General features: G+C 51.8%; 8 protein-coding genes, 1 long non-coding RNA gene, 2 other non-coding genes and 1 pseudogene across 17 annotated transcripts; 7 read left to right on the forward strand and 5 right to left on the reverse strand.

Annotated features, from left to right (window-relative positions):
• Positions 1-559: 559 nt before the first annotated feature.
• On the forward strand, positions 560-30,716 carry BRI3BP (BRI3 binding protein). Its single transcript, XM_066260821.1, has 3 exons — positions 560-887; positions 16,981-17,083; positions 25,660-30,716. Exons 1-3 carry the CDS (start codon positions 681-683, stop codon positions 26,079-26,081), a joined length of 732 nt encoding a protein of 243 aa, XP_066116918.1. The 5' UTR covers positions 560-680; the 3' UTR covers positions 26,082-30,716.
• A 962-nt stretch (positions 30,717-31,678) lies between these two features.
• Positions 31,679-38,599, reverse strand: LOC136322511 (ER membrane protein complex subunit 2 pseudogene; annotated as a pseudogene).
• A 2,851-nt stretch (positions 38,600-41,450) lies between these two features.
• Positions 41,451-82,820, forward strand: AACS (acetoacetyl-CoA synthetase). 2 transcript variants are annotated; one of them, XM_066260822.1, is made up of 18 exons: positions 41,463-41,788; positions 47,742-47,845; positions 48,977-49,097; positions 53,415-53,528; positions 56,915-57,012; positions 59,561-59,675; positions 59,771-59,852; positions 62,851-62,998; positions 66,277-66,357; positions 67,650-67,774; positions 69,966-70,030; positions 70,161-70,283; positions 70,711-70,824; positions 72,736-72,861; positions 73,906-73,975; positions 74,424-74,482; positions 75,234-75,436; positions 78,202-82,820. In XM_066260822.1, the coding sequence occupies exons 1-18, from the start codon at positions 41,656-41,658 to the stop codon at positions 78,337-78,339; spliced, it is 2,019 nt and encodes a 672-aa protein (XP_066116919.1). In that variant the 5' UTR covers positions 41,463-41,655; the 3' UTR covers positions 78,340-82,820. The 2 variants fall into 2 exon arrangements, with proteins under 2 accessions (XP_066116921.1, XP_066116919.1); XM_066260824.1 differs by lacking the exons at positions 67,650-67,774; positions 69,966-70,030; positions 70,161-70,283; positions 75,234-75,436 and having other exon boundaries at positions 41,451-41,788.
• A 22,186-nt stretch (positions 82,821-105,006) lies between these two features.
• TMEM132B (transmembrane protein 132B) lies at positions 105,007-713,034 on the forward strand. 2 transcript variants are annotated; one of them, XR_010729317.1, is made up of 10 exons: positions 105,007-105,400; positions 217,187-218,078; positions 243,642-243,788; positions 298,887-299,073; positions 317,702-317,845; positions 329,839-330,044; positions 331,424-331,694; positions 333,856-334,047; positions 334,869-337,396; positions 713,024-713,034. XR_010729317.1 is itself a non-coding variant. In XM_066260825.1 (9 exons), exons 1-9 carry the CDS (start codon positions 105,334-105,336, stop codon positions 336,021-336,023), a joined length of 3,261 nt encoding a protein of 1,086 aa, XP_066116922.1. In that variant the 5' UTR covers positions 105,007-105,333; the 3' UTR covers positions 336,024-340,123. The 2 variants fall into 2 exon arrangements, 1 of the variants encoding a protein (XP_066116922.1); XM_066260825.1 differs by lacking the exon at positions 713,024-713,034 and having other exon boundaries at positions 334,869-340,123.
• TRNAV-GAC (transfer RNA valine (anticodon GAC)) lies at positions 483,812-483,887 on the reverse strand. The gene has a single exon. It is a non-coding gene; the product is annotated as a tRNA-Val (tRNA).
• On the reverse strand, positions 502,296-548,534 carry LOC136323253 (uncharacterized). 2 transcript variants are annotated; one of them, XR_010728951.1, is made up of 4 exons: positions 548,447-548,534; positions 548,001-548,050; positions 521,447-521,559; positions 502,296-503,739 (listed from the first exon to the last, which is right to left on the reverse strand). It is a non-coding gene; the product is annotated as an uncharacterized lncRNA (long non-coding RNA). The 2 variants fall into 2 exon arrangements; XR_010728950.1 differs by lacking the exon at positions 548,001-548,050.
• LOC136322512 (uncharacterized) lies at positions 626,355-765,085 on the forward strand. Its single transcript, XM_066254476.1, is given in 7 exon segments — positions 626,355-626,427; positions 656,225-656,399; positions 668,827-669,596; positions 669,599-669,670; positions 708,154-708,293; positions 745,849-746,070; positions 764,921-765,085. Coding segments are annotated over 7 exon segments (1,617 nt in total).
• A 28,803-nt stretch (positions 765,086-793,888) lies between these two features.
• Positions 793,889-794,022, forward strand: LOC136327473 (small nucleolar RNA SNORA36 family). Its single transcript, XR_010729683.1, has one exon. It is a non-coding gene; the product is annotated as a small nucleolar RNA SNORA36 family (small nucleolar RNA).
• Positions 794,023-800,644: 6,622 nt separating this feature from the next.
• On the forward strand, positions 800,645-1,014,931 carry TMEM132C (transmembrane protein 132C). Its single transcript, XM_066260826.1, has 9 exons — positions 800,645-800,917; positions 884,322-885,216; positions 938,867-939,013; positions 965,650-965,833; positions 995,785-995,928; positions 1,003,902-1,004,107; positions 1,005,879-1,006,152; positions 1,007,280-1,007,471; positions 1,012,186-1,014,931. The coding sequence occupies exons 1-9, from the start codon at positions 800,833-800,835 to the stop codon at positions 1,013,380-1,013,382; spliced, it is 3,324 nt and encodes a 1,107-aa protein (XP_066116923.1). The 5' UTR covers positions 800,645-800,832; the 3' UTR covers positions 1,013,383-1,014,931.
• Positions 1,014,932-1,027,482: 12,551 nt separating this feature from the next.
• SLC15A4 (solute carrier family 15 member 4) lies at positions 1,027,483-1,044,613 on the reverse strand. 2 transcript variants are annotated; one of them, XM_066260828.1, is made up of 8 exons: positions 1,043,942-1,044,613; positions 1,040,019-1,040,314; positions 1,035,564-1,035,732; positions 1,035,098-1,035,175; positions 1,034,576-1,034,744; positions 1,030,611-1,030,766; positions 1,029,645-1,029,803; positions 1,027,483-1,028,474 (listed from the first exon to the last, which is right to left on the reverse strand). In XM_066260828.1, exons 1-8 carry the CDS (start codon positions 1,044,479-1,044,481, stop codon positions 1,028,320-1,028,322), a joined length of 1,722 nt encoding a protein of 573 aa, XP_066116925.1. In that variant the 5' UTR covers positions 1,044,482-1,044,613; the 3' UTR covers positions 1,027,483-1,028,319. The 2 variants fall into 2 exon arrangements, with proteins under 2 accessions (XP_066116925.1, XP_066116924.1); XM_066260827.1 differs by having other exon boundaries at positions 1,034,576-1,034,780.
• Positions 1,044,614-1,052,526: 7,913 nt separating this feature from the next.
• GLT1D1 (glycosyltransferase 1 domain containing 1) lies at positions 1,052,527-1,099,282 on the forward strand. 3 transcript variants are annotated; one of them, XM_066260829.1, is made up of 12 exons: positions 1,052,583-1,053,449; positions 1,060,365-1,060,513; positions 1,063,624-1,063,729; positions 1,066,475-1,066,526; positions 1,070,601-1,070,637; positions 1,072,494-1,072,550; positions 1,078,715-1,078,810; positions 1,079,453-1,079,505; positions 1,088,484-1,088,527; positions 1,089,894-1,090,014; positions 1,092,227-1,092,331; positions 1,098,718-1,099,282. In XM_066260829.1, exons 1-12 carry the CDS (start codon positions 1,053,382-1,053,384, stop codon positions 1,098,904-1,098,906), a joined length of 1,077 nt encoding a protein of 358 aa, XP_066116926.1. In that variant the 5' UTR covers positions 1,052,583-1,053,381; the 3' UTR covers positions 1,098,907-1,099,282. The 3 variants fall into 3 exon arrangements, with proteins under 3 accessions (XP_066116929.1, XP_066116926.1, XP_066116927.1); XM_066260830.1 differs by having other exon boundaries at positions 1,052,592-1,053,449; positions 1,092,227-1,092,325; XM_066260832.1 differs by lacking the exons at positions 1,070,601-1,070,637; positions 1,078,715-1,078,810; positions 1,079,453-1,079,505 and having other exon boundaries at positions 1,052,527-1,053,449.
• A 20,208-nt stretch (positions 1,099,283-1,119,490) lies between these two features.
• LOC136322513 (transmembrane protein 132D-like) lies at positions 1,119,491-1,143,784 on the reverse strand. Its single transcript, XM_066254477.1, has 4 exons — positions 1,143,612-1,143,784; positions 1,141,950-1,142,223; positions 1,123,644-1,123,835; positions 1,119,491-1,122,204 (listed from the first exon to the last, which is right to left on the reverse strand). The coding sequence occupies exons 1-4, from the start codon at positions 1,143,773-1,143,775 to the stop codon at positions 1,120,993-1,120,995; spliced, it is 1,842 nt and encodes a 613-aa protein (XP_066110574.1). The 5' UTR covers positions 1,143,776-1,143,784; the 3' UTR covers positions 1,119,491-1,120,992.
• Between the last annotated feature and the right edge of the window lie 2,854 nt (positions 1,143,785-1,146,638).

The following is a 1,146,638-nucleotide window of genomic DNA, read 5'->3' on the forward strand; positions in this document are numbered from 1 at the left end:
CGTCTGGATCGATCTTTTCCTGACGGGCTGCACAGTGATATTCTAATTCTCTTACTCCTTCCTCATTTACTAGCTGGACTTTCCTGAAAAGAACTTTCCCGCAGCTATTTTGTGACTCGGCAACCCAGTTTATTCAAGAAAAAACTAGAGGGATGCCAGACGCTTTCCCTTTATTTAAACATTTCAGAATGAATGAATGAGCTGGTGCCCTTGGCATCGGCAAGGGTGGCCAATTATTGGGTAACATTATTAAGTTCAGTGATATAAAATATATGTATGTTTTCCAATAAACTACAGTCGTTTATCCTTGGGGAGGCTATTGCAAGTTTTCCAGGTGTGGGTTTGCTTTACAGAAAAGTTAAAAAAAAAAAAAAAAGAATTAGAAGAAGGTTGAAATCCCACTAAGTCTGGGAGGGCTTCCGGAAGGAGGGGGCAAGAAGATTAAGCGACTTCAGGCCCTTCCCGCCGACTTCTACGGGGTGGGAGGCGGACTCCCGCGCCTCGGGGCGGGGACGGGCGTGGGCACGTGGGCAGGGCCGTCGCGCCTTTGCGCGCGGGGCGGGGCGGGTGGCGTAGCGGCGGCAGCAGTCACAGACGCTGCGCGCGGTCCCTGCGGGAGTCGCGGCGTCTCCGTGCGGCCCTCAGTCCTCTCCCCGACCCCGCGTCCCTCCGGCCCCAGGATGGGCGCGCGCGCCTCGGGCTGGCCCCGGGCCCGCGCTGGGCTCCTGCTGCTGCTGCCGCTGCTGCTCGGGCTGCTGGCCCCGGGCGCGCAGGGGGCGCGGGGCCGCGGCGGCACGGAGAAGAACAGCTACCGTCGCACGGTCAACACCTTCTCGCAGAGCGTCAGCAGCCTGTTCGGCGAGGACAACGTGCGCGCTGCTCAGAAGGTGGGCGCCGGGCTCGCGCCAGCGCTCGCGGTCACCTTGCCCCGGCCGTCGCGCACCTGGCGGCGGGGCCGACCTGGGCCGTGGGCGGCCTCCGGGCGTGGGGAGAGAGAGATGTGGGGACGTGGGTGCCCGGGATGGGGGTGCCCAGTTTGCGTCCTGCGGCTTGCCCGGCCTGTGCCGGTTCTGGCGGCGGGTTCCAACGCGAGGCGAAGGCGCAGGGCCTCGGGGCGCCCTGAACTCGAACGCCCCACTTCTCCTTGGACCTTGCCCCTTAGGGCGCCGGGGCCTCGGCCGAGCTGCGCTGACGCGGGCCGCGCCTCTCATTCATTCATTCTACACGTTTGAATGAGCACCTACTGTGAGCCAGGCACCCTGCGGACTGACTGCCCAGGGGGCGTCCTGCCGGCTTGAACCCTCTCCTCCCACGCTGCTGCGCTCTCCCCAGCGACCCCGGATTTCTTCTAGCCTCGCACCCGAACCACTTCCCGGGGCCCCTAGCGGCCTTCCCCTTTCTGATGCGAAGATAGCTATGCTTATTTATTTAATTATTTACTTACAAGGAAAGAGAAGGAGCGATGCATGCTTGTTCTGTTGCGTTGGCAACCAGGCACTGAACGCCTACTGTGTGTCGGGCCTTTCAATTTGGAGCATTTTGTTCACTTGAGCTGTTTAGGAGCTTCCAGTCCTCCTGGCATGGTGTCTAGGGCTCAGGAGGAGCTCAGGGAGTCTCCCTGACCCCCGCTGGGCCCGCAAAGCTAGGTGGAATGGGGCCACTTTTGAGGTGAAAGTTCACCAGTAGCTCCCCAGGAAGGGGAAGTGAAAAGACCGGCTCGTGGTAATGTGGTTCCTTGAGTAAATAACCTTACCGTCCTCCTGTAAATTCCTTGTTTGCGCTAGCCACGGGCACGGGATGTTGGAAGAGAGAGAAAGTTTGGGTTCAAGTTCGGGCCTGACCCCTTACAGACTGGATGACTTTCGGCAAGTTGCCTCACTTCTTTGCGTCTCAGTGTCTTTATCCTGTCCTGGGGGAGAATAATACCCCCTTCGTTGTCAGTGTGTGATTGTGAATGGCTGGTACTTTCCTGGCCCAGAGTCATGGCTGAATTAGTATGTGCTGCTAGTAGTTTTGTCCTCGCCAGGGCACAAGTCAGCGTTGCTTAGCTGGGATGGAAGGACGTTTTTCTGGTACTTGAGATGGATGGGGGGGGGGGGGGAGAACATTGAGTCCCACATCAGATTGACTGGATCTTCTTATTGGGTGGAATGAAAGGCAGGTTACTGTGTTAGGAAAACTAACCTCTGACCATCCTCTCCAGAGGATGTGTGCAGTCACCTCTTGTGGAGGCTGGGGATCCTGGGGAGACATAACTCCATGTAGGGGGTCAGAAAGGGAGAAAGCATGACCAAACACCTGAATGCAGAAAGGGGGCCTGGGCTTGGAGGATGAGCACATTGAATCTGTGTGCCCCAAGCGATTTGAAAGCGGGACACTTGTTTTGGAGCAAACAGAAGTCTAACTTCTTGGCACAGGATGGGTAGAAAGAAGCAACCCACATCTCAGCAGATGCTTGTGTGTGACTGTAAGGTCCACAGCTGTGAAACACAAAATAGTTAATTAAGGGCTGTTAACCTCTGGGTTGGTATCAGTAGGACAAGCTGTATTCTGGCAAGGAATCTGAGACTCTCGAGGTCAGAACTCTTTCTTGAGTCAGCTGGGGATTGTGCCTCCAATAGAAGTGGTGGCTAGTCTACGGCCATACCACCCTGAACGCGCCAGATCTCGTCTGATCTTAGAAGCTAAGCAGGGTCAGGCCTGGTTAGTACTTGGATGGGAGAAGGGGTGGCCATACTAACTTCTGTTATCTGCTTAAAATGCACTTAGTGCTTTTATCAATACAGTAACTCATTTAATCCTTAGACCAATCCTATGAGGTAGGCACTGCTACTGTTTCCATCTTACAGATGGACAGATGGGGTAACTGAGGCACAACGGTGATTTAGTGACTGGCATCAGGTGAGGCCGAGTGGCAGAACTGGGATTTGAACCCAGGCAGTGTGGGCCTGGAGCCCATGGTCTTCGTGCCTCATAACCCTTCCTGTTGTTTTTCCCATCTATGCAGTTTATAGGGTGACCTGACATTTGATTTCCTGCTGAGCGTAGCCCAGACTGCTAGGCTTGGGGGAGATCGTTTTGTTCATCTTAAGGAAAGGAAACGGGATTTGGCTAGCAATGGTCATTTTCAGGGTGCCTGGGTTTACGAATTAGAGTCATACCTGCTTGGTGGGTTGTGGAGTTTGAGGGTATTTAAAAGGACACACTATTTTCTTCATCTAGGGCTTGTCTAAAATAAACCCGTGACCTTCTGGTTTGGAGCATGGGCCTCGCTGACCAACCGACAAGGGGTTGAACTCCAGCTCTGCTTTTTCATGAGCTCTGTGACCTTGGGCCTGTTGCCTGACCTCTCTGTGTCTCATTTGTGCACAGGAGATACATTGAGGGTTGCATGTGATTGGCTGGTGTGTACAGCGAATACCAGGCACTGAATATGCATGAGTGGTATAAGTTTGTTTGTTTGTTTGTTTTTATTAAGAGAGAGGCCAAATTGTTTGAGCCATGGCTGCAGGAGGTGAGGGGAGAGAGAAAAGGGGGAAGGATGGTCACTTCTCCTGTGTGCCCCAACCGGGAATCAAACCCGGGACTTCCACACACCGGGCCAATGCTCTACCACCGAGCCAACCAGCCAAGGCCTTAAAATGTTTCTATAAGAAGAGATTCAGCTGGTAGGACAGTGGTGGATTCATTAATTCACTTAAAAATTATTAAGTCACTTTTACACAAGTGTTCCCAGAGGCACTATTCACATTTAGCCAAAAAATGGGAACCAGCCACATGTGTATCAGCTGGTGAATGGATCAACTGTGATCTGTTCAGGCAATGGAGTATGCTTCAGCCGTAAGCAGGAATGAAGTTCTGATGACATGCTACAAGTGTGTAGGGAGGAAGCACTGATACTCAGATGAACCTTGAAAATAAAGACACAAAAGGTCACATGCTACCTGATTCTATTTCTATGGAATGTCCAGAGCACAGACACAGAAAGCAGATTACTGGTCACTAAGGGGAGGGGACATAAGGGAGTTACTGCTAAATTGATAGGGAAGTTCTTTTTTGGTTGATAAACTAGGCAGAGGTGATGGTTGCACATTTCAAACAAACTTACTGTCACTAGATTGTACACTTTAAAATGGTTAAAATAGTCAATTTTATGGTATGTGTACAATTTTAAAATTTTTTCTGAAGCACCCACTTTATGGAGCACAAGACAGATAAAATGTCCCCTGTCGGGGACCTTTCACAGGACAGGAGTAAGAACGTAAAATGTAAATGCGACGAGGTTGGTTATTTCAGAGCGATGAGTGTTGTTCAAGAGATAAAACTGGGTGATGCAATACTAACGGTGGATAACCCTTGTTTAAGATTAGCACGTGTCTGGCACTGTTCTGACAGAGGTTCTGTTACTGTGTCACCCCTATTTTACAGATGAGGAAAGCAGGGCACAGAAAGGTTGGGTCTCTTGCCCACAGTTCTGCTTATCAGTGGTAGGAAGCTTGGTGTGTCCACAACACTCATATTCCCTGCTGAGCTGGAAGTAACTGGAGTCGAGTGGCCATGGGAGGGAGCTGAATGACAAGGAGCCAGAGGGGCAGAGGAGACAGCAGGAGCAATGTCCTGTTCCCACCAATCAGCTGGACTTTTGCCTGTGCAGGAAGGGGAGGGTGGGCTTGGTGTAGTGAGGGTCTGGGAGGCTTCAACATTGACCCAGGAGAGGAAACAGTGCATCACACAGGACCTAGGGGTTAACAAAGGACAGTCTATTGTGATGCAAGAAAGGCATTGTAGAGAGTGGGGAGCAGGGGGCATCTGGGGTCCTGCCTGGAGGAGGAGGCAGGAGTTGGGTCTGGGAAGATGGGTTGGCAGGCAAAGGGAAGGTCAGGGACAAGGTTGGGGGCTAGGTTTCCAGGTGGCCGCATGGAGGTCTGGATCTTGGGGTGCACAGGGAAGAATCCAGCTTGACCCTTTGGTGGAATATTGAAGCTGAGAACTGTTTGTTTTATTTCTTTTTTTATTTTCCCTTGCTCTTTTGCTTTTGTTTCAGTTTAGGTTTTTGTTGTTGTTGTTGGTTGTTCTTTTTTTAAGCTTAACATTTATTGGCCTTAAAAAAGAGTAATGCCATAGTTGCATGGAATACCATTTCAAATAGTTCAAAAAAATTCTTCCCACCTCCGACTTCATCTCTTGTCCTTCCTAGAAGCAGCCAGATGTTCTGAGCTGGCATAAACGTAGAGGTGTCTAGGTTCCACCCCCTTGGTGGTTTGCAGTGTGTTTGACACTATGTACGCTGTTCTGCACCTTTTTAAATTAAAAGTTGGAGGTCAAACATTATCAGTACATGCACTCTCGCATCCTTCTTTTTAGAGGGCTGTAAAAAGAGCAAATTATTTTAAGAATATACCGTAGTTTCAGCCACCCCTAATGGTGGATGTTTTATTAGTTTCCTATTTGCCATTCAAACAAGGCTGCCCGAAAAGCCTTTATCAATTCTGTGTGTGTGTGGTGTGTGTACGTGCTTGCACGTAGACAGATTAATCTGTAAGTTAGAAATAGAATGGCTGAGCCAAAGGGTCTGTGCATTAAACAAAATTAAAAACAATTAAAAAAAATTCAGTGCAAGGAAGGGAGGCAGAGACAGACTCCTGCATGTGTCCCAACCGGGATCCACCTGGCAAGCCCACTAGGGCGCGATGCTCTGCCCATCTGGGGCTTTGTTCAATTGCTCAGCATCCAAGCTCTTCTTAATGCCTAAGGAAGAGGCCAGGGAGCCATCCTCATCACCCAGGGACAACTTATTCCAATTGAGCCATGGCTGCAGTAGGGGAAGAGAGAGAGAGAGAGAGAAGGGGAGGGGAAGGGGTGGAGAAACAGATGGGTGCTTCTCCTGTGTGCCCTGACCAGGAATCAAATTCAGGACATCCACATGCCAGGCTGACACTCTACCACTGAGCCAACTGGCCAGGCTCTTAAAACTTTTATTAATTGATTTTAGAGAGAGAAACATTGACCTGTTGTTCCACTTATGTATGCCTTCATTGGTTGATTTATTATTTTTTTAGATTTTTTTTTTTGGTCTTCATTGATTTTAGAGAGAGGAGGGAGAGAGAGAGAAAGAGTGAAAGGGGGAGGAGTGGGAAGCATCAACTTGTAATAGTTGCTTCTCTTGTGTACCTTGACTGGCGACCTCAGCTTTCCAGGTCATTGCTTTATCCATTGCACCACCACAGATCCGGCCGTTGGTTGATTCTTATATGTGCCCTGGCTGGGGATCAAACCCAGAACCTTGGTGTATTTGGACGATGCTCTAACCCCCTGGTTGGCAAACTGCGGCTCTTTGGCCCCTTGAGTGTGGCTCTTCCACAAAATACCACGTGCGGGTACTACCTCGATAAGAAATGCACCTACCAGTATAGTTTAAGTTTAAAACATTTGGCTCTCAAAAGAATTGTCAATCATTGTACTGTTGATATTTGGCTCTGTTGACTAATGAGTTTGCTGACCACTGCTCTAATCCACTGAGCACCCAGCTAGGGCTTAAAATGTTTAATTGAAATATAATTGGTACCTATTCCTGTGGGATAAACATCCTAAGTTGTCATGCACTGAGCACACCCATGAGACTAGCTTGGGGCTCTAGAAATGGATTGTTCAGCCCTCTCTGCCCCAAAATAACCACTCTCCTGACTTCTGACAACATGAATCAGTTCTGTCTGCTTGTATCCTCTATACCAGGGGTTGGGAACCTTTTTTGCTGAGAGAGCTATGAATGCCACATATTTTAAAATGTATTTCCATGAGAGCCATACAATGACCCATGTACGTTAAGCATAATCCAATAAAAATTTGGTGTTGTCCCGGAGGACAGCTGTGATTGGCTTCAGCCACTGCAACCATGAACATGAGTGGTAGGAAATGAATGGATTGTAATACATGAGAATGTTTTATATTTTTAACATTTTTATTTATTTTTTTATTAAAGATTTGTCTGCGGGCCAGATGCAGCCATCAAAAGAGCTACATCTGGCTCGCGAGCCATAGGTCCCTGACCCCTGCTCTATACACAGTTTCACATACATGTTTACTACTGAGAGATAGTACGAAATTGTTTCCAAAGAGCTACTCTGCTTGTACCAAATAGATGTGAGGTGTGTGGTTCCCAAACCTGCTTCAACGAAGAATGTCATTAAATTTTCTGGTTTTATTATATTTGAGATAGATGGTCTTTTTGTTTACTCAGAATCTTACTGGCATTTTGTTTTCTGAGAACTGCCTCTTTTTTTGCCATTATTTTCTGTTGAACTGTTGGTCTTTTTTGTTTTGTTTGTTCTTAAGAGGCTTGCTTTTTTGGCTGTTTGCAAGAAAGTGTTTTGAGCAAAATAACTTTGACACTTTCTAGTCTTTTTTCCCCCCAACAACATTGTAGCAGCTTTACTGGGGTAAAATTGACATCACAGGTCAGGACAGCCAGTATTTAAAGTGGGACAAAAGTACAGTGTGTCCGTAAAGTCATGATGCACTTTTGACCGGTCACAGGAAAGCAACAAAAGATGATAGAAATGTAAAATCTGCACCAAATAAAAGGAAAATCCTCCCAGTTTCTGTAGGATGATGTGGCAGCATGTGCGCATGCACAGATGATGACGTAACACCATGTATAGCAGAGCAGCCCACGGCCATGCCAGTCGAGATGTGGACGGTACAGAGGAAAGTTCAGTGTGTTCTGTGGCTCGCTAAATTTGAATCCATGACCAAAGTGCAACGTGAATATCGATGCGTTTATAACGAAACTCCACCACATAGGAATAACATTACTCGGTGGGATAAGCAGTTGAAGGAAACCAGCAGTTTGGTGGGAAAACCCTGTTCTGGTAGGTCATCCGTCAGTGACGACACAGGCTGCTGAACATCCTCATGCCTACGTTGAGTACGAACATAACACCCCTAAAGTGAACGTGTGGTGTGGCCTGATGCACGATAAGGTGATAGGACCATTTTTTTTCGCGGAGCAGTCTGTGACGGCAAAGTCCTGTCTTGACATATTGAAATTGTATGCAGTGCCACAATTTCCAGAAGGTGTCATCTTTCAACAGGACGGTGCTCCTCCACACTACGCCACCATTGTTTGTGAGTTTCTGGATAGAACATTCCCCCAGCAGTGGATAGGCAGGGGTTCTGTCAAATCATGGCCACCACGATCCCCGGATCTGACGCCCTTAGACTTTTACTTTTGGGGTTATGTGAAGCAACATGTGTACATTGAACGTAACAACGACATTAATCACTTAAAACAGAGAATCACAGACGTTATTCACTCTGTTACACCAGACATCCTTACTCGTGTGTGGCAAGAACTTCACTATCGATTGCATGTACGTAGGGCAACAAATGGAGCCCACATAGTACTGCACTGAATAGGTATGAAACTAGGAGAGTTTTCCTTTATTTGGTGCAGATTTCACATTTCTATTGTCTTTTGTTGCTTTCCTGTGACCGGTCAAAAGTGCACCATGACTTTACGGACACACTGTATACTTTTTGCTAAAATTTTTTTGATATATGTATTCACCCAGAGAGAGAGAGAGAGAAGCATCAACTCATTGTTCTACTTAGTTGTGCCCTCATTGTTTGCTTCTCTATGTGCCCTGACGGGGATCGAACCTGCAACCTCAGCACACCAGGACGACTCTCTATCCTGGCGTTATTGTCTATCTTTTTGATGATAGCCCTCCTAGTGGGCTGAGTGGTACCTCGTTGTGGCTTTGACTGGCCAGTGACCATTTGTATTGTCCCAGAGTGTGTATTATCTGATTGCTTCCTCAAGGCTCAAGGGAGGGCGTGTAATTCCAGCAAGAAGTCTACCCCAGGGTCTTGGGTCCTTGCCGTGGCGGCATCTCAGGCCACACCGTGGCTACTTGTCCCTTTCCTTTGATCCTTGGTTGAAGCTCAGCTGGCCCTTCACGCTCCTCCCCCTGTATAATTCATTCATGGACCACACTGTTCTGTTCCAGCACGGTGCATTTGGGTGCCTCCTTGCATTTCCCTGTGTCCTCAGAGGCTTGGACACCTGACTGGCAGGAACCTTGCCCCTTCTCTGACTCTCTCAAGATGTCTTTGCCTCTTGAGCCCCAATTCTCCTTGGGCAAGTGAGGTGTCCTGGCCTGTCTTCTGCCAGAGGAGAGAGGTGATGAAACCCGAGTTTGAGTAACCCTGTCCCCTCAGCCCTGGCCACACGCGGGTGCTGCCAGTCTGTTCATCTTGAGTCTCCCTGGTTTTAATTTTTCATCCTGAGAATGGTCCATTGTGCTCAGAGGGAGGAAGAATCAGATAATGAACCTGGGGACCATTAGCCGGCGCTTCCACTAATCAACTTTCTGCCACTTTTATTTTATTATTATTTTTTTTGCATTTTATTTTTTATTTATTTATTTATTTTTTTATAAATAAATTTTTATTTTAATGGGGTGACATCAATAAATCAGGGTACATACATTCAAAGAAAACATTTCCAGGTTATCTTGTTATTTAGTTATGTTGCATACCCATCACCCGAAGAGAGATCGTCCTCCACCACCCTCCATCCAGTTTTCTCTGTACCCCTCCCCCTCCCCCCTCCCTCCTTCCCTCCCCCACCCCCCATAGCCAGCACACTCCTGTTCATGCCTCTTAGTCTCGCTTTTATGTCCCACCAATGTATGGAATCCTGCAGTTCCTTTTTTTTTCTGATTCACCCATTTCACCCCGCACAATGCTACCAAGACTCCACCATTCCGCTATAAGTGATCCGATGTCACCCTTTCTCCTAGCTGAATAATATACCATGGTGTATATGTGCCCCATCTTCTTCATCCAGTCCTCTATTTTTTTTACAGTGATTAACAGCCTTTAAGCAAACACTTTTATTTTTATTACAAAAAATTTTTCAATTGCTGTTTACATTCAGTGTATGTTATTTTCAGGCGTGCAGCAGCACAGTGGTTAGACAATCATATACTTTACAGTGTTGCCCCAAGAAGTCTAGCACCCACCTGGCACCATATATGTTGTTATTACAGTAGTATTGATGATACTCCCTACACTGTTTTTATTTTTTATTTTTATTTATTTACTTTTTTACAGAGACAGAGAGAGTCAGAGAGAGGGATAGACAGGGACAGATAGACAGGAATGGAGAGATGAGAAGTATCAATCATTAGTTTTTTGTTGTGCGTTGCAACACTTTAGTTGTTCATTGATTGCTTTCTCATAGGTGCCTTGACTGTGGGCCTTCATCAGACAGAGTAACCCCTTGCTTGAGCCAGCAACCTTGGGCTCAAGCTGGTGAGCTTTTGCTCAACCAGATGAGCCCGCGCTCAAGCTGGTGACCTTGGGGTCTCGAACCTGGGTCTTCCGCATCCCAGTCTGTTGCTCTATCCACTGCACCGCCGCCTGGTCAGGTGCTACGCTGTGTTTTATGTCCTGTGATTCTTTTCTAACTACCAGCAATACGTTACAATCTTTTCATCCAGCCCCCCAATACTCCCTATGCTATTATTACATCTAGCTCCCTCCACCCCCATCAAAACATCTTTAACCTGGAAATCTAATTTTCAGCTAACCTCAGACATGTTAGCTGGGAACTGAATCCTCGCTTCCTCCCATTTCACAGCCCAGAAAACTGAGGCGCAGGGAGGTGCAGCAGTGTGAGCAGTATGGTCTCTTTCTTTTTTTCTTTTTCTTTTTTTTTTTTTTTTTGTATTTTTCTGAAGCTGGAAACGGGGAGACAGACAGACTCCCGCATGCGCCCTACCGGGATCCACCCGGCACGCCCACCAGGGGTGAAGCTCTGCCCACCAGGGGGTGATGCTCTGCCCCTCTGGGGCGTCACTCTGCCGAGACCAGAGCCACTCTAGCGCCTGGGGCAGAGGCCAAGGAGCCATCCCCAGCGCCCGGGCCATCTTTGCTCCAATGGAGCCTTGGCTGCGGGAGGGGAAGAGAGAGACAGAGAGGAAGGAGGGGGGGTGGAGAAGCAAATGGGCGCTTCTCCTATGTGCCCTGGCCGGGAATCGAACCCGGGTCCCCCGCACACCAGGCCGACGCTCTACCGCTGAGCCAACTGGCCAGGGCTAGTATGGTCTCTTTCTTCCCAAACACCTGCCTCCTCCCTCTTTCTGGAGGCATTGGTAGGTGTCAGTTTAAAGGCCCAATACCCCTTTCTCACAAAAGCCTGGTGAGTACCCCTTCCCTTTTTTTTCCCTTTGAACAAATGATCCAAACTGCTGTCTGCTGACATGTGTACACATCCTATGTGCTGTGCATAACCATGACGGGAGAAACAAAAGGTGGAATGCTGTTTGGCAGTGAAGGAGAGTTGAGGAGTGGTTCGTGCAATGACACGGGTGAACCTGGAAGATGTTATTGTGAGGCAGAGGAGCCAGGAACAAAAGGTTGTGTTGTGTGTGATTCTTTTTCTATGCAATAAATGTCCAGAACGGGTAGATCCGTGGAGGGGCAAAGCAGACGAGTGGCGGCCTGGGTTAGGGGGAGGAGGGATGGAACGTTCTAGAGTTAGATTAAGGTGATGGTTGGTTGCCAGTTATGCTGAGTTGTATATTTTAAAGACATGACCTTTATGGTGCGTGCATGATCTGTCCATAAAGCTCTTTAACAGAATAGAATCCTCACCAAACCAGCACCAGTGTGCTTTCTGGCTGGGTGAGATATGTCCCCCCCCACACACACAGTGGGACAGTCACCCTCTCTGCCATCCGACATGGATACATTTTTTTTTCTGGCATTGCCCTTAAGGTGTTTGGTGGTGGTGGTGTTTTTTGTTTGTTTGCATTTATTTAAAAACAGATCTCCCATTATTTTTTTATCTTTCCATTTTTATTTATTTATTTATTTTTACAGAGTCAGAGAGAGGGATAGACAGGGACAGACAGGAACGGAGAGATGAGAAGCATCAATCATTAGTTTTTCATTGTGCATTGCGACACCTTAGTTGTTCATTGATTGCTCTCCCATATGTGCCCTGACCGCCAGCCTTCAGCAGACCGAGTAACCCCTTGCTCGAGCCAGCGACCTTGGGACCTTGGGTCCAAGCTAGTGAGCTTTTTGCTCAAACCAGATGAGCCTATGCTCAAGCTGGCGACCCTGGGGTCTCGAACCTGGGTCCTCAGCATCCCAGTCCAACGCTCCATCCACTGTGCTACCGCCTGGCCAGGCTCCTTCCATTTTTTTTGTAATAGCAGCTTGTCAAGGTCTAATTCACTTGGCACACAATCCCCCACTGGACATGTGCCATTCAGTGCATGTCAGCGCGTGCCGAGAGCTGTGCAGCCTTCGCCGCAGCCAACGTGGGAACGTTTGCATCACCCCAAAAAGAAATTACCTGCCCTTTCTAGCTGTCACCCTTCTCTCCAGCCCCTGGCAACCACCATTCTGCTTTCTGCCTGATGGGTTCCCCTCCTCTGGACATTGCACACAGAGGGGATCATGCACCATGTGTCCTTGGTGACCCCGTGGCTTTTCCTCTGCCTGGTGTTTTCAAGCCCATGCATGTTGAAGCAGGAGTGGGTGCCTCATTCTTCTTCGTGGCTGAGTGACGTCCCACTGGGGTGGTTCTCCCCCGTTTTGTTTATTCTTCATTAGCTAGTAGGCATGTGGCCTTTTTTAGAGAGAGACAGAGATAAGGATAGAGAGACAAATGGAGACAGACAGGAAGGGAGAGAGATGAGAAGCATCAATTCTTTGCTGCGGCACCTTAGTTCATTGATTGTTTTCTTATATGTGCCTTGACCGGGGAATATAGCAGAGCCAGTGACCTCTTGCCCAAGCCAGCAACCCTTGGCTCAAAGCCAGCGACCTGGGTCCTCTGCATCCCAGTTGGACACTCTATCCGCTGCACCACTGCTTGGTCAGGCTTTTTTTTGTGTGTATTTTTCTTAAGTTGGAAACGGGGAGGCAGTCAGACAGACTCCCGCATGCGCCCGACCGGGATCCACCCGGCATGCCCACCAGGGGGCGATGCTCTGCCCATCTAGGGCATCTGTTGCAACCAGAGCCATTCTAGTGCCTGAGGCAGAGGCCACAGAGCCATCCTCAGCGCCCGGGCCAACTTTGCTCCAATGGAGCCTCGGCTGCGGGAGGGGAAGAGAGAGACAGAGAGGAAGGAGAGGGGTAGGGGGGTGGAGAAGCAGATGGGTGCTTCTCCTGTGTGCCCTGGCTGGGAATCAAACCTGGGACTCCCGCACGCCAGGCCGATGCTCTACCACTGATGTTTAATTTTAATTTCTATTTATTCATTTTAGAGAAGAGAGGAAGAGACAGAGAGGAGAGGAGAGACAGAAGGGGGGGAGGAGCTGGAAGCTTCAACTCCCATATGTGCCTTGACCAGGCAAGCCCAGGGTTTCGAACCGGTGACCTCAGCATTTCCAGGTCAACGCTTTATCCACTGCGCCACCACAGGTCAGGCTCTACCACTGATTTTTTTTTTTTTTTTCTTTTCATTTTTCTGAAGCTGGAAACAGGGAGAGACAGTCAGACTCCCGCATGCGCCCGACCGGGATCCACCCGGCACGCCCACCAGGGGCGACGCTCTGCCCACCAGGGGGCGATGCTCTGCCCATCCTGGGCGTCACCATGTTGCGACCAGAGCCACTCTAGCGCCTGGGGCAGAGGCCACAGAGCCATCCCCAGCGCCCGGGCCATCTTTGCTCCAATGGAGCCTTGGCTGCGGGAGGGGAAGAGAGAGACAGAGAGGGAAAGCGCGGCGGAGGGGTGGAGAAGCAAATGGGCGCTTCTCCTGAGTGCCCTGGCCGGGAATCGAACCCGGGTCCTCCGCACGCTAGGCCGACGCTCTACCGCTGAGCCAACGGACCAGGGCTCTACCACTGATTTTTAAAGATTTTATTTATTCATTTTTTTGAGAGAGGAGAGATAGAAAAGTGGGGGGTGGGAGGAGAGGCAAGAAGCATCAACTCATAGTTGCTTCCTATGTGTGCCTTGATCAGGCAAGGCCAGGGTTTCCCGCCAGCGATTTCAGCATTCCAGGTCAGTGCTTTTATCCACTGTGCCACCACAGGTCAGGTAGCTTGCTCTTTAACTAGGTAGATTTTTTGAGTGCTGTTACCAAAGGCTAAACCGATGATGTCCTTTCACTGGGGATACTGGGGTCCATGTTCTGTGACAACACTGGCATGTGGACCGTTTATACCAAGTGCTTGGAGCATTTCACACGACTATCCCCTTGACTGTTCAAATAAGCAGACTGGGCAGGCGTTATTGCCTTCCTTTTTGTCTGGGACGTAGAGGACTTAAGTTGATAGCACACTTGTGCCCAGCTTACCAAGCAAAGAGGCAGAGCTGAGGTTTGAACCCTGGCAGGTAAGCTCCTGGCTCAAGGCACTCTAAACTAAGCCACAGTACCGGCACACAGGCTGCTGCTCTCCTGGTCTCTGATTCGACCCTGTCCCTCCTTTTTCCATTTGTGTACTAGAGGAGGGATCCAACCAGGATATCCTATTTTAAATTCTGTAGCAAAAAAAAAAAAAAAATCAGTAAATGAAATCTAAAATGATGTAGCCAATTCACTCCAAGGCCTGTATCCTCCACACGTGAGCCAAAGTGCACATGTACAGGGTCCTGTTGTCCTGTTGCTGGAATAGCGACATGGGGACAACCCAGGTGCCCATCAAGAGGGGGTTGGTAAAACGGCGGGTATACACACCAGCTTTACAGAGATACAGAGAGAGAGAGAGTCAGAGAGAGATGAAAAGCATCAATCATTAGTTTTTCGTTGCACATTGCAACACCTTAGTTGTTCATCGATTGCTTTCTCATATGTGCCTTGACCGCGGGCCTTCAGCAGACCAAGTAACCCCTTGCTCGAGCCATCAACCTTGGTTCCAAGCTGGCGAGCTTTTGCTCAAACCAGATGAGCCCGCGCTCAAGCTGGCGACCTCAGGGTCTCAAACCTGGGTCTTCCGCATCCCAGTCCAACGCTCTATCCACTTCGCCACCGCCTGGTCAGGCTGCCTCGTTCTTTTTAAAGCTGGTGTGTATGGCCTGAGGTGTTGCAATGCGCAATGAAAAACTAATGATTGATGCTTCTCATCTCTCCGTTCCTGTCTGTCTGTCCGTCCCTGTCTATCCTAATCTCTTACTCTCTCTCTCTGTCTCTTAAAAAAAAAAAAAAAAAGAATGAGGCAGCTCTTTGGGGGCTAAGGCTAATCGTTCAGATACGAGAGAAACTTCAGAGCTGCACGCACTTGCCGCTGTTCGTGGAGAAAAGCTGGTCAATGCCGTTGTTCATGTGGCACATCCAAGAGTGCTGATGATGGTGCTCTAGAGAGGACTTGGGGCACGAGGTGGTGATATTTATAATATTGGGTTTTATGCCATGTGTATAGAATATCACTTATTCAAAAACAAAACAAGCCTGACTAGGTGGTGGCACAGTGGAAAGAACGTCGGACTGGGATGTGGAGGACCCAGGTTCGAGACATCTGGTTTGAGCAAAGCTCACCAGCTTGGACACAAGGTCACTGGCTCAAGCAAGGGGTTACTTGGTCTGTTGAAGGCCCACGGTCAAGGCACGTATGAAAAAGCAATCAATGAACAACTATGGTGTCACAACAAAAAACTGATGATTGATGCTTCTCATCTCTTTCCGTTCCTGTCTATCCCTATCTATTCCTCTCTCTGACTCTCTCTCTGTCTCTGTTAAAAAAAAACAACAAAAAACCAAAGTGTCATCGTTTCTTAAAACTCTTTTTTTTGTTTCTATTTTTTTGAAGTTAGAAGCGGGGAGGCAGTCAGATAGACTCCCGCATGTGCCCGACCGGATCTACCCAGCATGCCCACCAGGGGGCGATGCTCCATTGCAACCGGAACCATTCTAGCATCTGAGGCAGAGGCCATGGAGCCATCCTCAGTTCCCCGGGCCAACTTTGCTCCAATGGAGCCTTGGCTGCAGGAGGGGAAGAGAGAGAGAGAGAGAGAGAGAAAGGAGAGGGTGGAGAAGCAGTTGGGCACCTCTCCTGTGTGCCCTGGCCAAGAATCGAACCCAGGACTTCCACACACGGGGCCAACACTCTACCACTGAGTCAACCGGCCAAGGCCCTCTCATGTTTTTTTAACAACAAAAAAGGGAAATAAGCCATGCAAAAAAATAAATAAATAAAAAGGTGAAATACGGCTGCACCTCTTTCCTTTTACTCTAGCCCAGCAGTTCTTCCCAAATCACCTGGAGAGATAATCAAGACCTTCCAGGCTCTGGGTCCCTAGGCAAGGGGCACTGTTGTTTCCATGGAAATGGCTCAAGCACAGAGCATCACAGTTCTCGACCTTCAGAGCTGCTCCCTTGTAGCCTTGCCCAACCTCCAGGTGATGAGGTAGGGAGGGGGCCGAAATACACACATTAACAGAGGAGACATGAGACGCACAAACTGCCGGTGATGGCAACAGTCCCGGCGATGTCGTGCACGGCACAGGGAAGGTCATCACCAATCTTGTCGGAATGATGCATGGTGCCAGGTGGGTGCCAGGCTTATCCGGGCAATCACCTCGTAAGGTACATAGAGGTCTCTGTGTGCTATCTGTCTGGAACTAACATAACATTTTACGCTGACTGGAATTTGAAAATAAAGGTGAAAGTTGAGAATAAGTAAGGGAAAACAAAAGAGAAATTGGAGGGGAAGGCAGGGCCCTGACAAAGGGTGAGCAGAGGGTTCCGGGAGCAATGGGACTACAACGAGTGAGGCGGCTCTTCCGAGCGGGGGCTCTCGCCTCCTGTGGATGCCTCACTGGGTCTGCAGAGGAGACTGTATGTTATTGGCCCACTGTCGGTCCCCTCGGGCTGCTCAGCCTCATCTAGCGGCTGTCCCATCATCATTGGTGGCTCTGTTTTCTCGCTGGCTGGCGTGCAGACAGTGAGCCCCACGGGACCGGGAGGGAGGCAGCACTGGCCAACTCCGTGACCACCCTCCTTTTTTTCCGTAGTTCTTGACGAGGCTGACCGAGAGGTTCGTGCTGGGCGTGGACATGTTTGTGGAAACACTGTGGAAAGTCTGGACGGAGGTCTTGGAAGTTCTCGGGCTGGACGGTAGGTGTGCGGGTTGTTTCGTGCAGGGTGCCGTTTTATCCTGGTGGTCCTGGTAGTGTGACCGGTGCCCGGGGTGGTGGTATCAGGATGTGCCTGGTGGGAGTGGGATAAACACCTAATATAAACGGTTGCTGACGTTCGTGGCCCATCAGAGCCAGGAATCACAGACGCCACGTAGGATAAGGTGCTGGTAGGTAGGGCCAGCGTGCCTCCTGGGCTGACTGCGCAGAGCTGAGGTGGGTTCCCTGGGATCTGTGTTGAACTCCTGCAGTGACTTTAGCAGAAAGGCAGTGAGGGGCTCACGGAATCATCGGCAGGTCGGCTGCATGAGTGACGCGTGGCCCCCGAACACGGCTGACCTGTCCTGCAGGGGTTGCTGCTCTGCTTCCGGAACCGGGAGGCTGCTGCTAGGACCATTGACCTCTCAAGGACACAGTCCGGGTCCAGGCTGCCGCCTCTCTCTGCAGAGAGTCTGTGGCAGCCTCCTGTGTCGGGGTCCCAGAGACCATTGTTGGGCTTGGGGACTCTCTGTGAAGACTCACAGGACCCAGCAGGGGGTCGTGCTCACAGCTGGTACTGATTCCAGCGAAAGGACCAGAGCCGGAATCAGCACAGGGACAAGGAGCATGAGGCAAAGTCCAGAGGCGATGAGGCTCCAGCTTCCAGAGTCTTCTCCCAGCAGAGTCACTCAGGACGCACCTAGTTTTTCCAGTCATGAACTGAGACAACATGTGTGACGTGTGTCACCAGGGAAGCTCCTTAGAGACTCAGGGACTGGTCACCTAGGCACCACCTGCCTGGCAGGTGCCCAAATTCCAGACTCCCAAAGGAAGGCTGCTGTCAGCATAAACCACACTGTGTGTGCAAACCGTTCAGTCCCAGAGAGTCCCGCTTCTCAGGGACCAGAGGGAACCTTTTCTCCAGAACTGCACCACCAGGCCTCAGACCTCGATTCTCCTCGGATGCTGTCCTGCAAATGTAGCTCAGTTCTGACACCATCCACCTGGAGATGCATCAGATCCCACAGGTCAAGTGCTCCGTCCTACAAGACTTGTCCCCGCCTCAGGTGCGGACTGCAAGTCCAGGTTGTCACCTGGGCTTCTGACCGATCGGCTATAAAGTCCGAGGTTCTCTCGATCCCCCTCCTTGGGTTCGATTACTTTGCTAGAGAGGCTCACAGAACTCAGGAAACCAGTTGACTTTCTGGATGACTGGTTTGTGACACGATAATAAACTCAGGAACTGCCTGGATGGAAGAGCTGCAGATATCCCCCCCTGGATGGGGAAAGGTCTGGGGGATGGGCTCAGAGCCTCCACGTTCTCTGGGGTCACCCACCCAGAAGCCCTCCGAACGCCCTGCTTCAGGAGGTTGTGGAGCCTCCATTACATCGGCATGATTGATTAACCTCCACCTTGACTGATTCAACCTCCAGCCCCTCTCCCTCTCTCCCCTCCCCGGATGTCAGAGGGGTGGGCTGAATGTTCCAACCCTCCAATCACAGGGTTCGTTCCCCTGGCAACCAGCCCCCATCCTTAGGGCCTTCCAAAAGTCACCTCCTTAACAAACTCAGAACCGAAAGGAACTTGTGATGAATGATCAAAACACTTGGATTGCTTGTTATCACTGAGGAAATTCCCAGGGTTTCAGCTGCTCTGGACCAGAAGTGGGGACAGAGCCCAAATATCTATGTCTTGTAATGAATCATAGCATCACACTCCAGAAATCCAAGTCCTCAGACACCCGCCGAGGCCGATCTTGCCAGCTGCCCTTCCCAGGGAGGGCAGCCCCGGCCGACCAGGTTAACTCTTTCCTCCGTACCTCCCAACTCGGTTCCTTCTGGCTGCCTGTGGTCCCTTCACCAATCAGCGAGAGTTATTTTTTTTTAATTACTACTTTTATTGCATAGAGTGATTTCTTTTAAAAAAGCATAAATTAGGTCAAGTCACACTCCTTAAAACTGCCTGTTGCACTTGGAACTAACACAAGGTTTATCTGAGGACCGTGAGCTCTGAGGATCTTCCCAGCTTCCGCCTCTGTCCTCTTCTTGGACACGTCTTGGCCTTCACACCTTCCAACAGTCCCTTGAGGTCTTTCCTGCCAGTAGTGATTTCCCAGCCCTTTGCCTTTCCGTCTTGTCCATCTTTGGGTCTCTGGTCCATGCTACCTCTTCCAGGGGGTCCATCCTGATTACTCAGTCTAAAAGATAATTACTCCATGTCTGTTCTCACACCACTCCTTCTTTCCCTGTCTGGCACTTGTCGCTGTAACTTACCACGTGTGAGGGGAGGTGGCCTGTCCCCCCTCTGGCATCTCAGCTCCCGTGAGGGAGGTCTTGCCCAACTCCAGGCCACACTCTTGGTCCCGACTCTGCCTCAGCATAGAAGGGCCCAGCGTTAATAAGAGCTGGAGGACTGTTGCCTCACTACTTTGCTGATGGTGTGTTTCAGTTGTATCTTAGAAACCCCAGCACCTGTGCACGTGACCTTATTTGGGAGTAAAGTCTTTGCAGAGGCGATCAAGTTAAGATGAAGTCATCCCTGATTGGGGTGGGTCCTAAATCCAATGTTTGGTGTCTCTATAAGAAGAAGGACATTTGGACGCAGAGATACAAAGAAATACCCAGGGAGAAGATGGCCATGGGATGATGGAGGCAGAGACTGGAGGGGTGTGGCCACAAGCCAAGGGATGCTGGGAGCCATCACAGCCTGGACAAGACAAGGCAGGGTCCCTAGAGCCTTCAGTGTGAGCACAGCCCTGCCTGCACCCTGATGTCAGACGTCTGGCCTCCAGGGCTGTGAATGGATACCCTGTTTGAAACCACCAGGTCTGGCCATCTGTCACGGCAGCCCTGGGAGCCCAGTACAGCTCTGTCACCTGCAGAGTCTCGGGATCCTCCCATTGGCCCTTGACACTCCTGCCTTACAGGTTGGTGACTTGGGCCGGAGGCAGAGAGCCCAAAGCCGCACAGGTGGTTGCTGTGGTTCACATCTGCTGTTGTCCCTCTCGGCCACTCAGGAACGTCCCTTAGCCTTGAACCAATGAGTTCAACCTTCTCCGAGGGGCCTTAGGTGGCTGTGGGGCACCTTGCTGCCCAGGCAGAGAAGCTGAGGCAGCAGCGTGGCCTTTGGGAGGGTGCTGTGCAGCTCTCAGCTACACGGGGCTGCTAGTGTGGTTCCCCCGGGACTCGGGCTGAGCCGACGCTGAACCCAGACCCAGCAGCTGTGTGCAGTCCCGCTCAGAACCTGCGGTCGCCACCTGTCCTGACCGTCAGACTCCCAGTGAGAGCGACACCTGATGACAAGACATCGCGGCAGCTTGGAATGAGCACACAGAGGGGAGACGGCTTTCTGAGGAGATGGAGAGGAGAGGATCAGACTCGGAAGTCAGCACTCACGGTGGCGCACGTGCAGGAGGCGAGAGAACTCCCTTCCATGTCATGCTCTCCCCCCTTCTGTTTGCTGCACATGCTTTTTATAGCACAATACGATTTGTTGAAGTCCAAACTCCTGGGTCCTCAGAATGGGACCCAGTTTGGAAATAGGCTCATTGCAGATGTCGTTAGTTAAAGTGAGGTCATGTGGGAATTGGGTGGGCCCCCAATGCCGTATGACTGGTAACCTCGTAAGAAGGGGGAATTTGGACCCACAGGGAGAAACCATGTGAGGATGAAGATAGAGGTCAGGGTGATGCTTCTAGGCATCAAGATAACCGAAGATTGCCAGCACACCCCCAGGAACGGGGGGGGGGGCAGGGGAGACCTGGAACGGGGTCTCCCTCAGAGCCTTGGAAGGAGCTAGCCAGCCCTGGTGACACTGACCTCAGACTTCTGGCCTCCAGACCGTGACAGGGTCCGTTCCTGCTGTTGAAACCGCTCAGCAGGTGGCAGTCATGCAGCCCCTAGAAGTGCACCAGGACCCGGTTGCTGTGTGGCAGGACCTCAGAGCTGCCCACGTTCACGTTAGGACATTTAGGGCCCTTGGGCTGGGAAGGGGGTTGCTCCTTCCCACCTCCTCTGATTCATGGGGCCATTTTTACTTAGCCTTTGTTAGTGGTGTACGGGTTAGTGAGCTCACCCCAGGCCAGGAATTTCCCCAGGTGTCCCTGGACCTGCCTGTTGCCTATTGTAGCCTCTTGATAACGAGATGGCATGTGTTACGTGACTTTGGACAGATAGTGGCCCAGAGGTTTTCCATGTGTGCTCTGAGGGACCCTGGGACGCTGGGTGGGGGTGGGGGTGTCCCCTTTTCAGCAACTTGTCTGTGTGAGGCCAGAGGTTCAATACGTGCTTCCATAACTTTTTTATATCAATTACATGCGGATGATATTTTGAATGTTACTGGTTAAATAACTTAACACTAAGTTTACCCCTTTCTTTTTGTACTTTTTAAAATGTGGCCGCTAGAAAGTTTAAAACCACATGTGGCTCGCATTTGTGGCCGGCATTCTATTTCTGTGAATTCAAAAGCAGAACTGAGAACCCAGTGCTCTCTTAACAAGCCAGGGGTTAAAGTGATTTGTAAAAATGTAAAACCATGCCACTGTTCTCACTGTTTTGTTTATTTTTTTTATGTTATTTTTCATGAAAAATGTTTTTTGTGCAAACCTATAATCGGTTCATTATTTGTAAATGAATTAAGAATCACAGGGTTTAAAGAGTAACTCAATACCTTTTGCTTAGTTTTGCTATGAACCTAAAACTCCTTTGAAAAATGGTGTATTTGAAGGAAAAGTTTAAGGGGAATTGTCCTGAAATTATGAGGCATATTGAAGTATTACAGTATAAAACCACAACTTTTTCAAGTTAAGGATTTATTAAAAATTAGGCTTAGTTTCTAATAAGGTAAATATCAAGAGACAGAACCCATATAAAGAAAAGCTTGTGCGGCCCTGGCCGGTTGGCTCAGTGGTAGAGCATCAACCTGACGTGCAGAAGCCCCAGGTTCAATTCCCGGCCAGGGCACACAGGAGAAGCGCCCATCTGCTTCTCCACCCCTCCCCCTCTCTTTCCTCTCTGTCTCTCTCTTCCCCTCCCGCAGCCGAGGCTCCATTGGAACAAAGATGGCCCGGGTGCTGGGGATGGCTCCTTGGCCTCTGCCCCAGGCGCTAGAGTGGCTCTGGTCGCGACAGAGCCATGCCCCGGAGGGGCAGAGCATCGCCCCCTGGTGGGCAGAGCGTCGCCCCCTGGTGGGCGTGCCGGGTGGATCCTGGTCGGGCGCATGCAGAGTCTGTCTATCCCTGTTTCCGGCTTCAGAAAAATACAAAAAATAAAATAAAATAAAAAGAAAAAAAAGAAAAAAAAAAGCTTGTGGCCCTGGCTGGTCGGCTCAGTGGTAGAGCGTCGGCCTGGCGTGTGGAAGTCCCAGGTTCAATTCCCGGCCAGGGCACACAGGAGAAGCGCCCATTTGCTTCTCCACCCCTCCCCCTCTCCTTCCTCTTTGTCTCTCTCTTCCCCTCTGGCAGCCAAGGCTCCATTGGAGCAAAGATGGCCCGGGCGCTGAGGATGGGTCTGTGGCCTCTGCCTCAGGCTCTAGAATGGCTCTGATTGCGGCAGAGATCGCCCCTGGTGGACATGCTGGGTGGATCCCGGTTGGGCGTATGCGGGAGTCTGTCTGACTGCTTCCCCGTTTCCAACTTCAGAAAAATACAAAAAAAATAAAAAGAAAAGCTTGTGGAGTCCTGAGACCAAAAGGCTTGCTTTAGTCTCATCTTCTGCGCGAGTTCAGTGTGAAACTCAGCTCCAAAGTCAAAACCTCTTTAGTCAAAGTGCTCCGGACGCCTCTGGCAGGCACCATGAAGGAGTCTTTGTCACCATGGCTCTTGGAGAGTCCTGGATGGACCCCTCACCATTGGCCCAAGAGGAGGTTGCTGTGTTCACGAGCTTGTGCGTGACCCTCTGGCCACATGTGGGGTTGCTGGGAGGGTACAAGATGTTCATGTTCTAGCTGCATTTACATATTTAGAGACTTGAAAAACCTCAGGTTTAAGACTTCCAGTCTTGTGCTGCCCTGGGTCTACACGTAGCCACTCCCAGTTGTCATGTCCCGTGTCACCCCAGGCTCTGTCCTTCCCCCGCATGCAGAGAGTGGACCGTGCACCCCCGTCCGATCTCAAAGTGAGACCCGGGAACTCGTTGACTCGGTATGTACAGTCAACTGTTTGACAAGGGAGCTAAGACTCACCCCACGGAGAAAAGACAGTCTCTTCAGTAAGTGGTGTGGGGAAAACGGGATAGTTAGTCCCACATAGAAGAATGAAGCTAGACCCCTCTCTGACACCACTCACAAATACTAACTCACAGTAGGTTGCAGGCTTAGATATGAGACCGGAAACCTTAAACTCCTAGAAGAAAACGTTACGTGGTACGCTTAGTCATGGTGATTAGTTTTTGGATTTGACACCAAATGCAAAAATAAACAAATGGGACGACATCAAACTAAAAAAGCTTCTGTTTGGCCAGAGACACAATCAACAGAACGAAAAGAACGTACAACATGGGCAAAAGAAGTATTTGCAAACCATGTATCTGTTAAGGGGTTCATATCCAAAATGTATAAAGAACTCATGCGACTCCATAGGAAAAAACAAAACAATAATTCTATCAAAAACGGGCAAAGGAACTGAACAGACATTTTTCCAGAGAGGGTCATGAACGGCTGACAGGTACACAAAAAGGCGCCGATTAGTGTCACTAACCATCAGGGGAAGTGCAAAACCAAGCCTCTGTGAGCGGCCCCCTCACACCTGTCAGAGTGGCTATTACAGAAAAGACAGGTGGTCATGGAGGAAAGGGAACACCCGCGTGTCCTGTCGTTGGGAATGTAAATTGGGGCAGCTGCTGTAGAACCTAGTATGGGATTTCCTTGAAAAACTTAACACGTGACTCGGCAGTTCCCCTTTGGGGACTTTTGTTTCCAAAGGAAACAGAAGCGGTATGTCTAAGAGACATCTGTACCTCCATGTTCAGGAAAGTAGCATGAATAGCCAAGATGTGGAAACAACCTGAATGTCCATCCGTGGGTGAATGCATAAAGAAGATGCGGTAGTTATACAACGGGATATTATTTGACCATGAGAAGGAAGTTCTGCCTTGTTTTTTTGTTTGTTTTTTGACAACATGGCTGGACCTGGAGGGCATTATGCTAAGTGAGATGAGCGAGGGGGAGGAAGACACATACCTACTCTAGGACCTCACTTATATGGGGATACGAAATACCCAGCCGCACAGGATAAGAGACCCCGTCTGTGATTGCCAGAGGCAGGCAGGGAGGAGGGTCATTGGATGAAGGTGGCAAACAGGTACAACGTCCAGCTACAGATTGATAAGGACTAGGGGTGTCACGTACAACATGATGGCTTTAGCGGACTCTGCTACAGCAGGATACATAGGAGAGTTGTTATGAGACTACTAGGTCCTAAGAATTCTCAGGACAAGAAAAAATATTTTCCACCAGCCCCCCTTTTTTTTTGTATCTATGTGAGATGATGGATGTTAACCGGGCTTACTGTGGTGAGCATGTCCCAGTATATGGAAGTCATTATTACACTGTGCCCCCTTACACTTATATGATGCTGCCTGTCAGTTATATCTCAATAAAACTTGGGGGAGGGAGGGAAGATATGTGTTGAAGTATGATGTGTGTGTCTTTCACGTGGTTCGGTACAAAAAGAGATTGTGACTAGAGGGATGAAGCCAAATATGGCAGAATGTGAACAGTTGTTAAATCTGGCAGGTTTCCATTAGAGATAGTATTTATTTGACTGTCCTGTTAACTTTTCTGTTTGAAAATTTTCTTAAGTCGGGCAATCAGAAGATGCAACCTCCTTCATATCACTCCCTGCTTGAGCTGGAACTTCGAGTGTGGGTACCAGTTTACGATTAGGTTTGGCTGTGAGTAAGCAACCCCACCCCAAAGAAAAAAATAACAGCAGCTTAAGCAAGATGCAAGCTTATTTCTCTAATGTACACAGGTAGGTGGTTAGGCAGGTAGGTGGCTTATGCAGCCCTTTGTCCTCAGGACCGAGGCACCTCCCCATCTTATCGCTTCCCCAATAGGTGACTTTTCTTCCCTCATGGCCCAAGACAGCTGCTTTCTCTCCTACCATCGCATCCACATTCCAGCAGGGAAAAGAAGAGGTAAAGGTCACATTCCTGCTACTTTTAGGGAAAAAAAGCACTTGAAACTATTACAGAATATTTCTGCTTCCCTCTCTTCTTGACCAAAGCTTAGCCACATAGCTATAAGGGAGATATGCCTTTCTGCTAGGCAGCCACGTGTCCAGCCTGAAATGCATTTGTTTCAGAGGCAAGAAGGGAGTCAGTGGAGGGGCAGTTTGCAGGCCCTGCCCTGCTGTGACGGGTGTTTTAGACCCACAGCAGGGCAGGCATTCTGCAAAGCCGGCCCAGTCTCCTCTCTAAGGGCTTAGTATGAAGGTTAATGAGGCAGTTTAGTTCCTTGGGTTGTTGCAAAGGCCCAGCAAGTGCGCTGAGCTGCCCAAGCCCAGCCCAGTTTGTGTAGAAAACCCCCCTCCCTGATTTCCTGTCACTGGCCAACTGTCCCTCTTTTCTGTCCTGCAGTCTTGAACCTGTCTCAGAATCTCAGCGCTGCCTCGGTGGCCAGCAGCCCGGCCCGCGCCCTCGTGCTGGTCGGCGTCATCCTGCTGGCCTACTGGTTCCTGTCCCTGACCTTGGGCTTCACCTTCGGCGTCCTGCACGTGGTGTTCGGGCGCTTCTTCTGGGTCGTCCGGGTCATCCTGTTCTCCATGTCCTGCGTGTACATCCTGCACAAGTACGAGGGGGAGCCGGAGAACGCACTGCTGCCTCTCTGCTTCGTGGTGGCCGTCTACTTCATGACGGGGCCTATGGGTTTCTACTGGCGGGGCGGCCCCGGCGGCCCCAGCGTGGAGGAGAAGTTGGAACACCTGGAGAACCAGGTCAGACTCCTCAACATCCGCCTCAACCGGGTGCTCGAGAGCCTTGACCGCGCCAACGGCAAGTGACAATCAGCCAGCCGGCCGGGTCCCCTCGCGCCAGCGCCCTCCATCAGAAAACAGAAAAAGAAGAAGAGGAAAAGGACGGCCACCCCGAAACAATCTTAATAAAATGTTCCTGAGCAAGAGGGAGGCGCTCTGGTGAGGGTGTGTCCGTCCACCTGGACGCTCTTGGGACGCATTTTATTCCGGGAGGAGGGACCAGCTCGGTGACGTAGAACGACCCCACCGGGTGTCATTAGCGGAAGACCTATTTTTTAAACAAAGGATATAACCATATTAGCTGTATAGTCAGAGGAGTTTATCTGCATAGAGCATCAAGTTAATTTTTTCAAGCATTTAAATACATCTTTTGTAAGGTTGTTTTTTTTTTTAATAAAGGCAGATCTGAGTCAAGTTTCTTAAAACTTTTACTTGGACAGGGGGAAGATGATGCTAATTGGACATTTTGGAAAAGTGCAGCATCTGTTGTTGTTGCCGCGTAGGAATGGGTGGGTGAGGTCTGTGTGTGCCATTTTTGTGTCTCTAAAAGGCGAGCTTTGTTCTAGGTTGTTCTGGATTGACATTGACCAGATTGGTGAACATTGTCCTTTCTGAATACAGGCAGTTGGGTTTTGTGGAGGAAACCAAACATGGTTCCTGGGGACCCCAGCCAAGCCCCCCCATCAGTTATATTTCTAAGTGAGGAAATCATTATTTGTAGAGCAACCTGAGATTTCTTTTTGTTTTTCCTTTCCCCTTCTGTACTTGGAGGAATGTTGCTCAGCTCAACATTTTGTAACGGAAAAACTAGGAAAAGAAATGTCTTCGGGGTTCGATGCCAAGAGCGACCTGGGTAGGTGCCCAGGCTCGCTGGGGAGTGTCTTGGATGTCCTGCTCTTGCGTTTGGCAGCTGGGCCTCTCTAGCAAAGCTGTGCTCTCAAGGGGCTTTTTGTTTAGATGTTGCGTTTTGGTCTGGGTTGACTCAGGGCCTCAGAGGGAAAACATACTGTCGCAGCTAACACCATTCTCAAGTCCACCGCTGCTTATAGAGCGTCTCGGGGGCGAGGGCAGCATACCCAAGGCTTGGAGAAGATCGGAATTGTTTTCCCTGGAATTTTTACAATCCACGGGTTAGGTGCTTTCTGTCTGAAGTGTGTGGTGCCTTCATTTTAGGTGGTGTCTAAGGGCAGAGAGAGGTGCCAGCAGGGCAGACCACGGTGGGGGTCCTGGACAGGCTTAGACCCAGGGCTGGAGAGAGCGCCCGTCCTAGACCCCCAAGCATGTTGGTGTGCACCAGAAACCAGGACCTGGAAGGGAAGTCCCCACTTTTGGAGAAAGTCATTTTGAAGACTGCTAGGGGTCTCCAGTGTTTCCATGGTACCCCCCTCCTTGCCCACTTCTGTGCCCTGTGGTCCAGGTATCACACTTGCAATCTCAGTTCTCTGCTGGCTCTTGTGCCAGCTCTTGTGCTCTGTGAAGTTGTGTGTCTGTGGTTACAAGTGTCTGGATAACAGAAGCAGATGTTTCTGCAGGTATTGATGAAACCTCTCTTTTGAAGGTATATGTCGAGGGACCCAGACACTCCAGCCTTCATCTCAGTTGCTGGAGTGCATACCTGTTCCCTATGATTTGCTTGGGCAAATCTTCACCCATGGGCATTTGAAACCTATAGTTTTAGCTGGAAACCCATCCAGTTTCCAGTAATTTAGATATTTACTTGTAGGTGGAACTGCTTTAGCACTGGGTACAAATAACTCCAGGGGAAGCGGTCCTCCTTGTCCTCATATTTAAATTTGTTTTTTTTTTTTATGTTTATTGCTGAGAGAGAGAAAGAGAGAGAGAGAGAGAGAGAGAGAGACATCAGTCTGTTCCTGTACATGCCCTGACCGGGGATTGAACTGGCAACCTTTGTATTTCTAGATGCTGCTCTAACCAACTGAGCTATCTGGCCAGGACCTCATATTTTTTTAAAAAAGATTTTATTTATTGATTTTATGGCGAGGGGGAGGTGACTGGTGGAGCGAGAAACATCAACTCATAGTTGCTTCGCTTGAGTTGTTCATTGATTGCTTGTTGTAGGTGCCTTGACCGGGTAAGCCCGTTTCAAGCCAGTCGCCTCAGCGTTCCAGGTTGACACTCAGTTCACTGCGCCACCTCAGGTCAGGCTGTCCTCCCTTTTTCTGTGTGCATTCGGCATGCCTCAGCGCTAAAACATGGCTTGGCTTCTGTAGACCCGGGAGAAATTGGTGTATTCTGCACAAAACTTCTCAGACTTAAACTCTCACTATTCTGGGTATAAATCACTCCATTCCCCATCCTGCTCCTTGCACAGGAAACCTTGAAGGTGCTGGCTTGAGATCTCAGTAGGAAAACCATTTGAACTTTCAGTAAACCCAAGGGAGGCCTCAGACACTGCAAGCAGAACTGAAAATTGCCTTGAGAACTTGCACCATCCCCACCCCTATCTCCCATCTCTTTTTTTTCTCTCTTTTGTAGGTGGAAAAGTGTATTTTTGTATCCTATCTCATACCTTGAAGAGAAACCTTTTTTATATCTTCAGGGCTGTAGACTATCTTAGTGCCACCCTTCATTACATTGTGACGTAAGAACGTCCTGTTGAGGACTGCTGTGGACCTGTTATAAATGAAACTCAAGTCTTTTAAATGTCTCAATCCGTGTTTATTTCCCAATACTTCAGTGTCCCCGTAAATACGAAGGACAGAAAATCATCCAGAAAATGAAGAGGACTGAATGATCTCTCAAATGGCTGCATTTGTGTGGTTGTTTCGGGATCGATGTGTAGAAGGACCTTTTATTTCATTCAAAGATGCTTTCGGGAGCACGAAGCCTTCCCTACACAGAAGCCTTCCCTACACAGAATTTTCTGATACCAATCAGCATTCCCTGCCTTCTGGGGTGTTTTCGCTTCATGTTTCTGTGATACCCCCATATTATTTCCAGGAACAAAGTTGCCGCAACAGAATGTCTTGAAAGCTTGCCCTGTGAATTGTGCCTGGGGCTTATTTATAAAGGGGACGATGTGATGACACAGAAGTGTTAATGCTATCAAAAGAAAGTTTTTAATTCTCAGGTCTCTGAAGGTTAGAGGCACAGCACACTCAGTGTAAGCAGAGAGAAGAGGGAGACCTGAGGACTATGCTGACATCCCCTATTGGGTAAGCATGCAGGTCAGTCAGGGTCGGTGGTTTGGAGGGTCTTGACTTGGCATGCTCACAGGGGCCCACTGGTGGGACCGTAGAAACCACTTTGCTTGTTAGTCTGTCTCTGATTCAGCAGCCTTACGGAGAGGTTAGTAATAACATGTCAAATAGCCACCACAGACTTAAAAATCCTACAGCACCTGACCTGGGGTGGCACAGTGGATAAAGCATAAAGACTCGAATGAAAAAAAAAAAAAAGCCTCGAATGAGGTTGCTGGTTCAAAACTCTGGGCTTGCCTGGTCAAGGCACGTATGGGAGTTGATGCATCCTGCTCTTCCCCTTTTCTCTCTCTCTAAAAATGAATAAATAAATTAAAAAAATTAAAAATCCTACATTGCTTAATTTCCATGCTTCCCACTACATAAGATGCTTTTGATGAAGGACATCTTCCTTTTGTGTTTGATGCCTATTACCTTCTCCCTGCTGGGTTTTGAATTGGCTGACTTAACCAAAAGCCCAGCTTTCTGCCACCCAACCTAGCTCATATTAAAAGGAATTCCTGAGACCCTAAGATGTCAAATTGTCCCCCCACCTCAAATATTATTTTTTTAATAATAGATCACTATTCTGCAAAGTTTTCGTTTATGGCTATTTAAGTGCTTGGACTTTTACATCTCACTTGTAAATAATAGAATGATATATTTTTTGCAGGATCTAACGCAGTACCCTTAAAATTAGTGTCAGTGTTAGACAGCCATCAATGTGACGTACGGTATCGGGGACCAACAGACTCTGGTCAGTGTAGTGAGTGAGGTCTGTGCTCCTCTCCCTGGTTGCCTGACACGGAGCAGATACACCAGGACCAGCTTTCCCCTTGTGGTGCATCCAAAGCTGATTGTCACCTTCATCATCAGCTGAACACCTGTGGCAGCTAGTGGCGTTTTTGGCCATATGTTCCAATGTCTTTTTGCAGATATAAAGGTTTTCGTATCCATTTAATATCTGCATGTGTGTTCAATCTCTTGAGTATTGTGTAATTACATTGATTTCTTGTGATGGTGGCGGTGATTAACGTTCACTCAAATTCAGCTAAGCCATTTCCCCTTTTCCCTCTTCTTTACTGGAAATCATATCCATGAGGTGTGGTACGCATAGTCAGCAGCGCATTCATGATTCAGTTCATATTTTGTGTACCTGGTTATGAATTTGATAGAGCATTTAATTTGACACTTAATATAAATCTGTCTGATTTGAATATAGTGATGTGTGTGTGTATGTGTGTTGTACAGTTTAGTCCCTTGAGCCTTGGGAAACTGATTCTACAAATATCATATATAGACATAAATGTATACGCTTGTGTTTTCTTTCTTTGCAAAGTGATACATTCCTGTTATTTATTAAATAACTGGCTTTGGTGTTATGTAGAGATATTTGTAGACTGATTTCAGAACAGAATTAAAATATTGTGAAAAATTACAGCTTAATAAATGTTTATTGTAATTTTGTTGTATGGACTTCCTAAATATATTTCAACACTTCCAGCCAAGTGTATGTGGAATTTTCCCAATTTTGACATGCAGTGGTTGATCCTGTGGCTCTGTCCCCCAACCGAGCAGGTCATACCATCTTGAATTTGAAGTATGCAGTTGGAAGTGGGTTGTCAGATAAAAATACACGATGCCTGGTTACATCTGAATTTCAGATAAACAGCAAATACATTTTTAGTGTAAATATATCCCATGTACTATTTTGGGACATACTTACGCTAAAAAAGTATTTTTAGTCCATTTGGGTTGCTATAACAAAAGACCATAGATTGGGTGGCTTAAACATTTATTCATCACAGTTCTGGAGGCTGGAAGTCCAACATCAAGGTATTCAATACAAGAGATTTGGTGTCCAGTGAGCAGCTGCTTCCTGGATCAGCCACTCTATTCTTGTTACTTCTCATTACCTTGAGTTATCTGATGAATCTATCCACTTCCTTCCTTCTGCACTTCATGGGGGTCCCTTCCCATCTCCATCCCAAGTGCTTTGGGCCCTCACATACTAGGAGCCGAATAAGCATATCTGAGTATGTAAATGTTAAGAGTAATGGTGTCCTAAATGTAAACCTCTCCTTTCGTCCCACTGGAGTCAATCAAGCTCCAGGCTGTGACTCAGCGATGTCAAGGGCGAATATTTCCGGACTGGGGTTAAGGGTGGGGGGAGACGAGCACGTGGGACAGGGCTGACTCGCCCCGCCCCCGTCAGGTTGTCAAGGTGACAACGCGCGGAGTCCTCACCGCCCACGGCGGACTCCGCCCCGCTTCCCAGCTCCGATTGGGCACGCCTTTTTCCGCCTCTCCTTTCGGATTGGCTGAGAGGTGCAGCCCATTGACCGGAGCGACTAGCGATTGGTTGGCACTCGGGCCGCGGCGCGGCGGCCTGGGCTGATGTGGTACCAGCTCTTCACCAGCCAATCAGCGCGCATGCTGAGTGTGGTGCGTGTGTGTGGAAGGGATCCTTCCGCGGCGGTGCCGGGAGCGGGAGCTGCAGGCCAAGGGCGGTTCGGGGCAGGTGGGGACCTGCGGGGCCTCGTGGGGCCTGGCGAGGTGGACCTGAGAGAGGCCCAAGAGGAAGCCGTTATGCCAAGTGGAGAAGAAATGGTCTGAGCTGGGTAACTTTAGGAGAGCGGGCTTTGCCTACTTCTAAAGACCCACCCAGCACATTCAAACTCGCGCTTGACCTCCAAAGAAATTAAAAAAACAAAAACAAAAGAATCACGAATACAAATAAATGCAATAAATAAAAGGACACTAATAAAAATAAAAGGAAGGTTTCAGTTGCCCCCCCCCCTAAGAAATGCCCAATATAGACTTACAACATAGACAAAGAGAGACAAACACATTTTGAATCTACAGTATCTTTCATCTTGACATAAATATTTATTGGGCGGCAACCGTGTGCCAGACCTCGCGGGAGGGGCAGGCGGAACGAGCTCGGAACCAGATGGGCAAGAATTCAGTGCCGTCCAGCAGCTTACTGGGTAATTTCAAATGGTGATAAGCGTTGTCGGTTAAAACAGGGCCCTGGGTGGAGAGGATCCGGGTGCTGGTTTCAGTTGCACCCCACGTGCAATAAAATAGGGTGGGGGAAGGTTTCCAGACGAGGAGCAGCCTCCCGGAGGCCCTTTGTTATTTGCACAGGAGGGAGTATTGCATGCCAGAGGGAAGTGTGTGCGCGTGAGATTTCCTTGCGTGGTAGGTACTACACCATCTAGCCCCTTACGTTACCGTATAGGCCCGCTGAACACACTAGAGGCTTTTTACTTTTTGTGATTTCTGCCCCCTCTCTGGAAGCCTGGCTTCTGCAGAAAGAGAGAAGAAAGCCAAAGCGAGGCAGAGGGTGGGTGGATCACCTCATCTTGTCACCTTTATTTCTAGAGCAAGCTGTGGATGGTTTGTTTGGGTGCTCTCTGTCTCTGGGATTAAATGAGGACTCCGCTGGGTGGGGGGGGGGGGGCGAAGGGTGCGCGGGGGGGGGGTACCCAGTTCACCTGCAGCGCTAGGCTGATAAGGATTAGGGCCGAATAAAATCCTGTTCCTAAGAGATCACCGAATTGTAGGTGACTTTGAGTGGCTGACTATCACAGAGAAAACGGAAAGAAGGGGGCAGGAGCCCTCTGAGTGTTTGTCCAGAGCCCACAGTGGTAGCTATCAGTGAGATGGCAGGGGGAACACATTCATGTAACAACTACGTATCTATTGTGTGCCTGCCATGTGCCAACACAAGGAGAAAGGTCCCTGCTTCCATGGAACTTCACTGTCAAGGGTGGAGACAGAAGATTAAATAAAGTAAATGATTTAATAGTCGGGATGATTCATTCTTGCACTGTGAAGGAAGCAAAATGAAATAATGTGTGGATTGCCAGGGCAGAGGGTGGGAAGAATGTGTAACTTGTTGTTGGCTAGCCGGGGGAAGCTGGGTTAGAGGGTAATTTTTGAACTAATGACACATGTCTGTGTCAGGTGATTCAAACAGAAGTCCCAAACATGGAAAATCAATTTGCTGAAAGCCAATTTGTCAGATAATTCACTGGATTTGCAGAATTGGCCAGATTGACCAATTTACCAAAAACCAATGTTTGATGGCTTCATCTTCTTGAATTAGATTTTTAAAAACTGGCCCTGGCCAGGTAATTCAGTTGGTTCAAGCATCCTCCCAATACAGCAAGATTGTGGTTTGATCCCTGGTCAGGGCACCTACAAGAATCAACCAGTGAATGCACAGATAAATGAAACAAATCCATGTCTCTCTCTCCCTTCTTCTCTCTCTAAAATAAATCAAGAAGAAAAAATAAAAAAATAAAAAACAACATTGTGCAATGTATGAAGCATACAAAAAGACTGAATATATACAGTGTGTCCGTAAAGTCATGGTGCACTTTTGACCGGTCACAGGAAAGCAACAAAAGATGATAGAAATGTGAAATCTGCACCAAATAAAAGGAAAACCGTCCCAGTTTCTGTAGGATGATGTGGCAGCATGTGCGCATTCACAGATGATGACATAACACCGTGTATACAGCGGAGCAGCCCATGGCCATGCCAGTCGAGATGTGGACGGTACAGAGGAAAGTTCAGTGTGTTCTGTGGCTCGCTAAATTCGAATCCGTGACCAAAGTGCAACGTGAATTTTGGACACACTGTATGTTCATTCCCGTTAGTTCTCTTAGAAGAAACCATTACCCTGAAAGTTAAGTATGTATTTGCTTCTCTTTGTTTTTATAACATGTATGTGTTCATAAATAAGGTAGTGTGGGTTTTGCCTGCTTCTGACCTTTCTGTAAAAGGAAACATACAGTTGGCATGCTTCCGTGGCTTGGGTTTTTTTGTTTGTTTTTGCTCAACATTATGGTTTTATGATTCATCACGCTAACTCATTGTTAGAGCATCCCTTGTCACTGCTGTCTAGTATTCCGTCAGGGGTTTCTCACCATTTACTCATCCATATTCCTGTTGCAAATGCTGGGTTATGTGGCCTCATTCTCTCCTCTGCTTTTTCACTGGGACTGGAGAGGTGGGGAGGTTGAACTTTGAGACGTCACTCTGGGCAATTCTTGTCCTCGGTTACTGGCATTCACCCCCTTGCCACAGCCCTGTGGGTGGTGAGGGTTGAAGCAACGAAATCCTCAGAAAACCCTTGGCCTGAAAAACTCCGGGAACTTGGCTGGGTGTCCGATTGGGATCACACCTTCTTCTCCCTCTGGACAGGCCTGTGAGAACCTGCTACGCTAGTGGCTGTTGGAATGAGGATATGACAGCTTCTTGCCCATTGTGGTCTTCTCTTCTTTCCTGGTAGTCCTGCTTCATTACTCCTTTAGTTACGGCTTGGGGGGAAATCAATTTTATGCTAGAATTTGTTCTTATCTCGTCAGGACTCCAAGGCTGCTATCTACTATCTAAACCAGCAGCAACTCCTCTTGGGTCCACCTCCCAAAGTGTCTCTATGTATACATAGATATTTAAATAGTATATATATATATATATATATATATATATATATATATCATCTATCTATCTATCTATCCCCCTTCTCACCATCCCCACATTTCCACCCTAGTCCAAGCTACTGTGATACCACAGGTGGACTTCTGCAGAACTCCCTTCACAGGTCTCCCTGATTGTGCCCTGCTCACCCCAAACCCCACCCCACTTGGTTACCTTAGGACATCTAGAACAATCTTTTCGAAATGTAAGTCACTGCACTTCCCCACTGGACACTTTCCAAATGGCTTCTAGTCAAACTTTAAATAAAACCCAGTCTTTACCCCTACCTCTCAAAGCCCTGTGCAGCCACTACCAATTAACTGTGCCAAGTATGCTCCCGGGCCTTTGCACTTGCTACACCTTCTGTCTGGAAGGTTCTTCCCACAGATCAGCACTGGGCTGGACTGGATGCTTCAGTTCATTTAGGGGGAGAGTCTTGCAGTCTTGTGCTCCCTGGACTGTGGGACCCCTGAGATGCAGGAGCTGTGATAACAGGGGTCCTGGTTTGGGGATCTGACCCTCTCTTAGTTATTACTGATAGCTGATAGCTTCACATCTTCAGATCCGGTAGGGTAGGCCATCTGGTGTGGGGCCATGAATGTACCAAAGGGAAGAGAAGCCTGTGTGTGTTGGGGGAGGGGGGGTGAAATGACCTTGGGTGATTGTTTCAGTTAGAATGCTTCTTAGCAGAAGTTATGACCACTCCATAGCCAGTGGCTTGAGGCATGATGACAGTTACTGTTCATTCAACCAGAAGTGAGAGGGCCCAGACTCCCCCCCCACACACACACACACACTTCTGCACCGACATCCTCTGTATGTGGGATTTCTTTAACGTTGTTTCTCGGGGTCAGGAGATGTCTATCACAGCTCCCTACAAAAGGACCTCAACTCATCACAGGGAAAATTGTTTCCCAGCTCTCCCCTCCCCATTACACCCCCCTTTGGTCTCATTGGCTGGAATTCGGTCTCATGAGGACCCCGGGCCAATCATTGGCCAAGAAGAAAAAAGAAGTGCTGTCATCGGCCTAGACTAGTGGGTCTTTAAATTGGGGCATGTTGATCCCTGAGGGGCCACCCAAAGAATTTCCAAGGTGGGGGGAGGTGGGTGCCTAGATTCTTATAAGGCACTTAACTTACAGTTCTGACAGTGCTTTGCTTTGGGGGTTGGGGTGGGGGATAAACAAACAGCAGCAACCTTGCCCCCAAACCTCCTTTAGTAACTACCTGCCGTACTCTGGTTTGGACGTTTCTCCTGAGGGTTTGGCAATGGTTTGGCTTGGATTGGAAATGTTCTGATTTTGGAAGGAGCAAAGGCAGTGAAATTTACTTTCACTGCTTTTCATATAAAATGTAGCATTTTCCAATACTTCTACATTCCCTCCCCCCCAGATACATTAAGGGGGAACATCAGAGCATACATTTAAAAATGCAATTGCTTTCCGATTTGGTGTGCATTCATCAACCAGACAAATAAAAACGTTTTTTATTGAATCACAGCAGGGCATAGGCATTCCAATGACTGCAAAGCCTCGTGTCATTTTATAGAGAATGCTCAGTTAAGAAGAAAACAACAACATGGTCATGTAAGCATGCGATGAAACTTTCTGGAAGCCAGCTGAAGATACCATCCCCGGGGAAAGGCACTATCCTCCCAGGAGATACTCCGAAGGTGGCATGCTGTCCATTCCACAGGGGTTAGAGCGTGCCAGGGGGTCTGCCTTGCTATTTTCTGTTCCAGCTTTCTCCACTTTTTTCCAGTGTCTTAGCATTGTGATCGCTATTTCTCTGTGCACAAAGAAGCTTTGAGGAGAGGAGGCACGTGAGAATCACACTATCAAAAGCGGCTGGAGTCTCCTGAGGCACTCCTGGTTTCGACCCCTCCACCAAGGCCGGGATGCCTTTGCCAGACCTTCAATTGGGGCCTCTCTTGGGAACATTTGCTGTTTCCAAATACTCGTGCCCCTCCCGTGAAACGGCTTTCAGCATATTCCAGAGGACTCAGTATGTTTGCATACTTTACTGTACTGGTTAATGGTCAACTGAATAGTCGCGAGGACTTTCAAAGGTGGAAAATGTCACTTAACACACACCACACTGGGAGAAAGAAAAAGCAATATAGGTGGTGTTGGCCCACGAAGGGGCGAGCAGGGCAAATTTCAAGAAATGACCCAGAGGTCATTTCTCAGACCTGTGCTCTGAGGAAAGGGTGCGTGTCCTCGGTCGGCCTGGAAAATTTCTATGCTCTTTTTAAAAAGTTTCAAAGCACCTGGAATATGGCGGGGAAGCACAAGTCAGACAGGTGTTATAAACGTGGTGTCCCTCTGAATCCTTTAATCAAAGATGAGCAACAGCTACAAGAGGGAGACGGGCATTGCAGATAGCCAAGGGAGTTACACATAGACAACACTTAACATTTTGGGGGAAAGAAGGGTCCTTCCAGCTCTGTCCCTATTTTATTTTTTGTTTGCACGTTTAATAAGTCATCATGATTTATTTTAAAATTAAATTTTTTTTTAAAGTTTATTTTAGAGAGAGAGAGGAAGGGGGAGACACAGAAACATCCATCTGTTCCTGTGTGTGCCCTGACACAGGTCAAACCCAAACCTCCGCATATCAGGACAATGGTGTCACCAACTGAGCTATCTGGCCAGGGTGCATCATGGTTTATTTAACAAGGTAATTTCTACATCAGAGTATGGTTTAAAAGCCAGGTGATATTAAGAGAATGACAAACGATTCAGTAAGACCCTTCTTTAATCTTTCTCCCATGGACCTTCCTCATCTTTCTCCTTCACAATAAAAGGCATTTTTAGGTTTATATAAACACATTCTTTACAACTGTCTTCACAGAAAGTTAGTATATAAATAGCACCGGGCATTTAGTAAATAAGTCACAGGTCAATGAGTTCAGTGGTGCAGTTGTGCGTGTCAGATGAAGGAGTTCTGAAAGCCTTAGGACTGGGGAGTTTGTGCTGTTTTCCATTAAGTGTTCGACCGCCTTGAGATGGTTTTTGGTTTCCTTCTTCCTTCGACCTGCAAACAGAAAAGGTCTATTTGTTTGACTAGCTGCCCAATTGGCATATTTCATGTTGTCCTTTGTTTGTTTGTGCATTTGCTTTTGGGTTGAAGCAATCTGACTTGCGGACATGTCAAGTCCAAACAAAGCTCTCATGTTTCTGATGTGCAGTTTCAGTGCCTGTGCAAAAGACTTTCTTCAGAGTTTGGGGTTTTTGAGTCCACCTCGGTATACTGAGCTTCAGCGTATGGCCGATGGTATATGGTGGTGGTGTAGATTAGTCACCAGAAGCTCCTCCAAACAAAAGGCTGCTTTAGCCAAGCACGTTTGTTGACACAAAGTTCTGCAAGGTCATGCGAGGCTCCTTGGTCTCCAACAAGTTGTTCCAGGCATTCCTTCAGTTCCCCAAGTGGACTCCATGTTTATGCCCTGGGCTTTTCGAGGGGCACTCCTATGCTTCCTTGCAGCTGTGCTGGTTGGAACTTCATGTAGAATTTGATCACATAGCTGTATTGCATCATCGTATCTTTCCACGCTTCAAATCTCATGCCAGTTGCTTGGTTGACTCCGTGACTGCCAGGGAATTGTCTTCCCGACTCCTGAAGACGAAACAATGCCAAGTCACCCCAGCCACAGTCCAGGGCTGCAAAAATCACCTGTTCATATACAGGAACCAAATACCATGTCTAAGCTTTGAAGCAGGTTTCTAATTGATTTCTCTCCAACTTCCACAGCATGCTCACTGTTTCTTGAGTCGTCTTCTCTCCGTTTTTTTCCATTTAATCTCGCGTTTCTTCCCAAGTGACATCATAAGGCTCTGAGGCCTTTGCCATCTTCTCAGAACCTACAGGGAGCTGGGTGAGAGGCTGGGGAGATTGCCTCTGTTCCTATTTTAAATGGAAAGAACTTTCTTGAATGCCTTCCTCTTTCCCCTCTCTGTGATCATGTTAACATAGGGGCAGCAAGGTGGGTCCTGGAAAAGCACCTTCAAAAGCTCTTGTGTGTCTCAAAGTGTCAAAGAGGTGAGTACAAAGTACCCAGTTATTTTGGTTGTAGCTTACCTCTCTCCATTGAGTCCCCCTGTGCCTGGTTGGGTGGGCTGAAGGAATTAAGAATAAACCAAGTGGCCGTCAGGTGTATAAATCCAACCTGTCCCGTGAGAACTGATCAACCCATTGGTCAAACTCTGGATTTCCATGCCTCCTGAGGGCTGGGTCCATGCTTTACACAGGGGAAACCCATGTAAACCTAGCCATAGCAGGTATTCACGAGGTATTTCTGAATGAATGAATCAATGAATGAATGTTTCTTGAGCTCCTATTCTGAGGACCCTGCAGGAAACCAGTTTAACAAGGATTCTGCTCCTGTGGAATTTGCATTCTTGTGTAAAGGGAGTAAACATGAATATACGAATCCTTCAAGACTGAACTTTCTTTCTGGGTTGTTTTGAGATGAACTTGAGCCTTTACAAAGGTGTTAACTTGGAGACAAAGAGCTATGGCTGGCCCTAGGGCTTGGAGGTTACTAGGGGATGGGCCTATTCTGAAAGTCATGCTTATATGAACTGTTCACAAAAATTAGGGGATCAGGGGACATGCAGATACTCCAGTACTTTCAGCCTTTTTGTACAGTACATTTTCACCTATGAAATAAAAGTTGGTTTTGCATCTCATTTGCATAATCAAACAACTTTCTTTGACTTGTCGTTTGCTTTTCTGATGTTCTTGTTGAATAAAAAACCCAAATGCTTCTTTTTTTTTATCGCTTCATGTTTCTTTTGAAATATCCCCTAATTTTTGTGACTGGAAGATGGAAACTGTTTAAGTGGTAGAGGCGAGAGGTTGCTTCATAGAACTTCAATGCTGCAAAATACTGTACTTGGGGGGAAGCTGGTTGAGCTGCTGTGAGAACAAATTATGACAAGGAATATAGGACAGTCCCTAGCATGGCTCCAATGTACCAGTGGAGTACCATAAATAAACCCTGAAAATATATCCCAAATCCCATTTTCTCTCCATTCCTACAGCTACCCCCTGGGTCCAGCCACCATAATCTATGGCAACGTCAACGTAACTAGGAGGCATTCCTGTTAGAGTGACAAGTCAGAACACATTCTGGTCCAGCCACTGTCAACTCTTGCAACATCATATATTTGGGAGGTATTCCTGTTAAAGCTATAGTCAGAGCACAGTCTGGTCTGGTCCAGCCACTGTCATCATCTCTTGCAACATCCTCATAACCCGTCTGTCTGCTCCTGGAACACTATCTCTACTCTGCTCATCCCACCAGGAGATGAGCCAGCGTCTTCAATGCTACGACCTCTTCCTTCATTCACTACCCTTATCTTCTACCCCTCAAGTCAAACACAGAAGTTTCCTAGTTCTCTAACCACATCCAAGACTCTCCGGCCTCAGGGCCTTAGCAGCTTCTGTTCCCTCTGTCTGGGAACATTTTCCCCAGATACAGAAGAGCTCACCCCTGTCACCTTCTTTGTCATTGGTAGAAGTCACCTTTTCTTTCTTTGTTTTTATTGATATTGTTTTTAGAGAGAGAAAACCATCGATTTGTTGGTTCATTTATTTATCCACTTATTGGTTGATTCTCAGATGTGCCCTGATGGGGGAGGAACCTGCAACCTTGGTGTATCTGGAAGATGCTCTAAGCCACCGAGTTACCGGGCCAGGGCTAGAAGTCACCTTTTCAATGGGACCTTCCCTGACAACCCTAGTGAAATGGAAACACTGCTCCTCCCACATTATCTACCTCTCCTCCGGGCTTTGTTTCTTTCCATACGAATTCTATTCTATGTTATTAGTCTACTATGAATATGATGATTCTCCTCATGGGTACTCTGTGGACATCACCACCGTATGCATTCATTACCCTGTGGACGCCACATATAGGATGTATTTATTTGTTCATTGTCCATCTCCCTGTTAGAATTGCAATTAAACAAGACTCCTGCAGACGAAATACATAGGCAAGGCAATTCTCAATACCTTCTGCAGAAGGGCGTGCTGCTGCCAGTGAGCCCACAGGCAGGGATTTGGGTTGTTTTTGTCTCTAACACAAGCCCTGGGCTAGGTCTTGCCCCACTGGCTAGGGTGTTGACCCTACAACTTACTCTTCCCCAACTGGCAGGGGTGTGTGTGAAGGAGGGGTGGTGACAGCGTTAACTTCATGAAACTGGATGAAGGTGTTTGGGGCACCCTTGGAGAAACCCATGAAGGGGGCTGGGGAAATGCCCATTGAAGGAAAGACCATAAGGTAAACTAGTTGTTTTTCCTGCATCCCCTCCTTCCCACACCTGCCCCTCTCTCCTTAACGCCCTGCTGACAGAGCAGGACTTTTGCTTGGTTCACCGCGCAAACCAAGTGTCTGGTACCCCGCAGGCGCTCAGCAAATACCTGCCATTAGAGGGAAAAAAACAAAACAAAACCATCCAGAGTGAATGGATGAACATCTGATTGAGCCAGCGGCTTCTGGGTCCTGGCTTGGGGGGGGGAGGGGGCGGTTTAACTCCCTCCAGCCCCAGGCAGACGCGGGGAACTGGGGCGCAGCGCGCCTGCGCCGCCCCAACCGCCGTCCTCAACCGCCGCAGCCAGAGAGGGTCCCAGTCCCCGAGGAGCGGGCGCGGCGACTTGCACTCCTTTGCGAGGCGCCGCTCCCGCGGAGGGTTACACGCGGCGAAGGGCGGCGCCTCCGTGGGCGGGACTCGCCGGTGTCTTCTGCGGGGCGGCCACCGCCGGTTCATTCGCGCAGCCAGTTGCTCGCGCCGCCGCCAGCCCGCGCCCTGGGTCCCCGCCGCGCCCCCGGTCCCCTGTCCCCGGTCCCCGCCACGCGCCTGGCCCCCGCCGCGTTCCGGATCGCCGCCGCGCCCGCCGCAGCCATGTCCAAGGAGCTGCCGGCTAGGCGGGACGAGATCCTGGAGTGCCAGGTGATGTGGGAGCCGGACGGCAAGAGGAACACCCACATGGACCGCTTCCGGGCGGCCGTGGGCGCCTCCTGCGGCCTGGCGCTGGGTGAGTGCGCGCCACGGCCCCGGGGCTCCCGGACACCTCCCTCGGGGGTGAGGGGAGAGCGACGGACCAACTGGCGGAGGGGCTTGCCTCCTGGGGATCGGGGCGCCCCCCTTTTCCTGGGCGTTGCTCTCAGGGTCTCTCCTAGTCGTTGGAAGGGCCTCCCGATGTCCAGGTTCCCCTTCTCCAGGGGGTAGGGCGCCTCGGACTCCGGGGGTTTGTCGCCTTGTCTGTGCGGGGCGTCACCTGGGCGCTTTCAGGGCACTGGACTCCTCCTGCCTGCAGCATCTCCCTGCGTGTGGGGCGCCCTCTCCCGGGGAAGGTCCCTCTCTGGCCTGGGAACCCCTGTGCACCGAGAAGTCCCTTGCCCGCGAGGTTTCTACTTGTGAGATGAGGTGCTCGCTGGGCTTTGTACTGCAGCCTGGGGCTTCCTCCGGGATACGGGTCTTTCAGCCTCGCAGCGCTTCTTCTCTGTTTGTGGGGGTCTCTTGCTAGCTAGTAGTACCTTGGGCTGGCCCCCTGTTAACCGCTCCCCGCTCTCCAGGCTGACCCTGGTAGAAGGCGAGTGTGGAATTTCAGGGCACCCAGGAGGATGGTCTGTTGGGAGCCTGCCTTTGGAGTTGGGGGGAACGCCTTCCCCATTCCTGCCCCAAGAGATCTAGAAGGGGACTCCTTCCAGCCACCACCCGGTCCCAGGAAATACCTGGCGGGGTGGGGGGTGGGGGTTGGGGGTTGGGTGCAGGTTAGCTCCTTTTCTGAGAAGCGCTTGCACGTGCTCCGCCCACAGCTCTTGCTGGCCTGTCCGACTACCCACTGGACCTCTCGTCTCTGGTATCATCAACTCATCTTGGCTTTTCCTTCCCTCTCCCCTCTCTCAGCTGGCTTCAGTGACTCCTTTGGTTCCCTTGGTGGCATCACTGTCCTCAGATAGCTTCACAGAATTGGGGATCTGTCATCTGACTTGCCCAGGGTGTCCAGCTCACCTGCTCGGCCTTTCTCCATTACCCCCCCCCCCCAACCCCCACCCCCTGCCCGCACCACTCCTGGGGCCCTGTTTTTCTCCCTTCCTGGAACACTGCTTGGTCTTCCTGCTTTCCCTCTGAAGTTCACCCTGTTTGCTTGGCCAGAGCAATCCTGAAGCCCAGGTCTGACTGTCACCCCTTGGCCCAGAGGCGCACAGTGGCTCCCTGTAGACCGTGGGATTGCAAACGGTGCACCTGGGAGCTTCTGGGCTCTCCAGAGCATGTTGCTGTTATGACTCCCGCTTGTGGCCTCTGACATGGCCTCTGTGTCACTGAGCCCCTCTATGGGCTCGCCCAGCTCTGTCCCTCCCTCTGGAGACAGATGGGTCTTATTACTCCTGGGCCCTCCCTTCAGGTGGTAGCTGATAAGTGCATGGGTGCTGGATTCAGCAGAACAGGCTTGCTTTTCCAGAAGAGCCAGGAGCAGGCCCATATTCTGCTTCTGTGTTACCTTCCCAGAGTTCTGTCTCTCTTTCCCCTGCCGGCTACAATGTAACACTGTTCTCCAGGTGCCAGCCTACCCCGACTCTTTTTTTTTTTTTTAAAGATTTTATTTATTTTTAGAGAGAGAAGACAGAGAGTGAGAAAATGGGGGAGGAGTAGGAAGCATCAACTCCTAGTTGTTTTTGGTATGTGCCTTGACCAGGCAAGCCCGGGGTCCCGAACCAGAGACCTCAGCATTCCAGGTCGAGGCTCTATCCACCGCGCCACCACAGGTCAGGCCTAGCCTTGACTCTTTTTTTTTTTTTTTTTTTTTTTTATTTTTTTTTTTTTTAAATTTTTTTTTTTATTTATTTATTCATTTTTAGAGAGGAGAGAGATAGAGAGGGAGAGAGAGGAGAGAGAGACAGAGAGAAGGGGGGAGGAGCTGGAAGCATCAACTCCCATATGTGCCTTGACCAGGCAAGCCCAGGGTTTTGAACCGGCGACCTCAGCATTTCCAGGTCGACGCTTTATCCACTGCGCCACCACAGGTCAGGCCCCTAGCCTTGACTCTTAACGAAATTATCTCACATAAAACCAGCCCCCTCAGGTGGGTGACACCAAGCTGCAATCTGACTGCCTGGGTTTTGAACTGGCTCCTCCACTCTCTAGTTGTGCAATTGAGTGGAAATGTCTTCTGGATTGCTCCTGTTCTCAGTTTTCTCATCTGTCAAATGGGCTGCATGTGTCACTGAGTGGGTGTGAGGGTGACAGGAGGTGATCAGCCCCGCATGCACCTGCACCTGGCCCGTTGGGGCTGGCTGAGTAAGCACCATCAAGCAGCAGTCACTCCCCGTCTGCCTGCTGAACTCCTCTCCCTCCTTCAGCGCTTGTGGACTAGTGCTGTGGCCCACATGGGACCTGCAGACTCAGTGCAGGTGGCTCCCTTGCTGGGAGATGGCATATGAAAAGCAAGATTTCCAACTTCTTTGGGAAACCCAGAGGCTTGTGGTACTGAGTCTGTCTGCCCATGTGGTAGCCACCAGCCAAGTTTGGTTCCTTCCAAAGCATGGGGGTGCTTAGAGCTTGGTTTTGGCTCTTTCTGCTCTTCCAGTGCTGACGGCTGACCCCACCTGCTTCCCTCTTCCCCACAGGCCGGACCCTGGGGGCTGCGGGCTTCACTTTGAGACCCCGCTCAGTGACTACCCTCTGCCCGGTTTCTCTTCTCTTCTACTCTCCGAGTGCGTGTGGGTTGGACTTGCACCCCGCCTTGCCTTCTCACTGACTTGTGACTGTTCTTACTATGTAAAGCCAGCACCCTTGAATTTGTACCCTCTGTGCCCCCAACAGTGGCTGTGTGGCGCAGGTGTACAGTGCTGACCGGTGCTGTTGACAGATGTGCAGAGAGTGAGAGGTGCACATACTCAGCCTTACTCCTGTCCTGAGGATGGATGGGGGGGGGGGTATGATTCCCCAGCCTGGCTGCCTCGCTACCTGTCCAGCTTCCCAGACTGAGGTTGGCATGGTGTTTCTACCCCTGCCATTCAGAAGGGGCAGACCACTGGTGGAGTTACACCAGGGCCACCCATTAGTTGGTTCTTTTCATTGCTTCTGGCAGCGCTCACGTGGGGACTCCCTGCACACCCAGGCAGACCCCCTCAGGAACAGCCTGCAGCCTGGTTAGCATGGGGCGTGCGATGCTAGCCTCTTTTGCAAGGGCCCACGGGATATGTTGCATGTACCGCCCTCTAATTAGGGTGGTGACACTGCTTTAGAAGACATGCTCTTTTGAAGGAACCTACCAAGTACCTTTTTGAATACTACCAGCTGCTGGCAGGCACCTGGGGTAGTGCCAACCCAGAGAAGGCTGGGTCCCCATTCTCAAACAGCCTCAGTGTAGTTGGGGTTGGGGCAGGTAACAGGTATGAATGATAGTTAATATCAGGTGAGTGCTTTCTATATGCCTGCTTGTTCAGGCGCTGTACATGTGTTAACTAACCTTCAGCCATTGGCCCCACTGGGTAGGCTTTATGCCATTCCTAGGTGAGGAAATGGAAGCTCTGTCTCGGTTGAGATCTCGCAGCTCTGAGTGTTGGGGCTGTGGCCTGTTTCCAGAACCGGTGCTCTCAGCAGCTGTGTTGGGGTGCCTCCCCCAGGTGGGGCAGCTGGTCGCCACTCTGCGGCGTGACAGTGCATCAGTTACCTGTGGCATGTAACAAATCACCCCACGATCTTAGAGCCTCAGTAAACATTTAGTTTCCCTCAGTTCCTGTGGCTCCAACTCCCAGGACAGGCTCTGCTAGGGGTCTCCGGCTCTGGGTCTCAGGAGGCTGCCGTCATCTGAAGGCTCAATGGAAGCTGGGGGCATGAGGTGGCAGTGGCTCAGTGCCAGTTGTGGGCAAGAGTGCCACCTAGGACTGCCCGCGTGTTCCTGCGACATGGCTACTGGCTCCTCGCAGAGCAGGTGATCTAAGGGCGAGGTGGAGGCTGCCACGTCGGTTATGACCCAGCCTCACGGTCCCGTCCGCTCACTTCCTGACCATCCTGTCGGTTACCCAGATCAGCCCTGCTCCATGTGGGGAGATGAGAGGCACTGGCTGGCCACCCAGCCAGGTAGTCGGTTTTCTCATGAGAAGCCAGACAGCCTGAGTTTCATTTGCAAACCACGATTTCCACGTTGGCAGCAGTTTAGGATATTTATGAACGGGTGGGCACTGAACCCGACATGCGTGAGGCTGGTCACCTGGCTCCCGGGGTGCAGCCTCTAAGGGGAGGCGATGCGTGTGCGAGCAGAAGCCTGAAGAGCCGTAGTGGATGACTCGACCGGGTTGTCACCGGTGGAAACGGGCTGCACAGAGCCTGCTCGCTGTCCTGCAGGCCCCTCGGGGCCCCGTGATGTTACAATGCTGTGTGTTCCTCGGGTGGGCAGGCTGGTGGTGTCCCACTTTTTGATGGGCTGTTGAGGCTGTCACTGGAGGCCTGGATTTCCAGTGACCCCTCTAGTCCCTCTCTCACATCAGTTAGGAGGGCTTTCTGGAGCTGGACCTCTGGAGTGTCTGAGGACCAAGGTGACAACAGGCATGGGGGAGAGAGGAGGACGGGATCTGTTTGTTTAGTGCAGTTTCCCGGAGACACCTGGGCCTGGCTCACCGCCGCCTTCACCGAGATCTGGCTCTTTCCTGTCCTCTACACCCGTGTTGAGGTCTGAGCTTATCACACACTGTCCCACGGCCTGTCATGTGTCCCCCTCCTGCAACATGACCAGGAGTGATGGTAGTGGCCGACGCGTTCTCTCTGCCAAGCACCATCCTCGGTGACTTATGTGTTTTGACTCATTCAGTCCTTGCAGTGACCCTGTGATAAGTACCATTATCTTCCTTTTATGGAGGAAAAGAATGAGGCCCAGAGAAAGTTACTTACTCTTTGGAGGCTGTCCAGTTAGAGGGGCAGGACCTGAGCCCCGACTGTTGGGCTCGGCGCCTGTGTTCCCTTGGCGCATGTGGTTCATCCTTACCGTAGTCCTTTAGAGGAGTTGCTTGTCTCCCTGTTTTACACACAAGAGTGCTGAGGCTCAGAGAGGGGAAACCCTTGCCCGAGGCCATTGGCTAGTAAGTGGCAGAGCTGAGGTTCTAACACTGGTCACCCAGCCCGGTCCTGAAGTGCAGGGTTGAGTTGGTACAGTTTCAGAAGGATCCATGGTCTTCTCCTGCCAATTTCAAGGTGACCCACGAGGGGAACGGAGCCCCAGAGGTGGAAAACGGCCTGCCTGAGGCCCCCAGCCCAATGTCTAGTCAGGACTGAGCCCCGTGCGCCCAGCTGACCTGGTCTCTGATCCCTGGACGAGGTGGACAGGGAAGTGCTGGGTGAAGTTCTCTTGTGGGGCTTGGAGGATGTACGGCCATCATTTTTTATGAACCAGATTCCCTTTCCTGGGCTCCGAGCCCTGAAGACCCTGTCCCCTGATCTCAGCAGTGTGACCTGTGGGCTGACCCTCCTCTGTCCCTGTGGCAGACCCGCTCACTCCAGTGTTCTTTCCCTGGGCTCTGCGCCCCCACCATGTCCTGGTGCTGCCCTCTCCCTCCGCCCTGCCTCCCTCCACCCCGCCCTCTCTGTGCCCCTGCTGACAGCAGTCAGCATCTAGCTGATCTCTTCTCCTCCTGCTCCTGCGTCTGGCATGACCAAGGACAATTGCTGGTGCCGCAGTGGGAAGGGACAGTGTCACGGGGCAGGGTAAATGTGTCACTTCCTCTGTGTGTGCCCCTCTGTCCCCTAGGGGTGGGAATAGCAGGATGGTTAAATCCATAGTCACCTGAAGGTGGCAAGAGGACCCAGCTCAGTCTTGGCATTAGGCTCCTGACACCCTGCTGCTGTCACTTGCCCAGAGTGTCAGTGGAGGCCCGTGAGCTGCCTGTGGCTCTCGGGTGACCATCCTACCCCTCCTGTTACTGAGCAGCTGAGACTCTCCTTCCGAGACGCTGTCTGAGCCGTGTGCCATTTTGTTTTATTTCTAGGAAATTACGATGAACTGTACCAGTGGTCAGTTGAGTCATACTCAGACTTTTGGGCAGAATTCTGGAAATTCAGTGGCCTCATCTCTTCACGCATGTATGATGAGGTAAGCTGAGATCCTATTATGCCTTATCTCTTCTGTGGTTATGTTTCGAAGTGAAGTGGTTGCTTTCCTGGAATACCACCTCAGTTCTTCCCTTAAAAAGCTCATATCAGTGAGGGGGGCCACTGCTCTAGAGAGCGGGAGGAAAACTGTGTTGGTTAAGGGATCCCGCAGAGACTCTGGCCCTCTGATGCGTCTGGACGCCCGGCCCTGTCCTGGAAGCTAGGCGATGATCTTATTTTTATTTCATTTAAATGTTGTGAAATTGTGGTATGATACACATGGCATGGAATTTACCATCTTAACACGTTAAAACGTATACAGTTCAGGGCAGTGAATACAGTTGCCTTATTGTTTTTCTAAACGATCAGCAGTTTCATCATTATTTTTTTAACCTTGGTTTTAGATAATTTTTTCAGCTTCTTATGCTTAAATCAGTAAGTACCTGGGAAGAGGAAGTCCTGCCATTCACAGTATAATTCCCTGTGTCTTTGGTTTGACTGTAGGATGAACCATTCTGAAAGGTTCACCCATGGACACCTGGAGCAGAAGCTCAGGATCCCAGCCCCCCCCAGCAGTCGTGGTTGGGGGCGGAGTGGAGGGGGGGTGGCCTCGCCTCCTGGTTTGCCGTGTCTGCTCCAAGCCCAGGACGCTTGCCAAGCGCCTAGTCTGTCCTACTGACTTTCTAACTTCAGCATCGCTCCTAAATCCAGTGTTTAATCAATAGTTGTTGGAAAAGCAGACTAGTGGGGATGGTGTGGTCCCCGGGCGTTCAGCTTTAAAACCTTGTTGAGGAGCAGTTGACACATAGAGCTGTGTCTGTCTCAAGTGTACAGCCCGACAATTTGCTACCATGCGGGCTTTGCGGAATTAACATTCCCGCCGCCTCAGGTTGACAACTCCTGTTTTCTCTGTGGGGAGGTGGCTTGCTCTCTGCCCCCCTAGCTCTCACACGTGCAGTGTTGTATCGTTAGTCAGAGGGCCTGTGTTCTATTCTGGGCCAGGGCACTGTTCGTTCTGATAGGAGGGAGGGGTGTTTCTGGCTCCCGGTAAAGCACGCTCACGGCTATTCACTTGTGGGGTGGTTCTCACGTGTGTGTGAGCCCAGGCTTGCTGTGCTGTCACCCTCTGTAGGTGGTGGACCCCTCCAAAGGGGTCGCGGACGTCCCCGAGTGGTTCAAAGGCAGCCGTCTGAACTACGCAGAGAACCTCTTGCAGCACAAGGACAATGACAGAGCTGCTCTTTACGTGGCAAGTGAGTCCTGACAGCCGCGCGGCCTCCCTATGCCCTGCTCCCCGGGCGTGGGCGCAGTGCGGTCAGAGATCGCGGTGTGTGACTCGTAGTCCCCCCCCCCCCCCCGTTAGGGTAGAAAACATGCAATACCTTATCTGTGTTCAAGCGCACAGGTGAGTAGTGTCAGGTGTCGGTAGCCTATTGTGGGAGATCCCTAGAACCTTTTCTCCTCACAGCATTGAAACTCTGTGCCCACTGAAGGAAGACCCATTCCCTGCCTCCTCCCAGCTCCGGGGAACCATCTGTTGACTTTCTTTTCTTTTTTTCTCTCTCTGTCTCTCTACCTTCTGTTTCTATAATTTCGACTACTTTAGAGACTTTGCAGGAGTGGACTCATATTGTATTTGTCCTTTCGTGACTGGTCTGTCTCAGTCAGCATCATGTCCTTAAAGGCCATCTGTGTTGTCACCTGTGTCAGAAATCCCTCCCTTTTTCAATGCCTTATAATATTTCACTGTGTATATCTACCACATTTTCCGTATGCATCACCTGTCAGTGGACACTTGGGTTGCATCCACCTCTTGGCTATTATAAACGACGCTGCTATGAATAGGGGTGCGCAGTCTCTGCAGGTAGATGGCGGACTGATTTAGGAGGCTCTTTCTCTCTTTGCTTGGAATATGGTTCACGTAACATAAAATTACCCCTGAGTAGTGTGCACTGCGGTGGATTGTGGCATATTCACAAGGTTGTGTGTGCAACCATGACCTCCATCTAATTTCAGAACATTTCTAGCCCCCCCCAAAGGAAACTCTGTCCCATCAGTCACCCTCACCCTCCCAACCCCTGGCCACCGCCTGTCTGCTCTCCTTCTCTATGCCTTTGCCTGTCACAGGCATTACATATAAGCAGGATGACACTATGTGGCCTTTGTGTCTGGCTTCTTTTAGTCGGCAACCTGTTTCCCAGGTCTGCCCCCATCGTAGCGTGGGTTCCTTTCCATGCCTGAGTAGTACTCCATCATGTGGCTAGACCACCCTTTCTTTGTCTGTAAGAGGCTCTTGAAGGGCTGCCCTGCCCCCAGCATGGTGACACTGTTGCAAACCCGCTGGCAGAGCTGGCCGCCTGGCACCGTCTTCATCCTGCAGAACTCAAATGCAGGGTCTCCCTCTTCTCTTCTCTCCCTTTAAATGGGTGTGCACTTTCACCCACTGCCTCAGGCTCCACATGGGGCCCGCTTTCTCCTGCTGGAACATGGGGAAAGTCAGATGTGACACACCTGGAACCCCGCAATGTGTCCAACGGCTACTCAGTCTTCTGGTGGCAGCATGCTCATGACTGCGGGTCTGCTGTGTCGAGGTCAGCTTCTCCTCCTGTGCCCTCTCTCTGCCCCACCTTGCTGTCCACTCCCTTTTACATATGTATTTGAGTCCTTTTTATTTTTTTTTATTATTTTTTTTGTATTTTTTTTTCTGAAGGTGGAAACGGGGAGAGACAGTCAGACTCCCGCATGCGCCCGACCGGGATCCACCCGGCACGCCCACCAGGGGCGACGCTCTGCCCACCAGGGGGCGATGCTCTGCCCCTCCGGGGCATCACTCTGCCGCGACCAGAGCCACTCTAGCGCCTGGGGCAGAGGCCAAGGAGCCATCCCCAGCGCCCGGGCCATCTTTGCTCCAATGGAGTCTTGGCTGCAGGAGGGAAGAGAGAGACAGAGAGGAAGGAGGGGGAGGAGGGGGTGGAGAAGCAAATGGGCGCTTCTCCTATGTGCCCTGGCCAGGAATCGAACCCTGGTCCCCCGCACACCAGGCCGACGCTCTACCGCTGAGCCAACTGGCCAGGGCCTTGAGTCCTTTTTATAAAGTAGTTTCCTCCCCCCCTCATATTTGCAGTGAGAATGGGTACCCTCAAACCAGGGTTGAGATAGCATTTACAGTGGACATTTTTCTTTAGCAGGGCCCTACACTGACTGGCCTGTCATTGGCCTGGGGATGTCCATTGCTTCATTTTCTGCATGGTTCTCCAGTTGGGTCCTCATTCTCCCTGCCGGCTGTGAGCAGGGGCTTGCAAGTTCTGCTGCAGCTCAGGCCTTCCCAGCAGGGCTTGCCCTTCCTGCCGTGACACGGGTGGGGTCAGGAGATGCCCGCTGACAGGGTGTGCCCCGTAGCCTTGGCGCAGCAAGGGGAGTGAACGCGAAGGACGTGCCCATTCGTGTTTCTGCTCTTAGAACAGCTGCCCACTCAGCACGTTTTGTCTTTGAACAGCAGATTTCAGGCTACTGAGTATTTTTTATTTTAATTTATTTTTCTGAAGTGAGAAACAGGGAGGCAGAGAGACAGACTCCCGCATGTGCCCAACCGAGATCCACTCGGCCTGCTCACCAGGGGGTGATGCTCTGCCCATCTGGGGCGTTGCTCTGTTGCAGCCAGAACCATTTTAGCGCCTGAGGCAGAGGCCATAGAGACATCCTCAGTGCCCGGGCCAGCTTTGCTCCCATGGAGCCTTGGCTGTGGGAGGGGAAGAGAGAGACAGAGAGAAAGGAGAAGGGGAAGGGTGGAGAAGCAGATGGGTGCTTCTCCTGTGTGCCCTGGCCAGGAATAAAACCTGGGACTTTCACATGCTGGGCCGATGCTCTACCCACTGGCGAGGGCCTGAGTATTTTTATAGGACAAAAAATTACCTGGGTGGCACTGTAGGGATGGTGATGGCCCAATGAGGCAAGAGAAGAATGGGCAAGCCTTACAGCTGAGCAGGTAGGAGGGGCCACATCTGCATCAGGGGACAACATGTATGCTCACATGGAAAAGAGATGTTTCCATGTTGTAGAGCTGAAGGGCAGTTAGCCACCAGGAATGAAACATTTGCATCAAAGATAATGTGCGAACGATGGCCACCTTCCCTGTGGAGAGGCCTTCACTTCAGATAGTGATTTTCCTGCACCTTTGCCACATGAGGTCTTTGTCATGTTGGCTCTCGTTGCTGTGGAACAGGTCACCCGAGAACCAGGGCTTAACACAGTGAGCTTGTCGTCCCACATTGTCTGTGGGCTTCACAGTCAGAAGTGGCTCAGCTGGGTGGTTCTGGCTCAGGCGGGTCAGGAGGCCGCAGTGGGGACGGAGGCAGGGGCTGGTCTGGCTGCACGGATTCACGTCCAAGGCAGCACACTCCCATAGCTGTTCACAGGCCTCAGTTTCTCACCCTGTGACTTCTCTGGGGGCTTCCCGAGTGTCCTCACAGCACGGCAGCTGGTCCCCCCGAGTGACCAAGGGGAGCTGCAGTGTCGTGTTTGTCCAAGGCTCAGACGTCATCGTCATCTCCGTGATACCCTGTTGATCAGGCAGGTCGGGTACCTTTAGGGTCAGAGGACCCCCCACGAGAGCACAGATACCAGGGGCCGGGGTCACTGGGGCCCCCTGGGAAGGTTGTCTACACCCCCCATCTTCCTCATCTTCTCCATCTCTTAGGAGAGAATTAGCATCTCACTGCACGCTTCTTTGAGGCTGATGGGGTCGTTTTATTTTCTCACGCTTTTTATTATGATGTCAAAGTGTTCTATAGTGAGCTCGCATTGCCTTCCTAACCTGAAAAAAGGTACCACACAAGCAAACCACTGAGGTGGCATCCTGCTCAGTGACAGGAAGGACAGACAATTGATGCTGCAACCTCTCAGCGGCTCCTGACGGGGTAGTGCTGAGTGGAAACGCCAGTCTCAGAGGCCCCTACTATGTGCTTGCCCTTGGCGACCTTTTTTGAAATGAGTTTACAGAGATTGGGACAGATTGGTGGTGGCAGGATAGGGTTGGTGGAGGGGGTGACCAGAAGAGGTGGCGGGAGGGGGGTCTTGGTTGGGGAGGGTGGTTGTGGAGAATGCTGTTCAATGACAGAGAGAAAACACACACACACACACACACACACACACACACACACACACACTGTATGTAGTCAGTTTCCCAGCCCCTGGGACCTCTCTGTCCTATCTTTGCAACTTCCTGGGACTCTGTCATTATGTCAACATGAAAAGCTAAAAAAAAAAACCACAACAAGAAAGCAAAACCAAAATCACAGGATTCCTCCGTAAATAAACACATCCTCACCCGTAAAAAATATCTTCCAATGGCCGATCCTGTGATGTATTTTGCTGGCCGATTTCACATGGCTTCCCTCTTCTGTGAAGCCGAGAGCACCACGCCTCATTTGGGGTCCCCCGCGTCAGGGCAGCGTTCCCGGGCTTGTGTTCCTAACCTGCAGGTCACCAGCTGAGTCTCTGCCGGTGCCTGGGACTTGCAGAGCATTACCTCCAGGGGTGGTCTCACATGTGGCATCCTTTGTCTCCTCCAGGGGAGGGCCAGGAGGAGATCAGGAAGGTGACTTTTGAAGAGTTGCGGCAACAAGTGGCCCTGTTCGCGGCAGCAATGAGGAAAACGGGTGTGAAAAAAGGGGACCGCATCATCGGTGAGGATTGTGGGTCGTGGTTCAGGGAGGGAGCATGGCAGAGGGCGTGGCTTGGGAGGCTGGACAACTTTGGAACAAGGTGGGTTCACGTCGTTTCACCCAGCTGTGCACGCGCAGCAAAACATAGACAAGTAAAGAAGGTCACTGAGAGAGAGGCCGCCAGGCCTCCGTGGGGCCCGTGGGCAGCACCTGAGGGCACTGGGCCTCCTGGGGGCATGGGACCCGTGTTGGTTCCTGGAGCCAACGTTGACCAGGTGTGTGGGTTTGGACCAGACCTTGTCTGGAAGAGAGAGGCTGAGCCAGCTGGTTGTCGAGTGTCTTTCCTGGCCGGAGTTCTGTGCCTCCTCGGCCTGGTGTCCAGAGTGGGGCCAGTGGTGGGTTCCAGTCCAGCTTGGGCCGAGGCCCTGCAGGCTGTGTGCTGAGCCACCGAGGTCAGAGTCAAGGCATCTGTTCCCAGGACCAGAGTCAGGTGTTGCTGTTACACCAGAGAGGAGGGCTCTTCTGTCCTTGGACCCCATGCCTTCAGGGGCATAGGGTCTGTCCCCTGCTGGAAACCCGCGACCCTCAGGGTGGAGGGGAGGACCTGGGGCCAGGCTGGCTGGCCCTGCTCGGGCTCCCTTGCGCACCTTTCCTGCCTCCCTCACACCCTCCCTGCCCTGTTGATGGAAGGACGTCCTGACCTGCGCAGCCTTTTATAAACATTTATTTGAGCCAAACAGAGGATATACTGAGAAGCAAGATCTCAGCAGGCTGAGGTCAGTGCTCAGGAGGGTAACAGTTAGCAGTTTCTTCTTACACATTTTTTTTTGTATGTTTTTGAAGTGAGAAGCAGGGAGGCAGAGAGACAGACTCCCACATGTGCCCAACCAGGATCCACCAGGGGGCGATGCTCTGCCCATCTGGGCTGTTGTTCCATTGCAACTGGAGCTGTTCTAGTGCCTGAAACAGAGGCCATGGAGCCATCCTCAGCGCCCAGTCCAACTTTGCTCAATGGAGCCTTGGCTGGGGGAGGGGAAGAGAGAGACAAAGAGAGAAAGGAGAAGGGGAAGGGGGAGAAGCAAATGGGTGCTTCTCCTGTGAGCCCTGGCAAGGAATCAAACCCGGGACTTCCCCATGCCAGGCTGATGCTCTACCGCTGAGCCAACCAGCCAGGGCCACTTACACATTTGAGATGAAGGAGGAACCAGGAAGGTTACATGGAGTGGGAGGGGGTCAGGTGGGGACCTGACTACAGGACAGTTGAGGTCACATGCTCTTTGTTTTAGAAGGGCGTCTGAAAGAAGGTGTTGCAAAGGGGTGTTAACCCAGATATACAGGGCTTTCCCATGGCACAGGTGAGCTTTTTAGTAGAGAAGTATTATGCATCAGATGTGACCACTCCCCCTGACCTGCCCTGTTAGGAACTTATGGTCAGACCAGTTTAAAGGCCCGTATATGGACCCGTTCTCTGCTCCAAGGAGTTTGAGCTGATTGAGAGGGGACTCCTTTGTTTACAAGGGTGAGCAGGTGAAGCTACGAAGACTCATCTCCCTTGTGGTCTTGGTGGTCAGGGTGCTAGACTGCTGCCCCCCCCCCCCATGGTAATGGGACTAGGACTGCAGGAACCAGTGTGGCATCTGGAGCAGCAGCTGTGCAGGGCTCTAGCCTTGGGACCCGAGTTTGGTGTGAGTGTGCCTCTCCCCAGGAAGCTCATGCAAGTGGGCATTCAACTTTATCTGCCAAGCGGGCAGGAAGGCTGGGTAGCCTTATGGTACATGAATCAAGTGGATGGCTGGGCCTCGTCAGCCCATTCTAGTGACAGAGGTGCCTAGAAAGGAATCGGATAGTAAGGGGCTCAGAGACACACCCAGTTGCTCTTGTCTCAACTGTTAATGGGATGCTCTGCGTGTCTGTGGGCTCACCCGGCCCCTCAGGTCCCTGCTCAGCCATTTCCCGCTCAGAGGCTGCACCTGGGGAAACTCTGGGAGAGGCGTCCACACTCTCCCTGCTCCTGCTCTCTTTTCCTCTGTTGTCCTTGCCGCCTCCCTAACTCACGGGAGTGTGTGTGTCCAGTACCGAAGCTTGTCTTTGCATCGCTGTGTCCCAGCCTGTGCCGAGTGCTTGGCACTTGGCATGCGCATAAGTAACATGTGTTGGCCTGACCAAGTGGTGGCGCAGTGAATAGAGCATCGGACTGAGATGCAGAGGACTGAGGTCAAAACCCCAAGGTCACTGGCTTGAGCGTGAGCCCATCCAGCTTGAGCGCAGGCTCACCAGCTTGAGTGCGGAGTCGTTGGCTTGAGCGTGGGCTCGTATACATGACCCCATGGTCGCTGGCTTGAGCCCAAAGGTCGCTGGCTTGAAGCCCAATGTCGCTGGCTTGAGAAGGGAGCACTCGCTCTGCTGTAGCCCCCTGGTCAAGGTACATCTGAGAAAGCAATCAATGAAGAACTGATGCTTCTTGTCTCCCTTCCTTCCTGCCTGTCTGTCCCCCCCCCCCTCCGTCATACACACACACACACACACACACACACACACACACACACACATGTTGAATGAATGAGCAAGAGCTGGGTGATGATCAGAGTAGGCATTTTGTGTTTGAAGCCTCAGTATCTGGGGTTCTTCTGAGTCCAATTTAACCTGGACCCTTGTAAGGTCTAGAAAAGGAATTTAAAGGTTCTTCTCCAATTTTTTTAGTTCCCTCCAATTTTCATTTTCAAAAAGAGAAACAGAGAGCAAGGTGTGTTGGGGGAGACCGTTGAGCCCCCCCCCCTTGGCCATGCTGTCTTTGGGGGATACCTGGCTTCAGTGCTCAGGACACTTGGAGATCAGCTAATACCTGGTGACTTGCCCTTTCTGATCGTCTCGGCTCAGACACTGATTTGCCCTGACCGCAGTCAGTCATACTGGATGGGGTGTTTCTCAGGAGGGAGCCCCCGGGAGCTAGTCTGGAGAGGAGTGAACTGGGAGGAGCTGGAAGGATCCTCAGAGGTGGAGGCGGGGCCGTTCCTGGCTCCGTTCCTCATTTCTCGGGTCCGTGAAGTGGTCATGTCCTGGCTGGTGGTCAGTCCCCACCATATTGCTGGGTCACAACTTCCCTGGGCTGAATCTGCCCTGCCCTGGGGCCGGGGTACCGGTGAGAAGCTTGTTTGTATTCATCTCCAAAGCAGATGTCCAGGACCTGCTATGTGCCCAGTGCTGGGTGGAGCCCCTGCCTCTTAGGACTCTGGGCAGGACAGATGCAGGGAACCCAACTGCTTTGGTCGGGTGGCGTTCAGAGCGGTAGGAGGTTGGGCAAGGGAGTGTCTGGAGGTTCTAGGTGCTGGAGTCCAGTGGGTTTGGGGAGCCCTGGGGAGCCCTGCTCAGGTGAGTCAGCACCCACCACGCCTGTGTCCCGTTTGCAGGTTATTTGCCTAATGGTGTGCATGCCGTGGAGGCTATGCTGGCCGCAGCGAGCATTGGTGCCGTGTGGAGCGCCACGTCTCCAGACTTCGGTGTGAATGTGAGTCGGGGACCTCTCGGGGTGTGAGCCACCTGTCCTCTCGGGTGGGGTGTGTGTGTGTGTATGTGTGTGTGTGGCATCAGATTCCTGGTGGTGTTCTGGGGCCAGCAAGGCTGGAAGGAGATGATGTCACTGTGGCCTCCTGTGCCCTGGCCTGGGACATGAGAATAACAAGAGAGAAGGAGCCAGAAGGAACAAAATCTTGCTTTTAACTCCGAAGGCATGAATTTGGATTTAGTGCTGCCCTACTGTGTGTATGGCCATACCAGAATGTTGTACTGTCACTATGTGTATGGCCACACTAGCATGTTGTACGAGACAGGTTGTGTTGTGTTCTACCTGGTCAGCTATCCTGCGACTTTGTGCCCACCTGAGATTTCCCAAATGTCTGTCCTGTGCAGAGTTTTCCTGCTTTGCTCACAGATGCCTCCCAACCTTGTGCCCATTGTTGCACTTGCTGACCGTTTACTTGGGACCTGGGCTCTGTGCTCTGTGCGGGCGGGCAAGGGGCCCAGGGGCCCAAGGTGGAGTGGCCCAGGCAGGGGCAGGAAGTGCGCACTGAGCCCCCCCCCCCCCTTGCAGTGCTGCTGGCCCAGCAGCCCCCTGTGGGGCAAATGAAGCAGAAGCAGCCCCAGAGCAGGACACAGCAGGACGCCCCCAGCCCTGAGCTGTCCTGACTGCTCCTGGGGCAGGCACCAGGCTTGTCTGAGGCGCTTCAGCCTGTCACCCCTGGGATGGCGCTCAGGCTGTAGCGAGTGTGTTAGACGCTATGCCTGCCTGTTTGTGTCAGCTGCAGAAATGAGTTCCACACCTGCATAGGAGGGACGCTGCACTCGGGAAAAGACGTGTGCTTGGTGGGATGTTGGGTCCCACGCGTGGCACGGACAGGCACCTGGGTGTGGTCAGCCTGCTTTTTATTATTTTATTATTATTATTATTATTTATTTATTATTATTTTTTTGCATTTTTCTGAAGCTGGAAACAGGAGAGACAGTCAGACAGACTCCCGCATGCGCCCGACCGGGATCCACCCGGCACGCCCACCAGGGGCGACACTTTGCCCACCAGGGGGCGATGCTCTGCCCATCCTGGGCGTCACCATGTTGCGACCAGAGCCACTCTAGCGCCTGAGGCAGAGACCACAGAGCCATCCCCAGCGCCCGGGCCATCTTTGCTCCAATGGAGCCTTGGCTGTGGGAGGGGAAGAGATAGACAGAGAGGAAGGAGAGGGGGAGGGGTAGAGAAGCAGATGGGCGCTTCTCCTGTGTGCCCTGGCCGGGAATCGAACCCGGGTCCTCCGCACGCTAGGCCGACGCTCTACCGCTGAGCCAACCAGCCAGGGCTATTATTATTTTTTGACTGAGCTCCTTGGTCAAGCCATTCTTTTTTTTTTCTTTTTTTTTTTTTTTTCCATTTTTCTGAAGCTGGAAACAGGGAGAGACAGTCAGACAGACTCCCGCATGCGCCCGACAGGGATCCACCCGGCACACCCACCAGGGGCGACGCTCTGCCCACCAGGGGGCGATGCTCTGCCCATCCTGGGCGTCGCCATGTTGTGACCAGAGCCACTCTAGTGCCTGAGGCAGAGGCCACAGAGCCATCCCCAGCGCCCGGGCTATCTTTGCTCCAATGGAGCCTTGGCTGCGGGAGGGGAAGAGAGAGACAGAGAGGAAAGCGCGGCGGAGGGGTGGAGAAGCAAATGGGCGCTTCTCCTGTGTGCCCTGGCCGGGAATCGAACCCGGGTCCTCCGCACGCTAGGCCGACGCTCTACCGCTGAGCCAACCGGCCAGGGCTCAAGCCATTCTTTTTTTAAAAATTTTATTTATTTATTTTTTACAGAGACAGTGAGTTAGAGAGAGAAATAGACAGGGACAGACAGACAGGAACCGAGAGAGATGAGAAGCATCAATTATTAGTTTTTCGTTGCGCGTTGCAACACCTTAGTTGTTCATTGATTGCTTTCTCATATGTGCCTTGACCGTGGGCCTTCAGCAGACCGAGTAACCTCTTGCTGGAGCCAGCGACCTTGGGTCCAAGTTGGTGAGCTTTGCTCAAACCAGATGAGCCCACACTCAAGCTGGCGACCTCGGGGTCTCAAACCTGGGTCCTCTGCATCCCAATCTGACGCTCTGTCCACTGTGCCACCGTCTGGTCAGGCTCAGCTACTCGGATGACTCGGGAGCCTTTTTGTTGAAAATTAAGAGAGAATCAGGGTGTGGAAACGCTCCATGGTGTTCTAGTGGCCTGTTTGAATGGCGGTCTTCTATTGTTTGAGTTAAAAGGCTCTTTCTGTAAAGCGGGGAATCTTTCAATGGTGCAAATGCCCTGTAGCTTTCCCTGCTGATAAACTTGGACGTGGCTATTTGGGTGTCTGTAAGTCCTTCGTTATTTCTTCATATTGATGCTTTCCTTGAAGTGACAGTCATCTCAGGTACATCTCAGGTGTGTTTTTCGCTTGGCTGTATCTACTGGCCGCTGGGTGACTTGCCCTTGACATGTGGTGGTCCTTTTGGAGGACCCCTGACAGCTCCTTCTTCCCGCTCCTCAGGGTGTCCTGGACCGGATTTCCCAGATCCAGCCGAAGCTCGTCTTCTCCGTGGAGGCTGTCGTGTATAACGGCAAGGAGCACAACCACCTGGACAAGCTGCAGCAGGTCGTGAAAGGTATGTGGCTCTTGGGTGGCGCTGGTGGGGGGGGGGCGAGGAACGGGCGCCAACAGCGTCCTGAACTTCACGTTTCCTCCTCTCCTCTCCGTCAGGACTGCCCGACCTGGAAAAGGTGGTGGTGATCCCGTACATCACCTCCAGAGAGAAGATAGACATTTCGAAGATCCCAAATAGGTAGGTTAGCCCTGTGCTGGCCGCTGGGTCCGTGTGGCCTGCATTGCAGGGCCATCCGTTCTGGGACTCCTCCTGCTTGGCGGTATAGCGATTTGGGGGTGCAGGGAGTTTTAGTAAGACTGTCATTTTGTAGGTGGGCATCTGAGGCCCTACAGTGAGTCCCCTGAAGCCACGTGGCGGGTTAGTGGTGGGAGGGAGATGGTCCCAGGGGTCCTCCCTTCCGGTCTGCGCCCCTTCAAGTGGTGGGCCGGGCCCTGCTCCTCGCATTGGCCACGGCAACTGTGAGCTCTAGGTAATGCAGGTATGTATGTGCACGCATAGACATGTGTATCTGTATATGCTTGGATATCCACATGCATGTATGTACACATGTACACACATGTGCATGTTCCTTTTAGAACCTATTTTCGTCCTCATTGCTGATAGTGTCTTACTTTGCTTTTCTGACATTCATAAGCTGATAATTCATCTGCCCTGAGTACCAAATACAATGAGCATCTTCACTTTTCATAGAAATTAAGGGATGGACTGTGGTTTGCTCAAAGTTGAATTCATCCTGAAATCCTTAGAGTTATTCTCCTTTCCTCTTTCTTGAAGCAGTTCTGGGGAGAGTTCCAGGACCAGGCCTATTGACCTTTGCAGGTGAACGTCCCCTTTGGCCTCCTGCTTGGGCTGCGGGATCGGCCCCTCGAGGCCCCCGGGGGCAGTGGCCGCGCAGATGGAGCAGGAGTCCTGTGTCCACAGTGGAGGAGGGGGGTGCGCACAGCCCTTTGTTCAGGCAGAGTCTGGGCGGGGTGGCCCTGTGCAGGCCGCTCTGGGCACGGAGAGACCGAGCCTCCGTGCCGGCTCCAGGGCCTGCGAGGCAGCGGGAGGGAGAGGACCTGCCCTGCGGAAGGGCTGAGCCGTAGCCATGAGCCACTGGGCACAGCCGGGCGTGGAGGGGGTGCAGGCAGTGCCAGGGAGTCGAGAGGAGGCGTCATTGGTTACTGGTAGGCTCTGGGAGATGAGCGGGGCTTGGGGACAGCTGCGGTGCTGGGATTACCGAGGCCAGAGGGTGCAGCAAGCCAAGTGACTGCTGTCGCAGGGCTGTGGCTCCGAGCCAGACTGCTCAGCTTCAGAGTCAGCCATGTGACCCTGTGCCGGTGGGCAGCTCTCTGAGCCTTGGTCTGTGCGTCTGTGAAGTGGGGGTGGTGGCAGCCAGCACGTCCCTCACAGCTGGGGGAGGGTGGTGTGCGTGAGCCAGCTCTCAGCACTAGTGAGAGAAGGTGGCGTCACAGGCAGCAGGGGTCATGACCTGAGAGCGTTGGGTCAGTGTGTGCTGGCCCAGGGCCAGGACCTGTCCCTTAGCCGGTGGGAGCCCTGACGACCTTGACACGTGACAACCAGAGGACTAAGCCCCGGTCTCAGTTCACACTGCCGTGAACAGCACCCTCCCTGTGGATGCTGCCGTGAGGCACGGAACGGGGGAAAGGTGGACGGGCATGCTGGTCCTGGTGCTGGCTTTGTTTCTTCCCGATGTGTTTGTCACTCATTCATATAAAACAAGATGTCCCGTCCAGGAGAATGACATCAGACCATTCATTTGGTTGCATATGATACGAAAAGCTCCCTCGTAAACCATGGGAGTGAGACCGCTCACCATTCCCCTTGTGAATCCTGGCTGTGTGGACAAACTCTACATGTGTGTGCCCATGCACGGGGCCTCGGCAGGGCCAGGCCCTGGGGCTGTTTGTTTTTAGAAATGCAGCCAAAGCAGTTGCTGTTTACTGGGACTGGTAGACCATCGGAAAGCAAAGTTTTCTCTCCAGACATGTCAATGAGGTGGGCGCCCTCATCAGTAATCCTTCACACAGTACTGTTCACACTAGTACTGTCAGTGGAGTTCGTGTGGGCGGTGGGGTGGACGGGCTTCTGCTGGCGGGAATGCGTCAGGGCGGATCATCTTCCTGGCGCTCTGGAGCAGGGGTCTTGAGGTGCTGCGTGGAGATGAGTTATTCAGTGCCTTTCTTAGACCCCCTTCCTCCTCCCAGAGAAACCGTGTCTTTCAGAAGGCCTTCTCCTGCTCCATGGCGACCACACGGTTCTTTATTTTTAGCGCGGCCTCGGACGAGAGAAAGCTTCATTTGCTGATGGTGGCTTTTGTGTTCTCCTCTCTTCTCTTTGTGAGCCAGTGGAGGAGCAGGGTTCGGGGTCCATGTTTCTGCTGATGCCAGTGGAGAGCCTGCCTCTCCTCCTTGGTGGCTCGTGGCCTCTGTTGCCTCGTTCCTACTCAGAAAATGTGTCTGTGGCCCCTTTGCTGGTTCCTGGCCACATGCACCAATGCTTTGCCAGCTTTGGGGACAAGGCAGGAAGTTGTTCTAGGTGACAAGTGGCTAATCTCGCTTGTTCCTGGGCAGACACTTGTGGCCAGCCGTTGGGCACCTCAGGATGGGGTAAACCAGTGAGATGGCACATGATGGCCATGGGCAGTTTCATCATAGACACTATAGTTTTGGGGTCCTGGCCCCACCTTCTTGCTGTGACCTTCACGCATAGGAGAAGCACTTGAATCTCACACCTCCTTCCCTCCCTTCTCCTGGGGCAGGGGGAGGGTCGTGATTCAGACCACTGGGCCACGGCTTCACTTTGGGCAACTAGAAACCTGGGTCTGCTATGGGGACGGGTGGTCGCAAACAGGTGGTGTCCCTGGGCTCTGCACGTGGCGCCTGGTCCTCCTTCAGCCGAGGCCCCTCCCTGGCAGCAGCGTGCTGGCCCGGGGCGCTTGTCCACAGTGTTTGCTCAGTAAAGCGCTTGGGAGACTCCCTGAGCTTGTGGCCTGGCCCGTGTGCAGCACCGGAAAAGCAGCTCGAAATTTTCTCTCGTTCCCCGGGTTTTCCCACAGGTCATGTGAACTTGGGAGACCAGACGTCTCCCATCGCAGGAGCCTAGGGCCAGGGCCAGCTGGATTGCGCCCGGGCCGGTGGGAGTGCACATGTGACCCCCTGTGTTTTGCCCACAGTATGTTTCTGGATGAGTTTCTGGCGACAGGGCCAGGGGAGCCGGCACCCCAGCTGGAGTTCGAGCAGCTGCCCTTCAGCCACCCGCTCTTCATCCTGTTCTCGTCGGGCACGACCGGAGCGCCCAAGTGCATGGTGCATTCCGCTGGGGTAGGTCTCCCCTCCATGGGCAGCCTGTCCCCGGGGCCAGCGTGCGGCCTCCCTCAGGTGGAACGAGCGGTGGACAGCTGCTGTGCCCGGGGCTGTGCGGTGTCGTCACCATTGCTTGAGGCAGGGACAGGGCCCAGGCCTGTGGTGCTGCAGCTCCGATTGCCTGGGCCTGCTGGCACCCAGCCTGGCTGCTCCCTCCATGTCCAGCCTCCCAGCTTCTCCCGGCGGGGAGAGAAAACCCGCAGCATCTTGGTAAAACCTTGTCACAGCCTTTTTTCCTGCACTCCCCACCAGCCGCCCCAGAAGAAGACATTGTCCAAGGGGAAGCCTCATGTTCTAGTCGCTCTCTGGCCCTTGCTCACTAAGACGTGCTTGCTAAGATGGTGGTATTTGGCAATGAAATGTGGAATGTCTTATTCTACCTCGTGTGGCTTTAGGGGCTCTCTGTCCTGTGAAGCACTCTGAGTCCCTTCCACGAGAAGGAGCCATCCCCTCTGTGGCAGGTTAGAGCCCCACACAGCTGTTTACCATGCTCCCCTCAGGCGGGCTGGACTGAGCACGCTTCATCACACCTGGTTCGGGCTCACTGAGGTCCAATCGCAGGTTAGGAAATAAAACTGCTGGGCTCAGCGTCCATCCCTGCATCATGGTGGCTTCTCAGGAAACTGGGGGCAGGAGGGAGGGGGCACATCTGGGCCAAAGGCTTGGTTTCTGGAGGTGGCACTGGCCAAGCTGAGGTGCTTCCTTATGGAACTGAGTTGTCCTTGTAGCTGAAACCATCCTGTGTTGACGTCACGCCAGGCGCGTGCAGCAGGATGTCAGATGCCATTCGGCGTGGCTGCTGGACTCATGTGCTCCCCGGAGAGGGGAATCCTGGTCCGCCTGTTAACAAGCCGTGGAGGTGACCATTTTTAGAAGCTTTGCAGATGAGGGGAATGCGTGTGGCAGAACAACAGACGTTTCAGGAGAAACTAAAATGTCTACCTGTCCTTTTACTTTAAGTGTGTTTTGCATAGTAAATGTCACTGTTTTTCAAGAGAAGAACATGAAAATGTATTAGGTATAATATAGTCGGCTCATAAAACCATTGTGCCTGGAATAGTTCAAGTGCAGGAAGATCTGGAGACACTGGGTTCACTTTGTCTTCCCTGGGCTCTTGAGTCTTAAGAGAGGCGGCCCAGCCGCCTGCCCGTTTCGCAGACTTATCTTGGCAGGAGACTCGGAAATAGCCAGGTGAGGGGATGGTTGCAGTGCCCCCCGCAGTGCCTCCCACCTCGCCTCGCTGGGGTGGGGGCCTTGTTCCTGGTTTGCTGTTTTGTTCTCCAAGTCCACGAAAGGCCTCAAAACAGCTCCCCTCATCCTTCTTTTACACTAAATCACTATTCTTGCTGGAGACCCATGAAACCAATGCTGCCGGGGCTCAGCCGGGACTCGGCCAGGACGGTGTAAAAATGGGGGGGGGGAGTTTGCTGCTGCGGGGTTTGTAGGGAGGAAGTCTCGTGAGGGAAGCAGAGCTGCTCGTTCTGTGCCCTCGGGTGGAGGAGTACAGTGGACAGGTGAACAGGTGTGGGTGGCAAGGCCAGGCCCAAGCAGATTGCACGGGGGCAGGGACAGAGTTGAATCAAACACTGACTCAGTAGAAGTGAGCATGGGAGGGGATTTGTGGCAGGTCCATGGTCGGGGAGCCCAGCCTTGCGGTGGGCTCACTGTGTGAGAGGTTACTGTTCATTGGAATCCTGAAGCCTCTGCCTTGCTCCTGTGAGAACAGTGTGTGCTGGGGACTTCCCAGGGAAGGTGTGCCCACTGGGTGGGGGAGCTGTCCCAGCCCCCCACATGCACGGCTCCCTAAATCCGCTGGAGGCCCAGCTCTTGGGGACTGCAGGTGGCCTTGCAGATCCTGGGACTGGGCCATCCCTCCCAGCAGGCTCTGTGCTGCCCTCCACAGGCCACATGTGGAATGACTCAAGGAGGAGCTCGGCTCTTGCATAGAGATTTTGTGGGGCAGGGTTGTTTCTGCTGAGCTTTTGAAGGGACTGTCTCCTCCAGGGACTTGCTATTTCATTTCTTTTGGGGCTGACCAGGGTCGTAAAGCCCGGTTTTAATCGTGGGTTCTGGCTTCAGTCTGGTAGTTTCTAACCCTTCTTCAACCCCGGGGCTCTGGTGCTGTCAGCTGGGTGCTGCTGCTGCCTGTTGACCTGATCAGAGGGAGTGATCTGGCCCTTACTGGGGGCCTCACAGGGCATCCCCAGCCTAGCCTCAGGACTGTATGAGATCTATTGTAAAGGTGGGAAAACTGAGGCCAAGACTGGCTAAGTGGCGAGTGCGGGCCCCCTGCTCCACCATCTGGATAGTGCTTGGTGACGGACTGCTTCTGTCCTCCCTGCCAGCCACACAGAGACACAAGTGGTCTGAGCGAGTAAGGTCTGGGCGTAGACTGCTGCACAGCTGGGGGACCGGGAGGCCGCCCCGCGTGCTGACAGCTCCTGGCTGGGTCCAGCGGCAGAGGCAGTGCAGGACGATGCGTCCAAGCAGAAAGCCAGTGTGAGGCAACCATGCTGACAGGCTGGGAATGTACCAAAATAGACAGAGACATGGGCTCCCGCCGCCTTGGGTGGGCCGACACAAGACGGAGCGCAGAGACTTCTCACGTGGATGCTTTAGTTTTGGGACATGTGACTGTACTGCCTATTAAATGCTAAAACACAAAATAACAGATTGTGTGTGGCGGTGGGAGGGAGAGGTCCGACTGTGTTTCAGTTTGAGCTGAGGGCAGGGTTCACGCTGTCCCCTTGGCCAAGGCATCCCTAGGCTCCAACCCGAGGCCCACAGAGCGCTGTAGATGCAGCAGCTGCTGCGTGTCAGGTGACGGTCTCACTCTGCCACCTGCCCTTGCCTGTCCTCTGTGAGGGGATGAGGCTCATGGCGCCCTGTTCTAGATAGAGGTGCGTGGTAGTGCACCGAGCTCCAGCCTTACCCTCACCTTTAACCGCGATTCTCTAACCCCCACTCTCCTCTGCCCAAGATGGATGAGTCCCTGGTGCTGCTGGGGCCCCGGTGCCCAGAGCAGGCCAGCCGGCCGGAGCCCATCAGAGGTTCCTCTCGTCCTCTGGGACTCTCAGCGTCAGGAGGCAGTGTGACGCAGGAGCATGGCTCCTCGGGGCGAGGATGCCAATGTTGGCTCCCTCCAGGACAGACTGGCTTCCCGCTCCCCAGGCAGCGTGTCTGACGGGTGCACCTGGGAGGACGCAGCCTCTCACGCTGGTCTCTCCTCCCCGCAGGGCACCCTCATCCAGCACCTGAAGGAGCACATTCTTCACAGCGACATGACCAGCAGTGACGTCATCTTCTATTACACCACGGTGAGTGGGCTCCGGGGACGCCGTGGGGGTGCCCCTTCGCGAAGGCTTTGGTTCCTGCGGGGCCGCCAGGCTTTGGGCCTTGTGTGGTCTCTCCCTATCACTGGGCCCCTCCTGGTCACACGTGTTAATAGCAGGCAGCGCCCACCACCACCCATGGGTCCTTCTCCCTGGTCCCCGCGGCTCTGCCCTGTCCTCCCTGCCTCCCACTCGAATCTCGGCACCTCCTCGTTGCTGTTCGCTCCGGCCTGTCCTCCCAGGCTGACCCCGCCACCTCTGGAGCCCTAGTGCTCAGGGGTTCTAGAGAAACCGAGGACACTGAGCTCTAGAGGTGAGAGGCAGGTCACGTGACTGAAATCTGCTGTGAGCCGGCCGGACAGTGACTTACTAAGGATGTCCTGAGGAGAGTAAGGGACGTTGGGAATTTACTGGAAGGCAGCTGGGTGGTGTGAGAGGGAGACTGATGACCCAAGACATCCCTGGACTGTGTGGCCGATGTCCACTGAGTCCCCTGGGTGTCAGACATCCCTGGGATTACGTGCCGGGAGACAAGGGCAGGGTCCTGCCTCAGGCACATGTACATAGTTCAGTGTGGAATAATCACCACAGAGCCAAGCCGGGTTCAGGGGCTGGGAGACACTCCTGACCTTGCTGGACGTTCAACGATGGGAGCTCAGGATCAGTTACAGGAAGTGAAGTTTGACCCCAAGGGAGGAAAACGCAGACTTGGCCTTTTCCCAGATGGCAAATATCAGGAGGTTCTAGAGGGTCTCGCTGTTTTCTGGATGATGACGTGTGCTGAGTTTTTAAAGATCCAGCATGCTGGAGGCGAGTCCCCAACCTTTAGGGTTGATCTCCAGGACTCTGCTGTGCCCTGGGGGACCGTGGGCAGGCGACCTCACCTCTCTGTGTAAATCAAGGAACTTGGGCCAAATGATTCCGGCTTCTCTCAGCTACGGGACTAAACGTAGACCCCTGCCCGTCCCCTCCACACACACAGGGCAGTGGAAGGACTGCAAAACCTGGGGCATTTTTCTCAAGAGCACTTCACTTCCGGGGAGCCTCCTGCGTGTGAAGGACTGGGCAGCTAGATTTTCCCATGCAGCCGGCTGGGCACCACCCAGCCGAGCCTGGTCCACCTGTGTCCCTCACTGACTCTCCTGATGTGGAACTTCTGGGGCCGTTTGGAGCCTTCGGCTCAGTTTTAGGCGGTTTTCTAGGGACGTGAGCAGTTGAGGGACTGGTGTGGGAGCTGCCTGGCGTTCAGTTGGCACCGTGCTCCTCTGTTGTTCCAGGTTGGCTGGATGATGTGGAACTGGCTGGTGTCTGCTCTGGCCACAGGTGCAGCCGTGGTCTTGTACGACGGCTCCCCCCTGATGCCCACACCCAACGTGCTCTGGGACCTGGTCGACAGGATCGGGTAGGTACCAGTGTTTGGACTTCTGACTCGCCTTTCGTCTGAGCCCGATGGTGAGGGGAGTCCCCCCGTCATCAGCTGCCCCCCAATGCCGGCCGGCGGGCTCCACCGTGTTCCAGAACCCTCACAGTTGTGCTCCAGGATGCACCTGGCCCTGCACTGCCCCCCTTCAGGCAGGGATTGGGTGGGTGACAGGTGGGAACTTCCAGGGAGCCCAGAATTGTGGAAACGGGGAGGGAGGAAGTGCCCCTCCCGCCCCAATGCCCTTCCTCCAGAAATGGTCAGAGGACCTGTTTCATTAGTGATTCCTCTGTTGATGAAGTAGTCAAGCCTGGTGGACGGTTCTGGTCACTGCTGACCTAAGGTCACATGTTCAGGAACGAGAACATGAAAGTCAGCATGCTCTCAAATGTTCTAAGACGTTTGAGTCCGTGCATGGTGGCAAGCAGAGGAGCTGCTCACGGTTTTAAACCCTTGCCATTAATATTTTAACTATAACTTTGCCCTGCCTGGAAAGTATATATTCAAATCCTGACATTTGGCTCCCAGTATTAGCCATCCTAATGAGATCGTTTCCAGCGAAAGGTCAGTCAAATCCCTGGGAACTCAGAGGTCTCCAAGATCATCCCCCTAGCACCTGCGAACCCGGCTCCAGGTGCAGACGCTCTGGGGTGCATGAGTGTGCCTGTGTGGGGAGGGTGGGGGGGATACGTCTCAGTCCCCTGCTCGCCGAGGCCAGGGTGCGTAGAGGCACACCTGTGACTGCACACTTGTGAGATCCACAGAGATCATTGGTTTGGGGAGTGAAAGAGTAAAATCTGAGTGTTGTGCTGATGTGGCTGGTGACTGGAGACCTTTGAGCCCGTGGCTGGGTGGCCATTGCTCTCCAGGGCCATGCACTCGACCTGCAGAGGACCATGGGGTCCCTGGTCTTCTGGGAAAATACAGGTATTCCTGAAGGGGCGACACCTTAATCTTTGGAAGTGCTCTTGAATTAGTTCATCAGACTGAGTTTAGGAAGTAAACACAGGGGCAGCGGTGGTGTGCGGGCGTGTCTATTTCCTGCTCCCCTCACCCTCCCCACTCCAGACATAGCCGTCTCTGGGCACACCGACCTGGGAGGTGCTGAGGTTTTACTGTGGCTTTATTGGTGGCAGGGTGGTCCTGGGGAAGTGGAGAGGTGAGAGGGGCAGTAACTTTGAGGGGCTCCACCCCATTGCCGGCTCTGCAGCCAGGTGTGCAGGTGACAGGTCTCATTGCCCCGTGGGACGAGGAGGGCCGGGTTCCCCAGCCTCCTGTGAGCCCCCAGGAGGAAACCTCCTCTCGTTAGGAAGACATAATTTCCATGTAAGGCTGTTCCAAGCAGCCAAGGAAGGAAACAGAATATTAAGTGATTCCCCTTGAGAGAACATGATCTATACTCCGCATACCGCAGCATTCTCTGGGTGCCAACATGGGGTGACAGGCTGTGGGCTCTCAGTGTTCGACGGTTTTCTGAGTTTCACAAAAACATGAGCTAGCCTGACCTGTGGTGGCGCAGTGGATAAAGCGTCGACCTGGAATGCTGAGGTCGCCGGTTCGAAACCCTGGGCTTGCCTGGTCAAGGCACATATGGGAGTTGATGCTTCCTGCTCCAACCCCCTTCTCTCTCTCTCTCTCTTTTCTAAAATGAATAAAAAAAAATTAAAAAAAAACAAAAACACCGTGGGCTTGCCCGGTCAAGGCACATATGGGAGTTGATGCTTCCTGTAAAAAACAAACAAACATGAGCTAATTTGAGAAACAGGGACGGGCCCTCTGCGTCACCAAAGGCCCTCAGCCCTCCCCACTTCACTGGAAAAGGAACCTGTGGGGTCAGAATCTGAGGGCTCTTGGTTTTATAGCCTCTGTTGGTCCCCCAAGAGGAAGTAGCTGGCAGTTGGGGAGCTAGTGGGGCCACGTGGTAACGGTCATTTAAGATAGAGCCCACTGTTCAGGGAGCCGCTGTCTGCATGCTGGCGTCGCTGTGAGGACCTGTCACTGCAGCATGTCAGTAACGGAGGGCGGTGGGTTCGCTCTCAGCCCAGGATTAAGTATTAATTCAACCCAGAAAAATGACGTGTCTCGGGTTTTGCATCCTTATCAGAAGTGAACCACTTGTTTGGAAAGAACCTTGAAGAGTTTCTAGTGATTTCTCTCCCTCCTGTGCCCTCAGCATCACCATCTTTGGAACAGGTGCCAAGTGGCTGTCCGTGCTTGAGGAGAGAAAAATGAAGCCAGGTGAGTGTGCCCCTCAATGTCTGTCCCTGACGTCTAGGCAGGAGACCAGGCCCCGGGTCATGCATCGCCTGCACGCAGGCCAGCCCGAAGGGGCTGGGTGCATTCGACCTCTCCGTGGTTCTGGCCCTAGCGGAGACCCACAACCTGCAGACGCTTCGCATGATCCTGTCCACCGGCTCCCCGCTGAAGGCCCAGAGCTATGAGTACGTGTACCAGTGCATCAAGACCAGTGTCCTCCTGGGCTCCCTGTCAGGTACGGCTGCTGTGTGTCCGCGCCGACTGGCGAAGAGAGTCCTGCGGGGCCCAGAGGGTTGGGGGCATGACCAGGCTGCTACTGTATGCATGAGCACCATCCGACCCCGCAGGCCCGAGGCTGGGTCTGATGGGCGAAGCGTCCGGTTCCCAGGAACCTGAGTCTTCACTTCCGATGTGACCATGAGAGGTTATTTACTCGGTCAGAAATAAGTCACCCGGACCTGGGAGGCTCACTCCAGTGTCTGAGTCACCTCCCCCATTTCTCCTGAGGAGAAGCCCGGCCTGGGTGGCCTTTCCCGTGTGTATCTGGAAGGGTAGAAGGTGCCTGTCCTCTGGGCGTTGCTCCTTCGTTGCTCACTAAGGGGAAATGTAAGCAATTAGTCTCGGTGTTCAGAATTCTGATCCTCCCCTTGTCACTGTCACAGGCGGCACCGACATCATCTCCTGCTTCATTGGCCAGAACCCTTGTCTCCCCGTGTACAGAGGGGAGATTCAGTCCCGGAACCTGGGCATGGCCGTGGAGGCGTGGGACGAAGAAGGTGCGGCCCCACCAGCCGTTTTCTCCCCACGTTGGGCATCTCCCTGTGACGGGCATCTCCCCGTGATGGGCGTCTCCCTGTGATGGGTGTGCGTGGTGACTGGAAGCCCGTGCACACACGTGTGCCTTTGCTTGGTGTCACTTCCCCTGTCACTGCAGTCCCTCCCCGTCCCCCGTGCCCTGCGACCCACCCACCTGAGGAGTAGTGCTGGGCCAGAGCGCAGGTGGAGAGCGGGTGCTTAGGGACGGCAGGTGGGCAGGTGTTCCCCCAGCAGGCCTGCTGCCTCACGGACCCGATGCCCTGGCCTTGGCCGAGGGCTGCCGGATGGCCAGGGGTGAAGCCTCTGCTGTCTCAGGACAAGCTTTGGCTTCATAGTCAGTCGTGGCCGTTGACTGTTAAGTCAGCAAAGCCAGTGTGTGTCTCCAGTGACAGACTGGGCCTGGCATGTAGTGTGCACGTGGTGCAAGTTCACAGACTGGCCCCGTCTGCACCCCTGGCTCTGTTAGCTCAGCCTGACCTCATGAACGGGGAGGTGATGTTGTCCCCGTGGGCGTGAGGGAGAGGGAAGACCACAGCGATGGGGGGAGCACAGCAGGCTGGGGCTGGAAGCCTGGAGCCTGTAGAGCCTGTCTGCCTCCTTTCATTTGCGGAAATGCTGCCAGGACCGCTGTGACAAGGGCTTTCCCTTTGCTGCACAGAGTGACTTGCTCTGTCCTTGTGTCGTTTTCTTCCTGTCCTCTCCATTCCTCCTGGTGCATGGATGCATTCTCTGGGCCGGCCACCAGGGGGATGCTCCCTCATTCTGTGGGGCGGCCACCAGGGACATGCTCTCCTAGAGAGAAACAGCCTCTGCCCACCTTCTGCCCAGGGTGTGGTGGGATGGAGAGCTAGCCAGGGGAAAGGATGTGGAATCTCAGAAGCCTCTGCACGTTCATGGCGGCAACGGTTTCTCTGACCCAGTCCTGTTGTGCTGGCCCGTAGGAGGGCTGGGCCGACGGCATAGCTGGTTGCTCACCTTCCAAGGTTGGAAGGGATGCTGCTGTTACCCTGTCTGTTGGGCTCTGTGACCTGAGTGCCCGACGCGAAACGGCCTCGGTGCCACATTTTTGTTGTTTGTTTTTTCAAATTATAAAGTTTATTTAGAAAGTTACAGAGGTAGCAGAAGTGAGCCAGCCAGCTGCATGGGCTCAGGGAACAAGTTACTGGGCGGAAGAAGGGCCCTTGGAGTACAGGAGAGGGGCAGGCAAAGGGTGCGCCTGGGACAGAACGGGGGAGGGAGTGGCGTGGCGTGCTCCCGGGAGAGCCTGCCGTGCCACGCTGTTACCCAGCAGTTGGGTGAAGGCCTGCAGGCCCCCGGGATCTAGGAATCCCAGCGCTGGGGAAGCCTTGCACACACGAGCCAGGTGACATGTGCGGGGAGTTCCTGGCAGCATGGTTTGTGGTGGAGAGCAGGGTGGGAACTTAGAGGGAGCGCACAGCTGTGACTATGTGGAGACGGTGGTGATGGCGTGACACCAGGGTGGGTGTGTGTGTGGCCGTGCAAACGAGTGGGCAGCCGGTGCTGGTGGGGAAGCATGGCGACGTGGGGTGACTACAGAGTTTAGGAGCAGGTGGTGAGATGGTGCGTGTGACTCAGGGATGCATGTTGACGGACTAACAGTGCTGACGCGCAGGAGTGATTAAACGTTATGTTAAGGGGAGAACGGGGGAGGGGGCCGGGACAGAAAGTCACGGGGGACAAATAAGCACGCTGTCAGGGGTGGGATGCAGTCGGCTCTGTACCTGTGCACATGTCCAGAATGCTGCGTAGTAGGAGATGGATAGAGAGAGAGAAAGAGAGAGGAGAGAGAGAGATGGAGGGAGGCGTGGCTGTGGCGGGCTCCCAGCTGACTCTCACTCCTCCCAAACCAGGCCGGGCGGTGTGGGGGCAAAGTGGAGAGCTGGTGTGCACCAAGCCATTCCCCTGCCAGCCCACGCACTTCTGGAATGACGAGAACGGCAGCAAGTATAGGAAGGCCTACTTCTCCAAGTTCCCAGGTAGGTGGGGGCGCGGGCAGAGCTGCCCCACGCCTGTGGGGCTGAGCCTTCTGGGCCCAAGTCTGATCACCTCCCACCCACCCTGAAGCCTAGGGGGGCCGCTCACAGCTTGTCCTGCCAGTGGGGTGACAATGATCTTTGGGTTGATCCTTGTCCCTTCAGCTTGAAGGTGTCCTAGGAAGTCACAGTGCGGGTCTGGTGTCATCGTATCCTCCATCTGTGCCCAGATCCCCTCAGCCCCACGGAGGCCCGGGCCTGCTTGCTTACCCAAGATTGCATCTGCCTGTCAGAGCGGGCGCCCACGAGAGGTGCCAGCTTGGGACCCTGCGTTTATCTCACGCCATTGCCCAGTCCCCACAGTGCAGTGGCTTCCAGCCAGGCTGTCACTCTTGCAGACTGACACCTCATGGTGCCTGGGTCTCTCTCCTCTCAGTCCCTGAGCAACCTCGAGTTACGGCTGCTGTGGAGCTCGTAACTCAGCACGCCTCTGTCCAGGGCTGCCCAGACTGAGTGCTGGCTTTTCTGCAGTCTCTAGAAAGGTAACTTGCTTTTGCATAAACTACATGTGGGAATCAGAATACGGCCGGAGACTGGGGTGGCAGCATTTGCCACGGTCCCTCCCGTTTTCTCTCAGCTCTGCGTGTTCTCACGTCCGGTGTGGAAGTGGTCATAGCCGGCATCACACCCCCACATGGGAGTTGCAGGAGCACCCTCCCGCAGGTGTGACTGGCTCCACTGGATGGACAACTGGGGGGTTTCAGCCCCGCCTCAGAGCCTGCCGGTCTGTGGCTGTCCAGACAAACTGAGGCACAGTGGAGTGTACCTATCTGTCCATCCATACATCTATGCACTGCCTGGTTCACTTCTGTCCCTGGTACCTCGCTCCATGCCATGCTGGTTTCCGCCGGCAATGTCTGCTGACGGGTCTCCTGTTGCCAACCCGATGAGCGTCCTGTTGCTGTCATGCCTGCGCGGGCATCTGTCTGGGCAGCCGTCAGCAACCCCCTTCTCCGTGGAGTGACTGACCACTCTGCCTCCCTGCAGGTGTCTGGGCGCACGGCGACTACTGCAGGATCAACCCCAAGACCGGCGGCATCGTCATGCTGGGCCGGAGGTGAGGGCCTGTGGTTGGCTCTGCTTCCCCGCGCTCTCTTCTCTAGGCACCGGGGAGGGGAGGGGTTCCTGTGTCAGTTTCCTGAAGGCCTGGTTCACATTTCTGTGCCCTGAACTGGTGGGCCAGGGGCATCAGGGGAGGTCTGTACCAAAGGCCCTGCCAGTGACCATCAGCGGTGGGACAGCTTTTCCGGGCTGGGGCCCCCACTACTGCTGGGAGGGGTGCGTGTACAGGTGGATGGTGCAAGGAGGTGACTGGTGTGTTCCCACAGTGGGGTTTAGGGAGAGAGGGGTGGCTGGTCAGGGGCCAAAGTGGTGACGTGAGCCTCTCATGACTGGTCCTGGTGTCGCCATGTGCAAAGGGTGTGACCACCACTCTGGGGCCCCCTGCGATGTGCCTCGCTCATGCTGCTGTGGCTGTGTGTTCATGACCTCCTCTCTCTTTCCAGTGACGGCACACTCAACCCCAATGGAGTGCGATTTGGCAGTTCAGAAATCTATAACATTGGTAGGTGGTTCCTCTTCCTCCCGAGCAATGGTCGGGTCCTCCGGGAGCCCAGGGTCTGCTCTCCAGAGACCTCACCTTTTGTGCCTCCTGGTGTGACTTAGTCATGGATGAGCATGTCCTCTCCACGGCACACCTCGTCCATGTTGCTTGTAGCTCATAAAACCTCAGGGGGGCAGCTCTTAAGGTTGCATGACCTGTTCCATTACTGTCCTGTTTCATGCTCATGGGGAGCTGTCAGGGGGGTTGTGTCTGCTCTTTATGAGTGAGGAAGCAAGCACAGAGAGGCTATATACTGCGTAAGGCCACACGGCACTGCGTGGGGCACCAACATGGAGTCGGCCCGGGGCCTCACGCGGCACCGCAAGCCACCTATGGGCCTCAGAAAGCCCAGCTCCGGCCACAGAATGGGCCGCAGAGTCTTGTCCGAGTGGTTGTGCTGCCGGGTGGAGGGTCCCGCCTTCTTCCAGCCTTTGTTACTCCCACCAGCCCCTAATGTGGGCTCTTGCTTCCTTTTTATTTTTAAATTGATTTGTAAAGTAAGGGCCTCGCATGGCCTATCTGCAGAATGTCCAGCTCGAGCTGGAGCTGTCTTTCCACCGAGGCATCTTCTACCTGCCCGCCCACCCTGGGGGTCTTTCCAGGGCGGGGCTGGGAGGAGGGGCGGCAGCAACCCCCCCCCCCCTCACTCTCCTCCGGGCGGGGCTGGCCGAGCCCAACAGCTGGCACAGGGCCTCTTCCCTCATCTCCGCAGTGGAAGCCTTCGAGGAGGTGATGGACAGCCTGTGCGTCCCCCAGTACAACCCGGATGGGGAGGAGAGGGTGGTCCTCTTCCTGAAGATGGCCTCGGGGCACAGCTTCCAGCCCGACTTGGTGAGGCGCATCCGAGACGCCATCCGCATTGGCCTGTCGGCCCGGCATGTGCCCAGCCTCATCCTGGAGACCAAGGGCATCCCGGTATGGCTGCTGGTGGGCTCCGTCACCTGCCACCTGGCAGCGCTACTGGCGCCGTCCTCTGCCCGGCCCACGTGCTCAGAATGCTCGTCTGGAGGCTGGCTCGTGCTTTATATTATATATAGTTGCCCCCGTTGCCTGGCAACGAGTCCCTTTCTGCCATCCCTTCTTATTAACCCTTCCTAAACTGCAGTATAAAGCAGCTCCTGCTCAGTATCGCTGTGCAGGAGGTGAGCAGGCAGCCCCGCGCATGCACCCCCCCCCCCCCCCCGGCTTTTCCCGCGCAGTTTCAGCGTGCTCTCGCAGTTGTTAATGGGAAATTAATTCTAGCTTCTTAAAGGGCCTCTGAGGTGCGGTCTTTCTCGCCTGCGGAGGGATTCTGGTTGGTTAGAGGTGCGACAGCGCACCCCCTCTGTGCGCTGCGCTGCCGTCCTGAGTCGGGTCACAGGGTCTAGGTCAGGCCGCAGCGCTCCCTTGCTGTGCTCGCAGGAGGAGCGCTGTCAGTGGAGACAAGGGAGCGCCGTGCCCGCGTGTGTGCACGCAGATGAGCCAGGCCGTCCCTTCAGCTTGCAGAATGGCTGTTCCCTGGGGCCAGCAGGCGCCGCCACCCTTGAAGCTGCCCCAGAGGGACAGGCACGTGCAGTGCAGAGAGAGGCAGGGCGGGCCAGAAGGACGGAAAGAGGCAGTGCCCTTGATTCTGAGATTCCTACAGCAGAGATTCCTACAGCAGAGATGGCTCTTTGCCTTCAAGGTCTAGCAACACCTTCAAAATAGCATTTCCAGGACGGGGGCTGGGGCGCATGCCTGGGGGCCCACTGGGTGCGCATGCTCACGGAGACCGTGCTTCCCGCGTCCAGCCCTGGCCACGCTTGCTCTGTGGGTTTACTGCTGCTTCTCTAATTTTTTTTTTAAAGATGTATTTATTGATTTTACAGAGAGGGAAGAGAGCTGGGGGGAATGAGAAAAACCAATTAATAGTTGCTTCACTTGAGTTGTTCGTTGCTTGCTTGTTGTATGTGCCTTGACTGGGGAAGCCCAGGGTCTTGAATCGGCAACTCTGTGTTCCAGGTCGGTGCTCTATCATCTGCACCACCACAGCCCAGGTCTGTTTCTTCTTTAAATAGCGTCCACACATGTCTTTTGTGTTTTGATTATACAGAGGAAGGGTCCCACAGTTTGGGCGTTTCCCCCCCAGCCCCCACTTGACTCTTGGTGAGTTTGTGGAGACGTTGGTCCTCAGGAACAGGAGTTGTCAGGGTCTGTACCATATTGCCTTTTACCGACGAGGGCCCAAGGTGTCCTTCAGTTGGCCAGGTACTGTCTGCACCTGGTGTGTCTTGGGGACGAGACTTTGGTTTTTTCCCCTGGTTTTTCTTTGATGTAAAAGAACCCATGTCCTCTTCTGCCAGCATGGTCATCCCCAGCCTGTCTGCTTGTGAGAATGTGGGACGACCTAGGAGAGGGAGACTGTGGGCGGGCTGCGTCCCTGTTCTCAGCCCGACTCCCATCAGCCAACTCTGAGCTGTCCCCTCTCCACTGCCTATCTCCTGGGCCGGCGGTTGTGCTGAGGGTTCCTGAGTCTTTTCAGGAATTGCTAGAGCCCGTGGTCTGAGTTAATGGCGTGCGTAGGACAGGGTTTGCTCCGTGCGTCACCGAGCTGGGGAGGGTCTGGCCCAGCCACGGGAACTTGAGGTTGGTCACAGCCAAGGGAGACAGGCTCTGGGTATCTGAGGCCTCATCAGGTTGGAATGACTGCTCTGAACCAGCATGTCGTTGTGCTGGGTCACAATTTAGACGCCTACCCCCACTCTCGGGTAGGGGTACCCCAGCAGAGCTGGGGCAGGTGGGGGGGAGCTCCTGCCTCTCCCAGCCTCTCCCACCAGAGGAGGCAGTAGTGGTCCTTCCTCTGAAGCATCCTCTTGTTCATTTTGTCGGCTGATGGAAGACAGGAGTTATTAGCTGCCACGAGCCATTCTTGGCACTTGTGTGTGAGGCTCAGACACACATAAAATGCGTGAGGCTCTCGCTGTCCAGGCAACGGACTAAGGACGCAGTGAGACTGGCAGGCCCTCGGAAGCCAGCTCTTAGATGCTTAATTAGTTCACATGTCGACTGAGTTTTTCAAATGAGTGAATTTTAATTATGCCATGAGTTAGAAAAAAAGTGTTACCGGTAAGGAGAGATCAGGGTCCCAGCGGCATTATTAAAGGGCTCTGTTGTTCTAGAAGCTTCCTGGCCCCCTAAACATGCCAGTGCTTTTGGGATTACAGACAAGCACACGTGTGACGACAGAAAGTCACTCCCCTGCCTCTCAGATAAACGCTTTGACTTCTTTGCAAGCTTCATGGGGCTCTTGGATGCAGCTCTATTTCCAGCTGCTGATTGGTGACAAAGTCATAGGAAGACTGAAATAACAGTCACAGCGAGCCTTTATAATATAATGAAGTATAATACAGTAAATATAGTGAAATTAGAATGAAACATTGTCACAAGGCGGTCCTGAGCTGGGCTCACTCCCTTCACATCACGGCCACCCCTACTCGGGTTAGGAACTGGCCTGCAGCCTCCAGATGTGCCGGCAACTGCGTGCTTTGGCAGAAGCTCTCTCTGTGCAGTGCGGCCGCGGGCTTGCTCGGAGCTGAGAGCTGTTCCCTTTCGGGCCTGGGCCGAGGCGGGCCGGTCTGGTTGGATGTGTGTGGGTGGCAGAGCCCAGGTCCCCCCTTTAGGCTGAAACACCATGTCTGTGTTTTGTCTCCCCTCCCTGGCAGTATACCCTCAACGGCAAGAAGGTGGAGGTGGCAGTGAAGCAGGTGATCGCGGGGAAGGCTGTGGAGCACCGCGGGGCCTTCTCGAACCCTGAGGCCCTGGACCTGTACCGGCACATCCCCGAGCTGCAGGGCTTCTGAGCTGCACACGCGGCCTCCCAGCCTGGCCGTCGGTGCTGCGACATTCATGTGTCCAGGGGGTGGCTCAGTCACCACCACTGTCCTGAGCAGGGTGGCGCTGTGTCTATGGGCTTGGGAGGACTCTGCGCTGCATCAGGGGTGCCTGGTGTGCCACACGCCAGCACGCGATCCTGACCCGGAGTCCGACAGTGCGTGGAGGGCCGTGTCTGTGCACGTGTGCTCTCCTGTGCACATGCAGGAGGAGCAGGGGCTGCCTCTGTGTGCAGTCACGGCTAACGCCTGGTCCCGTGTGTGGCGCTGGCTGGCATCCTTGCAACAGCACACCCCCAAGGAGCCGTCTCGTCCTCAGACCCCCAGGGGACCACTTAGCACTGTTAAGGTGCACGTCGGTTCCTCTCTGCTTTGGTCTCCGGTTTGGCCGTTGCCCCTCAGGGCCTGTCGGCTGCACATCAGCTGTCACCAGGGCGTGGCTCGCTGTGACACCCACCCCTCTTATAGCTGGTTGTCAGGACCCCGTGGTGACCGCAGTGTGCTGTCTCTGTGATGGACAGAGCACATGCTGTTCTGATGGGACCGTGTGTCACCTTAGCCGAGCAATGGACACTGCCCAGAGAACAGGTAGTCCGCTGGACAACCTCATTAAGGAGAGACAGATGGTAGGAAACAACAGCCACTCAAACATCCGCGGTGCTGGCTCCTCGGTGACGGTGACATGCCTTGGCCCCAGCATCACTTTGAGACCAGCCCCCCACCTGCTGGCCAGCTGCCTCCCTCCCCTCCGTGGTGGCCGCAGATGGCACTATGCCTTTCGTCTGCCTCCTGGTCCCGCCACGCACGACCCCCTGCAGCGTCAGGAAGCTTTACCTCTACAGTGCCGCCTGGCCAGGGGCTGCCTGGACTCCATGTCCTGCTCGTCCTGCTGGCCTGTTCCTCCTCAGGGCTGCCTTCCGACCTCTGCGAACTTGCCCTAGCTGGAGGGCTCCCGCCCACCTGCACCATGCCCACCCCACCTTCTTGCCATGCAGGCTCCTAAGGAACCCTGGGACACCGTGTCTGGTGACTTGATCCTGGTCCCCACTGACCCTTTGACCACACTGCTCTGCACTGGTTTCGAGTCCTCCACCGTCACTCTGGGCACCTGCTCCCGGCCCCTCCCTGTACCCTGAGACCTGGAGGACCCCCTGTTTGCTCATTCATCTGGATCCCAAGCCCCTGGCACAGGGCCCGAACCCCCACGTGTTGGGAAAGGCATCTCCTTCACCTTCTAACCCACCTCTGACTGTGGATGTACGTGGGTCACCCTTCCCTTGGGTCTTCAAATGCCCAGGGTGAGGGTCTCATAGGGAGCAAAGTTCGTCGAGGGCCCAGCCATACCCCCTGACGCTGGGCTCCAGCACAAAGTGGGGAAAGCACACCCAGATTTACAGGTGTAGTCATTAGGGTGCAGGCTGAGCACCCCGAGTCTGGCTTGGTGAGGCAAGTTTTTCTCCTGTAACAGCCCTGAGGTGACTCTGTGGACCAGGGTGGGTAGGTGGCTTTGTTTCGTGATTAAGCCCTAGTAAATCCTCAGGCAGTCGATGTGGAGGGCCCCTGAGCATCTGGTGTTGTCCTGGCCTGACCTGAGCCTTAGGCAGGGGTTGGCCAGCCAGTTGGTGACATAGGAAGGATGAGCCCAGCCCCGGGGGACAGTCAACAACCAAGGTTCTTCCTGCTTGGGACTCACACTTTCCCAACAACCCTGTTTTTGTGTTTGCATTTTGTGGTTGTTTTGGGGGGCAGTTCTTGAATGTCTAGATTGATTTAAAAAAAAGAAAAATCACATCGCAGCAAGGACCATCAATTGCCCTGTACGGTTCCAAGTCACTCTGAAGCCGTCACCAGCCCTGTCATGTGCTCCAGCCTCTAATTAGATCTGGAGGGGAATCAATTCATGTATCATGAAACTTTAAAAGACGGGGATCTGTGAATGGCGTGCCCCATTGTTCTGGCTTGATTGAAATTGTGGGTTTTGAAAAGGATGCTATTTATATTCTTAAGACAATGGCACTTTCAAAAGGATCCAGTTGCTGGGGTCTCGTATGTGATGTCTGGGGAAGTGGAAATTCTCAGATTTTTTTAGAATGAATGTGTTTTTTTTGGTTTTTTTTTTTTACCTTTAATTTCTTTCTCTCTTTCTTTTTCTCTTTCTCCCTCCCATCCTCCCTCCCTTCCTCCTTCCTTTCTTCCTTCCTTTTAAGTGAGAAGCAGGGAGGCAGAGACACAGACTCCTGCATGCGCCCCTACCGGGATCCACTTGGCAAGCCCCCTGCCCATCTGGGGCGGCTGCTCCATTGCTTGGCAACTGAGCTATTTTAGCACCTGAGGTGAGGCAATGAAGCCATCCTCAGTGCCCGGGGTCAAGTCACTTGAACCATTCGAGCCATGGCTGTGGGAGGGGAAGAGAGATCGAGAGGAAGGAGAGGGGGAGGGGTGGAGAAGCAGATGAGTGCTTCTCCTGTGTGCCCTGACTGGGAATCAAACCTGGAACTTCCACACGCTGGGCTGACGCTCTACTGCTGAGCCAACTGGCCAGGGCCATTTAGTTTATTTCTTGTATAAGGGAACTTTAGGGACAGACACCTTTTCTGCTACATATATGTTTTCTCTCATCACCACAATTGAGACTCCTTATACCCTTCTTAAGAAATGGAGGCACAGTTTCCAGTTCCTTCACTCGTGGACCTGTTGCTTGATGCATTTCTACTTGCCCCTATCTAGTGCTTGCTTGCGTTTTGCTTTTCCGTCCAATCCAATATGGAGAGGTCCCTAGATAGTTGATCAAAAAGTCCACTTCAGTCCTGGAGTTGAACATGAACAGAGACAGGCCACATACAGTTTGCCCGGCCAGCTCTCCCAAATTTTTTCTTGTTCAGGTCGGAAGAAGCAAGCACGTATTTCGTTCTGGCCTTATGGATACATAGCTGCATCCCAAGCACATCCATTTTCTTTAAGGATCCTTGGGTTTTCAATTTTTCTAGGCAGTTCTAATGTTGCCCAAATAAGAAAGGCCAGGCCTCCACATATCCCCCTTGACACGACTAGCGTTTTCTTTGTTGCTCTACCCAACCTCTCGGACTGCTGCCCCACAGCCTCCGCCCTGTCCAGAGTCTCAGCCCCTAGGGCCTAGACCCTTTGTCTCCAAAGCACCAACGGAGAAGTTCACCGGCAGTCACAGTTGCTGGGGTAATTTCATCCTGGGCATCCAGCAGTCACAGAGCTCTGAGATGGTCATGATGAACATGGTCATCCAGACAATAGGAGAGAGTTAAGTTGTTGTTCATGTAACTCACTCAACAAAATGTGTTACCGGAACAAGCCATGGCTTGTGTTGCCTGCCATCCACTTTTTTTTTTTTTTTGCCATGTTCACGAGAGACGGGGACCAAGTAGGTATAGAGTGTCTTTAATTCAGACGAGATCAGATGTGTTCAGGGTGGTATGGCTGTAGACGGGTCTTTAATTCAAACTGCGGCAACTTAGCCCTTGCTGGGTAGCTCGGTTTGTTGGAGCGCTGTCCCGGGGTGCAAAGGTTGCCAGTTCGATTCCTCGGCCAGGGCGCATACAGGAGCAGCTCGACATTCCTGTCTTTTTCTCTCTAAAAAAGAAAAAAATTGCAGCATCTTGAGAAGGCGAGGAGTCCTGTCCAAAAGAATTGTCTTCTCTTTCTTTGTTGCTTTTCTCTTTTTTTCCCAAAACAACCTGACTTCGGAGTGATCTCTCTCCACCGATGAGAATGTCAGGTTCTTGCCAAAGTGTATTTCGCATAATTGCTTTCATGTTTAGCGTCGGCAGGCGCGTGTTGATGGCTGCGAGGCAGATGTGACAATTCCATTAGCCCTGGGTTCTTGCATGGTTGACCTTGCAAATTGAATTCAGGGAGGTCAGACCTTCCACCTTGCTGCTTGATTTCACACTTGCCGTGTGGGGAGGGGGCCTTGGAGGTGGGGGCTGAGATTTCAGGGCCTGGGTGCAGATAGCAGATGGCCACTGCAGTGTGGCCCCCCCAACACCTCCCCATAGTGTCCTGGACCCTCTCTCCGCTCCCCAGACCGAAGGCGGCAGCCCTTGATCGATGGGCTGCTGCCCGCCATGGTGTGAGTAGCCACTCTGTCAAGGTGACAGTGTCATTTTTAATATTCCATCTTCAGAGCCGAGGTTTTATTTTTAGGTTAGGGCCCAGCTGGCCTTCCCAGACAGAGAACCTCAAAGAATTTTTAGGACATGGTTCTTGACCCTGGGCGGCTGGGATGGGGGGCTTTCCAACAATCCTCAGGCCCACAAGAAGTGCTCTCTGGGATGCAGGAAATGTTCCCACACGGTGCTTACTTGAACTTCTAGGCATGTACAAAAAAATCGAGCTCTGGTGAAGATGTGGAGAAATCAGGACCCTTTTGCATGGCTGGCAGGAATAGGAGATGGTGCAGCAGCTGTGGGAACAGCCTGGCGGGTCCTCAAAAAGCGGGAGCCCCCCCTGTGACCCAGCAGTTCCCCCCTTCAAACTGGACCCCAGAGGGTGGAAAGCAAGCGCTTGGATGTTTGTATGCCTGTGTTCGCTGCCGCACCACTCACAATGGTGGAAAGAGTCCGACAGATGAAAGGATAAACAAACATGGTCTAGCCATCCAATGGGATCTCATTCTTCCATAAGAGGGAATAAAATTCTGATAAATGCTACGACATGGATGAACACTGGAAACACACAGGGAAATCGCCAGTCACAGAAGGACGGGCACTGTTTGATTTCACTTACACGTGATACGAAAATAGGCTTTGCCCGTTTTTTGGCCTCCTTGTGGTCACAGTATGGCTGCTGTGGCATTGGCATCACATCCACACACGTATGTGCCAGTGGCAGGATGTGGGGTGTGGGGAGACCAGTGCAGCAAGAAATCTCCCATCCAAGTACTAACCAAGCCTGGCCCTGCTTAGCTTTGGAGATCAGACGAGATCGGGTGCGTTCAGGGTGGTATGGCCGTAGACAATGAGAAATCTCTGTGTTGCCCGCTCTGTGGGAAATATTTTCTCCAGAAATATCCCTGGAAACCTTCCCCTCTGATTTGCTAGGCTGAGCTGTTTCTCATTGCCACCCCCCCCCCCCAGCTACAAAAGAGGCTGGGATAAATCTGGATTCCTTTTTTCTTCTTTTTTTGTTTTGACATAATTCCAGACTAAAATAAAAGTTGCAAGAATAGCACAAAAATGTTTCCAATGTTCTTTATTTAAATTCCCCAAATGTGAACAATTGCTTTATTCTTTTTTCCCTCCCTCTCTCTCTCACACACACACATATACACATGTGTGCATACATATATATGTATATTTTTCTGATTTGAGTCAATTGCCGACATAATAGACATAATGTCCCTTTGTCCCTAAACACTTCATTGTGCATTTCCCCAAAAAAATCAAAACAAAGACATTTCATTACATAACCACAGCACAATGATGAAAATTGGGAAATTCACATGGAAATAGTACTCTCCTCCAATCCTCTGACTAGTTCCAGATTCGCCAATTGTCCCAATAATGTCCTTTGTAGCAGAACCAACCCCGGGTCACATGTCACACTCACCATGTTCCCCTTGGTCTCCATTAGTGGAAGGCACTGCTCTGCCTTCGGTGACAGGGACGGTGAAGGAGGGCAGGGCAGTGATTCGGCAACGTGTCCCTTGTGCTGGGTGTCTAATGGTTCCTCCATGTTCAGATTTTGATGTGACCCTCTGGCAGGACCGCACAGAGCTGATGCTGGAGGCTCCATGGGGCCACATGCTGTCGACGGATCCTGTTCCTGACAACGTGAACTTGGACCCCTTGGGTGATGGAGCCGTGCCAGGCTCTCCTCTGTCAAGTTCTGTTTTGCCTTTGGACGGGCCGCTGTGAGAGTGGGCTTGGCTGGCGGTCGTCAACCTGCTGGGACGACTCCAGTCTCACACATCTGAGTGTGAGAAGCTGCCCCTCTCTGGTCATGGCTAATCGAGTTGGTGGGGGTGGTGTGGGGAGGGGGACAGTCCCTAGGAAGAAGCAGATTTGATTCTTTTTAGCTATAATTTCTAAGGACCACACGTGTGCCAGGCCCAAGCACGGTCTCACAGAATACAGTCAGTCATACGTGACACTGTCTACCCTCACTGAGCACCCTGCCCAGCGGAGGGCAGGGACTGAGGCGTCCTGCACACCTACCAGGTGCCACGCCTGAGGCTGGGTTCCCACACCCACTGCCTCTTTCTAAGTGGCACATCAGCTCCAGGGGACTGCTGCGGGATAAGAACTTGGGGAACAGTTCATTTCCAACCAAAGACACCATTCACAGCTGTCTCTGAGTTCCAAATCAGCTTCATGTCACTTGAGGACTTTTTTTTTTCTTTTTAAAGCACCTGAGCTTCTGGTCAAGACAGCAGGTAGGTAAACACGGTACCTGCACCCTCCCATGACCACATCAAAATTACAGCCAGCCTGCAGAACAACAGCATTCAGAACTGCTTACACTCGAGCTGAACGGGAGTCCTACAACTAAGGGCATATAGGAGAAACCACACTGGGACTGGTGTGAGGGGCAGAGATGCAGAGTAGGCTGGTCTCACACTCTTGTGTAGCAGATAAAAGTTGTGAGGGAGATCCCAGCTCCTTGGGGATAGCCCCCTGGCAGCTGACCCGCCATGGTGGTTTTAGCCAGTCCTTGCAGCCGATCGGCCTGGGGTTAGTTCCTCCCACTGATGTGCCAACAGCAATCTGGGCTCAACTACTGGAGGAGGGTGAACACAGCCCATGTAGGAAGGGGGATACCCCTGGAGCACCCAGCTCGGATGACTGGGGAGGCTGTGCCACTGGACTGTACCTGTACACCTACTACATCAGACCACCCTACCAAGCCCGGGAGATGTAGCAGCTCCACCTAGTACATAGAAACAAACACAGGGGGGAAGCCAATATGAGGAGACAAAGAAACATGTCCCAAATGAAAGAACAGGGCAAAACTCCAGAGAAAGAACTAAGCAAATGGAGGCAAGCAATCTGTTAGATGCAGAGTTCAAAACACTGGTGTATAAGGATGCTCAGTGAACAGCTCAACAGTATAAGAAAGGACCAGTTGGGGCCCTGGCCAGTTGGCTCAGTGGTAGACCATTAGCCCGGTGTGTGGATGTCCCAGGTTCGATTCCCAGTCAGGGCACACAGGAGAAGCAACCATCTGCTTCTCCACCCCTCCCCTTCTTGCTTCTCTCTCTCTCTCTCTCTCTCTCTCTCTTTCTCTTCCTCTCCTGTAGCCATGGCTTGATTGGAGCGAGTTGGCCCCGGGCACTGAAGATGGCTCTATGGCCTCCGTCTTAGGTGCTAAGAAGAGGTTGGTTGTTGAGCAACAGAGCAATGCCCCACATGGGCAGAGCATCGCCCCTTAGTGGGCTTCTCAGGTGGATTCCAGTCAGGGTGTATGCGGGAGTCTGTCTCTTTGCCTTCCAACCTCTCACTGAATTAAAAAGAAGAGGAAAGAAAAAAAGAAAGGACCAGTCAGAAATGAAGGATACACTAGCTGAAATGAATAACTTAAAGGGAATCAACAGTAGCATAGATGAAGCCAAGTATCAAATCAGTGATTTGGAAGATAAGGAAGCAGAAAACACCCAATCAGGACAGCAGAAAGAAGAAAGATTAAAAAAAAAAAAAAAGGATAGTGCAAGGAGCCTCTGAGACAACTTCAAGTACACCAACATTCACATTGTGGGAGTGCTAGAAGGAGAAGAGAACAAGAAATTGAAAGCCTATTTGAAAAAATAAGGACAGAAATCTTCCTTAACCCTTTGAGTAGTGAGTTTTTTTCATGCTCGCTGAACCCCAGGAGTGAGTTTTTTTTCAAAAAATGAAATTAGGCCCTGGCCGGTTGGCTCAGCAGTAGAGTGTCGGCCTGGCGTGCAGGAGTCCCAGGTTCGATTCCCGGCCAGGGCACACAGAAGTGCCCATCTGCTTCTCCACCCCTCCCCCTCTCCTTCCTCTCTGTCTCTCTCTTCCCCTCCCGCAGCCGAGGCTCCATTGGAGCAAAGATGGCCCGGGCACTGGGGATGGCTCTGTGGCCTCTGCCTCAGGTGCTAGAATGGCTCTGGATGCAACAGAGTGACACCCCAGAGGGGCAGAACATTGCCCCCTGGTGGGCATGCCGGGTGGATCCCGGTCGGGCGCATGCGGGAGTCTGTCTGACTGCCTCCCCGTTTCCAGCTTCGAAAAAATGAAAAAAAAAAAGAAATTAGTCTGACCAGGCAGTGGCGCAGTGGATAGAGTGTTGGACTGGGATGTGGAGGACCCAGGTTCGAGACCCTGAGGTCGCCAGCTTAAGTGCGGGCTCATCTGGTTTGAGCAAAAGGCTCACCAGCTTGGACCCAAGGTTGCTGGCTCGAGCAAGGGGTTATTTGGTCTGCTGAGGGCCCACGGTCAAGGCACATATGAGAAAACAATCAATGAACAACTAAGGTGTCGCAGTGAAAAACTGAAGATTGATACGTCTTATCTCTCTCCATTCCTGTCTGTCTGTCCCTATCTATCCCTCTCTCTGACTCTCTCTCCGTCTCTGTTAAAAAAAATAAATAAATAAAATTAAATTTAAAAAAAGATGAAATTAGTTCCAGTTTTATTATCTTAAAATCATGTTTGTATGATAGCCAATTTATGGAAACAAGAACATTCATTTGCCTTTTTTAAATGTTGCCTTACATATTTTTAAAATACTGTAAATCGATCGTACTCTGGATGGTCAGGAGGCATGAGGACGTACATGAACGTTTGTACTACTCAAACGGTTAACCTGGTGAAGGAAACAGACACACAAGTCTAGGAAGCACAGAGTCCCAAACAAGATAAACCTAAGAGAGGCCCACACCAAGACACATCATGATTAAAATGCAAAAGGTTAAAGACAGAGAATCTTAATGGCAGCAAGAGGAAAGCCATTAGTTATCTACAAGGTAGCTCCCATAACACTGTCAGCTGATTTTTGAACAGAAACTTTGCAGGCAAGAAATATTCAAAGTGGTGAAGGGAGCGGCAAGAAATATTCAAAGTGGTGAAAAGCAAGGACCTACAACCAAGACTACTCTACCCAGCAAGGCTGTCATTTAGAATCCAAGGAAAGATGGAGAGCTTCCCGGACAAGAAAAAGCTAAAGGTGTTCACCACCACCAAACCAGTATTACATGAAATATTAAAGGGTCTCCTTTAAGAAGAAGAAGAAGGAAAGAAGATGAAAAATATGAACAACATATGGCAATAAAGATATACCTATCAACAATTGAATCTAAAAAAGAAAAGACAAAATAAGCAGAACAGAAACAGACTCATAGATTCAGCAAAAGTATTGACGGTTGTCAGATGGGAGGGGGGTTGGAGGGCTGGGTGTGAAAGGTGAAGAGAGTAAGAAGTACAAATTGGCAGCTACAGAATAATATGGAGATATAAAGTACAGCACAGGGAATATAGTCAATAATATTCTAATAACTACGTATGGTGTCCGCTGGGTGCGAGATGTATTGGGATGATCACCTAATAAGTTATGTAATGTCTAACCACTGGGGGAGGGTGGGTTTACACCTGAAACTAATATAATAATGCTTGTCAACTTTTAATTGAAAAATAAAAAAAAATAGTCAAAAAGAAATAAATAAAAGCATCTGAAATATTTTCCACATCAGGTGCTTCGAGGACCTAATTATGAACCTCATTAGGATTGTTCATTAGTTATATTTTGTCCAATTACTTTAACAAGTTGCCAAATGGAAAACAAAGCCAGCAATTAGCGTGATGTAATGCAGTGAGACACTCAAATCAGGTTACAGAGCACTGTCACCGCGTGCATGTTTTCCCCTCCGAGGAAGACAGGTGGAAGGTGGCGGCGGCTGGTGCTCCACGTGGCTGGCACTCCGTCTGCTCACGAGCTCCATCTGAGATGTGGTGGGGGTGGGGGGTGGGGTGGGGGTAGCAGGGCCACCTTTTCTCTTGCACACAGATCAGGGTCAGCAAAACAGAAAGAAACGTGTGAGGGCGGCACCGAAAATGTTTAGACGATGGCATGCAGTATTTATACGTGGTGGTCCCTGCTCTAGGCACATTCTCATGCAGCCATTCAGTCTTCCTTCCTGAGGTAAGCGGCTATCACTCCCCCTGTTTTACAGATGAAGAAATCGAGGCACAGAGTCTGGGTGATTTGCCCAAGGTCACCCAGCCAGGAGGGGCTTGGAACTGGGCTGGGCCCAGGGGGTCCACACTCTTTTTTTGTGTATGTATGACAGACAGAGAGAGATAGAGAGAGGGACAGATAGGGACAGACAAGAAGGGAGAGAGATGAGAAGCATCAATTCTTTGTTGCAGCTCCTTAGTTGTTCATTGATTGCTTTCTCATATGTGCCTTGACCAGGGGGCTACAGCAGAGCGAGTGACCCCTTGCTCAAGCTAGTGACCTTGGGCTCAAGCCAGCGACCTTGGGCTCAAGCCAGCGATCATGGAGTCATGTCTGTTTTCTCATGCTCAAGCCAGTGACCCTGTGCTCAAGCCAGCTACCTCCAGGATTTGAACCTGGGTCCTCCGAGTCCCAGTTCGACGCTCTATCCACTGTGCCACCACCTGGTCAGGGGGTCCACACTCTTGACCACTACTTTCTAATGATTATTGAGTCTCAGAGAAAAATGTGCCTTTTGCAAAATGCAGTGACTTACTTTATCCAAGAAGAGAACTATCAATGAGAAAAAATAACATTGCATTTTAGTTACTTAGTTGTTCATATCAGAATGTATTTTAGAGGTAGGAGTATGAACGCAACTTTCTCAGAATTTGTCATAGAACTAGATCTACTGTCTCGCGTGGCTGTTCTTGACCTATTCACTGTGGCTGAGGGACAGACAGGTTGACCCGACAGGCTACAGTCCCCTGCTCAGACAGTTTGTTCCATGGCGATGTTTTGACAGGATCCTGTTACCTACAACTCGCAAAGTAGAAGAAGCCTGCTTAATGAAATGTGACATTCTTTGGAGTGCCAGGGACAGAAACCTACCCCGTGTGGCTGAAGGAAAAGGAGAGCCTTCATTAATGCCAGTGGAAAGTCCAAGGATGGAGTTCAGGTATGGCTGGATCCAGGACCTCAAACAAGGCCCTCAGTGCTCCTCCTCAGCCATCATCCCCAAAAGAAAACCTGGGTCCTCCTCACAGAAGACAGGGGATGTGGCAGACCTCCGGCTCACACAGCACTTGCGCCTCGCAAAGCATGAGTTCGGGAGGCCTAGTCCTCAGCCAGCTTGTCGCATCACCTCTCTTGGGACTCAGTGTCCACATCTATGAAATGGGCATATGGCAAGTGGGTCCCACTCTGCTTCTTTTTCCCTCTCTGTCTCTGTCTCTCATTCTGTGTGTGTCTCTTTCTCTCTCTCTGTCCCTCTGTCTCTGTCTCTTGCTCTGTATGTCTTTTTCTCACTCTGTCTCTGTTTTGCTCCCTTTCTCTGCTCGTCTCTCCCTCTTAGCTGATCTCAGTGCTCAGCTGTCCTCACAGCATCCCTGGGCTCCATGCTGTTAGCAGGAGCTCTACCAGATGGCAGGATGGATTCGAGTTGATAGCTTGGTGTGCATCAGACACAAGAGATAATTCTTAATAATGATGAAAGGCAACAGGCACCCCCTCCGATCAGATCAAGATACCTGGTCAGATGCACACTATCTGCCGCGGTCCTGGCACTGCCACCAGGACAGGTACGATCGTTTCTGGAGCCTGGGGTTCATCTGCAGCCTCAGTCCCCTCCTGGTATGACCTCGGGGTGCAGAAAGCCAGGCTCGTCTGAATCCGGGTCAGGGGGCTGCAGAGAACAGTCCCCCTTGAAGAAGTCCAAGTCACAAGGGAGCGTCTTGCAGGTACAGCGGCCGCGGAGCCCTGCTCATGCATGCAAGGGTACGTGGGAACCGGCTCGGTTGGGATGCCCGGATGAGGGGCGAAGATGAGTCCAGCTGAGTCAAGCTGGGGAGGCTCTTATTATTGGAACGATGCCGGGGAAGTGTGGAGTTGTTGAGCATGAGGACGTCCATACAGCGGAGAACGTGCCACTGAATTAGTCTGATGAGGCCATCGCTGCCACTGCGGACCCCTCACACCCCTGGACCCTGCATACCACTTCTCTGTTTTCAGGGGCAGTTCAGAGCCTGGGTGGCCAAGCTCTGCCCCACACTCCTGCCCTTGTTGAAAGGGAGGAGAGGCCTTATGCACATGGACTTTGGAGCCAGATGGGGTGGGTTCAAATATAGGCTCTGCCACTTGACTCTGGGCGACGCATGTGCCTCAGTTTGTTCCTCTGCGAAATGGGGCTAACCATTGTGCCCATCCCAGTAGGGTTGTGTGAAATAAATGACAGGAGACACATGAAGCACATCCAAGAAGTCCTTGAGTAGCATTCTAAGTTTTAGCCTTCACTATTAGTCTTTTGAAATGACCAGTTGGAATTTCACTGTGTCAGGTTGATGGTGTGCGATTTCTTTTGAAGACTAGACAGTGGGGAACCACCTGTCCCCCACGTAGAAAGGGAGATTCCCATGACAAGTTCTACCGCAGTAATTCCCTTCCCTTTTCTACACAAATTGATTTATATTTTGAGGCCTGATTCCCGCCCCCCCCCCAGGTTTCCTGTAATCTCATGGATCTGGGGACATGCCTACCTGTTCCCCAGGATTGCTTCCTGCAAATGAAGTCAGAGCTTTGAAATAAAGCATGCATCTTTTGGTTTACTACAGTCCACACCGCTCCCTATTGCCCTGCACCTGCCCTGTTTCACTTCCTTATCTTACTTAGCTTGATTTCTGTGGACATTTGAGTTTAAGAGTGCAGACCCAAAGAGCTGGGGTGTTTGGAAGACAAAAAGACGGAACCTCAAAGGCTTCTGTAGCTACTTTCATGGGAGCCACATTCCACCCTGAGATAAAAAAACGATATAGGGTCTGTTTCTGCTACACGCTAGTGGGGAGGCTCAAACGCTTGCAAAGTGCTATCCAGCCTCATGTGGACATCGGGGCCTCTCGTGGGGCCCAGATGACTGGACGTGTGTTGGTCCCCTGGGACCAGGACAGTCATGGCAGCTGCTTTCTCTCCTGATATCCCTGGGCTTGAGTGCTGTCACTGGCCTGTCCCACTTGAGCAGGGGAGCCCACCTCAAGAGAGGTGCCCTCAGCAAGGGTTTCTCAACACCTCCGCAGAGGGTGCGTCTTCTGGGCTTTGTCCAGGGTAGAGTCTCAGGTGTCCACGTCGCCACAGTGAACTCACGCTGCAACCTCTGGCATGTTTGGTCCCCTCCTCTGCAGTGTGCCAGGACATCTGCTTCACGGTCTCACCTCACTAGACACAGCCCACCAGATAAGCTTCAGAGCCCACTCTGGCTGCATAAACTAACACGGTATCCTAGACCCCATTGTGGTCTCTATATAGCGACAAGATCTTGCAATTCTTTGTTGTATCTGTATGTTACCCTGGGCCACACTGTGTACCTGGCCCATGGAACATTCTAAGATTCTACTTAAGGGTCTGGAGCCAACAGGGGTAGCTCTAGTGGGTCCTAAGAGGGACATGCATCTTCCTGCAAAGCACCTGCCCCAGGTGAGTTTACCATATGGTTGTTGGGAAAAGGACGGCTAGTCTACTTAGACAGAGAGGCTTTTGCTTGCAGGGACCAGGATACCTCCCTATTGAGGCTTAATTAGGATTGATTCATCTCATCTATCAAGAATTTGAGAGGTGATTATCTCTGGGTGATGATCAATCTACTCAGTGATGGATGGGCCAGACATCTCTATGATTCTTTTGGCCTTCTCCTCATGGTCACAAGATAACTGCTGCAGCTCCAGTCATCTCAGCTACATTTAAAGCAGGAAGAAAGGGCTAGGGCTTGGTCAGGCTCCTCCATTCCCATTTCTGAGAGACAGAGGCCATCCCAGACTCTCTCTAGGCCTCTCCTATCACAGGTCTGCAGGAGAGTCTGGGAAGATGAGCATGTAGTTCTCCTATCTCTACAGAGCAAGGAGGCTGGGAGCAAAAAGCAGAGATGGGTGTTGGGTTAGGGAGCTAACGGTATTTGGACTAGCTGGCAGCTTCCAAATGGTGCAGACAGAAATGGCTCTGCCCTGGAGGGGAACCGACCATGGGAAGAGGTAGGGGGGAGACGTGATTTCCACCCAGGCGCGCTGTACACGGGGCTGCCTCAGAATCGCTCACATCTTACCTCGGAGGTGGAATTATATTAAATATCAGACGCCTGTCATTATGCAAATGGCTGTCTCACTATAGCTGAGGATTTCCATTTTCCTATGAATTATTCCTTTTTCGCCCCTCTTGGAAGAACATAAAAACAAGCGCTGATTGATCAGAGGAATTTTCCAATCATTCCATCAACGGATTTTTCCTGAGTGTCTTCCGTGTTTGGGAAGCTGTCTTTGGATCTGTCCTAGGAATTAGCGGAGAAGGAGGCGATCTTTGTGGTCTTGGAGCTTCTATCCCAGTGGGGCAGATAAGCAACAAATAAATTAATAAATCAAATAAGGGATGAAGATGGCACATGGTAGGAAAGGAATAAAACATGGTGAGTAAATAGATTTCTTTAGAAGGGGCGGTTGGCAAAAGTCTCTGGAGAGATGCTATTTCAGGAGCAACTTTGAAGATGAGAGGAGGCCAGTCACATGGTAAACTGGGGGAAAGATATTCCAGGCAGGGGGTGGGGGGATAATAGCACGTGCAAAGGCTCTGAGGTGGGAATGAGCTTAGAAAACCAAGTGGCTGCCTCACGAGGAGAGAGAAAGGAAGCAGTAGGAGACAAGGGTGGAGAGGGGCAGGTCAGGTCACAGAGGGCTTTGGAGAGGCAATTTGGCTATAGTTCTGCCTGTTGGGAGTTAGGTTCACTGGTACGGGCCTCCCTGGCTAGAAGTGGGCCATCAACACAGAGCCTATGTTCCTGGCCCCCAGGGTCTCAACTTTTAGGGATCAGCATTACCCCTTTGAACACGATCTATTTCCCACACGGGAATATTGACCCCATCTAGACATGAGCCTCATCTGTTTTGCCCATGGCTATGTCTCCAGCATCTAAAAGGGAGTGACACATAGTAGATACTCAAAAATATTTAGCAAATATATTGTAATCTATTGCTGCGTATTAAATTACCCCCAAAACGTACCAGCTTAAAACCACACCCTCTCATTAGCTTGTGGTCCTGTAGGTCAGGAGCCCAGGTGCAGGGTCTCAAAGGCTGAAAATTGAGGTGTCGGCAGGCTGTGTTCCCATCTGAGATGTCAGACCCTCCTCCCAGATGGTGGGGTTGTGGTGTAGCTCGCTCCTGTGGTGGGCAGTGTGAAGTCCCCGTTCTGGCTGACCGTTGGCTAGGGTGCTCTAGGCTTGTTGAGACCACCTACACTGCTTTTCAGGTGGGGACCCCTCCAGCTTCAAAGCCAGCAATGGAGAAGCTCTCTCACTTCACATATCTGACTTTGGGAAGGGCCCAGTTTCCTTTAAGGGGTCACCTAGATAACCTCTCTGTCTTAAAGTCAGAGTGCTGTGTAGTATAACCCAATCCCAGGAGTAAAGCCATTGTACTTTCGGGGTACTGTGGGACATCTCAGGCCATCTGAGAATTCTGCCTGCCAAAGGAGGTACAAGTGAATTTGCTCTTGCCACTTTCCCTGTCCCCAGAAGCCCAGCCACATCTGCTTGTGGGTAGTGGCAGGCTTTGTCTTCTGGTTGCTGGGCACTAGCTGTTTTTGGCCTTGGAGTCTGCAGAGCCCCCAAACTGGGCTATGTCTCTCCATTGCCATGCAACCCCAGGGCTTTTGCACTTTCTGTTCCCAGTGCCTGAAAGTCTCTCCCCCTCAGCATCTATCTGTGTGTTTCCTTTCCTCACGCTATAACTATTTGCTCCAAAGTCTCCTTTTCCGTGAAGCCTTTCCTGACTCTCTCCCCTTTCCCTTTAAAAACACCTGTGAACTTCTTTTATGTCCCTTCTCTGTGCTTACTTTCACCTGACCCACGGTATGTTTTGCCTGTGTGTTTGCTTTATGGTCTTTCTCCTCCACTGGAATGTCAGTTTCTTGCAAGCTTACTCTGAGTCCCTGTGACACCTTAGCACTGACAACGGTGCCTGGTGCAGAGTAGGGGCTAACACCACGTGTCTGTACAATGAACAAGTCAGATTTCAAGAGGGCAGTTTTCACTTATTTTCAACTGCGTTTCCTTTCTCTCTATTTGTCGGGGGAAAAAAACCCCAAACAGGCTGCGTCTCCCTTCCCTAGGCAGCCACCTTATATAATCGGGACCTTCCTTGTGCAAGGAGCTGTCGGCGCTGCCTTAAGCAGTTCTGCTTAGCGTTTGCAGCCTCTCCTTTCAGCCACGTGAACTCTTCTGAGGAGCCCTGGAGATTAGGCCTTGCTTCAACGGGGAGAGACAGCTCCTGGCACAGTCAAAGGTGGCCCTAGATTCTGATGGGGGCACTGACCTCAGCGTCAGCCCCTGGCCAGTGTGTGCATATCTGTTGACGGAAGGAGAGCTCTGCTCCATAAATCAGACAAGAGAAGCTGTGTGTCCTCGAATGCCACAATGTACCCGGCCTGTCTCTGGGATTCAGGCAACGCGGCGTCTCCAACTCAGAGATGGCTCTGGAGTTTCTAAAACCTGTAGGAGCTGGACAGCGTCCACAGGATTGGCTTGGCGGGCTCTTGCTCCCTGTCCTGGGGGGTACTCCCAGGGATGAGGGTCATTCCAGCCATCTGGATATCCAGTCCTCAGAACCCCAAGCAGTCACGTGTGTGAAGGTGCCTTCCATGCCCAGTTTATCTGAGGTCTGCAAACTCATCCTTGTTTGTGTTATTTGTTCATTTTGCATGCACACTCTATTTTACGCAATTAAATAAAAGATTTCCACTTCAGGTTAGTCTATCACACTGAAGAATTTGTAAATGTCAAGAAGATGATTGCAGTGCCCTGGGGGTGGCATAGTTCCAGGTATGCTACAGCATGGTGGGGGGGTGGGGGGAGAGGCTTTCACCATGGCATTTAATAAACTCAGAGGTGCCCCCTCCCACCCTGAGCAGGTGCCGCAGAGCTCAGCACATTGACATCCTCACATCCCATGATGTTTATGGAGGGAATCGAGTGGGTTTTATTTTAAGTCAGTCTCTGCTTTCCCAGATAGTCTCTGTGTGTGAGCGTCCATTACCGCCTTGAGAGCACAGGGGGTTATTCCAGTTCAGGTTCACCACTGAGAGAGCCGTTCAACAGTTCTCAGCAGTGAACGACTGTGGGATCCTGGAGGCCAGCAAGCCGCCAGAGCCCCTTCCCAGGGGCGGGTGGAGGCACGCTGTTCTGCGTGGCAGGCAGGCAGCTCTGCGTCTGGACTTCAGGAATGGCTTTCTGAAGGGACGGAGGGAAGCCCTGTGGTGGCTCAGGGAGGGCTCTGGGCGACAGCGAGGTCTTGGTTCAAACTCCAGCTCTGCTGTTTGAATGACTTGGAGCAAACTGATGAACCCACCCACCACCCTCCCCTCCCAGCCTCAGTTTCCTTATCTGTACAATGAGCACAACATGCCCCCATCTAGTTTTATCGGGAGGGTTAAATGATTTGTCACACGGGAAGTCTTACTAAACACTTAAGACCATGATGACGGCATTCATCTGATCAGACCGCAGCACTGGTCATGGCTGGTTCTTCCCCTGAGGCAGGGAAACCTCCTGCCAGGACCTGGACGGGCGGAGCAGTCGTTAACGCTGCTCTGCTTTCTGCTTCTCTCTGGGACCACGGCTTGTTTGCTTAATTAAGACCCCCCCCCCCATGTCCCTCGGAGTTCCATCGTCCCACTCAGGCTGCGTGATTTGGGCAAAGCTGATCCTTCCCCAGCTCCGTGTGACTCAGGCCTGGCTGATTAGCATATTCATTCCCTCAGACACTACGATTGGGCCAGGCGTGAGCATGTGACCTCACTGTGGCCAATGACATTTCTTTGCTGCTATTCCTCTGCCGACCTAGAATCCGGAAGTCGTGGGGATCCTGGAACCAGCCGAGCCTGAAGCCGTAAACACTTGAATTTTGGGAGCCAGTAAATCCCTTTGGACCTAGGGTTTCGTCGTGATAAAATACAACCCCGTTCCAAGCCCCCTCCCCTCCGTGTTTCCAGACCAGAAGAAATCTCTTGGCCCTTTGTGGATGAAATGCAATGATTGGACAGGCCAATCAGCCCCAAAGTGGGTCCTCCCACAGAGGACTGTGGCGGACCACAGCCAGGCAACACCGGTATTGGTTCTTCAGAGCCGTTTCCATAATTCCACCCCAGCCTGTCCCGTGTCGAGTCACTCCCTTTCTCTCTGTGGAGCTGTGGCGTTTTGCCAACCCTGAGAAGCTAATTAACATCAGTCCTGGCGTGGCACCGAACGTGCTCCATTCTCCTACAGGAAGCTTCCCTAAACAAAAAGTAGGGAATAGGTACAACTTGCAAGAGAGATGCAAAATACTTCCAAGTGTAGCAGGCATGCTGGTCATGAGAAAGAACTACCAGGGGTCTCCAAACTTTTTACACAGGGGGCCAGTTCACTGTCCCTCAGACCATTGGAGGGCTGCCAAATACAGTGGTCCTCTCACTGACCACCAGTGAAAGAGGTGCCCCTTCCAGAAGTGCAGTGGGGGCTGGATAAATGGCCTCAGGGGGCCGCATTGCGGCCTGCGGGCCGGGCCGTAGTTTGGGGACGCCTGAAACAGAAGGGAATAAGCCCTCCCATTTTTCCTGACGCAGAGTAGCCCGCCCCACCCAGATTTTTCCAGAGAGAGGTGGATGGAAACCATGATGACAGTAAGGAAGAATAAAGTCACAACCAGCATGGTTTCTCTCAGTTTCTAAATTTACTGCAACTGTCTCCTTGCTATTTACAAAGTCATCTTGTAGAAAGAACTAGCCTGAAGGGAACATCTTTTATTAATTGCATAAACTAGGGAGTGTATATTAAGAGTGAATAAATAAAACAAGCAAGGTTGAGTTTGTAGACCTCAAATCAAGATATGAGCGAGTAGACACCTGCCGTGCACTCAGAGGAGTTTGAACCGGTACCATGTTCCCGAGAAGCACTTGATGTGAAAACCCCGAGACCACACATGCTTTTGCCCTACAATTCGGTTTTTAGGGACAGACGCCAAAGAACTAACTTATTGTGTGCGTGTAGAAATGGGCAGGGACAGAAACCGCAAGCGACCTCAAATGTTCATTCAGCAACATGAAAATTGGTTAGACACGTCATGACATTTCGAACGATTGGATTGTTTACATCAAAATTGTCCTGTAGAAACACATTTAAATGGCACGGAAAGATTATCATCATGTATAATTAAAGGCAAAAAGCAAGTTAAAACAATACACTCTGTGAACTCACTTTTAATAAATTATATACAAAGTATGCATAGAGAAGAGACTAGAATATGTAATTTGTATTAAAAGTGGTTATTTCTGAGTGGTAGGGGCAATTAAAAAATTTTTATATCTTTCAGTTTCACACAATTTGAAAAATAATTTAACCCTTATAAAGTCCATATAAAGGAAGTATGCTTTTCTGTATTTTTCTCCCACTGTTTGACCTAAGTTATTTTGTCGAGTGGTAAATAGGTATCACGATCCATTTGGGCTCCTTCCTCGCACCTGCCTTTATCAATGAGACTGCTTTGGGCTGCAAGTAATGGATGTCCAAATAGCAGTGCTTAAACAATCCAGTTCCCATCTCAATGCACAGGAAGTCTGGAGGCAGCGCTTGTGGGGCTGACACCATGGCTCAAGGATGCGGTGCCTCATGGTTCAAAAGAGGCTGCCAGAGCCCTCCTGTCATAGCTTCACTCTGCAAGACGCCAAGAAGAAGGAAGGGGATTCTAGGGACAAAGGATCATCTGATTAAAGGGAGAAGTCTTCCCACAATTCCCTTTTACATTCTCATTGGTCAGAACTGGGTCCCACACCTCCTCCAGAACAGGCCCTGGCACAAGTCCCATTGGTCAGAACTGGGTCCCTTTACATTCTCATTGGTCAGAACTGGGTCCCACACCTCCTCCATAACAGTCCCATTCACAAGTGTGAATGGCTGAGACCTGCTATCAGGATTCATCTTCCTGCTCCCACAGCTGAGCACATTGCCTCTCAAACCAACTGCGGGGCCTGTTGGGAAGGAAAACGTGACCACATCGAGTTCCTGGGGACCTTGGGCATGCAGAGGCAGCGGTGGTGGGGAAGGGGTAACCCATCCATTTTGGTGGCTAACAACCCATGAAATCAGACTGTGTGGGGGTCAAACTCTATTCTGCTGCATGCTGGATGGCCGTTGGACCGAGGGGGAAATTGTCTCATCTCTCTGTGCCTCGGTTTCCAACCATAAAAACAAGTGGATGGTTGTGAAGAATAAATGAATTAAAACATGTAAGCCCCCAAAGAATGAAATCAGGTGTTCCAACATAAACTTACACACAAATGTCTACAGCAGTACTATTCATAATAGCCAAGAGGCGGGAATGACCCAGGTGTCCAATAACAGGTGAATGAATAAGCAAATGTGTCACACCCACTCAAGGGGATGTTATTCCACTTTAAAAAATAAATGAGCCTGACCTGGTGGTGGCACAGTGGATAGAGCATCGGACTGGGATGCGGAAGGACCCAGGTTCGAGTCCCCAAGGTCGCTTGAGTGCGGGCTTGAGCAAAAGCCCACCAGCTTGAACCTAAGGTCGCTGGCTCCAGCAAGGGGTTGCTCGATCTGCTGAAGGCCTGAGGTCAAGGCACATGTGAGAAAGCAATCAATGAACAACTAAGGTGTTGCAACACGCAATGAAAAACTAATGATTGATGCTTCTCATCTCTCTCCATTCCTGTCTGTCTGTCCCTGTCTATCCCTCTCTCTGACTCACTCTCTGTCTTTGTAAAAATAAATAAATAAATAAATAAATAAATAAATAAACAAACAATTAAAACAAACAAACAAAAAAAAATAATAAATGAGCCCCTGGCCAATTGACTCAGTGGTATATCGTAAGCAGGTGTGTGGATGTCCCGGTTTTGATTCTCGGTCAGGACACACAGGAGAAGTGCTCATCTGTTTCTCTAACCCTCCCTCTCTCACTTCTCTTTCTCTTCTCCTCCCCTCCAGCAGCCATGGATCTATTAGAGTGAGTTAGCCCCAGGTACTGAGGATGACTCCATGACCTCTGCCTCATGCATTAAAAAATGGCTCCCGTTACAACAGAGCAAGGGCCCCAGGTGGGCAGAGCATCTCCCCCTAGTGGGCTTGCCGGGTGGATCCTGGTGGGGCGCAAGTGGGAGTCTGTCTCTGCCTCCCCTCTTCTAACTAAAATAAATAAAAAAATACATGAATAAAATAAAATAAAAATGAATGAAGTGCTGATTCATTCTACAACATGGACAGACTTTGAAAACATTAAGTGCAAGAAGCCAGAGAAAAAGACCACTTATTTTACAATCCCATTGATCACAAAATGTCCATAATAGGCAAATTCATAGGAACAGGAAGTTTGGTGGGTGGGGGGAGGGGTGTGTGGATTGCGGGGAGCTGGGTATAAGGTTTCTGCTTGGGGTGTTGGAAATGTTGTGGGGCTGAATAGCTGTGACGGTTGCACAGTGTTGTGTGTGTACTAAACACCACTGACCTGTACACTCTGAAAGGATTAAGATGGCACATGGTATGTCATGTGTATTTTTACCACAGTAAACACAGGGGAGGCACTCAGAGTAGGCTGGCCTGGCATGCATCAAACGCCCTGTCATTCCTCATGACAAGTCTTTCTTTTGCTCTAACATGTTCTTTTCAGTTTTTTTTTTAATTAAGCATATCAGGGTGATATTGGTTAATAAGCTCATATAGGTTTCACGTGGACAACATCTGTCTATTGCATCGTGTGCTCACCGCCGGAAGTCACGCCTTCCTCTGGTATATTTTAACTACGGCCCCCACATGCGGCCCCCTGAGGCCATTTATCCGGCCCCCTGCCGCACTTCCGAAAGGGGCACCTCTTTCATTGGTGGTCAGTGAGAGGAGCACTGTATGTGGTGGCCCTCCAACGGTCTGAGGGACAGTGAACTGGCCCCCTGTGTAAAAAGTTTGGGGACCCCTGTTTTAGACCACCAAATCCCACCCTTCTGGGTCTCCTGCCCAGCCCTGAATTCTGCTCACTCCACCACCATTTGTTGGACCCTGCTAGTGTGCTCAGCAGCTGCTTGGTGAATGAGACTCAGGCCGGCATTCCTGTGGAGGGGATGGGCAGTGTAATGAAGTTTCTCTCCATGCACATTGATAGCAGGTATTCACAGCTGCTGTGCAGAAAAATAAAGTAGGGAGCAGGGACAGGGAGAGGGAGAGAGAGAGGTGGGATGCTTGAGGCTGGGGGTCCCCAGAATGCTTGCCCTAACAGAGCCCACTACCCCCCCATCACTGGTCCAGGCATCCAGGTACTCCAGGGAAGGTACCATTCTGGATTTCCTAGGCAGGTGAGCTCCACTGCTGTATTGAGAGGCTCCGCCCTCCACGGTTCTTGGGGTGGTGGGAAGGTAACACCAGTCTATTCCAGTCTCTGGTGAATATGCCAGCGGCCGATTCAGCGAAACATGAATATTTTGCGATGGAAAACGAAGACAGGTCGTTTTTTTTGCAGAGCATTTCAAATGGTGGGTCACATCAGGGGTCGCGGCCTGCGTGTCAGAAATGTTGGCGGTGCAAAGGCTAAAGGAGTCTTTTTTTTTTTTTTTTTTTCTTAAGCTGGAAACAGGGAGAGACAGCAGACAGACTCCCGCATGCGCCCGACCGGGATCCACCCGGCACGCCCACCAGGGGCGACGCTCTGCCCACCAGGGGGCGATGCTCTGCCCATCCTGGGCGTCGCCATGTTGCGACCAGAGCCACTCTGGCGCCTGAGGCAGAGGCCACAGAGCCATGCCCAGCGCCCGGGCCATCTTTGCTCCAATGGAGCCTTGGCTGTGGGAGGGGAAGAGAGAGACAGAGAGGAAGCGCGGCGGAGGGGTGGAGAAGCAAATGGGCGCTTCTCCTGTGTGCCCTGGCCGGGAATCGAACCCGGGTCCTCCGCACGCTAGGCCGAGGCTCTACCGCTGAGCCAACCGGCCAGGGCTCCTAAAGGAGTCTTTTAAAGGCTCTTAGAGTGAGTTGAGGGGAGGTGGGGAAATCTTTTTGCCTAGTCCCTCCATCCCCTCGCACGCCCACTCCCCAATCGCCGGTCAAGGGTCTTCCTCCTGCTGCTCAGGTCGGGTCTTGCAGTGCCAGAGGCCGCCACGAGAGAGCAGTGTCGCTCTACGCTTGTAGCCCCGCGCGTGGGTTGAGCTGCAGCAGAGGGGGCGGGGGAGGGCACTCATCCAAGGCAGCTGCCTGGTGGGTGGAGCCTAGCGCCCAGCCGAGGGCCTTTGGCCGGGGGCGTGGCTGGCTCTTATTCCGGTCTGCTTCCCAGTACTTACAGAACCCGGGGGCAGGATTATTTCTGGCCTCAGTTTCCTTATCTATACACAAGGGAAGAGTTTGGGCTGTGCAATTCTTATGATCCTACCCCAGCGTGGGACCAGCCCTGGGTCTCCTAGGTCATTGCTGCCAGCGCTATCCCCACTTCCACTGAGCCCTTCAAGATCAGGCAAGGCCTTCTCCTGCTCAGATTAAGGTCAGAAATAACTTCCTAGCTCCCATCCCCTTAAATAAAGACTCAGGGACCTGGTTAATATGCAGAAATCTTCATCCAGTCATGGGAGAGGCTGGGGCAGAACTGGAATTGTTATCTCTACTCACATAGGAGCCCAGAGAAGGCTAGGGGCTTATCCAAAGTCACAGAGCGGGAGACTTGGAAGAGCCACCGTCCCTCTCCTGAGCCTGTGGCTCAGCCGTTGTCAGCATCCTCAGTCTGGGAAGGCGGGCAGCCTGTCTGTCCACCTCAGGTGTCACAGCAACACTTAGGAGGATAGGGTGAACAGGGCTAGAGAGGGAGTGGATGGCATGGTCTGGGAAGGCCTCTCAGAGGAGGTGACATCTGAGCTGAGGTCTGAAGGGAGGAGGAGCCAGTCTGGGGGAGAGCTGAGAAGAGACTGTCAGTGCAGAGGTGCGGAGGTGTGGGCATGGTGTGCAGACTGCCCCGCAGGGCCACCAGTCAGAGAGGGGGCTGTTGCAGAGGCAGGCCGGTGGATGTGCCTACCGCCCCCCCCCCCCAGCCTCAGCTCTGCCCTGGAGAAACGAGGTGACACTGTGGGTTGTGACGGGATCGTCCTGAGTGGGGAGGAGGACAGTCACTGTGTTAGCGCACCTGATACTGTGCGACCCCTGTTTGGGGACACCGGCTGACCCCCTCCTCATGTACCCCTGCCAGAAAGCGACTTCTTATCTTTGCTCCCAGATGCCCAGCCCTCCCTGACCTGCTGTCTGGTCATACACGTGGGGCACTCTGGCAGGAGCAAGCCAGGCCACTGCAGCCTGCCATGTGCTCCCCTGCTGTGACATTCCCACGTGATTAGCTATGCATGCATTTGCCCCTCATGAGACAGAAGCACTCCCAAGGGGCACGCACTTGCAACCCATGCATTTTCCGCCTCACCTTTACCCTGCACAGGCCTGGCACATCGCAGGTGCCCAGCTCAGCAAATACTCAAGACTCAGAGTGGGAAAGAGAAGAAAGGATCGTGGCAGCTGTGAACAGAGGGTCCCAAGAAAAGCCTGACCGCTTCCAGGGGCTCATCTTCCCCGTTGGGGAGCCAGTCTCAGAGAGGGGACAGATGGGTCCTTCTCAAGGCCACCCCAGACCCAAGGAGACAGCTCACTGTCCAGACTGTTATGTGGCTCTTTGTGCACTCTAAGCCTTGCCAGACAGCCCAGTGGGGCTCGGCCAGGGCTGGGGTCCTTGAAAAACGAATGTGTTAGCGAGGCAATGGGAAAATCCCTTTCTGTTCGGCAATTAACCTGGGCTACTGTCCTTCCTTCTTTTATCTAAGAAGGGCTGAGTGCTGCTTCTGCTAATGAGCTTGTCTGTACTAATGAAGCAGGTGCCCTGTCCCCCGCCACCCCCCTTGCCAGCTGGGAGGGGTGGAGGATTGTTCCGATGTGAGCTCTGGGCCTGCTGAGGAAAATCAGATACATACTAATAATGACCATAATGATGGGAATAATAATGTCCTCAGTGGCTCCCTTGGAACGAGCTCTCACTTCAGAGGTCAGGGGTTTTCTCTGTGTTATCTGGGACATCAGGTGGGTGATGCAATGGCTTCCACTTCTCAGATAAAGAAGCTGAGGCTGGAGAGGTTAAATGACATGCTCCCGGATGCACAGCTAGAGAGTGGCAGGGCCCAGGTTCTCAGCCGAGACTCTATGATGCAGAAGTCCTCCCCAAACTGTCTGTGCATCACCCCATGCTGTCTTATTGACATTTTCCAAAGTGTTTGACCCACTTTTCCATGGAAAACGGAGACACTGGAGCCAGTACCTGGTGTGATGGGGGTTGGGACAGTGCAAAGACTGCAACCCAGGTTACCCCCCATGTCCCCACCAGGCCCTCTGCTTTTTTAGCTGCGTGGCAACTTTCAAGGCATCTGAGGATTGCTGGCGATGTTCCCAGGTGTGCCCAGCATGGTCCATCCATTTTGCCATGCCCAGGTTCCCTTGCCCTGGTTGGGGGAGGGGGCGCCCAGAAAGATCTAGGATTTCTGTGTAATAGCTACTGTGACGCCCTGAGGCCCTGCTCCTGTCTGGAAGAATGTGACCACCCAGTCCTCTCTGCCTCTTTTATCCTATCCCCACCCTCCACCGCGGTCACTGACTGGCTCTGGCCATCGCCCCCCTGAGCCTCAGTGCTTTTCCTGCCTGCGTAAGCGGGAAGGCGCGTCCAGTGGCTCTTGTAAATAAGGTCCTCCGGGGGTCCCTGCTTCTCATCTGGGGATACAGCCCCAAGACACCCTCAGTCTGTTTCAGGGCCCCTGACCGCGCCTTGCCCCAGTGCCCTGTGGAAACTCCTCAGGTACCCCCGACTTCCGGAGGCCACCATTGCCTTCCCCTTCCCCCCAAGGCACCCCAAGCTGTGCCAAATCTATCCCGGGACCTCTTGTCGAGCTTAGTCTCGCAGCCCCTGTCCCCTGCAAACACCTCCCTTCAAGACGTCGCCGCCCCATTCCAAGAACCCTCCCCTGTCTGCCTCAGCCCCTGACCTTGGGAACTCCTACCACGACGCCCGAGAACGCCCCGATCTATCTGCATTTTGCCCCGCAAGCCACCGGCCGGGGGTCCCCGTCTCCCCCCGTCCCTGACCACCCCCGCGGGTCTTCCGAGGCCTCTGCGGCCAAACGCCCTCCCCCGGGACCGCCAGGGAGTGGCAAGTCCCGCCGCCTATCACCGGGCGGCCGCCTGCTGCCCCGTCTCCGGCGGCGGCCACTCCCCCGGCCTTGCCGCCGCTCCTTCCCCGCCCCTCCCTCCTCCTCCCCGCACTCGCTTGCTCTCTCACTCTCTCGCTGGCTCGGGGGGCGGCCGGCAGCTGGCGCGGGCAGAGGCGGCGGCGGCGGCGGCGGCGGCGGCGGCGAGACCGCGATGGGACGGGCGCTGGGGCGCAGGAGCTGCGGCGGCGGCGGCGGCGGCGGCGGCGGTGGTGGCGGTGGTGGTGGCGGCGGCGGGGGCCGCGCAACTCGGGCCAAGTGCAGGGCCGCTTGCGAGGGCGCAGGGCGCTGAGCTCAGGCCCCCGCTCCCCTCCGCGCCGAGCTCCGGAGAGCGCGCACGGGCGCAGCCCAGGAAGCGCCGCCCGCGCCCGCCGCCTGCGTTCGGGGAAGAGCGGCGCCCGGGGAGCGAGCCATGCCCGCAGCCCGACCCTAGCCGCCCGGGCTGCTCCCGGGAGCCGCGGGCCGGGCCGGGCCGGGCGGGCCGGGCGCGCGACAGGAGCAGTCCCGCGCCGCGCCCACCGCGCGCTGAGGACCATGCCGCCCCCGGGCCGGGCGCCGCCGCTCGGGCTCCTGCTGGCGCTGACTGCGCTCCGGTGCCCAGGTAACGCGTCCTCGGGACCCTATCCCTGACCCCGGCCGCCGCGCACAAAGTTGGCTCCCGCACGGGGCGGCCACCTCCTTCTCAAGTCCCCGGCAGCTTCCCTCTCCCGGACTTGGAGACATCTGAGGAGACCCTAGAAACCCAGGGGTCCCCAGCACGTACCCCTTTACCCAGCGCAAACCCGCCTGCCTTCCTCTCCCAACCCTCAGCTTCCCTGCGGTTCCTTTCGGAGCGCCGAGCGTCTCGCAGCGAGTGCGGGCGCGCCTCCGGGAATCGAGCCCCCTCCCCGCCCCGCCTGGGGCGTCATGCCCCCAGGTCCTGGTTCTCGCGGGGTTTTGCTGTGGCAGGGCGTCGGTGCCTCCCCCACCCTCCCTTCTTGGTTTGCTGATGCCGTGGACGCAGGGCCATGAGTTCCCAGGACACCTGCGGGCCCCACACTTCAGGTCGCCTCTGTCGGCGCAGCTGGCACGTCCCCAGTTTCTCCCCAAACCGGGTAGCACCCTCCTGCTTTTATCGCCCCCCCCCCAGGGTCTCCTCCCCAAATGGCCTCCCCAGGGCAGAGGCCAGCTTGCTGCTCGCCTCCTGGAAACCGGGCTGCTCCAGTGCCCTGACCCGAAGGTGGCTAGGCAGCCCGGGGCGTGCAGGGCCGCTTGGAACGTGATGATGCCCAGAGCCATTGCCTTGGGCACCAGGGAGCTGGCTTCCTGCTGGCACCCGCGTAGCTGTCGGAAAACCTAGTGAGTGGGCAAAGCAAAAATGGTCAGGTGTTTTCTGTCTCCGCTGGAGTTTGGGAAGCTTTCTACGTGTTTGGTGCGGTTACGTGTTGGTTCTAGAGGCAGCTTATCCTAAAATGCCAGTTCCTCCCCTCCCCCCACCGCAAGCAGTGGAGAAAACCCTAAAGACCCCTGTGAACCCGGAGCGGTGGCCAGCGAGGTCCATGTGCCTTTGGAGAGCTCAGTTTTCCCTACTTTTAAAAATCAGGACTTGTGAATTATAAGCAGGCTTTAGAAAATTGTCTTCTCCCTTTCTTAACACACAAACCACACAGACGCTCAGAATGCAGTCGGAAAAAAAATATAACTTTAACTTTTCAGCTTTCACTGTCTGAGAAGGTTGTAGTTAGGAGCAAACCTCAAATGCCAACTTAATGTGCGATGTATTTGTATGAAAAAAGTAAGAATTTATCTTCCTTTGAGATGCCCTCAGGTGACCCAAAATATTTAATAAACCTCCGGGTTCAGAGAGAACCTTCTGCCAGAGATATCCGGCGGCATTCCGCTTTGGCTCAGTCTGGAGAGCAGTGTCGGGCTGAGCGTGCGGCTGAATCTTCAATCTGCTCAGCTAAGAAGAGCTCGCATAACCGTTTTCCTTTCAGCTTCTCTCTCTGGTACAGAAGAGAGGCTGTTGCTGGGATCCGGGTGGTTTCCTTTTAGCTGAAGCCCTGGGAGCTGTTTTAAAAAAAAAAAGGCACAGTCCTTCGGACTTGAAAATTGCAGTTTTGTGTCTATTTTGTTTCTCCACGGGGTCAGCTGTTTGCCTGGATGTGCTGATCATAAGCCAATGTTGGAAACGTCTTAGAGAAGCCGCCTGCTTAATGCTTTGTGAGAGAACACGGTGCAACCCACACCTCCCCCTCTGCCTCCTCCCCTAGCCCTGGGAGGGAGCTTGTGCCTGGCCCTGGGAGGCCTGGGTCCTGGGAGGGAAGGTGTGCCATCCCTGAAGTCTGCTGCCTGCCCTGCTCCTGGCCGTGCCACCCTGCTGGGCTGCTTGTGGTCAGGGTCCCGGTGCCATTGCCAGGACTTGGGAAGCACATGTCTGTCTTCCCCTGGTCCCCACCAGGGCCGTAAAGAGAGACAGTTTGATAACTCTATATTTAGCACCAGTTAGGAGAGCTAGGGGGAAAAAACCAAACCAAACCAAATAAAAACAAAAAAATAAGGTTGAAATTCCTGAAAGATACTTAGCTGCCTACCGATGGTTGAAGGGTTTGCAGGAAATGAACCAGAACCTCCTTCAGAGCTGGTGGGATTTGGGGGATAATTTCGGCCAGATTCTGCTGACCACGTTGGCCACGGCTCTGACAGAGGGCTGGACGGGATCAGAGGCAGGGAAGGACTCACGCTCTGCTGTCACACTGGGAGCCTGGCTGCCTGTGCCCCTCCCCCCTCCTGCGTGGGTAGCTGCCATGGCAAAGTGTGGTGGGTGTACTTCTTTCAGCTTTGCAAGCGCTTAAACATATGGAACTGTGCTGGGTAAGAGTCAGCGCAAATCCCCCAGCTTAGCGACTAGGGGGCCCCCATTATCCAAGCAAGCACTTCTGTGCATGCTATGGCTTTGCAGATGAGGGGAGCTGTTACAGTCCGGGCTGGAGGAAATGAACGCGCCTAGTACCATTGACCCATTCTGCTCGGGGGTCCATAAAATCAGGGTGGGTGGAGAGCCTTTGACAGAGGGGCCTTGTGAGTGGCTGAGCCTGCTGGGGGGGGGCGCATCGAGGCAGAGACACTGTCAGTCCTGCCTGGCACATTGGCATGGGGTATATTCCATTCTCATCACAATAGTGATGAGGGGCTGCCCGTGTGTGGTGCTGCTGTTCAGAGAGGTGGCATTGGGAGGTGGCAGGCAGTGACATGCAAATGCTGTCACCTCCCCCCTCCCTCCCAGTGATTTAATGGTGGGCCAGTGGAAGTTCCCAGAGTAAATCATTTCAGCCCCCCCATCCCCCCTCCACATGGGATGCAGGGAACTTGGGGGGCGTGGGACTTCTGCCGGAGCTTGTGGCCAACAATGCGCATGGCATTGATCCCGGGGAGCCAAAGAAACTCTTCACTAGTGGGTGTGAAGTCTGGGCGAGCGGTCTTTGGGCCAGCAAAGCCCTTCCAGGGACCTCGTTCTTGGATAAGCCCCTTCGCCCTGCCCCCACGTTGTATGCGGTTGGATGGTTCCTTTCTTCTGTGCTGGATCTAGAATTGAAGGATGGAAAGGTTCCGTTTCCCTTTGACGCTATGGGATTCAGCAAATTCATCGGGCCCCCTCACTGTGAGGAGACACCCTGGCACCCTAGGCAGTGATGCCACCAGCTCTTCCCCAGAGTGATTAAGTGGACTTCTAGAGCAAGGACGTGACTTAGAGCAAGGCTGATGTCCTCCATCAGCCCCTCCACACAAGGGACAAAGGCGACTTGGGCACGGGCAGTGACTTGCTCAGGGTCTCACAGTGAGCTGGTATCAGTTTAGGGCTCGTGGCTCACAAACAGTCTCTCTTTTTTTGAAAAAATTCCTTCCCCAAGACTGGCTTACCCTACACAGGGGACCCTTTCTGGGAAAGGAGGTCCACCGGATGGTCCTTCAGGGGACCAGGTTTCCATTTAGGCAGCCGAAGGTCACAAGAATGATGGCTACTTAGGAAGACAGGTGGCAAATGGTCACAATGAGGATGATGATGTTGATGGGGGGTGATGGTGGACGCTGGGGCTTCTGAAGTTGCTCCCGGTGTTGCGGGCACCATCCCATGAGCACCGTGGAGCCCTCACCTCTGGCAGGTGGACGGCCTCTCTTGTCACAGTTCACCGGTGAGGCTGTTGAGGTCCAGAGATGCCACAGAACTTGCCTGAGCTCGCGCTGTGTCCGGATTCCAGCCCGGGCACTGGTCTGCACACAGAATGGAGTGCACGGGCCGTGTATTCTAAGGTCCTGGGTGATTGAGTCCTATCCCTGTGCCAGCCTTTGCTGAAGTTGGTTCATCACTTCCTTTCTTTTTCTCGCTCTCTCTGCAACTGTACATATATTTATGCAAACTAAGGACTAGAGCCATAGAAGTCATATTAAAGTTAACTTTGGAGGTAACTAGGGATACTTTAAATTCTGTGCCCCTGGGCCCTGGCTGGTTGGCTCAGCGGTAGAGCGTCGGCCTGGAGTGCGGGGGACCCAGGTTCGATTCCCGGCCAGGGCACATAGGAGAAGGGCCCATTTGCTTCTCCACCCCCACCCCCTCCTTCCTCTCTGTCTCTCTCTTCCCCTCCCGCAGCCAAGGCTCCATTGGAGCAAAGATGGCCTGGGTGCTGGGGATGGCTCCTTGGCCTCTGCCCCAGGCGCTAGAGTGGCTCTGGTTGCGGCAGAGCGATGCCCCGGAGGGGCAGAGCATCGCCCCCTGGTGGGCAGAGGGTTGCCTCTGGTGGGCATGCCGGGTGGATCCCGGTCGGGCGCATGCGGGAGTCTGTCTGACTGTCTCTCCCTGTTTCCAGCTTCAGAAAAATACAAAAAAAAAAAAAAAAAATTCTGTGCCCCTGAGGGAGTAGATGTTTCCATCAAAGGGCAAGACTTGGGCAGACAGACTCCCCTCACCCCGTTCCCTTTGGCTTCCTGCCTGGTTCTTGCATTCCCAGTCACCCCAGAATCAGAGAAAACAACATAACCTGCCGTAGCCCAGCACCGATCTAGACCTAGCTGGGTGGTCTACTCCCTTCCCACCAAAATTTCACTCCGTTGAGTCCTCCATAGCCCCAGTGGGGTCAAGACTTGCATTTGCCCCATTTGGAAGATGAAGAAACAAGCCCAGAGAAGTGCCGTGACTTGTGCAAGGTCAGCAAGCTCACATGGCCACAGAGGGGCGGGCACGGCCTGGAGCACCCATCGTGTGCCAGCGACCCCAACTGCTTTCTTCTTGTTTCTAAGTGCCGAGATTTGTGGGCAACTTATTGGACTTGGAGACTAATTTGGGCCAAGGGAGTTCAGGGATGTGTCTCGAGTCAAGAGCAGAGTTGGATCTTTTTTGAGAAGCCCATTTGGGGCATTTTGGCCTCTCTAACATTAACCCCACACTCAGGCTTAGGTGCCTGTGATCTCAGGGGCTTGCATTCTTGGGCAGATTCAGTGTGACAGAGAGACAAGAAGCCAACGTATATAAACACAGGGATGTCCCTGGCAGTAACTTATGCTCCTCATATTCAATATAAGGCGATGTGATGGGTAGTGATTAGGTGATCCAGGAAGACTTCTTGGAGAAGGTGGCAATCAGTGGTCATGCCTGACACTTAAATGATCAGAAAGCTCCAACATGGAGAAGCATGTTCCGAGCAGGAGGAATGCACATTCTTGCCAAAATTCTCTGCACAGTGCCTGGCACATAGCATGTGCTCAAGAAATGCCAACCCATTCATTAATTCATTCACTCACTCACTCACTCATTGAACAGACACACTAATCAGTACTAAGCACTGGGGACCTGGCTTAGTCCCCACTGGAAACCCAAGAAATATTTCCCCATTCTGAGAAGTTGTCATTATCAGGTGGTGATAGGGGCCACGGGGAAATAAAGCCAGGTCACTTGTCACTTTTATTCTCCATCCAGGTGCTTGGTTTGTGTCTTCCTACTTAGTGCAGGGTGGATCCCTGGTGCCCAGGGTCTGCCAGGGCAGGAGAGAAAGAAGCCCCCAGTCCTTTGGAGTTGAATTTCAATGACTTCTCTCACCCACCCACCCACCCCCAAATCCCTCCCCGACACCTGACTCCTTACCTAATCAATACCCTCGCCTGACGCTTCGGCCCCAAAATTGTTACATAAAAAATCAATAAAGTCCAATTTGATTTGCTGTATTTTATTACTGAGGGTGATGGAGTGTCTGGAATCGCCTGGCGCTTTCTGAGCCGGCTGTTTTTGCGGGTATTAACCCAAATTAACCCTTTGGGGGTCCTCACCCGTCGTGGCTGTGCTTCAGGGTCCCGGAGTTGGTGCCTAGGAAGGGGGACTCAGTAAAGAACGCACCTCTGGTATCTGCCTTGTGCTCTGAACGCCTCCCACCGGGGCTCTTCGTGTGTCGGGGCAAATGGACACATAAAAATATCGCTGTGGCCGCAGCCAGCGCTTGGAGCTGACTCCGTGGGCGGGCCCTGGGGTCCCGGCCTTCCTTCCAGAGCTCTGGAGGGGTGGTGGGCTGTGCCTGGTCTCCCGATTCTCTCGGCATCTGGGTATCCGTCCGCCGCTGCCTTTGTCTGCCCGGTTCCCTCCGTGTTGAATGCTGTCGTCGTATTTATATCCTAGCCTTGGTATTTTTCCCTTCTGTGGTTGTGACATCTGCTGCCTCCGGCTGCTGGCTCTCCGAGGCGAGCTGCGGGGCCAGGTTTGTGGGGACCCCAGGGGCGCCTGCGTAGAGGACTGAGGCTGGAGGGGGCGGTTTGGTTTGTTGGAGAGGTCCCTGTACCCCTAGAGTCTGCTCCCAGCGGTATGATTAGGCAGAGGGAGTGGGGTGGGGGGGGAGGTATGATGTAGATGGAAAATGTCGTTTTGCCAAAAAAGTTGCTTCTAGGGGGTTGGAACGGTTCCAGACCAGTGGAGGGCGGCTGGCTGCCCTTGGGCCACATCTGGCCCGCGGGTGGCTCTTGTTAGCAGTGGGCATTTAAAGAGGAGGGATGTCTGTGTCTAGGTTTCTGGTTTCTCTAGATTGGGAGACCTGGGAGCGCTGGTCTAGCTCCTTGCTCTCTCTCTGGGACTCAGTTTCCCCACCTGTAAAACAGGCCCTGAGGCCCCCCCTCCGCGATCTTTCTTGAACCCTTGCCTCAGCCCCCTTCATCATTTCATGTCTGCTTCTGTTCTTTCTGACATCTTCCTGTGTGCCTACGCTGCGACAGGCACTGTTTTCAGAGCCGGTGACAGAGCAGGCACAACACAGGCAAAAGTCCCTGTCCTCATGGGTTCGCGTGAAGGTGGCGAGAGACAGACACTAAACTCAATCAATAACTAAAAAGTTTATTGAGTGCTAGTAAGTGCTGCGGGAAACCCTCAAGCAGGAAGTGGGGGCTGAGAGGGGGTAGTGCTGGGGAGGGATGTTTTGCCATTTTAAGGAGGAGGATCACGAAGGTGACATTTGAGCAAAGACCTAAGGAAGGGTCAGGGAGTGAGCCAGGTGGCTCTCTCTGGGGATGAGTATTCCAAAGCAGAGGGAATAGCCAGTGCAAAGGCCCTGTGGTAGAATGTGTGTGGCAGGTTCAAGGACAGAAAGGAAGCCAGTGAGGCTGGGCTGAGTGAGTGGAGGCACAGTAGAGTAGGTGATAGGGGCCAGAACCTGGTAAGGACTGTGGCTCTTATTCTGACTGACTGGAACAGAAGCAGGAAGACCCAGGAGGGGCTAATGCAGTCGTCCAGGGAGTGACGACGGTGGTTCAGACTGCCGTGCTGCCAGGTGGGGAGATGAGAAGTGCTGAGATCCAGGATGCAGTTTGCAAGTTGATCTGCAGGATCCACCAATCAGTGGATTCGTTCAGTCAGTACTTACTAGGTGCCAACTGTATGCCTGTCCCTGCCTGTCACTGTCCTTAGAATTGGGGCCAAATCACTATTTGTCAGTGATAAAATGAACAAACTTACATTCGGGATTTGGGGTTCACCTTTTCTGTGATCTTCCCCCGTGACGCTATTTGCTTCTGGAAGCTCAGTGGGTGGAGGTTGGATTTGAACCGGTTTTCATTTTTCCTGCTGGGAAAATACTCAATTCAAAAAAAATTCGAAGAAATTTTGAATTTCTAATATTCAAAGGGAAAATCTTTTTTTTGTGTGTGTGTGTGTTCACGATGGGATTTTTCTGGCAAAGTTTATTGTTTGTTTGCCAGTACAGGTGTCCTTGCTTTATTTGGTTGATGGGGAGGTGAAAAGTTCTCTCCATCAGATTCAATTTTCTCCATCTCCTTTCACAACATTATAGAGATGTGCAAACTCCATCTGACCCTGTGCTGGCCTGGGCTCCAGACACGTCGCTTGTTATTTTCTGTACGTCTTAAACCAGGTATCTCCAAACTACAGCCCTTGGACCAAATCTAGCCCTTGACTTATTGGTGTAAATAAAGTTTTTTTTTGTTTGTTTGTGTTTTTTTTGGTATTTTTCTGAAACTGGAAACGGGGAGAGACAGTCAGACAGACTCCCGCATGCGCCCGACCGGGATCCACCCGGCACGCCCACCAGGGGCGATGCTCTGCCCCTCCGGGGCGTCACTTTGCCTCGACCAGAGCCACTCTAGCGCCTGAGGCAGAGGCCAAGGAGCCATCCCCAGCGCCCTGGCCATCTTTGCTCCAATGGAGCCTTGGCTGCGGGGGTGGAGAAGCAAATGGGCGCTTCTCCTATGTGCCCTGGCCGGGAATCGAACCCGGGTCCCCCGCACGCCAGACCGACGCTCTACCGCTGAGCCAACCGGCCAGGGCCATAAATAAAGTTTTATTGCAACACAACTACACCTATTTGTTTGCATACTGTCTGTGGCTGTTTTCTCACAACAATGACAGAGGTGAGTAGTTGTGACAGAGATCCTACAGCCAGCAAAGCCTAAAGAAAAGACTTACCCTCTGGCCCTTTTAAAGAGGTTTGACTTAAACAGGCAAACAGAATGCTCTGTTATTGTGTGTTTCCAGCACTCTGTGGTCAAGAACAAGAACCCTGTTTTAATGTCGAAAATATTACCTGGCCTGTCTGAATGAGAAGAATTGTGGGTCTGGTCGGTCTTGGTCCAAGAAGAAAAAAAATTGATTGAAAGTTGCCATCAATTCTGTAACGCTTTTGAACGAGTGGGTTTTGGTAATTACTGTAGCATTTATGTAATGTTTTAAAAATAGTAGCACACGTGTGTGTATGTGTGTGTGTGTGTGATATTTTTTGCATGCTGCAGGCAAAGCTCAATGATGGCTCACAGCTCAGAAGACCCCTTGTAGGCATGCTGTTGGAGGGAACTAGAATTAAAGGCACCCACTGGTGAGTTATTTCACACTCAGAATGACTCTAATCAATGGGCCTCTTTTATGAGCTGGTGCTCCCCCCCCCCCAGTTGAGTTGTTTTAAAGATGAACATAGCCCTCTCTATTTTATGTGTGGCATCCTGGCCTGTTTTCAGCCCTAAGATTCTGGGTGCACTCGTGGAGATGATGTACTATATTGCAAGGGTATGTTGCTGTATTAATCTGGAGAGTCTCCTAGTTGCAAGGGGCAAAATGGGGAATTCACTGGTTCTTGGAGGTGGGAAATTTAAGGAGGGAACAGCTTCAGGCATGGCTAGATCCAGGGACTGAATACCCTCCCAATGAGAGCCTCTGCTCTTTCACTTTGTCTCTTGGTTCTCTTCCCCCCATGTGTTCACCTGATTATCAGACAGGGTTTCTCCACTCGATGGCCAGGTCAATTCCAGACTTTCCTCTGACCAACAGAAATCAAAGGTGTCTTTCCTAATTGTGGCCAGCAAGAATCCCACTGTTGTTTTAGTAAAGCCAAGAAAATGAGTTTTTTTGTGTGTGGTTGGTTCATCTCAAATGATGGGAGGCTCACCTCCTCTTATGGTAGCCTGCTGCACTGTTGGATGGTGTGTTTAGTCAGGATACGGACCCAAAGTCACTTTCCCTAAAGCCTTAACAAATAGGGCTGCTCTCTACCCTCCTTCTCTTACGTTATTTTAATCCGTCCACCCCCGCCCCTATCCACCCCCCCACCCACCCACCGCTGTTTAAGTGGTTTTCTCCTAAATTTATGGGCTGAGCTGTTAAGAGGCTCTGCCTATTTCAGGAGGCAAAGTGCTGGGGAGGAGGCCTCACCAGCCTCCCTTAGGCGGGCTCGGAAGGAGCCTCCGCTACCTACCTGAGCAATTTCCCTGTCATCCCCGATCATTTGTGTGTCAGGGCAGGTGTGTGCTGCTTCTCAGTCAGGGTGGCAAGAGAGGGATAGTCTGAGGGAGACGAGGGTTGTTATCCCTGTCTCAGCCTCTCCCAGCCTTCAGGGTTCCCTGACTCCTCTTCTTCCGTGACCTCCTATGCAAAAGTTTTCAGTAAGTGTGAGTGAGATATGAGCTCTCCTAGTATATACTTTCATTGACCTTCTCTCTCTCGCTGCTCAGTGAGATACTGTTTGCTCCTCCTCCATCGTCTTCCCCTCCTGCTGTTTCAAGCGCTTCATTGAGATCAAAGGCATGAACTCAGGCAGCGGAGGACCTGGGTTCGAATTTCAGCTCCCCACCACTTGCTTGCTCTGTGACCTTGTGTGAGCCCCTTGCCCTCTCTGGGCCATAGCATTCTTCTCTGGGACGTAGGGAGGGTGGGAAGCTCCTACTGCTTGGGATGTCATCAGAATTCAATGGGTCTTTCATCAGTGTCAGCGCTGCTTGAATCCTCTGCTCCCTTGAGTGTTGTTGGATCGAGCACCTACTGTGTGCTGTGGTGTTCATTTTGGTGGCTTTGCTCATCTCTCCTGTGACGTAACTTCAGACCCAAATCCTGTCCGTATGGTTGTGGTAGTCTGCCATGTTTGCCTTCCTGGGAGAATAACATCCTGATTTTCTTTTGAGGAATCCGGCTCACCTGCTTGGAGGCCATGTGGTCTTGGGATAGTGCTGACTTTCTTCCCCTCCCCCCTCCCCCCTCCCCCTCCCCCTCCCCTCCCCCCCCTCCTCCTCCGTGGGTGGACTCATGACTTGTGCCTGACCAATAAGAGCATTTTATCTCTTGAGGCCCCAAGGATTGAATCAGGCTTGGGCACATGATCCAGGCTTGGCCAATGAGGGCCAGCCCCCCTCTGGGGTATTTTGTTGCTAGCCCTGGGGAGGAATGCCCACCTTTTCTGTTGCAGTTGCTAAGCTGGTAGGATGTGAGCCTGGCTGTATCAGTTATTAATGCTGTGTAACAAATTGCCACAAACAAATGGCTTCAACCAGCACAGTAGTAATCGTCTCCTCCTTTCTGTGGGTCAGGAATCTGGGCACGGGGTAGCTTCTGCTTCCAGACTGTTCAAAAGGCTGCAAGCAAGGTGATTGCTGGGCTGGGGTCAATTCTGAGAGCCGGCCCTAGGAAGGACCTGCTTCTTTGCTCACATGACTGCTGGCAAGACTCAGAATTTGTGGGCTCTTGTTGGGGCGGGGCTTCCGATCCTTGCCACCGTGGCCCTTTCTGTATGGCAGCCACTAAGTGCCAATGTCTTGTAACCTCGTCACGGAAGTGACCCTTCTCCCAAAGAGAGGTGTTATATCGATCCGAAGGAATTCACTCAAAGGGAGAGGACCACGCAGAGCCGTGCATGCTGCCAGCTGGGCACTGCTGGAGTCATCTTAGAAGCTACTTACCATTCTGGAACTTTTGAGAATGAAGCAACATGGGGGAAAACAAAGCCAAGAGATGGAATTGGGGTGGGGGAGACTTTCCTGCTGCCCTTATCAGAGGGCTGTTTCTGCAGAAGCTTGATCTTGAACTTCCCCAGTTCGTGACCCAACCCACTTTTTTCCTCACGCCCCTTTGAGGAGGTGGGTTTCTGTCATTTGCAGCCAGAACAGTCCTGATGAAGTCCTGTGAAGGCGTCTAGTGACCACTCCTTGGAAAGAAAGCTTTTGGCATTCTTGACTGAAATCTGGAAAATGGGCGCATGCCCCCCCCTCCCTGCAGACCAAGCTCATGAAGGGCTGGGTTGTGTAAGTATTTTTTATCCCCAGCCCTTTTTGACTTGCAGCCCCTAGAATGCTGTCAGACGCAGCCCACGCCACCTGCCAGTCATTACCGGTAGGAGAGGGCCTTCCTTGTCCCTTCCCCCCTGCCAATCAAAAATGATTCAGGGATGATCTGTCTCCTGCACCTGGCATGTGTCGTTGGAACCCTGAAAGCCAAAGATGAAAACATCGTTGGTGCCCTGGCCCTAGAGACAGCACACAGCTGCATGCCCGAATCCCGGAGTGTGAATTTCACAGCCTCAGGTGGGTCATTCTAACAGAATTGACTAGTCCCCAGCGACAGGACAGATCAGAGGATAGCGCTTGGCTCATTCTCTTAACATTTCAGGGTTTTTTTTCTTTTCTTTATTTTTTTGTGAATTCCTCCTATCATGTCATGTGCAATCCTGTCATGTGCAAACATTTGCTGATACCCGCCCTCTTCTTAATCGTGGATAGGGTTTTGTAACTGTTCTAGAGTTCACATTTTATTGCACAAGCAGGATTTAAGCTCGCCTATGGAATGCCGGTCTGTAAAAATCTGGGTTTTCTCCGCAGAGTCACCTGAGCACGCTTTTCATTAATGCATTCAGTCCATTGCGATGGCCTAGCCTCAAAGCCACTCAGGGTCACTCCCACCGCATTTTATTCATGACAGATCGGCCCGTCATCAAGGGCAGGGAACCTGACTCTCCCTCTCGGATCACAGACGTGTCAGGAATTTACAGACATATTTTAGAGCCATAAGCATGCTTTGGAGCAAGATTGTTGCAGGCGAGGGCCTCAGCAAAGGTTCATCAGTGAATCACCCAGAGCCCTCTGGCCCTGATGCATCTGACCAGGAAGGAGGGACAGAGGGAGGGGCTTCTGGATGCATCCGGGAGGTTGTGAGTGGTGGGAATGGAGGTTGGACCTTCCCCAGCTGGGAGGCGGTGGTGGTCCCTGTGGGGACCCTTCTACTTTCCTCTTTGTTCTTTCTGCTGGAATAATGCCCCACTGGTCTTAGGTACCCCAGGGAATAACCTTGAGGGCCCATGATTTAAACTCAGTCCCCACTGTCCCTGGCCTGACTCCTGGACAGCAGACCTGGTATGGGTCCTCCACCCCGGGCCCACTAGCCACTATCCTCTAGGGCCTCTTGTCTTAGCCCGGTGGTGGCTTAGGTGCCCATGTCGCCCTCCTCCAAAATCACTTTCCTTCCTTCCATCTTTATTTATTCATCTTCTCCTCTTCTTCCCTCCTTTCAAAGGGATTCCAGGATGCTGCAGCTGATACCTTCCTCCATGTAAGAAACTTGAATTAGAATATTAATGTCGCCTGGGCCTTGGGCACATTGTTTCTGTGCTGAGCACATATTTAAAAGAGGGGGGGGGAATGTAGCTGGTTCCTTCCTATTCTGCTTTTCTCGAAGCTGCGGGGAGGGGAGTGGAAGGGAGGTTTTAACGGCTCTGGACCTGCTTGTTCCTTGTGTGAGGCCCCACAAGTCCCCTCCCCTAAAGCACGTGTGGAGGGGACCTTGGACACCTCCTGATGCAGTGGCTGTAAGCCGGCGTGTCATGGCCACTGACAGCCCAGGGGCATATCCGTGTGGCTAGTCCAGTGCTGTAACAAAGTTAACCTAATATCCGAAATTTAGCATTAAAAATCTGGGTTTTTGGCGTCTTTGAAGAGCAGCAGGAAATGGAGCAGGGGTTCACGTTGCCAGAGACTGACTTTGAGTGGAGGCCACCCCCTTCAGACGCATTCTAGAATTCATTCAACAGACATTTAGTTGAGCATCTGCTATGTGCCGGGCACTGTTGTAGGGGCTGGGGATGCAGGCCCCACTGTCAAGGGCTGTACGGTCTAGAACACACCCCTCGTTTGTGTGGCCTGCCTAAGCCCTCCAGACTGGTGCCACTCAGTGGACATTTATTTCTATGATGACAGGAATGTCCTTTATCTGTGCTGTCTAGGATGGTGGTCTGTGGACACGTGTCACTGTTGAGCACTTGCAATGTGGCCAGGGTGCCTAAGGAACCAAATTTGTGATTCTGTTGCATTTTAATTCACAGATATTTCCTTCTTTCTTTTTTTTTTTGTGTGTGACAGAGACAGAGAAAGGGATAGATAGGGACAGACAGACAGGAAGGGAGAGAGATGAGAAGAATCAAGTCTTTTTGTGGCACCTTAGTTGTTCATTGATTCCTTTCTCATATGTGCCTTGATGGGGGGGGCTACAGCAGAGTGGGCTACGCCAGCGACCTTGGGATTCAAGCCAGCGACCCTGCACTCAAGCTGGCAACCCTGCACTCAAGTTGATGAGCCTGCGCTCAAGCCAGCAACCTTGGGGTTTCGAATCTGGGTCCTCTGCATCCCAGTCTGATGCTCTGTCTACTGTGCCACCGCCTGGTCAGGCTTAATTCACAGATACTTAAATTGAAGTTTAAACAGCCACACGTGGCTAATGGCTAAAGTATTGGGTAGTATGGCTCTGGACACTTGAATCTGCACCTTCCACTTCATCCAGTTCCTTCACTTGACAGTTGGGGAAACTGGGTATGTGACTTGTGCGGGGCCAGGGTTGGAAGTCAGACCTCCTTGAGGGTTCATCTGGGATGCCCAGTGTAACCAGCGCCATAGAGGCAGTGAATGGGCAGAGAGAGGACATCAATGCAGCTAGAGAGGTGGACAGAGCTCAGGTTAGGAAGAGCCCTCGTGGAATAAGGGTCAGAGTTTGGAATAAAGAAATAAGGTAGTGAGGTGGAATTCACGTACAAATGAATCATTTTCAGAGTGAACGATTCAGTGGCATTTAGCGCATTCACGATGTTGCACAAGTGAAACTGCCATCTAGTTCCAGAACATGGTCATCACGCCCAAAGGAGACCTGTACCCATTGAGCAGCCCCTCCCTGGTCCCCGCCTTCCCCCAGTCCCCGGCCAGCCCCATCTCACTTTCTATCTCTATGGACTTGCCCCCTGTGGACGTTTCACATAAATGGAATCACTTTAGACGTGGCCTTTGTGCCTGGCTTCTCTCAGTGTCACGTTCTCGAGGTTTATTCATCCACGTTGTAGCAGGTGTCGGTGCCCCGTTCCTTTCCCTGGCTGAGTCATATTCCACTGCTTGCAGAAGGAATTTGGATTTTGTCTAAGAGCAGTGGGCAGCCATGCAGGGTCTGTGGCAGGGGGCTCCTTCCGAGCCTTGCTGGAGGGCCCTTGTCTCTGGCCCAGAGGTAAATAGCCTTTCTTCTGCATTCGATGAAGTCAGCTTTACAGTTTGTGTCTGGGGCCGGGGCGCGGAGCTGTCCCAGTTGCTGTCCCCAGTCCTTGCATGCTCCTTCGTGCCTTCACTGTGGTGAGCTCCTTCCTAGGAGCCCCGTCTGAGTTACTTTGGGGTGCAGGTCAGCGATTTACACAAAGCCAGCTGAGTTTGGAAAACCAATCTGGTGTGGGAAGGAAGCTTCTGTACCGAGGAGAAAGGTTTGTGCTCCATGTGGCCTTTTGCCCGAGAAGTAAGTGTTGTAAGATGCTTGGTGGTGAAAGAGAGGAAAGGGGACTTGAGACTCTGCACACAGGGCGGCCTGAGGGTGTGAGGACACCTGTCCACCAGTGGACGCTGGGCAGTGAGCGCAGTCGCAGGGGAATCTGGCCAGCCCAGTGCGGAGCCCTCTCTAAGCAGGGCATGGGCTCCTGACTGACTGTCCGCGAGGGTGATAGGCCAGTGGCCAGCTGGGCTCCTTTGTCCAGGCCACCAAGAGCAGGTGCTGGTGAGGGAAGAGAGTGCCCTGGTCACTGGGACAGCGCTGTCTTGGGGACAGGGGGCTGGCGTATTTCTGTTCCTTATTATTCCCTGCTCCGGGGAGCTTTGGAGACAGGACCTTTGCTGTTTTTTTTCTGTCCTAGGGACTGACAGGGCCAGGAGCAACGGCCACCCATCTCCCCTTGGGTGCCCCTCCTAGCCCACTCCTCCTGCCCCGGCCCCCTGGTTCTGGTTACGCCTGGGCGCATGGAGACACTCGTCCCTTGTCTTCCAAGTCCCGCTGGCCATTGGCCTGGACCCCAGGCCCTGCTGGCAGAGTTGTCTGTGACTCAGACAGGCCCCTTTTCAGTGTGGCGGCTCCTCTTGGCTCCGCAAGTTTTCATTTCTCTTTTACACTGTGGAGTAAGAGGGCTATTGATTTTATTTTTTAAAAAAAAAAAATGTAATGAGGCACGTTGTTCGCGCCTAGTCTCTTCCTGTAGAAAATGAGAACCGTTCCCTCACCCTCCACTCCCTTCTCCTTCCCTGGAGGCAGACTATGGGTAAGAATTGTGTGTGTGGCTTTCCGGGCTTTGTTCCGCGAGTCTCCTCTGTATCTGCTCACGGGTATGATCATGCATTCATTCAACAAACACCAAGTTCCTAAGTATTTACTCCGTGTCAGGCACTGGTCTCGACTCTGGGGGATGTGCAATGGTTCTTGGTGTGGGCACTGCCAGATTACAGTCTACTTTCTGAAAGTGGGAGAGGCTCATCTGCCTTTGATGATGTGCATTCCCCTGGGGCCAGGGAAGGGGTCAGACCATTCATTCCGCCTGGACCACTAGGACGGAGAGCAGAGGGGAGTCCTGCAAAGGAAAATGGGGGCCTAGGCAGGAGAAGGGGCGGAGGTTGCTGGTTGGGCCCGAACCACCGGAGCCCACGGTAGGAGTCAGGCTTCAGAGAGCTCACGAAGGCTTACTGTGCTTAAGAGGACAGGCCGGGTATCTCCAGCTGCCCTCCGCCCAGGTGCATTCTGGACCCTTCCTTGGTCTCCCCTGCCTGGGAAGCATCTTCTGGGCCTCTTGGTCCCCCAACTTCCACTTGGGTTTGGCCAATGGGAGCCCAGGCTGGAGATTTCAGAGCCGGGAAGGAGAGAGACTGGAGGTGCTTCCTCCCCACCCCTCCTGTTCCATAACCGCATTCCTGCCAAAGGCCTCATCTCCTGTCCCAGTCAGGACGCCTGTCCTTTCGGTCCCTGAGGCCTTGCCGTCCCCTGGTCCTCAGTGAAACTGTCCATTGGCACCATCCAGGAGAGTGAATTTTCTCTCCCGCCTGGGCCCTCGTGGACCTGGAGGTGGCGCCCGCTGCCGCGTTCAGTTCCTGTTGCCGCGATGGCTCGTCAGTGCGAACCCCTGGCTTAGAGTGATGTGGTTGTTGTCTTCCAGTTCCTGTTGCCGCGATGGCTCGTCAGTGCGAACCCCTGGCTTAGAGTGATGTGGTTGTTGTCTTCCAGTTCTGGAAGTGCGGGGTCCCCAGTGGGTCTCACTGGGCTCAGGAGAGCCGGGGATGGTGGGGAGGGAGTCAGGGTGCAGGCAGGCTGCCCCCGGGGAGGCCCCCTGCGTCCGTGCCTGCTTTGTTTCCAGTGGGCGCCCACATTCCTCGGCACGGGGCTCTTTTTCCTCCATCTTCCAAGCCAGCACCTAGCGTGTCCTAGCTTAGCTTCTCTGACCTCTAACCTCTGTCCTGACCTCTGCTTCCCTCCTCCCATCTCTTCTCTCTGACTCTGACCGTCCTTCTTTCCTCTTAGAAGGACCCTTGTTGATCAGCCCGGCCCACCTGGTTAACCCAGGACAATCTCCCCACCTCAAGACCCTGAACTTAATCTCCGCTGCGGGGTCCCTCTCGCCGTGTCTGGCCAAGTTCACAGGTCCCTTTGGGGGAGGCCCACCGTTCTGCTTACCACAGACTCCTTTGTCCGCTTCTGACGAACCTCTCTCTGACCTCTGACTTCTTGGACCTCTGAACTTGGGCTTCCCTGGAGGATGCTGTCGACCGTGCCCTGTGCGCCGGCGCGGGGTTTGGCGGCTGACACTTAGGTTCTCACTGTCCTGGAGACCAGAAGTCTGAGACAAAGGAGCCAGCAGACGGCAACCTTCTAGCTCTTCCTTGTGTGATTGTGGGGGGGGGGGGGGGGAGGGGAGCGAGAGAGACACAGAAAGAGATCTCATGTCCCTTGTAAGTTCACTAACCCTACTGTATCAGGGCCCCACGATTACAAACCCTATTTATTTAATTACCTCCATGAAGGCCCCATCTTCACATGTAGCCACTTTTAGGGACTTTGTGAATCTGGGGGTGGGGACACCAGCCTTCAGCCTGCCACCTCCCGCCCCCAGAGTCCTGCTGCACCGTCGGCCCTGGTGGCCCTCTTTGTGTCTTTGTGGAGAAACAGGAGCTGCGGCTTCCATCACGTCTCATCACCTCGGAATGACTCCATTGTCACGGCCTCATTCTCTCTGCTCTGCTGGCATGGGAGGTTTGACAGGACTCCAGAAGGTGTTCCGGGAAAGGTCACCCATCGCAGGCCTTTGGTGAGGTCCTGAGCAAAGAGGCGGTGACTCCTTCTCTGGCCCAGAATGAGGGTGCAACCTGAGGCTGCACAGATGCCCGGACCGAGGGGCCCGGCTGGGGCTGGGTCGCCCCTGGCCCTGAACTTGTGGGAAGTATTGCCCGCCTCTCCCCTCCTCCCTCTCCTGTCCTCGCAGTCCCTGCGCCTGCGCCGCCCACGCTGAGGTCGCTGGCTGTGTCTGTGGCCTTTCACAGCCCGGAGCCGTCGGGGTCCCCCTGAGCTGCTGAGCCGTGCAGATGCCTCCCTGTCCGTCCCAGTTTGTAATTAAAATGTGATTTGCCACTCTGATTGCATTGAGCGGCGAAGTTCATCTGGAAGAGGTTTCCAGCCGCATTGTGTCATCGGGAACATACGATGCTTGTATTAGTTCAATTAAAAGTTATGGTGATTAATAGGGTATCAAAGCAGAACCATAAATCAACAGATTTGGGCACTCAGAGTTCACGGGCTGGAGGGCAGAACGCCAGCCCGGGCCGGGCTGGGGGGAGTGTGACTCCGATGTAGCCAGGCTGGGGGTCGGGGACCCAGTGGCGGGGTCACTCATTGACATCTCTGAACTTCAGCCTCCCTGTCTTGAAAACAGGTGTGTGTGTGGGGGGACAGCTCTGTGGTTCGAAGCCTGCACGCACGTTGTCTACAGATCCTCTCCTATACCCAAACTCTCCACCTCCGTCCCTTGATTGTACAACATGCTGATTGATGGTCGCGTCCTCTCAGCGTTAACACTGGCCATGCCTTTGACCCAGCGATTACCCGCCAAAGCGTTCTCCGTGCCTGTACATGTCCATGTGTTCCTGCAGTGCCTGCAGCCATTGTCACAGTAGGAGCGATTTGGGAAGAGCTGACATTAGTTAAATAAATGATGACCGATCCAAGCAAGGGAAAACTTTGCAGTGGTTACAGAAGGAGGCAGGAGCAGGCCGGTGACATGCGCTGTTCCCGGCTAACGCGCGATGGGGAACGAGGCGTGGAGGGGGCTGTCCCGCGTGCGGACACGAGAACACATGTGTGTATGTTTGCGACTGTGGGGGGCAGCTTCCTGAGGGTGCCTGTGACACTGGCAGCCTGGCTCACCTCCTGGGTGACCAGGGAGAGGGCTGGCCCCGGGGGATGGGGCGGGAGGTGACTTAATTCTTACCGTGGACTCACTGGTACCTTTTCACGGATGGATATGTCTTTCAATGATTTAACTGAAAATATTTTAAAAGAAAACTGAGAGAGGTCACCGCCCAACCCACCTTCTCCCGCACAGTAAGAGAAAGGGGCCCCCGTCCACCACCTGCACACACACTTTCATTTACTCCTTACGGGAGACAAGCTTTTGGAGTGATTTTCTTTCTCCATAGAATCGTAACATTTTGTCTCTGGCTTCTCCATTTTTAGCACAGACGCTAGATCAGAAAATCTCAAACACCCACGCTGTGGTGTTCCCAGGTGGGAGGGAAGGAACCCTGTGTTCCCTTCAGCCCCTGTGGGGCCACCCGCCCCCACCCAGTCCAGCGCAGTGGCCCCGTGTGCTCCCCGACTTTTTAGAGAGAAACCTTGAGGTTGGATAGGAGAGAAGGGAAGCATATAATTCTTGTTGAAGCTTTTTTTAAAAAAAATTAGAATCTTCAACAATTCCACGACTGAACTTATACCCCAAAGAATCGAAAACAAGTGCTCAAATGAAACCTGTCGGTGAAAATGTTCATCGTAGCATTTCATGGCCCAAGGTGGAGACAACCCAAGTGTCCATCTACCGATGAATGAATGACCAAACAAAGTGCGGGCTATTCATACAATGAAATATTTATTGTTCAGTCTTAACCCCTGCTACTACATGGATGAAGCTTGGAAACATTTCCCACGTGAGAGGAGCCAGGCACAAAAGGCCCACATAAGTGTATGATTTCCTGTATATGGAATGTCCAGAACAGGCAAATCCACAGAGACAGATAGACAGACAGACAGACAGACAGCCAGGGGCTGGCGGAGGGCAGAGTGGGGAGTGACTGTTTAATGGGAGGGGGCTCTCCTTTTAAGGGTGATGAGAATGTTCTGGAACCAGACAGAGGCGGTGATCACACCACAGCGTGAATGTCTAGAATGCCACCGAACTTGTTCGCTTTAACACATTTAGTTTTACATTATGTGCATTTTACCTCCATTCAAAACATGAGAACCACCTGTCGTGAGAGGTCGTGACTCTCCAGGTTGTCTGTTCATTGCTCAAGTGATCAATATCTAGACTGTTGTGATAAATTGGACTTGAAAAAAAAAGAAAAAAAAGGAGTAGCCTGAATGGTGAAGTTCCTAGCCACGTCTCAGGGGTGCGTGGCGGAGATGGAGGGTGACACGCTCTGGAGTCTGGACCACACTGCTGGATGACCAGGGCAGCACATGACAGTCTCTGCTGTCTGTCTTGTTATGCGATGCTCGTTTCTTGTGTATCTTCTCAGAGTTTCTAGAGGCACATTCAAAGCGACTACTTAGGCATATTTTTATTTTCTACACTTTTTTTTTAATAGGAAAAGTCCCATACTTGACAAACGGCCCTGTGGTGTGCGTAGAGATATATTTTGGTGAATAGAGGCGTGTTTCATCAGGGTTTGGGAATGGGCTTCCTCCTTTCTCAACTGCCCCCCATCTGACCTGAGGTGGTTCTTGCTCTAACCCAGCTCCCTGAGGACCAGGGGTGACCCAGCCTCACTATCTGGAGACCTGTAAAGAGGCCTCCGGGAGTTTGTTTGGCTGCAAGTCTTTCTGCAGCCCCACGGGGTGAGGCTATTTCATGGAGGCTGGGTCATTGCTTACACAGGTGGAGAGTCGATCCCTGCGTATTCAGCACTGATTGGATCGGGGCGTCCTGCCAGTCTTGAGAAAGGCAAGATGGTGATGCAGGCCCTTCTCTCTGGGCACCTCCACGAGGTCTGGGCTGACAAGGCTGCCTGGCTTGAGTTCTCTGACAGTGAAGGGGGCCCCATGGGGCTGGTGGCTCTGATGTTTCCTTGGTTGTGTAGACAGTCAGCAAGCAGGTCCTGGAGGTTGCGGTAGCCTCCGCACAGGGCTCTCTGACTCCACGCTTGACGATGCTTGTCCTCCTGCGTCTGTTTTGCAGACTGGAGCCGCGGTGAGAGTTTGAAAATAATAAAGCCATTTGTGGTCCCTTCTCTGCTGCTAGCCCCCCCCCATGGCTCTAGGCTCACTCAGTGTAAAAATCCAACAGCCTATCTTTCACCGCGGCTGTACCAATCTGCATTCCCACCAACAGTGCACAAGTGTTCACTTTTCTCTACACCCTGTCCCCACACTTGTCGTTTGTTGCTTTATTGATGATAGCCATTCTGACAGGTGTGAGGTGATAGCTCATGGTGGTTTTAATTTGCCTTTCCCTGGTGGTGGGTGACCTTGAGCATCTTTTTGTGCATCTCTCGGCCATCTGCATGTCAGCAGGGCGGTTTTTGACCATCCTGGTTACCATAGCACCCAACACACTCTCCCTTTTCTTGCGTTGATTTCCCGCATAGGTTTACAGCTTCCTGATGTAGCATATATACTTACCGGTGTGTTTGTGTTTTGCACTAGAATGTCAGCTTCGGGAGGGCAGTGACCTTTGTCTACTTCATGGATGTATCCTCAGGACCTAGACCAGTGCCTGGCACATAGTAGTAGGTCCTCATTCAATACTAGTTGAACGACTGTTCAATGGGCACTTATTCTGTGTGTACTTGGGACATGAGGACTCAGAGAGAATAAGACCCGCCCCTTTTGTGACAACCAGAAATGTCTCTGGACATTGACAAGTGTTCCATGCAAGGGGCAGAACCCTCCCCATTTGAGAAGCATCGATCCCACCGATGCCATTATCCTAACATCTCTGTGGGATCGGTTAGGAACTGCGGCTTCCTTCTGTAACTTATAATGAACTGTAGATTCAGGGCAGATTGTAAAGTGAAACTGCAAGTCTTTCCAGAAACGTGGGGGGTTTCAGGAAGTCAGTGAACATGTTGCCGGTGAATTGTTGGAACCACAGCAAGGCCATTGACCAACGAACAAGGAATGCCCGGAGTTAGAGTAGTTAGCACTTGAAGAACAGGGAATTGGCCAAACTGCTTATTTAATGGGTGCTTTACAATAGAATGATTGAAATACCCACGGATTAAGTGTGACCTTGGGGAAATTGTTAGTGCCCTGAAATAGTCCAGCAAAAACATCTGTATGATTGCTGTCACGGAAGTCAAATAAGGAGTGAGGACCTCGCAGCCAACTCCTAACGATTTTTGTCAGATGAATTAAGACGGTTTCTCTCGACGTGGTGTTCATGCTTTCACCAAAGGACTGGCCTCTGATTGCAGTGATACTTCACTTAAAAAAAAAAAACATCAGAAAGCAGTCTTCTTTGCAAAGTTTTTATTTTTTCATTTTTCAAGCTAATGTCCTAGTCATGCCTTTTTTCCCCCTCTTCTTTTTGGTGGTAAAATTCACGTTACATCATATGCACCATTTAAACCAGTTCGTGTACAATTCACTCAGGGGCATGGAGCCTGTTTGCGATGTCGTGTGACCATCATCGCTATGTAGTTCAAGAACATTTCCATCGTCACCTTGAAATAAAACCGTTACCCCTTACCAGTTCCTCCTCACTCTCCTCTACTCACTGCCCCCCCCCCCCCCGCTCCCGCCCCCGGCAACCACTCATCTGCTTTCCGTCTGTGGATTTGCCTATTGTGGACATCTGCTAGGTGGAATCCCACACTATTGGTCTTTTGTGTCCGGCTTCTTTCCCTCAGCATAGTGTCTTCAGGGTCCATCCATGTAGCAGCAGGTGTCCGTAGGTCTTTTCTCTTCAGGGCTGAATGATATTCCGTTGTGTGGCCATGCCGCGTATTATTTATCCATGCCTCTGTTGATGGGACATCTGGGTTGTTGTACGTTTTGGCTGCTATGACTCATGCTGCTCTGAACGTTCACGGACAGGGTTTTGTTTGAACACCTGTGCTCACTTCTTTTGGGTGTATCCCTAGGAGTAGAATTGCTGGGGCATATGGTAACTGTGTTTATTACGTTGTATGTTGATTCTGTGTTCATCACCAACTCTGGTAATTACAATATCAAGGCATGCTCCTTTTTAATTGTGAAATTTCAGTGTCTGTGTTAAGTGGGCTCTTCTCTGACATTAAGGATATTTCTGGATGACGGTTGCCCAGGAGACGTGCCTTTCCCCGACCACTGAGTCACGGAGAAGCATCTGTCTTGTCTCCCTTGTGCTTCCTGAGGGACCCGAGACCCCCAGGCAGACGCCGTTCCCTGCCTGTGTTGGGGCAGCACTGTGGAGCACACCTGCTCCCAGGGCCGGCTCTGAGGAGGACCAGGACTAAAGCCAACTGGATACCTGATGTGATTTCTTTTAGAAAGGCTCCCACATCTTTCCTTGCTTCTTCTGGCCACTTAAAAATGTTTGTCTTCTTGTATTGAAAAGAAGGCATATGGTGTAAATATGCTAACTGGATAAAAGAGGTATTTGCCTAAAAGTAGGTTCTTCTTCCCGTCCCTGACCCCCTAGGTCACCCCCCAGAGCCATCTGCCTGTGCTGTGCCTTTTCCCTATTTTGGTTCTCTGTCATGTTTCTGGAAGAATTTATTGTATTAGGGCTGACTGACTGCTATAACAAATAACCCCCACATCTCCGCAGTTTAGTCCAACAGAAGTTTCTTTCTTTCCCATGGAACAGCTCAGTCAGGGTGCGAAGCAGGTGCAGGTGAGTCAGGGTACCCCAGGATTATCCCCTCTGTGGCTCATTTATGCCCCGGGACCTCCGACCTTGTGCTGAGTCTGCACCAGGGAAGAGAGAGCCATGTGAGGATCACGTGGGAGTTTTTATGAGCCAGGCCTGGGATTAGGGCACTTGCCTTCTGTTCACATTCCATTGGCTGGGATTCAGTCACATGGCTACTCCAATCTGCAAGGGAGGCTGGGAAATGTAGTCCAGCACAAGTGGCACATGAATTGGCAAGCAGCTAGCTTATGTAATAGCAAAATGTACTCCCGCCCATTCCCCTGGAGAATGACTAAAAAATACTGGTTTTAAACCTAACTGATGGTTAGTATAGCCAAATCCCCATCCAAGAGGAGAAAACAGACACCCAGTCTAGGTTTCTGGTATAATATTTCTGCTCTTAGCTTGCTCTCAGCCCCCAAATCGCATTTTACCTTGTGATGGACCCTGGGCTTTTTCCGGTCTGTGCCTTTTAATGCAGCGGCGAATGTCCTTGTGTCTGTACATTTGTGTGCAAGTTCAAAGCTTCCCATTTGGTTTTTCTTTTAATGCAGCAGAAAGAGATAACTCCCCAGCCATTTAGTAGCTTGCTCCCAGTCGAGGGTGTCAGGTGCCCGTGACGGCATCCCAAAGAGCTGTAGCTGTGTCGACCAGATGAGGAGCCCAGACCCAGGAAGTGGCATGTGTCTTTCAGACCCAGTTCTGCCTCGGGCCAGCGACTCGCCCACTTCACGTTTAGTGGGTGTCTGATGATATTAGCTGACATTTCTCAAGTGCTTGCTCTGTGCTCTTGGCTCCTCACACACATGCAAACATTTTATTTTCCTAACAGCCTTCTGAGGAAAGTACAGTTGTCTGTCCCCTTCTGCAAACGAGAGGAAACTGAGGCACGGAAAAGGTCTGCAAATTGGCTCAGTTTATGTACTTAGTAAATGTGCTCCCTAACCTGGTAGTGGGGATTGGGAAGGCCAAGCCTGTTTTCCCATCTGTAAAATGGGAATAAGATCTACCCTTCAGGGTTTATGGGATCAGTCTGTTCCTCCATGTATTCATTCAGCCAGCCCCACGCCAGCACCAGAGAATTGTTCCAACAAGGTTCTGGCTCTTACGGAGCCCACGGTCTCGAGGGAAGGTTCTCTCGAATTTGAGCGGATGCACGCTTCATGCCTGACTGTGCCCAGTGCCTCGGAGGCCCTTGGGGACCGGTAGTTATCATAATGGATCATCACATGGCTCATAAACTGTTAAGTGCGGTACCCATGTGAGGTAGAAATGGAATTCTGTTGTCTCTTAGAGGGGGTTTGCGCAGAGCAGTGACAAGAAAGGCACGATGGAGAGGCCCAGGTGCCTGGGGACTCAGTGTGCGCTATTATCTGTCACAGGCTGACTGTGTGTCACGTATGGAAGTACAGTACATGCATTAACTCATCCAACGCTCACGAATGTCCCACAAGGGAGGGATTGTCACCCCGACTTTATGGATGAAGAAACTGAGGCACAGAGAGGTTGAGTTCTCAAGACCATGCAGCTCCTGGGGGTGGCAGAGATGGGGTTCAGACCTAGGAGGTCTGGCTCCAGAACCTGAAATGTTAATCACTTTGCTCTGTAGGACTCTTGGGAGGGGTCTGGAGGACCAGGTGGGGTAGGGTCAAAGGTGCCTGCTGGGAACAAAGGGCAGACTCTTTCCAGGCCAGGAGGGGCGGGGTTGTGGGCACTGTAGGGACACATGGGGTAGTTTCCTCTTGATCCCAGGGCCTCTCCTCTCTCAGGATCACGCAGAAACAGTCGCTTGAGACCAAGGCAGATTCCGTGAATGTGGAAAACATTCTTGTCCCTGCCCATCCCTATCCTTGCCTCTCGCCATTCTTGTGATGGTCCATCATCTGTGAGTTTCCTCTGGCCACCAGAGCCACTTTGCTTGTGTGCAGGGCTGAACAAGAGTGCCCAGAATCAGTGCATTCCAGATGTCCAGCTCCTGGGGAAAGGATAACTCCTCGTTTTTCCCGCACAGCGCTGCGCGGCAGGGTGGCTGGAGCCAAGTTGCTCGCAGTGTTCTGTGCTGTGGCCGTGTTCTGGCTTGATAACACCCCTTTAATCCATCTCAGCTCTCTGGTCCTTGCCCGATGTTTCCTGGGGTCACTGCCTACATCCACCAGATGCACCCTGATTCTTGTCTCAGATCTGCTTCTGGGGATCCCAGACTAAGCGAGAGTAGCTGGAGTTGGCCCATTTCATCTGGACCCAGGGGCTGGGGAAGTCCACCTCCTCTCTCCTGCCCTTAGTTTCTGAGCCTCACGCTGTGGACTGTGAAGCTTCATGGAGGCTGGACTGGTCGGAGTTTGCATGGCCTCTCGTTCCCCAGCCTGCTGCTTCCATTAGCACGCCCGGGGCTGCTGGGACCTGAACACAGGTGTGTTAACAACTGCAGATGGTCTGTTGTGAGGAGGGATTTGTTTCCTGAATCTTGATTAATGGGGAGTTGTGGCGGTTGGCGCCTCTGGGATGGGAAGGCAGCAGCAACCCTCTCGGTTGCTGACCCTGAAATGATTTGGGGGGGCGGTAAAGGGGAATAGTCTGGGCCTTGATGAGCTCCCAACCTCAGCATTTTTTGACCTACTCCCGTGTGCACCAAGATGGACAAGAACTCAGAGAAAACGGAACTGAGGCTTTTGTAAAAAGGGCAGGCTCGGAAGGCTCCCTTCTGTGGCTGGAAATGTCCGTGGTGCAGGGAAGACTGGAAAGAAGGGGAATGGCTGCTACCTGAGCCACTAGGGTTCACCTGTCCTCACACCCACCGCCCTTCTTTGCTAGAACAACACGTGTTCTGGAGACAGTGGGCCCAGCTCCAGAGGCGAGTTCTGATTGGCTTTCGTTAGTGCGTCAATCAGCCCCCTTTTGTCAATGATTGGGTCAGATGGGACCACGTGATCAATGTTTAGCCAATGAGCTAGAAGACTAGGTGTGCTAGGGGCTTCTTGGAGAAATCTCTTTAAGAAGAGTACAGGAGGCGGAAGTTGTGCTGCCCCTACTTTACTGATGTAGATGCTGTCGTGTAGCCACAGTGCGGTGGTGGTGGCGGCGGGGAGGGGACAGTTTGCCAGCACACTGAGGAAAGCAGACCAAAGCGCTGGAAAGACGCCCAGGTTCTTCATGACGCCATCGAGCCTCGGAAGCAGGCCTGCAAGCCGCCCACCTCCGAGGTTCACGCTAAATAAATCACACATGTCCTTATGGCTGGAGCCACTTTTAGTTGGGTTTTTCTGTTCCTTTTAGCCAAATGCATCCTGCTGGAGAGGGTCACCCCACTCCAAGAAGTCTTTCTCGGGGGTGGGGGGTGGAATTTCTGAGTATTTCAGCACTCGATGTGGGACTTGGCTTTTTGAACTCTCTGCGTTTTGCTAAGTTGGAACTGACTTAGGAAGCTCTGCACCTGTAACACGGGAGAGCGTTGATAGATCCTGGCCAGAAAGGGGCCCTCGTGTGAGTTGGTCATCGCTCCTCAGGTCGCTGCCTCTTGGAAGATGGTATTGAGAACTGTATTCATCAGGAATCTGTGGTTGCTGTGAAAAGAAAGAGAAACCCAACTTAAACTGGTGGAATAAATCTATCTAACCTATCTATCTATCTATCATCTATCGAAAGGATTTATTGGCTTTGCAATGGAAAAATCCAGACACAGGTTTTCTGTGGGGGCAGCTTCAGGCACAGCTGCACCCAGGGGCTCGGACAATATCCTTGGAAGTGTCCTCTCCAGCTGCTGGCCCTGCTGTCCTCTGCTGGCCATGGGCAGGTTTTCCTCCTGAGGTGTCAGGGTAGTGGCTGATGTTCCCAGATCCTTCGGCTCCACATCCTCTGCAATCCCAGTGGAAAGGGAACTGGACTTTCTCCGTAGTTTCATTGTCTCTCCCAGAATTTCATCCAAGGAGAGCCCAGTGGTGAGGTTCCATCCTGAAATCTGGCACTCTACTCTCAGGGGATAGAAAACATGCCAGTTGGGCTGGGTCACATGCTGGGTGGCATCCATCTCCCCCAACCTCCTGGGCTAGGAGAAGGATGGCCCTTCCTCCCCAAGGAAAGCTAGGAGAGATGTGCAGAAGGAGGGCTGGAGTCTGGGCCGGCAAAAACAACAGATGTCTCCTACAGTGTAAGGTATTTTTGGAGGAGAGGAGACACTGTCGATTTCCTCTAGTTTCTTTTTATGATTGCTAGTTGTAGAGCCTTTTGTTAAAAAAAAAAACTTTCCACGTGAGGCCACTGTGGAAAGGAGAAGGAAGTGTCTCTTCTCAGCTTGCGGCCTCTGGGAGGGGCACAGTGGTCCTCATTTGTCAGAAAGATGCAGAGCAGTGCTTCTTAGACCCGCAGCCTCAGCACCTGGAAACCTGTTAGGAATGCAGATTCTCGAGCCCCTACTTCCAGACCCAGGCAACCAGAAACTGCAGGTGGGGTCCAGGAATCTGAGTTCTAACAAGACTTCGGTTAGAACCTGCGTGCAGTCTGCCGTGAGAATTATGGCAATGGAGAACAGAAAGGTGGAAACCTCTTCTGGTTTGGGGGTTGGTATGTGGCCTGTCTACACCGCTGTTTTCCCTGTCTTCTGTTTGTGGGTTGTGACAGTGTCCTAGGACTGCCACAAAGCTGGTGCCTTCAAAACAATAGTTCTGGAGGCCAGACATCTGAGATCAAGGTGTCAGTAGGGCCATGCTTTCTCCAAGGGCTTGAGAGCACTGTTCTTTCCTGGCGCCTCCAGCTTTGGGTGGTGGCCAGCAGTCCTTGGCTTGTGGCTGCATCTCCAACCTCAGCCTCTGTGATCACATGGCTTTCTCCCTGTGTGTGTCTCTGTGTTTTTCCTTCTTGCAAGGACACTGGTCTTTGGATTCAGGGTCCACCCTGATCCAATGTATCTCATTTTAACTATTGATAGTTACATTGGCAAAGATCCTGTTTCCAAATAAGGTCATATGCTGAGCTTTTGGGTATACATGAACTTCGCTGAGGGACATGGCTCAGCTTAGTAGTGGATCAACTTCAGTGATTCCAAAAATGTGGATTATTAGACCACATCAATCCCTGAAAGTTGAATACACAGAGCCTTACTTTTTAAGTCAGTGCAGGAACTCTTGGGCATGTTTTTTTTATTTTTTTATTTTATTTTATTTTTTTACAGAGGCAGAGATAGACAGGGACAGACAGACAGGAATGGAGAGAGATGAGAAGCATCAATCATTAGTTTCTCGTTGCGCGTTGCGACTTCTTAGTTGTTCATTGATTGCTTTCTCATATGTGCCTTGATCGTGGGCCTTCAGCAGACCGAGCAACCTCTTGCTGGAGCCAGCGACTTGGGTCCAAGCCAGTGAGCCTTTTGCTCAAACCAGATGAGCCCGTGCTCAAGCTGGCAACCTTGGGGTCTCGAACCTGGATCCTTCCGCATCCCAGTCCGACGCTCTATCCACTGCGCCACCGCCTGATCAGGCGGGCACGTTTTTTTTCCTCAATAAAAATACAATGTAAATAACGTTATACAGTTATATTGTCCTTGTCCTAGTGGTTTTAGAATGTATTTTTTTAGGGGTGGAACTTTTTTATTCCTGCAAGAAATATTGTGCAGGAACATAGACTATAAAACCCAGCTGCTCCAACTGGAGCCAGGGTAAAAGCCCTGTTCACTCCTTGCTCAGACGTATTTAAAAAATTTTAGGATTTTAGGACACACAGACTTTGAAAGCACTTACTTGTACATTTTTTTTTTTTTGCTCAAAAAAGGAAAAGGTTTATAGTTCTCATACCAATCCCTATAATACTTAAAAAAAAAATACATAAGTACACGTCCTTGGTAAAAATGGTTCAAAGAGTGCATAAAGTTACAAAGTGAAACTTCTTTTTGTTTCCCTACCAAAACTCAGTCTTTCGACAGCACTCATCTTTCATTCCAAAAAAATATTCTATGCACCTACCAGTTTGTGAGTACGTTCTTATCAATGTGAAGGAAGGCATAGTATATACTCTCTTGCACTTTGATTTTTTAAAAAAATTAGTCTATAATTCTAGAGCTCTTCCCAAAAATGCATATATGCCCTAACCTTTGTAATAGCTACATAATATTCCACTGTCTGCAATACTGTAATTGAAATATCATGCTACTGGTGGATATTTATGTTGTTTCCAGTATTTTTTCCATTGTAAACAATGCTGGTGTGAACATCTTTGTCTTTCTCATGCATTGTCACCATTTCATAGTCCTTTGCTGGATCCATGCTCAGTTCTTCATAGAGCATCTCCATTAGAATGTAGCCCACTGTAAGAAGATAAACATTTGAAAGTGAGGTGGTACCCGTACATTATAGGCACTTGATTTTTAAATTTCTTCTTCCAAGAATTTCTCCTCTTCCTCCTCCTCCTCCTCCTCCTTCTTAAAAAAATCAACTTTTTACTTTTGTAACTTTTAACCTACTTTTTTTTTTTCTAGACAGATGGCTGCACTAGACCATCCCAGATCATGGAATTTTCCTGATGAATTTCTAGCCAATAAACATCCGCTGATGAGTTGAATTATAACTTGGCTTTAGGAGAAAGTTTTAGGCACAAATATAGACTTGACACCTGCTTGCCAAGCCAGACAGGAACATGCTGTAAATATTGGGACAGCATTAAATGTGCAAAGTCACATTCTGCATTGATTTCCTTCTCATAAATACATAAATAGCTCCCATGTTGTTCCTAAGGACCCAGGCTTGACTTCTTTGGGTAATTAATTAATGGAGTGAGGTGTTTAGTGAGACTATTTTGTCTTATTTTCTGTTTTGAGATCTGGCAAAAGCATTATTATGGATTCCTTCAGTTAATGAGCAGATATTTCTTTTATTTTAAATTTTATTTTAATAATTTTTTAACGACTTTATTCATTTTTTTTTTTCAGAGAGAGAATGAATGAGAGAGGGAGGGGGAGCAGGAAGCATTCACTCCTATATGTGCCTTGACCAGGCAAGCCCAGGGTTTTGAACTGGCGACCTCAGTGTTCCAGGTCAACGCTTTATCCACTGCACCACCACAGGTCAGGCAATGAGCAGATATTTATGATGAAAGTTACTTTAAAAAATTCGAGCTTGGAGAAGTTGGGAAAATATATATTTTTGGAGAGTCTCAAATTCCTCATTTGTCAAATGGGTTGGTTGAATCAAAGGGTCTATAAGACTTTTCCAGTAGCTCTTTGAGGGTCATACTGGCTTGTAGGTATGTCTGTGATAACCCAGGCTTTGGGTGCTTTTTTGCTTTAGGTGGGTCAATGTATTAATTTCGGGAAAGGGGATTCACCCAGCCCAGGAGTAGGATTCTTAACTAACCCAAGCATCTGATAAAAAGTGGTTACGAGGGCCTGCGCTGTCATTGAGGATGATTTTGGGTTGTCTATAGCAGAGAAAACTAAAATCATCAGGGCTTACACAAGGAAGAAGTGAATTTTCATCTCTTACCCCTGGTGTGGCGGGTGGTTCCATGTATCAGAAGAGTCACAGGCCTCTCCTGCTTTCTTCTTTGCCATCCTCGCTTTGGGACTTAGCCTCCCGGTGGCCTCGTGGTCTAGGACGGCTGCCTGAGCTCCAGCTCTCCCCTCTGCCTTTCAGGCAGCAGTTAAGGATGTAGGTACACCAGCCAGCTGTTTCAACTATCTTGGATGCGTTTTCTCAGAAGCCCCACCTGAGCTAATAAAGTTCTGTGCCCAGGACCCACTTCCTGGAAACAGGAGCATGGACGTCCAGGCTAAGGAACGCTTCTTACATAGCGACTTCCCTGCAGAAGGTGTAGCAGCCACCCAGTAAACGCTTATAGCGTGATCATTGAATTTTCCGGCTCATTGTACAGTGGGTCGGAATTTCTTTTACTGACATGATTATAGAACTACATCTCAGGGTCTGTCTCTCCCGCTAGAGAGCAACGGACCTTTGAAGTCAGGAATCCCATCTTCAGTCCTTTGTAAAAATCGATTGCATTGGATCCTGTTCAGGGTGAGGGATTGTGACCAGGGACCGTGGTTGGGCCATGGAGGAGGTGGGTGGCGTCTGTCTCCTGCGCCCTCCTCTTTGATCTCAGCCTTTCCCCTCTAGCCCATCGTCGTTGCCTTTCCCCATCACACGATTCTTGTTATTCTGGTGGCAGTGCCCCATCATTACTGTGTCTTCACTTCAAATGACCCAACACTGTGTTTTCCCTGGTGCTCACTCACTGACCATTCTGATAAACTCATCCAAGTGCATGGAGGAGGTGTGGTCTCTTCCCACCACCGCCAACTCAGGGAGTGGTTCTCCAGCGCCAACGCCCCCTGGGAACTTATTAGAGATGCAAATTCTTGGCCCCACCTGTTGAATCAGAAGCTCTGGGGGTGGGCGATGGGGCATGGGTGGGACCCAGTGATCTGTGCTGTAACAAGCCCGCCAGGTGATCCTGGGGCTGGCTCAGGCTGAGAACTGCTCTGGTAGGTAGCAGACAGCACCTGCGATGGTGTCCAGGTCCAGCCTGCACCCTGGGAGGGAGCCTGAAGTGTGTGGAATGAGACAGGATAGCTGTGTAGGACACCGGTTAGCGGTGGAGACGTGGTCAGCAGGCTCCCCCTCCCTGTTCCCAGGGAGAGAACATTCTGTAACATCTGTGATTAGTCCACCAGTTCTCACACAATGTTCTGCTCAAGACCGAGGCCAGCCTGGTGGTGCCAAATGTTGGTTTAGGAACCTTCAACATATGTCTGCAAGGGTCCACTTCTCTCTCTTTCCCCTGGGGCCACCCTCGTCCCAGCTGCCACTGTCTCTGGACTGGAGAAACCTCCTAAGTCCTCTCCCTTTCTCTTCTCTTCCTTCTGACCTGGCCCTAGGGGTCACCCATCCCATCTCTGTTTCTATGAGTTGGCTTTTTTTTTTTAAGAGTCCACAGATTAGTGAGGTCATACAGTATTTGTCTTTCTCTGTCTGACTTACTTCACTTGGCATAATGCCCTCTAGGATGCATCCATGTTCTTGCAAATTATAGGATAGGAAATAAAAATACAAGGTAATTTTTCATGGCTGAATAATATATATATAGTTTATTCATCCACCCGTCGAGCACTTAGGCCGTTTGCGCCTTGGCTCTTGTAAAGAATGCTGCCGTGGACATGGGGTTACAGATCCTTTGACCACGGTTTGTTTATCCATCCATTCATTTGTTGATTCAGTCATTGGGGTCAACAGAGTCTTTGAAAGAGGATTGTCTTTCTCCCCTGCTTTTGACATGTGATGTGAGTGTTTCTCCTGCCTGGACCTGGTCCCTCACGCTGCCTGCAGAAGCCCTGCCCAGCCTGGCCCCAGCTGACCCATCTGCCTACCTCATGCCGTCTTCCCTGCCTTTCCTGCCCACTGGTCCCCAGGAAAACCGAGCTGTGTGCCCTGAGGGCCTTCAGTTAGGCTGTTGTCTTGCCCATAATCTTTCCATGCCCATCTGAGTATGGGTCCCCGCAAAAGCAGACCCCCGAGACAAAGATTTGCGTGCCGGTCATTGACTGGGGCAGTGATCACAGGTGGTGGGGAGTGGAGACAGGGAAGGCAGGAAGGGCCGTCACAGGTGTGTTCGTGAACAAGTCACGGGCCCACAGTGTTCACCTGGGGCTCACTATGCCCTCAGCGACTGGCTGGAGAACCCACCTTCCACCTGTCCTGCCGAGGGATATCTATGGACTCTCTCCACCCTTCTTGGGTGGCACTGACCTCTAGCACTGCCCCCATCAACCAGGCTGAGCATGCTGCAGTGGTCAGAGAGGTGCCTCGGGTAGAGAGAGATGAGGTGTCCCAGGTAGGTTACCAGCCTCCAGGAGCTGCGCTCGCCAGTGCCTCAGGTGACCTTGAGGGGGCGCCCAGGAGACTGTGGCTTTGCTCTGATGTCTCCTGATTCACCCAGGCTTTCTGCGACCACCCAAATGCTCTCTCTCCTGGGACCCTGTTCATCTCCTTCACAAGGAGAATTCCTCTCCCTTTGTTCGCATAAGTTAGCAAAGAAGTTTAAAGCTGAGTTCACCTCTTGGATGGCGAACTTCCCAGGGGCAGCCACCAGCCTCCAGTGCTCGGTCACAGTCCTGTGTAGAGTGGTTGCTTGGCGCATCTCGCCAGGCGAATGAATCAGTGCTCCGGGTGACCGCAAGCAGGTCTCCTCACCGGGTCTTCCAGAGGGGCGTGCCCCCTCGGGAGGGCAGCTTTTCCTTCCCCAACGACCGAATCTCATCCACGTTTCACCCAAGGATGCCACTGAAGCCCGAGACACAGGGGTCTCCGAACGTCTGCTCACGGTTCCTTTACAAAACCAGACTTGATTGTGTTTGGATTTTGTGTGGCTGCAACAACTTCTTTTTTTTTCCTAAAAGGAGGACGTGCTTCTACGAGTGAAGACATTGGGGACTCTCTGGGAGGTTATTACTGTTTTACTGTTTTCTGTCACGTGGTCGCCTCTGTTTGTCAGAAACAATCTCAGAGTCAACTTCGCTCTCCTCCGCACCGCCGAGCAAATTTGGTTTCTCTTCTTGTTCTTTCGGCTCTGAGCTCCGGGCTCTTCTGTTGACATTAAGTCTCGGGAGCGCGGGCTGTTGTTGGTCGTGTGTTTGTTCATTTATTGCACTGCATTCAAATGGCTCTTTTCGTGAGCCGGGTGTTTTCGTTTGCTGGGCTTGGCTTCTGAGAAAAATTTTGTTGAGAAAGCTCTGGGTGCTAGAGAAGTATAAGGAGGAAGCAGTGGAGACGAATTGGTTGAGATGGCTAAGATAAACAGAGGGAAGGTGTGCTGGTCACCTGCATGGGAATTTTACAGTTTCACAGACCAATATGGGTTCAGTTTTTCTCAGAACTCTGGCTGTCTGTGTTTACGAGTGTTGAGGATAATGAGAAGGCAGGAAATTGAAGAACTGATACAAGAAAGGGGAGGTCAAGCAGATGGTCAACCCCAGGGAGATGCAGTCATTTCTTTGTTAAGAAACGAGAAGTCTCTGATTCAGCTCTGGGAACAGAAGACGAAAGATATAGGTCATTGCTCTCAAAAGACTTACAACTTCTCTAGAAGGAGACTGAGTTTCTGTCCAGTGTGGCAGTATGGCAGCAACATGCCCAGAGAGAACATAGCGGGGCAGAGTGGAGGTGGCATAGAATGGGAAGGCCAGGGAGGGCTTCCTGGAGGGGACAATAAATGGACAATTCCGTTTTGGAGGCAGACAGCTAAAGTACTTGAGTGGGCTTCCTTCAGTGTTGTTGTTTTCATTTTTCATCTCATGTTACTGGTTTCTTTATGAAACCCTAGCATAAAAGAGCAATGTCATAAACCAGGGCGCTGGAAGGCAGACACGAGCCCTTCCTTGTTCTGGGAGCCCCCAGCTGGGCCACCAATGAAGTTTGTGGGGGCAAAGGGCTTGTTAGTCTTGCTGCACCCCCATTTCTGTTGGAGTAAAACCCCCACTGAGTGAGCCCTGGCTACCCCCTCCTACTCTCCCGTCGGCCAGCTGTTGCTCCCGGTCACAGGTGGCTGCGGTAAAAACTGCTGGTGTCCATCGGGGTCCTGACCCCCGAAAGCACGGCCAGGGCACAACCTGGGAAGAGCTGGCTCCTCTCTGACAGAGGCCAGTCTCATTTTGGGACAGGCAGGAGCCTGGAGGGGCGTCTCAGCTTGGAGCCGATACAGACAGACTGGGAGGGGCGGCACCCGTCCCCCGGAGGAAGAACAGGCGTTGTATCTGGCTGGTCCGAGCCCTGACATTCCTGATGGCTTCAAGCGCCCTGGCTCTCTGCTCACCCAGACCACGTGGGGGACAGGGCCCTGGGGACAGGCCTTGATGACAGCGGTTCTTCTGCTGTGTATGCAGACAGCCCGGCAGTGGGCGTGGGGACAGTTGTGCCTGCTCGCTCCCCATCCTGACCTTGCGGATGCCACACACCCATCCCACTGCCCTGATCCCCGACTGCCCCTCAGGGTCCAGGCTCTGAAGTGGGGTCGCCAGCTACTGAGCCAAGCCTGCCATGGGGTGTCTGAGTCAACTCACCCTGACATCCCGGCAGCCGGGTGCGGGCCGGGACAGCCTTCACAACAGTGGTTGGGAACTACGACATAGGATGCTTCTCTCAGGAGGCAGTGCAGACACGGCCTGTCCACCGACCACAGCAAGTGCGCCTGGGGCCCGGTGGGGAGCCCTGGCCCTGGCAGTGACCGGTGACACCTCTCCTGCAATTTTATCGGCTTTCCGCTTGATAGCTCGGTCTTGACAGGCAATCTCTCTGCACTCAACAGCACGTCAATCCGTCAGCTCCCGGAACCGCGTAGCTGTAGTGTGAGCTCGGGCGGCGCCCCTCCCGTCTCCCACCTTCCCCGCCATGGGGGATGAGAGTGGGTTTGGGGTCAGAGTCTTCGTACTCAACGCAGAGAGGGTATGCCCGTGTGACCTCCACCAGGAAGTCGGCTTCCCGGGGCTGCCACTCACCCCCTGTTCCTTGTCACGCCATCCTGACTCAGGTGCTGTGTCTCGAAGCAGCCTGCCAGTGTCATGATGGGATTACTATTATTATTTGTGCAGCAGCATCTGGAAGTCCTCATTACGTGATTCCCGTGCGCTCCGGCATGAATGCACAGTACAGGAAACTCCGGGACGGGTCTGGTGCCTCCTGTCACACACACATGGTGCATTGAAAAGGGCAGCCCCGGATTCCAGTGTTGGGCCTCTGTCTACAAACAAATACTGATATATTTTTCCCCCCCATTTTGGGCTCCTTCGGGAGACATCGGCTGTGCCGTGGTTCCCTGTCCCTGCCGGCTTTCTGGCGTGTCTCCCCTCGCCCTTTGTTCCCGAGGACAGAAATGATGGATTTCACAGTCTGGAGGAATCTATCATTTTGACTCCATCTGCTTGTTAGGCGTCTCCAGAGTCTGTGACGTGACACTGCTTGATGTGTTAACATTTCATCAGCTCTCCCACCCAGAAAGGCCAGGTAGATGGCAGAAGAGAGGGGACTGCGTTTCCCACGTCTTCCAAGTTCTTACTGTCCTCAGCTTGGGATGGATGTTTTTAGGAGATAATAAGTCAAGTGAAAGGAATCTAAGAGGTACCCTCCTCCCCCCTGTGTGTGCAGGGAGATGCCTTCTGTGTGCTGCTTGATTACTCCCAGCTATCAGACACTCACTACCTAAAAAAGCAACCCATTCCATCAAAAGCTTGGATTGGATTGCTATGGTTTGTTCTTCTTTTTCTTCTTTCTTTGTGTCCATAACCACCCCACGCCTTTGAGTTTCTAGGGCTGTTTGGAATGGGCCTAACTAACCCAGCCTACCCATTTGACAGATAAATATCACGTCCTGTGTTCAGGCTAACCAGTGGTCGGCAAACTCTAATGTCAACAGAGCCAAATATCAACAGTACAACGATTGAAATTTCTTTTGTGGTCTAAAATTTTTAAACTTAAATTATGTATGTAGGTACATTCCTTATCGAGGTAGCACCCGCACGTGGTATTTTGTGGAAGAGCCACACTCAAGGGGCCAAAGAGCCGCATGTGGCTTGTGAGCTGCGGTTTGCCGACCCCTGGGCTAACTTAACCATTCTCTGTTCTTTCTGCTTTTGGTTCGCTGATTGTTTACTTGTCTGGGACAATTTCATAGAGAAGGTTCTACCTAGTGCAGAACCTCTCACGAGATAAGTTCCAGGAGGTCCTTTGGGGATCCCGCAAGATTCTGCCTGTTCACAGAAGATGGGCTATGAGCTAGTCTCTGTGCCCGGGTCAACCCTCTCTTGTCTGCACTTTAATCCAGAGACATTTCTTGAAGACTTTGCTATGTGGCTGGTTCCCAGTCTGATATCCATTCCCCCTTCTCAATGATCATTTTTTGGTTTAGGGGCAATTGACACACCATGAGCTTCAGGGAGGCATGTGACAAATCAGGGATAATGTCCTGGCCAATCAGAGCTTAGCCTCCCCCTGGCCAGTCATAGGTGACATGCTGGCCAATCAGAGCATAGCATCATCCCCCAGCTGCTGTCATTGGCTTTGGCCTAGGTCCTGACCTATTGGTTCTGATGTCAAATTTTTGCAGGGTCAATACGGGGATGTGGTCCCCCATGTTCAAAGGGCCTGAGACAGGACCCTCCCCTTCCCTCTCTCTTCCTTTAGATGAGCACTTAAGCAAGGTTGAGTGGGTTTTCTGTGGTTTGCTACTCAGAAACACCCTGAGACACTTAGTGCTCCAGGGGACATTCTTCTGCCTTGGATTAGCACCTCGATTTCTGTGCAGTGAGGATACACAGCGCAGATGTTAAATATAAAGTCCCACCCCTCAAGAGTTTTATTCCCAGAAGCAAGCCTTGGAGATGGTGGCTGGGAAAGAATCTGGAGAGGGAATATCACCACCACCCACGGCTGCAACGCGACACCCATGGCAGGTCGCTTGAGCAAAGGGAGCGCACATCTGGGGTCCCCGGGAAAATAGGGAGCTAGAGGGAGACACGGCCAAGAACACAGAACCTCAGAAATACTGGAAGAAACATCTTTTTGAATGTAAACCACATTCATACAGTCTGGCGTTATGTAAATATCTGGGAGCTCAAAAACAGGTTTATCTTCAGAGGGCAAAAAAGAGAACAAAAGCTCCACGTGGAGACTTGAGTTATTGTCACATTTTAAGTAGGTGACCTGGGGGCATCAATTACTCTGTTGCTATTGTTCTCTGAGGACTGTAACTTTATTACCTTGATCTGGATTGATACAACGTCTGATACTTTATATTGCTGGCTATGTAAAAAAACAAACATTTGAATGTGCTCACAACTTTGTATCCAAGTATGCCTGTGGAAGGCTGATAAATTATAAAGCAATCTATCCATTCTACTTAACAGTTGCTGCTGGCTGCTTCCATTACATGTGGTCTTAGGCTTTAGGCTGGTGTTTTTGTGGGAAGGAATCTCAGGATGCCAGGGTGGGAGGGGGGGACGCTGCTGGAGGAAGGGCGTGCCTGCCCACAGGTGTTTGTTAAAGTCATAAGCTTGCACCACAATGCTGCTGCTTTCTCCGCCCACCCCGCCTCCCTCCTCCTTGTGTAGGTGCTGTCCCGAGGGTAGTGCAAATTAACGTCCTGCTCACTTACCTCCATTTGGTCTTCTTTCTGGGGAGCCCAACCTATGACACCTCCCTTTTATGACCACCACAGTGGTCAGCATTGGTTTAGGGCAATGGTGAGGTCTCGATGCCGCTGATTCCGTTATGAGCTGTGTGACACCTGTCCCACCCTCTCCTGTCCTCAGATGCCACAGCCTGGAAGCGTCTGAGAAACAAGTGACCGCTGTGAGGCTTAAGGTCGCCAGGGGTTTTCACACTTGAGTGTGCAACAGGGTCATCCGGGAGGCTTGTTAAACACACCCTTGGGGCCCTGTCTCAGAGTTTCTGCTTCAGAAGTTTCGAGGCCTGAGAACTTTAATTTCTGCCAAGTTCCCAGGTGCCCCAGATGCTACTGCTCTGAGGACCATGTTTGGAGAGCCACTGACTTCAAAGAGGGACACCTGTACCAGGGTAGGAGCCATCTGACCCTTCCTGGAGTTGTCTGGAAAGTTGATCTATTGAACATGGTTAGCCCTGGCTGGTTGGCTCAGTGGTAGAGTGTCAGCCTGGTGTATGGATGTCCTGGGTTTGATTCCCGGTTGGGACACACAGGAGAAGTGCCCATCTGCTTCTCCAACCCTCCCCCTCTTGCTTCTCTCTCCTTCTTCCCCTCCTGCAGCCATGGCTCAATTGGAGTGAGTTGGCCCTGGGTCCTGAGGATGGCTCTTTAGGCACTAGGAAGAGCTTGGTTGCTGAGCAACAGAGCATCACCCCAGATGGGCAGAGCATTACCACCTACTGGGCTTGCCGGGTGGATCCTGGTTGGAGTGCATGTGGGAGTCTGTCTCCATGCCTCCCTTCTTACTGAATTAAAAAAAAAAAAAAAAGAACACAGTTAGGCTGGAGGACGCAGAAGCCTCTCCCACATAACCATCACCGGAGGCCACAGTATATTAGTTTTGCTGTGAGGTGATGATCAAGATGAAGATGCTATAGTAATAATCACATTGTTCTGACTTGCCTTTGAAAACGCAGCTATCCCTGACATGTCGAGGCAATTTCACAACTGTCATCGAGTTTCAGGTGGCTGATTGAAATAGGGTTTGTCCCCACATCCTAGGTGGAAAAGCAAACCCAGGGAGGTTGCGTGTAGGTCACACAGCTCCTAAGGCAGTGGTCGGCAAACTCATTAGTCAAAAGAGCCAAATATCAACAGTACAACAATTGAAGTTTCTTTTGAGAGCCAAATGTTTTAAACTTAAGTTATATAGGTAGGTACATTCCTTATTGAGGTAGCGCCCGCACGTGGTAGTGTGGAAGAGCCACACTCAAAGAGCCACACGAGGCTCGCGAGCGAGCCACAGTTTGCTGACTAAGGTCCTAAGGGACTCAGTGGCCTCTCCTTTGCCCTGGGCCAGTGGGTACCAGTCAGGGGGCCAGGCAGCTGAGTAATAAGAGGGAGGTGGAGTCTTGATCATCCTGGGCTGCTCTGACAGAAGGCCATTGACTGGGCGGCGCAGACAACAGGCGTTCATTCGTTTCTCGCAGCTGTGGGAGCTGGGTGTCTGCGATCAGGGTGCCCGCAGTCAGGTCCTCGGTGAAGGCTCTCTTCCTGCTGCCAGACTGCCACCACCTGTGTCCTTGTGTCCTCGCTAATGCAGCACTAGGTGCAGCCGCAGCTTTCAGGAGCGCCTGGAGCCCTGCGGGATTTATTTCCAGACCGCCCGTCCTGGTGTGTTTCAGTGTGGGATCGGTGTTTTTCCGGGGTCGGCCTTGGAGTTTGAGGCTTGAATGGCATGGTGGTGTGGGAAGGGGGACTTGGGGCTTTAGATATGGTATGTTATGTTTGGCTTTGAAAAGATCAAAAACTGTCTTTAATTTGGGTTGAATCAGACTAGTTTTTAAATGCAACATTAATTACTATGAAAATGCATTTTGGAAAAAAAGGAACTAATTAGAAGTCTATTTTGTGACTGGAGATTTTTTTTCATCCAGGATGAGCCCTAACATGTAGTCTGTCATACCAGGGTTTCTGGCTGGAAGCAGATATATGAACCTTTAAACCAGGCATCACAGGCCTTGGCCAGGTAGCTCAGTTGGCTAGAGCATCATCCCAATACACCGAGGTTGTGAGTTCAATCCCTGGTTGGGACCCTTACAAGAAGCAACCACTGAATGCCTAAGTAAGTGGAACAGTAATTGGATGTTTCTCTCTCTCATGGGAGGGGATAAGGCTAAGAGAAGGTCACTGCTCTCGGCCTCTCTCTTTATTCTTCTTTTGATAGGGATTTGGGTACAGATAAGCGGGTCTCTGCTACAGGAGAAGCAACCATGTCTGCTCGTCAAAGCAGCCGAGGTGCAGACTCAGGGTTGGTGGGCAGTAGGGACTGTGGCAGACTGGGGGCCAGAGGAGGATGGTGTGGCCACTGAAATCCTGCTCACCGGGTCCCTTTGGGGGACCACAGTCCCAATGTTGCCTGAGCTCATTTTTTGTAGAAAACTTGTACATTCAGACTTTCACATAAAACCCCGTCCCTCACAATTTTGTAATCTTAACAATCAGTGAGAATTAAAAAAAAAAAAATAGTGGATGGACCTAACCAAACCAAAGAACAACAACAGCAGTGAGTGAGAGCAGCTCTGGGCAGCCCGTCTGGCTTTCTGGAATTTTGGGGCTGGAGGGATTTCTAGAGCCTCTGGCATCTCACCTGCTGCCTGATTTAGGAGGGTTACCCGTGCAGCCTTCTTACAGGGAGGCCTCTGGGATACTTCCCCTGCCAGTGTGCTCACTGCCTCGTGGATGGAATTCCTTGCTCTTGATGGGCCAGAGTTGTGGGAGGTCCTCTTGGGTGGGAAGGACAGAAACCAAGGCAAGCCAGAAGGGAGTCTTGTGAAACCTCAGGGCAGAAGGCAGGCAGCTGGGCCTTGGGCAGGGACTGCGTTGGGAGATGGGACATCCCCGCTGCCTTGCTCTGCACACTTGCTTTCCTCCTCTCTCTCCAGGGATGTGTTTGCCTTGTAGCTTCCGTTAGCTGTTTCTGTTCCAACCCCTGCATAGAGACCCACACTCGCTGTCTCTGGGTCTCTATTCTGCAGACCCGGGAGAGAGAATCTAATAGCCTTACCTGGTGTCAGGTATCTAGTCCTGGTCCAATCAGTGATGGCCAGGGGGCAAGGTGGTACAGAGAACAGTCATGGCTCTTGAACACACCTGGCCAAGCCCCGTGGGTGGGACTGTTCTCGTGACTTCCAGAATGGTCACGATGCTTTCAAGGCTCCGGTGACCGCTTTTCAGGATGGCCAGAGGCCCCAGAGGGGTCCATACGATTCTGTGGAGCTGACTTCTGTTTTATGGTGATCTTCTAGTCCCACCTCCCCCAGAAATCTGTGGGGATACTTGCCCCCCACTGAGGCTTCGTTGCTGGTGAATCGGCACCTTCTGGCATGACAGTCACAGTTTTTCCTACTGTTTCCCCAGTAATGAGTTCCTGAAGTTCCCCCCCCCCCCACTGTCCTGGGCACTCCTGTAGGAGGAGCTTTAATTGATCCACATTTTCTTGAAATGTGCTCCGTGATTTCATCCCAGGCCCCTGGGACCATTGTAAAAATGGTGACGTTCCGAAGAACTCAGAAGGGTTAACCAGAAGATGAACGTGTCTGGAGCCCTGTAGAGGTGGAAGTGGAGGTGGAGGGGCACCTCCCTGCGAGGGGCCAACGTGGGAACGTGAACTGTCGGATTCTGAAAACTCCACCTGTCATCGCCCAAGAGCTTTGGCTGAGGAAGGGACCCCTGGTGGAGGCCGCCTCTGATCTCCTTCCTGGGGCAGAACGGAACACCCCTCCCGGCTCTGAGTGTCCTCAGCACGGTGTCTTCTCAGGATCGCTGTGTCCTGTTGGAGAGTGGCCGTTCCTGGCAAAAATACCCGAGTGCCCCGCTATGGTGCGCCCGCCATGTGCCCGGTGGTGTGTTCCGTCCCCGGCGAGGAGCAGCCGTTAATGTGCCTGTCCGGAGTGTGCTAATGAAATAGGAATGAGGATGACTGTTTGCTGAGCCCGGCGCTTGGCATGGGCCGCCCATCACTTATTCTTTATCTTCACAACCTCCTGCGGTTCCGATTCTCTCCACTCGAGAGCCCCAGGAAGAGGGAATCATCTGCTTGAGGTCACCCGGCAAGGGTGTGGTGAGGCCGGGGTGTGAACTTGCGGCTGATGTTCGCATTCGCTTGTGGCATGGCTGTCTCAGATGTTTCTCCAGATCTTGGCCCACCCATGAAAATACACGGGTGAAGGGGAAAAGGAGAGAGAAAGCAAAATTAGCTTGGGCAAGAAGGGCAAAGTCAAGACTGGCAGGTGATACTTGGGGGCGTCTTGGGGGGGGATTTCAGAAGTGAGTTCGGACCCGGTTCCCTTTGCTCTGCACTGCTTGATCAACTTAGCCCGGAAGCGCAGGGACGCAGCGAAGACAAGTTTCTGGGAGGTTTTTGTTTGTAAGTGTGTTTGTTTTGTTGGCCAGCCATGTGGGCTGACAGGTCTCCTGGGGGTGGGGGGCCTCCTTCCCCATCCCCCCGTGAAGGACCTCAGAGATGGCCCCTTGTCCCCTTTGAGGCACACAGATTTGAGATGAAATGCATTTTGATTTAAGTGCCTGTCGTGCCCTGCTGGGGCTTGGGAATGAGCCTGGCAGCCTCTTCTTGCTTCTTTTTTTTTTTTTTTTTCCATTTTTCTGAAGCTGGAAATGGGGAGGCAGTCAGACAGACTCCTGCATGTGCCCGACCGGGATCCACCCGGCATGCCCACCAAGGGGTGATGCTCTGCCCCTCTGGGGCGTCACTCTGTTGCGACCAGAGTCATTCTAGCACCTGAGGCAGAGGCCACAGAGCCATCCTCAGCGCCTGGGCCATCTTTGCTCCAATGGAGCCTCGCTGCGGGAGGGGAAGAGAGAGACAGAGAGGAAGGAGAGGGGGAGGGGTGGAGAAGCAGATGGGCGCTTCTCCTGTGTGCCCTGGAATCGAACCCGGGACTCCTGCACACCAGGCCGATGCTCTACCGCTGAGCCAACCGGCCAGGGCTCTTCCTGCTTCTACATGCACGATGGGGACTGGGACAGGGAGCCCTCCTCGTCTTTGACTGGATAGAATGAGCAGGGGGTTGCAGAACACTCAGCGTGACACATCCGACCTCTGTCACCTCTTAGACCTATATGTATCTCTGGGCTGTGAGGTGAGGGCTGGGGGCTGAGGGGTAGCAGCCTGCAGAGCGAATGGCGTGTGAGTGTGTGGGTTGTCAAGGCCGAGCTACCCAAGGGCGGCGTCATGGCTGAGCTGTATGCTTTAGGCAATTACCAGTTCTCTCTCTAATTCCGCTCAAGGTGACTGTCAGAAATCCACAGAAGATTCTCCTAATGAAATGGAGAAGTGTGCAGATTTATCCTCCTGCATACCGACGCCTTGTCTTTTTATCTCTTACTAATTGCTCCGAGATTCAGTTTCACGATATTAAAGGGCCTCTCCTCCTGTGACAAGTCGTCAAACCAGTTCACCTCCTGCGCCGGCCTTCCGGGGTCTGGATTCTGGAGCTGACAGGCACGGGTTGGGGGGACTGGGGGGCCTGGAGAGTGGGGGGCCGAGCCATTTTCTTTCCTTTCCCTTTTTCATCTTATTTTAGTTACTTCTTTTTATTGAACAAGGGCGGTTCAAATGCAGGTGAAAGGAGATGTTCTTGAGAGCAGGTATGTGTGAGGGGGAAAAAAACATCTTTCAACGAGTCAGGATGAAAAGATGGGTCCGGAAAATCTTGTTCCGGTTGAAGTTGTCACGGTGACTGATGGTGGCCTCCATGAAAAATGCATCTCATGCCGGGGAACAATTAGGCGAGTCACCTGGGCTTGTTTTAGGTTCCTGTTGTGTGTGTGCGTGCGTGCGTGTGTGTTCTTTAAACTACATTTGAATTTCTCATCTCTCGGATTTCAAAGAAGCAATTCTGGGTCAGCTGGTTCATTCACGGCCTGACACCTGTCATCAAAGCCCAGAGATCTCACCGAAGCTGAAAAGTGATTATCCTCCGCTGCAGGGAGATGGAAGGCCAGCGTCAGGAGTCTGCTGCTCTCTTTTTCTCTGACAAGTCACGTGGGGAAATGGGGAGGTCCTTTGGAAATCACCATGGAGTCTCTAGACAAGGAGCCAGTCAATCCCCAGGACACATTTATTTATTTATTTATTTATTTTGTATTTTTTTTTTTTTTTCTGAAGCTGGAAACGGGGAGAGACAGACAGACTCCTGCATGTGCTCGACCGGGATCCACCCGGCACGCCCACCAGGGGCGACGCTCTGCCCACCAGGGGGCGATGCTCTGCCCCTCCGGGGGGTCGCTCTGCCGCGGCCAGAGTCACTCTAGCACCTGGGGCAGAGGCCAAGGAGCCATCCCCAGCGCCCGGGCCATCTTTGCTCCAATGGAGCCTTGGCTGCGAGAGGGGAAGAGAGAGACAGAGAGGAAGGAGGGGGGGTGGAGAAGCAAATGGGCGCTTCTCCTGTGTGCCCTGGTCGGGAATCGAACCCGGGTCTCCCGCACGCCAGGCCGATGCTCTACCGCTGAGCCAACCGGCCAGGGCCGGACACATTTATTTTTAATGCCACCTCACAGAAGGAAATGGAAAAGCATACGCTATGGAAGTGGGGAGTGTGCATGCGTGTGTGTGCCTACTGCAAAGCTTTCACAGGCCTTTAGGTTTTATGGCCACTTAGGTGGGAAGTCCCAAACCTCGATGTGCGCTGAGGTTGGCAAATGAAGACCCGTGGGCGGAATTTGGCCCCCGGCCTGTTTTTGTTAATAAAGTTTTATTGGAACACATCCGTGTCCATTCACAGACACTGTAGCTGCTTTCGGAGAAACCAAGGGGGTGTTGAGTAGATGCGACCTGTGAACCTTAAATACAGAAAATGTTTGCCTGTCTGCCCCTGTGTGGGGGGGTGGGCGGTACCTGCGACCCTTTTCCAAGTGTGAAAACAAAGAGGGAGCTGAGAGGTCTTGTTGCCGTCAGATCACCGCTGCTCATTAATCTTCCTCTCACCTCTTCTGTTTACCTCGGGGGTAGGTGAGAGGATGGGGCTTATTTTGTGGGGGGGGGATTTTTCCTTCTGGCAGCTGGTCTGACGAGAAGGCCTTGGGGGCAGATGTTGGAGGAGATTGTTAGGAAGTGCTGTGTTTGTGAGTAAAACGTAGGCCAAGTGGAAGTGGCTCCCACAGTTCGACCTCACACTTGTGCCTTTCGTACCCGGGGACTTCCGTCGTTGCCAAAGGACAGCGGGGGCTGGGGGGGTGGTGGAGAACATACAACCAGCTGGCTCTCCTTTGTGCTGGTTCATCTCCACCTTGCTCCTCGAACTGAGAGGGGATTCTGTGTGTCTGCGTTTGGTAGCCGCAGCCGTGGGGGGGGGGGGGGCGGGACCCTGTGGGTGGAGGTTATGGGTGGGGGAACTGCAGTGTTGCCAGAGGCTAGATCTGCTTTCTTTGGGAGGTATGGTTGGCTGAATAATCATGTTCCCAGGCTCTGCGGGTTAGATATTTGAATGGATTGTGGTGAGGGTGACTCTTCATGCCTCACGATGCCTGGCGCCTCAGCTGGGGAGGCTACAAGGTTGGGTGGTAGGACCGCCTTAATGGCCGGGGGACAGGAATCACTGAAGACTTTCTCTCTCCCGCATCTGGCTCCTGGGCTGGGGCAACGTGAAGGCTAAGACTGCTGCTGATGGTCTCTTCACATTGGCCCCCTGGGTGTGGTTGGGCTTCCTTACAACATGGTGGTCCCCGGGCTCCAAGCTGTGCAATCTTCTAGGACCCAGCCTCCAAAGTCACAGAGTGGTGCTGGTGCCACACTCATCTGGTCCGAGCAGACACAAGCCCATCCAGATCGAAGGGATGGGGACCCAGGTCTCCCCTCTCAGGGGAAGGAACAACACGCTCACATGGTTTCTCCCAGGCGGGATGGGGAAGTAGCGTGGCCACCATTTTTGGAAAAGTCTATGAAGTCGATGAAATGGGATAAAGGGAATGAGGGTGATCGCAATGTGGGGGCCACGTTACACGGGATGGTCTGCAAAGGCCTCACTAAAAGGTGACGTTTAATCTGAATTGAGAATGAGGAGACGGAGCCAGCCTTGGCAGTATGGGGTGGGGTGGGGAGGGGAGATATTTGTATCTGTAGCCAAAGTACAGTGTGATGTTGACCGGCGAGGAAGAACGCCTTGCCCAGTTGGAATGCACGCCCGCTGTGCGTTATGAACCTGACTGTGCGGATGACGAGGTCCCAGGAAGAAGGAAGGCCGAGGACAAAGTCCCTGGGGGCGGAATGAGCTTCGCTTCCCAGGTGGGTGTCACTCTCTCTGATCACCCCTCTCATCGACATTACTGCTTTCTTAGCGTTGATTCCCTTTCTGAAAGCCTCTCCTGTGTCCATTTGTTGATAACTTGTCTCTCCCACTAGATTAAAGCACCGTGGGCCTGGGGTCCTGGACTGTCTTTGGAAACCTGCTCTCTCCTGGGCACTGGAATGCACAGTGTGTGTGGTTAAGTTAGCTGGGTGGAGGATGCCTTTCAGAGAGGAGCTACCTCCCAGCCAAGGGGCTGTCCTGCATCGAAGCTTCTCCTTTGTTTGCGTGCATGTAGCTGCGAGTCATTGCCCTGAGATGAAGTAATTAGAGGGAGCCAGAGAAGAATGTCGTCAACCCTCCGGATACTGGGACTTTGTCACTGGGTTCCATGGAGACCCGGTAATGATGCTACTCCTATGGGCCATTGGTCTTTTAAGTGGAGTGCTCTTTCCATGGGTTGAAAAAAGGCTCTGAGAATCAGTGGTGGTGGTGGAGGTGGGGGGAGCCCAGTCCAAGGAACTCTTGTAAATGGTTTCTGCAATTAATCCCCCCTGGGACTTGTCAGTGGTGGCATCACGCCCATTACTTATGCACAGAGATAAAGATAAATGGGGCTGAGTGATGGTCCCGGGAAGGTTATCAATCTTACTTGTATATGGGGGAAGGCGGCATATGGGCACTTGTCCCTGCGATTCCGTGTGAGAACACACACGCGCTGATGAGGAGCTGAGATTTAGAGTCAGAGGTTATGGGAGGGGGCGCGGCTGGGCGTGCCTGGCTGTGCTTCCGGTGCCTTCACATTTCCTAGCCAGCAGCCATCGTCCTCATCCTTGGGAAGGGCTTCTCGTAACCCACAGACACGATGCTTGGCTTTTGAATGAGCCGTGGACGCAGGCGAACTCGGTAGATGCTGTGGATACCCTCAGAAGACCCCGTGCCGCCCACCAGGGCGGAGCTATGACAGATGACAGCGGACGCCAGTGTCTGGGGACGGGTCTGCTTTGGTCATTTTGCCATCCTATACAGTTCCACGTTTGCTATGTGTTTGCCGAGTTCCTGCTGTGTGCGCACCCCAGAAGTGCTGGGGGTTTCAGAGCGAGTCTCAGGTGCGTCCTTAGCTTGAATTAGTTCCAGTGGTTCCCAAGCTGCTGTCTCTTCCTTGCCACCTGCCACTGTGCGCTGACTCTGCTCGGGCATTCCCGTGTTTGTCTGGAAACGGACCCCCTTGTTTTTAAAACCCAAGGGCCACGTTGAGCCTTGTCCTGTTGTGAATCTTTCTGGCCTGTTCATTCTGGCTTGGTGTGCCAGTACAGTTATTTATAACCCCCACGGGAATAGATGTATGTGTACGAAAAGCCATTCCTTTTGTGGAGAACACACATTAGTGTTGAATCCCACCCGGTCATCTTCCCTTCCACCGTGGGTTTTGTTGTGTTACTCACTTCGAGAACCAAAAGGTTGGCTTTGGCTGAGTGTCTTTCTTGTTTTGGCTGCTCTGTGAACCTTGCCACTTCTACCCATTGTCTCCTGTGATGGTCAGTGTGTCATGTGTCAACTTGCCCGGGACTGGGGGGATGCCCAGGGAGCTGGTGAAATACTATTTCTGGGTGTGTCTGGGAGGGCGTTTTTGGAAGAGGCGGACATTTGAATCAGTGAACTCAGTAACGATCACCCTTGCCAGTGTGTGTGGGGGGCCTCATCCAATCTGGTGAGTCCCTGACAAGGATAAAAGGTGGAGGAGGGGCAAATTTGCTCCTTGCTGGAGCTGGGACATTCGTGTCCTCCTGCCCTTGGACAGGGGGTTCTGGGGCCTTCGGACTTGGACTGGCACTACACCACCAGCTTCCCTGGGCTCTCCAGCTTGCAGACGGCAGATCGTGGAGGGTTCCTTAGTCTCCAGAAACACGCTGCCTGTCCCTCAGAGTCAGCCTCTTTCTGTGTTTGTCTTCGGTCGGTTCTGTCCTTTGGGGAACCCTGACTGGCGTCCCTCTCAGACGGGAGGTTCCTGGCCCCTGGTGTCTTAGAGCCACAACAGCTCCGGTCTTCCATTCCGTGACTGTTTTATCGTCCATTTCCTTTCTTCTTCTTCCTGCAAAATGACATAAGGACCTATCCAAGAGAGACTTTCTCAGAATGCTGTTGACTAGCTTCCAGAAAATTCAGAGTGAGTCTCCCCAGAGTGACAGGTCACTTTTCATGGACCTGAGGTTGCTGTTGTATCCTGGGGCCCAAATGAGACCATGCACCAGGGAGTCTTATCAGTGTTGGATTTAAAGGACCGGTGGAGTGGACTTCAGTGGTCAGCTGAAAGACAGAGCAAAATGCTGCTCTTGGGTGATATTTGCTGGAGGGGCAAACTCTATCTGTCTGTCTATCTATCTGTCTATCTATCTCTACCATGACTGTATTTCCCAGACCCCAAACCAGGAGGTATTATCTGATTTTATTAATATGCAATGCCCTGTGAGTGCAGGGAGACCAAGTTGTCCTTAGCTCTGCGGTTAACCAGTGGATTTTACTGAAAGAATGACGTTAACATGAAGGTGTAATGGTTTCAGAATATCCGAAATGTATGCAGGTTGAAGGGGAGATTTCTCAGACCAGAGGAAGGCCAGAAAGAGGGTGGCACGTGTCTCTGGTCACTGGATGTTGCATCTATGATCTCTTGTGCCCTTATTTCTCCTAAGCAAAGGATGCCCCTTGGGCTGGATCAGGCCAACAGGTGTATCTTGTCTGGCTTTAAGGAGTGTCTGAGAAAGACAGGGGCCCACGTCAACATAAAATTCCAACACAAGCTGGACTCCTGGTCTGTCTTAAAATAGAGGGAACCCTGGCAACCTGGGCCCTGCAGTCCCCCTTGGAAACAGACCCCAGGAACGGAGCATGCTAAGTGCGTGCCCCCTTTAGACAAGGCATGGGCTCACTGCTTGGCCGCTGTCACCACCACCGCCTCCTGTCAACCTGGCACTGAGGCTGTCTGCCACCATTTATAATACTCCTTGAACTAAAGTTTTTCTTAATGTAGGCCAGTGTTTTCCTGGTTCCTCAGACTCTGTCAAAAAGGAGAGGTGATTTCTGAGGGCTGTGTGTTTCGAGAATAGCAGAGAACACATAAGTAGAGATGAAGATTACTGTTGCGTCCTTAATATGCAAGCAAAGTGCATTGGTCCCCTCTGTGCACGCAATTTCTGCAGTCTGATTCCTGCAGGCCTTTGACTTTCTGACCCCCGGATCCAGCTAAGAGGGAGGAGCTCTGTGAGGCAGACAGTCTATTGGAAAGCCCCTTGTCGAGTCTGGTAGCCCTCAGATGCAATAAACAGGACTCCTGGGCCCCTAGGAGATAGAGTGGATTGGAATCTGTTTCATCGTTAATGAATGAATTGAATAGCTCACAGCAGGGGAAGCTTTTACCCAGCAGTTTTCCACTTAGTACCACTCTTTCCTTCTCTCCTCAACTAAACAGCTGAGTGTGCTCCTCTAGTCTCATCCTGTGGCATCGAGGGTGGCGGGGTTACATTTGCCAGGGACACGGACTCCCCCAGTATGAGGCCAGACTCTCTCCTGTGTCTCCCCTCCACCCCCTGACTAACATGGAGCGTAGAGTGGCATGAACGCTCGATGTGAGCAAGTCCTGTCCTGTTTGGACAGCGCAGAGAGGTGAATACAGGCAGGCTATTTATGACACTGTGCGAGCTCTCTAACCTTCCGGGGCCTCAGTTCCCTCATTCATACAACAGGTATCCTCATCACAATGCTGTCCTGGTATGGTTGCTGGGATTGGCAAGAACGTTGTTTCTTTCTTTTTTTTTTTCTTCTCATTTTTCTGAAGCTGGAAACAGGGACAGACAGTCAGACAGACTCCCGCATGCGCCCCACCGGGATCCACCCGGCACGCCCACCATGGGGGGGCGCTCTGCCCACCAGGGGGCGAGGGGGCGATGCTCTGCCCACCCTGGGCGTCACCATGTTGCGACCAGAGCCACTCTAGCGCCGAGGCAAAGGCCACAGAGCCATCCCCAGCGCCCGGGCCATCTTTGCTCCAATGGAGCCTTGGCTGAGGGAGGGGAAGAGAGAGACAGAGAGGAGAGAGGAAAGCGCGGCGGAGGGGTGGAGAAGCAAATGGGCGCTTCTCCTGTGTGCCCTGGCCGGGAATCGAACCCGGGTCCTCCGCACGCTAGGCCGACGCTCTACCGCTGAGCCAACCGGCCAGGGCCAAGAACGTTGTTTCTTTAGGCAACTGGTTCCCCAGCTGTCAGAGTGGTTTTGTTCCCGAGAGTCGCGTCAGCACCTAGGAGAGTTCCCAGCCCTGCGTTGCTGCTCAATTTAAAAAAAGTTGCTGCAAGAATGAATGGTCTCCAGACGTTTTGGAAGCTGGTGTGTGTTGGAGATCGGAGTGAAAGACACACTCTCCACACTGGAAGTCAGATATGTGGTATGACCGAAGACTCTGGTGTCCCTCTCAGGTGCAAGAGGTGGCCTGGGACATGTAACCCTGATGAGAAGCATTGGTATTTATGGGTGTATGGCGCGATGGGACCCGGCGTGGAAAGTCACAGCCATCTCAAGGGAATTGAATTGTGGACTCGATTTGCTCCAGATGTCAGCCGGCTGTTTGGGAGAGCTCGGGGCTCCTGCCTTCGTCTCCCGTGGCCGTGGTAAGTGGTGACCATGAACGTGGTGGCATACCACAGCACATACTTGTTATCTTACAGCCTGGAGGCCAGGAGTGGGCAATCGCCTTATGGGGACCCAGTCAGGGTGTGGGCAAGGGTTGGTTCCTGTTGGACGCTCCCAGGAGAAGGCACCTCCTTGCCCCATCGAGCTCCTAGAGGCGCCTGCGTTTCCCTCGGCTCCTGGCCCCTCCCTCCTTCTTCACTGTGTGTCACGGGACCTCTGTTTCCACCCTCCCATCTCTCTGCCTCTGCCTCTCTCGCTTCCCTAGCAGAAGGACGCTTGTGATGACGTCGGGCCACCTGGACGATCCTGGACAGCCTCTCCATCTCCCTCCCAGCACTGTGTTCTGTTTCTCAAGCAGTCTCACCCCTCCCCCCCCCCCCCCCCCCCCACACACACACAGTGCTACTGGATTTTGCCTTCCGAGACTGTTCAGTAGAACTTTCATCTGATCAGCTCGCAGGCTGGGGATACATCTTACTGGCTGATAGAATTAACTTGGTTCTTTGAGGGAGCTGTTCTTTCCTCTGCCTTGAGAGTAACAGCCCTGAGGCGAGACCCTCTTCTGTGGGATCTGGGGCTGCAAGCTCCCCCCCCCATTACACCTACAGTTCCTAGGCAGTTCACCAAGTGCACACCGGGGCCAGTTTCCCTGCGTTGGCTCCTCACCTGAGTGCTTGAAACCTTGGCTTCCTCACTTGGGCGCTTGTGACCTTAGCAGCTGCCAAGGAGGGATGGGGGGGGGTGAGCAGGCGCCGTTGAGGGTAGTTGGAATTCCAGGAACGTGGAGGGGCTCCTTGCCACGCCAACCTTTCTTTCTCTGGCGGCGCCAGGAAAAATAATGATTTCTTGGCTGCAGAAAATGGGGTGACAAATGTGGCGCCCTTGTGGAGTGAGGCAGGCAGCTTTCTGGTTCCTGGCAGGGGTGCTGTTTAAATGACATTTTTTTTTACTTTCTTGATGTTGAGAGAGATGTTGAGAGCTGTGATGGAAGCCTGGTAATTAGCTCTTTACCTGTGTCCTGAGGATTCTCTGCACAGCCCGCCTGTCAAGGGAGCTGGGGAGAGAGGATGGGCCATGTTCTGACCCAAGGTGAATTAGAGCTTTCTCTTTGTTTAAACAAAACGAGAAACCCAGGTGTCTGGGGATTGTACTGTTGCCTTAAATTTCCCTTGTGTGGTAGGAGTCAGCATAGGGCACGCATCGATCGTTCATATTGGATGTGTGAGACACAATATAGGTTTGGCCACCGATAACCGAGGCTTTAAATAACAACAGTTTTGAGCAAGATAGAAGTGTGCTTAGTTAAAAGGGCGTAACTAAGCAGGCCCCCAAGGCTCAGGGTCTTCCCCACTCCCTGCTGTTCCCGAGGGGTGCTCTGCCTTCACAGTGCCAGACAGAGCCCCGGCCACCCACCCCACAGTCCAGGCAGAGGGAAATGGCCATGGGCAAGGGCAAGAAAGTATGTGTCCTTGCTCCTTAAAAAAAGATCACTTTTTTTTTTTTAAAGAAGTTGCTTGCCCTGGCCGGTTGGCTCAGCGGTAGAGCGTCGGCCTAGCGTGCGGAGGACCCGGGTTCGATTCCCGGCCAGGGCACACAGGAGAAGCGCCCATTTGCTTCTCCACCCCTCCGCCGCGCTTTCCTCTCTGTCTCTCTCTTCCCCTCCCGCAGCCAAGGCTCCATTGGAGCAGAGATGGCCCGGGCGCTGGGGATGGCTCTGTGGCCTCTGCCTCAGGCGCTAGAGTGGCTCTGGTCGCAACATGGCGACGCCCAGGATGGGCAGAGCATCGCCCCCTGGTGGGCAGAGCGTCGCCCCTGGTGGGCGTGCCGGGTGGATCCCGGTCGGGCGCATGCGGGAGTCTGTCTGACTGTCTCTCCCTGTTTCCAGCTTCAGAAAAATGAAAAAAAAAAAAAAAAGAAGTTGCTTGCGGGACCTCCCTCATGTTTCGTTTCCAGAACTTAGTTAACAAGTTCTGGAAGGAGGAGGTGGGGGGCTTCCAGAGTAGAACCTGATAGAAGGGCTTGTGTTCGGGTGGTTTATTCTGGGAATGGGTGCAGAGGAACTGTAATGGGGTTAACTGGGAAGAGGAGACTGGGAAGTACTAAAACCTGTCTATCCAAGGCTGTGCATCAAGCCGGTTACTGGGGTGGGCAGCGGGGGGGGGGGGGGGTTCAATTTGCAGAGATTGCTTCCGGGGATTGTTTGCCAGAGACGACACGGTGGAGGGGAGTGTTTGCACCCCACTGGTGGAGGGTTGCTCCCAGTGGGCTAATTCCCCTGCACTTGGAGTTTTGCACATGGGCAGAATGGCAGGAAAGATTATCTGTAGAGACTCTGTGGGTAGAGAGCGATGGATAGGCAGAGCAGCTGAGATGCTGTCAGTCCTGCCCCCCCCCACGCTGCATGCAAACCTGGGGTTGCAAGCAACAGCCAGAGCAAAAAGAGGGGCTTGCAAGGAGGCGAGATACGGCATTGGCTAGGATGCTTTCCCTGAGCTGCAAAGGAACCTGGGAAATGTAGTTTTTTTATTCCCAGTGCTCATGAGCCCAGCAAAAAACAACAGGGGGCTGTTTACTGGCAAAATGATGTTGGGGAACAAATGGTAGAATCTGGCATGCTGTCATCTTTATTTGTCCATATATTGGGGATGTGTTGATCTTGGTGATCTGGAACTCAGCAGAAAATAAATATATACAATGCCTTCCACAATCGCAGTTGTTACCGTTTGAAAAAGTCAATTAGATCATGTGTCCAATTTACCTTCTCAACTTCCAAGACTGGGGGGGTTTAGGGGGAGGTGTTAGGTAATTCTGACCGCCCTGCGAATGAGGCACTTTCTCTCCTTACTAAAGTGTTACACGCCACCTGTTTCCCACAGCAAACACTACCAAAAAATACAGCACAGCGGTTAAAAACGGCTATTGGTGCGTCACACTCTATTGAAACATTTTCACATGTTGGAGACATTCACCTCCCTTTTGCTGTTACAGGTGACCATGACTGGTATTGTGGGAAAGAGTTCCAATGGTCGATTGGCCGTTTCTGTGGAGAGGTGGGGTGGGGTGGATTTGTGTTGAGAGGCCACTGCTACCCCAGAACCCCTGGGGTTTGCAGACACAGTTCAACTTTGAGTGAAAAAAAGTTTAAAAAATTGGTCAGAGAGAAGTGGTAAAAGAACCTCCCCCCGCCCCCACCTCACCCGTCCCTGGAAATGGTTCAGCTTATCTGGAGCTACACCTTCCTTTTCTGCTGTCTCTGGTCTGCTTCCCTTTTACAGCAGTCTTGAACTGCAGACCCACTATGTGCACAGTTAGCACCTGGAGAGATGGGCCAAAGCAGAGGACTGTGTTTGTTGTATTACTTTCATATACATACACACACACACACACACACACATACATACATATGTACATATAGATTGCTCCATCTGGGGGTATGCCTGTGCTGTTTTAAATTTAATATATATAAATATAAACTTTAAAGCTGGCTCACTGATTTTACTTAAACATGTTTACTTTAAAAGCATCTCCTATTACTATCACAAATGGAAAGCCAGTATCGCTTGCCATAAATAGACGGGAACCTTTTGAAATTAAGACAATGAAGGCAAAACAGTGGTCTCAACAAGTTCCAACTTGGTACCATCACCTGCCAAAGGCTCTCAGACAGAGCCTGCCGCCTCCTGGTTAACATGGGGGTTGGGGAGGCAGGGGGCGGTTAGCCAAGCACGTGAGGCTCTCAGCATGGCCCCCCCGGAGGCTTCCTCTTTGTAGGAGAAGGGTTCCCAGGGAAGTAAGAAGGACATTTTGGGAGATCATTGAGTGCCAGGCCAGAAGAGACAGGTGCATTGGCGGGGAAGCTTCTGGACATGTTGGGGGGGGGGGTTGGGTGTGGCTTGGGGGCACGGTAGTCTGTTTCCATAGCAGAGCATACTGATGAACAGAAATTCCCTGTCCCTCAGTGGGATATTCCTGTTCAGGTGAATAACTGCCCCTCTGGTCCAGGGGTTGCTGGCCCGATGGACCCACATCTGCCTTTCAACAGGTGCTGAAGAACGTCGGTTCCTCCAGAGGCATCCTGTACTGCTTGAGCTCCCGTGAGTTCTGGGCACAGAAAATAAATAACGCCGAGCTGGGGCCCCACCCGAGCGAGTGGTGTGTGGTGCAGGCACGTGCGGCTGGATTATTTTTATTTATGATAGCTGATTCACAACCGTCTCCATGGCGATGGGGTTGCTGACGGTGGAGGGGAGGGAAGTGAGTCGAGGTATTATTAAATGACCCAACGAAAGGAAAAGAGTGCTCCCACACATTAAGGATTAATTTAACATGGTGTGGCCTCGCCTGGCAGGTCATGAACCATCTCCTTGCCACAGATGTTGGTGTTTCCATTTCCAGGGCATTGTGAACAGTGAGGCTCCTGTGTGGGCATGTGAGCGCCGGGCTTTGCTCAGATGCAGCCAGATGCTGAGGGTCGGGAGGGCCGCCGGTGACCTCATGGGGGGGCACGCTCTGCCATTGGACATTCAGGACGATGCCGTTTGCGATGTGAGTTTATATATATATATATATAATATAGTATATATATTATACATATAAATGTGTGTGTGTATTTAAAACACATTTTTGAAACAACTGGATACATACAAAATCATATATATAAATATATACACATATGTAGTTACTTTGGATGCATACAAATACATATGTATCTAATACGTATATTTTAATGGACTTGGATACATAGCTGTATACATTGTATGTTAAGAACTACACCATACAGGGCACACCCATATTTTATAGGACTTGGATACATATCTGTATACATTGTATGTTAAGAACTACAACCATATGGTGCACACCCATGTTCCTACCACACAGGGTAAAGCGTGACTGACACAGACCGGATGAGCCTCTGTCGTGATTTCCTCCCCAGACAGTCCCAGCCGTCTCTTGTTATCTTAGCAAGATCCTTCATGCGCATCCCTTTCCGCTCTCAAAAGCGAGTTTGGGTTCCCACTACCAGTTGTGTGTGTGCTCTGCTCTGAAGCGCCCCCCCCCCCGCCCCATGTCCTTCCCCTCAGAAAGACCCTCCCCCCGAATCTAGTGTCTCTTCCTATGGCTGCTCTGTTGGCGCCCCTCCACGAGGCACGACTTCAGTAGATGCAGCCTTTTTCCTCTTCAGCTGTATTCCGTTAGCTCCTTATCTGCGTTCTTCTTAAGGTTTCCTTGTCCTGCCACATCTCGCGGGGACTGCTAGCGCGGTGCCCCGCCTGGTGCTTTCTCCAGGCAGAGCCCATCGTGTGTGCTGGGCCTAGTGATAAGGCTGATGAGAACAGGAAATGACAGCCGAGATAAGGACAAGAAACTCTTCGTCCGGGGCGTGCGCTATCCAGGACAAGAGACAGAAAAGACAGAGAGGTGTGACGTCAGTTTGTGGAGAGGAGGCGTCTCCAGATAACTGAGAGGACTTTCTTTGCCTTGGAGACATTGGGTGAAATTTCCCAGATGGAAGCAGAGGTGGATTTAACGGCGGGCGCGTTGGGCACGCGCCCTGGGCCCCGACTTCTGAAGGGCCCTGCAAAACCCCAACTTGACACTTTTTTCTAATGTAAGGGTCTTGATATTTTCTTCTGTGCCCGGGCCCTCAACCGACCTTAATCTGCCTCTGGAAGGAAGGTCACTCTGAAGTGGGTTTTGAAGGATGGGTAGGAGTTGAGCAGCAAGGCCAGGAGCTTCAGGAATCTGCACAGGTAAGTAGAACATGTCCCGTCTGTCCAGCTTTGGAGAGTGTTGTAGTGCTGTTAATTTTGCATCCTGTGTCACCCGTAACTAGGACATTCTTTTAAAGGTGAATATCAATGAATATTGGAAGATGTTCCTTTCATATCCATGGGGTCTTGACTCTGGTCCTTCATGCATTAGAAATGAGTAAAGAAATCCGAAATCTGCATGGTGTGTGTGGGGTGACTTTATCTATTCCTTTTTTTATTTGAATGCATCATTTGCATCTATTGGTCATTCCCATTAAAAAAAAACAACAACAACATGGGAAATAAAACAAACCACATTCTCAGAAATGTGACTGCTCTGGGTTCTGTTCTGACCTTGTTAGGGTCAGGCGACTCCAGCTGGTGGCCCCAGCTGTCACCACCACGGTGGTTCTCTGTGTATTCTTCTGTCGTTTGGATCGGACTCTGGGTCTGAAAGCAGTGGCCAGACCTGCAGAGTCCTTTTGGGCACTTGGCTAATTAAACAAAGCCATCAGGTGAAATGGACGGTCTGGTCATCCCGGATCTCTGATTCTGAGCGGGCCTGGGCAAGTGCTGATTGCCAGGGCTGTTAGCAGGTATTAGTCAAGGCTGACCGGCTGGGTGGGAGGTGGGAACACCATGAGAAAGGATTTGTGTGGGTGTGAGGCCCTCAGGCCCTGGGGGCTGCCTGTCTGTTAAGCAAAGCAGTGCTGCTTTGTCCTTGACCTTGACCTGACCCTGGGTGGTGCTGTCAGTCAGATAAACAGAGGCGCTGGCATCTCCCCTGGCAGCTGGTGCGGTGAGGCCTGTCAGAGGGTTGGCCACCAGAATGCACGTGTGACGTGTTCATCTGGAAAGAGGGCTGACTGGGGGACTGGGCTGGTGAAGGCAGGTACGGGCGTGGGCTCTCCCGATGGTCCATTCTGGGCATGCCTTTGGAGTCTCACGAAGTGGTCTTTCATCACATTGCCGTACCACGTTCAATGTTCTTGTCGAGGTTGCAAAACGGAGGACCCTAAGCTGGATTTGTGGGTGTTGTGGCTTGAGTTGTGTCCCCCCCGCAAAAAAAATAGTTCCAAGTCATAAGCCCCAGTACCTGAGAAGGTGATTCCTTCCTGATCTGGTCATGTGGTACTTCTTTTAAAATTATTATTATTAAGTGAGAGGAAGAGAGGCAGAGAGACAGACTCCTGCATGTGCCCCAACCAGGATCCACCCGGAAAACCCCCTAGGGAGCGATGCTCTGCCCATTTGGGCCTTTGCCCCATTGCCGGGCAACTGAGCTATTTTAGCGCCTGAGGCAGAAGTCATGGAGCCATCCTCAGCGCCCGGGCCAACTTGCTTGAATGAGCCATGCTGCAGGAGGAGAAGAGAGAGATAGAAGTAGGGGAAGGATGGAGAAGCAGATGGGCACTTCTCCTGTGTGTCCTAATTAGGAATTGAACCTGGGACATCCACACGCCAGGCCGATGCTATATCGCTGAGCCAAACAGCCAAGTGTGCTTACGACTTCTTAGTTGTAAGCACAACTAGATATGGAGCTCCATGTGTCCTTTAGTGAATCACTAAACATAGGAGTTGTCTTGAAAATCGCCAAACAAAAAAGTTCATTGTAAACTGAGTTCTAGCGTTAAAAGAAAGAAAATTCAGAGAGTGCATGGTTTGATGATAGAGGTGATGATAAAAACTGTCCATGAGAATATTAATAACTAGTAGTTACATGATACCCACAGTACACCAGGTACAGTTCTCATCCTGCTACATAAGTGACCAAATTTAACATCTTCATAACCATTCTTAGGGGGTAGGTATTACTTTTCTCTCCATTTGACAGACAGAAAGACTGAGGCCCAGGGAGGTTCAGTGATCCGCCCTCCATCACCTCGCCCCTGCATAAGTGGCAGAGCTGAGCATGGAGCCCCCAGACTGTGACTGGCTCCTCCTAACGCACAGGGCTCTCCTTGGCCATGGTGACTGGGGCTTCCAGCCTCTTCTTGCGAACCAGCCGTGCTGTCCAAAGAGGCAGAATGGCATCTTTACCTTTTCTGACCGAGGTTGTGCTAGTGAGGATCAGCTGGGCTAGGTCATCTCAAAATCCCAGTGGTTTCAAATTTATTCCGTGCTCCGTCCAAACATCCCTCCTGGGCTGCTGGGTGTCCTGGCATGGGACGTTCCAGCGGTTGGCCAGAAGAGTCCCACAACCCCCCCCCCCCCAAGGCAGCCAGGAAGTGCATCCTGCCATGGACCCACACGCCAGAGAGTAAAACTATTTAGTGACCAGCGCATGGGATACCACAGAGGAGGGGGTGGGGGATGTTAAAGACTTATTTCCTTTGACTCCGGGCTCAGGGGAGGATCGCTCATGTAAGGGGGAGTGGGGAGTTGAGAGCTGAGGGGTTCGAGGGAGCTTGTTTTTGCGGAAGAGGCAGAAGTGAGAAAACTAGTGGGGTCGGGCGGGGGGGGGGGGTCAGATGGTTAAGTCCTTTACAAATGAAAGCAATTTCCATGACAACAATTCAGTTCAAGAGGTCCACAAGGTTCTACTATGTAAGAGGGAACACGGAGGAATCATGCCACAATGAACCCACAGCCTGATTGTCCTTGGGGGTGGAGAAGGGGACAAAAAGTGGCCCAGCAGGGCACCCCGGCAGTCCTGGGGTGCTGACATGCCCCATCCTCTGGTTGGGAGGCTCACCCTTTCACCCGGAGGCCAGCGGACACAGAGAAAACGGAAGGGTGGGTGCCAGTCTGAGCGAAAGCAGGGGTGGGGAGCACGTGGGAGCGCAGAGAGGAGGCGGTGATGGGGGCGTGGCTAAGGAGGGGCCTGTGCTTTGCTTTTTTGGGGAGTTGTATGTGTGTGGCTTGGGCACACGGGTTGGCTGGTTAGGGTAATAGAATACAGTAGGTATTGAACTCTTTCTCCACAGAATCAAAATTCAGATTTGGGGAAAAGAGAACGAAGTCCCACCTGAGGGGGGGAGAGAAGCTGGGCTTTGAAATCACACACTCAGGGCATGGAGGTAGGTTTCCCCTCTGCTCTCTGTGTTTGAACTCCCCTCCCTCAGCCTTCGTGGGCAAAATGGCGGTGAGTCACAGTGCAGCCTGCCGTCCGGCGCACAGTAGGCCCTCTCCATAATGTGCTCCCCTTCCCTCTCCTTGATTAGGGACCATGGCTCTATCTCAGAGGCAAACCGAGTGGCTCACTGGAGCCGGCATTAAGAAGGATTCTGAAGCCCAGTGACCAATGCTGCAGTTGCTGTTGACGTCGGTCCTGGACACGGGGTTGGTGGTGTGTGTGCCACGTGTTTGTCCCAGGTCTAGTCTCCTGCCAGCTGAGCTTTAGTTTATATCACCCCCTTCCCCTTCCATGCTTCCTTCACGCCACTCAGACCGGTCGGGGTCCCATGGCTGCCCACCGGGCCTGCTGGGTGCTGACCAGGAGCATGCCCCCATGCGCCCCCACCTCATCCAGATTTGGTTCTGTCCTTCAAAGACCTGTTCAGTCCCCTCCTCCAGGAGGTTCCTCCCACCCGTCCCCTCCCCTGGCCATTCCAGGACCAAAAGAGGCCATCTTCTCTGAATTCCCAAAGCACTCCCACCCTTCGCAAGGCCCTGGCACTCCCCAGTTGCCTCATGTAGGTGCCAGTGTACATTCAGTACACACGTCGCTGGCTTCTCTTGACTGTAAGATCCCCAAGGGCGTCCATCACCTGCGACCCCTCTGTGACCTGCACACCCGTTGAGCCCAACCGCGCCACCCCTTTCCTGGGGCGGGGAAGCGATTTGGACGCTGTAGTCAGCAGAGTGTGGAAGTGTACCACTTAGGGACATGGGTGTGGCAACCAGAGATTCTGGCCGGGAGTCCCAGCACTGCCACGTGAGGGCTGTGTGACTTTGGATGAGTTTCTTGACCTCTCTGAGCCTCAGATGCCTCTCCTACCAGTCCTCCCTCAAGAGAGCCACTGGGAGTATGCAGCGAGATAACGTGTCGGGGCACACAGTGGGCTCTTCCCACGGGCAGGGGTTGCTCGATGCTCTTGCTGTCTCTGCCCTCTCTCTTGCCTTCTGTGCGTTGCTCTTGCACAACCATTTCAGTGTGATGTTTTCATCCTTCACCGGACTGGTCAACGGGTCTTGATGGGACACCACAGGGCTGGAGCAGCTGATGTCCGGGGAGCTTGGTGCAGGAGAGGGAGGGTGTGCGTCCACTCGAGGAAAAACCCCCCAGTCTAGAGGCTCCCCACTTTAGGCAGCCACTGTGGATAATATCAGTTCAGTTTGCTTTCACCAGGACCTTGCTTTTCAAAGTCCCAGGGGGCTTGTCCAACGGAACACCTGTATGACAAATCCTCTGGTGAAATGCAGTCGCCGTGCCGTTCCGCTCTGTGGTTTTGTGGATTTGCCCGTATTAGGTTCTCTTCGAGCCGGTACTGTTTCCGCAGGACAGCCTCCTTATCGCACATGCCAGCCAAGTCTTGGAGCTCCAGGCCGGCAACATTGGTATTCATGTCAACCCGCTGAATATGTATTCCATTCTGGAAAGATGTTTCCACCTCATGAAAATTAAGTGAGAAAACTAGCGTTACCAGGGTTCGTCTTCTGTCCCCGCCACGTGCCGCCTCGTGCTGCGGCGTTGCTGGCAGACACTCGCCTGTCCTTGATCAGAGGAACAGGAGTGATAAGCATGAGGAAGAAGCCGCAAGTGAATCATCTGGCCAAGGAAACGCGTAATTACCACGAGTGGCAGTCTCCGTAATGAAGCGCCAATAGGGCCAAACCCAGAGCATGAATTACCGGGGGAAAGGGGCGAGGTGGTGTGTCGAGTATGATAATTTAAACTCCGAGCAGCTGGAAAGGGCCGTGCTGTGCTCCAGTGTGGAGGAGGTCTGGCGTGGAATGCCTGGGAGGGGAGGATACTGAGACCGCCCTTCTGGGGAGATGTTCGACATTTTAAGAAAGACCTTGAGATCACTGCCTAGCCCTCCCATTGTACAGGTGAGAAAACCTGAATGGGACCCCCAAAAGCCTCCCCTACGGTGAGCCTGTAGCCAGGGAGGGTCCCTGAATGTCCATCTCTTGCCTGAGGCTTGCCTGCTGTACTGTGCGGTCCCTGCCTCCATCCCCCACCCTCCACTCCCCACCCCACGGCTGTGGAACAGACAGACCAAGCTTGGCTAACAATCCCGTTTCCTAGGGGACGTCGATTTCTAGGCAGAGACGAGAGATTTCTCCTTCTACGAATAGATGGCATTTTGTCTTACTTATTTAGTGAGTTTTTCTGAACAGATGTGTGTGTTCAAAATCCGAAAGGGAAATGTTGAAAATTAGGTCTCCCTCTCCCTCCTCGCCTCCTGCCTCTTTCTTCCAAGGACCCTGTGATTCCCTTGCACCCCTGGGATAACCCAGCACCGTCTCCTCATCTCGAAAAAGGAAAAGCCCAATTTAGTTCAATCACATCAGCCGAGTCCCCTTTACCACAGAAGGTCACATATGCTCAGGTTCTGGGCACGGGGACAGGGACATCATTGGAGAGGCATCTGACTCTGTCCACCACATCGTTACCTGCAAGATAATTTTAATTATTTCGGTGCCCGCGAACTATGTACCTACTTTTAAATGTACCAGAAGAGATCGAAGTAGGGCCTTCATCTCCCGGCCTGGAGAAGCCCAAGGGATGATTTGTCTGGTTTTTGACATTTAAACAGAAAATACAAATACAAATACTCTTGGTAGAGAGATAAAGAATGTAAATGACAGAATGGTACGAGATGGAAAAGTTAACACTGCTCCCTCTACCCCCCCACCCCACCATACTCTGTCCCCAAAGGTTAAGGGCTCTGCAGGGTGAGAGGCTTCCTTCCCTGAAACCCAACCCGTAGGAGCAGAACAAATACCTCAGTTTAGCCCCGGGCAGTGTCTTGTTCACTTGCATCCGCTTTCCTCACGCCCTTGGCCCCCTCTGGACCCGGTGGCCGTAGCACACAGAGATCCCTCTCTCGGGAACCACTCCCTGCGTCCGTGGTTTTGCGCTACGTGGATGGGGTGTCACTTGTTTATTTTTGGAGCCAGTCCCCTCTGGTCGATCACTTTGTCCCCAGCGTGTTATCATCACAGACAGTGCTGCCTGGGTCTGCTTGAATCGTGCATTTAAGACCGCATCTGTGACTGTCTGTGTCGCACGTTGGGTTTCTCGCCCTTTGGAGCAGGGTTGTTCTCTGTGACGGGCCCGTCCCCGGCATTGTGGGATGTTTAACAGCAACCCTAGAGTGACCTACTGGTTATCACCTAGCTCAGTGGTCGGCAAACTCATTACTCAACAGAGCCAAATATCAACAGTACAACGATTGAAATTTCTTTTGAGAGCCTAATTTTTTAAACTTGAACTATATAGGTAGGTACATTCCTTATCGAGGTAGCATGTGGTATTTTGTGGAAGAGCCACACTCAAGGGGCCAAAGAGCTGCATGTGGCTCGCAAGCCGCAGTTTGCCGACTACTGACCTAGCTCAAAACTGGCAGAGCGGAGAATGAAGCCCCCCAGTCTACCCAATAGCCCCCTCTCCCCCCCTCTTCCCCGACCTGTGACAGACAAGAATGTCTCCTCCTGCCATGGCCGGTGTCCCCTGGGAGAGATTGGTCCCTTTGGGAACCGCACAGTTTTCATTTTAACCATTTTATTTATTTATTTTTTATTTTTTACAGAGACAGAGTGAGATTCAGAGATAGGGATAGATAGGGACAGATAGGCAGGAACGAAGAGAGATGAGAACCATCAATCATTCGTGGGTTTTTTTTGTTTTTTGTTTTCATTGCGACACCTTAGTTGTTCATTGATTGCTTTCTCATATGTGCCTTGACCGCGGGCCTTCAGCAGACCGAGTAACTCCTTGCTGGAGCCAGCGACCTTGGGTCCAAGCTGGTGAGCTTTGCTCAAACCAGATGAACCCGCACTCAAGCTCCAACTTCAGAGTCTCGAACCTGGGTCCTCTGCATCCCAGTCCGACACTCTATCCACTGCGCCACCACCTGGTCAGGCAGGGAACCGCACAGTTTTCAGCGTGCTCTTTGCAGTAGTGGGTTTGCTTTATAAACCTGCCCCCAGCGGCTGATGGCAGGCGGCCCAGCGGGCTCTGGCTCCGCTCGAAGGGCAGGGAGGCCACTCATCGCCGGCAGGGAGGTTTGAAAGGAGATGGTAGTTTGGAGTTGGCAGGTGGGAGACGTTGAGCATCTTAAACCTTGTTCTCAGGTTTTAAGCAGTTTCAGGCATAGCGCCTGTTCCTGGGAGGATTTGTCCAAGCTTTGTTGGCTTGGTCTGCAACGTTCTGTGGGCCCGATCCTCCCGGCTCCTCAATCTCTCCCTTCCTTGGCTTGGTTGAGTCCCTTCCTCTCTGCTCTCAGCCTGAAGTTATTTATATTATATTTTATACAATCAACACTCCCAAACGAACACATCACAACCTGGCCCGTAGAGAGCCTGTTTTCCTCTTCCTGGAGTAGAGACAGCTTAGGCCACCTAAAGGCAATGGCACCAGGTGCCCTTGTGTGGGCTCAGCTTATGCTAATTTAATTAACCCTCACAAGCCCACCCTGCTATTATCTTATCCCTGTTTTACAGGGGGGTAAACTGAGGCTCATGGAGGACATGTCGCTTGTTCCAGGCCATATAACCTGTGAAGCTGGGATTTGAATCCAGGGACGCTGCTACCTCTGGCAGCTGGTGCCCTCAATCATTGTATTAGGACCGTGTGATTTTACAATGATGCTCAGACGGACAATCACAATAGTTGACCTTTGTCGCATCGGCCACATGCCAGGCTCTGTTCCAGGTCCCGCACACATGTTAACACATTCAGTCCTCAGCGTATCATCCACACTTTGCAGGTAGAGTTCAGGACACAGAGAGGTCAAGTAACTTAATTGAGGTCACACAACAAAGGAGTAGCCAAGCGTGGGTTGAAACCCAAGTGGCTCCAGGTGGCCTGGGTGACACTATCATGCCACACCCTCTCTGGACAGAAGCAAGTCAGGTTTCTAAAACTGCAACCGCCTCGGCCGTCATCCCCTGGGGACTCTTCCCAAGGCTCGTGGAGGAGTTCATCCTCAAGTCAGGCTGTTGATTTACCGGGGCACGTTTTGATCACCCCATGATAATCCATCATGCTTTATGTACCCCTTATATCAAAGGTATACCTTGTTAGCAAGAGGCAGCCTGGGTAAGGCAGGGTGTTTTTCTCATAGGTGATTGTTTCTTCATTAGAATCTACGAAGTTGGTATATTTGGAAATCCCACAGCTGGAATGCAATGGACACCGCCCACGAATCCTGGCTGGTGTGGGGCCCTAATTCATTCTTGGAGCCTGTTACGCATTGGAATCACCAGTCGCCCCAGCTTCGGAGCAACAAGCAATTCTAAAGTTTGTTTTCAACTTTCTGTTCTTACTGATTGATGAAACCTTACTACCTTGGAAACGATGAAACTCCAGGCAGACCAGGAGACAGAGAGACTATGTTAACACCACACATCCCCTCCCCAGTTGCAGAAATGAAACGTGACAGTGACAGCCAGTGCGTCTGTAGCCTGCTCCCCAATCTCCTTTCTTTCTCTCTTTCCCCTGAGAAAGTTACTGCCAAAATTTACCTTTATTATTTTTTTAAAGTGTGCTATCCGAGTATGTAATCACGAATGACATAAAACGTTCTGCACGCTTGAAGATGACACAGAAAGCGTCTTGCTACACATGTCCTTCGGCAACGTGTGTGTGTCTTGCTACCTTCGTCAGAGTCGGCTGGGCTCACACACCGCCACAGTTCATTTTTCATGGCTGTGTAGTATCCCGCTGTGGGAGCAGATCACAGTATATTCATCTGTTCTCCTGTTGATGGACGGGTTGGCTGCTTGCCATGTTTCACAGTGACAAGCTGGGTTGAACAGCGGCTTGCCTAACTCCTCATGTGCCAGGGCAAGAATTTCTCTGGAGCATCTACATAGGTTTGGAATGGCCACCTTTAGGGCACGTGGTAGACAGAGTTGAAGATGGCCTTTGACGTCCCCTCTCTCTGATGTGGGATCTCTGGGACCGTGAATGTGAAGGATGTCACTCCTGAGATTGGGTTCTATTTTCTGGCACAGCCAGCTGGAAGGAAAGGAGGTTATCTGGGTGGGCGTGATCTAGTCGGTGAACCCTGTCGATCAAATGTGGATCAGAGACTGAGACGTTCGAATTGGAGTTTTAGAGAGACTATCCATGAGGGAAAGACTTCCTCGCTGGCTTTGAAGTCGGAGGGGGTCTGTGGCAAAGGGCACAGCTGGCCTCCTGATGTCCAGCAGGGAACCTGGGAACCTCAGTCTTATCACCACACAGCACTGGGTGCTGCCAGCAGCCTGAGCTCACTCACAGGAGACCCTGAGAGCTCCAGATAAGAACACCGTCAGCTGACACCTGATCCCATCCTTGTGAGAGCTGGGGACGCACAGCCCAGACACGCCAGGCCAGGACGTCTGACCCCACGGAAACTGTCAAAGAAATCGGCAGTCCATTCACACGGTTGTACAACCATCCCCGCTCCATCCATCTCCAGAACCTTTCCCTCTTCCTCAGCTGAAACTGCACCGGTTAAAAATGGGCATTGTTTTAAGTTGCCCTGTTTTCAGCAATTTTGTAAACGGCAGTGGAAAAATGAATACAATTTCCAAAGCTGTAATGCTTTTCACAGAAGTCATTTTGCCAGAGTCCTTTCACTGGTTTGCCGGGTGCTGCATTTGTTACTCTGTAGCAGAGAAGAACTAAAATAGCTCAACCTGTGTTTTCGTTCTCCTGTGGAGGTTTCACGCAGGTAGCAACTTCAGGAAGAATGGGGAAGTAGTTTCTAACCAGAATCAAACGTTCTCATTCCCTTCCCCCTCCCCCTTACATATATAATTTGTTGCTTAGAAACACTTTTACTCCCCCCTCCCGCCCCCATTTTACCTTTTAAATGGCTGTGACAGAACAGATGGGAGGGAGATGTTAGGTATTCACCTGAAAGGTTTTTATGAACCGGAACAAATGTGAAAATGTTTTCATTTCTCGCGTTTTGGAACTGGTGACCTGCAGCCAGGCAAGATTTGTTTCTTTTTTCTTTTCTTTTCTTTAAAAATTGATTTTCATTTTATTTGATTGGTTGCTGTAGTGTATAAGATCAAAATCAAGAAAATGACGGTAGTAAGACAGTGAAGTAGCTAGGCATCTTTTGTTTACACGGGATTGAAACTCTAACTCAAAAAAGATTGGCTCATGAAACTGGGATCTCTGGGAGGAACAGCTTCAGGCATGGCTGGATCCAGGAGCTCAGATGAAGGCATTAGGACTTGGTCCCTTTCCATCCCTTCGCTCTCTGTTCCCCTCTTTATTTCAGGCTGCCTCTTCAAGGAGTAGCCTGTGGCAATCGAGATTTACGTCATCCTTGTAGTTGGCGATGGAAAGAGAACTTCTCTTTTCCGTCATTTCAGTAGAAATGACAAGATTGAGTCTCGCTGGATTTTGGGGATGGGGGGTTTACGTACCTGCCTGTGAACTCATTACTGTGGCCAGAAGTTTGGATAGTGCTGATTGGCCAAGTCTGGGGCATGTGCCCAACCAAACCTAAGGAAAATTGAGGTGTTGTTAGTGGAACGTGTAGGGAATTGATCGCTGAGCACAAGGACAATGGATATTTAATTCAGCTGAGAGGCTGTCACCAAGGTTATGAGTTTGACTCTTCTGAGACCTGGAGAGCTCTGAGCAGTGGCTTTCAGCTGGACTCCTGACTGGGCCAGCCCATGCCACAGTGATAAAGATTTAGGATGTCTGTTTGTAGGGAGACTCAGGACGGTTTCTCCATTCATCAGCGAATGCTGCCAGACTCCCTGTTCACTCACGATTCCTCATTACAGGTGAGAGGGCGTTTCTCTGGTGTGCTGCTTGATTGAATCGATTCAGAGTAAAAGATGCGAGAGCAGTTCTAAAAACTGGCCGCAAATTTTTGACATCTGCCCATGGAAAGATGTGGGTCTGTGTCCTCTCCCCTCAAATCTGTGGCTGCTCTGACCTCTCCATGTGCTGGAGGTGGCCCTGGGACATCTGAGGCTAGGTGCCTAAAGGATATGCAGTCGGTGCTCTAGGAACGACCTCTGGCTTTGAGATACTCAGCCCAGTCGCCAAGCCATGGGAAGAACCACGTGGCAAGCACTCAGGTGCTGACAGCTGAGCCTTCTAGCCATCAAAGCCCCGGCACTCGACATGTGAGAGAAGGAGTGTCCAGGTGGGATAACCCCCAAGTGTTAGAGTCAACCCAGCCCTTCGTGTCTCCCAGCCTGAGCCCTCCAACTTCACGGGGATGGATGGCCCACCCGCGCTGCCCCTGCTCTGAATTCCCGATCCACAGGACCCTTGAGCTGTGACAAAGTGGTGTTGGCGCACGACAAGAGACGTGGGGGCCATTCCTTACACAGCGAAGAACCAGGACAGGTGTGCTGGCTGGTGTTGCTGGCTGTTATGTTGGCCGTATCGGTTGGGCAAAGCAAGCCAGGAACGGCAGCAATGAAGATACTCTACGTGTACCACTTGACCTGGTCATTCCACTACTGCAAATCTATCAGAACAAAAGAACCTCACACAAGAACAATGGGCCCAATGTTATACACAGACGTGTCCATTGCAGTGCGATTGGGGATAGTCAGAAATTGGAAACAACATAGCTTTCTAACAATGGGGATACGATTCCTTTGGAGAATAATTATGGCCACCATCGAGGGCTTGCTGTGTGCCAGGCACAGGGGGCAGGCTGCCCCTCTGTCATCTTTTACTACCTATTTCGATGGGCTCCTGGCAGCCTTGGGGGTAGTAGTGACGACCCCAGCTCCCCTGGCACACGCACGTGACCTTGAGCCTGAGAAAGCTTGTCCCCGGTCCGTGGATGTCAGTTGTCAGCCTCCTGATTCCAGAGCCGTGCTGTTCAGAATCAACACGAGACTGATCCAAGGTGGGAGAACGATCTAGAAAGCCTGGGTAGAGCCATTCAGTGGTGGGTTAGGCTGTCTTTACAGATAAGGTGCATGAGGAGTTTTTAATCGTTGGAGAAAGTGTCCGCGCTAGGTCAGGAGGGACAGGCCGAGTGAGTGCTGTAGGTACAATAAGATACCACTGATTAGAACTGTGCATAGAAAAGAAGTTAAGAAGAGTGCCGACCCGTGAGTGAGTGGTGGGAGTGTGCACACGTGAACCCCCCCCCCCAAACTAAGCCTCTCCACACTGTCAACTTTTCTGTCAGAAGCAAATGCCACAGAAGAAGAAAGAAAAAAGGACAGACAGGGAGGGAACAAAAGTCAGCAATAGTCAAGTAGAATTAAATGATGAAATGACAGAGCTAAAATTGCTTGTTAGTAAAAAAAAAATTTGAGATTTCAGTCTCTCAGTCATGGCAGTGTGGCTCGCGGTGACTGTATTGAACAGGGCAGGGTTGGAGGTGACCCCTCGGGGCTCCCACACATGTCTGCCTGGGTTCTGGTCTTTCTCCACTTTCTTGCTGTGTGACCGTGGGGAAGTTACTTAACCTCTCTGGGCCTCCCTGTGAGATGCGGTTATTGATGGCAACAATACTCCCTCAAGTTGTGAGAATGAAATGAAGAGCCCCAGGCATGGTGTCAGACACGTGATGCCATAGTGAGGTGACCTTGTGGCTGTGCCCCCTCAGTACTTTGCAAAGTGTGTGAAGTTGACTTGCAGCTGTGACTTAGCTGGTAAGTATCCTAAGGAGCCAGTCCTAATAGATGTGCAAACAGTGAACCACGTCTAGGAGGCAGTGTCGCTTAGTGGCTAGGAGCACGGACCCTAGACCTTGACTTGGTTCAGATCCCGGCTCTGCAACTTGATAGCTGTGTGACCTCGGGAAGGTGATGATCTTTGTGCCTTGATCTTCATTCGTAAAATGGGGTTGATTGGTCATGGTACATATAAGTGGCTATCCATATCAGTACCTGTTCCCTGGAAGGTTTTATATACGTGATTGCTTTATTTTTTAATTTATATACTGTTAACAAAAGCTATATCCCCCCTACCCCCAGCCCCATTAATACTGCTAATTCAGATGTAAAACCAACCCTTCAGCACCATGAACGTCATTGGAACTCTTAGGAACAGAAGTTGCAACGGGTAGAAATGTACCCAGTCCTGCCCGTGGATGTGTTTTGTTTGGCTTGCTTACTGTTTGGCCCACAGAGAATTGAAAAGAAAAATGGGGTTAGTTGCCAAAGTTTAAAAATAGAGAGGTTTCAAATAAAAATCCAGATTTTTAGCTTTTCTCGAAAAAAATTGTGCATGTACGCCACTCTGGGCTGATCTTTCCAGCTTGGCAACAGTGGGTTGGAACCAAAGAGCTGCTCCCACCCTGCCCCTCGCCCCTCACCCCTGCTATCCCTTTCACATGGGGTGAACTCTGCAGTTAACCATAGTTCCCACCACTCCCTTTTGCCTCACTGCTGACCTGCTTCTCTTATTTGGCTCACCAGCCTAGCCCCTGGTGGCATTTGAGTTTGGAAACCCTGGGGTTCTTATTTGTATCTGAAGGTAGATACAAGAGCCAGTGTAAACTCCATTGTGGAGGTGGCTTTTGTGGGAGAAACTCAGGGCCTTTGGGGTTGAAGCCGTGGGCCTGGGTCTGTGTCAGAGCCCACAGGCTTGTCCGTGAGGGTGTCGGCTTCCTGGCCCACATCCTTCTCGAGCATTCTCCCCTCAGCCATGCCAGGTTCATCCCACAGAACCCTGGCGCCATCCCTGACTCCTTCTCCTGACTTTTCACCCCTCATCCACTCGCCTGTGCCTTCTGAACACGTCCTGACTCAGTTTACTCCTCGCTCGCACCCCAACTGTCTGCTGCCTCCCTGCCCCCCCCCCCCCCCGTCACTGTTCTAGTCCCAGCGCTGCAGCCAGAGGGGCACATTGAAAAAACAAAAGAATTAACAGACTTTATTATTTTCTTTTAGAGCCGTTTTAAGTGTACAGGAAAATGAGCAGAAAGCACAGTGTTCCCATATTTGTACCCCCTCTTCCCCAGCCTTCCCTGTAATTAACAGCTTGCATTAGTAGGGAACATTTGTTACAGTCGGTGAGCCAATGGTGAGACATTATTACTAACAAAAGCCCACAGTTGATACATTAGAGTTCACTCTCTGGGTTGTACATTCTGTGGGTTCTGGCAAATGCAGGATGGCACGTATCCACTGTGCCACGGTGTCGTCGAGTCCTTTCATGAAAGGCCCTGAAGGTCCTCTGTACTCTGCCTGTTCATCGTCTCCCCACCAAAAAAACCCCACCCAAAACAAACCCCCCCCCACACACAACAAAAACCTGCCGCAGCCACTGATCTTTTTACTGTCTCCATTCAAAGTTTTGCATTTGTCAGACAGTCACACAGGGTGTGGCCTGTTCCGATGGGCCCCTTTCACCCTTTCACTTAGTGATGTGCGTGGAAGGTGCCTTCGTGTCTTTCCGTGGCCCAGTAGTTCATGTCCACTGATGCGTGGTATTCCTTCATGCGGGCGCGGCACGTGGTCCATCCGTTCCCCCTACGGAAGGGAGTCTTGGTTGCTTCCAAGTTTCAGCACCATCTACCACACTTGCTGCTGTTTTCTCTGTGTTGCTTTTTTGTCCCTGGCTTGCCTGTTTTGGCCCTCCGTTCTTTTTGCTGCTTCTCTGGTCTTAGTTAAACATTTTCTGTGATTTTGGTTTTTTTTTCTTCCTCGCTTAGAGGAGCCGTTATATTTCTTTTGCTCTTTATTTCGTGGCTGCTCTTGAGTCGGCAGTATCGTTTACAACTACTCCCAGTCAGAGAGAGCCCTGTCAAGCCCAAGTCAGGCCCCCTCCTTCTTCTGATTGGAACCCATGAGGACTCTTCACCTCATTTGGATAGGAGTCCTTGTGGTGTGGCCCTGGGCTCCCTCCTTGCTTGTGTTCAAAGCCACAGGGCACCTCCCACCTCTGAGCCTTTGTTCCCTCTGCTAAGAGTGCTCTTCTCAGATACTCGTGGGGCCAACACCCTCACCTCCTGGATCCCGCCACCCCAATGTTACAGGCAAGGACACTAAACACAGAGAGGTGATGCAACTTGCTTAAGGTCACACAGCTGCTGCCGAGGGCCAGTCTGGGATTTGAGCCCCAGTCGTGTGGATATAAAGCTGAGTCCTTATCACGACACTGATGAGCGTGGCTCTGAGTGTCCATCCTGGGGCCTGTGGGCCGTGGGCGGCGACATGCAGGGAAGTTCATGAAGGCCACCGGTATCACCCTGGGGTCCTGTTCCCTCACTTTTAAGTAATGTCCTCAACTACACGGTCCCAGATGGCCCACCTCCACTCCCACATTATACTCAATGGGAAAGCACAGAGAAAAATGTGGAGGACACGCCCCTCTCCTCTGTCATAACTTTTGCTCAACTCCCATTGGCCAGAATATAATCACATGACCAAACCTAGCTGCAAGGGAAGCAGCAATATGTAGTTTCCTCTGGGAGGCTAAATTTTAGGGTCTTTATGGAAGGAAGACAGAGGGGACTTGGAAGTTTCTGCCACAACCTTGTGATTATCTATTTTTCTAAGACATTAAAATAAATATCACTGAAAAACCTTTTCAAGTGCCTTCATGTACCACCTGTAATCATTTGGTGTGTATGCCACACCTGAGAAAACAATGTTATAAGTCATCATCCTATGGGATGGTCACCCTTGTTGGAACCCTCGTCTTGTTGGAGGAGAGACATACGCTTTCTGTTCCCAGATGTGGGACAGGCTGCATTTAATTAGTGCCTCTGGGGCAGAGTGGGCACTTCTCTTCACAGAGTGGAGAACTCCCTGTCTACCCCAAATATGTCGGCATGCTTCTGAAGACTGACAAGAACCAACTGCCTCCTCTCCACTTCATCCTCCCGAGTTTCTCCAGGATCTGCTGCCACAGTGGTCAGACGTGGGCAGGAGCTTAGACCATGGGGTTTCATTTCAGCTCCGACAGGCCCTTGTGAGCGGATTTGCTGATGTCTTTGAACTGCACGCCCTCAGCGTCTCCTGCTAAGGCTGGGGATTGTCTTAGCATGGATGCGTCAGCTGGAGCCCGTAACTGGAGTGCTGATGGGAAGCAGGAGGCCAATTTTAATGATTTATCAGTGCTGTGTGTGGTGGCAGCCACATGTCCCAAAGCCGGGGAAAGCCTGTCTGTTAAGAGCTAATGATCTAAGAAGTCCTGACATCAAGTAAAACCTTGAGTGAAATTCCATGGTGTTGCAGACTGTTAATTCTTTATTAGGTTTTTCTAAGACTGAGATAAAAAAAGCGTTTTATCTTTTTTGAGGTGTGCCTTAACATGTCGTTGCATTTTATGGATACATTGATCTTCATTTGGCTGATCTGGGGCAGGTGATGGAGATTTCTGTGCCTGGGTGTGGGGAACCACTTCCCGACACTGTGCCAACCGGTTATTTTTGTCTGGGTAGGGGATGTCAAGTTTGAAAGATGAGGCAATGTCAACGTGGGCAAATGAGGACCCATGTTTATGTTTATTTATGTTCCCTCCAAGCTGGCTGGTGTGGTGTTCCTGTCTTGCCATGCGTGTTTAAGAACTCCTTCCTCCACTGAGGTTAGCGACTGTGCTTGGAGGTTCTGTCTGAGACAGCCTCGTCACGGGCTTTATGGTTCGAGGAGTTCAAAGTTCCAGGCTTCGCTAGTTTTGTGCTAGGATTGTTGTCTAAGTGGCAATGCACTGTGTAGAGTCTGGTGCCGGGGATGTGAACTGAGATGCCCGCAAGGGCCAGGCACCGGAGGTGAGGCCGTGACTCAGGTGTGCCAGCTCGGGGCTGCGGTTCACTGCCTGGTCCTGTGGTGACGGATGCCGCTTGTCTCCACACAGGGATGGGGGGTGCGGTCCACTGTTGCCAAGTCCTCTTATTTTTGCAACCCAGGCTGGAAAGGGGGGCTGTGATGAGAAATACAGGAAATAAGTCTCAATGAAAAAGCACAATGCAAGCTTCACAAAGCACACAGGCCGTATTGAGCTCTTGGAACCTCAGGTTTTAGCAGATGGTACGTGAGGCTTATTCATTCCCTGTCTAGCCGGGACTCCTCCCCGGAGCTCTAGACATCTCTATCTGACTGGTCCACATGACGTCTCTCCCAGATGTCTCACGGGCATCTCCTGCCTCCCGGGTCTCTGTCCTGAGCCCTTCCCTCCCCCACGGCTTTCCTGTTTCTAGTCAGGCTGAAAAGACTGGACCCATCCCTGGTTCCTCCCCTTATATCTTACCATAGCCATCAGCAAATCTGGAGGCTCTACCTCCCAAATATATGCAGACAGTGGCCCCTTCCCCCCGCCTGTCTGCCTCATCCAGCCCCCCCCCATATACCCACCGCCATCACTGCTCGTCTGGACTGTTGCAATAGCCTCTGCTTTGGTCTCCTTGCTTCTCCCCAATCTGAGCAGCCCTGCTGACTGTGCATTGGACCACGTCTTTCCTTTGCTCAGAATGCTCCAATGGCTTCCTTCTCATTCCAAGTAAAAGCCAGTGTCCTTAAAATGCGCCTAAATAGTCAGGCTTCCCTGTGACTTCTATGCCTGGGTCTGCTCTGGTCCTACTGCTGTCTTCACTGTGCTTCTGCCACAGGACATTTGTACCTGCTGTTTCTACTTCCTGGAACCTCATCCTTTCTCTCAACTGCACCTCTTCAGAACTATGTCAGCAGCTCTTGCCCAGAGGAGGGTCCGGGCCAACCTGTGTAATGTAACCACTCCCCCACCCCCCATAGCTCCCACCAATTCTCTTTATCCTGTCTTTTCTTTATTTTCCTTTGCGGCCCTTGGTACTGTCTGACACTCCAAACATTTTACTTATTTATTCTGTGAACCATCTTTCAGCTCCTACGAGGCCAGGGACTTTTTTCTGGCACCTGGAGAGGGCCTGTGTTTAGACTCAGGAAGGTCTTATTATGACAAACCCATGGATTTATATGGGTTCCCATGTTCAATCTATTCCAGTGGGTACACTTTTTGGATTAGGGAAACTTTTTAACCTTTATGTGCCTTGAGGTCTTTCCCGGAAAGTCGGGATGAAGGCAGCATTGAGCTCACAGGGCCGTGGCTGGATTGCCTGGATTAATGTACAGAAAGCCCTAAGGACAGCATCTGGCGTGGCTGAGACCGCTGTCTCTGCAACCGTCATCTTCATCCGGGACAGCGGGAAGGTTGCTCCCTCACGAGCCTGGCGCTAGGTGTGGTGGCTGTCGGCGCGACCTGCCTCTAGGCTGGGGCAAGAACACCTCCAGGGGGGTGCCTGGCTTCCGCTAGCATGGCTGAGCACCCCAAGAGGACTGGGTGGGGAAGCCACTTCTGCTGCAGTCACAGGCCCATTCAGACTCAAGAAGAGGTCACTGACCCCTCCTGTCCACAAGTGTGTCAGTGTCCATTGTATGAAGGGCAACCAGGGTGACTATACTGGCACAACCACATTTGGAAAAGGCCACCGGCTGTGAGCTATGCAAAGCCACCCTTTGCCCTGTCTACGCGTTTAGCCAGATGGACCAGCGGGCAGGGATGTGGCTGGTGGGAGCCCCGGCTGGAGATGACCATGTGGAGTGTTGCAGAATCACGGAGGGCAGCTCACTGCTTCGAGATGCTGTCTCCCCAAGTCCCCACAACAACCACTGTCCCCCTTTTATAGATGAGAAAACAGGTTCCCAAGCAGGGATGGTTGGGCTGGAACCCAAGTGTTGGGGTTAGACTCCCTCCCTCTAGTTAGATCCCTGCCCTCCCCCTGGGAGCTGAGGCTGCTCTGTTTGCTCTGAAAGCTCCTGGATACAGGACTCCATGGGGCTGCCTCTCAGTGGCCACTTGGTCCAGTTACCATGACAACAGTGCCCAGACACTCAGAGAGACTCTTTGACCTTCTGTCTCCCCCCCCGCCCCAGGGGTTCAGGCGCTTAGTGAGCAGCGAGAGGCACCGTGCCCACGTGGGCTTCGGAAGGCACTCCACCCCACCATGCCGCCGTTGGGCTTGTCGATCTGAGGAAGGGTCTCACGATGGGTCCACGACTGGAGGCGTGGCCTGAGCAGGAATAAAAATAAAGCATGATGTCACGTCAGGTGGTGGCCCACATCCCGAGGTCTGGTGTCCGAGCCTGTTCAGTGATCCGCACCTATGTCCAGGGTGTCTTGACTCTTCAATAAAAGACCTGCTTGGGGTGGAAGTTTTCTGGGCTATTCTGGTATTCTGGGAGGGTGGGCTACGTCCCCATCACATCGTCTTAGGCATAACTGCGTGTGACAAATGTGTGTGTGTGTGTGTGTGTGTGTGTGGGGGGGGTGTTTCCAGAAGAATTCTCTAGCCAGAGGGAAATGCCCACGTCAGGATGTTCCTGGCTCTTTGGCGCTCACCCTGTGGGGCCTCCCTGTTTATTAGTCAGTCATAGGGGATCGGGCCAGTGTTATAAAAGTGGGACCTTTATAAACCTGGCTTGTGAGGGGTGGCAGCTGGCACTCGGGACTGGTTGGTCACAATCAAAGTGGATTGGGGTTTAAAGGGACTGAGATGGAGATGGAAAGCCTTCCGTTCACTAAGCCGATGCGGGAGTCGACTGCAGCTATGTGCTTTCCATTTGCGGAGCTGGCACGACTTGTGGCACCTCTAGCTGCCCACACCCAGGGTCCGGCCGCATCTTCTCTCTCCCTCCCCTGGGGCCAGGTGCCACCGGGTCTTGCCCAGAACCTGCTGCAGCCCCTGTTGCACCTGTTTTGTGCCCGTCTGTACCTTTGGCTGTCTTCACGGGACCTGAATGAGCCCTTGGACATGTAAACCACGTCACCACTCCTTGGCTCAAACCCCCATGCTGTGCATGGCAGTTCAGAGGGTAGGTGGCAAGGGCAGGGGTGGTACTAGGGGAGGATCTGATGTATATTTTTTTAGACACCTGAGATTTCCTGCCTGGCCAGGGGCCTCACGAGAAGCAGCCCAGAGAAGAGGGGGTAGTATCTCCCTTGGTGAGTCACGCCGGACTTGACTTCTGGGGACGGCTAGGTGAGGGTTGTGCCGGATCAGAAGTACATTCAGTCCGAAGTGACAGGAGCAAGGCCAGAATCAAAAAGTGTTCTTGGCCTTGCTCAGTAATAGGGAGTGGTGGGGACTGTGGCAAAGTGGAGTCCCTGTGCTCTGCTTGTAAGAGACTGCCCAGCCCCCACCGGCTGACTCATGACAATGTGCGTCTGCTGCGGCCCAATGTCCCAGTGTTTCTTTTAAAGAGAAGCCAGAAATCCAGCCTTGCGGGCTCTCCCTGGCTGCAGTTTTGAAGATTGCTATGGACGTCCGGGTGTTACCGTACCTGACGTGTGTCCACCATGGAGTCACTCGCTTGGACGCTCTGACTCATCTCGGCATTGGGCAGCGAGCCCTTCACGCTGGCTCATGTGTCCTCTGACGTGTCCCTGTCATTTTTGGAGTGCTTTCCTGTTTCCTGGCAGAAGCTATCCCAGGTTCATCTGCTGCGTTTCCTGTTCCAGACCTTGGAACCAATCACTTCTCCCAAGGAGACTGGATTTTGAGCTCTCATTTTTCAGGGTTGGCGCTAGACCCACGTTCGGAAGGAAGGCTCCTCTGCAACCCGACCAGTTCCTGGGGTGGTCCTTGGGGCCGACGTGTGGGCACCGTTAGGAGGGCACCAGGCTGAGAGCCACCATCCCTGGGGGAGGTTGGCCTCTGCTCCCGGGGCCTGTGGGGCTGATGAACAGCATGGCTAATGCGTGTGGACGGTTGCATTCCACGGGGGCGGCCACCCAGGAGGTGTCTGAAGTGCACTTTCTCAGAGAGCTGCTCCTATAGGTGTCACCTCACAGAAACCTGTCAAGACATGGGTGCGGATGTTGAGGGACATCAGAGGCTGTCTGTCTTGTGGCTTTCATCCCCATGGTCTTGTCTGTCACCGCAGAGCTACGGGGTGGACCCAGGATGGGGGGCTGTGTCTGCCCCCCCCTCCGCCTCAGTCATCCCCAGTCCATTGACTGTGACCGATGGCGAGATCTTCCGAGGAATCTTCTGCTTACGCTGGCAGCCACTGCCCATGCCCCTGCCATGCGGACCACGGGGCACTGCCCATGTGGAAGAGGGCTGCCCATGCTGAGGACACAGGTTCTGCTTTCTCTTCTCACCTGTGCGCTGGAAGTCGGAGGGTCTGGGCTTCTATCCTGGCTTGGCTTCAGACCCGCCCGGAACCGTGGGCCAGCTCCCCAACCTTACTATGCCTCAGTTTCCTCATTTGAAAAGTGGAGACAGTAGAAAGACCCACTTTGGGGGGTTCTCATAAGTGAATACATACAGATCCCTTAGAGCTGTGGTCCCCAACCCCCGGGCCGTGGACCGATACCGGTCCGTGGCCATTTGGTACCGGTCCGCAGAGAAAGAATAACTTACATTATTTCTGTTTTATTTATATTTAAGTCTGAATGATGTTTTATTTTTAAAAAATGACCAGATTCCCTCTGTTACATCCATCTAAGACTCACTCTTGATACTTGTCTCAGTCACGTGATACATTTATCCATCCCACCCTAAAGGCCAGTCTGTGAAAATATTTTCTGACATTAAACCAGTCCGTGGCCCAAAAAAGGTTGGGGATCACTGCCTTAGAGTGTGACTGAGACCCAGCGAGGCTCGTAAACATGGACATTGATGATTAGGGGAATCTGTGTTCTGGGCTGGCGTGAACATCCATGGATTTTTGTTGCATGGGATAGTGCGTTTGTTTTTTGCCCTCCCCCCATTTTATTAACTTTCCTCTCTTTCTTGACCTCCCTCCCTCCCTCCCTCCCTCCCTCCGGTAGGAACAATGGTGTCTATGCATGCCACTCCCAGAGGGGCCCTGCCCTTTGCTCCAAGCTTTGCTGTCTCTGTCTTGGCATTCTTAATAATTTTTGAGCAATCGAGCCCTGCCTTCTCATGTTGCACCAGATTTGTAAAGGGTGTGGTCCAGCATGTTAGTCCTCAGTCCCCAGCCCCAGCCCCAGCCCCAGCCCCAGTCCAGGCGGTTTGTGTGTGTGTGTGTGTGTGTGTGTGTATGTGTGCACACATGCGTGCGACCGTGCACAGAGAACTCTGGTTGGGCTCGTGGGGTGGACTCAATTTCGTTGTTTCCCAGAAAGTCTCGTTTCGATTTGGAGTCCAGCGGCCGTCCCAGTAGCTGTCCAGGCTATTGTGAACCTTGACATGCTGGGTGGGCATCTGAGCATATTAACAAGTCTCACTTTCTAGGGACGTGGATATTTTGGGACGTGGATATTTTGCCAAGGATGAGCAGCCACATGGCTCCTCTGGAGCTGTTGGTTTTACTGATATATGCGATCAGCTCTAGACAGTGGGGGCCCAGGCCCTGCCCTCCCCCCACCCCTTTCTCAGAAGCATGAACGGTGCCTTCTGCCCTGGGGGAGGGGTGGAGGAAGCTGGGGCTGGAGATAGCTGACCCTTCTGCCCCAGAGGTGGGCAGGGCTGCCCGGGCTTCCTGTGGCATCTTGCCCTGTACAGAGTAGGCTCCTCCTGCACACAGGCTGGGGTGTGTGTGTGTGTGTGTGTGGGGGGGATCAGCCACTTCTGCCAGCAAAACCAAACTAGCGAGGTCCTGAACCCCGCAGATCCTCTACAAGGAGAACAGCGTGAGGTCATGAACCCTTGTGAGAGAGGCACAAAGATCTTTTCTTCCTGCCCAAATCAGTGACGTTGCCCAGGAGGCTGCTGTCATTTTTTTTGGCTAAGTTCTAGGGTTTAAGAGTTGGGAGGGGCTACTCTTTCTTTGGCGCTAATGACGGGATGGGATGGCGGGGGGGGGGGGGGGTCGGCTGATCTCTCGCAGATTAGAACGGGCAGGAGCTGAGGAGGGACTTGTGTGTGCTGAGCGGCTCTCCCTGATCTCGTGGCTGTACCGCTGGACTGCCGGCTGGCTGGACCAGGAGACGCGCCCGGGCTGGCGAGGACGCGGTGGGCACTGGACTCGCAGGTGGGGTTGGGGCCGCTCTGTGGATGGGGCTGTTTGGCACCAGCTCGACTGGCTGCAGGGCCCAGGCAGGCGTGCACACAGGGACGCAGGGGTCTGGGAGGGCGGCACGCTCACACTTTGCAGGGGAGACACCGTGCCGGGTGACAGTGCCATGTCTACGTGTCTGGTGCAGAGAATGGGCAGCTGTCTTCTGCCCAGCCCTCTTCATTTCCTCCTGCTCACTTCACTCCGTGTCACCTGCCGGGCCAGCTTGTGTGTGGGTGCAGTTCCTATCCTCCAGTCGTGTTGGTGGTCTTTTCCTCCGTGGGTCTCAGAGGTGGCTTTCAGAGCACATCTCTCAGAGGCTGGTGAGGGTAACGAGCGTCCACCCACACGGCTGGGCTCAGAGTCTGGCTCTACCCTGTCTAGCTGTGTGGCCTTGAGCAGTGACTTCACCTCTCTGTGCCTCCATGGCCTCCTGCCATGGAGCTGACCTCAGTACCTGCCGTCGTAGGGAGAGATGTGAATGAGAATGGCTTCATTCACATCAAGTGCTTGGAAGGGCACCTGGACTGGAGTGGATGCCAGGTGAATACCAAATCCTCTTACTCAGATTCATCTGGGGCGTCCCGTCGCCTCCTGTGTGTGCCCCTAGAAGGAGGCGCTGTGCCTTCACCCGCCGTGGGTCGTTGATGTGTGGAAGCACCGGGCAGCGTGCTCACGGGGCCGCCGACTAGGCTTTCCGGCTCCTGTCTCGGCCTCATCCTGGATAGTGAGCAGAGTGCTGGGTCTCGGACACAGTCCTGCCATTTGCACGCTGCGTGGCCTCTGGCAAGATCAGCTCCGGGGCCACCAGGCAGGGTGGGTGGGCTTTCCAGTGAGGGGCTCTGCATCACCCCTGCGGCATCAGGGAAGCTCCAAGCGGGTCTCTATTGGCGTTCCCTGTTTGGTATTCCTGACTTGAACAACTCAGAACCCGCATTCCTCGGTCAGTGGAAGTGCCAACGTGAACCAGGAGACATGTGCGGTTCAGATGTTCCCTAAAACAGCGTGTCTCCAAGTGTAGGCTTGAAGCCCGCCTTGCATCCAGCAGAGGGTCCATATGGCATTTCCATACAATGCGCTGCTCAGTTGCCGCGGGGCATGCAGGCACCGATAGATAGGAATTTCACAATGAGGGTGTTGAGTGGAAGGTCAAACTGAGGAAGAATGGAGTAGAAGACTACTCGTACGACGTCTAAAAGTCTAGGAATGATGCCGGTTAAGGTAGCGCAGTGAGGTGGTGATCATAGATTGTAAGTTGCAGTAAACACAGATGCGACCTTGATGGACCTCAAGTTCAGGAAGGGAATGTGGTTGGAGAGGGAGCACAGGGGCCTTCAGCTGTCTTTGTGATAGCTTATTTCTTCACCTGGGGGGGGCACGGTAAGTGTCCATTTATTGTATCGCATATTGCATTCATTGTATCAAACAGCCTTTTGTAACAAATCTTAAAAGTATCACGTAATATATTTAAAATATTTTGTTTGAACAACATATTTGTATGGCTAAGGAAAATAAACCTGAAATGTTCCGGAACTAGATATCCTCCCCAGCACAGACCCTCTAGGACCCCCTGCCCCTGGAGTGTCCCCGGAGGCCATCAGTGTGACCTTGGTCTCTCCCAGGCAGGAAGGGTGGTGGTGGAGTGGTTAGAGAATCCGACAGAGGTTTGTCCTGGTGACCTTGGATAAGAGCCAGGCCCTCTCTGGGTGTCAGTTTCCTCACCTATAGCTGGGGGAGAATTTAGTTCCTGTAACTACAATTGACCCTCAAACAATATGGGAGGTTAGGGGTGCCAACCCTGAGCGCAGTTGAAAACCTACGTGTAACTTTTGATTCCCCCCAAAACTTAATTTTCTCTTTGTGTCCGTGGGGGATTTGTTCCAGAAACCCCCACAGATAACAAATGTGAATTGGTGTATACCATCGGCCATCTGCATCCGCGGGCTCCCAGCTGCAGATCAAAACAGCACAGGTACTTATGGGGATAAAGCCGAGGACACGTGCACTACGCAGTTCAAACTCACGCTGTTCCCGGGTCAGGTGTCTACCACCTCATGGGGCTCACGCGAGCTGAGGGTGCCGGAAGGTTGGTGGGGACAAGGCAGGACCTGGCAGATGCCATTCGTGATGACGATAGTGAACAGTGATTTCATCCCCGAAGTGAGAGGACGGGACGGGAAGGACACAGGGAACTGACAAGGCCATGGCCCCCTGTACACCTCCTCCTGAACGAGGCTACTGTCTCAAGTTCAAATCCCCACGAGGACCGGTCGGCTGTGAATCCCAGGGCTTCCGAGTCTTCTCTTATGGACACACACACTGCCCCTTTTCTCTTGGCCACAGGCTGACTGTGACCTGTCCCTGACGCCATGGCTAATGGTGACCTCACGCTAACGCCCCGTCCTTCCGGGACAGGCTCCGACTGTGGTTCCCCTCCCGTCCGGGGCGGCTGCCCCGTCTTGCATTGACACAGCGTGGTGGAGACAGCCTGTTCACTCTCTGCTTGGGGGTGGGCTTTTCTCTCTGAAGGTGGACAGGCTGGACACCAGAAGGACCCCAGAGGACCGGGACTGTGGTCAGACCGAGAGAGAACGAAAGGAAGAGTCTGGGTGTCCCAGAGCAAAGCCTTTTCAGACCATGAATGCTCCCCGTGTCATGCACGCTGGTCTGTCTGTCTGTCTGGCCTCCTGTTCTGCACCAGGGGTAGGATGAGCTCCACAGCATCACAGGGAATGCCTTTATTGGTAGTAGGGAGAAGGGGAAGGGAGAGGAAGACCAGGCCCCAAGTTCCCATCAGCCCTGTGGGGGGGACATGTGAGGCCCTGACCGTCATGTGATGTGGGTTATGCACGGCATGGAGGGACCCCCCAGGCTCTCCTACATTTCAGTAGAGCTACTCACACAAACTGTCCTGTTGACAGGAGAACTCTCAGACCCTTTGTACTGAGCAGTGTGGACCTCGAACCCCAGCTATGTATCAGAATCATCTGAGAATGCCTGCGGCCCACACCTGGGGAGCTTGGGCCCATGTCTGCTACAGAGACGTGCCCTGCGGGAAGCTGAACTTGTCATCCAGGTAGCTCTGTGTGTGCACCCACAGTTTGCACAGGACAGCTGCGCTCCTCGCGTGATCATCCTCCTGCTTTCTCATGTGCTCAGGACCTAGATCTGGGATATGATATTCTGGTCGATGAAGTCCTGTTTTCTCCAGCCCTCTGAGGACTCAGACACCCCCTTTGTTATGACAGAGAGCCCAGTTTAATGACGGGCTCATTGTTCTAGGAAATGCTGAGAAGTGGTTACATCGGCAAGGGAGTTTTTGGTTCTGAGAGTCAGAAAACATGAAATAGGAAAAATCAGCATCTCTTGGCTCATACAATTAGAAAGCAGAAAAATAAAGCTTCAGGTATGGCTTGATCCAGCAGTTCAAATAGCATTACTGGCACCTGCTCTCTCTTGTCTTAGAATTCCCCCGAGGATTGGTTTAATTCTATTCATTCACATGGGGGGGGGGGGTGTAAGATGGCCAAATAGTCAAGCCCAGAGAGAAGAAAGAGTTTTTGCCAAATATTTCAAACCTGCACCTTCTGCCTCATTCTCTTGTGTCTGCGCTGGGTGTCTGAGTAGCGAGGCCTGGGTCAAGTTCCCATTCCTGGAAATGAGAGTAGAATCACTGCTTGAAATATAGACGGCGGGGGGTTCCCAGCAGAAAACCAGAATGCAGTTACCGGAAGGGGGACGGTTGTCGAGCGGCTGAATAAACACAGGCTCACGGTGAGGTGATCGGAGGGAGCTGCTGGTCTCAGGGCACACACGTCATTGTTCCTGACCAGGACCTGGCCTCTCTGTGTAACATCTCTGAGCCCTGGACTCAGTGCCCGGACTGTGGGATCTTGCCTTGGCTCCTGGTCCTCCTCCCGGAACCCCTCCCTGGAGCCGTTGTCCACGGTGGCCCAGCCAGCGAAGGAATCTGACCTGAGGCCTCATTCATGCGGGCACTGCTGGCGAGGAGGGCGTTGGAGCGGGGGAAATTGCTGGCTGGCGTGAGATTTAGATTTATTCTGTTGGAGTTAATTGTAATCTTTATTTGCTCCCAAGTGATTCATTCTTATCGTTCTTATTATAGCTGAGAAAATTAATTTTTATTCCACCATAAAGGTGGCGGTAATAATCTGGGTTCAGGGAGGGGGGAACTGGCTTTAATAAGATTTGCCGGGAGGCTTTGGAGCAGTCGGCTTTTGTGAGTGTGTGGAGTCGGCCTCTTGCGCTGGAGAGGGCTCCAGCAGGGCCCGCGGGAGGGGCAGGCTTGCCTGCTGTGCGGTGACTTCAGGCATGCTTTCACCCCCATCCACCCGTGAGGACAGGGGAGGCTCCGAGTGGGGGACACTGAGTGAATCTCCGTGTCTTTGACTAACTACTGTGAAAACAAATCCATGGGAATGGGAATGAACCCTGAGCAGCCACGGTGGGGCCGGGGAAACGGCTCTGGGGTTAGGCTGGTTGTTTACAGGGGACCATTGGGATTTGGATCGCACGCACCATCATGAGAGGGACTGGATGTTCCAGCCCTGTAATCTCTCAGTCCAAGTGCGGGCTCTCTAGCTTGAGCGCAGGGTCGCTGGCATGAGTGTAGGATCATAGACATGACCCTGTGGTCACTGGCTTGAAGCCAAAAGGTCACTGGTTTGAGCAAGGGGTCACTTACTCTGCTGTAGCCTCCCAGTCAAAGCACATATGAGAAAGCAATCAATGAACAACTAAGGAGCCATAACAAAGAATTGATGCTTCTCATCTCTCTCCCTTCAGATCTGCCTGTCCCCCTCTCTCTCTGCTAAAAAAAAAAAAAATTTAGGAAGGAAGAAAATGTAGGTACACTTTTCTGCAGGCTGCTTTGGTGGCGGAACTTCACCTGAGTACGTTTACCACTTTGCTCTCCTTAGGATGCATGCACGTAGCTCTGACGTTAGGATCCCAGTGTGTCTGAGTACAGGACGCTGCTCCAGACCCCAGGAAAGGTATCACCGATAGTCAGTGTGTGCATGGCCCTGCCCTTCTGAGTCCGAACCATGAGAAACCAGGGATTCTGGGAACGCAGACCCCGTATTGTCAGATTCTCTGATTTTGGGGAGAAGAGAAACCAGAGGTCCCATATTTTAGGTGAAATCACTCGGTTTCTATCTGTCCGCTATGGATTCAACCTTGTCCTTCTAATATTTTGGAGCCAGAAAGGATTCCCCAAGCATCCTTAGTTATCAGGGAAATGCTAATTAAAGTGGTAGTGAGATACCACCATACAGCCCGTGGGGTAGGTAAAAATTGGAAAGGAGGATGCCACGCGGTGTTGGCGAGGACGTGGAGACCCCCGGAGCCTCTTGCATTGCTGGTGGGAGCCTGCAATGGCACAGTAGCTGTGGGAACCAGTTTGACGGGTTTCTTGAAAAGTTAATCATTCATCTTCCCCTCTGACTTGGCCTAGTTCTCTGTCTAAAAAGAAGGAAGGACTTCTTTGTAAATGTTGATAACAGCGTTATTCATCGTGCCCCCCACAATCGGAAACAGTGCAGCTGTCCATCATCTCGTGAGTGCACGGACACGCCGTGGCAGGTGCCCATCACGGGATAAAAGAGGAATGACAACAGACACTACACGCAACCACATGGGTGATGGTCCAGCAATTATGCTGAGTGAAAGACACCAGACACAGAGGCCTACATTCTGTATGACCACATGTGTATACAAAACTCCTAGAACAGGCAGAACGCTGGAGACAGACAGTGGATCAGTGGTTGCCTGGGGCCGCGGGTGGGTGTGGTGGGGAGTGGGGGTCACCTGCAGACAAGCCCAGGGGACGTCTTGCAGGGTGATGCCACGTTCTGAAGTTAGTTGGTGGTGATGGTGGCCTAGCTGGGTGGGTTTACATTCCCCCTGCACACCCAGAACGGGGCCCTTCGTGGTATGGGACGGGTACCTCTGTGAAGCCATTGCAGCATTTCAAGACAAGATACATTTGTAGAGTTCAAATTGCGAAGAGGATGAAAGTGATTATAATGAAAAAACAATGACAGTGATTATAATGAAAAAGTTTCATCCTGCCACAATCTGGTTTCCTTTTGCACGAACTCCCAATATCAACTTGTTCTCGGTGTGTTCGGAAGTACTTCGCGCGTGGAAGAGCACGTAGATACACTTTTCTGTGCACAGTGTTGTAAATGTGTTACGCTCTGTGCAGTTTGCTTTTCCCTCTTGGAGCTGGTGAACCATGCGTGCTGGTTTGCTGCTGCGTGTCTTTACTTACTGTACAACATGTCTTGGTGATCTTTCTCTCAAAAAAGAGCTGCATTTTTTCTTTTTTTTTAGTGAGAGAGACAGAGACACAGACAGAGACAGGGACAGACAGGGACAGACAGACAGGAAGGGAGAGAGATGCAGCACCTTAGTTGTCATTGATTACTTTCTCATATGTGCCTTGACTGGGGGCGGGGGAGGGGGCTACATCCGAGCGGGTGACCCCTTGCTCAAGCTAGCAGCGTTTGGGTTTCAAGCCAGCGACCTTTGGGCTCAAGCCAGTGACCATGGGGTCATGTCTGTGATCTCACACTCAAGCCGATGACCACGAAGTTTTGAACCTGGGTCCTCTGCATCCTAGGGTGATGCTCTGTCCACTGTACCCCTGGCTGGTCAGGCCATTTTTTTTTCATGTGCTGTCTGTTACTTTACCTTTATTGTATGGCTGGCCCATAACTGACATCTCCTTTCCTCTGTGGATGGACACTTGGCTTGTTTTCAGGCTTTGTCCACTACAGAAAATCTTGGTCAAGTCCCCTAAGCTCACAGAGATAGCCTCTCAGCCTCTTTGTCTTTTTTTAGAAAAACATCTGGGTGACGTTGGCTGGCCATATCCCATGGGACATCATCTGTGCACCCACTCCTCCCAAAGTCAAATCACCTTCCATCACCATCAGCGTGTGTTTGGCCCCCTTCACCCTCTTCCCCCTTCTCCCCCCCTTCCTGTTGTCTGGCCTGTGAGTTTGTTCATTGGTTGCTTTCTGTCCTCTGTCCCACGTCTGGGTGAAGTCGTGGCCCTTGTCCTTTTCCGTCTGGTTTCTCTCACGCAGCATGCCACTCTCAAGGTCCAGCCATGTTGTTGCGAATGGCAGTGCTCCATTTCACCTTTTTTCATGTTGGCCTCCGCGTCTTTTAATGGAGCTAATGGGAGCACCTCCCTCCCATGGTTGCTGTGGGTGTGAAATGAGCTCACACGTACGAAGTGCTAAGTGGTCCCAGCTCACAGATGCTCTGTGTGAAGTGTCAGCCGGCGTACCGATCTGTTCCGGGGAGCACCTCGTTCACACGTCCCCCACCCGCGTGCTGGTGTGGCACCTGGATGGACGCTGAGAGGTGCTGTTACTCAGCGAGATGGGGTGTGCAGTCATTTGGGGTGGATTTTTGCCCAAGGATCACTTTGACTTCCATCATGGGACAAAGGGGACGGTGTCTCCAGAGCTTCCCTACACTGCATGAGACTCGAAAAGTCTGGTCTTTTTGGATTTTCATCAACCAGAGGGGTGCGGTGTGGGATCTCCTGGTTTGGGGCAGAGGGGAGAAATTCCCTGACTTGAACCAGGTGCAAACAGATCTCCTTGGGGTCATTCCTGCCCTGGGTCCATTGGCATCGACCATTGTCTGCCAGAGATGCCAAGCAGAGAACAATTCTGGGGTCTTTTCTGCCCAGGTAGCTGGTGACATGGGACAATGTTGGAGCCTGAGGCCCCAACACCATCGTGGTTGTTGCAGATTTTGCCAAACGGGTAAGTCACACAAACGATGCTCAGGATGCAACTTCTGGGGCCTCACATGTGTCACATCCTGGGAACAGATGGGGGAGGTAGAAACACAAACACACAGAACCCCAAGGAGAGCCCCACACCCCAGCCAACAAAGAAGCCTTTTGAATCCTCCTCACGACCTCGACGTTCTGGGGAGCTGTCGAGTGCCTGGCCATGTCAGGGGCATTTTCAAACAGAGGCCGGAGGAAAATGATTGGAATGATTTTCTGGTATAGACCGGCTTGTTTTGGGATCAGACTGGTTTTTTTTTTTGGAAGAGGCAGCCAGCATTGGAGAAATGATTAGAAAGTAATCTGTTCGTCAATAGAGTTATTCATTAAGCATGCAAAGAGTTGTTGTTGGAATGCGTGGAGTGTGGCATTTGAAAAGTCATTGATCAGAGAGTTGACTTTTTTTTTTTGTAAAGAATCCCGGAAACGTGGGGCTTCCATGGTCTGATCTGAAGCTGGCTCATTTTGATGATGCAAAAACCCCCCCAAACCTTCCCCCGCAAAAAAAAGTGTTGACGTTTTCTATTCTTTGACCCTTTGTGGGGTTCTTTTCCCTGAGGACCTGCCCTGTTATTGTTTCCCACTTTGTCAGTGGGAGCTGTCATCTGGTGGGACTTTCTCTTTTGTACTGAAGTCAGGGGACCTCACAGGGGGCTGGGCCCTTGTCTTCCCTGTGCCGCGGGGAGTGAGTTGTGTGCACGCAAGAACAGTTCCCTGTTGAGCCGGTGACTGGACCCAGCAGCCCAGACTCATCTCAGAGATCCTGCTTCTGGTGGACTTCCGGTTCGCTGTCCATGGTGCTGACCCCTTGCAGCTCCGAGCTTCCCAGCGGGAGCTGGCCGCCACCCTCTGCTCTGTCTGGGCAGTTTCTTGGGACCAGCCAGGCGAGGTCTCTCCCAGGAGACTGTGCTCATGTTCAGAGATTTCCTCCCTTCCTTAGGTGTCCTGCACTGGGTCACGTGCCCGCTCACACGCATCACCAAGGTGTTTGTTCCCTGAAGGGAGAGAGGAGAGATGTAGATATTGGGGAGGCAACTCAACACACCCCTGCTAGTAAGAAAAAGACTCCAAATGACAGCCCACCGCTTGGCCGCTTGGCGGTGCTCTCCCTGTGCCTTTGAACTTCAGAAGCCTCGGTTTGCGACCTGCTTGCTCCTTGCTTTCAGGGAGAAGTCCTCTTTCCTTTCAATGCCTGGTCCGGAGGGGATCGGTCTCTATTTCAGTGTTTTGTATTCTGCTGAAAAATGCTGCCCGCCCGCCCTCACTGACCTGTTTTCCATAAAGACGAGGTGAGCTCAGAATGAAGCGTGCTCTGGCATCCCGTCGTCATAGCAACCCAGGTGGTAAACATCAGCTTAACGCTGTTGGGAGGAGAGGCAGGTATTAGGGATTCTGGGGGCGGGGGGAGGGAGATTTGAGTAAAGCTGAAGATTTGGTGCCTTCATCTCAGCTCTGCTCTGCAGGAAATTCTTGATGGAGTGTCCACAAAGGGTGTCACAAAATGGGTTGGAGGCACTAGGGTTTGGGACCAGACCTGGGGGCGGGGATGGAGGGTCCTCTAATTCCTATTCTCAAAAGAGCTGTCTGTTCTCAGTGCTCCCTGCACACTCCTCACCACTATCGCTATGCTTATAGTGGACACCCCTCCACGGCGGCTGCCCGCCGAGGTCATCCAAGCTGCCGTCAGATCCCGGGCGGTGTCTCCAGGCTTGGCCCCTTCTCGGGGATGGCTCCCTCCTTCCCAGACATCTCTCCAGCACTCCGCTGGCTTTTCTTATAACACCCTGGCTTTTCCTGCCCTGTCCTGGATGCCCCTCTAACCTTCTCTGCAGGCTCCTTGTCACCTCCCAGCCCCCTGCTTGATGGGACCTCTCTTTCCACTTTGCAGGTTTCTCTTTGGGCCACTTACTTCAGTGACGTCAGCTGCTGCTGCCCTTCTCATGGCACCCAGGCCTCTCTCGCACTTCGCGTTCTCTCCTGAACTTCAGCAGCTCGCTTGTGACTTGGGGTGTCCACCTGTACCTCAGACTCAACCTGCTCGGCGAGCAGAACTCATCGTCTTCCCCCAACAACGCCATTTCTTGTCTCGGTGACTGGCCCAACCCTCTGCCCATGCCCGAACCCAGCAAAACTCTCAGTTCTTTTCTCTCTCAACGCCCTTCCCCCTGCTCCCGTATCTAAATAGTTTCCACATCCTCTCGACATCTCTTGTGTCACCTCTCCATCCTGGGAACCCTTTTTGCATCCAGATTGTGGTGAGTTTGAGGATATCAGAGCTGATCAGACAAAAAGGATAGGACCGTGAGATGGCGGTCACCGTGAGCTCTGTTTGGGCATCTCTTTGCTGTGTGTGTGTGGGAAGTCCCTCAGAGCAGGTGACCATCCATAAACAGGGGCTCCCACCCAGGCTAGGAGGAGAGACAGAGAACTCCCAGGAGAGAAGAGAGGTGGGCAGGGGGCTCTCGTGTCCAGGTGACATCCCTCGGCAGCATGGTGGGAGTCTGTGTGTCAAGGAGCGCCGAGGGGCCGCAGCATCTCATGGTCTTATAGCCCAAGGGGCTTCTGACCCATGGTAGTGGGATGTTCGGTGCTGTCTTACGAGGTCTGCAAACCAACAGGCACTGAATGGCTAAAAGTATGCCTGTTTGGGCTGTTTTTAAAGCAATTGGATGGGTAAAAAGTTGAGTTTGGCACCAATGGTCTTTGAGCTAATGGCCCTAGCCCACTCCAAAGAATAAGCAACAGGGGGCTGGTGGACAGGGACTGTCTTTGGCCCCTTTGTATAACAGGGTCACCAGTCTCTGATGTGGACCACTGCGTCTGCCTCTGCCCTGCTCATGTCTGCTTCCTGCCCGTTCTCCGTCATCCTGGGGTGATGGGTTACTAAATTGCATAGATGGCGCCATGTTCCCGTGATGTAAGCTCCTTCCGTGACTTCCCACTCCCCCTGGGATGAATTCCCTCTGTCCAGCCAGCCTTGTCTGGTTCTCTTTTCCCCTCTCTCCCTACCCCTGCTCCTACCTCATGGCCCCTCCCAGCCCTCAGCAGGGCTCTGTGTCCCCCTGACATCGGGTCCCTCCACCCAGTTTCCTCCTCCTTCCCACCCCTTGACCTGATGGTTCATTCCGTTTGTGCTCTGGGCACGGTATTGGAGTCCTGGGGTTACCGTAACCCATGACCACACACTGTGTGGCTTAAACAACAGAAACTCGTTATCTCCCAGATCTGAAGGCCAGACGTCCAAAACTCTGGTGTTGGCAGGGTCGGCTCCTTCGGGAGGCTCTGAGAGAGAGCCCGTCCCTGCCTCTCCCAGCTCCTGTGGCCCAGCACTCCTTGTGGCTGCATCACTCCAATCCCTGCCTCTGTCTTCCCATGGTCTTCCTCTCCGTGTCTCCATGTGTGAAAGTCCTTTTCTGTTCTCTTATAAAGACACCAGTCCCTGGACTTAATCCCTGATGGCCTAATTACCCCTGCAAAGACCCTATTTCCGATGAGGATTCCATTCTGAGGTGCCATGGGTGTAAGGTTTTGATGGACTCCATTTAACCTGCAATAGGTCCTGTCCTTCTTGGCTGCATCAGATACATCCGTGCCTCTGTGCCCACTGTCACCGTACTTGCTTCTCCTGGCTGGAATGGCTTATTTATGTCCATGCCCCACACGGGACTGAGATCCACCAGGGTGGGGCTGCGTTGGTCTATCATCCACTGTGACCCCGGTGCTTGGCACGGGGCCATCTCCCGACAGGCATTCAGTGACTACCTGAAGGGTGAATGGTGTTTTGGGCTTAGTGTCTGTGTCCCCCCAGAATCCATATGCGAAGTCCTCCCCTGCAGCGCCATGGTGTTAGGAGGTGGGCTGTTGGGAGGTGATTGGTTAGATGAGGTCACAGGATGGGGTCCCCGTGATGGGATCAGTGCTTTCCTAGGGGCAGGAAGGGACGCCAGAGTGTCCTCTCTCTGCCATGTGGGCAATCTGCAAGAACCGGGCTTTCACCGGACACAGACTTGGCCAGCACCTTGATCTTGGACTCCTCAGTCCCCAGAACTAGGAGAAAACAACTTTTGGTTGTTGGAACCACTCGGTGTGTGGTGTTTGTTACAGACACCTGTGCTGACTGAGATGGATGGTGTGCCCGCCCCATCCCACCTGAGGTGTGCAGAAACGAAGGAGTGGAGCATCCTCCTGCCTCCCTCCTCAAAGCCCCGTGCTCCTCGGGCTGGGTGCTCTGCATGGGGCCCTGCTGGCTCAGAGGCGGCTGATTCCCCAGCCAGGTGCCTGCTCTGTAGCCTGGGCTGCTCTCACCTTCAGGTCTGGGGGCTTTGAGAATGCAGGGAGCCTGGCAGGGCCTAGTGACCCCCAGATGGTGGGAGAGCAGGTGATGGGCCGGTTACTTCCATGGGGACAGTTAATAAGACATCTCAGAGCTGGGCACCTCTCTCTGTCCCCAACTGGCTCTCTGTCACCACACAGGCTGCATTTGTCCCTGTTAGGATGGGCTTTTTTAAGTTTTCTGCCCCCCCCCCTCGTCTCTCAGCGCCCAGGTAGTCTCTGAGCAGGAAGAACGGGGCAGCTTTCCAGCAGAGACTGGGGAGATGTCTCCCTGGAGTGAATACAGCTGAGAGAAGGAGAGAAAAGTCCTTTTATAAATCCGCCAGAATTTGCTTGGAAGGGAGTGATTCAGGCAGAAATCCTCTCCTCCCTTTTAGCTGTATCAGGGTGGGGACTCGTGGACCAGGGGGAGAGGGGTAGCATTGGAGGATTGCAGGGGGAAGCCTGGAGCTCCCTGCTCAGGACCAGACATGCTCACCCTCTGGTCAGCTGTGTTGCAGCAACCTGGCCGTGTCTCTCTCCTGTCCTGGGGTGAGGAGGCTGTGGTGTTTCCTCCCTTCAGGGTTCACCGTTGTGTCCTTCTAGTTCTTCCAGCACATGGAGAACCCAGTGTGGTAGGCGTTTCCCCCACCGCCCTCTGCTGCCGGTGTTCTCTCTGCTTCGCCTGAGGTCTGGCGGGAGGTGACGCCCTTTCTAACACAGAAGGCCATCAGGCTGGGGTTCCTCTTACTTGCCAACAAGGACTCTGGTCACAAGGGGCCATTATGCTTGCTCTAAATGGTCTTCTGTCCAATGCAGCAATGGGTCTGGGTTCAAGTCCCCAAATCTCCATCTATTGCCCCCAACACAAACCACCTGCTTCTCATGCAGTGGTGACGACCTCGGCCACTAGGTGGCAGTGTTGCAGCGCATGAAGTCACTGTTCCTGCAGAGGCAACAGATGAGGGGGCCTGGGGTTCAGGGGGCGGCTGGGAGTGACCCAGGCTGGGTCCACGTGCTCACACGGCCATGTCCCCAGGGACCTTCCTGCGCTCCCAGACTGCTACCTGCCCTCCGTGTCCCTTTGTTCTCTGGCTGACTCTGCCCCACACAGAATAAGCTTGGAATTAGATTTGAGAAAAAAGGGACAGATTTCTCCTGGGCTGTTGTCGGAGGATATGATTTTACCTAGGACACAGGGTAGCGGTGTCCTAGCCCCGGGGCCAGTGTGGTGAGGAAGGTTCTGTTGCACGCCTAGTGTTCTTGATGGGTTTTATTCTGCAGGCTGCTGGGTCAGGGAATCAGTAACCAGCAGAGAATGGTGGTGGTGAGAGCCTGGACTCCAGAGCTCGATTCTGGCTCTAACCCCCAACATGCTGTGTGACCTTAGGCATGTGTCTTGACATCTCTGTGCCTTCAATTTTTCATCTATAGAATGGACTTCATAAAACTACTTATGTACTTCTAAAGTATTTATGTAATTATATAATACTATAAATAATGTAACTCACATGAGAATAATACCCTATCTCACAGGATTGTGTCAAGAATAAATGTATAATGAGCCAGTATAGAACAGTGTTTGGCATATAGTAGGCACAGGGCAAATGCTTGTTATTCCAGTGATTATTATTATTTTTTGACAGAGACAAAGAGAGAGTCAGAGGGACAGATAAGGACAGACAGGAAAGGAGAGAGATGAGAAGCATCAATTCTTTGTTGCAGCTCCTTAGTTGTAGCTCCTTAGTTGTTTGTTGATTGCTTGCTCGTATGTGCCTTGACCAGGGGGGCTACAGCAGAGTGAGTGACCCCTTGCTCAAGCCAGCGACCTTGGGCTTCAAGCCAGCGACCTTTGGGCTCAAGCCAGTGACCATGGAGTCATGTGTATGATCCTACGCTCAAGCCAGTGACCCCGCGCTCAAGCCGGATGAACCCGCACACAAGCCGGTGACCTCGGGTTTCAAACCTGGGTCCTCTGCATCCCAGTCCGATGCTCTATTCACTGCGCCACTGCCTGGTCAGGCATTCCTGTGATGACTGCTGATATTTCACTCACGTTAAACTTGTGATCATTCCTGACGAATATGGATCGCTTCTTTCTCTGAGATTTTACAACATGTGTAACTTGTGTCAGGTGCATGAACAGTTCACCTCTTTCTTTTACTGTAACCATGTTTTCAAAATGTAGATTTGTCTTCTTTTCTCATTTTTAAAACGTTTTAAGTTTCTCAAGAGCAGGCTGTGCCCTTGGCTTGTCTGTTCCGATCCAGCTCTGCTCTCCCTGCACCCCGGGCGCCTTCCCTCACTTGTCCCAAGAAGTTAATTCAGACAGAAAATACACTTCCGAGGCACAAGGTCAGAGACAGAACTCTTCAGCTCAGAGGCCACACACATGAGCACAGAGCATCAACCCATGTGTGGGCCCTCCTGTGACTGTGGCGCGGGTCTTCGCCCCATGAACCCTGCTCCGTGTTCTTCCGTGTGTCCCTGCCTGTGGAGGTCACATTTTTCTTATAGATTAAAAAAAATTTTTTTTAATCAATTTTTAATTTATTGTGTTTATATGGATTCAAGTGTCCCACTGAATATAACTCCCTCACCCCCACCCTATGTCCCTTTTTATGCCCCCTTTGCCTCCTCCCCCTAACTCCCTCCCCCCTTCTCTCTGGGATTTGCTGTCCTGTTATCTGTATCTCTGTGTTATGTATATATAATTTTACGAATCCCTTTACCTTCTCTGATCCTATCCCCTCCTCCCCCTTCCCTCTGACAGCTGTCCCTCTGGTCCCTGTGACCCCGCCTCTGTCTCTATTCCGTACCTCAGTTCACTTTGTTCATTAGACTACACATATAAGTGAGGTCATATGATATTTGTCTTTCTCTGCCTGGCTTATTCACTTAGCATAATAGTCTCCAGGTCCATCCATGCTGTTGCAAAAGGTAAGATTTCCTTCTTTTTCACAGCCATGTAGTATTCCATTGTATATATATGTACCACAGCTTTTTAATCCACTCATCCACTGACGGACACTTGGGCTATCTCCAGATCGTGGCTATTGTGAACAATGCTGCAATAAACATGGGGGTGCATTTCTTCTTTTGAATCAGTGATTTGGTGTTCTTAGGATATATTCCTAAAAGTGGGATAGCTGGGTCAAAAGGCAGTTCCATTTTTAATTTTTTGAGGAAACCCCATACAGTTCTCCACAGGGGCTACACCAGTCTGCATTCCCACCAGCAGTGCAGGAGAGTTCCCTTTTCTCCACATCCTCGCCAGCACTTGTTATGTATTGTTTTGTTGATGAGTGCCATTCTGACAGGTGTGAGGTGGTATCTCATTATGGTTTTAATTTGTATTTCTATGATAATTAGTGATGTTGAACATTTTTTTCATGTGCCTGTTGGCCATCTGTATGTCCTCTTTGGAGAAGTATCTATTCAGTTCTTTTGCGGAGGTCACCTTTTGAAGACACGATATCCTCAGGTAAACATATGAGCCCATTAGTGGATGTTGGTTTATTTTGAGCCCTGGGTTCAACTTCCCCCTACCTCGAGGGGACCCACGGCTGCAGGCTAGTTGCTGAGATACCTGGTTTGTCCAGGCGTATGCAATCCCAAGTTCTCTTTTTCAATGTGAGCAGTGCTGACAGGGTCCTGGCCGGGAAGAAGTCAGCCTCGACCTGACGTACACCATCCCCCATGAGTGACAGAGCAGAGTTTTGTGTTGCTCCCTACGAAGGACATCCTGTTCTTTTTGTCAAGAGTGGTACCTGGAGGGTGCTCTGGGGAACCCTCGCCACATTCATGCTTCAGTGAAAGCTGACCAATCTCCGGGCTCCCGGGAGGGTCCTGTGACTGTGGCTGAGTCAGTTGGAACGGGCCATTCCCCCAGCCCTGGTGATAGGTTCAGGGCTGGGTGTGGAACCAGCAAGGGAGGAGGTCGGGAGACTGGGACCTTCCCCTGCAGCTTTGGGAAAGAGATCCTCCGGGCTGGACTGGAAGGATGGGAAACGTGAGTCTTGGTGACCCCAGCCTGGCGGGGACTTGACGACAGAGAGTGAAGTCAGTTTCCTGGGGGGCTAAATGCTGGAGGAAAACTTAAAATTTGCTTCCACTGTGGTTCATGCTTTATGATGTATAGCTCTTTGAGTTTTTTTTTCCTTCTTTTTGAAGTGAGAAGTAGGGAGGCAGACAAATAGACTCCTGCATGCACCCAACCGGGATCCACATGGCATGCCCACTGGGGGTGATGCTCTGCCCATCGGGGGTGTTGCTCCACTGCAACCAGAGTCATTCTAGTGCCTGAGGCAGAGGCCATAGAGCCATCCTCAGCACCCAGGTCAACTTTGCTCCATTGGAGCTTTGGCTGCGGGAGGGGAAGAAAGAGACAGAGAGAAAGGAGAGGGGGAGGGGTGGAGAAGCAGATGGGCGCTTCTCCTGTGTGTCCTGGCCAGGAATTGAACCTGGAACTTCCACATGCTGGGCTGACGCTCTACCGCTGAGCCAACTGGCCAGGGCTAGCTCTTTGAATTTTGACGAACAGAGTCATGTAACCAACACAACAGTTGGGGATTCCATCACCCCCACCCTCAGAACTTTGTTTTGAATATTTGTGGTCAAACCCTCCGCTTCTCCTAGTCCCTGGTGGTCCCCACCTGTTCCCCATCCCTCTGATTAGGTTTTGCTAGAATGTCACATGCGTGGACCCCTTCCAAGTGGCCTGCTTCCATTCGGTGTGACGTCGTTGAGCTTTACCCACCATGTTGTGTGCATGTCCATCGTTTCTTCTTTATTGCTGAGTAGTATCCACTCCATGGATGTACCGCCACGTGCTTATCCACTCACCAGCGGGAGGACACTGGTGATGATGCCTGTTGGGGACGTTGTGTAAATGCTGCGAATCCAGCCAGACCGGATGCTAACCTGTGTCTTGATCATGTAGATGTGTGTGGTGTGGGTTCCCTGCAGATGGAAAGAATCACTGTTGTCTCAGCAATGACCGATGGAGGGAAGGCTGGTCTGAGTTAGCCGTGAAGTCCAGAAAAATGCTCTCCACATCTGATGTTCTGTTACTGGTTTTTTTTTTTGGGGGGGGTGTTACTTCCTGATGGGTGGCCAGAGCCGACCCCATGTGATCCAGATGGAAGTGGAAACTCGGGCGTGGGGGGATAGCGTGACTTGTCTTGGACCCTACATTGAGCCAGTGGCAGACCTGGGACTCCACCTCAGAGGGGGGCCCCCCTCTTGTGAGCCTCCTCTGCCCCCCACTGTCCGATGGAGAGAGAGCTGTCAAGGTTACTAAGTGAACTCCCATCTCTTATTTAAACAACCTCTGAGGTGTCCAATTTAGAATAAATATAAATGGAAATTAGAACAAGGTCATCAACGTTTCCTACTGTTCTCGCAGCTGACGGTGCCTATAGGAGGTCAAAATTACTGTCATGGAGATCTATCTAACCCATCTCATAAAGCTCTCTCTACATCTGCTGCCCCGTGGAAGCCACTCACGTTGGCTGAGCGGCTCTTCCACTCTCGTTCTGTCGAGCATCTCTGTCTCCTCCTTGCTCACAGGAGCGCGCATTACGTTCAGGAAGAGCTGTGTGATTGTTTCAACCTTCCAGTAGGATTGCAGCTGTCCGGAGCCAATTACCCTACGCAGTGTTGCGTTCTTTAGGCATCACCCGCTGCTATCTTGAGTAAACCCTGGTGTTGACTTACGTGCAGAGAGAGGATGTCTTGCTCCTGTCCAGCGTGGGTGTTCACGTTTGGCAGGATGCTCGCTTCCAGGGGGAGACTCGGGGGCCCAGGTGCCTTCCAGCATAGGACTCTGCCATGTCCCCAGTGTGGCGGGGTGGAGACTTCTCACTGGTGGGATGTAAGTGATATCAGTGCTGGCTTCCAAGCAATATGCAACACTTACGGTCACAGTGCACTGGCCGGACCTGGTCACGTGGCCACACCTGGGGCAGGGAAGGCTGGGACAACCCCCGGCAGGCAGCCACATGCAGTCCTATGGATGGGAAGGTCTTTGTTGTTGTGTGTTTGATGGATGGTCGTCTCTCCCCCAGACACGGCGCCTTCTAGTCTAGACTAAGGCTGCCATGTCCTTGTCCCCACACACCGACCCCGGACCCTGTGTTCAGGGCTGTCTTGCCCCCTTGCTTGGCTAGTTTTGAATTTGGGCAGACAGAAGCCTACTCAGCCTCGCCTTCATGCATGCGCACGGAGAAAATGACACGGGACACTGTGGCTGTCACCGGGAGGTGGTGTCAATGCCAGCCACGCCCAGCCGTCTCTGCCATTAGTTCTTCTGCTGCTGATTGCCAGAATTCTCTCTCCGTCCCTGTTTCTCTGCTTTCTGAGTTCAGACATTTAGGCAGCAGTGCCTTCTGTGTGAAAGTCGAGGACTGAGTTAATTTACATGCCCCCTCCTCTCCCTTCTCACCAGGTGACGTTGTATCTGCTGCAGGTAACAGACGCATCTGGCCACAGCAGCTCAGGCCAGGAGGGGCTTGTTTTATTTTATCTTTCCTGTAGTCACGTGGCTAGCTCCTCTGACTTCCCACCTTCCTTTCTCAGTGTGTGATGGGTCCTTGCGGTGGTTCCATGGTGGCAGTCCCATGCACACCCCCTCTCTCTCGGGATGTGAGTGGCAACACCCACATGTGGACACCTGGCGGTTCTCTCTAGGGTTCATTCAGGTTCCTTAAGGAAGGGTTGAGTCATGATAGGGCACACACATAACAAGCGTTCTGCCTTTTTCTCAGAGTGGGGGTGCAGGGAGGAGTCTGCCTGGAGGGGGTGTCCTATTTATAGAATTCCATCATCCCCCTGGCTTCCAGCCTTCCTTCCTTCCTTCCTTCCTTCCTTCCTTCCTTCCTTCCTTCCTTCCTTCCTTCCTTCCTCCCTCCCTCCCTCCCTCCCTCCCTCCCTCCCTCCCTCCCTCCCTCCCATCATTCTCTGGTCTTTCCAGAGACAGGGAGAGAGACAGAGAGAGGGACAGATAGGGACAGACAGACAGGAACGGAGAGAGATGAGAAGCATCAATTCTTCGTGTGACACCTTAGTTGTTCATTGATTTCTTTCTCATACGTGCCTTGACAGGGGGGGGGGCTACAGCAGAGCGAGTGACCCCTTGCTCAAACTAGTGACCTTTGGCTCAAGCCAGTGACCATGGGGTCACATCTATGATCCCACCCTCAAGCCAGCAACCCTCAACCTGGTGAGCCTGCACTCAAGCCAGATGAGCCCACGCCTGGTGACCTTGAGGTTTTGAACCTGGATCTTCCGCTTCCCAGTCCGACGCTCTTTCCACTGCGCCACTGCCTGGTCAGGCTCAGCTCTACTTTTAGCCTTGTTCTCACTCTATGTGTCAACAGTGAGTGGAGCCCGTCTGGGGTCCCGGCGGGCAGACCCACCCCAGATCCTCTCTGTCGGGCACACACGGAAGGTGCTACTCAAGGTCCCCCCCGCCCCCCGCCCTCTTGCCCATGGATCCACCTGGTCTCTTCCAGACGTGTGTTGCCATATTTGAGTCTCGGGAGGCTCCCCCCCCCCCAATGTCTCTGGATAATAGCTTTGTTCCTTTATGCACCTTTGATGCTTTTATTTCTGTGGGGTTTCTGTGGAGACGCGAGGCTGCGCCTGCCCTCCATCTGCCACTTAAAATCAAGTTCTGCATCTTTCTTTTGATGGGAAACATGTCAATGTTTCTCTTTCATGAAATAAGCAAGACATGTTTATCCTGGGAAAGTTGGAAGCACAGACAGAAACAGAGCGGCACACTGAACGGCAGCCATTCCCCTCTGTCCTCGGACCGTCATCTCCGGGCAGGGGTCCAGCTAGCTGTTGGGTTTTGAAGACGCGGGCAACTTGACAAAGGGATTCTACAGTTAACCCAAAGACAGGAAAAGGGCCAGGCAAACGGCTGGAATTTTGTTGAAGAAGGGTGATCCTTCCCTGTTAGTTCGCTAGGGCCGCCATAACAGAGTTCCACCAATGGGGTGACTGAACAACAGGAATGTATTTGCTCGCAATTCCAGAGGCTGGGGGTCCAAGGTCACGAGGTCCTCAGGGTTGATGTCTCCCGAGGTTGATCTCCTTGGCTTAAACGGCCACCTTCCTCCTATGTCTTCTTCACACAGTATCATCCCTGTGTGTGTCTGTGTCCTAATCTCTTCTTCTTATAGAGAATACCAGTCGTGTTTGGGCTTAGGGTTCATCTCAATAACCCCATTTTAACTTAATTACCTCTTTCAAGACTCTGTCCCTAAGTACAAGTTACATTTTTTTTCCAATTAAAAAAATTCCCTAAACTGTGAAGTCAAATAAATACTTTCACTGGCTAACTAAGTGTATCATATTATACACCAAAAGAAATCCCAGAATAATTTAAGAATTAAGTGTAATACTTGAAATTTGCTAAGAGGGTCTATCTTAAGTATTCTCACGACAAAAAGAAAAATCAAGTTATTTCACATTCAGTGAGCTTGATTTGGGTGATTATTTCACAATGTGTATATATATATATATCCCAATTCATCAAATTTGTATACCTTAAATATATACAAGTTTTATGGTAAAGGAGGATGGGTTTTTTTGTTTTGTTTTGTTTTATAATTAACACCCATAAACTCCATTCCTAATTTTTTTTTTTTTCATTTTGAGAGGAGAAAGAGAGAATGAGAGAGAGAGAGAGAAAGAGAGAGAGAGAGAGAGAAAGGGGGGAGGAGCAGGAAGCATCAACTCCCATATGTGCCTTAGACCAGGCAAGTGCAGGGTATTGAACCAGCGACCTCAGCATTCCAGGTCAATGCTTTATCCACTGCGCCACCACAGGTCAGGCAAATATATACAAGTTTTAATTGCCCTAGATACCTAGGTAAAAACGAATTAATATATTTGAGCCTGACCAGATAGTAATGCAGTGGATAGAGCGTCAGCCTGGAATGCTGAGGACCCAGGTTCGAAACTCCAAGGTTGCAGGCTTGAGCACAGGATCCTGGGGTAGCTGACCTGAGCGTGGGATCACAGGCATGACCCCATGGTCACTGGCTTGAGCCCAAAGGTCACTGGCTTGAAGCCAAAGGTCACTGATTTGAGCCCAAGGTTGCTGGCTTGAGCAAGGGGTCACTGGCTCTGCTGGAGCCCCCCAGTCAAGGCACATATGAGAAAGCAATCAATGAATAACTAAGGTGCCGCAATTATGAGCTGATGCTTCTCATCTCTCTCCTTTCCTGTCTGTCTGTCCCCTACCCTCTCTTTCTCTGTCTCTCAAAAAAGAATTAATGTATTTGATCTGAGGGTGTTGGGGGAGGACTTTCTCAGCAGAAAAACAGAGGGGATGCCACGGAAGATTGCTACTCCTCATTATGTTGTAAATCTTGTGCCTTGGCTTTGATTGTCTATGGAGGCCACTTGGAGCCCAAGATCTTGCCAGAGAAGATCGTCTCAAAGCTCTGCCAGTCACCACTTGCTCAGACCTTGGCCGGTCCAGTAAGAAAGTGTGTTCATGGAGGGGGCACGGAGGGCAGGTTCTCTAGGATCGTTGTCCCGAGTTTATTTTTCTACCCGACCAGACCTTCCAAGAGCTGCCACCTGTCTTGGCCCCCACTCCTTTGTCCTGGACAGAACGGATCTTTCTTGTTTTTTGTTTTGTCATTATGTCCAGCCTGGCAGGTAGAGGAACCACAGGAAGCATGCTGGGAAACTCATGATGGGCTGTAGGAAGGCTGTTGTATCCTCAGGGTCCCCTCAGGAGCACCCACCAGAGGAAGTCTCTTAGAGCCAGGAAAAGCTTTTGTCTCTTGCTTTCATCCCGTGGACGATGTCCAACAAGTGACCTCATCTTGTGCTTTGAGAGCTGGGCAGTTCAGAGGCACATGTGCCGCCCCGTGGTCATTGCCTGAGCCCTGATGATGGGAATGTTGCTGGCTGGGTTTCCCCCTGGCAACGGGTCACAGTGGCTTGGAGCTGGACTGCTTGGCTTGACATGTTCCCCCTGCCACTTACAAGCTGTGAGATCTTAGCCCTTCACGGAAGCCCCTTGTATCTCAGTTTACTCATCTGTGAATGGTGATAATAATCAAGTCCTCAATGAAGAATATTGTGATGATTAAGAGAGCTAATACTGGCCCTGGCCGGTTGGCTCAGTGGTAGAGCGTCGGCCTGGCGTGCAGAAGTCCTGGGTTCGATTCCCGGCCAGGGCACACAGGAGAAGCGCCCATCTGCTTCTCCATCCCTCCCCCTCTCCTTCCTCTCTGTCTCTCTCTTCCCCTCCCGCAGCGAGGCTCCATTGGAGCAAAGATGGCCCGGGCACTGGGGATGGCTCCTTGGCCTCTGCCCCAGGCACTGGAGTGGCTCTGGTCGCAGCAGAGCGACGCCCTGGAGGGGCAGAGCATCGCCCCCTGGTGGGCAGAGCGTCGCCCCCTGGTGGGCGTGCTGGGTGGATCCCGGTCAGGCGTATGCGGGAGTCTGACTGTCTCTCCCCGTTTCCAGCTTCAGAAAAATACAACCCCCCCAAAAAAAAAACAGAACAACAAGAGAGCTAATACCTATACCAGGGGTCCCCAAACTACGGCCCGTGGGCCACATGCGGCCCCCTGAGGTCATTTATCTGGCCCCACCACACTTCTGGAAGGGGCACCTCTTTCATTGGTGGTCAGCATCCATATCCTATGCTCCTGGAGTACTGTATGTAGCAGTGTCGCTCACGTACAGTACTACTTCCGGTGACGCGGGATGCACGCGTCATGGCTCCGGAAGCACGTCATATCACTTGTTATGGCTAGCAGTGACAAATATGGAACCGGACATTGACCATCTCATTAGCCAAAAGCAGGCCCATAGTTTCCATTGAAATACTGGTCAGTTTGTTGATTTAAATTTACTTGTTCTTTATTTGAAATATTGTATTTGTCCCCACTTTGTTTTTTTACTTTAAAATAAGATATATGCAGTGTGCATAGGGATTTGTTCATAGTTTTTTTTTTATAGTCTGGCCCTCCAACAGTCTTGAGGGACAGTGAACTGGCCCCCTGTGTAAAAAGTTTGGGGACCCCTAACCTATACAATGCTTAAAACAGTGCATAGTGTATCATAGGATTATAAGAATGATGACAACAATGATGGTGATGGGCTGATGGTGATGATGATGGTGGTGATGATGACAGTGATGATGGTGGTAATAATAATGATAATGGAGGTGGTGATGATGATGGTAGTGATGATGATGATGGTGGTGATGATAGTGATGATGGTGATGATGATGATGATGATGATAATGGTGATGATGATGATGGTGGTGATGGTGATGATGATGATAGTGATGATGATGATGATGATTTCAATGACCATGATGATCCTAGTCTTGTTTTTTCTTTGCCTTTCTTTTTCTATATTTTACCTTTTCTTATCACTGCAATTTTTATAGTCATATTTAATTCTTAATGGACTTGCTGACCTAAGACTTGCCTTTCACAGCAGTGAATGACTATTAATTTTTGAGTGTTATACAAAGCACTTACTCTGTATCCAGTAGAGTCCTTGGCACCTTGAGACTGGTGGTTCTTCCCACTGCTGTTTAACTGAACCATCTAGGGACATTAGAGAAGTCAAGCCCCACCTGAGCAAGTTTTAATCAGTTCTGTCGGGCAAGGCCAGGTAAACACAGACGTTCTCTACCCTGTGCGCTTACTGTGCAGCTGGGGTTGCAGACCCCTGTCCGAGAGAACACAGACATGGTTTCTGGTGTGGCATTGCGTTTAACAGGAGCTTACTTCTGTAGAGGAGAAGAAATAGGGTTCATCCCCCCTGAATCCCTCAGTCATGTTTTCCACAGTTTCCCACCATCTCCTCAGTACCTTAACCCACACGTGTCTGAACTGGATTCCTTATCTTTCTTTTCTTGAGACCAGATGTTACTCAAAAAGGGCTTAAGACGACTCGTCTTCACAACCACTATAACGACGAACAGAGGCGGCGGGGAAATGCACCCAGGTGTGTTGACGGTGGGCAGGTGCTCTGTCGGTGGCGTGTTTCTCCTTTAAGGGAATACTTCCTCCCCCCACTCCCCCATGTGAGAAATGCAGCTCTTGGCTTGGCCACCCTAGCAACCAGCCAGCGACCACTGTGCTGTGAAATTTGAGGAGGAAATGAATGAAGTGATAATGTGATGGGCACATGATTTGTTAATATTAATGGTATCTATTAACAACTCTGGCAAGGAGCCAAAGAGAGACCGAAAAGGAATAGAAGAGAGATTTATCCTCTCGGGCATGACACTGAGGCAACCTTAATGGACGGATCTTCATTCAGCAAATATTTACTTAGCTGCTTCTGCTGGGTACGGGAGAGTCAGCACGGAACTGGGCATCACACTCTCTGCTCTTGGGAGCTGGGACGTGAGTGGGTAGAGTGGGTAGTAAGTAAATAAACAAGGGAGGTTACCAAGGCCCGTTTCAGAGGGCACCGGCAGCTTTGAAAGGAGGTAGCAGGGATGAAGTGATGGACGAGTGGACGGATCGTGCCTCGGCCAATAAAATGGAAACCATTTTAGCTCTTCTGGCAGAGGAGATTTAGTAAGGGGAGAGAGTCACTGAGGGGGACGGGAGACCTGAGACACCGAGTTGGGCAGGGTGAAGTACCATCTGGGAGTGGCCAAGCAGTCCAGAAATTAATCAGAGCAGGGAGCTCTTACTGCCTCCTGGGCTGGAGGGACAAAGGAGGGAGATGGGATGATCAGGACCCCAGTGCTAGATCGACTGCCTACAGGGAGCGGTGTCCGGGGTGGGAGCCCAGTGGGGGACTAGGACCACAGAAGAGGCAGGGTCTCCACCGTGGTTTCTCCCTTCTTCCCGCCGTCTGGCTCCCACAAGAGCCTTCCGTTGGCTGACCCCACCCAGAACTCAGGGAGCTTGGGAAATGCAGTTCCCTGCGGTGCAGAGGGCAGAGGGCAGAGGGCAGGGCTGGAGGCACTGGCCCGGGAGGCCCTCCCCACGCTGAGAAGTCTTGACAAGAAGGGGTCTGCTCTCACACAGGGGTGGTGACTTCCCAAGGAGCAAGCGCAGAGCACAAGGAGAAAGTCACGAAGGTGGCACCGAGGGACGTCGTGAAGGCAGATGGCAATACTCCGGGAGGCAGAGAATAATGAATAATCTCCTAGTCCGTTCCTCTGCCCCACAGACAACACCCACCGCATCATCCTGAACAGATCTGAAAGCTTCCAAAGGGCTCCTGCTAGCTCCTGGCCACCATGACCATGAATGACATCAGTTGGGAGGGGGGTGGTCTTAATCAGTTAAGACCCAGGTGGTGGTGAATTATCAGCTAGTCGTCAGCATCACACTTGGACTGATCGGGGAGTAATTTCCCTTGCTGCTGGTTTTCAAAGACCTTAGCCACCTGGCCCAGCGGGCAAAGAGCCCCCTGGCTGTCCCAGCCCTGCCCTGACTTATGCAGACTAGCACAGGAGACTCTGCTGTTGAGATGTCACAAACCTTCACCATTGGTCTCCAGACTGGTAATTAATCAGCTTCCAGGTAGGGCTGGCGAGGTTCCTGAGAAGGTTTCTGACTCTCTGGGCTGCAGCAGGTTCACGTCGTACCACCATGGGGCTCGGGGCTGCCAGTCCCACCTGTCCTGACCCCGACACATGCCCAGGATATTTTTTGGGAACTGAGCACATCAGTGATGTCTATCTGTGAACTTCGGGTCACAGCGTCCCTGCCAGCACACCTAATGCCTGTGAGTTGCTTCATTCTGAGAGGTTGTCAGTCTCTGCCCCCGAGCTCTCTCAGGGGCTCCCTGGGAGCCACCTGCCGCTGGCGCTGTGAGTCAGTCTCCTTCAGCCGCAGAGCATCTGTCTGGAGTGCCCTGAGCTCTGAGTGCGCCTGGACGTGGGTTTCCTCTGGGCTCATGAGGAGGGCAGGATGGAGAAGCCTTCTTCAGCTCAGCCTCACTATGACTTCCTCACTTCCTGTCGCAGTACCCAGACCTCATTCCATCTGGGGCTAAAAAGCACTTTGAGACAGCCATAGACTCAGTGGAGTCTCACTTCACATCCAGAACTCCAGCCACCTGGTCTACCTGCTAGTGGGGCGGTGGGGTGGGGCGGGGAAGGAAGGAAGCACAGTGCCACCATATGAGACGTGGGGGTTAAAGGGAGGGATATGAGCTTTTCAGGTCATGGGTACAAGTTCTCAGGACACGATCTCACGGCTTCATAAAAGCGTTCCGAGATTCAGATATCATATCTTGCAAACTGGTTCAAGGGCACAAGCAAGGGTCTGGCAGCCGAGGCTGATGGCTTCCCATACAAGCTGGTAGACAAAATTTGTATTGCATTTTGCTCGAGTTGCGGTGGGGCGGGACTGTCACCCTCGCTCTGTTCTTTCAGATTAAAGGGAGAGGCTTTGGCCACCATCGGAGAGTAAGAAGGCACAGCTTTGAACAGCTTGTAAATCAATTTCTGAGAGGTATAAAATGGCACGCACGACGAGAAGAAAAATAAACCGATCCGTAATGAAAACGGAGCGCGTTAACACTCTGCATTTATTTTAATTTCCTTTCCACACGTCGGTAAATAAGTCAGAATGGAAACCTTGCCCTGGGGCTTCCCGCGGATTTCATGAGGAGGTAGAATCTGAGCTTCTCACTTCCCTGTCTGCTGGCTGCATGCCCACGCGGCTGTGCCCGGGGGGTGTTGTCATGCTGTCCTCCGCTGCTGTTCCTGTGTCGCCAATTAATTCGCAGGCAGACTCACCTGGCATTGAGCTTTCTGGTTTGGAGGAGGGAGGGGAGGAATATACCACCAACAACAACAGAAAGGAATTTATATTTGCTTCGGAAAGGGGGTTTCTTTCTGCGTGGCTTGACATTGTCCAAGTGCAGACTGCCCCTGGGTGGCGAGGTTCATCCTTCCAAGTCGTTACTTCCTCCTCCTCCTCCTCCTCCTCCTCCTCCTTGAAGGAAACCCTGCCCCATCTCAGGGATCCATTTGGAAAGAACCAGGTCTGTACTATGAAAGAGAATAGTTTGCATGTTTATGTATACATATATATAACATATATTATGTGCACATATACACATATATATTTTAAACAGATTTGGGATCATTTAAAGTCTTGCTGTCTGGAACACATGTTTTCTCGCCACACTGCCTCGTCGTGGAATTCTTGGTTTCGATGACCATTGCACACCCCACACACCGGATGGCTTTAATCATTTCCGTCACGGTGGGATTTGAGGTTGCTTCCAGTGGGCTACTGTAATAAATCACACTTGTGACGTGCGGGCCTGCACATTCATCTCCTTTCCGGTGTCTTGGATTATTTACTCAGCACGAATTCCTAGACTGAACAAGCCTTACTGGGACAGGCTGGGCTGGGCATTTTTAAGGGTCTTAATGCTCTGTGTTGTCATTGCTTGGTATGATCAGCTGTTTCATCCTTCAATGGTCGCGTGCTCCTTGGTGGGGGTGTGGGTGTGTGGAAGCAGAAGGCACGCCTGTCTTGTCCCTGTGATATCCCCTACCTCCCACAGGGCAAACATGACAAGTTGGTAGTGAATACAGTGAGATAAATCATCAGAGGAGTGAGGATGTAATGACTCTCCTCGTCTAGTAATTAATCCAGCACGGGGCTGGCTGTCTGGATGACCCTTCAGGAGAACTTGCTTTCTGGATTTTTTGTTTGTTTGTTTGTTTTGTTTTTACAGCTTTATTGAGAAATCACTGACACATGAGCAGTGCACGTATTTAAGGTATACAGTTCGATATTTGGAGATATCCACTTGGTGAAATAACCACCACAATCAAGCTAATGAACATATTCATCCCCTCTGCCAAGTTACCATTGTGTGTGTGTGGTGAGAAGATTTAATTTAAAAGCTATCTTCCTGGAAAATGGCAGTACATGATACAGGATCCTTAGCTAGGTCGCACTGCTGTGCACGAGAGCCCTGGAAATGACTGATCGTGCAGAACCAAAACTTTGTATCTTTTGACCAATGTCACATCATCTCCCAACTTCCAGGCCGCCCAGCGCCTGGGCTTATGCGGTATCTTCCGAATGCCTTCTAGGAGAAAGGACGCATTAGCCCCTTACGCGGTTGTATCTTTTTCACAATCTCCTAATTATAATTTTGTCATCCTCTGAGGAAGGAAAATGCACCAAGGACAAGCCCTGTAAAGGCCACAATATGTAAATCCACAGAAAACTGTATTTTTTGCAGAATTTGTCACAGTGGCAGGAAACCTCATCAGGAGGCCAGTCATTGGAGAGGTATCTGCCTTTCACTCTCTAGTGATGCGACATTTTTTTTAAATTTATTCATTTTAGAGAGGAGAGGGAGAGACAGAGGGAGAGAGAGAGAGAGGAGAGACAGAGAGAGAGAAGGGGGGAGGAGCTGGAAGCATCAACTCCCATATGTGCCTTGACCAGGGTTTTGAACTGGCGACCTCAGCATTCCAAGTCGACGCTTTATCCTCTGTACCACCACAGGTCAGGCTGATGCGACATTTTAAACCCTGTTTGTCAGGTGCTATTTCTTGCCCTAGTTGGAAGCTAGGCTTCAGCGATGGTGGCAGTGGTGGTGGGGTCACTGCAGGGCAGGGAATGTCCTCTGGCTGTCCTTTGCCTGACTTGCTGCCCTTGCTTCCTGGTGGACTGTCCCTGGGTTTGAAAAAGGTGTTGGCTTGTTGCTGTCTGTGTTTGCCTGTTTGAAAGAAATACATGTACATATATTCACATATCCACACATAGGCATGTTTATGGATATGTGTATATTTTTAATAACAAAGCAATACACGGTTGTGACACATTTAAAGTAAGTACAAACATGGATGGTTAAAAGTGACAGTCTTTCTCTTTTAGGCTCTGTAGACACACAAACATAAATATGCGTCTCTCTCTCTATATAGAACCTTTACAAAATTACATAATAGGACCGTATATGATACATTTACAATGCTGTATACTTAATGACACATTGTGGCCCTTTCCTCACACATAGCTCTGTCCCTGTACCTCATTTTTCTTTCCACTTCCTGTTGTTCCACTGTAACAATGTATAGTTTATCTGGTAACCTATGGGTAAACCTTGAGTAGGGGTTAAACTAATAGTATCAATAGCCGGTAAAGACTGATTGAACCTTTATAGGTGCATCTACATGTTCTAAACCCTTCATACTTATTAACTCTTCAGTCCTGACAAAACCACCCAGGAAGGTAGGTTTTGTATTTATATCCTACTTTCTAGGAGGACACTTGAGGCACAGAGAGGTTGAGTAACTTGTTGAAAGTTGCTCAGTTCTCTGGCTCTAGCAAATCTATACTTAAATTTAAAAAAATAGGCCCTGGCCGGTTGGCTCAGTGGTAGAGCGTCGGCCTGGCGTGCAGAAGTCCCGGGTTCGATTCCTGGCCAGGGCACACAGGAGAAGCACCCATCTGCTTCTCCACCCCTCCCCCTCTCCTTCCTCTCTGTCTCTCTCTTCCCCTCCCGCAGTGAGGCTCCATTGGAGCAAAGATGGCCCGGGCGCTGGGGATGGCTCCTTGGCCTCTGCCCCAGGCGCTAGAGTGGCTCTGGTCGCGACAGAGCGACTCCCCGGAGGGGCAGAGCATTGCCCCTGGTGGACGTGCCGGGTGGATCCCGGTCGGGTGCATGCGGGAGTCTGTCTGACTGTCTCTCCCCGTTTCCGGCTTCAGAAAAATACAGGAAAAAAAAATTTAAAAAAATAAATTTTTTTTTCAATTACACTTGCCACTCAGTGTTGCATTAGTTTCAGGTGTGCAGCCTTAGTGGGTAGGCATTTATATAACTTCTGAAGTGACCCCTCCCCCCCCCCCCGTTAAATCTTGCACCCACTTGATACCGTATATAGTTACTGTAATAGACTATATTTCCTAAGCTGTACTTTGCATCCTTGTGACTATTCTGTAACTGCCAACCTGTACCTTTTATTCCCTTTGTCCCTCTCATCCGGCCTCCCAACCCCCAACCCAGCTGGCAACCGTCAGTTTGTTCTCCATGACTGAGAGTTTGTTTTGTTTGTTGATTGAGTTTGCTTTTTAGAGTTGCATATAAGTGAAAGTATTTGGTACTTGTCTTTCCGCCTGACCTGTTTTTCACTTAGTGTAATACTTGCTAGGTCCATCCATTCTGCTGCAATTGGTAAGACTTCCTTCTTTGTTGTAACCGAGTAATGTTCCATAGTCTGTGTGCACCACCTCATCTTTGTCCATTTGTCTTTTGATTGGAGGATTTAACCCATTTACGTTTAAAGTAATTGTGGATAGGTCTGTAGTTGTTGCCACTTCACAAATTGTTTTCTGATTGTTTTTGTACTGTCTGCTTTTTTCTGATGATGCTCTTGCTCTCTCCTCAGGTATGGTGATGGCTTTCTGTGGTGTTGTGTTTGGGCTCCTTTTTCTTTCTTATCTCTCTGTCTTGCAGATTGTTGGTTTCTGGCAACCAGGTGCTTCATCCACACCAGGGTCTGTTACAGCAGTCTGTTTTGAGTGTCGCTTAAGTGTGAACACATTCTAAAGTCACGACCGTTTTTACTCATCGCCTCTACGTTTGTTTTTTGTCATTAGTGTTCATTTCTATTGTGTGCAGCGATCATACTTTTTAAGTGTGTGTGCAAGTCAGAGTTGCTGTGGTGAACCTCCATGTGGATAAATCTCTGTGCGTTCTCTCTCGTGTTTTGGAAGGAGAGATTTGTAGAAGTGGAAAGTGAGCCATAGTGTCCCCAGCCCCCTGTCATTTCAGTAAGAACTGTGGACAGGTCCAAATGTTCAAGTAGATATGACATAGAGGCATGATGGGAAGAATCACGTGTATCACAGTAATGAAGCACGGGCATGTCGCATACCATGGTTACCCCTGGTTGTCTGGTGGGCTGGGTGGGTGTGCCACCGACACTCTGGAGTGATTACAACAGACCTGACCTTTTCCTCCAAGGGAGCAACTGTTCAGCCACAGGACCTCTGGGTCAGTGGCACAGTGCTCTGTGCTGGTTATTTCGGGAGATCCTGTTGAACACCCTTTCTGCCCTTACAGGACTTCCGCTGGGCTGAGACCTGGGGTGGCGGGGGAGGCGGCATTGAGTGTGTGTCCTTCCCTCCCGATCAGGACACGGCTCTTATTCTCCTTCTGTTGTCCCTTGTGCAGTGACGGAGAGCCGCGGGATCGTGGACAGCCTGCAGAGGTTCTCCTCGCTGCCTGCCTACCTCCCCGCCAGCTTCCACGTCACAGACGCGGACGACTACTTCTTCCTTAAAGAAGCCAACCAGGACGTCACGAGGAACTCCAGCCTGCAGGCCCGGGTGGAGTCCTTCTTCATCTACCGGGCCAGGACGCCGCCGGCGGTCAACGCCAGCTACGGCCCGTTCTCCGCCGAGAAGGCTGTGCCCCTGGAGCTGCTGCTGACATCCGCCGCCTTCGCGCACACGGAGAGCTTGCCCTTCAACTGGAAGCTGAAGTCCCACATCCTCGACAGCTCCATCTACTCCAACAGGCCCAAAGTGCAGACCCTGTTCTATGTCAGCGGCATGGCCTGGGACGGCGGCGGCCCCGTGGACAATCTGCCCTGTGTCAGGATGTTCGCTTTCCCAGAGGCCAGGGAAGTGGCGGCCAGCTGCCGCCTGCGGGGGCGCCCGGGGCTGTGTGTGGCCGAGCTGGAGCTGCTGCCCGAGTGGTTCAGCTCGGGGCTGGACCTGGAGCCCGAGGAGGAGATCCCGGCCCTGCTGGGGGGCACGGCCATGGAGCTCTTCTTCACGCTTTACCCGGCAGACCGGGCCGGACAGTGTCCCCTGGAGGAGGACGGCAAGTGGGCCAACAACATCCACTCAGGCCAGGACGGGCCCCCGCCGGAGGCCCCGGCCCGGGAGCGCATAGGCAGCGTGGTGGTCTACCCGACTCAGGACGACCTCAAATGGTCCCTGCTGAGCCTGGACGAGAATGTCGTCATCTCCGTCCCTCTGAACCTCATCCGAGAGAAGGACACGGCCACCTTCCTGGTGTCTCTGGCCAGTGGCTCCATGGTGGACCACCTCACTCTTAGGTAAGAGCCTTGGCTGGGTTAGATGGGCTGGGAATCACCTGTTGGCCATCAGTGACCTGTCATCTACACAGTAGGTGTTGACCCTTTGCTGAGAGTGTCCACTGTAATGACTCACACAAGACAGTGGGCCAGACTGAGACAAGTGGAATATTTAGGGTGGGTTTTGGGAGACAATGTCTCAGACCTCTCCTGTTTTTATCAGAAAAGAACCCTTTGGTTGAGCAAAACAGCAGTCCCCATCTGCATGACGAAGACTCAGTTTAGGATGGCCAAGTGCGGAACTTCTCTAGGCTGGGGCGGGGGAAGGGGGCAGACTTGTCTTGAGCTAATTTTGCTCACAGAGTTTCCTGATGAGCAGTAGGATGAAGCGATGGCTCTATCCCATTTGAGCTGTGTGTCCTGGGGCAAGTCACCTAACCTCTCTGGGCCTCAGCCTCCTCACCTGGAAGATGGGGATAATGTTGGGCTGTACCTCCTGGGGTTGATGTGAGGATTAAACAAGTCAATCAAATTCTTGGGACAATGCCTGGCCTACACTGTGGATCCTCACGGAGCGCTGGCATCTCGTGGTTTTCCTGGAAATCGGACACCTAGGCGCTAGACACACAAATAATAACGTAGAGAGGCTTATTTTGCTGGGCACAGGCGAGAAGAGGAAGCCCAGTGTGGCCTCTCTGACTGTGACCGAGGCCGATGTCCCTGCTCAGCCCTGTTTGGAGGTGTGTGCGTGTTCAGGGCTTGCCAATAGGACCCTGTGCCCTGGTGGATCCTGCCGCATTCTCAGGCCCTGTGCACAGCATTACCCATGTCATGGGCATGGAAACTGAGACGCAGAGGTTGGGGTCCCCTGTGTGAAGTCGTGCAGCAGGGAAGTGATGGAACTCAGGGGTGGGCCTGCACCTGTCTGATGAGAGCTCCTGGGCTGTTCTGATGTCCCAGGTTGCATGGGTCTTTACCTGTTGGACCTTCCCTGGCCAGCATCTCTAGTTTCCGGTCTTCACGCCCTTCCTCGAGATGACTATTGTTTATTGTGCTCAATTTCCTGTCTGGAGAGAAATGCACAGACATTGTGGAAATCAGTGACAACCACCCACACGAGAGCAAACAGAGGCTGATTGTTCGGAAGGGCCAGCCCGCACCCCCTGGGTGTGGAAAGGCAGGTGGAGGGCTGGGAAGCTCATGGTGGAGACCAAGGCAGGCTCTGGACTGCTGGGGCCGGGGGTTGCTGACCTGGGGAGGCTGGTGAGCAGGAAGCGAGCGTCTCCCGTGATGGGTTTGGGTGTGGGTTAGGCTTTTCCCACTTGGCTCTGAGTTGGCAACAGAGGCACTCAGCAGGGAAGCTGGTGCCCTGGACGCATTCATACTTTTCCGGACCAGCGGCTGCAGACATTGTGGTTGGGTATTCAGCTGGGTCTCTGCGAGGTGATGGGTTAGGGTCCTCTTGTTGTTGATGCTGTCGTCTGTCTGTCTGTCCATTCAGTTTCTCAGAATAAAACGCTGTTTCTTTAGCCCTAGGGAAGTGTGCGATTTCCCAACATAACCGGTTGTCTGTTTTAATCCTGTCTTTTATGAACGAAACGTGACATCTTCATCCTGGCTCTGATGAGGCGCTGGACCAGAGCATGACTGTGCCCAAGCTTGGCTGACACCTAATTTCAGGGCTGAAGCCGTAGGGAAAGGGGACAGATAGGTGTGTGTGACTTTCATGTTGTGTTGCTTTTTCAGACCGCAAGTTGTAGAGGGACCAGTTTGAACGGAAGTTGAATTGGTTCTTCTCTAATATCGGAATAGAGTCTGTTCCACATTAACATGTAAATATGACCTATTTGGGTAGCCTTTTTTTTTTTTGGTATTTTTCTGAAGTGAGAAGCGTGGAGGCAGTCAGACAGACTCCCACATGCGCCCAACTGGGACCCACCCAGCATGCCCACCAGGGGGCGATGCTCTGCCCATCTGGGGCATTGCTCCTCTGTAACCGGAGCCATTCTTGTGCCTGAGGAGGAGGCCATGGAGCCATCCTCAGTGCCCGGGCCAACTTTGCTCCAATGGAGCCTTGGCTGCGAGAGGGGAAGAGAGAGACAGAGAGGAAGGAGAGGGGGAAGGGTGGAGAAGCAGATGGGCGCCTCTCCTGTGTGCCCTGGCCGGGAATTGAACCCGGGACTTCCACACACTGGGCCAATGCTCTACCATTCAGCCAGCCGGCCAGGGCCAGGAAGCCTTTTTGCAAAGGGTTGTACACTAGGATCAGAGGTCAGGTACAAGCCAGGGTGGGACCAGGCAGGATTAGGGGCAGGTCTTGGTTCAACACTTCCAAGAAAGTTTCTGAACTTTGAACTCTTTTCCAGTTCAAATGTGATTCTCTAAGTTTCAGATAGAGCCGACCACATTTCACCGCTGATTTGTTATAATAGCTCTGTCTGGGCTCACACAGAGAACCCCCCTGCGCTGACCGTCTGCTCTGTTACATAGCGGAGCCCAGCTGAGGTCCTTGAGAACAGGCACTTCTGTCTCCTTTGTTCTTTGATGTGTCCTAAAGATCTAGAACAGTGTCTGACACATAGTAGGTGCTCAATATGTACTTGTTGGATGAATGAATGAATGAATGAATGAATGAGGAAGCATTGTAAAACATTGTTCTGAGACGAAGGGTATGATGTGTCAATGCTGTATGAAGCCATGATGTAAAAGTAAGAGTTTCATGACTATTGAAGGTTGGGACCCTCAGGGGATTCAGTTTCAGCAGAATCCTTGTCCTGCCTGTAACGTGAGAACTGAGTCATCCTTTCTGATGAGTGGCGGGCTCTGCCAGCATCTCCTAAACCTCAGTGTCTCCCACTCCACCTCCGAGATATTGTTTTTGTCACATGGGATACAACCGTGCCCCGCCTTCACAAGCGAAGTCATTCCTGGGTAGACAAAGGACAGAACCAGGACCCCCACCCTTGCAGCCCCTTCCTGTCTCCTGGTCCCCCATTTCGAGTATTCATAATCCTGATGCTTACTTTAACATTAAAAAAAAAAAAAAAAAAAAAAAAAGCAACCTGTTGGATGAATGTTCCTCAGGTGTCACTCAAAATCCAGGCTTTATTACATTTTCTTTTCTACCCCAAATAAAGCTCAGATTTTCCTCGAGGAAGCCAGACGTTGACACAGATGCTCCGGAATCCTCCTCCTCGGAGCCTGGGTCCATCTGGTCCGCAGCTCAGAGCTAAGGTTTCAGTGGAGCTTGTAGAGGAAGGCAGGCGCTCCGTCCAACAAGCTGTCCCCGGCGCAGCATGTAAGGCTGGCTCTAAAGTTACCCCCTGTGTTTCATGAGTGCAGTTCCATCAATATTAGTACGGGGTGTGGGGCCCCAACTCCGCCTTGTTTTTCCTCCCAAGTGCACTAGAAGTCTGAGAGCTCGGCCTGAGGCCGGCAGGGAACAGGCTCAAGGATTCTTGCTACAAAAGGGATTATGCTTCTGCGTGGGGACCTTTATCCCAGGTCACAGTTTGGGAGAATTAGAATATACCTAGATTATGGTGCTGGATGAAAGCTTAGTGAACGCTGAGTTTCTGCCAAGCCACTCTTAGATGTGTTGTTGCTTTGACCCGGGCGGCGACTCCAGGGGGTTGGCAGGACTGTCTTCAGGGGCATCTCACCACTGAGAAGCCCAGCTGTGCCTGCCACCCTCTGCGTCTCAGGACACTCTACCTGGGGACAGAGTGCAGAGGGCAGCAAGTAGCAGCAGTAACAGTGGTCGTTTCCCACGGGCTAGGTATTTGCAGCCGGGCTGCCAGTCTGCAGGTGGCTAGAGCATGACCTTGGCTGACCTTGGCATCCAGCCTCTAAGACCCTTATTTTCTCTCCCGAGCACTGTCCCCCCAACTCCCCACCCCCCACCCTCGAATGAAATGCTCCCAGGGCCTGGCTCTGTCACGTCCAGTGGTGTCAGGAACATCACTACCAGTCTGGCAGCTCAGACCTCATCAGATAGTTGTTTCTCTGTGAGTGCATGCATGTGTCCCTCCGTGACCTCGCTTGGTTTGGCCAATGGCAGGCATTCATTGGCTAGAGCCCAGACAGAGGGAGAGAAGGACAGGGTTCTCTTTCCTGCACCTCCTGCTGAGCTGGGGTTCAGTGGCTCCTCTCAGTCTGTAGCAGCACCTGGTGGCGGCTCCTCTCCTGAGTTCTGGGTACAGCTCTGGCTTGTTGTAGGTTCCAGCAGTCCCTCCCTCTCTGGTTCCCTCAAACACACTTTAACTTTGTAACTTGAGCTTTTCCCAGCTGCACTTTCTTGCATTCGATTTTTAGCCCTTGGGCTCTAGGGGTTACAATGTACACACTTAGCTTCCCACTGCTGACTTTGAGTAAAATGTATCACTTTTTGTCAAGTGTAGAAAAGATGGTGGGCCCATTTAACCACCAGTGAGTGTCCTTTATGCGAAAGTTACTTTATGGAATTACACAGACATACGTTAAAAGGCCTAGAAGACAGCATTATAATTTTTTGCTTTAAAAAGTTCTTATGTATTATAAAGAAATGATGAAGAAAAAACAAACACAAAATAATGAAGATAAAAGGCTTTTTGCATTTATCCAGATGTTTGCTGTTTCCGGTGCTCTTCGTGCCTTCCTGGGGCTGGGTGTCCTCACACGGCGCCCCTTCTCATCGGCACACGGAGCTTTCTGGTGGGCTTTGTCATGTGGACCTGCCGGCAAGGATCCCCTCAGTTTCCTGTTATCAGAAAATGTCTTGATTTTCTTCCTATCCTCAAAGAGTGTTGTTGCTGTTGATAGAATTCTGGGTTGGCAGTTTTTTCTTTTTTTCTCTCTCCCAGAACTTTCTAGATGCAGTTCCATTCTTTTTCGGCCACCGTGGTTGCTAGCATGAAGGCCTCTTCTAACCAGAGTTGCTCCTTGATTGGGATGAGGCAGAGGGGGCAGTTAGACATGGGGCGGGGGCCGAGACTCAGAGCAGAAGTTTCTCCTGGAGGTCTGAGCGCAGGTGGCAGTTTGACCATCATAATCAAAGGCTTAGGAAGGATGATTTTTCTCAGCACCAATTGTGAGACGGCCAGAGGGCTTGTGATGGAGAGGCTGCGATATTTAATGGTTGATACACGGCCAAGGTGAGCCTTCCGGCCAGCCAGCAGCCCGCGGAGGAGCAGGGGGCCTAGGAGAGGATGACGTCACGTCAGCCAAGGGAAGAGGCTGAAGGCAAGGGGTGGGGGAGGCCCAGACTAGGATGCTACTGAGACATCAGGCAAGGAAGTGGAAATTATCCTTTGCATTTTCTACCGGGAGGCTGCTGGTGACTTTAATAAGATGTACCATATGGGAGGGGTTTGGGGGTGAGTGATCAGTAAGGAATATGAATTAGGGATTGAGTTCAATGGCATGAAATAGGAACCAAAGAACACTGCCCTCCCCCACACCCAGACGGGGTAGATTTAGGGAAAGTCAAGAGTATCCGCAGGTACGAATTGGTCTGGTGGTTCAAGGATGTCGGAGCATCAGGATGGTATCACTCATTGGCACAAGGTGGCTGCTGCCTTGGCGGTCATGACGTCAATGTTTCAGGCAGATGGAATAAAAGAGAGGCAAAAAGTCCTGTGCACTGAGTCTGCCCCTGTGTAAGGAGCCTTCCCAGAGCCTCAGTCAGCACCTTTGGACTGATGTTCAGTGGTCAGAGCTGTTCTCAGGATCAGGTTCATCTGCAGTGAGTAGGGAGTTATAGGTATTTAACGGGGTGCCTTTCTAGCCCCCTCACCCTAAATTGGGGTTTCCTGGATAAGGAAGAAATGGAGGCTGGGTGTTGTCTGCCACCCGTGGTCCGATGGCGGTAGGGAGGCTGATGGCTTTCACAGTTGTTCCCAGTGTTTGGCAGGAAGACAATGGGCAGATGGAGAGTCAGCCCAGACATGGGGTGTGGGGGGTTCTTTCCTCTGGAGCTGAGGGAGCCTGTGCGTGTTCAAATGCTAAAGCGAATCCAAGTCCTGGTGATCGCGTGTGGCTGGTTTCCTGGGGCCCGAAAAAAACTCCTCAATGCACCACGTGGCTCTCTAAGACACTCTCACTGTCACACTGCAGTGGTGGAGGGTTTTTTTGGTTGTTTTGTTTGTTTGTTTTTAGCGAGAGAGACAGAGAGAGGGATAGATAGGGACAGACAGGAAGGGAGAGAGATGAGAAGCATCAATTCTTCGTTACAGCATTTTAGTTGTTCACTGATTGCTTTTCCATATTTGCCTTGACTGGGGGGCTACAGCAGAGCAAGTGACCCCTTGCTTAAGCCAGCAACCTTGAGCTCAAGCTAACGACCTTTGGGCTCAAGCCAGTGACCATGAGGTCATGTCTCTGATCCCATGCTCAAGCCAGCAACCCCGTGCTCAAGTGAGTGAGCCCGTGCTCAAGCCAACAACTTTGGGCTTTCGAACCTGGGCCCTCAGCATCCCAGGTTGATGCTCTATCCACTGCGCCACCACCTGGTCAGGCATGGAGAATTTTATTTAAAAGAAAAATAAGTAGAGGCATGTGCATGGCTCTGCTCCGTGGAATTGGTGCAGGTGGGGCTAGCTCTGGCCGCTCTTTCCACATCGGTAGGTGCCTGCCGCGCACTCAGGCAGTGACACAGCTTTAGAGACATTTGCCGGGTCAGTCTTGATCAGAGATGCAGGCTACACTCTGTGGTCTTTTCATCCTGATCGGTGGGCTGTATTGTTTGATGCCAGTTTCATCAGGTTTTTAACCCCCCCCCAAAAAACCCCCCCCAAAACAGTGTACCACCCCGAGGGATAAAAGAGTCTCTGCCTCCTTCGTGTTCAGACCGACGATCGCTCACTGTCCTTTAGACGTGGTTCTGGAAAGGTAGAAGACAGTGCACCATGTAATGAGGGGTGTAACCTATCATTTTAAGGTCAGGTAGAATTTTTAATTGCATCTCCCTTCGAGGTGGTTTAAATTCACAAGACTTTTTTTTTTGGCAAGAAATTCAACATGCACCTCTCTTTCTTCTTGGGGTATTTTATTCAAAAACCTCTGGTGTCGTGGTTCCCCCAGCTCATTACTGGGAGCTGAAATTTGTATAATCTCTCAGATCTCGAGCCTCTGCCGACGGGGACTGCTGATTTGGCATCGTCCATGTCCCCAGTGGAACCGGCAGCCTGTTAGAGCCCATGGAGTCTCTCTTGAGTGGAAATTGATTTTGAAATCCAGGATAAGGAGACCTGCCACTTACCTCCGGGTCCCGCGTAATGAGTTTTCTTCAGGTGTGGTGACACAGTTGCACCTGCGACTTAATGAGTCCATGGGCACTTTAGCTCTCTCAGTGGGACGTCCGGACCTTCCCCAGGACGTGTGTCTGACGGGGGTAGCTGAAGGAACCTCCGCTTGCCCTTGGGGGCGGAACCCCAGAATCAACGTGTGGGGAGGTTTCTTTGCGGAAGGCCTGAGTGGAACTGAAGATGTCTGTTTTGCACAGGTTAGGGTCGAAGTTGGGGATATGCCTTAGACACAGTTTTTGAAATTCTGATTGGGTCAAAAGTGGAAAGGTCGGGCCCTGGCTGGTGGTTCAGTGGATAGAGCTTCAGCATGGTATATAAATATCCTGGATTCAATTTCCAGTCAGGGCACACAGGAGAAATGACCATCTGTTTCTCTATCCCTCCCTCTCCCCCTCCTCTCCCTCTTCTTTGCCTACAGCCAGTGTCTTGATTGGTTCAAGCTTGACCCAGATACAGAGGATAGCTTGGTTGGTTTGAGTGTCTGACAACCCCAGATGCTAAAAATAGCTCGGTACTTGAGCGTCGGCCCCAGATGGGGTTGCTGGGTGGATCCTGGTTGGGGTGCATGCGGGACTCTGCCTCGCTATCTTCCCTCCTCTCACCTAAAAAAAAAAAGTAGAAAAGGCAGGTGGAAGTAAAAGGGTCCCTTGGCTGTTGCAAGTTTGCTGGGATCTTGATTGTGACCTTGACCCAAGGGCACTGAGCACAACATGAGAATGCCAAGTCTGACTCTCAGATCCTGTCCCATCTGCTGCCCTTTGTTCCCATGTCCTGTGCACCCCCTTCTGCACCCAGAGATGAGGTGCCATCTCAGGCCTCTTCTCTGACCTTCAGGCTGGGATGCTCCCCCATGATGACAGGATTGGCTTCTGCTGCCTCGAATGTCCTCTTTCAGAGAGGCCTCCTGACCTTCCCTAAAGGGTCCCCTAGGCCAACCACACTTCCGTGACCCCAGTCGGCTCTTCCTGGCATGCATCTCTACCTGAAATAAGAGGAACTACTTAGGTGTCCATTGATTTTTGGTCTGTTCTCCCACACTGGAACATCTGCTCCGTGCCGGCAGGGATGTGTCCCCGTGCCAAGAACTGTGCTTGGCTTGTCATTGGGAACGGGTAAGTGGGGAGCAAAGACACCCACCCATCCTGGATGCAGCCCCTGACTCACAGGGGTGATGCTTGTTATGGGTCAAACTGTGCCCCCCCAAATCCACACGTTGACGTCTTAACCTCCCCCTAATACTTCAGGATATGACTGTATTTAGGTACAGGGTCTTGAAAAAAGGTTTGCATGGACCCTCGTCCAATATGACCTGTGTCTCCATGAGAAGAGGAGAGGTGGTCATGGGCCTGTTAGGGACACAGCGAGAAGGTAGCCACTGATAAGCTGAGCGGCCTCAGAAGAAACCAGCCCCGTGGTGACCTTGATCTTTGGCATGACCAGCCCGCCGGAGCTGTGAGAAGTGGATATTTCTGTCGTGTAAGCCCTGGTCTGGGATACTTCCCTAGGACGTCCCGAGCAAACAAATTCAGTGTTCTGCAGTGGAAAGGAATACGATAGCTTTTAACACACCTGGCTGGAAATTCAGATGTTGCTGACCTTCCTGAATCCCGTCCTCTCCCTCACATCTCTGGGTTTCCATCTTGTTTTGTTGGAGACTTCTGAGAGCACGAGTGTTGGTTTTGGAGATGGATTGATTTGTCAGGGCCCCTGCTTGGCACACAGGTGGTCCACCAGGCTCTCGCCCTGGGCTCTGGGTACAGAGAACATTGGTTATGCAGAAGGAGAGGTCTGGCTATGACTTTATTCCCCAAAGTCCTCACCACCTGGCCCCCTGTGCCTGCCTATGTATCTATTTCTTTCTCACGAGTCTTTTCTCCTGCTTGGCCATCTTATGTGGTGTTGGTCAGCTTGTCCTTCTTGGTGCTTGCTAGCTAATTGCAATTATGTGCCATTAAGAGAAAATGGAGAGAGAGAGAGAGAGAGAGAGAGAGAGAGAGAGGGAGGGAGGAAGGGATCATTGTGGTTCGAATGAGATGTGAGGAGGAGTGGATATTTCCAATACTGCCTACAGAAAGGAAATGCAATTTGGGTAAGTTTATGTTGCGGAAAAAAACGTCGACAGTCGAATCTCATTCTGCAGCAGGGCTGGGTTGCATGGCCCGAAACCCATCAGATCAGATGTAACATCTCCATCACTGAGCAGGTTAATAAAGCCCCCTAATAGGATTTGCTGACCATCAGAACCGCAGGACCAAGTGGCAGGAAGGTTTTATTTATTTGCCATCTGTATGTAAATTTTGCTATTATGGAAATTGTGCCAGATACGGAGCTGCAACGAGAGAGCACGCAATGTACTGTAATATTTGAGCTAAGATACAAAGGGGGGGAAAAGCCACTTCTGTGGGTGTATGTGCGTATAAATAATCCAGCTCATTGTGGCTTTCTGGAAGAAACTCAATCTTCAGGCTCTGGGATCTAACCAGCGATCACAGTGGACGGGCTCATTTAAATCTGCGGCAGTCAGTCACTCAAAGCCCGGAGCCGGGGCTGAGCTTTCCTGGGAAAAGAAGTGCCCATGCTTTGCCTTATTATTAGCTTTCCGAATCCAGTGCCAGCCCGCCCTTCAGTGACTCCTCGGGTGACTATAAAGAGACCGTTACGTTGCTAATGGGCAAATGTTTTTGGAGTTAATTATAGCTAGTCATGGACAAGAGGAACACCTCTGTGCTTTGGATCCCAATTGCGCCTCAGCGGAGAAGAAGAAATGATATGGGGACCCGGGAATGCGGATGTAGCTGCCCTGAGTGTCCTGGGGCAGCAGGTGAGCTGAGTGGCTTATTGTGGCTGCCTGTCCATAAGCAGTGTCTGTTGCACTCTGGGACACCTGGTTAGGAAGTCTGACTTGGTCACCGCTTCCTGTTCCCATGGTAACGTGCTTGGAGTCCAGAGAAAGTGGGGCACCTGCTTTGCTGAGACCTGCCCCACAAATTAGATCACCTCCTATGTGTGAGTTGGTTCTAGAATGACTTAGGCCTTTTAAATTCACTTTAGTTGTCACGCGACCCTCAGCCCGCACCTGACTCTTTGGGAACCACTTGTGCGGGGGAGGGGAGGGTAGCATGATTTCAGGAGACACCTGAGGTGAGTGTAGGTATTTGGAGACCAAACAGAGGGGCTCGGTCTCTCTTCCTACTGCCGCTGAGGGGCTGCTCGAGGGCCCCTGTTGGTGGAGGTGGTCAGCACACCTGGCATTCTTTTTAGATGGAGCCCTTTTTTCGTGTGTGACAGGAAACCAGGATGGGTATCTAGGTCACATGAGAACAGACGCTGATACAATTTGTGTTGTACACAGATCTAATGTAACTCTCGGGCTACAGTTTCCCCTGGAGGTGGGAGGGGGCAATGTGGCTTTATTACTCTGACTTCCCTGTGCTTTGTAGCAGCAGGTTTGGCAACTAAAAGAAATATTGATGTCAATTGATTTCCACGAGGTTCCAAGGAATGCCACCGTCTTCACAGTCATTTTTTTATTTTTATTTAAGCTACAGGAGGCAGGTAGATCAGTGTCCTATTAATTTTTTTTTTTTTTTTTGGTGGGAGATTTATTTATTTATTAATTCAACAAATAATAGTTGGGGGTTTCCCACCTGCTGGGTTGTGTTTCTGCACCGACCCACAGCACAGTGTGCACGCATGCGGTTCTGTGATCTTGTGAGGCCTATGTTCTGGTGGGTGGGGCGTGGGGAAGGCCTAGGCGTTTTCCGTTGTATGGTGGCCTTATCTTTGGAACCAGACAGGACCTGAGAGGGTGGGCTTGTTGATTTTGGATGGAGCGAAGTCCAGGTGGAGCCTCAGCAGAGGGAGGGCAGGTCCGATGGCCGGCAAAGGGAAGAGTGCCCGGCCGGGCGCAGTATGGGCGGGGGTCAGCGACGGGGCTGACCGTGTCCTCTGAACTGGGGAGCGACATGTAGAAAGCGATTTTTGTCTCCATGTCTTGACCGCCGTGAATAAGGCTGTAGTGAACTCAGGGGTACACATATCTTTGCAAATACATGTTTTTAAAACTTTCAGGTCGAAGAGGGGTTGCTGGGTCACGTGGTAGCTCTGTGTTTAATCTTGTGAGGAACCTCTGTCCTGTTTTCCGTCATGGCTGAACCAGTTTACATTCCTGGGGCCACCGAGGTGTCCCTCGATAGAGCACTGGATAAAGAAGATATGGCAGCTATGTACCGTGGAATACGACTCAGCCATGAGAAAAGATTACATTCCGTGACAACATGCGTGGTCCTTGAGAATCTCATGCTGGGCGAAATAAGTCAGGCGCAAAAGGACAAGGACCATATGATGTCACTCATACGAGGGATGTAAAATGGAAAGCCACATATGAACAAACAAGACAAACAAAACCTCATAGACTCAGACAACAGAATGGTGCTTACCAGACGGAAAGGGATCGAAGAGGGTAAAAGGGTCAAATGTATGGTGATGGAAGGGACTTGACTTGGGGAGGTGAGCCCTCGATGCGGTATACCACATGATGTGACATAGAGTTGTACACCGGAAATGTATACAATCTTAGTAACCAGTGCCACCCCCGTAAGCTTAATTTAAAAACTAACTAAATAAAAGGAAAGTGACTTTGTAGTATTTCCAGCTCATGAGAAAATGCCTGTCACAGGTGAGCTAACGAGTAGGTTCTACTTGATTTTTTTTTTTTTTTGAATTTTTATTCTCTTAAGGGTTTGTTTTTGCAATGGAAGCTTACTGCAAAGGCAAGACAGGGATGTGTGAACAGGGACCCGTGGAAGAGCTCTGGGGCAGCTGCTCATGGCGCAGTGGCCAGGGCAGAGCTCTGGGGCAGGTGGGAGTCAGCTTGGCTTCTAGGCGAACAGAGAGTTGGTGGCTTTTCTCAATCCAATAGCGTCCACCCGAGTTCCAGCCTGCGCAGTGACGGGGACAGCTCACCAAGTGCGTGCGGCTCGGTGAGGCTGTTTTGGTGCCAAGCGGTGTGATGATCTGGCCACTGTATCAGAGGAAACTGTTGGCCAAGTTTGAGATGAATCCCCAGCTAAGACTTAGCGCTTTTTTGGCTGGTGCTCCTCCAATGCGTGAGGTTTATCATTGGCCCCTGAAGGCTGGTTCTGAAGCAGAGACGCAGGGAAGTCGTCTGAGGTCCGGGCGAGCTGTGTCTAAGAAAGACGGTTTTGAACACTCCTGGCTGCCTTGGCCATGGCTTTGAATATTCCAGACAGAAATCCAGTCTCTTTAGAGTTCTTGCCTTTCTTTTTTCTTTTCTTTTTCTATGACCCATGGTGCAGGAAGTCTATCTGTTGAAAGGGTGATTAAAAATATTTTTGCTTTTCATTTTCCAAGTCTCTGCCTATAATGTTAGATCATATTTTACCAACACGGCTAGAGATACTAGACCCCAGAACACAGGCACCCACATGGGTTCCTGGGTGGCTCAGTTATTAACCCACAAAGAGATGGTCTCTGGTCCATGTGCGGAGGACAGATGTCCCCTTGCAGGAGGGCCAAACGAGGCCATGTCCCTGGAGCGTGGTCTCTCTTCCTGGGCATCTGTGCGTCCCTCACACTGTCACCTCCCTAGGTAACTGAGACATTATCCTTCCTTCTTTGCAATTGTAGGATCTGAGCTAATGAGTCATTGTTCTTTCACGGCAGATTTAAACCGGGATTTCTTGAAGAGTAGTGTGTGTGTGTGTGTGTGTGTGTGTGTGTGTGTGAGAGAGAGAGAGAGAGAGAGAGAGAGAGAGAGAGAGAGAGAGAGAGACAAGGGTCAGAGGAGATTGTGTCTCTGGGGAGACTGTGTTCCTGCACTGAGGAGATGGGGACCCCTTGGAAAAGGGCTCCCACCGGTGGCCCTGGGGTCAGAGGTCCCCTCCCATGAGGGGGTCTGTGACCCAAAGTCACGCTGCACACCAGGCAGAACTGCAGAGCTTGTTACCTGAGACTGCTTCTGGGAGCTGCTCACAGGGCTGTGCTGGTGCAAGTGACTAGGTCACTGTCACATTTACTGCCCAGTCACCTGACTCCTATCTGCCTGGTCCCTGGCAACACGTGAGTTTACATCCATGGGTCTGTAGATGGGACATGGGCAGCCTATAAGGTTTTCTAGCTCCTAGCTTGGCAGACAGATGCCAGAGACTCCCCCACCCCGACCCCCCACTAACCCATGACCGACCGCCACATGTGGACGAGTGACCCAAGTTCAAATGGCTTTCTCCTCCATCCCCACTTTGTCCACACACCACCCCAGAGTGATCCCACCCCTCTGTCCCCGACAGGGTGTAGAAGAACTCTGGAAGGATTGTTCTCAGCTTTTATTCATTTATTTATTTTTAAACCAGCTGGGCCAAATGGGGCCAGGCATTAAAATTAATTGGAATGTAAGAAAGTATGTAGAATTTCTCGAATTTGCGGATGAAGAGCCGTACTTATTATGTGCTTTCCCGCATTCCTGGGGCAGCGAGGGATGGAGCAGAGTGGGGTCAGACGTCCCCCTCAGCCAGAGGCTAGCAGCTAGTCTGGGGGGGACAATGCTGCTGGTCCGGCTAGGGGGACAGAAGAGGTGGTGCGGTGTTCAGTGCCCGTCGCCTGCCAGGCCCAATGTTGTGCTGTGTGATGTGAATGCGGTCACTCATTTGCTGCTCAAGGCAACCATTCCCAGTGGCCACCATTATGATCCCATTTCACAGCTGGGGAGGCTGAGGCCCACAGTGGCTCAAATGATCAGTGATGAGTGGCACGGGTTGGCTGTAAGCCCAGACGTCAGGGTCTGCAGACGCGTCCTTCCCCCTCCATGACGCTGCTTCCTCGGACGCTTTCCCGGCTGGGTCAAAGGGTCACTCGGGTAGGCCTGGCGCTCAGCACTGACCCACAGCCCAGCTGAGAGAGTGCGAAGCCCACGTGGGCACGAAGGCGGCCTCCTCCCGTGGGCGCCATGGGCGGGGGCTGTGACCACAGGGTCCAGTCTTGGTTCTGTGTCTCCCCCCTCCTGTGACTGTAGGTGTGTGAATATTTCTCTGTCGCAGTCTCACGGGTTTGCACGAGGGACGCATACGACCATCTCTGTGCATCCAGCAAGCGATCGGGGCTCTGGTGGTGACAGAAGGGGACTGCTGCTTTGAGCGACACCCGAGGGTGAGGGAGGCTCAGTCCTGGGCCCCAAGGTGCCACATGGGTGCCACGGAGTCCACCAGAGCGCCTTTATTGTGAGCAGCTATGTCAGCAGCAGGGAGATGTCCGTGTTGGTATCCTAGGACAGCGACTGCCTCTGACATCACTTTGCTCTGTTTCTTCCTGTGTTGGACAGAGCCCGGTCACTTCCATGTGCGGACCTGCTCTGGTTCTTTGTTTGGTTCATTCCACACGTGGGCACTGAGCACCGCACGCACACAAAAAATTTGGGGGTGCAGTGAACATCAGCAAGATGTGAGCTCTGCTGTTATGTGTGGGCCTCACAGTCTGGGGACCATAATGTGCAGAGCAATTCTAGGGAGTGCTGAGAAAGAGAAATCGAGGTGGAACAAAAGAAAAACTTACCTTGACCTGTGCACCTAGGAGGACTTCCCTGAGGAGGTGTCGGTGAAGTTAAGTGTTGAAGGATAGATAGGAGTGATCTAGATAATTGAGGTGGGATGGTGTGAGGAACCAGGCTTCAGGCAACATGGACAGAATATGCCAGGGCCTCACTGAACCAGTCGGGGTTCAGGTGGGGAAAAGCAGGCACTCACCCCAAAGAGAATCTAATGAAGGGTTGAGGGAGCCACCGGGCATGAGGAAGCATCCTGGCGAAGTGAGACACCCCGGCTCAGCAGGCGGGGGCGGGGAGGGGAACCCAGGAACCCAGAGAGAACAGAAGCTGGGCCAGACTGGCCCCCAGGTGCCGTGTTCACAGAGAGAGATGCGCAGCTGCTGTCACAAGTGGGGAGCAGCCAGGGGCATAAGTACCCCGCCTCTCTTCTCTCACCACCCAGTTTCTGGCTGTTGGATGGACCCCAACAGGAAGCCTAGGGCAGACCAGAGGGTCCCCAGAGGCACTGGACATGCAGAGAAGGAGAGAAAATGGACCTGCAGGAGAGACGCAGAATAACTGGAATGGCTGGGGTGGGGGGAAAAGGTTGCAGGGCTCTGAGGAATGGACAGGGACAGGGACTGGTGGGAAGGACAGGGCTCTGAGGGACAGGGACGGGGCTCTGAAAGACAGGGACAGGTGGGAGGGACGGGGCTCTGAGGGACAGGGACTGGTGGGAGGGATGGGGCTCTGTGGGACAGGGACCGGTGGGAGGGATGGGGCTCTGAGGGACAGGGACCGGTGGGAGGGATGGGGCTCTGTGGGACAGGGACCAGTGGGAGAGATGGGGCTCTGAGGGACAGGGACCGGTGGGAGGGATGGGGCTCTGTGGGACAGGGACCGGTGGGAGGGATGGGGCTCTGTGGGACAGGGACTGGTGGGAGGGATGGGGCTCTGAGGGACAGGGACTGGTGGGAGGGACGGGGCTCTGAAAGACAGGGACAGGTGGGAGGGACGGGGCTCTGAGGGACAGGGACCGGTGGGAGAGACGGGGCTCTGAAAGACAGGGACCGGTAGGAGGGACGGGGCTCTGAGGGACAGGGACCGGTGGGAGGGACGGGGCTCTGAGGGACAGGGACCAGTGTGAGGGATGGGGCTCTGAGGAATGGACAGGGACAGGAACAGGTGGAAGGACGGGGCTCTGAGGAATGGACAGGGACAGGGACAGGTGGGAGGGATGGGGCTCTGAGGAATGGACAGGGACAGGAACAGGTGGAAGGACGGGGCTCTGAGGAATGGACAGGGACAGGGACAGGTGGGAGGGATGGGGCTCTGAGGAATGGACAGGGACAGGAACAGGTGGAAGGATGGGGCTCTGAGGAATGGACAGGGACAGGGACAGGTGGGAGGGATGGGGCTCTGAGGAATGGACAGGGACAGGAACAGGTGGAAGGATGGGGCTCTGAGGAATGGACAGGGACAGGGACTGGTGGGAGAGCCCAGGGCCGGGAGCCAGAAGAGATAACCACAGCAGCACCTCCTGAGTGTTTGCATTCATGCATCATGTGACGCCTGTGGGATGGCTACAATGGCTCCATTCCACAGATGCGGGAACCGAGGCTCAGAGTGTGCAGAGTAGATACATAGTCGAGCCAGGATTTGCATCCAGGAAGGCTGGTTCCAGTGTCTCAGCTGCGGACCCAGTGTGAATCGGCTGAATCCCACCACTGGCTGTGCGTCTGGGATGTAGAAGAAAGTTGTGTCACAAAAATAACTCTGTGGGTCATCGTAGTCTAGATGGTGGATGAAATTGTGAAGACGAATTTGTGTGTGTGTGTTTTATGGTAGGTGTGAGTACCCAGGTCACTGACGAGTCTTCATGAACAGGACATATCCCGGGCGGGCCCTTGATTGTGTTGGACGCAAGAGGAAGTGATGAGAAAATTCCCATGTCTCACAGGAGGCTTTAGATGCCCATGATGAAATGATTCTTTATTAGACTTTTGGAAAATTTATGTCAGCAAACATTCTACATGTAGCAGGTTTGACGGAAAATGAGATTAATTCCATAAAAGGTCAGGTTACTTTTGAGTCATGAATTGAATTTTTATTCTTTAGCTTTGTTTCTTAACATTTATTATGGGAATATGACAAAGGGAGAGGATCTTTGATTATTTCCATATTTAATATTTGCTCTCTGTACTCACGAGGACAGTCAGAATATTGAACAACATTCAACTGTATGTTCTTTTGTCCTTGGATGGAGGGGGTTAACTTTATCTGTGTACTGTTTGAAGTTTGGGGGGATTTTATTTGGTCCTTCAAGTGGAAGGAATGCAAGGCCCATGTTTGTCAATAACCTTTCAACCGCAAGTAGGTTAAACCCAATGCAAAGTGGCTTAAAGGGAATTTACTGGCTCGTGTGACTGAAAAGTACAAGAGCAGCTTCAGGTCTGGCTGAATCCAGATGCTCAGACAGTGTGGTTGGGACACAATTTCTTTCCACCCACTGCTTCTGCTTTCCCCTGTTGATTTCACTCTCAGGCAGGCTGTGGTCTTTTGCAACACTTACTGCTTAGTGAAGAGAGATTTGGGCTGTTAAATTCTACATCACGTGTCTATTTGTGAGCCAGTCCAATGTGGCCAGGGGATAAGGTACTCTGATTGGCTTGTTAGGGTCACATGGTTCCTTCTTGGACCAATTGCTCTGTCCAGGAGGACACAATGCTTTGGTAGGAAACATCTCTGGTTCTTAATTACTCTATGGTTACCAGTTTGACGTTTGCATAAGACAGTGTTGCCTTCCTAATTGAATTATGAGAAGCCATTTATTGTGCTCTGGGAAAATCTCAACCTCTCTGTCCCCTGACAAATGCTGTTCATGGGGTGTGTGTGTGTGTATGTGTGTGAGAGAGATAGTTTTTGCTGTCACAGAGGCAGAAATTGTCATTAACTTCACGGTGTGGGGTGTGACAATCTGAGGTATGGCTGGGGGTCACAAGGGGGAGCTTTCTGTGTTGGGAAAGACTTTTGTCATGTTTGATGTTTACATGTGGTGGAAGGTAGACTGATTTTCATGGTGGGACCAATACTCGGGGACACGCAAAGCAGTGAAATGGGTGCACAGACTACATTCCTGATGGTGGGACCATAATGGACTTGAACTTGTGTCAGGTATTGGCTTTATGAATGTGAAGGAAGACCTAGAATTTGTGGGGAAGTCACACCCCGTTCTGTTCTCCAAACATTGAAGACTAAGTGTGTGCATCACACAAGGACAAGGGCAGAGCAGTTAGGGGGCGTCTGCATATCAGCCTAGGCTCCAGTTTGCTGGGGAAGAATGTCCCAGGCATTGTATCAGGGGGCGGATATGGGGGTATTATAGACAGAGGCTGCGTTGCCATTTGGAGACCAGACTGGGACAGAATCTGTGTCCAAGCTCACTCCTATGGTTGGCAGAGCCTGTGTCCTTTCAGTTGTAGGACTGAGAACCCTGGGTTTTTACTGGCTGTTGGCAGGAGGCTGCCCTGAGCCCCTAGAGGCCACATGGGTCTCCCAACATGGCTGTTAGCTCCTTCACAGACACCAGCGAGTGACGGTCTCTAAAGAAATTCTGCTCGCAAGGTGGAGCCTTCTCAGATACACTGTAACCACAGAGTGATGGTCCATCCTCACTGTCACCACCTTCTGTTGCACAGACTCAAGTCACAGCTTTTACTCACACTCAAGGGGAAGTTGTGATCCCCAGGAGTCGGGTGTCAGAGTGGGCCACCCAAGGGTGTGTCTGCCATGCACTGTGTGAACCCAGCACTGGACAAGTGGTAATAGATAAGACACTTCCAGGCAGAGGGAACAGCATGGTCAAAAGTTGAGAGGCAGGAAGTCTCGGGCTGTTCTTAGAACCATGAAGCAGCTGCTCCCCCACCCAACCAGACCGTGAGAGCGAGCGCTCCCACACGCGGACTGGGCCCGTCCATGAGCATCGCCTCAGACACCAGCCTCCAGATCTGTCCTGGGGGTGGGGGAGGTTCCCTGTCATCTGAGGATGTGTGGCTAATGAAAAGGAACACGACGGAAAATGAGAACGTAAAACCTCGCAGACAGCCGTGGAGGGAGGAGCACGTGGCTGGGAGTGGCGGCCTGCCCTGCGACATGAGACGCAGGCTTTACAGCACCATGCTTCTTTGATCCTACATTAAACAGGATATAGGTTCGGTCATTCCCGCTCGGTGCCACCCCGAACAGAGACGGCATTGCCCATGGGCAGTTTGTTATTGCCTCCAATTTTATGTAACTGTGCAAACGTGACATTTTTCATTTCACACCTGCCATTGCCGGCGGGAGCCCGGAGAGGAGCAATTTAGCAGAAATATTGGAGGCCGTCCTCAATTCCCCAAGAGCCTCGCTGTACTTGGCTGTTTAAACGCCTCTCTCCAAGCCCCTGGGTTCACATGGTAACTGTCAGTAAATACGATGGGGGGGGGCAGCCGGGGGACACCTGCCGAGTTCTCTGTCTCAGCGGCTTTCCTGGCATTTGTCAGTCCTCCCCGTGTGACCAGATCTGCAGTTCCTCTCTGCGGTAGATTGGTGCTACATTTGCCTGTGTCTGTAGCCCACCCTCAGCCCAGCCTTCCCAAAGGACAGAGATGCCGGTGTGGAGGGTAGATGGGTCCATGCGGCTGTCGTCCAAGGGCCAGGTGTGAGTGGGGACTCCTTCCCTAATGGTCAGTTTATCCACAAGTAGTTAAATCTTTATCCTGGTTATCTGCTAATGTATCTTTTTCTGTGTAACCCTGTGACTTTAAGAATTCAGGTAACTGATATTTGTGTAATAAAGACCCTATGGGAATAGAAATGTAAGGTTTCTTGTGAGTGTGTGTGTGTGTGTATGTGTATGTGAAAATATCACAAAGTGGTTACATAAATGAGCTAATGATGGCCCCTGTTTATGGGCCCCTGCGTTCTTCAGTGCAGACTGGTACCTGTTAGCTTGAAAGTTGGCCTGTGCCACCCCCCAAATGTTTACACATTTGATTGTTTTAATGATCCCCTAAAGGAGCTTATTCCTAGCTACTTCGGACTTGCCTTCTTTGCATACCCTGCACAACTGTGCCACTGGCTGTTAGCCATGTGAGATGGACCCTGGAGTTCCCTGACCCAGGGACGTCCCACTGTGACAGCTTCTAGACATGGAAGCCCCGACTCTGATCCACCTCTTCCCCCGGGCTCCTTGTCCTCTGTACCTTCTGAGTGGCCCCCCACCCCCTATTTCATTCATGAGGTAACTAACCCAACATGCAAACTGGTCACCTAGGTGAAGCTCGTTATCGGCCGCTGCCACCTTGTGGTCACATCTTTTCCCTTGATCAGCACCCCCCCCCCCCAATCCCTCAAGCTTGTTCCGGTGCTGAGACCATTAATCATTTCCACATAGTTTTAGATACTGTGGTTTTTAAATAACAAGCGTCAAGAATATCACCGAGCCTAAAAATATTTCTCTAAAACACATTTAATGAATATTCAAGGCTTGGATTTTTTTTTTCTTTCTGGGCTTAAATTGTTCTAACAAATAGGGTCTAAAATTGGGAAGAACTTGGGCCAGGAAGTGGAGTGTAGGCATAGTTTTTATGGGGCTGGGCCACGTGGACAGGGCTGACCGCTCAGCTGACCTCAGCCTCCAGTCCCTGCAGAGGTCAGGTTGATACCATATGGCCTAAGGCTCCTGGGTCAGCAGACACTCTCGTCAGCAAAGTCACTGTGGGGGCTCAGAGGTCAGTTCCCAAAAGCTGAGGGAAAAGACCAAAGTTCTCTGTGCAGGATGAACCCTTCCCTGCACCCCTGTGTGTCAACAACCAAACCAACCAAAAACCCTGCGGAGAGAGGCGAGTATTTAGTTCTAACATGGAGAGTCTAAGTATAAGGTACAAAGACTCAGGTGCACTCACCTGGTAAGTTTCTTGTACCCAGCAAGGTGGCAGATGCTGTGTCCTTAGAAGACAAAGTGGGGGCCCAGGTGTCTTTCTCATCGCTTAACTGTAGCAGCTGGAATGTCCCGTCACCTGCTCCAGCCAAGAGGAGTGCTCATCTGGACTCGAAGACTCTTCCCATCATAGACAAGGTCAACATTTCAGACGTCTCTGTGCCCCTCAGGACAAGGGTGTGGCCCTGGACACCTCAGGGGGTGATGGAGGTTTGGGAAGAGAAGCCCTCATGTGTGTCCAGGGAGGCAGTGGTCTGACTCATCTTGAGTCCCCACTGATCTTGGACAGTGGAGAAATCACATTTCAGGGGTGAGGTTCTCCCCTCCCCCAGCTGTGACTTGCATGAGGTCTTTATACTGAACTCTAACACATATACCGAAAAGTGTACATGTACAGAAAAGTGCACGGCCTGGTGAATTTTCATGTCCCACCACATACTCAGCATCCAGAAAAAGAAGCAGGAGCCCGCCCTGGGGACCCCACGCAGTTACTGCTCCAACATGGAGTCCACGATGCCGACTCCAACCTTAGAGAGCGGTTTGCCCATTTCCGACTTTCTGTAAATGGATTCACACAGGGTGCGTGTCTTGGGACTTGGCTTCTTCTGTGTTGTGGTTGGAGGCTCACCCATGTTTTGTGTGGTAGTTGACTGCTTATTCTTGTTACTGCCATGTCTTATGCCATCAGGAGACTCTGTCTACTTCAGTTCTGTTCTTGAAGACCAGTTCATGCTGTTTCCATTTTGGGCTTTCTAGGACAGTGCTACCATGAACTTCATTGTGTCTCTTGGTGAACGCATGAGTGCATTTCTGCCGGGCATGTGCCTAGGAAGGGGGCAGGAGCTGGGCTGTAGAATCTGCAGACACTCAGGTGCAGTAGACATCTCCACAGAGACAGTGCTCCACAGAGATTGGATCAATTACACTCATGCCAGCAATGCCTAAGAACTCCGTTATTCCATGTCTGTGTCAACACTTATTATTCTCTGACTTTCACTGTATCCATTGGACAGTTAAGTGTACGAGTTTAGTCCTGTCCTAGGAGATTTGTTAGAGTGAATCATTTATGATGGAACTTATAGTGGTGATTAATACTAACCATTGAAAAGTTAAGACAAATGAAGCCATGGAATTCATCTGCCCCGTGTGGCTTCAGCACTTCTTGGAGGTGGTTAACTTGTGACTTTCGTGCTCACCGTTGCTCTCCTTAGCAGATGTAAATGCCTGCCTGTCTTTATCGTAGTGTTTGAAGGACTTTTGCAGTTTGAAATTCGGTTTGGGGGGAAGGACTGAGCCCTAGAATGCCTGGAGGAGAGTGAGGTCAGGGATTCGGTTTATCAAGGTTTCCTCATTGCCTGGAAATTAACCACATGGAAGTTTCCGGATTCCCTTGTGTTCCAGATTGCCAATGTAGCAGGGTGACTGGCACCAGAGGTAAGTGGGTAGTTGGGGGGTCTGACTTTGTTGCAGCTCTGGGAAGCTTCTGGAACTCAAGGAGACCTGGACGGCAGGGGCACGGGAGCAGGAACATTCATTATGTGCCCAAAGTCAGCAAGGAGGGTGGGGATCCTGGAATAAGGTAGCCGTGTCTGGAGCCCTGGATGCCTAGTGTGACAGGGCTGGGGAGGGACGTGGGCGCTGAGAGCTAGTGACCTGGCGGGCCCGAACGTGGAGATGGCTAGCTGGCCAAGCCTGGAGGCGACGGTGGCGACCAGCTGGGAAGGGCGGCGGGTGGCGGCTCCTGGGGCTGGCTTTCATCCGGGTTCTGGGGAAGCTGGAGGGGTTAGATGCCACCTTAAGGGCTTAGAAATATGTAGAAAAAAGCATTTGTGGTGTCCTGGGGTTGGCAATCCCATCTGAAGGACACCCTGGGTGGCCACCTTGGTCTGTTCCTGCCTCCTTTCAAGTGCAGTCACGTCACTCAGGTGACGCCGACCTGAAGCACACAGCCCTCCATGCTGCTAGGACCACGCTGGTTGCTAGAGTATTAAAAAGGGCTGACCTCTGCTGGTGAACTGTCATTGTCCCAAGTGTGTCTCCCGCCCTCCCCCGGGACCCCCGGCTGTCCTTAGGAGCAGCGGATACAGTGAGAATGGCGAGCACAGTGGGTGACCGCCTGACCCGCTTGGGCTCTGTCCCTGCTGTTAAATACTGCGGCTGTCACTCCTGGTTGGACTCCAGCTTCTCAGACTCCGAGGAGGAGTTCACCTGCTGTGATCTCTGTCAGAGAAAACAAGAGAGCTGAGGAGGACAGTGGGGGAGGCAGTGCTCATCGAACCGAGAATCGATTCAGAGCTGCTGTGTGACGACCCTCAGGACAAGAGGGGCTGGGGGTCCTCCCCCCGCCATCAGAATGAAAGAAATAATAATAAAGGACTTGAGGGAAAACCCTCAGTGGACATGTCGTCTTGGTACCGGTACCTCCAAGACCGAAGGGGAGAGAGGGCCGGTAGGAGGGCTCAGTTAGGGAGCCAAACCTGCCAGACCTCGTCATCATGGGACTTAACTAGTGAGACGTTCGCCAGGCGGTCTGTGACGCCAGTGGGGGTCACGGAGGACACCCGCTGTGCAGGGGGAGGGGAGGGGCGTGGTTCTGGTTCCTAATCCTGGCTCTGCCGTGTGCCCAGCTCCATGACCTCCAGCTGGTCACTCGCTGAGGAGGTGGGTAGGTCACCGTTTGTACATCTGGATGTCCAGGACAATGGCAAATAATCCCGGCCAGGGGCCGCCTCGTGACAACTCTCTGTGAGCAGCCATGTGCGTGGGGCAGAATGTGACAAGCTGTTCAAACAGCAGGTGCCGGCCGCAATGAGGCCGCCGTGGTCCACGGTGGGAGGACTCTGCTCATTGAGACACAAGTTCTGGAACGTTCTCTCCAGTGGCCCCATTTGGCAGCAAGATGGGGTGGCCGAACATAGGGACAGAGAGGACGCCTCTTTTTCGTGGTTTGCATACATGAATTCCTGGAACGTCGAGTGTTGGCCAGAAAGAAAGCTTAGGGAAGAAGCAGACTTTGTCAATAGCAGAATTTAGCGGGAAGGGAGGCTGCGTCGGGGCATGGAAAGGCATCTGAGTCTCCGGCAGGGAACTGCCACAGAGGCAGGGGTTTCTCAGGAGGTGCCACCCCACCCAAGTGGGTGGGGGACTGTCTTAGTGTCCGTGTACAGTCCTGTGGGAAGAAGCAGAGACCTTTATTTGGTATTTAATAAGACAGTAAGTGTTTGAATTCCCTCAGGCAGCGAAATCTTTTTTTTTTTTTTTAATATTTTTTATTTATTCATTTTAGAGAGGAGAGGGAGAGACAGAGAAAGAGAGAGCGAGAGAAGAGACAGAGAGAAGGGGGGAAGGAGCTGGAAGCATCAACTCCCATATGTGCCTTGACCAGGCAAGCCCAGGGTTTTGAACCGGCGACCTCGGCATTTCCAGGTCAATGCTTTATCCGCTGCGCCACCACAGGTCAGGCCAGGCAGCGAAATCAAGACCTTAGGACTGCCCTTGGGTCCAGGGGTCCTCTGTCCTGAGGCTTGAGGTTGTGTCTTTACAGGTCTCCTTCTTTGGGTCTTAAAGATGTTTGGACTTTGATAAATCCTTTTTTTTTTTTTGAAAGTTTTAATCATTCCTTGGAAGGGCCACTCATCAGACCCCATTGAGGTAAAATCCATATAACATAACATGAGCCATTTCCAAATGAATCATCCATTGGTATTTAGTTTTTTTCTCAATATTGTGAAAATACCACTGTCACGTTCTTATTGTCCTCAGAAGGAAACCGCAGGCCTGTGACCTATGCAGCTTCTCTCTGTCCTCCTCCACCCTTCCTTGGCCCCTGGCGGCCACCAATCTGCTTTCTGTCACCATGGGTTGATCTTCTGGACACTTTGTATACATGGGATCACACATCATGTGGCCTTTGGCATCTGCTTCCCTGGCTCAGCATCATGTTGTCAGGGCTCATCCACGTTGTAGCAGGTGCCGGGTTCCTTTTCATGGCTGCATAATATTCCATGGTGTGGACGGACCACGTTTTCTTTATCCATTCACCCAGTGACGGGCACTTGGGTTGTTGAAAAAGTGCCGCTGTGAGCACGCGTGTTCAGATATCCGAGCGCCTGTTTTCAGTGCTTGGGGGTTGGTATCTGGGGGTGGAATCACTGAGCCTGTCATATGGTGACTCTGCGTTTTACACGTGAGCAGTTGTGAGGCTGTTTCCACAGTGGCCGCCCCATGATGCACCCCCACCAGCCGTGCACAAGGGTCCCTGCGTCCTTCCTCGGGGACCAGAGTTCTGCACATACCGGACCAGGCATGCCTGGCCGCATTTCCTGTCTGAGTGCCATGTTTCTTTTTTATGCTGAGGGTGGCATCTTCAACTGATCCTTTTCACGCCTCTTTCCTGTCCCCTGGATGGGGCAACCTCTTGGGCTTCCACAACCCCCACAAGGCCCTCCCCATGATGCTTTCTACCACCTGGGGGGACCTTGCCCACCTCCAGGTGAGGAGCAGGCTCTGCCGATTCCAACCACTGCTGCCCAGACCCGTGTCGCATTCCCATCACAGGGGGCACCCTGAGACAGCCTGCTTCCCCACGCACGATGAACAGAAAACTATTGCCTGGGGCAACACACCGGGCTCTTGCTTCGGGGCACTTGTGAAAATAACAGGACATTTAGTTTTCAAAGGAAAGCCACTGACTGCCAATGGAAAGGGGACCTCTGCTCTGGGGACACATGGTGACTACCTGCTTTGGACTAAAGTGGTTCTTTCTGTATCCCCCTCCCCCCCAGAATCAAGGCGGCAGCAGGTGTGAAAATCGTGGCTGTGAGGGTCAGCAGCGAAGACCAGTGGGCAGTCCAGGAAGACATAGATAATGATGGCATGCAGGCAACAGCCACGCTTACCTGCGTGGGCCATCCCGCGGACACGCAGAGCAGGTAAGCACTGAGGGGGTCTCCAGGTGCCTCGGCGGCGGTGGTTTGGGGCAGCCACCAAAGCTGACAGCAAATGAATGTGGGTGTGAGTCTGGTGATGCCTGCGCCTCTGATGACAAACGTGCCCTCCTGAGCTCCTCGGCAGCAGAGCTGGGCCACGTGGGGTCCCCGTGGCTGCGTTCCAGGGAGGTGCCACCGTACTGGGCGTTCATTCCTGACACTCCTTAGACTCCAATGACCTAATTAGCTTGGTCATTTCCGAAATGACCTGAACTCACATTTGTCATCATGCCGGGTAAGATAACCATATTTGAAGAATCCATTCTTCTTATTATTGTTATTGTTCGCGGTGCAGAGTTGGGGAACAAGATGGGGACAATAGAAATGATTTAAGAGGCAAGGGGGAACTGTCCCTTTTTAACGAGCGTGCCGACGGCGGCAATGGCTGCTGAGTAATTGTCTCTTAGTGCTTAAGCGCAGTCATTTTGCTGATGTCCCCCCCGGGGATTGGCATATGGCTTTGCACGTTAAGGTGAGTGAACTCATCATTGATGGCCGCATGTCTCTGGCTCAGACTCCAGCTCTGGGTTTTATGGGCTGAGCTGGCCTGCAGGGTCGGGTGGGGGGGGGGGGTCCGGGCAGAGGGAGGGTGTTGCTAATCGCTGTGTGCCAACAGGCAGAAAGATCTCTCAGCGCTATGGTCTCTTTGCCCCTTTTACTGATCTGATATGTATTGCCTGTTGTCATAACTGTTCTTTCTTCTTTCTTCTCTGGTATTTAAAACCCTTTGAGGTCCACAGTGGTAGGCACAGAGGGGGGATGAGTGAATGGATGAATGAATGAATGAATGAATGAGGGGCGGGGGGATGGATGGGAGCAAGGGAAAGGGAGAGATCGGGCAGAGCTTGCCTTTCCCAAACATGGAATTTCTGGCTTGCTGCGTGCTGTCTCTGCCCGAGTGACCCCAGCTAAGCTCAGCTAGAACTCTGTCCTGCCTGCTTTTGATGGTCTCTTTCCAAGGAAAAGAAGTGACTCAGGTTGAGTGGCCAAGAGTCTACTACTGGGAATATTGATCAAGTGACATGGGGGACCTTTCGCTCCAAACTCAACGTTCTTGATGGAGGTTTTCATCGGCACCCTTACGTGACCCACAGTTTCCCTGGAAGGCTGTATCTGCCTGCCATGCATTCCCATGTCCTGAGTTGTCAAAGGTGCAGAGAGCCTGGGCTATTGATATGTGCTCAGGGGCTTTCCGCTACAAGTAACAGAATGCCCACTAAAAGTGGCTGTGACAAGAGGGTTTTATCATCTCACCTGACACAAAACTTTAGAGGCGAGTGGTCGTGCGGCTGGTTAATCCAAAAGCACAATTGTGTCGTCTAAGTGTGTCCTGTCTTTCCACTGTACTGTGCCCCCCACCCCTCCCCACCCCACCCCACCCTCAGCTATCATTCTCCAGCTTCTTTCCTAATGGTGGCAAGATGGCTGCAGCAGATCCGACCATCACAGACTCACCCATTTATATACAGAGGCTGGAAGGGAGGGGGGCTTCTCCTCATGTACGTTTTTTTTTTTTTTTTTTTAACCAGGGAAGAAAACCTTTCCAATGATGCCCCTGGCATCTTCCTTTGGAATCCATCAGTAAGCAGAGGGTCTATGCCTTTGCCCATAAAAAAAACAGGGTGGGCTGGGAAAGTGGACATCTGGAGTCATTTCCAGGCTTTGTCGTGGGAGGACACTGCTTGGCTAGCAGTATTCGCTGTGCTCTTCAGAGGTGGTATCGCTCACAGGTTGAGGCCTGATCTCTGTGCTGCACGGGGCCCTGTGTATTAGTTAGTGTTCCCACGGAGAGACCTCCTTCTGGTGGCTGGGGTGCTCCTCAGGTGGATTTTGTCCAGTCGATGCTGTCAGGTGCCATACTAATGAAGGCCAAGCAGAAAAGGGGCTGAGGTTCCTCCTGTATATGGACAGGTTCAGGGGCCTCTGCATCCAGGTGTGCAAGCAGCTGTATCTTTAGCACCCTACCTTTGGTCTTTCCTCGGGGTTGGCATGACCCCTGGGGGGCTCTTCCTTCCTGGTGGCAGGTTGGCCACCAGCTTCCTGCAGTGCCCCTCACATCAGGGAGAAAGCTGCTTCCCCCTGCAGGTCCCAGCACAAGTCCTGGGGATACTGTCACTGTGTCCGGTGTAATTTGGGTCACGGACCCTCCGGAACCAATCTCTGTAGGCAGCCCTGGAAGTGGGTGCTAGAGGAGCCCACCAGAGTGACATGGCTTCGAGTGTGGGAGGGGCTTCTCAGCCAGGGTGGGGGATCCTGGAAGGGCAGAACAAGGGATTGAGGCAATCACCATGGCCCTCTGCTCTGCAGGAAAGATGCTCATATTGACTCCTTCAGACACCGAGTCCGGGTACCTAACGGTGGTACCGTAGTCTGTGCATAGGAAGTAAACTTTGTTGAAATATGGAACCGACCAATGGAATGCTTTAAAATCCCAGGAAAAACACAGGCTGTGCTTATCACTTTCGGTTTGTGAGGGAATCAGTTTTGCATTCTCTTTAGAAGAGAGGAGAAAGGTTATAAGGGAAGAGAAGCCGTTACATAAGCAGAGTTACATAATTACCAGCCAGCTCACATTCCAGAGGCGCCCTGTCTCCTTCCGATTCCAACCCACCCTGGGCTGTCAGGGGGACGCCCGCGAGCTCAGCTCAGCTCCTGTCCCCATAAAACCCACTCCTCCGTAATCTAAATAAATAATGGCTTCCTTTTAGATTCCTTTGTTGAATTGTGACAGCAAATGAGGTGTGAAATCTGGGCTCATGGACCATGTGCGTGCGTGCGGGTGGGCCGACAGGGCGGATAGGCGAATCTATCCCCAACAAAGCCTCCTGTGGAGAGCAGTAATCTCTGGATTGTGACAACCTTGGGTGGGATAGAGAGTTGTTTAATAGAATATAATGTACAAACTGCCTGAAATTCTGTGATAAGCATTAAAAAAATGTGTTGTATGGGGAAAGCCCCGACGTGCTCAGCTAGCAAGTGAGGCTGTTGAGGTCTTAATTGAAAATATTTTAATGAACGTTCATTGTGAGGAAATGGAAGGAAAGATGATGAGAACCACCAGATAGAGTCCGGTGTTGCCAGAGAGAAGAGATTAGGGGAAAAATAAGCAAGTTTGAAAGTGTTGGGGACAGATAACGTGGACCCAAAGGGACAAAAAAAAGCGAGGTGACAGAACATGATTTGCATGGAAACCACGTGTGGATGGCCGGGAGAGCTTGCAACAAGTTTGCTCCTTGAAGGGTTTCTGACTGGCTGGGCAGAGGGGTGACCCAAACCTTGGAGAAATAAGCTACAATGTATATATTTATTACGTTAGCAGAAACCACAATATGGAGCTCGTCCTCCCTCATCCGAAGGCTGGAATGGAGGCGGAGGGAAGCTCTGTGGTGCTCGTGGAGGGAGGGGCTTGTGCTTCCACCAATAGAAAGGCTATGTCTCTAAAAGAGATTTCTTCGCAGACACAGACTGCAGCCCACATCATTATAACCCAGCCTTGGCAGAGCGGGGGTGAGATTTAACAGCTGAACATTAAGCAACAGACAATGTTCATAGAAGAAAGTCTTTGTGTCACATGTCATTTCATGGATTTGTCAAACATGAGCCAGGTTAGATCTTTCATTGCAGTTAAGGATTCATATTTGAGTAAAAAAGAAAAATAAGAAAAGAAAAAGAATTTTATACACACACACACACATATGCAATGGAATATTATTGAGCAATAAAAAAAGGAATAAAATTTTGCCGTTTGCAACAACATGGATGAAACTAGAGGGTATTATGCTCAGTGAAATAAGTCCAACAGAGAAAGACAAATACCATATGTCTTCACTTATATGTGGAATCTAAAAAGAACCTCCCTCAAAAGAATAAACAAAAATTGGAAATTAACCCATTGATACAGAGAAGAAGCTGATGGTTGCCACAGGGGTGGGGGGTGTTGGTACTAAAAGGGGATGAGGGACACAACAAATAAAGAAAATGAAGACTTTTCTTGCCTGACCAGGCAGTGGCGCAGTGGATAGAGTGTCAGACTGGGACACAGAGGACCCAGGTTCGAGACACTGAGGTCGCCAGCTTGAGTGCAGGCTCATCCCGCTTGAGTGTGGGGTCACTGGCTTGAGCGTGGGGTCACTCACTGTGCTATAGCCCCCTGATCAAGGCACATATGAGAAAGCAATCAATGAACGACTAAGAATTGATGCTTCTCATCTCTCTCCCTTCCTGTCTGTCTGTCGCTATCTGTTCCTCTCTCTGACTCTCTCTTTGTCTCTGTCCAAAAAAAAAAAAAAAAAAAGAAGCCTTTTGTGATTTAAAGAAAAAGGAGAACAAAGACAGTTCAGTGGTGATAGCAGCTGTCTCTGCTTCTGAGAAGTCGGTTTTCCTACCAGATCCAGTTCGTGTTGGTTTCTTATCTTCTGTAAAAGGTTTTATTGAGAGGTACAGGAACACGTGGGACCTTTTTATATGACTTTGAGGACCGTTTTTTGTGATTCTGTTGTTTATCCCTTGTTTTTTTTAAAAACAAACCAAAAAAACAACAACACATAATACTCATTACGTGCCAGACACAGTGATAAATCTTTTCGGAACACAAACTTAAAAAAAAATCAGGAATATGCGAACCCTGTCAGCAGGTAACTATCTTTATACCCATTTAACAGATTTGTACATCCAGGCACAGTTCACATGACTTCCCCACAGCCCAGAACCAGAAGTAACCAAAGCAACTAGCCCTTGGGTCCAGGCTAAGCCAGGCAGTGCCCACAGCTCTAAGAGACCACCTGGCATGGGCAGGTCAGGCTGTAGTGGGGGGAAAGCGTGGCCCCTCCAAGGATGAGGGCCCACCCCAGTTCCCGGAACTTGTGAACTGGATCTTGTTTGGAAAAGTGTCTTTGCAGGTATAAGTAAGAGTCTTGGGTTGAGATCATTCTGGATGGGCCCTCCTTCCCACGACGTGTCCTTGCAGGACAGACACACCTAGAAGTGCAGGTGCTGCAGAGACAGGCTGAGACGGGAGGGAGGTACGCGGGAGCCCCTAGGAGCTGGAAGACACCATGAAGCACCCCCCCCCCCCCCCGAGCCTGGGGAGGAGGGAGCGCAGTCCAGCCCACGTTGATGGTGGAGCTCTGGCTTCCAGAAAGGCAAAGAATCAATCTCCACTTGTTTTAAGCCATTGAGTTTGTGGTCATTTTTCAGAGCAGCCTTGGCAAACCAACCCAGGGGCTTGAGGACTCCTGGTTGAGTGAGCAAGTCCAGGCTTCTCGGTACTGGGGGCATCTCAGAACAGCCTGGGAGGCTTAAAAGGCACCTATCCTGAGCCCCTGCCCTCAGGGGGGCACCGGCATGGGCTGTTTTAGAGAAAACCCACCCAGGTGATTTCAATGGGGAGCTGGGGTGCAGAATTACCCACGCAGGAAGGAATGGTACAGGAATGAATTCAAACAACCATAAGAAGACCAAGGTATTGTATTTTGGGGTTTGAACATAAGGGATTTGGAAAGGCACAGTTCCTGGATTTGCACTAGTTTTTGCCACTGAACACCCGGAGATGTCCACGGAGCAGCTACCACCGGGGTTCAGAACCGGGATCTGAGGTGGAGGAGACATCTATCTGTAGTTGGGGCTGGCAGGCGGCAGCAGAGTGTGCCTACAGGAAGTGGAGAACCCTCCCCGCACCGCACAAAGGGTGCGGGCCAGGTGAAGAAGAACAAGAGAGAAGAAAGAAAAAAGAAATATTTTAAAAACACTTCCACTCTTTTTCTAACCATTGGGAAACCCTTGGTGAATTGATGCTACTGGCCAGTGTGGAAGGCTTTTCACTTTGAAAGGAAGAGCTAGCTAGCTAGCTGTTCTGTTGTAGAAAATGTCAAAAATACAGTAAAATGGAGAAGAAAGAAGTCACCCCTGAATCTACATTATGATTCAAAGGCAGGCAGGGCTGACCTGTTGATGCGTGCAGGTGTGTGGATGAGGTCACACGTCTATATGTATGTATAGACGTGGGAAACTTTGTCAGGACTAGAATTTTTGTGTCGCTTTGAAAGCCGTTGTGTTTTGCAAAAGAGTGGCAAAAATATACGACATATTTAACTATAACAATAATACCCATCCCTTTGAAACACTGATAAAAGTGTGGTGGACTGCCTTCCTCCCTTAATACAAATATGCCCACAAAAGTAACTTTTTTTTCTGACAGTTGCAGCTCACATGGAGCTTTTCAATGAACCTGTCACTTTAGCTGTGATACTTAATAGCAGTGTAATATTCTATTGATATTACAGCAGTAGAATCTATTTATTCTCTGTGTTTCATCCCCCCCCCTCGTTTAACAATGGCTGCTGGCGATCAGTTATGATGTTTCATATTTCTCTCCCCCCTTTAAAGCATCCCCCCTTTTTTTGAAACATAAAACATCTGTTAAATATTCCTGTTGGTAATTGTTAAGAGAGAAGGCTAGAAGCAAAAGGGTAGGTCAGAAGATGTGAATAAGCTTTTAAGTTTTTTGATGCTTTTGTGAAATGTTCCTGCCAATTTCCTCTGCCAGCCAGCCCTGTGTGAGAGAGCCAGTGCTCCAACACGCATGCACGTGTGCGCACGCGCACGCACATGCACACCCCACCGATCTCTTCACTCTCTTTATATTCCGCCTTTTCCCAAATGTCGCAGAGTTGGAACCATACAGTGTATGGCCTTTTCAGACTGGCTGCTTTCACTGAGTAATTGCATTTATGTTTCCTCCATGTCTTTTCATGGCTTGGCAGCTCATTTTTATTTTCTTTTTTTTTAGCACTGAATAATATTCCATTGTCTGGAAGGACCACAGGTTACTTATCCATCACCTGCTGAAGGACATCTTGCTTGCTTCCAAGTGTTAATAATGAATAAAGCTGCTGTCAACATCCATGTGTAATTTCTTGTATGTGTGTGTGTGTGTGTGGGGGGGCCACAAGTTTTCAACTCTTTTGGGTAAAGACCAGAGAGTGTGATTGCTGGATCGTGTAGAAAGAGCAGGTTGAGGTTTGTACAAAAAGTGCCAAACTGTCTTCCCAAGTGGCTGCCGCACTTTGCGTTCCCACCGGCAACAGAGGAGGGTTCCTGTTGCTTCATCTCCTCACCTTTCCTTGCTCTTCAGTGGTTTGGATTTGAGCTCTTCTATCAGGTGTATTGTGGTAGCTCGTTGTTTTAGTTTACAGCTCCCTAATAACATTGTTTAGAGCATCTTCCTTCTGGGTATCTTCTTGAGTGAGGCATCTGTTCTGATCTTTTGCCCCCCTTTTTTATATTTGCGTGGCTTGTTTTCTTATCATCGTATATTTTAGATACCAGTCCTTTATTCGTTATGTGCTTTGCAAGTATCTTCTTGCCATCCATGGCTTGTCTTCTCCTTCACGCTATCAAATATATGCTTTTTAAAAAAGCATATACGCATGTGCACATGCGAGAGAGAGAGAGAGAGGAAGAGAGACAGGAAGGGAGAGAGATGAGTAGCATCAATTCTTTACTGAAGCTCCTTAGTTGTCCATTGATTGCTTTCTCATATGTGCCTTGACCAGGCGTTGCCAGCCAGGCCAGTGACCCATTGCTCAAGGCAGTGACCATGGGGTCACGCCTGTGATCCCACGCTCAAGCCAATGACCACGTGCTCAAGCTGGTGACCCCGCGCTCAAGCTGGATGAGCCCGCACTCAAGCCGGTGACTTTGGGGTTTTGAACCTGGGTCCTCAGTGTCCCAGACTGATATTCTACCCACTGTACTACTACCAGGCCAGGCTCAAATATACATTTTTTGAGTAGTGATACCCTGTCTGGAATGAATTCACAGGAGACATGCCAATGTGGAAGGGGTTATTCTCTAGGAAGGAGACCCTACTGAGTGCAACACTGATTGAGCACCTACTGCAGGGGTCGGGAAACTTTTTGGCTGAGAGAGCCATGAATGCCACATATTTTAAAATGTAATTCCGTGAGAGCCATACAACAACCTGTGTATGTTACGCATTATCCAATAAAAATTTGGTGTTGTCCCAGAGGACAGCTGTGATTGGCTCCAGCCACCTACAACCATGAACATGAGCAGTAGGAAATGAATGGATCGTAATACATGAGAATGTTTTATATTTTTAACATTTTTTTTTTTAATTAAAGATTTGTCTGCGAGCCAGATGCAGCCATCAAAAGAGCCACATCTGGCTTGTGAGCCATAGGTTCCTGACCCCTGACCTACTGTGTGCCAGGTCTCATGCTGTGTGTTACCTTCCTTAATCGTCAAACTATCTCCATGAAGAAGGCAGCTTCGTTAGCCCCACTGACAGATGGGACCGTGAGGCTCACAGAACTCTGACTAAGGGACCTGGGACCTGAACCCAGACTTTAGCGCTCTATAAATACATGTCAGGTAATCCTAAGCGCAGGACCTCTTTCTCAGCACCAGTGTGACCTCAAAAAGAGACGGGAATGTTGCCTAAGAGAAACTCTGCTGAAGGTCAACACTTTGTCAGGATTCTGGCGGCCTTCCCCTGGTCCCCCAATTAAGGCTCTGTTATTGTTCCCGTCTGTTGGAAGCTCAGCCTTCCTCTCCCCTTGGCCGGATTTCATGCCTTGCCGGAACTTTGTGGAATGGAAATAGAGAAATTTCTCTCCGAAACTGCAAGTGACATTGAGACCCCAAACTGCCTTTTCTTGCGGAGTATGGCTTTTATTTCTACCATGCGGTGTAACTTCTGCAGACCCCTTACGCCGGCAGAAGTTGAGTCCAGAGGAAATCAGATGCTCTCTCCAAAGATCGCCAGCACGGCAGTTTTAAGTCGGAGCCCTGGTGGCACATTTCTGACAGGTCGGTTGGCCAAACCGACCGAGGGTGACTTGCAGAGTGGACGCCAAGGGGAACGGTGCTGTCTTCGGCCTTTCATGTCGGTATTTTTATTTGTTAGAAATCCCAGCCACTCCTAAATCATTTTGATCTGTTTGTTTTGACATATTTATTAACTTTTTTGGGGTGGGGGACAATATATTTATTATTACAGCATATGTCATTGACCAAATTGGCCGTCGAAACCACAAAACCTGGTGGCGGCTCAAATGCCTCCCTCCATGTATCCCCCCATACTGCGCCATGGCATCTTAGAAGAAATTCCTTATGGTTTCAAAACATTCATGTGCTGCAGCCTGCCTTCAGGAAGGCACGGGACCTGGCCGCGCCCTCTGAGCCGACCTTTAAGGTGTTCTGCCCGGTCGGCTCTCCCTTTCTTCTTGAGAAGGAGCCTCTGTGTCTTTTGAAAGGACATTTTCATTTGGGGTTTATCTGGTTTTGTGGCCAGCGTCCTGTTTTGCTTTCCAGAGAGACCAGCTCCACGCAGCTGCAGGTGTTGTGGCCATGAGCAGTTTGCAGCCTGTGTCTGAATGCGGCTGTTTCTGGGGGTGGGACACGGTGCATAGTCTCCCACCCCCACGATATTCCTCTGTCTTACCCTATGATCAGATATTTATTTATATATTTATTTGTTTATTTATTTAAGTGAGGGGAGGGGTGTTAGAGAGATAGACTCCCACGTGCACCCTGATTAGGATCCACCTGGCAACCCCCCCATCTAGGGCTGATGCTCAGACCAACAGAGCTATTCTCAGTGCCTGGGACAGATACTCGAACCAATCAAGCCACTGGCTATAAGAGGGGAAGAGAGAGAGAAGGGGGAGAGGAAGGGGTGGAGACACAGATGGGCACTTCTCCTGTGTGCCCTGACTGGGAATCAAACCTGGGATGTCCACATGCCAGATTAATGCTCTATCCACCGAGCCAACTAGCTAGGGCCCAGATGATCTGATTAAAAAAATTAGTAGAGTTTATTATTCAGAACAGTGTTAGATTTATAGAAGAATTGAGCAGGTAATACAGAGATTCCCCATGAGAGCTGCCCACCCCTCCACACGCAGTTTCCCCTTGTCTTAACACCTAATACTAGTATGGTACACGTGTCACAATTAATGGGTCGATATGGATATTTTATTATTAGCTAAACTCTGTCATACTCTATTCAGATTTCTTTAGCTTTTACCTAACTCTGTCCCTGAATCCCATCCAGGACATGATGTTAAAATTTGTCATCATGTCCCCTTAGACTCCTCTTGGCTAGGACAGTGTCTCAGACTTCCCTTGTGCTTGACAAGCTGGTCCGTTTGGGGGAAGACTGGTCAGGGGTGGTGGGCATGTCCCCCTATTATAATTTGCCTGATTTTTTCCCCTGTTGATGAGATTGGGGTAATAGGTGTTATTTGGGGGAAAGACCCCAAAATGCCACTTCCATCACATCGTGTCAAGAATACGTGCTAGCAACATGACTTAAAATGTTGAGGCTACTGGCCCTGGCTGGTTAGCTCAGTGGTAGAGCATTGGCCCGGCATGTGGATGTCCCGGGTTTGATTCCCAGTCAGGGCACACAGGAGAAGTGCCCATCTGCTTCTCCCCCCCCTTCTCTTCCCCTCCAGCAGCCAGGGCTCGGTTAGAGCAAGTTGGCCCCAGGTGCTGAGGATGGCTCCATGGCCTCCACCTCAGGCGCTAGAATGGCTCTAGTTACAGTGGAGCAACACCCCAGATGGGCAGAGCATCGCCCCCTGGTGGGCACGTTGGGTGGATCCTGGTCGGGCGCATGCGAGAGTCTGTCTCTCTGCCTTGCCTCATTTCACTGAAATTTTAAAAAAGTGTTGAGGCTGGCTTTGATCATCTTTCTGAGTGACTAACCTGTGAGCCGTTCCCAGCATACTTGAAAACAGACTATATTGTTACAAACACCCATCTAACCTACCATATAACTGTGTCCCCGTGGCTGTTTCCCCAAGTTTGCCGCAAAGCTTAAAAAGACAAAAGCAAAACCAATAACCCTCTCCCTGTTGTGTCCTCCTCCTTCCCTCCTGAGGGTTAGCCACTCTCCTGAGTGTCACGTGTTTATCCCTCTTATGCGTGGTTGATTCAGTGTCACCACGCAGCAGGCTGCTGTGGCCGGAATGTCTGTGTCCGCTCTCCTCTCCCCAATTCATGTGCTAAAACCCTAACTCCCAAGGTGATGGTGCTTGGGGTGGAGGTGGGGTCTTTGGGAGGTGGTGAGGTTGTGAGAACAGTGTCCTCATGATGGGACTGGTACCCTGGTGATAGAGGCCCCAGAGGGCTTGCCCACCCCTCCCGCCACGTTAGGACAGATAGAAAGGACGGCCGTCTGTGAACCAGATACTGAATCTTGCCCGCACCTTGACCTTGGATGTGCAGCCTCCGGACTGGGAGAGACGGACGTCTGTTGTTTGTAAGCCTGACTCAGGCTGTGCCCCTGTTCCGGCGGCCCGAGCCGAGACCGACACTTTCCACCGACCCTGAGCTGACGTGTTGTCTCGCCATCTAGGTGCTGGGCTCTGAGATTCATACTGGAAACTGCAGTTTGGTTTAGTGCTGTGGTTCCTAAATTAAGCCCTGTCCCTCACCGGTCGTTCTAGTTTTTCATATCCGCCCCCCCCCCCCGGTGAATAGTATTTCATACTACAGATGCTTTGTAATTTATTTACCCATCCTTCTGTTGATGGATGAACGGTGTTGTACGATTTTGCTCTCCTGGACCAGAATCCCATTGCATGCAGGACCTGTTCGCACAAGTCCCCGGGGACAGTGGTGTTTCCACAGCGGTTGCAACCCATCTATGAGTCATGACCCACGTGTACAACAAATTAAAATAAATGGAACGAGAGCAGATTAACATAGACTAGAAAGGACCCTAGTCTGTAGTATAAAGCAAAACCATTTTGTTGAAACATTAGTGTCTTTTATGTGTATGTGTGGGTGTGTGTTTTTTTCCCTGAATCGTCACACAAAATCTACTTCTTGCCCAGGGCTAGAGCAACCCAGTGTGTTGTCCAGGCTCCGGGGTCTGTCCGTCTGTGGTGGGGTTAAGTCACCATGTTCTTGGGTATACTGTATCTTCAACTTTGCAACTGTTGCCAAATCACTCTCAGTTCAAAGTGCTTGGACCGATTGGCAAGTCTGGGTTTGAGGTTCCAAGGTTTTTAACCTCCTGACTTTTCCAGAAGCCTGTGCCCACCCGTGCACCTTGCTCATTCTGGGCTGAGGTTCTCCAGGCTCGATTTTGTAGATCTGCAGTTGGCGTTGTTTTGGGGGAGCCGCTCATCTTCTCACACCTGCGGTTTAATTTCTCTGCTGCCGGGAGGCAGAATTAAGTTATCCGTCCCTGTAGAAGAGTGACTTAAGCAGGAAATAATGAATGCGCAGGGCTGGTGTTAGACGGGTGCGGGTACGCTGATGGAGCGGCTGTCACTCGCGTCTTGCAATGAAGGGAAAGAAGATGATAGTTAATCACTTTCAAAAAATAAAAACAGTGGAGTGATGAATGGGGCGCATTGTGATGCTGAGCACTCCGGTTCCCAGGGAATACAGGGGCCTTGCGTCGTTCCCCTGATTAGACAGTTGAAGAAGTTTAGTTTTCTTCTTTTTCAAGTTGAGAGGGAGTGAGTTAGAGAGACAGACTCCTGCATGCACTCCAACTGGGATTTACCTGGTAACTCCCATCTGGGGCCAAGCTTGCAGCTGAGCTATTTTTAGCACCTGTGGTGGAGGCTCTATGGAGCCATCCTCAGCTCCTGGGGCCAAATGCTCAAACCAATCGAGCAATGACTATGGGAGGAGAAGAAAGAGAGAGAGAGAGAAGGGAGAGGGAAAGGGGTGGAGAAGCAGATGGGCGCTTCTCCTCTGTGCCCTGACTAGGAATCAAAGCCAGGACATCCACATATTGGACTCTCTACCACTGAGCCAACTGGCCAGGGCCAAAAAATTCTGTTCTTCAGGTCTGCTGAACTGTGGCATTCCAGAACCAGTGGCCACCTGGCTCTGGGGCAGTTGGAATCACCTACATGCCCGTGGCAAGTCGGCAGTTCACGAACCTGTTTTGTTTGACTTGTCAAGTGTCTTTTCCCCCCCCTTTCGCTTTGGGCCAATATTGAACACATTTGGGAAATCTGATTTATAAATACACATTTCAGACATCTCTGGAGAAACTGGAAGGTCTCTCTCTGGTCATGTGCACTCTGATGGCTTTGAATGGCATGCTGCTGGCGCCTGACTGTGGGAGTTCAGTTTAGAAGGGGCTCTACTCTCTTGTTTGCCACAGTCCCCTCCGCTCCCTACTGCCTCCCCTCCCCAGTGTGTCTGTGTGGAGGTTTCCCCTCTACTGACAAGCAAGGCTCTGATGCTACCGGGGTGTTCTACAATTCAGCTCCATCCTGATACTATCTACCTGGAGAGGCATCAGGTCCCCCAGGTGAAGGGCTCTGTCCTGCAAGACTGTCCTTCATTTCAGACACCAGCCAGAAGTCAGGTTGTCACCTGGGCTTCTGACCACCCAGCTATAGATCAAAGGTTCCCACAGCCCCCTCCTTGGGTTGGATTAACTCAGGAAATGAGTTGGTTGGCTTATTATGTGACCTGTTTAATATGAAAAGATATGACTCAGGAACGGCCCAAAGGAAGAGCTGCCCAGGACAGGTGTGCGGAAGGGCATGGAGTGTCCGTGACCTCTCTGGGCACCCCCTCCCCCCAAATCTCCATGTGTTTACCAACCTGGAAGCTCTCCAAACCCTGTCCTTTGTTGTTGTTTTTTTTAATGTCAGTTACACAGACATGATTGATTAAAAATCATTGGCCATTAGTGATTGATTCAACCTCCAGCCCATCTCCCCCCCCCCCGCCCCGTCTCTGGGGAGGGACGGAAAGTTCCCACCCTCTGATCACATGGTTGATTTCCCTGCTCTGCTCCCTTCCTCAGGGGCTTCCTCAAAGTCACCCCATTAATGTAAGAAGACACCTACCTGTACTGCTGCATCTCTTCCGAAATTCCAAGGTCCTAGGAGCTCTGTGTCAGAAATAGGGACCAGGACTGAATCTGTTTTATTATTATTATTATTATTATTATTCAGTCTCTCACTGGGGTTGGCTGTTAGTTGGCATTTCTCGTTAAGTACCCAGTAGGGTTTTTTTCTTATCAGAGAAAAGTATTTCTTGATATCATCATTGATTTGCTCTGTGACCTTAAACAAGTTCAACTCCTTGTGCCTCAGTTTCCTCAGCTTTACAGTAGGGAAACTTTTGTATCTACCCCTAAAGGCCCCTTGTGCACTAAAGCTAGCTTTAGATTTAAGTGGAGGTGCTTGCAGGAGTTTCTGGGCAGAGCCTGGTACGGAGTTCATGACCTGCAAGTGTTGTCTGAACTCGTGTCATGCGTATCCACTCTGTATCAAGATGAGCAAAGAGAGAGAAATGTGTTTGGAGATAAAGGAGGAAGCCAGTTTCTTTGTAACAAATGATATTCTTTTATGATTCACATGCCAACAACAGATGGAGGTATTGAAAGAAACAATGTAAACCACGCATTAGGAATATGCCTTCTATCTCTGGGATAAAGACACAGAAAAGATATGTGATGGAAAGCTGTCACAAACCGATGAGAGGGCTTAGGCGTCAGCGGGGTTTTCCACGTGCAGACGGGCTGAGCGCTGCTTCTGTGAGGCGCACCTGCGTCATGCCTACGGGGTCTCCCTGCCGGGCTGTCAGGCATCTGAGAACCCTCACGCCCCACCACCGGGCTGTGGCAGAAGCCCCCACTGTCACCCCAGAGTGCTCTGGAGAAATCCTGGGTTCAGGAAAAGGGGGCTTTCTGGAGGCAGGTGCAGCCTGGGGTGTGGAGGCAGAGACATGGGGCCCCTTGGGTCCCTCCACCTCTGACCAGCCATGTGAATTGAGTCAGGGGACAAAGTCTCTGAATGTCTGTAAAGTGGGGATTCCCTTGCCGGCCCACCAAGGGGATTAAATGAAATGAAATAGAAAAAGCAGCCCAGACTCTGTCAACGTTCTTCTGAACAGTTTCGGCCCTCTCCAGAAATCCACCTCAAGGAGTGAAGCCAAATAAACGCAGTGTATTTTGAAGATTTGTCTCCCCACTCTGAAACCGATTTTTTTCACCCAAAATACACCATTATGTGAAGGAGAATGGACCCCTTAAGGAGAATTTCGAGGCCCGTGGTGCTTTTCGCCACTGTCATTTGCTAGCTGTGGGACCTCATACCAGTGACTCAGTCCCTCTGTTGCTCTGTTTCTCATTTGTGACATGGGGAAGAGACTAATAACTACTCCAAGTTCTGCTGTGGGACCGACTGCATGAGGAATTCACCTAAAGTACAGTGCCAGGGACGGAGCCGGCCCTCAGTAAGCGATTCCCCTCACACAGATAGGAGGACGAGGATCTGGGGCCACACAGGGGGCTCCACCCATCTGAGCGGGAACCTGGGGAAGGGGTTTCCCTCGTCAGGCGTAGAACCACGATCTATCCTGTAAGTGGAGTTGTGTTCCGGGCATGTGGAAATGCCCATCTTTGAATGACATCTCCTGATACTAATTTAGTTTTTAATTTTTTATTTATTCATTTTAGAGAGGAGAGGGAGAGACAGAGAGAGAGAGAGAGAGAGAGAGAGAGAGAGGAGAGACAGAGAGAGAGAAGTAGGGGGAGGAGCTGGAAGCATCAACTCCCATATGTGCCTTGACCAGGCAAGCCCAGGGTTTCGAACCGGTGACCTCAGCATTTCCAGGTTGATGCTTTATCCACTGCGCCACCACAGGTCAGGCTCCTGATACTAATTTAAATTGAGTGTGCCAAATGAAGGTGATCTGAGGGTCAGAGTTGGCCCCCTGGTTTCCAATGGCTGACTCTTCCGACATAGGCCGATCCCTCTGAGTTGGGAGAGAGTAGACCAAGTGGAGGGTGTGGCTAACCAGGTCCTCCTTTTCCCGGGATGCCTTTGGATTTCCACGTATCCTTAAGATTCTCTGACATGGTGGTCAGCACCTCAGATCCTGGGGACATTTCCCGTTGAAAGGCCAGACGAAGAGCCGGGAGCGTCTGAGCAGCCCATCAGAGAGCCGCGTCTGCTTTGGGTTGGGTCACGCTACCCAAGGTGCGCCTGTAATATCTGACTTCTGTCGGTTTCCTGTTTACCTGTCCACACCTGGAGGCCCAGGTGTGCCAGGGAGGGTGTGCCTCGTGGTTCAGGGGAAGCCCGCCCTTGTCCGACTGTGGTGGGAAGAAGGGAGCCGGTGAGAGGGACATTTAGGAGGCTCCGTGGCTGTAAACATTGTTATTGTGTGCAGGGAGGGACTGTAGGTGACCCCTTTCTCTGCGAGCTTTTACGAGGATGGGGTGAGGTGGGGGCTGATTTGGTCTCCTTTGTGATGACCTGTGGGTTCCTACAAAGGCTTTAAAGTACTGGGATCCCTGCTGGGAAGAATTCACTAGATTTCTGTTTTAAGAGAGTTTCTAGGGAGCCGGGTAACAGTCATTCCCGTGGGCATTTACCCCACTGTATTTTCTTGCTAATGGGTCTTCTTCCTTAAGCTAGAAAGTGAAATTTACTTTCAATAGAAATAGAAACATTATAATTAAGCATTTTCCACCAAAGCAGATGCAACTGAAGCTAAAAAAAAAAACCCCACAAAACAAAACAACAGCAACAAAAAAACCCCACACAAAACAACCCGTTGAAACTGAGAAAAATGTTTGTTTCTTTGTTTTCTTAAAACATCTGTTAACAATGATAGTCTTTATTCAATTTGTTTTCTCTGGTGCTTTCGTGACAATAAAATAGAAGGCAGTTGCGCACCATGAAATTGAGCTGGATTAGGCTGGGCCAGGCTGCTGCAAGTGTCGTGTTTTTTGTTTTTTTTCCAGTGGGTAATGAATGTAGTAACATTACCTTCACCGGGGTTGGGAAATGTCCTATCTATTTGGGGTGTCTGCTGGGTAGAAGGGGGTGTGATCCCCCCCCCCATCCCTCCTCTTCTTCTTCTTAAAGGAGAGTAGAGGCCTTTGCCCTCATCTGCATACAAAAGGTTTGGGGTCTGTATTGTGACAAAGCACTCCTATCAGTAGGAGGACATCTCACTTTTCTGCAGGCTTCTCAGTGGGCGTGGAATATATATTTTTTTCTTGATGTCCCTCTGTGTACTTTAAGAAGAAATTCAAGGTCGTTGCGGAAACCGGCAGAGGCAGTACAAAGCAGCCCTGTTCAGGCTGTTTCCGGTTCCACTTAGTGTTCTCATTCTCGGCATGTGTGTTCTCTGCAAACAATTGTCTCTCCCGTTTCTTGGGGCTTAATGTTTGATCGCGGGCGAGAGCTTACAGAGGTAATTGCAAACTTTGGGTAAAGCCTTCCCATAGCTCCTCCCTATTTCTTCAGACAAAATGTTAGATCATTTACTTCATGGCCCTCATAGGTCCAGTTAAGGGTGTCTAAATATTTGGCTGTTCTCGGTAATACTTGAATTTTCGTCATTTAGGAATTATCTTCTTAGGTCCATTTCCAGAAATGATGGTGCCGGTTATAGATATTTTTAAAAAGGCTTACTGCATGCTTTGGAAAACTGCTTTTCCAAAAGTGTCAGCTAGTGCTTGTGGTGGCCAGTTTAATGCGTTACTCTGGGTGGGAGATAGCCCCCCAGCCATCCAGTCAGACGCTAACTGAGGTGTTGCTGTGAGGGATATCACCATGCTGATCAGTTGACTTTAAGTCAAGGAAATTCCAGACAAGCTGGTAGGCCTGGTGTAATCAATTGAAAGGCCTTAAGCCTAGAGCAACGGTTTCTCAGGGGAAGAACGAATTCTGTCTGGGAACAGGGGCTCAGCTCCTTCCTGGAAAGGTTTAGCCTGCCTTCCCGAGGGCCTGCCCCATAGGTTACAGGTTTTGAACTTGCCTCTGCGTCCCTGCAGTGGTGTAAGCAAGCCACCTTCTCACTATAAATCTCTTGCTATCTATAGCTCCTCTGGGTTCTGTTTCTGTGGTTGAACCAGCTGATAACACTCCTCCAACAAAAACCTCCTGGAGCGCTGAGCTCATCTCGCCCTCACAGTCTTGAGGATGCCCATACGAACGTTGTTACTCGCTGGGTAAATGTACGATGTATTCCGCTATTTCCTAAGTTGCTTTTTTGCTCTGTGTGGGGACCAGAGTACTTTCCGGTGGCGTGTGCTGCCCTTTGATGTTTCTCCCTTGGTAACACAGCTCTCTGTCTGTGTTCGTGTCCCAACGGTGTCCTTGACCAGTGACCTTGGCTGGCTCAGTTTCTCCATCTGTAAAATGGGGCAGTAATAAGGCCTGCCTTCGCCAGTTAGTTCTACATGTTTTGCTTCTCAGCCTCCCAGTTCACCCTTCAATTCCTGCCCTGAGACTGGACACATTTCCCCTTTGCGGCATGATGTCATGCTTTGTCAGTAGAGGGCTCTGGAGGGACAGTGCAGGAGGGAGGGTCTTCCCTCCTGCGTCCCCAATTTTGTCTTCTTTCTGCAACCCCCCTCCCCCACCGGCTGCTATTAATAATGATTTGTATTAACGCTTGCTTGTTCAAATGACTGATTGTGCCCTGAGTGGTCCCTGAACCTCACAGAATGGTCAGGATTTTTACGAGATGACTTTACACCACTGGCCCGTGAATGGTACGGGCTCTGTAAGTCTTACTGTTCCCAGTACTGCTTGGGTTTTTATCCATGGTCTTGCTGTGATTTCTCTGTATTGTTCCTGTTCTATTGTCCTTCCTTGCTTTCTTTTAGTTTGGCTAAGGGAAAGGATGGAAGAATTGGCAAGTTCTCAGCTGCGAAGCTGCCCACGCGTGGTGTCGGGGGCCACTCTAGAGAAGTCAGTGTTTCACTTCTCCTTCTTGGGGTCTGATACCATCTGGTAGCTACACCCTATTTCCAGATGGTTCCTTCACCTACTTGAATTCCATTGATCATGTGCCCTACGCGCCATTGTTCTTGTGTGGATTGATACTTTACCGTTGCTATTTCATGTGGCCCGTATTCACTTCATTCCCCAGGTACTTGCCTGATTTTTCTTTTCCTCTTTTATTCCTTCCTGTGTTTCTCTTCTTCCCCCTGGGATCATTTGTATTCTGGCTTCCTTCTTATTTTATATCTAGCAGTGTTGGCCATAGGTAAATGTTAACCAGTGTTCGCTGAAAATGCCTTTGCTTCATTTTTTTTTTTTGTCCTGTTTTGTTTTGGGAGAATACTTTTCCTGGTAGTAGAAATCTAAGTTGGCAATTGTTTTCTTGGCATTTGAATATATCATCGCACTGTCTTCTGGCTCATGTTGTTTCTGGTGAGCAGTTACCATCAGCCTATCTATTTTTACTTCTGAACTAATCTTTTTTTTTACCCCGTGGTTGTTTTTTTTAAAAAAATCAAAAGTTCTCAACCTATCATTTGAATGCAGTGAGACATGCCCACCTTTGATGGACGTCGGATGCGTTTCGACAAAGGTGTTCGCCAATTAGCACCGCTGGCAAGGGGCATCCTGTCGCCATGACAACTACAGGTTTTCTTGGGCTGTATCCCAGTCAGCCTCTCCATCCCTGTTCCCAGGCAACCAACTGACTGACCTACTTTCCATCTCTGTAGAGCAGCTCTGGGCTTATCTCTAGAACTGAACAGAGCTCAAGCAGCGCCAGGCATCTTTTGCTTGGCGTCCTGTTTGGGATTTATCCGTGATGCTGTGTGTGTCAGTGTGTCCTTCCTCCTTCCTGTCCCAGTAACATTTCATTGCATAGATAGAATCTGTTACCTGTGTACCTGTTCACAGGCATTTAGATTATTTCTAGCTTTGTGCTCTTATGAAGAAAGCTGCCGTAAACACTTACATATAAATTCTTGTGTGGACAACACATGTTAACATTTCCTGTGATTACATCTCCAAGAGTGGGCTCACTGGCTCACGAGGGAGCGCGTGCTTAATTTCATAAGAAACTTATCCATTGTGTCTCACAGTGATCACCTCATGATATACTGCCGTTAGCAACGTGCGAGGGTTTCAGTTGCTCCCTGTCCTTGCCAACATTTGACATCGTCAGTCTCTTAACTTTAACCACTTCTATGAACCATATAGGCTTTACCTCATTGTGGTGTTATCAACGTTTCCCTGACAACTAAATATTTTGAGTGTGTCTTCTGGTGCTTATTTGCTATTCAATATGCTGTCTTTGTGGAAATGTCCACTCAGATATTTTGTCCATTTAAAACAACCAGGTTGACTGTCTTCTAATGATTAAGTCGTAAGAGTTGTTTTTGTATTCCGAATACCAGACCCGGTTTTGGTAAATAAACACTTTGTAAACAGTTCCTTCTAGTCTGGCTTCCCTTTTCATTGTACTTCCCCTTTGATTCTCGGCCAGCTGAAGAACAGAAGTTTTACATTTTGATGAGAGGTACAGTCTATCAATTTTTAATTTTATGGTTCATGATCTTTTGAGTCCTGTTTTTTTTTTTCTTACCCAAACTGAAGTCACACACATTTTGTACTATTGTTCAAGTATTTTGAGTTCCAAAATAAGTTTTAGAATCAGTTTATCAATTTCTACTAAAAAAAAAAAAGCCTGCTGAGATTTTGATTGAGATTACCTTAAATCTGTAGATTCACTTGGGGGAGGGGGAGATATTAACATACATTTGAACAATATTGAGTGTTATGATCCGTGAATAGGTAATAGCTGTCAATTTATCTAGGTCTTGTACAATTTTGCCCAACAACGTTTCACAGTTTTCAGTGTATGGGTACGGCAAGGACTTGGTTGAATTTATTCCTGCTGTGTGTGTGTGTGTGTGTGTGTGTGTGTGTGTGTGTGTATTTTTTTAAGTGAGAAGTGGGGAGGCAGAGAGACAGATTCCCACATGCACCCGACTGAGATCCACCCAACAAGTCCACTAGGGGGCGATGTTCTGCCCACCTGGGACATTGCTCTGCTGCAACCGAAGCCATTCTAGCACCTGAGGGGAAGGCCATGGAGCCATCCTCAGCGCCCAGGCCAATTTTACTCCAATGAAGCCTTAGCTATGGGAGGGGAAAAGAGAGATAGAGAGGAAGGAGAAGGAGAAGAGTGGAGAAGCAGATAGGTGCTTCTCCTGTGTGCCCTGACTGGGAATCGAACCTGGGACTTTCACACGCCTGGCTGATGATGCTCTACCACTGAGCCAACTGGCCAGGGCCTCCCTGCATTTTGATGCTGTTCCAACAATATTCTCATTCAACATTTGGATATCCAGCTGTTGGTATAGAAAAATACAATTGACTCTGTTTATCGATGTTGTATTCCATAATGTTACTAATCTCACGTAGTAGTTCTAAAAACGTGTGTGTGTGTTTGGGGGGTGTTGGTGGGTGGATTGTGTGTGTGGACTTCTCAGAACTTTTTCTGCAGATGCCCCCTGGTTATGTTAACCTGATGATAAAGCCAGATGACTCCTTTCCCAATTTGGATCTCTGTTCTTTCTTTTTGTCTTACCTTGTTGTTGAGAACAGCACGGTGTTGGATAGAAGTGGTGATGCACAGCCATCTTGCCTTCTTCCTTCTCTGGCTGACTTAACATCACTGAATACAGTGCCTTTAAAGACCTACCCTGTTGTCACAAATGGCAAGATTTCCTTCTTTTTGATGGCTGAATAATATTCCACTGTACAGATGTATCACGTTATTTTTATCTGTTCATCGGTTGACGGACACAGAAGAAACCTTGATCAACACAGGGGTGCGGACATCTTCAGCTTGATTCTTTTAAGTGGTAATATAAAAATGTCAGTAGTACTGCTGCGTCATGGCTTATTTAACCGTTTTGGCGCCCAGGGTCATTTAGTTTACACATTTGTATCGGGTTCCAGATGGTGGGTTCATCGTATTTGCATGTGTCTCCCTGTGAACATGTATAAGTGCTTTTCTAGAAAGGTTTCCAGGCAATGGAAACACTAAGTCCTGGGGTTGGTGTATTTTGAATATTTTGAAGTGGTCAGTTGTTTTCAAAAATGGCTTTGCTAATCGAACCCTCTCCTCCGATGTGGGAAGAGATCTCCTTTCTCCTCACCCCCCTCGGTGCTCTCTGCCGTCCAGTGTTGTAAACGTCGGCAGCTTGATGAGGGACAGTAATATCTCCTTACTGCTCCTGTGTTCATCTCCACGACTGTTAGCAACTTCCAGCACCCATTCCTATGTTTATTAGCCACTTGTATTTTCTAGGAAAACCCTTTTCGTATCGTTGGGCTGCAAGAGGATACTCCTTGATGGCTTTGTGGATGCTCGTTATGTGTTTTGGATGTGAAATTTTCACTTCTGTAGCAAACGTTCTTTAGTTGGTCACTTTCCTGCACTTTCTGTGGAGTCCTTTGTCTTAATGTACGTGTAGAATTGTACAGTAGCCCTGTGATTGACCTTCTGTTCCCTTGACTTGCGTTTTATTTATCGCACCAACACTGTTTTTACACCGCATCACCTATAATTTCCCTGATATCCCTGTTTATTTATTTATTGTTTTTGCATTACGGTGACTTGCATGGATAGACTTATCCAACGGAGCCACTCATATTCTGTGAGTGTCTGCAGCCTGCATTTTACTTTCAAATTCCGTGGGATGCATTTTAAATGAACGCGTTCGGTGACCTTTTCAGTAGACTGCAGAAGGAGTTGCTTTTCTCCATCACCTCTCTCCTCCTCCTTTGTAATTTTTCCCCCCTCTCTAATGATGACAGGAAGAAGTCCCAAGCATGAAATGATGGCAGCACCCTGGGTCCAGCACCCGGGGACAGAGGATGGGCATCCCTGCCCCCCCCCCCCCCCCCCCCGGCTCACTGTGTGTCTGTCCACGCACGCACACAGACGTTTGTCTCCTCAGGCTCGAGATTGAGACTCTTCATTCACAGTCTCTAAGTTTTTTTTTTCCTCCCAGATCTCATCTTTTTGTAATACCATCATGATGAAATTTAATCTTTAAAAAGGCTCATATCAGTGATGCTGAAGACCTTTGGCCTGAAAGTAAATTATACATCAAGAACCAGGGGCAAAAAAAAAAAAAAAAAAAGAAGTAAACCCAAAAGTTATTGAAAACCTTCTCGGGCATAGTTATTTCCCAGAGGTCACATACAGTAGATTAGTCTGTTTGGAGTCCATCCATGGAGCAGCATAAAGGCTAGGGGGGGCCCAGATACGTGTGGGAAATACTTCCCGTTGTGGCCTCTGTTCCTAGCCTTCTGTCAGAGAGGCCCAGGGGCACATTAGCTTCTTATACTCTGCCAGTCTGTGGGGGCAGGTGACGGTCACCCTGCCCCGGAGAAGGCAGCCAACCCCAGCTTGTCTCTGTGCCATGGCCAATCACACTGCCCTCTGGGGTTGTCCCTGTCTTGTTAATTACTGTTTGGGCAGCTTGTCCTAATCCCCTGCCCTCGGAACGGGGCCAGGCCCGACAGAACACAGCACTTGTCCTTGCTGAATTTGCTATTGTCCGGCTTCCGCACATGGCCCCGCAGAGCTCAATGGGGCTTTCAAGTATAGGGCTCGTTGAGGACACGGAATTTGGGGGCCCTGGCTTTGGCCCACCTACGCCGCCGGGGTCCCTGCCACGGGTGCCAAATTTTTGTTCCCTAAAACAAGCGGCCAAAGCCAAGTGGTCGTTGTGGCGACGTTACCGTTGGAAACTACTGCAGCCTGGCCTGGATCCGGCTCCCGCCATAGACCAGCGGGTGCAAGACAAGGGTGTGGATGTGGAGGTTGTCGCCTCCCTTCTCCCTGACTCTGTTTGTTTGTGGAAAGAGGGCAGAAGGAGACACCTGCGTAATCCAGGTGTGAGCGTGTGTGTGTGCGTGTGTGTGCGTGGGGTGTCCCTGGTCATGCCCCCTGGACGGGAAGGTAGCAGCAGTCAGTGTGGTGTCTCCAGCAATTCCGGGCCTTTCCTATTTGTAAAGATAGCGCCGCCGTGATAGCAAACATCTAAAAGGGAAAGCGTCCTCCGGAAATCTGCTTATTTATCTCTTAGGAAAACATTTAGACATCTCGTTTCAGGAGGCGGGGGCCATTGCCTTCTGGGGGGATCTCGTGAGACTCCTCAGCTTGTGCCCAGATCCTGCCCCGGTTGCCTTCGCCTGGGTTTCTCCCTAACTAACGAGCGGACGTATAGTGTCCACCACGACTCTTCAATCACGACAGGGAGGGCCGGCTGTCTCGAGGCGAGGAGGCGAGCTTCTCCACGCTGGGGGCCGGCACGTTTCCCCCAAACTCCACGGAGGCGAGTGGGAGAATTCACCGTGTGGAACTTAAAATGTGTCTGCGCTGAATCGGGCTCATTAAAAACTTAAAATACACCTTGCCGTCCCGGGCCCTCCAGCCGTTGGAACAGAAGGCGCTCTGTGTTATTAACAGAAGAAATAAGCCGTTGGAGTGTAATAGAATGCAACAAACAGCCATTGATGAGTCTAGGGAATCTGGAGTGATTCCTAATTGGGAGCGGGGGTGGGGGGGGTGGGGGGGGTGGAGAGGCCAGGGCACATCTCAGGAGTGAGGACCAGGGTGTGGCGCAGGGTGGGGGCGTTGTCCGAGGAGATTGAAGGGGTAGAGGAGAGAGAATAAAGACCCTATGAGGGGGAGGGAGAAGGAAGGGGAAGAAAGTGAAGAAACCAGAAAAAAAAAATATAAGCGGCGAATGAACACTCTCTTGGGAACTGAGGGGCTTCCAGTTCAAAGCCAAGCAGAGTGCTGACAGGGAGGCATCACCCACGGAGGGACGTTGGTGGAGATCACAGCTTGTCCTTAGCCACTGAAATGAATCACAGTTGATAGGCTGCCTGGCCCGGGAAGGCGCAGAGGACTTCCCTGAAAGGGCTGACGGAAATGTGCGGGGTGATGTCCATGCTGGGAGGTTTGATTCAGACAGAAAAGACGCTAATCAAAGAAAGGGTATGTGTGTGTGTGTGTGTGTGTGTGTGTGTGTGTGTGTGTGGTTTTTCTGGGGAGAGGGCTGTTTTATTCTCTCTTGACTGTTTTCTGAGTTTCCTAAAAAGGCTGTTGGACTAAATCCCTACCATATGTAGTCCCCCTGGGATGTGCTGTTTTCAAGGATTTGTGGAATTCTATTAAAAAAACAAAAAGGACTAGGAAGGCGGGCACTCGTGGGGCTCATCGGTAATCTGAGTGGTTGGGGGGGAGCCCCGTGAGGTCCTGTGTGATATGTCCGCAACTTCAGGTCAGAGCCTTTTCTTACTGCTGTGGAACTTTCCGGAACTGTTCTCCGGGTCCCGATGGGCCATGGACCCTGGGGATCGATGACACTCTTTTTCTCTAAAGGGGTCAAATGGCCCATGTTTTTGACTTTTCAGGCCATCTGCCCGTAGCCCTTCCGTGACAGCTGACTTTGTTGTGTGGGCACACTTATGCCTACCCGTGTGGAGGAGAGAGCCCCTCCCCCCCCTTAGCCGATCCCTGCTGGACACGGGACGTGGTGAAGACACTCACTGTGTGAGCCGCTCTCGGGCTGGAGTGGCCGGTCACTCAGCAGACCCTAGCCGACGTGGCTGACAGACGGTGACATGGGGCCAAGGAGGCGGTTTTCCTGGGAGGCCCACTCCTTCAACCATGTCAGGTAAACCTGCGTTGACTGGTCGCCACCTGTGTGCTCCTTGAGGCACACTTTTCTAATGCTTCTAGAACCATCCGCAGGGAATGGTCTACACCATCTCCCCGCGAGAAGGGTCTGGGAACTTCAAGGGGGTTCTCGAAGGGTTGTGGGGGCAGACTTTGCCCTTTGGGAATCTTGCATGATACCACCACACCAGTGGCGCGACTTTACCCTTTGAAGTAGGGAAAAGTGGCCTTTTCCCTTCACCTGCAGAAGGTACTGTTGACTCCGTGGTGGAGTATTTTGTTTTGTTTTGTTTTTTTCTTTCCGGAACCTCAGACCTCACCCTGCCTCTGGCACGCGGGGCGTTTCCCTGCGACTGTGCTGTGCCCACCTCCTGTCACATCTCCCGTGCCCGCCGGGCTCCTCACCTTCCCTTCCCGTGTGCCCTGTGCCCGCAGTCCCCGCTGTGCCGGCCCACATGTGTCCAGGAGGCTCTCCCACGTGTGTCCAGATCCTCCCCGCCTCCCCTAACCCCCAAGACCCGGCCCGGCCCCATCCCTCCCGAGAAACCCTCTTCTGCTGAGTTTGGAGCTAATTCCGCTCTCGTGCGCGCGAGGGGGTTTGGCTGGGAACACGCCTGTCTCTCCAACCCTCGCTCCCTTGGCGTTTTAACTTAAGACTCTCTTCAAGCGGGCGGACACCCAACTCGCCTGGTGTAATCCTGTGAAGGAAACAAGTTGGCTCATGTGACGAGAAAATCCAAGGGGATCTCTGACCTCAGGGGGCAGCTGGATCTAGGTGTTCTCCTTAATCTCACCGGGAATTGGTTTCTTCATCTCTCTGCTTTTCTCGTGGGGTAAGAGGTTATCTCCCCCAATAGGGAGTACACAGAAAGCCATCGAACCACTTCTGAGCCAAATAAAGCTTCTGTTTGATAACCTTCCCCATTCTCTGCTGACCCAGACCACTTTATTCAGATCCTGCTTGTGGGGTCCGCGGGCTCTCCTTAGCGGCAGGCAGGGTAATATTTTGAAGGGGCAGGATCTGTTAGTGGGGCTGGGGTTGGAGAGCACCCCGTGGTCCCAGGGGTTCAGCCCTAAGGTCCACACAGAAAGACTGGGTGCTGGAGGGTGTGTTCAACACGTGACTGATGTGCCTTTCAGGGTTCCTAAGATAAACACTCGGGTAACTGTTTATTGACATTTTTTTCTCTTCTCTGTGCGGATGACGTCTCCCGTTCTTAATGAATAAAGATCAGTTTTATTGCTATCACGGTTTTCTCTTATTTATGATTATGACCGCCTGGACGGGTTGTCTTCGGAAACCCATGACTGTGCGCATCAGGGAAGTTATCAGGAGAGGCAGCTGGTCCAGTTTCCTGGCTCACCAGCTCGGTCCAGCTTGGTCCCGGTCTGCGAGGCGGCTCTGGGGTTCGTCTGAGCCTGGGCTTTGCTGGGAGGTGTAGGATCTGAGGGATGGTCCAAGAATGCCAGGGGTCATGTGCATCCATTTAGAAGGCTGACCCAAGATAATAGTTACTAATAAACTGAAACCCACAGAACTCCTCATCTGCTGAGGGGTAGCAGGACGTGAGTGAGCCTGGGAAGCTGTGAGATGAGACATGGCCGCTCGGACTCGATCCAGAGTGTCCAGGGTCCGCCTGGGGCCCGGTCACCTTCCTCTGTAGCTTTTGGATTGAGAGGTGGGCAGGAAGTAGCCAGGCACCCCCTTTCTGCTCTTTGTCGTTAAAGCTGGTCCAAACATACATCGGCCATCATCCGCGCTGTGTGGATGTGGGCACGCCCTGCAGCTCTGGTGTTTGCTGTAATTGCCGTGTGCACATGACTGGTTGTCCTAGAGCATGAGGTCCAGGATCGACGTCCAGAACCGGACCGCCAGAGCGTTAGCCCAATGCTGCCATTCGGCACAGTCTGCCCCATGGGCACAGGGTCGTTATTTATTTTGCTAAATGACACAAGGCATGCTCTGGCTTCATGACTGTGGTGATGCCGTGGAGAGGAGTTGTGGTATGGTTTGTGTTCCTGTATCTCGCCCAGGAGATTTTGCTTGATATTATTGGTTGGTTCCTATTGGTTTGACGAGACTTTCTGATTTGCTGATGTTATTACCTCTGAAGAGGAACATTTCTGAACCGCTTTTGGAGGCAAAACAGTTGTGTTTCGGAAGAGCTGTGATGTTAATCTCTTCTTGGGTTGCAAGACTTGACTGTGTAGAAATGGGCTGTCTTTGCCATCGCTGTGTGTCTCTAGGTCATTAATATTTGTTTATTCCCTGGGTTAAGAGTCCCAGGGTCTCGGCCCTGGCCAGGTGGCTCAGTGGATAAAGTGTCGTCCCTGTGCACCGAGGTCAGGAGTTCAACCCCTCGTCAAGGCATGCACAAGAAGCAACTGATGAGTGCACAACTAAGTGGAACAATGATGCTTCTCTCTCTTTCTCTCTCTCTCTCTCTCTCTTTCTCTCTCTCTCATCCCCCGCTCCCTTTCCATTAATGGAAAAATTTAAAAAAAGAAAAAAAAGAATCCCAAGATCTCTCCTGGAGCCTCAGGATTGACCCCTCCAACACTCAAGGGTCCTGTGTATGAGTCCCGCCTCTGCCTTGTGGGAGCCGGGTCGCCTTGGGCAATGTACGTAGCATTCTGGGCCTCCGTTCACTAATACATAAACCGAGTGTTTCATTCTTCTAGGCAGATATCCGCTGAGTGCCTCCTGTATACCAGGGACTGTTGTGGGCACTGAGGACGGAGCGAGAAGTAGAATTGGGCGAGATTCTGAAATGACCAGGGCTTTGTGTTCTGGTGGAAAAGGCGGACAGTAAATGCAGAAGTGAATACGTACGTGAGGTAATTTAAGGGAGCGCTCATTCTCTGACAACGTGAAATATCACTGAGACGGCCGGGCGTGGGACAGGCCTCCAGAGGGAGGGGCGTCCGGGAAGTCCTCTGGGAGAACAGTGACGTTGGGATAATGGTGACGTTGGAGAGCTGAGTGAAGGAGAGGAGTCAGAGCCTCAGATTTTGGATGATGAGTATCTCGGGCCAAGCGCCATCACCGTGCAGATGGGCCCCTCAAAGTGTCACCCGGTTCTCAAATTCAGAGATGGAGGTCCCAGGCACTTCAAAATTATGTCTCACCGTTCTTCCAGGGTAGCTGGCATCACCCCTGTCAACTTATTGTCCTGGGTCTCACATTGTCCTGAAGTGGGTTTCGCCCGCAGCCTGCCTCTCTGTTAAGTAGGGGTCCCCAAACTTTTTACACAAGGGGCCAGTTCACTGTCCCTCAGACCGATGGAGGGCCAGACTATAAAAAAAACTATGAACAAATCCCTATGCACACTGCACATATCTTATTTTAAAGTAAAAAAACAAAATGGGAACAAATTCAATATTTAAAATAAAGAACAAGTAAATTTAAATCAACAAACTGACCAGTATTTCAATGGGAACTATGCTCCTCTCACTGACCACCAATGAAAGAGGTGCCCCTTCCAGAAGTGCAGTGGGGGCCAGATAAATGGCCTTAGGGGGCCGCATGTGGCCCGTGGGGGGCATAGTTTGGGGACCCCTGCTGTTAAGTGTTCACCTCCACCACCCCACCACCCCCGCCCGTAGCTGCGTGGACTGTGTCTCCACCCAGTGAAATCCAATCTGGGAACTGCCCTTTGTCACCCCTGCTGGTCCTGGCCGGGTGACAGGGATGGAACCGATGAACCAGAGCATGCTTCTGACGGACCCGTCTTGTGAAGTTCCTGCTTCTCCCTCCTCCCCCAACGGTCAGAAACAGCTCGTCCACATTCTCCATGGTGCTGTGAGGAGAGATTAAAAACTGCTTAGGCACCCCTAGGAGGTGCTGTCCAGCCGCGGGCCAGAGCCAAGGCAGGGGGATGACGTTCCGCCCCGACGTTAAGACATGATTGATTTTGCTTTCCAGTGACCATTTTCTTTTCTTTTTTTTTTTTTTTGTATTTTTCTGAAGCTGGAAACAGGGAGGCAGTCAGACAGACTCCCGCATGCGCCCGACCAGGATCCACCTGGCATGCCCACCAGGGGGCGATGCTCTGCCCATCCGGGGCGTCACTCTGTCGTGACCAGAGCCACTCTAGTGCCTGAGGCAGAGGCCAAGGAGCCATCCCCAGCACCTGGGCCATCTTTTGCTCCAATGGAGCCTCGGCTGCGGGAGGGGAAGAGAGAGACAGAGAGGAAGGAGAGGGGGAGGGGTGGAGAAGCAGATGGGTGCCTCTCCTGTGTTCCCTGGCCAGGAATCGAACCCTGGGACTTCCGCACGCCAGGCCGATGCTCTACCACTGAGCCAACCGGCCAGGGCCTCCAGCGACCATTTTCAACAGGTGTGCGCGGGTTGAAAAATCCCATTTGCTGGTTATAGCTAGCTGGGGTCAGCCATGCAGGTCTGGACTCCTGTGGTCTGGGCTGTCCACCTGGGTCTGTGACAGCCCAGAGTGGCTACTCCGTACCCTCTGAGAGAGCAGTGTGTGACCGCCTCCAGCCCTGACCACCCTCAGGGTTCCCCGTGGCTGCCCAGCTGAGCCGAGGCCACTCTCTTTCCAGCCATCGACCGTGGACCACCCAGAGGCTGGTGCCTGGCCATCCCCACCCGAGGACGACTGGTCTCCAGGGCCCGGCACTGGGCTGGGCGAGGCTTCTCTAGGTCTGTATCATGGTCTGGGTCTGACGCTTGGAGCATCTGAAGACACGTGGTGGGAAGTGCCCTCTCTTTCCCCATCTCCCGGGTTTTCTGATACTGAGCCAGTGGGCCCAGGGCACCGCGTGGTCCAGTCCTGCCGGAGATACCTGCACGCAGCTGGTGGGCGGTAGACACGGGCTGACTCACGGAAGGCACGGCTTCCCAGACAGCCGAGCCTTGGGGTCCTGGGGGCAGCCGTTCCAGCAGTCTCCCTCGTGGGAACGCAATTGCAGCCGCACTTGGGTGCCGTCGGGGGTGGAGCCAGCCTCACCCCAACCTTATCGACAGAGTCCCCCCCAGGTCAGCGGATCCTGGCAGGAGACTCAGACCCGTGACCTGGGGGAGGGGTGGCAGGCAGCGGGGTGGATGTCACCTCCCCTCCATGAAGGTGTTTAGAGGAGAGTTTGAGTAAATGAAGATGTGTGTGTTATATTTTTAATACTGGGGCACTCTTGTTCTTCCAACCTGAGTTAAGGGGGATGAACGGTTGAGGTCTTAAGGGGCTAACATTCTAGCGTTTTTTTTAGTTGGGCGTTTTAGATTTTTAATTGGCTTCCTTTTCAAGTGTGGATAAAAGTATTTTGATTTTGTTAATTGGCTGAGTTCCTATTTTTTTTTCTTTCAAAGAGCGATACCGGCTGTTTTGGTATCTGTCTTCTTCCTGTCAGGTGAGGTCTGGGTGAATGTTCTGTCTTGCACTAGGCAGGAGCTGTTGTGTTGGGAAGATGAGAAACCCGGGTCTGAGCAACAGAGGGTGTTTGTTGGGAATTCAGGGGTCCACTGAATGACAGTGTCTTGGAAGGTCCAAACCAAAGAGATGCCCAAAGCCCTTCGAGGAAGAAATTCCCAGAAACTCATTCTGGGGTTTTGCCTTTTATTTCACCTCATTTGTCAGTCTTCCCGTCTGGGCCTTTAAACTCAGTTTACATACAGAGAGAAAATGATACTGTCTTTGCCAGCTCATGGACTGGCTTCCCACGGGTCAGCTGCTGCTTTGGGCCCTCCATTGTGGCCAGGTGGGCGTGGGGGGAAGGGTCACCTTGCCCAGACATAGTGCCAGAGTCCAAACCTAGAAAGAGTCTCAGGGAAGTGGGCTCTGAGCTGAGCAGACAAACCCGCTCCCCGCCACGACCGTCCTCCCAGGCCCTCCTCTTCTGTGGGGTGATAACTGCATCACCTGGTCTGGTCTACCCGCTGCACGCACACACTGCGTGTTGGGGACGTCGCTGGCTTTGGGCCACCCCACTGCCCTCTCTGCTTGTAATAGCAGCTCCTTGATTTCCTTCCGGAGACTTCCTTTGTCTTATCGGGAACATCGCAGGTGTGGCTCTGATTGAAGGTGAGCTACTTGCGCTGACCATGGAGTACGGATGGCCGATGTTCATCAGCCACATGCACCCCGGCAGGACGTCGAGTCGTGAGTTGACGGACATGATGTCGGGCAGCACAGCGTGGCCATTTTCCTTTACCTGTGTGGCCGATGATGAGACCCTCACTGCATCCTGCCGCCCAGACCCCCGGAGCCGCCCCAGTCCCTCTGCTGTTCCTAAGACCTAACTTTTCAGCTTTTCTTTGAAACTCGGGAGTGACCAGCCCACCAAGAGCGTCGTCACAGTCTGCCGAAGTCAGTCAGCGTCCTGACTCTGCTTACCCCCGAAAACTCCCCAACCAACGCGCGGTCGCAAGTCAGGATGATGGCTCTGGGAGCTAGGGCGGTCCTTTGTCAGAAAGGAAGGTGTGCGTGGTCTCTGCCAAGATCACTAGAACTGATTTCAGGACAGCCGGAAGTTAGCCTCAAGGCCGTGTCCAGAGGTCATTCATACAAGAAGACAGAAAGGCTTTAAAAGAAAAATCCCACTGAAATCAAGATGGCTTTGTCCTGGTTGCTCTGTCTGATGGTCTATGAAATTGCCTTCTTTTTTAACAGGACGTCCGTCTCTTTGTTGCAACGCAGGAGGGTGACATAGGCTGCCTTCACCTGTTTGTTTGTTTTTTCACCTTGGCAAAGTGCTGCTTGTCCCACTCTGTCATTTGGCCACCACAGTGCCGCGCCCCTCCCCGCTGGCAGCGTGGAAGCCCAGTTTTCTGTGCTGTCTGCGCGTCATTACCATGGTCAGAGCTCAGAGCACAGTGTGAGACACTCAGGGGGATGCATCTCGCACTTCCGGGCGGCCTCCATGAGGGCGAGAGCCAGGCACGGTCTCTCTTCTCCCCCACTCTGACAAGCCCGGCGCTTGGCATGTGGTGGCCCTTGATAGGTCCGCGTCAACTTGAGTTGTGTTATGATCCTTTCACTGAACACTGTACCTGAGATCCTGCCTCAGCATTCTTCAAAGTCACCGGTTCCCTCCGTTGCAAGAGGGGAGAGCCCTGGGTCTCTGCTCAGGGTGGGTTTTGGCATCTGAATTGTTAGCGGTGAGTACGGTGAGGTTAGGGAAGGTGGACTGGAAGAAAACACCCCCACCCTCCAACCCTGTCCACACCTGCCCTGTGGCCTCTTGACTCGGTCCACTCTCTGCAAAGGGAAGTCCTCTGAGCTGTTTTTCCCTGTCTTTGATTCAAAGAACAAACGACCATTCAGATTGGGACACCTTTTTTCTTTTCCTACTAGCTTTCAACTGAAGAATCAATGGTCATTCCGTTTGGCAGGTAATGACAAGAATGTTAGAATTGCTTGGGGCTAGGATAACAGTGTGTGTGTGTGGGGGGGGGCAGAGTCATGGTGGTCTGAAGAATCATAAAATTACCACTGGCAAAAACATATCATGTATGGCTAGCTTATGCTTCATTTCTCTAAGCTGTGGGACCTGTCTGATTATAAAAGTCTGTTTGAGCAACAGGAAGCCGGTGCAGAGATCACTGGAATGGTGTCTCAGTGAGGAAGGCACGGCTGTTAAACCAGGTGTGGTTCCCTTTCTTTATAGTGTATTGTTACATTGTATCACAGGACTAGCTTGTCATAGTGTCAGTGTGTATTATGCTATGTTACAATGTACTGGTTATGAAAGGGAATGACTTGTGTTAATCTGCTGGAGATCACATTTGACCCTCTCATATGCTGGCCCTGTAACTTCAGGTGCATCAGGATGATTTGACCCAGAAACCTAGTTTTGAGGCTTTATTAGAACTGGGTGGTGCGTCTTCTGTCAGTTCCGCCGTTGGATGTGAAAAGCTCTGGGCCGAAGGCTTGGGGGCTGAGAACGCAGTTTGGTTTTGTGTTTGAAGGCTTTGAAGATGGATGTCATAGGCCTGGCAGGCTGTGACAGTTAACTCTTGAAACTCCACTAAAACATTATTTTGCTAGGGAAGTAATATGGTCTTCTAAATCCAAAGCTCCCAGTGGCTAGAGCAACCCTTGGAGGGTGTGGTCCCCATGCAACCTCTATTTCCTGGTGTCAGACGACAAATGTGCATAATTGCTAAATGCCCTATATATTTTTTTTGATTGACTTAGTATCTTCATTGGCGTTCATGCCTGCCTCTCTTTGGGATGGGTCAGGGTTGATGGGTCTGCCTTGTGCTGCTGAACAACCGAAAGACCCCCAGGGAAGGAGCATGACCCCCAATGAACCTGTCTCTGTTTCTCCTCATGCAACTGTTGCTGTTGTTTCAAAATTTGTGTTTGGGACCGCGGGAAGCCTGCGCTCTGTTACCCAAGGTTGCTGGCTCTCTAGTTGGCCCGGGAACGGGAAGCCTCAGCCTGTTCTTGCCTTTAACTTTGAGACTTTGTGCGTCTTTCACGACCCCGTGATTCACCAGCCCCCGCAGAACGAAGTACGTTACAACAGGTGCATTGTGTTTTGCAGGGAATGCCGTGAGGCGCTTCCTTCCTGAGCTCCGTAACACGGGCTGTCCTTTGCAAATGGGACGTCGGGGCTGGAATGTGGCATGGAGCAGCTGGTCATTGAGGAAGCCACTCCTGTATTCCAGTTGTTGGCTTCTCTGAGTTCTGCTCATTAGAGCTCTTTGCATCAATTAGGATGAGTAATGTCAGCTGCCGCAACAAATAGCCTTCTCTCTCAGCAGCTCAACACACAGTCCAGCGAGGCCTGGATGAGGTTTCTGAGCTACAGCCAATCCAAGCAGTGGTCAGGGATGCTGGCTGCTTCTGCCCCTCTACTAACGCCATCTGGACGCTATGCTTGCGGTCGTGCCAGCCTTGAAGTTGCCATGGAAACCCTGGATGATCTCCTAGAACGTTTCCAAAGCCAAGCCTAGACAGGGTGACACGGCCTCTCCCCACATTTCTTTGGTCAGTGTGCAGAGACAGGACTTGGAGGGAGGTGGGCAGATGCGGCTGCTCGTGGGTGCCCAGGAGCAGGACACGGCGGCAGTGGGACGAACACCCTGTGTGGCTGGCATCCCTGCGCCAGCCGAGCGTGGTTTCCACCTTCCTGTCGTGTCTTCACCTCCTGCTAACGCTGTCATTGAAATGCTCTTGTTTCCCGTTTTTTTTTTTTTTTTTTAAAAGCTAAGCTCACCTTCTCCTCTGAACTCCTGTTGACCTTAAGCTCATTCCTCTTGAATTCATCACTGGGCCTGTGTGCTGTCTTGTCTCTTTGTTTAAGAGGTGTCCGTGTCTGGGTCTTGCCTCTTCTGTTGCAAGTTCCTCAGCATTGCGGGTGCCCCGTGGGAAGAAGCGGTCTGCCCGTCTGGGAAGGGCTGCTCTGTGCTTGCAGAAGGACCGCACTTTCTCGACTCGCTCCCCGTTCTATGCAAAAAGTCTTTGCAAAGTGGAAACGGAAGGGAACTTCCTGATCGTGATAGTCACTTTCAGAACTTGAAACCTTGTATCCTATAGGGCAGTGGTCCCCAACCATTTTTGGGCCACAGACTGGTTTAATGTCAGAAAATATTTTCACAGACCGGCTTTTAGGGTGGGACAGATAAATGTATCACATGACCGAGACAAGCGTCAAGAGTGAGTCTTAGATAGATGTAACAGAGGGAATCTGGTCATTAAAAAAAAAAAATAAAACATTGTTCAGACTTAAATATAAATAAAACGAAAATAATGTAAGTTATTTATTCTTTCTCTGCAGACCGGTACCAAATGGCCCATGGACCATACCGGTCCGCGGCCCGGGGGTTGGGAACCACTGCTCTAGGGTATCAAAGAAAGCAGTGTATTCTGAGCCCTACCCCGACCTTGTGCTGAATGTCTAGCCAAGACTGTAAGATGTGGAAAAGAAACAAGTTATCAAGGCCATGTATTGGCTGTTGCTCCAAAACAAATCAACTGGAAATGAAATTGTTGGGGGATAACAACTGTGTACTTGGTCTGTAATTATCTGTCTGCAGGGTTGGCTGGACCCAGCTGGGCGATTCATTTTTCGGACTTCGCTAGCGCCCATGGCCAGCTGCTGGCCGGTGCGTGTTGTTCTGGCTACAACGTCTGGGCTGCGCCATCTCACAGAAAAACCTGACGGGTACAGACTGGGAGAGAAGGAAGGGAACGCTCACGGCTCTTCAACTGTGCTCTGGTCTGCTGAGACGGTCTTGCGGTTAGAAACAGGACAGAATGGTGAAGTCTTATGGAACGCCTCCTTTGAGAAGTAGGACTTAATTTGGCCCTTCCCCTCCCTTGCATGTGGGCAAGACTTAGCAACTCACGTCTAAAGAGCTCAATACGGTAGGAGTGACACTGTGTGACTTCAGAGACCAGGTCGCAGAAGACCTTGGTCCCCTTCCTTCTTGCTGGCTTGGACCTTGTATCCTGGGAAAAGCCATGGGCCGTGTCATGAGGACACTCAGAAAGCTCTCGTGGTGGATAGCTGAGGTCTCCAGCCAACACCAGTGTGAGCAAACCAACCCCGGACAAGCTTCCCGGTGGCTGCTGCCCCTGGCCATCCTCACTGTGGTCTCACAAGACCCCCTGACTCAGAACCACCCAGCTCAGCGGCACCCCAGTTTCTGAGCCTTAGGAGCTATGAAATAATAAATGTCTCCTGGGGCCCTGGCCAGTTGGCTCAGTGGTAGAGCGTCGGCCTGGCGTACGGGGGACCCGGGTTCAATTCCCAGCCAGGGCACATAGGAGAAGCGCCCATTTGCTTCTCCACCCCCCTCCCTCCTTCCTCTCTGTCTCTCTCTTCCCCGCCCGCAGCCAAGGCTCCATTGGAGCAAAGATGGCCCGGGCGCTGGGGATGGCTCCTTGGCCTCTGCCCCAGGCGCTAGAGTGGCTCTGGTCGCAACAGAGGGAGCCCCGGAAGGGCAGAGCATCGCCCCCTGGTGGGCATGCTGGGTGGATCCCGGTCGGGTGCATGCGGGAGTCTGTCTGACTGTCTCTCCCCGTTTCCAGCTTCAGAAAAATACAAAAAAAAAAAAAAAATGTCCCCTAGGATGTCACCATGCTGTGGGGTGAGCACATTTGAAGGATGTTGGGGCCAGAAGGACACTCAAGCTTTTCCTTCGGTGGCTGTTCATGCATGTGTCTTGGTCTTTTTAATTTTTTTTAATATAAAGTCCTTTAAACATGTTAATGCCTGACTACAGCTGCTGAAGAGGTTTCTCCGACCGACCGTTTAAAGAGAAAGACCATTGAGAGGCCGCTAAAGGCACTTAATTTATTCCGATCGTTTTAAACTTGGAGCAACATGATCTCGTGTCCACCTGGAACCTCACATCACCTTCTGCTCGCACGGGGCTCCCCACCTGTTTGCACCGTGATGACAGCCTAGCCATTTCAGTTCCGACTTTTAAACAGAGAAGGACCGGGGAAAAAAAGCGTCCCTCCTGCCCCAGATTGCAAGATCAGCTTCTAGACCCGGGGCTGGGACACGTGGCATTGTAAATGTTTGTCATTTCGGCATTGCCGGGAGGCACGTCCTGGCGTTTGTGTCCATTTTCTGGAAGGATGAGGCTGCTCGTGGAAGAAGGAAGCACTAGACTTTAAGAAATGAGGTTTTTGTGTATTTTTCTTTTTCTTTTTTTTGTTTTTTCTTTTTTTCTTTTTTTTTGCCCGGCTCTTGGTCCTGATTTACTGCTCTGTTGGACTCACCTCACATATCAGTTGAAATATGGTTCCGTGGTGGTGGGAGTCACTGGCGTAGGAATGATGAGGCAGGGAAAATCATGCCCCACGTGCGCTGTAAAATACTGCAGCCCACGTCATTCTAGACTCTAGTGCGGTCGTATTATACCTTTTTTTTTTTTTAGTTGCAAGTAGAAGGAGCTTAAATCCGCTTAACTGACTATCAGGGAGATGCTTTGGCTCAGGTAGTGGGGCTACCGTGGGGGAAGCCAGGTGTTGGCGGAATGCAGGCTCTCCTGGGGTATGATCCTCGCCCTTGCTCCCCGCCTGCCCACCTGCCCGGGCCTCTCGGGTGTGTCCTGTGCTTAATTCTACCAGCTCTGAATCCCCTCTGTAAAGAGGCCGAGGGCCAAGCAACCCATTCTTTTCTGGGCCCCTTGAGACCCTTCTCTGTTCCTTAGTGGGGACCTTCTGGAAGGAGCGGCCGGGGGAACGGGTTAGGTCTCAGCTCTTTTCGTGACGAGCAAATTCTAGTTATGACTTCAGAGCTGAATACCAGTTTGAATCCCCCCGGTGGTCTGACTTCCTGATTGTGACACCGTGGGCAGGTCCCTTGGCGTTTCTGGGGCAGTCCCATGACGGGTCACCTGGTGATGATGAGAGCCTGTCTCGGAGGGCCATGGTGAGACCTAAGTGGGACTGGCCCCTGGCACCATGCTCGGTGAGAACCAGGAGCCCTAGGGCTCAGGAGAACGCCAGCCTGGCTGTGGAGGGAACCATACACCCTGTCCTCCTCTGGTGGTCACCCTGGTTGGAATTATAAAAACAATTTATGCTGGCCCTGGCCGGTTGGCTCAGCGGTAGAGCGTCGACCTGGCGTGCAGGGGACCCGGGTTTGATTCCTAGCAAGGGCACATAGGAGAAGCGCCCATTTGCTTCTCCACCCCCCCTCCTTCCTCTCTGTCTCTTTCTTCCCCTCCTGCAGCCAAGGCTCCATTGGAGCAAAGATGGCCCGGGCGCTGGGGATGGCTCCTTGGCCTCTGCCCCAGGCGCTAGAGTGGCTCTGGTCGCGGCAGAGCGACGCCCCGGAGGGGCAGAGCATCGCCCCCTGGTGGGCAGAGCGTCGCCCCTGGTGGGCGTGCTGGGTGGATCCCGGTCGGGCGCATGCGGGAGTCTGTCTGACTGTCTCTCCCCGTTTCCAGCTTCAGAAAAATACAAAAAACAAACAAACAAACAACAACAACAAAAAAACAATTTATGCTAATAGAGAACCGGTGGGGTTAGGTCTCCGTGGGGTTAGGTCTTCATGGGGTGTGGGAGGAAGGTCCATACTCACTACCCAGGGCTCTGGAGTGCTCTGCCCCTGCTGGGATGTGTGAGGTTTTATGAAAAGGGTCTGCGTGGTGATGGCCAGCTCTCGGGCTGGAGGCTGGACCAGGGAGGTAGGTGTCTGCAGGGGGACTAGGGGAAGCATCCTGCTCGCCACTCCTACTGGGGGTTTGTGTGTGTGTGCGTGCATGCATATGTGCGGACATCACCCCAGGGCCTTTGCCCCTGCTGTTCCCCTCGTCAGGGACACTAGCCCTTGTCCTCCATGACTGATGTATCTCAGCTGATGAGTATCTCTTTTCGAGAGACCTCCCTCCCCAGCTCCACCTGGACCCACTCCCCCTTGCGTCCTCGTGTGGGTCTTCCTGTCTGCACATCTGCCGGGAGGGGCTAGTTGATGCCCTGACACCCGACCGCACCCTGATCTCAGTGGCTGAAAACAGCAAAGGCTGACTCCTTGTTCACCCTGTGAGCCCGTGGGAGTCAGTGGGGGGCTCTGACCATCCTCAGCCCTCAGGAGGCCATAATAGTGCTTGGTCATGATGGTCACTGGCACTTGCAGCCGTGGGGGATACAGGCTTGTGCTGGGAGCTCAATATTCCTGTACAAACAGGGGAGGCAAAATGTGTTGTCAGCAATGGTCACTTGGCTGCAGCCACGCTCAGGTGGGCCAGAAGAGCGTCCTCCCTGGTGTCTAGTACGCAGGGCTTGAAGTATTTAGGGGGAGGTCACTCACAACTCCCAAGCTTCCTATTTGATAGAGGCCTTATTTATTTATTTTTTTCATTTCTTTGTTAATTGTTTCCTTCCGAGAGGGTGAGCAGAAATGTCATCGCCTCGCCTACCTCCAACCCCTGGCGGCTGAGAACGGCGCTTGGCACGCAGCTCAAATGTATCTCACTGACCGTGTGGATGGTTGAGTTATGACCCCGAACTTAGAGACCCCGCCAGAGAGCGGGAGTCTGTGAAATGGGCAGAATTAGAGACGGGGACGGACAGCGGCTTCTGACGTCTTCCCGGGCGGGCTGACCTCAGGGTTCGAGACCGTCCCGACTTCTTCCGTGTCTGGTTCTCGCTAGGGGCTCATGCGCCTCCACCCATTTGTCTCACCTGTGTCCTGAACGTGTGCTTCCCGGACTCCTAGCCTCTCTCCTGGGAAGACTCCATCGGCCAGCCGACATCAGGGAGAACAGAGCAGCTATTTGTTTTAAGACCAGCTTCGCAGGCTCTGACTTTGAAGGGCTTTCTTTTGGCTTGGATTTAAGGCTGAGACCAAAACCAGCCTGCCACGGCCCCCCGAGCGGTGCTATCTGTCTCCCAGCGTGCTCATACCCCTCCCCAGCAGTATGTGGGGGGGTGTCTGTGCGCGGGTACACACTCATGATGCCAAGGGTCAGCCAGCCGAGTGGCCGTCCCACCGCAGCCGAGCTCCTCATTATTGCCGCCTGAGAGGATGCCACATTTCATTCTGTCACTTTGGGCCAATTAGCGGTCTTTTTCCTCCCAGGGTCTGACCTGGTGCTGACTCACATGGGACCTCATCATTATCCAGAGCCATCTTCCTTCCTGAGAACAGGAGCAGGTGAGACCCGGTGGTGGTGATCATGAGATTGCGGTGTGGCGAGCACTGGACACCTTCAAGGTGCTGGTCCCTGGATCAAGTCCACGTCTGTGTCCCTGGAGCCCATGCACGAAAGTCTTGGATCATGTCCTGAACCATCTGATATTTTTGCATCTTGTAGTTGGGTATGGGAGCCACTTTGTGAGACAAAAATAAATAACTAAACAAATAAAATAAAAAATCCTACAGTCTTCCACTATTTCCTATTATTTCGTACACAATTCTGGTTCGTACTCGATCCTCCGGACCAAATTAGCCTCTCTTTAGCCAGAGTACAGCTCACCTCTGTGCCAAGCACATCAGAGTGAAATTCTATGCTATCTGCCGGATGGATGTCATCGGCAAAGGGGCAGTCAGAGGCGGCATGGGCACATGGCCTTTTCTTTTGTAATTGTGGTTGACTTAAGACCTAATTGCTATAGAGTGATTGGCACATCAGAACAGTTTCGAGGCTGTCCTAATGGACACATGACAAGATCGCTGGGCTTCAGTTCATCGGAGAGAGGATTCCTGCCCCATAAGGACAGTGCCTCGCCGAGGGAGGGAGATTTACACACTTCGGGATGACGGGGTAGCGTGGGGGGGTGGGAGTGGGGCGCGCAAATCACTTCCATCGGATTTCTGCCCAGCTGATGTCTGTTTGAAGAGCTGCCAGCTCAGTGGAAGGTGACGAGAATTCAAAGGTGATTTTCTAAAAAACCCAAATGGCGTTCAGAAATGTCAGTCTCTTTGTGGGCTTGTCTTAATTCCACTCAATGCCAAGGTTAATGAGGTTAGAGATTCTGCTGGTTGGGTTTGCTTTCGAATAACCCAGAGTCTCTCTCTCTCTCTCTCTCTCTCTCTCTCTGTCTTCTTGTCTTTAGTTTTTTTTCACTGGCTCCTGGTGGTATTGACGTGACTCCTGATGATTTGGAGATGCTTGGGAGTGGTCGGGTCAAGGTAGACATTTAGCTTCTTAGGGAGAGCTGGTAATGATCATTAGCACTGGTTACGCACCTTGGGAAAGTGGTCTTCTCGAGTTCATCGTAGCAGGTCCTGCCTCCAAGGCATTAGCATGGGACGTAAGACAAGCAAGTTCTAGAAACTGGCTGTCCAGTATTGGGCCTTTAGCAACACACTGTATTGCGCGCTTAAAATTTGTGAGGAGGGGAGATCCTATGGCAAGTGTTCTTACCACAGTTTCAAAAAAAATTAGCACTGGCATCCCATTTGTTTATTTTCTCTTTGTTTCTCTTGCCTGAGGGAATTGATCTGCAAAAAATATGGCTGCGAGAGGTGTCTGAGATTTTGCCGCCTGTGTCTTCTTCTAGGATTCTTATGGTTTTGCAATATGCGGTTAAATCTTTTATCTATTTTGGGTTTATTCCTGTGTATGGTGCACACTGGTGGTCTAGTTTTATTTGTGTGCAAGTACCTGTCCGATTTTCCCGGCACCATTTATTGAAGGAACTGTCTTTATATTTCATTGTATGCTCCTGTTTCCTTTGTCAAATATTAATTGACCTTATAATGGCGTGGGTTGGCTTTTGGGCTCTCTGTTCTGTTCCATTGATCAGTTCTTATGCCAGTGCCAAGCTGTTTGGATTACAGTGGCCTTGTAGTACCGTTTGTACAGTATCAGGTATTGTGGATGAGTGGATTAAAATGCTGTGGTCCATTTACCCAATGGAATACTACACAGCTACAAAAAAGAAGGAAATCTTACCTTTTGCACCAACATGGATGGACCCAGAGGTGTGATATTGAATGAAATAAGCCAGTCAGAGAAAGACATGTACTGTATGATTTTACTTATAGATGGAATCTAATGAATAAATTAAACTGATGAACAAAATAGAGACAGAGGCAGGGACACAGGGACCAGACGGCCAGCTGTCAGAGGTGGGGACCAGATACTAGAAGGTGAAGGGATTAAGGTCCCTCCCCGCCCAAAACGCCACATATATATAAAATCCATAGACACAGACAGTAGTGCAGTGATAGCTGAGGGAAAGGGGAGTGGGAGACAGGTGGAGGTTGACAAACTGGGGTGGCAGGATGGGAACAAAAGAGACTGCTTGGGGCACTGGGCACATGATGTTTCATTGCTTCACACCTGAACCTGTACCCCAACACGTTCAATAAGAAAAAATATATACAACACAATTAGCGTTGGTGGTCAGCAGCGTAGCGGGGGCTGAGGAGCCAGCCCCATGCTCACGCTCTCACGCTTGACAACCATACACACTAGAGGAGACGCAGAGGCCGTGACCTGAAAGGCGTCGTGATGACCAGAGTCAGCCGGCCTGGGAGCACGGGGTTGCATGAACTTCCCGCTTTCTGACTCGGGAGGGCCCAGGCAGGGAAGCTGACTACCCCTTCTTCCCTCCTCAAGGATCCAGTGTTGCCCTGGGGGTGTGTGTGGGGGTGATGAAGATGCCACAGGTGAACGTGTACCTTGGGAGAGGGACAGACTGTGTGATGCGTGTAGACCTAGTCCGGGACAGACAGCCGTGTGACCTCACATGTGAGGACCGGGATGATTCACTCTGAGCTGTGGTGGTGAGTTGGTGCTCTGAGCGTCACAGCTCACACATTCATGACATGTCCACAGAGCGCCTCCTGTGGGCTGTGGATGGTGTTGCAGGAAATGTGAAGAAAAACAACGCCCACCATTGTTGTGTTTCCAGTCTCGTGGACAGAACAGCCCCTAGAAAAGGCAGATCAATAAGATACAGAATGTTCGGTGGTGGCTGGCGCTCTCTGGGAAAAGCTGGGAGGGCGGCAGGTATGGCTGGAGTCGGAGACAGGTCTTTCCAAGAAGAAAGGAGACCTCGCTTGGAAGGCGGTGTCTCAGGCAAGTCCAGAAGGGGAGGTTGGACATCATGTGGAAGGTGGTCCAGGCGAAAGGGACAGCCGTGCAGGGAACTGAGGCCGAGGCGTGCCTGGTCCTGGGGGAACGGGGAGGGGCCTGTGCAGCTGGTGCAGAATGACAGGGCTCCGTGGTAGCAAAGCTGTTGAGGGGAGGAACGGGCATTTGGGCCCGGAGGCTGGTTTTGGGGGGTCCTCAGGGATCTTTGTGGGGACTCTGGCTTTTATGTGAAGGAGACGAGAAGTCCTCAGGGATTCTGAACAAGAGAGTGGGGACATCTGACTTCCGACCTCATAGGAGTGCTCGGGCTGCAGTGCAGAGAGAACAGGGTGAGGGGGACACAGGGGGAGGCAGGCAGTCATCAAGGGGTGACTCCATTAACCCGGGCCAGGGGGCTACTGGCATGGACCAGAGCACACGTCATGGACATGAGGCGGTTAAAGACATTTTAAAAATAACCTATTTTCTAGGTAGAACTGATGGGCTTTCTGGCCAGGTCGGATATGGGCTTCGAGGAAAGAGGAGAGTTTACGATGACCGAGGCTTTGACCTGAGCAAGAGTGGGCAGAGTTGCCTTTATGGCGACAGGGAGGGGGTGCAGGGTGGGTGGTGACCTTGGGGGAAAGCAGAAGTTCAATGTCACGTTTGAGAAACCTTTTCATACCTCCCCAGGGATGTTGAACAGAGGTTGGATAAGTCTGGGATTTGAGAGAAAATTCCAGGCTGTAAGTGTGTGAACATTATAGTTCTTGCACCTTCCGACTGTGCCCCTTGGAGAGAGCTGTGTGTGCCCCTGTGTTTCTCCTCAGACGTCTGAGGTCTTTATATTTTGTTCTGGGTGGAGGGGGCGTCCTTTGGGTCTGTGTTCTGCAGATGGGTCATCTGAGCCCTGACCTTGGTGGAGTCGGCCCCAAATGCAGCCCCAGCCGTCTCGGTGTGATCGTCCCCCTGACGGAGAGCCGGTGTGTTCTTCGGTGAGGCTGCGGCTCCTGTCTCAGCAGGAGACACAGGACTGGGGATACATTGGTGCTGATGGCCAGCATTACCTGGACCCTGGTGACCAGGGTGGCCTGCAGGGGGCCTGGACTCACAGGTGTCCTTGGCGGCCACCTGGAGGGAGCCAGCTGACCAGCCTGCACACAGGGCGTGACCCCGGGACCCTGGCTTCATTAGCAGCTGCTCTCACTGTCGGGAGCCAGGCCGCCCGCCAGGCAGTGGCCGGGTCCCCACTTAATGAGGCCCCTTCCCAGCACGGGGCAGAGGCCCCCTGCGTCCCACGACAGGAGGAAGTCAGAAGCGGGCTCTTGGGAGAGTGGTTCAAGTTTGCTGGGTGTGAGTCTGCTCCTCACTCCCCACTGTCTGCATCTCTGGGCTTCACCCAGAGCTGGGGACACGGCTCAAACAGATGTGCAGGTGCGAATGAGTGGGTGTGACATTTGGTCTCTCCACCCTCGGCCCTGGAGTCAGAGTGATGGTGACCCCTGGAGCTGTGTGGCCAGCGTCAGCCTGGGTTTTGCCGTGCTTCGGCATCCGTGTGGCTTACCTCTTCTCTGCTGGGCGTGTGGGGGGATGGGCCTTGCTGGCTGGTCCCCGTGGTCAGAGGGGACTCAGTGGCTGGTGCTGTTGTCCTCATCTCCTGGCCGTTCCATGTCAGGGAAGAGAAGGACCCGTGCTCCTCCGTCCCTTTGGGTCAGATATCGCATGTTCTCTGGACAGAACCGAGCATACAGTGTGCCCCGTGTGAGTCAAAACGAGGCAGAGAATGTCTCGTGTTCCCACTCGAAGACACACAGAATATCTCTGGGAAAGCAATAGAGAATGAATAACAACTTGGGTTGGCTGCAGGGTGGGGAGCAGGGGGTCTGGGGCCACAGCAGGAGGAAGATGTGTCCCTGTTCCCTTCGTCTGTACTCTTTGAGCGTTGAATCCTGGGAATGTGTGATGTGTTTGGAAGTTAACGTTGTAACACGAACATTGTACAGTGGTACCTTGAGATATGAATTTAATTCGTTCTGTAACCAAGCTCGTAAATCAGTCAACTCGTATATCAAACTGCTGATACTAGACCCATGCGCCAACGTGCCAACTAGCGGCAGCTTCCCGAATCATGACTCGTATCTCGGAATTTTGCCCGTACCTCAAACAAAAATACAGACCGAGTTGCAGCTCGTATCTTCAAAATTCATATGTTGGTCTGTTTGTATCTCAAGGTACCACTGTAAATCAAAATACAGATGCCCGGCTTCGTCACAGTGGCCCCCATGGATGCTGACCCCGTGACCTCCGAGGAGAGCTAACGGGACCGCATTCCAGAGCCCACGGCGGCGTTTTCTCTCATGTCAGGCGGTGGACCTTTCCCCCGTAGGGGCCCCGACATGGCAGTGGGTTCCACGACCACTTTGTATGCTGAGTTTTCCTCCAGGTTGGCGACAGGAAGAAGAGAGGGAGACCTCCCCAAGAATGATACCGAGGAAGTGGGTGCAGGATGATTCCTGGGTCGGTTCCTGGAAGGGTCTCTGGGACGTTGTCAGGAAGAGCGAGGTGGATGGGAAAGAATTAATCATGGCAATTGTCTTAACCGTGTCTGGGCTGGTCACGGCGATGCTGATGGAACCCAGTAAGTCGAGAGCTTGGCTGAACTGTTGGTGCGAGGTGTGGTAGCAGCCTCAGCTGTGGGGCCATGGAGGGGCCTGGTGTGTCCACTCATTATCAAGACATATTGTGTCCAGCTCTGGAAAGATGTTGGTAAGCAAAAATAAGGTCACCCTGTCCCTGTCTGCCGGGTACTTAAAAAACAGAAAGAGAGGAAGATGGTGTTGTTTTTCCGTGGTTGGGAAGAGAGTGGGCCAGTGGGTTGGCTGGCTCATTAGGGGCCGGTTTCAGAATCAGGTGGGGGGGAGTGTCTCAGAGCCCAGACAGCAGAAGAATGCACACGAGGCTTAAACAGGAGGAGGGTAAACTGATGAAGAAAGAGAGAGCGTGCAAGAGAGAGAGAGAGAGGAAGAGAGAGAGAGAACGAGAGAGAGAGGAAGAGAGAGCAAGAGAGAGAGAGAGAGAGGAAGAGAGAGCGAGAGAGAGAGAGAGAGGGAGGAAGAGAGAGCGGGAGAGAGAGGAAGAGAGAGAGAGTGAGAGAGAGAGGAAGAGAGAGAGAGGAAGCCTGACCTGTGGTGGCACAGTGCATAAAGCGTTGACCTGGAACCCTGAGGTCACCAGTTCAAAACTCTGGGCTTGCCTGGTCAAGGCGCATATGGGAGTTGATGCTTCCTGGTCCTCCCTCCCCCTTCTCTCTCTCTCTCTCTCTCTCTCATTCTCTCTCCTCTCTAAAAAAAAAAAATTAATAAAAAAAAGAAAAATTAAAAAAAAAAAAAAGAGGAAGAGAGAGAGCGAGAGGGAGAGAGAGGAAGAGAGAGAGAGCAAGAGAGAGGAAGAGAGAGCGAGAGAGAGAGGAAGAGAGAGAGAGGAAGAGAGAGAGAGCAAGAGAGAGGAAGAGAGAGCGAGAGAGAGAGGAAGAGAGAGAGAGGAAGAGAGAGAGCGAGAGGGAGAGAGGAAGAGAAAGAGAGAGGAAGAGAGAGCAAGAGAGAGAGGAAGAGAGAGAGCGAGAGAGAGGAAGAGAGAGCGAGAGAGAGAGGAAGAGAGCAAGAGAGAGAGGAAGAGAGAGAGCGAGAGAGAGAGAGAGAGAGAGAAATGGCGATGGCCACTTTCTATTTTTAAGGCAGTAGTTCTCAACCTGTGGGTCGCGACCCACAGGTTGAGAACCGCTGTTTTAAGGAAAATGTTCCTTGGTTAGGAAGAAGTCTGGGAGATAATAGAACACCCACATATTCATTGAACTAGCCCCCACCCCCCAATTGCACCTCTTTAATATTTGGCCGTGTTTTCATCAAATTAAAAATAGCAAAAGTCCAGATATCATCGAAGCCCTTCTGTGCCTTGCGTTGATCTCTCCCCTCTCCGAGGTCAACATCATCGTCGCCACGCCCATGTTTATGACTTTTACATCAGCTGTATGCAGAGCAGTTGCACGTGGGTCACCGTGTTCAGAGAAAGGACTCTGTTGGGTGTGCCCTTTGCTAACTCCCTCCGACTTCTGCTGGACTTGAGCCCGTGGGTGACGACGCCCCAGGAGAGGCGCAGGCACATGGAGGCCAGAGCACCGTGTTGTGTTCCCTCTGCGCCCTGTGGTTTGGCCGTGGCTGTGTCCTTCTCGCTGGTGCACATGCCCCACCCCGTGTGCCCTCCCTGGCCGCAGTTCTCACCAGGTCCCTGTAAACCCCACCACCACCACCACCACCACCTTGACCTTCAGGCTCCGGTTAATGGCAGCATCCCGCTGTGGCCGGTTCGCTGGGGTTTCGCACCCTTTGTTGGTTACCACTGCCCTGCCCCCGTGCTTGGAAATGGTCTCTTTTTACATTTTGTGGGTTGATCCCGTCCAGTTCCTGGTGGGCCCCAGCTGATGCGGTAACGCTGTCAGAAAGTCTCACAGACTGTTTTCTCCTGGGGCCCTTGCCGACCTCCTCCTCCTCGTCTCTGGTCCCATAGCCCCCTTGTCTGAACCCGTGTGACCACGCCGACGTGCTTGGTGATCTGTGAGCATGGCAGAACTCGACCGAACCCCCATCTCCCCATGAACAGATCTTTTTCTGTGGTTGCTGGACGGTGCATCGGGGAGCAGCATTGCGTGGGTGTAGATTAGAGGGACCTGGCACGGCTGGGTTCGCATTCATTGAGGAACACACAGGTGCAAGTGGACTCAAGTGGACACAGGAGAGACCTTTGCTCTGAGGACACAGCGGAGTCGCGTGGGACCCGGAAGGAGCACCATGGTGGGTCCTGGGGCTGGATGGGAAGTAGAGCCCCGCTGGAGAGAGTTACATTTTCATTCCCATCTCTTCTCCGCCCTTTCACGCCGGCATTTTCCCTTCGGGTCTGGGTCCTGTGCTGGAAGAAGCCACTGCCACTTGTTAACGATAAGTAGCTCTATTTGAAGAAACATCCCGGGCCAAGTCTGGGATGTTCCTTCCTCCCTCCCTCCCTCCCTCCCTCCCTCCCTCCCTTCCTCCCTTCCTCTTACTCATTATATATATACATATTTTTTTTGTGTGTTTATTTTAACTTTATTTAGAATATTAAAAGGAGACATTGCTCAATATCACATTTGAACCATTGATGGTGTTGTGTGCCCATCACCCGAGGTCAAATCATTTTTCATCACCACAGAAGGATTTCCTCATAGGATTTCCCATTCTTGGGAAGCATCCCTCGTCCAGCTGAAGTCGGGGCTCGCCGCTGTGTCCGGAGCTGGGACCGGGCCCTGGGTCTCCTGGGAAGGCCCAGGCAGGAGGGCACAGGCAGAACAAGGAGTCACCCGTGAGCCAGAGACCCTGCTCACAGGGCAGCGACGAGGAGGTCAAAACCAAGACGTGTTTTCTCCGGTGATCAGAAAAGGCTACAGAAAAGGCTACAGGGCCCAGGGGCAGTAGGGGGCATGTCACTCAGCAAAATGTCCCCAGCCTCACGGAGAGGTTCCATCTCATTCAAGAGGGTGTCCCTCTGCTTCCCCTGCTGGTGGCCACGTGGGGAGGAGGGAGAGCGTCTCCTGCTTTTCCAGTTTTTCCGAAGAAGCCAGAAGTGCCACGTTTGGGGTGCGGATGCCCCGGGCGGAAAGTATTGGCGGCTGACTCAGGTTCTGTGAGCCGCGGTGGTGTGGGTAGCCCGTAACGTCTGCTCTGGACCTGCAGCCCGCAGTGTAGCCGCGGGGGGTTCTGTGCACCTTCCTAACCAGACCGGGGGGTCACGAAGGAACCCCTCATCATGGGCCACTCCCGTGGGACGTCGTCCTAGGGTCTCCTTTTTTTTTTTTTTTTTTAAGTTCTGTATAAGGAATTTGTTGCTAGGATGTCGGGAAGCCAAACCAGGGAAGAGAGACGTTTTTGAGCCTGAGAGATGATATGTTTCTGCTCTAGACTGGGAGCTCTCCAGTATTTTTAGACCTTGGACTGCCAGTCACCGCCTGAATCTGCGACCTGAACCATGCCCTCTCCACGGGGAGCTCAGGGGCGGCAGCGCCACCTTTGATGAAGCAGAGACAAAGAGGCGGTGGCTGGATTTTGTGAAATTGTGGAAGGAGACGGTGTATTCTGAGTGCTGGGCCCCGAGTCTGTTGTAAAAAGAGCAGCCCGACAGGCAGAGAGACAGACCACAGGGCCTCTGCCTGCTGAGGGATTGGCTGGCGAGCAGGGTGGGGGTGGGGAGGGGGGAGAGAGTCACGAGGTAAAGGGAGGCATGGCCGGAGGTTGGAAGAGGCTCTGAAGAGGGATGTGAAGTTGTGGAGGTTGTAGCTGTTGGCTGTTTGTACAAGCCCGTTCTTCTAAGACCAGACTGAGTGAGTCCTGCTTCCTCCAGGAAGTCTTCCCTGATGCACCGATTTCTTTCCCCTCAACGCCTGTGCCACAGTCTCTCGTTTCACTGAACTCAGATTCATTTGGGATCCCGCTCAAACTGTTGTTTGATGGTCATTGATTCATTCAACAGACATTAATGAGGACTGCTATGTCCTAGGCAATGTTGTAAGTGCTGGGCCAATGGTAGTGAGCAAAACAGGCAGAAATTCCTTACGAGAGAGAGAGAGAGAGAGAGAGAGAGAGAATGGATCACCACAATCACTTAGTCACTTAGCCTGTTAGAGGCTGAGAGCTCTGGAAAACTTAGAGGAGAAGCCTGGGGTCAGAGTGGCAGGCGTGGGAGGTGGGATTCTCAGTGGGGTGGCCAGACGGCTCTCTGTTGAGCAGGTGCTATTTGCACAAAGATTGGTAGATGTTCTTTTCCATTTAGCACCTTGTGTCCATGCTAATGGTCTGCAATACATTTTTTCCCATGATTTTTAAAAAATACTTAAAATAGATTGACTCATTCAGTCAACAAACGTTGGCTGGGGAACTGAGGTCTCCTGCTCACCCCCCCCAGCCCCACCCCCTGAGCTCGGCCCAAATGTGAGCTCCTTCCAGAGGTGTGCCCCGAACGCCCTCACTCTGTCTCCTGTTGTGCTTTTTAGGTCCTATTTCAAAATTAAAATGATTGTCAAAATAAATCAGGTGTATTTTTTAATTTAAAGAAAAATGGAAAAAGTATATTTAGCTTTTTAAAAAGACGTGTGATTCTTCTGTTTTACTTTGAGGGTAGTATTCGTTTACTGTGACCAGGACCGACCTTCTTTATTTGCGTGACCAAGAAGACGGGGGTCTCCTCTCTTGTGTCTGCGAAGACATTCCCGGCGCCCAGCACGTGAGGAGCGCTCAGTCAGTGTCAGCGGGGGAAGCACTGTCCCCTGGGCCAGCGTGACCAGGGTGTGGTCACAGCTTCTGGCCTTTGAGGAACTCGCATCCGTATATTTAGCAGTCTTGCTCCTTGGTATTTACCCAGAGGATGTGGAGACTTGTTTCCCCCAACCAGGACGTCTTCCTGTCTGTGATGGATAAATGAACTGCGCTACGTCCATACCGTGGACTGACGTTCGGTGCTCAAGAGCAGTGAGCTGTCAGGGGGTGAGAAGGCACGGAGGCACCTTGGGTCCACGTTCCTGAGTGGGAGACGCCCACCGGGAATGCCTATGCACCGGGTGACTCCAGCTGTGTGACATCCTGGAAAAGGCAAAGCTAGGAAGACCGTGAAGAGGTCAGGGGTTGTCGGGGGCAGGGAGGAGAGGGAAGGATGGACAGACAGAGCGCAGAGGATGCTTGGGGCAGTGACACTGCTCTGTATGACGTTACAAGGGGGGACCCACGACATTATGCATTTGCTCAGACCCACAGAATGTACAACACAGGAGCGAGCCCTCGTGTCAACTCTGGACTCCGGGTGACGGCACCGTGGCCATGTCAGTTGTAGCAAATGGACCATTTGGTGGAGATGTTGATGGTGGGGAAAGGCTGTGTGTAGGGGGGCAGGAGGTCTATGGGACATCTCTGTACTCCCCCCTCGGTTTTGCTGCAAACCTAAAACTACTCTAAAAAAAGTCTTTTTAATGAAAAGAACAGTCTGACAGTGGAGAAAGACGCGTCTTCTCCAAGCAGAGACTGTGTAAGGGTCTTTCCCTGGCCAGGCAGAGGGGTGGGAGGCTGACTGGGGGCTCCTTGTGTCCCAGAAGGCCGAGGACGCCCCTGAAGTTTTTCAGGGTATCCCGCTGAGCCTTTGGGGTTGGTTGCACGAGTTTGCAGATATGTAAGGAGTTCCAGCGCGTTCCCAGGTGCCGAGCCTGCCGCTGCGTCGGAGCTGCAGTGGTCCACGGGGCCCACGGCTGCCCTCCGGGGCGCACTGTCCAGGGCGGGGTCGGAGGGCGGCCTCCCGGTCTGCCCTGTGAGCTGCCTGCGGTCCTTCTGTGGGCACCCGTGCAGAGCCCTCCTTGTTCCATATTCACCTTGCTCTTGGGTCTCTCTTAAAAAAACGCTCGGACGTAGGCTCGTAAGAAAGAAACTGAGGCCCTGAGACTCGAGATGGCCCCTCTCTCACTCCATTCCTAGATGAAGCCCATGTGGGGAGAGCCTTGGCCCCACAGCCTGGTGGCTCCGAACCATCTAGAAGTTTTTGGGGAGAAAAATAATGTGCGTAAGCGGCGCAGCCTCCTGGAGAGGCGTCCAAGCTTTCACACTCTCCATGTGACTCTGTATTTCTCCCTCCCTCTCCCTCTTCCTCCCACCATGCCTGCAGAACAACTGTTATTTTCATCAGGAGAGATCTGCTGAGGAATGGCTGGGGGTGGTTCCCCTGGAGTGAGCTGCTGGGCTGGGCCCCATCCTCCTCCCCACCCTCCTCCCCACCCTCTTCTCTTCTCCTCCCCACCCTCCTCCCCACCTTCCTCCCCACCCCTTCTCCGCCCCCGTCCCTGTCCTCCTCCCCATCCTCTTCTCTCCTCCTCCCCATCCTCTTCTCTCCTCCTCCCCATCCTCTTCTCTCCTCCTCCTCACTCCCCTCCCCCCTCTCTTCCTCCTCCTTGCTGACATGTCTAAGCTGTCTCAGCCTCACATCAAGGGTCCTGGGCGGAGGCTCAGCTTTTATTAAAGGACAGGTCTCTGTGGGAAACGGGGCTTTTGGGAAGCAGGTCCTTTTGGGAGGAGACTGTGTGCTCTAGTTTGAGTGGAGAAACAGTGAACGCCTCCTAATACACGCATGTGCATACACACACCTGTATGCAAACACATGCACATGTGTATATGCACACGTACTACACACACCTGCATGCAAACACATGCACACACGTACACATAACCACACATATGCAGATGCGCACACAATATACATAACTACATATATGCACATACACCTGCATGCAAACACATGCACGTGTGCACATGCACATGCAACTACACACATGCACACACACCTGCATGCAAACACATGCACACATAACTACACACATGCGTGCACATGCACGCATGCACACACACATTTCTCCACCCCAGGGGGAAAATGTCTGCTGACTATTTCGGGTTCCCTCACTCCTCAAAGGCAGCTGGTAATTACGGAGAGAACCAGGAAGCACTTTTCTGAAATTGAAAGGCTTATCAGGAACAGATCAGGAACAAGTGAAAGTAATGGTTATAAACTCATCTCCTTGGAAATGGACTCATTAGCAAGCACACCAGTGGCTGGACTCAGGCCAATTCCTGTGGCGGGTCCAGCTCACCACCTGGGAGGCCAGAGAGGAGCAGGAGGAGCCACGAGCCCATGTCTAGGAGGGTCCAGCCTCACACAGACCCATTCCCCCCTTTGCCCCAAGATGGGCCACTTCTGTGCCCTGAGACCAGAGTGCAGACTTCTTAGGATAAACGGCTGATGACAGAGAGAGCTGCCCTCCTTTTTCTCTCTCACTAGATCTCCCCGCAACGAGAAATTGAAGTTCTAATCTGACCTGATAGGCACATGCAGTTTGTCTAGGGGATTCAGCCGATGGGTATGTGGGAACTCCTGAGACCACCCAGGGGACTTTAGAAGGTGGCAGATGGGGAAAAGGCGATGTCTAAAGCCGAGAGCTAAATGCCCGAGTTCCTAAAATGCCTTTGGAACTTCAAAGTGCAGCACTGAACCTCTTCTTTGCCCTTTCACTAAAGATACCCAGGTGCATGGGGTCCCCTGGGAGGAGCTTCCCATGTGTGCCCGTTGGCCCTCCCATGAGGCCAGGACCCCTGTTCAACACACATGTTCTCTCCCACACAAAACGGCATTACAGACTGATACTGGAGCATTTGTAGCTCCCGTGTACCCATGCCCAGGTGGGCTCACTGGGAACACCTGACTGTGTTTGCTCATGGGAGTCCTGAGACCCTTCCCGAACTGTGTCTTGGGAGACTGTGGTATCATCCCGCTGTGTCCCTATGGTACTCTACTCGGTGAGTCATGAAGCAGGTTCACGTTCATCACTCATTTTATTCTTGTAACTCTCCTGAGCGCCTAGATAGATAGTTACTCACCCATTTCCTAGATGAGGAGACCGAGGCGGGAAAGGTGTAAATGACCTGCCCAGGGTCACAGCAGGTTGGTGGTTCTCTCTGCGCTATTCAGTGTGGCCATAGAACCCCTGAAATGAGGTTGATATGACTAGAGAAACGGAAATTTTAATTTGATTTATTTATGTATTTTAGGAAATTTCACCCCAGTGCAAATAGCCACTTGTGGCAAGGGTCTATCATGTTGGACCGAATGGTACCTACATTTCTTAAAAACCTCCGCTAAGCGGGAAAAGGTTGGATGTGGGCAATTCTACTTGGGGTCAGGGTGGTTCTGTTCTGCATAGGATTCCCTACCAGGGAGGGCCGTGTGCCTTGGTTCTGTCAGCACCTTTGCGGTAGCTGAGTGTTGTCCCTGGTACCTCTACGCCTGTGTGCAGGGCAGGCACCTGGGCGTGCTCTCCACCCAGCCTGGAGTCCTCTGCGGGAGGGAGCTGTCCATGGTACGGCACGCTGTTGGGCAAGCTGCTGGCAGCAGGTTCTTCCCTTAAGCTCTTTCCTCACCAGTGAGACGTGGGGGTCAGAACTCTAGACCCTGCTCAGACCCCAGAAGGCAGGGCAGGGGCTTCCCAGCTCATTTTGGGCCAGGCAGGCCCATTGGCAATTGGCAATAAAGGCATAAGTTGTTGGTGTGACTCGGACCAACTCGGGAGCTGTGACCTCATGATCATTCAGCTGTCGTCGTCCTTGGGTCTGGGTGAAGCTGGATTCAGAGTGACAGACATGGGGACTTTTGGGGGTCACGCTCCAGTCTCCTGAGGGTTGCTTTGTGTTGTACCTCTCTGTCCCATAACTTCCGTCAACGCGATAGCCAGCACTTTCCACGTCTGTGAGTGGTGAGGGGCTCCTGTATGTAAAAATACTGAGAACAACATGTGTCCTCTTCACTTATATGTGACCCGTCTGCTGTATTTCCCCTAAATACTTCAAGCTCTGTGTACTAGACACGAGGGAGGATGCTCTTCTGGCCCACCTGAGCATGTATTTCCCCTGTACACGCACGCACACACACAGTCATCACTCCATGGATTAGGGCAGGTGGGGGTCTCCTACCTCACACCTCTTCCCACTTCAGGCTGACAAATTGAAGACTCAACTGTTACCATGTCACTCACAGTTTGTGCAGTCCTTTCCCATTCTTGCTCTTAGGATGCCCAGGAGGTCACCGCTATCCTCTCCAAATCCTAAAGCTCAGAGAGTTTGACCCATGTGCCCATCAACACACAGCCCAAGTAGAATAGAAGTAGAAATAGAACTGGATGAGCCTCATAATTGGAGTAACAGCAAAAGTAAACAAAGGCTTAGGGACATTTCTGAGTGGTGCTTGGATGGTGGGTTTGGGGACAGCTCTGCATGGTGTCACTCAAAGAAGATGAGCTGCTTCCTGCCAGGCCCCGACAAAGGGTTGTCACCCGTTCTGCCATCGATGGGCAACCTGGGAATTGGGGTCTGTTGACCCTGCTGTGTGACTTGTTGAGGTTGGCTGTCCTTCTGGTTAGCAAAGAGGAACGTGGCAGTTTATTGCATTCTTGACATCCTGCGGAGTCTCGGGTTTTAAGTCACACTTTGACATGTGCTTGTTTTTTCCAGAGTGAACGGCTCCATCTCCGAGATCTTGCAAGTGGACTTCGGAGTGGACAACAGCAGCGACCTGGCTGGGGCCCAGCCAATTATGTGGCAAGTGGAGTACCCAGCGGAGGACTCCGTGAGTGAGCTGGTCGTCTCTGAGATCTTCGTCAGCCAGACCAGCTTTGTGGGCATCGTCCCTCTTGCAATGGTGAGAAGCTCCGCCTTTGGGAGAAGTGTCGCGGAGTTTTCTTTGAGTGCTTTTAAGATTGGACAAATGTGCTGCACTCTATAAGCTGTTACTTCCCGTGGTGTTTAAACAGGGAAGGCACACGTAAATTGTGTTGGATTCGCTCCTTTCCACATGCCTCCTTAGAAACTATTTAGGGTCTACTGTGTAAATTGATTTTTATTTGTGGATATTGTTGAACTGGTCCCCGGGGAGGTCCTGTCCTTATTGTCTTAATCTGTGTCTGTATCAGGACCAAGTATGGCACGGAGTGGGGAGGGTTTCACAGAAAAGCACTGGGGGTGCATGGTGGGGACAGATCCTCTCTGTGCTGAGCGACCAGCCCCTGGTCAACCGGCTTTGCCCTGAGGGTTTCCAGGTAGCTTGGGGATTGGTACATTTTAAAATGCAGAGAGACCAAAAGAGTCCTTTTTGGGAACTGACCTACTGAACCTGGAGAGCCTCCCAGGGTCCATACGTCCATCCTGTGTTTTTGTTTCATTGGCCTGGAGGGGACCAGATTTCTTGTCTGAGCTTGGGGCTGGTTCATGACCCAGCTCAGGGGCCACATCTGAGGACAGGGTCATAGAGAACATTTCAGGCCTTAGAAGGGATGGAGTTGACGGGTCAGGGGCTGGTGGGGGTGGCATCTTCCTAGTACCCTTTTCCACTCTGGAATGTGCAGACATACCTTTCTGTACTGTTTTGTCCTTCCTATCTGGGGCCCACCCTGATATTCCAGGACAATCTGGGGGCGCTGTCATCAGGCATGCTCAAGTGGGATACCAGGGTTGAGGTCCTTGCAAATGAAGCCTCAGGTCCTGTGATTAATTGTGCTGTGTGACCTCCTTGCTTCTCTGGAAGGTGGGTTATATGTGTTGTGCATATCGCATGTGTCTGACTACTAGTATGCCCCCAGCTGGCTGAGCTTTATGTGGGGGTGGTTTCTTCCATTTAGCTTTCATTCCCATTGGTTGGAAAGTCCTGGGATTGGATGGTTGAGTGGGGTTATTACAATGTAACTCCTGGGTTGGCTGAGGGGGGGCATGTGTTACAATGTAACTCTTGGGTTGGTTGAGTGGAGTTGTGTATTACAATGTAACTCCTGGGTTGGCTGAGGGGGGGCATGTGTTACAATGTAACTCTTGGGTTGGTTGAGTGGGGTTGTGTATTACAATGTAACTCCAGGGCTGGTTGAGGGGGAGGGTGTGTGTTACAATGTTACCCATGGATCACTGTGAAGAGTGGCTCCTCCATGGCTCCTAGGGACCTAAGCTGTTAGTCAAGTTTATCTTGATTTTCAGTTGTAGCTGCTTTCCAAACCCATAACTGCTAAAGAGTGGCCTTTCGGGGTGGTGGTGGTATCTACTATGATTAGAATGTAAGTACCTCATATGATCTCCTCCCCCCCTCCTCTTTCTCCTCTTCCTCCTCCTCCTGTTCCTCCTCCTCCTCTCTGCCTTCCCAGTGGCAACTGATCCTGGACAGCTTCTGCATGAGGGGAGGTGCTAGTGTCCTTGTCCACAGAATGCCCAGGCAAAAAATGGGTCCTGTGATCCTGGGCTTCATCCCAGACCTATGATTTAGACCCTGGGCTGGTTTGCATGCTGCTGATACCTTCTTGGCTGGCAAACCACCCTCTACTTTGTGAAGGTCAATATGCAGCTTTGGGGGAATGCTTGATTGTTCTGGGGATAGACCCCCCCAGGCATAGAAGCTGATGCCATAGTCTAGGTGGGGGGGCTTGCAAAGGGACATGGCCATGGTGATGTCCTCATCTGTTCATCCATTCATTCATTTGTCCATCCTTATGTCCACCACCCATCCATCCATTCCTTTGTCCATCCACCCAGTCAATTGCTGTACAACAGACACTCATCTATCTAGCATGCACTGTGTGCTAGAGTCATAACTTTTTTTTTTTTTTTCTGAAGCTGGAAACAGGGAGAGACAGTCAGACAGACTCCCGCATGCGCCTGACTGGGATCCACCCGGCACGCCCACCATGGGGCGACGCTCTGCCCACCAGGGGGCGATGCTCTGCCCATCCTGGGCGTCGCCATGTTGCGACCAGAGCCACTCTAGCGCCTGAGGCAGAGGCCACAGAGCCATCCCCAGCGCCTGGGCCATCTTTGCTCCAATGGAGCCTCGGCTGCGGGAGGGGAAGAGAGAGACAGAGAGGAAAGCGCGGCGGAGGGGTGGAGAAGCAAATGGGCGCTTCTCCTGTGTGCCCTGGCCGGGAATCGAACCCGGGTCCTCCGCACGCTAGGCTGACGCTCTACCGCTGAGCCAACCGGCCAGGGCTAGAGTCATAACTTTTTGGTGACTGGAAATGGTGAAAGTGGAATTGGTGAAAATTTTGGGAGTTGAATTTGCCAGGCCTTGGAAACCATTTGTGTCTGATACTTCCATTCCTAGCAGAGTAGCAGAGATGGTCCAAACTTGAAAAATTCCGCCTTAAAAACAGGGCAGCCTGCAAAGGAGAGCACCCCAACCTGTGAAGCACCCCACAGAAGACGCTGTGTTCTGCACTGTCTTTAAAATCTCAAAGTTTACGGTAGGCTTTGTCCCGCCCCTCCATGGCTGGGGCATGCTGACTGTGCCTGTTTCTTTTCTCTTCTTGTTTCTCTCCTTTTCCTGTGAAAGCACAGTTTTCTGTTTTTCTCCCCCCGCTGTGCCCCTTTATGCCTTTGTCGCTTCTCTTCAGTTTTCTGTGCAATTACCGAGCTTTGATCTTAGAGGTTTATTTCCATGGGTGGCTTGGAGTTCAGGGCGTCAGCCCCACTGTTCAACAGTTTTTTAAAACTAAAAGGCCCGTGCAGATTAAAAACACATTATCTTTCCGCAAGGTAGGAGTCAACAAATGAACCCGCGTGGTGAGTTTCTAGGCAACGGGCCCACGAGCTCGGCTGAGGGAAAGCAAGAGGTAATCAGATTCCCTTGTCACTGCTCCTGGCCACGAATGCTCCTTTATTTCCAACAGGATGCGTGTGCCCGCTCTGTTCTAGTGAGCGGTGTCGAGTGGGACCAGGTGTTGGCTGTCTGGGACGGAATAGTGCCGAACAGCAGAAACAAACACAGTTGACCAGTGCAGATGGTTGTGAGCGCTGTGGAGAGACTCACGTCGGGCCACAGACAGCGAGAAGGGGATGGGCATGGGCCATGCCAGTATCTTGTCAAGTTCCATCAGGTTGGGGTGGAAAGTGGGCTTTATGTCACATGCCATGTGGTCGCAGGCAGGAGCCTGCCGCCTGGAGGCAGCAGTGGGAATGGCCATCGTAAGTGGTCTGTTCAGGTGCTCTCTTCCTTTTCTGGGGCTGCCACCCTAACGACCACCGACTGGGTGGCCTGAGACCACAGGGCTGCATTCTCTCACTGCTCTGGAGTCTGGAATCGAGGTGTCAGCAGGGCCGAGCTCTGCTGAAGGCTCCAGGGGTTCAGGTCCTTCCTGCTTCTTGCGGCTCCTGGTGTTCCTTTGCTTGTAGTCCCGTCCCTCCGATCTGTGCCTATGTCATCCCCAGGCTGTGTGTGTGTGCCTGTCTCTGTGTCCTCTCTTTATGAGGACACCAGTCATTGGACTTAAAACCCACCCTCACTAAATATAACCTTGTGTTAACCATTTCCAGGTGCAAAGACTCTAGTTCCAGATGAGATCACATTCTGAAGTCCCCCCGAACATGAGTTTGGGCTGAGGGGGACGTGGGGCAGGGGGACAAGGGGACACTATTTAACCCACTATAGGTTCAGGATCAGGAGTTGGCAACACGTCTGACGTGCACTTGCCAGCTTGGATCCAGATGGTGTTTGGGGCAGCCCAGCCCCACATGCTCGATCCCCAGTGAGACTAGAGTTCTGGGTGATGACTCCACAGGGCTGTTAAGTCTTCAGTCAACTCAGCCGCAAAACACTCATGTTCTGTCCTGTCAACTGGGCTCTTCCAGGACAAAAAGAGGTTCCAGGGTCTCTGGAAGGTTTTGTAGTTGCAATCTGACTTTGCAAGTCCGTCCAGAAGGCCTGTGACCCTCTCTTTCCATCCACACACGTTTGTTGGTACACTGGCCTGGTGGGCATGGCACACAGCCTCTGCCAGCCAGCAGGTGCCCAGAATGACCCTAAGGCGGCTTATCTTTTAGGGTCCCTCGTGTACGAGAAAGAACTTGCTGTTACCTTGGTTACACAAGTACACACACACACACACACACACACACACACACACACGGTTTCAACCTGATTGATCCGATCTGCTCCCCGCTGCAAGGGGCAATTTGAAATTGTCAAGGAGAATGTGTGTCCAACGGGTACACGTTACAAATGACCAGAAAGAATGGTCTTTGTTGGATGAGATGAAAGCCGCCACTTTGCGAGGGCCGCCGGAGGAGGGGCCTGCTCAGGTGCAGGAAGCGGCCCCCGCCCCCGCCCTCTGCAGAGTGCTATCCCAGTGCGGGGTGCCCCACGGGTGTGTTCACTCACCCATCACCACCGTGGCCCCGGGGCTGGATTTAGCTGTTAGGTCATTTCCCAATTTCTATTAAAACAGTAACAACATACAAAGTATTGCTCTTGGAGAGGGAACTAAAGAAAGTCACTCAGCGCAAAAGGAAGAGGGAAAACCCATTGAGAGGTTCGGGTCTGTGGACCCGGTCTGCTCGGGAAGACCTTTGCTGATGTGTAACTTCTGAGGATGGACGGGCGGGGGAAACGAACCCAGCTGAGCAAGTTCCTGAGCGACCCTGGCGGCCGTGAGGCCGAGGCACAGAGGGGAGAGTTCCGGGTGTGTCTGTCGCAGCAGGGACGTGACAGGACACGTTTCTGAGGCTCCGTCAATACCATGAATATTTATGGCTCGCCCCACGGAGACGCCCGCCCAGCAGCACATCCATCAAAGGCTCCTGGTCGGGAGTCGCTCGGCTATACTGGGGGGCATGCCCTAGGTGACAGCCCCGAGTGAGAGCGGTCCTGCGAAGGTGTCACACTCCTGCTTGCACGCCCGTCACGTGCCAACCTCATCGGGAGCCTGCCTTCTGAGAGGCTGAGTTTCTCTCCGAAACGGAAGTCTGTCCCGCGTCAGGGGGACGGGATTGTGGGCGCTCACGTTGTCTGTGGACGCGGAGACCTCGGAGAGTCCTATCTGGCTGTGACAACCAGACTCCTTGCAGGTGCCGTGACTGGGCCGCCCCCTCTGTCCGGTCAGTAAAGGGACAGCCCCTCTGTCCGGTCAGTAAAGGGACAGCTCTTCCTGGAGCTGCAGGGACCCATGTGCTGCCTCAGATCACGTCTGACCTGCCACTCACTTAAGCTCTGTGCCCTTCCCACGGTCGGCCTCTGCAGCCTCAGCCATTCGGTCTGTAAAAGGGGTGCCATGCCTCCTACTGGGGTCACCTTGTCAGGGTCGTGGGGGGTGGAAGGAGCTCAGGAACGGATGCTGCTGGTCACATGGCATGGGTGACAAATGTGAGTGCCTTCTCCCGGTCGGCATGCCAGTGTGCTTCACGGGGAAACGGCTGAGAGTAGTGGTGAAATTCAAATGCTTCATTACAAGTGGCCCCTGAGCAGTCAGAATGGATGCAGCTTGTGAATCGGTTGGCCTCGCCATGGCCCCGTGTGCACCAGCTGTCCCCCAGCCCCGCGGGGACAGGGCGAGGAAGTGTCGCAGTGCACCTGTCCCTGCAGAGCTGAGCACAGCGCCCAGTGCGCCCCTCTCTGAGCAGCTGCAGTTCTGCAAATGGGCAAGGTGGCCACGTTTCTGGCTTGAACTTCCTTTTTCCTGAACTGGGGGGGGCTCCCGGGCACCTGTCCCTGGGGTGCCCACTAGGTGGTGCTCACAGACCAGCTTGTGGCCGCCCTTGCCCTGCGGTCCCCTCCCCCAGAAGGCTCCCTGGACACCCGCCCTTGGCCGGTCCTCTCTCCACTTAAGGACTGCCCATCACACTGCACCGAGCCTTTTATTCTCCTGGGATCCCCAGAAGTGGGGGCTCCTCCTGCAGCCCCGCCCAGGGCTCTGCTCAGCACCTGACACCTGGCAGCGTGCAAGATGTTGCCCCCCTCAGCCACTACTGCCTGCCCTGTGGCTGGGGGCACACCTACGTACAGCTTTCTTTCTTTCTTTCTTTCTTTCTTTCTTTCTTTCTTTCTTTCTTTCTCTCTCTCTCTCTCTCTCTCTCTCTCTCTTTTCTTTCTTTCTTTCTTTCTCTCTCTCTTTCTCTTTCTTTCTCTCTCTTTCTTTCGTTCTTTCTTTCTTTCTCTCTCTCTCTCTCTTTTCTTTCTCTCTTTCTCTTTCTTTCCCTCCCTCCCTCCCTCCCTTCCTTTCTTTCTTTTTTTTTTTTTTTTTTTTTCTTTTTTTCATTTTTCCGAAGCTGGAAACAGGGAGAGACAGTCAGACAGACTCCCGCATGCGCCCGACCGGGATCCACCCGCCACGCCCACCATGGGGCGACGCTCTGCCCACCAGGGAGCGATGCTCTGCCCATCCTGGGCGTCGCCATGTTGCGACCAGAGCCACTCTAGCACCTGGGGCAGCGGCCAAGGAGCCATCCCCAGTGCCCGGACCATCTTTGCTCCAATGGAGCCTTGGCTGCGGGAGGGGAAGAGAGAGACAGAGAGGAAAGCGCGGCGGAGGGGTGGAGAAGCAAATGGGCGCTTCTCCTGTGTGCCCTGGCCGGGAATCGAACCCGGGTCCTCCGCACGCTAGGCCGACGCTCTACCGCTGAGCCAACCGGCCAGGGCCCTTTCTTTCTTTTTGAAAGGCTTTATAGTTTTCATTTAAAAGGAGGCATGTTCCTGATATAATTTTAGACAACACAGAGGACAATAAACATCCTGCCCCACCATCGGACCTTTGTAGTATTTTGGAGCCACCATTCAACGTAACTATTCCAAGTCCACGACCGTGCGGAGAGCTGGCTGGACAGACAGGTAGCAGCAGGTGGACCTCAGACTTTACGACAATGAGGTTGTGCTCGGACTGCTGCTTTTTAACCCTTTGAGTCGTACAAATGGTCATGTATGTCCTCATGCCTCCTGACCATCCAGAGTACGATTGTACATGTACGTCTTTAAACTTTAAAAACACTTAAAGGAGGCAAATGTATGTTCTTGTTTCCATACATTGGTGATCAAACAAACATGATTTTCAGTTAATAAAACTGTAATCGGAACTAATTTCATTTTTTGAAAAAAATAAAACAAAAACCCTCATTCCCAGGGGTCAGCAAGCATGAAAAAAACTCAGTACTCAAAGGGCTAAGCATTAAATTCCCTCCCTGACGCTTTTACTCAGAGATGACCAAGTTCTAATGGGAAATTTTGGGACTTCGAAAAACCACGCATCACTGCAAGAGGTACTGGTTTTTCAGACGCCTTGCGCAGACTGGGGTGGGGGATGTGAACGGGAGAACAGAGCGGTGGCCGCAGCCCCGGGTTTATTCCCGTCATGGCTAATGTCACCACGTGACCACGGGTTTATTCCCGTCATGGCTAATGGCACCACGTGACCACGGGTTTATTCCCGTCATGGCTAATGGCACCACGTGACCACGGGTTTATTCCCGTCATGGCTAATGGCACCACGTGGCCACGGGTTTATTCCCGTCATGGCTAATGGCACCACGTGGCCACGGGTTTATTCCCATCATGGCTAATGGCACCACGTGGCCACGGGTTTATTCCCATCATGGCTAATGGCACCACATGGCCACGGGTTTATTCCCGTCATGGCTAATGTCACCACGTGGCCACGGCGGCCACGGGCTATCCTCGAGAGGCCGGTCTTTTATGTCAGTATAGCGTATTTTTATTTTTTTTAATTAAATTTTTATTTATCTATTGAAAAATATGTCCCAGCTTTATGAGGGTTATAATTGACAAATAGAAACAGTCTGTGTTTGGGGTGAACAATTTGATGTTTTTATAGACACAGACATTATAGCATGACGACCACAGCTAAGCAAGTTGATGTATCCACCACCTCACATATTGTCCTCATTTTTTTTTGGTGTTTGTGTGTGTGTGTGTGTGTGTGTGTGTGCATGCGTGCGTGCACGCACGAGTGTGTGTGTGTGTCTACCCTGTTAGTAGATGCCAAGTATATGATACTGTAGCTACCACGCTGTACGCTAGCTCTCCAGGGCTCATTTATCCTGTGGAACTTAAGCTTTGTACCTATGACAGACACCTGCCTGCACCCCTGCCCCCCGGCAGCCACCTTGTACCCTCTGCCTCTGTGAGTGTTTGACCCTTTCCAATTCTACTCCCTAAGTGAGAGCATGTGGTGCGTGTCCATCCTGTGTCTGGCTTATTTCAGTCATGTTGTGTCCCCCGAACTCACCACTGTCCTTGCAGACAGCAGCCTTTTCTTCTTATAAACCCCATTTCCTTCCTCCATTCCTCAGTGGGCTGGGTTTCGGGTATCGTGAATACCACGTCAGTGAGTGTGGGGGCACTAGTGCCACGTCTGAGCTGTGTGCTGCAGTAGCCACTAACGATGTAGGTCTATTTAACTTTAAATCAATCAACGTTAAATGCAATGAAAATTCGGCCCTAGTAGGGTGGCTCAGTGGTAGAGCATCAGCTTGGCATGTGGAAGTCCTGGGTTCAATTCCCAGCCAGGGCACACAGGAGAAGTGCCCATCTGCTTCTCCATTCTTCCCCCTCCCCTTCCTCTCTATCTCTCTCTTCCTTTCCCGCAGCCAAGGTTCCCTTGGAGCAAAGTTGACCCAGGTGCTGAGGATGGCTCCATGGCCTCCACCTCAGGTGCTAGAATGGCTCTGGCTGCAATGGAGCAACACCCAGATGGGCAGAGCATCGCCCCCTGGTGGGCATGCCAGGTGGATCCCGGTTGGGCACATGTGGGGGTCTGTCTGTCTGCCTCCCCGCTTCTCACTTCAAGAAATACAAAAACAAATGCAATGAAAACTCAGTTCCTCAGTGTCACTAGCCATATGTACTCTGCAGCCACAGGTGGCCAATGGGGGCCCTACTGGCACAGATGGACATGGTTCCGTCATGGAGGGAGGCAGTCCTGGACAGCACTGGTATTAGCTGACTCCTTTATTTGACTGACAAATTCACAGCACTTTTTGCGTGCTCTACCCTTCCCCTGTGCTTGGGGATGTTTTAGGTTCACGTGTAGTTTTACACCGTGTGTTTGCATTAGATTGTAGATTCTCCTGCCTTTACTTTAATACTAATCTATCTTTAGATTCTTCACTAAAGCATCTTGTCTTCCTCCCTCAGTTCCATCCTGGCTCCAGGAAGGATGATAATGGTGTCTTTGTCACCAAAGACCCCCTCTGGTTGAGAGCTGACTACCTTTTTATTCCTTTAGTCTCATTTTCCTGAAGTTCTTGAGGGAAAAAATGAGATTAACTGAGTGGTCAGTGCACTGTGTGGGTGTGTGGGACAGCAGGTACCCCCCACCCCCGCCCGTGTGAGCAAGCTGTGGAGTGCTGTTCCGGTTTTGAGGTCAGGCTGTCCACCTATCCTTCCACATCCCTGACCGAGGTCCCGCATGCCAGGTCACCAGTGGGAGCCGGGATGGATGGAGTGACCCGGCTCTTGGTATTGGTGACGTCAGAAACAGGACCCGCTGATTTTTTTAGGTGAGATTTCTTTAACGAAGAAGGAAGGACTCATCTCGAGACTAAAGACCAAGCTGCCCATGAACCTTGCTGGGGGCGTCATCCTGCTTTTGATTCCTTAGACTCAGCAGGAGACGCCGCCCGCCCGTTCTTTCCTGAGAAAGGGGTGGTGGCGTGCAGGGGAGACAAGGGATTGGGGGGGACGCGGGGGACCTCCTCACTGTAGTGATCTTGTCTGAATAAGATTTCCCGGGATCCTTTCCAGGCGACCTTTTCAGTGAGGGACAGTCATCTTCTTTACGCTTCTTGGAATGTCACGTGTACCAAAGGGTAATGACATCCTCCTCATCATCATTTTTATGATAATTTAGCTCACTTCCTTGTTAGCTTCAGAATCACAGGGGGAGGGGGGCTAGTTGAACATGTGGATGCTCAGTTGGGTGCCGAGTCGCTCTGGTTTAGTTCATAACCCTTACGACAGCCCTGCTCCATGCCCTGCCCTCCTGCTGCAGCTCCGCGGCTCGGACTCGTGTCTTGCAGGCAGGTGAGGGGCTGGGCCGACACCGAGACCAAGCCCCGGCCTTCGGTTCCAGATAGCATCCCCTCTCCACTCCATAGGGCTGCTGTCCTGGCGTCTCGGCGGGGGCCCTTCCCATCCGCCCTCTCCGTTACGAGGAAACTGATTCAGGTGAACAATTCCACTTTCCAAAACATTTGTTCTCAGTACAGAACACTGGTTAAACACAGACGTCGATAAAGAAGAACACAGAAAATGGTGTTTCCTTTCCTGCCCCGGGGACTTGCTTCGACACACGCACCGCCAGCGTCTCTGCGTCTTGTTTTTAACAAAACGACAGTCGTATTTTTACTTCTTAACCTTTTGCTCCCCCCCCCATCTCATAGTTGAATTGGTTTGCTACGGCAGTGTCATAACGCACTCAGAATTCAGCGTCTTAAACAATAGGCACTTACGGGTCCCTCAGATGGCTGGGGTGCCTCTGGGCCACCTGTCTCCCCTCCTTCTCCCGGGACTGGGGGTCCAGGCTGGCTGATTCTGCCTGTGGCCACAGTGGAAAGAGGAGACAGGCAGAGAGGTGAGCCTGTCCCACTCCGTGGCTGGGAACAGAAACACTGTTTCTTTCACCTACTTTGCACCGGAGGACACATGATTTCTTTTGCTGTGTCTCTCCCAGCCTCCTACATGCACAGAAGAACTAAACTCCCAATTTCTCCCCAGTTTCTCTCCGTAATAGCTCCTGTCACCGTGCATTATATATTGAACACTCAGACTCGTGGAAAACTCCGTCTGATAGAATGATCTGCATAATTTTGTCCGCAGACGACTATAGGGGGAAAAAAAAATAACGATGACATTATTAGATCAGGGCATGAGATTTGACGCTGGCTGAATGCTCCTGATGAAAAGGTTGAATAGCTTCTGCTTCCTGCAGACGTGGAAATGGGCGGGGGCTGGGGGCTGGGGAGAATCTGGCCCAGGCTGACACAGGTCACCGGGTCTCTGCATTGCTGTCCTGTGGGTGACTGGGTGGCTGGAAGTTTTCCCAGCAGAGGTGGAGAGAGGGGACCTCAGGGTTGCACCTGAATGTAACTTAGTAATATTGCTTTTTTTCCATCACAGGTACCCCTTGCGTGGTAGCGTGGGCCCGTAACAACTGTAACAATCTCAATAATCCACAGGAAAAATTGGGTTTGCTTGGTGAACTTTTAAAAAGTCTTTGTCAGAACATTAAAGCTCCCTTGCTATTGATTATAAATGTATCAGGAAATGAGAAAACTAACACAACTGTTTACCTCTTATACATCATTGTCTGAAACATTTACATGACTCAGTTTCCTCCGGAGATGGGGACAGCCCTCCCTGCCCTGTTATGTCAGGGAGTCCCAGTCTCTTGATGCCCGGGTGGCGTGATGGCGTGGTGTGTGCTGTGGCAGGGGAGCCACGGCTGCCTTCGGGGCGCGGAGGGCGTCGGGTGTGGTTGGGAGAGAACACCGAGTAGAGCCCACTGCACACACAGCCGTCGCAGCTCCGGGACTCTGCCGACGCAGGAGGGCTGGTTGTTTTCTAAGTGAGACTGGCGTCCTAAATGCCTGTTTCTCCCTCAAGTAGGCAGTCACTGCTTTTGACCCAGTGATTATTCAGTTGTGCCTGGGACTACCTGCACATCAGGGAAGAGACCCATGGGCGTGTGTCGTTGGCTCCGTTCACGAGGAGCCCCTGGAAACGACTTGGGACCCGCTGGTACTGAGCTCAGTTCCAGCCCAGCCAGCTTGTCAACCACAACACGAGCATGTGGTCCTGTGTCACAGGCACGTGGCAAGGAGGAGCGTGCGGTCTGCCCAGGGTGTTGCCCCAACCGGGAGGCTGCTGTTTGCAAGTCACGGAAGGCCCAACTTGATTGGACCAGCCGGGCCGTGTGCCAGTCCCCAAACCAATTACTGCGGCCAGAGAGAGGCGGGATGCTGGGTGGCTGTTGGCCAAGGTGGGGTCCCAGCGAGCGTTGCTGGAGCCGGAGGTGAGGGAGGGCTCCTGTCTGCAGAATAAGGCGTGAGACAGGTCAGGGGTCGAGTTCACTCATGCACCCCTACGCTCTCTCCTGTCGGCAGTGGAGATGAACTTGACTGCCCACCAGGCAACCCTTTTCTTTGTACCTGACACTTCCTTGTGCCTGTTTAAATAGCCTTTGCCCCTCATGCTCTGAGTGACCCGTGTTCACGAGCTGGCCCCATGCGCTGGTAATGGCCTATAGAAGCTGCCGTCGGGGGACGTCTGGACAGTGCTTCCACACTGCCTGATTTTACGAGCTCTCTGAACGCCATCCTACTTGAGATGACTTTCTTTGGTGTCCTTCAGGGATGCTTAAAGAGCCGAGGTTTGAAATCACTGCTTTGCGAATAATAAATGACTAGAAACCGAGAGTCACCATCGAGGGGGGGGAGCAAGATGGGCACGGAGTTGTGTAATGTGCAATGCTGGGGTCTCCAGCCACTGTCTCAGATGGGGCCGGCGTCCCTGCTCACCGCCAGGGGAGGCCAGCCCGTTGCCTGTGGGGCCAGGAAGCAGAAGTCCAAGGGTCTTAGAGCAAAGTTGGGTCAGAGTTGGATTCCTGTTCAGAGGCTGAGATCCCTGGGTCTCAGGCTTGGGGTTCAGGACCCCCCCCCCACTAACCTGGTTGGAATGGGACATATCTGCAGCCCATGTGGCCATGGCTTGGGGCTGCTTGGTCCTAAAGCTTAAAGACATAAGCTTCGCATTGGTAAACACATCTGTGTATGGGTTTCAGAATCAAAGCCTCTGTAAATCTAACATTTATCCTTAAAGCTTCTGAGTTAGGCAGAGAAATGGATTGTCAGTTGCATTTTATGGGTGAAGAACGTAGAGGAAGACTTGAGCCAGGACTGTGGGCTCCCGGGTCTCTGGGCTCTTATCCACGTCCTGGTGGGTTGTCAGAAGTGTGATTCTGCCCCCAATCTGGAATCCTTTTCAGCTTGGCTTCCCTCGCTTGTGCAATGAGGTGGAAAGCAGTCATCCTTCATCAGGGATGTTCGAGGGAGTGATAAGACCAGGTAACATTTATTAAGTACTTACGATGCACCAGACACTGTTCTTTAGTCCTGTCTTTGTGACTCGCTGTGAATACATATTATACGGTATGTTATTACAAACATGCATTATCACCAACAGAGAATGCATGTAGATCACTCAGCATGGCGCCCGACACTTACCTGCGTGTATAACGAGAAAGTTAGTAGTCATAAATGATGTTCGTTCAGGACTCACCACAGTCTCTATCTTTACAGACTTTAATTCATTGGTTTGCTTGTATTTTTTGTTCATGCTTTTGGTTCTTCATATTATTTTAAAATTTCCTATGACTCTGAGTAAATGCATTCCCTAAATTCTGGCATTGGCATTCCCCAGATGTTCACATTCTCTCTCTCGATGATCCTGCATCTGTAACAACGTCAGGGTGGATTTCCTCAAAACTCTTAACATAAGCAGGGTGAACTTATCAGAATCAGGAACTGAATATCATGAGAAAGAATAATCGTATCCTAAGACCTCAGTCAGATTGCATTCTAACACTAACAATTGTTAATAGCAAAAGAAAAATATTCTTTTTCCTTGAGTGAGGGTGCAGTTGACAATCACACATACATTTCTTTGCCCCTTAAGATGTCCTTCGATCTGGAAGTTTCTCAGTCTTTGTCTTTCAGACCGTGACGTGTTTGAAACGTGCCGGGCGGTTCTTTTGTAGAATGCCCCATAGTGTGGGCTTGCCCGGTGTTTTCCTCATGATTAGGTTCACATTTTAGGTGAGGGGGACACTTCAGAAGTGGTGATACGTCCCTTTGTCAGGATGGACGATGCCTCTTCATCCCATGGGTGATCTCGTGGTTAACGTGAGGTAAGTAGGGTTGGGGTGCCACTGAGTTATGGCTTTTCTTGATGAAGTGACCCCGTCTCTTATGCAGAGGTGCACCAACACTATCCAAATGTCCTGTTTCTTACCCGACTGCTAGTTACTGGCAGCTTCCGTGATGACTGTTGCCGGAAACAATTGTGGTGATAAATGGTGGCTGCCACGTGTTGGTATTCCAATCTCATCTTTCTTTTCCCATTCACTTGTTGACCTTCTACTCTAAGGATGGAATTTCCTTTCTCCTCTGTTTCTGTCAGTATTGACTCAGAAGCTAATTATGTATATAATATATATAATAGGCCCTGGCCAGTTGGCTCAGTGGTAGAGTGTCGGCCCGGCATGTGGAAGTCCTGGGTTTAATTCCTGGCCAGGGCACACAGGAAAAGTGCCCATCTGCTTCTCCACCACTCCCCCTCTCCTTCCTCTCTGTCTCTCTCTTCCCCTCTCGCAGCCAAGGCTCCATTGGAGCAAAGTTGGCCTGGGCACTGAGGATGGCTCCATGGCCTCCACCTGAGGTGCTAGAATGGCTCCGTTTGCAACGGAGCAACACTCCAGATGGGCAGAGCATTGCCCCCTGGTGGGCATGCCGTGTGGATCCTGGTAGGGCGCATGTGGGAGTCTCTCTGCCTCCCCACTTCTCACTTCAGAAAAATACAAAGAAAATGTATAATAAGAATGACGTCTGACACCTGCTACAACATGAGTGAACTTGGAAAACATGATACTATGTACATGTACTGTAGCTAGTAGATAAACTATCTATTGTCTCTATAAAATATGTTAGTGTAATAGGCTGCTACAGTTACTAAGGGTGCTGTGTAATTGTCCCAGGTTGGCTAGTGTGGGCTTCTTCAACCTGACCCCTGGGTCCTTGTGATATTTTTCCAAGCACTTTGTTCCCTTCTGGATTGCAGGACATTGCAGGCCCATTCCCGTGAGCTTCCCGTGCATGGGCCCTGTATCGGCCGTTTCTCCCAGACCGGTCTCCTTCCTGTGGAGACAGGTCTTCAGAAAGGAAGCCTGGCTCGGGCTGCGCTGAGTGCCGATGGTATCGTGTTTGTGTCTCGGCCCTGTGGGCGAGCAGGGCCAGGGACAACGCTGTCCTACCCACATCCACACTCGCATGCATGCAAACATGCTCACAGCACCTCCTCGCAAGCCCTGGGCGGTCCCTTCGGGCCCCACTCGTGAGCACGAAGCTCACAGGCCTCTCCATTTGGAAGCTCACTGCTCGAGCCGCGAGGAAGAAACGCTGGCCCTCTGCCTCAACATATGTTATTTGCTCAAACCTAGAATTCACTGAAGTATTTTTGGAATTGCTAACCCCATACTGCTTTGGAAAACAAACCTAACTAGAATTCAGTGTGTTTCCAGATATTTTTATCTTTAGCTCGAGGTATATAGTCAAAATAATAGGAGGGAAAGTTACACGCGGCTCCTCTTGAATAGTTCGTTTTCGAATAAATAGCTCTGAGTTGTTCCAAACAGGGGAGGCTTGTCCATTTGGGCTGGGGGCTCTGTGCCTGCCGTCGCCCGACTCGGAGACCCAAGATGATACAGCGGCCATGGTCAGTGTGGCCGTGGAAGAGAGAGCCCGGGGTCTTGTGCTCTGAGAGCTTCTTATTGGAGTGGAGGGGAGCACATCATTCCACTGACATTTCATTGGCTGAATCACGTCACATGGCCACACCCAATTTCAAGTGGACAATAAAATGCAACCGGACAAGGTACCCCCAAAGAGGACATGTCTTATCTGTCTAATGGCATCATTGGAAGTTTTTTCTATTTATAATTGATTTTAGAGAGAGATCGAGAGAGAGAGAAATATTGATGTGCTCTTCCACTCATTTATGCATTCATGGTTGATTCTCGCATGTGCCCTGCCAGCTATCAAACCCACACAACCCTTGGCCTACTGGGAATGAGGCTTGAAATTCTTTGGAAAAATTCCTATTTTACAGGGAAGGAACTTGAAGCACCCTTGCCTAGTAGCCAATATATGGATCCACCTCATAGCTTCACCGGCTGCCCTAGTATTTTATACCGTGTCCCGCTGCCCATTGCCCCCTATCTTCCCCTCCCCCTCTGGGGCCCTTACAACCACCTACTTACTTCCCGTCTCCATGGACATGCCCCTTCTGGACGTTTCATGGGAATGGAGCCCTACAGTGCACGCCCGCGTGAGACCGGATTCCTTCACTCCACGTATCATGTGTTCGAGGTTCACTCATGTGGCTGCCAGTGTCCGAATGCTATTCCTCTTCATGGGTGAATAATATTCCACCATAGAGAGGGGCCTGCATATCATTTATTCTTTCACCAGCCGATGGACGTGAAGGTTGTTTCTACTTTGGCTGTGATGCATAATGGTGCTGTACAGGTTTCTGTGGGGGACCGTATGCTTTCTCTTCTCTTGAAGATACACACAAATAAAACACACACACGCACAAATACTGGAGCAGATTTTAACAAACTCCTCTAGGTTAAAAGCTTCCCACACGGGCTGAGCTCAGAGCCAGGCTTAGTACTCACAGCCTTGACAGTGAGGTCATCCAGGGAATGATCAGACAAGTCAAACAATGGCAGTTCTTTGGGGGATGAGGTTTTCAGAGGTCTCTAAACCCACCCCGCCCCCTCCGGTGCCTTTTCCAATGGCTGGTGTTCGCGTGAATGTGGGCTGTTATTTTTCAGAGACCCGCAGAGCTCTGGAGAGTTGGGGAGGGGAGTGAGTCAGGTTAAAATGCCACAGAGTTCTCCACTTTTAGCTGAGATTCGGCCGTTTTTCTTTCCTAAACGCTGTTTTGGATGCACATGCCTTTGTTTTATTTCCAGAGCTCTGCAGGAGTTGATCTTGATTTTTTGTTGTTGTTGTTATTTTGGTGCTGGTTTTCTCCTTGCTCTCACGGGGCAGAGAATATCCGGGTGCCCTGACCCGGCCGTTCCCACTGGAGTTGCTCCAGCGTTCCGCTTTGGTGGGAACCTGTCCTCGTGAAGCAACAAGCACACCGGGAAGTGTATACGCCCACGCTGGGTTATTTCACGTGACTCGGGTTTTCGGCAACTGCCCGTCCACACGCCCATCGCAGCAACACGTGTCAGAGCCAGTTTCCAACCCAGGCGGTGCCATGTCCAAGCGAGAGAAGGCGTCCCTGTTGGAGGGCGGCGTGCAGCGATAGGTCGGAGATGAAGCAGGAAGCTAGTGTTATAAAGTACTGCAGTCCGCGGGTTACACAGAGACCCCAAGGCAGGTGACAGAAGACATTTGAGGAGTTTATTAATTAGCCGGCCAGCTAGCTACACGGGGCACGGTCCCAAATCATGTAGGCCCTCATACCGTTCTGAGCCTTCTTTTATACAAAATCAAGTACTGGTCGGGGTGGGTAAGGAGGGAGCATGGTACAATAGTTAGTTACTAACAAGCTTACAACATCTATCTATAGGATCTATTAAAAGGGAAAAGCATTCCCACACAGCAAGACCACAAGATAACACAGTAGTGATAAATGTTTTACATACCCAGCAAAGACATTCCTAGAGCTTCTAGGGTCTACCCCCATCCCTGTCGCCACAATGAAATGTTTAGCTTAGGCTAAGGAGAGAAGTTAAATGATGAAATTACCTTTGCTAAACGTGTTGGGGCTAGCTTATTAGGAAACCCAATAAGCTAGTCCCTGCTTGCTTTAGCTTACAAGTTTTATACATATAAAGAATTTCAAAACGGATGATTATTAGAAAGCATATAAAATGTTACAGAATGCAGGTTTTTCAAGCAAGGGGAGTGGGCTTGTGATCCCTTTGTCTAGAGGTATATGTCACTCTCAGGACTCCAGGAGGGGAGGAAGAGTTAGAATCAGTGTAGGAATTTTTAATTAAGATATGTAAACACTGTCTCCTAAAGGCTCTTAAGGATGGAGAAGAGGAAGTTTTTCAGATAAGTTTTACCTTCTTTCTGTCTAGCAAGTGGCCTCAGTCTTTCCAGAGAACTATAGTTAAATTATGATGAACTACTAATTAACTTTTGCCCCTTTAATCTCTTTCTCTTGGGTATTTTTCTCATCAGAAAGGAAGGGTAAAGGGGCATGACTCTGCCTTTTAAAATACTAATGTTAACATTTTTTGCAATTCCTTGGCACCTTATCACAACAGAACCTATGGACACGCTGAGGGATCCTCAGAGGAAGAGAGAAGCGAATATATTCCCAGCATCTCAGTCCCTGGGCTGAGAGGGACATCTTGGGGAACATGCCAAGGTTTCGGGCAGGGGGCGACAGGAGTGCAGGGGTTCATCGTCTGGGTCCCACTCTCTCCTTGTTTGTGCTGTTGTCTGTCTTTATCTGAAACTGAAATCCAGGCTCTGTCCACTCGGTTGATAAGCTCTGAAAACAGTGGCTGCGTCCCCAGGGAACCTTGACACATATCGGAAAGCACTGGGTGCTGTGTGTGACATGTCCCCGGAGGACACGCACACGGTTTGATGTTACAGAATGAGACCTCGGGTAGGAAGGGGTGTGGTCAGCCCCTCCTGCCCCCACGCCCCCACTGCTTGCTGCTGGTGCCTGTTTGCTGACGTGTGCCCCCTTCTCTCCTGTGCAGGACACGGAGATCCTGAACACGGCCATCGTCACTGGCAGGGCTGTGTCGGTTCCCGTCAAGGTCGTAGCTGTCCAGGAGGACGGCTCCGTGGTAGACGTGTCCGAGTCCGTGGATTGCAGGTCTGCGGATGAAGACATTGTGAAGGTACGGTGCACGTTGTTCCCGGGTCTCCCAGTGGTTGGATCTTCTTTGGGTCCCTTCTGCCCCATGTCTGGTTCTGACAGAGCTGCATCCTAGGCTCCAGAGGGCTGGAGTCATGGTGACCAGGCTGAGGATTGAGTGACCAAGAGTGCTCCCCCTGGAATGGGGGCCCCAGTCTTAATCTTGAGCAAAAATAATTTTCTTTCTCCTCTTTGCTCCCGGGACAGTATTTCCCTCACAAGAACCATCCACACTCCACATTCTTGCTTATTGCTGGGCTATATACATTCTTTACTCAGTATGTCTTCCTTAAATACCTCAAGTTTGCACACTTAAACTATCAGTCTGGCCTCATTCTAACATGGTACAACCCTTGAGCTTGGGTTTGTTAATATGCGTTTGTTAATATAGATGAAAATGAGTGAGGATTACATTTCTAAAAAGGTTCCTTCCTTCCTGTGCTTCCTGCCTTGGGTGTTACCAGGGGGACACGGCTCATGGCTGGGAATCTGGCCAGGGGACATGTCCGCAGGGCTGTCCGTGCTACTGAGCTGGATTTGTGACTCTGAGTTCAGCCAGGAGCCGTCCTGTTCGAGTCACCACATTTACTGTTTCTGACTGTTTTTATGTAGCTGATGGGCTGGCAGTTCTCTCTGGCGGCAGAGACGTCACCCGGAGCTGACCAAGGGTATCTGTGCGTCTTACCTCTGTCCTCCAGGTCACTCCCGTCTGCCACAGGCAGGCTGAGGGGCGTCTGCCTTGTCACCCCCCTCGTGCCGTTGGCTTTCCAGGAGCAGGTCTGCAGGAAACGGGGCTGTTTCTCGTATCCTGGTCTCTATACACATATGCAGCGCATGGTAGACCTCGCTCTGTTCCCCCGACCACGAGTCTGTGTCTTTCTGGGCACACGAGGACTGCCTGAAACTGGACTGTGTTCCATCACGGTGCCTGGGGGCTGGGGACCCTTAAAATCCAATCCCAGGAGAAACGAGTGAAGGGTGTGTGGGGTGGAGAGGGAGGCAGGGCGGCTCTTTTGAATTCTTTCACGGGCTCTCGAGAGGGAGATGGGAGACCTGTGCCTTTTAGGTTCCAAGAGTGAAAGCAGAGAGGGACCCAGCAGAGATCAGCACTGTGAGAGGGGACGCAGAGGTCACACCATCTCTGGTCTGGCTTTCAGACACGTGATGCTGGCCCAGGTCCTGAACCTGCTTCCCCGCGGTATGATTGTGGACCAATCACTTAATGTCCCTGAGCCCAGGGTCCGTCTCTGTCCAACCAGGGGACAGTGACACCATGGGGCAGGTGCCTGTCCTAGAGATTTGTTCTGAACTCAGCGTACGAATGAGAATAAGTGGGTGTTTAGGATCACCAAAATAACCTTTGGAAACCCTTTAGGGAACACTTGGGTTCAAAAAGTTCAAAAGACTGTTGATCTTTAAAAAAAAAGAAATATCTGCTTGCATTTCATTTGAGCTGCGGACAGATTTTTCTGGAGCATATTACAGGGTGAGGGCCAGTTTTAAAGGGACTGCGGGGGGGGGGGGCGTGTCTAGATGAGTTTGATTTGGGGAGAGCTGCAGATAAGACACACACTCCATTCTCTTTTATTTTTCTCATTCATGTTTCCTGATGACAGTGCTGTCAGAGGTTCGTCTAAAGTCATTCCAGGCACACGTAACTGAGTTACTGTTTGTAAACTCTGTGTGTGGCCTGACCCCGACATGGAGATTTGAGGACCATGAAAAAAGGGTGCCTATCTGAAGGAAGCCACGTGGTGCTTGACCTGTAGGCAGTCTGTCAGTAAATATTATATCCATTTGTATTTACTGATTGGTGTCCATAGTCATAGCTGTGTGTTTGAACCTCTGCTTGTCTATAAGGTCTGTCCACGGTGTCTGTGACCCTGCTGTCTCAGCCCTGAGACGTGGTGGTGCACAGCTGGGCTCCGTAAATGTTGGTTGACCATGATCACCGGTGCATGGGGTAAGCAGCTGCTAGAGCTTCTTGGAGATGGGACAGGTCACCGGGCAGGGGTGGCTGCCTGGTCTTTAGTGGAATACCTCCAGTGACTTTCCTGTGATTAGAAAGAGGGGTGGAGAGGCTGCAGGTGCCTCACCATCTGGGGGACTTGGACCCGATCCCACAACCCGAGTCGCCTCCTTTCTGTGCTCCTGGGTGGGTTTTTATCCTCCAAATACAGTGTGTCCGTGAAGTCACGGTGCACTTTTGACCGGTCACAGGAAAGCAACAAAAGATGATAGAAATGTGAAATCTGCACCAAATAAAAGGAAAACTCTCCCAGTTTCATACCTATTCAGTGCAGTTCGACGTGGGCTCACGCACAGATTTATTTATTTATTTATTCATTTTAGAGGAGAGAGAGATTGAGGGGGGGGGGGGGAGAGGGGGAGAGAGAGAAGGTGGGGAGGAGCTGGAAGCATCAACTCCCATATGTACCTTGACCAGGCAAGCCCAGAGTTTTGAACTGGCGACCTCAGCATTCCAGGTCAACGCTTTATCCACTGCACCACCACAAGTCAGGCCACGCACAGATTTTTTAGGGCTCCTTAGGTAGCTATCCCGTATAGCCTCTACAGACTTGTCACTGACTGATGGCCTACCAGAACGGGATTTCTCCACCAAACTGCCGGTTTCCTTTAACTGCTTATCCCACCGAGTAATGTTATTCCTATGTGGTGGTGCTTCGTTATAAACGCGCTGATATTCACGTTGTACTTTGGTCACAGATTCGAATTTAGCGAGCCACAGAACACACTGAACTTTCCTCCGTACCGTCCACATCTCGACTGGCATGGCCGTGGTCTGCTCCTCTGTATACACGGTGTAATGTCATCATCCGCGCATGCGCACATGCTGCCACATCATCCTACAGAAACTGGGAGGGTTTTCCTTTTATTTGGTGCAGATTTCACATTTCTATCGTCTTTTGTTGCTTTCCTGTGACCGGTCAGTAGTGCACCATGACTTTACGGACACACTGTACTTCACCATCGGCTACGTGTGGCGGGCGAGGCGTGAGGCGCTCCAGGCACAACAGAGGGGTGGTGCGTGTGCGTTTGGTTCCTGCTCGTCCCTAATAATAAAGACCTTTGTGACCACACTTGGCCACCTGGATGGCCCAGGATAATCCTTTCACCTCAAAGTGACGTCTGCACGGGCATTCGTGTCCTAGAGTTGCCTCCATAATAAGTTACCATGCGTGCGGTGGCTGAGAGCAACATCCATTTATTTTGCACCCCCACCCCCATTCTGGAGACCGGATGTCTGCACTCAGGGTATTGCCAGGCTTGAGGGGAGGGTCCTCCTGCCTCTTCCAGCTTCTGGTGGATCCGGGTGTCCTTGGCTTGTGGCGTCGTCTCTCCAGTTTCTACCTGTGTTGTCACATGGTCTCACCCATGTGCCTCGGTGTGTGGTCTTCTTTTATGAGACGCTTGTCATTGGGTATAGGCCCCCTGTTCCTTAATTCCGAGTTAAGGGTCCCTCAATGTCCTTAACTTAATTACACCTGGAAAGACTCTGTTTCCAAATACGATTGCACTCCCGGGTACCGGGGGCTAGAAGTTGGATGGACCACTTTGAGGCCACAATTGAAATCTACTACACCGGGTAGGGTCACATATTCGGAGGTTCTGGGGATTAGGAACCTGGATATCAGACAGCTCTGTGCTGTCTGACCCACACTTATTTTTCTTCACTTTGTGGAGTTCCTTTCAAGGTCTTCAACAGAAGGAAGAAAAATTGCAATTCTCAGGTTGTAATTATGATTTCAGCTCCGAACATCTCTCTTTTGGATTAAGTGACGGGTTTCATGATTTTTACGTGCCGGTCCTTGTACCGCTGGCCACCAAATTGTGGTCTTCAGAACCACAGACACTGGTCACACACTGTTAGTGGGGCAGGGACATGTTCATGCTCAGAGAGAAGCAAATGTGAGCTCATGCTGATCTGGATGATGGTGCCCACCAATGTCTGGCTGTGGTCATGGATTGCCTAATCTCCCAGAGTCAGCTGGACTAGCGCTAATGAGACGCTGATGGGTCTCTTGCAAGGATATTAGCATTTCAAAGTCTTCACTGTCCCCAGGAAGGGGCTTGCTTCCAAGCTCGGTCTGTGAGAGACAAGGGGAGGGGGTGGCTGTGAAGTCAGAAAACAATAATCATGTTTCTGGCCAGTGCGCAGGGAGCCGGTACCTAAACAGGGCTCCGTGCCACCTGTGGAGGGCATTGGTCGCTTTGATGGGGCAGCCGCGTTCCCCTGGGCAATTCCAAAGCACCTGTGAAACCTGGTGAGGTCTTGTTTTTCTCTAGGGATTGGATTTACAGTGAAGGTATCGAGGAAGGTGGGTGTGTCCTGTACATGGTTCTTAGAGAGGCACATCTGTGCTGACGGGTGGATGGGACTGGACTGGGGTGGCAGGTCATTGCATCCGGCAGGCTTGTGGTGACATCCTGTATTGGTGAGCTCCTGTTCCTCGCCACCTGTTCCCAGCAAACATGCATCTCTCTCTCTCTTTCTCTCTTTTATTGAAGATTAATTTACATTTTCTAGAGTTTTCTATAAATGGAACTACAGGAAGCGTGTTTGTGTCCGGCTTCTTCCACTGAGCATGATTAATTTGAGATTCACCTACACCTTTGGGTGTACTGGTGGTTTGTATTTTGTGTGTGTGTGTGACAGAGACAGAGAGAGACTGAGAGAGAGACAGAGACAGACAGACCGGAAGGGAGAGAGATGAGAAGCATCAGTTCTTCGTTGCAGCACCTTAGTTGTTCATTGATTTCTTTCTCATATGTGCCTTGACCCCGGGGGGCTACAGCAGAGCGAGTGACCCCTTGCTCAAGCCAGCGACCTTGGGCTCAAACTGTTGAGCCTTGCGCAAACCAGATGAGCCTGCGCTCAAGCCAGCAACTTCGGAGTTTGGAACCTAGTTCCTCTGCATCTGAGTCTGATGCTCTATCCATTGCGCCACCGCCTGGTCAGGCAGTGGTTTATTATTTTTAATGGCTGGGTAGTATTCTGCTGCACTGCAGCTTCTCCATCTGTGGGTGGACAGGTGGGTGGTCTCTTGACTTTGGCTACACGGGTTTTTGCCTGGACATAAGCTTACCTTTCTCTTGGAATAGACAAGTTGAATAGATGGATAGTACCTGTATGTGTAACTTTTTTTTTTTTTTTTTTTAATAAAGAAACTGCCACTTTCTGAAGTGGTTTCCCGGCAGATACAGACTTCTAGAAAGTAGCGCTGACTTCTACGGCGGGTGGAGCTAGAAACTCTTGTCTCGGCGAACGTGAGCACAGACAATGGTTTCTCAGAGGTTAGACGGTGCCAGTCACACAGCCTCCTGCTAAATGAAGGCTCTCATCTCTTCTGTTTCTCCCGTTTCAAGAGGGGCTCGCTGCACTACAGGGTCCTTTATACTCATGACTCATTCTTGATTGCATCTGCTGAACGACTCTTAGGTTAATCTGGCGTGGACTTGTGGACGGTTTAACTGTAATTGCTGGAAGAAAGTTCTCTGATTTCAAAGTGCTCTGACCTCTCTTCCCTGCAGTATGTGTGTGTGGGGGGCTTCTCACAGACTCCCTCCCCCATTCCCCCTCCCAAATGTGCCCTATATTGTCAACCACTTTGAAAACCCAGTTTAACAAGCTCCTTGTAAACATTCAAGGCCTCAGTCCCAAGCTTTCCTTTCCTGTTTTTTTCTCCTTTTCTTTCCTAATGAAGTCATCGCTGACTGCTCGGGACGACCGGGCCGTCTCCACTGCCAAGGGCTCCTGCGGTACCGCTGCCCGCGGTCTGTGCTCCCGAGAGTGGGGAGATGACTCCATCAGCGCGTTCCTGGCACCCTTCATGTTGAACGCTTTATAGATGTTTGGCTTATGCTTTGATTTTTCTTCACGTGAGCACGGTTGTATGAGGAGCAGTAGATGTCCCTGTGCTGAGATCGAGCGTGTGTCTGAAGGACACTCCAGGCAGGGGGCTAGTCCCTTGTCCCCTGCCCCATGCCTTTCTTGGCAGCATCCTTGGATGACAGATGGGTGGTGAGTACCTTGCAGGATGTTACCGCTCTGACCCAGGGCCTGTGCCATGGCTGTGGTTGGGGCAGAAGGGGGCTTGGTTCAAGCCCATGGGGCCAAAGAATTTTGCTTCTGTAAACATGATCTCAATGATACAGAGTCCAGCTGAGCCCCTGGGGGAGCTGGCAGCGGCTTAAGGAAGGACCGACGAGCTTGACACCAGCCAGGCGGCAATGTGGACCGCACGGCTATCAGACTGTCTGCGTCGGGGTGTCCTCGGGCCAGAGGTTGAACAGTGACGGCCCCTGAGACGGTCTCTGGTTGGCCAGACGAGTGCTTTAAAATATAGACACTTAGATGCTCACATTCAAAACGTAGTTTCACCAAAACCCTGGATTTCCCGTTTCTCTTACAAAGTCTCAAGAGCTCCGAACACAGTCCTGGCGTTCCCGCGTGGCTGTGTGTGTGTGGGTGGGGCAGGGACAGCTCAGGTGAGTAGCGGCCGTTCCCCCTTGAACGATGTTGTGGTGGCTGCCTCCAGGTTGCCATGGTCACTGGCTCTCCTATCAGTCCCAGCAGACAGACCCACCTTCTTTGTTTCTGGGACCTCCCCAGGTGGGAAGGGGTCTGGCTGCTACATCCGCCCCACCAGCACCTCCCGAAGCTGCACGTTGGGCCGTCATTCTGGAAAACACGCGCGTGAATCGCGTGCGTGGACTGGCTCCCGTGACCGTCTGTGAGATAAGTTGAGCGGGAGGAGGTGGGAAAAATTAGAACCCTGTATTGGATGCAATTATTTAAATTCATTGCTAATGTCATTCGAGATGTTTGAAGAGTGGAGTCACTTAACTGGCAGATCCACTGTCATTTTATTTCGCCGCGGGGGCTGCCGGTGAGGCTGCCCAGACCAGACTTGGGCCGTGGGATCCTCATTAGCCTGCGCCACACAGGCAAGGACTTGCCGTGCGTCGTGGAGGGGATGCACCTGGGGACCGCTGTGCGGCGCAGTCCTGGCTTGTCCGTCTCACTCCCCTCTGTGACGGGCTCAGCCTGGCCGGGCTCTGACCTGCTGGTGTCTCTCTGGAAATCACCACCGACAACAGGGCCTTGGACGGCCAGCTGTCTCCTGGCTGCGGCGAGCACATCTCGTCCCTGCCGGTCGCCTCAGCTCGGTCCTCTCATTGTCGGTCTTGTCCCCGTTCAGATCCTGGAGCAGTGGGCGTGGGGCCATCCGCTGTGTTCCTTTCTGTCCTCCTTAGCCTGGCGCCTCGGAGATAAAGCCACCAGCCGCTGGTCCGTGCAGCTCGAGCTCACAGATCTCAGACCTTCTTCCCCAGAGAAGCTCCTTGCCTAAAAGACACGCTCACAGGTCTTCTCAAAATGTTTGGGGACTCACGAACGCTGTGGATCTGTTTCCCCTGAGAGCGTGCTTGTCCCGCTGAGATGCTTTTCTTGGATGGGACTTGATTTCTGGGCAAACCCCAGTAACTTTGAGCATTGGCTCTGACATCTGCACCCGCAGAACCTAAATCAGCAAACCTCCCGGTGGACTCTGGGCCCACCATCAGAGCCAGTGCAGGGGGCCGGCTGCCCGGGCGCTGGGTGGACTCTGGGCCCACCATCAGAGCCAGTGCAGGGGGCCGGCTGCCCGGGCGCTGGGTGGACTCTGGGCCCACCATCAGAGCCAGTGCAGGGGGCCGGCTGCCCGGGCGCTGGGTGGACTCTGGGCCCACCATCAGAGCCAGTGCAGGGGGCCGGCTGCCCGGGCGCTGGGTGGACTCTGGGCCCACCATCAGAGCCAGTGCAGGGGGCCGGCTGCCCGGGCGCTGGGTGGACTCTGGGCCCACCATCAGAGCCAGTGCAGGGGGCCGGCTGCCCGGGCGCTGGGTGGACTCTGGGCCCACCATCAGAGCCAGTGCAGGGGGCCGGCTGCCCGGGCACTGGGCGTTCATTAGGTGAATGACTCCCAATCCCGTCTGGGCCACCAGCGATGAATCTGAAGTGCCTGGGTCTTTTCTTAAGGGGACATTCTCAAATCCCCCCAAGTCGAGGTGGGGGATGTACTAACAGAAAACCGTACCACAGATCAGCGAATGCCACCCTTTACACCAAATCATGGGCCTCGTTTGCTGGGGTAGCTTAGTTATGGGGTGAAACTTTGGAAGCTCTTTTCTGTGAAGGTGGAACGCAACCTTGTCAAACGTAATTGGGACGGAGATCATCATCCTAGAGGAAGAGGAGGGGCGGAATGCCTCCAGTGCTTCGCAGAGGTGGCCCAACAAGCAGAATGCAGACCCTGTCTGTGCCCAGCATCGGTGCCATCGAGTGAGGGGGAGGGGGTGGCGGGGGGAGAGGGGTGGCGGGGGGAGAGGGGTGGCGGGGGTCCAGCAGTGAGGATATTCCAGCTTCTTACGTGATGGGGCGGAAGGCAACCCAGAGGCCTGAGCATTCCGTAAGTACCACACGAACACAGACCCATCACCCTGTCAGGCAGTGTTTTGTGCACGAGTGGCGGGCTTTCAGATTCGCTTTGTGCTCTTGGGAGTCCTGTCCCGAGTCCACCGCACATCCTCACTGTGGCCCCAAGTCAGGTCTCAGTTGTCAGCTCAGACTTGAGTGACCTCTCTGTGTCTCTAAGGCGGGCACTGTCCCCCCTGGCCTGCATCTCCCCAGGGAGTGTTTATCAGACAGTTCCTGAGGTCTCTGTCGGCGTCAAGACTCTAAGGTTCCAGTGAGGGTGTGTGAGGAGGATAAGATGGGAAGGGAGAAGCGAAGCGGTCTCCAGTCGGGCTTCTGGGATGGGCACTTGCTGGGAGACCCGATGGTCAGTCAGTGACCGCCAGAGAGAGGAAGAAATAACACATCCCAGTAAGGGTCTCACCGCGAAAGCTGCACCGACCCCCCGTGACCGAGAACGGATAAAAATAAACGCAGCTCAGTGCCAAGCATCAGGGTCCGGCCTTGCCAAGCTAAATTAGGGGTCCCCTTCAGAGAGTGGGGCTTGGAGTGGCTCTCTGTGCTGGTGAGGGGCCTGGGGGCTGGGTGCAGGGGCTCCCAGGACCTTTCAGTTGCTGGTGGTTGATCCTGAGCAGACCACCCCTCTCTCATTTCTTCTGCATGGTCCTTGCCTGTCTACCGTGGTCCAGTGCCCGTGCCAAGAGCCTTGGCTGCAGAAAATGCAATCAGGCAACTTGCATGTCTCCAAATGACGGGCCTTGTGACCCAGGAGGGGCAGAGGAGTAAGTGTCCCTATTGTGAGCCTTAGCCCTGGGGACCCAACGCGTCCACACCAGCCCATAGCTGCCCTGTAGCAAATCAGTCAGGTTTTTACATAAATTCTTTTTTGTGTGACAGAGACAGAGAGTCAGAGAGAGGGACAGACAGGGACAGACAGGAAGGGAGAGAGATGAGAAGCATCAATTCTTCATGTGGCACCTTAGTTATTCATTGATTACTTTCTCATATGTGCCTTGACCATGGGCCTTCAGCAGACCGAGTGACCCTTTGCTCAAGCCAGCGACCTTGGGCTCAAGCTGATGAGTCTTGCCCAAACCAGATGAACCCATGCTCAAGCCAGCGACCTTGGGGTCTCAAACCTGGGTCCTCCATGTCCCAGTCAGATGCTCTATCCACTGCACCACCGCCTGGTCAGAGTACATAAATTCTTTTTATGAGCTTACATATATATTGGTTTCCGCTGCAGGGAAGCAGGAACTTTTTCCTGATCCCCTTGTAGTTATGTGTCTGCCTCCAGATCTGCAGATGCCGCTCTGACGTGTTTGAGAACGGAGGTTAATCTGCAGGGTGGGAAGCTTTCTCTTTCCCTGATGTGCAGCTAGGACTGGGTTGACTTGCTTTGGTCTTTGATGTTTATCAAGCAGAGAACAGCTCAGGCCCCTTGTTTGAAGGACGCTTCAAGTGAAAATGGAGAATGAAGTGACTCCAGAGAGGGGGGTCAGTGGAGACTACAGCCGCCGTGTGCCCCTGGAAAAGGGACCGTGTTGGGTCAGAACATGCAGCCTGGAACACTGGCTCTCATGGAGCCTTGGTTTCCTCATCTGTGAAATGGGGATAAGGAATAATTTCCCCGCAGTGCCCATGGGCAGGGTCTTTTCAAATTACAGGCCATTTTTTCATGGGATCACACCATCATTGTTTTTTTTTTAAGATTTTTTTTAAAAATTTATTCATTATAGAGAGGGGAGAGGGAGTAAGAGAGAGAGAGAGAGAGAGAAGGGGGAGGAGCAGGAAGCATCAACTCCCATATGTGCCTTGACCAGGCAAGCCCAGGGTTTTGAACCGGCAACCTCAGCGTTTCCAGGTTGACGCTTTATCCACTGCACCACCACAGGTCAGGCCACCATCATTTTTTTTTTTTTAAGTGATGGAATGGGTGGAAATTGAACAGAATAGAAAGTTGGGCTACTTCTATACATAATGAGGCTAAGTATTTCTCCATGAAAGTTTTCTCTTGTCTGTGCTTTTGGCATATTGGTCATCACGTAAGACATATTTTCTACTGGTGGGTGGAGATTCGGAATACCGTTTGAGACACATGGTCATAGAGCATGATGGGGTAGGGATTCCTACGTAACAAACCGCCCCTGGCTCCTAGCACTGGCTTTTCCCGTGGCTCTCAGGTGGCTGGGGTTTAGCTCCTCAAGGTTGCCAGTGTACAGAGAGCCACCCCAGTCCTTTAACTGTATTGGTAAGTGTCTTATTGTCACATTTTTTGGGTCAGAAATCTCCTGAAGAAGGCAAATCATTTGCCCAAACCCAACATTCTCAAAAGGAGAAAGTGTATTTTATCTCTGGGAAAGTCTCACGGCAAAGGTCGAGGGTGTCCGGTTCACTACTGAAATCCATCGCACATGAAGCAGTTGAGAATGTCAGATGCCACGAGGTTTGTTTGTTGTTGTTGTTTTTTGCCACGCGGTTTTATAAATTGTACAGTGCTCTGTTAGATTCCATGACCCCTCCCTCCTTCCTGTCCATCCCCCTGAAGTTGGGAGAAGAGAGAGGTCACAAATACCCAGTCAGGGCCAGGGACACTTTTCTGGATTATCCTTTGCCGCCCGCCGGCATGCAGCAAATTCATGGGCATCCCACCGCGCGTTGCGTTTTCTCATCTCCTGTTTCGGAAATGTTGCCTGTAGGCAAGGCCTGTCTTCTCCTCCGTTTTACCTTCTGATACACGACCGGACTTGGGTCGGGGGGTGGCTGGCATGAGCATGGCGCAGCACGACACCGGTGACCTGCACGGAGCGGTCACTCAGGGCGTGTTGCTCGTCTTTGATTGTTTTGAGTCCTGAGCCCCTGGTGGACAGCCCACTGGTCACCTCCCTGACCCCGGGGTTCCGACTCCTTGCGGGGACTCGGTGAGGTTGGCGACCACGTGGGGCCGGTGGGTTGTTCATTTCAGCTGAAGCATGAAGGGTGATGTCCATGTTTCAGCACATTCTGTATTTTCGTACCGGGGTTTTCATCTAGTGCCACGCTCTCTCGGTTTCTCAGAAAGGGTCCCCTTGATGGTTTGAATAAACTGGGGTTTGTTTTTTTTTAGTAACATGTGACTACCCGGTAGGCTTCCTGCCATGTGGTGCTGAGTGAAATAGGTCACACCTGGGGTTTGATGAGTGGTGGTCTGAGAACATAAAAAAAGTAAAGAGAAAGAAAACACACACTCAGAAAGAAGCAACCCGGGCATTGCAATGCCATTAAATTACGTTCCTGGTGTAACTTGTCAGTGTTACGTAATACGACAGGTCCTCCTGGGGTCTCTGTATCAGTCTTTGTCACTGACTGGTGGCCCACCGGTGACGTTGGTTCGAGCCGTGCTCCCACACTCGTTCCGGCACGGCCCGCGCTGGCGCCTCCTGGGTCCCGGCCTCACCGCCAGCTTTGGCGTCTGCTTGTCCCGCGGCTGCATCTCGAGGTCCAAACCCCTCTCCCCGCAGGTCTCGGCTGGCTGCGACGCCATGTTTGTGAACGGGAAGGAGATGAGGAGCAGGGTGGACGCGGCCGTGAGCTTCACGCACCAGCACTTCACCGCGCAGCTGGAGGTGACCGTCTGGGCGCCCCGCCTGCCCCTGCAGATCGAGGTGTCGGACACGGAGCTGAGCCAGGTCAAAGGCTGGCGGGTCCCTGTGGCCCCTAGCAGAAGGTGAGGCCCCGAGAGGGGCGGCTGCCGGAGGGGACGCGGGTCTGCATCCCCTGCCGAGGCTGGTGGACGGCGGGTAGAGACACACAGCCCAGGGTGTCATCACAGGGTTTGAAAATTAAACGGGAGTCATTTTTTTGGTATGCCATTTGGTGTTTTTTAATGGGCTATGTCTTGTTGCTCCCTAATGTCACCCAATAGGCAAGGATAGTCTCCTCTCACTGTGGGAAACCCCGATTTCTGCATTACGGTGCTGCTGAACGTGTTCCCTGTGACTTTCTATGTGCGTCTGAGGCCCTTCTTTAAACCCACTGAAGAAAGCGGGTTTTGGAGTCAAGTAGAGCTCGTTCCAAGGCTGCTTGCTACCAGCCATCCGGGCCCTGTATTAGCTTCTTTGAGCCCCGGTTTCTTTGTGTGAAAACAGGAACATGCTTCTTGGCTGTTGTGACAGTGAATGGAGTTAGCTCTCCAGAGGCGGGCAGGGGCCCCGGTCTGGGCCCCGCCTGGCGAGGGCCAGTGTGTGGCCATGGCCGAGTACCCTCTCCTCTCTGCCTTGACTTCCTTGCTGGTCTGACCAGGACAGTGGGACGCCCCACCCCTCGGCCCTGGGTGACTGAATGTGTCGAACATGTGTGGCAGGCGCTGGTGGGTAGCCGCCCTGTGTCCGCTCTCGTCGAAACCCGGCACATAGCGGGTCTGACTGTGCCTGTGGGTGGCTGCCCCTTTCTCTCCGGGCCCAAATCCCCCTCCACCGATGGTCACGGGCTAGCCAGCAGCCACTGAGCAAGGCCCTCTCATAAAAGAACAAGGGATGGGTTTGTCTTGAGGGGAAGGTTCTGGAACAGCAGAGCCAGACAGGAAGGGCGGGCGTGCTGAGGAGGGGCTGCCCGCAAGGGTCTTCACACCTTGACTTGAGTCTCCCGCACACCTGGAGGAAGGTAGGGGTGGCAGGCCCTGACTGGGGTGAAGCTGCTCGCTCAAGGCCAACGGGGACTGGAAACAGGTCCCCCAACTCTTCTAACCCAGGGCCTCCGGCTGCCCCTATTAGACTCATTCCCGCGTGGGAGTAGTTTTGACATCATAGGTTTCCGGAACACGGGACAGAGAGAAGTCTCCACCTGTGTGTGTGTGTGGGGGGGGGTGGGCAGGGACTGCGCTCACCCTCCGTGTGCCAAGCAGGTGGCACCACGTGACCGTCACTTAGTGCCCGCAGAATGCGTGGAGGGACAGGTGGTGAAGGAGCAGCCCGTGAGCTGATCTGGCGGGAGGAGAACCACCTCGTGCCGCCGGGGGCCCTCCGGGGTGCTGGGACACAGAGCGCGTGGTGGCCTGTCTCCCCCCGCCCCGCCCACGAGGGCGCTGACAGGTTTGTCCCTGTGCAGGCCCACCCGGGAGAGCGACGACGAGGAGGACGAGGAGAGGAAGGGCCGCGGGTGCTCCCTGCAGTACCAGCACGCCACGGTGCGCGTCCTCACGCAGTTCGTGGCAGAGTCGCCCGACCTGGGGCAGCTGAGCTACATGCTGGGCCCCGACTGGCAGTTTGACATCACTGACCTCGTCGTGGACTTCATGAAGGTGGAGGAGCCCAGAATAGCTCAGTTACAGGACGGCAGGACCCTGGTGGGCCGGGAGCCAGGGATCACCACAGTGCAGGTGAGCTGCCCAGCCCAGCCCTGCCCAGGTGGGAGGGACAAGTGTCCGGGTCAGTGCTGCTACTGTGAGTGAGTGTGTGTGTGGTGCCCACACAGTCACGGCTGTGGATGTGTACTCACCAAGTTTTATATTATTATTATTTTTTGTGACAGGGAGAGAGGGACAGATAGGGGCAGACAGACAGGAAGGGAGAGAGATAAGAAGCATTAATTTTTCATTGTGGTACCTTAGTTGCTCATCGATTGCTTTCTCGTATGTGCCTTGACCGGGGGGCTACAGCAGAGTGAGTAACCCCTTGTTCAAGCCAGTGACCTTGGGCTCAAGCTGGTGAGCCTTGCTCAAACCAGATGAGCCCGCGCTCAAGTCGGCGACCTCGGGGTCTCGAACCTGGGTCCTCCACATCCCAGTTCTATACTCTATCCACTGCGCCACTGCCTGGTCAGGCAATACTCACCAAGTTTAATCATCGAAACCCACATCAACATTTGCATCTAAGAGAGATTTAGGAGACACATTGAGTTTTTTTTACTAAGGCGAGATTAAACGCACAGTGCAAGCAGCATCCCCACACATCACCTGCTCTCGTCACATCCCTGATAGAAGGCGGAGGGACCCGTGAAAGCCGGTTTTATTTCCTGAACCCAGAGGGCAAGCCATGTGGCTATGTTATACCATAAACGGTAGACAAAAAAAAGTCTTTAAAAACATGCCTTTGCATTAAAAATAACTTTTAAAAACCCTACAGTTAATGCTCTCCATTATAGTATGAGGGATACTATTTTTAGGCCAATTTTGACAGGATAATTATGCAGAAATAGTGCAGCATGTTTATAATAAAAAATAGTGTTCAGTCACATTAGGTGTTGCCAAAGTTAAACATTGAGGCAGAGGAATGAAGCATGTTATATTTTGTATCACTTTTCTGTTGCTGTGTAACTCATTACCAGACGTTTAGCGGCTCAAAATACTGCTTCTTTATGAGGAGAACCGGTGCCGTGTTCCGGTCCAGTCCTGGGTTCCTTGCTTAGGGTACCACAAGGCTTGTATCGTGGTGGTGGCCGGGCTGGGCCCACATGGGGGCTTGGGGGAGGACTTCTTTCTCGAACCAGGCTGTCCGAACAGCGCAGCGCCTCCTGGTGTCGGATGGAGGGGTCCGTGTCCTTGCTGACTGTCAGCCCGGAGTCACTCTCTGCCGCGAGAGGCCACCTGCATGCCTTCTCAGGTGGCCCCTTTGTCACCGGGGACTCCTGCATGCCTTCTCAGGTGGCCCCTTTGTCACCGGGGATTCCTGCATGCCTTCTCAGGTGGCCCCTTTGTCACCGGGGACTCCTGAGCATGGTCTTCGCACACTTTGAATCTTCCCGACTCCCGCCACCTGTCGGGAAAGCTCTGCTTTTCCGGGCTCATGGGGCTGCACCGGACCCGCCTGGAGACTCTAGGCCCTAGAGTCTAGGGAGATCTCCCGGTTCTATATAACAGAACACCGCCCCAGAGCGGCCGCTCATCAGTCCCAGGCCCGAGGGGGTAGGCGGGACGTCGTGGGGGGAGGGGGGACGGGGACGGCGCTGGAGACTCTGCCGGCTGGACAGGCCTCTCCCTGCGTTAGCCTCCCGGTTCCAGGCCAGATGGTGAATCAGGGGGACGACCTCTCCCAGGGTTAGCATTCCTGTTCCCACTTGGCCTGCCTGGTTAGTGTGGTGACGTCACGGCAGCCCTGCCACGTCATTCCTGCCCCTCCCCTGGCAGGTGTCCAAGTGCCCACGGGAAGGCATGTGAGTGGGAGGTGGAACCCCACTTCCCCGTCGGGCTCTCCCACGGTTCTGCTGTGTCGCCCCTCAATAGGTGCCGTGGGGAGGGTGTCATTGGCACGCCTGGCGCCTCGTGCCGAGGCGGGGAGCTGGCGGTCGCTGCCTTTACATTCATCCAGGCTCCTCCTGGAGGACGCACCGCTGTTGTCGCGGTGCAGACTCAGGGAGAGGACAGGCCGCACTGACGCCCGCACGGTCCACGCGGCGGGCGTGTGTCGGGAACGGGGCAGCCCAGGGCCCGGCCACACAAGTCCCCGACCGGCCCGCCCCCAGCAGAGAACCGGAGAGCACTTACTTGGGGGTTTAAAGCGGGGCGTGCGGCAGGAACCGCAGCTGTCTCCCTTCCTTTCAAGGTCCTCTCGCCTCTGTCCGACTCCATCCTGGCCGAGAAGACGGTGACCGTCCTGGAGGACCGCGTCACCATCGCGGACCTGGGCGTGCAGCTGGTGGCAGGCTTGTCTCTGTCCCTGCAGCCGCACAGGGTGGACAGAAGGGCCATCGTCGCCACAGCGGCCGCCCAGGACGTCCTCCAAGCCCCGCAGCAGGTAGGTTTGCCCAGTCAGCTGAGGAGGCCTCCCTCCGACACCCCGCAGGGGCGGTCGGTGTCGCCCTCGGGGCGGGGACTGGCGGTTCTCGGGGCTTCCTCCTGCGCCTCACCCGGTCTCTTCTAAGTGCCCAGCACCTTAGGTACATTTTCCTCCTTTGTTTCCGTCGTGGCTTGTCCTTCTGCTGCCCGACTATGACCGAAGGATCACATATTTCTCTTTTTCCAAAGCACGTGGTTTTTGCTCCTTAGAGATTCCACTGTAGCCCCCCCGGCTAGTAGGCGCCTAATCGCTGCCATGGCATCTTGATTGTCCCCTCTCAACGTCTCCTCCATCTTTAAGCTGCCCCAGGTCACCTGTCAGGGTCCCAGGGCTCTGTGTGCACTGTGAGACGTCCGTACCCCTGGCTCTTCCAGCCAGTGCTGTCCCCGTAAAGGAGGGTCAGAGTGATGTCACCTGTGGCGTGAGGCTGATGAGTTGCACCTGAATTTGACTCGGATAAAAACATTGCCTGATTTTTCAGAGTGTTTTTAGAAAGGTCCAAGTCAAATTCTGGCGTGTGGCGTGTGAAGAGGTAACACGCACCTTCAGGCATTTATTGAAGTATAGGTTTCGTTGCTCACATCGGTGGGCAGGAGTCTGTTATGGACACCGCTCCAGGCATGCCGATGAGCTCCAGCTGCTCCACACGAGGAAACATGGAAGTTTCTCTTCCTTTAGTCTGTGTGTCCGAGGCCCGTCACCCCGGGAAACCGTGTGTACGTTGGCGCGTGTGAAGGGGCCTGCATATAACATGACCGCTCTGGTTCCTTTCCCCTTAGGAAGCCATCGTCAGCTCTTGGATTTTGTTCAGCGACGGTTCCGTGACGCCCTTGGACATTTACGATCCCAAAGATTTTTCGGTGGCGGTCTCATCGCTGGACGAGATGGTGGTGTCCGCACAGGCGAACCTCCAGCCCAAGTGGCCGGTTGTGGCGGCAGAGGGCGAGGGGCAGGGGCCCCTGATTAAGCTGGAAATGATGATCAGTGAGCCCTGTCAGAAGAGCAAGAGGAAGAGCGTCCTTGCCGTGGGCAAGGGAAACGTCAGGGTCCGGTTCGACCCGAGCGCCGACCGGCACCACGAAGGCGGCAACGACATCGAGGGCGTGAGCCGCGAGTACAGAGAGCACCTCAGCAACTCCATCGAGCGCGAAGGGAGCCGGGAGCGGGCAGTGCAGGAGTGGCCCCCGCGCGGCGCCTCGGCCGGCCGGGAGGAGGGCCCCCCTGGGAGCTCCACCCCGCAGGCCCCCCGGGAGCGGAAGGACAAGACGCTCCTCAGGAGTGGCAGCCCGGACGCCTTCACCAGCTTCCCCACACAGGGCAAGTCCCCAGGGCCCCACCCGGCCAGCGACCTGACGGTGACCTCCCGGGGGCTGACCGACCTGGAGATCGGCATGTACGCCCTGCTCTGTGTCTTCTGCCTGGCCATCCTGGTCTTCCTGATCAACTGCGTGGCCTTCGCCTGGAAGTACAGGCACAAGCGGTTCGCCGCGGTCAGCGAGCAGGGCAACGTCCCCCACTCCCACGACTGGGTCTGGCTCCGGAACGAGGCGGAGCTCCTGGACAGTCCCGTGGACGTGACGCTGCCCTCGGAGGAGTGCACCACCGTCATCGACCGGGGGCTGCAGTTCGAGGAGAGGAACTTCCTGCTCAATGGCGGCGCCCAGAAAGCCTTCCACAGCCAGCTGCTCAGGGCCCCCGACTACATCTATGAGAAGGAGGGGAAGAACGAACCCGTGACCCCGTCGGGCCCCAAGAGGAAGAGGGTCAAGTTCACGTCCTACACCACCATCCTGCCCGAGGACGGCGGCCCCTACACCAACTCCATCCTGTACGACAGCGACGACAGCATCAAGTGGGTGTGCCAGGACGTGGGGCTGGTGGGGGACCCCCAGGACTTCAGAGACTACATGGACAGGCTGCAGGACCCGATGTAAACTCCTTTCTTATGTTGTGCTCACCTTTATGCCTTCTGTTTTCACAGTGGTGGGGCCGTGGGGGCCATGAGCAAGAGGGGACGACGGACGCGACGGAGCTTAACGGCTGGGCGTCCAGTGGGATCCCGTCCTGGGTGGGGTCAGGGGTCTGGAGGGCTAGAGCCGCAGGGGATGGGGGTGGAGGGGACGGGTGAGCCGGCAAATGCTTCTAAAACAGCCACGGAGAGGCTCTGAGACCCACCGTTCTACCTGCTGCCTGGTCCTCACTTGGTTCCGACGGAACGAACACGACCCTGCAGACGTCGTTACTACGGTCATCTCGTGGCAGACGGCAGCGTGGAACTAGATAGGGTGTCGGTGTTTCTTACTCCTAGACCTTCTAAAGCACAGTGGACACTTCTTGCCCTTGGCCCGGGACTGGCCGTATGTGGGAGAGGCTGAATGTCACCGCCCTCGGCGACCGGCACTGCCCGTTGATTTTCATAGGCGTCCGCGGCCACATGGGCTCCCTATGGCCTCGGGAGTTCTCTTTGGAAACACGAAAGGGAGGGGTGTCCGTCTTCTCTCTGACGTCTGTGTGGAGTGCCTGCGTTTGCCGTCACTCCCTGTTCTGCCCCATTTGGTTCCCATCTCGTTCGTCCGTCCTGGGGCGTCCCCACGGGGTGTCAGGCTCTCTCTGTCCGGCTCCCCACGCGGCGTTGTCTCGGGGAAGCATCTTGGAAGCTTGCTCTCTCCCACATCTCTCCTCCCCTCTGTTGTGGAACTTTCTTGTGTCAGATGGGGACTAGGAATTTTACGTCAACTATGAATAAGCCTGGGGAGGGAGGTTCGTTTCTTTACAATTTTCTACAGGAAGCTTAAAAACTTTGGAGAAAGGCTGTAACCTGCAAACATCAACCTTATGCATGCTGGAGGCCCGTGGGGGGCACCCAGAATGCATTTCCAGCGTGGAGAGAGATCTCAAAAAAGCTGTGTTTATACAGGAGCTTTGTGGTCGACGCCCATTCTCATCCAGACTGAAATCTAAATGTCAGCTTGACATCCGCAGAAAGGAAATTGCATAGGCAGTACCTTCAGATGGAACTTTCCATGGTACCAGAACAACAACAAATTTTTTTTAAAAATTGTAGAATGTTTTAACTTACAAATATGTAGAAATCTATATGTACAATGACCCCCCCGCCCCCCAATATTCCCAGTCATGACTCCAACTGGGACAAAACCCACACAGGGTGAGCCCTGAGGGAGGTGCCCTCCTAAAAAATTCCATAAAATACTTGACTATTTCAGTGCTCAACAAAGAAACTGCAACGGAAACCAGAGCTATTGGAAGATCAAAGGCAGGAAAGAGAGAAACAGAGAGAGAGAGAGACGTGATTCCTGCATAATTTAAAAATAAACATGGTTTTCAAGGAGCAGCGTGCATTGTCTGAAGCAAACCAAGAATCTCAGGTTAGGAAGCCATGGCGACGATTTTATGACGCTGGGATTGCTGGGACACGGATGGGACTTGGGTGCCCTGTGACGAGCTTTCTCGAGCCGTGGGCACCCCGGAGAAAGGGTATGTGAAAGGCCCAGCATAGCAAGCACCTGAGGAGGTCACTGGTGGCCGTTCCTTGGCCCCAGATGGCTGATGGCCAAGCTGTTTGCAACAGAGGCGACGGGTTGTTCCCTTTGAGATGAGTGTGCCGGGGAGGGTGACACGACAGCCACAAGGTTCTGCCTGGATCTCGCCCCCAGGACTGCGGGGTGGACATCGCCACAGACGTTGGACATCACCACCTGAGTTCCCGAGGCTGGCGATCTCATGTTGAAAGAGGAGACCAGGAACTGACGCTGGTGACGGGTGAAGGAAGCCAGGAGGCCCACGTGCGCACTGGCCGTTTGCAAAGAGCTGGCTGACACCTCACAGGGTGAGCTGCTCTGTTTGCAAAGGAGCCGTAGCTGCCTGTCCGAGGCCTCCTGGGGGGTGGAGTGGGGGGACAGGGGCCAGAGGTCACCTGACCGCGGAAACATACCCAGAGTCCTGCTCCTTCCTAACGTGTTTTCAGTTTTCTCTCCATTCACATCTCCGACGCTCCAGGAATTCTGTCTGGGACTCTCGTTTCTGAAGCTGAGGAACGTCCACTGGTGTAGGGGGAAGTCTCTGTCACAGCCGCATTGGTGGGCTGCCCCCCACTGGGACAGGGAGGCTTTGGGTGGGGTACCCGTGTCACCTTGTTAAGGAGCAACCACACCTGAGCGTGCCCTCTGCCCTGGGTGCTGGCGTGGCCCAGGGAGCACACTGGGGAGACTGAACCCTGCCGCGCTGAAGCTGCCCGCCCCCGGAAGGTGCCACCTGTGGACCATCTGGAGCCGCCCTGAGTGACGCCTCTCTGCACGGTCCCTTTCTTGGTTGGTGTGGAAACCCTGGCAATACAGAATAAAGGCCAAATGCAAGACCGTGGAGGAGGGATGCACATGGATATGCACACATACATTTGTGGACTCACATGTGCGTGCGTGTGAATGGCGAAGAGCCAGAGGACGCAGCACAGAGTGGCAGCACATCAGCAGGGACCGTCCGCTGGCCTGCTCACCCTTCGGCTTAACGGAACCCCACTGACGTTCTTCCTGCTCTGTTCCCCGTTGACCAGAAACCACGGTTAGAGCTGCTCGCCACCCAACCGTTCAACTTTAAACGAATAGGAAAACAGTGCCCCCCAAATATTTAAACACAGATGGGGGGAACGACGTGAATTATTAAGCCTTGTAATACAGTGTCTTAGGGGCCATGCCTTTGCTTGGATCTTCCAGGTATTTTGGGTCGAGGGGCCCAAGGGACTGGAGTTGATGACCCAAAGAAGCGACGTTGGCAGAGTCCGTTCCTCGCCCCCAAGTTGGGAACGTTTAGACTCCCCCGGGGTAGACACCAGCAAGCCACCCAGGAGGCCACCAGGCTGCGAACTCAGAGTCACACGGGAGGGTGGGGGCGGGTTCAGGTGCTCCCCAAGGCCCTGGTGACCTGAGCTGCGGACGTGTGACACCACAGTTGCCAGGACCCTGATGGGCCCCTGTCCGGGACAGCACACGAGGGTGGCGTTTGAAAAAAAGTGACAAGAAAGGACACATCCCCGAGCAAACCTCAGAAAGCTAGGTGTGCCCCCTAGCAAAGGAACCCTTGACCTCCTCCTGATCTGTCTCGCCCGGTGGTCAGCGTGAGTGGCCCGGCTCCCACCATCCTCGAACTCCGGGCTGAGAGTTTCTGCTCATGAATGGTAACGCAGGGAGGGAGCCGTGGGTTCCGGCTTGTCCTGTCACCCCGTTTACGGACAAAGCCATTCGCACCTCGCTCCTGCCTGCGTTTTACAGAGCCCGCCGTGTGTGTCGCTCAGTAGTCCTGTCCGCTGCTCGCGACCAGCGTCTTCGGTGTCGGGGCGTTGGGACCCTGGCCCAGGCTCCCTCTGTCAGAGAAGGGCGCTCCTGTCTGTCCCCGGAGGCCACAGGGGGTGGTTCCACCTGGTTCTTCCATGTCGTCGGTCCCATAGGGTTTTTCTCCTCTAATCATCTTCACAGAATGGTCTCGGTTCTCTGTTCTCATCTGTCTGGGACATCACCCTTGGTTGACAAGCCCAGCAGCCCTGTCCCCCACCCCCGCCCCACCCCATCAAAACTGCACACGTGTGATATAACCCGTCTCACTTCTCACGCAGAGGGACCGTGGTGGCAACGTTCCTATGCTAACATACGGATAGCAGATATTTTTGTATGTAATATAGGCAATATACCAGAACACCAAGAGGTGTGTTGGAATAAATACGTTTTTAAAACTAAAAAGCATGCAACTCCATAGCTTTTACATATGCAGACGGCTCACCCCAGTATCTACGCCGGGGGTGGGGAAACGGCCCTCACGTCGCGAGATGGCCGGGACTGGGTGTGGCCCGTGTTGGGAGCGTCCATGGAATCTGCCACAACTTTTTAATCTGACTGTCATTTTACTTTTGGATTTTTTTTCTTCTGCTTTTTTTTTTTCTGGAAATATTTCAGAAATAAAGTGACTGTTTTCCAGCATAAAGGTATATTCTAACCACAGGGTAACGCGTCATTTTTAACATGGAAATAAACATTTAAACCTTCTTGGGTTGTTTCCTGTTTTCATCTGCATGTTCCCTTTTTGGTTTCGGCATCTGTGTGATTTGACTCTATTTATCTATTTTTTTTTTTTATTTTTAGATGAAGATTTTAATTCCTTTAGATACAGCAATAGACGGAAACCAAAAGACAGTGTTTCTCAAAAGTTGCAAACGACCTTGACGTCTGACGAATGTCTCCTGTGGTCTCCTGATGCCGGGTGGGTGTGGGGCTGGGGGACACTCCCACCCCCATGACTCAGGACGAGGGCTGCTGTTCCTGTGTCCCTGTCCAGGTCCTGACCTCCGTCTCTGTCCTGGTCTTGTCACGGGTCACTCCCTCGTGCCTGTATTTGGGGCAGGAGCTTGAACAGGGTCAAGGCCTGGGGTGTCAAGGGCCCAGGACAGGCAGTGCTCTGGAGACATAAGGAAAACAAGCCATCAACGTTGGGCCCCTTGCTGGGACCGTGACATGGACATTCTCCACTGAAGGTGGGCGGCACGTATGCACACTTCTTTTTTTTTTTTTTGTGACAGAGAGAGAGAGAGAAAGAGAGAGAGAGGGACCAGAAGGGAGAGAGAGGAGAAGCATCAATTCTTTGTTGTGGCCCCTTAGTTATTCATTGATTGCTTTCTCATACGTGCCTTGACCGCAGGCCTTCAGCAGACCGAGTAACCCCTTGCTCAAGCCATTGACCTTGGGCTCAAGCTGGTGAGCTTTTGCTCAAATCAGATGAGCCCGTGCTCAAGCCGGTGACCTCAGGGTCTTGAACCTGGGTCCTCCGTATCCCAGTCTGACGCTCTAGCGACTGCGCCACTGCCTGGTCAGGCCATATGTGCTTCTGACGCTGCTGGCATCCTTTTGGTCATTTTGGCAAAATGCTACCCTTGCTTTTAGGATGAAAAGGGCAAAACTTGACGTGTCACAGTAAATGTCCCATACTGGCCTGGTCCGTCCCTGGGCCCCAATGCACATCACTGAAAAAATTGGGTTTTGGATGAGCCCAGGTGCACTCTCTCCACCAGGTGTGCATACCCCCCCCCCCCAAAAAAAAAAGCTGCACGTGAACTTTTTTTTTTTTTTTAATTTTTTTTTTATTTTTTTTAATTTTTTTTTTTTTTTTAGAGAGGAGAGAGAGAGGGAGAGAGAGAGAGAAAGAGAGACAGAGAGAAGGGGGGAGGAGCTAGAAGCATCAACTCCCATATGTGCCTTGACTAGGCAAGCCCAGGGTTTCGAACCGGTGACCTCAGCATTCCAGGTCGACGCTTTATCCACTGCGCCACCACAGGTCAGGCACACGTGAACTTTTTTTAAATTTAAAACATTTTTTTAATTTAAAAAAAATTTTAAATTTAATTAATTGTGTTTACATAGGTTCTAGGGTCACCCTGGATCCGCACATGAACTTGAACACTGTGTATCCAGATCTCCTTGCTTCAACCCTGCAAGATTCATTACGGTCATTAACAATGTAGATGCTCCATAAAAGTATTATTTTTTTTTACATAATATATACAAGGGAGCTTGTAGTCCCCATTTTTTTTTTTCTTTACTGAAGTTGCAAGACCACCTGTGACCTAGGAGCTTTCCAGTGTCCCTCTTAGCAGGAACCGGGGGGAGAGGTTGGATTTTCTAGGTCACCGTGTCTGTCAGCGTTCCCATGACTTTCAAAAACAGCTCCCAGGCAAGGCTTCCGAGCTTTCCGAGGCTTTCTGAATGCGCACAGCAGTCGAGAGGTTGCATCCACCTGTGAATAGCGAGTTACTTAAAGCCAGGTACTGTCAGAGACAAAAAACCACCCCCCTAGTTTTATCAAAGCATCATGTATCTATTTCCATGTGGCTGGATTATGATGAGTGTTCCGTGTCCTTGGGAACGGAACCCCGGGACGGAAGGGCCCTCGGGGCTGCACAGAGACCTCTGAGAGCCTGCACGGGCTCTCAGGACCACCAGGAATGTCGCCGCGGTGACGAGGAGCGTTCAGGGTGGCACGAGCCACAGGGGACCCATGAGTTGGCAATGGAACCCGGATACTCTTTCCTTCACGTTCTATCCCCTTGTGGCGATGAGCCCGCGGTTGGGGAGATGAACACTCTAGAGAAACTTGTGTTACCTTAGCCTGTGATAATTCTGGAAGCCAGAGCCGCCGATGGGCATTGTGGACCATGAACGTAGAATCATAGAACGGCAAGGGAGCGCCCACCCGGTCACTCTAGGTCGACGGGAGTTATTTTCGTGCCCGTGAAATCTGAGATAAAGGGGTCAGGACAGCCATTGGCCTGATTCGTGTGATGACAAAGAAAGGGTCAGACCCTGTGAACTTGGCTACAGGGACAGGGACCCTGCAAGTCTTATGACTTCCTTACTTGGGTGAGTTCTAAGCCCAAAACCAACGCATTGCGGTGTGCTTGGGCTCAGGAGGCGGGTTTGAGGTAAAATAGAATGAACGAGGCGTGTTTGGGTCGTACTGCAGTAACCTCTGCAGAACAGCGTTTTCCCAAGTGTGCTACAATTAAGAAAGCTTGCCGGGTTCGATGGCGGGGCACACAGGGACAAACCAATAAAAAAACTACTACATGATCAGTCCCCTGAGCACAGGCTGTGGGGGCGGGAGGGGTGGAGGGGGCAGTGCTCTTCAATCCCACCCCCAACCCCTGGAGACTTTTCAGACCACACACAGAGGGCTTTGAGAAGTCCACCTGTAAAGAAACATTTCAGGTGCTCCTTATCCTGCATTTTCCACGAGTTACCCAGACCTTTTATTTTATTTACCGTCCCCATTTTAGTTAATGAACTCTTTGTTAATTTCTTGTTTGCTTATTTTTGTCTGAGACGAATGAGACTCCTCCCCCAAAGGGCCGCATCGCAGGCGTGGAGGAAGGCTGAGGGAGCGTCTTTGGTCGACGCCGTCAGAAATGCAGGCTCCCCTTTGCGGTGTCATCGGTGTTCCGGGGGACATAAGGGTAGCGGCACAGCGGGAGGCTGGGGCCATGGACGCTGTGTGGTCTTCGAGCAGCTGCTGCCCTCCGACCCCGCCGATTCGTCGCTGGGCATGAAGTACAGGCGAGAAGTCGGTAAAGCTCTGGTTTCTACGCCCCAGACCACAGGACGCATCTGGAAATGAGGAGCGGGGAGGCGCTGGCCGGCCCAGAAGACTACAGCTCGGCAAAGACAACGCGCGCTTTGATAAAAATTCCTTTTGTCAACAAGAACTGACCTGTCTGGTGGTGTTCCGAACACGAAGAGGAAACTCGCACGAGGAAACGGAAAGCAGCTACTGCTCCTTGTTCTTTGAGGTCTGTTTGTCACAGCTGCCCTGAGGCAGATTCACATGCCAGGTTTACCGTCCCCCGTGTGCCCTCCGGTGGCTTTTAGTAAGGTCACAGCTTGGCCGCAATCAGACTTAGAGTGCTCCTGCCCCTGGGCTGTGGGGAGCTGGCGCCCTCGGTGGTGGTGTCTGAGGAGGACGTCCGGCAGGCGCCGGTCGGGGCTTCCTTGGGCGCTGGTGGCAAACCTGCCCATTGCGTTCTTAGCGAATACTCAGATTACTGTTAGCAGGGGAGAGGGTAGCCCGCAGATCTTCTGCACATGTTAAACAAATACCATAAAATCCACGACAGGCTCCGCTTGATTACACAGCCCCTGGGAACCTCAGGGAACCTTCAACTGGAGTTTGTCACTTCGAACAAGACACGTAACACGGAACTAGTCCATCCCGTGCAGGATAACATGGGCCTTCCTTGTCAAAGAACTGGAAATTGAGCCCGCTAACCCTTCACATTAACTGCTTGTGGCTCCTAGTCAAGGAAGGGGAAGCACCCTCAGAGATGGGCCACCTCAATCTCGGGTGACAGAAGCCCAGAAAGATGGGAGGATTGTCTCAGATGAGGCTCAACAGCTTCCCATGTCACCGGTGGATGGTCTGGGTGGGATGCTGACCTTCAGGAGGGTCGCCTGGTTTCACCAGGAACAGATGGGGGTCAGGGGTAAGAGAGAAGGTTCTGGTGGGACAGAAAACAATGGGGAACACGCCTTAAGCCTCTCTCATGGAGACCTGTGGAGGGGGGAGGTTGCGCCACTGGCAGAGAAGCTACCTGGCCAGTGGTGACTGAGAACTGACCATAAAGCGTGCGTGGGAAACTGGATACCACCCCCCCCACCCTGCACCATCACGTCCGTGCTGCTTTGTGGACACTGACGTGGGCCACCCCGCCATGTGCAAGGAGCAAGTTGGGAAATCCGTAGGTGAGCGGGAGGAAGACAGAGCGCGCAGCACCCAGCAGAACTCTCCACTCCAAGCTCCCTTCTCTGCAGGCGGAAACGCAGCTGGAAGTGAACGGTTCACTGAATGGTACCAACAGCAGCACCGGATGGAAACGCTGCAGGAAATGACAGGAGGAAGGTCAGCCACCTGGGGACAGAGGCAAACTTTCCAAGGTGCATGGCAGGAAAAAAAGATACAAATCAGCCAGACCCATCAGTGGTCAAAGAAGAATTAGGAGGGAAGCACTCTCTGCGATCAAAGCCAGTTTATTTAAGAGATTAGCCACTTCAGGGGATTGGCGGGGGGCCCCTGTGCCCTGAGAGAAAGCGTGGAGACAGGAAAAATGAGTGCACACGACGCCCAGGAATTAGCTGGAGTGGCTTAAATCGAAGCTTTTATCAAAAGGTTCTTACGCCCCGCTGGTCCAAGTGCAGAGGCAGCGGACGCCTGAAAATGAGCAGCGATGAAAAACCTCGCCTTTACAACGACTAAGTTTATTTCCTCTCCCAGATCCTACAGGAAAATGCCGTCTTTAATGAAAGTAATATGCAGACATTCTTTGACACCCTTTTCTTTTTTAGTTGATCTTGGGGTTGGGGGCAGGGAAAAATGAACACTTATTTAAGAGCAAGGGGCTTGTACCGGTGTTCATATATTATCTATATATTTTGCAGTCCTCCGTCCAACAAGGCTCCCAAAATGGAAACGGGCACGGTAGCGTGTGGAGGGTGCACACTGCCACTGTCCACGCAGTCTCACTTCTGGGCACCGGCTCGGAGCTGGCCGGCTGTGGTCAGCAACTCCTCTGCGCTCATAGGGGAGACACCAAATGGACCAGAAACAATAAGTGAAGAAACAAACAAAACCACAATAAAAGAGAACTGTTAGCTTTAACCAATGGACAATTCTGTTATCCTCTGGGAAAAAAAAAAAAAAAAAAAAGTCCACGTATAATAAATTACCTGGTGATTTTTGAAATAGAAAACAGTCATCACTCCCAGAATATCAGGGTACAAACATCGGCAGGAAATCTGCAGTCTCATTAATTCTACAGGTGGCACCTGCAGCCTCAAAACAGAGCGACTCACACAGATGTTTCCCCGCCTCACTGCAATATGAAATGCTGTCTTTTATCACTGCTTGATTAGGTCATGTTTGTATTTTATCTGAAATGATACGTTTTATCTGCCATAGGGTGATTCACTTTTTGTGGAAGGAAGTTAGAGGCTGCAGTGGGTTCATCCTTATTCCTGGAACGGACTGTTTTTAATCTCAACGGGGCTCATCCACACACCTGTGCCCGTGTGCGCCCACACACACACTCACACTCAAGAGGTTTACTCAGGTCTGGAAGCCAAACCAACTGGCTGCTGTTTCTGCTGCAGGGAAATGATGGATTCTTTACACACGCAAATATATTCGGAGGTGAGGCTTGGATTTATAATGATTAGATACTCGGAGATGAAGTAATTAATATCGTAAATGCCATGCCCTATTTAAGTAACAGGGGAGCTTTCAGGTGGATCAGGGATCAGCGTGGCTTCATGCTGCCGGGTCAACACTCCCTAGGCTGGGACCTGTACATGCCCAGGGCTCGCAGGACATTCAGCTTTTCATTTGCCACCTGTGGCTTTAGAGGCCACCTGGGCGGAACCCTTTACCACAGCAGGTGTCCCCAGATGCTACCTAAGTTGTTGGAGGGGCTGAGAACAACTGCACTTAGCTCAGGGTTCAAGACTAATGTCTAGACCTGAAAGTTGGATTCAGGTGCAGGTCTCATTTAAGTCGGCCCCAGCCCTATGACCTGCGCGCGGTGGTTAGCTCCAGTTTAGGGGCGGAGCAGGGGCAGTGGGGTTCAGAGGCGGGAATTCCTTGTCCGAGGTCACCCAGTGTAGGGAAGAGCCGAGATTCTAATTCAGGGATACCCGTTTCCAGGACACCCCCAGAGAGGATTTTTGCCAAGATCTCTGGATGAAGTGCAGCACTCTCTCCAACTTTCCCAAAGCAAAAGGTGCCCCCAGGATTGGTGAGAGGTGAGGTCTCTTTCCCAGGTGCACAGGGAAAACCTTCCTCTAGCTGGGCCGCCAGCCCCAAGGCCCCACCCAGCAGCCCCAAGTCCCATTTCCAGCCCAAGGCCCCTCCCATCAGCCGCAAGGCCCCACCCATCAGCCCCAAGGCCCGTTTTCTGGCCCAAGGCCCCCGCCCACCAGCCCAAGGCCTGTTTTCCAGCTCAAGGCCTCGCCCACCAGCCCCAATGTTCTGCCCACCAGCACCAAGGCCTGGCCCGCCAGCACCAAAGGCCCGGAGCCCACTCCACCAAAGACAAGCAGCCGAACTTCAACGCCTTGTTGGGCTTCCGCCGTCTCTATTATAGCGCCCCCTGTTGGCCACTTGGAGTCTGTGCAACAGCGCCAGAGTCTACCGGGGGAAGCCCTGCAGCCGAGTGTGTGCAGGCGCGCCCTCTAGCGCCAGTGAGCGAGAAGTGCACCACGCAGTGCCGGGTCCCGCAGGTGGGGCGCATCTGGGGTCGCCCGTCTGGACGCGAACAAGCCCGGGTCTCACTGAGCGGCCTTCCCGTCCGCCCCTTTGCTTTCTATCTCTTTTCTTCTCCTGCCCTTTCCCGGCACTTCTACTCATCTAATTAAATCAGAGGGCCCTGTTGCCAAAAAATGCAAAGTGCACGGAATTCAGCTGTAAATGTTAAATTTAAGCGGATCACCGCCCTCTGGGCAGATCATCCACAAAGGGCCTTGGTCACGTGGGAGGCTGGCTTCATTTATTTATTTGAGAGGAGGGCAGTTAGTGAGACAGACTCCTGCATGCGACCCCACAAGGATCCACAACTCCCAAGCTGATGCTGTAATCAACCAAGCTATTTTTGGCACCTGAGGCTGATGCCATGGGACCAAGGGAGCTTTCCTCAGCACCAGGTGTGATGCTCTGACCAGGCCACTGGCTGCAGGAGAGAAAAAGGGAGAGAAAGGATAGTGAGGGAGAAGAGAAGCAGATAGGCGCTTTTTCTGTATGCCCTGATGGGGAATCGAACCTGGGATATTCATAGGCTGGGTGGATGCTCTATCCACTGAGCCAACTGGCCAGGGGTCAGGGCCTGGTTGAAAGACAGGGCTGTCTAGACTTCTTTAATATAAAGTCATGAAATTCTCAAACAGGTGGCATATTTTCAGTGCTCACATTTGAATAAGCAAATGTTTTTACTTAAAAAAATTTTAAATGTTATCTTTAATTGATTTTAGAGAGAAAGGAAGGTAGAGAGAGAGAAAAAAAAACCCTTATACTGCTTATCACAGCATTCATTGGCTGAACTCTCTATGCGTCCTGGCTGGGGATTGAACCCACAACCTCAGCACATCAGAACAGTGCTCTAGCCAACTTAGGTAACCAGCCAGGCCCTGCCAGGTGCTTCTGAATTGCAAAGGTGTAGTATACCATTCACACGCTGCCTTCAGGATGAGGACAGCATCCCCGGGGCAGGAAAGGCCTTGGAGGGGAGGGGATGTTTCCACGGGGTGAGAAGGTCTGTCTTGCTCAATCCAACCAGTGTGGCTCTGTCACTGGTTGCCCATCGCTTTCTTTGGACAAACCATTAAAAGGCCCAAAGTGAAAACTGTTAAGTACATGGGTCCTGAGCTCACCTGTGTGTGCTGCCCCCCCCCCCATGGACCTCCTCCCACACACACTGAGATCACCTGCTGGAAGCTTTGTCTTCTGTCTCCTGATCCAGCACCTGGGCATGTGTTGGGCGGGGGATAAGCACTGTGTACCCGCTCTGGGAAGGGTCATGAGGTTTCTAACGAGAATGGTGGCTGCTTTGCGGGTGCCCATGATGTGTGGCTGGACCTGCCCTCACAGCAGCCACGGAGGGAGGTGTGAGGACTGACCCCCTTCCTTGGAAGAGGGGCGTGAGGGGCAGAGGGAAGCAGGCTCAGCATTGGACTTGAACCCAGGGATGTCTGGGTCAGGAGGAACCACTGGGCCGCCCCCATTCTGCATGAGGGATATGGAAGAAAAGGAGGAATCGGAAGGAGGGACAAACTGGCCAGGGGTCGGAAGAGGGCAGCTAGAGGCTGACTGGTCGGCACCAGGCAGGGGGTCATCAGTCAGTGCAGCTGGTGGGCATCAGCACCACTTGTCTGCTGTTTTGCTGTTTTTTGGGGCCTGGGGCTGAAACACCTGAGGCCCAGGTGTTATCCCTTAGAGGCCAGTCTCCACCCCCTTGTTTGCTCCTCCCTCTAAGGGGGGGGTCTGACCTGCTTGACCAGCCTTCGCCAGGGAGGAAAGGTCAGGGGAGGGTCTGAATGAACCCTGTGACCAGCAATATGCTAGTGGAGGAAAGGTTACCCTGGGGGGCGGTCCTTGTTTTCCCAGTTGTGCCCGTTGCTAGGCACCTGGGGCTTTCCGCCCTGGTGGCCTCCAACGCCTGGTACACTGTCCTTGCTCCGCTCAGTCTGTCTAACTGCCACCACCGTTGAGGTTGACGTCATGAGCTGCTCAAGAAAGGGAATGGACCCGCTCCTCAAAATGGGTGAAGAGAGTATTTAAAAAAGCAAGGAAACAAACTCTATTACACAGAATGCTTGGGAAACGGGCTGCTTGTAATGAGAAACACCTTGTTCTTCAGGCTAGTGTCCCCAGGACCTTGGCCTGGGAGACCAGCCGAGCTGCGGGCAGATGACTCGGCTGTTTCCCAGTGGATGAGACAAAGGCTCGGAGAGTTGGGATGACCAGCTGAAAGATGGACTGCCTCTAGCCGGAGGTGTCCCTTGTCCACCCCTTTCCACCTTCGCTGGCCGGTTCCTGGCGAGGCCACCAGTCTCGTTAGCACTCAAGCAGCCTTGTGATGCCTAGGCGTTTTCTGTGTTGTTATTATTGTAACATAATCACGATTGGAAACAGCTGCTGTTGAACAGGAGCACATGTGCATGGCGTTGCTTGATTGGTTTCGTTCACTCCATTCATAAATCACGGATTAAAGGGGACGCGGGAGCAGAGAGGAACGCAGCCGGCGTTGGGGAGGCGAGCCAGCTGTTGGTGCAATGCCCCTTGTAGGGAAGTGGCTGGAACTGTCTACCTCACAGCTGGCGGCTCTCTGCTCCCCCTGCGGCCCCGAGCTCCTTCCCAGGGTCAGCGGCTCCCGGTCCAGCCCTCTGCCTCCCCCATACGTGTTGCTCATTCCTCCTCCCCCCGTAAAGCCCGTGCTGTCCCGCATCGACTCAGTTCCCACTTCCCAGAGGACCCAGCAGACGCAGATGGACGCAGAGCTGGAAGCACATCGGGACACATGACACAAGGCGAGGGCTGACCTCGAGCTCTGGGTCCAGGGTCTTCCCGTGTCTGTGGCTCAGGGACCAGGAGTAATCCGGCCAGGGCTGGTGGGGGCAGCCACCTGCGCAGCGCCTGTCCCCAAATCCTTGGCCCAGAGGCTGTTGTGATTGGAGAGAGAGAGAGAGAGAGAGAGAGAGAGAGAGAGAGAGGGAGAGCTGTTTCCACATCTGTGGCCTCCTGTATGGGGATATCCCTGTCACCTTGATTCACAGATGTTGAAAGACAAGATACCTCCCATCACCCTGACTCACAGATGTTGAAGGACAGGATGCCTCAGCAGCCTCTGCAATGGGCTTCCTCCTGTCTATTCCATGCAGGGTCCAGGAAGACCTGGGAATCTACACCTGCCATTCCCTCCTAGGCACCAACGCCCTGCTGCTGGCCTGGCTGGAGGAGAAGTCCCCCTCACTGTGTATTCAGGACAGTAACCTCAGGTGGACCCTCTGAGCTGCTGGGTTTCAAAATAAACTAAAACATAAGTGGAGAGGGTCTAGGATGGTCAGGGATGCCTCCCTGAGGAAAGGAGAGGAGAGGAGAGGAGAGGAGAGGAGAGGAGAGGAGAGGAGAGGAGAGGCAGCCAGGTTTAGGACGGAGGCTCAGGGAGCAGGCCCTGTGTGTGAGGGGCACAGGGACACCAAGAGTGGCCAAGCCTGTGGTGGAAAGACAGGGGTCTACGTCTTGGGGATGATGGGTTAACTACACAATTGAGGCTGTGCTCATGGTCCAACCTGAGCGTGGGGTGTCCTGTTATTTAACAGGGAGCAGAAAGGCCATGGGACCTCCTGGACTTTTATTTTTTAAAAATTCTTACTTTTATTAATTTTTAGAGAGGAGAGAGAGAGAGAGAGAAGGGGGAGGGAGGAGCAGGAAGCATCAACTCCCATATGTGCCTTGACCAGGCAAGCCCAGGGTTTTGAACCGGCGACCTCAGCATTCCAGGTTGACGCTTTATCCACTGCGCCACCACAGGTCAGGCCCTGCTGGACTTTTAAAGCAGAGACAGGAAGAAAGTGCCCAGTGAGTCCATTTGAAAGGGGGAGTTCAGGGAGATGAACCCACCTGACACCCTTTGCTCTCTGCAGGGCAGCTGGACAGGTGTCACACCCTTTATGTCATAGGTGGGGCCTTCAGCAGTCATGATCACCGGGACAGCACAGTGAAGTGGTCGGATTTCTGGGGCAGGGCTCCATCCTCTGCCCCCAGGGGCCCCACCACCGCCCTGGGTGCAGGACAGCCCGGCTGGGCCAGTCCTGAAATGCTTCGCTGCGGACAGGGCTGGGCCTGGTGACAAGCATGCAAATTACAGAGACCCTCAGACTCCCCGAGCCCCCCTCCCCCCTCCCTTGCTCTGAAAGCACCTGCAGAACCACCCGTTTCAGCCCAACCCCCCCCCCCCCCCGGGCTCTGTGGGCGGGCGGGGATTTCCATACTGTGTCAGGTCCCGAAACCACAGAGTCAAACCACAGCCCAGCACTCGTAAATCTTCCTCCCATCAGCACTGGAGATGTGGCCCATTTAGTGTGGCGTTGCCTGATGACGGGGTGGGGTTGGAGCACCCACAGAGGTCATTGTCATGAGCCCTCTGCGAGAGTTGGGGAGCACACTCTGAATTAATTATAACTTCATTTGAGTAATGTGCACATGCTACTTGTGTGAGTGGCGGACTTTCTCCACAATAGACAGCAGCAACAGGGTCCCCCCTCTCTGGGACACCTGGGGGCGCGGACCTGCCCGTGGTTTGGTCACTGGGAGGAAGTTATTTTACACTCCATCTTGCTGGGGTGGGAGGACATACACACATCTGGAACATCCTGGAGTAGGGGAAGTCTTGGATGTTCTGCTGAGTTGGCTCAGGTCGGGAGGTCGGCCCAGCATTGTTGTGAAACAATATAGGTGCCTGAAACCTGACCCTTTTAATCTCCCTAAATTCTATCCTCTCCTCTGGAGCAGCTAGCCCCATCTCTGCTTGGGTCAAGGCAGGGAAGCCTGGACAAATAGCATTCTGATGGGGCGCTAGCCCTGCCCACTGTGGGCAGGGGCAGACTCAGCTGGGGGTGGGGCTCTAACTCAGACCACGTCTGGGGCTGAGGTCAACCTGGATGCTAAGGAAGGCATTTCCAAGCTGAAGAGCCAATCACATGCATTCTGGCTGCAGGGGCCCTGAAGCTTTCTGCAGGGTCACCACTGGCCAGGCTGATGGAAGGCAGTTCCACAGGGATATTTCCCCCGCAAACTTGTGGCAGAGGAAGGTGTCAGGGCCACTGCACCCCTCACACAGGACGGACTAAGGTCTGCTGGGGTTCTGGACTCCCATCATGAAATCCCACAGACCATGCTTCCTATGGAAACTGGGTGTCCCAGAAATCCAGACCAGAGCCCTGCACCATGGGTACAAGTGTCCACCCTGTGTGTCATGAGAGCCTACGCCAGCACCCATACAAACTTGGTAGGGAACAGCATTGGGAACCACACTGGAACAGACAGGGCGATTCAGCTCCAGTTAATACCTTTCCTTTCTATTTTTCAAAATTGATTTTTAAAGAGGAAAGGAGAGAGAGAGAAAGAGAGAGAGAGAGAGATAAAGTTGTTGTTCTACTCATTCATGATGTCAATGGTTGATTCTTGTATGTGCCCTGACCAGGGATCAAACCCACAACCTTGGCATATTGGGACAATGCCCTGACCAACTGAGTTCCCTGGCCAGGGCCAAGTTAATACCATTCCTAAGAGACCTCAGCGGTGCTGTGCATTTGGTATTGTTAAATCTTTGGGGAGGGACAGCCCCAGTCCCAGAAAATACTGTTCATACACTTACTGTGGGTCTTGGGATTTCACAAACAGAACCTCAGTGTCGCTGGGGTTCCAAATTCACCTTGTGTCAGTGGCAGGTGACACCGTGGGACCAGGAGGCTCTAACCGTGACAGGTGATCGTCTCCTCCACCAAGCGGCCCGAGGGCTGGTTCGTCTCTCTGGACGTGCAGCATAGACAGTCCTTTCCGTGGTTCCTGCCAGTGTGGCTGATCTGTCTGTGTGGAATCCCACGGTCCCCACTGGTTCCACTGCCCGGCCCTTGAGAGTCATGGTCACTGGGCTGAGGCCACCCGAACGTTTATTGAGAAACTACCTGCTGAGCAAAGGAAATGTGCACAAGTTAACACAAACAGGGTCATTGCAAACTCCTAAAAAAAAAACAACCCCAAACCACACAGTGACAAACTGCTCAGGCTCATGTATCCACGGGTCTGACACGGTAATAACAACAGTTTGTTACTATACACAGTAATAACAATAGGTCGTTATTATTTATCTAAAGTGATTGAGCCTGGATGGTGATCAACTTTGTTTAAATTATCCTCCACTGTGTATTGGTCATAACATTGTATCTTTCCTACATTTCTGGTCCTTTAAAACCTTTTAACTGGTGTTTAGACACAAAGTTGCCGCTAACTCAGGACCCAAGAGGTTTTGATGGTTTCTCCCTCCTCCTTGCACCGGACAAGAGTCTGCTTTGAAAAGGAGAAAATGAACAGTCACAGAACAGGACATTGGAACTGGCTTTGACAAGTGGGCACTTGTCTCTGATCTTGTCATCCTTTTCAAAGGAACCCGTCCTTACCCGGCTGCTTAAAAACGTGGGCCTTAGATTTGAAAACTAAAGAATAGGAAGTTGTCTAGAACTGAAGGTGAAGTGCTGTCGCCTTGGCTCTGGAAAATGAGCATTTTTGCTTCATCTTTCTCATCTTGTGACCCGTGTTGCAAGTTCCCATCGCCCCCCCCCCCCATGCCCTGTCAGACCCGCTGAGGCCTGCCAAGGACCAAAGTGGTTCTGTGCCCGGAGCCACAGTGGGTGGGGCTCTCGGTGGAGGCAGGAGAGGAGAGATGGGGACCTGCTACCAGGTGCAGGGCCCTACTTGGCCCTGGAGTTCAGGTCAGTGGGTATTGACCCCACCCAGACTCCTGGGTGGGTGGAGCTCAGCCCTTCCCCGATGTCAATCATTCACAGACCCTCCCCTTGCTGTGTTCAGATCCACCCACCCATCCATCCATCTGCACACCTGCTTATCCTGACTGGTGCAAGTTAGCATTTTTCTTGAACTCCAAACGCATTGTTTAAAGACGAGTCACACATATCGCTGACATAAATAGCTTGGCCTGTGGCTTCTTCCATCATTATCATTCTAAATTTTGGGACACAGACTGATGTGTTTTGATTCATGACCTTACTCGCTGTGGGGCTTGCTTTTAGGAATGGCTGGAATGGTGGCCGCGATCAATGAGAAACGCCACCACGGCGTTGGGTGGCGTGGAGCTACCCGGTACCTGTCCACACACAGATCCAGCTGGGGGCCGGTCACCCCACAGGATGGGAGGTGTTGGCTGGAGGGGAATGATGTGGATCTGAGGGGTCCATTGTCATCCAGCCCCCCATGGAGATGACCAAGGATGACCCTTCCCCATTTCATCCCATCAGTCTGGTCATTGGCTCATCTGGGCTCAGATCCCTGGCTGCCCTCGCCTGGTTCTGTTCCCCATCAAGGGCTGGTCCTGGCCGGCTGCACTTCCCGCCCCTATGCCCACTGGCTTCCGGCTCCATCTGACCTCTGAGGACACCCTGTGAGGCTAGAGGCCCGGGCAGCGCCACGTTCTGCTTTGGGCTGCACTCTGGGCGTTCTCTGCATCTCTGCATCTTCTCCGTGGTCCCAGTTCTCACCAGCCATCCCTTGTGCCTGGTCCCATGTCCCCGTCCCTGTGGGGAGTTCCCACTGGGGCTGGAGCTCTTGGGAGGGGGTGTCTCTGCTTTAAGACTCTGGCTCCTCCCTGTATCCTTCTGTCTTCAAGGGCGACAACTGGTCACAGACTAGTGATCCCAGTCCAGGACACATCTGTGTGTGCTCTTTCACGGACAGTCACAAGGGACCTCAAGTTCAGGGTCTGATGCTCTACGAAGGACACGTACAGGAGACTGTGCCCCTGAGGACTCAAGGCAAAGGGGTGGGGAGGGGCGGGGGAGGAAAGGGGAGTGGGTTTGGGAGCTTTAGTAAGGAAGTTATTTTAAAGGCAAAAGGAGTGAGTGACAGGTTGATTCTGCCAGGGAAGGGCTGTGTGACAAGCAGCAGGTCCTCAGCATAGGACAGGTGTGGCCAGACAGCTGGTCACCTGGACCTAGGGACACAGGGCAACATTAACATGGGTGCCCTGGGGAGTCCCCGAGGTAAGGAGGCTTGAGGATGCCATGACTTGAGTCATGCATGGAGGGTGAAAGCCCACCCTGCAGCCTCTACTGCTGCCTGTGTGTGTGAGCCTAGGGGGACCCTCGTCCATTCTTCCCAGCTCCAGTCTTCTCCCCCTCACCCACGGTGCTCCTTAGTACCAGAGAGAAATGGACCTGCCCCCGGACAAGCCGGCGGGCAGGAAAAAAACAAATCTCTGTTGGTCCTGAAATTCAGATACACCTCTGAACTTCCAGGGGGCTTTCTGGAACAGAATGGCCCGTCTTCCCTTCCGGGCACAATCTACCCTATCCTTCCACATGACTTTACCTGCCCGAGGCCATCTTCTCCCAGTCCAGGCTTTGCCTCCTGACTGCGCAATGGTTTTTCACTACCGCCTGGCACTGGGAGAGAGAAACTTTTCAGCAGGTATTATTATTAAAAGGCTTTTAATCCACGAGACCTTAACCAGCTCAAGTGAGTTTGAAAGCACCACCGTTCCTTTATGGCCGATGCACGAGGCATCTTTATCTAATAGCCGCTGCCTGCCAGAATCAAGATTTGGGATCAAAGCTGATGAATCAAAACATGTGTGTTTTTAAATCTGTTCCTGCCCATTGCTCCAGGCATTCATAACTTGTTTTCCGGCTTTCTCCTCCTTTGAGAACTGGAGGGGAGGGGCGGGCTGTGATCGCTGAAGCCCCTCCAGCAACTGAACTGAATTGTCTTTATTTTTCCTCCACAAAAGGGGGGCGCAGGTAGCCGAATCCCACAGGAACATGGTGGAGGTTTGTGGGAAACAGGAAGTCTCAGTTCCAGTCCCTTTGTGTGCTCAGAAAAAGCTGTCTGCATTTGTCAGCAGAAGGCATTTTACGCGGCATTTTTTTTTTCCCAGGAGGAGCTCTGTCCAGCCACTGCAGGCTCACCGGCTTCACAGAAAGGGGCTCATAGGAACATTTACTAAAATAATGAAATCACAGTATGGGCGACAGTCACAAACGCTTCGTCTGCGTCGGACCTTGTGCTGAGAGCTTGCACCTATTTTCAGGCCCAGATGTGCCCGCCTGGTAGAAACATATACAGCTAGCGCTTAGGAGACTGTGAGCCCGGGGGAGTAAAGTGCTGGTCCCACTTGCTGGTTCCCTTCGGGAGGGTCGGCAGTGTGCAAGGCGGGGTGACCTGCGTGGCAGCAGTGGGCTGTGCGGCTACCAAGCGTTGCCCTTGCCTCCTGAACTCGCAGCTCAATGACACTGATCCACATCCCTTGCCCAAGTTCTGGCCAATGGAGTGTGACGTGCATATTTCTAGACCTCGTCCCTCTAATCTCCCTCCTCTCGCGGGTAGGTGACACAATCCCAGCATCGGCTGGGAGGCCCCAGAGCGTGGCGGCGCGGAGAGATGGCAGTAGCCGGCAGCCCTGATGACTGCCTGGAGCCCCGTAAAACTATCCAGGTAGACACTCGCTGGCCTATTCATCCAGCGTACTCTCCTCTCAGGCCGGCCTAGTGAGGTGCCATCATGGGTTGGGGGGATGCGGTGGGGGGGGGGGGGCTGAGAGAACAAACACGTAACCTCTCACACTCTGGAGGCTCCTGGTCCAAGGTCACGGTGCCGGCAGCATGGGTCTCTGGAGGCTCCTGGTCCAAGGTCACGGTGCTGGCAGCATGGGTCTCTGGAGGCTCCTCGTCCAAGGTCACGGTGCTGGCAGCATGGGTCTCTGGAGGCTCCTTGTCCAAGGTCACGGTGCCGGCAGCATGGGTCTCTGGAGGCCTCCCTCCTTGGCTTGTTTGGCCAACTTCTTGGGTCCTCAAGGGGACTTTCCTCTGTGCACGCACCTTCCTGGGGTCCCATCCTCTTATAAGGACACCGGTCATATTGTATCAGGGCCACCTTAATGACCCCCTTGAAGAACCTGTCTCCTGGTCAGTCATATTGGAGGTTAGGTTTTACCCTATGAATTCTGTGGGACGCAAGTCACCATAGCGGCCAGTGTGGCCTGGCCTTGGGCAGGGACTCCGGTGGACGTGAACAGAGCATGTCTCAGAGGATAGAACCACACTGCCCCGTGCACCATGGGGTTAGGGCGTGCCAATGTGCCATCGCCTTGCGTTCCTGAAGTCTGTGCTAAGTCCCAAGGATCCTTGCGGGTCCTAGAGACGCTACCGAATGTGGGAGCACCTGTCCGTGGCCCCGCCTGCCTGTGACGGCCAAGAAACTGCTTGTTGTCCTCACCATGCTGGTTTCCATATCTGCCTTCCCAACTCACACCGCTGGCCCTGAAGTGGACTCCTCCATCGCCCCGGAGGCCGCCGCGGCCGCTGACCTGCTTGCTGCATCTGCCCTGCCAGACCCGCAGGTGCCCTGTCTTCTCGAGGCGATGGCTTGGGACGCGAGCCCACCACCCTCCTGGCTGCTGGCTGTCCAGATACAGTCCCTCTCCCCGTCCCGACTTCTCCTCCCGCGACTTACCGGCTCTTGTGCGGTCAGCGGTTTGAGCTTCCACTCAATTACACTTCCTGCCTCCCCTCAGACAAGTGCTTCCGTTTATGGCTTTCAATAAGCTGCGAGACGCTGTGGATGAAACCGCCGCCTGGTCCTGTTATCCCAGTGTCTCTATGGGGTCCGACAGCACGGGGACTAACCCCCCGGCTCGGTCTTCCATCGGAATGGTTTCCGGCGATGAGTACCTTTCACATCGCCCATTTTAGAAACCTTGTGTCCGGAACGACGGCCTCTGTTACCGGGCATCTTTTCGCCCAGACAGCGGCGTGCTTCTCCGAGAACTGCCGTGAACTCTCCTGTTGCCGTGCCATTTCCTTTTCCATCAAGGTGACACCGACGTGTGGCCATCAGAAGCAGTTCTGTAAGGGGGTTTGCTGTCCTGGGCACAAACCGCTGGCTTGCACCGCCGCGCGTCAGCGGAGGTCTCGTGATGCCACATGCTGACCTTGCCGCGGCGCTGTGATGACCTTCGACTTGTGTTATGCTCAGAGGAGCCACCTATGGGGGGGGGGCGATGACAGGAAGTGGTGGCTAATCACCTAACAGGAAGAGACCCCGTGGTGTCTCTTGCCTGGCCCGGTGTGGACGGTCACGCAGGTGGCTCACGGCGCTGTCCTGGAAGACGTCTCACACCCACCCGAGTGTATGTTTTGGTCAGGTTGGGTATGCCACTTGGGTTTGGCTGTGTGCCCAGACGAGGAGAACCAACCCTCCCAAAAACAAGATGACCACTGTCTCCCCTCCCGTAGTTCTTTCTTGTCTGGGCTGTCCTGTGTGATCGACAGCTGTTCACATCCACTTAAACATCTTCAATCAGCAAGGCCGTCTCCCTGGTGGCTGACACAGATGTGACCAGGGCGGGTATGTTTAAAGTGTCCCTAGCAGGGAGGGTATTCCTTCCCGTCCACCCGGGACGTCGCACACTGCAGGGAGGGCGTCAGGTTGAGAGGCACATATTGCAATCCCGTTCATGTTGGCGAAAAATGATTCGCCTTGCGTGTTCTCCATGTTGTGATGGAAAGGAGCCCTGCCCATCACGCCTGCCGTGTTTCCAGGGCCCAGGGGAAGGCCTGCCCACAACACTTCACCTGTGACGCCTCCCATGATTTCTTGGGTGCAATGTGCTTTTGCAGCCTTCGAGCTCTTTTAAAACTAGGGAAGTACCAAAGGGACTGAAAGTTCCCCAAATGTGCCATCATCCCCCTGGCCCCAAATCTTCATCCTTTTGAAGAGGCAGAGAGAAGTCTCTCCAAGCACTTTTGCTAAATGCTTCTGACTCCATGTCTCACAAAAGGAGTCTGCCTTTTGTCTTTTTTTTTTTTTCACCTGAATTTCATTTCTTGGAGCTGGAAATATCAAACCATGCATTTGAATATCAGGGCTTAAAAATATATATATTACCTCCTCATACATTCCAGGTTTCAGAACTGGCATTTATGAAAGGAAGTGAAGATAGTTTTGCATTGGGCATTCGGAATAAGCAATAACTTAATCGTTTGGTTTTTATTTTTTTTCCCCTCTGGGACTGGAGGCGCAAGTAATAAATGTGGTAAGAAATTACTTAAAATCTTTCCCTTTGCAATTTCATTCTTTTATCAACTTGTCAGACAGGAGTACTTGGTTAGACGCGGTACACACACTGCATAGAAGGAGGCGGAGGTGGCTGTGAGCAGACTGATCTGATTTGCCAAGTAAAAACGCAGGACCCCTGTGACATTTAAATGTCAGGTAAATAATCTATAATTTTAATGCACTGCCAAAACAAGATTCGAGAACTACTTGTACTAAAAATGCATAATTTATGCAAAATCCAGATTTAGTTGGATGTCTTATAGGTCACCCGGCAACCCTAGTCGTGGAGGGGGTGACCGTGAAGAAGATGTCAGGAAAGGAAAGGGTGACTTGATGTTTCACATCCCTGGGGGTCTTCTTAGATAGTCCAGGGGCACAAAGCAGCTTTGTGAGGAGTGAGAATAAGGCACAACTGAAAAAATTCAGGGTCGAGAAAAATAATGGCCAACACCACAGGGTGACGACTGCATTTTTATTACTGCCTAACGGTGTCTTTCTGTGGGCTGGCGCTACCGAGCCCAACATCATGTGTCCAGGTGTGTGGTGTCTGCCTGGCCAGTGACACACGCTGGGAGGCAGGGAGGCGTGGGCCATCGAACCCAGAACTCCAGGCTTGTCTAGACCCCGGGCTTCATTAAGTCCAGCCCTGTGCTGATGACGGGCCCTGACATGCCAGACCTCAGTGTCACACTTGGCAATGGAGCCAGCAGCCCTTGGCTTGCCGGCTGTGCAGCTGTGCTGCAGTAGACAGGTGATTTGACAGGCATGGGCGATAGCTCCGAGGATGGGACCTGGCCGCTGTCTTTTAGATGCATCTTCCAGGGGGTCAGAGGCTGCATCTGTCCTGCGTGCTGGGTCACCCATGGCTCCCAGTGAGTCACATAGTCAGAGCAAAACCAAAATTCGGGGGAGGATGAAGACCAGCAAATATTGTTAAAATCCTACTCGTCGTATAGAATACAGAAACGCCTGTTGTGTGTGGCAGAGAGATTGTGTGCATGTGTGTGTATGCACGTGCATGCACATGTATGTTTGTGCACACATATGAGTGTGCCTGTATGAGTGTGCATGGCAAGTGAGTATACAAGTATGCATGTGTGAGTGTGCATGTGTGTGCATAGAATAGGATGTGTATAAGTATGCATGTGTGTGCATAGAATAGGCTGTGTATATAAGTGTGTATGTGCATGTGTGTGTATGCACGTGCATGTGAGTGTGACTGCATATAAGTGTGCATGGCAAGTGAGTGTGTAAGTATGCATGTGAGTATGCATATGTGCACATGGAATATGATGTGTATAAGTGCATGCATGTGCATGTGAGTGTGTATGCAAGTGTGCTTGGGATATGTATATAAGTGCATGCATGTGAGTGTGCCTGTATGTGAGTGTGCATGAAATATGTGTATAAATGTGCATGTGTGTGCATATGTGCAGGTGCATGCATGTGCATCATTGTAGCGATGGCAGGTGTGACAGTGAGTGAGAGGCCCTCCTGACTTCCCCAGATATGAAAGCAGTGCAGAGTACTGGGCGTTCATCGTAGGGTTTATTCCCAAACTGTCCCATGAATGGAGTGATTCCACGGCGAGGGAGAGGGTGACTTGTGGAGGCTCCCGGGGAATGGCCACTGCACTGGGCAGCACAGCTCCTATTCTCCCCTGTCCTCGCTCAGTGGGGAGCTTCTGGCGCACGACAAGACCACAACCGGTCGCCAGTCTTGCACAGACCAGAGGGACTTGAACTCCTTTTGGCTGGCTGATGATCACATTGGCGTGGTGCGTCTACACATGACCGTGCTCCTACATCTCAGTTTAGTTCCAAGCATGGAAACGACTGATGCTCAATTAATGACCATTCACCGCGGGGGTGAACCAGAAGCCAGCAAGGCTGGGTCAGTGGCCAGTGGGGGGCTGGACACTGCTTTCCCATTCAATTAGGATGCGGCTTGTTTGAGCCTACAGCAGGCCTGGACACCCTGCCTTCATTTTCCAACGTTTCAGCATTTCCAGCTCGGGTGTTCTCTGCTGCACAAGAGAACCCAGACGCAGAGGGAGCACATGGGACTCACAGTCAACCACAAACCCGCCCACAGTCCCTTCTGCACGGTGAGCTGAGTGTCGGGGCTGGAGGGTAGAGATGGTTTTGTTCAATGGGCTTTGTAATGAAGAACACAGCCCAGAACGTGCCCCCTCTTCCTCCTCCATACTAGAATCACTCTACTCCACCCTGGCATGCTTCCCAGACCTAGAACAACAACAACAAAAAACTAATAAATTCCAGTGCATTCATATTTAAAAAGTACCCATAGACTTCTCTCCCATTACGAAGTCAACTACCAGGTGATTTTAAAGGAGTTCCTCTTCTGTTTTCTCCTGCATGCACTTCATATACAGAAGGTTGTCTGGTCCATCAGAACTATAGCCAGGTTCTGGTGTGATCTGTTTTTCTCAGACCCTTCCGTATCTGGGGCGGGTACACTCATTCTGGGCAAGAGGTCTTGTCTCCTGTGGACACCCTGGGTTGTGACATGTGAGAACGTGACCAAGCCACACTCGTCTGTAGTATCGCTGGCTTCCTGGTTCCCTAGATGTTCCCTTTGGATTTGGCTCCTGACTCCCTCTGGCACCTGGGGCTTCCTCTCCATAGGTGACATAAGAACTATCTGGAACTGGGCTACCGCGGGGGTCCCTCACTGACCACCTCACCCTCTTCTTATCTGTTCCCGTTCATATGACACTAGCTAGCAAGTTAATTTCCCATCATACGCTAGACAGACCTGGTTCCGGGCAGCTTGTGTCACCCTACTCTGAAACGCCACACCCGTGAGATTGTACCTGCCCCGGTGGGAGAGCCCCGTCCCACAGAGATGGGGACTCGCTGCTAGAACCCCCAGGGAGTGATGGCAGGCCTCTGTGAAGCTCAGGGGTTCAGAAACATTCCCTTTCATCTGTCCAGTCCGTGCACACAGCGTGCTGGCTCCCAAACATCCCGTGCTTTGCTGAAGTGACCCGGTCTCCGAGAATGAGCACATTTTAGGGTCCTTCCTATTTGTGCTTGAAAACCCACTGATCAGTGGTTGCCAGGCTGCCTCTCATTCACCCTGGGAATCCCATCCCTAACCACGGGCTCTAATTGGTGCATGGCAAGATCTCAGCATGAGGGAGAGAATGCAGAAGATCACAGAAGCGTTATATTTGATGGTAAAATAACGACAATCTTCCAATTGTGCAGTCAACCATAACTACAGCACGAGTTCAGTCTGGTGGGAATACACTTCCACTTTTCTGCATGTTTTGATTAAATAATTTTAAGATATTTTTTTTTTTTTTTGCCATGTAACTGTATTTACAGACGTAATACAGAGGGTAGGCCATCATGCTTTGTTCTCTGATCCCAAATTTCCAGTCCTCACTGAATGAACCTCAGCTCCGGGAATACTGCTGTGCCTTGAACAGTGTTTAAAACAAAACCAGCCCTTCCTCCTCAAAATTCACAACAGTAAATGACTCTTACTGTTTGAAAAAAAAAATGTATACTACCACTTTATAATAATGAGAGTGATTACTAACTGGGAAGTATACTTAGGAGGCAGAGGTGGTGCTAATTACATCCTATGTGTCATTCGTTCTTCCAACAACCCAGCGGACCAGGGGCGGCCACCTCCTCTCAGGTATTCCTGAGGAAATCGGAATTTCCTAGTGATGACTTTCAGGAAAGATCAGCCATGCTGATCGCCACTGATGGCTAATCAATTCATGTGGTCTTTCCATGGGATGGGTGGGGAGGGGCCCAGGACTCTTTTTCCTCTGTCCTCATCCCACAAGCACCTCAGGTGAAAATTAATCAAGGAGGCCTCAACCCAGAGTGGGGTCCAGAGGCCTGTTGGGGGAGTTCTCATGCTTGTCAATTCTCCAGCAGGAGAAAGGAAGATTTTCTCCTCCCCTGGCAACAGCCCAGCCAATGAGAGGCTGTTACTATGCAGCTAATGAAAAGCCACTAGACTCTGAAGGTCCAGTTTCCACAGATGGACTCTGTTTATAACAGCTCCTCCCAAATTCCCCTTTCTTCTATACAAGAACGTTCCTTTCCTTTGTTCTCTAGACTTGCCTGGTTTTGCCTTAGTTCATATTCTTTTTCTTTGTTGTTGTTGTTTGTTTTGTTGTAATTCTTTGCTATTCCTGAATGAGCCCATTTTCGCTGGTAAAAAACTTTTATTTTGAAGGTCAACATGGTCTGTAAGGAAGCTGGGACACCACAGAAAAAGCCCCCCTGGACGATGGAAAAATGATGAATGGCCATTCAGTTACTTTAAGCTTACATCTCTCTTAATCCTATAAAAATCTGCATTTGCAATAAATGAACATTTTTTATAAACACCATCATTATCTTGTGATTGGTCCCATTACGTCACAATGGTTTTGTGTGTGTTGACAGTATTTAAAAAAATGTCAACATTTATAATCAGTACTTCACAGTTTCTGCCAACTAGCACTGGCATTTCTCTTTAAAAAAAATAAATAAAAGGAATTAACTTGGCTTTGTGTGTGTGTGAGTTTGTGGCATTTGGATGGGCCCTGACCTCGTAAATGAGTCGCTGCTGGTGTAAATGAGAAGGATGTCAGTAAGAAAGGAAGGTCCTGCCTGACCAGGTGGTGACGAAGTGGATAGAGGGTTGGACTGGGACCCAGAGGATCCAGTGTTGAAACCCCGAGGTTGCTGGCTTGAGCGCGGGCTCATCTGGTTTGAGCAAGGCTCATCAGCTTGAGCCCAAGGTCGCTGGCTAGAGCAAGGGGTTACTCGGTCTGCTGAAGGCTCAAGGTCAAGGCACAAATGGGAAAGCAATCAATGAACAACTAAGGTGCTGCAACGAAGAATTGATCCTTCTCATCTTTCTCCCTTATTGTCTGTTTGTCTGTCTCTATCTGTCCCTCTTTTTGTTTCTCTCTCTCTCTCTCTCTCTCTCTCACACACACACACACACACACACACAGAAAGAAAGAAAGGAAGGTCCCATTGTGTGGGACAAACAGGATCTCACTCAGTGTTTATTCACTGTAAGTTTGCTCTGGTTGACAGGACAGACACACATGGCCCGGAAGAGTTAACACAGAGATCCCCGACTCCCCACAGCTTCCCTTCTTCTTGGGAACAGGAGTTCTTTCTTCTCTGGCCTGTGTCACCCTCAGGTGAGAGAGGAGTCCTCCCTCCTCCCAGATTTGCGAGAACAATGGGAAGGAAGGGGGCACACCCTTCCATACAGGGGACTAGCAGCACCGGGGGATCCTGACAGATGAGCCGGGACAGTGGCCAGGCCTCTCCCTCCTGACCTTCAGCAGTGACCCGAGGGCAGGTAAAGACACAAACGCCCTGCCCTGGGGCTGGTTCTGAGACACCTGCGGAACACTTGCCCCGATGTTCACTCTGGGCATCGGCCCTCAGCGGGCATTGGCCCTCAGTGGGTACCGTGTGTCCTGGGACCCTTAGCTGTGACTGCAGCTACGAATTGGTTCCCGGAGCCCCATTCCGACAAGAAAGGCCTGTCAGTCAGGGCGACGCCCACCACTTCAATATAAACTATCCTCTAGGGCACATTTTTCAAGTGTGCTGATTCAGCCCGGATGAAGAGGAGGTTGTTGAAAAACTGCTGTTTAATAGTATTAGGGCTTTTGTGCTATGTGAAAGGATCTTATCTCCTAATTCTGAAGAGGAATTGTCTAAATTATTCAATAGCTCCCAAACATGGAAAATGTGAGAAAAACAGTGTTATGAATTCAGATTTTTTTTTAAAAAAAGAACAGTTCCTGTAGAGATAGACTTCAATTATTTAACAAACGTATCTCCTCAAACAAAGGGCCTAGCCTCCTTCTTCTAAAGGGGAATGTTGGTGTTGGTGTCAAACGCTTGTTGAGTTCTCAGTGGCTTCACTGAGTGGAAATGACACCCATAGACTTAAAAGCTATACAGCCCTTGACTTTCATGTGTGGTGCCCCCTGGTGGCAGCCCATGCCCCACCTCTGCGGGCACTGATGGCATCTGTCCCTTGGCAGCTAGACCCGCTCCTGGTTTGAAGACCAACCCTCCAGTCAGGGAAGGAGTAGGAGCCCTTGTGCCCCATTTCTTCCAAAGTCACCATGCCCAGGAAATCGATTCCTGGGGCTTCTAAGACACCTGCCCAAGGACCTAAAATAAACTGAATTTCTTCACCAACATGTTTTTTGTTTGTTTGTTTGTTTTGTATTTTTCCAAAGTTAGAAGTGGGGAGGCAGTCAGACAGACTCTCACATATGCCTGGCCAGAATCCACCCAGCATGCCCACCAGGGAGTGATGCTCTGCCCACCTAGGGTGTTGCTCCATTGCAATTGGAGCCATTCTAGTGCCTGAGGTGGAGGCCATGGAGCTATCCTCAGTGCTTGGATCACCTTTGCTCCAATGGAGCCTTGGCTGCGGGAAGAGAAGAGAGAGATAGAGAGAAAGGAGAGGGGGAAGGGTGGAGAAGCAGATGGGCGCCTCTCCTGTGTGCCCTGGCCAGGAACCAAACCCGGGACTTCCACACGCTGGGCTGTCACTCTTCCTCTGAGCCAACCAGCCAGGGCCACCAACATGTTTAGATTGCTTGAGTCACACGTTGCCACAATCAAAGAACCTAATATATATATCAGTCCCTCCTATGGCTTTCCGTATCTCCAGAACACACTTTGCTTCTTTTCCTAACTCTGCTATTCCCCGAGGTGTGACATTAGGTCTTCCCCACATTAAAAGTGTTGATGCCGATGTCAGGCCAATCCACCGAATGAACGGCACAAGTGAAATGAGCTTAACCAACACTTATAATTAAAGGGAAATCATTTTTGACTCAAACAAACTTGCACTTAACAGGATTTAATACCTTGTTGCAGTTAGGTTGAGGATAACCATGAATTATGGATCCTTGGCTAGGAGTGAAGCAAAATTAGCGGCTGGGCGCATTTCCAAAGTTTGGGCAAATTTATGAAGGATCTGATATTGACCAATAATATTTTAAAAGCCTTTAAAAATTTCTCAGCACCGCTGGTTACCAGGAGTTTATGGGACCATAAATGCAGTGAAATAGATTAGTTCCCGTTCTGAAATATCAGTAGACAGCCTTCTGGGTGAAAACAGTACATATCAGTCCTCCTTCACATCTCTTCCCACTTCAAATTATGAAAGGCTGTTTTCACGTTTCAGGACAAGAAGCGCTCCAACGCTAAAACGAAGAGAACGGCTTTCAAAGGGTTCACAAATACGGGTACCCAGACCCCGGGCTAATTTGCAGGGTCTTCGTCCTCGATACGGGGCTTGGCTGTTTGTGAGTGGACGCAGGGGGCAGGCGTGGACCTTCACTTGAACGCAAACCGCAGACAGCTTTATTTACGTGAGACGCACATTCGTTTCCGTCCAAGTTGGCGTATTTCCCTCTTGGTGTTACAGACAGGGTGTTGAGAAATTATTCTTCCTTTTCTTTAAGGCTGAGGGTCAAAGATCAAACATCCTATGATGGGTCCACTCCTCCTCCTTCTCCCCTCTACCCCCCAATCAATGGTGTTTTTGATAGTCTCTCCCGTTTTTTTAAATTTTTTTTTATTGCTGTTTTAGACATTTCATGGCTCTGCAGACAGACATTCTTTTACTGGACGAGGAATAGTTGTCTCCTTGATTGTACGAGGCACAAGCTGAGGTCACCGAGGTCCCGGGCACCGTTCTCAGTGACCTTCTTCCCCTCTTTTTCTAAGTGGCTCCTTAAGTATGGATTTATAGGAGGAACCCCAGCCAAATGAATAAACAACTCCCGACAGAAACTGTAATCTGTTCTTGCTGTTACCCTATCGCTTCCCAGGAACCCACTGCATCACCACTACCGGCCGGGCAGCGGGAGAGGTATGCGGGTTTATTTATGTGGGATTCTGCCTCATGACTCATCTTACCATACATACGGGGACCGGCAGCCTGGGCACCAACAAAATGAAGCGTCCTAGAAATAACTCTCTTGCTCATGCTCTGAAAGAAAATTTCCTTCTGGCGGACAGAGAGTTCACGCCATCGGGACGAGGGAGGGCTGAGAGCCCCCGTCCCAATCGTATGTCAGCACACAGACGGCGGTCCACATTATTCTGTTGCCACCGTTATGACGAAGGTGAATGGCGGGATGTCTCCTATCTGAAACAAGCAGAGAACGTTTTTGTACCACCAGTGACAGGCTGCCCGGGACTCTGTATTTTGAATAGAGTCAATTCCTTGGCCTCAGAATGTGTTTGACAGTCAGAGCGGGGGGTGGGGGGTGGTGGTGGGAAGAATGCCTACTCCTGAGCCCCAGGTGGTCGTGGGGTGATCTCTAGTGTTAGGGGACTGGCCTGAGCTAGGAGACGGGCCTCCTAAGCACCGCTCCCACAGAACACGGGAAACTCAGACATGATGAATGCCTTGACCACGCCAGTGTGTTCCCACACAATGGCTCTGGCTGCGCTGCTGTGTTTTATAGTTTAAAAATGACGAGATTGAGGGAAGCAGCTTCGTTTACTTACGGAGCCCAATTACTGGATTTTTTTTTTTTTTTTTTTTTTGTAAACAGCAAAATTACAAGACAGGAGACAGTTAAACAAGAAGGATAATTTGTGACAGCAGCATTCTGAGCCCTGCCTTCCATGTGACTCCTCAACTCGAGTTTCTTAAACAACCAGAAAAGCTACTTTATGGGGAAAAAATGTGCGTTTGGGGTATGAGTCCGTTTCCCTAGATGATACACAGTGTTTTATATTTAGATTGTTCCCGCCCAGGCAGTATCTGATTTGTATGCTAAATTATTAATAGTTTTCTCTCTGTGGTTGGGGGAAATGTTTCAATTTGAAAGATGACAGAGCACCATTTAAAACAGGGGAAATGCATTACCGGGCGTAAAGGCGTCTGTGACGCAGTAACCTCACACGGTGCTGCTTATCTGCCGAGGACATGTGTCAGGGATAAGGGAACAGGTCTGAGGAGCTAATTCACCTGCCTGATGACGACTTCTGATAGGCTGCGTGCGTGTTTGCTAATGGGAAGGGGAAGGAGGACTGTTCCGCTGTTGGGTGAGCTGGTGAATTCAACTTCCCTACTCGTTTTATGGGAAAACGGTTTCCTACATGTGGTGGCACAGCAGGGCTGTTACATTGTTGCCTCTAGAGTTGAGAAGAGTTAGAGATCAACCACCACAAACATAGAAGCAAGGAGCCCACTGCAGCAGCTTCCGGGGAGAGGGGAGCCTTTCTCTGCTCCGATGGTGCGTCACAGTCGTTAGGATCTCGGGACCCGATCCGACAGAGCCAACCGTAGGAATGTCGATCTGGGGATATTTTAAGAGAGGACACCTGGGCAGTGCAGGAAAACCCAAATAGGAAAATGAGAGCGGTCACAAGCTAGCTACAGGAGACTGTGGTCCCTAAAGCACGGCGCCTCCCAAAACTGTGTTGCTTGACAGCAAAGGTCGCTCTTTAAAAGTATCTGGTCATAGTACTGGCCGGCATTTATAGATCGCCACCTACGTACCAGGAACAGTTCCTTTGTGTTCGGTGTGGTTGTTGGACAATGCAACATCCAGTATCTGACTACCTTCTCCTGGGTTATCTTTTTAGTTGCAGTGGCCAAATTCCAGCCAGGTGTGGGTTTTCTCTCTTCCTTCCCTCCCTCCCTCCCTCCCTCCCTCCTTCCCTCCCTCCCTCCCTCCCTCCCTCCCTCTCTTCCTCCCTTCCTTCCTCCTTCCCTTCTGCTTTTGTTGATAATCACAGCTTCTGCCTTCCTCCTTCCTGCCGTGAACACAGCTTGTGATGGCTAGAGCTGCAGCAGCTCTCTCGTGACTGTGAGTCAAAGGACCGAAATATGAAAAGCTGTGGTCCAGACAACACTGATCCCCCAAGCCAATGCTGAAGTCACCCATCCCTAGACACCTTGCTAGATTAGGAAGATAAACCTGTATTTTATTTAAGTCACTGGGGTCGAGTTTGACCTATCGCCCAAAGTAAACCTTGGTGACACACATGCACATTTATCATTTCATCTTTCAATCGTTCCCCTCATCACAGAGGAGAATGCTCACATTATTTACGGTGGGTCAGCTAGCAGGCAGTGCCCACGTCTGTGCCCAGGTAAGACTAACCATTGCTGCTTGTGTCTTCTCTGAAAAATGCCCGTCTCAGTGAGCAAGTCCTCAGGGGAACGTGTTGTGGGTTACTTATGAAACTAGTTGAAATAAAATAGAGGTGACCCATAACCCTACCTCCCAGGGATAGCAACTATAATTTTTAATTTTGGTGGGGGGGTGTCGTTCTTTTACGTCCTATCTGCCCTTCACACCCACCTCCATGCTCTCAACACTTCCCACCCGCCTTACTTACCCCTGTATAGCCCCTGCCACCGTTCAGCATCCCTCATCGCTTGCTTACTTATAATAGTTTCTCACTCCCCCCCGCCCCTGCCAGAGACGGCTCTTCTGTGGTGTGACTAGCGCATTCACACGATGTGTCCGACGAACAGCACCCCGTCTGCTCCGGCAGCCGCACAGCGTGCTTCATAAAATCCCCTCCCTTTTATTTTTTCCCCCTTGAAAGTCATCGGATCCCTGAATAAATGAAATGGAGTTCATAAAATGCATTGACCTCAGGGCTGTGCTGTGTGTCCGGCTCATGGTCAGAGCTTCATAAACGCCCCCCCCCCCCCGTTTGATTATAAAATGGGTCCCCTCTCTTCGAAGTAGAGGAACACAAATCCGACCCAGAGGCAGGGTGGGACACACGACAGGCCACCCCCCGCCCCCATCGCTCCGTCTCTCTCCTGTCTTCCCTGCGTCCAACCACACAGCCTCCTCCCATTAGCAAAATCAAACCCATGGGACTTGTGTGCTCGTGGGTGCAGGGACGCCTGTTCCGTGCAACTGCTGTGTGCGACCTCCACCGACCTCAGCCCGAGCGAGCTTCTGGGATGACTGTCACCACAGTGATATTCTTCATGGGATTATACAAAACCCACTTCACTGCTGCTGTTAGGACAATCTGTGCAGATGCAAATTTTATGGCTGGATGTTGATGTGGCATACGGCGACACTATTTCTCCGTTGTCAGATAGTTGAGGTGTTTCTTATTTGTTTGTGATCACCAGTAGGGGATGCTGTTTCTCTTGGGGCAAAGAAGACAAAGGCCCTCTGCTGTAACCATCTGCGGTGGGAGGAGTTGCGGTAGCAGAGAGGGTGAGAAGTGTCTTTGTGGAGGTGGGGCTTCACCGAGGCCCTGGGGACAGAGGCTTCCTAGGCATTTATCTGAACTGTGCTCTCAGAGGTCCCCAACACCACCTCTATTCAACGTCACCGGAAGGGTCAAGGCAAGGGGACAATGAGGAGAAGAAGGGAGGAGACATTGTCTCCCTGTCCACAGACTTCACGATTGATTACGTAGAAGGTAACAAAGAATCTACAAAAACCGACCAGACTCAGAGGAGTTCTGCTTGGTCATGGTGTTGATGTACAAACAGGCGAGTGTGTCTCTTTATTCTTGTGATGGCCACCGGGGATTGAAATCAAACAGACGGCCCCTGTTACAGCACAGACCTGTGACATTTGTAGGTATAAAAACTAGAAAATACAGACAGGTTCTGCAAGCTGATGAAAAATAAAATAAAATAAAACTGTAAAACAGGAACTTTGGCTGTTTTTCTCCCACCAGGTGTTTACCTGGTTGACCACGTTGCTTTCTTAGGCCAGATGTAGAGAGAACTTCCACAACCCAGCGATCATCCCAGAATGAATAATTCCACCTAGTGTGACTCAAGACTCACTCCAGCAGGAAGATATAACACCCTCTGCTCCGTGAGTATTGACCTCATTGGCACCTGAGCCAACCTCCCCCACACACCCCCTGTGAGACTCTCACAGCTCTGCCCAGGCAGCGGAGCCCGGCAAACACACGCTGATGTCCTTGTCCCTTTTGCTGAGCTCAGGGGGTGGACAGGCACGCCCCGGCTTACTTTGGTCTGTGTGAGATGGAACATCAACGTTTCCTCGGGAGCACGGGCAATGAAGATAGATTTGAGCTGTTTAAGAAGGGGGTGAAAAATTTGGACTTTCTCTGAACATTTGTTTCGCCCCGAGGAACATTCCCACGCTTCTGTGAAAGTGCTCGGGCGGCTCTCCATGAGGAAGGCACAGCACGCTCTTAATCGGACTGTCTCAGAACCAGTTCAGGTCCTCCGTCCTCGGCGAGCCCACACGGGCATGCTGTTCCCACCCTGCCCACCACCCGGGCGTTCTAACCTGGGGGGGAGCACACACAACACCCCCGCTGACAATGCAGATCCCAGGGGGCGTGAGCGCCCTGAACCCATGCACGCTGCCCCATTTAGGAGAGGGTCACTGCAGTTCTGACAGAGGGCTAACAAAGCAGAGAAGTGTTAAAGACTGAACCCGAGCACCGTGCCTCTGGAGACGTTTTCCTCTTTCTTTTTTTTGTGTTTTGTTTCCTTCAAGGAGTTTTATCTTCTGTTGTGCAGAGCAGGGAGCATAAGAATGGATATTTGGGAGATGCAGAAACAGGAGAGGAACTCAAAATAAAGTGCTGAGGGAGGGACCGGTAGCTCGGGCAGGACGGGCAGGAGATCCAGGGAGGGGCGTGCGGAGGAATGGAGCGGCCGGCTCTTGTTCTCTGGTCCACGCAGGAGGCAGGGCGTCTGGGATGCTCTGTCCTCAGCAGTGACGGCCAGGCAGTACAGGGTTTTCCCAGGAGCAGTGATGACGGTGGTTTAATGTCAGGAAAAAGAAACCTCTCCGTAATAAACCTTCTTGGTGAGCTATAGTCCATGGCGTGCTGGGGTGCAACCACTGCGGAGGTGGAAGTCCGTGGGGCAGCATCTAGGTGAGCTAACCCTATAGTTCCGTGTGGGCCAGGCACTTGGCTCCTAGGTACACATTCAAGAGAAACGCGTCCAATGTCAGATGGGTATATCAATCTACAGCAGGGGTCCCCAAACTTTTTACACAGGGGGCCAGTTCACTGTCCCTCAGACCATTGGAGGGCCAGACTATAAAAAAAACTATGAACAAATCCCTATGCACACTGCACATATCTTATTTTAAAGTAAAAAAACAAAACAGGAACAAATACAATATTTAAAGTAAAGAACAAGTAAATTTAAATCAATAAACTGACCAGTATTTCAATGGGAACTACGGGCCTGCTTTTGGCTAATGAGATGGTCAATGTCTGGTTCCATATTTGTCACTGCTAGATGTAACAAGTGATGTGACATGCTTCCGGAGCCGTGAGGCGTGCATCCCATGTCACTGGAAGTAGTACTGTATGTGAGCGATGCCATGCTTTGCGTCTCTCACTGACCACCAATGAAAGAGGTGCCCCTTCCAGAAGTGCGGCGGGGGCTGGATAAATGGCCTCAGGGGGCCGCATGTGGCCCGCAGGCTGTAGTTTGGGGACCCCTGATCTACAGAGCGGATCTGTTCATCACAACCCCAACAGGAACCAACACGGTGTATGATCACACAATGGCATAGTATACAGCCACCAGCAGGACACACTGTAATTACACGAGGGTTAGGGTGTTTTGGGAGGGAGACTACAGAGGTGAGGTGCTCCCTGCATCATGTCATATCAAGGCCATGTATGGCCCACTGGACTTATCCCGGTTGACCCTGACCTTGACCACCTGGCTGCGGTCAGTACTATAAACGCATTCTTCTTCCTTGCTTTTTAAACCATACTCCTTGGAAGGAAGCCATGACGTGGGGCCCCCCACTTACGGCAATGGGGAGCCATGCGCAGCTTCCTTGTGGGCAGACTGTCTACCTAAGCTATTTGGGAGTCTAGTTGCATGAAACATTTAATCGTTTATTTATATGAGTATGGACTCAGGGACAGTTATTTTTTTCTCTGGGTTATCATCCAAATACTGCTGTAGTTGTTTATCTATTTGCACAAATGGCCCCCGTGTTGCCCCTTGGAAGCTCCATCAGTTGGACCTTGTGCGCCTTTGAAAAATGGCCTCAGTGTGGGCTTTTGGCTTTATTTTTAAAGCATACCCGTACATTCTGGGCAGGACAAGATGCTCCCGGCCCGTCTTATTTATTTCCCGCCCCAAGTGTAGAATCAGCCCCTTCCCCAAGTGCCCTGGCTGCTCTCATTGGAGCATGGTCTTAGAGACCAAGACGCAGATGCTGAGTGTGCCCATGGCGGCCAAGGGTTGTTCAGCTAAGAGAGCGAAGACAGGGATGTGGGCTTACTCCCCCAGCGTACGCAAGGCATGTCTATAAATATTTCCATTCAGAGCCACCTGTCTCTGCGCTAAGGTAAACATGAATTCCTGATGATGCCTCTGGGCTCGGTCTGTACCACGTGGGTTATTCTAGCTTCCCTCTTGCGTCTCTGCAAATTCCCACTCCCACCGTCAGAAATCTGGCTCCCGCCACCTGCCATCTGTTTACGGAATTCTTCGATTCTGCACTGGGGGCTGTTAAAAAGATACTGTAATAATAAAACTTGGGAAACAATTTTAGCCTCACAGAAAAGTTGCAAAAATAGTGCCAAGGGCACCCCCCACCCCCACCTTCAGCTTCGCCCATTGATGAGAACTTCCAAAACCACTGCACCCCCACAGAAACTAAGACGTGAACATCGCTACAATTTGACAATTTACTGGCCTCCGGACCTTGTCTGGGTTTCACTGGTGTTGACACGCACTTTTCTTTTTTCTTTGTGAATACCGCAGTTCTGTGAAATTTGATCGCATGGCCAACAGTCACCGCAATCAAGAAACAGAACTCTGCCGTCACAGGAGGAACACCCAGGGTTATCCCTTCAGAGTCTCATCTTCTCCCCAACACTGACTCCTGTCCCCTCTCCCTGTGGCTAGGTCATCTGACGTAGACGGTATGCGACCTTTTCAGATGAGCTGCTTGGTGCCCCTCAGGATAATTCTCTCGTGCCCACTCAAGCCGTCTGTGCGCATCAGCGTACCAGCTGTGCACTCCTGTTTACTGTTGAGCAGCGCTCCGCCCTAAATTTATGTTCCCAACAAGAACATCGGCACCGTGAAGGCGGGCACTGGTCTGTGCCCCTCTGAGCCAACACACACCAGATCAGGAGGAGCTCAACATCTATCTGAGGAGTGGACATGTTCTTTATCTGCCTGTCGCTTTAAAGATTCCCCTTCTAAAAATGGAGAGGAATAAGATGACTTAAAAGAAAAAAACGTTTCCTGCCCAGAATAGGCAAGACTTTGTGTGTGTTTTAGGTGTTGATGTGAGGCAGCAGCGTCTGACACTTTAAGCTCCCGTATTCCTCCTTTTTAGGGGACTGGAGGATTTGGGGGGCTCAGAGTAAATTCTGGGGGAACAAGACATTTGTGGGAATAGCGAACTCCATGACCTTGTTTGCCATCTCAGAGAGAAGACCAAACTCAGGGCGTTCTCCGTAGAAAGTTTCCCAATGGGCATCCAATCTCCATCCCCCCCCCCACGGATTTTCTGTCATCTCAAGAGGAGACAGGACAGGAGGCTCGACCCAGATACACCGCCCCTTTCGAGCTGTCACCCTCAACATCATCACGAGGACACAGGTGCCGCCTCATATCTCCAGGGGTTGGGATTTGGAGGACGGAAGCAGCAAGAGATGTGTGTGCCCGTCGAACCCAGGCAAGACAGAGCATCTCCCTGCATCCCATATTTTTACCTCGTATATTTTTAGTCACACGTTCTGTTCATGGATGGCACTGGGGACATTCTTTTGCTGTCTGTCTCCAAGCTCTGCTTCGATTTATGTTGATTATCAGGAGACAAAGGTGTCACTGCTATGGGGGTGACTCACAGAAATTTACAAGGAAAGGGGGACATCATGTTCTGCAGGGTGCGGGGGAGACTTTCTCCCTCACGCAGTCAATTCTCAGGGCGCCGTCTGTCCACTACCGACCGAGAGGTGTGCCGTGCACGTGATGTGACTGTGCACATGCTCAGGTCCTAGCTCCGGCAGTTTAAGAGGAACGGTGAGTGCTTTTTATGACCGACCAAGCCCAGAGACCCGGTACCAGTCCGGGCTGATGGATGTCTGGGCTCCAGGTCTCTCGGCAGTGAATGTAGGCTGGCATGGCGCCGGCAAGAGCTGGAAAAGGTTTTAGCACCTGAAGGAGAAATCAGACGATGGGTTGACGTGTTCGTCACCATATTGCTGGATGCTGTCACCATTTGAATAACCTCATCAAACTCAAACAGTGGATAGCAATGCGGCTCCTTCACGTAACTGAAGAAAAAAGCCATAACAACTCCATTAAAAACATCCCATAAAATAGCCTGGCCAGGCGGTGGCGCAGTGGATAGAGCATTGGACTAGGATGCGGAGGACCTGGGTTTGAAGCCCTGAGGTCACCAGCTTGAGCGCGGGCTCATCTGGCTTGAGCAAAGCTCACCAGCTTGAGCCCGAGGTCCTCGGCTTGAAGCCCAAGGTCACTGGCTTGAGCAAGGGGTCACTCACTCTGCTGTAGCCCCACGATCAAGGCACATATGAGAAAGCAATCAATGAACAACTAAGGTGCTGCAGTGAAGAATTGATGTTTCTCATCCTTTTCCCTTCCTGTTTGTCCCTGTCTGTCCCTCGCTCTGTCTGTCACACACACACACACACACAGATTATAAAAAAAATCCCATAAAATAATTAAAGCGGATGGAAGTCCTTCATCTTGGCCCTGAGACATAAATATTAGAGCTGCAAGAGTGATCATCTCCCAAAAAGACTTTATGATGGAAAGTGCCGTTTTTAAAAAAATGCTGTGAAACCCTGATTCATTGAAAAGCGAAGCCCAGACAGCTGGACATGGGCTTCAGCGATGTGTTTATAATCACCGACCACGGGACCAGTGGATGTGCGCTTCTGCCCTGGATGCTGGTATCTAAAGATAGAATTATCACAGGCTGAATTTATGCCCAAATTATTGCCGGTGGGTTAAACTGTTCATGGTTGTGGGTCCTGAACCCACGATGAAATTATTTGTACAGTTCTGTTTTCTCTGAAAAATACAAACTTAGATGCCTTCTGTCAAGGAAGCTACACTGGTGTTTATCTCGAGGGTCTCATTTTCGCACGGATGGATGGCACGATTTGCTCAGCACGATTCCGACGGTATCCTGAATCCCCGGGTGTTTCCGTGGGTCAAGGGGAGCTAAGTGGACGTAACCAAGGAAAGCCTTGCCCAGCACGGGGGAGTGGGGTGGGTGGGGGTGAAGTCAATCGCAGGTCTTAGGAGAAACGTCAGCCCTGGGCTGTGCCTCCCACATGGTGCACCAAGTTCAAAGTCACCATCCAGGACTGTAGAACGGGCTGTGAGCCCAGTGTCCCGTTTTGTTTTCAGAGTCCGCTCCAGAAACAGTGAGTTGACAGGCACAGCATTTACAGCCTTCTCAGCCACGAGTTAGAACTGCTTTCTTGCTCTCCTTTCTGCTGCGTGATTTCGTCTTTGGACTCTAGCGCACATCTGTCCCCGCTGTGTTGAGTGAGTTATGGGAGGGCTCCGCTACTTCTAGGTCCTGAGCTCTTGGAAGGAGAGCTCATTTCTCTCCTCTGTCTCTCCCAGAACTTGGCCCAATTCTTTGCCGAACATAGTAGGTTTTCAGTCAACAATTCTGAGATTGCTTGTCGGGATTACAAGAGGCTGGGGGTTTCAGGGAGTGATGAAGCGGGTGTAGCTTTCATATGTGACTTCGTTTTGCTGTTAGATGTGAACTGAACGTCTTTGCTTTAAGAGGTGTGACCGTCAGTCATCCACCTGTGATTCTGACTCCAAGCAGGGGTCCAGTGTGTGTGTGTGTGTGTGTGTGTGTGTGCGCGCGCGCGCGTGTGTGTATCTGTGTTTTCAACACCACCCGCGATTCTACATCACCAGCAGGGGAGTCCTGTAATTCAATCCTGACTGTCTACCTGGAGATGCATCAGGTCCCACAGGGGAAGGGCTCACTTTTACCAGACTGCCCTCACCCCACTTTAGATGCCAATGACAAGGTCAGGCTGTCACCTGGGCTTCCAACCCACCAGCCACAGATCTGAGGTCCCAACCATCCCTCCTTGGGTTTGGCTAATTTGCTAGAGCGGCTCAGAGAACTGAGAGAAATAGTGTACTTAACTAGGTCACCAGTTTGTAAGGAAAGGGTGTGACTCAGGAAGAGCCTGGTCAGGGGTCGGAGGTCAGAGGTTGGAGGTTGTGGGGGAGGGAGCCGTCCAGGGCAGGTGTGGTGAAGGGCCCGAGCCCAGGCCCCCTCTGGGAGAAATTCTATGGACTTCCAGACAGCTGCCACTGTGCTGTTTCCTGCCCTGCAGCCATGTTGCTTCCGTGACAGAATTCCTAGCGTTGTGGGTGGCTTTATTGTCATCTTAGCTTGCCAATCCTCGTCACCCCTGTAAGATGCTGCTGACACACAGCAACCCCCTCCCCCTGGAAGCCTGTGGTGAGGGCAGAACATGAAAAGGCAAGACAGGGTGCTCAAGGCGGCCCCAGACACGGGGGGGGGGGGGGAGAGGCACATTAGAGAGATTGCTACTCACGAACCGTCTGTGTACTGCCAAGGAGCAAGCTGAACGGTGAAGACCTCCCCCTGGTCACACAGCTCAGGGCGCTGGTGATGGGATCGGAGCCCGGGAAAGTCAGATACACGGGTGCCCTGGACCATTCCGGAACACTGCCTACACCGCCTACATCGCCTGTCCCTTCTCCTGACCCCTCTAATCACGGGGCGCACATTGGGGGGGGGGAGGGATCAGCTGTGCCCCCTTCCCCCCTCTGCAGAGATGGCCGGGGACCCGCTGGGACTTCTCTCTGTTGGCTTTTGCTCTTAGTTCCTTTAGCGCAGCGGTTACGTCACCTTGGGGGTCCCAGAGTTTACTTAGCAGGAGGCATGACCCCCCTGTAAGCAGGGGGCAGGTGCTGTTTTGAATACAGGACTATAGATGAATCATGCCCGGCCCACGTGGGGTGGCAGAGATCCGGAAGAAATAAAGTAAAACTACCTCCCCGTGCTCAGGGCAAACCTCAGGCGGCCGGGCGGCTCTTGCCTCGGCTGCGGCAGCGGCAGCGGGGATTTTGGGGTTTGCCTCCGGGATGGGGGCTCTCCTCCTCATGCAGCATTCTGAGGAAATGGACAGGGACCTGTGACTACAACTGTGATCTCACCTTCACAGGAGAAATTTAAGTAGTGAGCCACGCTTGGCCGGGAAACCAAGGACACAGGTGTGTTTTCGTGGCCACAGACAGGCACATCATCAACATGTTTCTTCCGCAAAAATGATTTCCTGTGAATTTGTTTATTAACTAAGGGGACAGCTGAGCGGGAGAGAGGATGGGCTTCTAGGGGGAAAAAGCATTAAAAAAACAGTGGAAATGAACTTGGCTTTGTGGCGGACCTCCCTCTCTGCGTTTTAAAATAACCTCAGGGGCGGAAGCTATTCGAGCCCACCTGAAGCCCTGGCTGAGACGGCAGGCAAGCTGGTCTGCGACCCCTACGTGGGCCAGGACTCAGCAAGAAGGCCGATTAAAGGGGACTCTCAGGGAGAGGGGCCCATGAAACAGCTGGGGACCAGAGCATGGTCTTCATAGAAAGGAGCTACAAAGGACAAAGCCTTTCCCGGAGGTGCAGTGATGCATCCGCTTCTCCGTTCCAACTGCCTGCCAAGCACCAAGGCGCATCACAGCTTTGCCCGCAGGCCAGCCCACTGGTGGCGGGGACTCCTGATGGGACAGGAGCTCTCAGACCTGGATGCGGAAGCCAGGGGTACTGCGCCCTCCTCCTCTCCTGCCCTTTGCAGGAGAAGGAGCTCTTCTCCCCATCCACGCGGGCTCCGGGAGCACCGAACTTCAGGCCCCTCCTAGGAGGTGAGAGGTCACGGGAACCATGACCCACACCTGGGGAGACAGAGCCAGAGGTTGGGAGCCTGCCCATGACTGTGGCCCCCTCTCCCTGGGGGGCTGTGTGTGCCCTCCCACCCTCGGAGCTATCCACAACCCCCACCCCTCAGGCTGGGCCTCATGCTGGAAGGGGCCCTGCAGAAGGACGTTTGAATAAAGTCTGACTTTAAATATGGTGATTGTTCCTTAAATGTCATTGTTGACAGCTGGGGGGCCCAAGATAAGCACAGGCCTGCCTGGGAGTCAGCAGGAATCAGCATCCTCAACAGCTGTGGGTGCGGTCTCACCTGTTCAGACCACACCTGTGAAACAGCCTGCGTTGTCATGCCCCTCACAGGACAGGAGCCTCCGGAAAGGCTTTGTCCTTTGTAGCTCGTTTCTATGAAGACCATGCTCTGGTCCCCAGCTGTTTCATGCCCCCCCCTGAGAGTCCCCTTTAATGGTACTGTCAGCGCCCCAGGCCTTCCTATACACGTGCCCCACCAGGAATTTCCCACTGCAGAGACAAAAAGTGGGTCAATGTTAAAAATAAACACAAGCGAGTGCTCCCCACCCCAGGACATGCAGAGCACGCTTAGGTGTGGTTCTGGTGACAGGCGGGTCGTGGTACAATGAAAATCCAATTCAAACTGGTGTTTTATTTATTTATTTATTTATTATTGATTTTAGAGAGAGGAGAGAGAAAGAGGGGTGGGGAAAAGCGGGAAGCATCCACTCACAGTAGTTGCTTCTCATATGTGTCTTGATCGGGCAAGCCTGGGGTTTTGAACCAGCGACCTCAGCATTCCAGGTCAATGTTTTATCCACTGCACCACCACAGGTCAGGCTCTTTTCTTTTCTTTTTCTTTTTTTAAAGGGCGGATTATCCGCCCATGTGTGACACTGGAGCGTGAGGCTTCTTGCCTACATCCTGAGGCTCAAATAATTTAAATGAACCTCTTTTTATTGTTTTCATTGCTAAAGGAACTCATCTTCATGCAGAAGAATGAAAAGAGCACAGCAGCACAGGCAAGTGTAGGGAATGAAATAAAAACTCACCAGTCATCTCAATATTCTCAGGACATCGGGGTTAACGTTTGGCTGCAATAACGTTCAGTCTTTTGTTCTCTGCAAGAATGTGTTTTACAGCCATGGTGGCCAGAGTTCAAAGTCCCACCCCTGGGTATGCGTGCCCCAGATGAGGTCTTCTACTTGAGCGTGCTGGGGACCTGTCAATAAGGGATATGGAGAGAAATCTTGCAGGTGGATTCAAGGTCCCCAATCAGCTGGCCCTGAGCTATTCTGAAGGGAGAAGGTCCTCGTTGAGCCTGACCCGGTGAGCCCTTCAGGAAGAGACTGACGCCTTCCTGTTCTGGGAGCCCTAACCGTCAGGAAGACTTTCCCCTGCTGGCCTGAGGAGGAAAGTTCCCTTTGATCTGAGAGGAGAAACTCTGTCGACAGCCACAGGAGACAGGGAGAGGACCCCAGTCTCAGACGGCTCTCCAGCTCCTGCTGACCTCGCCGCAGCCTTGCACGGCCAGAGCTGAGGACCCAGCCAAGCTGCAGGTGGACGCCTGATCAGCGAGGAGGTAATCCGTGTGTGGTTTTCTTCCACCACCCCTGTGGTCATTTGTCACATGGCATACTCACTGAATACAGGGACAGGCAAATGAAAGGGGGTGTTTACATCACACCTTGGGACATTTTTGTCACATGGTGTCATGGAAGGCACTTGTTCCGTTGGGGGGGGGCTCAGCCGGTTAGTTAATTCCAGGGTCACCAATACGAATGCTCACAGGACTCCGGCAGCACAGTGAGTTCACGGGGAGATAAAGCAGGGAATGCTAGGGGCCCGGGGGCCGAAGAAGGCATGGCCGCTCTCAAGGAGGCAGCGACTACAGAGATAAGGCCAAGGGTCTTTTTCACTTTTTGGTGGTGGGGGGGAGGAATTTCATGTTGGGACACCATATTCCAGCTCTTCTCTTCTCTTCCCAGAGCAGCAGGCACTCTGGAACGTTATGTGGGAATATTTATATATTGACTATATATATATAAACACTGCCTGCTAATTCCGGTTTTCCCGGAGCACACTCAGAGACCCTCGCGGACCGACCAGCTCTCTGGGGTCCCGCACCAGTTTCCAGGCTGCAGGTTCTGCTGTGAGCGCGCTTGTGTTGCTGGACACACCTTGTCCCCGACATGTCGCCCTGAGAAACATGGCAGGAGCGAACTAACAGGTTGGAGCTGAGTCTTCGCGAGCGCTCCATGACCAACGCCACAGGGCGAGCATCCAGACGTGAGAAGACGCGCTCCTGTTCATGTGTATTTTTTTGAGGATTCTGAATGCATATTGCAAATATGACACCCCCACCCCCCACCCTCCCAAAGACAAGGAAACTTTCTCTGCATCCGTGCTAGTGTCTATCTCTTAGTCCCTATTTCAATTTTGCCTATAATCTTTTTTTTAACCTATATATTTTATTTTTTAGATTTTTAAAATTTTATTTATTGATTTTTAGATAGAGAGGAGTGAGAGAGAAAGAGAGAGAGAGAGAGAGAGAGAGAGAGAGAGAGAGAAGGGAGAGGAGCGGGAAGCATCAACTCCGATATGTGCCTTGACCAGGCAAGCCCAGGGTTTCGAACCGGCGACCTCAGCATTTCCAGGTCGACGCTTTATCCACTGCGCCACCACAGGTCAGGCCAACCTATATGTTTTAAATTACATTTGTGTGGTTGATATCACATCACTTGTAAATGTTAGGCACCAGCGAAGTTGAATGTCCTTCATCTATTTATTGCTCGTCTGCATTTCTTCATGAAGAATCATCTCTTCATGTTCCTTAGGTGTTTTTTTTTTGTCTTTTTTAATTTTTTTTATTATTTTTTTTATTTTTTATTGAGAGCTCTTGACAGATCAGAACATTAACAGAGTTTAAATTCTCTGCCCTATTCAAGACGTGCAAAGTTTTATCTTGGCATAGATGAATGGTTCGCCATTTGGGCACAATATGCCTTAGAATGATTTTATCCTCATGGAAATACTCCAAGGTTTGAAACGTGAAGCTGGGAGTCTCCAGGGCTCTATGCGAGGACTGGACCATCTGTCCACGATCAGGTCCCCTCTCAGGTACATGCACGGGTCTTGCCATTGGAACAAAGTAATAAGTTAATCATATTTCAATGACAAGAGAAAACAAGAGGGCCCTGGCTGGTGGGTAGAGCATCACCCCGGTGCACTGAGGTCATGGGTTCGATCCCTGGTCAGGGCATATACGAGGGGCAGTCAGTGAGTACATAACTAATTGGAACAACTAAATGGAACAATGAGTTGATGCTCCTCTCTCTCTCTCTCTCTCTCTCTCTCTCTCTCTTTCATATCAATGGAGAAATTTAAAAAAGGGGGGAGAGAAAACAAGAGAGAGCAGAAGGATAAATGAAAGCAAAGAATCAGGAGAAAGTAGGGTGAGCTTAGGGTTTGAAAAGATGTCAAGAACACAAGTCCTGTTCTAAGGACGAGGAAAGCCAGGTCAGCTACAACATCATAAACGTTCTTGGGCCCATCGAAGAGCTGAAGTTCAAAGTCACCAAGGAAGCCAGAATGTGGGGTAGATGGACGGACGGCTGCCTGCCCCACAGGTGGGTGAGAAGAGAGCTAAAATTTGAATACCTCTGACGACCACAGGTGAGCTGGCTGGTGAGTCTGGAACAGCTGGGGCCCTAGACGCAGGGGCGCACATGTATGGGCAGTCTCCCTTAGCAGATTGCTGATGGGCGCTCAGGAGACATGTCGGGAGTGGGGAAGATCCCACCTGAGAGACCCTGCGCGGCTTAGGCACGCAGGTGGGGGTCGGTGGCTTCTGAGGGCGGCACACAGAGCTCCCCCTGCTTCCCAGGTTTTTTCTCCTCCTAATTGAAAGTGTCACGTTGCCGGCAGAGAGGATGTGAACCTTCCAGTCCCTGAGACGCAGGCAAAGACCATTGCGTTTGGAGGAGAAGCTAAACCTTCCTACCTTTTTCCTTTTTTTTTTTTTTTAACTTTTTAATTCTGTTTTTATTTTTTGTATTTTTTTTTCCTGAAGTTGGAAAAAGGGAGGCAGTCAGACAGACTCCCGCATGCGCCCTACCGGGATCCACCCGGCACGCCCACCAGGGGGTGATGCTCTGCCCATCCGGGGCGTCGCTCTGTTGCAACCAGAGCCATTCTAGCGCCTGAGGTGGTGGCCATAGAGCCATCCCCAGCGTCCGGGCCAACTTTGCTCCAATGGAGCCTTGGCTACAGGAGAGGAGGAGAGAGACAGAGAGGAAGGAGAGGGGGAGGGGTGGAGAAGCAGATGGGCGCCCCTCCTGTGTGCCCTGGCCGGGAATCGAACCTGGGACTCCTGAACGCCAGGCCAATGCTCTACCACTGAGCCAACCGGCCAGGGCCCTTCCTACCTTTTTGAGAGAGAGAGAGAGAAGAGGGGAGAATGTCTTCTGACTCCTAGGACACAGGCTGAGACCTAATGCTACTGGGAGACGCACAAAACATCTTCCGGGAGGGACAGGAAACCATGTGGGTGGGACATGCCATGATGTGAGACAGAGTTTGGTGCCATCACAGGACAAAGGGACTTTGAGAACCTATGTCTGAACCCAGGGCCACAGGCTCACCCCTTCCCTATGACAACAAGTCAACAACAAAGTAACAACATGTCTACAGATGAAAAACAAAGACAGGTTCATACAGTGGAATGCTACTCAGCAATAGCAAGAAACAAACTAACTGCCAATGTTGCAACACCCCCAAACCCCAGTATCATTACGATGAGGACCAACGCCATCCACATAAGCAGATCAGGGCAGCCTAGAGCCAGAGGCAGGTGGAGGGGATGGGGGAACCTTTGGGGAGACAGATGGTGCAAGTGTTCTGATCTTAACTGTGGGAGCGGCCTCCTGGGTTCAAGTATTTGAACAATGGGGCCATTGGACCGGGCCATTGTCAGCCCAGAAAGCCCCTTCGGGGAAAGGGGCAGCATCTCAGGAAACCAGCCGAGACAGGTGTGGGTGGCGGTTGCAGTGGGGCTTTGCCCTTCTAACACCATGACTGTGGTGGCCTTACCATGTGTGAAGAGGACCCATCCCAGAGGAAGAACACCCCTTCCAGGGCCACCTAGAACCTGGGATCCTTTTCTGTCTCCCAGGTCTTTGAATTTCCGGGCATTTATCTTGATAAGTGTGTTCAACAACCAATGACAGGACCCAAGGAGCACCCACCCAGGCTGTTGATTATATATCAGTAAATATCTAGTCATCTCTGGGGCCTGGCTATTGACTTCTTTATGGATGGGTTGATAGAAACACACACACACACACACACGCATGCACAACGCATGCACACACACATATCACATGCAGGTTATGTAAATTTGTTTAACAAAATGGAAAGAATGCAGCTGCAAATGCAGAGGGAAGAGCCTCTGTGGACTAAAAACTGACTCAAGGAAACAGACATAAATTTTAGACAGTCCCCCTCGGCCCACAAATAAGGCCCACCATGGTGGACAGAGGTGAGAGAGAGACAATTCTTCACCCTGAAGCAGCTGTCCGGGCCGGCAGGAAATATCACCTCTGGCCGGCATCCGTCTGGAGAAACTGAAGGGACTCAGTACAGGAGTCTGGGGAAAGTGAGAAAGATGGCCTCCGCAAGCCGGCTGACCATCCCATGGACCTGATGCCCAGGTTTTGATAAAACAGAAGGGGAACGGGGTGGACACACTCAGCGAGGTGGACCCAGAAGTCTCCCGCCGCCCCGCTGCTGACAGCCACCAGCCAACGTGACCTCCTAGGGGCCTCACGCCTCCTGTAAGCTGGGTTTTCCAATGCAGGGCGCCATGCTCGGAGCTGAGCAGGGACCAAGCCCCACGAAGCAGGTGGGCTGCTCACAGATGAGCAGGTTTACGGTGACCCCACAGGAGGACCATGAACCCGGACACGCCCTGGCAGCCCCCCATGATGGACGTTTGGGAGCTCAACCCAAGAGAGATGGGCGGTTCCCCTTCTCCATAATGGTGCCTCTTATTTTATAGACGCACAGAATGCAGACTTTTTTTTTTTTTAAGGGTCCTAAAGCCAAAAAGGATTCTGTGTCGTAGCGTCACGCCCTGCCTTGTCACGTGGGGGTGGCAGATTTATTTATCGGCGACCCCATAAACACCGAGGATGGCCGAGCGAGATGTCAATGGGGGCCCTGAACCGAGGCCGTGTGCCTGCTAACCTCACTTCCTCAACTTTTTCCAGTGAGGAGATCTCTTTTCTCGGCGTGGAGAAATTACACGAATTTTTGAAATGAGCTATATGTGAGACCACGTTGAGGTAAATAGAATCTAATAAACATCAGTGTGCGTGTGAAATTGTGTCATCTGTACCACACAGACTTGGTATATACATAGTTGCGCTGCACGTGCACTGTTACATCGGATACACATTACACGTCTAATAGATACTTTGCAAGTCAATGCAAAGCTAGCACCATACAGCACTTTATTTGTAGGACTACAACCTGAAACATGGTGTCCTTACATGATTCTCTATACTTGAGCATATGTACTGGGCCAGAGTAATGTAAAATGAACACATCACGTAGCACAGACATCTGTAGTGTATTCGCGATGTATGTACGTCATAAAACAACAAGGGATTCCACAAGTTAGTTTCCTTGCTGCCCTGGTGACCTGTCCCTGTTCTTCCTGCCAGGTGGATGCCGCCTGCTTCATTATTATTGTCACTTGTTTCCTGCAGAGCTCTGGAAGGGGGAGGTCTGGGTCGTTAGTAACCTGCCTGTCCCATTTTTCTATCCTTAGAAAAGCAACCTCCCCCAACTGCTTTGCAGCCCAATTTTAATTCAAATGCAAACTACTCCCTTAGGGCTAATAGTGGAACAGGAGCCTCAGGCAGGCTGGTGACAGCACTGGTGTTTTTCATCTGCTTAGAACGTTGTTTCCCTGCTCCCCCCAGACCCTCGTGCACCTCACGTCCTGCCAGCATTTCACCTTTGTCTCCCTGGGTCCTATCCCCCGGGACATCCATTTGTCACATAGAATTCCTCACCTTTCATTGGCGGCTTGTTAATTTAAATGTCTGAGAGCAGTAAGATTCAAACCAAGGCAAGACATTTATAGACAAACTGGTACCTACATAAAGAGATTTGCTGTAAGGAACTGGCTGATGCGGCTGTGGAGGCGGGCCAGCCTCACGATTGGCAGGATGGAGATTGGAAGCTGGAGACCCGGGAGAAATGATGGGTTGGTTCTAGTTTGAGTGCCAAGACCTGCACCAGGAGAGGGGAGCTGCATTTCCAATCTACAGACTGCAAGACCAAGTTGCACATCAAGTCTGGAAGCAGAAAAAAACAAACAAAAAACCGATATCCCACTCAAAAGTCATCAGCCAGAAGAATTCTCTCTTACGTCAGGAGAGGCAGCCTTCTTGTTTGAGTCAGACCTTCAACTGATAGGATGAGGAGGCCCATTCACATTAGGGAGGACAATCTGCTTTGCTTATATAAATGCGAATCTCACCTGAAAAACCTTCTCACGGACACACCTGGAATAATGTTTGACTAAATACCTGGGAACCCTGTGGCCCAGTCAGGTTTACACATAAAAATTTACTATCACAACGTCCTAATTCCCAGAAACTATGAGTATGGTACCTTCTATGGCAAGAGAAATTTTGCTAGTCCTCAGATGGGAGATTATCTGGGTTGGCCCAATGTAATCACAAGGGTCAGAGTCAGAGAAGACAGAAGATGCAATACTGCTGGCTCAGGAGGAAGGGACGGGACCACAGCCTAGAAGTGTGGGTGGTGTCCAGACTCTAGGAAAAGTATTCTAGGACATTATCTCCTGTTAGAGCCTACAGAACACAGACCTGTTGACAACGTCACTTTGGATTTTGGACCCCAGACCGTGAGGTTATGACCCTGGGGTTGTTTTAAGCCACTAAGTCGGTGACAATTGGAGCACAGCAGCTGCAGGAGACGACACAGTCCCCAAAATTCACAGCAGGTGACAGGAGTGACTGTCATGTCCCCACCTTCAGAACTTCATTTACAAAACCTTTTGGGACACTGGTCTGCCCTGACTTGGCCGACACGTTGTTTACGATGACTTTCTTTGGGAACCATGTCATGGGACCAACCAGTAGATAAGTTTACCTTTTTAACTAAGGTATTCCTGGTGACATTCATAACTGAGCTCCCTTGGGGTGGGATCCAAACCAAAGCCTCCCTGTACTGAACCCCTCTCCTTATGGTAAGTAAACTCACGTCACATGGTTCAGCTGAGGTCGGCGGAGGGGGATTATCACAGAAGTGAAACACCTGGGCTGTGTTTAGTGGTGTGGTCTTGGATAAGCGACCAGTGTCCTCATCTCTAAAATGAAGATAATCACACACAGTTCACAGACTACCTGCGGATTACCTGGGCCAATTCACACAACGTGTTTAAATAGGGCTCAGCTCACTGTAGGTGCTAGTGCTCAACGGACGTCTGCTCTTGTTAAAAGCTCTGTGTGTGGAATAAAAAATAACCTTTTTTGGCAAGAATGGGAGGCCTGACCTTCTCCTGATGTTGTTTGTTAAGACCTCACGAATCCAGAATTGTTTGAGTTCCAAAGCAGGACACCCAGCAGTCATGGCAAATAAACAGTGATCCGCTGGACCACTTCATTCCGATGGGAATTGTGGGATTGGAGAGAGACACTCTCATTTTCTAAAAATCAACTTACGGGGGCATATGATTTTCAAAAGAGTTTTTAGAAGAGTGTTAACCATTCTTCTTGGCTATTGGCTTTGTAATGACGATGTCGTGATAATGATGATGATGAAAATAATAATAGCGTTGTGTTTAAGAGCTGTAAAATTTCCTCATTTGTGATATAAGTGACTTCCTTTGTCACTGTAGATAAAAACTGGGCTGGGGACCTGGACAGTTGCATTTGAAATTCGGCCCTTTTACCTCCCACTGAGCGGTCACAGGCCAGACCCTTCAACTCCACAGACCTCAGCTTCCTTATCTGTAATTTGGGAACATGAACATTACACGTCCCACAGGGTGGCCGGGGGCATTAGAGGGCACCCCTTCACCCAGAGCCCCACATGTGGTCAGAGCCTCACAGGGATGAGGCGTGTTCTCATTTACCATGATCCTCAGAGCCTTCCAAAAATTAAAAAAAAAAAAAAAGGAGTACCATCAGCTTCCCCCTCTCACCATGGTGGACGGGTCCCTGCGTGATAAGCGCCCACACACTGCCCTCCCCACTGACCTCTTCAGAGTATTTTTATCACCCTGTTCGGGAGCGCCCCTGATGAAGCCGTTGCTGAGGAGGAGCGGAACCAGGACCCGGCCCACCCTGCTGGCTGACATAATTTCATAACCTGATTCTTCAAAAACAACAACACAAAGAGACCTTTGAGACAGACGGCAGGAAGTCCAGAGCACTCTGATCACATGGCCAGTATCTGTACATGTTCCACCCCGATGGGCACCGACCTGGAGGAACACTTCTGTTCAGAAGGAGAGTCTGAAAGAGTACGCGGGAGCGTGTGTGGTGACACTTTGAACTCTGAAAGAAGGTGCTCAGGCAGTGGAGGCTTGTTCTGACCACAGTCTCTCCATTCATTTGAAAACCTCTGTGGGGAAGAGGACAGGGCTCCCGGCCCCCAGAGCCATGAGACAGAAACGCCCCGTCCTGCGTCCTGCAGAAGCTGCCCTCCCTGCCCGCCCCCCGCCACCTATGCACTTGATTGCAGCAGCCAAACTAGGTCAGCTGCTTCGGACAGTGTCCCTAGAAGGGACCGAGAGGGACCAGAGTGAGTAGATGACTCCAGAGGCACAGGGACAGGGACAATGTCCCCACAGAGGGAGCCAAGCACTTGGGAGTGCGGCCTTGAGCCCCGGCACCTGTCAAAACAGTCATTGCAACCTGAAATAACAGTGGTGATTTATTGGTTTGTCTCGGTCACTAGCTGCCCCGGGGTTTAGAGAAGAGCATGCCGCAGGCCGGCTGACCTGCCAGGTTTGGGGAATGAACACGGCGATGAGGCGAAACGCCCTGTCCCCCGCCCTGTCCCAACCTCACACGAGGAGACTATGCCTTGTGCACCAATGTCACTGGGCTGCTTTCAGCCCAGAAGAACCCTCTCTGTCATCACTTGTCACCATCCACACAGCCGCCCTCACCCCCAGAGCCGGTTTGTCTCTGTAACTGCCCAGCGCCTGGCGGTCCCCTGTCTTGGCGTCCGTCTGTGGAACCGAATCCGTAAGCGCGAGTCCTGGCCCTATCTCTTTATAACCCTTCCACGGGAACCTGAAACTTGGGGATACCACGGACAGGGATGTGACTGTCCCCCCAGGGAGTATACACACCTCAGAGGGCCTAATTACGTGCCCAGGTGTGACACCATGAGGCTGCTCTGTGGGTAGGGCCGCATGCCCACGGTGTGCTGAGGCCTTGGAGGCTGAGTGTCCCTGTGGCCAGGTGTGGGCGTGGTCAGCTGTGGGTGTGGCCAGGTGTGGACCAGGCTTAGGTACCTGCTGTCTGTATGGACATTTCATGCACAAAATAGTCACTGTTCATAGTTGTGCTGATGGATGATGTGTAAGCCAAGACTGTTCTGGACAAACGCCTCAGTCATTATGCTGGGTGACCAGGGGCCCCTGTGGGGAGAATCCAGGGAGGGTCAAAGCTGGTGGGTTCAGGAGACACAGGGGAGGCCAAATGGGCACGTTCAGGACTCCGTTCTCCCCCCTCCCCCCATCTGAGCACATCATGTCTCATGAACAAATTCAGCAGCTTCCAGAGACTTCTGCCCGTTTCAATGCTCCCCTCCGTCTGTGTGCAGAGACCGGCGTGCAGCCTTCCGCGTTTGTGCTCACACGGTCCCGGCAGCTCCTATGACACTCTCTGGTGAACGCGTCCCTCTGTATGTGCCTGTGTGGGCACGCTGTCACCTGCACTGGCAGCTCGGATGCTACCCACAGAACCTGGCAGACCCGTGACAGTCCCGGCATCGGGGCCGTGGTGAATGTGTCTGCGCTGCAGAACCGAGCTCTGTGCGCGCCCGCTGCCGTGTGGGCACTTGGGAGTGGACATGGAGAGCCAACAAAACCACCTAACAGCCAGTTCCCTTGTGGGAACACCCCGGGGCATCGAATGTTCCCCAAACCAGGCAGTCTGGCTGGCGGAGGGGGCTATGGGGCGTAGGGGTCCACTTGGAGTGTGCTGAAGGACTACTGAATTTGGGCAAAAAACCCACTCTTGATGGCCAGGTGAGCATCGGTGGACGCAGCACGTGTTGGAACCTGACTTAAAAACAGTCCATGTTAAGCAGAGTAGCCTGGTTTTTAGTTGACATTCGGGAGGCTACATCTGTCCCATTCTGTGACTATCAACAGTTTGGCCATGTGAAATTGCTCAGATCTGACCGTTTTGGCACATAAAACTACACTGTCACCAGGGCAAGCCGCATTGGGGGACATTATATTTAATAGATCTCTGGGGATGGAAGCGGCAATTAGTATAAATTCTAGGTCATTTTCATACAGTGGCTCCTCTCGGTTGAAATGAGAGTAAATGAAAGTTAAAGTAAGTTGGGAGTCATGCTCTAATTTAGTAGAATTCAAATTCCTTTGTGAGTCAAAACAACTAAGCCTCCCCGGTGGAAGGGAGGGTGGCATCTCTCATGGAGTCTCTCTTCTACTTCTCAAGCCGTCACTGGGTTTTCCGAGAGACTAAAACATGGTGAAAAGTTCTCGCTAACTCAGGCAAACTCTTCCGTGCACCCCTCCCAGACTTCTGTCCTTGTAGAGGCCTGCCTGTGGGCCAGCACTGTCCTATCTCACTGACCCCTTTGCTCCCTACGGGTAACCACCCTCCTGGTGTGACCATCCAGCAGGCGTCCCAACACCATAATGACAGACTTTTCCTTTGTTTAAAATAAGCGTGGAGAATACACTCCTTCTCTGTCTAGTACCAGGTTCTCATGTCAGATAAAACCACCTGGAAGCACCGCCCTCCATGGATGCGAAGTCACACACACACACACACACACACACACACACACACACACACACACACACAGGCTGGGCGTGGCGTTGCCATGGGGAATGCTGGTAGAAGTCATCGAAAATGAGGAACAGGAAGTGATCATCCAGGCCAGGTGTCATCGTGGGAACCAATGCGCAGAGAGCGCAGGTGAGTGGTCCCAATCAGAGGTCAGTGGCAGCAAGCATCCGGGAGGACCCCATGCTGCCCTGGGTGGGAAACCACGTCACCACGGCTCCCAACAGCCCACCTGTAATGATGGAGCCCGTTAGGGACACACTGTGCGGGGGAAAAAATTACTAACCATTCTTCCTGAAAATATAAGGAAAACTGCAGGCACCTGCCTACGGCATTGGGGTAGCAGGGTGGCTTCAGGATGGGAGGCCCCCCATCCCTGGGTCTCCATCTGAATGGGAGTCCAAGATGTCCCTTCCCTCCTGCTCTGACGTGGACGCATTGCACGCTCCACCAAAGTGCATTAGCTCCAGGGCTCGGCTCAGCGTCGTTTGGCTGTGACGCATCGTAATGGCTGAGGGACTGGTATTACTGTTGGATGTGATGCCTCTAATGCTGTAGGAGGTGTGTCCCGCCCAAGTTCATAGCCAAGCGGGGAAGGGGCCGGAAACACAGCTGTCCCGTCCTGTGACGGTGCCGTGGTGTGTCCATGCATCATCTGGAAGGCACCGGCACCTTCTAACAGCGTACTCGTGCTGATGACGCCTGACTCTTCGTGTTGATGCTGTGTGAGCCTCTAAAGGGGGCCAGCCCGTGCGCCTGTGGCGGCTGCGGTTATCTCACATTACCACGGAAAGCTGAATGGCTACGTCAGTCCCAAGAGGTAGAATGTGATGGAGTCAGGACTCGAACCCGGAACACCGGGCTTCAGCATCCACATTCTTAACTGCTCTGCTGTGTGGAGGCACCTGGCGTCTTCTCAGCTGCTGTCTGGATGAATCAGCACCTCTCCAGGAGTGTCCCCTACGCATGCTCATGAGTGCGCGTATGTGCGTGCGCACACACGCACACACAAAAGGACATTTTTTTCTCTGTGTCTTTCAGCTCCCTGGCTGCTGTCTTCAGAAATTTCCCTTCGATTTTCTCATCAGGATGTCATTAACACCACTCATTGGAACCCTGTCTCCTCCTCCGTAGAGAGCCTAATTGCAGCCGTTTACTTGTTTATGGAAAAGTCCCGGATGGACTTTATCAGCACTTCCCCTCGTGTAATGCCCAGAATAAAAATGCATAGTTCATCCAACCAGAGTGCAGAGGTGCAGAGGACGGCCGTGTGAGAGTCAGAGTGAGGGGCAGGACAGAGAGGACATGAGTGCAGCTCATCGGGCGAATACACACGTGTGTTCCTTGTCGTAGAGAAGGCACTGGGCACAAGCTTCACTGCAGTCTGAGCCCTGGGTCACCCCCCCCCCCCCCGCTTGCATACCCACGGCTGTGAGGCGTGGATGCTGTGTCATCCTCACGGTAAGCAGAACAGCCTCTAGGATGCCCATGTCCTTAGCCCTACAGCTTGTGACTGTGTGACCTTCAATGGCATGAGGGACATGGGAGGTGTGACTCAGCTCAGGATGTTTTTTTTTTTTTTTTTTTAGTGAGAGGAGAGGAGGCAGAGAGACTACTACATGTGCCCCGACCAGTATCCACCTGGCATGCCCACTAGGGGGCGATGCTCTGCCCATCTGGGGCATTGCTCTATTGCTCAGTAACCAAGCTCTTCTTAGTGCCTGAGGTGAAGACCATGAAGCCGTCCTCAGCAGCTGGGGCCAAGTTGCTCCAATGGAGCCTTGGCTGCAAGAGGAGAAGAGAGAGAGAGAGAGAAACGAGGGGGAAGGGTAGAGAAGCAGATGGGTGCTTCTCCTGTGTGTCCTGACTGGGAATCAAACCTGGAACTTCCACACGTGGGGCCGATGCTCTACCACTGAGCCAGCCGGCCAGGGCCTCAGAATCTTGAATGGGGCAGTGATTTGGCTCAGCCCGGTAGCCCAGCGTCATCACAGGGGATGGTAGCCTAGAAAGAGGGGGTAGGTTGGAATCAGAAGGGACGTGAGGACGCAGCAGAGGCTGCAGTGATGCCCCCATGAGCCCAGGACGTGGGTACCTCTGGGAGCTGGAATAGGGAACGGGAAACTCTCTGGTGGCCAGGATAGGATAAGACCTCTCCCACTAACTGTGTCAACGCCTAGGACAGAGCATGGACCGTAATTGGCATCGTAACATGCATGCTGGGTGTGTAAATAAATGAGTGGATGAGTGTAGATCCCGGCTCCAATGTTTGAAGCGCTGTGACCATCGACCCAGTAACTAGCAAACATGGCCTCACTGTGGTCAGTGTGCAGGGCACAGTCACCTGACATTTATCTGGGCGCTGGGGCTTCTCGCATGGAGCCGGGGGGTCGCCAATGTCCCCTCCATTCCAGGCAGTGCTGGTGCTGTCGCCTTCGCCCACAAGGAAGACAGCAGAAGTCTCTCTAACCTCGTAGAGCTGCTTTCTGTTCCTCCACAGTCATTTCTAAGGAGGGACTGGCAGGGTGACGTCCTGAGGCCGTGCAGCAGTGGAAATGCAGAGACTTAACCTCTGGAACACAGACAAGTCCGAGTGCAACTCCAGCCTTTGCATGGCTTCGGCTGGCTCTGCAATGCTGCTCGAGATAGTTCCGGAAGCCTTCCTCATGGCTAACATCTCCACGCTTGCCATCAGCCTGTCACCGATTTCTGTCTTTGCTTATGTCCATAGGCAAGTTGGAGGGTTGGGTGACCAACATGACAATTTGCACGCACCATGCACGCACACACACATGCAAACACATGCACACACGCAAACACGTACACATACATGCATATACTCACACACAAAACACACATGCACACACATGCATGCACACACATACATGCACATACACACATGCATGCACACATATGCACACCCCTCCTTCCATCTCTGGCCATTTCGAGTAATAGTTCCCATTGTCCCCCTTGGCTGTAAGCCACATTAAATCAAGGTGGAACAGTTTGGGGATGGGGACATATCTGATTAAATACAGCCCTGGCAAGACCCACAGCGAGGCCCATAAACTCTGGCACTCGAGCAAAGACCCTGGCGAGTGACAGAAAATGCTAAGTTGTCCTAAGTGTCAGAGCTCGAGCACCACACCACCAGGTGCTGTTTGGAAGAGGGCCCTGTGCTCACTGACAGGTTCATTCGGCGCACCCAGGGTGACAGCTGTTAATGTGTGTATTAATCAGTGTACTAAAGAGTGCACTAATTAGTGTGCTAGCATCTTTCCTGGGCGGGCGAGGCCCCAGCTGGTCACAGCCTGGCCGCTTGCAGAGGAGTCGGGTCATGCTGGTGCCCAGCCGTCTGTGCTAGAAAGTTCTGTGCAGGTTACTCACGTGTGAAAGCCTACTGCCTCCTGACTTTAGAGGAGGTGACGGCTCTGTGCTAGAAAGTTCTGTGCAGGTTACTCATGTGTGAAAGCCTACTGCCTCCTGACTTTAGAGGAGGTGACGGCTCTGTGCTAGAAAGTTCTGTGCAGGTTACTCACGTGTGAAAGCCTACTGCCTCCTGACTTTAGAGGAGGTGACGGCTCTGTGCTAGAAAGTTCTGTGCAGGTTACTCACGTGTGAAAGCCTACTGCCTCCTGACTTTAGAGGAGGTGACGGCTCTTCCCAAGAGTAGAGTCTTGGTTTCCTTGTGTCTCAGCTTAGGCCTCCCAGTTCTCACACCGGGGACAGCACAGCAGGGACAGCAGGCAGGGGTCCTGCAGAGGTCAACATTGTCTGCTTCTTGCAGATGGCCTCCAAGGCGTGGGGCGCTGGACTCCCCCGAGTTGATGCCCGGGTGCACCCATCTCCTCACAACGGTGGAGCAGACTGTGGGGTTCCACCTGCACATTGTGTGGGAGGCTGGCCATTGATGTTTTCAGCACAGCTGCCGCCTTGGTGAGGGACGGTGTGAGAAGGCCTGTGATGACCTTCCCACTAGTTCCAGCTCCAGGGTCCACAAAGTGACACAGTCCGGAGCTCCGTAAGGACCACCTTCTTCCAGCAAAGCCTCCTGAAGGAGCCCGCCTTCTGGGTGATGGCTGTGATGTCCGGCTCCTGCTGATTCAAACGGCTGCGTCATGGAACTCAACCGTGGGACCACACATGGTTTTGATAAAGGTCCTGCTTTCTTGTCGAGCTCACATCCTTTTCCGTGTCCCCCATCCTGTGTACGCACTAGTGATTTTTCTGGAAATACCGTCTTCAGGAGGTTGGCAAGGGTGAGGCTTTCAAGAGCTGAGGATGTCGTTTATGATACAGGACAGAGTTGGCGCAGACCTGGCTGAGGACTCAAGAATGCCTGAGTCATGTCTCTTCCACACGCACGCAGATGTGGCTGGGTGGCATGTGTGTGAGATCCGGTGGGGAGTCCCCTACAACATGATGCTCCTTCCAACACCCCGAGACTCGTCGCGGTTCCGGCAGCGCGATTACCTTGAGGAAGGCGAGAAGAAGTCGTGCTGTGTCATTTCTGTGCAGCTCGGTCCTTGGGTGACCTTGAACTTCCGCACCCAGCCTTCCTTGTAGGTTAAAACCGCTGCTGTTTTTAGAGTATTTTTGGCTAGAAAGAAAAGAACACAGGTTCCTCCATCATCTCTCCAATTTCTAGCTGGGGAATGAACGCCTTGGAGACAAACTAACAGGGACCAGCTCTGTGGTTTGTGCTGGGGACGCAGAAGGCCGGGTCTGACTGTCCCCTCCTTGGGGGCTCCATTCCGAGTCACGTCTCATTGGTCTCTGGACGGGCGAGTGGCCGCCCTCACGGTGCTCTGCTGTGTGGACTGTTTCTGACTGCTGTGCCCGGGTCAGAGCTGTCACAGGTCAGCACGTGTCCCTCCTGTTTGCATGTCGGTCGTGATGTCCAACGACACCCGGGACCGTGTGACCCTGCCCGGGAGATCCTGCCGGTGAAGACGATTCCCACGTCCCCGGCTGCTCCGCCCTTTCCGGCAGCTGCGGCCTCACGTTCACCCGCATTAAGATGGAAGCGGGCTCCCCGTCTCCCAGGTGCTTTCCTTCTCTGCTGGGGCGGGAACAAGGCCCGTCACTCAGAACGTGCCGAGCCGCGTCCTGTCTGTGGAGCGGGTCGGCCTCTGTCCGGCAGGCCACCAGGCTCCCTCGGAAGCAGCGGCCCAGGGCCGTGTATGGGCCATGAGCCTCAGGAGGGGCTCTGCTCCGTTTCAGGGGAGCGGAGTGGAAGGAACGGTGGACACGCTGACCCACGGGAGTAAGACTGCCAGTCGCACAGGCCGCACGCGGGGATTTCCAAATGGGCTTACCCACGCGAGAACACCTGAATGCTCACCAGGGGTGTGATGACATACCCGATTGTGCGCCATGTTGCGCAGGATGCGGTATTGTGATTTTGCTAAAAAATGGTTGTCATCGTTCAGAGAAAGGTGCTGACATCCAAACAGATTGCAGGCAGAGAGGGAATTTCCAGAGGTCGCAGGAAGAATGTATGAACACGGGTGATTGGTGAGGTTTCACGGCTCTGAGGAGGCTTACGCCTGCCTGACCGCATGGCTGTTTGGAAACCAACGTGACGTTCCAGCCCCGGGACCGCACAGCCGGTGGCCACAAAGGTGGTCCTCACCCTTTGACCTTCTGCCTCTGGGGCACCTTTGCCCGTGGTTTTTGTGTCTGGGTACACGGTGATGAGTCCTTTCAGGGCCGGTTCTAACTTCTGCGTGCAGCAGAGCCTTGCAAATGCCTTTGGCCATGGAGCGGACCCCTGACTGTAAAGTCCTCTGAACGGGATAATTGCAGAGACTAACGGCTGGGCGCTGTGCCACCATAATTGTAAATAGCACTGACAGCGTAATTTGCCCTCATTAATGGCTTCATTCCCGTCCCCTTCATTAGCAAGCTCTGTGCACGGAGATGCCGGGGTGAGGGGGTGAGGATGGGCGAGAGGTGGGCCCTGGGACAGCAGTGCCCAGGGAGACTTCCAACCTGTCTGTACAGGGAGAGGCATCATGGGACAGGGTGCAAATCTTATTTTAACACATGCATTTTGCCTGCTTGGCTCACAAGGCATTCTTACAGTAAATAAATGATGAATAAACTCCACCTCCAATATAATAATAATAACAGTAACAACACAAAAAGGGGGGGTGGAGGAGGCGGAGGGGAAACGTAAAATCAAGAACTGTTTCCCTTGAGGACACGTTCGTGGGTCAATTTCAATGTCATTCCAATCACCCAGAATCCTCCACAATGCCACTTACTCTACTGTTTTAGATCTTGGGTCCCATGGGGTGCTCGTCTTTCTAAAGATGTTATTTTTGCTCTTTGTGTGACATCAACAGCCCTAGCCTACTCCTGTGGGATCATGACATGGGAACGTCCCTTCCCTCGGAAGTGTTGGGAGGAGACTGCCCCCACCCTCTCCCATCCCCGCGGGTCCTCTTGCCACAGGAGTCGGTTGAAGACCAGGTTCCACCGTTCTGCCGCACCTTGGTGAGATAAATCTCTCACTCTGTGTCGAGCCGTGAGGGGCCCCAGGGAGTGGAAAGGCCCCTGCTCCCAGCGGCCTAGGTGGGGGCAGTGTCTATCCCTCCTGGCTCAGCAGCCACAGCCCATGCAACACGTTTGTACCATGTGGTCCAAGAGAGTACAGAACCTTCCTTCTACTCAGCCACTCAGCCAGATCACAGGTCAGACCAGGAGGCATGTTTCTGTGTTGCTTTTGCGTTGGCCAGCCTGGGGGAACACGGTGATTATTACTTCTTGAGAGAAAGGAACAGCCCTATTTCAGAACAAACCCTAGAGTCTCTCAGGCTGAGGTTCGCCGCTCTGGAGAGGAGCAGACCTCTGGGTCAACCTGCTTTCCACCGCTGTGCCCAGGTACTGAGCTACCACGTTAATTTTGGGTGTTTCTGCCTGTGACCGTGGGATGATAGTTCCCACCCCAGTGCTCATGTGCAGCTGCACAAACTGCATACGTAATCACAAGAGTGATCCTTTAGTTTCGCTAATACATCCTCCCCAACACACACACACACACACACACACACACACACACACACACACACGCACACACTCTGACACCCAATCTTCCTCTTCCATGCACATGCCCCCTGCCTTCCGGACCCAACTCCGCCTTATCCCCATTCTTTTGTAAGAACCCATTCTTTTCTTTACTGCTTTCATTTATTGACAGATGCATCCTGAATAATAGAGAGCCAAGTTAAGCAAACAGCAGCAACAGAACACCCTGACATATTTGCAAAGAATGTTGCATCTGGCTCGGTGCCCCAGTGGCAAACTCGGCACTGGCTGGGACATGGTGAGCATGAAATGGTCTAGGTGCTAGACCCCCCCCCCCAAAAAAAAAAAAATCAAACAAGGGAGAGCTGTCCCAGATGAATCCTATCTTCTCCCCACCCCGCCCCCAGCTCCTGATCCTGTTCGAAACACAAACTGATTAAGGGCTTACACAGAGCAAGACAGACAGGAACACACTCGCTCAGAGAATCCGGGGGAACTGTCCTAATGTTATCAACTAATTGTTACCTCTCTGTGCAGTTCATTTCTCTTTTTTTTTCCACATAAAAGTGTGGCAGGAAAGAAATTCTTTAGGATATAAAATAATCAACTCCTCACTATTCAGAAAGGGGCATAAAAAAGTCACTGAGTGTGAGGGGAGTCCCCCTCCTGTCCAGCAAGCCCTCCAAGGGCCACATGGACTACAGTTAAGATGCTTCGATGTCCACAGATAACCTACACAACAGCGACAACAAAAACACTTAACTTCTATTACCCTTATTCTAATGTTCTCGTTTCTACAGCATTTGTTACCTAGTGTCATATCATCATTATCTCAGGAAAATAAAATGTCACTTCCCCCTTTTTTGGTGGAAATTTCCAACATACAGCAAAACAGGAGATGGAGAGATAAATGCATGAACTTCCAAGTACTCCTTACCTCATTTCGACAACTGTCACCATTCAGCACCAGTTCGGCCACTGATAAAGTTCACCATGGCCTCTTAGTGCCTTTTGATACCCAGTCAGTGTTTGGTCCCCCTTGGTGTCTCAGCCGTGGCCGGCAGACCAACCATCAGTATGGTTGCCACAGGTGTCTGCAAGGATCATACAGAGTCCTTCTCCTACTCACAAGGCATCAGGGAAACTCATTTAAAAGAAAATGGAATCTATTTGGCAAGCTTGACAAACAATAAATTGAGTAATACCGGATTCAGAGTAATCACCCAGGTGAGAATGTGCGCGTTTATAACATTGTGGAAGGGAGTTTGACAGGAGCAATTGAGATGCACGTATCTTTTATCTGGTCTCAAAATTCAAGGCCTGGGAGCAAAGCGGACGTGTGCCACATTGTGCTGGTTGTACAGCACGCACTTGGGCCACATCTGTAGGAGAACATATTACGTTGGCGTGTTGTTATTCTACTCTTTTCAGCGGACAGTGGGAAAATGTTCCAGTCTTACAAAGTCAGTGTTGTAGGAAAATTTATTGACACAAGACGAGAAAAAGTGACATTTCCTAAATTGCACATTGTGTTGTATGGGCTAGTGCTGGTCCTGCATTTGTGCACAAAGAAGAGTGCTCAGGAGGTGGTGGCATTATTTGAAATAGTGAAATGAAGGTGGTGGTGATGATGGTGATGATGATGGTGATGATGGTGAAGATGGTGATGGTGGTGATGGTGGTGATGGTGGTGATGGTGGTGATGATGATGGTGGTGATTCTGGAGATGATGATTGTGATTATGGTGGTGATGATGATGATGGTGGTGATGATGATGATGGTGGCAATTGTGGTGATGATTGTGGTAGTGATGGTGATGGTGGTGATGGTGATAATGATTGTGATGATGGTGCTGCTGCTGCTGCTGCTGATGGTGGTGATGATGATGATGATGGTGGTGATTGTGGAGATGATGATTGTGATGATGGTGGTGATGATGATGATGGTGATGGTGGTGATAATGATGGTGGTGATGATGATGATGATGGTGGTGATTGTGGAGATGATGATTGTGATGATGGTGGTGATGATGATGATGGTGATGGTGGTGATAATGATGGTGGTAGTGATGGTGGTGGCATTGAAAATGACATATAGCTTTTGATATGAATAGTACAATGTTTTAGATGTATTGGACTAAGTTTGAGGTCATGAGCACCATTTCTAAACATCTTTACCTGGATTGAAACATATATCCTGTTGTTTATTAACTGTGATCCTAAGACATGCTACTTAACTTCTCTTCAGTTTCCTCATCTGGTACCTGAAAGTCAACGAGTGCCTATCTCATGGGATTGCTGCAAGGATCAAATGAATTACTATGTAGAGAACTCAGACCATACCAAACAAGTTGGGACATTGTAAGGGGTTTATGCACTTGTATATTATTGTCATTATTATCATTTTCTCACATCAGTGACAAATAATTTAAAAATCTTAATATTTTCAGTCAACAGTATTCATTTTTAAATGTTCTCCTTTTAATAAGAAAAAGATAAATTCTTTTAAAAATATGAATTTGACTAATAGTAAGATGATTCTAGTGTGCCTTCTATGAATTTTGCTCTTTATGGATTCTCTAAGTTCTCTGTTTACATTTTAGTAACTGTTAAACAAATAGGAAGGTAAATTTTAGTTTTAAAATTTTTGCAAAAAAATGTTTGCATGGTCATAAACTTCTTCAGAAGACACTTGAACACCAATGGTGCTTACTAAAGGATAATAAAATAACATAGTCTTTATCAGAAATATTGTAAAACTGAAATAATTTTGAAAATAAAAATAATGAAAAAAATCCTAATATAATTTACACAGAACTGAGATTAGAAAATTTCAGTCCTAGTCCCTGATTTGGGGGTATCGATAAACCTCCCTTTATAAAAAGTTTACACAAAATATAGAGAACACACACACAGACACAGACACACACACACTTAGAAGATAAATGAGAGAGACAGCCAGTCTAATAAAAGTCTTGAAATCCAGAAATGCCAGAGGCTGAAGGTTTATTACACGGGCCCAGGATAGATCCAGTCCGCCTGAGGTCCTGAATACTCCAAAATTTCATCTCTGGGCTCAAGTGTTTGCCTGGCCACCTGGGACAGTGAGCTTGTGGGAAATTCTGCAAAAGATTAAAAAGAGTTCAAAGTTCTCAAAACTCACCCTCCTTTCCCTCTATCTCTGGCTCTCATTCTCCTCTCCTATTTTTCCAGGACTTGTTTTTTTCTTTTTTAATTGAATTTTATTGGGGTGACAGAGGTCATCTCAATAAACGGTACAGGTTTCTGGCGCCAAATTCTATGACGCATCTCTGTGCACTGTATTGTGTGTTCACCCCTCCCCTCCCAAGTCAAGTCTTCGTCCGTCGCCATTTATTGTCATATCTCGGTTTCTTGCTTTAAGTGGGAATATCAGGGTTTACACCCTTCTTCACCACAGGGTGGTTTCTCAACAGCTTTAACAGACTCACGACGAGAGAAGGTCTTGTCTGGACTTGGGCACAGAATTCTCGAAGGGGCCTGACCTGTGGTGGCGCAGTGGATAAAGCGTCGACCTGGAAATGCTGAGGTTGCCGGTTTGAAACCCTGGGCTTGCCTGGTCAAGGCACATATGGGAGTTGATGCTTCCTGCTCCTCCCCTCTTCTCTCTCTCTGTCTCTCTCTCGTCTCTCTCCTCTCTAAAAATGAATAAATAAATAAAAAAAAAATTAAAAAAAAAAAAAAAAAAAAAAAGAATTCTCGAAGGGGACCAGCTCCTGGGAACAGCTGCGTTCGGCCAGATTAAAATGCACACGTCCAAGCAAAGGTGAGGGGTCTCTAATGGATCATAAAACAGCTCTCATGTGGAGAGCTCAGGTGGGCCCCACCTGCCTGCCTCTCCCAGCGCTCATCCTGCCCCCAGCCTCTGCAGCAGTCCCCAGCGTTACACCTGAGACCAGGTACGATGTTCCTATTACATGCTACATGCTCAAGGTTTTCTTTGTCACATGGAACGCAGAGGCGATTAAATAATTACTCGTGCCATCACCTGTTTTTCCAACTCACACGCCTCGATCTAATATCAGCTGAAGAGGTGAGTTAAAGGACAGGAGTCGCCGCCTTGGGGTGGGTTGGGGGGATGGGGACCGCCGTGAACAGACGGGCGTGTGACCTGCCAAAGAGAACGCTCTGCCCACCACTGGCGAGCCGTCAGAATACGGCCCAGGGTTCATCAATCTTCCCTACGTTAGACGAAGGAGAAGATGCTGTTTTTCTGTGTGGTATTCCGACATTTAAAAAATGTTGATGATTAATTAAAGAACGCGCATGGTGACAGGTGCACATGGGCTTGGCGCTGCGCTGTTGCTTTGTAGAAGATGTGTGTCTGGCCGACTGCCCGTCTCCAGGTTGACTCCGGGTCACAGGGAAAAAGGAAGGGACCTTTCTTGGCCTCCCATGGCACCGCCACACACGCCCTGCCGTCCGGCTCATGCGCGAGGTTCAATCTATATTTATTAAGTGCATGAACTTGACAAATCGAAAACCACCGTGCAAAGGGTTGGTTGGCATCCTGGGACAAGGACTGATAACTACCTGGGCCAGAAATGGAAGAAAAACCATTTATCTCTAGTTGTGGCTGGCTCGTAGTTCCATTGTCTCCCTTCCCTTCCCTTCCCTTCCCTTCCCTTCCCTTCCCTTCCCTTCCCTTCCCTTCCCTCCACTCTCCTCCCCTCCCCTCCCTTTCCCCCCTCCCCTCCCCTCCTCTCCCTTTCCCCCCTCCTCTCCCCTCCCTTTCCCCCCTCCCCTCCCCTCCCCTTCCTTTCTTCTTTCTTTTCTTTCCTTCCCCTCCCTCCCTCCCTCCCTCTCTCCCTCCCTCCCTCCCTCCCTCCCTCCCTCCCTCCCTCCCTCCCTCCCTCCCTCCTTCTCTCCTTCCTTCCTTCCTTCCTTCCTTCCTTCCTTCCTTCCTCCCTCCCTCCCTCCCTCCCTCCCTTCCTTCCTCCCTTCCTTCCATCTTTCTCTCATGGTGCATTTATTTCATTTTTTTTTAATTGTATTTATTGGGGCGACACTGATGAACATCATTATATAGGTTTCAGGTGTCCAATTCCACAACCCACCTCTGCACACTGTTTTGTGTCCATCCCCCTACTCCATGCCCAAATCAAGTCTCTGTCGATTTCCTGTTATGAAACAACATGGAACACGTGTGTGTGTGTGTATGTGTGTGTGTGTGTGCGTGCGTGTGCGCACGCAGTTGCAACTTGACTGCCATCCCAGGAAGGGAAGTGAAGCTGTCACAAGCCGCCCATGTGGAAAGGGCATCACAGCGAGTTCACGGTTACTCTCCGCCATATCAAGGTTAGAGAAAAAAGGTCAGTGCCATTATTTTGGATTCTATTAACAAAGACGTTTCCTGAGAGGCGCTCTGGAAATCCTTACCTGTGCTCCTTATGGGTGAAGCTGCAGGCATTGGAATCTATGCAGAAACAACGCTGACCTAAAGGGTAAGCCCTTGCTCCCTAAATTCCGTTAGACATCATTACTGTTTGGAAGGTGAGGTGTGAGGAGGCGTGAGGACCACCCACCAGAGCTCAGAGAGAGGATGTGAGTCTGCATCCACCAGCCAGGTCCGGGAGCCCCTGTGGGAAGTTTCTGTGCTCTCCCACGGCCCCTTCTCCCTGCATTCCCCCCTATGCAAGCAGGCCTGCAGGTTGGGCCATGCACGGGCCCGCTGCCAGCCCGTGGGACCTTCCCTTGCCTCCTGGGGCACCTGTGCCAACAGAGACAGATGTCCCAGCCAGCTGACCCCAACACCTCCTCTAACAGTGTGGACACAGGTCACTTTCACATGTATGGCCCGTCCTCAGTCACCTTGTCACCCCGAGGCTGTGGTTTTAGCCCTGTAGGTCTCAGCCTTCACACTTATGTGCATGGGAACCAGGGTGGACAGTGGACTAGAGACACAGAGTCACAGAAGTGGCTTCTGCTCTCTCCCTCCACCCCTCCCACCTTCAGAACAATGCAGGTCCTGCTGTGACGGCAGATTGCCAGCATGTGGCCTTGGGCTGCCTCCACTCTGAGCCTCCGTTCCCCCCCCCCAATAGTGGGGACATCACACCCGCCTCACATTGTGATTGGGCGTCTCAAGACATCAGGCGGGATGAACTCATGTTCAAGACGTTATTTGGGTCACCTGCTGTATGTAAAGCCAGAGAGAAAGGTTAACTATAGTTTTTTCTTAACTCTACTCGTTTGAGGAACACCTTCATGATTTGGGGGGTCTCTGCGCCACCAGGTCCTGGGGAGACCACCCAATGGGAGGAGGAGGCCCTGACTCTCGGGGGTGTTGCCCGTTCCTGGGAAGGGTCAGGGAACAGGGTTCCTGGTGGCGAGGGGGAGGACTCTGCCTTTGTCACCAAGAGCTGGTCCATGAGGCTCCATGGGCATGTGGAGGGGGACCTGCCTCGTTGTGAAGGTGGAATGGATGGAGAGGGTTAGACACATGGTCCGGACGCCCAGAGTTATATGACGTACCATGTGTGCAGTCTGCTTGTCAGGGCCCGGGTCCTCTTTGCCACATCACGGGGACCCCAACTCTTCTGTCTGGAGGGGGGATGCTGGGACTGAGACACAGGACTGACCGCAAGAACGACTGTGACAGCAGTTAGACAAACCATGTCAGCCAGAGACCTATAAACTAATTTTTTTCTGTACCCCCCCCCCCCGCACCCTGGGTAGACATGTACATTTAGATCCTCTTGGCATCTGAACTAGAGCCTGCTGTCTCCACAGAACCCATCCTGTCTCTAACCCTCTAAATACCCAACCAACTTGCACTATTTCCACATCTAATGCTGAAGAAGTGAAGCCCAAAGTCATCCGCAGTACGACGTAATGTTAGCCGTTTCTGTGGTTTGGCGTCAATAAGCAGATTGGGCATTGATAGGTCTTATTTGCATCTGCTGTGTTCGTTATATGTTAGTTCGCCGCTCACAGGTACAACTGATAGGTTAACGGTTCTGTGCGGCTCTCACCTGGACAACAGATGGCACTGTCCACTCTCAGGAACGGCCCGTGGCCTCGAAGTTTAGATTCTTTCTAAAGTGAGCTTCGACCTCTAGTTCAACAGTCAATGCCTCCAGCCACGGCCAAGATAATGTGCTTATGGTGGCATTAGCTGGGACATGACAGGGAAAGGGTTAGTAGCATAGTCCCCCAAATGTGCTCGGTTTTAAACCCACGTCATATCAACAAGGCCATGCTGAGAAGAAGAGACGGAAATCATGAGCAAGTACCTGAGAAAACCTTCACTGTCGATCAGAGTGTCAATGAAAATACGTGGGAGGGTAATGAGGGTGCCACGCATCCCCTGTCCCTCACGGCGTGTCAGGCGATCCTGGGGGAACCGGGGTCGTTAACCCTCCCCGTGAGGACAACAAAGGAGAGCGCACGCCAGGCCCCGAGACGGTGTACTGTAAGGAATAGAGGCTTCTCGGGCTGGTATCCAGGGTCTTCCCGAGAACCAGGGGGAGCCCAGGACTCTGAGACCTCCCCCAGTGGAGCTGGCTGGAATGCTGGGGTCTGAGGGGCTCCCTGCACAGCTAGTGTGATGAGGAAGGAGAAGGATAGGGTGTAGGGAACGACCAGACGGGGACCTGGGCCTCCACTCCCTTCATCTGGGTCTTCTGTAAGTAAACGTGGACCCGAGCGGGTGGTCCCTTACGGAGACTGCGTGTCCAGCTCAATCCCATTTCCTTCGTGCTTGTGTGAATTGAACACAGACCTGTACTCAGGCAAGGGGAGACTTCACACGAGGTGATTACTGGGATCGGGGATGGGGCTATCTGGAGAGGGAAATGCCCCGACCTCCTAGGGGCAGGTGTCTCAACGCTGAGACAGAAATGGTTTCCTTTCTTCCTTGCAAGGCTGGGAAGAGGAACCAGGCTGGGGAGTCAGCAGAATCGGGAAATACCCTGAGGTCGGCGACTGCCTGGAGGGCCCTTTGGGACGGATGGCTCTGTGTTCCAGTGCCCAGGGGCGGTCCAAGGTGGGGGGGGCCAGGGACGACCCCTCATTAGTACCCGCAAACAGTGACGTTGAAGCTGCGGTTTCTAGATGGTCACAGTCCAGGTGATGTTTGGAGGCTGGCAGTCCAAGGCCGTGTCCTGTGGCTACGTTCTTGTGAAGGCGGCTTCCTGGTCACAGGCGGCTGGGGCTTCTGTGGGTGACCAATTCAGTTTAGTTTTAAACATTGTGCAGGTGGATACTGAAGGAAACAAAGAGTCTTTGAGAACCGATATGATCACCAGTCATCAGGTTAAAACCGCCGGCACTGAATCTGGTTTGAGATTCGGGCTGCCCTGAACTGTTTCACACATGTGGTCTGTGTGCCGAGTCCTCTGTCTGCTGGGCCCAGTGGGTCTTGGTTCTGGGTGACTTTAGCAATCGTCCTAACTCAAGGCCATGGGGGTCAGGCATGGACTTCATGTCTGAGCCCAGAGGCACGGAAGAATAAACCTGCATAATCGCTTGGAAGGTGCAGAGCCCACGACCTCCTGCAATAAAGAGAGGTCATTATCAGCCCCCCGGACAGCTGGCCGGCCTTCCTCTCTCCATTGACATCTCAGCACGGTGAGGAATTTAAACCTCAGCTCTGAATTACAAACTGTAGAGCTGACGGGGAGCCGGTGATGGGGGAAAGCAAGTGCAACCCTTTCTCCCGAGAAAGGCTGCGGGTCATGACCCGGTAATGACCGTGGACGCTGTGCCCATTAAGTTAATGAGAGTTATGCATGCCGGCAGAGTTCGTGAGCAGACAAGGTGCCGGCTTTGGGGTGAAGAGATCAGGGTCATTTTAATGTTTTATGTGATGTCTCATAATCTGAAATAGACTCATGAAGCCTGCTTAGCCATGTCACGGGGAAAAAAACAACAACAATTTCTACTTGAAGGTACACTGATTTTCTATAAGGCAGAGTGAGGCCAGCCTTGTCTCCTGGGCACGCTGAGGGCCAGCGAAGGAGAGGGCCCTGCCCTGCACCTAAGGGGGCTCAGACGCGCTTTGTTGTCCACCAGCGTTGACGGCCTTTTTCTGCGAAGGACCAGCCAGTGAACCCCGCGGTCTCCGAGGGCCACGTGGCCGTCACTCCTCTCTGCTGCCACCGCCGCACGTGGGCACCCCTCCCCCCCACCATCGTCTGTGGGCGGGTCCGGCTGCCGCTTCGATAAAACTTTATTTACAAACACCAGCAGCAGACGGGATTCTGGTTGCGAGTCACGGCTTTCTGTCCTCTGCTCTGCACCATGGAGGTCAGGGTCAGTTGTTAACCGCAACATGAGGGTGTGATGATGGTGAACAGGCCGTGGAACGTTCCAGAATGATTACAGTTAAAAACAGCAGATCTGCTAGTGGGCTGTAAGCATCAGAGGGCCAGGCACCGTTTCTCCGGTATAAACCAACGAACGCCTCCCAAGTCCCGGCAAGACATGGGCATGAGAGGCTTCGGCACACGCCCTGTTCTTACCCTCATCTGTGTGTTCCGTGTTCTAACTCTCGAGACTTGAGATTTTCTAAAGGTTCAGGTATTCTAACGCATGGACAAAATGATTGTGGGCGTAAGACGTCGGTGACACGGGACTGAGTCCCTCCTCTTCCACATATCGTGGGTAAGTCCCATCCCCTGATCATGTGATGCTGCTGGCACAAAGCCTGGACCTCGCAGTTTGTCTGGGCACCGGGCTGAACCTGGCGTCCCTGCACAGGCGAGAGGGCGTGCTATGGCTGGAAACAATGTGTGTGGCTTTCTGAGACACGTCTGTGAACCATCTCTCACCCACAAGGCAAGGGTTTTCAACTTCAGTCCCCAAGAACCGGGGACTAACAGAGATCTCAGGGAAAAAGACAACAAGATGTCAGCTGGAAAATGCCGAGGCCCCCATGCCCCCACTTACTTCCTCTGCCGAGAACCCCATTTGTCAGCTGGAGTGGGGGCCAGCTCGGAGTGTCAGAGAGGAGGTACAAGGAAGGGCTCGATGTTATCCGTTCACGCAAACAGAAATTGCCAAAATGCAATTTTTTCTCATTTAGTGACCATCATTTTTTTTTCCTCTCCTGGTTTTACTGCCTATTCCCTCCCCACAGTCGTCCCACAGACTCGAAGCCAGAAACACGAAACCCAAGTTTTCGCTCAACCACGAGGTCGACGCTATAGTGTATCACGGGTATATCTCAGATTCTTCTCCATCAACGAGGATGTCGATTTTTGTGTGTCCGAGTACTTTCAAATCAATGTCATCCCGACTGAAATCGTCTTAAACAAAGAGACACTTTCTCCAAGTCAGCCGCAGGAGATGGCATTGCTGCCCCGGGTCTGTCTCTCAGGGACCCGTGCGTGCTCACCTTGGGACTCCAGCCGATGCGCTCCCACCGAGCGGACGACCGCTGCCTCAGCGCCCCTTCCGCCGAGCCAAGCGGGGCCTCCTTTCCCTGCGAGGTGTCACGTGCTCATCAGCTCCTCAGGGTGGTGTAGGCACGGGGACAGAGACTATCGGATGAATGGGGGAGAAACTCCTCAACAAGGACGGGGGGCAGGGGGACAGGTGCTCGGGTGTGACACTTTCTCGGGGGAGCCTTTTGCGCAGCGTGGTCCAGCGGAAATAAGAACGTCAAGGAGATGGGATTAATTGTGAACGATTTCCCTAATGAGGGGGAAATTGGATGTCATGTTTGATGTCCCTTGTGGCCATGAAGCATGCACAGGGCGCGCTGCGAGACGGCGTGTGCGAGCCATTTACCCAGAAGGGTCCTGATGCCTCGCCGTCCCCGATGGTGTCTGCACGGCCCTTGCGGCCCTCTTCCCAGACCCCCCCTCCCCCAAGGACAGCGGGGATTAGCTGGTGCAGGCGGGTGTCTGGGAACAGCACCTCCGCCCGAATGGCGGCAGTGCTCAGAAGCAATGTCACCAAAGGGTCCTGCAGACCCATGTCCTTTCAGCCGCGCTTCCGGTGCTTTGATAGCTTTATCCCCAGCACGGCCCGGAGAGGAGAAGCCAGAACAAAACCCTCTGAGCACTCTGACTTGATGTGCGCCTGACCACCCCCTCCTCCTCATTGCCATCCCCATCGCTTTGGGGGGACAAAGAACCGTTTCCAGCACCTCTGGCCGATGATATGCAAAGAGGCTTTGTAAAAGCACTACCTGGCGTGCACCTGGCCCTATTCTGCAGTCACACATGCCATTCAGGGGGCGAGCCGTGAGCAGCGCCCCGGTCTGATGAAAGGCTTTGTGAACCTGTGCTGAGGAGATAGGATCGGCACGATCATTGTTCCGGACGCGGCCGTGGGCTTGCTCCGCCGTGGTTACATTTGTATTGAAAATCTCTTAGTCGAAGAAGGAGCAATAAATATAATTGGTATTTGCAAGGTCCGGAGAGGCCGAATAGAAAGGCTCATCTTTTATTAATCGCATACATTTTGTATAAGGGGATTATAGGCTCCTGGTTCGGGAAGGCATCGCAGAATCATTGCAGATAATGGTGGGGAACAGTAGGCCTGTGACAGTTTAATGGTCTTTTGCAAAACTCTCATTTTGCAAGCTGTGCGTGGCCGCCGCCCCCGCCCCCGCCGGTTTTCTTAACCATGAGGCAGTTCTGGGGGCTGCTGATACCGGCCAGCCGTCCCCATGCGGCTGGTGTGACTTGTTCCCAAACCACCATCCTCTCTGTCGGGCTCCCGCTGAGAAACTGCAGGGGTGGACGACAGCCCACAGAGGTGGGCAGTGGGCTGACCCCGAGCATCTGAGCCCCACAAGTCGCTTCACCTCACATCCAGGCTCAGCCTCCTTAGCGGACGCTGCCGTAGCAAAGCACCTACAGGAGAAAAGGACACGGTCTCCTGGTTTCCGAGGCTGGAACTCCCGATCAGGCGGTGGGTGAGGTTGGTTCCTAGCGGAGGCTCAGAGGGATGGTCTGCCCCCAGCTGCTCCCCAGCCCTGCTGGTTGGTGGCGAGGCCCGGCGCTCATCGTTTTTTAGAAGATTCTCCCCATCCCCTCTGTGTTCATGCCTGCTGGGCATTCGTGTGTGTGTGTGTCCCCAAGTGCCCCCTTCTTACCAGAACACCAGTCACATCGGATGGGGACCCACCTTAACCCCTTGAATAATTAGTTTTTTTCATGCTCACTGACCCTCGGGAGTGAGTTTTGTTTCAAAAAATGATGTTAGTTCCAGTTACAGTTTTATTAACTTAAAATCATGTTTGTTTGATAACCAATTCACGGAAACAAGAACATACATTTGCCTTTATTTAATGTCGCCTTACACATTTTTGAAATAAATTAATCATACTCTGGATAGTCAGGAGGCATGAGAACATACATGAACGTTTGTACGACTCAAAGGGCTAATGACCGCATCTTTACTGGTGACATCTGCCAAGAGCCGATCCCATTCTGAGGTCCCAGGGTGAGGGGTTAGGATTTCAACATGTGGACCTCGAAGGAATACAATTCAACCCATAACAGCTGGTCACAGAGGAGAGCTGCTTGGACTCAGATGCCCAGCCTCCCACAGGACGGAACCACCCACCTCGAGGGCTGGGAGTTTTATCACGCTTGGCACCCACACCGGATGGGAGGCCAACCCGGGCCCGCCCGAGGGCGGTGCTCCTGCCCTGTGCTCTGCCCAGGACTGCTCTCTCTGCGTTTACAGACGGGGTGCGGGCAGGAGGAGGGCCCCACGAGGGCTGGATGGAGAATGTGGCGTATGCGGGGCTGTCCCATGGGGATGACATTGGGAACCCGGCCATGGGCACCGGGCTCTCTGATGATGTGCTGTTCACACCGGCAGGCCCTGCTCCAGCTGCCGAGTGTCAGGAACCCCTAGCACGGTGGCATGAGTGCCTAAGGGGGATCTGAAAAGACCCAGCTCTGACAAATCTGGGGAAACGGGGACCCCGGCCGACACAAGGGCAAAGCATGTGGCGTATCGACTTCTCCAGGGAGAAGTCGAGTGTGGTTAGAAACTGCAACATCTCCTGGCCTCACGCTCTGCGCCCATGAACCAGGAATTCAAGTCTCTGCTTATGGACCCTGGCAAGCACCATTGGGATCCCGGGTCTGAAAACTCCTGGTGCATTTCGAAGCAACAGAGAAACGTAAGTGATTATGGTGACGTGTCACATACTGTAAAATTGGAACGACTTTCGGGAATGGATTTTCCTGCTGACCTGCCCTATGCACTCCGCAGGCGCCGCTCGGGGACGGCTGGAGTCCGCTGCAACTCCTGTTCCAGCGCAGGCTGGGAGCCGCGCCTCGGAGCGCGGGGAGCCTCACTCATTTACCCCTTTTGGCTACTGTAAACAGTTATCACCGTGCCAGGCACTACATACTGCATACGTTGTTTTGCAGAGAGGCAGAGAGAGGCAGGCGACCAGCCCAAGGTCCGGCACTGATGGGATGCGGGACCCACACTCCAGTCTGGATCTTCCAGAGGGTCTTGAGTGGAAAGCCCTCCACGTTGGCGAGAAAGAGAGAAATGTATCTGGGAAATTTCACCCTTGAAGCATGGACAGCCATCAGTTCAACCCCGTGGGTGACGTGGGGCAGAATTTCAGCTCCACTCACACAGATCCCTGTCAGATCAGTAAGAGCCATGGTGGGGTGGGGTGGGTGGGTGAGGTGGGGGTGTGGTTGAACCCCTGACTGATGTCATTTACTCTCCTCCCATTAATATACTCCATTATCCCAGGCCTTCTCAATCCTGTTGTAGGAAAACATTAGTTTGCCTTTTTTTTTTTTTTTTTTTGGTGATGGTGGTGTGGAATGTGACAACTCTACAGAAGACCTCTCAGCATTAGAATAAAATATTTATCTAACAGTCTGAGACTTCTCTGAGGAAAAGACATGTCCATTAGCCAAAGCAGTGCTTACATGATCAGATTATTTTAAAGAGATTCAGATGCAGAGGTTACAATCCGCTACTGCCCGGGGTGAATGGCCCGGTGAACGGCAGGCGTGATCCATGCAGACAATCTCCCACCGTGAGCTGAGGGCGTTCTCCCTTTCCATAAACTGTGGCGGTCACCACAGCACGGTGCCAGGGAGACGGAGGTTGCCGTGGTGAAGCGGAGGGCGGGGCTCCCTCACACTGGGGTGCCTTTATCTTCCGGGCTGATGTCACAGGACTGTGCTCAGACGCTTTGCGTGTTCTCATTGATTTCTGCAGACCCTGCTGCTGAACAGGCTTCCAGAGGCGGGTGATTCTGCACGTGGGCTTCGTCCTCGAATGTGGTCAGCCCAGATGCGGATGGGGTGTCTGGTCTGAAATAATGGGAATCCTGCTCGGCTGACCCTGCGGATCCCGGTCCTCGCTGTCCATGTCCTGGTGGACACTCCTGCTCACACTCGCCGTCCAGGCCACTCCACGTGGCTCAGACGAGGGTGTGAACCAACAGAGAGACGCACACACAGGAGTGGGGGCTCCGGCGAGGGACAGGCTGCAGGGACCCCGGGGTGATGGTGCAGGGACACTCCGGTGGCTGTGCCCAAGCAGGGAAGGCCCCCCTTCCCTGGCCAGATGGAGGCAGGTCAGCTTGTGGAGGACGCTCTTTCCAGCAGACGATGGTTGCGCCAGTGATCAGTTTCCTGCTCTGTAAAAATGGGCACGACGTTGCGCCCCCACCCCGGGCGTTGTGAGGGGTGAATACGTTGCCCGACACGGTTAACCGCGGCCCTCCCCCGCTTTCCCTGAGAAAGAATTCCAGTTCACATGTCAAACTCCCAGGAGCAGGCTCTGGGACAGAAGCAGGAGACCAGGAAATCACCCCCCCAACCCCCAGCCGGGTCAGTTAACCAAAGACAGGATTCGTAAATTGCTCTACTTTGGTAAAGACACTGCGTACCTAACAAACAACTATAACCCACATCCATATTCTTAAATGAAACACTTTCATTGCTGGTACCTGGTTTACACGTTCACGTTTGTGGAAGGCTGGCTCACTACCGGGGGCCTGACGAAGGCGGGTGGCTGCGGCCCGCGCTCTGTGAGAAGACCGCCGCTGGGTAACATAAGTTATCCCATTTCAAAAGGGGTTCAGAAAACACCCCCCCCCCCCCGGCCTTCAGACGAGTTAGAATTGGTCCCCTGTAGCTTGTCCTACTTTCACACTCATTGCCACAGACAGGCCCGCAGCTCTCAGTTGCTGGGCAGGACGCACGGGGGACCCAGGGCCCTGCGGTGCTGCTGCCCTTGGGGTCTCCTCCTGGCCCGGCTGCCCTTTCCCTTGGGATCCTGTTAGAGGGCAGGGACATGCCCTGCAGCTTTCATCCCGGCCCCCGTTCTGAGCGGCAAACCCGGATGGTAGGGGTCCAGATGTGCTCTGGGAGCAGACGCACCTGCCTGGTGGGCGGGAAGAACCATGTCTGTGTGCTCTCTGTGTGCACGCCTAGTGAGCTCACACACAGACGGCACCAGTGTGAGGCAGACACGTGAGGGAGTCGGGGGCGGAGTGGGGGAGAAAGGACTGTGCAACGTACCCCAGGTTCTCCTTGGATTAGCGTGATTTTGTTTTTGTTTTTGACAGAGACAGAGAGAGATATAGATGGGGACAGACAGACAGGAAAGGAAAGAGATGAGAAGCATCAATTCTTTGTTGCGGCTTCTTAGTTGTTCATTGATTGCTTTCTCATATGTGCCTTGACCGGGGGACTACAGCAGACCGAGTGACCCCTTGCTCGAGCCAGTGACCTTGGTTGGGCTCAAGTTGGTGAGCTTTTGCTCAAACCAGATGAGCCCGCGCTCAAGCTGGCGACCTCGAGGTCTCAAACTCAGGTCCTCCACGTCCCAGTCTGACATTCTATCCACTGTGCCACTGCCTGGTCAGGCAGATAAGCGTGGTTTTTGTTGCTAGCAAAACTTCCCTGAACGGCTCCAGGTGAGTCCTTGTCAGGGCTAAGGGGGGGTCTGAGGTGAACTAAGACACAGGCCCTCCCCTGGAATGCCATCTGCTCTAGGACCGGCACAGATACCACCGCTGCCCACGGTGGACACAGGGCCAGGGGTGTGTCTCCGCTGCCGCAGGCCCTCGGGGTGGGTGCAGGGCATGGTGCTCGCAGCACAGGGGAGGGGCCTGGGTGTTGGAGGCAGGGGACTGTGCACGGGGCCTTGAAGGGTGTTGGTGTCGGGGGAGGAACATCATCTCTGGTGACAGATTCTCAGTGAGCAGAGTCACTGCCCTGGAGAGATGGTGCGTGTCCCACCCAGAGAACTTCAAGTTGGGACTACTTTTGGGAGCATCTGAAACCAGAACAGCCTCAGACTTGGTGTGGGGGGGAGAGTTTTCTCTAAGCCGACCACGGTGGCCACGGAGAGCTGGGTCCGACAGGGACTAGGAGCAAGGGGTCGGCCGTGGGCTGGGCTTGTGTCCCGCCATCCAGCCTCATTTATTCCGGATTCAGGAAATGATCGGCACAGATGGCCTTTGTGGCACCCACGCGTCTGTGTGTAAGCAGAGGTGAGCGCTGACCGCTTCTACAGGAGGTGACACGCAGCGCGGGTAATTGTCCACGGCCCTGAGAACGGCGTTAGAAAAAGGATGAAAGTTAGGGCACCATGACCTATGTTTCCCTGAAAAACGCCTATTCACAGGACACCGCAGTGTGTTTTACCAGGATACAGAGGTTGTTCTGCACAAACAACAACACAGGAGGGGGGGGTGCCTGTGAGTAGAACATAAGACTGGAGTTGGAGAATTAAGGCAAAAAAGAAAGAATAACAGAAAGAAATAGTGCCCTCATGAACCAGAGATTATGGCAGAACCCAGACCAAATAGTATGCCAACTCAACTCTGTACTCTGAGGACAGGACATTTTAAAGTAATAAAAACAATAAATTCATTTAAAAACAAGATCCCACAAACCAATGGGTTGCAAACACATATCTGGGTTTCCAGTTGAATGTGCGCTCTTAATGAGGCAAAGTCCTAGCCTGGGTCCATTAGTCTGTGAAGAACTCAGTCTCAAACTTTGAGATAGAAGAGTGAGAAGGGGTGAGCTGTTTTTATTTTTAATTGCAATAAAATGATTTATTAAAAAAACAAAGTCTCAAATTCAAATGCCTACAGGAGCCAGGAGCTGGTCATCCACATGCGGGAAGCTGGCCCCTGAGAGGCAGCAGGGCATGGGGAGGGGGGACTGTGGCAAACTCAGCGTCCCCGCCCCACCTAAAGGGGACGCTGTCTGCTCCTCACACCCAGCTGATTGTTATTATGCGAGGATGTGAACTCAGTCACCCCATCTTCAGGTCTTTTACCCAGCGCCAATGACTGTGTATCTCACGTAACATCTTCACACACTTTAGAACACCGCGGAGAACAAAGCAGCTAAATCCAGCTTCTGGGTCACCCTTGCCAGCTTTGCTCCCGGCCAGCTCCCTGTCCCCCCGCATCGGACACGTAACCCTCCAGCATCTGACACAGTCCCAATGGGTACACATGGATATGACAAAATTCCCTCTCGAAAGCAACCCAAACTCCAGGAGAGCAGCCACAGGGTTCCACGGGAAGATTTTTTTTTAAAGGTTTTGCCGACAATGGAAACTTACACATTTGTGAGAGTTAATAAAATTGTCAGACGTACATATGTATAATTTACTTAGGTTGACACATGTACTAAACGCCACATGTGTAAGCTAACACGTTCCTTTATCTGTTCACGCTCGTGCTCCCTGGGTTCAGTTAACGCTCCGACTCAGCCCCTTTGACCTCACGCTGAGTGCCTGCGTCACCACCATGGTGTCACCGTTTCTCTGTGCCTGTCGGAGCCTGCCCGCACAGGCCAGTCTTTTCACACAATGTTGAAATTGCACGTTCATAGCAAACCCTCAAGGCTAGAAATCATGAGGCTGGACCTCCCAGGATGATGACAAAGTTCATATTTAACGACTGTCTCCCTCTTTTGTGACTGTGTGGTTCAGTCGACCTCACAGATTTTACAATTCTAGCAGTCCCTACTTCGTTGTTTAAAATGATATCACTGGGACAGGACCTTCTGGTCCTGGGGCGTCTCCCAGGGGTGATGACAAGGGAACACACTTGTCACCCTGGAGGCCAACATTCCTCGGCCGTCACTTGAACAAGGCTCAGGGGAAGAGAGTGAAGCTTAGAAAATCTGACTGTTGGCAGAGTGACCTCCAGTGTTGGGACGAGGCCAGCCACACGCCGGTGCCATATGGTCGTGAATGGCAGTCACTGGGACATCTTCACGAGCACCTGCCTGATCCACTGTGACAAGCGCTGTGTCTCCAGAAGGCACATTGGCGCTGCCCATGATAGGATGGGTCTGCAGGGGTCTGAGTGTCCGGCAGAACCTCTGACGTGCACCTACCCATTTAATTATCCCCCAGAACGAATACGCGGGTGCCCAGAGCCCCTGCTGAACGTCCTGGCATCCACCCGGAGACCCTGTTTCAGCTGAATCCTGTCTGTTAACTTCCTTCTCTCTTCCCCCCCATCACCAGGGACTGGGAGTTGTCAGCCCGGGGAGGTTCGTGGTGCGCACGCCATTTGGTGGGCGGAGATAAAGAATCGGCCTAGAAATTCCTTTTGATAAGGCTTGATGAAAGACTCCCACTTAAACTGTGAGGTGCAAGAGGGCGAAAGCCGCTGCGAATCCATTCTCCTTTCTTGCCCCCCTCCCAAATCACCTATCACGTTAATTGAATTCTGAAAGTTTCTGAGAAAGCTACCTGGCAACTGAAGGTCTCCTGCGTCGACGAGGCGCAGTTCTGGCCATGTTCCTCTCTGCGCGGTGGAAACACGAACTCCTTGTTTTCCTGCCAGAGCCGCTCTCGGAATCCATCCGTCCAGATGGCTCTCGTGCCTCCGTGCAGCAGGAGCGCTCGGAATGAAGAAATCCAACGCGGTCACCACGGGGAAGCGCCCCGGGGTCCAAGGATAATGAGGAAGACGCTTTTCCCCCCCGCAGAGACACAGGCGGCATCTTCTGAAAAACGCTAATTCAGTTTGAAGGGGGAAGTAATTACCTCCGCTGGCCATCACGTTGAAATGTCCTTAGAGAGGAGAGTGGACGTCACCCACATTAACTCGCTGGGTCTGAGCCAAGAGCTGCATTAGCCAAAAAGGGCTTCTTCAAGGGCAGGGCTCCACCAGATCAAAGTGTGTGCTCGGGGCTAGTCCAGCTGGACTCGGATGGAGATGTTTCCCTGTCTAATGAATCTCTCGTGTGTTGTAGCAAGAGCAGTCCTCGCAGTCGGAAGCTGAGAAGCGGCATCCGAAGTAATTTTGTGCCATCTCGCTGATTCAAACCTGTGTCCTGGGCCGGCCCTGGTTCTCCGGTGTTGATGATCTTGGTGGCCGTTCATGCCCTCACAACCTACAACAGCTGGACGCCCTGCCCCGGGCATCTGGACTCCTTCTGGTCATTGGTGGCCCCAGATGATGCCTAACTCCTCACAACGCAGAGCACAGCTGCGCCCGTGCACGGTTAAAGGGAAGCAGTCCTGCCTTGGATTACCTTTTCATAAGCATTCAAGGGCCACCCCGGTGACCTCCTTTTAGACTATTCCAAACTCCCCTTTAAGAACATTCTGCATTCTGTAATGAGACATTCAAGTCAGCAGGATCAAAGGGAACAGTATCATTTTATTTTTCCCAAATGCTACAAGTCAAGCATTCATTTTTTTAAAATGACACCCTGAGTTTCAGGGTGATCGACAGCCATGGGGCTCAGGGGGCAGCAGGAGACAGAAGAAATCGAAAGAGGCTCCGTATTGGGTCCAAGAGGGCTTTCTCGCAGGGTCCGCGGAGTGCGCTGTTTTGTACGATGGGAGCCGACAGGGATAAACGCAGGGCTGTAGATCAATGCGCTCAGTGGGGCTCAGCGGCAGGATGCCCAAGGAGGATGGCGGGACCTGCGCCGTGCTCACCCGTGCCCCGCACAGACTTCATAGTCCGTCTATGGACATCAGGATGCACACGGCACCAGAGGACATGGCAGAGACATCGGGGCGCATGGGAAAAGGCAACATGGGGTCCCTGCTTAGGAACCCTGGCCTAACGCTGGCTCTCTGGCCCCGTCCTGGCTGCAGAAACATCACGTAACTCATCCAAGTTTCTGTTAAACCCTTTATCCAGGAAAGGGCTCCACCCCATAGCTGGGAGACCCTGGTTCCTGCACTTGTCACGAGGCCTCAGGACAGGGCGGGCACAGGGGCCTGTCTGTGTCTATGTTTAGAGTTTGGAGCAATCCAGTTCTGTCCTGTTCTCTTACTGAAAACTAGAGACCCGCTGGATGCTGATCAATTAACAGCAGGGATGTTGATGAACAGCACTGATGACGAATGTGTACAAACGGCTAAGGGGAAGTTGGCTCAGGGTTCCAGGGTTCACAGTTCACTGGGAGATTCCCTGAGGTTCCATGATGATCACAGATCTGTTAAGTGAGACACACCGTTTAGTCATTCATTTATTCATCCATCTGTTCATCCATCCATTCATCCATCCACCATCCATCCATCCTTCCATCCATCCATCTACCATCCATCCACCCACCATCCATCCATCCATCCATCCATCCATCCATCCATCCATCCATCCATGCATCCATTAGACAAGTGTGGACTGAGCACCATCTGCAAGCTGGGATGATGGAAAATGCAGTAGGTTTACACTGGGGGACACTTAGGAGGCGGAATGCATCCTCAGGATTTGGGACTGGTCTGGGAAAAGCTGTGGCCACAAGGGGGCAGCAGGGTACATTTGGCTTATTTGGGGACAGGGACAGGTCTGCAGGCAGCCAAAGGAAAGCCAGCTATAGGCTGTGGCAGCGTGGGAGGAGGACCCAGAGGGGAGGAGGACAAGGAAGTCTGGGAGGGGCTTACTCACCCGTGCTGGGTGCTTCACACTCACTTCTACAGAGAAGGGGAGGGACGACTGATTCAGTGTTTCCTTGAGTCCGCTGACACCCACCTGGTGTTCCCCCAAGCTCACTCAGCAGCAGGTGGCCTGGCCGGTGGCTGTGCAGAAGGACAGACGCCCACTTTTGGGCCATTTCCAGGCCCTTCCCTGTGGTGCCCACATGTTTGGGAACCTTGGAGGGTTCACCTCGCTCCGGTGAAGCAGGGAGGAGCCGTAGTTATTCATTCTTGAACACTGGCACCCCCATCAGGGCCACGGACAGAGCTGCAGGCTGCTTGGAGCCGGCCGGAACTGGAATGCCCGAAGAGGGTAGACGTGGGTGCTCTGGGGTGCTCTTCTCTCCCTGCTGTGGGGGTTCCCTTCCATTCTTCCCCACTGCCCCCCAAACCTGTGATCAGCATCTTTGTGAATAAATGCACTCTGGTCCATTCTTTGTTGAGTGTCTCATCTGCTTCCTGTGGGTCCAATTACGTCAGCTCCTACTTTAGCGACACACACATTTCTTTATAAATAAGTACATTTCAGCTTTCCTTACAACATGACATGTGAAGGCAGCGATGAAGGAAGCCATCACATGTGCACACCAGACAGGCATCGACCAGGGGTCAGACCCTGCAGCACATACACGGTAAGGGATTTATTTAGTGAGAGAATGGTGTACACAGTCACTACGAGGGTGGCTGAGTGACCCTGAACTCCATAGGCGGGATTTCTTTTTTTCTCAGGGCAGTGTCAGCTCTGCTTCTGAAGGTCCCTCAACGGACTGGCTCAGCCCCATCCAGAGTACCTCCGAAAACTTCCCGTTCTTAGAGCCAGCTGATGTGGTCATGAGTCACATCTAAAAACACCTTCAGATGGCAGTTGGGAGGGGGGCCTGACCACATGCTCACATCGATGCCGCCCGGCCACGGGATTCAGATGTACGCCCAAACCTCCCAACGATGGCCGGTGAATGATGGGCGTGTAAACAGTGACTACTCGGTTCAGCTAGTTAAGGGAAGTGAGAAGGAAGGGGACATGTCCGAGGTCACCTAGAAAGTTAGTGCTTGTCTGACTCAGTCAGGACTGGAAGCAAGTTCTCATGGCAGCTGGCTCAGATTATCCCAGCTACCCCCTTGCCCCCATTGGCTATGGAATTCCACCCTGCACAATGGGCTCTGCCTTGTTGGTCTCCAGACATCTCTGTAAGTGCATGCTGGATCTCTGTACACTTGCCTTTCTACCTGCCTCCTTAGCCTTGGCAGCAAAGGTTGTCCCAGTGACACTACCTTCCAGGCTTCCACACCTCACACGATGCACTAAGTCAGCTCTGCCACCACCACTTCATCCACCAAATGGACATTCTCTGTCCTGTTTGGTCACTGTGGATAACGTCCTGCTTCAACTGGGCTTCTGTTAAACCAGACTCTCTCTTCTTTTTTTAAGTTAGAGGAGGAGAGATAGACAGACTCACACATGTGCCCCAACCAAGATCTATCTGGCAATGCTCATCTGGGGCTAATGCTTGAATTAACAGAACTATTTTTAGCACCTGAGGCTAATGTGCTCCAACGAAGCTATCCTCAGCCTGGGGCCAAAGCTCAAACCAATTGAGCCACTGGCTAAGGGAGGAGAAGAGAGAGAGAAGCTGAGGGGGTGGGGTGGGGAGAAGTGACGGTCACTTCTTCTGTGTGCCCTGACCAGGAATTGAACTTGGGATGTCAGCACACTGGGCCGATGTTCTATTCACTGAGCAAACCGGCCAGGGCCCAGACTCTCTAGATAATAAACAGAAATAAAAACGCAGATGTGTATGTATGGGTGTGGCTCTGTGCTAGGTTCTCACGTTCCGGCAGCCACCAGCATGGCAGGGGCATCTGGGAGCCATCTGCAGACAAAGAAATGGCACATGTTTAATGTCAGTCTTTCCCCCGAGGAAGGCTGGGTCACTTAGACTCAGGGACAGTCCCTTGATTGCTTAGCTCTCGAGTATCTGGCACGGTCTCTTCAGAGAGCTAACAGAGTGAAGGGACCCCGGTCTAATAGGTAGATAACCCAGTAACAATGGTGGCTGGACGGGTGGAAAGACGACAGTCTCCCAATGCTGGAACTTAGCTCTGCAGAGCTTTTCCGAGGCCTGCTGGTGACTCAGAGAAAACTGCGTTCCTGCTGATAAGAGGGCACATGCCCATCGGCACCCCTGACAATTAAGTGGCCTTTCTGGAAAGCTGAGGGATATACACAGATGCAACTGGAAATACCTAATTTTTTTTAAAAGAGATATAGACGCATAAAGGACAATAAAAAAAGGGGTTTTAAAGAACTTCCTTTAAGATTCTTCTGATGCCAACTGAATTTAAAATAGGTTGCTAGCAAAAGGCAGCTGACCCTTTCATTTGACACCCCGTTATGAAAACGTAGCCATCGACCTGGAAATGCTGAGGTCGCCGGTTCGAAACCCTGGGCTTGCCTGGTCAAGGCACATATGGGAGTTGATGCTTCCAGCTCCTCCCCCCTATCTCTCTCTCCTCTCTGTCTCTCTCTGTCTCTCTCTCTCTCCTCTCTAAAATGAATAAATAAATAAAGAATAAAAAAATGAATAAATAAAAAATAAAAAAATAAAAAAGATAAAAAAAAAAAACTTAAAAAAAAAAAAACTTTAAAAAAAAAAAAAAAAAAAAGAAAACGTAGCCAGGCTTGACACGGGCTTAGAACGTGATCTGTACAGATCTTAACATTCATATATGTGCGCTGTTGTGTTTTCGGTGTGTGACTCTGCCTTTGGTGAGGACAGCCTCTGAGATGACAAGTGAGTTTGTCTTTGTTTTCAGCCGCAACGTTTTGGGACAGTTTGTTATGCAGCAATGAACAACAGATATCCAACACATGTCTTCTCTACTCTACATTTTCATGGCCAAAGGAAATCCTGTCCTCAGGGAAGCGAGGACGAGAAGCCAACAGTAAGTCTAAGGGTCTCCTGGACGTACAGACTGGACGGCAGCCATGACCAGCACAGTGGGCACACTCACCAGGAGTCAGATTAGAAAAAAAAAACAGCAACAAACGACAACCAAACACTGAAACCGAGTCAGAGGTGGAAACCGTCTGCTTGTCACACAGTTTGGCTCTCAAATCAGAACCAGTGAATGACCCCTTGATTCTGGGGACACTTGACACAGAGACATAGGAAGTCATTTCGGGGTTCACGCTCTTTCCACTTTTGATGGGGGTGGATTCATCATTCTTGTCAATACAAGAATGATGCCTTTAATTTCTGGGCTAGGGGTGAACTGAAACTGTGGGGAGGAAGTTACAGAAGGCCATGGTGGTCCCGGGCCTGCGTCCATGGCGGCCGGCCTCGTTCCTGGCTCCTCCTGGCCCTGATGGCTCTTGGGCCGCTGGCGTCTCTGTGGAGCTGTGATCCACCTCGCCTGGCTGGTTGTTGTGGGCTATTTCCCATGATGCGTGCGTATGCCCATTCCAGACGCCCGACAACTTAACTCTGATCACTTGCTGCTAGGAGCCGCCCCCCCCCTCCATCTCCCAGGAAGTCCCTGGTGCTCCCTGCCCTCCTGCCGTCTGGAAACAGCAGTCAGGGAGAAGAAAATGCAGACTAAGTGTTCCCCCAAATCTTTTCTGATACAACCACTGGGACATGGGGAGCTCCCCCTTCCCCTTCAGTATTTCTACCTGCTACAGCTGTCAAGAGGACCATGAAGGAATGGAATAGGGGTTAAGGTATGTGCCTGGTCCCTGCCGCTAAGTCAACGTGGCCACATTGATGGCCTCTCCTGACAGAAGTCCTCTGTGAAATCTGTCTCTCTGGGACGTGCCTCGGATTGCGGAGGACTGTATTTTCAGTGGGAGAGGCAGCACAGGGGCCGGGATGTTTCATTCCACAACGTGTCTCTTGATTTGAGGATGGGCGCCCACACCTTGTCCGATGACTCCAACTGTGAGGAGCTTGTATCTGTTTAAGCCGCACTCCAGTGTGGATGTGGACTAGGATCATGAAGTGAGGATGGCATGGCCTCCTTCCTCTGAGCACCTCAAGTTCTGTCCTCTTGGTCCGCAAATCCTGGGAGGTGGAGAATTGTTGTCTGTATCTGGATAGGTGAAAGCCAATCCCAAATTATCCTAAATCTGGGTCAACATCGACCATCCTGCTTGAGACCGGGGTTCTCCCAGGACCTGGGGCTTGCAGGGCGAAAGCAGGTGGAGCCCCTTGACCCCACCCCACGGTCCACCTCCGTGCACACAGTGTCCAAGAGCAGAGAGGGGCATTACAGGGCCAGCCCTTCATCCAATATGAAGATCCCTCTACTTCTGAGGTTTCCAACAGACCAGAAAGAAAACGAGAAATACAGAATGGGGTGAACACTCTAATGTGTGGCCGTGGCTTTATTTTGTGTGTTTTTAAAATGAGGCGTATTTAGCCTGACTCACATAAAGGAAGCTGAGGAGGGGGCTGGGCAGGGCTCACAGCGGGGCTCTCCCACCCTGGCTGGGCATCCTCCCGGCTCCAGCCAGCCCTCCTCGAAGGCGATAGTCTGATCAAGAATGTCCAGCTGAGGGATCATTAATTCAAGACTCAACGCCTTTGAAGTCTGGTCTCATTAGCGACCACATCTGAACGGAGCCAGAGTGGCCGCATGTTATGAATATTCTCACACACATAATAATAGATGGTAACGGGCATTTCCCAGGTAGTCTGACTGCGTCTCAGAGACTTTATCCAAACTTCTCGTAATTATTTAGCGGGAGTTAAAAAGGCAGCGATCCTGCCGTGCACCTCTCCTGATGTTCCCGTTGGGCAGAATCTTAAATCATCCCAATATTCTGCACCGACCGACAACAGAAATAAATAGTTGCATGCAGAATTTAGGATGCATCAAGATTTTTCTGACCTAGTTAGTTGGCCAAGAAATCCTTCCAAGCAACTGTTATAAGAATGCCAGAATGACGCAGAAGCGTGGCTGGCATTCGAGATCGGGTCCAGACTGAGCATGTGGAGGTAGCTGCAAATTACTATGGTTATGATGAACTATGTGGTTAAACGCCCGCCTATGAACTCTTGGGAGCAGACATAATCAAAAACCAATCTGGAGAAACTCGTTAGAGAAGAAAGTCATGGTTGGCCACGCAATGTCTTGAAGGAACTCCGGAAACCAGGAGCGATACTCACTGTGTTGGACAATTCGAGTTCAGTGAGGCTGTCAGGGAAGGTGAGGGGCGGGGAGCCCTTCCTGTTCCCAAACTGTGAGGTGACGGGACTCGGCAGGCCGGTCTATGAAACACGTGGGGTTCACATTTAGCATTTACCAATACTGGAAGAATTGGAGCACTTCGAGTAAGCTGAATAAAGACATTTTTCACTCTCAGTGAATTTCAGGCTGTAGGACAGGCAGCCTTTTCTGTTACACGAGCTATTGTCTTTGATCTTCACGAGTCATTCATTGTAGAGGTGTTAAGGGTCATGGTTCATGGAAACAGTCGTCTGCTTCTACCTGTTCTTTAGACTGCTTACAAGTGTCACTGAAGTAAAACAAAACTTTCTCTCCGCCAGCCCTGACTAACGAAGCCTCTCGGTCCCGCTGGGGCCCAGGTCACATCCCACACATTCTTACTGAACTGACCGGGAGTGGGGCCCTGGTGTGGGGGAAGTTTTTCAAGTGTCCTGGGTCATTCTAGCCTGTACCCAGGGCTGGAAACCCCTTCTGGGGACAGTCCTGAGTGAGGAAATGACCGTGAGCGCTCTCCTGGGCCCGGGGTTGATCTGCGCGAACGGAAGATGCGTCTGCACTCGCCCCTCAAAGAAGGAGGTCCGGCTGTGGCTCCATCCGCTACAATTCTCTACTGACCTTGCTTTGCAGGGCAGAGAGGAAGGTTTGGCTCTCAATGTCTGGGTTCTGGGTTCTGGCTAGCTGGGTTTTCCCCGAAAGAGACGGTTCCAGGTATGTCACTGATGGGTGGCCCATTTTGAGATTTCCCAGGGGGAAGTGACCCAATGTGGAGGGCGATGAAGGCACCCTGGTTAAGGGGGGCTCACTGTCCCGGCTGCCCGGGACTGAGAGGTTCCTGGAGAACGGGGCTTTCTGACCGTCCGTGTTAAAATAAACAGGGCTTTGGGCAGAGTGAGAATGTCGGCTCTGGGTTCTGTGGCGCAGTATCCAGTTGGGCTGACGCAGCCTGAGTGCGTGGCAGCAGGTGGGGTGAGGGCCCCCAGGCTCTGAGCTCCGGCCTGGTCCCGACCAGCTCCCTGCCCCTCCAGGCTCGCCTCACCCTCACCCGGGCACAAACCCTCTGTGGACCCTGCCCTTGCTTCCCTTCTCAACCTCGCCAGGACCACTCAGGTGGCATCCCCCTGACCGCAGTCCGTCCAGAATGCTTTGTGTTTCCGTAACACATTTTCCTGTTTCTAGGTGTATCAACATTGATCGACACAGATGGCTTCCTCGGCTTTAAAGTCTTTTTTTTTTTTTTTAATTTTTCTGACGTAAGAAGCACGGTGGGGGAGGCAGACAGACAGACACCTGCATGTGCCCAACCGGGATCCACACGGCATGCCCACCAGGGGGCAATACTCTGCCCATCTGGGGCGTTGCTCTGTTGGAACCGGAGCCATTCTAGTACCTGAGGCAGAGGCCATGGAGCCGTCCTCAGTGCCCGGGCCTACTTTGCTCCAATGGAGCCTTGGCTGCAGGAGGGGAAAAGAGAGACAGAGAGGAAGGAGAGAGGGGAGGGTGGAGAAGCAGATGGGCTCTTCTCCTGTGTGCCTTGACTGGGAATCGAACCTGGGACTTCCACACACTGGGCCGACGTTCTACCACTGAGCTAGCCGGCCAGGGCCTGCTTCGAAGTCTTGAAATGCTGGCCCATGGGGAGAGTGTGAAGACTGCAGACACTGGTTATCCTGAAGGAGGGGGAAGCAGCCTATCCAGACCTTGATGGCCAGGAACACTGCGAAGATGGGGGAGGTCACAGTGAGAACAAGGCGTGGCACATGATCACCACTGATGCTGCTCTTCATGTTGGTGGGAAAAAGAAGGAGAATCCCGCCGGGTTTAAGTGTGGCATGCAGATAGAGGTTTCCTGGGAGATCTTGTTTTGTTTCAAAAATGTTACAAAAAATTTCACCTCCAGGTTTAAATATATCATAATAACACGACAGGACGTGTGTAAAGGCAGAGTTACTGGGAATTGTGCAAGAACATTGAAATCATTTTCCTCCTTGTAGTCAAGATCTGAGCGACTTCCTATTTATATGCAAATGCCAGATTCCGGGGCTTAGTCCGTGCTGCCTGGTGCTGAAGCAGTATTTCTTTCCCAACGTGTAGACGGTGCAGAGGGGCGGAGTCCTGACTGGGTAGCGAGGCCACCCGGGTCTCGGGCTCGGAACACACGTTCCCGAACCCAGCCGTGCATGGAGCCAACACTGCTCAATTTCCTTTCCAGAGATGAGAAATTATTTTCTTTTCTTTCACGAGAGTGTAACGATTTACTGATTTTTAAAATCAGCACTGGACTTTAAAAGGCGGCACTTGCCTCTCAGCAGCAAAGCCAACAGGCAGGTTAAATCCGACTGGTCTTATAATTATCTGCCAATCGCTATGCGTGCAATGTCCTCCGGGCAAGGGTCCCTTCTGAGTTACTGTGTGTTTTCCTGGAAATCCTTCTATCCAACTGCCTCCATCTTTTTTTTTTTTTTTTTTTTTGCATTTTTCTGAAGTGAGAAGCGAGGTGGCAGACAGATTTCCACATGCGCCAAACCGGGATCCACCCTGCATGCCCACCAGGGGGCAATGCTCTGCCCATCTGGGGCATTGCTCTGTTGCAGCTGGAGCCACTCTAGCACCTGAAGCAGAGGCCATGGAGCCATCCTCAGCGCCTGGACCAACTCTGTTCCAGTGGAGACTTGGCTGCGGGAGGGGAAGAGAGAGACAGAGAGGAAGGAGAAGGGGAAGGGTGGAGAAGCAGATGGGTGCTTCTCCTGTGTGCCCTGACTGGGAATTGAACCTGGGACTTGCACAAGGCGGGCTGGCGCTCTACCACTGAGCCAACCGGCCAGGGCCAACTGCCTCCATTTTAACTGTATTTTAAATCCTCTTGCAGAAAGAAGCAGCTTCTAATGAACATGATTGCTAATTGTGTGTTTTTAATTAGCTGCCGCCTAATAAGAAGTCACAAAACAATTTGGCGCCTACAGAGAGACAAGTGGCCAAAGAACCACTGCTACTTGGGAGGGGGGTGTTCTTGGTGTTTCATGGCCTTCCTGCCTGGCACAGACGAGGGCTCGCCTGACTGCCGCCTGTTCGGGAAGTGGCAGAATACAGATGGGAGGAGAAACAGGGTGCTGAGGTGTCCCCTGCCGCCACTCACCACCTTCCGCATTCAGGAAAGGCCAGAGAGAGGAAATAGGGGTCTGAGACTTCCACTGGGGACCGACCCGAGGTCAGCCTGGCCGGTCAACGGCAAACCAAGCCTCAGAGGAAAAATTATATCGAAGGCAATTATGTGACCCTGTTGGACGTCAGGACGGCTGTAAACATGCCGGAAATGGGCTCCTCTTCTCCTTCCCAGACAGCCCTGTCCCCGTCAGCTGGGGGCCTTCCAACAAGATGGAAAGTGAGAAGAAATTCCATTGGAAATGAATGAACATGGTTAAGACACGCGTGCCCAGTGAGTTGTTTGTGAACACCGTGTCTATGCGTGTGAGAGTTCATCAGAGCCCCTGTTTTAGTTTAGTCCTAGCAATGCAAGGAGGTGCCCCCTCACATACAAGAGCAAAAGGAGACCCCAGCTGGAAATGCTGGCTCTCCAAGAGCCGCGTAGGGTGCGATTCTTCAGAGGGAACGGTGCTGTTTTTATCACTTGCTTATGAAGACACTACAAGTTGGTATTTGTCAACATCATGGTCACCTGGAAGACTTGTGAGAACAAAGACTGGGGAGGGGACCCATCCCCAGAGATTCTGACTTGGGGGGGCTGGGACCTAAGAATTTGTACTTTAAATCAGCTGTTGCTGGTCCAGAGCCACTCTGAAAGCCACTGCTCTGGGTTATGAAGGATGTCACTGCAAAGTGCACAGTTCCATCTGGAAGCGACAGAAAGTTCAACATTTTGTTCTGTCCTACAGTTTTCACTGCCGCCCTGAAATAAGCAGGCTCTCTGCAGCCCAGGCGGACACAGCCGGTCTGCACGGGAGATGAGCGAGGGGAGGAAGGGCAGTCACCCTGGTGTTTCTCACGGACTTCATAGTTAGGGACGGCAGGGGCATTGGAGGAGAAAGGGCCGAAGCCGACAGAAGAAGCTGAGACCCAGAGGGGAGTTTAATTATGGGAATCACACTCACTCCTTTGACAGGTGATCTGACAAATGTATCGATAGGCAGACTGACTATAGGAGCACATACACCCAGCCTTTGGCGTCTAATTGTCTCAGGCTCAGTTGGTCCTGTGACTTGATCAAGGCCCTTAAACAATTTAAGCCTATCTCTACGAAATGGCACTAACACTACTAGCTGTCCTGTAGAGGTGTTGTAGAGCTCAAATGGAACATTTTTGCTTAGCATAGAGGAAGCGCCCAATAAATGTTTGAAACCATCATCACCGCCATCTCCATCTTCATCACCATCATCACCATCACAGCTATCTTCATCACCATCATCACCATCACTACTATCTTCATCACCATCATCACCACCATCATCATCACCATCATCACCACCTTCATTATCACCATCATCCCACCATCATTATCATCACCATCATCATCATCATCATCATCATCACCATCATCACCATTATCATCACCATCATCACCACCTTCATTATTACCATCATCCCCACCATCATTATCATCATCATCACCATCACCATCATCATCATCACCATCATCACCATTATCATCACCATCATCACCACCTTCATTATTACCATCATCCCCACCATCATTATCATCATCATCACCATCACCATCATCATCATCATCATCATCATCAACATCACCACCATCGTCATCCAAGGAATAGGGAAAAATAAAGGTAAATTTCTGTACAACGACAGAAAGTATTGACTGAAAGACAGCCTGTCTACTAGAATCTGTACTGTATTTACATAGAACAAGCATGTAAAAAGGTGTTTGGTAATTATTTTTTTATAACTGAATAGAGGATATTTTGAGTTTGTTTTAAACTGAGATGTGTTATATCAGGGAATGCAAAAAATAAAAAAATCCACAACACCTCCCCCCCCCAAAAAAAAAAAAAGCTGTGTCTTTCAGGAAGACATCGGGAAGGTCTGCGGAGGAAGACAGGCCTGGTTTGGTGTGTTATCTCCAGTGCAGAGCAGAGAGGCTGGGCTGAGACCATGCACGGAGGCATCACACTGGGTTGCCCTGGTAACAGCAACTTCTGTTCTCACAGTGATGAGGGTACAAAGAAAAAGGGACTATTGAGGAGAAGTGTCAGTGATCAGGAGCCAGAGCAGCATGGTGTCTGTGAGCTCCTTTTCGGGGACAGTTTGAAAGGGAGTCTTAGAGTTGTTCTCGGAGATGATGGAAATGAAAGGGTCTGATGAACAACGACATTGCCTGATGGTATCTCAGGGCTACCACCTGCTCGTCAGCTCTCCAGACCGCAGAGGGTGACCCTGCTTTGCTGCCCCAGCCGGCCCATGTGGCTATCTGAGCACACACTTTTGGCTCCAGGTAATGACATGTGTGGGGGGTATGCAGAGGACAAAAGCCCAGCCCTTTGTTGAGGGGCCCTAGGTAACACTGTGGAGACGGTTCTCATTATTGCACGGACAGCCTCCTTGTTTAACTCTTTGGCTTCCTGATGGAGTCGATGTGGACTTCTCCTGTCCGCACGTCTGTGTTAGACAGCGAGGGGGCAGGAGTCCTCGTAGCCACATCAGCTCACACGAAAGCAGATTGATTTCTCCAGAGAGAGTAGCTCTTGTTAACAAAAGACAGGATGTTCACACTCAATACGTGAGCCTCAGGAGCTGCGAACACTCTGGAGGGATTCGGTCTGCGGCCGGTCAGCGGCGGCCTGAGAGGCCCTACCCAGCCCGTCACAAACTTGTGTGTGACCCAGGAACTAAGAATGACGTTCACATTGTGACATAGTTGAAATGAAAGAAGAGACTATTTTGTGGCATCTGAAGGTAATGTGATACTGAAATTACGGGGTTCACAAAGGTTCATGGGACTTGGCCACAGCTGACTGTTGGCACTAAAGTCCGCGGCCACATTCACGGGGACCTGGAAGGTTTACCACGTGGCTCTTGGCAGAAAAAGCCTGAAAACTAATTTCCTTGCATTTTGAGGATATCCGTGCTGGAAGGGGTTGTGGTGGTCACCTCATCTATACCTCTGTTGACAGATGGAGAGGCACACGCCCTGGTCACTGCCAACAGCACAGTATCTCCAGGGAGGGGGGCGCTTCTACCACGAGTCATGTATGCAGTGTGACATCATTTCTAGAAGACACACCAACCAAAGAGAAAGGTTTGTGGGGCTGAGGGGACGGAGAGAAGGAAGTAGGCAGGACCGAGGGGAGAGGGCTGTCCCATATCTTGTGTGTGGTCACTAGACCCCTGGGGAAGGGTCCCCATGCTCACCCACCCATCTCTCCATTTTTCCTGGGGCCAAAAATAACAACCAAAGGAGTTCCTCGGGGAGTGGCATCCCTTTCATATCTCTACCTTCCTTTTCAAAAATAGGCCAGAAGCCATTTGATGTTACAGACACATCGTTCAGCCCTGGGGACATCCTTTTGATCCTTCTTATCCCCCTTTCTCACATTAACATAAAATGTCACCTCTGTCTTCTAATCCCCAACGCAAACCTAACATTTCAGCCTCGCCTCTCCGGTGCTTGCATAACCCAGCGTTTAAATTCCGATCGGCTGTGGTGTTAGCACAGGCGCAGGGCTAGACATTCATTGCCTGTGATCCGTAAGCCAATATAATACACTGTCGGGACCAGGAGGGCCAACATGTAAAGCAAGAAAGGGGCTGTCTCGCCACGTGAATTTACCCTCCCTGCGTTTATGAATTCTCCAAGGGCGAGCTGGGGCGCTTCAAGTCTGCTCACAGTTGGACCCTGCCGGGAAGCGAGGCCTCTGCCCGGAAGCGCACGCCAGACCCGGGCATCTGTAATCCACGGGTCATGACGGCTAGACCCAGCACTGAGCAGCTTGTAAATGGGACACAGGAGTGTGTGGCACGGCTGAAGCCCGGAGGGATTTCTGAACCGACAGGACCACGTTTTATTTCATTTTCTGAAATAATTTACAACGAGGGAGGGTGTTGGTGACTCAGAGTCTGATCTCTGCATTTATGAAAATGTTGGGAAGTTTCAAGCTAGTTTCTCAGGGGCTGTTATCCTGAAGAGCATCTCGGCTCATTGATCTCGGTAGAGGACAGTGCTCCCCGGGACCAATTAGTAGTGTTTTGGTTACAAATGTCTCTTCTTCTTCTCCTCCTCCTCCTCCTCCTCCTCCTCCTCCTCCTCCTCCTCCTCCTCTTCTTCCTCTTCCTCCTCCTCTCCTTCTCCTTCTCCTTCTATTTATTTTTTTATTTTTTTGAGAGCTCTAAATGGAAAAATACTTTCTAATCCAGCCTGGGTTTTGGTCTGTTGAATTAAAACTCAAAAGCTCAAGGTATTCCGTGAGGGGCCGACGTGCACAATAGGGAAGCAGCTGGGCCTGTCTCTCCAGAGCAGATCCGCACAGAAATGTCAGTACAGTAATCATAAGAAGAAGAAAGAATCTAATTCCTCTCACTGCTTCCCCGTTTCAGAAGCCGTCTTCAGCTTCTCAGGGGGACGTGTTGAGGTAGAGACTGAGCACTGAAGACCATGGGAAAGTCTCACTTACACGGGTGACGGAGCACGGGCATGCTAACAGAAAACCGTCCACAACAACACTGTTCAGCGGAGGGCTTTAGGTTTTAATTAAAAAAAACAACAAACAAAAAATCCGCCATATTTTTCAATATCTTGTGCTGAGCTGTCAGACTTCAAAGGCAGAGTAAAAGAACCTTGTCCTAAATTTTAGACCTTATGAACAATCGATTCAGAATGGATAGTAGATGTTCGTGTCAAATGTAAAATGAGACAACTTTTTTTTTTTTTTTTTTTTCTGAAGCTGGAAACGGGGAGAGACAGTCAGACAGACTCCCACATGCACCCGACTGGGATCCACCCGGCACGCCCACCAGGGGCAACGCTCTGCCCACCAGGGGGCGATGCTCTGCCCCTCTGGGGCGCCGCTCTGCCGCGACCAGAGCCACTCTAGCGCCTGGGGCAGAGGCCAAGGAGCCATCCCCAGCGCCCGGGCCATCTTTGTTCCAATGGAGCCTTGGCTGCGGGAGGGGAAGAGAGAGACAGAGAGGAAGGAGGGGGGGGTGGAGAAGCAAATGGGCGCTTCTCCTGTGTGCCCTGGCTGGGAATCGAACCCGGGTCCCCCGCACGCCAGGCCGATGCTCTACCGCTGAGCCAACTGGCCAGGGCAAAATGAGACAACTTTTAACAGGAAACATACATGATATGTAAAAGAAGATACACTGTTCGTCATCAAGATGAAAGATGGGTGATCTGTCAAGAAGATGAGAAGACACTTTGTAGACCAAAAGAAAATATTTGCAAACCATGCACCTGCTAGAAAACGAAACAAAACTAAATCCAACAACCGGAAACAACCTAGCTCACTGAGCAAAAATGGGCAAAAGACAGGAAAAGACGTTTCAACAAAAAATATCAAAGAAGCGCATGAAAAAGAGGGTCAACATCGCCAGCCATTTGGGAATGCAAACTAAGACCTCGCTGGGATGAGAAATAACGCACACCTCGTGGATCAGCGAACATGTCCACAGATGAACACTCTGGCAAGGGCTGGTGAGGACGCGGACAACCTGGGTCCCTCCTGCGTTGCCGGGGGCGGGGGGGATGGAAAATGGGACAGCTCATCTGGAAAAATCCAGCAGTTTCTTAGAAGTTCAAACGCAATGACCATGCCAGCCAGCAAGGGCACCCCTGGGCACCTGTCACAGATGGATGCAAAGTTATGCCCAACTAACATCCGCAATGTGCATATTCCTAGCACGTCATCTGGACGTGTCTCTCCGTCTGGACATCACGGACTCTCTCTCTCTCTCGGAAGCTCTGAGCTCGGTTCTCGCTGTGGCTAACTAACAACGAGAGTAGCGACAAGAGCCGTTGGTAGCTGGGTGTGATGGAACCCTTCTCATGAAATCGCCGAGGACGCCCGTCCAGCAGCGGGGTGATGAAGGCAGTCTCACAACACACTGGACCCGATGCAGCCCCGTCCCTCGTTCCGCATGCAGATGACAGTTGTACCCCAGCTGATGGCGAGAAGATGGATGGATGCCGCTGACGCTGGACTCAGATTAAACTGAGGGATGCCGGCTCACCTGGGCAGGAGGCATTCATCAACACACGCCTCTGTGGATTCAGAACACGTCCCCAAAATTCTGACGCAGCATTCTATGGTCAGTGGGTTCGAGGACAAAATGAGAACCTGTCAGCTGATGTTGATGACTTTCCATATCAGCTTTCAGACAAATTGATCTTGCGTTTGGCCTGAGGCGTGGTGGGATGGAAGCACAGACCTGGAGTTCCCAGGGAGATTTGCCCCAATCACTGAGAGGGGTCACAGCCTTTGATTTCTTATAAACAGATCTTTAGGAGGTATAATGAACCCATCTACAATCAACACTTATTTAAGATTTGTCCCTTCTTTAATTTTTTTCCTTTTTGCAGGTGAACCTCAAGGAGGACTTACAGGTTTACTCAGAAGAGTGTTTTACCCTCAAGTCTGGCTCGCTGTGTGTCCACTCACTTCCAGTGGAGAAGATGTTTACGCTGCACCCGGGCATAGAAGGCGTGCTGTCCAGCCCAGCCCAGCCCTCACTTCACACATCTCAGCGCCACGTGTGCTGGTGGCTGCTGAGCTGTCAGTGCTCCTAAGCCCACTCATCAGAGAGAGCTGGGAAGTATATGTATGCACACTACCCATGTGCCCACATACATACACATCCATCCATCCATTCACCCACTCACCTCTCCATCCATCCATCCATCCATCCATCCATCCACCTATCTATCCATCTATCCATCTGTGTATCCATCCACCCACCATCCATCCATCCATCCATCCATCCCACCCACCTATCTTCTTATTATTGCTGACTCTGATTCTAGTCAATCACCAGGCTTTATCCTAATACTCCCCCGTTCCTTATTTATAACTTCTCTTTCTCACAGTGAGAAAGCTGGCTCTCTTGTTCTCTTACATGTTTACTTGTTCATTCAACCCCAGGGTAAGCTGTTTCATAACTGCTGAATGTCCTTAGCCTTACACCTTACAATATCCAGTCAAAGCCCATGTCCCAGAGCTATGTAGGCTCAGCCTCTCGTTCCTCATTTCCCTCAGTGCGGCTGTCATTCACTCATTACTCATGAGGCTCATTATCACCACTGATGTTCCACTTTGGGTTCTCCCACATCCTGACTCTTGAAATCATGCATTTGTTCTTAGGGTATCCAAAACACTGCTTATGGTTCTGAGTCAGAGCTGTACAAACCTTAGTTTCTGGTTTGTCCTTCCTGTAATTATTTTGCATCCATAAGCAGATACATGTGCATTTTTCTAGAAATGTGATCCTAGCCATATTAAAAACACACACTCTATCAGGAAAAACACCCCCTTCCTCCAGAAAACAGGGAAGTAAACCCATAGAGATAATAATTACAAACATTAATTAAACCTGTGCCAAATATGTCCATCTATTTGCAAAGCTTGACTTGCCTGTTGTTAAATAATGCACATTAATTTTCATTCATTAAATGTTGAGCACCTACTACGTGCAAGCTGCTCTCCTAAAGGCTAACGTCGCGGCAAAGAAGCTCGTCCCTGAACGGGTTATTATGACCCGGAGGTTGGGGCATTCTGATGGGCCACGCCTGCTCACACGTCCAGCCCTAGACTGTTTGGGCTCCAGTGAACACACGCAGACTGAACTGAGTCGGGGGCTCTTCCCTGCACAGGGCGAAGATACCCAACGAAGAGTGATGAGACATTGCCGAAATGCTCCCTAAGCTCCTCCTTGGTCCCTGAAGCTCAGCAGAGCCTTCCTGCTGCCTCAGCTGTTATGGACACACGTTCTGAATCAGAACACACTGTTCTTCTGGTGTCTGCTACATCCACGCCCGACTGGCTGGTTTCCGGGAACAGTGTGCTCCTGGGCCTGGGCTCACAGGACGAATCAGGAAGGGGCTCATGGCTACCTCCCCTGAAGTGGTTCTGGGACGCTGCGGTCAGTCCCACGCACGCCTGTGGCCTGGACACGAGGCAGACACAGCCATCTGCAGCAGCTCCCTCCGTGGGACCGAAGCCAGCACGCTGTCTATTTCTAATGATCTGGCCTGCCGATCAAGTTGCATCTAATTGATGAGGACAGCTGAGGCAGCCCTGGCTGGCCTCTTTACAAATTTGAGCTTATAGGTTCACGAGTGTCCCCAAAGATTGATTGATAAGCCCAGGCAAAACATCCCTTTCTCTATAAATCTGCTTTCGCGTGCTGTTTGTGCCTGACCGATGACCTTGGAACGGAACAGCTCTAGCACCTCAGTTTCATGGGTGGGAAGTCCGGCACAAGTCTCCCCACGCTCAGATCGCTGTGTGGCCAGTGCCCCTTAAGTCCAGAGGCTCTAGGGAGAACACGCCTGCTTGTTCGCTGGGCTGGTCCCCGAGGCTGTGGACCGGGGCTCCTGCTTCCTGCATGGCTGCCTGCTCTACCCAGCTTGTCCCGGGCTCCTGGTCCCCTTGCAGAGCTCCCCGCCCTTGCTTCCGGTCCCTTCCGTCGCTGCCTGCATGGGTGCCCCTTTCTGCCCGACTTCTCTGCCACTCCTCGGGTGCTGGTGGTGACACTGGGCCCAGGACTCAGAGCAGTCTCCCCGTTTTATGGTCCCTAACCTCCATTCCATCAGCAAAGGTTCTTCTGCCGTCTGATGTAACATCTTCACGGTTCTGGGGGATCAGGTCACGGAAGTCTGAGGGAGGCACTGCCGTGCGGTGGGTCGCTAGGGCTGGGGGGCACCTGGGGTCATGGAGTATACCCTTTGACCTGCCCTGCCTACCTCTCTGGTGCAGCAGCCTGCTGCTAACAGAGCAGGTGCATCTCCATCCCGCCTCTCCAGGTGATAGAAAGACCTCCCCCAGCCCCTCCTCCCTCATCTCCTCTCTGGCCCCTCCCCCCGTGGGTGTGGTGGGGAGCCGTGCTGCCTGCTGCTTAGACCCTTGGGGTTGGCGTCCCAGCAGGAGACCCCAACTCTGCCTGCATCTCTGGGTGAGTGACCTCACATCTCAGCCTTGGGGTCTTCTCCGCAGTGCGGTAGGCCCCCTCGGGCTGATGCAGAAGGCTCAGTTCTGGGCCGGGTGATCACAGCAGAACCAAGGCTGAGCAATTTTCCCATTCTCAGGCCATCAACACCGCCACGCAGAAATGCCTGGCTCACGTCAGGTGGCAGGCTGCAGCGTGCAGACGACAAGCCCTGGTGTGACAAAGACAAGGTCGAGCGTCCGGCGGGGATCAGGGGGTGAGGAGGGCCCGGCAGAGGATGCTGCCTGGGAGGGAGAGCCGTGCTGAGGGGCAGCAGAGGTCTGAAAGCGGGGAAGGAGCCAGCCGTGGCACGTCCTCGGGAGAAGTGACAGCGGGACACGGCACAGCCACCCACAGCAGATCTGGGTGGGAGCAGGTGCCAAGGGCACAGTGAAGGCCCCTGTGAACAGGGAAGCGTGGCCTGGAGCTGGGCAGGGACCATGGACCTGACTGGGTTCCATTTCCTTGTTTCATCCACGCTGAGAGGCACCCGCCCCTGTCCCCGCAGAGGCAGCGGTGAGAAGTCGTGTCTTGGAGGAGAAGCCATGTCATGTCCTAAGGGCCTGAAAGAACTCAGTCTTCCATATGCATTTCCAAGAAACCCTCCTTTTTGGGGGGCTCACTTTAGAAATTTTTTACTTTCAAGAAATAACAGCAAATAAAAAGCCAACTGTCTGCCTAGACAGGCGTCCCCACACCACAGCCCACGGGCCGCATGCGGACCCCTGAGGCCATTTATCCACCCCGCCGCACTTCCGGAAGGGGCACCTCTTTCATTGGTGGTCAGTGAGAGGAGCACTGTATGTGGCAGCCCTCCAACGGTCTGAGGGACAGTGAACCGGCCCCCTGTGTAAAAAGTTTGGGGACCCCTGCAGCAGACCTGTTACATGGTGGCATTTATTTCACATATAGGTAGCTGGTCCCATTTCCCCCCTCTTTCTTAATAGGTTTTATCGTTTCTTCACAATGATTTGTGCGGTAAGCAGTCCTGAAAAAATATCCAAAGGCTCAGCACTGATCAGACCCAGAAAGTACATTTCAAATATCCTAACTAGAGTGGTATTATGGGGTGACAATTTCAATGGATTTCTTTTATAAATGGAGAATACTTTTATCTCCATTAATTTCCCTAAGGGGAAAAAAAAAAAAACAAAAGAAAAAACTCCCTCTCCCTCCGTGGTGTTCCGGGTTGACGACTGCTCACTGCCGTTCTGACAGATGGCTTCAAAGACCACTGAATGAGAGAGAGGAAGGAGATAATGTGTTATACAATGCAGCACAATTGATAATCCCTAATTATGAAGTCAGACACTTTAATTCCGCCAATGCTCAGTATCTTTGAGCCATGCTGTCCTCTAAGCCCACAAAGCTCTTTGCAAGTGAGTGTCCACACCCTCCTTGTTGTTCTCTTTCGATTTCATTCAAAACACCAGGATGGACCTGATCCGTGCCCGTGCCCTCTGCTAGGCTTGCGACCTCCCTGGGGAGCGCCGTCTGGTGCTCCTGCAGCCCTGGCGGCACGGAACAGGCAGCTTTGGGAAGACCTCACGAAACCTTCATTGAATGGGGTTCAGTTTGAAATGCCACCTTCGAGATCTTGCGCCAGCCTCCAGGGTCCTCAGCGGTGATTTCTGTTGTCACCCTGGCAATGTACTCACGTGCCACACTTAGTAAATACTGTGGCAGCTTCTCTCTCGGCTGGGAACCAAAACCCTTGTACGGGGCATGTGTTCCGTTCTCCGGGTCTGGCTGAAGGACCCCCAACCCCACCCCCGCTGCCCGCCCCTGGGGCCGGAGGGCCGGGATCAACGCTAGGTAGGAGCCGTTTCTTTGAAAGAAAGAGTTTTGTTTTACGAAGGCAGCAAAGTGACCGTCATGAATTGTTTGGGGTCTCATTTTCTGCTGACTTGAGTATTTGAAAGCTTGCTTAGGATGAAAGTAGAATAGTTTTTCCCCTCTGCACATCTGAGAACGATCTGACCGTGACTACATGAGTCATGGCAGATAGGAGGAACGTTCAAACTCAATGCTCGCAAACCCGGAGCTTCTCGAAAACGCGGTGAACCTCTGACCTCCTCTCCCAATGCTCCCGCCACCGCCCCTCCTGTGATCCTGCCACACCATGGACCTCGGCGGTTCTGTCAGTCACCAAGCTCGTTCCCACACGAGAACACTGCTGTCACTATTCCCCTGCTCGAGCATGCTGTCCTCCTGCGTCTCCGCAGGGACGGCTTCTCCTCAGCGGTGACTTCTCAGCCTTGCTGGCACCTCTTCGTGAAGGTCCCAGTCTCTGCCCCCTCCCGGGGACCTCATCCCAGTCGCCCTCTCCCGTTGTCCGGCTCCTGTTTCTTCCCAGCTGCCTCCCTCCCTAAGATAACCTTGTTTGCTTACTTATTTGGGACCAGTGGCCCTCGCTGGAACGCCAGCTTCCTGCAAAAGGATAGGACTCAGGCATGCAAGTGTCGATTAGTGATATAATCAATCAGTTACATAACTGGGGACATATTCATGTCAGGGGATGAAGGAGCAGCTGTGTCATTTTAGGTGTACATTGCATGACATCTGCATGATGTCGTCAGAAGGTGGAGGGCTCAGCCCATGGGGAGTGTGCCTGTCGTTGCTGGGACGCTCCTGCCCTGACACATCTGTCATGCCCATCATGGAGGGTGGAGGGGGAGCTCCAGCAGAGGTTGATCTGCTTCCCAACACACCGATAAACAGACCGTTAACACACGTGGCAAAATGCCGGACTCCTGTCCAGGGTGCTTGTAAAATAAAGGGACGCTTCATTTCCCAAGTAAAGGCGTTTGTGGCCACCCTGCCCATGTGCCCCAGAGCAAAGGGCAGACGCTGGCTGCCTTTTGCCAGTGGCTAATTCTCATGGGAGGCTTGACCACCCACTCGGAACCAAAGTGATTTGATGGATGTGTTTTCCAATTAGCTTATTGTTAACAGCTGTCATAGGGGCACAGCCGTGGCCCTGACAGCCAGCAGCGAGGACCAGCGGGACGTCCCAGGGGAAGGAGAAATTCGTGGTGCTTAGGCAGCGCCTCTGACCCCTCGCCTGCCCAGCTGCCCCCCTCCGCCACGCCTGCGCACCCTGACAACGCAGAATGGACCCGGGTGCCTCTCTCGAGTGGTACCAGTCCAATGAGCAGGAATGGGCCCTGGAGCTCACCAGCACAGCTCAGTCACACAGCCATTAGAGGGGGTGCCCATCACAAGGACTCTCTCAAGAGGCTCTTATTCTCCTAGCCTTTCATGTGCAAAATGACCTAATCAGATTTATAGCGGCAAGACTTAACCCGAGTCCACACTGTCACAGGGAAGATCTTGAGAATGCTGTTTTTCAAATGTATCGTTATTGTTGCTATTACCAGTGTGGAACTGAAGTGAAGTTACTATTACCAGAGCTGAGGACTGAAGTGGAAGAATCAGCAATGATGAAAGAGGCCAGAGCGAGAGGTGCAGTTTCCCACGCCGAGCTGCGCCATCGGCCCTCTGAGCGTAAGTGCAGTTCATCTCGCAGCTACAGCCCCCGTGGACCGGCTCTGCGCTGGGACTGAAGACATCTCGGGGCTTCAGGATGGTGAGCCAGGGGAGTTTGGCGTTCCTGGTTGGCATCCTTTCTCCTCTGTGTTGAAGGTCAATCTTGGCGTTTATGGGGCTTGAACTCACTGCGAAGCAGGACAAAAACTAAAAGCCATCAGTAGTTGCTTTGTATCGAAGTATCCAACAGGCAAAGCAATCCGTTGTCTCCTATCTCCCCATCTGTCGGGCGCACATCTTCTGGGCACTGCTCAGGTGGTCGGTCCAACGCGCCAGCCATTCTTCTGTAAAAAATCACCGACTCCCAGAGTGTCTGGCATGGGGGCTGGTGCCTATCACTGGGTATTTTTGTCACAATCCGTTATCTTTTCTTCTTCTCTAGACCGTAAACACTTAGAAGTATACAGTGCGGTGCTCGATAAATGATTGTTGCGTGACCGAACGGGTGGATAAATGGACAAGGCAACGCGTGGCTGGCTGGGATGTGCCCTTTCCCAGGCGGTAAAGGGGGACGCTCCACCCCAGGCAGACCGCAGCAAACTTCACCCGGGACTATCTCCTGCCTTCTCTGCACCTATTTACTTCAAAGAGGAAAAGGTGACTGAGCAAAACCTGATAGGCCTCCTCTCTTGAGACTTCCACCTAGGTCAGCATCTACCACAGTTACCAAGAGGGGCAGTACGTCAGCCGCCTCCTTTAAACCTCAGAGCCCCGAGAAATAGCCGTTGGCTGCTGAACGCTTTCAAAACTCGAGGGAAAGAACGCACAGAGAAGCTTCCCTTCTGTTGCTTGCTTTCGACTGCAGGAGACAGAGCACCTGGTGGACTGCAGCAGGTACAGCGGACGGGCGCTACGTTGCAGAACAAGAAGCCCAGAGGCAGGTCCTTCCACAGCCAGTCAGTGAGTCCTGCAGCTCTGGAGTGTCACCAGAGGCTTCCCCGTCAACCACGTCAGCCGGCTGACTCCCTCACGGTCGCAAAATGGCTGCAGAGCCTCCAGGCATTACACGTGCACACCGCGCTGTCAGCGAAAGGGGACCTCATCCTCACGCGTCGAGTGTTGGCCATGGAAGAGAACCTCTCTCGCAATGTGACCATTGCCGTCAGAAAGAAATCTGTAATTCTACTTGGTTATCTTATTTCACTGTGCATCGCCTGGTTCAATGACGGTGTAACTGACATCTCTGTATTCCTGTGTAGAATAGGTAATTGTAATTTAAAAAACAACAACACATATTTTGTTGGACTGACTGAGTTGAAATGTTTATAAAAAAGAAAGAACACTGCAAATCACTGTTTGGCCATCATTTTGGCTTGTGGGAATGAATTCTGTGTTGTCTTTAAGACATTACACGAGGGGAAAAAATGTTTTTAGCCCAAGTAGCATCAATAGCCTTTCTCCTTTTCTTCTCCTTCCTATTCCTTACTCAGACCCACCTGGGCTCTAAGAAGCACACTGTTATCTCTTTTTCTTTTTCCTTTTGAATTATATTTTATGCCTGGCTAATATCTCTGTAAAACCCATTGCGAAATGTGAATAAATAATTGCCTCTTTTCATTGGCTGTCGCCAGATCATGTTATTAAATGGGATGTGAAATGCGGGCTCACAGAATTAGCCTATTTGGCGGCCAACCAGACGGAAATGAATATATTCCCAACAAAGCACAGAAAGTTGCAGTCTCTGTATTTCTGCCTTAATGATACAATGTGCAAAGGGCCCGAAAGAATATTTTAGAGTGTCATAAGCATGGGCATATATCAGGATTTTCTGCTCTTAAAAAAAAAATTGGTAAACCTAAATATCTCTAACAAATAGCATCTACTCGTATAAAAGTGTTACAAGGACACACTTGATGGGTTCTGTTAAATAAAAAAAGACAGGAAAAAAAATCTCTGAATCAGAACCACGTTTACGAACTTTCCCTGGGAAGCAATGTGAGCGGGGATGTCACCGACCAGCCCGCAGAGAGGAGGGTCACCAAAGCAGAAGAGATCGGAAGAGAAAAGCAAGGCTCCGAGGGACAGGGACCAAGGGACATGCAAGCCACCTGCTGGACTCGTCGCGTGGAGGCCTCGTGCCGCCAGACAGCACGGCCAGGCCTGGGGGACCGCTCCGCTCCTTGGGCGACGGTCGTCCGCGTCCCTGGGAAGCAATTCTGAAATGGAAAGGAAACACTTTTCTATGTGGCAAGACAACAGCGCGCAGAGCTGCTCTGGGGTCTAGAAGAGCAGCAGAACTGGAAGATATATATATATTTAAATAGACCCCACCCTCTCTGTTCTCTTGTAGTCCCAACTCATGATATAATTAAGGTCCGAGCCTCACTCACCCTGGGGTGCCGTCTTGTTTGGAAATCAAAATCCCATCCTTCAGGGGTTTCTGTTCACATCGGTTTATTTACCCGGAAGACATTCTGAGCCGGGAGTGGAGGCTGGGCTCCTGCGGCTGATGGTCCTGGGGATGCGCGGGTTTGGTGCGAGTGCGGCATGGGTAGCGGTGGGCAGTGGACACAGGCCGGCCGGACAGCGGAGCCTCTGGGGGCAGGGGGAGTGGACCAGGAGAGAGGGCAGCTTTGAGGAGACTGACCAGTCCCTTACCGGGAGGTGAAGTGGGCGTAGTTTTCAAGAGCAGTGACACAGTTTCCACACCAGGGCTGACATGGAGGGTGAGAATCGGTAGGAGCGTCTGGGACCGTCCCAGGCAGGGAGGCAGCCGGAGCCCCGTGCTGAGAAGGGGCTGGGTGGGCTGGCACTGTGACCGCGCCTGCCGGGGTGGGGACGGGCCCTCTAGCGAGCTGCTAACACTGCCAGACGCACAGACTTCTAGTGAAGGTCAGCGAGCCAGTCCAGAGGACTCAGTCCCTGGCACGTTGACGGCACGCAGTAGGTATTGGCTTTATCCCTTTCTGGGTCCTCCCTTTGTCCTTTCTCCTGCCCGCCAGACCCAGGGACACGTGGGCCTCGTGCACGGCTCCAGCTCCTTAACCTCCTGGTCTGTGACAGTCAGAGTGACAGAAAGACCGTGCCCATCTGCCGCCTGGGGCATTTCCTCTGCAGGGCTCGTCTCCCGTCTGTACAGATGTGTCCGCCTCTGTCACGGTGGGCTGTGCCGCTGCCCGGTGGGCTGTGCCGCTGCCCGGTGGACAGAGCGTGAGAGGAGGCATGCTAGACACATGCTCAGCTGGACGCACGTGTGGGGGAGAGGGCGGCTGAAGTAATAATCACTGATGTGCAGCACGGACAATTCCGCCCCCTGCTCCTCTGTTTAGTCACAGGGTTTCTAGGGAGCCCATGGCCCCGATGTCTCCCCATCTGTGTGATTCCGGTGTTTAGGGGTCTATCCACAAGCCAGCTACTTCAGACTAGTCCCCAACAAAAGGAAGCATGGTCCCTCCCCAGCAAATCTACGTATGAGGTGCTTCACCTGAGCGATATTCCCAGGTGATGATCGAGATCGGTTCTCTTTTCCCTTGGGTTCGTTGAGGACTAAACTCTCAGGTAAGGTTCAGTCTCATGCTCCCAACCTCGGTGAGACTTTCTAAGAGTTTGATGTTTTTTGTAAAGACTCGGGACGCCAGGCTGCCTACGGAGCTTTCAGTGTGCAGCGGTGCATCATCAGTCAACAGGAAACTGGTCAGGGCTTGGGGGAGAGGACACGGCCGCGGACCACGTCTTGGACAGAGCCAACTCCTAAAGAGCTGGGAGGCCAGGCAAAACCATCTCCCTCTGGGAAACCACGCAGGACGGGGCGCCGTGCCTTGAACCACGCCACAGGGCCCGCGGGCGGGCACCTGGCCTTCCCTCAGAAGCAAAGCCTTCCTCCTCCCTGAGGAGTTGTGTTTTCATTTGATTCTTTAAGACAAGAACGATTTCAAGCACTCCTGAACACACAGAAGCTACCGCACACGCACCCGCTTCATGTGTAACATCCCGCGTTCTGGCAGACGGCATTCTGCCCTTCGGGGCTCAGAAGTTCTTTTTAAAAGGCAGGAGGTGCCCCACAGACATGGCCGGGGTCAGCTCCCTGCAGGTAAGGAACGGAGTCTTACGTTGCTGCGCGCCGGGCTGCTGTGGACACCTGTGGGGGGGACCACACAGGGCTTTCAGGGTCATCCGGGTCCCCTTCTTGCAGCACCAAGGGCTGCGGAGAGGTGGTGAGCCCCTGACGGCCACCATGCCAGGAGAATAACCCCACGGTCCCTCCATTCTGGCCGTTTCTGTTTCATTTCCCCCGTGACTCTGACATCAGGCAGGACGTGGGACAGTAAAGGCCACAGACATTTGCTTTGGGGAGCTGTGACATAAAAGAGCCGGAGGTGGGCCCTGCAGACTGGCTTCCTGAGCGATTTACCCCCATCCCCATTCCCCCCTCCCTCCGGCAGGCTGGGACCAGCAGCTAAAAACCCTCCTGGCACCGGAATAAAATTCTACACTTCCAACTGCCTTACACGTCACCCAGAGCTACAGATTCATAGCCAACAAGAGCTGGTCTGCTCTGTATAACTCACAAAACTGCATCCAACACCTGCTAGCCATAGATAAGACCAGCCTGGGACCCATCAAAGGCCCAAGGCCACGTGCTCTGACTCGGAGATCCCCCATGTGGCTGAGGCGTCATGAGACCCGTGAGTACCTCTCCAAGTGCCACCCCTCCCCTGCGGCCCCCTGCCCTCCTCTCCCGGGTGGCGGCCCCTGCACCACAGGGGCAGGAAGAGCAGAAGTTGGACGTGGCATTGACGGTGATGCTGTCCTTGCTCCTAGTTGATGTTGTGACTTCCTGCCAATGACCGGAAACAGGCAGCAGGCCCCCCAGCATCCAGGGCTGGGCCAGCCCCTTGTTCCTCATGTCCTTCTCGGAGCCTGGCGCTTGAGGGATGCTCAGGGACCATTGCCCAGTGAATGGCAGGGCTTTTTCAGAATTAAATGAGGTTCAAGAACACACCGGTGGTCCTCCGCGCTTTATGGCGGCAGCACACGGGGTAGCTCCGCCGCTGCGCTCCTATCTCCTTGGGTGAAGCGGTCCATTGCCCCGAGAGCGGCTCAGAATACAGCGCTCATTCAACTCGGGGCCAGACAGGACTGCGAGGGTATTAGCCCCATGCTCCAAAGCGGCAGCGAGCCTCCAGGGCACAGTGTAATTACTCATTTTGCTAAATAACACAGACACACAATGGCTTAATTACAGCAGTTTGTAGTGGGAAAGAATGGTAGTGATTTCCACATCAGAGTGTCTCATTAATGGGATTTGCTAGCTGTTGCCTGCGATATTCCGGAATGCCCTTTTGTTTTAAATCATTCTCCAAATTGCTCTGGTCGTTTGTGGGGAGAGGGAAGTTCTCCAAAATCCCTTGCGAAGGTGAAATGTTAGCGATTCAGAAAGCCCTTGGTGTTAATTTCTTCCCAGGCAGCGCGGCTTGACGGAGTGAACAAAAAGGCATTTTTGACATCTCTCTGCGTCTCCACACCATCAGCATTCACACTATATGGGCATCAAGAATTTCTGTGTAAAAAAAGAAAAAAAAAAGGAAATAAACGTTTCCAAATGCAAGAAGAGCTCTTTCCTGGGAGCCCACAGGCTGGAGCACACTAATGGGGTGTCACACCTTGGTACCCAGGGATGCCACTAGCTACCTGCCATGGACCTGCCAAGACACAGAGTATTCCTGGGCCCCAGTCCATTTGCCTTGGCTATACCTGGGTGCATTCATGGATGGAACAAACATTGCCCAAGGGCCCCGGGCTCCCTTCTAGACCCCCAGGGTTCCCGCAGCAAAGGGGACCAGATGGATCTCCCCCGTTCCCAGGACCTTCCCATCCAGCGGGAAAGACAGACCACATGCTTGTCACTCAACAGATGGCTGAGAGAGTGTGATTTTATTGGGCAAATGAAACTGAGTCATATCATGGGAACCTTTTTGAGGATGACTGTGCATTAGCAGAAATCTGAATAACAAGAAGGAGCCAGTTGTAGGGATTTTGGGAGAGGAAAATTCCAGGAGGAGGGAATGGTGTCCGTGTACTTTGTCCCCTCACTCTCACCCACTGGTGATGGTTTGTTCGGAGCTGACTAAGGGAGAGTGGCGTGAGGTATCTATTTAATGTGCATTTAGCATGGCCCCTTGTTCTCACACTCTCCACTATATAATGGAGTCACCAAGCCTGTCCTGGGTTGGAATCACTTCATCCACCTTCAGATGCCCGTGATGGGGACCTCACCAGACAGGAAGCAGCCTGCCACCTCAGGACCACGCCACCTGACAGGGAGAGCCGCCAGTTATGAGCCAGGTGACCCAGACCAAATGACTCACCCGCCCCAGCCCTGAAGGAGGTGGGGGTGGAGATGCGGCAATCCGCTGCAGGGGACAGGTGCAGGGTGGCACCAGTGGAGGCACACCAGGGGTGGCCGCCTGCCAGGGTGTCAGAGTTCCCTCTCTCCGCCCTTCTCCGACTATCCAGCTGCAAACAGCCGGTGGCTCTCTAACTCCTGACCCTGTTCCCTCTCTTCCAGTACTTGTCACTTCCAGACGGTGAGGCTGTTGGTGCATTAGGTCCCACCGCACACCACAGTGCCCACAGGAGCAGGAGCTGTGTCTCCAGAGCCCGGAACAGAGCTCGGACCAGGGTCGGCGGTCCCCGAGCATGCGCCGAATGATGGGTCTCGTCCTCACACCCTGTTGTGTTTTCACTGGGGGTGGGGTGGGGGGGGTAGGCCATGTGGGTAGGCACAACCTAGAAAAGGAATTCAAAGCAGTAATTTCCAGGGGTCGCTTACAGATAATGATTACGTTCCATCTTTTGCTCCTTCTTTTTGTATCCTAGCTTTATTGAGATACAGTTGATACTTAACAGTATCCAAGTTTAACGTGTACAATGTAGTGATTTTACCTTTGTATATATCTCAAAATGATTTCTGCGATAAGGTGGGCTGACACATCCTTCACTTCACGTGGTTTCCTGGTGAGAACTTCAAAACTCTACCCTCTTAGCAACTTGCCAGTATACAGAACACTATTGTGAACTATGGTCGCTGCCTGCGCACCTGTAGCAGGGAATCTGTACCTTTGACCCCCTGAACCCATTCCCCCACCCTCCACCCCGGCCTCTGGCGACCACCAGTCTGTTCTGGGTCTGTGCGTTTGTGTTCAGACTCCACATGGAAGTGGAGTTGTTCGGCGGTGAGACGGAAGAAATCCCGCCATCTGCCAACCACGTGGGCGGGCTCTCTCTTCTTCCTGCTTCTCCCACCATTTCCTCTGCCGGTGAGACCAAGTCAGGTGTGCGGACAGGACGCGGGAGCCTTGCGGTCCCCCTGGGGTTACTGCACGGAACAACCGTCGAGTCAAACTCCACAAACTCACATTTCTGATAAACGAGTTTATTAACAGCGTCCACAGAAACAAAGTGTGTTTCATTGCTCCAACTTACAAAGGGCCAGTTTAAGGGAATATGATCTAATCCATTTGTGGTAATTTCTTTCTGCTTTGTGAATTTCGGAGCGTAAAGCACGATAAACCCCCTGACAGACGAATAAATGAGAATCAGACGTTTGAAACGGAAAGCTGCTATAATTAGGAAGCTATTAACTCTCCCTCCCTGCTCCAGCACCATGGAGTGGGGGAGCCACAGGGGACCTGTCCTTCGAAATAATTAAATTTCCAAATTAAGCTTTTTGGTTTAAGGACATTCTGATGGAATCATTTTATTAAGCTGGAGTATGTAACTGTGAATATTTGGAGGCCCGGTTCCTGTCCCTCCCTTCCCCTCCGTATTGTTTGGGGGCTTCAAAGCCCACATCCAGGGATCACTCTATGCTGAGCTGGTACCTCCCTCTGAGGTAGGGAATACTCTGATTTATAGGTGGGGAAACTGAGGCACTCAAGGTGGAAGCTCCTAAGAGCTCCAGGTTTGGATCCATGTTCTTAGGTCATTCACTGTCCCGATAGGTAAATATGTGAGGCAGGTAGGAAGACAGGGGGTGGAGACTTGGACTAAACGTCAGGCGGATACAGCCCGTTCCCCTGAGGGGGCGGAGTGCAGCGTGACCCCTGACGTTCCAGATTAATTCCTAGGATCCCCCCCCCCCCCCGGCTCTGGAGTCTGAGAACGAATTCCATGGAGACCACCGACTCAGGCACCTGCGGGTGTCTTGTGGTGTTTCGTTCTTGAAGCTCTTTTTTGGGGAGACCCGTTCATGTTTTCTCTGTCTCTTTCTCTCCCCCTCCATCTCTGAGTTCCGTTCTTTTCTGCGTGGCTTCCTTCTAAGGCAGTTTCCCCCCAAACTGAAGGACACAGCCAGCAGCAGGACTGTCTCCCACTGGCTTAGCATCCGGGAGAGGGTATGTGAGAAGTTGTAGTGGACAGCCCGGTGGCCGTCACGTCGCGTCCATGGGCCGGGGTCAGGCCCTGCCTGCTCCTGCACTGACGTGTGTGGGCCACCACTGACCTCCTCGGGACACCCCAGGATTGTTTATCATCCTCACAGTGACACAGGGTGTTCTCTTTTCCAACACAAAGTGCCTTACCCTCGTTACAGATGTCAAGGGACATCGATTTATAGCCTAATAGGTGTCAGTCACCAATGGCTATTAGTTTTGGACAATGTTAACAGGACTTAAAGAGTCGTTGTGTGGGGTCTCCCATCACTCGAGGCTCTGGCGCTGCAGGTATGTGATGTGGTAACTTCCTGGGCTGCCGTAACAAGCCGCCACAAACTTAGTGGCTCCACATAATACATTTCTGTTTTGTAGGGTATAATCTAACATGGGTCCCCTCAGCCTAGAACTGCAGGGGGCGGGGCTGAGTCCCTCCTGGAGGCTCGGGTGGGGGGCACTTCCCGGCCCTTCCTGCCTCTAGAGCTCGGCCGTGTCCTCCCCTCTCCACTTGCAAGCCTCCAAGAGAGGGTCTAGCCCTCTGCGGACTCACTTGGGCTTCCCCTTGGGCCCCCTCTTCCAAGATGACGTGGGGGTCACCGGGCTTGCCATCTCTGAGTCATCTGAACAGTCACCTCAATTCTGTCTGCAGCCCTTGGTCCCTGCGCCAGGTGACCTGGCATGGTCACAGTGCGGGCCTTGTGTGGCGAGGTTTCGGGGACCACCTGCCTGCCAGAGGGGGACCCTGCGTTTCCTTAAGGAGTCAGGGACAGAGTCTCATTAGCACTGAGGTGCCTCTGTGTCTCCACTACTTTTTCCTTTCAAAATAATGAGGGTTTTTTTTATCGGGTGTTTTTTCATGTCATTTTTCAGTAGAAATACTCCAATTGCAACTGTTTAATGAAACAGCTCTCTGGAAGTTGAGGCATTGGTGTAAAAAGCAAATGGCCCTTTCGTCTTTCTGTCTTCTGTTTCCACGGGAGCTGTGTGCCGTGTCAGGACCGACGGCCCTGGGTCATGTACTGAGCCTCACGGCTGTGAGCATCCCGCTGTGCTTCCCACAGACCTTCCGGGTCAGCGGCGCCACATTTACCGGCAAACGTTTACCAAACGAAGCCAGCAGCCCTGGCAGGGACGGCCTGCTCACTGCCCGGCCCAGAAACACCGTTCATTACAGTCCGATCTCCACTTCTGGAAGGCCCACACCAACAAGAAAACCCGGTGCGCCGGTTCTCATTCTACTTTACAAAGGCTAAAGCAAATGAATTATCTTCTTTTTTTTTTTTAATATAATATATTTTTTTGAATTTATTTATTTTTATTTTTTAAATTTATTTTTCTTTTTATTTATTTATTTTTTTTACAGAGACAGAGAGAGAGAGCATCAGAGAGAGGGATAGTTAGGGACAGACAGACGGGAACAGAGAAAGATGAGAAGCATCAATTATTTGTTTTTCGCTGCAACACCTTAGTTGTTCATTGATTGCTTTCTTGTATGTGCCTTGACTGTGGGGCTACAGCAGACCGAGTAAGCCCTTGCTCGAGCCAGTAACCTTGGGTCCAAGCTGGTGAGCTTTGCTCAAATCAGATGACCCCGTGCTCAAGCTGGCGACCTCGGGGTCTTGAACCTGGGTCCTCTGTATCCCAGTCCTATGCTCTATCCACTGCGCCACCACCTGGTCAGGTGCGAATGAATTATCTTAACGTGCCCTCTGTGAGAGAGCGTGAATGCACCAAGACAGGGAGTACACGGTCTCCCATTAAAATCTCCCCGAGCTCTTGGGGAAGGACCCCCCCCCAAGTCAACCTCATCCAGGAGTGCTGCCCAGGCCAGTGGTCCCTAGCTTTGCGCACCGAGTTCACAGGGGAACCAGTCAGAAAGACCTGCACCGATTTCGCCAAACATCCCAGACATAATCAGTGCATCGGCTACAGTAGCAGCGGACCGACCAGAGTAAAACCAGCATACCGCCGACAGGATCCTCCGCCTCCCTCCTCTCCCGTCTGCCGTTTCATCAAAAGGAGGAAGGCCGCGTGAAGATATGAATTCACACTTATCCCAACAGACATCAGATGCTTCTAATTAGCTGTCTGAAAGGGATAAAGCAATATTTGGAGGACACCTCAAGACGCTAACAGACATTTCAACAGCAGCCGTCAGAGGGGATGTCAGGCAACAGATAAAAGAGGTAGCTGTCACTGCGATGTCTTAATGGGCCAAATAACAGCCTTGACCAATGTGCCAAAGAAAGCCGCCCTGCTCCCCCCCCCCCCCAGTTCTGGATGGGCAGGGGCAGAGAGAAGCAGGAATGCAGGACCATGGTGCTCCAATAGGAGGACCTACGCAGCCACCTGCGTGTAAAACGAGGATTTTTCCCTCCTCGATTAATTCCTGCCCCTTCTCAGCCCTCTCAGGCACGCTCATTCTTCTCGGGCACGCTCATTTACTAGCGTGGCTTCACCGCCCTTCCCAGAGCTGCTTTTGGACTGTTTCTGTGGTTCTGTTAGCCCAACTGTTCGCAGGGAGAGAAAGCCTTCCTGCTTTAGCAAGTTAAAAGTGTCTGGCTCTAAGTATTGTATTTATTTTACCCCAAATGGCCTCGGGGGTGGGGGAACATTCGATGAGAAGCTCTCTCACAAGAACATGATTGGAGGCATTTTGACTGCAGCGAAAAAACCAGGTCATGATTAAAAGCAGAGCCTTGGGGCGAGGTCCAAAGGTTCTATCTCTGAGGTTCTGGAGCCGGTCGGTCGCAGTTTGGGCCCTAGCATCCTACCTTTCCAGGGCCTAGGGAAGTCCCGCCTACGGGCAATGTGTCCTGTGTTTTGTTCACACAGTTCTGACTGGTTCTATTCTTCTCCAGATGACAGTCCCTTTCTGGCTCAGAGTCAAAGCCGTATTCGGTCCTGGAGCCGGAGTTAACAAATGACAGCAAACCCATCCTGTCAGAGTCGGAAAGCAGCACATTAAGACCCGGGGCACCTCGTTCGTCAGGTTTGAATGTCACCCGATGTCCATAGCTGATTGCTGTTTACTTGAACCCGAAAAGAATTTAAGTTTTCTGTAGCTGAGTAAAATTTATTTCAGTGGGGAAGCATAATTAAGGTCCTAAGGGGCGGGGGGAAATGTTACCCATTCGACCGAGCTGGTGTTAAATCAGAAGGTGACGGATGCTTGCTGAGTCTGACTGTGAGTGCTTCTAGGACACCCTCCACACGCTGCACGCAGCAGTGATTTCTCTCTGCCCCCCGCGGAGGAACCCAGTGGCGGGGAAGGCTGGTTTTGTAGTGCTCCACACAAGTTATTTGTCAGCATTCTGCCCAAGTCTCAACATGATCTGTGAGACTGGGGTAATATTTTAGACCCTCTCCCCACCCCCAGTTGCACGCATGGTAAAGTCAAGTTTAAGCAGCAGTGGTTCCTGGGAGACAGATGTCCTGACTCGTGCTCAGCCTCCCGAATTAAGTCTTCTGTTTTATTATGATGATTTTAAAAAGCCCTGCCGTTCATCCTTTGACACGACACCTCATAACTATTTGGTCATTTCCTCCCAAATAGGAAGTAAAACAACTCTGGGGTACGATGACAACGTGTGCAGAGTGGGTGAGCGAAGAGCCCAGGCGCCCTGAGGAGGCGGACATCTATCTACGTCTGCACAGACAGCTGAACAGGAGCGCTTACGGCAGCTCTGCCTACCAGGGCCAACACATGGGCGCAACCACGCTGCCCTTCGGAGGGTTGACAGGTGAACGAGCTGTGGCCCACCCAGACAACGGGGGCTACTCAGCCCTAAATGGGAACGAGCTATCAGGGGACACAGGAAACTTTCGCACGGCGCTAAGTAAAAGGAGCCAACGTGAAGGCGTCACACGTTGTATAGTTCCTACTCTGACATCCCGGGAAAGGCAAAGCTGTAGAGACACGGTGAGCACACGCACCATCTGCTGACCATCTCCTTTATTTTAGTCTGCTTGTTACCTGTTCCCCCGCCACCAGAGGGCAAAGAGCAGAGGCCACGGTGCTCTGCTCACCGCTGTTCACGCTGTGTGCCCAGGACAGAGCCCGGGACGTCGATGCCGGTCCCTGGCCGTGTCTCTGCCGGGCGTGTCTGCTCAGGGCTGTGTCTTCGGGGCCTTACTGCCCCGTAGGTGTGCTGGCCTGGACTTCCTGGCCCGTCCTAGCTTCTCGTATTCTCTCCTTTAGTGAGACGACACCCAACAGACCGCACGTCTGATTCTGCATTCAGAGCGTGCGGCCGGCAGCCTCTCGTCCCCTCCTTAGGACACGTCGGTCGGCCTCAATCAGAGAGAAGACATTCTGGCTCTGGGACTCAACCGTTTTCAAAGACACTGGCCCCTAGGGCTCTGACCTTGCGTGTTCAGGGCTGAAGTAGAAATGGACTCTTTTCTGAGATACTGGGTCTGAGATCAAACAACCCCCCGGGAGGCTGAGCTTGGCCCCCAGTGCACTCCTGACCCCCCCCTGTGGCAGCACAGTGGGGACAGCAGGGGCAAAGGTGAGTGTTCCCAGTGGCCCTCGCGGGGCGCACGGCCCCTCATTAGTGCAGTGTGGAGGAGTCGGGCCAGCTCAGCCATCAGGAGGGACGCACCTCCCGTTCTGGGCCCCTTAGTGTCTCCCACCTCGCAGAGCCTGGCCCGGCCTGGACCCCGCCCGGATTCTGTCCTACCCGGGAATCCAGTCACGCCCGAGAATGCACACTGTGCCACCTCTGAACACCCTCTTCCCCAGCCTTGATGTGTTATGGGACACAGCGTGAACTCCCGCCCCTCTTCTGGGACCTGTCAAACGGCTCCTCAGTTGGGAACTCAGGGCCCTTTGCTTCCCTGCCCCGTGGCAAGACCCACGGGCGAGCTGTGACGACACTGCTATGCGCTGTCACCTCTCGTAGTGACTCAGAACAAACACATTTTCCTTATCTCACTGCTGCTATGAGGACACGGGCGCGATTCTGCACACAGTGTGGGCGCTCTGTGGGGTGGCACATGGGGATGTCACGGGCATCCGGGAAAGATGGTGAACTCCCTGCAAGGCGCAGGGCAGCCGCCCCCACAAAAACCAGACTGCCCGATCAGCAGGGCCCGTGGGAGGCCCCCTGTCCTCCCAGAACACGTCTGAGGCTCGTGTGATGAATACCAGGAGCCCCGCAGGAGATGTGGCCGAATCCCTGGACCGTCAGGAACGGAAGATGGGGCTTGTTATGTCTTCAGAAGGAGAGCTCGTCGCATGGGGCTCTTCATACACGCCGCACTTACAAGAGCCAGCCAATCCCTTCACTGAGTTTCTGCCGGGTGAGAAGTGCGGGAGAGACCCCGGGGGAATTGAATGTCACGAGGACTCTGAGTTGATACAGAGGTATATGGGATACCCCACTATGGGAGCTGGTCCTAGTTCCTTTGCTGAGCCCTTGGGCTCCCTGGTCCCCGGAACGTCAGTGTGACCTCCATGTCCTCACCCTTGAGGGCGTGTCCTTCCTTTGAGCTCGGCTTTGCTTTGTTCACTCGTGCTCTTTCTCTTGAACATGTCTGTGTGTGTGTGTGTGTGTGTGTGGGCGTGTATATGTGAGTGTGTACATGTATGTGCAGGTAAAGGCAGGTGGGGCTGGATCCCAGGTGAGTCCAAACTGTAGTCTGTGGAGCAGCCGCGCTGTCTTCGTCAGTTTCAGATTGTGAAAAGCTCTGAAAAAGCTTTTGTTTGATTAAAAGGGGGACCCACCAGGCCCCCCGACAGGCAGCGTTTGGGCTGGGAGAGCGTGTGTGGTGTGGCCAGCCAGGCACATGTCCACGCTTCATTTCCTGTCTCCTACCCATGGAACCCCTGGGAAGTTATCTAGTTCTTTTAAACTTTTTTATCCACAAAACTCAAGGAGGCCCTGGCCAGTTTGCTCAGTGGATAGAGCGTTGGCCCGGCACGTGGATGTCGGGCTGGTTCTATCCCTGGTCAGGGCACACAGGAGAAGCGCCTGTCTGCTCCACCACCCTCCCCTCCTCCTTCTCTCCCTTGTTCCCTCCGCAGCCAGTGGCTCAGTAGATTCAAGTATCGGCACCAGACAGGGGTTGCCGGGTGGATCCCAGCGGGGGTGCATGCAGCAGTCTGTCTCTTTATCGCCCCTCCTTCCACTTAAAAAACAAACAAAAAACAAACCAAACTAAACACAAAACACAAGGAAACTGATCCAAAAAGTACCTCCCGGGTCCTTAGCACATGCCGAGAACTGTCCTAGGCGCGGGGACACAGCGGGAAACAGTCCTCGTCCCGTGGTGCTCGGAGCGTCCTGCCGGCATCTCAGCCCTTGTGCTCTGCAGATACTGTGGAAGTCTGACGGAGCCACGGAGGGGGCTCACGCGAACGCTTTCAAGTGCGTAGAGCAGAGCACATAGCACAGCGAGGGAGTGGATTATGCTCAGACGCCATTATCACAATCTGCAGACCAGTCATCATACACCCCGCATTGCCGCATTACTGACAGAATCTGGCGACCGGTCTATGAGCTGCCGTCTTGAAGTGGTGTCGAGTATAAGTGACATTTCGGAACACCTGCTGTGACTGTAACATGATATGAAATGTCTGTCATCATCCCCCCCCCCCCCCCCCGGCACAAAGCACAGGCACTGCTCATGTGGTGTGCTGCCCATGCTCGTGACAGAGCCCTCGAAGGAAGTGGAAGTGTCAGGTTTATGTTAGAAGGGATTGCACGGCTGACATCCACTCTGAGGTCCTAGGCTTGCAGGGAGGGACCACTGGGCGCCGGGCACTGGGCACAGGTATAACCCCAGAGGTCGCAGTTCCTGGCGACCCCTGGGCCCCAGCAAAGGGGTATGTGACTGCCCGCATTGGAAGAGAAAAGCCACTGCTTGGACCCTGTGACATGAACACCCCATTTTTTCTCATAAATCTAAACAGACACCCTCATCCAGGGGAGGGTCTTGGGAAGAGACGGTGAACCCTTTCAGGGGACGATGGCTTTGCCGAATTCTGTGATCCCCACTCACGGCAGAAGAGATGCCTGCACTTCCCGGCGGTGAATGGCGTCGAGCGTCTTGGCACGTGCCCGTTGGCCATCTGTATGTCCTTGCTGGTTTTCTTATTTCAAGAAAAGACATTAAGTTGGTTTGGGGGGGAGGGAAGGGGGTCAGAGTTTTCTATTAGATGTCCTCTGAAAGACATTCTCTCCACTTCCCATCTGTGTCCTTCACTGTGGAGTTCCACGAACGGCTCTGAACTATTCTCCCTCCTCTGAGACGCGTCCCAGGTGTTGGGGGTTGGGTCCCCACGGCGGGCCCAGGTTCCAGAAGAAGACAGCATGCCTTGTCCCTCTCCTGAGTCACCTCCACCTGTCGCCCCGGCATCGGACAGCGGAACCAACCCAGAGAGCTGGGAGGTGGCTTTGTTTGGGGGCCCCCTCTCCTCCTGGTTTGGATACCTTACTGCACTCTGACCTGCGAACTCAGCTCACACCCGTTCCTGAAGGAGACCCTGGGTCAGCCAAGAGGCAGGCCGCATGGGGCCTGGGCGGGGGATGGAGAGCTCACGGGGCCAGCCTTGGGGACTGGCCCCCAGCCCTGACCTGTGGCTTGGACGCTGTGTCCTGATCAAGCCTTTATTTCCGGCTTGGTTTCTCAGAGTTTCAGGCTCTTCCCTCCAGCATGTTTCTCTCTGCTGCACCGTCAAGTTTAAGTTTTAATTAAACACCTGTCATCTGCTCATTAGTCCTGTGGCAACATGATGTTTTGTTAAATTTTCATTTCGCCTGGGCTGGATGGGACGCCTCCTTCAGACAACAAAGGGATGCCATTAACGGGGTGCAGGTGGGCTGATGCAGAACTTGCTGAAGTGCTAACAGGCTCAGGTGCGGGAAGCAAGCACCCACGTCGTCCTCATTAAGCGTTGGAGCTGGATGGATGGGGATCACACGGGAATGGTGGACTCGCAGGGCAGGGGCCCAGACGGCCCAGACCCAAGCTCCCACGGGTCTGTGTGTGCCCCAGGGTCTCCCTAGGACTCAGCAGAGTGCCTGGGCATGGGGGGCCATCCATGAAAGGAGTGGGGGACAGAAGGGAGGCAGGAAGGATGGAACCGAAGGAAGTGCGTGGCCCCAGGAGCTCTTCCGCACACCATGTTTGCTGGGACCTCCGTGCACTCCTTCGCACTGTAGGTAACAGAGAGACACGGAACCTCTCCAGCCAAACCGGCTCCCCCCGGGTGGAGGCTTGGATCGAAGTCCTCAGCCACTGTGATCTCAGTTCTCTGTGGTTCCTGTGGAGTGCACTTATGCCATAGTGTTCGCCGAATACCCGTTCTGTGTAATGTCCAGAGAGCTTTGAGGGCCAAAGAAATGGATACGAACAGCTAAATTACACGACTGACCAAGCACCACTAGAGTATAAGAATGGGGTCAACTTTTTTATGCCTCAAATAGGACGTTAAGCTAGGCGATGCTGCTACTTGAAATTTTATAGGAGTCAGGGGCAGTGAGGAGGTGGGTGACATCCCCCAGGTCGGCCAGCTTGGGACAGGGGCGGAGCGTGAGCCCACCTGAGCCTGCACTCTGACCCCTGGTGCATCCTGGCTTTGTCCTTCCTTGAGGTTCCCGAGAACGCGGTGGGAGGGGCATCATACCATCAGTGCCGTCCCTCCCTCCTCCTCCCCATTGGAGGGCTCCACTGGTAGGTAGGTAATGAGCTTTTCTGAAGCTGGTGGCACACCGTCCCCGCCCCCCCCCCCCCCCCCCCCCCCCGTCACCTGAGAGGCATGCTTTCTTCTGGCTGCTGAGGTGCTTTGAAGGGCCGCACAGGACGGACGAGAGTGAGCTTTCCAGAGCGGGCACCTGCTCCTCCGTCTCCTTCTGATGAAGCGATGGGTTCCTGCTTTTGTGGACGGCTAATGATATCGCCCGTGCATAAATTCTGGTCCCCCCCCCCATGCCTGTCACACGCACACATCATTAACAGAGACTTGACGGTTTTCACGCTTCAAAAGGAAACATAAATAAGCCCATGCTGGCACCGAGACAGTGCCCACCATCGCGTGTGATGATGACCGGGTGTCCGGCCTTCTGGCTTTGGCTGGGCCAGGCAGGGATGAGATGCTAAAGGCTAACAGAAAGACATGAATAGGTTTTCGGTCTCCTCGCCCCAGGGAAGCACTCTGCTCCCGCATGTGGCGTGTGAGCACCGAACGCAGCGTGCCTGCTGGTAGATGGGTTGTCACCCGGAAAATCAGAAACGTCCCGCTACCTGCTTAGGAACGGGGAGCCAGCTGGCTGCTCAGCAGGGACAATGTGGGCTCGGAGCGAGCCTCTGTGCGGCCAGCCCTGGGGCGCAGTGGCGGGCAAAGAGCTCGCTGACCAAGGCCTCCCAACAGAGCTGGGTGGCAGGGGCACATTTTCTGCACGGGATGCTCCCGAGAGGACACTCAGAACTGCAGGAGCGGGGACGAAGGCGTCACTGAAGGTGGAGGCAGAGGAGAGATGGACAGGTGCAGCAGGTGGCAGAAGTGGCGTGGAGCAGGACTGGGCAGGGCTGACACACATCCCTACGCCAGTTAGATGTCTTCTGGGTGCAGATGATGAGAGATAAAACCAAACTCTGCTCTGCCAGGCCGGGGATGAGATGGGCGATGTCTGTGAGAAGGTCTGGTAAGGGGACTGCGAGGCCGATGGAAGGCTCTGTCAGGACCTGCTTCCTCCCACTTCTCCACACTGTGTCTCTCTCTGGAGTCTCCATTCCCCGTCACGCCGTTCCTGGTTGGTGGCCTCCCCGCCGCCATGGCTCCAGGGTTTACATCATTCCAGGTTCAAGGCCATCGGGAGGAGAGCTTCCTTTCCGGGCCACGTCACCCAGAATCCGCTGAGGGGACAGAGCTGGCTTGCACGCCTCTTGCTGAGCCAGCAGGACCATGAATGTGAGGTGGCGTACACTGTCGGGCATACATGTTGTGCGTCCAGGTGGGGCACGGGGGGGGGGGGGGTGGTGAGAGTGCAAGCTCTCGCCTCCTGCTGGGTAAAGCCAAGCAAACAGCAGAGCGACGGACGGACAAGCAGAGGGTGACTGGAGAAATCCTAACTTGTTTCAGGTCCAATCTGATCCGGAAGTTACTGTGTGTCAGGGATAAAAAGGAGTCTTATTTTCAAACCCTAAAGCATTGTAAACGATTGATTGTATATCGTCTTATCTCAGGAATTAAAGAACACACCAACAAAACCCTGAAATCATTTCCTAGTCAGAAAGTATCTGCACCATTGGGGTTAGAACTGAGAGGGGGCTCTTCTGATTAAATCACAGTGCTCCCCAGACATGCTGGGAGCTCAGAAGTCCAACAGCGTGGCATTGATGTCTGCCCTTTAGGTGACATGGACGCTCAGAGGCCCTGGTGTTAGGCGCCGGAGGACACAGAAGTCCCGGCTTAGCTGAGAACCCCAGGAGATTTTGTGTGTACAAAACTCGTCCATCGGGCCAGGAAGAAACCTGCGCCCCTGGTTTTATTCACAAGCAGGACAAGTGGCTGGTCGACCACGATCGGTGCTGTTCTGTCCCTCATACCTCCTTTTCTAATTACATCCTTCAAACTGCGGTGCGGACTTGACTTCCCACTGATGCTGCATGCCCGCTCAGGGCCTGAGCTCCTGATAAGGGAGTAACATGGGTTCCAGTGGGCCTCACCTGTGTGTGATGTGTCTTCTTCCCTGGGGGACTGGGCTCACCTTTCTACAGAAGGTGGGCTCCCTTTTTCCAGAAAAAAGTAACGAATTGATGAAGAACGTGTCTTTGTGTTACTGACCTCTCCTAACGCAGGATTCTCCAGGCCCTGCATGGTGTTTTCTTCAAATGAAAGCACTGACCCCAAGCAAGGCCCAGCAAAGACAGCTTTTTATGCCAACAGCCGTTCTTATTCACCAAGGGCTTCAGTCTCACCATGTCCCTGGGACCAGGTTATCAGACACAAGCGACAGACAAATCAAACACGGGCCCAACATCCCGGGCGTGTGCAGTTCGGCAACTACGTTGGTTACGATATCGGTGTATTTTGTGTTTACTACAGTTGTGCAAACACACGCTAGACACCCACTTCCTGAGCATTCTCTGTGTCTGAAACTCCCACTGGGGGTGGGAGGGGACTGTGCCTTTCCTACACTCTTGACTGACAGCCCCAAGGGGCTGGAGCTCGTGATGTTAGGAGAAGTCACCGATGTGCTGGCCATCGTCCCCAGTCCTCCAGCACACCTGCCCCTGGGGAAGGAGGAACTGTGATCCAGCATGCCGGATTTGCACCAGAAACGTCTGACAGCGCACACAGCATGGATGAAACAGGGCCGCTCTGTCGGTCAGGGTTCTCCAGGCAAACCGCACCAGTAGAATAAACGGAGATTACAGAGCAAGGTTCACTGTGAGAGTCAGGTGCATAGGCTTACAGTGGCTGAGAAGTCCCCGGGTCTGCCCCTAGCAAGCTCCAAGGCCCCGGAGAGGCTACCGAGTTTAATGCTACTCTTCCCCAGAACCGCGCTCACAGACACACCCAGGAATAATGCTTCCCCAGCTCCCTGGGCGTCCCTCAGCCTGGGCCAGTGCACACACAAAATTAACCACCACGGCGGTGTGTTACAAATACCCACGACAGCGTCTGGCCTGTGCTGAGTCACTACTGACTATTAGCAATCGTCACTGTGATTACAGATCGCTTCCTTATGGATGCCCTTGACTTATCAAGGGACAGCGGTGTCAGGAGACAACGCCCCGCCTCCCGCTTTGCTATGTGACGCTTCCTGTCCTGATCATGCCACTCAGCATCTTTGGCTTCTGTTTACTTTTCTACCAAAAAACGGTGGCAGTGCCTGGCCGAGGTCCCGCACGTAGGTGAATTCTTACAGCCACCAACTGTCTTTGGAACGTGGAGGAGGACTCGTCTTCCCAGGAACAGAGACGGGCTGTCAGGGCACTGCAGAGAAAGCACAGCAGCTGACAGTCACTGTCCCCTCGTCCCGGGGTCAGGGAGCAGCGGCCATGCCCACACCCTCCCTCCATTGCTGCAGAGATGCACCGGCTCTGTATCACAGATTCACAAACTTACTAAGTCTCAGCGGAAACGTGTTGGCTTTCTTATTAATAATTGTGTTTGAAAGTCCCCCATCAATTCAGAGCAGCAGAGAGTAGAGACTCAAATTTGCTGAATACCTTCACGTTGCTGGAGCCTTTCCCAGAACGCCCTGCAGGCCGGTTGTACCTCACGAAAGTCACGCTGGCTCTTGACGAGTCTCGGACGTCCTGTATGTCCCGACGACAAGGGAGCCTCAGAGAGGCTCGGTGTCCACGTGGCTCTCGCTTTCAGATTTGCCTTGCTCTGGGACGTGTGTTCTGTTGGGAGCGTGGTGCTGGCCGAGATACTCTACAGACCATGGACGACGTAACGGAGGTCTGGAAACTCTCACTGGGAGTTGGCGGGGGTGTGCTTTGTTGTGTGGGGACAAAGGTAGGGGACAAAAGCGATTCTGAGTGAACACCAGCTTCTCAAGGAAGGCTGGAGGACGGAGGGGGGCACACCTTTGCGTGGGGGACCAAGGCTCTCGAGTGAGGATCTGCTCCCCTGGAAGAGAGTGGACCAAGGCGCTGGCATCATCTCTCCCTGGGGCAACAGTGTTTTCCTGATTGGCTGAAGTAAACATGAGGGTAACAGCGTGGATGGTGGGCCTTTCCCTGCGGAAGAGGATACCCCTTTTCATTTAGACCAGTGGGAATTTTCTCGTGCCCGCATTGCCCACTGGCTCCCCAGGAAATGCAAGCTGTGTCCATCTATGGCGCTCTCGTGACGGATGCCCGTTAGACAACACGGAGCCTACACACTGCAGGAAAAGGAGCATCCCCTCTAATCGGAAGCATGTGCTATTTAGAGTTCAATCAATCGGCACACACTCCCAGACGGAATAAAACATGAACCCTTAATACAGCTGTTTCAGAGAGTCAGGTCTAATGCGCCCATGGTCCTGAGATCTAACTCTGAAGGTGGGGTTGTAACGATTACAAGAACGGAAACAAAATATGGATGAGAGAAGCACATTTGACATTTGCTCTGGCAGGGGCTGCGTGCAAATGGAAAATCAATTTCCTTGCAGCGAAATCCCCACTTTGTAGTCTGAAGCCGTGCCGTGCCAACATTGATCTCACGACGCTCCTTCTCCTCGATGGGGTGGGTGGGCGTGCGGCCCTGGCATGCGGGCCCCCGGGAAGGAGGATGGGAGAACTAATCCTGTCCTCTGGTCATGTGCAGCACAAGCTCAGTCTCACCCACCTCCCCCAAAACACGGGCAGGAAGGATTTTCTCCCTTGAGGCAAACAGAAGGTCAGGGCCGTCACCAGGAGAGGTCACAGATGACAGTCCACCTGGAGGTGTTTGTTCCCTGTTTCTCTTCTGGGCACGGGGAACTTAGCCAAAGGAAAAGCCTGAGGCCAAACACTGACCTACACTCCTATTTGAACAGACTTTTAACAAGAAGGGAATCGTGTTTCTTACCAGTTTCAGTGCAAGCTCCCTAGGGGAAGCGTTTGCACCCGCCGAGGTCACCAACTGAATGCCCAGGCCAGCTGCCATGGAGGGGGGGGATTTCCAAGTGGCTGATTGGTCTCTGCTGGGCCAGGTGTTCATCCCTGTGTGCGGGGGTTCATGACCAGAGGAAGCTGGAGCCTGGCCACACATGCCCAGAGCATGAGATCGCGTCTGCAAGGGTTTGAGGCTCAGAGACGTGAGCTGAAGACTGGGGGCTGTTTCCAAGAGGGGCTGTTGATTTGGGAGACCTGGAAATGCAGGCAGGACCCAAAGGTGCCTGGACTGTCTCTGAGAACTTAGGTGTGGCTTACAAAAGTCAGCTCAGGGCAGGTTTCGCTAAAGGCTATTTCGATGAGTTAGGTAAGGGCTGAATCTGGTCTGGCTGGTTTGATGGGAGCGAACTAGGTAATTCATGGGGAAATAAAAAAAGGTCCCCCTCCAGGGGGAATCACTGTTAAGAGAACTGTGCCTCCCAGATACAAGTGCACAGGCTTCCAGGGACGGGTTGGGAGGAGAGATCGAGCGATGTAGAGGACAGAACCATGATGTCACCTCAGCCACAACGAGGAGTTGGGACTATAGCCTATCACCAGTGGGGAGGCATGGTGGTATTGTGATCGGGAGAGGACATTAAGACAATTCCTCAACACAAATGAAATTCTGGCAAAAGAAGATAACCTGGAGATGTTTTCTTTGAACATATGTACCCTGATTTATTACTGTCACCCCATTAAAATTAATAAAATTAAAAAAAAATTCTGGCAGGGTGTGAACTGGAGAGATCAGGGACTCTGTAAAAAGTTTCTTCCTCCCGACTGAAAAAGAAAAACCCATCACACCGCATCACTGGGGAACCAAGACAGAGCTGTGAGATCATCAGCTCGCACTGTGAGAGCCCCGACGAAGGAGGCCCGGGCGAGTGGTACCAGTTCTGGCGGCCTGTCACGTCCACCATGGCCAGCAGGGCTTTGCAAGACCTACCCTACAAACGCCCCTGGGCTCATCCTCTCTCTCTGTTCCCGGTCAAGAGTTCTGAAGGGGCCAACAGCGGTCACAGCCTCGTATCCTTCCACGGGGTCACGGAGGCTGGTGAACGGCATGAGACTCCTGGGCCGGAGACACAGATCCTGCTACTCATGGCACACGTCATGCGGACACCAGTTCTCTCTGCCCTCGTGACTCCCACAGGGGCGATGCCAAGGGCGCCTGAATACCGGGATGCTGAGCCCTCTCCTTCCACGGACAGAGCCTGCCCCTGCCCCGGCAAGCTGTGGAGAGCACGGCCCCGTCTGCCATGAGGGGGACAGAGGGTGCGTCTAGTGATACAGGGACACGGGTTAATAACACACTTCTCCAGAGATGCTCTGGCCGTCCATGTGGGTTTCTGAAGTGAGGGAGAGATGATGTCAGAGGACTCTGTGACCGACTTTTTAAACAGAATTCTTGGGTAACTGTTTCAACACATACACCCACCGATGAGGGCTTTCACATTTGGTTAAATAGCAAAGAACAAAGTCAACTTAAAGGAAAGGAGTGATGTCAAAGGTGGCCTAAGGGTACGGCAAACTTCTCGGACGTAGCACTCAATGGCGACGGTCTAGGAATCGCCGCAATGATTGTGTGAAGTGATGTTAAAGGTTGTATCAAGGACAGCATCTTCCTTTTATTTCAACTGTGATTATTACTAAGATAAGAAGTGACAAAAAAACCCAACAACCACAAGAAAACAAAAAGCTCAGGGCGTGAGTTGTTGGTATCAGGCAGTGAGCAGAGATTAGGTGTGAAGTCAAGTTTCAGGCTGAGGTGGGCTGGCCGTGCTTCTGCGGCAAGAGTCCCTCGGCTCCGCCTGGAACAGCTAGATGTGTCCTTGCTGATGGAGGAAGTGGCAGCTGGACTGGCAGGGGGTCCAGAGGCCCAGGGCCCCCTTTCCCGGGAGAGCTTGGCCCCGTGCGTCCTGCACGCAGTTCTGGGCCTTGAGGGCGCCGGCCTGCCTGTCCGCTGTGGCTCTGAACTGGGCCTTTATGGAAGGCAGTGCTGGCGATCTGCTCGGACAAGGCAGCCCAGGGCCATTAGGCAAGTGTGTCCATATATTAAAAATAATTACTGTGGTATTGAGTTGCAGTTCTCCGTGATCAAGGAGAGAATCGATACCCAATTCCATTTGTCAAGGAGTAAAGGAGGGCTATGCGCCTGCAGTCCCGTTAAGCTGGAGCCGCCTGGCAGAGGGCACGCCAGTGAGGAAAGTCTGTTTTCCCGGGGCTTCTGTGTAACCGCCCACAAAATAGATGTCCTTCCTCTGCTCACTGCCATCTTCCGAATGATCACTGGGTCACCCAGGAGCCGTGCTAAGCAGTGAGCTCTCAAGGACAAATCACGGGATCACCGCCTCCCAAAGCATGGTGCACGAGGCCCTGGAGGTATATATACAACATGGTCTTGGGTGGTGGGTGGCAACCTTGGGTTTATTTTATTTTATTTTATTATGTAATATTCCTGTTTATTGGAATGTGTCTTGGAAATCAATGGACGTACAACATGGGAACCGTGACTGGTGGATAATGCTGATCAAATTACCGGTATGCAGCCAGGAATGCGTCATTTCAGCATGTGGGCTCTGCCTCCGGTGCAGCAGCTGGGAAAGGCAGGTTGGGTCACACAAATCGCCCACAGAGTCTCCCAGTTTCGCAGCTTAAAACACGTGCAGCATTCTGTCCTTTTCAGTTAGCCTTCAACCTCGCCAGTGATGTTCGGAATGCAACGTGGCATGAATCGGGAACGCACCATATGAATAATCCCAAGTTTGGGAAAATCTGACCTAAGAGATGCTTCCATTTTCTTACCTAAGAGTTGATTCAGTTGTTTGTGTAGTAGAAGTAATTCCTTCATCTCCTAGTCCATCCACTTTCCCAAGAAACATAGGCACTACTGTTGTTTGATGGAGACACGGTTTGTGGCCTTGAGTGGCTCCCTCGTATTAGAGGAGACAATACAATTTGAAAAGCTTCCCTGTTGAACATGGCCACAAGGTGCTGTGGGAACAGAAAGGAGTTGAGATCAGAGACCTAGGAAGGACAAAGGGGGAGGTATCTGAGCTGAAAGTTGAATGTAAGCAGGAGATCATCTGGCAAACAAGAGAAAGAAAGGACGGCCTTCCAGACAGCAGAGCTCATATAAAAAGTCTGGAGGTATCACTCGGTGTGTGATAGGCCTCTCTCTGTATGTGCGTGTGGGGAGACTGGACAGCGTAATACTGGGGAGAGGCTATACACATGTAAGGACGGTTTTTAAAAACTTGGAACTACATGTTGGAATTTGACTTATTTACAAGCCCAGAAAGGCAGAGATAAGACATGCAGGTCCCCAGTGCCTAGCGTGTACCCATGGCAGACATCACTAGTCAATCCCCGTGCCAACTGTTACTGGAACCCATTGCTTCTCGAGACAGGGCTTCCTCTGGCTGCCACTATTCCCAGCTGGTGGTCCTAGAAAAGCTGTGGCTACACAATACTTTTATAAGTTGAATTCTGAATTCTGTTACAGATAATTAGATAGAATTGAGGTGTTTGGCTTTTTGTTTTGCCTTTTTTAAATGCAAATCAACATTTGCACATATCAGAACTTTATAAATGAAGGAACTCTTCAATTTTATTGTGGGAGGATAACTTCGGAAGCTCAAGAAAACAAGACTGTTACGGCCAGGGGGCCGACCAGTCCTCCTCATGATAAATGCCGTTGGACATGGCATTTACCATCTAATAATGCTTTAACTGCCTTTGCATAAAAGAGCCTAGGGTTCCCCACGCTGGTTACACTCAGGCAACCCCAGTGGGGTATACTTACACGGCCTCGAGATGTTAGTCAAGGGGATGGACTTTGTTACCAGATGGGTCAGTTCTGGGGCTCTGATGGTCAGCACAGAACTGCACTAAACAACACGTTGTGTATTTGAGATCTGCTGAGACACACACACACACACACACACACACACACACACACACAATGTGAGGCGGCAGACATGTTAGCAGGCCCGCTGTAGGAATCATTTCACCATCTGTGTGGACATCAGATCGGCACACTTACAGCTGCACGCCCTCTGTTAACTGTTCCTCAAACTGGAGAAGGCCTTGAATGATGTCCTCTGGGGGAACTGATGGGCAAGAGACACGTGGGGGCGATCCAGGTCAGGAACCCCTTCCTGTGAAGTCATGTGGAGAGCATGACCCTGGGGTGCCAGCCGGCAGGGGACAAAGTCCTGAGACCCGTGTCCCAGCAGTGTTCTCGTCAGAACAAAGCTTTTCTTCCTTGTGTGTGTGAGGGGGGGTGACGTGCTGGACCAGCTCTCATTACCGCTGACGGGTGACTTCCGGTTGGGCGCTAGGCAGGGGACAGGTGGCTCTAGGGGGCAGAAATAAGGTGGTAAACCCTTCAGACCTGCTCAGAGAGGCAGCTGCTGGCTCTGTTTCTCAGCGTCCATGATTTATGTGGTTGGTCAGTCATTCGTCATCTCCCATTTCTGGGAATGGGCCTCAGAGAGAGGGGAGGCTCACTTGCCTGTCGCCCCCGCCCACAGCCTTTGGCGGTTACAGGACCAGACCAGGAGTGCTCTGGCTTAGGTGGTTTCTTGGAAACTTGGGCGACTGAAAATCTGGGAGGAGGTGACATCCCACATGTCTAGGCTGTCTCACCCACCGTGGCATTTTGTCACCATTTAGCCTCTGATAACATTTTTAGGAGACACTGAATAATCTCCAAGTAATTGGTTAAAAAAGAACACACACACTTTGAGGTAGGACTGACCTACAAAAAGGGGTACATTCTTAATGACTACAACTTGATGAGTCTGCAGATGGGTCCATGCCCCTGAAGCCACGGCCACATCCACGCTGTAAACAGACCCCCACCGCCACGAGGTTCCTCTTCATTTGTAATGATTGGAGGCTTCCGCGTGAAGAGAAGACGGAAGAAATTCTAGCGCTTCCTGATTTAACAGTGACTATACTCAGGGGAGAGTTGGCTTCACAAACATGGCTCCTCTGGTCCTCACGTGAATTCCTGGGTTTGGGGAGATTCCTACAACATTGCTGTTTATCTCTGGGACAGAAATGGGATTTCTTTAACATGTCAGGATGATGCTTCAGCCAGTTTGGGTCGCTGAACAACAGATGTAACTGTATTAACTTCTTTGTTTATCGTCTAATTCTTCCACCAGTTACCATCACATCAGCAGGAGAAGGCCCTGGCACGGGTGGGAACTAGCCACATGCCCACACCGCCGTGTGTGCCAGATGGAGGAGTATGCCTTATTCACTGGTGTACCCCTACTTGAGCATTCCACATGGTTTACTCTGTGAAATAGCGAGAGCTGAATGAATGAGCCGATGAATGTTATGAAACAGGAAGGAAAATATACACAAAGACCACGTCACTCAGGGATGAGAATGCCAACCAGAGAGAAAGAGCACAGTAAGAGTCAAAAAATGGTTACTCATATCTTCTCCCATCGGTGCAGAGGAGAATGCTGCCACGAGAGCCTGGCTCTGGGACGAGCCGGGAAGCATTCCCTCTGGGGAAGACACTCAGCTGGGCACCTTGTGGACAGCCCCGTGGTTTCCAAACCCTGTCATTCCTAGACTCTGTGGGGTCAAACCAAACTAAGATGATTCTCTTCTAATTGGAGGTGGGTGGTGTTACTCAAATACCATTTCTAAAGGCTTCTCTTTGAGGAGAGAATGTGCCCTCAATTCATATAATGAGAATATCACCTGAGGTGTGTTTGTCCTATATCTCTCCTGAGGCAAGACTGCTGAATAATTTACAGATGCCCGAAGACCCAGCATCCTGTAATCTGTGTCTAATCTGACCTTTTCCCCCAGAGCCCGAAGCTCTTTGGTAGTAACACGGTGGCCACACCCCGTCCTGTGCTTTCTTTTGTCCACATAGGTTTGCTTTCAGCTCCTATCCCTGCAGAATAAGCCATGGTTTAGAGACATGCCAGTGACCAGAAGTTAAAGAGCCAGGTAATGTAAGTGCTTGGGTCTGTTCCTGATAATGGGACATAACTATATTTGTTCAATAAAAACTTATACATCTGCAAGCTTTTCTGAAAGAGCAGGTTCACAGGGCCACCTGCTGGAGCCAATAGCATACAGGGCCTGGGCATGAAGGGCTGGATGGAGATGGCAGTGTGCCCACCCGCGGCCCTGGTGCATGTTATGTTTCAGGGAAGAGACTTGCAGGTTGTTTAGAAAGGAGGCACCCTGGCTGCAGATAAGGGGAAGGACGAGGAGGGCAGTTCTAGGACAGGCGCGCAGTCCCCAAGGGAGAATGCTTACGACTTTTGATTGGTGCTGGGCAGCGGTCCTGAACGTTCACATGTGAGCCGGGCAGGTGTGGTGGCTGCAGAGGCTGCCAACTGAATGTTAAGAAGAAAAACTTAGAAGAACAAATGTAACGAGAAAAGTAGCAGTGCGGGACGACGACCCCAGTTGGAAACACACGTGCGCGGGAGAGAGCTGCGGTGAGCTGGTGCGCACACGCATGCGCAGGAGAGGGCCGCGGTGGGCCGGTTTGCTAAGTGTGCGGTTTCTAACTTTGCTGTAAAACCGTCGACAGCCCGCGTATCAGCATGCTGACACATGAGAGCTGTGTTGTCAGCACGTTAGGAATAAAAGGAAAATAAAATTCCCCGGAAGTGGAATTTTCCGCTATCCAACGGAAGTGTCTTCCTTCGTTCTGGAAGCTGTGAGCCTGCAGCTCGGGGCCCATGGGAGGTGGGGGGACAGGAGCGCCTCGGGCACGAGCTGAGCTGACTTCCAGGCTAAGGGACGCGGGGACAAGGGCGAACACACTTTCCTGGGGCGCGGCAGAGGAGTCCCTGCGCGGAGGCTGCTCAGATGATACAAGGAAAGAGGGAGGAGCCACGGGCTGACCGGGCCTCCCTGCGTGTGTGTGTGTGTGTGTGTGTGTGTGTGTGTGTGTGTGTGTGTGTGTGTGTGTTGGGGGCTTTCAGAAGTGGTGCGGGACCTGGGGCAGGGAAAAGGGGCAGTTATCACAGGACGAAGCCTTTTCCTATACATTCCATTGAGTCACTGTATCACCACCAGCATCGCAGGCCGTCAGCACTGCATCAGCCACATGTTACATCAGATGGGGCCTGGGGCAGATGCAGGGGAAGCAGAGAGGCAGGCACCAAACGTCCTGTCTCGGGGTGACATGCCTGAAGCGAAGAGGAAAAGCAAAAATATTCATTTACTCACTCATTTGTTCACAAAATATTCACCAGTCACCTGCCTTATAAGGTCACTGTCTGCACGGGGACAGACCAGTGCACAGACCAGACACCTCACTGCTGTCCCTGCGGTGGCCCTGGGTGTCCCTGCTCTCACAGCAAATGTTGACGGCACCGTTTGCTTCTGTGGGGAATAAAAGGGGCCGTCTCTGATTGTTGTCCGCTGCATAGAAAGTGACCTCAGGCTAAACGCTTTTTACAGGAAAGGAGAAAAGGGAGAAAGCAGCCATAGTGCCTTGGCATTCCCTGTGTGCTCCATTTCCGGCCACGCCCTCTGCTCCCCAGAAAGCAGACTGCTGTGACAGTGCCACCAGTGTCCTCGGAGGCCCTAGAACGCCTCACCCACGTGACAACGGGGTGCAAGGTCGTCAGCTTCCCTCCAGTGCTCAGTGACGAAGAGGGATGAACTTGGAGACCGGTTGTCACACTGCGTGTGTGTCTCTGTCCTGGGAGTCAGCTCCCACCGCCAGGGAGCAGGCAAGGTCGGACAGGACGACCCTGTCCTGACTGTCACACGCTAGGAGCCACTGCCTCGCCCATCTGGATTCTGGTTCCAGAAAAGACTGTGGCAGAAGGTCGTCCCCCCACTCCTTTCGAGCAGAGGCAGCGCACGACCCGTGACCCCTCTGCGTTGTACTTATGGGGTTGCGAACAGAGGAGGAGAGTGGACAGACTCTCAGGCAGGGTTTCCGAGTTGGACTCTCTTCCAGCAAACACGTGTATTTATGTCCAGACAGAACTGGGGGAGCAGAGACCAGCTCGGACCAGCGATTCCTGAGCCACCAGCGGAGATGCTCCCCACGAAGGGCAGGGTCTTCGAGGTTTTTACTTCAGTGGAGTCACAGCACAAAGACCTGAGGGGGGCGGGGGATGTCCTAGAGAAGAAATTCCCGAGACAGGAAGAGCAGAGGCAGGGCAGGAGGCGCCTGCCCGCGCTGGATGAGCTATGGGGCCTTGCGCAGGCCCGCAGTATTTGCACAGCAGCCGGGCCGTGACTGGTGAGATGAAGAGCAGTCTCGGGTCTGCTCGGGGGTGCCTCTCTTAGTTCTCCCATCTTCTCACAGTGCCAGGAGGACTCGACCACTCAGTTAGAAATTAATATCACGTTCGGTCAATACGGAAACAAAAGCAAGGTTATGAGTCAGAGACATCTTGGCCTCAGAACAGTAACGCTATTGATTGAGTCAGATGTGTTTAACCCTGACGGCAAGACATCCCATCTGCATGAAATGATTGTGACAGCCAGCAGCCAGCAGGGGCCCGTGCAACAGCTGAGTGAGACAGGTGTGTGTGTGTGTGTGTGTGTGTGTGTGTGTGTGTGTGTGTGTGTGCGCGCGCGTGCATACACGCAAGCACACGGCCGGTGGACCAGACGTCTGGAATCCCCAGATTTGTGTCCTCTGGTTATCCTGGGTAGCTGCTGATGGATTGACATAGACAGATATCCCATAGATATCAGGGACAGTTCCAAAGTCCCCCAGTGAGAATGTCCCACCTGCTGTCAGGTTGGGATGCCAGCTACTGAATCCACACATGTGCCTAGGGCTCCCGGTGAGACCATTTGCTGACCATTAAGAGCGCAGCCACATGCTTCTCTCCACATGCACAGCAGCACCTGCAGGCAGCCTCCTGGGTTAGCCCTCTCCCACCTGACGACCAGAGTCATTCAAATGGGGTGGGCCCAGCCTGCCTGCGGTGGAGATGACAATGGAGTTTTGCCCCAGGGAAATAGGAAGAGAAAATGCACCCAGGTAACTGGCTCAGACAACATCGTCTGTGTCTCAAAGCCCCCAGAGGGGAAATGGAACATGTCTCTTAGAGAGAGAGGGGTCCCAGATCCCATGCACCCCCTTGTGCACCTATGGTGCCGCTGCTCTCCTGACGGTCGGTGCAGCCACACTTGCCCGTCACATGTCAGACAGACATCCTGCCTTCCCACCACGTCCCCGTCGGGGGCTGGACCTGGTCTCTCAGTCAACGTAGTTTCTTGAGGGGCTGTGCCTAAGGAAATGGGGGACTCCTCAAGAGCGTCCACAGAGGTGACAGGAAAGGCACATTCCTGCAGAACGTATTCGGTGTTCTCACGGTCCCATGACATCCAAAATAAGAAGAGGTCGCTCGAGTTTCCTCTCTTTCGGCCTGCTGGCCCCATTTTAGGCTGGTCTTTCCTTTCTGTGGGCAGTTATCAAACTATTACACAACTGACCACCCCGGCAGCTTTAAAACCAAGCAACGTAAGATGCCTCCTTATGGCAAGAATGGCAATGCGGTGTTTACCATTAGCATCTGAGTCCCGTCCGCTCCTGCTCAGGGAGGTGTTATGGGGGCACATGCTTCTCCCTGTGGGACCCACAGGGGTCACCGCAGCCTTTCCCTGTCTTCTTGTTGGCACACCCCACCCCTCCCTGTTGATGGTGGGGAACAGGACGGGCATCTATCTGACATGTTGTCTATTGGCTGTTAAAGCAGGAGACGTGGGGAGGTGAGTCCCTGTGAAAGGCCCACAGGGGACAGGTTCTTCCTGGCATTCTCTCCACCAACGGCAGCCTGAACGATTCCCCCTCCAGCCCACCGTGATTTACAAGGTGACAACCGAAAAGTCGGTGTTAAGACTGCAGAGCGGTTACCTTGCGCCAGGACCTCCGCAAACGGCTTCTATCTCTAACTCCGTCTCCTTAACTTCGCGACAAGCCCACAAAGTGGGTCTGTTCTCATCACTGGTGTTCTGAGGAGGAGTCAAGAGTAGATGACTTCCCGAATCCCAGGACAACGGGGAGCAGGGACAGGCGGCTAAGCCTCGCCTGTGTGTTTCCACACACGCAGAAGCACCCACGGTCCACGGAGTGCAGGGAAGACCACGCCCCATACCCCAGAGCCAGGTGCTGGAGCCCCCGGGCTGGGTCAACACCTGTCTGTACAAGGGATTGCCCAGGTGACCTTGGACGAGCGCTGTAGTTCTTCTCTCTCCAGTTTATCTATCTGTAACCTTAGAGTCAGGAGGCAAACTGTCAGGACAGCACCTTGCAGGTACTAAGTGCTACATCAGTGTTCGTTACTATGGCTACTAGTGTCAACACTACCGTTGTCACACTTACTATTCAGCTGCTCTGTGTTTGCGCCTCGGTTGTTAAAACGTCTGCTTCTCAGGGAGGCATTCCCTCAAGTTGCCGTACTTAGCAGAGCAATCCCCACCCACAAAACCCGGGCGCCCCTCTGACCCTGTCTGTCTATGTCTGCTTCCCTGTGACCTCAGTATACTCTACGGCACCAGCTTTTCTGTCTTCCTCCTCCGGGTGGAGGCTCCGCTCCCCGCGGCACCTGCACACCTAGGCCAGGCTCCTCACGGGTCGCCATGGACGTGTGTCGGGTCCCACACCGCCCTGTACTTGCTCAATGCTGCTCGCTGCCCTCCTTGGAAGTGGGCCCTGCTCCAGGCTGCACCCCACAGGCCCTTCTTCAGAGGACGGACTTGGGGAGCCACTGGGTCCTAAAGAACCCCTTCCTCCCTCCTGACAGAAGCTCCCAGGTACCACGAGGCACATCTTGCTATATCAGACAACCGGCAGATGAACCGTTTTACAACCGACTGTTCCTCCTGTTGTCGGCTTTACAGAACTGCGGGAGGAAAACGCCTCCGGCAGCCACGTTCCTCAACCTTCGGAGCTCCCGGATCACAGTTAATTCAAGTGACAGCTTCTTCATGACATTTTGTCTGGGTGACATTCCACTGGTCTCCAGGAAGCAAGGTGTGGGGGGGGATAAGAATCTAGTGGAATACACGGTGTGTGCACGTGGATGGCTCCCAGGAGACCCCACACATATGGAGAGGCCTGGCATCCGTGGGTCAGATGGCATGGATTGTAAACTCAGCCCTATGCCCAGCTGGGGAGTGGGAAGGGCATTTGCCCTGGGGCTGAGGGTCTGAAGGACTCATTTTGACTGTGAGGACCCCAGGGAGTGAGTTTCCGTGGCCTGTGGCACAACCTTCAGAAGAAAGCTTGGAGCCCTCAGCAGATCTCTTCCTCAGGAGTCCGCTGCTGCTTTACGTGGACACCCAGATGACAGAGCCGTGGACCACTGTCCATACGCCAAGTGCAAGTTTATCAATTGGACGCCACGGAGGCCCTGCATTGTTAGCAGCTGATCAGTTGCTCTCTTCCTCTAGGCCTGATGGTATCCCGCTTGCTGTTCAATCTCTCTCTGACTCGTGCATTTTCACACTGTACCTCAGTCCCCGCATCTGTAAAATAGCTATAACAACGCCGACTTCTCAGGTTCTTGTGCAGAGGAACTCGGTCCATGCTTGATGTGCTGGAACACAGTCCGGGACATAGTATATACTATTATTGTTCTCCAATTTTTGTCATGCTGTTGCCCCCTTTTCCCTGCTCTGGTTTCTCGGCCGCCCCGTGCTCTGGCGTTCCGTGGAACAAGCTCTTGTCACTGATGGATGGAGTTTCCAGGAGAGAGGATCTGACTGGCCTGGCTGAGGTCAGGGGCGCACTTCTGGACCAATCACCCGTGCCCAGGAGATGAGGTCGCAGTGTGACCAGAGTGATGGAGGAAAGGGATGATGGGAACTTCCTCGTGTACCTGCTCTTCAGTTGTGGGACGTCGTTTTCCCTGCCTAGAGTGTGGGCTTCTGAGAGGGCACAGCTATGCCCCTGCAAAGCACCTGTCTGGGTCAGGGCAGTATTCTTTAGGTATCTTTACTTTATGCCCAATCCTTGGTCCACTGTGGATGATGAAGGCAGATCCTGGCTGGGTGGCTCAGTGGATAAAGCATTGTCCTGGCATGCCGAGGTCACAGGTTCAATCCCAGGTCAGGGCACATAGGAAAAGCAACCAACGAATACACAACTAAGTGGAACAACAAGTGATGCTTCCTTCTCTCTCGCTCTCAAATAAATCAGTGGAAACAATTTTTTTTTAAATGGTACTTAGCTCTTTTCTCCAGAGACTTATACAAATAGAGCTGCTTGTTGCTAATGTTTTCAGATTCAAACACACAGAGGTATTTAAAAATACTTCCGTGTCCAAATAAAATAACAGCATAGAAGTACCATACACTGTCTGGTGGACACTGCCCCGGGCACCTCCTCTATATATTTTCTCCTATCGCACGCCCTCTGCCCAATAGCTTTGGCTTTTATCTTTCTATAAACGAGGACACCAAGGCTTAGCACGGGGATATTACGTCCCCCCTGGGTCACAGAGCAAGTTAGCGGTGAAGTCGGGATTTACGCCCAAACCTCCCAGACCCAGGATCTGAGATCTGAAGCTGTCTGCAGGCTGACGGTCACACAGAATACATGCACAATGCCGCCCCTTATGGTTCCAGTTCAGACGCAAGACTTAAGAATTAGAAGATGCACGGCAATCAGTCAGCGGTTTTCGGGATTATAGAGGGTCCCGTCATTAATAAAACACTGTTGACAATGACGTGTGACCTTTGAACTTTTATTTTTTAAGCTTTCAGATATTCCCTTTGGGTCTTATGTGGTCAGGAATTAGTATCTGGATAATCTGAAAGATAACAACTGAACTAGACATTTTTACCCGTAAGGGGCTTTCGGGGTGAATTTTTGGGAACCAGTCAATTATGAAGATATTCCCACAGCCTTCTCCAGGGGGCCCGTGGGAACAGACACTTCAAGTCACATCCTGTGTTCTCGTTCCCGGGAGGAGTGTCATTGAGACTCATACATATTTATGTCAAGTCACATATTAAAGTACAGCTCAGCTCTCTTTCTTCCCCTCCTGCTAACTTAGCATGCAGCAAAGTAAATGACCCATAAAGAGAAAGGAATGATTTTTCCCTACCGTGAAAGCTTTTATATATGCAAACATTTTGACGCCCAATAGAGCAGGTCGTAAAGTGGGTTTGGTGCATTTCCTAGACAGGGGTTTTACAAGGGTTTATAAGGGCTTTAGTCGGTGTGCAGTGTGCAATATTTTATTCCACTGCATTCTGAAACCTGTTTATTGGGCAATTCATGCCACGTTGCATGGGCGTCTTGTGGATGTTTGGTGTGCGCCGGGGCTGAGACGAAGCACGAACAGATTTCTACAGCCGTGCCAGCTGTCACTGGGGTGGTGAGGGTTGTGCTTTCAAAGACACCTGGACATTTTCGAGGCTGAATGTTTGTTTACAAAAGTGGATTCTGGATTTCTCTATTCCTTAGGGTGAGTTCATGACAGATAAAATAAATAAATAAAAGGAAGAAAGTCTGTATTGTAAGACTCTTAATTTGTCAGTGCTCCTGGTGGCAAATGATTTCTTAGACCAAGTCAGATAAAAAGATAATGAAATGGGCTGTCTCTTTATGAAACATAGGCACCTATGAGATGTGGCAGCCAGGTCCCAGTGTAAGATCAGCCCTTTGTGAATAACCTCACAGGGTCTCCTGGGGTGTTCATGCCCTTGGGTCGAGGAGCGGCCCATACACCTGGCAGAAGGAGCCTCTGGGCATGGGTGAAACCAAATTTAGGATGGTGACGGCATTAAAGGGAAGAAAGGACAGAGCAGGAGAAGGGCACCCAGGAGGCTTCACCGGGACCCCTGAGGTTGTAGCCAGATTCTGCCCCGTGTCCCTTACTTCTTGTTTCCTAACACTGTCCTGCGGGGACTCTCTCTGCATCAGAAGCACAGGGGGAAGCAGGAACGAACTGTTCTCCAGTTTGAGGTGCAGGCCAGCACGGACACAGTCAGTCCTGAGGACAGAAAAGGACGGACGTCAAGGAGTTCTGAGAATTGGGCGTAAGAGAGAGAGCATCGCTTTGGAGGGAGTTTTCCGGGTGCCCACAGACAGGAGGCTGGCTCTGTGGGCCCACGGGGCCCGGAGCTGAAGTTAACCATGGCATGTGCCTGCACTGCCCCATGGAGTCTAGAGACGCAGGTATGGGTTTCAGCTAAACGTCCCCACTGATTCCGTTGCCACGTTGCTTAAGAGCCAAGGATCAGGGAAGTGTGTGAGCCATGTCCTGGGGGCCACCTGGGAGGCACTTCCTCGTGAGAACAGAAAAATACAGCCAGTGGAGCTCAAGACAGTGATGGCTTAAGTCAGTGGTCTCCAACCCCCGGGCTGTGGGCTGGTACCGGTCCGTGGGCCATTTGGTACCGATCCGCCGAGAAAGAATAAATAACTTACATTATTTTCGTTTTATTTATATTTAAGTCTGAACGATGTTTTATTTTTAAAAAATGACCAGATTCCCTCTGTTACATCCGTCTAAGACTCACTCTTGACACTTGTCTCGGTCACGTGGTACGTTCATCCGTCCAACCCTAAAGGCTGGTCCATGAAAATATTTTCTGACATTAAACCGGTCCATGGCCCAAAAAAGGTTAGGGACCACTGGCTTCAGTAACACCGAGGGTCACGTGATGTCTGGCATCTGCTTTTTGCTTTAAGATCACACGGCTGATAGTGATGAGATGTTCTGCGGAATCTGGGTTCTAACTGGCACTCTAGTTCCCACGGTGTAACTGGGAATTAATTGCCCATGTGGTCTGTCAAGCAGGAGGGGGTCACCTCAGCATCGCAAGGGGCAACTTCTGACTTTGTTTTGCAGAAGGAGCAAATACCTTTAAGAACGTTGGGACTGGCTGCCAACGCCCAGAAGTCTGGCTGCACAGAAACATCCTCAGTGACTGAAGAAACGCAGGCTGTCCCCTCGGCTCATGGAAACCCCACTCCCTGAACCCCTAGCTGCGGAAACAACCCCTATTCTTGCTTCTGGAGAAAGACAGACTGGAGAGATCTCGTTCTCTGGCCCCCTCACCATCTCCGACACCACGGTCTGTGCTTTGCTGAGAGCGCGTTGGGCACAGAGCCTGGATTTGGGGAGGTGGCTCAGTAGTGGCCCTCATCATAGCTCTTCTCAGGTTTGCCTGACCTGGAAGTGACGTGAGTGAAATCTGGGGAGGATGGGGAAATGACAGGGAAGTGGCTGGATTTTGAATTAGAGCAGAATCAAAGCAAAAAGACAGCCTGGGGGTTCAGACCTGTGAGAGGGTGGAGGCACGGCTTCCAGAAAAGGTGTGCGGAAAACGCTGCGCTCACGCAACACACGGAGATCCTGCCCATACCTTACGGAGGCCACTGGGGACCCCAGGGGCTGTGGAGCAGGAAACATCTGCCCTTTAATGTTTAATGTTGAAGGGCTGCATGACTCTAAGTACCATGTGAGTTGTACACCCACTGTGATTTTATTTCAGATGTCATAAAATTCATCTACTGGACTGTAAGGTTCACGTGGGTAGTGTGACAAATGGACTTCTCATTGTCACATTCCCAGTTTCCTGCACATTGTGTGGCTGGCAGGATAAAAGGAAGAAAGTGATATTAATCCAGCCCAGGACCACCCAGGGAGGCCTGCCGAGTAGGACATGCAACCCAGAGGAGACTGAGTCGGCCCCTGCTGAAAACCGGATCCGAGAGAGCGGCAAGAAGGAGAGAGCCCCGGTCCCTTACTTCCTCCTGCCTCCCAGTCTTCCGTCCACCCGCCTGTGCCTCCCATTGGTCAGGTCGCATCTTCACTGGGATACAATTTGCATACCATAAAGTTTAGCCTATTTAAATATACAGTTCAAGTCAATGGCTAGGAACATGGTCGCAGAGTGGTGCAAACATCACTGAAGCCTGGTTTTAGAACGTTTTTGTCACTCCAGAAGGAAACTGCATGCCCATTAGCTGTCACCCCTGCCCGATCCTGGACCACCAGCCACCTCCTGCTTCCCGTCTCCACGGGTGTGACGACGCTGAACATTTCACACCAGTGGGATCACATGCGATGCGCCCTTTCCTGTCTGGCTTCTCTCACTCAGCGTCTCGTTTTCGAGACCCACCCACAGGGTGGTGGGTGGCGGTGCCTTGCTCCTCTTTACGGCCGCGTCGTATTCCGGCATGTGGAGGAAGCACACTGGGTTTATCTGTTCATTAGTCCTTGAACATTTGTTTTGCTCCCATTCAAGTGCTCATGTTAACTTCCCATTTCTCTCCAATGTGTTATAATGATGTGGAGGGAGACGGAAGATGGCAGATGTAGCACTTCCAATAAAATACCTTAAAATAATTTTGATATACACAAACATTAACATTGGAGGAGCTTTCCGTGTTTCCCAGGACATAGTGATTGTATTTCTGAGTCTATGGCCTTATATTCATGGGCATAACATGTAAAGGAAGATAAGATAGTTGAAAAATGAGCTGAAACACGTTATTTCTCTTAAACTGAATTTGAATAAACTGAATTTCTGGAACCAGAAGGTAAGAACCCCTAGGAGAAAATGGTAATTTATCACATGCAAAATCCTAATTAAAGGGAAATGATGATTTCTTGAGTCTTTGCTTCAATTTTCTGGCTTGAGAACGGAACCCCCTGAGGAGCCGCAGAGATAGAGCTTTTACTGAGAATATTACAAGCTATTTTAGTTATCCCAAATTTGGGTTCAATACCATTTAAATTGGTGGTTTTTTAATACACAAGGTTAACAAAAGTTGATTGAGAAATTCTTCTTATTTTTTGTCCTTAGGAGCCAGAGGTCGAGGTACAGGTGTTCGCACAAGGCACCGGGGTTGACGAACGCCGCTCTGGGAATCCACGGTTGCACTCGTGCTGTCTCTTGGGCCCGGCTCTCTTTATGGGGCCAGCAGCGGGTGGGGAATCCCCTTCATGAAGTACCAGCTGAAACAGGCGCCTCTCAGTCAGCGAGTCCAGTGGGGCCTCCTCCTAAGGGACCCTCTTCACCCCCACAGTGTAGGGTTGGAGGGGGAATACCCCATCACTCCGCAGAATCAGGTCCTGTTAGAAACCCTGGGCATGCCGTCATCTTTTCAAATACCGAGAATGCCCTGTTTGAAAGCGTATCAGCAGCTCTGGACACAGCTCCTGGGGGCCTCTCTGTTCCACTGCCCACCCTGCCAGACGCACCGGCAGCCGCAGCCCAGGAGGCCGCCCACCTCCGTCCTCCCAGAAACCTTTGCTCCGATGGTGAGTGACTCACAAGGCGCAGAAATTCTCATCGAGAGGTCCATGCTGCAGAGGGACAGCAGAGAGCAGACGGGGCTGTCATTTGACCCTCAGCACCCCGTGGTTCTCGCACACACGTGAACTCAGGTCAACGTGGCTACCACAGGCCGTGGTCTCCGATCCAAACACCATGCATTGGAGGGAACCGGGCAGGCACCGCTCGGCCTGATTACCGGGATAGCCTCTCCTGGGCTGCCAGAGAGGAGGCAGTTTCAGCAGGAAGGCTGAGGCCGGACGGAGCGGGAGGAGCCCCAGCAGGCTTTAGCCCGGCTCTGCTGGACTTCCTGTCCATTCCACTTTCCTAAGTGACCAGAAGAGCCACTGAGTGGGTGGGGGTAGGGGGAATGTGTCCTCTGTGAATAAGCCCAGGCTTCCAAATATACATTCACAGTACTTTTTATTTTGATTACTGAAGCAAAATTTGATTTGGTTTCCATATTATTAATATCGGCCCTCTAAATTCAGATAAATGAATTTTGGAAGGGGTGCTATCCAGAGTGATCGAACACCGTTTACACCAGCATGAAGTCATTCCCGCTCCTGAAAGCAGTTGTAACTAGGTAACTGACCGCGTCTGTCAACGGCTCGGGAGGCAGTCCTATAAATTGTGTGCCTATTGTCCCAGCGTATTCTGTAGAGCATTGTTCCTTCTCTCCCGGAAACGTCCCCAAGCAGCTCATAAAATATCTCCTATCTTAATTATAAGCGTCTTCCAGGGCCTCTGCTTTCCTGGTGTTTTCAGAGATCATTTGATTTGAGGTGCTTGTCGGCATCCTGCCGGACAAGGGACAGGGCGGTGGGTCCTCTGGCCTGCGCTTCTCAGGCGCCGGGGGTGGGTGACCATGAGGGTCTGGGCTGCGTGAGCCAGTAGCTGTGGGGTCCACAGGTGGGCCTGGCCACTGGGCTTACAGTCCTGGGGATGTGCACTATGTGGTTTCATACGAGGGCCAGTGTTTGCCCAGAGAACTTTTTTAATAAACAATAGCAACAAAATGAGTATTTTTGTTTTTGACATTTAACCATGCCATGTATGCTACGTGCCACGTAACTAACGCTGTGGAAGACTGCATGCTGAGCCTCTCTGATCTGTTCTGCCACAGGGAGAGAGCCAGCTCACACTGCCTCAGCCCGCCTCAAAGCAGACGGCTCCCCCACAAGCCCAGGCCTCCACCCCTGTCTACCCCGGATACCTGGCCACCTCTGGGGGGTGCCCTATCTGCCAGACACAAAGGTTTCTTCTGATGGCACAATTATCGTAATACCCAGAGAGTTTAAAATAGGCACAATGCAGTTTATATTTCTCCTTTAAAGTGCTGTAACAAAGACAGAAGAGAATGTGGAAAAAGAAATTCCAACTCTGTGCATACCATCCACAATCCGGTTGGCCTACAACCATTATTCACGTAAACGGACAAACACACGAATGAAGGAAGACCGGAGGGACAAAGAAAAACACCTAGCATGAAAGGCTCACAATTCAGGTGGTAGAAACTGCGGTTGATGGCGTACCCAGCAACCCTGCCCTAACGAAGAGAGGGGGTTTGAGAACCCCCAGGAGAAATTTTCTTTCCTTGGGGAAGGGGTATGGAAAGGCTGCTTTGCATTCTCCGCTGTTTAAGATGTCTTGGACGTCTGTCTCCAGCCAGCCTGCTCAGCCAGAGGTCACCTGAAATGGCCCGTCGGAGGGAGGCAGAGGCGTGCAGTCTTACAGTGACAATGTGCTGCCCAGAGCTCAAGTGGCCGCGGACTTCCGATGTGGCCTGAGAGAATTCCATCTCTGCATTTTGGAATCAAAATTTACCAAAAGTATTCCTATTATCCAACTAAAAATCTACTTCCTCCTTCTGAGGAGGGGAGCCGTTAGGACAGCATGTCCACCAGAGACCGAGATAGCCCTGCTTGCTGGGGCCACAGGACGAGGGGTTCTAGCTCCAGGGAAAACGGGGCACAGTTTCAAAGAGAATTTAAGTAGTTTTTCTTTTTTTTTTTAAATTTATTTATTCAGTTTAGAGAAGAGAGAGAGAAAGAGAGAAGAAGGGAGGAGCAGGAAGCATCAACTCCCATATGTCCCTTGACCAGGCAAGCCCAGGGTTTTGAACCAGCGACCTCAGCATTCCAGGTTGATGCGTGATCCACTGAGCCACCACAGGTCAGGCTAAGTAATTTTTCTTAATGAAATGTGCTTTCTCCTTGAAAGCAAAGTCAATTTGAGCTTAATTTATGTTTATGAAAAAAAAAGAAATTTTTTTTTTTAAGAAACAAAACAAAGAAGATATATTCCTTTTTCTTCCCCTCTCCCACTTCAGGTGCCTTCTCCTGTGGTTGTCACTGTGTATTGTCACTTCAGCGGCCACTCTCCCTGGTCTCCCCACTGTCTGACGGTGACTCAGTTGGGCTGCCCCGTCCCCAGCCCCAGGAGGTGAACTGGGTCTAGCCTAAGGCGTAGCACCTGTCCTTGTCTAACTATCCCAGAAGATGCAGGAGGAGGGAGGATCCCACGCTCATCTCACCAGGTAGCATCTTCCTCATTCCACAGCCAGGTAAAGACATGGCAAAGAATGGAAATTGCAGGTCGATATCCCTCATGAAATTAGACGTGAAAGTCCTCAACAAAACACTGGCAAGCCAGATCCAGCAATCCATGCGAAAGGTCATTCACGGTGATCAAGTGGGGTTTATTCTGGGGACGCAAGGTTGGAATAACGTCTGCAGATCGATAAACATGATACCCCCATAAACACAACGAAGCGTGAAAACCACAGGGTCATACCAATAGATGCAGGAAGAGCATTTGATAGAATCCAGCACCCATTTATGACAAAAGCTCTCATCAAAGTAGGAATAGAGGAAACATACCTCAGCATAATAAAAGCCACATGTGACCAACCCACAGCCAATATCGTACTCAATGGGCAAAAACTACAGTTGTTTCCCTTAAGATCGAGAATAAGACAGAGATGTCCACTATTACCGCTCTTATTCAATATAGCCCTGGAAGTCCTCACCACAGCTATCAGAGGAGAACGAGAAATAAAAGGCACCCAGATTGGAAAGGAAGAAGTAAAACTGTCACATTTGCAGATGGCATGTGTGGCATCTACAGAATCCTACAGAGTCCACCAAAACACCACTAGAACCGACAAACGAACTCAGTCAAGTAGCAGGATACAAAATAAATATCCAGAAATCAGTAGCATTTTCATGCACCAATAATAAACTATCACAAAGGGAAACTCAGGAAAAAAATATCCCATTGACAACGGTTTAAAAAGAAATAATAAAATACCTAGGAATAAATTTAACCCAGGAGGTGAAAGACCTGTACTTGGGAAACTCTAAGAGGAACTGGGGAAGACACAGACAAGTGGCAGCATGTGCCGTGTCCATGGACAGGAAGAGTCAACATCATTAAAGTGTTCATACTACCCAAAGGTCTAGACACAGACCGTGCTGCCGCCCTCCCATGCCCTCCTGCTCTGCATGCAGCTGTGGGGGGCGTGGCACCTGGATCTGAGGCAGCCACGCTGGGCCCACGGGGGACTAAGACTCCGAGGGCAGGCATCACGCCCCAGATGCAACGTGAGTGCATGAAGGTGCCCGCCTAAATGGTCCTCTCTGACTTCCTGTGCATCACCTGCTGTGCCCTGTATGGATAACACTGATGTAAGGTCCAGTGCTGCAAACATGGTGGCCGACCTGAGACAAGAAAAAGGAGAATTACTCTGATCCCAACACTGGTACAACCCAGACGTGAAGGACAATAATTCTGCTCTTTTAACGGTGGACGCACACATGCAAAGAAGGTGTTGGGATTGGTTGCAGTGGAATGGAGAAGGGGGTGTGAACCCACATGTGGACAGCCAGTGTCACACGTCCTGGGTGAGACAGGCAAGAACCTGTTCGTTGGTCATGTTCCCGTATCTCCCCAGGAGATACTCGTGCTCAGTGGAGGACCGAGGCCACGCAATTAGCCCCGCACGCTGCCAGAAGGAAGAAACATGTGACAGCGTTCCCCTGGTTGCTTCGGAAGCTGACCGATGCTCCAAGTCCTAATTTAGAGTTTGAAGCAAAAATGTCCTGTGGGCAGATAAAAGTGGGCATTTTGATAAGACATGTCTGTGGGACCCTTACCTATAGAGCTGACCCTGTTCTCAACAAGCACCTTGCTTTCTGCGGTGTGTTCATGACACACCCATTCCCAACCACACACACACACACACACACACACACACACACACACCCAAATTGTCCTTTAGATACTTTGCTTTGGAAAAAAAGAGTCTCAAATGGCCTTTCTCATTCCATAAAGATTTTAGTGAAACTGTGGAAAACGTAAGACAAAAGGCTATTTCTTTTTTTCTTTTGTATTTTTCTGAAGTTAGGAGTGGGGAAGCAGTCAGACAGACTCCCGCATGCGCCCGACCGGGATCCACCCGGCATGCCCACCAGGGGGCGATGTTCTGCCCATCTGGGGCATCACTATGTTGCAGCTGAAGCCACTCTAGCGCCTGAGGCAGAGGCCATGGAGCCATCCTCAGCACTGGGGCCAACTTTGCTCCAGTGGAGTCTTGGCTGCATGAGGGGAAGAGAGAGACAGAGAGGAAGGAGAGGGGGAGGGGTGGAGAAGCAGATGGGCACTTCTCCTGTGTGCCCTGGCTGGGAGTTGAACCCAGGACTCCTGCATGTCAGGCCGACGCTCTACCACTGAGCCAACCGGCCAGGGCCCAAAAGGCTATTTCTAACCTTTCCAGACACAAGCTAGAATCTGCTCATCCTACTGCAGGGTATATGTGAGTTCTGGCACATCTGATCTCTGCTGGCCCCCGAGGAGGACGACCAGAACTGACTGGCAGATTAGTCTAGTGCACGCCTCATGCACAGCCCGGCCACCGAAGGTGCCTTGGGCTCACCTGCCACGAGGAGGCTTTCTAAGGAAACATCTCAGCCCACCTGTTGGCTTCTTTGCAATGTGCTGCAGGACTTGATGGAGGTTTCTGATTTTATAGAAATGGATGGAGATGGCCTTGTTGGCTATTACTTTCATCGGCCACAGAAACTATGTGAGAACGTTGGCTTGCCTGCCATTAAGCTATAACTTCAAAGTGTGGGAGAAAAAAAAAGAATGTATCTAATTTGGAGATTCACTGAGGACGAGGACAGAGAGAAAGGCATGGTCATTGCAAGGTGGGAGGATGGGGACATCACCAGGCCTGCCGCCTGGGACTACAGGTCTGGGTCACCTCACCTTGATCCTGAAGCTTCCTAGAAGAAGCGGGGCTTGCTGGGTCACTAGCGATCAGGGCTCTCCACACACCTGGGAAGAGCGGTGGAGTACCCCCGACAGGGGCCATTAGTACCCCAAACAGTGCCACCACAGCCTTAATCACTTAACTATGGGGGTGTTGGAAGACAGAATTTATCATATGTGACATACAATGACCCAAAAAACGAAGAGCTGAAGGAACAGACCGGGGTGAGGCCTCTCTTTCCAAGCGTACTGAAGGGACCACACGTGTTGTCAGGTGAAGACCGAGGACAAGACCCGGCCGGAAGGCCTGGTGCTTAACTGACCCGTCTTCCAGGAAGGAAGGCAGGGGCAGAGGGCCTCGCCCGCAGGGAGCGGGGGACTGTCATTAGAAGCTTATGAGAATAACAAGTCTGGGCAACAGACCCAAAACCAGCTGATGGGGAGGGTTCCCGCCTCCAGCTCTGTCCAAATCCGTTATCTCTCACAAGTATCCTCGTTGGTTTATTCTGTGCAAAGCAATTGATGAGTTACAATAGCTTGGGGCTCAACAATTTTGGCGTGTGAAGCCAGAGGCTGCTGTCTGGGGAATCCAGGAATTATAAGATCGCAGATTCTAGAACCTCTAGAACAGGGGTTGGGAACCTATGGTTCGTGAGCCAGATGTGGCTCTTTTGATGGCTGCATCTGGCTCGCAGACAAATCTTTAATTAAAAAAATAATGTTAAAAATATGAAACATTCTCATGTATTACAATCCATTCATTTCCCATTGCTCATGTTCATGGTTGTGGGTGGCTGGAGCCAATCACAGCTGTCCTCCGGGACAACACCAAATTTTTATTGGATGATGCCTAAGGTACACTGGTTGTTGTATGGCTCTCACGGAATTACATTTTAAAATATGTGGTGTTCATGGCTCTCTCAGCCAAAAAGGTTCCCGACCCCTGCTCTAGAAGATGGTGAAGGGAGTTCTCTTCCAAACCTGAGGCTTGTTACCCACAAGCTATGAGAGTGCCTTGGGGGACACCCCAGTATCTGCGACATAAGGCAGAGGTGGAGAACCTGCAAGTACCAACGTGGCTCTCCACCACCGGCTTCTCTGCAGCTCCACGGAGGCTGTAACTGGCTCTGGGAAGGGCATGTGCCATACGCAGCTCTGGGAAGAGACCCTGAGAGCCTGTGTGCGTTCTCCATCTGTGGCCCTCCACCCAGTACAGGGACCGTGGTGGTCACTCACTCCCGTAGGCCAGCTGCAGGACAGAAGACAAGTGCCCAAACCAGGTCACCCCGTGAGGAGCAAACCTCTAAGAGGTCAGGCTGCTGAGATCCCAGAGTGTGCGCGGTAGCCGGCGACAAGTACACCAACTCTCCTAGAAAGCCTCTTTCTAGTTCCTTTGCCCAAGCCTAGCCCCACAGACACAGGAAAGCGGGTTTTCCATCCAAATGATCCAGCAATAGAATTTCTGTGCCTCAGCCTGGGGCTCCACAGCGGTGGCAGAACTGTTAGTTACCCGACTCCAAGAGTCTCTGTGCGTCCACAGCAGCACGACCCCCAGACCCAGTGGAGGGCTGGAGCTCTCTGAGGTTGTAGCGGTGAATTACGGTCACACGGCTATGTAGGTTCCCCAAATCACGAGATTTCTACTGGTGGGACTGTAAAGAGAGCTTGAGCCGAAGGCCTGGCATGTTACCCCTCTGAAATTGGGGATGACGGGCCCTTCTTTGATTGTTACCCAACAGGTAGAATAAACTACCTGAGCTGAAAGGGCTTTTTCCAAGTGGCCTGAATGAGTTCCCCCTTTAATCCACACACACACTGTGTTCCACAGACTGAGGCGGGCACCAGGGAGTCAGGATCAGTGAGGCTCACCCAGTCCCTGTCCCCAGGAAGCCCACGCTTACGTGAAAAACAGAAGCTAAATAATTAGATGTGTATGCTCGACTCAGATAAAGGGTACGGCGGGGCTTGGTGTGGGGGCTTAGATCAGTGTGACACAGCTGGGTTGTGGAGGGTGCCTGGCCAGAATGACGGGAAAGGTGTCGCGAGGACAGGGACATGCAGCTGCATAGGCGTGGCCGTGTGACAGCACGCAGTACGTCAGTAATTAAATGCTCAAACCCTGGTCCCCATGTTGGAGGCTGGTCTGTGCCCTCCGACCTGCTGGGCTCCCTCACGTGTAGCTGGACATTTCTACGGGTCGAGGTGGAGCCTGGCCATGCATGAAACTGTGACCTGTTCTCATCCTTGGCGAGGGCTTGTTTTCACGCGACAGATCTTGTTTGTATGTTCCTCATCACTGAGACGTGGTATGTCCACCGGGACTGGATGTAGAGACGGTGTCCCTGACGCAAGCACGTGGCCCGTGCTAGAGTCCTGCGCATGAGTGCTGGAACGGCCTGCCGAGGGCTTCCAATCTTGGAACATTCATGATGAGAGAAGGCCCCGTAAGAAATGTTATGTCTGTACAGTTCAATATGGAATCTGTGTGTGGATGGAATTTTTTTAATAGGTTCTCAAATATGTTGTAGGATATAAACCCCATGGTGGATGTCTTTAAAAGGTAAAGAACCCTCACAGATAACTAAAAGAGGAAAAAACAAAGAATATGAATAGAATACAGTTAAAGGAGATGGCTTGTTAGGGTCTATAATCCTCATCTCCTCAGATCACCAGCCATTTGAATAAAACACCCAATAAAAAATAAAAGAACATGATTAGAAATGAACCAAAGAGTAAGTAGAACTGCACGTCCACCTTTCTGGTAACAGCAGACAGAACGGGTCACGGCCTTCCCTCTCCTTCCTTCTGCCCACGGGACGCGGGACGCCATTTATTCCAAGGGGCCTGTCTCTGCCTCTGCTGGGCTGCAAGGCCCTTGTTCCTGCCTGAGGGCGGGCTGCAGCTGGCCATGGGCTAATGCCCACTGCTGGGCAAACAGGCCTGCTTTTGTTTTCTGCCTCGCCAGCTGTCGGCAAAGACATCTGAGGGATCACCCCAGGGCTTGAAATGAGAAACGCCAGTGATGCAGCCGGGGAAGAGCCAGGAGGTGACCGGGGGCCTCAATCATCCCTCGCCTCTGCAGGTGGAGAAACATCAAGAGGTCGACGTTTAGCGTGGTGCGCTCGCTCGCCGAGGAGGGCCAACGGGCAGCTCTGTGGTTTCATCTCATTTTCACTAACTCAACGTGAGAGGTACTAAAACACACACACACATGGCTTTTCTTGAAAAAAAAAAAATCAGAATATTGGAACACAGATGGCGTGCTGGAATTGAGGAGTGTGGAAAAGTATATGTTTGATGGCACCAGGTAAAGATGGCGAGGCAGACCCGACTCAGGACTGTGTTTCCGACACTCTCGGTAAGAATGGACCCTCTCTTGTGACTATAAGTCCGGAACTTTAGTGCTGCGAATTGAAAAGGAGTGTAATAGCCCCATAAAAGGGGAAGACGGCAGACTTATGACTCAAAAGAGATTTTGAAAAGAAATGAATGTCTCCTTTCCCCTAAAATATCCCAGCCGTGGCTCTGAGCTCACCAGTGAGGCTGCCCCGTGGGCAGGAGTGAGAAGTCCTCGTTCTTTTCACTGAGGCCATGGAGTGCGTTTGCTCACTAGGACGACTGTCTCTGGCTGCCTCTGTGCTAGGAACTGAAGGGGTGGGGAAGAGGACCCGGAGGGAAGGGGAAAGCTGAGGGCTGTGGGGCCCCATGCACCACTGCTCCGGTTCTCGGGGGGGGGGGTAATAAAGCAGAGGGCTGAGATCCATCCGATCACTCACACCGTCTAGCCCACAGCTCCCCCTCGCCTGGGCTGGCCTGTTGTGCGCCAACCAACACTCTCCCTGGAAGGACTCCTAAGTTCTAAACTGATGTTTCTAAACACAGAGGGTAGTGTCCAGCCTGCAGCTACGGGGAGGCCGGGAGGGAGGCCCTGGGCTCATGAAGGGGTGCATCTGGAACAGGGAGGGGAGAGGGAGCAGGCCCATCTGCCCACTGTCTGCAGTGATGTTCGCCTACGACTTAAGCGCAGCCAAGTTCTCCAGGACTCAACTCGTGCCACGGGGGGCTTCCTCCTGCCCCAGCTGTGCCTCTTATTCCGTCTCCAGAATGGGACTTTTACTGAGTGATCACAGGGCCAAGGGGAGTTGTGCCCTCGGGGTCAAGCCCTGTCAACGAGGTCAGTGGCAAAGACCCCTTTATTACTAGGGCCCCAGAAACAGTCAGTGCTCGGACGTCAAACCCCAGGGCTGCCAAGGTGCTTCTTGCAGACTTTCCCTCTTCTGTCATCATTGCAAAAATTAAACATTTTAAGTGAGCTTATACATCAGACCCACCAAAAATGTCCGTGAGTCACGTGGAAACAAATGAATGGTGGAGGTTAGTTTTTGATCACGATGGTGGCTCCCCCCAGCCCAGGGCACACTCTCTCCCCACCATTTTTCTTTCCTCCTTCACTGCTTTCTTCAGGGCCTGGCTCCATGCCCCCCCCCCATAACCTGCGACTTTTGTTCCCACCTGCTGCACCCTCGAGGTGCGCTGCCCCATCTGGTCCTGGGAGGCCCCCTGCTCATGCAGGTGCTTGACAGAGACCAGACACAGGCCAGTATGGCCACTCTCTGCGAGTGCATGGCACACGGCCATTGTCCACGAGCACACGGCACACGCACTTCTGGCCGCAGAGCGGGACTCCACCTCTCCCTGGAGCTGCAGCCAGGAATCTCCCAGCTGAGGAATCCTGAGCGTCACAGCAGGATCTGTTGAGGTTATGGTAAAATACGAACGGGTGACTCACTTCACCCAGGTGGATGTCCCAGGGATGGAAAACAAGGATGACACGTTCCAAAGGGCCGACCAGGTGCCCACTTGTTCTAAAAGGACCCCTGTGTCGGAGACTCATTTCTCGCATTGGTTGTGGGGTTCCAGGGCCTCGTGGTCAGTGTCCCCCGGGGTCCCACGTCCCCACACACCGCTGGCTGTCTGAGGGATCGAACCCCGGAATGTCTCCATCACTCACCTGCAACGTGGGCAGCGGATTGAATGTCAGAACTGGTGAACATGCAACTGTCACTCGTTTCTCACAACCAAATCCTCCTTGAAAAGATATTTGATATGGCTCTAAATTCTTTTTTGGCATGGCTCAGTATCCTGAAGCCATAACAGGGTTCCTAAAGTGGAAGTCCAGAAAAACATATGCCAACGGACAGACCCAGGTTTAGACACAGACGGTAGACAGAAGGCAGATGCGCATGTAGATAGAGAATAGATATATGTAGACGCCACCGTGAACGAGGAGAGGAGAGAGACAGGATGTGGACGGAGGTCTGCACTGGGTGTGAACGTGGACACCAGGGCAGCGTTCCTGCGTGTGAGTCCAGGAAGTGTTCTTCCATCACTTCATCTGCACCAGCAACACCCGCGTTGGAGGAAACGGGTCCTGGAAATGAACCAGACAAAGCTGGACAATGGTTACATCTCCGTGACATTACCGGTCTTCAGAAAGATTCTCAGTGGGGTGGGGGGAGAGTCTCGAGATAGAAAGCTGAGTTTGGCATTGAATTAGCCACGTAAAATTAGCCGGGAAGATTCAGAAACCCCATTGACAGACCCAGGCGAGATGTCACTCCACGCAGCTCTTCCGTTACTGCTAGTCTCAAGTCACTTTCCCGGGTCACCTTCCGCGTCTGAGGAATTGATTTCTCTGTTGGAAGGGCCATGCCCTTTATTTATGCTGCAGCGTGCAGAGAGCCCTGCTTCGCACGCAAAACCTGTCCCCAAGGGAGGACCCGGTGCCCCGACAGGGCAGACTGCGTCAGTGTTGCTGGCATCATGCACTGAGTCCTCTTGCGAACACTGTCCCATCCCTGCTGTGTTTTTCTAGGTATGGGCTGTCATCTGCCAGGGTAGCGTCAAGGGTACGAGTAGCAAACATACGCATTTCTAACAGGTATTCCAGAGCCAAGCCCAGAGGCTGACGACATTGGAGTCAGCGAGTCATGTGTCCCGAAGCATAATCATTCTGACGCAGTGAGATCTGTGGCTACCCAGACAGTCCACACTTCTGTCCACCTTGAGGGAGCATCCTCTGGGGAACAATACCCCAGGTTTTGAGGTGTGGAAATGAGGCGGAGCAGGCTCACAGGGACCCCTGACGTGGGCCCATCCTCCGGAGAGCCAGGAAGGGAGAAAGTGCCTTTACGGGTGACGCAGAGGAGGTATAAACAGGCCATTTCTTAGGAAGCAAGTTCCATCCTCTGGAGAGAAAGGATGACTGGAGAGGGAATTAGCACTTGGAGAAATTCTCAATCAGGCACGGCTATTTTTTACTCTGATTTGACTGAATTAGGCAGGTCATTATTGACATTTCGATGTCCCTTCTGCTAATGTGGACACCCGAGGTCTTGGAGAGTTGAGACCTCACTCAAAGTCTCCTAAATAACAAGTGGCAATAAACAGAACCTCTCCTGACCTATCTGATCCCAACCCCGCGGGCTCATCGCTTGAAGGATACCTCTTCTTCATTCGGCACACCCCACTCGGACTTTTATACGTATTTATCTACATATACATATACATATACATATACATATACACATACACATACACATACATATACATATACATATACACATACACATACACATACACATACACATACACATACATATACATGGAGGGGGGGATTTAATTTTTCACCTACAGTTTCCTCTCAGTGCTATCTTGTATTGGTTTCCAGGGTACCCATCAGGGTGCTGACAGGTGTCCACTCTGGAAACGGACCACGGGCCTCTGAGGAAAGGGAAGACACGGTGTTTGCTCTGCAGTCTAGCTCTCAGCTTGGGCAGCACAGACCCAGACCACATGTCCAACGAGGCCGACTTGACTTGCAAGGGTTGGTTTCTGTTTTGTTTATCGTAGTTTAGTGTTTAGATTGCATGTACAGGTGGAATCATATGGTACTTGTCTTTCTCCGTCTGACTCATTTCACTGAGCACAATACCCTCTAGGCCCATCCATGCTGGTTGCAAATGGTGAGATTTCAATCTTTTTTAATGGCCGAGTAGCATTCCATTGTATCCATGCACCACCTCGTCTTTATTCAGTTGTCTACTGGGGGACACTTTAGGCCTAGATTGCTTTCATATCTTTGCTACTGTATGCAGTGCTGGAATGAACGTAGGGGTGCATGTATATTTCGATTCAGTGTTTCGTAACGGTGTTGGGCATCTAGTGGATAATATTGTTAATAACGGACAGGTCCTAGACTTACTGGGGTGACCACTTGGTAAGTTATATAAAAGTCTAATCGCTATGCTGTACCCCTGAAATGAGTATAATAGTGTGCATGAAAGGATTCCAGTGTGGGGCTAATGCACACATCACAAAAGGCCTTAATCATCAGGGGACGAAATTTTGTGCACAAAAAAATGGAACCAAAGTAAAAAAAAAATTTCCCTCAAACCCAAAAATACTTCGAAAGGCTTTGTTATTTCCGTTCATAGAAATTGGCTCCCGCCTTCTGAAGACTGGGAAGCTGGTGAACGTTGACGTTGTAATGATACAGGGTTATTGTAAATTACTGTCTGTCATTTATCAGCACGAATTCTTTGCTACTTTTATATTTGCATTTCAAACATGGGTACATGTTAAAATACTAGAATGCATTTTATTCTATTTCTAGAGTACGGCTTTTACTGCCTCCCTGAAGACACTTCTGGTTTCGGGTCCACGCGGTGAGTGGCGGTGATGGGATCTGAGGGGCCACGCTCTGGCATCGGGCTGATGGCGCGTCCACGGTGCTGCCCTCTTCAACGGCAGGCATTTGAAACTACTGCCGTGAGCTTGGACAGGATTAACGAGGACAATGGCTTCATCCGCTCTCACCAGTGTCACTCTTCGGAAACCCTGAGCCGTCTGATGTGACGGAGCAGGTCAGGGCTTTATTACGACCCCGTTCAAGCTACTAAGTCAAGGCTCGAAGCTCCCACCGCCTGGCCAGCCGGGAGGCCAAGCGTCAGCTCTTGCTTTGGTGGTTTCTCCCTGTTATCCCTGGTTCCTGCATTCTCTCTGAAGTGTGGCAGCTCAGTCTATAAGGGAGGAGGTGGGAGAAAAAGGGGGTCCTGTAATTCACTGGGGACACCTGCACCCCAAGTCCCAGGCCCGGGGGCATCAGACTCAGCCACCTGGACTTGAAATGGGTGCGTTCGCTGCATGTACGTCATACTCCTCACGCTGATGACCTGGAGAGAGGAAACAGGTGTACAGGTGCTTTTCTTGCCAGGCACTAACTGAAGCCAGCTCACGACTTTCCCATGCTGGGGAGCATTCTTTCCAATTTTCTGCAAATGTCTCATATGTTGGTTTTGAACATTGTCTTGTTAGTTGGAAATTTCCAAGTTTCCCCCACAACTGAGCTCCGCGCACGGTTGCCCAAAATGCATTTAACTAAGCTTGGAACTTAACGGGCCGCTTCCTTTTCCTTTGGGGACTGGTTCTTTGCTTCACCCACGAGCACGGCAGGGCCTAGGAATACAGGACGAGCCCTCCTCGGCTGTCCATGAGTGAGGAGGAGGAGGAGGAGGAGGAAGAGGAGGAAGGGGGGTCAGTGCTGTGACTGTCACCTTCTCCTCAGAGCCGACAGGCTGGGATGGGGCAGCACCCACCTCTGCTGGTGAGCACAAAGCCAAGTCTGAGAGCAAGGGTGTCCCTTTCGTCCCGGCTGAGCCACCTGCTGAGGGATATTTCCCCCATGGATTAGAGAGAGAGGAAGGGAGGGAGGGAGGGAAGGAGGGAGGGAGGGTGGGAGGGAGGGACACAGAAGCATCCACTCGCTGTCCCACATAGTTGCTCCATGTAGTTGTATGTCATTGGCTGCTTCTCGTGCGTGCTCTGACTGGGGGTCAAACCCATGACCTCTACTGCAGTGGGTAGACACTTTACCCACTGAGCCACCCGGCCAGGGCCCTGATGAGGGGTGTTTAATAATAACATGTGCCACAGTCAGGACAGGTGGCACAATGCCAGTGTGATGCTGGGTCTGGTTTCTAGGTCATTCTTTTAAACAAATCCACTACTAAAATGACAGCATGTCACCTGTTTCCCCAGGTGAGCGTCCTGGGTGGGAGGGGACGACAAGCTAGGGATGACGTGTGGAAAGGCCAGTGAGTCCAGGGGCTCGGTGGCGCATGAGGACACACCCGCCGGAGGTCTTGGGAACCTCCTAGGCATTGTTCTTCACAAGCTGCACTCGGAATAGGCGACAGCTGAGCCCAGGGACGCTGTCCATGCGCTGGGACAGCACGTTGAGAAGAGGGGACCAGGCAGGGCAGACACCCCCCCCTCCCCCGTCCACGTCGGTTACAGAGACCGAACTGCACATTTTGAAATCTCTCCTAGAGTGAAGCCCGGGCCACAGGGCTTCACAGAATTCCCCAAAATATTCCAGGAGAATTAACACTCACCTTTCCAACCAGTTGCCGGAGGAGGAAGCACTTCCCCATCCATTCATTCATCAGGGCCCAGGGTTCCACAGAGCCAACCATTGTGCACATCTCTCACCTGGAAGGCAAGCCACAGACCGGCATCTCTCATTAGTGGGGATACAGGGACCCTCTGGGGCATCCCAGCCAGCTGATGAAGGGGACACATGGGAAAGAAGGAACACACACGTGACCCAGTGGACCTGACCTCCGCGATGCCGCCCAGTGGGGATGGTACCCTGTATCGACAGAGCAAAGGCGATTACCTCAGTAGACTCAGAAAATAGTTCATGAAATTCCACACCCTAGCATGATGAAAAAACCAAAACAAAACAAAAAAACCCCCAGAATTAACGAAATAAGAGTACAAGTGAGTTTCTGAGGCCCGAGAAACGGAATCTGCAAACACCCCACACCGTCAACGATCCAGCTCGGTAGAGCGCAGCGTGCTGCTTCTTCTGGACACCATGAAAGACACAGATGTCCCCCTCCTGACGGGCTCCTCTCAGCGCCGTACTGGGGGGTTCAGCTCAGGCAATTAGGCGAGAAAATGAAACACGAGGCGTCCAGATTCAAAAGGAGGAGGCGGGTGCCGCTGCTGCAGATGGCCTGATCTTGTGTTTAGAAAACGTTAAGAAATTCATTTCAAAGAGACAAAAACCTCTCAGAACTAATAAAAGAGTTCGTAACGCGGCCAGCTTGCAGGAGATAAGATGAATATACCAAAAAAATAAATAAATAATCCGTCGTATTTCTCTACACCGAGAATGAATAATACATGAATTAAATTAAGCAAACAGTTCAACTGCAACGGCACTGAAAAGAATCAAACACTCAAGGCAAACGTGACAAAGGAAGCATAAAACTCGTCCTGTGCAAACCACAGAACAGTGTTGAGAGGAATTAATTCTCTTGCCAGGGTAATTAGTCGGGAAAAGGGAACAGAAGACATCAAGACGGGAAAGGAAGAGGCAGAGCTCTAGCCACACGCGGATGTCACAAGCTCGGGGGCACGGAATCCCGAGGAATGCGTGTAAGGCTATTATGAATGATACGGGAGTTCAGCGAGGATTCAGAAGGGAAGATTAAGAAACAAAAACCCATTGTGTTTCTCGACAGTAGCTACAAGTAAACTTCAAATGGAAGGAGGGAGACATTGTATATATTTATAACAGCAGTGAAAACAGAAAACAGAAATAATTTTTTAAAAAGCAGCACAAACAAATAGTATGGAGACGACGAGAGAACTTGGCTGAAGAAACTGAAGGAAGACCTAAGTCAGTGGAGAGATGTGCTGAGCTCCTGGAGAGAAAGACTCACTGACATTATGATGATAATACCCCCAACCTGATGTAAACATTGAACACGATCCTTTTCACAGCCCTGGCTGGTGTCTCTGTGGAAATGGACAAGCTGGTTGTTAAGATTTATACAGAAATTCAAAAGATCCAAAACGGCCAACAGTCTTGAAGAGGGAGGATAGAGTTGGCGGGCCAATCTCTGGACTGACTACAAGGCCACAGCAGGCGACTCCGGTCACATGGTCCCCAATGGTTGCTGCGGCCCCACACTTCACACCTCCTATTCCAAGGAGGCAAAACGGGGATGGTGCCAACAGACCTCTTCACCCCCGGCTTTGCTTCCCGTCCGAAATGGGGCTGCCTCCCCTAAGATAATTCCAGCGATGTCACATTGGTTCAAACTGGGTCCCCTGCCCTCAGACACAAGGGCAGCGGGGAAGTTGCTTTGCTTTCTGGTCTCTCTAGGAAAGAAAGGCAGGGAAGGAGCAGGATGGCTTTGGGGTGGGTGGCCAATGCCAAGAGTCTCCCAAAGGACAGTGAGTCCCACAGTGAGACAAGCAACGCTCCCATAGCCACAAAGGAGTGAACGAAAATGCCTAGAGTGTAATCTCAGTGAAACGGACTTCGTCTCTTCTTAGACATTGCCGTGAATACCTGACTACCGATGGAGCACAATTTTGGTGGTTTCTTGTGTCAACATTCGTTTACACAGAGCAGTATGACCGTTGGTTATCAGAGGCTGCTGCCTGCTGTCATGGGGCTGTCCCTCCAAACCTCACCATGCCACACTGGCCTTCCTTCCTCGCTCACCGCCGTCCTCTCGTGACCAGCACCCGGAGGACGCCACTCAAAAGTTTTCACAGCTGAATCTTACTGTGTCACTGTCCCGGTTCAGCGGTTGAGGGATCACCTCCTGCCATGACGTTTTCCAGTTCCCTGAAGGCAAGAACAATACTCACTTATTGACGGGTTTTTTAGCGACCAGGCCCTCCCTGAGGGAGCTGGGCGTGTCTGGTCTGTTGTGTTCACCTCATTGTCAACACCTGCCAGGAGCGGGAGCCCAGTGGGCGGTGAGCTGGTCTCTCCCAGGGGGAACCGACATCGGGCCTCTGCCTTTGAACTCGGGAGGCAGGAGCTTCCTACGACACAGGAGCAGGACTCAAGACCTCTTGTTTGGCTGCACGATGACAACTGTGCACTCCGCCCAGATGTTTTGGATGGACCCTCAGCCAGGCACATCAACTCCAATGACCACGTGTTAAAAGGACACTAAGGGCCATGACGAGACCTTGTGGGGTTTGGGCTAGCGCTTCCCGAGTCTTTTCATGTTCGCACGCCCTATCCCCTCAGACCACACTCTCTTTGGGGTGCCCGAGTGCAAGGCCTTCTTCAGAGGGCATCACTCTATAGGCAACGGCTGTACTGGGCTTGGCGTTTAGTGAGCTTACATCTCAGTTCTGGCACAGTCACTGAAAATCTGGTATTGGCTTATTTTTATTTGTTTTTTATTTATTGATTTTAGAGAAAGAGGAAAGGGGAGAGAGAGAGAGAGAGAGAGAGAGAGAGAGAGAGAGAGAGAGAAGAGACACATCAACTTGTTGTTTCACTTACTTATGCATTCATTGGTTGATTCTTGTACGTTCTGTGACCGGGGATTGAACCTGCAATCTTCATGTATTGAGATAACGCTTTTACTTGCTCAGGGAAAAAATCACTTAAAATTGTATGGGGGTAGTGAGGTACAATACCTGAGTGAGAAGCAAGGGAGGAGGTGTGAGGTGTGGAAACCCTCTGGACTGGTTAGTGGGGGGTCCCTGTAGGGTGGGGAGGGTACCTACTCAGGCCCATTTAATTGCGGCCAAATAGAAATTCAGGCCGAGGGTGAGCAAATCTTCTAACAACAGTGGAGGGGCTGAAAGATGGCTGTTTATCTGAAATGTCATCTTTAAAAATGCCGGTAGCTATCTAAGATTAGGTCTAAGCATGGCACACCTTCTAGGGGGCAGCAGCAGGGGGAAGTTTATCAGAAAACTGCCAGTCTCCAATCTCTGACCCACATGTTGATAATCCTCAAGAAAGCTGTTGTCTCTTTTAGAGCAGGGGGTGACACTGGGTGGGGAGTCCCCACTCCATTCCTCGAGGCTGAAAGAGTGATTTCCAAGGTAGTCTGTGTTCAGGTCTTTAGAATGTTGAACACGGCCAGACTCGCAGCTACACGGGGAAACACAGCTGGTATCAGAAACTGCGCCTTGTGTGAAGGAGTGTAGTAAATCCAGTGTGCGGGAACCGAGGCCCCCAGGTGGGCCCCCCTGTAAGAGGGTCACGCCGGCCTTTAAATCTGTTTGGCTCATGCGGCTCGTAAAGCAGTTAAATGCTATTTTGCATTTTACAGTTAGAGCAGAATTAGGTACGAAGAAGGGCTTTTTGGAAAGCCGTGCTTAACATCACTCATTTTGCATGTTTAGTGTTAATACCACAGGCAACGAGGTGTCTTTGGGGAGTCTGTGCCCACGTGAAGCCGGCTCAGAGAGGGAGGGATGGGGAAGAAGCCAGGCGTGTGTGCGTCCCCTCGACGGGTGACGTGGCACGCAGGCGGGACGGGAAGGCACCTCTGCTGAGTCATAACTCACAGGCGCTTTTAGGACATCATCTGGAGTTGAGGACGAATTAAGGATGCCTGAATACACTTAACTATCACAAACAGGCTTGCAAGTCATGGTCCTAGGATTTGCGCTTTTTTTTCCCCTTCCACAGTGAAAACGCTCTGGTCCTTCCGGTGTGACGCTGATTTTCTCGCAGCCGGATGACATGCACCAGCATCGGGCAGGGGCGTTATTTCATGTACCTGGTGGTCACCTGTGTATCTCCATTGATGAAATGTCCGCTCAGGTGCTCTGCCCATTGAGTTATTTATTTATTTTGTATGTGTGTGTGTGTTTGTTTTTTTGGCTATTGAATTGCCGGCCTTTTGTCAGAAGCAGCTATTTTATCAGGAGTACTTGGAGGCTGCAGGCTGGATCCCATTGGTGGCCCCGATACAAAGGGTCCAAGATCACACATCTGTAGATATCTCTGCACGCCACACACTCCACAGGCACACACGTGTGGGAGCCGTGAAACAGCTGCATGTGGGCGCCACGGGATGGCTGGGAAAGGCCACCTGGCGCTGAGAACGCCATCTCAGCAGGGTAAGCAGGGTCCGGAGGTCACAGGCGACCCAGTCACCATCTTCGGAGGCGGGCGACCTTTCCGTTGCTCAGGGCACTTCAAAGCAATCTAAAGAAAGAAGAGATCAGGTCGGCACCCGCAGAAGGGTCGGAGAAGTGCGTGAAGACCGAGGTTCACCTGGAAGAGACCCGGAACTCACGCACACAGCTCTCCCGGTGCCTTCCCGCCCCCTCCCGATGAAGCTGATTATTTCACGCTGCCAACACAGCCCTGGTAGTTCAATCTAATGAGGTGCACCAGCCCCACATTTGGCACGTTCTTCTCTTTTCTTCTTTTTTATTATTTTCTATTAGGCTTTCGACTGAACCCAGAGATAAAAGGTATTTTACTTCAAAGACATGTGTTTTTTTTTTCATATCTAGTATTTTCAACTGGCATAAATTCAGACGTACCATATCAGATTTCATTGAAAACCACATTAGAAGTTTCCCTGCTTGTTATCAAAGTCCTCATAAATCCCTCTCTCCGGGCTGCACTTGGCCTTTGTGAACAAAACGAGGGCTGTGTTTGCATGTGGAGATAAACACATTTGCAGAAGCCTACAGACTTAGGGCTTCAGCTATTAGGGCAGATCTAGAAAATATAGCAGCTAAGAGAATTGACAGAATATGAGAGAATATGATAGAATCTTTGAAAGTGGTAAGTCAGGTTTGTCCAGCTTTGTAACCGTGGGCAGTCCAGTCCTGGTGACCTGAGCAGCCACCGCGTGCTGTGTGGGCTCTGTCCCCGGCCCTCCCGGTGCCGCCTGCAGCAGACAGGAGAGGCCTTCGTGGGGCAGCGGAGAGGCGGGTCCAGCCTCGCCACCCACCTCCCTGTCACTTGGTAAAGGGGGCGCCCCTGAGTCCTGAGCTGTCTCGGCAGGAAGAGGTAGCGGAGTTTCTTTTCCTGGGACTTCCCTGCAATAGGAACCACGACCTGTGCCCTCAATGGGCCCTAGGTCACAATGCGGCTTGAAAGAAACAACAGAGCTTCCTGCCATTCCCAATCACTCAGGTGAACCCGGTGATGAGCTCGGCCTTCAGTGTGGGGTGGCCCTGACTCAGATGTGGCCGCGGCCGGCACAGGTCTGCAGGGCGAGCAGGCACTTCTCCCACTCTGATGACACTTGTCTCACTTGTAGACACAGGTGTGGTGATGACCTCTTCCAGGTCAGCTGTGGGGATGGGCTGCAGTCTCATCCACACAGTGTCCAGCTCGAGGCCGGGTGTACACTAATGGCACTTCCCGCTGACAGTGACCAGTGTCTGTAAGCCAGTGTCCCGTCTGTTAGCATGGTTGCAAGCACAAGGTTATGCAGTTAATGCGCCTTGCAGCTACGTTTCACAGACAAGCGTGCCTGGGCTCAGAAATAAGTGACATCCAAAGACTGGGCCGTAGTGAGGGTGAGAGGACTTGCCTGTGGGCAAGCCTCGTGCTCCTGAGCCCATGCCCGGCCTTGGCATTGTTGTGTGTCTGCAGTAAAGACAGATCCCGGGTGCCCAGCACAAGTCACACACGTGTGACATTGCAGAGGGAGGGGGACAAGGTGGAGGGCCCGGCTCCCATAGGGCCGTAGTCGGGTTTGAGCTCAAGAGAGCGACCCTTGTGGAAATGAGAAGAAACAAAGAAATTTCAAGCATCCTTGCAGGAAACTCTCTGGTCATCTACCAGTGACCAGTGTCCTAACCTTGCCCTCCCACCGACTGTCCACGTGACCTTGGACGTGCTTCCGAGCCTCAGTCTCCTGACGGTGAAGGGCACCATCACCCCCACCTCTCGGGACAGCGGGCAGAGGTAAGTGAGGCACCACACGACGGTCTTCTAACGCAGGGCTTGACAAATAATTAGGTCTGGGTGAATGTTTGGAATTGTGATCATGCGACGTGGCTTCTTTATTTGGGGTTTTAATGGGATTTTTGAAATGATGTTTTATGAGAAAAATAGATGTGTTTAAATCTCCTCTCCACCTCTCCCCAATCTACAGCTCGCAAAACGCACGTCTGCCTGTTGAATTGCGATGGAGAAGAAGGGGTGTTGGTAGGAAACACGAAGACAATGGAGGGAGGAGAGAGGGCACCTGCGTCCACCTGGCGGGCACAGGCGTGGGACCCTCAGCCCGTGGCAGAAGCGCCTGGGTGGGGGCGAGGGCTGGAACATGCCTCCATCACAGCCAGGGAGGTCAGCCATGCCTTAGGACCCTGGTCGGCAAACTGCAGCTCACGAGCCACATGCGGCTCTTTGGCCTCTTGAGTGTGGCTCTTCCACAAAATACCACGTGCGGTCACTACCTTGATAAGAAATGTACCTGCCTATATAGTTTAAGTTTAAAATATTTGGCTCTCAAAAGAAATTTCAGTTGTTGTACTGGTGATCTTTGGCTCTGTTGACTAATCAGTTGGCCGACCACTGCCCTAGGACCTGCTGCTGCCAGGCACAGTGGCCCTGCCAGGCCGCCTCTCTTCTGGGCACGAGACGCACTTCTCTTCCCTCTTCTCCCACGAGGAAGTGGTCCGAGCACAGACGGGGTCTGCGTGTGAGGAACCCTCAAACAAAGGTCGCCGGTGCCTGCTGGACAGAGACGGTGGGCACCTGCTGGACAGAGACGGTGGGCGCCTGCTGGACAGAGACGGTGGGCGCCTGCTGGACAGAGACGGTGGGCACCTGCTGGTCTGTCAAATGTGCAACTCGAATATATCTCATAAAGAGCATGCGTACGTTGCATTTTAGGGCTAACTTATCAGGAAGTGTGGATTATTAAAATGTCAGTCTTTAGAACATTTTTTGGTCATGTTTTCTGGTATTTCTTCATGTTGCACACCCTGAGGGATCTCAAACATGAAATCTATGCGGTCTGTCTGGACCGGGACCTAACGGACTTCATCTTCCTAACCATTTTTTTTAAATGTGGGATGAATAACTGCACCTTTGTCATAGGGAGGCCAGCGCACGAGGACCGTGGTGCCCCGAGAAGGGGGACCAGGTGTCTGACGAGTGATGCCGGCGGGGTGGAGCGTGGCCTCAGGAAGCATGGTGGGCAGCCGCAGTTGGGGTCCTCGGCTTGGAGCTGGGCGGCAGCCAGCGCCAGCCCCCGCTCTTCCCAGGCGCCCCTGGACCGTTAGGTGAGCACTCCCGCCCGTCAGGGGGGACCGGAGAAACAAACACAAAGAGAGGACCTGGAAAAGGTGGGAAAGAGCCACGGTGATGGAAGGAGGGGTGCAGCAGCAGAGAGGACGTGTCCGAGACAGTCACACATGAAGGAACACCGGGCAATATAACAACCGCATTTATATTCCCGTGGGTGCAGAATGAAAGCCAGCCCTCTTCCCTGCACACGCTCCACTCCCCCCACGTAGGGGGGCAGGACGTGTCACCACCTGGCGGCCGAGTCCCCACTGCACTCGAATTCCCTGGGATGTCAACATGGCTGGATCTCTTCTGCGCCTGAGCGCTCCCCCGACTCTCCCCAGGACCCCGATCGTCCCCAGATATTCTCCGTCCTCCTCGGGGGAGGAGGAGCCCTTTGTTCATCAGGAAACTGACTTGAAGATAAAAATTTAATGTGCATTTGAAAAGAATTAAAAAAAAAGAGATCAAATGCACCTTTGAAAACGTGGAGAACCCCCATTCTGTTCAGAACAGAAAATGGAGCGAGACTTTGAAGATCTGGAAAGCAGAGGATGAAGGCTTTTCTGAAGGAGGGAAACATCGAGGATGCTGCTTATCAGCCGGGCTTTTAAACAGACTAATGACAGGAAGTTCTTTTGAAGGTGGAGACTGTCCCCCCCCACCCCACCCCGCAGCCTCCCCTGTGGGGGGGTGCATAATGGACACGCACTGAGTGCTCATTAAATAAATCCTGGCTGGAGCTGTCCAAGGTCCGGCATTCAATTTTTTTTATTTTTTTTTTTTGTATTTTTCCGAAGTGAGAAGCGGGGAGGCAGACAGACTCCCGCATGCACCCAACCGGGACCCACCCGGGATGCCCACCAGGAGGTGATGCTCTGCCCGTCTGGGGCGTTGCTCTGTTGCAACCAGAGCCATTCTAGTGCCTGAGGCAGAGGCCATGGAGCCATCCTCAGCACTTGGGGCCAACTTTGCTCCCATGGAGCCTTGGCTGCAGGAGGGGAAGAGAAAGACAGAGAGGAAGGAGAGGGGGAGGGGTGGAGAAGCAGATGGGCGCTTCTCCTGTGTGCCCTGACCAGGAATCCAATCCACGACTTCCATACACCGGGCTGACACTCTACCACTGAGCCCACCAACCAGGGCGTCCAGCATTCAACATTCACAGCACCCGTGGGGCTGTGCTGCTGCTGTCACCAGCTGTTTACTGGGTGAGCTCTTTACAGCTCTGGGAGGGTCGGCAACTTGCCCAAAGTCACCAGGTGGGAGAATCGTTGAGCTGGGTTTGAAGACAGGTAGTCTGACCTCCGAGTCTGAGCCTGGACCCTCTCAAGAATGAGTGGTCTGGAGGACAGAGAGGAAGTAGGAGGTATGGCGCTCACCAGGGGGGAGTTGGCCAAGACCTTCCCCAGGGAACTGCAGGAGGACGTCTGGGTGGGACTGAGTGCGGTGGAATCAGGGATGGAGAAGAGGATGGGATGCGGAGGCAAGATGGGGTCCACTGAGGCCAGGGAGGATGCAACTTCGAGGAGGCAGAGCCCACGGGGCGCCAGCGAGGCAACAGATGGAGTGAAGTCCTCTCTGACGCCTCTGCTTCTCCGGGGAACTGAGAGGCAGGTGCTTTCCTGACAGCGCGGACCGTGGGGACTGAATGGAGGATGAGGGAGGGGCCTGCATTCATGCCTCAGGACCGGTGAGTGGCCTGGAGGGTCAGGCCTGGGACGGACACCAGGAACCGACAGAGAATTGGGAATGTCTTGAGAGGTGACCCTCCTGCCCTGACGGCATGGGCGTGGCTCCACTCTGTGTGGGTGTCTGCATCCAGTGGGCCTGTGTCCCCAGCGGGGCCGGCGCTGGAGAGCCTGTGTGGTCTCGGTGGTCTTGGTGCGGGATAATGAAGAGGACTGCCTGCGAGACCCCGGGCAGGAAGTTCCGCACAGAGGGGCTCACGGGCAGGGAGGAAGGTGGGGGGCTCAGAGAGAGGGGGCCAGGAGATGTGTGAGGGCAGATGCAGCCAGGGCACGGGGCTGTGGCTGCCTGCAGAGGGTGTGGCCCAAGATGCGAGTCACCACACTACGACGTCTCAGTGGGGACATCGCAGGTGGGACGGGGCTTCAGTCCAGACCACGGGGACAGCCCAGGCCGGGATGAGGCTGCGGAGTTCAGCTCGCCGTCTTCCAAGGGCGTCACAAGGACGACTGGATGTGTCAGGGAGGTGCCCGTCCAGCTAGTGGAAAGAAAAACGCCGGTCATTCCAGGGTGACTCCAAATTCAAGTCATAAACTCAGTCTTTTTTTTTTTTCATGTGAAATATATTCTTTCTATCTGTTTTTAAACTTTTTAAAAATATTTCATTTTATGCCGGTGACATCTTATGAACTGCTACACAAACTGTGATTTCCCTATTCTGAGCCTGTGTTCAACTGTCTGCAAATTAAGGATCACACCGATATCCACGACAGAGAAATGGCGTAAGGGTACCCCGAGGTCGCCGTTTGTTAGACAGGCTTGACCACAACACCCCCGGCCTCTGGTTCAGACCCCTGTCCGGGTGTCGGGGCCAATTAGCTGAACCCCACTGGTATTTTTTATTTCCTGGCTAAATTAACATCGTAATGGAGCAATATCATCATCTAAGTTTATAATCTACTCAGCCAACCAGCTGTGACATAATGTAGTTCTTGACGATTTATGACTCATTTGGGTGGGATCTATTATTCTAGATTATTCAAATACAGTAATATTGAATTAGCATTTTACACCACCCAATGGCTAATTGGACATGTTCCATATCTGAATGAAATATAACCTTGACATGTATTTACAGGAGTGGGGGGGCGTCTGTCCCCGTATTGGTTTACACGAGGCCTGTTCTGGGGAAGATTTCAGCCCGGGACAGATGATGCTCAGTGAAGAGATACAGCTAAGAGCCCACCTCTCATGAGGTCAAGGGGGATGGGGCGAGATGAGGGTGCGGAGAGGTGGGGAAGGGGCTGGTGGGGTGGCAGGTGGCTGAGTGACACGACTCTTTTCCACAACTCCGGATGTCCTCAGTAAAGTGACTAAATGACAATTTGACAATATTGTCATTTGGGGCTGGTAATTCTGTGTTACGGGACTGTCCTGTACGTTGTAGGGTGTTTCCCAGCGTCCCTGGCCTCGACCTACGAGATGCCGGGAGCACACCCTTCGCTGTTGTGACTGCACAGAGTCAGGCCAGGCCTGGGGGCGGCTCCCGCGGAGCCAGCTGGAGCATCTCCAGACCGGCCGTGGGCTCGCGAGCGCTTGCCTCTGCAAAGCAGAACGGCAGCTCCTCTCCGAAGTAATTTACTGTGGATTCTGTCTGGCCCCGCGCCCCAAGGGAATGTCGCCGGTTCTGGCCTCCTCCCTACTTCCGGGAGGCGGGTGTGGGAGGCTGAAGCCCAGGAGTTGGCAGCTGTACTTAGTAGGATTGTGCAGTAGATGGAACAGAATGGGGTCTGACGATGCAGGTGACACGTTTTCCGCATCGGCAGACTCTATGGACACACGGCACCTGTTAGGTGCCCCAACTCAGTCCACGGGAGGTCAGGTTCCTGCTCGGATTTCCCACCAGCTTCTAACAAGTTCCAGTCCAGCTAAACGACACAGGGTTTCTGCTGGGGAGGGACGCGAAGCACTGCGGTGTTCTCCCCAGACCTGGAGAGAACCCTCTCTGAGAGGAAGCGCGAAAATTCGCAGTCACACCTGCCACTGTGTGGCGCGGCGTGGGTCGGCCTGGCACCCGCAGGGGCAGCGTGGACTGCCGCTCAGAAGCACGCTCGCTCAGGACTGAAAACTGTCTACCAAGGCAACCACTTATACTTTGTCTTTTAATTCAGACTCCAGAGCCAACCCAGGGGCTCGCCAGGCTGTGCGGGGCTCCTCACTCCACTGGACGTTGCGTCCTTTAAAAACCTGTGCGTGTCTCTTCCTCTTAGATGCAGGCGCTCTGAGCTGCTGTCCCCCACCTCCCACAGATCTTTCCTCAATAAAAACAACAACAGCATACAGTTCAGGGAAACGCTTCCAAATGGGAGCAAAAAGGCCATTGCTGGCATTGTTTCATTTTTGAAGATACATTGGGAAAAAGAGCCAACTTTATTAAATGTTTCTGCAAGTCTTAGAGATTGCTATTGAACTTCGTTCATTCGTTCACAGAATGCAACCCAGCTGTGAGAGAGTGAGGACGTTAGGAAACACTGTGCCATAATGAAAGGCTTTAATTAATTTTGTATCCAAGAACCGAGGAGTACTGAGTGTGCCATCCAGAGAGTCAGCATCCAGAGCAGAGCGCTCACCGATGTGAGCTCTGGGAAAGGGGGAGGGGTGTGGCGCAAGGGCACTAAGGACTGGGAGGAACGGGATGTCTGGGCGTTGACGTGAAGAACACATCTAAGAGGGGCCTCATTGTCTTGCACCACAGGAAGGAAGGAGACCTGCTGCCCATCCAATCTTAACAAAACTGTATCTTTGCTCAGAGGCCCCCCTGAAACAATCTCATTCATTCATTCACTCTTCTTTTTTTTAAGTGGGAGTAGAGGATACAGAGACTCAGCATGTACCCTGACCTGAATCCACCTGGCAAACCTGTCTGGGGCAGACACTGTGCCCATCTGGGGCCACTCACAACCAAGCTATTTTAAGCTCCTGAGGCAGAGGTTCAATGGAGGTATCCTCAGTGCCAGGGGCCAACGTGCTCAAATCAATCAAGCCATGGCTGCAGGAGAGGGAGAGGGAGAGAGACAGAGAGCTTTGTGGGAGGTTGCCTGTCCTATGTACCCTGACTGGAAATTGAACCCGGGACATCCACACGCCGGGCTGATACTGTACCGCTGAGCCAACTGACCAGGGCCATTCACCCATTCTTTAAACACTTATTGGGAGTCTAGAATCATCCCTGGGTTGGGTTTCCTAATTCATAAGGTACCGGGGCAAAGATGAGTGAAGAGATGGTTATGGTAGACAGTGAGGACTCCATCAAGACCTTGAACGTGGTCATCTTAACTACCACTTATCTATTTATCAGGATTTTTACCTCTTGCACCATACGGCACGGGGACTGCTCCTGTGTGGGAATGCCCCTTAAAGCTGTGGGTGCTTCCATGCCTTGGGTCCTCGCACTGGACATCCCATTGCCCTGTGAGCCAATGCACATGCAGCAGGTGCTCAGCTGATTCCACTGAATGAATGGATTGAGTGAGTGAGGGACTCAGAGGGTCCAACCTTCCAGCACACTGTGGGCTGATTGTATCAGCACTAACACTGGCATCTCTGCCAGGATGGTGCTCTGTCTGTGGCTCATCCCCCGACATACAAGGCCAGCATGGTGTCATCACTCAGGACGCCCTGAGTAGACTGGAGCTGTGTAGAGGGGAATCAGGGAAGGGGGGGGGAACAGCCTTTGCCTCTTAAAGGACAGAGGGAGCATCTTACAGCCCCCAGAATGCAGAAGCCTTGTGACTGAACACGAGAGGCGTCTTCCCACCTGAAACCAGGAGTAGTGGGAGCCCCTGAGTGCGCACCTCTGCCCTTCTCATGTCCCCTGGAGGGGAGTCTTGGGGATGGAGTCAGCTTGTGCTTATGTCTGCCTGCTCGTGTCTTATGGTGGGGGGTACTCTCCCTAAGAACAAGCTACAGAAGGGCTCATTGTTCCTTTATCAGCCAGCGCTAATCTAGTGTCCCTGGGCATGCTTCTGTAAAGGCTGCAAGTACAGATACGGGGGAGGGAAGTCAAAATACCACCGTGCTTGAATGGACTTGAGAGGACTCAAGTGCACCAGTCCCATGCTATGCGCGTTGGTTATTTGGAGTCTGAGCTTTAATCTCTGTTAAGTGGAGATCACACGGCTGCTCAAACTTCCCGAGTACCTTGTAACCCACTTTCTCCTCGGTCGGGATCTCAGCCTCATCGAAGCCATCCACGTTTACTGTTAGTGACACCTGAGGTGGGTCATGGTGTTGACATTTATTTGAATAGGACAAATTGCTGAAGCTCCCTGCATCGAAGGGTGGATCAGCTTCCAAACATGAGTTAAGAGGTGTCTGTGGAAAGTGAAAAGCCCACGGTATGACTCTGATGGAATCGCTACATCTTTTCTTGGCTGTTTATGGTGAAATCGCACTGTCACTTTTGGACCAACACCATCAGGCCCCAAGAGATGGGGATGTAGAGGGCCCACTAACAAACGTCATACTAAGAAGGAACTGGGAATCATTCTTAGTGGTTGCTTGGGCCATGGCTGGACCTGCGCAAGTGGGGAAGGACCCGGATGTCCAGCCCTTGCTTCATCCCGAACCCTCCATGCACCAACAAAACTGGACACACCCACATCCTGTTACTCTCCATTCTATCCTCACTCTAGCTTGCATTTGTGCCGTCCCAGGGCCTCCACACAGATAGTTCCCACTATAGATATGCTAATTATTAGAGAATTCAGCCCGAAGCTTGAGGTTTTGGCTAAGATCTGCAGATCAGCAGGGGTCAACAGCAATGAACAAAGAGATTTCCTTTCTTCCTTGGAGCCATGCTGGCACTAGGACCAAATACTTCTTGACAGTCCCTTCTCTCTTCCCTCGGCATAACAGAAGCCTGAATTCCGGGCTCCCTCACAACAGATTTGAAGAAGCATTAAGCCCCCCCCACCACTCCACCTTCTCCAGATGGTGCCATCTCCACCAGTAAACCTTTCCTTACTCCAAACTCTGGTGTTTGGAAGCATTGGGCATCGTGAACCTTGAATCAGTAACCAAGGACATGGGTTTCCATGAGCTCTGGGGAGGCAGTGAGGTGTAAGAGTCTTTGGCTATGGGAGGGGGTGGATTGTGTAAACTGTAGAGCTCTGGTTCAAACTCTCACTTTAACTCCCATTAGCTGTGAGATCTTGGGCAAGGTGACAAGGTGACGTCATGGAAGTCTGCTCCCTGGTTTCTATAATCCAGTTCTATCCTTCAGATGCGATTGAGAAAATTAAATGAGTGTCCATAGAAACTGTAAGGTCAGTGGATAATGGGGGATGGTCATACCTGGGAACTTTGGCTAGGACCGCCCACAACCCAGCGTGCCAAAAGAAACTTCCCAGGAGCACTTTGGAAAAGAGCAACTCTCCGTCAGCCAGTGAGATTTCACTACGTCATATTAGCTCGTCCACCCTAGGGAGCCTTTAAATATCCCTCACGCGGTTTAATCCTTGTGACTTCCCTGGCCTCCATCTTTCCTTGGGGCCAGGGAACCTGGTCAGGCAGGATGCACTCTATACTCAATAAAGCCTTTTATTATCCCACACTTTGTGGCTCCGCTCCCCTTCCTTCCTTCTCGGCGGGGAAAAATACCTTACATTTTGATGCCGAAAACCCAGGAGGAGTTAGAAGTCCACAAAGACCACTCCTCTTTCCTTCCCTTCCGAGAAAGAACCGGGATCTCCAACCTTCCACCCACTTTGGCGCACGGTGCGGTAAGTCCCCTACCTCCAGCCTTCCCCTCAGTTCTTTCCACCGAGACTCCCTGTCTAGAAACCGTGGCTACGTCAGGGAAGTCTTTCCGTTCCGGGTGCGTGTGCCCGTGGAGACATCCTGAGCACATCCACTTTACCTAATACATTTGTGGCCAGACCTTGAGTTTGGGGATGTCAGTTCTCAATTCTGACCACTCCAAGGACTGAGGGCAGCCGTGGGGGCACAGGAATCTCCCTTCCTAAAGAATAAGAAACTGTTCTTCTTCTCCTCTGTGGCCTGGCCACAGAACCCACTGAATTAGCCTCCTGAAGGAACTTTTGTTTTTAACACCCTCACCAATTTAACTATCGCCAAAAACGCTGGGAACTGATTAGAGATCTCTTACATACATGGCTTCTAATTATTCGCGCACCCGTCCTTAATCTCTGTGCCACCTGTTCCACCACGCAGGCCTGTTTCTGGCCAGAGAAACCTCAGCTAAAACCTCCACTCCTGATTTTTCCTTCTCCGCGGACTCCCAACTCTCTTTCCCTCCTGCCTGATGCCCGGATTGCCCCTCTCTTGGGACTTCTTTCTCATCCCTCTGCGGACCTCTTTCACTTGGTCTCTTCCCTCCGAGAGCCCCCTCCCCATCCACTGCAAAATCCTGTTTCTTATTCACCACTACCAGTCTCTCTTTCTCCTCCCCTGCAGGTCAGGGGCCCCTCTCTTCTCCACTGTGTTCTTAAACCCCTCCTATGTCAGGCCATTCTCCACCTACTATTGGCTCTTACACTGGTTTTCAGGACCCAAAGGCCTAACCCCAATTTTCTTTCAGGAAGTTTGGCTCCAGCGTTTCCTGCCGTATCTGAATGCTGGGCTCCCTACAAGCCCCCCTCCTCTTATTCTCAACCCTTAAACCCCTAGCCGGGACCTGTGAACATAGCATTTAAAGTTTTTAATGGTCCTAACTAGTAGAAACAGGCCAAGGCTGTTCGCCAGGCCCGCATACAGCAGAAGGTGACACTCCAAACCCAAACTCTTGTGGCAGCCCTGAGGCCGGCACAGCAACAGAGGCAAGGCACAGGAAGTGCTTGACCCATGTCAAAGCCACAAAGAGAAATCCCACCAGCAGCTTGCTTTAAGTGTGGCAAGCAGGACCACTGTGCCCGACAGTGCCCCTACCCACGGCTGCCCTCTGATTCCTGCCCTGACTACAAGCAGCCAGGTCACTGGCGGAGCTATTGCCCCTTTGGGCAATAGGCTTTTCCTTAGTGTCTCTACGTGGAGGACAAGCCGCCCGAATGGGAGGCCAATCCAGCCAGGTGGGTGCATCAGTCAAACTCCTGGTACTGATGCCTGGACTTGGAGAACTCAGGGTATGCTGCAACTAGTGGATAAGTCCATCTCATTTCTTGTGGACACAGGAGCTGCCTTCTCCCTTTTTGCCATCACACTCTGGACCTCTAGTTCCCTCACTGGTCTCGGTTATGGGAGTGGATGGGACCCCTTCTTTCCCCCTTTGTATGCTACTCTTGACATGCAATTTTGCTTCAAGCTTGCTCCCATGCAGGATCGCTGGCAGTCGGAACCACTGGACTCTACCCATCTCCGGCTCACCAAAAGGCAGGACCCTATAAATCCTCCTATTACTCCTCTTAAAAAAAAAATCCTTACAGAACTGCATCTATGAAGTTTCTCAACTCATGGCCAAACAGATGTTCCTCCTGACACCACTCAAAACCACCACCAGCCAATCTCCCCTCCCCACAACGCCCCTTATCAGCAGGAAGTAGCCAGATGAATAAACGGCACCCCTATTCTATTTAACACAAAAGTTCAGAATGTAAGCTCAGTGGATAATGCGGAAAGGTCATGCCCAGGAATTTTGGCTAGGACCGTCCACAACCAAGCGCGCCAAAAGAAACTTCCCAGGAGTCCTTGGGAAAAAGCGACTAACTGTCAGCCAGTGAGACTTCACCGCGTCATATTAGCTCGACCACCCTAGGGACCCTTTAAATATCTCTCACGCGGGTCACCCCTTGCAACTTCCTTGGCTTCCATCTTTCCTCGGGGGCCAGGGAACCGCATCGGGCAGGAAGCACTCTGTATTCAATAAAGCCTTTTATTATTCCACACTTCGTGGCTCCAGCCCCTTCTTTCTTTCTCGGTGGGAAAAACACCTTACAGAAACTAGTAGAAAAGTACTTTTAAATGGTGGTCAAGTCATATTGGCTGCTGCTGTCACTGTTGTCCATATTATCACCAATGGAAGTGACAAAGCCCCCTGGGCCCTACCACAGGGATGCGGCGGACTCTGTCAGGCCGACTCTGAGACTGTACTCTAACGTTTTGTGTTGTTTGTGTCAACAGGACTGGTTTCACTCATCCTCCCTCTTATCAGCAGCAGGGAGCCTGAACTTCTCCAGCACAGCAGCACAGGTGACCCCCTCCGAGGCCCTGGGAGGCCACCATGAACAGTTTGCTCTCCTAAAGGTTTCCCAGGTCAGCTGACCTCATCAAAAGCTTGGGTCTAGACGCCCTGCAATCCCCGAATGGCCCTCTGAGCGGTGGTGTCTGTCAGACCGCCCAGCTGGCTCTTTCTTTGATCAAGAGAGGGGGTGGGGATCCCTTACGAAGGAAAGGTGGTCAGGGATGAAAATCCATTAGCAAAATAAACAAGCTGATAAACTCCTCCTAGGCCCCCCGAGGACGTTTCTTCCGCAGCTCCAAAATTGAAAGCTGATTGCAATATTGTCTGCAATTATGAGAACCTCTTACAGGGCCCGGCACTTAGAGGGACTGTGCAGTTGCTGAAATTGGCAAGATTATCCTGCAGCCCTGTCGGAGCTCAGTGGAGATGCACTCTCTTAAATGCACTCTTCTTAAAATAGATGAGGGCCGCCTCCTCTCCAGGCGGCAGGTGAAGGGCACGTGTGGATGGATCAGTTCAAGGTGACCGGTGCTGCAGTTTCAAAACACAGAGGAAATGGGGTTTTTTTTGCCCCCATAATGTCCAGGCTGTGACTGTCTTTATGCTGCTCTGACCTCAGCCTTCACTGTGTGGGCTGGACAAGAGCACGGTCGTCACCAAACATAGGATGGCGGCTTTTACAAACCACCCGCTGAAGGTGGTGAGTGCAGCCCTCTTGTTTTGGGTGGCTTCGGCAAGCATCTGTGGTATTTCCCAGAGAGACAAATATCACCAACAAGCATCTTCCTGGGACAGACGTCTGTCCTATTTCCCAGGGCCGCCCCAGGGCACAGAGAAGATGGACAGCCATGGCAAGGTCGCCCTTCGTGGGAACATGGGACAGGAATGAGAACACGGGCAGCCTCGAGAGACGGGGAAGCAGCCCAGAAGCTGCGTCTGCCCCCGGAGGACAGCCCGTGGGTACCCTGGGGCCGAAGGAACACTCACCATCGGAATGGGCAGAGCGACCCACAGTGGGGTGAACGGTAGTGCCTATGACCCTCAACCTCCTCGTGAAAACACAGGTACAGACTTTATTTCTCAGCCTTTAAGACACATGCCTTCTGCCATAAGGCAGCACGAAACGTCACTCAAGGTCCGGCTCCAACTCGCAGGCTTAACATCAGCTACCAAAATGGAAAAGGGGGAAAGTTCACACGGAAATCTGGGTGTCTAGGTGCTGTTGCAGATGTAGCTTGTGGACCCGAGTTTGTACTCTCATGAGACAGCAGGCACGGCTGGGTCATCCTCCTCTCTGCCCCGGAGATGGTGTGTGTTCTGCTGGTAATACTGGATCTTCCCTGTTTGGGCTCATTTGCTTATATTTTGGGTCTGGACCCTCCAGGCATTTGAGTATGAGAAATCTCGATGGAGAAAGGGTGGTGCCCATGGTGGCCGGTGGCCGGTGTTGGGTCCCTCGAGTTCAAGAAGGTCTTCCCATCCTCAGCCCCTGTGGGTTCTCAGACCCAGGGCCCGGTGGGGACGTCAGCGGGGAGAAAAGCCTGCGGCTGCCGGACACGCCCCTTCCTGACCAGGCTCCGCCTGCTTCCTGCTGGCGAAGTTCTGTGCCCGCACGGCTTCTGGGGGGGACTCTGTTGCCCAGAGTGAGTGTTACCACGTTTCTTCACGACCCCCTCTACGCGGCCCGGGTGAGCCTGGCGCAATTTCCCACACATCTGCCGTGTGCTGTCAGTTTCTATTCTGCGTCCAAGCACACACGTATACTAATCTTTAATCTATGGCGTGACTCCCTTTAAACCACGTGGGGCAGAAAGGCGGGCGTTACGCTCCCCCCCACAAGGTGTTCTGTGGGCACCACCCAATACCACCCTTGCTCAGCGGCTGGGATGCATCTCGGTGCTCTGTTCGCTGCCGGGGTTCCTCAGTCCGCTGCATCCTTGAATCCAGCCCGGGCTTTCCAAAGTTGCACTGTGGGGGAAAGAATTCTCCTATGTTACAAAGAAATATTTAGGTCACTTCCTGAAGTTATCTTAGCCCTGAAAACTTCACTACAGGACAATTCAAATTTTCTTTATGTTATGAAGTGATGCATTCCTTTTCTTTTTTTTTAACTTAATAGTCCTGCCCCCACAACCAAGTGCAGGCCAGAGAATAAGAATGCTAATTATTGCTATTAAACTGTGAATATCACATCACAAGACACCTACTCCCCGAATGTGATCCGTTTCACGAACAAATGCCTCTTTGTATAAAGAATTAAGTGTGGAGACTGAACTGCAGAGGGCGGTAAGGCCTGTGAACTTCCCTCGTTAGGGGTGTTATTGCTCACCAATTAGAAGCGATTAGAAATGCAGCCCCAGTGGGCTCCCCGCCCGGGGAGCGGGGTCCTCCGCACTTCGCAGACACGCGCCTTCCCTGGGCCGTTAGCTTCTGCAGGGAGGCAGCGTGGAGGGGGCCGCCTTTGCGCGGAGTGTACTCTTGATGTTTAAAAGACCCGCACTTTTTCACACAATGGGAGCCCCACGGTGACAGAGCCCGCTACGCCATCGCGGGGAGACCCATTCAGAGCCCAGCGGGAACCCCACTCTGCTGGGTTTATCTTGCTATGCTGACTAGACATGGTTTTAGCTTTCTAGGCTCTTTATGACCCAAACCTAGCTTCTGCTGTCACTTCACTCTTCTGCCATCGTCCAGGATGCTTTCTCTGCTCACCTCTCGCAGGGGGAAGACAGCACCCCAGTCCCACCCGCGGACGCATGGTGGGGTGTCCTGGTCCAGGCAGAACTGCTCTGCTGTCCACAGAGGAGACGGGGAGGCAAGGCGGGAGGGCTGTCCTCTCCCCCTGTCCTGAGGCAGGGCCCAGCCTGCTGAGCGCCGTGGGGAAGAGAAACACTTCTCGTTTCCTCAGAAAGTTCTCCCTTCTCCCCGAGAATTGCTCTTTTACTGAAGAAAGCCAGGGCCACCCTGGCGTGGGCATGGCACTTGTTCAAATCTCCGAGGTCCACCAGCAGGTATCATGCTGGCAGAGACATAACAGAGAATTCAGCAGGACAGAGCCTTGGGAGTCACTTCTGATTGTCCCCTCTCCCGGCCACTGTGAGGTGGGTCTGGAGCATCTGTGTGGCGCATCAAAGCCAGGACAGTGAATCCCAAGTCCAAGTCTCAGGTCCCATGGGGCTTGGCATGTGAGGCAGGGCCCCAGACTAGGGTTGGGAGCCCAAGGTCCTCTCTGGTGTCTGGTGAAGGGAGATGGCAACATCGCCGGCCCCGAGATGTCCTCCTGTCGTCCCCCCGTGCCTCTCACTAGCGATAGAGCAGCAATGTGTCCAGTCGCGGGGTCTCCTTGTGTAGATCCTGACTGCAGTTAGCCCTGCCCTCCAGGTGTCCTCTGCTGGACGTTCATTTTCCTGTCCTTCCTGCAGGCAGAGTGGTCAGGTGACCCGAGAAGACACAGTGGCCAGTGGCTGAGACCCCAACCCACCTAAGATCACATGTCCTCCTCGCTGCGGCACGAGCACTGGAAAGTGACACGTGCAGCTTCGTCACCTTGTCAGCACATGGGGACGGCGTGAGCAGGGAAATCCAGCTCAGAGTGTGACAGCAGGGAGAGAAGCAGGCCATGTGGCACCTGCACCCCCGCCCGGCCCGTGAGGGCCGTCCCTGCTCCTGCATCCTACCCACTGCTTCTGCTTCTCTGGCATTACGGGAGACACACCCTACGGGACCTGGCCCCAAAAGACTTTTTGCTCTTTGCTTAAACTATGGATGCAAACCGTGTTCGTTTCTGAGAAGCTAAGAACAACAGAAAGGTAGAAAAGGAAAACAGTCCCCTATAGTCTCATGAGCACGAGACTTCCTGTGTTTTATCCGTGACCTTCCCGCCTCCCCGGCTCCCTGTCTCGGGGCCAAAGCAGGAAACGCACACTGTGCTACCTCTCTTCTCGGGCTTCCCCACCCTGACCCTTCAAATTCCAGATGAGAAAGCCTGCAGCTTTGAATAAATACAAACGCTTGGGTTTAAAAGCCCTCTTTCAGTGGACCAGGTAGGTTATGGCTGGGGCCACTGTCCCGTGGTCCCTGGCATGTCAAAGGCGCCCACCTACAGTTCTCCAGGGAATAACTGGCACATTGGAATTCCTGTCTTTCCGGGAGAGGAGCTGATCCACGCCGACAGAAAGTTGCTTAGTTATCTTCTTTTTGGACAGTTTGAGTGCTGCATACTTGAATTTAAAAAGATAAGTAATCAGGAGTGCACAATATACATATGCTGTGTTTACGACAGATTATTCTGTCAACTGTCTGGAGACTCAATGCTAAAATAGGCGATGCAAACTTTTATTCTGGGGCGCCGTTAGGAAAATGTGCCTGGCCAGGCTTGACAAAAGCTTGCAAGGTCCTCTTTGTGAGTTCTGTGATGTTTATGCATGGGCATCGCTGGATTTCTGGCACGGAAATCTGCTCTCCAAAAGGATGAAGGCTGCTTATTTAAACAGTGAGATGCTCTCGAAGGGCACTGGAGCCGCTGGGAGGGAGATACCCACTTGATCAGGGAGAACCAGCATCAGGGGCAGAGACTGTGTCATCTCTAGACTACCCCGGGCAGTGACAGAGGTAAAAATGGACACCTCAGCCTCTTCACAGCAATCCTTGCGAACTCTGAGGTCAGCTCATTACGTTATTCTAAGCCACGCAGCTCTATCAGCGACTCTTATTTCTGTGCGTTCTAACTATCCGGCAGCAAACTCATTACTTTACGTTCCCGCTCAACTCTAAGTAGTCACACAGGTCAGCTGGGCGTACTTCACGAGGTTGAGTGAGGCCAGGAACTGTAGCAGTCAGCAAGGGCACACTTGTGCAAAGTGATAACAATCCCCAAATGAACATGGCTGAGCATACACCACCTGTTGGTGTGCCTCTATCTAGTCTCAGCACTCTGGCTTCGATGACCAGGAAGTGAGAGCGGCACACGGATCCAAATCAACAGCAGCCGGACATTAGAGAGTGTGATCTCTTTTGAAAAAAAGTGAGCTCCAAACCTTTCAGATGAAATGGTGGCATTCCTCTGACTAGAGACAGGACCTCAGTTTGGGGAAGGAAGGGGCGCACATATAAATCTACAGGTGAAGATGGACAGGAAACAGAATCCACTTTCAGTTCTAACATCCCATTGACTTTCTCATTGAAGTCTTCATCACAACGGACTGGTGGACACTCAACGTCAGCTCTGCCCTGTCCCAGGTGTGACAGAGTCCATTTCTGCGGTCTCACAGATGGACCCCCTGCTTCCTTCTCTGTTCACCCAGGCTCTCATTTCATGGGGGTCTAAGGTTATGTTTTTATGTTTAAAGTGTGGGAATGGGCTGATGTGATCAATGGTGTCTCCACTTAGACCGGTTATTTTCAACTGTGATCATACCTTAGAATTTCAAGGAAACCTTAAACATATGACAGAAGGCTGGGCCCTAAGCCAGACCACCCGGCCCGAGCTTACCCAGTGCTGGCTGGGGCCTGTCTCTCTACCTTGCGGCTCAAAAGTACAGACAGAACAAGGGATGGGTTATAGGTCTGTGGGACTTGAAGATTAAACAATTTTAGGAGCCCTTTTTATGAAAAATAATAAAAATATATATATCAAAATCAGGTACGGTTGTGAATATTTAATAAGGATGAGAAAATAAATCGCAAGAGGTTACACATTTTAAACAGCTGATGACTGTCACAGGGTTTCCAGGAACAAAGGCCACACCACCGACGCGCAGCGGCCGACGCACACGGGTAACACTGCCCTGCACGCCGAGCTGAGGGCTCCTGGGAAGCTTATTTATATGACAGTGACTCTGAAATGCAATTCTTCTGTAATGAAATAAAAAAAAAACCTGTTCCTCTGCCTTTTTTATTATGGATATTTACGAGGTCTAATGCTTGTGACATATCTTCTATTTGCTTCCTGATCTATGTCTCCTGATAAAGTCTATTCCACGCAGTGTCATTGAGGAAGAAAAAGTGCGATGCGTCCCGACAGCCTGTGCTGCCTCGTCAGGGACGTCCCTCCGAGGGACGGTTCCCACTGGGCCAGGTTACCCACATGCGCCACTGCCGGGGACCTGCATGTGGACACTGCTCCTCTCCTCTCCTGAGCCCAGCAGGCCTGGGGACCCCACACAGGACTGGCACCTCAGCGGGAGTATGTCTTGGGCTGCTTCCAGGTTCAGATCCCCAAACTATTTGGGGGGCTTGCCACCCAACCACCCTTCACTTAGGACTCAACGTACCCTTGCATGCCTTTCTCCTGGGCCCTCCCCTCCCTGCCCCCACAGACGTGGAGTCTTTCTTCCAGGGGAACAGGAGACAAACCACCCTGCCTTCCTGGCCCGTGGTTCAGGTCATAATTAATACCTCACATTCAAGAGAGTGTGGCTCCATAACTCAGAGCCCTCCTTCTGTTCTCCTAAAGGCACTGGCTCTGCCTGTGGTTTGAAATCCCTCTGATGAGCCCCAGAGGCTGACCTGAGACTTGTTCACGTTGTATGCTCCCGTCTTCCCTGTGTCCATTTGGGCAATAAGCCAGAGATGCCCTAGCCGCCTGGTTCACACCAGGTACAGAGGGAAGTGGGCAAGCGCATGCCTCTGATAGTCCCTGCCATCCTGACACAGGTGTAGCTGTGTGACCGCAGGACCACGGACGCTAGGAGGCCGCCAGCTCCCACGTGTGCTCCCTGCTCCAAACCCAGCGTTCCCTGTCTGTGTGGGGCCTGGTTTCTTTCTGGGGGGGCTTCCTTGTGGTGGGAAGTCGTGTGCGTGGTGAACACAGGAACCAGCCTCCATGGAGGAAAGCAAGACGGCTCCCAGGGAGCAGACAAAATTAAACAGGCCTCTCCTCCTTCCCTAGTGTGTGTAATACTCATTTAAATATTTACTTAGAGCAAATACATTTTAATGAATTTTCAGTTAAATTTAATCAATGCACTGAACCACGTTGCAGAGATCAGAAATGTAAAGTGAGACGCCAGGAGCGGCTTGTTAATGTCTGCATCTGACTGACGTGAACCCAGGAGCCACGGCACGGGTGGGGGTGCCGCTCCTCCCCTCCGGACAGTGCTCTTCATTGTGAGCGAGGCGCACTCATGTTCCCGGCTGCGGGGAGCACAGTGCCCGGGGACCCCCGTCGCGTCCTGGGGGAGCGAGACCAGAGAGGCTGAGGGCCTGTGGGCACACGCAGCAGAAACCCGAGTGCCACAACGGGCCCAGAACCAGCCGCACTGCCCCCCAGTGGGAAACGCCCCATGCTCTCAGCTCTGGGCTGAGCCTTAGAAAGCTGACCTTGACCTCCTGCCTTCCAGTGGGCTTGGCCAATGGGCAGCACCGCCTGGACCCAGGAGCACAAGAGGGGAGGAATCTCGGGCTCTGACTCAGGCAGTAGCCGTGCCATCCAGAACTGCAGCTTTCAGAGCACCGTCCCTTCCCCCTCCCGAAAGTCCAGCCCAGAGTCTGGAGACACTGGCCCCTCCTCTCGCTCTTCCAGATAGAAAATGAAACACGTTCTATGAAAAAATGCTAAGAACAAAAAGCTACAGACAAAGAAACAATGTAGCCCATTAATGCACATCAGACCAAGTGCATTAATATAGTCGTGAGAATCCATGGTCAACAGCCTGGTCACCTCGGGTCACCTCAGCAGGGGACAGCCACACAAAAACGGAGGGGTGACGGTGACACCTATTGGATGGTGTTGAAGTTGGTGCATAGGAAGGCCAGGTCTGTGTCCTTGGCCTTAACAGAGTGGATGCAATGGCCAGCAACCTGCTGACTCACCTCCCCCTGCACGGGGGACTGAGGGAGAGGGACACACCAGGGCCCTGAGGTCACCAGGCTGGGGTGACGCCCACCCCTCCACCCAGGGTCCAGGCTCCAGCCTCCCCGGTCTAAAAGCAGAGTCCCCCTGAGCCCGTCTAATGGAGGAGCTGTCACCCTGACTCCTGTCCTTGGAGGCCTGGTCTCCACAGCGATTGAGTTTAATCCCACCCAGATTGTCAACACAACCTAGTCTGTATGCTTACTAACAATGGACAGTATTTTTTGCTCCATAAGACACATCTGACCATAAGACACACCTAGGGTTTTAAATTTTTTTCCTTCCTATTTTCCTCCCTCACCCCTTAGGAACTTGAATCACTCTATAGTTGGCATTCACAACAGAAATCAATAAAATGAGATAAATCAATAAAATGTGGTAGATACATCTAGTTTCTATCAAGTCTTTCTGTGCCCCATAGGAAATGCCAGCCATCTAAACAAGCTGTCCAGGTGACTGTGAGTATGTCATTGCATGACTGCTGTGAGGCGTTCGAGAAGGAGTCGGGGCCTGACTTTGGAGCGGTGGTCAGCGCACTGACCTGTGATCACGTGCACACAGCCGCCAGGCTGCCTGGGGCCGAAGAAACCAAATCCAGGTCTAAAACCCTTCAGAGGAGAGGAGCAGTGATTGCGAAGCAGGATGGCGGGGGCAGTGAATTAAAAGGGAAATACGTGTTGATAATCAAAGTCTAGATGAGTTGTGGGGAGGGACGGTGGTGGGAGCCCCTTCAGCCCAGAACCCATGAAGGGGTCTGCCAGTCAGCCCCCCCGTGTGAAGCGCCTATCTATGTTAGCATCCTCTCCCCATGTTACAGAACCCAATGTAGTCAAAGTCTTGAGGTAAAACGAGTGAGAAGACTGTCATGTAATACTTTTGAGGTTTTCAAATATATATTACACATCTTCCAAAATTGATATATTCATTACCCTAGTGTTCCTAAGGCAAAACATTGCCAACACTTCTCCACATAAATGTGGGGTTCTTTCTGTTTGTTTCTGATACCTGCTGATGACCCACTGCCGAGGCAGTGAATTCATTTCCCCGTCCTGTGGAAGATAATTACGGGGCCTTGTTGTAATTTGTCAAACCTTTTTGCCAAGTTAGAAATAACAAGGCAAAGCACACTGCATTTTCTGGGACATTGAGCAAGGCTACCTGAATGAATAATTCATGGCTGACCAGTAAACTGGCAGGGAGGGAGGGGGAGGGAGAGGAAGAGGAAGGAAGAGGAGAGGGAGACGGCATTTTGCCTCCTCTGACATGGAAAGTCACGAGGCTCAGCCCCACTGTGTACTGCAGAGTAGGAGTGCTCGTTCAGGAGGAGACCGAGGGGACAAGAGTTTCACTGTTAGATGCAGCAGAGCAGTCGGCACTGCACAAGGCGGACCGGAGTCCTCAGCTCAGCGGAAACGGGCAAAGCTCACTCGGTCTCATGTTCTTTCCGACACACAGGGTGGTCCTTGGGGCTATAGGCCCGGGGTGTACTGTAAGTGTGGGACATGGCAGTGGTCGCACTCTGTTGCATTGTTCCTTTTGGTGGTCTTGGTGCTTTCCAGATGTGTGTGTCTCTCTCTCATTATATGGAAACGCCTCGTTCAACAGTGTGAATGGCACTGCTCAGTAAACAGACATAGGTGTCACTCATATCCCCATGACCCCACGTCCGACACGGGGGCCAGGCTTCTTCATGCACTGGAATCTCTGTGCTATGCACAGAATAAAGCCTGTAGTTATTAACACTAGTCTCCACGTCTAGGGACAATTTCTGTACCTGGCACCGTACACTTGAGCCATCGACAAACAGACAGGGACTTGCATTTTCAGAGCCATGTGAGGACCCTTCCTTTCTTGCAATAGACAACCCTCTGTGGGAGTCCTGGAGAGCCCTCTGCCCAGAAGTTTTCCATTGGAATTCCCTGACTGCCTTTCCCGCCATCCCCGTGGGCGGGGACTCAGCCAGATGGGGTGAATGAACCCTGGGAATACGGAAGGACCAGTCATGCGTTTCACCTGGAGTGCTCGGTGCACGCGGGGGTCTAAGCTGGGCTTTCATGGGTGTGAGGAAGAGGGAGTGAGCAAGCTCTAAGAGGCTTCACAGGAGGACGCGGAGGAGGAGGAAGGAGGAAGCCGTCCTAAGAGGAAGAAGTGCAATTTGAACTGGACATGGTATTTAAGATTAAGGCGGCAGCTTACCTCTGAGAGCCTTCAAAATAGCAGAGGTGATGGTCAGCCCCTCAGGAAGACGGCATGGGTCACCAGATTCTTTGATTTCACGTTGAGATTTTAAAGGAAATGAAGGCAGGAATCTATGGGTTTGGATCAAAAGGAGCAAAATTAAGTGAAGGGGAAAAAACAAACAAACGTTTTATATATCTTGTTTCGTTTTGGCTACCACTTGGCAAACCCAAAAGATGTCATCACAGGACTCAACCGCATCGTGTAGCCATTTCTCGGAAGCAGCGTCCTTCGCAGTTTGTACATGATACATTAGAAGAAGAATCAAGCCACATATTTAAATAACATGACCATGACATTACTAAATGATAATTTACTGAAAGTTAGATGGGAACACGAAATATAATTATTTTTCACTAGTAACCCGAATCTGAGTTCTTTTCTATCTATATGCAAATGTTGGATTCCTTAGCCTACTTTTTTTTTTAACAATATTATAATATTGCCTATTTCATAAAGTTAAAATGAATGAAGTTCTGTGGTGAAGGTTTTTTTTTATTATTGATTGCTTTGAGAGGGACACAGAGAGGATGGGGGTGGGGGGAGAGAGAAGCATTCATTCACTGTTCCGCTTAGCTGTGCGTTCACTGGACGCTTCCCGCAGTGGGGCTCACTGGACAGCAGGTTGGCAATATGCAGAACCAGGTGTGGTCCTGCTGTCCGACGCTCTTTGTGTGGGCATGAAACCACTTTTTGCATTTTGATATTTAAGTATAATGTACTATTTTAGTATCTTCCTGTCAACATACCAATGTATTGATTCCTTTTAAAAATCATACTTACATTTTAAAATAAATATCAGCTGCTTACAAGTCAACCCAAGTAGTTGAATTTCCAACCCTGTCCCTACCTCTTCCCCACAACCTGCTCTCTGTACAAGAGCATTCTGGGTTTTCTCTCCCCTCCTCGTTTCTCTGGGTTTTATTCGTTTGTCTATGTTTTAACTGTAATTTAAGTCCTCTTTGGGAAGGCAGCTTATAATTAAAATTGGTCCTAATTGTGTGTTTTCATTTCACTGCTGCTTAATGAGGAATTATAAAACAATTTGGTTCACGCCAGGAGGCGTGAGACCAGACAGTGGCTGCACTCGGGGAAGCTCCCTCTGTTTTTAACCTGTGGGATGTGGACTGAAGCACAGTGCACAGAGCATGGTTCCAGGGCCCGGGGATTCAGATGCGGCCGGGGGATTCAGACGCGGCCCGGGGATTCAGACGCGGCCCGGGGGTTCAGACGCGACCTGGGGGACATGCGGGGCTGCCAGCTCTGCCTGGCTGAGCCACTGACGTTCAGGCTCATAAAAAGACAGAGAAACCGGAGACTTCCTGTGACTTGGGCACAACCAGATGTAGTGACCGCCACCAAATATTCTGTTGACCCTCCAGCTGGGCGACCCAGCTGGCTTCGAGGACTATGAGATGCACTCTCTCTTTTTTTCTGGTTTATACCATTTACTTTCCTCCTTGGCAGCCCCTCCCACGGATGGTCAAGGAGAAGAGACCCCCACCAGCATGAACAACTCGCATCATCAATGTCTCACCCGAAAAAGTCTTGTTTGCATCTGCAGTGCATTCGTTACGGCCCTCGCTTTGATTTAGTTGCATCAACACAAGAAAATTACCTCATGGTGAAAGCAGAAATAAATACACGAATTAATAAATAAACGGGGAGAGAGAGATGTCACGGGCGGGACACACACTGTGTCTGTGGCCATTCAAGAGCATGAGGACTCTACCCCTGTGGCTTGTGCATGCTTCTGTCAGGGAGTGGCAACATTGTTACAGCGGGCGTTCTGTTACAGTAATTTTCATTTGGGTGTTCTGTTACAGTATCTTCAGCCAGCATTCTCTTACAGTATCTTTCATTGCCATTCATGTGAACTCCTATGATAGATACTGTGAGGGCTGGGAAACTGCGCGTGGGTCCCTTTGGCAAAGATTGGAAGCTCATGTGTTTCTCTGTGACCACAGCCGCCGCCCCAGCTCTTGGGGGCTCCCTGCAGCCTGGGCCTATGTGCACGGGCCAGGATTCGCGCTCAGGTGTGAACATGCAAGGTGGAAAGGAAGGCGGCAAGCCTCTGTGGAATGTTTCTCATGGCAGCTACTCCTAAGACATATGGTAGAAAACGGGGGCCAGGCCAGGCTGCTGCATTCACAGAGAAGGCATCGGTGTCTGGGAAGACAATTCAGCTCGCGATAATAGGAGTCAATTACTGTGTGGCTGCCAAAAAATAAATAAATAAATGTACGTTATTTATGGTCTATGCCCTGTTGGTCTCACCTCCTGCCAAGCCTCACTTTACATTCTGAAGTCGCCTGGCACACTGCCTCTCTGCAAACCTTTATTCCCGGCCAGGACTTGGTCATAAATCCCTGCCTGCTCTACCTCGGTAGCTGGCGGAGGTGCAGAGGAAAATGGATCCCGCTCCCTAAATTAATCTGGTCTCCCCGACACTGCTCTGGAAGTGGGGGGAGGTGGGGTGTCACTCTCCTGTCCTCCCCAGCCGGGACTGTCTCTCCCCTGCCCCCATCCCGCCACACTCGCAGGCGGTGCTATCACTGTAACATTGTGGGTGCTCACTGGATAGAGAATCTTTTCTGTTGAGAGTGACCCAGGGACAATCTACAGTCGACAGGATGCAGGAACACAGACGTTTCATTCCATAATGAATGTTACATTCCGTATTTTGAAAGACAGTCAGACAAATAACTGGCTAGAATGCACCAGATTAATCAGCCCGGCCTTTGGAATCGGAGAGCCTCTGGATTCTGACTCCCGGCCTTTGTGACCATGTAAACGCCCACAGGGCTCTTAGATTTCCTGAGCGCCCAACCATGGCCTGAATGGATCTTGGCATCGAGACACCATTTAACCATCCCAGGCTGGTACCACTCTGCAACAGTGACACCGTGTGGCCCTGTGGGGCAGTGGCAGCAGCTCCTTTTCACCTTGGTATTTATTGATAAAAGAGAGGACCCGCTGATCCGTGGGTTCCGAGCTTTAAACAAGCAGCCATGGAGCCCGGCGGTTTTGGAATGGGGGAAAATGAAAATGGGCCATCTGTGACCTTCACTGACAGAGCCTGTGTTCCTCGAACATTTACTGAGTGGTCGCAAACGGCTGTTTATATCTCTCATCCTCAGGTATAGGGTTGCACTGCCTGCTTCTTCCTCATTGAGGGGACTGTCCTCATCCAAAACCCAACTGCGCAGACGCAAGGCTTTGGGAGGGGTCAGTGCGAAGGTGCGAAGGTGACCTGTAACTGGTCTGGGCCAGGTGCGGCCACACAGCCCTGGTGTCCTGTGCTTGGTCTTGGAGTGAGTCTCTTGGCCAGTCTGGGCCTGTGACATGTCTTGAGAATTCGTTGTGGCTTCTTGGAAGGATCTCTGCAAAGGCAACGCCGTGAGGCCCAGGTCCTGTTTCTCCCGTCTCCACACTGTCCGCCTGGGATGCTACCTGGAACAGCGGCCACGCGCAGCCACAGGAAGACAGCAAGGGAGGCTGACTCTGTGGCTGTGATGGTTTCCGTGCCCTGACACAACCTTGCTGGTGGCTGAGCCCAGCACGGCCCATTCACGCCGTTCATCTCCGTCGTCTTCATTCAGTGGTTCTGTCATCTTGGCACAAAATACTCCCCAAATTGCATCTTTGTTCTATTAGCATGATGCACAATTAAAATAAAATAAAAAAACACATTGAAAATAAAATAAGTTCCTGAGTCAGGTGTTTGAAAAGCAGGATACGCTTCTACCAGGGCGAGTCATCTCAAACGTAATTCAATGACTCATTTGAAACCCATTGTTTGAGACTTGCCTCTGAGTGACAGCAGCAGATCCCACCTGGGCCATGACCCGGTCTCTTGTTCACACGTCACAGAGGGCCTGGCAGGAGAGCTGACATGTGGAAACATCTGCCATGTAAAAGTCAGATGAGTCAAAGGACGGTGGCTTCACACCTGTAGAGCACACGGAACCCTGTCGCCAAGTTCCAGCGTGGGTGACACGGAAAGGCAAGGGCAAGAGCTCCTCCCAGCCCCCTGGACTTGGAACCACTCCCCTGGCTTCTGTTTGTGAAAGAAACAAAAACACTGGCCCGGGCTGCCGCAGGCACTCCTGCTTGATGGGCTGTGTGTTGTCAAGGGTGGGAGGTACGAGCCTGCTCTAAAGGCAGGGCTCCCCAGAGAGCGACTGACCTGCTCTAAGTGTCCTTGGCCAGGGCGGGTCCCCAAAGCAATGACAGCAGAAAACCCAGAACAATGCATGGCTTTGAGTCCCGTCCACTGAAATGTTAGGAACATTTTGCACTGAGTTGGTGAGCATCTTTTCCAACCCTGCACTGAGTATCCCAAACCACACTGGGCCCCCCAAGTACACCCTTCATGCAAAGGTGGCTTGTGTGGGACGAGGAGATCTGGCTGAGTCGCCACCCTCAGTCCCGGCCAGCAGAGGGAGGGTGGGGACCGCCCGAGCAGAGGTGGTCCTTGTCCGCTCCCCTTTCTGAGAGACGGTCCACTCGGTGACCACTTGTTTCTACCAGAATTCGGGGTTCTTCCCCAGATTTCACCACATGCATGACAATGACCTTGGACTTTCTTCTCCTGCATTTCTTTTACTGCATGGTGTGTCCTGATTTATGCAGAAATAATGGCTCATCAACCTGCATTCTAGCAACCTGTGTGGGAATGCAAGTCAAATTTGTTTTCTTGTTTAATTTCTTTGCTTGCAAATACAGACATTTGTTCTTATTTCGTTTAATTTCACATTGTGAGCTGCATTTGAGCCCCCGATATTTTCCGAGACGCGGCGCTGTCATAACGGCGCGAATAAGAAATAAGGGCCCATTTGCCGGGATTTTCTGGGGCATTTCTCCTCTTGCTTTGTGCCAGCGTTCGCTTAAGCCCGCATATTTCTTTTATTTATGCGGCTTCATGTATATTTTTTCAGAGCTAATGGACTATTATTCCACATTCCAATCAGTTTCCTGCTACATTCTCATATGGATTGTGATATATTTGCATGGGCAGAATAATGTATTTTCTCTCCAAACCGACTTCATATCACTTTCGGCAAATTCGCTATAAAAATCGCTCAGACACTCCTACAAATATCCCACATGAAATAAGAATGTCTTATATTCTGATACATCTTTAAATGTTGGCAAATAGTGTCCCCGCTGACTCTTAAAGGAACCCTGAGTGAGTGAGACGGAGCCCGCATCTGCTGGACACAGGTGCCTCTTGGAGTGAAACGCTTTCTTTAATTTCCCAACACCTGAGATGATGTTGGAACCTAGATGCTTGGAGTCAGGGCTGCCAACTGGGGGCGCAGCCCCAGAGCGGCCCCTGTCTGGCCGGTGCTCCCCGGGAGCTGAGACCAGAGCCACAAGGGGGGTGCCCTGTCGAGTGCCCACATCTCTGCTGTCAACAGGGAGGCTGGTTCTGGGAGTGGGAAGAAGCTGCCAACTAGACCCTGTTGTCCCTGATGGAGGGAGGGGCCATCAGGTGCATCATGGAGGAGCAAGCCCCCTCCCCCTCCTCCACAGCCAGGGTCTGCTCTAGCGGCCCCTGCTGGCAGAGACAGTCAGGGGGACCTGGCGAGCAGAGAGGAGGCCTGCAGAGCCCTGCCCCCATCACAAAGTACAGCACGTCGGGGCTGAACTGAGGCACAGCTTGATAATGGACACAGTGTTTCCCCCAAATGTGTCCATGCAGCAGAGATGAGTGTTGTGTCGGCCGTGCCCTAGTGACCGTGGTGTGCTCTGAGGTGACTGTGATGGAGCGTGGTCCCTGTAGGAGCTCAGCAGACACCCTCGCCCCACTCTGAGGCTTGTGTGCTGTCACCTCCTCTCTGTAGACAAAGAAGTGGAGCTCAGGGCAGTGGCCTGGCTGGCCCAAGGCCACATGGTACAAAAGTGGCCGACCTGGGACTCCTCCTTCCAGGCCTGAGGGAGAGTCCTCTATCCCATCCACGCATCTACAGAACCCGGGCTGGACCCTGCAAACTGGGTTCCCTGCCCTCTGTGGCCCCAGGAGCTGTGGCTGCGCTCAGCGCCTGAGGAAAGAAGGGATGTCAGGGTGCACAGAGGCACACGGTGTGGGAGTGGGGGATGGCCTCTCCCAACTCCGTTCCAGTGTCAGCCGGCCTGGGGCTCAACCTCTCAGGCTCTGCAGCCCGCAGGTGAGCCTTGGGCCCCACCAGGACGGAACACCAGACTCCGAGACCCCATCCTGTCTCCTCTCTCTGAAGACAGATCACCCGAGGGGGCAGCCATGCCCTTCACTCACAAGTCAGACACAAAGTGCCCGTGGAACTCTGAGACACAGGAGTACAAGCGGAGGCTCACTTCTTTGCTACTCAAGAACCCAGACTTGGCCCTCATCCTTGACCTAGACCTCAGAAGAGGAACTGGGATTATTCTATCTCTGCCAGCTCTGTGTGCCAGCTGATGCTACCGAGGGGCCCCGCTTGCACTGAGACCACTGCTGGTGAGGCGCTGCTTACAGGGACTCGGTGACTTACAGCGGAGAGAAGCCGGAGGGATTCCTCACAGGCACAGAAACCACACACTCAAAATACGTCTCCTGTGGAACCTCCCTTGTCCCAACAGCCCATCAAAAAGACACAGAGGGTGCCAAGCACTGTGGTGGGTCTGGCTCTTGGGAGTCCGTGAGTTGTAACCTTGGCAACACCTGGAAACTTTTTCGTAGGACGGAAATAAGTCTACCCAGAGAAACAGTAGCAGAGGGCGCAGGGCTCCGGAGGGGAGGAAGACGAGCAGGGTGCTTCTGCAGCTCGCTCCCTCTCTCCTGGCAGCAGACGGGCAGAGGCTGTCTCACTGCCCCACGGTATGAGGGCCAGGACGTGCACTATCTCTGTGTGTGGGCCGGGACGTACACCAACTCTGCGACCTGAAGGGGTGCTATCCGTGCTGAAGGGAAGTCAGGGCCTGACCTGTGGTGGCTCAGTGGATAAAGTGTCGACCTGGAAATGCTGAGGTCTCCAGTTCGAAACCCTGGGCTTGCCTGGTCAAGGCACATATGGGAGTTGATGCTTCCAGCTCCTCCTCCCTACTCTCTCTCTGTCTCTCTCTCTCCTCTCTAAAAAAAAAAAAAGAATAAATTTTTGGGAAAAAAAAAAAAAAGGGAAGTCGGAATGGCGAGAGGGGGCTTGCAGAGGATGATCCCTGAAAGAGGAGGATAGAACGGGGACTGTGGGCACATCTTTATGGTTTTCTTGTTCCTGTGATCTTGTAGGAGGAGGGTAAGGTGAACCAGGGCCCAATATGTCAGCCAAGAATGATGGGCTCCTGGGTAAGCTCAGGGTTTGTGCGCGCACGCGCGCTTGTGTGTGTGTGTGTGTGTTTGGAGGTGGGAGGGGGGAAGAGATGGAGGACACAGTTGAAAGATTAAAAAGAAAATAAGGATAAGCAGCAAACAAATTCACCTTTCTCCTGTTACTAGATTCAGGCATGTTTTTGCAGATGAATTCTGAGTCTTGCATGTGCATACCTATAAACACGGCCCAAGTCCCTCTGTGTGAATGCAGATGTGTTCACACTGTTGGGCACCTTCTTCCTCTTAGTGTTTAGTTCATGCTTCTGAATCAAACAAATGAGGCAAGTGTCCAATGAAAACAAAGCAACTGACAAGTGGGAGGTGGGACCACCTGTGGTGAGGGGGGCAGGTGGAGAAGGATCCCCTGTTTGCACCTGCCCACCCAGCGGGGCACCCGGCAGCAGTGCCCAGGGCCACACAGCAAGAGCGTAGGCTGGAGTCTGCCAACACAGTTTCCTCCAGGGGAAGCGGGCTCTAGAGGATCCACTGCTCCGCCCATGAGAGCCACCAGCCCATTGGGCTCCCTCCTCTTCCACCCGCTGCCTGCGCAGGGCGCTTTCCATGCCTGTGGGCGTGCACCTACTTTTGCGCCCACTCAGGATCCGTGGGGATGGTTGCGGACTGGGGCCTGGCCGAGGGTGGGGAAAGTCCTGCAGCCACCAGTGGGGAACGGGGGTCTGACTCCAGGATGCAGTCTGAGGAGAGCTGCTGGTGTTAGAGTGCACGTGGAGGCTGGAAGCAGGACCGTGCTGCGAGAACCCCACAGGGTGGGAACCGGCATCGGAGGCGCCGCTGGGATGGGGCGCTGGGCACCACGTCACCTCCCCGCGGGGTCAACAGAAAGACGAGATCCTCGGGGTTTCGGGATGTGCTCCGAGGAAGGTAAGGCTGGGGGTGGGGGGCATCCCACAGGCTTCCAGGAGTGGCCAGGAGGAGGGCACTGTAACTTGGGGTCCCCCTGGGGGATCTAGCAAGCACTGCTGTTGGGTGCCCCCTTCTTGGATGAGCAGACCCTGGGGCACCTGGGTCCACGTACCCAGCCCCCCCTACCTGAGACCATCCGCAGACCCTGCGCTGATCCTTGGCAGACAAGGAGTGAGGGGCTGTGGTAGTTATTTGTCCTGAAGCACAATGCTCTGAGGGACCGTGGGAGTGGGGAGCCCCCTTCATTGAACTCTCTTTTCCCAAAGCCTGTGACCCCATCGATCTGTCACCCAGGTTCAGTCCAACTGGAACTGGGATCTGATGGCTTAGCTAGTCCCTGCACCATCTTCTCCCAGCCATGGGGTCCCCTGGCCCACAGAGGGATGCGTTCACCGTGCAGCCCATGAGGAGCCCCTCTTGACGCAGATATGGGATTATCCCGTGGTCAGCTCCCCGGGTCGTGAGTTTTCGTGGCTCTGAGGTTGCTGGTCAGGGTCACAGGGTTCAGCAGCACCCACGTCTGCCGGCCAAGATAGCGAGTCTCCCAATCAGAAGCGGTTCTTCATCTTTGCCATGTCTATGGTGCACAGGAGTGGTAGGGCTGGAGCAGAGACGGCCCAGACCAGCATGGGTGCGGCAGATACCATGTTGGGGAGCCACCTCCAGGTGTGCCTGCACCCAGCACTGGTCAGGTGACCGAGCACTGCAGCGGTGCGCACAGTGGTGGGTTTGGGTCCCGGCTGCACGTGGTGGTGGCGACGACGGAGAATGGGGTGAGAACCACCCTTTCGTGCTGCCTGCACTGGGCTGGGCCCTGATCGCTGTGGGAAGCCCTGGAGGGGAACCTGGTCCCCGGTAGGGCGCACAGCCTTACCCGGTCTGCTCCAGGTTTCTATTCCCTGTCTCTGCTCCCGGTCTCTATCCCTGTCTCTGCTTCTGGTCTCTGTTCCCTGTCTCTGCTCCTGATCTCTGTTCCCTGTCTCTGCTCCCAGTCTCTATCCCCTGTCTCTGTTCCAGGACTCTATTCCCTGTCTCTGCTCCTGGTCTCTGCTCTCAGAGCCCAGGATCACCCAGAGGAGACAGACCGGCCCTCTCTTCCCCTCCCACTTCTTTTGTCTAAAGCTCTTACAGTTCAGCCCAAACAGCTCCACTGGAAACTTCTTAGGAGGGGCATGCTGCCCATTCTGCTTTAAAAGTAGTGGTTACTTCTCAAAACTCAGGCCCAGTCTCAAGTTCTAGGGAGACACACCTTCCTCGAGACTGTAGGTTCCCAGCGGCCCAACTGGATCTTTTCTTTTTCTTCTTCTTTTTTAAAAAATATTTTCTACTGTTTTAAAACAATGCCCTGTCTTGCAAGCCTTCCAGGCAGGCAGGGACAGGCATGGGGGTGGGAGCACTTTCTTTTTCCCTTCTACTTAAAGGGTAGAACAGGTCACCAGAATCAGGGTGCAGAGTGAAGTGCTGTGAGCAGGCAGACAGTGACTGGGTCACCACAGTGGGTGGGGCCAACAAGAAGAAATCCCCCAGGAGGTTAACTATGGAGCACAGGCCTGAATGGAGTGCAGAGGGGACAGTTAGTGCTACGGCCCAGACGCTGGGGTGAGCTTGGGGTTGGAGGCACAGCAGGGAGGCCCCGTGGCTGGAGCAGAGGGGAGAAGATGGGGAGTGATGGCCGCATGTGCTGCACACGGGACAGGGCTCTGTAGCCCTCCTTCCCTGTCTCCCTCAGGAGCAGAGCTCTGCGGGTTAGCTGGACACGTGACCACCCAGAACGACCACTGCCTCCTCCACGTCTCCTGCTGGGGGGGGGGGTGACCCCGCCATGGGGTCCTAAGTGTTGCTGTGTTAAAGGGAGTGGAACCCGTGACTTCCAGGGAGCAACCTTCAGTGGAGGTGGAGGAACACGCCCTTCCCTGTCCCTCCACCGTGGTGGCTGGAATCCAGACCTCACAGCAGGGGCTCCCACAGCTCTCTTGGACCACGAGGTGCTCTCGGGAATGGAAGCCATGCACAGTGGACCTCCAGGCCAGGACGACTTCTCCCTCCCGACAGACAGCTGGGGCACAGGTCTCTGATGTGGCTGGGGGCCCACAAGCCCTGGGCTGATGGCTCCCGGGCATCATGAATGCAACAGATGTGACCTTGCACTTTCCCCGTGACCTTCAGCTGAACCTATATGCGTTAGAGCCCGGGAAGGCCTTTCTGCCTCTTGCACTGACCTGCAGAGAGCCTGGCTGGTGGCATTTTCCCCCCAAATATCAAATGTTTACTTGAGAGAACAGCACATGTGCCCCACTTCTGTTTTCCTGAGGACCGTCTGACAGTGTGGGGTGAGGTACGTGGTGAGGCGGGGAACTGTCCGGCACCGTTCTTCACATTCTCACCGAGACCAGCCCTCGCCGTGTGGGGTGTTTACAATCATCCTCTAGAATGCTTCCACTGGGAAGAGTCCGCTCCGATCGGAATCTTGCATCTTTGCCCATCTTAATTGAAGATAAAAAGCCAGGGATAATTCATTTGGCAGCAAGAAAAACAATCTGTAATCTAAAGATCTGAGAACATTTTAAATTCCAGTGAATGGTGGCCTTTTAAATACCCTTCTACCATGGTAAAAAATACAACAATATATTTCTACTAAGTGATCACAGAGCGGGGCTACCGGCCCTGATTCCAGGAACACTTGGGGGGCTGAGATGAGCAGGCCAGAGACCCGGCTTTCCGGAAAGGGAGGAAATGTTATCCTGACGGCAGTGGACTGGGCAGGCGGAGCGCTCCCGGGGCTGCAGGACGAAACCCGACTCCGCCTCACGGGAAAGGGCCTTCCCCAAACCACTTCTCAGTCCCCTGATCTCTCACTCAGACTGTCCTTGATGTATCTGCCCGAAGAATATGTTCCCCAATGAGAACAATCACCAGCTCTCAGACACCCGTGCCCAGAACTCATGTCCTGAGATCTCAGCCCTCGAGGTGATGGTGTTGGGAGGTGGGGTCTTCAGGAGGTGACGTGGTCAGGCACGGGGAGCCCTCCTGATGGGATGGATGCCCTCATAAAGGTCACCAGAGTGTTCCCTCACCCTCCACGTGAGAACGCAGGGAGAGGACGGTGTCTGTGGACCAGGAAACGGACCTTTGTCAGACCGGAGCCTTGACCTTGGACTCCAGCCCCCAGAAGCATGACAAAGAAATTTCTATTGTCCAAGCCACCCAGTCTGTTGTATTTTTGTTCTGGCATCCTGAACAGACTGAGAGAGGAGTCAAGGGGCGGGGGGGGGACCCCGGTAAACTGATGAGCAGGCGGGGAGACACAGGTCACGTGGAGGCCGTGCAAAGGAGAGGCACGCGGACTCCCCACGGGGCAGGCTGACCACAGTGTGCTGGAGGAGGGAGCCCTCGTCAGCATGAACATGGCAAACCCAGACTCCAGCCTGAGCAGAAGGCCCTTTGCCTGCACCCCGAGCTCCGTGTTTTTCCCTTAAGAACCGGTGCATCCTCAGTTGACATAAAGATGGCTGTCCCCCGTGGTGAAGGAGCGTGTGGTGGCTGTACAGCTGGGAGGACAGGTAGAAAGCACGAAAGGAGGACTTCCTGTGAGGGAGAGCATGACAGGCTGCAACCTGCCTCTCCTCTGAGAAGCGCCACCCATTAGAAATCCCACTGCGTATGGTGGCACAACCCATTCCACTGGGAAAAGAAAAGTGTGTCCCAATTCCAGATACGCGTGTAATTACCGCATCCATTTACACGGCTCATGCGTGGCGATCCCCCGCTCGCTAATCGAGCCGCGAGCACAATAGGCACTGGGGCTGCAAGTGTCTAATCCCGTGTGAACAAGCTGATCACAGCATCTTCGAAAGTCAATATACGACTTCCTGGCAAAGAAATGGCTGCAATTAGGCAGTAATTATGTAGTGTCTTGTGACTCCAGCTTGGGAAGCCTACCCGACTGCGAGAGAGAAACGCAGACGTGACAACAGAGGATTCCGAGCACAATTCCATCAGGGGACGAGAGTGTTCTCGGAAGACATTTGCTCAAGACCCTTGGGGACTGTACTCCCGGGACTAGTTCTAAAAAGTCTCAGTGCATCTGTGCTGAGGAAGGACCCACCTGAGTCCATCCGTGCTGAGTGAGGACCCAACTCCGAGGCCATCTGTGCTGAGGAAGGACCCACCTGAGTCCATCCGTGCTGAGGAAGGACCCACCTGAGTCCATCCATGCTGAGGAAGGACCCAACTCCGAGTCCATCTGTGCTGAGGAAGGACCCACCTGAGTCCATCCGTGCTGAATGAGGACCCAACTCCGAGTCCATCTGTGCTGAGGAAGGACCCACCTGAGTCCATCCGTGCTGAGGAAGGACCCAACTCCGAGTCCATCTGTGCTGAGGAAGGACCCACCTGAGTCCATCCGTGCTGAGGAAGGACCCAACTCCGAGTCCATCCGTGCTGAGTGAGGACCCAACTCCGAGTCCATCTGTGCTGAATGAGGACCCAACTCCGAGTCCATCTGTGCTGAGGAAGGACCCACCTGAGTCCATCCATGCTGAGGTAGGACCCAACTCCGAGTCCATCTGTGCTGAGGAAGGACCCAACTCCGAGTCCATCTGTGCTGAATGAGGACCCAACTCCGAGTCCATCTGTGCTGAGGAAGGACCCACCTGAGTCCATCCATGCTGAATGAGGACCCAACTCCGAGTCCATCTGTGCTGAGGAAGGACCCACCTGAGTCCATCCGTGCTGAATGAGGACCCAACTCCGAGTCCATCTGTGCTGAGGAAGGACCCACCTCAGTCCATCCATGCTGAGGAAGGACCCACCTGAGTCCATCCGTGCTGAGTGAGGACCCAACTCCGAGTCCATCTGTGCTGAGTAAGGACCCACCTGAGTCCATCCGTGCTGAGGAAGGACCCACCTGAGTCCATCCGTGCTGAGGAAGGACCCAACTCCGAGTCCATCCGTGCTGAGGAAGGACCCACCTGAGTCCATCCGTGCTGAGTGAGGACCCAACTCCGAGTCCATCTGTGCTGAGGAAGGACCCACCTGAGTCCATCCGTGCTGAGTGAGGACCCAACTCCGAGTCCATCTGTGCTGAGGAAGGACCCACCTGAGTCCATCCATGCTGAGGAAGGACCCAACTCCGAGTCCATCTGTGCTGAGGAAGGACCCACCTGAGTCCATCCGTGCTGAATGAGGACCCAACTCCGAGTCCATCTGTGCTGAGGAAGGACCCACCTGAGTCCATCCGTGCTGAGGAAGGACCCAACTCCGAGTCCATCCGTGCTGAGTGAGGACCCAACTCCGAGTCCATCTGTGCTGAATGAGGACCCAACTCCGAGTCCATCTGTGCTGAGGAAGGACCCACCTGAGTCCATCCATGCTGAGGAAGGACCCACCTGAGTCCATCCGTGCTGAGTGAGGACCCAACTCCGAGTCCATCTGTGCTGAGGAAGGACCCAACTCCGAGTCCATCTGTGCTGAATGAGGACCCAACTCCGAGTCCATCTGTGCTGAGGAAGGACCCACCTGAGTCCATCCGTGCTGAATGAGGACCCAACTCCGAGTCCATCTGTGCTGAGGAAGGACCCACCTGAGTCCATCCGTGCTGAATGAGGACCCAACTCCGAGTCCATCTGTGCTGAGGAAGGACCCACCTGAGTCCATCCGTGCTGAGGAAGGACCCAACTCCGAGTCCATCCGTGCTGAGTGAGGACCCAACTCCGAGTCCATCTGTGCTGAATGAGGACCCAACTCCGAGTCCATCTGTGCTGAGGAAGGACCCACCTGAGTCCATCCATGCTGAGGAAGGACCCAACTCCGAGTCCATCTGTGCTGAGGAAGGACCCAACTCCGAGTCCATCTGTGCTGAATGAGGACCCAACTCCGAGTCCATCTGTGCTGAGGAAGGACCCACCTGAGTCCATCCGTGCTGAATGAGGACCCAACTCCGAGTCCATCTGTGCTGAGGAAGGACCCACCTGAGTCCATCCATGCTGAATGAGGACCCAACTCTGAGTCCATCTGTGCTGAGGAAGGACCCACCTGAGTCCATCCGTGCTGAATGAGGACCCAACTCCGAGTCCATCTGTGCTGAGGAAGGACCCACCTCAGTCCATCCATGCTGAGGAAGGACCCACCTGAGTCCATCCGTGCTGAGTGAGGACCCAACTCCGAGTCCATCTGTGCTGAGGAAGGACCCACCTGAGTCCATCCATGCTGAGGAAGGACCCAACTCCGAGTCCATCTGTGCTGAGGAAGGACCCACCTGAGTCCATCCGTGCTGAATGAGGACCCAACTCCGAGTCCATCTGTGCTGAGGAAGGACCCACCTGAGTCCATCCGTGCTGAGGAAGGACCCAACTCCGAGTCCATCCGTGCTGAGTGAGGACCCAACTCCGAGTCCATCTGTGCTGAATGAGGACCCAACTCCGAGTCCATCTGTGCTGAGGAAGGACCCACCTGAGTCCATCCATGCTGAGGAAGGACCCAACTCCGAGTCCATCTGTGCTGAGGAAGGACCCAACTCCGAGTCCATCCGTGCTGAATGAGGACCCAACTCCGAGTCCATCTGTGCTGAGGAAGGACCCACCTGAGTCCATCCGTGCTGAGTGAGGACCCAACTCCGAGTCCATCTGTGCTGAGGAAGGACCCACCTGAGTCCATCCGTGCTGAATGAGGACCCAACTCCGAGTCCATCTGTGCTGAGGAAGGACCCACCTGAGTCCATCCGTGCTGAATGAGGACCCAACTCCGAGTCCATCTGTGCTGAGGAAGGACCCACCTCAGTCCATCCATGCTGAGGAAGGACCCACCTGAGTCCATCCGTGCTGAGTGAGGACCCAACTCCGAGTCCATCTGTGCTGAGGAAGGACCCACCTGAGTCCATCCGTGCTGAGGAAGGACCCAACTCCGAGTCCATCCGTGCTGAGTGAGGACCCAACTCCGAGTCCATCTGTGCTGAATGAGGACCCAACTCCGAGTCCATCTGTGCTGAGGAAGGACCCACCTGAGTCCATCCATGCTGAGGAAGGACCCAACTCCGAGTCCATCTGTGCTGAGGAAGGACCCAACTCCGAGTCCATCTGTGCTGAATGAGGACCCAACTCCGAGTCCATCTGTGCTGAGGAAGGACCCACCTGAGTCCATCCATGCTGAATGAGGACCCAACTCCGAGTCCATCTGTGCTGAGGAAGGACCCACCTGAGTCCATCCGTGCTGAATTAGGACCCAACTCCGAGTCCATCTGTGCTGAGGAAGGACCCACCTGAGTCCATCCATGCTGAGGAAGGACCCACCTGAGTCCATCCGTGCTGAGTGAGGACCCAACTCCGAGTCCATCTGTGCTGAGGAAGGACCCACCTGAGTCCATCCGTGCTGAGGAAGGACCCACCTGAGTCCATCCGTGCTGAGGAAGGACCCAACTCCGAGTCCATCTGTGCTGAGGAAGGACCCACCTGAGTCCATCCGTGCTGAGTGAGGACCCAACTCCGAGTCCATCTGTGCTGAGTGAGGACCCACCTGAGTCCATCCGTGCTGAGTGAGGACCCAACTCCGAGTCCATCTGTGCTGAGGAAGGACCCACCTGAGTCCATCTGTGCTGAGGAAGGACCCAACTCCGAGTCCATCTGTGCTGAGGAAGGACCCACCTGAGTCCATCCGTGCTGAGTGAGGACCCAACTCCGAGTCCATCTGTGCTGAGGAAGGACCCACCTGAGTCCATCCGTGCTGAGGAAGGACCCAACTCCGAGTCCATCCGTGCTGAGTGAGGACCCAACTCCGAGTCCATCTGTGCTGAATGAAGACCCAACTCCGAGTCCATCTGTGCTGAGGAAGGACCCACCTGAGTCCATCCATGCTGAGGAAGGACCCACCTGAGTCCATCCGTGCTGAGTGAGGACCCAACTCCGAGTCCATCTGTGCTGAGGAAGGACCCAACTCCGAGTCCATCTGTGCTGAATGAGGACCCAACTCCGAGTCCATCTGTGCTGAGGAAGGACCCACCTGAGTCCATCCGTGCTGAATGAGGACCCAACTCCGAGTCCATCTGTGCTGAGGAAGGACCCACCTGAGTCCATCCGTGCTGAATGAGGACCCAACTCCGAGTCCATCTGTGCTGAGGAAGGACCCACCTGAGTCCATCCGTGCTGAGGAAGGACCCAACTCCGAGTCCATCCGTGCTGAGTGAGGACCCAACTCCGAGTCCATCTGTGCTGAATGAGGACCCAACTCCGAGTCCATCTGTGCTGAGGAAGGACCCACCTGAGTCCATCCATGCTGAGGAAGGACCCAACTCCGAGTCCATCTGTGCTGAGGAAGGACCCAACTCCGAGACCATCTGTGCTGAATGAGGACCCAACTCCGAGTCCATCTGTGCTGAGGAAGGACCCACCTGAGTCCATCCGTGCTGAATGAGGACCCAACTCCGAGTCCATCTGTGCTGAGGAAGGACCCACCTGAGTCCATCCATGCTGAATGAGGACCCAACTCCGAGTCCATCTGTGCTGAGGAAGGACCCACCTGAGTCCATCCGTGCTGAATGAGGACCCAACTCCGAGTCCATCTGTGCTGAGGAAGGACCCACCTCAGTCCATCCATGCTGAGGAAGGACCCACCTGAGTCCATCCGTGCTGAGTGAGGACCCAACTCCGAGTCCATCTGTGCTGAGGAAGGACCCACCTGAGTCCATCCGTGCTGAGGAAGGACCCACCTGAGTCCATCCATGCTGAGGAAGGACCCAACTCCGAGTCCATCTGTGCTGAGGAAGGACCCACCTGAGTCCATCCGTGCTGAGTGAGGACCCAACTCCGAGTCCATCTGTGCTGAGGAAGGACCCACCTGAGTCCATCCGTGCTGAGTGAGGACCCAACTCCGAGTCCATCTGTGCTGAGGAAGGACCCACCTGAGTCCATCCATGCTGAGGAAGGACCCAACTCCGAGTCCATCTGTGCTGAGGAAGGACCCACCTGAGTCCATCCGTGCTGAGTGAGGACCCAACTCCGAGTCCATCTGTGCTGAGGAAGGACCCACCTGAGTCCATCCGTGCTGAGGAAGGACCCAACTCCGAGTCCATCCGTGCTGAGTGAGGACCCAACTCCGAGTCCATCTGTGCTGAGTGAGGACCCAACTCCGAGTCCATCTGTGCTGAGGAAGGACCCACCTGAGTCCATCCATGCTGAGGAAGGACCCACCTGAGTCCATCCGTGCTGAGTGAGGACCCAACTCCGAGTCCATCTGTGCTGAGGAAGGACCCAACTCCGAGTCCATCTGTGCTGAATGAGGACCCAACTCCGAGTCCATCTGTGCTGAGGAAGGACCCACCTGAGTCCATCCGTGCTGATTGAGGACCCAACTCCGAGTCCATCTGTGCTGAGGAAGGACCCACCTGAGTCCATCCGTGCTGAATGAGGACCCAACTCCGAGTCCATCTGTGCTGAGGAAGGACCCACCTGAGTCCATCCGTGCTGAGGAAGGACCCAACTCCGAGTCCATCCGTGCTGAGTGAGGACCCAACTCCGAGTCCATCTGTGCTGAATGAGGACCCAACTCCGAGTCCATCTGTGCTGAGGAAGGACCCACCTGAGTCCATCCATGCTGAGGAAGGACCCAACTCCGAGTCCATCTGTGCTGAGGAAGGACCCAACTCCGAGTCCATCTGTGCTGAATGAGGACCCAACTCCGAGTCCATCTGTGCTGAGGACGGACCCACCTGAGTCCATCCGTGCTGAATGAGGACCCAACTCCGAGTCCATCTGTGCTGAGGAAGGACCCACCTGAGTCCATCCGTGCTGAATGAGGACCCAACTCCGAGTCCATCTGTGCTGAGGAAGGACCCACCTGAGTCCATCCGTGCTGAGGAAGGACCCAACTCCGAGTCCATCCGTGCTGAGTGAGGACCCAACTCCGAGTCCATCTGTGCTGAATGAGGACCCAACTCCGAGTCCATCTGTGCTGAGGAAGGACCCACCTGAGTCCATCCATGCTGAGGAAGGACCCAACTCCGAGTCCATCTGTGCTGAGGAAGGACCCAACTCCGAGTCCATCTGTGCTGAATGAGGACCCAACTCCGAGTCCATCTGTGCTGAGGAAGGACCCACCTGAGTCCATCCGTGCTGAATGAGGACCCAACTCCGAGTCCATCTGTGCTGAGGAAGGACCCACCTGAGTCCATCCATGCTGAATGAGGACCCAACTCCGAGTCCATCTGTGCTGAGGAAGGACCCACCTGAGTCCATCCGTGCTGAATGAGGACCCAACTCCGAGTCCATCTGTGCTGAGGAAGGACCCACCTCAGTCCATCCATGCTGAGGAAGGACCCACCTGAGTCCATCCGTGCTGAGTGAGGACCCAACTCCGAGTCCATCTGTGCTGAGGAAGGACCCACCTGAGTCCATCCATGCTGAGGAAGGACCCAACTCCGAGTCCATCTGTGCTGAGGAAGGACCCACCTGAGTCCATCCGTGCTGAATGAGGACCCAACTCCGAGTCCATCTGTGCTGAGGAAGGACCCACCTGAGTCCATCCGTGCTGAGGAAGGACCCAACTCCGAGTCCATCCGTGCTGAGTGAGGACCCAACTCCGAGTCCATCAGTGCTGAATGAGGACCCAACTCCGAGTCCATCTGTGCTGAGGAAGGACCCACCTGAGTCCATCCATGCTGAGGAAGGACCCAACTCCGAGTCCATCTGTGCTGAGGAAGGACCCAACTCCGAGTCCATCCGTGCTGAATGAGGACCCAACTCCGAGTCCATCTGTGCTGAGGAAGGACCCACCTGAGTCCATCCGTGCTGAATGAGGACCCAACTCCGAGTCCATCTGTGCTGAGGAAGGACCCACCTGAGTCCATCCGTGCTGAATGAGGACCCAACTCCGAGTCCATCTGTGCTGAGGAAGGACCCACCTCAGTCCATCCGTGCTGAATGAGGACCCAACTCCGAGTCCATCTGTGCTGAGGAAGGACCCACCTCAGTCCATCCATGCTGAGGAAGGACCCACCTGAGTCCATCCGTGCTGAGTGAGGACCCAACTCCGAGTCCATCTGTGCTGAGGAAGGACCCACCTGAGTCCATCCGTGCTGAGTGAGGACCCAACTCCGAGTCCATCTGTGCTGAGGAAGGACCCACCTGAGTCCATCCGTGCTGAATGAGGACCCAACTCCGAGTCCATCTGTGCTGAGGAAGGACCCACCTGAGTCCATCCGTGCTGAATGAGGACCCAACTCCGAGTCCATCTGTGCTGAGGAAGGACCCACCTGAGTCCATCCGTGCTGAGTGAGGACCCAACTCCGAGTCCATCTGTGCTGAGGAAGGACCCACCTCAGTCCATCTGTGCTGAGGAAGCTGAGTGTACAGTTGACAGGGGACCCACAGTCCTGAGAAGAGGTGCTGCTGCTGGCCTCCCAGTGCCCTGGTGTGGTAGCTGCTGTCGGACACTTGCACTGCTGCAGGGTGGAATTAAGTCACTAAGCTTCTTGTGTTACTACTTGTATTTTTCTCTCCATGTGCTCGAGTCATCAATTACAAGGATCCCTTTGAGTAGGAACTGAAGGCCTAGAGCACCCGACCTCCTGAACAATATGGAGTCGGCGTCATTTCATCCTGACTTCAGGAAATGTCTGTCGGATTTCACAGTGACGCAGAACCACACTGTGGATAAACGGGGCCTGCTTCTGAGTTGTGTTCGTGGTCTGTGGGGGAAAGTCAAAGTGAGGCTATTATGGACTATTAGGGTAGTTTGAATCTGAAAGATAACCTTCAGAACCCGGATCCCCACTTTGAGTCAGGATCTGAAAGTCAGAGGCCAGCCTACCTGGAGATGCAGAGAGCTGACTCCCCACCCAGGAGAGAAGGGCAGTGCTTCTGGGGCTCAAGAGTAGGATGGAGGTCGGCCCCCTCCGCTCTTGACTGGTCGCAGCCAGGCTGAGGTTGGCTCCATCATGGACGAGTTTCAGAGGGTGCAGTCGGGCCTGTCATGAGGAGAGCTCAGGCATGTTTGTGTTTACCTCCCTGCTTCCGGGCGGTGAAAACAGTGATCCACGCAGAGCCCCCGCGGGTTGTCCCAGTTGGGCCCCTGCTCCGCTGCGGTGGCAGAGTATCTGGTCACAGACCGGAAGCCTCCACTGCAGAGGAAAGAGCACACGGGTTCTCCTAGCCCCTTCTGTGTCTTCCCCCTTAACCCTGGCTGCATGGTCTTCCTGGTCATTGCCATAAATCTTACACGTGAGAACTATAGGCTGGTGACTCTGAGACATTCTGGTGAGTCTCAAACATAGGGTGGTTCTTCACAGTTAACTACCGTAAGTAATTTGTTTCTGATAGGTCTTCGTCCCAGAAGGTACAATCACTCAGGGCAGGGACTTCTGTTTTGTGCCCCAGTACATCTTCAGCACCACGGACAGTGCCTGGCACCAGCAAGCTGGCTGTTAATACTTGTTGAGGAATGGATGGATGGACGGACAGAGAGATAGATGGACGGATGGCTGGATCTCTTGCTTTAATCTAAAGTTCCAGGCACACTTACTTCTTGGGGACTGAGAGAGGCTGCCCTATCAGCAGAGATCCGCACGCTGGTTTTGGAGAATCCACGACAGCAGGAAAGAACCTTGTGGGTTTTAGGGCAGAAGGATGCTGCCCTACAATATTATTTCCCTCCTAGGAGCTCTTTTGTAAATCCTCTGAGAGATCCAGGTTTAAATGAGACACATGTGATCCCCTAACGCTCATCTCCCACAGACAGATTCCCACTAGGCGGAGAGTTCGCCTGTGCTTAGCTAGAGCCTCCACTCACCATGGGCTCTGAAGCGCTCTGAGGGGGTCTCTAAAGGAGGCCCCTGCTGCTTGAGTGGCAGTTGTGAGCACCCAGAGAAAATGAGAAGGGGTGTGAGTCTACCGGCCGGGGCCATGGGGCCAGGACCACAGGGAGGACCTTTGGCTCCCAACCACACCAAGTTGCCCCTGTGTCTTGGCACTGACACGCCGTGGGAGCATCCTGGTTACTCCCTCTCCTGGGTGCACTTTCCCGTTTGAAGTCCTTCAATTAGTGCTTACTGAGTGCTTTCTATGTATCAGGAATCAATCTTGGTGCCAGGGATTTAAGGATGAACAGAAGAAAGCTCCTATATTGTGGAGAGTGTATTATTTTAGGGCCCATGAACAATAAGTATATGAGTGGATGGAGAACCTGGTTCTGATAGTGGTAAGATCTCTGAAGGAACAGTGCTGAGACAGGGGACAGTAGGTGCAGGGCTTACTACTGTAGGTAAGGCGGTGGCACAGCCTGAGCAGGGGCATGTGTGCCGAGACTGGAATTAACATAGGTACATGTATGTGCCTGTGGAGACTGGAATTAACATAGGTATACGTATGTGCCTATGCCTGTGCATATGTATGGACATTTTAAATAAAAATAGAACACAATACTCCATGTGAATTATTCTTTGCAGGAAAGGATGCATTATTGACAACTTCCTCATCAGGGTCTCCGCTCTGCCTCACAGCCACCTGCGGCGTGCTAGCTCACGTGCGGTGCACAACCTGCGCTCCAGCTGAGGGTCAGGCTGTCCCCACTGCAGTCCTGCACCTACACTGCAGTCGCGTGAAGCCCTGTGTGCGGGGATGGGAGCTTGCTGATCGGCGGGCCCTGAAGTACAGGGGCGGAAAGGGCTCCCAGCAGAGGACGCAAGGATGGGCACGGTGCCGACCTCAGCGGCAGGGTGACCAGGCCCACGTGCCCTGTGTCTGCAGGCTGTGCCTGCCCTATGCCGTGGGAATGGCTCACGTCCAGTGGGAACTCACATTCTGCATCGCGACTCCACAGGCCGTCAGAACTGCAGCCGGTGCCCAGCCAGTGACCACTTGGGACAAGTAGAGAGTTCGAGTGGCCTGACTGCTTGTGTTTCTTACACAACAAGTGGGCTGTAATAATGCAAAATTGATTTCTGTTTGCGCCTCGCTCCGGGAGACCACAGAGACCCCACCTGTGCCTCCCGTCCCCCCCCAAGCAACCTGTCTGTGACGTTCTGAGGCCGTACACTGCCGCGCGGTCTGCCCGCTGTTTGGCGCTGGGTTTCCAGGACACGCTTCAGGCAGATGGCACTTTTATGTTCTCTTATAAAGCAGAGTGAGCGAGGTGTTCTGCAAACAGCTGCTATCTCTGTTACATAAAAGCGATTTCACAAGTGAAAGGAGCAATTGTAAAATGTCAAGGAGAATGTGTGTCCACTGGGTACACTGTGCAAATGACCAGAAACACCAGCTTTGTCTGACCAGATAAAACACTGTGTACTCTCTAAACATCCTTTTATGCCACTGCTCAAGAGTAGGTGGCCACACTTCAGATTCTCCAACGCGACTCAGATGCCCACAGCTAAGCACTGCTCGGTCACGGAGCCCGGACATTCCGTTCAGTGTGTCTGTGACACCACTGTGCACACAGTCGGGTCGGAGATGTTTTCCCACTGCTAGTACACATCAGAACACAACACACAAACGGGTTTCTTGTCCACTCTGCAGACTGGGTCCGACAAAGCAGAAGAGACCACGGACGGAAACCACGAAGCTGTCAGGTTGTGCTGACCTGCCTGAACGCAGACCGGTCTGGGCCAGCCTACTGCTGCTTGAGAAAGAGGAGGGATAGACGGCCAGCTCACCGTGCTCAGGAGAGAGACTGGTAGTCGCCGCTCAGTCCAGCCAGGGGCGGGTGCTGGCCTTTGCTGTGCTGGAATGGGACGTGACACTGTTTTCAAGGTTCCCTCAACAGCGTCCATTTTTACGACATGTTTGAAAAAGCAACTGTTGGTAGCACATCTGCTCAGTCCTTGTTTCTGTGAAGGAACTTCTGTTGGAGCACGGCCGTGCGTCTGCGGCCGCTCCTCCTTACAACAGCCGTGTGGAATGCTCTGTCACCTCCAGAGCAGGACGGGGAGCAGGCTGTCAGTCGGCCCACCCTCCGTTCCTTCCTCACTTGTTAGAGTTCACACCATGTACAACCACGCTGAATTCCAGTCCCCACGCTCATTAAAGCTTGGTCCTGGGTACAGGTGACCTACCCACTTCACTGCTGACTGGGGCTCCATCTGCGTCCCATCCCCAAGAAGGGTGTGAAGTGCAGTCGTTACACAACTAAGTCCCTTCAAATGACTGTCAGAGGGTCTCTCATCACTTCATGCCCTCCCCATCATCCCTGTGTGATCTCGGGGGCAAAAAGGAGGTCAGACTGGGTGTTCAAGGCACTGTATTGCTATAGAAATCTCAAACTGGTTTTAAAAAGCAGGATGCTGTGTAATCATAAGGGGTTCCCATCCAATCATCTGCTCAATAATCGCGACCGACGGCCCGTGTGCCAGGCCCTGGGGTTGTAGCTGAGGCAAGAGGAATGCCTGATGTTCAGCTGTCGGCGCCGGTGAGCTCACGGAGGCCCTGGGAAAGGTGTTGTGCCCAGTGACAGACTTCTCTCAGTCTCTGGCAGGAATTTCTCTAATGAGAAATGAAGGTTTATCCCATAATTAAAGACCAATGCCCTCCGGGAGTAGCCGTGCCTTCACTTATTTAGTGTCTGGGGCAGATGTGCTGGTCCCTTCTGGAATACAGAACAGGAAGAAGAGACATGCTGCTGTGGGTCTCAGGGCCACCCTGCCCATCTCTCCCATTTCTCCAAAAATGCCACTACCTCCAGCCAACAAGGCCAGCTGTGAATGGAGACAGGTGACCAAGTCCTGCTCTCTCCAGGCAGTGACTGGGCATACGAGCTGCCCGGCCATGGGAGACCTGGTGTGGGGGGGGGACACAGCCTGACTCCCGGGAGCTCTGGGCAGCCTCCCTGGGGTCGTACAGCCACATCTGACTCTCCCTGGAAGGGTCCCCATGGGCTACTCACAGCCCACAGCTGAGAGTCATGTGCACAAAAGGCTTCTGTTAGCGGGGGATCGGGGGGATACTGGGTCTGATAAGCAGAGACCGTCCCATTTTCTATTCACCAGATGTCTTCCTGGAGTAAAGCTCAGGAATGAGGGAGCATTTGGCCACTGGCCATGGCTGATCTGCAGCATCTTTGTTACGAGGTGGTGGCTGACTGCTGCACGGTGTAGTGAGAAGCATTTCCTGAGAGGAAGAACATCGATCTGACTTTTTCATGTGTGAAGAAACCAGAAAACTCAAATAGTGAAGCGTGTGGCTGCCCAGTTTCCATCCTCCACTTGTGCTTTCGTTTGGCCTTCTGTGTCCTAAGCATCCTGATGGCAGGTCCAGAGAGGGTCGAATGCTGACAGCGCCACAGGGCAGGGCTCCCAAAGTAACAGTTCTCCTGGACCAGGCTCCTCACATCACAGAGAGGAGCTGAGCATGGCGTCAGGTGGGCACGCGGGGAACGGACTGAACGCGGGCGGCTCCTGTCATCTCCCTGACGGGAGGGAGGGTGACCTGTCCTAGGAGGACACAGTGAAGTGCCAGCAAGAGCAAATGCCTGGTCACCTCTCAGGGGAAGCCTGTGACCCCTGTGTCCCCGGTCACGTGGGCTGACGTGAGAACCAAGCCCGTGTGTGTTCTGGGCTGGGCCGTGAATGAGAAATAAAGCACCAATGGTCCATTACATTTCTGTTCACAGGCATACCTTAATGTCGCCTTCAACCCACAGGAAACGGGGAGCCCCGAGGAACTGAGAAGAGCCACTCCGAGCCTGTGCACCGGGGAGACTGGCAGCTGCTGTGACATACTGCTGATCATGGCAGGTCTTTAGAAAACTATAGCTGTGATAACAAGCAGTCTGCTGGACCAGCTGCCGGGATATGCCAAGGTCAGTCTCCTTGGTTAGGGCTGGCGATGCCCTGTGTGCCGCCTCCCAGCTCTGGGCACCGCAGGAGCGGGGCTCAGTCTGTCACCGCCAGCTTCCCCGGGGAGCAGGGGATTCAGAGCCGGTGGACACAGGGCTGCTCCCTTTCTCTATCATCTGCCCACAAACCACTTTTAGCCACGGAGTAGTGAACGAGGACGGTGGTGACAGGTGGCGGTGAGCATAGCTCTGGTTCTGGGTCCCCAAGGGGAGTGCGGGCAGCACCCGCTCTCGCGGGCAGCACACGCTCTCGTGGGTAGCACCCCACTCTCGCAGGTAGTCCATGGCGGTGCTGGCTTGGGCGTGCTTGTCTGGAAGGTGGCACCAGCATCTGCTGCGATGGGAACGTGGAAGACGTAAAGAGCACTCCCAGGAGTCCAGGCTTTAATGCCAGGCGAGGAGTACTTAGGAAATTAGACATTTCAAACTAAAAACAGTGCTTTTAAAAAACAAATTCTTGCACATGCTCTGTGTTCTGTAAATGTTTAGGCCTGACGCCAGAAACAGCACTGCAGCGTTTTCACAGGGGGTTTAATAGTAAATGTTTTATATTTGAACCAATGGCATCTGCAGGTGACGTCTTTTTTGGGCGACTGGAGCTCAGCGTGGACTCTGAGATCATCCTCGTGGAAAGGTCCCTTCTGGTGTCTTTGTCCCCACGTGACAGAGAAGCTCACACCTCCTCCCGAGAGCCTCCCCTTGCTGGTTCTCATCCATTTACACTGACGAGGAACACCCAAAGCTCATTTAAAACGCTGCTTGATAAAATCGTCCACATAATGCTCTTCCCAGATTGAAATGAGGAAATAAAATAATGATTGCATATTAGATAATGGTGCTTGTACCAGTTATAAGCCCCTGGTGACAATGCTGAATGGCATGTGTTCGCTGGGCTTTTGCCCACCCGCCCACAGGCAGGTTTGGAGCTGCCGGCGGTGGCGTCCTCACTGACCCCTGAGAGAGGCAGCCGGCCCCACGGTGGCTCTGTCCCCCCACTGCCTGGCTCCTGCCTGGCTGCTGTGATGGCCACTGCAGTGTGTCCACTTCAGTGAGTCACAGGGTGCCCAGACATCTGGGGACCTTGCCTGGGTCTGCACGGGCAGGTACGTGCGGAGGGGCCAATCTGATGCCGCAGCGTGTGCTGAGCTGATGGCCTGCCAGACGGTGGGTGACCCATGGGGCCGAGCGGTAGAAGGGACAGAAATCCCCTGTTGCTCGGGTGTGGGGCAGACACGAGCCAGGCTAGGCGGCAGGCTCTCTACATGCACTGGAAGTCCCACCGCGTGGGAGAGGGGACAGATCTGCTATGAAGATGGAGAGAGGAAGTCAGAACAGAGCGCAGAGCACGTGCCACTCTCGTAAAGAAAAGGCTGTAGTTCAAGGCCCCGCCCCAGGCTCCGAGTTTAGACGGGTCTCGGTTCAACCTCCCCCCAACCACGTCCTCACCTGCTGGCCTGGGGAACATTACTTGTCTTCTCTGAATGTTGGTTCCTTCTCTATAAATTGGGAATAACAACAGTGGAATGAGATCATATGAATAATCAGATTTTGAAGCAAAATTACCAATTTTCAAAATAACCTTTGAAAATCCTTTAAATACCATTAGGTCACCAGGAGCTGGACTCTAAGGAGCTCAGAATGCCAAAAATTAACTTCCCTCATTTTTCCTTGGCCTTCCAGCTGTGGCCAAGTTGCCCGGGGCAGTCGAAGCTGAGACCCACTTTTAAAGGGGGTGTGGGAGGCATCGGAGGATGAGTTAGGGGGTCTCTCTGTTTCTTTTTAATGAGCCCACAGAACTGAACTGTCATTTCTGTTAGACGCATCCATGACACAATTCTCCTGCAGAGTTTGGAAAGATGAAATAAGACACTGTTTATGAAAGGTCACGGTACCTTCACCGGTCAGACGGCAGTAAGCGTGACAGAGGGATGTCCCGTGTGCTTCTACAAGGGAGGTTCGGCTGTCCTGACTGGCTCCGCCTGGTGTTTGTGAAACCCTGCGGACAAGTCAGGGTGCCTGGGAGCCGCCGGGGGCTGAGGTCACAGGGCGTGGAGCAGGAGCAGGACACCTGGACTCGCTCCCATGCCCCAGGCTTGTGTGGACACAGGTGGTGACCAGATGCTGCCAGGCAACAGGCACCAAGCGCACTCCCACCTGACTTCCTCCTCAGCACCACCTGCCACCAGGTGAGAACAGGGAGCCCGCCCACGGCCCTGCCACTGCGGTGTCGCCAGGCTGGTACCATCCGCCCTCCCCGGGGCTATACGACCACGGACCACGGCACGACTCTGTGGGCGCAGCAGGCTTCCCGGCCACTCTGAGGTGTGCTGGCTGTGCCTGGCGACTGCTTGCTTTCTTACTGCGCCGTGACTTTTTTCCAACATCAGCAACCCACTTTTATAGTAATGTTTCCACAACTACTATTTCAGAGAGACTAGGAAAGAGAGGTACATTTTGTACACAGTGGAAGAAAATAAAAGTAATAATAAAAAATAAAAACTTCCCTCAACCCCATGGAGAAATGAGTGATTATTTTTTGCCCAGGCTTTAGAAATAGTTCTCGGCTCAAGAAATCCCCTGTTGTCAGTGAAGGGAGAGCCCCTAGCCTGTGGCCTGAGAAAAGAAATGGACACATGCCTGCTTGGGCGAATGTCTTATTTCCTTTGTTTCTTTTCAAAAAAAATTTAAATTGATTTTGAGAGAGACATCGACTTATCGCTCCACTCATTCATGCCTCATCGGTTGATTCTTGTACAAGCCCTGACCACGGATGGAACCCACAACCTCGGCTTGTCAGGGTGACGCTCTAACCATCAAGCAACCTGGCCAGGACTGTGAACAACGAAATTTCAAGGCAGAATCAGAGCTTCAACAAGGCTCAGTGAAGAAACAGGCGGGTTGCCCTGGCCGGTTGGCTCAGCGGTAGAGCGTCGGCCTAGCGTGCGGAGGACCCGGGTTCGATTCTCGGCCAGGGCACACAGGAGAAGCGCCCATTTGCTTCTCCACCCCTCCGCCGCGCTTTCCTCTCTGTCTCTCTCTTCCCCTCCCGCAGCCAAGGCTCCATTGGAGCAGAGATGGCCCGGGCGCTGGGCATGGCTCTGTGGCCTCTGCTTCAGGCGCTAGAGTGGCTCTGGTCGCAATATGGCGACGCCCAGGATGGGCAGAGCATCGCCCCCTGGGGGGCAGAGCACCGCCCCTGGTGGGCGTGCCGGGTGGATCCCGGTCGGGCGCATGCGGGAGTCTGTCTGACTGTCTCTCCCTGTTTCCAGCTTCAGAAAAATGAAAAAAAAAGAAAAGAAACAGGCGGCGGCGCCTCAAAGGACCAGGAACCTCTGACGCGGACAGTGTGGTCTGAGAACGCCCAGCTTGCGGTGCACAGCCGCCCGGCCCCTGTCCCACCAGGCAGCTGGTCAGGCTAGAGACAGTGATGATGATTAGAGGACAGAAGAGGACAGAGTCGTGCTTGGGGATCAGTGCCACGGGAGTGGGGTGTTCAGGTAACAGCAGTGACGAAACATGTGTCACTGAGTACCAGGTCAGGCCGGCCCTTAGAGGGTGTGACAACAGAGTGCGTGGGACTTGACTGACCCAGTCTGGGCTCCTCACACCCTGACCTAGTCCCCACGGCCAGGGCAAGGCTGGGTCTGATCAGCTCAGGCTGCCTGGCTCACCCAGTCATGGAGGCCGATGGGAGTGGGGTAACCCAGGCTGCACCCTGACACCAGGCTGAGACCCCCACTCACACCGCACTGCTCTGCACTGTCTGCGAGGGGCTCTTCTCTCCTGGGACGTGACGTAAGTGGGACAGGCCTTTGGGTCTCAGCCTACAAAGTACCCTGAAAGGGTCACCCTGTCCCCTAAAGCAATAGGGAATGAACTTGGCTGAAACTTTTCACAGAGCTCAGCACACTAGTGTTCCATCTAGATGGGAGTTTACACTCAGGGACATGACCCCAAACTGCACAGCTTGGGTTAACAAGAGAGGCACTCTCTCCGGGACCTACACCCCCTCCCGCACCCACCCCCCCCCACCCCCCCCCGTGACTGTCAGCCACAGGCACACTCAGGCGGTTTCCCGTGCTCCTGCCTCCAGCCTCAAACGTGTCTGCTGCTGCCGGGGAGCATGGCTTCCGTGGAGGGGGAGGGGACACCCGGAACTGCGGGCCCGCAGCTCTGAGTGAGGCCACACAAACCACCCCGCCAGGCCACAGGGAAATGCACATACGTTCCAGATGGACTGTCACTGCGGGACTTGGGGCCAACCTAACAATCTCTCTGTGGAATAGTTTGTTCTGAGTGGAGTTTTCTCATTGGTTTCATCAGACTGATTTAAAGTCAAACTTGACCTCAACCCACGGGGGGAAGGTGAAGTGGGGCGGCCCGTACCTGGAACTTACTTATTTCATCAGCTTCATCATTGTAGATGCCGTTACCTGACTGTGGAAGCCCGAGGATGTTGCGTGTGTGAAACCACTTGGATAATAAGGAACGTCTCGACCCCGCCAGGCTCAGAACTGGAGAGCAGTGGTGTTCAGCTCTCCTCCCTGACCAGCCCGGGTAGTCACTGCCCGGGGCAGACCCTCTGAGCAGATGGGAGGCTCACGCGCGGCCTCTCACAGGCAGGCCTGTCCTGCGCACTCGCTCAGGCTGGTCACTGGAGGAGGAGTGCATAGGGGTGACAGTCGGCTCTCACACCCATGTTAGATGGAAGTGATCACATCACCGTTGCCACCCCTCACCATGTAAACAAGGGCTGGTACCTCCCAATCACACCCACGCCGTCTAAATCCAGGACTTGACTTGGCTGTATCGGAGCTGGATCTCAACTAACATCATTCCAGATTGTCTCCTTGCAGTACCACAAGTACAAATGGTCAAAGTCCAGGACATTCAGGTTCAGTGGTTTACAGTAGAGGTTCATATCTTAGGAAAGGTTCCTATCGCCGGCCTGGGTGACATTCCACAGACCTGCCACCTCCTGTGACATTCTCTGATGCATCAGAGGGTGGCAGGCAGCGAGCATCTAGAGAACAACGGAACAACTGAGCAGGAAATGTCAGTCAGCGCAAAAGGGCAACCATCCAACTATCCAAAGGACCCCTCCCGGACCCGGAGGAAAGAAAGAGTTTGGAGCTCACACCTACTTCACTGAGGAGGCAGGTCGCTCACAGGTCACACACATTGCACCAGGTAAGAGATGAGAGTGAATGGCACCTTAGACATCCCTTCTGTTTCTTAGTCTAACACAGTCACATAAATGACCCATAAAGAAAAAAGAAAACAAAAACATACTGATTTTCCATCAAAAAGGTTACAAACTTGCAAACAATGTAACACCTAGGAAAGCATGCAGAAAAAAGGAGTTCACAGCATTTTCTCCATAGAAGTTGTGCTCAGCTTTCACAGGGGTCGGGTTACTGAGAATGGATTCCATCTGCTCCATCACACTCTGCAACCTGTGCTCCCCGTGACGCACAGGGCTACGGGATGACCAGTGTCCGAGGTGTGGCAGGGCGTGTGGCACAGCCTGAGCCCGTCCACTCGATGAAACTGATGGAACTGGAGGGTAACGGAGGCTCTCCTCAATGATGCCGTCATTTTTCTTCATTCTTCGGAGATTATAGCTTAAATTGTGTATTACAAGCCTTAATCATTGTCCCCTGTATTGATTAAAGCAATTTAGCAACAGGAGCAGATAAAACCACAGTATCAGTCCACGCTGAGAAAGCGTATGCTAAGTGTCATTAGCTGTAGGGTATGAGAGGCTGTGCCTCACACCATCACTCAGGGATCTGGGCGTCTTCCCGCTGGTGATGACGCCACCCCCGAGGACCTCAGGGACCCCGGCCGGCTTCCTTGCCCTCGGCCAACAGTGAGGACAGAGAGCAGCGGGAAGATGACACGGAGGACATCACAGGTCACCCTGGAAGCACCATGTTGGGACTCTGCCCACACGGCATTAGCCAGGATGTTGCACACCCGGCGTGCTGCACAGAGGCGGGGCACCGGAGTCTAGCTGTGCGTCCAGGAGGAAGGAAGATCAGACGCAGAGCCGCGAAGCCCGCACACCGTGCCCTGTGAGGGGTCACTTTAGTGTGAGCGCGGCTTCCCCACACAGAATGGAACCCCCGGAGGCCAGTGTTCTGGTCTCACTGTCACAAGCGTGCAGGCCTGTGACATGGGTGTGAGCTATGGATACGGGAGCTACATTAGGATAGAGAGGGCTGGCACAGGGCATTTCTGTCGCGGACGTGGGCGGCGAGCGTGCAGTGTGTTTCTTGGGTCAACGAGGGCAGCGGTGGCCTCCCAGGCGCCACTCACAGCCGCCGTGGTCCCCGCCTACTTCCGGGCCACGCCCACTCCCACGGCTTCTCCTGCGCAGTCGCCCCGCGGATCACGGCCCCTCTCGGATCACGGCCCCAACCACAGTCAGCACAATGTAACAGAGATTTTGGATTAGTTAAAAAAAAAAAATTAAATCCACAGACATCACACAGAGTATGAGCTCCGTGACAGGTACAGCACTGTTCAGCTCAGATAGTGACTGGAGGTGACGCTCACTTGCGGGCACCTCTCTCTCTTCTGACTTTGTGACACCTGCCACAGACTGACAGTGGATTACTACTAATTCAGGATTTTCCACACAATTTGAGAATTATTCTTGGATATTATTATTATCATTATTATTTACTTTTTACAAAGAGCCTAATGGCACTCGAGTTAGGGAAACAGGAAGCCCGCCGCTCCCCTTCCCACACCTGCGCCCCTGAACGCTGGCCCACTGAAGAGCAGGGAGCGACTGACCTGTTTGGGGTGTTTCTAAGAGCAATGCGGCGGAGACCCAGGCCCGCTCTGCTCCTTCTTCCGCTGTCTCTTGTGTGACGAGGCAGAAAAGAAAAGAAAAGGAAAGAAAAGAAAAGAAAGACAAACAAATAAAACCAAAACAGCCAGGCCCAGTGTCTAATGAATAGATGATCATCTGTATTAAGGTTATAAATAGGTACCGCCCCAGATTCAATGTGAGACCTCCATTAAGGGTTCTCTTGAAGCATAAAATCTAATTCATTATTGTTTTTAGAAATTATTTCCCTCGGGTATCGGCCCAGAACAGGCTTCTTTATCAAAACTCACTGCTTTGTATCATCTGCAATCCAATTAAAATTCCTTTCTTTCATACTAATGATATTTTGAAGATGGTGTGTCAGCTTCAGATACATCAGCATAGGTGACTGCGTATTTTATGGACTGGCTGGCGTCCTTTGAGGCGGAAGAATAAGATTTCCATGGAAATTTTTAGGCTGCCCTTTCACCCTCTCACTGCCCCCCCACCCCCCGCCGCCGCCAGTTTCTGAGATGCAGCTAAGACTCAAATTCCATGCTGCCTCCATCCCCCAGTTCCTCCTGAGTCCTCCCTCCCTTCCAACCTTTCTTTCTTCTGACCTTTCTTCAGTGTCTTCTGCACTTTCTAAGGACCACAGGAGGCTGCAATACATTTAAATGGTCCTGACTCTACAGGATCATGTCTTTTTCTTTGGCATGTGAAAATAAAATTGCATCAGCTCTAGACAATAATAATAATAATAATACAAGCCATTTGTTTGCTCACAAACTTCACTCCACGCACATTTTTGACTTGCTAGTTCCATCATAACCACCCAGAGCCATGAGCTGACTCTGTGCTGAGTTGCTCCCGCTCTCCTCGAGAATTACTGAGCCTGGAGTGTAGGGGTGGGGGTCTTGGGGACCTGACACCTGCAGTCTTGCTAACTGTATACATGTATCAGTGGTGGGAGGCACAGGGTGGGAAAGGAAGCTATTAACTCACATTTTTACTGAACACTGACTCACTGAGAATTGAAGATTTTTTTCTGAAAAAGTTACTATTGCACAGACAACATTATAACGGGTTGCAGAATACAAGCTGCTAATTTATTTTCTGTCCCCGATGATTATGATCAATTAATTTCTTTCTTATTCCATTAGGACCCATTCTCAGCTTTTAGTGCTTTCTGATTGCCAACAAAATATATAAAAATTCAGCACTGAGAGTTCACGACAAAATCTTTTTTTTTTTTTTTTTTTTTGCCCTGGTAGGTCCAGCTTGTATATCAAGCTTTTATAAAAAGGGAGGGGAAAAAAGAACAACAGGAATGCAAAGAAAGCTTATTAACTTATTTCCTTCCTGCCTGGACCTGCTCAGTGTGTAATGTCTTGTGCCCTCCCATGCCCTGATCTCCCCAAAGTCCATTCCACTCCAGGCGTCTGCACAACTCCACTCCCCGAGGCCCAGTGAGGCAGAGACAGAGGTCAAAAACATATTCATAATGTATTCACAATCCACACTTGCCATCCTACAGATGTATTTCTTGAATGGATTTAATGCCAAGCAACGATAACCAGACATAATCCCTAGGTCGTGGCAGGGAGACCAGGGCATGGTTTGGATACTGTGCTCATCTAGTGGGGGAGGGAGCACTTTCTCTTGGGTATTAATACAATGACTGTGCACCCTGGCTCTCCTTCCTGCTTTTCTCTTTATTGTTCTTTTCATCCCATTAGCGGGTTATGACTTAATGTTATTATGACTTGCAGGATTCATATTAAGTGATGGAAGAATCACATGCTTTACAGAAAACTGAAAGCAAAGGCTCTGGCTGGGTAGCTCAGTTGGTTGGAGCATCGCTCCAATACACCAAGGCTGCGGGTTCAATGTCCAGCCAGGGCACATACAAGAAGGCATAAATAAGTGGAAGAGCAGTTTGATGTGTTTCTCTCTCTCTTCCCCTCCCTCCCTTCTCTCTCTCTAAAATCAATCTTAAAAATCTGTTTATTAAAAATTAAAAAGGAAAACCATATATTATAAGGAGTCTCCTCCCTCTCACCCTCCCTCCCTCCTTCTATCCCTTCTTCCCTCTCTCTTGACCACCTCCCCCTTCTTCTCTCTCCTCCTTCACATACACTTTAGTATTTCTTTATGAACAGAGGAGAAGAAATAAACGATCAAAGGGAACAGGTCCAATGGGCTGCCGTGAATGCAAGCCTGTGTGTTATGAGCCAGCTACTGTCTGACTTGTCCGCAGCATTCAAAATGCTCAGTCTCCTTTGTTTGTGCCATTACTCTGCCCTTTCCCTGTCTTAGGCGTCCCCTGTCACAATTTACTGGGAAGGCAAACCTTTCGTAAAATTTTAAAATGACAGCTATGTGCAGTCCTTATGAAAAAGGAGTTAAGAGAAGTGAATGAAGTCTCACACAGAGGAGACAATTCCATCTGTGTGCAGGGGTGGGGACAGGGACAGTGTCCCCAGGACGCGGGGTGGGGGGGGAGCCAGAGCGAGCAGTGTCCGAGCTGCCACGCCCTGGGGCACCCGAGCGTGTTCTCGCACTGGGACGACTGAGTGTTGCTCGTGGGGCTTCTTTTCTTAAGTGATATTGCTAGTTATCTTATTAATGGGCTGTGGAAAAATCCTAAAACGATTCCAGAACCTGAAAACTGTCACCAGTAATTAGCAGACGTATTTCTCTTCACATATGTAGATTCTTGCCCTTGGACTCCATTATTCTTTTTGTTTTTTGGCACTACTTAAAATACTTTTCAATTTTTAAATTGCAGTTGATATTCAAAATTATATGACAAGTCTCACGGAGAGAGCTGCCAGCTCTGCTCACTTTTCTGGATTTCTGCAGCAGCAAGAAATGACACAGAACTAGATGGCACTTTGTAATCTGCAGTGGGGGGAAGTGGAACTTCTTTTAGTGACTTTGGAGTCCCGATGGCATCTCCGCCACAGACGCAGTTCCCAGCATGCCCTCCACTGGAAACCTCATTCTGCAGGGAAGCCGTTAGTTAACAGAATTCATCTTGCATCTGGAACTGCGTTGTGAGCAGGCACGCACTTCATGCCATCTTTCCCACAGTACTTCCCCTGGTCCTGGGGGAGCCCATGGGGCACCCGGGGATAGCCAGGGGGAGGGAGCCAGGGACCAGTGACTGGGTCATGGCCTCTATCTAGACGCAGCTTCGTGGCCCGGACAGGAAGCTGCACTTCTGTTTCCTAAAATCCACCCTGAAAATGGAGTTGAATTCTTGTGTTCTTCTTCTCTGAGCTCTTCTGCTCCCACATCTCATTGCTGCCTCGCTGTACTGGTTGGTCCTGCCCCGCCCATCTGCACACCCGAGTAGCTGGCCCATTCGGGTGGAGAGGGAGCAGCTCCTGTTGAAACTGTGAACGCCTTTGACGTGGAATGTCGGCCCGGCCGGGACCGCCGAGCAGACGCCAGAGCGAAGCCGGGACCAGCCATGCGCTTCCCATTGTCAGCGATCAGTGAGTCTGGAACACTCCAAAGATTCTTACACTCTCTGAACAACCAATCTTTATTTCAACCACTTCTACGGGTATCCTTCCAAACCGTGTTCCACGTCCTTGTTCTTCGGGAGGGACGTGACGAATCCATGATGATGTGCTTGGGCACGTGTGTGGCCGCGGAGGACGGTGGCTGTCAGCACTGACTGCCGGGCTGGGTCCAGGGAGGGGACGGTCTCAGTGCTAACTCTCTCACCCTGTTGGCCCCTTTGTGAAATGGCCTTGCCCCAGCACGCCTTCCCCAGTTCCAATGTGCAAACCTGCCTCGCAAACAATGCTCGCCTCGGAAAATCTATTTTCTCTACGTTCCAAAAGGGAAGAGTCTCTTTTCTCTTGCTCACCTGGCACCTGACGCTTACCTGGGCTACACAGAGCCCGTCAGAGGTTCCTGGAGCGAATAACCAATGCTACGGTAACCATGGGCGGAGAAGCACGAGGGGCCTGGAGCACGCAAACAGCTTCCCCCGGTCCACGGTTCAGAGGCTTGAAACACACACACTCCATGGGTCTCTCCTGGCTTCTAAGGGGCCTCTGAGAAATCTCTTAGGGCAGGGGTTGGGAACCTTTTTGGCTGAGAGAGCCATGAACGCCACATATTCTAAAATGTAATTCCATGAGAGCCATACAATGACCCGTGTACATTACACATTATCCAATAAAAATTTGGTGTTGTTCGGAAGGACAGCTGTGGTGGCTCCAGCCACCCGCAACCATGAACATGAGTGGTAGGAAATGAATGGATTGTAATACATGAGAATGTTTTATGTTTTTAACATTATTATTTTTCTTTATTAAAGATTTGTCTGCGAGCCAGATGCAGCCATCAAAAGAGCCACATCTGGCTCATGAGCCATAGGTTCCCAATCCCTGTCTTAGGGCCTGGTTAGGGTTCGGGTTAAGTAGTATGCTTTCTTGCCACAAATTCTTCTATTATTATTTTTTATTATTTTATTTTTACTTTTAATTTTCTAACCTTTCCCTTTTCTGGGACATCCTCCCTTCTCTCCAACTAAGTGGTTCCGGAAAAGTCTTCTGGGACCAGCCTCTGGAGATCCCGTTCAGGGACGCCGCTAGGACGCTGCCTGGGCCACCGGACTGGGGAGAGGTCCTTCGAGAAACATGACCCCGCACGGCTTTCTGCGTATTTTCCACTGCACTTGACTTGAACCACCTGTGTGCCTGCCTGCCGCTCACAGCACTAAAGTCTGTCCACATCCACCAGGTGACCTGTTCTGTGCAGTCACCCACTGCCCAGAGGCCACTAGGTACTATGCATAGGCAGGCTGGCGCGTTCGTCTGCCTACCCTGTCCTCACTTCTTCCACATACAACACAGTGAACGCACATCAGGGGGGACAGTCAACAGGTCCTGTTGCCAATCCTTCTGTTTCCCTGGATCTCACGTTGTCACGGAGAAGTGCCACCCTCATGGCAGTGATGTGACATGATGACAAGTCCCATTCTTAGAAGGAAGCTTATCTTCCACGTGTTTTTGTCCGATCTAATTATGATGACTCGTTCCGTTCAATTTAATTTTTCAATTTCAGAAATCTCCTTACGGGACTATTAGATTGAAGATGGTCACCATCCCGAGACCTCTATGAAGTGATGTGTCCCCTTTAAAAATGTATAAGCACCTCAATTTATTTTATTTGACAATGAGCTTTACTAACAACTGCGTGCTTGAGACGGCTCCTCAAAACACACCACGGTTTGTCTGGTCCTATGAGAAGTTCACTTTAAGAAACGGCAAATGTCAAGTTAATCACAGTGATAGGTTGTCATGGCGTCTCCTTGTAAGTAACAGTTTTATAAACCACTTTTTGTTGAAGAAAATGAATGTGTATTGGGCTGTGGATTAGGCTTTCTTGCTGTTTGTTTTTTGATTCTCGGAGAATGAAGGTGACGGATGACAGACGGGTAAGGAGGTTATTTCAAGTATCCTCCCTGCACATCTCCTCTCAGTGGGCTGACAGCTCCAGGGCGTAGCTGAGAGGGGAGTAATTATGCAGGACCTGTTTGCATGTTTGCTGGAAGTGGCAGGAAGAGCTGAGGTGTCATGGGTGGGTGATGGTGGGGGCGGCAGGGGTGAGGAGACAGGCTTAAAGTATTTTACAACTCAAGAGGCCACCAATTAGCTCTGAGAGAGGTTAGGAGGGGGATGAGGGGCTGATTCAATCCGGCAGGAAAGAGACGTCTGCCTTGGCTGCACTCATTGTTACACGGGCTTCAGTGTCTTTTTAATTGGCTCCCCTGTTGTATTCCTCTCCCGACTTTTGAGGTTCTAACACCATGCACTCCATGCGGTGTCTATTGTGGACGTGATCAGTGCTGGGCAGAATAAGTGTGCGGAGAGACCAGCAGGTTTGGGCTCTGAGATGGGGGCTCTGTCTGGGTGTGGACCGAACTGGAGGGAGGCAGCAGGAGACAGAGAGAAGAACCATTGTGTCCACAGCTCTAACAGGGGCCAGAGGAAATAAGAGGGCCAAACATCGGGCCACACCTGGTCATGCAAATTACTGAGAGCCCTATGTCTAATAATGGGGACAGGATACACCAGGTGGTGATGTATTTCCTGAAAACGCTTTTATTCCGACAGGCTAGATGAAATAAATTTCCAGTAAGTGAGAACAGCACAGGTAGCAGGAGTGGGCTGAGAGGCTCACGGGGAAGGTTGTCTATTAAATCCTTTATAGGACAGAAGGCCTTTTAGCAACGTGTGGAATAGAAGAGGGCGTGTCCTTATTTGTAAAGGAGATACAAAGAGTGAAAGGGCAGTCATGACACCAAGCTGCTTGACCCTGCACAGGCAGATGCTGTGAGACACGTGCAGGTGGGACACGTGTGCCCTCTGATGTCATTTCTGTGCCACGCACACTGAGTCCCGCTCGCCTCCTGTCTACTGTGTCTTCAGTCTTCGTCCGGGAATACTGACCCCCGGGAGCAGGCAACAGCCACAGGCGTCCGAGCTCCAGCAGGTGCTCAAGTCTAAAGTACACGTGAGTTCACAAGGTCAAGACGCCTGCCCCATGAGGTTTCAAACTACAGCTGATTAAAAGGACAATGACGCCCAAACCTAACTCTGAGGCACAGCGAGAGCCCGCAGCGCTGTCCGAACAGCAGCGACCTGCTGCTTGTGGGGAACAGCCCCTGCCCCACCCACACTGGACTCGACCCCTCTGAAGAATAACTGCACAACTTCTGTTTTCTGAATACATTATCACTTAATCGAACAGGCAGAGAAAAACAGCACCTCGTGTTAAAGAAACACTAAATTGCCTCCTTTCTGCTTATAGAAAAATCAATTCATCTTTACGTCAAACTCAATTTTTGTTCTGTTCCACTGTGAACCACATTGCCAAGAGTCTGTTTGAGGTCTCGAGGCAGCAAAAGCAGTATTAAAACTCGGCCGGACTGCGATCGCCTGACGGATTGCCCAGCCGGGAGCCCAGGACGCCATCTGCAGGTGTGAGACTCAACGCATCTGATGGGAACAGGAGGGAAGGGTTGCAACACACCCGCCCTGGTGTTAGGGGTACAGTCCTCAGAGCCCAGGCATCCGTGCAAGCTGGATGACCCGCAATCTTAGACAGAGACTGTCCTTCATGTTGTGGGCTCTGAGCCCTGTTCCTCATGGTCACTTATGCAGGTGCCTCCTTCCTTGCCACGGGGTTCAGACACGAAGTCCCTGTCACAAACCTCTCCTGCCACCTGGGCCATTTCCCACGTGGACCCACCGGACAGGTGAGGAGGCAAGAGTTTTGACACAGAAGCATAAAATGAAGCATTCTGAAATAAAGGTTTCCAAGATAATGGTGAAGAAAAGGAAAAGAGAAATTCTGTGAAGAGCCCCCTTTGGTGCCATTTCCTCATTTTTGTGTCTGCTGATCCCACCTCCTTCTGCATCCTACAGATCAGTCTCACAACAGCACAAATGAAATAATATATTCACGCGTGCACTTGGGTTCATGGAGGCAAATGGGATCAACACGGTGCCGATCCTCAGGGCAGCTCACTCCCGTGGTTTGGAGACTGCAGCAAACAAACCAACACTGCCATTTCAGGTACTGGAAAGTGTCATTACAAATACAGGCCTGGGTCAGTATTTCCAGATTAGAAAAGGGTTTCAGGAAGATCTTTTCGAGGGAGAGAAAGTCATGTGGAAATGCTTGCACAGAGAGCTCTAGGCAGATGTGGTTGCCACAAAGGGCAAAGGCCCCGAGGTTGGAACTAGGCATGCTCACAGACCGGAGGTCCGACTGGGAGGGTGGCAGCATTAATCACCCCACACAGTTGGTCAAGGAACTCAATGGGACAGGTGCTACTCTTCTCCTCTTTCTAGGTGAAGAGATTGAGGGATGAATACACATCCTTCTCTAGCTCATACAGTCACCCAGATCGACTACATTCTGGACCATGACACACATAAACAAATTTAACAGGACAGAAATCATACAACACCTATCCTCAGACCACAATGTAATTAAACCAGAAATCAATAACAGAGAGATAGTTGAAAAATCCCCAAACATGTAGAGATTAAACAAAAACACTTTTTAAATAATACATGGGTCAAAGAAAAAAAATTGCAGGAAAAATAAAATATTTTCAACTAAATGAAAATGAAAACACATACCAAAATTTGTACAGTGCAGCAGAGGCAGTACCTAGAGGAAAATTTATAGCATTAAAATGTATATATTCGGCTCTGGCTGGCTGGCTCAACGGTAGAGTGTCAGCCTGGCATGTGAAAGTCCCGGGTTCGATTCCCAGCCAAAGCACACAGGAGAAGCGCCCATCTGCTTCTGTACCCTTCTCCCTCTCCGTCCTCTCTGTCTCTCTCTTCCCCTCCTGCAGCCAAGGCTCCATTGGAGCAAAGCTGGCCTGGATGCTGAGGATGGCTCCATGGCCTCCGCCTCAGGCACTAGAATGGCTCCGGTTGCAATGGAGCAACGCCCCAGATGGGCAGAGCATCACCCCCTGGTGGGCATGCTGGGTGGATCCCTGTTGGGCACATGTGGGAGTCTGTCTCTCTGACTCCCTGCTTCTAACATTGGAAAAATACAAAAAAAAAGTATATATTAGAGAAGAAAAATATCTAAAACCAGTAATCCAAGTTTTCACCTTAGAAAACTAGAAAGAGCAAATTAAATCTAAAGTAAGAAGAAAAGAAATAATAAGAATCAGGGCAGAAATCAATGAAATCACAAACAGGAAATCAGTAAAAAAAAAAATCATTGAAACCAAAAGCTGGTTCTTTGAAAGGTCAATAAAATTGATAAGCCTTTAGCCAGGCTAACGGAAAAAAAAAGGAAGAACACAAATTACTAGTATCAGAAATGAATAAGAGAGTATTGCTACAGATCTCATGGAATTAAAAGGCTAACACTGGAATGCTATGAACAACTTCATGCTGAGGAATATGATAACCCAGATAAAATGAACCAATTCCTGGAACTACACAATTTACCAAAGCTCAAACAAGTAGAAACAGGCCGCCTGGATAGGCTTATATCTATTAAATAAACTGAATCAGAATTGATAACCTTCCAAACAGAAAGCTCCAGCCTCAGAAGCCACATGAATGGATCAATAAACTGTGGTACATCCAGACAATGGAATATCATTCAGCACTAAAAAGAAATGAAAAGACATGGAGGAACCTTAAATGCGTATCACTAAGTGAAAGAAGCCAAACTGTCAAAGCCCTAGGCTGGTGGTGCGCCAGCTCTGTGGTATCCGGGGAAAGGTAAAACCAGGCAGACAGTAGGAAGATCTGTGGTTGCCACGGTTTGATGGGAGGAGGATGAACAGACAGAGCACAGAGAATGTTTAGAGCAGTGAAACTGCTCTGCATGAGACCATATCGATGGATACATGTCATTACACGTCTGTCCAAAGCCACAGACTGTACCAAACCTAGAGTGAACCCTATTGTGCACTATGAACTATGAGCGACTATGATGTGTGCATGTAGGCTCATCAGCTGTAACAAATGTACCATCCTGTGGGGATGTCTATAATGGGGAGGTTATGCAAGTGAGAGGGCCGGGGTTATACGGGACATCTCTCTGTACCTTCCTCTCAATTTTGCTATAAACCCAAAATGGCTCTAAAAAATACAATCTCAATAAAAATAGAGAGGCTGCAGTGTAGAGAGGTTAGTACCTTCCTAATACACGAGTGAAGAAGGAATTCAATTAAAACTGTGTCTTCTTTCCAGAACCCAGTGCTCAATGACCCTGCTACGCGGGTCAGCTTCACATGTGTACACCTGCAGGATTGCTTCTGGGCTGGGGTCCCCATATGCCTGACCATGGTCAGCTCAGTCCCACTCTTGTCAGGCTGTAGTGCTCTGTCTGCCCACCCTCAGGAAGGTCAAGAGTCTGATGTCTAAAATACCCTTAGAGACAAGGGCCTGCTGATGGAGCACTAATCAGTGGTGGGCACAGAAGTCCGTAGGAGATGCATCTCACTTCTACGCGAGGAAATTCCAAAGTGGCCAATGGGGGCTATTTCTGTTTTTCTGTCCAGTTTTATTATGTTCCTCCCCAAGTTCCTGCATGACGACCGCAGAGAGCTTGGGAAATGAATTCATGTGTCCCTTCTCTGCCAACTTCTTCCTCCCCTCAACCGTAGGAAGGCTTCGATGGAAAGACAGCCGGGAAGGCCTTTATTATTCCCACAGTCCACTCTGGTTGCGTAGAAATCACCCTGCCCCACTTAGCGGCACTGTCGGGAGAAGAGGAAATTGGATGCTACCTCCTAATCGTCCATTAACGAGCACACGTTCGTTGTGATACAAAAAACTCTTTGGCGGATTAATTGGAAGTATCGCCGAGTGGGCTGGAGAATCTCAGCTAATGGCTCTGGAAAAGCAGTCTAAACAATTAATGGTGACCAATGAAACTAAATGGGGTAATAAATACTTCTGCTGACAGCTTGACAGGGACGGTCACCTGCCAGAGCTGTCCTCATTTCTGAACACGGCAGCAGCAGGGAGGGGGTTCACAGCTGGGACAGAATGGTGGTGTAAGTGCTTCTGCTCCCCCTTACCCCGAGGATGCACTCTCCCAGGGGACCCCGGGAAACATGGGGCGCACACTCAGCACACCAGTCAAGTCAGTCCCTACACTCTCACCGCTGACCCTTGTCTTGCCCGGCTGAAAACTGCATGCTCAGCCATGCTTTCCAGAATTCTCTTCCAGGGAAAGGCATCTAAAATGTGGTGCTTCCCCCTACCATCTCTGTTGCCCAGGAGCCTGGACTGGAGATTTTACCAACGTCTTAGTTCTCCGCGGTGCACACGGGTGGAAGTCGGGGGTTTTGTTTGTTTGTTGGTTTGTTTATATTTTTCCGAAATGAGAAGCGGGGAGGCAGAGAGACAGACTCCCACATGCGCCCAACCCGGATCCACCTGGCATGCCCACCAGGGGGCGATGCTCTGCCCATCTGGGGCGTTGCTCTGTTGCAGCTGGAGCCACTCTAGCGCCTGAGGCAGAGGCCATGGAGCCATACTCAGTGCCTGGACCAACTTTGCTCCAGTGGAGCCTTGGCTGTGGGAGAGGAAGAGAGAGATAGAGAGGAAGGAGAGGGAGAAGGGTGGAGAAGCAGATGGGTGCTTCCCCTGTGTGCCCTGGCCGGGAATTGAACCCAGAACTTCCACACGCCCAGCTGATGCTCTATCGCTGAGCCAACCAGCCAGGACTCGGGAGTTTTGTTTTTGACTGTGTTTCAATTACTCCTTTGTTTACTTTCTCCATCTATCTCTAGCTGTGTTCAATGAGCGTTGGCCCAATTACAAGTACAGAGCATGTGCCTCTTATTTAACTTTCTTGGTTTCTTATAAAGTTAATTATCCATATGCTTCGTCACCATTCTGACCTATTTTCTGATCAGTGTACTTCTGAGTATGCTAGCAAGGGGAAATCAATCAGCCCAGAGGCACGTCTAGCGGCCTCTGTCCTTCTCACTGGGACGGCACCAACACAAATACGAGGTTCTGGCCGTGACGGTGAGGGGTGACTATGAGATGTAAGTCCATGCTCCTTTTAGAAATTATAGGAATAGTGACAAGACCGGCCAGTCCTCTGTCTTCAGCATTTTGTTCCTGGGTCCCTACAGGTGCTGTCCCTGGGCAAAGTGGACTGTCCAGTTCCAAGCAGCACGGTGATCTCTCTGTCATGGCTGTTGCTGGAGCACTCGCATAGGGAAGGTCATTAAAATCCATCACGTTCTTCCATTCTGATGTCACCTATTGCTCTGAAGTGTCATCAGAAGGTTTTCTTAAGCAGGCCACCACCCCTGCTCCCCAACACCAGGAGACCACACGGAGCCGTCCATACGTTCTTTGTTCTTTTCACTGTTACGACTGGGTTGTTTTTCACTCCCTTATATTCCAAATTGCTGCTCTGATTCCCTGCTTGATGTACTCCAGTGTTGATTCCCTGTATGTTACCCTTCGTTTCAGTTAGTGTAGCCTTCATTTCCGGCTGGTTCTTTTTTTTTTACGGTTTTCATGTCCCTTTTTGTGCTTATTATTTCTTTGATGAAGTTCTGAGCATTCTTATAACCATTACTTTGAATCCTGTATCTAGTAGTTTGTTTGCCTCCTTTTTGTTAAGTTCTTTTTCTGGAGATTTCTCCTGTTCTTTCATTTGGGACTTCTCTACCTTGTATTAAAAGTACCTACTTCCCCTCTCCTAGGTAGCAAACTCCTAGAAAACACAGGTGTGACTTGTCCCAGTGTTTCTGAAGGTGTGACATAACAAATTCCCGGTGTGTGAGTTGCACACGTGAACGACAAAAGACAAGTGACAGACTGCACTTAGTGTGTGTCAGTAGGTGGCAGGCACGATTTTATAGGTAGCATTGCTCATCGGGTGGCTGAACAGTAGCAGATGTCAAAGCTCCTGACACTGTCTTACAGGTGACAGGTGTGGCGTGCCATGAATATTTCAAACCTTAGAACATGCTTTCTGCTTTAGGAAATTACCAACTCCGATTAGAGACCGGTATTCGCTTGTCAGACCACACGTGTAAACGATAACGCCAATATTCTGAGAGCAGGGGTAACCCATTTCGGAACCTCTATTTACCTAGACAGTGAGACCTCAAGTGACAGCTGTATCACATGTGCTGATGGCACTTGTCCTCCAAGCCTCCTAGGTCTACCTGCTTCACGTATTCCTGTCACTTCTTTGCTGACTGTGACCTCCACAAAATTTCATGAATAATGTGTTATTTGGACCCGTGACCCCTGTTACAATGGGAAAAAAAGCAAGAAACCGAACGCCGGGGCTCTTGACCAGCTCGCTGTGTAACAGATGGGTCGTGCCTGGCCTCTGAGTTTCGGCACAAACGGTGGGGACAGGCAGGTAGCTGAAACACATCTTCCCACCACGCTCCGCCGACCCGAGTCATTTCAGGCTCCATTAAATGGTGATTCATCCTCGCTTGGCGACGTGCATTTCATTCTGGCTAAACACATTTGTTCCCGGAGCTGATGGGCTTCAGTGCTGTGTGCACGAGGGCCGGCCAGCACATCCCGTTACTGTGAGGGCTGATAGCTGCTGCCCAAGGTGCCCCTGGGTAGAAGGACGGGCATCCTGACATTGGAGCGCCTAGCACGGGGCTGAGCTGTTGTCGTGCTTAATTATCTAGCTGTTATAAGGCAAATGTTCCCAGGTCTGACATGTTAGTTGACTTGACATTCAGAAATTGATGCTGGGGTTTTATGGAGTGACACCCAAGGTGGAAGGCCAGGACTCCTGCCCCTGCCTTCATCCTGCCCCCGCTGGCCCTGCGTGCCCCCATTACCGCACCGTTGCTGATAGAGAGGGGGCACAGTTAAACGTCTCAGGAAGAGAAGAGGCCTGCAGCTTTCAGGGGAGGGAGCTCAAGGTCAGGGAGGTCTGAATTTGACATAAAGAGAAAGCGACCTTTTTTTAAAAAAAACCAAAACAAAATTCTATTCTGAAAAATCTAATCATGGAAATGCAAACAAGAATTATTTCCGGTATTTCTTTAAACCGAAAAGTATTTCAGCTAATTTGTGCTCCTCAATAGATGTTCTCTCTATAAAAACAGGGAAGCAAGGCCAAGGGTCCTAGGGTATATCTTCATGGAGCCCCATGCTCTCTGATAGCTCCCGTGCAAACACCCCTCCCTGCGGTAATGGTCACCACTGGTCAGGGGCCTCCCAAGTGCCAGGCTGCGTCTCAGGAGTTCCAGGACACCCTCTCACTCACTCCCCAGCACCACTGCCGACGGCTGAGGCTGACGGTGGCAGAGGAGTTGCGTGGGGTGGGCACACACGCTGACACACTCGTGTGGAGTGGGCACACACACACGAACACACACACGGATGCTCTCTTGGATTCTCGTGACAGCTCTGTGAGGTGTGAGGGCCCTGTTTGCTGAGGCCGTTGTCACCGACCCCCACAAACACAGAAGCTTAAACAACACAAACTCACGATCTCAGAGCTCTCTCCGCAGACATCACCTGACTACGGTGGAGGTGATGGCGGGCTGCTCTCCTTGAAGTTCAGAGCACGAGTCGGCATCGGAGTTCATGTATACTGTTGGCAGAACTGAGTTCCCTGAGGCTGTGAATGGGACAGCTGTCTTCTGGGGGGTCTTTCTAGCCTCAAGGGGCCTCACACAGCCCTCGGTTCATGGCATGGGCTCCTCCCTCCACCGTGACGGCAGGTCCGGCCTCCCCTTTGCCATTGCTGCATCTCACCTCCGCGTTCCCATCCTCCCCAACCCTAACTCCCTTCCAGGGAGCATTCTGTGCTGTGACGGGCTCACTGATAACATGGTTCTGCTCAGACTGTCTAAGATAACCTCCCCATCTCAGGGGCCATGATCCCGGTCACATCTGCAAAGCCCCCTCTGCCGTGTAATATAACACACCACCATTCCGCTCCCCATAGGCCTGCATCCCAAGTGTAAGAAATGAGTAAACGGGGCCACACAACGTTCATCTGCTCAAGAAGGAAGGGCTGTGAGCGGTGCAGCAGGAGCGGCCCAGGTCCCTCGTCTCCACACCCACCCGTCACCTGCAGCCCCAGGGGTTACTGAATGCCACTCGCCTCCCCCCCACACAGTTTATCTTCTACCCTGAACACAGCTACCTGTCTGCAAAATCACTGCCATGAGCACACAGACTCACGGGCTACCGGGAGAACAGAGCCCCATGTTTCAGAATGTCAGCACAGTGTTATTTTCTGACCACTGTTTCTCTCCCTTTAATCCCTTTGTAGAATTTTTTTCCTGAGTAGTTACCATATCTGTCCACTAAGATGCTTTATCCTGGTCACCAGAGCTGGTGCTGAATGGCGTTAAACAGTCATCTTCCTGGCTGTGCTTGCTTAATTTATGCCTGAAGACATCCCTGTGACTTGGGTGGTTTTAATCCTCATGGCGATGTTACCATGTTTCTGAGAAAGTAAACTCTTGGCTTCTGAAGTCACTATGAGGACTCAGTTGTGCTTATCATAGAGGACAAGGGCGGAGACCACAGAGAGACCTCATGGGTTCAAATCCAGAGCCTGTTGCCCTTGGATGGGACTTTGAGCAAGGTACCAAGCTCTCTTCTCTCCCCATACACTGGGAGGAGTAGACGGCCGTTCTGAGAATTAGCTGAATGTCGATATGCAGCATTTACAACAAGGCCTGCCCCGTGGCAAGAGCCTACGTCTGCTCTTTCAGGTGGAGCAGGGCTATTGCTAGAGTATTACCCCCCAGACTCTACTGATTATTACCTAACCTTCTAATCACGACTCAATATCATAAGTCTCCAGACGCATTTTGATATCGTGAGGAACCGCGGAGACAACTGAAGTCGTATCAGGTATCTGCTCTAATGACTAGGGGCCGAAACTGTCATGAGTTCTGCTTCTGCCGTGTGCGCATTTGTTTTGCTCCATTTTGTTGTCTCTTCCTATTATTAGCTGTTCTATCGCCTGCCTGTTCCTTGGTCCCATGTCACAACCTGCAGTTTCTTATCTGCTGGGGTTTAGATACCCAACCACCAGCCTCATAACTTTAACGTGCAGGCTGAGCTCCAGTGACACCCCGGAAGTCCTCCCCTGTACACAGAAACAACCTGTGTGGCATTCACTGGGCACGGCCCCTGCACAGAGCCCAGTACCTTGTGCCCTGACTCGGGCAAGTGTTTCCGAACCCCACTGTGGAAGCTGAGAGTGACATGCCAGGGTTCTCCCCCTCACCGCCCGCGTGTACTGGGGAACAGCAACCCCATCAGCCATGCTCAGTAAGGCAGCTTCTGTCCACAGCATGGGGCCTGATGTTGCCAGCAGACCCACCGCCCTTCCCATGCCCACCTCCTGCGATGCCAGCCACCTGCCGCCACTTGGACGGGTGCCACAGCCCGTGCCAAGTCACAGCAAGCTCAGAGATCTCATTAACTTCCTGGATCCCGTTGCAGCACGACTGATTTACTGACATTCCTGTGAATTAACTAATCAGTCTGCTGCCAGAGGTCGGGACAAGGATTAAAGAGAAACTACCTCTGGGTGACAGTCAGGGCAGACTACAATCTGTCCATCCCAGAGCTCCAGAGGCCAGGGAATGTCAAAGATCCCGGGTTCCACAGTCTTAGGGGTTCCTGGTTGATTAATCTCATCCAACTTCACCCCTTGGGGGAAACTCTGAATCAAGATGATAGATAATCAGAAAAAAAAAACTAGTCGGCCTGGCGTGCAGAAGTCCCGGGTTCAATTCCCGGCCAGGGCACAAAGGAGAAGCACCCATCTGCTTCTCCACCCCTCCCCCTCTCCTTCCTCTCTGTCTCTCTCTTCCCCTCCTGTAGCCGAAGCTCCATTGGAGCAAAGATGGCCCTGGTGCTGGGGATGGCTTCTTGGCCTCTGCCTCAGGCACTAGAGTGGCTCTGGTTGCGACAGAGCGACACCCCAGATGGGCAGAGCATCGCCCCCTGGTGGGCAGAGCGTCACCCCCTGGTGGGCATGCCGGGTGGATCCCAGTCGGGCGCATGCGGGAGTCTGTCTGACTGTCTCTCCTCGTTTCCAGCTTCAGAAAAATACAAAAAAAAAAAAAAGAAAGAAAGAAAGAAAGAAAAAAACTATAGAGTCCTCCATTTCAGTTCGTTTATGTTCTCAGTTCTAGAATTTTCACAGTATTTTCCCCCCCTCTAAGATTCCATTTACAAAACTATTCTAGTTCCATATTATCTAAATTCTCAAGTATATTAATCACCATTCTTAAATGTGTATCTAAAAACTAAAATATTGGCATCATCCGAGTTTGTTTCTCTTATTTTTTTTTCTCTTGGCCTAGTCCATGGGAATTCTCTGGGAGTCTTTCTCTTGCCTAACTAAACACTGAACACGGACATAAAACACCCTGAGATGCTGGGTCATGTCATTTTTTTCCCAGAGAGGTTTGATTTCAGCTCTGGCCTGATGCAGTAACACTGGAGGCCGTTGACCTAATCCAATCATAAACTGAGTTGATTTGAGCCATTTTAATCTTTTTATGGCTGTATTTCTGGTTCCCTCGTAATCCTAGATCATAACCACTTAGTGCTCCCAGTGGAGAAGCTGTACTTTTTTTGTATAAAGGCCCAAGTTTTTGGTAGAGTCCAATGTTAATTTTCAACCGTTTCCGGCCAAAATCTAAGCCCAGCTTCTCAGCCTCATGGGGGCGGCTTTATGCTGGTCTCTCAGCCTCTTGGTGAGTGGCGGGGGCTGGCCGGTCCTCAGAGGCCGAGCGAGGCTCAGTGCTGGCTTGTGCCCTTGTCTTTCCCTCTTGTGGGCTTGCATTTCTGTCTCTGCCTCAGTCTACCAACTCCCATTACTCTGTGTCTGTCACACACACACACAGCAGCCACTGGATTACGAGGGCAGCTGTCCAATCACGATGCCCTTCCATTCAGTGCCCTGCCCAGCATGTAGCCGTGTCCACTAGCTGAGAGGTTGATAGGTGTTCCCGTGCTTACTTTGACATGTACACCAACCCTTCTGGACAGGCTAGAAAGGTATACACCAGGATTGTATGTCTTATAAAAATCCACTCGTTGATACTCCCTAGTAATGCCAAGATGGCCCCTCAGTTGGAAAACCTGGTTACATCCTAGTAAGCAGCATGCTCTTTCTCTAGAGACCTTCAGAGGCAGCACTGAGAAAATCTAAGACCAACAGTAGTGGGGAATACGAACTCCAGGCCCACCAAGAGCACCCCCACAGCGAGCGATCGGCAGGCGAGTCCCTGGAGCTGAGACGGTGGCTCCTTACCAGTGACCGGGGCATGTGTGTTAATCACTGAACCGTGGAGACGATGTTAGCTGAGCCAGCTGCCCTCTCCGTGTCCCATTGCTGCCCAGGGCCAGAATTGAGTCTTGTTTGCTGTACTTGGCGGGCTCCTGGTCTGCTCTACAGGACAGCGGGGACACCAGGAGCGCCTCTGTCTCTCTGGATCTCTGCCCCGTGTCCCAGAGCTCTCCTACCCTGAGCTGCAGGGTACAGGCTAGAAGCCACAGGCAGAGGGAGTCTCAGCTTCAGTCTGCCTTAAAATACTGTCCCTGCAACCCCAACTGCATTTTAGGTCACATGGTTGAAGGTGGAGAGGAAGGTCGTGGGGACACAGCCAAGGCCATGATCCCCCCTCACTGCACAGAGGCTCAGAGGTGGTATTTTCCAAATCCTGGCCCGTATTCCAGAACGGGGTGCAGCAGAGAGCCAGGTGCCACACGGTGGCAGGAGATTCTGTGCCTGGTCCCTTCTCCAGGTGACTGTGAGAAAGGGCTGCTCTCTGCAGATGTGGCCTGACACAGCTGGGCCCCAGCTGCTGCCTGGTGAGACACCTGTCATTCCTGCACCGGGAGGTGGCTCTTTTCATCATTTACCTTATGAGTCCCCTGCAGTGAAGCCATTGCAGCACACATACATCAAATGGAAGTTTGCACCCTGTCCCATGAGGCCTCCCCCTGTATGGACCGGTGGGAAGTCTTCCCGGGCACCGCTGTCCCAGGGCCCACCTCTCGCCCATTCTCACAGCCCCCACCCCCACCCCAGCATCTCCATGCACAGAGGGGCTCCCATCAGAGAAACAGATGAGCTTGCTAATGAAGGGGACGGGAATGGAGCCGCAAATAAGTGCAAATTACGCTGTCAGCGCTATTTACAATTGTGGTGGCACAGCGCCCGGCCGTTAGTCTCTGCAATTATCCCATTCAGAGGACTTTCTGGTCAGGGGTTCACACCACAGCCAAAGGCATTTGGAAGATTCTGCTATACAGAAAAGTTAGAGCCGCTATCAATGTCAGGACGCTGTGTATCCTGAGACCTAACTGTGGCTCAAAGCTCCGAAAATGATCGATCTGTGAGAATGAAAAGCTCGACATTTAGAGAAAACGCACGGTGCTTGTGGTCCGCGTCGTCGTGGGATTGGAGGAGGGCGTCAAAACTCCCAACACAGCGGTCGGCTCAGCCTAAGTCCTTTGGACTTAGAAACTTTGGAGAGAAACTGTGACCACAAGTTCTCACATGCTTATTCCTAAGAAGAAGTCTTTCTGGCGGCTTCTGAAATAACATACATACACGGTGCAATTTCCTGCCGAGGACACTCTGAGATACGTATGTATATGTGTATATACGTAGAATCTTACTTTATTATTTACGTCACTTTAAAAGAACATGAACAAGAGTGAATTCGTGCAACAAATAGCGGCTAAGCACCAAGCAGGCCTCAGGCACGTGCGGTAGGTCAGGGTAGCTGCAGTGAATTAGTGGCTCGTGGGAGCTGTGTCAGTGGTCCTCTAGAACACAGGAGCATGTATCAGGGATGCTCTTCACGAGGCCTTGTTTCATTAGAAACCCGAATACAAACAGCCAGAGAGCCGGTGCCACGTCAACACAGCTCTAATTCACAGCGGCTGTGTACACAGCCAGTGCCACATCCTGGTGGTGACTCACGGGCCCTCTGAGAGCCGGGGATCAGTGGGTATGGATGGATTCGGCAGGGGCATTTCAAAGAGCTCTTGGTTTAAAGAAACGCTGTCTGTAGACAGGGTCCTCTTTGCATACGCGAAAGAGTGCCAAATCCTGAAAATCACAGTTATTTCGAAGTACTTGCAAAAATTCTATATAGGGGCTGCTGTAACTTTGACATCGCTCAGTGAATCTTTTCTGGATCCGGCGTTCTCTTCCCAGCCTGTCTGTGAGACCCCGGAGAGCAGATGCGGTACCAACGCTCGTCTTAGGAGCCCACACCCCAGCTGTGGGAGCGAACGCGCAGGGGAAGTCTTGCTGGGAGCATGCTCCCCAGGGAGGCAGTGTGCTCAGGACCGAGAGCAGGCTGTGTGGTCCAAGGACCCACGTGTTATGTACCTGTCTTCCACTTGCGAGTTTGCTGACTGTGTTAGTTCCCAGAGCTGCTGTAACAGAGAGTAGACAACAGAAACATAGTCTCTCAAGGTCCTGGAGCTCAGAACCCTGAAGTCCAAGTGTCGGCAGGCCTGTGCCCTCTGAGAGGCTCTGGGGTGGACAGGCCTCCGTTCCTCTTCAGCCCCTGGTGGCCCCAGGGTTCCCGGCTTGTGGTAGCACCTCTCCCACCTCTGCCTCCATCCTCAGGGGGCTGTCCTATCCCCGTGGGTCTCCACGTCGTCTGTCGGTGCATCTGTGTCCCAGTATCCAAACTCCACCCCCTGCAAGGATACCAGCTATAGCGGGTTAAGTCCTGCCCTAACCACCTCACCTGAACTTGATTACATCTGCAGAGATCCTGTTTCCAGGGAGGACATAGTCACAGTTCTAAGTGTTAGGACTTCAACACATCCTTTTTGGGAATACACTCAACCCATAAAAATGACTGTGAGCAAGGTCTTGACTTCTCGGGGCCCCAGGCTCCACATCAGTGAAGTGGACACGGTGAGATCAGCCCTGGTTATCTAAGAACCACCTGGGACCAGGTGTCAGCAGGTCACTCTGAAGTGGTGGCCCTCTGTAGCGGAAGGGACTGGACGCTCTCAGAGTCCTTCTCCTCTCAGGTCGTTAAGGGGAAGGGCCGTGGGGGACAGGAGGGAAACGAGGTGAGTTAGGAAAACCACTTCCCGTTCTTACAGGCTCTACTCACAATCTGTAATGACACAAAGATGTAAGGAAATGGGAACTCCTTATCTGACTTGGGAAATCTGAGCCTGCCAGGCCTTTGACGAAACTGAAGTGCTACTACATTTGAGCAGACAATGAGAGAACGTCTCAGGAGAGCAGTCTGGGTTGTATAACGTCAGCTAATTCCTTGTTACTGAGCGATCTTACCAAGCTGACACAAGAAGCCTCGCCTTCCCGTACAGTCCCAGCCCTGCGCAGACACAACCAAGACCTCTGCTAACTGTCTAAGTGGGCACTACTCTGCATCGGGCTCCAGATTCCTACTTTATTTTTGGGTGTTCCCCCGGCCCTCCGTGACCCAACCTCTGCTCCAGGAGAGATCCCCTGCGGAAGCTCCTGCACATCGCTGTGGTCCTCAGAGGTCGCCTGGCTCAAGGCTCCTGCAATCGAATGGCCACGTTTTCTCAAGTTAGAAATTCTCATGCCCCCTGTGGGCCTTTCCATGGAATGAATTTAGAGGGCTGCTCAGCTCCTGGATGTTTTGTGGACATTTGGGAAACACCCATTTCCCAGTGCAGACTCGCCCACAACACAACAGAAGCATGTCGCGTGAGTCAGTTCAAGGGCACCTCATGGACAAGAGGGACTCTGTGTGTCTAGCGCGGTCCGCCCCAAGCTAGCCATCTGTGCACCTGTTAGGATAACACAGGCCTCTGCTAGTAGCTTTCTGACTCTTTAACCAGGGGCAGCCACACCTAGAAGAATGCACACATGTATGCAAGGAAATGGTAACAAGGAACAGTAATGTGAGATGCCGGGCATATCTAAATCATACATTGTGAATACAATATGCCAGCTTCACTCTCAGAAAGACATAGTCTGGGGGACTCCAGTTCAAAGTGAAGCAATTCTTTGTAGGTTGCTGCATAAATTAATATAATAAGAACATCCAATAAGGGCAAGTTCTAATATTCCAACACTGACCCAGCCTGCTGGCCCAAGGCCAGGCAGTCCTAAAAGATGTGTGTGCTGGTGACATTTCCAGGAAGTCTGGAGAGACGTTTGAATCTCAGGGACTCATCTGCACAGCTAGCTTCATAGTGGACAAAACCTTCCCTCTGGAGCCTTTCTCAGGCCAGGGCACCTCTGAGGAGGAGAGTGTAGGACTGAGACGCAGCGTGGGCGAGCGCCGTCCATGCTGGTTTCAGACCTCCTCGTACACTCGCGCTTGTCCTGCCTCTGAGCGTGAAACAGGCAATGTGTGACCAGGGCCGGAGCAGCACGCGTGGTCAGTGCCTCTGAGCGTCCGCTTCAGGGAACGTCCCCCATCGGGGCAACAAAAGGCAACAGAAACCAGGCGTTTTCCCAAAGCTGCGTTAGTGTATTTTCTCCTGAGGTTTTACTGTGAGTCCAGTGACTGAGTACAAAGACACATTCCAGAAACAAACTCCTGGACATGATGTTCAGAGACGAGAAAATGACTTTTCGGGCGGTCATGGGGCTGGCTTGGAGACGGAACTGCAGCCCTTCCTGCCCGGAGAACGGCCTTCAGTTCCGCGGCCACATCACGCGGCTGTGTCACCGTGACGTTAGTGGTCAAACTCATCCCTACCGCAGCTGTTCCCCACTGTCGCAGCCCAAAGAGGAGGTGCAGGGCAGAAGTTAAGAACAAGCACCCATCTTCACTTGAACGGTGGCCACATCCCTCACCTGTCTTCCAAGGCTTCTGATACACCAGCCCGCTCGCTGGTATTGATCACACCATATGTTCCCCACGGAGCGGCGGTGTGACCCACTTCAAGCCCATGTTGGGTATCCTCTCTCCCCTGCTGACCACCCTGCTGGCCAGCCTGCCCAGTCCTGCCTATGCTAACACCCCAGCACCTCACCACGGCCCACCGGGCCTCTGGAGTGACCGGCTCTCCCCTTCCCCACCCCAGTCGCCTCCAACCACGCTGACTTCTTCCTGAGTCACTTCAGACGGGTCATCGGAAATGGCCACCTTTTCCCATTACTTAACCACGTTATTGAGATACTAGTCAAGGCAATTAGACCAAAGGAAGCAATGAAAGGCATAGAAACTGGGAAGAAAAAAATAAACTTTTTCTTCTGGCAGGGGACCTAGCCACATACCTGGAGAGCCAATGACAAAACTAATTCTAAAAGACTCCAGCAAGACATAAAATTAACACACGAAAATCAACAGCATGTATATAAACATGTAATAATCTAGTTAAAACGTCAACAAACCCACAAGTCTCAGAACAGCAAGAAGGCAGACGCTTTGGGACGTACAGAAGCAGAAATGGCAGAGCCACGATGCAGCAAACCACACAAGACACTCCGACACACAAGGGCAGGCTCAAACAGACACCTTCGTTCTTCTCCGCGGGCCTTCTCAACCTCATTAATATTTTAATTCTCTCTATCTCGATGCGCAGCTTTAATGTGATCCCAATAACATTTTTAATGAGTTTTTCTTGAAAGAACACAAACTGACATGAAATTTTATGCAACAAAAAAAAAAAACACCACATAGGAGTATAGCCAGGAAAATACTAAAAAGGAAGCCTGAGGTGAGAATGAGACCAAGTATTCAGGCCAGGTGAGGGCTCAGCACATGACCAGCCAGCTCAACGGATGAGGCGGGGAGGCGAGAGAGGGGCCGACAGCCTGCAATGACCCAGCATGTGGCACCACTGAACACGGGGCCGGAGAGGTCTTTCTAACAAACCATGCTGTAATAAGTGGGTAGCCATCTGGTGAGAGAGGTGTAACCAGATCCGTACCTCACACCACACACAAGGACACCTTTCCCAATGGGACGGAGGCGGGACCAGTGAGCAGGCCGGCATGTGGCCCATGCGAGAGAGGAAGTGGTCCTCGGGGAAGGCGGCTGGCTCTCTGTTAGCCTGTGGCCCACTTCCCATAGGTCTGCAACGTTCTACTGACACAATGACAAAGCGCAACTTGACCCAGTTTAAATGAAAAAAAAAAAAAGTCTGGTAGAAGGAGTTTGCCGAGTCACATGACAGGAAATCATAGGCACTGAGCTGGCTGGCTCCAGGCGTGCCTAGGACCTGGGGCGTAAGTGGGGGCGTCAGGACTCGGGTTTCCTCCATGTCTCCATTCCACTTTCTCTGGGTTGGGTCGTCTACGAGGCGGTGCAATGTGGCTCCACTGCTTCAGGCCACACCATCCGTTCTAATATTCTCAGAATAAAACAAATTGTTTCTCTCTAAGGGCTCCCGGTCAAACACTCTATTCACTCTGGTGATGCCAGACTGCTCTTTCAGCAGACATTTCCATGCCTGGACAAGCGTCTGTTCAGCCAGACGTGGGTGGCATGACCCACCCCGGACGTGGGCACAGAGACGTCCCAGTTGACACAGACGAAGGACGGGGAGAAGTGCTCCCCAGACGGGCGACCGGGCGCCTGCACTGCAGACGGGGGCGGGGACCAGCGCTGGGCAGCGAAGCTCGTGCGGGTAATCGTGTGGTCATCTCCGTGCACGCTACGCTTCCTGCGTCCACTCCTACGCGCCTCCTCCAGCCTCAGATTCCTCCCTGGTCTTCCTGCCATACTCACTGCATCGTGATCCCCACCTGGAGGCTTTGTCTGAACCCCTGGCTGTGTTCAGTGAGCTGACTCTCGAACAACATGGGGATCAGGAGTGCCAACAACCCCGCGCACTGTCAGAAATCACTGTGTGACTTGGGACTCCCCCAAACTTAACCACCGGCAGCCTGCTGTTGACCAGACGCCCTAGCAATCCCAGCAACAGTGGGTGAACACACACTTTGTATGTCACGTGTATCACACACTGCACTCTTACCATAGAGTAAACCAGGGAGAAGAAAATGTTACTAAGAACATCTTTAGGAAGAGAAAACACATGCATAATACTAAATGGATTTATTTTAAAAATCCGCATGTAAGTTCAAACCCCTTCTGTTCAAAGGTCAGCCGTGTTCCCGCCCCGGGTCCCCAGCGCCCTCAGCAAGCCCTGTGCAGGCCTGCGTCTAAACCAGCCTGCCCTGCACAGCCCTCCCCCAGACAGCCCCCTCCAGGAAGCGGACTGGCCTCGTTTACACCCAAGTATCCGTGTTCTGCACAGGCCCCACGAGGCAGGGCCGTCATTTTTAACCTAAGACGTGAGAGGTGTTGGGCTCCCGCCCGGCTGTATTTACAGCTCAGCCACCACCGGGAAAGGCTGGTGATGGTTATTAAGCCAGCCTGCCATGCACGGTCACGCCATCCCCCGGCCCAGGGAGCTCTGTGCCCTCGGGTCCAGCGTCCTGCTGCTCTGAGCTGCACAGGCCCAGAGGCCTCTACCTCTCCCACCCTGGTCACGGTGTCTGGACCAGAAACCCTGTCTCTTTGCTCGAATGGGTGCCGTGGACTGAACATCTGTGTCCTTCCAAAGTCCTTGAAATCCTAACCCTCCAGATGACGATATGAGGAGATGGGGTCTGTGGGAGGGAATCAGACTGTGCAGCGGAGTTCTCACAAACGGAGTTAGTGTCCTTATCAGAGGCTCAAGGCGGCTCCCTTGCCATGTGGGCTCACGGCGAGAAGACGGCCATCAGTGAGGGAGCTGCCCCAATGCACAAGTCTGCCAGCACCTTGAGCTCAGACTTCCCAACTTCCAGAACCATGAGCCATCCACTTCCCCTGCTGGTCAGTGATGGTGATTTACATTGCTGCAGCCCAGATGGACAAAGTCACCGGGAGTGGCGTCCTTCACTAGAGTGACTCGTGCCAGCTGCTGCGGCAGGCAGGCCCTGCCGTCTCGTGGGCTTAGAGCAGCGGGGCTGCACTCCTCTTGTGAGCCCGATGTGGCCAGATGGCTCTTCCTCCTCACAGGACGGTCACTGGCCTTCACTACCTCCCTTCTCAGGGTCCATGGGACTCACCACATGTCACAGCAAACACTAGGACATCCAGGCTCAGATTCAGGCTGAGAGAGGTCTTTTAAGCAGAGTTGGGGTCACCAGATGGCCACTCACCCCCAGATGGGTCAGCTCTAGCCCGGGCCCAGGTCAGAAGAGGGAGTCACCTGCTGCAGCATGGATGCCAGCTGGCAGTCTGCTCCTGGTCTGCTTGTCATTTCACTGTGACAACAGAGGCCACCAGGCGACAACCTACTGCCTCTTTCAGAGACTGACCCTCTGTCCATCCCTGCAGCACAGGGGAGCTACCATGATCCCGTTCGGGCTTCTTCTCCTGCTGGTGCGTGGATTGTGCGACCCCTGCCACCTTCCGGAGGGAGGCCAGTCTGCCCCCCACCACCACCTTCTCGCTCTCACCGCCCGGGCCTGTCGCTGGCGTGAGGCACGAGGCCACTCTACGGGGATCCAGACGCGTCAATATTGACTGAGGGCTCTGTGCACAGTCCTCAGGTGGACTGATGTGTCAAGTCCCCACCACATCTGTTATCCTGAAGTGCCTGTCTTCTGGTGGAAGGGCTGTAAGGAAGACTCTACATGTGGCTGCAAGAAGAGGCTGTTTCCTGACCGAGGTGCTGTCACTGTGAAGTCGCTGTTTCTGACAACCGTTGTCACCAAGGCTCCGGCGGCACAGGTCTGGGCTGACCACGTGAGATGAAGCTTTCGTGGGTCAATGTCTTTACAGAAATAAAGGATGATGTGTCCTTCTAGAGGAAGGCCAATTTCAACGATGGCATTTGTCATCATATTTGGCTATTGTGACTTCAAAGCAAAAATAAACTTTTTTCTGTACTTGGAGATTTTTTTTAAAAAGCTTACTTGGTTTATCACTGTAACAAAAACAGGGTTGATTTAGAAACAGACATCCACACATACACACAGACAGATGGACAAGGAAGTTTTTGAATTATTTAAAACATTAACGTATTGGAAATCACCCCCATGTCCAACAAGAGACACTGGTAAAATAAATTGTGTTAATAATGATAACAAAATAATAATTATTGAACACCTGCTAAGCCAGCACTCTTTGGAGCACCTCCGTAAATTTTATCGCCCTCAGAGGTGTCTGAGGAGTACGTTGTGCCTCCCTACTCTGGGAGAGCATCCAGCAAAGACTGCCTTGTAGGGGTGACGTCCCGCAATAGGCCGTTGTTGTCACGATGACGCTGCGGACCCCACAGCAGCTCAGCTGCTCACTCTGCAGGGACTGTTTCTCAGCCAGGCCCTGTGTTAGCACCTGCGAGCACAGCGGGCACCAGCCAGGCTGGCTGGAGGCTGAGGGCTGGCTGCTTGTCCTGGAAGTGTCACCTCGGGTCACTGAGCCGCACTGGAGGAGGGACAGTTTTGCGTCAGTTCTTGGGGACATTCTACTCTGGTGAGGGCAGAAATAAGAGAATAAACGTCAGGGCCACCGATTACCTTCCCCGGACGCTCCTGACCAGGCGGCCACGCCCCCTCCCACAGCCAGCCCTCTGCAGGGAAACAACAGGTTTATGGTGTGAGGATGACACTAAATTTGCTTGCGAGAACTTTCCTTTCTCAAGAGTACAGATATATATATATATATATATATATATATATATATATATATATATATATATATATATTGATTATGCAGTTGATCATTTCTTAAAAAATAAATTTAAGAAGTCTTTATATGTGGCCCACCCAGAGCCGGGCTCTGGTCCCGGGGAGCGGTCTGTGGGCTCTCCCACACCTGCCACCTGCGCTCCGCCCGCAGAGGCTCCCGGACGTTCTAAAGAGCTGGGCCTCCCACACCTGCCGCCTGCGCTCCGCCCGCAGAGGCTCCCGGACGTTCTAAAGAGCTGGGCCTCCCACACCTGCCGCCTGCGCTCCGCCCGCAGAGGCTCCCGGACGTTCTAAAGAGCTGGGCCTCCCACACCTGCCGCCTGCAAGCTTGTCCGCTCTGTCTTCCCTCCACACTGCATCCGTGTCCCTCACAGAGTACAGGCCTGCGGCCACATCAGGGGGAATACAACTGCCGTGGGCAGTAATCACACCTCTAAACATCAGCATTCTCACCTGAGGCTAATCCTCTGTGGCCTGGCAGTGGGGGACTACAAACTTGTCACACAAGCCTGTGAAAAAGCCACAACACCAGGTGTTCAGACAGTCTGCTGGAATGTGCCCCCCTTGCTCTATGCAAGGGGGCACGGGGGACACACCTGCCACAACTCCCACGACAGCCCGTCATGCCTTAGAACTAGCTCCTCCTACCACCAGCATTCTTTAATGCACTGTTCACACACCCCTGCTCAGCTCAGACAGTTACATGTTCCGGGTTGCGAATGATTCATTTCTATTTGTTTTTAATTTCCTTATATCATATGTCAAACGTTGTCACAAGTTGTTAGGACTTGCGGCTGTTAAATTACCTAGAGCTGTTATAGTGCTACTTAATGCCTGCATTTGATGTGGTTATTAAAATGGTGACAATGCAAATTACCATAGCAACACAAACAAGAATTTATATCCCGTCTCCAGCTCTTGAGGCTAAAAATATTGATGTCTGTTGAAAGCGCGGGTGTGCGGCAATTCACCCGCTCAGCTCTTGAGGGATTGTGGTCTGGCCATGCATCAGGTCCGATGCCGTGTCTGAGTAATACTGACTCTCTGCAGAGTCAATAATGAACAGAGGAGGCATTTAATTCTAATTGTCCAGCCACGGAGATGCTCGGGCAGGAAGCCGTGTGCAGAAACTTCCCCCGTGTGATGTGTTCCTGCAGCGTTCAAACACAGGACACCTTCTGCTAGTTCACTGTGTGGACAAGAAAAGTCACCAACTTGTAAAATGATGCTCACCATCACTTGCTCACCTACTTAAATACTGCCCAGAAGGGTGGCATCTCTGTCTCCATGGTAACCAGGGCTACTGAAGGGGAAAGTCATCAAAAGAGGATATCACCCATACTGCACACAAAACATGTGCATAGAAATACAGAAGGCGCCCGGAGACTGGGCGGGGGCTGTGTATTCGACAGGGAGTACAGATGTTGCTTCTCTCACCCCTATCTTAGAGTACAAATATAAGATAGCCCCTGTGTCCTTACATGAACCAGTATAAGGCTGAGAAGCTCATGTGTGCCGTGTCTGCCCGGGGGGAGGTGTTTCCTTTTCATCAGCACAGTGATTAGAGCACTGACCATAAGAGAAGAGGTGAGGGCGGGGTGGCTGACTGAGTCACACACCCAGATGACTTTTCTCCCTGCACGTGGTGACTACCCAGGGCTACTGACAGAGCCTCTGACCCTTCCTCCACACACCTGCCCGCACCGCCTTCCAGCTCTAACTGCCCCCCGGAGTACCTGACAAACTCTCTTCTGCCCCAAGCCCCGGCCTCCCTCTGCCCCGTTCTCTATCACGAAAGCCCTACGAGGCAGGAGCACTGTGCAGGCCGGTAGGGTGCTAGCCGGGGGGCTGGGATCTTTGGGAGTGTGAGGGAGTCTGGGCTATTTATATCGTCCACAGTGTCATACGGTTATGGATCGACCCAGGATGCGTGCCCGAGCTTAGGAAAGGGAGACGCCCGTTGCTGGCACGAGGCTCCCTCGGGTTTCTTGGGCTGCCGATGGTGGGAATCGATCCTGAGCCTCTCTCTGGGGACTCTGGCACTTTTCCAGGTCTTTTAAGGATCTCTGTTACTTACCGAAAAGAGTCTATGGCACAAGTTCAGCTTTCACCAGGCAAACAACGCACTTATTTTCTTTCAATTCCTCAGTGGCCAGTGTCCCCCAAAGAAAAGGGATGTGGGGTCCTGCTGGCAGCTTAGGGATTTCAGGGCACCTCTTTGGCTTGCGTCCTGTCAGATGTCACACTGTGTGCCCACCGTGTTAGCCTCAAGTCCCTTCTTCATGAGGAAAAGTGCCAGAGACAACGATTCCCCACAAATCTCATGATTTTACAACTAAAAGTACTGTGATTAGATGGAGGGCTGGGGAGACAAGCTGGACCGACCCGGCCCCCCAAGAGTCCGGTCTGGTAACCGCCGATCTGCTGAACTACAGAGGGCATTCGATGAAGCTGAGTGACCACTTGAGTCCTTTTATTGCATATACAGGCACATGTGTTTGTTATAGAAGTAATAACTATATAGCAATTTAGTTCTGTATGGAAATCATGTTAAATAACTTTTTAAAACATCTTTTTTTTTTTACTCCAAGGATATTACTTAAATTTATAGAAATAAACTTTAATCTGGCACACAGATTAAAATTCCCAACTACGTTGAACAGAGAACAGGGCGAACGTATCAAAGTGTGAGGACATTTCTGTCTCTGTAACCTGGAAGAATCAGTACGAGAGTCTTACATCTAAATATAAGCCCAGGAAGCGCACATCTGGCCCGTTTGTTGTGCTGTGCATCATCTTCCATGTTTAGCTCTGCGACTTCTTGCAATTTTGCAGTTTGAAACAGTATTCCTAATCATGAGGTTCAGTGGGACTCAGCTGGTTCCCTAAATTCCCTCACTTCCTGAGTGGCTTCGTGGTGGTGTCGCAAGTGCATGAAAAGAATGGGTAGTTTTGAAATTTTGTACCAATTAACTGACATTGAAATTTTCTGAGTTCTATTAACCATGATCTGGAAGACGATCTTTAATCTCTGCCAATCACCGACTGTGTCTGAAAAAGTGCTCTAGAAATCAGTAGCTTTCTCAGTGTGTGTGAAATAACTTCCTGTGCAAAGAAATGGGCTTTTGTAGATATGTACAGCAGGTGTAAGGAATCTGAACGGGTGGTTGCAGAATGTTCCCTGTGTGTTTAGGATCGGGGAATGTCTGTCGGCATCAGATAGTGTTATCACTAATTTCTCTCATTTAGCGGATATTTACCCTGCAATCACCTATGCTGTTGACCCTGATGCAGAGTTGTGATAGGTTGCCAGTGGCCAACCCCCATATATACATCCTAAGCCTCCTTTTCAGAAACAACATGCCCAATTTTAGCAGGCTGTGAAGAATAACATCACATTTCCTGCCTCCCTTGCAGCTATATGTCGTCAGGGGATGAAATCCTGGCCCCCAGGAAATGGAAAACCAATGCGGGCATGTGCTGGGTCAGAGCTGGAAAAACAGTGAACGTAGCCTCCTCTTCCTTCACCCCCTCTCTTCACCGGCTATAATAGGATCAGAGGTCCGCCATCTGATCCAGTCAGATCACAACAATATCCCAGGGAGAGTAACAACAAAACAGAAAGGGCCCTCACGTTACCATTTCTTAAAGAATGTCTAATCCTCCCAAAGGCCCCAGTGGATGAAAGGCTCACTGGTGAACACCCCGGGTGAGGTGGGCATCAGGCTGGATGGAAGCTGCAGGGTCTGGGAGTCAGAGAAATACACACCGAGGTAGTGGTGACCACAGCCCTGAAGTCAGGTTTTCCACCTAGGGCTCTTGAGAGGGTGGTGACAGGGAGAGACAAGATTTTTAAAAGCTAACAAAGGCAAATTTCCTGTGACAACCAGTATTTCATTCTCACTGACAAAGGATTTAAGTAGGAGTCCGTGAGATAATCCGCCCGCACTAAAGGGAGCTCTAACTTCCTGAGCTGCGGGTGAAGACCTCAGAGTCCTGCAGCCATACTGGTAATAAACACTTTCCCTCTACGCGCTCCTCCTGGTAATGCCTCCTGTGCAGGCAGACGGCCTTATTGCTAACCCCGCGCAATCACAGAGTTGATACCTAGATGGAGGGAGCATTTGCCCAAGGGCCATTTGGAACAAAATAGAAGGAAAGCCAGGTTACTTACTTTTGCTTTGTCCGAGGACATACACACAACCTTGACTTTCCCCCCAGTGAAGCACTTGCCTTGTCTGGGGATGGGGACTGCGCTTGATCCTCTCACGCCCGACTCTGGTCCAACAGGGGCACAGCTCCCTGTCTTTATTGACAAAGGAGCCTGAGGGGTTCGCGTCCTGCGAGCACCAGGCGAGCACACTGCTGCCTGGCACTGACACACGCCCCGCACCCCCCGGGCAGCTCAGACTCTAATCACACACCAGGTCAGCTCTGGATTGAAGCATTACTGTCCTTTTTGAAATATTTTTTAAGTGAGCAAGAGGACAATTTCTAGATGAGACTGGCCGATGCCCAGGGAGCTCTCGAAACCTCAGAGAGCTGTCCATGCAGGCTCAGACGTGACATGCTGGGAAGCGGGGGCGACACGGACACAGCGGAGGTTTCTGGTAAGATCTGACTGCTCACGTTGAGGACTTGTCTCCCAGTACTTCAGGAGACGCTTCTGCTGGCCTTCAGTGAGATGAAATCAGCGTTTCTAGCCCAGTAACAAATATCTGTCTTTAGGGCCCAGCAAACAGCTAAGTTAAATACCCAGAATACCACTGAGTTTCCTGAAGAGAGATCTGGACTTGACATTTTACTCTCAACACTTGACCTTACGGTAAAATAGAATATTTTCTCAGCCAACTAGTGTTAACCTAATACGCACACCCAATTGAATACATTTGTATTCAATTTGGATTTGTGTGGTCAAAAGTGTGTGTGTGTGTGTATGTGTGTGTGTGTGTTTAAATTTCAACCATGCAAATCCAAAAGAGAGATGTGGTTGATGATACTCTTTTTGAGTACAATTTCCAAATGTAGTCAATTTCTACCTTTAGTACTTGGTGTGGAATCCATGTTCAAAGCAGTGACTTTGTTAAGACAAAGAGTAAGATCTTGGAATTCAGATTTCCTTTCATTAGAATATGCAGGGACTAAATTAAAAAGTTTATTCCAAGAGTACTTCACTCTTTGGTTACATTAAGTGAGTTCTAAACACATTTCAAAATACATCTGAAACGTATTCAAAATATGTTTTTAGTAAACTGAGTCCGTTTTGATCTATGACTGATTATTTTACTGCTGTATGTAGGACCATAATAAAGTAAGCTCTACCTGGAAACGCGGGGCCAGAGTGGAGGACACCTGAAGAAGTGTCCCAGGTTGAATTTTAAGATGTTAATGTGTCCTTTAAGACACCCTCCAGACATCAGGCTTTTCCTGTGCCTGCTGTGGTGTCCCTCCCTCCCCCAGGTGGTGACCGGAGAGCCTCACACGAAGCTTCCCCGGCGGGTGAGGCAGGCACGTCACTGGACCTGAGCGATGCCTCGGGTCAATAAGGAGATGACAGTGTGGGGCTGGCTCATCCCCTCGCAGGCGTCTCTGCCCTCAGGTGTCCTCCTACCAGCTCTTTGTGACCTTGTTGCCATCTCCTTACAGACACTGTCCTAGGGCTTTCCCAGTCCTAACTCAGCCACTTAATCCACACAACATGGAGAGTTGCTATTACGGAGATCACTTAACAGATGAGGGAACTGAGACAAGGTCAGTATGGAGCTGGCAAGTGGCCCAGTCAGGATTAACACCCAGGCTGTTAGGAGCCAGAACCCATCGTCTTGACTCCTAAGATACAAAAAGCATGGGACTCAGGCTGGCCAGCCAGGTGACCCCAACTCTCTGGAACCCGTGATTGGCTCAGAGCTGGCACAGGACCCTTACAGAGCCCATTCAGTTCACTTCCGTTACTAATCTGGGCACTAGGACAGGTCGTGTCACTGTCTTTTTTTCTGAGGTTGCCTGTGAGAGAGAGGGTGTTCTAAAGCTGATGAAAGCAAGGAACTGTGAGGTTCCATCTTGCTTGGTGGCAACAGTTGAGCCCCTGAAGCGAGTCATGTTCGAGCCAGCCAGTCTGAACTCTCCCAAATGCACAGGCCCTAAGCTGCCTTTCATACTTAGGTTGATGTGCTGTTTGTAAGAGACCCAACAGACACGGAGTGTGCAGTCCCTGCTGTTGAATATACACTAGTGAATGATTCAGTGATCCTCACCGTAACATGGGTGAACCTGGAAAATGTTATATTAAGTGAAAGCTGCCAGTCACAAAAGGCCACATATTTATAACTCAGTGTATAAGACACGGCCGGAATAGGCAAACCTATGGAGACAGATGACAGGTTACTGGGCCCCAGGGGCCACAGGAGGGGAGTGACTGGCAATCGCAGCGGGGCTGCTCTTTGGGGTGATGACTACATTGTGGAATGAAAGAGTGATGATGATGGTCACACAATCCTATGAATATACTAAAAATCCTGAGCTACTGTGCACTTTAAAAAGATAATTCAGCCCTGGCTGGTTGGCTCAGTGGTAGAGTGTCAGCCTGGTGTGCAGGAGTCCCAGGCTCGATTTCCGGCCAGGGCACACAGGAGAAGCACCCATCTGCTTCTCCATCCCTCCCCCTCTCCTTCCTCTCTGTCTCTCTCTTCCCCTCCCATAGCCAAGGCTCCATTGGACCAAAGTTGGCCCTGGTGCTGAGGATGGCTCTGTGGCCTCTCCCTCAGGCGCTAGAATGGCTCTGGTTGCAACAGAGCAACACCCCAGATGGGCAGAGCATCGCCCCCTGGAGGGCATACCGGGTGGATCCCGGTCGGGCGCATGCGGGAGTCTATCTGACTGCCTCCCCGTTTCCAACTTCAGAAAAATACAAAAAAAAAAAAAAAAAAAAGAGAATTCCCTGATAGGATTTTATCCCTTACTGGCTTCCTTCTCCTCCCTGCCTCACTCCCCTCTCCACCAGTGTTTCCTGAGAACCCTGTCCATGTAAATTACTTGTATTTGAACACTTGTCTCAAGGTTGGATTTCTGAAGGAACGCAAAGGGAGGCCAAGTCCATCTCACCCCCAGTGGAAGGGAAGAAGGGAAGTGCGTCCCTGCTGTCGCTCAGGGAAGAGCGGGATTACAAGCTCAGACAACTCTTCCAGAATTTCAACCTCCTGGATGGCCCAACTCCGTGTGCCCTCGGGATCTGCAGACACCCTCTGTAGAATGTGGCCCCATACCCCTCTTAAGAGTGGGGGTTCTTCACTGCTGTGCTGAGCCCTGAAGTGTTCCTTTCTAATATTCTACTGGAAGCGTAAGCAACAGTCCACAGTGTGTCCAGAAATAAAATGTCACAAATACATTCGAGCCACTTGGATGTGCTCAGTCTCTCTGCACGCGGGAGATATTCACCACCCTGACGCTGGCGATCGTTGGGTTCAGGAGCCCTTCCAACTTTGGGGTTCAGTTGCTTCCTGGCACCGGCGCCTACACACATCATTCCCTTTTTGAAATGAAAGTATCCATAAAGGAGAAATTTCAAATTCAGACTTACAATTACCAGATCTCATGCATTTTAATTTTTCATAAAGAAGCAATCTATTTCATTGCAATTTAATTTATCTGACCTAACAAATCCTCATTCACAGGCTATGCTGATCAATTCCACAGACTTTATAAATCATTCATCAATACCCAGTTTGTCATAAATTCACTCCAACTTTGGAAACGGGCCCAGGAGCTAATTTTGTATTGCTATGTGCAAATGTTTCATAATTCATAATTACTGTTTCCTTCACATGTGACAGGTATTTGATTCTGTGAAATGGCAAAGTTTGCTGAACACACACATGCAGACACACGTTTCCCTAAAAAATAAAAACAGAAAACCCCAGATATTCTGCAAAAGCAGAGCACTGCCAGCAACTCTTTTAAAGACACATTAGGGGAAATAAAAACAACTTTCAGAGAGAGAGAGAAAGACGTATATCAGAGAAACAAGAAGCAGCAAGGAGAATGCTCATTGCTTATTTCAGCAAAAAATGATGTTAGTTTAAGTTTTATGAGTGTTGGTGGTATGTGTCCTAGAATAACTTTTTTATTTTGTCAAAAATCAAAATTTATTTCGGGTGTTCAGATAGGTAAATTGAAAGCTCTGGGAGTTCTTAGCACTGTAAATTTCTGGTGTGGCGCTGAGACAAATAGGGGTGTCCTGCCTTCACCCTTCCTTTCTAACCCAGGAAGTTATTTATGGAGCGCAAGCTTGGCGAGAGTGCGTTCAAGGCTGAGGGAAGCCGTATATGTTATCCCGCTCGGAGCACTTAACCTCCTTGAAAATGTGTGGAAAATACCTTTAAAAATATTAACTGTCTTGTGAGTTCAAGGGAAACAACTTATTTAAGCCTCGGAGACCACAGCAGTTTCTTCCTGGTTAAAAATGGGACACTAAAACTGATATTCCTCCTCCTCAGAGGATAGGAGGTTGGTGGCTAGGGTACTTCCTCTCAGAAACACCCCGTTCAGTAACTGCGCGCTGTGTAGAAACAGACCCGAGTGGTGTAAGAGGCGGAGACCTCTGCCGCAAACAGCACTGCCCTTTTATGACCCTTCCATGTTCTGAAGCAACTGGATCAACTCCCAATTAATTCTTCAGATCTTAGAAATAATATTTAACAACAACAACAAAAAATAAGCCTCTTACAGTACTTAGCATTCAATTTTTCAACCTGCTTATCCTCAAACCAGGCTAAAGGTTTTAAAGCTGCTCAGGGCAGTATTTTATTCATGAGCAATGGTCAACGTTTCCAAAAAGGCACCGGGTTCTTCCTAGTGAGAGTGGGTCTCCAGCATCTGTGGGTTTCCGAGGGGGAGGGGCGCAGAATCAGCAGGTGACTGCGGTGCTGGGTCACAGACACTGAGGAGGCCTCCAGGCCAGGGACTGGTGTCTTGGAGCCTGATGGCACCACAGCTGCCCAGCTGGACCCAATGATGCCCTTGGAGATGGGTGCCCTCTGCTCACTCACCAGTGAGCGTGGAGAAGAGAAGCCTGCCCACCTGCCCATGGGGGGGGCTGCTGCTGGGACGCCCCCACCCCATGATGCCTCCTTGCAGGGTGGCCCATAACCCACCCACACAGCTTCTATCCCCGTCAGCAGTGTGTTTATAAATCAGGGTCTGGAGGGGTCCAGACAATCCCACTCTGAACAGTTAGCACCTGGGTAATAGTTTCTTTACTTTAAAGATACAAAGTATTTTAATTCTTAAATAAAGAAATGGCAGTCTAAGGTTTAAGAAAGTACGTTATGTTTTAAATTTATGTATTTCCTAATTTAATTCCTTTAGCAGAGAGAGCTGTTGTTTTCCTGAGTAAACTGCTCGCCAGCTAACGAGGACGCCAGAGAGTGAGTTCAGAGCGCGTGGCAGTGCTCACCTTGCCGAGAGGTGGGTCTGGCACCGACTACCGGCAGACGACGTGAAGCTGCCTAACTGGTGGCATTTCTAAATACAGTGTCCGTGCCAGTCACTCCTTCTGTATTTGCTGCTCACCCCTCCCAAGAAGGGACTTGCTGGGAAGTGTGTCCCTAGTGATGAAAAGAACAGTTCTGGAGAAACGGAAGCATTTCTAGGTCGACATCCTTGACAACAGAACCGAGACCTATGGAAAGACACGACCTCCATTTTCCAGCTCAGACTCTCAGCGCGCGTCGGCACGAACAGTTGGTCCGCTGGCCGGTCTCGTGCCATCTGTGAAGCCTGCGACTTCCCCAGTTTCTCTAGGGCTGAGTTTTTAGCGGAATGTATTTGGACCAGAAGTGCCCATTCGGAAAGAGCACAGTGAAGCTTAACTCGGGCCCTGTGCTGGTGCCAGGGTCACACCTCGCGGGCAGCCGCTAATGACGGAGCCAAGGGTTCTGCTGAGTTGAAGAAGTGTGAGTCGCTGCCGAGAGCTGCATAGGAGGGGCTATAATACTTAAACTTCTAATCATGAGGATGGCTACTGAAGTCACACTTTGTAAAAGAAGAAAAAGCATGACGCCCTGGCGACTGCATTTCCACAAATCTGACGACGAAACAGAGCACAGCAGGATGTGACTGTCGTGTGGGATCTCCGGACACTGTCGCTGGAGGACCCGTAGGGAAGTGCACGGCGGAGAGGCAAGACTCCCCAAGGACGGGGGAGAGGAGACTGTGCACGTGACTGTGCCCACGGCGTGCAACAGATACTGCGCAGCCCAAGATGAGGGCCAAAGTGAAGAGGTAATTTTTCAAGCTTCTTAAAAGCCTGTGTGCCCATTGAGGGTGTGTCTTAAACCCCCAACCCCTTGAACAACGGACATTGCTCTGAATTCTTGGGACCACCTGACTCCTACTTTCCACGTTCTTGTCAAGTGCCCACACCACACTGACTAGGGCTAGATGGACGAAGTGGCAAGCGCTCTTTCCTCGGCAGCTTACAGTCTAGAGGTCATGCAGGCTCCTAGGCAAAAGCGGTCTGCCAGACACAGCTTAGGAGGGCAGGGCCTGGTCCAGGGAAAACCTAAGAGCAGGGGAGGGTGACAGCAGGTAGCAGGTGGCAGGAACACCACAAAAATCAAAGGGGAGATTTCAGAGTTGGTACCTTCCTGTCATTTAATAAGGGAACAAGCTGGCCTGGGCCAACAGCTCCAGGGACAATGGCTGCATGCCGCAGCGACCACAACAACAGCCAGGGTACATGGACAATCCCTGTCCCACACCGGATCCAGCCCGAGTCCTCTCCGCCTAAGGACTGCATGACAGTAAATGCTTTTAGTCTGGTCAGCTCTCCATTAAAATGTGGATGCTGTGAATTCTGATGTTTAAAAGGACACAGTTATTCTAACACAGGATGTTGCTGGAAATGCGAGCTTTCTCATCGTCCTTGGATGATGTTTTTGCTCTTTCTGCCATCACGGCATCCCATGGGGAAGGCTATTTTACCCAGAACACTGTTCACACCCAACCAACTTGGCCATTGGCTCTAGGACACAATCCTATCCCACTGACACACGCCAGCAAGGTTGGGGCGCCAGCCCCGCCCACCAGTCCCTGAGAGGCACAGACCCACGGTTCCGCTGGTGAGGAGGCAAGTGTGGGAGGGACCCCTCCCCCCTCCCCCAGCGCAGATGACAGTAAGGTGCACAGCATTTCGGAGCATGTGCACGAACGGAAAACACGTCCTGGAGCTGAGGACAGGAGGAACTGGGCATGCAGTGAAACAGGAGGCGGCAGGCATATCAGAGGAGAGTTAAACCCCCTGAGCTCACTGCTCAGAGCAGACCCAGCCCTGAATCGCAGCGTAGGGCCAGACCTTCAGCCTGGGGTAAACTAAGATGCCAATGTGATTATCTGGAAGAGTTCTGAAATTATAAGCTACAGGGTGGTATGTAAAGCATCACTGAGCTCTCTGAAGTATTTATGGCCACTACTGAACACCAGAAATGTGGTGCAGGGCTAAAATCTGCCTCTGCAATGGGTGCTCTGCAATAATCTGAACACCTATATGAAATGAACAGATTTCAGCCCAACATCCAGGTGACTGGTCTACCTATGACGAGTCCCAGTACAAGTTGTCTAAAAACCCGGATGCTTCTCAGCACAGACCCACCCTCAATTGTGGTGGTGAGTGTATGCTGGGTGGTCATCAGCGACCCCATTTACCCCATGTCCTCTTCAGGGAAGCAAAGACCAATCCCTGAGGAAAGAAGGGAGGTTCTGATCCTCCAGCAGGAGGGGGAAGGTGGCTCTTATGGAAATAAATCGCAGATGGCTGCAGGCAGAGGATAAAGATGACAGAGGGAGGAAAGGGTGACTTTCTAAAATTCAAATGGTGAAGCAGAGGTGAGAGGGGACAGCTGGCTTACGACCCACAGGGCTGATCTGATCACTATGCAAAAGTGACCACGGCTCCTGGGGTCCTCTCTCCACTGCCTGTACTTCCGTATGAAAACAGACCAAACATCCAAGCATCTGGCACGCAGGGAAGGGGATGGAAGGGGAGGGGAAGGGAGGGGGGAGGGGAGGGGAGGGGAGGGGAGAGGAGGGAAAAGGAAGAAATGTAAACCTCTTGTAACGTTTTGCTTTCAACAGTGTCAACAAAAAGCCTGCAATCCTTTATATCGAAATAACTTTATCATAAATTGGACAGCATACCAAAACCCACCATCTTGCAAGGGATGCATAATTTATCATGAACGGAGTGTACTAATGTGGCAAACACAATGAAATCATAAAATTTTAAGAAGATGCCGAGAAGAATCAACCATTTGCATTTTCAAAGTAAAATGTGCAGTTTACTCCCTGGACAGGTTGCACGCTCAAGTGTGACCTCACATCCCTGCTAAGAGGACCTACCTCTGCAGACAGAGCAATGCCCACCCTTTAACACAGGCTCAGCCACCGCAGCGCGGAGTGAGCGTGTGAAGACCTCAGGACTGATTCTCACTCGGCATTGAAGTTCAAGGGGCACGTTCCGGGTCAGGTGGGAACAGGGCTGTGTGGGCAGTGACCCTTCCCTGGGCTCCGCGGCCCCCGGGAGTAGGTGCGTGACAGTGTTGATGGAGAAGGACCGGCTCGTCCCTTTCACCAGCGTCCTTGTCCTGGCTGGCTCTGTCCCCCCTGCCCTCCTGTTGTCCACTTGCTGCTATGGCCCTGACTTCAGTTTTTCTTTCCTTCATTTTCTTCTTCTTCTTCTTTTTTTTAATTTTTACCTAGCTGGCACTAGAACCTAGAGAATTTTGTATGATAAAAAGAGAGGCTTAAATTATCTGTGAACTGAATTAATTTTTATTTAGACATTTATGCTGTTTCTGCTGTTTTAATGTCACCTATGCAAGCAAAATCAAGCGAAAATGTGAAGGAGTGAAGGAATCACAGTTTTCGCTTTCTCTCAAAATGAATGAATATAAGGGAAAATGCATTCATTTTACTTTCCTGTTAGGTCAGACTAATAGGGACAGAGGGAATGGAGGTGGCTAAAAGGGGACGCACATTTAGGAAGATATGTCCAAAGCCAAAGGGGAGGCTGCCCAGGAAGGAGTCCATTGACTGCACGGAGCTGCAAGCCCGGGAGTGAGGGAGCAAATAGCCGCCTCTGGCCTCTGTGTGCTCCAAGCAGACCTGCCCGGCCCGCCTGCTCACCTGGCCGACTGAGGGGACGGAGGCAGGCCAGCCAGCCCTGACCACCAACATGGAACGGCTCTGCTCCCTCGGGACCTGGCGATGTTCAAAGCCAACTGTCTCTTTTTTCCCAGATGGGATAAACTGGTATAGAACTTTCTACATTTCAGGTGTACACCACTATAATCCAACACCTGTCTACACGAAACACTGACCCTCACCATGGGTCTGGTCCAACTGTGTCTTTGCTGGGCACGCTCTTGATTTCCCTGGTGGCTTTGCTGCTGGTCTGCCCAAATCATCTCAAGCCAGGTCAGGCCTTTCCTTTGCCCCCTGCTGCTGACAACCTGCCCTGCCAGCCTGTCCCTAGAAGAGCTGGCAGGCTCTGACCTGAAAGATCCCCAGGCCAGTGTCCCCATCCCCATGTGGCTCTCTCACAGGTGCCAGGGTTCGACCCCTTTGCCCCACCAGGGGCATGCTCTGGCCCACAGCCCAGGGACAGCTGCGGTTGTCACATGGGCTGTGTCGGCAATCTGGCGTGTGCTGGGTCCCTCCACTGTGCTGCCTCAAGGCAGGGCAGCCGCCCTGCTCCACAGATGTCTGGGGAAGCTGCTCGCAGCAGCGCTGGGTGGGGGGCTGCACCCCGGCTTCCCGTTGGAGGTGGGATGGAACTAACACCCCTGCTCTGTCCACCTGAAACCCCTCCCCACTGTCTGTCTGAGCACGTATTTCTCTCAGTCTCCCAGGTGTTGCAAACATGAGAAAACACTGACACAGAGTGTCTGGACAAAGAAGGGAAGGAAGGACTTAAGGAAGGACTAACAGAAGGAAGGAAGAGTTAGTAGAAGCAATAATTAGGTTTTCAGTGAACAGCCAGCCCAGGAAAGGGTAACAGCTGGCAGCCTGGTAATCAGCAAACAGGTGCTGCCCAGCAAATGAAAGGCACTGTTTATGTGCCCACGATCGCCGTCCCATGGTGCTTTGCAGCTAAACCTTCTCCTTTAAACATCTCATTATTTCAGAAGGTAACTGTAGTTGGATGGTGAATTTACTTGAATCAGTGGGTTCTGATAAACAAGCTTGTTCTCAACCGATACACCAGAAAAGCCATTTCTAAGGACAATTAACAACGAACTGCTTTTCAGGCGTCAGAGAACTCTCGGCGGAGGTCTCCTTGGGGACCCAGCTGGGGGGCACGTACAGCCAGAGCACAGACAGCCCCTCCTACGACACTGGTCCCGACACTCCCGTTCTCTACGACCACACAGAGCAAAATAAAAGGAAGGATTCTGGGCTGACAGTGAAGCAAGTGAAATATGTCCAGCACCCCTTGCTTTTGAAAGAGGTAGCGTGAGGAGACACAGACGTGGAAAAGGGGAGAATGAAGGCCAGACTCACAAACACGACAATTTCTCTTCACCCCTTTTATAAGCCGATCAAAAAGGGACCCCAAGATCATCTTTCAGATGGCCGGCTGGGAGACAGGCCACTTCAGGGTGGCGGCCACCAGGTCAGAGGAGCGGGCAGGTGCATGGGCGGTGAGGTCGGCCGGGGGAGTGATACGGGAGGCCTCATGACTCACCAGAGCTGGACGCGACTGGAGCCAGTGAGCACCGTTGAGGTGTGCCACATCTCTCACACATATCTCACTTCAGCACTGCTACATAACCACCTACTGCGCGTCTGTGGTGAAAATACCCACTTGTTATCTCAGCTTCCCGGGGTCAGAACCTGGGGGTGAGGTCACAAGGCAAGACGGCGGCTGAGCGGCTGTCCTAACGAGAGAGCCTGCCGTCCGGCTCATTTGGAAGGATGGCAGGCTCCTTCCTGCTCACCTTCCTCCGTGAGCCCTGAACCCGCAAGCTGGCAGCCATAGCCAGCTCCCCGCCCGTGCCAGGTTCCTCTGACTTCCTGTCAGCCAGCAGGAAGCTTGGGCTTCACGATGATACCAGGCCCAGCACAGAATCCAGGATGGCCGTCTCATTCTAAGGACACTGATTAGCCACCTGAATTACATCTGCAAAGTCCTTCCTGCCACACGAGGCAACAGTCACAGGTGAGACATCAGACGCAAAAGTCACGGGGACCAGAATTCTGCCTCCTACAACGTGGTATTGGACATCTACGTTTTGTGTGCAGTTTTGTACCTTGGATTACTGACAACTTTTGAAAACAGGTTTTAACGTTCCATGAGCCAGAGTCCACTGCCTGGTCCAGCCACGGGCTTCAATAGTGCAACCTCTGCTTCAAAGTGTCATGGACCTGGTTAATTCGGAATGAACACACCGTTCTGGGCAGGGAAATCGTGTGTCAGTCCTCAGTCCTGGGACACGCTGCCTCAGGCGCGTGACTCATCGGGTCTCTCCGCACCTCACTGTCCGGGCCAGGGTGGAAACTGCCCACTCGGGGACCTGGGCACTGTTCTGCCTCTGGGTCTTGTGTGTTCTTAAGTCCCATCTTCTTTTATAATCAGCCCATGGATGGGGCAGGGAGGGCGTGGATAAGTCAGACCTGCTCTGAGCTGCTTCAGCCCGAAGGTCTCACACATTCCGTCGGTGAGAACTGGGCACACAACCCAGCGAGTGTGGGGCAAGGGGTAAGCACCACCCACAGTGCATGTAGCAAGGGGACAGGCCGATGTGCGCGGGCACCAGCGGGATCTGCCTCAGAGACAAACACAGGGACCCACCGGGAAAAACGTGTGTCGTCAGGAGGATGAAAGATCCTCATGAAAAGACTGGGCTGTGGGAAATGCACTTGTGGCTTTCCGATCCCAACATGAGAAACTCTGAATCAAAAGGTATTTGTCCGAACAGTCTCATCCATGAGGAAGCTTTTTGTACATCTGCAAAATGTCATTCAGTTTACAGAATGACGGATTTGAACACAATGCCTCAGAAGCCTAAAAACATCACCAAAAAGTAGTCTGTTTAGTGATGAAAATGTTGGTCATCCAGGAGAACAGAGGAGAGGGGCTGACAACAGCACCAAGGACTCCTCCTCTTCTTTCCCACTCGGAACGGGACTCAAGTTACTCGGTGGGAGGGGACATGTACTCAGCTGGCAGACCTCCTTCTCTCTCTGGTATCTATCTATCTATCTATCTATCTATCTATCTATCTATCTATCTATCTATCTATCTATCTATCATCTATCTATGTTTTAATAGATCTTTATTTTTAGTGCATACAAGTACAAAAGATATTTAAATTCTATTTTGAGGTTTCATTCATGTTGTTTCACAGTCTTTTACGGCTGTGGTTACAGGAGAGCTCTGCACACCACCTTTCCACATGCATGGTTCCGCTCATCTTCACTTCCTTATGTAATTGCGAAGGAACACAGTCACCTGGTTGACAGGCACGCTCCAGGGTAGGCACACAGCCTGCCACGGTTCACCCTGGCCCCCGCAGCTCCAGCAGCAAGGCTGGAAGAGGCTGGAAGAGCACGTTTGTGTTGTGTCGTTACTGGTGATCTGGTTAGCATCAACCGAGATCCAGTTATGACTATCATTTACCTTTCACTGATGACTATTGAATTTGAACTTTAAATAATGCATACTTTGGCCATTTGTAGATTAATACATGTCCTATTCAATGTAGTTTGTAATTTATATTCCATTATTTTTTTTAAAAAAATTGTGGGATGCATTTGAAATGGTGGGGGTTCATTTTCTTAAGTGTGTTTGGGTGCTTGCAACAGTGCTGGCAATGACCACCGCCCTGGTCAGCTACAAGATAGGACACAGTGTTCAGGAGGTTGGGCGGTCACCGGCACTGTGGTTAGCGGTGTGAGGGTGTGAACTAAGATCCCAAACCTCAGAGTCTTTTCCAGAAGAATACACCATGTTCCTCGTGCCTCTTCTCCTGTGCAACACCCACCACAGAGAGATCTCAGTCCCCTCATAAGGGGAGCAAAGACAGAACAGGATAAACCAATGCTTGGCCACATCCCTGTCGTGTAGGGTCAGAAGTATGAATGCAGGTGACACAGGATGGGGGAGGCCAGACTAGGACACAAGAAACAGGGCCAGTCTTCACTGGACTCGAACCTGAGCAGGTCCGCCGTGGGGCCTCGCTTCCCTCATCCTGAGATGGAGGTGATGACACCATTCTGCAGCTCACCTCGCCCAGGTTACAGGCAGGGAAGCAGTGTAAATGATAGTTTGAGAGCCCTGTCTTACAGGAAGAAGTCATCATTAAAAACGAAGCAACTGCTCTTAATGTTCCAGCAAATGAGATAATGCTTGCGAAACGGTTTTGAAAGTGTGAGTCGCTCAATAGAAACATACAGGGTGGTGATTTAATTATCACATCTCCTCAGTGACTGTGTGAAGTTCAAGCTGCATGACCCCAGCAAATCTGCAAATCTTAAACTTTCTACGTCCAGTAAGTTCACCCCCAGAGGCAAAACTTCTCTGAAGACTGAGTGAGTGAATTCCAGCACTTAGGATCTTCCCTGTGACTCCACCACGCTGTCCCAGCGGGAAACCCCCCCTCCATCCTCTAATGATGGGGCTGGTGGTGGCCCGTCAGAGGAAGGGTGCTGGGAGAGGAACGAGCCATGAGCCACGAAGAATGCCTGTCCTGCTGCTGCACCCTTGCACTCCCAGGGGCCACCACACCCTTCCTCCCGCACACCCGGAGAAGAATGCCCGTCCTGCTGCTGCACCCTTGCACTCCCAGGGGCCACCACGCCCTCCCTCCCGCACAGCCGGAGAAGAATGCCCGTCCTGCTGCTGCACCCTTGCACTCCCAGGGGCTACCTCGCCCTCCCTCCCGCACACCCGGAGAAGAATGCCCGTCCTGCTGCTGCACCCTTGCACTCCCAGGGGCTACCTCGCCCTCCCTCCCGCACACCCGGAGAAGAATGCCCGTCCTGCTGCTGCACCCTTGCACTCCCAGGGGCCACCACGCCCTCCCTCCCGCACACCCGGAGAAGAATGCCCGTCCTGCTGCTGCACCCTTGCACTCCCAGGGCCCACCACGCCCTCCCTCCCGCACACCCGGAGAAGAATGCCCGTCCTGCTGCTGCACACTTGCACTCCCAGGGCCCACCACGCCCTCCCTCCCGCACACCCGGAGAAGAATGCCCGTCCTGCTGCTGCACCCTTGCACTCCCAGGGCCCACCACGCCCTCCCTCCCGCACACCCGGAGAAGAATGCCCGTCCTGCTGCTGCACCCTTGCACTCCCAGGGCCCACCACGCCCTCCCTCCCGCACACCCGGAGAAGAATGCCCGTCCTGCTGCTGCACCCTTGCACTCCCAGGGCCCACCACGCCCTCCCTCCCGCACACCCGGAGAAGAATGCCCGTCCTGCTGCTGCACCCTTGCACTCCCAGGGCCCACCACGCCCTCCCTCCCGCACACCCGGAGAAGAATGCCCGTCCTGCTGCTGCACACTTGCACTCCCAGGGCCCACCACGCCCTCCCTCCCGCACACCCGGAGAAGAATGCCCGTCCTGCTGCTGCACCCTTGCACTCCCAGGGCCCACCACGCCCTCCCTCCCGCACACCCGGAGAAGAATGCTTGTCCTGCTGCTGCACCCTTGCACTCCCAGGGCCCACCACGCCCTCCCTCCCGCACACCCGGAGAAGAATGCCCGTCCTGCTGCTGCACCCTTGCACTCCCAGGGGCCACCACGCCCTCCCTCCCGCACACCCGGAGAAGAATGCCCGTCCTGCTGCTGCACCCTTGCACTCCCAGGGGCTACCTCGCCCTCCCTCCCGCACACCCAGAGAAGAATGCCCGTCCTGCTGCTGCACCCTTGCACTCCCAGGGGCTACCTCGCCCTCCCTCCCGCACACCCGGAGAAGAATGCCCGTCCTGCTGCTGCACCCTTGCACTCCCAGGGCCCACCACGCCCTCCCTCCCGCACACCCGGAGAAGAATGCCCGTCCTGCTGCTGCACCTTTGCACTCCCAGGGCCCACCACGCCCTCCCTCCCACACACCCGGAGAAGAATGCCCGTCCTGCTGCTGCACCCTTGCACTCCCAGGGCCCACCACGCCCTCCCTCCCGCACACCCGGAGAAGAATGCCCGTCCTGCTGCTGCACCCTTGCACTCCCAGGGGCCACCGCACCCTCCCTCCCGCACACCTGGAGAAGAATGCCCGTCCTGCTGCTGCACCCTTGCACTCCCAGGGGCCACCGCACCCTCCCTCCCGCACACCCAGAGAAGAATGCCCGTCCTGCTGCTGCACCCTTGCACTCCCAGGGGCTACCTCGCCCTCCCTCCCGCACACCCGGAGAAGAATGCCTGTCCTGCAGCACACTCATGGCTGCACTGTCTGCGGGCCTAGCATGTGCTAAAGCGCCCACAGGTAACTCTGGAGTGAGCCACACTAACACTGGGATGACAGGCTGTCTCTGAGCTGGGCACTAGGGTAGGGGCACACCACCTATTTTAATTACTTCTATTAGATTGCACTCTAATTTGATGTGTCTTATACTTTAGAATCTTTATGTTGAAACCCTTTCAGTTTTAATTTTTGTATCTGCTTATGTGTGCATTCCTTATGCATGTAAAAAATCACCTGAAGAGATTTAAAAATGAAAACAATGCCTCTTTCTACACAGGAATGTCGAAGTGATCCTACAGTGCCCACCTGATAGATGGCAGGTGTGTGAATCACCCACCTATGCCAATGTCACGCCTTGAGTCATTGATTATATTCATTTTAAGAGCAGCCAGGGGAAAATGGTCCCAAGTCCCAATGTTATGTGAACACATTTCCGCCTCAGTGAATACCAGTCGCATATCAGCTGCTATGCACAATTTGTCTACTGACACGTGGAAAGTCCTGTCCTTGTTAACGGAGAGAGGGTCCTCCTCCTCCACCTCCTCATCTTCATCAGGACTCCTGCCCATTAACATTCCCCCAGGAAGCCTAGCCTCCATCCCTTGGTCAAGATGCCTGATAAACTGTCCCCCTCCTCCGCACCTCCCACGAGTGCCCATCTGCTGTGTCACAGCCTCTCCGGGACAATATGGCAAGTACAACGCCTGGGAGGTACATATGTTTGTATGCATATATGTGTATACATATATATTCTTTTATGTAAACCCATCTATATTCATATATATATTCCTGTATATATTCCCCCACATACACACCTACATACATATTCCCACATAGTCACACATATATTCCCATACAGACAGGTCCCTACACACGTCTACATGCACATGCCCATACATTCACATATATATCCCCACACAGATGTATTCCCTACACAGACCTGCACGCCCATGCCCATGCATTCACATGCATGTTCCTGCACAGACATGTTCCCATATGCAGGCCTGCATACCCATGCCCATGCATTCACATGCATGTTCCTGCACAGACATGTTCCCATATACAGGCCTGCACGCCCATGCCCATACTTTCACACATGTGTTCCTGCACAGACATGTCCCCATACACAGGTCTGCATGCATACTCCTGCACACACCATCCCAGGACTGCCACTCGGACTGAAGTGAGGACAGGTGCTTCCCTAACAGCACCAGGTTCACTGTTTAGTGCTAGTGAATGTTTTCCTTCCCAATTAGCAAACCATGAATAGCTGTTTTACATGAGGACAGCACCCCTCCCACAAGGGGACTATCAGGTGGCACTCCCTCCTCAGCCTCCCGCGGCTGACAGTCCCCAGCTTGGAAAACAAGATGTGTCCACCAAGAGCAACACCTGGGCGAGCAGGGGCCAGACCCCAGACCCAGCTACTCACGGGGTCAGAGTCACAGCACGCAGTGTAACACCCCAGAGCTGGTCTTCCTGCACGGTCCATTTTTACTTAGAGCAGCGGCAGAAACATGGCTTCTGCAACATGCTGTCTCACGGGGTGCTATGTGCTTGCACGAGTCCCAGCGCTGCTCGGTGTGAGGTCCCTCTCCGGGGATGACCTGCAAAGGTTCTCCCCTTGGGGATCTGATATAGCTTCAGAGACTGGCGGGGTCAGAGCAGATAGTGGGTGAGTCGTGAGTCAGGGGAGGACACACACAGGACCAGGGCCAGAAAGGAGGCTCTCTGAGTAGAGCTGTGTCCTGAGTCGCAGCTGGATCTGCTGGTGCTGGACACAGCAGAGGAGACCTGTCCTTGGCTTTGCTCAACAAGGAAGAAATGTCTGTGGCCTGTTCTAGAGCTGCCTGGCCCCACCAGCAAAGTCACAGGGATGAACTGAGGATCTGAGAGTGACTGTTGTAGCACAGAGCTCACGGCAGTGGCGCCCCAAGCTCAGCACGAGGAGGGTCCCTCCCCATGGGGCTCAGGAGCCCGTGGGTGGGTCAGTGCAGCTCACAGGGCTGGCTGGACAAATAGTTGCCTGGGACCTGGTCTTTCCTGGACTCCTAATGGCTGTTAGTTCTCTGAGATTTTTATCAGTCTCAGAGCTGAGAGGAGAGTCAAATGAAGGGAATAGAAACCAGCCAATAGCAGCAGGGATGAGGTTCCAGCCACATCCCAGGGCAATGCTGGCTCATGTCCCCAATGCCTGCCACTTTCCTCTCTGCTTCAGCAGTAACCTTAATGCATAATTTAGAGATGCAATTAATAGAAACCAATCAAGCAAGGCTGTGCACACGCTCTCATGTTCAACAACAGCTGTTTCCAATAGTGATTATGTTACAATAATAACAACAGGGAAAACGCCTGGGCATCACAGGGCCGCGTGAGTGCTAACAAGACTGGTGGCCTCGCCAGGAACATGGGGGGCCTGTGGCTCCTGTGGGGCTGACCTTGTACCCACCATGGGTCAGACAGTCACACTCTCTGCGCTTCAACTTGCCCCCCAAGCCTGCCATGCTGCAGGGATGACTGGGAGGAGGGAGGGCTTGGTAGGGGGTATTTTCAGGCCACTGGAATAGCATGCAGCACCCCTAGTGATGACCTGTCATCTGGGATGGATTCGGGGCTCTGCCCCGCCCACTCCCCGGGGCTCAGCGCTGCCCTGCGGCCCGGTGAGGCTCTGTGCCCCCGTCTGCTCTTCCTGCAGAATCAGGAGGTTGCTGGGCTGGGAGAGAGGCAGTGGAGTCCTCACCCCGCCATGGCCAGGCCCCTTGCAATGGGGCTTTTGTTGTGCACAGGTCCGCGTCTCACAGCCTCTCAACAGTGCCTCCTGTCGTGAAGGTCCCCGGGCATCGCACAGGTGAAGCAGAGGTTCCCCACGGTCACTGCTATCTTTTCTTGGGAGCTCCCCACACGCCCCTGCTGGGCCCCTCTATAAGAGAAGGCAAGACCTAGACTCGTCCAGCGATGAGATCAGCTGGAGACAGCAAGAAGCTTTTGGGTTGGGCCTCACTCACAAGAGACCTGATTCACACTCCGGAAGCTGTCCCCCACGGGGGCTGCTGGGCTCTGGCACAGCTGCACAGCGGTGGCAGCTCAGAAACACCTTTGTCACACAGGGGCGGTGTTTGCTGAGTGAGGGGGGCTGGGAGGCCCCCACCCCAGGTTTTCCCTGCGGTCCGAGATTTCTCCGTGTTGTATGGACACAATCCCAGATTGTTTCTTCTTAATTAGAGAGGCATAAGTAGCACTGAAAAGATCTGATTCCTGTTGAAATCACAGTGACGCTGATAGGAACAATGGGTGAAGGAGGTAGCCATGTCTACCCCATGGCCAACAAGAACCATAAAATTCCAGTTTAGCAGCACAGAGGAGGATGGAATTAGGCAATACTGCCCAACTGCCTGACCACTTATTCTTAACCCCTGGCTCCTGGGGGCGGGGGGCGGTGTGTGCGAGCCCCAGATAGAGCAGCAGTGTCTCTGGGGGAGGTGTTGCCATGTTTGCTAATGGAGAAAGAGCAGAGACCTTTCAGGGTTTCTCCACATCACTTTCTAAATAAAGTTATGGTCCGTGTGTGAGTTTCTCTGGAAGCCCAGAGAAAGGGCACTTTGCTCTTGGCTCCTAAGAACCTCCTGTCCCCATGTCCTGCACAGCTACGAGGCAGGACCACTCAGAAAGGCCCCATGGTTAAGCAATGCTCAGATGCCAGCCTGCCGGTGTTGGAAATCTGGTTGCTGATCTCACTGGCTGGGGACCTGCTTCCAACCTTTGACATAGAATGTCATTAGTAGTATTCCCTGCCTTGTTGTGAGGATGAAATGGGTCAACACTTGTAATGTTCTTATTGGGAAAGTACCTGCCACGTAAGTGCTCAATAAACCTTAGCGATCAATATCCATTAACTGCGGTGTAAGCACTAACATGGAAGTCGTATCTTCTATCTCACCTGGTACATTTCCCTTCACACTATAGATGTCCAATAGTACTTTTAGAATAAAAGCATTCCATGTGAACAAAAGAAGGCTTAGTCTGATAAGTGTAGACATGGATACAGCACATAGAGAGATGTAGTGTTCACCGGTATAACGGGGTCAAACCCTGTGTTCCTGCTTTATAAACACTATCCCATTCCACCTTCCTCAAAAATCCCACACTGGGATCATATCATACCCCTTTCACCACTTAATGAGAGTTCAATTATTTGTGCTCAGAGTAAAAGTAGATTTCCATTCCAACAATACACCCATCAGGAGAGGTGAAGGAGAGAGAACACACATGCGCGGACGTCCCGGGTCAGCACCAAGGACAGCTCAGCACAGCGGCCGCCTCCTCCCTCAGGGATCTGAGGCACACCCCGTTGCCAATGCCTGCATTACAGCTATGAAAAATGCAATGCAGCTAATTAATTAAGTTCTCTGGACTTACAGGGAACCCAGGATTCGGCAGTGTCCAGAAAAGGGGTGAAGCGGCTCTGCAGACCAGGCTGCACATGTCAGGGACAAAGCCCATCTTCACATGGTTACAGGAGTGGCCACGGGGCACAGAACTAGGTTTTCCAGAGGGGCTTATCTATGAGGTGGGGCAGAGGATATTTTCAGCACGTTCTGTGGAGCACACACAAACAATCAAGGGCAGTGAAGAAATGGAATCCAGCCCTCCAGAGGCTTGGACGTCCCTCTGTAGGGTGGCCACCTGCAGAGCAGGAGAGTTGGGACCGCACGCTGGGGGCTCCACCAGGCTCTTGGGAGGGCACTGCAGAATGAGCCATCGCTCGGCCCTGATGGCGTACGCGCACAAATACAGGCTCTCTAAGCACCATTATCCTCACCTCCCTTTGGTAATGATGTGGGGACAATAAATAATGTGCATTGTTGAAGTTGACCAAGGGAAATGAATCATCAACCAGTTTTGTTCCTGAGCAGATGATCAACTATGACTTGGCTCAGAGTGTTCCAAACTCTCATTACCAAAGCCTTCAGTTTGTTCAATCAAATGTGCCCAGAGTACCAGGGCTGCCAGGAGCCCATGGGCAGGGCTGTGGGGATAGGTGTTAAGCTCTTCCACCTTCTGTCTCAAGGGCAAATGAACATCCTAAGGCTGGGGACAGGCAGCACCCAATCCAGATTTTCTGCAAGATTGTTATTATGCTTTAAAATACGCCTCCTAGACACCTCATTGCTTGTTTATCAAAACCACCACACCATGGTCTGAAACATCAACAACCAGCCCCTCCCAGATCTCTCCTGTCTCCTGCGACGTTCTGAAGGCTGAGACAGAATTAGAATTCTCTTCAACCCGTGAACCAGTGTCAGAGGGGTACGGGAAGGACCAAGCTCTCAGCATCGCGGAATATTCCTAAATGAATGAACAGATGGGACCTGGGGGCTCTCTTAGCCACTCAAAGGAGAAAGGACAGCTCTGAAGATTTAAGTCTCTCTCCCCGAGGTCTCTGCCACAACAGAGTCAGATACGAAGAAACAGGCAGATGGCAACTCGACCTGTAAAGTTGCCTGTAAAGGTGGCAACTCGACCAGGAGGCTGAATTCAGAGTCACAAATCCAACTCGTTAGCATGGACAGCCTGGCAGAAATGTCCCCTGTCAGAAGTGTCCCCAAGCCGTGAACACATCAGGCAATACCCATGACAGGTAGGACAGGGAGGAACATTTTCCTTTGTGGTTTTTTTTTAAATAGTGTTTGGGTTCAATGTGTTAAGAAACACTCACGCTTGCCTGACCAGGTGGTGGCGCAGTGGGTAGAGCACTAACTTGGACTCTGAGGACCCAGGTTCAAAACCCCGAAGTCATTGGCTTGAGCACAGGCTCACTAGCTTCAGCGTGGGCTCACTGGCTTGAGCGTGGGATCATAGACAGGACCTCATGGTCGCTGGCTTGAGCCCAAGGTCACCAACTTAAGCCCAAGGTCAATGGCTTGAGCAAGGGGTCACTGGCTCAGCTGGAGCCCCACCCACCCACCCACCCTGTCCAGCCACATATGAGAAAACAATCAACCAACAATTAAGATGCCGCAACAAAGAATTGATGCTTCTTATCTCTCTCCCTTCCTATCTGTCCCTCTCTCTGCCTCTCTGGCTAAAAAAAAAAAAAGAAAAAAGAAACGAAACACTCGCTCTTCATACCATGCACTGAACCTAAAACTGGTTCCTATGTTTAAATGAACATGACTCACATGAAGGACATGTGGGGAGAAGGAGACAAGGACTGCGACGCCGTCCCCCCAACAATGACAATGACGTGGCCTCGGGGCTCTGGCCCTCGACAACCGCGTGGCCACCCGGTCTGGAAAAACGCTAAGCCATGGCCTTTTAAAAATAATAATAATAATAGTAATAATAATAATAATAATAAAAGGCGCCCGCTGGCTCCCGGGTGGATGGGCCACCCACTCACTCATTACGCAGATTCCTCCGGGTCCTCCACACAGTCATCGTGTGAGTGGCGTGGGGACGTGGGTCCGGCCTGCGGGCGGCAGGTGCGCCCTCGGGGCTGGGTGTGCACCGCTGTCCCAGCTGAGGGGCCAGCCCCAGGCACAGAGAGGACACCCGAGGGGCGCGAGGTGGCCACCTCCAGCAGCCCCATCAGGGGCACGCGACTGCATGGTGGCGGCTGGGAGCGCGGGCACCGCCTACTTACTGCCTTCCAGCCTCGCGGCTGGGCTCGTCAGGTTGGTTCATTTCCGGTTCTCACGGTTCTTTCCAAGTCCGTACTGGGTTCTGGGTTTGTGGGAGTCCGTTCCAGCGCTCTGGGTTCCTCAGAGTTGTGTTGTTGTTTTTTCAGACCCAGTTAGACAGCTAGAGAAGGAGTGACGTGGAGGCACAGAGAGAAAGCTGGAGGGCCAGGGAGCTTAGAGACCTAGAGAGAGAAACATGGTTGGTCATGGAGACAGAGAGAAAGGAAGAAGAGATAACGCGGAGAGCAAGAGATTGAATGTGTTGGCCTGTGTTCTCTGATGCTTGTGTCTATGGGTTCTCTGGACTCTGTGGCCTCTGTTGAATTTTTCCACATCTCAGCTCTGACAACAAATAATAATTGTTTGTTTGTTTGTTTTTCTGATTCCTGCACCTCGCTATTACCACTTTGGCCAAGCTCTGCTTCATTTCCAAGGCTAGTCTGTTGTCTCAGATAAAACCTCTTTCTCGTTTTGTGCTGAATTAAAATTTAATAAAGCCTCGGGTTGCCACAGATCCAGCAGGCGGACAGCTGCTCAATTAAAAGCAAACCTGATGAGATGGCACCGTTGAGAGAAATACTCCCGAGGAAGAGCACAGGACTATGGAAACTCAAGTCCACAATAATGCCTTCATTTGAATATGAATCGAGCCTTCTGTGCGGCCTTTCTCCCCCTGCGCACCTGCCAGGTGCCCTGGTGACCACAGTGAGCAGGAGGAGGCTAGGCTGGCAAGGAGGGAAACATGGAGGGGGAGGAAGAGAGAACATCAGTATCAAGAGGGAAGGAGAACACATAACCTTGAATGAAGTCGGGCACAGACGGAGGCAGACAGAGGGAGAGGACGGCGGTGGGACAGACCGAGGAGAGACGTGAGGGTGGAGACGTGTAGCGAGATGTAAACAGAAAGGTCCAGAAGCTGGTGAGATGCCGCAGGAAGGCGGCCAGGCCTGAGAACGGCGGGTGGAATGACAGACGGAGGTCGTAAGGAAGACAGAGCGAAGACTCCAGAGAGACGGGTCTTGACACATCGCAAGCATAAGTCACATAACCTGTTGAAAGAGGTGTACTTTTTTTTCTGTTCGGGCAATTATTCACTGTCTTTTTCTTAAAAGATATCCGTCTTTAAAGATTAATATATAAAGTAAATGTTTTGCTCGATTATTACAATCCAAAGTAAGTCTAATGTGCTGCCTTAGCAAAGAGGAAGAGTATTTCAAGAAATCAAATGCATATGAATGAAAGTGTTCGATATAAATCTATGTTTGTCTTCACAGCTGTATGATATTAAATCCAACTTCTTCACTTCTTTGCCTGAATCTCTGAGCATGTCAGTGGGCGTACTTCTCAGGACTGACCTTTCTCTTGCTAGAGAAACACATGCACGCATGCACACACACACACACACACATGTGCACACACACAGAAAACGCTTTGAACCTCTCCTGTATTTAGAGAAAAGATCAGTCTTTCTCATCAGCCCTTAAGTCTGCAACTGTCTTGAAAAAAAAATTAATACATATATTTTCCCTTTCTACAACAAACTCCAATTGCAAAATGATGGATCACCTCTTTTCTTAATCCCTGACCCGAATCCTACGATGCTTTCGCTCTGCACGAGGTGAAGTGACAAGAGCTCTCTGGGGCTCAGCTGTCAGGCTTTGTCTGGTCTCCGAGTCATCCTGCCAACAGAGCGATCAAAAAATGCAGCCAGGCCAAGAGCAACCTCACCGGCGCCCTTGCCGGAACCTCCGAGCAGAGGTCCCCTCTCTCCAGGTCCGCTGAGAAAATACTCGGTCACCCTCCAGGGACCCTGTAAGCTGCATGGGTTCAGGGGGCACACCGCCAGCTGAGCTCCTTGTTTGTCTGCCTGTCCACCGCGGGGGCAGAGCCTCCGACAGGCATAGCGTCATTGCTACTGCTACTACCTCTTTCCTTTCCCAACGACGAAGCTCAATTCCTGGAGCCAACTCTAGGGCTGCTGTCACCCCTGTTGGCTTGGAAAGTCCTAGGCCAGGGTCCTCAGGAAGCCACCTGGAGCAGTGGGAACAGAGCACATGGTGCCAGCAAGGGTCCTTCTGACACCTGCAGTCTTAAGACACACACACAAAAAAAGTCTTGTCTTTGGCAAGTGGGTTTGTGTTGCTTTTCTGGAATAATCTTAATATAAGTGTCCTCCTGGAGGTTTTTTTTTTTTTAAGAGAAAATTTAAATATATCTTTTGAAAATGACATAAGGAACAAAAGAAAAGAAAAAAATCTCAGCATGCCAAAAGTAAGTCACAATAACCATCTATGTATTGCTTAAGCTTTCTGAAGACATACACATTAATTTACTGTGATCTGCGGCTGCCTAGGCACACTGACATCTACATCCACACGTTTCTTACCTCTGTCTGCAATGCCCATGTCGTGGAAGGACCATCGCCCCAGCAAGCTGCAAGCAGGCAAGGCATCCATCCCCCTTTAATACTTCTCCAACGCAGACCCCTTTAAGGAATCTGGAGAACTTGTTTTGAGAGTTAAAAATGCAAGCTGGTTTCTTTTTTTTTAGAGCCACTCTACTTCTGCAGATTTTTTTTTCCCTCTAAAAATATGTCTTAAGTCCGAGCTTTCTGTAGAGGCAGGTTGCAGGAAGAGAAGAAAGAGCAGCCCCAAAGAAACTCAACCTCAGGCCATGGCCTTTGTCAGGGCGAACTGGTATAAGCCCTCCTCACCTGAGCTAGAGCCCAGGGCTAGGTAAATGTCCCCTCCCCCTGGCAAACCACTCTGTCATATGCCCGAGCACCCACCGGCCTGTCATTCCCTGGACCCTGGACTTCACATACTGTGTGCCTCACTCACATTTGCAAAAGCACGTGTCGCGTGAGTGAGTGCATGAAGGAAGGAATGGAGGAGAGAATGAATGAGTATGCAGCCAGACAGGAGAAAGGGGGGCCTGCCGGAGAGTGACATCATGGGTCACCTGGACCTGCAGACAGACCTGGCCTCACTATAGCCACTCACGTAAGCTCGGCAACTCCTTTGACATCTGAAATCAGTTCATTTTGGATTTCTTTTTCCTCTGTCATTTGAAACCTAAACATTCATGATTAGTAAGATGGTAATTTTGAGAAGTTATGATTTTATCCATGGGGTGATTTGGTGAATTTCAAACAATACTTTTAAAAAAAAATAATAACCTGTCTTTAGATGATGGTGGTGATGAGGAATACAGTACCATAAAGAATGCTCCCTGAACATAAGCCAGTGTTTCAAACACCATATATATGTGTGCATACAGACACACATACACACACACTCACATATAGACTTGTATAATCCTCACAACCCACGTGCAAGGTTGGTAGGTTGGTACTATCACTGGCCCCATTTTATAGATGAGAAGTCTGAGGCACCACAATTAAGTGGATGGCCCAGGGTTAAAGAGCTAGTCTGACTTCAGTCACTTATTACCGTATATGCTATAGTAAAAGGGTATGAGCCCAGCTGGGCAGAGATGACTGACAACTTCATTGTCTTCTAGGCCAACGAGAGTAACAGACGCTCCCTCTATCCAAGCCGCCCAGCCCCAGGTGCCAGCCACAAGGTGCTACTAGTAACATGCAGAACCATGATAATCATGGGATAGAGTCCTTCCCCCTTCAGTAGAAAGGTCTCAACAACAACAACAACAAAAAAAAAATCAAGAATTTGATTTCAGGGCACAGAGCCCTTGCTGACATTGCTGAGGCCAAAACCTGCACCCCTCAGCACCCTGGCTCCTGTCTGGTATAAGGCACATGGGCCCCAGTCAGGGTGTAAAAGGAAAGACTGACAACCTTATCCCCCGAATCATAACAGCATTTCAGTATTTCAAAAGGGTTTGGGGATTATGGTGTGCGAACCACTGGGTCCATCTCATTTATCCTCTCTAGAACACATGAAAAAGAGGATAAAGGAATAAACACTCAATGCCACAGCAACAGCAAAACCGGCTCTCAGCAGATAAGAGACGTGGATCATCTCTGAGGAAGGAAGGAAGCAGATGGCATGGAGGTAACTGGTGAGGAAGGCATGGCGAGATAACTGGCGATCAAGGACCACAGGCATCGGCCTCCATGAGAGGTCATCTCCGTGAGAGACATAGACAGTGCGAACATAGGAACCCAACAAAACCACCCAGGCAGAGGAGCGGGAGGAGATCTCAGGGTGCCACGTCTTCTTTCAAATACGAGAGTCACCATCATGGCTAAAGTTAGGCCAGGAAAGAAACAGAGGTGGTGTGGGGAGGGGCACTGGTGGTATTGGCGACAGCCACTATGGTGACACGGGAATGTCCTCACATCCCCGAACGTCTTCTCTTTGTAATGTTGGTGAGACACCGGAGGAACTTCACTAGTTTATATCCTTCTGCCCACAGCAAAACTGGTTTTATTATTTGTCATTTCATCACAGTCCCAAGAGCCTATCCCGATGTCCAGGAACTTCCTGTAGTAATAATACAATGGTTCCGAACCTTGATATTTTCTATACAAGCTTCTCGCCACCCCCCGCCCCCCGCCTCCACCTTACACTTACCAGGGTACTTTAAAAATCAAAATCTCTTGCTGTTGGCAAACGTTTGTTTGTTTTTCAAAACATAACAGCTCTATTTGAGATTCCTTGTCTGCTTTTGTGCATAAATCAAAAGGAATTTTGACGCGCAACACAAATACAGTTTCGTAGCATAGGATTTCATGGCCATGCGATGTCCAGCTGCCATCTGTGTATCCAGCTGGCCGGCCACTCAGCTCTGGGTACTTGTGGGAGAATAATGACTCCTTAATGTCATTGATCCTCATCCTGGGAGCTCTGGGATTTGGGGCTTTTCCCTTAAGGTCAACATTTTTATAACAGATATATATTTTGCTTTAAATAAGAACAGAAAAGCCTTCTAATAGAAAGAAAGAAAGAAAGAAAGAAAGAAAGAAAGAAAGAAAGAAAGAAAGAGAAAGAGAGAAAAAGAAGGAAAGGAAGGAAGGAAGGAAGGAAGGAAGGAAGGGAGGGAGGGAGGGATTTAGGGAAAGAGAGAGAGAGAGAGAGAGGGAGAAAGAAAGAAAGAAAGAAAGAAAGAAAGAAAGAAAGAAAGAAAGAAAGAAAGAAAGAAAGAAAGAAAGAAAGAAAGAAAGAAAGAAAGAAAGAAAGCCAAACGCGGGTGTCCCCCCAGCCACAGGGCAGGCAGTGAGGCACGCTGCCCAGTGTCAGGTGCTGAGTGGAGCCCTGGGCGGGGCTGCAGGAAGAGCCCCCACTTCTAGGGATCCCAAGGAAATAAAGGGCTCGGTGCAGTGTGATGAGCAGTCCTTTAAGTGGAGAGAGGACCGAGAGAGGACCGGCCAAGGGCGGGTGTCCAGGGAGCCTTCTGGGAGAGAGGACCACAGGGCAAGAGCGGCCACAAGCTGGTCTGTGAGCACCACCTAGTGGGCACCCCAGGGACAGGTGCCCAGGAGACCCCCCAGTTCAGGAAAAAGGAAGTTCAAGCCAGAAACGCGGCCGCCTTGCCCATTTGCAGAACTGCAGCTGCTCAGAGAGGGGCGCACTGGGTGCTGTGCTCAGCTCTGCAGGGACAGGTGCATTGCGACACTTCCTCGCCCTGTCCCCGCGGGGCTGGGGGACAGCTGGTGCGCACAGGGCCATGGCGAGGCCAACCGATTCACAAGCTGCGTCCATTCTGACTGCTCAGGGGCCACTTGTAATGAAACATTTTAATTTCACCACTACTCTCAGCCGTTTCGCCATGAAGCACACTGGCATGCCGACCGGGAGAAGGCACTCACATTTGTCACCCATGCCATGTGACCAGCAGCGTCCGTTCCTGGGCTCCTTCCACCCCCCCATGACCCTGACAAGGTGACCCCAGTAGGAGGCATGGCACCCCTTTTACAGACCGAATGGCTGAGGCTGCAGAGGCCGACCGTGGGAAGGACACAGAGCTTAAGTGAGTGGCAGGTCAGACGTGATCTGAGGCAGCACACGGGTCCCTGCAGCTCCAGGACTGTGGACAGGGGCTGTCCCTTTACTGACCGGACAGAGGGGGTGGCCCAGTCACAGCACCTGCGAGGAGTCTGGTTGTCACGGCCAGATAGGACTCTCCGAGGTCTCCACGTCCACAGACAACGTGAGCGCCCACGATCCCGTCCCCCTGACGAGGGACAGACTTCCGCGTTTCAGAGAGAAACTCAGTCTCTCAGAAGGCAGGCTCCTGATGAGGTTGGCACGTGACGGGCGTGCAAGCAGGAGTGTGACACCTTCGCAGGACCGCTCTCACGCGGGGCTGTCACCTAGGGCATGCCCCCCAGTATAGCCGAGCGACTCCCGACCAGGAGCCTTTGATGGATGTGCTGCTGGGTGGGCGTCTCCGTGGGGCGGGCCATAAATATTCATGGTATTGACGGAGCCTCAGAAACGTGTCCTGTCATGTCCCTGCTGCGACAGACACACCCAGAACTCTCCCCTCTGTGCCTCGGCCTCACGGCCACCAGGGTCGCTCAGGAACTTGCTCAGCTGGGTTCGTTTCCCCCGTCCGTCCATCCTCAGAAGTTAAACATCAGCAAAGGTCTTCCCGAGCAGACCGGGTCCACAGACCCGAACCTCTCAATGGGTTTTCCCTCTTCCTTTTGTGCTGAGCTGACTTTCGCCAGCCTTCCAGCCCTGACCTTCTTGTATTCCTCTAGTTTTAACTGTGGGCGAGGTGACACTGCAGGAACAGGTTTGCCAACTGTGCTCACCAGCGTGTCCTCAGGCTCTGTCATCAGCTGTGGGTACCTGACTGGCAGTGGACACATTAGACGTGCAGAGGTCCCCAGTGTGTAAAGTGCACGGCTCTCGTATCACCCAGCAGGGAGGGTGACTGCTGGCCGTTGGCACAGAAGATTCTCTGACTGATGTGGGCACAGAGGGAAGAGGAATAAACCTGCTGATCGAAGGTGCATCTGAGTAGGAAGAGCGAGGTGAGTCACATGGCTGACCCGGAAGCCTACGGCACATGCCATAAAACATTAAGTTTTAAAAAGTGAAATGACGTTTAAACTTTGAATTAAAAAAAAAAAAGAAAAATATGATTTTAAATAATTAAAATGGGAGAGAGTCAAATAGGAGTTAATAAGAAGGGCCTTCTGTAGGGGACAGACAAGGGGATTTCAAACTTCACGTGGAAAGGCAAAGACCTAGACCAGCCAACACAACTCTGTAAAGAAACAACTTTGGAATACAGTTACAACCCAGCTGAAGACTTAGTTTAAAGCTACCATAGTGGTCCTGGTCAGTGGCTCAGTGGATAGTGTCAGCCCAGCATATGGACATCCCGGGTTCAATTCCCCATCAAGGCACACAGGAGAAGTGACCATCTGCTTATTTCCTGCTCTGTCTCCCCCTTCTCTCCCTCTTCTCCTTCCATAGCCAGTGGCTCAATTGGTTCAAATGTGGCCCCAGGCATTGAGGATAGCTTGGTTGATTCAAGCACAACAGCCTTAGGCACTAAAAATAGCTCAGTTGATGTAAGTATTGGCCCCAGATGGGCTTGCTGGATGGATCAAGGTCAGGGTGTACATGGGAGTCTGTCTCACTATCTCCCATCTTCTCACCTAAAAAAAGAAAAAAGTAATAAAAAGCTACCATAGTGAGGATAGTTTGAATTGGTATAAAGAAAGACAAGTGGCTTCCTAGAACCACACAGACAGAGAGTTCAGAAATATATCTGTGCATCTCTATCTAAAATTAATGTTCCGTGAAGGTTGAAAGCCAAACAGTAGAGAGTCATCATTTTGAGAAATAGTGGTCCAACTGCGTAAATCTATAATTCATGGGAGAGTTGAATTCAAATGTCCATCCAACTTATAGAAAGATGTTCAAATTTATTAGCCATCAGAGAAACCTAAGATTGCGAGATACAGTTCCACATCCCAAATATTAGCAACTAATTAAAAAAAAAGAAATCTGACCACCACAAAACATTTGGAGATGCCAGAAAGAAAGAAACAGAAACTTGTCCACTGGTGACAGGAATGTAAATAGATACGTCCCCTCCAGAAAACGATTCGATAGCATCTAGTGACATTGATGAGGTACTTGCTCTGCAAAGAAGCACTTGCCTCTGAGCATAAGAGAGATTTCTACACACCTGTGCAAGAACACTTGTACAAGAATATGTGTGACAGCATCACACGTAAAAGACATGACAACAAATATTAGCATTGGTCTAAATAACCATCAACTAGGGAGTGACTAATGAAATATGGTATGCTCATAAAAACTAAACAACCACCCAGGAGTTAACATGTGTTAATTATAGCTATGCATTTCCGTACTGAATTTTATTTATTTGTTTATTTATTTACTTATTTATTTATTTTATGATAGAGAGAGAGAGAGAGAGAGGAACAGATAGGGACAGGTAGATAGGACGGGAGAGAGATCAATTCTTTTTTGTGGCTCCTTAGTTGTTCATTGATTGCTTTCTCATATGTGCCTTGACCAGGGGGCTACAGCAGAACGAGTGACCCCTTCCTCAAGCCAGTGACCCTGGGCTCAAGTCAGTGACCTTGGGCTCAAGCTGGCAAGCCCACGCTCAAGCCAGCGACCTCTGCATCCCAGTCCAACGCCCTATCCACTGTGCCACCGTCTGGTCAGGCACTACTGAATTCATCTTAACACATAAGGACAAGGGGAGAGGGGACAAGTCACAAATAATAAGTGTGGTAAATACTTCTTTTAAAAATGTAACTATTTTGTGTCGAGTTCAGGGATCTACGGTTGTGTCGAAAACTACAAAAAACAGGCACAGGGATGATACCGAGAATGTAGGAGGAGAGAGAGAGGAGGAAGGGATCCATAAGGGCTTCCAATCAGTTTGTAATATTTTTCTTTAAAATTTCAGGGGAGCTATGCCAGCATACTAAAAGCGGGCAACTCGGGGTGCCAGGTACATAGATGTTTGTATATGATTTTCCATACCTTTCTGTCACCTGTCACGTTATTGTAACTGAAAACTCACATCGCCACATCTCTGTTATTTGGCCAATTCCACTGTTATTTTCCATCTCAGATACATTTTTGCAACATAAATGCTCTGTGAAATTTCCCATCAGACTCTGTCATTATCCTCTGAGCAGTGGTTTAACCTATTGTCCTATTTTCCAAGCACAGGAGAGTAATTCTTGTGTTTTCTTCCTTCTCCTGTATTTTTAATCTTTTTCTTTTTCTTTTTTTTTTTTTTAGTAAAATTTACCTTGCAGGCTGGTATGAGTGACCTTATTTTTGCTTTGCCAACACTTCCCCAGAGCCAGAAACAATAAATCTAGATAATGAACAAACACTCGGGGTGCTGTCTGCTTTCTCAGCCGCCAAACCCACGTCCGTTTCTCCCGCTATTGGCTCCCACTCACGTCCGGCTTTGTCAAGTTTATCAGCGTCCTCATGACCAAGCCCAGACACAGCTGAGTCCACTGCCACGATCATGGTTTTCTTTAAAAACAATTTTTGCTCTATCTGTCTAACAGCATCCCACACCCTCCCAGAAGACGATCGCTCAAAAATCATTACAAAACAACTCTTTCAAATGCAGTTCTTAGAAGTTGTTCCTCTATTCCAGAAGTTGGGAACCTATGGTTCGCAAGCCAGATGTGGCTCTTTTGATGGCTGCATCTGGCTCACAGACAAATCTTTAATAAAAATAATAATAACATTAAAAATATAAAACATTCTCATATATTACAACCCATTCATTTTCTACCACTCATGTTCATGGTTGCGGGTGGCTGGAGCCAATCACAGCTGTCCTCTGGGACAACACCAAATTTTTATCAGATAATGCGTAATGTACACGGGTCCTTGTATGGCTCTCATGGAATTACATTTTAAAATATATGGCATTCATGGCTCTCTCAGCCAAAAAGTTTCCCAATCTCTGCTCTATTCTGTGGTTTTCAGTACTTCTCAGCTTGGCAGATACTCAGAGGGAGAAACTTCTATTGGTTCCCAGAATCCCAAAATGTCTGAATCCCCCGCTCGGTGAGGGGGCCCTCCTTCAAGAAGTGTGCATCCCCTGGAATCCAATGAATTATAAAACCCCATGGTTCCATCACTGTCCCTCCTTGGCCACTGTATATTACAACAGCTTCCAGAGCTTTCTTGTATGCCAGTTAGTCTACAGTAATTAGGTCTTAAGTCAACCATCGCTAAAGGAATTGTGGGCATGGAACTTCACTACCTCGTTGGCTAATTGCATCAGTGCAAGAGCTCCTGGGAGTCTCTTCATGGGAAGGTGATCTTTTCTGTCATGAGTTGATGATATTATTTTGTCTGGCCAAGCAAGTCTCCGCTAGGCTTGTACATGAAGAAATGGTAACCATATACATATACTGTGTATATATATAGACAGATAGATAGATCCATATATCTATATCCATATATATATGTTTTGGGGTTTTTTTCTTCTTTTCCAAATGAGAGGAGAGGAGGTAGGGAGACAGACTCCCACATGCATCCCAACCGAGGCTCACCCGGCAACCCCTTCTGGGGCTGATGTTCTGCCCATCTGGGCCCACGCTCACAACTGAGCTATTTATAGTGCCTGAGGTGAAGGCTCCACAGAGCCGTTGTGCTCGAGCCAATTAAACCATGGCTACAGGAGGGGGGTGGAGAGAGAGAGAGAGAGAGAGAGAGAGAGAGAAGAGAAGGGGGGTGGAGAAGCAGATGGTTGCATCTCCTGTGTGCCCTGGCTGGGAATTAAACTGGGGATTTCACGTGCTGGGCTGACGCTCTACCCACTGAGAAAACCGGCCAGGACTCTATCTTTTTTAAATTGTGTTTCTCTTTTTTCTTGCAAACCTGCTCGTGTCCAGTGAGAGGATGCGGGAGTCGAATGGGCAGGATGGACATTCCTGGAGCACATACCTCTAGGATTCAGGAAAGGGGAGGTGGGTCCATCCAGGGTCCTGGCCCCTGTGTTTGTGCCCTGGTCCAGGGCTCAGCTCATAACAGAACTCGGAAATCTCACCATCGGAAACCGATCCATCCACGCATCTAAGGGAAAGAGACGGAGGTCCGTTCAGTACCGGCATCCAGGTGTGACCAGCACCAGCCCCATGGAGGGTGGCTTCCAGGTCACATACTCAGTGCCAGGCTGTTGCAAACACTTTCCATACATAAACGAGCTTAATCCCCACAGCAGCGCAGTCGGGCGAGGGGCAGCCGCCAAAGCCACAGCTGCACCCTGATCCCAAGAACCCATGAATGTGAACGTCTCTGGAAATGAGGACTTTGCAGATGTCACCATGTGGAGGATCTTGAGATGCTCTCGTCCTGGGTGAGCCGGGCGGTGGGCAGGGGCCCTAAATCCAGTGACAAGTATCCTTGAAAGATGATGAGAGGACACAGAGGTCAAGGCCATGCTGCGATGGAGGCAGAGAGGAGTGATGTCCCATGGCCACGGCATGCCGGGGCCACCAGGAGCCACACAAGGCAAGGCAGGGTCCTGTCAGCGGGGCTGGTTTCTCCCGTGTCCTCTCTCCTTGACTTCTCCCTGGGTCCTCATGCGGCCGTCCCTCTGGGCACGTCCAAGTCCTCACCGCCTTTTCCTATAAACACACCACCCTCACGACCGTGTTTTACCATAGTTACTCCTCTAATGCCCCTCTCTCCAAACACCGGCACATTCTGGGGTGCTGGGAGTGTTCAGAAATTCAATTCAACCTACAACTTTAGGGAGGACACGGCTCGGTCCCTGAGGATAAGCCAGCTTTTGCAATAGTTCATGTGTTTAAACGATTCGGGAGACCCGGCGTGCACTTGAAAGCCATAACTTTCCTCTGCTTTGCGCTTTTTATCCCTCTATTAACTGGAAAATAACGATGTCCTGCCTGCCACGAGTCCCTCAGAGCCAAAGGACACCACATCCATCCATCACCGCTGTTTTTGTTGGGTCTTTTTTTTTTTTTGCAAATGATTAAATATTCCTTTTCCCCTCCCTGTTGATAGCATCATCTCCATGACAGCCGCTCTGTCAGCCCCTTTGAATTCGTTATTCCCTACTTACCATGTTCTCTTGTGAAGAGGAATAACTCCATCCTGCCTCCTGACAGCAGGGGAATTCAGTGACAAGCGATGACAGTGGATGTTTCTCAGGAGAGCCAGACACCGACGGCAGATCTGGGATGCCCCGCCAGCTGGACGTCAGCCCAGAACAGCGTCTACCAGCCCCGCCTTCCAGAACAGTCTTGATTTCGAAGAGGGAAGAGACCTTCGCACCTCAGACACGGCTGGCCCGTCGGGACACGTGTTTCGGGGAGCAGTGTGGCAGCACAGAACGTGGGAGGTAGGTACATCCACCCCCCTTCCCCCGAGATAAAGATTCCAGTGCCATGGGCAGACCTTGTATAGAAGGTTTTGCAGTGTCCCGGGTTTTATAGTCACACACATTATTATTAAGTAGGTATTGCGTGACAACGTGGATGGAGCGCCCACCTGTGTCACACCCATGAAACTATGGGTTCACATGAATGGACAGCCGTATTAGCTGACAGTGTTGTGTCAGGACTAGATCAGCTGTCCCTTATTACTGTCGAAACACAGCCCAGCGAGAGCCAGACCGCCTGGACTGTCCCACGGAGGATCCCACTGATCTATGACCTCAACGGCATCGTGCTGATTGGACAGGGCGGGTGAGAGGTGGCTGCCTCTTGCTGGCCATGGAAGGACACACGTGCTCTCCAAATGGCATGCCCCGCCCATCAGGGGTCCCAGGCCTGCCTGACGTCCTCCTGAAGTGAAGGGCTGCTCACCGGTCACGGACCCCAATGAGGAAGGGCCGTGTCCAGGGCCTCTGTGGGTTCTGGAGGACACACGATGCACAAGGAGGAACACGCACCACGTGGCAGGCAAGGTGGCCAGCACTGAGTGGGGCACAGCAGTCAATCCAGGGTTTGGTGCATTCAACCCGAACGTGTGGCCCACACCGTCACACGAGACTCCACGGGGTTGGAGGTGTTCCTGGGGACAAACATGCAGCGTGGAACGATGGGTGTCCTGGGGGGGGGGGACGGGGACATCGTCACACAGGCTCTTAAGATGCAAGACAAGACCACCCAGAGCAGCATATTCTATGCTTGTGGACAAACAGACCATACCGTGCCCTCATCGAGAGATGACACGTGACCCGAGGTAAGCAGGCCATAAATCCGAAAAGTCCCAATGGCTAGATTCTGTCAGAGCCACCAAGTTTTAAAGTCATAAAGTCCAGCAGGGTCCTGTGTAAGCCGTAAAAGGTGCACCTGGACAGAACCTTCCTTCTCCCGCGCGGCCTCCTGGGGCCCTGGGAAGTTCATCCCGAGAGCCTTCTCCTTCTACACTCCGGGCTCACAGCTGAACCCAACCCTGTTTCATAGACTAAGGAAAGGACTTGACATTTTATTTCCCATAGAGGAAACATTTAGAAGGGTTTTAAGCCAAGGAGGGACATGACTTGTTTTATTTTTACTTTTTAAAAGGCTCCCTGTAGCTGCTCAGAGCGATGGGACAATACAGCCATAAGATTAGAAACAGGCCCGTTGGCGTGGGCTCTTATGGTTACCTAGCCAGTGGGCAACAGTTGGATTTGATGATGGCCCAAGTGCCGTTGGTGAGGTCAACAGTCATATTCGAGATGGATTTTTTGTGCCATGCATTTTTGGTTGATTGAATGCACGGATTTTCAACAAGTCACTTTATGGAAATACAACTTAAAGGCCGAAAATGCACACTCCTTTTCAGTGCCCAGGCTGATGCTTTTTGACACGCCAATCGCAGACGTGGGCAACAACCACCGCAATCGAGATAACAGAACATGTCCATCACCCTGACAGGCCCCACTGTTCTCCTCAGTCGGTGCCCCCACGAACTCTAGGGTCTTTCTGCCACCACACACCACACCTGTCCCTTCCAGACAGGCAGAGAGGTAGAACCGTGCGGCACGGTGCATCTAAACTTACCCCCCCACCAGACGTCTGTGTGAGAGGCACGCAGGCCATCATGTAAACCCGTGGCTCAGTTCTTGGGCGCTGAGAAGCCTTTTACTGCTGGTGGTAGATATGCCAACACCTGCTTATCCTCCCCACATGCTGACGGACACTTGGATTGTTTCCAGGCGGAGGCTGTTGCGAGCCAAGCCGCCACAGGCATCCATGGGCAGGTCTGCGTGTGCTAAGAGTGGATTTGTTGGGTCTTAGGATAAGTATAGGTTTAAGCTTTCAAGCAACAGCTGAGAGTTGTTTTTCCACCCACCCCCCACCCCTCAGACGTCTGTACCACTTTCCGTTCCCACTTAATAATCAATGAGAGTTCAAGTCCCTCCACGTTCTTAGCAGCTCTTTGTAGCATCTGTCTTTTCCACCGTGTCCTTTGCTTTCAGAGTCCTGCCTCTGTTCCCCATGGCCCACGTGCCTAGGTAAACATCCGCATTTCCCCGCAGATCATGTGGCTGCGTGACGGGGTCTGCGATGCAAGCAGGGGTTTATGGGCAGGGCGTCTGGGGGAGCCTGGAAAGTGGGCACAGTCACCTGCCTCCAAGACGTCAGAACAGGAGAGATGCTACTCCCAGTCATGCCCCTCCCAAATCAGGTCCACAGCATGTGAGTGAACCCCAGGCTCTGAGAAGGGCTCCTTGTCACCCTGAGACTTTGTGGCTCTGTGGAGATGGTTCATGTGGTTCCGGAGTTCACCTCAGAGCATGTTTCCAATCCTTGAAGCTCCCGGAGGAGGGGGGGGGGAAGGTTGTTCTGAGCTTAATTCCTTGGGTGATGGGGGGAGGGGGAGGCAGCCAATCTTGTCCACCACCTTTTTGTACTAGAGTTTAGGTGGATTCTGTGCCCACAGTCCCAGGCATAAGTGGACAGACATTGGGTCTTTGGCTGACTTATTCAACCCGGGGAGAAGAGGACATAATATTTTTAAAAAGGGACATAGGATGCCCTGGCTTATTGGTTCAGTGGTAGACCGTTGGCCCAGTGTGTGGAAGTCCCAGGTTTGATTCCCTGTCAGGGCACACAGGAGAAGCGACCATCTGCTTCTCCACCTCTCCTCCTTCTCTCTCTCTTTCTTCCCCTCCTGCAGCCATGGCTCAATTGGAACAAATTGGCCCCAGGTGCTGAGGTTGGCTCCATGGCCTCCGCCTTAGGCACTAAAAAATGGATCCAACTGCAATGGAGCAACACCCCAGATGGGCAGAGCATCACCCCCTAGTGGCATGCCGGGTGGATCCCAGTTGGGCACATGCGGGAGTCTGTCTCTATGCCTCCCCGTTTCTCACTGAATTAAAAAAGAAAAAGTGACATAGGAGCCCTGGGTCATGGGGGCCCAGAGGCTCCTTGCATGAGAGAGGAGTGAATAAACATCCATTTAAATACACTGAACATTAGCATTCAGACAAATAACACCTTGAGCTCATTTATAACTTGCCAACTTCCCGCAGCCACAATTATCTGCGGATCTGGTGAAGCAATTTGCTGTCAGTGCCCAGAAGGAATGTGACATTTTCAACCAAATGGAGTTCAGAATTTATATTGCTCATTTGTAAACTGCTTGTTGACCTAACTCAGTGTCCGAGGGTCCCATTAATAACTGCCTTTGTCTTTTTTTCCGCTTCAGTGAGCGGGGTCACCATCAACGTGACTACAGAGACTCCTCTCACGGCAACTGTACTGGCCCGAGACTTCGTGTGAGAAGTGCAGGAACTTCCCTTTTCTTAGATTAGGCGTCAGAATACGGCAGCCATGGGGCATCCCTTAGCACCCTACCTGTGGTCTTTCCACAGGGTTGGCATGACCCCTGGTGGGCTCTTCCTTCCTGGTGGCCTATTGGCCACCACTTTGCCTTCATTTCAGGGAGAGAGCTGCTTCCTCCCCCCGCAGGTCTCAGCACAAGTCCTGGGGACGCTGTCACTGGTTCTCTTTGGCGTAATTTGGATCACCGACCCACCAGAACCAATCTCTGCAGCCAGACCTGGAAGTGGGGGTTGAATGGACCCACCCGGGCACAGAGAGCCGCTGAGGGGTTCTAGTTGGAAAAGATGCTAAAAGGTAGAGATCACAGGTGACCCAATTGTCACCACAGTCTTACTGCTTGAGATGTTGTGCCCAAGGGTCCAAGTGTGCTTTTCCAACCCCAGCCCTCAGATAACACTGCTTGTGTCCATCACAGGAGTATCTGTGGAACTGACATGCATCTCTCTTTCTTAAAGTACTCGACCCAGCAGCGATGTTCTCACCCCCAGAGAACAACACAGATGGCACTCATCCCTCCCGTGAGAATAAATTGCACCTCCTTTTTTTAGAAGAGATGAGAAAGATGGCACGAGAAAAAAACATAATTCTGTAACTAGAGTGACAGAAATAGGAGAAGTCCTCATGTTTCATGCCTCTCTCTCTGTCTCATCTCCTCGTGACCTGCCTTTTCCTGTTTGTCTGGTCGTCCTAGAAATACAGGCATGTCTGCTTTGGGACGACAGGGTGGGCCTATCCAATGTCCCCGTAAAATCCGTTCCATGATATGAATAACCATTGCTTCTCTTCCCCCTTTCTGTTGAATTATGCCGTCAAATGAGATGTTAACGGCATGCTCCTGGGACGTGCGTGACGGCTAACAAAGCGGCTATGTGAATACATTCCTAACAAAACCTCCCGCCGAAGCTGTAATCTCCAAATTGTGACAACCTTGGGTGGAATCGTTTTAATAGAATATATGGTACACACTGCCTGAAACAGTGTGATAAGAATTTTAAAGGCGGTGAAAGGCAAAAGACCCGATTCCGTGGGATAGAGAGCAAGGCAGAATAAAGGTCTTTATTGACAACATTTTAAGGCAACCTCATGGTGGGGGTGTGGGAGGAAAAGGAGGTGAAAACCAAGTGATTATGAAGGAGGGGAGAAGAGAGTACACAAAGAAGTGAATCTGAACAGTGTTCTAGCAGCTTGTGGGAATGGAAGTCAGCTAGCAGGCATCTTGCACAAAAACTAGATATATGCAGGTAATTCTGCAGCTGTGCCTTCCTTAAATTAACTTATTGCAAAAGCACAGACTTGCAATGTGAGTGGCTGGTGCAGCTGCTCTGAAGACCAGTGAGCATGCTGACAGATACTTAATTATTTACTTGCCTGTAGGGGGTAGTGATTTGTTACTCAGCAACAGCTAACTGATACACACACATTGGTCTCTGCCTTCTCTTCTATCATTTTACCCTTCACCATGTATGCAAAATGTCTTATGAACCACTTATATATTACCTCCTAATAGTGCTCAAGCTTCATTAATATATCATTTAAGACCAAAAATGGCCCTGGCTGATTGGCTCAGGGGTAAGGCATCGGCCTGGTATATGAATGTCCTGGGTTCAATTACCTGTCAAGGCACCCAGGAGAAGCACCCATCTGCTTCTCCACCCCTCCCCATCTCCCTTCTCTCTCTCTCTTTCTCTCTGTTTCTCTCTCTTCCTTTCCCATAGCCATGGCTCGGTTGGAGCAAGTTGGCCATGGGTACCAAGGATGGCTCCATGGCCTCCACTTCAAGCACTAAAATAGCTCAGTGGCCAATCAATGAAACAACGGCCCCAGATGGGCAGAGCATCACCACCCCATAAGGGGCTTGCTGGGTGGATCCTGGTCTGGGCACATGTAGGAGTCTGCCTCTCTGCCTACCCACTTCTCACTTAAGAAAAGGAGAAGACTAAAAATGAAAGAAACCTAAACAAAACAGGGTTAAGGCACAGGGGAAATCATTACCTCCCATGACAAGAAGTTCACATGGGTCAGCGTGGGGAAGCCATACTCTTAGGATCTCTTCTGCTCATGTCTCTGGGTCTGTTATTTTCCCTTGTTGTAGGGAGTTGAGCCCCCAGAAGCTGCAAGTGTCCATTTAACCAGTTGGCGCACTTAGTGTAAACAAAGCTTCCTTTTTTCAGCAATTACTGAAAGGGTCAGGTTCAGTTTCATTGACTGGCTTAATTTATCTCTCTTTTTCTCTCTCTGAACTGTGACAATGGGATGGGACACAGTGATTGGTTTATCCTGGGCTCCAAGCCTACCCCCGAAGCTGGTGGTGGCATCATCCCCATTTTAATTACATGAACCGAGAACAGGGTGGGGGTAGGTGGTGTGCCACAGGGAAATCAGTGCAATGTCATCAGAAGATAGTAAGGGAGAGGCCAGTGTGGCTTATGCTATGGGGTCTATCCACTGAATCCTTACCTGAGTTAGGGATACTCGGTTAAATTCTATAAACCGGGTTTTTAATCAATCATTTAAAACCCCCAAATAATAATCATTTATTCTCTTGCTGATTACTTATCCAGTTTTTTTAAAAAATTGAATACCTACTATGTACCACACCCTCCACTGAGATACAATACCTATTGCTGAACAGTTCAGGTTCGGTTCCTATTTTGAAGACATTATAATTCCCGCAGTAAAGGCCATTCTTAAAGACCGAAATAATTCATTACAATTATGGTAAGAAGACGTCTTCAAGCCAGGGTGGAGGGATGTGGAATTGAATTTACCCTCTACCTGAAACACTCAAAACCAAAACAGCTCCGCAGAACTTGCTGCCTAGAATCGGTACCGGGACGTGTTCTTTCTTTGTCTGCACAGAAGAATCGTTCGCCGGTGGCAAAGCTGTGCGCGTGGAACTGGGCTTTGCGTGACAGAGGGGATTGGCTTTGCAAGCAGCGCTGCCTAAGACCCAGTGTCCCTCGTTCGGAGTAGAATCTGAGTTTCTAAATTGTCTCTCCCCCCCCCCGCCTTCCTCTCTGAAGCTAACTGCTCCCCACGGGGACGGCCATGTCAAACCTGGATCTCAGGAATTCTCACCTGCATTCAAGATCACAAGGTGAGAATTCGGCTCGTGTTTCGAGCATGGCAAAAAGTGACCGCATTGTTACTGTGAGTTAGGCACAGCTGTCGGTTGATAAAGCTTTCTCCGTTCTCTCCTGACCCGCCACGGTGAATGCATATCCTCCTGGTGTGACAAACAGGGTTTCGCTGGCGGGAGACTATTTGTACCACGTGTTTTGTAATCTGCTGACACCCATGACCGGAGAACTCACCCTGTAGTTACTGTTACCGTAATCAGGGAGACGGCAATGGGGTGTCTCTGCACCACGACGGCTACGGCAGAGTTCTGCTGTCGCTCACTCTTTTAAGATAAGAGTCTCTGGATACAGGTCATTCTTCCAACTGAGCACTTCATGTTTTTGTTTCAGGAAATCAATGTTCTCTGTGCAGAATTGGGGTTGTCTGATTTTGGGGGGAACCCACGACTGTGAATTCATAGGAAAATCAACAAGGGTGAGAGCCAGTTCCACGCGAGCAGAGACCAACCCTGAAATCTCAACTCTTCCTTTGTTGAAAAAGAAAAGCCCTCCTCCCCCAACCTGCCTGGGACTTCGAAAGGAATACAACGAGAAGGGGTGGTGAACACACGCGGGTGTGATCTCTTTCAACCCTTTGGTCATGGATAAACACCCCGGCGAGCCATCCTCACAGTCCCGGTCTGAAGGAGGTCGTCGCTGTCTGTCAGATGAATCATGTCGTCCCTTTCAGAGTGAAAGGTGAGTCTGGACCAGACGTCGTTCTGCGAGGTGACCTGCATTTCCTCGGGGGAGCACTGCTGAGGCACAAACATGCCATCGTACGAGGCAGCCGGTGGCCCCGAGCGCCGTCCTAGACACCAGATCCTCAAGTTTTCAGCTCCAGGTGAGACGGCAGGACCAGTGCCCCATGTGCCCACACTGCGCCATTGGTCTCAGGGGCACAGTCTGATTGCTTACTTCCCTAAATAACGAGGCACGCTATGACTTAACGACAACCGTTTCCTTACGGAAACAGAATGGCTGTCATTTCCCAGTCAGTAGATCTCGTTCATGAGATTGGCTGAGTCCTACGGGTGCTACTGTGAAATGCCCTCACGGTTTAGATCCTTCTACATCGCCCACGTCCTCTGAGGAAGGACAACATTTCCAAATGCTGCTCTGGAGGCGAAATATGAGTGCGTCAGGAAAGCCTCAGTTGCTAACCTTTCCCAGGTGACAAGCTTTGACCACACAGACAAAAGAAATCAACAACAAAAAACAATTCAAATCTTTCCTATGTTTGTGGCATCTCTAAAACATCAGCCTTGGGCTTGATACCCACCACTAAACAGCCAAGTAGTAGGGATTTTTCAGCAAGCGACAGGTAAGGCTGAATTCACCAAGAGTCAAGGTCTCAGATGTGAGTCCCAACTCTGTCCCTGGGTATTTGCATGACCTCAGACAAGTAAGGCATGGTACATTTCTTTGCTCCCAGCTGCTCGTCTATACAAGGTGGGGCTGCTCATTTATTCATTTCTACATACCAAGCGCTGTCCTAAGAGTTAGGAAAACACCGGTCCACATGGGTAGACAAGACACCCCATTTCTGGGAGCTTATATTCTAGCAGGAAAGACAACAAACACATAGATGAGCCTGTAAGTCAGCGGTTCTCAACCTGTGGGTCGCGACCCCGGCGGGGGTCGAACGACCAAAACACAGGGGTCACCTAAATCCATTGGAAATACATATTTTATTTTAAAATGTATTGTATAATAAATATGTATTTTCCGATGGCTTTAGGCGACCCCTGTGTTTTGGTCGTTCGACCCCCGCCGGGGTCGCGACCCACAGGTTGAGAACCGCTGCTGTAAGTGGATGCAATCAGATAATGTAGCGGGGGTTGCTTGGGCTGGGTGGGACTCTGGCAGAAAGATCAGGGGAGCGTTCTATGAGCATGGCCACTCTTCGAGGTGGCAACTTGAATCAAGAGAAGGAGTCAGCTCTGAGAAATTTCCAGTGAGACCACCCAGGCAGACAGAATGGCAGATAGACTCCCTGAGGCAAGAACTTACTGATTCCTTAAAATTATCTTCAGCTCTACATGTCGGTGATTTCTGCTCTGGCCACTTCAAACCGGTGTTTCACGTGTGGCATCCTAGGTTCTCAACAAGTGTAGGGATGCACCGTGGTCCCCTACACAGAGAAGGACAGAGGGCTGGAGGGAGGCCCGCCTCACCTGTCCACTGTGCACGGAATGCTTCTCATTGAATGATCGTGTATGGGACACCGGGTACCACGTTTGACCCATATACATTGCAATGAATACATCTCAGTTCTTTTAATAACTTCCAACACCCCCAAATGCATATTTCTTTACACAGACGTTGGACCAAGAGAAAAGACCGAAGAACTCTTTTAATTCTTCCCGTACCTTCCTCGGTGGTGACGAAAAGAAATTAAATTTCAATTCTCTGAGAAGCATATGGTTAGAGTCAAATGCCTCCAAAACCTTATGGTATCATCTGCCTCATTAATTAAACTTCATTCGGTATATTGCTCTCATAAATCTGGAGTATGAAATACCAGCACAGCCACTTAGCCCCGGAGTTCAGGTTGGCCGTAGAAATAATGTGGAATCTCCGCATACTGTTTTCAACTGTCACGCGTTTGCGTTAAGATTTGGAGAGAGGTGGTCATAACAACGGAGCCAAAAAACAGCATCATGTGAGCCTGTGTAGTTCTTTTAAAAGTCAAAGGGAAGGGGAAAAGAAAGGAATCACATTTGAAAACAGCCACAATCAACAGCTGAGTGTACGGGTCCAGGTGCCCGTTGACACAGCCACCTTCTAGAATCCAGCGCCCACCCGTCGAAAGCTTGCTGTCGTCCCAGACGCAGCCTGGTTCATTAGAAGGAATCTGACCATTCAGCCTCATGACGTGCGCCGTTTTAGGACTTGGGAACGACTTCAATGGGACATAATAAAATCTAATATTCCCGTCACCCCAGTCCATCGTTGCTGGTGGACAAGGACTTCTTGTGTGCAGGGTGCCGAGAGCCCATTTCAGGAGAGGGCGGCCGGGCCACTTGCAATCAGACTCAAGACGGCGTCGCTCTAATTCTGATTTATGGCCGGCTCCGTTAGACCCGTCTCTCTCCGATCCCACGCCAATGATGATTTATGTCCTTGCAGCCTGAACTCCCTCATGCCTATGGAGTGTCGGGTCAAACCTGAATTCCTACACTTTTTTTAAGAATGACATATCTCTGACTATCATTTAGGGGTGGCTGAGTGTCTTTTAAAAGGTTTCCAATGCAAAAGAAAAAAAAATAATGATCATCCCCCTAATTTAAAAATTTTGTCAGGAGAAAACGGAGCCAAGGAGATTGTTGAAATCATGCAATTATTCTGACTGATGGTGCATTTCCCCTCATTCTCACTCAGTCCACCCTCTGGTCTTCTGAGAGGGATTCTCAAGCAGTGTTTAGCTGAGCTCAGGAATCCTGCTTAACCTGATTTATGGAACTCCATAAAACCCACATACGTTGCTACAAGGACCTGAATTTATTTCCGTTCTTTCCCTTTTTCTTTTTGAGGCAAAATTTATTTGAGGGTCTTAAATTTCCTCAGCTTCAGTTCATATTGATCAGCTACTAAATAATGGGTAGAAATTCAAATGGTCCTTTGGGCATCCTGGATTTATAATTGGCTTCATTTGAAAGTGACTTAGGACAGTAACTTGCTCTCACAGATCTATGGTGACTGGGAAGTCCAGGCGAGAAGTCTACCCTGGTGTTGATGGGGTGGGGGCGGGGACGGGGGAGGGGGTGGGGTACTGATTCCGTGAGAAGAACCAAAACGGCCCTGTGAGAGCCCAGGAGGGGAGCAATGGTGTTTTCTGAGCCCATCTTGGTTAAAAAACCACAATACCTCAAGCAGACCACATTGAAGACTCAACCAGCCCCCACACACCAATTCATAGGTCGAAGTCCAATCCCACCCCCATGATGACATATTTGAAGATAGCACCAACAGAAAGGTGATGAAGGTGAAAGGAGGTCACAAGGGTGGGGCCCTAATCTGATAGAATCAGTGCCCTTATAAGAAGAGACAGAGCAGCTATACCGTCTGGCCGACGATGATGAGAGAAGCACTCTGTGCAGGTCAAGTTCCAGGTGCTAGTACTTACGGTTATTCGTGTTCACCTAATGTTCACGATACTGTATTTATAGTCAATGAGTAAAATGTCAAAAGTTTTTAAGAAGATAAAAAGGAGAGATGCCAGAGCTGCCCGTGTCCTCCTTGTGAGAACACGGCTAGGAGCCCACCAAGTGCAATCGGTCACTGAATCGGCAGGTACCTGACCTTGGACGTCCGGCCTGCGGAACCGGGAGAGATACATTTCTGTTGTTTAAGCCCTCCTCTGTCCGGGAAACTTTGTCCCGGCAGCCAGAATGGGCTAAGACACTCAGGCAATGTCGGGGTAGACAGGTGAGGCCGAGCCTGCACCCCTGAGAGCAAGGCACATCCGTCGGCAAGTAGGCCTGTGTCTCCATCACATGTTCACATGAGAGGGTCAGAGCATGAGCCTATCCGTCCGTCCATCCATCCATCCATCCATCCATTTACTCTACAGACTGCACGCAGGACCCAGGATGTCCCGGATGCAGAGTTGATTACTGAATAGCCTAAACAGAGCACACTGTGTAGGGCAGAGAGGCTCAGCCCCGGACCCCATGATGTGTCTGCACAAGCCACAATGAGCAACCCACTTTGCAGATGCTTCCCTACGCGGTTACCACCGAGTGGGCCGCCCCACATCTAACACTCTCCATGAAAGTCACCAACTCACAGCTAAGGGTTATCACAGCATGGCAACGCCAGCGAGCACCTCCGGTACACTCATCAACCCAGAGCCCATGTCAGATCTACTTGTTGTGTCATGTCCAGCACACATTCAAAAATAAAGAAATACAGCCCTGGCCGGTTGGCTCAGAGGTAGAGCATCAGCCCAATGTATGGATGTCCTGGAATTCCTGGTCAAGGCACACAGAAGAAGCGACCATCTGCTTCTCCACCCCTCCCCCTCTTACTTCTCTCTCTCTCTCTCTCTCTCTCTATCTCTATCTCTATCTTCTTCTCTCCTCATGCAGCCCTGGCTAGATTGAAGTTAGTTGGTCTTGGGCACTGAGGATGGCTCCATGGCATCTGCCTCAGGCACTAGGAAGAACTCTGTTGTTAAGCAACGGATCAAGAGCCCCAGATAGGCAGAGCATCATCCCCATGGGCTTTTCAGGTGGATCCTGGTAAGGGCTCATGCAGGAGACTATCTCTGCCTCCCCTCCTCTCACTAAAAATTAAAAAAAAATAAATAAAGAAATACAAAAGGGGTGGACCCCAGAAAGCAGACTGAAGTCAGCTGAACAGAAAAAGAAGTGAGGAAAACATCCTAGAAAGGTGATTGGCTCAATCAACTGGCATCCCTTCAGGTAAACCCGCGCAGACATGCGGTTCCTTAGGGTGGGCTGGAGAAAAGGACCCAGCTTGACAAACCCAGGGAGAAACTGCTGCTGGTCAGACGGTAATAGAGTCCTGCATGCTTCCGTCACAAGAGTGGGACGTGGCACGCACTTCAAGGTTCTGCCCACGCCTCTACACTCATAATGCACGTCCAAAGCAGTTCCCGCAGCTGGGCACAGCAGGCTGGGTCACCAGCATAGTTCTGGGCTGTTAGTAACAGGCAGTGGCATGATATGAGGGCAGTAAGTTCCTGCGTCACCCATCCGCATGGATGGCGATCCCACCGGGATGCCGCATTCTCCGAAGACAGAGTTCTCCTGAAAGAAATAAGCCCTTTTGCTGTCCATGAGCGACCCGTGCAGTCATGAAGACCACGTTGTCCAGGGGTGGGGGCGGTGGAGGGGGACACAGCTTTGCTCCAGAATTACGACCTCCATCTCCTGAGTCTGAGATGATTGCTTAGAGATGCCCAAGCACACGCCTTGCCTCTCTGCAGGGGCGAGAGGGAGACCCACTTCACCGTCCACCCCCAGGCCTCATCTCCATGACGTCAGAATGTCCATCCCCGCCGCCCACAGTTGTGATTCGAAGCCTGCAGGCTCACAGGCTGTATCTGATGTTGGATGCGGACCGCCTAATCGATTTTAACTGCTGGGTCCCACCCAGCTCGTTATCTTGCTTATCCCAAGGCTCAGAGAGAATTTGCTGGTCACCACTCGGCCAGTCAAGGAACAGAACAGACAGAGAACCAGCCTTGTCCAGGAAGGAGGAGAATGACCTCTATTAGGAGGTCTTGGCTGCTGTGAGTGTTGCGGGCCATCAACGGTCATTACGGAGGCAGGACACCCACCCCATCAGTTAGCGGCTGGGCAGCCCATTTGTCTCAGGTGACTTGCAATTAAGGGGCCATTTGGACAGAAGCCACTGGCATTTTCCGGCAGAAGGTTCATTCTCATTTTGCTGCCGGTCTAGTCAGCGTTCCTCTGCTGGGCGGGGACTGATGGCTCAGCTGCTGTGATGGGAGCTCCAGTTCAGAGGGCTGCATTTGTAACTCGGACGGTGAACGTGGAGAGAAAGGGGAGGACGCATGTGGAAAAGGTGCACGGCGTCCTTAGTCATCCGAGAAACAGCCGTCTCACCTGCACCGAGAAGCCATCCCACGCCCGTTAGAACCACAAAGCACGGAAAAGCACGTCTCTGCAAAGGGCTCTTTCTGAACCCTCCCCCACCCCCCGGAACACAACACAGATGCCCTCTGACAGGGCATGGAGAGACCAGCCGGGTATCCACAGAAGGCAAAGCAACTAAGCAATAAAAAGAAATCTATTGTTGATCCACACTTGAATATGGGTGGGTCCAAAAGTAGCTCTGTGGAACGGAGAAACAAAAAGCCATGCAAAAAGTGTATAATTCTGTTTTTATGAAATTGTAGAAAACGTAAGCAAATCCACAGGTCAGAAATCAGATCAGCAGCAATCTAGGCGTGGATGGTGGGGGCAGGGAGCCCAGGACGGGTGGGGCGGGGGAGGGTTACAAAGGGCTTTCCTTTTTTTTTTTTTTTGTATTTTTCTGAAGCTGGAAATGGGGAGAGACAGTCAGACAGACTCCCGCATGTGCCCGACCGGGATCCACCCAACACGCTCACCAGGGGCGACGCTCTGCCCACCAGGGGGCGATGCTCTGCCCCTCCGGGGTGTCGCTCTGTCGCGACCAGAGCCACTCTAGTGCCTGGGGCAGAGGCCAAGGAGCCATCCCCAGCGCCTGCCTGGGCCATCTTTGCTCCAATGGAGCCTCGCTGTGGGAGGGGAAGAGAGAGACAAAGAGGAAGGAGAGGGGGAGGGGTGGAGAAGCAGATGGGCGCTTCTCCTGTGTGCCCTGGCCGGAAATCAAACCCGGGACTTCCGCACGCCAGGCCAATGCTCTACCACTGAGCCAACCGGCCAGGGCTCACAAAGGGCTTCTTGATCATCACCTTGATTGTATTCTTGGCTTCCCAGGTTTCATGTGTGTCAAAAATCACGAGGTTTGGGGCTCCTTGGGTATTTTGGCTAACTAACAATGCTCACATTGTGCAAGACACATTTATTTAACCCATTTACGTTGGATATTCTTCCTTTGTTTTAATCAAGGTTTTAAAAATTCAGTCTTGACCCTCCCATGTTCCCTTGAAGTTAAGCAAGATGAGGTCGTTAACTCCACTTGTTGGAAGAGATGACTGGCTGAGGGATACTATAGTGGCCATGACGAGGGGCGTTGACCTGCTAGTGTCTCTGTTCCAGTTTCCAGTCTCAGCTCTGACACTAGGTCATCACTGGATCAACTCTACCAGCCAGGAGGTGATAAGCAGAGCCCACTGGCAATATGTAGAGTACAAGCATTGCAAGAAATCAACCCATGTGATGATGGTTGGGGTGGCAAGGCACATCTGAAATCCCAGGGCCAGGCCACCAGGAAGGGGAACCAGAAACACAGGCAGGTGACGACATTGTCACCCACAGGCTGACGTTGTCTTTTCAGGGGGACCTCAGGTCTGCTCCCGAGAATGTATCTCCACATCTATACTTTCCCCTGAACTTGAATGAGTCCTTTTTATCCCAAATCCATCAGGACTTCCCTTCCCTGATGGATGTCTTATATATCTGTGTTTGTTTAATCTCCTTGGTGAGAATGGATTCTTGCAAGCTTGGACTCAATACCATTGGCCTATTAATTTATCATATTAATGCCCAGAAGAGAAAAAAGGCAAGAGTGTATATTCACGTAACATATATGGTACATGTATGAATGAATAAATGAACAGAATTCTATCTAGAAGAGAAAACTCACCCAGCCATATGGCTGCCCTCCTGAGTGAGAGTCTCACGGCAACAATGCCAGTTTATCTCATCTCAACATTCCCAATTATATTCCACCAGACCTGATGCTGTATTGCCTCTCTGGCCTGTGCAGGATTTATTTATTTTATTTATCTTTGTCCTTGCTTATTGAGTTCCAACAGTCCTTCATAAGATGCCATTCTTGTCCAGGAGCCCTGAGAACGTATGGGTAAATCACCTCTTTGTCAATTGAATTATATTTTGGATGTATACGAAAAGATGATGATAAGTTTGTTTCTGTGTCGCTAGCGTAAATCTAGGTTTTCCATAACTAGTTTAATTTCACCGCATGGTGGTGTGTGTGGGGGGTGTAGCGGGCAGGGAGGGTGGATAGAGACTGTGTCACAGCATCTAATGAAGAGTTATGACAATGGTGAGTTCAGTCCTGGCTGATGGGAGTTTCTCAGGCAGCTCTGAAAAATTCTCTTAGCTGCAGAGGGTTTCAATGCCCTCTGTTCACAGTGGAAAGAACCCAGAGTCCAACAGTGGATGCAGTTTATAACACAGAGGGCAGTGCTTGGGCACCAAGGGTACATTTACATAATGGAATACGACGCATCCATAAATAAAGGAATGAGATCTAACCCTTTGCGACCAGCACGGATGGATCTAGAGGGTATTGTGCTCAGTGACATGAGTCAGACAGAGAAAGACACAAATATCATATGATTTTTCTACTCTATGGACTCTAAAGGACAAAACAAACAAACAAACCGAAGAGAAACAGACTCATAGACACAGAGAACAGACTGATGGTTGCCGGAGGGGAGGGGGGCCGGAGGGGAGTGGGAAAGGTGAAGGGATTGAGACGTGCACATTGGTAGCTACAGAACAGTCATGGAGATGTAAAGCTCAGCACAGAGAGTAATAATAATACTGTGATGACCATGCATGGTACCAGGTGGGTCCTGAAGATGTTGGGAAGGGGAGACATATGGTAGAGTATATGATTGTCTAACTACAACCATGTACACCTGCAACCAATACAGAATAACATTGACTATAAACTATAATTGAAAAAATAAAATTTAAAAAGAGGGATGCTAAATTCTCTCTTCAGTAGCCATCATTAATTTTCTTAATAAAAATATATACAATTAGGCTGACCGGGCTGTGGCACAGTAGATAGAGTGTCAAACTGGGATGCGGAGGACCCAGGTTTGAAACTCCGAGGTCACTGGCTTGAGCGTGGGTTCATGGACATGACCCCATGGTCACTGGCTTGAAATCCAAGGTCATGTAATAAGGTACCAAAGAACTGTAAAACAGTCTTGGCAAAGCCATTTTAAAGAGGAAAAGTCAGACTTCTTGCCCCCTCCTTTCTTTAGAGAATGGAGGGAGAAGGATGTGGGAACTTCCTGGTTTACAAGGACAACTGGGTCATCTAGTTTAACTATAGTTCTCTGAAAGAATAAAGGTAATCTGAAGAAATTCCTTTCCCTTTCAATAAGAGACAATGTTTACATATCCTACACTGATTTTAACTCTTCCTCCCTTCCTGGAATCCTGAGAGTAGCATATACCTCTAGACAAAGGAATGGGAGGTAGACACTAAAAGATTTGTGAATGTCTTTGATATGTAAAATGACATCACTATTGTGTTACCTTGTAAGTTTTAATATGCAGGAATGTTTTTATAGAACCTATAGACGAATGTTGTAAGCTTATTGTGTCATTCTCCCCCTCCTTTTCCCCCAATCTATGTGTCAGGGGTCGGGAAGCTTTTTGGCTGAGAAATCCATGAACGCCACATATTTTAAAATGTAATTCTGTGAGAGCCATACAACAACCCATGTACATTAGGCATTATCCAATAAAAATTTGGTGTTGTCCCGGAGGACAGCTGTGATTGGCTCCAGCCACCCGCAATGAACATGAGCGGTAGGAAATGAATGGATTGTAATACATGAGAATGTTTATATTTTTGACGTTATTATTTTTTTTTTATTAAAGATTTGTCTGTGAGCCAGATGCAGTCATCAAAAGAGCCACATCTGGCTCGCCAGGCATAGGTTCCTGACCCCTGCTATATGTGATCAAGTCTATATAACTAGCTTCAGGGCTATTTTGCACACACACAAATAGGGTTAGCTATACCCCGTGTAAGTCATATGCAGCCAGTTTATTAATAAATATCCTCCTAAAAATTCTTCTGTATCCTGCCATGGTGTCTCTACGTAAACCCCCGAATTAAGGTACATTACTTTACAACAGTTGCTGGCTTGAAGCCCATGGTTGCTGGCTTGAGCAAGGGGTCACTCAGTCTGCTGTAGCCCCCCCCCCATCAAGGCACATATGAGAAAATGAACAACTAAGGAGCCGCAGCAATGAATTCATGCTTCTCATCTCTCTCCATTCCTATCTGTCTGTCCCTGTCTGTCTCTTTCTCTAACTCTGTCAAAAAAATTAAAAAAAACCCAATATATACAGGTACGTATATAATTAAACAACAAATGCACACATATAGCTTAGAGTAGTATGGTGGTTGTGGGGGGGGCTGGGTGGAGGGGAAAGAGGGAGGTCTAATGAAGGGCACAAAGTGTGAGCCATTGAAGATAAGTCAGTTACACAACAGACCTATAGTCTACAATAGTGTGTTGTACTACACTTAAACACTCAAGAGGAGCCCTAGCCGGATAGCTCAGGAGCTTAGAACATCATCCTGATATGCAAGGGTTGCAGGTTCGATCTCCGTTCAGGGCACATGCCGGAACAGATTGGTGTTTCCGTCTCTCCTCTCTCTTTCCCTTTCTCTCTCTCTCAAATCAATAAATAAATTTTAAAAAAACAACAACAAATTCAGAAAGCAAGAACTCACATTAAGTGTTATTATTGCAGAATTAAATGTAGTTTGCTAGGAGGACACATTTCCGACAAAGGGGGAGATGTGACACCACCCCCCTCCCGGCCCATGGAGCTGGGAACCACAGGTGTGGGTGGGCAGTGCCATTCTGGGCTTGCGATACAGAGAGACGTCTCTCGAGAAACTCCTCCTGCGTGTTCCCTTTGTCCAAACCCTTGATCAGGTGACAAGGTGGCCCAGCGGAGAGCCGTGAGCTGGCAGGCAGCCTTGGCTGGTGCCATCCTCATAAAGCAAATGACAGCCACCTCAAGTGTGCTTTTCTAGTATCCGTCACTGGTGCTGTAGAGCTGAAAAAGAGACAACACAGGGTGTAAGCCCCCTGGGGTGGGGCGGGAGGAGAAGAAGAAGAAAACATGCCCAACTATCATCTCCCACACACTTGAGTTCTGTTCCCTGGTCTCACTTTCACTTGGGAAACAGTTATCCAGTCGCTGCGGGGGGGGGGGGGGGGGTCAAGCACGGTTTGAGGCAATGAAGTCCCAGCAGGGGGTCGTAATTGGAGCGCCCGCCCAGTAACTGCCTGGGGCTGACTATCTGGTTTCTGAGGCAGAAGAAAAGCAGGAATGAGAGATAAAGTGCCTCTCCTGTTGTGTAAACAGAGGGTGAATTAGAGAGGACGTCGTCTGAGTCCTTTGAAGTCTAACAGCCACTTAAGTGGCTGTTATTACACAGCCTTGTTGTCACTCATCTGTCTGCCTCCTGGCTTAACTGCTCAGATGTAGGCAGGCGTCGGACAGATAGACGGAAACAGAGTCCAGCCAGAGACAGGGCTGTCCAGACTGCGAGGGCAGGGGACGTGTGGCGCCCCACTGGAGGACCGTGGGAAAGGGAACCGGCCCGCTGGTGAGGAATCTGGTGTTTGTGGTCGATGATAAGGGTGCTGATGGCAGCTAACGTCCCTCCCAGGGCTGAGGACGTGCGGGAGATGGCCTCTGATAGGCTGATCTGAAGTAAAGGGCTGTTTGGTCTTCCTCTCTGGTGTCTGGCTCCCAGCTGCCCAAACCCTCGGACTTCCCTGAGCGGGAGAACACAGGCACTGTCTTCTGTTCTCCTGCGTGCTCGCTGGTCCATCAGTTCCCCCGAAAGGAATTCGGAGGCCTGAGTGTGAAATGGGCGTCTTGTTATTCATAAGAAGTCTCTTTCCACCATGCCTGGGTTGAGATTGGTGGGGAGACTTTTGGAAAGCCACCCAAGGATGGAGGTTGGTTCCCAGGGGAACTAACCAGGAACAGAGGGTTGAGACTTTCAGTTCATCCCCTGATTTCCAGGAAGGGGAGAGGGGCTGGAGGTGGAATCAATCACCAGTGGGCACCCTGGCAGGTTGGCTCAGTGGTAGAGCATCAGTCTGCCATGTGTAAATCCCGGGTTTGATTCCAGGCCAGGGCACACAGGAGAAGTGCCCATCTGCTTCTCCACCCTTCCCCCTCTCCTTCCTCTCTATCTCTCTCTTTCCCTCCCGCAGTCAAGGCTCCATTGGAGCAAAGTTGGCCTGGACACTGAGGATGGCTCCATGGCCTCCACCTCAGGTGCTAGAATGGCTCCGGCCGCAATGGAGCAACACCCTAGATGGACAGAGCATCGCCCCCTGGTGGACATGCCGGGTGTATCCCAGTTGGGCGCATGCAGGAGTCTGTTTCTCTGCCTCCCTGCTTCTCTCACTTAGGGGGAAAAAAAATCGCCAATGGGCAATGATTTAGGCAATCATGCCTACACAATGGAGGCTCCATACAAACCCAAAAGGAGGAGATTCCTGGAGCTCCCGGGGTGGTGAACCGTTTACACACAGCATATATGTGCCGTGTCCCAAATCCACAGGGACAGAAAATGACTCCTGTGTCCTGGGTCTTTCTAGCCTTTGCTCTCTCTATCTCTTCATCTGGTTGTCCATTTATATCTTTAGTACCCTTTGTGATAAACTAGTCATCTAAGAAGCCAAGGGCCAAGAAATCACAACCGAGGAAGGGGTTGCGGAACCTCTGATTTACCGGTGGTTGACCAGAAGCCCAGAGAGAACTATTTAACAAATAGCTTTTATGTGAAATTTTTCCTTACACAAACACTGGGGGCGATGTGGAGAACCACAACCATGTTTATTTACTTTTTTTCTATGGTAGTTGTAACTTCCTGCAGAACTGACAGAGTTAATTTCTGAGGAATACAATCTCTCCATTAAACTACTCCTTGCCATATTGTTACATGCATTGTATGAGCATCATGTTTTGTTTTCCCTTGTTGCATCCAATCTGAAATCTAAAAATAGTATTTCTATGCACAGAAAGGAAATTGCCTGGGAACAGCTGCAGAGGAGATTTGCCATATGCCCGAATAGAAGTAAAGAGAAATAAATAGAATGTTATTTCTGTCTAACAGTATGTAGATATCCATCTCTATGATGACCCCAAAAGACAGAACATTCACAGGATGTGCACTGAGGGAAATAAACAACAGGCACACACACACAAACACACACACACACTCAATGTATACCACACACACATATACATACACACATATACTATAAATGCATACACACACATAAACCACACACACACACACACACACACACACGAAATCTAAACGAATCGCTATCCCAAGATCAAGAAGCCATTGCTGGGTGAAACACGGGAACTATGCATTTAAGTGGCACAGAAGGGAGAAGAGGCATATGACACGGGTCTTGTATAACTTATATAAACTGTTTCTGGATGAACCGCGAGAGTGGTCGGAATCACAGCAAGACGTCGAGGGCAGGAAGACGGATGACAGTTTCTATTTCTACCATCTGAACAGCGGTGGCGGAGATGGCTCCTGGGCGGGAATGGCCCCTCGCAGCCTCCGCGGGACCATTTCATCTCCAAGAATGGCATTTTTGTTTTTGAAGGTAAAGTAAAACCCTTCCTTTCTCTTCATCTTGATTGATTGCACAGATAGTGATTTGTGCACAGGAATAGAGCAACAGGGTATTCAATTATGCATGCGTCTGTGTCAGGGATATGAGCCACACCAATGACACAAGGGTCCAGAGGGATGGGTTACAAGTTTTTATTTCTTTCTTTTTAATTTTTAAGCTGAATCTGTAATGGTTTACTTCTTTAGAAGAGACGGACCTTAGGGAACATGGCAATGTGAACATCTTCAAGTTCTGTGGTCTTTGTGTCGGCATCTCCTTGCTCTTCTATAATTTCACATTTTTTCATCGTACAGGTTTGAACGTGAAAGGTCGAACTCAGTGTTAGCATCCAGCCTCCAATGACCCCTCTGACCGTGTGAACCGTCCCCATCCTGACACTGTCGTTTGGATGCCACACTCCATCCCTGACAACGACCCTCTGTCCTGGCGCTGCTCTCTGATCAAGGTGGGGATGTCTTCTTCCATTTGATTCCATGGGCAGAACCTTCTGTCCCCCAAAGTGCTGCCTGCCAGCTCACTGTACCCCCAAGGGTAAGACCTGCATACTTGAGGACCAGATCTGAGGAAGGGGGTGGTGTGAGGCTGGGTTGGGAGGTCCTGCCGGCAGTGGGGGGGAGGGGGGCGGAGACGGAGGCAGCTCCTGACTCTCCAGGGCTGATGGCCACGAAAGTCAGTGTAGAGCAGAGCTAGCCCCTCACTGCCTCCGCAGCCGGCCCCTGGCGGTGACATCCAAGCCAGTTTCCGCCACGCCCTAGCCGTGTCTCTCTTGTCCCCGTGTCTGTGCACAGGGTGCAAGTTACTGGTGAGCTGTGCTGTGTCCTATGGACGTTGTCACTGGGGTGGAAGAGTGAGGCTGGGGAAGCCTGATTTATTTTCCCCTCCAACATGATTGGAGAAGGAAGGCAGGAGACGCACGTTATTTGCTACACGTGGATCCTGAGGACAGACTGACAGCTGTCAGAGGAAAGGGTTGGGGGAGGGGGAGGAGGATTAAGCAAAGGAGGAAAAAAGAAGAAGGCTCACAGACAACATAGCGAGGGCCAGAGGGAAAGGGGGTGGGGGCAGTAGAGGGAGGTGAAGGGGGGATGAACAGTGATGGAAGGAGATTGGCGTGGGATGGTGAATGCACAATACAATATAACGATGGGGTATAGCATTGTGCACCTGCACCCTATATCCCTTCATTAACCCATGTCACCCCAATAAATGTAACAACAAAAAAAGATAATTAAAAATTAAAAGAGTATAAGTATGGTACAGTGAAGACAGGACCAAGTCCTCCTGTAAGAGCTTCTAAGGGGTTACGCTGAACCTGGAAGCGTGGGCCACTTCGGGGAAAACAACATCCCGACTCCCTCAGCCCTGAATTTCTGTGAGGGAAGAGAAGAAAATCTGCATTATCTTTCCGAAACCACCACCTGTCGCCTCGGCTGCACCTGGCTGGTGGCTTCTCGGGTGAACCCGTGACATGAGAAGGAGCCCCTGATTGGAGCAGAGAGATCGGCAAAGATGGCGGGGCAGCTGCCCGGGGAACACCGGGTGCTCTGCAACCCGCTTCGCAGCCACGTCACCTGTACGATGAAAAAATGTGAAATTATAGAAGAGCAAGGAGATGCCAAAACGAAGACCACAGAACTCGAGCACTTCACAGGAAAGCCTCGGCCGTCCAGACTCCAGACTCAAATTATACGTCACTAACAATGTCCTGCATCCTCCGCGGAATCCATCGTATTCCTTGTTTCTATCATTCTAAAAGAAATGGGCATTTATTATGAAATACCTAAAAAAAACAAAAACAAAAAACACAGGCCTATCTATAAAAAAAAATGGCCAGAAATGACCACTAACAACCACATCAAAAAAAATATTTTTAAAAGATGGCTCTGATGTGTAGGCAGAGCTCTTTGTTAGTTGAGAGGTAATTCCACATTTTTTCCCACAGCGCTCTGTGGAGGGGCGGGCGCATGTTGTGGGGAAGAAGTGCATGCTAATTCAACCGTAATTATTCAAATGAAGCCTGCTGCTCCTGAAAGAGACTTCCAATGTTGTCTCCATTCTGATCCTTGACATTTGGCCCAGGCATAATGGGGATTCATTTCTGAAATAGAAGCCATCTAAATTCAATTACAGGCAGCGTCCTACACAGTCAGCCAGGCGACTCTCCCGGGACAGGGGGAGTTTGTAGAGTTTGGGGGCGGATTTGAAGGGGGGGCTTGCATTGTCAGGGTGAGGTGGGGGGGTACAAGGATGTTGCCCTGGTGACCAGGCACCTGATAAAAGCATCCTGAAATAAGACCCTCCCCGTGGACAGAGTGCTGGGCTTGTCGAGAAGCACACCCAGAGCCTGAACATGGCCCGTGGTGCTCATCAGAGCTAGAGGGGGCACCCCGCCCTGCAGGGGGTTTGTAAAGAGGAATGACTCAGAGGCCCAGAGCGCTGGGGCCCTTTTCCAAACCACACCCCCTGCTTTGTGCACGGGTATGTGTGCGCTGTGTACGGAGAAGCTAAAGAATAAACGTCTGCATGTGGAACAGCCGTGGCTCTAACTGTGTCTAAGGTTTGGCGTTGACCTTCAGCGACTTAGCAACCGACTCCTTCCAGTTTCTCTCTTCGTGCCTTTCGAGTTTTCTTCTCCTGGGTTTACGTCTGACGTGACATGACTTTGCTTCTCCAGCGTGAACATCACCCCAGCGTGGCACCTATTTACACGTACACCTTTCAACGTCCCTCCAGCCTACCCCAGTCTTGCCCTCACACTTACTTCAGCATTCCCGCCGCAGACATCCAGGAGCACACCTGGGTCACAGCCAGGCTGAGGAGGAGGGGTCGTGGCCGCCGTCCCGGGAAAGACCTCGTCCCTGTCGGCTGCATGGGCGGGTTCCCACACTCAGGTTCCTGCATCCCACCGGGCTCTCTCTAGCGCTGTGCACCCACCCAGGGCGCCCCAAGGTTTTGGCAAACAGGGGTGACCACGTGGATGGGGAGAGCAGGTGTTCTGAGGCTGAAACACCGGCCCTGCGCTGGTCGGTGTGGGGGCCGGAGCAGGCAGCTCTGGGGTTTAACACTTCCACCAGAAGAAGTTAGTGCTTTATTTTTTTTTAGCAAACCTGAAAGAATGTGAAAGTCTTAAAAGCTCTGGGAAATTTTACGTCTCGGAAACATTTTGTTTACTCTTATAGTAGTTGGGCAAGGTTATTTGTAGAGAGGTGACCCAGTGTGCTAAGGACAGGAAGTCAGATATTTCTCTTATCCCATTGGAGGCCAAACCAAACTGACCCTCAGATGAGGGGAATGCCCAGTGTTTTTCTGACGACAGTCTTGGTTCTGCCACCGAGCTGTGTTTGCTAATGGCTCGGAGGTAGGCGTGTATCTGCATGTTTCTGTGTGTGTGTGTGCGTGGTTGTGTACAAAGCTTATGATGTATATCTGTCTATGTGTGAATTCATGTGTTTGAGTGTGTGTATGCAGTATGTTCTGTGTGTTCGTGTATGGCCGTGTTTATGTGCGATGTGCAGTGTGGGGGATGTGTGTGTCTGTGTGTGTGTTCAAGCATCTGTGTGAGTCCTGGGGGCAGAAGCTTGTGCAGGTCTGAGCCCCCCCCCCCCCGCCAGGGCGCTGATGCCACAGAATGGGCTGAGCTCTCAGAACACAAGAAAAACGCATGATCGCGGGGTTCTGGTTGGGTCCCTGCAGGTTTCTGCAGGCGCTTCAGCTGAAAGACAGACGGAGACTCTGCCAGGGGCCCGGCGGACCTGCACTGGGCTGTGCACTACTGCTCCAACCTGCCGGCCCCACCTCGGCCCCCTCCGCAAACAGCACACTGCCTTCAGGATGGAGAGAGGAATCTCCCTGGTCTGAGGAGTTTGATCTGCGCCAATCCTTATAAACCAGCTGCCTGGCCCTCCGGCCCCACAGGAGCGCGGGAGTCAATGGGCCTGGTGGGAGGCGCATCAGAAGGGCCGGCACGGGGTGTGGAGGATCCAATAGCAAGGCAGTGGTGAGTCAGGGGGAAGAAGGGATTATAAACACTGCAAGATACTCATTGCCTTGTTCCTATGCATCTCACAGGCGATCCGTGCCCTTGGAGGACAAGGACGTTTACACACCACGGGCACACGAGTGCCAACAACACTGCTTGCCTACAATATATATGGGTTTGAGGCTTGAACAAGATGCCATATAGTCACACAGCAATGTCAGTACCATCATTGGCCCCCACCCCCAGGCGACTGTCTCAGAGAGGAATGAATTCTGGGCTCCTGGGGCCAGATGTGGTTCTGAGAGAGAATTGGGTTAAGATATCTCTCAGGAGAACGTCTGTCAAGGGATCTGTGACTGCGGCGACAACCCGGACGACATGCTATAGAGACAGCTTTCTACACACAGGTGCCTAGGCGGGGCAAGGGACCAGCTGGACTCGTGCTGCGTGCACGTTGTTTCTGGTGATGACAGGACCTGGGAGCCCCGCAGGGAGATGCTGGAGACAGTGGAGAGGCGGCGAGAGTTCCGCTGAAGCTTTTCCCCGGCCGATCGGGTCTCCAGAGGACACCTGCTGGAGGCATTTCCATGTGTGTAAAGCACACCCTGCGGGAATAAACATGCAGTGTGGCCCCCAGAGTTCATGCTAGGATCACGCTCTCACCCCATAGTGATGGGTGAGCAAAGGGGCCCTCACCTAGGGCAGGGTTGGGCTGGGCACAGGGCTGTGTCATCAGGTCCAGAGACTGCGGAACAAACCCCCATTGGCCCTTATGAATATTGAGCCAGCAGCCTGCCCAGATAGCTGCACTGTGGGAGCAGAGAGAGAGAGAGAGAGAGAGAGAGAGAGAGAGAGAAGGGAGGGAAGAAGGGAGGGAGGGAGGGAAAGAAGGAAGGAAGGAAGGAAGGAAGGAAGGAAGGAAGGAAGGAAGGAAGGAAGGAAGGAAGGAGAAGAAGGAAGGAAAGAAAGGGTGAGGGAGGGAGGGAGGGAGGGAAGGAAGGAAGGAAGGAAGGAAGGAAGGAAGAGGGGAAGGAAGGAAGGAAGGAAGGAAGGAAGGAAGGAAGGAAGGAAGGGAGGGAGGGAGGGAAGGAGGGAGGAAGGAAGAGGGGAAAGAAGGAAGGAAGGGAGAAAGAAAGGAAGGAAGGAAGGAAGGAAGGAAGGAAGGAAGGAAGGAAGGAAGGAAGGAAGGAAGGAAGAGGGGAAGGAAGGGAGGGAGGAATGGAGGGAGGGAGGGAGGGAGGGATGGAAGAAGGAAAGAAGGAAGGAAGGAAGGAAGGAAGGAAGGAAGAGGGGAAGGAAGGAAGGAAGGAAGGAAGGAAGGAAGGAAGGAAGGAAGGGAGGGAAGGAGGGAGGAAGGAAGAGGGGAAAGAAGGAAGGAAGGGAGAAAGAAAGGAAGGAAGGAAGGAAGGAAGAGGGGAAGGAAGGGAGGGAGGAATGGAGGGAGGGAGGGAGGGAGGGAAGAAGGAAAGAAGGAAGGAAGAAAGGAAGGAAGGAAGGAAGGAAGGAAGGAAGGAAGGAAGGAAGGAAGGAAGGGGGGAAGGAAGGAAGGAAGGAAGGAAGGAAGGAAGGAAGGAAGGAAGGAAGGAAGGAAGGAAGGAAGGAAGGGAGGGAAGAAGGAAAGAAGGAAGGAAGGAAGAAAGGAAGGAAGGAAGGAAGGAAGGAAGGAAGGAAGGAAGGAAGGAAGGAAGGAAAGTCCTCAGGAGCGCGTGGTCGTGAGCCGCTATGGTGGAAGAGCTCATAGCGAGTCTGAAGTAATAAGACTGCATTTCTGTAATGGGATGAGTGTGCCTGCTTATTTATTGTTAAGCTGCTTCACGACTCTGCCCATGGAGCACCTGGTGGTGGTGGGATGGCCAGCGATCTTTGGGAGGAAGCATTGGCAGTGTTATTTTTAACTCCCCATTATTCCGGGAAACTGCGCACATCTGGAGCTTTGCAAGGAGTGATTATTAACTGTTCAGCTGAAAAACAGGCTGGCATCTACAATGCATCGTTTTTCCCAATTATTTTGATATTTCTCAATGCCTTCAGTGCTGGAGGCATATACAATTCAGCTCATTTCATCTCTCTAAATTATAGTTTCTCCATCTGCCATGGTCTTACAGTTTAATAAAAACCACTCCTTTTTATAAACCCAGTAAAGTCGTGGAAACGGTCGAGGGTGGGAGGGAGGGGGGATGGGAAGGGCGCCCCACGTCGGCTTGCTGTGTTTTGTTTCAGGAAGAATGACCGTATCCAAACCAGTAAATAATTTTCCTATTTTCGGTCTGCTATAGCAGTGGTCCCCAACCCCCGGGCCGCAGACTGGTACCGGTCCATGGGCCATTTGGTACCGGTCTGCAGAGAAAGAATAAATAACTTACATTATTTCCGTTTTATTTATATTTAAGTCTGAAAGATGTTTTATTTTTAAGAAATGACCAGATTCCCTCTGTTACATCCGTCTAAGACTCATTCTTGACGCTTGTCTTAGTCACGTGATACATTTATCCGTCCCACCCTAAAGGCCGGGCGGTGAAAATATTTTTTGACATTAAACTGGTCTGTGGCCCAAAGAAAGGTTGGGGACCACTGTGCTATAGGACTTTCGGAATCTTTTTTTTTTTTTTTTTTAAACAGGGTCACTTACCAAAGCCAACGAAAAGAAATGTGCTTTTTATAGTTTTCATAGGAGATAGTTTAAGAGACTGTGGTGCTTTTCACAGGAAACAGGTGAAAGGAGCCGGAGCCCCTGACCCCCGAAACTCAATTTCACGTCTCCGTGGTTTTGGCCACACTTAGCAACCTTTCTTTACTATAGAACCGCCCGCCTCCCGTAACCCAGGTCGGAGCTCTGACGCGCTGGCTGAGCGGACGCTGGGAAGGCGTCCACGCCCTCTGCCGCGTTTATGCCTTTGAGTGAGTCGGTGCTTAGACAGGCACGGAAAAGCAAAGCATTCGACAGGCGATGGCAAAGACAGGGTGGCTGTGCCCAGGGCCAAGTCTGTGCTAAAGTAATCGAAAACGTTCTTTTTAAAATAAAACAAAAAATGAGCACCTCTGGGAAGATGACTTGGGAATCCAGGATGCCTTCTTCTTTACCTGTGTATTATAGCTTCGAGAATTTTACCTAGAATTTTTACACCAGTTGGGGACCCTCTGATGCAACTTTGTATCCGTGCTGACTAACAAACCTCAAGTAGAAGGCTTGACCAAGGCGGCTTTGTTTCCTCCGTGCCCTACAACAAGAGGTCTAAAGCGGAGTGACCACACGGTTGGTTTAGAAGCTCTCAGCTGTCCGCAGATGACACCCAGGACTTCCTGATCCTTTCTATCCAACTTCTTCAATCTATTGGCTTGGTTTTCATGTTTGTCAACCTCATGTCACAAAATGGCTACCAGATCTTCGAACAACCGTTATTTAAAAGCAGGACTAAGTCAGGTGTTTCTTTAATTAATGAAAACAAAAATACCTTTATAAAAGCCCCGATCATGATAGGATTCTGTTGTCAAATGCTCTCTGGGCTTTACTGAATGTCATATCACACATTATATTACAGTGGGCTGTCCACTCTTTGGGAAAACACTATTAAAATATGTACATCCCTATTTATGCCTCTGAGCCTCTTCAAAATATATGAGGAAAAGCAGGTTTTTTCTGGGTAAGAAATAATCCATAGGACCTACTGTAATTTTTAAAATTGTTTTTGTTTGTATGTATCAGAGATTAAGAAACACCATGAAGCCCTGGCCAGGCAGCTCAGTTGGTTAGAGCATCATTTTGATACACCAAGATTTTGGGTTTGATCCCCGGTCAGGGCACAGACAAGAATCAACCAATGAATGCATAAATAAGTGGAATAACAAATTGATGTTTCTCTCTTTCTCTGATAATCAATCAATTAAACAAATTTTAAAAAGAAACACTATTAAAACACCTTGCGTGTATATATGTGTGTGTAGATGTGTGTTATACACACACACATGCATCAGCTCACAAATTCTCTGGTCAGTTTTGTTCCAGAGTTGGAGACGAGTTGCACTCAATCAAGCTGCTTTTGGAAATAACAGTAATTGTGACAGCACTTTGTGACAAGTCCCGTGGTTGGCTCAGGCACATGTGCAAACAACCCACTATTTTTGTGTTTAAATCTGCAGCAACGTGTGTGTTTGGAAGTTAGTGGGGAGCAGCCAGACGCCTTGGGAGGAAACAGACCCAGTACAGGGCTTATGCTTTATATGTTTTGCTTTAGAAATTAATCTGCAGGCAGCTCTCAGGTGGTCCTCATGGGTCCAGCTGCCGGCCCGCCTGTACTCATCTATTCTTCAGCCAACATCTTTCAATTTCAGTCTCCTGTTGAATATTGTTACAGTTTTCCCCATGGTTACCACAATATTCATACTGTTATCTACACCAGTGGTCAGCAAACCCATTAGTCAACAGAGCCAAATATCAACAATACAACAATTGAAATTTCTTTTGAGAGCCAAATTTTTTAAACTTAAACTATATAGGAAGGTATATTCCTTATCGAGGTAGCACCCGTATGTGGTATTTTGTAGAAGAGCCACACTCAAGGGGCCAAAGAGCTGCATGTGGCTCATGAGCCACGGTTTGCCAACAAGGGATCTACATAACAGTTATTTTAGTATTTACTTAAATAAATGTCGGTATGAAGGAAATTTTAAAGACCAGAAACTGTCTCAGCATGACAAGAGGAAACCGTGATCACTTGTCAAAGATAGCCGGTAATTATAGAAATTAACGGAGACACAAAACCATCACAGCCCTAGACGCTGCCACCTGCGTTAGGCTTGGAGCCTGAGTCCTGGTGGCTTTATGTTAGAAAGAAAGGTTTGGAATATTTGTCTGTCTGTCTATCTATCTATCTATCTATCTATCTATCTATCTAATAAATACATATTTATAGATACACAAGATAGATAGGTAGATAGATAGATAGATGCATCAAACAAACTTCCTTGTTGTAGGCAGAACCCATAAGGTCATGGTTTGAAGTGATTTAATTACAGCTGCGCCTATCTAGTATCCAGAATCAGGTCTGACCCCTGTCACCAACCAGGTCAAGAACCCACAGTGGTGGCATCATTAGTCCCTCCCCTATTCCAGGGGCTGGATCATGGTCTATTCCAACGGAGGTAATCCCATTCTCTTACCTTACCGGTGAAGGGACCAGTGGGGCATGTGATCCAGTTTGGGCCAATCAGACGTCACCTGTCTTCTGGGCCTTCTTAGAACTGTGTTGCTCCTGCTAATAATTGTATTGCAAGGATGCTCCCTTTGAACCCTGTCCTGCCATCTGGGTTTTGAGTTCCAGGAAGGAGGATCAGAGAGATGGAGGGGGGCAGGGGTTCTAAGTCCCTGATGTCAAAACCAATTCTGAATTTTCCTCCAGACATCTAAAGCAAAGCCATATATATTTGTATGGTCTAGGGCAGCGGTTCTCAATGGCTTTAGGCGACCCCTGTGTTTTGGTCATTCAACCCCCGCCGGGGTCGCGACCCACAGGTTGAGAACCGCTGGTCTAGGGACAGTGGCAAAATTGTCTGTGTCTCACACCTACATGCACTCATGATGAATACACCTGCCTCTTGTTCATTCCTTGGTCATTCCTTGTGTCTAGCTTTGTTTGACCCATCACCCTGTGGTCCCCTCCAGTGTAATGTCCCTCTCAAGAACCTATACAAATCCCAGCCATGCTCCTAGCTTAAAAAACAAAAAAACAAGAAACAAGTGCAGGGAAGATGGCTATGAGTTAAAAATATTTTGGGAGGAGGCTCTGCTGAAAAAAATTACATAAAAGTGCAAAAAAAATCCTTTAGGATATTCTATCCGACTGTATCTGAGGATCCAGCACAGTTGTTACAAGTATTAGAGGGTCACAGGTATAACACTGGAACTGGACTGTGGGGGTGTCCGGGAGAGAAGGGCTGGAGGCTGTGGCAGGAGGGTCGAAAGCAGTGTCCCGTCTGACTTCAGCCCGAACGATGGAGCTCACAAGGAAGTCGGACACGCTGCTCTGACCTTGGCCGGAGCTCACAGATAACGCAGACTGCTCCCAAATCCCCAAGTTAACCGCAACGCCACCGGGTCTGCCAGCCGTGACGTCCCAGTGATAACGGCTTTTGCTTCCAGATCTCGTTTGAGTTCCTTTCATGGGAAAGCGATTTCTGCCAAGTAGTCTCCAGGCTTAGAAAGGGATAGTGGTGGGATTAGATTGGCAAATAATAATTATTCTAACAAAAATAATAAGGCAACCTAGATTTGCCTGTAACAAGGGAAGAGAAAAATCTATTTAATAAAATAGGGAATTATATTTACTGTAGCTGAGCTAAGAACAGTAAACAAAGGAGACTTGATCTTTGTTTACTCTTGTTTCTACAATGATTGGATGATGGTGATGTCTCATTGTTGTCCGCTGCATCTGGTAAAGACCAGCAGGTACCTTTTGTATTTTTGGGGGGAGGATGAGTCATAAACTGTACCAGCCTTTTATGGATGTTCACTGTTCAGAAAGCCTGTTTGGACCATTCCCATGCAACACTGTATCTGATGCTTAGCTAGGTGGGTGTTTGGAAAGGAGTAAGATAAGGAAAAAAAATGAAAGAAAGTAAAAGAAAAGAAACAAAACAACATTCATTCTTATTTTCCCCCCCTTATTTTCCTATAGAAACCAGATGTTGTGGCTTCCGTTTCCACCTGGAGTCAGGAAAGCCTGGTGCAGGTGCAACAACTCCATGTTCATGGGTTACATGTGGTGGGATTTGGATCTATCTCCCAAGCATTGAATGTTTCTCCTTCTTTTCATTGTTGGTTCCGTACACAACGAGCTAGCCATGCTGACACAGCTCAGGAACCAGGCTTGAGGGGTCATTCGTCAACAAGAAAACGCATCCTTTCCTTCAAGAAGAAAGATGGCAGCCAGACCGGGGCGCCCCTTCAAGTGCCATAGGAGAAGGAAAGAGGGACCCAGAGCTCGGGCTGCTGTTTCAGAGTCTGCTTTGATCATTTTACCCGGTCACGTGAGTGATGCCTGCGTTTGGGGCTCAGGTCAAACGGAAGAGGGGAGGCGACCACAGCTTGTAATGAATTTCAGGAGGACGCCTCCTGATGGGTCTGAGGTTCTCCGAGGGTCCGTGCCTTCGCGGATTCACGGCAGGCAGCATGGGGAGTGAACACACAAGGGGAGAAACACGTCCTCTATGAGAAGGGCCCTGGGGAGGAGAGGCGGTTGCCCTCGTTCGCGCTGTTAGTTACGGAGCCTTACACGAGCCCGCAGTATTTGTTTTGCCGCCGTCGTGGTGTGACGGGCGAGATGAAAAGCTGTTGACACCGCTGGGTAGATGCTTCCCTTACTTCCTTCATCATTTTTATAGCGCCGCGAGCATTCAGCCGCCCCCTGCCCCCGCCGCGGAGTCAGAAATTAATATCACACGGATAATATGAGAAACAGAGGTAAGGATATAACAGAGAGACATTTTGGCCTCAGAACAATAACTCCATTGATTGAGTTCAACGTGTTGGACTCAAGCAGAGGAGACACCCGCATGCAGGAAATCACCGCGCCCCCAGCAGGGCACTCGTGAGCATCTGCTGCCGCAGCTGAGTTAGAGGGACAGATGCTGGCAGACCACCTGTCCCGAGCTCCCGGGTACCCATGCATTCCAAGGGTCCTGAGGATTGTCTGTGGCTATTGACAGACTGAAAGGCACTGCTATCTCTAGCTCACAGATAAGGCGGGGTTGCCCCAAAGTCCCTGAGTTCATCTCTCACAGAAGATCGGAATCGGTTACTGATTCTCTACAGCTAGAGAGCAGCTAGTGACTCCGGAGAGAGCGTTTGGGAAACATTTGCTGCGAAGCACAAACGCTTCGGGTAATCATTTTCTTCTCATCTACGATGGCCTTAAGAGGAGGTGTCTGGGACCGAGCTGGCTCATGTCTGTGTTAACAATGCTCAGCCAAATGGGATGAGTCCTCGGCCTTCGAACGCGATTGCATAATGCCGAGTCAAATAGAAATCACTATTTTGCCAGAGAAAGAAGACACACACAAAAGAAATGCCCCGAGATAACTGGCTCAAGGAACAGATTCTGTATGACAGAGAGTTGAAGTTGAGGCTTGTAAATTGAGGGAAGACAGAAAGCAGGGCATGTGAACCCCACTCACACAGTAGAGAGGGTCACCCTGCCAGGACCAGGGCAGCCACCCGCGTCCTGTCAGACGCTTGTCCTTCCCTCTAACAGGCTCACACAGGTTCAGGGTTGGTTTGTTCATCCGGAAGGGGAAATAGACAACAGTTTCCTGGGTACCATCACAAATGCTTTCGCGGTCTTTGGTGATAAACAAGAAAGGTGACACGTTTCTAACTTTGTCCCCCACTTAAGGCTGGCTCTTTTCTTCTCAGATGTACCAAAGCATCCCACAGACAAACTGGGAAACCACAGGGCCAAATCACTTATACATTTTCTATTAGATCAAAAGCTTGGAGAAGTGTCTTTCCTACTATGTGGGTGGCTTGTTTACGTCTTAGGACTCACATTTCAAATCAGACAGGAGAGACTCCATGGTGTCAGCAGTCATTGCCGTAAGCCTGAGGAGTGAATGAAGTCAACCCTGGCGTCCCAAGGACTTGGAGGAGATGACGAGAGGTCCCAAAGTCCTCCCATGAGGTCGCACACGTACCCTGGATCCCAGCCCAGCTTACGAGGGCTGGGATGTAAGCCCAGGTCAGCCAGTGAGAAGGCATCAGTACCACCCCCATCACCTCTCTCTCTCTTCCCTCACCTGTTCTGCATGGAGTCCACCACATCTGACAAACCCTCCGAGGCCATTCACACAGGGTGGAAAGTCGAGGGGTTGGAGGGAGACGTGGGTCCCCTCTCATGGGACTCGGGTACACCTGTGGGATTCCAGATATCCCTCAGCTTATATGAGAGTTTATCTTTTTCTTTTTCTTTTTTTTTTTTAATGGATGTATTGTGGTGACATCGTTTCACACAGCTTGGGTTATCTTATCAGCAACCAACCAGTCTCACAGCCCCTGTCCTTGGTGCTGAAAACCGCCTGGTCCTGCCTTGTTCTCTGTTTCTCTTCCATTTTCAAATGACTTGCTTCCCCATTTATAAAATCGGGATAACAATCGCATCTGTTATTATTAGCATCCACTCTGAAATGTCTTATTGCCGCATGCTGAGATTCGGATGGGCTTATAAGATAGTATCTAAGTCGAGGCTATTTATTATTATTATTATTATTATTATTATTATTATTGATTTCGAGCTTCCCCCTCTGTGGTTCCCCATCATCCCCCTCTCTGGTGTCTCTCCTTGCTATTGCACGGGGGTCTCCTGTGTACAACACCTGGCCCCAGGGTCCCCCGGCTCTGCATGTCAGCTCCCTGCAGGTGGCTGATGCAGGGATTCCAGAGGAGAAGGAACCAGTTTGTCCAAACCCAAGTCCCACCCGAAACTCGAACGAGATCCACCATAGCTGTCAGTTGTGTGTTTTAGAGAAAATGTCTGTGTGTGTGTCGGGTGCCACACCACATATTTCCAGTAATCCAGAATTTCAACCGGCAGGAAGATCAGATGGACAGGTTGGTTTTTCAAGTCCCTGGAAGTGCAAATCCTGGACCAAGAGGCTGGGTGCTCAGTCCCCTGTGTCTTGGGACTGCTGCATTAGTGACTGTCTCCAGTGAGCCCTGGTGAGTGGTCTCACTGCCCATCAAATTAATGGAGGAGGCTGGGCAAACATGCTACCTTCCCTGCCCACCCCTCTGTAGATCTTACAGATAACTGAGCAAACTTGCAAGGTGCTATCCTTCGAACTTTCAAAGGGAAGTCACGCCCTATGAGACAGATTACTTGCTCCATGCTTTATAAAATCGACAGAGAAGAATCCTTTCCTACTTGTTCTGCCCCGACTCTGGAGCAGAGATGAATCTTTGGGAAAATCGGGTTTTCAAGTCACCTGTGCTGTGGGCACCACACGCCTGCCCAGTTCCTCTCCATCATGGAAGCGTCTGGGCATCCCAGTCAGCTGGGAATTGGGGACACCCCCACACACACACTCAGGATGGAAGGGCATTGACTTTCTGTCATTTTCCTACAGTTTGAGTTTATTCTTTTTTGCCCAGGCCAATTCAAATAATTGCATGACGATGATGAATTAGCAACTTCCCCGTGCCTGGCTCTGCATTTCGTGATGGGGACCCAGGGATGAGGCTTGATTGTGACATGCACAGTTCTGGCACTGAGACAGCCACATAGAGAGGGAAACCCCTTGAAACTTGCAAAATCTGCCGTGGTTGGGATCGTCCCTGGCTTTTCACGTCACTGGGATCAATTGTCCCAGAGTTGTCCTCTATTTCTAGCAATTTCCTGATGGAAACTCAAAGTGCAAATATCAAATAAATGAGCCACCCTTGGTGTGACATGATGCCTGGAAATCACAGGAGACTGTCACCCACCAGGAAAAAAAGCCCGTGGCTTTTTCTTGACCTTTTTGTCATCGCTTGAAAATGATTATAGCTCTTAGAACCAAGGCGTCCGCTATGGAGATAACTCAGTAACGGAAGCCTTTGGTGTGGGTTCTTCTGCATGGGACTGTGCCTGCTGCCACCCACCCACCACTGGGGCTGTCCTGGAGTGGGGCTTTGTATGCAAATTCTAATCCTCCTTCTTAGGTCTCCCAAGTGTCTTCTTCCTCCTGCACTGGGCAAAAAAAAAAAGAAATGTTTATTTTCTTGGTTATTGTCTATCATTCCAATAGAAAAGGAGACAATTAGGTGAACGTTGACCTTGGCATAGGCAAAACAGTAATTATCATTGGGATAAATGCCAGCGTGCCTTCGGGTGCCATCAGAAATAATTATTTTACTTTGAAATGCAAAGTTGTGCGCAGAAAATGAGAGAAGGAGGAGAAGGGAAAAGGTTGCCCCTGTCAATCACACAGATTGGGTGAGGCTGGTGTCAGGGAACAGCTCTCTTAGTCAGGGCATTCTGCTAAGGATTGAGGAAGAGCCTGGTCCCAACTTTCCCTTGAACTATGGTCTCCATGCAACGGCAAACCTGTGTGTGGCAATGGGTGTTCTGGAAAAGTCACTGCTTATGACTGAAGAGAAACATTTCTGAGGGAAGTGGGCTGGCCACTTGGGAACTGGGACTGAGGACTCTCACCTGGTGCAGTCGATGGCATCCTCTGAAACGATTTCCAACACATGTATCCAGCGAGAACACGGCTGCCACTCTTCTGGGAAACGGCTGAGCCGACTCCCGGCGTCTCTAGATCTCATCGACGGGGAAATCAGGAAAGTGTGCCTGGTGGTGACATGGCTGTCCTTCCTGTCCTGGCATTGAGAAATCACTTGCAAAGGATGGCTGTTCGGTTAGAAGAGAGGGTTGCCTCTGTGGACCTCTCTGTGCGGGGCTGACCAGCCCAGCAGTTTCGGGTGGCGGTCACTGACCCAGAGCCCCCTGGCAGGGAGGGGCCGTAATAGCTGAGACGTAGTCCTCAACCCCCACGTGATCTGTTAAAAGTGGTTCCAGATTCTTTCTCACCCTTCCTGCTGAGAGGCAGGCCCACGTCATCCCTTCGTTGTAAGTCTTGGCCGGTTCTTGCTCTTTGACTGGCAGGTGGTGGTGGAGGATGGTGATGTTTCCTGTGGTCTGATAGGTCACAGGCAAAGATCAAAGCATCTTAAAATGCATGTATTTTCTTCAGAATTTGTACTGATTGGATGGGATCTTCTCTCTGAGGGACACCACCCTGCTTCTGCCATTTTGTATTGTACCCTCCCCACATGAGTTCTGAAGTTTTAGTATCTGAAGGCAGGCTCAATAGAGACACGTGTGTGTGTGTGTGTGTGTGTGTGTGTGTGTGTGGTGTGTGTGTGTGTGTGTGTATGTGTCACAGAGACAAGAACATGTCATGGGAGCACTGGTTTTTCATTAAAATTCTTGTTTTTCTTGCATAGTGTTGGTCTATGGAGCTCCCTCTAAAGCTGTTTGTTCCCTTTTTTCCACGATTTCCTACTGACATGCATTTAAAAAGACATAACATACAGACAGACAGATACAATACATCTCTGTTCCTGGTCATTTTTCTACCACATGCTATATCACCTTCCCTGTTCACAGCAAGCATCTTTTCAAGGGCCCAGGCCGTCGGATTGGCCCCTTGTGCGTTTTTGTGTAGGAAAGCAGGGACCCTCTCACGAAAGGAGGGTAGAGGGCTGGTCACCCTGTGCCCAGCATGCAGCTGTGCCCTGGAAAGTACCCTTCTCGATACTGTCTCAGGCTGAGCTTTGAGAACAAGATGGGAGGGGACCATTTGTAGCATTTTCCCGGAAGTATGTGATCAAAAGTGCCCAGACTGAGGTCTGTTACGTCTTCTAAGAAGTTTCCAAAAAATGTCCCTTAACTGTTGGACGTGGGACCTGTGAATACACCACAACATGCATTGCTTTTGCTTAGGAATTCTCACCCAGTGATTCCGGGAAACCTCCAGCCCTCGCTGTCCAGACTCTGACTGGTCTGTGCGACACCCCAGTCACGCATGTCACCTGGAGCACGTCGTGCGACCACCCTGCCGAAAAACCCTGCCCGTCCTATTCCAACCCTGACTTCTCACCAATGACGATGGCCTATAGCGCACTCTGGGCCACCTTCCCATTCCTGGAGTTCTGTGCACAAGCTCCGGGCTACTGGCAGCTGTCTGCGTCCACGTCTGTTTCAAATGAACAGGGGCCGTCCGTTACTTCACGGATCATCGGCTGACACAGTGACAAGGGGCACGGGAAGGCTGAGGGTTGGCACGCTCTCTCCTGTCCTCCGTGCGCCATTGCTTCCAGAGAGAGAGAGAGAGAGAGAGAGGACTCCCGTGATGAGGAGGAAGTTGACACCCCTTTCAATTTATGCGAAAGAGGCCCTCCCGTATGACGGACCAACTGACCGTGTTATGGAAAAGGAGACCCAGGCCCATCCATAGCCCTGATGACCTTGGGGGACCAGTACAGCGATAGCAATTTGCATGGCTAATCGGAAGTCTCCTTTTTTTCAAATAGTGTTTTGCCTTGATACCATTCCGTTTAATTTTACGACCTTCAGAATTCTCCTGACAGTTACATGAAAGAGCCTCACCCTCAGCTGCTGACCACCGAGCGACCCCATGCCCGCCCCACAAGTCTCAGCCTTTGGGAACGTCTCATGAGCATCTGAATAGCGTTTATCTGACCGGGAAGCTCTCGTGATAAGAGTTACCCAAAGTAGGCCGCTTTGTGTACCGCCTCTGAGATATTAATTTGAAACATTCGAAGGTATAAAAACTTTCCGAGGATTCTCAGGCTTTTAATAGTGACCGCCTTATAGACATGCCAGTCTCCCCAAGCAAGAGTTTATGAGACATCTTCAACTGTGTTTCTCCACTACAGCTTAGACCAGGCGTGTCCAACAGTTTTTGCCCCCGGGGCAGATTAGAAAGAAAACTTTTTTCACAGGCTGGATGAAATATTAAAATTAAAAAATGTTAAATACAAAAACGATTCATTTAAGTAAACAAACTTTTATTATGTAATTTGTTTATGAATAAATGTGAGTGAAAAAATTTTAATATACAATATTATTTTAATAAAAATATAATTACATAACCATAGAAATATCCAAACTGTATCGCAATCAACTCGAAACAATATTTAATTAATAGAATGAGCTTGAAGGGGTTATATTGCAAATAAAACAATTATTTCATTTTACAAACAGCCTGGACACGTTTTCAGTTATCAACTGCAGCTATTGTCTATGCTACAATGCCACTTGATTCAGCACACTTAACCACAAAAATAACGAATTGTTTGACCTTGGGTGAGCACTGGCACACTCCGCCTAAAAGAATATGGGTTTCACATGGCCGCTAAATGTCAAACAGTTCATATCGAGTACAGACAAGTACAAAAGTTGTAAATCTTTATAATGGAATTTTTTAAAAAAATAAAGAAGTATCGCGAATTCATGCGACCAATTATTAGAAGTTAACCCTAGATTAGTCACACGCGGAATTCTTTTCCGCGTATCACAGTCTTTTTAAATATCTCGATTTCCAATAATCAAAGATGCTTCCGCTTCTGAGTAGCTGAGATTTTAAAGTAGCAGAGAATATTAAAAATTTAATCGTGGGCCACATAAACTCATTACATGGGCCACATCTGGCCCGCGGGCCGTATGTTGGCCATGCCTGGCTTAGACGATGCCTTATGTTTATTTTTCTTTGAGACCAAAGGGGACAGAGGACAGTTCTGAGGGGGTGTCACTGAAAATCTCTCTGCAGCTTATTCACTGTAGACTGAGTGACATCTCCAAGCACTGAGACAAACACACAGGAAAAGGGGACTGATTCTGCAGGAGCTGTGCGCACACCTCAGCGCGGTCACGGGGCGGGGGCGCAGGGTTCGGCACCAGGGCCGGAAAGGAACGACTGGAAGTGTTGGACACAAGCAGGGGACCTTTCTCCAGGTCGGGCTCCCGGCTAGTCCTCTGAATGGTGACAGGAAAGTAGTGTTTCGTTTTCATTAGGGTAGAGAAAAAGGAAGACAAATAAAGTGACTCTTTGTTCTTGTATTTTCATCATTGCATCATTATGTGTGTGGTCTGGCTGAGACCACGAGGTCCTGCGAGGGCCCAGGGGGTCCGCTTGGGGCTTGAAGAATGATGGATACAGGAGGGTAAGGAGGGAGACTGTGAACTCTGGAGGTTGATGCCCACCCCCCTCCCGGCCACTTCCAGCCTTGAGACCATTACAGGAAGGCTACGGCAAACAGTGAGTTAACCGAGGACAATAGAAATCGTTCATAATAATAATCATAGGAGAAGAGGAAGTGTTCTCTCAACAGAAGGGAGCACTGTTACTAAGGTTTGAGTCACTTTGTCCCAAAGCTCTTCTTCCGTCTTCTCCACGGTCCCCAGCAAAGAGCCCGTACCATCTGCCGGGTAAATAGCCGGAAACATGTATATATCTGCACACAGTCAGGTAAAGAGACGGTACCTCAGACCCCCCTAGTCCATGCCAGACGGAGGTGCTCTGCCTCGCCGCCATGCAGAAACCTTATTTCCTTTAACCTGCTCTTTATTTTGACTTTTAATCTTTTTTTTTTCGAAGTGAGAAGCAAGAGGCAGGCAGACAGACTCCCGCATGTGACTGACCGGGATCCACCCAGCATGCCGAACAGGGGGCAATGCTCTGGCCATCTGGGGCATTGCTCCGTTGCCGCTGGAGCCATTCTAGTGCCTGAGGCAGAGGCCATAGAGCCATCCTCAGCACCTGGGCCAACTTTGCTCCAATGGAGCCTTGGCTGCAGGAGGGGAAGAGAAAGATAGAAAGGAGAAGGGGTAGGGTAGAGAAGCAGATGGGTGTTTCTTCTGTGTGCCCTGGCCAAGAATCAAACGTGGAACTTCCACATGCCGGGCCAATGCTCTACTACTGAGCCAACTGGCTAGGGCTCCCTTGTTTAACCTTTAAGTCCTCAGGATAGTGAGGCTCTGGGCAGCATCCAGAAGTCTTAGGAACGAGGTCCCAGGTCTGGAGACTGCCGAGGCAGAGTGTTACCACCAAACTGAACATAACAGCTTGGTCTCTGCTGTGTTTCAGCTGCGGGCCCAGGGCAGCAGAATGATCCCAGAGGACATATCCTTGCAAAGTCGTACAGAACAACTCCATGGTTGACATCAGGACCAGTTGCACCAATCAACAACCCCTGCCCTGCACCAACCAAGGTAGAGACCACGACCCTTTCACTCTGTCAGTGACCATGGGATGATTTCCCCCATAGAACGGACACCCCTGGAAGGCACGGGCGGGCCAGGTCTTTGAGCACGAGCTACCTGGTGATTCTGGGCGTGGCTCCATCTCCTTAACACATCCTCGCCTCTTTGGCTACCAAGTCCTGTTCCTGTCTTATTTGGGCTTTGATGCATGCAGGCAAATGGACCTCATCAGTCCTGCAACAGTGAGTGTGTATGTCTGTGTATATATATGTGTGTATGTGTGTATCTGTATATGCACGTGTACGTGTGTATATATGTGTGTGTGTTTGTGTGTAATACAACAGAGATCCTAATTTTTTCAAAGCTTTAAACCGTATAGTCTGCCTAATCTGTCCACCCCCAGGGCACAAAGTCCCTGCATCTGCTCTTCACAGGAATGCTCACAGCCCACATTCAGTCTCCTCGCGTGCGGAAAGTCTGCTGGAAGCAGCAGGTTGTGTTTCTGATTTACAGCATGTTTGGTATTTATTATCAGTGTTTAAAAATAAAAGCCGATAGTCGTGGCAAATAATCTTTAAGGAGAGACATTCTGGAGGAGTTTTGCTGAAAACTTCTCCACGAGATAACCAGACGAATGGGCATTCAAGAAGTATATGCATTCCGTTAAAATCAATACAGTTTTAAGTGTATGTCATCGATTGGGATTCTCGGTTGTGTTGGCTGAACAAATCAATCCACAGAGGCAGAAGGGGGTGGGTGGGCTACGTTGGCTGAGGCACAGGCAGATCGGGGCTGTCTGGGACCCTGGGACCCTGACAGAGATCCCCTTCTGGGAACCATGTAGCACAGGACCTGCCTGGTATGTGAGTGGGGCACGTCACTGGGCCACGCGCCTTCCCAGCACGCACACCCCGATGGGTATCAGCACCGTGAAAGTTTCACTGACAGTCCCCACCGTTAGTTCCCACAGAAGACACCAAAAGGCCGTTAGAAAAGGGAGGTTGTTGGCACTGGCTGCTCAGCTCGGTGGCTTAGAGCATCATCCCGATGTGCCAAAGTTGTGTGTGTGATCCCCGGTCTGTGCACATACAAGAATCAACCAAGTTGATTGCACAAATAAGTTCCACTTATTTGATTGCACAAATAAGTGGAACAATACATTGATGTTTTCTTTCTCTCAAATTAAAAAAAAATTTTTTTAAAGAGAAGTTGTACTGAGATGTCACAGGAATAACAAAGCAGGAACCCCTTAGTAGGGGTCTCCAAACTTTTTACACAGGGGGCCAGTTCACTGTCCCTCAGACCATCGGAGGGATGCCAAATACAGTGGTCCTCTCACTGACCACCAATGAAAGAGGTGCCCCTTCCAGAAGTGCAGTGGGGTCTGGATAAATGGCCTCAGGGGGCCGCATTGCGGCCCGCAGGCCGTAGTTTGGGGACGCCTGCCTTAGAGGATGAGTACTAGTTGTACAACAAGACTCATCCCTCAGGAGTGTGGCACACACCAAAGGAACCCGGCCCCTCTTGGCTAATTTGCTGCTTAGTATTGGCCTTGCCTGTCATCCTACCAACCCCAACATCACCATGTTGTTAGTTCTCAGAAGACAAACAGCTAACTTGCAATATTACTGATGTGCGGCCCACTGCCATTCTTCACAAATGCTCGCGGAAGACGACCAGGTTACAACCATTACTAGTGAGTAGAAAGGTACCACTTTCCCGTATTGAAAATATAACTTTAAACACACACACAACCGAGTTGAGCCTCTGTTTTTCATTCTTCCAGAAATTACAGTTTCAGCACAGTATCCTCTGCTACAAACAAGACCCCCAGAGACCCAGGGAGAGTTCATTTCAGGCTGAAAACCCGCTGGCGTGGCATTGGCGCGTTCAGCTGAGAATGTGGGTTGCGGAAATGCGTGAGGTTTTTTCATTCTGTCGGTTGTGATAAGGTAATAAGCGCCCAAGGCCCAGGGGATGTTCACAGGCACTTCTCTGGGTTCGGATCAGTTCAAGTCTGCAGCCACTCTCCTGCTCAGACAAGAAGCAGAATTCCCAATTGCTCTCTTAAAATAAACAGGAACCCAGCGAGCTCCTCTTGCACAGTTGTGAGCCCAACTGTTGGCATGTCTAAAACTCCTTACCATCCCCTGGGGGAGCTCACTTCACTTCACCAGCTCTGAGGAATCTAAGACTGTTTCCCCTTTGATCTCAGCTTGCACTGGTCAGAATGGTTGTCACCCACAAACCAGCAAACCATACATGCTGTCTGGGATAGGGAGGAAAGGGAGCCCTCATGCACTGTTGGCAGATTGGGTCAGCCACTGTGGAAAAAAAGATAGAGATTTCTCAAAAAAAAAGAAACAAAACACAACAAAACTAAACTAAACATAGGGCTGTCACAGGACCCAGCAATTTCACTTGTGGATAATTATCCATCGAAAACGCAAACACCCATTTGGAAAGACATAGGCACCCCCTGTTCATTGCAGTGCTATTTACAGTAGCCAAGGTGTAGACTCCCTAATAGATGACTGGATAAATAAGCCATGGTACATCGATACAATGGAATACTACTTGGCCATAAAACAAAGCATGGCATCTTACCTTTTGCGACCAGCATGGATAGACCTAGAGGATATTGTGTTCAGTGACATGAGTCAGACAGAGAAAGACAAGTTCCACGTGATTTCAGTTACATGTGGAATCTAAAAATAAATAAATAAAATAAACTCAACAACAAAACAGAAACAGACTCATAAATACAAAGAGCAGACTGATAATTCCCAGAGCAGAGGGGGTTAGGAAACAATGAAAAAGAGGATGGGTTGAGCATCCTCACATTGGTAGTTATGGAGCAGTCACAGGGATGTAAAATACAGCACCGGGAACAGAGTCAACAATCCTGTAATAACTGCGGATGGTGCCAGGTGGGTACAAGACTCGTCGGTGTGATCACTTTGTAAGTTACGTAAACGGCTGGCTACTATTACAGTACAGCTCAAACTAATACAAAATAACATTGAATGTCAAGCGATTTCAAAGTGAAAAAATTAAAAATAAATATATAATCAGGGACCAAACAACAACAACAAAGAATGTTTCTCCTCCTTTGATGTCACGGGGACCTGGTCCTTCCTTTCCCCTGGGATGTGTCACCGCCTGGGACCCGGGCAGTGCTGAGGTCCCGAGGGCTCCGCCTGGCTCTCCTGACTTTCATCATGATTCACCTGTTCTCATCCATGCTGCCCTCACCCCCGAATTAATGCCCCTCCACGGAGGAGACACATTTAGGATGCCTGCTCATTACTTAACTGCGCCGAATAATCAGCTCGTGTGCAAATCAGAAGCAGCGGGTGTGAGAAGAATGAGAGATGCCATCTCTTTGGAAACCAAGTTGCACGCGTTGGAAGAACCGGATAGAGATGCATGGCTAAAACATTATTTGGTCCAATGAGCTGCACCGGGAGGGTCGGGATGTGTTGAACAGCATCCAGTGGCAGAGGGTGTCTTAATGGAAAAAGAGGTGTTTCTCCAGACGAACTATCCCAGCTGTTCACATGCTGGATCCTGAAGAAGACTACTGGCGCCTGACCAGGTGGTGGAACAGTACATAGAGCATTGGACTGGGACACTGAGGACCCAGGTTCAAAACCCCAAAGTCGCCGGCTTGAACGTGGGCTTACCAGCTTGAGAGCAGGGTTGCTGGGTTGAGCCCAAAGGTCACTGGCTTGAGCAAGGGGTCACTCATTCTGCTGTAGCCCCCGGTCAAGGCACATATGAGAAAGCAATCAATGAACAACTAAGGAGCTGCAATGAAGAATTGATGCTTCTCAACTCTTTCCCTTCCTGCCTGTCTGTCCCTCTCTCTGTCTCTCTGTCTCCATCAAAATAAATAAATAAACAAACAAACAAACAAATAGAAGACTACTGGCTTTATCATTTCCAATGTTTCCCAAAGGAAAGGCTGGGAACGTTCTCTGAGGGTTAAGCTGTTAAAGATAGTCACACAAAATGTCAAAGTCTAGCAGCGCCCCCTGGTGGGACAATGGGTGTGACTTCCGCCAGCACACACCCCTCCCTCTGTTAGTGTGACCCTCCTGCAGATGGTTTGAACAAGACATCACAGCCCAGTAACCCCAAAGAAAACACAGAGGATAATAACCACCTACCCAGAGTTTCCAATTCACTTTCCTGGGTACAAAATACCTGTAAGGTTAAAGTGCTCACCAAAAGAGCGTTATTGCATGAGGCTCACGCTGCCTAAAATCAAACGAATAGATTTTTGGCTAACGCTTGCCGGCTAAGGTGCCCCTGCTGCCTTTGGCAACTCCAACGCGCATGAGTGGTTCCTCAGAATGCTGCCCCCTCGCTATAATGTCTTTAATTGTTTGATCAAATCACCAGTGTGCCTGGCAATTCTCTGTCGCTGGAGAAAGGAGGGATTATCAAAACCAGTGATTAGAGGCAAATTCATGGTTATGCATTTGACAAACCTGGCCATTGATAGAATTGTCACACCTGAAATCCACGATAACAGTAAGGGACGGATTATTTGCAAGAAGGCAACAGCAAAGTGGCATCCTTTAGATGAGAGGAAATGAATTACTCTACCTAAAAACACCTGCAAGCAGATAAGGAAATTGCTTACCTGTCGTGCAAAAGTGGCAAAACGTGTAAAATGAAAAGTATTGCTTTCCTGAAGCAATTCACTTAAGCAACCTATCAGATCCAAATTTTCCTTGTTTCTTTATTGATAGACTGTACATTGCTTAAGGGAAAACACAGCATGGATTAATCACATACTTTTTAGCTTAAGGTTGCGCTGATGAGTTTAATTTCCCAATTTATTTTCTGGAAACACAATTTGCATATCGGCGTGCAGGCACAGTTGTATGTTTAATACGGCCCGTAGTGTTATTTATACAGAGATAATAAGAGACAGGTCCTTCTCTTCTGATACACCCTCCGGTCTCAGGGGGGTCAACAGCTCCGCTGGGTGAACACTGGTGGTGAAGTATCACTCGTTAGAGTGAGAACGTTAGGGTAGAGAAGAAGTCTCATTTCTAACTCTGTATATATTCTGCAAACGTGGTGTTCTGTGAAAGAAAAATTAGGCAGGTTTATTTTTACAACACCAGTCAAGATGCTTAATCACAGTCGTCTGAGTGTGGAGTGGTACGTCTGAGGGGGAGGTGACTTACGTGGTCGGCATACATACCCTGTTCAGCTGTCCTGTGTTCCTAGCAGACAGCAATAATCAACCGTGACACTCTGACACAGAGCCCTGCTCCCTGAACCCTTATCGCCACATTACCTGAGTTACAACAACTGGCTCACGATGTAATGGATAAAACATGTCAGCTACCTGCTCAACCCCTTTCCAAGGGAAGGGATTTTATATGCGTGATAAAATGATTTCTATGGGGCGATAAAACACCCACAGTCTCACTCCTTTTGCCCTTTGCCAAGACCCCCTCCCTCCAGCTTGACCCCTACCCCTGTGATTACACGAACAGCGAGAGGTCACCTACACTCTACCAGAAGTCGGAGGCAAAACATGGGAACCATTCAAAATGACAAGAACACTTCTCACACTTAGAGGAGCCAAAGAATTCGGTAACAAACGGATGATTATTGGTTTCATTGGAGGAGCCGTGTTTGCCAGGCATTGGTCTGGCCTGTAAGTAAGAGATTCCGAAACGACATGCTCACCTGAGAACCGGCACCGAGACGGGGCACGTGCTCTCTTATCGTTTCCCGCGCAGCTAGGGCGGGGAGGGCGTCCACAGGCTCGGGTGAGTTCCGTCAGTGAGACCCATGTGTGTGTGTCACCGAAATGAGGGCCCGACACCTGTAAAGCACTAAACCAGAGGCGCCCTGTGTTCATTGTTCCGGGTTAGAATCATGGGTTTGGGACTGGGCCGTTCTATGTGTGACACCATAGTGGAGAAGTCATTCAAAACCACAATTACTAATGCCATCACCGTGGTAACAAACACTTCAATCCCAGGTCATATGGAAAATATGCCAAAAACGGTTCAAAGCTTTTGGTCCCGAGTGGTACAGAGTCTGAGCAATTTCAATTCGTCCTAATTTATCCTCATTCCTGTTTGGTACTTTCCCTAAAATAGTCACCTATTGTGTCCTTTTAAACGTTTTTAGGTGACGTATTTTGGAACAGTGTGTGTGTGTGTGTCTGCTGTAGTGCTGCAAGGTTCAGATTCCCCTCCAAGGATGTTGCTGCAGGCGGCCGGAGGGTGGGGACCTGAGGCCAGGCCAGGCCTGTCCAGCGGGACACTTGTCTACAGCAGGGTTGTTGAAGCGGGCCCTCCCTGCACAGGCCAGCCTCCCCCGTGCCTCACACCGCCACCTGGATGCACCTACCTAACCCCCCTTCCTTCCGCCTCTCCTTCCGCAGGACCCAGACCTACATTGTGGTGAGGCCTCCCCTTTCCACCCTCGGGGCCCCCTTCCTGTCATTGACCCAGGGGTCACTCCCAATCTCCGGTGCTCCTTGCTCTGCCATGGTACCTGCCTCCTGCAGAAATTCAACCGACCCAGAGGACAGACTGCATTCATTGGAAAAGGGAACATTGAGGTTTGCCATCAGCCATGGCTGAGGGCTCCTCTCTGTCTCCTCGGGGGTCACTCAGTCTGATGGAAAAAAAAATTCAAACAATAAATGTCATCGCAGTGACTCACTCACATCCACTGGACTCATCTCACTGGAACCATCACTCGCTCGCTTGGTTGGTCTCCCAAAGCCAAGCCCGGAAAACGTGAATCACCCCCAACGTGAATCACCCCCAAGCGACTTGAGAATGGAAGGATGTATAACGGCTTCCCCTGACCCCCGGTCACCCTTCTGAATCCGGGTCTCTTGGTCGGCTGTAACTCCGCCCCGGACACGTTCACCCTGGCACGCCTACCTTGGGCATCCATGGCACAGAGGTGTGGCTCCCTAAAACACGGGGCCACCGCAAGTTATGGACTTGTATGTGGGGGTCTTACACCTGAACTGGAGGCGTCCACATGGGGACATTGTGGTCACCCATCAGAAGGGGGAAATGTGACATGGTGTGGAAAGCGGAATGCCGGGAGGGAGCCAGACCGGGCACCCGATAACCTCAAGGAGCTGCTGGGTTATCATCCCTGAGAACAACCAGGGTATTTCCTGAGGTCAAGGGCCAATGCCAGTATAGTTTGAGTCACTGTGATACAGCTGAACAGGGCCTAGAAGATGCACCTGTTCTCTTATCTACAATGTGTCCTTGTTTTTTCTGGAGCGGACATGTATTTTTTTTTGTTTTGTATTTTTCTGAAGTGAGAAGGGGGGAGGCAGAACGACAGACTCCTGCATGTGTCCAACCAGGATCCACCCGGCATGCCCACCAGGGAGTGATGTTATGCCCATCTGGGGCATTGCTCTGTTGCAACTGGAGCCATTCTAGTGCCTGAGACAGAGTCCATGGAGCCATCCTTAGTGCCCAGGCCAACTTTGCTCCAATGGAGCTTTGGCTGAGGGAGGGAAAGAGAGACAGAGAGGAAGGAAAGGGGGAGGGGTGGAGAAGCAGATAGGTGCTTCTCCTGTGTGCCCTGGCCGGGAATCGAACCCGGGACTTTTATACGTTGGGCTGATGCTCTACCACTGAGCCAACTGGCCAGGGCCAGGACATGTACTTTTTGTTAAACAAACACTGGGCTGGGGATTCCAGCTTCTTGCTCTCTGTTGGCAACTCTGCCCAATTTCTTTGAACAGCTTCTCTCTCTTCTCTTTCCTCCTTAAGCAATCATGATAGAGAACAAAAACAGAATACTGTCATGACTGAAGTTTTGCAGTGCTTGTCCTTGCCTATGTTAACAGAGGAGCGGTGCGTTTTGTGTCCCTCTAAGATGATGCTATACAAAAATGCGCGTTCCTAACAAGACCTAGCGTTGTCCTCTCTCTCAGTGAACGAGCCCAGAAGACCAGGGGAACAGAGATTCTGTACGTCCTTCTGTGAAGCCGTCCGTCCATCCAGATACTTGGTTGCGGAAGTCCCAATTACTGTTACCACCACCAAGCGTGTATGACAGAAATGACAAAGTTACACATCACAGCTCCGGGACTGGTACACGGAGCTCTAGAGACAGAGCTCCTATTGTCCCCCGCATCAGACACACAGCGGATTTCATCAAATATTTACTTACTTTTTTTAAAATCAGTCAATAAATCTGGCCTCATTGAATCACTGATGGGAGGAGAATGCCACAGCACCAAGCTGGGCTCTATGAATAAAATGGGCTAGTAATTATTTAAAGCTACGCGCTGTCATCCGGCCATTCTGTCAAGAGATGGCAGACAGAGAGGTAAAATAACTCCAGAAATTAGCTGCTGAGAAAAACACTACGTTGCTATTGTTTTTTTTAAAAAAATTCATCCGTTTGGGAAAACGAATAAGAATTCCTTCTCTGGCTATGGATACTGAAAACATTAAAATACGAAAGTCCTTAAAACGCAATAAAATTTTTCTCTCCTCCTGGAAATTATCTTAAACTTAATAGCCCAATTTTTCTTGATACAACCTTTCTTTTTTCTTTAATTTTTAATTTAATTTTTTTTTTTTATTAAGTGAGAAGGGGAGGCAGAGACAGACTCCCACATGCGCCCTGAGTGGGATCCACCCAGGAAGCCCACTAGGGGGCGATGTTCTACCCATCTGGGGCATTGCTCCATTGCTCAGCAACCAAGCTCATCTTAGCCCCTAAAGTGGAGACCATGGAGCCATCCTCAGTGCCTGGGGCCAACCCGTTCTAATCAGGCCATAGCTGCAGGAGGGGAGGAGAATAGAGAGAGAGAAAGAGAAGGGGGAAGGGTGGAGAAATAGATGGGTGCTTCTCCTGTGTGTCCTGACTGGGAATCAAACTTGGGATATCCACATGCCAAGCTGATGCTCTACCACTGATCCAACTGGCCAGGGCTGATACAACCTTTCAAACACCAGAGGGCTGAGATAATGAGTCATAGCAAGTGCATAGAGGAGCCCCAAATGGAAAGTTCTTAGAGCACAGTGTGGCTGCCCGGGCACGCTGTGGACAGATTGCGTGGGGGTTGAGACCTGGGTAAGCAGCTGCACATCTCTGGGTGCCTATTTCCCATCCCTCAGCCTTAGTCTCTCAATCTGGGAGATGGGACTAAACATTTCCCTTCTTTGTAGGAATGCCATAAAGATGGAGAGAAAGAACCCAATAGAGGTCCTTTGCATAATGCCTGACCCAGAAGAGACATTTTGTAACACAAGTGCTTCCCTTGTTATTATTTAAACAGAGAACAACAAAAATAACTCAATGTTTTCATGTCATTTAAAGAAAAACAAACATTATACTATCCGTGATAAAAATTACTTAAAATAGTATCAAGGAGGAGGCTGAGCCAGCACGGGACCTCTTGATGATGCTGCGAGAACTGCTGGCGCCATTCTGTCTGGACCCCGATCCGCTCCCCAGACCCCCCACCCAGCAGGCGCCAAGGATCCCAAGATGCCTCAGACCCAATGTCAGGTCGTTGTGGCCTGCACATCAGGACTCAGTCACCACCTTGCACTTCCTCCAAGAGACAGCAGAGGGGCTGGCCCAGCTCCCCACCCAGGATAGCCAGGCCCTGGGGCCCTGCTGGGAGCTGAAAGTGCTGGGGGTCCTGGAACCCCCACTTTGGGCCAGGGATACCAAGGCCATGCTGACCCCAATCAGCCAGCAAGGAGGAGGCCTGGTGGCACTGGAGACTTTTCCGGCCCCTTCAGCCCCACCCCAGAGGAGACCCCGGAAGCAGTCGAACCCACATCGGGGTGCTGAGAAAGTGGACCCCCAGTTTGAGGGAGTGACTCTGAAGTTTCAGATTAAGCCGGATTCCAGCCTACAGATCATACCCAGCTATAGCCTGACCTGCAGCAGCCGCTCTCAGGGGCCCCCTACAGGACCTTCTGGGGACCCTGAGGCCAACCCAGGAGGCAGTGAGGCCCTGGGACCCCGGTGCTGTGCTTCCTGTAGGACCCAGAGAACCCCACTCTGGAGAGATGCTGAAGATGGGACACCTCTCTGCAATGCCTGTGGTATCAGGTACAAGAAATATGGCACCCGGTGCTCCAGCTGTCGGCTGGTGCCCAGGAAAAACGTCCAGCCTAAGAGGTTTGTGGCAGATGTGGGATGTCCTTGGACTCTCACCAAGGCTCAAGCCAGGAAGGGCACCAATCCCTGCGATGTCCGCCTCTCCCTCTTTCAAGATCTCTCTAACCACAACAAAAGATGTCCCCAGCCTGAAGCCAAAGCCTTATGGGAAAAGCAAGCCCTGAGCAGAGCTCAGCCCTGCCATTGCCGTCACACGCTGACTACCAATGCTCACTGGGAGGGAGGGAAGGGTGAGAGTCAAGGATGGGTGGGACGCAGTGAGGGCAGAGGTGGTCACTGCCTTGGGCGTGAGTGAGACTTGCCTGGCCACATGCCCTAGAAAGGCAAGCCCCTGCAAGACCCCCATTGTCTCCTGGGTGGGCCTGTACAGAAGGCCTGGGCTCAGATTCCTCAGACTCCATCCCTGACTCATTTGGTTCCAACCTTCCTTGGTACAGAACACCGTCCCCCCATGACTCCCGTAGCTGCTGCCTTCTCACCACTTGGGGAGGAGAGGTTCAGCCTTCAAAGTGAAGTCCCCTTCACAGCCTCATCTAAAACAGACGTTTCATTCCTACCCATGGCAGGCTCAAGTTCAGCTCCCTGTGGTCTCCTGCTTAGAACCTATCAGAAATTTTAGTTGTCTGCTTCTCCAAGGTCATTTCTTTCACATTCCCCTCCTCCACTGGACCATGACTTCAAAGGTCCAAGCTTACCACTACATCTGTGTCCCTGACCATGACACGTCACCCCAGTGCCCAGCATAGGGAACCTCTTCAGAAACACACACAAAGGTCTCAGACTGTGTGTCTGCAAACTCATGGCTATTTTCTATTTTTAGCCCTTTATTCAACATTTATTGTCCTGACCAGGTAGCTCAGTTGGTTAGAGCATTGTCTTGATACACCAGGGTTGCCGGTTTGATCCCTGGTCAGGGCACATACAAGAATCAACCAATGAATATGTGAATAAGTGGAACAATAAATCAATGTTTCTCTTTCTCAATAAAAAAAAAATAGTATCAAGGAACAAAAAGGGGGGAAATTACATTGTTACATATCTTTACCTTTTCTTACAGACTCCCCCTCATTTTGTCTCCAATATTCATTATTAAATTGTGTGTGCATGTATGTGCACACGTATGCATGTGTGCATAGATATTCATATGTGTGGATGCATGTGTGTACATGTGTGCATGTGCATGCATGTGCATGCATTCGCATATATACGTGTGCTCTTCCAGCATTAGCCAGAGCATACCCAGGTAGGTATCACCCTTTAAAAAATGCACATGGATGCAGCCCCTGCCCTCAGTTCAGAGCCTCACTTTTTCTGGCTCAGTTATAAGTCGTAACGACTGTTCCGTGTAGGCCCAGAGAGGTCGGCTTTTTCTGAATATTGCTCATCATGTCCTCTCTACGAAGAAAGAAAAAGTCACCCCCATCCCTTGACACTGCAGGCCATGCAAGCCCCTTCATGCCAATAACATGACCACGTACCAGGACGTCGGCCGAGAAGGTGTTTCTCCGACACCCAGATAACCGGTTTTCACAATGACTCAGGCTGGTCGACCTGGACCCTATAGGGAAAGGACCCCAGTCACCCGAGAGCAGAGCAGAAATGACGGGGGTGACTTAAATCTGTGTTTGGAACGTGCTTCCTTCTCCAGTGCTCTTGGAGAGTCGACTGCCTCTCTGAGATCCCCCAGTGTTTGCCGGAGCTAATGCCACCACCCCACGAGGCGGCGGGATGGAGTGAACCCACTGTCCAAGGTGGCTTTTCTCCAAACGCTCACCCCAGGGCGTGGCTGCTGGATCACAAAGCTGGCAGATAGATACCCCATGGCCTTCCCCTCCAGACTCTGCTGTGCCACAGGCACTGAGCGATTTATTTTAAACCAGCTCTGGCAAATGTCCTGAACTCCTTTTGCCCACCCACAGGGGTGATTACGAGTCCCGTGGGTGGACAATGGGGTCTCTGTGTTGGGGTCTGACCTGGGCTGCGTGGCATCTGTCTGTCACACCTGCATGGCCAGTTTCTTAAATCCTCATAATACCTATGTCTTTGCACGCCTCTGGGCTCCCTGCTTTACAAGGAAGGGACTGAGGAAACAAAAGTTAATTCCTCCATCCAAGGTCAACCAGCAGTAGGATTCAGACCCAGGCCATGAGACCAGCATCTTCCCACAGTGGGACTCTGAGGACCAGGGCTTCGAATGTCTGTGGCTGTGAGCACAGGGACCCATGAGTAAAGCATCATTCCCCGGCTCCCAAGGGTCTCCCCTCTCCTATTAACTGAGTGACACCTTCAGGGGTACACAGATGACACATCGCTGCGATAAATGGTATGAACCTTCAGTAGAGTAAGATTTCTACGTCCCTGGAAACCCGCTCAGTCAGTGGTGGGTCGACTTCCCCCATGCTTTCCAGCACCTGGGGACCCTGGCAGTGACCCAACAATGAGTCTCCGTGATGGACCAGACACAGGTGATGGCGTCCAGCCACCCGATGACCCTTCGCTATGGCCTTGTCCCTGCATTTCACAGGTGGAGGATTCCAAGGTCAAAGGCACTCTCTAAGGTTTTCAAAATCAGTCAATGGATCATGGAGACGGAGACATGGAGGGTTGGGGTGGAGGGCTAGGGGGGCGACCCACGGGTCCAACTTTTGTGTTAGGCGGGTTTTATTCCACACCGGAGATCCACCCCCATGTCTTCTCCGGCCCAGTGCCTAGACCGCCAAGCCGCGTGTCCCGGGAGAGCTCTGACCGTGGCGGAGTCAGCAAACCCCCACGTTCTGAAAACCCTCCCTGCAGCGTTGACACCCTGTGTGACGCCTGTTCTTTGTCCCAGCTGTAAACCCGGTTCTTTTCTCTAGGAGGGTGGCGGGCTAATTACTGGAGAAGAGCTCCCTGAAGCCCCAAGAAATGTAAGCAAACCATAAATAATAGATTTATCCGTTTAATTAGCTAATTCGCCCACATCTTCCGGCGGAACGTGGAAGCCGAGGGAAGCTAATTATGCATGTATGGTTGACAAATACGAGTCCGGCATGGTCATTTAATTAAAAGCCCCAAGGACAAGTGGCTGAGCCATCGTTCATCCCGGAGGAGGAGGGATAAGACAATTGGCAGGGGGTATCATGGTCCTTTTGCTGCCTGTAACCCGGGCAGCAGCTGCGGATACAAGCTTTTAGCGAAGCTCTTCCCCTGTTTTCTGTTTACTCACAGAAGTCTCCACTCCACGTTCAACACTTCTGACCACGAGCATATGGGGTTTTTCTCCTACCGTCCCCTACCGTCAATCTATTCTTGACATACCATGTGTAGCCATGTGGAAACTTCAATTCTTGGACCTGACCTTTTGTGCCTTTGGGTTCAGACCGGCCTCATCCAGCCCCCTGACTTAGCTGCCCCCTTCTCCCCTTACACGTCCACTCCCGTCATCATTAAGCCCTCAGGACAATGAGGTCCTTGGTCAGCATCCAGTAATCTTGGGAGCAAAACCTCGGGTCTGTGGACCATGGAAACAGAGTTTCAGTCAAACTAGAGAGAGTATTTGGTCACAGTTATATCTCAGCTCCGGGCCCAGAAAAGCCAACGACCCCACCATGGACCACACCTGTGACAAACCAGACCATGGCCGACCTCAGGACCAGAGGCAGTGATCAACCCAACCATGCCCTACCTTAGTGCTGACCAATCAATACGAACCACGACCCGAACGCCCTTAGTCACCGTGACCAGTGGTTTCCCCCTCAGGTTCAAGAGCCACGTCTCACCTGGAACTCCCGGTTTGGTTCCATTTCCTTAACTAGTAAACTTTTACTTTCTTTGCCGCAAAGTCCTGTTTCAATTTGACTGGGCTTTGAGGCACGCCAAGTGAATGAACCTATGTGGTTCGGTACTACAAGCAATTCTAGAGTGGCTCACAGAACTCGGGACAGCAGTTGACTTGCTCGATGGCTAGTTTATTATGGAAGGGTCTGACCCCGGAACAGCCGGAAGGAAGAGCTGCCCAGTGCAGGTGTGGGGAAGACATGTATGTAAGAATGTGAGAGGACACAAGGGCTGGGGCACCCAGGAATAGACAAAACAGAAAATGCTAGGTGGCCAGGAAGCCACGCTAAGACCAGGTGGTCAGAAGGAATGCAGAATAGCTGACCACAAAAATGTCACCAACCCTCCACTCCATCTCTACGCAAACAAGCAGAGGTAGCTGATTCAACACCCCTTCTAATCACCTGCTTACACTGCTGACCCGAGCGCACAGTTGGTCAAGGCTGGACCAGCATATGACCTTCCTCGGGTGGCGGTCGTGAGCTGTGGGCCATCTTGCCCCCGCAGCGCAGGTGTGAACATTAATTACCAGGCAACGCCGCGGGAAAGGGAAGTCACAAGACCCTACCTAAACTATAAAATTTTCACAAGCCCGTCTTTTGTAAACAGCCCAACTTTTTCAAAAGAGCCTGTTTTTTCCCCACTTATTGAAGCAGATGCCAAGCAGAGCCGGCCCCCCGAGCCAGCTCTGGGGACCCTCCTCCTCTGTGCTCAAGCACAAGCTAAATAAAATCTGCCTGGAAATTTCCATGAGGTTTCCTCTCGATTTCTATTTTGGGGAAACCCAAGCACCCCAGCGCCGGCAACAAACGTGTCTGTGTGTGTAAATCAAGGATGCACGACCGTTGAGAAGACACGGGGAGCGAGGGGTACAGATGCCAGTCCTGCTGGGCCCCAGGCAGGCGGGCAGACAGGTGTGCAGGGAGGTCAGGGTGCCCTGCTCTGTCTGTAGCCTCAGGTCCCATCCACACACCTCCCACCTATCGGTCGTCAATACGTCCTGATCAAACGAGCACGCAAACAGCGGGCCCCCGGTTGCAGAGACTTACTTCTGTATTCGGGACTGGGAGCGTCCTCCCGGGAAGGGAACTTTCCTGGCATACGGCCTGCTGCCCTCGGAAACTTACTTACGCTTGATGAATATTTATGAAAACTGCCAGCTTAATTAAAATATAAAAGCCTTGAGCTAAATTAATTGGGCTGAGGAGGGAGGGAGAGAAAAAAAAGAAAAGCCCCACTTGCCCGCGAGGAGATAACAGATGAGGGGCAGAGGTGGCCGCTGCTCAGAGCCACAGGACGTAACTCAGGAGCGAGCGATGGTGAGGAGGGGCGCAGCACGGCGAGGGTGTTGCTAAACCAGCAGGTCTGGGAAACGGGTTTCCCCTCACGGCTCTGTTGGCCTGAGTCTCCAGGGAGCAACCTCGTGGGCCCTCCCTGAGCAGGCCACCGTGTCACCAGAGGCCCAGAGGCCACGTCGGGTTCTGCTGTCATTCAATCTGCTGAAACCCACCAGGTTGCACGGGGAGCTCATCCCCGAACGCCACGGTATGAAGTCCTTCCTGTCTCAGCACAGACCACAGAACCTACAGACGCTGTCCCTCTCCAAATGTCTGCTGTGGGCGGGGAAATAAGACACTCGCGTCATAAAGGATGGATCCGAAGGTGTTGTTGGGGGAGGGGGTTGCTGTTTTTCTCTAATCTCTCCTGGTTGTAATGTTGCTGTTCTTCGATCTTCTTTCCCGAGTCCTTGACTGACTCTCTCTCAAAAGTAGCACAAAGCTCCGGTAATGAGGAGGAAGTCCTAGTCACACGGGGTTTCCCAGACTGCTCCTTGGGGGTCACCGCTCAGAGAAGGTCACAGGGACCCCGGGTCCCCTCGACGCCCTGTCCACACTTACATTTCAAGATGGCGGCGAGGTGGTCAGCACCGTGCTGACCTGGGGAAAGCTAATTCATCCTCATTACAACCCCCCTCCCCTGCTGTGTAACATCTTGACCCCCTTCCTGCAGACGCTTAAGGGGAGCAGGCACTTGGACAGGTGTGACTCATGTCAAGGGCTCACCACTGGAAAGGTTACCGTTCTTCATTTCAGTGAAGAAGAGCCTCCTATTTCGTGGCTCAATTTTCTCTCTTTATTGAGTTTGAAGATGCGCGTTGTACACGATGCCCCCTTTTCTTGCGGTGTCCGAGGATAATTAGAAGGCACTAAACCAGATGAGTGACTCATCACAATATTTTTAATTAAATATTACCAGGAGCAGAAACTTGAGAGGACTTCCATTATTGTGGAGACACAAACAAGCAGAGATTTCAATTATGTCTAACCCTTTTCTGACATCAAAAAGGGTCATTCAGATAAAATTGAAATTCTCTTGTTGATGTGATTTGGGGAACAATTTATTCACTTCTTACTCACTTTATTGTAATTGGTAAGAATTTATTGCTGGCAGTTAGTCAATCAAAGGTATTAAAAGACTAAAAGTTATAGGGAAGAAACCCTAACCATGGGAGATAAAAATAATTAGTCCAGTCATCAGAGGAGAAAATGTCTCTTAAAAGTTGAGTCACGGTGGCGCAGTGGATAGAGCATAGGACTGGGATGCGGAGGACCCAGGTTTGAAACCCCGAGGTCGCCAGCTTGAGCACAGGCTCATCTGGTTTGAGCAAGTCTCACCAGCTTGGACCTAAGGTTGCTGGCTTGAGCAAGGGGTCACTGGGTCTGCTGTAGCCCCCTGGTCAAGGCACATATGAGAAAGCAATCAGTGAACAACTAAGGTGCCACAACGAAGAATTGATGCTTCTCATCTCTCTCCCTTCCTGTCTGTCTGTCCCTATCTGTCCCTCTCTCTGTCTCTATCTCTGTCAAAAAAAGAAAAAAAAGTTGAGCCACAAGATTCATGAAAATATACCATCATGCAAGCACGGGCCACAAATGCTCAATAGCAGTGGCATTTATAATAGCCACAGAGTGGACACAACTCCAATGTCCATCAAAGGACAAATAGGTAAACAAAGCATCATCGTCTGTCCAAACAAGAAACTACTGTTTGTTACTAGAAAGGGGTGAAGTACAAATGTGTGCTACTGTGCAGGTGGACCTCGGAAACATCATGCGCAGTGACCAAAGCCAGCCACCAAAAGACCAAGATTGTGTGATCCTATTTACATAAAATGTGCAGGCAAGGCAAATCCATAAGAACAGGACAAAAATGGGTGTTTGCCAGGAAAGGGGTGGGGACAGACAGGATCCGAGTGCAACGGCTCATGGGGTGATGGCAATGTCCTGACAGGAGATTGTCCTCTTGGTTGCACAGCTCTGTGGACTACTGGAAACACTGAACTGTGGGTGTTCTTTACTCTGGTGACCTGCATGCTATGTGCATGAGAGCTCCAGAAAGCCATTTGGAAACAGAGTGGAAGAGACTATAATTACTGATCCCCAAACACCGTATATAATGTTAGACACATTCATTTACCATACTTTAAAAAAACAAAAAACAAATCCAGTCCTACCTCCCTGTTTATATTAAAAATTAGCCCTGGTCGGTTGGCTCAGCGGTTCTCCACCCCTCCACCGCACTTTCCTCTCTGTCTCTCTCTTCCTCTCCCGCAGCCAAAGCTCCATTGGAGCAAAGATGGCCCGGGCGCTGGGAATGGCTCTGTGGCCTCTGCCTCAGGCGCTAGAGTGGCTCTGGTCGCAACATGGCGACGCCCAGGATGGGCAGAGCATCGCCCCCTGGTGGGCAGAGCGTTGCCCCTGGTGGGCGTGCCGGGTGGATCCCGGTCGGGCGCATGCGGGAGTCTGTCTGACTGTCTCTCCCCTGTTTCCAGCTTCAGAAAAATGAAAAAAAAAATTAAATAGGCCCCAACCAGTTGGCTCAGTGGTAGAGCATTGATCCGGCATGTGGAAGTCCTGGGTTTGATTCCTGGTCAGGGCACACAGGAGAAGCGTCCATCTGCTTCTCCACCCCTCCCCTTCTATCTCTCTCTCTTTCCCTCCCACAGTCATGACTCGATTGATTTGAGCGTATCAACCCCAGGCCTGAGGATGGCTCCATGGTGCCTTTACCTAAGGTGCTAAAAATAGCTCAGTTGGGAGCAATGGCCCTAGATGGACAGAGCATCGACCCCAGATGGGGGTTGCCGGGTGGATCCCTGTTGGGTGCATAGGGGAGTCTATCTCTCTTCTCTGCCTCCCCTCTTCACTTATAAATAAATAAGTAAATATATAAATATATAAATAAATAAATAAATAAATAAAGCCTTGCTTACTTACTGGTGTATTTGGTCACTGTGTGGTGTAGCTTATGTCTATAGATACACAGATATAGATGTATATCCACATATCTCCTCTCTTTTCTTCCTCTTGAACTATCTTGAAAAAAACACTATCAGCAGATACATTTCCATGAGGTCTTTAGGACCCCACAGACAAGAGGGTAATATTTCTTGCCCTTTTCCCTTTTTTTTCCGTGGCTATGACATCAGCTCAGAGACAGGCTCGCTGTTTGTGGTTCGAAAATGAAGGGGACAGATTCGAACAGGCACGCCACCAAGGGGTTAGCCTGGAGGTGAACCTAAGCCTCTTATTTGTTTCTATGCTCAGCTGACAATCACCCAGGCATTTAAAAACCTGTCCAGGGCTTAAGAACAACTTGATTCTGAACTTAACAACCCAATTAAAATAAATGAATAATACTATAATGGCCTCCCCTTACCCAAGCACTTAACATAAACCATAGGCAGCTACATAAATACCCCTGTAATTCTGAAAATAACTCTACTAGCTGGATCTTATTATGATGCTGAGTTAAGTGAGATAATTTAGTTTCAATTAATTTTTTGAAAATTAGAAGTATTAAATGGAACTGCCTTATTAACTTGATAAAAACAATTTAAATTATAATTTATTGGTTTTTGTTTTTGTTTTTCTTTTTTACACTGCTTGTTAACTCAGTTAAATTTGGAATGAGTGGCGCTTTTTTTTTTAATCAAATTTTCTTTAAGGAGACCTCTGATAAATTATAGGTTTTAGCACATGGATATGGATTTTTTTAAAAAATCATTTGAAACCAAATGGCCTATCTGCGTATTCAATCCGATAAGAATTCGTGTGTGCGTCTCCAAGTTGGAATTTTCCATTGATGATTCATGGCTATAAAGATTGCTTATCGACCGTGCCTAATAAACACTCTCATAGAAAGATGTGAGGAATTCTTCTCATCTACTGATATCTATCATGAATTAAGCGTGCTTGGGTGTCAATCATTGTTAGAGGGTTTGTGAATAAAAGCTGGATTAATTGGCAATCGACTCTATATTGTCTACGTGCTATTTTTTTCCTGAAATGAGCCACTGACTTGAGATATTTTTAAAAAAGCAAATATCACTTAGTTAGGGTCTCATCATAAGAGAGGCTACAGGTCTCATCAATCAACATGACAAGCAGAGGGCACCTGGATGGATAGTTCAGGGGCCTTTCCCCGGGTTGGGGTGGTCGATCACCTGGAAATACAGGCGCGGGGAGACACATTTGATAAATGTTCACCCTGTGATTGAACATCTCGGGAGGACGCATCTCTGCCTGGCTTGTAATTTCAGCCCTGCTTCCCCCGACGTCAATAAATCATAAATAATTTCAGGCGGGTGCACCTCTATTTATAGGAACCCAATACCATCTTTGTGTGAGACATTGTATTAGAAATTCGGTATTATCTCATTAAACCGTCACGGCTGCACTGATCGCTTGCTTGCAAGGAGTCCTGATGTTAAGGTCAAGGGTGTGATGACTGAGGACCTTTGATGCTTGTCTGCAGGTCACACCAGAAGCCCCAGCGTGGGGAATGGAACCAAGTCTCTCTACAGGTGAAGTGCCCACTCTCCCCTGATCCCTGCAGAGGTGGTGGGTCTCCATGGGGCATTCATCTCTCACGGACATTGGGGTGTGTCCACGTCTGGAGTATTAGCGTGTGTGTGTGCGCGCGCGCGCACACACACACACACACACACACACACCAGAATACTAGCTTTAAAGAGAAGGAAATCCTACCATTGCAAAGACATGGGTTCCCCTGAAAGACCTTCTGCGGAGAGAAAATCACTTCTTTTCTAAACAAGGGCCTTTGCCACAATGAGACTCTAACTTGGAAGTCACTAGAAAGATTCTGAGTTAAAGGAGTGACGTAGATTCCAGGGTCACACCCATGCCAAGGTCACACCCATGCCATGCCCCACCAGTGGCCTTTGTCATGTCAGAAAGCTGCTTCCTTTGGTCCTTCCTACTCTTAGGTCCCAGGAGGAGAGATCTTCTCCCAAAAGCCACCTTTCTCTCTCCCATACACACAGCTTTATCTCTAGGAGACAGTGTGTTAGTTGGAGACGCCCATTTAAAACAAAAACAATAACATCAAGGTAGAGCTAGTATGGTCAACACAGTTGGGGTGCCCTAGCTGAGGGGAAGAGGCAAAGCTCACTAAGATTGGCTAATCATCTTGCTACAACGAGACAGCCGCAGGTGAAGAGCCACCCGGAATACAGAAGGAAGTGGGGGGGGGGAGGAAGAGAGAGGGTTATTAGGAGCAATGGAGCAACTGGCACCTCCATCACAGCACACAGAACCTTTCTGGCAATATTTGGCCAAGTGTGGTGGGCTATACATGGAGAAGGGATAGCCTCCCACGGCAGCTCAGGTACGGCGGGGGGCGTTCTGTTGAGAGAAGCTGCTCCCCACAGTCAGCGCCCTTTTGTGGTTGTTACTGTTGTTTAAAACTGGGAAGACAGCATCAGCGCTCGCCTGTGTGGGGCCATGCAGGGTCCGTGCAGGCACAGGCAGGTGTGTGTGCACCTGCAGAACCCCTGTGAAGGAGACACATGGGTCTTCGCGAGCTGGGCAGCTCGGCGTGGCCCTCCCATGCATCTGGAAGGTGGCCCAGGCCCGAGGAATCCGTGGATGTCACCTTGGAATGGACTAAGACCACGCCTTTCATCATCAAATCATCGGTTCTGAGGGACGGATAACCCGCAGGTGCTCTTGGGTCTGACACCACACAGGACTGCTCACATCGGTGGTAGTACATTCACTGGGCACCACGGACATTTGACTCGAAAGAAGGTTCTGAAGCCCGAGCCACACCTCTGACCTGCACCTACCACACCCTGGAGTTTTTGTGTTGTTGTTTTTCCTGATTTGGTCTATTTTGTGCTCACCACAGTGGGTTCATCTCAGAAGCTTTAAGATATACTGATGCCCAGGACCTGCCTCTTGTCCAGCCCCAGACACACTGACTCACACTTCCCAGAATGAGACGCACAGGGAACTATTAATAAAACAGCACTGACTGGCCCTGGCCAGCTAGCTCAACGGAAGAGTGTCCGCCCGGTGTGTGAAAGTCCTAGGTTCGATTCCCGGCCAGAGCACACAGGAGAAGTGCCCATCTGCTTCTCCACCCTTCCTCCTCTCCTTTCTCTCTATCTCTCTCTTCCTCTCCTGCATCCAAGGCTCCATTGGAGCAAAGTTGGCCCAGGCGCTGAGGATGGCTCTGTGGCCTCTGCCTCAGGCGCTAGAATGGCTCTGGTTGCAATAGAGCAACGCCCCAGATGGGCAGAGCATTGCCCCCTGGTGGGCTTGCCAGGTGGATCTCGATCGGGTGCATGCGGGAGTCTATCTGCCTCCCTGCTTTTAACTTCAGAAAAATACAAAAAACAAACAAACAAACAGCATTGACTAATAGGAACATATCTGACGGCTGATGCACAGCCAGGGAGGGGAATCACAGACTAACCGTTGAAATCCTTGGCATGTGAGATTTTTTTATTTTTGGTTTGTTTGGATTAGAATATATGTCAGGGCAGCCTCAGGTCCTCAAGCCGGCTTTTGGTTTCTCCCGTGATAAAGAGTGAGGACGGAGACGGAAGTCTTTCAGAAGGACATAAATGTCACAGAGCACCGTGTGAGGTCATTTATTACAGAGCTCAGCCCGCGTCCCACTGGGGGTGGGATGACAAGTGGCTTTCATTGGACAAGCTCTCACGTGCTTCGGAGGCTGGGACCTGGGGGCTTATCCTACTGATGATAAAGAACGTTTCTCGGACATGTCCCGGTGTGAGAGTGAGTTATGGCTCTGGGTTGAGTTTATGGGGAAAAATAAGACAGATGAGATGCTTTGCAGCCAAGTTGGCTGTTTCCAATGTGCAGACGTGTCTGCCGTCATGTTCTGACCTTAGATGAGGTGGGGGGTATGATGTGCTGGCACTTGGGGTGTTGTCATGGTGCCTGAGGGGAAAAAAAGGACGCATCATAGATGTTACAATATCCATGGAAAGAGGCGGATGAGTGTGAGTTGCCGGGTTTATGAATTCCTGGAAGATGTCCATTTGGTCTCACTGCAGCTGAAGGGACAGGTCACGAGAGTTTTCACCTTTCTTGGCCACTGATTGTTTATGTGGAGCGACCGACAATCCAAATGTCACGGGAAGCAAACAGTTTTTTTCGGGATCAAGACCATGCCCTTCACAGTGAAACGAGAGATTGGTCACCCCAACACAAATCATCTACTCCAAGGACGGAAAACCCACCGATGCCCGTGGGTTACAGCACGCAGAGTGTGTGTTCCTGGCGCCCTGAGCCTGCGGGTTGTCACCCAAGGAGGGTAGCTTGCTCGAAGCATTCTGGATTTGCCCAGTCGGTGTAAGAAGCACTCCCCGTCCTGACACGCTGCACTCTTACATGGATACCTTGTTAATTCACGCTTTCGGACCCTACTCGGAGTGATAGAGCCTGTTCCATGTGTATTAAACCTGACCGAGAGGTGGAGTTCAGAGATGGCACGCAGAGATGAGCCCTGGTGAACACATTGCAGAAACATTCCCCAGTATTCCAGCGAGACAGATGAAAGAATTAACCTGTGGTCTCTTCTCCAGCACCTCTGAGTAGGAAGCCAACTTCCTAAGATGAGCACCCAAAAAACCTCCTAATCTACTAGGCTCGGCTGATGAACAGATCAACATCACATCTATTGTGGATCCATTCATGATGAGATCACCACGCCGACAAAGTCTTAGTCTCACGGGAGGAAACAGGGACAATTGTGTAGAGGGGTTTTACGTCCTGGGCTGCGTGACTTCCAGGTGGGTCTCGCGAGGCAGGAAACAGGGTCTGGGTTAGCTTTGGGTTAGTGGGCACAGAGTGGCAAAGGTCTTGACTCTGAAGTCTTGATGAGAAAAACTGTACATTGTGATACATAGTCTAGTTCAGCTCGTTACAGTTTCATCTTCCTGAATCCTCACAGTGTCTGTGGTTGCTCTGAGTAGAAGTTAATAGAGAAACAGGAAAATTCAGCCCGACATGGTGCTGGTTTCTGGTTTGGGTCCTCAAGTATCTCTCACTATTGGGGTCACCTATCTGATTTGAGTGGTATAGTAAAACCTCCATTTTTTCATATAAAAATATTCTAGGTTGTTTTCTTTTTTGTAGTTATTTAAGTGAGCCAAATCTGCTTTTGTTTGATTGAACCCCCAAAGACTATTGGACACCGATGAACAGCTATTTATGAAAACGTTGTTTTCTGGTTGCAGTCAAGCCCATGTGTCGATCCCAATGCGCGCGCGCACCAGAGACATGGGTGCCTCAGGCCTCCAGCAACCTCGCTCCCGGAGGTGGGGGGCCAGGTCCCTCTCATGGAGAAGCCCCTTTTCTTCACTCTGCACCGGCTTGCATTCCTGTCACACGCCAGCCAGGCACCGCCTTGGGCACTGGGGACACCACAGGACACAGAGTCCCTGCCTTCGTGGCATACACATTTTAGGGTCTGTAGACAGCCGGGAAGAAGAGAATAATATCTTATACATCAAAGAACAATAAGTAACTTAAAGCGAAATAAAGATGAAGTGTGATAGAGCGTGCTAGTGAGCGTGGAGAAAACTAGTCTATCAAGGTTGGGTCAGGGAGGGCATTGAAAAGTGACATTTGAGCAAAGACTTGAGGTTGCAAGGGGGCCACACGGCTGGCTAGGGGGCAAGGCAGAAAGAACTGTGTGTGCCCAGGCTGGGGGCAAAGGGTGTGACTGGAGAGTTTGGGGCCTGCAGAGCCAGTATGATCGATGCCGAGGGACCCAGGGAGGTTGGCAGTAGTTGAGTTGAGCTCAGAGGTCCTCCGGCCCTGTAGGTCACTGTAGGCCACTGACTTGGCCTCCTATGCATGGAAAAATTTCAGGCACTGCAGGATTTTAAGTAGATGAGGTACATGGTTGACCTTCCATTTAAAAAAGATTAATCTGGTTGATGTATTAATAAAGGGCTAGAGCAGGGGCATGAATTAAAAAAATAAAATAAAAACAGAAAGCCAGATACAAGACTTTGCCATAGACAAATGAGAGAATGCAGTAATGAGGACAGGAGGGGAGAGGGGGTGAGCAGGTTCAGAAGTTGTTTAGATTCTGAGTACAGTGGTACCTTGAGATACGAATTTAACCAAGCTCATAAGTCAGTCAACTCGTATATCAAACCGCGGATACTGGACCCCTGTGCCAATGCGCCAACTAGCGGCAGCTTCCCAAATTACAACTTGTATCTCGGAATTTCTCTCGGATCTCAAACAAAAATATGGACCGAATCGCAGCTCGTATCTTAAAAAAAATTTGTATGTTGGTCTGTTCATATCTCAAGGTACCACTGTATATTTTTGAAGAAGGGTCTAGTAAGCTTTGCTCATGAATTGGATATGAGATGGGAGACAAAGAGAGAGGTCAAGGGTGAACCTCAGGTTTGTCCTGAGTTACACACACACACACACACACACACACACACACACACACACGGCATCAACATTTGCCTACATGGGAAAAATCAGTGTTGAGTGGTTTTAGGGACAGAAACCTAGCCTTACGTTGGACATTAGGTGTGAGATGTCTGTGAGCATCCCAGGTGAGATGTCTGGTATGCAATCAGATATAGAAATTGGAATGTATAGTAAAGGTCTTGGTTGAAAATGAATTTATCTCTCACCAGCCAACGTGGGTTGTTTGAGACCTTCCGCCAGGAGAGGATCAGCCAAGGGAGGAGTATAGGAAGAGACAAGGTCCAAGGAGGCAGACCTGGGACACCCAGTGTGCAAAGGAACGAGGGGCACAGAAATCGGAGCAGGGGACTTAGAAGAAGTGGCCAGTGAGCAGTGAGTTGGATTAAGAGGCGGCAGTGGTTGATGTCCTAGAAACCAACTGATGGGAGCTTTTCAAGAAGGAAGAGCCATTGCCTGGGGTCATTGCTGTTGAGAGGTCAAGGAAGATGCCATCTTGACCCCTTCAATCATGTGGCTGCTCAAGCAGCCACCATGCTCATGAGCATAGAGAGAAAGAATGATATTTGTGAGAAAATTAATGGGTGCACATCCCCGCCTCCCCAACACTTAGCCAGGTCGCATTGCCTACATCAAGTTCTCCGAGATCTTAGTGTCATCACACTGAGTATCACCTAAAGTTACTTACCTTCAGAGACAAGTTTGTAAAACCAAGGCACTGAGCAGAGCCTTGAATCTCTAGAAGGTTCTCTGGGCAAGACTGTCAGCTTTAATCAGGAAACATCAGTGTCTGTGTCTTGCTCCTTCTAACAGTTCTTGGTTCACCGAATCTACCTCAGTTGTATTGCAGTGTTGATACATGAGGCGGTATTGCTTACTTCCACAAAGTGCCAACATTCTGTGCTGTTTCCAAGCAAACGAGGAACAGTGCCGCCTCGGGAGGTGAGCCAGGCCTCTGGGCACCCAGCACGGCTCCAGAAAAGACACCGGCTGTGGGGGCTGGCCATTGGTAAGTAAAACTGTGACTAAATGATTTTTAAATATGAACAATAAATTTGCTTTAATCTTAGGAGGTGTATTCCCATTACAGATGCAGCGGAGTTAGTTCTGGGGCTGCAGGCAGTGGGTTTTCACAAGAAAGTGCCCCATGCACACAAACTGTAGAGGATCTTTCTGTAGTCTTGGAACTGGCACTAAAAACTAGTGCTGAAGGCTTTAGCCAGCACATGCACATATATTAAAACATATATGCGTTATCTCATAGCAAACAACACATACACATCATCACCATCATCACCACCATCATCACCATCATCATCACCACCACAACCATCACCATCACCACCATCATCACCATCATCACCACCATCATCACCATCACCACCATCACCACCATCATCACCATCATCATCACCACCACAACCATCACCATCACCACCATCATCACCATCATCACCACCATCATCACCATCATCACCACCATCATCACCACCATCACGATCACCATCACCATCATCATCACCACCATCACCATCACTATCACCATCACCATCACCATCACCATCACCATCACTATCACCATCACCATCACCATCACCATCACCATCATCATCACCACCATCATCACCATTATTATCACCATCACCATCATCACCATTATTATCACCGTCACCATCGTTATCATCAGCATCACCACCATCATAAATGACTTACTCTTTGGCATGTGGAGGTCTCAGTTGGGGTGTAAAAAAAGCCCAAAGGAATAAAAACACAAATACCAAAATATATATATATATAAAAAAAAGAAAGCAGCCTGACTTGTGGCGGCGCAGTGGATAAAGCGTCGACCTGGAAATGCTGAGGTCGCCGGTTCAAAACCCTGGGCTTGCCTGGTCAAGGCATATATGCGAGTTGATGCTTCCAGCTCCTCCCCCTTCTCTCTCTCTGTCTCTCTCTCCTCTCTCTCCCTCTCTCTCCTTTCTAAAAATGAATAAATAAATAAATTAATTAAAAAAAAGAAAGCAAAGAAAAGAAAGCCCTATAAGAAAGAGAAAAAGCAGGGTTTTTCTCTTTCAAAACACAATAATTTTAATCAATTCAGTCCACTCTCCACTGATGCCTCTTTTTGAATAAGAATTTGGAGGTAAACTCTGTTCAGCAAACCTTCATAAAAATCTAAATGCTCACCGCTGAGGAAATGAAAAAGAAAGAGCCCAAAGCACGAAGCAAATACAAGCCATTTTGTCACAGAATGAAGGACAGCCACAGGGAAAAAGTTCAGAGTCCATCGGACCAGCAACGGACGCAGAATGCATTCTCCATTTGAAGGAGGCTGATGGGTCATGCAACTGACAACGCGAGGGAAAGGTCCGAACCCCTCTCCAACCACCTTCTCCCATCTAGTCGGGTGCCTGTCTGGAGACCACACACCACCTCTGTGTAAGAACACGTGGATGTGAGTAAAGCAATACCTCCCCTGTGCCCCATACCTCTCGTGAAGTCCTGTGCCCTTGGGGCGCTGTCCCACTCACAGCTCCTTCTCTCTGGACCGTGTGCAGGAGCTCAACGTTCCTTCCTGGGGAATAAACCTAACTGTTAGGTTTTTCCGGCATATCACCTTAGTCCTGCAGGAACCCACAGAACTAAACTAAAATCTCTGTTTTACGTTTTGGATGAGAAAGCCGTCGTGTCTGCATTGAAACTGATGACCACAGTGGCCCCAGACGTGCACGCCGTTCCTTCACCGCAGCGTGGGCAGCCTGGACGTCCTGTCCCAAGTGCCGAGGGAGGGTGTGCTATTTCAGTCCGCGACCGTGTCTTAAACTTTAATAACGTTTTGTTTGAAAATGAATAACATGGGGTCCTATATCATTTGAGTTTTTATAGCATGTTCTTTCTCTTGTTTTTGAGGAATGATCGCTACCTTTGCAGGCACTATTCGCCAGGCACTGCCCTAAGGGCTGTGAGGTTGCCTCCTTATTTAAATTCTCCCACCAACCCTGTGAGGAAGGTGCCATAGCGAACCCTTTTTTACAGACAGGGAAACTGAGGCACAGAGGCTGTTCTGCCCAATTTTACAGGCAATCAGGGGCAGCAGGTCCAGGATGTCACCTGAAGCAGGTTGGCTCAAGTCTGTGTTTTCAGCTCTTTGGTGATGGCCCTATGGTGGTTACACGGTGGAGCCACTAAGGACATGTTTGTAAACATCGATGCCCCCAGCTAAGGGAAGAAAAGTTAGTTGAGAAAACCTGCTGGTGGAAGGTCATCGAGTGATGGGAGGAGTTCGAGACCACTCTTTACACTCTCTAACTGGGGAGGGAGTGGGGCATTCAGGTAGGAAATTTACCATCTTGAAACCTCAGTTTTTCTCATCTGTAAAGTGGGAGAGTCTTGGCCTCCACCTGGGAAGGTGGGTGTGGTGAGCATTACGTGGAGGGTGGCCACCTGTCCTAGTTTACTCAGCCCAGCTCCGTCCAGTGGCCTGACACTTCCTCAGGGTGAAGGTCAATGTTTTTACAAAGAGCCATGCAGCCCTGCATGTCTGCGATGAACACACCCCCTCCTAGCGTCTCAGACCCACCCACATTCCCGCTCCGGCTCACTATGCTCCCGCCTCGTCAGCCTCCGAGCTGAACTTGGTAGATACCTGATACATTCCAGCCACAGGACCTTTGCACGAGCTGTGCCTGCTGTCTTCTTCCTCCTAGAGGGACACAGAGCTTCATCCCCCACCAACAGCTTCACCCAAGTGAGTTTTCCCTCCACTTTATCCCAAATGGCAGCATTTCTGTACCGCCTGCCTCACATACTTCCTTTCTTTTTCCTATTTCTCTTCTTAGCCCATGCTGTCACCTGATAGACTACATATGCAAATATTTCATTATTTGCTGTCTCTCCCCTTCAAAAATGTGAGGAGATGATGGCAGGCATTTTGCCTTTAAAATTATTTTTTTCTCCAATTCTCTCTTTCAAGGTAGCAATTGTCCTGTGGCGTTTCAACTGTGATCATGCTAGACGCCAACTCTGAAGTGCCCCCATCGGGTCCGCCAGGGCTGGGTGGGGGAGGTTCTCTGCAGAGGTAAGGCCTCTACGTCTTGGCCTCGGTTGCGTCGTGATGGGTCTGAGTTAGCTTTGGTCCACCCAGGGCAGGTCTCCACAGGTGCTCGAAGGTCCAGTGGCCAGGTCAGAATTCATCCATTGACACTGAAGAATGTTCATGGAGCACAGCATTTGGTGGTTGGTGACTTTTCCTGACCATATGACCCAGTGTCAGGAAGCATGCACGAACACGCCACGGGGTGGATGTCCCATGCAAACCCTCAGGCTTCCCAAGGTGGAAGAGGGGAGGCGTGGGAGTTAAAAAGCAATGGCCCAGGTGAGTCAATACAAACGGACCTTCCCAGGATTCAGAACCTGTCAGTGTGGATGGATCTCTGCACCCCGTGTGACCCAGCAGTTAGGGTTTACGGCACTGCACCCCCGAGCTGCTTGGAGTTGTGCCCTTTCCTCCGCGCCAGGGATTATGAAACAGGCTGTGTGGATTGATGCTCCTGTTGCTATGGTAATCCACTGTGCCGCCACTTTAATAACCTGGGCTGATGCAGGCACTCAGGAGCACGCGGGCCCCTCCACATAACTCAACCCCGCACCATTCATAACAATGTGCCGCGGAGCGGAACACCTTGCGTGGAGAAATTAAAAGCAAATAGAATAAGTCATCGCAAGCCTGAAAGCTATAAATATTGGAGTGGGGGCGTAAACACTTCAAGATTGGTCTCCACAGCAGGAACAGATCGTTCTAACAAATGGTGTGGGAACAGGCTACATTGTAAAAGAGACACTTTCGAGGCATTATTTTCCCCCTCTCATCAAAAGGAAAAAAAAAACAACAAAAAGAAAATACTACCACTTTCTAGTCATTAAGACACATAACATAGAGTGATTTGTCTCACAGAGTCAGGTATATAATCCTTGACTATTAGACTGTGACTGATCATGAGCTCTTGCCTGAAGTTGTGTTGAAAAGTGCGATGGTTTACGGACCGAGCTTACTTCCAAAATATTTACAGTGGGTCAAACGAGGAAGTGTGATATTCTCAACGTGTAATCAGATCACGTGTATTCTTACATACACACACACTCATGCATGCACACAATCAATTCAAATGTAACAAAATAGAAAAGGAACTTCACCAGTTTTGTTTGTTTCTGATTGGTTCTGATCATGTGTTCAATGGAGCGGGTTGTCCTTGCCATTACTCATGAGAACGAACCACTGGTAGTGGTGCTCTTGTGGGTCAGGGAGAGCCATAGTTATGGAACCATGGATGCTTGACCTTTCTAGAAGGTCACTCAAGGTGGGGGTGTAGGGGGTGGCATGGATTTCTAAGTAAGGACATAGTCCAATCCTCCCATTATTTAGGACACATGTCCTTTCTCCAGACAGTAAGCCAAGGGAGTTCAAGTACAAATGATGTTGAGCCTTCTGTGCCACATAGAACCATTTCAAAAAATAATTTTAGGTGCTTTTGTTTTTCCTGTGCTTTTTCAGAGAACTTCCCCCACTGCGTCTTCAAATTCTGTGTAGGTTGAAAAGCCCACGCCACCTGCGGCTGTTTGACCTAGAGCAGAGGTCCCCAAAATACTGCCCGCGGGCCGCATGTGGCCCCCTGAGGCCATTTACCTGGCCCCCACCACACTTCCGGAAGGGGCACCTCTTTCATTGGTGGTCAGTGAGAGGAGCATAGTTCCCATTGAAATACTGCTCAGTTTGTTGATTTAAATTTACTTGTTCTTTATTTTAAATATTGTATTTGTTCCTGTTTTGTTTTTTTACTTTAAAATAAGATCTGTGCAGTGTGCATAGGGATTTGTTCATAGTTTTTTTTATAGTCCGGCCCTCCAATGATCTGAGGGACAGTGAACTGGCCCGCTGTGTAAAAAGTTTGGGGGCCCCTGACCTAGAGCCTGGAGTGATTGGATCTAGAAAAAATACGCCGCGCGCACTCCTGGGAAGATCTCTCGCGCTGTGTCTCCTGTGTGTGCAATCGCGTGTGCCCTCCAGTGGGCCTGCGGTCGTCTCTCCCACCACCCTGTTTGCTCGGCAACGTCGTCACCCCGTCTGATTAACCTGTGAAATCCTCCTCGTTCTGTCGGGGGCAGAGGCCACCACTCAAACAAAAGCTCACGGTATTGCTTTATTTGTTGTATTTATTTATTTATTTTCGTCATAGCCAAGTCCAAACGAGTGAGGCACTGAACAATAAGTCAGAACCCCCAGATTGAACCGCCGCCACCTGGTGAGATCTCGGGGATCCGGGCTGGGTCTCACCGGTCCTGCAGAGCTCTGAGCGGGCAAACCGGGAACCAATCACAATCCATGGGCAGGAGGACAAGAGGCCGGGACTGCCTTTTCGAGATGGGATGAATTTCATCTCCATACCCGACCAACAACAAGAAGATGGGGAGAGGATTTTCGGTGAAGCTGTTGACCATCTTAACAACCCTGGCCAAGGGGTTAGAAAGGAGGGTCACCAGAGCTTCACCTCCACTGGGGCCCAGATGGGGACATGGGGACACCGCGCAGCACCCTCATCACCACACCCTGGGACCAGTCATGCCTTTCATATGACATGTGAAACCGGGGCGACCCCGGTGGGGAAGTGGTGTCCCTGAGATCATTCAGACTGTGGCACAGGTAATATGGGCAATGTAACCCCTTACTCCACTAGGCCTCCTCTTGGCCCAGATAGAAAAATGGTCACTGTGCATTGGAGAATGAAACCAACAACAGCGAAAAAGTCATTTGCTCTTTTCACATTTCTTTTTCTACTCTATAAAATCACATTGCCTTTGCTGTTGAGAAAATGTCTATTCAAATTCCTTATTTAAGAAATGATGCCCCTGGCCGCATGGCACGGTTGGGTAGAGCATTATCCCAAAGCTCAGAGGTTGCAGGTTCGATCCCCAGACAAGGCACATACAGGAACAATTCAATGTTCTCTCTCTCTCCCCCCCCCTTCTTCCCTCTCTAAGGTTAATAAATTTTTTGAAAAAGAAACAATAGCAGCATATGCATATTGAGACCATGGATGCATCTGAAAAGCTCACACTCATTCTGTCGTTACTATAACTTACGAATAAGAATGACTGTTATCTAACCTTTAGAGACCAAAACGATGCGGCACAGAGAGGTTACGTAGTCACCCAGTGTGACACAGTTAGTCTGGTCAGAGCCAGGACCTGAACCCAGGCCATGAGGCTCCACACGGTAACCGCAAGGCATGTTAGATTTCCCTGCAGAACAGAGTTCAGTGCTCAACGGGATAAAATAAATGGAAAGAATGGGGAGGGGGAAATAAACAAACAAAAACAACTATAGTTCAGAAAATCAATATGCCCAACACAAAGTAATAAAATCTAATAGACAATCAGTTTACTCAAGCAAATGATTAAAAAAAGAGAATTAAAAAGATGAATGGAAAACAAAAACGACCGCTTTGTAAAGCCATCCGGGGCTATCGACTGACACTCGCATGCTCCGCAGAGCTGATCACACGCGCAGCCCACAGCCTTGCAGTCTCACCCCCCACAGCCTTGCAGTCTCACCTCCCCACAGCCTTGCAGTCTCACCCCCCCACAGCCCTGCGGTCTCACCCCCCCACAGCCCTGCAGTCTCACCCCCCCCACAGTCCTGCGGTCGCACCCCCCACAGCCCTGCAGCCTCACCCCCCCAGCCCTGCAGTCTCACCCCCCACAGCCCTGCAGCCTCACCCCCCCAGCCCTGCAGCCTCACCCCCCCAGCCCTGCAGTCTCACCCCCCCCAGCCCTGCAGCCTCACCCCCCCAGCCCTGCAGTCTCACCCCCCCAGCCCTGCAGTCTCACCCCCCACAGCCCTGCAGTCTCACCCCCCCACAGCCCTGCAGTCTCACCCCCCCACAGCCCTGCGGTCTCACCCCCCCACAGCCCTGCAGTCTCACCCCCCCCACAGTCCTGCGGTCGCACCCCCCACAGCCCTGCAGCCTCACCCCCCCAGCCCTGCAGTCTCACCCCCCACAGCCCTGCAGCCTCACCCCCCCCAGCCCTGCAGCCTCACCCCCCCAGCCCTGCAGTCTCACCCCCCACAGCCCTGCAGCCTCACCCCCCCAGCCCTGCAGCCTCACCCCCCCAGCCCTGCAGTCTCACCCCCCACAGCCCTGCAGTCTCACCCCCCCACAGCCCTGTAGTCTCACCCCCCACAGCCCTGCAGTCTCACCCCCCACAGCCCTGCAGTCTCACCCCCCACAGTCCTGCAGTCTCACCCCCCCACAGCCCTGCAGTCTCACCCCCCACAGTCCTGCAGCCTCACCCCCCCACAGCCCTGCAGTCTCACCCCCCACAGCCCTGCAGTCTCACCCCCCACAGCCCTGCAGTCTCACCCCCCCACAGCCCTGCAGTCGCACCCCCCACAGCCCTGCAGTCTCACCCCCCCCACAGCCCTGCAGTCTCACCCCCCCCCCACAGCCCTGCAGTCTCACCCCCGGCGTGTGCCCCAGAGCAGAGAGAACTGCGTGCATACTTTGGCCAAAACTTGTGTATCAGAACAGTGAAAAGAGTAATGTGTGTAACCACCAGAAACCTGAAACTCACCAGATGTACCCAAACAGCTAGGTTAATGGTGGTACATGTATATTTTGTACAAATCAACAGTCTATGAAATATGCTGTATCAAATATAGAATGCGTGATATAAACCACTCAGCAACGAGAACAGACAACCAGCAAAAACACTGATGTAATGAATAGCTGGGATGCTGGGAGGGACCAGGGCCAAAGGTGTATCTGCACAGTGCACGGGTCCAATCGGGTCACGTCAGGACAGCGTGGTGGCCCTGGGGAGTCAGCTGTCGTGGTCAGAGGGAGGGTGCACGGGGAAGGGGTTTGGGAGCAGGTACAGTCTGTTTCTTGAGATGGGCTCAAGTGGCACAGGTGTGCTCCATGGTAAGCTCGTGCAGTGTCCATTGGTGATAGATGACAATTAAATTGTGTGTGTCATACTTCAGAATAGTTTTTTTTTTGTTTTGGGGTGGGTTTTTTTTTTGTATTTTTCTGAACTTAGAAGCAGGAGGCAGAGAGACAGACTCCCGCATGCACCCGACCGGGATCCATCTGGCATGCCCACCAGGGGGCGATGCTCTGCCCATCTGGGGCTTTGCTCTGTTGTGGCCGGAGCCATTCTAGTGCCTGAGGTGGAGGACATGGAGCTGTCCTCAGTGCCCAGGCCAGCTTTGCTCCAATGGAGCCTTGGCTGTGGGAGGGGAAGAGAGAGATAGAGAGAAAGGAGAGAGGGGGGAAGGGTGGAGAAGCAGATGGGTGCTTCTCCTGTGAGCCCTGGCCAGCAATTGAACCCGGGACTTCCACACTCCAGGCTGACACTCTATTACTGAGCCAGCTGGCCAGGGCTCAAAATGTTTTTAGAAGGTCCAGGAGTCTGGCCTTTCCTCGCTAGCACCTGCCTTCTGCAGCACATTTTATTCCTTGTGGCTCTCTTGGCAAACCTGTGGTATCTAAAAATGGTCTTTTATTTTATTTTGAATGTTCTTCCCTAAAAAGATGTTGTCTTGCTGTGACCAAGAAATTAGCCTCTTGGCATCACAATTTCCCCTGTCATTCAATTGAACTCAGTGGGGGGCAGTGCAAAGAACTCTTAGAGGAGGGATGAAAGAAAGGGAACGTTTTTTAAAGGTCTCCATCTCTTCTGGCTGGAGGGCAGGCTGGCGGGGGTGGGGGAGGTCTTATGATGCCCCCCCTTCCAGTGTGGGAGGAGTCCGGACCCTTCCCTGCAGTAGAGGACAGACTTCGACCCTCTGAACACCTGGGGCTCCTCCCCACATGCACGTGCATGGATGAGGTCAGAGCTTAGAGCCTCTGGGACAGCAGGTGGTGCTCACCTGTGATCAGGGAGGCAGCCAGGCACGGAGAGAAGATGCTGTCCAGGGAAGCTCCTACGGACAAGGAGACACCCACAAGCCCATGCTACCACCTCTCAAGATGCGTGAGAACCCTTGCAGATCGCTCAGTGTCTTCAACTCAGAAATTCCACCTCTGAGCAATCCTTCTAGCTGATAACTGGGCAGGTGTTCACTCGTATTGATTATATTTCCATTTCCTTGGTGCCTGGGATACATCTGACGTGAACCCGACCAATATTTGACAGAAGAAGATAAAGTTGGAGCCACTTCACCTGGCCGGTAGAAGTCACTACAAGAATCTGGGGCTGGCTAGACATTCCCGGCAGGCAGGTGAAGCAAAGGTCGTTTTCTCAGGAATTTTGGAGGCGAGCGTTTTGAAGACACATGCTGGTATCTACCCCGGGATTCCGAGACCAGCATGGATTTACCGTCTCTTCCAGGAATCCATCCGTCCCCCGGTGGCGCACACAGCGTGATGGATCTCACTTCTGATCGTGTAAGCAACCCTCGTTGCTTTGATTTATTGGTTCCATGAGGGAAGAATAAATTTGTCACTGTTTATTATGTCGCCTGTTCCCTAATGGAATTCTTTGAAACAGATAATATTTTTTCTTGCTAGGACGAGCATAATTAGGTCAGCGGGGTAGATCACAGTGGCCAATAACTCTCTTTTGGAATCCTGAGACATCACATGAACATTTGGTATCATGTTGAATGACGTGTCCAGAGTTGACCAGTGTCTATTTTTTTCCTACTATAGAAAGTAAGTGGGGGGCCCTGGCTGGTTGGCTCAATGGATAGAGTGTTGGCCTGGCATGTGTATGCCTTGGGTTCAATTCCCAGTCAGGGCACACAGGAGAAGCTTCCATCTGCTTCTCCCCTCCTCCTTCTCTCCTTTCTTTCTCTCTTCCCCTCCTGCATCCAGTGACCTGATTGGTTCGAGTGTTAGCCCTGGTTGCTGAGGATGGCTCAGTTGATTCAAGTACATCAGCTTCTGGCACTAAAAATAGCTTGCCTGATTTCAGCATTGGCCCCAGATGGGGTTGCCAGGTGGATCCTGGTCGGGGCACATGCGGGATTCTGTCTCTCTATCTACCCTCCTCTCACTTAAAAAAATAATAAGTGGACAACTATGTGAACTTTCAGCTAACCTGAGATTTCTATTCTAAGGGTGTTGTCAAATGCAGGCTTTCTTAGCATCTGGGTTTGGTCAAGCCAACATGGCTGTGTCATTGGAAGGATAGTTTATTCCCAAAAGGAAGGGACATGCCATGCCATGCAGGCCCACAGGGGGAAGGTCCAGGGCTCATCAGGAGGCAAAGGGAGGGAGAGATCAGTGTGGACAGGAACCCTTATTGTGTCTTCAAGGGTCAGCAGGGAGGAAAGGGAAAATGAGAAGAAGTATTTCAAGTTCTAATGGCGCCTACCAGTCCTCCAGCTTGAATGAATGTCATTAAGACACAGACCGGACAATCTCTGGAACTCCGGTGTGAGACAGGCCATGAAGACCATTCGTGGGCACAGGACAGTAAAACCATGTAGACTCAAAGACTGAGGGGCCGTGAGAAACAGCGAGGTGATGGTTTTCTCTAAATAGAAAAGATGGGGGTCCTAAGTTGATGGATTAACATTATTGAGGGGAAGTGATTGTTAACCCAGAATTCTACTCTCAGCCAAATAATATGGTTACCAAACACCAGACAAAAGAAATGGATTGAAAAACAAAAACATCAGGGGTGGTGGGGGAATAGAGAGGACCAAATACATGATGACAGAAGATGGTTTGATTTTGGGTGGTGGTCACAATGCAGTATACGTATCAAGTATCATAAAAACATACACTTGAAAACTATAGGATCCTTATTAACCAATGTCACCCCAATACATTTAATGAAAACTATGTGCCTTACCACCCAAAATTACAAAAAAAAAATCTTATATAAGTCATTACAACCAGACCCACAATAAATTAAAAAGAAAAAAAAATTTTTTTGTTTGCTTACAGACAGGAAGAGAAATAAAAGAATTAAAAAGATAGGATTTATAGATAGGCCAATCTAAATGAATTCTCCAGTATACAAAGTAACCACAGAGTTTTGATGAGTTTAAATACGTATCTAACGATGATGGTGACAGTAAGCCAACTAGGAAAGAATGAAAAACTCAGTGACAGGATTTCAAATGTTCACACGGGGCGTGGAAATATTACTTTACATTAGATTCCAATGGACCAGAAACTCACGTTCACATCCGTAGACTAAATGAACCGTGGATGTGACTGAACAAAGAGGGCTCTTCACTAATTAAAAATGACTGAATGCCTCAACTTCAAGAAAAACACATACGCCCTTACTGGATCAAGTATGCTTATAAACGTAAATGAAGGTGATGTGCTTTCATTTCTCTTACTAAACGTATCTTTCTGCTTCCTACCCTGCCCTCCCACCCCTTCCCCCCTGAATCACATGAACATGGCGACACAGAGACGTGAGGACCACCCACCTGAGAGCAAACCACAGCTGCTGACTCAGACCTGGCCGGGCGGAGGGAGTCGGCCACCACCTCCAGACGGATGGGCGTCGGTGGAGACTCACAGGTGGGCTGACAAGTGGGGACGTGTCACGGTGAGGAAAGGGGGAGCCCTCAGGTGTGCCCTGGTGGGGACTGTGGCCATGGGGAAAGGGGGCAGGTGGGCCAGAAGCAGGGCTTTCTGTGACAGGCTAAGGGTGCCTACTTAGCCTTCTCTGGAGTTAGAAGTGAGAGCAGTCTTCAGGGAAGCTGGTAATTATCAGTTAGATTCAGGCTGTCGAGGGGTCCAGGCGTTCCAGGGATGGTGTCTGGGTCCCTGGATGAAGCTGCCGTCGGCAGTGAGGTCCTCCAGCAGGTGGAGTGAAGACGCAACTCTCTCAGAAGAAGGTGGTGGGTGCGGAGGGGACCAGTGGGGCGTGGCTGCGCGTGTGAGTGCTGACCACCTGGCCATCTGTCCGCAAGGCCCCTTTCCAAGGCAGGGGGACGGTGCTTCCCTTCCACAGTCAAAGAATACAGAGAACGTGAAGGTAATTTCGGGGTTTGTTTTTATTCCTTGTATGTTTTCACGTGGATCAGTTTGGAGCATCAGGACGTCTACTGAGGCCATAGGTGGACCAAGTTCTTTACAGAAGCAGGACGGGAATTCCTGCGACCCTTACTCTGCCAAGAATCTACCCCCCCACTCCCTGGTTCCAACTTTGGTGCAACAGTTGTCCTTGACAACAATTAGAACCATCCCAAGTTGGTATAAAGACGATGATATTTATGATTAACAACTTTGTCTAGTAGCATCGGGGGTAGTATAGTTAGACAGTCCAGGGACCCCTGATGCCGTGGAGATGGTATAGAGAAAAGGTGCGGTAAGGACCACTGTCCTGCCCCCGGGGGACTGTGAGCTTAATGTTCCCTTTCATCCACTTAAAAGATGATTTCACCGCTTCTAATGCAATATCGGAACTTTCTATCAGGCTGGTTACCTAATTCATTTTTTTTCTTTTTTTCTTAACAGAGCCTGGTTTTGTCTCCACAATTTTGTTATTTAGCTTGGCTTCTGCGAAAAAGCCAGACTCCGTGGTCATGACAGACAGAGTGGCCATGAGGGGAAATGTAATTACGGGATTTGCTAAGTTTGGGGAAAAGTTAAGTGGATTGAAAGGCTGAGATGCTGATCTCTGGGAAGAAGAAAAGAAAGATGTAACATCGACACACCATCCCTTTGAGGTTCCAATACAGGCTCAGGCACGCTGGGACTTTGAACACCGACTACATATTTCATGATCACAGGACATATTTTTATTGTATTTGAAAATGATATTACAGACTTTTTTTTAACGTTTTGATTACACACAAGAAATATTTATGAATTATATGGAAACCTAACCAGAGGAAACAAGAACCACTCGGAAGGTATGTTTCCACCCTTGCAGACATTTCTGATCACATTTTTCTTTCTGGATTTTTTTTTCTTTATCCCTTGGGAGGGGTGTACGGAGCTGACCATCACGCTATTTGGAATCCCACGGAATATTTCCGCAAACAGCAAGAGGCATCCAAGTCGGCACACTTTATTCCTGAACACCGGCACATCTCCCCTTCTCAGATTTGCCCGTCTTTGGTCGCTGGGCCAGCGGTTTTCCTCTAATCCACCACGGTGAGCCCCGTACAGCTGGTTTGAATTCCCCGTTCAGCTGAAGCTTCGAAATGGACCATTTGGCACAATGAGAAATCTTTGTTGGGGGAAAAAAAAAAAAGCTCTGGACGCATTAATTAGACATAAATGCACGGCTCTGCGCTGCGTGGAATTGTAAATAGCACCGATCGTACGATTTATGTTCATTTACGACAGGGTAGCAGCTCACTACGGCTCCATTCCCATCCCCTTCATTAGTAAACTCATCTGTCTCCCGGGTAGAAATTCCTGCTGATTTTAGCTACAGTCCTTTGTCCCTGGCCTTACAGAGGGGAGAAGAGGGGCGGCCAGCACCCGTACCCTGGAATGGGGGGGTTGGGGGTGGTAGAGGGTAGAGGGGCTCTGATGGGGCAGGTGCCAGTCAGCCTCAGCTCCCCTCACCTCTGCCAGGTGAGAAGGTATTCCCAGTATTTCCAAATCGTCCAATGCTACACACACACACACACACACACACACACACACGCACGCACGCACAACCGACATTGAGGCTTCATATAACTTTTAAACATGTTTTACACGTCAGATACCAATGCCATGTTTCTGTCCATTCAGTGAGCCAGACATGGCGAGTGCGGGACACATGAGGCTGGGCGGTCAGCCAGCAGCTCACGACCTTTGTCCTACAAGGACAGGGCCTGGCCGCATGGGTTCTTCGTTCCATCAGAAATGTTCAGCAGTGAATGGATATCAAGGGTCTCGCTTACCTTTTTGTCACCAAACATGGAGATGGAATTTGGGTGTAGTAAGTGGAATTTTGTGAGGTTAAAGGAGAGTTAAACAAAGTTCAGGAGCCCAGACTTTGAAGTAGACGAGCCTCAACTGCATTCTGGCTTCCGTGGCCACATCCACATTACTTTTCCAATCCTCGGTTGTGTGTACGGAAAGAATAATACACCACAGGCACACATACTCACCCCCACACAGGCACACACCACACACATACACACAGGTATAAGCATGCAATGCACACACACACCACATGGGTGCACGTGTATGCACAACACACATGTACGTGCACACACGCTCCTGTGAGGAGCTCATCAGTCCCGCAGGTTAAACCCTTGGCACCCTGAGCCAAATGTAGTGAGCGCCTGTGTAGACAGCATCCCCTCTCACGGTTCACTAACAGCGGCCAAAACCTGCTTCGGCTCAAGAAAACATCCTTTGTTTCGCTCTGTGTTGTGAGCAAAATGACTCTTGACAGCAAACTAAGTTGTGTTTCTCGTTCAGGAATTTGGGCTTCTTCACAACCCCGCAAAATGCAGGGTTCTAGGCCTGTGAGCTATGCTGTCCTGGGGGTCCCCTGGGATGCCTGCGTCTGTAGGTTTGCAAGCTGCTCTGGGCTCGCACGTTATGACTGTGGAACCCGTTAGAGTTTCAGGACTGGTGGGAACTGGCTCCCATAGGAAACGTACAGTGAGCGAGGTCCCGTCGGTCTGTTCCCTGCCTTGAGAGCCTCAAGTCCACTCTCTGCACCCTCCCCCCTCTGTGCTCCTTGGAGCAAGGAGCTGGCACCCGGGAGGAAAGCGTGTCGGAGGGAATGACAGCCAGGTGACGTCTCCCCCCCTCCCCAAGATGTCCCTTTCTCTGGATAATATTTCCCTCTTTCCGCGGCACATGCTAACTTCAGATGTTTGGGTGATGTGCTTCCCTCCAAAGCCTTTTCCTAGGTATAACTGTGGAGCCCTTCCCCTCATAATCGGAAATACATGGAGATGTTCTGTCTTGTTGCTGGCTCTCCGGGGAAACAGGTCACTGCTCCCAGGCGGAGCTGTCTGCCCGAGCCTCCCCTCCAGGCGGAATGTCCGCAGACAGCTTATGTGGAGCCGGCTGAACTAAGGGGTTCCCTCCTGACCTGCATTCACGGCGGGGGCCGGGAGGGGGGGATGCTGCCTCCTCGAGCTGGCCTGTGTCTCTCCCCAGTACAGACAACGATCAGCAGCAGGAGTTTAAGAGAGTTTATGCCTTCTTTAAAAACTGGAAATCCATTTGTTGTTATAAAACAAACCTTATCTTGGAAACACTTCACGATACAGCAGAACTATTGATAGAAAGCACTCAGCCCGGCATACTGACTATGAATAGGATGGTCCACTGCTACCACTGTCCTCTTGCGTTTTCCCTGTGCTGTGACCATTATGATGTACATACATATTTTTAATCCTGACCCCTTCACGCAATATGAAACATGAGCATTTGCTATGTTCTTCCAAGGTCCTCACAAACTTTTTTTTTTCCAGTGAGAGGAGGGGAGATAGTGAGACAGACTCCCAGATTTGCCCTGACTGGGATCCACCCGGCATCCCCATCTGGCACCAATGCTTGAGTACCAGGCTATTTTTAGTGCCTGAGGCTGATGTGCTAGGACTGACCAAGCCACCCTCAATGCTTGGGGTCACATTCAAACCAATTGAGCCACTACCTGCAGGAGGGGAAGAAGGAGAGAGGAGGAGAGGGAGAGGTGGAGAAGCAGATGGTTCCTTCTCCTGTGTGCCCTGACTGAGAATTGAAACCAGGCTGTCCAGATACCAGGCTGACGCTCTATCCACTGAGCCAGCCAGCCAGGGCACAAACTTATTATTAATGCCAAGAAATGTTTTGTCTGGAGTTTTGACATAATTATGCAGTCTGCTCCTTGGAGGTCTTTCGCTAGTTTCTGATCATGTGCTAAGATGCACAACATGAACAGACACAACCAGGGACCTTGGGTTTTCAGTGTTCCCCACGTTATTTCATGAGTTCCTCAGCAGCAGCCGGGCAGGTTTTCTAGTCATCTCCACGGACACGTGAGGACGCTGGAGGGGTTAAAGACCACAATTCCTAGGTCCATGAGCAAATGAATCTTATCAGAGGAGGAGCCGATGGCTGCTTGGCCTTCACAGTATCTTCTGTGTTTGGGTGCCTGGCAAGAAAAGCAACCCAGAGCCCCATTCTAGTTCAAATGCCACCCCGCCAGGGTCACTTCTGGAAGGACATAGTCGTATGCAACTCAGAGGACAGACCTCTGTCCATTCACCATTCGCCTTGCTGGCTTTGTGACTCCAGCCCCTTGCTCCTAAGCCACCAGGTGTGTCTGTTTCCAGCAACACACATGGAAAACAAGCCCCATGTCCCCAGGGCGATAGACTATATGAGACCCCACCCAGCGTGGGCCTGCGTTTTCGTGACCTAGTTCAGCATTTCTCAGCCAGGAGCAATTTCTCCCCGCCAGGAGGCATTCATCAAGGCACGGAGATAATTTAGACTGTCACACTTAGAAGGGGCCGCTGGCCTCTAGCGGGTCGATGGCAGGGATGCTGCTGAACATCACACAGTGGGCAAGACTGCCACCCCCACCCCACCCCACCACTAAGAGCTGTCTGGGCCGTGGTGTCCATAGAGCCAAGATTGATCTCGTAAAAGCATCCCAAACAAATGAGCACTGTGTCCCTCTTCTCTGCCCGGATTGGCGGATGCAGTTGCTATGGAGACCAGGTGATGGCACGCACGAATGCACATTCAGCGGCCGGCGGCTGTGCAGAAGTTTCAAGGTCAGGGCGAGGGAGAGAGAGGCCAAGTGAATGAGACAGCAGAGTTAGAAATAACAGGCAGGCTTCTCGAGGGGCTGAGTCTATCAGTCGTCCATCACACCTGGACACAGCACCAGGGAGGGGCTCTCCGGCACGCAGGTGCTCCTGAGTTGTCAAACTGGGAGCCGCGGTCAGAAGGACTCCCTCAGTTCCCCTTCTCACCCACCGCCCATGCGCAGAGAGGTTACCCCAGCCCTCCTCTGTCAGAGGGCGGCACAGTTGTCACGGTCACAAGTGTCTCCCAGCACAGGGAACAGGGGCTGTGTGCCGAGGTGGGCTGGAAATTCAGAAAGATCTAGAGTGTTTGCCAACTTGATAAGAGATCAATCGTTTCATTTCTTCTGGTGGCAGATTGGAGACGGAAGCAGTCACCTTGAATATTTTTTTTCTTCCTTTCTGGTTTCGATTTTCTTCTGTTTGACTTTATTGTTACCTTGAAGAGGGTATCTTTTTTTAAAACTTGATATTGATCTTCCTATCGGAAGAGGATGAAAAATCATCACTCTTCCTCGGAGCCTTTTTAGTGCTAACACAGGACCAAGAGGCATTCCTGTTCGAGGAGGAAGCTCTGTTTTCTCCAGAGATGACCCGTTTCAGTCTCTCTCTCTCTCTCTCTCTCATATTTCACTTTTATGTCTTTCTGTCTTTCTTTATCTTTCTCGGAAAGCAAACATCAGTATCTTCCCTCCACTGTCACGGAACCGTGAACTAAAGAACGTAATTAGGCTAGCACCTGTGGAGACAGTCTTTAGTTATCAAAATGCAACTTGGACTACCGTAATTTTATAAATTCTAGTTTTACTATTTTACTACCTTACCCCAGTAAAACAGAACCACACAGGATGAGTCTCCAAATAAATGGGCACCTCCTGGAAGCAATCAGCAGTGGCATCAGAAGCCTTAAAAGCCTACTTCCACCGTGAATCCATATTCCATCTGCAAGGATGTATAGTATAGTCCAGAGGGGTGACCTGAATGGCCGCTCTTCTCTCCATCTCGCTGTCCAGCCATGTCCCCGCAATGAGCACTGTGACACAAGAGGGCAGTGGATGTAAAAGTATTGATCTAACAGAAAATATACGCTAGGAACAAAACGGAATTAAATTGGCATTCCGTAACAGAGAGGCTTTGGACAGTCTCCAAGTATTTAATAATTCAGTCACTCCTTCTACATAACCCTCCAGGTGGGTCAATGAAGAAGTGAAAAAGGAGATTTGGGAGAATTTTGAACTGAATAAAAATGTTAAAAGGACATCTCCATATTGTCAGGGTGCCACGGCGGCAAGACTCAACCAAGAACTTGAACGTGAACGAGCATTTTGCCGGGTCTGGAGAGTGTTACCGCCATTTCCAGACTCACTTTGAGAATGTTTACTAAGTAGCAAAGAAATGATGAGTGCTTCCACAAAGGGCCGTAGAAAAAGACGGATCTCGACAGGGAAGAAGCGGCAACAGCAGAAATGAAACTCTGACCCACACCTCACAACACACACGAGAGTTCACTCAACAGGAACCAGTGCTTGACCTGTGGTGGCGCAGTGGATAAAGCATCCACCTGGAATGCTGAGGTCGCTGGTTCGAAACCCTGGGCTTGCCTGGTCAAGGCACATATGGGAGTTGATGCTTCCAGCTCCCCCCCCCCCCCCGCCCTTCTCTCTGTCTCTCCTCTGTAAAAAAAAAAAAAAAAAAAAGAATAAATAAAATCTCTACAAAAAAAGAGTGAAAACAACAAGAACAAAATCATGGACCAGAAACCTCAATGTAACGTAGGAGAAAAATGTAAGAAAACCTTCGTGACCTTGGGTGGTCGGATGGCAGCCCTAGGGACCACGTGTAAAACGTAGTCTGCCAAAGAGCAAATTGACACCTTGGACCGCATCAGCACGATCAACTTCTGCTAGTTCTAAGACACCAGCGCTAGGAGGTGGACGCCAGCCGCAGACCAGGCGAAAACACGTGCACGCCATCTACCCCACGGGGATTTGTGTCTAGAACACAAAGAACTCTCAGGACTTGATAAATAAGAAAAGAAGTGACCCCGGCTAATGCGTGGCCTGTGGATGTATAAACTCTCACCAACGTGTCAAACACTCCGGAAGTTTTTGAAAAGGGGACATGGGGACAGCTGGAAGGGGCTGGATGACCAAGTGACTGGGGTGCGGGGGTGGGGAGTCTTCTGGAGGTGATGGTGATTTTCACTTTCAGGGATGCCGTCACAGATGCAACGTATATCAACACCTATCAAACTGTCTAATTTTCAAATGTGGGTAGTTTATTGTATGTCTGTGAGGATCTCTTTTTTTTTATTTTCCTGAAGTGAGAAGTGAAGAGGCGGACAGACAGACTCCTACATGCGCTCGAGATCGGGGTCCACCCAAAATGCCCACCAGAGGGCGATGCTCTGCCTATCTGGGGCGTTGCTCTGTTGCAGCTGGAGCCACTCTAGTGCCTGAGGCAGAGGCCATGGAGCCATCCTCAGTGCCCGGACCAACTTTGCTCCAATGGAGCTTTGTCTGTGGGAGAGGAAGAGAGAGGCAGAGAGGAAGAAGAAGGGGAAGGGTGGAGAAGTAGATGGGTGCTTCTCCTGTGTGCCCTGGCCGGGAATGGAAACTGGGACTTCCACATGCCAGGCTGACGCTCTACCACTGAGCCAGCTGGCCAGGGCCGAGGACTCTTAATGAAGCTGTTTTTAAAGCCCATGACGCCTTTGCCTCTCTTATTTCTGTGCCTCTAAGCCTCTATTTTTTTTAATGGAAGTAATAGAAAAATGTTTGCAAATAGCGACCTGAGTCATCTAAGTCCCAGTTTCCCCCAACTGTCCGTCACTTCCTCCTTTCCATTGCGCCCTGCGCTTCCTGTCCAAGCCCTGGCGCGGAGGTGCTTACTGTCCGTAGAGGGCCCGTTAATCCCCACGGACATCACAGCTTTCTGTGCTAACTATAGACTAACACATATTAAAAAAAAATGCCTATTTTTTTTCATTGCCCTCCATTTCCTATTATCTTTTATATCAGCAGCTTTATGCACAGCAGAGGGAGGCTGCCACAGTGCGATGTCCTTGTCATTTCAAAGGACACTCTCCAGAGCTGCCCTCATTCTAAGAGCTGTGTCCCTACCCCCAGTGCCCCAGAGTCCCTTGAAAGGGCCACTTGGGCAAGAAATGTCTTTATTATGGTCACAGGGTCCCCCAGGACTTTTAGGGGTGCTGGTCACAGCCATTGGACAGCCTCTTCGATTCCGGGGGCGTTATGCGTGTCCCTCCTTCTCCAGGTGGGGACCCTGTGGGTGTGGTGAAATCATCCTCTTCGTCACACTTGCTTCCTTTCTCCTCTCCTGTGAGTTAGTTACCCTTTCTCCCGATGCAGTGGTACTTTCCAAAAGCATGCATTTGCCTCTTGACTTCCATATTTAAGTCCCCAGGGAGCCCACTGCACCCCCAGCAGCTAACTGTAGTATTATTCGCATGCTCCAGGGTGCTCTGGGCACTGTCCCCACAGCAGAGTCTCCAGTGAGAGGCACCGGTGTGAGACATGTAAGGCAGGGAGGCTGGGGAGGCGTATTCCCTGGCATTGGGCGTTGGCAGATGGTCAGAATACATACAGTTTTGCCAACAGTGTCCTCATTTCTTGCTGAGGCTCAGACCCTTGGGGTGCTGCCGGAGGCCAGCCTGACCCTGTTCACTCAGTTCTCACCATTGTGGGGGCGCCTTAAATCCCTGCCCAAAACAATTCCTTTCCAAAGTGTGGAGTGGCTTCCAAGTCATTGACTAAACCCCGGTCATCTGAGTGAAGCCACTGTTGTCTTTCCTGAGTGTGGTAAGATACCTATCACATAAAATTTGCCGTCTGCACCATTGTTAAGTGTCCAGTTCAGGAGGGTTAAGCCCACCCACATGGCTGTACAATCAGACCCCAGGACCTGTTTTCATCTTGCAAAAACCAACTCTGTCCCCATTGAACACCAAGTCCCCCTCCCATCCCCAGGCCCTGACCTCCCCCATGCTGTCCCTCTCTATGGATGGGCGACTCCAGGCATCTTGTATCAGTGCACTCACCTAGTGTTTGTTTTCTGTGACTGGTTTATCTCCCTTAGCATAACATCCGGTCCAACAGGTGTTCAGTCTGGTAGGGCTGATGAATGAACTGTCAGCCTGAGAACCAGCAAGCAGCTGTTTGAACTTGAGACCCACCAACGTATCCCTCTCCTCGAATCCCAACGGTACCACCATGATAAGATGTCTCACAGCTCTGGCAGGGGAGCTCGGTGGGTTAGAGCATCATTGTTCCGATACACCAACGTTGTGGGTTTGATCCAAGAATGCATGACTGAGTGGAACAAAGCAGTGTTTGTTTATCTCTCTCTCTCTCTCTCTCTCTCCAATCAAGGGGGGGGGATTTCACACACACAAACTTCTTTTCTTTTGTGACAGAGACAGAGAGAAGGACAGAGAGGGACAGACACACAGGCAGGGAGAGAGATGAGAAGCATCAATTCTTTGTTGCAGCACCTTAGCTGTTCATTGATTGCTTTCTCATATGTGCCTTGACCAAGGGGCTACATCAGACCAAGTAACCCCTTGCTGGAGCCAGCGACCTTGGGTTCAAGCTGGTGGGCTTTTGCTCAAACCAGATGAGCCTGCACTCAAGCTGGCGACCTCAGGGTCTTGAACCTGGATCCTCCGCATCCCAGTCTGATGCTCTAGCCGCTGCACCACCGCCTGGTCAGGCCACAAACTTCTTTATTCCTGATTTTGTAGTTGACGCTTGCCCTGGCAGAGGACGTATCTTAGAGGGTCTGTCACAGGTGAGGTTAACATGCCAGAGACTTCAACTGAGCATTCTGCCCCGGGCGGTCTAGCACCCCTGTTTTTGTGGGGACACGTCTCTGAGTTAGACAGACTCATGCGAACCCCATGCTGAGAGGTAGCCAGAAGTAATTTCTCTTCAAACTCTGTGGCTGACCTTTGGCTGCAGACACACGAGTGAATTCACATCCATGTCAATAAGCCAGTCACGCTAAAACTGAGTCCACACACTGAATTAGATCTCCACGTCTCGTATAACACGGCAACAAGAGTACTCCCAGGGAGGGAGTCAGACTCCACTCCTGCTGCTTTGGGGGGGACTCAGCCCCAACCACCCTGGCCAGAGTGAGGACCGTCTGGCATGGGTGTTCCTGGACGGCGCCACGGCCAAGGGCCACCAGGGGAGGGGCCTCAGCAGGAGACCAGGAGAAGGCAGCAGTCTGAGAGTTGTCACCTGAAGACCTGGAGTCCAGTGTCCCAGTGTTCTGTGTTGGCTGCCCGGGCTTTAGAACAAGGGGCTGGAACAAAAGTAAAGGAAGGTCAAGGTACTTGGTTTCATTTCCAAGACTCCGAGTGCCCTTGTCCGTCCCCCACAGCAGAGCCGGTGCCGTGGCTCCACGAGACACCGTCCATCCTCTGGACAGTGGTGGAGTCGGCATGTGGACACCCACAGTACAGACTCGGGTGGGGTTTCCCAGAGAAGACCGGCTGAAGAACAGTCTTTTGGAGACCTTTTTCCCTATATCTTCCTCTGTCCTCCTTCCTCCTTGGACACACACATCCATAGACTTTCCTGTTTATGGGAGAGAGATGCTTTTTGTGTGCCCTGACCGGGAATCGAACCTGGGACGTCCATACACCGGGCTGACGTTCCAGCCACTGAGCAAACCTGCCAGGGCCATCTTTACTTTCTTCTGTAGTTTCTCCACTGGGAAGTGCGTGCCACCATGGTACTGGCCTTTGGGGACTGCTTGGGGGGGAGTAAACTGGGTGCATGCAGAGGATCTTACCCACAGCTGACCCTGAACAAGAGGTCGGTAATAGCACTAGTTCTACAATTGCAGCAAAGCTCAGTCAGTCCGCCTCCAGAGCCTGCCTACTAACAACGGTGCAAAACTGTGGATATCACTTGTGTTAGTGATAATAAGTTCCCTTTAATGCATGGCCATTACTCGTCTGGGTAGTGTCTTTGATGCTAATAGATTCAGGTCTGTCTTCACCAGAACCCTGATACCTTCTTGTTGCACCTGGGGGTCACCTGTGGAAAATCTGCCTATGAGGGGACAGGCTGGGGTGATCCGTAACTCCCAAGGGGAACTCAGTCTGGTGATCAAACCCTTTTGGGAAGCCCAGGACCAACATTTCCGTGAGGAACATCTGACACCTGCTGGCTATTCTGCCCCCAGTCGGCTCGCTGCACGTGGACATCCGGCTGGTGGTCACTAACGCCAGCGTCAGGTTCTGTGCCAGCTCCGAGGAGGTTTACGGCATAATCCGGCGCTGCAGGTGGATATCCCAGAAGTGTCCACGCAAGCTCAGTGGAAAGGTAAGGAAGCTGGGCCACGGGGCAGAAAACTTGACAGTGGGCTCGCACGGTGGTCATGAGCCTGGATCTTGAAGTCTGTCCTGTGGAACTGGGACTGACTCCCAGCGGCATAACTGTGTTCCCGTGACATGGCCCTCCTGTGCCTCAGTTTCCTTCTCTGCAAGACGGGACAGAAATAGGACAGACCTGCTAGGGTTCTTACAGGATCGAGTGAGTTAAGACAGGTCCAATATAAGTATAGTTCTTTGCACGGGTCCTTAGGACATGAGAGCCATTATTAACTCTAAAAGTGGGAGCACATACAATCCAAAAAGGCTGTTTAATCGACCCTGATTTGCTGTACCATGTAATATAGAGCACACTCATAAAACTGAATTCCTTACTGGTGACGGTGGCTGGCCCCATTTTTTGTGTGTCTGTGTCTTTCCCCCAGAGTGCACGGTGCAGCAGGCAGCCACGAAGAGATTTGGAGTGCCATAAATGTGCTCTATAGACCAACGTCTTTCATCCCCTGCCCTTCTGCTGAAATACGTGGAGGCCCAGGTAGAAATATGGTCTCAAAGTCTTTTTATTCTTCCTATTAACGTGAAAATGAGCTTGTGGAACGCGCTCCACAAGTCTAAATCACTCGTGTCTAAATCACTCCCAGCTCCTGCCTCACTCCCCATTGTCTGGGGAGGTAGAAATCGGACCCAGTACAGGGATCATACGTTAAGAAGCACGCATTCGCTGCAGCCCAAAGAGTGTCTTCGAGGGGTTCATTGAAAGTCTCACTGTGTGAGCTAGAGGGCCTCACTCAGCTAGTGACACTGAACGTCCCCTCTCACAATGAATGGAACTGATAAACACAAAATAGTTGTCACACATCTTCCGGCCAGCGTTGGGGTAGGAAGAGTCACCAGCCCGAGCTGTCACCAGTCCTCCTCTCTGAGCTGGGAGGGAGGCGGTGGGGACAGGCTACACAGCATGAGGTTCAGTTGGAATCCTATGAGTAGGCCATCGAGGTTTAAACCATGGCTCTCTGCCAGTTCCTCGTTCTGTGACCTTGAGCAAGTCAGTGGTGTCTCTGTGCATCTGTTTCTTCATCGATGAACTAGGAATGATGGCACTGGTTTCTACATAGTAAGGACACTGGGAGAAGGGGGCCAGCATGCAGGAATGTGCCCAGGACAGGACCTGTGTGTAAGAGCATGAGATCAGTCAGTGATGGTGGTGGTGATGATGGTGATGATGATGGTGATGATGATGATGGTGATGATGGGGATGGTGGTGATGATGGTGATGATGGTGATGGTGATGATGATGATGGTGGTGATGATGGTGATGGTGGTGATGATGATGATGGTGATGGTGGTGATGGTGATGATGATGGTGATGATGATGTGGTGATGATGGGGATGGTGGTGATGATGGTGATGATGGTGATGATGATGATGGTGGTGGTGATGATGGTGATGGTGATGGTGATGGTGGTGATGATGATGATGGTGATGGTGGTGATGGTGATGATGGTAACGATAGTGATGGTGATGATGATGAGGATGATGATAGCGGTGATGGTGGTGATGATGGTGGTGGTGATGATGATGGTGATAATGGTGATGATGGTGATGATGGTGATGGTGATGATGGTAAGGATGATGATGATGGTGGTGATGGTGGTAATGGTGGTGATAGTGGTGATGGTGATAGTGATGATGATGGTGATAATGGTTATGGTGAGGATGGTAATGGCGGTGGTGATGATTGTGATGTTGATGGTGAGGATGAAAATGGTGAGGATGGTGAGGATGATAACAGGTCCATTATAGAACCCTCACAGGAAATATATGGTATGGGAAAAGTTTAATACAGGTAGTGTTTAAATGAATTGAACAGGATTAAGTAAACATGAGATGGTACTGCAACCAGGAATCGACAGCAGTGGAAAGCCATTAGAGTCCTTCCCACTCCAACAAAGGAACAAGAGGGGGGGGGGGTCAGTGCTCAGAGCTGTGGAAGCCACGGCAATGACGAGGAATCCATAAGGAGCCATGGCTTTTGGGAAGGGGTCAGAGTCCATACCAGTCAACCAGTCACGGAAGAGCAGGGAGAGACAGAGGGCCACCCCCCCCATGACTTCTCTCCTCTTGACCCCCAACTTCCAGTGCCTCAAGTGGGGAAATCTAAGAAGAAGCCAGAGGATAAGGGAACCCTGCTGATCTGCTACAAAGAGTCAGCCTCCGGGTTTCAGAGCCATGCAGCATGCACTGGGACTCAAAGTAAATCTGAAGGCGTGGCTCAAAACCATCCCACCCCCAAGGATGCCAGTTTTAGGATGACCTACTGTATATTACGCATGCAATGTGTATGAATAAAGTGAGCGAATATTACCAAGGTAGCCACACGCCACCCTGTCAAGAAACTCTAAAGGGACAAATATAACAAATGTATGCATCTGGTTTTCCCAATCTGTGGGAGTTCCTCAGTGGGATCATAGTCAGGAAGAGTGAGGATCCTAACATAAACAACCCAAACGAAAATAGTAACAGTGACTGGCATCCCTATCACACCCGACACTTTCTACATTGCTTCCTGCATTTCGTCACATCCCAACCTCGTGATCCATACCTTGTCAGGAGGCTGCTTGTTCCTATCTTAGAAATAAGGAACTTGGAGATGAAGCGTTTTGTCGGCTGCAACCCAAACCCACTCTGTCTTGGGGAATGCCTGGGGAGGTGTTGATAATGGAGAACAGGGTTTCAAAGTCCGAGATGTAGAATTTACTCAACCAATTGATTTATGGATCTAATAAGTTAGCAAGGAGGTAGCGATGCGTCCAACAGTGTGCCCGCAGACACAACGGAGCCTACAGGGATAAAAAAAAAAGTCCCATCTCTCCTTGGGCTGCAGCCATTTCAGGAAAAGAGTCTGGAAGTTCCTCGGAAAGTGAAAAGCGTTACTATCTGACTCGCAATTGCAACAGAAATGGAAATGAAGGCTCCCACAGACATCTGAAGAGGAGACCGTCAGAACTAATCATAAAAGCATTCAGTAGAGTTGCAGGATACAAACTCAATGCACAATCATTAAGCGTGTTTCTCCACACTGACAACATGTGGTCTGAAAAGAATGGTTAGATCTTTCTGGAAGCATTTATGAGACGAGTGAATACACACACACACACACACACACACACACACACACACATACACACACACACCTCTAGACTTAATCCTTCCTCCAAAATAAAGTAACTCTAATTTAAAAAGAACAGAAGGGACTGTGCTTTGTTGAGCTATTTAGACACTTTCGCAGGAATGCAGCTTAAGGAGCAACACATGCTCCTCCCAACATTCTCAACGGCTCCCCCCCCCCACCCCGAAAAGGTGAATATCCTTTTCATGTGTTTTCTACTTAGTTTCACACAATTCTTTGATGCTGGGAATTGAAGCCCATTCCACTGTGGTCATCACTGGTTTTGTAGACTGTATTGCTTACCTCGCTTAGGGTTAAAACAGCCGGGCATCTCTTGTCTCGGGGGTAATCTTGCAAGTTCGGGCTTTTCCCCCCTCTAAGTTTCAACCACAGCATGCTCCCTGCCTACACATGCTACCTGAGAGTCGCCAAGGAGACCACGGCAATCGTCAGTGTTTACAGGGAAGTGATCAGCCATTACCCTTACTCCTTTGTGATTGCTGTGCCGTTAATCTGTTGTCTCTGTTTCCCTTTAGATATACTTCCAATGAGTCAGTTTATGAAGGTGGCATGGCTGTCCACTGAGGACCGCATTCCCTGCCTCACGGTGTGTCCTGGCCATGTTCCCAGACTCTGGGATGACTCATGCAGCACGACAATCCACCCATTACAATCTGGGAACAAGATTCGGTTCATGCTGACTTTCTTAGGTGGAGTTCAGCCAGGGGACCCTCCAAACCACCTTGCCCCCATTCTCAGGGTGGCGAGCCGTCCTTCACAGGAGGCGGCGGCAGGACGCGTCCTTCTTAAATAGCACCCACGCTCGATTGAAAACCATAACTGAGTATTTGTTCAGAAGATACTGATCTGTAGAGATTCATGGCTAAATCCTAACGGTAAAGAAGAAATATTACGGCACGGACTGGTCAAGTATCATGTTGAGAAGGTCTCCCGATTAAAGGATGACAAGCCAACTTGTTGGCCTCCTCTCCTCCGCTTGCTCACCGCTGTGTGAAGATGTCTTTTGGTGGGCTCGCCGGGGACACGGGACTTTTTCTGCACCGGGGACGAATCGCGCACTTGGGGCTGAGTTAGCGCTTGGCTGCTAAGACGGCAGAGTCTGAAGTCAAAGTTGGCCCAAGTTCAAACCCTAGCTTGACTACTTAGGGCTTATCTAAATTGGGATCATTTTGTCACCTTCCTGTCACTCCATTTCCTTGTGTGTAGAAGAGACACTGATTCTACCGCACAGAATGATAGAATCATGCAGGCACACAGGTTCGCAGAGAGGGAGGGCTCAGTAAAGGAAGCGTTATTATTTCTCTTCGTTTCCATTATTCATAGAGTAAGTCTCTGGCTAAACATTCTCTGATTGGAAACTACTTGAAGCCCGTTTGACGTATGTTTGTGGATTTTAGGAAGTAGAGTAAATAGCCATAAGGTTTCCCTATGGACAGACCTTCTGTGATATTACTTAAACCTCCAAAATGCTGTATTTGGGTTATTACAAACATGTACTTTCTTTTTTCTTCTTGTGACTGAGACAGAGAGAGAGAGAGAGACGGATGGGGCAGACAGACAGGAAGGGGAGAGATGAGAAGCATCACTTTTTCTTTTTCGTTTTTTTTTAATTTTTTTTTTTTTTTGTATTTTTCTGAAGCTGGAAACGGGGAGGCAGTCAGACAGACTCCTGCATGCACCCGACCGGGATCCACCCGGCACGCCCACCAGGGGGCAATGCTCTGCCCTTCAGGGGCGTCGCTCTGTCGCGACCAGAGCCACTCCAGCGCCTGGGGCAGAGGCCAAGGAGCCATCCCCAGCGTCCGGGCCATCTTTGTTCCAACGGAGCCTCGCTGCGGGAGGGGAAGAAAGAGACAGAGAGGAAGGAGAGGGGGAGGGTGGAGAAGCAGATGGGCACCTCTCCTGTGTTCCCTGGCCAGAATCGAACCTGGGACTTCTGCACACCAGGCCGATGCTCTACCACTGAGCCAATCGGCCAGGGCAGCATCACTTTTTCATTGCAGCACCTTTGTTGTTCATTGATTGCTTTCTCATGTGCCTTGACTGGGGGACTCCAGCAGAGTGAATTACCCTTTGCTCAAGCCAGCGATCACGGGGTCATGTCCATGATCCCACACTCAAGACAGTGACCCCCAGAGATCTAGAGTGGCTACCACTGAGCACATACTCAGAGGCACAGAACGTGCCATGTTGGCTCACTCAGAAAGACCTGTTTCTACCATTATGCTCCTATTGGGGACCTTGTCACTTGAAGACCAGAAAACAGCCACTTGGTTGGAGTGACCTCATTGAAATATCTACAGAGGGGACTGTTCTACCCAGTGTCCTCCCTTCTTCAAATCATGTCACTCATGAACTCTCCAGTATCCAGTCACGAGCGGTCATGGGAAAAGACACACCTTCGGCTGGGGTGGTTTGACCCAGATCACTGTGCTTCTGCCGAGATGGCGGATGCCCTGTCATTGTCAGTTCTGAATGAGTGACGGGTCAGAGGAGGGGCGTTGCCACAGGCCATGTTTAATTCTGGAATAATTAATTCTCCAACAAGAAATTCCAGGCACTGGTGGCCATGTGGCAGCTTTCACAGGTACCGAGGGGGCCAAGGGGAATGGGGAATCATTTGCATAGAAATTAAATTTGAATAAATATGTTGGCAAAAATAAATGAAGCCCAGGATTTCCAAAAGAAAACTGCATATGGGCCCTGGCTGACTGGCTCAGTGGTACAGCATCAGTCCTGCATGTGGAAGTCCCAGGTTCCATTCCCAGCCAGGGCACACGGGAGAAGCCCCCATCTGCTTCTCCACCCTTCCCCCTGTTCTTCCTCTTCATCTCCTCTTCCCCTCCCACAGCCAAGGCTCCACTGGAGCAAAGTTGGTCTAGGCACTGAGGACAGCTCCATGGCCTCCACCTCAGGCACTAGAATGGCTCCAATTGCAGTGGAGCAATGGTCCAGATGGGCAGAGCATTGCCCCCTGGTGGGCATGCCGGGTGGATCCTGGTTGGGCACATGCGGGAGTCTGTCTGACTGCATCTCCGCTTCTCGCTTCCAAAAAATACAAAAAAACAAACAAACCAAAAGCACTGCGCTATGAAGCCCTGCGGCCATAGCCTCACTAGCATCCTGTGGTCTGCAGTTGATAAAATGGGACAGAATAATTTCAAAACGACGGCAGCTGCTGGGATGCTCCGGTCGCCCAAAGGGCTCTGTGTGGACGGTCAGGGCTGACCCCAAAGTGGTGAGGGGAGAGGAGGTCAGTTAGAAAGAAAGGATCCAAACACTCTGCTGTCACAGGAAAAAAAAATGTGTCATTGCTGATCCGTTTCCGCCCAAGCATCAAAATGTCATAACAAGTGAAGGCTCATTTTTATTCTTCACTCTACTAACCTCCCGTCAGCTTCTCCTTAACCCCCCCACCCTCCAGACAGTCTCCCTCATAAAAGCAATCTTTGTGGAGTCAGCCATGCCTGTCCCTCTGCAGATCAGGCCTGTGGCTCCCTGCCCACGCCCTCCGTCTCTACGGTACCAGGCTGAGTGGGAGCCACGTTCCCGAGTACGTGGTCTTCCCTGCCATCCGTCCTACAACAGAACGTGCAACTCCCGTTTCCCAACACTAGGAGATAGTTCTCCCGAAGGAGGCTTTGAAAGAGGCCTATTGCAAGCCGGCAAATAACCTCTCGGGACCTGGGCTTATTCCCTCATCTCGTCTCCCTGGGTCTCACCTCTCTCCTGGTCTGGGTGCTGCTGGCTTCTGCGGGCCTCTGAGTGTGTGTGTGCACGCGTACGTGCATGCATGCATGTGCACAAAGACATAGAAGATGTCCCAGGCGATGTCCAGAATGTCATCTGGACGGTGAGGTTTTGCTGCAGAAAGATGTCTGTAGTTATGGAAAACACTTTAAATCCCTACTTCCTATATTCTGATACTTCTCTGTCACAAAGCTATAGTGCTCCTTGGTCAAAAGGGGGGAAAATATCATCTTCTGATAACAACACGAGTGTGCCCTGCATGAATACTTATAATGCCTCTCTGTCCCATCGAGCGCACCAGGGACCTTGTCAGGTGGAGGTGATTCCTGAACGTGCAGGCGGGTTCAGGTTCAGGACCACGGAGAGGGCTGCCTCGTGACACCTTGTTCTCACAGAACCCACACCTCTGACAGCTCTCTTCTCCTGTTCATTCTATACATTCTGCATTCTTTTGTTTTTGTGAAAATAAAAGTGCTCATGTCAGTACATCATGTCAGTGAATGGGAAACACCACTGTGCGCCCCACGCTGGCCATGAAAGGGAGCCCACCTGTCTTATTTCTTGCCCCACATACTTTGAAATATCCGACATTGGCCTGACCTGTGGTGGCGCAGTGTATACAGTGTCAACCTAAAACCCTGTTGTCGGCCCTGGCCGGTTGGCTCAGTGGTGGAGTGTCAGCCCAGCATGTGGAAGTCCAGGGTTTGATTCCCAGCCAGGGCACCCAGGAGAAGCGCCCATCTGCTTCTCCACCCCTCCCCCTCTCCTTCCTCTCTGTCTCTCTCTTCCCCTCCCGCAGCCGAGGCTCCATTGGAGCAAAAGATGGCCTGGGTGCTGGGGATGGCTCCTTGGCCTCTGCCCCAGGCGCTAGAGTGGCTCTGGTCGCGACAGAGCGACGCCCCGGAGGGACAGAGCATTGCCCCCTGGTGGGCATGCTGGGTGGATCCCAGTCGGGCATATGCGGGAGTCTGTCTGACTGCCTACCCATTTCCAGCTTCAGAAAAATACAAAAAAACCCCAAAAACAAACAAACAAACCCTGTTGTCACCGGTTCAAAACCTGGGCTTGCCTGGTCAGGCACATGTGAGAGTTGATGCTTCCTGCTCCTCCCCTTCTCTCTTTCCCTCTCTCACCCCACCTCTCCTCTCTAAAATAAATAAATAAAAAAGAAACATCCGACATTGATGTGAAAAACAGAACGAACCACGTGACCCAGCGATTCCACGCCTGGGTTTTTATCCTAAGGGATTCCAAAATGCCAATTCGGAAAGACAGGTGCATGCACCCCTGGGTTCACCACGGGTGTTCCTTAGAACAGCCAAGGCGCGGAAGCAACGTGGGTACCCGTGAACAGGTGAGTGGATGAAGAAGAGGTGGCACATATGTATACTGGAGGATGACACGGCCATAGGGAGAAATGAAATCTCACCTCATCATTTGCGACAGCATGGATGGACCTAGTGGGTACTGGGCTCAGTGAGACGAGTCAGACAGAGAAAGACCAATACCATGGGGAATCTACAACACCAGGTCAATGAAGAAACATCCCAGAGACAGACTCCTAGACACAGAGAACAGAACTGAGGGTTGGCAGATGGGAGGGGGTTGGAGAACTGGGAGAGAGATAGAGAGGAAGAGATTGGGAAGTACAGATTGGTGGCCCCAGGATAGACACAGGGATGTGAAGTACGGCACGGGGAAAACAGTCAACGATGTCGTAATAATGTGTGTCATGTACGATGGGGGCTAGACTTTATCGGAGGGATCCCTTCGTCAGCGATATAGACGTCTCATCATTATGTCGTGTATCTGGAACTAATGTAATCGTGAATGCCAACTGTAATTGAAACATGGACAAGGAAGAGTGCATTAAATACTAACAATGCTTCGCAGGAGCTGGCGTTCGGACAAGGAATGCCGCCGCACCTTGAAATGTCTCTGAACTTCCTCGTTCTACAGGTCGATGACCGGACTATGGGGCAGAAGCAAGCCCGGCCTCCCCGCACCCCGGGGGTCCCATCACCCTAACACACCGTCTGGCCACCCCCTCTGCTGCAGGCACACAGCCGGCACTGCTCCGGGATGACATCACACCCATGAAAGGAGTGAAGCAGCAACCGGACAAGAGAAAATGTGCTCCCAACAGAGGCGGCCAGAGCATCCTTGACTTTGGGTTAACAACTCACCTCAGAACGGTGTGTAGAAAATACAAGCTTGGCGGAAATCATTTCAGATGAGAACGACGGACAAGGGTGTGGACAGGAATATCAATCTGAAAAAACAAGGCAAAGTGTGTGCATTTCATATACGGAAGAGGGTGCAAACCCATTTCTGGCCTCTAGCTCCGTTCATGAGGAACGCTGGTTGACGTGGCCAACAGCATCCCAGGAATTCACCTCCACTGCTCTCCTACGTAACAGTCCCCAGGGCCTTGCATTTGATGTTTTTTGTTCTGTTGACTGTTTCAACTAAACTCCAAAAGTAAAGACAGCTGAGTTCAAAGAAACAGGAAGCCAGCCTTTCGGCACCCCGGGTAGCTGACGGCGTATTTTCAGACACACATTATGAGAATTCAGCCCAAACCTTACTACATGTTCCTGGTTTCTTCTCAAATTTCCATAAATCACCCTCTTGAGGGGGTGGGGGGCCTTAGTCTTTGTGATCAGATTGATGAATTTTGCACGCATCGGCCCAGATACACAAATGTAAAAAGGTTGAAAATCACAGGATTCACACCGAGAGCAGAGAGGCGGGGACTCCCCTTGAGCTGCTGGGGACCAAGGACATGTGGCTTGGCCACTCTGGGTAGCACGCTAGAGGGGTCAGATGAATGAGTGAGAGGAAGCCTCTGTGTGTGGTCTTTACTCACAGTAGATCTGGACTTGGGGGACGGACCCAGAGTCACTGTTGCATTGGGTGACAGATAAACACGGATAAGAAAAATGATCTCAGAACCGCGAGGTTAACGGGAGGGGTAGATAAATCGATACCCAGGCACGTTAAGGAACACAGTACAGCCACGAGAAGAAATGCACCGTACCTACAGCAACACAGGCAGGTCTGCAAAAGCAGTTGGAACTCTTAGGTGACCTCAGGCTTGAAGCCACAGCTGTGCCCCCTCCCACCTCCCAGCCACAAACGGGTCTCCTTGGGTTGTCAGAATCGGGGGTCTTTCCTTCTACCATGTTAAAAAGAATTTGGAATCTGAGGGTCTCTCCTGTTCTCAATGTTTTATTGAACATAATAGAGGACCGCATTGGTATGTAGACCCATGGAACAGAACCGAGAGCCCAGAAAGAAACCTACCTGCACAGGTTCAGCCAATGGATGTTTGGGGCGGGGGGGGGGGCCAAGGAGGGAGGAAGTCAATTCACTGATCGCAGGGATTCCTACAGCCCAGCGGGTGCACGACACATTAGATGAGAAGTGCGATGAGGTATTTGCACTTCAGCCCTGCTCGTCTCCACATAAAAGAAAAATAAAAAGAAGGAATCCCAGCATTGAAATAAAATCTAAATGTGAACACCATCGTGAGAGAACAGCAGACCATCTTGGAGATCCTGCGGACCTCCCAGCAGGTCCCCTGGTTTTAAAAGCCCCGGCTGGCTGAGGAAGAGCTGGGGCATCATTTAAGAAGGGACTGGGAATCCCAGCCCTGTCTTCTGTGGTTACAGGACCCTCCGACAGGTGGCTGAGCCTCCGTATGCTCCTCTGTAAGGAAGACCTGCCTCCCGGAACCGGTTCACATGGCAAATGAGATAATACAACAGATGATGTGTGAGGACTTTGGACTTACCATGACCCAAACCAGCCCCAGGTGGACAACTCTTGTGATTTCACTTCTAGAGGTCCCCTGAGGAGTCCAGTCCACAGAGACAGAAAGTGGACGGATGGACGGTGGGCACCAGGCACCAGGGGAGAGAAGAATGGAGGGTGGTTGTTTCATGGGCAGAGACTTCCCGTTCTGCAAAATGAAAAGGTTCAGGAGATGGCTGTTAAATAATTAGAAACATATTTGTGTGTGTGTGTGTGTGTGTGTATGTGTGTATGCATTGCATTATTTAGCCCTCCTGTTGGGGTATTTATTCATTTTAAATAACAAGCCCCCACAGCAGCTGTGTTTTGGGCTCTCTCTTGATCTAGGAGCAAAAATAAAAATAAAAATAGATATATGATGCTGATGTCATTTCTTCAGCAGAATGGGTTTGGTGCACTCACCCCTGGGGTGGTGGCGGGAGGTGACTACAAGGTGTATGGCAGTCACATTTCACCCGCTGATAATGTCACACACACACACACACACACACACACACACACACACACACACACACACACCAGGAAGACGGTTTCTCTCTGATGGGGGGAGCCCACACCCGAGACAGAACCCTGGTGGTTTCATTCTGGTAAAGGCACTGTCGCCATGATAAGAAAGTCCTAACTCAGGTCCATATTCTTAGAGGGGAACTAACTAACTGGCGCATGACTGTTTTAAATGTTAATGTTTGCATAATGCATGATTCCTTCATTAAAAGGCCACGGCAGCAGCGGAGACACACATTATCCCATTAAAAAAAAAAAGCCCGAGAAAAAACCTCTTGGATGTAAAATTGATCTCCTGTCGCCTGTCCCACTTTCCTATTCTGAAGAGCAGACAAAGTCGTTCCTTCCCATTTCCAGTCAGACCGTGTTTTGAGGGCACAGGGCTGAGCTAGGTTGCTGTTTTCAGAGGGTGCAGGTGGGTTTACCTTTCCTGGGTAAAGATATAGAGGAGACACAATGCACTAAAACAGTGATTCCTGATTTTTTTCTTTTTTTAATGTGCTAGAAGCCTTGATTTTTTTCCATTGGCCACACAGGTGCGTCCCAGCTGATGTGCACCGCACAAGAGAATTCAGCACTGTGAGGAAAAACAGGCCTGTCTGGACAACATGTGGACACAGAAAACCGGCCCATCCAAGGTGCTGACCACCAGTCTTTTCTTCCAGTTTAAAAAGGCCGTTCCCAGCCCCTGACTAGTTAACTCAGCGGTAGAGTGTCGGCCCAGCATGTGGAAGTCTTGGGTTCAATTCCCGGCCAGGGCACACAGGAGAAGCACCCATCTGCTTCTCCACCCTTCCTCCTCTCCTTCCTCTCTATCTCTCTCTTCCCCTCCCGCAGCCATGGCTCCATTGGAGCAAAGCTGGCCCTGGTGCTGAGGATGGCTCCATGGCCTCTGTCTCAGGCACTAGAATGGCTCCAGTTGCAACGGAGCAACACCCCAGATGGGCAGAGCATCGCCCCCTGGTGGGCATGCCGGGTGGATCCCGGTCGTGTGCATGCAGGAGTCTGTCTCTGTCTCTCTGCCCCACCCCGCCACAGTTTCTCACTTTGGAAAAATACAAAAAAAAAAAAAAAAGACCGCTCACTTGCTGGCCCTGCATGGCTTCACGGGGAAGGAAAGTAACGAGACACGTACACGCGCATGGACCAGGGTGTGGTGGCCAGCACCGTGTAACCAGAAGGGACGTTGACTTCCTTCGGTTACAAGAATGAGCTGTGGGTTGGAATCCGAGACCCCTGGGGACCCTTGGAACTCACATTTCATAGGGTCTCAGACATGCTGAGATGCCCACTGCTGTCCCTCGGTGTGCATCTAACTCTGATTGTCATGCGTGGGAAGATGCTTGTTTCAATTCTGTCTGGGAGTGTCCTTCTATGCCTGGACCTCCCTCCTGTCTTTATAGTCCTTTCTGTCCCCGCTCACCTGACTCGAGGAAATAGACTCACATGAGATTTTAATGATGTGGGACTTATCCCATTGTCCCAAAAGGGGAGATGCAGAGACTCAGATAAATTCTTTTTTTTTTTTTTTAAGATTTTATTTTTTAGAGAAGTGGGGAGAGAGAGAAGGGGGGAGGAACAGGAAGCATCAACTCTCATCTGTGCCTGGACTGGGCAAACCCAGAGTTTCAAACTGGCAACCTCAGCATTCCAGGTTGATGCTCTATCCGCTGCGCCATCACAGATCAGGCAAGACTCAAATAAATTCTAAAGGAAGGCTTTGTGCTTAAAAGTCTGGGCTGAGATGAGGCAGAGACCTCTGCATTCCCATCCTCCTTCCTCTCCTTAGATCCCTCAGGTCACCTGCCACTCTAAGAGGAAGCCCACAAATTTCAAGATAGCAGAACTTCCAGGTCATTTCTCTATTTTATGGAGTCCTTTAGCCTTGCTCTCCAGCCAAGCCCTTGGCCGAACCTCACCGACCAGACAGACCCGTGGTGTTCATGCAGGCACAGTGACTGACGTAGAGAAAAGGCCAGCTCCGGCGCCTTGGGAGACAGTCCCGGGAACCCAGGGTGGCTGTGAGGATTTTCCCCAGCGCTCAAACTCAAACAGCATCACGTTGTGATTCAGGAAAGAAGGGGGAAATGGAAACCTGCTCTGTCATCGTGGTGATGCACGTTGAGAAGTTAGAGTGGCATCCCCTGCACTAACTCCCCAGGTCAGAGACACGGCGGCATTATCACGGAGGTTTGTGTGGAAGCAGCTGTCCTCAGGTCAACAGGGGACCTGAGGAACACGTGTATCAACATGTGGACAACCGTACTCGGATCAGATGTGATTTAGTGTGTGTGTGTGTGTGTGTGTGTGTGTGTGTGTGTGTGTGATGTGAGCACAGGCAGAGCCTCATGCAGAAGCAGGAGCAAAACAGCAACGGGAAATCTGAGACGATGTTCAGGTTCTTACTGATTTAAACACAGGATGGCCACATGGCCCCGCGACCTTGGCACTGACCTTGGAGATGTCACTTGAACAGGCCCTACACCACGAGAGACAATTTCATTTCCACACTCTGCTTCAAAGAGGGCGGCCACCTAGATGTCCTACTCACCTGGGGCCGTCCAGAACACCGAGCCCAGCCTTCAAAGAGAAAGGTCGCTCGCTGAGCTGAAATCCAACAACAAGGAGTATCGTTACTATACCACAACTGATTCATGAGACCTGAGGTTGGCATCATTGTGTCCTATCCTATACGCCCATTCTAAATTAGAATTGGAAAGGAAGTCCACCTTCATCATTTGAACATCCAAGCCAGGTGTTCAAGGAGGCGACGTTCTAGATTTCAGAGCTGTCTAAGCACTGAACAACGACCACTTGCTTTAGGTAAAATAAATGTTGGCGTTTAGGTTGGTCATTCCGCCCTAAAGCAGAAAGCAGTCAGAAGCCAAGGAATGCCAACCAGATCAGGTTGGGGCTGATTTGGAGCTAGCTTTCCCCCCAGACGCTGAGGCGCTCGATGAGGGTGCGCACCAACTCGAGAAACGATGAAGTTGAGCTAAGCGATGGAAGCCGTGTTCAATGGAAACTCGGTAAGTGAAGGAGAGAGTCAAGTCTGTGTCTTAATTACCCGGGTGTGTTTCTGGCATGCAGCACGGACATCACGCTCATCGCTTCATCAAGGGGTGACTGATCGCTATGTATCAACACGCACGTGTGAGTCAGAGTAAACAAGAGCAAAATGATGGCACGAGAGACAAGGACGCATATGGTGGGTAAAGCCTGGGGACACCAGTTCCATTCCCGCTTCTGGGACGAAATAAATCATCACACGATGCTGGGAAATGTCACAGTCAGAGTGTCCACAGTGAAACCCTCTCTATGAGGCAGGGCCGGCCGTGGGCCAGCACCGCAGCTGGGCAAGTCTGTGCTAGACAGCTCCAGGGGGCGCCATGCATAGCTGGAGTCATCACAGGCGCCTACGTTGATCAGAAAATTCTCCGGCACAGTGTCTTAAGGAAGCTGTGGGTGTTTCTTTTTTTTTTTTTTTTTTTTTTTTTTAAACAAGTCAGCATGTTTTTTTTATTTTATTTTTTTATTCATTTTTAGAAAGGAGAGAGAGAGAGAGAAGGGGGGAGGAGCAGGAAGCATCAACTCCCATATGTGCCTTGACCAGGCAAGCCCAGGGTTTCGAACTGGTGACCTCATCATTTCCAGGTCGATGCTTTATCCACTGCGCCACCACAGGTCAGGCCCAAAGCTGTGGGTGTTTCTAATGCCTACTTCGCAGTGCCACTGGAGGCAGCCTTGCTGGAAACAGAAAGTCGAGTGATACATCGTATTAAATATGATCCAATAGTAAATGTTATTTTGAAATTATATTTGAAGGACAGGTTTCCTTGCTCAGAGCAGAGTTTTCCGGAAGAACCCCCTTAGGAAAGATTAGCCCTGCTCTCCCCTTGAGAGCAGCTTTGGGAGGGTGGCTGATTTTCAGCATACGGTAATAGCTGCATCATGAAAAAAGTGTAAAAGCCTATGAAATTTGCAAGTGCTCATCAGATAGGACTTCATCGTTGAAAACGCACGCTCCACAGCGTTGTGAGGATGGGACGGGATGGCCGGCCGGGCAGCGCGTCCATGTGTTCTGTGGGATGTGTGGGGCTTCGGGAACCCCGGCAGACCCACAGCGGGCTGGGCGTCCCGGCCCCTGCAAAGCCCGATGAAGGTTTCTCTGCTTTTCCCCGAGGCATGTCTCATCCCTGTGCGTCAAGAAGGTGGCACGCTTTCTCGTTCTTCCCATTTGTGAGTGACGGCAGCTGCCCGGCCGGGCGCCGTCCCCTGGCAGCTGTATTTAGAGAGATGCCATGGATGAAAGGGGAGGTGTCCACTGGTGAGGTCCACATGCCCTCAGGAACGGGCTCTTCCTCACTGGGACAAAGAAGCCCGCCAGACATCTCACCATGCTCAGCTTCCCCATCACAGGGACTCAGCTCAACGATAAGTCACCGAGGACCCCACAAAGCAACGTCGGTGCTCACTTTCCAAACTGACCCCTATTCCCTGCCAGCACCCACCTGCAGAGAAAGATAATGGAGACAAATTGTTTCCAGTCCAACTTCAGGAACTTCATGGGGGGTGACCTTGCTTGGACCACTGTGGCTTTTTAAGTGTGACCCGAGGCACATTCAAGCAGAGCTTGGGACTGCTGGACAAATCTGTGAAGCCTTTTCTTTTGCTTGTGTGTTTCCCCCTAAAGAGCGGCTTGTCAGGTACTCTGCCTTGTCAGCGAGGTTCCGGGTCAGCCGGGAGGAAGGGGGAGACGAGCTCTTTTGTTCTAAGTGGGACATTTTGTCCTTTACAATGGGCTTTTGTTTTGGGGGGTACATAGGTTGGTGCACCCGCTTCTTACATCTTGTAAATAAATAGGAGGCAAGACAGAAATCTTTCTTTTCCATTAAAGAGATAGAGGATTTGGGAAAGTGTTAGCAATTGGGAGGAAAAAAGCTATTGGCTATGTTTTTTGTTATTGGTTTGTGTGGGTTTGTTTTTTTTTTCCTCCAAGAGAAATACAGGGAGGAGGAAAAAAAAAAGCCTTCATTAAACGTCTTGAATAGTTTTTGAAGGGAGCCCTGGAACATCTTCCAAGGTCCCCATCCAGCCCGGGCGCATCCACGAGGCAACCTTATCAAGCCTGGTCACACTGCCAAGTTTATGATTAATTACCTCCCAGGAGGTGAGGGGCATTCGATGTATCATGCAGGTAACAGACGCAGAGAACAAATTAATTACTGCAGCCTTGGCTTCCCATTGGACTCCAAGGCAGCTCTAGATGTGTGTGGGGGTGGGGTTGGGGGCGCTGATCCTCGGGCCTCAAAAGAAAAAAGCATGTTTTGAATGTCACTTGGATGAAAACAGTGTGTGCATCTGTTGCCCGGTGATGGCTTTGGGCCCTAGAAAGGGAGGAGGACCCCCCCAACCCCCCGCTTCTGCAATTCTGTGCATCTATCAAAGCAAGATCATTCACTCATCTCCTCGTTTGGAGAGCACTGATAGAGGACCAGTGATGACTTCTGCAGTTCATCATTTCCCGGAGAACAAAGACAGCTCCCGAGATGTTGACGCACAGAACACGGAAGGCTCTGGGATGACCGGAGTCCAGCGGGGGGCGCTCACGGGCTGTGTCACAGCGAACCCCCCCCCCCCCGGAATGCCCTCAGAGCAGGCCTGGACGCCAGACCTTCTCACGTCACGAAGCCTTTTTTAGGGATGTGGGGGATGCCGCGGTGACTACATCCACTCCTGTCAGGCGTTCCTACAGCAAGAGTAGAAGGAATTAACGACACGCCCTTGGCGCTGCAGTCGGGGTCTGCGGGTGGAGGAGGTTGGAGGAGGGACCCTGAGAGAACTGGGCAGCAGCGTGACCCTCGGAACCCTAAGGAAAGAAAAGTGTGACTGAATCTCATGAGTGGCAATAGCCACACCTCTGCCCTGGAAAGGAAACGAGGTGGCCAGGACTTCTCCCTTAGAGGTTTGGGGACAGTGTGGATGTCCCCCCACTTTTTGGCCAAGGTGTGAGGGAGCAATGCCAGCTCGGGCATCCAAAGCCATCTTGACAGCTGGCATTTCCCAGCTCCGGGCAGAGGGGGAGTCTGGGTCCTGCATCAGCTGAGGAATAGAACAGACTGTATAACTTTGGACCAGGGTCCACCTAGAGTGTCCGCAGTTTTTGTCCCATGCCCATTGCAACAGCCAGAGCACCCAGCCCAGAGCGGCGGGGCACGCCTCACTGCAGCAGAGCACAGGCAGTCTTAGGAAGGCTCGGGGAACTCTTTCTGGAGGAGGGGACCCCGACAGTGACTCCTGAAGGGTGAACTAGAGAGAGGGAGAAGCGAACGGCGAGACGGCCCGCGAGGAAGGGCGGCCCAGCCCCAGACAGCAGGGGTCACGACATTCTGGAAGGTGGTGGGCAGGGCCTCCAAGGGTTAAGTCTGGTTGGGGAACGGGGATAAGGGAAGGGAGCCATGACCCAGGAGGCCACGTTGGCTCAGAGGCGGCAGGTGCCGGGAGCTTGCTAACCACCTGAAGAGGCCAACCACCTGCACCGAGTCCCAGAGCCAGGAGAGCTGGGGAAGTTTGTGCCGACGGGAGCATCAGACAGGACCCGTGTCCAGGGGAGGGATGAGGGGGTGTGGAGTGGATGACAGTCGTGGTGGAGAAAGAGGCATTGGATGTAGCTGAGTGATATTAATGCGGCTAGTGTCTCACCAAGGTCAGGAATCCACGTCCTCAGATAAACACAAGCCTCCGCCCCCAGACTAAACTGACCGCCTGGGGTGGGCTCAGCCCCGTTGATGACTGTAAGGGACAGAAAAACCACCCAGCGTTGCTGCCCCATTGAAAGTAACCAAGTCCAGCACAGGGAACACAGCCAACAGTATCGTGCTAGCCACGTGCCAAGCCAGGCGGGTACTAGACTCACTGGTATCACACACTTTGTAAACGTCCAGCCACGATGATGCACACCTGAAAGCAATACAATATTGTATGCCAACTGCCGCTAAAAAAGAAAAATTTTAAAATGTTCAAAGAAACTAACCAGCACGCTTTTAGGAAAAAGCCAGTTGGGTTGAGAATGTTAAAAACCTCTGTCCTGCATCGAAGCCATTTGTGAACACGCACAGATTTGCCCTGACTGGGGACACATCCGCCCGCAAGACGCATCCAGCCTGTGTCACCCAGTGGCTCTACAGCGCCCGGGATCCAGGACAGTCCTGCACCGACAGGGCTCACGGCAAGAGTGAGGAGGGAAAAGATCACAACCACACTCGGCACTCACCAAAACCTCGCCACGGCCAGGGTCGGTCTCCAGGCTTTATTTTCGTAAGAACCTCAGAAAATGGGCAGTCATGTGCTCCCCATGTTGACACTTGAGGAAACTGGGGCACAGAGAGGTTAAGGCCCTTGTCTGTGGTGGCACAGCTAGTTAGGGCAGAGCTGGGGTGTGGATACCACATGTTTGTTTCCAGAACTCTCTCTTCCTTTCCAGGAACCCGGGAGTCACTGACACCCCCCACCATCCCCAAGGCACTCAGGATTTTCGTATCAACGCTGCCGCACAAATGCCACTCCATCCCAGGAAACAACCACGTGGGTGCCATACGCAAACTGGTGCTTGGTTTTGGTTGGTGACTTGCCCTCTCCAGGCCTCGTGCACCAAGCGACGGAGCCACGCCCACCTGGAAAATCACACCCACCGCGCCCTCTTAGGAGCAGCCCCTGGGACCTGGACTACATCATCCTTTATTTCTAGCCCGTATTTCTTTCTGACTCCTCGCTCGTTTTGTTGGATATTCTAGGCTTTGAGAAGTAAGCCCAGTGCACACATTTGAACATGTTTAATCACAGCACATAACCTGCTGATTTAATGCTTAAAATGATAAATTCCTAGAGATGGTGTGAAGTCTGTCAGACTCCAGAGCAGCCTCTGTGACTAGACGAGAGTTCTGCTCCACGGGCGGGTGGCGGCTGCCATGGCAACCGATCCTGTCCTCGCGCAGGAGGATGGGAGGACGGGGAACTACGGCCAGGCACCGTGCCCACACTTCCGTCCCGATAGCGTCTGGCAAGTCTGTTTTTGTTAACGTTGTGTTGTTTTTCTGCCCGAAAAGAGCCCAGGGACTTCTGCTGTGGTCACCTCCCATGGACATCCAGGGAAACTGAGGCTCTAAGTAACACAGCTGGAAAATCCAGACAGCAGGACCTGTGACGAGGTCACCTGGTTGCAAAGGAGGTCCCAGCCCTGCCTTCAGTTAACCCCTTTCCGTGCTGGTTTACCGGGAAGGGGGGGGCATCTTCATCTTGGACAAAGGTTGTGCACACTCCCCCCACCCCTTCCCCGGAAGCATCACTGCTCTTACGGGACCCATCGATGGAAAGCGAAACTGAGACACACACGGGCTTCAGAACATACCGGAGTGACCCCCACCCCAACCTTTCGCCAAAGGCCCCTCATTTCCTCCCTTCACTGCCCCTGCCGGGCTCCGTTCAGAACGTCCGGTTAAAGGCACGGGTTCCATCACTGACAGGAGCAAGGACAGCGACCTGGACGGGGTGACCGCAGGTCCACGGACCCGGGACACAGACCGTGAACATGAACCACGCGCAGGAGGAGACGTTCCCCTCAATGGGACTGACGCGAAGGAGAACCGTGATCGTCTCTGCAGGCGAGCATTTTCACCATAATTGGAGGGGCCAGGAATGACGTTATTATTAATTTTTAATTACAGTTTTCGGCCTCGGATAGCACAATGCAGAATCACCAAAATTTAAAAAGATGAGATGCTGTCCACCGGAAATTCATATAAAGTAGCATTGAAGGTCAACTGTACTTCAAACATAAAACTTTTTTTAAAAAAAAACTAAAAACCGGAGAGATGCTTGCATATCACGTCACTGACACAGTAAGCCACATTTAAACTTTGCAGATAAGAGGATGTCCTCGACGTTTAGTAACGACAGGCAATGTTTGCAGTTCTAGAGAGGGAACTGTATTTATGACAACTCTAGTTATTAACACGGTAAGATGCAACTTTAATAAAACAGGCATCAGAATATGCTAAGGGTCAGAAACATGTGGGCTTCAGAACTAGAAATTGCTGTGCGTACATCCAATCCTGACCCCCCGACTACCATGTGAAATGTGTCCTCAGAAGCAAGGCAGTGCCCCTCCCCCACTGGGCGGGTGGCCTGTCCACTCTCAGAATGTGCTGGGCTCTGCCCCTGCTCCCCTTACACCGCTCCTGCGATGGAACCCAGGCAGTCACCGTGTTTGCACCGGGCAGATGGAGATTCTGACCCAGAGGGTCCTGGGTGGCACCCAGGCCCAGAACATTTACTCAAGCAGAAATGGGCGTTAACTTAAAGAACAGGCTGCGTGGCTAACAGCACACATGGCAGTGTTTATTAGCCAACAGGCCGTAAGGGGAGAAAAAAAATTACGAAGGTGAGGAGTAATTAGTAAGATGGGCCGTGTACCGCAACACGGAGCGGAGAGAGGGTGTCGGGGACCCGGGGTTTGTTCCTTAAGCATTTTTTTATTTTCCACCCTTTAATTGTAAAAGTTAAAATAAAAAAAAGTTGAAATCGTTGTAAAGTGAACACCCATGCATCTACCACCGAGCCCTCAGGACTGTTACTATCTTGCTACATTTGCCTTTAAGCTTTGTTTTTATTTCAACAGTGAGCTTTCTTCTAATCCTGTTAGAGGAAAAGTAGCATTAGCACATGGAATGTGGAATGTGTTGTTTCTCGGGGATCTTCTTGGCTTGGGACAAACCAGCAGGAAACACGCATGTAAGAAAAGCAAGCCTATTTACTTATTTTTTTTCATTTTTTTTTTTATTTATTAAATTTAATGCAGTGACATTGATAAATCAGGGTACATATGTTGAGAAAATATCTCTAGATTATTTTGACATTTGATTGTGCTGTATACCCCTCCCCCAAAGTTAAATTGTCTTCTGTCACCTTCTATCTGGTTTTCTTTGTGCCCCTCCCCTCCCCCAACCCCTCTCTACTTCTTCACCCCATCCCCCCTGCCCCCACCCCCACCTCTGTTGCCATCACATTCTTGTTCATGTCTCTGAGTCTCATTTTTATGTCCCTTCTATGTATGGATTCATCTTAGTTTTTTTTCTGATTTAGTTATTTCACTCCGTATAATGTTGTCAAGGTCCATCCATGTTATTGTAAATGATCCGATGTCATCATTTCTTATGGCTGAGTAGTATTCCATAGTATATATGTACCAAAGCTTTTTAATCCACTCGTCCTCTGACGGACACTTGGGCTGTTTCCAGATGTTCGCTATTGTGAACAATGCTGCCACAAACATGGGGGTGCATTTCTCCTTTTGGAGCCGTTCTATGGTGTCCTTGGGGTATATTCCTAAAAGTGGGATAGCTGGGTCAAAAGGCAGTTCGATTTTCAGTTTTTTGAGGAATCTCCATACTGTTTTCCACAGTGGCTGCACCAGTCTGCATTCCCACCAGCAGTGCAGGAGGGTTCCCTTTTCTCCACATCCTCACCAGCACTTATTCTGTGTTTTTATTTTTAAATTTTTTTTAGAGAGGAGAGAGAGAGAGTGAGAGGGAGAGAGAGAGGGGGGGGAGAGAGGAGAGAGAGGAGAGAGAGGAGAGAGAGAGAAAGAAAGAAAGAAAGGGGGGAGGACCAGGAAGCACCAACTCCCATATGTGCCTTGACCAGGCAAGCCCAGGGTTTCGAACCGGCTACCTCAGTGTTCCAGGTTGAAGCTTTATCCACTGCGCCACCACAGGACAGGCTAAAGCAAGCCTATTTAAATAAAATGTATTTGATGACAGCTGGAGGGAGGACAGGCCTGAGCCAGCGGGAGGAACAGAGTCTCGGCCAACGAAACGCCTGAAACAGAAGTGTTTTGTCAAAAGCTTTCGTTTATATTTTCAATCACGATCTGTATCAAGTTAAAATGCATAGTGAGTGTCCCACGGCAGGGTTCAGAGCACGTTAACGTGGTCTGTTTTTAGGGTGAGGAGCCTCTCCTTGTGTCCTGACCTGCGCAGGTGGATACGGCAGGACCTGGAACCCACAGACACACGCAGGAAGTGCCTGTTTGGAATAGGGAGCACCCGCAGATATGACGCATGTCCCCTGGCCTGGCCTGTCTTCTGGGTAACAAACACGGACTCAGGTTATCAGTTCCAACATTCACAGGGATGTCGAGAGCGTGGTGAAACCCAGGCCCCCAACTCAGTAGTGGCACCTGGACACGTCCCGTTCAAGCTCAGGACCGGGCTATAGTCTGACACACACCCCCCACTCTGCAGGACGGGATATCATGGTGCCACCCGGTCATTTGTCACGAGGCAGGTGTGGAAGGCCTTCTGGCCCTGACTGCTCCTCCCCTCATTTAAGGGAACGACACCATCTGGTTTTGTTTTGTTTTTTTCCTTCTATTTACTGTCTCACAAACATAAAATCGATATCTACGGGACAGTCAGTGGAGGAGTCCACAAACGGCACATGACAAATAGTATTTTTATAATTAGAAGAAGTCAATACGTGACCAAGCAGATGACATCTAAATGCATCGTGAGATTTCCCTGACTGCGTGGCGGTGGGGACGGGGTGTTTCTCTTGATTACGGAGGAGCTGACCCATAGCCCCTCTTTCTGACCCACTCATTCCCGTGTGAAAGAACAAGCCTTCTGTCCTGCGGATATCGTGGGCTGCTGAGTCTTTCTGCCCGAGACCCGCAAGCACACATACTCAAGCCGAAACCAAACATTTCACGAAACAGTACCAAACACACAATAAATGAGACAGTCCGTTATTGTCTGTTCTACTTTAATTTTTTGCAATATCATCAATAGCTTCACCAGTTTGTGAGTCAGGACGCCACACTCTAAGGCCCTGGAACTGGGGACCAGGCCTGATGTGCACAGAACCACCCCCTTGTTCCCTGCCCCCTGCCCCCTGCCCATCCTGTAGCGGGAGGAAGAAAATGTCTGTTGATGAATGAACCGATAGCTCGGCCCTGGGCCAGGCGTCGGGAAGACGTGGGCGACACTCAGATTGTTTGACTCTCACGGTGAGGATTCTGCTACGTCTCTGCTCCTGCTCTGAGCGTCTCGGGGCAGAACCCATGTGTCTTGACCACGTCAGCCCTTGTGACCCCTCCCTTTCCACAAAAAGACACCAGCTTCCAGCCTGGAGCCCTCACTGGGCAGCGGTCTCCCCTGGGCCGTGAGCCACACGGGTCCGTTCTAAAACCCCGACCTCCTGGTTGTCCTTGAGCTGGGAGGGTGGCGGGTGGTCCCCTCCAGATCCCGCCTCCACATTTTCCTGTGCTCCACTCCCTCCACGGAGGTGTGAGCTGAGTGGACACCACGGATGGGCGCTGTGTCCCCGGCTGCCAGCTAGGCTTGGTCCTGGGAGGCCAGCGAAAGACAGGAGGGAGGAGGGAGTGTGACCAGGGAAGTCATCCCAGGCTGGCTGAGGCTCTCGGCAGAAGCGACTGCTCCCTCAAAGGTTGTCTAACTCGCACGCTTTGCTTCTGACTCAGGGACTCTCCCTGCCCTTGACCCTGTGAGCCACAGGTGTGCTCCCCAATGCCGACGTGAGCTCCAGACCCCCGCATTGGTTCCGGGGTCTCCCGACACCCACCTCCTTGTCATTGATCGTCGGGAGACATGCTGACCCGAATCAACCTCAGGTGGGCAGGCTGGCTGAGACACCCTGACCAGTAGTGGGACATAGACACCCATAGTCTATGTCCACTTCCTTCACTGACGTAGAAGAAGGGGCTAATGCAAAAACCTCAGTCTGCCCAGAGAACCGAACCCACAATGTACGCAAGGCAAACACAGAGCCTCTGATCATAACCTCCTCCATCAAAGAGTAAAGGAGTTTAAAACAACGACCACCGAGCCGGTCCCTGCCCTCAGCCTCCTCCAGAGCCGTGAGCACAGCTCAAGTCTCAGGGAAGAAACAGAACCTTTTGCCAAGAGATGGAAGCAAGGTTACAGATTGATGACCAAGGGGCTGGACCCACCTGCACCCTTCTTTTCTTGGCTCACTGCATTTATTGGAGGGAAAGAAAGATGCTCTGATGGGGTTATCAAAAATCTAAAAACTGGAAAATTTCATATAAAAATCCAAACTTCAACATCCTCTTGAAATGGAAAAGAACCAGTCCGCCTGAACCCCTCTCCCCTCCCACCTCCTAGGGGCTGCGCCTACAATCTCCAGCTTGGTTCTGCTATACCTGGTCCCTTTGACCTAGGGACCCCAGAGGAAGGGAGAGAGAGAGAGATAGGTAGCAATCTGTGCTGGCCCTACGACCCCTTCTGCGCTTGGACGTCTTGCGATCCTAGAACTGGCTCACGTTCAGCCACGTTACAGGCTGGGGTGCCTGCAGGGCACCAAGCTGCCCCCCGGGATGTGGGAATTCATGAGTGTGCTCCGTGCCCCTCCTGGTGAGCAGCGGGTCCGCAGATCAAGACTTCTTGAGGGGTCCCTCCCTCCTAGAACCGCGTCCGTCTCTTCAATAACCAGTCTCCTGGCACCACGTGGGGGACGCCGAGGAGATTTCCCTGTACATCTGTCAACTTAATCCACCCCTTTGTCTCCTCGTCGTCTGAGCCAAAGCGGGAACACGCTCTAATCTTTGATTTATAGCGAAGTCGTGCCGCCTGACTTTCATGAAATCAGGTGGGACTAAGAGGCAGGCTTCGCTTTGATCCCCAGAAGCCGTTGGTTAAGACCCACTCGATTTCACGGTTTCTTTTTTTTTTCCTAGTGAGTTGAATAAAAACGAACCAGGCACTGTTGGCTGCCAAGGGTATTAAATTGGTCAGATTGTGTTGACAGATCTGTTATGTGGTCCCAAATTTTACTGGAGAAAACTTTTATTTCTGATAGAAACATTCACGGCACTCGCTGTTGTACCTGGGGCTCCAGAAACTTAAGTATAGAGCTACTCTGTGATTAATAAGCTGCTCACAGCTCACTTTATGTTGCTGGGTGGTGACATTCCATTTACCTTGTGGGGGTCATTTCGTCCATGAAATGGAGCAGCATCATAATACTTGCTCTCTATCTATATATATCTAATATTTACCTACCTATATCTATACCTATAATATTCATACATATACTATAATTGCCACACACATATATATAGCAGGTACTTCACATCAAGGACAAGCAAGGTATTGAGTGTCCAGGCTGGAAAAGGTGCCCGTTCAGCCCAGCTACAATCAGAAGGAAAAGCAGGAGCAGGTGGATATCCCCTTGAAGTTCAAGTTGCTCTAATTCTCCGACTACATTCACCCCACATGCCAGCCCCACAGGGAGACCTTGGCCGGTGAAGGGCTCCAGGCTGGGTACAGAGGACAGGGGACAGGCTGGGCAGCCTGCAGGAGATGGGGGCAGGCGGCCTCGGCCAGGTGCCGTCAGCCTCCTGCAGGTGGCGAGCCTGCCTGTTGCACCTGGACCGGCTGGCCAGTCTGCATGGCCACCCCTTGCCCTCTCTGGGATGTCCATCAGGCAGAGCATCTGTACTGGTTACGAGATCCATGAAGGGCAGAGGAGACGCTTGTGAAGGTGACAGTGTCAGGATCCTGGGTCTGGAAGAGCCCTTTTATCAAAGGGCCATCGTGCCGCAGGGTGAAGGCTCTGACCGGATGGGGCAACAGCACACCCATACCCACGTGCGTGCACAGATCATGGATCTATTTGGGAGTGAGGGGGCCACTCCCGTTCAGGCTCTTCACTGCAAAATCAACAGAAACTAAACCAGAGAAAGAAGTAATGCCGTGTCTTGATTCTAACGTTGTGTTCCCAGCAAACATGACTCAACGGAAGAACAGGGGAATGTGTGACCGCAACGCATGCAGACACATCGGAACACTCTCCCGGAAGCCGAAGGAGTGCAGGAAGAAGGGGCTCTGTTTATAAAGACCGACTTCTGGCCATCTGAATCACAGCCCCCGAGGATGAAAGTATTCATCAGATGGGAGCCACTCCCTGGGACAGAGATCTGAAGGCTGAGTTTCCCCCCTCGGGGGGCATGGCTTCCAGTCCATTCCACGAGGTCAGGGGTCTGCATTGGCACCTAGGAGCTGGGGACCCAGGTGTTTTCCCAGGACAACGTGAAGAGTCGCAACGCTAGTCTCTGAAGATCTGGGCCTTGGAAGGGGTGGTGTCTGCTCACACACGGAGGGGCCAGTGGACGTTTGTGTGCACACTGACGTAATTCTGTAAGGAACAGAAACCGCCCTGGAGGCGGTAGGACAGGAAAGAGTGATGCCCTGAGTGTCTCTCCTGGGTCATTGAGTCCTTCCCCATAGAGTTAACCTCGAATGGGTGTCCCCTCCTAAACTTGCTTTAAAGTCAGATCTCTCAACATCGCCGTACGGTGGGGACCATTAGTGTCTCCACTTGACAGATGAGGGAATTGAGACACTGGGCGGTTCAGTGACCGGCTCCAGGTCACCTGGGAGGTGAGTGGCCCCTGTGTGTTTTACACTCAGACATTCTGGCTTCAGAAAGAGGCTTCATACGCCACACAAGCTGTTGTTATTCAAGATGAACTTGAACTTCCTCCCCTCCACCCCCTGGCTCGCTGCATCCCACCAAGGAGAGAAAGCAGAAAAGCCGTCCAGGAACGGGTGGTCGGCGTAAGAAGACAGATTGGCAGTGTGGAGGGTCCTCCATGGCTCGCCCTCCCGTTGGAGGCAGGGGAGGGGTTTCCTTCATGCCGCCCTGGGGGGCACCCAAGAGAGCAGTCGGAACTGCCAACATCAAAGTGAAGGGTGGTCCCTTAGGACATCAGCCTTATCAAACTCTAACAGCCTTAATGGCTTGAACAAACGAGCGGTGGGGGGTTGGGGGAAAGCCGGGACCAGGGAATTAACTGCTTAGGTAAAGAGGGGAGAGTTGCTGACTTTCAATCAGCTTTTGACAGAAAAAAACCAGTAACGTCTTAAAATAGAGAATCCACCTGCAGACAGAAGATCTAGAAATGAAAGTTTCCCGTCATGCCGGCCGTGGTCACTGTGGCTCAGTGAGGGTTGAACACTGACAGCAGGAGGGCCCGAGGGAGGCAAGGACACTCAGGATCATGGCCACCCAGAAAACTGACCAGCCTCCTCCTGAGCTGGACCAGCCTGGACTTCCTCACCGACTCAGGTGGGCGATTTGCATCAGAAGAGCCGCCTCGGAGGTCCGGGGCGGAGGAGGTCAGGTTAGAACCGTATCTCCTCGCCAGTGCTTGTCTCTTCCGTCCTCTGTCTGCCCTGTTATGGCCTGTCTTGTTTTAACCAGGTATCAAGGGGTTCGGGTAAACACACACCTTACTTCCCGGTCGTGGTCAGCATTGTAGGACCACCCCAGGTCCTTACCTTCGAGCGCCCCCCCCACCCCGTTCACCGTCCCCCTCGCCACGGTGCCCTCCCCACCACAGGCCCCTCCCTCTCTGACGCGGGTCAAGTGCACCCTCCGTCCCTGCCTCTGAAAGGTACACAGGTGGTCTGTACACAGGTGTGCATTCCAGTCCCTTAAAAAGGCTCCGTTCCAGGTCACGTGGTTCCCGGTGTCCACACTCAGGACTAGCTTCGAACAAGCTCCCCCTCCCCAGGATGCTTTGAGCCCCTCTGGTTTCAGCTGACCAGTTTTGGTGCCCCCAACCCAACCCCACCCATGCTGCCCAGAGAGACCTGGGCGCACCATCACCCGATAATCACTCAGCCCCCAGGTTTGGATGCCTGAACATTGTCGTCCACCCCGACAAAAGTCAATGGATGCACCATGATTTGTCTTACTTTGGTTCTTTTTTAATCGTCCACATATTAAAGCGAACACGGCAAAACATGCTGTTTTATTTTGTTTGGTTGTTTTCCGCCTCTTCAAAGCTTTGAAGTTCCATGGAAAAATTTCAATGTCCTATTTATAAATCTACTATTCCATAACATTTTTTTTTTTTTGTATTTTTCCAGAGCTTGAAACAGGGAGGCAGTCAGACAGACTCCCGCATGTGCCCGACCAGGATCCACCCGGCACGCCCACCAGGGGGCGATGCTCTGCCCATCTGGGGGCGTCGCTCTGCCACAATCAGAGCCATTCTAGCGCCTGAGGCAGAGGCCACAGAGCCATCCTCAGCGCCCGGGCCAACTTTGCTCCAATGGAGCCTTGGCTGCGGGAGGGGAAGAGAGAGACAGAGAGGAAGGAGAGGGGGAGGGGTGGAGAAGTAGATGGGCGCTTCTCCTGTGTGCCCTGGCTGGGAATTGAACCCAGGACTCCCGCACGCCAGGCCAACGCTCTACCACTGAGCCAACCGACCAGGGCCTATTCCATAACATTTTAAGAGGAAGTTTTAACAAGTGAGTGGACGAAATTTCTTTAAGTATACCGCTCACAAAAATCAGGGGATATTTCAAAATAAATAGGAAACTATACAGCATCCCCTGATTTTTGCGAGCAGTATAGTTCGAAACGCGTTCGTAAATTGAATGCATTTGGCTTCTTTTTAAGCAACAGTCTCTGCCTCATTAACATGGAAAGTACTCTTAAATACTTAAACGGGCCCACGTCAACCTCATAAATAAACTTAATGGGGGGGATTCTCACATTCCCTTAAACACTCCCATCTTGCTGGGACTCGGGTAAATTATCTTGTGCTTTTCAACTTAAAATTGCAAATCTAAAATTAATTTCTCAACTCCATTGTAGCCGGAATTCCAAGGCTAAGCGCTCACCCAATGTGACAAATTATCTTAAATATTTAAGCACTTTACATATAAAATATCACCCAATCGTGAGGCTTAACACACATACACACAATATTAGTAAACCAGCCTGATTCTTTTTATTATCACTTTTGCGATCAATCTCCCTGGATTTTAGACTAAGGAAATAATTTTACCCTATTCAGGACATCAAGGTTTCATTCAGGTCCCAAGCAAACAGAGAGTTTCATCATCCCAAAATAATTAGAATTTTCTGTTCCGTGGGCCGAGGTTGCCCGTTGACCATCTGAGGGGAGGGGTAGCAAGGGGAATTGGAGCCCCCAGACACCTGGGTGGTTGTTGTTCTCACCCCGACGACCACGTTCAGGATTTTCCGAGGATATTCCAAGTCCACACACACCCTCTAAACAGAGGTCAGTTTGAGCCTGACCCTCCAGCTGGCTCTGCCATCTCTGGCTTCTGTGGACCTACTGACTCCTCTGTCCATCCTGAGTCCTCCCTGCATTCTCCCTGCCTGGGAGGGTCACTACTTCTTCAGATACTGGGGAGACTCCCTCCTGGATTCCCTCCACCCCCATCTCCTCTGCTTCTAGCCACTTCATCTTTAACCCTTTGAGTAGTGAGTTTTTTGTTAACCCTTTGAGTGAGGACGTACATGAATGTTCGTACTACTCAAAGGGTTACATACCACACTCACCCCAAAGATGCATTCCGTGGGGGTTTTTTCCAGAGGCTTTTTAAGAAGATCAGCAGGATCTTTGGACACAGCTCCCCTTCTTTATTGTGTTTCTACTTTAGTTTTATTTCTATTATTATTTTTTTTTTTTTTTTTTTACAGAGACAGAGAAAGAGTCAGAGAGAGGGATAGACAGGGACAGACAGACAGGAACAGAGAGGTAAGAAACATCAATCATTAGTTTTTCATTGCGCATTGCAACACCTTAGTTGTTCATTGATTGTTTCCTCATATGTGCCTTGACCATGGGCCTTCAGCAGACCGAGTAACCCCTTGCTCGAGCCAGCGACCTTGAGTCCAAGCTGGTGAGCTTTTGCTCAAATGAGATGAGCCCGCGCTCAAGCTGGCGACCTCGGGGTCTCGATCCTGGGTCCTCGGCATCCCAGTCTGATGCTCTATCCACTGCGCCACTGTCTGGTCAGGCTCTATCATTCTTTTATGTTCCACTGGGGATTGGAGTGCATTAAGAGGAGTATTTACAACGATTTCCATGTGGTATGGATTAATTACACTTCCTAAAGCCCTGAGACAATCATTCATATCAATACATTTTCTTAACCGATAAGTGGCGATTTTCCCGACATGTTGTGTTGGGTTCTTTTCAACCAGGGTGAAATAAAACCATACAGAAAAATATGATTGTCATTATAAAATGTCTCCTTAACTCTAACCCTACAGTGACCTACCACCATCTCAGCTCTCGCAGGACTAGGGGAGGGCGGGGCTTCCGGGAAAGAGGGGGTGTCAGTGCTTAAATCAGAGGAATTCCAGACAGACCATGATGGGGTGACTCACCCTATTACTAGTCAGACACCAACTCGTTCTAAACCTTCAATTCAATGGCAAAAATTCGTTTCACCATTCTTTCTAATCTCACCTTTAGGGCTATTTTTATAGACAGCCGTACGATTAATAGAAAGAAATGAAATAGTCACATATAAACACCCACGACTCACTAAAACGAGCAAAATGGTATACACAGTCTCCCTTTTTATCTTGTGAGAGCTTACTATTTCAATAAACCACAGATGCTATCATTACTTAGGGGTTGCTCAAGATTTTTGCAACCGCTGGATGCCGTGGAAGTTTGAACGAACACCCACAAATCCTTGGACACTCCTGTCGGCAGGAGATAGGCACCTCTGTCCCTGCTTCCACTTGAATCTGGTGACTTGCTTACACCCAACAGATTGTGGGGGACGGGGCACTGCATGATTTCCGAGGCTCTGTTAGAGAAGGACCAGCTTCTGCCCCGTCCACTGCAATGCACACACTGGAGTCCCGAGCCGCCCAGTGAGAAATCCAGTTCAATCTGAGGCCACCGTATTGTGGTGGGAGGGAGCCCAAGCTGCAGGGCTTGTCTGGAGAGGACGTGCCAACCACCGACCTAAGAGGGATTGGATCCAGCCCCGACCCCTCCCTCTAGGAGCCCCACACATCACAGGGCAGAGACAGACCACTCCCATTCGCCCTGTCTGACTTCCTCACCTATAGAAACCCTGGGTGAGATAACATGGTTGTTCTCCACCATGAAGTTCTGGGGTGGTTCATAACCGGGCAAAAAAAAAAAGAAGAAGATGTTTTCAATTTTGAAATGATTATGGTTTTACAGAAAGTTGCAAGATCAGTCACATGTGCCTTTTACCAAGTGACTCCCAAGATCATACAAGTACAGTACAACCGCAGACCAGTTGTGGACACGGCTACAACACATAGACCTGGTTCTAGTCAGTGTTCTGGTTGAACTTTATGCCCTAGGAACCCAGTCTGTTCTCTCCACATAGGGAGCTCTCTGTTGCCTGTTCTATCTCCTTCCCTGGACTCTATACCCACCCCATCCCTAGTCCGACCCCCTCCCTTCACTGGGACCCATGTTTGAGGGTTCATCACCTCCACTGTGTACCTGGTGGAGCGGGGACCCCTCCTTTGTGTCTCCAGGGCACCTGTGCTGCCCACATTGTGTGGCCGTTATGTATGTGGCACTATCTCTCTCACCATAACGGGAGGACCAGGGAGGGTAAAGGCGGGGCTGGGTCTTCCTTATCTTGAGCACCCCCCCCCCAGTATAAACCTGTTCTCATTTCTTTTGAAAAGAGACAAGCAGGGTCCTTGAGGAAACCTTGCTCATCGACATATCCTTCTTCACAGACCTCGAAAGAGTAGCTGCCTTAACTAAATACAGAGCGTGGTGGGATGTTTCTTTTATTTGAGAAAGTTGTGTCCTCGAATAAAAGTACCCATAAGTGGGTAGCCAGGAAACAACGACCATGGTCAGGTCAAAGAAAATAGCAGGGGAGGAAAAAAGCAACTGTATATTTACCCAAAACAACGTATTGTCACATAAGAAGGGCTCTTAGAATTCAGGGCTGATTCAGCCAAGTCGATGGAGGCTCTTTTAAGACATGATTAAGTTATTCACACCCAGTGATGTTTACTCTCTGGCTACCTAGGCATTGAAAATGATATTCTTGACAAGTAGAAAAACACGTTCCAAGCCTTACTTCCAAAGAGGCAAAAAAAACAACAACAAAACCCCAGCTTGAAAAAACATTATGTGCTTGTACAACCCGAGGGGAACATGGGCCGGGAACGGGCAGGCGGTGAGGACAGAAATTACACCTGCCTTTGAGAAGCGACCTGCTTTTTTTCTTTATTTTGGTTGCTTCCATGAAGCAAAAGAGAAAGAAGGAAAGCACTTTGAGAAGGAGGGAGGGAGGGAGGGACCGTCTACGGATGATCTAGCAAAGACATCCCCGAGCCTTTCTCGGGGACTAGCGAGAAAAGCAAAGAGAGAGGTTCTCCTGGGGGCGGCCATGCCATGGAACTCATTTGTCTGTAATCGATGCCACAAATGTTAGAAATAGACTCAGGAGGCACGCCGGTAAATACACGGATAACAGCCAGGAAGTTTAAATGGCTTTACCATTCAAGGATCTTACTAGTATTTCACGCATGCTGAACAGGTTTTTGTTTCAAGGGTGGCTTGCTGGAAATTCTAACAGCAGCCCTTTCCTGAGGACTCAGGGCCACCAAGACTGCATGACGTAACCAGTGTACCACCTTAGGGTCCCCTTAAGAGTCACGCCACCTGCAACATCAGGATGCCAGTGTGCGCCTCCCTCATTTGGAACCGAAGTCTGTACAGATGTAATCTGTCAAAACGAGGTCTGGCTGGGTGAGGGTGGACCCTAGATCCAGTGACAGGCGTCCTCGTAAAGAGAGAACACAGAGGGCCAGGTCATGTGAGGACAAAGGCAGGCATCGGAGAGGTGCTGCCACAAGCCGAGAGACACCAGGCGTCCCCTCAGAGGCAAGAAGGATTCTTTCCCGAACCCTTCAGAAGGAGCGTGGCCCTGGTACCGTCTTGATTTCAGACTTGCCACCTCCAGGACTGGGAGCAGATAAATGTGTGTTGTTTAGGCTGCTCGGTTCGCCGTCGCGTGTTACAACAGCCACAAGAAACCGTTATGATCGGGCTGCAGAGCCTTCTGTGGAACCAAAGGCACGTGGGTCTGTTGTGTCCCATTGCCAATGATTGTCCCACAGTCACGCCCCTGGATGCTGACCAGAAGGAGGAAACATTCCTCTTGTCTAAGACTCCCGGGGGACTCACCCTATCTCTCTCGTGCGGAAAAGCACCACCCCAAGGGAACCTCCGTGTTTTCAGGACAGATCCATCCACATCCTCATCCTTCTGGGTCTGACCTCTCCCTGCGGAGAGGGGAGGCGGGAATACAGGCAAGGCTTCCCTTTGCTCTGCCCCCCCCCCAGCCAGTTCGTCTACCCACGGGAGCACAGAGCCACCAAGACAAAGCTCCCTGCAGAGGGAGATGCCCTGTGTGGCAGCAGGGGACCCAGGATGCCAGCAGCCACCTCTCACTCCCCCTGCATGTGCTGGGGCCACGTGTAACTGAGGGCACAAGGTGTGGGTGGCTCAGGTGGGGAGAACGGAGAACCAGGGGCGGAAGAAAAGGGGGCAGGAAGGGTTTCTCCTGTGGAGGCGCTAACAACAAGCGGAAACAAGTTAGGGAGAAAGGTACTGGGTTTGTTTCCCAGAGCTGTGGGCACACGGGTGGCGTAGAACAGAAGTGTGTCCTCTCACGGCCTGGGGGCGAGAAACACAAAATGAAGATGTCCATGGGGCGTGTCCCTGTGACAGTGCCGGGGAAGGGTGTGTACCACGCTGCCACCCAGCTCTAGGGTACCTCCACTTGTGCCAGGAGAACACCAGCCTTCCCATGGCATTCCGTTGGTCCCTGTATCCAAATTTCCCTTTTAATAAGGACACTGGTCACATGGGATCAGGGCCCACCGTTAGGGACTGCCTGTTAACTAGTTACACCTGCAGTGACCCTATTTCCCAGTCAGGTCACATTCAGAGGTCCTGGAGGGGGGAGTCAAAACCCCCACACCTCGCCCTGGCCGGTTGGCTCAGCGGTAGAGCGTTGGCCTGGCGTGCAGAAGTCCCGGGTTCGATTCCCGGCCAGGGCACATAGGAGAAGCACCCATTTGCTTCTCCACCCTCCTCCCCTCCTTCCTCTCTGTCTCTCTCTTCCCCTCCCGCAGCCAAGGCTCCATTGGAGCAAAGATGGCCCGCGCGCTGGGGATGGCTCCTTGGCCTCTGCCCCAGGTGCTAGAGTGGCTCTGGTCGCCGCAGAGCGACGCCCTGGAGGGGCAGAGCATCGCCCCCTGGTGGGCAGAGCATCGCCCCTGGTGGGCGTGCTGGGTGAATCCCGGTCGGGCGCATGCGGGAGTCTGTCTGACTGTCTCTCCCCGTTTCCAGCTTCAGAAAAAATACAAAAAAAAAAAAAAACAAAAAAAAAACCCGAGGAAAAAAAAAACAACGAAAAAAAAAAAAAAACCCACACCTCTCCAGAGAACACAATTCAACCCCTAACAAGTATGAACCTCGACAAGGTATGCTTCTTTCTCTGCAAAGATTTCTCTGTCGGTGACCTTACAGCTACAGCTTCGGGGTATCAAGTTCAGTTCTCTCAAAAATCAGGCTCGTTAAAACTTGAGACGTTAAGAACACTCTGAAGACGCGGTACAGGGGACAACTCGGGTCACCTCTCTGCACCCCCCCACGCCCCTCACTTTGCCAAGCCAGGATAATAAGATGGGGACCCAAAGTCACTGTGAAGATGAAACAGGATAACGTGGTTAAGAACGTCCGTGACTTGGCAAGCCTCCACCAAAGTGCCGCCAGATATCTCCAATACTAATAAAATATATTCTATTCCCCATAGTCTGGCTACTCTGACCACAGAACAGACGCACAGGAGGGGCTGGTCGTCCAAGCTCAGTGATGAAGGCATTGACCGCCACCTAGTGGTGGCATCCTATTGTGTGGCTCCTCGGTCGGTCTCTGCACGGTAAGCCAACCTCCCCATGGCTTCCTCTCCAATTATAAATTAGGGGGTGGGGGGAGGGCGGAGAAAAAAGCAAGGTCAAATAATTGTCATTGAACTCCACCATGGACAGTATTAAATGGAAGGTCAGGATGCTCAGGCTGAGGTGCCCAAGTTCAGTAGCCTTCAAGGACAATCGACCTGATCATTCCCTAAACCATCTTCCCATGTCCCCGTGGGAGATGGAACCTAGGGAGGTGAACCTCGTCTGAATAAACTGCCTTTTTTCTAAACCCTCTCCTTACTTAGAGGACCTGGCAGTTGGGTACATGCTTAATAAACATTTGCAGAATGAGCTAATGAGAGACACACTGTTGAAAATATCAATGCCGTGGATTTATCAAGCAGTCAGTGCGTGCCAGGTCCACCCTATGTGGATGGCCCACTGTAGGTGGGTTGTCTCAGTGGTCATGGGGGCCAGGGGCAGGTGACCATGCAAGGTCCTTGTCCAGAATAATCGTAGGAGATGAGAGGGGTCAAGAATCAGGACCCAGGCCCTGGCTGGTTTGCTCAGCGGTAGAGCGTCGGCCTGGCGTGCGCGGGGCCAGGGTTTGATTCCCGGCCAGGGCACACAGGAGAAGCGCCCATCTGCTTCTCCACCCCACCCCCCTTCCTCTCTGTCTCTCTCTTCCCCTCCCGCAGCCAAGGTTCCATTGGAGCAAAGATGGCCCGCGCGCTGGGGATGGCTCCTTGGCCTCTGCCCCAGGCGCTGGAGTGGCTCTGGTCGCGGCAGAGCGACCCCCCAGAGGGGCAGAGCATCGCCCCCTGGTGGGCAGAGCATCGCCCCTGGTGGGCGTGCCAGGTGAATCCCAGTCGGGCGCATGCGGGAGTCTGTCTGACTGTCTCTCCCCTTTTCCAGCTTCAGAAAAATACAAAAAAAAAAAAAAAGATTCAGGACCCAATGACAACTTGGCAGAAGTTCCGTTTGAAATATGGGCTTGCCCTGAGCACCCCTGGCTTTTATAAATGCTTAGTTATCTCTCTGAAAGGGGTTCCCCTGAAACAGAGAGGTGGGGAAGAACGGCAAACAATGTATAAATGCCCTTTAGGGCAAAGCATATACGTCATCCACACAGGATGCTGACATCCTGGAGAGGAGGGGATCTGAGGTACAGGGGAGAACCCCGCCCCCCATATGTTCCCTGGAAACAGGTCAGTCTCTGAGCCCCGAGCACCCTCCACTCTACGGTCATGGGCAGCACCATGCGCTCACAGCTGGAAGACATGGTCCATGTTCACCTGAAGACACACAAAACGAGCAAATTCACAATATCACCCGGGCACACCGAAGCCACGGGATCTGAGAGCAGCAGAACCCTCACCGTGCTAAGTGGCTCCAAGACCAACAGAGCATCTGAGCCCAGCGGAGTAGTTCATGCCCCAGCCACACAGATTGGGGGGTTTATCGGGGTGACAGGGGTATGATTGTTGTGAACCAGTGTCATGCCAATAAATGCAATAATAAACAAAAATAAATAAAACCCATGACTAATTTGAAAACCCAAGATCAAAAAAAAAAAAGTCTAAGCAGGAGCCCAGATCCAAAAGACCATTGGCCATCCATATCCCCGTCCAGGGCCAGACGCATAGCCTATGACAAACTGACAAGGTCAACAGCAAGGTGACATTGAAAGGAACAGAACCAGTGTAATCAACGCAAACCTGGGAACATGAATCATTCTCCTAATCTTCAAGCTGACGTGTTGGATGTGTGCAGTGAGGGCTGAGTACTTCAAAGTTGGGTTCTGTCCCCACACAAGTCAAGAAAGCCACCCAACAGCCCTGGCTGGTTGGCTCAGTGGTAGAGTGTCAGCCCAGCATGTGGAAGTCCAGGGTTTGATTTCCGGCCAGGGCACCCAGGAGAAGCACCCATCTGCTTCTCCAGCCCTCCCCCTCTCCTTCCTCTATGTCTCTCTCTTCCCCTCCCATAGCCAAGGCTCCATTGGAGCAAATTTGGCCTGGGCACTGAGGATGGCTCCATGGCCTCCGCCTCAGGTACTAGAATGCCCCATATGGGCAGAGCATCGCCCTTTAGTGGGCATGCCTGGTGGATTCCGGTCTGGCGCATGTGGGAGTCTGACTGCCTCCCTGCTTCTCACTTCAGAAAAATACGAAAGAAAGGAAGGAAGGAAGGAAGGGAGGAAGGGAGGGAGGGAGGGAGGGAGGGAGGGAGGGAGGGAGGGAGAGAGAGAGAGAAAGAAAGAGAGAAAGAGAGAGAGAGAGAGAAAGCCACCCAACCCCTGCAGGGAGAGGAACGCTGGACCTGTTTGTTGTCACCTGTGGGGCAGTGCAGGCTCTTGCCTCGCCCTGAGCAGATCCGGGAATGTGTGAAACTTCCAGAAAGTGGTGGCACCCCTGCCCTTGGGGAACATATGAGCGGTGTTAGTGTCTCCCCTACTGCCTGTCTGTCTTCCCAGTTTTCCTCCTTCTGGGTCCGGGACCTGGATGGTCCCGGCAGGTGTGTCCAGCTTGGAGACCCGGAGTATCTGCACACCTCTGTCATGTTGGGCATCCTTGCTCTGTTTGGCGCTCAGAACACCTGGCACCACGAGCAGTGTCTGCGGGGTCTGGAAGCCCCTCTGTGGCGCGAGAGCAGCCCCCCTTTTTGCACCTGCAAACGAGGCTCGCCCAGAGAGAGGGTACTAGGGAGGCAGGCATCCCCCCGCAGAAGACAGCCAGGGCAGGGCGGAGCAGAGGAGGGAGGCACTTGGGGGGTGGGGAGGAGAAGCAGCTGCTATTTTTAAGCAGAACATTCTTTCCCCTGCTGAATCCACAGCACTGGGCTGGGAGGGAGGCGACCGCCGGCTGGAAATGGATGTTTATTGACAGCCAAGTACTTGTAAATGGAAATCTATTTTTTGACTTGAGCTAAAAACCAAGTCCTGCTTGGAGGGAAGAGAAGCCATGATTGGCACCAGGCTTTGTTGATCTTCCCCGGGCGCTGTCTCCTGCCTGCGCAGAACACGAGGCAGGTTGGGTTTGTTTATTCGGGCGGGGCTGTCTCTCCCTCCTTCCCTTGGTGAGGTCCTGGTTCCAAACTTCTGGCGGCACCCTGGGTTCCCGGAGCCCCACCTCTTAGGAAAAAGTCACCTGTAAGATGGTGTTGTCACCGCTGAGCTCTTGCCCCAGGGAAGACACTGTGAAGAGTCCAGAGGGGGAGGGAGGCGGGGGGGGGGCAGATTCTGTAAACTCGGAACTCGGGGACTATCCTGAGAGGGGCCCCAAAGATGTTCCCCTACTGAGTCTCCTCTTCCTTTCTTCCTCTGGAGTTTGAACATGCTGAGACAAAAGACAGCAAGCAAACAGTGGCCTTGAGCACCCACAGAGCCTAGGGAGTGGGGAACACCCACCCTTCCCCCTCAGGGGTGCCCACACCAGACTTCCTCAAGCCCGGGGCTATCAGGCGAAGGGGATTCGAGCTTCGATACTGATCAGGGTGCCCGTCAGCTGACCTGAGGACAAGGAGAGCATCTTCCTCATTGATCCTAAGTGCAGTCCCTGCGGTCATGGTTCACACATGATCACTCACCTCACGGCTTTAAACTGCATTACGTGTATCACCTAACGGTTTTGGAAGTCCTAATGTCACATCCTAAAGTCAGGCAGTGTGCCTGCTGGGGACTCTGAGAGAGGATCTGCTATATTGATTGCCCGGCCGTCTGGATGCTGCCTGGTGCCCCCGGCTCACAGCCCCACCCTCTGTTGCCAAAGCCAGCAAGGCCCTCTGTCTCTCTCCCCCTGTCTCGCTCTCTAATCATATTGGCTTCTGAGTCCGGATCTCTGCCCCGCTGACCTGTCACTTACCAGAATGCTGTGATTCCATCAGGCCCTCTGGATAATCCATCCAGGATAATCTCTCCATCTCAAAATAAATGTAATCACATCTGCAAAGATGCTTTTCCACACAAGGCAACTGGTAACATAACATAGTCACGAGTTCCTGGGATTAGGACGCAGACCTCTTCAGGGAGGACCCCGTCCAGCCTCCCCTTATACCCAAGGGCCACGAAATGCCTGGAAACCAACCTAAGTTCTAAAACAATCCTCGTCAGTCAGCCAATAACCCCTGGTGTCCATGTACCCCGCTCATCCTCAGAAAGGAGATGACATCCCCTGTTGTGCATCCGAGTAGACAAAGACCACTGAGGAAAGCCACCCAAAACCCTGTACACATGTGCCCGTGGCAGTTTCCTATGCAAAAGCCAACACTTGGACCAGCTCTCTGTTCCACTCCTGACCTTAGACTTGACTGCTCATGAGTCCCCTACCCACCCCCGGGGTCGGAGAACTGTCCCCATCTCTCCTGTCCGCTCCAGCCCTCCGATTCCCAAATGAGAAAAACTATCTGCTCCCCGGAGGGGCGGACATCAGCATGGCCCTTCCTATCCGTGCTAGCTGCCTGCAGGGGCCGTGTCCCTGGTGGTCAGAGGCTAGGTGTGTCCCCAGCGGCTGCTGGCCGTAGGACGGAGTGACAGACAGGTCGGGACTCTCCTGCCCCTCGGAGCGTCGTGGGGGCCGCTTATGTGCACGCACTGGCCGCCAGGCCCGCCTGTGCCGATCTCTCGAGTTTCAAGCACCATCTCTTCAGAGGACTGGCAGATGACAGAGGGCCCCGCACTTGAATACCCAGGTAATCCAATCACTATGACAGGCGGCCCTTCCGAAGGACACGGCAGTGAGGGTTCTGCACACCGAGGACGCCCTGAATTAGTAAAATTAGTAATGAACGTGGGGGGGGGGGGGCTCCCAGCCGGCCACACAGAAAAAGCAGCCTCTCAGCAAATAAAGGAGCTTCCCTATTCCCCGATCCCGGCGGGTGCGGCGGCTGATGAAGTGCCCTTGACGGAAGGCTGAGATGTGCCCAGGCGGCGGGGACAGTGGGACTAAAAACACAAGCGAAGACGTGAGGGCAGGAGAAGAATAGGAAGCCCTACCTTTTGAATGCCTGCGAGTCAACAAACTTAAAACGCGCCGTCTAAGTGAGGTGACCGTCCTCCATGCATGGTGGCGGCATTGTCAGAACGTGGCCGAGCGTGGAAGCCCGCGGTGGCCGGCGGGGGGCTCAGTGAGGCGTGGGCCCAGGCACTGCTGGATTCTGATTAGGCGTGTGAGTCGGGGCTCAGGGAGGGCAGCAGCAGCGGCCGATTCAGCAAAAACGCAGACAGAGCTCTAAGGCCCTGAGAACGGGGAGCCCCCGCCCGGCCAGCGTGCTGGCACGCCCACTGTGAAATGGCCGTGTCGAGAGACTGAGTTGGGCCAAGGACAGGCAAGGTGACCCAAACACACAGCCCTGGGTAACGCAAGGAACAATCCTCGTAGAGTCTGCCTCAGCCCATATCCTCCGGGCCAAGCAACCCCGACTGGTGTTATCTGCACATGTCACGGCCTGTTGAATGGCAAAGGGTGTTTTGATTCCATCGTGAGGTCAAGAGAGCTTCAGTGTGGTGCCCGGGGAGGCTAAGCTTGCTAGAGCTGGGGCAGACTTTAGTGCAGAATCGCGTTCCAACCCTAGCTTGGTAGCTGCTAGCTTTCCTCTGTGGAAAACAACAAGCCCAGGTACAACATCACTCACCAACGTCGCCCCAATACATTAAAAACTTATTTTCTGAAGCGTGTATTCGGCGTTCCTGGAGCACGCAGGGGCCGCGTCCGTTTTCAATGAGAGTCCTGTACAAATGCGTCATCAACTCCCAGGTCAGTGCTGGGATCCCCCGGCCAAACACTGGTGGGAGTGACCCCTCAAGACAAACCCCAGCCAAACTGATTTCACTGGCCTTTTCCTCCCACAGCGTTGAATGAGGAATCGGGATGGGGAGGGACAAGGATCTCATTTCCCCCACGACCTGTGAGAGTCCACACAGAACAGCCTCCGGTGTAATGAGGGGAGGGGGGTCTACTTCCAGAGAAGCCAAGAAGAGGCACTGCCATTCCCACCCCCCTCCCCCCTCCCCAGTCAAGGAGTAGAAAGATTGTATTCATCCATAATAAAACATCTAAAATAAAATGCTCCGGGTAACAGAAGACAGAAGAGCCACCAAGTACAAAATAATCACATTTCCCACCCGATGAGAGAGCGAGTAACTACAGAGAATACACGAAACAAAAACAACATTGGATGTGATTACTTACATGTAAAAAAATATTTCAAAGGGAGCATTTTCTTGGTCCTTTCCCTCTATTTCATAGATCTGGAATTCAGTGGTCTTTAAGTCCAAGACAATCTTCAGATCAAACAATTTGTCACCCTCCCCACCCCATAGCTGACCTGGCAGAGTTTCTACCTTTGTTTGCATGGCCAAGCCAATCAATCACCTATCCATCATTTAGGATGATCTATTCATAGAACATGCTGGACGTGGTCTTCAGCCCAGCCCCATAGCCCGTGACATGCATGGCTTGACCAAGGCGCTGGTCATTCTGCCGCCATCTCCATCGCCTGACCCTTTCTCTGTGCCCCACCCCCACCCCGGCAAGTGCTCACATCGCGAGGCTTCTGGTTGGGTTTTCCCATTGCTTCTCCTTGACCTCTGGGATTCTAGACTCCTTGTTTGGGAAAGCCTTGCTCACTGTAATGTTTCTTTTTTCTTCTAACAGTGTAGTCCCCAGTGCTACATGTATACTGTATCCAGCTGGGTTTGTCATGCTGCATATAACCAGTTGGACTCCTCATGCTGCATGTGACCAGTTAGATCCCTAACAGAGGTGGATGAGAGGGAGCCAGCCTTGGCATTCCGAGTATCCACGCCGGTTATGTAAAAACCCACCCTTCTTCCCCGTGATTTCATCTCCTTCGACTTCCAGTTCCCATGGCTGGTGTCATGACAATGTTTTTCATGGACCTCTTTGTGTTGGTATCGATTCTGTTTTAATTACTGCAGGCACTCGAATAAGAAGGGAAATGAAATCAGAGCAAACCCAGTACAGTAGTCATTTTACTCTTTAAAAAAAAACAAAACGTTTCTGGAGTTTTCTCACTTTTACTTCATACTGCATGAACTTTGAAAAAAAAATTTTCTTTGTCTGAATTTAGTAAGTGTCCTATTAGGACCCTAGCAGAGCAGCTTTGATGACCTAGATTACCCTGGGGGGTGGGGTAATCATCGGTGATGACGTCACGATGCCTAGTCATGCTATAAAGAAGGGCATCTTGTGGGCACCCCGAGACTTGCTGGCAGAGTTCTAGAGTTTTCTTTATACAATGCACACACTCACTTATTTTTATTTACCTCGGTGCGCTTTATGACTTTTGCTGCTATTGGGAAGGACATATTTCCCCATTATGTGCGCCCGCAAAACAGTATAAAGGACATAAACGTCGGCGAAGAGAAAGCAAAATCGTTCTCATTTGCCGATGATGTATTTGTAAAAAAAAATACCAGAAACAAATAACCCAAGAGAATCCACTAAAATGCAGCAGTAAAACAGTAAGACCATTAAAAATGGAGGTGCCAGATATATATATATATATATATATATATATATATATATATATATACACATGTATACATGATGTGTGTCCTATAAGAATTTTGTCACCCTAAGTTACTTTTCCATGTAAAGTAACTTGTACTTTTTTTTTTTTTTTTTACATAAAAGCCTACAAGTCACACACATTTTGTTTTGGAAAACTTGTCCTTTTTGTTTAGGCATTATTTCAATGCCTACATTTTCACTGTTCTGATCAACTTATTGCATTTTAGCGCTCGGGGCCTGTTAGGAAGTGCTATTTCTATAAATCGCCCCACGCCCAGAAAGCCCAAATGCATCTTCCTCCGATGGTACTCTGCATCTGAGGCGCACGCAGAGCTCCCAGCCCACGCTGACAGCCCCCCCACGCGGAAAGACGTTCGGGAGGACACGGAAGCAGAGGGGCATCAAGGATGAGATGGCTGGGCCGTCGGGAGGGCCGAGTGTCCGTGACCTGGACGCCGAAGGGCGGGGGGGGGGGGGTTCTCAGCAGCAGTCCCTCTGCAGAGCTCGCTCCCACGCACGGCCTCTCCATCTCCATGTCCGTCTCAGTCAGGACAACTCTGTAAATGCAGCTCAGCAGGCCCCCACCTGTTCCCCCCTCTCTCCAGTCCGAGCCAGGTCTGATTCCGTGCAGCCACGGTGCTGCTCACGTAGAACGCCCTGCTCCGCTGCTGTCCTCTGGAAATCTGCCATTTTGAAAGCTGGGCTCTGCATTTTCATCGTGTACTACGCCCCACCCCAACCCAATTTATATAGCTTATCCTGGATGTCACTGTCAGGATAGGCTAGACCTGGGCTCTGACCAGGGCAAGGCATGGTGTCTGTTGACACTCAGGTGCTGGCCCCACCACCTGGGTGTTGGGCGGCTGTGACATACACTTCTGGAGCTCTTCCCTGAGACCCACCTTCTCCTCTCCACCAAGTCAGACAAGAGGTATCCCTGCTCTGCTCACACTGTCCTCTGTGCCCCCGACCCCACTCACTCAAGAGTCCAGTCCCAACAGTGGCCCACCTCCCTGGTCCATAGTTGCTCCTCTGACATTTTCCTCACCAACTCTCTCCCCGTGACAGCTGCCAGTCTCCTGGCTGTTCCCCAGACACATTGAACAGGAAGGGGTCTGCCCCAGGGCCTTTGCACTGATCACAAATGCTCCTCCCAGGTCTCCTGGAGGCCCAGACCAATGTGATTAAAATTAGAAAGATTCCAAGGTGAGCAAGTGAAAAATACAGGATCCCAATTAAAGTCACATTTCAGGTAACAACAAATTTTTCACCATAAGCATGCCTTCGATATTTGCACAGGACATATTTGTATTAAAAATGTTTTCCCTGTTGTATTTAAAACTCAACACCAATTCCACCCACCACCAGGGGGCTTTCTTTCCTCCTTTGGACTTACTGCCACCTGACCTGCTATACGTTTCACTATGTACTTGTGTTAATTATCTGCCTATCCCCCAGTCAATGCCATGGTGAAGGTGGTCAAATTGTCTTCTTTTTGGCAAAGTTTAGAATCAGGGGTGACCAGCTGGCTGTGTGGGGTGGTCACCCAGGAACGTGTGATTACCCACCAGGCAGTTGGGGCAGCCAGCCTGCACCTTGTGCACGGAGGGGCCGGGATAGCCAGAGCAGAGAGAACCAGGTAAGAGAGAGAAGTTCGGGCTGGCCAGTTCCTCAGCCTCATTCCAATTCCTTCCTGACGCTGCCACCTGGGCACCTACCCCCCCCCCCACACCGGTTCCCCACAAATGCAGCCCTTGAATAAAGTCTGCTTACGCTAACTGCTGACTGCAGCTGGCTACTGTCACCTGCAAACAGAGGGATCATCTTAGCCAACAGGGATCCCAGGGAAATATACCATAGAACCCTCTCTACTGTAACTCAGAAACCCTCCCCTTCCTCCAACCACAAACCGTGCAGCGAATTCCTTCTTCCTGCCCTGGGGTCACCCCGACTGCCGACTGTGGAGTTACAGGGACCTTTTTTTCTATAGAGCCTCTCCAGAGCCACCTGGGGAACAAAAGCAAAATTCTAGAGGCGGGGACCCAACACCAGAAAGTTTTAAGGTGCTAAGTTCTGACTGCAACGGAGATCTCGAACCATTTTGTGAGTGGGACCGTGTCCACCGTGGCCGGCTGGGCATCGGCTGGGAATGTCCAAGGGCTGGGCGAGCAGCCTCTGCCTTAGAGATGATGTTCACGTGCTACGGGCGAGAGGTCCAACTTCCGGAGAGCCTCTCGGGTACGTGGGGTGCTGCGCCCTCCCCTGCACGGCAGCCCACCGGCCCTGCATCTCCCTGTCCTGTTCCTAGTGCTCTTGTGGTGCCTCCTCTCACTTCCCCCCCTCGCTCTCCCTGAGACTGGCTTTCCTCCTAATTGGCTGCTTAGCAGCTGCTATGAACTAAAAAAGAAAAAAGAAAAGAAAAAAATCCAAGGAACCAAAACGGTTGCGACTCAGTATAAACAGACTCTTGAAGTCTCCTGCACAACAATATTACAGAATGCATTTCCACTTTGCGGAGTCTGTTTCTTATTAGCCACATTTCCTTGAAGCCTTCCTGATTGTTGGGTGCGGCGAGTCAATGACTCCTGGTTTCCCGTTCAAACGGGCTAAAGGTCAATGAGAAGGAGTGTGGGGGCAGGTCCAGCCACAGGGTCCCGCTGGTGCAGGTGCCCACACGGTGTTCTCAGAGTGGTCTGTCTGTCCGTCTTCCAGCAGGTGCGTCTCCCGGGTCGGCAGAGCTCTGGGGACCCCCGGACAGAGCTTGCCAGGCTGGTGCAACAAGAGACCCAGGGCCCACGTGCCTCTGCTCACCTGAGCCTCAGAGCTAGGAGCAGGAGAGCGAACAGATGGGAAGTCCTGGGAGCTGTGGGCAGCTCTGCAGCCAGGAGAGGGGTGGGTGGGTAGGCACCCAGCAGGCAGGCTGGGAAGGAGGCAGTCCAGTCCTTCAGGGAAAACTGAGCAGCCTCGCTGGAACGGGAGGATGGACTGCCGAACCAGAAGTCAGGTGCACACAACTGTGTTTAATCTCTCTCTCCTCCCCGGACCTCCTCTGTCATGTACTTGTGTGTACTGGGAAGCCAGAAGTGGCCCCAATGGGGGCTATTAATGCAGTTTTGGTGTTAGGGAGTGATTCTACTCCTCCTTGTCTGGGGCGTCTCCATGCTGGAAAATATAACATGAATGTCAGGAAACTCAGAGCCTTTGTTGTCGGCTGCCGCGGAAGGCGGGCTGGAGCAGGGTCCCTCTGGGTCCTCAATGCACTCTGGTGACGCGGCGGAGAACCCCTTGTTGGAGACAATGGGTGGAGATGCTCTCTGCACAGTGTCCCTGGGTCTGCATTTCCGTGAGCCTGGGTGAATTCCAACAGCACTATGGGTTTCCGTGTCCTCAAATGAAACGGTGACGACCGACTGACCCCTCCGACCTCCTCACCCCCAGCCCCGTTCATTGATTGTTTCATGAGCATTTATTGGGACAGGCATGCTGACATCTGTTTCATTTCCTTGAGGTCAAGGGGGAAGGTAATAGGTAGAATTACCCTCTGTTCTGAGGTTGTGACAGGTCAAAGCATGGACCCAACATTGTCACTGCAGAGCCCCCAGGAGACACTGAGGCCCATGACCCACATCTGGGCTCCAGTCACCCTGCCCTAGAAGACGAGACCACAGCATGTTTCCGGCCCAGGACTCCACTTTGCTGCCTGGCCTCTCTGTGGCCACGGTGGACCAGACCCTGACTGGGTACCTGTTTTTTTTAATTTCTTTCTTTGTTTTTGTATTTTTCTAAAATGAGAAGTGGGGAGGCAGAGAGACAGACTCCAGCATGCGCCAACCGGGATCCACCCGGCATGTTCACCAGGGGCGCTGCTCTGCCAATCTGGGCCGTTGCTCCATTACAGCCGGAGCCATTCTAGCACCTGAGGCAGAGGCTATGGAGCCATCCTCAGTGCCTGGGCCAACTCTGCTCCAATGGAGCCTTGGCTGCGAGAGGGGGAAGGGTGCAGAAGCAGATGGGTGCTTTTCCTGCGTGCCCTGGCCAGGAATCGAACCCCAGGACTTCCACATGCTGGGCCAACAGTCTACCATTGAGCCAACTGGCCAGGGCTGGGGACCTGTTTTAATGTCCATCACACTCACCTACTTTGCTAGTGAATAATACACGTTCTTGCGTCTTCCCCCTTGTGCTGTTTTGTGTTACCCAGGTTAGCCCGATTTCTTTGAACCTCCTTCAGGAGAACAAAAGAGACCACACCCATGCCACTGAGCGCCATCTAAGTTGCCCCTCCACACCATCTCAGCTTACTCAGATGTTCTGCCTTCACCGCAAAAATAAACAGAAGGTGACGGATGACATTTAGGTCATGCCCAGTTCTTGAATTTTTTTTCTCCTGACCCCAATGGGCACGTTCCTCTATGAAACATTTTTTAGGCACTCGTAAATGGGGCCAGATAACATTAAGAGCATGGCACTGGAGATCGAAGGCCGTAGGAATCATTTTAGAGACGTTCCAAACACAACAGCGAGGAGTCACACGTTTCCAGGTGCTGCCGAGAGCTGACGTGGCCAGATTCAATCTTGAGATGCTCCGGAAGAAAAGCATCATTTGCCAAGCCACGGGTTGAGATGAGATTGATGAATTGAAAAATAATAATGGTTGACGGTGTGAGTCTATGGGAGCTGTGGGGGGGAGAGGTAGAGACCGGGGGATTGGGGGTGGCGGAGGCGGTCTCAAAATAACATCCTGAGATTCTAGGATACACCGTGCCCAGTTGATACAGTACTTGGATGTAAAATTTAGCATCAGTGTAGGTCAAAAACAAAGTTAGTGCACTTGAACTGGAACAGATCCAAAGCAATGTGACAATGGGAGAATTTCAGCATGTGGGTTCATCCTTGGTTTCAATGGGAACTATAGCACAGAGTCAGAAACCCAAGGGGACCCCAAGACCCACATTTAGAGCAGAGTCCACAGCCAGGGGTTCATGGTTCAGGCTCTGCCAACCAGGTGGTTCTTGCAGATTTGTTCCACTCCCAACCCGTAGCAAGACGCGTCCACAGGCGGGCAAGGCTCCGTGCTAGAGAACCTTATTTACAGGATGTCAGGTGGCTGGATTTTTTTTTTTTAAGGTGAGAGGAGGGGAGATAGTGAGGCAGACTCCCACATGCATCCTAACTGGGATCTACCCGGCAACCCATCTGAGGCTGATGCTTGAGTACTGAGCTATCTTTAGCACCTGAGACTGATGCTCTCATACCAACCAAGCTATCCTCAGTGCCTGGGGCCACACTTGAACCAGTTGAGCCTCTGGCTGCAGTAGGGGAAGAGAAGGAGAAGGGGGAGGGAGAAGGAGAGAAGCAGATGATCACTTCTCATTTGTGCCCTGACCAGGGTTCAAACCCGAACATTCATATGCCAGGCTGATGCTCTATCCACTTAGCCACCAGCCAGGGCCAAGTGGCTGGATTTAACATGGGCACTGTTGTTGGCTAACCTCTGATTCAGGAAACAGTCATCTATTTCTGTCTAGTTTGCTTTTTAAAAAAAAAGTGTCTAGAAAAATATAATTAAAAAAGAATATATCACCTCTTCTCCACCCCTGGGCAGAGACGGGAGAAAAATAATAACATGCTAGCTTGCGAATTTCATCAGCACTTGCGGGAAGTAATTTCCGGAGTTGGACACTGACAGTCCAGGCGCAGGGAGAGAGGTGTGAGCCTAATTTCAGAGTGGCCGAGGGAAAGAACGACTGGCCATCTCTGCAGGGAGAGGCTGGGCGAATTCTTCCTGCAGGGTTAGCTGTGGATCGGGGTTCAGGGTGGGGTTGGCCCAAGGCAAGCAGGGCGTGGGGAGGGCCAGCCCAGCTGAGGAGGAGCTGAAGCCAGCTACGCAGAAGTGTCTGCGAAACCCTTTAAAAATCAGGGCACCAAGTACCTGGTGTTGAGGTGTCCAAGGCTCTGAATGGTTCGACGCTCCCTCCCCCGAGGTCTTCAGCAAAGTCCGGGACCCATGAAAGGCTTTGGGGGTGGGGTGGGGGTTCAAGTGGAAACTAAGGGAAGAGGGGGGATTTCCAAACCCAGGATATTTTGAGGACAGGCCAGCCACCCCAGCCGTGAGATGTCTCACAAGTTGAACTAAGTTGGCGGGAGACAGAGGCTGAGCCAGCAGGATGGAGGGGACTTGTAACGTGGGAGACCCGCCGAGCGGCCCCCCAGCCATGGGCTGGAGACTGTCCAGTGTGGGCCCGGCAGAACCACAGAGAGCAGCCTTCCTCTGAGTTAACAGGAGGCTGCCGGGCTGGCTTGCTCCCCTGTCTGTTTATTACGAAAAGCACTCGTTTGATTGTGACTGTGGCTTGGACCCGGTGACTTCACACTGATCACCAGCTCCCTTCTGTGGAATGTCCCTGGGTCCTCTCTCCAGCTGCCACCAGCCCAGAGGGGTGGGGACAGGCGCCACTGGAATATGCCCGGCCAGCCACCCCGCCATGGACAGCCACCTTCCTGCTGCTTGTTGGCTGGCGCAGTTCTAACTGGGTAAGACCCAGGTTGCTCCAGGCGTTACATTTCCCACCCAACTGCACGCAAAACCCTGTAACTTCAGGACCTTGAAACCGGAAGCCAGCTCGTCCTTCCTAACTCATCCCTGGACTTCACACCTTTCTCGTGAGAGACACATCTCTGTGTGCTGAGCAAGGCTTCTGCCCTCAGTCCTGAACTTCCTGTTCTTGAACCGCTTCTCCGTCGGCCCACGGTGTGCTACCACTAATGATGAAACAAATCCTAATTGGCCCATGGGGAAAAAGTGTCACCAAGCCCAGTAGCTCCTGCTGTTGTTACAGCAGGTGGAGTGGGGGAGTGTGGATCACGTCACCCAGACCCGGTAGTCACCAACACCTATGAGGTCCCAGTCCTGCTACTCGTGATGTCCACCAACCCTCACCCAAGTCCTAAGAGGTTGCTGTGAGTGTCCCTGACTTCTAAACATGTGAAAAACCCAGAGACGGCATCAGATTCTCCGAGTCACACGTCTTGTGAATGGAGACGCGGTCCATTCATTTCTTCCCTTGGGCCCCACCAGCCGGGCCAGCCCTTGGCCAGATGCCCCCAGGATGGAAAATGGTCAGCACCTGCTCCTGGGGCCTCAGATACGAGGGTCAGTTTGCAGAGAGGGAGAGAGATTTGTAGGCAAGGAGGGTAAGTTTTGCATTCTCTGACATTTAAAAGGGCAGGCGTAGTATTTACGCCCGCAGTGCACTTTGGATGGCCATGCTCTTTGAAGACAACTCAGGTGACATTTACTTACTTGTACGCTTAGGTTTTACGACACCCACAGATGATGCATAATTCATGCCAGAAGTCACCGGGGCTCAACAAAAATGAATTTAGTTCATCCCTTCCCAATGCAATGTCAAACACACACACTCGACAAGACGTGGGGACCCCAGCCGGGTGTGGATGTGTGGAAGGGCCCAGCAAAGCCAGGTCAAATATTTCACTCTGGTCCTTTTGGGAGCCTTCCAATAGAATTCTTCTCATTATGGAGTCTCGATATTTTTTCTTTTTTTTTAATTTTTGTGACAGAGACAGAGAAAGAGACAGAGAGGGACAGATAGGGACAGACAGGAAGGGAGAGAGATGAGAAGCATCAATTCTTTGTTGTGGCTACTTAGTTGTTCATTGATTGCTTTCTCATATGTGCCTTGACTGGGGGGGGGGCTACAGCAGAATGAGTGACCCTTTGCTCAAGCTAGTGACCTTGAGCTCAAGCCAGCAACCTTGGGCCCAAGCCACCAACATGGGGTCATGTCTATGGTCTCACGCTCACGCCAGCGACCCTGCGCTCAAGCTGTTGAGCCTGCACTCAAGCCAGATGAGACTGCACTCAAGCTGGCAACCTTGGGATTTCAAACCTGGGTCCTTTGTGTCCCAGTCCAATGCTCTATCCACTGCACCACATCCTGGTCAAGCTCGAGATATTTTCTTTGAAATAAATTGTTATTCGTTAGGAGTGAGCAAAGCTAGATGTTGGCACTATCGGGAACCAGAGAAAACAAACTAAGATAGCTTTCCTGTGAGCTGAAATTTCTATGCAAAGCACAGCATTAAAAAAGTGCGATTAGTACTTTTCTTACAACGATGACAGTCTTTGCCACTGGACAGTCGGTGTGTTTCAACCAGTTGAACAGTCCACTGCTTACCCAGTGACGTTGGCAAAATAGCAGAAGCAGCTTCCTACCACCCCCCCTCCCCTGTCTGCACCCCCAGGTGCAGTGAGGGCATTACTTACAATCGCCAAGATGAGAAAGCAACCTAAGAGTGCGTTGACAGGTGATTGGATCAGTAAGAGGTGGTACCTATGCACAACAAGGTATTATTCAGCCCTAAAAAATAAGAAAAGCTCATTTTAAAAATTAGACAATCTTAAGGCGGCCTTGTAAGCTCTGCTCTAAGCCCCTTAACCAAGGTTAACGTTTTTTTGCCATTTACGGTGACAAAGACTTGATTATTAAACCCATTTTTCAGATGGCACAACAGAGGCTCAGAAAAGCCATGTGACCAGCTGTCCTCCACTGGAGGGGCAGCTCCCCTCCTGCCTTCCTCTCCCCACCCACACCCACCTGCTTGGTCCCAGCAAGGCGCTTCTTGCCCCTGTCCGCCCTGTCCTACACTGTTACAAACAAAGCAGAAGGCGGCTTTCTGTGTGGGAACGACCTCTAGCAGTGTTCCCTCCTATTTTCTGCTGTTTCCCTAAACATCACCAGGTTCCAGCAATACCTCCAGATCCAGACCCCAGCCCACCATCTGGGTGGAACCCTGTCCTGAATACCGGGCAGCCCACTGCAAAGCCCACGGGCTACGAGCCAGTTCGAGGACAGCCACTCCGAGCAGCAGCATGTCCTGCTAGACAGGAAGCCTTAGCTCTGAGATTCACTACGCAAAGCTTCCAGCTCTTTCTGAAGTTCTAGACCCTGCCCCCACCCACCAGAGCATCTCAGCCACTGTCTGGGGTGGGGAAGGGAGGGACATCACTGTAACAGCTGGCTGTGCCTGGAAAAGGCCCTGGGGGGCAGGGGAGTGAGGACCACTTCCGAAAGAGAAACCCATGTGCCAAAACGACCAGAGAAAGTATAAGAAGAATGAAAAGAGAGTGTGAGAAAGAATTCGTGAGAGAAGACGTTTTCCATTCCCTTCATAGAAGGAAGCCCGTGTTGTAACTTTGTCACCTGGCCCAGCCTCAAAAGTATATAAGAAGCCTTTGATTTCTAAAGAATTATTATTATTTTTTTAAGCAAGAGGAGAGTAGGCAGAGAGACAGACTCCCGCATGCTCCTTGACCAGGATCCACCTGGCAAGCCCACCTGGGGACGATGCTAGAAATCAACCAAGCTATTTTTGGCACCAGAGACTGACACACTCAAATCAACCAAGCTATCCTGAGAACCTGGTGCCAACACTCAAACCAACTGAGTCACAGGCTGTGGGACGGGAAGAAGGAGAGAAGGGGGTGAGGAAGGGGGAGATGGTCTCGCTTCTCCTGCGTGCCCGGACAGGGAATCAAACCCGGGACATCTCTGCACATTGGACTGGCGCTCTATCCACTGAGCCAACTGGCCAGGGCCTCTAAAGAATTCTTAGACGTGAGTGTTGGGATTTTCCTGGAGGCCACTGGGGACAGCAGGTTCCTGAAACCCAAGTTAGACGACCGGGTCTGATGGGAGGAGGGGACAGATGGAATGATCACAGAGCAGGGGACATAATCACTCTGTGCTTTTCTCTCCGTCTGTCTGGGGCAGTGGTCGGCAAACTCATTAGTCAATAGAGCCAAATATCAACAGTACAACGATTGAAATTTCTTTTGAGAGCCAAATTTTTTAAACTTAAACTATATAGGTAGGTACATTCCTTATTAAGGTAGCACATGGTATTTTGTGGAAGAGCCACACTCAAGGGGCCAAAGAGCCGCATGTGGCTCATGAGCTGCAGTTTGACGACAAGGGGTCTGGGGTTTTGGTCACCAAGGTCTCCCATGAGTTCGACTGCCTCTATTTCTTCGGGAAGAAAAAGAAATTTTCACTTTCATTGCTTAACTAGGAAATAATTTTTAAAAAAATCAATCGACGTGACAAGGACATTTTTAAAGGCTAATTTAGCGAAAATTATATAAGAAAATGAAGAAAGTCATTTCCCCCCCTCTCTCCACGCATATGGATCTGAGCTCTATTTATATGCAAATGTCGGAGGCCCGGAGCCTGTTTTATGTGTTACACTTTTGAAATAGCGCCTATTTCCTAAACCTTAGATTAATGAAGTTCTGATAAAAGAGTGAGCCCTTTCAGAAAGGGCGTTTGAGAAGCAACATTCCCGAAAGTAAATTTCCTAACCCGTTTTCCTTTCCCTCGGCATGAAAAGCCGCAATGAGTAATTTTGAGATGCAATCTATTCCTTTGATTTCCCCCGCATGACTCTGTGACCATGTTGCTCCTTTAAGAATAAAAAAAAAGTTACATTAAAAGAAACAAACAAACAGCAGCGTCGTAGAAACACACCCGAGCGGGCAGGCGGCCCGTGTGCTATGGCACCAGCTCTGCCTGGGAGTTATCTGCAAAGTTGCATCTGGGTAGTGACCTTCCCCACCCCAGGGAGAGAGCATATAATGAAAATGAGCTGAATACTTTTTGTTTTTAATCCACAGATGTGTTAAGAAGAAACTGTAACGTGCTTGGGAGAATAATTCCAAAAAAAAAAAAAAAAAAAAAAAAAAACCCAAAAAACAGTCTACCAGAGAGAGGTGCTCCTTTGGAGAAAGTCTGCCTCATTCTTAACCGCTGTGCGGCAGAAAAGCAAGCCATCGGGGTAGAGCAGCCTTATTTCTATGGCTCAGGGTGAAAGCCGGGCAGCGGTCCTTCACGTGGTGTTCCTTGTGATCCAATTCACAAGGCGGGGGGTGGGGGGCAGACAAGTCAAATCCAGCCCGGCCACTGCCAACCAACCAAGGGGAAGTCCGCCAGCGGTCTAGCCAGTGGTCCTGCAGGGAGTGCTCATGTGTCTGTTTGTATATTGGAGTCTTTTGTTCTGTTTGCTTTTTCTAAAATTATTTTTATTTATTCATTTTAGAGAAGAGAGAGAGAGAGAGAGAGAGAATGGGGGGGAGGAGCGGGAAGCATCAACTCCCATATGTGCCTTGACTGGACAAGCCCAGGGTTTTGAACCGGCGACCTCAGTGTTCCAAGTTGATGCTTTATCCACTGCACCACCGCAGGTCAGGCCTGTTTGCTTTTTCTGTCTGCAAAAACGAGGTGTGTGTGTTCCCCTTAGTGCCTACGCTGGCTCCCAGCCCTCATTGTCCCGGTTCCTTCCTGTGAGCCATTGCGAGCAGAACCCCAAGAAGGAGCAGTCAGGGGCGTCTTCTTAGTGGCTGACCTGCAGATGTCTCATCTGGGTGCTCAACACCGTCCTCGGAGAATGCCCTGGTCCATAAGGCAGCCCCCGGCGCTATGAACGAGACTGGTTTGGGAGGTTTAAGTATTTGTAGGCACAGACAGATAAAAATAAGTAGTATTTTTATTAGGACAAACACCTAAGTCACAGTTGATAGGGAAACATACCTGTTCCGACTGACATACAAGTTCAACTTAAGAACAAACCTACAGTGCATTACATCTATGCAATGGAATGCTACTCGGCCATAAGAAATGATCACCTACTGACGTTTACAACATGGACGGACCTTGAGAACATTATACTGAGTGAAACAAGTAAATCAGAAAAAGCTAAGTACTATATGATTTCACACATAGGTGGGGTGTGACACTGAGACTCATGGACACAGATAAAAGTGAAGTGGTCACCAGGGGGGAGGGGGGAGTGAAGAGGGACAAATATCTGGTGACAAAAAATGATTTGACTTTGGGTGATGGTGACACAACACCATCAGCAGTTCAAATGCAACAGAAATGTCTACCTGAAATCCATGTATTCTTTTTGTTGTTGTTGTATTTTTCTAAAGTTAGAAGCGGGGAGGCAGTCAGACAGACTCCTGCATGTGCCCAACTGGGATCCACCTGGCATACCCACCAGGGGGCGATGCTCTGCTCATCTGGGGTGTTGCTCCGTTGCAACTGGAGCCATTTTCTAGCGCATGAGGCAGAGGCCATGGAGCCATCCTCAGCACTTGGGCCAACTTTGCTCCCATGGAGCCTTGGCTATGGGAGGGGAAGAGAGAGATAGAGAGGAAGGAGAGGGGGAGGGGTGGAGAAGCAGATGGGCACTTCTTTTGTGTGGCCTGGCTGGGAATTGAATCTGGGACTTCCACACGCCAGGCCGATGATCTACTGCAGAGCCAACCAGTCAGGGGAAATGTATGTATTCTTATTGACCAATGTCACTTCATTAAATTTAATTTCTAAATAATAATAATAATAATAAAAACAAGCCCACAAGAACCTATCTTGTTCATAACCCAGGCACTGTCTGTATCTCCCTCTGGTTCTGTTTCTCTAGTTGAACCCTGACTGAGATACACTCTCAGCTGAAAATAAATTCATCCAGGTATTACTGAGCTCACAGCATATCCAGACTGGATGCATTTAAAGAGGGGAGGGTGAGGCTGGGGGTGCTGGGTGGGAAAGGTGAAGGGATTAGGAGGTACACCTCAGTAGTTACAGAACAGTCACGGGGACGTGAAGTCCAGCACAGGGAATGTAGTCAATAATATCGTCATGACTACATACGGAGCCAGGTGGGCACAGGAAACATCAAGCTTCTGACTCAGGACCAACTAGAGAAAGCCAGTTATGCACCCGAACCCATCACAGTAGATGCTCGTGTCTTGCTCACCAGCTTCCCCAGGTCAGCAACCTCTCCGGCCCTAGCAGACCCGAGCCTGCCTTGGTCTCCGCCGTGAGCACCCTTCCACCTGCCTTCCCGCCTCTGCCAAACCTGGAGGTGGGGGTGGGGCCTGACTAATAAACAGCCCAGTTGTCTTCATCTGCACGACCTTCATTTCTGTGGCTGCTACCTGTTGTAGAAAGCATCCCTCCTGGGTGTGCCTTCCTCCCACTAGCGTATCATAAAGGCACACGCCGTTTGTAAACTGGGTTCCCTCGCTATGCATCCGCACAGTACCAGTTTTCCCTGCCAGGGAGCACCTACCACAGTTGTAACTGCATGAATAACTGTGACATGAGTTGTTGCAATGCCTGCCTTAGTCCCTTGATTCCATGACGGACTGTCCAGGAGCTGAGTGGAGTCTGTCCATCCCCACATCAAAAACCTCTAACTTGGCCCTGGCTGGTTGGCTCAGCGGTAGAGCATCGGCCTGGCGTGCAGGAGTCCCAGGTTCGATTCCCGGCCAGGGCACACAGGAGAAGCACCCATCTGCTTCTCCACCCCTTCCCCTCTCCTTCCTCTCTGTCTCTCTCTTCCCCTCCCACAGCCGAGGCTCCATTGGAGCAAAGATGGCCGGGCGCTGGGGATGGCTCCTTGGCCTCTGCCCCAGGTGCTAGAGTGGCTCTGGTCGCAACAGAGCGACGCCCCGGAGGGGCAGAGCGTCGCCCCTGGTGGGCGTGCCAGGTGGATCCCAGTCGGGCGCATGCGGGAGTCTGTCTGACTGTCTCTCCCCGTTTCCAGCTTCAGAGGAATAAAAAACAAACAAACAAACAAACAACAACAACAACAAAAAAAAACCTCTAACTTGGCCTCAGACACAGACCATCGTCAAAAAACAAACAAAAACAAAAAACAAACAAAAAAAAAACTTAGCCAATGAAAGATAAATGAGTGACCTCGATATCGGTTCACTCTTCTATGAAAAATAGGAAATGGATCCTCAGAGCCCACGTGAGCCACCCCAAAGCCCAAAGCCTCTGCTGGTAACCGACGAGGGAAGTTACTCTTCACAACGAACATCACTTACAAGCCGTCCTCACGAGTCTGCGCACGGTGCCTCCAGCTTCTGCTAGAGAAACAAACAGGTCGTGTGTGCTCCGGTGATGACTCGCATTCCATCCATTGCAGTCTCTGGCCCATTTGAACGTGCTGCGGGGCCATCACCTCATTCAAGCGGCCGAGCGGGGCACACGGCTGCGCCCAGCCCAGCGAGACAGAAGGCCCCGTGTGGCCAGGAGCTGTGGGCTGGCGTGCCCGGGGCTGGCCGGGCTTCCTCCCCGAGTTCAGCATTAATACAGTTACCTCCTCGGGGCAGGGACTGAGCAGGTGAGCTTAACCAGTCCAGGTGGGGTCAGGTCAGATCAAACCTACCTCCCGTACCGATCATGTTGGTGAAACCGGATGGGCCTGGCCCTAAGTCAGGGGGGGTTGTGGAGTACGGTCTCTTCTCTGGGAACGGGAGCTTAGTGTCACGGGGGTTCTCTTGACACTGACCCCCAGTCTGCTGTGGATGGTTCAGATGGATGGGCCTGTGGTCTCCAATCATGAATGTCTGACAGACAGATCCTCTGGCAACTGTGGTGCAATATTTGTCTGAGGCAAGTGTCTGTCTGGCCTAGCTGAATATTTCAGGTTGGGGGGGGGGGTTCTTGCTAAAGGCAGAGGAATAAGATAGAAGGGTCAGCGGTGAGGACCTTGATCAGATATTTGAGAGTGATCAGATATCAACATTGGACATTTTTGCTACAACTGGACTAAGCCGGCCAAGGAAAGGCCCAAGGAGGGGGCCTGACTCAGGTGTGACCAAGAGCAGAGTCTTGGTCATCTCTACAGAGCAGTCTGTCCCTCTCTGCGCCCCACCCCTGCCACCGCCAGCTCCTGGCAACCACCAGGCTGCTTTCTGTCTCTATCGAACATTATTATTCTCTGTAGAATAACAGAGACCTCAAGAGCTAGGCTATCTGTTCTCCCTGAACCAAACTACCATGTCACTCATGTCGAAGCAAACAAAAATGGAGTCACTTACGTCAGGGACCAAGTGGAGACGGACGGTCAGCGCAGACACAGAGGAGACTTCACTGGACCGCGTGGGCGTTCACAGCTCAGAAATGAGCAGAGGTCGCCAGTGCTCCCCGCACGCCGGGTCTGTTCACGCCATCCCTTACGACCTTGTTCCTGGCTCAGCCACCCCGATCCAAGGAGGGAACTAGACCACTGGACGACCAATAAGCTGGAAGAGCGAAATCACCGCCATATTTATCCCAAGAAACTCCCATGGTCGGCAAGCAACCCAGACGCTTTGCTGCTGTAACCTTGAGTTCCTCGGCTTGCAGGTTCAAAGCCTCTCAATCCACTCCTCTTTCTGCTCGGTATATGCCTGTCTGCAAAGCCTGGATTCTGACAACACCCCCCCACACACACACACTCAGTGGGCCAAGCCCTCCTGCAGCTGTTTTATCATCGTAGACCACAGTCTCTCCAACAGTGATCCCTGAGGCAACACCATCAGCATCACCTGGGTGCTTAGTACAAACAGAAAACGATTGCCTTCCCCCACCCCTTAGACGTACTGAATTAAACCAATGTGATGCTTATCAGTCTAATACGCTCTCGACTTTGAGGCGCGTGGTGGAGCATTTAGGGTTTAAACGTGTCATACCTGCAATTTCTTTGGAAATGATTTGATGACTGTTAGGTATGGACACAAAACGAAGTCAACCACATATGAACGGCTGCTGAGTCCAGGTGACGGGGATACAGGCTGTGCATTGTAGTCAAACTTATAGTGTGCTCAAATATCAACAATAGCATTTATGTATATGAGAAAGAGAGAGAGAGAGAGAGGGAGGGAGGGAGAGAAGGGACAGTCCTAGAAAGAACACACTCAGCCTCTCTTTAGCTGGGATTTCCTCTCTGGAACATTCCCCATGGCAGGAATTGTTTGTTAACTTCCTGAAAGCCGCCTGCCCCCTCTTTCCTGGCTTCCAGGAAGGACCCTGCTTTGACTGAGACGTGCCAAGAGGCTCAGGGGATAAATCATAGTTGCTCTAAATCCCTCATGGCAATACCCGTCCCCCTTGCCAGAGACTCACTTTTCCATCCTGCTTTGCAGTCAGGGGAACACATGACCCTGTGTCCTTGGTTACAAAGATGCATAAGGGAAAGTGTGCTGTCACTGTTGTGTTTGCTTATCTGTTACCCTCCCCACCCTTGAATAGAAAGTGGCAAAGAAAAAGACAGTTCTCTTCTCTTCAGATGCTGTCACCTGAGAATGTGATTCATGGAGAAAGTGTAATTCACGGAGCAGTTGCAGCAATCTTGTGATCCTGAGAAAAAATACAAGAGAATTCAGAGGCTGCAGGCAGAGGCGTTAGGAGTCAGATGGTCCTGGTGCTGCTCACAGCTCTGGCGTCCGCTGGCTGGCTGGCTGGCTGACCTGGGCCAAGGTGGGTTTTCACTGTACCTCCCTGGCACTCTGGGCACCTGCTTCTTCACTGTGCTGGTCTCAGAATAAAGGGAGGTGCTGTATGCAAAACATCCATCTCAGGGTTGTCTAGGATCCTCAATAGAGACAAAATACAGTGATGGCGATGAGGCTAAGAGGGTTAGAAATTTGCCCGGCTAATTAAGCAGGAAGGGAGCTGACAGCTTTTCTAACAGCCTCTCCAAATTGGTTGTTAAAATTACCTCTTCCTTGAACAACAAAATAAAAGATAAAAACAAAATTAAATTCCCTCTTTTAAACTTCCTGGAAACAGCTCATCGTGTTTGTGGCCACTGGGATTGGGTGGCTCTGCCTTGCAGAAAGCTGTCCGTCAACACGGCTGCCCTGGCCCTGGGCCCCTCAGTACTCAGTTGACTTTGAAACTGATTCTTGCTATTAGTTTTCTCTTCCTGTTCAATTTCTCAATTCTCTTCTTCCATTAAAAAAGAAATCTACATCAGGATGAATTTTAAGAATTCGGGGAGCAACAGAAGCTGAAGCTCAGGGCTGTTTACGTTTCACAGAGAGCAAGAGCAGTCGGAACCCACGGCCTCACAGGACCCGCAAAGGCCTCGGGAGAGGCATGCATGTGTGACCACCAGCCCCGGCTGTGCAGGGTGAAGAAGGGACACCTCGGAATGGAAGGGACCTGGCGTGAGTCCCTGTGCATCTGTCCACTACTAATGGCTCACCAACACCATTTCTAATCCAAACCCATGGCTCCCCCAGAATAGAGACTGCCTTCCTTAGCTTGCTGTGTGCTCAGATGTGGCCGGATAACTAAGTCCTGAGGGTTCTTCCCATGGGACGTGAACACGGTGTGGGTGTCGCCCTCAAAATGACCAAGTCCCTTGCAACCATGAACATGGGGACAACAGATGAAGGATACAAAGCCACCAAATACAAGAAACGAGGACCCTATGAGACGATATCACAGAGCAGGGCTGGCTCACCATGCAAGACCCCACACCCGCTGCTGAATGGCTAGGCGTGATAAACAAGATAAGAGGTAGACATTTAATGTCACCGCGTGTTTGGGGCTCCCTGACGCATCAGTGTAGCCTGTACCCTGAATAACATCTCCGATTCAGCCCCTGGGTCGAGCCGTTGCCAGGATGGCGTTCCATCATGGGCCTGGCTAAATAAGGTGCTATCCATACATCATCCCTTCTTTACAGATTGGGAGAAAAATAAAACAACAACAAAAGCCACGTCTCATGAAGAGACAAGTGTCTAAAGGGTCTTGAACCCATGTCTTCCAAACACAAGTGTCCTTTCTGACCTGCTCAATGAAACAATCCTTGCTGTGCCCGTAGAAATGCATATGGCACATCTGAGACGGGATCCTGGGGCCAGCAAATTAAGTGGTCGCCGAACGCCCACGATGACCTTGGTCAGGCAGAGATCACCAGCAAAGGGGTAAAGAAGAAAAAGACATCCAGTTATCTTCCCCACGGCCTGGTAACAAACACCCACCTGACACAGTAAAAGATGCATGCCTTTGACATGCCCACTTCCACACGGATGATGGATTACCTGTGCAGAGCGCTGGGCTCATCCGAGGGGGCTGGTGAGCGATCACCCACTGCCACACAGAACAGATGCCCTCACCTGTCCGCCTCCGTTCTCACAGAAAAGAATGCCTCCTGTCACTCACAGCAAATATACACATGTCGCCATGAGTCCAAGGCCTGATTTTATTTTACTTTCTCATGTTGGGCTCGGTTCTGTGACACTGTGCCTTACCACTCCGAAAATGTCAAGTAAAATATTATAAATCTCGAGTGGTTTTTTAAAAAAAAGAATTTCACCAGAGTCTCTGAAGAACCCCGTGGCACGTTTCCAGGTTGGATCTGAGACCTCTGTTGTAAGGCAATTAACGCCCCGTGACCCACGGAGGCATTTGCGTCTAACAGGGAGGAGAGGGAGGCTAAGGTTTATTAGCCTACAGAGTTTAAATCAGAGCCGATATTACTCTTGAAAACCTCTTATTGATTGCAACGTCCAGGAAACGAGCTATCACATGCACACTAATAGATGGTATAGAATAAACCATGTCCAAATATCTGAGGGCGTGGCTTGTGTGTTTACTAGCCTGACACAGCGTTGAACTGGCTTGATTTGAAGAAGAACAGGACCTCAATCCTTTTTTTACTTACTCCTGCATCCTGGGACAGCAGTCACCATTCGAAGGATAAAACTCAACATCCTCATTCCTTTCACTCTAAGTCGGAGTCAGGGGTTTGAAGATGTCGCAGAGGGAGGAGCCGCTGGTCAGGAGCTGGCTTGCTCTCGAAGCGGACGACCGAGTCAAAGGGCGTCCTGAAGGGTTGAATGGAAACCCAGTTCATAGCAGCAGTCAGTGAATTTAGATGGTCACCCCTGCCCTCACTTTGGAATCAGGCTGCAGAAAATGGCTCAGGTGTTCATCTCCTTACCTTGAAGAGAACGGATCCATCCGTCCTAAGCAATTGACGGACGAGAGGTACCAGAAGTACAGCTGGCTGAGGGGTGATTATGGGGGAGCCTCAGGAAACTCCTGAAGTGGGCTTTTGATCCCCCCAACACCCCTTCTCAGTGAGGTTCCCATCTCAGGAAGGAAAGGACCAGAGACGCTGGCGCCGCCTGGAGACTCATGTGACCGCAGGGCCCGGAGCCTTTCCGGGGCGGGGGCACATCTTCAGCCACAGCTCCAGCCTCTTTGCACGGGTCTCTTCCTGGCTCGCTGCGGTCCTGGTTTCCACGCAGACACAGCGGGAGCCATCTATCCCTGTGTGTCTCAGAAGTAAGCCATCACTGGACTGCATCATACCACCGCCATTTCTGTTCTGGGGAGGGAGAATAAGAATGTCACAACACCCCCTCCACCTGCTCTGAGGACATCGCCCAGTGCTGACGGCATTAATCCCCAACCCCCGAGGACACACGTGGGAAACAGGAGCCGCGGCCCAAAGCCAGGGCAGCGAGACCCACGGCCCAGATCTGAGCCCACGAACCCCAACAGAGGGGCGGGCTCGGCCCCCAGAGAGGGTCAGAGACTAGCATCAGGGGGACACTGAGTCACAAAGCGGTCCTGTGACCAGCTTGGAAACTGTCCTTCCGTGAGCAGTGTGAGATCAGAAAGAAATTGAGAACACCTGCTTCCATAAAAGATGGAAATAATATCACGACTGTGTCCCATTTCCTCCGGTCCTCTCTCCCTGAGTGACAAAGGGACCGAATGAGGAAAGAGCCATGAAATAGTAAAAATACCAGAGAACAATCTGTCCATACATCAAAACACTGCCTCACCTGCTTAGAAGACTGGGGCATGAAAGGGGGCTTCCTGAGTTCGTGACGTGGCACCACACTAACTTCGGGAAAAAGAAACAGGTCACAAATGGTCCTCGACCGAAACAAAGCAGATTCTCTACTCTGAGGAGCGGCCAGATGCCCGGAGAGAAGGCACCTCCCTGCGGGAGTTTACATTGAGGTGTGGTTTGGATAAAATACTCTTGCATTCTCCAATATCGCAGGAAGAAAGCATGAGAATTTTAAAGGAGGGAGAGCAGTTACAACCAAAGAGGGAGGCTTTTAAGCTTCTACCCTCCTGGCTCAGCGTTCATAATAATTTGATCTCTGTCCACGTACGGCCACTCCAAGAACACAGGGCTCTGCGAACGCGCCTGGGTCACTTCCCATCCCGTGCCCACTGACCGAGGAGAGCTGTGAGTGCCCCTGTACCACACACCTGGCTGGCTGGTCCCTTCTCTCTCTCCCAGGGTTTTTTTAAAAAAAGTAAAATAAGAGCATATCTATTGGTTATGTATAATTTTACCCAGGTTAATATAGAATATAAACTTTAAATTTGGAAGAAATGGCTTTTTTTCCCCTCAAAGAATAACATAAGTTATGGCAGCAGGTTCAAGGTAAACAGTTCATGTCCTAGACCCATGGTCGGCAAACTCATCAGTCAACAGAGCCAAATATCAACAGTACGACGATGAAAATTTCTTTTGAGGGTCAAATTTTTTAAACTTAAACTATATAGGTAGGTACATTCCTTATCGAGGTAGCACCTGCATGTGCTATTTTGTGGAAGAGCCACACTCAAGGGGCCAAAGAGCCACTTGTGGCTCGTGAGCTGCATTTTGCCCACCAGGGTCCTAGACCATTACCATTCACACGTTTTTCAAGTGACCAGGAAGTTTTAGCTCCCATTTCATATCAGACCCTGATACAGGGAACCCTGTAGATACGTTCTTATTCAAGAGAAAGAAGACACTATTTTCTTTTTTTTTCTCCAGCAAATTTCCCTGTCACACAGACACACTCTCTGAGGTATTCGCCTGACACACAGCACAAACCCTGTTGACTTGATATCCACAGGGAGCTGCCTCTGATAACCTCCACCTTGGAAAGCCCTGAAAGCATGAGCCAGCATTCTGGTCGAGTTTTTTAAAATCATCATAATTCAGAGCGAAACCAATTAACTTCCAAACAGGCGAAAATGCGGCGCAAAAGTAAATATCCAATAATGGGATTGGAGAACCATTTCTAGAAATGAAGCGAAAAGTGGGTGATGCTCACATCTTCATCTTCAGTGCCATTCCAGGGCGGGCGGGGGGTCGCCATTTACTTTTCATTCTGGTGCTGGCAGTGTGAAGTTAGCATCCTCGTCTGAGAGGATCAGAGGCCCATCCCAGACAAAAATGGGTGGGTGTCTTGGGGGGGAAGCCCAGCACAGATTCTGATCTCTGAGCCCTACAGTGACCCATGTCCTTCTCCCATCTCAGCTCTGAAGGGCCAGGGAGAGAGAGGAGAGCCCATCTGGACTCCGTGAACCCGCTGGGCTGAGCTCCTGAGCACCCCGGCACCACAGCTGGCTCTAACCGGGTTCTAAGGCAGGTGGGGGCGGGGGATGCTGTTTTTCCATTCCTGCCAGTCTCTGGGCCCAAGAAGAGAGGCTGACCGGGCCGATTTGCTATGTATTCATCAGGAGGATGCCCACACATTGGGTGAGATCACCCTTTCAGCCCCCACGAAGTTCAGGGAGGGGAGGCTTGGTTGCCACATTTTGACTTACTTAAAGTAACTGCGGGTCCCGGGAGCAGGAAGATCCTGGAACCTGCAGGATTCCCGTAAGAAGTGCTCATCCACATTTATCTCCCGGGAAACCGATCCCAGGGGCCCAGAGGGCTCCTGATTTCACCGAGTGCCCGTGACATCCCTTGGAGAGGGCAGCCTCCAAAATGGATTACAGCAGCTGATCTAATATTCTATGAATCAAGCGTCCACGATTAGTCTGGAGTCCGTGCCACCTCTCCCAGAATGGGGATACTTTATGTTCCGACCCCACCGGCTTATCCTGGGCCCTCGAATCTTGGCCTGCAGCCCTGGGTGGAGAGGCACAGTGAACAGCCTGCCTGGGGGGCATGTATCTTGGTTTGCCTTTTTTTTTTTTTTTAGTGGGTGAAGAGAACAGGAAGAAAAAATAGAGCCTATTCAAGGTTAACACGCACAGAATAGATGGGCAGTAGATGCGTTCTGACCTTGAACAAAAAACGTGGGGAGATTAACTTGAGAAGTATCTCACCTCTGCAGAGTTAGCACTAAGGAAAACTGCCCCCACTTCCTGATGGGGGGGCAGGTGGAGGGCAGGCATTGTTACAAATCCACTGCCAGGCTTGGCCAACCCCCCCACCCCACCCCCGCCCACACACAGGGATTCTATTGCTATTGTAATGACCTAAGTACAAGTTGCCGCCTTTCAAAAGCAACTATGTATCCCCTCTCACTTTACAGAGGGGTAGCTACCTGGATAGAGCCTGGGTCTTCTAGCATTGCACACAGGCTAAGCCCGGACGGCTGCACCTCCTTCCCGAAGGTAGGTTGGAAAGAGAAGGGCAGGCAGGGGGAGGGTCTATCTGCTCCGGAGCTCACAGAGGTTGTTGATGAAATTCAGTTCTTTACTGAGATAAGGGTAAAATTCCTGCTTCCTTACTCCCTGCCAGCCAGGACCCAGCCTTGCTCACAGAGCCTGCCTGCAGGCAGCCCACGATCCATTTTAGGCTTTGCATGTAGCCCCTCCGGCGGGTGGATCAAGTCCCTGGACACCTTCCACTCGCAGCTCCCCTCCCTGTCTCCAGCCTCTGCCTTCCCCATGACAAGCCGTCATCTGCCTTTAAGGGCGGTGATGACAGTGGGCTCACCTGGAAAACGCAGGTCTCCCTAGGCTAAGGCCCTAGCCTCATCTTAACCTCCTGACCTTGATTACCAGAGGTCCCCTTGTTTCTGGATGGTTTATTGACAAGTTCCAAGGATTCAGGTGGGGACAGCTCGGGAAGCCGGCGGTCTGCCTGCCACACTGTGACTACCTTCGCCCCGGAGGGGTCCATGCGGTTAGAATGATATGTGCACCACATGAGTTTGTCACCAAGGGACGCTCTGCTCAGGGTCCGGGGACAGGCTCACGGGTGGAGGACGGGCCCTGGGCTCCGCGCTCTGAGGTCTCCCAGTGTCCCCAGCATGCTCTGAGGTGTGAGGACTGCGGGGTCCTGAGACCTGGCTGCTCCCCAGGCCTGCCACTCACCAGGGCCCTCCATGCAGAGCGAGCTCTCATTTCACGTGCTGGGGACGGAGCGGAGAACGAGATGGAAACCTGCTCTAGGGGAGTCATTATATTCCACGGAAGATGAGCAAAGCTTTTCTGTAACGGTTGTAGTTGAGTATTTTTCTTCTTAGATTTCCAGTACATAATGCCTCTGTCATCTATTCTTAGTAACCTTTAAAAATAGAAAAGACGCCTGACCAGGCGGTGGCACAGTGGACAGAGCATTGGATTGGGACGTGACCTCCTGTAGCCAATCCTCTTAGCCCCATTTCCCAGGAGAGAATACCAAGGCACAGAGCCAGTGACGTATTCAAAGCCACATTGCTAGATGGTGACAAAAGTAGAGCCCACAACACAGACCCCCACCTGACACCAGAACCTTCACCCAATACACAATGGTTCCTTTTCTCTGCGCAATCCTCTCGGGTATAGCACGGCCTCAGGTGCCCCAGGAATGGCGCTGCGACCCTGACCACGTGCTTATAAGACACTGACGCTTACATTGAAGAGAAACAGATGGATCGCTATCCGCTACCATCAGGCCCTCGGAGTGTTGTGCACGTGTTAATTTAATATTCATGTGCCCCGTCAGGTGTACGCTGTTGCTGGCCCAACTTACAGGTGAAAATACTGTCTACTTCCTGCTGTTCTCTGGATTTCCTCCTATAGACCAAAAGCAGCCAAAGAGTCACCCCTTGTGGACTAGACGTGTTTTATTTTGCCTGGCATTCCTTACTAACAGCACAGGCTGCCTACGGTTTCCCACAATTCCCTGCACCCTCACGTGTCATCCAGCCACAGACACGAGTGAGACCAGCTGCGTCTCTGAAGTGAGTGGTCTGGCATGCCTGGTCCATCCCTCTGGCCCAGCACTCCAGAATTATCGCTCTCCAATCCTTATCCCCATTTTCACACACACAAACAGCCTCACCATTTCCCAGATAACCTTGCCTTGTGCCACTAGGTCCCTTTCCTTCACACCCTGATACCCCTTTCTCATGAAAGGTTTTATCTTTATTAAAATCCCTGGCCTTGGCCCTGGCCGGTGGGTTCAGTGGTGGAGCATCAGCCCAGTGTGGGGATGTCCTGGGTTCGATTCCTGGTCAGGGCACACAGGAGAGGCACCCATCTGCTTTTCCCCCCTCCCCCTCCTGCATTTCTCTCTCTCTCTCTCTCTCTCTCTCTCTCTCTCTCTCTCTCTCTTCTCCTCCCGCAGCCATGGCTTGATTGATTCAAGGGCATTGGCCCTGGATGCTGAGCATGGCTCTGTGGAGCCTCTACTTCCAATGCTAAAAATAGCTCGGTTGCAAGCATGGCCCCAAATGGGCAGAGCATCAGCCCCAGACGAGGGTTGCCAGGTGGATCCCAGTAGTGGAGCATGTGAGAATCTGTCTATCTCTCTTCCTCTCACTTGGAAAAAAAAGAAAAAAAAATCCCCAGCCTTCCTCATGGCCCTGTTCAAATGTCACTGCACATATAAAAGTCTCCCTGACTCCCCTACATGGAGAAACTTTCCTCTTCTTGGGGCTTCCACCTTCCCCCAGCTCTCTGTTTATATGCGGGGGACCCTGGGCTTCTCACACGGGAGACAACTGTGCCACAGCTGTTGACACACTGGGCGCCTGCAGGCCAGGACCTCCCTACACTCACTGCGCATCCCCGAGATGGGCGCACCCTCGGAACCAGACACCCAGAAAGAGATGAGGAATGGAACGCCGCAGGGCAGCGTGTGACGGTGACGGTGACGGTGACGGCGGGCAGAGGGAAGAGAGAAGAAAGGAACAAAAGTAGGGAAGGTGAAGGGAGGAAGTGCGTGAGAGGGTCTGAGTCATAGGAAGTCATCAAAAGTCCTTTAATTTAAAAAAAAAAAATTAAACCTAATTAGATGGTTTGAATTTCTGAAAACTAGAGCCAAAATAACTCCGGCTGCCGCCTGCGGCCGCCTGCACATAGCAATGCAGAGTCTGGGAGCCTCTTAACCATCGAACGAGCCACTTCATCCAGCCCGGGGTCTGGGCCAGCGGCAGCCCCAGAGCACTTCGCCCTTGGCGGTGCCTCCCCAGACCCGGTCTCAGGCGTCTGAGCAAGAAACGGAAAAAAGTCAGACACCCAGTGCCCAGCGCAGGCAAGAAAATGCCGAACATATTTCTAAAATAAAAGAAATGCTAATGGCATGAGTATTTTTAAAGGAAAATATTCACAGCCAGGCACAGTGTTGTGAGATTTTCAGAACAACAGTGAGAAGGATAATTGTTCTAGAAGCTTCCCGAGACAGAGCAGGAGGCGCACGCCATGATTGGTAAGGCACAGATGCCTGACTTCCCAAAGCAAGGAAACTGGAGGCCTGGGTGACATCACAGGGCCCTGCAGCACGAGGGCATAGATGATGACAGTCTCATCAGCACCTCTGTCAGCCCACCTACAACGTGCTCGGGCACAGCCGGGCCCCTACGGTTCACTCTGAGCCGCTGCTCACCGGCTACAGTGCTGGCAACTCCTTACAGTCACAGTTGTCATCTCTGGGCTCAAAGGGCAGTAGGCTCTCACTCTGTGTGTGGTCCACTCAGTCCTTGCTCTTCACCTGCCTTGTTCTTTAGCCCAAAAGGTCACGTTTATCAGGTTCCCCTGGCGACTGGTTTCCAGATGCAATCTGCACAAACGCAGTTCTGGTGGGAGGCTGGACAGTGAGGGGGAGAAGCCAGGATGTCTGCTCCTCTTTCTCCTCCTCCTCCTCCTCCTCCTCCACCTCCTCCTCCTCCTCCACCACCTCCTCCACCTCCTCCTCCTCCTCCTCCTCCTCCCCCTCCTCTTCCACCTCCCCCTCCTCCTCCTCCACCTCCCCCTCCTCCTCCTCCACCTCCTCTTCATCCTCCTCCTCCTCCACCTCCTCCACCACCTCCTCCACCTCCTCCTCCACCTCCTCCTCCTCCTCCTCCTCCTCCTCCACCTCCTCCTCCACCTCCTCCTACTCCTCCACCTCCTCCACCTCCTCCACCTCCTCCACCTCCTCCTCCACCTCCTCCTCCTCCTCCACCTCCTCCACCTCCTCCACCTCCTCCACCTCCTCCTCCTCCTCCACCTCCTCCACCTCCTCCTCCTCCTCCATCTCCTCCACCTCCTCCACCTCCTCCACCTCCTCCTCCTCCACCTCCTCCACCTCCTCCTCCTCCTCCACCTCCTCCACCTCCTCCACCTCCTCTTCATCCTCCTCCTCCTCCACCTCCTCTTCATCCTCCTCCTCCTACTCCTCCTCCACCTCCTCTACCCCCTCCTCCACCTCCTCTTCATCCTCCTCCTCCTCCACCTCCTCTTCATCCTCCTCCTCCTCCTACTCCTCCACCTCCTCCTCCTCCTCCACCTCCTCCTCCTCCACCTCCTCCTCCTCCTCCACCTCTTCCACCTCCTCCTCCTCCTCCTCCTCCACCTCCTCCTCCTCCACCTCCTCCTCCTCCACCTCCTCCTCCTCCTCCACCTCCTCCACCTCCTCCTCCTCCACCTCCTCCTCCTCCTCCACCTCCTCCACCTCCTCCTCCTCCACCTCCTCCTCCTCCTCCACCTCTTCCACCTCCTCCTCCTACTCGTCCTCCACCTCCTCCTCCTCCACCTCCTCCTCCTCCACCTCCTCCTCCTCCTCCACCTCCTCCACCTCCTCCACCTCCTCCTCCTTCTCATCCTCCTCCTCCTCCTCCACATCCACCTCCTCTTCCGCCTCCTCCTCCTCCTCCACCTCCTCCACCTCCTCCTCCTCCTTCTCATCCTCCTCCTCCTCCACCTCCTCTTCCACCTCCTCCTCCTCATCCTCTTCCTCCTCCACCTCCTCCTCCACCTCCTCCACCTCCTCCTCCACCTCCTCCTCCATCTCCTCCTTCACCTCCTCATCCTCCTCCTCCTCCACCTCCTCCTCTTCCTCCTCCTCTCCCTCTTCCTCCTCCTTTTCCTTCTCCTCCTCTTCTTCCTCCTCTTTTCCCCCTCCTCCTCCTTGCTCTAACTTCATGTGGCACCTCCAGCAGTGCCTACATCTCCTCCAGGACTGCAACCACACCACACCCCCTCCCCCTGTGGTCTGTCTCAACTGAGAAGCCCGCCATGGTGCCAGCTTCCATGGGTAGCCTGGCTCCTGGACACTGGTTATAGCCCATCTCCCCTTTGTCCCCCAGCCCAGCAGGAGCTCCCTGCAGTTGCTCATCTATTGGAAGCCTTATGATATCTGTTCGGTTTCTAGCCTTATACCTCCCGCATAATCAGTCATCCGCTGGAAAGCTGTGGGGGAGTGATTGTTCCCTTGGCCGACCCTGAATGACAACAGCCTGTTCCATCCGCCATTACCTTATGCTGTGGAGGGCTACGTTTGATCACGGTCCCTTTTTATTATGCCATGGAAACTGGGACTGGGAGGTATCATGTGGCACAGAGTCCTGCATGCTGACAGGGGCTGCAGCAGCGTTTGAGTGACCCAGAGTCATCTGTCAATGGCACTGCCACCCTGGTGAACTTGGGGCATTCTGCACCAAAGCAGTCACAGCCATGATTATGGTCAGCAGAGCCCAGACTGATTACTCAGGTCCTGTGAGACAGAAGTACCAGCATGTGGCAAATTCAACAGGCCCAGGCTGTGCCTTAAGGCCTGAGCTGTCACCCAGGGGGAGGAGGTGCTCCACATCATCAGCTATAAGGAAAACAGCCACGATGAGACACGACCACACACCTCTGAGAATGGTGAACACGCAAAACGAACATTGTTGAGCACTAGACAAAAAGCCTCCTACAGAAATTCAGCACATTCCTACATACAAAGCAGTGAACATTTGAGAAGATACTTTTTAAGGTATCATTCATATAGAATTTAAACATCTATATTACCTGGGAATAAACTGCACGCAAGACCTTTAGAATGAAAACTTGAAAAGATATGAAAGACATAAATTAGTGGAGAGCTATGAGCCCTATTCCTGGACCAGGTGATTTGGGATTGAGATTTTATCAATTTCTACCAGAGTGTCATACAGATTAAACACAACCCCCCCCCCAAATAAAATAAAATAAATCCTCCAATTACGGCTGTAAGACACTGTGTTTATCCACTCATCAGCTGATGGACATTTGGTTTGTTTCCTTGTTTTATGAACAAAACTCTTATAGACATTCATGTGCAGCTTTTGCAACTTCCTTGCTGCTTGCCAAACGTGTTGAATAAAACGTGTAATTAGCGCATCTGAATTCGGTCTGGGAGCTAACGGCAAGGTGCCTGGAGGGCTACCACGCATCTAGGTAAATTTCCCAGAAGACAATATTATTGCGTGACTGTCCAAGATGCTGCCATCCAGGGAATGCCTGGCCGTGAAATTTTTTTTAATAAAGGTCAATTCCCAAGCAAGGGGGCTGTAACTAAATGGGGAGATCCATGCCTGAAGGGAGGGCACAATTAACAAAGACATCACAAGGACACAGGGCAGGAGTATGGTCAGAAGTAAAGCCTCTGCAGCCCTAATTGGTCACAAGCCCAGCTCCTGTGGCCCCCCAGGGGGTGAGAGTAGGCCAACTTGACTCTCAAGACTGGGCCAAGGCAAAGTACAAGTTTCAACAAGGACAGACACCCAGTGTGTGTGGCTCGTGCAGGCTCCTCTGCACAGCCAGAAGCTGCACTTCTTGTTCATGTTAGTTTTTGCTTATTGCCAGTTTTAGAAAATTACAGCTGACATACAATATTCTGTCAGTTTTAAGGGTACAACAGAGATGGGTGGATAAAGACCAGGTGGGGCACAGATACAAGGAAATACTACTCAGCCCTGAAAAAGGAGGAAACCTTCCCCTTTGTAGCAACAGGGATGGACCTAGAGGGCATTCTGCTCAGAGTGAAATGAGTCAGACAAAGACAAATACCATGATTTCGCCTACATGTGGAATCTAACAAACTAAATAAACCAAATGCTACATTTCTGACGGGCAAAATTCCTAAGCTTAAGAAGGGGGGAGCAGATAGCTGAGTGGGTCACATGACCTTTTCTGAACCAATCACTGAAGCCAAGGGAAAGCCTGCACTGATTGGCCGGCACTGTCATGTGACACCCTCCCCTTACTGGAGGGCGTTTCCATGCAGAGCAGGGAAGGATGGATTCCCATTGCAGATCCAGGTGCTGTTTCTGGAACCTAGGGACGGGAAACCAGGCAGAGAATAAAATACTACAGCACAGGTGCAGGCGGCTGGCACCCATTGCTGAATTGTCAGGAGCCCGTGTCTGTGAGAATGTCGTTTTTTGAAGCATTTGTTAGACATTAATCCATCCTGTGGGCTCTGTTTCAAGTAGGAACTATTTTTTCAGAAGTGTATCCCATAAAATGTTTCCTTCAGAAGCAAACAACATCAACATGACAGAGAAATGAGTGTGCATATGTGTGCATGCATGCACGTATACGCTCACAGGCACACACACACACACTCGTGCAACTTTTAGCAAAGGTCTGATTTAGCACACCAGGCACCTGGACACACACCATCCAAGGGTCATTACTTTCTGATGCCCTGCTGTCTGTCAGCTGTCGTGCGTGTCACGTTCTCCCCATCCCTGCTTCCAAAACGCCTGCAGTGATTAAGAACATGGAAGAGATTTTTCCCCAAAGCCTCCCTTGTGGAGGCCTCTTCCAGAATGTTAAGTAACCCGTTTCTGACATCTGCCCGGGCACTGAGTTTCTGAAGACCCCTGACATTTATTGACAGACAGTAATTAGTCTGAAGAAGCCGCCTTCTGCCAAGGGGCTGACTTACCTCTGAGTCATCCTCCCCATCCACCGCTCCCTCCACGTCCCCACTTCCAGGAAGGCAAGCTCTCTCTTTTTTTCTCGATCCTGTGCTGGCCCACATTAAGGATGGCTCTGCCCATTGTCCTCCTGGATGGCTCGTGAGGATGGCAACACTGTAGAGGGAGGGTCCAGCTGTTGGCTCTAGGGAACATACTGCCAGGATGCCAGATTGTGTCTTCAGAATGCCTGAAGATTAAGGATGTCCAGAAATTTGGTTCTTGTTGGTGCCCAAAGGGTGAATGCTTCATTTGGTGTCCAAACTGGGTCAGACCTGAGAACTAAACAGGGCACTCTCAGCCAACAGGCTGTGAGCATAGGCATGAACTGGGTAACCCCGGGTGAACCCCGGCCGTCTAGACACCAATCTAAGCAGCGTAATCCGAGCTCCACATTTTAGCGGACTATCCACACATGTGGCAAGTGTCTTGACTCTGAGGTGTGGGACACTGGGCAGAATAGAGTCCCCTAGGGCATGGGAAAGACAGCTGGAGAAGTGCCAGGTCTGCGGGAACATCAAAGGAGGCTTCGCAGAGGTGCACCACGCAGGGCTTGTGGGGGACGCCTTACCCGTGTGTGATGAAGCAAAGGAGAGGGTTCTGGGCTCTGACCCCACTTGGACCCCTGCTTGATAAGCAATGGTCATCTTCTCACTTCCCGAAGAGAATCTTCCTCTAGGGGAGGGGGAGAATTAGGATTTGGTTTTGTTTTCTGCAGAGAATGGGAACATTTTAAGAGAGAATATAAACATATTTTAAAAATCCACATTTCAGCCCTGGCTGGTTGCCTCAGTGGTAGAGCGTCGGCCTGATGTGTGGAAGTCCTGGGTTTGATTCCCGGCCAGAGCACACAGGAGAAGCGCCCATCTGCTTCTCCACCCCTCCCCCTCTCCTTTCTCTCTATCTCTCTCTCCTGCTCCCGCAGCCAAGGCTCCATTGGAGCAAAGTCGGCCTGGGCGCTGAGGATGGCTCCATGGCCTCTGCCTCAGGCGCTAGAATGGCTCTGGTTGCAGCAGAGCAATGCCCCAGATGGGCAGAGCATCACCCCCTGGTGGGCATGCCAAGTGGATCCCGGTTGGGTGCATGTGGGAGTCTGTCTCTCTACCTCCCAGCTTCTCTTTTCAGAAAAATACAAAAAAAAAAAATCTGTTTCATCAACACAGCAAGAGGAGGTCAGAGTTCTCTGAAGGACTCTGGGAGCAAGAACAGAAATTTATATATTTTGGATCATTCAAGCTGTACTTTCTGAGATGGGCTCATAGATCATTTGATGGACCGAGGGTGAGTTGGGGTCTTGACAGGCGTGCGGCTCCAGGGCAGGACAGTCCTGGTGGCCCAACCCATGTCAGCACCTCGCACAAGGGGAAGTGTGTGAGGACAGAGGCGGATAAGGAAGGATGGTCCCCTGCAGGGATGGTGACAGTGGGCAGGAGTCGGATCTTCTCCATGAGGGCTGCACACTCTTCCGAAAGATGGACCTACACTGGGAGCACCTAGTTTGGTGACTTCTGTCAAGTGTTTGGCACCAGGTGTAAGGTGAGACATGCAGAACATGCAAATGGTTGCAAATAACCTTCTTCACTTTGATGGATGGATCCCCTCTTCTGTATTGGGCTCAGCCACCACCTCCAATAATGGTGAGGGAACAGTCATCCTCTGGGCGGCCAGTCATGAGGAAAATGTTTTCTGATTCTGCCAACTGGCTTCTCACTCTGGTCCCTGGTGTGTTGTGCCACGTCCCCCCTGACACGCGGCCTTCCCCAGGAGGTGTGCATCCATTAGTTATGCGCCGACTGTTGGAAACTTCGCAGTCATTGGAGTCGGAGAATCAGCCTGTTCGACGTTGCCAGGTGACGAAAAGGGGCTATTGATTTTCCTGCAGAAGTAGAAGGGGGAAGAAGACTCTGAGTGTTACAGCGAGCACCTCAGAATATTAATCCACGGTCGCAGCCTGGCAAGGGAACCACAGTGTGGGGGGGAGGCATCCTCGCATCTCAACGACAAACTCCACTGTCTGCCTTCCTGGGGTGGAGAGAGGCCATTCGTGGGCTTCCTAAAGCTTGCTTCTCCAGGGATACCTGTGTCAGCGGAGGTCACAGCTCTGACCTCCAGAATTCAAAATAATAAACGTGTGTTGCCCTAACCTATTATTTGTGTGGCAATTTGTTCAGTGTCGCTAGGAAACAAACACAGTCCTCATGTCACCCATTAGCCACAGTCCCCACCAGTCCCTATTACCTACCACCCATTTCTGTTTTCCAGTTCCTGCTAAGCTCTGTTCAAACCCTAACTCACGCCATTGATTTATCCCCAAAACGTTGGCAATTTTGTGCTTTTTTTTTTGGATTGTAGCAGACAGAGCATATCTTTGTTGTGTTATGTTTCCATCTGGGAACCAGGAGTTCACATTACCATTCTATGTCACCATGTTCACATTGCCAAGTGTTTCTCAACATGTCCTCCCCACTTCCCAGCCACCCTCTGGAGCTGTGTGGCTCCAGTTGAGTTTGGCCAAAGAGCAGAGCTTTACGGCGTAGGGTTGGGCTACTTCTCCAGAAGCTGACTCACTGGAGATGCCGAGGGGAGGTCGTTTGTAACATAAAATGGAGTCCTCGGGGTGTTAGGGCAAGCTTTCTTAGCCAGCGGCACTGAGAAGGCTACTAGAGGTGGGGGCCAGCAGAAGGACAACTTTGTTCCCGCCCAAAGGACAAAGGAATACAACATGGAGTCTCTCTGATGCCGCACAGTGAAGCAAAACCAGACGGGAACTTCTCCCCACTCCCCGAGGCTTCCCCACTGTATTCTGTCTTGTCTCATTGTTATGACATCGCCCCGACAATGAAACTTTGATCGCAGCTCCGGCGTGGCTGGCATCTGCCCACCTTGGCATCTTACTCCCCCAAATACAGTTACCCTCTACTCGTCGGGTTCTATCTTTTACCTTCCTATACACACAGGCTGTCCAAAATGCTACATAAATACTAACAACGGCTGTGTTTCTTTGACTCGCTGTGATGAACTTGAGGCTGCTACAGACCCCCAGAGGCTCTACTTCTTCAACCCCAAACCTGGCTCCTTAGGCATAAAATGCTAACTATGAGGTGCTCAGTCAGTAAGTTCATTTTTATTTATTTATTTCTTTTTTTTTTTTTTTCTGAAGTTGGAAACGGAGAGGCAGTCAGACTCCCACATGAGCCTGACCGGGATCCACCTAGCATGCCCACCAGGGGGCGATGCTCTGCCCATCTGGGGCGTTGCTCTGTTGCAACCAGAGTCATTCTAGCGCCTGAGGCAGAGGCCATAGAGCTATCCTCAGCGCCCGGGGCCAACTTTGCTCCAATGGAGCCTTGGCTGCGGGAGGGGAAGAGAGAGACAGAGAGGAAGGAGAGGGGGAGGGGTGGGAAAGCAGATGGGCGCTTCTCCTGTGTGCCCTGGTCGGGAATCAAACCCTGGACTCCTACACACCAGGCCGACGTTCTACCACTGAGCCAACCGGCCAGGGCAATAAGTTCATTTTTAAATGACAAAGTCTAATGTAAGTACGATACCCCAAGAATCTGGAAATATTCAAGGAACCTACTGCAGACCATCTTTCTGTATGTTTTTCCAACATGGCTGGTTTCATTTGCATGTCTCAGGACCATCTGAGACTGAGCGCTTTGCGGTGGTGTTATTAGGATAGATGGTCCGTGCCCCAGGAAGGAAATGTGTGCGCTCGGAAACGTTTATTAAACATAGTCATTCAGTACAAACCGTCAAAGTCAAAAGCATTTGCCTATTAACAACAACAGTAAGAGTAGAAAAGGACACACACACACCACCAGTAACTGAGTATCTGGTACAGGGTTTCCTTTGGGGGTAACAGAGAAGTTCTGGAATTATACGGTGGCCTGCCACTAGAAGCGTATTTAAATCGGTCACTTTAACAGGGTTGAAAGGGTCAATTTTGTGCCGTGCGTGTGTGAACGCAACAAAAAGTAAATAAATACCTAAACCGTGCAGTGCTGAAAGAGCTGCTGATGTTGTCGACGGAGACAGGTCTCCGTGCATTCACCCATCCAGCTAATCAATGTGCACTGAACACACCCACTCTGTGCAGGTGCTGTTCCAGACCTCAGGGACACAGCCTCACCCAAGACATCTCTATTGTCAAGTCCCTGCCCCCGCGTGTCCCCCCGGGGGAGACAGCCAGCAGTTGGAACACAGATGGCCAAGTCGGGGCGTTGGGACCAGCCGAGGAGATGATACCACCAGGTGAGCGTAAGGAGAGAGACATGCAGGTGGCAGTAGGGAGGGTGGTGGGCAGTTTCAATGCCTCCGATGCTTTGGCCTCCTTCCAGGCAGCGGTGGGAAGCTCTCCAGGAGGGTTCCCAGGTGGCAAGAGCTCAGGTGTGTGTCCCAGAAGTGGGGAGAGGCCAGTGTGGCTGGAATGGAGGAGGCAGAGGGCGTGTCAGGTGGGGCTAGAGAGGTAGAGGCCACCAAGCTGGTCTGGTCCAACTATTTAGTTCTTTCTCTCAGACCTCTGATCAGTGACGGGCCGCCCGCCCACCACTTCTCCTGCAGATGGCAGGAACTGAATGGCCCCGAGCTCCAGCTGGCGGCCTCCGCACCCAGACCCCCACGCCTCGCTGTGCTCACCCTGCCCTGCCTGGCCTCACTGAGCCCCATTCCTGCTGAAGCTCCTCCTGCTTCCTCCATCAGCCCAGATGGGTCTCGTCCTGTTTCCTCAAGGTCAAGCTTCATTCACACCCTGGCTGCACCTTCGAATGACTTGGGGAGCTTCCACATCTTAGAATCTGGGCCCCTCCTTAGACCCCGGAGGCTGGATCTCTGGCCCTCCCAGACGGTCCAAGGTGTCACTGGGGTTTCCCCCGTTAACTGAATCACTGTCATTTCACTGATTCACTTGAAACCGAAGAACTAACTCTCCCTCCCGCAGGGAACCTGAGGCACAAGGACGGATGAATGCCCAGGGGAAGGAGATTCGTGGGGCCAGTTTTGGACGTCCCTGAGATACTAACATTAACTCAATAGCGTCACCTGGCATGCATGGATGCGGGCTGGTTTCCCTGAGTGACTTGTGCGGAAGAGTTCAGGCGTGGCGGTTTGGGCAAAGCCAGTCACTGCTCCACAAGCCCCGGGTGGGGAGACCACATGCTCTTCTCCCCCAGGGACCAGGGTGCTGAGCTCGGTCTTCGCAGTGTCCTCTAGGGGGCGCCGACCCCAGCGTGTTCCCTGCAAATAATGCTCCCAGGAGCGGCGGATGAAGTCTGAAGTCGTTCATTCCTTACAACCACAGGGAATCAGAGCCGCTATAATCCGCACTTGGCGGTTGGGGAGCCTGACATACAGAGAAGGCGGGTGACTTAGGAAGGTCCCACGGGAGAGCAGCAGGCTCCAGGGTTTGGTGCCAGGTGGCACGGTGGCCAAGTTCACCCTCCCAATTGCTGGGCAGCACTGCCTCTTCCTGGCTGTCCCCAGCTCTCTGCAAGGGAGACAAATGACCAGGGGAAAGGGTGAGCATCCCAGCTGCTCGGGATTCAGAAATACGTGAACTTCGCGGAGGATAAGGTGTCTTGCTGACCGGGTGGTAGGGCTGATAGGCTTTTCTGACCCAAATGCAAACCACTGGGGAGCCCTAGGGGACAAGCAAGCAGCAGCTCCTGAGGACCCGGCCTCCTCCTGAATCATCCCCCAGACCCCTCTCCCCCGCCCACGGCCCCTCTCCTCCCCTTTCCCATTCTTCCTGCTGCTGCATGCAGTCTCATGGTGATCTCTGGCCAGTGTCCACCAGGTACTGCCTTTTTCTAAGTCAGTGGATCCTCCCCACAAGCTTAGGAGAGCAGCATTACGACCACCCCATTTTACAGAGTGGAAAACCGAGGCCCGGAAAAGAGAAAGAAACCTGCCTAAAAGCTTTACAGCAAGCCTCGGGCTGCGATGGCACTCAAGCCCCAGGCGGTCTTGGCCGGGGTGGGTCTTCATGGTCCTCCACTTTCCTCCATCCCCACCCAACCCCCATTCTGTTCATCGTTTTCCTTCACCGCGGATGGACACGAATATTCTTCTTCATTCATAAGGGTGGGTGAGGATTGGAGAGGGGCCGGGGAGGCGTGGACAAGGCGGGAGCGAAACAACACTCTTCCGGACGTCCCATGGCTGTTTCCACATAAAGGCAGCTCCAAATGGCACCATGGCGGGAACGTTCCCCCAGCGATCATGCGGAATCTATTTATCATCACCTGTCAGTGTCAACACGGCCTGCCCTCTTCACGTTGCAGGATTGGCAGCACAGGAACGGAAGGACAGTCACTCTGGGCAGCAGAGGAAGGGTGCTCTCCCGGGATCCTAGCCATTGCCCCAAACCCCACTCCTGGGAATTTGTCTGCCCCTCGACCAGGCCCTTGCTGCAGGTGAATCTTGTCCTTGAAGCTGCTGCAGATGGCGCTTGGAGGTGTCTGAGGAAAGAAGCTGTTTAGAGGTGAGTCAGTGGTTGCTTTTAAAGAGGAGAGTGTCTACCTGGTCACGCACAGAAGGTGGTCTGATCTTCTCAGAGCCACTGTGTTGGGTGGCAGCCCTGGGCGCTTCCTGGGTGGAATCTGAAACAGCAGGCACCTGGAGGGCAGGTAGGGACAGCAGAGAGAGGCCACTGCGGATGAGGAGGTGGCCGTTGTCATCAGCAAGGGAACTTCCATCCTGGGCTCATCCTGAACGTTACATGACCATGATATCTTGGTCCTCCGGCCGCCAAAACCTTCCAGTTCATAGAGAGGCTGCTCAGAGGCCATCACCATCCAGACAGTCTCCACGACACGCTGCTCTTTCATGGCGCGTGGAGTTCTCACCTTGGTCAGGGGGTGAGCTTTCTCTTCACACCCTGAGCCCCCCAAGCCTCTGTTGGCTTGGTATGTGAGATGGTGCAGAGGTGAGGTTCACTGAGCACCCACGGGTCCCCAATCCAGAAGTGCAGGGGGTTCACACGTATGAGGTGACCCTTTGACTACTGAAGGTGAAAGCCAGGAGTAAGTTCTTCCTTTCTCTCTCACCAAGAACTGCTCTGGGACCCCCATCCTTCCCACACCTCTCTGAAGCCACACCCAGGAGGTGCCATCATTGGACCTGCTGGGTGATTGGCAAAGATCCTCTGCCCTCCTGCTTCCCTCCCTTCCCTTTACTCCCGCCCCACAATTTGCATTGCCTAATAAAGTCAGCCTGCTGGGACCTCATGGTGGCCTCGTCCCTTGGAGGTATACCTTTATGAGCCGGTGACCCAGCGTCTAGTTCAGCATCTACCGCAGGGGAGCCTCCCTTTTTAGATACAAGTGTAGACCTCACCGGGAGGTGCCTTCCTGTTCTGTGGCTGCTGTACAAATCCCACACATAGCAGCTCCCAACAACCTCTGCTGGTCAGCTCCTGGAGGTCCAGTGGCCAGGTCAGCTCAACTGGGCTCTATCCTGAAGGCTGAGGATCCGCCAAGGCTGGAATCCGGGTGCCGGCCAGGCTGGACTGTATCTGGAGGCTCTGGGGAATTACCTGCTTCCAACTCCTCCAGGTTGCTGGCATTCAGTTCAGTGTGGTTGTCGGACTGAGGTCTCTGTCTCTTCAATGGCAGTCGTCCAGGATCCAGGGCTCACTCCTTCTCAGCCCCTAGAGACGGTCCATAGTGGATTCGGCAAGACCTACTAACACAGCCTCCCTTTTCTTTTAGTTTAACTGAGTAGCCATCTTATTGATATCTACAAAATTCCATGTATCCTGGACAGGGCATCACGGGCAGTTCTCTCATCATATCGATGGTGTCTGGGGTTAGAACCGGAAATCTTGGGGGAGGGGAATGCCATTTCAGAATGCTGCCTACCCCAGAAGGCCTTCTGCTCTTTCTCCCTCCTCCTACCTGGAACACAGATGGGATAGCTGGGGGCACAGCAGCCATTTGGCAACCATGATGTAGCCCAAGGCGAATGAGGATGGCAGAAAATTAGAACCTGGGTCCTACCTCTCAAGGTCTTGTAACATGCTTCCAGCGAACTCTTATGGACTTCAGCTGCAGTGAGCTGAGTCTTCTCTGAAGTCCCCCTGTACCCCAAACTCAATCCTCTCTGATACACCAGGACTGGCCCTCTCTGCTTGCCACAGATGGTGTTCTTGACCAAGAGTGGAGTCAGTGATGACAGCAGTGACCCAGACCTGCTTCTCCTTTCCTCCTCATGGGTTCCAGCGACCAGACCGACAGCAGAGACTCACTCTCTGCCGCCTCCTCCTCCTCCTCCTCCTCTGCCCCACTTGGCACATCTGAATTCCGAGCAGGAGTGCCCAGAGCAAATTGCATCATCTCGTTCTCCCCATTTGCTAGCGAGGAGCCTGACGAGATCAGACAGGTAATGCAATTCCCTTGCGCTCCCGAGCCTGCCCAGGAAAATGGAGCTTGATGTGATTTTCATTTCATAAAGTGGGCTTCAGCACATTGGCTCCACAGGAAGACCCTCCCTTTCGACAGGGGCAACGGTGTTCACCTTTGGGTCTGTTTGTGTAATAAAGCAGGAACCTCTTTGGTCCGAGTCCCAACTCCTAGCCGAGGCTAATGCTGGGGTCTGCCTGCTCTTCCTGAAGTTGGTGGCCCAGGATAACTTTTTATCCCCCTCCTATTTTGGTGGGTTTCTGCCAATTTCCAGCGAGGGCCCTGACATATTCAAAAGGAGGAGGAATGATTAATGACCATTTATTTTTGCAATAGAAGAAGGCTGGAGCGAAGGCTTCCATCCTGTGCTGTGGGTTACAGGAGGCTGCCCAATATATTAATAGAGCGTCCTCACCCTGGTGCTGTGATAAATGTCACCACGCAGCTATAGGTGACAGAAGACACCTGCAGGACCCTTTCTTGGCCAGGTCTCTCGGGTGCTGGCCGTGGAGAGAGTTGGCCTGGGAAAAGGCCAGGCTTTGCAAATGCCCAGGAGAAAACTCCCACTGGGCCACAAAGATAGGAAGAATGAATGCCGTGTGGGCCCTATGAGCATGCCCATGCGACACTGCCCCCTGCCCTGTCTCAGCAAGCACGCACCTTATTCTGCCGCTGCGTCCTTCACAGCGTCTGAAACCTAAAAGATTCCTTAATAGGCGAAGTGACAATCACAAGTGCTTGTCATTCATAATTTACTGAGCATTGTGCCTGCGCTTAATTTGCACAATAAAATATTGGCATGCCTGTTGGAAAACATGTCTCTGGATGATGGTGTTAGCTCACCGGGTATGCATCTGCCTTCTGAAAGTGGCACCTCTAATTTTGTTTGGGGGGACTGCTCCTCCTTCCCTATGCCCCCCCTATGGTTTATGGGGGGTTAAGTCCATTTCCCAGGTTGATGGGTGGGTACATGACCCAAGCTGGCCAATCAGACCTCAGCACACATGACGGACCATGGTGACTGGATCAGGAATAATCACATGACCAGAGCCACAACCAATGAAATGCAGCTCTGGGACGTGTTACTCAGTAAGATAACTTCTTTCTCTAATTAGGACCAGAGCTGGTAGGATGTGCATCTCTGGAATCCTCATGGCCACCACATGGAACCTGACAGTAAAGCCAATAGGAAGACAAAAACAAACAAACAAACAAATAAATAAATAAAAAGGTGAAAGGAGGTAAAAACAGAGTCTCATTATCTTTTGTTTGAGCCCCAGGATTTATCCAGACTTACGGGCAGCCAACCTTTTGACCACTCAGTGACAAGAACCAAATAAAGTCTCTGTTTTGATCATGTGCTTTAGGTTGGGTTACTGTCCTTGAACCAAAAACCATCCCAGCTGGCACCCCATGCCACCATTCCGTGGACTCTGAAAGAACATGGAGACCTTAGGTGTTGACAGGGTACCAAGCCGGACTCAGATCTGAAGTCAGTCTCATGCCCCTGGGCGACTGACTCATTGTACATCTCCCTGTGCTTCGATTCACTTCTCTGCCAAATGGGTACACTAACATGTATATACACCAGTGGTAGTCAACCTGGTCCCTACCGCCCACTAGTGGGCATTCTAGCTTTCATGGTGGGCGGTAGCGGAGCAACCAAAGTATAAATAAAAAGATAGATTTAACTATAGTAAGTTGTTTTATAAAGATTTATTCTGCCAAACTTAGTGAAAATCTGACATAAAGTACTTGGTAAGTAATTATTATTATATGCTTTAACTTGCTGTAACTCTGCTTTATAAATTTTATAGAGTAAAGTTACTTCCTTACTTTATAAATCACCATTACTGTGGAACCGGTGGGCGGTTAGAAAATTTTACTACTAACAGAGATACAAAAGTGGGCAGTAGGTATAAAAAGGTTGACTATTCCTGATATACACATATTGCCTCTTGTTCAGTAAAGAATTAACCTTATTCTTATCTAGAGTGACTGACTCTACTTCAGGGGACTCAGGAGGAGTTAGTGCATTGGTCCACAAAAGTGCTTAAAACAGAACCTGGCGTAGGATGGGTGCTAACACCTGCACAGGCATACATGGTTTTCTGATACAGCTGTCAGCACCAGGAGAGACTGTCAAGAGGTCCAAAAGTAGGGATTGAGGCTCTGCTCCCACATGTTCCTGGTTTCTGAGTGTCAACTAACTTTGGATTATTCTCTGCACCTTGTGAATGTTATACTGTGGGGCATTCTGGATTTTGTTACATTCCTGAGAAAAATTTTAAGTTCTTGATTTGGGTGGGCAGTCAACTTGGTTGGATTCAAAATCCATTTCTTGGGCTGCAGATCAAATCAGACTACTTCTCTTATCCTCAGTTCTTCATCGTACATAGTCCATGGGTCCTGCTAAATCTTGAGCCAAGTTTATACACAGAATTGGGGGAGGGGTCTTCCTTTATGGTTCTGTCCATTTTGGGGCTCCTCCCCACGACTTTTTAGCAGCTACGATTCTTCCAAACTCTGTCCTCTGGTTCTTCAGACAAGAAAGCCTCGTTTTCTATATGAATATCAGCTGTCCCATGCAGCAGTGACCATGACTGGGTTCTGAGGAGGGGAAAAGCCACAAAAACAGGGACACTTTCTCCTTCCTTTGTCTTCTCCCAAATGTCAGCTCCTTTGAGAAACCTGCAGCCTCCCCACTTCACTCTTCAGAGCCTCAGGAAGTTTGGATGGTTTGTGTGTTTGTGCTTTCTGTCTTGTTTTGTATTTTGTGCAGACTTTGTTGCTGTTGCCCATGTGACGACGGATGCAGTAGGTGCGTGTCCCCGGCCACAACAGAGGCTGCCCTCTGTCATGTGCTCTGTGAACTGTCCCCCAGGCAGGAGCCTACGCTGGGCCCTGGGCACGCCTGCCTCCCCTGAGACCCCTGCAAGTCTCCTTTTGTTCCCTTCCAATGTGTTGAAAGCTCTTCTGGTCCTGAATCCACGCTGGCACTTCTCCAGGGAAGCCACTTGGTGATGTTTGCTTGTCCTCCGACTCCCTCTTCTGGAGTTCCATTTGTCTGCGTCTTCCCACAGTTACATAAGGTCTCATTCCTCAGCGCATCCCCTGTTCCCGGTGGTTCTCCTTCCCTCATTGAGCCTTGACCAACAGCGGCATCTGAGCTCCATCCGTCAATATAAGGGAAGCCTGAAGGATGTATTCTCAACACCTTTGGCGTGGTGAGCCAGGTGGAGGGTGGGGAAGGGGGGAGCATTCCACTCCTTCCTCCCACCAGCCTCATTCCCAGCCGCCCCCCCCCCCCCTGACCTGGGCTTTCGTCTCTGAACTCTCCAAAAAGTTCAAATGTCAGCCTCCTGAGCTCCATGAAGACCAGTAGGAGACACTAGCTACTGGCATCCTATCCAAGTTGGGCACCCCCCCCATCCCCCAGAAAGTAGCCCAACTTTTCCTTGAGGCCTGTAGTGACCCCTATCGCCTCCTGAGGAGAAAGACATGCCTTCATTAGTGTGACATGCAGCTGAAGTTAATCCACTCCCAAGATGTGTCTGTCACTGTGCTGAAACCCAGAGATCTGAGCCTGTTTCTTGCCCCGTCTCTGCCGGCAGGAAATGCCAGGGAGGCCACCAGGGGACACTGTTTACTCTACAACTCTTTGCAGGCTGCCGTGGGTTAGGGAGCAGAGCAGCTTCCCACAGAAATGAATGGGATTGGCATTGCATTGTTTCAAGTGTCAAAACAACCTGATGTTTTTGTTTTTCCATTGGAAGCTCCATCTTTTTTAAAACAGGGCATCAGAGAGTTTTAAGGGGGGGGGGTGGTCAAGAAAAATGTAGTCTAGCTACAGAGTGCCTGTAGTTACCCCAGTTGTCTGAGTCTGAGAAAGATGGTTGGAAACAACTGGTTCCATGGCAAGGGCCTGGGTGTCCCGTCCCCGCCCCCCCCATCCCCAGGCACCGGCTAATCCGTAGGGATTCACAAGCCACGGCACCACACGGCCTGGGATGCCAGTTGCGGTGGGCAGATTAACACGACAGCGTCAACGCTGCATTGCATCTCGCCGCGGCTGATGAGTTAGCATGGAACAGCTTCCTATTAAAAATTCAATGTTTAGGTCTGAATGAGTAATGACTATAAAACGGAGGAAACAGAAAGCAAAGGCTTTGAGATGGAGAGGACAGCACGCACAGAAGAATGGCTGAGTCCACCGTGGCCCCACGTCAATGACCCCGTGACGGTACACAGTCTCCCCTGTTTCTTCTGGCTAGTGCTGAAGAGGACAGACTGGAGACAGCAGGGGGAGTGGGGGAGGGGAGTGGAGACAATCCCTGTTCCTGTGTCTGGGCTGTCCCGTGTGTGGCTCTCTGCCGTTTTTCTCCCACAGAGACTCTGCCCTCCAGTATTTCTCTCCCATCGTCCCTATTAATGTCTGCCCTTCCCTGATGCCTGCTGCGACCCAACATCCTCCTTCCTCTCAAAAATATCCCTGATAATTCCTTCCACTATCATCGTTATTAGGGGTAGGCATGTGGTTGGCCCCCGTCCTGGGTTTGGGGGAAGTGGGCACGGGAAGAAAATCCTTGCTCAGGGAAAGGAGGGGCATTGGAAAGGAGACAGCGTTCTCGGAAGGAAGCTTCAGGGAGAGGACACATAAGGACACAGTGTCTCTGGAGAGAATGATCAGAGCCGTGCCGGGAACGGGAGCAAGGTTGGTGGGGACAGATGGCGTGTAGGTAGGCGGCGAAACTGTTCTGATCTTCTCTGGGCTCTGGAAACACTGACTTGGGCCTGTTTTCTGATGTAAGATCACTTGCTGCCTTTTCTCAAAGTGTTGAGGTCAGTTTGGGGCCACTTCCCTGTTCTGTTCATGAAACTTTGGGACCAAGAGATACAGGCTAGGGGAGTTGACTGGGTAGAAAACACTGCTCCATTCATTTACCTCTCTGCCTACAAAAATGGGGAGAAAAAGACAAGGGAAAGGACACATTTTCTTTTGCATATTATCTCCCCTCTAACTTTTTCTGAGGGATAGGTCTCCAGCCAGGGCTCACCCGCCCTCACCACCTCTCAAGCACGTGTAGAATTAAAGAGAAACATGACATGGGAGGGGTTTGATCCCTGCAACAAGACCTGATCATCCAAAGGAACAGGGCACCACAGAGTGGGCGAGTCACGCCATGGATGAGAATGCCCGACGTTTCGGGGAGGACAGGGCTATGTTGCGATGCGGTAACAACTCCAGATGATAGTGGCTAAACACAGTAAGCCCTCATCTTGTCATTGCTGGTTGGCAGAGGACTCTGCTCATAGTGGTCATTCAGGGACCCAGGTGACCTTGTCCAAAGCCGGGCACCCCCTCTGAATCCCGGGTTCAGTGAGAGCTATAGAATAAATAACTGTTACTAACTGACTGAACCCCAAACCCTGCAAGCTTGTGGTTCTATGATGGGTGCTCATGACTGCTTTGAGGTGAGAAGCAGGGAAGAGTCTGTGAAATCTTCTGATATATATATATGTCTAGTTTGGATAATAAGGCATTGTCTCATTATGTAGAAAGCAGACGGGGTCAAGAGATAGTGAATTGTTGCTCAAAAGGGGGTGCACTGAGGCAGCCCATAGATGCCCTGAGGCTGGTTAGAGATGCTAAACAGGGGCTCCCTATCTTAAGCTACTAAATTGGGACCAACCAGCAAGCAAGTTCCCAAGGCGATGTGTCTGCACAGTGAGGTCTCGGAATTGCTCACTTAGAGCAGGGGTTCTCTAGCCAGAGTCATTGGGGTTGAATTCCAGCTCAAGGACATTAGGTTGTTACCTAAACTCTATATTGATTCTTTGTACATGGGGTTAATGATAGGAATGTTGTAGAGTTGAGAGGATTACATGAGTGAATATTTGTTAAAATACTTAAAATAGTGCTTGGCACAAAGTAAAAGATTGGTAAGTATTAGAGATAATGATGATGAGGAGAAAGATGATGGTGGTGGTGATGATGGTGATGATGATGATGGTGGTAGTGGTGATGATGGTGTTGATGGTGATGGTGTTGATGGTGGTGGTGGTGGTGATGGTGTTGATGGTGATGATGGTGGAGATGATGATGATGGTGGTGGTGATGGTGATGACAGTGGTGATGGTGATGATAATGGTGGTGGTGATGGAGATGGTGATGGTGGTGATGGTGTTGATGGTGGAGATGATGATGGTGGTGGTGATGGTGATGACGGTGGTGATGGTGATGATGATAATGATGGTGATGGTGATGGTGGTGATGGTGATGATGGTGTTGATGGTAGAGATGATGATGGTGGTGGTGATGGTGATGACAGTGATGATGATAATGATGGTGGTAGTGATGGAGATGATGATGGTGGTGGTGATGGTGATGACAGTGATGATGATAATGATGGTGGTGGTGATGGAGATGGTGATGATGGTGGTGGTGGTGATGGTGTTGATGATGACGGTGGTGATGGTGATGATGATGGTGATGACAGTGGTGGTGATGGTGATTATGATGATGGTGGTGATGATGGTGGTGATGGTGATGGTGATGATGATGAAGGTGGTGGTGGTGATCATGAAGATGATGATGGTGGTGATGAGGAAGAGGAGAATGAGGATAATGGTGGTGATGTAGTACATATAGTTAAGGAGGTGTCAGTGTGATTACTTCCATTTGTAACCTCATCTGAAACTTTTATAATAGCTCAGTCCATGTACTAAATGGACCATGTGCTGACATTGAATGCTGAGCGGAGGAGCAATGGTGGAAAACCCATTGCCTGGATCTTTCCTAGAATGGTGAGAATCTGGGAACACAGCAGGTACCAGGTGGGACATTGAATGGGGTAGCTCAGTGTAGGCACATGAGCCTCAGTCCAGGCCAGTAGTCATCTGCAGCCTGCATCTCACCTGGGGAAGCCGGGCCCATGTTCCCTTCATGGGAAATTAATCTCCACGGAGGCTGAATTCCGGCAGAGACACCAGAGTGACACACAGCACTGGGGAGCTTGTCTGCATGGTTAACAGAAAGTTGTACGGGAATAATGTTTCAGGATTTGTTAAAAACATAAAGATCCAGCGTGCGAGACCTGCCTTCACAGATTCCCCAGACACCTGGTGCAGGGAATGGGCCGACCTGAGCACACACAGGTCAGAGTAACGAATGATGGACAGACGACCCAGATTCAATCTCAGTTTTATCACTTTCTAGCTGGTGACCTTGGACAAGCCACTCAACATCTCTGACATTAGTTTTTCTGTCTGTAAAATGGGAATCCCAAGAGTAACATTGTTGACAGGATTATTTGGCAATTGGTGAGTGCCTGATAAATGGTATATTGTCATTGTTGTCATCATTACTATCATCATCATGATTCACTGTTACCAGTTAAACGAGCTAAAGGTAAGATGTGTGACTCAGTGTCCTCATTAGTAAAATGGGGGTGGTAAATCTATAGTTTCACGCCAGTTGTTCACCAGCCAAGCATTTATCTTCATGGTGCACGCACCTGTAGGGGCTGAGCACACAGGGGTGGACAGGTCAGACATCCTCCCCCATGGAGGAGATGCAGGATAGGAGAAGTGCAGGTTGACAGGAAGCACATAAATACATCAGGAGCTGCTCCTACCTCGGGAGTCCAGGACACCAGCACTCCTGAACGCCTTCAGCTGGTTCTTAATTGGACCTCAGACTTCTTCTGCTGCCCCCTACAAGCCGTGTTCTCCAGGAGGCAAGAGTAATACTGAAAGAAGGGGGTGGAATAAAAGGAGATCTTTGCTCCTTCACCTCTGGACCTCTGCACTTTCCCTGTTCTCAGCCTGAAAAGCTCTTCTCCCAGAAATCCACCAACGTACCCACTCACTTCCTCCACCTTCCCTAAAGCTGCCCCCTAAATCAGACTTTCTTCTTACTCTCATCTTCAACCTGAAAGGATGCATGCTGTTTATGGCTTTCATCTGTCTCCTAGAACATAAGACCCAGGAGTTTAGGGCCATCCTCTGTTTATTATTTCCTTCTTTTCCAAGTGAGAGGTGGGGAGACAGAGAGACAGACTCCTGCATGCGTCCCAACTGGGACCCACCCAGCAACCTCTGTCTAAGGCCGATGCTCTGCAATCAAGCTATTTTTAGCACCTGAGGCAGAGGTTTCACGGAGCCATCCTCAGTGCTTGGGGCTGATGCACTTGAACTAATTGAATAATGGCTGCAGGAAGGAAAGAGAGAGACAGAGAGAGAGAGAGAGGGGAAAGGGGGAGGGGAAGAGAAGCAAATGGTTGCTTTTCCTGTGTGCCCTGATTGGAAATTAAACCTGGGACATACACATGCTGGACTAATGACGTTCTACCACTGAGTCAACCAGCCAAGGCCCCATCATCTGTTTTGTTCTCTGCTAGAACCCATAACTGGGCCTGACAAATTATAAGCAAGAGACAAGTATTTGTTGAATGAATAAATGAAATGTCAAAGGACAGTAACAGTGCTCCTGTTCATGTTCGGTGAGGATTAAATGAGATGAATGCTGGCACAAAGTGTTAACACATCTTTCATCCGTCATCCTCCCTCTCTTCCTTCCTTCCTCCCCTCTTTCCTCCCTCTCTCCCTCTCTCGCCGCCTCCTTTCTTATCTCTAATAGCAAGCATCATCGTCACAACTTGACATTAGGTCTGCATCATGACCATAGCTGCCTCATGAGGCCAACACGTAGCCCTTGGTCCCCATGTTCTTAGTAATATATACCTGTAGGTCCCCTGTCGAAAGGCCAACCTCGTGAGAAGTTCCTGAGCTAAAATCCACCAATGGCCTCGCTCGAGGGCTCAGCAATATTAAGAATGAGGCATCTGAGCGTGCACAGAAAGAAAATCTGAAGCTTGCCTCTTTGACTCCAGAGCCCCGGGCACATGTGGAACGGCAGGTTTCCTCTTTCCAATAACCCTCCCCTCCTATAAATCACACTAATTGTCTCCATGTGCCCGCAGCCCACGAGGGAGTTTGGCAAGAAACTTTGAGGAGATTAGCGGCCTCTGATGTCCGTTATGAAATTCAGAGGGAGCATCTGGAGGCAATTTAAGTTAAGGAATTAATGATTTCAGGGTTAAATAATACAGGCCTTGAAAAAATAAATAAATACAGGAAACGGTTAGGCCCATGAACCTCCAAATTCACACCTCTATTTTTGTGGATTCCCCTCCACCCCACAAGAAAAAAAGAAAAAGAAAAATCGACCACATCATCTCTCTTATTTGTTTGGTTTGGTGTGTAAATTTGTTCAATTGTTTTTTCTTTTCAGAGGGTCACGTGCTGGGCTGAATGGAATCCTGAAGTGGGATTTGCAGAAGAGAAAGCACCCCAGTTCCCTGGGTCTTGTTTTGTCTCATTTGGAAGCAGCAGGAAGGAGTCCCCCTAGGCTCAAAGAGCATCTGAGACTCGGGGGACAGCCAAGGCAACAGATGCCTTCAGACCCCAAAAGGTGCTTTCACTTGATTGCATCCTCTTCTTTTATGTGCGTGGGATTTTTTTTTTCTCATTATAATTGTTATATCTCTCAATGTGGTTCCTTCAGTTTCCCTCTTTGGGGATTATTTCAGCTGTGGAGTCATGGTCTGGGACCAGCCTGTGGCTTTTCAGTATAGACAGCAATAATATTCTGTTCCAAAGGCAAGAAACTTTTTTTTGGCGGGGAGGAGACAGAGGGAGCAGATTATGAACCCACAAAGGAGAGCAGCAGGGGAGTGGAGGGCATGATTTGGGCATCTGTTCGTTCCTCTGAGCAGGCAGGACAGAGAGAGGCTAACGCGGGCCCCACCCCCTCTGTCATGCGTCATAGATATGTTGTATTTCTCGCCACCGAGGTTAGAAACATTTAAATGAAAAATATTTACTCTCCAATGACTTCCAGGCTAACAAATAAAAATGGGAAGGGAATGTGACTTCCATTTTAGGAGCTCGGCAGACTTTATGACCGCCTTCCCAGGCTGTGTCTACATTCCCTGACTGAATTGACGAGCAGGAGCCACTGTGGGCATAACTCACCTCCCCAGGCACCACCCTGTCCCCCAGGTCCCACTCTGGCCCGGCTGATTGGTGTGTCTGCCTTCCGGCTCCCCTCTATCAGACAGGCTCAATGGGATGAGGAAACCAGTGAGCCCTATTCCTCTCAACCCGCCCCTCCAGAGTCCCAGCCCCACCCAGCTGGGAGAAGGGGTCCTTGCTAGTGGTGCCTTCAAAGCCTTCGTGGCCCTCCACCTCAGGGCCCCCCTTTAACTGAATTGGAGCATGAGAAATGGATTTGTAGTTGCTCAGATTCCTTCACTGTTGTTTCTTCTCAATCAAGTTTTGTGTTTTGTTTTTTCCTTTATTTGAAACGCATTCCAGACTCTTGTGACTAGGAAGGATGGTGACACGTCACACACTTGCGCTTCTTTCCTGAGAGTACACTGAGCTAGCCCTGGTGAGAGCTGGCCCCTAGACCCTGTCCCCTAGCCCCCCCCCTCCCCCCAGGCAGAGGGCACTGCCAGGCGCATTCGGCTGAGGGGTGTGGAGGAGACCACGGCTCGGTGGGGGGTGGCCAGGGCTGGGCTTCCAGGGCGAGGCTTCTGCTGTTGGAGGGATCGCCCTGCAGTCACTGGCACAGCGCAGTCGGGTCCTGCCCTGGATTGTTCAGACTTGCGAAGCCAGGGCAACCGGGCGAGTAGCTGGGACCCGGACCGCGCGAGGAGGGAGAGCGCGCTGGCAACATCAGAGAGGAAAGAGAAAGGCCACCAAGCGGAGTGACCAGTGCAGGTCTGTCCTGTCTGAATTCGCAGAGCAATGGCTATTGCAGGAGCAAGTCAGGCTAGGGAGGGGACCCCCCCCCAACATCACCGACAGTTAATAAAAACACATGCAGGGGCATTCCAGCAACATCGAAGGACAGTGACAAAGGGACCATCCTTTCACCCTGGCGCCCCAGTCCCCTTCCCAGAGAGATCACTGCAACCAAATGCGCCCAGACAGGCACACGCCTCTCTAAAAACCCAGATCCTGCTTTGCACTGTTCTGCGCGTGGCTTTCACCCACCCAGCAGATATTTCCGTACCAGCTGCACGGGACTTTTTAATTCCACGTATCCCCACCTTTCACGGCAAAAAAGAAAGGGGGAAAAAATGCAGGGGGCGACCTGAAGTTAAGGCTCTGGCAGTGATGACCCCCCCGTGAGGGCCGCGGCAACCACCGGAGAGCGGGAGGGGAAGGGTCCAGCTCCATCTTGGGTACCTGCGCAGAAGTCTCCCGGACACGGAGGCGGGAGGTTACAAATAGCAGGACAGCCAGGGATGGGGGGGCGGGCAGATGCAACCCGCTGCCCTCCCTTCTGCACGCCCACCGCCCAAGCCGGGAGGGACTGTCCACCCCGCCGCTCCCGGCCGGGGGGCGCACTTTCTCCTCCGCAGCCGCAATTGGTCCCGGGGCGGGGCCAGGGGCGGGGGCTGCGGCGACTGGGGGCGGGCCGGGGCGGGCCCTGCTAGGGGCGGGCCCGGGGCGGGAAGCCTGCAGCTGCAGCGGCGGCTGGAGAAAAGTTGTCCCGGCCAGAGCGCGCGCTGCCGCGGGATCCGGAGCTGCCGCGGCGTGCACCCGGCAGGGTGGGGCGCCGCCACCCGAACCGCGCCGTGCCGCGCCGCTCGACTCACTGCTGGGAATCTCCCCGGGACATGGGACAGCCGGCGAGGACGGCGGGCCGGCGCTGCGCCCCGGGCGGGCGGCGGGCGGCCTGAGCTGAGAGACGCAGGATGCGCTCCGACGGCGCGGCCCCCGGGCCGGTGGCGCCACTGTGCGGGGCGTTGAGCCTGGTGCTGGGCGCGCTGCTGGGTAAAGGTAAGGCCGGAACGGGCGCCGGTCCCGGGAGCTCGGGTGGGGGTCCCCAAAAAGCGGGGTGTCCTGGGGACCTTGGTGAGGGCGCTGGCCCCACCGGGAGCGCCTGTGGCAGGCGCGGACGACCCGTTTCTTAGCTGTACGCTGTGGATGTAGGTTTGGGGCAAATTCGGATTTGCGGTATATTCGGGAGCTTCCCGGAGCGAGGAGGCGTGGCTGAGGAACACTGCGTTTGTCCTCACCCCAGCTCAGCGAGGACTGAGCCCAGCGCAGTCCTGCTGTGGAGCTGTGGGCTCAGCCGCGGGGACCTGGCTACTTTGCCCCTGCCTCCCCGCCCGCGCCCGCGCCCCAGCCTGGTCTGCAGGGACTGGCGGTGCAGCAGGAATGAACGGGCCCTGGCGCCCCCTCCCCAGCCCTGGGGGCCCCGGGACCCACCTCTACGCATGGAGGGACGCGCACTGGGAGCGCTGCGCTTGGGGCCCTAGGCTCGGCAGGACGGCGACTCCTCAGCACCACAAGTTTGGGAGTGTGGGATGGTGGGGGCGCGTATGGGACCCAGACCGGCTTCCCCGCCGGGGTCCCGGGGTCCCTTCCTCAGTCTCCTCACCTCTGCAATGGGAATGCCGAGCGCGCCTCCGGCTGAGGGCACTCCGTCAGCGAAGGCACGGTGCCCGGGGAGCGCACAGAGGCCAGGGCTGCTGTTGTTCTGTCGGGTATTATGAGGCGCCTGCAGTCAGTCCAGGCGACCTCAGGGCCGAGGTGGCGTGTACCGTGGCCCGAGGCGGAAGCAGCGGACGCAGGCGCGGGGCCGCGGGCGCAAGCTTGGTCGGCGCGCATTGGCGGGGAGCGGGGTCCGGGGCGGGTCCGCGCGGGGACGCGGGAGGGCGCCACCTGCTGCTGCCAACCGCGCCAACCCTGCTCTCGGGTCCCTCTGGTAACCCCAGAGGTGAGTCTCCTGCGCCCTGGGCACTGAACCTCCTAGCCACGTCCAAGCGGATAAGGATCGTGGCCTCTCCCGCCCAAATCTCGGCAGCCGGGCTGGCAAGACGCCAGGAGGGGCGAGTTGCCCGTTGAGGTTCCAAGTAGTGTTTGCTTTCCAAGTCATTGCGCACCGTCTTAAATTCCCGAGAAATTTTCCGTCCTTGACGCTGCAGCTTCTCAGACTCACCAGCTAGACGCAGTTGCTCTTTTAAGTAGGGTCCCCTTCTCCCTGGAGCTGTAGGTGAACAGGTGTGCCACTGTGTGTGTGTGTGTGTGTGTGTGTGCGCGCGCGCGTGTGTGTACGCGCGCGTGTGTGAAGGAATGGGGACACCTTTCTGTTCTAATTGAAAGGAATCTGGTGCCTTCATTCTACTATCAGCTCTGCGTTCTATCATTTCTGGGACTCAGTTTCCCCAATGTAAAGTGGCCGTTCAAAAAAAAAAACAAAAAAAAACCTTCTCCAAATACCTCCCAGCTGTTGTGTGCTGACAAAGTGGCTAATGGGTGAAAAGCACTTGATAGAGGCAGGGGAGCTACTTTACCTTAATCCAGGGGTGGAAGCCCCTTCGGGGTTTCTCTCCACCTCTAGGAGGGGGTTTCATCAGGTGAGAACTGGGAATGCTGCTGAAGGTGCTTTCTAAAGGAACACCGTTTGAAAGTTAAAGCTCACATTTTTTTTTTTTCTATCTAGAGGCTTTTATTTTTGATGTAGAGTAGTGTCTATTACAAATGTCCAGGTAGAAGAGCTAGGGGTCACAGTCGGTTTGGAAAGTGAAGCTGGGGGTTTTGTTTGGATGGTGAGATTTACCCAGCAAGGGTTGGGGGGGACAGAAATAATAGGGACGAGATGTCTCACCCTTACCCCAGAGCTGCCCCTCACTTTGTACTAAGTAAGATTGGCTTAGTACAACCTTGACGTGGTAGCATTTGCTCTCCTTGCTTTTGATTAATACTCTTCACCCCTCTGATGTGGGACCTCAGAGTCTGCCGCTCTTCCTCTGCAAAGTGTTTTCCATTTTGTTTCTTCTGACCACAAGCCCTGGCCCTTCCCACTAGATACCCTTGCTTAAGTTTGTGCTGTCTTAAAAAAAATAAAAAAAAATTTTAAAAAAGGTCATTTTTGACTTTTACTGCCCAAGGATTTAAGTATTTAAGTGCTAATTTCTGGAATCCTTGAAACCACTGATCAATTTTTATACCAATTGTATGTTTATTTTCGGCCATGGCTTTAGAGGCTCTGTAGTTCATTGGGGTTTGGAATCGTCAGAGGGGTAATGATGGCTGTTAGTCACATAGGGGGCCCCTAGGAAGACCATCCAGGACCTCAGTCTCCTCTCTGACAACTCTAGTGCCAGATATGTTTGAAGATTCAGAATCACTGAGGTATTTAAATGACAGGATAGGTAGGGAAGGAGGGAGGGAAGGAGGGAAGTAGAGGCATAGGGTCATATATATTGATATATATATATATATACACACTATATATATGCACTATATATACACACTATATGTACATATTCATATATATATATATATATATATATATATAGAGAGAGAGAGAGAGAGAGAGAGAGAGTGTAACACCCCCAAGCTGCTCTGGAAGGTTGTGTCCATTAACTGCACACATTGGTAATTTTGCGTGAAACATATGTGTCTTCACGTAAAGGAGGATAAAGACCCAAATAGCCTGGTTTCACTGTGGGCCAGTGTTGGCCACCTAATGAATGAACTAAAAACAAAATTTGGATTGTCAGAGCCTGGGGGCTTTGAATTTCTGATAAGGGAACTGGGGCCTGCGGCAGGTTTCATGAGGGCAGAGGGAGGTCGTCAGGATGAAGGGGTCCTCCTCATCTCCCCGAGCGCATGCTGCCCCCCAGGAAGACAGTCATGCTCGTCCTTGCTATACTGACTGCACACATGCTCGGTACACTTAGCACACGAGTACGTGTTCCTTCTCCCCAACGCCCGTCCCTTCCCGCCCCTCAAGGTGAAACTCCCCACCATGCTGAAGCTTCTTAGCATGACTCCAGCATCTTGGAAGCTCTCCTATTAAACACCAGACTCTGGGGTAGGTCTTCATTTCCTCTACATCCGCCATTCTCCACCGGTGCTTGGGAATGGCAGGACCGGCAGACAAGTCTGTTTTGTCCACACAGTGCTTTTAGAAAAATGATTGGGCTCCCCAAATTGGGAGACTCCTATATAAAAATCAGGATTGACAACTTCCCTTAAGAGCATAGGCGTGCTGACAACCCTGGGTTCACTTTCTGTCATGGTGCCATCATGCCAACGGTGAGTGCGTTGTGTGCCCCTGGATGGCAGTGTGCTGAGGTCCTTATCCCGTCCCCCTTCCCTCGGCTATTTGAATTTTCACCTCCAGTTTTTCTTGGTCTGTCTAGGACTCACCGTTCACTTAATCATGAGGGTATCCAAGATAGGCAGGGAGGAACTCGGAACGCTCAATTATATTCGTCGTTAGCACCTCCGTGAGCGGAGGTTAAAAGCTCAGCCTTTGGATGTATTAGATATTTCATACATCCATAGTCATGAGAAGCAAGGTTAATAAAACCGAGTCTTCTGGTATATTAATTGGCGTGAAAGGGAGTTTGACTGAATTAATGGAATAAATGGGAAGTCTGATGGATAGAATATTTTTACAGCTGTCTACTTTGTTTAAAAGTCAGCTTTTATTAAGGTGCAATTTGCATGCAGTCCGAGCCACCCCTTCGAGTACAGAGTTACAAGTTTTGACAAATGCATGGTTATGTGAAAGCACCATCGCAGTTAAGGTGGAGAACACTTCCGTTATGCACAGTGCATCTGCTGTTCCAGGGATGAATGTTTGCTCTACCTGGAGACCAGGAGTGTGTTCCACTTAATGGGCGCACCCCCCCCCCCCAGCCTCCTTGGTTTATTCACTTCCTGGTCAAAGGGCATTTGGATTACTTCCACCTTTTGGTAATTAGGACAATAGTCCCTATAAACATTTAACCAACAGGTCTCCGTGTGAACGTAGGTTTTCGATTCTTTTGGGTAAATACCTATGACTGGGACGCCTGGGTGGTATGATAAGTGTGGTTGTAACTTTATCAGAAACTGCAAACTCTTTTCAAACATGGTAACATTTTGCATTCCCACCAGCAAGATATCATATTCTGGTTATTTATTTATTTATTTATTTATTTTTTATCTTCAGCACCACTAATATTACTCATTTTGTTTCATTTGATTTTTTTTTAGCTGTTTTAACAGCTGTAGCGGTATTCCTTTGAGGTTTTAATTCTCACCTTCATGACTAATGATAATGAGAATTCTTTCTCTTGCGTCCTTGCCACTTTAGATCTTCTTTGGTGAAATGTCTTTCAAATCTCTGCTAGTTTTTTTTAATTAGTTGTTATTTTTCTATTATTGATCTGTGATTGTTATAAGTGCAAGTGCTTTATCAGATATCTGTTTACAGCTGGTTTCTCCCATTATGTGTCTTTGGAAGAGCAAAGCTTTTTCAATTTTAATGAAGTTACATATATATTAATTTTTTCTCTCACTAACTCTGCTTTGGTGGCACACCTAAGCAATCTTTGTCTAACCCGAGGCCATAAGGGTTCTGCACATGACTCTTGTGATGTCATATTCCTGCTGATTTTTTAAAATTATTTTATTCTGTTGGTTTCTGAGAGGAGTGTTGCAATCTCCAGCTAAAGTGTGGGCTTGGCTATTTTTCGTTTTGGTTCTGTTGGCTTTTCATTTGTGTATTTTGAAACCCTGTTTTAGATACATACATGCTTAGAGCTGTTGTGTCTTCTTGGTGAAACAAATTTTTTATCATTATGCAATATCCCTCTTTCTTCTTGAAAATATTTCTTGTCGTGGTGTCTGTTTATTAACATAGCCACCTCAGCTTTCTCCTGATTAGTGTTTGTGTTATAATATCTTTCCTGTCATTTTTTTTTCTGAAATGAGAAGTGGGGAGGCAGAGAGACAGACTCCGCATGTGCGCAACCAGGATCCACCCAGCATACCCAGCAGGGAGCGATTCTCTACCCATAAGGGCCTTTGCTCTGTTGCAACCAGAGCCATTCTAGCGCCTGAGGCAGAGGCCATAGAGCCATCCTTAGTGCCCGGGCCAACTTTGCTCCAATGGAGCCCTGGCTGCAGGAAGGGAAGAAAGAGATAAGGAGAAAAGAGAGGGGGAGGGGTAGAGAAGCAGATGGGCATTTCTCTGGTGTGCCCAGGCCAGGAATCGAACCTGGGACTTTCACACGCTGGGCCGACGCTCTACCACTAAGCCATCCAGCCAGGGCCGCCTGTCATTTTGTTTTTAACTGATATGTGTCTTTATATCTCACGTTGGTTGTGTCTAGGCAGCAGATGATCTCATTTTGCCTGTTCACCTGATCTGATCATCTCTGTCTTTTAATCACTGTGTTTAGACCACTTATATTTAATATAATTATTGCCATGTTTGTCTTAAAATCTGTCATCTCACTCGTTTTCTTTATGTTTCATCTTTCCTTTACTCTTTTTTCTTTCTTTTCTGCCTTTTTTTAAATGGAATATATGTATTATTATTCTGTATTATCTCCATATCGGCTCATTATTTATATCTCTTTAAACTTTAGTCATTGTCTTAAGGTTTATAAGACACATCTATATTTAACAAAAGGTTACATTCAAATTGTGTTATACCACTACATAAGTTTTTGTTAAAACTATATTATCCCCAATATTTTTTCCTCTCTACGTGCAATTCATTTCAAATGCATACATCGTTTACCCTAGGCATGACTAAGAGGATTTTCTTTTTTCTTTCTTTTTTTTTTTATTTGCTCCCGCCTCACCCAACTTCTCCATCTCCCACACAGCCCCGGGGACCGGGAGAGCCCCCCCCCCACATACACCCCCAACATCTCACCTTTCTTACATCCCGGAAAGAACCACTCCAACCACCTTGCAGACTTGGGAGGCAGCACCCTAAGAGGATTTTCAATCAGAGATTATTTGTATATACTTTGAAGAAGGATAACACTTGTTTAATTGGCTTGCCGTTGCTTCTGAGTGGGTACTTCTGATATGCTGGAAGCTGTGTTCTCTGCAGGATTTGTATTCTCTCTCCAACCTGTGTACTGAGCTGAACAAAAGTGTTTATACACTTTAGGGATTTAAAAGTTACTGCCTTTTAACAAAGGTAAAATCCAACCCAGCCAGAGTCTGAATTGGCAGAATTTCCGAGACCGGGGTTGTAGATCCTCTCCCAGAGTGACGGGTACCTTGTCTTCTGCTGTGTGTACCGTCTTTGAGGGGATTAAGGATGCTCAGAGTGGTGTGTTTGGAGTGTGAGGCATGTCCCTGCAGCAGCCTGGGATCCTCAGGCAGCTCGCTGACTTGATAGAGAAGACCACATCTCTTCGCTACGTGACATGTTTTCCCTTTCTTCCTCGACACCCTTCACGGGCAGTCTCATGGGAGCTGTCACTTATGGGTAATTAGGGAGGCTCATTATCACAGCAGCGGTAGCTTATATTTGAGGTTTATGCCGCCAGTTCCCAGATGAATTGGTCAGAAGCCTCCGGCTGGAACAGCAGAAATATGTCCAGGGCCACCAAAGGAATAAGAGGTTGGCAGCGGAGCTCATGGCCCTGAAAGTCCGCTCCAGGGCCAGGCTTCCTAAGAGCTAGAAGTTGCCTCTTCAAGGGTCCCTGTGGTTATAATTTACACCTGGCTTCAGGATGCCACGGTTGGGAGACAGGAGCTCTGGCCCCTTCCTTCGTTTTGATCTCTGGTCTTGTGTTTTCGGTTCCAGGAAAGAAGCAGCCCGTGACTTTGAGGGAAACTTTAGAATCTCTCGGGTAACACCCCCCCTCAACGATAATCCCTAAACCGATCCAACCAGGATCTTTGGTAATGGTGTGGGTAGAGGTGGGCATAGAGGCAAGGCTGATTATTTTTACTTTGTTAAAAGCTTCTCAGGTGATTCTAAGGTGTAGCCGTGGAGGAGAACCAGCAGCCCTGCTACCTTCCTGCTGCCCATCTTTGCCTATAAAAGGGGACAGCCGTCTGGGGGACAGAGACACTATTTTGTATTCAAGGGAGGAAGGGTCTTCCTTCCTCCCAGTAGAACACGAAAGAGCCGTTATACAAGGAGGCGGCAGGGACACTAGAGGCAAAACCTACAGGTGTCTGTTCCACCTATTCAGACACCTAGCGAAGTTAAAGGGCAGCTCTTCTGAGCCTCAGTTTTTTTATTCTATAGAGATAATACCCACATTGCAGGATTGTTGCACTCAGCACAGAGGGTTGGTTGCCTGAGGCTGCCAGACCGAATTCCCACCGACTGTGTCAGTTACCATAACAGGAACGTCTTCTCTCGTGGCTCTGGAGTCGGAAGTTCACACTCACCTGCGGCAAGAGCCATGCTCTCTCCTGAGAAGCTCGGGAGAGAACCCTTCCCTGCCTCTCCCAGCTGCTGTGGGCCCCTGGCACTCCTTGGCTTGTGGCTGCACCCCTCTCATCTCTGTCTCCATCTCCCCATGGTCTTCTTCCCTGCGTGCCTTTCCCTTTCAGTCTTTTGAGGACACTTGCCACTCTTAATTCGGTACGGTCTCACCTTGAGAACTTTCACGTCATTACGGCTGAAAAGACCCCCTTTTCCAAAGACGGTCCCATTCCAACATGCTGCGTGGGCACATCTTTCGGATGCCTCTCCACCCATTACGCACGGTACGATCTGGCACGTAGTAACAGTTCATTAAACTGTCGCTGTTATTCTAGGGGTAATTATCAAAGCTGTGGAGAAGAACTGCACCGTGTAATCTAATAGAAAGCACACATCGATATTTTAAAAATAACTGACAATTGTGACCAAAAAAAAAAAAAAAAAAAAAAAAAGAACAGTGGATTTGACAATATCAGGGAGTAAGGAAAAAAGCTGGTCAAGTGTGGGCGTCCATTTATTATGAACTTAAGCAGAGAGCCAGCGGCTTGTTCTAGGAGACATCCCTTGATGCACTTCTTGCTTAAATACAGCTCAGACCTAATTGCACTTGGCTCAGTTTGATAGTCCTCCTGGTTTTCTCCTAAACACCCTTCTCCCCCGGGTTTGCCGGCTCCTCAGAACCATTGACGATGGCTCCTCCCCCACCCAGGTTCAATTTATTTTTTTCCACCCCCTGTGCAGTTGACTCTTTTCATCTTTCGTGCTCAATCGGTCCCTCTGGCCCCTTCATTATCATGTTTGCTTTCCGCCGCCGCCTTTCCACGCCGTCCCCCGTGGACTCAGATGCCGCAGGAGTGTGGAGGTAGCGCCACCTCCTTGGGCGTCTGTCTGGTGGTCGATGAGCAATCAAGGAGTCTCTTGTTCTCGAAATGAACTCGGGAACTTGAAGGCAATCAGCCCCCCCCCCCCCCCCCCCCCGCCGCCATCCCCAACACACACACAGAGCAGAAAGCGAGTCCTGCTTTTCGGGTGGGGTTCCAGCTTAATGATGGTTTTAAGCCAAAAAGCCAACACACACACACACACACACACACACACACACACACACTTACGCCATAAGCAGATGTTTGATGCTGGAAGCCTGGTTTTGTCTCCCTTGGAAACAATGAGTTTATGTCTGAGGCCCCGAGACGCCATGTCCCCCACCTGCCTAATGGAAATCATTTGGAACATGCGTCAGATCATTGAGCTTATTAGTTGTGACTCCTTTGGTGCTAAGGCAGAACAACCCAGTTTAAGCAAATGGTATCAAAGCCACCAATTCTTTTTTTATTTTTAAAAAATTCTTTCTTCAGGAGAGGCACCCATTTGCTTCTCCACCCCCCCCCCTTCCTCTCTGTCTCTCTTCCCCTCCCGCAGCCAAGGCTCCATTGGAGCAAAGATGGCCCGGGCGCTGGGGATGGCTCCTTGGCCTCTGCCCCAGGCGCTAGAGTGGCTCTGGTCGTGGCAGAGCGATGCCCCAGAGGGGCAGAGCGTCGCCCCCTGGTGGGTGTGCCAGGTGGATACCGGTTGGGCGCATGCGGGAGTCTGTCTGACTGTCTCTCCCCCTTTCCAGCTTCAGAAAAATACAAAGAAAAAAAAATTCTTTCTTCAGAAAAGGAAAGAAAAAGGTGGTTAGAATAAATGTGTTAGGTCAAGGAACTGAAACCTTAGGATAGGCTTCAGGTACTGCTGGATCCAGGGTTCGATCGGTGGCCCTGGAGGAGGTTCCTGTCCCACTCTTGTCTCCTCTGTCCTCTGTGTTGGCTGCATTTTGGGGTGGTCCTCATTGTCACCCGCAACACCAGGTTCACATTCAATGCACACAGCCCTACCCTGCACCAACCAAAAGAATGTGACTTCCAAAATGATTGTAAAAAAAAAAGAAAAGGTTGGAACAAATCTCATGGCACTCACTGGTAGGCCCTGACCCAACCCTGAGCTGCTGACTGTGCGGGGTGTGTGTGGGAATGGAGTGTCCTGATTGGTCAGGTCTGGAACACAGGGGGGTCATCTCCACCCAGAAGTCTGGGACAGAGAACAGGAGGCATGTTGCCCAGAGACAAATCGTCTCTATCGGACAAGGAGAACGGACACTCAGCGGGCGTGATCCTGTGCGCCCAGCCGGATGGACAGAACAAAGGAAACCAAAAGCCAGCTCGGGGGGGGGGGGGCTGCTTCTCACGGGGATGCTCAGAGTTTGTGGGGCTGCCCATGGGAAAGTCAGCTTGTGTCTGCTGCTGGCTGCTTCGGCAGCTGAGTCAAGAACATCGCAGTCTTCTCCACCTCCCACTGCACCTGCACGTCTGGGGGCCTTCTCTGGCTTTGTCTGCTGTGCCATTCATTCATTCATTCATTCATCCCTTCCCCATCACACAGCTGTCAGTGCCGACTGAAATCCAGACACCGCGGCAGTAACGTCCTCCATCACTGCCCCTTCCTGCAGATGAGGAGAGCTTCCCTTCTCCCTGAGGGGCTCTGGGGATAACAAGGGGCTCTGGGTTGGGTCCCTAAGCCTGTCTGATTCTCACACTTCAATCACGAGACACAACCCCTGGAAGGCTTCCGGTGCTAGTGTTCTTGTTTATGAGGAAAACGGATCCTGAGGGGACCCCTGCGTGCGTGGGGGTCTGTTTTGCTCCATCCCTGGCTCTTCCCTGCCATCGTGCCTCCTAAGTGGGGTGTGCTCTTGCCTTCAGTTTATGTAAACCTTCCGGGTCAGTGCACCACCTCCGGGCGCCCTTTTCTTTAGTCCTCTTTTTAAAATTGTAAGCAATGAATTAACTCGGAGAGCCGACTTTTCTCCTTGGCCTTCCCACGCCACATTTTCATGGACTGCGCTGGTGTGCCCCTTCCTCCCGTCTGCCCCTGCTGTGAGGTATGTGTCAGCAGTGGTTTTGACGGAGGGGTGGCCTTCTCGGGGTTCAGTCCCACTCACAGAGCCAGGACGTCTGTGAACCTCAGCTGCTGACCCAGCCAGGGGTCCCAGAGTCCCTGGTCGACCCCTCACATGTCTTAACCTCCTGTTTTCCAACCAAGTTGTTAAGAGTTCGGTCACTTTCTTATTCAATTACTGCTAATCCTGCAGACACAGTCCTTAACTGAATAATTCAAAGGGAGGCCAACACGTCCTCTGTCCACCATCCTTGGCACACACAGCAGCATGGGGGCAGGGCGGGGGGTGAGGGAGGGCCTACACTCAGATGCTTCTCGGCCAGCAGTCAGCTTGTGGTACCCTCTGTTCAGAACTTAGCAGAGACGCCGATCAGATTCGGAGCTGAAGCTACAGTCTACGCAGTGACCCACAAGGGGCTGCGGAAACTCTGACCCCTTGCAGCCTCCGACCTCAGCTCGGCGCCTACACACAGACACACATGCGTGCGTGCGCACACACAGACATACATGCGTGCATGCGCACACACAGATAGGCGTGCGTGCGCACACACGCACACGCACACACACACTGCTCCTGGTCCTCCCCACCCCAGGCAGGCCCCCCCCCATGAGCTTTCTGTGGCTGTCTGCTCAACTTCCCCCTGTGGCTCTCAGAGCCGCTGCGACCACTCCAGGCCGTCTCCTCGTGAAGGTCCTCCCTTGTCAGTGCTGTTTTCTCGCCTGTGTGCTGGCACTTCCTGTGCCCCTTCTCCAGTCACGGTCACCCCCGAGAATCCATGGGTGTGACTTATGTGTGTACCCGTCTCCTGCCCAGCATCTAAGCTCCACGAGAACGTTGTTGGTCTCTGTGGTTCACCGTCCTCGATCTCTGTTCCGCTGCTCGGCCCTACAGCCTGGCACGCACCGCACGAGGCCCCGAGGACTTGAGGGATGAGTGAGTGAGCAAACGAATAATTGACATCATTTGCCTTTCACTCTTAGAGCTTGATAGCTCTGAGAAATGGCGGTGGGGGGGGGGCAGGTTTCATGTGCTAGGATGTCTGTCTCTAGATGGCCGCCATTGCATAGAAGGTTTCTAACTGAAAATAGAACCTGTCATATTCCTGAACTCCAAAGCGTACCTGTCGGATGGGGGGTGAGAACGGCTACAATGAGATGCTCAGGCGTGCTGGCCAGAGGCAACGTTTCCCAGTCACGGACTTTCTTTCCCTGTGGCCCTGGCTTCTCTGTGCCCTCTGCCTCTCCCTTTCCAGACAGATTCGGGAGGGCCTCCTCCTTTGCAGTTCACAGGCTCCCAAAACAAGCCACACAGAAAGAATCAACTTCAAACAGAGACAGAATTTCACTGTCAATGGTGAAGAATATCCTTGAGAAATTAGAAGCTGTTAAATTCTCTTAACAGCTCAGTGAATAATTATAGAAATAATGGGAAGTGGCTACATGTGGGGTATAAGATATCTTTTGGGGGGATGATGAAATTATAGTAAAATGAGTCATCAGGTACAGCTTGATCCAGGTGCTCCACAATGACATTAGATTTTATTTTATTTTATTTTTTACTTTATTTTTTTTGCCTATTATTGCAGTGTTTATGTCACTTTTGGGCTTTGTATGGTGGCTCTTGACAGTTCCAAATTCGCATCCTTCACAGGCCAACTGTTTTACCCGAAACCCAGGAAAACCCAGGAAAGGCCGTGCTGTGTTCCATTGGACCTGTTTTTGGTTCGTGTCCCATTTCAAACCAAATAGTTCAGTCTGCGAAAGACGACGTGTTCTAATTATCCCGGGTAGGAGCCGTGGAGGAGTCGGGAGGGTGGAAAGTGGGGTGCAGAGGAAACTTGGGGTACCACTCCCCAGAAGAGGGCGAGTGATTGGAGCCAGGAAAATAAAATAATCAGTAAATACCTCTACATCTCCAGATTCAGGTGCGTGAATAAGACAGGTAGAGAGGAGAGAGAAAAATCGCTGAAAACCGGTCGCCTCTCCTTCCTGCCCAGAAATCCGCCCGCGTTGCTGTGTGTGGAAGAGCAGGCAGCATGGAGGCATGTTTCCCTAATTGAGTTTGTGTCATACCTGCCTGGACCAAGGATAAGCAAACAGCATCTATCACTTCCTGTCAACCCAGCCCTCTCCTCAATATCAGAGGCAAAATAAGACAGGTGGCAGAGAGACAGCGGTGGGACCCAGAGGGGCTTGTGTCTGTGAGCCAGGACCTCGGTCTCACTGCCCAGGTCCAGTGTCAGGGACAAGAATAAGGCTCGGTGTGCTGTAGCCGCCCCTCCTCTGGTCAAGGCACATATGAGAAAGCAATCAATGAACAACTAAGGTGCCGCAACGAAGAATGCTGCTTCTCATCTCCCTCCCTGTCTGTCTGTCCCTATCTGTCCCTCTCTCTGTCTCTCTCTGTCTCTGTCACATACAAGCAAACAAATAAACAAACAAACAAAAAGAATAAGGCTGGTGTTCCTTGCTGCCTGGGTCAGATCCCTGCCCCATCGTGTAGCTATGGGAACAAAGCGTCAGTTTGGGCATTTGTGCCGTGGTCTGGGGAAACTCGTTTGTCAGCGTTATTGAAAGGGTCCAGTGGGTTAATAATATATTTTTTGGCTTCCCCTCTTTGCTCACAGTCCAGATACAACCTCTATTCTTCTCCATCCTCCGCGGTGCCGCGGGGTGCTGACCCAGTTCCTGCGCCTTCTGGATTCCATCTGGAGGTGGACAATTGGGGGCACTGGCTGGAGGTTGGGGAGCAAGAGGAGTATTTATTCTCCACTTGCTCCCTGTCTCTCTGTCCCCTGACTCCAACTCCTGCCAGGCGCCCCTCTCTGAGGCTCCCGCTCTCACCGGGCTCAGTTGTACTCTCTTCTCTTGCCTCTCCCGACTGGGACGCCTCTCCAGTGCTTCTTATCTTTAAGACACCCAGCAACGCCTTCTCAATTTTCCCCGTATGCAGTCTGTCATGAAAGGCACTTGAACTCTCTGAGCTGGACTCTTTTTTTATCCCCCTCCGGAGATCGACACATGTACACATAAAACTTCCCCACATAAATAGTGGTGCATCAATAGTTGGGAATTTGCGACTTGGTCAGAACAGGTGGGAAAGTTTCAGGAACAAATAAATGCCTAGAGCTGTTGTCCCCTGAGCCTCTTCAAAGTAACTGACCACATGGACATGTCCCACCCTGAAGACTGGCTGTGTTCTCTCAGGAAATCAGAGCCAAGCATCAACCAGGGAACCAGCATGCTGTGTTCCTTATGACCACCCGCTCCTCACACCCCTGACGCGGCATTCCCTCTCGTCTCTGTCACCTCCTTCGTGTCATGGTTAGTCCGTCCTTGTTCCCTTAAACTTCACGATGTTGACATGACAGGCTGTGGGGCTTTGTGGCACGTCCCTGAGTTTGGGTCGGTGATGTTCCTTCATGATTTGATCCCGATTATGCGCCCCTGGCAGGCATGTCCCAGAAGGGCTGCATTTTCTCTGGTGACGCATGATTCGAAATCATCACAAAGTCGATGACATTCGCTTGGGTCACTTGATTAAGGTGGTGCCCGCCAGGCTTCTCTACTGTGAGGTTGCTCTGACTTGCGTTGAAGTTAATATTTTGTAGGGAAAAAAGTGTTTGGAGATGATGTAAATATCCTGTTTCTCATTAGAAAGGATTTCAGTGTGTTAGCAGAACGGGCTCATGGGTTTCGTTTACACGCCGTGGCTTGTATTTTGGTGCCATCACTATTTATTTTGATGCTCGGAATATCACAAATTTGGCCAGTGGGAGCTATTTTATTATGGTTTCTGTCCTTTTTGACGGATCTTCGTTATTCTGAAAGCAAGTCCTTCCTTTCTGGATGGAAGATCTTCCAGGGTCCTCTTGTCATTTCCCAACCCCAGTCCTAGAATCAGCTCAGGTCCTCTTGGGGGGAGAAATGGTATTTAGGAACCAAAATCTAGGCTCCAGGTGTGCCCACTGCTATTTGGGTGCTCCAGGTCCTCACAGTGGACAGAGCCAGGAAATAGTGGCACACACATATAGTCTTACTTCCTAAAAACTGAGAGCTGACACGGATACCTCAGGTCGAACCCAGCAAGCAGTGCAGGGCTCTGTCGAGATCTCTCCCTTTCCATGTTTGTGGCCCCCTGCTCATGTTTCTGTAGCAGGACATTCTCCTGCTTCTCCCTCCCTAGTCCTTCAGCTCCAGTACCTGCAGGCTGTTCCCCCTCACCCCAAGAAGTCCGTGATGTCCTGAGGTCCCCATCCCCTAACCTCTCACCTTCTGACGCTTGGTCTGGACCATTCATTGCACCCATGGCCTTTCTCGCTAGCGCCCCCTGATGGCGCTGGGCTGAGCTGTTCTGAATGCAGACGTTTGTATTCTTATTTGCATGGCTTTCCCTATTATCTTCTTAGGGAGAGTCTATGCACTTCAAATTAAGGGAGTGTGCCAAACCCCTGTATCTCAAGGTGCCCTTCTCTTGCGGGGCAGGTGAGCAGTCTGGCCAGAGACGACCAGGGGCCACACCACCCTGACCAAGGGTCTTCTCTCAAAAACTCCTTGTCCTCATGAGAGAGGAAACAGTGTGATGTCACGTTCACGTTCCCTGACACACATCAATGATTACGAGGCGTATCAGGAGTGGTGGGGGGATCCTACACACACCTAGCTGAAATGTTTTTTGTTGCTTTTTTTTTTTGCATTTGCAGTAACCGAGAAAAGAAAAGGCAGTTAAGGCATTTTTTAAATGCATCTGAACACTCTTCTTTTTTTTAATTTTAATTTTCTTTTTTTATATTTTTCAGAAGTGAGAAGTGGGGGGCGGCAGACAGATAGATTCCTGCATGTGCCCGACTGGGATCCACCCTGCATGCCCACCAGAGGGGGTGATGTTCTGCCCATCTGGGGCGTTGCTCCGTTGCAACCAGAGCCATTCTAGCACCTGAGGTGGAGGCGATGGAGCCATCCTCAGTGCCCGGGCCAACTTTGCTCCCAAGGAGCCTTGGCTGTGGGAGGGGAAGATAGAGACAGAGAGGAAGGAGAGGGGAAGGCTGGAGAAGCAGGTGGGTGCTTCTCCTGTGAGCCCTGGCCGGGAATCCAACTTGGGACTTCTACAGATGGGGCTGACGCTCTACCGCTGAGTCAACCGGCCAGGGTCTCTTCTGTTTTTAAACAGGTGTATAGTATTTCAGAAAGGGCTTCTGTGTGGCAGACACACATGTGTGTGTGTGTGTGTGTGTGTATGTGTGTGTGTGTGTATATATATATATATATAAACATATTTACTTTATTATACTGTAGTCTTCACAGTGACCCGAGAGATTAGCACAATTGTTACCCCTACCCTTGGGAGCGCAGAAAGATTAACGATCCAATGAAACTAGAGAATCAGGATTTAAAGGGGGGAAAAATGTGACACTTAAAAAACTTGCAAGTTTTGACAACCAATACAAAATAGGTTCACTGCTTTGTGGGGAAAATGCCTGGATCACAGCCTCAGGACCGGACCACTAATTTCTCACTTCTTCTGTCTTTGACCTTTCAGCTTTAGTAGGAAGGGCGAAGTCCTACAACTGGCCCAACCAGGACACTGTCCCGGGTGGCCAGGGCAGCGGCAGGCAGACCTGTAGGAATATTGATGTCTCCTCCCCTCCCCCGTGGTTGGAGTTAGGAGAAGCACCCTCCTCCAGGAGAAGGGTGGCAAGAGGCTCCGGCAGCCAAACTCGTGTCCGCCGAACCAGGGTCCTGCTGGGCCTGGTAGAGACGGGCAGAATAGCGTAAATGTTGGACGAGATACATGCACAGTGTGGGGGGGGCGGGTAAGAAGGGGAACAGTCACTGTATCTACAGAGGCTGCTTTTCCAGGACTAACATGGCTGCTGCCCGTGAAGAATCTTGTTTTTCTTTAGATATTTCATTCCGGGTTTCTAAGCCTCTGCACTCCTGGCACTTGGGCCAGATAAGTCTTCGCTGGGGGCTGGGAGGTGGGGGGAAATGTCCCGGGCAGGACTAGACGCCAGCAGCACCCCCCACCCCCAAGTTGGGACAGCCACACTCGTCCCCGGACATTGCCACATGTCTCCTGAGGGCCCGCTCGGCCCCGATGGAGAAACAGTGGTTTAACTCTGCCCCACTGTATACAGAGAACTTCCTGCTTCGTGATGCTTTGCTGTGTTTTGTTGTTTCTTGACTTTTCGCTTGGAAGTAATTTTAGACTTTCAGACATGTTGCAAAACAAAAAACAAAAGTGTAAAGAATCCCTTGTACTTTTCGCCTGGATTCTCACAAACGAACGTTTTCCTAAAACGTTGGCTAATTTAGCATCCTTTCTTCTGTTTATCTCTCTCTCCCTGCCTCTCTCCCTTTCATATGAATATATATGTAATTTTTTTCTGGGCTCATCATGAATACACGTTCGTAGGGCTCCCTTTCCGTGTGTGTTTCCGGAAAACAAGGTCATTCTCTCCCACCAACACTTGGTTACAGCCTTGTCACCTGTCGACACGCTTTGTTCAAATGTCACCACGTGTCCCCTCAATGCCATTTGTAGCAAAAGCAAGCAGAGTGCTTCCTGACTTGGGACCCAGTCCGGGACACAGCCCGCAGGTGCTCGTCCAGCTTCTTCTGGGCGGAGACCATGCCTCGGCCATCTCACGTCCCGGTTGACTCCGAAAGCATCGGACGTGTTGGGAGAGGACAGGCCCGCTATTTGGTGTGGTGCCCTTCCGTGGGGTCCCGATTGACTTTGAACTATTAACTGTCTCCTGTTTGAATTGATCTGCCCCTGGTGGACCTGGACGCTCTGCGTCTGGGTGGTCCTATGGTTGGTGTACCCTCAGCATCTCCGATTCCCCATGGATCCCCACGGGACACGCCCCGGCACAGCCGAGACCAGGTTGTGGCTCTTACCGGGACTTTCCAACAGGTGAGCGGGCAACATTGGAGACCCTGCGTAGCCGCCAGAAGCGGTCATCTTGATCTGCCCATGCGCCAGACATTGCTCACATCGCCTGTGAAACCCCCACACCCCCTGTATCGGGGCGCCGCTTGTCCGGCTAGCCCTTGTCCCGGCCTCCCTTCGGTGACAGTGGAAGGGAAGGTGACAGGAATGCTCCCGCCTCTCCCATGCTTCCACAGCCTCCGGTCCAACCAGCCCTCTTTGGCTTTCACACTTCTAACAAAGTGCTCACACTCAAGCGTTCACACCCTCAGGATGCGACGGGAGTTTTCAAGCACCAGAGAATCTAAATCCACAGGGGAAACAAGCCCCTGTCTCTGAGGTCGGGGTCCTATGAGTACGCCCATTTTCACGAATCAACAGAACATCTTCCTACAGTAATGGTGACTTGACTGTTTTCTCCAAGGACATAGGTGCTTGGTTTGTGGGGCTGCAGCTGAGCACGTGCGCGCGCACACACACACACACACACGCATGCACACACGCACATGCACACCCCTCTTGTGAACCTCATTTTTGGCGGATTATTCTGAAGCACGCCTGAGTATTTAAGTCCCCATCAGGAAGATTTGCCTGTCACTCTTAAATTGGGATTTTCTCCTCTGCACTCAGCCCCATACGGGGCTGCGTAATTTTTTGCCACGAATTTGTATTGTCTGCACTTCCATTTACTTAATGACTGTCTTTCCGTGTCACGTCATTTCTTTTTATCTGAGCTTCGCCCTGAGCTGTCCTTTTTGTGAAAATCGCTGTTTTACATGCTAATTGCATTCCCCCATCACCCTCCCCAAAATTAAAATAAATACATAGCTGATGGTGTGTTTTAAAATCCTTGTGTGTTTTACCCCGTGATCTCACACTCTGCGTGTGGGCGGACGCTGGTCTGGGGCGCAGCGGCAGGAGAGGGCTTGCGGATCTGATATCTGGGGCTTTTCTCTCCATTGCCATACCCAGACTGCCCCTCTGCTGTATACCTCGGGACTGGGGCTTCCGGGAATGGGGATACAATGATTTCTTAACATCTCAGAGGAGTGAAACTGGCCTCGGCCGGTTGGCTTAGTGAATAGAATGTCGGCCCGGTGTGCAGACATCCCTGCTTCCATTCCTGCTGGTCTAGGCACACAGTAGAAGTGGCCATCTGCTTCTCCTCTTCCCCCTCCCCTTCTCTCTCTCTTCCCTTCCCGCAGCCAGTGGCTTGATTGGTTTGAGCCTAGGCCATGGGCACTGAGGATAGCTCGGTTGATTTGAGCATTAGCCCCAGACGGGGTTGCCAGGTGGATCCCAGTCAGGGTGCATACAGGAGCCTGTCTCTCTATCTTGCCTCCTCTCACTTAAAAAAACAAAAAACAAAGAGTGCAACTATAGACAAAGAAGGGGACATTCTTTGCAGTCACGTGACTGCAGCGTGGCATTTGTTAACAGGACACCGAGATTCATGAACGAGTCTCACACCCCGAGTTCAGCCCCACTGAGTTATCCGGGTAGCGGCCACCTCAAGGTGTCGGGTGGCTCCAGACCAGAATGCTGCGGGGCTATGGTCAACAAACCAACACCTAAGGCAGCGTTTCCTGACTTTAAACATATATGTGCTTTTTAAATAAACATAAAACCCCACAGATTCTCCTCCTCTTCTCCCAGGGGGGCAGACCCTTCCCGAAGAACCCCTTTCTGTATTCTGCAAGCCAAAAGAACAACAGATGTTTGAACTTTCCTTCCTGGGGTTCATCTAACAAAATGGGAGTCGCGTATCACGTCCCCAGTAGGCAGCACTGAGTAGCATTTTGAATGCCTGGGGTCCCCGGGATGCTGAGAAGCACACATCTCACTCCCCAGTGGAGCATTCCTTTTCCCAGATGGAAGTTTTCCAGCTTTTCGAAACAGACACCCGCAGAAGTGGGGAGTGCTGTGGGTGAGAGTGCCGCCCTGCTGGTGGGGTCCAGAACTGCAGCATTCTTTCTCACCCAGACAGTAGCCCTCGGACCTAAGCAGAGAGTGGGGGGGCTCTGTAGACAGGATTGGGAGGGAAGGCTCTTAGATGGATACTCCTGGACACAAGTCTGCCACCATCAGACCGCAGCTCTTCCCCACGCCGACCCTGCGTTGGTGTCAGTTCAAAGGAGGCTGCCCATTGCTGTCCAAGTAGCCCCAGCACGTGGCTGGGAGGTGCCACGGCAGGAGTATTTCTCTGACTCGCTGTGTTAGGGCGTGAGCTGCCCTGGAGCAAGGGTTTTCTCTTCGGGCCGCCCCCACACCTCAGTCCCCAGGGCAGCCTGGGCACGCGGCGGGCCCTTCCTAAATATCTGTCCAATGAGCCACATAAGAATTTGGTGAAATCAGTTTAGTAGATATGCACCGGCATTTCTTTTTTTGTTTGTTTTTTAGATAATTAAAACATGTTTTTTCAATTACAGTCAACATGCCATGTGATATATGTTTTAAGTGTTCAGTATCTTTTTAAAAATATTTTCATTGATTGAGGGAGAGTCAGAGAGACAGGGCAAGGGAGGGAGAGTGAGAGGAGAGAGAAGCTTCAACTCGTTCTACTTAGCTGTTCCGTTTTTAGTTGTACGCTCACTGATGGCTTCTCTTATGTGCCCTGACCCAGATGGAACCCACGACCTTGGTCTGCCGGGAAGACGTTTTATCTGCTGAGCCACCTGGCCGGGGCTCCAGTGTCTTGATTAGACATTTATATGTCTTACAAAGTGATCACCCTGATACATCTGGTAACCAGCTGACAGCCTCTATGCTGTGCCTTTTTAATAAACGGAAGAGGATGGAAATTCCCAGAGTGCACTGCACGTGATAGGTTTGTGCGCCTTGTCTTGTACACCCGTGCTCCTAACAGAGCTCGATAAAAAAGGTTCAGAACCAGTGAGCAAGACTACAGGCCAGCTTTTCTCAAACAGTAAGGAGCCTGGGAAGCTCTGAGCACATTGTACCTCCATGAGCACAGAGCTTCCCCCTGAAAAACCCAGGTCTCAGCCCAAATCTGGCTTCGGCTTCCGCACCTCCCCTGTGGAAACCTACCCTTCAGCCTTCTGAACCACCCCTCCTCGGGACTGTGCCGTGCAGGACTGTTGCTCATCCACAAACTCAATCATATGTTAAAAAAAGAAAAAAAACTTTTGGTGATACTTAAGGAAAGTCACAGGGGAAGTGGGTATTATCTTTGTCTTCAGCGGACGATACCATTCCCTCGTCCTTCAGCTTTTGCATAATTGGACACATTAGCCATGAGCGCGGGGGCGGGGGCCTAGGAAACTTGTGTTTCTATTTCGAGCTGGCTCCGGACGGGATGTCCAAGGCGGTGGGCGCCTCTGAGTACTGTCATCTCTGTTAGAACACAGAACCAACTGTTTCTTCTTGTTTGAGGATAGTGGTTTACTGGTGGGTGAAGACAGAAGCTTGAACGTGTTAAAGTTTATTGGAGAAAACATCTTTTAGAAGTGGAGCTCAGCCCTGACCAGATAGCTTCGTGGGTTAGAGCATTGTCCTGATACACTAAAGTTGCCAGTTCAATCCCCGGTCAGGGCACATAACAAGAATCAACCTGTGAATGCATAAATGAGTAGAACAACAAAATAATCTATCTCTCTCAAATCAATACATTAAATAAAAAAGTGGAGCCCATTCACAAAATCTCAGACCTCTCACTGTCTTCCTTATTCCCCCACTTGCTGAGGTCAGCGATCATTCCAGACGACCAGGAAGGAACATTCTGGTGACCGGTCACCTAGCCTTCTCCCCGAGCAAACCAGACCCTGTGCGTCTCAGGCATTCTCCCTATCACCTCCCCAGGTTTTATTTTAATTGCTGCGCTCTCGAAAAGCGAGGTTCTGGCTAAATTATTCATGGCGGTGTAATGTTTATGGGATCAGAGTAATTATTATGGTTTTTGCATTGTGAGTTTTCATAATTAATGACCTCACTCAGATTCCATTTGGCACAAAATATTTCCAGATGAGCACAAGGCAGGACAATGGTGACCTGTCTCTGGCTGTGCTAAGCAGGCGTTCATTCACCTCCATGAACGGGGGGTGGGAGGCCGCTTGAGAAGTGGTTCTCTGAGGGCGAATGGGGCTCCCAGCACGACGTCTCTCTTTGCACACCTTCCTGCATGAGCCTGGCAGGCCAGCAAAGTGATGGAGGTGGACAGACACGCGGCTCTCTGCCTGGGATGCTTTTGACCGAGACCCGGACCTGCCCGTCTCTCTTCCCACCTGAGTCTCCTAGCACCGCCTAACAATGCTCCACAGCAGCGAGAACCCTGCCCGGGGTGCCTGACATCAGGGGGGCGCAGCCAAGGTCTCAGACGTCACCTGGTTGTCCTTTCCAGATTCTTGGGAGGGCATATAAAATGCATACAGCCCAGGGAGCAGCTCAGGGCCAGGCCTGAGCGCGAGGAAGACATTCCGATGCTTTGCAACGGATAACTGGAGTCAGGCTTTGAACATTTTATTGTCATGCCTCAACTGCCCCCCCCTCCCCCGACACACACACACACACACCTGTGATGTGTATCCGAGGAACCGGTGTTTTCAGGAAGCCCAAAATAAATACCTCACATAGCTGAGCCTTCCGCCTATATTATTCCATCTCAGCCTCAAACCAACTCGAGAGTTTGGCGGCTTCCCTGCCACCTTGCGCACGAGGACACTGAGACACTTACAGTCCCACAGATAGTAGGTGACGACCACGGCGAACTTCCGACATCCAAGGTTCCACATCGAACTTCTGACATCCAAGGCTTCTTCTGCAACAGCCTGCCCGATTCCACTCCCTGCCAGGTGTTCCTGCATTCTCCGGCTTTTCCCACCACATGCCTTTCAACTGTTTTAAGGAGGAGGCAACGAGAAACAAAGGAAAAAAGAAAACAAAAAGCTCTGAGTACGATCCTGCACAGTGATCGCAGCTCAGACCAGCCCTCGTGTGGAGTGTTAAGCAATTGAACTCAAGTTCCCCTGAAAGTTCCTCCCCTGTCCAGAGTTTTGTGGTTTTCAGTCTCCTTGCCCACGCCTTTGTGTCCCTTCTCTGTGACACAGAACTTGCCACAATTCCTCAGGGAGGCTGTGGCGTGTCCTACGCATAGCCAGAGCCGGACACTTCTCCAAAGCGGGGATTAACATCTCTTTTCTCTGTCCCTCTCAACGCCTGCCTTTTGTCCTTGTGTCCGAGTCGCTCGATCGCCTTTATTCACTGAACTAGCATGGTGTTGTCGAGACTATTTACTGATGTGATCTGCGGAGCTGATGACCTGAGGTCTGCACCCAGGACGGAGAACTTGGGGCTGACCCAGTATCGAGACCAGACGTTCCCCAATCACGGGTCATTAAGGGATTATTCATCGGGCTCTTTGAGCTGCAAGCAACAGCCATTTTCCTACAATCCGGCATGCTCTCCGGGAGTGGGAAGGTTCCAACGTCCATCGCTCCCACACTTCCATCCTCCTCAGCGGTCAGCACCTTTCTGTCTTTCCCACGAGCGGCTCAGGGCTGCCGCCATCCTGAAAGCGGCGGTCCTCGCGGTCACAGGCTCGTTGTCCGGGACACTCAGGGTGCGTGGTGTACTCTTACTGCTGGAGGGAGAGACGGGACGTCTCAGAGCTTTCCTTCTCTTACAATCGGGGAGAACCAACGGAGGAGGTCCCTCCCCATCTCCTTCCTCATATTTGAAACTCCTGTGAGTCACAGGAAAAGGGAGCCAGGTCAGCCTGAGCTCAGAGCCAGCCCCTGGGGGTGGGGGATGGGGAGAACAGAGTCGGCCTTCACCCAGGTTCCGGGCTGGGAGACTGGGGAAGAAGAGGGTGAATCGAATCCGGAGAATGTGAGGAATTCACGATTTTTGCTTAGTGGACTCATTTCTTTCTTTCTTTTTTTTTTTTCTGTATTTTTCTGAAGTTAGAAGTGGGGGAGGCAGAGAGACAGACTCCCGTATGCGCCCGACCGGGATCCACCGACATGCCCACCAGGGGACGATGCTCTGCCCATCTGGGGCATTGCTCTGCTGCAATCGGAGCCATTCTAGTGCCTGAGGTGGAGGCCATGGAGCCGTCCTCAGCGCCCGGGCCATCTTTGCTCCAATGGAGCCTTGGCTGCAGGAGGAGAAGAGAGAGACAGAGAGGAAGGAGAGGGGGAGGAGTGGAGATGCAGATGGGCGCTTCTCCTGTGTGCCTTGGCCGGGAATCCAACCTGGGACTTCCACACGCCAGGCCGAGGCTCTACCACTGAGCCAACCGGCCAGGACCATGGACTCATTTCTTGAACGGAGTAGTAATAGATGTTAAACCTCAGAGTTTACTACACTTGCCATCCTTCCTTCTAATAGGCATTAAAATAAACATTTAATGATACAATTAGAATAAATATCTGGGGGACGCTCTGAGCATCCCTGGTTTCCTACCTGGGTGTGCCACTGACTCTGCTATCTTTGGGTAGAATGAATGCCGTGTTTGATGGGCATGGGAGAGACAACTGTAATTCACCCAGATAATTTTTTTTCTCCTCCTAATAGGCATGGACAGATCGTAGTTTCTACCTTTTCAAACTTTCGTGACTCAATAGAAAATGTCAAGGGGTGGTTTTCAGGGGTCGGACTGGCCAGCTTTCTGCTTGGCGTTGGCTTGAAAGGGAGAACAGCACTTGGCAAAAGTGACCGCCATGAAGGAGGAGGTGACCAGGCACCGACTGCACGCCTCTGTTAATTTTCCATGGTGTGGACGCCACGCTGACCACAGGCCCCCAGCCGACATAGGGCGGCGGTGACTGTGGACGTTATAGGTTCGCAAACCCAGAAGGGCTTGAGCAGGGAGCCAGATTTATTTAAAGTCATAAATGGATTATTAGATGACCCCTCGGTCAAGCCTCGAAGTAACTGATGGCCATTGGCATGGCTCCGGGTCTCTCATAAGCTGCGCCTCCCCGGGGTTCCGGCCGTCTTGCCTTAATTAACATTGTAGCTCCTGTTATGTTCTCCCTGCGCTGGGAAGGCGTCCTGGACTAGAACTGAGAAGACCCGACTTTGATTCGTAACACTTCTTGCTTTTAATCCTTTCAGAGAGCCGGCCTATCTACTGATTGCCACAATTTTTGGAGGAGGGGACAGTCTCTGTCTGAACTGTGCTTCAGACACGGAGGTGATCCTAAGGGAAAATTCTGTAATCATTTGTTTCAATTTTACAACATCATCCTTAACACTGAGGGTAGCATGGCGGTTCCCAAGGGCCGGGACATGGTGGGAGAGACAGGGAGATGTTGGTCCATGTGCAGGGGTCCCCAAACTTTTTACACAGGGGGCCAGTTCACTGTCCCTCAGACTGCTGGAGGGCTGCCACATACAGTGCTCCTCTCACTGACCACCAATGAAAGAGGTGCCCCTTCCGGAAGTGCGGCGGCGGGGGCCGGATAAATGGCCTCAGGGGCCGCAGTTTGGGGATGCCTGGTCCATGGGCACATGTCTCCAGTTATAAAACAAGCGAGTTCTGGGAGTGTTGTGTGCAGTGTGCTGGCGATAAATAAGAACACGGTATCAGAGACTTGACAGAAATACATTCTGCCAAAAAGGGCTGGGACACCCTGCTGCTGAGGGTCGCCCGCAGAGCCCTGCATGACGAACGAACCCCACACACACGGTGATTGGTGAAGCCATCTCAGGGTCGGAGTGCGGGTTGCTTGTTACCTGTCAAACAAAGCTGATACAGTTGGTGCCACCACATGTCCTGAGCGACAGATACTTGGGTAACTGAAAGATATCTTTGAGGGTGTATATGCATCCTCCCGTGGATCTCCCATGGACAGACCGTAGGCTTTATTTCTTCACCTAAGGACACATGCAGGGTGGCTGAGCCCCCCTGGGGCATTCAGAATGGACGTTGGCCAAAAGCGCCTGAGCCAGAGCAGTGTGTGCACAGGTGCATGAGCACTGTGCTTAGCTGCAGAGAGCACCGGATACAGTTTGTTTGAGGAGAGTGCCCTGTCGGCTCCAGTGAAACTGTTGGGGGAAACTTTGTTGCCAACGTCAGGAGTCTTTTCTCTGCAGTGGCTTCCCAGAGTTCCCACACAAAAGACTCTATAGTTTCAAAGGTGCAGGAGTCATACAAGGCTGGTCAGTGCGTGTTGGACAAGCCTAATGGATAGGGCAGGATGGATGGGAAGAAAGCTTGGTTTGGACGTAGGCGGAAGTCGAGGGAGGGGCAAAGTCTAATCTGGGAATGACCTGACCCGATGGACAGAGGCTGGAGTTGTGGTAGACTGTGCAGAGGGAACCGGGTACCCCGGATGTCTGACGGCCAGCCAGTGGGCTCCTGTTGGCGGAGACGGCCAATGGGGTGTGCCATCTTCACCTTCTTCCAAGCGACCGTTTCTGGGAAGCACTACGTGTTGTCGCTAGCGCTCTAGAGAGAGGGTTTTATTGGTCAGGAGGAAGAGGCTTGGCATGTTAGGGACTGGTTACTCTCCCCATCTTGTCCATTAAATCTCTCATCCCCAAACTGCCCTCAAGTCGCTACCAAGCCTGAGAACTGAACACCATCTCCAAACGTCAAGTTTTCATTGAACTGGAGCTGACGCTGTTGCTCCGAGTGGTGTGTGTGTGTGTGTGTGTGTGTGTGTGTGTGTGTGTGTGTGTGTGTTTAATTCAAAACTAAATGATCAGGGTGACGAAATGGTAGCTATTGAACAGCGGGCATTCGGTGACATTTAAACATCATTATCTCGTGGATCTCTAATGGAAGAATAGGCTGGTCATTAAAAACAGGACCTCCCTGTAGCAATCTGAAGACCCGCCATTTGCAAGTTGCCTATTTTAGGAAAAAAAACCCTCCAGCCTGGAATTTGTGACTGAGTGGTTCCGAGAAAATAGAGCGTCGGCTTTGTGAGCGTCCAGATTTCGGAAGGCCGTGCGGATTGCTGGTCACAGTTCCCAGTTTGATCCTGAAGGGTCTGGTTGCCTATACAGATGGCACCTTGGACTCCCAGTAGCCCGGAGAGGTCTCTAATTTGACCTGGCCCTTCTATGAGAGATGACTTCAAGAAGGCAGAAACTGGCCTGACCTGTGGTGGCACAGTGGATAAAGCGTCGACCTGGAAATGCTGAGGTCACCGGTTCGAAACCCTGGGCTTGCCTGGTCAAGGCACATATGGGAGTTGATGCTTCCAGCTCCTCCCCCCCTTCTCTCTCTCTCTCTCTCTCTCTCTCTCTCCCCCTCTCCTCTCTAAAATGAATAAATTAAAAAAAAAAAGAAGGCAGAAACTAACCCATTTGCGGGGTTTCCTTGAGACGGAATCTGGGCCTTCAGACTTTTACATCCAGGGCGACTGGTGAAGTCCACCTGCGTCCACGTCTGTCCTGACTGTGTCGTATGTGACCCCAATGATAGGAGGGTCATTTTCCAGCTGGGGAGGCAGAAAAGCGGGGTCATTCCATATGCCACAGAAAACGTTCAACCTGTTGACTTCCGTTTCAGATACTTTGAAGGAAAGATTTCAAGGAGGCCGCTGGTGCTCCCGAAACGCAGCCCTCGCTGCCTGGTGGAGAAATTGTGCCGTGCAGTCTTGGGGTGGGGGGTGTTGCGCTGTTCCCTTCATCATGTTGTTTGAAAGGCTACTGGGAGAGTCTTGACGATCGTCGGAGATGTAATAGTTTTGTGTCATCAGGATTTCTGTGGCTGGCACGTCATTGTGTCACTGTTCTGGGTTCTGACGCTGTCACGTAGGGCGTATTAAATAAAGGGGCCTTTGTCGATTTCCACTGAGCCTCAGTTTTCCCATCTCTCACATGGAGTCTGGCTAAGGCTTAGACTAAAAGGAAAAATGAAAATTAATGAAGGTTGCTATGGTCGGAATGTTTCTGTCTGTTCTCCACCTTCCCCCTGCCCAAACGCAAATGTTGATGCCCTAACATCCCAAGGTGATGGTATTAGGAGGTGGGGGCCTTTGAGAGGTCATTAGGTCATGAGGGTGGAGCCCCTATGGAAAAGATTAGTGCCCTTATTTTTTTTTTAAAAGAGACTCCAGAGAGCTCCCCCTCTTCTATCATGTGAGGACACAGCCACACAGCAAGAAGACAGTCGTCTGCAGCCTGGGAGAGGGATCTCACTAGACCTCCACCACACAGGTGCCCTGACCGCAGACTTCCTGCCACCAGGATGGTGGGAAATAAATCTCTGTTGTATATAACCCACCCCCCCACACACACACCTACCCCATCTGGAATGTTTGGAGATAGCAGCCTGGAGAGGGTTCTCGAAAAATTCCATTACAGCAGACGAATGAGAGGGTTGGTTTGTTTCTTCTCTGTGCTCCTGCCGACCTGCCCAGGGCCATCGGTTGGCATGCCAACTACCTCTGGCCCCTGCGGTGCGGTTAACCGGTGGGTGAGCTATGGATTATTAGGCTGTTAGCAAAGAAGCAGCTCTGGGACCTGTGAGCAGAGAGGACGCGGGCCAGCCCCTGGCACCGGACGCCCTGAGTTCTTAGTACAGGAACGGCAGGAAGGGATTAGCCGACTCTCTCACTGCCGCTGCCGTGAGCAACCTCCTCCTTTCTGGATTCTTAGGGCTCAAAGTCTTTGACTAGAATCCACTTGACCACGGTGGGGCCAGGTGTCCACAGCTGGGTACGCGGCACCAGGAGAAGGAACGGACCTCTAGAGACCCCATCAGCTTGGAGGACTGACCTTTCCACTTAGACTGGACACAGTGATACCCCCACCCCCAAATCAGGGGGCAATCGGGGAAGGACTAAGGATGCCAAGTTGTCAAAATGTACAAATGAGTCACCTCCAACTGGGGGCCAAAATGTGCCTGAGCAATTTTGGAAAGTTTGATTCAAGATGTTCAGGATTGTCTGCCACCCGTAAAACCACAAGCTCCAGCTGTCAGAGTTTGGGGGGGAAAAATGAAAAGAAAAGAAAAAAAACAGCAAAGTTTGCAAGGGCCTATCTTTTCAAGCACATCATGACATTTTGCAATTGTTTTGCAGGATAAATTAGCGTCAGGTGACATGGAAACGAGGCCAGGTATTTCCATAATCTCCTGTGACCCAGATGCGTTATGTTTCCTTCTCTGGTTTTAATTTCACTTGGAATTATTCCTCCATGTCTATTAATAATTGAGGGAGGCAGGGGCTGTATCATTATCTCTTCGTGGCAGTCTGGCTTTCCGGTCTCTCTTTGGAATACGCATTCCCGGGTGCGTTTCTTGTGATGTCAGGATTCCGAAGGACCCAAGACCTCCCTGTTCCGTGACGCTCACACCCTTGATCTCGATGCCCGCTGTCGCGTGTGACATGCTCCCTCCGCCCCCTCCACCCAGGGGGTTCTGCCCACCCAGGAGTCGTTGTCCTCCTTCCAATGAGCCATCGCTGCCTTTGCTCTGGGGGGCGACCTGGCCTTCTCCACTCTCAGCCTCTAGAGAAGGTCGTGTGCCCCAGGCCCAGCCCCCCGGGTGTCCTGGATTTCGTAGGCGGCAGTGACCGGTAAAGGCGAGGGGGTTGGCACATTTTCAAAGTGGGGTCATTCCGAGGCAACAAGAGACTGTCCTGGCACTTTGGCTGCTATGGGTTCAAAACAGACATTTTCTTTTCACCTGAGTTGGAAGTCCTGGGGGCACATGGTGGCCAGGTTGCTCACGGATGAGGCCTCCCTAGGTGCCAGCGGCCCAGAGGGTCTCCGAATGTCACTCGAGCGCTGGGATTGTGTCGTGTCATGCAGACCAAGGCGTTTCCCCTGGACTTTTCAATCTCAGGGGCCACGTCGTTCTCTTCGGTGTTTCAACCTCAGGGAGTTTGGTTGCTTGTATATATCATATCACCAAGTCTCACCCCTCATCCTGTCTTGTCTCCTCCCTTCTTTCCTTTCTTAGATTGAGTGAATCTGATTCAGGAAATTCATTGCTTCTTTCACGTTTTGGAGAGGGTTGCCGAGGACCGCAGGTGGCACTGAGGAAGGTGAAGGTCACAAAAGGCACTCAAGGACCAGTGTTCAAAAGAGAAGCTGGAATTTTGCTGGGCAGGTCGTTGGCACCCAAGAGAGCTTTGCTGCTGAGAGGACCTGGGGCAGGGGGTCCTGTGCATCCTCAGTTAGGACCGCCATCTCTCCAGCAGGATGCCCACAGCCTGGAGAAGCACCTGTGGGGGCCGGCGGGTTGGGGGGCTGCAGGGTCACCCAGCATTGGCAGGGAGGGCTGGGTGGGGAGAGCCATCACCTGCCGTTCCCGTCACCGGTGCCGCTGACCTTTATTACGCACCCACCAAGCACTGTGTCCAGGGCTGGGGGTTTGCTCCCAGTGTGTCTTCCGTGGCTCCCCTGGTAACTCTGCAGGGGACGCTTGACATGTTCACCGGGCACCGAGGTTCTTCTCTATGTGGACTAATTAGCGCTTGGGTTCAATCACCTGGGCCCCCTTCCCCCACAGAGGGAAGGGAAGCAGCATGTCCTAGCGCACTGGGAAGCCCGTTCCTCCAGCGGGGGCACCAGGGATGACTGTCCTCTCTGTGCTGGGGCTAGGAACGTCTTTTGGAAGATTTGGTGTCTGTGTGATGAACCAAGACCAGGGGACAGGTGAGGGGGTCAGTGTCCTGGGTCGTGGCAGGCGGGTAGATGAGAGGCAGGCTCGGAGCTGGGCGATGCTCATGTTTGAGCGCAGTGCCTACAAGCAGGGGGCAGGAGAGAGCAGGACGCCCGTCCCCCTGTGTGCCTTTTCGCCTCTGCTGCCTTGGGCAGGCTAGCTGTCCCTGCACAATTCAGGGTCCTCTTGGCGACCTGGAGAGCCGTAGTGCACAGGAAGAACCGACATGTTTATACGGAGGTGAAGTTCTTATGACATACAGTTAACCTTTTTATTTTTTATTTTATTTATTTATTTATTTAGTATTTTTTCTGAAGTGAAAAGCGGGGAGGCAGTCAGACTCCTGCATGTGCCTGACTGGGACCCACCTGGCATGCCCACCAGGGGGCAATGCTCTGCCCAACTGGGGTGTTGCTCTGTTGCAACTGGAGCCATTTTTTAGCACCTGAGGCAGAGGCTATGGAGCTGTGTTCAGTGCCCAGGCCAACTTTGCTCCAGTGGAGCCATGGCTTCAGGAGGGGAAGAGAGAGGTAGACAGAAAGGAGAGGGGGAAGGGTGAAGAAGCAGATGGGTGCTTCTACTGTGTACCCTGGCCGGGAATCGAACCTGGGACTTCCACACACTGGGCCGATGCTCTACCACTGAGCCAATTGGCCAGAACAGTTAACCTTTTTAAAGTGGACACAGGTCAGCGGCTTCAAGTGCGCCTGTGACGCTGTGTAGCTGTCAGCTCTCTCTTGTTTCAAAATTTTCTCACCGCCCTAGAAGGATCCTGGTCCCTGGTTCCATTCACTTGCCACCTCGTTCCCTGAGCTGAAGGCAACCACTGATCTTTCCGTCTCTGTGGATTCGCTGATTCTGGGGATTTTGTATGAAAAGAGTCGTGCAGTGTGTGGCCTTGGCGTGTGGTTTCTTTTACTTAGCCTCGTGTGCTGGAGGTTCTGCTACATTGTACAGTAGACCCGTGCTTCATTCATTTTTACGACTGGATAATACTCCATTGTGTGTTTCTTTTCTTCTTTTCCAAGTGAGAGAAGGGACAATAGAGAGTCAGACTCCCTGACTGGGATCCACCTGGCAACTACCATCTAGAGTCAATGCTTTGCCCATCTGAGGCTGTTGTTCACAATTGAGCTATTTTTAGCACCTGAGGCAGAGGCTTCATGGAGCCATTCCTCAGTGCCTGGGGTCAATGTGCTGGAATCAATAGAGCCATGGCTGTAGGAGGGGAAGAGAGAGAAAAAGAGAAAAGGGGGAGGGGTGAAGAAGAAGATGGGTGCTTTTCCTGTGTGTCTTGACTGGAAATCGAACCCAGGACTTTCACACCTTGCGCTGCTGATGCTCTACCTGTGAGCCAACTGGCCAGGGCCCATTGTGTGTGTATTTCATAGAATGTGTATTCGTGTGTCTGTTGTTCGACACTTGGGTTGTTTCTACCTTTTTGGTGGCTGTGGACGTTTTCAAACAAGTACATGCATTTTAATGATGATGATGACTGGTATTGTTAGTCAATTATATAATTAGTATATAAGTAAATACCCTCTAACTAGTACTGTTACATTATAGTTTAAATACTGTTATTAGCTACCTGGGCCGCGTCCATGTGGCATTCTTCCCACTGCTGAGCTCCTGTTACTCAGCCTTGTTGTAGGATTAGGCAATGTCACCTACTTGGGGACCTGGAGGCTGGGCTTTTCTTCCACTGAGTGTGCCCGGCAGGGATCTGACCCCATGGCCCCTCTGGAAACCGATACTGCAGGGAGGTGAGAGGGGGGCCTGCATCTCTGGTTATCTCCTCTATTTTGTCTTTTAAGAGTAACAGTTTGAAAACCTGTTGCCATAGTGACAGAGGTACACTAGGCCTGGATCAAGCTGCTGAAGTTTGCCTAGAAGTGAGCGTTACTGGCCCACAGAACTTTTGGAATTATTCTTTCATTTCTGCTGTCCCTTGTGGGAGAGCCCTTGCCGCACGGGCTTATATCCCCCCTAAGTCCGGTGCATCCATCACATCATCTCATAATCAGCCGGTGAGGAGAGCTGAGCGCCCAGACCAGCCAGGGACACTCGGGAACATGAGAGAACAGAAATTGAAGCCACACCAAGTTCTCTGTCTCTGTGTCAAGAATCCCCACACACTCTGCCATCCTGCGTGCACGGGGACCAGGTTGACAGTGATCCAGAGGGCGTGATATTGCCTGCCAGCAGGCAGCATGGTAACCATGCTGGTTTTCTCTGCCTCTCTTACCCGTGAGGCAAGCTCGTCCTGCTCCGTGTTCTGTGCTTTAGCTGGAGCAGACAGACACAGAGATTGCCTCCCTCCGAGGTCCTGGAGGACCGGCCGTTTCTTTCCACTATGATTAGCTCAGACCCATTCGAGCCCAGCCCTGGGGATGCTGGGAGGAGCTGGTAGATGAGAATAAATTACTGGCCAAACTGGGACCCCCTTGGGAAGGACGAGAGGAGGGGACGGCTGTGACCTTGGGTATTGCTGCTGCACCTGGTAATTCCACCGTCCAAGTGCTGCGGGCAGAACCACAGTGAGGACGCAGCGGGAGGAGCGGGGTCTGGTAAGTAGGAGGGCCGCAGAAATGGCCGAGCATGTGGGGATTCAGTTATTTTATTAGATCTTTTTCCCCTAAGAGAATCTCTGAGTTCCCACAGAGGGGAAGAAAGAAAAAAAGGAAAGACCTGCCCCTTTGGTCGAGGTTGGATATTCTCTTCCTGCCGCAAGTTGTCTGGGAAGTTGATTAAACCCATCACTCACGGTCGAGAAGAAAGGGTGGGAAACCCTAGAAATGGTTAGGGTTCCTGGGAGACACTTGAACTTGGAGTCTTTTTAATAGCTCTTGGCACAGCGAGCAAACAAGAGTCTCTGGGAGATCAAAGGACTTTTATCTCGCTCAGTGGAGAAATCTGTTACTTCAATCACTTATTGTCGGAGCCAAAAATATCCCCGGAGTGAGAAAAGCAGAAGAAACATGTTGCCCGTTTCTGTCTTTATTGAAAAATCTGAGTGGTTCGCTTCCCAGGTGATGTCTGATCTTTACAAGGGGGAAAAAAAAATAATAATAATATTTAAGGTGAAGGCCGGTGTGAGCGGCTGCGTTTCGGGAACCTTCTGATTGGGGCCATCCGGAGTGAGCGTGGAGTGTGTCTTTGGCAGAAACTCACTGTTCTATTGTGGGGCCTACTATGTGCCATCCATCCCCCTTTGGGGAAATTCAGTGGTAGAGTGGGATAAATAGAAATTTATACCCACGTAGAACTTTAGAGTGTGGCTTTCTTTGGAAATAGAGTCTTGGCAGATGTAACTCGTAAAGTGAAAGTGAGGTCATACCTGATGCATGTGGGCCTGAACCCAACGGCTAGTGTCCTCATAAGGAGAGGAGGGGACACACTGAGAATCATGCACAGAAGAAGCCACGTGAGCGATGATGGTCCATGAGCCACACAAGGAGCCCCAAGCATTGCCAGGAGCCCCCTGGAGCCTTCGGAGGGAGCCCACACCTTCATTTAGGGGCTTCTGACCTCCTGAACTGGGAGAGAGAGAGGATATTTCTGTTGTACCTTGTCTTGTTTCCGCCCTCAGCAACCTCAGGTGGCAGCTTCATAGAGTTCCCTTCAGGGCCCAGGGACATGTGGCTTGGGAAGGAAAAGCTGACCCCAGGCAAGAGAAAAGAATGTTTTAGTACATTTTTAGGTCGTTGACCTATCCTCACAGTCATCTGAGCACCTTACTCCCCTGGTCACTGGCTCAGCGGTCCTACACGGTCTGTCCCTCCCTCTTAGCCCTGCTTGTCAAGGGCACCGAGGCAAGTTTCTTGTTCTCTCCCTCGATTTTCATGTTTTCCTCATCCAGCACTGAAACCAGACCCAGCGGGCTCCCCTGAGGATGTCTGGTTGATTTTGAAGGGACGCTCTCTCCGTGTCCAGGGAGGGAGAGCCCAGGCACCGTCCGTAGAGAGGACCTGAGCTCCAGTCAGCTGTGACATCTTCGAAGGAGGCAGGGCTTTGCATTCAAAAGTGCAGCTTTAGAAGGCTGGGCGAACACGCCTTGAGGATTTGCGTGTTGCAGGCACGGCAAGACCGTGGTACAAATTAAAATGAAGACTTCCCATGAACCTCTGGTACGGGGCGGGGAGGGAGGGAAGAGGCCGTCTCTGTTTCATTGTTCACCGTTCTTCATTTGCTTGTGTTATTTAGAAATATTAATGTTCCATCATCTGGGTTTAATTTTTTGTTGTTATTCGTGATTATTATTTGAGCCGCAGGTGCGAAACTGGCTGCATCATAACTCTCGTCCCGACATACGCCTGTCTTCCTCCGTGCCGTGCATAGTCATTTCTATGTAGGAGGCTATGTCATCAGTTGCATTTGAAAATGTTATATTAAGCACCTGTGGACTCAGCGCCCTAAACAAAAGGACCTTAACATATGTCCCTTTAACCTGAATTTTTGGAGTGGTGATCACCAATAAGCATTTCAAAATGTAGTTACATAAACACTCTGAAGGCTTGATTCTTTCTTCCTTTTTTTTTTTTTAATGTTTGCTCAAACAACCCAATCAGTTTCAAACATGCCTTTAATTCTCGGGTAGGCGTTTGCATTGTCCAAAGCCAAACATTTCTTCATTGTCTTCTGAGTGGACCTGTCTCTTCTCTGTTGACCTGCGCCAAGAGCTGGGGTGCACTCTTTTTCCTTCTTTCCGAAGCAAAACTTTCCTTCTTTCTTCGCTGGTTTTTTGAAGGAACAAAGCCGGGAGGTGGCCCCGGGTTGCCGTGTGGTTATGTAATAAAGAGAAATAATAACAGACGCCCGGTAAACCCTGCCGCTAACAAATGTATCTTTTCAAGCCAGAAATGCTTATTAAATGTACCGAGGTTCCAGATCACAGGGTGCTAAGGCGTTCAAAGACCAGCTGATCAAACTGGGAAGGGGAACAGGGAGACGTAGCATCTATCAAGAAACAAACTAACCAATAAATCACCCGAGGAGCCAAGAAAGCCACAAAGTTTGATCTACCTCCTCTGTTTCTCTTCTAATTCCTTTTACATCATTCCCTTGGCAGGAGGGAGGGGGGGTCTTTAGAAAAGCTGTGCTCTGGAGGGAAATGGGGCTTATAAATCAGTGGAAATTGTAGATATTTCCGAAGCAAGTGGATTTTGGCACTGTCATTTGTTTATTCTGTGGTCTCAAATAGGATATTACACACACACACACACACACACACAGAGAGAGAGAGAGAGAGAGAGAGAGAGAGAGACACCATGTGGGATGTTTGTTAGTTCCTGAATGCAAGAGATGTTTACTGAGGACCCGGAAGGAGCCAGGTGGGTGCTTGGTGTTGAGGGCACGTGATGAATGGAATACCCAGGGTCCTGACCCTAATGTTTACGGAGGAGTGAATCAGCATCAGAAGTCTGGAAGAGACCTTGAACTTGGCTTGTGTTGGAAGATAAAGTCCTACAGGACCTCCTTTAAATATTTCTTCTATTCTTGCGCTGTACCACAAGGATTCTTTATCAGTGCATAATAATAATAATAATAATAATAATAATAATAACAAATTTCAAATTCCTTGCTCCAGAAGTCCATGGGGCGCAGGTGCTTAAAATTTTATGTTGCTTGCAATTGCCCGGCATTATAAATGTTACCAACCATATTGGCTAAATGCCCATGAGAAATTATTTTATGTATAAATACTTAAGTGACGAGTAAAAGTACGCCCCACCCTCTACCCCCATACCACCATCCCGGGGAATAACTCAGCTTGCCCAAGGTGTTTGCCCAAGAACAAGGGTTGTTATGCGTTCTGGTGGTATATGACATCAGCACGGCTTTGAGAGTTAATTACATTCTTAATTCCAGCTTTTTATTGAATTAGAGAACGATCATCCATCGCATAATTGAAACCCTGCTGAGATCACGTCTGTTGGCAGCTAACTGCACACCATTAAAAAAAAAAAAATGACACCCTGGTCTTTAAATAAAAGCCAGTATTTCATTTGTCTGAGCCTTAATTATTTAATAGGAGAAACTTAATTGAAGGGAAAGGAGCGTATCAATAAATTGGCTAATTCTAAATGATCATTGAATGACGGGTGACGTTCGAGCACAGCAGCCTTCACATATTGAACTGAGACGGCGCCCACATGAAATTTAGAAATGAAACACAAGCCCTGGCCGGGTAGTTCGGTTGGCTAGAGCATCCGTCCCGATATGCAAAGGTTGCCGGTTTGATCTCTGGTCAGGGCATATATGGAAACATATTAATGTTTCTGTCTCTCTCTTTTCCTCTCTCTCTAAAATCAATAACAAAATTTAAAAAAAGAAGAAGAAATGGCACACAAAAGTAATTTGCGGTGCTGTGAGCAGCAGGGACGCCAGGGCATTAACCAAGAACGAGAAGTTGTGGGTTCCAGCCCTGCGGGGGACCCTCTCTCGCCTTGTCCCAAAACATGCATTTCTTCTGCAAGGGCTTCATTGACTCCCTCTCAAGCGTGAGAATTGGGTAGGTCTTACAAATCCCTTAGGCTCAGATCCTCTTGGTGACATAGGGTAAGACCCCCGAGTTAGGGAGGGCAGGCATAGGTGTGATGTCAGTCCTAAGACCAAATGTTTAGGATAATGCATCACTGCTCACTGCTCTTAAGAGCATAGGGTGCCTCAGTGGTCAGCAACAGAAACACTTATTGTTAGGGAAGGAATTCCAGGAAAGATATACGAGTTCTCAGCATGAGCAACAGTCGGACAGGAACAAGAACCCAGCCCCGGTCGGGGTCTAGTTAACAGAAATCTAACCGAGAGTCGTTAAGAGAACCCTGACCCCTGCATCTTTCCTGTCGCCACCTTTGCCCCACACGAGAGTCAGGATTTCTTGAGAGAGGTCGTGGTGCCAAGCATGGGTCCCACGCTCTATCCTGGACAGTCCTGTGGCCCCCCCGCACAGTGGGGAAGAGATGGCTCCCTATCATGAGACATCAGGGCACTGTCACCAGCTGAAGGCGTGGAATCCTGGGTAGCCCAAACCAGCAAACCTCCCTTCCCATCACAAGCCCTCTCCAACAAACACGTGAAGCGAGGCGTCTGACTTTCCTCTCAGAAAGCCCCGCTCCGCGGGAGATCTTGGATGTTCCTAAGTGATAAAAACCCTGGCAGCCGCATTTAGGAAGGCGGAGGGGCGGGAGGCAGGGGGGTGGCGGGAATTGTCAACACAAAGACTGTGGATCTCAAGGACATTAGAAAAGAAAAAATATTACCTTTCTTTTATTGTCTGGCCCAATAGTCTAATAAGACTCAGCCTTAAGTCCTGTAAAGTTATTGTTAGGAACACTTGTGTCTCTGTGTGTGTGTGTGTGTGTGTGTGTGTGTGTGTGGTTTGCTTTTTTTGTTCCTGGGAGCTGTTTTATCTAAGTGCATTTTTCTTGGATGGATTGTCCTTGTCATAAAATCAATTCATTTTATTTTGCTAGTCAAACCTCACTGAAATGTGAGCCGAGTGAGACAGCCGGTTTCGTCTCTTCCTTCCTTGTCTTGTTTCCTGGGTTCTGCAGGATTGCACGTGTCCGGTGTGGTGACTGCTGCTGGCTTTGGGTGATTTGGGGAGTGTGACTTCAATTACTTGTTGTACCGATATGTTTAGGACGTCTACCCCTTTTTGTTCGTTACTTTGCTGATTGCCGTGTGTTTTTAAAGTTCGTTTGACAGTAGCGCAGGTGAAGATAGCACGTTTTAATCATAAGGGGGCATGAAAATAGGTCTTTGAGGAATGGGAGGCCATCACAACGACCTGTTTCTTGTTGTTTTGGTGAGAAGCACTTACCTCGGGGTGGGGGTGTTGAGTGGGGTTCTTTGAGTGCTGGCCGTAGAAACTGGTTTGGGATAATGAAAACGAGAGAAAACTTATCAGAGGCTCTTAGAGAACTGACCACAGGTGATGGCAACTCCAGCCAGGACTTGCTTGCTGTTCAAGGTGCCGTTCTCAAAAAACAGATAAACAATAATAATAACAACAACAAAAAAACCCCAGTTTTTTAATTTTATTTTTCTGGCCCTGATGCCATTGTTTATTATTAAAAATTCTGGGAGGAGATGTTTTTCAGCAGGGGAATGCTGAAGCAGTGGGCTGTACAATCTTACCATGGAATACTACGCAGCCTCAGAGAGGAACAAGTTATGGCCGCCTGTCACCATCTGGGCGGATCTCCGAGAAGTTGGCTGAGGGGTAAAAAGCCTCTGTCACAGAGTTACCTACCGCATCATTCCATTTTGGAAAGTCAGAGTTGTCGGGATGGAGACTGGCTTTGTGATGGCCAGGGTTTAGGCATGTGGGAGGTAGGTGGTGGGTGGAGGTGGGTGTGGCCATACAAGGACAGCCACCAGGATTTTCGCCAGGAGACTTCCGCATCCTGACCGAGGTGGTACAGCCTCAGGCTGGAGCACCCCTGTTTTCCCGGCGCGTTCTTGACTTGGGTGCAGACGGTTTCACCCCACTGCTCCATCCTCGTGGAGGGAGAGCTGTCCGTTAACGTGACAGGCAGGAGAACGCGGCTCGGGGAAGCTTTCGGGTGCAGCATCATTATGCAAAAGAAGCAGAACTCAGCCATTCATTCAGCATATATTTTCAAGCGCCTACTCTGTCCCGGTGTGGCAGATGCAGCCATCAACGAGTCGGACAGGGTCTCTGCTCCGATGGGTCTCACGCGCTTGTGGAGAGAGACTAAATTACACGGGGAGATGAGCAAAGCCACCTCATCGCCGGTCTCTCCTGGCAAGGCATGCAGAGTGAGCATCAGGGAAGGAAACGCGTGAGAGAGAGAGAGATGCAGGATGCAAACACCAAGGCCCAGAGAATTATTTCAGTGAGATCCTGGCTCCGTGCGTGTGCATGCGCAACTGGAAAGAGGAGCCAGGAATTCTATCAGTTAAAAACAAATACATTTCCCGAGCCCCCCACCCCCACCCCGGGCCGATTGGGAACAAAGAGGATGGAGTGTTAGGAACTTGGCCAAAGTTGTCCCCGAGCCACGGCACCCAGAATGGAAAGCCCACAGCCCACAGGGTGCACCTGTCATCAGGTGTGACAACGAGGCAGGAAATCGAGACCAGGGACGTTCGCAAACCGCAGGCCAGGCGGGGAATGGGGAATGGGGAACGCTCGTCTTCTCCTCTCAGCCTTGCTTGCTGGGGGACCGACTGGCAACCCTGTATTGTCCGTATAAAGACCAACACAGCAAGAGGCGAGCGGTGCCTGTGATAATCCCAGCTCCGCTCCCCAGACGTGCGGGATTAGATGACCGACACATTGACAGACGCCCTCTGTCACTTCTCCAGGCTCTGGAGAGAATCTGCGAGGTTGGCCAATGAACGCAGCAATGAAGTGCGGACGGACACCAGTGGGCGGCCAGTCGCAGAGGAGGGATGTAGTTCCCTCACAGGACAGCGGCCCGGGGGAGCAGGGGTGCCCTGTGCCCAACTGCTGTGAGCCAGGGTCCTGGGAAGCTTGGGTACCTGTGTGCAGGGAAAAGACCCCATGCAGGGGAGGGGGCATTGATTAAGTAAGGAAGTGAAGGAGAAAGGGAAAGAACGAGGGAAAGGCATGGAGAGATAAAGGAGGAAGGGCATCCAGGTGAGAAAGCAGGTCTGTGAGCAATGTTTCGAGAGGACACACCCCAAAGACCTTCCGTTGAAATATAGAACTTTGAGTAGAAATGGACCAGTCATATGTGTGTTTACCCAGCTGCACTTCCTGCCACACAGATGTTCGCTAGTCTGTACATGCTATCTGGCTGGCAGCATCTCATGTGACCCTCCTTAATCTGTGTTAACAGAGTCCCTTGTCCACTTACCTATGCTCCATTCATCTTCTTTGAAGTGTAGAAGGTGAACAGTGTAAGCATGGACCTGGGATCCGCCCATCAACCTCCATCTGGGGCCATTGCTTGAATCAACTGAGCTATCCTCAGTGCCTGGGACTGATGCTCAGACCAACCAAGCTATGCTCAGTGCCTGAGGCTGACACTCGGACCAACTGAGCTATCCTCAGCACCCAGGGCCAACACTTGAACCAATCGAGTCACTGGCTGCAGGAGGAGAAGAGAAAGAGAAGAAAGAGAGGGAGGGGAAGAGAAACAGATAGTCACCTCTCCTGCGTGCCCTGACCGGGGATTGAACCCGGGACGTCCATATGCCAGGCTGACGCTCTATCCACTGAGCCAATAGGCTAGGGCCTCTGAATCAGTCTTATCACACCATTCACTTAACAGCCCCTTATGGAGTGCCCTAAAGGTCTGGCAGGTCTAGAGGCAGGGTTATCAGAGAGGGATTTCAGTAGAAAGAACCTAAGAACTGAACAAGGAGACACCAGGTGCAATGGAAATGGAATGAGCAAACGAGACAGTGGGAGACTGGACGGCTATGTTTTCAAAACTATTTTTTTGAGCTGCAATATTTCAGAATAACTAAGCCCCTCAGAGCCTGAGGGTAAGACCATAGGTAGGCCCCGCTGAAAACAAGGCCCGTTTTCCGTCCAGCTGGTGGGGGCAAAAAATGAATAATTAAGTGGCAAAGTGCGGGTCCTGTCCGGAGGAGACCACACTGGGGTTTGTGGGTTGCCAGGGATGATGGGGGAGGAAACGGTCGAGTGGGGGCTGCTGCCTGTCCTCGAGCCCACGGAGGGACAGTGGTGACCGGCGATGGGGCGGCCCAGGTCTGAGGCACCCATGTGATTTTCACCAAAGAGTGAGTGTGAGGAGCACGAGTGGGGTCTGGACTCCTGTTTCCCCAGTTGCCCCTTCTGCACACTGTGGCGGCAAAGATGTGGGCCACCACGTGATTGAGCCCTCTTGCTACTCATTCTCCTCTTCGCTTTTCTTTATGTTTCCCTCACTGGTGGTTTCCATGGGAACTTCCACGGTTATTTCCTTCAGTTTTCTGCCTCGGGCCCTGGGCCTTTGCAAAGGCAAGGGGCCACCCAGCCCGGCCGGGCCCGTGTGAGTGATGGACCTGCTGAAGATATTTATTGGCCAGGGGGAAAAATAAAGGTTTTGATCACCCAGGGTTTTGAAAAAGCATCTTTCTTTTCTTTTTTTGCTTCATCCAAGCAATTCACTGTTTCACGTGTTGAGACCCCCATTTGGTTGAACTTGGGGATTCTTTTAGAGAAGAAAACTCTCTAGTATTAGCATAGTTAGATTTTTTTTTCTTCCTCTTTCTGTTTAAAAGAAAAGTTTTTTGTTTTTTTTTAATATGCCCTGATCTCAGTAAACTCCACTCGGGAGTTGGGAAGAAAGGAAAGCAGTTGGAGGCTGGAGATTAATCCGCTGAGGAACAGGGACGGCCAAGCCCCTGGTCCTGGTCTGTCCCTGAATGCACGGGGAGGGGCGGGGGGTAGAGGGGCAGGAAGCCCTGGGGCCGGAGGATTAACTTTTATTAGTTTGTGAAAATATTGCTTCTGAGAAGAGAACAAAGTTGTGTTTTCTGTGCCTGGGGTCTGCAGAGGGGTCCTGTCCTTCCTTCCTTTCTTCTGTTGCTTTGTGTTTAGGAGCAGGGAGATGGTTTAAATTATCATCCTGCAAAGGGATGCCCCTTGATCTGCAGATGGTATGCAGCCGTCTGGCAGCCCTGGGGCGCTGGCTCGCTGGCTCGCAGCCTCCCCGCTGCTTCTGCAAAGGAGCGTCTGCCACGCACGTGGTGGGGGGGATGCTCAGAGCCGGACCCCAAGGCAGAGGCATGTGGAGACCATTAAGCTGGTCCCGAGATGTCTGGGTTGCTAAACAGTGTAAGGGGGAAAAATGCTCCTCAGAGATAGAAGGCCAACCGTTTTGTTAAGATCTTCCTTGTTAAAGGGGCCCAGGGTTTGATCGATCGTGTTGGATGGATACTTGTCCCACGTGAAGGTGATCAAATTCCTGGCCCCGTGGCTCAGGTGTGTGTGGTGGTGGTGGGGACGTGTGTGTGTGGGGGGGTGTTTCTTCCCTGTCCACACGGCAGGGCGTGCTCTGTTAGGATCTCTTCTGCACATCGCCCAAGAGAAGCGTGGGGTCTGCGTAGGCTGCGGCTTGGCACACAGAAGCATCACCCAGCCTACACTGTGGCCCACGCCCGAAGAAAACTTAATTGCCTATTAATCTGAGTTTACTTTTATCTTGTGGGAAGAAAAGACCCTAATCCAGGCTAGCCCCAGTCCCCCGGGGCACCTTTTCAGTTTTCCAAACACAGAGGCACAGAGGGACATGCGTGTGTAACGTGCCTGATGTTCGGATGCTGCCAGCGAATACCTGTCTGGGAAGGTTCGGTGACAACTGCCCACACTGTGACCCTGTTTGCACGCCCATCGTCAGGACAAGCCGCGTGACGGGAGAATGCGAGGGCCCTCCCTCTCCCTGTGTGTCCCTGTGACCCACTTTGGGCACGATAGGCGGGCATTTTCAACGTCTCCCTCTCTGCCAATGTCAAGAAGTTCCTTTCAGAGACTGTGTCCTGACTGCCGTGTTGAATTAGAAACCCTCCGTTTTCTCTTGTAAATCACCTTCGCATGCCTGTCATTGCTCACGTCTCACGGCCCTGATCTGACTCCCTAGTAGAAAAAACTAATCTCTTTTTAGCAGAAAATGTCATCTATTGGTTTTCAGTGAGGAGGGAAGACTTTGAAAGGGACCTGTGATACGCGTGAGATTTCTGTGGGTATCACCCATGACCTTTTCCTCTTCTAAAAGGGAAAAGGAGGCCTTTCTGAGACACAGCCACTAAAAAGACCAAAGAGGACGGAGAAGGGTCTAATGGAGACGCTTCCCAAAATTCCCAGTGGGGACATTTCAGCACGTTCGCTTCAGATCTTCTTTCCTAATCAAAAAAAAAAAAAAAGAAAGAAAGAAAAGGAAGGGAGGAAAAAAGGAGGGGGGGTAGGTGGGGAGGGAGGGAGGGAAGGAAGGAAGGGAGGGAGGAAAAGAGGAAGGAAGGGAGGAAGGAAGGGAGGGAGGAAAGGAGGAAGGAAGGAAAAGAGGAAGGAAGGAAAGGAAATCAGATGTTACTGATGAACTTGACACCCTTCTGCCCCCTGCCTAGGAGCGCGCCCCCTCCCTCCCTCCTGCCATCTGTCTCTGGAAGCAACCAGGAACTGGTTGTTCATTTTCAGTCCCTCACTTTGAACTTTTAGTAACAGGTGTGTCCACAGGTAGCAAAGTTTCTCCGGTTGTTTTGAAAGAGGCACCGAGAGGGTGACAATGCTCTTTCTCCCTTTGGCTTTATTCACCCAGTGGGATACTTCTAAGGTCCAGCTCCAGCGTTCAGATCTTGAGGTTCACGCCATCCTGGGCCGGGGCCACAGGCTCACAACCCAGGCTTGCACGTTACCTCTGGTTTCTCGGGATGGCGTTACTGGTGCTCCGAGTTCCTGAGGAGAGGACCTCACAGGTTTTCTCAGTGTCTCTGAGATATCAGGCCCCAGCCTGGCCTCTCTGTTTGAAGGGCAGAGCGAGGTGATTCGCTGGAGGAAGGTCTGCCTCCTTGAACCTCAGCTGTCCTTTTTCTGTTGTGGGAAAAGCTATTTCTTCGCCCGGCCCTGCCGCTGCAGTCGTCTAGAAATATGAAGAGCTGTGTCACTTTGCTGTCTTCTGCTCCAAAAATTGTTAACAGCTCTTCACTGGACAAATGTTTTCTCTCTCTCCTTCTCTGCTCTGAGCCGCAATACTGTTCTTGGAGGTGATAGACCATGTAATTCTCACATGTCAGGCCTCTCAGCCCAAGCCCATGGTGCTGCCTCGGATTTGTCTGAGGGATTGAAAAATTAAAGGCCGGAAGCCCCTCAGAGGCCGCTCCAATGGCAGCTCCTGGGTGCACCTGTCAGGGCGAGACCCGGAGGGCAGGCCCTGCGTCCTGCACTGTGGGGATGCGCTGGCCCGTGGGGACGGCCCTCCCTCCCTGGCATGTCCCCTGTGGAATCTAATGGGTGTGGCTGAGCCCTGATGGCTCTCTATTCCTCTCCCCCAAAAAGGGGGATCAGCGTTTCCCAGGCATCTCTGAGATGAGCTTTATTCTTAAAGGGGCTACAGGGGCCCGAGTCTCTGCGAGACTTGCCAAGTGGCCCAGGATCTTGGAAATCTGCCCAGTGCCTGTGCCGCCCCCCCCCCCCCCCCCCCCCCCCCCCCCGACCGCTGGACAGCACAAAATCTGAAGGAACTGTGATTCTCCAGGCTGGGTGCTAGCATTCAGCGTGAGGTAGGTATACAGGGTCACGCTTTGGAAAGTAAGGTTTACAGGTTCGTTGATTATTTGTGTGTGTGTGTGTGTGTGTGTTTGTCATGTTGTATGTGTGAGAGATTGTGTTGTGTGTATGGGTTATGGCTGTACATTTGTGTTTGAGTGTGTGTTGTATGAATGTGTGTGCCCGTGACAGTGTGTGTTGTGTGTGGTTTATATCTCTCTGTGTGTGTGAGTTGTGTATGGGGGAAGGGAGATGGGTGGAGGATCACTGCCCTTTTCCCTGGTTTTCATAATTGCCTCCCCCTCCAACCCTTCTCTAGAGAAATTGGAAACTTCTGCTCTTTACAAGGAGCTAGAAGGCATGTTTATGACCCTCCTGTCACTGCATGCACCCACCTGCTCTGACCTGGAAAGGTGGCCACAGTTGCAAAAATATTGAAGTTCAGCCTGTCTACTGGGACCACTACTTCTGCCCATGTCCCCAAAATTCAAGGCATCAAGTGGCCTAGCAGGTGTGACCCCCAGAACCCACCCCAGCTGGGCCAGCATGCATTCTCATTCCTAATAGACGTTAGAAATTGTTACCCCCTTCTTTCTGAGCCTAACAGTTTCCTCCAAGTCTACAGACATATCTAACTTCCTCCAGAGGGAGTAAACATTTATTTCTAATTTGATTAGCAGAAAAAAAAATCTTTTAAGATTCATTTTTAGTTTCTTGAGATGAAATGTTAATGGTTTATTTATATTCTCCTTCAGTGTTCATCAATACACACATTCAAGACTAAGAATTGTCCTTCCATTGCCTGCATGGCTGCATCTTACTGTGCTGTCACTTAGTTTGACATTGTTGCAGGCTTCCAAGTTGACCTTTTTTTAAAAAAAATATTTCATTTAACTCAAGAGTTATTGGGATGTCTCATGATTGTTACGGTTATAGGACTGGATCAGATTTTTTTTTTTTTAATTTAGCTTTTTCATGTTGAAGTCCATAAAACTCTTGTCTGTAATCTCAGCAAAATGTTGTGCAGATCTCACAAGCTGCTGTTTGATGAATGATTAATCTGCTCTGTGATAATATTATGACAGAAAGATAATCATGTAACTTTGGGGTTAATATAGAACTTTTTTTTAACTTTTGTAGAAGACTTTTAGCTACATGTGCATCCCCTACAATATCCTGCAATATCCTCCTCTTACCTTATGGGTCAACTCGAATATATAATTTTATAAACTTGAACTTAGACGATACATGGCGTATTGCCATTGGGATGCTTTACACAGTGGCATTTGCTCTTTGAAATGAGAGAGTTTCTACTAAGAAAGATTGACGCTCACTAATATAATCTCACTTCCCATCATTAATAGAGTGAGGTTGAGAAAAACCAGGAAGAGCTGACCTTTTCAAATGCTATATGTAGCTACAGTCATGCTTAGATAATCTCATTCAGCCATAATCGTTGACTGTGGAAGGGCTAATATGGACTTATCCTCATTTTTGCAAGAGATTAAAATTAAAGCAAAATTGCCAAAATTAACTTGTCTCACTCGGTGACTAAGGGATAAAGCCAGGATTAACTTGTCAGTCCTCACAAGAGCCCGCCCCCCCCCCATAGGGACTTGTATTATTCCATTCCACAGATGAGGATACTGGGACCCAGAGAAGACAGGTTGCTTGCCTGAGGACACCCGGCTATTAATGGGTTGGGGATAGGGGACTGGGAATCAAATCTAAAGAGTCAGGCTTCAGAATTGCAGGCTCTTAATAGTTCTTCTGAATGTACAAGGTGAGCCCTGGCTGGTTGGCTCAGTGGTAGAGTGTCAGCCTGGCATGTGGGTGTCCTGGGCTCGATTCCCGGTAGGGCATACAGGAGAAGCACCCATCTGCTTCTCCACCCCTTCCCTCTCGCTTCTCTCTCACTCTCTCTTTCCTCTCCTCCTGCAGCCAAGGCTCTATTGGAGCAAGTTGGCTCCGGGTACTGAGAACAGCTCCATGGCCTCTGCCTCAAGTGCTAAAAAATGGCTCTGGTTGCAATGGAGCAAGGGCCTCAGATGGGCAGAGCATCACTCCCTAGTGGGCTTGCCGGGTGGATCCTGGTTGGGTGCATGCAGGAGTCTGTCTCTCTGCCTCCCCTCCTCTCACTAAAATTAAAAAAAAATTTTTTAAAGAATATACAGGGTGAAAACCCAGAACTAACCCCCCCCCAATGAGTTCTTTCTGTCACTCTAAACCATCTCTCCCTGGAATTATTTTATTGGAAGCACAGATCTGATACTTAATTATCCTCAATGCTTTCTCCCAGCCCTTTCCATTAGATCCATGGGAAGGGAAAGTGTCATTTGACCTCTGTGGTCTTGGTGCTTAAGCAGGATCAGGGTAATTTTCCATGATGATTTTGTGTTTTAAGTAAATAGAACCAGATTCATTGTGAAAACCCTTGCCAATTAGGAGGGCAATGGATGTGTAAGCAATTTGGGTTTTAATTACTACTCATGCGGCTGCACTGGATGAAATAGAATTGTCTTTTTTGAGTTTGTTCATTAGATGGGAAGAGGCTGAATTTATTTGAATATATATGTGTGTGTGTGTGTGTGTGTGTGTGTGTATGCGTGCACCTTTATGATTTCATTCAGCTACCAGTATGTGTAAACATCTGCTTTCTGATCTGTGCACATGGTCATTCCAGAGCTGCGTGAGGGATGGAAGTTTCTCCATAGGGTCTGCATTTCTGGGGAAGGGGACAGGTGCTTTCACAGGGTGCTAATTTCATAACAGGATGTTCCCAATTAAGTAATTATATAAAGATGTCCTGGCTGCGACTTTATATTTAATTTATTTATTCATTTTAGAGAAGAAAGAGAGTGAGATAGAGCGAGAGTGAGAGAGAGAGAGAGAGAGAGAGAGAGAGAGAGAGAGAGAGAGAAAGGGGAGAGGAGCAGGAAGCATCAATTCCCACATGTGTCTTGACCAGACAAGTGCAGTGTTTTGAACTGGAGACCTCAGCGTTCTAGGTCGACACTTTATCCGCTGTGCCACCACAGGTCAGGCTGCGACTTTACATTTAAAACCCAGTGACTAATGCTAACAGGAGCATTCTTTCGAAAGGTTGGTAAGTCATCCCTTTTACTTGACTCTACAGTGGAAATATCAAATATGTACTGTTTTCCTTAAACGCGTCGCCACGTCTCCAAAAGGTCTTATGTTGTTCCTGGGTTAGGGAGATGAACGAACCCGGCCGGCCAACCATGAGGAGGAACCATCTTGCTCAGCCATCTGGCTGTCCCTAAGCTGTGGTGCCATTTCCTCTCTCTAGCAGCGGGAGGCAGATGCTTGTGTCATTTACGATGCTGAAGGCCGCCTGCCCCGGCTCGTGGTGAATGCTCTGTGGGACCCCCGCCCCTCTGCCAGCCATCCTCATCCTGTTCCAAGAGTCTGGAGAGAGCACATCCCAGTCCAATTTCCGTTCAGTCAGAGAGGCTTCCTGGAGGAGGTGGCACACAAGGACAAGGGGTTTGTGCTTCCTTGTGCTCCAGGTATCAGTGCTCTGAGACTCCATGGCTTTGAAGTTAGAAATTTCTACGCTGTCTACACTTTGGCCTCTTCCTAAGTTGGCTTGGCAAGCTCCAGTTTGAAGCCATGGAGATCGGAAACCAGTCAGCCTGGACAGGAACGCTCGGAGACAACCCGGAACACTAGCCCCGGGGAGATTCGGCTCAAAGTAGGAAGAGCTCTAGGGAGAGGTGGTGGGGGTGAAGGTGCTTCTTGTTTTCTCCCCCTCCCTCTCCTCCGTCTCTGCAGCTCCTGGTCCCTGGTCTCCTCTGCAGGCTCTTTCATGCCAACAGCTGTTTCTGCAGCATTCTGCCTGAAGGCAGCGGTGTCTGCTTTGTCACGTCTAGGCGGGGACGCCCTGACTCCGTGTCCTCCCACTGTTGCATCCACAGCTCAGCTTTGTGGTGACGGGCCAGGTTCCCTGGTCAAACGCTGCATTGGGAGGAGGCTTCAGGAGCGGAGTGTGGCTCTTCCCGAGGCAGGCTTTCTGTCCCGTCTGCACCTTGCCCTGGCTTCTCCAGCTGGGCCGCCCGATCCCCGAGGCCTTGGAGCCACAACCACATCCTTAGAGCAAAAACCCAAGACCCTGGTGCTTGGGGGTTGGTGGCATCCTAGTTAGCCTCGGCCCTGAGCACGGCTCCAAACCCGATTACAGAGCAAACAAAAGGAAGAGGAGCCCCGAGGCTCCTGGCAAGCCCGTGTCCCTGAGCCCTCGGCAGTTATGTCAGCCTCTCTGCCTTTCTCTTCCTTGGCGGAACTCCGCGCACCCCGTCTCCGATTTCAAACGCCCTCCCTCAGGTATTTTATCCTCGCATTTGGATGACTTCCTGTCCACCTAATTCCTTCCTCAGGGGCTCTGGAAAGGGACCCCTTCATGGGAAGGCAGACTTTTTTCTTTTTATATCCCCATTCCCCAAACACGTGAGAGCCAGTGGATTTCTGGAGGGGACAGTGAGCACTGGGACAGCTCAGGGCAGTGGGGGGGGGCAGCGGCATGGTGGCCTGACCTCACGCCCAGGGCCCAGGACGGAAGGAGCCCGCTTTTCCTCAGCCCCACCCACCGTCCCCCTGCATTCAAGTTCTAGCTTTGCTCCTGCCCTGCACTGCCTTCGATTTGTACCCGAGGGGCTCTCAAAGCAGCAGGATGCATTTGCTGACAGAGCAGACGGGAGGTTTTCTCCATCCTGGGTGGCCCCAGTGTCTCGAGCACTTGGCTAGGTTTGTCCAGGGCATCTTTGAGGCGGGCACGAGAGGGCCTTCAGCTGTCCTTAAACAGGTCGCAGTAGCCCTTTCGCAAGCAGAACTGCAGACATACCACAGGTGTGTGTGTGTGCGCGCACGCGCATCCTGGTGAGAGGAGGTTCATTCCGTCACCTAGTGTGGAGACAACAGCTTCATCACTCCGAGTGGACATGCTCCCCACGCACGTGCTGTAGGCATCTTTCACGGCCTGCACAGAAGATGAGCATCAATTTGCGGGCGGGGGTTGGGGGGCTTAGTTCTGTTCTGGCGATTGTGAGCAAAATCCACAGTGACATGGTGCCCTCAGGAAAAACGTATTGAGGATGGTAGGCTTGTTTACCTATAAAAAAAAGGACCTCACAGGACTCGGGTTTGTGGGTCCGGGAGATGGTCTGCTCTTCCAACTCATTCTCAGTGACATTTGTCACCTCCTACTATGGTCCTTATGTGGACTCCGGGGCGTCCAGGCTTTGCCAGCCCTCGTCAGAACAGCCCAGTCTACTAAACCTTGTCCTGGGAAACTCAAATGGCCAATCAGGTTAGAATTCCTAGAGAAAAGGAAGAATTCAGAAAGGGGAATGTGTCTCCTCCACCTGGGGGTTTCGTTAAGAAATCCAGTCCAGTGCCTCTTCAGAGAAAAACTCTTGGGTCCTCAGACTTTCTTAGGTTGATTTGGCCTAACTCCGGTTCTAATACCTTGTTCTGGATAGCAGCGGAAGGCCCTTTCCCATCGCCTCGCCGGATAGGCGAGGCGTCCTCGTGGCTGGTTAGCCGTGGCCAGGAGTTCCAGCGAGACCATTTCTCGGGTAAACTCATGGAGAGGAAAGTAAAAGACTTAAGTTCTTTGGAGAGGAAAGTTACGGTGACAGCCCTGACCTGCGGAGGTCCACTGTGACCACAAAGTTCACTTCAGGCACCAGTGTGGAGAGGAAATAACGTGTGTTTTCAGAGGCCCGCGGATGGAAATGCAGAGCGGCTCCAGACCTGTCAGGAGTGTGGGAAACCCAACGGGAATGGCAATGGGACGTGTTACTGATTTTCTCCCAAAAGGGTCCCAGGCTGTCACCCTGAGATTTGGGTGGCATTATTACTTCCCTGAGTTCAAGGTATGTTTGCGTATTCCGAAAGTGTGAGTGAGTGGTCCTAGCCTTCCCAAAGAAGCCACGTGTCCATTTTATCCAACTTATTTACAAAATCAGCTGGATTTTGTTGGATTTACAAAATCCAGCTGATTTAAAACATCAGCGGTGTGCTGACCTGAACTCGTGGGTGTCTGCGTGGCTCCCTCCTTCGTGCCCTCCAATGCTTGTTCAAAGCCACCGCCTCCAAAATTCTCTTAACGGAGATCACACCTGGCGACGTCTGTCCGTCCATTAGAAGGGCTGAGGTCCAGAGCACCGACATGGGGCGGCCACTGCACTTCTGAAAGCAAACCATAGGCTTCGGTTAGCCAGCAGCCATGCTCCCTGGTATCTACCCAGATGCGTCCAGAGGTGCATCCACATGGCAGCTAGCATGGAAATGCTTAGAGAAGTGTTCTTGATGTGCGCGGGCTCGCCCCAACTTGGAAGTCACTAAGGTGTTCTTCCGTAGGTGATGGATAAATAACCAGTGGTCCGCGCAGACTGCAGAAATTATTAAGACTAAAAGGAAATGAACTATCCTCCATGACAGGCATCCCCAAACTACGGCCCGCGGGCCGCATGTGGTCCCCTGAGGCCATTTATCCGGCCCCCGCCACACTTCCAGAAGGGTCACCTCCTTCATTGGTGGTCAGTGAGAGGAGCACTGTATGTGGCGGCCCTCCAATGGTCTGAGGGACAGTGAACTGGCCTCCTGTGTAAAAAGTTTGGGGACCCCTGCTCCATGACAATGCATGGAAGAACTTTAAAGGCACTTTAACAAGCAGAAGATGCCTGCATCGTGTAAGAATCCAACTCTGTGACATCCTGGGAAAGGCAGAACTATGCAGCCAATGAACGGGCAAGGCTTGCCCCAGGGCTGGACGGCAGGTGAGGAGGAGTAGACAGGCGGAGAACAGAAAAGACTTCCAGGGCAGCAGATGATTTTGTAGGCTATTCTAAAGGCGGGACATGAGAGTATGCATTTGACAAAACCCATAGAAGGCACAGCACAAAGAACGAATCCTTCTGTAATCTCTGCACTTTAATAACAATGTATCTATATTCGTTTCTCAATGGTAACACACATGCCACATTCCTGCAGTGAGAACTACAGTGTGTCCGTAAAGTCATGGTGCACTTTTGACCGGTCACAGGAAAGCAACAAAAGACGATAGAAATGTGAAATCTGCACCAAATAAAAGGAAAACTCTCCCAGTTTCATACCTGTTCAGTGCAGTTCGATGTGAGCTCACGCACAGATTTTTTAGGGCTCCTTAGGTAGCTAGCTATCCCGTATAGCCTCTACAGACTCGTCACTGACTGGTGGCCTACCAGAACAGGGTTTCTCCACCAAACTGCCGGTTTTCCTTCAACTGCTTATCCCACCGAGTAATGTTATTCCTATGTGGTGGCGCTTCATTATAAACGTGCCGATATTCACGTTGCACTTTGGTCATGGATTCAAATTTAGCAAGCCACAGAACACACTGTTCCCTTACCGTCCACATCTCGACTGGCATGGCCGTGGGCTGCTCCATTGTATACACGGTGTTATGTCATCATCTGCGCATGTGCACATGCTGCCACTCATCCTACAGAAACTGGGAGGGTTTTCCTTTTATTTGGTGCAGATTTCACATTTCTATCATCTTTTGTTGCTTTCCTGTGACCGGTCAAAAGTGCACCATGACTTTACGGACACACTCTACTATGTAATAGGAAAAACCCTCCCTGTGTGTGTCTGGGGTGCTCACTGATATATCTTGCGTGCCTACCACAGTGCTTCTTAGCACATGGTGCAGGGTGGGGGCAGAGGTCCTGGGAGTCTCTCACGGAGGATGGATGGACGGACTCACCAGGGAATAATTCCCCAAAGGCCAAGGCCTTTGCCTGTCGGGGGACAGAGGCTTCTGATCAGTGAGCTGATTAATTTAGAACCTGTTCTTTCTTCTTTTCCCTTCTTGAGATCTGTGTTTTCCTTTCTTCTTCCTTCTTTTTTTTTTTTTCTTGCAGAGAGGATGAAATCCATCCCAAGGTCTTAAGATTTATTAACTGTTGCTGGAGTCATTGCATACGACATCAGGGTCTCTGCTTAGACATAACCCTGCACAGAGGGCTCTGGGTAAATTCCCTCAATTTTCTAAAGATGTTGGTTGGCTTAAATGATTAGCAGGAGATCCTTCAGGGAGACTTAACATAAGCGTTTAAAGATCTTCTCTGTCTGTGAGGGCCCCTCCCCTCACTGCCCGGGTTTGCACATCTGGAAGGCAAATCTTTAAACACACACACACACACACACACACACACACACACACACACACCCCCCACAAAATGGTTTCTTCCTCTCCGCTCGCTTTCTGAGCCCTGTTGGAGTGTGTGACTATGTGGGAAGGGGGTCCCCTCCTTCAAAGCAGGGGAGGTTAATCTCCCTAGCAGACATGTGGTCTCTGTTGGGGGCAGGAGGAGAGACTTGTCAGGCACCTCCAAAGAGCTTCCAGCTCCCCTGGGCAAAGGGATCATGTTACAGACTCTTTAAGTTAGTTTTGGAGGGCAGGATGTCAGCCCGGGGGGTGGAGGTCTGTCTCCCTCTTGTTCTAATCTTGCCTTTGGTGGTTTATCCGGAGAAGCCAGGAAGTTCAGAGCTATGGGGGCAGAGGGGTGGGGGGGGTCCCCTGATTTCATTTCACTTGCCTGTCGTGAGCCATGCTGGGGCAGCCCGCCGTTCCCGCGATGTCCCTGCTCTGTGTGGCTCAGGCTGGTTGGCCCCCTTTAGTGGGAGGATGGAAGGAACGCGGCCGTGAATAGAGGGAAACAGGGCGGTCCTGACGTTCAGGGCTGCGCTGTTTTTTTTTTTTTTATTGTCTTCCTGAAGAAGAAGGTCTTTCTCCCATGCGCCCACTTCCCTAGTTCTGAACACCACCTCTGTCTTTGAAAAGAAATGTGGGCAGCCTGACTGTGCTTCTCTGTCATCTGAGGAGACTAACCCTCGGACATGTACCCCCTCGCCCCCCACCAGTCAGGGAAGGAGAGGGGTGCAGCCTTGGTCTTCCCATCAATGGCGGGAGGCTTTGGACACCCACACCCCCCAGGAATCCTGGAAGAACCTTGTCCAAATGGACATCCAAACAGAGGACAGTTCCAGGCCCCTTCCTCTTCCTGTTGCTCTAACGCAAACACGGCCACGGGTGTACGAGAGTTTGTGCAGGTGGTTGGAAAGCAAAAAGGATGATGATGACATTCGACTCTTCTTCTTGTGTTGAGAGAGCTTTCAAAATACCTTCCCACGTTCATGCCAGGTGCCAGCTACGTCTTCAAATGACTTTTAGCCAACACCCCTTTTTGCGATTTTATCGATAGAGATAGTGTTTTGGAAACACAGAGATGAACGGCCAGCCTCTGGAGTTTGGGAGCACAGTCATGGTACTGACACAGGGAACCTGGACAATGAGTGACATTCACACAGAAAGTGTGTTTGGTTTTCTCCCGTTCGCCCTTTCTAAAGGCACCATCACATTCTCAAGGTCAAGATGGGTTTCTGCTAATTCTGTTTGTTGACTTGGAAACTCTGTGGGTCTTTGGTCTGGTATATATCATTTTTTAACACCCATTATTTTATGAAAGCTTATGTTGATTTCAACAAGATGAAATTGTATTTTTAATATGTAAAGAGCTGTTACAAATCAATAAGCAAATAGAAATACCCTGGTAAGAAAGAGAGAGAGCGCGTGAGCGTGATGAGTTAAAGCAAGGACGCAGTGTGCTCAGTGAATAAATTGATCAATTGGTCTGCTAACATTGGCATCATCGGTCTCCAGTGACCCATGTCTGAATTCGCTATGTCCCACTGTGAGGACCAGACCCAACCTACAGTGTTCGGGGATGTGTGCTTCTCATGATCATGGTCTTCTGGTTACTGCTAGGGAAGGCTCTGACCAGAGTTTCAAGAAGGGGAGGCCACTTTTATTCTCTTTGTCAGGAGAATTCTAAGTTTTTTAATTTGCAATGGTAGAAGGAAGATAAAAAGGGTCTGTTGGTATAAAAGACATTGCTGTTACCTGATCAGGCGGTGGCACAGTGGATAGAGCGTAGAACTGGGACCCAGAGGACCCAGATTCCAAACCCCGAGGTCGCTGGCTTGAGCAAGGGGTCACTCAGTCTGCTGTAACCACCCCACCCCCAGTCGAGGCACATATGAGAAAACAATCAATAAACAACTAAGGTGCTGCAATGAAGAATTGATGCTTCTCATCTCTCTACCTTCCTGTCTGTCTGTTCCTATCTGTCCTTCTCTCTGTCTCTGTCACACACACACACACACACACACACGACAATGCTGTCTTTCCTAATCGTTTCTCCACTGGGTGTTTTCTTTTACTCCAAAGCTCTTTGAAATATTTTAGCTCAATGTCAACCACACATTTGAGATCAGGCAAAAAAATGTGTAGTTTACCAGAAAGAACAACAAACAAACAAAACAAAATGACTACATTACACAGTTTTTCCTAGAGCTTTGTGGGGTGGACTCATCTATACAACAGCTACAAATGGATGTGGAGTGTGCAACTTTTAGGAAATATCTTTAAAAGACTGGAGGCAAGCTTCCTCCTTTTTTCTTCTTGCTGCTGGTTACAATGTAGATGTGATGGCTAGAACTCATGCAGCCATGTTGGACCATGAGGTCGAAACCACATGCAGGGCACAGCCTGTGGGTCTCTGGGTCTCTCAAAGTATGGAAATGTCAGAGCAGCCCTGAACTACATGACTTCTTTGGATTTTAAATAAGAAAGAAGTAATTTTCTATCTACTGAAAAACCACTGGTTGTCATAACCAGTATTTATATATTATATTTTCTCTGTGTGTATGTGTGTGCGTGTCTTGGATATCAGTACCACACAACCAACACAATTTATTTTGTTAAAAGCTCACCCAGCCACAGTTCCTAGAGATTGTTTCAGGAGGAGAAAGAAGGAAATAAAGGCATCCTCTAGTGCTATGCTCTGTGTCAGGGGGCCTTTCGAACCACCACTGTGGGACAGTGTTCGGCCAGGCATATAGATCTCCCAACAGCACAGGTAAGAGCGCCCCCCAGCCCGTCAGAAGCAGGAGAAGGGCACTGAGGCACGGCTCCCCGCGGAGCCCATGGCTAGAGCGTCACTCACCACTCCCAGAGAGTTTGATCACCAGCTCACCATTTCCTTCTGTCCGGTGGGGAGGGGGGGTGTACACTTAAAAAGCCGGGCACATGTTGAGAAGCCTTTCTGTCTGATTACACTCCACGGGCCAAGACCCCGCTCTGGAGCAGATGGGCTTTGTTTCATCTCGCTTTGATCCTTCCCGGGGACGGCAGGGATGGAGTTCTGCTCTCCTCCGCTCGGGGATGTTTTCTATTAGCGAGCAGGGGAGCTGTTTATTTTTCTTGTTCCCATATGTGCGGAGAGGACCTGCTCTGGCCGGTGAGGATGTGACCGCCCAGTACTGCAGAGCAGACAGGATGGCGATGGAGGGGTGGGGGCGTCTTCTTGGCAGTTTGGTCAGAAGGTCTGAGTGCCAGGCTTGCAGTACAGAGTAAACAGGACCCCTCAGCTGTCCCCAAGGAGACACCTGACAGTCACGGGGTCTGCACTCCATCAGTGGGCAAGCAGAAGTTCAGGCCGACAGATGCTGCTAGGTGGCGGCTGGAGGAAGTTCAAGGTGCTTTAGGAGTGTGTAGGGACACGCAGAGATTTCACAAGGAGCTTCTTTCTTGTTTTCTTTTCCGTTGATTTGAGAGAGAGAGGACAAGAGAAAGAGAGAGAGGGAGAGAAGCATTAACTTGTTGGTCCATTTACTTGTTCCATTTAGTTGTGCACTCACTGATTGCTTCCCGCACGTGTCTTGACCTGGGATCGAACCTGTGACCTCGGCACGCTGGGATGATGCTCTGTCCACTGAGCCACCTGGCCAGGGCTGCTTACTTTTTCAATCCTCAGAAAGTAACTCTATTCTTTTCCAAGAAACGTTTTCAAAAGGTTGGAGGACTCTTGGCCCTTACGGAGTGTCCCATTCTGTGGTCCAGGATGCAAGTGAATCAATCCACTCATTTCTTTTAATAACAGCTTTATTAAGAGGTTTCCTGGCAGCCCAGATGAAAAGAGCAACATGATTAGACTCACGAGTCTCGCCTTCAAGTAGGAGAAAAGCCCTCAACATGGTGGTGGCGGCAACAAAGTTTCCTTGGAGCCCAGCTCACAAAGGGGGACTCCTTATAGACCAGAGGAGCTTATGGAGCGGTCGCCAGAGGGTCCCGGTAGTCCCTCCTCTGAGGGTCCTGCCAGGAGTGGCAGCTCTGGGAAACTCAGCAGCAGTTCATAAAGCGCATGACCACCTTCTCCACAAACACCCAGCGTGACAGCAAAGGGCAGCTCAGAGTCCGCTTTTTTTTTTTTTAAAAGGTCCTTACTTTGCTCAAGTCATCTTTCCTCGAGGGCTTTACTGAGCTTTCGGGGTGTTCATCAAGCGGGGGAGAACCGTGGGGAGCTGACTCGACGAGTCCCAAGGACTGTCATTTGCCGCGGCCTGCGCATGCTGGCCAGAAGTTCCACGGGTATCTGGGAGTTTGCATGGGGAGCCTCCAACGAGCGGGTGCCCAGGAAATTTGAGGGGGGCCCGCCTGGTGCCCTGGCCTCGCCCGCCCTCAGCAGGAACAGACCTTTTGAAGTCGAGACTTCCGCAAACAGCAGACCTCTCCCTTGGTGGTCCTGGAACATTGAGTCGTCCAGGAAACGAAAATGCGTGGTGATGGGTGAGCTTTGACGGACCACATCTTGAATTGCTTGCAAGTGTTTGAGGCTTGACAAAAAACAACAACAACAACAACAAAAAAACCCAAAACAAAAAAAAAACACTTCAACATATTTCTACCGAACTCTTCCTTTTACTTTTTTTTTTTTTATACCCCTGTGCCTGTGGGAGGAGATGGGGCCATATGCTTCTAATTGCCAGGACGCAGCTCCCCCGAGGGCGCTCTGGGCAAAGCTGTTTGATGTGCAGCCGTCTGGGAGGACTGGCCTTTTGATAAGCCCTTTCCTCTAAGCCCTTCTTCTTTAAGAAAGAGAGGCTGCTTCTCCCCCCCCCCCCCCATTAGGAGACAAATGTGAGTCGCAGAAAGGTTTAAAACTCCAGGATCCTGGGGAATTTGTTCATGAGCTGGAGTCACAATGAAGAAGCCAGAAGCAGGAAACAGGAACATGTAGGTCCAGGGATGCAGAGTTTTGTTCGCCCCAGATTCCTCCCGGGAAGGCACCTTGCTTTTGGCGTGAGATGCCCACCCCCCTCCGGGCCTGCCCCTCCCGGGCGACGCTGCTGTCACCATCTGTACTATACTTGCTCACTTGTGAGGTGACGGGGAAGGAGGGGACGAGCAGGTGTGGCTCAGCCCTCGTCCAGCTTTGAACCTTTCCCCAAAGCAAAAACTATTCAAACCATCGGTAAGAAGGAAAAGGTGCCCGAAATTCAAGAAAGGGGTAACTATGGACCCTGAAGGTGGAGAGTGGGGGAGGGGGTGGGGACCTCATCGCCACCAAGTCCTTTCAGCTTCTTCCGGGACCTCTCAGTCGCCACGCTTGTGTGTGGTCTGGTGGCCTGTGACGAGGTTGCATTAGAAGGAAGGCGGGCTGTCCGTCTCAGGAACACTCTCGCGGGGACTAGTTACAAAGTGAGTGATATGTTGCAGCTCTCTCATGTCAGGGGCCCTTTCTGGATTCTTCTCCAGTTTGGAGTGTCGGACATCCCCACCGACGTCTGGTGCCACAGGGCGGGGCTTTACAGAGTGGACTTTCCCATAGAGATGCAGCATTTCCTGACGTCCACAGAAATGACTTTCTTTTTCTTTTTCTTTTTTTTTTTCCTGGTGAGCTGCAAAACCCCCCAGAAAACAAAGCCAGTGAGTGTCTGCGGGGCGTGGGGGGGGGCGCTACCAAGCTCAGGGTTCAAGGTGAGACAATAAGAAGAGGCTAATTGAACATTGAGGAAACACGCCCAGTCTTAGGGAAGAGGTGGGGGCGTGGGGGGAAGATGTCTTTCATGACCTGGCTTCCTAAATCACCTGTGAACAAAAACTGATGGTCCTCTCATTCCGCCCGCCAGCTCCCGTTTCATAGGAATAAGTTAAGTTGCTGTGTTTTCACTGAAAGCAACCTTTCCTTCTCTGTCCTTAAAGGGAGTGCATGTTTTTTTAATGACAACCAACACTTTGTTAAGAGGCAAATCAAATGTGGTTCTTTCCAGAGTCCTCAAGTTTCCAAAGACAGTCCCAGTCCAAGACTTCTGTCCCCTGCCCTCTCCATCACACTCCAGATGTTTCCAGTGGAGTCAAAGGACTGGCAAGTTCTCCCATTAAAACCAGCCCCATGAGGAGTTTGGCCATGGGAGGGGGAGGTGGATGGCACAGGTAGTTTGTCAGTGGTGGAGGGTCAGTGAGTATCCACAAGGACTGCTGTGTCCTTTCTCCAAGCTGCCCCTCACGTGGCTGTCTGGTCGTGGACACGTTTTTACAACTCTTGGCCCCCACCTGTAAAATGGGACACCCGCAGTTCCCACAATATAGAGTTAAGGATGAAGAAGATCTCGGATCCTTCGGATATATACTGAAGGAAGTGAAATTATGAGCTCAAAGAGATGTTTGGAACCTCCCCTCCCTGCCTTCCATGTTCACACAGCATGATTCGCTGTAGCCAAGATATGGAAATGTCCATCAGTAGATGAATGGATGAAGAAGACGTGGTCCCCACATACACTGGAATATTATGCAGCCAGTAAAAGGAGGAAATCCTAGCTTTCGCAACAACTTCAGTGGACTTGGAAGGCATTAGGCTAAGTGAACTATGTCAGACAGAGCAAGACAAGTACCATACGATCTCACTTAGACATGGAACCTAAAAACATCGAACTCATAGAAACGGAGAGTGGAATATGGTTGCGGGGTTTGGGAAGTAGGGGAAATGTTAGGAAGATGTTGGTCCAAGGGCACAAACGTCCAGTTTTAAGTTGAACAAGTCCTGGGGACATCAGGTGTGTCGTGGGAACTATACGTAAGAGTATTGTAGGATATACTTGCAAGTTGCTCACAGAGAAGATCTTAAAATCTCCTTCTCCCCCCGCCCCCCTCAAAAAAGAAAATATTGATGTACGGTGATGGACGTGTTTACTGACCATATTGTCCCAACCCTTTTATGATATGGGCGCTTATCAAATCGCATGGTACACCTTACACTTCCGCAGCGCTCGATGTAGCGTCTAGCTCCGTGCAGCTGGAAGAGAAAGAATGACCGAGAAAGGGGTGTTTGGACATTGGCCGGCTTGACGTGAATGCTCATTGCAGCTGCTACCTGTTGCTGCTGCTCCTGCCATCATGACTGTAATACAATCGCCACTGTTAATGTGCCAACATCTTTGGGATGAATCAATAGGTGACTTCGCTCATCACCGTCATTATCATCCTTATCGTTCTTTGCTGACTAAATCCATGTCTCTCTTTCCTTAGAATCCAAAACTATAGGATGTCTGAACCCCAGAAATTTCCCTGGACCCTCTGGCCTTGCCGTTGGGTCTTGGAGCCCCTGGGGCGTGCAGCAAGGAGTGTGACTTCAACTGAGCTGGCACACCAGATAAAATGCATGTCCCCAAGGATGGCTTCCCTGCTTCCTTCCCATCCACCCTGCCCCCAGTCCTGCTCCAAATGGTGTCTGAGTTTCATTTTGTTTTTGTTTTTTTTACAAGGGGCCTTTAAAAGCTCCCAGTCCCCTTGCACCCCTCCCCCAGCCTCCTTTGTGCAGATGGGGACGGAGGTGGCCGGGTATCACCGGGAGGGCTGTGATTTATACGCGAAGGCTTGTCATGGTGGTGAAAAGGAAGGGCCACTTTTTCATGTTGATCAAATGTGAGGTTTGAAAGCCACCCACTGCTGCGAACCTCAGCTGGACTGGCGGCCCCCCTGACACATTGCCCGCTTTGTTGTCACTGAGGGAGAGGAGAGACGGTGTTTGGGAAGGCTCCCTGAATGCTGGGCTCACAGAGAGAGGAGATGCGTGCCCCCCGGGAAGGGGGGTGGTGGGCTGGGCCAGGCTCATGCCTCCCTCCCTGCACAGGGTGCCTGGTTCTCCTCACAGACTTGAACCTGCTCATGCATCTCCTAGATATGGCCCCCAGCCATGCAACTCCGCAGCCAGGCTTTGAGGAAGGGTACCAAGAGATGCAGGCTGGTGTCACCATCTTCCAGTGAGGACAAGTACACTGTGCACGCCTGCTTACCTCCCTTCGCTGGCCTGCGGGACAGGGTCTACTAAAAAAAAGAGAGGCACCATCAGTATGTCTCTATATAACATGCAGTCACCCTTAGTGACAGTCCAGCGTCCCAGCTGGACAGGGTCTCCAGGGTCTCTGCCAGCTGTCCGACCTCTGGGTCAACAGGACACGGAAGTAGCCCCTGTCCCCTGGTGTGATGGGACTGTCCCAACCTCCGACACAGAGCAGCGGAAGATTGTGGGCGGGCCCACGGGGGCCCCTCCTTCTTGGTCTCAGAATCCTCTTCTGTGACATTTGCCGATTGCACGAGGCATGTTCTAAGACTCTTTTTCCAGCCCTGTTCATTCACTGAACCGGTGTTTCTCAAGGACCTCTGATTTGCTGAGTGCCCCGTTACGGAGAGGGGACGCTAGTCTGGAATAAGAAAGGCAGGATCCTGCGTGACGTTTCTGTGGGATACTGTTAACCTGTGGCTTTTCTCATCCATTGGTGACGTTTTCCTGAAATAATAATGAGCACTGGGGTGGTTACTCACGTCTGCCTTCTCTTCTTCCTTCTACGTTTTTCGCTTGGGTTTTGTTGTTGTTGTGATAAGATAGAGCTTTCTCTTCCTCATTGATCTAGTTATGTGATTGTCTACTTAACTCGTTCATGAACGCTTATTTTATTTTCTGGCCCAGCAACCTCTTCAAATTGTCCTTCTTGCTTTTAAAACCACACCCCCCTCAACCCAGTGGGTTTTAACTCTTCATACTTAAGGTTTTTTTTTTTTTTTTTTTTTTTTTTTTTTTTTTTTTTACCAAAACAGAGATCTGAACCCCTCCCCTCCCAACTCGAATTCTCTCAGTGGTATCTGCCTGCTCTGACTGTACGATTGGGAATTTTAGTGATTAGCTAATCCTTTACCCCAAACATTAGTTTGGGTTGAAAATCCAGAGTGGGGTGCTAGGTGCTAGGCTGTGTGAGCTGAACAGGCTCACATGTTTTGAAGGTCTACCCTGCACTAATTTTCACCCCTCTCTGTTGACGTCCAGGCGGCCCAGCTTAGACTGGTGGACGCCTGGCCGGCAAGCCACAGGCGGCCCTGGGGTCCCAGCAATGTGGGGGATCCACGCCTTCCTGGGTCAATAATCTGACCTGGGAGGTTCTGAAACGGTTCCCTTTGGGATGAATTGGCTGTCGCAGGTGAGCTGAAGGTGCCTTCAGTGTGTCACAGGCACGGTCAGCAAGGGCTCCCGAGTTGTGCGGCATCCCAGCAAGGACGAGAATTCACCCAGCATGGTTCACACGTCGCATCTTGGAAGAAGGGGCTCTTGACCGAGTGGTGGGCAAGGTAAAGGGAACATGGCTTTCTCGTTGGGGCAGAAGAGTGCTAGTATGCGGATACTGTTGCTTGGCCTATCTGTCCCCAATTTTTGGTTAGCAGCACCTGGATTTTCTTCTGGGAACTGTCCCTCCCAAACTCTCTATCAATGTGAACCACATGCAACTGACTTCCTCTTGGTTCTCGGGAAGACACTAGGGATCCAAGTCCGTCAATCGAAGCAGCCATCTTGCCGGCTGAAGTGATTGGTCCAGAGATGGGCGTATGACACAGATTAGACCAATCAAAGCCAGTGAGACGTATCCTGGGTTACCACTGGCACCGTGGAGTTAGAGACATGACCTTCCCACTGGGAATGCCCAGGTGTTAAGATGTCAAGTCTAATGGCTGGTGTCCTTTTTAAAAAATTATTATTACTTAAACAGCCTTATTGAAGTATAATTGACATCCTCTAAAATTCACTTGTTGACACATATATTACAATGACCTTCAGTGGCGGTGGGTGTGTGCTCACACACACGTGCATGCATGCATTTGTTAACTTTTCTGCTGTGTGTGATAGAAAGTGTCTTGACTTCCACCTGGATTATAAATTACCCTCGGGGGGTGGGGGACAGAGACAGGGACAAAGAGGAGAAAGATCTTGGGATGAAACAAGCGTAAGAGAGAGAAGAGAGGTTGGGTTCACTGGTGACAAAAATCCGAATATGATGCATTCGAGTAATTATTCTCAGCCACACCGGTCACGTGCTCCTCCTCCTTCGCACAATAAATATCCGAATGCCCATTTATTAATTCCTCACACTCCATCTTGCTCCTAAAAGACTTGCAAAGATGCTGACAAGACAAGAAGATGAAATAAGTTAAAATAAGAAAAATGGAGCAGGGGGAAGTGTTGGGCCGGGAAGGAAGCTAAGTGGAAAAGCTTCGTAAACAAAACGCTCACACGAGGACTAGGACTGGGGCACGATTACGGAAGACTGATGACGGCCAAAGCCGGGCTTTATCATAGTAACCAAAAGGAAGAAGGAAGGATGCTTAGTTTAAAAAAAAAATACAGTGTTTATGAGTTTATAAAACCACGAGTTGCTGAATTTCTCTCCTGAGCCACCCACACCGGGGTGCGATCTGCTAAAAGCATTTGAGAGGGTCATTGTGTCACATGCCTAAGGAGGTGACAGTGCAAGAAGTCAGCAGAGAGCCAACTGATGTGGGGGATGGAGGCACTTAAAGAAGGGTGTGTGTGTGTGTGTGTGTGTGTGTGTGTGTGTCTAGGAGAGGACGCATTGGAGGCACCCACCACTCTGTTGTGTTCAGGGAAGACCGCAGTGACCATGGGGCCTGAAATGCAGGGAGCAAGGGGGCGACTCAGAAGGTGACAGTGCAGAACTAGGCAGAGGCCAGGTCGTGCCGGACGTCCGAGGTCACTAAGAAGAGGCTTGCATTTTGTTGAGGGTTTGAAACCTGGCTTTGTTGAGTTCTGCCTTCCATTTCCCCCCCTTCTGGAGGACGCCGAAGACAGAGCAGTGGCTTTGCAGCTGTTAATCATCAGAAAGCCGTAATCACTAAGGGAATGTTTGAAAATCACCAGTTAAGGGTTTTTTTTTTTTTTAGGAGGAAGCAAACCAAAGAAATACCGCCGAAGTCTGCCCTAATTATTTCCTGGGCTCAAAGTACCCAGGTGCATTGAAGAAGAGACTTTTTTATTTCCTTTTCCTTCTGATTTATGAAGGTCTCAGGGTCCACAGTTGGGGGAAAAAAAAACTGCTGAATGAATGTGTTCTGGGGTGTTTTTCCTAGGCAACTGAAACTTTTCTCCTTAGTTCACAATAAAATTTCTTTGATGATTCGCTCAAGATCTTTATAGAGGGGCGGGGGGGGGAGAGTGTTCAGAATACCTCTTACGGTAAAATATCGACTTACCTATCAGAAGAATCATGCGGTCAGTGACTTGGACAGAGAAAATAAGGGACGAGGATTGACAGGGTTCAGGGACGAGAAGCGCATGAACTTGGAGCCTGAGACAAGCTACTCAGTCTGCTCCTGTCTCAGGGCTGGAAGAACAGCGCTCTCTGGCCCTAGAAGGCAGGTAACAAAATTTGTTGGGCAAACGAATGCTTATTTTATGGGTGAGAAAACTTGTAACGCGGACGGGGGATTACCCTCTTTTCATAGGCATGACAGAGAGTGTATGCCGTGGCTTTCCCCACTCATGGCCACACACCGGGAAAGTGGGCACGGACCTCTTGCGGGTGTTTTCCCTCAGGGGAAGGAGGCCTGAGTTTACTCTGTGAAGATGCATGGCGTTCCTCCAGCGTGGATCTCCAAAGCCTGCCAACCATGATGGCCGTTCGACCGTAGACACATCTATTTCTCTGAAGCCGGAGACAGAGACACTTGCTGGACTCACTGAACTGGGAGATTTTTCTACTGTCCCCGCATCAGGAGGCTTTCCTGAGACGCTAACTGTCTTGGCCTTGTGAGCGAACAACCGCAAAGTCCACCTACCGTGTACGATGTGATTCCACGGTGCCATCGGGCGTTTTTCAGGTTGCGAGCGACAACCCATTAGCATCAGGTGTGACCATGAGAACAGCATGGGGTGCAATGGAACCCCAGTGGGACAGCACAGGATGGGGCTGAATAGAGTCGACAACGTGGAACCCTACAGAATGGAACTTGCTTCCGTGACCGACCGCTGTGCGTGTTTCGGTCTGGATGAAAATGTTTCAAAGTGTGAAGATGTTACACGTTTCAGATGTTTTCAAAAGTGTCTGCGAAGTATCGGCTCTATACCCTCCTCTTTCCCTCTCCTCCTTGCAAAGCCAGGAAGGGGAGAAAGCGCTCAGTGCCCAGAACAGTGCCTGGCACGTGCTTGTGGTATCAACCTTGATGCCTCTCGCCGGATATCTGGAAGAATGACAGGACGGCATCTACAGAAAATAATTCCAGCAGATCACGGGAAAAGGGTGAACTTTGCTTCCTTCCGTTCCCATTTCCCAAACCACTCCTTCTGTAACAGGTCCGCCGTGCCTTGGGTGTGATGCATTCACCGTTAAGAAACACACCGGAGGATGTTAAAGCATATTGGAGCCCAATGTGTTATTTAAACTTCCCACCTTTTTTAATTTCCAGGGCAGGGAGACTTGTGAGCAACGGAGCCGAGGCTCATTATTCCCGACCGTCACAGTAATTAGGTTCTCAGACGCCCGCTGACTCGGGAGTAAGCACTGAACTGTTGGTCCGGGGGAGAGACGGGGCTGGCTGGGTTTCCACAAGCCTCCGGCACAATGTTTCCATCTGCCCCGGTCGATACAAAACCTGATTTTCTGTGTGTTTCGGTTGAAAGACACCTGATTTAATACACCGTGGTGATTCATTAGCCCTGAGCAGCGCTGTAACTCAGGGCTGAAGGACGCTCATCTCACACATTCACACACACACACACACACACACACACACGGGGCACTCCTAACTGGCACGTCAGCACCGTTCCCTGTTAAACAGAAAAATCACCAACCAAACACCACACACACACAAGAGAAAAACATGGCATTAAATCGACCGTGAAAAGGACCCTTGTTTACGTGGTATCTGGGGGCCTCATCAGGAAGGCAGAGCATTGTCCCGTGTGACCTCAGCTGGGACCTTTCCCCCCCAAAGCCTCCTCCACGCTGCCTGGACCATGCATGACCGTGAAAACGCCGTGGGTGCCAGTGAGATAAACCTTCACAGGTGAACCTCAGGGAGTAGGTGGGCTCGCCAACATGCAGGCCACAAGCAATGAGGGTGGGCTGTGTTATCTGTCCCACCCTGGTGCAGAGTTGTCACCGCCCTATGTTTTGAGACCCCACATCCCAGGGAAAATAGACTCCAAGCTCCATGCTGAACACAAGGCCAAGGGGGGACCTCGGGCTACAGAGAATCGGCTTCCCCACATCATTGTTACCGTGGGTGCTCTCTGAACGGGCTTCAGGTGACAATGACACAAACACCCATGGGCAGGAGAAAAGAAGTCTTTTCATTCTCAACGCCTCTGGGAGGTCACTTTAGGGTCTCCTAACCCCCCCTCCAGGAAGCCCTGTTCTGAGGACCCCATCTGCTGGTGTCCCCCGGCCACCTCCACAGATTGGAGATGGAGGCTTCCCAGTTGGGAGGCTGGAGGGGACTTCACACCAGGATCAAGTGCAGCTCAGAAGGAAGGGACATCTGTCAGCTTGAGAGAGCAGCAGCAACAAGACCCAAAACTCAGGGGCTCAAAGAGCAGAATTTCTGGAACACCCTCCCGTGTGTCTAGTAAGCAGTGATGGTGGTGGAAGCTCTGTCCCCCTCACAGGAGGAAAATGGATCTGCCCTGGACAGGAGAGTGGTCACAAAGAGGGCAGACTGTCCCCCGCTGGGCCAGTTCTCCAACCTGCTTCTCTTTGTCCATGTCCTGAAGAACCCCTTCAACACTCCTTGCCCAGGGTGGTGGTTTATTGTTTTATTGTATTCTGTATTCATCTTAACTTTGTTTCTAGGAGCACAAAATAACACATCAATACTTCAATGTGTTAACTAATTGCCTCTTCCTCTGTGACAGTGACTACACCTCACCCCTTCATTTTGCAAACAAATCTAACCTTGTCATTGACCCTGGACCCTTTCACACTTTTCACATACACACGTGTGTCCATAGAAACAAGCAATATTAGAGACCAAGCTTTAAAAATGTGCATGAGACCCTGGCTGGGTAGTTCACTTGGTTAGAGGATCACCCCAATATGCCAGGGTTGCGGGTTCAATCCCTGGTCAGGGCACAGACAAGAATCAACCAATGAATGTATAATAAGTAGAACAACAAATTGATGTTTCTCTCTCTCTCCCTCTCTAAAAATCAATTTAAACAATGTGCATGACTGCCACCCTACTGTTCCTTCTGCTCCCCCTTATTCTTTAAACTCAAGGTATCTCTAATCCTCTGTTGTTTAGTGTAGACCAAGACATGTTGACCAGCAAAACTTCTCCACTGAGGAAAATGTCCACCGAGCAACCCGAAATGTGGTCCTGGGGACCCGGGATCGGAAGTTTTCATTTTACCTCCTTTTAGTTCCATTTACATTTGAATCACCACGTGGTGGCTGGTGGCTGCTGGGTTGGGCAGTGAGCACGGGACCCTTTTCTTATTACCGTGGGAGCTGACATTTTATCACGGGAACGCCTCAAACACCGCCGAAAAGGAGAGCTGTCGAGTAAATGTCTACGCGTGCGTGCCCTCCCGCTTTAGTGACAGGCAGTGTGTCACTGGGCCTCTGTCTAGATCCCTCCTTTGGACCTCTCTGGTAGTCTCTTGCAAAAACGTGTCATGGGCTAGCCATCTTTCTCCCATCGCTAGGCAGCTGTTTATGTTGTTTCTAACTTTCTGTGAACTCATGGAAGAGAACAAGCTGCTGTATACATTTCTTTTGTTGCACGTGGTTGTGTGTGTGTGTGTGTGTCTGTTTCTATGTCTGTCTGTGTGTTTGGGCAGAAACTTAGATGTGGGTCATGGGGAGGGAGCATTGTTTGCCTTCATAACTGCCAGCTGCCCCCACACACAACTGGCCACACCCATTCACTTCCGTAAGCAAAAGCAACCTGGAAAAGTGATCAGGCCCTTGAAGCACTTAAGCACAACATAGACCTGAAAATGTTTCAAAGTGTGAAAATGTTACACATGTTTCAGATGTTTCGAAAAGTGTCTGCGAAGTATGGGCTCTATACCCTTCACTCTCCCTCACAATAAAATTGTGAGGACCCCGCCGGTCCACCCATGGTGACAGATGCTTGAGCCATTTTCCTTGGCGCTCAGGCCCTGGACACCTGACAGGGAACCCTCGGTGCCCTGTGACCCAGGGCGAGATCAAGGCAGGTCAGATGGATGACATAAGCCTCCCTGTTCTCCTGATCATTTTAGCATCCCTCAATTTTTCTCTCCACCTCCAAAAGATGCCTAGTCTCTCGCTCCCCAGTCCCTGTCTGGGTGGGGTAGGGAACCATTGATGTGTGTTGGTGTCACTTGAGTGAGGTTTTTCTCGGGGAGTACTTTCTTCCACAGTCACGGTGGGTGTAGGAAGGACCCTGAGGCTCCAGACGGAAAAGACTCGGCATTCTTTGCTTTCCCAGCAGCTCGCGAGGGTCTGCGTTGCTTCGAGGGGCCCTGGTGTGGTAACCTCCCCGTTTCACGGAGAAACACCTCAACATGGGAGTGTAGATGGGTCATCTGAGTCTCTCTGCTTTGTAAACAGTTAAGAGAACTGCCCTCTGCTTAACCAGTGCTCTGTGGCCCGATTGCTGACTTCAGGAAGGGGGCGTGGTTTAGCTGAGCTGTGGAGCTAAAAATATATATTTTTTAAAAGGGAGAACAAACTTAAAAAAAAAACAACCTGTAGGCCCTGGCCGGCTGGCTCAGTGGTAGAACTTCGGCCTGGCATATGGGTGACCTGGATTCGATTCCTGGCTGGGGCACACAGGAGAAGTATCCATCTGCTTCTCCACCCATCTCCCTCTCCTTTCTCTTTATCTCTCTCTTCCCCTCCCACAACCAAGGCTCCATTGGAGCAAAGTTGGCCCAGCTCTGAGGATGACTCTGGTTGCAGTGGAGCAACTCCCCAGATGGGCAGAGCATCGCCCCCTGGTGGGCATGCCGGGTGGATCCCGGTCAGCACATGCGGGAGTCTGTGTCTCTGCCTCCCCACTTTTCACTTCAGAAAAATACCAAAAAAAAAAAAAAAAAATTAGAAAATCCTTTAAGACAAAAGGTTCTGGAAAAGAGAAAAATCAAACAAGTGACCTGAGCCAGCACAGGAAGGACTGAAGTTGACCTTTTCTTTCTTGGAAGACAAAGGACACTGTAGAGAGTAAATTAGGAATCGATTAGCTCAGGTGCTGGGTCTCAGGTGTGCTGGACAGGGCGCTGGTGGAGGGCGGGGAGGTGGGCGGGAGGTGGGCCTGCGCTGCCCCTGCAGCACTGTGGGTGCGGCAGCCCTGGGCCCAGTCAGTCTGGTGGCTCTCAGGGGCCTGCCTGCCACACTGGCCCTGACCCTGCTGAGCGTGTGAGGCCAGACATTCCTCTTTGGTTTCCACCCCGTGAGAGGCTCCGGAGCCTCTGAGGACCCGGTTAGGGTGAAGGGGAGGGTTCAAGTGTCATTGGTCAGATGCCAGTCTCTGTGATGCAGCGTGAGTTGAGCCAGGTGACCAGGAGGCTACTGTGTGGGGATGGGTGTGTGATTCCTGGCCACAGGGGTTCCCCCTGGGGTCCCAGGAAGGCAGAGCTGGCGGGAGAGGACTTTCTTCTTGTGAACGCATCTCATTCAGTTCTGATTTTTTCGCACATATTTCTAGGGATTCTGGGGTTGACGTAATAATGCCTCGTTTCACAGGTGACTGTTGGGTCCCCTTCAGCGCCCCTTACCCGCCACTGTGGTGGCACCAAAAGACCAGTGGGGTGAGGGGACATTACCGCCCTCCACTCCCCAGTGATGTGCTCCCACCCACCTCCCTTCCCAGACACACAACTGACTTAACCAGTCTTGTAAGCAGAGCCCCCAGGACCCGCTCCCAGCAAGAGGGGACCCCACTCAACCCATCCGACCCGTGCTGTTCCTGTTCCCCTGTCCCCAGTCCTGGCTCAGGACACACAGCAGCCCCCAAGCTAGACTTCTGTCACCTTGGGAATACCTGAGAAGCCCCGCATGATGCTGCCTCCGCCCTCCGCAGATGCCGGGGGCAGAAAGTCCCAAAGCGGCCAGGTTGGCAACGGGGGCAGCTCTCCGGTGGAATCCTTGCGCGCCTGCCAAGCCACGAGCTCCCCGCGCCGCCTCACTCTTCCCATCTGCGGAATGGACCCGCCCGGCGAGACCCGGGGTCGGGGGATTGTTGTCTCTTTCTTGAACTAGCGCTGACAGGTAGCCTTCCTTTCGGGCGCCTCTGATGTTTTTATCTGTCGCACAAATCATCGCCACGACGTCTAGTGAACATCCATCTCCACGCGCAGTCAGTTTTCTTTTTTTTTTTCTATTTGGGAAGCAATTGTCCAACTGCCGCCAGCAGGCGGGCCAGCCTGGGCTCGCCCCCAAATCCAATTTCTCTTGAGAAACGAAGGATCCGAATGGATGTGTGTTCTCTCTAATTGCAAAGACTCGGCAGCCCACTGTCCCTCCCTCCCTCCCTCCCTCCCTGGGCTGTAAACCTGAGGGGCCCCAGTGGCCCCAGGTGGGTCCAGTTTGAGACCCCTCCACTGCAGAAGCCCCCCTGGATGTGCCGCACATGCCCCTGGTGGAGAGCCACAGCTGGGGCGTCCCAGAAGCCTCATTATTACTGTCCCCAGGGCTGCTTGGAGGGCCACCCAGGAAGGAAGTTTAATGATCCTCCAGCCTCCCCCCCCCACCTCTGTTTTCTGCCATTTCTGCTGCTTGGTCGGATGCAACGACGAGAACTATCTTGTTTCCACTTTTTAATGGAGTGTCGCCTTCACCTGTGTCTGGAGACAAACGGCGGCAGCTGCCTAAACACACACCCAGCAGTGCAGTCGCGGGAGGCAGCTCTCACGACCTTCCTCGCAGGCAGCCAGGGGATGGGACAGGAGGGATGGTGTCCGGCTTCGTGGCTCCCTGCACTGGCCACCAGCTGAGTCCCTGGGAGAGACCAAGGCCAGAGATGCTGGTGGGACAGCAACTTGCGAATTATTAGTTCAGGGTGCCTGTGGTTCACGGGGCACTTAAGCATGCACATTGCTCATTCAACATGCATTCCATAAATGCGTCCTGGGTGTGCCCATGTTCCAGATACCGACTGACCTTGGCCTTGGAGAGAGAGAACTTTCTTGCATGGGTTTTCTCAGTCTAGCAGGAGAAAGACACGTGAGCAAAGATAAACAGTGATCGTTTGGGGAAGAACGAGAACAGCAATGCAGGCAGAAGATGGGGTTCGCTTGTTTTTATATGTAGAGCACTGAACTGCACCTTCATTTTCACCCTGTACTATGTCGGAGAGATCCATCTGCACTAGTACGTGGAGCTCTCCTTTTTGACCGCCGCCTAATAATAGATAAAATTGGTAATATGGGTGTTGAGTGCCTGCCATGCGCCAAGCCCCGCTCTGAGCACTCGACATGAGTTAAGTTTTCTTAGTCTTCAAAGCAGTCCTGTGTTAAGTTTAAAAAGAATAAGAAGCCCTGGCCGGTTGGCTCAGCAGTAGAGTATCAGCCTGATGTGTGGAAGTCCCGGGTTCGATTCCCAGCCAGGGCACACAGGAGAAGCGCCCATCTGCTTCTCCACCCTTCCCCTTCTTTTTTCTCTCTATCTCTCTCTTCCCCTCCCGCAGCCAAGGCTCCATTGGAGCAAAGATGGCCCAGGCGCTGAGGATGGCTCCATGGCCTCCGCTTCAGGCGCTAGAATGGCTCCCGTTGCAACGGAGCAATGCCCCAGATGGGCAGAGCATCGCCCCTGGTGGGCATGCCGGGTGGATCCTGGTTGGGCGCATGTGGGAGTCTGTCTGTCTGCTTGCCCGCTTCTCACTTCAGAGAAATACAAAAAATAAATAAAAAGGAATAAGAAGAGTGATCTAGATCGGGGCTCCCTGTCCAACGTGGCAGCCACCAGCTCCACGTGGCTTCTTGGTCTCATGCACCCATTTGGAGTTCTCATTGGACATTGCCGTCCACGAAGGAGTTCAGTGGGTGGGCACTGTCTGGGTCTGCACTTAGCAACAGGGTATTAAACATGCCTTGAGCTTAAGTAGCAAGGAACGCAGTGTGCACAGTTCGATGGCATTTGTTTACCTTTTTGGAGTGTGTAGCTCGTTATGCAGATGGGGACACTAAGGCACAGGACCAACTGAGTAGTTGGTCAGTATCGCAGCTGAGAAGTGGCAAGAAGGTTGTTACTGAGAACCTGGTGAGCTGGCCAGAGATGTCGTCTTAACTGGGGTCCTTTCTCTTGTTTAATCGTCTATCTTCAAAGCCTCTGTTCTGTGGCACCTCACCACCAATAGATTGGCAATGATACTATCTCCAATCTGAGACAATTACAAATTGTGCCATGGCGCGCATCTCAGACGTGACCTGTGCCCATGACTGTCAACGTCCCCCGGGTGTCTGCTGAACAGGAAGAGATTAGGTCAATCGAGGGAACAGTGTGAACACCAGCGGGTCCCAACAAAATGCCTTCCTAAATGGGGGCACCCACTCTTATGAGTTACTTCTTCCCCAGGGGGAAGAAAATTCTAGAAGTCCAGTCCCCGGGACAAGGGCCTGTCGCTGCCTTTCCCCCAGGAAGTGAGTGTTTCTCCCCTCCCCCTCCCTCGCCCCAACACCTGTGCTTGGGGACGTGATTTGCTATTCTCTCTCCTTCCACTTTAGGCTTCCGTCCCGAGGTGGGGGGAGAGAAGGGTCTGGGACGGGGGTCCCCATCCCTTTCTCAAATGCACCAGCCACTTTCCTTGCACCGGCCTTTTTCAGTCGTTGCGTTTCCGAAGGAAGGTGCATCTTTTCTGAGCAACTGGGTATTTCGATGTCCCTCCACGCCCGGTGGCGGCTGTGCACCTAGGCGGAGGCTGTGGGTAAGGGAGGTGTCTGTGTTCTGTAGAGAGTTCAGCATCATCAGACACACTGAGGACAGGTTGCTGGGCCTCCCCGGTCTCTATGCGGGAGGGTAAAGCACCGCGCACCGCCCTGTGTGAACAGCTGGGCAAACACCAGCTCCAGAGCCCTGGTCCCCCCTACGTGCAGCCATCCCGACCTCACCAGCCCTGCAGAGCTGTCCTTTGGCTTTTCTCGTCACGGTGACCACCCCTCCTACTAAACGGTTACTGGGACGCGACTTATCTCACTCACGATGTCCTATTGGCGTGGTTATTTCCACCCACTCTGAGCCTTCCCTCCTGTGGCTGGGCCCTCTCTCTTCTGCTCAGGGTCCTGGACGCTCCACAGAGCAGGTTTATTCACCTGTACATTCCGGACGAGGGCAGAGGGCTGCCACGGGACAAAGCGGGGTGCGCAGGTCCCGCTGGCAGAACGAGGGGCATGCCCCACCATGTCCCTGTTGGCTTTGTTTCGGCGTGAGAGCGGTTGTTGGGCGAGGCGGATGGCGTGCTCTGCGGCAGCACAGAAGCACCGTTGTAAGCTCAGCGAGCTTGTGGATCAAAAGCAGGTTGTGGAGTTTCTGTTCAGAGTGACAGGAGCCCTCCTCGAACCGGTAGGCCAGGAGGGGACATGTCCACATGCGCCCCCCGGCTGCAGCCGCCGCTGGGCGCAGGGTTCCATCGTCTCTTGCCCCTCCCTCCCTCCAGGCTATTTGACTCTCCGGCCGGCGCTGAGCATCTCCAATGAATCACAGCGTTAGGTGGGAATAGGACTCGGATATTTTCACCAAGCACGGGAGCTCTGTCTCGGTCCTGTTATCTTTAGGGGAAACATCGCCAGAAAGGGAAACTTCCGTGAAGCATGTACCCCCAAAGCAGCATAGCATGAAGATAGCACCCAGCCCCTGGGCCCTGAGCTCAGCTCCTGACCTGAGTGTTCCTCGCTGGGTGACCTTGGGCAAGTTACTTAACAGTTTGGGGGCTTCACTCTCCTTATGTGTAAGACAGGGAATAGCAAGGAGCCTTCTCCACACACAGGGTGGTTGTGAGTGTAAGCCTGGCGTGTGAGAGGCGGTGTCGGGACCTATGGGTGGTCAGTCAGGTGTTGGTGTTCTCATTGTCACCCTCCCGTGTTGACAGTGCGGGTCTCGTGAGGCTAAGATGTCACCTCCCACTTAGAGGATATTTTCACCCCCTCTCTGTACCTACCTGCTAGTTATTTTGCTTCTTGCTTTGCGTGAGGTGGTTTGGATATAACGTTCCTGATCAAGATGAGGATTCCGAAGCTTATAAATTTAAGGTATTGGTAAAAACAAAACAAAAACAAAAAAACACCCCCAAACCAACAAAATACTTTATCTAGTTCTTTGAAGATGTGGATTCATTATGTTTCATTAAATTTCTTGGGCTAGCATTGATTCATAACATTAAATTTTGGCCTGACCTGTGGTGGCGCAGTGATCAAGCGTCGATCTGGAACACTGAGGTCACCGGTTCAAATCCCTGGGCTTGCCTGCTCAATGCACATTCAGAAAGCGCTTCCTGCTTTCCCCCCTCTTTTTCTCTCTCTCTCTCCCCCCTTCCAAAGAGATGAATTAAAAAAAGTTTCAAGGGCACAATTAATTCTATAGCACGTCACCCGTGTACTGCGTGACGTGCTCACCACCCGAAGTTTCAGAACCTTCCCCTGGAAGGCTCCATGCTCCTGTCTTTGCCGAGGGCTGGGTTGAAATGTCGTGTTTTCACAATACTGAAAGTTAAAAACTGTAAGGAAAGGAAAGGAAGGGAAAGGAAGGGAAGGGAAAGGAGGGGGAAGGGGAAGAGAGAGGTGAAGGGAGGGAGGGAGGGGGGGAGAGAGGGAGGGAGGGAGGGAGGAAGGAAGGAAGGAACGAACGAACGAACGAAGGAAGGAAGGAAAGGAAGACAGACTTTCATCTCCCCGTTTTCCTGGGCTTGTTTACTCCGCCATCAGGAAAGCATTTTCTGCCCCTATCCCGGGCCTTCTCATTAATGTAATTACCCTAAATCCCGGTGTAACCAAACAAGACGGCAGCTGCCAGCGTGCAGGCCAATGAGACTCGTGTGCGGGGAGAATGGGGGGACTCCGTGGGACGTGGAGGGTTTTGTCTTTTTTTCCCTTTAATTATCTGTAATTAGTGTGTGTGTGTGGGCAGGGGGGGGAAGAATATGTGGACCATATTAAAAATAAGCTCTTTATTTTATTTATTTATTTATTTATTTATTTAATTTTTTTTTTTTTTTCTTTTTGAGAGAAAAAGACCATCTCAAAGAAGAGGAATACTGGTGTCTTTTATTTCCGTGAATGGAGATAATTGGCACTCTCAGGATTAATGTAAGGTTTCATCCTAAATAATACCACCATCTGCGACCAATAAATGCTTCTCTCTTTGAAAAGACAGCGTAACATCCTCCTCCGACCACAGGCGACACCCGCGGCAGATGCAATTGCTTCAGTCCTTGCTGCAAGTGCCCGTGTGAGGCGACTCTCCTTCCCTTCTGATGTCTGAGTCTGAGCAGCTCTTCTTTCTTTCTTTCTCTTTTTTTCTTCCTTCCTTCCTTCTTTCTTTCTTTTCTTTCTCTTTCTCTCTTTCTTCCTCCTTCTTCTCTTCTTCTTCTTCTTCTTCTTCTTCTTCTTCTTCTTCTTCTTCTTCTTCCCCTCTTCCTTCTCCTCCTCCTCCTCCTCCTCCTCCTCCTCCTCCTCCTCCTCCTCCTCCTCTTCCTCCTGCTCCTATTTCCAAACAGTTTTGAAGGCCCAGTAAAAGTCGTGTTGACATTTTGGAGCAATGAGGTAACCCTGGGAATGGACTCCATCATCAAGAGCCCAGAAGGAAGCATGGAAGAAGCTGTCATTGATGTGTGAGACACAACGCTTCCAAAGGCTCTGTCCGTGGTCTGTCTCAGACATCTCACCCTGCACCACACCCAAGCCCACCCGCCCGCCCGTCCGTCCCTGGTCTTGTATGGCCACCGCCATGCAAGACCAATCATTGTTTAAAATATCTGTATTTTAAACAATGATTGTTTCTGGTGTGAAAAGGCTCCAACATTTCAATGTAGTGTTTATGAAGTTTTATCAGAACACGGGCACACTCCCGGGTTCATGCCTGTCCCAGCTGCTTTCACAACACAGCAGAGAGCATTTGACCTGAGAGCCTGAGAAATACTTACGGTTTGGGTCTTGACAGAAGAAGAGTGAGGATCACTTCTCTGTATGGCTTGGGAAGCTGACTTAGCCTCCGTGGAGACGGAGTGTCTTATTCTGCAGGCCCTCAGCTGAAGGGGAGAGGCAGAGCCCCCCACGGACTGTGGGTTGACGTCCTTGGGTTCACAGTTCACACAACTTTGAGAACCACCGGCCAGCAAGCTAAAACGAGAGTAACAATGTAACCATGATAAAATGTGGCATGTAAATGGTTACATTTTGAATGGGGGAGATAAGGACCTCTGTAATATTGAGTTAGCCTCTGAGCCTGCAAAGCCAAAGATGTGTATCATGTGACCCTTTAAGGAAGAAAAAACCCCACACAATTAACTGAGGAACAAAAGCAGAAACAGAGGCAGGGTCACAGGAGACAGCTGGACAGCTGTGAGAGGGGAGGGGAAGAGGGGGTAGGATCAGAAAAGGTGAACTTTTTTAGTGAAGTTTTGCCCAAGTACCTGCGTCTTTTCCCCGGTGGTCTCTGGAAACCGTTGGACGACACACGCTTTGTTCAGTGGCTGCTCTCCTTCACGTATGGGGTGGGGGGTGGAGCTCAGTCCCTGGCTTGGAAATTTACAAGATGGTCACCGTCGGAAGTCACTGCGGGAGCCAGGTTACAACTTGTGTGGGACCCTCGTGCCTTACTGAATATCTCGCCACACTGGATGGACCCAGCTCCCTCAAGGCCGGTGGTGTGCCCCTCCCTGTCATTGCGATGACCAAACACTCCTCCACAAACATCCTGAATGCCATCCGTGGGATGCTGAACAGTGCCACCCCCCCCCCAAGATGCCTATGTCTCCATGGCCAGCTCTCACGCATATGTGACCTCACCTGGAAGAAGGACCTGCAGATCGATGTGTTTCAGTCAAGGACTGTGAGGTGGGGGGGGCCTGGGCTCAGCCAGGTGGGCCGATGCCATCACAAGGACCCTTAAGAGAGGGAGGCAGGTCAGACAGAGGAGAAGGTGCAGCCACTGGCTTTGCAGAGGGAGGGGGCAAGAGACAGGGGGTACAGCTGCCTCTAGCGGCCAGGACACAGATCCCCCCACTCCCCACCGCTGTCTCCAGAAGGGACACAGCCCTGCCCACCCCTTCGCTATGGACTTTTAACCTGCAGAATGAGCATGTTTTGTTTGTTTGTTTTAAGCTACTGATTTTGTGGTGGCATGTTAGAGCAGCATTAGGAAACTAGTATACCCTGCAAGGGAGGGTTCCCTCACTTGAGCCCATCAGAACCCCCTGTGGACTTGGGCTCCAAGCCCCACCGAAGGGACGGATGTGTAGGAAGTGGCCACGGGGCCACCCGCCAGGCCATTGCCAAGCTCTGTGTCAGAAACTACAACCACAGTGCCGTTCAAACATTGTGTTTCAGAGTTATCACTTGGCCTGGGAAACATTCCCCTCCGTGCTGACCCAAGGCACCATTCCCACGCCGGCCAAGTCCATGGTTCTGGGCATTTGGGAGAATTTGTCTTTGAAAGGCACGGCGGCCACTGCACCCCTCTGTCAAGGGACCTGATGAAGGAGTGCCTGACAGGGATTATGGGGTTCCCTCAGAGACAAAAAGGGGACCCCCCCCCTGCCCAGGGCTCAGAGGAGACTCCACTACCTGCTTTTTTAGAGGAGAATGAATGTCACTGTCCTGAAGCTGCAAGCCGCAGCACAGAATGTCGGCAGGGAAGGGGATCGGCCGCTCTCTCAGAAGAGGCACTGGGATGAACGAATCCATTTATCAAGGTGCCTCTTGTTTCAAGGGAAAAGAGACGATGGGGTGCATTTAGCAGAGAGAGGCATTCTGTGTCTGGTGAGTGTTAATAAATCACCAACGGGGAGAAAGGGAGAGAGGGAGAGAGAGAAAGAATAAAAACCCCTGCAAACACTTGGGCCGGCTTGCCTTTCCCGTAATCTGCAGCGGCTTAGAGGGATATACGAGCGGGCTTCGCCCTGCGGCAGACTGTGAGGACAGACGGCCTGCGCGGTGCAGGCGTTGGATGCGGGGTAACCTGAGCCGCAGTGCACCGCGTGCCGGGGAGGTCGTGATCTCACCCGTTTTATTATTTTTTCACCTTTCTGTAGCCTTCAAATCTTTTTGCTACAGCGTCGCAACGCGACTGAAGTGATGGGAAGAATAATAAGTATTCTTGTTGTTATTACGGCAGCAGAAACTTCTTCCGGTTGTTAGGCGTAACCTACACGCTCCATGGGTGTCTCGCTTACTGCTTTACGGGAGGTGGTTTAGATACAACTTTCATGATCACGATGAGGATGTTGAAGCTTATAAGTTTAAGGTATTTGTGTAAAAAAACAAACCCAATATAAAAACCTTATCTAGTTCATCAGAGACATAGATTTGTTTCCTCTTACTAAATTTCTCGGGCTGGCACTGATTAATAATGTGAGGTTTCAAGTGCATGATTCTATAGCACATCATCTGTGTACGGTATCGTGGGCTCACCACTCAAAGTCTGCTGTCCCTCCATCAAGGTATATTTGGCCCCGTAACCCCGTCTACCTGCCCACCAACCCCCTCTGGTGACCGCCATTTTGTTGTCTGCGTCTATGAGTTTTTGTTTGTCTTTTTTGTTCATTTGTTGCTTTTGCTTTATATCCCACCTGTGAGTGACATCACACGGTTCTTGTCCTTTTCCTGCTGACTTACCTCAGCTAGCACACTGGTCTCAGGACCCACCCATATCGGCACAAGTGGCAGGGTTTTGTCCTTTTCATGGCTGCATAGTATTCCGTGGTATACACGTACCATAACTTCTCGTTTATGTCTTTGCCGGACTCCAGGAGCGCTCTGGACCGTGGTGACACATTTCCTCTCCCTGGGCTGGGGATGGGTGGTTAAGTTTCTTCCTCTGTGTCTGCTGTGCCTCTGACAGACCACCAAGCAGCTTCGATGTGGATCCTGTCAGGTCTAGGTTTTCCAACCTCTGCACGACTGACGCTTGCACTACACTTGTGGTGGGGCCCATCCTGAGCAGTGTGTGTGGGGGTGTTAGCAGCATCACTGACCTCTGCCCTCTAGATGGTGGGATCACCCCTCTCCCCAGTTGTGAGACCACAAATGTCTCCAGACATCCCCGAGTATCTCCTGGGGACAGAATTACCTTATGCAGAGGATTGCTTGACTTAGACACTCTTTGCAGAATCCCATTCAAAACCCTTAAACAGGGCCACTTGTGAATTTAGGTTGTAGCAGGAATGGTAATTTTAATCTTATCTAATTGAAGAGGAAAGCCAGACCTCGTATTTCTACCAAGCTACGTCCTGGGCACCTGGTGCTGACCCCATTCAGGGAAAAAGTCGTCCCCGGGCCACCTTCCTGGACTGACTCCCCACCCCACACGTCAGGGCACAAGCTCTCTCCCCACCGATCCTCTGCTCAGGCTGCCCCTCACCCCAAATCCTTCCCCGGTCCGTTCAACCTCCCATCCTTCATGTTGCGACTCATAGAGAACCAGCCTGGAGACTTCATCCTGGACAATACGTCCCAAAGCCAGCATCATGACGACGGCGATGCATTACCTTGGCGGGAAGGGTCATTCCCCACCCCACCCCCACCCCCGGTGTTACTCTGGGGTGCTAAGTGACACGAATGTCTCCTGTGGGTTCATTATCACAGTATCTCAAAAACTCAATTTCCGGCCTTGGCTGTGCAGTCGAGTTCTCTGATCAACACCTGATGGAGGACACAATATCCCCACCGGTGACAGGCAGCTCAGATAGAGAAAATGGATAAACAGGGAGGGAGACAGCAATTGAACGTGCTGTCGGCTGGTGGCCAGATTGGAAGGGGCAGCTGTCACCGGTTGCCCTGTACCCTCTCTCCCGTGGCCCGAGGAAACTGGAATTGGACTTTTCCCAGATCAATACAAATGACTCAATAGCCCTGTCTTCCTGGGAGACGTCATAGGGGCAGATGAGCCAGAGGAAACGGGCAGGAATCCGTCAGCGCGCACTGCGGGAAGCAGCCGCCAATGGCTTCCCTATGGTCAGGAGATAACTTGTCGAGAAAGACATACAACCAAGGTCATTGCTGTGCTTCCTTAACCCACAGGTTGGGGCCTCCGCAAAAAGTGAAATGAGTTTAGCGGGTGCACACGGTGCCGAGGAATGTGGGGGTGTGGAAGGGTTCTGGCGCAGCTCTGGGGATGGACATCCCCGTGGTTGCTGTTGGAGGTGCATGGGCGTGGAGGGAGAGGACCTGGGTCCCCCAGAGGAGAAGGCTCTCCTCACCGTGGTCTCTTGTCCCGCAGGAGGCTAGCCTGGGCTGGTTCTCTTTGGCGATGGCAGGAGTCCACAGGAGAGGCCGTGGTGGTGCACGATGTCTCTGGAGAGCTGGGCTCGGAATCGGCACATTGGCACTTCTGCTGTATTCTGTTGGCCAAGGCAAACCACGAGGCCAGCCTGGATTCAAGGAGTGGGTCAACAGACTCCTCCTCCTGATGGGAGATTGTAAGGTCACATCCCAAAGGTGTAGATAGAGAAGGAGGGATGGGGCCATTTTATAATTGCTCTACAAAGCTGCTGTTTTATTCTATGTACATAGCTCTGTCTACCTACCTGCCATTTTATCTACATATGTATCCATCATCCATCTATCACCCATCTATCCATCCACTCATCACCCATCCATTATCCATCAATTCATCATCCATCTATCACCCATCTGTCATCCACCCATTCATCATTCATCCATCACCCATCCCTCCATCTATCCATCCTCTATACTCTGTCCATTCATCCTCCATTTATCCATTTATCCTCTATCCATCCATCCATCCATCCATCCATCACCCACTCATCCATTCATCCCTCCATCATCCAACCACCATCTATCCATCCACCATCTATCCATTCATCCATCCATCATCCATCCATCCATCCACCATCCATCGATCCCTCCATCCTCCATCCACCATCCATCCATCCATCACCCATTCTTCCATTCATCCATCCTCTATTCATTCATTTATCCTCCATCCATCCTCTATCCACCATTCATCCATCTAGCACCCATCCATTCATCCATCCATCCATCCATCCATCCACTCATTCATCCTATATCCATCCATCCACCATCCATCCATCCATCCATCATCCATCCATCCATCCATGACCCCCTCATCCATCCATTCATCTATCCATCTATCCACTATCTATCCATCCACCATCCATTCATTCATTCATCACCCACTCATCCATCCATGGAACCTGAAACTCCAAGAAGATAAGAACTTGCCCAACACCACATGGCTGTGCAGTAGACCAACCCTTAAGCTCTCTCTGGTCCAACTTCCTGTCCACAACCGCGGTCCAGACCCCCACAGCCTTCTTTATGACATCTGCCTCTCTTGTAACTAAAATTCTGTCTCTCTGGAACTGGGAAAATTCAGAATGAGGCTCAGGAAGAGAGTCTGAGTGAGGGATGTTAGGCTTCACATGCAGGGGGAAAATAGCCTGCTTAAATAAGCGAAGGATCCTGAGAGGGGACCAGTGGCACAGCAAGCCCACGCCAGCTTCACTGTAGAGAAAACAAACTCAGCACATGCGTAAAAGAAAAACACACAAAAGATTCTTTTTTAAGGCTTTTTTTTTGAAGACAAAAAAAAAAATGTGGGAAAAGGAATCCTTCCAGGTGGAACACCGAAGCGTGATAAGAAAGCTTTGTTGACCAACGCTTTCCGGCGTGGAATGGTCCCCAACACAGATGGGCCTTAGAAACGTACCCCGTTCCTTCCGAGAGCCCTCGGAACACTACCCTCTCCAAATAAATGAGCCTCTAAATCTCTACCCTTTGAGGGTTTCTCGGAGAGCGAGGGAGACATCAGAACAAAAGCATCGGATGTGGCAATTGGCCCATTGCTTTTCACAAAATATTACAGGTTGCTTCAACAGTCAGTGCCTTTTTTTTTTTAAGGACGTACAGCCAGATCCTTTCTGGAGTGTCATACCTTGGCAGGACCTCAGAGCAGGGCCACTGGGACAAGAGCAGGGGAGAATGCCGTTTCTTTGAAACGTCGTCTTGACAACCCCAGTCCCTTTGGCCGATAGGCAAGGGCAGCTCTGATCTGATAATCAGTGTCCCCGGAGAAGGATTAGGGGACTTTGCAGGGGAGAGATTCGTGAAGCTGCCCTGCGTGTGGGGTGGACTGTGTTTGCTGCAGCAAAGGTTGGGAAGATGGAAAGACGGACTCGTCATCTCTCAATACACAAATGGTGGCACAGTGGCTTGTTTGGGTTTTTGGTCTTAAAAGGCAGAGACAGGTGATGGGCTTTCTTGGGGCTTTGTAAACTTAGCAGCTGGGGCACTTGCCCCTCCGGTGGCCTGGGTGTGCAGTAGTCCTCCCTTCCTGGATCCCCCACCAGCGAAAGTGTGAGCGCACGGGGTCTCTGTAGAGAGGACAACCTTCCCTGCTGTTGGTGTCTGTGATGAGCAAGGCAGACAAGACGGAGAGCGGTGTTTGTTCCTGCCTCGGCACTGACTTCCAGCCCCCAAGGTACACAGACTTGCCTGCCTGGAAGGTTCTAACTGGCTCTTTCCAACTTCAGTGCACCTGAGGGTTCAGCAGGTAACTGAGCAAAGTGGCCAGCTGAGTAGCTTTTCCCTTTCTTGCTATGTGGGCATGAAGCCCAACTATTACCAGTTCTTCCCATGTTCAAGGAGAAGCTGTGCACCCAGAAAACCCCCGGTTTAAAAAGTGGTTTCTGTGTCTGGATGGGGCAGCTCAATTGATGAGAGCATCATCCCAACATGCCAAGGTTTGTAAGGTTCAATCCTCGATCAGGGCACACGCAAGAATCAACCAATCACAGCATGAATAAATGCAACAACAAATTGGTCGTTTCTCTCTCTGTGTCTATGTCTTTGTCTCCCTTTCTTTCTCTCTCTCTAAAATAAATAATAAACAAATACAGTGGTACCTTGAGATATGAATTTAATTCATTCTGTAACCGAGCTAATAAGTCAGTCAGCTCGTGTATCAAACTGCCGATACTGGACTCGTGCACCAATGTGCCAACTAGCGGCAGCTTCCTGAATCACGACTCGTATCTCAGAATTTTGCTCGGATCTCGAATAAAAATATAGACTGAGTCTCAGCTCGTATCTTAAAAAAATCGTATGTTGGTCTGTTCGTATCTCAAGGTACCACTGTATATAAATAAAATTTAAAAATAAAATAAAAACTGTTCCTACTCAGCAATCTTCTGCAGGCTGGGTTGAGTGCCGCACGTCAGCAGCTTGTCATATCTGTTTCTTTTGACTTGATATCTTTCTGCTACTTTTGCCTTTATTTTTACATAGGCAAGCACATCATTTTTTTCATTGCCTTCGGATTTTGAGTCACACTTAGACAGTTTTATCTACACCTAGGTTAGAGAGGAAGTCACCCATTTTTGTTTGTCTTAAAAGACATTTCGTTTCTTTTTGTTTAGATCATGGATCCAGTCAAAGTGTATTCTTGTGTATGGTGTGAGGTAGGGATCTAATTTGATGTGGTTCCCACACCCCCTCTCCCACACGCCCGCTAATGGCTGGCCAGTTGTCCTGGCATTATTTCGTATGAGATTTCCAAACGCACGTGGCTTTATTTACAGACTGTTTTGTTCCCTAGGCATGCTTTTCTACTCTCGTCCCTCTGCCGTGGGAAGTGTGTTCCATTCACGCAATGTATTTGTGAGTGTATTCCCCTCACACTCATCGGTCACTTGCCAGCGTCCTGTTAGTTGTCACCACATGAAATTGCCTCCGTGCAATAATTCTTCACCAGCAAAAAAAAAAGAAAATCTCAGTTTCACGTGTTTCCACCCAATACATGTATATAATTGGGGGGGGGGGAGCATGTAGTGTCCCTTGCTGGCTGATGCCACAAGGATCGTGATACCTCTTGGCGTTTTTCTCTCTTCTTTCCAAATTGCTCAGGGACCCGAGGATGTCTATGGAGCGATGGTCTCATTTCCCTTTTCCTTGTCTCTCTCTCTGCCCCCTGTAGTGATAGAGGGCCGCGGGGTCACCGACACCGTCCAGAGGTTCTCCTCCCAGCCTCCCTACCTGCCTGTGAGCTACCGCATCCTCCAAGCAGAGACCTCCTTCTTCCTGAGGGAGACCCACCAGGAAGGGACGCGCAATGCCAGTCTGCAGTCCCGGGTGGAGTCCTTCTTCACCTACCGAGCCAGGAGGCCCCCGCTGCTGAACGCCAGCTATGGACCCTTTTCCGTGGAGAAGGTCGTGCCTCTGGACTTGACATCGACTTCCAACTTTCTGGGCCCCGCCGATACCTTCAGTTTCAACTGGAAGCTGCAGGCACACATCCTGCAGGACAAGATCTACCCTGGCCGGCCCACCGTGCAGGTGCTGTTCCACGTGGTGGGCCGGGACTGGGCGGAGCGCGGCGCCGCCTTCGAGCCGCTGCCCTGCTTGCGGGTGTTCGCCTTCCGGGAGACGCGGGAGGTCCGAGGCAGCTGCCGGCTGCGCGGCGAGCTGGGGCTGTGCGTGGCCGAGCTGCGGCTGCCAGCCGGCTGGTTCAGCGCACCCGCGGTGGTGGCGGGGCGGAGGCGGCCGGCGGACCCGGCGGCGGGCAGCGCTGCGCAGCTCTACTACACTGTGCACCCGGGCGACGCGCGTGGGGACTGCGCCGGCGGGGACATCAGGAAGGGCAATGCCATCCGCCCGGGGAAGGACGGCCTGGCAGACAGCACGTCCCACCTGCAGAGGATCGGCGCCGTGGGCCTCTGTGGGGCCCAGGACAGCAGTGACCAGCTCAGCGAGCTGCGTTTGGACGGCAACGTGGCGGTCTGGCTGCCCTCCAGGCCGGTCAAACAGGGAGATGTGGTCACTGCCTATGTCACCATGGGCAGCAACTCCACCGTGGACCTCTTCATCCTGAGGTAGGTGCTGAGACTGGACACGGGAGTCCTGGCTGCCCCGGGGAGTGGGACTGGATGCTGGGGGGGCATATTCAGAAGGGCCAGTTTCCCCTGCCCATGGGGACCCTCCTTCCTCCCATGGAAGTCAAATTCCCCACCTGTCCACACACTTTCAGCAGATGTCTCACCTGTGAGGGGTTTGGGAGTGGGAAAGAAGGCAGGAATTGGATCCAAGAGAAGCAAGATGAAATGAATCCCTCACTCTCTTTGACCTTGAATTACCATCAGAGTTGGGGAGGGGTGTGATCTTTCCTTGGCTCAGAATTCTTTGGGAAATATGCAGACACCAGTGGCGTGATTGGAAGCGTGTGCTCAGGGAGGGGGTCCCAGAGAAAGACAGGCAGTGAGGTAGATGTCTCGCTCTGGGTGTCTAGGTGAGAAAAGCCACCGATAATAACACCAACCCCACTGGGGAGAACGGTCCGGCCATGATTGAAGGAACCTGCCCCATGGAAAGCTATTTAGCAGAGGTGTTGCGTCTCATAAAAAGAAAAAAGGAAAAAGAAACTAAGTTTAATCAACAACAGAATAGCCCACCATCACCCCTGCTGGTTCCGCAGGTGGCACTAAAGTTTTCATGGGACTGCCCTGTCCATACGGAGAGTGGATTGATTCCAAAGTTTGGTACAGAAGCACCTGTTCTCTGAGGATAATTAATACTGGGCTAGGGGTGGGGGTGGGGGGGCCGCTGAAGGCAAATCCTTAATCTTAAAATGGGGCCAGAATGTCATACTCATGGGAAAGGATATTTGATTGAGGTTTGTTTGAAAGATAAAAGACGATAAAAATCAGTTTGTTTGCTTTTTTTTTTTTTCATTATCGTTAAAGGAGGTCGTAGGTTATGACGGCAGCTGTGGGTTTTTAGAATTCAAAACTGGATCCCACGGAGAAATGAGTTGTTTGGATAAATACTCGTAAAACAGAGCGATGGCTGGTGGCAGCGTGTTCCGTTGGACCTGTTTGTGGCGGGGCTCTGGGGACGGTGATTGGGACAGGTCTGGGCTGTTGTCACACAGCGCGGTCCCAGGTTTCTGTGAGTCTCTCCCAGGCTTTTCTGGTTCCTTCGGATTTCAGTCATTCCCTCCTGAAGCGGGTCCTTGTCACCTTTATAGTTTTTCTGGTAATATTCGAGTGGACTTATTTTGCCAGACCTACCTTTGAGGGTGCTTTGGGTTACGACAGGATATTTATGACGTTTTTTGCACTCAGCAACCTTATGAACACCAACCTCTTTTACAAGAGGTCGAGTTCGCCCAACACATCGGCAAAGCGGTCGGTCGTGGGTCCCAGTGGTCGGCCCACCCCCACCGACTCCGTGTGCTGAGGGACACGTGTCCTGTCAGGGTGTCGGGGATGCATTGCAGATGTCTTTCCCTGAACAACAGAGGGGCCAGGATGCTAACTATTTAGATGAAAGGATTTGTTTTGCTTGTTTTCTCCTCCCTTGATGGGGTTAAATGCTGGTCCGGGAAGTCTGAGTTCTGTTTTCACTGGGTCCCTTAGTGCCTTCATGTTCACGTCATTCATGGTGAAATGAAGAGGTCAGCCCTGGCTTAGGAAGTAAAGGCAGAACTCGGGGAACCGATAGCATCGCCAGCACGTTAGAAGACTCCAGAGTCCTGAGTGTCTTCCCATCTGTGGTATCCCGAGCAGCCTCGTCCAAAACACAGGTTCCACCTCTACAGGGCTGATTGTGAACGAGCCGCCTCGTCCCTGGGTCTGCGGGGTCTTGGCTGCAGGCAGGGACACGGACCTGGGTCACGGGAGGGAAGAGCTGCCCGCATGGCGGTGAACACAGTCCCGCCCCCAGCAGGCCTCAGGTCTGACTCTGTCCCGCCTTCTGGCTGAGGGGCTGCAGGGAGGTCCCCTAAGCCCGGCAGGCCTCAGTTTCCCATCTCTGAACCAGGTGTGACAATGGTGCCCATTGCCGCAGGAGTGGGAGGGTTTGGTGAGCTAATATCCACGTGCGAGATGCTTCCAGGTGCCTGGCACGGAAGCAGCGCTTTGCGGAGGCTGGCTGTTGCTAACAGGGTTGCTTCAAAGCATCTATCACTCTCTCAATAGGCTCTGAATTATATTGGTGCGGCGAAAGGACATTGTATCGTACACAAAACAACAGCTCCCCAGTTTATACTCAAAGATACATTGATTCTCATTTTGCTGTCATTTTGTTTAAAGTACAAAAAATAAAAAATAACAATGTTTCTAAATGGTATGAGCTCCTGGAGCATAGAGGGTCCCGCAACGTGGCTCTGGGCTGGATGCCGCTGAGCGAGCGCCGTCCAGGGCGGCAGCCCTGAGTCTGCCTTCCTGAGCGTCCCAACCACAGATCAGAGTCCCGGCCAGAGAGAGAAAGGTGGCGGAGAGTCAGAGCAGGAACTGACCCCAGACATCGGGCATGAAGGATGCAGTGGCTAGAATGGGGGGGGGGGGGTATGAGCAAGGCTGGTTTTCCCTTTCCAGGTGACAGGTTTTATTTTAATTTAGTGAAATTAATTGTAATGTTTAATTTTCCACTGATTTCAGAGAGAGAGAGAGAGAGAGAGAGAGAGAAGAGAAGGAAGAGAGAAGCATCAACTCATTTCATTTAGTTGGGCATTCATTAACCTACGTGCCTTAACCGGGGATTGAATCCACAACCTCAGTATTCCAGGATGATGCTTTATCTACTGAACTACCCTATCAGGGCCTTAATTTTTGTTTAACTTTTTAAAATTGATTTTAACAAGAGAGGAAAGAGAGAAAGAAAGGAACATCGATCTGCTCCTGTGTGGTCCTGACCTAGGGATCAAACTGGCAACCTCTCCGTTTCAGGATAACGTTCTTAACCAACCGAGCCATCCGGCCAGAGCAAGGAGACTCTGAAAGTAAGGGAGCAGAGGTGCTCGGAACTAGGGTGCCGAGGGCATGTTCTGTTCTGTCCTTGCTCATGGCTGTGGGCCCAATGGCATACTGAGTTCCGTCCTGGTTTGACTGGCAGACATAGGCACAGTCGTGGTGGTTAAAAAACGTATGTCCCCCCATCCGGATCGACACAGCGTGTTGTGTGCTGAGCAGCCGCTGTGGGCTTCCAGCCTCTGCCAATAAATAAATGAAAAGGGGGAATGGTGGGGGTAGGGATGCAGGAAGTGCCTCTGTGCGGAGGGATGCTGAGGAGTATGCTCTCTCCAAGCAGGATGCGACCACGACCGTAGGTGGGTGTGTTTCTAGAACCTTCATGCCTGTCAAGGGACTGCAGGTCCAGACTGGCTCTCACCTCCTCCAAAGGGGTGTTGTGGGGTTAACCTCATCCCCACCCAGCCCGGGCCAAAGGGCAGAGTCCTAGGTTCCCCGCCCCAGTGGGTGCACGAGGTGGGGTTCAGGAACACGTCGCTCCTTAGTCACACGGCGCCTCACAAGGCGGTCGGCTGGTACTTAATTATTCACAAAGGCGCAAACATCCACAGCAGAATTATTCAAAACAGCCAGGATGGGAAAGCACCCGGAATGTCTCTCCACGGATGAATGAGTCGGTAAAATAGGATGTATCCGTCTGATGGGTTGTACTTGGCCGTGGGAAGGAATGGCTCCCTGCCTGGTACGCGCGGCAAGGCGGGCAGACCGGGCAACAAGGCGCTGCCTCACAGGGAGGACCGCCTGTCCTGCGGGTCCGTTTCCGGGGAATGTCCGACTAGAAGAGGCAAGTCCTTAGACTCAGAAAGCAGATCAGTGGTAGCCAGGGGCCAATGAGATGACTGGCAGGGACTGATTGTTCATATGGACAGGGTTTTGCAGGGGTTGGGGCGGGGGGTAAGGAGGAAGCATCCTGGTGTTCAGGTGGGGATGTTAGCACAACTTTGTGAATATACAAAACACCACTGAGTTATAAATTTAAAAAGTAACCCCCCCAAAAAAGGTTGCCCTAAGAGATGATGTTGTGGCAGAGAAAAAAATGTGTTGATGTTGATGTCTCTTTATAATCTCTAAACTAACCACATGTTGAACAGTGAAACTTTCTTATATGTATATTTTTAGTCTACAGAGTCTTTTTTCCCATCAAGTGACCAAGTGTTTAGTGGCCTTTTCCACACCCAACAGTGTTCTGAAGGTCTTGCCAGATTGAAACTTTTTCCCTGGACGCTGAAATATTTGTTAGACTTTGTACCGTGTCCCTTTTGGAAGCTGCATCAACATTTCTGATTAATGACAATGGCCAAAGCCAGGACCGGCTGGCTTCCATCCGGGCCAAGGTGGCCAACGCGAGTGTCTGCAGCTGAAGCCATGTAGAGGGACACCGATCGTGGAAAGGTCACACGGGAGGGTCTTAGCACCACCCCACACCCAGACTGTCCACTCTCCGGCCGCCTAACTGCCCACAATCGGCACAAAATCTAGTGAAAACGATTACGTTATATAAACAGAATTCTGAGACGAGACTCCCAAGCCCGTGCCGCGGCCAGTCTGATGGACACACCGCACCGTGGAAACCACAGCCCTGCCCGTGGTGGGGAGATGGAGATGGCCGACGGGAGCTCCGTGCCTTCTCTGGAGGGAGTGGGCACATCTCAACTCCAGCCATGACGGCCATGCTGGAGCCCAGGACCATGGCCACTGGTTTCACTGGTTTTAAAGAGAGGCTGCCATGTGTGCTTCTAGATATAACCTTTCCGTTTATAAATGTGGATGGCAGAATCACTTTTTGGCTGCCAGTGTGCAGGCCCGGGGACCCATCTGTGTCTGACTGGGCCGCCACGTGGCGTCTCCGGATTGAAGTCATGGCTCAAAGCAAAAGAATGTATTCATTTCCTCGGCTTCTGTAATAAATTTCCCCAAACTGGGTGGCTCCAAACAACAGAATTTCTCCTGTCCGCGTTCTGGAAGCTGAAAGTCTGAAATCAAACGGTTGGCAGGGCCGCTCTTCTTCTGAAGGCTTGGGGGGTGGGGGTCCTGCCTGGCCTCCTCCAGCCCCTGGTGGTCGCTGGCCGTCCTTGGCGCCCCTCAGCATGGGGCTGCACACCACCCCTGTCCCGGCCTCTGTCTTCAGACAGACCCCTTCCATTCTGTTTCTCCTCTGTGTCTCTATCCCAAACCTCCCTTTCTTTTCTCTATAAGGACACCAGTCCCTGGATGTGCAGGACCCATTCTAATCCAGAATGACCCATCTCACTTTGAGATCCTGAACTAGCCAGGTCGGCAAAGACCCTGTTTCCAAAGAAAGTCCCCTTTGTGGAGGTCCTGGGGGGCCGTGCACTGGGGAACAGGCACGTTTGCACATGTCAGCCCGCTGCGGGGGGCTGACCAGCCGACATATTTCAGAGCCTTCTCCTGTGACACCCTCAGTGCTTTGGAATTGCAACATGCTATATGTCCCTTGGTGGCTTCAAATGATGGTCCCTGGGCAGGGGGAGGGGGCAGCGAGGGATGAGAACCCTGCTTTCACCAAGCGGAGAGTAAACCCTCCTCTGCTGGGTGAGCTTAGACCTCCTCCCTCAGACCCTTTTGTCTAATTAGGGAGCCCAGCCTAGGCCTGCGCCACTATAATCTAATCCCGGGGAGGGCTCCGGCTTCCTCACCCCTTTATGTCTGAGGGGAAGGGAGGCCCTCAACGACAATCTCTGGACATCGCTGGCTCCTCATTCCCAACCGCTCGTGCGGGCTGCAGGGTGGAGGGAGCCGCCCTGGAATGAGCTGACTGTCCCCAGACTCATCGCTGGGAGGTCGCCCTAGGTGAGACGCCCCCGAGTTTGCCTCCACCGCAAAGTGGGAGCTGATGCAGAAGATTCCGGAAACGTGTGGCTTTGCCCACCGTTGTCCAGCGTCCATTTCCCTGCTGAATGCCTCTGAAGGGAAGGTCTGTTTCCGTGTCCATCGGCTGGTCACTTGAAATGCTTTCTCCCGGAGTGGATAAAAGGAGCAATCTCCCTTCTGCTGGGGAAATAAGAAAGGAGGCAGTAACGTTTCCCGTCCTGAGTCCTGCGCCCCCTCCCGCTCCCTCCCTCCCCACCGCTAGTCTGGGTTGCCAGGCAGCCTGCCCCCCACTCCTCCACCATCATGTGCAGCATGAAGTAGACTCCAGCCCTGCGTGCCCCCTCCTACAGCTTGTTTGTTTGCGGCTCTTCAGCCTGCAGACCAGCTGCCTTCCTTGTGGAGCTCCCCAGCTCCTGGCCCTGCCTGCTGCACGCGGTCAGATGCACCCGGGAGGGGTCGTCCCCTGTGAGACGCCGTCTGGCCCTTTGCATCCGGACGCACGTGGAGACGTGAGGCCAGCCGGCCGACTGGTGGCATCATTGCTGCAGCCGGAGCGGCCGGCCTGGCAGAATCCCGGTGTGCTGGGGTATCTTTGTGCTCACCTGCGGCTCCTGGGTCCGGTGTCCTGCCCGGACCGCGGGGTTCTGAAATAGCGGGAGCCTGAACCGTTTAGGTGTGGCACCCGCAAGAATTATTAGCGGACTCAAAAACCTGGGAGGGGGTGCAGCAAGTGTATCTGTTTTGAAAGCATCCGCTGGCGCTCCTTTGTCGAAAACCTTCCTTGGACTGTCACCGTAATTCTGGTCCCGTGGCCTGTGTCCCCGGAGCAGTGAGTGTTTATTGTTTCGTAGGGTTAGTCCTGGGTGCCATCCCCCGGGCCAGCTGGGCTCCCATCCACTCTCAGGAGGAGGAGTCCTGGAAATGGGGCCATTGGATGGTGTGTGCAGGAGGGAAGAGGAGGTGCCCCCCCCCCCCCAGGAGCTCTGGCCCAACTTCCAGCCATGTCCCCGGCTGTCCCCACGGCTGGAGCCCCGTGGACCCTCCCTTTCCTCTAAGGTGGGATCCATGTTATGTCAACGGGGCTTTCCTCCTGTTATCTGACCTTGGAAGCATCCAGTCAGAAAGGCCAGCACCCCCAGACCTGGACCACGGCTGTCATGCACATGGGAACCCCTCGTGAGGTCAGCGAGTAGAAGACGAGACCATCACCTCACGTGGACTTGAAACACCAGCGGCGTCCATCAGCTTTTTGCGCCAGGACAGTAGTCAATTTGGACGTGCCTTCTGGGAGAATGCTTCTCTCCTTTCGAGGGTTTTGTTTTTTTTTTCATTGCATGTTGCAACACCTTAGCTGTTCATTGATTGCTTTCTCATATGTGCCTTGACCGCGGGCCTTCAGCAGACTGAGTAACCCCTTGCTCAAGCCAGTGACCTTGGGTTCAAGATGGTGGGCTTTTGCTCAAACCAGATGAGCCCATGCTCAAGCTGGCGACCTCGGGGTCTCGAACCTGGGTCCTCTGCATCCCATTTCGACGCTCTATCCACTGCACCACTGCCTGGTCAGGCTCTCCTTTTGAGGTTTTTAGTGGGATCTTAAAAATGCGGACCTTGCTCAGCAACATACAGGACTCCACTTCCTCTTCAGTGGATCTTGCCCGGTGTCTCCTGGGTCAGACCTGGTGCTGCAGAGCCCAAACCCTGGCTCCTCTGGGGGCTGCTGGTGGGCCCTCTGGGGCCTCGTGACAGTCATATCTGCATAGTGACCAGTGAGTCATTCATTTGTAAAGTGCCATGTGGTCTTCAACAGCCCTCACAGGACTCCTGTTTGGTAATAAGGCCACTGCTGATGTAGTTGATTAAGAGACGTCCTGGAGCAGTGTGGGCCCTGGTCCAATATGACTCGCGTGATGATGAGTCTGTCTATAGCTATATTCGTGTGTCTATTTAGATATATGGACATATATATATATATATGCATTTATTATACTATTCTTTTGATTTTTTCCAGTTTAAAAATTTTTTGATTAAAAAAAATATTGAAAAAAGATGGCAATGTCTGAATCCTACACTCATCCCATGCCATCTGCATCTCTGGGCAATGCCCTTGGAGGTCATCAGTATTTGTTTGTTTTTTAAATCTTTTCAGCTGATTCTGATAAGCAGTCAGTTGGGGACCCACAGCTCCAGACTCACGCATGTCTCCAGCCTCGTTTCTTACCCCTCCGTCCCGTACGCATCCTCATTGAACCTCTGCTTTCTCGCTGACGCACCAGGACAAGCTCACTTCAGCCTCGGGGCCTTGGCACGTGCTCTGCGGGTCTCAGATGCAGACTGGGCCTCTTTGTGCTGCTCAGGACCCCGCCCGGGTTGCTTTCATTCCCATGAAGGTCCCCCCATCGGAGCCCCCTGTCCCCGCCTTCCGTTCTCTGTAGGGTCCTTTTTGTACCCTTCTCCCATCACTCATCACCCGGAGGATAGGTTCGGAGTCTGGGAGAGACCCCTCTGTGCTCCAGGCCTGGCCAGGTCTGTGCTGTCACTAGGCCCACGGTATCTTGGGGTGTGTGTGTGTGTGTGTGGGGCTGGTGGCAGGGGGCTTTGTCACAGAGGAAATGCCCATGATGAGGCTCATAAATGAAGTTATAGCAGGCGGGCTGCATCTCTGAGTCCAAGGTGAGCTTGTGACCACATGGGAAGCCCGAACAGTTCTAAAAAGACGCCCTTGGTGTGTGCAGGTGAGTGGGGAGGGGTGGACCGGTCCTGGACGAGGTGACGTTCCCGATCCCCCCCCCCCCCCCGGCATGGGCCTGGGGGGGAAGTCACAGTCGCTGAGGGAGGGATTTGCGAGGCCAGAGCGGGGAGTGCAATGATAGGCGTCCGATTCCAGGAAGCAATCATTTCAACTCTTCTTTGACCCGAGAGAGGGGCGATCAATATCTCTGCTGTCGGTGCCCTGTGAAGGCTTCGCAGCCTTTGCTCGGCCAGTGTCCGCCCCCAGACACTCTTCGGTGACTTTTCCTTTTGTTCCCCCACCCCCCTGCAATTAACTCTGTGAGCAAAGACACGAAGACGGGGTCTTATTAAGTCAAGACCAGGAGAGCTCCTTGCACAATGGATGGTTTCCGATCTGACAGAGGGAGGGAAGGCTAACCGCGAAAACATGATTTAATTGTGGGGAGGGAGGCGTGAAGGCCACTCCCTGGGGACGCTCCCTCCCTTGAGGGCGGCCGCTGCCACTTACTGAGAGCATTTCTCTTCGGGGAAAGAATGAAAAGTCCCCGGGATCTGGAAGATCGTCCTGCCAAATTCTGAAATCCCAGCCGCTGGGCACGGGGCCTGGTCCTTCATTCTTGATTGGCCTCCAAACACGCGGGGCGACAGGCTTGTTGCTATGGAAATTGCTGACTTTTCTTTCCTGTTGCATAAGGAAAGTTAAAAGAAAAACATTACTTAAAAATAACAAAACAAACAAACAAACAAAAAAACCAAAAACCCTATGACATTTCCCCTTCCCTTATCTGGCTTCTGTTTGGCTTCTAAAACAACAGGACAGGGGTGCCAATGTCCAAACTGAAGCGAACAGGCAAGGGATTGAAAGAGAAAGGTACCATTTACAAGTCAAGAGGCCCCTTTATCCCCCTCTCATCCCGTCCCGGAGAGGGACTGTCTTAGTTCACCGCTGTCCTCGCTGCCATTCCAGCAGGTGCTTTCTAAACCCTCGGTAGGTGGGTGGGCGCAAGGCAGAGTCATTCCCTGGACGGTGTGACGGTTGCTGAGATTTATGACTGCCATGGTCCCGAGGGGCTTCTGTGAAGCAGCTATCTGGAGGGGAAGGCTGGCTTTTCCGCTGAGGGATGCAGGCTCCCTCCCCTGGTCCCGCCTCTGCCCCTGCTATGACAGGTAAGCCCCCATGAAGCTGCCTCTGCCCAGAAACATCTTCCCGTAGGGCCTGGAGTGCAGGGGCTGGCGTGGGAAGGACCCACCTATCCTGAGAGCCCGCCCAGCATTCACCGAGTCTAGTCTCCCTCTCCGGGGACATTGTCCCTTCTCATGGGACAGTCTGGAATAAGAATGAACTCTCCCTAAGGGAGGACGGGATGGTGTAAAAGCACCCCCTGGGGAGCTCCCACTGGCTTCCGGAATGTTCTGTCTGCAAACACAGCCAAGTCCCTATTTGCAACACAATGCCAGGGAAGACCACAGAGCACTAAAAAGACCACGGTAATTGAGTCCTAATGGACGTGAGACACTTCATCTCAGTCCCTGTCAAAGCCCCAACAGCTTTACAACACTGTTTCCTGTGTATCTGTTTTCCCCACACGCACTCTGGGCACAGCAAGGAGGAAGGGAGGGCTGTGTGGAGTAGTCAGCGGAATGACCCACAGTGTCGCTTGGGTCCCAACAATTTGCCTTCTCAATGGGTGAAGATGACCTTGCTTTCATTTTTCTTTTTCTTTTTCAATTAAGTGAGAGGTGTGTGGGGGTTGCAGACAGACATACTCTCACATGGGCCCCAACAGGGATCCACCTGGCAAGCCCCCTAGGGGATGATGCTCTACCCATCTGGGGCCACTGCTCCATTGCTCAGCAACTGAGCTACTTTTAGCACCTGAGGGGGAGGCCATGGAGCCATCCTCAGTGCTCGGAGCCAACTTGCTCAGACCAATCGAGCCATGGCTGCGGGAGGGAAAGAGAGAGAGGGGAGGGGGTGGAGAAGCAGATGATTACTTCTGTATGCCCTGACCGGGAATCGAACCAGGGACTTCCACATGCCAGCGACACTCTACCATTGAGCCACTGGCCAGGGCCAGGTGACCCTGCTTTTTACAGGTGCCATACACAACTCCACCCTCTGTCTGGCCCAAACTGTCACCAACTCTAGAGAAATCAGTCTCTCTGGCAGGGACCCATGGGGACACCCCAGCTCAGTCCTTCTGAGGATATCCTTGGCTGAGCTTGGGTGTCAGAACAAAATTCCAGATCCCGGGCCATGACAGATACATACAGACCCACCAACCTTTGGGAGCCACCAATGGCTGCAGACAGACAATGGGTCTCCATGCAGATGTAAGGTGCTCGTGGGCCAGCAGGAGGCAGAGCACCCACCTTCTAGGAGGAAGCCAGGCACCTGATGCTGGGGACCACACCCCCAGGAACACCGGCCTTCTCAGATCATAAGACGCCCACTCTTCCATTTCCCCAAAGGTGTCGACATTTCTCCACCTGGTGCATTTAATCTACTCTTTGTCACATGTCACCTACTGGGCTCTGCAGTCACTGTGAGAGACAGCAACTTCCTCGGTGCTGGATGTCAATGAACCCTGCAACCTCCTGAGCTCTGAGCCCTCTCTGTCCCTGAGTGCTTTGCGTCCACTATTGTATTAGGTGTGGGGCCTAAGCTTGGGGTAATTCCTATCCTTCTGAGCCATTTTGAGCCCTTACTTAACCAGGGACATGGAGCGCAAAAGGACCTTCAAGGGGCACGCCAAGTGAGCATCAGAGTCGGCAATGTGACGATTGCTTTCTTGTTACTGATGAAAATGGTGGGAGGGCTTTCATTTTAACAGATGGGGTTCCTGACGGTCAGAATTGCTGGCGGATGGTGATGGCAGACCTTGCTATGTGCAGGGCCACTGTCCAAATGCACCCCGTGGGTGGGACGATCTCACTGCACCCCGGAAAGGCCCTGAGACGTAGGTATTATTATCAGAATCCTTATTATGGTGGTTGTTGTTCCTATTAATGTTTCCTGATGTTACAGAGATGGAAATGGAGGCATCAAAAGCCAAGTGTCTTGCCTGACCTGTGGTGGTGCAGTGGGATAAGGCATCGACCTGGAACACTAAGGTTGCCGGTTCGAAACCTTTGGCTTGCCTGGTCAAGGCACATATGGGAGTTGATGCTTCCTGCTCCGCCCCTTTCTCTCTCTCTCTCTCTCTCTCTCTCTCTTTCTCTCTCATTCCTCTCTCTCTCTAAAAATCAATAAATAAAATTAAAAAAATAAAAAGGCCAAGTGGCTCTTCCAAAGTCACATGACTCGTTGTCGACGGAGGTGGGAACTGAACCCCCCAGGATGTAGCTGAAGAATGAAGTGGGTGTAGCAGCAGCTTTTGTCCACCATAAAACCACCTGGAAATTGGTGGCTTAGAACCAACAGTGTGTCTTTGGCTTGCGATTCTAAGGGTGTCCTCAAGCTGGGTGGTTCCTCCGAGCTCGGCTGTCTCCCCATGGTGTCTGAGAGGAACTGTCAGTCAAGCCTGCGTTTCTGCCTCTGGGGGTTGGGGGTCTGTCGACTGGAATGATGGCGCCTCTTGGGAACACGTGTGTCTCATTGTCCACCAGGCTAGCTTGGGCTTGTCCAAAGGGCTCTCTCCCAAGAAGGACGGTACAGGGAAACTAGATCCAGATCCGGTCTTGAAATCCATCCAACATGACTTCCTCTTGGCCACAAAAAAAAAAAAAGAAAAAAAAAAAGAAAGAAAAGAAAAGAAAAGAATGCCAAAACCACTCCAGGTTCAAAAAATGTGGAAACAGACGGCACCACCTCGTGGGAGAGGCTTCACAGTCACATGGCGGAGGGACCCACTGCCCGGGAGGAAAGAGCCGTGCGTGTGAACATGAACGTGTAGCCTTCAGTTCTCCCGTGTTAACCCATCCATCAGAACATTACTTAGCATCTGGTGTAGGGTCTGGTGCCCGGTGACGATGTGTTTTGTTGGACCGGTGTAATATGGTAAATACTAACCCATTTTAATTCCGGATCTGGTTTTCTCTTAAAAAATAGGAAGGTCTGAAAACGAAGCCCACTCTTTGTCCTCCAACTGTTAGGAGGAGCCAGCTTGTGGCCGCTTTGCGGGGAGGAAGGGGAACTTTTGTTCTCTGCTCCATCCCCCCCCCTTTTGCCCCCCTATTTTCCCTCCAGGACCTCCCAGCAGAGCCTTCCTGGCTTCCGTAACATGCTCCCCGGACCGAGGGAGGCACGCCCCCTGAGCTCCTGCAGTAGAGACTCGGTCGCTGTGTGGGCTCCGGTCTCAGCTTCATTCAGTTAATTGTGTTAACCTGCGCTCCGCTGCCAGAAGCAGACCAGACCACTACTTATTAGTCTAGGCTTTGGGTCTGTTTACAGTTTATTAGGATGATTCGTCCATTTGGACTTAAGCCAAGAGGAAACCTCATTCCCGTTGGATGTCATCATGAACCCATGATGGGGGGCGGAACCGCCGCTTCTGCAGGGATGGGGTGCGTGGAGACGCTCTCTTGTCCGGGCTGGGCTCTGCGCGTGTTACAGGGCACCTGTCGGAGAACGAGGTAAGCCCTGTCCATGTCCCCAATAAAAGCACCGATTCTGTGACAGGTGTCCTCTTTGCCATGCGGCGAGTCAAGTGGATAAAGGGGCAGGTCTCTGGTCAGGTGACCGGAAGGTTCCTTGTGGAAATGCTTTGCCATGAGGCGGAGGCATAGGTGACACACACAGGCAGGAAGGGGGCGAACCTCCTGAAAACAAGAAATGACTTTGAGGGTTTGGGGGCCCCAAATTCTACAAGCAAATTTCTAAAAGTAACCCCAGACTGTGAGGGCGTGGGCTGTGCTCTCTAGAGCACATGGCTGGTAGGACCTTGGATGAGGATGGAAACGGTCCAGGTGTGGGCTATGCGGCAGAATAGCCTCTCGCCGTGGCTGGTGACCAAGCACCTAGGTGTGACTGGTGAGATGGAGACACAGAGTTTTGAGTTCTGTTTTGTTTTCATTTTATTTTCATTGCTGTAGCCGCATGTGGCTCGTGGCTACCATACCGAACAGCATGGAGCGTTCGAGAGAAGGCTGATCTTACACCCTGGCTCTGGTGCTCCAAGTCTAGAATAAATAGTAATAGCGTGAACCCTGCCCCTTTTATTGGGTGGAGCCTCACCAAGGATGAAGCATTGAAATTAGCCCGGTTCTCAGCGCTATGCCCCCCCAGCTCCTTGGCAGAGGGGGTCAGCCTTCAATGACCGTGACATGAAGGTGCAAGGGCTACAGAAAGCCCAATGTTCAGGTGGATAATTCTTTCTGAAGCTGTGGTCAGTATGGCACAGGCCGCATGCCCACGTTTAGTTACTCACTCCTTGGACACCCATCCTTTCTTTTACTAAATTATAATTCATTTTCACGTGTCTAAGAAAACTATAATTACCTTCTCGAACCCCTCATGTCATCAATAAGAACTGAAGCTCAACGTTTAAAGAGAGCAGATCAAATCCATTTCCAGAGAAAAAGCAGTGTGAACGCAATGGGTCAATCCTCAAGTACGGCGAAGGTTGCCGTGTTGCTCAGGAAATAACAGAAATTTAAGAAATGCTGATGGCCCTGGCTGTTTGGCTCAATGGTAGAGCATCAGTCTGGCTTGTGGATGTCCCAGGTTCTATTCCTAGTCAGGGCACACAGGAGAAGTGCCCATCTTCTTCTCTACCCCTCCCCCTCGCTTCTTTCTCTGTCCCTCTCTCTCTCTCTTTGTCTCTTCCCCTTCCACAGCTATGGCTTGAAGGGTTCGAGCAAGTTGACCCCAGGTGCTGAGTATGGCTTCATGACCTCTGCCTCAGGCACTAACATAGCTTGGTTGCTGAGCAACAGAGCAGTGTCCCCAGATGGGAAGTGCAAGCCCTAGTGGGCTTGCTGGCTAGATCTGAGTTGGGGTACATGTGGGAGTCTGTCTCTGCCTCCCTGCCTCTCACTGAATAATAATAATTTTTTTAAAAAAAAAAGAAAAATGCTGACGACATGGACATACTTGGTGCTCTGATAATTGTAAATGTCTTTTTTTTCTTTCTTTTTTTTTTGTGACAGATGCACATGTCTGAAAACATAGCATCTTGTCCTTCAAACCTTTGTGCAGCTGAGTGAACCTCTTCCCCCACCCTTGTTTCATTGGGCTTCTCTTGTTTTTATTTGGAAGTCAGCCGAAGGCATGAATATTCATGACACTGTTAAACAAGATTTTTATTGAAAACAAAAATGGTTCTGAAGTTTTCCATTTGCGGCTCTTTAGTCGGAGGGTAAAAAGCCCCATTGAAACATCCTATCGGGGATTTTGGTTATTTGCCATTTACTTTTGCGAAGAATGTAGGGGGTTTTTTGGGGGTGGGGGCTACTGAGATCTTATCCTCTTTGGGAGAAAAAAAGAAAGCAAAAGCATTGTTTTAAAAAGTACTATATTTCTGTAATTCCATTTTCTATCTGCGAGTATCCTAGGAAGAGACGGGGTAAGATGATTCATGGAAAGGGGTTGAATTTTTTTTTTTTTTCAGGTTGCTCTAAGTGAGAAAAAAAAAAAAGGAGCAGCCGTCAGGGCTAAAAACATGCCTTTGACTTCTCTCGGGCTCCCTGTGCCTTCTGATTCCTAGAAAATTGATCCTCGGCTTCGTTTTAATTTGTGTGGGTCTCCGCCTGCCACCCTCAGCAGGGAAGGGGGGGGATGGGGGAACCGCGTATTTCTTGGGCTTGATTAATCAGGCATTTTTTCCTTCTTCCTCGTGCATTCCGGTGGGTCAGGGCTACGCATTTGTCACTGGAACCTATTGTTACTTGGCAGAAAATAAATACCCCATCCAAAATGTATCGCCAGACCCCGGGGAATGGGAAGGGTCAGCGAGTGGCTCACGTTGGGTCTGTGCAAACAGTATTGATTTATGGAAAAGAAATCCCCCACGATAGTATTTGTAATCAAAGAAGTTCATTCCTGATTGGCTGGAGTGGGGGTGGGGGGTGGGCCGAGGTGAGTTGAAGGCTTGGAACCGCAAGGCATTCCTGGATTCATCCACTTCTGCAGCTCGTGTTTATGAAGCACCTACTAAGTGCAGTCCTTACACGCAGAGAGCAGGGTCCTAGCGGGACTTACCTATGGTGGGCAGGCAGGCAGTTATCAGGCAATGAGTAATGATAACTTAAGAGCATGGTGACACGTGCAAAGAATGAACATTAACACCCAAATTAATCTTTCTGCGGCATCCTTTGACATGTCTTATTATCCAGAAATGATCTGAGAAAGATGAGGAGGACAGAGAGCAGAGGTGTGAGCGGTTTGCGCAGGGCCACTTCAGGCCACGTTCTGGATGGCGGTTTGTGCAGTGCCCATCGTTTTGGGAGCGGGGGTGGGGGGTGGGGGGTGGTCAATAACTTTAAATGGTGGTGATCGCGTATTTCGTCATCGTGGTCGCCTTCTGTTTTTATCCAGTGAGGCAAGGTTTCCATTCGTGATAGTAACATCAAGTTGCATTTTCCAGTAAGTGCACAAGTTAAAAAAAAAAAGAGGGCAAGTTGTTGTAGAGGAAACTATTCAGCAAATCCAGGAACTCTTTGTATGTGGCCATGAGAACACGTGTGATGAGCACATGCACAAGTTGTGAGCCAGCTGCACGCCTTCTTGTCAAAAAATAATTCCCAAGGCGAGAAATGCAAGGCGAGACCTCATCGACGCCTTCGTCGTTGCCGTGTGGCCGAGGGTCGATGCTAAGGAGGCTGTCCTATCTGAGTTTCCACCTGCTGCTCAGTGTCCCACCCCAAACTCACGATACCCTGGGCAGGTGAGACAGGGCAGAGCCAGGACGCTGGTGTCGGCCTCCTGCCTTGTAGGCTGGGCTTCCTCGTGTAGCTGTGATCTGGGAGGTGGCCTCACCCCGCTGCTCTCTCCTTGTCCCCCTCGTCCCCCCTCAGCTTCTGGAGTCTCTCTCCTTCCAGTGGTCTCTCCAAGCGCCATTACTGGGCAACTTGCATGACTGCTCGGGACTTCAAGAGAACACGGGTAGAAGCTGCCAGGCTCCAAGCCAAGCCAAGCCACTGGGCCAGCCTGGCATCCGGGAGAGGCAACGGTGGACTCTTGGTGGGAGGAGTTACAGAAGGGATGAGTGTGGTGGCCGCAGCATCCCTGCTTGGTACTCTTTACCTCCATGCACGCTCTGGAGGGGAAGCAGATGGGAGCCAAGTACTTCAGGAAGCATACAGGGAAAGTGAGTGAGTGTGGCCGGGTGCACAGCACAGGGCAGCCCTGGGGGGGGGGGAGCTGCTTTGGAAGATGAGGAGGAGGAGGAGAAAGAGGAGGAGGAGGAAAAAGAGGAGGAGGAGGAGGAGAGGAGAAGGAGGAAGAGGAAGAGGAAGTGGAAGAGGAGGAAGAAGAAGAGGGTAGGCTAGTTGGCTGTATCTGGAAAATGAAGAGAGATGAGAAGTTTGGCCCGGCATGATTTAACACCCCAGTACTTAAATCTGATAAAAATCCCAGTATGGGAGAGACTGCTTTGAAAAAGTAAGGGAGAATGTGTAGACATTCTTCCTGAAGAAAGAGAAACAAATGAATAAGTGAAAATGATCTCGCTTTGGGGGGGGAGGGGGAGGCAGGGTCCCTTTTACTTGAAAGAAAGACTTAGGGTGTGTTTGCCCCAGTGCATTTTCCCACTGTCTAGATCAAGAAGGAAGTAGACAGGACAACTGAATCTCAGGTGCAAACTCCTCGCCAAGGTGTCTGAGAAACTCCTAAGCGCGTTTGCACATAGAATAATGATACAAATGACGATCGTTTGTCGTGTCCTTGTTCCACGCAGGGCGCTGTGTTATCACTTTGCTTTGGGTTGAATTAACTCGCGGGAGGTTCCCGCAGGGAGTGTCTCACACTGGTAGACAACGCCCTGCAGGTTGCTTCCCAGTATCGGTCTCCGTCATTGTGATGGAGCCCAATCTGGTTCAAGGTCACATAGTCACAGCTTCCTCCCCATCCGTGTGCCTCACCTCGGGGTTATTGACCCCCCCCCCCGCCCCCAGCTCCGGAAGCTGATGGGATTGGTTTTCTAGTTACTGTTATTGTATATTAACGGCCCTGAGCCCTGGCTGGGTAGCTCAGTTAGTTAAAGCATCCTCCCAATAAGCCAAGTTTGTGTTCATGCCCCCGGGGACCGTGCTGAGTAGCAAGCGGCAGAGGATCCTGTGTAAGGTTCTGGCTGCGTCCTGCTGCCACTCGGTGCACGGCAAACACGGTGATAAAACTACGCTTCGACCCCGTCTATAATACCATGGGGAAATGTGTGTCCTCTCTTCTTATGCAGGTCCCGACATCCTAGCTCAGCTTTGCCTCTCGACCTGACCGGCAGGGGCTGAGATGTTTACAGTCCAGCTGTTGACAGGGGAAATTCACCAGGTCTTCCCGCGAGCACCTGAGGGTCCAGGGGGTCAGGTGTTACACAGAGAGCAGGTGGGCCCGGACAGCGAGAAAGGAACCCGGAACATTCTACCTTGCCCTGCAGAGCAAATTGGCTCAAGAAACTGGGGAGAGACAGGGCATCCTTTGTATTCTCATCCCCCATGGACAACCTTACCCCCAAACAGGATCATAAAACCAGCAATTGGCAGAGAAGTCCCAAACTGAGTTACTGTGCAAATGGTATTCCAGTGTCTCCTGGCTTCCCGGCGTGGGCTGGGTCCTTCGGACACAGGAAGTAAGAGGAAGTGAGGGGTCCCAGCTTCTCTGCACCAGGCAGCTGAGTGTGTCCCCTTTTATTTATTTATTTATTTTTATTTTTTTCATTTTTCTGAAGCTGGAAACAGGGAGAGACAGTCAGACAGACTCCCACATGCGCCCGACCGGGATCCACCCGGCCCGCCCACCAGGGGCGATGCTCTGCCCATCCTGGGCGTCGCCTTGTTGCGACCAGAGCCACTCTAGCGCCTGAGGCAGAGGCCACAAAGCCATCCCCAGCGCCCGGGCCATCTTTGCTCCAATGGAGCCTTGGCTGCGGGAGGGGAAGAGAGAGACAGAGAGGAAAGCGCGGCGGAGGGGTGGAGAAGCAAATGGGCGCTTCTCCTGTGTGCCCTAGCCGGGAATCGAGCCCGGGTCCTCCGCACGCTAGGCCAACGCTCTACCGCAGAGCCAACCAGCCAGGGCCGTGTTCCCTTTTAAAACTGGGCTCCAGTCAGGGAGCGGCTGGGGTGGCCTGCCTCCCACGGAGGTGGAGCAGGCCCGGTGTAAACTGTTTCCTGAATCCTCGTACTCTCAAACCGCACAAAAATGAGCTGTGAGAGATAGAAACTCAAGGCTGTGTAAATGAAACCTTAAAAAAAAAAAAAAAGAAAGGATCCTTTGTTGTGTCAATGCTCCCCTCCCCCTCCTGGACCGTGACTTCGGAGTGTCAGGAAAATCTGCATTGGGGGTGTACTTCACGCGGGCCGCGATAAGGTGTGTCTTAGGTGTGATCGTGGCTGGAAGCAAGGAGCCGTGCGGTAAATAAATCACGGCTGTCAAACCCAATTAAGGGCGTTTGTGGTGACTCGATCCACCGTCTGGATGCAGGGTCAGGCCGGGCCCAGACTTCTCGCACGGAAGAGCGAATTTCAGACACAGCACAGAGTTGAAGTCCTGGGTGTCCCCTGCATACTTGTGAGTCAGCCCACACTTTTGTCAGAAGCTCATGGGCCCTCTTGTCACTCTGGTCATGGACACCCCCCATCCTGCGCCCGCTCTGGGTCTCCTCTGCCGTCGGGGGGTCTTGGGTTCCTGCCTCCCAAGGTTTTCACAGCATGGCATGTCCTGGGCGGATGGCCTTGCTGGGAACTTCCCGCAGAAAGAGGAAGGCAGACCGGGTTCGTCCCCAGCCTCTGATAACGTGTCCGCATCCAGCAAGCAATTCCTTCCCTTCAGAAACATGTCACCGGAGAGAGGAGGACACCTGTCACATGTCTTGCACATCCCTGTCCTGTGTTTTGAGAGACAGTTAGTGAAGGCATGTTGGGGGCGGGCGGGGTGGGGTGGATAACAATGACATAGTTCTCTGGGTGGTCTTGTCGGTGACCCAAATTAAAAAACCGTTTATCTCCTCGGCAAGTTCTACCTCTGCAAGTTTGCCTCCTGGCAGCTGTTCATGAGGAGGGGAGAGGACAGAGGTGGCTGGCATTCTAAAATCTCCCCCTGGGTGCTCTGACTCTCCTCGTTCAGGGGCCAGAGTGGGCACACGGGTGGCCCTGGAAGGGGGTGGTGAATAGAGAGGGGCGGTGTGGGCTGCAGACACCCCAGGAGCAAAATGTGTTCCCCCAAAGCCGTTCCAAAGTGCTGTGAATATTTAAAAATCCTCTGTAGGTCATGCACGTCCGCTTCCTACCCCGACCCCCAAAAAAAGAGGAGGAAGAAAGAAAAACTGGAGGTGTGGGGGAAAAGATTTGGCATGACGCTGTCCCTGGAAGTGTAGCTCGATATACTATGATTGACAACACAGGAACAGAGATCTCCGTGCACATCGAGGGCCGTGCCTCTGGTGATGGATGATCACTTCTAATCGATATGATCACCAGTTTGATCATCATCTCGGTGGTCCGACCACTCCACATCTATGGCCACGTTTTAAGGAGTACCGGTAATCATCAGCTCGAACTGCTTGTTCAGGCGCAGGAAGAGGTTGGTGACAGCATGAGACAGAGATGAAACTGGGCTTGTTCACGTCGACATCTGTACAGCGGGGGAGGTGGCACTGTCGCCTGTCCCAGCTGCCATCACAGACCCTGCCACCATCACCCCCACCCTACCAGGAGTCTGCTACCGGTGCCTTGGCAGGCCTCAGACTAAGGTGACCAACTTTTTTACAATGAAAAGAAAGACAAAAATACATTGAAGAAAACAATATTGTCAATAAAAGAAACATTTTATTCATTGCAACAATAATATGCCATAATATGATAAATGCATAATAAAAACATTTGTAACATTTTATATTGTAATTATGCTTACATGCCTATTAATTTTTAATAATAATTGTAAGAAAAAAGTACTCATTTAGATACAAATACGTCATATCACGCAATGGATTGACTCTGCATAGATCGAACATGGACTTTTACAGATGAGTCTTCTAATCTCAGAAAGGAGGACATGAGGGAGGACACGAGGGAGGATGGAACTTATAAAAGGACTGTCCTCCCTAAAGGACGACGATTGGTCACCTTACTCAGATGGGTATGTTTGAGTGGTGTCTTCCCTAATCACTTTGTTTGGAAAATTAAAAAAAAAAAAAAAAAAGAATAAAAGGAGGCCACAGGCCGGCAGGAACAAGGGGAGAGGGGCAGCTGCCTGAGCATTTCTGGGCCTTACCAGCAGGAAATCCATGTTCTTAATAAAAACAGCCATGTTGTCCTGTCTCTGGGAGAGCGAACAATTATGGGGATTCTGATGATAATGTGATAATGGCGGTTCTGGCTTAGGCTATTGCTTAAATGATTGAATTAAATCAGTTGATATTTTAACAAGGTGAGTAATCAGAGGCTGGTTGTTACGGATAGTTGCGAGCCCACGGGCTCAGTTTTGTTTATTTTTCCCTTTCTTTCCAGTTGTTGTTGTGACTCTGGGGACTAGAACAGAGCAGTTTCCTGCTGGCCCCTGAGGCTCATGAGCAGGGTCAGGCCCAACCCTGGGGCCCTGAGCAACCAGAGTCCCCTCCAGGAGTGGGCGAGCGTGGCCGGCAAGCATGGAACGTGTTGGGGGGGGGGGGTTCTGCCAGAATGATTCTCAGGTTTCTGCAAAGAGGCCTGGCGTCTGGAGAGAGCAGGCTGGGAGATCGGGATGGTGCTGTCCCCACGTGCGTCCCCTGATTGGCCTCCTTAGAGGGGGGCAAGCCTCCGCTCGCCCCAGCCCTGCACGTCTCCCCCACCTCCACAGCAGTGCACATGCATCTGTACATCCATTCGTGGATCCACCCATCGTGATGTGTCCTGGGGCTTACCTACCGATGGAGGGGCAGGCTGAGGGCCTGGGGGTCACCCAAAGATGGGAGTCCTTGTCTATGACGACATGTGCAAAGGAAAGCAGGCAAGGTGTTGCTCAGTGGTAGAGGGAGGGAGGGTCCCGCTCTGCAGAGGGTCTGAACTGGCAGGGATGAACACATCAGATGCTAATGATGCTGGTCAGTGTAGGTGGGAGGAGGGTGGGTGCACCTGTTCAGTGAGCACTGGGGGAGCAGGGTGCTGGTGCTTGTTAGGCAAAGGGAGAGCAGTTCCGATGAAGGACCAGCTTTGGGGCAACAAGGAGGATGGTCAGTTCGAGGCACTGCCTGCAGCCCGGGTGATGGCGAACTTGGTGAGGCAGGCGTGGAGGGGGCCAGGGGCTTGGACCTTCTCAGGGGAGCCCAGGGAAGCCATTGAGTGGGGGAGGGACTCTCTGTCACAGGGGAGAGCCAATGGGAAGGGATTGGTAAAGAGACATTTTCCAAAATGCACTTATTTTCGGTGGTACACGAAGATTTCTATCTATATAATTAGGTATTTAGTTGTAAGTGCATTAGGAAGAGAAAAATACTAGCTCATAAACATTCTGCATTTGCACAGATACAGTTACTTAAGACAAAACATACAAACCTGTTAAAATACTGAATAACAGGAGACAAAGTATGGTTCCCACAAAAATCTTGAAAATACTCCAAAGACAAAGTATGGAAAATGGACTTTATTTTTCCCTTGGTTTCCTCTCTTGCCCTCTAATACCTCGGTTTCTTAGGTCACAGAGAATTAGACCCGGCCTTGGTAGGCAGCCTAGCATCTTAGTTGACACTAGATTCCTCATAGGGGACACAAAAAATAAAAAAATCGCTGACCATAGTTTCTTAACACGAGGAGACGGGACTAGGTCTCTCTGACTTCCCGATTCTGTCTCGGCAGCTGAAGCCAAGTAAGCAACAATTCTAGCATCTCAGAAAACAGAGATTCCCTTTAACAGGGTTTCTCATCCACGTTTTACTACACACAGAAATACATCTTAAATGAGGATGAAAACACCAATCCAAGGGTGGCATACAAAACAGATACTATCTTGCAACATGCATTCTTCTGTAGCATTTGTATGTGAGTGTCGACACACACATACATATGGATACTTCCATCTGAAACAAAGTTTCACAAGACTGTTTTTACTGTTGCCTGCCAGGAAAACAGTTTTTCCTTGACATCCAGATCTCCTTTGTTACTTTAGAGGAGCTACATGACACCACCACCCTTATTTGAAACCTTCAGCGGCTTGCCACTCTCTTTGAAAAGCTCCCGACGTGAACATTTTTTGTCTTCTGAAAAGCTGGAGTGGCACGTGTGGGCAAGACGCCAGATTGGCTGGTGGCCACTCATGTCATTTTTGCCAGGTGACCGGGAGGGGAAGAACCGCCCCAGGCAGAGAAAGTGGCTCGCTGAGTTGCTGCTCTGTCCTCCTAGTTGTGACGGACGATCTCATACCCACCGGTGAACGCGGGTGGAGGAGATGTGCCTGCCGGCCGCCTCCTGTCTGAATTTCTTGTGCTCCTGGGACCCGGTTCAGTCCAGCCTCATTGATTTCTCCTTGGTTCCTTAGCTTGGGCTGGTCTGGGGGTGTTAAATAAAACCTCTTCTAATGGCTTGTTAATCACCTGCTTCTCTGGTACCTGCTGGTCTTGATGAGCCGATTATCCAGCCGTTGCTAATTTGGAAGGAAATTGTGCAGGACCGCAGAAGGAAGAAGAAAGGGGCCCGATACCGTGACCAGTGCCATCGCCAAAGCTGAGCACAGACCAAGCCACGCAAGAGCCAGCCGGATCCGGATCAGAGCCCACTGATCCCGTGAGTCACACGCACACCCCGCGGAGCACCTGGGAGTCACCACAGACCCTGTTAGGCTGAATTTCCTGTGTGGCAGGCACAGCACGTGTTCAGATTTGGATGGGCCCCCTTAAGTCAGACGGGCCGACCTTCCAGGGGCCAAACGGCAAATACGTTATATCCTCGCAAGCCTGGAGGTCTTTGCTACCACGGCCCATTCTGCCGTCAGATTGCACGGGCAGCCATAGGCCATACAGAAACCGATGAGCGCGTTGCACTCCAATAAAACTTTATTTACAAAGACAACCAGCACGCTGGGTCTGGGCCAGGGGCCGTGGTTTGTCAGCTCCTGCCTTCAATTGTACATCTTCTCCGCGGCCACGTTTTCCCGTGAGAGGCTTTGCCACAAGCGTCTTGGAACCAGGGCTTTAGAGCCTCGGCGCTGCTGGCTGTTTGGGCCGGGTCCCGTCTGTGGTGAGCGCTGCCCTGTGCGTGCCCAGGTATTCAGCAGCATCCCTGACCTCTGCCCGCTAAAGGCCAGTGTGGACGTGACCGGCCATGTTTTCTCCAGACACTGGAGTCTTCGGGGGAGGGGGACAAGATCGCCCTCTGTCAAGAACTCCTGCTGTAAGCCCCTGCGTTACTGCCTTCGGTCATGCTGTGTTTTGTGAGTTCAGTCCCTTGAGCCAGGGTATCACGGTGTCCACTTCAGCTTGGGGATCTGGGAGTGTAGATCGCCCCTGGTTGGGACTTACAGGAGCAGCCCTGAGGGTGGTCTGAATCTCAGCGTTCCCTCTTCTCAGCAAAGTGAGAGGGGGCGGCCAGGCCTTTCTCCTGACTCTGGGCTTCACTGTGAAGAAGCGATAAAAATATGTAAGGTAAGGGTTGTACATGTTACCTTTACCAGACAGATTTAAAAGGGGAGAGAGGGCCCTGGCTGGTCGGTTCAGCGGTAGGGCATCGGCCTGGTGTGTGGAAGTCCCGGCTTTGATTCCCAGCCAGGGCACACAGGAGAAGTGCCCATCTGCTTCTTCATCCTTCCCCCTCTCCTTTCTCTCTATCTCTCTTTCCCTCCAGCAGCCAAGGCTCCATTGGAGCAAAGTTGGCCCAGGTGCTGAGGATGGCTTCATGGCCTCCGCCTCAGGCGCTAGAATAGCTCCAGCCGCAGCAGAACAACACCCCAGATGGGCAGAGCATCACCCCCTGGTGGGCATGCCAGGTGGATCCCAGTCAGGCTCATGTGGGAGTCTCTCTCTCTCTGCCCCCCACTTCTCACTTCAGAAAAATACAAAAAGAAAAAAAAAGGTGGGGGAAGGCATTAAGGGAGAGAAGGGGCCTGGCGTGGCGCACCACATGCCCGCACAGATGCTGGTGCCAGGTTGCCCTCAGTGTCCTCCCGAATCCCCCATGACCTGACTGTGTGAGCGTGAGCAGCTGCCTGGCCTCTCTGTGCCTCAGTCTTCTTGTCTGTAAAGCAGGAATGATGTCCATCCATACCTGAGAGGGCCGCGCTGAACTCCAAAGGAACTGACATCTCCGACGGCTTAGATGGTGTCCGGCCGCAAACCGACCCTGCCCGTCCAGTAGCGTCCACAGAATAAAAGCTGACGGCCAGGAGGAAAGGCTGGCATCGATGGGCATCCCTGAGCGAGGAAATGTGGGGCCATTTGGTCAGGTGTGGAAAGCAGGGTCCCCAGTGCCCTGAAGCCAAACCAGTCTGGGGGGTTTGGGGGTGATGCTGATGAAATAATCACTGCCCACCCGCTGCTGGGATGTGACCTAACAGATTTGCACACAGGTCCCCTGGGGAAGGTGCTGGTGTGTCCGAGGCCAGCGACAGATGCGGACTGTCCAGGACGAGGGTGGGACCCGGCGCCTTTATTCGCACACTTCAGGGCCGGTTGGCGACTCTGGCATCCTCCGGGTGGCGCCTCAGCACCTTCGCGGGCAGTAGGCACGGGGCAGTGAGGTTTATGTTTCGCCTACCTTCCATTCTTCACCTGTTAATGTCATGTGGCTCGGGGTAAGGCCAGCTTTGACAGCTCTTCCCCCACGTTCAAACAGAGAACCCGGGGGCAGCAGAGCAGCTAACCGCCTGGATGACATCAAAGCAGGTCCCCTGCACACTGTCCCCCCTGTGTTTGTGGTCAGCGTCTCAGCTCGGCTGTGGACTTCAAGCAGAGATGGTGTCCGCTGTGAGATCAGGGGCATCTGTGGCTGACCCATGGGCTGGGAACTGACCCAGTGAGCATCACAGGGTCGGCTTTGACCTTCATCTCAAAGCCTGTTTGACTGTTCAGGCTGCTGTCACCGAGTGCGACAGGCCAGGGGGCTCACACCACCAGCGTTGATGTTTCACAGTTCTGGGGGCTGGAGGTCCACGGTCAAGGTGCCCGCAGATCCCGTGTCTTGTGAGGAGCTGCTTCCTGGTTCACTGCTGCCACCTGTTCTCTGTGTCCTTGTGTCGTGAAGCGGGCGAGGGAGCTTGCGGCGGTCCCTTTCCTAAGGGCACCGATCCCATCTCTGAGGGTCCCACCCTCATGACCTCATCACCTCCCTCTGTCCCCACATCCTGATACCGTTGCCTTGGAGGTTAGGTTTCTACATAAAAATTTTTTGGGGGTGGGGGGGACACAAACATTCAATTGACAGCTTCCTCGGTTCACCCAGGAGCAGATCCATCAAGCCCCGTTGAATATGTGACCTTGAAAACAATTTCTGGGCTATGAACATATCTTATTTTTAGGAGGGGCGGGGTTCATCCTTCCACTAGCTATAGATCGTGTGTCATCTTGAAAATTGCGAACACTCTTTGTCACAACTGACTTGAGTGACAGCTCAGATCCAGTCCACTGTTTCTTTGCATTGGGGGGTCTTCCATCCTCAACATCTCAAACAGCGAGCCGCAGGGTCATCGGCTGGAAGGGCCGCAGCCTCTCCTACAGGGCTTTCCTGGCCCAAGGTGAGGAAACACATGACTGGGTCCCCCCTCCTCCCCAATGAATGTCTGATCTCATGAGTCCAGGGTAAGGACCTGGCAGTTTGCATTTTGAAACTGTTTCCAGGTGACACCGATCCTGCTCGTCCAGGTACCCCCTCCCCCTTGAGATCCACTGGCCTAATAGCTTTTCTGCAAGAAGGAACTCAAGCCTTCCAGAGTCCACAGTTGGCCGGTGGTCCGTGTCCCTGGATATACCTCCGTCTCCCTCCGCTGTGGCTTGCTGCCTTTGGCCCACTCCAGGACGCTCTGAGAAAGCATCACTCCGGGCTCTGGCCAGTTAGCTCAGTTGGTTAAGAGCATCGTCCTAAAACAACAAGGTTGTGGGTTCAAGTCCCCAATCAGGGCATACACACGGGAAGCAACCAAAAAACGCATAACAGAGTGAAACAACAAATCCTTCCCTTCGCCCTGCTCTCTCTCTCCATTCCTCCCTCTGTTTTTCTAAGAAAAAAGATAATCAAAAATTATGCCCTGGCCTGACCAGTCAGTGGCGCAGTGGATAGAATGTCAGACTGGGATGCGGAGGACCCAGGTTCAAGATCCCAAGCTCGCCAGCTTGAGCGTGGGCTCATCTAGTTTGAGCAAAGCTCACCAGCTTGAACCCAAAGTCGCTGGCTCGAGCAAGGGGTTACTCCATCTGCTAAAGGCCCGTGGTCAAGGCACATAAGAGAAAGCAATCAATGAACAACTAAGGTGTTGCAACGAAAAACTAATGATTGATGCTTCTCATCTCTCCGTTCCTGTCTGTCTGTCCCTGTCTATCCCTCTCTCTGACTCTCTGTTACTGTAAAAAAAAAAAATTTTTTTTTTAAATAGCTTGGTTGGTTGGAGCCTAGTCTGGGACAACAGAGGTTGCTGGTTCGATTCCCCAGTCAGGGCACATAAAAGAGCTTGATGTTTCTGTCTCTAGCTCTTCCTGCCTCTCAAAAAAAAAAAAAAAAAAAAAAAAAAAAAAAAGGCATCACCCTGAATCACTCTCTCTGTGGTCCATAAGGGTCACTCGGCTAGCGGCCAGATGGGACAACTTCAATGGAGTTGCAATTCGTTTTGCAGCAAAGCTGCAGAAAAGAAGGCCTTCTGAAAATTCAAACACATTTTCTTAAGTAAGATTACAGTGACCACAGCGGCCCTATTTTGATATTTGTTTGTTGTAGTCATTAGAATGCCCAGTGACAAAGCTCGTTGGAGTGGAGAGAAGTCTGACATCGGGAGAGGGAATTACAGAATGTAGCCAGCCGGTTTGGGGCACGCCATGCAATGCCTTCTTTTTGTTGTGGATTCCAGAATTATGACGAGGTCTCTCCTTTGAGCAGTGGTCTGTTGAAAACCTCACAGCAGCAAGCTACACAAATTGGTGGCGAACAGTAAATCTTTGAAGTAACCCGCCCCAGATTTTTTTTTTCTTTTTTTTTTTTTTAAGGGCAACGTGGTTTAGACGACGGGTGATCTTCGGAGTGTAGGGTTTTCTGTGTGTGAACGATTGTGAGACCACGCTGGCTTCAGAAACGTCCTCCGCTCAGGACAATGGGCTACCCAGCGACTTCTGCTGTGTCAGGGCCCCGGAGAGCCACAATGAGGCTGCGTGGAATGGAGCAGGGGGGAGGCAAGGAGGGAAGGATATGGTCTCAATTCTGCAGATCAGCTGCGGGGAATCGGGCACAGCGGGGTCTCCATCCCATGAGACCCTTTCCGGCAGGTGGAGAAAGCAGCTCCCTCGGTCAAGGACAAGGGGCGCAGGCAGTCAGACAGCCCACCCCCACTCCCGCCCACCCCATCCACCATTTCTCGGGTGTCCACCAAGTTACTCGCTGTATCTTTATATATATATGTATGTGTGTATATAGAGATATATAAATGACTCAGGCTTGGACACAGAAGGCCACCAGCTCTGTTTATTTCTATTCTATTCCCATTTATGCAAAATGTCCAGAATAGTCAAATCCGCAGGGACAGCGGCAGACGTGTGGCTGCAGGTGCTGGGGGGAGGAATGGGCAGGGATGGCCGAAGGATACAGTTGCATCTGGGATACGACAGAAACATCTAGGAGGAGCAGGCGGCAATGGCTGCATGATGCTGTGACGACAGTGCTCCACCCTGAATGCTCTTTAAAATGGAGAGTTGTACGGTGCTTGAATTTTAGCTCTGTGTAAAAAGAAGAGGTCTCAGGTGGATGGTCATCCTGCAGACGGCTTCCGGCCGCGGGGGACAAAATGCAGACGGGAGAGGGTGGACGGCACGGTCAGATCCAATCCCATTGGCATCGTCACAGGTCTTTTAAGTGGTTCTCCTAAACCTCGCCGTTGTCGACGACGGGCGCAGCAAGCGGCGTGGGAACGCAAGCACGCGGTGGCCCACGCTGTATCCCTGAAGCCCCTCTGTTCCCGCTCTCTTCCTGGTCATCCATGTGGCTTGGGCGCCAGCAGGAACGGCTGCCCCACTGGTGAGTCTTGCTCTATCACTAGATCCGGGCCCTGACTTGGAGCACCTTCTGGAGCTCGGGCAGCGTCCCCTCCCCCATGGGTCTCCAGGAAGCCCCGCAGTCTGCTCTGACGGCCTGAGACTGGCGCAGGGATGCCCGGAAGGCCTCTGTTGGGGGTCCATGAACTTGTAACTGAGACAGCCAGGTCTCCTGTCTGTCCCCTCCCCCAGATACAGATCCCACGCTGCCAGGACAGGACGTCCTCCTCGGCCGTTTTTAGAAAAGGATTCAGGAGCGCTCAGGGTGGCAGAGGGGGTGGGACAATTGGGGAGAGGGCCTCACACCTCAGCATTTGTCGCAGGCAGAGGGGAAGCAAGGCCACAGGTGGAGGCATGGGGACTTGGGGAGGCTGTGACAGAGAGGGGAGGGATGGAGGACAGTGTGTCGCTCCCCCGCCTCACAGCCGCCTCCGGCCTCCACCAGAGCGTGTGCTGACCACCCTAAAACTGCATAGGAACATCCGCCCATCTGATCCGATGTTGGCAGCGATGGGAGATACATTTGGAATTGGGGAAAGAAACAAACGGAATTTGCTGAAAACCTCTATTGCCCTTGATAAAATTTAAGGAGCTCTTTAGAGTTCAAGGAGCCCAGATTCTCAGCCCAAGCTGCACTGTGCAGACCCTCGGGTGGGGGGGGGGGGCTTTATAAAAAGTATTTGTGTGTCTTCCCCTCCCTGGACCCCTGGATTCCTGAGCTGTGGGAGTGGGGCCCCAACGACAGCAGTTCCCATAAACGGGCTGTGCAGCCAGAGTTGAGAAATAGTTGATATTTTTGGTTTCCAATGATAATCCCTAAGTAGAAATTACCACCGTTTCCACAACCCATAGCACAGAGTTCTCAATTACCCATGTAAATGCTGGACGTCCACTAAAACCTCACTCTTGCTTTGACCTAGAATATAGCACCATTATTTTCTCTAGCAAAATTAGCTTCCTGTGTGGGGTTGGCTTAAGTTTAAAGTCAGTTGGTATATCAGTTAGCTACTGCTGTGTAACAAAACACCCCCCCATGAAAAAAAAATTTTTAAACCATGGTGGCTTAAAATAGGGTTTATTTGTTTTTGTCTTTGTTTTTTTCTCTCTCTCTATGTTGAAGGTTGGTTGGGCTGCGTATTTTGCTCACCTTGCTGCTGATCTTGTCTGGCCTTTCTGACACATGAGCTGGGCAGAAACATTCTGTGTTGCAAATTGCTCAGCCTCCTCCTGGGGCCAGCACGCTAGCTGGGGCATGGCTTTCTCATGGAAAAAGCAGAACTCAGCCAAGCGAGCCAAAGCCTCCATGGCTCCTGAAGACCAAGGCTGGGGGACCTGGTTCACCATCACATCTACCTTGTCCAGTTAGAGTAAAGCACATTCAGGCAGAGTTCAGAAGTGAAACATGGGCAAGCAGCCACTCCCCCGCCTGCCTCACATCAGGGAGACAGGAAGGGACACACAATCGAGGCAAGTATACCATGTTACGTGTAATGCTATGTGTACCATCCTGCAGAGGGACAGGGACGAGGCTGTCTAGAAGGGACATAAGTGGGTGTCGGTCACACGGTCATGGGAACTGAGATGGGACTACATGCTCCTGGCAACAGGTCAGTTTTGTTTTGGTTTTTTTTTCTGAAGTGAGAAGCAGGGAGGCAGTCAGACAGACTCCCACATGTGCCCGACCAGGGTCCACCAGGCATGCCCACCAGGGGCGATGCTCTGCCCATCTGGGGCGTTGCTCCATTGTGGCTGGAGCCATTCTAGCACCTGAGGCAGAGGCCATGGAGCCATCCTCAGCACCCGGACCAACTTTACTCCAATGGAGCCTTGGCTGCGGGAGGGGAAGAGAGAGAGAGAGAGAAAGGAGAAGGGGGAGGGGTAGAGAAGCAGATGGGTGCTTCTCCTGTGTGCCCTGGCCAGAATCGAACCCGGGACTTCCACACGCCAGGCCAACACTCTACTGCTGAGCCAACAGTCAGGGACAGCAGGTCAGTTTTATTTATCCAGAGATAAAACTCACTTCCCAGGGATTTGGACGGCTCCACCGCCCTGCGTGCAGGAGCCACATGAGCAGCCCTGCTCAAGGTAGTTGGGCTCCATAGGCTCCGACGAAACTCAAGCAGGTGAGGCGTCCCTCAGAGGAAAGTAGGTCAGTGCATCATTTTCTTGAAAAAGCCCACACACAGGGCCCCGCGTGGACGGACGCTTAATGAGTGCTCAGCCGCAGTCATTACGTCCGGGTTTCCATCCTCGGTTTAGCCGCCGGCTGCTTATGAAAAACCACTGTTTTGTTTTGTTTCTTTTTCTTTTTTTTTTCTCCTCCATCTCTAAACACTTCTGGTTCTTAAAGGAAATAAATAAGTAAGTAATCTGTGTGGCAGACGTGCACGGGCTCATTTCCATCCCTTTTAATGCCAGGAGTCCTGGGAGGCTTAACAAAGGGGGGAAAGCCAGGTGACCCCTTTCCAGGGAGTGCCAGGGAAGCCTCCGTTTCCCCTGTGTGGGGACCCAAAGAGCCCTCAGCTGTTTTGTCTGCAGGTGCCCCCCACACAAGCCTTTGTCCCCACAGGTGAATGGATGATTCAGCTCTGAAAGATGCAGCAGTTTATCTTTCTTTCTTTCTTTCTTTCTTTCTTTCTTTCTTTCTTTCTTTCTTTCTTTCTCTCTCTCTCTCTCTCTCTCTCTCTGTTTCTTTCTCTTTCTTTCTTTCTCTCTCTCTCTTTCTTTCTCTTTCTTTCTTTCTTTCTCTCTCTCTCTTTCTTTCTTTCTTTTTTTCTTCCTTCTTTCCTTCCTTCCCTCCTTCCCTCCCTCCCTCCCTCCCTCCTTTCCCTTCCCTTTCCTCCCTCCCTCCCTCCCTTCCTTCCATCTTTCTTTCCTTTTTTTTGCAAGGAGAGGGAGAGAGCACGAGAGATAGGGACAGACAAACAGGAAGGGAGAGAGATGTGAAGCATCAATTATTCGTTGTGGCACCTTAGTTATTCATTGATTGCTTTCTCCTATGTGCCTTGACCATGGGGCTACAGCATACCAAATGACCCCTTGCTCAAGCCGGTGACCCCGTGCTCAAGCCAGATAAACCTGCACTCAAGCAGGTGACCTTGGGGTTTTGAACCTGGGTTCTGAGCCTCCAGGGCTGACACTCTATCCACTGCACCACCACCTGGTCAGGCTGGAATTTCATTCTTCAGGGCGACCAGTTCCCATCTCAGAGCTCACGGGAGGGTGATGAGACCAAGCCCCTATGTTCTTTGTCTCCAAATGGCAGTGTTCAGGCTGGGACTCCGGAGCCTCTTTGATTCCTTGCCCACCTGTGAGCCTCAATGAGGACTCAGACACATTTGTTCACTTACTCATGTCAACACAGCATGCCCAACCCATGCGGCGAGGAGAGCGTAGGGTTGGCTGGGCACTGGCGAGCTTGGGAACAGGGACAACTCTTTCCCTGCGCCATTGTGTGTGCGGGTGGACTCTCACGATAAGAAGCTGAGATAAAGATCTTGGGAAGGTTGGCTGATCACGGCGTCCCACGGGGAAATCCAGATGGCCCCATGCCTCGATGTCTGGTGGCGTGGCCTGTCGGTTGAGAAGTGGGGTTGGGAAAGGGCGGCCGGCAGCTGATCTGGCTGGTTGCCTGTTTTCGTAAAGCCCGTCGAGTGAAGGAGGGTGTTTACATTTCTGAATGATCGAAAAGAGAAAATATTTGGTGACAAGTTTGAAAAATGAGACAAAATGCGAATTTCAGCGTCTAGAAATAAAGTTTAATTGGAGCACAGCCAAGTTGGCTTGTTCTACGTCGGCCGAGACTGCCTTTACGCTTTGGCGGCAGAATGGAGCAGCCACACGGGCCGCAGGGCTGCAGGGACCTGAGATACTCACTCCCTGGCCCTTTGCAGTTCACGTTCGCTGTGCCCAGGCTGAGAGCGTGAACACAGGACCAGGCTTGCAAGGACGGGTCCCTGCTCCGCTGCTCGTGGGCAGTGTAACCGAGAGTGAGTTTCTGCACCCCGAAGTGCCTCAGTTTCCCCTTCTAGACAACGGGAGTGATGGCGAAGACGATAACCACATGTGGATGTTGTGAGAATGCAGAGAACTCATATGTGTTCAGTCATCAAAACCGCACCTCCCCGCGCGAAAAGGATACTTTTGGTGGTGACGGAAGCTATGCCAGGACAAACCCCTGGTGGGGAAGAGTTGGAACGAAACCTCCTCTTTGACCTTTCTGCTAGAATTCATGGACCGTAGAGCCTCCCCCCACCCCAGCTGATTGGGTACAGCTGTGCTTCTACTATCATTCTATTTGGACTCTCCTGGCCCACTCTGTCTTTCTTCTCTAGGAATCTCAAGCTAAGATAGACTATGAGAAGCATCTAAGCTTGGACTAGAAATCTGAAAGGAGCCCTGGGAGGTTGGCTCAATGATAGAGCATCAGCCTGGCGTGTGGATGTCCTGGGTTGGATTCCCAGCCAGGACACACAGGAGAAGTGCCCATCTGCTTCTCCACCCCTCCCCCTTCTCTCTCTCACTCTCTCTCTCTTCTGCTTCCGCAGCCATCGCTCGATTGGTTCAAGCACATCAGCCTTGGGCGCTGAGGATGGCTCCATGGAGCCTCCACCTCAGGTACTAAAAATAGCTCAGTTGTGAGCATGGCCCCAGGTGGCTAGAGCATCGGCCCCAGACAGGGGTTGCTGGGTGGATCCCAGTCAGGGCACATGCAGAAGTCTGTCTCTCTATCTCCCCTCCTCTCACTTGGAAAAGAAGAAAAATAAGTGAATAAAAAAAGAAATCTGAAATAGTTAGACACATTCACATTCAGTGTTTTGGTCAGTTACCGTGAAAATGCAAGGTGGTAACAGTGTCCCCTCCCCGAATGACAGTAACCCCCACATGAGCTGGGGAATTGGGTAGGACCGGCCCCCCTGACTCAGGCCCTAGACCTGGTGAGTCTCAAACTGGGACTTTTCCTGTGATGCTCGGATTGAAAAGAGAGAACACCCTCTCTCCTTTGAGGGCCTTTCCTAAGAGCTGAATTTGAGGAACTCCCAGGCACCCCCATAGTACCGTTTAGGGTACAGAGGATGATGGTGGATCTAAACAGCCCCCAGACACCGTTCCTCATGGTGCCAGGCCAGGCAAGGAAGACGTACAGTGCCCAAGGGAGAAAATCAACATGAAGGACATTTGACACGCTGGATTCACACTGTTTGTGCAAGAGGGATGTGGACTTGTTGGCCATCTCCCTGCCGTCACCCCTCCGGAAGAATTCAGCTCTCCGAAGTGGGCTTGTGAGTGGATCCCGCCTGTTGACGCCTAGAAGAGGACAGGTAAGTTCATGACAGTAAAAACAAAGGTCCTAAGTGATCCAAGCCGTCCCTTCCCGGTGATGATCTGGTCCAGTGCCTGTTGTCTCCACTCTTGATGTTGTTCCCAGCCATCGTTTCCAAATGGTGGAAGTTCTGCAGGACACCCTGCTCACCTCTCTTCCCGACTGACTCTGGTTCAGTCGTGGGGTCTCGGCCACCGGAGCTCGGCTCTGTTGGAAATCTTTACACCACAGGCATTAACACCGCACAGCAGGGTGTGAGCAGTTCCCACCCTTCTTCCAAAAGCCGGTTGTTAATCCTTATGGGGCACAACGCTGGGTGGAGTCATCCTGGTCCCCCACAGTCCCTCTTCAAAGGCAGAGGCCCTGAGAGAAGGCAGCATTTCTGGCTGCCTTCACCATTTATGTCTCCGTGTGAGGGATTTTATCAGGTCAGAGACCTGGCTGAGGTTCTGAACATGAGGGGAGCAGGAAGCAATGGGAGGAGGGAGTGGGGGGGTAGAGGAGGTGAGTGGTTGGCAGGTTGGGGGGGTGGTACATGGGCACTGAGATTGTCCAGGGGCAGCTGACCCCGCAGGTCATGTTCACATCTAGACCTTCCTCCGTCTCAGCCTTCTGAGCCCTCTTCCTCCCTGACCCCTTCCTGCCAGGAGTTCCTCCTTCTCACTGCGATAGTCCTAATGCGGGGGGTACACTTCCTCTCCCCAAATATTAAAGGGGCTGTTATATGGGGCAGAAAACAGCCATTGGAAGAAATTCCTAAGGGGGGGAGTTCAGTTCAACTGCAGAAAGACGTTTCCCGCAGCGAGAGGTGAACTTGCAAGAAGCAGGTTTCTCTTAAAATAAACGTCACAGTCCCAGCAGAGCCCCTTGGCCATCTGGAGGGGACACTGGAGAAAGGACCTGGGCTTCTAGATGAGGTTGAACTAAGGTCCCCTTCTTCCTGTGAGATAGTGGCTCTCAGTGGGGAAAGGGGGGGCGATGCTCCTCCCCCAGGGGAATTTTAAAATGTCTGGAGGCATCTTTGGTTGTCCCAGTGTGGAGAGATGCTACGAAAGTCCTACAGTGCACAGGACACCCCTACACACAGCAGAGACTCACCCATCCCCCACGTTAGTCGTGTGCAGGCTGAGAAGCCTACTCTCCGATGTCACGAGCCCCCTGTTCTTAATAAGATGACACTGAAGAGTTCTGGGTTCCAATGTTCCCATTTCTGCACCATCAGGCAGAATCCTATTCCTGCGCGTAATGACAGGGACAGCAATAGGTCGCCCCTTCCCACGTCCTTCTGGCTTTGTGTTCCACCCACGTGTCACGTTAGAGCAGTTACGTGTACTTATAGCATGGAATGCCTCGAGGTTCTTAGATGTCGAGGCAAAAAATAAAATAAAATAAAATAAAATAAAATAAAATAAAATAAAATGGCCTCTCCATTGATACACAGGATTTCTTATTTGGGAGGCAGATGGGCACAGGTAGGTCGATTTCATTTTATAAATGGCACATCACGGAGACATCTCTGCTGCCCACCCAGCGACATCTTCTAGACCTGGTAGACTACCAGGTTGGCCTTTGTAGACACAGTTGCTTGTGGCACTTTCCACAGTAAGATGTCAAAGTATCGCTGTTGAGAAGATCCTTGTCACCTTTGTCTGGAGCCCTGGGGAACGTGGTCCAGCTTTGAGAAGGGGCCGTGTTATTCGGGCGGTCTGGTCTTCCCATCGCCCAAAAGACAGCCACCCTGCTGAGTTGGGCGCAATCTGGGCAGAACTCCTACAGCACCAGTGTAAGAAAAGCAATTAAGGGACACGCAGAATCGGACATCACAGATGAAAATAAATTGGGTGGAAATTGACCGGGCATGTGTCGGCATGCTACGAGGCCGCGCACCGTCCCTGCCCACGAACGAGGCGCCTTCCCTCTCAATCGTTCATCCGAATGCATTCCACACCCCTGCCTCACGGATACCGGGGGTCAGTGTGACTTTGAAAAGACTTACACCTCCTGGAAGGACTCTGTTTCCTTGACAACATTTTCCTTCTTCATTTCTGCCTTGCCTCTTGATGTTTTCACCGTCTTTGAAGGGACAGTGACAAGTAAAGTACACCTACACCGTGGGAAGGGAGGTGTTGCTAGGGAGGGCCCCTGGGCGCTTGGGTGGTCCGGGGGAGGCTCTGACTCTGCTGTATCTCACCGTCGCTGTAGCGCCGAACTATACTTGCCGAAATAATTGCGGCGTCTCCAGGATGTATTTTCAACTTCTTTACATGCACGTGTGTGAGCGCGCACACACACCATTCAGTACTTCCAGTGAGTGTGAAATCTAAGAAAGACACACAATTATCAAGGAATCGCAACACCCCCCAACCTTGTGACTTTCTATTCATCTAGAAGAAGCTCGCTGCCTAACCCAGCTGACGGCAACAGGGAAGAAATGGGAACAAGGACGTTCTGAAAATGCAGGCGGCACCGGCCCAGCGCATCTTCTGGGCTGCTGTCTGCACTCCGAGCTGGGACTTTATGCCTGGTTCACTGGTTCCCTGCAGGCACAGTGTGTCCAGCATGGAGCCTGTCTGGGTTCCACGGAGCTCGGTGACGTTGGCCCCCTTCTCTCTCCTACCCGTCCTCCCGGTCGGCTTCCAGCCACCCTTTCAATGACGTTTGTCTGTCCCCCTGCTCTGACCTTCTTCACCATGTTGGTCTAACTCAAATGGAAGATTGAATCTAACCATTTCTTAGCAAGTTTGCATCAACTACCCAAGAATGACCTACTTTTGTCTCTCTCTCTGGATTTGTAATCGTCTGGTTTTTTAAAAAAAGAAACAGGCACACGGACGAACAGTAAAATGCATAGGTCTTAAGTGCCTTGTTTCACCGGTTTTAACAACTGCCAGTCAGGGTGCCGAACTTTCCCATCTCCCTAGAAAGTTCTCTTCTGCCTCTTCGATGTTGCACCCCGCCCTCCTCCTGCAGAAGTCATCAGCGTGGGTCGGGTTCCTGTCCCGTAGGGTCAGCGTTGCCTGTTCTAGAGTTCTGTCCCCGTGGGGTCTCCCTTCACGCAGTGTTGAGATCCTCCATGTGGTATGAATCGGGACTTCATTCCTTCTCGCTGCTTCCTGGTGGAGCCTATCCACGGGCTTGGCTTCGAGCTCCCCTGCCCGGCTCAGCTGGAACAGCACATGCACCCGCGGCCGTCCCCTGGCTGACCGTCCCCAGTGAAAGCCAACGGGACGTGAGTCCTGGCGCCATGCCAGTGACTTGCTCTTTGGCGAGCATCCTGGTATGCTTCCTAAGGGTTGCAGGTCCTGAAGAAGCTTTCCTGAAACCTCTCCAGACCTCTTTATGTTGTTTTCTACGTGCACCTGGACCAGCTCCAGGTGTGCTTGACCCTGACCTTGACCCTGACCTCAACCCTGTCCTCCATGCCTCATCTGTGAGCTCATTCTTGTCGCTTAGACTCATCACTTATTCATGTTGTGTCTCCCAGACCTTTTCTTGGCTCCTTCTCAAGGGCTTTGGCTTGTACCGGCGTCACTGGCTCTGAAGTGTCCTCTGCCAGTCCACTCTACCCTAGTGTCCTCCTGTGGGCTGCCTGCCCGTGATGTTTTTCTTAGCTTGACTGATCCCCTCTAAGGGATGTTTCCAGTGGATTCTTTCAGACCATGGTTCTCAATCCTTCTCATTCATCCTTACGGTCTTTGGGCAACTTGCTAGGATGTATAAGTTCTCTAAGGGTCGAACGTTTTCGTGACGTTTTAATTTTCATTACGTGACCCCCTTACATAACTCTGTACTCTGCATAGAAGCAGAACCCTTTGTATGCATTGCTGACAGCTATCTATGAAACTGAACCTGGGTGTTCAGGAACAAGACAAGCACGTCCGTTCCTGCGAATTCTGTCCTACATTGCGCTGGAGGTCCCAGCCAAGGCAAGTGGGCAGTAAAAATAAATAACAGACTTCCGGACTGGAAAGGAAGGAGCAAAACTATTGCTGTGTGCAGATGGCATCATGGAGCATACAGACGCCCCTGAGAAGCCAACCAAAAAAGCAGTTAGAACCAATAACACATGTCAGCAAGGTTTCAGGATCTAAGGTCAATGTAAGAAGTGGATTTCTATATCCCAGCAATGAGTATCTGAAGATAAAATGAAGGAAACAGCTCCGCTTATGATAGCCCACAAAGGAACAAAATACTTAGAAATAAATTTATAATAAAAAGAAGGCAAGACTTGTACCCCGGGAACTACAGAAATAGGGTTGAAAGAAATACCAGAATGCCCAAAGAGGTAGAAAGTCATTTTGTGTTCCGGGATTGGAAGACTTAACGATTGTTAAGATGTTCTTGCTCCCCAAATTAATCTGTAAATCTAGGGCAAATTTCTGTCAAATCCTTACAGTCCTCCTGGCTGCAGAAAACTTTTAAGCTGATTCTAAAATTAATATGGGAATGCAAGGGGAACAGAATAGCCAAAACATTAAAAACAAGAAGAAGGAGAAGAAGAACTAATTTGGAGGGTTCACACCTCCTGATTTCAAAACCTTACTCCAAAGCTGCTGTGAGATTTGTAACATAGAGACCACGTTCCTGGCACAAAGACAGACTTTCAGATCAATGGAAGCGAAGGAAGTCCAGGAATAAACCCAGAGATTTATGTTCCAGTTGATTTCCACAGAGGGGCCCAGACCATTCAATGGGGGGAAACAATGGTCTCTCCACAAATGGTGCTGGGCGACTGGTTACCTCCGGCCAAACGAACCCTTTCTCATCAGGGACGCCGGTGGCATCCATTGTGATGGTTAACTTCGTGTGTCAGCCTGAGCTGGGCTGAGGGATGCCCAGGTGACCGGGGAAATATTATTTCTGGGTACATCTGCGAGGAGATGAGCATTTGAATGGGAGAACCGAGTAACAAAGATGGGCCCCCACCCATGTGCACGGGCACCCTCCCGTCTGCCAGGCACTCGGAGAGCTGAAAGGTGGAGGAAGGGAGAATGCTCTCTCTCTCTTCTTGAGCCGAGACTGTCATCTTCTCTTGCTGTCAGACATCAGCGCTCCCTCCGGGTTCTCTGGTGTTCGGACGCCAGGAATGATTACCAGCACCTCTACCTGCCTGCTCTTTGGACCAGACTGAGGACCCCCCCCCCAGGCTCTCCTGGGTCACCAGGTTGCAGACAGAAGACCTGGGGCTGTCTCAGCCTCCCTCATCACCTCATCACAGGAAACTAGTCCTACGAAAAACGTTCTCTTACATGTTGATCTCTAGCCTCTTGGTTCTGCGTCTCTGAGACCTCTGAGAATACACCAGCAGAGAGCGCCCTCCCCGATCACCCCGCACCTGTGAGGGAGTGCTCTGTGGCTCCCGCCTACGCAGGAGGCTGCCTCCTTTTGAATACACCTTCCCATCCGCGCAGTTCTCCTGCGTGTCTCTCGCTCAGTCCCACTTAACCAGTTCGTGGGCACTGGAGAAGGCCGTGTCCGTCACACACTGGAATAACAGCCCGCCGTCCACGACCTTCAGCATTGCTATGACGTGACTGGTGAAACATGGCCGGTTATTCAGGTTCTCGGGAGCGATGGCATTGAGCCGGATGGTCCCCTTAACTCTCGGGGCCTTGCTGCTCACACTTTCCACCATGAAATAAGCATTTCTTCTCGAGGGAGTGAAGAGAAGTTCAGGCTGTCAGGGACCTCGACAGGGCAGAGTTGCTCGTGTTGGGGGTGAGGCACAGTCTCCGCCTGAGGCTTTCGGCCTTTGCCCAGCCGGCCCGGTCTGGTGGGCAGAGTTTAGAGCGAGGAGGGTGACTCTTTTTGTGATTCACAACCATGAGGAGGAGCCCAGCGTGCCGGCCAGGAGCGGGTGGGTTGAGGTCTTGTTGGGGATGGTCTGTATCTGCTCCTCATCCCTGGCCGCGTCTCACACCCTGCAGGCCAACGACGTTCGTCTTTCGTCCCCAAAGGAGCCAGTCCCCAGCTCAAGGTGTGGGGTGTGCTTCAGTTTCCCTCGGGACGCCCCGACAGGAGAAAACAAGAAGCGGGTTCTCCATGACTAAGAAACAACTGCAAGATTCCGCCTTCACGGGACGTGGGCACAGGAGGGACACTGGGCTGGGCTGACTGGGCTGACTGGGGAGGGTGCAGGAGCCTGTGTCAGTCTTCACCCTCACAGTAATCGAGGCGTGGTCGCCCGAGGCCAGTGCCTGCAGGAGAGACTGCGACACCTGTTGTTTTCCGCCTGGCTTCCAGCCCCTTCTCCTGAGAAGGCCCCTCCCCACGGATGCTGGGGACATCCACCATCTCCCATGCCCTGAGACACGGGTGCTGTCCTCACCACCAGGAGGAGAGTTGTCCAGGCAACGGGGCCTGTTCCTGTTGGCCACTACGTTTGCTTCTACTGGGCATGTGTCCTAGACCAGAGCTGACGGAGCCTCCCCGGTGGCTGCTTTACAGGTGTCCTTGTGAGCCAGGTGTCTCAGGGAGACTCTTCTCGGGGACTCTGGCTAGGGGTTCTAGCAACTGGGGTTAGGGGTTAGGACCTGGTGGCTGTCACTTTGCCACTTAGGAAGATCGGGTTCTGAAACAAGGCCAGTTGGAGGGGAAGCAGCCCTGTAAGAGAGACAGCGACAGAGAGAGAGAAAGACAGAGTCAGTCCAGGTCCTGATGACCCGACGGACACCTGGATGAATTTAAAACATGTTTGCTTTTTCCTACTTTCCACTGTTTTTTCGTTTTGTTTTGTTTTATTTTATCTCTTTCCTTAAATCCGTCTGTGTTGGGCTTCTGATATTGACGACCAAAATAATTCCCAGCCGACGCAGGGCGCCCTCCGCCCTGGGTGACCCTCTCTGGTTCCATTTTTGGGTTTTTTTTTATCCCATTTACTGCATGTCTCACCTGGAGACCTCCCTACACCTGAGAGATGTGGGACCCGACTGGAGAGGAAGGTGATAATGAGATTTCGGGGCCGGGAGAGAGGAGAGACAGAAACCCTGGCGGCTGAGTGGGCGTCAGAACAGGCTGCCACTTCTCTCTGAGACCGCAGCGTCCCCGTGGCCTCATCACGTGGATGCTGAGCGAGAGGACAGGATTCCTCCCAAGGTTCCGCCGTGCACGCCCTCCCCTCAGACCGCCCCTCACAGACTGCTCCAGCGACGTCAGGCAGGAGGCTTAGAACAGTCTTTGACTCTGACACATGTGACGGGGAGCGGCCGCACACGGACACCCGCTCCACCCCTCCTGCTGAGTGACCAGACCCTTCCAACGTTGCACGGACGTGTGTGGAAAGGTGCGAGCCTAGTCTCCCGCCCACCAGTTCGTCCTGAAGGGAATGAGCTCGCCGCGGAGCCTGTTTCCAAGGAGGAAGGGGCTCCCCAGGCTGGGTTTCTCTGTGGGCGCTCCTGTGTAATGATGATGAAGACTGGCTGTGGGCGGGGGCAGCAAGGAGCAAAGGGGAGCGTAGATAACAGTTATGAAGGAGCTCCACCCAGCGGGGACTTCGGCGTCCGAGTCAGTCGGCTCTGCAGAGGCTGCAGAGTGAGGGAGCCTTGGGGGTCCTGGGCGGGGGGCTCTGGACACCCAGACACAGGGCCTAGGACTCCCTGGCTCTGATCCCAGGCACACTACCCCAGGCTCCCCAGCTCCTGAGGGGAGTCACTCGCAGACAGAGAAGCTCAGACAGGGTGACACGGAGCCCTCAGGGCCTCGAGCCGTGCCATGGTTCCCATTCAGTCGTGTCCCACGATCAGACAACATGCTTGTCCAACCTGGTGTACAAGCCAGGCTGGTCCTCACACGGGGGCTCACCCCACCCCAGACGGGCCATTCTCCTCTACACTGCCCCTGCGTCTGGGCACTCCACAAGCGCTCTTCAGTCCGGAAGGCACCTCCTGCACGTTCCAGGTCGCAGTCGGTGGACAGCTACCATGAGGCTCCCCGCAGCGTTCGAGTCCAGGAAGCCAGGGTCCTGCGGGGTGGTCAGAGGGGAGTAAGCCAGGTGCTCTTAGGTTCTCTGGAGCGCTTCCCCGAGCAGAGCAGGGCTGGAGGACCCTGCAGGGCACTGAGGGTGGGTGTGGGGTGCTCCGCGGAGCCTTCCTCGCGCCAGCTGCCAGGAGAACGTGGCCTTCTCCTAATGACGGCCACACTCACTGCTCATTTCTCCTCAGACTGGGGGGTGCCTGGGCCCCCTGCCCCATGTCCCCCTGGCCCATCTGCGGCCACTCTGCGTTCCGTCAGTGCCCACTGCTGCTGGTTGGCCATCACTCCCTTCTGGGTCCGCTGCAGAACCCCTCCCCCAACAAGCCGACGGCCAGGGAAGTGGTCTTGTGGATCCTGAACACTGTGGAAAATAAATAAATCAGGACACTGGATGTCTTTGGGTGGAGGGGGGAGGATATTAACTGGGACAGGGCATGAGGGAACTCTCTGGGGTGATTGATGGGCATGTTCTTCACCCTGGTAGCAGGTAACGGCTCACAGGTGGGCGCCCCATGTAACCACTGCTGTTGGAGCATCGCACTGCGTGTAAATTTAACCTCAAAAGAAAAAAAAAGGACCTACCTTAAAAAAAATAGTGCGTGAACTCAAGGGAGTCATTTGCATGCTCAAGTGTTTCAGGATGAACTTCACCGGGACACTCGGAAATGCACCCCAAAATAAGGTTGGTCAACAGGTGGTAAGAGCATCCGTGGGCAGATGGGTATACGATGGTGTATAGTGAATGGTAGAGTCTCAGCAGGTGGGCGCGACACTGCCCCATCCTTTTAACATCTGTGTGCATCGGAAGTTTCCGTGATAAAATCTGGGGGCACAGGGAAGGACACTAACGTCGGCATGGCAGAGCTGTTGTGGGCGCCATGCTTCACGGTTGACCGGCAGCCGGGTCCTTCCAACGGTAAAGGCAGTTCTGTGGGAATGGGATTTGGACCTCGGAGTCTGGGTGAGCCTGAGTGGAGCTATTCATGCAAAGCTTCCTGTCCGCGCCCCCAGCAGACACAAAAGGGGGAGCACCCGCTCCCCAGTAAGTGCAACCTCAAAAACCACAGTAAACCTGTAAGCTGGGTCCTGGGGATTAGGTTGCCTTGCAGGTTTCCCTGGAGAACATTGACATGCAGGTAGCAGAAGCCTTTTGCCCCCGGGGGGAAGGCATGGTTAAGCTCTGGCCTCGTCTCCGTTATGAGAGTCGACACCCTAACAGGGCACCAGCAAACGCCTGCCGAAGGCTCCGAAGCCCGGTCCTGCCCTTCCCGGACCCCGGTGGATCAAGCTCTGGCCTCGTCTCCGTTATGAGAGTCGACACCCTAACAGGGCACCAGCGAACGCCTGCCGAAGGCTCCGAAGCCTGGTCCTGCCCTTCCCGGACCCCGGTGGATCAAGCTCTGGCCTCGTCTCCGTTATGAGAGTCGACACCCTAACAGGGCACCAGCGAACGCCTGCCGAAGGCTCCGAAGCCCGGTCCTGCCCTTCCCGGACCCCGGTGGATCAAGCTCTGGCCTCGTCTCCGCTATGAGAGTCGACACCCTAACAGGGCACCAGCGAACGCCTGCCAAAGGCTCCGAAGCCCGGTCCTGCCCTTCCCGGACCCCCCGGTGGATCAAGCTCTGGCCTCGTCTCCGCTATGAGAGTCGACATCCTAACAGGGCACCAGCGAACGCCTGCCAAAGGCTCCGAAGCCCGGTCCTGCCCTTCCCGGACCCCCCGGTGGATCAAGCTCTGGCCTCGTCTCCGCTATGAGAGTCGACATCCTAACAGGGCACCAGCGAATGCCTGCCGAAGGCTCCGAAGCCCGGTCCTGCCCTTCCCGGACCCCGGTGGGTCAAGCTCTGGCCTCGTCTCCGTTATGAGAGTCGACATCCTAACAGGGCACCAGCGAACGCCTGCCGAAGGCTCCGAAGCCCGGTCCTGCCCTTTCCGGACCCCCCGGTGGATCAAGCTTTGTGTTTTCCAGGCCGCCGGCTTATGTGTGCAGAAAATGAAATAATGTGATAGCGAGGAATGGAATGGCACTGACTTGGAGAGATCCCGGGCATGTACTCCAGGAGTCTTTTATTTTGGTCCAGACTCACTTTGTACTTAACCCACGCCTGTTGCCCACGACAGCTCAGACAGGAAGGAAGAGGGAGGGAGGAAAGGCCCACTGTGGGGTCCGTGTTTGCAGGCTTCGGGCCGTCCCCTGGGTGGTCTTGTACCCTGCCATTCCCGCATGGCGGCGGGGCGCCCTGGCCTTGGGGAAATAGAGGTGTTGCCATTCCGAAGGGCACACGTCCCTGGGTGGACAGGGCTGGACCTAAGGCATCGTGTTGAGTCATTGCTGGCACGCCAGCTCCTCTTTTCGGCGGAATTAAAAGCATACATCATTATGTTTTAATTATGCAAATGTTATGCAGCAATACCTTGTATAAAACTTTCTTTCTTTCTTTTTTTTTTTTTTTTTTTGAAACATTACATATGAAAGTAAGAAGAGTAAGATGAGTATCTCTTCTCATCTGCAGCTTCCATCTAGATCCCTGGCCTCAGTTCCTCAAAGTGACCATTGGGTATATGTGTGTGTGTGTGTGTGTGTGTGTGTGTGTGTGTGTCACACGCTTGTGAAGCCAGAACCTAGAGGCAGAAGATAACCTGGTTTGAAATCCAGCTTAAATATTTATAAAGCCCTGTGACCCTGAGCCACTGACCCGACCTCCTGGGCCTCAAAGAATAATTGAGGCGATAATTACAGAGATTTTCACCCTGTATCCTGTGGGACTTCTTCCACCTACCCCGCCGTTCTGTGTGTGTTGTGTGCACACATTTACAGGACTCAGACGTGTGCTTGGCACATAGGGGGCGGGTGGAAGCGTTACCTGTGATTCTACATTGTGTACCTGCCATACCGAAATCGCTGCAATGCCAGGATCGTTTTAACGTGACGTGGTGTTTTGCGTCACCGTCTGTGACTGGGGCTTTCTCCGCACCAGTCCTGGAGGACATTCCCCAATGGCACGTGTCCTGGTCTCTGCTTCAGGGTGGCAGGGAATCCACGGTGTGGACACACGCCTGTCGTTCAGCCATTCTCCTATGGAGAGTGTGACTGGGTTTTATCATCCAACCTGCGAACGTCTCAGAGTGAAAGGATGTCCTACTAGTAATAACAACTCTGAGACTGCTGTCCCAGGAGGACCGCAGATGTGACCCCAGCTGTTCCCCTCCCCATCAATGTGGCATTGAACACCACACACGCATACGTGGGTCCTTGTGCCCACGTGTGTCCCTGCACGAAATCCGTGAGCTCTGGAGTCAGAGGTAAACCGGTTTTCTCTTAAACAGACACTGCTCGGTGGCTGTCGATCCCACCTCTCAACTCCTGCATCAAGGGGATGGGCGTCCCTGTATCTTACACCTTCAACAACCCTCGCTTTCCATTTGTCCTTGTTTGAAGGGTGGAGATGGTACCCCATGTTGGTTCTGATGTCATTTCCCTATACTGGTTAGCATAGCAACCTTTTCTCTCCCCACAATTATGTGAGGCAGTCCCATTTGACCCAGTTAAACCCCTTGCCTAAGGTCCTCCAGCTCAGCTGTGTGCTACACTGTTGCATGGCTCCACCCTCAAGGTAAAGATTGCTACAGGAATAATCTATTTGAGACTGTGTTTTCGTTAACCTAACCTAATAATTTGTGAATTAGGAGAACACAAACCTATTCACTTAAATTCTGTGACGTATCAGGTTAGACCACAACCTTCTGAGGCAGGTTTTGGGGTAGATGGGTTTCTCCTCTTATTTTCTTTTCTTTTCCTCCCTTTCTTCCTTCCTTCTTCCCTCCTTCCCTCCTTCCTTCCCTCCCTCCCTCTCTCCCTTTCTTCCTTCTTTATTTCATTCTTTCCTTCCTTTATTACAGAAAGGCACATGTGGGAACATCCCCTATAGGGAATATGTCAGCTCTCTATAAACCTGTGGGCTTAGCTGGTCAACATAGCTGTCCCCTCACCCCAAGGTTGGTCACAGCTCCCAGCGAAACCTTCCTTCTCCTTCCTTCCTTCCTTCTCTTCCTTCTCTGTCCAGAGGACCCGGTGAATATGGGGCCGTCCTTCCTTGCAGAGCAGGGTGTAAGTCTGTCCTTCCCTTCTATTTGTCCATGGGAGCAACAGCTGTCGCCTTGCTGGCAAGGAGCCCCCAGGATAATCGGCGAGGTGGACACTTGAGGGAATGGATTCGATGCCCAGTAGCCATCGTCTCTTCCTCATGCCGATGGCCGTCTGAGGCGGTGTGGATGGCAGGGGATCTCTGGAGGATGAATCCCGGTTAGTCTAATCCCAGGCTTCTTTGGCTTCTGGTCCTTCTCCCAATTCCCCTTCCAGCCAGGGTGCCCCGTGAGCTGTCAGGGGAGGTCTTCTGGTGTGTTTCAAGGGACAGACTCCTTTGGAGGGAAAGCCTCTTGCCACTGTGCACAGTCCTAACTTCTTGTCCGGCTCGTGATAGTAGCCAAGGACCACGATGCTGAGACCTATGGCAACTGTCTTGAAAACAAGGAGAGAAAACCCAAGGACGTCGTGGAGACATCCGCCCCGTAGCAGCCAGCCTGCCCGCATCTTGTTCTTTGAGACACTTGTGTGGTTTGCTTTCTTAAGTAGTTCTTACACCAGCTCTTTGCAGCCCAAAGCATTCCTCACCCAGGGACTCCGGTCTGCTCCCTGTCGGTGAGGGTCGATGGGTGACCCAAAGTTTGCCCGTGTCTTCCCAAGATGAGTAACTTCTTTCAGTGCAAGAACGAAGGAGGTGGAATTAAGGACAAAGGACAGATGAGTTCCTGGGGCACCAGAGGGTCGAGAGAGGGGTGCCACGAAGGGCTGACACCCCCCCCCCTCCCAGGGTCTGGTGCTGTCCTCTCACCCTCAGCGGCTCATTAGGAAGTTTTCCCTTCCTCGCCGGGACAGGAGAGCGCCTGAGTCTCGGGGCTCCTTCAGGGACCGGTTAGGAGGTCAGCGTCATGAAATACCGATGGGCCAGCCACTGAGAAGGCTTCTTCCTCCTCCTGGGGCTCCCCCTGGGCCGGCCATCGCGTCTGCCCGGGCAGGCGCGGATCCCCGCGAAGGGGTTACTGCAGGAGCCATCACGGACCTGATGGACTGGCCCTTTTGCCCTTTCTGGGTTTTATTATCGATACATTCTTTATACTGGTGGTTCTTGACTGCAGAGTGGTCTGGTTGCTTGTGAAGTGAGGGTGACGTGTGTGTGTGTGTGACCCCCAAAGGGTTTTCTTACCCTAGTGGGGAAGCGTGGCTTCAATATATTGAAGCCAAGCCCAGACTGGTGGTCCGACCCTGGAGTCGGACCGCACGGATCAAATGCTGGCTCCGCGGCTGAGCCCCCAAGTGACCCTGAACGAGTTTCTCTGCCTTCCCGTGTCTCCGCTTTGACACTTGTTCAGGAAAGGAGCAGATTATCGGACCTACTCCGTGGAATTGTCAGAAGGGTTTATTTTTTTGTTTCTTTTTTTTTCTCTAAGTTGTACTTAAGAGCTATTTTAGGTGTACAGCCACATGAGAGGGAAGCACAGCCATGTGCCCCCCCCCCCACGTCTCCTGTCCTCAGACATGTACAGCCTCCCCGCTCTGTCAACCTCCCCCGGAGTCTGTAGCCGGATGTCAGGATCCAGTCTGTGCTGGACTCGCCGTGGGTCTGGACAAAAGTATGATGTCACCTGCCCATCCGTGCTGTGTCACACAGAGGATTCTCACTGCCCGGAACGCCGTGTATGCTCCGCAGATGCACCCCATCCCCCAACCTCCCCGTCCCCCGGCAACCCCTCATCTTTGTCTCCAAGGTTCTGCCTTTTCCAGGATGTCACAGAGTTGGAAGCCTACAGCGTGTGGCCTTTTCACATTGGCGTCTTTCCCTTGTTAACATGCACTTAAGGTTCTTCCACATCTTTTTGTGGATTGATGGCTTTTTTTTTTTTGCACTCAGTAGTATTCCGTTGTCAGACAGACCACAGTTTATTCATCCATCACCTACCAAAGGATGTCCGGGTGGCTTCCAAGTCTTGTTTAACGCGAATAAACATCCACACGCAGGTCTGTGGGTGGCCATTGGTTTTCAACACCTCTGGGTCAATACCAAGGAGCACGATGGCCGGGTCCCCGGGTAGGTCTGCGTTTGACGTTGCAGGCGAGCACCCACTGGTCTCCCTACAGTGGCTGGACCTACCTGCTTCCCACCAGCAAGGAAGGAGCATTCCCCCTGCTCCACATCCTCGCCCGTGCTGGGATCACGCGGCCCGGCCCGCAAGGTACGCTGTGATAGCTTGTCGTCCTCTTAATTTGTGTTTCTCTGACGGGAGCCTGGAAACACTTCGCCAGAGCCTGGCCAGAATGGGAAATGTTTGTGTGTTGGCTGGATGTTGCTTTTGGACATTCTCGTGAGCGGAGCACAGCGCACCTCCGAAGACTCTCGTAAATAAGGATGCAAGGGGAAAAAATGCTTTTGTTGCCTTGTTGGCGGTGTCCAGACACAGCCCGGTGAGTCTCGCCTCAGGAAACCGCTGCCACCCTGCGCCGCGGCCCCTGTGGAGAATCGTGCCCGGCCGCCACCTCGACGCCGCTCCTGGTGATGCATGCTCCCGTATCTAAGTGCGCGCCGTGCCAGCGCACTCTCCGGGACGGACAAGGCGTGCGTGTGCAGACTCCTCGCCGACTGCACGGGTGGGGTCACCGCAGGACCGTCTCAGAGCCACAGAGCAGACTCCTCGCCGACTGCACGGGTGGGGTCACCGCAGGACCGTCTCAGAGCCACAGAGCAGACTCCTCGCCGACTGCACGGGTGGGGTCATCACAGGACCGTCTCAGAGCCACAGAGCAGACTCCTCGCCGACTGCACGGGTGGGGTCACCGCAGGACCGTCTCAGAGCCACAGAGCAGACTCCTCGCCGACTGCACGGGTGGGGTCACCGCAGGACCGTCTCAGAGCCACAGAACAGACTCCTCGCCGACTGCACGGGTGGGGTCACCGCAGGACCGTCTCAGAGCCACAGAACAGACTCCTCGCCGACTGCACGGGTGGGGTCACCGCAGGACCGTCTCAGAGCCACAGAACAGACTCCTCGCCGACTGCACGGGTGGGGTCACCGCAGGACCGTCTCAGAGCCACAGAACAGACTCCTCGCCGACTGCACGGGTGGGGTCACTGCAGGACCGTCTCAGAGCCACAGAGCAGACTCCTCGCCGACTGCACGGGTGGGGTCACCGCAGGACCGTCTCAGAGCCACAGAGCGTTCGGGGAGCAGCATGGCTCACCAACGCCGACTTCCGCTCACATAGCATTCCCCCATGTAGGGTCGGTCTACTAAGTTCCCTTCTCACAGAAACATGAGGACACTGATCATGTTGGATGGGGACCCTCCCTCACAGCCTCGCTTTAACCTGATGGCCCATGTAAAGACCGTATGTCCGTGGAAGGTCACATTCTGAGGCCCTGGGGGTTAGGAGTGCAACATGTGAGTGTGGTGGGAAGTATAGTTCAACCCGGATGGCCAGCTAATTTTATGTATGTGTATATATATATTTTTTTCTTTTTCTTTTGTGTATATTCTGAGGGTCAGACTCGGCCTTTCCCAGACCAGAGGCCAGGCAGTGGGTGTCACATCCCTCCCGCATCCCTCCTCAGGGCACCTGGATGCTTATGTAGTCCAGCAAGAACCAGAAGCTCGCTGGCTTTGAGAAGAGAGCACGCCACCTGGGGATGACAGCTGACCCGGGGACAGATGGCCTGGCGGCTGGCGATCAGGCACCCTGTGCTCCAACTTTGTAGCGAGCATTGATTTTCCTTAAGGAGCATTTAATCATGCCCGCGTTACACCTGAGTCAAGCACAGCTTGAAAAGGGTAAGGGGGGGGGATAGCTGAGGGTTTTAACCCCTGAACAACTGAATAGCAGTCTCAATGATACGTGTCCTGTGTAGAGGCATGTGCCCGCTCAGGTGCACCCCCCAGGACTGGGCTGGAGGTACCCGAGGCTGGCCGACAACTGGGTCCTGTGTTGACACAGCCCAGCATCCAGCACAGTGGCTGCCGGGGATGGTGGGTGCCCAGCGTCCACCTGGTTAATACAAATGACAGTGTCCACCATCGTCACCCCAAGAACCAGCCACAGCAGTCCCACAAATGAGGGGGCACTGGACTGAGACCATGCCCCCTCACCCCCACTGACAGATGATGAACAAGAGCTGAGGTCAAATGAGGGGCTTACCCAAGGTCACGGAGCTCATCACCGGCCTGCCACATCACCAGCCAGCACCCGGAAGGCTCATCCTCTCTCTTTGCATAACTTCTCTTCCTGGAACCCACATTCCGGGAATACCCCTAGACCTTCTCCAGGAAGACACCCCATTAGCAATGCCAGCCTTTGAAAACCTACGCCTTTTTTTCACGGCTCACTGTCCTGTCTGTCTGCACAGCGGATGCCAGCCACTGCCCCCGCCACCGAGAGCCCACGTGTTGGCGTGAGTGATTGACTGGAAGGGACAACCTGCCCTGCTGGTGGAAGCTGGACTCTCTCTCAAGTTCAAACGCAGCAGAACCCAGCTTCAAGCCAGGTCCTAGTCACAAGCTTTAATTATGGGCAGTGCGGGTTGAAGGTGTCCATACGGTGAGACCCCTGCGGGTTAGGGCAGACGGAGGGTTCCCCTGTCTCCTTGTGGGCAAGGGGCAAGTGTATTTAGCAAATCATTGTAACATAAGCCTTGGAGGACGGGTACAAAGGACATGTGCCTGCTGCCACCGACCCACCCCTGTTGTGCTGGGGGAACCTACTGAATGCCCCACATTTTTTTTTTCTGAAGTGAGAAGTGGGGAGATAGTCAGACAGACTCCCACTGGATCCGCTCGGCATGCCCACCAGGGGGCGATGCTTTGCCCATCTGGGGCGTTGCTTCGTTGCAGCTGGAGCCATTCTAGCACCTGAGCCAGAGGCCATGAAGCCATCCTCAGCACCTGGGCAAACTTTGCTACAATGGAGCCTTGGCTGTGGGAGGGGAAGAGAGAGATAGAGAGAAAGGAGAGGGGGAAGGGTAGAGAAGCAGACGGGCACTTCTCCTGTGTGCTCTGGCTGAGAATCTGAGTGCCCCACCTTTGAAAGGCAGACATGTGGTCACCACTTCCCACGTCCTTGGTTCCCTCTGGGGATGGCTGGCTGATAGTGTTGGCTCAGCTCTGTGTGGCCTTTTAACTACTCACAGGATTTACCTCCTCCACTCTGGAATGGTAGCAGTGCAGGGGTGTGAGTGTGAGCGGGTGTGTGTGTGTGTGTGTGTGTGTGATGTCCTATCCGTGGTCGGCAAACTCATTAGTCAACATAGCCAAATATCAACAGTACAACGATTGAAATTTCTTTTGAGAGCCAAATTTTTTAAACTTAAACTATGTAGGTAGGTACATTCCTTATCGAGGTAGCACCCACACGTGGTATTTTGTGGAAGAGCCACACACAAGGGGCCAAAGAGCCACGTGTGGCTTGCGAGCTGCAGTTTGCCGACCAGGGTCCTAACTGGTACCTCCCTAAGCTAGCACTTGGCGTGTAATTTAAGGTCTCACACCGTTCTGCAGGGTGTTCATTGACAAATATATACCTAAAGTCTCAGAGTGACTGTACGACAGCGAGAGGGCACAGGGCAGGGGTGGTCGGGGCTGAGTGTCGGGCAGAGCATGGGCGTGACCCCTCAGGGGTAACAGAGGCGTTGTCAGTGCGGTGATGGAAGTGGTTCCATATTTCGATCGTGGATGATGGTCCCTCCAGTCTACACATGTGATAGAAGTCCAGTAGAACTCCAGAGAGAGAGAGAGAGAGAACGTGCATGTGAAAACAGGTGAAATCTAGGTAAGGTTTGTGCCCAAGGTCACAGCATTGTGTCCAATGCCAATGCCCCGATTTTGACCACGTTCTATTTGTGAGTGTGTAAGATCTGTCCCTGGGGGAGCATGGGGGAGGGGAACGAGAACGCTACATATGTATTGATATATACACATTTTTTTTGCAACGTCTTATTCATCTCAAACTATTGAGCTATTTTAAAATTAGTTGTTTGTTTTGTTTTAAACACTGCAGCTCTGTTCCCTTCCTCTGCCTTTCCTACCCATGCGGAGTCAGAATTGTCACCTTTTCTGCTGTCATATCCGTCACGCTAAGTGACATAGTGAGGCTGAGACAAGGCCTCCTTTTTTTTTTGGCCATAACTATAAATTTCCCACCAGGAAGGACAAGGATATAAAACATCTCTCCCTCTGTCCCCACCCCACCCCCGCCCCCATGTGCCTTTCCTCTGTCTCCCATCCTCCCAACATGATGATCCTATCTCATCTCCATTACCCTCCGGCGGGTAAAACGTTGCACATGTGTGCACCAGTCGTGGTACGGCCAAGAGTATTCCATGATGACTCCCTTCCCTTTCCTGCATCATGGTTTCTCGTCATTGTCAGAACCAAAAACTGATTGGGGTTATTCTTTCTTTCTTCATTTCTGCGTGTAGTTCGCGCTTACGTGTTCCCACACTCTTCGCTGATTATCTACATCTCCTCTTAAAACGTTCATTCACATCGAAGTGACTGGGGAATCTCCGGTTTCCTTGGACGCCCGTGGCAAAGGGCATTCTCGGTGCTGGTGGTCCACAGTCATCCTGGGTTTCCCGCCCTCCCCATCGGCCGTCTCGTCGCCGTGAGCCTGCCTTCCTTCTCTCTGTTTTGTGGGTGACCTTGTCTCTCATGCCTCATGGCTTCTTTCTAGGTTTTCTCCTTGTAAGGTGGGTGGCCGTGGCCAGGCTGGTTCCCATTGGATTCGGGCAAACAGTAAAGGAACCGTGGAGCTGGAGAATGGTGGGCCATTCTGTTATTAGAGTCTTGCAATGGCAGAGAGCAAACAGGCAGGAAAAACCGCTTCCCTCTCTCTCTCAGAACTCACAAGCAAACAGGCTCACAGTGGGTGGTAGGGAGGGCCCTTTTCCTTCAAACAATAGCAGAAAATGGCCCCTCCCAATGGCGGCAAGCAATCCACAATCTACAGTCGGCCACTCTGAGGGCGATCACCTGCAGCCTTACATAGACTGTACACACAGGTGCTGCCCCGCGCTCATGCACCGATCAGGCAAAGTACCAGCAAGCAAGCCTAACACATTGTTTTCCCAACACTCCCTTGTTTGACCAGGCACGTCTTCCGGTAGCTTCCTGAGCAAGGCTGTAGGAGGTGCATGTTAGGAGACCTTGCGTACCTCTTCATAATAAGGCTGGATGTAGGATGCTGGCTTGGAGACCGTTTTCCCTTTGAGCTCTGCAGACATTTTTCATTGTGGCCGCTGTGACTTCTGGGTCTGTTCTGACCCCTGGTCCTTTCTCCTACATAGCAGTCACATCCTCCATGGCCTCAGGGTCCAGCCACGCCTCGGTGAGGATTGGTACCCTGTGTCCATCTGGGTCCCTGGATATATAAACGTAAAGAAACGAACAAGAAGCCAACAGGCGCAGCTGCGGGGGTGCACCTGGCAAGGCCAGCCACTAACCCTGTGCTCTCTCTCCTGTCTCCCTCCTGCAGAGCAAAGGTGAAGAAGGGCGTCAACATCTTGAGCGCCCGCGCCAGCGAGCCTCGGCAGTGGGACGTCAAGCAGGAGCTGGGGAATGGCGGGAAACACGCCACCACCACTGTGGTGTGCCAGCGCCTGGGGCTGGGCGCTCGCAACAGGTAAGCGCCACCTCCCTCTGCGGGCGTCTGGCTGGGTCCCTCACGGCCCAGGCTCCGCCCACAGGGCTTGAGGAACACTCGCTGACGCTGCCACTTAGCGGAGCTGCCGAGCCCTCGGCCCTTGCGTCCAGGACAGCAGCATGGTCGTGTCGTCCCAGCCAGGGAGCAGGGCGCAATTCTGAATGAAGGTCTGTTGTCTGCGCCTTGGGGCCCGGACGAGTTAGCAAGGTTGTGCTTTGCTGGGCCGCGGCTTACGTGGCCGCTTCACCTACACGCGTGTCCTGGGGCCATGTTATCCCCCGGGGCCCTCCCTCAGTGACCAGAGGCAGCTTGCTTACCGAGTGTGCACACGGCTGGACTCGGTCCTCAGTGGGGCGGGGTTTAGAGACAGGAGGTGACAATCGGTGGCAGTAATGAGCAAGGACCTGCCATCGGAGAGTCGCTCCAGACATCTGGACTTTAAAATGATGGCATTGCGCTGGCCGGATAGCTCATTTGGTTGGAGCATCGGCCAGAAGCGCGGAGGTTAGAGGTTCAGTCCCCAGTCAGGGCACATACAGGAGCAGATCGATGTTCCTGTCTCTCTCTTTCCCTCTCTCTCTCTCCCTCTCTCTCTCTCCCTCTCTCTCTCTCCCTCTCTCTCTCCCTCTCTCTCTCTCCCCCCCTCTCTCTCTCTCCCTCTCTCTCTCCCCCCCCCTCTCTCCCCCCCCCTCTCTCCCCCTTCTTCTCTCTCTACGGTCAATAAGGGAAGCATTTAAAAAATTAATAAAATTTTTAAAAATGATTGCTTCCTGTGTATAACAGCAACGGCATGCCCATGTTAGAATATTAGGGAAACAGTTGCACGGGGCACAGATGATAATGAACTGTAGTAATCTCGCTACCACTCGAGGGTCAGCCACTGCTGACAAGTGGGGTCATTCTCTCCCCGTCTTTTATCCGTAGATGTCGTCTGTATCTAGTGAGTGTGGAGTGGATTTGTTTATTTTGCAAATTTGGTATCATACTCCATTTAGAGGTTTTAAAATTCTTCTGCATATATTTGGCTTCTGTGGAAAATATCTTCTCCTGACACTTGATATTCCCCCCAAAAAAATGTTGGTGGCTGTATACTATTTGATCCTATAGGTCTCCCCTTATGTAAAAGAAACAGATCTGTATTTGGGGGTATTTACATTGTTTTCAGGTTTCATTTGTGTCTATGATGTCACAGCAGATTACTTTCTACCTAAATCTTTGTTTGCTTCTTGTTTTGCTTAAGGTGCCTTCCTAGAATCAAAGAGGTTCACCACTTTTTAGGGTTCTCGGTTGTTTTCGTGATGGGATTTGCCCCCAAGGAAGCCATGGCCCATTCTGGGACACATTTTCTTTAGTGAACGTTGCTCAGCTGCCAAGACAAATTCTGCTACTTTGCATGTTGCTGCAGCCCCACCCCATCCCCTTTCAGGTGCAGCCAGCAGAAACATCTGGTACCCTGAACGGCTCCCAGCCCAAAACCCAACCTTCACCATGATTACCCCAGCAGGACCCTCGTGAGCCAAGCTCATCCCTGCCCTAGGGCCTTTGCATCTGCTGGTCCCTCTGACCAGATCCTTCGCGGGACTGGACCGTTCTAATGTCTAGGGCTTGGCTCCAATATCATAGTCCCAGAGAAGCTGTCTGTGACCCCTGACACTGATTGACTTGTCTCACTTTCTCTCTAGAACTCACCCATGCGGAATGACCTTGTCTGCTTTCTCTCTGTCTCTTCCCCACAAGAACCTGGGCTCTGTGAGGGAAGGCAGGGCTGTGCCTACCTCTTCATCCTGCGTTCTTTCGTAGACCCGTTCCTGGCACAGGGCAGGGGCTGGAATACTTGCAGAGTGAATAGGCAACTACATAGCACGCTGGGTGGCGTTCTGTCTGCGGTTTACAGGGGAAGGGTCAGCACCAGGGGGCCTGTGCCTGGGGTCTGAGGGGTGGTTACTGCCTGACCAAGTCAATGGATGGTGCTGGTTTGGACGCATCAAGTGGAGTGTGGTGCCCACCGGGCCGGTGAAGGAGGGAGCTTGGAGGGTCTGCATGTGCCAGGACACAGGTGTCCCGGGAGCCGAGGCCGGAGCCCCGGGATTTGGACAGGCTATGCAAGTGGAAAACAACCCCCCACCCTTCCCCTGGCTGCTTCCCCACACAGCTGCCCTCCCCCCGATTTCCTTTGCTGCATAGCTGTGACACGTTGTCCCCACTGTGGGATTCATCTGTGCCAGGGAGGGTGGAACTACACCCTGCCGTACACACAGACATTTTCTTACGAGGCCGTCCCAGTTGGTGAGAATTCCACCCCTTTGCTCACGCCCAGAACCTGGGAGTCACAAGCACATGCCTTCTAGTCCAGCCTGCAGTCTCATGCTGCCACCTGGGACTCAGAGACCCGCAGGGAGCCAGGAGGCTTTCCCCCAAAACAGCTTGGGAGCTAAGGAGCCCTGGGCTGTTGCGTTCTGCGCACCTATTAACCCCACCCCCACCCCGGGGAGGAGCCCTCCCACGACCTAAGTCTGATCGGAGCGCCTCAGAGTGAGAACCAGCATCCCTGTGTTTGTGCTCAGGAATCAGGACTACGTACCAGTGCTTACTTGGTAAAGCCACTCTTAGGGCTTGTAAGACTGGTATGGACGCCGGCCTCGCACCATCATCCACAGTCCCTTTGAAACAATGGAAAATGATGAAGTAAATTCATCGAGAAGTATTCGTGGCAACACCAGCAACTGCCCTGACAGCAGGTGTGGCACTGGGAACTCACCGGGAGGGGGCGCGTCACTTAGGGTGTGGTTTGCAACCTGTCACTCATCAGAAGCCCAGGTTCCTTCTCTCCTGTTGCTCTGACTGCCAGAGGGCTGCCCCTGTTCCCGTGACCCGAGATGGGCACAACTGCTCAGTAGCCCCAGTGGTGGGCAGGTGGACGGGGGCAGGGAGGCGAGGGCCACGGGGGCCAGGCCACGGAGAAGTGTCTTTGTCTTTCAATGAGAAACCTTGGAAATATTTCAGGCAGGATGGTGGCACCCTCCCATTTGTGTAAACAAAATTTCTGGTGACTGTGTTAAACACAGATGGGGAGGCTGGTGTCCAACCAGATACTGGGAGCAAATTAGACTAACGCCATAGCCTGGAGCGAGGGTGGCGGGTCCCAGGTACCTGCCACCACTCTTCCTCCACGGGCCTCCACAAGACCAGAGGCCTTGCCGCCTCCCTGCTTGAATATCCTCCACTCTGCCTGGCACCAAGCATTGTGAAGATGGCCACACTCCCTCACTTAGCAACATGCTGAAGGGTTTTGTTCGAGAGGAAACACAGTTACCCTTATTAGGAAATGTAAAAAAAAAAAAGAGAGAGAGAGAGAGAGAGAGTTTGGAAAAGAGGCAGCCTCTTAGCACAGAGAGATTATTCTAATAACTTTAAATGAGTCCTCTGACCCTCACTTAGTGCTGCTCTCCAAGACGTGGTGACAGGTGACTCCATGGGCTGTCCTCCGTGCCTTTCCCGGGTAACCTAATAATGTTTTCCTTTCCATTTTCCACATCACATTAATTCTTCATAAGTGGCCCTTATTATTCCTAACTTGTCCCAGCTCAAGCGCAGTATTTTTCTCACCAGTGGTGTGTAAACCAGGCCAGCTTAAATGGAAGGGACGTGCCATCCATCACGCCGGTAATGTTCTACCTTGGGGAGGAAGCACGGACGCTGACGCGAGGCAGGAAGGCGCGGCCCCCTCATCCTTCTCCGGCTCCCACTCCCACCTTCCTGCACAGGGGGGCAGACAAACGCAGGTCAGCCTCTGGGGACCACAGTGGCCGCCAGGCAGGTGTGCACTGCCTTGGACAGGAGGGTCAGCTGCTATGACAGAGACCCCTCCCCCATGCTCCCACCACCACAGTCACTGATTCAGCAAGAAGGGTGTTGATTTCTGTTTAGTTTAATGTCTGAGTCCATGAGGCAGACTCGCCGTGCAGAGGCGGGGGGTTTGGATGCCCTTCAATTTGTCATCCACCACCCAAAGATGCTGCTGTGGTCAACGCAGGCCAAGATGGCTTATCGCCAGCATAAATTCCAGCCTGTAAAGAGGGACAAGGGGCACACGGAGAGCGACCTCTGCGGTTCAAAGGCAGGGTCTGCAGGTTGCCCATGTCCCTCCGACTCCCATCCCGTAGACAGGACGTGCACCCCCACGGCCACACCGAGCTGCAAGGGAAGCTGGGCAGTGTCACCTTCCAGCCTGATTCGTCGGGTCCCAATCTGGAAGGCAGTCACCAAAGACAGGGACAGCGTGTACTCTTTGACACGTGTAAGAATTTGAAAGAGTCAGAGCACAAAGGGGACAGGAACACCAACCGAGGGGGAGGAGGCAGGAGAGCAGGAGTGGGGAGGCTCTGATGTGGAAGAATATTCAGTCATCAGATGTCAGAGTCTGAGTCTTGAAGGTCTCTGGAGCCCAGTCTGGAGGGACTTCCTCCCAGCAGGGAGGAGAGGGCTCAAGGGAAGAGGGCAGAACCCGGAGGGGTTTTTAAAATGTTTCAAACACATGAGCAGGAACCAAGAGGGCACAGGAGGGCTGGCCAGCATGACGGGGAGGGCTGAAGATTTAAGGTCACCATTGCCCTGGGGCAGGACCTTTCCTTGGCTCCCTGCAGTAATGGCAGTAATGATACGGTCGTCAGATACCCGACTCTGTAGAGCAGCTGCCCTGCGGCGGGCACCGAGCCGTGTGCTGTTTTCAGAGCAAGGCTGTGCCGGGTCCCTGGCTCTGTCTCACCTTAAACAATTACTTTTCAGGCCTCTGATTTCTCGTCTGTGAATTGGGGATGTGATGGGACTGTGGTCGGGAATGAACAGCAATTTAATTGTAGCCATGTGGCACTGTCGTGGTTACTTTGTGCGATGTTACGCTAGACAATTGTTGCCCTCAGTGATACTGTATCATGCTTATTATTTCCAGCAGCCTTGCTAAGGAGTTGGTAAGGAGGGCGCCAGGCAGGACTGCAGTCCTCCCGAGCCCACCGGGAGGCCAGCCTCCTGCCCAGCAGTGCCCTATGGCCCCCCTCCCCAAAGCTGGCGGCTGTCCTATTCCAACTCCGCTCTGCTGACCTCTGGTTCCCGTAATCTGGGTATTATTAGTCCCATTCATAGAAGAACTAGGTTACACATAACAAAGTGGTTGAGGGAGAAGAAGGACCTGCCATTTGAAATCGACTGTTACTTATGTGCTGTGCAACATTGGTGAAGATACTTAACTTCTCTGACCCCCCGTTGCCTTATCTCTAAAATGAAGGCTGTATTTCCCATCTCATGAGATTTGCCCTCAAGAGCAAACGAGTCCTCGTGCCTAGCTGGTGCTGGGCCCTCCACGGGAGTGGTGTTTCTAGGGAAGCCAAAGGGGTGCACGTCGGTTCCTAAAGCACGCAGCTCAAGAGGCAGCACGTTCCCTGGTGGAGGAGGGAGGATTGTGGGAGGCACCGCTGGGAGGAAAAACAAAATGCACCGTTTCCCTTTTCCGTTCATACCACCAGCTTTTCTTGTGCTGACAACACCAGGACAGAGCTCGTGGAGAAGGAAGGGGTCACACGGCCCGACAGGTAATTGCCAACATCAGGACAGTCGGCAAACATCTGTTGAGGACGATAAGATTCAAGGGACTCCGTTTTCTTTCTTTCTCCCCCCCCCCCCCGAATGAAAACTTAGTTGCGCCGGGCTGGGATTAATTTTTCATTGTCTCCCATTCAACAAGGATTGCTTACACGGCGGCCTCAAACAGAACCTTGATTGTGTGGCGTCTGTGCCAAGTTCGTGAAAGACAGAAAGAGAGAGAGAATGTGAACTAAAATTGGAGACTGGCACCAGAGGCCCCGCTGCCCGGTTTCTGCCCTCCGAGTCCCCCCCCCCAAGGTTCTTCCGTTCTTAGCCACGTTCTCCTCTGACCCATTTCGGTGTCCTGGGAGCATGCTGTTAACATGAGACCAGGAATGGGGGGATGGTGAAGAACCAACTCTGGCCAGGTCAGGAAAATAATATGAAAAAAACCCTCATCAACTGGTGTGAATGCAGCTGGGGGTGACTATCTCTCCCATAAAGCCACTTAGCACTGAAGAGGAGTGGGAAGGGAAAAGAAAGAAAATGTGAGGACAGACAGACGGACACACACACGCACACAGCACAGCCGCTGCATTGAGAAAAGACACAGGCGTGTTTGGATGTTCTGCCGGGCTACCGCCGTTCGGGCTGGGGTGCAGCTGCACAGGGCCTTCGAGGACCCGGTCTCCTTCCTTCCTGTTCTGCAGTCTTTGGCATACGGTCCCCTTCCTCACACCCTCAAGAGTGCAGCCATACGTCTGGGTACCCTCCTTGTGCTCCAGGTAGCACAACGGGGGAAGGCGTGTGGCCAATGCAATAGGTAAAGGCCGGCCAATTCTGTCTCTTTTGGTCAGAAAAGCAATCACCTCTTTGTGAGCTGTGACATAGAGGACAGACACTTAAGGAAGTTCCTCTCTCGCATAGCCCTCCCTTTTGTCACACACACTTCCTTACCTCGTCCTTTTCTTCGATGGTGCACAGCTCTGTGTGTCAGAAGGTAGTGTTATTATCTATAGAGTGATAATGTTGACCAGCTTCGACATTTCTTTTTAGGTGAGAGGAGGGGAGATAGTGAGGCAGATTCCCATGTGTGCCCTGACCAAGATCCATCCGGCAACCCTGTCCGGGCCGATGCTCCAGTACCAAGCTATTTTTAGCACCTGAGGCTGATATACTCAGACCAACTGAGCTATCCTTCAGCACCTGGGGCCACACTTGAACCAATTGAGCCACTGGCTGTGGGAGGGGAAAAGAAAGACAGAGGAAGGAGAGGGGTAGGGTTGGAGAAGCAGATGGGCGCTTCTCCTGTGTGCCCTCACTGGGAATCAAACCCAAAACTTCCACACACCAGGCCAATGCTCTATCCACTGAGCCTCTGGCCAGGGCCGTCCAGCTTCTACTTTGTAACAGGATAATTTTCCAAAACAATAGAAAGAACAAATTCATGACTTTCTTACAAATATGAAAGGAACGTGCATCAGAAATGTCAGTCCCCGATGATTAATGAGGGAACCTGAAAAGCGTTACAACCACACCATTCCAAGGAGCGTTTAGAAAGCAGAGACGTATGTAGGCCATGAAATAAATGTACACGTAGGTGAAAAACTTCTTCCACTTGGACGAGGAGAGAAATCAATTGTCCCTGTGCTGGGCATAATTTATTTGCATCAAGAAATATGTACATGGCTACCATTGATCTACAACTTACTGAGTTGTAAAACAAGTTAAACATGATGAGAACATGACCCCCAAAGAATCAAATAATAGGAACAATGCATTCTTTTTTTCCCCTTTTTCTTTTTTTTTTGGGGGGGGGGTTCTTTTAACTTTTTCCTTTCATTTTATTTTTTTCTGTCCTTTTTATTTCTTTTCTTCTCTTTTAAACTTTTTTGTTATTTTTTTTCTGTTATTTTTCTTTCAGAAGGAGATGCTCTAAACATGCTTTTTTTTTTTTTTTTCATTGAAGACACTCAGTAGCCCTATGGTCTGTTTCTGTCTTTGCAAGAGTTCCCTACACTATGTGGCCACCAAATTACCAGAGGCTGAAACCTACCATTCCTGATGTCACATGGCCCTGCGATGTCATTCAGGGTTGGGACTCACCCTGCAGAATCGGCTGTGTCTCTGTGTCGGAGAGGGTGAAGTCAGAGCCCTCTCTCCTGACGTCCCTGAAATGACTCAGAGCAAACAGCAGTGCTCCATTGACTGGGGACAAGGGTCAGGTCTGTAGGGCGTGGTGCTGGTGCTCAGTGAATTCAAACAGGCTGTCTGACAGTGACACGTTCTCCTAGTTTGATGGTTCCTGTCACTGAGCCCTGGTCCCTCAGGTAGACTCACCTCTGATCTGTGCGTCAGGCGGGTGACAAGGGGTTAGCACTTTCTCTCTGGCATTCACAGTAGTGCCGTGCTGCTGGGCTTTCTACTTGCTGGAAATGGTGTTAAGCACCCAGCACCCCTTACCTGCCACGTGAGTCCTCAGAAACAGCGACCCCTGTCGGATGCGGGAGGACACTGTGACTGGGGAGGCAGAGCAGCTCACCCAGGACCCCCCAGCTAGTGGGCTGCCCAGTTCTGAAGGCTGGTGGGCCGATTCCGGGATCTAAGACTTTGCGGAGATCCCTGTTAATGCGTCAATGATGAGGAAATAGATTTTTCCATTGTGCCAGGAGAAGGCTGGTCAGAGCTCTTGAAAGGGGCCTTTGAAAACTAGCCTCTCTTGTGCCTTTTGTTTCTCAGACAATTCCCTATTGAGATGTAGTTCGCATACTATCAAACGCACCCTTTTAAAGTGTAAGATTCTTTTAGGGCATGACAGATGTGTACAGCCCTCCCGGGACCTAATTCTAGAACGTGTTCATCACCCCAATAAGAAATCCCAACTCAGTCTTCTGTCTTCTTCACCCCCAGCCCAGCCCCTGGCTGCCGCTAATCTACTTAGTCTCTGTGGATTTGCCTGTTCGGGGCGTTTCACATCAATGGACTCACATAACACGTGGCCTTTGTGTCTGGCTTCTCTCAGCGTCATGATCTCAAAGTGTATCCGTGTTGTATCGGGGTCAGTGCTCCATTCCTTTCCATGGCTGAGGCACAGTCCACTGTAAGGACAGGCCACATGGACCTTTGCAACTCCCCCCCCCCAACCTCTCGCCAACTACATTGAGGGATAATGGCAGATAAAATCGAGTATACTTAAAGTATATGATGTAATGATTTTGATACATGCATGTATTATGAAGTGATTTCCACAATCAAGTTCATTAACTCAGCTGTCATCTCCTCATGGTTATCGTGTGTGTGTGTGTGTGTGTGTGTGTGTGTGTGTGTGTGTGTGTGAATGATGAAGGCCTGCTCTTAGCAAATTTCCATTATATGGCTCTAGCCGGTTGGCTCAGTGGTAGAGAGTTGGCCCAATGTGTGGATGTCCCAGGTTCAATTCCCGGTCAGGGTACACAGGAGAAGTGACCATCTGCTTCTCCACCCCCTCCCCTTCCCTTCTTTCTCTCTCTCTCCCCTCTCCTGCAGCCATGGCTCGAATGGAGCAAGTAGGCCCCGGGCACTGAGGATGGCTCCATGGCCTCTGCCTCAGGTGCTAAGTATAGCTCTGATGCTGAACAATGGAGCGATGCCCCAGATGGACAGATCATTGCCCCCTAGTGGGCTTTCCTGGTCCATCCCAGTTAGGGTACATGTGCAAGTCTGTCTCTGCCTCCCTCTTCTCAATAAATGGATAAATAAATAAAACTTTCATTATATAAGATAGCAGTATTAACTATAGTCACCATGCTATATATGATATCCTCAGAACCCATCCATCTTATAACTGGAAGTCTGTGCCCCTGGCCTGCATTCCCACCCCCTACCCCCTGCCACCAACAGCCCTTGGCCATCACCATTCTACTCTCTGTTTCTGTGAGTTCAACTTTTTAAAAAAAGGTTTTATGTACAAGTGATACCAGAGGCTATATTTGTCTATCTCCATCTGGCTACTTTCACTTAGTATCACATCTTCCAAGTTCATCCCCGTGTGGCCAATAGCTGGCTTTTCCTCCTTTTTATGGCTGAGTAATATTCCATTGTCTGTATGTATAGGACATTTTCCTTATTCATTCATCCACATGGACCTTTGCCCTTAATCCCGTTCTTTTCTGCCTCTTGTCACTATTGGGAGAAAAATTGGCAAATTAAAGTTTGGGGTACACCGCCATTTATATCCCAAGCCAGTGGCCCTGGCTCAGTGTGGAACAGGAGAGTCTGGGAGACAGGAAGAATGCCTTCCCTGAGCGGTGGCATCTCCCTCCGGGACTCCCTTGACACCATCACTGTGTTTCTGGGACATACAGACGGAGGTCTTGCATGAGCACTGTCCCCAAGTCTGGGGACAGTCCTGTAGACGAGTCGGCCCACAGAGGACCAAACCTGCCTGTGGACACAGACACACTCCTCCGCTCTCTGTGATGGCCTTGCCCTCCTGAAGTGGCCTTTGAGCCTTCCAGAGGTTTATGACCCCATCCTGAGGTCACAAAGCGAGCAGTGGCCTCGGGGTTCCGCCCTCACGGCCAGGCGGATGCCTGGAAATGCCACCTTCCTCGCGGCTGACCTGAGACGCCTCTGTTTTGACTTCAGGTGCCCATGGCGCGGTCCCCTAACTGCCACCATGACGTCTTCTCCTATCCACGGGACATACGTACCATTACTGTTTGGTCTGTGTCTTACATTGAAGTCAACTCATCTTTTTTCTTTTTTCTTTTTTTCTACCTAAATCAACTTATTTCAAGAGGAAACTTTCTATCATTCCTAAATCTGAAAACCCCGGTATCCGCTGCCACAAATAAGAGGCAAACATAACAATAAATACAATCAAATTTCTGGCCGGGGGGCCCACCACGCTCCACTCGGGTGGAGCCTGTTGATCCTAGGAGCCTTCCCCTCCTTTCTGAATGCCCCAAGAGAGCTTCCGTCTTAATCCTTGTCTTCTGTAGGAACAGAAGGATGCATTTGAAATTGGAATGTAGGTCATGCCTCGAAGCTAGCAAGCTGCCTGCCTCCTGCCTCCCAACCCGGAGAGTCCCACTTAAAATCACCCCAAGAGCCCCCTGCGACGTGCCCACCTCACGCATGGGATGAGCCGATGGTGGGGTCTGGCCCGGCGTCCCAGGCCTCGTCCAAAGGTCACTGTTGGGTGGCTTCTCCTCTTCCTCCGTAGCCGGCCCTCTGCTCCCCTCAGCAGCGAGGGAGGCGGCGGCCAGTCCTGTGAACAAACCTGCCCTGTACATGGGCAGTGAGGCCCCTCACCGCCGTCTGCTTCCGGCGCCGAGGGAGGGAACACCCTCCTCTGCCTTTGCCCGGGGCTCGTGGCATCTGCGGTGAGTGGGACTTCACCGTTCCCCGTTCATCCTTTGAAGAGGATGTTTCTCATCCCCGCAGTTAGGAAAAATCTCCCGGCTCCTTGGATCGGAACCTCTTTCCCGGTCTTGAAAGCGCACAGTCCGCCGCCCTAACGATCAGCCGGGACACAAGACACCATGGAGACCCGGCCGCACGTCCTGGATCCGGCAGCTGGTGTCAGTTTCCCCGACACCTCATCTTGTTCCCGACCCATGTTCACTCGTGGGTCCTGGTGCGGGGCCATCCGCCTGGAGCCAAGTCCTAAAGGGACAAGGTTGGGAGGGGACTGAGAAAGCAGCTGTTCGTGTTCTAGTCCCGGAGAGAGAGAGAGAGAGAGAGAGAGAGAGAGAGAGAGAGAGAGAGAGACGCCCCGCGGGGAGGGATCGCCGCGGGCCTGGTGCCCTTGAGCAAAGGCTGAGGAGTGTGGACCTGTCAGCGGATGGGGTGCAGCTACTTTGTTCAGTTTTCAGACCCGAACCCATGGCTTCCCCTCCGCGTCTCCCTTCTGCATCTTCCAGGCAGATGCCACCGCCTGACAGCGGAGCCCACAGGGAGCTAGACAACTGAAAGGGAGGAAAACAAAGGGGCTCCCAGTTTCAGGGAGTGCAGGGCTTCATTGGGGACACCAACATATACAAAGAACGTTGGAAATGTGTGCAGCCCAGGTAGCAGGCCCGGGGTTGTATCGAGACTGTGAATGAGAGAAACTGCCTGTCAGAACATAGCAGGGGCTCCCTGCGGACAGGGTAAAGCGCCAACGAGGCAATAAAGGTGCTGGCGAGCTTGAGGGAAGACGCGCTTTGCAGTAGGGAAAGGCTTATTAAGACAGGTGTAAGGGAGACACAGTCTCTCTCTCTCACTCTCTCTCTCTTACACACACACACACACACACACACACACACACACACACGCCTACCCCACCCCCACACGGGGCCGTGAGTGGCACAGACTCTCTGAAAAGAATCTGGGACTTGCTATTCAATGTGTAATTGTTTGATTCCTAAGAGGCAAGGGTTCCACTTCCTATGGTTACAGAAAACTCACAGAGAGGCACCAATACTTCATTCCTGGTGGCATCATTTATAAGGGGAGGAGGAACCACCGAAAACATCAATAGGGAAATGGCTAATTAAATTCGTACACCCCACTGGCTTCCCTCCCTCTGTGAGCTTGCACCCCTAAGTATAAATCTTTTTTTTTTTTTGAGCGTGCAGTTCTACTATGTACAATTTTATCAGGTAACACAAGAAGCGTCTGTGTGCTGGTATATAGACTAGGAGCCCTATACATAAATAAAACATTTCTGAAAATGGAGAAAGTAAAACTCCCGGGGAAATAGTTCAGGAACGAGGTGCTAGGTGTCTCTTTTGCAGGAAGTGAGGGGTTTAGTAGAAAGCATCTCACACAGGCCCTGGCCGGTTGGCTCAGCGGTAGAGCGTCGGCCTGGCGTGCGGGGGACCGGGGTTCGATTCCCGGCCAGGGCACATAGGAGAAGCACCCATTTGCTTCTCCACCCCCCCCCCTCCTTCCTCTCTGTCTCTCTCTTCCCCTCCCGCAGCCAAGGCTCCATTGGAGCAAAGATGGCCCGGGCGCTGGGGATGGCTCCTTGGCCTCTGCCCCAGGCGCTAGAGTGGCTCTGGTCGCGGCAGAGCGACACCCCGGAGGGGCAGAGCATCGCCCCCTGGTGGGCAGAGTGTCGCCCCTGGTGGGTGTGCCGGGTGGATCCTGGTCGGGCGCATGCGAGAGTCTGTCTGACTGTCTCTCCCCGTTTCCAGCTTCAGAAAAATACAAAAAAAAAAAGAAGAAGAAGAAAGCATCTCACACAAAAAGAGGAGAATTCTGAGCTGAGCCCTGGAGATGGAACAGTGGTCCCCACACGCCAGGGTTCTGTCCAAAGGAACAGCCTACAGGACGTGTCGCCCTCCTTGGGAAGGCTGTTTGGTCCTATCCCCTTGGACAGTGCTGGGCACGGGGAAGAATTCGACCAGGGAGGGCTCAATTTGTGCCCGTTTGTGCTTCTTAATCCCTTCAACCTTGTCATCCAGCCCCCGAACATGGCTGGCGTTTGTCAGCCATCAGTCTGCTGTCTGTATCTACGAGTCTGTTTCTGTTTTGTTTATTTCATGCTTTAGATCCCACATATCAGTAAAATCATATGGCATTCACGTTTCTCTGTCTGACTTACTTCACTTAGCACAATACCCTCTACCTCCATCCCTGCTGTTGCAAACGGCAAGATTTCATTCTTTTTTTTTTTACGACTGGGTAATACTGCGTCGTATAGCTGTACTGCCTCTTCCTGATCCACCCGTGTGTTGGTGAGCTCTTGGGTGGCTCCCGTAACTCTGCTATTGTAAATAACGCTGCTGTGAACATAGGAGATGGCTCTGTCTTTCCGAATTAGTGGTTCCGGTCTCTTCAGAGAAATACCTGGAATGTAGTTTTCCGTAACTGTTTTTCTTTCTGCATGTGACATGTCTGTGGTTCTGGTCAGTCCCAGTGACTGGGTCTGGGAGGTCTGGGGTGCCCGTGGACAGCGGGCACACAGTGCTGGCTGCTGTCACGGGCAGCTCAGCTTGGGTGAGGGCTGGGGGCCTCGCTTCTCCCGCACCCTCCGGGGCCTCTCACGGCTGGGTGGGGCTTCCCCCACAGGTCTCAGGGCAGTGGGGGGCTACCTCTCCTTCCCCAGCAGAAAGAAGAAGCCTCTTCATCTTTTTTTTTTTTAATCACTTTAACTCAGGTTTGATTGACACGGAAAAACCTGTACCTAGTTAATGTGTACAACTCAGGGAGTTTAGGTCACCAGCCCTCAAGATCGTTTCTGCCGTACTCTCTCCAGCAAAAACCATCACAGGGCCAGCCTAGATTCCAGGGCAGCTGGTTCATGGGGGAGGGGGACGGGGGGCCGAAATGTGAGCCGCCCACAGGCCGTCCTCGTGTTTGTAGCCGAGAGATAGACTGTGGTCACATTTTGGAACCCTGAGTCCTTGAAATAACCACAGATGTGGGGACCACATACTCTAGGACGCTCCTGTTAACATCGCCACCTGATGCAATCTCTTTGGACAGAAGTTCGGCACTAGGAATTATTAAACGCCCCAAACTTACGGCCCCGCCGATCCCCTCTGTGAGAACCTCTCCTGCAGTCGGTTCGCACCCACACACAGACATTCATCGCGGCACCGTCTGTAATAGACCAGCAACGACTGGCCGAGTAACTCCAGACACTTCCATTAAATGGAATAGTATATAGCCATTTAAAATGAGTTATCTCCGTATCCACCGATCTGGAAAGCTCCGTAAGAAATATTGCTAAGAAAAAGAAAAAAAATGGCCTGGCACTGAGCAGTGAATGTGTGTGGGGCACGCTAACACTTGAGGTTAAAAATATGAAGAGATGCTCCAGCATATCCAATTTCACGCATGAACCTCGAGGACATTATGCTCAGCGAAATAAGGTGGGTACCACAGGACGCATACCGTGTGGTGCCACTCCCGCGAGGTCCCAAGAACTGTCAAATTCATGGAGACAAAAAGTGGATGTTGTAGGTGTCAGGGGCTGGGGGTGGTGGTGGTGAGCGCTTAATGGGGATGGAGTTTAAATGACACAAGATGAAAAGAGTTCTGGAGACGGGCGGACCGTGGTGACAGTTGCATAACAGAGCATGCACATGCTTCACCCTGGTCAGGGTGGCCTGTGTTATGTTATGTGTCTTTGACTCCAATTAAAAATCAAACAAAGGAAGGTGTTTGTAAATGGATGTAAATGGATATCAGATCTCAGGAAAGCTATGTAGATGTGAGGGGATTTGAGAATGGAAAGGCCAGAGGTGGGAGAGAAACTTTGTTTCTACCAGATCCTTTTTTGTAGCATTTGAATTTTGTGACCGTGTGTGTGCCGCATTACGAAGTATCTTTCTCCAGGTAAAAATAAATAAATAAATAAAATAAAAGAAAAGGCAAATAATGACAGCAGCCGAATATACTTCAACAGCATATGTTATAAATATATCATGCACACTTATATGTAATTTATACCACATACTGATATCGATGCATTGTTTGTATAAATATATAGTGTGTGTTTTAAAGGCCTAGCTAGTAGGATATATTTAGCAACCCCTGACCTACTTTGCAAGACCAGAATCCAGCTCTGTTGTGGTTAAAAGGATTATTAGCTACAGGGAGAAATGCGATCAGGCTTGTATTTTTCCACTATTACATAAACCAATAAAACCACCCAACTGCCGTCGCCTTTACTGGAATATCCCCTAATAATGTGTGAGACTCTCCTGCTCCATCTTCCTGGGGGATTCTCCCCTGCCCACCCCACCCCCTTTCTCTTTCTCTTAAGAGAAACAATCATGCCGCTTGTGTCAAGAGCATTGTGGCAAATATTAAACAGGAATTACAGGAAATGAGAGGAAGGTGTTTCTCCCACATGTAAAATAAGGCCGATCTGAAGGCATCTGATGGTGAACCGAGAGGAAGACCCCCAGCAGGCAGCTCGCGGTGTTGATGGTCACGTGTCCTTGTCTCCATCTTAAGGTCATCTCGGAAGCCACGTTTGGGTCACGTCCCAGTGGCCTGTCCACAGCACCTGTAACCTTGGCATCTCCGAGAGCGTGCTGGGCAGCTGCTTGTCCCCTGTGGGCACAGAGACACGGGACGGAGGGAGGGGGTGGACAGCAGGGTTGTGCCAGAGACCTGGTGACCCCAAGTTCAAGTCTCTGTTCTTCATTTCACTCCTTCAGGACAAGGCTAACAGACACTTTATGCCTCCGGAGGAGGAGGAGGACAGAGAACGGAGGTGGCATTTCTCAGTGCCACCACATTCCAAGAGCGTTTCTCTCGTGGTGGTAACATTTGCAATGTGGGTATTGGCAACGGTGACCATTGCTGGCCACCTAAATCGCAAAAGCGGCCCTCCCGACGTCTCCCACACGATGACTTTATTTGTACGCTGCCCACAGTGACATCAAATCACTGAGTCTCTTTTCTTAGGGACCATTTAACATGTGGGCCCCAGCTGTGTCATTTGTCACCATCCGGCATGGAGGGGTCTGAGATCAAGTGTCTTTTTGTCTCAGGCCTGGCTTTGTAGCGGGGCACACGGTCATGATGCCTCTTGAAGTCTCATGCTTTTCTGTGCCCTTTCCTACAAGGAGAAAGCTTCTCTCTCTCTCTCTCTCTCTCTCTCTCTCTCTCTCTCTCTCTCCCTCCCTCTTTTGTCTTTTTCCTTCTCTGTCTTCAAATTAAGCCAAGAGAAGGTCTCTACCCTCAGCTGAGCAGGAAGCTGCTGCTTTTCATTTTCAAGCCAATTCCATGAGGGACGTGATGTCACTGTCATCTTGCAGACCTCTGCGTGGAGACAGCATCACACAATTGGCACATGGAACTCGAGTTTCTACCTGGATGTGCCTGTCGCCTACATGGGGGGCTGGAGTCGAGCAGATCGGGTTCTAGTCCGGGCTTATGGGTTCTGTCCTCACTCCCTCTGGGTGAGCGTGCGGAGGGTTACACGACAAGATCGACGTGAGGGCCGTGTGAACCCCTGTAGATAAACCCCAACCCGCTGCATGTGCACCATAAACACAGGGTCACGGCTCTTGCCCTACTTAACTCACCGGTTTCCAATTCATTGGACAGTCATGGAGATGGGGACATGTTAAGGTGGTTGAGGCAAACCATTTTTCACACACACACCCCTCCACACACTCCACTCAGGGCGTCTGGACTCCCATCACTCTGTGGAGGATTGTGTGCCTGCCCACAGAACTGTGCAGAGTGCAGGCTGCTGTGTTAGGAGTTGGGGGGCCAGGGAAGGACTGAACCCCCAGTTGAGGAAACAAGAGAGGGACAAAGACCTCCAGCCAGGAGAGCCTCCTCCTCCCTCTCCAGGCTCCATGGGGCCTCTCTGTGATTTGAGTGTAGTCATCTGCGGAGATTAGCACTGAGCTACCTGCACGGTTTTGCCCAGACACCCAGCTGGGTCCCCACAACTTGAGATGCCCCTCTGTGGTTATAGTCCAGCCACCGTCCCCGGAACAGGCAGGCACCCAGGGCCAGCTCCTGTGTTAAGGGCTGCACATCTGTTGCTAACAGTCGTCACTGTCATTACCCTCGTGGGTCTGTCTTCCGTGTGTCTCCCCACGTCCCATCCTGGCCCAGCGCGCATAGATTAGAAGGGAGGCTCCGTGAGGAACATGCTCTTGGTTTGGTTGCTGCTGAAGGCACTCGGTAGCTGTTACTTGAAAGAGGTGCTTGTGGCTGAGCAAAGGCAGGTCAGGAGAGACTCCCCGTACCGTGCGCCGAGGGACTTGGAGCCTCTCCCCGCCCCCAGCAGGGCTGGGCATCTGCGGAGGAAGGGCCAGCTGGCATGGCCCTTGGCAACCCTTTAGCCCAGGAGGACCCGGGGCCTACGACTGTTTTCACACCAAGGTCAGGTTTCCATTTCCAGGCTGAGCACACGATTCTCCCACCCCCTCCGCCCCGCGCCCGGGGAGCCCGCCGAGATGACTTGCCTCCAAGATGAAATTGCATTCTTGAAACTGATTTCTCAGAGGGTCCGGTTCATTTTGGCATCTTCACTCTCTCTTCCGGCAGCTTCTGAGACCACCTGAAAATGACTTTTTCCCAGAATTGGGGGTCCCCTTGGATCGCCTCAGCTAAGTAGTTCAGGCTTCTGTGTCTTTGATGGAAAACACCTTCCTACTCGCACCCCACCCCCCATCCTGGCAGCTCCGCGGAGACCGGGTTCAGCGGTCGATGCGCCCTCCATGTCTGCGCAAGACCAGGGCGCCTGGCCAGCCCGCGTTCCTCTCACGAGTGGTCAGCGAGGGCCCACGATACACACTGCTCCCTGGGGAACAGAGCGGGGAAAGACTATTTCGATCCTCTGTGGGGTTTTTTTTCCCATCCACGACATGTTCCCCTGATACCAGACTCCCCCGCCGGGCCTGAGGATGGCGCCCAGGGCAGACGTTGGTTCGCACGTCCGTCAGCCTGTCCAGCGCAGTGCCCCTTGCTGTTAGGACACAGGAAAGCATTCTGAGATGAAAGGATTCAATGTCGCTTCCAGGTTCCTCGAGGGAGGCCGGGGCGGCTCCCCGAAGCGCTGTCGAAAGATGTGGGATCAGTGCTGCAGTGTCCAGAGTGTTACAGCGTAACACCGAGGAAGGCCTGGTCATTTACCCAACACTCCTTTTACAAAAAGGGGAAACTGAGGCCTGGCAGGGCAGGGCAAGGGAAACCAGCTGTGTGGGCAGGGGCTGTTGGTTGCAAAGCAGGAGAAACCGAGTCTGCATCACTTCAGCCAAAGACAGCATGTGACCAGAGGAGGTCACAGAATGGCAAGGGCGGGAGGGGGGACACGGAGGGGTTGGGAACCACTGAAATGCCCAGGACAGGCAGTGCTGTCGGTAGCAGGGTCCAGAGCACAGCCCAGCTTGGCCGTGCCTTCCTGTCTCTCTTCTTTGCAACGCTTGTTGGCCAAGCCCCAGTGGGGCACATCCACCTGGCCAGCCACGTTGGCCACATGGAAAAATGAAAAAAAAAAAAAAAAAAAAGAAATCAAGGACTCAGCCACTTCATCCTTAAAGTGAGGTGTAACTGCCGGACATGAACCTCTCCTCGCCGCTCAGTCTGATAGGAAAAGGTAGATTCCACAGGAGGAAACTGCCCCACTCTGGACTCGTGTTACACTCAGTGGCTGTCAGGAAACACCCACTCCCTTGGGGCTCTCACCCTTTCTAGATTCCTGACCCCGGGGGCTGTCACACTGGGCTGCCTCATGTGTGGGTCCCGAGGTGGCAGGAAGCAGGGCTGGAGGCATCTGTGTTCCCCCTGCTGGGTGCAGTGGGCAGCCCCATCAGGCTGAGCCTTCGCCACTCATGAGCCTCGCCGCTGGAGTCCACCCGTCCGTCCGGTCACATGCTCTGTCATCACGGTGGCCCCGGCCGCTGGCCTTCCTGAAGACTTCGCCCTCTCAGATGGAGGTGGCTCTCTTCAGCTCGTCTGTTTTCCATTCAGGATGCTTTCAGCTTTTCCAACTCACGTTTCCATTCAGGAAACACTGCGCTCAAAGTGTTTCCTCAACGGGAGATGCCAGGTGCCGCGAATGCACTTAGTTGAGTGCAGAGGGGAGGGTTTGGCGAGGACAGTTGGCCCCGGGCCTGTGGCTGGGACAACGAAGGGCCTCTGGAGACCGAAAGGAAGGCTTGCAAGGACAAGCTGGGCCTGTCTCTCGCTGCCTCTCGTCGCCCTGTTGAGCAGCAACTGGTGGCAAATGATGGATTCCCGAAGAATTACTGTACATCTCTATTACAACGGTTCACCTGCAGGAGGGAGTTCCCGAGAAGAAGAATTTTTCTTTGGCTTTTTCTTCACCTTTTCTTCCGCTGACTTCCACTTCCTCCAATCAGCTGAACCCCTTGGATGCGACCTCCTGGGAGGTGGCCAATGGGTGTTGCCAGGGAGGGACAACAAGTATGTTGACAGGATGGCCGACCAGCTCAAAGAACAAGGCTCCCCCATGTGGTGAAGCTGGGGCTACCCCGGAGGAGTGTGTGCGTGTTCGCTCCACGGAAAACTTGCTCACCTGCCCCTGCGTCACCAGGCAGTGCAGATGCAACAGAGACTAGGACAGACAGTTTCTCACCTCAAGATGCTGGCATATTGCCTGACCAGGCGATGGCGCAGTGGACAGAGCGTTGACCTGGGATGCTGAAGACCCAGGTTCAAAACCCCAACGTCTCTGGCTTGAGTGTGAGGTCATAGACATGATCGCATGGTCGCTGGCTCGAGCAAGGGGTCACTGGCTCAGCCAGAGCCTCACAGTCAAAGCACATATGAGAAGCAGTCAACAAACAACTAAAGTGCCACAACAACGAACTGAGGTTTCTCATCTCTCTTCCTTCCTGTTTGTCCCCCCTCCCCTTAAAAAAAAAGGCTTACATCTTGGTGGTGGGGAAGACAGAAAAATAAACCGAGGAAACCAAACAATATCTCCATTCGCGATCAGGGAAATAAGGAATAAACTCCAGCAATGAGATTGTTTTTCGAGTGTGGGTACTGGGGAGGGTCTATTTGAGTTGGTGTTCAAGGGGTCACAGGTGTTGGCTGCTTGCTCAGTGACAAGATGGAGCCAGCCAGGCAGAGAGCAGCAGAGGGAACAGGAAGTGCAGAGTGGGGATGAGTTGGGCATGTCTGTAGAGCAGACGCCACTGGAGGGACAGGGTGAGTCCCAAGAAAGGACTCCAGGTGGTACTCCGACTGTGGGAGGAAGCCAGGGATGCTCCTAAGGATGTAGTGACCTTGTGAGTTAGGTATTATAAAGACACCTCTGGCTCCTGGGCAGAGAAGGGATTTTAGAGAGACAAGTGTAGAATCTTGGAGAAAAGGCAACACCGCGATCCGGAAGAAAGATGAAGGTATCCCCGGAAGCTTTAACAGAAAAAGGAAAAAAAAAAAAAAAGGGAAAAAGACCAGACATCCACGACCATCACAGAGCAGTTGAATCTTAAGAGAAGAGAGGAAAGGTGTTTTCTAAAGAGCACTGGTGTTTGTTAATAGCTCAGCAAGTAACTGGATCATGCAGCTGCGTTTGATGACATTAAAGGGGGGGGGGGGGCAGAGATTGAAACTCCTCCGGAAGGGGATGCTATGACCCCTGTTGCAGAGTGAAGTGGGAGGGCAAGAACGAGGCTGCTTTTCCAACTCCGGTGGAACCCCTCCCTGCCTGCTTGGAAAACGCCTCAGAGGGGAACCGGGACGAGAGCACAGCCTCTCCAGGATCTGTGACATCTGCAATCACCCTGGTCTGGCTCCTCCTCGCTGTGTCTTTTGCGAAACAAATGGGGGACCTGCAGCAGGTGTGTGGGGACTTCTTGTGATGAATTGTCACTCACTGGGGGGCACGAAGCATTCATCTCTGAGTCGCCGGCATCAAATGACAGTCCCTGGCACCAATGGGGGGCCCCGGAAAATGCTGGATGGATGGATGGATGGGTGGATGGGTAACCGGGCCAAGGGCTTGGGTGCTGAGTAGGGCACACCTTCCATTTCAAAAGTACAACTTTCCCTTCTCCCCCTCCCCCACGGGTCCTTCGTCTCCGCCGACACCCTCCGCTCATCAATTACAGACATTCGCCATACGCAACGCTTTTGCATAGTTAATTCAGTCTCTTCATTATGTATTTAGTGGGACGCAGCGGGCATCAAATTCAATAGCGAGTGCTGGAGTGGGTCCAGGGGCTGTCTCCTGCGATACTCGGAGAATGCGGAGTTTCAGCCGGGGGTCCTCGGAGCGTGTCTCTCCTGGACGGCCTCCAGTGGGCTCCGCTCTGCGCATCTCTCTTGGAACGAGTTCAGCCCTTCTGGAAGGGCTGATAGCTTCCAGGGACGCCAAGCCCAGGCCCCTTCTCCTTCCTTTGGTGGAAATTAATATTAACTTGGCTGGTGGAAGGGAAGGGAAGGGCGTGTCTCAGGGAACTGGGCTCCTGGAGCGGTTACTCATTCATTCGACAATCGCCAGGTATGTATCGAGCGCCTTTTGTGGGTCCGTGCTGTGATGCGCCATCCTCCCCCCGGAGATATAATGGTGAGCAAAAGCATGTTGCACTCTCAGGGAACTTGCTTCGGAGGCGGAGGCTGCGGCGGCCAGTGGCCACCTGACGCGTATACCCGCATGCTGTGTGGTGTGCTGATGGAGATGAAGCAGCCCGGCGCGCTGTGGGTGCAGCCAGATGCACGCGGCTCACAGGTGTGCCACGGGATGTCCTCGGGAGGGCACTGCGGCCGGGGAGGCGGGCTGTCTCCGCGTCACACCTGGGCGGCCTGAGAGGAATAAACTGGAGAGGAGATGGTGGGGAGGATAGGACATTCCTGGGGGCGGGACTCCGTAGTGTCAGGATTGGAATGATGGCTCAGGGCGGTCACTCGATAAACACGTTACACCACCGTCCACTTCCGCTAAGAGATGCAGTGGGTGTCTGTCCCCTTGACAAATCCCCGTGTGCCAACAGGAGACACGACTCCATTCCGTTATCTGTCCTTCCGCCTGGTAGCGGCGGAGTTTATCGATAACGCGTTGATTCCAAGTTTGCAAAGGCATTTCAAGCTGACATGCAGGTGGCTCGGTGGCTCTGGCCCCGCCTGACTTTCCTAGAGACTGATCCAGGTGGGAAGGGTCATGATGGTATGGGGGGGGAGGGCTGAGGTCTTCAGATAGTCTCTCTGTGGCGTTATCCGCAAGGATGGTGGGTGCTACCTCGTGTTGGGCGTGGGTGCTGTTCACCACTGACATCTATGAGGTCTCCGTGTTCCTCCCTGGTCTCCGAGGGACAGTCCCTGATTTCCGTGATGCCCTGTCGCATGTCCCCCGTGTGGAAAACCAAGTCCAGGCCAGGGTTTGTCTCAGTTCTCTCACTTGGGTGACGTGAGGAACCTTTCTTGGGGACTTGAAAATCCACTCCTTCCCCTGTCTACTCAGGCCTTGGGGGGCTGGGGATAGAGTGAGCCCCTCAAGTCCCCCCTGTTCCCGGCCCCCCAAGCTGATTCTGCTCTTCCTGGGCCATAGCCTGGCAAAGTGCAGAGGCGACTCTAGAGTCGCTTAGGACTTGAGCAGAAGAGTCTGATCAGCCAGAGCCTGCATCGTTTAACTGTTGCTGTGTGACCAACTGTCCCAAGCGTACCGTCTCCAAATAACTATCATTTCTCACAATAGATAGGAATGTTCTGGGCAAGTCCTCTGTCGCTCTTTCGTGGAGTTAAATGTACCCAGTGCATCAGCTTGTGGCCAGGACAGACAGTCCTCTCTCCCCCAACACAGTCCTGCCTCGGACATCTTCACAGCCACCCAGACGTGAAGGGATGGGTGACCCAGGGCTTTCCCCCTGGTGGAGGGACCCCCAAGGCAGTGCTGGGGCGTCCACCACCGTGGATGCGAAGCCCCCGCTGGGCATTGTATGGGACCTCCATGCCTCTCCCGTCCGGCCCTCGAAGGCCCTCTTGGCAACTCTGCTTCCCCAGAGTGTGACCTAATTTAGCTAAAATGTCAGCTCCTTGAGAATTAACGTATCGCACATCCCTGGTGCGTTAGGGCAGGACCTGGGGAGGTTGGGCGAGGTCTTGATTTTCCCTGCCTGCTGTGTTCAGGCAGACCCCAGGACACGTGGCTTCGGAAGGACAAAGGTATGCACGTCCCAGCTGGTTACTGAACAGCAGAAGTAACTGTAGCAGTAAGAGCAACCACCTGGTGGAGAGCTGCTATGATAAACACGCGGTTCTGCGTGTGTTATACCATTTTCCCCTCAAACAGCCTCAGGGGGTTAACACTGTCACAGAGGCGGAGTTAGTGGTTCTTCAACTTCGCTATCTGTCACAGTCACCTGAGGAGTCCTGTGGACGCCTAATGTCCAGGTCCCACTCTAGACCTATGACAGTAAGAGCCAGGGGGTGGGAGCCAGGGGGTGGGACCCAGAAGTCAGACTTGTGTACAGCTCTCCACTGAATAACTCCGGCTTGTCACCAAGGCTGAGAGCAACTGCATTAAGTAACTTGTGTCCAAGGTCATCCCCTCGCAACACTACATGTGAAATTCGAACGTCCACTCAAGTGCATGCCTGATTTCAGGGCCGATGGTGGTGACACCCACCCAATAGGATTGCTGCATAGACACAAAGAAGAAAAGAAAGTCATGATAATTTCAAAGGGACCTGCTTGGTGATCACAGAGAGCCCTGGGATCCGACGCTGTGGGATCAGGATAGACACGAGGGGTGATCATTCTCCTTCCTATCACCCTGGGCTCTTGGCACACTTAGCCAAGGCTGCGAGCCCACCTTTCCAGGGCGGGCCGGCGGATGCAAGTCACCTTTAGACCAAGATCAGGGGCACCAGCTCGATTTGCAGTAAAGGACTCTCTTGCTTCATTCTTCCTCATGTACCTGCTCCTATAAAATTGTAAGCTTTGGGGACCGGAAAAGAGAGAAGGGAGAATTTTTTTTTAAGTCCAAACTCACAGGCTAAACCCAAGTGTCCTTGGAAACAGGACGACTTTCAAAGATCCCCCGTCACTGAATTCTGTCCTTCTTTGCTAACTGCAGAGACCGGGAGGATAGAGGTGACTCTGTCAATAACAGACCAGACCCGTGCTCCCCTCCTGGACAGATTGGATTCAGCTGTGTTGTGTCACGTTAGCCCCTCAGAGATTCCCCAGTCAGCACTTCATGGGATTAGTGATGCCGAGAAGCGGGGACGGCAGAGAAGTCGTGCCGGTGTCCGCGGAGGTGCCCTGCCTGCAGCTGGTTTGTCCTGGGTGTCCCTGGCTTACACCTCCTTCTCCCCACGCTCCCTAGTCATGCGGAGGCATCTGTGAAATTCTCCCTGTTGTCGTTGAAGCAAAGGGGTTTCCTATTGTTGCTCCCGGGCAGGGCGCCCGGGCCTGCTTCAGTACCATGGAGAGCTCTCGGGGGGTCACAAGTGTCAGTCTCCCTTCCTTCTGCAGGTGGGACGCTGTCAGCAGCGGGAGCGACTTTGGAGCTGAAATCCCTTACCTACTCTAGTGGGGGGAGGGGGGAAAGTCCTTGTGGCTTCTTAACAACCCCCCCCCCCCAGACTCCATTTTCTTACAAGATAAAAAGTTCAAGAGCTAAGAGGTTTGGGTCATTGGATTCAAAAAGTCCAAAATTTATTGTGACTATTGAGGAGGGGGGTGTTTGCTTTTGAGTAATAGCTTTTTTAAAAAAACAAAAAACTAATTTTGAAAAAAAAGTGTTTCAAGGGTTACAGCAATACCTCGATGCTATTGATCTAGCAATTGGTGGTGCAGGGCGTTCTCCACAGTCACGTGAGGGTTCCAGTTCGTCTCTTTATCACGCCAACCACGTCAGGAGCCTTATGTCGGCTGGCACAGGGACCTCTGGGTCCCTGCTGGGCACAGTCTGAGCAATGATTTCAGTTGACCCAGAGATTATGGGAGGCACTGACCGCAGACAAAATTGCAAGCCTGTCTCTTCTTTCCTTAGTGCCCGTCTGCCGGCATAATGCACTGGACTCTGGGTCCAGGGACGGTGCGGAGTAAGAAACCTGCATGTGTCCCCATTCACGGGGGCGACCTGGCCTCAGCCTCTCTGTCGTGGCTTCTGCCCAGGGAGCCCCAGCACCCGGAGAGGATGTGCCAGAGTGTGCGGGGTGGGGGGATGGTTTCTGGAAATGGAGTTGAATGTGTCTCCTGCTCTGGAATCACCACACACTCCAGACCGCCCTCCTCTCCCCTCCCCCCCCCCCAAGGCTGACAGTTCTCTCACGAGCTTGCGCAGACCAGGGCTCGGTGTTCCAGACACGGGACCTATTTTCTTTCCCGAAGGAGCACCCGGCATCCGACAAATCATGATGTTTCTGGGCCGCACGTCTGGCCAGAGAACGGAAGGACGATCCGTGGGCCCAGGGCTTCGGTTGGCATGTTGACTCCGCCATGACCTCCTGCCACAGCCCCCGAGCAGAGCGCAGGGTGACGGGCTGAGGAATCGTCTCTCTGGTTGCAGAACACGCCCCGGAGTGTGAACGGGTGCACCCTTAACAGATTGTGCCCCACCCCCCACCCCCCGCAAAGGGAAGGGTTTCCCTACCCCACTCGCCAAGGGTACCACCAACACTCAGGGCACAGTTTTAAAGCATATACAGTGTCTCTTTCTTTATATGCTGTAGAAAACCACCTAAATTTCCCCCGGAAACCCATGACCTTCCCAGTGGCTGCCAGCTGAGATATTGTAGCTGTTGACCCACCACTTACAACAACACTTGACATCTAGGGGAGCAGTGGAGGCCCCTCGGCCTGGCTTCAAGATCTCACCAGGATCCTGGATCACCCCTACAGTCCCTGCCGTACGCCTGGACAGTCCTGCCTCCCTGTCTCACCAATATCGATTCTTTCAATTCAGTAGCTCCAGAAACCTTCTTCCGTGTCCTCTTCTCTGACTTCCTCAGCAAACTGGCCAACTTTTTCTTTTTTCTTTTTTTGTAAAGATCTCAATGATCCATAACTCAGGCTCTACAAGCTGTCCCTTACCTGACACGGTCACTCAGCCAGGTTCTCGCAACGCAAAAGCAGCCAGAGACAAAGTTCGGACAAGTGGGCAGGGCCGTGTCCCACAGGAGTGGCTCTGACTGACTCTAGCTGCAAGGTAGCCCGGCAATGTCGTTTTTCTGCTTCTCTGCCTCCGTAGGATAAGCTAAGGAGGGGTTGAAGGACGTTGAGGGAGCTACCAAAAGCATCATTGGCCGCATTTAACAGAATTGAACTTAAAGGGGGTCCACTTAACTCAAAGTCCACACAGGTGTGGACATCGAGGTTGAGGCTGACTCAATCATCTCCTTTTCTGGAGAGCTAGTGAACATCAATCCAAGAGAGTCACCAGCACGATGTGCACTGGTGGGTGCTGCTCCACCCCAGCGGCCCGGGTTCCTCGCCTGTAGTCGGTGCCATGTCACAGGTGCTGTCCTCAATGAGATGTGTTCTTTGTCCTTATACTCCAGTAGCCATGGTGGCCGAGAGGGCCAGCCAGAAGGGGGCAGGGAGGGGGGAGAGGGAGAAGGGTCCTTCCGCTGGGCAGAGTCGGCTGACGGCCGTTTTCTCTGGTCCTCTCGCAGGAGCAGCGGTCTGCTCAACGAGGTCGTGCAGGTGAGCTTCGAGATCGCCAGCTTCAGCAGCCTCTCGGGGACGCAGCCCATCGCCTGGCAGGTGGAGTACCCGCGGCGGGGGGCCACGGACATTGCTGTGTCTGAGGTCTTCATCAGCCAGAAGGACCTGGTTGCCATCGTCCCCTTGGCCATGGTAAGCTTTCTGTGACCGTGTCTTCAGCTGACTGTGTCCCTGTCTCCTTCCTGTCATCCCCAAGATGTTTGCTGCCATTGTTTTATGGGGTATTTACATGAAAACACTTCCATTCCCCCCCTCATTCCCACCCTGGAAGTCCAGGCTTTCTCTTTATGCTGGGTTGTTTTGGGGGGGGTTTTGTATTTTTTCTGAAGTTAGAAGCAGGGAGGCAGAGAGACAGGCTCCCGCATGCGCCCAACCTGGATCCACCCAGCATTCCCATCAGGGGGCGATGCTCTGCCCATCTGGGGTGTTGCTCTGTTGCATCCAGAGCCATTCTAGTGCCTGAGGCAGAGGCCATGGAGCCATCCTCAGTGCCCAGGGCCAACTTTGCTCCAATGGAGCCTTGGCTGCGGGAGGGGAAGAGAGAGACAGAGAGAAAGGAGAGGGGGAAGGGTGGAGAAGCAGATGGGTGCTTCTCCTGTGTGCCCTGGCTGGGAATCGAACCCGGGACCCCCAAACGCCAGGCCGACACTCTACCGCTGAGCCAAGTGGCCAGGGCTCTTTAGGCTGTTCTTATACACACTTCACGACATTTGCCATAGTCCATACCAAGTTTGTTTACTTACTTTTTCTTCTCTGAGTCTATGTGTTATAAGGAAACTTGAGGTTACTATGTATGTGAGTCAGGATAGGCAAGCTTCGAGGCTGCAACAATCAACCTCAACATCTCCCATGCCTCATACAACGTTGTTAGTCTTGCTCCTGTCATGTGGCGTAGGTGGTAGAGGCCCCTGTTCCATGCAGCCCCTCTGAGGATACATAATCATCCTGTGGCTCTGACATCTGGAGCCTTCCTCATCACCATGACAGAGGCATGGGTGGGTGTAGAGTCACATGCAGAGTCTCCTAGACACTGACCTGGGAATGACGGGCAGCACTTTCCCGCACACACCTCGTAGGTGGGAAGGACCCCAGAGCCCGTCAGATTTGGAGAGGGCTGGGGCGCAGGTGCAGAAGAAGAGGGGTGGATGCTGTGGTCTCTGCCTCGCCGCCTCATAAATCCACGCGGCTGGTAACAGCTAGCACACGAGATGAGCACAGGGTCCACCGACTTGTGCGGCTGTGCCTGAGCAAAGAAGAAAGACTAAGAGGCTGGGTCGTAACTTCACCCGTGGTCACTGGCCTGCAGCTGCCTTGCCCGGGACCACCCTCCAGAACCATGCCTACGTTTGTGCAGAGGATAAGACCCCCCTACACACACACACACACACACACACACACACACACACACTGGGAGACACAAAGAAAATGGAGTTTCAGAGGCACATGAAGAGTGTTCTGCAGTGTGTCTGCATGTCTTGGCCAGAATTCCCCCTCCCCCACATGGAGCCTTCATGACTATTCTAAACCTAACTTCTCTTCAGCTTTGGAATGAGCAGGCTTCATTGCTCCAGGGGGAGAACTGGACTAGGTAGGTGTTTGGAGGTTACGTGTGACAGAAAACCTAACCCAAACCAGCCTCGGAATGATGAGAATTCACTGGGTTGCGTGGCTCCAGGTCCAGGGTTGGCACTGGCTTCGTCGACACCTGATCAGGACTCTGTCGCTGGGACCCCGTGTTACTCCCTCCCCCGGCTTCCTTCTCAAATGACTCACGATGCCCACGTGGCTGCCAGTGCTCCTGCCAAAGGCGTCAAGCTTTGAGCCTGTGAAGAGCTCCTGGTTCATTTCCAGAAACTCCAGCAAAGGTCTCGTGGCCACGCACTGCTCTTGCTTGGGTGGGATGCCTTCTGCCCAAAGCAGTCACTGTGGCAAGGAGGTTAGAGCCCCACCCCCAGAGTGGAGGACAGACTGGAGCAGAGGCTGTCAGTGCCCCGTCCTGTGCTCACCTTCCCACTTCAGGGCACGCCTGCCGTCTTCTCCCACCTTAAGCGCCAGCGTCCTTTTCCCGGAGAGATTGTCTTGCCTTCAAAGCCACGTGCTCATACCCCCTTCAGGCTTCCTGGGCAACGTGGCCCTCTCCCTGTGTATGGGCAGGAGAGCTCCATGCCCTGCAAACAGCTCCATCCCTTTGACCCACTCCCTGCGCCCACATTAGGCTGGGGGAGGGCTCAGGGGAGGGAGGATCTGGTTGACTTGACAGGGAGCTGTCCAGGGCAGCCCGTGGGCAGCTCTAACTACAAGAGAAGGGACAGCGTTCAGTCCTATGAAGAAGTTCATTTCTTCACTGTCATAAGAAAAAAAGTACAGCCAACCCTTAAATAGCATGGGAGTTGGGGGTCATGCCAACCCCTGGGCCGACAAAAACCCATGTATAACTTAGACTTTCCAAAAACTTAACCACTGCTAGCCTACTGTTGAGCGAAGCCTTACCGATCACATAAATGGTCAATTGTCACCTGTTTCGTATATTGTATACCAAATTATATTATATATAGTATATAGTATGTAATATACCATAGTCTTACAATAAAGTATGCTAGAGAAAAGAAAATGTTAAGAAAACCATAAGAAAGAGAAAATATATCCATAGTATTTATTGAAAAAAAATTGTACAGAAGCAGCCCTGCAGTGCAATCCTGAGTCACTCAAGGGTCACCCGTATTACATCACAGGTGCAACCCCACAATCAGAGGCCAGGCACAGAGCTCCCTGTGGTGACCATGGTGGGTGGAGGGGGCCAGTCCCCTTTTAGAGGGTAAAGGGGCCGCAGAATCTGCTCAACCTCACACTGAGTTCTTACAATGTGCAGGCTCTGTGGGTATTTATCCTCGGTCCTCAGAAATTAGCAATAAACAGGCAAGTCTTGCCCTCAAGGGGCTTCCCCTCGGTATGGGGGCTGGGCGGCAGACAGGTGAATGTCTACTGAGCTAGACCAGGTCGTGATAGGATGCAGCTGGGACGACAGATAGCACCGGGCATGGAGGGGTGGAGGGGTGGGAGTCGTTTCTGGTTCTGTCTCTCGGACTTTCTCACTGGAGTTGATCTTTAAATAAAAAAGCTAAATGTTATGCCTAGCCTAGAGAAGGCAGGTGTAGCTGGTGGCCCTTTGCCCCAGGACTGACTGGCTGACTGACTTAGTCCCAGATTGAATTTCCTGGGAGACGGTGAGATGTACCTGGAGTTTTGAAGCATTTCAATCATAATGTTTTTTGTTTTTGTTTTTTGCCTTTGCACATTCAAGATGAAATCATTTCCCCTGGTCCCTGAAACATGGTGGGAACTTAGGTTTGGTTTGTTGTTGTTTTTTTCCTTTCTTATATAATATAAAGCTTTTAAATTTTCTAGAAGGCATCCATATCTCCCTGCATAAAATCAAATTTAAAATAAAGTGGCTATCACGAAAGGGCTGTTTAGAGGAGAGATTGCTACTTGTTCTCTCCAGTCTACAAAATAATGACGCTAATCCTCACCCCTCCGGAGTGTCACAGAGATTCATTATGGTTCGAGAGATCCCTGGAGCCCCCCTACTCCCACATAAATTATGCAGCAAGGCAGGGTTTTCGGATTCTGGCTCCTGGGGGGGGGGGGGTAAATTGATTAACCAGTGGAGGTACCAGCGGTGATCGGACAGAATCTTCTATAGTGGCTTGAATTATGTCCCTCCCCCCAAAAAAAGATACACTGATGTCCTAACTCCGTGTTCTATTCTACCCCACCCTCCCTACCCCTCCCATCCCCCACCCCCATGCGTAAGAATGTGATTTGGAAGTAGAGTCTTTGCAAATGTGATTGGGTGAAGATGAGGTTCTCAATCCAATGGCGGGAGGGGATGCGGGAAAACGCGGCCTGAGGAGGGTGGCTGGCGGAGCGGAACGTCTGCAGGCCCAGGAACGCAGAGGGCGGCCAGCCACCCTGGATGTCTAGCGGGGAGGCGGGGAGGGGTGTCCCCCACAGCTTCAGAGGGAGCATGGCCCTGCTGACACCCTGATTTGGGACGTCAGCCCGCAGAATCAGGAGAGAATGCCGTCTAGTCAAGGGTACTTTTTTGCACCAGCCGGGGACGCTAACGCATCCCTCCCGCTGGCTGCCCGTCTGGTCCTCTCTGGGTTCCAGTGACTGGGCGGCCTTCTCTGGCCCCTGGGCTCCCAGCTGGGGCGGGTGTCTGCATGAGACACCATCTCGCTGTGTCTCGTGACCCCGCCCACAGTCTGTCCATAGCTTTTGTTACACACCCTAAATCTGGGTCCCCTGGGAGCGGGCCATCCGTTTCCAGCCCGGACGCCTAGCGCTACTGAGGGCCATGCCATGTGCTCCCTCTCAGCTGTCCTGCCCAGAGGACCCGCCATGATTATCCCCCGGAAACAGACATGATTGGGAAATGGTTGACCACCAGAGGTGTCTTTTTTTTTCCCCCTCACTTCGTAGACACTGACTGTGAGGGACAAGAGGTTCGGGGCTCTGCTGGGGTACCTGTTCCCCGTGTTGGGTCTTCCAACCAGCATCCTCGGTGACTTTTCCGCATCCTTTGCCATTGCTGAAGTCGGAGCCGCTGGCTGGGGGAGCTGAGCTGCGTGAGCAGAGCCCGTGCCCCCCCCCCCAGAGAGGCACGTGGCCGTGTGTCAGTCTGTGAGTGATGGATGACTAAGCGCCGCTCTGGGGTTCGCGGGGAAGTCCACTGGTGACGTCCTCTGGGTTCTAGAGACGCGAGGCCGGCATTCCAGAGTGCTTGGGGAGCTCTCCTCTGAAGGGGGCTAGAGAATAGTTTTTAGGAGAAAATGGAAAAATTACATGTAATTGTTTTTCAGACACGTTCTCCCCGCCCCCTGTCCCTAGGCTCCTTCACCAAATTGACGATTTTACATATGTAACTCTGGTGGGGGGGGTGGGGGGGGGCGTGGCAATGCACTTCTGCTCGGTGAGAAAGTAACAACGCAGGCAGAACAAGGGTGTCCTTCTATCAGCTGTGGATTAACTTGGGGATTAAATTTTTAAAATAACCCTTCCTCCGAACAACCGGCACGGACTTCTGTCTACGAAGCACATCCGTGCCACTCCAGGAAGCGGTTCTGACGCGGCGGCTCTGTTTCCAGGGCGACCCACCCGTTACCCAGTGAGCGACGCCCAACCTGGCTGCTGGCCGCAGAGTCCACGCTCAGAAAACGGGGGGGGGGGGGGGTTGATGAACGTGTCATCGGTTTTACCAGCGTCATGGTCAGAACCTGGGTTTCCCCGTCGGTAAAGGAAGGAGTGGGTCCAGTGATGGCCCAGGTCCACTCTGCATCCCTACTGGCCACTGTTTGACTGACTTGACTTAGAAAATTTAAAAAAAAACTGTTCTCATTTTAAGGATTATATAACTGTATTGGGGTTGAGGTGGAGATGGACCACATATCAATGAGATACAAAATGGGGAGGGCGGTGCGTATATCTTTTTGAATTAAGTGTTTTGGGTTTCTTCGGATCTCTTCCCAGAAGTGGGATCATCTGCTGGATCAAAAGGCAGTCCCACTTTTAATTTCCGGAGGACCCTCCCCACCGCTTCCCACAGTCGGCTGCCCCAGTCTGCATTCCCACCTGCCGTGCACATGGGGGTTCCCTGTTCTCCACACCCCTCTCCAGTCCTTGCTGTTTGTTGATTTTCTGATGAAAGCCGTTGGGGCAGGTGTGAAGCAATGATCTCATTGTGGCTTTGATTTGCCATCACTCTTATGATGTGTGACATTGAGCACCTTGTCCTACATTGATGGGCCATCTGGATGTCCCTTCCACACACACACACTTTGGAGATGTGTCTGTTCAGGCCCCCTGCCTGTTTTCAACTGTCTGAATTCCCTCACCGGTGTCAGCAACATGAGGCAGGGACCTCCGCCAGGAGCACGGAGGACCAAGCCTGGCACACAGCAGGTTCCTTCCGTTGAGTGAAGGACGACTCACCACCTCTGTCTTCCGCCCTCACATGTGAGCTCCTTGGGGTGAGGGACTCCTGTCTGTCCTATCGTTTAATCCCTGGTGCTCAGACTGTCCCTGCCAGGCAGAAACCGCTTCGTGGTGCCTGCTGCATCACTGTGTCCAGCGTGCCGGGACACACGCACACGTTTCACCGTGCCATAGGCTTAGTGGTGCCCACGCTAGCGATACGTGGCTGTCCACCTTTATTCCGCGGCCCATGACTGTCCGCGTGTGAAACACCTGAGCGCCTCAATCTGTGAATGACTTTAACACTCCTTTTAAGGAATTGTCACTTGAGAGGGAACAAGGGAACTATTTTGGGGGGTAAAAAGAACTATTCTGGGGGGGGAAGAAAATCAGAGCGCATGTGTCTGGGTGGATGTAGTGGACACCCTGGAGCCAGCTCAGTCTCCCTGACACACATGAAGTGCGTTAGAGCCTCAGTCACTCACTCTTCCCATGAGCATCGAGTTTAAGTGTCCCGCTTTTGTTGATAAACCTTAAGAATTAAAAAAGCAAGTTGTGGCCCTGGCTGGTTGACTCAGCAGTAGAGCGTCAGCCGGCGTGTGGAAGTCCTAGGTTCAATTCCTGGCCAGGGCACACAGGAGAAGCGCCCATCTGCTTCTCCACCCTTCTCCTTCTCCTTCCTCTCTGTCTCTCTCTACCCTCCCACAGCCAAGGCTCCACTGGAGAAAAGTTGGCCCCAGGTGCTGAAGACAGCTTCATGGCCTCCTCAGGCACTAGAATGGCTCTGGCCACAATGGAGCAACGCAGCAGATGGGCAGAACATCGCCCCATGATGGGCATGCCGGGTGGATCCCGGTCAGGCACATGCGGGAGTCTGTCTGTCTGCCGCCCTGCTTCTTACTTTGGAAAAATACACACACAAAAAAAAGCCAGTTTTAGACTGAAAGGGGAGGGTGGAGCACACTCTTTGGGGGGAGAGGGGGTTCTCGCACCTGAGTGTGGTGTCACCTGGAGGGCTGTGGAGTAGTGGAGATGGGGCTGGACTTAAGAACCAATGTCCTCTGTCTCAGGAGAGAGGCTGTGACAACCTGTCTGCTTCTTCTGGCCCACCCTCCCAAGGATCATCTTCCTGCAGATTAGAGAGAGAGACCCCGGCATGTGTCCCCCGCAACTCCCCTGTCGGGGAGACCGACTGTGTCTGCGAGGAAACGCGGAGCCCCAGGGCAGCGTGCCGCCTGCCCGAACTTACCAGCAAGTCCTCCTCCCGAGTCACCAGGGAAGGGACGCTGTCGACACCACATTGCTTTTCCCTTGGGTCCTTTTCCTTTCTCCCTCGTTGGGGGTTTCAGCGCCACACCAAGGCACTTGATCGTGCTTGGAGTGTGCCAGGGTCTCTAATGTGACTGTCACACTTGTCTGGAAATTCTCAGTGTGCTTCCTTCGGAGGGGAAGGGAGAGGGCAGGATTTAGTAGACAGCCAGGGTAGCAGCATTTGTAATTCCTTTCCTGGCCCCCTGCCGGGCGGCTGTGTCCTCCACCCCCCCATTCCTCCTTGGTTGATGGACGCGGGGCCGGTGCGCCTCTCGCCCACGAAACTGGTAAGTGGCCGGTTACCCAGAGCCAGGACCTTCAAACCCCTCTCTGCAGCCAGCCCTCACACTCCCTCACGGATGCGTCCCAGTCTTATCTCAGACACCGCCGTGCGTCTAAATAACAAATTTTCTGAGACACTGTATTGTGTCCCGTAATGGGAAGAAAAACGGGGGCAGAATCATTTTTCGAATATTCACAGAACCCCTGCTGGGCCCAAGCTCGAGTCCCCGTGCACTAAGAAAAAAAAAATCTTGAAAGCAAAAAATGAAAGGGAATTGTTAATGAAATTTCATTTTCAAGAACCTTAGGTGGGTGCAGATTTGAATGAGAATTAATCTCAGTGTTTTGCTTTATAAATTAATATAAGAACGGTGAGAAGAAATGAGATTTTTCTTTTGGGGGACAGTGGGGGGAGCCTCCGTTTGGATTTTGTCATGCAGTTTAGAAAGGTCGGAATCAGCACATTCATTTATTTCCTTGAAAAGTGTTTTCTCTTGACTCCCAAACAGGCACGTGGACAGGGCAGGGGGAGGGGAGTCCCAGGTTTCCCTGGGAGGGGCCCCCCGCGGCCAGGATCCCACAAACCCCAGAAACAGATGTCCACGGACTGGAAGCACCCTGCAGCAAAGTGACGGCTGGCCGCGTAGGGTTACAGGGAACGTTCTGAGAGCCGTGGGCCGCGGAGAGTTCTGTCTGAGTCCGGAGAGAACCTCAGACTCGTGAATCACGCCATGCCGCGGCTGTGCCCCAAACCCTGTCCTGGTGGGAATTCACCGTTGCGCAGGCATCGTGAGGACGTGGATAGCTGAGGACCGGTGTCCTGAGTGGAGCGCCTTGTACCTTCAAGCAGCCCCAGAAGGAAGGTGCAGCCACACCTCCTGACCCCCCAGCGCCCTATTGCCCTCACGGACCTCCCTGACTTTCGTCATTCTTCCCCTTGGCGGGGCAGCGAGCCCTGTTGCTTCTGTCAACAATGATTTGTCTCACCTGCCATCCTTTAATATATTTTCTTTAACTTTTCAATTGCAGTTGACATACATTATTATTCTATTAGGTTCAGTTGTGCAACATAGTGATTAAAACATTTATATACCTTATGAAGTGATCACCCCGGTAAGTCTAGTATCATCTGTCTTTTTATTTTATTTTATTTTTTTGTATTTTTCTGAAGTTAGAAGCAGCAGGTAGAGAGACAGACTCCCTCATGCGCCCAACCAGGATCTGCCCGGCATGCCCACCAGGGGGCGATGCTCTGCCCATCTGGGGCATCACTCCACTGCAACTGGAGCCATTCTAGTGCCTGAGGCAGAGGCCATGGAGCCGTCATCAGTGCCCAGGCCAACTTTGCTCCAATGGAGCCTTGGCTGCAGGAGGGGAAGAGAGAGAGAGAGAGAGAGAGAGAGAAAGGAGAGGGTGGAAAAGCAGTTGGGCTTCTCCTGTTTGCTCTGGCCGGGAATCAAACCCAGGACTTCCACACATTGGGCTGACGCTCTACTGCTGAGCCAACTGGCCAGGGCCTCCTCTGCCCTTTATTTAAAAATGTATAATGGTGTAACAGACACACAGAACACCCTGTGTGTGTTTAATATGCACAGTCCTGTGAGTGGAACCATCACCCCAAAGTTTTCCTGTGTCCCCTGGTAGTTCTGTTTTGGGTATTCTTTGCGATAAGAATTATTGACGTGAGGCCCTGGCCGGTTGGCTCAGCGGTAGAGCGTCGGCCTAGCGTGCGGAGGACCCGGGTTCGATTCCCGGCCAGGGCACACAGGAGAAGCGCCCATTTGCTTCTCCACCCCTCCGCCGCGCTTTCCTCTCTCTCTCTTCCCCTCCTGCAGCCAAGGCTCCATTGGAGCAAGGATGTCCCGGGCGCTGGGGATGGCTCTGTGGCCTCTGCCTCAGGCGCTAGAGTGGCTCTGGTCGCAATATGGCGACGCCCAGGATGGGCAGAGCATCGCCCCTTGGTGGGCAGAGCGTCGCCCCATGGTGGGTGTGCCGGGTGGATCCCGGTCGGGCGCATGCGGGAGTCTGTCTGACTGTCTCTCCCTGTTTCCAGCTTCAGAAAAATGCAAAAAAAAAAAAAAAAAAAGAATTATTGACGTGAAACCCATTGTTGTAGCGTATTTTGAGCCACACTGTGACTTCCAGGCACAGGGTCCTACCACAGCTGTCTAGCACTCACCTCATCCTGCCTGAACCGAAACTGGGTCCCCGTTGACTAGCAGGGCCCTGCTCCCCTCCCCACTGCCCCCAGCAACCACCAGCAGCCTCCACTCCGCTTCTGTGAGCCTGACTCTTTTAGGTTCCCTGTAAGAGTGATCGTGTGGCATCTGTCCTCCTGAGACTGACTTCACTGAGCGTCACGTCCTCCGGGTCCACCCATGTTGCTGCAGACGGCAGAACTTCCATCTTTCTTTGAGGCTGAGTCGTAGTTCGGTGTACGCTCCACCACCTCTTCCTTGCCTGTACATCCGTCTCTGGGCAAATGGGTTTTCTCTCCCTATGAACAAGGGACCGTGGAGAGCTGTCGGAGACCCTACCTTCAGTTCTTTGGGATAAATGCCCAGAATTGGGATGGCTGCGTCAACTGATTATTCCGTTTTTAATTTTTTGAGGTCCTCTCATTCTCCTCCGGTTCATTTTCCCTTCCCCCACTCCGCAACAACAGGGACAAACATGCTTTAGAGTGCTTCCTGCATGCTTAGCGTGTTATAGACAGGACCTCCTGGAGTCATGTCAGGAGTCTCCCTCAGGTGGGAATAATGGCTCCCACTTCACAGACGAGAAGGCTGAGGCTCAGAGAGGTGAAGCCACTCACCTGAGAGCACACGGCGGCCTCAGTCTGTGTGACATCAGTCTCCCCTGCAACCGCACTGGAAGCTGAGAGACCCACTGAGTAGTGGGTCCGTGGTGACTGTGGTCTGAGGCATCTTTTGTAATGGCAACCCTTTCTGGGTCATTCTTGCTCTCCCGTTTTTCAGAAGTTCCCCTTGTCCCCTCCTCCGCCATACCCTCCCGCTTCTGGGAATCACGACAGATAAAATGCGGCCTCTCCCGGGGCCAGCCTCCCAGTCGTATCTCACAGTTGGCAGGGTGGAAATTCCCAGGACAGAATGTTCCGGTGAATTCACTGCGACCGTCTGCCTTTTTGTGACCTGCTTTCTCCGCAGGCTTCTGCCTCAGTGCAGGCAGTCTGGGACTTCCAGTCAATGCAGGCAGTCTGGGACTTCCGGTCAATGCAGGCAGTCTGGGACTTCCGGTCAATGCAGGCAGTCTGGGACTTCCGGTCAATGCAGGCAGTCTGGGACTTCCGGTCAATGCAGGCAGTCTGGGACTTCCGGTCAATGCAGGCAGTCTGGGACTTCCGGTCAATGCAGGCAGTCTGGGACTTCCGGTCAATGCAGGCAGTCTGGGACTTCCGGTCAATGCAGGCAGTCTGGGACTTCCGGTCAATGCAGGCAGTCTGGGACTTCCGGTCAATGCAGGCAGTCTGGGACTTCCAGTCAATGCAGGCAGTCTGGGACTTCCGGTCAATGCAGGCAGTGGGACTTCCAGTCAATGCAGGCAGTGGGACTTCCAGTCAATGCAGGCAGTCTGGGACTTCCAGTCAATGCAGGCAGTCTGGGACTTCCAGTCAATGCAGGCAGTCTGGGACTTCCAGTCAATGCAGGCAGTCTGGGACTTCCAGTCAATGCAGGCAGTCTGGGACTTCCAGTCAATGCAGGCAGTCTGGGACTTCCAGTGTCAGCTAACTGAAGACTCACCGTACTGTTGGTGTTGGTTTTAATGGAGGTTGTTCGTAAAATGCATTCCCTGTAGAGTGGCACCGTGGGAAATGGAGGTTGCCTTCCATTTCTGCAAAAGCTCCGGACGTTTCTGCTTGCACAGGGGAGTTCTCACTTTGGTGTGTGTGGGGGGGGGTTGTCCCCATTTCTGCATAGAGGTCAGGCGATGGACTTCACTGGGTGCCTTTCCTAGTTCTCCGAGTGGCCAAAGGTTAGATAGCGGTTCATAACAGTCTTCCCTGATGTGTGCTCAGCACTCCACAGTTTATAAAACACTTTCCCGCATTTGGTCCTGTTTTGTGTTTCTCGGTGCCGGTCATGGGAAATCTTCCTTAGAGGCAAACACCATCATCCCCCAAATGCAACTGTGTGATGCTGAGGAACGTAGGAGACAAAACTAGCAAGAATTTTTGGAAATTAGAGCTGCCCCATTTGGTGAATCTGCGAAGCTAGAGTTTGCTGACTCTGGAACGCACAGAGATTCATTTCCGTGATGATAATAAACGTTGACTGAGTGCTTAGCGCTGTGCTGTGCGCTTTGTGCTCATTATTTCATTGCGGGTCACAGCAGCTGCCTCAGCGGTGTCTGAGCTTGAGTTGTCCTCGCGTTAGAGCTGACATGCCCGTGGTGACACAGCTCAGCAGTGGTACAAATGGACCATATCTACCTCCGGAGTCTGTCGTCTTCACTTCACACCTTATATAGGGAAATATTCATAGTAAAAGGGTATAGAGGAAATGGATGATGATGAAGATGGTGATGATGGTGGTGATGGTGATGGTGATGATGATGATGGTGATGGTGATGATGGTGATGGTGAGGGTGATGATGATGATGATGTTGGTGATGATGGTGATGATGATGGTAGTGGTGATGATAGTGATGGTGATGATGGTGATGATGGTGATGGTGATGGTGGGGATGGTGGTGGTGATGATGATGATAATGGTGTTGATAATAGTGGTGGTGATGGTCATGGCAATAGTGATAATATCATCTCTGAGAATAGCCCCAAATCAGATCTGATGAGTGAGAAAGTTGGAGCAATAGACTGTTGCCTCTAAATCAAAAGCAGGTGTCTGCTAAACAGTATCATATTTAGATACTTTAAGTGGGTGAATGATGTGGCATGTGAGTTGTAACTGAAACGGCTATCTAAACAAAAGTACTGTGGCCCAGCTCAGTTCCACACACACACACACTGTGCTCCTTTGCTGAGATGGGGCTGATGGGAGGAAGAGAAACCCAGAAGGGCCTCTGGGAGAAGCTGACAATTCCTGGTGGGAATGCAGACTCCCAGGCTTGAGTCCTGACACCCACGTTTCATCTCCAGCACACCCAGCACGATGGGACCCCCATCACACAGCCTCTTCCAGCCTCCGGACCTTTACCTACGCCATTGTCCCCACCGGAACACGTCCTCCACCGTCCTCCTCACTGACTGAGCCATTCCCAGCATCTCCTTCAATTACAACAAAAATGCAATCATTGCAGACATATTCTTCCAGGATCCCTGTGAGATGTGTACTTAATAGATCAAATCTCCCCCCCCCCCAAAAAAAAAAAAGATCTTTCCAAGTTCTACACCTGGTCACTGTGAATGTGACCTCATTCAGAAATGGAGTCTTTGCAGGTGTGGTTAGGCAAAGATCAAGATGAGATTGTCCTGCAGTAGGGTGGACCCTACATCCAAGAGAGTATCCCTAGGAGATGGAAAAGGAGACACAGTGAGCGCCACGTGAAGGCAGAGGCCGAGGCTGAGTGGTGTGGTCACAAGCCAAGAAATGCCAGGGACATGGCCACCACTCGAAGCTGGGAGAGATGGGAAGGCCCCTCCCGTGGAGCCTTGAGAGGGAGCCACGCCCAGTCCACACCTGGACATTGCACTTCCGCCTGCAGAGTGGTGAGAGAAAGAATGTATTTCTGTTGTTTAAGCTGCCCAGTTGGGGATGATTTCTGACAGTAGCCACCGAGAACTAAGACCAGAGTGGTGCTATTCTTGTGCCATTCATCTGCAGCCCCACCCCCACCCCGGGACCGCTGGACAGAGACGGGGGGGGGGGGGGGGGGAGGGTTGGTGAGCATTCCGCATGCAGGGTCCGCCGACGGTCGGATCTGGCGAAAGCTGCTCCTGTCCTTCTGTTTTCTTCACTCACTGACCCTGAGACAACTCTTCCCCTTGACTTTGTCAGAAAAACCGTTGAGGTAACAGACGCATCCTCTTCCCCATAATCAAGTCAAAGGAAGAGGCCAGCGTCTCCCTTCTCCCCAGGCTCGACTCCATCCAGTGTGTCAGGAACTCCATGCGGGACAAGGGATTTGACGACCGGCTTGCTGCTCAGACTTCTCTCAATTAAATCTGCAACGCCGGCCACAGCAGAGGAAACTGGAAACATTTTCCACTCGTTTGCAAAAGGTTTGCATTCATCTGAGAGGTCAGCCCCGGGGGCAGTGGGGAACCGCGTGGCCACAGCCATCTGGGGGTCATCTTTTGATGTGGACCTCACGTGCCAGGGGATCTCCCGACTCCTGGGCAGACGCTCATTAACCTGCAGGCGGAGGTGATGAGACCGCGGCTGAGGAACTTGGCCCATGCGGGGTAGAGAGACGCCACCCCGCCAACAGCCGCAGAGCACGCCTCCGCTGCCCTAAAATCTCATTATTCAGACGCTGTGTTTGCCAGTGTCGACAAGAGGCAGATTTTTTTTTTATTTTGAAACCCCAATTTTACAAGGAAATCTGACATGGTGAAATGTGCAACCCTCCTAATTATATGCATGTTGATAATTAATTGAAATGGTCGTTGGCATAAATCATTGTGATGTTTTGTTACATCAACCTGCTTCCAACGACCCTTGTTACTGTCTTCTGTTTTTCTTTTTTCTTTTTTTTTTTTTTTGTTGCTGATGAGCCAACATGCCTTCTTGCCATCCTATTATATGGTTCTGTTCAAATTCTCTTAACATCAAGATGAAATCCGATGTGAGGGTAATGCCTCGATGAGTTTGAGCCAAGGCTTACCCCAGTAATTGATTTAAACCTGGAATGCTGGGAGAATTAAAATACTGGGCCTCGCCAGTCGTGGGGAAGTGCGAGTTAAAGCCGGTGCCGTTACGCCTCGCTCGCCAGGGTTGCCCAACAGAGAGAGGACAAGAGAGCCGTCACGGATCGCTGTGGGTATGGGGACCTGCCTGAATCGCGGCGTGAATGTGACGCAGTTGTAGGACACCAGCATGGCCATTTATCGAAACCGTTAACTATACTCCGTCCACAATGCAGCCAGGTTTGTGGCGAAATGAAAATGCCTGCCCACCTGGGGACTGGTTGACCAGTTGTGCAAGGTTATTCATCATCGCCAAAAACTAGAACAGTCCGGATAGTCCTGAGTGGGCAAAGGAGTCAAGGAATTGAAAGACAGCCAGAACGTAGAAGACTATTGCACAATTTAAAAAGAAAGAAAGAAAGAAAAATTACAATACATCAAAATACCGGGGCGAAGGAAGCCAGGCACTCAAACACAAACGTAGTGTCGGGAACCCAAGGATGACACCTCTTACAAGGCTAAACGGCGGACGCAGAAAGCTGATCGGATCAGCCATTGCCTGGGCTCCCCGGGGAGGAACCAAGGTGAATTGCAGATGTCACGATAGGGAACTTTGGGTGACAAAATAAACAGGTTCTAACCCTGGGGGCTGATAACAGTTCCACAACCACACCTATGAAGTCCCTCCAATCCATCAAACTCGATAGTTAAACCGGTTGAATTTTATAGTGTGTGTATTTATCTCAAAAGTGCCCCGGAACAGTCAGCACAGGGTTTTTTTTGGGAAGGGGGAAGTGGGGGAGGTGTTTACTCCCCTCTAGTCTGATCGGGGATGAGGCTGTGGCCTGTGTTGGTTCAGAAAACATAGCAGCAGATCCCGTCTCCCTGTGCCGGGATGTTGAGTGCTGCCCATCTCTGCCACAAGGGGGCAGTAACGTCCATCACCGGCGTGGTAGATGGTCCATTTTCCAGGTATCATTTTGGCCAAGTAGGATTCATTGCGGGGAGGGGGGGGGGTTGAGTAGATTTGGGCAAGCAGTGTCAAAGGGAAGCGTGAACCCTCTGTGCCAACAGCCAGAGTGGAATGAATTGGGCACCGGGCTGCAGGAAGTGCCCGGCCTTCATTCACTTGCCTCTCCCTGACCAGATGCGGACCAGCCTGGGCTGCCCAGACCTCACCATGGTGCATGCCCTATCCCCCAGCCTGACCCACTGATGCACCCCAGATCCTACGGCTAGGTCCCCGCTTTGCTCGAGTTGTCCAGAGTCCACGTCTGTGCTCAGGACCCAAAACCCCGCTTGATGAAGGCTTTCTGTGAGATTGGGTGGGCACCAAGAAACTCCACCTCCCAAATGCTCTCCCCTGTCGGCCCAAAGCTGCTGGCTCCCAGGGTTCCCCGCTGGCGGTTCAGCCTCTGAGTTAGTGTCCCCCCTCTCCGTGTGGTGGTTCTGAAAAGCCAGGGCCCCTGTTAGGGTCGCTTACTTAATTTATTCATGATGCTGGAATGGGAGTGTGTTTACTGGAGTGTTCTCTTGTGTCTGGGGTGGGGGTGGGGGTGCCAGGCCTGGCTTCTCTGGGTGACATGCGGGCCTAGGGACTCACACATCCAAGAGGTGTTTGTCACAGTCACACAAAGCTCGGAACAGGTCGACCCGCACGCAGATTGGACTCACGCCGTCCTGCCCCACTAGCTGGTCCCACCGGGGAGACAGAGAGAGCAGACAGCTGGCAGACGGGCTCTGACCCGTGTCTGTCTTCCCAGAAGGGACACATATGGTCGGCACTCATGTTCCATTGGCCACAGAGATCCTGGACTATGTGTTCTTCCCAGAGGCTCGGGAAGGAGAGAAAGGAGGAGCCCTGGGTCTGGGTGCGCACCTAAAATGTGTCCACGCAGCAGACTCCACGGGCCACCTCTGTCCCTCCCTCAGGGTGCAGGGGCCGGCTCTGCCCTCGGGGTGGGCCTCTGAAACACCCTCCATTCATGGTGGAAGCGTTGGTACAACTCACATGATGCAGGAGCCGTAAAAACAGAGGGACCCTACAGCGTGCGGAGGATTCAAGGCCATCCAGGGTGTGGCGAGGGCAGCCTTGCAGTTAGTGAGGAAAACAGTACCATCATTAATAAACAGTAACACGGGGATAAAGGCTGGTGTTGCCTGTACTCACACCTCCCGCCTCCCTTTGCCCCGCCCTGGGCTTCTCAATGGTGTCTGCTCTGCAGGAGGTCGCAGACCAGGTGGCATTTCTCTGGGAACTGAATGCCACGTAGCTCATGCCCTCCCAAAGAACGATCCCTGGTAGTAACTCAGTCACGAGGCTGCCGGGGGGTGGGGGGGGGTGGTGACGCCTGGCCGCCTTCAGTTGAATTCCTCGCTTGATGTAAATGAGCATTTTGCAATAGCATCTCCATCTTGTATTAGGACTGACTTGACGGGTGAGTGAGGCCCGGCTGGGCTGTGGCAGACACTCTGGTTTGCACGCAAGCAGATTGGCAGTAAATGAAAGGGGAGTTGAGTTTCCCCCCAGTCCTGACAGAGCCCAGACTGATGGGCCTGTTAGCGCGAGCCGGCCGCGCTGTTCGCACGGGTCCCCCAGGGATGGAGGCAAATTTGCTCAGTACCTTTGGAGAGGAGTTGCCACTCCCAGGATTGATCTGCTAAACGGTTTACTGTGGTGCGGCTGTCTCTCCTGAGTAATGGCAGCGGGGGCAGCAGCGGAGGTGGGAGGGAAAGGGATGGAGCTCGTGTCTAACGACAGGAGGGGGAGGCGGTAAGCAGAGCCTTGCGCGCTGGGAACCCCGCGGGCCTGGGCGTCTGGAGGTCGCTTCTGCAAGACCAGTTAGCTGCCTCTGTGTGCTGACCATCCGGGCACCCCCGTGAAGATGCCCATAAGGGTCCCAGGAAAAGTCGGTTCTGCACCTGAGACCTATGTAATTGTATTGATCAATGTCAACCCAGTAAAACTTAATTTTACAAAAGTAGGAAGAAAAAGTCATTGCTGGGCCACTTCTGCCAGAATATTTAGGGTGTCATCCTGGATACCCACACCCAGGGTGCCCAGGGCAGAACCTCAATTGTGACCTTTCCTTCCATGGACAGTCAGTGCAACCAGGAAGAATGGTCAAGTGCTCTACCTATACTGGAATGCCACAGGCTCCAACCAATCAGAACAGACCAGAGGCGGAACTCTGACCAATCAGAAAGCATGCTGGCTGCACCTGTGAAGGCGCCGCCCATCAGCTCAGATGTGCAGAAGACAAACCATGGCTCATGCGCCCTGATTTCTGCCCTCACCTCTCATTCCATCAGGCCCATGAAAGACAAGTCCATCTCAGCCCTTCTGGGGCTTTCTACCCCGCTGTGCATTTTTGTCACAGCTCCTGGCTCTCCTGCTTCCCAGGACCAATGCCACAACACTAAGGACAATTTGGGTCCCAGGTCCTGCGCCACACTGGATGCCCTTGGCCTCCGTCGTTTCTCGACTGTGGCCTCTGGGCACCTGCAGCTGTCTCTCTGCCAAGGCCATGCCTCATCCCCAAGGCTGGTGCTTTCCGGCAATGACTCCTCCGGGATCCTGATGGCATTCCCAAGGGAAGCAGGCCAAGACGCCCCTTCTATCCAGTTCAAAGGTGCGTCGTAAATCTCTCATTCCCTCCCTGAGTACATTTGAACCTTAAACTACAAAGACATGAGACAGTTTCTGTTGTTTGCATCTGTTCCCTGTAAACTTGAGAGCATCTCCCATGAGCAGTCACTGCCCCGGGACTGGGGATGGAGGCGTAAATAAGATAGACACGATGTCTTCTGTCTCGGGGCGGGGGACAAGGGGAGGCTGAGGTCTCCCCCAAGGCCGACATGAAATATATAACGTCTCACGAGGAACCGGCACTCTGCAGAGCACAGCCCAGGGCAGGGATGGGGAGTGATAGGTGTGGGAGGTAACATATGAATCGACCCCAGGGAGGTGGGGATGGAGGGAAATGCGTTCCAGGCAGAAGGAATAGAATGTGCAAAGACTCCATCGTGGTGGCTGCAAAAAGCACATGGAGGTGGAGGGAAGAAGGAGAGGACACCAGGTGTTCCCTCTGAGTGGGGAGGGAACCAGAAGAAAGTTTGGGCAGAGCAGGGCCATGGTTACATTCAGGTTGTAAGGGGCTCACGCTTGCCTGCTGTGTGGAGGGGACACTCTGAAGTAAGACCCAGCCATGTCGGTTAGATACTGCTTCCCAGCCCCATGGTCCTCTGCATGTCAAGGGGTCCCTTGTCGGCTGTGGGGTGTGGTCGGTGCCAGCAGCAAGCTGCACACACACATCACACACAAGGACCCTCTCCGCCTCCCCCAAAATGGGACGCGAGACCAGTCAGCCTGACAGCTCCCCCTTGATCCGTGCTTTCAACATTGCAAATGACACAAGTCCCAACAAAGCGCGCCTGTGCTAATTAAGGGTCGGCCGTGAGGGGTCGCTCATTGACATGCAGCTGGGGAGGTGGCTCACAGATGAGGCTGTGATGGTCCAGACGCCGTCTAGGAACGTCCGGGACTCGGGACACGGCGTGCTGAGAGGCACAAGAAGCTGCATTCACGGAAGAAAGAGGAGCCGTCACAGCCAGCCTGCACATGGAGAGAAAACGAGGTGGGGGGGGGGAGGGCAGGGACAGGACGCCAGGCTGGTGGTCGGCATCCGTGCTCCCTGGCCCCCGAGCTGGGGCAGTGCCAACCTCGCTGCCCCTCCTGCTGAACGAAACGTAGCCTTCCACTACCCAGAGGCCAGAGGAGTTTCAGGATTGTATCGTATTAGATCGCAGCAGGCTGGGTCACTTTGGAAGGAGAGGGATTCCTAAACCCTTGAGGTTATTCAAACTTTTTCAGTGCAGAGGAATCTAAGAAAGATCATTCATTCTTAGGGAAGAATCTATGTAAGTAGATGGTTCTAGAAAGGAATTTTGGCATTCCTCTCTCCTGGGTATACCCACCAGAGACATCAAAAACGTCCATATACATACACATACACACACAGGCACACACACACACACACACACACACACACACACAACTTGTCCTTAAATGTTCCTAGCAGCAGCCAAAAAGTGGCCAGATAGCAATCCAAATATCTGTCTGTGGATGAATGGATGCACACAATGTGGTCCATCTATAATACACTGGAATATGATGCAGAATTGAAAAGGAAAGAGGGACCAACACCTGCTACCATGTGGACACACCTTGAGGACGTGACCCTGAGTGAGGGAAGCCAGACACAAGGGGCCACAGAGTATCCGATTCCGATCCTACAAAACGTCCCCAACAGGCACCTCCATAGAGACAGAAAGCAGATTAGTTGCCTAGGCTGGGGAGAGGGGGCGTGAGAGGGTGACGACTCACAGATAGGGGGTTGTGTTTGGGGGGATGATGAAAATGTTTTGAAGCCAAGTAGACATGTGGTTGCCCTCGCTGGCTGTCCCGTGCAACACGGGTGGATGGGACAGCACGTGGCTTAACAGCTGTTTTCTCTTCTTGAAGAGCTTCCCTGAGACATGCACTAGGTCAGGGATCAGGAACCTATGGCTCATGAGCCAGATGTGGCTCTTTTGATGGCTGCATCTGGCTCCCAGACAAATCTTTAATTAAAAAAATAATAACGTTAAAAATATAAAACACTCTGATGTATTACAATCCATTCATTTCCTACCACTCATGTTCATGGTTGCGGGTGGCTGGGGCCAATCACAGCTGTCCTCCGGGACAACACCAAATTTTTATTGGATAATGCGTAATGTACACAGGTCGTTGTATGGCTCTCACGGAATTACATTTTAAAATATGTGGCGTTCATGGCTCTCTCAGCCAAAAAGGTTCCCGGCCCCTGCACTAGGTGCATTTGCCTCTTTAAAGTTCACACGCAGCATGCAGAGGGCTGCGGCTGTCAGATCAGATCGTGTGTGGTGACTCAGCGTGGGGCTCCATCGCTGCTCCCCTCCCACCTCCCCCACCCGAGCTGCTGTGGATCCTGAAGCTTCTTAAACTTTCGGGGACGCCTTTCCCTGCCCCGTGAATTGGGGAGATTCGAAGTACCTGTCTCATCGGAGCATGGAAAGAGGAAACAAGTCGGTCCATGCAGAGACGCCGGGGGACAGCACACAGTGCTTGCAGAAACTCACGATCTGAAGGCGGGGAGGTGGCCTGGTGGTGGGGTTGGTCCTGTCACCACCTGATGACGGTGCTGGCCGCCTAAGTTCAGTGTCAGCTCAGAGAGGTTGTTCTGCGTAAACAAAGTTGCTCACACCCCAGATGGAGAGCTCAGTTGGTTAGAGCATCGTTCCGAAGCACAGAGGTTGCCAGTTCAATCCCCAGTCAGGGCACATACAGAAACAGGTCTATGTTCCTCTCTCTCTCTTTCTCCCTGCCTCTCTAAAATCAGTCAATAAAAAATTTTTTTAAGGAAAAGAAAGGAATTCATGTCAGAGGGCTTGGCTGTCAGGGGACTGTGGAGGATTCAAATACACTTCCCCTGGGCCTCAGTTTCTCTCACATCAACCCTTTCTACTCTGCCACACCGAAGATCCAACGTGGCAATAAGTCACATGAACGTTTTCTGCACAGGATGAAGAGGCAGTCTTTATCTGGTTTAATTCTGCATCGTCGTCCCCCTACCCCCGCCAAAAAAATAAATAAATTGAGTTTAACCCTCAATACCTTTGAACGGGACCTTATTTGGAAATAGGGCCGTTGCAGATTGCATCAGTGTAAGATGAGATCATCAGGGTGGGCCCTCGTCCAATACGGCTGATGTGTCCTTAGGAAGAAGACGGGCATTTGGACACAGGCACGCACAGAGAAGAAAAGGCCGTGAGGTGACTGCGGCAGAACCGGAGTGATGTCTCTACAAGGCAAGGGACCCCAAGGGCGGTGGCCACCACCCGAAACTACAAGAGGGAAGGGGGCGGTTTTCCCCAACAGCTTTCAGGGGGAGCATGGCTCCTCTCACATCTCAAAGGCAGACTTCTGGTTCCAGAACTGCACAGGAATCGATTTCTGTGTGCGGGGAGCTTCCTGGTCTGTGGTGCTTTCCGCGGCTCCAGAGAAGGAAGGGACAGAAACTAACGATGACTGCGCTCATCTCATCGCGGGCATGCGCGCTTGCCCTCTGACAGACGCCTCGCCCACGCCCCCGTCAACCCCAGCCGCAGTGATGCATTATGGTCAGCCCCTGGGACCTCTGAGCGGGCTAGCGAACGCCAGGTGCACCCTGCATGCACGCTGCTCCCAGAACGCCAGACTTCTCTTTGCATGGACCCTCATTGGTCCACAACTCCCTGGGCTAGGACATCTGGGGGGTGGGGATCTCAAAGAGACTGCAGAGGAGGATGTGGGACCTAGGGTGAGCACAGAAAGGAGGCCCCTACCGGATTGTTGGTGCGAGTCTTTTCTCCGGCCCCCTGTAATGTCAGGACCCTCATTCCTCCACACTCGGGTCCTCATGGCTCCTGCAGAACCCAAAGTGATTACAACCAGGAAGTACCAGGGGTGTCCGCTTCCATGTCCCTGTTCCCTGTGCATTTTCCCAACCCCAGCATCGTTCTGAGCATTTTTAAATTAATCCTACCAAAAATTTAAATCAAACAAACAAAAAACCCATGTGTAGCTCTTGGGGACCCTTTCATTAGGAAACAGAAAAGGAGGGAGCGTGTGGATGGATACAGGGCTGACGGTGACAAGGTCCCCTCCCCTCTTCCAATGAGGCAGGTTGTCAGGCCAGACCGAGCCCTGCCATGAAGCTGGCTGTCTGGACGCAGCCTAGTTCCAGGGGGGGCTTTCAAGAAGCCGCCCCTCTGTGTGTACGCGGGCACTCGTGTGTGTGTGTGTGTGTGTGTGTGTGTGTGTGTACATAGTGCATTCTTAATCGCAGGATTATGGAAATATAATCTGTTAAATGAAACCTAACAGTGTCAGCTTGTTAATCAGACAGCACTTCCTGGGGCTCACCGGCCCTGAAGCCACAGCCCTCCCATCAAGCACCCTCGCCAACCAGCGTACGGATGGGCCTCCGGAAGCCCCAGCCTCATTGTAACCAGCATGCCCGGAATTTGGGAAATGGCACGCCCCCTAGGAGTCGTTTTTCTGCTGCTACAAATTAGGCTGAATCGTCATCCTCTGCCTCTCTCTGCTGCCAGCCTTGCCTCACAGGAGCCCCCGCTACACCATCATCCAAGAACATGGGGTGGCGACTGTTCCTCGCCGTCCCCAAATGCAGTTACAAGACTGAAAACGGTGCACGCTCCTGTAAGAAGTGTCAGTCTTCGTCCGCCATCTCCAGTGTGCAAAGAAAGAGCCACACGAGTTGGCCTTAGGTGTGCCACAGTATAACAGAAAGCCCTCCAACCAGTAGCTGAAACATGGAGGAGGTTCTTCTCATGAATATAAGGGAACCCCCAACCACTTAGTCCTTTTTTAGGCTTCTCCTGTCTTTCTGCCTTCAAGTTTGCCTCATGATCCAAGATGGCTGCTGGTGCTCCAGCCATTGTATCTGTATTCCAGGTAACCAGAAGAGGAAAAAAGAAAAAAGGACAAAAAGAATATCCCCACAAAGTCCAGCTCCCGTGAAGCAGATTTCCTAAAGGGCTGCACAATATTTCTGCTTATAATTGAACTAAAACGATAGTCATCAGGTTTTCAACATCAGAATCCTAGAGAGTGTTAAAGGTGAATGGGCCCCACCTCCATCCTCGCTGACTCACGAGGTTTGGAGTAAGACTCACCCAAGAATCTGCATTTCTGACCAGTTCCCGTGTGATGCTGCTGCTTCTGGTCCAGGCACCCCACTTTGAGAACCACTGTCTTAAATCCTAGTCCCATCATCACACGTAGCTGCAAGGGAGTCTAAGACGTTTAGTCTTTTAGCTGGGTCCTCCTCCCACCCCTTCCCCCCACTCATGGCTCCGTTACTAAGGAAATGATGTGTACTCCATAGTCAGTGGCAACTAGCTGCTTTTAGCTACAATATCTTAGGTCTTTATTTTCTCCAACCCCAATTGATTTTGGAGACACCCCCCCCCCCCCGCGCCTTTTCTGAGCCACATCTGGATTCAGAGATCTTTGTTGTTCTGCGTAGGTATGGAACAGCCACCTTCTCTTGACTCTTCAGAGGTGCCGTCCGGAAACCGGACACAGGTCTCTCTGTCTTAGAATCCAAAGAGCTTCCTCCCAGGGGATCCCCGTTCTCTCTCTTGATTTCAGCCAAGACGCTTTGTCAATGTGTGAACCTTCTCCCCCCTCTTGGGAATTTGGGGTCTGCTTGCCTCCTGTTCCTTCCTCCTCCAAAGATCCCCACTTGGAACTGGTTTCCAGGCTTGAGAGGGAGATAAGGACAGTGAAACCACAAGGGGAAGCCAATGGTACGTTCATATGTCAAAATGTCATCCTGCAAAGCAGACCTGGCCGGGATCTGGCAGCGAGAATTGGAGGGGAGCTCCTTTTCGTTGCTTCAGGAAGGGGCCTTTATCACCCCCCTGGAAGGCCAGCCCTATACCCCAAATTCTCAGAGGGCCAGCACCACCCACACACACCCTCGCTCCACAGCCTGGGGTTCAGCCTCTAGATTCGCTTCCCCGGGAGTCCCGCTGCTAGATCCTCCTGATCGAATAGGAAGTTTAATTAAATGACTTCTCCATTGACTTCCAAGCAATGCCACATTAGCTCCTAAATTAGTGACAGTTGAGTGCTCAACCCTCTGCGGGCCAAGAGGAGTGGCCTGGTGACATAGGACATTGAAATTCAGAGCCGTGACTCTTGGACTCTGTTTTCCGGGATGAAGGACAATGGGGCTAGTGTGAATGGAGTGGCCACATCCACGCCAGGCACTAAACGAGGGGCTTCCCGTAGGTCCTCTTGTCAAATTCCCAGAGCGACCCTGGCGGAGAGTGGGGCCACCCATTTTGCAGATGAGGACAACCCAGCCCAGAGAGGACAGGACCTGGGAGACCCCACAGCAGTGCACTGGGGCAAGACAGACTCACAAAGGCCCCCGGGACCTCAGCCCCAGGATGCCAGCTGCCGGGCTCTCTCTTCCCAGTTTCATCAACGAGACCTTCATTCGATCTCCCCCGAGCCCGCCCAGTGAGCCAGGGTTCCATCCCAGATGTCCTCCTTCCAACCCCGTGGTATGTTTTCCTGACCTACTGTGCTGCTCTGGCCAGTACAGAAGGAATGATTGTGATGTGTCTCCTCGTCTACCTTCCCTCATGGAGCAGACATTCTGGAATGTTCTCTACTACGCTGAAGTCTGGAAAGGCCCATTGTAGAGGCTTTTTACTATTCAAGTGTCATATTGTCATATTCACCCTCCTAGGGATAGCATGTGTGCAGCGAACCAAAGGTGGTCACAGCATGAAAGTACCCAATTCAAATACCCCTTCCTGTCTGACTCGAGCCCCTCTGCTTTGGGGTGCAAAGCCCCAAGGCCTCCCCCCCCCTGCACCCCATACAATGCAAACCTCTCCAAGTGTAGCAAAGGACTCCAGTGTCTGTGCTGAACAGTGAGTCAGAGGAGGTGACAACTGAGGAAGAGACAGCCTGTAGGGACCACAGCGGGAGTCAGCACCTGTCGGATGCTCTACAACGGAGACAGAGAGTGACCCAAATGCCAGAGGGTGATGGGAGGCCCTTGGGGACTCATGGAGAGAGCCCCATCAGTTTGGGGAAACAATCTTCTTGCCTTAAAATGCACCGTTCTAAAGTCCATATCGAATGGTTCTTGGTATATTTACAAGGTGGTTGTGCAGCCACCACCAGTAGTATCTAATCCCTGCACGTTTTCATCGTCCCCGAAGAGAAAGCTCCTAATCCTTTAAGCGGTCTCCACCCCTATTTCCCTGTCCCCCAGCCCCTGGCCACCTCTAACTGGTCTGTGTTTTCTTTCTGTGGTTTTGTCCACTCTGGGCGTTTTCTATAAATGGAATCGGACACCGTGTGGCCTCTGTGTCTGGCCTCTCTCACTCGGCGTTGTGTATGTATTTGGGGTTCATCAGTGTAGTGGGGGCTGGTGCTCTGTCCCTTTTCGTGGCTGCATCATATTCCGCCATGGGCACAGAGTGCATTTCCACACTCATCTTCTCTCCTCGTGAGAGCCCTCGGGCAGGTGCCCCGTCCCCTTGTCTGGTCGGACTTGTCCCACACCATCTCAGTCCCTTCTCACCCCTCTGAGTTTGTGATGCTCCAGAAGTAATTCTGTGTTCTTTCTTTATTTAAAAATTAGAAGTACGACATGTTTGAAACACAGACCAGGGCAAAACCAATTTACATTTAGGAGGGCGAGTCGAATCGCAGAGTGTGTTTTCCCCGGAGCCACGGGCTTTGCTCAAATTGGAAAGGACACTGATTTAAAGGGCCTGACTCTATTGATTCTTCAGCAAAACAGAGCCGTGCTCCAGTTTGTCACGGAACGGGGGAGAAGGAACAGGAAAGGCGGAGAGAAACTGTTTAGACACACAGAGCTCCAAGGGACGACGTGCGCCTCGGTTGCGTTCTGCAGGCTCCCTCCGAGCCGGCGTGGCGGGGGCCGAGGGGGCTGCCACCCCTGTGCCCTCACACCGAGGGCCGCCTCCACCCTTGTGAGCAGGGGCTAGCCACTGGGATGGGGAGCGGCTCACGGCTCGGGGGTCCGGGGGTGGGCAGCAGCCTGTGTGCCTCCCTCAGAGCCCGCCCCTGGGGAGGTAAAGACAGGTGGCGTCTGCCCGCTGCCTGGCCCGCTCACACATCCTTCCTGGTCCGGCTGGGGTTGCAGCCAGTTTCTAAAGTCAATAAATACAGTGTGACGCATTTAAGTTGCGTGCTGGTCATGTCGCTGTGAATTTGACTCCAATGAAAGGGACTTGGGAGGAGCGGCCAGCACATAGAACCTGTGTCTGCTGTGTGAGGATCTCGCACACACGCACGCACGCACACACATGCACACACACACATTTAACTTCCCAGGAAGGCTGCCTTCCACCCGACACGCATCCCCTGCGAGTCCTTAGGACGCAGCATCCCACCTCCGCCGTCAGACCGGGCTCCTGTGTCTGTGTCTGATCCGTGGCCGGGTTGTCACTGTGGTTGCTGCTCCTGTGATGTTTGCTCTTGTCTGCAGGCCCATCACCGGGCCCAGAATACAGGGAAAGCCGGAAAGTACAATCCAGCCCAAACACGGCTCACTCAGGGGATCAGAGGATGAGGTGGGAGTTCCTTCCTTTCCGACCTCTCAGATGTACCACGCGGCTGAGAGAGGGGGCCACGGTCCCTCCTCCATGGCTCAACCCCAGGGTCCGGACCTGGGCCACACCTGCTGTTTTTCCTCCTCTCTCCGGCCCCAGAGTCCCTGCCACCGCCCCCCAGGTCCTGAAGGATAACATTCTCCAAACACACCCATGCCAGCTACCCTCCTAGCATCTCCCCTATGTGTTGTCATGACAACAGAATCTCTCCTCTTTTCCTCCACGGTACCAAACAGCTGTCTCAGGTCCTCTTTCCAATGTCACGTCCAGGGTTACGCTCGAATACTGTGTTTGTCAGCTTGGGCTGCCGTCACTGACCACCACCCACCGGGGACTTAAACAGCAGGACTCCCACTTCCCGCATCCTGGAGGCTGGACCATCCGAGGTCCTGGCGTTTACAGGGGCATTTTCTCCCTCAGCCTCTGTCCTCGGATGGCTGAGTTACACAAGGCGACCGTCCTGTCTGGCTTCGGCCAGCATGAGCTGGACGTCGGCCCCTGGTTAATGAACGCGTCCTAACGCAGCATGGGGTGGCCGGCTTGCTCACGCCCCCCACCCTGCCGTTTGCTCTATCTGCGTAAGCGGGGGCTTGTCGCTCTGGGTCACTGCTCTGTAACTCTGGGTGCACAGCCAGAAGCCATAAAGTGGCACCTGGTGACTCTTTGTGGCTGTCTAAGAGTTGACAGCTGGCAAGGTGGTGTGGCCCCGCCAGCCCCCTCCTTTGTAAAAAGGAAAGAGGTGAAGATCCCCAAGGTAAGCTGGGGTCAGGGTTGCATGGAGTTTGACAGTGCCGCTCAGAGAGGAATGCGGGGTCCTGGGGTCCCGGCGCCTGTGGGTGATGCACAGTCACCAAAACTGTGGGTGGGGAAAGTGATTTTTTTTTTTTTTTTACAGAGACAGAGAGTCAGAGAGAGGGATAGACAGGGACAGACAGGAACGGAGAGAGATGAGAAGCATCAATCATTAGTTTTTCGTTGAGACACCTTAGTTGTTCATTGATTGCTTTCTCATAGTGCCTTGACCACGGGCCTTCAGCAGACCAAGTAACCTTTTGCTCAAGCCAGCGACCTTGGGTCCAAGAGGGTGAGCTTTTGCTCAAACCAGATGAGCCCGCACTCAAGCTGGCGACCTCGGGGTATCGAAACTGGGTCCTTCGCATCCCAGTCTGATGCTCAATCCACTGCGCCACCGCCTGGTCAGGCGAGAAAGAGATTTTTAAATACAGGGGACCATCTCCCATGTCCTCAGCTGGTTTATCCTGGGGACCAATGGTCCTGTCACTGCATTCTCTGTGCCGGAAAGAGATATTGTTCAGTGAAAAATAGCTATGGTCCAACCATCCTTAATCTTTATGCTCATTCAGTGTAAGTCTAGGAGGTGTTAGGTAGAGGAGGGTGTGTGTATGTGAGAGAGAGAGACAGAGATAGAGAGAAGGAGAGGGAGAAGGACATGGAGAGAGAGATTGCTACCACCACTCGAAAGCTAATCACCATTAATCCATGAGGGAGTTTGGGGCTTAATGAAGCCATTAGCCAAAGGCCATTCTGCGGGAGAAAGTGGGAAGACTGAACTTGGAGCGCATTATCTGTAATGAACCTGAGAACGGACTTGGACTTGGGGGATTTCCGTGGTATTCTTAGCATCCATAATGGCCGACGGGCGAGCAGGAACCGCGGCCCCCGCTGCTGGAGCCCCGCGTTCTGGGCGTCTGGTGAGATCGGCGGTTTATTTCACTCCTGGCTGAGGGCACCCACCTCGGAGAGAGGATGACACTCTCCCCGCCACCGAGGCCTCTTCCTGCTGAGCTCCTGCTGAATGGCAGAAGGTCGTTTCTGTGTCCACGGTTGCTGCCCTGGAGGAAGAACTTAGAAAGCCTCTCTCATTGTCTCTCCCACTTCCAAGTTGAGCAGTGTTTCTGGAGAGGGACTTTGGGAGACATCTGCCCAAAGGGAAAAGGTGCCCGCAGACATCCCCCAAGCCGCCCCCTCTGGCCAGAAAGAGAAGGATTTTAAAAGTGCATGCGGGTGGTGCCTACCCTCTCCAAAGAGGACGTATTCTCTTTAGCACTTTGCAAATCACAGCATGCGTGGGAGAGGTGACACTAAGCCCTCAGCCTGACCTCCGTAGGGACAGGACACACCACCGTCCTCATGGCTGCAGTGGAGCGGGCCCCCGTGGGCAATAATGGAAGCTAGCTCGGTTTGCTTAAAAATTTACCTAAAATTATGAAGCCCTGGTTGTCTGGTGTCCCTTGCCAAGGCGTAGTGACCACGGGCATCCGGGGACACAGCTTCCCTGACTCTTGCTGCTGCTGTTGGATGGGCACCTGACTGTTCTTTCTCCCAACATCCATTCTGTCTTTTTCCTTTTTCCCCATAAGAGTCAGTCCTGGCAGGCACGTCGGTGACAGGGGCCCTCTCCTCCCTGGGGAAGGGACTGACACAGAACTCAAATGAGACCGACCGGGTTCTCCCTGCAGAGAATGTAAATGTTCAGCTGCGTGACTCAGGGGCAGGCGTGGTTGAAGGATTCTCTCCAGAGGGACAGCCCACCCTACCCTGTACGGAGAACCCTGGAAGCTGGTCTGGGTCCCGCCTTTCTGAGGCTGCCATCAGCTTTTGCGTTGATCCTGTGAGCTGCCCAGGACCTGTCCACTCAGCACCCACCTCAGCTTTCTGGTGCGGCTGAAACAAGTTGACGCACGTATATTGTTACAGTTCCGGAAGGCAGAGGTCAGACATGAGTCATATGGAGCTACCATTAAGGTGTCAGAGGGCTGTGTCTCTTCTAGAGGACCTGAGGACAGCCTCTCCCTTTTCTGGCTTCTAGATGCCACCCACGACTCCGGGCACGTGATAGCATCACTCTGAACTTGCCCGCCATCACCACATCGCTGTCTCTCTCTCTCTCTGACCGCCGTGGCTGCCTCTTCTAAGAACTCTGTGGTTAAACTGGGTCCACCCCAGGTAATCCAGGATAATTTTCCCACCTCCAGATCCTTAATCACAACTACGAAGTCCCTCTTACCGTGCAAGGGGACACAGTCACAGGCTCCAGAGATTGGGATCTGGGCTATTGGTGGGCAGGGCATTATTCAGCCAACTACAGCACCTTCTTGCTCACACTGTGGTCAGCTTCTGTTGCTCGCAGCCCAAACCTCACATATGTCATCCCTTCTCCTGGGCCTCGGCAATAGAGAGAAAAATAAAGAAATATTTTTTGGCTGTTATTGTGGGAAACCGGGAAGGTTGATCCTAAACAAACCAAATGTGGATTGCTCAGCGTTCTTGGGAAAGGGTCCCAAAGAACGGCCCTTTCGCCCTAGTTCCTAAGGTAAGGGCTGTGGCGTCTTGTCTGGATGCCGGGGCGAAGGTTTCCTCGTAGAGTTCGACAGAATAACTCCCTTGACCCTGGTGCGTCTGGTTCTTCCGGCAGGACACGGAACTTCTGAACACGGCCGTCCTCACGGGGAAGGCGGTGGCCCTGCCCATCAAGGTGGTGTCTGTGGAGGAGAACAACGCTGTGACTGACATCTCGGAGTCTGTCGAGTGCAAGTCCGCAGACGAGGACGTCATCAAGGTGAGTGGCTCTTTGACCACTGGGACTGAGCTGAGGGGAGCGTCCATCCCCCGGGCACCCATTCACTAAGGAAGGTAAGCCCCGGGGGAAATCAGAGGCGAACCAGCTCGGCTCACGCACCTCACGCACCTCACGCTCCCTAACATTCTCTTTATTTTGGCATCTGGACGATCCAGTTTGCACCAAGTGTGTGTTGGGCCCTAGGTCCAACCCTCGATGCCTCCAGGGGCCAAGGCGCAGGTGACTTTTGTGGGTGAAATCATAAATCAGACGCGCCGTGTCCTAGAAGGGCAGCCAGTACTCAAATAACGGCCAGTCGTAGCCAGAAAAAAATGTGAGTCCAGGGCCGCTCTGAAAAGAAGCTAAAAATTTGGGTGAATGTCACCTTGTTTTTTAGCACTGGTGAACGATTATAAATGGTTGGGTTTTTTTAACGGGAAAATGATTAAGAATACATCTGCCACATAGGTCTATTTCACTGGGGCAGCCATAGAAACCACTGTTCTGTAGGGCACAGGAGGAACCAGGGGCCGAATGCAGCCCACTGGCTGCTGGCTCAGGAGAGATTTATTGGGACCCGAGGACTCCTGTCTATTTCCATGTTGTGTGTGGTCACAACAGGGGAGTTCCGCAGTTGCAACGGACACCCCACAGCCCACGAGTCTGAAACATTCGTGTTTTTCCCTTTATGAGAGAAAGTGTCTGCCTAGAGCAGTGGTCGGCAAACTCATTAGTCAACAGAGCCAAATATCAACAGTACAACGATTGAAATTTCTTTTGAGAGCCAAATTTTTTAAACTTAAACTATATAGGTAGGTACACTCCTTATCGAGGTAGCGCCCACACATGGTATTTGGTGGAAGAGCCACACTCAAGGGACCAAAGAGCCGCATGTGGCTCGCGAGCCGCAGCTTGCCGACCAGGGACCTAGAGAAATCCCCGCACCTGGTCCACGTTGTCCTCCTGTGTGGCCTGTCTCACCAGCACCCACCGTGTTACACAAGGATCTAAGACGGCGTGAGACCTTTTCTAAGCCAGAAATGAAGCGTTTAGTCCTTATGTCTTCATTGATAATCCCAGAAAACACACCCGAAAAAAAAAAAGCTTTAAGATGCCCAAGAAACTATCCAGAGAAAGTCTTTGTCCCTCGAATGGACCCTGACCGATAGCCACTCAGAGACTTCTCTCTGGTACCCAAGACTCCGTGTGTGAGTAGAAAAGAACCTGACAATCTGTCAAGGATGGTGGGAAAACCCTCCCCTGCCAACCCCGTCTCCAGCACAGACAAGGGGCAGCCCAGCACTGCTCTGTCCTCTGCTCCCCCTGCCTGCCACCTTCACCAGGCCACCTTCACATGGTCGAAATTATGACAACAGCCTGCCAGCAGGTGGCAGTAAAGCATCCTGGCAACAGCTGGCTGTGTCTCCAGGGAGGGACGGATTTTCCTAACTCACCGCAAAGGGACTTACGGACTAATGAGTGGTGGCCCGGAACCCAAACTGCTTCACAGAAAACCCCGAAGAGCCTGTGCGAGGAGGGAGTTCGGGGTGAAGGACTAGACCACACTCTCCCGACAGAAACAAAGCACAGAGGCTAGGTGGAATTTGAACTTCTCCAATAGGTTACATTCAAGAAAAATAAAATACAAAAGAGACAGGTGAATCTGTTAAGAGTGCATTGTGATTAACCCACTGTATTCAGATACTGTTTCAACATGTAGTCAGTGTCAAAATAGTTACTGTAATAGTTGATATTTTGGCCACAGTCATTCAATTTTTACTTGATTGATTATTAGAGAGAAGGAGGAAGGGAAACAGAGAGAGAAAAACATCCATTTATTGTCCCACTTTATTTTGCATTCATTGGTTGATTCTTGTATGTGCCCGGACCAGAGATTGAAACCACAACCTTAGTGTATTTATTGGGTTGCATCAAGGATGTGCTGGACCCTGGGTCCAACCCCAAGCGCCTACGGTAGCCAAGCAATGCTCTAACCAGTGGAGCTACCCGGCCAGAGCTGGGCACTATCTTTCAGACCCCGCGGGCATCTTAGACTTGGAACACCTGGTCCACAGCTTTCCAGGTTCAAGTCCAGCAGAAATGAGACGCTACTCAGAATCCTGGACTTGCTGTCATTGGTCCAGCCTGAGCCGAGTGACCATTGCTGGACTGATCCCTGTGGTCAGGTCAGTGTGGCGCATTGTGGCCCCATCCGACCATGCACGTAGCTGATGTCAAGACCTGTTGGAGCACGTGGGCTGAGCATGGGGATCTGGGCAGGACCCCCCCCAAAAAAAACATATTTTAAAACCCATTACAGCAAAGAAGATGAGTAGATGTTGGGGCAACAAAAAATAACAAATGTCTCCTGTAGCTGAGCTGGGACTCAGATGCATCAAAACATCCAGTTGAGTATCCTCCATATGTACAACTTTCATCTGTTAGCGGTATCATCCTAAAGTTGTCTCAAAAAATTAAAGGATTTTTCTTTTCCTTCAAATAAAAATTGATGTTGCTCTAATGTTCCTTTTTGTAATACATGCTGAGACCGTGGAGACGGGCTCTGTCTTGTGGTGAGGCTGGCTATTGAGCGTAATTATCGGAGACACGCTTTTTAAAAAGAGAAAGAAGAGTTATAATTGAATGAATTTCTCGTCTTTGAGTGGGTTGGAGTGGCAAGAGGTCACAAGAAGAAGAGGACAGTACCACCAGCCTCAAGGATGTTTTTATTCATTTTGTTCTTTTTTTTTTTTTAATTTAGTGAGAGGAGGGGAGGCAGAGACAGACTCCTGCATGCACCCGACCGGGATCCACCTGGCATGTCCACCAGGAGGTGATGCTCTGCCCATCTGGGGTGTTGCTCTCTTGCAGCTGGAGCCATTCTAGCACCTGAGGCAGAGGCCATGGAGCCGTCCTCAGTGCCTAGGCCAACTTTGCTCCAATGGAGCCTTGACTGCAGGAGGGGAAGAGAGAGACAGAGAGAAAGGAGAGGGGGAGGGGTGGAGAAGCAGATGAGCACTTCTCCTGTGTGCCCTGGCCAGGAATCAAAACCAGGACTTCCACACACTGGGCCAACTGGCCAGGACTATTCATTCTTGTTTTAACTTAAAAAAATAGAAGAGCTGAAATAAGTTTTCACCAATTAAATGTGGAAAGGTCATATTTAACAAGAGAAGCATGGCTAGAGTCAGATAAGTGCTTTCGAATCCAATTCCAGCTCCTCCAAGCTGTGCATCTTTGGGCAAGTGGTTCAACCTCTCTGTCCACCCCTGAGGGGAATGGGAAACAGAGCTCACCCACAGTAAAAAAATGAGCGAGGAATTAAAAATACTTCAATCAACGCAGAGGCGGTAGGCTCTATGGCTGAGCCCTAGAGTCAAATGTCCGTGTTTCAGTCCTGACTGCCTGCCTCCCAGCTGTAGGACCCCGTACAAATTACACCACCTCCCTTGTCCCCTCAACTCCTCATTTGAAATACGGATGTGATAGAAACAAAAAAAAGTAGCTCGCTCACCAGTCATGGTGAGCGTTCGGTAGGATCATCCTCATGACCATCCAGGAGAACCCGGTGGACTGCACCCTGTGGCGAACGTTTGCTGTTGTTAGGAAGTGTGCAGTCACCCGGGAGATCCGTCCTGTGTGGGCACCGTGGGGAGGCCCTGTGAGGCCGGCAGCCCCCAGCGCCGGCCCCTGACGTGGGGAGCGTGTTCGGATGACCGATACCTGGGCCCCTTCTCTCCACCAAGGCCGACGGTTGTGGTTGCCTCGGCAACACTGCCCGGAGGATGTTGAGACCATTTCTGGCCACTTAGTTCTCTGTCGAGAGACCCACCTACTGTTGGTCCGTTGTTGGCAAGAAGAAACACCTGCCCAGCCGCCTCCCGGGGGCTCCTAGTGGCCCCTGCAGCCTGCCCCACCCGCCCCCACCCCACCCCACCCCGCGGGAGGATAGCTCAGGCCCACTCCTGACAGGGCAGGGTTCACTTTGCGTTCTGTCTGCCTGGAACAACACTAAAAATGAAGAGAACAGTGAGAAAATAAATCAGTCGATGCTGACACTTGGCTACAGTGAGCGGCGAGAGGTGGGAAGCCGGGGGAAAGCCGACGTGGGAGGCAGCCTGCCGAGCTGTGCGGGCCGCTGAGGGCCTGCCTGTCGTCACTCTGGGGGCCGCTGCCATCTTCAGTCCCTCTCAGTGGGGCCCCCAAACCCTCCAGCTTGGTGTCGGACACCAGCAAGATGCCAAGGTAGAAAACTCACATGCTTTCGGGGCTCAGGCTGGTAATGAAACTGTCTGTGGTGTTTTTCCAATGCTCATATGATGTTTTAAAAACACCCTGCAGGGTGGATGTGACCCTGGGACCACCAGTTCACAAGCTGCGACTCCCTCATTCATCTTTCAACATAGTTTTCTTGAGTACCTGCTATGTGCTTGGCTTTCGTCACCGGGGATATGACACTGAGCAAAACAGCTCAATTCCATGATTATGGTCTAGAGATAGAGAGCAAAGAATAACCAGAATAAATGGGTAAAACGGATAGGGTGTTGCAGTAACTCACACAGCCAGGAGAGGGGTGGGGAGGTCTGGGGAGTTGCGACTTTAAGTAGAAATGTCAGAAGGCCCTCTGGTGTTGGTGTTTGAGTAAACACCAGGAAGGCCTAGTGGGGGAGAGTGAGAAGGTGGGGACCCCGCGTCACCGACAGAACACGAGGCAGCCAGGCTGGCTGTGTTAGAGCCTTCCTAAGTGTAGGTTCACAGACCAAGACACACACTCGGGGGCAGAAGCCGTGGAAACCTGGTGCTTCTGTCTCTGAGCTTAATTTCTCTTTCCAGCCATGGTCTCCTAAGTGGCAAGAAAGTAAAAATATAAAAACAAACAAAAAAAATGCTACAGCAGGAGTGATTTCTGAACATGTTACATTTGAGATGCTCATTAGAGCTCGGAGCGGAGATGTTGGATAAGGTAGTTGGGTATCTGAAGGTTGGATCTGGGGCACTGAGCACAAAGATGGGATGTGAAGAGTCCTAACCAACAATTACAATAACGAGAGGGAGACGCTGTGTCCCAGTGTCTGTGTCCTCGCCACATTCTTATGAGATTCTAACCCCCAAGGGGATGGGAGGAGGTGGGATTTGGGGAGGTGAGGGGGCCATGAGGGTGGAGCCCTTGTAAATGGGATCAGTGCCCTCAGAAAAGGAACCCCAGGGAGCTCCCTTATCCCTTCCATGATGGCGGACACAGCGAGAGGGTGTCATCTGCAAACCAGGAAGTAGGTCTTCATGAGACACAGGCTCTGCCAGCACCTTGATCTTGGACTTTCAGCCTCTAGAACTGTGAGAAGTAAATGTTTGTTGCATGAGCCACGTGGTCTGTCATGTTCTGTTATATAGCGGTCCCAAGCCAACAGGGACGGGATGTATAAGTTGCCACGGAAACAGTATGCAGCAGAAGGAGCCATTGCATAATTTCAAGGCGTGAGTCTCCAACTGTGATCCCCGCATCCCCCGAGACCTGGTTGGAAGTGCGCAGGAGGGGCCCCACCCACAGCTGCTCCACCTGAGACTCTGGGGTGGGCTCAGTGGTCTGTGTGGATGAGGTCTCCATGAAGCTCACTCAGGTCTGAGAACCGGCTCGGCTGACACGAGTCACAACAGCTGGCCAGCAGGTGCCTCTGTCCCCTTCATGGACAGTGTGATGTCCTCTCCCCCAGGAGGCAGGTGATGTCCTCAGGAAGTCTCCAAAGACTGCATGACAACACAAGATGTCAGCTGATTGTGTGCTGCTCACCCGGAATCCACATGGCCACCCGCGTGTCCCCCTCCCCAGACATCAGTGACTACCACGTGTTCAGCCCACACGACTTCAACAGCCAAGTCAGCAGAGGCCAGAGGTCGGTTCTCTGCATGGGCAGCCCGCCCACGACGAAGGATGGGAAGGGTTTTCAGAAACAAATCTGGGGGACTGGAAAGAGCCCTGCGGGCCAGCCAGCTCGTGGTGTGACTCCACGGTTCCCACGCCAGCCACTTGAGGGGATGATTAATGTGTCCTGGGACTTCCCCAGACATTTATGTCTCCTTCAGGAATAGTGGGGACCGTGGCTTCTCCCGCGCCGCCACGCCATGCCCTCCACGTGCCTCTTTGTTATTTATATGTTCGGGAGCAGCGGGCTCCCCTCCCACCAGAGCTCAGAGAGGTAATAAATGGGGAGAGTCAATGGTCTGTGAATTACAACATTGATTAAGGAAGTGATCACTGATATAACTCTTGCCCGGCTATTATGCTAATGCCTGCCCAAAGCCCGACGGTGTTTATACGCTAATGACAGGTGCGGGACAGGGACGCAAATTGGTTTCCACCCTTCATCGGTATGTAAATGTTTCTAAACCACTCTCGACCGTGAGTGAGAAGATCGGCCTGTGTGTTCCCCTCCCAACCGCTCCGGGCACGGTCCCTAGCAGATGGGAGAATACACGGAGCCCGGCCCTCCCAGCTGCCCCTCCATACACAAGTGCGAGAGGAAGATAAAAATTGCGCCCGGGATGGCCATCGTTGTTCCTGGAAGGCGGGGGGAGCGTGGGAGACCAGAGGAGTTCATGGCTCAGCAGCGGATGTTATTTAACCGAGTGCACAGATGAGGGGTTTGGACAAGAGACAGAGAAGCAAATTGGCAATTACAGCTAAGTGTTTGGAAGGGCTGTGTGTGTGAAGGCTCCGTGAATGGCTTTATTAACTCAGAAGCATTTCCACAAAACTGGGTGACATGCGTTTCCAGAGCAAGGATTAACTTTCTGCCTAGGCTCCAAGGAGTCTGTGACACACACACCCCCAAAAAAGGTTAGGAGACATGGCTTGAGTGCTTTCTAGAAGCTTTCATAGGAACTTCTTGTGTTTCCACTGCTCTTGGCTCCATCTTACCTCAGTCTGTCACCACATGTCCCCTCACCCCAAGGTTCCTGTTTGGTTGTTTTAAAGTGAGCATGCCCATGAAAAAGGGTGTGTTTATCCATCCGTCCATCCATCCATCCATCCATCATCTATTCATTTATTCATCCATTCATCATTGACCTATTCATCCATCTACCCAACTCATTCACCTACCCATCCATCCATTTACTTATCCATCAATCTATCCATCCATCCATCCATTCATCCATCATCCATTCATTTATCTTTCCATTCATCCATTCACCATCCATCCATCCACCCATCCATCCATCATCCATCATCCATCCATCCATCTATCCATCCACCATCCATCCATCCATTCATCTGTCCATCCATCCATCCATCATCCATCCATCCATCCATCAATCATCCATCCATCCATCATCCATCCATCATCCATTAATTTATCCTTCTATTCATCCATTCACCATCCATCCACCCATCCACCCACCATCATCCATTCACCATCATCCATCCATCTATCCATCCATCCATCAATCATCCATTTATCTATCCATCATCCATTCATTTAACCTTCCATTCACCATCCATCCATCCATTCATCCATCCACCATCATCCATCCACCATCATCCATTCATCCATCCATCCATCATCCATCCATCCATCCATCATCCATTCATTTATCCTTTCATTCATCCATTCACCATTCATCCGTCCATCCATCCACCATCATCCTTTCACTATCATCCATCCATCCATCCATCCACCATCCATCCATCCATCCATCCATCCAACCCTTCAGTATCCATTTTGCTGAGCTCCTCCTGAGCAGCTGGTGTGAGGAACCAAGACATCAAAGATGACCCAGGCATCCCTCTTGCCTTTAAGGACCTCATAGTTTGGCAGTTGATATGGGCCCATGAGAAGGGGGATCAGTGTAAATCACATCTTCTAAACTTGGCTATGCCTCCGTTAAGCAGTGTGCTTTGAAAGCAATAAAAATGCATGGACAGACAGTCTCCAGGCCCTGTAAATTCCTTCTCCATCCCCTCTCTGTCCCCACAGGTGTCCGACCGCTGTGACTATGTCTTTGTCAACGGCAAGGAGATGAAGGGCAGGGTGGACGCGGTGGTGAACTTCACCTACCAGCACCTGAGCGCGCCGCTGCACATCACCGTGTGGGCGCCCCGGCTGCCGCTGCACATCGAGGTCTCAGACACTGAGCTGAGTCAAATCAAAGGCTGGAGGGTCCCCATCGTGACCAGTAAGAGGTGAGCCAGGGCCAGGAGCCGCACTGGAGAGAGCATGACCACAGCTTTGTTTCTCCGTCTCCCCATTAAAGGAGGCAGTGCGGGGCCTGGCGCACAGTAGGCGCTGCTGGTATCATGGGGAGGAGAACAGGCCAGGAGAACACGACCAGGCAAGGAGGCTATCGAATGGCAGGGTCAGCATCAGGCCTGGCCACCTGCCACCTGCACGGGGGCTTGGGATGGACTGACCTCTGAATGTGCCCCCTGAAACAATGAGACAGAAGTCACACATTTTCCTAGCCCCCCCCCCCAACCCCAGGGGAACTTACGTTTTGGGTTACTTTCTCTTTAAGTGAAATGGGGATCTCTTTTTCTGTGGTTTTGAACTCTATAAGCATGAACAGCTCTATGCCTATGAAATTATTTGTGTAAAATGTAGTTGCATATATACTGGACTATGGTGACCATTTGCTCACACACACACACAAACAAACACAAAAGACTTTCATTTATTCTGTGTGACTGCTTGTTGTATATAGGAGTTTGGGGTCCTGTGTGCCCAGCTCCATGGCTGCTCGTTAGACACACAAAAGTTACAACAGAGTTCCCAGTTTTCTGCCTGGAATCCCCTGTCCTTAACGATCAGGGCTATTTCCCTAGCTGGGTCCCAGGCGCCAGCCTCTTCGAGCTCAGGTCTAAGCGCCTCTGGGAGGGGAACTGGCCAGACAGATGCTGAATCCCTCTCTGCGAGGAGCAACGTGGCCCAGCTAGAGTGTGGGGGGCGGCCATGCATCCAGCCAGTATTTCAGACCACTCAGTGGTCACGAGTGGCCAGGAGATGGCACAATCAGGAGTGGTGGGCTGCACACCCCAGCCCTGCAACTTGGCAGCTGTGCGCTCTTGGGCACGCTGCCAGTAACCCCACCCCACCCCGCCGCCCCCATGCCTCGGGTTTCTCACCTGCAGCGTGAGAATAAGTACACCGCTCACAAAAAGTAGAGGATATTTTACAGCTTCATATTCATGTTGAAATATCCTCTCATTTTGGTGAGCAGTATATTTAGCGTGTTGTCTCATCATCTTATGAGACGGAAGAGAGTTTATCTGCGTGGAGCTTGGAAGGGTGCATCTCCAGTGTGTAGTGCGGCTCTGTCCCACAGAATATTCTAGACACATGCTGTCCACTATGGTGGCCACTGGTCCATGTGGTTACGGAGTGATGGAGAAACTTAATTTCTTCACGTATTCAATTTGTATCCATTGAAGTTACAGTGCAGGCCCTGGCCGGCTACCTCAGTGGTAAAGCGTCAGCCTGGTGTGTGGAGGTCCCGGGTTCGATTCCCGGCCAGGACACAGAGGAGACGCTCTCGTCTGTTTCTCCACCCCTCCCCCTCTCCTTTCTCTCTATCTCTCTGTTCCCCTCCCACAGCCAAGACTCCATGGGAGAAACGTTTGCCCGGGCGCTGAGGATGGCTCCATGGCTTCCACCTCAGGTGCTAGAATGGCTCCTGTTGCAGTGGAGCAACATCCTAGATGGGCAGAGCATTGCCCCCTGGTGGGCAGAGCATCGCCCCCTGGTGGGCATGCCGGGTGGATCTCGGTCAGGCACATGCGGGAGTCTGTCTGACTGCCTCCTTACTTCTCACTTCATAAAAATACAAAAAAATAAGAAATAAAAAATAAGAAGGAGGCGTCTGACGCCCTGTGTGGCCCCGATGCCCCCACCGAATGCTGTCCGCTGGAGGCGGAGCCCATTCCCCAGACCTGAGCGCACCCCACCCCTTTCCCACAGGCCCACGCGAGAGAGCGAGGACGAGGACGAGGAGGAGCGGCGAGGCCGCGGCTGTGCCCTGCAGTACCAGCATGCCACGGTGCGCGTCCTTACCCAGTTCGTGTCCGAGGGCGCCGGCCCGTGGGCACAGCCGAGCCTTCTGCTCGGCCCCGACTGGCACGCGGACATCACGCACTTGGTGGCAGACTTCATGAAGCTGGAGGAGCCCCACATCGCCACGCTGCGGGGCAGCAGGGTCCTGGTCGGGCGGGAGGCCGGGATGACCACCCTGCAGGTAGGAAGCGGGGCTCGGGAGGTTGGCATGTCTGATGCAGAGCCCTGTGGGCACCGGGGAGGCTGGCAAGGTGGGTGGGGCTTTGTGGCCAGTTCTTTGTCCCCGTGATGGTGTCTGCGGATAGCAGACGGTGAGCCTCGGCCAGCTCTTCGAGTCCCAATCTCCTTCTGAAAGGAATGGAGACAGTGGTGGCACTTAGCTCCCTGCGGGACCCTCTCCCTTCAGCATCCTTCATGCCCACACTGCCCAGGACTCCCCCACCCCACCCTGGACCCTCCTCCTTAGCACCCACCTCGCTCCGTGCTCTTAGAAATGCCCTCCCCGCCCCTCCGCTATGCCTGGCCCCTCCAGTGTCCAGGGGAAAATGCCTCTCTCCTCTCTTCTTTCTGTAAATCACTATCATTCCACCGTTTATTCATTCAACAAACTCCCTTCAAACTCCTCCTGCCTCTGGTGCTCAAGGGAGCATCTAGAACAGTGGTGTTTCAGGACAGACAATAAAGGACCTGGGAGGGGGTCTTTTCCACAAGCCCTCAATTCCCACCTTGTCCCTTCCTCCCGTTTGGCATGTCATTCTGCATCCTTGCGTGAGCACCAGACGGGGAAGTGGCTGTCCCTGTCCGTCACTGCCCCCGGGATGTCTGCAGTCCAGCGCCGGGCGTGTGCTGTCAGGCAGGAAGTGAGATTGCAGCAGAGGACCATGCTGCTGGCGTGTGCAGGAGGCCCACCCCGGAGGACTGGTCATCCAGTGCCCCCCGGTGACTTCCACGGGTCACTTAGAATGTGACTCGGGTGGCCCTCTTGGGTCCGCCAGCAGGATGGGTTGTACGTTGGACAAGCCTGTCTCATCTCAAGAGAGGGGCCGTTTCCTTTCAAAAACAAGATGGATTTTAATACTTATTTCAAGTCTTCTAATAGCTAGAAGTATAAAATGTCCCGGGGAGGGGTGACTTCACTCCTCACAAAGGCACCACCTGGGCTGGCGTGCTGGGTAAGGAAGGTAGCCCTGTGCTGCTCCCTGCCTTCCGGGACTCTGGCCTGTGTGGGACAAAGGGATGTGTCCAGGGAGGGTCCCAACCGTGGATACGGCTATGACAGACTTGGCTGGTGTCCTGCCCGTCCCTCAGGTGCTGTCCCCGCTGTCGGACTCCATCCTGGCAGAGAAGACGATAACCGTGTTAGAGGACAAGGTGTCACTGACGGACTTGGCCATCCAGCTCGTGGCTGGGCTGTCCGTCACCCTCCACCCTGGCACGCAGAGCGGCAAGGCCATCACGGCTGTGGCCACGGCAGAGGAGCTGCTGCGGACCCCCAAACAGGTGGGAGCCCAGCGGCCGGGGGCGGAGAGGAGCAGGCCGCTCACTGGGCCTGGGCCCGCAGAGAAGGAGGGAGGGGGGCCCGGGGACGGGGTGGCTGAACCTCGTCCGGGATCGCAGGCTGGCTCATGGCCTGCAGAGGCGCTGGTCTGACCCACCCTGATGCGGGGCGGACCGGCCACATTGTCCGAGGGGAGGGGTGTGTGCTCCAGTGGAGTGAAGACATACCCCAGTGCACAGGGTGTGCTAAGGACCTGCGTGTGTAACAACCTGCCCCACCTGGCGGCTTAGGGCAGAACCCACCTGTTCCCTCCCTATCTGCAGCTCGTGGGAGGGGCGTCCCCAGCGGGCTCAAGGTCTCCCAGGCTGAGCAAATCGGTGGTCTGAGCTCTCAGCCGGACGCTCACACGCTCATTCATCCTGTCGGCAGAATCTGCCCCTCGTGGTTGTAAGACTGCAGCACCCGTGTCTTTGCTGGCTGTGATCGGGAGCCTGTGTCCGCATCCTAAGCTCGCCTCTGTTCCTTCTAACTGCCCTACCTGCTCCCCTCATCTTCACACCCAGCATTGGTTTGGGGTGAGGGCTGGGTGTCTTCCCATCATTAAGCCTGACCCCTCCTCTGCGGCCAGCCCGCCAGAGGAGCCCCGTGTTCGCCAAGGCCTGTCTATGTCACCACCCCCCCCCCGCACCCCCTCCCCTGTAACCTGGGCCCATTGCCTTCCCTGTGCCAGGGTGTGATATAACCATGGGGCGGTGTCTCACACGCCAGGTGCCCAGGGTTAGGGGGTTAGGGCGGGCCGTTCCATGCTCACGTGCTGAGAGCATGGGCCACGGGGACCTGTGTGGCATTCGTACCCGCGTCCAGCCCGCGTGACTCGGAGGCGAGAAGTCAGCAGGGTGCTCCCTGGTTTAGAGACAGCAGAGAGCGCGGAGCTGGGAGGGAAGTGGGGAAACAGAGCGGAAGGCGGGGGGCTGCTTGCTGAGAGTAATTCCTGAGGAGAGGATGGGCGTTGCCACCTCCCTGGCGTGGGCCAAGGCTGCCTGTCCCCATCCGGCTTCGCCGCCTGGCTGTCTAATCCCAGTGCTGACACGGGGCTGGGGGAGTTTATGGATGCTGCTCACCCAATGTGCAGACGTGACCCCTTGGTAGGATGTGGCTCTAAGTCACCCCTGGGCACGTGTTCTGTGAAGTCCTGCAGAATCTCTCCTCTTTGGGGAAATGTGTTGGCTCCGCCCTCCCCTGCCCCCCTTGAGAAGACACTGTCGTCCATCCTCGCCACAGTCCACTACTAGGGGGACAGAGTGTCGGTCATGCAGGGGGGCTGACGGAGACAGGGTGCCGCTCGCCCGGGGGGCTCCAAGGGCTTCATTCAGACCCTCTGTCATTGGGGGTGGAAGGGGAAGGCTTGCTTTTAGGCTCAGTCCTTCCTGCCTCTCGAGTCTGTGAAGAAAAAATTAATTTAAGATGAGACATCAGCCAAGACGCACTTGCAGACCACAGGAACAACATGTTTTGTAGTGGCCCTTGGGGTGGGGAAGGCTGGTGCCTTGCTCTTGAGAGTTTCAACTTTGAAATGCAAATTCCGAGGGATTCACAAGCAGGAGACTATGAGGACGGGACCATTGGCTTTTTCTGCCCCCCCCCTCCGCCCCCCAGCCCCAGGGCCTCATCTGTTCTAAAAGAAGTGAGGAGAGAACAAGGAAAGAAACCTGGTGTGAATGGCTGTGATTTAGGCATCGGAAGGGGATGGACGAGTCCGGTTGTGTGATCAGCTGGTTGATGGGGTCAGAGAAGGACAGGAAGCAACATGACTCAGCCAGAGTGGCTGTTGTAGCTTCGGTTTCTCCAGAACCCAAAGCTGGGATGAGGAATCACGTGCCAGGATGTTGTTTGGGGGCTGAAGGGGACCCTGGGGTGGGCGAGACAGGCAGGGAAGGGGGCATGGTGCAGGAAGGAAGCGCTGATGATGGCCCCTTGGAGAGAGCATGGTCCCAGCTCAGCCACCAATGGGACTCCAGAGCTGAGGCTGCTGGGAGAACAGTCAGCCGGGATAGGAAAGGCAAGACCATCCTTGTCCCAGAGCGGCAGGGACGCTGGGAGCTTGCCTGTGGACGTGAAGAGAGACACAGACCTAAATATAACTCTGCTCGGAGGGTCCTCTGTGGGGAGTGGCCCCTGCAGGTGTCAATTACTCAGCAGGGCTGGCTAGGAGTTTGGCCACATGGGCTGGAGAATGCCCTCGAGCCACAGCAAACAAACAGCACACACACAGCTGGCAGATTCATAGCTGATGGTGCAGCAAGCCGCAGGACAGAAGCTGGCAGCAGTAGCCATGGATGCTGCCCCATCTCTGGGTGCAAGCCTCCTCACCTGCTACAGGCACCCTGTTCTGTCCAAGGTGTCCATGACAAGTGAGAAAGACCTAACTTGGGTGACCTAAGCAGACAGCAGGATTTAGCAGTCCATGCCTAGACATTGCCATCTTCCATGGGTTGAACTGTGTCAGCAGAAACCTCCATTTTTTGTGTGTATTTGATTTAAGTGAGAAGAGGGGAGATAGACAGACATCATGCATGTGCCTGGACTGGGTTCCACCCAGCATTCCCTCCTGCCAGGGCTGATGCTCGAATACCAAGCTATTTTTAGCACCTGAGACTGACATGCTCGGATCAACCAAGCTATCATCCACACCAGGGACCAAGCTATCATCCGCACCAGGGACTGATGCTCAAACCAATCAAGCTGTTGGTTGAAAGAGGGGGAAAGGAAGTGAAGGGGGAAGGGTGGAAAAGCAGATGGTTGCTTCTCCTGTGTGCCCTGACTGGGAATCGAACCCAGGACTTCCACACGCCAGGCTGGCGCTCTACCACTGAGCCAACCAGCCAAGGCCAGGAAACCTTCATTTTTCTTGCTGACATTTTCTCTCAACTCTGGAGAATATCCAGGCCGGATCTCTTTGAACATTGACTCCCCCCAACCCCCCAACCCACACCCCACCCACCCCATATGTTTTCCTTCTGGAGCGTCTAACAAAAAACCACATGGTCAGCCTCCTTCTCTTCCTTCAACCTTCGTTTCCTATTTTTCTTTTTAATCCTGTGATTGAGTTTTGGCTGACTCTCTTGGCTCTGTCACCCGGCACACAAATTCTCTCCTCAAACGTGTAATCCGCAGTTCAAAGGGCCCGGGGGGCAACTGATTGCAGCTGGCGTACTTGTCCTCTTCCCGGAGCTCCCTGTGCTTCCTCCGCAGCTCCCCGTTTGTGTTTCGCCCCGTCCCTCTCTTTCCCTCTGGTTCCACATCTCCCCATTTCCCTTTGTTGTATTTTGTGGCCATTTCAGGTGGTTGGCTTTCTTGTTCTCTTCTGTCAAATCCTCGGTCCGCCGATCTCGGTGGGAAGTCTTGACGGGGCCTCCCTCGAGGTAGGGACTGTAGCTATGTCCTTTTATCACGCACGCCCGGTGGGTGAGCTGTGGTCCCTCTGCTTCATTTTGTTGCCATGGCGTTCCTGTGTAGGGGAAGCGAGTGGACACAGGGAAACCTCTCAGGGCAGAGGCTGGTGCCCGGGAAGCACACGGAAGTCTCGGCTGTCCGCCCCCTTTGCGGGACACCAAAGGTAGCCTCGTCCTAATGCGTGCGCCCTGTGACGGTGTCTTCTTATGTGGCAAAGGCGGCTTTGCAGATGTGATTAAGGCCGAGATGGAGAAGTGCCCGTGGATTACCCAGATGACGGACGTGCCATACCAGGCTCAGGGTCATCACGGGGGTCGTTACACAAGGGTCGCGGGCGCGGCCACCGGAGCAGGAGGAGGCATGAGTATCTGGCCGCGTGCTCCGTGACGCTCAGTGATAGTAAGCCCACGGACCCGAGTCTCGGTTAGGGGTTCATGGGGTTTCCCTGCTGCAGATTCTGCGGGCACTGCCGCTGTCCGTCCACACTGGCTCTGGTTTACATGATGGTGATTCTCTAATTTGTGCCGCGAACTGGCATGGCTAGTAATTCCAGGTCCTGAGTGGGAACGGCAGAGAATTAAGAAAACAGACTTAAAGAGGAAAAGGATGGGTTTGAGAGGTCTCTTTGCATTGCAGAGATAGCTTACAAAAGGCAGGCGAGTCTCCAGCCCCTTACCTGCTTTATTTATAGGGCAAAGTGAGGTCACTAGCAAATCAAAGAGATCATTAAAACAAAGTCACATTTCCAAGGCATTTCAAGAATTCTCCCAGGTGCAGAAAATCCCCACCATACATAACATCTTAACTTCACAAAACAAAGGATAAAAAGGAAATTGCCTCCAGTCTTTCCTAGGGACATGGTGGACAGGACAAGTATAAGCAATCCAGCACCACAGCTAACATGGAGGTGTGGAAAACATGGAGGTGTGGAAAACATGGAGGTGTGGAAAAAACAGCCTTTAGCAACTTCACTAAGCAAGTGAGGTGGGGGGGTTCCGGGCAGACTGTCAGCTTTCTGCCTGTTCCCTACACCTGTCCCCAAAAATCTAAACCACAAAGACCCTGTCTGCTTGGGGTTCCTAACAGATTTGATGTAAAACCTAAATGTTTTCTCCCCAGATTTTTCAGTTATTGAGTCTGGGTCTTGAGTCCTGCCCCGACCCCCCCATTTTGGGGGGTTCAGTTTGAGGAGGGAGCAGGGAAGGTCCAAAGAGCTGAGGCGCTGACCCCACCCGGGCCCTCTAACTGGCTGTCTCTCCGCAGGAGGCCGTGGTCAGCACTTGGCTCCAGTTCAGCGACGGCTCAGTGACGCCCCTGGACATCTACGACACCGAGGACTTCACGCTGACCGCCACCTCCCTGGACGAGGCCGTGGTGTCGGTGCCCCAGGCCCGCTCCCCTGGGCAGCCTGTCGTGGTGGCCGAAGGGGAGGGCCAGGGGCCGCTGGTCCGCGTGGACCTGACCATCGCAGAGACCTGCCAGAAGTCCAAACGCAAGAGCGTCCTGGCCGTGGGCATGGGCAATGTCAGGGTCAAGTTTGGCCAGAACGATGTGGACTCGGGCCCCGGCAGAGACCACGATGATGGCGAGGGCCAGATCAAGAACCACGCCAGCGACCGGCGGCCAAAGGGCGGGGACCCTGAGCGCGCGGGCCAGGACGGGCACTTGCCAGGGGGCAGCCCATCGCTGGAGCGTGAGGAGGGGGCCCTCCGCAGGGGCGGCCCCACAGCCAAGTCACTGCTGGACAACAAGGCAGCCAAGAACAGCCGGCTGGACGGGGGGCGGCTGCCTGCGGAGGGTCAGCTGCAGAACATCCCCCTGGACTTCAGCAACTTCCCAGCGCAGGTGGACCTCCCGCAGGCCGGGGCCGGGCCGGGGGACGGCGGCCCGGTGCCCACGGCCCGCGGCCTGAGCGACCTGCAGATCGGCATGTACGCCCTGCTGGGCGTCTTCTGCCTGGCCATCCTGGTCTTCCTGATCAACTGCGCCACCTTCGCCCTCAAGTTCCGGCACAAGCAGGCGCCCCCGGAGGGCCAGGTGTCCATGACGCATGCGCACGACTGGGTGTGGCTGGGCACCGAGGCCGAGCTCCTGGAGAACGTGGGCGAGGGGTCACCGCCGCCCGATGAGCGCACGACTGTCCTGGACCGCAGCCCGGGGGGCTGTGAGGACAGCAGCCACCTCCTGCTCAATGGCGGTGGCGCCCAGCGGCCCACGCAGGGCCAGGGGCACCGGCCGGGGAGGGACCAGAAGCACGAGCCCCTGCACTCGCCCACCTCCAAGAGGAAGAAGGTCAAATTCACCACCTTCACCACCATCCCCCCCGACGACAGCTGCCCCACCGTGAACTCCATCCTCGGCGGCCAGGACGAGGACATCAAGTGGGTGTGTCAGGACCTGGACGTGGGCACCCCCAAAGAACTCAGAAACTATCTGGAGAAATTTCAGGACAAAGTGTAGGCCCCTCGGGCCACAGGGCCCCGTGCCTGGTCCCCTCCTCCCTTCCAGAGTAGACCCTGGGGAGGGATCCTGGGAGGGCAGGTGGGCGTCACCACGGGTTGGACAGGGACACGCTGGGGGGGACCCTCCTAAACCCATTGGACGCTTTGAAGCCATGAAGAGGTGTGGGTGTTTTTTTTTTTAATTTGTAATCAAAGCTTTTTTAGCAGTTGGTGAGGGCAGATTTTCTAAAGTCAGCAGAAGGGACCCTGGGAGCTCAGCTGACTGTGACCCTGCACTCGCGGCAGGCCAGGTGACGGAAGCTATTTTACAAGTCCAAGTCCAACCCAGTCAAGCTACCAAAAATGATTTGTTAAAAAAAATGCAAAAAGATAAATAAAAAGAGACAGAAATAATCACCTGTTTATATTTCTAATAGAGGAACAATAAGATAAACCTTCTTTAGGGCCCTCGTAGGGGCGTTTCCATGTAAGTTCAGCGTCACCTTTCCTGAGGACTGTCCACATGGGCTGGGGAGGCCATATTCCGGAATGTTGGTCACGTCTGGGGACAGACCTGAGGATCTCTACATCTTGATTTGCTCATCTTGTCTTTTTCTGTATTTCCTTTCTCCCCATCTTTTTTTCTTTTTGTGCCCCAGACTTCCACTTGATTTCTATTTCGTGTTTATTTCTGAGGATCAAATGGCATATTCTTCCCAAATTAAACGTGAATCCTATTCTTAGTCATTAAGTGGAGTCTTAGAAACGATGTCCCTTTGATCATTCATTCTTGGAGTGAGTTGGCCGCCTTCCTGTATGTCTGCAGCCTTGTTGATGTTTGCTGGGCATCTCCGCGTAGCGTTCTCAGAGGTATTTGGGGGTCCCCACCCACCACCGTGACCGTCAGAGACCCCCAGGGACAAAGCTGCCGTGTGGGATGTTGTCAGAGGCTATTCAACACAGTTGGGCAGCCAGCAGCATGAGCCCTGCTGGGCCCCCCAACCACCACCCCTCAACCATGTCGTCACTGACATTGTGTGGAGCCTCTTCCATCAGGGAAGGTTGGGTCAAAGCCCCAGGAGAAAGACCACCCCACTCCCCAGGGTGGTCCGCATCACCTTGTGGGGTGGCTCTATCAGGAAACTTACTGACGTTGAGACATGAACAAAGATAAGAAATTAGGGGAGTGTTTTTAAGTTGTTTTTCTGACTTTATTAAGCGGGGCAAATCAGCACAAATTGAAAAGGTAAAAAAAATATATATATATATATCTATGTTAGATTGCCAATCAACTGTGTTTTTTAACAGCCTAACTGTGTAACAGCACATTGCGAATTACATTCATCCAAAGAGCTCGTCCACGGGGGAGCAGACACTACATGGCCAAGCTGCCCCTTCGCGACGCTGGCTCCACCCATCACGGCCTCCGCTCGGACACCCAGGATGTCCCTGGGATGCGTCTTGGTTTTATTTTTGTAACCGCTAAAATCAGTAGCTAAGACAGGGTCCTTGAAGCCTCGTGATCTTAGCTGGACCCCTCCAAAAAAAGATATTTCTAGCACATATTAGAGGTGGAAAGAGGCGCTATTTATTTATACCTGTGATGTTCATTGTCATTAAAATGCTTCTGTGGCTCGATCGGTCTGTGTCTTGTGGGGTGTGTCTTATTTCACGTGACGCCTAGTTTCCCTCCCCAACAAACGTACACCTCGCTGAAGAGGTGACCTGCCTACGAGGCCGATTTGTTTCCCCCTCCTACGCAGATCCGGGGTGATGCCCAACAAGGACACTCTCAACCCCCTGGCCGCCATCCACCACGACCCAGATCATGCTCGGATGCGCAGGACGGCTGATCAAAAGCAGTTCGGTGAGCCGGGGCCTGTGACCCTGAAAATAAAAGGCCCACAGTGAGAGGCGACAACCATGTATTTGAGATTAAAAGAAAGAAGAAGACTAGCTATCCGGGAAGCACTGATTAAGGCGGAAGCCCAGACAGCGTTCCAGTGAGGAGAAGGAGGTGACAGGTGTTGATGAGAAAGGGGAGGGGAAGGTTCCATCCCGAGAGGGAAGGTGCTGCTGGTGCCGAGCAGGTAACACAGTACCACTAACTCGAAACAGTGTCACCGGCTCAATAGTTACAGTATCTGCTTTCTAGTCATCTTTGCACAGCTCTTTGGGACACACTGTTGCCCTAGGCCCCACACAAACAAACGTTACTTTGTCCTATTTTCCCATCCCACAGTTTTAGGTGTAAGGACATGCAGACGGCAGCTCTAACTCCAATTTAAAGTGGTTCCATTTATATTATGTTTTATAGGCAAAAAAAAAAAAAAAAAAGTGAGGGACATTTCTAACCAGTTCCTGGGTTGTGTCCGACACTGCAGATCTGCGACCCACACCTGAGGAACTCCCCATCTCCATTGAAGAGAAGCCATGGCTGTGAGTGGAAAAATGCATGGACCTCTCACCTGGGGAACAGGTTCAGTTTTATTTTTATGGCTTTTGTGTTTGTTGTTATTCTTCGAGGTTTTGGTGCTACAGGTGTTGCTGCTGGTTCGTTGGGAAAAGGGAATTTTTGTGGTGGAAGACAAGATGGTGATACTTTAAAAAAAAACAACAGCTTTATTGAGATATAATTTACAGATGGTAAAATTGACCCGTGTAATGTGTTCAGTTCCATGGCTGTTGGTATATTTACACAATTGGGTAGCCCTCATTCCATCAATTTTAGAAAATGTTCCCCCAAAAGGTTCATTCCTGTTAGACTCACTCCCCATTTTCCCTCAAATTCCAGCCACAGGCAACCACCTACTCCCTCTGTCTCCATGGCTCTGCCCAGAGGTGCTGACATCTGTATCCTTACGGGAGACCCTCCTGAAGGCCCCCCACGTGGTAGGGTAACCCCATGACATCATCCAGGAGCCTTCCTCTCATGAGGTGCTGCTGGGGTCCGTGTGCGGTGCCTGTCCCCCTGCTCTCCCCTCCCCGTGGACACAGCACAGCTGCACAGGCACAGCGAGGTGACCCAGCCTGCAAGGCCCTTTGTGCAAAACCATGTCTGCCCCGAAATCTTGCCCCCCTACCCAGCGAGCTCATATACTTCTTTACAAGATTCAGGCTCTAAGTAAGGGGGGAAGGGAACATGGTGGGATGCTCTATTTCTGCCCTGGGTTAAACTATAAACACTTCACCTGCTGGCCGGCCGGCCTCGGGCAGATACATCCGTCAGTGGTCCACTCTGGCCAGCAGAGCTACCTCGGTTCTGAGACCTGAGGCCACAAGGACAGTTGAAGTCCTCCTCCTCCCTCGGCCACTGTTGTCAGGGAGAGTATACCCTTTAGTTATTCACTGAAACAATCATCTTGTGGGGTGGGGGGTACCTGAACCCCTACCCCTTATTACAGACCAGGAAACAGGCTCAGGGCATCTGTCGCAAGGTCACGGCTAAGAAGTCACAGGGTCAGGATTCAATGCCATGCTTGCGTCTCCAAAGACTGTGGTCTCGGTTATGACGCTAATACACACGTTTCATCTATTTTCTTGCGTTTTTTTTTTTTAAAGTAATGAAACCAACAAGACAAGCAATTCAGGCTTATTGCACAAGAGCTGGAAAATGAGGAAAGTGGAAGAAACCAAGGGGGGGCGGGGCCCTTGAGCCCCTCTTCCAAGATAAAAATGAAGAACTCTTCTTATATATCCTTCACTCTTTGTTTTTAATGGCGCACATTTTTTTTCCCACGGTCGCATCCCTATTTTGAAAGGATGCCGTTATAAATATGACTTTTAAGTTATTTTTCCAATTTTAAAAGCCCATGAGCACCGTAAAAAAATTATTAAAATGACCGAGTTCACCTCTGTCGGCTCCAGGTCTTGGCCTTTGGGTTTCCTTCTCCTCCGTAGTTGGGGTCAAAGTGTTCACCCCAGTTTGTAAGCACAGGAAGGCTCCTTGACAGATGATGTTGGGGCGGCCACGGGGGCCGAACCCACTGGAAGTGCATGAGGGGCCCCCACGGGGACGGGCGGGGAGGGGTTCAACCCAGCCCGGTCTCTGCTCCTCGGGATTCGTCTACCCAGAGGACAGTTATGTTGGTCGCACTAATTTCAGCAAGAGCAACGTCTGCTCACCAAGCGAGGGCCCCTGGGCTGAACCTCCCGACAGGAGGCTGCAGGGACCGCCGCTCCCATGGGCAGGAGGAGCAGGGAAGGCGAAGGGGAGGGTCAGGTGCCAGGGGACAGACCCCTGCGGCCAGCCCGGTCCATGCCGGGCGGTGGAGGGTTCGCTCCCGTCCACCTAATGCTGCCACCACCGATGCCGACGGCCCCGGGGTGTGAAGTACGGGTCACAGTGGCCACTGAGCGGCTGTGAGCAGATCTGTGTCTGACGCTTACCCTCAGTGTTCTCAGCTGCGGTATAGGGACAAGGTCTAACTGCAGCTTTCCTGGGAAGATGGGCCCACTGAGCAGGGGCCCAGTGCCGGGCCCAGAGCCCGGCTCTTTGCAGTGACCCAGCAGAGAGTGTGACGTGGCCCCCGCACAGAGGACTCCCCCCATTCTTCTTTATCGCTCTGTGAGGCGGGCCCCGGAAGGGCAGGCCCATCTGCGGGCCGCAGTGTTCTCTGCGGGTCCGTGCTCCCGTTGTCTCTGTCACCAGCCGGGCAGGCAGAGAGAGGGTTGAGTACTGAGGGCGGTGTCAGCCGGCGCCTGGCTGGCAGGGGCGACACCGTGAGCCTGTCTGCTGCGCGGTCCCCCTTAGCCGGGGCCACAGACCGTCAGCGAGCATTCCTGTTCGACAGACGATCCGAGTCTGCGCCCCCTTGGCCCGGACTGTAAACTCTGAATCTCTTGATCCATCAAGAAGAGCTTTTTCCATCAAAATGACAATTTTCTGCATCTCCCTTGTGAAGAAAATCATGCTTTTTTGGAAACCTGCTTTCCCCGTCAATATCACTGGCGGCTTTGACTTGTCCCCCCCCCCCCCCCCCCCCGTCTTTAGTTCTGAGACTGACTCACCTGGCAACAGCTTTGGTGGTTTTCTACGAGCCTGCCACGTTCCATGCCATGGGACCAAGCTCCGGCGACAGGCAGATGATGCCAGGTCCCATGTCAAGGAGGGCCTGAGCAGACCAGTTCAATGGCCCAGCTGGGGACAGAGGCCTCCACAAGCAGGGGGACCGGACCACAGCCCGCAGTGGGGAGCATGAGTTCCCTTATACCTGGGCAAGGTAAGTCTCAATGGGTGACCTTCGCCACAGGGACCAGAAACACCACCGTCGCGCTCCACTCCCCTTGCAGAAGGGGGCCTTTTTATCATCAGAAAGAAGAGATAGGATGTCTCATTTTGAAGGATGACGGGCCATGGGTGCCCGCATCCCGTGCGGCAGGAGCACATAAAATTTTTTGAGCAGTGAAAGTAACATGAGGTCTGCATACAATGAAGTAACTTTATTTTATTTTATTTTATTTTAATGATAAAGCAGTCTGGTTTGAGGTCACAGAGAGATGTTACCCTTTGGGAGGGCCAGGTATTTATTTATTTTTGTGACAGAGACAGAGAGAGGGTCAGATAGGGACAGACAGACAGGAAGGGAGAAAGACAAGAAGCATCAGTTTTTTGTTGCGACAACCTTAGTTGTTCATTGATTGCTTTCTCATATGTGCCTTGACCGTGGGGCTACAGCAGACTGAGTAACCCCTTGCTCGAGCCAGCAACCTTGGGTCCAAGCTGGTGAGCTTTGCTCAAACCAGATGAAGCCGCGCTCAAGCTGGTGACCTCGGGGTCTCGAACCTGGGTCCTCCGTGTCCCAGTCCAATGTTCTATCCACTGTACCACCACCTGGTCAGGTGAGAGGGCTGGGTTTTTTCCTTTGGTCCAGGACGACAGACTGGCTGTGGGCGTGGCAGTCATTGGAGGACCTGAAGCTGGGGTTGGGGAGTGACTCCACAGATGAGAACGTCCCTAAATTCACGTGTCCCTGGGATTATTTCCTGAGGCCATGGCCCCAAGATGGCAATTTAGTGGATGTGTGCACACGCACACACACATGAACCTCACGATCATGGCCCCCCACACACACAAAGATGCACACGCACAGACACACAGCCCCCGCCCACCTGCACCCCGTCCGGCTCTGCCCCAGCCTCTGCAACCACAAACTACCCGTCCCCTCTGTCCGTGATCCAACCACTCTGGATATTTCAGACATGGAATCACACAGTATGTCGAAACAGGGTCCCAACACCTCCGAGGACATTCAGGGGAGAGTTGTATCCAGCAAAGGGATTCACATTTAGGGTCCCTCCATAGTCACCCACTCCAAGTGGCTTAAACAATAGAAAACTATTCGGCCCTGACTGCTTGGCTCAGTGGTAGAGCATTGGACCAGTGTGTGGATGTCTCAGGTTCAATTCCTGGCCAGGGCACACAGGAGAAGTGCCCATCTGTTTTCTCCACTCTTCTGCCTCTCCCTTCTCTCTCTCTCTCTCTCTCTCTCTCTCTCTCTCTTCTTCTTCTCCCCTCCTGCAGCCATGGCTCAACTGGAGCAAATTAGCCTCAGGGAACTGAGGATGGCTCCATGGTCTCTGCCTCAGGCATTAGAATGGCTCCCGTTGCGACACAGCAAGGGCCCAAATGGGCAGAGTATTGCCTCCTGGTGGGCATGCTGGGTGGATCCCAGTTGGGGCGCATGCGGGAGTCTGTCTCTGCCACACCTCCTCTCACTGAATTTTTTTTTAAAAAGAGTATTCCTGCCTGACCAGGTGGTGGCGCAGTGGATAGAGCATCCGCCTGGGATGCTGAAGACCCAAATTCAAAATTCCTGAGTGTGGGATCACAGACATGACCCCATGGTCACTGGTTTGAGCCCAAGGTCACCTGGTTGAGTAAGGGGTCAGAGAAAGCAATCAATAAACAACTAAGGAGCCGCAACAAAGAATTGATGCTTCTCATCTCTCTCCCTTTCTGTCTGCCTGCCTCGTCTGTCTCACTCTCTTGCAAAAAAGAAAGAAAAAAGAAAAGAAAAATGTATTCCTGCCTATCACAGAAGACCCAAGATTGGGATGGTTAAAAGTTTCTGACTCGAAACCTCAACAGCACCACGGAGAGATCCGGTCCAGCGTCCTGCTCAGCCGCTCACAGTGTGGGCATTTTTCTTGGCGAGGTCCCCTTCAGAGACTGCAGATGGCAGCCAAGGCCTTGGGGCGCCGCTGACGTGCACAACAACCCATGAAGGGAGACACCGTTCCTGGGCAGCGTTCTTAACAAAAGCCAGCGTTTTCCGCATACCTACAAGCCTCCTGACTTGCCCTTCCATTGCCTGGAATGGTTTTATATTCTCAGCCCTGTTGACCCCAACGGGATTCTCCTGCCCGGTCCAGGGTAGGCGTCCGGCTCCATGCAGAGCTGGGCTCGAACCCAGAGGTTCCTGTGACAAGCAGGGAGGCCGGGTGGCTGTGGCGGAGGCTCTCTCCGCACCTGAGGCAGGGACAGGGGGCCGGGCTGGGCTGTGAGGGCTGAGATGCACCACGGAGGAGGCACCCTTGGAGAAAGGACCACTTCCTCGCTGCCTCAGCTGCGGCTTTTTACCGCTAAAGGCCCCTGAGCCCGCCCCCATGACCCGTGCGCCCCATCCGCCCTCTGCCCAGCCTTCGAGGCTGCATGTTGTGCTCAGCATTTTGCCCCTTTGACAAACGTAAGTCCCCGCACGTTGACACTTCCTTATCTCTCAGCATCCTCCACGGGGCTGGGGGAGGATGTGAGTCATGGATTTTCCCTCAGCCTCCAGCTTCACCTGAGCCGCCACCGGCTCCCAGGGAGGGAAATCGATGGAGAGGTAATTAAGGATCACGTCGCATCGAGGAAATAATTATGGGGGGGGGGGGGGGGAGGCAGAACCGCACAGCAGTTCTTAGAAGTGGCGCTTGGCTTGCCCGGTGGCTCATCAGGAGCAAAGACGGGAAGGTTCCCCTGTGGGCAGGCAGGGGGAGGAGCGCTCTCACAGGGCAGCACAGGAGCTCGGCATGGCCACAGAAGTGTGAGTCTTCCAGAAACAGGACGGGGCCTTCCTCTGTGGGCAGGAGGTCTCTTGACATCGTTTGCTGTACACGAGGGGGGGGGGGGGTTGGACGCAGAAATCTCTGACGTGGGTGGGCAACTGCCTGCCCGAGGCTAAGTTGATTTCACCTGGGCTCCAGAGTGCAGCTGAGCCCCTTGTCCTTCACAGAGAAGGTTTAACATTGGCCCAAATCCTGTTTGAGGACCGTCAAAAGTTGATCCTTCATTTCGGCTGGTTCCTCACCCGTTGGTCCCCAACGCCCGGGCACCTCCCGCTGCCCGGCTTTAGAGGGGGCTGCTTGGCCCTCAGGTGCCACGGCGTTTGCATTTGCAAAATGAGCTCAGGAGGCCTAGATGAGATCATGCACGTCAGGTGATTTAAACTCTTATGTAAAGCCACTGGAATGGGAAGGAAGGGCCAGCCTCCGGGAGCCACAGGCAGTGGCCTGTGTGACAAAGGAGCCCTTCGGCCCAAGGACATCCCTCTTTCTGCTGTCTTCTCTCTCCTCCCAGGAGCTTCCTTAGTCTAGAGTGATTGGGGAAGAAAAGAAAATTCTCAAGGTGGTTTAAGTTTCCAGAGTCCTTATTTAGATAAGACCCAAACCAGACAAGAATAACCCAGCAACAAGGTCTCAGCTGCTGTGGGAGAGGCAGGGGGCTTCCCTCCCATGATTCTTGGAGCAACTTAGAGGCAGCTGAGCCCTTCAGGCAAGGGCCTGGCCTCACATTCTGCCTTTACAATAAAAAAAAAAAAGTGAATGCCAAGTGCTGGCACCAAAAACAGGCAGTAGAAAACTGCTGAGACTCATGAGGATTAGTGTCTTCCTTTTCGAGAGTCTGTTTCCCCAGCATGTATGTGGCTTTGCCTTGGCCTCTGGCCTGGGTTCAAGGATGAGCATGTGGTCTGAGTGGACCAAATGCCAGAAAATCTCAGGCTCCTGCAGGGGGCGCCGGCAGAAAGATGCTCTCCTTTCCCACTACACGTGGAGTTGGAGGATGTGTGCAGAGCCAGGTTGCCACCATGCCAATCCGTGGAGGGTGTGTAAGATGCCAACAGAAAGACAACCCTGCAAGAAATGGGGTCCTAAACTATTCCAAGAAAGCCCTGAATTCAGCCGAGCTTGAGGGAAGCCAGGTTTTGTGGGGCCTGGAATGGAAGGGTGCCAGACAAGGGGGTCTAGGGATCAGAGCGGAGACGTCCCTCAAACCTGCAATGCAAAACCCTACTTGGACGTTGAGTCAAGCAAACAAAGCATGGAAATGAGAAAATACATAAAACATTTATGAGTCAGTTGTCAGTTTGAATCACTACTGGGTCTTTGATGATGATATTATGAAGCTACTATTAATTTTTTAGGTTGTCATAATGGTGTTGGGAGGTGGTTGTTTTTGTTTTTTTTTTTCACAGCCCTTATTGTTTTGAGATAACGTATAAAATATTTATGGATAATGTGACAAAACGTCTGGGATTTGTTACAAAATAATGTGTGTGAGTGGAGGAGGTAGGGGATGTTATAAGGGAAACAATGTTAACCATTAATGATCACAGCGAAGCCCATTTGGAGTTGGGGGGGGAGGGAGGAGAGGTTTATCTTAAATATACATTATGTTTGAGAATTTCCTTAAGAAAGAATTTAAACAATTAGTAGCTACTTCGCTATTTAAATACTGTGTTTCCCTGAAAATAAAAGTGTCTTATATTAATTTTCCCTAGGTCTTATTTTCAGGGGATATCTTATTTTTCCATGAAGAAGAATTCACGTTTATTGTTGAAAAAAATCAACATTTATTAATATACTGTAGTCATGTCATCACGAACATCAGCATAACCAGCCAGACTCTGAATTCCATCAAGAATTTCTTGTGACTCTATTTCCATGTACAACAATCTACCCTGTTTCCCTGAAAATAGGACAGTGTCTTATATTAATTTTTGCTCCTAAAGACGCGCTGGGTCTTATTTTCAGGGGAAGCCTTATATTTGTAAGCTTGAAAAAAAAATTGCGCTAGGTCTTATTTTTGGGGGATGTCTTATTTTCGGGGAAAAGTTAGTCTCTTCCGAGGTGCCGCTGCAGCAGGTGAATTTACGTCACACTGAGGAGGAACATATCTCTGTCACATCCAATAACTGCTCTCCTAAATTAATTCTGTGTCCCCATTGTGCACACCCCACAGAGCAGCCAGGTGGCCGAAACCCCAGTCCTTGGGAAACAGGCAGTGACCACCCTAGGCTGCCAGGAGCCCCAGGGCGGCCTAGAAGCCGACCACCCCTAAGGCCAACCTCGGGATGATGGCAGTTTCCCTGACACCTTAATGTCAACCTTCCGCCCCGAGGGCCCCCCCGAGTGGAGCGCTGGCTGGATTCCTGAGCCATCCAAACTGTGTTTGGAAATGTCTGCGTTGGGGTTTCCTGTGCTGTGTGGCACAGGGACTAGACAGAGCTCCAGGTCTAAAAGCTGTATTTCTATACATTCCTGGTATGGAGCGGTGAGGGGGGGCGGAATGAGGAAAAGCCACCCACGCCGAGTGAACTTTCCATTCCAGTGCCACTGTTCAATCTGATGTTGGGACAGCCAAGCCTTTGAAGAACTAGAAGCTTGGGCCTATTCGCCAAAGTGCCCTGCAAGGCACCAAACTGTGTGTGGCAAACCCTTGAGATGCAGGCTGCATTCTGTCCAAAATCTGAAGGAAATGTGCATCAGAGCGCAGATCTTAGCTCTGAAAGCTTCTGGCAGATTGAGATTATTTGGCTGCAGGTGGGGGGTGGGGGGCAGGAAAACAGGAGAACATTGAAGTTTATTTCTGCAGAGGCGTGTGGCGAATGGAGCTTTTAAATCGCTGGCTTTTAAATGGCAGGGAGGACAGGAGAGCCTCAGTGAGGGAGGCCGTGCTGGTGCCCCGCTGGGTCGCAATGTCCCGAGACGTGCTTTAGTAAGCAGGGGAACGTTTCACATCCAGTGGATACGGACAGCTGGTGGTCACTTCCCCGAGTCCAGGGATGTTCTACTTTGGCATTTGGGCTGTGAGTCCTAGACCCACATGCACATGGAATCAGGGGGACATGACCACACTTGCTTTTTGGTGCCGTGTCTCACAGTTTGGGGGGGGGGCCTGAAGGTCCCAGGATTATGGGAGAGCTCTGCAGGCTTCCTAACTTGGTTTCCAGAAAGGAAAGAAAGAAAGAAAGAAAGAAAGAAAGAAAGAAAGAAAGAAAGAAAGAAAGAAAGAAAGAAAGAAAGAAAGAAAGAAAGAAAGAAAGGAGGGAGGGAGGGAGGGAGGGAGGGAGGGAGGGAGGGAGGGAGGGAGGGAGGGAGGGAAGGAAGGAAGGAAGGAAGGAAGGAAGGAAGGAAGGAAGGAAGGAAGGAAGGAAGGAAGGAAGGAGAGAAAGAACTACTTTTGCTCATGTCCACATGGTACCACCCAGCGAATGTATGCAGTAATGCAAAGTGTAAAAATTCATGTCTGTATCTGTTGACAAATTTTCACATCAATGGCTGTTCACACCGCCGGACCCGGAGGGAACGAGTGGAGTGTTTTGAACCAAACACATGTGGAAGGTGTTTGATTGACTACAGACTTCTCCTGTGCCAACACGCTGGGGCCTCAGGCAAGTGGCTTCACCATTCTGGAATTCTGACTGCCGGTCAGCCAGTCCCCAAAGACGCCCACACCCGAACCCCCTGGACCTGGGACCACAGTGCCCACCCGGCGAAGGATCCACCTGGCTACATGGCTACCTTCCAAATGCAGATCTGATCCGGCCGACCAGGACCCAAAGCCATCAGAGAGCCCGGCAGAGGGAAGGCAGTTCCTGTCCTGTCTGTACCACCTGGGGGCCCAGGACCTAAGCTCAGTCACTCCCCACACATGTCCCCGACTTGTCGCCTGCGGCATCTGCAGCCGTGGTAGCGTGAGGCAGACCAGGTGTACAGGACGGCACAGGGCAGGGCGGCTTCCCCTCCCAAGGAGCTCATGCCAGTTCTCCGTTCTGCTGGCCAGCTACACATCACGCAGCTTCCCCTTCCTTCTTCCTGTCTTTATTACTTTCCATTTATTTAACGTCATATGTAGCTCAACACAGCATGTCTCATACATTATTTCCTCCAAAGGTCCCGTTCCCCAAAGGGCAAGGCGTTTGCAATGGATGTTTTAAAGCTTGGGCTCAATGGCTGCCTCCGACGCAGAAGTGCCCATCAAGTCATCAGGGCTGTTTTAATAACAGCAAGTCACACCGCTGGTGATTATGGGGCACGTGGCTCCGCTCTAATGGGTTCTGGTGTTCCAGGGACTGAGCTGCTTTGCGCCACGTGGAACAATTTGAGAGTATTAAAGAGCCTCCGTGTCTTATGACCTAGAATTTAGAAGTGATCAGGGTTTTGTATGGGCCCAGTGTAATTTTGAAAGGACTCGCTGTTGTGAAGTTTGCAGTGTTTATATATAGAGGGTAATACTTCCTCCTCCTTTGACCAAGAAGGGGTCGTCTCCACCTCTGGGTGTTATGGGGCAAGATGCCCCAGCAGCCAGCCTGCTCCCCCCCCATGTGGAACTTTCTGGCAAGTTAAGCAGGACATGCGGACAGCAGCTGAACTCATAAGTCATGACAGCAGGCTTCACAGGTCTCTGCTGAAACCAGAAGGGAAGCTCAGTCTTACCAAATCTTCTCAGGTGTCTGAGATGTCTGCGGGAACAGGTGGAAAGGCAGGGCTCCGCCCCGCCCACCTTCCATGCAGAGCGTGGGTCTGAGGGTCTTCTGATGGGATGTCCCAACGTGGCCCTCAGGGGTCACTAGACATAGGTCAGAGACACACCCAGGCCCTCAGGATGGGCACACGGTTCTGACCTGTCTCCCACAACCATTCAGTGTATTTATTTATTTATTTGATTACTGCCGAGTCCCCCATGGTGAAGGCAGCTGGTCCCGACCTCAGTTCAGGGGGTGGGCACGAGACCACTCCATCCCTTTGCCTGCCCCCCCTTCAGCTCACTTTCTACATTTCCCTTCAGGACCCGATGCTTGTCCAACTCTGCACCTGGATGGGTCCCATGGGCAGCCCCTCCCAGCCCCCAGCCTGAGGACAGACACCCAGGTAAGGGAGGGGTGGCCAGGCAGGGTGCTGGGCGGCAGCGCCATAGCCTGCATAAGGGGAGGGGGCTAAAGACTCCCCTCACCCCTCCGCCCCCTCCTCTGGCTAACTCTCCCAGAGATGTACTTGCTCAGCTTGGGGTTACGGTTTTCAGTTGCAATATAGTCTGAAGACATAGACTTTATCTCAGGGGAATGTAAGTCCACAAACAGTGCTTTTTAGCCTTTTGTATTTTATTTTTACTGCAAACCCCTACCTCCAGCCCCTCTCAGAAGCGGGGCCACACTCAGGGCACCTGTCTTCAGTCTGGCTGAACCCCACCAGTCAAGCAAAATTCCCTTGTCTTTTTCTGTGATTTTTCTATATATATATATATATATATATATATAATTTTTTTTTTTTTTTTTTTTTTTTTACAGAGACAGAGAGAGTCAGAGAGAGGGATAGACAGGGACAGACAGACAGGAATGGAGAAAGATGAGAAGCATCAATCATTAGTTTTTCGTTGCGCGTTGCAACACCTTAGTTGTTCATTGATTGCTTTCTCATATGTGCCTTGATCATGGGTCTTCAGCAGACCGAGTAACCTCTTGCTTGAGCCAGTGACCTTGGGCTCAAGCTGGTGAGCTTTTGCTCAAACCAGATGAGCCCGTGCTCAAGTTGGCGACCTCGGGGTCTCGAACCTTGGTCCTCTGCATCCCAGTCCGATGCTCTATCCACTGCGCCACCGCCTGGTCAGGCTCTATACTTTAATTTTTTAAGTAATACAAAGAACTGGGGTTTCCGTGTTGTTTTCCCCAAATCTGATACCACATTTTAACACAGGGCAGGCTCCGGCACCACCACCACCCTGGAACATCGGAGCGCCGTCTCAGGACCTGCTCACTCAGGAAACGTCACGCCTGGAACATCACAGCCCACGGACCCTTGTGACCGCCTTATGAAACGACATCTAAATGGCAGTTGTGCACAAACAACACGGGTCTCAAATCCAAGGTGTGTTTAATAATATGCTCGTACCAAAAATACAATGACAAAGAAAACTTGTAACAAAACGAGAACCCCACACGTACATAAAATTAACTATACAAACGCTGATGACCAGACAGTTTAAGCTCACAGTAAAAACTTCCCATTACTTTTCTTACATTAATTTTGTTCAAAAGAACATTTTCCGGACAGCCCCACGGTCCCTGAAATGAAATCATACAGGACCTGCTGGGCAAGGTTTCAAACAGTCCTTACGTTGTTTTGGAGCTTGAGACAGGACACATAGACTTAACTATGTATTGACTTACGTTCTTAATAAAAAAAGAAAGCGGCGCAGACAGTTAAAGTAAGGACGTCTAAAATAGCAGATAAAGACACTCAGTGCCAGCCAGCACCAGTGGCAAGAGAGGCAGCTTACAGAAGAGATCGTGACCCTGACACATCTTTGCAGCATCTGACCATGTTTCTCTTCAAAATAATCCTCCCATTCTTCAATCTAAGTAGGTGTTTATTAATGAAAAGAAATGAAAGACGCCAGTGAGATGATGGTGTTTGTTTACAACAGGAAGACGCCAGGAGAATGCACAGTGGCTGGGGCACCGCTGGCCCCACAGAGCCTTGTTCACAGGTCTCCGCCCGGGGGCATGTCCCGTCATGGGAGGTGAGCCGCAGGAAGGCACGCGCCCAATGGTCTGGGCAAGAGGAGGAAGACACCGGTCCAGGCGTCACGAAGGAGCAGGGGCCGGACGTTCCAGGAGGTCAGGACCCCGCCTCACAGCACGTAGGCCGGCTCTCCACGAAGGTCAGTGCAGGGACCCTGGGGGCTGCGGGCTCAGGCCCTCCTGCTGGCGGGGGCGGGTGTCCCGTGAGCCCGCACCCGCTGCCGCTCGAACCGCACGGACACGACGAGGAAGAGCAGCAGGGTGGCGCCCTGGATGGCGGCCAGGAGGAAGAAGTAGTAGTTGAGGTGGCAGCCATTGATGTTGCCTGGGGGGAGAGGGAGAGCGTGTGAGCTGCACCCAGGGGGGGCAGTCTGTTAAACTCAGTTCCTACAAGGTCAGGGCCTTCTAACTGCAGTCATAGAAGTACCATACACCTGTCATTCACAACACACGGGCCTCTGCCCTCAAAACCACCACAGAAGGTGGGGGGTGGGGACAGCTCCATGTGCCAGATCTCCCACCCCCAATCGCCATCATCTCGCCCACACCATGAGGCTCTGTCCCCAGAGCATAGTGACACAGCCTTTGTGCACGTCCTCAGACCTCAGGGGTGGAGCCTGAGAAGGAGCTGAGACTCCCCCCCACTCCCTGCACAGAAAGTGTGTGTGTGGGGGGTAGCCAATGCCTCCCTGTGCTCCGCCCAGAAACAGGTCCATGAGTCTCCTCCCAGGCTGGCTGCAGGCCCTGACACCCCCCCAGGTCTTCCAGGGGGGCCCCTGCACCCCCAGGGAGGCTGGCAGCAGAGCTGATATCTGAGGAACGGTGTGGGGACAGCCAGGGAGCAGCTGTGTCCCACCACGCCCTGCAGGGGCGGGGCCCTGTATTATGTGTGTGTATACACAGGGGTGGGGCCCTATATAACAGGTGTGTGTGTTTGTGTGTGTGTGTGTGTGTGTGTACACACAGGGGCGGGGCCCTGTATAACGTGTGTGTGTATGCCCACAGAGCATGGGGTGCAGCCCCAGAGGAAGAGAGCGAGAACCCGCTTCCCAGGAGCCAGGTAAGAGCCCATGAACCTGGAAACAGCCGCCCGTCTGGGTGACTGCTGGGTGCCCAGGACGCCACCTACCGGAATCAGCTCTGAAACCCGCTGGCTGATTGGGGGTGATGTTTATTAACAAGGGACAACTTAGGACCTGTCTCTTTCATGGCAGAAAATGGACATGAACTGTAAGGAGATAAAACCACAAACCCAGGCGAACACAGGGACACCTGAGTGTGGACACACAAGCCAAGAGGCTGTTGGGGGCGGGTCCCCCAGGAACGTGCGGGACTTGGGGCCAGGCTGCGGCCGGGACAGTGGTGGGGCTTCTCAGGGATGTGACACGTGTGCACTGCCTCACATGGCTCCCAGAGCCACCTGCATACTCACTCACAGCACAGCCTGAACACCCGGCTGGCGCCCTCACCCACTGAGCCAGGAGGCCCAACTTACCGAAGTCCGTGTGGTTGCTCATCCAGCCGATGGCCGTCACTGACACCAACGCCAGCAGGCCCGAGCCCACGAAGGACCCGACACCCGAGAAGAAGAAGAACAAGCCCATGACGGCGCTCTGCATTGACTTGGGTGCTGCTGCGTAGGCAAACTCCAGACCTGGGGTGAAGGGGGGCGTCTATGAGGGGCCGGCCACGTGCAGGAAGCCATGGCCCCTCCCTACGGGGTGTGGTCAGCAGGCCTCTCCCAACGGGGGGCGCAGCCAACAATTCTGGAGCCAACGCTGCCAGTGGGTGCTTTTTCTCCTAGTCACACAGTCCCAAAAAACGCAGCGACCAGAGAGCCAGGTCCCTGCCCTCAGCCCTCCAGGGCCAGCGGTCAGCGCGTGTTGGCCCATCCTGTGAAGAGAAGGGCTGAGGAGCAGCAGTTTCCTACAGACTCAGCTACGGGAGCCTGAAGAGAAGGTGTGTGCGTGCATGCAGACGGGGCGTCTAGCTAAGCATCTACCTCACAAGCGACCCAGTTCACAGCGTCCCGCAGGGACAGCGGCCGCCCACGGAGGCCGGCAGCATCCTGCATGGGAAGGGCCCTCCCAGGTCCTGGGCGGTCTGCCTGTAAGCGGACACGGGTCACTCCCCCACCCACCACCTGTCTGCCACAGACACTCACTCCTCACCCCTCACCCCCACCCAAGAGAGGCCTGCCAGACCCACTGGTCCCACCAGGCTGGGTCCTCACAGGGAGGGAGACAGCAGCCGGTGAGGACACGTCTGTGAACCCAGACTGCTTCCCTATGTGGAAGCCACAGCTCAGGCCGATGGGGACTGCTATGCACCCTCAGGTTGGGTGCCAGGGCTCTCTCTGCCTTCCTCCTGTGGCCCCGAGGCTGGCAATGGGCTGGGGAGCTGTTTTCACAGTCACTATGCCCTTCTTGCCCATTCTGCCCTCCTGGGGCCCCACCTGTACCTGCGATACTGGCAAAGATCTCGCTGATGCCGATCAGCACGTACTGGGGCAGCTGCCACCACACCGGCAGGTCAGCGGCGAAGTACACAACCTTGCCGATTGTCTGGTTGATGGTCTTCTCCTTCACCAGGTCCAGCCTCTTGCTCTCTAGGATCCCTGGAACACACAGGGCGGTTAGCGGGCGCGTTCTCTAACGCCTGGTGTTAAACTAAACCATGTTGCTATGAGCTATTCACAAGTCGTGCCGGAAACTGCACAACAGGCTTGGTCCCTAGCCCTGCAGACACCGTGTGCAGCCAGACTCCCCGGGACCGCTGCCTAAGGCCCATCAGCCTGTCTTGTCACTGTGCCCTACACCCGAAACTAACGTCAACTGTATATCAGCTGCAACCAAAAATTAAAAAGTGACCTAAAATGAAAGGACGATGCCCGGCGACACAGTTCCCAGAGGCCCCGCAGAAGGGTGGCAGGCTGGGCTCCTCCACAGGCGTGACGCACAGGCCTCCGCACACGCTCACCTGCCGTGCACACACAGGTGCTCAGCGAGCTCACCCAAACCCCCAAGTACCGTGACGGCTCACCTACCAGCATTCTGTCCCTTTCAGAGAGGAGGACACGGCCCAGTGACAGGACAACGCACAGACACGCAGAGACTCTGTCCCGTGCAATGAGGGGTGTGAACCAACCCAGCGGTCTGTGCTAGTCGCTATAGTGACGACAGCTAACAACAAGGTTTGTTTCACTGTAGAGAGGCTGTAACCCTAACACCAAAGTTCATCTCAAAGTCACTCCTTGCCCATCAAGTGTGACAGAGACAGGAAACCAGCCAGGACAGAAATGGCTGCTATTTACAAAACCAAAAATAAGCCATCGAAATGTTAAAGTGACAATTTATAGGACCAAGTTCTTAGGTTAACAATGTCAAGTTTTGTTTCAGAGAATTCTAACTGCAAGTGAAGTGACGGGCCTGACACTGCGTGTCCACAGAAACGTGTGTGCTCAGAGCCGTGTGAGAAAGACAGGTGTCGAGGAGGGTGGGGGTGTCCACACGCACCACATCCCCATTACACCCGGGGGTGGGGGGTGGCACGCACAGGGCACCGGGAGACAGGCTCTGGAACCTGCTCTACCCTCACCTCAAGCACGCCCAGGCCGAGAGCGAGCATGCAGACCAGAGATGGACCCCGCAGGGCACAGGGCGGCATGCCCGCCCACTCACGGCTTGCCACCAACCAGGAAACAAGAAAAAGAAAACTCAAGATACACAATCACAAAACCCAACACAATGGAGAAATGTGACTATCCTGACTCCTCGTTGGAAAACACAGAAAGTCAAACTGACAAACTGAGTGCCCTGTGCGAAGCCAGCAGCACACAGCGGGGCCGGTCGGGCGACCCACGCACACTGCACGGGAATGAGGAAGGAAGCGCAGACTCACTCACGGACTATTTCTGTCCCGTGAGTCATTTCTGTAGAACTTCAGAAATGCATGAGGTACCAGGGACGTTATAAAAAGGAGCGTGAGTGAGGAGAGAGAAAAACAAGCCTGCACAGAGCTGAGGGAGAGGTGAAAGGTCACCAAGCTTCACCTCAAAGGGGTCACGGGCTCGCATGCGCTCCGAGGCAGCTCGCCCGTCAGGATGTTCTCCTGTCACGGACATGGACATAGCATTTGCCCGCGAGGATCCTCTGGGAAATGCTGCAGCCTGGGCAGCAGCGGAGACCCATGTTCCTGACAGAGACACAGACACATGCATGGAGGACAGCACCAGATCCACACAGACCTCTCTGAGCAAACAGGGGGTTTTAGAAAGACTGCACATGTTCAACAGCAGGAAGTTAATACGGACTAAAACACGAGTAGCCAAGTGGAAAGAGGGGGGTCATCCTCTCGGAAAGTAAGACGCTCAAGCAAAATTCAGCACCCACCTCTGCCAAGAGCAGTTTTCTTACACTTTTCTTACTCAGGCTCAAGCAGCCCACAGACCCGGGCCCCCGGTGCAGAGGCAGGAAAGCAGTGCATGCGCGCAGACACGCAGTCAGACACACACAGACACAGACGCACACAGTCAGACACACGCCGCCCAGCAGGTGGTCTCAGGGAGGCACACGCTATCCGTCCTCACAGTCCCAGGAGGCCTGTACACAGCAGGGACTGAACAGCATGGGTTCGCAGCTGCCCTGAGACCCAGAGAGCTGTCACCAGCAGGTGCCGAGCAGGACAGGCTAAAGGGAAATGTATTAGTGAATGTAAAAGCTACAAGGCAAACAATTGCTTTTCTATCAAAATCCTGGTTTGCTGGTGGTTTCCATCCGGGATCAGAGGCCACTCCTTGCCGCAGTTATAGTCCTCCCCAGAGCTCACAACAAAGTGTCTGCATGTGACAAAATGTCTATACATGACGGCCGGCGAGCGTGGCACAGTCTGTGAGCGGAGCTGATGCTCTGCACCCAGCACCTGGCCCCCGAGCAGAGAAAGCCTCAGAACTCTACACACACAGTGGGTGTTACCCACATCTAGGTCATCAGCTGAGGGGCTGAAACCTCAGCTGGGTAAGAGTGCCCAGGTGAGACCACCTATGTTGCTGTGCTCCCCACAGGCAGCGCCGCCCCGCCCGCCGGGCACTCCAGCAGTCACCAGTCTGCCTGTTTCCTGTGCCAACGCACAGAAACCACTGCGACGCCTGCCGCAGTGCTCAGCGAGGCCTCCCAGCCTGCCTGGCTGTGAAGGAAACTGAAAGGGAAGTAGGTTAAAGGAAACAAAACGCAGAACCGACTGGACAACGCCTGGGAGACCAATACATCTCCTTCCCCAGAGAACTGGCTCGCCCCAGCCGTGCCCGTGACCAGGGTCATGGTGCCCAGAACGGCGGCCCAAGCTGTAGAGGGGCCGCTGAGCCCACAGCGGGCACTCAGGGGAGGCCAGACGGACAGACACCATCGCCAACGCAATGGCCGCTCCCCCGACTGCCCTGCTGACCCTGCCCCGCACACCTATCATCCTTCTCTGCCTGCCGCCACGCCCAGGCCTGGAGGACAGCGGGGCAACACAGGAGGAGCCGTGTGGACCAACCGCGGCGTGGATGCGACCTCACCTTCATCATCTACCTGACCGCGAGGAAGCGTCACTGTCTGTGAAAACGCCCCAACCCCGGGATGCAGACCACTGGAGCCCGGGACGCACTTCTTTACCTCTGCTAAGCGCTCCGCCCCGCGCCCACGGCAGCAGGTAGAGATGGAGGCTGCAGGAGCCATGGTGAACGACGGGCTCCTCGGGGCAGCACCAGGGAATGCCGACTCGGGGCTGTCAGCCTTTCTTGTTATAAAATGAAGCTATTTTACGGGTCAATAGTTTCCAAATATTAATGGAGGAAGAAGTCAAACTAAATTGGAAAGTCAGCAATACCTTGGGGCTTTCTAACAGAAGACAGTCCAACTTATATCCCAGAACGTAAGTGTTACAGAGATGGCGTGGGCCCTAGAAGACAGGCCCCATCGGAGCGGGGTTACCTAGGCATCCCTCCTTTCTCTTTCTCTTTGTCTCTAGGGCACAGTGCTGGGCCTCGAGCCTGTGTGTGACGAGCTGTCTTCCCAGGAAGTGCCCCTGGCCCTCCACGTGACATGTACACAGGCAGCCCAGGATGGACCTGCCCTTCATGTCCCCAAGGGCAAGTCCACGCCTCTGAGGACCCGCCCGGCCAGCACGCTGCAGCAGCAGGCGGGACGCGCCACCTTCCCAAGCGGGTCTCTGGTTTCACACCCAGGGGGACAAGGTCAGACTTTTCAAGAAGCCTGCACTTCGCGTAAGGAGGAGAGGAAACGAACATCGTGCTATGTGTTCTCTGTAAAGCACGCGCTCCCGGCACCCCCCAACCCACCGAGCACGATGAGGCCTGGCACTGTACTCCATCGCCACCACCACCCATGCCCATCTGAGTGCAAGGCGATGGAACCGGCTCCTTACCGGCTGCGAAGGCAGAGCACATGACGAAGAACATCCCAACCGCGATCCTCTTCAAGGACGACGGGAGCAGGCCGTGTCTCCTCAGGACAGGGTCCACCAGCTTGTCCTTCAGGGGGATGAGCAGCAGGATGAGCACCGCGTCGAACATGGTCAGCCAGGCGGCCGGGAACTGGGCGTGTGGAATGCACGGGACACGTTTACTGCTCTGCCCGGGGAGGGGTCGCCAGGAGATCATGTTTAAACAGGGACAGTCATTTCCACCGCATTTCTACAAAGCCTAACTTCCAGGGAAACAGTCTCAGTTTAGGAGGAGACACTCCTTAATGTGGCGTTAACACTGATCATCAGCTTGAGCTAGTAAATGACAAGTCTCTAATGTAAGTAAGTAAAAACTCCACTTCAACATGAAAGCTTTCAGCCACGCCCACTGCCGACATCCTTACAGGACCTATGAGGATGGGCAGGAGGTCCGTGTGTCCCCGAGAACCGCTGGCCATTCTCCAGCCACCGTGTGGTCCTCACCGTGTGGGCCGTGGTCGTGATCCTGGAGATCTCCGGGATCCGCAGGTGGAGACTCTGTAAGACATATGTGGTCTGCATCTGTGGTGAGAAGCGGCATCGTTAGTGGTGCACAGCTCGGCCTCTCCAGACCTGTGGGAGGGCCCCCCGGCTACTCTGTGCTCACGCCCGCCGGCTCGGGCTGGAGAACAGACACGGCTACGGTCTGATCACCATGAACAGGTCTGGAGACCGACGTTGAAAAGGAAGCCAAGAGTGATTCAAATGAGAAATCAAATAATACGGGACCTGGAAACCCAGGACCCACTCAAAACATGTCAATCAGCAAAAAAGTCTGTAACTAAAAAAAAAAAAAGACTCCGGGATCCTAGAAACTCATGGGAAAGCAACCTTGGACCCTTGAGGAACTCAGTGACGGCCAGGCCGCCTGTCCAGGGGGAAGGGAAGGGACCTGTTTGCCACCACTCACTTGGAAGTACACTGTCCAGTAAGGTATTAGAGCCAAGAAAACAGGGACAATCTTGACCAGAGCTCTCACGTCGTCCACTTTGTCTTCCGTGAATGGCCCTCCACGAGACATCTTACATGAATCAAACAGACTGTGTTTAGAAGGTTGCTGAAAGACTCCACTGCCTTCACTTTGGGAAATAAAATGCAGGAATTAGTTTTCTTCCAGCCTGGAAATCACGTCTCTGGTCACAACTACAGTCGGGGACAGGGAAGCGTCTGGCTGCGCTGAATCCCTACTCATCCCTGCCTGGGGCTCACTGGCCACTGCCCGCAGCGCGGCTTGCATCCAGGACCATCGGGCCAAGCGCGGCTGCACTGCGGCTACTGCCATCACCCTGCGTGCTGGCAGCTCCAGCCAGCGGTCCATCTACCTGTGTGGAGAAAGCTGGTGGCGAGATCGGCTCCCCCACGGGGTCCATATTTGAAAGAGAACTGTACTCGGTTGTCTGGATTTTTAATTTATCAAATGTTGACCGGAGAGCCGACCCCAAGGGGCTAATGGAACCGCGCGGGTTGACCACGGCAGTCGCTGCTGCCTGTGTGAGGAGCTCCACTCCGTGGGGCAGCTGCCACCTCTGAATTCAAAGGAGAGCTGAGAGGCGGGGGCAGTGCTCGTGGTAATGGTGAACCGGCCATGGCACCTGGTGGCAGGTGAGGTCAAGTCTCGGTCCTCAGCCCTGCCCACCCCGCGAGGCACAGGGTCCTCTCGCTGGCCACTGCACAGTGGAGCTGGGCACAGACAACTGGGCGCAGGGGACAAAGCTGACCCGGGACAGGGTCTGGGTCCTGGCAGGACACCGAATACCCACTGCTCTAGCCCGTGGGCGACACTCCCCACTCAGCTGTGCTGGCTGGTCAGCACTGGGACCCCGGGTCCTGCTTGTGTCCTAACAGCTCCGCTCACTCTGGGCCTGTTTCATTGTTCATAAAATGACTGGTTCCCGTGGCCGGCAATGACACCTCTTCTAGCCCCAAAACACTCTAATGTAGGAGCATATTCAAGGTCCTTAGGGGTCAAATAGAAAAAAATTGTTTTAACTGCAGTGTCCTTTAAAGCCAGAAATACCAGGAGACATTTAGTCACCACTAGGCCTGCCTCCAATTTGGGGACTTGAACATCAACGGTAGACACCTGCTTTCGAGTCTGTAAACCGCTGTCCCATTACCTGGGTTAGTTTTGTCTGATAATGTTGCCATTTCAAATCCCACAGTCAGAGAAGAGAACACCAGAACAGTCAACACTGTAACTTAACATTTCAGCCCAATTCTGGACAGAGAAACTCAGTTTTATCAAGTGCCTACAATACATCCAGCCCCATTTTAGTTGGGCGCTGGGGATACATGAATAAATTAAAAAGGTATTATTCCTAATCCCTGTTCTAATTTGGGAGGGGGGATGATGAAAAGAAATTTAAAGTCCTTTTGTACCTCATATGAGTACTATCAATGACTTACTATGTCACATGCCCTGGGTGCTTCTCTGAACAAGTTAAATGTCAAATAGCGAGTCCATTTCCTCACAAAGAACTGTTCACACAGATCACTAGTTACATGACTGTTCTACAGCATTAAAGTATTTTGAAACCTGCTCAATCAATATATACCTAGAACTTGACCTACCTAGTTCATACACACTGCTAGTGCGTTACTTTGCAGCACACAAGGTCTCACAGAGCCAGGGACACAGACAAGCAGCAGCACAGCGCCTGGGGGCTCCTGACGTCTGCGAGCTGCCCATATGGGCATGCTCTCCAGGGGTGGGGGGAGGGGCGTCCATCTGCAGGACTCCACTACAAGGTTGGAGCTCAAAATGGTCCAGGGCCTGTCCCCTCTGGTCTGACAGGCTCAACAGCTTTCTCATCTGAAATCAGCACAAGATCATCTTCAAAACACAGCTTGGACCAGAAGGAAACCGGACAGAGCCTGACAACATGAGTGCTGTCAACAAGGGAATGCAACCGATACTGTGCCTCCTGAGGCCCTGAACACAGCCTCTGTGGGTGCGTGCCCCCCTGTGCTCACCGCGGGCGGGCGCCCAGCTGACAGCGGGGCCCAGCTCAGCCTGCCCGGTGCTCACCGCGGGCCGGCGCCCAGCTGACAGCGGGGCCCAGCTCAGCCTGCCCGGTGCTCACCGCGGGCCGGCGCCCAGCTGACAGCGGGGCCCAGCTCAGCCTGCCCGGTGCTCACCGTGGGCCGGCGCCCAGCTGACAGCGGGGCCCAGCTCAGCCTGCCCGGTGCTCACCGTGGGCCGGCGCCCAGCTGACAGCGGGGCCCAGCTCAGCCTGCCCGGTGCTCACCGTGGGCCGGCGCCCAGCTGACAGCGGGGCCCAGCTCAGCCTGCCCGGTGCTCACCGTGGGCCGGCGCCCAGCTGACAGCGGGGCCCAGCTCAGCCTGCCCGGTGCTCACCGTGGGCCGGCGCCCAGCTGACAGCGGGGCCCAGCTCAGCCTGCCCGGTGCTCACCGTGGGCCGGCGCCCAGCTGACAGCGGGGCTCAGCTCAGCCTGCCCGGTGCTCACCGTGGGCCGGCGCCCAGCTGACAGTGGGGTCCAGCTTAGCCTGCCCGGCCACACATGTCCTACAACACAGGTCCCTCTCCTGCACAAAAAAGGAAATGCAGGCTCTGCAAGGTCATTAATTAACCTGCTCAAGGTCAGAGCTGGGCCCTGTGCATGAGGACTGAGGAGTCTGAGAACCCACTAGTCCTGTGGTTGGCAAACTCATTAGTCAACAGAGTCAGATATCAAAAGTACAATTGAAATTTCTTTTGAGAGCCAAATTTTTTAAACTTAAACTATATAAGTAGGAATATTCCTTATCGAGGTAGTGCCTGCACGTGGCATTTTGTGGAAGAGCCACACTCAAGGGGCCAAAGAGCCGCATGTGGCTCGCAAGCCGCAGTTTTCTGACCAGGATGCTCCCTCTTATCTTAACTGAGCCGCAGAAGGCTTCCAGAACAAGGATAAAGGGAAGTCAGACCCCGCAGCTCTGCCGGCTCGTCTAGCCCAAGCCCGCCTGCCCGGGAGCCACCGTCCTGCTGCAGAACCATCTGTCCCAGACCCCCGGAAACACTCTCTGTCCAAGGCTCCTCCAGAGCCTGCAGTCCGTGTGCACACTCAGGCTGCTGACCCCACGCGAGACGTGGGCCGGCTCTCCGATGGGCAACAGGAGGGTGGGGCAGGCCCCTGTAATTAATTTTGTTTCTTTAGAGGCAGAGCCAGTTTAATTATTAAATGTTCTGCAGTGTGGTCCCCAATCTGTGGTCTTGAATTGAGTCAGAACGCCACACGGACCATGAGGGCTGCAGGTCAGCCAGGACGGCCCGGCAGCCAGGGGGAACTCCCACAAGACAGTGGGGACACCCAAGATGTCCAGCAGGGCGAAGGGGCAGGGCCACAGAGGCTGTGTCAGTGCAGCTTCAGTCTGCCCCATGGACGGGACACAGGCATGGTCTCAGCTCCAAGGACAGCGGCAGACACGCAGACGCGCCCAAGGAGGCAGATGCAGGTCAGCCTTCAGATCACGCTGCACGGCCATCTCTGGCTCAGGGGATGACCCCCCACTGACAGAACATTCCCTGCGGGGGCCGCCTAAACAGCCCCCTAAGGGCTCCTCTGGGGAGATGACACATTCTAGACCCTGACCGCATGGTGATAACACAATGGATAAACCTGTCACAGGTCCCAGAACTATACACCCAAAATGGGTGCATTTTACCACGTGTAAATTATATTTCAGTAACTAACGAAAGGGAAAATTTTGAGATCTCTTCTTGGGCTAAGTTCTGAAATTTTCTTTATGAATCTGCATGAAGGGTGACTGACCGTCTGTCCCATTCTGCCCGGGATCCCGGGACTTCCCCAGGATGTGGGACTTTCAGCTTTAAAATCCCAGTCCATGGGGCTCTATCCCGGGAAGTCCTGTGCAGACAGGATGAGTCACCCTCCCTGCAGCTCAGGTCTACTTGTCCCTCTGCTGCGAACGCTGCACTGACCAGGGACAGGGCCCGTGCTGACCCCTCAGTGGTGGGCCAGGGTGAGCAGCAGCAGCTCCCTGTGGCCCGGGGAGCACGGGGCTGTGCCCACACCGGGAGACTGCCTGCTTTCCCGTGAAAATGCATCTCAGAGTCTGTGAAGAGCCTCGTGCGGAGTGTAACTATCCCCAGGAGCCCTGCAGATGTCCGCCCTGCCCACCTCTGTAACCAGGCAGCCGGGACCACCTCCACAGCGGCACCAAGGACGGTCACATGCAGATGACACCCACCTGTCCCTTGCACTGACAGGCAGTCAAAGACAGACACAATGCCACGTAGCCAGGCCCTGCACACAGCAAGCACACACAGGCGTCCGCAGCAGCTGTGACTGCAACGGCCGAGGGTCCCACCTAGAGAGCCCGTGCCGCGGGGAGGGCACTCACCCGCTGTGGTCGCGCTCCCCCGTCCGCTTCTGGGGACGGCAGGAGTAGGCCAGGATCTTGACCACGTCGGTGAAGGCGCTGCCATCGGGGGGCTTGGTGATGAAGACACTCTGCCCACAGAGGAAGAGCAGGAAGGAGACCCCGATGCAGACAGCAGGGATGGTGTAGCCGCTCACGAAGCTCACGTTCTGCTGGATGTAGGCGATGCCCCCCAGTGAGACGATGGCACCCAGATTAATGCTCCAGTAAAACCAGTTGAAGAACCTTCTTGTGGCTTCCGGGCCTCGATCTTTGACCTGACGGGGACAGGAAGAAAGTGATGTAAAACTGTGCGATGAACTTCAGGGACAAAGCTACGCACCCTATGGTTACCTATGAGAACACACGTGCACTCATAGTTACTGTAGTCACCTCAGCCGCTGAGAAACACAGGACAATCAGTATTTACAGACCCACTCAGGGTCCCTTGTGTAAAAAAATAAATAAAAACCCTCTGTGCTCTTAATTACTGCACGTTCAGGGTCGTGTTTCTCTTAATTATGCTGAAATCCAACAAATCCTGGAGGCGATCCCAAATGCCCTCTGTGGACCACCTGCTTGGGGAACACCTGGAGAGACCGACTGTTCCCGAGGCTGGACATAACCACGTCCCGGCAATTTTTGGGTAACAAATGGGAGACTGACTCGGGCAGACTGCAGTCACCTGCCCAGTGCCTTGGAGGCTGGACGGACAAGCCCGTCACTTCATATTAGTCACATTACATCACCGTCCCTGCCCGGCACCGGGGGTAAACAAGGTCTTCATGTGACTGGGGGAAAGAAACCCCGCAGGCTGTGAGCACACAGGAACACAGAAGAGATCAGAGTAGCGGACAGGGGCCCACAGGCGGCTTAGAAAACTCCCGAGAATGCACAACAGTGCAATGTTTTTCCCTTAAAAAAAATATAGTTTGCTGTCTTTACTGGTAAAACAAGCTTCTTTCCCTTCCTCCAGGTCAGTGTTTCAAGTCCTCAGCCCATCCACGAAGAATAGCAGGGACCCCTGAGCAAGGTCGGGCGCTGGGAGCAAACATGGGCTGGAATGCGTACGTCACGGTCAGACAGTTGCACTACAGCTGCTGCTGTCTCTCAAGTCAGCCCAGGCCCTCCTGACCCCCTGTCCCCCACCACCCACCGCCCACCACCCCCGCGGGTATTTCTCAGAGGCTCTGTACTGGAGACAGGGACCTCAACAACACAAACAGCTTTCCTCAGAATGAGAAGGGCTGGAGATGACAAAATGACCTGTCCTGTTTTGTCCTTTAGGGCGGCCTGGCAGGCTTCCTGCCTGGACAGACCACGTCCACTCCCTTCCCCAAGCAGCCAGTACCTGGGGGCGGGGGTGCAGCTCTGAAATGCCCCCAGCCAGTACCACCATTCTGGGGGCCAGACACCAGCCAGTACCTGGCATGCAGCAAGACCTGGCGTGGGCACTGACTTCTCCCTTCTGCATGTTTTGCAATAAGATGTGACTCACATAAAAACTCCCCCCTCTGGAATGTACAGCCGAGCAGTACGCGTTTATCCGCGTCACGGCCCCATCCCCGCCGCCCAACACCACATTCTCATCCCAAGCCCAAGTCCCTCTACAGTCACCAGGCACCCCAAGACCCCCTCCTGGCCCCTGGCCACCCCTCGTCCACTTCTAGTCTTCACGGTCTGCCTGTTCTGGGCACTGCACGTGAGTGGGTCACATACATGGTGTGGCCTTTGTGTCTGGCTTCCCTCACTCAACCTCACACTCTCAGGGTTCACCCACATTCTAACAGCTCCCACCCCTTTTCATGGCTGAGTAACGTTCCATTGTGTGGATGAATTACACTTGCTTTATCCATCTATCAGCAGACAGCTAACTTCTTAACTTTGTATTAAAAACAATTTATAAACTGATAAGAGAAGCTGAAAGAACGTTAGACATACACTTCTATACCTTTCCCTTGCGTCCCTAGTTCTCTTCCTACATGCGAATGAAATACTCTCAGGCATATGTATTAAAAGTAGCAGCAGCATTCTATTTCCTCCCCAAAGATCTCATCACGAATCCCCTAAGATCAGCCCATCCTTTCTCATGACCGCCATTACCATCGTCATACCTAACAAACTGAAAAGCAACACAATTTTATCTAGTATGCAGTCAACAATCAAATTACCCCATTGTCCAAAAGAAAAAAAAAGTACTTGAAAAAATAACTGGGATCTAATCCCGAGCACACGTGGCATCCGGTGTCAAGCCTCTCGAGATCCCTGAATCTAGTGTGTGGCCCTCTGTTCCACGATGGTGTCATGTTTGAACACATTTCTTTATAATGCCCCCATTCAATTACACATCAAAAGAGTGCAAACTCTGACATGCATGCTAGATGACCTCTAGAGGGCCATTTCTTCAAGAAAACACATTCATTCCCCATCTGTCATCTATAGGGGACACTAACTGAGCTCAGACTGCCTGGGTCCAAACTGCTGTGTGGCCCTGGATAGGTCAAACCCTCTGTTTCGTGTGTAAAAACGGCACAATGTTAGTATGTAAATTGTCAGGAGAGTTGCATACAATAGTGTAGGAGGAGCCCTCAGTGCAGCAAGGGACATACAGGATGGCACCCCAAGGCCACAGCCACAAGCCCGGGGCCTCAAGAGCCAGCCCTGCACCAGTAGTTGTGACTATCACCCCAACATCACTCTGAGGTACCGCCTCACTGTAAACAGAGAGGTTTCATGGGGATGGTTAAAGCTCAGATCTAAAGCACAGCTCTGGAATCCTGACTCGGTCACACCAGCTGTGTCACTGAGCAAAGGGGTTAACCGCTCACAGCTCAGTTCCCCACCTGTAAAATGGGCACAGTAATGGCAGAGGGGCTGTGTGGACACTTAGCACAAGGCCTGGTACAGAGTGAGCCCTCAGTAATTATCACCCATTCCAGGGTTATTTAGCAAAAAATGCTAGGAGCTCTCTTCCCTACGGCTCTGTAACTAACAATCCTAACCCCACCAACTTCAGGCCAGGTCCCTCCCTCAACAGGCCCTTGTTAAGACGGCTTCCAGCTGTCACTAATTCCCACACAACTAGTCTCAACAACAGGTGTCTGTGAGCCTTTCCTGAAGGGTCACAGGGCAGCACTATCTCAGGTTCTGAGAGACATTCAGTCTGTGCCCATATCATAGTCCCGACAAAACAGGAGTGGGCAGGACTGTTCCCACACAGCTTTATTTATGGAGACTGAGGTCTTGATTTTCGTGTAACTCTCCCTACCACAAAACACTCATTTTTCCTCCCAACCACTAGAGCCCAGAACCCATTCTTATTCTTAGCTCCAGAAAGAGGAAGTAGCCCAGATTTGGTTGGCAGGCTGCAGAGAGGCCAAATCTCTTAGAAACTGGCAAATCACATCAGATCACTCCCCTGGGGAAAAACGCAGACAGACTTCCTACTTGAACACAGACCTAAAACTCTTTGACCAAGCTTTTTACAGGACCACCCTTCGGCCCGCCTTTCACGTATGCATTTATTTCCTTATCTGTTTTCAGAAACACATTTGACAGGTAACCTTGTATAATAAGTTTCACGGCCAGAGGCGCTAATTTGATACATTTCTGTGTTTCCATCCACGTGAGGGCTACTGTAGCCACAACAGCCCCGACACGGACTTCCTACTTTCTTCCCAGGGCCTTTGCATTTGGCCCTGCCTTGTCCGGACAGCTCCTTGATTCTGCCGGTCACCGCTCCAGCGGCACATAGGCACCATGGAGGAGTCACCCCCATACCTGAAGCCACCTCGCCTTCACGCCCAGTGGCCCTTTCTTAGGAAGGAGATCCCTTCTTGTTTGCAGCCATCCCTCCGCGCTCCCCCCCGCCCCTTTCCGCGGCCGGGCCCGGTACCTGCGCTCACCTGGTCAGCGCCAAAAGGCGTGATGTTGGCCTTGACCGCACCCACGCCCAGGCCGACCACGGCCAGCGCCCCGAGCGCGGCGGGCGCGCAGTAGCGGTCGGAAGCGTCGGCGCAGGCCGGCGCCGAGCAGTTGCGGCCGCGCGTGGGGCGTGGGGCCCCGCAGAGCGCGGTGCGCGTGGCGGGCGCGGCCAGAAGCGGGAAGGCCAACATGCCCAGCAGGTAGAGCGCCAGGCTGAGCAGGATGGCGCGCGCCCGGCCGAGCCGCGCGTCGGCCAGCCAGCCGCCGAACGGCGACACCAGGTAGGTCAGGCCCATGAAGAGCAGCAGCGCCTGGCTGGCCTGCGCGCCCTCCCAGCCGAACGGCTGCCCGTTCAGGAACAGCACCAAGTTGGCCGTGACGCCGTAGAAGGCGGCACGCTCCAGCAGCTCCGTCAGCAGCACCGCGGCGCACGCCAGCCGCCGGCCCTCGAACGCCGGCCGCCGGGCGGCGGCCCCCAGCAGCGGCACCCGCTCCTCCGCGCGCCCTCCCGCCTCCTCCATGTCCCCGCCTGCCCAGCCGTCCCGGAGCTCCGCCGCACTCGGCCGGACTGCGGCCGGCGCCCTTCTCGCGAGACTGGAACGCGCCGATCGTCTCGGCCCGCCCTCGAATGTTCACATTGGTCGGCCTCGCCGCGCGCGCAGTACGCCGGGAACTTCCGGTGCCGCCCCCGGAAATTTGTCGGAGTGAACCCTCACGTCGTCTGTGCAGTAAAAGGGCGGTGGTGTTCCTGGAGACGGGGACCTTCAAGCGACGCCTGAGCGGGGCACTGCGAGGTCCCCCAGCCCCTCCGGTGCAGACCCAGACTGCTTGCGCCTTCCCGCCACGCTAGCGTGCTAAAGCCGCCGCTGCCCCCTGCGCCCCTCCTGTCCGAGCCCAGGAGGAGTCTGCCTGCCGGCACGCAGACACGTAGGAAGGTACCCGGCCTCTGCTCCCTCGGGATGTCAGTTCCGCCCCAGCTCCTCGGTTGTCACAACCGAAACTGTCCCGGGACCACCCCACGTTGTCCTTTGGGCAGCAGAGTCGACCCCACTGAGAACCATGGTCCTAGAACAAGCTGGGCTCAGAACCTGCCTTCTGTCACGTGGCCAGCATCGGGCCTTCCTCCAGCTCTCAGCTGGGACGTGCTGCCTCCTTAGAAGCATTTCACGACCCAGCCCATTACCCTGCTTTCGTTCCCTCCAGTCCCTGACATGTCTCCCCAGCTTGTCTGTGGTCCCCACAAGCCCAGGGGCAGGATCCCTCTGTCTCTCGTTCATTGCCATGCCCCCTGGTGCCCACAACAGTGCCTGGCCCCTGGTGGAGTGATTGTTAGAGGTCTCCAGGTTTGTCTGTCTTGATAGAAATGTCCTAAAATGGAATGGGATCATAGTTTGTACAACTCTGAAGGGACTAGAAATCATCGAATTGAACACTTTAAATGGATGAACTGTAGTATGTGAATTACATGTCAGTAAGGCTGTTGCCCCCCAAAAAGTAAGTTAATAGTTAAAAATTAGGAGGTTTCATGCATAAATATGGATGCCTTGCTGTTTAAAATATACACTAGGTCTCTGGCAACATTGGGGTTTCATTGGCCACCTGTTACATGAGTGACCAGCTCCCTTCACCACCTGAGCCCTACCTCCAGTGTGTGCACCTTTTTATACAGTCTTCACAGGTCACAATCACACACTGCTGGACCTCCGACCTGCTGGGCAAACCTATATGGCAGGAGCATCCCTGGGCCTTACAAAGGTCTGGCAGCTTCCACTTCTGTGCCTTTAAGATCTCCAAACCACCCCGTAGGAACCCCAGCTACCTTGCTGCAGAGGTCCCTTGGTAAGGGACAGTCAGCAACTACACGGGGAGGAGTCCCCTTGCTCCAGTGCCCCAGCAGATTAAAGCCACACAAATAACCATAGGCAGGATGGACAGAAAAGAAAAGTGCCCCACTGAGCCTCAAGTCAGATCGCAGAATTGTAAACAAGTCAAATAGTGGTTATTTTAAACAGTAAGTTCTGGGGAGGTTTGCTAGCCAGCATCGGATAATGGGAACACACCTGCCTTCCCCCTATAGCCACCGTCTGCTGACAGCAGGTAGCAGCCGCTGTAGATGGGTACGCACTTTATAATTTACCTAAATCCTCCCCCCTTCCTGTCTTGTTTGTCTCAGAATAGAGAAATGACTCCATCTGCACTGTGTCCAGTGCAGTAGCCTCCAGCCACCTTTGACTGTTTGAACTTACATTAGTTCAAATTTAATAAAATGAAGAAATTCTGTCCCTCAGTCCCACCAGGCACATCTCAAGAGCTCAGCTGGCACCGGTGACTAGTGACTCCCTTATGGATTCCACCACTGCAAAAAGTTCTTTCGGGAAAACCTGCTGTACGCCAATGGGCAGTGGGCACAACTGAGTCCTTGTCCCACATCCACACCCTCCTTCTTCCAAACAGAATCCCTGTTCCACTCAGGTGTTTAGTAACTATTTGTTCTCGCCATATCCTGCTCCCCACCAGCTACCCACGTAGCTCAGAAGAAACCAATTTCACTTCACCTTCCATTCAGGGTCTGACTAGTCAAAACCCATGCTGGTCTCTCTTGCCTCTTAACAATGACCGTCTAGGGTATGACATTCCCTTAGGACCTGTGAGAAGACAAGTGACATAAATTGGACCCATTAGGCTAAAGGGAAGGACTCATCCCAGGACTGCAGGAGAGATACCATTGTCCACATGGGGCACAAAGCCAGAAGCCTAGAGCCCTTCATCACTTCCTGCAGCTGTTTCCTGGCTGTGAGACGGACCGGTTTAGCATGTGCCACCTGGGTGCTTGGCACAGCGGAGGATCGCGGAGGAGCTAGATAATAAACTTAGGTTGTTTAAACCACTGTCGGATTTTCTGTTACTTGTAGTGAAAAGCCACCTTCTGTGTTGCTACTAAAAAGTAGGAAAGTAAAAGATGGGATGGGGAAGGCAACTGGGTTTTTTTTTTTTTTTCTTTTTTTCTCAAACCTGGGCTTTCTGCTCGGCCCCTGTAACCAAGGAGTCAGCAACCTCTGTATGAAGCCCCAGTGGTCGAACAGCTAAGCACTTAGAATGAGTGGACTCTTGCCACCTTGGTGGGTATACTTGTACCAGGAAGTGATTGTATGAATCCCTCCTGTGTACCCAACATCATCAAATAAATAAATGACCTCACTTGCACAGCAGGTATGCAAAGGATAGGCAACATTGCCTTACAAAGTACAGTTTTGGGGGTGGTCTCTGTCTCAGGAGCCCCTCTGAGAAGGAAGACCTCACTGCCCTGCCCAGATGCCTGAGGTGGGAACTGAAATTGGACATGCAGGCCCTTTCCTTGTCCGCCACCACCCTGTCCCCTGTGCCCTGCTCAGGGCAGAGTTCAGAGAGGGTGATGGTGTGAACTCAGAGGCCGCCTGAGACCGAGGATGTTTTGGGGGCTGTCAGACTTCTCTGCCATTTCACATCTGCGGCTCTCACCTCTTGCCGTCCCATCTGCTGATTCAGTCTCCGCTTCTTCAAAGTGCTGGGGTGCAGGCCACCATCTTGGACGGTACGCCCTCCCTACATCACCCACCCACCCGCCACTTTGAACACCACTCCCCATGCCGTGGGGAGCTCAGTGGCAGCACCCACGGCTTCTGCTTTTCCGGTTCCCAGTTCCCTGAAGAACTCAGGCCACGGCATACATCAACAGCAGCGGCATTACTCAGGCCGTGCCACCGAGCTGTTGCCTCTTCAGGAATGGAGACTTGTCCTAAGTTCTGTAGACTTCATGGAGCCTCTGTTGCCACACTCCTGCCTGGCTACAGATAATAAGCTAGGTAGAAGCAAAAATATATCTAAATAATGAAGAGCCAGCCGAAGCAGTGGGACCTCATGTTCTTGAGCCCAGATCACAGCCCCATGGACCTGCCTCCGTGGGAGCTAATTCAGCTCCAGGAGTGACTTGCACTTTAGTTTCACAGAGGATGTGAGAGCATGCGGCCTGGACGATGGCTTTGGACTTGGCCTTTTTTTTTTTTTTTTTTAAGCTCCCATTGTGTTTGACCCTTGTAACCACCTCTCACTTCTCGAATTCTTTCCCTCCTGTGTTTTAAGGACCCACAAAGACCTCTAAGAGAGTTGGGCGTCTGCTGACAGAGAGGGAGGTGGGGGTGGGGAGAGTAAGTGAAAGAAAGAGGACTTCTGCTTCCTCCTCTTTGAAGAAGTGAGGATGTTGACAGATGTAGGACTAAATCTCACCGGTCTCTTTCAAACCACCCACTTTCCTAACCGCTTACAAACATCTGAACCCATTTTGCGATCGTGAAATGGTGACTGGTAGTTACAGTGTATTTGATTTTTTTTTTTTTTTTTTTACATTGGGACTTACAGAGAAGCTCAATGGAGGGGGGTACAAAGAATGAGAGCTGAAGTCCATGCATAATATAATTTGGTGTGTTATAACAAAGGCATCTTCAATCCACAGGGAGAAGACTGGAGGAGACGGTTCCGCTGGAGCAGGCGTGTCCACAAACACCGAGAGGCGATATCAGCAGATACAAGATCTTAGGGGGGTGCTTTTCTAACCTAACGCAAAAGCTGTCAAGAAGTTTATTGATTTAATTTAATTACATAAAGTCTTAACACTAGTTCTATAAGAAATAATTTCAGTTAACAGCAAACTAAATATATATATGTATGAAATAAAAAAGACAAAAGTTGACATCCTTATTGGTAAAGCATTCTTAGGAATCATATGAAATGAATTCATTTTGTAAACATTGGATGTTTAGCCAGTGGTTTAACATCCAATAAGTACATTGTCAGTGAGTGCCCAGGTTGTAGAGGCCAGTTGTCCCTTGGTCCTCCTCAGCACCTGGATTTTTTATTTATTTACTTTTTATTTATTTGGTTGATCAATGCTCCTGTGGTTCAGGTAGGACTGGCTGGTCAACCAGGCTAGGAGTCTTCACATGACCTTGGCCTGTCCAATCGGCAGTAGTCAGCTATGGATTTACAGTGACTGGCTAAATGTGGGCACCCGAGCCAGTTTGGTCCATGACTTATTCTGGAGCGACCAGGCGAAAAACAATTTCTCTTTCTGCTGGATTTTTCATCATAAAGACATCACAGGGCCCACCAGGCAAACCCTAGAGTTAACAACCCAGAGAAGGCAGAGATAAAGAGAAATGCCTTGTTGCGAATTAAGATTTTCTAGGTTTTGGATCTGATTGTGGATTAAAGTAACTTTTTCTTTTGCCCCATGGACATTTTATTTATGCGCTCATGAATTCTCTTTCTGATTAGGCAATGTGACTTTCTTTTTGGAACTGGAAAAGTCCCAATTTCTACAAGCAGTACACATATATACATGCATGCACGCACACACGCACAGAGAAACGAAAAAAGATGAATGCCCTTCATGAAAAAACAAACAAACAACTATTCAAAGGAGACCAGTAATTTAAAAATGCAAAGCTAGGGGACATATTTTGTCACTTGAACTTAAAAAAAAAACAAAAAACACCAATGTTGACAAAGTTCTGGGAAATGAATGTGCTCTGGAAGTGGTCAGTGAAAAGTGAACCGGTATAGCTTTTCTGCAGGGCAAGGAGTCCTTGTATCAAAACTACATTTGGCCACAGGTGGTGCAGTTCCACTTCTAGGGATCTGAGCATGTGCACAGAGACTAGGCCAGAAAATGTCCATTAGGATGTTTCTGAAAGTAACAAAAAGACTGCACACAGCAAAGATGTACAATTAGAGGGCACACTAGGATACTCTGTAGCGAATCAAATGGTATTATAGAAGCAAGATTCTGGAGTGAGGATTAGATTTCTATAACTGTGTAACAAATTACCACAACTCGAGTGACTTGTGCAACATCCGCAAATCAGCTCACAGGTCTGTAGGTCCCAAGTAGGCCTGCCCGGCTGACCTGGTTCTCTGCACTCAGAGTCTCACAGAGCTGAGACCTCGCCTGGGGTCCTTCCAGGCCCTGTGGTTGTGGGGTGTCTAGTTCTTTAAGTCTGGGAACTGAGGTGTCCATTCCCCACTGGCTGCCAGCTGGGAGCTGCCCTCAGCCCCTGGAACCTGTCAATGTCCCTTGCCACACAGCCCAGTCATCCCCCAAAGCCAGCAATGGAGAATCGCTCTGACATCAAATCTCCACTATGCATTCATTGATTGACTTTCCAACCTCAGAAAATGCCCGGTCCACCATTATCGGGCTGAGACTCGCCTGCATAATCTCCCTGTATTAAGTGCAACTCATTTGGGAATGTAATCACATCTGTAAACTCCCTTCCCAGCATCCCCTGAGTAGGTGTTTGACTGAATAACAGAGAAGGCCTCAAATAGGGAGCAGGACGTCCTGGGGGCCGGGTTAGAATTTTACCCACTGCAATTATTAAGTAAAAAAACAACAACAAAAAACAGCCAATTACAGAGAGAGAGAGAAAGAGATTTGAGAAAGAATGTTCCTATTCTTGTAACAACGACAAACAAAAAAGACTAAAAATCAACAACAAAAAACACTGTGTCCATACAACTGTGCCAAAGAAATACGGTAAAATGCACACTGTGTTCTTCTGTCCCGGTTTTCGCGTCTGTAAGTCAGTGACAAAGTCCCACCTAGGATGGGTGACTGATCCTGCAGAACTGTGTAGAGCGTGTAGGCTGTTGCCAGGTGCACGGCGGGCACCCAGCAAACGCGACTATTTGTCGAGTGTGGGAAAACTTTAAACCAGAGTATCAATGATGCTTTTCTCCTGGGCCGTGGGGTGCTGTGTAGTTTTAAAATTCGGTTTTGCTCATCCGTAGGTGGATTAAACATATATTTAGGTACACAGTAAGTGGATAATGTACAGGGGTAAATATAGGCTTCTGTCATGGAAGGGTTTTACTAGAGGCAGTGAAAACAGCCTCCCTTTTGCAAACCTTCCCTGTGCCAAGAATCGGGACCTGTGTCTCTTGTGTGATCAGAAATCTGGATGGAGCCTGCTGGCTACACCAGATGCGCTCAGTGCTGTCCCATTGGGAGGAGATGACATCCCTGGACTGCGCGTCCCTGTGCTGAGAAGTTAAGAACCATTCCAGACAGCAGTGGGCACCCAAGGCCACAGGCTGGCCGTCCTGCCAAAACCTCGAAGTGTAAATCACCTAGTTCTGGGAACTTCCTCACGCTCGTTAAGCCACCCGAGAAGGAACTAAGAACTAGCTATTTTCAGACCAAAAAGTTTTTGTTTTATTTCTTTTGTATTGGGCCACTTTTAAGAGCTGTCTGTCAAAGCCAGGAAAAGGAAACAGAACCAGGACTTCTAAACCACAGTTCTGCATGTACCTCCTTTTTATGAGGAGACAGCATGTCCTACCCCCCACCCACACCCACATAGCATTTGCAGTTCTCATTGCTACAGGCAGCGATGATGGTGCAAAGACTGAAGAACAAAGGAGGACAGGGCCTCACACCGGAATGCCCTGAAGGCAAAAGAAAAGGGAAAAGGGTATCATCAGATGCTGATGTTTATCACAGAGCCATTCCTAAAGTCTGCCTGTCCCCAGCACCTCTCAGGTGAGGGCCTGTCACTTTAACACAGGGCAGGTAATGCAGTCTGTGTTCTCCCTGGTGCTAGAAAATCATCTGAGCAAACACAGTGATCAAAAAGGGAAGGCAGGTTTTGCTTCAGGTGTATTTTATGACCCCGCAGGCTAAGATGCATCTGGAAAATCTTAGCTGCCTACAACGCAACTCCTTCTGGTCCCCCCCCCCCCCATGATTTCAACATTATCCCCTAATAACACATTTGCCTTTGGACCTTTCATACTACCTACTTTGGGAGGATTAGGAACCTCGTCAAAACGAGCTCACTAACGATCCTGTTTATAGCAGTTCTCACTTTACAAACGGGCCGACAGGAGCCAGGAATGGAGAGAGGAACGGGCCCCAGAAGACACCTCCGTCACTTACAGGGAACAGGTGCATTTCAGAAAAGTGGGACGACTGAATCAGCCCAGCAAATCCTGTCTAGGCACGGACTGACATCCACTGCAGGCCAGGAATGCAGGCTCCCCAGGGTGCAAACTCAAACGATTTGTAATTTGGCAAACACCTCTGCAGTGTCCTCCTTTCTCTGGACTTTGCCCCTGGCAAGAGGAGGTTAGGCCACAGCCCAGTTGAGGGCGGAGAGGGGCCGACTGCTCTGTGATTTCAAAGCAGAGCAGAACAAGGTCAGTACAGGAGAAAGGACAGACCCTAGGACAAGGAGGGGACGTGGGGGACAGTCCCAGAGGAGGCGATGACATACAGCCATATTGGAACTGGATCTCTTTAGTGGGTTGAATGAGCCCCCCCCCCAAAAAAAAAGAGATAGGTCCACATCCTGGTTCCTAGCACCTGTCATTTGTGAGGAACTATTATTTTATGCAGGTGGCCATGTGACCAGGTTAAGGGACTGGTTTGGATGGTAGTGATAGTCACGTGGCCCACACGATAAAGGCATAAGGGCTGTGTGACATTCAAAGAAGAGCCCAGAAAAAAAAATGCACCCCTTTGGGCTCACTTCCTTCCTGCCACCTGGAATGTGGGTTGAGGGGTGGGGCCTCAGCAGCCACGCTGCACCTGGAGGCCACCTTGGGAACCGAGGCCCAACACCAGGAGGCTGGAGTAGAAAGAGAGAAGCTCTGGTGCCCAGTGACCTTGGAGCTAAGAAATAAACTTCCAATTTCTTAAAGCCCCGGAGGCTGTAAGCGATAGCCAATCAGCAACGTCCTTCTTTGCCTCCGCCTTTTCGGTACAAATCTCTCTCCTCGGCTCCCACTGGAGGGGCCCTCCTAACAACCGAGCAGTTCGGTGCTGCCCCCTGGAAATGGATTTTTGCTCAACCTTTACGTTTTTAATGTGCCTCAGTTTACCGTTTAACACATCTGAAGGGGGCAGGGGCTTCTTAGTGCTGATAACTGGGGGAGTGATGGTGACTGGCACTCACCCCTCGTACTGAGGGTACCTACAGAGACTGGGACCCGCTGACCTCTGGTCCGCATGGGAGCAGCCCGCAGCCACTCCTCACCCTCGTGTGTGTGGTCACCATGGGAAGGGACCCAAAGTCACCGCTGGTGCTTGTCCACATGAGAGCAGACCCACAGGCACGCCCGGTCCCCTAGGACCCCATGGGAGGGACCCGAGGGACTCCTGGTCCCGGTCGCACGTCCCTGCTCCCCATCGCCCGGCAGGCGCCCCCTCGCGGCCCCGCGCGCCCCGAGACCCCCGGCGCAGGAACCGGCGAGCGCGGACGCGGCTTCGGGAGCCGCAGGCGGGACTAACCGAGTCCCACCATCCCCGCCCGGGTCCGCGTCCCGTCCCCGCCCCCGGGCTCGGGCCGGGTCGAGGCAGGACGGTCGATGGCCCGGCGGCGGCAGCATGCGGCTCCTGTTCCTGGCGGTGCTGCGGCCGCACACGGGAAACGCGGTCACGGCCCAGCGTGTCCGGTAGGTGCGGCGGCGCGGGCCGCGCGGGGAGGCTGGGGCGGGGGCGGCGGCGCGCGGGACTCTCGGCGTGGCTCCCCCGCGATCCGCGCGCGCAAACGGTCGGCCGGTGGGAGGGGGTCCTGTGGGGGGCGCGGAGGGCGGGAGAGGGGCGCGGGGTGCAGTCCAGGGCCCGGCCCAGGTCCCCGGCCCCTTCTGGGCGCGGAGGTCCTAACGCGCCCCGGACCCGGCTCGGGACCGCCGGGACTCGCGCAGGGGCGGCTCGCGGGCACCCCACGCCGACCTTCGCGTGACTGCCCTGCCGGGGGGGCTTTTGTTCACTGTGAGCGCCTGGCTTTGGGGACACAGCGACGGAAACCCTAGTCGAGTCCTCCTGACGCTTACCTTTCCGCGGGGACAGAGGAGATAGACTAAACGCACGGACCCGTGCGGTGACATGTGTACATACGATGGGGGCGAGGGGTGCGCGTGCGCAGGTGCCGCTTCAGGCCGCGCGCGGGAGAGCCGGCCTGCCTCGGCGGCGGCGTGTGCGCAGAATCCCCAGGGTGACAAGGGACCTGGTCGGAGCGGGGCAGGGCGGGGGTGTCAGCAGAAACACAGGCCTCCTTTGTCCTTGGGGTCTGCTCTGCACCGGTGTCCTGGGCTGTCCTGGGCGCTGCTGGCCCAAGTGACCCTCCCTCGTCCCGCGCTTGGGTCCTTCCCTGTCCTCATCGTCTCCATCTTCCTGGCTGGCTATCTTCTTCCTTGTATTTTATCCCTTTTAATTCAGTTTTTAAATTAAAAAAAAATATTTTTCAATTCTAGTTGACGTTCAGTTTTGTCCTATTAGTTTCGGGTGTAGGGGTGTAGGGCATTGTGGTCAGTTGTCTGGTTGTCTCCTGCACACTTTTTTCTGCAATTATCTTGTGTTATCTGTTTCCTTGTTTTCTCTTCTCTCTGGAATGAGCATCCCCCCCGGGGGGGGGGGGCATGAAAGCTGGTACCTGAACCATGAGAGAAGCTCTCTCTTTCTCTCTTTTTTTCTTTAACAAACTGACTTGCTCCGTGAAATTTCTCAATTTACTTCCCCCTTGAGTGCCTGCTTCCTGGTCGTTAAAACGATCAGACGAGGCCATCCGCCCCCTTCTTGGCCCTTCTGCTCAGAACCCTTTCTCCTCCCGAGGATGCTGAGAGAGAGGGACCAGTACCGTTTCCTGAAGTTCTCAACTGGGTTTGTACAGTGAGGGTTTTTATGGTGCGAAATGCCCTTAAGCCTGATGCAGGGGCAGTGCCCTCACTTATGGGGCATCTTCAGCCAGGAGGAGCCGCTGTGCCCTCTACGCTCATGAGGCACATCCCAGTGGGCAGGGGGCACTGCAGGGCGGACCAGAATAAAAGAGGCGATTTCAGAATTTCAGAGAGTGCTGGTGACATTCGGACTAGGACCTCAGTGACAAAAAGGAAGCAGCCACTCAGAGATCTGGGGCGATGGACTAGAATGATTTCTGGAGACCCAAGTGCTAGAAGTGAGGTCAGAGAGAGAGAGAGAGAGAGAGAGAGAGATGGCAGGTCCAGCTGAACCTGTGTCCCTGGTGGGGATGGCTCAGGGGCATGGGGGGCTGTGACAACCCCAGGAGCCTGGGATCCCTGCTGCTCACCAGCTTCAAGCAGAAGTTTGCAGGGCTGGGCATCAGTGTGGGGTTCAGCCAGGGGACCTCTAATTCCCCGAGGCTGCACACACTTCTCGAGGAACCTACGATCCTGACCATCCTCCGTGAACCATGAAGCAGGCAAACCGGTCCAAGTCAGTTCCAAAGAGTGAAGATTACAATTAAAAGCAGCTCTGGCGAGTTTCAAAATAGGGTCAGAAACCAGGAGAACGAAGCTCACTCCCCATGTGGTGGAGAAATGCAGCACACAAGTCATGGATGTAAAATATATACATTAAATATATATATATATATATATATATATATCCTCCACACACACACACACACAGTTGCTTTAGTGATTAGGTGACGGGGTATCCATGGATTCAAACGGGTTTTCCTATTGTGCTAAAATAGGGCAGGTCCTTGAAACCGTGAGAGAATCTCCTAACAGGTGACTGCCAGAGGGTAAACAGAGGCTATAAAGTCTAGAGCAGCAAGTTTCAACAGGTGAAGTGTGTAAAACCTGCAGCACTTGACTATTTAGCCAGGGGCACTGACCTCTTTTCCCTTAGATTCTCAAATTTAAAAAAAAAAAAAAAATTTAAGTGACATTAATACCCAACACAACAATAGCCGTCTGATGTGAATGCATCAAAATGATACCAATTATTTTTATTTTTATTTTTTTGGCCAGGTTGACAAAAAATACATTTTTGGGGTGTGCCACATACTTTTAGGAATTAGTTGATGTGTGTCATGAGATGACACAGCTTGGAAATGGCTGGTCCAGAGGAGCAGGGCCCGTGGGTGGTGAGAGGGACTGTGCTAAATGGGGCAGGGACCCTCTGTCCACAAACCCCAAGATCTTTCCTTTCCGGCTGTTTCCTGGAAAGATTTTTTTTTTCTCTGTTCTAAACCAAACTGTCAGACACTCTCTAGACTCCGGGTTCCCAGGCTCTTGTCCGCATAGCTCCCGCAGGTACATGGTGGGATGTAGCAGAGGTTTCTGCCGCCCACGTCCATCGGGAGTTCTGGGGGCCTGTGCAACCCACAGATGTGCACGTTGGCCACAGGATGAACTTGGGTGCCACGTCGCTGAGAACTGAACTTTGTGTTGTGGGTGGTGACGGCCAGTTCTCATTGTCCACCTGGGACACGGTGTGCACAAGTGTTTTTATTTAACGGGAAACACTTCGGATAAAGTTAGCAAACAGAAGCCCAGGTGGCAATGAAGTGGGTGGGAGGGCGGGGGAGGCAGGAGGCAGACCTGGTCTGTGCCCAGGGTGCCCCACCCTCCCTGCTGTCATGGCTTGGATACTTTGGGGGTTGCCAACATTTGGGGGGGGGGAAAGCCTGCCGGAATGTTTTTTCAGTTTTCCCTGGAGGACTCTGGGAAAATCCATTCCCTTTCCCTGAAGCAATAGTTTTTGGAAGTCACCTTTTGTTTTTGTTCAGAAAGTCTTTATGATTGAGCATCTCCAGTGGGTGCAGGGATGCCCAGGGATGGGGGGGGTGGTTAACACCCCCCCCCTCAGCATTTGTCTCCATGGGAGACGAGTGTGGACATACAGTCACAGGTTCTTTGGACATCACTGAGCCAGCCTGGGGGGGGGGGGGGTAGGAGCTGCAGCCAGGACCCGTGATGGCTTTCCAAAGAGCTTGCCGCAACAGGCGGATTTTATATAAACTAGCTGTAAGTGCTCTAAGTGGCGTGTCTATGGTGGTATGGGAAACTTTCAGCCCCAAGTACCTGAAAAAACCCCAACTCAAATGGAAGGAATGTAATGGGGTGTGCTATTAAAAGTCTGTGGGTGGGCCCTGGTTGGTTGGTTCAGCGGTAGAGTGTCGGTCTGGCGTGTGGAAGTCCCTGGTTCGATTCATGGCCAGGGCATACAGGAGAAGCGCCCATCTGCTTCTCCACCCCCCCCTCTCCTTCCTCTCTGTCTCTCTCTTCCCCTCCCACAGCCAAGGCTCCATTGGAGCAGGGTTTGCCTCGGGCACTGAGGATGGCTCCACAGCCTCTGCCTCAGGCGCTAGAATGGCTCTGATTGCAGCGGAGCAACACCCCAGATGGGCAGAGCATCGCCCCCTAGTGGGCATACTGGGCGGATCCCGGTTGGGCGCATGCAGGAGTCTGTCTCTCTGCCTCCCTGCTTCTCATTTCAGAAAAATACAAAAAGAAAAAAAAAAGAAAAAAGAAAAAAAGTCTGCGTGTGGGCAGGCTTCCGGCTTGCATTGGCAGCTGAGATGGTACTGGCAGCAGTTAGTTGCCAGCTAGTTCTTGGGTCCCATCCCATCCTGGCTGGCAGTTCCCTGCCAGGACCTCCCCACCCTGCATGCATCCGAGGTCAGGTCCAGTGAGGAAGAGGGAGTCTGAGCCTCTAGGAGAGCAACCCTAGGTCCCGGAGTTGCATGGGAGGCAGGCTGAGGGGTGGGGGTGGGGGTGTGTGTGCAGACGGGTGGGCTGTTCTGATTGGCAGGAGCTGACAGGTCCACCCCCGGGTCTGGGGATAGGTACATGGCACTCTGAGCAGCGACGGGGACACTCAGGGATTTAGGCAGAGAGCACATGGGAAAGAACGTTACGGAGGGGCTAATACCACTGGGACAGCTGGGCTAATTCTTAACGAAGCCAAGGCAAAATGCAGACCAGCGGGACCGTGGAAGATTGAAGGGGTTATCAGTGTTGTTGACACTGAAGGGGTTTCATCTCACAGGAACCTCATCCCTTTATCGTGACTTTTTCCTCAATCCAAGCCAGCTTGCTCCGGTCCAAGAGCGCTATGACTCACTTGCCTCATTTCCACCCAATCTCTCCAACTTGACACATTCTGCACATCACTCCCCACAATCAGTTAAGCCCTCAGGACATGTAGGGACTGGTCAGCCTCAAACTGTCTTAAAGAGCAAAGCCTGGGTCTGTTGATCCGGTGAACAGGGTTTCACTTCAACTAGAGACAACAGGCTGACCTCAGCTATGTTCCAACACCAGGCCCACAAAGCTGGAACGACCCTGCCCTCCACACCCTCACAAAACCAGCCGAGGGGACACCACTCCACAGCTGACGGTGGGACCTGATGCCGTGATGAATTATTTCCGACCCTGGCCCCAAACCAGTCAGCCGAGCACAGGATTCCAACACCCTTAGTCACCGTGACAGATGACTTCCTCCCTATAGAACCCGTCCCCGAGAGACCTCCAGGCAGCCAGGTCTCAGCGTGTTAGATGACCCGTGTCTCTGGGCTTGGCTCCATTCCCTTAAATAAACTTTTACTGTCTGGGCTCCGAACTCCTGTTCGTGTTTTATTGGGCTTTGATGTGCGTGTTCAAATGAACCCATTTAGTCAGTGACAGGAACAAGGGATACTGTTGGCGGGGGAGAATGAATATTGGGAAGTTTCCCATAGACATCAAAGGACTTGGTGTCTTCTGGTAAATTTGCAGAACAGCGACAGAGAAATGTGTCTGCAGGGGGCTGAGCGTCTAGAGTTGAACGGGCCCTAAGCGGGCCCCCCACCCTCCGTACAGTATGAACATCCCGTGAGCACACATGCCATTTAAAATGTCCCCAGTCACCACGTGAAACAAAGCATAGAGAAACAGATACTGTTCATTTAGGTAATATATTCCCTTTACCTCAGTACCTCCAAATAGTTTTGTATGTCATCAGGATAAAAAAAAATCGTTAATGTGGTGTGTGTGCATTTTACACATGGCTTACACCCGTGCAGACCAGTTGCATTTCAAGAGCTCCATTGGCACCGTTTACCTTATTGGGCAACGTGGGATTTCCCCCACCCCACACCCACAGGTGGGACCTTTCTCTCCAGTTGGTTTTGGGCTCATCTGATCCACAGATTTTTTTTGTTTTGTTTTGTTTCTTTGTATTTTTCTGAAGTGAGAAGCAGGGAGGCAGAGACAGACTCCCACATGCGACCAACCAGGATCCACCTGGCACGCCCACCAGGGGGTGATGCTCTGCCCATCTGGGGCGTTGCTCCGTTGCAACCAGAGCCATTCTAGCGCCTGAGGTGGAGGCCGTGGAGCCATCCTCAGCACTCAGGTTAACTTTGCTCCAGTGGAGCCTTGGCTGTGGGAGGAGAAGAGAGAGACAGAGAGAAAGGAGAGGGGGAAGGGGGAAGAAGCAAATAGTGCCTCTCCTGTGTGCCCTGGCCGGGAATCAAACCTGGGACTTTCACACACTGGGCTGATGCTCTACTGCTGAGCCAACCAGCCAGGGCCTGAGTTTCACCTCGCCCTCTCCAATTCATTCACCCTGTTAGTCCGAGCCCTGCCAGCATTTGAGTTTGAGACACACCCCGTTCTAGTCCCTTGACCTGTTTGGTCCATGATCCTTTTGCCTTCTTTAAAAAAAGATAGTGATTTCATTGCAATCTTCTCTCATGCAGGAATGTCTTTAGAACGCTGATTAAAAAGTAAATGGAAAATAAAAAAAGTAGACAAAAGCATGTTCCCAGGGACGCTCTCCAATGCGTCATCGTCCCCTCACTCCATCCCCAGATGGGCCTGAGGGGCCATGTTCTCTGTCCTCTCTAGTCTGCCCACCCAGGCAGGGCTCGGGGCTGGCGCGGGCGTCCCCGCAGGATAACGATACCTGCGCTCTTTCATGTATCAGCAAATTATTGAAATGTCCAGAGAACGATGTCTTACTGTCCGATGCAGCCAGTGTCCCCACTCCAAAGGGGACAGCGAGCACAGCCCCGTTTAACCCCCCTCCTGTTGGGCTGTCAGCGAGGACGTTGCCAGCCTGCTGGTCGGTGCCAAACCCCATGAGGCGGCCCCTCCCAGAATGGGACGACCATCAGGAATACTGGATTCCCGTGTCCTGTCAGAATCAGGCAGGGGTCTTAGTGAGAAGTAAGGTGCCTAAAGACAAACTCAGGAAAGGGTGTCACCCATCAGGAAGGGACAGGAAGAAAAAGTTAGAATCGGGGCAGCAAAGAAGGAGCCTTCTGGTAAAGCAGGTGCCGCTGACCGTGGCCACTGGGCACCTGTCCTCGAGGCTGCAGACACTCCCTGAATTAGCCCACGTCCTGCTGGCTTTGGCCTTTGCCACAGTGAGGCGTCTGAGGCTGGTGGTGGCGAGTGGCTGTTGTCCTTGTCCATGAGCTTCATCCTGCAGCTCAGGTGGGTGGCCTCTATGCCACGATCCAGATGTTAACCTCTTTCTAAATCGTCTTTTTGATTTGAAGTCGTAACCACGGCCGCGACCTGTGGTGCCTGAACGTCTCCACACATCTCTTCCTTTCTCTGTTTTCCATGTAGGGACCATCTGGAAGCCGCCGGTCACGTGTGCCTTCTGAGAGATGCCTTTGACTTTGACGGCCCGTCGGAAGTCGCTGGCCTCATCCGGGCCGAGGCCCTGGAGGCAGCACTGGCCCTCCACCTGTACAGGGCGGGCCGGCTCTTGCAAGGTAACTTGCTTCCTCCTGGGGACCCTGACAACTGGGGGCGCCCACGCTGTCCCGAAAACGTCTGCGAAAACAGCTCGTCCTGTTCAGCCGGTTCCCGGCGGGAAGGGGACTCGGCCCCCTTTCATGGGTGCTTTCTCTTCCCGAGCAATTTCCTAGAACGCTCTCCCTGTGCTCGCTGAGACTGGGTCCCCACGGAAGCTGTTCTTCCTGCCTGAGGAGAATTCTCCCGAGCCTTTTGGGGTGTGTCTTTCTTAGCTCAAAGGATCATTTGCAGAGGTGAAAAATAGGCTCTTTGGTGGAAATATAGAATGGGCACCTGTGAAAGAATTCATTGGACTGACTGCCGGAGGCGGGGACTTCGAAGCTGCGAAAGCCGGGTTTAAGAGTGTTAGACGGACGGTCTCATAAAGAGTATTAGGGTTGGGTTGCTACGTGAGCTACAGAACTGATTGGTGCCCAGTGGGGTGACAACCTGTAAGCTCCGGGCTCTCTCTTCTACTGGGTTTGTAAGGGTTCTCCCAGGAAACCTGAAAAGATATAGTCAGACACGCAAGAGATTTAATCTAGGGATGGGGTCCGTGGGGCACACGGGTCATGACGTCCCATGATGTGACTTCTGCAAGCTGCTCTCTTCGGAGAGCCGGTTGGACCAAGCCATTCCGAGAGAAAGCCTGAGAACCAGGGGCTGACCGTCTAAGCCCCAGACTGAGAAACAGGATTACCAATAGCCACTGTCCAAGGACAGAGGCCATGATCGTCCCTGCGAAGCCAGGAGACTGAATCAGCCCTTCTTCCTCCACCACTTGTGTGGTCAGCCCTCCACGGGTTTCATGATGCCCACCCGCGCAGGTGAGGGGGTCAGTCTGCTGATGCAAACGCCAGTTTCTCCCAGAGACGCCTCCGCAGAGGCACCGGGAGTGTCTTACCAGCTCTCTGGGTGTCCCTGAGCCCGGTCTGGTGACACATTAACACTGACCATCAGAACTGCACAGAAACGGTCGTCAAACCGACCCGACACAAAATGTGTTTGAGGCAACATCGCAGAGTTGTGAGGCCTTGGTTTCCCATAGAGATATCAAACAGCAGGACCTGCTCTTAGAAAATGAACTCCCTCTCTCTCGCATTTTCACCAAAACAGACTTTTCCCGCTAATTTCCTTAGCCTCCATTAGGAGCCTTTGTTTAGAGGAAGGCTGAAATGGATCTCCTGCGCTAAAATCAAGACATGGGAGGGGCTGGCGGCATCTCGTGGGAGAGGTTCCTGCGGTGAAACCCTTTCCTGACCGTTCCCGGCTCGGGAGGCGCCCACAGTACTGGGATGGAGCCCTTCCTCACGTTGCTGCGTGCTGACCTCCTCCGTCCCCCCTCTCTCTGCACATCTGAGGACCCCGTGATCACATGGGGCCATCTTTACCCAGTCTCCCCTCCACTGTAAGGTTAGCTGATTAGCAACCTCAGTTCCACCTGCCTCAGTTTCCCTTTCCCCTGTTAACATAGTCATAGCTTCTGAGGATTCGGATACGGACGTCCCTGGGGGCCACGGTTCCATCTGCTAGAGACCCTGCTCTGGTCCCCAAAGATGCCTGTTTGTTCCACATGCCAAGAACCATTCACGTTCTCTCGGCACCCCCGCCGTTGAACCCCCACTGCGGGGTGGGAATTGTCTGTACTGGGCTATTCTTCGCGTGGATTTCTGGAAAGGTCCTGCACCTCCATAGCAAAAAAGACCAACAGTATGCAATATTATAGAGCAAGCACTCCATTCCTCTCTTGTCCCAGATCGGTGGTCCTCCAGGGCCCTTCTCCAGAGGCACGGACAGGCAGTGCCTGTGTCCTTGCACAGACATTGTGTGCATCTAGAAATGTAGGTTTATCCTGTTTGCACACACACTGTGTTGACCCCCAGGCCCTTGATTTCTTTCACGGGAGAGTAGATTTTCTCAGTCTTTGCCTATGAGTGTTAATATGTATATGTGGGCGCGTGTGCACACAAACACACACACACACACACACACACACGCCTCGTTAACAGCATTCGAGTTGTTGCTTGTCTTCTACTATTTCCGGCGGCCTTGGGAGCCCGTGCGTGTCACTGTTGGGTGTCGTAGCTGGACACTGAGTTCTTAGCTGTGAAATTCCAAGGTGAGAGCCACCACACCAGGGAAAGAAGATACAACCTGCGAAGTTGCAGAGGGACAAAAACAACTCGGGGGCCGATGGGAGGGGGGACAAGGCTCTCTCCACTTAAATACTGAAACTCTGGAGATGTGGCCCCTGGAGGCATCCCAGCAGGACCGCCCATGGGACCCAGTCTGTCGACGGCTTTGCAGGCCAGCCTCTGCTTTGAAATTTTCAGCTGAGCTTTGGAAGTCTTAGAGAGAGTCTCTTGACAAACTCCCCTCCCCCTGCCCGTTTCACGTGACCCGTGCAGGGTGTGTGGCGTCTGCGCCTGCGGCAGCGGAACTCCCTTGGAAGCGGTCTTTTCCTGCGTTAACCCTGACGGTCCCAGCCTGACCAGGTGGTAGCGCAGTGGATAGAGCATTGGCCTGGGACGCAGAGGACCCAGGTTTGAAGCCCTAAGGTTGCCGGCTTGAGCAAGGGGTCACTCGCTCTGCTGTAGCCCCCCCCCCCCCCCATCAAGGTACATATGAGAAAGCAATCAATGAACAACTAAGGAGCCACAATGAAGAACTGATACTTCTCATCTCTCTCCCTTCCTGTCTGTCTGTCCCTATCTGTCCCTCTCTCTGTCTCTCTCACAAAACAAACAAACAAACAAACAAAAAACCCCGACGGTCCCAGGTTGACCCGTTTCCTAGGTGTGATAAGTGTGGCTGGCCAGGTGGCAGGGAGCCACATTGTGCCCAAGTTCCAATGTGGAGCAAATTGATTTCACACGACCAGCATCTCCCGTGAACAGTCCCCATGTTGTGTTTCTCCTGGTCATACCTACCCCAGCCTTCAGGGGAGGCGGGCAAAACTGAACTCGCATCACATCCCAGTCCCCATGTCCCGGCAACGTGGGTTTCCCAGGTCCTTGCTTTGGGATGGACTGGTGAAAGCTGTTTTCTCGGGCCGCCCCCTCCTGTCTTAACTGTCTGACTTTTGCAGGTCACGGGATCCCTTTTGGCGTCATCTTCGGCGGAACTGATTTAAATGAAGATATTAGCCAGGGAGAAAAGAAACAAGTGATGGGAAAAGTCCTGGAAGAAGCCAGGTAGGACCTGAGAGTTTCAAGGTGTTCAACCTTTCACCCTTTTGGGGGGAATTTGTAGGAACACAAAGACCGGGGAAGCAGGTAGTTTGGGAGTATTGCCTCTTACCATACAGAGTCAAACTTTTTCTTCCTTTCTCCTCATTTTAATTTCACTTGGCACATTTAAAAAAAATTTTGTTTCGCCCTGACTAGTACTTGTCAACAAGTTAACTGCAGCTGAATAATTCTTCAGCCACAGTTCCCCTGAACAGACATTCTTGGGGCATTCCGCAAGGCTGGAGAGACAGAGCTCTGGCTCTTTAAGACACAAGAGCACCTGTAAACCCTAACTTGACTGGCACACTGGTTAGGGGCAACTCTGCATCAGGTTTGCCCAAATACAATGTTTCTTCTTCTTCTTTTCCAAGTAAGAGGAGTAAAGATAGAGAGACAGACTCCCACATGCAACCTGATTGGTATCCACCAAGCAACCCCCATCTGGGGCCGATGCTCTGGCCATCTGAGGGCATGCTCACAACCAAGCTATTTTTAGCACCTGAGGTGGAGGCTCCACAGAGCCATCCTCAGCAGCCAGGGCTGATGTGCTCAAATCAATCAAGCCATGGCTGTGGGAGGAGGAGGAGAGAGAGAGAGACAGAGAAAGAGAGAGAGAAGGGGGAGGGGTGGAGAAGCAGATGATCACCTTCCCTGTGTGCCCTGACTGGGAATTGAACCCAGGATATCTATGTGCCAGGCTGATGCTCTACCGCTAAGCCAACCGACCAGGGCCTCATTTTTGATGTGGTTCTCATCCCTACAGATGTCTGAACTATATAAAAACCATTAGTGAGAAGGGCCACCAACTAGGTTTCTCAGTAGGGTCACTGTGGGCACTTGAGGCAGGACAGTTCATTGCTGGGGGCTGTCCCGCACATCCCTGACCCTGGACTCTACCTGCCAGGGGCTGCCAACAATCTAACACACCTGCACACACTTATAGTCCCCGAGATGGGGGTGATTGTTGCCCTGAACACACATGTGGAGATACAACTTTTTTAAAATGGAGAGTACATCGTGTGTGTGTGTGTGTGTGTGTGTGTGTGTGTGTGTGTGTGAAACAGAGGCATTAGCAACGTTGGGCTCATCTTGAAAGGTAATCTGTCACAGTAGGTTTTCCTGATGTTGTTGTTAAACCCTCAAAATATATGACCTTTGGATCCATGCACTTTTGTAAGGTACTGTCTTTTAGAAGAAAAATAATTCTGCTTGGGAGCAACAATATCGGGCGAATTCATCTTACGTGATTATTGTTAGCATTATTCATTGCATTGTTGCTAAAACACACATTGATTCCTATATGGGGGGGTATCGATTGGGGTGAGTGGGCAGGGAAGTTGCAGGAATCATCGATTTCTCATCCGACACGACATGGCACACTTTTCATTCAAAAAGAGTACCAAACGTGTCTAGCTTTAGAATGAGTGTTTCACGTGTAATCAAATACTAGCAGAAAAAAATGTATATTTTTCCCTGTAAGATATATTTTAGAACCTTTTTTTGTATTTTAAACTTTTTTTCCTATATAGTATTACTATTCAAACTCATTTTAGAATTTGTTTTTTGTCTTATTTGTATTATAATAAGTATTTGGGCCTGATCAGGCGGTGGTGCAGTAGATAGAGCATTGGACTGGGATGCGGAGGACCCAGGTTTGAGACCCCGAGGTCGTCAGCTTGAACGCAGGCTCATCTGGTTTGAGCAAGGCTCACCAGCTTGAGCCCAAGGTCACTGGCTTGAGCAAGGGGTCACTGGCTCTGCTGTAGCCCCCCAGTCAAGGCATATATGATAAATCAATCAATGAACAACTAAGGTGCTGCAACAAAAAACTGATGCTTCTCATCTTTCTTCTTGCCTGTCTGTCCCTATCTGTCCTTCTCTCTGTCTCTGTCACACACACACACACACACACAAAATAATAATAATAATAATAATAATAAGTATTTGATTGTTAGATTACAAGGAGCAAAACCCTATAGCATTTAAAATTTGTGGATATTGTTCTGTGGGGGGGCCATGAAGGGAGAACCTAATATGGCCAGGAAAGCGAGCAAAAGGTGGCTTGTATGAAGCACAGTGTCTGAGGGGGAGGGCCACAGAGAGGACATATGTAGCACGCGGCAGCCGTGTGACCTGCTGTTCTGCAGATCAGACAGATGCATCGTGGGTCGTTTCTCATGGTTTGGAGATACCCTGTCTCCAAAGACGGTTTTGACAAACAGTCACCTGTCAGAGCAAGCACATGTTTTGATATGGAAACATTCTAGCCCAGGTGCAAGGGTTAGTTTGATATCTTTCATAAGAAATGTTGGACATTCTGTATCTCCCTGGGTTCTTTAGGCTGGAAACAATCTCCCAGAATGTGGTGTGTGAGAGGGGGGGTGAGGATCCCCTTGTGAGGACCACAGAGAGAACGTGGACCAGGCACGGTCCCGGCTTCCCGCCTGCGTCTGGCTCTGTGGCGCTCTCCCGCTCCTCTGACCGGGCATGGGGCACTATGGCCAACAGGAAGTCCTGACCTCCGTGCACATCTCTCTCTTGCACATGCTGTTCCAGCGTGGGAAAGGATGTGGTACCCAGGGACCTTGAGGGACAAAGGTGGACCACACCTTCGTTCCTCCTCTGTCACCAGTTGGCCCAGGGAGCCGTGTTCCGGCCATGCTAACTGAACCTGCCCTCACCATCTCCGTTCTCTCTGCATTCCCCTAGGTTTGCTGTTGCGTTCACAGAGTCCATGAAGGCCGCCGCCTGTCTGCAGTGGGTAGGTGTCTGGGTGCTTTCTGTTATGGCTCTGGCTGTGCCGGGGCGATGGGGGGAGACGCAGAATTGAAGGACAAGAGGGCTGCTTCATGGGAACTGACCATGTCCCCGTCCACGCTGCCTGTCACAGCCAGATCGGGGGTCATGTTCCCTGTGTGTCGGTGTTTTTTATTTTGTGTGGAGACTCTTAAATCCCCATGGATGTTTTTGTGTGGTTGTTGAACAGCCAGGACAGCACAGTTGCTGATGCTTTTCACGTTTTTGTCTGTTTTCTTCTTATGAGCTCAGAAGGGGGGGTTGGCGGGCAGTAGTTCAACGTGGCAGCAACATCCTGTGCACGGAGAACAGTCTCTTCGGGGGCAGGTGTGGTTCCCTAGTTGGGGATTTCATCTGAAAAGCTTTAGGAAGTTCGGGGCTTTGGAACTGCACACATGAACCCATTGCTGGCCTTCCTATTCGTGACAACTCGGGGGGCAGGTGCCCTGAGCTGGTGATGAGCGTGAGAAGGCTCAGCAGAGCTGGGACCCGCAGAACAAGAGCCAAAGCCGCCCTGAGGGTTACCTCCTCCACCAGCCCCTAAGCAAGGAGGCTTCCCTCCCCAGTGGGGAGACAGGCGCTGGGTGAGTCAGTCCCCGCGTGTGGCCCCGTGCGGGTCCCTTCGCCCGTGTGTCCGCCATGCATGGCACTCATGCCCTCACCGTTTGTACGCGTTCTTTCTGGAGCATAATTTCACAAATCGTGTCCATTCTTCATGGAATTTCTATCTGTGACACTGCTGCTTCGGGACGAGGACAGATGGCCGGCTTCGGTGCGGCTGGCGGCAGCTGGCCATCCCGTCCGGAAGCCGGAGATGCTGCTCCCGCACCCAAACGCCTCCCAGGCGCAGCGCTGGGGTTTGCCTTTCTTAGCACTGTGTAACGGCCTGTGAATCTGAGCATGAAAAACGGATATGTTCCCGGCACCTGGAGTTACCTGTTTGCCAACCTCCCTGCCTTCTTAGGGCCTTGGCTACTGGTGGTCCTCAGCGTGGGGTCCCCGGGGCCCTTGCAGGGCCTTCACAAGGTCTCAGCTGTCCCCACACTGATGCTAAGACACGTCTTGCCTCTCTCACCATTCAGAAGAGCAGTGACAAGGAAGACTGCTACATCCCTGGTGCTTCTGAAGTCCCCAGGGCAAAGGCTTGTCCCTAACAACCAGCCACCCACATGGAGCTAGCAAAAAAAATACACTTAAGAATCTCAACAATTACTCATTTCAAGAAACATTAACCTTCGATTACATCCCTAAAAACGCCCTGTGTGCGGAAACAGGAAGACGCCTAAAGCCCTTTTGCTGCGTTCCGGATGGATTGGGACGATTCCCTGCAGAACAGGCCCCACGGTGATGGTTGGTGTGGCGACGGAAGTAGCTACTTTTTAACATGACTTTTTTTTTTTAATCTGAAAGGATAACTGCCTGGCTGTGGCTATTCAGACCTGGGTGGGCGTTTGGCGGACAGTTTCTTTAAAAATGACTGAGCAGAGCCCATCACTTGGAGAAAAACAGCGGCAAGTCTCTGTTGCCCGTGGTAACATGTGAATTGCCGAGCAGAAATGAGAGCTTCTGGAAGATTGACAGCTTCCCCTCAAGAAGACTTTTCTAGTGAGAGAGCGTGTTAACAAATGTGATTTTTTGGTTGTTGTTGTTGCTTAAATGTTGTGTAATAAAATGTTCCGACATTTGAAACATCACCCAGAGAACCAGCACCTAAGACCGCCTAAGACCCAGCTTCCGGGACCAATGGAGCTAAAGACATTTGACTCTTACGTTACTGATCCGATACAATGTCCATGGAATGTTGCCAACCAGGGGAGCTCACCCAAGTTTGTTGCCCAGAGTTCCTCTTGGGGCCTCATTACCTGGGCTTGATTGATGGGGTAACCAACTGCCCACCTGGTGGGGCTCAGGGTCTGTCTGTAGGACTGGACCTAGAGTTGCCACCCACGATCACATGGTTGGTCCTCCAAGACGGCGGTTGTGGCTAGCCCTGCCTTGAACAAAGACGGGGCCTCCGGTATCACACAGGTCACTGCCCGGAAGCCACCGGCTTTCTGTCCAGACCCACTGGGACCTTGACACACCTACACTATCCGGAATCTTATGGAAATGTAAGCAATCTGTAAATGATGAGCTATTTCGCATTCTTTGCTACTGGATCTGTGAAATCCTGTGTGCATTCTACCCTGACGGCACATCTTTGCTCAGACCAGCCTCCTGTCAGACGCTCCACACGCCCGGGAGACGTTTGGCTGCCTTGCTGGACTGCACCTGTTCCAGGATTGCTGTGAGGCTAACGGCCACGCGCCAGGGCAGAGCTTGGTTTGCAAGCACAGGGGGGAGTGACATCCCTGTGAGAGAGCTTTGAAGACGTGATTTGGGAGGCTGCGTTCATGATCACCGATCCATCTCTGGCCAAATGTGCAAATATACATTTGGTTGAATTTCAAAAAAAAAAGAAAAGATGGCTTTATTTTTATCTCTTGAATTTGAAACGCCTCTGTTGGGCTCAGGTCTTTAGTACATATAATTATTTTTTTTGAGTTGTTTATATCAGACTTAATTAGGTATCTCGCCTACTTCGTTAAGGGCGCAGTCCCAGCGGGCCCCTTGCCAGGTCTGCGCGCAGTGTGGTTAATGCTTGTCATGCAAGTTCAGCCTCGGCCGTGTTTGGGGGTGTGCAATGCTATATAGACTGGATATGGCCTTCCTCGGTGCCCGATTCACTGCACGGGCCGGTCTGTGACACAGACTTTGTGGAAAAATGTAAGTCTGGATAGAATTTGGATTTCTTGGCCCTGGCTGGTTGGCTCAGCAGTAGAGCGTCAGCCCAGTGTATGGAAGTCCTGGGTTCAATTCCCGGCCAGGGCACACAGGAGAAGCACCCATCTGCTTCCTTTCCTTTCTCTTTGTCTCTCTCTTCCCCTTCCACAGCCAAGGCTCCACTGGAGCAAAGCTGGCCCGGGTGCTCAGGATGGCTCCATGGCCTCTGCCTCAGGTGCTAGAATGACTCTGGTTGCAACAGAGCAACGGCCCAGATAAGCAGAGCATCGCCCCCTGGTGGGCATGCTCAGTGGATCCCGGTCACGTGCATGCAGGAGTCTGTTTGCCTCTCCCCCACTTCTCACTTCGGGAAAATACAAAAAGAAAATAAAGAAAAAAGAATTCAGATTTCTTGCCAGAGTCTATGCAACAGACACAGAAGACACATTTGGGCACTTCTAGGTCTGGCCCAAATGTCTAATGCTTTCTCTGAATTCAGCACATGGAACTATTTCACCAGCAAATTGAGAACCGATTCCGTGTACAGGAAAGGCTCTATCCTCTGCAGAGGCGATTTAAAATGTTTCCATGGGATCCAAACCCCCCCCCACGGGCCCATGAAAAAATGAACTGCACCGTCTACATGCTTTTCCTACTAAGAACCCCAAGTAGAGGGCCTTATCTACATTCAAATATTTGTTTATACACTATTTTTAGAAAATCTGCAGTTCTAGTAAATGGTGCTGGATGAGAAAACAGTATTTCTTACGTACCCTTTGCCTAGATCAGCGCTGACCCCGGCATCTTGGTGTAGTTACTTTTTAGTGACTTGTTTTTTGTTTGTTACATTTGGAAATTTTGTGTCACCACTTTCTGGGTCTTAACGTACCACTCTTGCCTTGGCATTGGCTAAAGAAAAACAACGCAGTGCCCCAGAGGGGCCATTGCTGGTGTGTCCTCGTGTGAATTTCGGTAGCTTTTCTACTAACCTAGTAACTGCAGAGCTCTAACCTCATACTGTGCCTCATGTAGGGACTCCTTTCTTGGTGCTCCTTACTGTCTAGATGCTGTATTTTTAGTGGGCTTGCCCCCATTCACAGCAGAGGTAACCCTGTGCTCTTGTAGAGTGACTAGTCCGCGAGCCAGGCTGTATTGGTGACTGTTTGTGGTGTTTTCCAAGAGGATTTTTTTTAAATGACCTTCATTTTATTTCTAAAAAGCAGTTGTCACGGATGACTGACATTCATTTGTTTTCTTTCTTCTCTCTTTTCAAAAGCCGCAGGCTGAGGGTAAGATCTATGTGCAGAGTCAAGGTAAGAATTCTTAAATGTATTTGAAAACCTATCTGTCCTTAACTTTTAGTGACATGCACTGGAATGTTTATGGACTCCCCTAATAGGAGAGCTGAGATTTACTCAGAAACAGCCCGTAGGATGGATACCCTTGTATGATTTTCTATCCTCACGATATAAATAGAAGAAGATTGTAAAAGAACAAACACCTTAGCATGCAGATGATGTAACACTGTGACCAGCAGAGGTACAACACAGTCCATCCGAATGCTCACAACAGGAAGAAGCTGGGTTTCTCTGGCTGAGTTGCACTGAGCTGGGGGACCCGGGACGTCCCTTCCCGAAACCCTCGGGTCACCTCCACGCAGCTAGCAAGCAACTGTCCCGCGTGCTACAGGCCAGGGAGAGAGCCGTGCCAAAGAAGAACACAGCGCTGAGGTTGGAGCAGGTGCCGAAGCCAAGGTCACAGGGTCAACCCCATGAGGAGTTTTCCGGGGTGCTGATCGCCAGGGTTGCACGCGGCTCCGTGTTGCCCAACTTGGCGGCACATGGAATGGTCCCCATGTAAGCATGCTGGCGGTCTCAGTGACGTGTGTAGCAGCAGAAGCGCTTATCACATAAACCCTTTCTCAGAGACCCCGCTTAAGAAAGACGCGCTGACTCACAGAGGCATTAGGAAGTGTCAGGGCAGGAGGGCATGGCACCTCCCTGTCCTCTACTGGAGCCCAAATTACAGCCCAGGAGAACGTTAGCCGGGCAGGGAAACCCCGGGCTATGAGAGGCAGCATGTACTGTTTGAACGCAGCCTCTGCCGTCGACACAGGTTTTGAACGTGTTTAAGTGCTCTGAGCCTCCGTTTCCAGCAGCGGGCTCTGAGTCAGGGTGCCCAGGGTCCCGTGGAATCCACAGCCCCGGGGGCCTGGGCCCAGGGCACCCGCGGAGTGCGCACTGGGGACTCAGCTGTAGAGACGCGTTGCAGACGACTTAACTGACATTTCACGAAGTGTCCGAGTGTTTCTGCTCTCAGGATAATCTGTGGGTAGGTACAAGACGTCAGACAGAGGGAGGCACATACCGGAGGATTTCAATGACACGTGGAATCAAAAAAGACAAAACTGGATGAACAAACAAAACAGAGATGGACTCACAGACGCAGAGATCAGACTGAGGGTTGTCCCATTGCGGGGGGTGCTGGGTGGAAAAGGGAAGGGGTGGAGAAGGACACATTGGTAGCTACAGAACAGTCACGGGGATGTCAGGTCCAGCACAGAGAGTAATCATAATAGTGTCGTAACTGTGCATGGGGCCAGGTGGGCTCTAGTCTTATGGGGGGGGGTGTCATTTCATAAGTTATATAAACGTCTAGCCATTACGCAGTACACCTGAAACTAATGTAACATTGTACAACTGTTAATTTAAAAAAAGATTATTTTTTTTAAAAAGCTGGTAAATGTCGCAGCTGGAGTTTTTGTATATCTTAAAATGTTCCTTTTTCCTGAGAATCTTAAGCGTGAATATGTCTCAGGAAATGACTCAGGTGGCAGGCAGTCATGTAGGATTGGGAGAAGGCTCAGCTTAGGAATTTTAAATAAAGTCATCATTTTCTACCTGGGGGCTAGGGCTTTCTTCTGACGCTTTAGAAAGCCGTTCCCCACACGCACGTTTAAGGAAGCAAGCTTTCTGAGGCCAGACATGGGTGGCGGGGGTTTTCTTGCCGGGAGCCTGGGGTCTCATTTTAAACCTCGTGTGCGGCGGCGGGTGGGGGGCATTAACGGGAGATCTCTGAGTGGCTGGCTGCAAAGGGACCAAGTGTGACCACAGTTGAAATGTCAGCACAAGCTTGAACTCACCCCTTTTTTCTCTTTCCTTTGGCCCAGGGATCGCAACAGCGCCCAATGCTTCCTTTGACTGGGGCGCCTTCCTTCAGCGTGCAGGTAGGAGGGGTCCCTGGGAGGGGTTGGGCGGATGTGCTGTCTCGCCATGTTCCTGTGGTCTGGGGAGAGGGGCTGTCAAGTCCTCGACACCCACTGGTTCAGGCAGGACCAGGGATGGCGGTGACACAAACCGAAACCAGCCGTGAGGAGGACAGACCTGGTTTCTTTCCATTCTTGGAGAGCCCCCTGCGCAATCTCTTGATACTTGACCAGTTAGACACACAGCAAATGATCGCTGGGGGAAAGAAATGGGAAAATGGAGATGAGATACACAAACCAAAATTAAAGCCTTTTGAAATCTCAGCACTTAAAAAGGAGCCTGCTATGGCTGTGTGGATGTGACCTTTCTCAGCTGTTTTGCATAGATAGTGAGTTTTTATGTCTTTATATGTAATATGGATATGATTTATTGTTATAGCTACTCTCTATTATATCTTTATCTTTGAAATCATTCCAGGTAAAAATATTTAGAATGCAATCAATTATAGTTTTTATAATACATACAATTATACTTTTATAAAAGAGGAAGTTATAAGATGAAATTTATAATGACACTTAATATGTACTTCTATGTAATCTATAATCATCTTTATTTGGGGGGGGGATTTTATGATTTTGATGCAATTATACGTGTTTTTGAATTTCGCCCTGAATGGTTTTTGCCAGCATACAGAAAAGCACCGGGTGTGTTTCTGTTACATTCCACGGTCTGGTACACTTGTCTGTGGGTTCTGATTCCATCATGCTTTTTACTTTCCTAATAGTACTATTATTTTGATTTCCGTAAAGTTATTCATCCCGTCCCTTCTGTTGGGCATGTAGGTTCATTACCATTTTCTGACAAGCAGCCATGAAGGAGCTATGACTTCAGTCTTCCTGAGTGCACCCGTTGTTTTCTGAGGAGCGGTCCCTCGGACTAGCACGGAGGGGCAAGGCTGGCGCTGGGTCAGAGCCCTCGCCGCCTTACAGAATCGTGCCCTGGGGTTCTGTGAGATGCACAGCCATCCGCGATGCCCTGCGGGGCCCTCTCCCCTAATGTGGTGGGACTAAGACCATCTCCCCTTTGTATTTTTTTGTGTGTGGTCACAATGTTCAAACAAACAAACAAGTCTGTGCACTCTCTTTACGTGCAGACTGTCTAGCTGTCCACAAATGAGGCTCGTCGGGGTGCGCCCTTTGGGACTGTGAGCACCTCACAGGCCTGCCAACCCCGTAATTCTGGTAACGGCCTGAGAACAACTAAAATGAGATCCCCATGTGCAAACACTTACGAACTCGGCCCTGGCTGTTTGGCTCAGTGGTAGAGCATCAGCCCGGTGTGTGGATGTCCCGGCGTCGATTCCAGGTCAGGGCACACAGGAGAAGTGCCCATCTGCTTCTCTCCCACTCCCCCTCCCTCACAGCCATGGCTTGATCAATTCAAGCACATTGGCCCTGGACACTGAGGATGGCTCCATGGAGCCTCTGTCCCAGGTGCTAAAAATAGCTCCATTGCAAGCATGGCCCAAGGTGGGCAGAGCATCGACCTCAGATGGGGTTGCTGGGTAGATCCCACTCAGGGCACATGTGGGAGTCTGTCTCTCTATCTCTCCTCTTCTCACTTGGAAAAGAAGAAGAAAAAAAGAAAACCTACAAACTCGTTTGCTTGAACCTGGAATGTTTCCCTGGAGGCAACAAGGCAGGTCTGCTATCAGTGAGGGGAGTTCATGTTGCATGCACCACCGGGAACTTCAGAAAAGAGCCCTAAAATGCAAAGTCAGCGTCCCGCCATCAGACACACGAAGACACCAAAGCCTCTCTTTGCTCCAAAGACATCAAACCAGACCTCCGCCACGTGCTGCACTGCCAGAGTCAGGTTCCCCTGAGGAATAAAACACATCCTGGCGTTTTATCAGAAATAAGGTCCGAAGTGCCTTCACCCATCTCGGAGCAGAACTGCTCTCAGCGTCACGGATGAGCCCGGGCTGATCGCCGCTTTGTCACATTGAGGAGCACGTGCCATCCCTCAGAGACGCGGGCCCGGCTTAAATGGGCCGTGGAACGGTTACTCCATCTTCCGTCTGTCACGGGACACGGTGGCGGCAGCAGAACTGAGATTCATAACGTCCAAAGCACGAGGATTTGTCATCGAGGGTGGCGGTGTCATGGGCTTTGCCACTGAGTGATTCATGGAGCAGCCAGGAGACTGAAAATATGTCTCAGGAAACGTATTCCTCCGAGACCAGCTTGGTCTCTTGCACCCTCTTATCATAATGTGTGCAATTAAATCTCGCAAGTGTGCAGAGGAGAGGCAGGCTCGGGGCGGCACGGGTGTGGCCGCGGGGGGCTGGCTGCTTCGGAGGCTGCCTTCAGGGTACAATGTTCTAGCTCAGGGGTAGTCAACCTTTTTATACCTACCGCCCACTTTTGTATCTCTGTTAGTAGTAAAATTTTCTAACCGCCCACCGGTTCCACAGTAATGGTGATTTATAAAGTAGGGAAGTAACTTTATAAAATTTATAAAGCAGAGTTACAGCAAGTTAAAGCATATAATAATAATTACTTACCAAGTACTTTATGTCGGATTTTCGCTAAGTTTGGCAGAATAAATCTTTTTAAAACAACTTACTATAGTTAAATCTATCTTTTTATTTCTACTTTGGTTGCTCCGCTACCACCCACCATGAAAGCTGGGACGCCCCCTAGTGGGCGGTAGGGACCAGGTTGACTAACACTGGTCTAGATGAACGGACATCTTGGGGTTTTGCGATCGGGCATCTGCTTTCGTTGGTGCGGTCGTTCCTCTTTGTCCGTGTTCCAGTCCAGAGATGGACGTTCGATGGCCCCCATCACCCATCCTCCAGCCTCCCTGGACCTCCGGAACCCTCGAGGCCAGCAGCTGCAACGTGCCACTTTCACACTGAGCTTCCAAAGGTGACAACATAAGAGTCAGCAGGTCTGATGCAGACTCTTCAGCCATCAAACACGCAGCATCTGAACTCTCAGGACCTGCTAACCTTGACGTCACCCCGCAGAACGCTCCCTGCCCAGGAGGGGCAGGTGCGGGTCAGCCGCCGAGGTTTATGGCTTGCTTCTTGACTATCCGAGGTCAGTTTTGGTTTTCTTTTCAGAGTGTTGCCGGTTCTCTGAGCCCCGACTAATGATGAACTCTCCTTAGTTTAGAACATTAAACTATTTTGTAGGGTTTTTTTTGGCTAACCAGATTCCACATTCTAACAGATCACCGAGGAACAGACAGACAGGGACAAAGTAGGGTTAAGTGCACCCATCGCTGTGGATTTTCACATGGTTGTTACACAGCTATTCTGGTCGGATGATATATGTTTTGGCCTCACATGGGTTACATGGTCTTTGAGGTTTTCTGTGCATTTCCACATATGTCTTAAATGTTGCTGGACTCCGTGACCCACGGTTTCAGCTTTTCAATGCCCATGGCCAAGACGTTTTCAGTATCGGTCACCTTGTGGGTCAACAAACCCCAAAGCTATAAAATGTAAAACTTGTCCTGGCCACACCTTTTTTTTTTTCGTCTCCTGTTTCCCATTTTACTTGTATTTCTGTTTCTCTTGTTTATCTAACACACTCTGTCTTTTTAAAGTCTGTTTGTTTTTCTTTTCTTTTTAATGTTATTTATTTATTTATTTACTTTTGTTTGTTTGTTTTTCTATATGGAGATGCTACTCGCACTGCCTGATGCGAGCGGCAGGTGTCTCTCCATGGGGCTAGTCCCCAGAGAGGCGGCTGGTCTGCCCTAAGAAAATGAGTGTCACGGGCCCTGCCTGTGCCTTCTCGGGACCTCCGCCCAGTGTTCCACCTGAAAGTCACCGTGTCAAATGCACACTCATCTGAAGTCCTTACGTTTTATTCTCCTTATAGCAACAGGTGAAGAAATAAACAGCTACTGAGGAGAGGAGAGGAGAGGAGAGGAGAGGAGAGGAGAGGAGAGGAGAGGAGCGGGATGTGGCTTCACATGGGTGTGTGTGTGTTCAGGAGGCAGCCGGTGAGTCACCGAGACGACGGGGCTCAGTGCCAAACCGTGAGATTGATGCATTTGATTTTTTGAGATAAACGCTCTCCAGGAAATGAATGGTAAAGACACCCAGATGCGTTCATCGGGGAGTGAAGGGTCCATACTTTGACTCACATTGGCGGGAAAGCAGAGATGAAGAAAAACGAGTTTGGTTTTAAAACACAAGGTCACTAAAACACCCACTGCAAAATGGGGGCGGGACCTGCCTGCCCTTCAAACCTCCACAGCCCGGAGTGTGTCAGCTCTTTGTCAGAATCTAAGGAGGATGGCAGCCCCTGCCCTGCAGCCAGAGCCACCGGGGGCCTGGGATGGAGTCGGAGTTCCTGTGAGTCCGTCTACACATTCTGGAGATCAGTGTCGTCAATGGCTGGTCTCTCTCTCCAGGATGGCGTTCCGTTCCTCGGGGTCCTGGGGTGCAGGAGGTGGGTCGCAGGGGGGGCACGTTTTCTGCATCTACCTAAGGCGATCAGGGCTTCTGGTCCTGCTGGTCCAAGTCACTAAGGTGTCAAATTAAAAAAAAAAGTAAAGGAACAAAATCGGTTTCCAGCATCTATACTTGTGTGGCCAAAATAAAGAAGGAGATGGCGTCCTTTTTTCCTGGGCATCCAAATAGGTTCTTAAAGGACTGCTTCTTTGCATGCCATCTCTGGAGGTCGTCTGTGTGTGTTAGTTCGGTTTTTTAGTTTTTTATTTCAATTCAGTATTTCCTTTTTTCCTCTTCTTACACATGTGATGCTGTATCCTTCTCGGAGTATCACACCTGGAGACACATAACGTGTGTGTGTGTGTGTGTGTGTGTGCGCGCGCGTGCGCACACACACGCAGACACACAGCCACCGGCACTGGGCTCAGGTTTCCTTCCTCAGTGAAGTAAGCGGGTGTCCCCTGGGTCCCTGCATGCAGCGGTGATCTATGTCCTCTTGTAATTAACGTCAGTTTTGAGGGGGTGCTATAATTTCTGTCCTCGACGAACTTCCCCTGGCTGGTTACAGCGTCCCCGCCTAGTTCTTGCCTGGTCCCACCTGACCTCCCTCTCTTTAAAGGTATTCGTCAACTTTAATTATTTATCACAGAGACGAGCTCGTCGTCACACCCTCACCCCTGCCACCCCCCCCCCCGACCTGATATTCAAATGCCTGACCTCAACTTGTTCTGATCCCAAGTTCACACTCCGCACCCCGCCTCCAGCTTCGGCTTTGGGTCACACAGGGACTCACAGAAGTGTGTATTTCTGAGATGAGTTTTGGGTGACTCAGAATAGTGGGGGAAATATTTAATAAAAAAACCCATCTCTGCGCCCCTCAGTGAAGTTGCCCACACTTGATTCAGGGATGGTGATGAGGTCTGGAGGCTTCCCTGAGAGGGGCCGTGGAGCGCAGCCTGCCGGGAGTGGTCTCCTCCAGAGCTGGTTGTGAACCAGGATGATTGCCCACAGTCGATTCAGGGATGGTGATGAGGTCTGGGGGCTTCCCTGAGAGGGGCCGTGGAGCGCAGCCTGCCGGGAGCGGTCTCCTCCAGAGCTGGTTGTGAATCAGGATGATTGCCCACAGTCGATTCAGGGATGGTGATGAGGTCTGGGGGCTTCCCTGAGAGGGGCTGTGGAGCGCAGCCTGCCGGGAGCGGTCTCCTCCAGAGCTGGTTGTGAACCAGGATGATTGCTTAGCTTTTGTGATGGTGTTAAGTGGGGTCACTGCGTCTTTACTACGCTCAGGCTAATTATATTCTTATTCAAGACATATCAAAGCGCAGGATGGATGGAACTGTTTGCAGTAAGTAATGGAGGAATGAGATGAGTGAACGAATGAAAACCTTTTACTTGTCTGATTTCTATAGGTTTTCAGATGATGAAGGCTTAGGGCCTGCTTGTGTTAATCATATTAATAATTTCTATTGAATCAATGATCTATGTCTGCATAGCCAATTCCCCCCCACCCCATCCCAACATATAGTGCCTTAAAACCACCATCAGGTAATTTATCTTGGTCTCATGGGGGTTTGGACGGGGATACAAAGGTAGAGGGATGGGGACAGACGGCGGGATGAGACATCAGAGCCGGTGGCTTCTGAACCACGGCTGCCGTGTGGTGAGGCCGCGTCCTCGCCGCCGCCACCACCCTGAACTCTTGCGTTGCAGGGATTAGCCGCGGCGCCCACGGCGTGCACGTGTTTCTCCTGATATGCGGGCTCAGACACGTCAAAGACCCTCTCTACCTGGTGGACGCCTTCTCGGGTACGTGAGTGACCCTGTGTGAGGAACTGCACCCAGGTTCCTGTCCCTGCCTCGCTCTCGCTGGGGTCTGGAGTTTAATCTTCTTGTTCTCTGTATGTCAGCAGAGCCCTCTTTAGGATGTTACTTTGGAAAAACCAGGGAAGGAACAGGGTGTGTAGTGATTTTAGTGTTCTCCGCTTTCCCACGCTCTCGGCTTCTGAGGAAGGCATCAAGGACGGCCAATAACTCTCAGGCTAGAATAATTCTACCTGAAAATGCTTTGCGCGTGTCAGTTTGCGTGATGCGTTTGGAGTTTTGTCACTTAAGTTCATCTATGTGCTCTTCAGGATATCACTGAGTTTTTGGTGGCCTTTTCATATTGATCCAGATAAATTGGATATCTGGATAACGTATCATGTTCTAGAACAATAATATTTACCTAAAAGCAAAAAAAAAAAAAAAACCCCACAAAAAAACACAACAAAACAAAGGCAACTCTTTACATTTTAAATGCATATCATTTAAATCGACCGGTGTGAAGGAAAGCAAAATAGGAAATAATTTATGTTACCGTGTAAACAGTATTACGCGTCACATTTTCAGCTGTGACTTTGAACCATTGAAAACTGTTTTATTTTTTCTCTTTTTTTTTTTCTTCCCAAGAATGGCACCAGGAGGAGGAGCCCAGCGCCTACCTGGTGATTGTAGGTCCGGAAGTAAGTCGATCTGTTGTGAGCACTCACCTCATCTCTGTTGTCCCTGCGCTTTTCTTTTTTAATGTATTTTTCTAAAATTAGCTTACCTAACTCTTCTTACCATATCAATTTGCTCCTTTTAAGCAAGTAAAGTCAATAAGTAAGTAAGTAAGCAAAGCTTTTTAAAAAATGAACACCAGACCCTGGTTATAAAAGATGAGGCTTTTGACATCTTTCCAATGGGTTTGTTGCCACGAAGGAGACCGTTTACGTCCTGCGGAGGCACGGAGGGCCACCCGAAGGCAAAGCCGCCCAGAGAGCGAGGGCAGTCTGATCGCGGAAGACGAGCGCTGTCTGTTTGGGGTCCAGGTCGGTGGCTTTCGACCGCCGGACCGCCAGAAATTTCGTGCCGGCCCACGAAAGAGTTAACCACCCTGCTGTTGTATGAGGATTATAGACTTCCTTTAACTCTAAATTGAGTTGGCTCTCCAGAAGGTTTATGAGCGCTGCCCAGGTGATGGGCAGATATGACAAATAAAAGTGGCACAAACGGCCAGAGTTTGGGAAAAGTTCCCGGACGGGTGGCACGGGCAGCCCTGTCAGTCCGCTTGGGTGGTCCCGGAGCGCAAAGTAATGCTACCGTGAATGGAGAAAAGGCAGCCAGGAAAGGGGCCCTGGGACGGAGGGAGCTGGACCTCCTGCCCGGCGCTGTGACAATCGGATGGCGACCTGACCATCAGCGGTCCTCCAGTTCGCTGCCATGAACCGTTAGCAGCTCTAAAGCTCTCCTTGCAGGAGGCCCCCTACTTTGTCGTGACAACCTCAGGAGGAAGGGGGGAAACGCGTCTTGTAGTTCCAAATTTGCCACTTAGTGAACCGGTAGCAAGTACTGGTGCTGTGCCAGGTCACGCTTAGCCCCGAGCCTCCCCTGGGTTTGCTCACGTCTCCTGCACTCACTCTTGAGGCCACGCCGTCTGGGTCCACACCTGTCCACACTGACACAGCGTCTCTCTGCCCCTACCCCCACCCCCAACGGCCTGCAGGCAGAGGCCAGGGCATTGGACCTGCCTGATTTGGTCTCTCAGGGTGCATTGGTGGCTCATCAACAAGAGAGTCAGTGTTCACCGTTCGGGAGGTCACGATGCCAGCGTGGTCAGGCGAGGGACCTCTGCCTGGTCACAGGCTTCTCTGCATCTCCTCCCACCGCCACACGAGCAAGGGAGTGCTGTGGGGTCCTTCCATCAGGGCACTATCCCGTCCAAGACACCTGTCTCCACCCTCACGACCGTGTCGCCTCTCAAAGGCCCCGCCTGCTAACACCATCTCCTTTGGGGACTAGCATTGCAACACATGAATTTTGGAGGGGGGTGTGGAATACACATTCAGACCATAGCATGCTGGTGTTTGCAGCCAGTGCTCTGGGAGGGGAAGGGAAGCCCTTGTTTTCCAGAAGCCCTGTATGCCTATGTCTGCGGTGTGAAGGCTTCCACCATGGCAGCAGACGGGGTTCAGGTTCACAGGAGATGTCACAGAACGGTCTGTGTGTGTGTGTTTGCATGTGTGTGCATGCGTGTTCCCTGAACCGACTCCCTTTGTAAGGCCAGAGCAGCGGCTGTTTCCTTAGCGACACTGTCTCTCCAGATCCCATTCTGGCTCAGATGTGACCCTGATGGGTCAACCTCAACTGACCACTCTGTTTTGACCGGCTCTTCCAGTTCTCATGATCAGATTTCAAACACCTACCCACTTCCAGAATTAAAGTCTCCATGCACCATCACTTGAGGACGCAGACCTGGCGGCAGACTGAAACGGTTGTGTGCTTGAACGTGAGCCTTCCCCAAGATGACGCAGGTTAACGTGCTGATAATTTGGATAATGGATCTGAGGAGCAGGTCAGAGGCCAAACTGTGTGACACAGAAAGAGCCACATTTTAATGACCACCTTACATCACGTGCGATTATTTTTGACATCCGACGTGAGGACACGCTCCTTGGGTACATGCCTTTGTGAACAGCGCGGCTTGGTGAGGGGATAAACTATATAAATTATACATTTTCGGCTATAGCGTTTCTAGGTCAGCTGTGCGTCCTCTCACTGCAGAATCTCATTGACATGGTTCATTACTATGTCTTGAAAAAAAAGCGTGGTCTGTCATTAGGAGATAATTGTGGCACAGGACAGTGCAAGTCCTCGGCTATTTCTCTCCATGGAGGGACCCCAACGACGAAGGAACTGGACGGGTCAGTCGGTGCCCCTGAGCTGCAAGCGTCACACCAACTTCTGCAAATGAGCTTTATCAGGAGAGCACACGGCCACTACGAGCATTGCCGAGGAGGCGGAAGGCCAGCCCTGACTTGGGCAGGAACCAAGAAGTCCAGGAGGCCACAAACTGTAGGCAGGGACGCCTCGTCCGAGGCACTGCGCCTGGGAAACCGACCCCACCTGCCTTTGTGTCTCAGGACCATTCCATTCAAGGTCCACAGGCCAGGTGCCCGATTCCACTCCCGGCAGACCATACCCCGTGGGAAGAGGCAAGGAAGAGCCCCACGGGAAGCGGGGTGCTGTGGCGGAAAGGATGACATTGATGCCGAAGTGTCTGAGAAAAAACAGATGTTCGTGGTGTCCGCAGATTACCTATTTGCTTTATTAAAGACCAAGCAAAAGAGACGAATGCTTTTATAGGTCTGTGGGTGGGAAGACGATGGCCTGGTATTTGGTCTCTGCTGCTTTCTCTTCAGGGGAACGGAAAGAATCCTCTTTAACAGTGAAAACTGTGTTCAGACGGCAAAGATGCAGTAAGATAGCCCCTCTCTGTGGATCCCTGTATGACAACTTTGGTGCACAACTGAAATTGTCAGCCAGATTTTTGAATGCTGAGGTTGGTTTTTTTATTTTGTATTTTTTCTGAAGTGAGAAGCAGGGAAGCAGACAGACTCCCGCATGCGCCCGACCAGGATCTACCCAGCATGCCCACCAGGGGAGCGATGCTCTGCCCATCTGGGCCGTTGCTCTGTTGCAACCAGAGCCATTCTGGCGCCTGAGGTGGAGGCCACGGAGTCATCCTCAGCACCAGGGCCAACTTTGGCTGTGGGAGGGGAAGAGAGAGACAGAGAGGAAGGAGAGGGAGAAGGGTAGAGAAGCAGATGGGTGCTTCTCCTGTGTGCCCTGGCCGGGAATTGAACCCAGGACTTCCACATGCCAGGCTGATACTCTACCGCTGAGCCAACCGGCCAGGGCCCCTAGGTTTTTCTTTTTTTACTTCCTTGTTCATAGACATGAACAACATGCATATTGTTATATATGTATACATATATGTATATACTATGTATATGTATTAGTTACATGTGCATATATACATAGTATACATGTGTGTATACCTGTAAAAGCTTTATTGCCTTCCTGTCTCAGTTTGTCCTGAACTACTCACTGGGTGCCCCTGTGGACGCGTCCCAGTGAACAGGTTGGATTTTTCTTTTTGAATAGCATGGCTCACCTTTGTAATCGGCATTTCTCTACTCTTCCAGTCATTTGGACAACAGCGGAGTGGCATTCTTAAGTGGCTTAGAACAATGTGCTGAATGTGTCTTACCTTTTAGATGCCACACTTCTGTTTATTTTGCGGGCAGGTCACAACGCTGCCTCTTGGTCCCACACAGAGAGTCACCAGAATCATTCAATGCCACCAAGCCGCTGGCAAGTTAGTTAACACCCTTGGACCCAGATGGCATCCTTAGCATCCTGCAGAGGGGTAGGTCTGCATACTCACTGGGTGTGGGGGTCCCCCCTCTCTGTACCTCAGCCTCCCCATCTGTAAAGTGGACGTGGCAAAGGAAATGCTCCCAGCCTCCTGGTCTGTTGTGGATCCTTGGGCCGTGCCTCCAACCGTGCTGGCTCGTGGGCACCATCGTCCGGGTCTCTCCCGCCAGTGTTTCCCTGTTTTAGCTGCAGGAAGGATGGAGTCTGGCTTTGGTCTTCGCTTAAAGCTTCTTGGATCGCTCGCTTCACTCATGTCAGCACATGGTCAGTCTCGGCTTGAAAGAAGGGGGGAGGCCCTTGGGAGACAGATTTTTCTGGTGCTTTCTGATAAGGAGCGTGGCGTGAACACTGGGCGCGAGTGTGACGGCTTAATGAGTTTCCTCGATGACTTCTCATACCAGGGATTATTCTCCTAAAGCCCGGGCGTGGGAACAGTCTGCTCTTAGCTAGGAAACAAATACGCTTCGGAGGAGGCAGGAACGAGAATTCTCTTTGCTGCTCGCTATGCTTCGGCTTTTTAAAATTTCATAGCGTGGCACTTTCATTACGTAAAAATAGCCGGCCTTCTCTCTTTTTTTCCCCTTATCTTGTCTTTTTGTTCCACTTGGCTTCACTAAGAGATTTGAAAATGAACCGATGTGGAAGGGGAATCCTGAAAAGTTAATGAAGTTTTTACTCTTCACTTGAAAGGGCTTACTTACCTGTAGGTAAGTTTTACAGTATGAAATACGGCAGTGGTCCTGTAACATTTGTTTTTTTCTTTTGCTACTCCTGGATAAATGACCTTTACCTAAATAGTTCATCACAAGGGCAAGAGCAAGCTCATTAAATGAACGAGAGTCATTTCTACCTGAAAACGATCATAAGTCAACTAGGAATTCGAAAATGAACACATGGAGCCAGAAGAAGGCTTGCATTGGACTGTTGACTTTTCCGTGTTATGATGCTCGGGGTATAACGTGATTCAATTGTTGAGGATCGTTTGAACAAAAAGAATCAGAACTGGGTGGTGAAAGGGTCAGTTGGAGATCATTTACTTAGCAAATATCACAGAGCGTAGAGCCATGTGCAAGGCGCTGGGCACGCCGTGGGAGGGACACGGAGACCGTAAGGAGGCATAAAAAGACAGGTGACAGAAAGGGAGGCCTGTGTTTAGTGGGACACGGGAGAAAATTGGGGGAGGAGGTGTTACTCGTGGTTTGGATGATGGGCAAGTCTCTCAGATGGGGAGCATTTATTCGTTCCTTGGGGTGGGGGGAGAAGTTTTAGAGACAGAGGGTGGCCTCCCTGGTGGAGAGGATGGTATAGATATACACTTATGAGAAAAGCGGGCAAGAGAAGGTACAGGTGAGGGAGAGCAGTAAGTGAATAGGTAAGCGGGCAGGTGTTCCATAATCCACACTGGCTTCTAATGAGCTGTTGGATACAAGTTCTGAGTGGAAACCAGGGAGGCAGCAAAGCTCGTATTTAACAGTTTGGTCTCCAGAGACGGGCTGCCTGAATGTGAACTCTGCGTGAACCTGGCTAAGTGGCACCGGCTCCCTGAGCCTCAGCATCCTCTTGGCCCAGAGTGGAGATGACTTTAACGGGCTGTCAGCAAGAAATGAGGTTATGCGTGTGTAGGACTTAGCACAGGTTAGGCAAAAGTAAGCAGCAAATAAATATTGACCATTCACAACAATAATAATAAACAATAAACCATGCACCGTCATAAGGTTTTTTTTTTTAAAGAACTTACTAGTCTCAAGATCATTGTTGGTGCCAATTCAATGCCCACCGGAACCCCCAATTTGGGGTGTAGTGAAGAAAAACACCTTATGCATGCAAAAAGCTTGAATGCAAAACAGCACGGCTTTGAGATGGCCCTGTGCCTCTCCACCAACACATCTTGGGGGTTTCATCTTCAGTGTTTTTGGTGTCAGCCAGGAAAACAAAGTCCTTGGTTCTCAGTGGAAACAGCAATTGTAGTGAGTTGGAGGAGAGCTGACTTATACAGACTGAAGTCCCCCACCCCTGGACCCTGATTGGTCCATCCTCATGCAAATGAGGACTCCCAATCCTCTCAGTAGGATTGGTCAGAATGGAGCTACTCCAATTGGTCTTCGAAGAAGCTGATAGGGGAAGGGGGGGGGGAGAGAGAGAGAGAGAGAGAGAGCGCGAGAGCGCGCACACACGGGAGAGAGAGCTGCACAGCTCTGATTGGCTGGGAGAAGTCGCAGTCTTATTGGTTGAAAGAGGATTCCAGGGCTGCTTTTATAAGGCAGGGCTGGCTCAGATGGCAGGGATACCATGCAGGCAGGGAGCTCAATGCGGGCTTCTCCGCGGAGTGCAGTTTGCACCAGAGGGCCCTGTGCAGAAATGACTGCAAGGTTGTTTTTAAGTTTGAGCCCAGTTAGCCACCAGGAGCCCTTCTGGGGAGGGTTCTTCTTTCTCGGGTCCACGCCAGGAATAGAGCTGTGCTTGCAGCCTCCAGGTGTCTTTGGATCCCCTGAGAGCAGCCCCTGCCCACCTGCTCCACCAGGGGGCAACAGGATAAGCTAGGAGGAGGCCGCCACACCACCATGGTCCCACAAGGGCGACTGCTCTCCGGCGATGTTTTATCCACGGGGTTCAGGAGGTCCCCGAGTACATGATTTCCACTGGAAAAATCTGAGGCAGAAATGACGTATTGGAAACGTTTCCATTTTCCATTGTATGTGAGTTTTCAGTACGAAAGCGGAGACTTAAGGTGTTAAAGCATGCATGTCGGAACATCTCAGCGGTCAGCCTGCAGCAGTGGATTTTTGTAACAGTTATAAATAAGCCTGTAACATTTTTTCTGGACAATGCTAGAATTTCGATCTTCTTAAAGCAGGTAAATTTCTCATCGAAGGCAACTCAATGGTGTTTGCAAGCCTTTCTGTCCGGTGTTAGAGTCTGTCCATTCCCCGCACTTTTCTGAGCTGTCTTACATGCAGGTACCTGTTTTTAATGGTGTCTGTCTTCTGTGCTCTTCTTGTAAGTTTGTTATTAAAAACATTAAACTAAAAAAAAATCCTATCTAGGAGTAGTTTCCAGTTTTCTTATGGACCCAAAGTTGCTGTCTCAGCCTTCAAAGTGACCTCAGAGATGTAGATGAACTTCGGATGCCTAGATGCTTGGGCTACATCTCGGTCATGCCAGTGGTCTGAAGGGGTTCGGGTTCAACACGCGCGCACGTCCACACACACACACTCACACACTCGGAGATGTGAAGTTTCTGGAAGGCAGAATGGTTTCATTTAGCATGATAAACTGTAGGGATATTGTCATATTCATTACACCGATGGGGACTGGGTTTGTAATTTCTAATACCTCCTGGAAATGCGTGAAAGAGAACAGAAATCCAGTCTGCTTTCACTCCTGGCTCATCGGGAGTCACAGGAAGAGGGATGTGTTCCAATGTGTGTACACAATGTTTCAAACGTGCGGTTACACTTGCATCCGCTTAAGAGCATTCTGTCAGTTCTTTTTAAATTGTATTCATTGTTAATAACACCAGGGGGGCCAGCGTGGGGGCGAATCCAGCCTCTTGGTTGTTTCCGCTGGGGTTTGCAGTTGGGTGAACAAGAAGTGATAAGTCTATACAGCAGCCTCATCCTAACTAGGCCTGTGGGGCCCCCGTGACAGCCGATAAAGTGTCCCGAAGATCCTCTGGGTGCCCAGCGGGTGGACATACCTCAGAGGAGGTCACTGTGAATAAATGGTACGGTGGTTTGGTTTGTGGCCGAGAAGGTGGTGCATTGAGAAGCATGGCTGTGTCCTGGGGCGTGTGTGTGCACGTAGGCGAAGCCGAGAGACATGTCAGTGCACGTGTGTGCACCTGTGACCCTCGTTCTCGCCCTTTCCGGCAGGGTTGCACCGTCAGCCATTTTCTTCTGCCACCCGTGCAGAAGTTGCCATGTCTGGTGCGTGCAGTTCTTAGCACTGAATGCATTTGGACAAATTTGATCCCCCCCACCCCAGGAGCTGTTAACGTTTCTCATTTTACAGAAGGGAAACTGAGGCCCAGAGCAGCCCGTGGGGATCCGACCCTGGTGCGTCTTATCTCCGGAGCCCCCACCCAGTCTGGCCACCTGTCTCTCTGGCCTCTGTCCCTGTGTACACATGAATCTGCTTAAATAAACGTGTAGAATAACAAATATCAGTACAGCGGGTCAGCTTGAAAATGTTGCTAGTTGATTTTTCCATCAATTCTGTAAATGTATGAATCACCAGGGATGAAATGAGTCAAAACGCAGTCCCAAAGGACATATTCCCCTCCCCCCAGATGTGAGGCAGAGTAAGTATCAAGGCTATCAGGTTGTGTGTGAACAAGTTGCCTTTGGCCTTTTAAAAAGTTTAGGTATGATTCATATGCCATAAAAACTACCATGTTGAAACTATATAATCCAATGATTTTCAGTAGATGCACTAAGTTCGCAACCATCACCGCTATCTGTCCTGGGACACTTTAATCACCCCCCCCCAAAACCCCCTGTACCTCTTAACAGTCGCTCCCCCCCCTTCTCTCCACACCCCAGGCTCTGGCAACCGGAAAAAAATATCTACCTTTTTCTCCACGGAGTTGCCTTATTCTGGACATTTTATATAAATGGAGTCATATGGTACCTGGCCTTCTGCGCCTGGCTTCCTCTCCCTCAGAATCACGTGCTCAAGGTCCATCCGCCTTGAGGCTCTGTTCCTTTTCCGTGGCTGAGTAATAGTCCACCAGGTACACGAACCACGTTTTGTTTATCCACTCCTCAGCTGATGGACCTGCCCTGGGCTTTAAATCTGTGTGTCTGGGAAAGGCTTCCTGTTAGAAAAATACAATTTTAGCTCTGTCATATCCTTTGTCTTCAATCTACTAAGGGTTCCCACCCACTGGGCCCTGGAGGCTTAAGGACAGACTCCATCCACCCTAACGGACTTTCCACTGGGGTGGTGTTAGGTCGCCCCGCGGCTGTGAGTGCCTCTCTTTCCTGGCCCGCGGTGGTGGGAGGAGTCGGCTGTGCCCGGGGTGCCCCCAGACTCTGGTCTTACAGCCCAGAGAGCAGACAGGCGCCTCCTCTCACGCCCCGTCCTCCTCGTTGTCAGCATGGGCCAGCTGGCCCCAGGGGTCTTTTCGGTTGGGCTTGTTTTCCTTTCTGAGCCGTCAGGTGTGGGGCTGGAGCCGGGAAGTAGTTCTGTGACAGAGGCTCGTCCCCGTCTCTGCCTACAGCCTGTCTTTGTCTCTCTGCAGGTTGACCCGGTGTTCACAAGGGAAGTCAAAGCCAAAGTGGAGAGGTGAGTGCAGGCTGCGAGCAGAGGCTCCACGGAGTGGGGTTGGCAGGGGGGAGAGCCCAGTGGCCGGGACGTTGTTCCGGTTCCCCCGTGTTTGTGCCGCAACGTCCCTGTCCCAGGCTCTGCTCCCAGCACGTTACAAGTGACTCCCCCTTTGAGCCTTCTGGTGGTCCTATGCCACCCGGGCACCGTGAAGTCCCACGCACAAGCCAGGAAACAGATATGCCGGGAGCAGAACGGACGCCCCAGGGAGCCGCACAAACCACATACTTGAAAAGAGGTCCAGCCTCGCTGGTCCCGGGAGGTGCCCGTGAAGACCACCTGGAGAGGACAGTGTTCACGGGACATCGGCAAACACTGAAAAGACTAACCCTATCCAGGCTTTGGGGGAGTGGAGGGATGTGGCACCTCTCTCATCCTCAGCTGGTGAGGGTGAGAATCACTACCACCTCTGTGGAGACCGCTTCGTTGGAGTCTTTGTTATAAATGGCATGTATCTGGCCATAGCAGGGACCCACCCACGCTGGCTTGAACACTCGGGCTTCACTGCTCCATAAACAACCTGAGGTGGTTGGTCCGGGACCAATAAGACTTGAGGACTTGGGCTCTTGTCTGTCGTGTTTCTATTTCTTTCTGTTTATTATGGCCTCTATTAGTATCTTTAAAAATTATTATTTGAAAAAAAGGGTTGAAGTATTAGAAAAGGCTGATTTTTTTTTTTTTTTTTTTTTTTTTTACAGAGTCAGAGGGAGGGATAGATAGGGACAGACAGACAGGAACGGAGAGAGATGAGAAGCATCAATCATCAGTTCTTTGCTGCGACACCTTAGTTGTTCATTGACTGCTTTCTCATATGTGCCTTGACCACGGACCTTCAGCAGACCAAGTAACCCCTTGCTCGAGCCAGCGACCTTGGGTCTAAGCTGGTGAGCTTTTGCTCAAACCAGATGAGCCCACGCTCAAGCTGGCAACCTCGGGGTCTCGAACCTGGGTCCTCAGCATCTCAGTCTGATGCTCTATCCACTGCGCCACTGCCTGGTCAGGCAGAAAAGGATGATTTTTTTGAAACCTACAGAAAATAATGACAGAACACTTAACCTCTGACACCCAGGGTCTGAGAAGCATGTGTCTGGTTCGTGGCAGGTATTCTAACCGATGACGGACGTGTTCGCAAGGCCGCCTCCCTCCACTGCTAGGGGTTGAAACAGAGGAGATTCTCAGCCCCCAATACTGCTTTTTGTGTTGAACCCTTGATCAGTAAAGCTCACCCTTTATTCCTGCAAAATTACCAACACCCAGCCCCTCCCACAAGACCCCCCCTGCCCCCCGCCAGCAGAAACGCTTCCCCGCTCCCTGTGGTCTGTTTCAGGGCCGCGGGGGTGCGGCTGCTCCCCGAGATGCCCCAGGAGGACCTCCACGCCGTCATCCAGAACTGCTTCGCGCTGGTCAACACCTCCGTCTCGGAAGGCATGTCCGCGGCCATCCTGGAGGTAACGGTCTCCCCGGGGCCCACGGGTACGCTTTGCTCCTTATTGATGGATGGAGGTGGCGGCTTCTCCTGATGTCCCGCGCATCTCTAAGCCTGCAAGAAGCACCACGGCCTTCCCTTGGGAGCTCAGAAGTTGGTGTTCAGTCCCGCCTGGGGCCGGAAAAAAGGTCATCCCACCTCTCATTGCCGTTTCCTGCCTGCTGCGCAGTAAGGCCGACCCAGGACGGTGTGGCCTCTGACCGCCTCCTTTTCCCGGTTTCTTCTCCTTCTTTCCAGCGTGGCCCATCATTCCAGAGTTAGCAGCTATGAAAGGGTTTGGAGGGAGCATAGATGCAGATAGAGGAGGCAAGTAGGAAGTGCCCAGTCTCTCAAACTCGCTTAGTCTCCTTTGGCCAAACACACAGGTCTGGGCAGCACCCTCGGCCGTTGCCGAGTTACCCGTGTTTCTCAGGCAGGGGCTGTCGCATAAAAAGCCACTGAGGGTGAAGTCCCGGCGACCATGCCGTGGCTGGACGGTGACCGCTCGTCTGTAGGGGAACTGAGCCGCCGCTCAGCCCCTCTGGGATGTTCTAGGTGACGGGAGTCTCACCCAAATATCCTCACTGCTCCATGCTGGTTACCAGAGGTGATCACCAGCGTGTGTGACAAACACAAAAGGCTTTTCTTTTGTCTTATTCTGTTGTTAGTCCGTCGTACTCGGATTCCTTTTGAAGGGGGATCTTCGTGAGGGCTGGCGGGATTTCCCCCAGATCACGAGATCACAGGCTGCGACAGGTGTGACGTGTCCCCCAGTTCCCAGCGCAGGCATCGCGTACGGCAGGCGTGGCATGGGGACAGATCGGTTAGCACACAATATACCTGGTGGAGGGGAGAAAATGTGCCGCCCCTGGTCCTCCGGGTCTGTGAACCAGCTTTGCGTTTTCCTCCCCACTCCACGGGCTACCCAGACCACTGCTCTTCCTGGGTCACAAGGTTTGGTAACACCCATGTCTTCCTTCGGACACTGGTTGGAATGACTGAGTTTACTGGCTAATCATACAAATCTTAGTGTTTCAAGAACATGATCACTAAACCAGAAAAAAAAGAAAAGAATAGTGCTTCCTAAGTTTAAGACATGACCAATGTTGTATGCCTGATGTTTTAATGTGGCTTCATTTTAAAAAGCCCCAAAGAAACAAACCAAACAATCGGGGGCGGGGGAGCAGCTACACCCCCGCTGCGCCCGTGACCCGGGCTGGGATGTCCTTGGAGCACGTCCGTGGATTGTAACACGTTGATCTCCAGCCAGATGTCAGCACCTGCACCGATGCTCTGCGATTAGCGTGCACCCTCTCTGGTTTAACACTGGCTCCCACGGCTGTGGTTGCAGCCCCACGGGTTACAGATTAGCTTTGAAACTGTTCATCGCGGCGGAGCCGAGCCCTGAGCTTTCACTGAATCGCTTCTTCCCCCGTAAACATACATCCACTCAAGCCCCGCTAGCTTTTTAAAGAGGGGGTAAAGCAAGACCCGGGAATGATTTTACAACCAGTGCACATGGCAATTCAGGGCAGACGGACCGCGGTCAGATCAGCGTTTGCCGTTCTGACGGCATCAGGGTGTGGACGTAGGGTTCCTTTGCAAAACTCCCAACTGCCCTTTGGGCTGAGGGTCTTGCTTGAATGGACTTGGTTTCAGAAGAGTGGCAAGGGGGCATTTCATTAGGATCCAGCCAGACACCCGTGGGGTCAGTCACAGAATCAGGGGTGTCACTTTGGAGGGGAGAGACCCTCTGAGCTCTCAGAACTGAGTCTGCTTTCTCATGGGGCACAGAAAGGTCCCATTTGCGAACACACTCCAGAAATCAAACTTTAGCCGGATGCACACTCCTGCCACTTACGTGCTTCAAGTTTGGGGTAATGGTGGAGTTGAAGCCGGTGGAGGTTTAAATGAAAGAAATTCCAAAAAAAGTATTTTCTTTGGGTCTTCCTCATTAGGCGGTCTCCACCCCACCCTACAACACACATGCTCACGCACATACACATGTGTACTCGTATATTCCACAGACATGCACACACATGCAAACATGCATGCATGCACACTGTAGCACGCACAGGCTTTCTGGGAGGGGCCAGAGGTCCAGTTACCATGAGAAATTAATTGCACAGATGGGTTCTTCGGGACAGAGCTGCACTTAAAAGCACCACCCACCATCTCCTCTTTCCGTCCCGCAGGCAATGGACCTGGAGGTTCCAGTGCTGGCCAGGAACATCCCCGGGAACGCTGCCGTGGTCCAGCATGGAGTCACGGGACTGCTGTTTTCTGATCCTCAGGTAGAGGCGAGTCACCCCTCAGGTTCCGCTTGTCGGGATGGTTTCCATGTGCATTTCCCTCGGGGTCTGTGATGTGGTGGTGTCATCAGCTCCCAGTGTCCCCATCACGAGCAGGGCCCCGGATGACGCAGTGTCGGCCGGAAGAAACCTGGGGACTTGTGGGAAATAGGTGACCTGAGGTCCCTGCTGGTCCTGCTGCCCCTGAGCAGCGTGACCTTGAGACTGTCACCCCACCTGCATATACAAAGACTTCTGATTGTGACAACAGCGGTTATCACAGACAGCCCCGCATTTCTAGAGCATGTGCTCACGTTCAGAGCTCTGCCACGCTGATCATTCGTAATCAAGTGTTCAGAACTGAACGGAGTCGGCAGAGTACTAGTTAAGGTCAACGCAGAGCACAGCGGGCGCAGTGGCTGTACCCAGCGACATCTCGGGCTCACGTGTGTGGTAGCACCTCCCAGAACATGGGAAGGGTTCCCATCTGCAAGGTGCCCAGGTTCTGAGGATGCACCCTCGGGTGTCCGCCTGCCTTTGAACCCCCCGGGGACTGTGTGCAGGGCATGTGGCCATGGCCTGAGTTTCCAAGCTCTGTTTCCTCCCCCAGACAAGTTTGCAAATTGTAACTCCTGCTCAGAGGTCCTGACGTGGGTGATTCACATGGTCAGAGCTCGGACGCACATCGTCACCGAAGGGGGACAGGCACGGCCCCCTCCCGGGCCTTGTCGGTGGTGAACACACACCTTAGGCCTGACTTTTGTTCTTTAAGTCTGTAGGTTTAAAAATTAGGTTTCACTCACCATCGGCTTCATGAATACACAGGTTGCATTCAGACATACGGGGATCTAGACGTAAAAATTGAAGTCAACTCACGTCTTTGACAATTCGGTTTCTCAAAGTTCCTGTAGCAGAGGTTGAATCTCAGGTCTTTTGCTTTCTCTTAAAATAATCACGGCCCACCTCTTTCTCCACCTGCTTATCATAGAGCTGCATCCAGCTCGCTGTGTGTGTGTGTGTGTGTGTGTGTGTGTACACACAGGCAGTGGTCAGGCACCGGCCAGTCCTCTGGGATGCCCTGGCTCACATGGGAAACAGACTACAAAGGACAAAAGTTAGGGCCCAGGGCTTCTCTATACTGTGGTCCTTTTGATAGTTCCTTTTGATTGTGACTCCTAAAGCCACAACAACGCAAGGACATGCAGAGTCTGTGGTAGCTACTTGTCGATTCTCCAAACAAAGGCTTACTGCGTTGAACCAACATGTTGGATCTCGCGAAGTCAGCACGCTAGCCCAAGCTTTAGGTCAGAGAATATTTATTTGTCTTCACCCTGGCAAAGTGATTTTACTCTCATCTCCCCGGACACGCCGTCTATTTATTTTATGCGGCTCAATTTCAGAGCCTGGTAGCTTTACCGGGGACTGTCTGAGCCCTAGTCACTTACACCTGGGAGCATCGGGCTGAACACCGGCAAGAGTGCCACGTGGGTGTCCCCACCTCACGGAGCTTCTTGTGTGGCACGATTCCTTCTACTAGCAAATAGCCGTCCTGTCCCTGCTATGACCAGGTCACCTGTGCCGGTGACTGTCCTCCTGAGGCCTTGGACACAGTCCCACTGGATGCACCGCTAAAGTCACAGACGATTTTAATTTCAATTTTAATATTAGTTTTACAAAGGATGCTTTAAAAAAAAAGAATGCTTTGGGTTTTATAAGGGGTCAGGGGCTGCGTTTTATTTGTTTATTTATTTATTTATTTATTTATTTATTATTTTTTTGTATTTTTCCGAAGCTGGAAACGGGGAGACAGTCAGACAGACTCCCGCATGCGCCCGACCGGGATCCACCTGGCACGCCCACCAGGGGGCGACGCTCTGCCCACCAGGGGGTGATGCTCTGCCCTTCCGGGACGTCGCTCTGTTGTGACCAGAGCCACCCTAGCGCCTGGGGCAGAGGCCAAGAAGCCATCCCCAGCACCCGGGCCATCTTTGCTCCAATGGAGCCTCGGCTGCGGGAGGGGAAGAGAGAGACAGAGAGGAAGGGGAGGGGGAGGGGTGGAGAAGCAGATGGGCGCTTCTCCTGTGTGCCCTGGCCGGGAATCGAACCTGGGACTTCCGCACACCAGACCGACGCTCTACTACTGAGCCAACCGGCCAGGGCCAGGGGCTGTGTTTTAAACACACTTCCAAAAGTGTAGCTTTGTTTGATTTTTCTCCGTTGTCGCGATCAGACCCGACCAAACGCCGGGTGAGAGCTGTTGCCTCAGAAACAAACAGGCATCTTACAGAAATTGGTGACAGGGTTCTATCCATCTCGACAGAGGCACTCAGGTGGAATGGACCGGGTCGGTAACCAAGTGGTTGGTTGCCACAGTTTGCAAGACTTGTCTTAAAAGGGTGGATGCTGGGTTCCGCCCTGGCAGCTCCACCTGGTTCGGCGCCTGGTACCGAGCGCAGGCGGATGACAGCCATTTGCATCTTGATGAGGGGGAACGTGGCAGCAGAAGAAGTTTGCTTAGGGGAGCTTCTCAAATGCAAACAACATCTGTGGGACTTTTACCAAAATGATGACTGAAAATATTCAGCTGTGATAGGAGCCAGATCATCTCTTCTATACACCTCACCTGGCAGGGACTGGGGGTGGACCTTAAGAAACTCTTTCCCTGGCCCTGGCCAGTTGGCTCAGTGGTACAGCGTCAGCCCGGCGTTTGGACATCCTGGGTTTGATTCCTGGTCAGGGCACACAGGAAAAGCGGCCATCTGCTTCTCCACCCTTCCCCTTCTTCCTCCTCTCTCTTTCTTTCCCTCCTGTAGCCAAGGCTCCACTGGAGCAAAATTGTCCCGGGCGCTGAGGACGGCTCCATGGCTTTCACCTCAGATACTAGAATGGCTCTGGTTGCAATGGAGCAATGCCCCACATGGGCTGAGCATCACCCCCTAGTGGGTATGCCAAGTGGGTCCCGGTCAGGTACATGTGGGAGTCTGTCTCTCTGCCTCCCCACTTCTCACTAAATAAAAGAAAACCCAAAACAAAACCCACATTAACTTAAAAAACCCTTTCCCAACCTGCTAAACACTGAGTTTTTCTTTCTTTTTTTTTTTACTACAACAATCCCACTGTTTTTCTTTTTAAAAGGGAAAAAAAACTGAACTGGTTTATGGCCCCGTGTTACAGCTTCAGAATTCAACTCCGTTTGGCATTTAATAGAAACAGAGCACACTGTGTGCTATCTCAGGGAAAGGCTTTTAAAGTTTGGCTCAAGCTAGTTTTGCAGGGAGGCTCTGTTTGTCTTTTAAATGGGCACAGGAAAAAAGATATAAATTTCAGGATGATGATGATGGCGATGTTGATGATTGTGATGGTGACAGTGATGGTGATGCTGATGTTGATGGTGATGATGGTGTCAACAGCTACCATTTCTCAGGTGCATATTGTATCACAGGCACTGTTCTTAGAGTTCTGCATGAATTCCCACGTTTATTAAAGTTTGTTTCTTTTTCCTTCAATGGTAATGATGTTGGTAGTCAATCGACAGTGTAGTATTTGGAAACCGCGAGGCAGGCTGGAGCACTAACTACACCCTCCGGTCTCCGGGTCGGGTGGAGCTGTGCCGAGAGCCTGAGCTTTGTACCTGATCTGAGTGACTCCGGGCACATTGCTCATGCCTGTGCCTGTTCCGTTATCTGTAGCAGGGAGGTGACCATGCCCAGGTGTGGGGGACAGCCGAGAGGAGGCACATGTGGGGGTCTCAGACGAGGGCCATTTATTCCAAAGCCAGTGGTATTCACACTGCTCCTCAGAGCCTGGGAGTGTGCCCACCACCGCCAGCGTGTCTGTGCTGGACTCGTGCTCGGCACGGGCAAGAGGTAGGCAGGGGCTGACAGCCAGGGGCTCCCCGCCGGCTCGCTCTGCGCTGCTCCCCCCTTAGGGAACTGGGCGCGTGGTTGGCTCGTGTCATACAAATCATCATTTCTCTGTTTCTTAACTTAATTTGTATTATTATTGTTTTTAAATTTTCGCTCTTTAACCAAACATCTGCAATTAGCAGAAGTAAAACCAGCCGTGACATGCACACACCCACCCCGCACCCCTAAAGTTAAACGCGTGGATGTTGGCGGCTCCCAGAGTTTGGGGGACAGCCATGTCGGCCCCCAGGACACGCTGGGCCAACATGTGCAAGCTAAACTGGAAATCGATTTGACATCTATTTGTGTGGATTTGTAAATAGGCAACCTTATTGTATATTGTGCAAAGACAGGTTACTTTGGAGAGTGAAGGGGGTATTATTCTGCATTCTCACTGCAAGACCACTGGCTTCTGAGGTCAGTGTGCCCCCACCAGCCGTGCGGCTGTGGTCTTAGTCCAGAAGGAGAAATTGCAGCACTTCAGCGGTGACTCTCACTCTCCAACAGGGAGACTGTCCTTTTTCTTGAGAGAGAACAGCAGGGAGGGGGGGGGGAGAGAGAGAGAGAGAGAGAGAGAGAGAGTGAGAGAGAGAGAGGGAGGCAATCACCAAACTGCTCCTGTATGTGCCCTGACCGGGGATCAAATCAGCAACCTCCATGCTCCAGGACAATGTTCTAACCAATCAATGAGCTATCTGACCACAACTTAATTTTTTTATTGTTTGATTGACTTTTAGAAAGACAGATAGAGCAAGGGAGAGAGAGGGGAGTGGAAAGGGAAGCATTCATTTGTTGTTCCACTAAATTGTGCATTCATGGGTTGCTTCCCATGTGTGTCCTGCCCGGGGATCGAACCTGCAACCTTGTCATTTCGGGAGGACGCTCTAACCGACTGAGCCAATGGGCCAGGGCCGTGACTGTCCTTTCCCTGATGCTGAGAGGCCCAGCCACTCAGCCAGGGCCAACGGCCCAGGGGTTCCTGTCCTCACCCACTTCTCACTTGTTTTATTTAAGTCTGGGTTTTGTTTTTATCCCCCCCCATCTTCCACGTGGAGAGAAAATGCAGCATTTCATCACAACCTTCCCCAGACGCCGTCGTTCACGATTGTACAGCAGAACGGTCATCAATTCCATAGAAACCCCACGCAGGGGGTTGGGTTTCCACCAGAGTCTCTGCGTCACATAAATCACAGCGGTTGGGGCCGTCACGCAACAACGTGCTCAATTCGCGAGCCTCTCCGGTCATTTTCATGAGAATGTGTTTCAGTGACCAGATGGGAACAGATAGGCTATCTTTTTTTTTATTATTATTAAAGAAATAGAACACTGATTTACTCTAAAGTAGACACAATTCCTAAAAGCACAGTTCCGCCTTCCCCCGAACATGGCTGTTTCTGCAGCTGGCTATCAGAGGCACCCAACGTTTAATTAACAGTAGTTTTGAGGATACGGAGATGCTCCCCTTAAGCAGCGAGGCATGGTGCATTAATCTCAGGCATGGCTGCGTCTCTGGAATTCACACGAGCTCCACTCTGCATCCTTTGTATTAGCTCGTTTAATCCTCCCCGTACCCTGCTGGGCAGTTAGTTCTGTTCTCGTCCCCAGTTTAACGACCAGGACACAGGCACAGAGAGGCAGAGACACACACTCGCAATCAAAGCGTCTGGGCTCTGGAACCCTGCTCCTGACCTGGGCGCAAGCAGGTCAGGTACAGGCTGCGCGCGCCCCTCCCGTCTCTGCACACCCTTGAACCACCCAAATGATTCTCATTCTTTCCAGCCAGGAAGGGCTTGGTGCTTTCATCATGGGTCTGTGAGCAGCAGGAGAGGCTCACAGTCGGGGAGATGCCTTAAATGCTGTGATGGGAGGGGAGGGAAGAAAAGCCTGGACAGTCCCATCCCTATCCCTCCCTTCTCCCGTGTCTGGGCGGGGCTGACCTAGCTACCCAGGGCCGTTGCTCCTCTGGCGGTGCTAAGTACAGGGCTCTGACAGGTCAGCCTGCTGGCCCACGGCTCCACCACTAGGTTCTGTCAGAACTCTCTGTACACCCAGCTCCAACTCGGAAGCCATGACAGCAGATGACATCCATCATTTGGAGCCACGCTCCGTGACCAGAAAAGAGGGGGCCCCCGGCGTAATGACAACCAGCCTGGGCCAGCACAGTGCTGGGTCATGCGGAGGGGCTCCGCGGACACTCAAACTAGGGAGGAAACCATGACTCAGAGTCCGTGTCAGGAAAAGACAGCAGTCTGGGGAGGAAGGAGAGGAGGCCAAACCGAAGACTGATACTGATCCCTGGGGTTCAGCTCAGCGTGTCCGTGTTTCTGTATACAATGTCTTACCCATCCCAATGTCCGCATGAACTCGCCTCCCTCCCCAAGGCCGTCTGTCTCTGTAGGGGGCGGGGAGGCAGGTGCGGAGAGACGGGGGCCGGGGACAGACCCCCTTCACCACTTGTTCACATCTGCGTGCCCCCTCCCTCCTATGCAGGACTTTGTCCAGCTGGCCCAGGGACTGCTCCGGGACCCTGCGCTCAGGGGAGCGATGGTGGCCCGTGGAAGGGAGTACGTGCAAACGCGCCACTCGTGGAGGGCGGAGAGAGACACCTACCAGAGCCTCATCCGGACGCTGGAGCAGGGCGCTGACCGGCAGGACCCGCTAACCCGTGCCTCCCCTTAAAGCATCCGACGGGCACCGGGGTCAAGGCCCCCTGTCTGGACAGTGGGAGGAGAGGCCAGGAGAGGCAGGACCCTGGCATGCGAGGACAACCCCGTCTGACTCTGGCGGGAGCAGAGCCCTGCGGACACCCAGCATTCGCTCCTGCCCCGTCCCGCAAGGCTGCTGGGCTTACAGTGCTGGCCATCCGAAGGCTGTCCCGTGTCCCTGGGTGAATGACATCCTAGACGCCTGACTCCACTGTGCCTCACATTGCCAAGTTATGTCTCTGTGTCAACACACACACACACACACACACACACACACACACACACACATGCCTTGTGCACCCGGGGGACGGGCATGTTTTTAAGGGAATAAAGTGTGTCACCATCACTTGTACACAAATACGGCTCTTTTGTTCATAATAGTGAGCACCCACCCCCACCCCTAGTCTCCACACTTTAAAAGGAGACATGGACACATGTGCATCTACAGAAGGTTTAACACAATCAGCATTTTGATACCTGAGCAGAGGTGTAAAAGATGCTGTTCTATCAATGTTCTCGATGGCTTCTATTTCCTGCTCAGTTAACTTTACGTGGACACATTTTGTAGTGTTCCCACTTTGCTGATACACAGGTTGGGATGATTTAAAGAGTCAATTTCCAGGTAGGAGAGACCTCATCCTTCACACACGGGAGGTGGGGGTGCGCAGTGACGGGCTCAGCGCGACGAGGCCGCACGCCTCTCCCGCAGCCTCCCAGGGAAGCTCACGCAGGTGACAGACGACCTTCCCTGTCTGAGCGGCTCACCACGCACCCCGAGGTTCACGGAAGTGGACCCTGTAGGATGTCCGTGCAAATGGGCAAGTGTGGCCCGGTGGGCGCCCTGTGGACTCAGCAGACTGCTGCTGCCTGGACTTGGCATTGGGGGCCGCACTCACCTGCCCCCTCGGGCATCCCCATTAGCCTGGATGGGGAGGGAGTCTGTGTAGGGATGCACTGGAGTCCACCCAAACAGAGGAGTCGGGACCCAAACCCCACGTGAACGTGATCAACAGGGCGACCCAATCCCAACAGTTTCTCAGAGGAAGACCTCGCCTGAGCAGCTACAAGTAATGTCCGAGGCCATCTTCATGTAGAGTCGTAGAGAGGAGAGCAGCTTCCGGGGCCGACGAGTATTACATGAAAAGGTGTGTCTCTGTGTGTGTGGGTAGGGGTTGTCGGCGAAAAGGAAGGATGTCATCTTTATCTGTGCTGCACTCGTAACGTCTGCTTATTTCCAGCGGTCGGCAAACTCATTAGTCCACAGAACCAAATATCAACAGTACAACGATTGAAATTTCTTTTGAGAGCCAAAATTTTAAACTTAAAACTACATAGGTAGGTACATTCCTTATCGAGGTAGCGCCCGCATGTGGTATTTTGTGGGAGAGCCACACTCAAGGGGCCAAAGAGCCGCATGTGGCTCACGAGCCGCAGTTTGCCAACCACTGTATTAGACTCATAACTGGTCCTTAACTATCCAGGCCAAAGAGAGGCGTCTTTCCAAAACTTGCATAATTCTGGCTGAATTTCAAAAGCTCTCTCTGCCTAGGAACAAGAACGTGAACACCGCCCTCCCGCCGGTGTCCGCGAGGCTGGGCATCCCTCTGCGCACCGCAGAGCCTTGGCGGGGCCGGCATCACACTGCGTCTGAAATGCATTTTCTTGGTTAGCATCTGATAGAAACTCATGGCAGTATCTTCCCCACATCAGAAAGGTCAACGACAGGACGTAGGCAAGACGCTGGAGCCCGTGGGGCCAGGCGACACCCCGGGAAGGGCTTTGTGACTCGGTGTTTGGTGCAAATTCCCCATCTTAGAAATGACTGAAGAACCGCAGATGCAGTCCAGAGACGCTCAGTTCTGTTAGCTAAAACTGCTTCCTCTCTACGCCCCCCCCCACCCCTATCTCAATGCTCTTAGAGGCTCAGCGGGCAGATAAGCAACTGTGATACCCAAGGTGGTCAGAAAAAGCAGCTGCCTTGATGAGTTAAAAGGCTGCCATCGGTCGGTAACAGTGACGTTAATTGAGCACGCTGTGCGCCCGGCTCTGTGCTCAGCGCTTAGCGAGAGAGAGAGCTGTGAACATTCCCCGAGGCCTGTGCACGGGGCTTTCTGCAAATGACCTGTCTCCCTTCCACACGTGATTTCCCCATGGACCTGTGCTGCAGCCTGACAGACACCGCACAAATTCCCAGTCTCTGTCTCACCTGCAATCAGCTGACCGGTGTTGCCGCTGGTCAGTCACAACAAGATGCTGGCTAACCGAACCTTGTGCAAACTCTTCTCCTTCACCAGATCTGCGTCCAGCCCGCCCATTATAGCCCCCGAGCACAGGCCAGGCACAGGGCGGACTTCTGAGAAGTGAGGTCCTCCATCAAACACCCCCGGGGGCGTTTGGGCCACAGAGACATAGGAGGAAAAGCCCTCAAACGGGCCTTGCCAAGCAAACGTCACTCAACAACCCTCCTCTCCCATCAGGGTCCCATGTACTCACCTCCCCACAGTTTGGGCCCCTGGGAGCTCAAACCGCTAACCCCTTGTCTTATTACATCTCCATGATTGCATCCCTCTTGTTGAAATGGTCTGTACGTCTCCAGGGGTGACCACCTCTTGGGGTTTTTATTTCTTTTCTCCAAAGCCCCCATGTGCACAAGAAACAGACACATTCCCTTCTGGCCACCCGCCTTTTGTCTGTTTGATGCTCACGGCCTCGGGCCCTGCACCTGAGGTCCAGGAAGAACTTCTCTCCCTCCCATCCGAACCATCGGTTTTTACATCACATTTATTTTGAATGAGTTCTGCGCTTCCGAGTCCCTGTTACTGTTGGATAAGTAGTCCAGGGCTGACACTGTGAAGACTTTATTCTTTTTAGAATATATATATATTTAAAGTTGCCTGGAGATAGCTATTCTTTGGATCAACCCCATACGCTACGACACTGCCTTTCTATGAAATTTTTTCTCCCCTATTATTTGGTGGCAGAATAACAGGCCAATATATATATTAACCAATAAGCATTTTCTGCATGTGCACACAGGTACACACACACACACACACACACACACACACACGACTCTTTGTGGAAGGCAGATATTTCTGAGCTGACTGCGTCCAGGGAGCAGAGAGGGGCCACACCATGACGGAATTCAGACGAGATCATGTCGAGTGAAATCCTCGGCTTTGACTTTCTGAGGAGCTTTTTTTGAATTTCATGAGAGACAACAACAGTCTTGAAAAATCAAAGCTTTTGAATCACAAAGCAGGGGCTTTGAGAGAGAAAGGTTTTCACACGTACAATGCAAGGTCGAGATGGTATGTCGTAGGAAGCCAAGTCCCCCCACCCCACCCGGGGCATGGGAGGCGTTCCCCTGGGCTTGAGTGATCCGACAGGAGAGAGAGAGACCCGACGAGGAGTGCCGGCTCCTGGCTGGGGGGCTGGGGGGAGGCCTGCCCCTGGATGCAGGTGGACGTTTGCATGCCAGGGAGGGAGAACTCGCCAGGTGCCGGCCCTGGCGGCTCCTGCACCTCGTTTGACCTTCCTGCCTCCAACATGATGGGAAAATAATTGCAGGGGCTGAAGCCCCCCCGGCTTGTGGTGTCCTGCTGTAGCCACCTGGAGGACCTGTCTTCTTTTCGGTTTCCTAAAAGGGGCCCTCACTCCTCTTCGGATGCAGGGCTCTGCTCTAACCCAGGCTGATCGCACCGTGAGCCCTTCACCCGAATCCCATTTGCAAAGATGCCTGTTGGGACAAGGTCACCCTCTGAGGTTCCGGGGGGTTGGCCATCTCTCTGGGAGACCTGATTCAACCTACTATGGGGCACAGGGCATCTATAGCTCAGAGCACGCCCCCCCTTCCGTGTTTGTTGTCCGGATGAGTGTGTGTGTGTGTGTGTGTGTGTCGTGCCCCTGGAGGTAGGCAATGCACACACTGTCCTTTGTGGGTCATGGCTAACCCAGAGCTTTTCCAGGATAGGAGGCTCTATTAAAACCGGGGTCAGGGGGAGGAGTTGGGGCATTTTAGGTCAAATCCTGATGAGATCAGTCTGAGCCCTTGCTCTAGGCCCCCTGGAATCAAAAGGTAGGTCCTTGAGGCAGAAGGGAGGCATCCCAACAGCTGCTTAAAAACTCAAGCATTTTAAAAATCCTTAGACTCTCAGAGGCTGCTCATGGGAGTGTGACCTGGACGGATGGATGGACGCTCCCGGGGTCTGTCTGGTGATTTACCTATAGAGCCGAGACCACGGTGTCTCACAGAGAGAACCCCACATGGGCCTACGCCATGCCTCCGGCACCATGCCGTGTGTACCGCGTCTGCGAATCCTTCACAGTCGTGTGACTGTGTCTCAACTGTACTTAATGAGTCGATTGTAAGGTATGAATTAGAATAATGTATAAATATTTACAACTTCAGATGGATTTATAAGGGTATACATAAAATTAAAATTAGATTTATAAAAAAAAAGACTAGCGCTGTGTGAATTCACTCCTCTGTGGAATCTAAAATAAGAAAAACAAAAAAACAGGTGAATAAATAAAACAACGCAGAACCAGGTCCACAGACAATAAGCTGACGGTTGCCAAACAGTAAAAAAAAAAAGAGAAAGATTTACGTTGAAGGCACATCATTCGCTGTGCTAATGATAATGGTGATGGCACGGAGCCGTGTGCAGCCCGATGGCATTTTAGAAATAATTAAGGGACTGAAGCAGGACGAGTCCTTGAACCCAACTCGCCCCTCCCCCTGCCCAGTGACTGTGCCCAGCTCCAACATGAGCACTCACATGTTTCTGAGACGAGCTAGCTGGGGACGGGGTCTTTCCCTCTCTTCTTCTGGGCATCTTACTGGGATCATCTCTTAAAAAAAAAAGTCTTGCCTGACTAAGAGGTGGCACAGTGGATAGAGCGTCCACCTGGGACTCTGGTCCCAGGTTCAGAACCCCAAGGTCACCAGCTTGAGTGTGGGATCATAGACATGACCCCATGTTTGCTGGCTTGAGCCCAAAGGTCACTGGCTTGAAGCCCAAGGTCATTGGCTTAAGCAAGAGGTTACTCACTCTGCTGTAGCCCCCAGTCAAGACACATGAGAAAGCAATCAATAAACAACTAAGATGCTGCAACGAAGAATTGATGCTTCTCATCTCTCTCTCCCTTCCTGTCTGTCTATCCTGTTCTGTCTCTCTTGTGTGCGCGCGCGCGCGCGCACACACACACACACACACATACACGTCTTGAACTCTTTATCAAAAGCTAAACCCATGTTTTGTTCACGTATTTCACGGGCTTCAGGATGAAGGCTCTACTATGGTCTCCTTGGAAGTTGTTCATGGAACGGTCGCAGAGCAGAATCTGACTTAAAAATCAGGTCCCACTCTGACGGCAGGGCCACAGCCCTCAAAGCCCACGTGTTCCTGATATTTCCTGCCCAGACATCCACCCGCAATGGCTTCATAGGGGGATTCGCCGTCACTTTACAGTTGAGTTCGGCATGCTGTGGAGAAGGATCGGCCAGCATGCTTCTTTATTTTATTTTATTTTTTGTATTTTTCTGAAGTTAGAAGTGGGGAGGCAGTCAGACAGACTCCCCATGTGCCCGACCGAGATCCACCTGGCAAGCCCACCAGGGGGCGATGCTCTGCCCATCTGGGGTGTTGCTCTGTTGCAACTGGAACCATTCTAGTGCCTGAGGTGGAGGCCATGGAGCCATCCTCAGTGCCTGGGCCAACTTTGCTCCAATGGAGCCTCGGCTGCGGGAGGGGAAGAGAGAGACAAAGAGGAAGGAGAGGGGGAGGGGTGGAGAAGCAGATGGGTGCTTCTCCTGTGTGCCCTGGCCGGGAATCGAACCCGGGACTTCCACACGCCGGGCCAATGCTCTACCACTGAGCCAACTGGCCAGGGCCTCAGTGTACTTCTTAACCCAATGGCTCTCCACTGCCTTATGACGGTCAGTCATCAGCCATAGAGACCCACCCTCCTGGGTGAAACCCTGACATTTGGTAACGGCTGAGCTTAGGACATTCACTGCAGATGTCTGGGGCTCCTTCTTCAGTTCTAAGGTGACCTGGAATGATCAGAAGACTGAAAGGCCAGCCCAGGAGTGTCAAATTAGCCAAGTGCGCATGAAGTCTGAGATGCCAGAACTCCCCGTTCCCCGTACTATTCAATAACCTAGTGATGAGGATTTAAAAATCTCCGAAGATGAGGTTTTATTTTTCCTGGTGGATGAGACATGGATGGGGAACTATTTTGGAAAAAAGAACACAGCTTTCTTTCTCTGGGAGCCACTCGTCACTCAAGGCAACTCAAAAGCACATCGCCCCCCTGTAATTGGAATCTGAAGTGGCGTCCACCTCCGGACTTTCTCGTCCTGCGTCCAACAGAGCCTCCACTGGTGAGCAGGGACGCCCAAAGTCAAGGCTATGGTTTGGAGAAAACCTTTTTTTGTTCCTCTTTTTCACCCATAACATTTCCATGGTAAAAAAACAAAAAAATCGAGGCAGTTTGTCAAGGGCTTGTCACGCGCGATGGAGGCATCCACCTGGAAACCGGCTATTTGATGCCTCGGTGGGAGCTGAGGATTTTTCACAAAGTTGTCTGGTGTAATTTTGTGATTCTGGGAAGGGTTCCCCTGTCTCTGGTTGCTCTGGGTTGGATAGAAGCCCATCGCCGGTGTGGTGACAGTTCTATGTGCCCTTATACCCTGATTTGGGCAGCGTGCTCTGAAGATCCGGTACCTACTACCCCCTCTGCCCTTGGTTGACTGAGGAGTATGTCTTGTCACAGCTTCTTCCTTCACAGTGGACACGGGTGGTCATCCCCAGGCCCACTCTACACGTCCGGTGGCAGTCCACCCCGAGCTCCCCGGGTGGCCTTAGGAGGGACTCATTCACTGACCACCTGTTTGCTCAATGCATCTCTGCTGAGCTCTTGCTAAGGCCCAGACCCCAACCCAAGCTCTGCCCACCTTTTCATGGGGTTCTGTGCCGGCACCCAGGCACATACATGTGGCTCTGCCGGGTCCTGAGAAGAGACAGCAGTCCCTGCTGTCCATATCCCATTGGCTAATGCAAGTCAGCAGTTATGTCTGATGTCAGTGGGGCGTGTCTGTGAGGCTGCCACAGAGACCCGTCTCATGGACAGAGAGGGAGTGAATTTTTAAGAAGATTATTTTTTATTTATTGACTTTCAGAGAGAGAGGAAGGGAGAGAGGGAGAGAGCATGAGAAACATCAATCTGTTTTTCCACTTATTTATGCATCATTGGTTGATTCTTGTATGTGCCCTGACCAGGGATCGAACCTGCAACCTTGGCGTGTCGGGATGATGCTTTAACCAACAGAGCTGGCCACCCATGGCAAGAGTGGAAATCTCCCACAGGCTCTCTGCAAACCTTCATCCAAAACCTTTGGTGCTCAATGAACTTTAAGATTTAGACATTTTCACATTCTGCACACAGACCCTCAGACACACACTATCAATCTCCACTTATCTCTATACCTACCCATCCATCACTGACCTACCTATCAGTACATATACTACATTCTCCCTCCTCCCTCTAATCTAGAGTAAATAAATACATTACACATTTGTATTTACTATGATGAAATAATATATAATATTACTATATATATATATATATATCTATATATATATCTCCCATGTATAAGAAAGACACATAGAAATAATAGATTATTCAAAGGGGGAGGAGAGAGGTGACCTAATACACACAGCAGGTTGTGATCACTATCACAAACACACAGCAACAGAGCTCACAAATGTGAGCTCCCTGCCTCTGCACCTTTATTTGAAAAAAACCCAAAATAAAATAGCCCAAATTACTGTCTGCTCCTTGCACTAAAGAACTCTGATGGAAAGAAACAGTCAACACCATTGTTTTTTTTTTTAGAAGTTTCCTTTTATTTCTTTAATTTTTAAAATTGTGGTAAGATACGCATCATATAGTATCATGTAACAGCTTCATGAGCGCACCACTCAGTGGGATTCAGTGGTCACCGTGGGTGGGACCTTCACTGTCCTCGCCCCCGAAACTGTCTCCATTCGGTCATAAACCCCTCCCCCTCCTTCCTGCAGCCGTCTTGGGTCTCCGTGAATGTGCCTGTTGTTGGTCTCATGTAGAAATGGGACCATGCAGTATCTGTCCTCCTGTATTCTAGATGGTTCCACTAATCATAATGTTTTCAAGACCTGCCTGTGTTGCAGCATATGTCATAACATCCCGTCCTTTTCATGGCTGAGTAATATTCCAATCTAGGAGTATTATACATGTGTTGCTCATCTGTTCATCTGGTGACGGGTGCTTGGGTTGTCCTCATCCCTGGGCAGCGGTGAGGTGTGCCGGTGACAGCTGGAGTCTCCAGGTTCAACCTGCAGAGCCGTTACTGCCCCCCTCCCCCCTCCCCAAACGCACCTGCACACCTCATCCCAACCTCCAGGTGGGGAGCGGGCTCACACCACACTTCCTGTTTCTCTCACACTGTTGTCTTTTGCTCTGAACAAGTATCAGGTGGGCTGCATTGAACGGTCTCTACTTTACCGCAAGGGTTTTCTAAACCATTCATTTTTCAGCAAAACCCTTTCATCATCGCTGGGAAATGATTGGCTCCTCTATAACGGGCACCGCCCACTGCCTTTCCAACCCTAGTGAGGACCTACTGCTCCCACCGGCCCCCTCTCCCACGCCTGCCGAGTCAGGACAGCCGGTCTCATTGAACCGCATCAGACATAATGGATTAAAATTGCTTGTCCCTAGAAATACGTTTGCACTCACCGAGGTCCTAAAGTATGTTAACTTAAAGCAATTTCTCCTGCAGGGATGTCTGACACCCAGCTGCCTATCCAGATAGAGGGGAGAATAATTCAAGTTTGAGGACACGGTGGGGATAAGGAACCCCCTTACCACCATGCTTGGCCTTCCCCTCCCAGCCTCTCCTTCCTGCCCTGCTCCTGCTGCTTTGCCAGGGCCCTGGGGACCCTGCAAGGGAAGCGGTTTGTCACAGCTCCTCTCTCTCCCAACAACCAGAGTCTACTCAAAGGCCATTTTTGCTTTTGAGAGGTGACATTTTTCTTTCTTTTTTTTAAAGTGGGAGGAGGAGAGGTAGAGAGAGAGACTCCCACATGCTTCCTGACCAAGACCCAGTCAGCAACCCTATCTAGGGCCGATGCTCGAACACTGAACCATTTTTAGCACCTGAGACTGATGCCCGAATCAACTGAGCTATCCCTCAGCACCCGGGCCAGGCACGAAGAGAGAGGGAAGGGGGAGAGGGAGGGGTGGAGAAGCAGATGGTCTCTTTTCCTGTGTGTCTTGACAGGGATTGAACCTGCTCTCGCACCCATGCTGTCTGGTAGAGGGTTCTCCTTTCTGTAAGTCCTTGTTCCCTTCCAGTTCTCAGAGCTGGCAGTCACCCCCTGAGACAAGGCAGCATCCCACACTGCCACCCAGCTTTCTCTCAGCGTTAGCCACAAGGACAGACAAGTGTGTGTCTGCCTCCTGGACGGAGCAGCCAGCAGCTGTGGGCAGGCCCCCTCCTCAAAGTCAACTCATAACAAAAACCCCCACCTCAACGCCCAGCCCCCGTCACCCCCTAGGTCCCCACGGTGCTCCGGGCATAGGGGCCAGCCAGCGGCTCAGGGCCAAACAATCACGAGGGTCCTGTCGCTGCATAGGGGGTTTCTGGGCCCCACCACTACCCAGCAGAGAGTCCCTTGGGACACAGGAGCAGCCCTCAGAGCAGCTGGAATGAGAACGGGTCCTCGCTGTGGCTGGGCAGGGAGCTCTCTGTCACATGGGGCTTCCCCATGGTCCCTGACGGGGCGGCCAAATGACTTTCTCCCTGTTCTGTAAGACGGGGGCGGGAGGACCCACCGAGACTAACTTTCCTTTGCACCGAGCCCTTTGCCAAGCCTCTCTGTAGCAATGAGCCCGCAGACAGGTGTTTCTCCGCAGGTGCGTCCAGGTGAGGAGCCCACAGGAGCCGTGGTCACTCAGTGCTGCCGAGAGACGGGGGGCTCTCGGATTCTGCCCCAGCACCCAGCGGGGAGGGGAGCGCTTGGCCCATCAACCATTCTAAAGCATTGTAAGAGCTCTGCCGTGTTAGGACCCATTTCTGGACGGCCCCCTCGTGCAGTGGGAGATGCTTGTGCGTCATGACCCGAGGGCGCCGGGGGAGCAGTGCCAGGGAACTGCGGTGAAGGTCCAAGGGGCCGGACTTCAGCTTGTCAAACATCCGGGACGCTGTGTTTCTTCGAGCGTGAATGCCACCTGGAACATGATGGAAGCTTCCTAAGTGGGTCCTGTCCATTACCCCAGAACTGGCCCTGTCTACGGTGGGATGGGCGGGTCTCCCCAAAGTCATGTCCACCTAGAACCTCAGAATGTGACCAAGTAAAGAAGTAGGGTCTTTGCAGACATGAATAGCTAAGAATCTTGAGATAAAACTATCTTCAGTTTTTTTTTGGGGGGGGCCTAAATCCAATGACGAGTGTCCCTGTAAGCAGAGCAGAGGATGGAGGGGCCCCCAGGGGAGGAGGCCATATGAATATGGAGGCAGAGACTGGAGTGATGAGGCCACAAGCCAAGGGACAGCTCCCCTGGACTGCACCCACAGGGGAAACGAAGAGCCCCTGCCCAGCGTGAACCCGGGATGCTGTTTGCAGAGGACGAATACCAAAACAGCCAAACAACACCGGACCACCACACCCTGTTGGACTGACCCTCTCTTCATGGGCATAGTGGCTGCATTCAAAACATCCATCACTCGTCCGAATGCTGACCAGCCAGAGAGGAAGAGGCCAGAAGCTGGCGGCCAGCCCCAGCCCCTCTGTGGGTAGTGACGGTCCTGTGCTCACAGGATGTTTTCATGCCTTGAAGCCGGAGCTGGGACAGACTGTCTGTCTGGCCTCCCGTGCCCGCTGTCCTCCTTCTTTCTGTTGTCTCCGGGTAATTTCGGAACCAGCGTGTGTCGTGTGATGAGTGCCGGGTCAAGAATTCTGACACTGTCATCTCAGCATGTCTCCGATGGGGGGTCCCGCTGTTTCCTCTGGGGTCTCAGCTTTCCTGTTTGTACAACTGAGGCTATGACCCTTTCCATCTCAGCGGGAATTCAACGTCAGCTTCTCAAGATGCTGTCGGCCGCCCGCCGTCTGGGCCTCGGCTTGGAGTGACAAGGGCGTGGACGGTACACAGCGATGCTCCCCTGGTCCCCGGCTGTCCCTTGGTCTAAGCAGCGAGGATGCCGGGATTGCGGGTGGCCGGCTGTCACAGGCCGGAAGCCACACATGTGTGCACGCCCTGGGCTGCCAGCCCGCCTCCGAGACACCGACCCCCTCTAGCACAAACCAACACAATGGAACGGCCGTCAGCCTCTTCCCTCATCCCGGGGAACAACAGCTTCATTGCCGGACCATTTACATACCAAACGCTGTGTGTTCAGCTCACGAAATACCACACGCTGGTGGGCTCCTCAGAGGGAAGAAGGGGAGAGGCTCCCCCCCGCCCTTAATCTATAAATCGTGCTGTCATTTCTGTTCCTTCCCAAGGAGACCGTGTTCGCTGTCTGTGCGGTGCATTATCTGCGCGAGGCAGGCGCTGGCGGGGGGAGAGAAGGACAAAGGCCTCTGAGCGAGTCTAATGGAGCAGCACCACGCGTTGTGTGACAATAAACAAAGTGGGTGACCCCAGCGTGCCTCCCCGGTGCCTTTTCACCGTGGTGACCATGGTGTGGACGCCATACAGGGAGGCCGTTCTGGCGGAGGGCTGGGTCTGAAGGCGCACACACGGGAGGAGGGGAACAACAGGCGGCCTCGGCCGCCACATCTAAGTCCAGTGGTCGCTGAGCCCAGGGGCTGGGAAGAAGGGGCGAGGAGGGGAGCAAAAAGGACAGTCCTTTCCCGTCCAAGTTTTTGCTTAGGTGCCTTCAGCCAGAAGAACGTACAGGCTCTTGGGTTTTAACTCCCGTGGGTCTGTTGAGGGACGACCAGTGGGCACGGTTGTCGAGGGAATAACACTGCCCGGAGGTCAGTGGCCCCACTGTGCTGGGTTCTTGTATTCTGGGACTGTCCAACCCCAGAGGGTCTGGGTCTCCGTTGGGCACGGTGGACTGAGATTCTCCCTCCTGTGGCTAGGGGGCAGCCGGCCTTGGCCCATAGCACTCTTCCTGCAGGAATTTTGATTTTTGAGCAAGAGGGAGGGAGGGAGTGGTGGGATGCAAGGGCCGTCAGAAGTCATGCCTGTGACCGCTACGGGGGCAGCTCCTTTCCTGACGCTTTGAAGCCATCACAGATCCTCTGGGCCCCTCACATTTTCCCGATCCTGGGTCCATTTTGGTCACTGGCGACCCAGAAACCCGACCAGCACCCACGTGGTTCTTGGAAGAGGGAGGCGTTTATCTCACCTCATGGGGAGAGAGATGTCGTGTCTTACACGCCCCAGGACCGGACACCTGGAGGCACAGCTGAACAATGGTCTTGAGCCCTGGCCGCGCATGGGCCAGGAGCTGTCCCCGGTGGTTTGGACTCGTCCACCCAGTGTTGACAGCGCAGAGCTGGCCCGTCACGATGCCCGTTTCCCAGATCGGCACCGGAGCAGACCCGATACGTGACTGGCATGCTCAGGGCTGGAGCGGACGGGCCAGCAGGGAACCTGGGTCGTCGGGCTTGAGTCGTTGGCTTTTTCTATTCGCTGCCCACACTTGCCGCCACCGGGACGGACACTATGTCTGCAGGTCGTGACCGTCTCTTGCTGCGTGGCCACAAGAAGAGGGAGTTTGGGTTCCTTCTGTGCAGGGCAGATGCTGTCCTACCCACAGCTCCACTGGGCATGCATATCCCTTTGTCATTTTTATATAACCTGTGTATTGCAGAGCAAAATGCCTCCAGTTTACTCAAAATGGCTGTGCGATTTGGAGGCTGGGGCTTCCCCCAAAGTTGTCTTTGGGATCAGGAGAGGTGGTTCGGGGCAGCTTCTGAGTGACGCAGCTGGGAACTGGGGACTCAGAAGTTTGGGAAGCTCCACCCAGGGCCTCCCGCCATCTGGGGCAGGCAGAGCACCGCTGTGCTGTTGTCCTCGACTTGACTGTCACCCTGCCCCAGGTGTCTCCGGTGTCTGGGACCCCGACGGCACCAGCAGCCTCTACTGTGGGCAGGACCCGTTCTCCAGAAGCTGGTCCGAGCTTGTGGGTCTGGAGGTGGAAAGTTCCAGAGAGGGAGCAGGGAGAGGGGCTCTTGACACCCAGAGGTGCACCTGACCCCAGGCCCCCACCTGCCAGTGTTGCGTGGAGCTGACAGCTGGACAGGTCAGAACCCCTGATGTCCCACCCCGCTGCGGGGTGTGCTGCTCTTTAAGAAAGTTCCCTGTCCAGCTCTGGCCTTGGGACACCGCCCCGGCACACACAGGGGGCGCCAAACACGAAGGGACGGTTATGGGTCAGGCCACGGAGGAGGCAGCCCGACAGGGAGTCGTAAACGCTTATTAATGTCTGGGAAGGGGCCGCAGCTGGGGTTTCTGGCGCAGATAGAAAGGGCACAGATTGACGCTAAAGGACTGGAGTATAATACCTTCTCGTTGGACGTCTGGTCCCCGAAGCTGGATGTGTATCAGAATTAAGGGCAGAAGGTGGGGAGCTTTCAAACACACATGGACTCCTACCATCGCTTCTCGGCCGTCTGGCCAAGGTAAGTGTCAAAGTACAGGACCCCCGGGCCTTGCCCCACAACTAGCTAGAAACTTTTTGGGGGTGGGCCCTGTATTTTGTGAACGGCTCTCCAGGTGGATGGTAGACCCGCTGACTCCCACGCCCCCACCTCCATGGCAGATGGACCAACCTGCGGTGTTTACGATGGTGACCAGCTGTTCTCTGAGTGCTAAGGTGGCCAGCCAGCGAGCGCGCTCCCCCACCTCCTACCACCCCCACGCTGTGTTCTCACTGCCCCCTCCCCCGCACTCCGTGTGACGTCACGAAGGGCAGGACCTGGCCGTGAATATGGCGCCCGCCGGGAGCTGGCAGAGCACTGATCTGGACCAGAGACTGCCAGACCCAAAGCCTCCACACTCTGTGACCTGGGCTGTGGCGGCTCAGACCCCCTCCCCGTGACCCTGACACCCTGACCCGGGGCCCGTGGGCGTTACTGCAGCCCTGGAAGGTGTGTTCTGCCCTCGAAAAGGGAGTGACAGGCATGGTGACTGTCTCACAGTCTCAACCCAATCGAGGGTCCGGCTCTGCGGAATACAGAATAAATACATGCAAAACTGTGGGTGCCTGTGTATACACACGTGTATGTGCATGTCGTGTGTGTGAATATGTGTGTGTGTACATCCACCCCGGGGCCCCCAACAGATACCACAGTGCATGGATGCTCACGTTCCTTGGATAAGCGGGCGTAGTGTTCGTCTGTGACTGGTGTTTTCCTGGGGGCTCTGGTGGGCTGTGCCGACACGACGCCTCACTTCTGGGCTCAGTGGCGTGCTTGGAGCATGGCGGATTCAAGGTCTGCTTTTTGAAACTCACTAAGTTTTTTTTTTTTTTTTAATGTTTGCAATGTAGGCTTGGGTAAACTCGTGGATGCAAAACCTACAGACACAGAGTGCCGGCTTTATATGTATGTCTCACACTCACACAGATAGACACACACACACACACACATACTCACACAGATACACACACACTCACACACACACATACTCACACAGATACACACACACACACACACTCACACAGATACACACACACACACACACACATACTCACACAGATACACACACACACACACACTCACACAGATACACACACACACACACTCACACAGATACACACACACTCACACACACACACACTCAGGGGTAACTGAGACCACAGGCCTCCCTTGCCCCAGGAGATGCCATGGGACAGGCTTTCAGATGGGTGCTGTGTCCGGGCCCATGGTGGACTGCCCCCCATCCCCAGAATCCGTTCCTGTCCACCTTTTGGGAGAACAGGGAGACCCTGTCGTCCTAACAGAGAGACCAGATTCAGCAGCTACCATGGGTCATTCAGGCGAGAATCTGACCCATGGAATCTCGCTGAAACCAGAACTCCCTGGAAGGCCGCTGGGACCTTGCAGAGTCACTGGGGGGGTTGCAGATGGGCGGAGGGCAGGAAAGCTTTGGGGACCGGAATGCGGAAGCTGGAGGAAGGGTCCCAACCAGGAGTGCAGTGGTCACTAGCCCCCCCGTGGGCTGGGTATGGGTCACCTGCTTCTGCCTTGGTGAAAGACTGTGTGAGAGTCAGTGGCCCGAGAGGGCATGTCTGTCCGGCTCCCCTGCCTGGGCCGTGAGGCTGGGCTGGCCGGGACCCGGCAGGGGCAGGAAGGTCAGCGTCGGGGAGTCTCCGCGCCGCCTTTCACTTCTGGGCGGAGGGCCAGCCTCCTGCCTTTCCTGAGCCACCGAGAAAGCACACGACAGAGTGGTGCCTCCCAAGGACCAGGGCCTCCCCAGGAAGGGTGCGTGGATGCTCACGGGGACCCAACGGTCAGCCACTGGCCTGGGAGTCAGGAGGAGTGGAAGGCTCGGCCCCCAAGGTGCCGCTTGCTTGGCCAGTGGGTCTGAAAAAAATCCCTTCAACTTTTTGGGCGTGGGGATCAGTGGCTCTAATGGACCGGAGCCTCTGGTAACCCACCTCCCGCAACACAGAGCGCCCGGAGGCAATCAGCTGGGTGTGGGGTGTGATTAAAGTGGCGCTGGTAATAGATTGCTCTCCTCGCCGTGATCCATATATTGACACACGTGCCTCGGGCGACGCGCCTGTCCAATTATGCATCAACACGTGGAAAATTCTAATTGCTCGCATCGACCCTGTCTGCTCTTTGCGGGGCATCGAGACGGACTGGGAATTGTTCCCAACACCTGCGTGTATTTTCAAGGAGCTCAAATGTGGGAGGAAAACAGGATAGTCTCAGTGTGCAGGGAACAGGCCGTCCAGGGGTCGAGGCAGCCACGGGATCTCAGCTCCCAGGGCACCCCGCCCGCCCGAACGGGAACCCCTGAGGCTTAGGCATCTGGTCAGCATGTGCCAGCTGACGCAACCCAGCTGACCCCTGGCAGGTCCAGGCCCCTGCTCCAGGGCAGTCCATCCCATCCTTCCTGTGGAGGGGTGGCCACGGCTCGTGTGGACGCTGGGTGAGCTGTCCTGCTCTACCCATGTCTGGGACGTTCACCCAAATTCCCATGGGGACCGTTCCTCCTGCAACGTCAGCTGTGTGGTCAGGAGGGATGCCTCCAATGCACTGCTAGGGAGGTGGGCCCAGGGCCAGATGTCCATTATCTCCTGGTGATGAGGTGACCAGTTCAAAGACAGCCACCTAGCTAACATCAGATCGATAACTCGTTTCTGGCTTTCTGTTGGAACTACTGGGAAAGATGTGACCCCTGTCCTTGTGGTGTCTTGAACTGCTGGGAGTCATCTGTCCACGTGGGGAGGACCGCATCCGTAGCTACTTGGAGGGAACATGCCACTGAACTTCAGGGTGGGCTGGGAGGTGTACCGAGCACGAATGAGGTCATTGCCACAACCTTAACATGACCAGACATGTCCCATGTATTGGGGCGGGGCAGAGAGAAAGAGAGCCCCTCCCTTTTCCGGGGGATATGAAAAAGCCAGGGACGTGCCACTGTCTCTGGAGATGCTGACGGCATGCGGTCGGCAGAGTTCGGCTGCAGAGCAGAGCTGCATACAAGGGAGGTTCGTCCGGGGAGAAGGTGGGCGTTTAATGCACAGCCCGCTTCTCTGGGAGGGCTGGGCCGTGGCAGCGGACATGAGGTCTCTACGGGATGAGACGAAGACCCCCTTCTATGAGTCCCTGGAGGGCACGGATGGTATCCAACGTATTGCCATCTCTCCTCAAGTGACCACATGTGAAGACTAGTCTATTGGCCCAGAGAAGATGCTGGAATAACATCCACGGGGCGGAACAATTAGATTTATATAAGATGTCCCCTGGCAGCTAACAGGTGGGTTCCTACTAGATGGTGCTTACTTTAGTAGGACATGCCTTCATCACCCACACTCTGTAAGTCATTGTATATATCTGTTTGTCTGCCCATCCATCCATCCATCCATCCATCCACCATCCATCCATCCATCCATCCATCCACCATCCATCTTTCATCCATCCATCATCCATCCACCATCTAACTATCTATCTACCATCCATCCATCCATCCATCCACCACCATCCATCATCCATCTACCATCCATCCATCCACCCACCCATCCATCCATCATCCATCCATTCACCATCCATCCATCCATCCATCATCCATCCATCCACCATCCATCCATCCATCCATCCATCCATCCATCCACCACCATCCATCCACCCACCCATCCATCCATCATCCATCCATCCACCATCCATCCATCCATCCATCCATCCACCACCATCCATCCACCCTCTATGTATCTATCTACCATTCATCCATCATCCATCCACCATCCATTCACCTAAAGAAACGCTCACTGATGGCTGCTCCTTGCCCGGCATGGCACTATTCAGAGCACACAGCAGAGAGCACATAGAACTGGGTCCTTACGCTTCAGAACCTGCATTCTACTAGGGAAGACACCCCACAGGCAAGAAGGCAAACAGCCGCAAAGACCCGCAAAGGCTCCGAGAGCCATGAAGAGGATGAGATAGGGTGACAGGAGGGGCAGCACAAGCACGTGAAGAGACATGTGACTCAACACCTGAGTGACAAGGTGGCATCATACCTGTGACATTTTTGGGAGGAAAGAGTTCTGGGAAGAAGCGACAAGGGCAAAAGCTTGAGGTGGGGACACGCTTGTTCTGTTAGAGGGAGAGACGGGGGGAAGCAGGGAGGCTGGGGACCAGCAGGAGGGAAGAGAGGTGGGGGCCCCGGAGGCGTCCCACAGGGTGTTCAGGGTCTCATTCTAGTATTTATGTGCATCTAGTGGAGGGTCAGAAGCCGGGCGGTGACATGACCTGAATTATGTGCTTAGAAGATCACCCTCTTCATCTTCACTCGGCAGACGTGGACTGTCTATTCTAGACCCCATCAGACGGCGGTGGGCGCTCTGTGTGCAGGCAGAGCAAGAGAGAGGGCAGACGCTCTGAGAGTCACAAGAGAATCGTGGCCAGGATGCTGCCGTCCGTTAGCATAAAGGGAGGTTCGGACCGGACACCAGGGAAAGACCTCCGTGAGGAATCCACAGTCTGGCTGTCTGACACAGGACAGTTCTGCGGGACTCTCTCATGGGGACCATGAGAGAGCATGATGAACCCCACGGGTTATCTGTGGAGGGGGCTCATGACTGCCTCTTAGGAGGTAAGAAGCAGGGTAGTTAATTCATAGTAACGAGCTCTGCCAGAGGGAAACCGGAAAGGTTCATGTGCACAACCAGGGTGTCCTGCATGGAAGGGTCATCTGTTAAGTGGATGTGACAGTGGTGAGGTGAGGTTTTGCAGAGCATCACGTCCTTGGCAGCCCAGTGCCCAGCTGGTCCTCATAGCGGCTGGCTGCCCCAAACCTCCTGGCCAGAGGCTGCTGTCTTGTGTTTCACTGTGTCCCCCAAATTCCTACGTGGAAGTCCTCATCCTCAAGACTACCTGTGGCCTGACCTGTAAATGGGCTTTGGCAGATGTCACCAGTTAAGACTGGGTTAGTGCGGGCCCCATCCAATATGCCTGGTGCTCATGTAACAGGGGGACGTTTGGACACAGACACACACACCATGTGGAAAACAGCATGAGGGCAAAAGTCAGGGGGAAGGGTCTACAAGCCCAGGAGCTGGGGACAGGTTTGCTCTCGCAGCCCCAGAGGGAGCCAGCCCTGCCTGCCTGATCCAGGACTTCCGGCCTCTAATTGGAGAGAAGGCAAATTTCTGTTGCTTACACCCCCAGAGTGCGGGGACCTGTTCAGGTCGCCCAGGGAAAGGGAGGGCGCAGGTGGTCAAGGGTGGTCATAGCACAGGTCCCAAGGAGGAGCCATGGCCTCCCCTGGGTGGGGCACTGATGAGCCCACTTCCTGTTGGCCTGGGGTCTGGTCTGAGGTGATGAGTGGGTAACCCCGGGGCTGGAGGGGCGCGGCGGGTGGCAGAAAGGAGGAGATGGGCCAGGTGTGAGAGACCAAGCAGCAGCACGGAGTTTATTCATGTTGGAGACACCCTGTGGGGACAGCAGGCCACCAGCCATCGTGTCATTGGTGATGGACACACAGCTCTGGACACACAGGTCACACGACAGCTGGTAGCATCTTATGCTGTGTTCTGTGGGTAACGACACACTGCATTTTCCTAGGAGACACACAGGGGACAGTCCCCCTTTCAGAAAGCAATAACCTCATCCCTAACTGTCGTGAGAAACGCACACCTCCCTCCGCCTATGACTGTGTGCTCTGCGTTCGAGGAGACACCCATCCAGGGAGAGTTATTTCCCTGATGTAAGAGAAACGGAATTGACCATCTGGGTGAGGCGGGGCCTCGGCCGCGTGGGGAACGCGTGTCCTTCCTGGAGGGGACGGTGGGGTGTGAGCCCCATTTTGCCAGAATGTCTGAATTCTTGAGAGACAACAGACGCCCAGATTTTGTTTTTTAAGGGGAAATGGGCAACGTCCTAAGTGGTGACCCGGCTTCTGTCCTCTGACCAGTGTTGCTGTCCTGGGTAAAACTCACGGTGACCTGAAGTGCCTTTCATTGCTGTCACCCCTCACTCCCCACTGCCACCACAGCCGCCCAGAAGCAAGGGGGTGGAGCGAGCGGGCTGGGTCTGTCCTCATGCCTGTCTCACCTCCCCCACACAGCAGGTGCCCAGTGGACACCCCTCAGTAGACGGGACACTGCGTCACCCACATGAGGGTTTCACACGGTGGCCCTGTCCTGTGGCATCATCTCGAGGCCACACGGGATAGTGAGAGGGACAGACGAGCAACCCTTTGAAGCTGGCCCAGGGTCACATGGCCGCGGACGCGCCACAGGACGTTGACACCTGAGCATGTGGGAGACCCCAGGAAAGGAGCAGTCCCACCGGCCGCAGCCCTAAGGGAGGCTGGGGGCGCGCCGGCCATGGGGGCCGCTCGCTGCCATTAGTCAGCAGCTTCTAGCACAGCCCGCGCGTGTGATTTATGTGCAAGCCCTTCCGGGTCCTGCAGGAGAGACACAGGAGAGCAGTCTGTCACCGCCACTCGCCGCGCAGCGCGGCGGTACATGGCGTAGGAGTGTAATTGGATTGTGCCGGGTCCTTAAATCTGGATTCCCATTTACCAAAGCTGCAGCGTGGGGACAGCCGTCTGTGATTGACGCCAGCCCCTCGGAGGGTGGGGGTCAGCGTGAGGAAAGACAGAGGACGGCTGTAAACACCCCGCAGGCAGATGCTATATTTACAGCCGGTGGGCGTATAAATGTAGGTGACACCCTCACGACACCGTGCTTGTGGATGGACGGGGTGGGCGGCGGCCACAGCAGGACATGGAACAGCCTGCAGGTAAGGACTGAAAAAGCAGGGGATGGGTGTCACCAAAGGGGGTGACAGTTTCATCACCCACGCAGGCAGGGTCAGTGAGCTTGGGACAGCGCTGGTGACTTCTGGCATGGCAGCACAGTCTCAGAATGAGAGGGACACAGCCTGGCTGAAGGGTGGTGCTCAGGTTAGGGTGAGGACGGCGGGACTCACCCCTGTAGACAGAGCCAGCAAGGGGGACACAGGTGGGGAGGGAGACATAGACAGGAACACGAGGAGAGACAGAGGAAGCCAAGATGCAGAGAGACGGCAGGACTGGGACAGAGAATTCAAGAACAGACAGAGAAAGTGACCTGGGGCCACATGACATGGTCTCAGGGCTCCCAGCCCCAACACCTGCCTCTGCAGACAGGAGTGTCACCCGGGGCTAAGAGCCGCCCCCTCTCCCTCCACCTACATTTTAAGGCTTTGCCCCTGGGGACGTTAGAGGTTTGAGAAACCTGGCAGGACGGACCAGAACCACAAGTTCGCAGAACCCGCGCCCCGGCTCTCCGAGGTCAGGATCTGTACATTCTGCCCAAAGTCAGGGGGACAGGCTCCCTGAGCGACCACCCTGTACACACCCACTGTCCCCACAACCCTCCCCCTGCACGTGCCCCACGGACACCCACGTTTGTCTCAACAGCATCGGACAGGAGACCCAAAGTCGCTGTCCACATGCGTGACAGAACTGCTCCCTCTCTAGGGAAGGGGGGACGGAGCGGGACTCGGGGTTGAATTCCCTGTGATGGCTGTTTACCCGCAAGGGCTGTCCGGTGAGGCTTCCTGGTGACCATCCCCTGGGAGGTGACACAAAGACACTGGCCCCACTGCCCACAAGTGACCAACGACCTTCAGAGAGGGGGCAATGCGGGGAGGGGGTTTACAGATTTGAACTTGGCAACTTGATTAAAAATCAAAACAACAACAAAAAAACCTCAGTTCTTTGAACCTGATAGAACGCTGGGCCCGAACCCCCAGTTCACAGATAGGGAGGCTCTAACGTCTTAGACGGTGCTGCCTGCTTGTTCTGGGCACCGGTTACCAAGGTCCGGTGGCCTGTGTGTCCTTGTGAGCAACCGCCTGGGTCTGTGGACCAGCCGGCTGGGTCTGGCCGAGTCTTCAGGAGGTAAGAACGCGCCGTCACGCCTCCCAGGGAGGCCAGCGACCCCGCACGGCCGGTGATGGCGCTCACGGTCCAGCAACGTGCTCCCCACTGACCTGCCTCCCCCTGACCAGGGTCAGCCTCCTTCCTCCCCATCATCCAGTGCTGCCCTTGCTGGCGGGGCCTCGTGGACCCCCCCACCCCCAGCACCCAGGTGGTCTGACCACATGGGGGAGGGATGGCTTTCTCCCGGGGCCTCGCAGACGCTCAGACATTCAGAACCTGTTTTCCTTCCAAGTTTCGAAAATCTTGCCACGCGGGGTTGAAGGCCTCACCCTGACACTGGACACCGGAAAGGCCGTGTCCACTCAGGCTCCTTTTCTGGGGCGCCGCTGAGAACGTACGTCCCCCGTGTCTTGTCTGTTACTTCACCCCTCCCCCGGGGCCGCCTGGCTTACACGCTCTCCTGCGGCCCCTCTGCGCAGCCGCGCGGGTCCGGGCCCTCCCCCGGGTCCAGGTCTGGGCAGACCCAGTTCTCGTGCTCCCCGCTGCCCAGGGCCGCGGCGCGCAAAGCGGGGCTCCGGTCCTCCAGGGAGAGGGTGGTGAAAGTGGTGAATGTCACCCTCTTCCTCTTGGAGGTGGGGGACGCGGGCGGCTCGTTCGCGGGGTCCTTCCCAGTGGCGGCGACTGCCGGCCCTGTGGGTGTGAACGGCGGCCCGTTGAGGCCACTCGGGGAGTTCGTGCCCAGGAGATACTTGCTCTCTTCGAAGTCCAGGCCCCTGTCGATGACCGTGACGTGCTGCTCGTCCTGGGGGGACGCGAAGTTGATGTGGTTCTCCAAGAGCTCTGTCCGGTGGCTCAGCCCCACCCAGTCGTGGGGGTGGCTCAGCCCCTCCTGCTCGGCGAAGGGCGCCCGCTTGTGCCTGTACTTCCAGGCGAAGGCCGCGCAGTTGACCAGGAAGACCAGGATGGCCAGGCAGAAGACGCCCAGCAGGGCGTACATGCCGATCTCCAGGTCGCTCAGCCCCCGGGCGGCCTGCGCCAGGTCCTCCGCGTCCGTGTCTGCGTCCGCGTCCCCGCTGCTGCCGGGCAGGTCCGCCGGGGCCTGGAAGCCGGTGAGGTTAACGGGGATGGCGCGCAGGCGGCTGACGTCGTCCGAGGGGCCGCCCGGGCCGAGACTCCTCTGGAGGATCGACCTCTCCGTGGTGGCCCCCCGCGCGCCCATGGCGTCCGAGACACCCACCGAGGAGCTGCTGAAGGCCTGTCCCTCGTGGCCGCCCCGCTCCTGCGAGGGCCTTCTGGGTCTCCGGTCGCTGGCGCTGTTCTCCAGGTGGGCCCCCGCCCCTGTCTGCCCGCTGTCGCTGGTGTTGGGGCTGGCGTCGCTCTGGCCGAACCGCACCTTGATGGTGGCCGTCCCCACGGCAAGCACGCTCTTGCGCTTGGACTTCTGGCAGGACTCGCTGATGACCATTTCCACCTTCACCAGGGCGCCCTGCCCCTCGGACTCTGCGGCGATCACCGGCCACTTGAGGCCAGGGTCTTGGTGGATGGAGACCACCTTCTCGTCCAGGGAGGTGACCATCAGGGAGAAGTCTTTCCCGTCGTAAATGTCCAAGGGGGTGACGGAGCCATCACTGAACTGGACCCAGCAACTGATGGCTGCTTCCTGTTGAGTAAAATAAGGTCATCAGGTTGGGCCCCGAGTCTTAGGGACACAGACAGGGTGGAGAGGATCACACGATGAGGACTAAGGAAAGCGGTCAAGCCGTGTGGAGATAAGAGGTGAGTGGTGCTCAGGGTGGGAAAGAAAATAAATCACAGGAAACAGCGCCGGAACGCAGGGACGCAGCACCAGGGACAGACGCCCCATGGTGCGGCTGCCGGCACCCCATCCCGGGGAGGAGGCCATGGGTCCTGCAGGCAGTCAAGGGCAAGGTCTGCCCAGGAATAAGTTACATGTCACGGGAATCAGCGGTTGGCGGGATCACTTACAAGAGTTACACGCTTAAATGAGAGTGTTTTCTGCATCTCCTTTACGGTGCTTGTGTGCCCAGGTTGCGTGCGTCACTCAGCATGCAGACTGAGGTCCCCCGAGCTGGACAAGGTCACCCTGAGGCGCCACCTGGCCCTGCCTGCCCTGGCTCCACAGAGGTGGGTGGGGCACCAGCTGCAGACTCCGCGTTAAACCAGCCGGACGGGGACACCACACACTGTCTGGAGGCTGCCCCTCCCACCCACTGGCGGCCACAACCGGCCGGGGAACACTGGGCAGCCCAGCACTGCGTCCATCTGCTCTCCTGTCCTTTTGTTGTGTTAGCGCCACTTTCCTCGGGACCAGTGTGAGCAGGGCACTCCCAGCACAGGAGCGACTCCCGAGTCCACTGCCGGCTGGAGAGTGTAGAGGTCGTGCCGGCGTGCTTGGGAGCCGGCTGGCAGCCTGTGCCCCCCAGGCCCCAGCTTAAGCCCCCCAGGAATCCTAGCTCACGTCCCCCGAGGAACCACTGCTCACGGCACTGTCCCCCACCCTCTGGCATCGCATGGAAAGCTTGGCGGCCCCTGACGCGTGAGGCCCGCATGTGTCCTGGCGGAAGGGCAGACCTGGTGGATTTGAGTCACCACTAGTGGCCTCGCCGGGTTGTCCACTTCACTGGTCCACACCGAGCCTCCCATGCATGTTCACCAGAGGGGCCGAGGCCGGGCTCCGAGGCTGAGGGCAGCGAGCCGGCACAGCCCTCCCTGCACGCCTGGCCTGATGCTGAGCAGGACCACATGACGCGGCCACAGCGCATGGAGGCCAAGCATGCTCACTTTCCACTTCTCCACGTGGGGGGGCGGGGAAACAAAAGGCACAGCAGCCCCCTCTTCCCGAGCCCCATCCCAGGTGGAGAAACACCAGGGGGTGACCCTGCTCTTTCGTGAGACCCTCCCCACTCCCGGTCAGCGTCTCCACATGACAAATAACCAAATCTAACATGTGACCTCACCTGGGCTGTGACCCTGCTCAATGCAGGACCCCCGGCGAGGGGCGCGACCCCACCCTGTGCACCCACCTCCCGCAGGACCTGCCTGATGCGCGCCCACCCTGCGGTGTCCTGGCCCCTGTACCTGTTTGGGCCTCTGCAGGAGCTCCTGGGCCACCGCAGTGGCGAAGATGGCCCTGTTGCTCCCAGGGCTGAGCTGCAGCGAGAGAGACAGCCCCGTCACCAGCTGGACCCCGAGGTCAGTGATGGTCACCTTCTCGTCCAGCACGGTGATGGTCTTCTCAGCCAAGATGGCGTCTGACAGCGGCGACAGGATCTGGAAACAGAACCGACACAATGAAGAAAAGCCCCCTGTGGTCCCAGAAGTCAACCCAGCAGCGTGAAGGCAGTCCTGTGTGGGGGACAGAGCCGGGACACGCAGACATGGCACTTTTATTTTCCAAAGTGAGAAGTGGGGGGCAGCAGTCAGATAGACTCCTGCATGCGCCCGACCAGGATCCACCCTGCATGCCCACAAGGGGGCAATGCTCTGCCCATCTGGGGCGTTGCTCCATTGCAACCAGAGCCATTCTAGCGCCTGAGGCAGAGGCCATGGAGCCATCCTCAGTGCCCGGGCAAACTTTGCTCCAATGGAGCCTTGGCTGCGGGAGGGGACGAGAGAGACAGAGAGGAAGGAGAGGGGGAGGAGTGGAGAAACAGATGGGCACTTCTCCTGTGTGCCCTGGCCGGGAATCGAACCCGGGACTCCTGCATGCCAGGCTGACGCTCTACCACTGAGCCAACAGGCCAGGGCCAGAAATGGCACTTTCTGACCTCCAGTTCCAGGAAGTGAAGCTTGCCTGTGAAAACTTATTATGATTTTTTTTTAATTTATTTTTTTAAATAAATTTTTATTAATGGTAATGGGATGACATTAATAAATCAGGGTACATATATTCAAAGAAAACATGTCTAGGTTATTTTGTCATTAAATTATGTTGCGTACCCCTCGCCCAAAGTCAGATTGTCCTCCGCCACCCTCTATTTAGTTCTCTGTGCCCCTCCCCCTCCCCCTAACTCTCTCCCTCCCTCCCTCCCATGTCCTCCCTCCCCCCACCCCTGTAACCACCACACTCTTGTCCATGTCTCTTAGTCTCATTTTTATGTTCCACCAATGTATGGAATCATGTAGTTCTTGTTTTTTTCTGATTTACTTATTTCACTCCTTATAATGTTATCAAGATCCCACCATTTTGCTGTAAATGATCTGATGTCATCATTTCTTATGGCTGAGTAGTATTCCATAGTGTATATGTGCCACATCTTCTTTATCCAGTCTTCTATTGAAGGGCTTTTTGGTTGTTTCCATGTCTTGGCCACTGTGAACAGTGCTGCAATGAACATGGGGCTATATGTGTCTTCACGTATCAATGTTTCTGAGGTTTTGGGGTATATACCCAGTAGAGGGATTGCTGGGTCATAAGGTAGTTCTATTTGCAGTTTTTTGAGGAACCACCTTACTTTCCTCCATAATGGTTGTACTACTTTACAGTCCCACCAACAGTGAATGAGGGTTCCTTTTTCTCCACAGCCTCTCCAACATTTGCTATTACCCGTCTTGTTGATAATAGCTAATCTAACAGGGGTGAGGTGGTATCTCATTGTAGTTTTGATTTTCATTTCTCTAATAACTAATGAAGCTGAGCATCTTTTCATATATCTGTTGGCCATTTGTATCTCTTCCTGGGAGAAGTGTCTGTTCATGTCCTCTTCCCATTTTTTTATGGGATTGTTTGTTTGTTTGTTGTTGAGTTTTATGAGTTCTTTGTAAATTTTGGATATTAGGCCCTTATCTGAGCTGTTGTTTGAAAATATCATTTCCCATTTAGTTGGCTGTCTGTTTATTTTTATATCAGTTTCTCTTGCTGAGCAAAAACTTTTTATTCTGATGTAGTCCCATTCATTTATCTTTGCCTTCACTTCTCTTGCCATTGGAGTCAAGTTCATAAAATGTTCTTTAAAACCCAAGTCCATGATTTTAGTACCTATGTCTTCTTCTATGTACTTTATTGTTTCAGGTCTTATATTTAGGTCTTTGATCCATTTTGAATTAATTTTAGTACACGGGAACAGGCTATAGTCGAGTTTCATTCTTTTGCATGTGGCTTTCCAGTTTTCCCAACACCATTTGTTGAAGAGGCTTTCTTTTCTCCATTGTATGTTGTTGGCCCCTTTATCAAAGATTATTTGACCATATATATGTGGTTTTATTTCTGGGCTTTCTATTCTGTTCCATTGGTCTGAGTGTCTATTTTTCTGCCAATACCATGCTGTTTTGATTATCGTGGCCCTATAATATAGTTTAAAGTCAGGTATTGTAATGCCCCCAGCTTCATTCTTTTTCCTTAGGATTGTTTTGGCTATTCGGGGTTTTTTATAGTTCCATATAAATCTGATGATTTTTTGTTCCATTTCTTTAAAAAATCTCATAGGGATTTTGATGGGAATTGCATTAAATTTGTATATTGCTTTGGGTAATATGGCCATTTTGATTATATTTATTCTTCCTATCCAAGAACAAGGAATATTTTTCCATCTCATTGTATCTTTTTCGATTTCCCTTAATTTTCATTATATAGGTCCTTTACATTCTTTGTTATGTTTATTCCTAGGTATTTTATTTTTTTTGTTGCAATCGTGAAGGGGATTATTTTTTTGAGTTCGTTTTCTAATATTTCATTGTTGGCATATAGAAAGGCTATGGACTTTTGTATGTTAATTTTGTATCCTGCGACCTTACTGTATTGGTTTATTGTTTCTAATAATCTTTTTGTGGAGTCCTTCGGGTTTTCGATGTATAGGATCATATCATCAGCAAAAAGTGATAGCTTTACTTCTTCTTTTCCGATATGGATGCCTTTTATTTCTTTGTCTTGTCTGATTGCTCTGGCCAGAACTTCTAGCACCACGTTAAATAAGAGTGGAGAGAGTGGACAACCCTGTCTTGTTCCTGATTTAAGGTAGAAAGTCCTCAGTTTTATGCCGTTTAATAGGATGTTGGCTGATGGTTTATCATATATGGCCTTTATCATGTTGAGATATTTTCCTTCTATACCCATTTTGTTGAGAGTCTTAAACATAAAATTGTGTTGTATTTTTTCAAAAGCCTTTTCTGCATCTATTGATAAGATCATGTGGTTTTTGTTCTTTGTTTTGTTGATATGGTGTATTACGTTAACCGTTTTGCGTATGTTGAACCATCCTTGAGATTCTGGGATGAATCCCACTTGATCATGATGTATTATTTTTTTAATATGTTGTTGTATTCGGTTTGCCAGTATTTTGTTTAGTATTTTAGCATCTGTATTCATTAGAGATATTGGTCTGTAGTTTTCTTTCTTTGTGCCATCCTTGCCAGGTTTTGGTATGAGGGTTATGTTGGCCTCATAAAATGTGTTTGGAAGTATTGCTTCTTCTTCAATTTTTTGGAAGACTTTGAGTAGAATAGGAACCAAGTCTTCTTTGAATGTTTGATAGAATTCACTAGTATAACTGTCTGGGCCTGGACTTTTATTTTTGGGGAGGTTTTTAATAGTTTTTTCTATTTCCTCCCTGCTGATTGGTCTGTTTAGGCTTTCTGCTTCTTCATGACTCAGTCTAGGAAGGTTGTATTGTTCTAGGAATTTATCCATTTCTTCTAGATTGTTGTATTTGGTGGCATATAATTTTTCATAGTATTCTACAATAATTCTTTGTATATCTATGATGTCTGTGCTGATCTCTCCTCTTTCATTTTGGATTTTATTTATTTGAGTCCTGTGCCTTTTTTCCTTGGTGAGTCTTGCCAAGGGTTTGTCAATTTTGTTGATCTTTTCAAAGAACCAGCTCCTTGTTTTATTGATTTTTTCTATAGTTTTTCTGTTCTCTATTTCATTTATTTCTGCTCTGATTTTTATTATCTCCTTTCTTCGGCTGGTTTTGGGTTGTCTTTGTTCTTCTTTTTCTAGTTCCTTAAGGTGTGAAGTTAAGTGGTTTACTTCGGCTCTCTCTTGTTTGTTCATATAGGCCTGAAGTGATATGAACTTTCCTCTTATTACTGCTTTTGCTGCATCCCAGAGATTCTGATATGTCGTATTTTCATTTTCATTTGTCTGTATATATCTTTTGATCTCTGCGCTTATTTCTTCTTTGACCCATTCATTTTTTAGAAGTATGTTGTTTAGTTTCCACATTTTTGTGGGTTTTTCCCCCTCTTTTTTGCAGTTGAATTCTAGTTTCAAGGCTTTATGATCAGATAATATGCTTGGTACAATTTCAATTTTTCTAAATTTGCTGATATTGTCTTTGTGGCCCAACATATGGTCAATTCTTGAGAATGTTCCATGTACACTAGAGAAAAATGTATACTCTGTCGCTTTGGGATGAAGTGTCCTGTAGATGTCTATCATATCCAGGTGTTCTAGTATTTCGTTTAAGGCCACTATATCTTTATTGATTCTCTGTTTGGATGACCGATCTAGAGCCGTCAGCGGTGTATTGAGGTCTCCAAGTATGATTGTATTTTTGTTAGTTTTTTTTTTTTTTTTTAATATATAAATAAATTTTTATTTTAATGGGGTGACATCAATAAATCAGGGTACATACATTCAAAGAAAACATTTCCAGGTTATCTTGTCATTTAGTTATGTTGCATACCCATCACCCAAAGAGAGATCGTCCTCTGCCACCCTCTATCCAGTTCTCTCTGTACCCCTCCCCCTCCCCTCCCCCTCTCCCTCCTTCCCTCCCCCCACCCCCCATAGCCACCACACTCCTGTTCATGCCTCTCAGTCTCGCTTTTATGTCCCACTAATGTATGGAATCCTGCAGTTCCTGTTTTTTTCTGATTCGCTTCTTTCACTCCGCACAATGCTACCAAGGCTCCACCATTCCGCTATAAGTGATCCAATGTCACCATTTCTCCTAGCTGAATAATATACCATGGTGTATATGTGCCCCATCTTCTTCATCTAGTCCTCTATTTTTTTTACAGTGATTAAAAGCCTTTAAGCAAACTCTTGGCCAATACAGCAAGAATCCATAAATGAGTAGTGTCCTTAACATGTTCCCCAAGTCCAAGTTGGCCCCCTCACCATGCCAAATCCCTGAAAAATGCAACCCAACCACAGTTCAGTCTGTTAGGAGCTGTCACAGGGAGCAGGAGTCCAGGAAAGTTCCCCACAGGAAAAGTCCGTATGGCACTGGAATTGTTGTCACCATTCTATACTTTGCAGCTCATGTCCAAGTCCCAATGACCGCTGCTTCTAGCTGGTAATGATTCAGGTAGACTGGAAAAAGCCATTTGCAGCATGCGTGGATATGGAGCTTCTGTTCTCCTCTGCCTGGAGAGTTGAGACCAGGTTGCTTTTCCCTGGAGCTCTGTGACTGTGGCCTGGTAAAGAGAACCTTGGGATACACTAAGCTGGGTGGCAAAGGTAAATTCATAATACAAGTTGGCAAAAGGAGGAAAGAGAGCTCTAAATTAAGAGTAGGTCCCAGCCTGAAATATGAGTGGGGCATTGAGGTAGGAGGAATAAAGGAAACACTATATATTAAGCAAAGCAGCAGAAAATAGGACTATCAACACCCACAACAGAGATCTTTGAGGGAAGAATAAAGAACCTGACTATTCAGGCAAAACATAGTTAAGTGGCCCTTGTGCAAATGAGATCAGTTTACCTGCTTCTTGGAAGAAATACCCTAGGCTCGTCGACAGTGTCGTAGATGGGGTCTACGGCCCTGGGCACCTTCAGCCTTCAGTGGCAAACCCCAGCATTCTGGGCAAGGTTAGGTCATAGGTGGCTGGAGCAGGCCTGGAAGAGACTGAACCCTCCCTTAGAGGAGCGAGGGGGAAGCCCACCTTCCAGTGTCCCTGTTTCCTCACAGCAGAGGTGTGTAAGCCTGGCAGGCTTTAGCTCAATGACCTTCCTTTCCACTATTGAAGCAGGACCCAGATGGCATCCTATGAGACCCCTTTGGGGTGCTGGAGCCTTTAAGGGTGTATCCTAAAAGCTGGTAGTTCCCCCTGATCTCTATTGGGCTTTTTCTGCCTCTAGGTATCTTAAAAGCCATTCTCAGAAGATCTCGCTGAGGGGTTTGAGGATCCCCATCCGCCTATATAAATCTTTTCCATATATCTGGAGCTATTTGGAAAAAAGACAGAACAGTGTTATTAGCTAGATCTAATAAAGAAGGTAGATTTGGTGTCTCCTGTTCATCAGCTTTCAAAAGAAATGTAAATTTTTTTTTTTAAGTAAAAAGCATGATGTGGTAGACCCGTCGGAATCATTGGCCTGGTGTACAGGATTCCCGGGTTCGATTCCCGGCCAGAGCACACAGGAGAAGCGCCCATCTACCTGTCCACCCCTCCCCCTCTCCCCCCTCCCGGTCCCTCTCCTCCCGCCCACAGCCAAGGCTCCACCGGAGCAAATCCACCCTGGGCACTAAGGATGGCCCCATGGCCTCCGCCCCAGTTGCTAGAATGACTCCGGTTGTAACAGAGCAACATCCCAGATGGGCAGAGCATTCCCCCCGGTAGGCATGCCAGGTGGATCCCAGTCAGGCGCATGCAGGAGTCTGTCTGCTTGCCTCCCCATCCCCATCCTCAGAAATATACAAAAAATAAATAAATAAAAGAAAAAATACAAAAAAAAATACAAAAAAAAAAAAAAAGGGGGGGGGCATTCCCTTGTGCTAAAGCACCAGGAAGCATGGAGTGAGCTTGAGTATGTCCTATGAAACATGGAGCTCTATGTTTACATATAAGTCTTTGAAGAAGGAGGAACTGCTGAAATAGTTTGTCAGCATTTGTCCCTAAGACAGCAGTCTTTATAGTGGGAACACCATACGTAAATATTTGCTGTCTGTCTATAGATTAAGGGGGGAATATGGCCAATGCTGAAAAGCCATGATCTTTGTGCCCCTCCCCTCCCCCAACCCCCTCCCTCTCGTCCCCCCACCCTGTAACCCCAACACTGTTGTTCATGTCTCTGAGTCTCATCTTTATGTCCCACCTATGTGTGGAAACATATAGTTCTTATTTTTTCTGATTTACTTCTTTCACTCAGTATAATGTTATCAAGGCCCATCCATGTTGTTGTAAAAGATCCTATGTCATCATTTCTTATGGCTGAGTAGTATTCCATAGTATATATATACCAAAGCTTTTTAATCCACTCATCCTCTGATGGACACTTGGGCTGTTTCCAAATCTTTGCTATTGTGAACAATGCTGCCATAAACATGGGGGTGCATTTCTTCTTTTCAAACAGTGCTATGGTGTTCTTGGGGTATATTCCTAACAGTGGTATAGCTGGGTCAAAAGGCAGTTCGATTTTTAATTTCTTGAGGTATCTCCATACTGTTTTCCACAGTGGCTGCACCAGTCTGCATTCCCACCAGCAGTGCAGGAGGGTTCCCTTTTCTCCACATCCTCGCCAGCACTTATTCTGTGTTGTTTTATTGATGAGCGCCATTCTGACTGGTGTGAGGTGATATCTCATTGTGGTTTTAATTTGCATTTCTCTAATCATTAATGATGTTGAACATTTTTTCATATGCCTATTGGCCATCTGTGTGTCCTCTTTGGAGAAATGTCTATTCATTTCTTTTGCCCATTTTTGGATTGGATTGTTTGTCTTCTGGTATTAAGTTTTACAAGTTCTTTATAAATTTTGGTTATTAACCCCTTATCAGACGCTATGTCAAATATATTCTCCCATTGTGTAGTTTGTCTTTTTATTCTGTTCTTATTATCTTTAGCTGTGCAGAAGCTTTTTAGTTTGATAAAGTCCCATTTGTTTATCCTGTCCTTTATTTCACTTGCCTGTGGAGACAAATCAGCAAATATATTGCTGCGAGAGATGTCAGAGAGCTTACTGCCTATGTTTTCTTCTAAAATGCTTATGGTTTCATGGCTTACATTCAAGTCTTTTATCCATTTTGAGTTTATTTTTGTGAGTGGTGTAAGTTGGTGGTCTAGTTTCATTTTTTTGCAGGTAGCTGTCCAGTTTTCCCAACACCATTTGTTGAAGAGGCTGTCTTTACTCCATTGTATTGTCTTACCTCCTTTGTCAAATATCAGTTGTTCATAGAGCTGTGGGTTTATTTCTGAGTTCTCTGTTCTGTTCCATTGATCTATGTGCCTGTTCTTATGCCAGTACCATGCTGTTTTGAGTACAATGGCCTTATAATATAACTTGATATCTGGAAGTGTGATACCTCCCGCTTTTTTCTTCCTTTTCAGGATTGCTGAGGCTATTCGTGTTCTTTTTTGGTTCCATATAAATTTTTGGAATATGTGTTCTATGTCTTTGAAGTAAGTCATTGGTATTTTCATTGGTATTGCATTGAATTTATAAATTGCTTTGGGTAATATAGACATTTTAATGATGTTTATTCTTCCTAACCATGAGCATGGTATATGCTTCCACTTATTCGTATCTTCCCTGATTTCTTTTATCAATGTTTTATAATTTTCTGAGTACAAGTCTTTAATCTCCTTGGTTAGATTTATTCCTAGGTACTTTATTTTTTTGGTTGCAATGGTAAAGGGGATTGATTCCCTGATTTCTCTTTCTGACAGTTCATTATTAGTGTATAAAAATGCCTCTGATTTCTGAGTATTGATTTTATATCCTGCCACCTTGCCAAATTCTTTTATCAGGTCTAGTAGTTTTTTGACTGAAACTTTAGGGTTTTCTATATACAATATCATGTCATCTGCAAATAATGATAGTTTTACTTCTTCTTTTCCAATTTGGATGCCTTTTATTTCTTTTTCTTGTCTGATTGCTGTGGCGAGGACTTCCAGAACTATGTTGAATAAGAGTGGTGAAAGGGGGTAACCCTGCCTTGTTCCTGATCTTAAGGGGATAGCTTTTAATTTTTGCCCATTGAGTATTATGTTGGCTGTGGGTTTGTCATAGATGGCCTTTATCATGTTGAGGTATGTTCCCTGTATTCCCACTTTGCTGAGAGTTTTGATCATGAATGGGTGCTGGACTTTATCAAATGCTTTTTCTGCATCTATTGAAATTATCATGTGGTTTTTCTCCTTTCTTTTGTTTATGTGATGAATCACATTGATTGATTTGCGAATATTGTACCAGCCTTGCCTCCCAAGAATAAATCCTACTTGATCATGGTGTATGATTTTTTCCATATATTGCTGGATCCGGTTTGCTAATATTTTATTGAGGATTTTTGCATCTAAGTTCATCAGGGATATTGGCCTATAATTTTCTTTCTTTGTGTTGTCTTTGCCTGGTTTTGGAATCAGAATTATGCTCGCCTCATAAAAGGAGTTTGGAAGTCTTCCTTCCTCTTGAATTTTTTGAAATAGCTTGAGAAGGATAGGAGTTAGTTCTTCTTTGAATATTTGGTAGAATTCACTTGTGAAGCCATCAGGCCCAGGACTTTTCTTTTTTGGGAGTTTTTTGATAGCTGTTTCAATCTCATTTGTTGTAATTGGTCTGTTTAGGTTTTCTGATTCTTCCAGATTGATTTTTGGAAGATTATATGGTTCAAGGAATTTGTCCATTTCATCTAGGTTGTCTAGTTTTTTGGCGTACAGTTCTTCATAGTATTTTCTTACAATATTTTGTATTTCTGTTGTGTCAGTTGTTATTTCTCCACTCTCGTTTCTAATTTTATTTATTTGAGTCCTCTTTCTTTTTTTCTTGGTGAGCCTTGTTAAAGGTTCATCGATCTTGTTTACCTTTTCAAAGAACCAGCTCCTGGTTTCATTGATCCTCTGTATTGTTTCTTTAGCCTCTATGTCACTTATTTCTGCTCTGTTCTTTATTATTTCCTTCCTTCTACTAGCTCTGGGCTTTACTTGCTGTTCTTTTTCTAGTTCTTTTAGATGCAGGGTTAAGTTGTTAATTTGAGCTTTTTCTAGCTTCTTGAGGTATGCCTGTAATGCTATAAACTTCCCTCTCAGGACTGCTTTTGCTGTGTCCCATAAATTTTGAGTTGATGTATGCTCATTATCGTTTGTTTCTAGGAATTTTTTAATTTCTTCTTTGATCTCAATGTTAACCCATTCATTGTTTAATAACTTGCTATTTAGTTTCCAAGTGTTTGAATGTTTTTCAATTTTTCTATTGTGGTTGATTTCTAGTTTAATGCCATTGTGATCAGAGAAAGTGTTCGATATGATTTCAATCTTCTTAAATTTGTTGAGCCCGCTTTTGTGCCCTAACATGTGGTCTATTCTAGAGAATGTCCCATGAGCGCTTGAAAAGAATGTATATTCTGCTCTTTTAGGGTGAAAGGTTCTGAAGATATCTATTAAATCGAGTTCATCTAATATGTCCTTTAAGTCTGCTGTTTCTTTGTTAATTTTCTTTCTTGAGGACCTATCTAATGATGTTAATGGGGTATTGAAATCTCCTATTATTATAGTATTGCTGTTGATCTCGCCCTTTAAGTCTATCAAAGTCTGCTTTATATATTTAGGTGCTCCTATATTAGGTGTGTAGATATTTATAATGGTTATATCTTCCTTTTGTATTGCTCCCTTTATCATTATGTAGTGACCTTCTTTATCTCTAACTATGGTCTTTGTTCTAAAGTCCATTTTGTCTGATATAAGTATTGCTACCCCAGCTTTTTTTTCATTTCCATTTGCGTGAAATATTTTTTTCCATCCTTTTATCTTCAGTCTGTGTGCATCTTTTGATTTAAGGTGTGTCTCTTGTAGACAGCATATGTATGGGTCCTGTTTTCTTATCCACGCAGCTACCCTATGTCTCTTGATCGGATCATTTAATCCATTAACATTTAAGGTTATTACTGATATGTAGTTGTTTATTGCCATTTTTTTTCTTTAAAACTGTTTTTCTCTTTTGCTATATTCTTTTTTTCCTTTGATCTGTTTACAACAGGTCCCTTAGCATTTCTTGCAGCTTGGTTTGGTTGTAGTGAAATCCTTTAGTTTTTTTTTGTCTGTAAAGCTTTTTATTTCTCCTTCAATTTTAAATGATAGCCTTGCTGGATAAAGTAGTCTTGGTTGTAGGTTCTTGTTCTGCATTACTTTGAATATTTCTTGCCATTCCCTTCTGGCCTCAAGTGTTTCTGTTGAGAAGTCAGAAGTCATCCTTATGGGGGCTCCTTTGTAGGTGATAGTCTTTTTTTCTCTAGCAGCTTTTAATATTTTCTCTTTATCATTTAGCTTTGGTAATTTAATTATGATGTGTCTTGGTGTTGGTTTCTTTGGATTTCTCCTTAATGGAGTTCTCTGTGCTTCCTGAACATGTGAAATATTTTCCTGCCTTAATTGGGGGAAGTTTTCCGCTATAATATGTTTGAACAAAGTCTCTATCCCTTGTTCTTTCTCTTCTTCTTCAGGAACCCCTATGATGCAGATGTTATTTCTCTTCATGTTGTCACAGAGCTCTCTTAGAGTTTCCTCAGACTTTTTGAGTCTCTTTTCTTTTTTCTGCTCTGCTTCCATGCCTTTATTTATTGTGTCCTCTAACTCACTGATTCGATTCTCTGCTTCATCCATCCTGCTTTTAATTCCTTCCATTGTATTCTTTATTTCAGATATTGTATTTGTCATTTCTGTCTGATTCTTTTTTATTATTTCAATGTCCTTTTTTATATTTGTTATCTCTTTATTTAGGTTTTCGTAATGGCCATCTATGGTGGTTCTAATATCTTTGAGCATCCTAACAATCGTTATTTTAAACTCTGCATCTGGTAATTTGGTTATATCTGATTCACTTAGGTCCTTTTCTGGGGATTTCTCTTGGTTTATTTGTGTTGTATTTCTCTGCCTCCGCATTTTCTCTTCACGAGAGTGGCTGTGATCACGTGCTCGGGTGCACAAGGGTTGGTGGCCTTGGCCTTTGCCCCGCCCCCGTGTGTGATGTTATGCTCGGTCCTGAGGGCACTGGCGAGCACCTTTGCTCAGCTGCGGGTCTCCGCCTGTTTCCGAGCTTTCGCCCTGCCTTTGCAGGATGATCCCACTCAAGGAACAGCTGCTAGCCTTGGCTCTACCACCAGGAAAGGCTGCGTGCCCAAGCTCAGCTTCGTAGTGGAACTCCGCCTCTTCTGGGCTTTTGGCTCCACCCCCGTGGGAGGAGCCTGCTACCAAGTCAGACCGCAAGCCTGGGTTGCACAGGTGGGGCAGGGATGTGCTCCTCTGCCCTTGCTCCGGGGCTGGTTTCTACCCTTTCTGGGTTTCCCGCCCTTCTCCCGGAGGCTGGATTACTGGCTGCCAGCAGCTGAGCTTAGCCGCTTTTGCACGCCCCCTTCTCCCTAGCCGGGCAAGATTGAGCTCACACCTGAGCCCACTGGTGGCCAGCCGGCTTCCGCCCCTGCCAGCAGAACCGCGCTTTTGTCTCCCGCTGCCGCCCGCTCCCCGGTGCGCCCTCAGCTGTGTGGGTGGGGGCGTTGCAGCTCGGACCCTAAGACTCACTACCGTAGACCTGAAAGCTCCCTCCTTCTGTGCGACTCTGCTCTGAATGCCGCGGGGGAGCTTGTTTGGCTGCTCTCCTGCTTCCCTTTGCTGGTATTGCTGTTTCCGGGGGAAATATTCACTTCAGCTTTGGGGAGTGACTCGTCCCAGGGGTTAGAGTGGCTATCTCTCAAAATGTTTCTCCCTATGCCTCCTAGATTGCACTCTCTTCCTGTTACTGTGGTTCTCTCCCCTCTCCCTCTGTCTCCAGGAGCCCCGGGTGAGTGTTTGTGAGAGAGATGTTCTGCGTGGTCCCTTTAAGAAGGATCCTGGGTCTGAGAAATCAGACTCTCTCACAAACAGTATCCTGACTTGTTTCCAGCTAAATACTGTCCTTATGCTTCTTCTGGGCTCTGGGGCTGCAGGCTGGGGCTTTGTTCCTGGGGCTCAGGGCCCTTTCCCCTCTGCTAAACTCACTTCCCGCCACGCGAGTCTCTCCCTGCTGCCGTTCGCTCCGAGAAGCTGGGCAGCCCTCTCCGCGTTTCCGCTTTTCCTATCAGTCTCTGGGTGGCTTCTTCAGCGTTCCTGGGTTGAAGAGTCCTTTTAGTTTAGTCCAAAGTTGGTTTTTCCAGTTGATAGTTCATAAAATTTGTTTGTAATCCACATTGGTTCTGGGAGGTAGATGCTGGTACGTTCGCCTACTCCAGCGCCATCTTGTCTCCGTATTTTTGTTAGTTTTTGTTTTAAGGTCAATAAGTAGCTGTCTTATATATTTTGGTGCTCCTTGGTTTGGTGCATATATATTAAGGATTTTTATGTCTTCTTGATTCAACTTCCCCTTAATCATTATGAAATGACCATTTTTGTCTCTGAGTACTTTTTCTGTCTTGTAGTCAGCATTATTAGATATGAGTATTGCTACACCTGCTTTTTTTTTTGGTGTTGTTTGCTTGGAGTATTGTTTTCCAGCCTTTCACTTTGAATTTGTTTTTATCCTTGTTGCTTAGATGTGTTTCTTGTAGGCAGCATATAGTTGGATTTTCTTTTTTAATCCATTCTGCTACTCTGTGTCTTTTTATTGGTAAGTTTAATCCATTTACATTTAGTGTAATTATTGACACTTGTGGGTTCCCTACTGCCATTTTATAAATTGCTTTCTGTTAGTTTTGTATCTAGTTTGATTCTTCTCTTTTGTTTTTCTATCATTTGTTTTTGTTTGTTTGTGTTCCATACTTCTTTCCTCTGTTGCTACCTTTTTTAAGTCAAGTGTTTTTGTGGTGGTTTTTTCAAGGGTGGTTACCATTAAGTTATGAAAAGGGTACCTACCATATTCATTGTAGTACCCTATCTTATAAGTATTTCTGCACTTCATCGTCCTTTGCTACTGTTAATCTCCATCCTCTCCCCCCCTTTTTTCCTTTGTTGTCACAGTTTAAGTTTGGTTTTATTGTGTTCTTGGTGGAGCTGTTACTTGTGGTGTTGTTTTCTTTTGTTCTTTGAATCTGGTTGGAAAACCCCCTTTAGTATTTCCTGGAGTGGGGGCTTTCTGTTGATAAATTCTCTCATCTTTTCTGTATTTGTGAATGTTTTTATATCTCCTTCATACTTGAAGGATAGCTTTGATGGGTATAGTATTCTTGGCTGAAAGTTCCTCTCTTTCAGGGCTTTAAATATTGGGGTCCACTCTCTTCTAGCTTGTAGAGTTTCTGCTGAGAAATCTGATGATAATCTAATAGGCCTTCCTTTATATGTTGTACTCTTCTTTTCCCTGGCTGCCTTGAGAATTTTTTCTTTGTCATTGGTTTGTGTCATCTTTATTATGATGTGCCTTGGAGTGGGTTTGTTGGGGTTAAGAAAACTCGGTGTTCTGTTTGCTTCTTGAAATTGAGGCTTTAGTTCTTTCCACAGGCTTGGGAAGTTCTCGTCTATTATTTGTTTGAGTATATTCTCCATTCCATTTTCTTTCTCTTCTCCCTCTGATATACCTATTATTCTTATGTTATTCTTTCTGATGGAGTCAGACAATTCCTGTAGGGTTTTCTCGTTTTTTATTATTTTTGAGTCTCTTTCTTCTTCTCTCTGTTGTGCCTCAAGTTGTTTGTCTTCTATTTCACTAATCCTATCCTCAATCTGGGCTGTTCTGTTAGCTAAGCTTGTTACCTCATTTTTTAGCTCGTGAATTGAGTTTTTCATTTCTGTTTGATTTGTTTTAATAGTTTCAATTTCCTTGGTAATATATTCTTTGTGTTCATTGAGTTGTTTTCTGATCTCCCTATATTGCCTTTCTGTGTTTTCTTGTATATCTCTGAGTATTTTTAAGATTTCTATTTTAAATTCTCTGTCATTTAGCTCCAAGGCTTCCAATATGTTAAGTCTTTTCTCCATAGATTTTTCCACATCTATTTGTGTTACCTCTCTTTCTTTTGTATCCATAATATTCAATTTCCTCTTTCTTATTGGCATCTGAGGGTGGTCTTGTTGATAGCACTAATTAGAATTAATAAAGAGTAAAAAGTAAAAAAAAAAAAAAAGGTAAAACACCCCACAAAAAAAAACCAGTAATAATTTATTATTTCCCCCTTTTTTTCTTTCTTCTCTTTCCCTCCTCTCCCCTCCTCAGGGAAATATCATGCCTATAATGGAGGGCCTGATTTGGGGTGAAGAATTCAAGGGGCAAAAAAAGGGAGTAGGGACCTACTAAATGCAAAAAAAAAAAAAAAAAAGGAAGAAAATTTTAGACAAGCATAAGATGATTTGCTTGTAAGTGATGGTCAACTAAGAGATATAATGAGAGGGATAAGAGGGAACCAGAAAAAAGGACCAAAAAAAGAATAATAAAGAAGAAAAAAATAAAAATAATAAGTAAAAATCTGTTGTATTAAGTGGAGCGAAGACTAAATACAATGGAGACCTTGGGTTGGGAGGACCCAAAATGCCACAAAAATAAACAAACAAGAAAAAAACAAAAACAAAAGCAAAAAAGAAAAATAAAGCCAAAAAAAGCCTTGAGTCCCAAATTAACTAATTTGTTCGTGATTTAGGATTAAATGGGAGGAAAGTAAAATGAGAAAAAAAAAAACGAATAGAAAGGAAAAAATAAGAAAAAGAGAAAAACGAAGGAAGAAATAAAAAAGGAAGAGAATAAAACTAAATAAAGCAAATCAAAAAAAAAAAAAAAAGAGGAGAGAGTGAGAGTTAAGTGTTTTGGAGTATAACCTTAAAGGAGGGTGAGGATGAAGAAGAGAAATAAAATGTAACAGTTATGGGTAGTGTAGTTCAAGAAAAGGGAAGCATAAGATGGGCAGAGAATAGAAGGACCGAGGTGGAGGAAATAAAGGCAATAAGATAGAAGAAACAAACAACAACAAAAAAAAAATTAGTGGAACAAGTTGTAAAGTCTGTGGATTTTTCTTGATTTTGAGAGGTTAACTTCTTCCTTTTTCTTTTCTCTCCCTCTTCCTGGTCGGTGACTCTGTACCCCAGGCTCTGCCCCTGTGTCACACTTAGGTAGGGATTTGCAGTTGATGGGATTCTATGGCAATGTCATATAATTGGCTTTAGTCTTGCTGGTAGTCAAGGCTTGTTGGCGTTTGCAGGGTCCAATGATGAGAGAGTTTGCTTTCCTGGATTCTCTCTCCTAGTCCCCCCTTCCTGAATTAGCAGCCTGGTGATCCAGCTATAAGGCTGCAACTGCTTCTGCCTGGGGAGTAAGAGGCTCAAAGAGCTGGGAAATCCCCACTCTATCCCCACTCAGTGCAAGGCTTTGGGAAAGGCTCTGGCAGTCAGGGCCTCCAGTGTAATCAGGCGGGGGTGGGAGTCAATTGTTGTCAAGGTGACTGTTCAGCGCCTAGCATTCAGTTGGACCTCTCAACCCAGGCTTTCCACACTTTGTAGCCTGTTTTGGCTGGGAAGAAGAGGCACTCGTCTCTGCTTGTGACTAGTGTAGTATAGATCTTATTATCTGCCAAGTCCCTCTTGTTAGCGTTTATCCCTGAATATGGAGGCTCTATCAATCAGAAGTTGCCCCCGCCCCTTTAGCGAGAGGCACTAAAAAATATCACGCCTCTTGTCTTGGGTCGCTGAACTGAGAGAGATCTTATCAAATTAGAACCGAGGGTGCGCAGATTTCATGGGTTAAGCTAATTTCAGTGAATGGGTCGCAGCTGTGCTCCCGAAGGTATTTTAGGCTGCCTGCGCGCGCCCCTCCCCCAACGCTTGATTGTTAGCTTGAATGGCTGGGTGAGGTGCCCCGCCCACGGAGAGAATCTCCCAAGTAGAAGACCACCCTGGTGCCTCTCCCGCTCGCCCTGCCGCTGGCGGCTGGATTGCACCAGGCGCAGGATAATGGGGTATCCTGGGTGTGCGGGCCAGTAGGGCGCTCTGGGCGTGTGGAATGCCCAGGGCACGTGCGTGACTGGGGTGCTCCGGGCACCGGTGGCTGGCGACTCTCACTCGCAGTGCGCGGGCCGCTGGGAACGTTAGCGGTGCTCGCTCTGCAACCGGACCGGGTGTGCGCCGTTGGCTGCTCGCTGCTCCCGAGTGTGGGCGGTGCTCGCTCTGCAACCGGACAGGGCACGCCGGTGGCTGCTCGCGGCTCCCGAGTGTGGGCTGACTCACCACAGGCGCACTCCCTCGTGGCTTGAATGAACGTTGCTGCTGTAGCTTCCTCCACACCCTCGTCTCTCAGATTCAAGTGATAACAGTCCTTTCGCTTTCAGTTTGTGTGGAACTCCGGAATGCTCCGAGGATAAATTTTTCTGTTTCTAGTTGATAAATTTGTTGTGATTTAGGGGAGATCTGTCGGATGCGCTGCTCACGGCGCCATTTCCGTGACGTCACTCCCCTTATTATGATTTTTAAATAACAAGATGGTGTCTAGGAGGGGACAAGTGGAACCTCTCTCATCCCCCTCCTTCCCCTCCTTTTCCTTTCCCCTTCATGACAATGGCACCTGCCCTATGTCCTGGGGAGGAAGGGTGAACATCTCACTCAGTTAAGTACTAACAGGATGCTTCTTCCATGAGATGATTTATCTCTACTAGTATTCAGTGAAGTTGGGTTTAAAATCACTTATTTACTTAAATACTTTGTTAAAAATTTCATATCATCAAAGACCAATGGTCCCAGCACACTAGTTACACACGGATGCATTTCTTGCTCACACCTCCTGCCGGTGTGGGGCTGAAGGGAGACCGCGGGTCCGCGGAGACTACGGGGCCCCGGTGGGGTCACCCCAGGCAGCGGTATGCAGCCTGCACCTTCAGGATTCTCCTTTCTGCCAAGGACAGCGTGACGAGCGGAGGTCGAGCTCCACGTTCACGTCGGACCCCGAGGGGGACACCCCGCTTCTGAACAGCGTCTGTGGATTCTCTTCCCGCTCTGCCCCACCCCGCCCGGCATGAAGAGCTGCTCCCTGCGGAACTGGAACCCTCCGCGGAAACGAGCCCCCTCTTCTTCTTGCCTTCGTCCTGGACACAGGTCTGTTAGAGGTGCTGGTGACATTGATGAAGACGTCTGTCTGTCAAGACGATGTCTTTCTGACGCTGGTTGTCAAGCCCCGTGTTTCTATCCAGACACCATTCTCCAGGTTCTAGGTCTGGCGGTCATGACACGAGCGGCAGGGAGCCCGCAATGTGGGTCCCCGGAAGACGGTGGACACGCCGATTTATCCTCCAGGAAGATTTGTGGGAAAAGGAGAAGGAAGGAACTGAGGCTCAGGAAGAGATGGCCCCCAGGAAGGTGAGGAAGCCGGCCCTGCTCCCTGCCCTGACAGCCAGCTTGTGAAGCCTGTGTCATCTCTGTGCGCTAGACTGTCACTCAGAGTGACCCTGAAGGGCAGGGGCTCATTGGCCTCAGCTCAGCCTACACATCGGTGGCAGGAACATAGGTCTTTGAACGTGTCAGTCAAGTGTGGCTCTCATCTACGGGACGGCTATGTTTGGTTGGACGTAAATAATATTTTTAATGGAATCCATGGCCGTGTTTACCCCTCTGGGGACGTCTTACCTGAATGGTGGTCATCCCGAGCTCCTGGCCAACCAGGACCTGCCCGCTGCGCAGCTCGGCAATCCTGGGCTCCTCCACCTGCATGAAGTCGTTCACCAGCTCCGTGATGTCCACCTGCCAGTCTGAGCCCAGCAGGTGGGCCAGAGGACGCCCAGGGGCCGCTGACTCCGCTACAAACTGAGTCAGGACGCGCACCATGGCGTGCTGGTACTGGAGGGCACAGCCCCGCGCCTTCCTCTCATCCTCCTCCTCTTCCTCGCTGTCCCGAGCTGGCCTGGCAAAGGGCCAATTCAGTTTAGCGGACACTGACTTGTCAGGCTAGCGGTCAGGGGCCGTGCGTGTGTGTGTGTGTGTGTGTGTGTGTGTTGTGTGTGTGGTGACCTTCTCCCATTGCAGAGTGATAGCAAAAGTCGCAGTGCCATGCCCACGGCTGGGGTTTACAGACTGGGCTCCCTCTGGCTCTGATGGAGTGGGCGCCATGTGGCAAGCAGCCCACGGAGAGGCCCACGTGATTATAGCCCGAGTGTGCCCACCGCCCGTGAGGAACGGGGCCCTCAGCTCATGCTCTGGGAGGGGCTGAGACCTGCTTGGGGACAGACACTGGTTGTCCCCTCAACGTGTGATGACAGTTCCACCATGGTCTTAGTAGAACGAGGGCTACTCCCCTCTGTCCTGTGGCCACACGTGGACTGGACAGCTGGGAGGGCCGCGCCAGGGCTGGGCTCAGTGGCCTTTGTGAGCCTCGCCCCCACAGCTGGCCCTCAGCAGCACTGCCCCCTCTGCCCCCCCATCTCCACACCACAGCCCGGGGCGACTGAGGGACCCTGCTTCCAGCTCACATGGGACCCATGCCTGCGTCCTTGGGCCACCGTCCCTCGCTTACAGGGGTGAGCGTCCAAGGGAAAGGCTGTGACAGTTTCCCCTGAGAGGAGTCCCAGCTCTTCCCCTGCCCCTGCTGAGCATGCAGATGCGGGTTCCCTCCCCTGGTGCTGCACATGCCCCCCCCCCGTTTCCTCTACAGGTCACCTGCATGAGCATCCTTAGCATGGGCACTCGGGGTGACCGTCTCCCAGCTCTACCTCGGTCTGCCCAGGACGTTCATGTGGGGGCCCAATGGACGGTGGGGACCTTTTGTTCTATCTGTCACCATTCAGAGCACTCAGGTGATGAGTGTCAGATGTCACCTCCCTGAGGCAAAGTGAGCTCAGAGCTCCTGCATGGGGGAGGCGAGCTGCCTTCCCACCATTGGCCCCCTTTCTCCTGGGGCTGACCCACGGGCGCAGGCAGGGCTGACCACTCTGCCCACCGTTGGACACCAGCCAGGGGTTGCGGCCAACGTCCAGCCAAACAACCATACATTCTGTCCCTGGCTGCGGTGCCCGGACCGGCGACGGGCACACTAGGGAAGACGGGATGCAACCCCGGGACTCTGGCTGGACTCTGGGGAGATAGTGGGGTTGCCGAGAAGACGGCGTGTCGGTCTGGGACCCCACGCGACAAGCCTGACGGAGGGTGAGGCCACCACAGAGCAGCAGTGCCGAGACCTGGGGACTCTCGGCCCGTGGCAGGTGTCCGAGCGTCTGGGTGCGGCCATGCCTTGTGCATCCCGCCCGCCCACGTCTGCCACGCCTCTGACAGGGCCCGCCCAGCATGCCCACCCACCTGCGGTCGGGGACAATGGGCACCCGCCAGCCCTTGATCTGATTGAGCTCTGCGTCCGAGACCTCGATGTGCAGCGGCAGCCGGGGCGCCCACACGGTGACGTGCAGTGGCGCGCTCAGGTGCTGGTAGGTGAAGTTCACCACCGCGTCCACCCTGCCCTTCATCTCCTTGCCGTTGACAAAGACATAGTCACACCGGTCGGACACCTGTGGGGACAGAGTTAGGAGATCTGTAGCCCAAGGAATAAGGTGCCGGAGGGGGAAGGGGCAGTGGCCTGGCCACTGCGGTCACTCTCGTGAGGACTAAGTTCTGGCATGGCCGGGCGGGACTCCCTCCCGGAAACCCCGGAGGGGTGCAGCTCGCTGAAGCTGATGTCTGACCTCCCCCACCCAGAGCCGGGAGAATAAGAGTGCGTTGTTAACGTCGCCAGGGGAGCACTAGGTCTGTCAGCTGGACAAGCAGTGAGGGACCAGCAGAGCGGGGATGGGGTGGTGGGTGAGGGGTGTCCCGTTCACCGAGCAGGTGACCCGTGCCAGGACAGCGGCCGAGCACTGCATATGTGGTCTCAGAACTCACGACAATGTAGGAGGCAGAGCTATTACATCCCCACTTCACAAGATCACCGGGAACCCTGGGACATTGAGGGATGGGTCCCAGGGACACAGGGCTGGGGGGCAGCAGAGGGAAGCCCCCACCCAGTCCCCACCCACTGCCGCCGCCCTCTCCTGAGTCCTTGGTGTCTGTCTTCTTAGCCACGACACCTCCCCTCACCCCCGCAAAGCGGGGTGAGGAAAGCAAAGCGGAAGTTTCTAGGCCACCCCAACACCCTGAGCACATCTTCACGAAGGCCCTTTATCTCCACACGAGGCAGCGGGGACCTTGGGCACCGATGGTACTGGGGCAGTCAATGACTGAAAGGGACGTGGCCTGGGCATTTGTGGGGCGGATGGGCAGTCCCCCTGGCTCCCTGCCTCAGTGCATGGAGGATGTGGCCTTCAGTCCTTAATCCTGGGGTGTTCTAGCACACATCTTCAGTTCATGGTGAGGCAGGCTGAATCGTCACAGGCGCTGGTGTGTGTGGAGGGGTACGTCCCCTGCCGTGAGCTCCTAGAGGGGTGGTTCTCCCCGAAAGACCCCCCCGAACACCATGGTCTCAGCTCCCAGGGTCTCACCTCACAAACCCTGCTCCCGTGGTGCCCAGGACTGGCTGCTCGTCACTGGGAAGACACGCTCGTCCCCCAGGAGCAGTCTAGGCACCCACACGTCCCAGGCCGCAGGGACAGTGAGATGTGTTCCCACGGGAGCTGGCGGGGCGGAACGTCCCCCTCCGGGCCCACAGCCGAGTCCTCCTCCACCCTGGTCACTACGTCCACTTGAGAGTTAAATGCTCCAACCCGCTGAGGAATGAAACAGAGAAACGCAGGGTCTCTGGGAGACAGGCCTGGCCCCTCTCGTCGGAACACATCTCTCTGTACGTGCGGGGGTGGGGTGGGGCGGGGCGGGGCGGGGTGGGGCGGGGTGGGGTGGGGTTTATGAAGGACTGCGTCCTGGTGTCGGCGAGTATTTCTGACTCTGATGTGCAGAGCTGGGCACTTACGTGAATTTAATGCCATTTCCTTCTCTCCGCTTAAATGCGGAGTGGGCATAAATCTTATTTAAAGATCACCGACGTTCACGGGGAAATTTACGTTCTTCTCATGTTTTTTCTCTTCCCCTTTTCCAAAGAGGCCAGCACTGAAGATATTAAAATCCTACTCCACCACATCCCGCCCCTAGTTTAAATTCAGCCCACAGGAATATTTGCATCTGTTTCTCAAACTGGGTATCACCTTTTTAAAATTAGTTTTTATCCTGGACCGAACGGCAAATCACACAAATAACAGGTGGCAACAAGAGAAGGGGCCGCTCACGTGCGCCCGGCGTCCGCTGCGCACAGAGCCCAGCCCGGCACCTGGCGGCTTCCTCTCTCGAGTCCTCGCCCCAGGTCCGCAGGGCAGGACTGCTACCCCATTTTCCAGACGACAAACTGAGACACGGTGTCCCACCACCACGGGGGACACATCGCACTGACTAATGGGAGCCAGCTTTCCCTACCTCGGTGGCATCTGCTAACTCTTTCGCCAAAGGCAAGTGTTGCATGGCAATATGGAGGAGGAGGTGCCATGGCGGGGCCTGCGGCCAACGCTCCGGGCCCGCAGACACGCTCAGTGCACGGAGGGTCTGCGAGCAGTCACAGGGACCAGGATGGTCTGGGGGCAATTGTTCTTGCAGCTGAACCGAGCCATCCAGACAGGACTGGATGCCCAGCAGTGGAAAAAATGCCTTTGGTGACAATATGGCCAGACCCTTGTACCGCTTACCAGGTCATCAGCACATACCCACGTGAGTATCTATGCATACACTCACATGCACACACACATGACCGTAAGTGCGTGCACTCACATGAGCATGCAGGTGTCCTCACAGAGATCCAGACTCCAGTGCGTTCTGCTGACGCTGGAGTCGGAAGGCGCCTGTATTTGGACAAAAGCAAGCATCCACCTGTGAGAGAAAGTCCCTGAAGAAGTCGCCTGTCCCTCCCAGGACCAGGACCAGCAGACTCAAAGTGCTCAGTGAAACGTGAAAAATCATGGAAACGCAATCACCCAGCAACATGGAGGGCTTGATGCTTCAATCACATCCGGTTCTAATTTTCTGAATTCAGAGTGGAGACCGGGAGACCACGATCTTGCGTTCTAATTAATTCCTGCTTGCAGCCCACGGTCATTGCTCTTGGAAAACTTTCAACGAAATAACTAAAATTAAAAGCAAATATTTTCTTAGTATTTCCACCCTTCTGCAGGGGGACAAACACGGAACTCTGAGCCTGGCTTCGCTGCAATTGAGCTATCCCACATCGCCGACATCAAGGTCGCGAGGATTTGTCAGCACAAAGCAATTAACCTCTGTTGACAAAAGAGTTGAATTCTACGTGTTATCCCACGCTTGACTGCTGCTTTTATTTTTTATTTTTTGGGGACGAGTAAT

This window comes from Saccopteryx bilineata, chromosome 2, assembly GCF_036850765.1.
Source record: "Saccopteryx bilineata isolate mSacBil1 chromosome 2, mSacBil1_pri_phased_curated, whole genome shotgun sequence".
Taxonomy (NCBI): Eukaryota; Metazoa; Chordata; class Mammalia; order Chiroptera; family Emballonuridae; genus Saccopteryx; species Saccopteryx bilineata.

Bases quoted from the DNA above. Each gene is read 5' to 3' on its own strand.
- SLC15A4 (XM_066260827.1), bottom strand. From the start codon at position 1,044,481: ATGGAGGAGGCGGGAGGGCGCGCGGAGGAGCGGGTGCCGCTGCTGGGG. The intron at 1,040,315-1,043,941 runs GTGAGCGCAGGT...TGTCCCCGTCAG, and splicing joins CGCCTTTTGGCGCTGACCAG to GTCAAAGATCGAGGCCCGGA. The intron at 1,029,804-1,030,610 runs GTACAGGTGGGG...CCTTCACCCCAG, and splicing joins GATCTTTGCCAGTATCGCAG to GTCTGGAGTTTGCCTACGCA.
- BRI3BP (XM_066260821.1), top strand. From the start codon at position 681: ATGGGCGCGCGCGCCTCGGGCTGGCCCCGGGCCCGCGCTGGGCTCCTG. The intron at 888-16,980 runs GTGGGCGCCGGG...TTTTTTCCGTAG, and splicing joins ACGTGCGCGCTGCTCAGAAG to TTCTTGACGAGGCTGACCGA. The intron at 17,084-25,659 runs GTAGGTGTGCGG...TCTGTCCTGCAG, and splicing joins GGAAGTTCTCGGGCTGGACG to TCTTGAACCTGTCTCAGAAT.
- LOC136322513 (XM_066254477.1), bottom strand. From the start codon at position 1,143,775: ATGAAGGGCAGGGTGGACGCGGTGGTGAACTTCACCTACCAGCACCTG. The intron at 1,142,224-1,143,611 runs GTGGGTGGGCAT...GCCCTTTGCCAG, and splicing joins CCCATTGTCCCCGACCGCAG to GCCAGCTCGGGACAGCGAGG. The intron at 1,122,205-1,123,643 runs GTACAGGGGCCA...TTTACTCAACAG, and splicing joins TCCTGCAGAGGCCCAAACAG to GAAGCAGCCATCAGTTGCTG.
- AACS (XM_066260822.1), top strand. From the start codon at position 41,656: ATGTCCAAGGAGCTGCCGGCTAGGCGGGACGAGATCCTGGAGTGCCAG. The intron at 59,853-62,850 runs GTAGGTTAGCCC...TTTTGCCCACAG, and splicing joins ATTTCGAAGATCCCAAATAG to TATGTTTCTGGATGAGTTTC. The intron at 62,999-66,276 runs GTAGGTCTCCCC...TCCTCCCCGCAG, and splicing joins GCATGGTGCATTCCGCTGGG to GGCACCCTCATCCAGCACCT.
- TMEM132C (XM_066260826.1), top strand. From the start codon at position 800,833: ATGCGCTCCGACGGCGCGGCCCCCGGGCCGGTGGCGCCACTGTGCGGG. The intron at 995,929-1,003,901 runs GTGAGTGGCTCT...CTGTCCCCACAG, and splicing joins CAGACGAGGACGTCATCAAG to GTGTCCGACCGCTGTGACTA. The intron at 1,007,472-1,012,185 runs GTGGGAGCCCAG...GTCTCTCCGCAG, and splicing joins TGCTGCGGACCCCCAAACAG to GAGGCCGTGGTCAGCACTTG.
- GLT1D1 (XM_066260829.1), top strand. From the start codon at position 1,053,382: ATGCGGCTCCTGTTCCTGGCGGTGCTGCGGCCGCACACGGGAAACGCG. The intron at 1,078,811-1,079,452 runs GTACGTGAGTGA...TTTCTTCCCAAG, and splicing joins CCTGGTGGACGCCTTCTCGG to AATGGCACCAGGAGGAGGAG. The intron at 1,090,015-1,092,226 runs GTAACGGTCTCC...TCCGTCCCGCAG, and splicing joins TGTCCGCGGCCATCCTGGAG to GCAATGGACCTGGAGGTTCC.
- TMEM132B (XM_066260825.1), top strand. From the start codon at position 105,334: ATGCCGCCCCCGGGCCGGGCGCCGCCGCTCGGGCTCCTGCTGGCGCTG. The intron at 105,401-217,186 runs GTAACGCGTCCT...TCCCTTGTGCAG, and splicing joins GACTGCGCTCCGGTGCCCAG to TGACGGAGAGCCGCGGGATC. The intron at 299,074-317,701 runs GTGAGAAGCTCC...TCTCCTGTGCAG, and splicing joins GCATCGTCCCTCTTGCAATG to GACACGGAGATCCTGAACAC.